The 1,153,433-nt window shown below is 43.2% G+C and overlaps 3 protein-coding genes, 4 long non-coding RNA genes and 1 other non-coding gene across 23 annotated transcripts in view; 3 read left to right on the top strand and 5 right to left on the bottom strand.

Annotated features, from left to right (window-relative positions):
* The first annotated feature begins 114,938 nt into the window (after window positions 1-114,938).
* Window positions 114,939-128,560, top strand: LOC126212708 (ankyrin repeat domain-containing protein 2-like). Its single transcript, XM_049940122.1, has 3 exons — window positions 114,939-114,945; window positions 115,529-115,754; window positions 128,017-128,560. Exons 1-3 carry the CDS (start codon window positions 114,939-114,941, stop codon window positions 128,495-128,497), a joined length of 714 nt encoding a protein of 237 aa, XP_049796079.1. The 3' UTR covers window positions 128,498-128,560.
* Window positions 128,561-193,341: 64,781 nt separating this feature from the next.
* Window positions 193,342-753,988, top strand: LOC126213542 (poly [ADP-ribose] polymerase tankyrase-1-like). Its single transcript, XM_049941388.1, has 5 exons — window positions 193,342-193,370; window positions 238,120-238,556; window positions 633,664-633,761; window positions 646,049-646,137; window positions 753,503-753,988. Exons 2-5 carry the CDS (start codon window positions 238,131-238,133, stop codon window positions 753,892-753,894), a joined length of 1,005 nt encoding a protein of 334 aa, XP_049797345.1. The 5' UTR covers window positions 193,342-193,370; window positions 238,120-238,130; the 3' UTR covers window positions 753,895-753,988.
* On the bottom strand, window positions 343,617-522,546 carry LOC126213549 (uncharacterized). 5 transcript variants are annotated; one of them, XR_007541252.1, is made up of 8 exons: window positions 522,210-522,546; window positions 514,598-514,803; window positions 498,562-498,719; window positions 491,654-491,811; window positions 489,788-489,970; window positions 484,405-484,663; window positions 475,555-475,673; window positions 343,617-343,784 (listed from the first exon to the last, which is right to left on the bottom strand). It is a non-coding gene; the product is annotated as an uncharacterized LOC126213549 (long non-coding RNA). The 5 variants fall into 5 exon arrangements; XR_007541250.1 differs by having other exon boundaries at window positions 475,555-475,663; window positions 491,492-491,811; XR_007541248.1 differs by having other exon boundaries at window positions 491,492-491,811.
* Window positions 753,989-821,972: 67,984 nt separating the features above from the next.
* On the top strand, window positions 821,973-839,253 carry LOC126213541 (serine/threonine-protein phosphatase 6 regulatory ankyrin repeat subunit B-like). Its single transcript, XM_049941387.1, has 3 exons — window positions 821,973-822,023; window positions 826,087-826,621; window positions 838,679-839,253. The coding sequence occupies exons 2-3, from the start codon at window positions 826,098-826,100 to the stop codon at window positions 839,157-839,159; spliced, it is 1,005 nt and encodes a 334-aa protein (XP_049797344.1). The 5' UTR covers window positions 821,973-822,023; window positions 826,087-826,097; the 3' UTR covers window positions 839,160-839,253.
* A 115,869-nt stretch (window positions 839,254-955,122) lies between these two features.
* On the bottom strand, window positions 955,123-965,594 carry LOC126213557 (uncharacterized). Its single transcript, XR_007541260.1, has 3 exons — window positions 965,510-965,594; window positions 958,259-958,325; window positions 955,123-955,155 (listed from the first exon to the last, which is right to left on the bottom strand). It is a non-coding gene; the product is annotated as an uncharacterized LOC126213557 (long non-coding RNA).
* A 1,170-nt stretch (window positions 965,595-966,764) lies between these two features.
* Window positions 966,765-970,203, bottom strand: LOC126213552 (uncharacterized). The gene is made up of 4 exons (XR_007541255.1): window positions 970,088-970,203; window positions 969,748-970,014; window positions 969,498-969,635; window positions 966,765-969,396 (listed from the first exon to the last, which is right to left on the bottom strand). It is a non-coding gene; the product is annotated as an uncharacterized LOC126213552 (long non-coding RNA).
* A 64,017-nt stretch (window positions 970,204-1,034,220) lies between these two features.
* LOC126213544 (uncharacterized) overlaps window positions 1,034,221-1,153,433 on the bottom strand; it is a 518,933-nt gene continuing 399,720 nt past the window's right edge. Inside the window, exons 1-6 of one of the 12 annotated variants that reach the window (XR_007541215.1) lie at window positions 1,091,669-1,091,759; window positions 1,087,542-1,087,710; window positions 1,087,161-1,087,257; window positions 1,050,238-1,050,335; window positions 1,049,856-1,050,013; window positions 1,034,222-1,034,543 (exon numbers count right to left, since the gene is read on the bottom strand). This is a non-coding gene — a long non-coding RNA (uncharacterized LOC126213544). Of the gene's footprint in view, window positions 1,034,544-1,049,855; window positions 1,050,014-1,050,237; window positions 1,050,336-1,087,160; window positions 1,087,258-1,087,541; window positions 1,087,711-1,091,668; window positions 1,091,771-1,153,433 lie in introns of those variants that run through there. The other 11 variants (XR_007541220.1, XR_007541224.1, XR_007541218.1 and 8 more) reach the window with 11 other exon arrangements.
* On the bottom strand, window positions 1,058,921-1,058,995 carry Trnas-cga (transfer RNA serine (anticodon CGA)). Its single transcript has one exon. It is a non-coding gene; the product is annotated as a tRNA-Ser (tRNA).

A 1,153,433-nucleotide genomic window follows, 5' to 3' on the forward strand; every position in this document is an offset into this window, starting at 1 on the left:
AGGTGTAGGATTCGTTATGAATAGGAAGGTAGGGCAGAGGGTGTGTTACTGTGAACAGTTCAGTGACCGGGTTGTTCTAATCAGAATCGACAGCAGACCAACACAGACAACGATAGTTCAGGTATACATGCCGACGTCGCAAGCTGAAGATGAAAAGATAGAGAAAGTGTATGAGGATATTGAAAGGGTAATGCAGTATGTAAAGGGGGACGAAAATCTAATAGTCATGGGCGACTGGAATGCAGTTGTAGGGAAAGGAGTAGAAGAAAAAGTTACAGGAGAATATGGGCTTGGGACAAGGAATGAAAGAGGAGAAAGACTAATTGAGTTCTGTAACAAGTTTCAGCTAGTAATAGCGAATACCCTGTTCAAGAATCACAAGAGGAGGAGGTATACTTGGAAAAGGCTGGGAGATACGGGAAGATTTCAATTAGATTACATCATGGTCAGACAGAGATATTCCGAAATCAGATACTGGAATGTAAGGCGTACCCAGGAGCAAATATAGACTCAGATCACAATATAGTAGTGATGAAGAGTAGGCTGAAGTTCAAGACATTAGTCAGGAAGAATCAATACGCAAAGAAGTGGGATACGGAAGTACTAAGGAATGACGAGATACGTTTGAAGTTCTCTAACGCTATAGATACAGCAATAAGGAATAGCGCAGTAGGCAGTACAGTTGAAGAGGAATGGACATCCCTAAAACGGGCCATCACAGAAGTTGGGAAGGAAAACATAGGTACAAAGAAGGTAGCTGCGAAGAAACCATGGGTAACAGAAGAAATACTTCAGTTGATTGATGAAAGGAGGAAGTACAAACATGTTCCGGGAAAATCAGGAATACAGAAATACAAGTCGCTGAGGAATGAAATAAATAGGAAGTGCAGGGAAGCTAAGACGAAATGGCTGCAGGAAAAATGTGAAGACATCGAAAAAGATATGATTGTCGGAAGGACAGACTCAGCATACAGGAAAGTCAAAACAACCTTTGGTGACATTAAAAGTAACGGTGGTAACATTAAGAGTGCAACGGGAATTCCACTGTTAAATGTAGAGGAGAGAGCAGATAGGTGGAAAGAATACATTGAAAGCCTCTATGAGGGTGAAGATTTGTCTGATGTGATAGAAGAAGAAACAGGAGTCGATTTAGAAGAGATAGGGGATCCAGTATTAGAATCGGAATTTAAAAGAGCTTTGGAGGACTTACGGTCAAGTAAGGCAGAAGGGATAGATAACATCCAATCAGAATTTCTAAAATCATTGGGGGAAGTGGCAACAAAACGACTATTCACGTTGGTGTGTAGAATATATGAGTCTGGCGATATACCATCTGACTTTCGGAAAAGCATCATCCACACAATTCCGAAGACGGCAAAAGCTGACAAGTGCGAGAATTATCGCACAATCAGCTTAACAGCTCATGCATCGAAGCTGCTTACAAGAATAATATACAGAAGAATGGAAAAGAAAATTGAGAATGCGCTAGGTGACGATCAGTTTGGCTTTAGGAAAAGTAAAGGGACGAGAGAGGCAATTCTGACGTTACGGCTAATAATGGAAGCAAGGCTAAAGAAAAATCAAGACACTTTCGTAGGATTTGTCGACCTGGAAAAAGCGTTCGACAATATAAAATGGTGCAAGCTGTTCAAGATCCTGAAAAAAGTAGGGGTAAGCTATAGGGAGAGACGGGTCATATACAATATGTACAACAACCAAGAGGGAATAATAACAGTGGACGATCAAGAACGAAGTGCTCGTATTAAGAAGGATGTAAGACAAGGCTGTAGCCTTTCTCCCCTACTCTTCAATCTGTACATCGAGGAAGCAACGATGGATATAAAAGAAAGGTTCAGAAGTGGAATTAAAATACAAGGTGAAAGGATATCAATGATACGATTCGCTGATGACATTGCTATCCTGAGTGAAAGTGAAGAAGAATTAAATGATCAGCTGAACGGAATGAACAGTCTAATGAGTACACAGTATGGTTTGAGAGTAAATCGGAGAAAGACGAAGGTAATGAGAAGTAGTAGAAAGAGAACAGCGAGAAACTTAACATCAGGATTGATGGTCACGAAGTCAATGAAGTTAAGGAATTCTGCTACCTAGGCAGTAAAATAACCAATGACGGACGGAGCAACGAGGACATCAAAAGCAGACTCGCTATGGAAAAAAAGGCATTTCTGGCCAAGAGAAGTCTACTAATATCAAATACCGGCCTTAATTTGAGGAAGAAATTTCTGAGGATGTACGTCTGGAGTACAGCATTGTATGATAGTGAAACATGGACTGTGGGAAAACCGGAACAGAAGAGAATCGAAGCATTTGAGATGTGGTGCTATAGACGAATGTTGAAAATTAGGTGGACTGATAAGGAATGAGGAGGTTCTACGCAGAATCGGAGAGGAAAGGAATATGTGGAAAGGAGAAGGGACAGGATGATAGTACATCTGCTAAGACATGAGGGAATGACTTCCATGGTACTAGAGGGAACTGTAGAGAGCAGAAACTGTAGAGGAAGACAGAGATTGGAATACGTCAAGCAAATAATTGAGTACGTAGGTTGCAAGTGCTACTCTGAGATGAAGAGGTTGGCACAGGAAAGGAATTCGTGGTGGGCCGCATCAAACCAGTCAGTAGACTGATGACCAAAAAAAAGGAATGAGGACGTCCTCCGAAGAATCGGCGAGGAAAGGAATGTATGGAGAACACAAGGAGACAGGATGGTAGGACATTAGTTACGACACCAGGTAATAACTTCCATGAAAATAAAAAGCGAGATATACCACTGATCAATACTGCGCAAAGTGGAGAAACATGAAATAAATGTAAAAAAATGCTTATTCAATTTGGATGCCATCTACGAAACATTTTGCTTATGGTAGTGGATTTGCTTCATTATTTTCAAACATTCTATTTTTTGATGATGACATACGTGATAACAATTGCACAAAATGGCTTTTGAAAGCTGCACCTTTTATTAGTCTAGGGAAAAGTGTAGGAAGCCAGGGGAGATAAATTTGGGGAAGCTGCCAAAACAACCCTCAGATTGGTTATTAGAATCGATTCTTAACAGGCTAGACATTCTCGTCTCTCCGGTTTAACATGTTCTTGTACAGCTATGTATACCAAACGGACAGAAGAACTTGTATTTCTATTTCTTCATGTTGGAATGCGTTGCTTCATGTGCAGTTTGAGAACGTCCAAACTTCTAGAGAGGATGTACTTCCGACGATGAAATTTCACAATTTCCTGTCACCTACTGCAAAAAAAAGTATTTCTTCTTCGAAATGATGCACTTGACTCCACAGGTGAATTGTAGCTGAACTCCCAAAGAGCATAGCATGGGCACATTATTCAACGTCTTCTTTTAATTACTATACCACGGAGGAAGTGCAAGGACGTAGCCAGGATTTTGTCAGTGAGAGGGTCCGATTTGTTAAAAAAGACCTTAAAAAGGGTCACATTTCTCTCTTAATCTGAAAGAGCAGAGAACCATTTTATTCGAAAATTATCTCGGAGTTTTCACCAAGCAGAGATGTACTCTTACTTAGGAGTGCTGTATTTTGGCAAACCACTAAGAAGCAACTATGCTCCAGTCTCCCTTCACTCTCCAAGGTCATTTTACACTCTTTTTCTTTCAGTCTGGGTTTGAGCTGAGGAAGTGATCAGCAATGCACGAGCGCAGATTTTTTTTTTTTTTTTTTTTTTTTGGGACACTGTAATTACGAGGGTCGTCCCCAAAGTAAGTTCGGTTTCTCTTTCTATCCGCGGCAGCGCTACGATCGCAGTTCCGATCGTGCACGGAAGTTACTCTGACTGAAGGAGAAGACATGTCCGCCATTTTCAGATCGCTGCTGCCGACGTGTGCTTTCTAGTGCTTCTTTATAATGTCAGCCGTAATTGAAAATGCCGGCTCGTGTGAAATCAGATCTGTTGTTCGTTTTCTAAATGCAAAGAAAGTTAAATCAAAGGAAATTGATCGGCAAATCTGCTAGGTTTACGGACAAAATGCTATGAGTGATTCAATGGTTAGAAGATGTGTCAGACTGTTCAATGAAGGACGTGCTCAAGTGCACGATGAAGAGCCAAGTGGACACCCGTCTGTGGTTACTGATGAACTGGTTCACACAACTGAAGGTTCAGGAGTGGAATTAAAATACAATGTGAAAGGATATCAATGATACGATTCGCTGATGACATTGCTATCCTGAGTGAAAGTGAAGAAGAATTAAATGACCTGCTGAACGGAATGAACAGTCTAATGAGTACACAGTATGGTTTGAGAGTAAATCGGAGAAAGACGAAGGTAATGAGAAGTAGTAGAAATGAGAACAGCGAGAAACTTAACATCAGGATTGATGGTCACGAAGTCAATGAAGTTAAGGAATTCTACTACCTAGGCAGTCAAATAACCAATGACGGACGGAGCAAGGAGGACATCAAAAGCAGACTGGCTATGGCAAACAAGGCATTTCTGGCCAAGAGAAGTCTACTAATATCAAATACCGGCCTTAATTTGAGGAAGAAATTTCTGAGGATGTACGTATGGAGTACAGCATTGTATGGTAGTGAAACATGGACTGTGGGAAAACCGGAACAGAAGAGAATCGAAGCATTTCAGATGTGGTGCTATAGACGAATGTTGAAAATAAGGTGGACTGATAAGGTAAGGAATGAGGAGGTTCTACGCAGAATCGGAAAGGAAAGGAATATGTGGAAAACACTGATAAGGAGAAGGGACAGGACGATAGGACATCTGCTAAGACATGAGGGAATGATTTCCATGGTACTAGAGGGAGCTGTAGACGGCAAAAACTGTAGAGGAAAACAGAGATTGGAATACGTCAAACAAATAATTGAGGACGTAGGTTGCAAGTGCTACTCTGAGATGAAGAGGTTAGCACAGGAAAGAAATTCGTGGCGGGCCGCATCAAACCAGTCAATAGGCTGATGACAAAAATAAATAAATAAATAAATAAATAAATAAATAAAATAAATAAATAAATAAATAAAAATAAAAAACACCAGCTACATCCTTTTTTTTTCTAGTCTAAATTCCTTGTCCCAGACCTCACGCCAGCCTGCGTGAGCTAAAACGTGTGCCTTTCGGCTTCCTCTAAAATTCGTGGGTTGGCTCTCCTGCCAATCCACGACAAAGGGATCACCAATTTAGTACTGGAGGGCAGCGTGGAGGGTAAAAATCGTAGAGGGAGACCAAGAGATGAATACACTAAGCAGGTTCAGAAGGATGTAGGTTGCAGTAGGTACTGGGAGATGAAGAAGCTTGCACAGGATAGATTAGCATGGAGAGCTGCATCAAACCAGTCTCAGGACTGAAGACAACAACAACATACTTATTTATGCAAATTAGAGAAGTCAATTGACAAACTTCTAAAAAACGGCCTTTTTGTACCAAAGAATTATTCTGTCAAGTCAACAAATCTGTCTGTCATTTTAATAACATGTTAAATTATGTCACTCGATGTAAATTAATCCTTTAGACAGTGTAGCTAAAGGGCATCGTCGAGTACATCAGGCTAACATCACCTTCGTTAACCTCAGTAAATACTTTATAGATGGACGTGAGTCATGTCACGAAAAGTTTTGCATCACCCCGGTTCCGAGAACTCTCGAAGATAGACGTTGATAGTGCATACTGTATCACAGACACAGTCCCTTTGACTGTTCAGAGATGTCACTAAACCTGCCCAAAGATGTAAACAACGATGCATGAGTAGCGCTGTCTGACAGCCCATCAGTTCCAGTCATTCCACCAGGAAGGAGGTACACGGCTCGGGTTGTCTGTAGTTCAACCGTGCCTAGACGGTCAATACCGCGGTTCGATCACGTCCGCATTGTTACTTTGTGCCAGGAAGGGGTGTTCAGGCGTCTCGGAGTGAAACAAAGCGATGTTGTTCGGACACGGAGGAGATACAGAGAGACAGGAACTGTCGATGACATGCCTCGCTCAGGCCACCCGAGGGCTACAACTGCAGTGGATGACCGCTATCTATGGATTATGGCTCGGATGAACCCTGCCTGACAGCAACGCCACCATGTCAAATAATGATTTCGTCCAGCCACAGGACGTCGAGTTACGACTCAAACTGTGCTCACTAGGCTGCATTATGCGCAACTTCACTCTCGACGTCGATGGCGAGGTCCATCTTTGCAACCACGACACCGTGCAACGCGGTACGGAAGGGCCCAACGACATGGCGAACGGACCGCTGAGGACTAGCGTCACGTTCTCTTCACCGATGAGTGTCGCATATGCCTTTAACCAGACAATCGTCGGAGACGTGTTTGGAGGCAACGCGGTCACGCTGAAAGCCTTAGACACACTGTCCAGCGAGTGCAGCAATATGGAGGTTCCCTGATGTTTTGGGGTGGCATTATGTGGGGCCGACGTACGCCGCTGCTGGTCATGGAAGGCGCTGTAACGGCTGTACGATACGTGAATGCCGTCCTCCGACCGATAGTGCAAACATACCGGCAGCATATTGGCGAGGCATTCGTCTTCGTGGACGAAAATTCGCGCCCCCATCGTGGACATCTTGCGAATGACTTCCTTCAGGATAACGACATCGCTCGACTAGAGTGGCCATCATGTTCTCCAGACGTGAACCCTATCGAACATGCCTGCGATAGATTGAAAAAGTCTGTTTATGGACGACGTGACCCACCAACCACTCTGAGGAATCTACGCCAAATCGCCGTTGAGGAGTGGGACAATCTGGACCAACAGTGCCTTGGTGAACTTGTGGATCGTATGCCACGACGAATACAGGCGTGCATCAATGCAAGAGGACGTGCTACTGGGTATTAGAGGTAACCGTGTGTACAGCAGTCTGGACCACCACCTCTGAATGTCTCGCTGTATGGTGGTACAACATGCTACGTGTGGTTTTCATGAGCAATAAAAAGGGCGGAAATGACGTTTATATTGATCTCTATTTCAATTTTCTGTACAGGTTCCGAATTCTTGGAACAGAGGCGATGCAATACTTTTTTTTGATGTATGTACATAAATGATTTCGCTGACAGGGTGGGCAGGAATCTGCGGTAGTCTGCTGATAATGCTGTGGTCTACGAATAGGTGTTGAGCTTGAGTGACTGTAGTAGGATAAAAGTTCAATTAGAACAGCTAACTCTTTCTTAGCAAAATGTATGTTTATGAGGGTGAATAGGAAAAACGAACCCTTAATGTTCGGACACAGCATTAGTAGTGTCCTAATTGACACAGTCATGCCGTTTAAATATCTGGCGTCGTGTTTCAGAGCGGTATGAAATGGAATGAACATGTAAGGGCTGTGGGAGGGAAGGCGAATTGTCGCCTTCGGTTTGTGAGAGAGTTCTGGGAAACAGCGGTTCACTTTTAAAGGAAACCGCATATAAGGTGCTTTTGCGACATGTTCTTGAGTACTGCTAGTGTGTTTGGGATCCGAACCAGGTCGGATTAACGGAAGACATCGATTCAGTACAGAGGCGGGCTGCTAGATTTGTTACTGGTAGGTTTGAACAACACAAGAGATTTACAGACATGCTTCTGGAGCTCAAATGGCGATATCTGGAGGGAAGGTGACGTTATTTTCGAGAAACACTCTTGATAAAATTTAGAGAACCGGCATTTGAAACTGATTGTAGATCGATTCATTTACTTCGAATACGTAATGCACGTAAGGACCACGAAGATAGGATACGAGAAATTAGGGCTCATCTGGAGCCATATACAGGGTGGTCCATTGATCGTGACTGGGCCAAATATCTCACGACATAAGCGTCAAACGAGATAACTACAAAGAACGAAACTCGTCTAACTTGAAGGGGGAAACCAGATGGCGCTATAATTGGCCCGCTAGATGCCGCAGCCGTAGGTCAAACGAATATCAACTGCGTTTTTTTTAATAGGAACCCCCATTTTTTATTACATATTCGTGTAGTACGTAAAGAAATATGAACGTTTTAGTTGGACCACTTTTTTTGCTTTGTGGTAGATGGCGCAGTAATAGTCAAAACATATGGCTCACAATTTTAGACGAACGGCTGGTAACAGGTAGGTTTTTTAAATTAAAATACAGAACGTAGGTACGTTTGAACATTTTATTTCGGTTGTTCCAATGTGATACATGTACCTTTGTGAACGTATCATTTCTGAGAACGCATGATGTTACAGCGTGATTGCTTGTAAATACCACATTAATGCAACAAATGCTCAAAATGGTGTCCGTCAACCTCAATGCATTTGGCAATGCGCGTAACGACATTCCTCTCAACAGCAACTAGTTCGCCTGCCGTAATGTTCGCACATTCATTGAGAATACGCTGACGCCTGTTGTCAGGCGTTGTCGGTGGATCACGATACCAAATGTCCTTCAACTTTCCTCACAGAAAGAAATCGGGGGACGTCAGATCCGGTGAACGTGTGGGCCACGGTATGGTGCTTCGACGACCAATCCACCTGTCATGAAATATGCTATTCAATACCGCTTCAACCGCACGCCAGCTATGTGCCGGACATCCATCGTGTTGGAAGTACATCGCCAGTCTGTCATGCAGTGAAACTTCTTGTAGTAACATCGGTAGAACATTACGTAGGAAATCAGCATAGATTGCACCATTTAGATTGCCATCGATAAAATGGGGACCAATTATCCTTCCTCCCATAATACCGCACCATACATTAACCCGCCAAGGTCGCTGATGTTCCACTTGTCGCAGCCATCGTGGATTTTCCGTTGCCCAGTAGTGCATATTATGCCGCTGTTGGTGAGTGACTCTTCGTTGCTAAATAGAACGCGTGCAAAGAATCTGTCATCGTCCCGTCATTTCTCTTGTGCCCAGTGGCAGAACTGTATACTACGTTCAAAGTCGTCGCCATGTAATTCCTAGTGCATAGAAATGTGGTAGGGGTGCAATCGATGTTGATGTAGCATTCTCAACACCGACGTTTTTGAGATTCCCGATTCTCGCGGAATTTGTCTGCTACTGATGTGCGGATTAGCCACGACAGCAGCTAAAACACCCACTTGGGTATCATCATTTGTTGCAGCTCGTGTTTGACGTTTCACATGTGGCTGAACACTTCCTGTTTCCTTAAATAACGTAACTATCCGGTGTAAGGTCTGGACACTTGGATGATGTCGTCCAGGATACCGAGCAGCATACATAGCACACGTCCGTTGGGCATTTTGATCACAAGAGCCATACATCAACACGATATCGACCTTTTCCACAATTGGTACACGCTCCATTTTAACGCGGGTAATGTATCACGAAGCAAATACCGTCCGCACTAGCGGAATGTTACGTGATAGCACGTATTTATACGTTTGTGACTATCACAGCGACATCTATGACAAAGCGAAAAAAGTGGAGCAACTAAAACATTCATATTTCTTTACGTACTACACGAATATGTAATCAAAAATGGGTTTCCTATTTTAAATAAAAAACGGGGATAATATCTGTTTGACCTATGGCAGCGCCATCTAGCGGGCGAAACATAGCGCCATCTGGTTCCCCCCTTCTAGACGAGTTTGGTTCTTTGCAGTTTTTTCGTTTGATGCTTATTTCGTGAGATATTTGGCCCGGTCACTATCAGTGGACCACCTCGCAGATGGTCTTCTTCCATCGTTCTATTAGTGAGTGGGACAGGAAAGGAAACGACTAGTAATGTTACGGAGTACCCTCAGCCACGCACCGTAAGGTGGCTTGTGGAGTATCTCTGTGGAGGTGCATGTAACAGCATTGTGACCCTGCAAAACATTCTAACAATGGGATCCGTCATATGAGTCGCCTACCTGTGGTCTCATAAAACAATCTCCGAGAGATTAGAGGTTCATCTGTGACAAGACAGTACGGGGCACCACGGACAGCTGTGTCCGTGATCCGCCAGAAATACAGCAGTTTCTGCACCGAGGCCATCCGCTCCCTCCCTATGTGCTGGGGCTGTGACATTATTGTTCATATTTTTTAAAAAAATTTTGTAAATATTTTATTGAAACTGTTAAAGCAGAAGCAGAGACATCTTGTTTGAAGCGAAATCGATACTGAAACTCTTTGATCAGATTAAAATGAATGTTCATGTTAAGAAAAAGCGTGTAATATTTACTTTTAAATATTGTAAAGATATCTACACTACTGGCCATTAAAATTGCTACACCACGAAGATGACAGGCTACAGGCGCGAAATTTAACCGACAGGAAGAAGATGCTGTGACATGCAAATGATTAGCTTTTCAGAGCATTCACACGAGGTTGGCGTCGGTGGCGACACCTACAACGTACTGACATGAGGAAAGTTTCCAACCGATTCCTCATACACAAACAGCAGTTCACCAGCATTTCCTGGTGAAACGTCCTTGTGATGCCTCGTGTAAGGAGGAGAAATGCGTACCATCACGTTTCCGACTTTGATAAGTGTCTGATTGTAGCCTTTCGCGATTGCGTTTTATCGAATCGCGACACTGCTGCTCGCGTTGGTCGAGATCCAATGACTGTTAGCAGAATATGGAATCGGTGGGTTCAGGAGGGTAATACGGAACGCCGTGCTGGATCCCGACGGCCTCGTATCACTAGCAGTCGAGATGACGGGCATCTTATCCGCACGGCTGTAATGGATCGTGGAGCCACGTCTCCATCCCTGAGTCAACAGATGGGGACGTTTGCAAGACAACAACCATCTGCACGAACAGTTCGACGACGTTTGCAGCAGCACGGACTATCAACTCGGAGACCCTGGCTGCGGTTACCCTTCACGCTGCGTCTGCGATGGTGTACTGAACGACGAACTCGGGTGTACGAATGGCAAAACGTCATTTTTTGGATGAATCCAGGTTCTGTTTACAGCATAATGATGGTTGCATCCGTGTTTGTCGACATCGCGGTGAACGCACATTAGATTCGTGTATTCGTCATGGCCATACTGGCGTATCACCCGGCCTGATGGTATGGGGTGCCATTGGTTACACGTCTCGGTCACCTCTTGTTCCCATTGACGGCACTTTGAACAGTGGACGTTACATTTCAGATATGTTACGACCCGTGGCTCTACCCTTCATTCGATCCCTGCGAATCCCTACATTTCAGCAGGATAATTCACGACCGCATGTTGCAGGTCCTGTACGGGCTGTTCTGGACACACAAAATGTTCGACTGCTGCCCTGGCCAGCACATTCTCCAGATCTCTCACCAATTGAAAACGTGTGGTCAATGGTGCTCGAATAACTGCCTCGTTGCAATACGCCAGTTACTACTCTTGATGAACTGTGGTATCGTGTTGAAGCTGCACGGGGGTGCTGTACACGGCATCCGAGCTCTGTTTGGCTCAATGGCCAGGCGTATCAAGGCCGTTATTACGGCCAGAGGTGGTTGTTCTGGGTACTGATTTGTTAGGATCTATGCACCCAAATTGCGTGAAAATGTAATCACATGTCAGTTCTAGTATAATAAAGTTGTCAAATGAATAGCCGTTTATCATCTGCATTCCTTCTTGGTGTAGCAATTTTAATGGCCAGTAGTGTATTTGTTATAATTATTAAATGTAAAGAGGTGCTATAATGTAATTTTGTATGTAATAGTTACTGGCACTCACTCAGGGATGTATGAGATATGTGTAGTATAAAAGATGGAGTAGTTCCGTCAGCAACGGAAAGCTGTGTAAGCGTAGGAAACGGTGGGAGCGGAGACGTTTGGCGCGCTTTGGCGGGGCGAACAAAGTCGGTCGGTGGCCAGTGATCTTAGAGGCAGCACGTACAGCGCCAGCATAGTGTGGAGTGGGCCGTATTGTTGCATCTTGCCTCGGTTGAAACTGCAGTTTATCACGGCCCGGTATGGGGAGAAAAACGGGCTATTGATTATGAGATGGATCATCGCTATGAAGAGGGAATAAGTCCGACATGGATAACTGCTCTCGGCCGTTCTGATATTAATGCAGTTGTTGCCACAAACGCCACCGTCGCTGATCACAGCTTACAGGGTACGACATTTTAGCTATGTATTATAGTGTGTGGCAGGAAGCTGAAATGTGTTTTAAGTATAGTAACCATCATCCAAATTAACAATTGTGTCCACCTGGTAATTTATCCCGCTCGTAAACCAAACAGGATCCTAACCTGGTAAATCTGGTAAATGAAAATTCCGAGTGACCTGTATTCCGCCAAGACTGTGAAATCATTAATATATTGTTGGAAAATCAGTGATTAATCAGTGAAATAGTTGATGGAAAGGATAACTGAGAACGTCATAATTAACGTTGCTATTATTTTCTGTGTTAAAATAATTACGTAACGTTATGCCAGATTCAGAGACCACATTAGATAAATTGTTTTCTGCTTTCACATTACGTATTAATGGAAGGAAATACTAAGTTGATGATTAATGGTGATAAATAGTAACGTTAAATAGTTTATAGTGAATCAACGAAATGTTGAGTACCAAATATGTTGATGTAGAAACCACCCCTGTCCAAATTTACTTTTGTTTTCATGAAATCAGTCTGTTTGATTAAGCAATTGGGTGCTATAGTTTTGTTTCGAGTGGCTAAACTTTTCTTGTATTGCTGAACCATCTTTTATCTAAAGTGAACTTCGTTAGGTAAGTAGGGAGTAGCAATCTTTTCTGCTGTCCTACTCAGCTTCATTACGAGTACCTAATTAGACTGGCGAATAATAGTGTATCACCAACCACATATATTGTGATCGATGCAGAATAGTAGTCCAACTACTGTTATTTGCCATACCTGTGAAGTAATGACTTATTTGAAGAAACGAGTTAAAGTCTGATGCTTACTCCTTGCGTTAACACACACGGTTATTACACTTGTTTTTGTGGTTTTGCTGCTCAGATAGGTAACTGTATTTCTGTTTCTTACATTGTTTATTATTAACAGTATAGTATAAGAATAATAGAGTCGGCTTTGCATGACAGTATGTTTTGTAAACCAATTCAGAGAATACAAAATACACGCAAGTATTACATCTCGTTTTACATGTCAGGATAGCAAATAACACGTTGTTGCTATGGTCTTCAGTCCTGAGACTGGTTTGATGCAGCTCTACGTGCTACTCTATCCTGTACAAGCTTCTTCATCTCCCAGTACCTACTGCAGCCTACATCCTTCTGAATCTGCTTTGTGTATTCATCTCTTGGTCTCCCTCTACGATTTTTACCCTCCACGCTGCCCTCCAATACTAAATTGGTGATCCCTCGATGTCTCAGAACATGTCCTACCAACCGATCCCTTCTTCTAGTCAAGTTGTGCCACAAGCTCCTCTTCTCCCCAATTCTATTCAATATCTCCTCATTAGTTATGTGATTTACCCATCTAATCTTCAGAATTCTTCAGTAGCACCACATTTCGAAAGCTTCTATTCTCTTCTTGTCTAAACTATTTATCGTCCATGTTTCACTTCCATACATGGCTACACTTCATACAAAAACTTTCAGAAACGACTTCCTAACATTTAAATCTATAGTCGATGTTAACAAATTTTTCTTCTTCAGAAACACTTTCCTTGCCATTGCCAGTCTACATTTTACATCCTCTCTACTTCGACCATCATCAGTTATTTTGCTACCCAAATAGCAAAACTCCTTTACTACTTTAAGTGTCTCATTTCCTAATCTAATTCCCTAAGCATCACCCGACTTAATTCGACTACATTCCATTATCCTCGTTTTGCTTTTGTTTATGTTCATCTTATACCCTCCTTTCAAGACACTGTCCATTCCGTTCAACTGCTCTTCCAAGTCCTTTGCTGTCTCTGACAGAGTTACAATGTCATCGGCGAACCTAAAAGTTTTTATTTCTTCTCCGTGGATTTTAATACCTACTCCGAACTTTTCTTTTGTTTCCTTTACTGCTTGCTCAATATACAGATTGAATAGCATCGGGGATAGGCTACAACCCTGTCTCACTCCCTTCCCAACAACTGCTTCCATGCCCCTCGACCCTTATAACTGCCATCTGCTTTCTGTACAAATTGTAAATAGCCTTTCGCTCCATGCATTTTGCCCCTGCCACATTCAGAATTTCAAAGCGAGTCCAGTCAACATTGTCATAAGTCAAAAGGAGGAATATTACAGGGTCGGTGCATCGGTGTCGATGGCAGTTACAATGGAGTGACGTAAGTTTGGCGTAGTGAAGTAACTCGACGCGGCATGGATTCAACAAGTCGTTGGAAGTCCCCTGCAAAAATACTGACAAGGGGAGGCCGCCAATTGTGACATTCAGATTCGATTCATATTGCGCATAATAAAAGCTCATGTGGCAAAGCACCAAGATGCACTTCTCAGCCGTTGTCGAGAAAATCGACAGTTAAAAGAAACCGTAGAGGTGAAATACTCTCTACGATTTCTCACTTCCTACAGCGTCGTAGCGCAGCGGTAAGCGCTCGGTTTCCTAATCCGAAGGTCGCCGGATTGAATCTTCCGCAATGCAACTTTTTTTTTTAGTATTTGTTATTTGTAATTAATATATATATATATATATATATATATATATATATATATATATATATATATATATAAAAAATTCCTGGCAATCAGTTGCAACTATTATGCATATAATAACTTGTTGAAAGTCGTTTGTCGTGGAAAAACTGGCGACTTCGAACATGATTATGTTTTCTGCAAACAAAGTTGTATTTCACAAATGTTATTAATTGTCTTCATAATGTTTACACGTGTAGTTAACGGAAGACGTAGAAACGATATTCTGAAACGAATACATATAGTGTAAGTCAAACGTTCGAATTAGAGACCCCATGATATATATATATATATATATATATATATATATATATATATATATATATATACATATTTGAATTACAAAAAACAAATACTAAAAAAAATTGCATTGCGCGAGATTCGATCCGGCGATCTTTGACTTACGAACCCAAGCACTTACCGCTGCGCCACGACGCTATAGGAAGTTATACATCGTAGAGAGTATTTCACCGCAACGGTTTCTATTAACTATTTTCTCGACAACGGCTGAGAAGTGCTTAATGGTGCTTTGCCACATTACACCTCTGGCCATGAGCTTTTATTATGCGCAGTGTGAATCGAATCTGAATTTCACAATTGGCGGCCTCCCCTTGTGAGCCATTCTGCCTCAGTTCCGTAACTGAGGAAGCATTCTCGGTGCAGGACTCTCGAATGTGTCCCATAAATGTTCGAAGGGATTCATGTCGGGCCATCTCGCTGGCCACATCATTCACACAAATTCTCCAGAAAGTTCTTCAAACCAATTGCGAACGGTTGTGGCCTGGTGACTTGGCACATTGTCACCATAAAAATACCATCATTGTTTGGGAACATGACGTCCACGAATGGCTGCAAATAGTCTCCGAGTAACTTGAACATACAGAGATCCCAGTCCATTCCCTGTAAACACAGCCCACACCGGTATGGAGCCACCACCAGCTTGCACGGTGCCTTGTTGACAACTTGGTGTGACGGCCTCGTGGGTTTTGCCCCAAGCTCTAACCCTACCATCAGCCCTTATCAACTGAAGTTGGGACTCATCTGGCCAGGCCACAGTTTCCCAGTCGTCTAGGGTCCAACTGGTATGGTGACGAAACCAAGATAGGCGCTACAGGCGATGTCGTGCTGTTAGCAAAAGCACTCGCGTCGGTCGTCTGCTGCCAATAACAGCAAATCTCGCCGCATTGTCCTAGCGGATACGTTTGTCGTGCATCCCACATTAATTTATGCGCTTATTCAAAATGGTTCAAATGGCTCTGAGCACTATGGGACTTAACTTCTGAGGTCATCAGTCCCCTAGAACTTAGAACTACTTAAACCTAACTAACGTAAGGACATCACACATATCCATGCCCAGGGCAGGATTCGAAACTGCGACCGCAGCGGTCGCGCGGCTCCAGACTGTAGCGCCTAGAACCGCTCGGCCACCCCGGCCAGCCTTATGCGCTTCTTGCGTGCAGTGTTGCTAGTCTGTCAGCACCGACAACTCTACCCCAACGCCACTGCTCTCGGTCGTTAAGTGAAGGCCGTTCGCCACTGCATTGGCATGGTGAGAGCTAATGCCTGAAATGTGATATTCTCGGTACCCTCTCGACACAAAGGATCTCGGAATAACAGGAGAATGGTTTCTCTCGAGGGAGTGTTTTAAGCGTCACAGCTTTCGCCATTGCAATCAACAGTACTATGTCCCCAGTGCGACGTCCAGTACTGTGCTCCCTGTTTGTGGACGACATCTCCATCTTCTGTGTATCCTCCAGCCTCGCCACGGCTACTCGGCAATTGCAGCTGGCGATCAGGCTGTTGGAGGAATGGTCTTGTACCACAGGCTTTAAATTCTCATTACAGAAAACAGTTTGTGTTGATTTTAATCGTTCCCACTGTCTGTTTAGCTTACCCATTTGCAAACTGGGGGACACCATTCTCACTTTTAAGGAAAAGGTGAAGTATCTGAGTCTTATCTTTGACGAGCAGAGCCGGCCGCGGTGGTCTCGTGGTTCTAGGCGCGCAGTTCGGAACCGCGCGACTGCTACGGTCGCAGGTTCGAATCCTGCCTCGGGCATGGATGTCTGTGATGCCCTTAGGTTAGTTGGGTTTAAGTAGTTCTAAGTTCTAAGGGACTGATGACCACAGCTGTTAAGTCCCATAGTGCTCATAGCCATTTGAACCATTTGACGAGAAGATAACATGGTTGCCACACCTTAAAGAACTGAAACTGAGATGCCTCAAGGCCTTAAACATCCTGAAATGTGTCAGTCGTAGGTCTCGGGGAGCCAACAGAGCACGTCTATCTAACATTCTGCGTGGTGTCTGTTTCTTCTAAGTCGTGTCTCCCTATCACTTTCGCGCAACGACGCTCTGAGCGTGTTTTTTAGGGATTGGACTAGTTTGAACCTGGGACCTGTTGCTGGTAAGGAGACGCCAGACCACACATGACATGTAGTGTTCAGAAGAGTTCAGTGAGACTAGCGATGATATAACCAAATACTTAATGATTTCAGCATCATAATACTAACTAAATTTAGTGGAAGGGGTTCAAGGCTTTCCTATTTTTAGTTAGCTGGTAAAATAACGTCGAAAAATCAGTTAAGTTTACCATTGGAATTTTTATTCTACTCACAAAACATTGATTATAAACTGCACTATTGCTGAAAGGAAATATTTTAATACAGGATGATAAAAACCAATTACATACAACAAAAATGTGAACGAATATTCCCTGAATGGGTTTCCAAGTTCTATAATGTATCGAAGGATGACCTATGCCATATGACATCTATAATCTAGGTTTAAATTAAGACTCATAAAAGAGAAAACTATAAAAAATGGTCTACAGAGACCCTCAATTATCTTTAATTACTTATTTAACTTGTCGTAAATTACAGTGGCTGATGTGGCTTCTCAATAATTATATAACAGAAAAATCATCCCGTTTCAAATTATTACTTCAAGTAGCAATTGTGAACACCGTGAGATTTAATTGACGATCGACACTAGTATTACGTAAAAATGTGATGTAACAGATGAGACTTCTGCAGTTCTGAGTGAAGCCTTATGCGCTCAAAAATGCGGCATCGCATGCGTTCATTACCTTGTCGGTGTTCGTCAGGGGGCGGCGGGTGGCACAGCTCCACGCACCTCTCCGTCTCGGAAGCAACTCCTCGTAACTTCTCCTTACTACAATTTACTAAAGTCGGTTTTAGAAAAGCTATCTGGCTGTGTTTTCAACTGACCAATCAGGGTCTCAATGTTAACCCTAAGCTCCGCCTACAAAACTTCTGTCTATCCAATGAGGAACGTTATGCTTTTCGTGGTGGGGCAATGTTTTTAATGTTTGCTACGTCACAGAGACGTGAAAAAGTCTCGCGCTAAAACTTGCAGCTGGTGTGGCCCTTTTAGTGTTATTGTAAGATCTATACTGTTCTTCTGGAGGGCTCTATCTTTTAACATGGGTTGGGGGTGGTCCTGGCGGTCGGCTGGCCACGTGGGTGTCCGTCCCTTATCGTAGGGCCTTCTAGCTTAACACGGCTCTGCTCTTAACGCCTCAGTACGAGCTCTTATTTCCATTATCTTTGAATGGCGAACATTGCGCGATCTGAATGTTGGTGGTAATAATATATGCTCTACATCCTCGGTAAAGATGGGATTTCGGAATTTAGTGAGCAGCCCTTTGTGTTTAGCGCGCCGTCTATCTCCAAGTGTGTCCCACTTCAAACTTTCTATGAGATTTGTAATGCTCTCGCGATGGCTAAATGTATCAGTCACGAATCTTGCCGCTCTTCTTTGGACCTTCTCAATCTCTAGAATCAGACCCACCTGGTAATGGTCCCATGCAGATGAACAATACTCCAAGACTGGACGAACTAACGTACTGTAAGCTATTTCCTTTATTGAAGGACTGCATCGCTTCAGGATTCTACCAATAAACCGCAATCTAGAGTTCGCCTTACCCATTACTTGTGTAATCTGATCATTCCATTTGAGATGATTTCGAATAGTCACACCCAGATACTTGACGGACATTGCCGCTTCCAAAGACTGGGCATTTATTTTGTACTCGTACATTAATGGGGATTTTCGCCGTGTTATACGCAGTGGGTTTCACTTGCTGCCGGCTTGGGTGGCATAGTGGTTCTAGGCGCTACAATCTGGAGCCGCGCGACCACTACGGTCGCAGGTTCGAATCCTGCCTCGGGCATGGATGTGTCTGATGTCCTTAGGTTAGTTAGGTTTAAGTAGTTCTAAGTTCTAGGGGACTGATGACCTCAGAAGTTAAGTCCCATAGTGCTCAGAGCCATTTTGAACCATTTTTGTTACACTTACTAATATTGAGAGATAACTGCCAGTCATTAACACCACGCATTTATTTTCTGCAAATCCTCATTGATTTGTTCACAACTTTCGTGTGATACTACTTTCCTGTAGACTACAGCATCATTGGCAAACAGTCTCAGGGCGCTGTCAATACCATAAAACAGATCGTTTATGTAAATCGTAAAAAGCAGAAGACATATTACGCTGCCCTAGGGCACATCTGAAGTTCCGCTTGTTTCTGTTGAAGTCACCTTATTCTGGACGAAATACTGCTTCCTGTCTGTTAGAAAACTTTGTATCCAACCGCATATGTCATCGGACAGACCGTAAGCGCGCACTTTTTGTAACAAGCGACAGTGCAAAACTGAGTCGAATGCCTTTCGAAAGTCGAGAAGTATGGCATCAACCTGGGAGCCGGTATCTAGAGCCTGTTGTATGTCATGCACAAAGAGGGCCAGCTGTGTCTCGCATGACCGCTATTTTCTAAAACCGTGCTGGTTTCTGCAGGTGAGCTTCTCAGAGTCTAGAAAGGTCATGATGTCTGAACACAAAATATGTCCCATCATTCTACAGCAAATCGACGACAGTGAAATTGGCCAGTAATTATGTGCATCCGATTTTCTACCCTTTTTATGGATTGCCATGACCTGGGTCTTTTTCCAGTCCCGTGGAACTTTCCGCTGTTCCAATGATCCCTGATAGATGATGGATAAGAATGGTGCTATATTTCTAGCATAGTCAACATAAAATCTTAGGGGGATACCGTCTGGGCGAGATGCCTTCCTGGCGTCTAAGGATCTTAGCTGTTTCACAATCCCAGATATATTAAACACTGTCAACCATCCTTGCATTTGTTCGATAATTGAAAGGGGAATGCTGCTGCAATCCTCTATCGTAAACGAGTTTTTGAAAGCTAGATTTAGGATTTCGGGCTTCTGTTTATCATAATCAGTTACATTACCCGTACTGTCAGCAAGAGAAGGTATTGAATTGAATTGAAGGTTCCGCTGCTTAGGTCAGGAGTCCACTATATGCAGGAGGTGGCCACACGGGTGGGTGTGTGGCGTGGACTACGCGGTTTTTTTAGGTTAGAGAGTGTAGGGAAAGCACAAAAAGGGCTTCAGTCACAAAGGCTGCAGGCCGAACAGAGGAATAATGTAGATATACAGGAACCATTGGTATAACAGTTGTAAATTGTCGTAGCTGTGTTGGGAAAGTACCAGAGCTCCAAGCGCTAGTAGAAAGGACTTATGCTGAAATCGTTACAGGCCCTGAAAGCTGGCTGAAGCCAGATAGAAGTTCAACCGAAATTTTTGCGGTGAACCTAAATAATAATAATAATAGCTTTATTCAACATCGAATGATACACTGCACATGTACAAAGAAACAGTAATGATTAAAGTTATTTGTACAATACACAAGACACATTCTTCTAAATATGTCATTAATTTACAACAAAATAACAATAAGATGTTTACTGATTTCCATTCACATAATTTCACAAATCATTTATTGTTCTTCATATAAGTTCGGTACTTTTCTAATATATAGAAAGGGTGTTTTACTAAAAATTTCTTAAGCTGATGTTTCAGTTTGATTGTAGAAAGAGCTATGACTGCACTAGGCAGTGCATTAGCTAATTTTATACCTATGTACTGAGGCCCCTTTTCGTAAAGTGCTGTTCTGTGGCTGCCAATGTAAAATCTTTCTTTATTGCTAGTATTGTGCTGGTGGAAATCTGAATAAGTGTTTGGGTGCAGTCTTTTCACAAGCAATATGGCTTTTAGAATGTGTGTGTTTATAACGGTTAACACCTCTGTTTTTGGAAACAAGTTGCGACAAGATTCCCTATATTTTGCTCCACAGATTATTCTCACACCCCTTTTTTGAAGAATGACTAGCTTATCTAGATTAGCTTTGTTTGTTGTCCCCCCTCCCCCCAAATTTCAATACCGCAGTTCAAGTGAGAGGAGAAAAGAGCACGGTATGCAGTCTTTAGGACTACGGTGTCTCTACAGAACTTGCTAATAATACCGATTGCAAATATATTCTTTGACAACTTAGTTGCTAGGGAGTCAATATGTGTGTCCCATTTCAGGTTGCTTTTATTGTTATGCCAAGGAATTTTACACTAGACTCTTTCTTTACCAATTCGTTGCCCATGTATAATTTAATGTTATTATTCAAACTACTTTTGTTAAACTCCATCAAACATGTTTTCTTGGTGCTTACATTTAAGTGGCTTTCATTAAAAAATTGAACATTTTCTTTTGTCATATTATTGCACTCGACCTCTAGTTCATTACATGACTCCTTTTTAAATACAATGGACGTGTCATCGGCATACAGATCAATTTTGAAATTTATAGTACAGTATTTAATATCATTTACATAGATAAAGAACAGAAGGGGGCCCAACACCAAGCCCTGGGGCACGCCATATTTTATGTAAGCGATCTCTGATTTGTAGACACCACTTTCCGTTTTAAGTAGAACAAACTGTTTTCTATTGCTCATATAAAACTTTATAAGGTCATAAGCAGCGCCTCTAATGCCCATGTTCCATAGCTTGTCCAATAGGATGTCAACATTCGCACAATCAAAGGCTTTTTCCAGGTCTGGGTATACACCTGCCACATGTTCCTTGCTTTCGATACCCCCTAACACCTCTTCAATTAGTTGAGCAGCTGCAGTGCTAGTTGATTTACCTTTTAGGAAACCATTTGGTTCCTAAAAGGTGAATCAACTAGCACTGCAGCTGCTCAACTTATTGAAGAGGTGTTAGTGGGTATCGAAAGCCAGGAACCTTGACGATGTTCGAAAAGGATAGAGTAAACACAGTTGGCAGTGGAGTGTTTGTTGCTGTTAGAAGTAGTTTATTTTGTCGCAAAATGGGAGAGGTTAGTTCCTGTGTGTTAGTATGGACAGAGATCATTCTTGGCAACCGGAATAAAATAATAATTCAATCCTTTTACCAACCTCCTTATTCAGATGATACAGTTGCTGAAAGGTTCAAAGAAAACTTGTGTTTGATTTCAAAAATTCAATCCTTTTACCGATCTCCTTATTCAGATGATACAGTTGCTGAAAGGTTCAAAGAAAACTTGTGTTTGATTTCAAACACTTACCCGACTCATACAATTATAGTTGGTGGTGACTTTCATCCTCAATATGTTGGCGAAAATACATGTTTAATTCCGGTGGTACGCATAAAACATCATCCGAAATTGTGCTAAACGCATTCTATGAAAACTATTTCAAGCTGTTAGTTCATGGGTCCACACGAGTAGTAAACAGTTGCGACGACACACTCGACCTCTTAACAACAAATAATTCTGAGCTACTAATGAGCTTAAAAACGGATACATGGATTAGTAAACACAGGGTTGTAGTAGCAAGATTGAATATTGTAATACATAAATCTTTCAAAAATAAACGAAAAATATACCTATTCAAAAAATTCCTGATAGAAGTTCTCCACTCCTTCTAAACTAATAATGTATGTGTAGACCAGATGTGGCCTGAATTCGAAGAAGTAGTATTGGTAGCAGTCGAGAGCTTTATACCAAATAAATTAGGAAATGACGGAGCTTATCCTCCGTGGTGCACAAAACAGGTCAGAAAATTGTTGCAAAAACAACAAAAAGAACATGCCAAATTCAAACGGACGCAAAATCTCCAAGATTGGCGACCTTTTACAGAAGTTAGAAATTTAGTGCGGACTTCAATGCGAAATGCTTATAACAGTTTCCAGAACGAAGCTTTGTCTCGACACCCGGCACAAAATCCAAAGAGATTCTGGTCGTGTGTGAAGACACAATCAATGCCTTCTCTGCGCGATAACAATGGAAATGCTATCGACGACAGTGCTGCTAAAGCAGAGTTACTAAACACAGCCTTCCGAAACTCCTTCACCAAAGAAGACGAAGTAATATTTCAGAATTTGAACCAAGAACAGCTGCCAACCTGAGTAACGCAGAGGTAGACATCCTCAGTGGAGTGAAGCAACTTAAATCATTTAATAAAAGCAAATCTTCCAGTCCAGACTTTATACCAGTTAGGTTCCTTTCAGAGCCGGCCGCGGTGGTGTTTTAGGCACTTCAGTCCGGAACCGCGCGACTGCTACGGTCGCAGGTTCGAATCCTGCCTCGGACATGGATGTATGTGATGTCCTTAGGTTAGTTAGGATTAAGTAGTTCTAAGTTACAGGGGACTGATGGACTCAGATGTTAAGTCCCATAGTGCTCAGAGACATTTGTTCCTTTCAGAGTGTGCTGATACAAGCATATCATGAACGTCGATATGCAGCAGGATTTGGAACATATAGGCCTATACCTGAAATGTCAATTAGAACATGCCTAAGTAACGTACAATGACGAATTGACGAAGCTCATAGGAAGCCACGAATGAGTTTTTTTATTTATTTATAACATCTGAGGATGATGAGTGGCGAAAGAAAATACACAAGAGACTGAAAATGATTTGAGGCTGCTGTTCTGTACAGTCGAGAGGGCTTCCAAAACTAAGCATCCGACCTGTCCGAAACAGAAGGTTTATGAACAATGAATGTAGGAGGTTGACTTTTAGTAACGAGATACGACGGTGTTCGCTAAATGGGGGAACAGGACAACACACCATTGGATCAGGGACCAGGCTGTGGTGGTGGACGTAATGAGGCGTGTTGGACGTAGGTTGGTCCGAAGCCAGGAGGATGGATTACATAAAAGTACCGCACATCGAACGAGGAAGTTCCTTGCTGCATCCGAGGAAATATGAAGCACTTTATATACAGGGTGGTCCACTGATAGTGACTGGGCCAAATATCTCACGAAATAAGCATCAAACGAAAAAACTACAAAGAACGAAACTCGCCTAGCTTGAGGGGGGAAACCAGATGGCGTTATGGTTGGCCCGCTAGATGGCGCTGCCATAGGTCAGACGGATATCAACTGCGTTTTTTTTTTTAATAGGAACCCCCATTCCTTATTACATATTCGTGTAGTACGTAAATAAATATGAATGTTTTAGTTGTACCACTTTTTCCGCTTTGTGATAGAAGGCGTTATAATAGTCATAAGTACGTGGTATTCCGCCAGTGGTATTCCGCCAGTGCAGACGGTATTTGCTTCGTGATACATTAACCGTGCTAAAATGGACCGTTTACCAATTGCGGAAAAGGTCAATATCGTGTTGATGTATGGCTATTGTGATCAAAATGCCCAACGGGTGTGTGCTATGTATGCTGCTCGTTATCTAGGACGACATCATCCAAGTGTCCGGACCGTTCGCCGGATAGTTACGTTATTTAAGGAAACGGGAAGTTTCACCACGACCTGCAACCAGTGATGATGCCCAAGTAGGTGTTTTAGCTGCTGTCGCGGCTAATCCGCACACCAGTAGCAGACAAATTGCGCGAGAATCGGGAATCTCAAAATAGTCGGTGTTGAGAATGCTACATCGACATCGATTGCACCCGTACCATATTTCTATGCACCAGGAATTGCATGGCGACGACTTTGAACGTCGTGTACAGTTTCGCCACTGGGCACAAGAGAAATTACGGGACGATGACAGATTTTTTGCACACGTTCTATTTAGCGACGAAGCGTCATTCACCAACAGCAGTAACGTAAACCGGCGTAATATGCACTATTGGGCAACGGAAAATCCACGATGGCTGCGACAAGTGGAACATCAGCGACCTTGGCGGTTTAATGTATGGTGCGGCATTGTGGGAGGAAGGATAATTGGCCCCCATTTTATCGTGGCAATCTAAATGGTGCCATGTATACTCATTTCCTACGTAATGTTCTACCCATGTTACTACAAGATGTTTCACTGCATGACAGAATGGCGATGTACTTCCGACATGATGGATGTCCGGCACATAGCTCGCGTGCGGTTGAAGCAGTATTAAATAGCAATTTCGTGACAGGTGAATTGGTCGTCGAAGCACCATACCGTAGCCCGCACGTTCACCGGATCTGACGTCCCCGGATTTCTTTCTGTGGGGATAGTTGAAGGATATTTGCTATCGTGATCCACTGACAATGCCTGACAACACGCGTCTGCGCATTGTCAATGCATGTGCGAACATTACGGAAGGCGAACTACTCGCTGTTGAGAGGAATGTCGTTACACATATTGCCAAATGCCTTGGGTTGATGGACATCATTTTGAGCATTTATTGCATTAATGTGGTATTTACAGGTAATTACGCTGTAACAGCATGCGTTCTCAGATATGATAAGTTCACAAAGGTACAGGTATCACATTGGAACAACCGAAATAAAATCTTTGTTATACATATGCTCCTAGAGGAAAAAGACGGAATAATTGGTATCCTTCCCTCGAGTTATTAAAGAAATACTTTTGTATATATAAATGGAAACAGTGATTACAGAATACATCGATGATCCTGCTCTTTGGTACGAAGTCATACTCGATGACAATACAGAAATAATTATACGAAGTTCATCAACGAGCAAATAATAAAGGTGACATATAAGCACTACCAAGGATAATTTTATAGGTCGTGGCCCACAAAATTTCAAACTTGTGACTGCCAAAAAGTCGTTGTAGAAAAACCGACCGCAAAACGTGGATGCCAAAAAGTCGCCAGAATTTTGCGAAGAAGTAGCCAGTGACTGCCAAAAAGTGTCCGCTATCTTTTGGCTGGAAAGATGCGGGTTTGTCCCACATCACCGACCTTTCTTAAAGTCGCCGAAATTTCGCAAAAAGTGCTCACAAAGAAGCGGTCGGTATGTTTTGCTCAAAAGATGCGGGTTCAGGAAGCACCACTTTTGCCATCAACTCACTAAAATTTCGCAGAAAAGTTACCGTAAAAAAAGTGTCCGCCATCTTTTGGCTGAAAAGATGAAGGTTGAAAGAGGCGACCACTTTTGCGCAAAATGTTTTAAAATTTAATGTGGAAAATTGTTCACTTGGTTTTCACTTATTTTGTCCCATTCTGTCAGTTTTTCAAGTGAAAAAGATGAGGGATTTTTTTTTTCCTTGGGAAGTGTCCTATACCGACGCCTATACTACTACCTTTGGTACTAATAAACGAAGTTTTTTTTGTTTTTTTCGCCACCAATCGAATGCTCCAGTGGCCGACACTGTGGCACAGTTAGATAAATCGTAATAAAACTATTTTTCCCTAACCATATGCGGCGAAATTCAGCTACAAACAACGTCCACCATTCTCTCACATTCTCCGTTTAACAAAAGTTCGCGAAAACACTCCAACGCGATCTTTGTTCGACGAAAACGGCAGTTAGCTCTATACACCGTCAAATTTTTGATTAACGTAGTACAGTTTCACAAATTGTTTGTTCGTAACGGATTCTTAAAAGTTAACACACTACACACAATCAATGTGGCGGAAAATGCTATGTGACTGGATTACAGGTAGTAACGAACTGCAGACGGCGACAGGAGACAGGGATAAAATGATCGCCATGTTTTCCCGATAGCGTTTCGAGCTGACATCTGTCGGCGACGTCGAGCAACAGTGCAGGACGTAACGGCTGTGTACTGGATCTCGCAATAAACTGTTCAGCAGGAAAATGCTAAAATAAGAACGATGTCCTTCCCGATAATAATTACTTGTTTCCAGTTGCTTCAGAAAATTTGAATAAATGTCCATATCTATGGCCATCTTGTAAGGAATGTACTTCACACCCAGCAACATTCTTGCTAATGTGTTTATTATAAGTGGCAAATTGAAACTTTGCCTGTCCCGGACGATGTCACCCAAGCCGCCTCCTCTCTCCAGCAGACCTTGTCTGAGGCCGTGGAGGCCCACGTCCCTACTGTCGCCATCCACCCCCACCGTCCTACCTTGCCCCCACAGGCCGTTCTCCTCCTCCGTGAATCCCGTCGTCTCTACCGTGCCTTCCTCCGCACGCGTGACCCGGACACACTACGACGCCACCGGCAACTCCAGCGACACATTCGTAATTTGCTCGCGGCTAAGAAACGCCGGGACTGGCGGCAGACATGCACCCGTTTAAATGCTACCCTACCAATCAACTCGTCCAAGTTCTGGTCGGCCTTCCGTCGCCTTACCGGAACTAAACCCTCCCCCTATTATCCTCTTCTCCATGATGATCACCCTTTCCCTGACTCCCTCAGTAAGGCCAATCACTTCGCCTCCTACCTCTCCGATGTATTTTCCATCCCCGATGATCCCCAGTTCGATTACTCCCTCTTCCCGGATATCCGCGATCGAACTGACACCTCTTCCCCTCCCCTCGCTCCTGGTTTCCAGTACTTGGACAACATTGCACACACGGAACTCAATGCCCCTATCACTACACAGGATCTCATTGCTACACTCCGCACGAAACGCAACACCGCTCCTGGTCACGATCGTGTCACCTACCGCCACCTTCGTGAAGCTCCTATCTCTTTCCTCTCCACCCTGGCCAGGCTCTACAATGTAGTCCTGTCCACCGGTTACTACCCCGACCTGTGGAAAACCTCCCGTATCCTCATGTTCCTTAAACCCGGCAAACCACCGTCCGCCGTCTCCTCCTACCGCCCCATCAGCCTTACCTCGGTCTTCAGCAAGGTCCTGGAATCTATCCTCACCCGCCGCATCCACCAGCATCTCCGCCAGCACCGCCTTCTTCCCGTTACCCAGTGTGGCTTTCGGCCGTCCTTCTCTTCCAACGACCTTCTCCTTCACCTCACTCATCTCCTTTCCGAACAGCTTAATTCCCGTCGCTCCGCAATCTTCCTCTCCCTGGACCTCGAACGTGCCTATGACCGCGTATGGCATTCCGGTCTCCTCTTCAAGCTCCAAACCTTCGCCCTTCCCATTAACTACGTCCGTCTGATCGGCTCCTTTCTCTCCCGCCGTCCTTCCTATGTCACCATCCATAACGCAGATTCCTACACCTTTTTCCCCTTTGCCGGTGTGCCCCAAGGCTCCGTCCTCTCCCCCCTTCTGTACCTTTTGTACACGGCGGACATGCCGCCGCCGCCAGCCCCCGTCCACCTTCTCCAGTTTGCCGATGACACCGCCTTCCTTGCCCTTGCCCCCACCCTGCAACGCTCCCAACACCTTCTCCAATCCCATCTTGACCGGTTCACCGCTTGGTGCAACCAGTGGTTGCTCAAGGTCAATCCTTCCAAAACCCAGGCGATCATTGTAGGCAAAACCACCCCTTCCTTCCGCCTCCTTGATTTCTATCTCACCGTTTATGGCCATCCCATCGCTCTCACCCCCACCCTTAAGTACCTTGGCGTCACCCTCGACCGTCGCCTCTCCTGGACTCCCCATCTCCAGACAATCCAAGCCAAGGCACGTTCCCGACTCCGTCTCCTCAAGCTCCTTTCCGGCCGTACGTGGGGTCTGGACCCCTCCACCATCCTCCACACCTATAAGTCCCTCATCCGCCCTATCCTCTGCTACGCCCATCCAGCCTGGATCTCCGCCCCCCCTTCCTTTTATAAATCCCTCCAAATCCTTGAACGCCATGCTCTCCGCCTTGCCTATCGCATCCGTCTCCCCTCCCCCACGCGGATCCTGTATGATCTTATCCCCTTCCCCCACCTCCTCCTCTTCCTCGAAAGGATACGAATCCTATACACCTCCCGTAAACTCGATCCTCCTCACCCGCTCGTCTCCCCGATCCTCTCCCACCCCCGCCCGCTGCCGCGCCTATACTCCCATATCCCACCCGGTCTCCATCTCTCCACCCTCCTTACCCTCTCCCAAGGTGGCTTCCGCCAGCTCCCCCTCCCTGATGATGTCCTCCTTCCCTGCATCTACCCCTCCTATCAACTTTGATCCACCCCCCCACCTCCTGTGTCCTATCCTTTAGGCACCCTCCCTCCCTCCCTTCCCTTCCCTTCTCTTTCCTTTCCCCCTTCCCTCCTCCCCTCTCCCCCGGGCTTCCCCTCCCCCTTCCTCTCTCCTCCTCTCTCCTTTGCCCATGGCATCTCTGCTCTCCCCTCTCCCATTCCCCTTCCCCTTCCTCCTCCTCCACCTCCTCTCTTGGCAGGTCCCCGGACTCGTACACGCTCAGTGAACATTCGCGCGCCGGAGATCATCGCCGTCAGTGTTTCGTGTGTGTGCCTTCGTTTGTGTGTAGTGTTGTTCGCCGTCACGCCACCACCGTTCACGTGCCGTCGCCATCATCATCCGTGTTCTGTGCATCGTGTCGCCCAGTGTTAGTGATGTTTCTCGTCCAGCGTGAACGGCTCCATGTTTTTTCGATTTTTAGTGTCTACGTTTTTTGACCACCGTTTTTACTGTCTGCTCTGTGCCACCTTTCTGTACTACTTGTTGCCAAACTCAAGGCTGAAGAGCGGCGTATTGTGCTGCTGACAGCCCGCCTTTGTATAAGGTGTTAAAATAACAATAAAGGAAAAAAAAAAAAAAAAAAACTTTGCCTGTAGTGACAGAAAGATGAAAACCCAAATACTCAATTTTTGTAAGGTTCGGAGTATGTTTAACCGAACCTATTAGTACATTGTAACGAGTTCGTCCGAACTTCAAGTAAGAAGTTTGTCATATTTCTTCGGGTACAGTGGGGAATCTCTTTGTAGTTTCGGAAGCCCCCTTAGTTTACAGGTCAGTAGCCCCAAATCGTTTTCAATCTCTTGTTTATTTTCTTTTGCAACTCATCATTTTCAGTTATTATAAATAAGACACATTTGTAGCAAGTTATTAACTTCATCAATTCGTTGTTGTACGTTACTTTAGTCATGTTCTAACTGGATTTCGGGTATACTTTAGAACTTACTATCGTACACTCTTACTGTACTCTAGTCTTCTTAAACTAGACGCCGACAGCATAGTGTAGACAACTGTTAGGGGCCTGCGCGTGCTCAATATTTATTGATAATAATAGTTTGTCAAACCTGCAATATACTGAAGTAACCTCACATAATCAATAATACCGACAAAAATCCTCAGTTAACAGCCTGGTTTTACAAGCTAAGATGTCGAACATGGGAAAGGATTCGTGTGTGTTGCAGTTATATTACCTACAGCTTGCAAGCAATGGATGACAGATTAAAAAGACGAAATGGGTGTGGGAATGGTTGAAAAAAAGGACCGACTGTCCCCGTGTTAACTTACAGATAATCAGAACGATGGACCCAGAAGTTTTGTCTCTGGTGAGTCCTGCACCATACAGATACAACAAGTTACTAACGTTGAGACGAGATAAATCAGAGTAGCAACATACGTTAACGAGAGAGTCAGTCTCAGTTGACGAGAAATTACGAGTAACAAAGAGATTTCTGGCGACATGTAGGTCATTAGAATGCTAGTTCTGTAGTACCAGCAAACATAATTACTAAAATTTTAGGGAAGCTTGTGAAGCAATTATATCTGCCCAGCAAGGATACGTCCAGGCAACAGACATAAAACATTTTTTTACGTTTATTAATAATTTGGTGAAACTGATATTCTTTTTGTGGATTTCTTAAGAGTCATTTCAGATATATGACGTATTTTTGTAAGAGAAAGGTCTTTTTCGAACTGCTATGTAATTCATCAACCGATACTGTACTAAGGTAAGCATTGACATAGAGAATCAATCATCTGTTGACCATCCTAAAGTGGTATATACAGTGATTACAATCGCATCGGTCTATTAAAAATGTTCTGTGTTAATAGATCACTTCAAATATTGAATGTTATGTGTGATATGAACAAAGGCGAATTGAAAGCAAACAAAGAAAACTAATGCTGAGTGGGCAATACGTGAAGCTCTGTCAACATCTGAATAGAGAATATTGTCAAACCGCCAATACTTAACCTCACACGTTTATTATGAATTAACAATACCGAGAACTGATTGGCGACTCCATGTTGTCTTGTGCACAACGACCAGATAACAGGTATACTTGAAAAAAGAGACAGCATTGGTCGTATATTTTTACTATTGCAAAATCGATTTTCTGTCACTGAGTGACCATCTTCAGTGCTATATTGTACAACTTAAATTGGGATGCACTGTTGACACTATGCTTACGGCGATCACATAGAGTCTATGGTTGTTCTACTGTTCCCTAGCACTCTCGTTGGAAAGAATACGGTTTGCATGAGATTATATGAATTAAGGAGGTCTACCAGCATCCTTTTCCTTGCACAATCACTTATACAATTAATATTGAAGTCACCACATATAACAAACTTTTTGTATTTCCTATAAAGTGAACCAAGAACCTCCTCTAGCTTTAGCAATAATGTTGTGAAATCGGAGTCTGGGGATCTATAAATAACAACAGTTAGAAATTTAGCTCCATTAAATTTAACCACACCTGTACAACATTCAAACACCTTTTCAGTGCAGTACTTTGAAACATCAATTGACTCAAATGGGATGTCGTTTTTCACATACATGGCTACTCCCCCACACCGCAAACAGCACCTAGAAAAGCTGCCAGCCAACCTGTATCCTGGTAAAGGAAGCCTCTGAATTATCTCCTTATTTAAGATGTGTTCAGATACACCAATAATTTCAGAGTCAACATCTATAAGCAGTTCACTAACTTTATCTCTTATACCTTGTATATTTTGATGAAATATACAAATTCCCTCATTACTAGGATACCTAAGCTTTGTCAAAAGTGATTCATTTGTTAGAGAGACTTCCCTTAAACAGGAATACCTATCAGCAGACTTCAATCGAAAAAAGGTGCAACTCTAACACCCACTACTGCAGGAATTATCCCATGAGTGATCCCACCACCCCCACCTATGCTGTCACCTAAAAGCTTTGCCAACCTCCCCTTCCCATACCTGTTGAGGTGCAGGCCATGTCTAGTGAAACCCGCCCTGCTGACAGACTCCACCGACGCCACTGAAATGTAACCCAGTTACTAGAATATGAGGATTTCATGCTCTAAATTTCACGTATATATTTATTGTACCTATTTTTCTTAATTGTCTCCAAACTCATAAATTCTATGCTTATTTATTACTGAATTACCTGAATTCCGTTTATACATATGTGCTTTTCAGACTTGGTTATAACTTCATGCAAGAGGCTGTAGACGCAACAAATGTAATGCAAGAAATGTAAAGGAGAAGCCGTGGAAGAAAAGGAATACGAATGGTACTTGATGATGGATACTAGTATAACAACTTGTCCACTAACTGAAGACCAGTTTCCTCCAAATCAAACGAAGAAATGTGTGTTGCAAACGATCACGAAAGAAATCGTAGTCAACAATCAAGAGTACACTCTCTTTGACGCTATTCATTATAATAGCTCCATCAAACACTACACAGTATATGTCTTCGATGGAACCTACTGAAAGCAGTATGATTACCTATATAAAGATGTACAGAGAGTTTCAAAAGAACGAGAATTTCTCCACAGCTGTTCATGTATGTCAAGAAGGAAAATTTTCAAATGTGAGCTACAAGACTGACGAGACGAAACAAGTAGTTCGTACATAGAAACTTTGCTTTAAAAGATAAGCAACTGCAAAAACTTGATAGCTAAATATTACAAATACAGCTCTTATGTTAATTCTTAGTATCTTTGTTTCTGGAACCACAGCCTTCCTGTTTCAGTTACTAGAATATGAGGATTTTATGCTCTAAATTTCACATATATATTTTTTGTACCTATTTTTCTTAATTGTCTCCCAGCTCATAAATTCTATGCTTATTTATTACTGAATTCCCTATGTATGTATGTCCTTCTGTGTCTTAGTGTTTCTTGAATAAGAACTGAGGGGACTTGTACATCACGGACTGTAGTTTTTACTGGTACTTTGAAATTTAATAATGCTAGACTGCCAATAGATTCAGGAATGAAAATTTCGTCAAACAATTAGTATATTGTGAGCTCTAGGTGAAAAAAAATTGTAAATCTGTGGAATACATTGTGCGGTGAATATTGATGTTTCTCTTAGATATTGAATTCTGTGTAATTGTTATTTTAGGTTCAATATACTTACACACTATTCCAAATAAAAGATAAAAAACAAACTGTATTCTTTGAATTATTACTTTGTTGAAACAGTAGACCAGTAATATTTACCAGTTTGATGTTTTGATGGTTTAAAAAAAAAGTATTTTAAGAGTAAATTTTTTCTCCTAATAATTTAAGAACATAATATGACATATTCCACCTTAAAATATTTAATCCATTGTTGGATAATGTGTTTTAGTATGTAGGCAGGCACTATATTATTATTCATCCATAACTTTGTTTGTGTAGCTTCAATAGTGGATGAGATACCAGTAACAATATCTCTGTATGCTAACAGAAAACTGAAACTAAAGATTTGTATGTCATTTTCTTCTCAATGACGACATTTCAAACCATTCCTGCTCCATTGTCTTGTTGATTCCTTTCGTGTCCTTTTCATTTTCTTTAGTTTTACTTCTTTCTTTGTTATTGTGGCCTCCTTTTTCATGGTTTCAGCAGCTTTTTCGATTTCTGTGACATGTTGGCTGTCGGCTCATAGCAGCAAAATTTTCATGTTGTTCCTAGTTGTGATGCCTGGTCTGCTAAATGTTTTTAATCTGCTTTCTACTCCATCATTAAAACATATTACGACATCCATTCCACCAATGTGAAAATCTGAAATACCAACAAAAACAGATTTTGGAAGGAGTTCACAAATGCAACTGTTGAAACACATTGTGATTTTGTTTCGTGTCATGTAAACATTTTTCCTGCACATATGACAGTCGACAGGTTCTTCAAAGATATTACCCCCCCCCCCCCCCCCAACGAGTTTCTACGGAAATTGCGGCGCCTATATTAAACAGAATGACATTTAAGCACGAGAATGACGAGGTACTGTACATGAAGCGTATACTTTTAGGATCAGTAATAACCAGAAGAATTTTATTACATAAAACAGTAATTTTTTGAGCTGTCATGGCATCCAGGACCACTAAAGGCTAAAAATATGCCTCATCGATGAAGGTTAGGTGGTAACATTGCCAAACTCTAGGATACAGAAAAAACATGTGCTGTGTGTAACGAGTAAATTTGAAATTGCTAGCTTTAATATTGTTGCAAACATTTGTTCTAGTTAGGAAGGAAGTGTGGAAGTTTGATGAGTTACACTACTGCAAGAGTCTTTACAATGTACAGAAACATAAGTATATTTAAATGAATATATTGTACAAACGAACTAAGTAGTATGTAAAAATCCTAATGCAGTACATGACTCATAGAGTTGTTATCATGTTGAGGGAATACAGTATTAACGTTAATAAGCAGTTCGAAATTAGTAAACAAGAACCTCGTTTATTTGGCCCTCACTAATCCGTGTTTTCGGTTTATCGGGATTCATATTTTGTGTCCCTTAGTCTTTTTCTCTTTTATTCTTGTAACACGAAGATATGTAGTCCGTGGTGTACATAGGCTGCTTATCAGTAGGCTGGTAATTTAGCCTAGTATCGAGTGATTTGGGAGCTCAGAGTGTGTGAATGACATAGGTTCTCAAGTATTGTACATTAATATAACGGTGTATTGGGGCCCATCAAGTAAGTTGCATAGTAACCACGCCAACAGCTCCCCTGCCACAGCTAATTGTACCTCTGGTGCGCTTCTCGACAGGTGTGACACCCTCTGGTTAGTGGCGCGTGTGAAAGGATTCGCTCTCTCAGCCATCTGTTTGTTTTGCACTGACGAGCCTTCTCCCTTTGAATCATCTAAGAGTGCACATCCCACGCTTCGACCCACAGTTACTACCGTCAGTGTTAGGAAGCCATACTGGCATTTCTACATTGCTGAATAGTTAGACTTTTTGCATTTAGTAGAATATTTCCAGATTATCCGGATTTTTGGTAATCCGGATTACATCTGGTCCCACCTAGTCCGGATAAAAGAGCTTCTTGTGTACTGCACTGCACATTGTGTCATTGTTTATGTCTCACATAATTCCAAAATAAAAGTGTGAATTCACGATCCATCCTCACAGCTGAACTTCCAGTAGTACCTCATCTCCTGCTTTCTGAAATTCACAGAAGTTGTCCTACGAAAATTGCAGAAGCAGCACTCCTGGAAGAAAGGGTATTATGAAGATATTTCTTCATGACAGCCTTGGGTTAGAGACCCGGTCCGGCTCACAGTTTTTATCTGCCAGCAAGTTTCACATCAGCGCACACCCACTGCAGAGTGAACATGCAATCTTTTTCATAAAGTATTGGCACGATAAAAATGTTATGAGGGTTTTTAAAAGAACTCTTTCAGTGCTATCCAGAACTGTCAACAAAAGGGTTGTGCCAATTTATGATAATGTAGTCTAAGTGGGTCTCTCGTAAATGATATTATCTCAGTAACTGTTAGCCCCACAAAAAAATGTTATTACTGTTTTCAATAGAACTCTTAGCGTCCTATTAAGAAATGCCATCAGACCTATTGTAGAAATTTATTACTTTTACATAACAGAAGCGAGTGCCACATTAAAGTAAATATCTGATATAATGTTTCCGTCACAAAAAATATTATTATAGTTTTCGGTTGAACTTTGTGGATGCTATTCAGAACAGTCATCAGAAGTGTTCTACGAATTTTGTTTTCGTAGAGGAAGTGAATATCAGATTAAAACAATTATCGCATAAACTATTATCGCCACAAAAATGTTCTTAACATTTCCAATACAACTCTTTGGGTGCTATCCAGAACTGCCAACAGAACTGTTATACAAATTTATTTTTTTCCAGACAGACAAATAATTCTTTACTATACCAAAATTTTGTCGAGTTATTGTTTTCTTCCCGAAATTCTGCAGAACTATTCGTGTTTTGAGCAAGGAACTCTAGAACTATTGCATACATATCAAGAACTATGAAAAAAAATTATATTTTTCGTAAAAGGGATGCAAAATTCACGGGAAATGCTCATAAGCATTCCTTATTAAATGTGGTTACTTCATAAACAATTACCTGCACAGAATATGTTACTAGCATTTTCGATGTAACTCTCACAATGCTATCCAGAGCTGTCATCAGAGTTGTGCGAATAGGTATATTTTTTTCTTGTTGAGTAAGTGAGCCCCACAATTAATCAGTATTCTTACAAACTATTATTACCACAAAAAAATGTTATTATGATTGACGATAGAAGTCTTGGGCTGACATCCAGAACTGTTCATCAAAACTATTGTACAAATTTATTTTTTTCTGTGGAGAAAGTGGGTCTAACATTAAAACAATTATCGTATAAACTACGGTCGCCACAAAAAATGTTATTGGGGTTTTCGATAGAACTCTTGGTGTTCTGTTCGGAATTGTCCTCAGAACTGTTGTACGAATTTACTTTTTGCGAAAATTGACAAAGAATGATTTCGATACGAAAATTTTTTTCGAGTATTGTTGTTTTCTTCGCTGAATTCTGCAGGACTATTCAAATTTTGTACAATGTACTCTAGAACTGTGGCATATCTATCAAGAATTCTGAAAAAATATACATTTCTGATAAAAATGGTGCCAACTTCACAGTAAATGAAAATATTTTCCCTAAGTTGCATTTATCTCGTAAACTATTGGCTGCACAAAAAAATTTATTAGGCTTTTCGATAGAACTCTTGGAGTTCTGTTCAGAACTACCCTCAGAACTGTTGTATGAATTTACATTTTGCGGACATTTCGATACGAAAATTTTTCCGAGTATTGTTGTTTTCTTTGTTAAATTCTGCAGAACTATTTAAAATATGTGCAAAAAAACTCTAGAACTATGCCACATCTATGAAGTACTATGAAAAAATGCATATTACTCGAAAAATGGGTGCCAACTGCGAACGACTTCCTCCAAACGAGAGCGAGCGTATGAGCTTGTGCGCTCCCTAACGCATTCAGTGCGTTTCTTAAGGGGCTCTTCACAGGTCCAGAACTATTGTCAGTATATTAACAATGCACCAATATACAGGCCGTCTGAAGGTGAGAATTGGCGTGTTGTCAGTGCTGGTGATATTGACTGGTCGGTATTCATGGGCCCAAAAATTTTCTCCGTTTTGACAACACTTGCTCTTAAGTTACTTATAATGTTTCGCGAAGGGTTAGGTAAGGAAATGAACAGACAATTTATTAATGTAGCAGCTTATTGAATGGTACAGGAGTAATACTTGTCTATGGAATCAAAAATGACCAGCCTCCATGGGTAGGAGCAAAATACCTGATGGAAAGCAGCAGGTATTAGCCATTGTCACGCATTTAACCATTTTTTTCCATTGTCCTTTCGCATTGCATCAGTTGTGTGATATAACTTGCGATCGATTCCTGTACAATTGTGTGTTCTGTGTGTGACTTGGGGCACTATCTACCTGCAATCGTTAATGGTAAACCTGTCCATAATACGATCATCACAGAACTTTAAACTCATTTGTGACGAAAGATGCCAATTGATGGATAACCTATTCAACACTCTTCTGTAGACGAACAAAGATGTATGCTAAGTCATCTGTTTCTCTGTCACATCTTGGACATAAATCGAGTCGTCAATTTCATATAGGTGCTGAGCGACTGTTACTATACTTTTCATGTTAGTTTTATCCAAAATGCAAGCGTGTGGATCACCGGGGAAGGATAATCTTAGGATTTTTAGCGTCACAGAGATACTGAAGGAACTTAACTAGCAGACTGTTGAAGACATCCCGAGAAAGTGTGTTGACAAAGTTTCAAGAACCGGCCTTAAATGATACTCTACGGATGTACTACAACCGCCTATGTATTGCTCACATAGGGATTGTGAGGATAAGATCACAATAATTGCACGGACAGAGGCATTCCATCATTCTTCCCGCGCTCCATACGTGATTGGAACAGGACGAATCACTAATCTGGGGATAATGTCCAGAATTTCAAATATGCTTGGGTTGAGAATTATACGACTGGCGAAGATATTTTAAAGTTTTAGACCTACACGTTCAACGGTGCATTTTGAACCACAACTTTTCACTTACTGTTAGGTATTTGGCAACACTGTTGGAGCAATGTATCTATGTTGTTCTCGTGTGTGAACTAACTCATCTACACATCTTTGATCATTTAACCGGTACTCATCTTTTGTCTAATCGCTTAATAATGGACAAAAGAAAGCGTGTGTTCATGTTAGCCTGCAACAGGAATGTAAAAAAATTTTGAAATTTTGCAAATGACAGTAATTATGAATAACTTTATTGCACACTGTGTACTGGAGAATTTGCTGTTGGTTACAAGGGGAACGTTGATATTAAAGACATTTGCTTCAGCTGAGTTTATTTCTTGTTTCAGTTATGAGGAACACATGGTCTGGAGTAGTGGGTAGACTCTAGGTGCCTAAAATAAACCTGATGTAAATGTTACACCATGTATTCATCCGCGTTTTGTTCATCTCATTGGATTTCTTTTCAGGTGAAGAGGAAGATAATCTGTGACTAGTACAGTGAAGTACGATTATAAGCATACGTTTTGACCTGTGTTACACGCACATAGACCGAGCGATAACGCAGGGCAACAGCCTTACTGGCGCATTAAACTTGGACCGCACTGGCCAGCCAGCGGTCCAATTAACCTGCAATGATGTGGGTAGTTGCAGTTCAGACGCAAAAAGAGACGTGCAAAGAAACACTTCGAATGTCATTTAATTTTTAAAGAGAGTGAAATAATAATTGGAAAAACTCCAGCACTACACCCCACTTCCTAGATGACCAGAGTAGCATAAAATGCTCTAGTTCTCACCTGACGTAGTACTCTAATTACAAACAACAGTGATTAAAATTTTTAACTTCAACTGCTGCCGCACTTGTACTCTTACATCCCACCTGCTCTGCCCCTCCACACTCTCCACACCCTTGCCCACGGTGGCTTTTGCCAACTCCCGCTTCCTGATGATGTCCTCGTCCCTTCCATATACCCCTCCTATCAGCTCTAAACCTCCCCTTCCTTTCCTTCCTTCCCCCTTTTCCTCCAGGGCTCCCTCTCTCCTTCCCCCTCCTCTCTCCCAGTTCTCCCTCTTCCTCCCCTCCCAGGCTTCCACACCTGATCCTAACCTCTCCCCTCCCCTCACCCTTCCTTTCTCCTGCTGGCTTCTTCCCCCATCTTTTCCCTCTACCCGTCCCCTGCACCCAGTATCAGGCCCCACCACCCCATCTCATTAGTGTATTCAGTGCGCAGAAGATCTTCACCAATGTGCTACAGTGTTCTCTTCGTATAAATGTGTCAGTGTTCTCCTTCAGTGTGCTCCTCCATTTGCATGTGAACCTGTTTTTCTACGTTTCGGTGCACTGAGAAACTTGCTTGTACAACCAGCGCCTTCCGTGAACGCCTTCATTTCATTTCTTACTATGTCTCCTGTTTTTACTATTCATGTACATCGGGTTTTCTGTCTCCATGTTTACAATCCGTTTTTCTGTTGGCTGAAGAGTGGCGCATGTAGACCGCTACCGGCCTACCTCGGGCGAGGTATGTAATTACAATAAAGAGAAGAAAATTAACTTCAATAGGGAAATTCTTCTGCGCGAGCTGTGGGTAATGCAAAAGTATACTGCAGGGATTTCATTGTACTGTTGAATACAGAAGCCATCGAAGGTATTAATTACAATCAGTCATCTGGTAATCTGTTAGCTCCTTCCTTATCTGAGTCCAAGAAATACATTTCAGTTCTGGAAGTGTCAGCTGCTATGTGGATAATGATAGAATCCACAAAGCCAAACAGGAACCGCATTTTCTCCTCCTCCCTCATGATGTGCTGTTCTATATCCCACCATCGTTCCGCCGGCTGTTGTGGCCGAGCGGTTCTAGGCGCCCCAGTCTGGAACCGCGCGACCGCTACAGTCGCATGTTCGAATCCTGCCTCGGGCATGGATGTGTGTGATGTCCTTAGGTTAGCTAGGTTTAAGTAGTTCTCAGTTCTAGGGGACTGATGACCACAGATGTTAAGTCGCATAGTGATCAGGGCCATTTGAACCGCCAGCGTTCGGTAGCGACATGCGAAAAATCTGCGGGCGTTAGTTACTGTATGTCTGGCAGCTTAATAGTCTTGTTACTTCTAGGGCCAAATCCTGTAACCTGCCTCCTGATCAGTTCTGTTGGCTGCATATTGTAATGGTACAGTGGCTGTCAGAGGTACAATCCGCCACTCTTGAGCCGAGTGATATGACAGCTTATACAGGAAGAAAATTATTCATATAAAGGCGACAAGAAAGGGACACATTAAAACAGTGTAAGGGGAGATAATGGAGGGAAAAATGCACTGACATGGATACGCTCATGGGGTACAATTAAAAAAGTCGAGATAAAGTTAAAAAAACACAATTATCGATTCGTAGAGCACAAAACAGACACTGAAGTCCCACGCACAGGTTAAAAGTTGGCCGCAGTATTAAAAACACTACAGAACAAGACATGTTAAATCCACACACAACAAAGAATAAAACTGCTAGGAGGTACCACACGAGGGAGAGGCTTGAGAGGATGGAAAAACAGGGGAGAGCAAGGTGCAGCAAGGGAGGGGGCGGGATGAAAAGGCAAGGGGCATCAGGGGGTGCACCAAGATGCAGGAGACAGGTGGAGCAGAAGACAAAAAGGGAAGACAAGGCAGAAGGGAGTGCAGAGACACTGAAGGGGAGCACAGCAGAGGGAGGGGGCGTAGGAGGGGAGAGCCACTCAGGAGAAGGGAGGGGGAGGAGCCCTGAGGAGAAGGCCGGGGAAAGTGGCGTTAGAGCTGGTTGGAAGGGTAATCATCTGGGGGAGGCACATTATCCGGAGGGTCGGGTGGTAGATGCTGGAAGTTGCGTTGGGAAAGGAGGTGGATGGTGTGGAGGTGGAGGGAGGGTGAGACATAAGGGTAAAAGAGCAGCAATGTTCTTGGGGTGGAGAAGAAGGGAGACACCAGGGGGTGAGGGTGATCGAGGCGGAGGACAATATACAGGGCTCAGATGTGTTCAAGGAAAAGGAGAAGGTGGTGCATGGGGATGAGGTAATAGAGGATGCACATGGGGGACAGAAGGTAAATGCGGAAGGCGAGGCGGAGTGCATGGCGTTCAAGGATTTCGAGTTCTTTATAGAAACTGGGAGAGGCAGAACTCCAAGCAATGCTGGCATAACAAAGATGGGGAAGATCAAGGATTTGTAGGTGTGAAGGATGGTGGAAGAATGCAGATACCATGTCCAGCCAGACAGGAGTTTCAAGAGGTGGAGGCAGTTGTGAGCTTTGTGTTGGATGGCAAGGAGATGGGGAGTCTAGGTGAGGTGATGGTGGAGGGGGAGGCCAGAGTATTTGAGGGTACAAGAGAGGTGAATAGTGCGGCCATAAATGGTGAGGTAGAAATCGTGGAGACAGGAGGAGTGGGTGGTGCAACCTATGAGGATCGCCTGGGTCTTCGAGGGGTTGATACAGAGGAACCACTGGTTGCACCAAGCGGTGAATTGTCCAAGGTGGTTGTGGAGGGTACGTTGGCACCATTGAAGGATAGGATAAAGGGCTAGGAAGGCGGTGTCATCAGCCAATTGGAGGAGATGAACAAGTGGTGGAGGTTTGGGCACATCAGAAGTGTACAGGAGGTAGAGGAGATGGGAAAGGTTGGAGTCTTGGGGCACGCCGGCATAGGGACAGCAAGTACGGGAGTAGGAATTGTGGATAGTGACATAGGAGGGAGGACGGGTAAGAAAGGAAGCAGCAAGATGGATGAAGTTGATAGGGAGAGCATAGGTCTGGAATTTGAAGAGGTGCCTGGGACGCTAGACATGGTCGTAGGCATTCTGGAGGTCAAGGGAAACAAAGATAGTGGTGCGATGGAAGTTGGAGGGAAGGAAGACTGGTAAGCGTAAGTAGCTGGTTATCGGCTGAAAAGAAGGCCAGAAACCACACGGGGTAAGGGGAAGGAGGTGGTGCTGGTTAAGATGGTCATTGAATACGATGGGACAAGATGGTCTCAAAGTCCTTACTGAACATGGAGGTGAGGCAAATGGGATAATATGAAGAAGTATCAGAGGGGTTTTTGTTGGGTTTAAGGTACAGCAGTACACAGGAAGTCTTCCACAGGTTGGGGTAAAATCAAGTGGAGGACATTCTACAGGGATCCGCTCATTTCCAAGTGAGAAGATTGCACTGCCTGGGCTACACTTACAGTAGAATCAACGAATTTGGAAGAGCCCCCTGCCGCTGTTGTTGCTGTCGCCATCTGTGTGCCTGCTGTCACTGCCGTTCCGCACCGTCGCCGACGCCGACACCGTTGCTGTTGTCGCTGCCGCTGCAGTTTTTCACTGCCACCACTGTCCTCGCTGCTGCTGCCGTTTATCGTAGCTGTCGCCATCGTCGTCAGCACAATCGCTGTCTTCACTCCCCACTTTGAAGCCATAACCATGTCCCACCCTACAACCTCCATCATTTTCACCTCCCCAACAGCTGCTCCAACCACAATCACACGCAGCACTTCCGCAGACCACATCCCTCCCCTCCGTGTCCACCCTACTCCTGTGCCGTTTTCGGCTGTCATTTCCCCTGCTTCTCCTTCACCCTTAGTGTTCACCCCATCACCATCTTCAGACTTACCACCACTCACTGAACCACTGACGACAGGCTCCCAGGCAAAACAGATTTCTGCCCACCACGCCACAGTTTCTGCCACACTCACGCCCCACACCTGCTGCATCGCCCACCCCTCAGGGAGGACCTGCCCCAACACCTCCCCCTTCAACCTATCCCCCAGCCCTCTTCCCACCCTGTCCTGTCCCAGAAACCAACTAAATGTCCTAATGTTAATCCTGACCCCCAAAGAAAACCCCAATCTCCATGACACCATCACCCCCATGAACGCGACCGCAGTCCCCACCCCTACAACCCCTTCCACCTACACCCTTGTCCTCTCCAATCCTGTCAATTCCTCGACACTCACACCATCATCCTGGTCATCCATAAATACTTCCCCAATTCCCCTGTCTCCCTTCTGATTCCTTGAAAATACATGGTCCTCATTAAATCCCCCAATGCTTCCTTCCACACCGATCTCTTCTTCAAAATTCCATGCATCCAATTTTGGCCACAAGCCACCCTTACCCCCTATGACACCCCATCCTCTCCACAACAGTCTCAACCTCACCAATGTCTGCCAACCTTAACTGCTGTGATCGTGAAGTTTAGCCCTGTGACCATGGAGGCTGAAATGTTGTTGGAACTAAATTCCCATCCAGACATTGAAATCTGATTGGCCCATTGCATTTTTAATGCTGCAGAGCTGACCTACTTGATCCACCTATTCACCGAATCCTCCTCCTCCATCAACCACCACCTTACAGAGGGACAGCTAATCTATAATAGACGTCACAAAGTTCTCCCGCCCTCTCGTTCACCCCCCCCCCCAAATCGTACTGCTGCCAATGACGTGTTAAGTATAACGACCATATCACTGCCGCCTGCAAGATCCCCTACCTGTCCCCACTGCAAAAATTCCGACTTCCTGAAGTACTACCCCAACGTCTCCTCTCCCCCCCCTCCTGTAATACCTGTAATGAACACCACCCTACTTACTCCTCTAAAGGTAAAGCGAAACCTCCTCCCATCACCCCAGAGCTCACCATCTCTGTACACCCCATCCCCATAACAACTCGCTCTGCCGTCCTACTGCAGAGGACAACATCCTCTTTGTCACCATTGTCCTCCAAAGTATCCACCCTTCCAACAACCCCACACACTTTCCTAAATCGCCCTCATTGCCTGCTCCATCTTCCACCTCACCACACATGACACCTGCTCACATAATAATGGCCACTTCACCATCACCCCCCCCCTTACCAACCTCGTCTCAATCGCCCCTACCTAGGCAAGGCAACATTACAGTATCCTTCGCCATAATATCTGCTCCATGCCCGCCCACAAACTCCTCTTCTTTCACACCATCAATCAATACCACGTGAGGCCTTCATTCTAAATGAACCCTTCCTCCACCCCCGTACCTCTGTCACCACAGCCCTTATACCCTCTACCACACTGATAACCCATACCGCCTGGCTAATAGCATCGTAGCTAGTGGCCACCACAAGCACCTCCCTGTTTGGCCCCAACCTCTCCTCAACAATCCTGACAAGCATCTCACCCTCAGCCTCTTCTTTCCTACCCTTACCATCGAATGTGCCACCATTGGCAACCGCCATCATACCCCCCCCCTCCTGCCACTATGATTTCCTGGCCCACACGTTCCACACCTTCTCCACCTATATGATTGATACATACGTCAACATCCACCACCCTCCAGGGAGACCTGGTTCCCCTCCCCCAACACAACCAACCAAAATCCAACACCACTCCCAACTTCACTGAGCGCATCACTATGGAAGTCCTTGACCTAATGGGCAGCAACCATGTCCCGATTGTCCTCACCATGTCTAATGGTCGCCATCCTTGCCCCATTCTTCACCCTGACATTCCACCTAAACTTGTCCACGATTACTCCCACAACAACTAGGATGCCTACTGGGACTCCATAAACACCCAGAACTAAGACCACGACCCTACAATCCAATCTTGAGATGATATGTCTTGAACAGTTGTATTCCTCCACCAGACATTATCTGATGCTGTAGCCACCCATACCCCTACCAAAGCCATAAGACAACACAGCCTCGACCCTACAGGCCATCCTTCTCTTCCTCTACACTCATCACCACGACTTACTCGCCCACCACCGGCAATTACGAGACATCCACCACATGCTTACTGCAAAGAAATTTCATGCCTGGTGACAGACATGCACACAAATTGGCACCACTCTCCCAGTAAACTCTTCCAAGTATTGGTCTGCTTTCCATCACCTTACTGGGAACTGCCCTAACCTGTAGTACACTCTCCTCCTTGATGACTGTCCCTTTCCTGATAACATAAGTAAGTCTAACCACTTTGCTTCCCACCTCTCCAATGCCTTTTCCATTCCAGATGATCCCGAATTTGATTATTCCCTCTTCCCCAATGTCATCAAACATATGGATACATCTGCTCCTCCCCTTGCTCCTAGCTTCCAGTACTTGGGCCACACACCACCTTCAGAACTTAACACTCCAATCAATACACAGGACATCAGCCTGTCATTCTACACTTAACGCAACACCACACCTGGCCACGACCGCATTACCTACTGCCATCTCAAACACTGTCGTCCCCCCTTCCTTGCAGTCCTTGCTGCCCTCTACAATGTAATCCTTTCCCCTGGCTTCTACCCTGACCTATGCAAAACCTCCTGTATCCTGATGTTCTCAAAATCCAACAAGCCTCCATCTGATGCCTCTTCCTATTGTCCTATATGTCTCACCTCGGGTCAGCAAGCTCTTGGAATCCATCCTTACCCAGTGCATCCAAAACCACCTCCACCGACACCACCTCCTCCCCAGCACCCAATGTGGCTTTCAACTGTCCTTATTTGCCGACAACCAACTCCTATGCCTCACTCATCTCCTCTCCCTCCAGCATAACTCCCGTCGTTCTGCCATTTTTGTTTACATAGACCACAAAAAGGCCTACGGCCACATATGGCATCCTGGTCTCCTGTTTAAACTCCAGACCTATGCCTCTCCTAAGAACTATGACCATCTAATTGTCACCTTCTCCCACTGCCCCTCCTATGTTACCATCCAAACGCCAATTCCTGCACCTTCTACCAGTCTGCAGTGTACTCAAGGGCTCTGTCCTCTCCCCCCTCTCCTCTACCTCCTGTACACAGAAGATATGCCCCACTCCTCCCTTCAGTCCACCTCCTGCAGTATGCTGATGACACCACCTATCTTGCTTTTGCTCCTACCCTTCAACAGTTCCAACACCTTCTCAAGAATCACCTTGACTCTTTTGCCACATAGTGTAACCAGTGGTTGCTCAAAATCAATCCTTCCAAGACCCGTAGGTCCTTTCGGTTCCTTGATTTTCCCCTTACCATCTGCACCCATCCTTTCCACCTCTCCCCCACCCTCACCTAACTTGGACTCACCAATGACTGTCACCACAGCTGGATCCCTCATCTCAGCTCTATCCAATCCAAAGCCCCTCTGTCTCCTTAAACTCCTCTCTAGCCGGACATGTGGGTTGAACCCGTCTATCATCCTCCACAGCTACAAATCCTTAGTCTGTCATATTCTCTGTTATGCCAGTCCAGCCTGGATACCTGCCCCCCCCTCCCCAAATTCTATAAGTCCCTCCACATCTTCATGTGCTATGTGCTCTGGCTCACCATCCGTATACACCTCCCATTCCCCATGCGGATCCTTTCCCCCATCTGATCCTATTTCTCAAACATATCCAAGACTTCTATAGCGCCCACCAACTTGATCCCCCCCATCCCTTGGTTACTCCTCTCCAACACCTGCCTGCTGCCATACCTTCACTGTTGTGACCCTCTTCCCTTCACATCTACACCCTTCATTTTCTTTCCCAACGTGGCTTCCATCAACTCGCCCTCCCGGATGAAGCCCTCTCTCCCTCCATTGATCTGTCATCTTTACTCTGTTTCTCTCCTCTCCTTCCCTCCCCCTGTTCTTCTTCTGGTCTCCCTCTTTCCCCTTCCAACCTGTTTGTTCACCTACCCTGTCTTTGACTCCTTTCTCTTCCCTGAGTCCTTTTCTTTTCCCCCCTCCTACTGCCTTTCCCACTCCTTCTTACAGCTGCCCTACCCCCCTTTTCTGTGTCCTCTCCCTCCATCGACTCCCCCTTTTTTTGGTTTTTCCTCTCCTTCCCCCTTTTTTCCTCTTGACGGACTCCCCCCCCCCCACCGCCCACATATCCCTTTGTACTCTATAGTGCAGTGTTTTCGCAATTGTTCAGTGTTGTGCATCCCCCTTTTAAGTGTTGCAAACAGAAACCAGACTGTCTCTTTGTTTTTTAATTGTGCCGGTGTAGATAATGCTTAAATCAGCATTACCAACTCTTACTTTTTACACCATTTTATAACCTTTCTTTTTTTTACTTTTCTGTAGGCTGCAGAGCGACTTATTACGCTGCTGCCAGCCCGGCCACCCTCTGGGGGGAAATGAAAACTAATAAGAGAAAAAAAAAACTGTCACGCCAAACGATGGTCCAAAGATGTACTGTGTGCATTCGCACCTATAGGTCGCGCGTTCCAGCAGTTTGTGAGAATCGCACTGTCGCTAAAATACCTTCTGTTTAAATCATCCCTAGCATCAGCAATTCGTCTCAGGGACCATATGTACTGTACTTAATAAAACATATTTTTTATTTTCATGTTCTCTGCCTCTCATACTAATTTGCATGAACAATTTCAGCACACCATGTATAGGTTACCTTACCATGTCATGTGCCCATGACACCACCAGTCTCATAGGTACATACATAAATATAATTAATGTTGAAGTAATTCCAATAGTTAGAGATGTAAGTATAAGCTGCAGTCAAATGAAACCGAGACAGATTGAAAAATTAACTAAATCATGTATTACTTCGACATGAATAGCTATAATGTTAATGTATTTACCCAATTGTGATACAAGATAGGCGATGCCTTCAAATAAAAAATGTTTACAGTTGCCTACTGTAATAGATCTTGCCTGCTCGTAACTTTCATATCTCAATTGAAATGATCAATTGTGTATAAATTTTGGCCTGGCTTAAGTTTCATACTTGAGTTATCCAAGTCTGAAGATATTTTTGCATATATTTGTTTGTTAAAACACTACTTTTCTGATAACATGTTTTTATTTTTCATATCCGATCCATTGCACAGCAACCATTTTGAATTAGTATAGCAACCATCAACTCAAATTATCCAAGAACGGCTTTACTGTATGCTTCAGTTTCCATACAAAAAATTTCTTTTCATCTATAATTTTCCTAATTTTAGTATCGACAATGATATCGACATTACACAAAGACGGGAAGTGGCTCCTTTTCAGACTGTCAAAATTTGCAACCTTTGTTACTGTTAGGTCTGTAAATCTTTTTGAAACTAATTATTTCAAGAAAAAAATTACTTAACTTTAACCTGAAAAGTAATTTCTAATGAAAAGTGAGAATAGTACTAAACTGACTACACCTTGTTCTAGAGGGTACTGCGTAATAAAACGAGCCGAAAATGTTTATGTGAAGTTTGGGATATGTATCGTAGTTTAACACGAGGAAAACAATGTTCAGTCACTCTCTAATTACTTAACACCACGTTTTGCAACACATTACCAGTATTCAGATAACTCTCCACCAGTTTTATACATATCTTGCGTAATCCGGGGTGCTGCTTCTTGATACTGCCATAGGTTCATTTTGATGTTACTGCATCGTCATATGGATATTATGAAATGGTCAAAATAAGTTTCAGTTGTTCTTGTTTACAAAAGTTTTTATTTTGTAGACTAGATGTTCAGGGATGAATGTGTTTTACAAGAAAGTCTGACAATATGCTGCTGATACAGAATTCGGCCTGATTGAAGTATGGCAGAGTACAAATCGCCTCCATTTATATGGTTTTAAAGAATTACTATCATTGTTACATATTGAATTTGGCATAAGAACAGTTAGAGTTTTTCCATACACCTTCCCAAATTTCATAGAAATTTACATAGAATAAAAGTGAATAATTCCATACCAATCTGTTTTTATAAGACTATAAATTATATGTTTTATCATTGCAACAGTATTTTTCGTTAATTTGCATATGGTAATTAATTGACTCAAAGAAAAAACATGCTATCATTTTCAGGTGTATAGAGTGATTAGTTTTGTCGAATATAAGTCCTAGATGCAACTAATTAATTTTTGTATGAGTAAAATTTACATTTCTATATGGTCGTAATTACAGTTCTCTTAACTAACACCAATTACAATATGAGTATGATTGATTCTGCCTGAAAAAATCATCATGTCATATTTTTATTAGGAACTCAAACAATTTCTGACTTTAAAACATAAAAATAGCTGTCTCTCTATAACTTGTAAATATCGGAAATTTAATCGTTAATTACTCCATAATTACAAGAGGGAAATTATTCCCACCATGTGCCTCAAGGTTGTATTGTGTGTAAATTATGATGGTACATAAGCGTTTATTCCAACATGTTTCCTTCATTCCATTTACTGGTATGTTTACTAATGTAACAATGTCAAAACAACAGTTTAAATTCGTGAAACTTACTAATATTATATTTATGACTTCTTTAGGGAGTGGAGATGAGACTGGATTAAGATATAGGGTCCCAAAGGGTTGTCGTATTATAACTGAAAACTATGTTCGTGGTACACATGTAAAATTTGTGCAGGCAACTGTGTCAGATAGCCACAGATAGACTTAGTGGCGTGAGCTCATTTCTGAAGCAACAGAATATTTCCAAACAAAGATTCTTGCTGTTGAAATCAATCCAATGGAGGTGACGATCAATCCTGAAAAGTTCTCCATTAATATCTGTGATCTAAAGTATGCTGATTGGCTCATGTTCAAGACTTGACGGAGGCATTCATGATTTTGACACGAATGTCGTCACTTACCTGATGCTCAAAGATTTGTAATTTACGTTATAATGACTGTCTAACATAGACTGTAAGGCTGATGTCGGTGGATTCCGCCGACGACCGACATCGGCCGATGTCGACAGATCAGTACGCCACTATGTGCGCAGTCACAATGTATCCGATCTCATGACCTGCACGTACAGATTTCAGATGACAATCGGGGAAATTCAAATCCGTTTGTTTTGCTCGGTCACAATGGCCGATACGACACTAAAGCGTGGATTGCCAGAAACTGATTAATATAGTCATAGGAGAGTTTTGTTGCTTTCTGAGGATGAAAAACATCAAAATCGGGATATATAGTTGACACCGTTCACGGAGACATCGCTTCTAAAGCCATATTGGCTATAACAGCGAAAGCGAATGGCCTCATCTAAATTACACATAAAACTTATATTTTAAAAAATCACTTATTGCTGCTTATCATATAAAACGACGTATTTTTAATTACACTTTTGGTGAAATACATCGATTGTGACGTCCAATATTCATTTTAGTTTGTTACGTATTTTGGGGATCACTAATAACAATATAAGGCTTATTTTCAAACTCTTGTTTTCTGCAAAATGCGTACGTACGTCTTAAGAGCAAAAAGCAAACAAGGATAATTTATTAAATGTTCTTTTATTCCAGTCTTTGATCACAATATAAATTCCTTTGACAATGACTGGTTTCAGTCAGTAATGACCATTTTCAGATCTGTTCTACACCATGTCATAATGTGATAAAGTCGTAATGGCAACCTCAAAATATTTATACAAAAAGCAACGTCACGTAGAACTAAAATATGGTGTAAAATGGGCCACATCGCAACGGGCGTTACTGTACAAAACTACTCAGTTCCGAAATGACTGTGTGGCCTTTTACACACCATATTTTGGTTCTACGTGACGATGCTTTGCTAAGTGCATAAATGTTTCGACGATGGCATTACAGCTTTATCACATTAGGACATGGTGTAGAACAGATCTGAAGATGGAGACATACTGACTGAAACCGATCATCCTCAAAGGAATTTATATTGCGATCAAAGACTGGAATTAAAAAAACATTTGACACTATTGGACCACAAGGTTAAAAAGCCAAACACCACTATCTTCCCTGTGATTGCAGAGAAGTAGAAAAATAAACTCTAATATGTGTTATTTCTTCAGAGTATGAAAGTGAAATAATAGTGTGTTCATTGTTGATGTTTTGTGGTTGTGTGTGTTAGATATTTTCAGTGCGTCAGGTACAGTACATCACATTTTAAGACAAGCGCGGAGAAACGGGCTAACCCTCAAAAGTAAAAACTTAGAGATAAGTGTTGCCATATGTTGCTGTGTGCGGGAACTATCAAAACTAACATTGGTCTCACGCCTAAGTATCACTTACGAGTGAGACAAATGTCAATTTTAATAGTTCCCATACCGGCAACATATGACAACACTTACCTCTAAGGTTTTATGTTTGAGGGTTAGCCTGTTCTTCCGCACATTACTTCATTTGTACAACATTTTAACTCTTAAAGAGTCTAAGGTGCAGTAGCACATACCGCTAGCATCTCTTGTTACTCTGCTGCTAAAGCATAATGGCGTGGTAGGTGTTGAGTGGTACTTAAGTAAATAAATTAGTGAAATCAAAGTGAACTAGAAAGTAGAATATAGATGAAAAACTTGGTTTAGTTTAGAGTTACATACTCGCAAACAGCGAGCAGAACAGAAGAGACAATGACCGCGAAGTCAGCAACTTCCACATAAGCGGGCGCTGTCGACTCAGCCGTCAGGGCATCGCCCGACCGGCTCACATGTTTCTCAGTTGTCGTATGTGAGCAAAGGCCCTCGCCTACATCCCAAGAGCCAATGACCGACGTTAAGAAGATTCTTTGAGAAGCTTTTCAAAGTGACAGAAGAGGCAATGACCGGCTCACGTGTTTCTCAGTCGTCACGTGTGATCAAAGGCCCTCGCCTACATTCCAAGAGCCAATGACCGACGTTAAGAAGATTCTTCGAGAAGCTTTTCAACGTGACAGACGAGGCAATGACCGTGAAGTCGTTCACCTCCAGTAAACTGAAGTGAATAAATACGCAAGACGCAGTGGGTCAGACAGATGAAGACAGACGAAGAAGGAGTCGAAGACGGAGACGGAGACGAGAGACGAAGAAGACGAAGAAGCGTAGCAGTAGTTTTCAGTCAGTTTCGGTGCTGAAGACCGTCATGTAAGAGGAGTCTGCATCATGCACAGACGAACCAAGTCCGCCGCTGTAATGGAATAGCAAGCAGCAGCCGCGGCACCAGAAGACAGAAGTTAAAAGGTATTTCAAGTCTGATTTTTACGTACCCGGGTGACTCGTGAGGACGGGAAGGAGACGGCCTCACCTCAGCAGTCACCTGTGAGCTGGGATGAAGACCTGACAGCCGAAGTCTGGCAAGCGGGAGTCCGTGGTTCGAGTCCGGGACACTGGCCTTGCCCCGCCGCGCCGCTCCGCTGGTCGACGCACAACACACGTGGCCGCTTAGAGAAGAGAAACACTGGGACGCGACACCCAAGGTATCATCCGATGCACGATTTCACTCGCAATAATTAAACGGGCCACCTCGTGCTGCGCGTCTCCCGTCAGCTGGGCGAGACGGCGACACAAGATACACACCGCTACGCGTAATCAGACGCCGCCGCCGCCGCCGCTGCCGCTGCCGCAGCAGAAGACTTCACAAACGACACAGCTGCCGCTCTCCGAACCAGAATATTCCGTAGGATACAGTTGTACAAATCTTCAATAAAAGTTATTCTTATGTAAAAATGATGTTTCATTCGACCTCATACCCGAGCCAAGGAAGAACCCATCCTGCCCACATGTTGTTAAGAGAGAAAAGTTAATTTATTTAATATTTTCTCCCTGACAGAATGCTTTAGAATGCTCATCCTGACAATTGTCAGCATCCAAAGAGAAAACCCAGTTACATTTAGTAGCAGAAGTGTCACATTTAGTAACACAATTGTTACATTTGGTATCAGAAGCCGTTTTAGTTGTTACATTTGGTGTCAGAGAAAAAACCCTTGGCTCAATATGAGGTGTGAATGACAGTCACTAAAGGTCCACAGTTAGTTTCATTTAATGTGTGAAAGAATAGGGTTTTGCATAGCAGTCGTAATATTTTCTTTATTTAGAAGTGTATTCTCTCTCATAATTTTAAGAGTTTGTCGAAAATATTTAAACATCTTTTGAATTCAGTGTGGTAATATTGTGTAACTAATAGTTTGTAAAATGATGACACGAAATCGTACAAAGTCAGAGTCAGCACCACAAGCGTTTTCTACTGAGGAAGCTATTCAGAGCTTAGTTAATCAAATAGCACAGCTTAAAAATGATAATAATGCATTATTTAAACAGTTGAGTGAGGTTAGGCAAACCAGTTCAATCCCTCCCACCCTAGATTCCTCAGCAGCAGCCTTAGTAACTCCTTTTTCAGGTAAACCTGGCGAGGACATAACAGCCTTTTTTTGATGATTTAGTAGCAGCTGCAAAGTTAGGATCATGGTCAGATGAACAGCTCTTACAAATGACAAAGTTAAGATTGACAGGAGAGGCTAAAGCACACGTCTTATACCATGAAGAATTACGGAATGCTCCAACATTTGAGGAATTGAAGAAAGGATTGCTTAAACGTTTTCAAAAACAGAACAGCTGTAGATTTTATAGGGAACAATTAAACGCTATCACTCAGAGGCAAAAAGAGTCGTTAGAAAGCTTTGTAGATAGGATTAGAAAAGTTAATATTAACACCTATCAGTTGACAACTAGTGATGAAGCAAATAAAGTTATTTTACAAGAGGCAGAAAATAGAGCTCTGGATACATTTTTACGTGGGTTACCTCCTGAAACGTCCCGTCGTGTCAGGGCAGAGTTTCCTAAAAATTTTGCGGAAGCTGTATCTGTGGCGACAGCTTTCGAAGAAATAGACATTGCCACCAGATACAAGGAGAAGCGAAATGTATTTTCAGCAGGAGTACGATGTTTTAGGTGCGATCGACAGGGACATATAGCAAAAAACTGCAGACAACCTCAATGCACTAATTGTCAAAGAATAGGTCACACATTCAAGGAATGCAGGTCTAAGAAAATTTTTGGAAATAGAAATCAGTTAAACTCAAACGGGAATGTCGGAGCCGCCGCCAGGCGTTCCCAATAAAATTTCATGCCATTAAGGCGAATGTGAAGGCGGAATGCTGGTTATCTGCTACCATACAGGATAAAGAGGCAAGGATACTAGTGGATACAGGCGCAAACGTATCAATAGTAAGTAATGAATGTATTGGAGAAAAGAAATATGACCCTCCAAGGTATAGATTGAGTGGAGTAGGAGGAGGTACAGTGAAGTCATTAGGATGTACATAATTGATTTTCTATATTCACGGTGTACAATTTCAGGAAGATGTAGAAGTGGTAACAAACGTAACTGACGGGTACGACGCGATCCTAGGGTTGGATTTCCTGAATAAACATCACGCTAAAATCGACCTCAGACAGCAAACTGTAGAACTTAGCGGAAAAGTGTTTCAGCTAGGTGACACCGCTGCAAAGGGCCCTCTGCCGCAAGATTTCCCTAACCGGAAGGCGAAATCAACTATACTGCGTGCAACGTCCTTGAAGGTTGATTCGCGGGATCAGATACCATCTGGCTCAGGAAAACTTTTCTGGATGACCGTTGACTCCGAAGTACCTACAGATACAGTGTGTCTAATAGAGCCTTTAGAGGAAAATGAGGAATTAGATGTATCACATTGTTTTGTACGTAGAAGTGTTGTACGGGTTCAAGACGTTGAGGGAGAAAGAAAAGTACCGGTACATATTGACAATTTCGGAGTGGAGGACAAAGAGTTGCATAAGGGAATATTAGTAGCTACAGTCAGTACTTTTGAAGAAGAAGATTTCATTTGGTCAGATATTAACGATGGTCAGAAACCAGACGCCTATAAAACCGCATTACGCCAGAAGATTGAGCATTTGCAAGGAAAGGATAGAGACACGATAGAAGCAGTTTTAGTTGAGTTTCAAGATTTATTTAATGCAGAAGGTCCACTGCCAGCAACAGATATCACACAGCATAGGATCCCAACAGGAAATAGCCCCCCAGTTTATAGGAAGCCTTATAGAGTTGCGCATCACTTACAGCCAGTATTGGATGAATTTATAGAACAGCATCTAAAAGATGGAATTATAGAATATTCTGATTCGCCTTATAATTCAAATATCGTAATTATTCCAAAGAAGTCTCCCGACGGTACGAAATGATATAGATTTTGTTGTGACTACAGACACCTTAACAAACAAACTATCTCAGATGTTTATCCTCTTCCAAACATTACAGATATCATTGACAGTTTGGGTAACAGTAAATACTTTTCAACAATCGATCTACGTAGCGGATATCATCAGTTGGAAGTTGCACCTGAAGATAGGCATAAAACAGCATTTTCTACCCCTGGAGGCCACTGGCAATTTAAAAGAATGCCTTTCGGTTTGAAAAACGCACCAGCAACTTTTCAAAGACTACTCGATGGAGTATTGCGAGGACTCAAAACTCAGCAATGTTGTGTATATCTAGACGATATTATTGTATTCTCCAAAGACATTAATGAACATGCTGTGCGTCTGCGTAATGTTTTTCAGAGACTTAGAAAAGCTAAATTAACATTAAATATGGAAAAATGTACTTTTGCATTGACAAAGGTTACATACCTAGGGCATATCATTAGTGAAAAAGGAATTAAAACAGATCCTCGATTAATTTCGGCAGTTAAGGACTTCCAAACACCACAACGCGTTAAGGAGGTACAAAGTTTCATTGGTCTCGCATCGTATTACCGAAAATATGTTCAAAATTTTGCTGAAATTGCCCGACCCTTAACCCAATTATTGAAAAAGGGTGCAAAATTTCATTGGTCTGAAGATTGTGAATCAGCATTTCAAACCCTTAAAGATAACACACAGTCCAGTATTAGCCTACCCAGATTATAATAAAGAATTTATTTTATCCTGTGACGCAAGTGGTCATTCAGTAGGAGTTGTTTTAAGTCAGAATATTAATGGCACGGAACACCCCATAGCTTACGCTTCGAGACAACTAACAACAGCAGAAAGAAATTATTCCACAACGGAGAAAGATTTGTTAAGTGTTATTTATGGTATCAAATACTTTAAATGCTACTTGTATGGTAGGAAATTCAAGGTCATTACAGACCACGCAGCTTTAAAATGGTTGCTTGGATTAAAGGATCCATCTAGTCGTCTCACGCGTTGGGCCCTATGTCTTTCCGGAATGGATTTCGAAGTTATCCATAAACCAGGCAAAAAACACACGAATGCAGATTGTCTAAGTCGGAAAATAGCACTTTTGGAAGCAACAGGACGAGATACTGAGGACTGGAGAAAGGCACAAGATGAGGATACAGAATGCAAAAAATACGCAACCCAAAAACAATTTTGCTTTGAAGATGGTGTATTATGCCGTAAAACAAAACTTGGACCGCGAATTGTTGTTCCCCAACACCTTAGACAAGAAATAATGGCAGAGGCCCACGATCATATCCTTGCAGGACACGGTGGACAGCGGACAACCGAAAGACGTGTAGCAGAGCGATTTTGGTGGCAAACCAGAAAGCAGGATGTTGCGCAGTACGTTCGTAATTGCATTGCGTGCGCACAACGAGCTGAACTTTCTCGTTCAAAAATACCCTTACACAGGCTCCCCGAGGCTTCATGTCCGTTTCAAATCTGTGGACTGAATCTCCACGGGCCATATCATAGAACACCGGCTGGTAATAAGTATGTCCTTACAATTATAGATCACTTTTCACGCTATCTAGCTATGGTGAGTCTCCCAGATCAGCAAGCAAATACAGTTGCCCAAGCTTTAGTTAACAACTGGATACTTAAATTTGGCGTACCTGAAGCTATTATCACAGATCAGGGATCTAATTTCATGTCTGAATTAATGAAACAGCTATGCCACTTACTAAAAATACGCAAATTACGCACAACTCCGTTACACACTCAGTGCAACGGGCGCACAGAAAGAGTTCATCAGACAATTGGCAAGATGCTTAGTTATTATATTAACGAACAACATTCTAATTGGGATACGTATTTACCAATAATCGTGTCGGTATACAACGCCAAAACGCATGAAGCAACTGGCATGTCACCTTATGAAGTGGTCTATGGGAGAAAAATGCCGTCCCCTTTTGATGTAATCAGGCAGAAAAACGGAAAAGTCAGAGAAACAGTAAGAGACTTCAGTCGAATGATGAAGGATGTATGGAAAAAGGTTCAAAAATCTAATACAAAGGCTTTGGAACGACAGGAACGATTAGGTAATACCCAAGCTAAATATCCAAATTACAAAATCGGTCAGTGGGTTATGCTTTCAACTCCTTACATAGCGAAAGGAAAAACGAAGAAATTTGTAACAAACTACAGAGGTCCTTATCAAATTATTGAGATCACGTCACCAGTCAACGTTAAATTGCAACTGCCCACCCGAACTACCATTGTCCATGCAAGTCGTTTAAAACCTTTTAAGGGCGCTCCAGAAGTAATTCCTTCAACAATAGTATCTGCTTTTCCGAAGGGTGGAGGAAGTGACCGAAAAGGAAAAAGAGTGGCCACGCCAGCACAACATGCAGACATGGCACCATACAATCTTCGATCAAGGGTGCGAATGTCCTAGCTGAATCTTAGTAGACTGTGGACAGTATACATATGTAAATAATTAATAAATGATAATGGCTTATTTTTTAAAAGAAAAAAAAGTTGAATGTAGAAACATGTAGATCTTGTAGTTAACAATGTATTCCTTCTTTTCTTTGTTTTTGTTTTTACTAGGTTGGTTGGTACATAACCATGTTGTTTGCTCTTTTCAGAAAACGCCATGCAAAGCATTTCCTACACAAAACCTATCCTACCTCAATTACTCCCTTGACAGTTCCCTTCTGAAGTCATTAGGTATGTTCATAAACTCGCACAGCAAGGCAAAATTGATGCCATTGTTATCATGCAACATGTCTTAAAATTAAAAGGTGAACGCAAAACTAAAATTATAATGCTAGGAACGGGTATATCTGGAACCTTTGTGCTGGTGTTTCTGCTTTGTACAGTTTTCTTTTATTTAAGACGAAAAAATAAGCCAAATAATAATATACCACTTCATCAAATCCCTGTTAACTGCATACCACACTCTTAACTAGTGTACTGCAGTAGTTACTTTTGAGCATTAGTGTATTAATTTTGTTTATTGTACTTCACTCTTTACTAAACAGTCTTATGTTAAAGTAAACAATACTGTAGAATAGATATTCTTGTATTCATATAGGGTTGATTAAACAGGTGTTGCTATGTAACTTTCTGAGTGAATAATCTTTTTTTTTTGTTTATTCATTGTCACCAAGATTTGTTACACTTATTACAACCATTTATGTAAGAACTATGTGATTCATGACCGTACAGTGCTTTTGTAAAGTGATAAAGTGTTTTCCACATACTTAATGTGAAGCGTGTGTAATTTTCTAAGTCGAGAGTTTTCATTGTTTGTGCTTTTGCCGTGTGAAGAGTGGAGAAATGTTGAGTGGTAAATTCGAGGGCGAATTTCTCGGAAGGGTGGAGGAATGTTGAGTGGTACTTAAGTAAATAAATTAGTGAAATCAAAGTGAACTAGAAAGTAGAATATAGATGAAAAACTTGGTTTAGTTTAGAGTTACATACTCGCAAACAGCGAGCAGAACAGAAGAGACAATGACCGCGAAGTCAGCAACTTCCACATAAGCGGGCGCTGTCGACTCAGCCGTCAGGGCATCGCCCGACCGGCTCACGTGTTTCTCAGTTGTCGTATGTGAGCAAAGGCCCTCGCCTACATCCCAAGAGCCAATGACCGACGTTAAGAAGATTCTTTGAGAAGCTTTTCAAAGTGACAGAAGAGGCAATGACCGGCTCACGTGTTTCTCAGCCATCACGTGTGATCAAAGGCCCTCGCCTACATTCCAAGAGCCAATGACCGACGTTAAGAAGATTCTTCGAGAAGCTTTTCAACGTGACAGACGAGGCAATGACCGTGAAGTCGTTCACCTCCAGTAAACTGAAGTGAATAAATACGCAAGACGCAGTGGGTCAGACAGATGAAGACAGACGAAGAAGGAGTCGAAGACGGAGACGGAGACGAGAGACGAAGAAGACGAAGAAGCGTAGCAGTAGTTTTCAGTCAGTTTCGGTGCTGAAGACCGTCATGTAAGAGGAGTCTGCATCATGCACAGACGAACCAAGTCCGCCGCTGTAATGGAATAGCAAGCAGCAGCCGCGGCACCAGAAGACAGAAGTTAAAAGGTATTTCAAGTCTGATTTTTACGTACCCGGGTGACTCGTGAGGACGGGAAGGAGGACGGCCTCACCTCAGCAGTCACCTGTGAGCTGGGATGAAGACCTGACAGCCGAAGACTGGCAAGCGGGAGTCCGTGGTTCGAGTCCGGGACACTGGCCTTGCCCCGCCGCGCCGCTCCGCTGGTCGACGCACAACACACGCGGCCGCTTAGAGAAGAGAAACACTGGGACGCGACACCCAAGGTATCATCCGATGCACGATTTCACTCGCAATAATTAAACGGGCCACCTCGCGCTGCGCGTCTCCCGTCAGCTGGGCGAGACGGCGACACAAGATACACACCGCTACGCGTAATCAGACGCCGCCGCCGCCGCCGCTGCCGCTGCCGCAGCAGAAGACTTCACAAACGACACAGCTGCCGCTCTCCGAACCAGAATATTCCGTAGGATACAGTTGTACAAATCTTCAATAAAAGTTATTCTTATGTAAAAATGATGTTTCATTCGACCTCATACCCGAGCCAAGGAAGAACCCATCCTGCCCACATGTTGTTAAGAGAGAAAAGTTAATTTATTTAATATTTTCTCCCTGACAGAATGCTTTAGAATGCTCATCCTGACAATTGACAGCATCCAAAGAGAAAACCCAGTTACATTTAGTAGCAGAAGTGTCACATTTAGTAACACAATTGTTACATTTGGTATCAGAAGCCGTTTTAGTTGTTACATAGGAGATTACTGGGTTATTAGTTGTTCTTTGCTGATATTTCAATGGCTTCCTTCCGTTAGTAGTCACTTTAATGCCAAATGGACCTATGCTATTACTGCTTCTTTCATGCTACCAGTCCTTGAAACCACTTCTGGCACTTTGCTTCGTGGATTCAGTAGCCAGGTACGGATCCTGACTTGGAGAATATTGTTTTAAATGGTTTGAGGAGAGAGTACAAAATGATGTTGGCTTGGGATAGTGCCAGTGAAACTGAGAAGGAACGTAGTTCAGAATAGGAACGGTGCAGAGGTGATGACTACTTTGTTTTGCCACCTGCGAATTCCTTGAATGAAACAGGTGATCAAAGTGATGAAGACAGAAGTGTAGAGACTGATTCTTTAGCGAAAAACTGTGCTAGAAATATATTTGGTCGAAACAAATATTGCTGGCTGTTGAAGCCTCTTCCAGTGATAGCTAATGACATTGACCGAGTCAACAACTATCACATGCCCTGTGAACTTTTTCATCCATTCACCGTATTTTGTATGTGACTCAACCAGGAGTAAATGTCAATGTAGAACTATCGCAAAAACTTGAAACACCTCCACCCATGACCCAATAAAAGAAGAGAAAAACGCCTTACATTTTCCATTGTTGCAAGAGGCCAATCTAACTTGAACTCTCTACAACTTTTATAGCGAATGTAAAGACACCCTCTGAGACGGAAGCTAAGAACCTAAAATGTAATAGTGTAATTTTCATTTTTCTGGCTGCTTTATGGAATGTTTTGCGTTTTTATTATTTTGAGAAATAATAAACTTTACAATTTCTTTGAATGTATTTTGTGTGTGGTGTTAATGTAACGTATACATAAAAATATGAAATGCTTCAAAGAAATTGCTGAATGCATATTTTTATGGCAATTTAAATATTGCAGTCTGTCAGACTGAGCCCAGGACTGTGTGTGACAAATAAAACGACCTGGGAAGTTAAGCGTTAATGAGAAACACAGGAGGAACCATAGGCCTTTGAGTAATTTGTGTATAGAATACTGACTTTTCATTTGGTTGCTGTTGATTGATTTTTGTTATACAGTAACTGGAATGGAGTTGTGCCATTCATGAATATTGTACTATACAGTACTTACAGTAAGTTTTATTCGTGCTCATCATTTTATCTCGTGCATTATCCAGGACCGTGTACGACATTATTGAACAACGTACATTGTTTCAACTTCTTACTTCACCTGTTACAAGTTACTGTTATTTTCCTGCTGTATGCACAGAATAAGCACAAAAAAATTCCTTTTTTGTTCCTCTTCACAAATACATCATTGTAAATACTGTGGGTGTACTGTAGTTCTGCTACTTTCTGTTACCTCTACGGCAATCTAAAATTTCTTTGTCAAAAACAAATCAATAACTAGGTTTGTGCTACTATCGGCGATAACGACCGTAAACCGTCGGCCACTTCGACGTCGTTGTAACCGGTTTCGATTGTATCTACGAACTAAAATCGCAAGTTCATCGGGAAACACAAGTAGACAAAATCCGTACAGTAAATTTTAGGTAGAAACTATAACCTGTAAGCATATTCAAGTCACAAAATCCTTATTGTAAATATTAGGTATAGATTATAACCTGTAAATATGTTCAAGTGACAAGTGTAGGATATCTTATGCTTGAAGGTACTGTACTGGATCTCTTTGGGTGGTTGTACCTGGACATTATTACTGCTATCTGGCGTCTTTATGCCAGTAGGCTGGCGATTCTGTTGCGTGAAGTGCTTTGCAAATGTGGTGTAGGCATGTTCAAATGGGTCAAATGGCTCTGAGCACTATGGGACTCAACATCTGAGGTCATAAGTCCCCTAGAACTTAGAACTACTTAAACCTAACTAACCTAAGGACATCACACACATCCATGCCCGAGGCAGGATTCGAACCTGCGACCGTAGCTGTAGGCATGTGTTTCCGCTCTTCACTACTTTAGGAGTTCAGAGTACCTTATTCCAAATTTATGTTTGTCATTCACACGCATACTGAATGGCAGACATTGAAGGTTAATTGACGTAGGGGAGCCCCATGTATCATCATCCCCATGGGTGGTGTGACGCCCTTGTAATATGTCGCTGGAATTTTCTACTACGTCCTGCTTATGTTCCAAGTCACAGTTGAATGTCCGCTGCTGTTTAGAAGATAACGAAAAAAAAATCGATCTTGTGACAAACTGAAGTAAGGTAAGGTCAGTTTCATTGTATAATTAAATCAGATGTACGTGGGAGAACTATTATTTATAGTAATTATTTTGGTTACCTGCATCTTTAACTTAAGTCACCTCTATGTTTCGAGATATTAGAATGTGTTAGACATCATGTAGTCATGTTTTTCTAGTCTGAGAGCGTTTGGGGGCAAGATTGTCCTGCCTTTCTATCCGGGGACTGCTTTGCTCCAAACACATTCAAACATATGACTCGAGTTTTCTCCAGCGGATAGCTCCTAAATGGCTAGAAATTGAGCTCACAAGAACTTCACCACAAAAATGCGGCAGGGTATGAAAGCAACTGCGAAAAATATTTAGTATTCCCAGTGAAGAGACGAGTCAACAACTTAAAGCAAGAGACAACCGAAGAGAAAAAAGTCCTTGGTTCAAAACGACCTGTTTTCATCCCTGAACAGGAGAAGGAACTGAAAGACTATATTTTGACAATGGGAACAATGTTCTTTTGGTTTTTCAGTTAGAGATGTCATAAATCTTGCCATTCAACGGTCTGATAAAAACAACACTAAACATCTTTTCGACAAAGGATCACGTCTTGCTGGAGAAGATTGGTTCTATGGATTCAAGAGTCATCACCCATACCTTACACTGCTATCGCCTGAGGCGACATCTGCCGCCAGAGCTCAGGCCTTTAAAAAGTCTAATGTAGATAAATTTCTCTCCATATTAAAAACTCTCTCAGATGAAATACAGTTTCCGCCCCATCGTATCTTAAATGTCAATGAGATTGGTGTACCCATTGCCGCGCGGGATTAGCCGAGCGGTCTTGGGCGCTGCAGTCATGGACTGTGCGGCTGGTCCCAGCAGAGGTTCGAGTCCTCCCTCGAGCATGGGTGTGTGTGTTTGTCCTTAGGATAATTTAGGTTAAGTACTATGTAAGCTTAAGGACTGATGACCTTAGCAGTTAAGTCCGATAGGATTTCACCCACATTTGAACATTTTTGGTGTACCTAATGTCCAACCAAAATCGAGTAAGGCTCTCGTCTTGAAAGGAAAGAAGCAAATAGGGACAATTACATTCACAGAACGAGGAGTTCTGTCCACACAGTTATTTGTATGTCCCATGCGGACATTTCATACCCCCCCCCCCCCCCCCTCCCCAATGATTAGTTTCCCTCGCATCTGAATGAAAGCTGACGGCCTTGCTGCAGTGGTAACCCCGGTTCCCGTCAGATCACTGCAGTTAAGGGCTGTCAGGCTGGGCTACCACTTGGATGGATCTTGTAAACTGACGTATGGTCGGGAGAGCAGTGTGCTGACCACATATCGGCATCCAATGACGCCCTCAGGCTAGGGGGACACGGCGGCCGGTCGGTACTGTTGGGCCTTCGTGGACTGTTAGGGCGGGATTTGTTCATCTGTACGAAACCTGAGTTAGTTGATGGTAATCCACCACAAACATTATTTTCTAGTAATTCTTCAGGTTCGATGCAACTTTATACTTTACCTTCATGGTTTGACCATTTCCTGACCCATACTAAGCTATCAGACAAGAACCCTGTTCCTCTCATATTGGACGGTCACATGACACACGAAGAACGTGGGTGTCCTAATGCATTCAAGGAAAAACAAAGTGACAACAGTTACACTTCTGCCTCATTGAAGCCATAAATTCCAGCAATTGGATGTGTCATTCATGTTTCCACTTATCACATTTTATTTGTCTGCTATAGGGAAGTTTTCCCACAACTATCATGGACGAGAAGTGACCCAATGCCAAGCAGACTCTTTCGAGGAGCATATTTGGGGTGACAACACCTATAACAGTCATTAACATGTCTATAAAATATGGCATTTGTCCTTTTAAACCTCATGTTTTTAGAGAACAAATTTTTCTGCCTCTTTGTTCTCTGACAGACCTCTTATTTGTCACGATAGGCCTACGTTTTCCAATTCAGAAACCCTGCAAATTGAACCAGTTCCATCTAAAACCTCAAATAACGTACCACATATTCTAGCTCCAGTGTCACCGCAGCCTAGTTCTTATTTTGTGGTTACTCCCAAAGACATCAGAATGCCACCCGAATCTATTCACGTTATTTCACAAAAGAGGGAAAGAGGTTCAGCTCCAATCCTAGCAAGCAGTCCATATAAACAGCAGCAGACTGAAGAATCTGAAAGTAGCACAACAAAAAGAAAATGAAATGAATAAGCATGGTGGAAGGATGCAATCCCCATATCCAGTCGGACATGAGTTTCAGGAGTCACAGTGTGTTGTGGGCTATGTGATGGATATTAAGGAGATAGGGGGCCAAGGTGAAGTGGCTGTCAAAGATGAGGCCAAGGTATTTTAGGGTAGGAGTGAGGTGGATAGGACGACGATAAATGGTTAGATAGAAATCATGGAGACGGAAAGATTGGGTGGTGTGGACTATGGTGATTGCCTGGGTCTTGGAGGAGTTGATACGAAGGAACCAAATTAACTAGACAAGGTGGCTTTGGAGGGTACATTGGGACCGTTGATGGGGTAGGAGAAAGGGCCTGGAAGGCGGTGTCATCAGTAAATTGGAGGAGATGAACAGCCAGAGGAGGATTGGGCATATCAGCAGTGTACAGGAGATAGAGGAGAGGGAAAAGGACAGAGACTTGGGGCAAGACAGTGGAAGGAGAGAAAGTACAGCAATTGGAACTGTGGATAGCGAAATAGGAGGGACGATAGGAGAGAAGGGAAACAACGAGATGGACGAAATTGATAGGGAGAGCAGAGGTCTGGAGTTTGAAGAGGAGCCTGAGATGGCGCAAACATCAGCGACATCTGTTGACAGAAGAAGAAGAGAACACAATCAGCCTCGGCGAAGGCCATGCACCCATGTACTTCCTACTTCTTATCTGGTTACACGGCGACCGCTCTTCCACCACAGGTGGCAGCACTCTAAATACTAGTTGTACCGTAAAAATTGAATTGTGTAATTGAAATATATAAATATTTTGTATAATAAATAAATGGCTAATAATAATAATAATAATAATAAGCAGTGCCGCAACGGCGCTACCGTTACTGAATTAAAAGTCTGACAGACAACTTGTACTATTAAAATCAAAGACTTGAAAGGTGATCCCGTGAAATATCGTAGATGAAAGCTGTCAGGAAAGCTGTATACACAGGCATTAAGGAGGTTAGAAAGTTAACTGATTTCAAGCAAGGCGATCAAATGAAGGTAGTTGTTGTAAATAATCAAATCAGGCGATTTCGTCGAAAAGGAATTTCAAAGTCAATGCTTCACGGCTGCTTGCACAGACTGAAAGAATATTAGCAAGTAATGAAAATGTTGACATAAACAATACTTCTCTTTACTTTGAGGTCTACAAAATACCAGAGAAAACGGAGGAAATCGTAAGAAAATAGTGAATATTGCTAATGATATCTTTAGCAAGCGAAGCATAAACAGTATAACCTACACTGACAGCCTGTGCGGTCCACGAGCAATAATCACAGCACTTACCTACCAAACTAGAAACACACTGGGCAAGGAATTGACGAGTAATCAAGTTCTCTGCATTAGGAAAGGGGGAGCCCTGCAGGAAGTTTTAGCGAAGAAGTTGTGCGAGAAAATTGGAAAAAGTTATGAAAAAGCGTTCACCCTGGCCGATATCAACGATGCAGCACAATTTTTGATTGTTCAGATCAAGGTCGTTTCAGCTGCTGCATTTAACAGGGTAATTCATTCTTCAGGCGTGGAAAGAGAGAAAACGATTTACATGTACTTAAATAACGACCACATGAGTGTTTTAGTGGTAGCGTATACTACAGCAAGAAGAGCGATGTTCCCTTCCATCACAAAGACAAATACTCTTTCAAAAAAGATAAACGAAATGTGTGCAATTTGTGATTAAGACCAAAGCATGATAATACAGAACGTAAGTGATCAAGAATTTATTGTAAAAAGTGCAACAGATTTTGTTTTCAGAATGAGATTTTCACTCTGCAGCGGAGTGTGCGCTGATATGAAACTTCCTGGCAGATTAAAACTGTGTGCCCGACCGAGACTCGAACTCGGGACCTTTGCCTTTCGCGGGCAAGTGCTCTACCATCTGAGCTACCGAAGCACGACTCACGCCCAGCCTCACAGCTTCACTTCTGCCAGTATCTCGTCTCCTACCTTCCAAACTTTACAGAAGCTCTCCTGCGAACCTTCTGTAAAGTTTGGAAGGTAGGAGACGAGATACTGGCAGAAGTGAAGCTGTGAGGCCGGGCGTGAGTCGTGCTTCGGTAGCTCAGATGGTAGAGCACTTGCCCGCGAAAGGCAAAGGTCCCGAGTTCGAGTCTCGGTCGGGCACACAGTTTTAATCTGCAAGGAAGTTTCAGATTTTGTTTTGATAAGAAATGCATGAATAACCACAAACCAGTTTGTGAAACAGTTTATAAGTGCAAAAAGTGAAAAAAGATATGCAGTAGAAGCATAAGTGGACGCAACTGTGGTTTCTTTGAATGCCGAAATTGTGATGAAAATGTAAAGATAAGCGAGAGGCACTAAACGATTTAAAAAATGCACTTACACAGAAATGTACTACTTTTTCGATTTCGAATCAGAAAAAGATACGGGAGTACATACGCCAAACTCTGTCACTGTGGACGGTTACGAAGAAAACAGATACGAGTATAGAAATAACAATGAATTTTGTAAATGGTTGATATCATACAGTAACAGGGAGTATATGTATATAGCACACAATGGAAAGGCTTATGATGCGTACTTCATTTTGCATTGTTGTGACAGTAACGGAATTAAGATCAAAACCATTTACCAATGGACGAAGCTTATGGAGCTGAAAATACCTAACCTAAACCTCAGAGTAGTTGACAGCGTAAATTTTATCCAATGTGGCCGACCAAGTACTATGGTGTTGACACTAAGAAATCCGAAGCTAAAGAAGCGTTCTTAGAATGGCACGCTCAGAAGGTGCAGCAAAACCACGTGTTTGACTTCCCGAACGAATTAGGTCAATATTGCCACTTTGATGACGACGTATTCCGTCTGGGTGTATTGAATTTGGGCGATATTTCCTGGAAATAGGAAATATTGATCGATTTCAGTACATAACAATCGCTAGTGTATGTATGGCTACTTACAGGACAAAATTGCTTGAGAATAACATGGCTACTGTAGTCAAAGATCAAAGGAAGCAAATGTTCAGCAAAGAGTCAATTGCGTGGTTAAACTCGTTCCCTAATGTGCAACATGCATTGAACGGCGGGAAAGTTACAATATGTGGTGCAGAAGTTGACGGTTACGATGCAAACATGAAAAACGTGTATCAGTGCTTTTGGCACGGTTGCCCTAAATGTTATTCTCCAGATACTGTCAACAATGTGAACAATGAATCAATGGATGATCTCTTTCCAATGACGGCGGAGCGAACACAGGCGTTGAGAAATGCGGGTTATAACGTTGTCGAGATGTGGAGTTGTAAGTGGAAAAATTCGAAGGGGTACAAAGAGAACGTAAATAAAGCAATCAATGTCGTAGAACCACTGAATCCGAGAGACGCATTTTTCGGTGGAAGAACAAATGGTGCTAAATTGAAGGTTTCAGGCAAGAAGCTGCGATACACAGACATCTGCAGTTTAGTGTACAGTGGTGTTTTACGAAGATTATCCTGTTGGTCATCCTGTACAGATACTGAGACCAGAAAAATACGACGAAGAATGGTTTGGTTTTGTTAAATGCAAAGAGCTTGCGCGTCGAGGCTTGTATGATCCTGTGCTTCCAGTTATACAGGAAAAGCTTTTGTTCGCTCTATGTGCGAAATGTGTAGAAAAAAGCCTCATAGTAGTTGCAGCCATAGTGACGATGAGCGAGCATTTTAGGAACTCGGACAACGATAGAGCCCAACAAGGCTATCGGAAAAGGCTACAAAATACAGGAAATTTATGAGGTGCGGCATTTTGATCGAGTAAGTAATGAGTTGTTCAGAGACTACATTAAAACATTGATAAAGATCAAATTGGAAACTAGTCCTTGGGAACATGATTACGAATCGAAAGAAGATGGTCGAGTTATCGAGGAAAAGCAAGACATCGAGTCCGACATTAGCAATATTGAAGCGAACGCCGGCAAGTGAGCTGTTGCCAAAGTATGCCTCAATTCTCTTTGGGGGAATTCGGTCAGAGGCTAAACTTATAGACGACGTTAAACGGCGGTACGAACTCTTGCTCGACGACAAAATAGAGATAACTATTGTGATACCAATCAACGAGGAAATAATTAAGGTGACATATCGCTACGATGATATCTATGTCGAAGATAGCACAAGCACTTCCAGACCGCCAAATCTAGAATGAGTTTGTATGACATGTTCGATAGATTAGGCGATAAACTTGTATGTTACGACGCAGACTCTATTGATTACGTTGACGATGGCACAAACACAGTGCAAACAGGTTGCATGCTTTGCGAATGGCCAGATGAATTTGGAAAGACGATTTTGGCATTGAATGGATAAGCACTGGGCCAAAAAGCTATGTTTATCAAATACACTCCTGGAAATTGAAATAAGAACACCGTGAATTCATTGTCCCAGGAAGGGGAGACTTTATTGACACATTCCTGGGGTCAGATACATCACATGATCACACTGACAGAACCACAGGCACATAGACACAGGCAACAGAGCATGCACAATGTCGGCACTAGTACAGTGTATATCCACCTTTCGCAGCAATGCAGGCTGCTATTCTCCCATGGAGACGATCGTAGAGATGCTGGATGTAGTCATGTGGAACGGCTTGCCATGCCATTTCCACCTGGCGCCTCAGTTGGACCAGCGTTCGTGCTGGACGTGCAGACCGCGTGAGACGACGCTTCATCCAGTCCCAAACATGCTCAATGGGGGACAGATCCGGAGATCTTGCTGGCCAGGGTAGTTGACTTACACCTTCTAGAGCACGTTGGGTGGCATGGGATACATGCGGACGTGCATTGTCCTGTTGGAACAGCAAGTTCCCTTGCCGGTCTAGGAATGGTAGAACGGTGGGTTCGATGACGGTTTGGATGTACCGTGCACTATTCAGTGTCCCCTCGACGATCACCAGTGGTGTACGGCCAGTGTAGGAGATCGCTCCCCACACCATGATGCCGGGTGTTGGCCCTGTGTGCCTCGGTCGTATGCAGTCCTGATTGTGGCGCTCACCTGCACGGCGCCAAACACGCATACGACCATCATTGGCACCAAGGCAGAAGCGACTCTCATCGCTGAAGACGACACGTCTCCATTCGTCCCTCCATTCACGCCTGTCGCGACACCACTGGAGGCCGGCTGCACGATGTTGGGGCGTGAGCGGAAGACGGCCTAACGGTGTGCGGGACCGTAGCCCAGCTTCATGGAGACGGTTGCGAATGGTCCTCGCCGATACCCCAGGAGCAACAGTGTCCCTAATTTGCTGGGAAGTGGCGGTGCGATCCCCTACGGCACTGCGTAGGATCCTACGGTCTTGGCGTGCATCCGTGCGTCGCTGCGGTCCGGTCCCAGGTCGACGGGCACGTGCACCTTCCGCCGACCACTGGCGACAACATCGATGTACTGTGGAGACCTCACGCCCCACGTGTTGAGCAATTCGGCGGTACGTCCACCCGGCCTCCCGCATGCCCACTATACGCCCTCGCTCAAAGTCCGTCAACTGCACATACGGTTCACGTCCACGCTGTCGCGGCATGCTACCAGTGTTAAAGACTGCGATGGAGCTCCGTAGGCCACGGCAAACTGGCTGACACTGACGGCGGCGGTGCACAAATGCTGCGCAGCTCGCGCCATTCGACGGCCAACACCGCGGTTCCTGGTGTGTCCGCTGTGCTGTGCGTGTGATCATTGCTTGTACAGCCCTCTCGCAGTGTCTGGAGCAAGTATGGTGGGTCTGACACACCGGTGTCAATGTGTTCTTTTTTCCATTTCCAGGAGTGTATGTAAAGGCTAACAGACTACCAAAATTAATGGCTTGACTCTAAACCACAGAAATTCCGTAAAACTCAACAAGAATACGATGATTGAATTAATACAGATTTCTGAAGATTAGGTTGTCATAAGCAAAAACATGATCACGAGAGATAAGAAAACCAAAAATTTGGTGAAAAAATTTATACCAAAAGAGTTTAAATTTAACTGTGTTATACGTATGCTCCTAGAGGAAAAAGGCGGAATAATTTGTATCCTTCCCTCGAGTTACTGAAGAAAAACTTTTGTATATATAAATGGAAACAGTGATTACAGGATACATCGATGATCCTGCTCGTCGGTACGAGCTCATACTCGATGACAATATAGAAATAATTGTACGATGTTCATCAACGAGCAAATAATAAACGTGACATATAAACACTACTAAGGATAATTTTATAGGTCAAGGCCTACAAAATTTCAAACTTTTGATTGCCAAAAATTCATAAAAAAAAAGCGAGCGCAAAACGTAACTGCCAAAAAATGACGCCAGAATTTGGCGAAGAAGTGACCGGTGACCACCAAAAAGTGACCGCAAACTTGTGCCCAAAAAAATGCAGGTTTCAAAGAGGCGACTACTTTTGCGCAAACATGTTTTAAAATTTAATGTGGAAAATTTTTCACTTTGTTTTCACTCATTTTGTCCCATTCCGTCAGTTTTTCAAGTGAAAAAGATTAGAAATTTTATTTTTACTTGGTTTTCACTTGGGAAGTGTCCTATACCGACGCCTATACTACTTTTGGTGCTAAGCAACGAAGTTTTTTCTTTTTTTTTTACCACCAATCTCCAGTGGCCGACATAGTGACACAGTTAGATAAATCGTAATAGAACTATTGTTCCCTAACCATATGAGGCGAAACACCGATACTAACAACGTCCGCCATTCTGACAAACTCTCCGTCTAACAAAATTTCGCGGAAACACTCCAACGCGATCTTGGTTAATGTAGTACAGTTTCACAAATTGTTTTTCCGTAACGGGTTCTTAAAAGTTAACACACTACACACAATCAATGTGGCTGCAGATACTATGTGACTAGATTTCAGGTAGTGACGAACTGCAGACGGCGACATGAGACGGGGTTAAAATGATTGCCATGTTTTCCCGACAACGTTTCGAGCTGACATCTGTCGGCGGCGCCGAGCAACAGTGCAGAAGCCAACAGCTGTGTACTTGATCTCGCAATAAGAAGTTTAGCAGAAAAGTGCTGAAAATAAGAAAGATTTTCTTATCGATATCAATTACTTATTTCCAGTTGCTTCAGGAAATTGGAATAAATGTCCATGTATATCGTCAACTTGTAAAGAATGCACTTTACACCCAGAAATGTTCTTGCTAATGTGTGTATTATATGTGGCAAATTGCAGAGGGTGGGTTACGATATCTGACTATGCATTAACTATAAGATTAATTTTTAAAAGGTTTGGACTATGTATGTCTGAACCTCCTTGTCTACAGATAATTCTGTTTCGTTTAATGGTTCGTTTCGTTTAACGATTTGGTTACTATAAAGAATATAATTTTTAAAAGGTTCGGACTATGTATGTCTGAACCTCCTTGTCTACCGATAATTCTGTTTCGTTTAATGGTTCGTTTCGTTTAACGATTTGGTTACTATAAAAAATATTTTGTGTTTATTTAAAGGTTTCCGGTTTTGTCTAAGATTAAGCTGCACTGACCGTTATATTTCTGTTCATGTATTATTGTAAAGGTGTTATGTTGTATGGATGTAAAGTTAATAAATAAATAAATACAACAAAAGCGCGACTTTCCGGTGCATAATTTTTGAATGTCGGCATGGCGTTTGCGCTAACCTGACGAAAAATTATATATATATATATATATATATATATATATATATATATATATATATATATATATAATTGCTTCATATTTCCTCGGATGCAGGAAACAACTTACTCGCTCGATGTGCGGCACATTTATGTAATCCATCTTCCTGATTTCACAATCAACCTACGTCCAACAAGCCTGATTACGTCCACCACCCCAGCCTGGTCCCTGACCCAATGTTTTTTTTTCCGCATTTAAAGAACATCGCGATATCTCGTTGCTAAAAGTCAACCCCCTATTTGCACAGTTCACAAACCCTCTGTTTCGGACAGGTCGGAAGCTCAGTTTTGGAAGCCCCCTGACTTTACAGGTCAGCAGCCCCAAATCATTTTCTTTCTCTTGTTTATTTTCTTTCGCCACTCATCATATTTGTTGTTATAAATAAAATAAGGAAACTCATTCGTAGCTGCTTATGAACTTCGTCAATTCGTTGTTATACGTTGTTTAGTCATGTTCTAATTGAAATTTCAGGTATACTTTGGAACTTACTATCGTACACTCTCACCTTGATGGTGCAAGTTTTTTTAAAACTAGATGCAGACGGCATAGTATCGCCAAATGTTGGAGGCCTGTGCGTGCTCAATATTTATTGATAATAATAGCTTGTCAAACCTTCAATACATTAAAGTGACCTCACATCATAAATAATACTGACAAAAATCGTCTGTTGACACCCTGGTCCTACAGCCTAAGCTGTCGAACACCGAAAAGTTGCAGTTATATTAGCTACAGCTTGTAAGCAGTGGATGACAGATAAAAAAGACGAAATGGTTGAAAAAACGACCGACTGGCCACATGTTAACTTACTGACAGTCAGAACCATGCACCCAGAAGTTTTTACTCCAGTGAGTCCCGCACCATACCGGTACAACAAGTTACTATGTTGAGACGAGATAAATCAGAGAAGCAAGATACGTTAATGTGAGAGTCAGTCTCAGTCGACGAGAGATTAGGAGTAACAAAGAGATTTCTGACGACATTTAGGTAATTTGTATGCTCGAAGTCTACTTCTGTAATGCCAGCAAACATAATTACTAAACTTTTAGGGAAACTTGTGGAGCAATTACACCTGCCTAGCAAGGATACGCCCAGGCAACTGACATAAAACATTGTTTTACGTTTTTTTTAATAATTTGGTGAACATCCGACGAAAACAGTGTCCACTTTACACTTTCTTCTCACTACATCTGCGCAGCGTCCTTCCCCCACTGCTGAAACACGGCAGTGATTACGTGTCGACACTCCGGTCTGCCTTCGTGTTTTCTCTGACAAGCTGCCGAATGCTACAACCTGCACTACAGTGGCAGCAGAGTCTGCTTCCGGAGGCTACTACGTGGAGACGTGGCATGCTCGGTACGCTGCTAGAAGTAATTGCTTATCACCACCATAAGAGAACTTCTTTAAAGCTCAATAACTCATACACTGTAACACACTGTGAAATTTTGTCCTATTTTAATCTCCAACTATTTCAAACTAAACTGTATTATATTTTCAGTATCAGTGCATTCTGCTTAAGGTTAATATCAATACTTTTGTCTACCATTTTACTCAAAACTTCGCAACAGCCCCGACAATTTACTGTAACCCACACACAAAAAATCCGCTAACACACGTCAGCTCAGCGTTCTATGGAGCAGCTTCTCACAGCATGTCAACAGCTCCTGGCTGAAGTACACTGTCTGGCTCCATGTGTAGAACAATACACGAAGTTTGACACAGAAAGCGAGTTTGCACTATGTCCAACAAATCCAACAGAAACAATTATTCTGGTCTTTTACACAATTTGCAAAGAAAGATTTCTCAAAATTTTAATTGAGAAAACGGAATCCATGTCAAACAGAGAGAGAGAGAGAGAGAGAGAGAGAGAGAGAGAGATCTTGGGACGGGAGGGTAGAAAGAAAAAGGCTAGTAAGTTCTAACATACAACAGAACTTGGCTCTGAGCACTATGGGACTCAACATCGTAGGTCATAAGTCCCCTAGAACTTAGAACTACTTAAACCTAACTAACCTAAGGACATCACACACACCCATGCCCGAGGCAGGATTCGAACCTGCGACCGTAGCAGTCCCGCGGTTCCGGACTGCAGCGCCAGAACCGCTAGACCACCGCGACCGGCTACAACAGAACTGATCAGAAAGATATCCAACAGCCATCTGCACTAACAAAATGTTTACAAGAAGTGCATCTCTAGAAATACAAAACAGGAACATTTTACTCTGTGTGGGGGGACTGGATAAACTAGAGGCACTGGAATGACTAATCACCTGGGAAACAATTGGTATAACACAAAGCAAACTGGATGGAGAATGAGTAGCTATGAAGGTTATTTACATGCTGCACGTTATACATCTGTGGTAACAGCAATGTGAAGTGCATTGCAACAGGACATCTTAAAAATTTCTGACACAGAACTAAGAAATAAACTGGTAAAAACCAAAGATTCAGAAACAAGGGATATAAACTCTTTGATGACTATGATTCTGCCCGCTTTGCACTCAGTAATCTCTCTCACACTGTCGAATTGCAGATAAGAAATAGTAGCACACTTCACATACTTTAATTCAGTCCTGTCCTACACTCTTGTGGGTTGTTACAGCTAAGAACAAAAAAGTATTCTACAGAGATGTGCGGTAAATATGTTGTGTAAAGTTGATAATGTAGCTAAAACAGGAGCTTTATCGGAGGAATTCTTGCATTTGTGCACCAATCAAAATACTCGTAATGGTATTTGTAGTAAGTAATAAGATTGAGTTTGGTACAAAATGTCACTTTCACTGCCAAAAACAAAAATACTTTCCATACAGACTATGGCTCCTGCTCTACGGTTCAGAAAGCAGCTCCCTAATATGGAGCAAAAATCTAACAGACTCCCAACAGTCAAAAGGTAAGATATTAATTATAAATACCTTTGAAGTAAAACATTTTCAAATCAAAATCCCTCATTAGTCACAGAACAATAAATTTCCTTCAGACAGAAAAGCTTCTATCCACAAATTAACATAGATCTTGAAAGCAGTGCTCATGTGAAACTCAACTTGCTCTTTTCTCACACAATATCGTGTGAATGATAGATTAATAGCAACAGGCAGAAATCATGCTGCTAGATCTATAGGAAGCACCTGACAATGTGCCCCACAGCAGACTGTTAACTGAAGGTCCAAACATTGAATAGGTTCCACAACACACACATCTACGTCCACACGATTACCCTGCTATTCACAATAAAGTGCCTGGCAGAGGGTTCAATGAACCACCTTCAAGCTGTCTCTCTACCGTTCCACTCACCAACGGCGTGCAGGAAAAACGACAACTTAAATTTTTCTGCGCGATCCCCGATTTCTCTTATTTTATCTTGATGATCGCTTCTCCCTATGTTGGTGGGTGCCAACAGAATGTTTTCGCAATCGGAGGAGAAAACTGGTGATTGAAATTTCACGAGAAGATCCCGTCGCAACGAAAAACGCCTTTGTTTTAATGATTGCCACTCCAACCCACGTATCATGTCTGTGACACTATCTCCCCTATTTCGTGATTATACAAAACGAACTGTCCTTTTTACTTTTTCGATGTCATCCGTCAATCCCACCTGATGCGGGTCACACAACGCACAGCAATACTCCAGAATAGGGCGGACAAGCGTGGTGTAATCCATCTACCTGGTTTCACAATCAACCTATGTCCAACACGCCTCATTACGTCCACCAATCCAGCCTGGTCCCTGACCGAATGTTTTTTTTCCCCTGTTCCCGCATTTAACGAACACCGCGATATCTCTGTTGCACCATCTAGGTGTTCTCCCAATGAATCGCAGTCTTTGGTTTGCTCTATTCACAACATTATCTACGTGATCCTTCCAATTTAGGGTTTTTGTAATTGTAATCCCTAAATATTTAGTTGAATGTACAGCCATCAAATTTGTGTGACCTATCGCGTAATCGAAATTTAGCGGATTTCTTTTAATACTCGTGTGAATAACATCATACCTTTCTTTATTCAGGGTCAAGTGTCACTTTTCGCACCATACAGACATCTTATATAAGTCGTTCTGCAATTCGTTTTGGTCATGTGATGACTTTACCAGACTCTAAATGACAGCATCATCTGCAAACAATCTAAGATGGCTACTCAGATTGTCTCCTATGCCGTTAATATAGATCAGGAACAATAGAGGGCCTATAACACTTCCTTGGGGAACGCCGGATATTACTTCTGTTTTACTCAATGACTTTCCGTCTATTACGACGAACTGTGATCTTCCTGACAGGAAATCACGAATCGAGTCGCACAACTGAGGCGATACTCCGTAGGCACGCAGTTTGGTTAGAAGACGCTTGTGGGGAACAGTGTCGAAAGCCTTCTGGAAATCTAAAAATATGGAATCAATTTGACATCCGCTGTCGATAGTACTCATTGCTTCATGAGTATAAAGAGCTAGTTGTGTTTCGCAATAACGATAATTTCTGAATCCGTGCTCACTATGTGTCAATAAATCGTTTTCTTCGAGGTACTTCATAATGTTCGAATACAAAAAAAATGGCTCTGAGCACTATGGGACTCAACTGCTGAGGTTATTAGTCCCCTAGAACTTAGAACTAGTTAAACCTAACTAACCTAAGGACATCACAAACATCCATGCCCGAGGCAGGATTCGAACCTGCGACCGTAGCGGTCTTGCGGTTCCAGACTGCAGCACCTTTAACCGCACGGCCACTTCGGCCGGCAATGTTCGAATACAGTATATGTTTCAAATCCTTACTGCAAATCGACGTTAGCGATATGGGCCTGTAATTCAACGGATCACTCCTACTTTTTTTTTTTAGGCATTGGTGTGACTTGAGAAATTTTCCCATCTTTAGGTACGAATCTTTCCGTGAGCGACCGGTTGTATATAATTGCTAAATATGGAGCTATTGTATCAGCACACACTGAGAGGAACCTGACTGGTATGCAATCTGGACCGGAAACCTTGCCTTTATTGTGGTTTTAAGCTGCTTTGCGACACCTAGGATATGTTTCTCATCTTGGCAGTTGTTCTTGATAGGAAGATGTTTCTGAAAACCGTGTTTAATAACTCCGCTTTAGTGGCACTGTCATCAGTGACTTCACCGTTATTATTGCGCAATGAGGGTATTGATTGTGTCTTGCCACTGGTGTGCTTTATGTATGACCAGAATCTCTCTGTATTTTCCGCCAGATTTCGAGACAAGGTTTCTTTGTGGAAATTATTAAAGGCATCTCGCACTGAAGTACGCGCTATATTTCGAACTTCAGCAAAACTTTGCCAGTCTTGGAGATTTTACGTTCTTTTAAATTTAGCATGCTTTTTTCGCTGCTTCTGCAACAGCGATCTGACCCGTTTTGTGTACCATGGGGGATCAGTACCATCACTTATTAATTTATGTGGTATATATCACCCATAGCACAAATACTTCAATAGAACCCAGTACGTAGTCCTGGAAAGTGAATATTCATCCGAAACAAGGACGACATGAGGAGTGCCACAAGGCGTATGGTAGGACTGCTTGTTTTTACATGTTGTTTTTGTTGTGGTCTTCAGTCCTGAGACTGGTTTGATGCAGCTCTCCATGCTACTCTATCCTGTGCAAGCTTCGTCATCTCCCAGTACCTACTGCAGCCTACATCCTTCTGAATCTGCTTAGTGTATTGATCTCTTGGTCTCCCTCTACGATTTTTACCCTCCACGCTGCCCTCCAATACTAAATTGGTGATCCCTTGACGCCTCAGAAAATGTCCTACCAAACGATCTCTTCTTCTCGTCAAGTTGTGCCACAAACTCCTATTCTCCCCAATTCTGTTCCATACTTCCTCACTAGTTATGTGATCTACCCACCTAATCTTCAGCATTCTTCTGTAGCAACACATTTCGAAAGCTTCAACTCTCTTGTTGTCTAAACTATTTATCGTCCACGTTTCACTTCCATATATGGCTACACTCCATACAAATACTTTCAGAAACGACTTCCTGACACTAAATTCTATACTAGATGTTAACAAATTTCTCTTCTTCAGAAACGCTTTCCTTGCCATTGCCAGTCTACATTTTATATCCTCTCTACTTCGTCCATGATCAGTTATTTTGCTCCCCAAATAACAAAACTCCTTTACTACTTTAAGTGTCTCATTTCCCAATCTAATTCCCTCAGCATCACCCGACTTAATTCGACCACATTCCATTATCCTCGTTTTGCTTTTGTTGATGTTCATCTTATATCCTCCTTTCAAGACGCTGTTCATTCCTTTCAACCGCTCTTCCGAGTCCTTTGCTGTCTCTGACAGAATTACAATATTATCGGCGACCCTCAAAGTGTTTACTTCTTCTTCATGAATTTTAATACCTACTCCGAATTTTTCTTTTGTTTCCTTCACTGCTTGCTCAATATACAGATTGAATAACATCGGGGAGAGGCTGCAACCCTGTCTCACTCCCATCCCTACCACTGCTTCCCTTTCATGTCCCTCGACTCTTATAACTGCCGTCTGGTTTCTGGTTTCTGTACAAATCGTAAATAGCCTTACGCTCCCTGTATTTTACACCTGCCACCTTCAGAATTTGAAAGAGAGTATTCCAGTAAACATTGTCAAAAGCTTTCTCTAAGTCTACAAATGCTAGAAACATAGGTTTGCCTTTCCTTAATCTTTCTTCTAAGATAAGTCGTAAGGTCAGTATTGCCTCACATGTTCCAACATTTCTACGGAATCCAAACCGATCTTCCACGAGGTCGGCCTCTACCAGTTTTCCCATTCGTCTGTAAAGAATTCGCGTTAGTATTTTGCAGCTGTGACTTATTAAACTGATAGTTCGGTAATTTTCACATCTGTCAACACCTGCTTTCTTTGGGAGTGGAATTATTATATTCTTCTTGAAGTCTGAGGGTATTTCGCCTGTCTCATACATTTTGCTCACTAGATGGTACAGTTTTGTCAGGACTGGTTCTCCTAAGGCTGTCAGTAATTCTAATGGAATGTTGTCTACTCCCGGGGCCTTGTTTCGAATTAGGTCTTTCAGTGCTCTGTCAAACTCTTCACGCAGTATGATTTCTCCCATTTCATCTTCATCTGCATCCTCTTCCATTTCCATAATACTGTCCTCAAGTACATCGCCCTTGTATAGACCCTCTATATACTCCTTCCACCTTTCTGCTTTCCCTTCTTTGCTTAGAACTGGGTTTCCATCTGAGCTCTTGATATTCATACAAGTGGTTCTCTTTTCTCCAAAGGTCTCTTTAATTTTCCTGTAGGCAGTACCTATCTTACCCCTAGTGAGATAAGCCTCTACATCCTTACATTTGTCCTCTAGCCATCCCGGCTTAGCCATTTTGCACTTCCTGTCGATCTCATTTTTGAGACGTTTGTATTCCTTTTTGCCTGCTTCGTTTACTGCATTTTTATATTTTCTCCTTTCATCAATTAAATTCAATATTTCTTCTGTTACCCAAGGGTTTCTACTAGCCCTCGTCTTTTTACCTATTTGATCCTCTTGTAGTGGTTAATAAAAAAAAAGACATCAACGCTCACAATTAAATCGCAGGGACTAAGAGACAAGGACTTCAATCTCTGAATAAACACCATATAATTGGGAATGTGATGTTCGCATTTACCGACGTGAGGGCCAAGAACAGATGCTAAATACTTGACTAGATTGTAGGTAGGAGCACCCAAGTTACTCACGATCGGACGAAGCGGGACCCCTTTCTTATGAATCTTGGGTAGGCCGTATAGTCTCGGTGGCACGGCAGCACCAGGACGAAGTTTTTTGAGAACGTCGTCAGGTAAAGAACTCTTCTTCAGCAGTGAAAGCGTCTTCCGTTTTATCCGTTCAGTTGGGTCGACCTGCAATGTTCTGTATGCTGAGTCCTCAAGTAAGGGATCCATCTTTCCCAGATAGTCATCACGTGACAGAAGAACCGTTGCGTTGCCTTTGTCCGCTGGTAGAACTATCAGATCCTCGTCTTCTCTAATGGACCGGACGTCTGCCCTTTCGAGAGAGGAGATGTTACTCCGCGGAGGCGGCGCCCGCCGCAATGTATGTGAGACCTCTTGCCTAATCTCTTCAGCTCGGTCCTCCGAAAAGTTGGACACTGCTTGTTCGACTGCACAGATGAATTCGGTGGTAGGCACATTCCTCGGTGTAGGGGCAAAATTCAGGCCTTTCTCCAACACTGACAGCGTGGCGTCGTCCAGTTCTTTACTCGTGAGGTTAATCACTGACGGGTGTCGTCATAGATGTCGTGGGTTGAGAACAAAGCCGTTGAAACTTCGAAGACTGTTTCCTGACTTGTAGTACTATACTCCGTTCATCATAAGAATAAACCTGATGTAAACAAACACAAAGGGATGATAGGTCAGAATCTGCAGCACACGTACACTTGTTTTGTTACGCTCTTGGAAGTACCTCCTACTAATGTACTAGATATCTTATTACTAACAAGGGAACCTCCCCATTGCACCCCCCTCAGATTTAGTTGTAAGTTGGCACAGTGGATAGGCCTTGAAGAACTGAACACAGATCAATCGAGAAAACAGGAAGAAGTTGTGCGGAACTAAGAAAAAAATAAGCAAAATATACAAACTGAGTAGTCCATGCGCAAGATAGGCAACATCAAGGAGAACGTGAGCTCAGGAGCGCCATGGTCCCGTGGTTAGCGTGACCAGCTGCAGAACGAGAACTCCGTGGTTCAAGTCTTCCCTGGAGTGAAAATTACTTTCTTTAATTTTGCAAAGTTATGATCTGCCCGTTCGTTCATTGACATCTCTGTTCACTGTAATAAGTTTAGTGTCTGTGTTTTGTGGCCGCACCGCAAAACCGTGCGATTAGTAGACGAAAGGACGTGCCTCTCTCCAATGGGAACCGAAATATTTGATCGCAAGGTCATAGGTCAACCGATTCCTCCACAGGAAAACACGTCTGATATATTCTATACGACACTGGTGACGGCATGTGCGTCACATGACAGGAATATGTTGTCGACCCACCAAACTTGTACACTTGGCGAATGGGTACAAAGATTCTTCTACCTTGCCCGATTTAGGTTTTCTTGTGGATGTTTCGATGTTTGTTTAGGTGTAGCGTCCCCATACTACGGCGCAGTTATCTCGCATCGGACGGACAGATAATAACTGTCTGAAAATAAAAAACCAAACTTTTCATTCGAGGGAAGACTTGAACCAAGGACCTCTCGTTCCGCAGCTGCTCACTCTAACCACGGGACCACGGCGCCCCTGAGCTCAGGTCGTCCGAGATGTTACCTATCTTACACATGGACTACTCAGTTTGTATATTTTGCTTATTTTTTTCATAGTTCCCCACAACTTCTTCCCGTTTTCTCGATTGATCTGTGTTCAGTTTTTCAAGGCCTCTCCACTGTGCCAACTTATAACTAAATCTGAGGGGGGTGAGATGGGGAGGTTTCCTTGTAAGTTATGTTAAATGAAACTTTAAGATATCCAAAAGTATTAACAGTCTTAAGCTATGTAGTTTTTATTTCAAAAATCGTGTCTTTCTGCTGTTGTGCTCTGATTGTCGCGCTGTTAATACGCAGTACGAAAATGGCTATGGCTGCCTCCTGTTCCGTAGTGAAACACGCGTGTGGAACACGATTGAAAAGTGACGAGAATTAAGCTGTTTCTACATCTGCATCTACATTTATACTCCGCAAGCCACCCAACGGTGTGTGGCGGAGGGCACTTTCCGTGCCACTGTCATTACCACCCTTTTCTGTTCCAGTCGCGTATGGTTCGTGGGAAGAACGATTGTCTGAAAGCCTCCGTGCGCGCTTGAATCTCTCTAATTTTACATTCGTGATCTCCTCGGGAGGTATAAGTAGGGGGAAGCAATATATTCGATACCTCATCCAGAAACGCATCCTCTCGAAAACTGGCGAGCAAGCTACACCGCGATGCAGAGCGCCTCTCTTGCAGAGTCTGCCACTCGAGTTTGCTAAACATCTCCGTAACGCTATCACGGTTACCAAATAACCCTGTGACGAAACGCGCCGCTCTTCTTTGGATCTTCTCTATCTCCTCTGTCCACCCGATCTGGTACGGATCCCACACTGTTGAGCAATACTCAAGTATAGGTCGAGCGAGTGTTTTGTAAGCCACCTCCTTTGTTGATGGACTACACTTTCTAAGGACTCTCCCAATGAATCTCAACCTAGCACCCGCCTTACCAACATTTAACTTTATATGATCATTCCACTTCAAATCGTTCCGCACGCATACTCCCAGATATTTTACACAAGTAACTGCTACCAGTGTTTGTTCCGCTATCATATAATCATACAATAAAGGATCCTTCTTTCTATGTATTCGCAATACATTACATTTGTCTATGTTAAGGGTCAGTTGCCACTCCCTGCACCAAGTGCCTATGCGCTGCAGATCTTCCTGCATTTCGCTACAATTTTCTAATGCTGCAACTTCTCTGTATACTACAGCATCATCCGCGAAAAGCCGCATGGAACTTCCGACACTATCTACTAGGTCATTTATATATATTGTGAAAAGAAATGGTCCCATAACACTTCCCTGTGGCACGCCAGAGGTTACTTTAACGTCTGTAGACGTCTCTCCATTGATAACAACATGCTGTGTTCTGTTTGCTAAAAACTCTCCAATCCAGCCACACAGCTGGTCTGATATTCCGTAGGCTCTTACTCTGTTTATCAGGCGACAGTGCGGAACTGTATCGAACGCCTTCCGGAAGTCAAGGAAAATAGCATCTACCTGGGAGCCCGTATCTAATATTTTCTGGGTCTCATGAACAAATAAAGCGAGTTGGGTCTCACACGATCGCTGTTTCCGGAATCCACGTTGATTCCTACAGAGTAGATTCTGGATTTCCAAAAACGACATGATACTCGAGCAAAAAACATGTTCTAAAATTCTACAACAGATCGACGTCAGAGATATAGGTCTATAGTTTTGCGCATCTGCTCGACGACCCTTCTGGAAGTCTGGGACTACCTGTGCTCTTTTCCAATCATTTGGAACATTCCGTTCCTCTAGAGACTTGCGGTACACGGCCGTCAGAGGGGGGGGGGGGGCAAGTTCTTTCGCGTACTCTGTGTAGAAACGAATTGGTATCCCGTCAGGTCCAGTGGACTTTCCTCTGTTGAGTGATTCCAGTTGCTTTTCTATTCGTTGGACACTTATTTCGATGTCAGCCATTTTTTCGTTTGTGCGAGGATTTAGAGAAGGAACTGCAGTGCGGTCTTCCTCTGTGAAACAGCTTTGGAAAAAGGTGTTTAGTATTTCAGCTTTACGCGTGTTATCCATCCTCTGTTTCAATGCCATCATCATCCCGGAGTGTCTGGATATGCTGTTTCGAGCCACTTACTGATTTAACGTAAGACCATAACTTCCTAGGATTTTCTGTTAAGTCGGTACATAGAATTTTACTTCTTGATGTTTGCCATAAACTTACAGAAATAGCCGTCTTTGAAGTTTTCCGAAAGACTATTACATGCAGTTGGCATACGTATGCACAACAGAAGTATAGCGGTATCGGTAGCGTAGTAGGCGGATCAATCACTGTAGATCGTGGTTCGCTGATTCAAGCCTCCCAGGAGTAATTTTCTTCTCGTTCAATTTGAAATACCTACATGTAGTAGTTGTAAAATTCGTCATCGTTTTTATTAATAATGCACGCGTCCTTGTTTCTAATTACATATCGAACCGGAGATTCCTGTTTTCTTTTCAAATATAAATTCTTCGCTATCGATATTTTGTGAAAGTCTGTTAATAATGGTTGCTTAAATTAAGAAAACATAACAATTTAATTTTTTAAGGCAAAAATGAAAAACCAAATGCTCTTTATTTGGACTGTGTCCATTGTTTTATACCACATTCGTAGACAAGTGCCGCAGGAACATGAAAAACAATCATTTTCACAGCATCGCGCACGCCATAGAAATGCTGCATTTTTACATTTGCCACTGTACCATTACAATATCTACATCTACATACATACTCCGCAATCCACCATACGGTGCGTGACGGAGGGTACCTCGTACCACAACTAGCATCTTCTCTGCCTGTTCCAGTCCCAAACAGAACGAGGGAAAAATGACTGCCTATATGCCTCTGTACGAGCCCTAATCTCTCTTATCTTATCTTTGTGGTCTTTCCGCGAAATGAAAGTTGGCGGCAGTAAAATTCTACTGCAGTCAGCCTCAAATGCTGGTTCTTTAAATTTCCTCAGTAGCGATTCACTAAAAAAAACGCCTCCTTTCCTCCAGAGACTCCCACCCGAGTTCCTGAAGCATTTCCATAACACTCGTGTGATGATCAAACCTACCAGTAACAAATCTAGCAGCCCGCCTCTGAATTGCTTCTATGTCCTCCCTCAATCCGACCTGATAGGGATCCCAAACGCTCGAGCCGTACTCAAGAATAGGTTGTATTAGTGTTTTTTTATAAGCGGTCTCCTTTACAGATGAACCACATCTTCCCAAAATTCTACCAATAAACCCAAGACGACTATCCGCCTTCTCCACAACTGCTATTATATGCTTGTTACACTTCATATCGCTCTGCAATGTTACGCCCAAATATTTAATCGACGTGACTGTGTCAAGCGCTGCACTACTAATGGAGTATTCAAACATTACGGGATTCTTTTTCCTATTCATCTGCATTGATTTACATTTATCTATATTTAGGGTTAACTGCCATTCTTTACACTAATCACAAATCCTGTCCAAGTCATCCTGTATCCTCCTACAGTCACTCAACAGCGACACCTTCCCGTGCACCACAGCATCATCAGCAAAAATGAACCAACAGAACTGATGTGGAGCCAAGTTAACGGATGTGGCCTGAGATATAACAAGACTGTGAAACTGCCAGAGGTGCTGGAAATAACGTACGCAGCTTTTCATTGTCACAGCCGAACACTGGCGGGATATAGAACGGCACGTCATAAAAGAAGAGGAGGAAATCGGCACATGGTTGGCTTCGTGGATTCTGTTGTTGATCGACTCGTTATCAAGCAGGTGACAGTTCCAAAACTGAAATGTATTTCTCGGTTTCGGATAAGGAAGGACCCAAGAGATTACCAGACGACTGACTGAAATTAATAAATTAATACACTACTAGCCATTAAACATGCTACACCAAGAAGAAATGCAGATGTTAAACGGGTATTCATTGGACAAATATATTATACTAGAACTGACATGTGATTACATTTCCACGTAATTTGGGTGCATAGATCTTGAGAAGTCAGTACCCAGAACAACCACCTCTGGCCGTAATAACGGCCTTGGTAGGCCTGGGCATTGAGTCAGAACTTGGATGGCGTGTACAGGCACAGCTGCCCATGCAGCTTCAATACGATAGCAAAGTTCACCAAGAGTAGTGACTGCCGTATTGTGACGAGCCAGTTGCTCGGCCACCATTGACCAGACGTTTTCAATTGGTGAGAGATCTGGAGAATGTGCTGGCCAGGGCAGCAGTCTAATATTTTCTCTAGCCACAAAGGCCCGTACAGGACCTGCAACATGCGGTCGTGCATTATCCTGCTGAAATGCAGTGTTTCGCAGGGATCGAATGAAGGATAGAGCGACGGGTCGTAACACATCTGAAATGTAACGTCCACTGTTGAAAATGGGATATGGGAATTATGTCAACTATAGGTGTCAAAATTGTTGCCTTTAGGAGTAGGTCCATTTTAATCAATTTTAGGTGCACTTCAAAGGTTCAGTTCCCACTATTTTTACGAAAGTTTAAACTATCAGTTTAAAAAAAAATGATATTTTAGATGAAAGGTGAGACTTTGAAGTTTCAGAAAATATATTTGGAGCCTAGGTTTAAAAATGACAGACACTGTAAATACAAATTATAGATATACATTGTAAATAATAACTGACCTATCACAACACTTCTCCGCGAAGTGCTTCGAGCAAAGGCGCGTATGTGCAAATGGCTTAAAGTTTTTCCGTTTCAGGGCCTGTATCCAAAGCTGCCTTCGGTTTTCAACCTTAGGGAGCCTATAAGTAGGAACGAGAAACGATTATACTTACTTCTGTAACCAAATTATCACAGATACTTTCCAAAATGTAATATAAGTCTGACTGTACAGGCATCATGTTCAATACTTTAATTTACGTGATACTCTACTTCAATTGTAAAAAACATATAAAAGTCACTTCAGCAGATTTCAATAAACGCATCTGCACTATCATAGAAACACACGTGAAATGTAATGCCATTTCCCCCGACAAAACGCTGAGTTCAGCCATAAGCGCAACACGAAACGAGACGGGGGCAGGAGGAGAGGGACAAGGGAGGGGAGGCCCAGGGGAGGAGGGGGGAGAAATGGAGGAGGGAGAGAAAAGGGAGAGAAGGGAGGGAGGGTGCCCAGAGGTGCAAGCACAAGAGGAGGGCGGGAGGATCAAAGTTGGTAGGAGGGGTAGATGGAGGGGAGGAGGGCATTATCAGGGAGGGGGAGCTGGCGGAAGCCACCTTGGGAGAGGGTAAGGAGGGTGGAGAGATGGAGACTGGGTGGGACATGCGAATACAGGCGCGGCAGCGGGCGGGGGTGGGAGAGGATCGGGGAGACGAGCGGGTGAGGTGGATCGAGTTTGCGGGAGGTGTACAGGATCCGTATCATTTCAAGGAAAAGGAGGAGGTGAGGGAAGGGGATGAGATCGTACAGGATCCGCATGGGGGAGGGGAGACGGATGCGATAGGCGAGGCGGAGAGCATGACGTTCAAGGATTTGGAGGGATTTATAAAAGGTAGGGGGGCGGAGATCCAAGCCGGATGGGCATAACAAAGGATAGGGTGGATGAGGGATTGATAGGTGTGGAGGATGGTGGAGGGGTCCAGACCCCACGTACGGCCGGAGAGGAGCTTGAGGAGACTGAGTCGGGAGCATGCCTTGGCTCGGATTGTCCGGAGGTGGGGAGTCCAGGAGAGGCGACGGTCGAGGGTGACGCCAAGGTACTTAAGGGTGGTAGTGAGGGCGATAGGACGGCCATAGATGGTGAGATAGAAATCAAGGAGGCGGAAGGAAGGGGTGGTTTTGCCTACAATGATCACCTGGGTTTTGGAGGGATTGACCTTGAGCAACCACTGGTTGCACGAAGCGGTGAACCGGTCAAGATGGGATTGGAGAAGGTTTTGGGAGCGCTGTAGGGTGGGGGCAAGAGCAAGGAAGGTGGTGTCATCGGCAAACTGGAGAAGGTGGACGGGGGTTGACGGCGGCGGCATGTCCGCCGTGTACAAAAGGTACAGAAGGGGGGAGAGGAGAGGACGGAGCCTTGGGGCACACCGGCGGAGGGGGAAAAGGTGTAGGAATCTGTGTTATGGATGGTGACATAGGAAGGGCGGCGGGAGAGAAAGGAGCCGATCAGACGGACATAGTTAATGGGAAGGGCGAAGGTTTGGAGTTTGAAGAGGAGACCGGAATGCCATACGCGGTCATAAGCACGTTCGAGGTCCAGGGAGAGGAAGATTGCGGAGCGACGGGAATTAAGCTGTTCGGAAAGGAGATGAGTGAGGTGAAGGAGAAGGTCATCGGAAGAGAAGGACGGCCGAAAGCCACACTGGGTAACGGGAAGGAGGCGGTGCTGGCGGAGATACTGGTGGATGCGTCGGGTGAGGATAGATTCCAGGAGCTTGCTGAAGACCGAGGTAAGGCTGATGGGATGGTAGGAGGAGACGGCGGACGGCGGTTTGCCAGGTTTAAGGAACGTGAGGATACGGGACGTTTTCCACAGGTCGGGGTAGTAACCGGTGGACAGGACTGCATTGTAGAGCCTGGCCAGGGTGGAGAGGAAAGAGACAGGAGCTTCACGAAGGTGACGGTAGGTGACACGATTGTGACCAGGAGCAGTGTTGCGTTTTGTGCGGAGTGTATCAGTGAGATCCTGTGTAGTGATGGGGGCATTGAGTTCCGTGTGTGCAATGTTGTCCAAGTACTGGAAACCAGGAGCGAGGGGAGGGACAGAGGTGTCAATTCGATTGCGTATATCCGGGAAGAGGTAGTAATCGAACTGGGGATCATCGGGGATGGAAAAAACATCGGAGAGGTAGGAGGCAAAATGATTGGCCTTACTAAGGGTGTCAGGGAAAGGGTGATCCTCATGGAGAAGAGGATAATAAGGGGTGGGTTTAGTTCCGGTAAGGCGACGGAAGGCCGACCAGAACTTGGACGAGTTGATTGGTAGGGTAGCATTTAAACGGGTGCATGTCTGTCGCCAGTCCCGGCGTTTCTTAGCCGCGAGCAAATTTAGACAAGGGTGTCAAGACGGGAGAAGGTGAAATGGGCCTGGTTGTTGGAGTAGGTGGCGTACATTTTGAGTTGGAAAATGGAACGGGCGGCGAGGGAGGTCTGTTGGAGGGTGTGGGGGCGCTGAAAAGGGTGAACATTCTGAAGGACGATGGTGAGGAACCTGATGATGTCCTCAGCGGTGGGGGTGGGGACAAAGGGAATTGCCAGGAGGGGTGGGGGCGTCCAGGGGACGGACAGGGACGGTGAGTTCAGGAGTGGTCGGAGGTGGTCGGGCTTTACACTTTTGGGAGTAGGTGGGATGGGGGAGATTTCAAGTACTGCAGGAGGGAGGGGATTGAAGGTTAGGGCACTGCCGGAGGAAGTGCGCTTACCTACAATGCGGGCAGGTGGAGGCCTCGCGGCACTCGGCTGTTGGGTGTGCGTTATAGCGCAGACACCTCTGGCAGCGCAGGGATTGAGGAGGGGAACGGGAGGGGTCGACCTTGTGGCGCTGGTTGAAGAGGAGGGCACCCTCCTTCAGGAGATGGTCAATGGAGGGGGCGTCCTCGGAGAAAACCCGCATAAGGCGAGTGGGGCCGGCCGAGTTGAAAATGTGGCGGACCGCCCGCACCTGCAGCGTGGGATGCACATTGAGCTCTGCCAACACCTCCTCCTCCGTGATCGACGGACTGAGCCGAGTGATCACGGCGGTGAGGGTCGGTGGGTGACGCGGGGGTTGGGGTTGGCGGGTAGGAGACGGAGAAGGAGCAGGGGTGAAGGAGGTGTTGGGGCCAAAACGGGTGATGGGGAGGCGGGAAAGGATGTCAGTATGGAGGGTTGGGCTGAGGGAGGAGATGAGAACAGAATCCTGTCTGGGAGTGAGGAGAGAGATGGGGGCACCAGGGAAGTGTTGGCGGAGGAGGAGGGAGAGATTCCGGGCCTCGAGAAGGGAAGGATCGGGATGGGAGAGAAGGTATTTGTATAAAGAGGGGGGGAGGAGGAGGAGGAGGAGGAGGAGGCAGAGGGAGCAGGGCCAGGTGGGGAGATATCCATGGCACCCTGGGGGGGGGGAAGGAGGACGGGGCGGGGCCTTTTTGGGAGCGGAGGAGGTGGTGGTGCCACTAGGGCGTTTTACAGCGGGTGGTGATATGAGGGACAGGAGCGATAGGGAGGTGGTGGGAAGGGACAGGTCCCAGCGTGGACGCAGCAGTCAGCGCCGGAGATGGTGACGGTGAAGGCGACGGCGACGGTGGCGACGGTGATGGCGAAGGCGATGGGGAGAGCTGAGCATGGACAGTGGCCCAACGGGCCACCACCCCAGCTGGAGCGACAGTGACAGGCTGGGGGAGTGGGGGGAAAGGATCAGATCGAGAGGAGCGGGAGGAAGAAGCTGGAGAGGGGGCGACAGCGAGGGCGAAGGGAGAGTGAGAAGAGGTGGGATGGAAGGAGGGGGGTGTGACAGGGCACACCATGTTGTGCTGGTGGCGGCGGAATAAGTATAAACTATGGCTGTGGTGGTAGCGGTGGCGGTGGTGGTGGGGGTGCGGGCGGACATGACGACAGGGAGAAACAAAAACGCACAGGATGAATAAGAAAGGACACAAACTGGGGACAGACGAAGACGAAGACGGACGAAGACCAGGGACGGCGACGGCGACGGCGACAGCGACGGCGGGTGGCAGGAGTGCAGCAGCTGCTGCTGCTGCTGCTGCCGCGGACGGGGCCGGGGCTGCTGCTGCTGCTGGCTGGCTGGCTGGCTGGCTGGCAGGACCGCTGCTGCTGCTGCTGCAGGAGGACTGGCTGGCTGCTGCCGGCTGGACCGCCGCTGCAGACCGGGACCGGGACTGCTGCTGCTGCTGCTGCTGCTGCTGCCGCTGCTGCTGGACTGCTGGACGGCTGGATGGCTGGACGGCTGGCTGGCACCTGCAATACACCTAACGCTTCGATTAGAACCGAATGGTCAATCGAAGGGCGATATCCTTCCGGATTACCGCCGAAGATGCGACGACGTCAGGGCCAGTCTATTATATTTATGGTCGAAGCCTGATATACACCACTACCACCACTTGGTCGGTGAGAGGTCTATCCGGGAACTAAGTAACCCTATTCGTTGTACAATAGGAACCATTTAAAACGAACAAACACGCAACGCCACGTCAACTTTTAACAATTAATGTAATAATCATCGATGCTGTCGATTCTTCGCAATAGCGGCCGGCTGCTGCGCGTCGCTCAGGCGCCATCTCTGGACCCAGCGAGGGTGACGTACATCGCTGCAGTCGCGCATGCTCGCCACCTGCTATTCCGTAGACGCTCTCATATCATCTAGAACACAATTTCATTTTGGTTTTACCACATCATGCACGTATATTATCGTGACCACCAGGCGTTATCATTGATTTATCACGCAGGACGCTCAGTAGCAGTAAGGGCGAACGTACCCCGTGTGTTTTGACACAGCACAGCTGCTCGATTAGTGAATGATTTAAACGAAATCCAGTTAGATTCAAGCAAGCGCGGAAGAATACTCGGCGTAATGTTTACATCATGTTCATTGGTCAAATGGCTCTCAGCACTATGCGACTTAACTTCTGAGGTCATCAGTCGCCTAGAACTAAGAACTAATTAAACCTAACTAACGTAAGGACATCACACATATCCATGCCCGAGGCTGGATTCGAACCTGCGACCGTAGCGGTCGCCCGGCTCCAGACTGTAGCGCCTAGAACAGCATGGCCACAGGGTATAGACTCTGACGTTAGTACGTGATGCTGGTATGGCGACAGATGAAGCAACAAAAAGAATAAAAACGTCAGATAAAGACAGTCACTACAGTCACTAGAAAAGAAACATACTGAAGAGGAAGATCAGAGCAGTCGAACGACAGAGAAGAAGTCGCGTTCAAAAAATAAATAAATAAATAAATAAAAACCGAATTAGCAGCAGCTTTTAAAATCTAAATGGTGTTGGCCGGTCTAGAGCAGGTGAAAATCAATTCGGTTTACCTGAAGTCAAACGTATACTGGAGTTTTTGGTGGCTAAGCTGATGATTGAAGTTACACTGAAATTGTAGGCTGCTGCAAAGCACTGGACGGCTTACAAGCCCCACTATGTAAACGAGGCGATACTATCTGTGCTGTTACGGGGAGCCGGAGGTGGTCAAATCCAAAAAATTAAGATTTTTTTTTTTTTTTTGCTACCGAAAATTAATTGGAACATTCCTCTTTAATGTAAACTTAGAATTATTGTTCTACTCGCCCTAGAAGTGGAGTTATTACCAGTTTCCCCCACGCCTGCAGAGGAAATGGGCGGCCGCTGAATGCATCTAACACCCTCTCGTGACTTCCTGGCGAACTGCTTGGGATTTTCTCGGCCTGTTACGCATACAGCGCCTTATGTTACGCATACAGCGAGTGTGCAAGGGTTGGCTACATTGTTTTCTGTGACAAATATTACCCGTATTCCCTTACAGCTTACTCCTATTGTCCTCAGAATTTCGAACATCTTGCTCCATTTAATATTGTCGTACACGTTTGTTCTGGTTACGATGCCACGTTTTAGTAACCGTGTATATAAGAAGAGTATGAACATAGGGAAAAGAACATCTTCGGCGGTACACCGCAAGGTTACCGCCCTTCGATAGTGCACTTCTAGCGCTTATCGAAGTGTTAGGTGTTCCAGGTGCCAGCCAGCCCAGCAGCAGCAGCAGCAGCAGCAGCAGCAGCAGTTCCCGGTCCCGGCCTGCAGCAGTGGTCCCGCAGCCAGCTGGCCAGCCAGCCAGCCAGCCAGCCAGCCAGCCAGCCAGCCAGCCCTCCGGTGCCAGCAGCAGTCCAGCCGGCAGCGGTCCAGCCAGCAGCAGCAGCAGCCGCCGCCGCCGCCGCCCCGGCCCCGTCCGCGGCAGCAGCGTTCCTGCCTCTCGCCGTCGCCGTCGCCGTCGCCGTCGCCGTCGCCGTCCGCCGTCCGCCGTCCGCCGTCCGCCGTCCGCCGTCCGCCGTCCGCCGTCCGCCAGTGTGTGTCCTGTCCTTTTAGTGCTGTGTTTTTTCTTTCTTCTCCTTGTCGTCATGTCCGCCCCCACCACCACCATCACTACTACCACCACCGCCATCGTGTATACGTCCCCTTCCGCCGCCTCCACCACTATCACTTGGTGTGCCCAGTCCCACCCCCCTCCTTCCATCCCTCCCCTCCTCTCTATCCCTTCGCCCTCGCTCTTTGTCGCCCCCTCTCCCGCTTCTTCCTCTCGTTCTGATCCCTTCCCCCCTCTCCCCCAGCCTGTCACTGCAGCTCCAGCTCGGGTGGTGGCCCGTCGGGCCACTGCCCACGCCCAGCTCTCCCCGTCGCCATCGCCATCGCCATCGCCGCCGCCACCACCACCACCGCCATCATCGTCGCCTTCACCATCACTGACGCCTTCGCCTGCACCGTCACAGTCATTATCTCCGGCGCCGACTGCTGCGTCCGTGCCGGGACCTGTCCCTTCCCGCCACCTCCCCATCGTTCCCGTCCCTCTTATCACCACCCGCCCATCGGCCGCTGTCAAACGCCCTAGTGGCGCCCCCACTTCCTCTGCTCCTAAAAAGGCTCCACCCCGCCCCACATCCCCGCCCCACATCCCCGCCCCACAATGCCATGGACGTCTCCCCACCAGGCCCCCCTCCCTCCTCCTCCTCCTCCTCCTCCTCCTCCTCACCCGGTCTCTACAAATATCTCCTGTCCCGTCCCGATCCTTCCTTCCTCGAGGCCCGGAATCTCTCCCTCCTCCTCCGCCAACATTTCCCTGGCGCCCCCATATCTCTCCTTACTCCCAGACGGGACTCTGTTCTTATCTCCTCCCCCAGCCCAACCCTCCATACTGACATCCTCTCCCGCCTCCCCATCACCCGTTTTGGTCCTAACGCCTCCCTCACCCCTGCTCCCTCCCCATCTCCTACCCGCCAACCCCAACCCCCGCGTCGCCCGCCGACCCTCACCGCCGTGATCACTCGGCTTAGTCCGTCGATCACGGAGGAGGAGGTGTTGGCGGAGCTGAAGGCCCATCCCACCCTGGAGGTGCGGGCAGTCCGCCGCATTTTTAACGCGACCGGCCCCACCCGCCTTATGCGAGTGTTCTCTGAGGACGCCCCCTCCATTGACCGCCTCCTGAAGGAGGGTGCCCTCCTCTTCAATCAGCGGTACAAGGTAGACCCCTCCCGTTCCCCCCCTCAATCCCTGCACTGCCAGAGATGTCTGCGCTACAATGCACGTACAACAGCCGAGTGCCGCGAGGCCCCCACCTGCCCGCATTGTCGACAAGCGCACTTCCTCCGGCAGTGCCCCAACCTTCAATCCCCTCCCTCCTGTAATACCTGCAGCCTCCCCCACCCTACCTACTCCCAAAAGTGTAAAGCCCGACCCCCTCCCACCACCCCTGAACTCACCGTACCTGTCCGTCCCCTGGACGCCCCCACCCCTCCTGGCAATTCCCTTCGTCCCCCCCCCCCCACTGCTGAGGACATCATCAGGTTCCTCACTATTGTCCTCCAAAACGTCCATCCCTTTCAGCGCCCCCACACCCTCCAACAGATCTCCCTCGCCGCCCGTTCCATCTTCCACCTTAAAATGTACGCCACCTATTCCCATAACCAGGCCCATTTCACCTTCTCCCGCCTTGACACCCTCGTCTAAATCCTTATCATGGCGCGACAGCATCGTATCCTGTTCAACAATATCCGCTCCCTTCCCGCCAACAAGAACCTCTTCCTGCACACCCTTGCTACCCACCGTGTGGATGCTTTCCTCCTCAATGAAACCTTCCTCCAACCCCACCACTCCATCCACACCTCCCCCTATCTCCTCCACCGATCTGATAATCCCCTCCCAGTTGCGCGTGGCGGAGTTGCCATTGGCCACCACCACCAGATCCCCGTTCGGCTCCAACCTCTCCTTCCCGACCCCACCGAACACCTGATCCTTAGTCTCTTCTTCCCCGGCCTTACCGTTACCTGTGCCACCATCTATGTCCGCCCCAACGCCCCTCTTCCTTTCGACTTCCTCTCCCACATCGACCGTACCTTCTCCTCCTATGTGATCGCCGCCGACCTTAACATCCATAGTCGCTCCGCTGCCCAGTTACGGCGGTGGCATCGGTTCCTCTCCTCCCTTCAAGGCGACCTCATCCCCATCCCCCAGCACACCCGCCCCGAATCCAATTCCACTCCCGATGTTATTCTCTCCTCCCCCAACCTCCTTGGTCGCATTACGGTGGATGTCCTGGAGCCTATTGGTAGTGACCATCTCCCTGTCCTCCTCACCATTTCAGACAGTCGTCGCCCCCGCCCCGACCCTCGTCATGACCCTCCCCCCAAGTACATCCATGACTATTCCCGTGCCAACTGGAATGCCTACCGGGATACCCTCTCCACTCAGGTCGACAGCCACCCTCTCGCCTACCGCCGTCCCGATGATGTCTCCCATGCCGCCTCCTTTCTCCAGCAGACCTTGTCTGAGGCCGTGGAGGCCCACGTCCCTACTGTTGCCATCCACCCCCACCGTCCTACCTTGCCGCCACAGGCCGTCCTCCTCCTCCGTGAATCCCGTCGTCTCTACCGTGCCTTCCTCCACACGCGTGACCCGGACACCCTACGGCGCCACCGGCAACTACAGCGACACATTCGAAATTTGCTCGCGGCTAAGAAACGCCGGGACTGGCGACAGACATGCACCCGTTTAAATGCTACCCTCCCTATAAACTCGTCCAAGTTCTGGACCGCCTTCCGTCGCCTTACTGGAACCAAGCCCTCCCCCTACTATCCTCTTCTCCACGATGACCACCCCTTCCCTGACGCCCTTAGTAAAGCCAACCACTTTGCCTCCTACCTGTCCGATGTGTTTTCCATCCCTGATGATCCCCGGTTCGATTACTCCCTCTTCCCAGATATCCGTGATCGAACTGACACCTCTGTCCCTCCCCTCGCTCCTGGTTTCCAGTACTTGGACAACATTCCACACACGGAACTTAATGCCCCCATCACTACACAGGATCTCATTACTACACTCCGCACCAAACGCAACACCGCTCCTGGTCACGATCGTGTCACCTACCGTCACCTTCATGAAGCTCCTGTCTCTTTCCTCTCCACCCTGGCCAGGCTCTACAATGTAGTCCTGTCCACTGGTTACTACCCCGACCTGTGGAAAACCTCTCGTATCCTCACGTTCCTCAAACCTGGCAAACCGCCGTCCGCCGTCTCCTCCTACCGTCCCATCAGCCTTACCTCGGTCTTCAGCAAGGTCCTGGAATCTATCCTCACCCGCCGCATCCACCAGCATCTCCGCCAGCACCGCCTCCTCCCCGTTACCCAGTGTGGCTTTCGGCCGTCCTTCTCTTCCGACGATCTTCTCCTTCACCTCACTCATCTTCTTTCCGAACAGCTCAATTCCCGTCGCTCCGCAATCTTCCTCTCTCTTGACCTCGAACGCGCATATGACCGCGTATGGCATTCCGGTCTCCTCTTCAAGCTCCAAACCTTCGCCCTTCCCATTAACTACGTTCGTCTGATCGGTTCCTTTCTCTCCCGCCGTCCTTCCCATGTCACCATCCATAACGCCGATTCCTACACCTTCTTCCCCTCCGCCGGTGTGCCCCAAGGCTCCGTCCTCTCCCCCCTTCTGTACTTGTTGTACACGGCGGACATGCCGCCGCCGCCACCCCCCGTCCACCTTCTCCAGTTTGCCGATGACACTGCCTTCCTTGCCCTTGCCCCCACCCTGCAACGCTCCCAACACCTTCTCCAATCCCATCTTGACCGGTTCACCGCTTGGTGCGACCAGTGGTTGCTCACGGTCAATCCTTCCAAAACCCAGGCGATCATTGTAGGCAAAACCACCCCTTCCTTCCGCCTCCTTGATTTCTATCTCACCGTTTATGGCCGTCCCATCGCTCTCAGCCCCACCCTTAAGTACCTTGGCGTCACCCTCGACTGTCGCCTCTCCTGGACTCCCCATCTCCAGACAATCCAAGCCAAGGCACGTTCCCGACTCCGTCTCCTCAAGCTCCTTTCCGGCCGTACGTGGGGTCTGGACCCCTCCACCATCCTCCACAGCTATAAGTCCCTCATCCGCCCTATCCTCTGTTACGCCCATCCCGCCTGGATCTCCGCCCCCCCTTCCTTTTATAAATCCCTCCAAATCCTTGAACGCCATGCTCTCCGCCTTGCCTATCGCATCCGTCTCCCCTCCCCCACGCGGATCCTGTATGATCTTATCCCCTTCCCCCACCTCCTCCTCTTCCTCGAACGACTACGCATCCTCTACACCTCCCGTAAACTCGATCCTCCTCACCCGCTCGTCTCCCCGATCCTCTCCCACCCCCGCCCGCTGCCGCGCCTGTACTCCCATGTCCCACCCGGTCTCCATCTCTCCACCCTCCTTACCCTCTCCCAAGGTGGCTTCCGCCAGCTCCCCCTCCCTGATGATGTCCTCGTCCCCTCCATCTACCCCTCCTATCAACTATGACCCCGCCCCCCCCTCACTCCTGGTGTCCTTTCCCTTAGGCACCCTCCCTCCCTTCTCTTCCCTTCCTTTCTCTTTCCTTTTCCCCGTCCCCTCCCTCCCCCCTCTCTTTCCGGGCTTCCCCTCCCCCTTCCTCTCTCCCCCCCTCTTTCCCTTGCCCGTGGCGTCCCTGCTCTCCCCTCTCGCTTTCCCACTCCCCCTCCTCCTCCTCCCCCTCCCCCTCCCCCTCCCCCTCCTCCACCTCCTCCTCCTCCTCCTCCTCCTCCTCCTCCTCCTCTCTTGGCAGGTCCCCGGACTCGCACACGGATCGTGAACTTTCGCGCGCCGGAGATCGTCGCCCTCGGTTTAGTGTTTGTGCCGTCGTGTCTGTGCATCAGTGTTTTTCGCCGTCCACGCTCCTTCGTTCACGTGCGTCGTCTACCTCGTCAGTGTTTGTGCCCAGTGCCGCCGTTTTTCTTGTTGTTTCGTCGAGTGTGAACGGCTTCATGTTTTTTTAACTATTGTATCTCCTGTTTTTTAAACCGCCATTCTGTTGCTTGTCTGTCTCCCTTTCTTTTTTATTGTACTGCCTATGGCTGAAGAGCGGAGTACACTGTTCCGCTGCCAGCCCACCTTTGTATGGGGTGTTCAAATTACAATAAAGAAAAAAAAAAAAAAAAAAAAAAAAAAAAGGGGAAAAGAAAATTAACACTAATACCAAGTTGCGATACTGCAATGAATAAGAGCGCGGAACATCGTCTCTTTGCTGTTTACCGTTTCGAATTAGTTCAGTGTTGCGCCTGTTGGTAGTATTATACTTCTTGTGTAAAGCGGGTAATATGCAGTATGTCCAAGAATCAGGAGGGAACAATAAAACCAATTTTTCATGACTTAGCACAGTCAGAATTGTTACACAAATGTCTACACGGAAAGATGCAGAATCCTAATGAGAACGTAAACAATTTGATTCGGAAAGTGATTCCTAAAAGGGTGTTTGTAAGCATAAAAACACTGCACTTTGTCATTTATGATGCAATAGCAACCTACAACCAAGGGAACAGTGTGAAGTGTGAAGTCCTGAAGGCATTAGGATTTACAGCTGGGGTGAACACTGTACGAGCACTAAGAAATATTGACAGAGAAAGGATAAGAGGAGCAGAAAGAAGAGAAAGGCATATGAAGTATGATGGAACAACAGGCCAGAAAAGAAGACAGAAGAGGAAGCTTTTGGAGGATGAAGAAAAAGATCCTGATAATCCATCCTACAGTGCAGGAATGTATTGAGAAACTTTGATAGCCATTTCCCATAAATTAGAATTTTTCGAATATAAGGAACATTTTCTCAAATCCACTCAAGCTAGAGAGATGAAATTTTTATACAGCACTCCTAGTGGTCAAACTTACATTGTAACACAGCCATTTGGCAATATGTTCAGTAGTTTCATTTCAGTTTAATTATAAAGCAATTATTTGTAAAAAAATTTGGGTCATTTATGAAAAAAATAATTGGAAGGAAATTAGAAAAGCTACTCCAAAATCCCTCTGTCATAACTGCAATATTAAACCACTCTATATGTAAAAAAAAAAAAAATCAAATTTTTCTATTTGGTAGTTTATTCATAAATGTTCCTCAAACTTAGTGATTTTAACATGGGCAGCAGAGGCACCTCCGGCTCCCCTTAAACTGTACTCCACACTTCATGTAGAGCATAAAGATGAATAATTATGTACAGCTGCTATAAGAAACCTTGAACCTGTGGCTTCGGTTTTGGATCTGGGTGAAGTATTCGTTTTATCTGTGGATGACACAGCGCATATGCGATCAGGTACTACCGCAGCAGATGCTCAAGCAACAATATTAACGCGCCTTGACGAATGTGCAAAATTACCGCATCATGATTTCGTAGTCGCTGAGAAATAAACGTATCTCCTCTGCACGTGAATAAGATTTACTCAACTAACAGCTTTCGAAAAGTTAATCACAGGCCGAGAAGGTTTTGTAAAATCCGTGTTTATTTTCACCTGCGATGGTGGTACCGACGTCGATCCACCGTGCGAGCGAGTTATACTTTGAGCTGAACGATATTTTAAAGATTCTGACTAGGAATCTATTTACATTGCCACAAAAGCTTCACCGAGAGTGGATCGACGAATGACGCCTCATAGTCGCGAACTTACTGGTGTTTTGTTGAAATGTGACACTTTTCGGTCCGCATGTTGATTCCGGTAATCGAACTACTGACCTGGAGTTATCAAAACGGAACTTTGAGGCTCCAGGCGTCGTGCTCGATAATATTTGGAGCCAACTGGTCACTGACGATTTTCCTGTGGTCGCCGGATACATTCTGCCAACAGATACCGGACTAGATATCGGAAAGGCTAGGGCATTGAAAAATGGTGTTGCATGGTACGCAAATCGCATACGTGTATCACAATGTTTTTTTACAAACAGTAAAATGCGAGGCTGTCGCGTATTGCTCTGTGTGACGACCTAGGCTGTAAGTGTTGTGTCGATTCCCTAAGGTCTCGACACAATGAGTGGCTAGGTGCACGCGAAACTAACGCAGACGGGCGTATATTCTGAAACAGGAGACTGGATGAAAACTATAAAGAAAAGAAGAGAGATTTTAATATACTTAACTTTAATGTAGTCTTGTTCTTGTTGAAATACATCTCTTGCATAGTAGTAAGCAATTAGCAATGATACACATGGCGCCTTGCTAGGTAGTAGCGATGGACTAGCTGAAGGCTATTTAATCTGTCTCTCGGCAAATGAGAGGATGACTTGATACGTCAGGTCGCAAGCTATGTCGTCCGTACAACTGGGGCGAGGTCAAGTCCGTGTCTTGTGACCTGCCATGTGGTGGCGCTAGGTTTGCGAATACACAGTGGCGACACGCGGGTCCGACATGTACTACAGGACCGCGGCCGATTTAAGTTACCACCTAGCAAGTGTGGTGTCTAGCGGTGACACCACATTCCTCCCCCGCAAATCGGCGAACGGTCGTGAGATAAGGCTTCCGCCCGCCGTGGGGAGGACCCCATGTTGACGTATGCGATGAGGTGGGGAGCCTAACAACAGGCGAGGCTGTGCCACCCGCACCCGGCCATTCGGTCCGAGGGGAGCTAGGAAACGCCTGCAAACCTAGTCCAGGGTGCACGTCAACATGAGGTGTATGCGCACGTAATGAGACAGAAGGGTCGACCTCCATGTGGTCGGAGCACCCGACGGGCGAAGACGACATCTGGTCCGGAGCGGGCAAGAGGTCCATGGCGGAGGACGGCTGGTCACGGGAAGCAAGCGGCGGCGCGTGACCCAGAGAGGCGCGAGGCGGCTGCAGCGAAGCGTCCGCTGCTGGCGGCGCCGGCGGCGGCTGCGGCGGCGCGACGCCATGAGGCAAAATGGAAGGCATCGTCGGTAACACCTGGGGATGAGGCGAGCCAGTAGATGGGTCCCCAGGGCGCTGACCTGACGGCTCCGTCGCTGAAAGCAGACGGGGAGCGGCAGAACCCAGGCGACGACAGAGGCGCAGCTGATTGAGATGCCGACGCACCTCACCAGAGGCCCCCAAAACCAAATACATCGCGCGGCCGAGGCAGCGAAGAATGCGCCCTGCGAGCCAACGCTGTGAACCGCGATAGTTGCGATAATAGACAACGTCGCCAGGAGCAAAAACAGGAGACTGCCGCTGCACAGGAACCTGATGTGGCGGATGCAGCAAAGACATCAGAGTTCGATGAGGACGACCATGGAGCAACTCAGCCGGCGAGCGACCATCGCGGGGCTGAGAGCGATATGAGGACAAAAAGAGCAACAAAGCGTCCTCCCGAGAATGCGACTCTTTCAACTTCAACATCTGCGACTTGAAAGTCCGGACCAATCGTTCCGCGGCACCGTTTGACTGAGGCGAAAACGGCGCGGATGTCAGATGTTGAATACCATTGGCCTTGCAGAACGACTGAAATTCTGCGGACATGAATTGTGGGCCATTGTCGGAAACAATAGTCTGCGGAAGACCTTCAATGCAAAAGATAGCAGACAAGGCTTGGATGGTGGCAGAAGACGTCGTGGAAGACATCCGGACAACAAAAGGAAAATTACTGAAAGCATCGACCACAACCAACCATCGAGCATTCCAGAATGGACCAGCAAAATCGATGTGCAAGCGTTGCCAAGGGGAAGTGGCTTTCGGCCATGCAAAGAATTTCCGCGGCGGTGCGGATTGTTGTTCGGCACACGCCACGCAAGAGGAGCACATATTCGTAATCGCAGCATCGATTCCGAACCAAGTACAGTGCTGACGAGCAAGTTGTTTCGTACGCACTATACCCCAATGTCCTTGGTGAAGAAGCTTTAAGACAGAGGACTGTAACGAACGTGGGACCACGACTCGGGATTGATCATTATCGGAACGCAACAACAAAACACCACGTCGGACAAAAAGTCTCTCCTTGTGAGCAAAAAAACGGCGAACCAAAGGATCCTCGATCCGTGACTTTGACAAGGGCCATTGCGTAGCAACAAAACGCAAAACGGGAGCAAGGACAGGGTCAGCAGCTGTGGCTGTAGCTACACGACGAAAATCAATCGGAAACGATGCGACCACGTCATCGGCTTCCGAATCAATGAACATGCAAGCAAGGTCGGAAGAATCGAATGCTTTATCCTCAGCAACAGGCAAACGGGACAACGCATCAGCGTTTCCGTGCTTAGCAGTGGACCGATACAAGATATCGTAGCGGTACTGCGAGAGAAAAAGAGACCAGCGAATGAATTTCTGCGCTGTACGTGGAGGTACAGGTTTGTTCGGATGAAAAAGCGATGTCAAAGGTTTGTGGTCCGTGATGATTGTAAAGTGACGACCATACAAGAAGTCATGGAACTTGGTAACACCAAACACTAGAGCTAAAGCTTCTTTCTCTATTTGTGAATAATTTCTTTGCGCAGATGAGAGCAATTTTGACGCAAAGGCAATAGGGCGATCATGCGAGCCATCCTTGTGCGCAAGCACAGCACCGATCCCGAAATCCGATGCATCTACCATCAACAAAAGGGGTTTTCGGGGATCGAATGGCGTAAGGCAAGTATTTGATAGTAACGCCGATTTCAACTGGCGAAAGGCGCGTTCGCATTCCGTCGTCCAGACGAACGGAACACCTTTACGGCGTAAGCGATGAAGCGGAGCTGAAATGGAAGAAGCATTGCGCACAAACCGATGATAATAATTTACCTTACCCAGCACACTCTGTAGCTGTTTTAAGTTCTGCGGTGACGGCAAGTCCTGAATGGCACGAAGGTGCTCTGGACTCGGATGTATACCTTGGGCGTTAAGGACATGGCCCAGGTACGGTAAGTCACGAGCAAAAAACACACATTTGTCCTTCCTCAAGCGAAGACCATTCTGACGCAATACCTGAAATAATGTTCGGAGATTTTGCAAATGTTCTGCTTCTGTCTTTCCTGAGATTACAATATCGTCCAGATAGTTCGCAGCTGTAGGGACCGACGCACAAATAGTTTGTAAATATTGCTGAAACAAAGCAGGGGCGGATGCACACCCGAATGGCAGTCTTTTGAAGCGATACAAGCCAAGATGCGTGTTTACCACCAAGACGCGCTGGGAGTCTTCGTCCACAGGTATCTGCAAGTACGCATCTGCTAGGTCCAATTTTGAAAAATATTTTCCCGGGCACAGTTTGTCAAAAAGATCTTCCGGGCGGGGCAAAGGAAAAGTAGCAGTCACAAGTTGTGGATTCACAGTTGCCTTGAAGTCCACGCAAAGTCTCAATTTTCCGGAAGGTTTTGGCAAAATGACTAAGGGTGAGGCCCAGAGAGAAGCCTGCACACGTTCAATGACACCTTGAGATTCTAATTCGGCTAATGTTCTTGCGACCTCATCACGCAATGCGTGGGGAACATTGCGCGCTCTGAAAAATTTTGGTTGCGCGTTATCTTTCAGTTCCAAATGCGCTTCATAGTTCTTAGCGCAACCAAGGCCCGGTGCAAAAATGTCTGCAAATTCTTCACAAAGACTAGAAACACTGGCGGAAGGCACAGTCTGATTCACTGATAGGACCTGATTTACTATAGACAAATTAAACAATTGAAACAAATCTAAACCAAACAAGTTCACTGCACTAGAGGAACGAAGAACATAAAATGACACAAGTGTTGTCTGTCCCTTGTATGTTGCAATAAGGCTGCACTGTCCTAACACAGGTATATGCTGTCCTGAGTAACTAGTTAACGTAACATTTGCGGCACGCAATGGCGGGGCGCCCAGTTGTTTGTACGTGTCGTGATTGAGCAATGAAACAGCAGCTCCGGTATCGAGCTGGAATGGGATCACTTTTCCTGCAAAGTCTAAGTCCACAAAAAGTTTATTGTCCTGCTGACGACAAGAGCGACTGTCTCGTGCAATTTGAACTGATACAGGTCCAGAAGCACTTGCAACTTTACGGGATTTCCGGCGACGCCGACGCACTTTTTGGGTGGGACGAACACAGTCACTGTTAGCTAAAGTGTCACTGGACGGGTGGGCATGTACTACATGGATGTCCATGGGCGAAGGTCCACGAGCCTGATTGTCCTGGGTTCGATTCCGGCGCGAAGCAAAAGGCCTGGAATTTGTGCGATTGTCTGATCTTAACTTTTTCCGGCAAACACTTTGTACATGTCCTTTCTTTTGACAGTAAAAGCAAATAGCTTGGCGTGACGGGCAATTTTCACGCGAATGTCTAGTTGCACACCGCGGGCAAGATTTCACTGCATTTGCTTGCTTACGCGGCGCACGTGGTTGCAAGCTAGGCTGCCGCTGCGAAGTCGGGCGCGAGGGCCGCTTAGCGTCCCGTGCAGCGGGCCCGGCGGGCCGATTAATGTGACACACTGCTGGCGAAGTTTCAAATGATGCCTGAGCAAAGTCAAGTGTGTCTTGCCTGTCCAATATGTCTATCACTTGTTGCAGGGAGGGATTAACTAGCTTCAAAATCTGTTCCCTTATGCGAACATCAGAAACGTTCTGTGCAATTGCATCACGCACCATAGTATCTGAATATGGGAGGCCACATTCACAGGCAAACGCGCAGTCTCTAGTAAGTCCTTGCAAAGTTGCTACCCACTCCCTATTAGTCTGACCGGCCGTACGTTTTGTACGAAAAAACGTATACCGTTTAGCAACTACATTAACTGTTTCTTTGAAATAGGCATCTAAAGCCGACAAAATTTCCTCGTAGGTCAGAGTTGCTACGTCGCGTCGGGGAAACAATTTCACTATCACACGGTAGGTAGACACACCGACACAAGAAAGCAAAAACGGCTGCCGCTCTTTACCTTGAATTCCATAAGCAGTGAGGTGGAAGTTGAACTGATCGGCCCACTCAGTCCAGCTTTCGGTTGTGGCCTCGAAGGGCCTAAATGGCGGTGCGACAGCGTTGTGTGGCTGCGGTAGCGAAGAAGCGGCTGCCGCCGCATCGGTTTGCAGCGCACGTTGACCCTGGACGAGCTGTCCAAGGGCTTCCAATAACGCCTGCGTCTGCTGATTCTGCAAGCGAAAAAATTCGGACAGTACATCTGGAGAATGCGGCGAAGCCATGACACAAGCAAATTAGAGCAAGTATAACACAAAGACTGCAACGTGGGCGCGGCATCCCATCCTCGTCGCCAAAATATTGTTGTGTCGATTCCCTAAGGTCTCGACACAATGAGTGGCTAGGTGCACGCGAAACTAACGCAGACGGGCGTATATTCTGAAACAGGAGACTGGATGAAAACTATAAAGAAAAGAAGAGAGATTTTAATATACTTAACTTTAATGTAGTCTTGTTCTTGTTGAAATACATCTCTTGCATAGTAGTAAGCAATTAGCAATGATACACATGGCGCCTTGCTAGGTAGTAGCGATGGACTAGCTGAAGGCTATTTAATCTGTCTCTCGGCAAATGAGAGGATGACTTGATACGTCAGGTCGCAAGCTATGTCGTCCGTACAACTGGGGCGAGGTCAAGTCCGTGTCTTGTGACCTGCCATGTGGTGGCGCTAGGTTTGCGAATACACAGTGGCGACACGCGGGTCCGACATGTACTACAGGACCGCGGCCGATTTAAGTTACCACCTAGCAAGTGTGGTGTCTAGCGGTGACACCACAGTAAGTACTTTACCAGCACCAGTTTTGATTAGACAAACTTCATACGGTTCTGTGCGATTAAAAAATAATAACTCTGAACGTAGATTTGCCCCGCTGTTGCCACAGCTATCACATTTGAAGCAAGTTCCGTACGATGGCTACTGCCCTAGGGTCGATGGTTGCTTATTTAAACGATCGCGTGGCATTTGTGGCCTGCGTTTTTCATCATAAAAAGCTACCAACCAACACATGGAATCACATCGGAGCCAACAAGAGGTTTCGCCCATCACAAAGATCCATACTCAGAGAATTGCAGCTAGACAGCCCAGGGAAACGATGACGATGCCGTAAGGTTGGATGAAGATGATGGGGACACATCGAATATTCCCCACACTATCCAAATCAAAAAGGAAATCACTGCTGTGCCATCATAAATAATATGAAGGAATCGGTTAAAAATGTTTGGACACAAGAAATGGGTTCAAAGTCTTTGGACACAAGATGAATAAATTTTGTATCGTCTATTTGATTTGTAATGTTTTGCGAATTTTCTAGAACGTATGATTCATTCCTAATTTTACGAAAAAAAAAGGATTTCACATAGAAATACTGTTCAAAAACATTCCTAATTTCGGCCCATGGTGTGTTGGAGCGAAATGCGGTTGGCATCCCTGCACACGCCTATGTTTAATGTGTAACTGTCAGAAGTTTCACTGTTGTATGTCTGTTAGTTACTGTTCAGTGCTGCACTGAGGAGAACGTTCCGTCGCGCAGTCTGCGAATTTCGAGATGGGAGAGATAGAGGAACAACGCGTGTGCATTAAATTTTGCGTGAAACTCGAGAAAACTTTTCCAGAGACACACCAAATGATGCAGGAAGCCTACGGCGATGAGTGCGTAAGCCGTACTCGGTGTCACGAATGGTTGACACGGTGTAAAAATGGCCGGACGTAAGTTGAAGGTGATTCATGGTCGGGACGCCCTTCGACATCTACCCACGACACTCATGTCAGGAACGTCAAAGAAACTGTACGTGCCAATCGAGACTGACTGCCCGAGAGATTGGACAAAAATGTGACAATTCAGTTGGATCATGTCATGAATTCCTGACACAGCATCTTGGAACGCATCGTGTTGCTGGCAGCTCATAAGTCGAGACCAGAAGGACCTCCGCCACACCATCGGTGAACAGCTTTTGGATCGCGCGCATGAAGACGAGTTGTTCCTTAAGAGGATCATAAGTGGTGATGAGACACGGGTCTGCGGTTATGATGTTGAGACCAGGGTTCACGCCGGCCAGTGTGGCCGAGCGGTTCTAGGCGCTTCAGTCTGGAACCGCGCGACCGCTACGGACGCAGGTTCGAATCCCGCCTCGGGCATGGATGTGTGTGATGTTCTTAAGTTAGTTAGGTTTAAGTAGTTCTAAGTTATAGGGGACTGATGACCTCAGACGTTTGAGTCCCATAGTGCTCAGAGCCATTCGAACCATTTTTGAACCGGGGTTCACTCTTCACAATGGGATGGGAAAATTTCTCCGAGGCCAAAAAGAGTTCGTGAGGTCAGGTCAAATGTCAAAGGCTGGCTCATAGTTTTCTTTGGCTTTGAAAGAGTAGGTCATCACGAATTTTTACCACAGGGCGAACTGTTAATCGGTGGTACTAGCTGGACGTGTTGCGACGCCTCTGAGAAAATGTGAGAAGGAAACGGCCTGAAATGTGGTGAGACGATCCGTGGCTCTTGCAGCAGGATAATGTAGCCGTACATTCATCCCTGTTGGTGCGTGACTTTTTTTTTTCATTTCCAAAGTTGAAAACCGCGTCTAATGGACGAAGATTTGCAATGATTGTCAAGATAAAAGAAAATTCGCAGACGGCGCTTCGCGCGATCCAGGAGAGGCGTACCGAGACTGCTCCTGGAAGTGGGAACGGCGTTGCGAGTGATTTATCAATTGTGGAGTATTTCGAAGGGGACCGTGCACAATAAGTAAAGGGTGAGTATAGAAAAACTTCGTGGGCAAAAATTCCGCAATTTTTTGAAAAGACCTCGTATATAAATAATTTTGGAGGTGTATTATAAGTTTAATAAATTTTAAATTTTAAATTGCAAAATATGTTACGTAACACCAGGGGGAGGTGGGCGGTGTCACACAAATGTGACCACCTGTGACAAGGAGGCGAGAGCTCCGAACATCACGAAATTCGTGTCACGTAATTTAAGGACGGCCGCTTAGGGAAGATACTGCTTGCGATAATAGGTTCGTTTGAGCAGTTACCAGAGAGCGCCAGACAACAGGCTGTACTGCGCATGCGCAGCTACGATGACGTAGACAGCCCGTGCTTGGTGCTTGCTCTGCTCGTACGCTTTCCGTCGCTTTTCTGTGTGGAATTTCGTGCGTGGTGGGGCGACACCTGACCAAGTGCAGCCCTGTGGCATGTTGTTGAGAGGACATACAGAGTTGTACTTAGAGCAATTGTTTTATCATATCCCACCCAGATAAAGGGTGCAAATAAGAAAGCAGTTCTTGGCAAAATATCGTATCAAAACTAGACTTCACAGCTCAAAGTACCATAACATTTTGCTATGGGGTGACTTTGACAGTTTCTTTTTAATTCATACTCTGCAATATTATTGTGTAGCATTACCAATCAGGTTTACATCTACACAGCACTGCAAAAAGCTAGTAGGATGGAATACAAATTTCCTGAAGAAAAAAAAAACACAGTTTTTTCTTGTGTAGCTTACATCAGAATGAAGGACAATAAATTTCATGACTATTTCAAAATGTGTACAAAATTAACAAGATTGTGAGGCAAAGAAACTGTACAACTGACAGTTTATATTCTACTCTAGGAATAAATATAAATCCATGTGGGGAGTTAAAACGATAAAACATGGTATGCTGCCACTCTACAATTTAGCACAGAATGGCATTCTATAAATATAAGCTGTAAACAGAAATTAAGAAATAACTTAAGGATTGGAGGAAGTACTAGACAAGTGCCTCGTGATAGAAAAACATTGTTTTACTAGAAGGCAGATTTGCAAAACTCTGCTACAGCTGCCAGTATATTTGAAACAAAAGCCGGCCAGGGTGGCCGAGCGGTTCTAGGCGCTACAGTCCGGAACCGCGCGACCGCTACGGTCGCAGGTTCGAATCCTGCCTCGGGCATGGATATGTGTGATGTCTTTAGGTTAGTTACGTTTAAGTAGTTCTTAGTTCTAGGGGACTGATGACCTCTGATGTTAAGTCCCATAGTGCTCAGAGCCATTTGAACCATTTTTTAAACAAAGTATTTAGTTCAAAACTACTGACCAAATTTGCTACTTAGTCAGCTTCAAGTAAATGTTTACGTATGTTTGTACGTATTAGGAGATCTTACAGTGACACAAAAGGAAAAGGACATCAGAGACTACTCCAGCAGCATCGGAATTTCATGAACCATACTAAAATGCTTCATTCCGCTCTAATTGCACATTTATATGTCCAGATGCACTCTGAAGTACCTAATAGGCCTATTCAGCTTTTCTACGTGGTTTTCGTGCTACCAATTTTTTTGGCGTACCAGTACTGTGTTATCTCAGTTTTGGTTCTTTATTATGCTATAATGCCATTCGTGCCAATAAATTAAAATATGCACTTGGAACTGAACGAAGTCGAAACTAACAAACAGATAGGAATGAAACACTTTGTTTCAAATAAATTGACTGCCTCAGCGGAAAAGATTAATGGAAGCAAATTTCTCTAGCAAACCGACACAAATAACTACATTAAAATGATTAATGGTTGATTGCTATTAACTTGAAAGTATTATAAAATGAGAAATTTGAAACTACTAACTTATTTTACTCTTTCACAATTATGGGGATGTATATTTATTCACTTGATGACACCTGGGCAGAGAAATCTGTTTTGTTGTCATTCAGTGTGGGAGCTATAAACGAAGAGAGAATAGCAATATCTCGAATCATATACACGGGTTACGTGGAAAGTGACCCCCCACTATAACTCAGATTGCACAGTGCATGCGCGAATCTGGCAGCTTGGACGCGGCAGAAATTTTTTTCCAGTTAGCATCTGGTTACTTCCTGCTACTGCTCATACGGGAAACAGCCAGGCTTCAAGTTGCCAGAAGCGGGACGAAGGCACTGCTCGTACCCGAATTCAGCTCTGCGCATGCGCACGAGGCCGCTAGCAACTGCTCAAACGAACCTAATATCTCGGTTGGCGGTCGACAGTGTTGAGCAGTATGAAAAGCCTTTCGAATATAGTGAGGCTGAAGCTGCTTTTTCACCGGCGTCTCTACTTTTCAATATGGCAAGTTGCATGTGCCGCTAGTAAGGAAGTTTGAGAGGGCGTCTTGGCAAAAACTACGGCAGTCTCCAGAATGATATTTTCACTCTGCAGCAGAGTGTGCGCTGATATGAAACTTCCTGGGAGACTACAAATGTGTGCCAGACCGAGACTCGAACTCGGGACCTTTGCCTTTCGCGGGCAAGTGCTCTACCGGCTGAGCTACCCAAGCACGACTCACGCCCCGTCCACACAGCTTTACTTCCGCCATTACTTCGTCTCCTACTTTCCAAACTTCACAGAAGCGAACCTGCAGATCTAGCACTCCTGGAAGAAAGGATATTGCAGAGAGATGGCTTAGGACGGTATTACACTATCAAATTTCTTTGTCACATATGTTTGTTAAAAATCTTTGTCAAACATATTTGATGGTGTAATAGGAACTTTGTCAAATGTCGTCCAATATTTGATCAAATCTAGGGCCTCGCTGTAGATTTGATCAAAGAAGTCGGTTGTCTTCTGTTCACTGCAATGTGACATGTTACCACATGGAGCGCTAGCATCGCTGCAGCCTTCTGTCGTCTGTAGTGTTTTTATAAACATTGTCGGTAAATACAATTGGTGTGTGCCGACAACTACAAAATTAATAGGGATGTATGAAGCTGATGAGGCGCTTTACAACGTGAGGCACCCTGAATACAAAAATTGATTAAGAAGATTGGTGACCTGACCTGACCTGACCTAACCTAACGTAACCCTCTCCTGTAGCAAGGAATCGGAGTGTTACAGTGAGCCTGTCTTCTGAAGATGTAGCAGTTCTTAACTGAATATTGTGCTTTGTGATATGAGGATACACTTCACTGAGCACATACAGAAATGTATGCTCATCCATTCTTAAGTAACTGATGTACGACTTGACGTCTTCCACTGTAAGCTCACGTAACAAGTTTTGTTCAATGCTTTTATCGTGTCGTCGTAAAACCCACCGAGATTAGATTAGTTTTTCGTTCAATAGATCTGTGCTGAGGAGATCCTCGTGGATGTGAAACATGTCAATTTTTTAAAAAATCTGAAATAACAATACTAATAGTATGAATAAATACAATCCATCACATGTTTCTATTAAAAATTTCCTCAATGGAGTAGGAGGAGTTGGCCACTAGTAAGCTTTTCAGGCTCCTTTTAAACTGATCTTTATTTGTAAATAAACTTTTTATGTTTGCTGACAAATTATTGAAGCTGAGTGTTCCTGAGTAGTGGACCCCTTTTTGAAGTAAAGTAAGTGCTTTTAAGTCCTTGTGCAGATCATTTTTGTTCCTGGTACTGTATGTATGAACTGAGTTGTTTGTTGGAAAAAGAGATATATTATTCAGGACAAATTTCATTAAGGAGTAAATATACTGAGAGGCAGTGGTTAGTATACCCAGTTCTTTGAAGAGGTTTCTACAGGACGTCCGTGAATTTACTTCACAAATAATACGTATTACACGCTTTTGGACTCTGAAAACTTTTGTTTGACTTCAATATTTACCCCAAAATATTATACTATATGACATTATGGAATGAAAGCAGGCAAAGTATGCAAGCTTTTTCATTTTTATGTTGCCTATGTCTGCTAACACTCTAATTGCAAACACAGATTTGTTAAGGAGTTTCTGTAGTTCTGTGGTGTACTCCTCCCAACTGAATTTATTATCAAGTTGTAGTCCCAGGAATTTAAGAGTGTCAACCGCGTATGTATGGTTCCTGTTTTTCCCCCACTTCTTTTCCGCATGTGCACACAATGCAATTGCGGTACGTGGAACTGCTGCGGTTAATAACAAGTTGTTGTCAGCCATCTTGAACTTTGACGAAAAATTTGATGATAGCGCTACTAGCGCTACGTCAAAGATCTTTGTCAAATATATTTGACGGAATATTTGATCACATCTTTGATCAAATCTATAACAAAGAAATTTGATAGTGTAATACGGGCCTTAGCCACAGCCTGGGGCATGTTTCAAGAATGAGATTTTCACTCTGCAGCGGACTGTGCGCTATATGAAACTTGCTGGCAGGTTAAAACCGTGTGCCAGACCGAGACTCGAACTCGGTACCTTTGCCTTTTGTGGCAAGTGCTCTTCCGACTGAGCTACCCAAGCACGCCTGAGTCGCTAGAGCACTTGCCCGCGTAAGGCAAAGGTCCCGAGTTCGAGTCTCGGTCTGGCACACAGTTTTAATCTGCCAGGAAGTTTCAACGACGGCAGTGTTTCGCAGAAGGAAGAGTCGAGTCGGCTGGTTTCTCAAAAGGACGTTGCGCAACGCCGAGGCCGCACCTCGCCATTTCCGCCAGCGTCCCGAGAGCGGGGTCACGTGACGACACAGCTGCGCCGCTCTCGCGCTGTGCTGGGCAGCCAGGCAGTCGCTAGCGAGGCGTGGCGGAGAGCGCAGTGTTGTGAGTACAGAGCAGGTAACTCACTGTGTGGAGCACAAAACTGTTTCACATATAACTATCATCTCTGGATGTTTTAAGACTCGATGGAGTAAAAACACTTCTCATGTCTGAATACTAGTAAACGGTTTCACAGTGTGTTTTGTTACATTGCATTGCAAATGTTACTACCGATTGTGCGTAACAGGTGCATTCCAAGCCAAAGTTGAGCGACCTTGGCTTCTGGGATTCCTTTGAAATTACGAAGTGTGTAATCGCCGTGTCGCGGCTCTTGTTTAATGTTATTTGGAAAAGATGCAGATCCCGTTTTGTAGATACGGGGTGTTCAAAAAGTCTCTCCGCAGTGCTGTGTCATTGTTAGCTGCGCATGCCGTATGCCGCAGCGAATGTATACCTAAATGAATCTCAGTGAAATACAAGTTATTAATTTATAGAATATTCATTTTTACTCAAAAATGTTCAAATTAAATGCTGAAAGTGTCACCCCTGTTGCTGAATACACAATTCAATTCGTCTAATCATGTTTCCAAACGCAGGCTGTAACATCTCTTCTGTAACAAGAGCAGTGAAAGTGGATATTGCAGTTTTCTATTCGTCGATGGATTTTGGACAGTTTTTATAGACAGTTGCTTTCGCTGCACCCCAGAAGAAAAAGTCAGGTGGTGTTAGGTCAGGCGATCGTGGAGGCCAGAGTCCCTGTGAAATTATCTGATCACCAAAAAGATTAGCAAGCAGTGACATTGGCATCGCCGCGTTGCGATCTGCTGTAGAGTTTCTCATTTTACCGCGTTTTCTGCGTAGTTCTTTAGTTAAAGTAACAGTTTGAAAACTGAAGACGTTAACAGATCGAACACATTGAATGTTATTTTCGACAAAGAAGCTGTACACCCTACGGCATACGAAGCACACGACTGGATTATAGACGAACTCAATCTTACCGACACCGAAACATATGGAATCCAGTGCGACTTTGTTATTGGAACTCTGTTCATGAAATTCAATGATGCGGAAATGTGCGAAAATCTCATAAATCAAAACGGTGGAAAACGCAAGTTTAAATATCGTGATGGAAGCGTTTGCGACGTGACCGTGTGCCATGCGGGTTACGGTATTCGTCAAGTGCGTATTTTCAACCTTCCTTTTGAAATACCAACGGAAATGACTGCTCCTGGTCTCATGCCGTATGGGAATGTGCTTTCAGTGACGAATGAAAAATAAGGCAGTGGTTTCCGCCTACAAGTATACAATGGTGTAAGAAGTGTCCTTATTGAACTAAAACAGCACATCCCGTCCTTTCTCGTCATAGGCGGTTACACGGCTTTTGTATCGTACAGTCCGCAGCTCGTGATCGTGCGGTAGCATTCTCGCTTCCCACGCCCGGGTTTCCAGGTTCGATTCCCGGAGGGGTCAGGGATTTTCTCTGCCTCGTGATGACTGGGTGTTGTGTGCTGTCCTTGGGTTAGTTAGGTTTAAGTAGTTCTAGGGGACTGATGACCTTAGATGTTAAGTCTGATAGTGCTCAGAGCCATATGAACCATTTTTTTATATCGTACAATGGACAGCCACAGACGTGCTCGTACTGCAATGCAACCGACCACTTTCGACAAAATTGTCCTAACAGGCGTCGCCCTGAACAGCTCCCGCTCGGCGGGGATAGCGCACAAAAGCAGAAAAATTCGTATGTCTCTGCAGCGTTGGGTGTTGCTCCGATTCGGCTCTCGTCACTCCCTGTGACAGACGCTGCGTGCGAATCGTCCACGACACCAGAGAACACGGACACTGCCATGGACGTAACAGAAAAAGCCGTCATTCGAGAAAATTCTCTTGGCAATAATGTAACAAATGACATGGTTGTGGCTGACATCCACCCAGAGCCGCCAAATAGTGATGATACTGCATCCGATATAATTCCGAACAACACGCAAAATTCAGAGAGTGGGCGTAGTTCTGCTGCTGCTGCTCCCTCACAAACTCGTCTTTCACGTAAAGACCCCAGTCCATCCCCTAGTAGGAGGTAGATGAGCCATTCACCGAATGAAACCTCAAAAAGGAAACATCGACGCGGCCGTGGAAACGGAAATTCGGATGCAAGTCCTAAATCCAGTGTGATTTGCAGGGGGGGGATTTCCCCCCCCCCCCCCCCCTCTGCATCAGACCATCCACTTCTCAGGTTTTAGTTCATGCATCCCAACCTGGGATGTTTATTTCCCAAGCACTGGAGTAAAACTTTACATATAATTTAAATTTGTGGAGCCGAACACTGGAAGTTTACTATTAATATGTTTGCTTATTAATTTTGAAAAAGTTATATGTACTAGTTAAGCATTTCAAAACATCTAGAACTAAATGACAACACGACGCACGCCACATTTCCGTAGCACAATGTTGCAAGACGTCGCCCCAGCGAAACGAGGCTTTAGAGCCAGGTCTGTATTGTATGGTGGATGTGATGTGTTACGTACGAAACTAAAACCTGCAATCAGATCCAAACGTCGTGGAAAACTGTGAAGAGGTGTCATCCTGCAGCAAGATAACGCTCGCCCACATTCTGCCAAACGGACAGCCGACGCAATAAACGAGTTGAGATTCGAGGTTCTGGAACATCCACCATACAGTCCAGACCTGGCTCCAAGCGATTCTCACATGTTTGGACCCTTAACGGAAGCACTACAGGGAAGAAGATTTGAAAGTGATGAATACGTCATGCGGTGCAAAATTGGTTACAGATGCAACCGATAAACGTATTTTCTGATGAAATAAAAAAACTCGGAAAACGTCGGGAAAACTGCATTGAAGTCCAGGGAGGTTACGTACAAAAATAACGCATGTTTCAGTTTTCTGTCATCAGAATAAGTACAGCTTTTCACAAATGTGCCTTTACTTTTTGAATTCCCCTCGTATACATATATGTAGATGATTTTGTAAATAAACTTTAACTATAATGTACTTTTAAAGATATAACAAGGGATGGCTTTTCTGATAGTGCATAGGCGTGAATAGTGAGTTTCGGCATTAACATCTATTTATAAATAACTGTTTAACCATGGGTAACGCCACGGTCCAAGCTAGTAACATATATAATTATACTAACCCCCTAAGACATCCCCCCCACTGCTAAAAGCACAAATCGCACACTGCCTAAATCTGACCAACAATACCACGTGACAGTCGTCCCTGTTGCGTCGCCCGAAACAGAAGCAGAACGCCGGCGCGAGGCAACTGTTCGGCATCTAAAAGATTTCTGCTACTCACAAAGTTTTATCCCTAATGGACTTCGTACATTAGTCGTTTTGACGTAACATTCCTTCAGGAAGTTCACCGCAAACATCCTCAATAACATAAATGGATACGATGTTATTTATAACATAACAATAATATAAAATGCGGCACCGCGATTATATACAAAAATTCCCTAGAGCCAGACAATGTCCAAACGTTGCCGAGCGGACGCGCAATTGTGTGTAATATACAAAGGATGAGATTTATCAATATTTACGCCCCTTCAGGGACAGGTAATAGACGAATGCGCGCAGCATTTTTCAATCACGAAGTAGTTCCCTTGTTTGATACTACCCGTCCCACAGTGAACCCCATGCTGCCCGTAATCGCGATGTGATTGATAAGTAAGTGTTCCTCTTGATAAGTATGGAGGTGTGATTACACATGTCAATCACATCGCGATTACGGGCAGCCTCAGGACGTGCGCTAGCAGCGCATGTCGGGTGTTTCAAGCGTCAAATTCGCGTCTCAATATCTCGGGATGTAATGGGAATATTGCGATGCAATCAACGCCATTGTGTATGTGCTTTGTCATGCTATGGATTGCTGAAGAAAAAATATAGGAGGTCCATTTAAAAAAACATAGGTTTGTGTTAAAAAACATGTATGCTTTCGTTTTAGAATGTTTCCAAATATGTACATTCATGGGCACCAGCCCTACATAGATACCGGTGACAGTCGTTTTCCAATAGCTGTTACTGTTCCAGAGATATTTTGGGTGCATAAGATAGCTGGGACACCCTGTATATAAACAGCGTCGATGTCTGGTAAGTGGAGAGTCTCTGGTTCGAATCTCTCTTACAGTAAACCTTTTCTTACTTTTATTTAAGTTCTATTTTTTGTCAAGTAGAAATTATAATGAACAAATATTGAATTAAAATTTTCTAAAAAAAAAATAAGATGGATAGAGCATGTGCCATGTAAGCAGGAGATCCCAAGTTCGAGTCCCGGTCGGGGCACACATTTTCACCTGTCCCCGTTGATATATATCAACGCCCGTCGGCAGCTGACAGTATTAATATGATTCTAATTTTGTTTCAGAACTGTCCACAATGGCAGCTGCCAAAGAGATGCAGGAGGCTGCGGCCGTAGGCAGGGGGGACAGTGAGGAGGTGACGCTGGTGGCGGGCGACACGCATCTCCATGCAGGCGGGAGCCCCGTGTTGGCCTCCACGTTCCAGCACGACACACTGGAGGCCAGTGGCGGAGAGGTCACGGTCCCCGACGTGGAGGGTCCAGCACTCCGGGAGCTGCCGGTCTACGTGTATTCCCTCCGGGCCCCCCGGCTGTCCAGTATGGCCGCCCTACTGGAAGCTGCGGACACCGACTGTGTCCCCGGGCTGAAGGGAGGCTGTGAGCGGGAGCTGGCCGCTCAGCTGACAGTGGAGAACGCGGCAGCCACAGCGGTGCTGGCAGTCGGTCACTCGTGTCTCAGTCTCACAGAGGCCGCTGTCGCCTTCATAAAGGCCAACTTGCAGGTGTTAGCCACACAGGGCTGGGCCGATGCAGTCCTCAACCACCCTGATGAAGTGGTCGAAGTGAGTCGGCTGCTCGGTGAGCCGTCGGCAGAATACAGGTAAGCACGGCGTAACATGAAACTTCCTGGCAGATTAAAACTGTGTGCCTCACCAAGACTCCAACTCGGGCAAGTGCTCTACCGACTGAGCTACCCGAGCACGACTCACGCCCCGTCCCCACAGCTTTACTTCTACCAGTACCTCGTCTCCTACCTTCCAAACTTTACAGAGGCTCTCCTGCGAACCTTGCAGAACTAACACTCCTGGAAGAAAGGATATTGCGGAGATACGGCTTAGCCACAACCTGGGGTATGTTCCCGGAATGAGATCCTTTCTTTCAGGAGTGCTAGTTCTGCAAGGTTCGCAGGAGTGCCTCTGTAAAGTTTGGAAGTTAGGAGACGAGGAACTGTCAGAAGTAAAGATATGACGATGCGGTGTGAGTCGTGCTTGGGTAACTCAGTTGGTAGAGCACTTGCCCGCGAAAGACAAAGGTCCCGAGTTCGACTCTCGGTCCGGCACACAGTCTTAATCTGCCAGGAATTTTCATATCAGCGCACACTCCGCTGCAGAGTGAAAATCTCATTCTGACAGCATAATATGCTCACCTGCTTTTCCCACTCCTATATTTGTGTGTGTGTATTGTTCAGGAATATATATATATATATATATATATATATATATATATATATATGTGTGTGTGTGTATAATGTGTGTGTTTTATTGTACGTACAAACCCGGACTGACAGCCTAAATGTGGCACTGAACTCAAAGCCACTTCGCTTGCACGAAACTGAAGAGAATGCTGTGTTTCTGGAAACGGATCTTATTCATAAGCAAATAAATAAGCAAACCAATAGTTTCACGCTCAATAGACATGATCAGTGCGAACTGTTCGAGAAAAAAAACGTAACTGTATAAAAAAAGTAATGTCGACCTGTATAACACTGCAACCTGAAACACACGAAAATTTCTCCACTGACGTACGGCTCTGGTAAAATAAAGAAACTGACAGAACCTACATTGCGCAAAGGAAACGAAACAATCACATATTATGAATCTCACCTGCAAAATGAAGCACTGGCAGAAACGGCAACACAGCAAGACTCAGAAACAACTGAAAAAATCCTGCTTAAAACTAACTATAGTTGGTCCAGGGAAATTGGGTTGACAATCTTGACAGAGTGAGCCAATGAAACACATGACTTAACAATGAAATGAATACCCCTAGCTCCATACAGGCGTTGATATGTCAACGGGTACAGTTGAAAATGTGTTCCCCGGAGGGACTCGAACCCGGGATCCCCTGCATACATGGCAGATGCTCTATCCATCTGAGCCACCGAAGACACAGAGGATAGTGCGGCTGCAGGGATTTATCTCTGGCACGCCTCCCGTGAGACCCACATTCCCAACTTATTGTCCCACACTATATTCATAGTGCCCCTGCCCATTATACTCATTACTCGCGGCTTGTTGCCGATTCCCGTAAGAGTTCGGGCACTGTTTGTGCATCCGCACAGAAGAAGATGGTCAAATGGCCTGTGAGCCTTAACTATATATATATATATATATATATATATATATATATATATATATATATGACTTAACCTTTAAGTACAGAAATTTCAGTTAGGAGGGAACCTGTCAAAGAAACCAGTTATAACCTCTAATATGAAAATTCATTTACTAACTTCCATGGTACCGTAAATTAAGTCAGAAGATCAATCAATAGAATAATTATCAAAAACTAGACTGTGACGATGGGGAAGTGGATCAACAACACAAGCCTAGAAAAATAAAAATAAACCTTGTATCTCATCAAATAATACCTTGCTCTTCGTTTCAAAACATTTTTTATGTCCGTATGCTATCCAGCCTTTGTTCTGAGTCATCATTCCTCCTCGTAATAAATCTCCAGTTCACACAGGTCCAAAAGTGTGTCCATGCATTACACTGCACACTCAACGAACCCCGCAGCTATCCACTACTGACTTTCAAAGATTCTACGACTCCACTGTGCTGCCATCGCAGACACAGATACCGTTGCCTAACAACTACTTCTCTGACCATATTCCTTCAAATACAACAATTTCCTTTACAAATATTAACACATTCAATAACGCCATCAAAAAATAGCCACCTTGCACCATTCTCCTAGGTAATTAGAAGAAACCGTAATTTTACGTAAGAAAATAAGACTGAAAATTATATTTACTAGAACAACTTCAAATTTGTAAGCATCCTGTTAGAGAGACGGTAACATTTTGAACTATCAGTTGTAATACGCGAGTGAGCACTCCCTTGCTGGCTTTAAAATACCGCTCGCGGACACGTAAGACGTGTTTACCGATCTACGCTAACATTGGCGAATGCGCGCCGTTTTCTTCAAAATATTTTTCTCTCTATTGTTGACCTACTGACATTTCATATTACTGGGTTTCGTTTTTCATGGCTTTTTCATCACATGTTCCTACAGTTGGCATTCCGAAAAGAAAAACTGAATTAGTACAGTTAAGCAGAAGATTCTCATTTTTTATGTTGTACCTTTATCCATTTTATTCTTTCCTCCACTTTTCCGAAACAGAAGCAATTTTTTATAATAGAATTCTTATCTTCTACACATTACATTTACGTGCAGTCTCACTCTGTTGCATACATGTTTCACAGATAATTTTGTATTTAATGCATACCTCTAAGAGTATTGCTTATCACTAGTCGTCTATAAGAGATTGTCATTTTGCTTTAATGTAAAATTACGTTAATTGCTACCAGCAAGACGCAGTATATACCGCCTGCTGTATTCCAATTTTTCCTTATTGCTTAAGCTTCCGTAGTGTTAAGCGCAAGTTTCTCTTTTTAGTGACGTTGTCTTTGCTCCTTACCCATGTATTTGTAACAGTGGTGCTTTGTAAATAGAACTCTCTTCTGCACGCTGAATTTACATACAGTATTGCTCTGTCAGCAAATGTGTTAGAGATTTTATGCGTAATGTATATCTATAAATTTATCGCTTGTTAGTAGCCTGGTAGTGGAAATTTTCATTCTTACTTTAATGTAAAATGCTGTTACTGAACGCAATCCAAGTGTACTTCTTACGCGCATGTATTTAGCACCCTCCGCACCCCAAATTTTCCTCATCGATTGAGCCTGTACTTGTGAACAGTTGACCTTTCTCTGACATGCTGAATACTTAGGTTACCAAATATTTTATCCTTTGGACTCACGTTATAATTTTATATAGACAAGAGCCTTTACCAATGGGCGAATACATTTGTGCATTTATTCTGACATAAGCTGAATTTATTCTGGCTGCTGTCCCTAAGCCATGGTATGTGATGTTTCTCGTTTTCACATCAATTATGTATTAGGCAATAGCCGCTCAGCTTCAGCTAATGTAATTTACCACCCTGTGGTGTAACTATTGAGTACACTTACCTTACAAATATTTCGCGATTATTGATATTTTGTTAGATACGTAAAAATAGTTTGTAACCGTTTGTATACGTTTATAGGACCGACTTATTCTGAAGAAGATTTTTTAGAAATATCGTAACCTGGACCAAGGGCTAAATAAACCTTTGGTTTGAAACTCGGTGGCTGATTTTTATTCCCACCTCTTCTATTCTTAGTGATGTACATCAGATTCTTGTTGTTACTGATGACATAAGATCATTCTCTGCTCAATACTTCACACACTTTTGGTGCCTTCTTCACACCCTGCCCTCCCAAACTTAAATTGATTTACTTTTAAAATGCTACAGATGCGTAAAATTTCAATAATAATAAAAATAAAATATTTAACTGTTCCAGTATAAGCACAATTTCACATCATACATTAATACAATGCTTTTTTGTTGTATGCTTAACATCAATTCCTCTTAGAATTCAGCATTCACGCCGCCTGTATGCGCATTAATAGGAAGCTCATAAAACGGCTTACACTCCACAGTATCATAAATTGCAAACATTCTTCATCACACACACACACACACACACACACCACCACCACCACCACCACCACCACCATTATGTCGTAGGGATGGTAGAAGATCGAAAAAGTAAATGTAATTGGCTACACTAGATTTAGTCGTGCTCAGTGAAGTGAAAGACGAATAACGGAATATATGAACAGGATGAGAGAGTTGTATCATGAAAGGTTAGGTATGAATAGGAAGATATGGCAAACAGTGAATTATTGTGATTTGTCATCACAATCTCCAAACCGATGTCAACAATAATGCAACATCACGTCGGAAAGTTTAGTGAAGGAAGAATATATGACAACAATTGACAGCTAACTTCGTATATAAAAAGCGATTAATATATAATAATCACGCGGTATTGGAATGTTGTAGTAAGGGAAAGTTGGAAGACAGAGTAACGAAACAATATGGGGTCGCTGGCAAGAAATGCACTGCTCAGGAATAAAATCAGAAGAATCCTTTTCCACCTCGCCATCTCAGGGTGTGGATCACCCCGGTCGCACTGGCGTAGTTTGGCGTAGCAACCAGACTCAGTAACGACACATAGTATGCATACCAGATTCTCCACCCACTGTAGATGATGTTTCTGGCTGTTTCAGCAACAGATTTAGACTGGCGAATTCCCCTCCTGAATTTCTGGGACGGTGGGTGTTCAGTCTCTTTACTGTAGCGTGTGATTTTTACCCACCGTCCTTAGTTATTTGTCGTATGTATTCCAATCTCTATCTTGTTGTTGTTCTCGTTAACATCTCCCTGTCGTACCATTCCATTGCAGTCTCTCTCTCCCTATTGTGTTTATCCTTCATGCCACTGAAATCTCCGTCTTTCCCTGTTGTTTTTACCCTCCACAGCTCCCTGAAGCACCATACAATTCCAATCTGTCTTCCCCTGTTTATTATCCTTTACAGCTTTCTGTAGTACAGTGCAAGTTATTCGCTGATGTCTTCGCACAAGTCCTATCATCCTATAGCTTTTTCATGTTACTGTTTTCCACATATTGCTGTTCTCAGCTATTCTGCAGAGATCTTACAGTTCCTCTCTTACGAATTTACCTAATTTTCAAAGTCCTTCTATAGCACCCCATTTTGAATGCAATCATTCTCACAATCCGTGATGCATTTTAATACAATACTGTGTTCCAAACATACATTCTCAGATATTTCTTCCCCAAATTAAGACTTACGTTCGGTACTAGAGGCCTTGTGTTTCGATGAATGCCCTATTTTCCTGTGCTACATTACTTTTTGTAACAACATTGCTTCGTCTCTTACGTCTGTTTGCTTCCAGTGTAGTAGAATCCCCTCAATTCGTCTACTTTGTGGCCCCTAATTTTAATGTTAAATTTGCCGTCAATGTTATTTCTCGTACCGCCAATACTTCACTCTTCCCTTCGTTTATAAATCCTAATCCTAAGCGAATCGTATCAGCGGAAACCTTTCACTTAGTATTTTAATTCCATTCCTGGAACTTTCTTCTGTTCCACCATCGATCATTGATGTTCACTTTAAACAACTGGGAAGAACCACTGCATCCCTGTCTTGCACTTTTTTAATCCCAGTACTTCTTTCTTCCGTTCTTATTTCTCCCTGTTGACTATCGTGCATACAATATTGTATATTACCTGACTTTCCCTATATCTTATAATTAGGTTTCTTTGAGAATTTCGTATGTGTTTCACCATTTTACTTTGTCAAAGGCTTTTTAAATGTAGACAGATAAAATGAAGGTTCCTTGCTTTTTAACTCTTACCTCCATTATCAAGTCCAATGTCGTATCTACCTCTCTGGGTTTTTTACCTTTCCTAAACCCAAACTCGTTATCCTCTACTATATATCTAGCTTTCTTGTCCATTCTTCTGTATATTGTTGTCAGTAATTCCTATAAATGAGCTGTTTACCTCATTGTGCCAAACATGTCGCACATTGTGGTCCTTGCTCGCTTCTGGAGCGTCTGGATGATATTTTTCTGAAAGTTATGTTTCCAATCCGTCTTCCATTTCTCCGTCTATCACGTCATCTAACAGTTTCTCCCCCTCATAGAGGTGTCCAATGTACTATTTCCATCCATCCTTTCTCTTCTCTGTGTGTACTAATGGAATTCCTTTCTAATTATTAATTTGTTGAAACATTCACTTTTAATTTCACAAAAGGGTGTTTCGAGTTTGCTTTGTGCTGAAACTGCCCTTTCTACTTATTTTTCGATTTCATATAATTTTTCCTTCTTCTATTTTGCTTTCTTTGTCGTGGGCTACCTATAGATTTCATTCCTTAGCGGGTTATACCACTGTTGTCTTGTCTTTTCGTGAATATTGTTATATTTTCTTCTTTTGTCAATCAATTTCAGTGGACTTCACATTCGCCAGCATTTCTTCAGTTCCTTTCCTTGTACCTGCCATCTTCTGTGATTTCTGCTTTTAGAGATGTCCACCCTTGTTCAACTGAATTTCTAGTTTCGGTATTCGTTGTCGCATTATCTTAAGTTTCGTTGAACTTCCGATTCGCGTTTTACTCCTCACTACTGCAGAGTCCCATTCATTTGCAAACTGAATCCTCTTGACGGTTTCGTTAAGCTCCAGTTCACTCATTATCACAATAAAAATGTCATCAGAGTCTACATCTCCTCCCACATATTCCTCACAATTCAGTATCTGATTTCAGAATCTGTCTGGCCATGATGTAATCCAACAGGTATTCTCCTCTGTCTCCAGGCCTTTGCCAAGTATACCTCCAACTCTACGAACAGCCCAAAACACTGAGGCACTGAACAGCTCATATGGATGTCCCAGTGTAGAGAATGTAGACTTCCGGTACCTGCACCATCCTGAAAATCTGTTGGAATGGAGCAGCGATTGGGGGGGGGGGGGTGTTCTCGCACACCGACTGGTGTGGAGAATGAGCTGCTAATTTTAATTAGTAGTTAGTAATTAGCAGAGTAGGTCCCAGAAAATGCACTTCAGTGATGAGAGTATGTGGTAAGTTATCATAATTAAATATCACTGATCGTTACCATTGCTGTTACTGTCCAATATCATTATGACACACAAAAAGAAAATGGCGTATGGTATCGTTGGCCAGTTTACCCCCTCAAGGGAATTTCGGCCGCCAAGTGTAAGCCTTATTTCATTCGACGCCACATTGGGCGACTTGCGCACCGGTGATGCGGATGAAATGATAACAGAACAGCCAGTCCACGAGTGGAGAAAATCTCCAACCTGGCCAAGAATCCAACCCAGGCCCACTTAAATGGGAGGTAAGCACAGTACCACCCATCTGAGCAGGCGAGCTGACACACAAAAATCTCTGTATCTATGAATATAATATGAATGAGTCACAGACGTGGTAGTAGCACTGTGTAGGGGGGGGGGGGGGTGGTATGAATTGTAATAACGTAGGCTCAGTCATGGGTCTAGTGGGTGGTAGACTTAGATTTATCGGTAGAATACTAGGGAAATAAAATCAGTCTACAAAGGCAATTCCTTGCAATCACTTGTGTAGCCCATCCTACAATATGGCTCAAGTATGCAGGACCCATACCAATACGGCTAACGGGAGGTGTTGAATGTATACAGAGCACGGTAGTATGAAAGGTCACAGGTCTGTTTCATCTATGGGGAAGTGTGAAACTAAATTGGCACACTCCTGAGGACAGTTTGTGTCTTTCCTGAGCAAGCCTACTTACAGAGTTTATAGATCCGGCTTTAAACTATAATCCTGAGAATATACTCCAGTCTTCTATGTTCCACTGCAGTAGGGATCTTGAAGAAAAGATTAATCACCACACACACACACACACACACTTAAAAATGACTTCTCAAACTCCAAACGTTAACGAAATGGGAAAAGCCATAAGTGGTACACTGGGATGTATCCTCTGCCACGCGCTCCACACTGATTTGCAAGGTATACATGTAGATGTAGGTGAAGCATACCAAAGCTTCTGATTCCACATGTTAGGGACTGATTCACTCACAGTTCTATGCTGTTTCAACTGGACTTTCACACAGGTCTGCTTTCTGTGGTCTACAATGAAATACCATCATAGTTAGCAGGCCCAGATCTAGGGGAAATGGTGGGCAAGCCAGAGAATCTGCCCGAGGCGGCAATTTCATAGGGCGCCAAATTCATAATTTTGAAGAAAAGAAAGCCTTGTTTCACAAACCACCTGGCAGCCAGCTCATGTTGGTCTATCGATTATTTGTATGATTTTAAAACATATCGCTGTTGGTTTTCGAACACATTCTAAGTTGATTTCTGAACGAATAATAAGTTGATTTTTGAATGCGTGCATAGTGTACATGATTCTCTGCCAGGGGAATCCCATTCGAATATAGAACTAAGAAAACTTTCCCGCATACAAAAGGGGACGGTGCTACACGAGCTGAGCCGAATAAACCCGAACGGTTAAATGCCAGTCGCGGTTTATGTGGGTGACTGACTTACGAATGATCAGCTTTGTTGTAATTACTTGCGAAATCCATAAATTCAGACTACCAGAGTGGAGATGAATGACTAATGGGAATTACAGGTAAGAAAGGTTACATATTAATCCTCAGTGTTTCCAAGAAAATGAAATTTTGGAAGAAAATTTTTAACAGGTCGCTAAACCACTAAGGGCCGCTTGAACAGTCCCCGGTTAGCATCCGCTTAAGTTCTGTTCTCGAAATAGCGCGGAAAACACGTTGTACGAACGCGTAATAACACCTAACTGGAGAATAAACGTGAAGTTCACCGGAGGAGGAGGAGGAGGATATTAGTGTTTAACGTCCCGTCAACAACGAGGTCATTAGAGACGGAGCGCAAGCTCGGGTGAAGGAAGGATGGGGAAGGAAATCGGCCGTGCCCTTTCAAAGGAACCATCCCGGCATTTGCCTGAAGCGATTTAGGGAGAAGTTCACCGGAGAATACGTTTTGATGGTGGTAGCAATAGTTATCGAATTACTGACAAGATTGATTGTCAGAACGAGAAAGGGGAAGCAATGGGGACATCACACACATTATATGGAAGAATATGACGATTCAAAATTAATGTAAAAAATTCCGTACAACTACTTTTCGATCTCATGCTTGAGAAACAGGAGCCTTTGAACGAAATGTGAAACTGTTTCCTAACTTAAAACTTTTTGCCTGTAGTAGTCCTATTAGGCATTTAGTATTTTGGAACAATGTCTTGAAAGGAGGATATAAGACGAACATCAACAAAACCAAAACTATTATAACGGAATATAGTTGAATCAAATCAGGTCGTGTTGAGGAACTAGATTAGGAGATGACAAAGTAGTAGATGAGTTTTGCTATTTGGGGAGCAAAATAACTGATGATGGTCGAAGTACAGAGGATGTAAAATGTAGGCTGGCAATGGCAAGGAAAGATTTTTTGAAAAAGAGAAATTTGTTAACATTGAGTATAGATTTAAGTGCCAGGAAGTGTTTTCTGAAAGTATTTGTATGGAGTGAAACATGGACGATAAATAGTTTGGAAAGGAAGAGAATAGAAGCTTTCGAAATGCAGTGTTACAGAAGAATGCTGAAGATTAGATGGATAGATCACATAACTAATGAGGAAGTATTGAATAGAATTGGGAGAAGAGGAATTTGTGGCACAGCTCGACCAGAAGAACGGATCTGTTGGAAGGACACCTTCTGAGGTATCAAGGGATCACAAATTTAGTATCGGAGGGCAGTGCGGAGGGTAAAAATGGTAGGAGACAGAGAGATGAATACACTAAGTAGATTTGGATGTAGATTGCAGTAGGTACTGGGAGGTGAAGAAACTTGCACAGTATAGAGCAGCATGGAGAGCTGCAGCAAACTGTTCTCAGAACTGAAGACGACGACGACAACAACAGCAATACTGGTACTTTGTGAACTATATTCTGTCATGATATTTATGTAAATGAGTTGTACAAAAATTACTATTTGTACCAAAACAGTCTCACGTATTTGGCGTGTATTACAATTGCTGCAATATTTGAAATGTCTATTTCGTTTTATCTAGCGTACAGTGCCTAAATATATGTACTCATATCGAGAAACCATATCAGTCTTTCGTACTATTCATATCAACAGCTTTTTTAGTATTAGACAACGACATTTAGATTTACCACGTAGCAAACCTTTGCCGAAATTTGATGAGGTAATAGATCCTTTCGTAGGGAGGAAAGCATGCCGTGTAAAGCTGCGGCAAGATGAGAGAGACAAAAAGATGTTGGGACCTACAGATTGAAGAAATGTGTACTGTCTTGCTTGTCTCTCGTCTTTACTGGTTTTACATTTCCCGTATTTATTTTTGTCACACAAAACAGAGAGTTATTAGATAATAGTTAACAAAGAGTGCAAATTTCTCTGAGGAGTTTGTATTCTCCCGGTTGCAGATAACCTCATCCAGTATTACTTTTGAGTTTTTTAAGGGGGGCACGATGTCAAACCTGCCGACAGGGAGCTGGAGAGGCTCCACACGACATTTTAATTTCCACTGTCCTGCATAGATGTCTGATGGATTTCATTATAAAATATACACGTCTGAACTCCGCTGAGTGAATACAGTGACGTGCGATAGAAGAATGCTGTGTGAAGAGGTGTGGCATTACACTTTGGCATACTTAAGACCAAATAACATATTTTACATTTCCTCGAACATATGTGTTTGATATTTAAAAGCTCTTCAGAAAGATGTGCGCTACAAAATGAGCATATTTTTTAAAAATTGATTTTTTAATATTTGATGTCCCATCTTAAACGCTTGGAGAGGGGCGGATGGGGGCGATGGCAACTATAAAGTTTCAAGCTTTTGCCCCAGTTCCGAAATATCATAGATCCGGGGCTAATTGCTAGTACCCTAAATCAGACTGGTTTCACGTGAGTCAGTGTACACACCAGAAACAGCCAATGGAGCACAACCTCCACCATGGCCACACCTGGTAAAGCACTCTGGCGATCAGAACAACTTCCAGGTTATAAAACTGTGTATAGTCGTTCATAATTCACGTTTTCAATCTCGTCATTGCATAGAAAAGGATAGGGAATGTAACACGTAAATCTTCAGAAAGTTGAGATTCATCTTGAGTATGTGACACATCTTTGTAGAGATCTATTTTCAGTTGGCAGAGTAGCACCACTATCTGTGTCCATTTAGCATTTATCGAAAATAAAGTATCTGGAAGCGAATATTAGATTGATTAGCTGTAATAACTTCATTGACAGAATTAAAAAGAGTACATTGTTCCTGTCCACTTGATGTTTGTAGAAATATTGCCATGTTTTATGTAACAGCGCATGCAAGTCACAGTTTGCAGTAACAGAAAATAGCTGTTATGGGCTAGAGTGATGATAGTGATCTTGTAATACGAAAGTGATGCTATGGATTTCTCAGTACTTGCATCAGTGGTATGAGGTAGACGTTGTGTTCACAAAGCTGATGTCTGCTTAGAGGAAGATTAGATATATAATGATAATCTAGCAAAGTGCATGAAGCATAAATTTAGTCTGAGACTGCAAGTTTTGCAGTACCCAGCAGACATGTGGTGCACACAAGAATTTAATTACAGGTTTGTGTTTTGTTTGTTTTCGTGTGTGTGTTTGTTTGTTTTCGTGTGTGCATTTGTTTGTTTTCGTGTGTGTGTGTGTCTGTTTGTTTGTTAGTGCGTGTGTGTGTGTCTGTTTGTTTGTTTGTGCGTGTGTGTGTGTGTTTGTTTTCGTGTTAGTGTGTGTGTGTGTGTGTGTTTGTTTTCGTGTGTGTGTGTGTGTGTGTGTGTGTGTGTGTGTGTGTGTGTGTGTGTGTGTGTGTTTGTTGGTGGTTTTCCTAATGTTTCGACAAATTCATGTTTTGTGTGAAGGAGAAACTTTTTCTATGGCTATGGGGAGGCTATGTTACGAAATTTGGCAGTAACTGGACTGAAATCTTTTGGCTCCTTCTAAGGAAATTGTTTAAATACATGGAGACGTGATTTTTTTGACGTGTTACCGACAATAGTTTTAGGAGGATTGCTGCACACACAGATAACTAGTATCTGTAGTATGAAGCATCTGTTACAGTAGAGGTCAACGACTGGTTAGCAATAGCGCTTTAAGGTCGAATAAACTGACTTCTAGATAACAAGGAGAAGCACAGTTTCTTGAGAGACTGATAAGGGAATTTTTAATGGAAAAGGGATGAAGACTTTGATCGTAGGGTAGAAGAGAATCTCTGTACCTTAATATAAACGGTGTTGGACACTCTTTTCTACTGTCTAAGGTGATTATATCTGCATTCAGAATTGTTCGAGTTTTTTGTGTGTGATGGATTTCTTCATTAGGTGAGTGTGTTTTTGTAGTAAACTCTGGGAATATTTCTGTTTGTTGCAGACGCCTTCCCGGAAAGGAGTGTGGCAGGAGGCTGATCGAGGCAGCTAAGGAGGGGGCAGTGGAGGAGCTGAGGGTGCTTCTGGCGGCAGGTGCGAATGTGGAGGCGAGGGACGAGGACATGTGGACTGCCCTGCACTGGGCGGCAGTGAGGGGACACGAGAATGTGGTGAGGTGTCTGGTGGAGGGTGGGGCGGACGTCGAAACCAGAGACAGCAGGGGGAACACACCCATGCACTGGGCTGCATACCGCGGCCACGCGGCTGTGGTACGGCTACTGGCCGCCACCTCTGGTGACCCCAACGCCAAGGACGAGTACCAGTGGACGCCGTTGCACTATGCAGCGAGGCAGGGCCACGCAGAGGTGGCGGCTGTGCTGCTCGATGTGGGGGCCGACAGAGGGGCCTGGGATGATCACGGACAGATACCTCTGTACCTAGCCATGCAGAACAGAGAGCAGCAGCTTGCAGATATGCTATCATGAAGCATGCAGTCCAAAAAATTCTTTTGCTATAACATTTAAACACATCTCTACATTTATTTTGTATAATTTTTCAATGAAGAATGTAAAAAATTAATTCTCCAGTCACTCATTTACATCCACATTTAAGTAGTACATGAAGGTACTCTATTATCAGCGTGTGGGAACTGAGGTTCTGGAAAACGAATTGAAAATACAAGACACTACCTCTGTTTATAAGAAAAAAACTCAAATGCATTTCTGGGCTAAGCTTTGCAGGCGTCAACAAGTACTGAAAAATAAATACTTCACTGCAAATGAAGATAACTACTGCATGGTATGTGGTAACTGAAAAGTACAGGCTGTTTCAAAAAGGGCTTTACAACTTTAAAAAGTCATATAAATTTATTGAAAGAAGATGCAGAGTAGAGTTTAGTGTTACTTTATAGGAGAACACATTAAGTTTTCTTAACCTTAAACTAACATCCCTTTGGGAGTCAATTTCTTCCCAAATTCGCTGTAGCATTGCAGGTGTAACTTGATCAGTGGCAGCCTAAATTTTTGCTCTAAGTCCAGGTAGAGAAGCCAGCACAGGTAGTACAAACACGATAACTTTCATGAATCCCCATAAAAATGTCGAGTGGTATGAGGTCTGGGGGACGTGGTATGCCATGCATTTGGCGAATCGCGACCAATCCATTGACTTGGAAAGTGGTCACTGAGAAAATCCCGGACATCAGCCAGGTAGTGGGGGGTTGCACCATCTTGTAGGCTTACTAGGAGGATCTTTTGCGGACATGAAAGGGAAATAATGGTCGAGGAAATAACGCTCACCGACTTCGATTATTGAAACCAAAACACACAGCTAGCACTCTCTGGTCCAACGAAGGCAGCCATCTTTAACGCAACTGCCTCTACTGCTCCGTACAGTGCGTTTCGGCACTAGCGAGCTACGGGAGACAAAATTTGATGTATTTCCCTACCAATTGACACTACAATCACCTCTGTAGGTACTATGAATTAATATGAATTTTCAAAGTTGTAGAGACCTTTCTGAAACAGCATGTATATCAGGCTGGCTTATATCCTGCTACAATATGTGATCGAAAGTATCCGGACACCTGGCTGAAAATTACTTACAAGTTCGTGGCGCCCTACATTGGTAATACTGGAATTCAGTATGGTGTTGGCCCACCCTTAGCCTTGACGACAGCTTCCGTTCTCGCAGGCATACTTCAATCAGCTGCTGGAAGGTTTCTTGGGGAATGGCAGCCCATTCTTCACGGAGTGCTGCACAGAGGAGAGGTATCGATGTAGGTCGGTTAGGCCTGGCATGAAGTCGGCGTTCCAAAACATCCCGAAGGTGTTCTGTAGGATTCAGGTCAGGACTCTGTGCAGGCCAGACCATGGATTATGCCAGGCTGTGCATTATGAACGGGTGCTTGATCATGTTGAAAGATGCAAACTCCATCCCCGAATTGATCTTCAACAGTGGGAAGCAAGAAGGTGCTTAAAACGTCAATGGGCCTGTACTGTGAATAGTGCCACGCAAAACAACAAGGGGTGCAAGCCCCCTCCATGTAAAATACCATCACACCATAACACCACCGACTCCGAATTTTACTGTTGGCACTACACACCCACACCCTGCCACCGGATCGCCACATTGTGTACCAGGATTCGTCACGCCACACAACGTTTTTACACTGTTCAGTCGTCCAGTTTTTACACTTCTTACACCAAGTGAGGCGTTTGGCATTTACCGGCGTGATGGGTGGTTTATGACCAGACGCTCGACCATAAAATCCAAGATTTCTCACCTCATGCCTAACTGTCATAGTACTTGCAGTGGATCCTGATGCTGTTTGTAATTCCTGTGTGATGGTCTGGGTAGATGTCTGCCTATTACACCTTACGACCCTCTTCAACTGTCGGCGGTCCCTGTCAGTCAACAGACGAGGTTGACCTGTACACCTTTGTGCTGTACGTGTCCCTTCAAGTTTCCACTTCACTATCACATAGGAAACAGTGGATCTAGGGATGTTCATGATTGTGGGAATCTCGTGTACAGACGTATGACACAAGTGACACCCAGTCACCTGACCACGTTCGTAGTCCGTGAGTTCCTCCCCCATTCTGCTCTCTTACGATGTCTAATGATTACTGAGGTCCCTGATATGGAGTACCTGGCAGTAGGTGGCAGCACAATGAACGTAATATGAAAAACATCTGTTTTTGTTGGTGTCCGGATACTTTTGATCATTTTGTGTACGTGAAACCACTGATAATCGCACCACACCCAGATTAATGAGGAATGATCTCTAGGGATAGAATTTTCCACACTGATTTCAGACTGCATTTACTTGTACATCCGCAGCAAACATGGTGCAGTACTTCTTGTCTTTTATTATAATCTGACATTAGTAGTAATATTCACAATGCATTATGCGCTTATCATCTGGAATCGGGTTATCAGTTGACATTCCAATTGAGTGGTTCCCAGAGAGCTGTAATGCTGCTGATATGAAATGTGCTGGCAGGTAACGTGTATCTTAGCTCTGATACTGCAGGATGCGACAGCAAATTGTCACTTTACACTTCACCTTCTATTGATCTTCAGTGATTTCTCTCATCCTGGCATCTTTTCAGCAGAGCACCTGCAGAGACTGCCACAGTAGCCATCATGCAGGAGCTCTGCTGGACAGCACCACAGCCAATAGTGCCCCCTGTGTCCCAGCCTGCACAATGCAGAACTACAGCATGAGGAACTGTACAACTGATATTGGAATGCTGTGCAGTCGTGTAGGCAGTTAGGTTGGTTGGTTGATTTGAGGGAGGAGACCAAACAGCTTTGTCATTGGTCCCATCGGATTACGGAAGGATGGGGAAGAAAGTCAGCCATGCCCTTTCGAAGGAACCATCCTGGGATTTGCTTGAAGCGATTTAGGCAAATCACGGAAAACCTAAATCAGGATGGCTGGACGCGGATTTGTACCGTCGTCCTCCCAAATGTGAGTCCAATGTGCTAACCATTGCGCCACCTCACTCGTTTAGGTCACAAAATGGAACATTTCACATGAGATATATATCATTTACAATGCAAAAAAAATGAATACAGAGAGTACAACATAAATCTGTCCGAAATCCAGAAAATTTGACTGTAGAATTTACAGATAGTTCATTCTACATCCTTTACTTTTTGGCAATGCCAAACATTCACCTCGATTACAGAAAAACAGCTGAAACAATTGACAGACACAGAAATAAAATTGGAGATAAACGAAGGCACATGCAAAAAATTTCAGTCCTTGTAGCATTGTCTTAATGAAGTTCCAGCTGCCACAGTAATAATAATTATAGATGTGCTTGAAGGAGAACATGTTGGCAACTTTGAACACGAGCCAGCAATACAGATTTCACAATGTCACACACAGAACTTGATAGATACCAGACAGAATAGAACTAATAAGGTCGGAAGTCATCAAACTACAGGTAATACAATTACGTTAACTTGAGCACATAAATCAAGTAAATAATTGCAATGAATAATGTATACCGTACGAGTGAAATACAGTAAAGTTATTTAATTCGTTGATCTTTTTATTAGTGGCAATTGTACACTTTCGCATGCTTTAAACGAAAGGTAGTATAAATCTTTTACAGCTATTCCATGTTAATATAACCACCTAAACAATAATTATGCCGTTTCATACTTCAGTACCTCGATACAGCTGTACGACTAATGTCTGTCATTTAGTCATTTATCAGACATACATTGAACCTGCAGTATATTTAATTTAAAAGTTATTTTAAACTTCTTTTGCCGCTGGTTGCTCAGATGTTGTATGTGCAATTTACTTGAATTGTCAGTGCCATACACAACTCTATTTTGGCATGTTTTGATTCACTCAATAAAAGTTCAGAAACCCACCCAACCATTTCGCAGTTGTTGTTGTTGTTGTTGTGGTCTTCAGTCCTGAGACTGGTTTGATGCAGCTCTCCATGCTACCCTATCCTGTGCAAGTTTCTTCATCTCCCAGTACCTACTGCAACCTACATCCTTCTGAATCCGCTTAGTATATTCATCTCTTGGTCTCCCTCTACGATTTTCACCCTCCGCGCTGCCCTCAAATGCTGAATTTGTGTTCCCTTGATGCCTCAGAACATGTCCTACCAACCGGTCCCTTCTACTCGTCAAGTTGTGCCACAAACTCCTCTTCTCCCCAATTCTATTCAATACCTCCTCATTAGTTATGTGATCTATCCATCTAATCTTCAGCATTATTCTGTAGCACCACATTTCGAAAGCTTCTATTCTCTTCCTGTCCAAACTATTTATTGTCCATGTTTCACTTCCATACATGGCTACACTCCATACAAATACTTTCAGAAACGACTTCCTGACACTTAAAACTATGCTCGATGTTAACAAATTTCTCTTTTTCAGAAACGCTTTCCTTGCCATTGCCAGTCTACATTTCATATATTCTCTACTTCGACCATCATCAGTTATTTTGCTCCTCAGATAGCGAAACTCCTTTACTACTTTGTCTGATTTCCTAATCTAATTAACTGAGCATCACCCGATTTAATTCGAGTACATTCCATTATCCACGTTTTGCTTTTGTTAATGTTCATCTTACATCCTCCTTTCAAGACACTTTCCATTCCATTCAACTGCTCTTCCAAGTCCTTTGCTGTCTCTGACAGAATTACGATGTCATAGGCGAACCTCAAAGTTTTTATTTCTTCTCCATGGATTTTAATACCTACTCCGAATTTTTCTTTTGTTTCCTTTACTGCTTGCTCAATATACAGATTGAATAACATTGGGGAGAGGCTACAACCCTGTCTCACTCCCTTCCCAACCACTGCTTCCCTTTCATACCCCTCGACTCTAAAAAACTGCCATCTGCTTTCTGTACAAATTGTAAATAGCCTTTCGCTCCCTGTATTTTACCCCTGCCACCTTTAGAATTTGAAAGAGAGTATTCCAGTCAACATTGTCAAAAGCTTTCTCTAAGTCTAAAAATGCTAGAAACGTAGGTTTGCCTTTCCTTAGTCTTTCTTCTAAGATAAGTCGTAAGGTCAGTATTGCCTCACGTGTTCCAACATTTCTACGGAATCCAAACTGATCTTCCCCGAGGTCGGCTTCAACCAGTTTTTCCATTCGTCTGTAAAGAATTCGCATTAGTATTTTGCATCCGTGACTTATTAAACTGATTGTTCGGTAATTTTCACATCTGCCAGCACCTGATTTCTTTGGGATTGGAATTATTATATTCTTCTTGAAGTCTGAGGGTACTTCGCCTGTCTCATACATCTTTCTCACCAGATGGTAGAGTTTTGTCAGGACTGGCTCTCCCAAGGCTGTCAGTAGTTCTAATGGAATGTCGTCTACTCCTGGGGCCTTGTTTCGGCTCAGGTCTTCCAGTGCTCTGTCAAACTCTTCAGGCAGTATCGTATCTCCCATTTCATCTTCATCTACATTCTCTTCCATTTTTATAATATTGTCCTCAAGTACATCGCCCTTGTATAGACCCTCTATATACTCCTTCCACCTTTCTGCTTTCCCTTCTTTGGTTAGGACTGGGTTTCCATCTGAGCTCTTGATATTCATACAAGTGGCTCTCTTTTCTCCAAAAGTCTCTTTAATATTCGTGTAGGCAGTATCTATCTTACCCCTAGTGAGATAAGCCTCTACATCCTTACATTTGTCCTCTAGCCATGTCTGCTTAGCCATTTTGCACTTCCTGTCGATCTCATTTTTGAGACGTTTGTATTCCTTTTTGCGTGCTTCACTTACTGCATTTTTCTATTTTCTCCTTTCATCAATTAAATTCAGTATCTCTTCTGTTACCCAAGGATTTCTACTAGCCTTCGTCTTTTTACCTACTTGATCCTCTGCTGCCTCCACTATTTCATTCCTCAAAGCTGCCCATTCTTCTTCTACTGTATTTCTTTCCCCCATTCTTGTCAATTGTTGCCTTATGCTCTCCCTGAAACTCTGCACGACCTTTGGTTTAGTCAGTTTATCCAGGTCCCATCTCCTTAAATTCCCACCTTTTTGCAGTACATGGCAGGGAGTACACCGTACCTGTATTTAGTCATCACTTTCACAACTCAGTAAGGAATATAAACGGTATTAGCTCCATGTTTGACATCACGTCTCTTTAATTATTTTTAAGGTTCAAGCGCAGGTAAACAAAACAGCCGGCATTATACTGTCAGTACTGGTATTTACCCAATGGATTTTTGTGGAACGGTTCCATTTCTTCAAAACACTCTCAATTTAATTTTACAATTTCCTCTGCAGAATTACACCATCGCAACACACATTAATGTTCATTTATTGCCTGTCATTACACTTACCTGATACCTAATGAGAACATTAGGACAACTAGTTAGGCCACAGCAGTCTATTGAATGCACGTTACTAAACAGATGTACCAAACTTTCGGAAGATCGTGTAAACAACTGCAAGTTTTCCATGCTGCGTAGATGGTGACGAACAAGGTAACCCATATTGTGATATAACCTTGGATATCTGCAACAGTGTCATAAGGTAAAAAATAATTTTAGTAATTTATAATTTAGGCAGCGCAGATATCTCCAAAGTTACGAAGTATCCGCTATAGAGGATTTTCGTGGAGAGCACTGTGTCTTATGGTGCTGAAGTGAAGATGCTACCAAAGAAAATACGGACTCCACACAATGGAAATGTTTTGGAGAAAGTGAAAAACTGCAGTAATAGGCAAGATAGGAAATGAAATCAAATGAATAACAGAAACAGTCAATACTAGGTCAATGGACAGACAGGGAGCAGGTGGAATGGTATGACAATGTGAGACATGTGGATGCTAACATGTGGCGTGGCAGGCTATCTTAAGATTGCTCTGCTTGTCCAGACTCACCTCTCCATGTCAACATATCCGCTCCCTAGTCTAGGCTGATGTAATAAAAGATTATGAAAGAGAATCCAAAGCAGCTCAAAATCTGAGACAATGCAAAAGAATTGTAACCTCAGTGTAAAGTTTTCGTTGTGTATTTGTTTTAAAACCTTTGTTGGGACTAGATCAGCTGAGCTTGTTGTACCACTTACCACTTGGTGCCTCTTCTGTCTGCTCAGAAAGCAGAAGGTAATATTGCTAATCATCGTACAACTTACATTAATTACATGTGATCTAAAGCTGCAATGCTTTTGTTTACCATCACTAATATTTCCTAAAATTGCTATGAAATGTTTTTTCGAGACCCTAGTGGTGAGCGTCTAATGAAGATGGGTGTCTCTAATATGGTGCTGTTAGTGGCCAGCCACCATTGCTGCAACCTTAAATGTACTTTGGACAATCAGTATGAACCTGCGTTAATTCAGAATCAGTATCACGAAGTCCAATCAATCCTTTCAAAACAAGCGTTGTGTGCAACACATATACTGGCTTTGAAATACTTAATTTCTTCCCATTGTCATACATCACGGTCAGTAAAGGACCAACTATTACTGACTGTGCAGATTATCACCACTCCCACCATTAAGATAACTCCACTTGCTTTTCTGGTTAATCACATGAAGCAAATAACACTAAACAGGAGGAGAAGGAATTATGATGACCAGACCATGTCAGGAAATGTTAAAGTTCCACATTTTTCCAGAATGAGATTTTCACTCTGCAGCGGAGTGTGCGCTGATATGAAACTTCCTGGCAGATTAAAACTGTGTGCCCGACCGAGACTCGAACTCGGGACCTTTGCCTTTCGTGGGCAAGTGCTCTACCATCTGAGCGACCGAAGCACGACTCACACCCGGTACTCACAGCTTTACTTCTGCCAGTATCTCGTCTCCTACCTACCAAACTTTACAGAAGCTCTCCTGCGAACCTTGCAGAACTAGCACTCCTGAAAGAAAGGATATAGCTGAGACATGGCTTAGCTGCAAGGTTCGCAGGAGAGCTTCTATAAAGTTTGGAAGGTAGGAGACGAGATACTGGCAGAAGTAAAGCTGTGAGTACCGGGCGTGAGTCGTGCTTCGATAGCTCAGATGGTAGAGCACTTGCCCGCGAAAGGCAAAGGTCCCGAGTTCGAGTCTCGGTCGGGCACACAGTTTTAATCTGCCAGGAAGTTCCACATTTTTGTTTTTGTGTTTCTTGTCAGATACATAACAGGTGATGTAAAAATTATTATGATTGAAATGAGAGCATGCACAACATGCAAATGAACTATATAAAAAGAGAAGATTTTTTGTGAGAAAATATCAACAGGAACTGTTATTGAGAATTAAACCATGTGACTGCTTAAGAGGAAGGCAGCAGACATACTCTGCTTATCTTTAAAGTGCTTACAGCTTTTGACATTTTTTTTTTTTACTTTATTGTCATTTTAAAGCCTATACAATAGGCAGGCTGGCAGCAGCACACTACGCTGCTCTGCAGCCAAAGAAGACATAAGCAGCAAAAACATGAGAAAAACATAAAAGTTACAAAATGGCGGGCGATAAAACAGGAGACACAGAGAGACAAACACGGAGCCGTTCACACTCGACGATAAAAACCACACTGCAAACTGTTGAGACGACGCACAAACACCGAAGAAGACGATGGCACTGGTGAACAATGGAGTGTGACGGTGAACACTGAACACTAAACACGACGGCACACACGAGACACTGATGGCGGCGATCTCCGGCGCGCGAAAGTCCACGTAGCGTGTGCGAGTCCGGGGACCTGCCAAGAGGGGAACAGGGGTGAGGTGGGGGAGAGGGGAGAAAAGGATGCCAATGGCGGAGGGGACGGGGGCAGGAAGGAGAGGGACAGGGGAGGGGAGGCCCGGGGGAGGAGGGGAGAGAAAAGGAGGAGGGAGGGAAAAAAGGGAGAGAAGGGAGGGAGGGTGCCCTGAGGAGCAAGCACAGGAGGAGGGCGGGAGGATCAAAGTTGGTAGGAGGGGTAGATGGAGGGGAGGAGGGCATTATCAGGGAGGGGGAGCTGGCGGAAGCCACCTTGGGAGAGGGTGAGGAGGGTGGAGAGATGGAGACCGGGTGGGACATGGGAGTACAGGCGCGGCAGCGGGCGGGGGTGGGAGATGATCGGGGAGACGAGTGGGTGAGGAGGATCGAGTTTACGGGAGGTGTATAGGATTCGTATCCTTTCGAGGAAGAGGAGGAGGTGGGGGAAGGGGATAAGATCATACAGGATCCGCGTGGGGGAGGGGAGACGGATGCGATAGGCAAGGCGGAGAGCATGGCGTTCGAGGATTTGGAGGGATTTATAAAAGGAAGGGGGGGCGGAGATCCAGGCTGGATGGGCGTAACAGAGGATAGGGCGGATGAGGGACTTATAGGTGTGGAGGATGGTGGAGGGGTCCAGACCCCACGTGCGGCCGGATAGGAGCTTGAGGAGACGGAGTCGGGAACGTGCCTTGGCTTGGATTGTCTGGAGATGGGGAGTCCAGGAGAGGCAACGGTCGAGGGTGACGCCAAGGGACTTAAGGGTGGGGGTGAGAGCGATGGGACGGCCATAAACGGTGAGATAGAAATCAAGGAGGCGGAAGGAAGGGGTGGTTTTGCCTACAATGATCGCCTGGGTTTTGGAAGGATTGACCTTGAGCAACCACTGGTTGCACCAAGCGGTGAACCGGTCAAGATGGGATTGGAGAAGGCGTTGGGAGCGTTGCAGGGTGGGGGCAAGGGCAAGGAAGGCGGTGTCATCGGCAAACTGGAGAAGGTGGACGGGGGTGACGGCGGCGGCATGTCCGCCGTGTACAACAAGTACAGAAGGGGGGAGAGGACGGAGCCTTGGGGCACACCGGCGGAGGGGAAAAAGGTGTAGGAATCGGTGTTATGGATGGTGACATGGGAAGGACGGCGGGAGAGGAAGGAACCGATCAGACGAACGTAGTTAATGGGAAGGGCGAAGGTTTGGAGCTTGAAGAGGAGACCGGAATGCCATACGCGGTCATATGCGCGTTCGAGGTCAAGAGAGAGGAAGATTGCGGAGCGACGGGAATTGAGCTGGTCGGAAAGGAGATGAGTGAGGTGAAGGAGGAGATCGTCGGAAGAGAAGGACGGCCGAAAGCCACACTGGGTAATAGGGAGGAGGCGGTGCTGGCGGAGATGCTGGTGGATGCGGCGGGTGAGGATAGATTCCAGGACCTTGCTGAAGACCGAGGTGAGGCTGATGGGACGGTAGGAGGAGACGGCGGACGGCGGTTTGCCAGGTTTGAGGAACATGAGGATACGGGAGGTTTTCCACAGGTCGGGGTAGTAACCGGTGGACAGGACTACATTGTAGGGCCCGGCCAGGGTGGAGAGAAAAGAGACAGGAGCTTCACGAAGGTGACGGTAGGTGACACGATCGTGACCAGGAGCGGTGTTGCGTTTGGTGCGGAGTGTAGTAATGAGATCCTGTGTAGTGATGGGGGCATTAAGTTCCGTGTGTGGAATGTTGTCCAAGTACTGGAAACCAGGAGCAAGGGGAGGGACAGAGGTGTCAGTTCGATCCTTTTGACATACTCCAACGCGATCTTTGTTCGGCGAAAACGGCAGTTAGCGCTATACACTGTCGTAATTTTGGTTAATGTATTAAAGTTTTACAAATTGTGTTATCGTGTATGAGGGTCTTAAGAGTTAACACACTGCATACGATCAATGTGACTGCAAATACTATGTGATTCGATTTAAGGTAGTCTCGAACAGTAGACGGCGACAAGAGACGGGGTTAAAATGATCGCCATGTTTTCCCGACAGCGTTCCGAGCTGACATCTGTCGGCGACGTCTAGCAACAGTGCAGGACGTAACGGCTCTGTATTGGATCTCGCAGTAAACTGTTCAGCAGGAAAATGCTGAAAATAAGAAATATGTCCTTACTGGCATCAATTAGTTATGTACAGTTGCTTCAGGAAATTGGAATAAACGGCCATATCTATGATCACCTTGTAAGGAATGTACTTCACACCCAGCAACGTTCTTGCTAATGTGTTTATTATATGTGGCAAATTGTAAGAATGCAGCCCATCTTCGGCGGTACACCGAAAGGTTGCCGCCCTTCGATAGTGCGATTTTAGCGCTCATCGAAGTGCTAGGTGTTACAGGAGCCAGCCAGCCCAGCCGCGGTCCAGCAGCAGCAGCAGCAGCAGCAGCAGTAGCAGTAGCAGTAGCAGTAGCAGTTCTCGGTCCCAGCCAGCCAGCCAGCCAGCCCGCCCTGCTGTGGCAGCAGCAGCAGCAGCAGCAGCAGCAGCAGCAGCCACGGCCCGGCCCCGTCCGTGCGTTCCTGCCGTCGTCGTCGCCGCCGCCGTCCGTCTTCGCCGTTTCCCAGTTTGTGTCCTGTCCTTTTTCGTGCTGTCCGTTTTCTTCCTGTCGTCATGTCCGCCCACCGTCACTACTACCACCACCGTCATTGTCTATACATCCCCCTCTGCCGCCTCCACCACTATAACCTGGTGTGGCCAGTCACACACCCCTCCTTCCATCCCATCCCACCTCTCCTCACCCTCCCTTCGCCCTCGCTCTTTGTCGCCCCCTCTCCCGCTTCTTCCTCTCGTTCTGATCCTTTCCCCCCACTCCCCCAGCCTGTCACTGCAGCTCCGGCTAGGGTGGTGGCCCGTCGGGCCACTGCCCACGCCCAGCTCTCCCCGTCCCCGTCACCTTCGCCATCACCGCCACCACCGTCTTCATCGTCGCCGTTACCATCACCGTCACCCTCGCCTGCACCGTCACCATCTCCGGCGCCGACTGCTGCGTCTACACCGGGACCTGTCCCTTCCCACCACCTGCCCGTCGCTCCCGTCCCTCCTGTCACCACCCGCCCTTCTGCCGCCATCAAACGCCCTAGTGGCACCCCTGCTTCCTCCGCCCCCAAAAATGCCCCACCCCGACCTCCATCCCCACCCCAGGGTGCCATGGATGTCTCCCCACCAGACCCCGCTCCCCCCTCGTCTTCCTCCTCCTCCTCCTCCTCCTCCTCCTCCTCCTCCTCCTCCTCCCCACCCAGTTTATACAAATATCTCCTGCCCCGCCCCGATCCTTCCTTTCTCGAGGCCCGGAATCTCTCCCTCCTCCTCCGCCAACATTTCCCTGGTGCCCCCATCTCTCTCCTTACCCCCAGACGGGACTCTGTTCTCATCTCCTCCCCCAGTCCCACCCTCCATTCTGACATCCTCTCCCGCCTCCCCATCACCGTTTTGGTCCTAACGCCTCCCTTACCCCTGCTCCTTCTCCATCACCTACCCGCCAACCCCAAACCCCGCGTCGCCCGCTGACCCTCACCGCCGTGATCACTCGGCTCAACCCGTCGATCACGGAGGAGGAGGTGTTGGCGGAGCTCAAGGCCCATCCCACACTGGAGGTGCGGGCGGGCCGCCGCATTTTCAACGCGGCCGGCCCCACCCGACTTATGTGGGTTTTCTCTGAGGACGCCCCCTCCATTGACTGACTCCTGAAGGAGGGTGCCCTCCTCTTCAATCAGCGGTACAAGGTCGACCCCTCCCGTTCCCCTCCTCAATCCCTGTGCTGCCAGAGATGTCTGCGCTATAATGCGCATCCAACAGCTGAATGCCGCGAGGCCCCCACCTTCCCGCATTGTCGGCAAGCGCACTTCCTCCGGCAGTGCCCTAACCTCCAATCCCCTCCCTCCTGCAATACCTGCAACCTCCCCCATCCCACGTACTCCCATAAATGTAAAGCCCGACCCCCTCCCACCACTCCCGAACTCACCGTCCCTGTCCGTCCCCTGGACGCCCCCACCCCTCCTGGCAATTCCCTTTGTCCCCACCCCCACCGCTGAGGACATCATCAGGTTCCTCACCATCGTCCTCCAGAATGTCCATCCCTTTCAGCGCCCCCACACCCTACAACAGACCTCCCTCGCCGCCCGTTCCATATTCCACCTTAAAATGTTCGCCACCTATTCCAATAACCAGGCCCATTTCACCTTCTCCCGCCTTGACACCCTCGTCTAAATCCTTGTCATGGCGCGACAGCATCGTATCCTTTTCAACAACATCCGCTCCCTCCCCGCCAACAAAAACCTCTTTCTCCATACCCTTGCCTCCCACCGCGTGGACGCCTTCCTCCTTAATGAAACCTTCCTCCAACCCCACCACACCGTCCACACTTCGCCCTACCTCCTCCACCGCTCCGACAATCGCCTCCCAATTGCGCGTGGCGGAGTTGCCATTGGGCACCATCGCCAGATCCCCGTTCGGCTCCAACCTCTCCATCCCGACCCCACCGAACACCTGATCCTTAGTCTCTTATTCCCTGGCCTTACCGTTACCTGCGCCACCATCTATGTCCGCCCTAACGCCCCTATTCCCTTCGACTTCCTCTCCCACATTGACCGTATCTTCTCCTCCTACGTGATCGCCGCCGACCTCAACATCCATAGTCGTTCCGCCGCCCAGTTACGGCGGTGGCATCGGTTCCTCTCCTCCCTTCAAGGCGACCTCATTCCCATCCCCCAGCACACCCGTCCCGAATCCAACTCCACTCCTGATGTTATCCTCTCCTCTCCCAACCTCCTTGGCCGCATAACGGTGGATGTCCTGGAGCCTATTGGTAGCGACCATCTCCCTGTCCTCCTCACCGTTTCAGACGGTCGTCGCCCTCGCCCCGACCCTCGTACTGACCCTCCCCCTAAGTATGTCCACGACTATTCCCGCGCCGACTGGAATGCCTACCGGGATACCCTTTCCACCCAGGTCGATAGCCACCCTCTCACCTACCACCACCCGGACGATGTCACCCAAGCCGCCTCCTTTCTCCAGCAGACCTTGTCTGAGGCCGTGGAGGCCCACGTCCCTACTGTCGCCATCCACCCCCACCGTCCTACCTTGCCCCCACAGGCCGTTCTCCTCCTCCGTGAATCCTGTCGTCTCTACCGTGCCTTCCTCCGCACGCGTGACCCGGACACACTACGACGCCACCGGCAACTCCAGCGACACATTCGTAATTTGCTCGCGGCTAAGAAACGCCGGGACTGGCGGCAGACATGCACCCGTTTAAATGCTACCCTACCAATCGACTCGTCCAAGTTCTGGTCGGCCTTCCGTCGCCTTACCGGAACTAAACCCTCCCCCTATTATCCTCTTCTCCATGATGATCACCCTTTCCCTGACTCCCTTAGTAAGGCCAATCACTTTGCCTCCTACCTCTCCGATGTATTTTTCATCCCCGATGATCCCCAGTTCGATTACTCCCTCTTCCCGGATATCCGCGATCGAACTGACACCTCTTCCCCTCCCCTTGCTCCTGGTTTCCAGTACTTGGACAACATTGCACACACGGAACTCAATGCCCCTATCACTACACAGGATCTCATTGCTACACTCTGCACGAAACGCAACACCGCTCCTGGTCACGATCGTGTCACCTACCGTCACCTTCGTGAAGCTCCTGTCTCTTTCCTCTCCACCCTGGCCAGGCTCTACAATGTAGTCCTGTCCACCGGTTACTACCCCGACCTGTGGAAAACCTCCCGTATCCTCATGTTCCTTAAACCCGGCAAACCACCGTCCGCCGTCTCCTCCTACTGCCCCATCAGCCTTACCTCGGTCTTCAGCAAGCTCCTGGAATCTATCCTCACCCGCCGCATCCACCAGCATCTCCGCCAGCACCGCCTTCTTCCCGTTACCCAGTGTGGCTTTCGGCCGTCCTTCTCTTCCAACGACCTTCTCCTTCACCTCACTCATCTGCTTTCCGAACAGCTTAATTCCCGTCGCTCCACAATCTTCCTCTCCCTGGACCTCGAACGTGCCTATGACCGCGTTTGGCATTCCGGTCTCCTCTTCAAGCTCCAAACCTTCGCCCTTCCCATTAAGTACGTCCGTCTGATCGGCTCCTTTCTCTCCCGCCGTCCTTCCTATGTCACCATCCATAACGCAGATTCCTACACCTTTTTCCCCTCTGCCAGTGTGCCCCAAGGCCCCGTCCTCTCCCCCCTTCTGTACCTTTTGTACACGGCGGACATGCCGCCGCCGCCAGCCCCCGTCCACCTTCTCCAGTTTGCCGATGACACCGCCTTCCTTGCCCTTGCCCCCACCCTGCAGCGCTCCCAACACCTCCAATCCCATCTTGGCCGGTTCACCGCTTGGTGCAACCAGTGGTTGCTCAAGGTCAATCCCTCCAAAACCCAGGCGATCATTGTAGGCAAAACCACCCCTTCCTTCCGCCTCATTGATTTCTATCTCACCATCTATGGCCATCCTATCGCTCTCACCCCCACCATTAAGTACCTTGGCGTCACCCTCGACCGTCGCCTCTGCTGGACCCCCCATCTCCGGACAATCCAAGCCAAGGCACACTCCCAACTCCACCTCCTCAAGCTCCTTTCCAGCCGTACGTGGGGTCTGGACCCCTCCACCATACTCCACACCTATAAATCCCTCATCCGCCCTATCCTTTGTTACACCCATCCAGCCTGGATCTCCGCCCCCCCCTATCTTTTATAAATCCCTTCAAATCCTTGCTCTCCGACTCGCCTATCGCATTCGTCTCCCCTCCCCCACGCGGATCCTGTACGATCTCATTCCATTCCCCCACCTCCTCCTTTTCCTTGAAAGGATACAGATCCTGTACACCTCCTGCAAACTCGATCCTCCTCACCCGCTTGTCTCGTCCATCCTCTCCCACCCCCACCCGCTGCCACGCCTGTATTCCCACGTCCCACCCGGTCTCCATCTCTCCACCCTCCTTACCCCCTCCCAAGGTGGCTTCCGCCAGCTCCCCCTCCCTGATGATGTCCTCCTCCCCTCCATATACCCCTCCTACCAACTTTGATCCTCCCTTCCTCTTCCTGTGTCTGTTCCTTTGGGAAGCCTCCCTCCCTCCTCCCTTTCTCCCCACTCCTCCCCTGGGCCTCCCCTGTCCCTCTACTCCTCCTCCCATCCCCTCAGCCATTGGCATCTTTGTTCTCCCCTCTCCACCCTCTCCACCCCCCCTCACCCTTCTTCCCCTCTTGGCACGTCGCCGGACTCGCACACACTACGTGGACTTTCGCGTGCCAGAGATCATCGCCATCAGTGTCTCGTGTGTGTGACGTCGTTTTGTGTTTTTAGTGTCCGCCGTCACGCTTCTATGTTCAGTTGTGCCGTCGGATTCATCAGTGTTATGTGCGCCGTGTCAACGTGTTTTCAGTGTCGTTATCATCGAGTGTGAACGGCTCCGTGTTTTCTGTGTATCTGTGACCACTATTTTTTTGCCCGTCACTATGTTCATTCTGATTCTCCATTCTGTGTTCTGTTATTGTCAACACTATGGCTGAAGAGCGGCGCAGCATGCCACTATGCCACTGAGAGCCTACCTGATTGTTCAGGTATTAAAATAACAATAAAGGGAAAAAACAATGCAGTAGGAAAAACACATAACATAAGGGTTAATTTTTGAAAGGTCTGGACCATGTTTGTCTGAACCTCTTAACTGCCGATACATCTGTTTCATTTAAAAATTAATTCCTTGGTTATAATTCTGATTTCTTTAAAGAATTTGACTGTTTTTTATTCTGTATAATATTAACCTGTACTGACCATTACATTTCTGTTAATGTATTGTTGTAAAGATGTTATGTTCTATTGATATAATGTTAATAAATAAATAAATACAAAAAAGCGCGACTTTCCGGTGCATAATTTTTGAAAGTCGGGATGGCGTTCACGCTAACCTGACGAAAAATTAAAATACATATAAAGTGCTTCATATTTCCACGGATGCAGGAAGGAACTTAGTGGTTCGATGTGCGGCACATTTATGTAATCCATCTTCCTGGCCTCACAATCAACCTACGCCTCATTACGTCCACCAACCCAGCCTGGTCCCTGACCCAATGTTTTTTTTCCCTGTTCCCGCATTTAAAGAACACCGCGATATCTCGTTGCTAAAAGTCAACCTCCCATTTGCACTGTTCACAAACCCTCTGTTTCGGACAGGTCGGAAGCTCTGTTTTGGAAGCCCCCTGACTTTACAGGTCAGCAGCCCCAAATCATTTTCATTCTCTTGTTTATTTTCTTTCGCCACTCATCATATTCTGTTGTTATAAATAAATTAAGGAAACTCATTCGTAGCTGCTTATGAACTTCGTCAATTAGCTGTTGTACGTTGTTTAGTCATGTTCAAATTGAAATTTCAGGTATACTTTGGAACTTACTATCGTACACTCTTACCTTGATGGTGCAAGTTTTTTTTAAACTAGTTGCAGACGGCATAGTATCGCCAACTGTTGGAGGCCTGTGCATGCTCAATATTTATTGATAATACTAGCTTGTGAAACCTACAATATATTAAAGTGACCTCACATCATCAATAATACTGACAAAAATCGTCAGTTGACACCCTGGTCTTACAGCCTAAGCTGTCGAACACCGAAAAGGATTCGTGTGTGTTGCAGTTGTATAAGCTACAGCTTGTAAGCAGTGGATGACAGATAAAAAAGACGAAATGGGTGTGAGAATGGTTGAAAAAAGGACCGACTGGCCACATGTTAACTTACAGACAATCAGAAGCATGGATCCAGAAGTTTTTTCTCTGCTGAGTCCTGCACCGCACCGGTACAACAAGTAATTTTTTTTTTTACTTTATTGTTATTTTAATACTTGTACAAAGCAAGTAGGCTGGCAGCGGCACACTACGCCGCTCTTCAGCCACAGCGGTTTACAAAGGTAGAAAAACGGAGAAAGACAATGAAACAAAGTGACGGGCAAAAGAAAGATGTCACATAGACACAAAAAACACGGAGTCGTTCACACGTGACGATAACAACACTGATAACACATTGGCACGGCGCACACAACACTGACGAATCCGACGGCACAAGTGAACGTAGTAGTGGGACGGCGGACACCAAAAACACTAAACGGCGGCACACACACGAGACACAGAAGGCGATGATCTCCGGCGCGCGAATGTTCACTAAGCGTGTGCGAGTCCGGGGACCTGCCAAGAGAGGAGGAGGAGGAAGTGGAGAGGGAGAGCGAGAGGGGAGAGCAGGGATGCCATGGGCAAAGGAGAGAGGGGGAGAGAGGAAGGGGGTGGGGAAGCCCGGGGGAGAGGGGAGGAGGGAGGGGGGAAAGGAAAGAAAAGGGAGGGGATAGGAGGGAGGGAGGGTGCCTAAAGGATAGGACACAGGAGGAGGGGGGGATCAAAGTTGATAGGAGGGGTAGATGGAGGGGAGGAGGACATCATCAGGGAGAGGGAGCTGGCGGAAGCCACCTCGGGAGAGGGTAAGGAGGGTGGAGAGATGGAGACCGGGTGGGACATGGGAGTACAGGCGCGGCAGCGGGCGGGGGTGGGAGAGGATCGGGGAGACGAGCGGGTGAGGAGGATCGAGTTTACGGGAGGTGTAGAGGATTCGTATCCTTTCGAGGAAGAGGAGGAGGTGGGGGAAGGGGATAAGGTCATACAGGATCCGCGTGGGGGAGGGGAGACGGATGCGATAGGCAAGGCGGAGAGCATGGCGTTCAAGGATTTGGAGGGATTTATAAAAGGAAGGGGGGGCGGAGATCCAGGCTGGATGGGCGTAACAGAGGATAGGGCGGATGAGGGACTTATAGGTGTGGAGGATGGTGGAGGGGTCCAGACCCCACGTACGGCCAGAAAGGAGCTTAAGGAGACGGAGCCGGGAACGTGCCTTGGCTTGGATTGTCTGGAGATGGGGAGTCCAGGAGAGACGACGGTCGAGGGTGACGCCAAGGTACTTAAGGGTGGGGGTGAGAGCGATGGGACGGCCATAAACGGTGAGATAGAAATCAAGGAGGCGGAAGGAAGGAGTGGTTTTGCCTACAATGATCGCCTGGGTTTTGGAAGGATTGACCTTGAGCAACCACTGGTTGCACCAACCGGTGAACCGGTCAAGATGGGATTGGAGAAGGTGTTGGGAGCGTTGCAGGGTGGGGGCAAGGGCAAGGAAGGCGGTGTCATCGGCAAACTGGAGAAGGTGGACGGGGGGTGGCGGCGGCGGCATGTCCGCCGTGTACAACAAGTACAGAAGGGGGGAGAGGACGGAGCCTTGGGGCACACCGGCGGAGGGGAAAAAGGTGTAGGAATCGGTGTTATGGATGGTGACATGGGAAGGACGGCGGGAGAGAAAGGAACCGATCAGACGAACGTAGTTAATGGGAAGGGCGAAGGTTTGGAGCTTGAAGAGGAGACCGGAATGCCATACGCGGTCATATGCGCGTTCGAGGTCAAGAGAGAGGAAGATGGCGGAGCGACGGGAATTGAGCTGTTCGGAAAGGAGATGAGTGAGGTGAAGGAGAAGATCGTCGGAAGAGAAGGACGGCCGAAAGCCACACTGGGTAACGGGGAGGAGGCGGTGCTGGCGGAGATGCTGGTGGATGCGGCGGGTGAGGATAGATTCCAGGACCTTGCTGAAGACCGAGGTAAGGCTGATGGGACGGTAGGAGGAGACGGCGGACGGCGATTTGCCAGGTTCGAGGAACATGAGGATACGAGAGGTTTTCCACAGGTCGGGGTAGTAACCAGTGGACAGGACTACATTGTAGAGCCTGGCCAGGGTGGAGAGGAAAGAGACAGGAGCTTCACGAAGGTGACGGTAGGTGACACGATCGTGACCAGGAGCGGTGTTGCGTTTGGTGCGGAGTGTAGTAATGAGATCCTGTGTAGTGATGGGGGCATTAAGTTCCGTGTGTGGAATGTTGTCCAAGTACTGGAAACCAGGAGCGAGGGGAGGGACAGAGGTGTCAGTTCGATCGCGGATATCGGGGAAGAGGGAGTAATCGAACCGGGGATCATCAGGGATGGAAAACAGATCGGACAGGTAGGAGGCAAAGTGGTTGGCCTTACTAAGGGCGTCAGGGAATGGGTGGTCATCGTGGAGAAGAGGATAGTAGGGGGAGGGCTTTGTTCCGGTAAGGCGACGGAAGGCGGTCCAGAACTTGGACGAGTTTATAGGAAGGGTAGCATTTAAACGGGTGCATGTCTGTCGCCAGTCCCGGCGTTTCTTAGCCGCGAGCAAATTTCGAATGTGTCGCTGTAGTTGCCGGTGGCGTCGTAGGGTGTCCGGGTCACGCGTGCGGAGGAAGGCACGGTAGAGACGACGGGATTCACGGAGGAGGAGGACGGCCTGTGGTGGCAAGGTAGGACGGTGGGGGTGGATGGCAACAGTAGGGACGTGGGCCTCCACGGCCTCAGACAAGGTCTGCTGGAGAAAGGAGGCGGCTTGGGTGACATCGTCCGGGTGGTGGTAGGTGAGAGGGTGGCTATCGACCTGGGTGGAAAGGGTATCCCGGTAGGCATTCCAGTCGGCGCGGGAATAGTCGTGGACATACTTAGGGGGAGGGTCAGTACGAGGGTCGGGGCGAGGGCGACGACCGTCTGAAACGGTGAGGAGGACAGGGAGATGGTCGCTACCAATAGGCTCCAGGACATCCACCGTTATGCGGCCAAGGAGGTTGGGAGAGGAGAGGATAACATCAGGAGTGGAGTTGGATTCGGGACGGGTGTGCTGGGGGATGGGAATGAGGTCGCCTTGAAGGGAGGAGAGGAACCGATGCCACCGCCGTAACTGGGCGGCGGAACGACTATGGATGTTGAGGTCGGCGGCGATCACGTAGGAGGAGAAGATACGGTCAATGTGGGAGAGGAAGTCGAAGGGAATAGGGGCGTTAGGGCGGACATAGATGGTGGCGCAGGTAACGGTAAGGCCAGGGAATAAGAGACTAAGGATCAGGTGTTCGGTGGGGTCGGGAAGGAGAGGTTGGAGCCGAACGGGGATCTGGCGATGGTGCCCAATGGCAACTCCGCCACGCGCAATTGGGAGGCGATTGTCGGAGCGGTGGAGGAGGTAGGGCGAAGTGTGGACGGTGTGGTGGGGTTGGAGGAAGGTTTCATTAAGGAGGAAGGCGTCCACGCGGTGGGAGGCAAGGGTATGGAGAAAGAGGTTTTTGTTGGCGGGGAGGGAGCGGATGTTGTTGAAAAGGATACGATGCTGTCGCGCCATGATAGGAGTTAGACGAGGGTGTCAAGGCGGGAGAAGGTGAAATGGGCCTGGTTATTGGAATAGGTGGCGTACATTTTAAGGTGGAATATGGAACGGGCGGTGAGGGAGATCTGTTGGAGGGTGTGGGGGCGCTGAAAGGGATGGACGTTTTGGAGGACAATAGTGAGGAACCTGATGATGTCCTCAGCAGTGGGGGGGGGACGAAGGGAATTGCCAGGAGGGGTGGGGGCGTCCAGGGGACGGACAGGTACGGTGAGTTCAGGGGTGGTGGGAGGGGGCCGGGCTTTACACTTTTGGGAGTAGGTAGGGTGGGGGAGGCTGCAGGTATTACAGGAGGGAGGGGATTGGAGGTTGGGGCACTGCCGGAGAAAGTGCGCTTGTCGACAATGCGGGCAGGTGGGGGCCTCGCGGCACTCGGCTGTTGTATGTGCATTATAGCGCAGACATCTCTGGCAGCACAGGGATTGAGGGGGGGAACGGGAGGGGTCGACCTTGTACCGCTGATTGAAGAGGAGGGCACCCTCCTTCAGGAGGCGGTCAATGGAGGGGGCGTCCTCAGAGAACACCCACATAAGGCGGGTGGGGCCGGTCGCGTTAAAAATGCGGCGGACTGCCCGCACCTCCAGGGTGGGATGGGCCTTCAGCTCCGCCAACACCTCCTCCTCCGTGATCGACGGACTAAGCCGAGTGATCACGGCGGTGAGGGTCAGCGGGCGACGCGGTGGTTGGGGTTGGCGGGTAGGAGAAGGAGAGGGAGCAGGGGTGAGGGAGGCGTTAGGACCAAAACGGGTGATGGGGAGGCGGGAGAGGATGTCAGTATGGAGGGTCGGGCTGGGGGAGGAGATAAGAACAGAGTCCCGTCTGGGAGTAAGGAGAGATATGGGGGCGCCAGGGAAATGGCGGCGGAGGAGGAGGGAGAGATTCCGGGCCTCGAGGAAGGAAGGATCGGGACGGGACAGGAGATATTTGTAGAGACCGGGTGGGTAGGAGGAGGAGGAGGAGGAGGAGGGAGCGGGGCCAGGTGGGGAGACGTCCATGGCATTTTGGGGTGGGGATGGGGGGCGGGGTGGAGCCTTTTTAGGAGCAGAGGAAGTGGGGGCGCCACTAGGGCGTTTGACAGCTGCAGATGGGCGGGTGGTGATAAGAGGGACGGGAACGATGGGGAGGTGGTGGGAAGGGGCAGGTCCCGGCACGGACGCAACAGTCGGCGCCGGAGATGACTGTGACGGTGCAGGCGAAGGTGGCAGTGATGGTGACGGCGACGAAGATGGCGGTGGTGGTGGTGGTGGCGGCGGAGATGGCGATGGCGACGGGGAAAGCTGGGCGTGGGCAGTGGCCTGACGGGCCACCACCCGAGCCGGAGCTGCAGTGACAGGCTGGGGGAGTGGGGGGAAGGGATCAGAACGAGAGGAAGAAGAGGAAGAGGGGGGGACAAAGAGCGAGGGCGAAGGGATAGAGAGGAGGGGAGGGATGGAAGGAGGGGGGTGGGACTGGGCACACCAAGTGATAGTGGTGGAGGCGGCAGAAGGGGACGTATACACGATGACGGTGGTGGTAGTAGTGACGGTGGTGGTGGGGGCGGACATGATGACAAGGAGAAGAAAATACACAGCACTAAAGGACAGGACACACACTGGGGGACGGCGGACGGCGGACGGCGGACGGCAGGAACGCTGCTGCCGCGGACGGGGCCGGGGCGGCGGCTGCTGCTGCTGCTGCTGCTGGCTGGACGGCGAGAGGCAGGAACGCTGCTGCCGCGGACGGGGCGGCGGCGGCGGCGGCGGCGGCGGCGGCGGCTGCTGCTGCTGCTGCTGCTGCTGGGACTGCTGCTGCTGCCACCGGAGGGCTGGCTGGCTGGCTGCCCGACCACTGCTGCAGGCCGGGACCGGGAACTGCCGCTGCTGCTGCTGCTGCTGCTGCTGCTGCTGCTTCTGGGCTGGCTGGCTGGCTGGCTGGCTGGCTGGCTGGCTGGCTGGCACCTGGAACACCTAACACTTCGATAAGCGCTAGAAGGGCACTATCGAAGGGCGGTAACCTTGCGGTGTACCGCCGGAGATGATGTACAACAAGTAACTATGTTGAGACGAGATAAATCAGAGACGCAAGATACGTTAATGTGAGAGTCAGTCTCAGTCAACGAGAAATTAGGAGTAACAAAGAGATTTGTGGCGATATGTAGGTCATTTGAATGCTCAAAGTGTAGTTCTGTAGTACCAACAAACATAATTACTAAAATTTTAGGGAAACTTGTAAAACAATTACATCTGCCTAGCAAGGATGCTTCCAGGAAACTGACATAAACATTTTTTACGTTTTTTAATAATTTGGTGAAACTGATATGGTTTTCGAGGATTTGTTACAAGTCATTTCGGATATATGACGTATTTTTGTAAGACAAAGAGCTTTTTCGAACTGCTATGTAATTCATTAACCTATACTATACTAAGGTAGGCACTGACATACAGAATCAATCATCCTTTGCCATCCTAAAGTGGTATATGCAGTGATTACCATCGCATCGGTCTAATAAAATTGTTCTATGTTAAAAGATCACTTCAAAAATTGGATTTTAGGTGTGATACGAACAAAGGCGAATTGTAAGCAAACAAGGAATACTAATGCCAAGTGGCCGATATATGAAAATCTGTCAGCGTTTTGGCCCATCAAGTAAGTTGTATAGTAACCACGCCAACAGCTCTCCCACCACAGCTCATTATACCTCTGGTGCGCTCCTCGATAGGTGTGACACCATCTGGGTAGTGGAGCGTGTGAATGGATTCGCTCTCTCAGCCATCTGTTTGTTTTGCACTGACGAGCCTTCCCTCTTTGAATCATCTAAGCGTGCACATACCACGCTTCCACCAACAGTTACTACAGTCAGAGTTAGGAAGCTGTATCGGCATTTATACATTGCTGAATATTTAGACTTTTTGTATTTAGTACAATATTTCCAGATTATCCGGATTTTCGGTAATCCGGATTACTTCCGGTCCCAACTAGTCCAGATAAAAGAGCTTCTTGTGTACTGCACTGCACATTGTAACATTGTTTACCTCTCACATAATTCCAAAACAAAAGTGGGAATTCATGATCCATCCTCATAGCTGTACTTCCGGTAGTACCTCATCTCCTGCTTTCCAAAGTTCACAGAAGCTGTCCTACGAAAATTGCAGAAGTAGCACTCCTGGAAAAAACGGTATTGTGAAGATATTGCTTCGTGACACCCTTGGGTTAGAGACCCAGTCTGGCACACAGTTTTTATCTGCCAGCAAGTTTCATATGAGGGTTTTTAAAAGAACTCTTTCGGTGCTATCCAGAACTGTCAACAAAAGGGTTGTGCCAATTTATGATAATGTAGTCTAAGTGGGTCTCTTGTAAATGATGTTATCTCATTGACTGTTATCCCCACAAAAATGTTATTACAGTTTTCAGTAGAACTCTTAGGGTCCTATTAAGAAAAGCCATCAGACCTTTTGTACAAATTTATTACTTTTACACAACAAAAGTGAGTCGCAGATTGAAGAAAATATCTGGTATAATGTTACCATAACAAAAAATATTATTATAGTTTTCCGTAGAACTCTGTGGATGCTATTCAGGTCTGTCATCAGAACTCTTTTACGAATTTTGTTTTCGTAGAGAAAGTGAATATCAGAGTAAAACTATTATCGCCACAAAAATATTCTTAACATTTCCAATACAACTCATCGGGTGCTATCAAGAACTGCCAACAGAACTGTTATAAAAATTTATTTCAAAGCTGACAAATAAATTTTTAATATACAAAAATTTTGTCGAGTTATTGTTTTCTTCCCGAAATTCTACAGAACTATTCGTGTTCTGAGCAGGGAACTCTAGAACTATTGCATACATATCAATAACTATGAAAAAATGTATATTTCTCGTAAAAAGGATGCAAACTTCACGGGAAATGCACATAAGCATTCCTTACTAAATGCAGTTACTTCGTAAACAATGACCTGCACAAAATGTGTTACTAGCATTTTCGATGTAACTCCTACAATGCTATGCAGAGGTGTCATCGGAAATGTTGTACGAATAGATATATTTTTTTCTTGTAGAGTAAGTGAGCCCCACAATTAATCAATTATTATCACCACAAAAACACGTTATTATGATTGACGATAGAAAACTTGGGCTGATATCGAGAACTGTTCATCAAAACTGTTGTACGGATTTATTTTTTTCTGTGGAGAAAGTGGGTCTAACATTAAAGCAATTATTGTATAAACTATCGTCGCCACAAAAAGATTTTATTACGATTTTTGATAGAACTCTTGGTGTTATGTTCAGAACTGTCCTCAAAACTGTTGTAAGAAATTACTTTTTGCGAAAATTAACAAAGAAAGGTTTCGATACGAAACCTTTTTCGAGTATTGTTGTTTTCTTCGCTAAACTCTGCAGGACTATTCAAATTTTGCACAAAGAACTATCGAACTATGGCATATCCATCAAGAACTCTGAAAAAAATATACGTTTCTGAAAAAAGGGGTAGCAACTGCACAGTAAGCAAAAAGATCTTCCCCTTAAGTTGCAATTATCTTGGAAGCTATTAGCTGCACAAAAAAGTGTTATTAGGGTTCTCGACAGAACTCTTGGAGTTTTGTTCCGAACTGTTCTCAATACTGTTGAACGAATTTACATTTTGTGGAAAATTCGATACGAAAATTTTTCCGAATATTTTTGTTTTCTTCTTTAAATTCTGCAGAACTATTCAAATTTTGGTAAAAGAACTCTAGCACTGTGCCACATCTATCAAGACCTGTGAAAAAAATGTATATTTCTCGAAAAATGGGTGCTAACTTCACACGACTTCCTTCAAACCACAGCGATCGAATAAGCTTCTGTGCTCCCTCACGCATTTAGTGCGTTTCTTAAGGGGCTCTCCACAGGTCCAGTACTATTGTCAGTGTATTAACAATGCGCCAATATACAGACCGTCTGAAGGTGAGAGTTGGACTGTTGTCAGTGCTGGTAATATTGACTGATCAGTATTCATGGGCCCAAAAATATTCTCCGTTTTGACAACACTTGCTGTTAAGTTACTTTTAATGTTTCGCGAAACAGCTGCAGGACGCCTGTGTGTATCGCAGAACTACTGTTTACATTTGCACCTCTTTCAGCCGTGAAACAAAGTGGGGAGTTAGGTAGCAAAATGAACAGACAATTAATGTGGCAGTTTATTGAATGGTACAGGAGTAATTCTTGTCTATGGAATCAAAGATGACCAGCTTCCATGGGTAGGAGCAAAATACTTGATGGAAAGCAGCAGGTATTAGCCATTGTCACGCATTTGACCATCTTTTTCCATTGTTTCACTCGTTGCATCACTTGTGTGATATAGCTTACGATCGATTCATGTACAATTGTGTGTTCTGTGTGTGACTTAGAGCACTATCTACTTGCAATCGTTAATGGAAAACTTGTCCATAATACAATCATCACAGGACTTTCAGCTCATTTGTGACGAAAGATGCCAATTGATGAAAAACCTATTGAACACTCTCCTGTAGACAAGCAAAGATGTATGCTAACTCATCTATTTCTCTGTCACATCTTGGACATAAATCGAGTCTCCAATTTCATATAGGTGCGGAGCGACTATTACTATACTTTTCATGTTCGTTTTATCCAAAATGCAAGCGTGTGGATCATCGGGGAAAGGGGTAATTTCAGGATTTTTAGTGTCACAGAGATACTGAAGGAACGTAACTGGCAGACTGTTGAAGACATCGCGGGGAAGTGTGTTAACAAAGTTTCAAGAACGGGCTTTAAATGATACTCTACGGATGTACTACAACCGCCTATGTATTGCTCACATAGTGATTGTGAGGATAAGATCACAATAATTACTTCACGTACAGAGAAATTTAGTCATTCTTCACGCGCTCCATTCGTGATTACAACAGGAAGAATCACTAATCTGGGGATAATGTCCAGGATTGCAAATATGCTGGGGTTTGAGGACTAACACGACTGGCGAAGATTTTCTAAAATTTTAGACATACACGTTCAACACTGCATTCTGAACCACAACTTTTCACTTACTGTTAAGAATTTGGCAACCCCGTTGGAGCAATGTATCTATGTTGTTGTGTGTGAACTAAGTCATCTACACATATTTTCATTTAATTGGTACTTGTTTTTTGTCTCATCGATCAATAATTGACAAAAGAAAGAGTGTGGTAATGTTAGCCTGCAGCAGTAATTTAAAAAATTTTGAAATTTTGAAAATGACAGTAATAATGAAGAACTTTATTGCACACGGTGTACTGGAGAATTTGCTGTTGGATATAAGGGGAACGTTGATATTAAAGACATTTGCTTCAGCTGAGTTTATTTCTTGTTTCAGTTATGAGGAACACATGGTCTGGAGAGGGGGGTAGACTCTAGGTGCCTAAAATAAACCTGATGTAAATGTTACACTATGTATTCATCCGCGTTTTGTTCATCTCATTGGATTTCTTTCAGGTGAAGAGGAAGATAATCTGTGACTAGTACAGTCAAGTACGATTATAAGAATACGTTTGACCTGTGTTACACGCACATAGACTGAGCGATAATGCAGGGCAACAGCTTTACCGGCGCATTAAACTTCAACAGCCCCGGCCAGCCAGCGGTCCTGCTAACCTGCAATGATGTGGGTAGTTGCAGTTCAGACGTAAAAAGAGACGCGCTAAGAGACAATTCGAATGTCATTTAATTTTTAAAGAGAGTGGAATAATATTCAGAAAAACTCCAGCACTACGCCCCGCTTCTTAGGTGACTAGAGTAGCAAAAAATACTCTAGTTCTCACCTGACGTAGTACTCTAATTACAAACAACAGTGATGAAAATTTTTAACTTCAACTGCTGCTGCACTTGTACTCTTACATCCCACCTGCTCTCCCCCTCCACACTCTCCACACCCTTGCCCAAGGTGGCTTTTGCCAACTCCCCCTTCCTGATGATGTCCTCGTCCCTTCCATATACCCCTCCTATCAGCTCTAAGCCTCCCCTTCCTTTCCTTCCTTCCCCCTTTTCCTCCAGGGCTCCCTCTCTCCTTCCCCCTCCTCTCTCCCAGTTCTCCCTCTTCCTCCCCTCCCAGGCTTCCACACCTGACCCTAACCTCTCCCCTCCCCTCACCCTTCCTTTCTCCTGCTGGCTTCTTGCCCCATCTTTTCCCTCTACCTGTCCCCTGCACCCAGTATCAGGCCCCACCACCCCATCTCATTAGTGTATTCAGTGTGCAGAAGACCGTCACCAATGTGCTACAGTGTTCTCTTCGTATAAATGTGTCAGTGTTCTCCTTCAGTGTGCTCCTCCATTTGCATGTGAACCTGTTTTTCTATGTTTCAGTGTACTGAGAAACTTGCTTGTACAACCAGCGCCTTCCGTGAACGCCTTCATTTCATTTCTTACTATGTCTCCTGTTTTTACTATTCATGTACATCAGGTTTTCTGTCTCCATGTTTACAATCCGTTTTTCTGTTGGCCGAAGAGTGGCGCATGTAGACCGCTACCGGCCTACCTCGTACGAGGCATGTAATTACAATAAAGAGAAGAAAATTAACTTCAATAGGGAAATTCTTCTGCGCGAGCTGTGGGTAATGCAAAAGTATACTGCAGGGATTTCATTGTACTGTTGAATACAGAAGCCATTGAAGGTATTAATTACAATCAGTCATCTGGTAATCTGTTAGCTCCTTCCTTATCTGAGTCCAAGAAATACATTTCAGTTCTGGAAGTGTCAGCTGCTATGTGGATAATGATAGAATCCACAAAGCCAACCAGGAACCGCATTTTCTCCTCCTCCCTCATGATGTGCTGTTCTATATCCCACCAGCGTTCCGCCAGCTGTTGTGGCCGAGCGGTTCTAGGCGCCCCAGTCTGGAACCGCGCGACCGCTCCAGTCGCAGGTTCGAATCCTGCCTCGGGCATGGATGTGTGTGATGTCCTTAGGTTAGTTAGGTTTAAGTAGTTCTAAGTTCTAGGGGACTGATGACCACAGATGTTAAGTCCCATAGTGCTCAGAGCCATTTGAACCGCCAGCGTTCAGTAGCGACATGCGAAAAATCTGCGGGCGTCAGTTACTGTATGTCTGGCAGCTTAACAGTCTTGTTACTTCTAGGGCCAAATCCTGTAACCTGCCTCCTGATCAGTTCTGTTGGCTGCATATTGTAATGGTACAGTGGCTGTCAGAGGTGCAATCCGCCACTCTTGAGCCGAGTGATATGACAGCTTATACAAGAAGAAAATTATTCATATAAAGGCGACAAGAAAGGGACACATTAAAACAGTGTAAGCGGAGATAATGGAGGTAAAAATACACTGACATGGATACGCTCATGAGGTACAATTAAAAAAGTCGAGATAAAGTTAAAAAAACACAATTATCGATTTGTAGAGCACAAAACAGACACTGAAGTCCCACGCACGGTTAAAAGTTGGCCACAGTATTAAAAACACTACAGAACAAGACATGTTAAATCCACACACAACAAAGAATAAAACTGCTAGGAGGTACCACCCGAGGGAGAGGCTTGAGAGGATGGAAAAACAGGGGAGAACAAGGTGTAGCAAGGGAGGCGGCGGGATGAAAAGGCAAGGGGCATCAGGGGGTGCACCAAGATGCAGAGGACAGGTGGAGCAGAAGACAAAAAGGGAAGACAAGGCAGAAGGGAGTGCAGAGACACTGAAGGGGAGCACAGCAGAGGGAGGGGGCGTAGGAGGGGCGAGCCACTCAGGAGAAGGGAGGGGGAGGAGAGGGAGCCCTGAGAAGAAGGCAGGGGAAGGTGGCGTTAGAGCTGGTTGGAAGGGTAATCATCTGGGGGAGGCACTTTATCCAGAGGGTCGGGTGGTAGATGCTGGAAGTTGCGTTGGGAAAGGAGGTGGATGGTGTGGAGATGGAGGGAGGGTGAGACATAAAGGTAAAAGAGCAGCAATGTTCTTGGGATGGAGAAGAAGGGAGACACCAGGGGGTGAGGGTGATCGAGACGGAGGACAATATACAGGGCTCAGATGTGTTCAAGGAAAAGGAGAAGGTGGTGCATGGGGATGAGGTAGTAGAGGATGCACATGGGGGACAGAAGGCATATGCGGAAGGCGAGGCGGAGTGCATGGCGTTCGAGGATTTCGAGTTCTTTATAGAAAATGGGAGGGGCAGAACTCCAAGCAATGCTGGCATAACAAAGATGGGGAAGATCAAGGATTTGTAGGTGTGAAGGATGGTAGAAGAATGCAGATACCATGTCCAGCAAGACAGGAGGTGCAGGCTGTTGTGAACTTTGCGTTGGATTGCAAGGAGATGGGGAGTCTAGGTGAGGTGATGGTGGAGGGGGAGGCCAGAGTATTTGAGGGTACAAGAGAGGTGGATAGTGTGGCCATAAATGGTGAGGTAGAAATCGTGGAAACCGGAGGAGTGGGTGGTGCAGCCTATGATGATCGCCTGGGTCTTCGAGGGGTTGATACAGAGGAACCACTGGTTGCACCAAGTGGTGAATTGGCCAAGGTGGTTGTGGAGGGTACGTTGGCACCATTGAAGGATAGGATAAAGGGCTAGGAAGGCGGTGTCATCAGCCAATTGGAGGAGATGAACAAGTGGGGGAGGTTCAGGCACATCAGAAGTGTACAGGAGGTAGAGGAGATGGGAAAGGTTGGAGTCTTGGGGCACGCCGGCGTAGGGACAGCAAGTACAGGAGTAGGAATTGTGGATAGTGACATAGGAGGGAGGACAGGAGAGAAAGGAAGCAGCAAGATGGATAAAGTTGATAGGGAGAGCATAGGTCTGGAATTTGAAGAGGTGCCTGGGACGCCAGACACGGTCGTAGGCATTGTGGAGGGCAAGGGAAACAAAGATAGTGGTGCGATGGGAGTTAAGTTGGAGGGAAGGAAGACTGGTAAGCGTAAGTAGCTGGTTATCGGCTGAAAAGAAGGCCAGAAACCACACGGGGTTAGGGGAAGGAGGTGGTGCTGGCTAAGATGGTCATTGAATACGATGGGACAAGATGGTCTCAAAGTCCTTACTGAACATGGAGGTGAGGCAAATGGGATAATATGAAGAAGTATCAGAGGGCTGTTTGTTGAGTTTAAGGTACAGCAGTACACAGGAAGTCTTCCACAGGTTGGGGTAAAATTAAGTGGAGGACATTCTACAGGGATCCGCACATTTCCAAGTGAGAAGATTGCACTGCCTGGGCTACACTTACAGTAGAATCAACGCATTTGGAAGAGCCCCCTGCCGCTGTTGCTGCTGTCGCCATCTGTGTGCCTGCTGTCGCTGCCGTTCCGCACCGTCGCCGACGCCGACACCGTTGCTGCTGTCGCTGCCGCTGCAGTTTTTCACTGCCACCACTGTCCTCGCTGCTGCAGCCATTTATCGTAGCTGTCGCCATCGTCGTCAGCACAGTCACTGTCTTCACTCCCCACTTTAAAACCATAACCATGTCCCACCCTACAACCTCCATCATTTTCACCTCCCCAACAGCTGCTCCAACCACAATCACACGCAGCACTTCCACAGACCACATCCCTCCCCTCCGTGTCCACCCCACTCCTGTGCCGTTTTCGGCTGTCATTTCCCCTGCTTCTCCCTCACCCTTAGTGTTCATCCCATCACCATCTTCAGACTTACCACCACTCACTGAACCACTGATGACAGGCTCCCAGGCTAAACAGATTTCTGCCCACCACGCCACAGTTTCTGCCACACTCATGCCCCACACCTGCTGCATCACCCACCCCTCAGGGAGGACCTGCCCCAACACCTCCCCCTTCAACCTATCCCCCAGCCCTCTTCCCACCCTGTCCTGTCCCAGAAACCAACTAAACGTCCTAATGTTAATCCTGACCCCCAAAGAAAACCCCAATCTCCATGACACCATCACCCACATGAACGCGACCGCAGTCCCCACCCCTACAACCCCTTCCACCTACACCCTTGTCCTCTCCAATCCTGTCAATTCCTCGACACTCACACCATCATCCTGGCCATCCATAAATACTTCCCCAATTCCCCTGTCTCCCTTCTGATTCCTTGAAAATACTTGGTCCTCATTAAATCCCCCAATGCTTCCTTCCACACCGATCTCCTCTTCTAAATTCCATGTATCCAATTTTGGCCACAAGCCACCCTTACCCCCTACCACACCCCATCCTCTCCACAACAGTGTCAACCTCACCAATGTCTGACAACCTTAACTGCTGTGATCGTGAAGTTTAGCCCTGTGATCATGGAGGCTGAAATGTTGTTGGAACTAAATTCCCATCCAGACATTGAAATCTGATTGGCCCATTGCATTTTTAATGATGCAGAGCTGACCTACTTGATGCACCTATTCACCGAATCCTCCTCCTCCATCAACCACCACCTTACAGAAGGACAGCTAATCTATAGTAGACGTCACAAAGTTCTCCCGCCCTCTCGTTCACCCCCCCCCCCCAAATCCTACTGCTGCCAATGACGTGTCAAGTATAACGACCATATCACTGCCGCCTGCAAGATCCCCCTACCTGTCCCCACTGGAAAAATTCCGAGTTCCTGAAGTACTACCCCAACCTCTCCTCTCCCCCCTCTCCTGTAATACCTGTAATGAACACCTCCCTACTTACTCCTCTAAAGGTAAAGCGAAACCTCCTCCCATCACCCCAGAGCTCACCATCTCTGTACACCCCATCCCCATAACAACTCGCTCTGCCCTCCTCCTACTGCAGAGGACAACATTCTCTTTGTCACCATTGTCCTCCAAAGTATCCACCCTTCCAACACCCCCACACACTTTCCTAAATCGCCCTCATTGCCTGTTCCATCTTCCACCTCACCACATATGACACGTGCTCACATAATAATGGACACTTCACCATCACCCCCCCCTTACCAACCTCGTCTCAATCTCCCCTACCTAGGCAAGGCAACATTACAGTATCCTTCGCCATAATATCTGCTCCCTGCCCGCCCACAAACTCCTCTTCTTTCACACCATCAATCAATACCACGTGAGGCCTTCATTCTAAATGACCCCTTCCTCCACCCCCGTACCTCTGTCACCACAGCCCTTATACCCTCTACCACACTGATAACCCATACCGCCTGGCTAATAGCATCGTAGCTCTCCTCAACAATCCTGACAAGCATCTCACCCTCAGCCTTTTCTTTCCTACCCTTACCATCGAATGTGCCACCATCGGCAACCGCCATCATACCCCCCCCCCTGCCCCTATGATTTCCTGGCCCACACGTTCCACACCTTCTCCACCTACATGATTGATACATACCTCAACATCCACCACCCTCCAGGGAGACTTGGTTCCCCTCCCCCAACACAACCAACCAAAATCCAACACCACTCCCAACTTCACTGAACGCATCACTATGGAAGTCCTTGACCTAATGGGCAGCAACCATGTCCCGATTGTCCTCACCATATCTAATGGTCGCCATCCTTGCCCCATTCCTCACCCTGACATTCCACCTAAACTTGTCCACAATTACTCCCACAACAACTAGGATGCCTACTGGGACTCCATAAACACCCAGAACTAAGACCACGACCCTAAAATCCAATCTTGAGTTGATATGTCTTGAACAGCTGTATTCCTCCACCAGACATTGTCTGATGCTGTAGCCACCCATACCCCTACGAAAGCCATAAGACAACACAGCCTCGATCCTACAGGCCATCCTTCTCCTTCCTCTACACTCATCACCACGACTTACTCGCCGACCACCGGCAATTACGAGATATCCACCACATGCTTACTGCAAAGAAATTTCATGCCTGGTGACAGACATGCACACAACTTAGCACCACTCTCCCAGTAAACTAAGTATTGGTCTGCTTTCCATCGCCTTACTGGGAACTGCCCTAACCTGTAGTACACCTTCCTCCTTGATGACTGTCCCTTTCCTGATAACATCAGTAAGTCTAACCACTTTGCTTCCAACAACTCCAATGCCTTTTCCATTCCAGATGATCCCGAATTTGATTATTCCCTCTTCCCCAATGTCATCAAACATATGGATACATCTGCTCCTCCCCTTGCTCCTAGCTTCCAGTACTTGGGCCACACACCACCTTCAGAACTTAACACTCCAATCAATACACAGGACATCAGCCTGTCATTCTGCACTTAACGCAACGCCACACCTGGCCACGACTGCATTACCTACTGCCATCTCAAACACTGTTGTCCCTCCTTCCTTGCAGTCCTTGCTGCCCTCTACAATGTAATCCTTTCTCCTGGCTTCTACCCTGACCTATGCAAAACCTCCTGTATCCTGATTTTCTCCAAATCCAACAAGCCTCCATCTGATGCCTCTTCCTATTGTCCTATGTGTCTCACCTCAGGTCAGCAAGCTCTTGCAATCCATCCTTACCCAGTGCATCCAAAACCACCTCCACCGACACCACCTCCTCCCCAGCACCCAATGTGGCTTTCAACTGTCCTTATTTGCCGAAACCAACTCCTATGCCACACTCATCTCCTCTCCCTCCAGCATAACTCTCGTCGTTCGGCCATTTTTTTTTACATAGACCTCAAAAAGCCTACGGCCACATATCGCATCCTGGTCTCCTGTTTAAACTCCAGACCTATGCCTCTCCTAACAACTATGACCATCTAATTGTCACCTTCTCCCACTGCTCCTCCTGTTACCATCCAAAATGCCAATTCCTGCACCTTCTACCCGTCTGCAGTGTACTCAAGGACTCTGTCCTCTCCCCTCTCCTCTACCTCCTGTACACAGAAGATATGCCCCACTCCTCCCTTCAGTCCACCTCCAGCAGTATGCTGATGACACCACCTACCTTGCCCTTGCTCCTACCCTTCAACAGTTCCAACACCTTCTCAAGAATCACCTTGACTCTTTTGCCACATAGTGTAACCAGTGGTTGCTCAAAATCAATCCTTCCAAGACCCGTAGGTCCTTTTGGTTCCTTGATTTTCCCCTTACCATCTGCACCCATCCTTTCCACCTCTCCCCCACCCTCACCTTGGACTCACCATTGACTGTCACCACAGCTGGATCCATCTCAGCTCTATCCAATCCAAAGCCCTCAGCTACTCTGTCTCCTTAAACTCCTCTCTAGCCGGACATGTGGGCTGAACCCCTCTATCATCCTCCACAGCTACAAATCCTTAGTCTGTCATATTCTCTGTTATGCCAGTCCAGCCTGGATACCCCCCCCCCTCCCCAAATTCTATAAGTCCCTCCACATCTTCATGTGCTATGTGCTCTGGCTCACCATCCGTATACACCTCCCGTTCCCCATACGGATCCTTTCCCCCATCTGATCCTATTTCTCAAACATATCCAAGACTTCTATAGCACCCACCAACTTGTTCCCCCCCATCCCTTGGTTACTCCTCTCCAACACCTGCCTGCTGCCATACCTTCACTGTTGTGACCCTCTTCCCTCCACATCAACACCCTTCATTTCCTTTCCCCAGGTGGCTTCCATCAACTCGCCCTCCCGGATGAAGCCCTCTCTCCCTCCATTGATCTGTCATCTCTACTCTGTTTCTCTCCTCTCCTTCCCTCCCCCTGTTCTTCTTCTGGTCTCCCTCTTTCCCCTTCCAACCTGTTTGTTCACTTACCCTGTCTTTGACTCCTTTCTCTTCCCTGAGTCCTTTCCTTTTCCCCCCTCCTACTGCCTTTCCCACTCCTTCTTACATCTGCCCTACCCCACTTTTCTGTGTCCTCTCCCTCCATCGGCTCCCCCTTTTTTTTGGTTTTTCCTCTCCTTCCCCCTTTTTTCCTCCTCATTTGATGGGCTCCCCCCACCCCCCACATACCCCTTTGTACTCTATAGTGCAGTGTTTTCGCAATTGTTCAGTGTTGTGCATCCCCCTTTTAAGTGTTGCAAACAGAAACCAGACTGTAACTATGTTTTTTAATTGTGCCGGTCTAGCTAATGCTTAAATCAGCATTACGAACCCTTACTTTTTACACCATTTTATAACCTGTCTTTTTTTTACTTTTCTGTAGGCTGCAGAGCGACGTATTACGCTGCTGCCAGCCCGGCCACCCTCTGGGGGGAAATGAAAACCAATAAGAGAAAAAAAACTGTCACGCCAAACGATGGTCCAAAGATGTACTGTGTGCATTCGCACCTATAGGTCGCGCGTTCCAGCAGTTTGTGAGAATCGCACTGTCGCTAAAATACCTTCTGTTTAAATCATCCCTAGCATCAGCAATTCGTCTCAGGGACCATATGTACTGTACTTAATAAAACATATTTTTTTATTTTCATGCTCTCTACCTCTCATATTAATTTGCATGAACAATTTCAGCACACCATGTATAGGTTACCTTACCATGTCATGTGCCCATGACACCACTAGTCTCATAGGTACATGTATAAATATAATTAATGTTGAAGTAATTCCAATAGTTAGAGATAAGCTGCAGTCAAATGAAACCGAGACAGATGGAAAAATTAACTAAATCATGTATTACTTCTACATGAATAGCTATAATGTTAATGTATTTATCCAATTGTGATACAAGATAGGCGATGCCTTCAAATAAAAAATGTTTACAGTTGCCTACTGTAATAGATCTTGCCTGCTCATAACTTTCATATCTCAATTGAAATGTTCGATTGTGTATAAATTTTGGCCTGGCTTAAGTTTCATACTTGAGTTATCCAAGTCTGAAGATATTTTTGCATATATTTGTTTGTTAAAACACTACTTTTCTGATAATATGTTTTTATTTTTCATATCCAATCCATTGCACAGCAACCATTTTGAATTAGTATAGCAACCGTCAACTCAAATTATCCAAGAATGGCTTTACTGTATGCTTCAGTTTCCATACAAAAAATTTCTTTTCATCTATAATTTTCCTAATTTTAGTATCGACAATGATATCGACATTACACAAAGATGGGAAGTGGCTCCTTTTCAGACTGTCAAAATTTGCAACCTTTGTTACTGTTAGGTCTGTAAATCTTTTTGAAACTAATTATTTCAAAAAAAATTACGTAAGTTTAACCTGAAAAGTAATTTCTAATGAGAAGTGAGAATAGTACTAAACTGACTACACCTTGTTCTAGAAGGTACTGCGTAATAAAACGAGCCGAAAATGTTTATGTAAAGTTTGGGATATGTATCGTAGTTTAACACGAGGAAAACAATGTTCAGTCACTCTCTAATTATTTAACACCACGTTTTGAACACATTGCCAGTACTCAGATAACTCTTCACCAGTTTTATACATATCTTGCGTAATCCGGGGTGCTGCTTCTTGATACTGCCATAGGTTCATTTTGATGTTACTACATCGTCATATGGATATTATGAAATGGTCAAAATAAGTTTTACTTGTTCTTGTTTACAAAGGTTTTTATTTTGTAGACTAGATGTTCAGGGATGAATGTGTTTTACAAGAAAGTCTGACAATATGCTGCTGATACAGAATTCGGCCTGATTGAAGTATGGCGGAGTACAAATCACCTCCATTTATATGGTTTTAAAGAATTGCTACCATTGTTACATACTGAATTTGGCATAAGAACAGTTAGAGTTTTTCCATACACCTTCCCAAATTTCATAGAAATTTACATAGAATAAAAGTGAATAATTACATGCCAATCTGTTTTTATAAGACTATAAATTATATGTTTTATCATTGCAACAGTATTTTTCCTTAATTTGCATATGGTAATTAATTGACTCAAAGAAAAAACATGCTATCATTTTCAGGTGTGTAGAGTGATTAGTTTTATCGAATATAAGGCCTAGATGCAACTAATTAATTTTTGTATGAGTAAAATTTACATTTCTATATGGTCGTAATTACAGTTCTCTTAACTAACACCAATTACAATATGAGTATGATTGATTCTGCCTGAAAAAATCATCATGTCATATTTTTATTAGGAACTCAAACAATTTCTGACTTTAAAACATAAAAATAGCTGTCTCTCTATAACTTGTAAATATCGGAAATTTAATCGTTAATTACTCCATAATTACAAGAGGGAAATTATTCCCACCATGTGCCTCAAGGTTGTATTGTGTGTAAATTATGTTGGTACATAAGCGTTTATTCCAACATGTTTCCTTCATTCCATTTACCGGTATGTTTACTAATGTAACAATGTCAAAACAACAGTTTAAATTAGTGAAACTTACTAATATTATATTTATGACTTCTTTAGGGAGGGGAGATGAGACTGGAATAAGATATAGGGTCCCAAAGGGTTGTGGTATTACAACTGAAAACTATGTTCGTGGTATATATGTAAAATTTGTGCAGGCAACTGTGTCAGATAGCCACAGATAGACTTAGAGGCGTGAGCTCATTTCTCAAGCAACAGAATATTTCCGAACAAAGATTCTCGCTGTTGAAATCAACCCAAGGGAGGTGACGATCAATCCTGAAAAGTTCTCCATTAATATCTGTGATCTAAAGTGTGCTGATTGGCTTACTTTCAAGACTTGACGAAGGCATTCACGATTTTGACACGAATGTGGTCACTTACACGTACTCAAAGATTCGTAATTTACGTTATAATGATTGTCTAACATAGACTGTAGCGCTGATGTCGGTGGATTCCGCCGACGACCGACATCGGCCGATGTCGACAGATCAGTACGCCACTATGCGCGCAATCACAATGTAGCCGATCTCATGACCTGAACGTACAGATTTCAGACGACAATCGGCGAAATTCAAATCCGTTGGTTTTTTTGGGTCACAATGGCCGATACGACACGAAGCGTGGATTGCCAGAAGCTGATTAATATAGTCATAGGAGAGGTTTGTGACATTCTGAGGATGAAAAACATCATAATCTGGTTATACCGCCGATACCGTTCACTGAGACATCGCTTCTAAAGCCGTATTGGCTATAACAGCGAAAGTGAATGGCCTCATCTAAATTACACATAAAACTCATATTTTAAAAAATCACTTATTGCGGCTTATCATATAAAACGACGTATGTTTAATTACACTTTTTGTGAATTACATCAACTGTAACGTGCAATATTCATTTTAGTTTGTTACGTATTTTGGGGATCACTAATAACAATATAAAGCTTATTTTCAAAGTCTTGTTTTCTGCAAAATGCGTACGCACGTCTTAAGAGCAAAAAGCAAACAAGGATAATTTATTAAATGTTCTTTTATTCCAGTCTTTGATCACAATATAAATTCCTTTGACAATGACTGGTTTCAGTCAGTAATAACCATCTTCAGATCTGTTCTACACCATGTCATAATGTGATAAAGTCGTAATGGCAACCTCAAAATATTTATACACTCAGCAAAGCAACGTCACATAGAACTAAAATATGGTGTAAAATGGGCCACATCGCAACGGGCGTTACTGTACAAAACTACTCAGTTGCGAAATGACTGTGTGGCCTATTACACACCATATTTTAGTTCTACGTGACGATGCTTTGCTAAGTGCATAAATGTTTCGACGATGGCATTACAGCTTTATCACATTAGGACTTGGTGTAGAACTGATCTGAAGATGGAGACTTACCGACTGAAACCGGTCATCCTCAAAGGAATTTATATTGCGATCAAAGACTGGAATTAAAAAAACATTTGACACTATTGGACCACATCGTTAAAAAACCAAACAACACTATCTTCCCCGTGATTCCAGAGAAGTAGAAAAATAAACTCTAATATGTGTTATTTCTTCAGAGTATGAAAGTGGAATAATAGTGTGTTCGTTATTGATGTTTTGTGGTTGTGTGTGTTAGATATTTTCAGTGCGTCAGGTACAGTACATCGCATTTTAAGACAAGCGCGGAAAAACGGGCTAACCCTCAAAAGTAAAAACTTAGAGATAAGTGTTGCCATATGTTGCTGTGTGCGGGAACTATCAAAACTAACATTGGTCTCACGCCTAAGTATCACTTACGGGTGAGACAAATGTCAATTTTAATAGTTTCCATACCAGCAACATATGACAACACCTACCTCTAAGGTTTTATGTTTGAGGGTTAGCCTGTTCTTCCGCACATGACTTCATTTGTACAACATTTTAACTCTTAAAGAGTCAAAGGTGCAGTAGCACGTACCGCTAGCATCTGTTGTTACTCTGCTGCTAAAGCATAATGGCGTGGTAGGAGATTACTGGGATATTAGTTGTTCTTTGCTGATATTTCAATGGCTTCCTTCCGTTAGTAGCCACTTTAATGCGAAATGGACCTATGCTATTACTGCTTCTTTCATGCTACCCGTCCTTGAAACCACTTCTGGCACTTTGCATCGTGGATTCAGTAGCCAGGTACGGATCCTCACTTTGAGAATATTGTTTTAAATGGTTTGAGGAGAGAGTACAAAATGATGTTGGCTTGAGATAGTGCCAGTGAAACTGAGAACGAACGTAGTTCAGAATAGGAACGGTGCGAAGGTGATGACTACTTTGTTTTGCCACCTGCGAATTCCTTGAATGAAACAGGTGATCAAAGTGATGAAGACAGAAGTGTAGAGACTGATTCTGTAGCGAAAATCTGTGCTAGAAATATATTTGGTCGAAACAAATATTGCTGGCTGTCGAAGCCTCTTCCAGTGATAGCTAATGACATTTTTCTTCATGTTGGACATAAGTGAGGTGAATGCGTTTGTCCTTCACAATTTCTGCAATGATAATACTCAGGTAAGCCGTTTCACTTTTCTGAAGAAGCTTGCGAACTCGTTCGTGGCAACACAGGTATAAACCGAGTCAACAACTATCACATGCCCTGTGAACTTTTTCATCCATTCACCGTATTTTGTGTGTGACTCAACCAGGAGTAGATGTCAATATAGAACTATCGCAAAAACGCGAAACACCTCAACCCAAAAAAGAAGAGGAGAACGCCTTACATTTTCCATTGTTGCAAGAAAGCAATCTAACTTAAACCTTTCCTTAATCTTTCTTCTAAGATAAGTCGTAAGGTCAGTATTGCCTCACATGTTCCAACATTTCTACGGAATCCAAACTGATCTTCCCCGAGGTCGGCCTCTACCAGTTTTCCCATTCGTCTGTAAAGAATTCGCGTTAGTATTTTGCAGCTGTGACTTATTAAACTGATAGTTCGGTAATTTTCACATCTGTCAACACCTGCTTTCTTTGGGATTGGAATTATTATATTCTTCATGAAGTCTGAGGGTATTTCGCCTGTCTCATACATTTTGCTCACCAGATGGTAGAGTTTTGTCAGGACTGGTTCTCCTAAGGCTGTCAGTAGTTGTAATGGAATGTTGTCTACTCCCGAGGCCTTGTTTCGACTTAGGTCTTTCAGTGCTCTATCAAACTCTTCACGCAGTATCATATCTCCCATTTCATCTTCATCTACATCCTCTTCCAATCCCATAATTTTGTCTACAAGTACATCGCCCTTGTATAGACCCTCTATACACTCCTTCCACCTTTCTGCTTTCCCTTCTTTGCTTAGAACTGAGTTTCCATCAAAGCTCTTGATATTCATGCAAGTGGTTCTCCTTTCTCCAAAGGTCTCTTAATTTTCCTGTAAGCAGTACCTATCTTACCCCTAGTGAGATAAGCCTCTACATCCTTACATTTGTCCTCTAGCCATCCCGGCTTAGCCGTTTTGCACTTCCTGTTGATCTCATTTTTGAGACATTTGTATTCCTTTTTGCTTGCTTCATTTACTGCATTTTTATATTTTCTCCTTTCATCAATTAAATTCAATATTTCTTCTGTTACCCAAGGGTTTCTACCAGCCCTCGTCTTTTTACCTATTTGATCCTCTTGTAGTGGTTAGTAAAAAAATGAAAAATAAGAGAGAAGAAAAAGAAAAAGGTTGAAAATGTGGAAAGAAATCGTAAGTGAAAATGGGTTTTCTAAAATCGTTAATGACCGTGAAAAAAGGGAAAGAAAGAAAGAAATGCAGATCGAACTTCGTACTACAGAAAAGCTATCGGACTTCGTGATTCGGAAGGGCTGTTGTTGGGGTGGTCCTTGTGGCGTTTTTGAGTAAAAGTTAAACCAATTTCCACTACAAAAATTATTGAAAAGAAACAGAGAATAACAAAATGTAACTGACAGGGGGAAGTGGCGTAGATAAGAGTTCATACTTTACCAGGTTAACTTGTCTTCTTTCGGGCGGCGTCCAGGTCTTCAAAAATCTCCTTCATTTCTGCTTGAAAAGTCTGCTCCGAAATCTTGCAATCGTCCAGGAATCACTAATTTATACCAATTAAAATCATCTTGATACTGTATGCAATTCAATTTACTTTGCTACTTCCATCCTCCGAATTTCTTAACAACTTCCACAATATGTCTACACATTAAAATCAGGTCAAGACTAGCTAATAAGTTTTTTTTACGTCTTCATCAGATCACGTCTGCCTTAAGCTTCGGCTATCAACAGACAAACAAGAAACGGATAGAAAATAAAAAAAGAGTTACAATTTTAGTATTTTCTCTGCCGTCGAGCGCTCATACCGCTGCGACGGGATATTTTTTATCTGAGGGAACGAGTGTAGCGCGGCAGGCTAGCAAACAATAGAATAGATATACCTAAATGTCAATTATATATATTTTCTTAGGAAATGCCACGTGCATTTATAGGGATTATCTTTGTCAATACTTACTTTCTAAATCTATATACTACATACAATTGTTACAGTTTTGATCCTTTTTACACAATTAATATATATTTACATACAGTTTGTTTGAGCAAGCTGCTCGCCAGCGCAGTTAATGTTGTGCTCTTCCAGCGTTGGATTCCCAATGCATCTCTGGCAGCACATAGTCTTTGCGCATGCGCAATAGCATCACTGAATTTCGCGTGTGGCAGTTTCAAAATCGCTGTGTTATGACAATCTTGCACAGTATTCACTTTCACATAGGGTTCATTACAAGTTGTTATTCCAGCATAATTGGCGTGTTAAGTCCGGAGACACCATAAGATTGAGCGTGTGCGTGATCTGAAACAACGTCCATGTCTTCTGTTACGACACAACACTCCAGGTCCTTGTGCGTTTTAATGACTATTGTTCCCGGGACATATGTGGTCGATGTAGTTTTTAGCCTCCACATCGCCTACGACAGGTGCTAAGTTTATTGTCTCCAAAGCATCTGAAGGCCGGCCAGGAACAACGGCGTCGATGTTCGCAAAGGTAGGTGTTTCACCACGTTGTTTACACTCGCCAACAAACGTTCCGTTGCAGTGTGAAAATCCTCATTATCGTCATAGTAAATTGCAGTTTACATCGATTTACAAACAGTTATTTGGTTTATGCACCATACGTTTCACAAACAACACAAAATTCGTCGTTTATAACGTTCACAGTTTGCAACACTTTTTGCCATATTTACATTTTAATAGTTCACTTTGTCCAAGCATGTTTACATCGTTAATTATGAAAGCTTACATTTCGTGGTCACATTTCAAAATATGTTGACAATATGCAAAGTTTTAATACATATACAAATACATATAAATTTACAAGAATCTGCATGTGAAATATTTACACTAAAAAATTATACTAAGTCCCATTGGCTTTCTTTTATTGGGGTATTAATTTTTTTTTATTCAGGTTTGGGCGTGCCAAGGGATATCAGACTTAATACTTAAAGCACGGGCTTTCCTTCATTTATTATTTATCTCTTTCCTTTGATTCCATATCTTGGCTAGAGGTCGACCAGGCTTGTAATGCCATACTCAATTTTCTTCATGTCTTTTAATTCATACCTGAAAGTTTACTGTCACACAGTATATTCTTACATTCCATAAACAAACAATACCCAGCTGCAGGAGGTGGTAGGATAATGGAGAAAGAAAAAAAAAATAGAATGGAAGAAACTATTCACTACCTCTAAACTACAAAATCCTACAGCTACTACATAAAAGAGAACATCATACCTTATAACGTTTGCATCACCTTCAAGGGATGTGTGAAAGGAGGTGCTTACAATTTACCAAATCATGGGTAAATGTAAGTGTCCTTACGTCAAGTCTGTGTAGTGTAACATCATGACAGATTCTCTGTTCGTGTTGTGATTGTTCATATGACTTAGTGTATTTTACCTTAACAAATCCTTGCATGAATGAATCGCATATCTGGTCAGTACTTCCTCAATATCTCCACTTCTTGTGGATACCGTCTATACAAATGGAAAATGTATCTCAGAGAGTGTCACTCTCATAATGTGTATTATATAATGACATATCAAATTTCCTCTCAAGAGTTCAACCATGAACTTTCTTCTACTTTAGTGAAGGTTAAACATCATGTATGTGGTGTATATAAATGTATCATTTCTTTCTATAAAACGTAAATAAAGAACATAGTATTATAATTGACAGTAAAATGTCTCTTTCTCAGTGTCCGTTGCTCGACATCGGCTGCACGGGTGGTCACTGCTCCTTTGCACTTACCTTGCATAATGTGAAAAGTCAATGTTGTCTTCAAAGTAGATGTAATTTTGTCATCTGTTCGCTAAGTGGAGGTGTTGTACGAGTCGCAAAAACGGCCTTAATAACTCTCCTATCTTTTACTTCCTCAGGGTTTTCTGTTGTGTGTAAGTATAATAAAGGCTAACATGGCAGTAAATTTCACTTTCGTAAAAAAATTGTTATACAAATGTATTCACATGAGGGCTGTGTAAAAACTATATTTCAACTTAAGTTCCTTAAAATATCATTCTCCTGTCTGAACACGAACTATAAATGTTTTCTTCCACACAGTGGCTTAACAAAACTTAACGAAATGTTACCAAGTTACCCTTCTGAAATAAATTAAAGCTAATGTGTTTCCAAGTTACATTCTTATTACACTTCTTTCAACAGCTGTAATCATCGTTATGTTCACTCTGCTTTTCTTGCATTCGTTCATTTTCAAGGGCACTGAAAATAGATTCACATTTAATGTCATGTACTCACGTGTTCTAACTCATCACAAATGTTTTCTTTCAACTGAAATTCTTATGTAATCTTAAAGATGTAGACTGTTTACTCACTTGCCTATGTAGCACAATATTACCAAAACATTCTCACTCATTCCTTACTCACTCATCATATATATATATATATATATATATATATATATATATATATATATATATATATATATATATCCTTATACATTAAACATATTCCTCATCAAACATTAATATATCACATACGTGGGACACTTCCATTCTCATAAAACTCCAAAAATATTTTCCTCAAATAATCTCTTGTCTCCATCAACTACTTCACAGTAACTTACCTTCTTATATTAACTTAAATATTAACTCATTCTTACATCCTCATTCTTTCTGCTACATGCCTATGTCATTACTGATTTCAACAGCTATTATCTTCTGTCATTAAAGTGCCTTGAAATAACTAACTAATTGTTGATTCACCTTATAATTTACAATTAACAACAAATGTAAGCTGTGTAGATCTCATTCATATATGAATATCTTTTCTCATTCAGCAAGTGTACTCACCTGGGTTTACATTCTCTTCATAATTATGTGTACAAGTGTAACTGCAGTTTATAATTTCCATAAATTAACGTGTGTGTTCTTAGGCTATATAACTTAATGTTCGTGTATTCAATACAAATATTTACGATCTCTTTCTCACAGCAACTTGCTCATGTTCAACTTAGTTATCATTATATTATGTTGTTTTAGTTCACAAAGGGTTTCAAATGTCTGTGGGGATGCAGCCCCCTCAGCTTGTGAGGTAACGGGTATTCTAGGGAGTAACAACCTGGGTGAGGTATGCTTGTTATTCTGAAAGGACCTGAATATAATAAATCCTGCTCAATCACCTGATAGTCTGAATCTTCAAGTGTTAAATTACATACACTAACTATGGTAGGATATACCAATTGAAATTGACTTACTTCGTAATGTTTTTGCCGTGGTTCAATCGTCTTGTTAAGTTCAACATTAATTAGTTGTTCTCCTACAGATAATTGACATATGCCATTACTTAAATCTATGATTGCTTTGTGTTCATTCAAGAAATCCATCCCTAGGATGCAGTGTACGATAAGCTTGTCTACAATCAGAAGATTACACTTGAACTGTGTATTGGAAAATGTGAAGTTAACAAGGGCTTACATGAGTATGTTCTTAGATTTAGTACCTGTGGCACTAACCACGAGACAATTCTGTACAGGTAATGTAGGTATGTTTATAATTTGTTTCAATTCATTATAGAATGCGGTTGACATCACACTTGCAGCAGCACCAGTATCAAATAAAATTTGTACATCATAATCGTTAAACTTAACCCATGCCGTAGCTTGTATGAATTCTTTAACACAACTGTCTGATTTAATGTTTTTGTCGTCGGTTAATTCCTGTTCTGCTGTCATTTTGTCATCGTACCTGAGGAAACAAACCGTCTCAGCCGTTGCGCTCTTACAACACCTCACGACCGAAGCACGAGCGCGTAGCTCGGTCGGCGACTGTTTTCCGTCGTCTGCTGTGTTTGGCCGGGTTCATTGACCAGCTCCACTATGTTTACATTCCGGCCGGTTGGCGCCCACGTGTCAGCTGATGGCGCGCCGCAATTGTTATTGCTACTTCGTGGCGGGGAGCGCATAACTGTACTGGGGAACGGCGGCGGATTCCGTGGAGGGTTATGACTTGTCATGCGTGAATTTTGTGTGTTCCACATATTCTGTCGGTGATTGTTGGGATTGTTGTTGTTATGGTGGTAATTATGTCTGTAATTTGTCATGTTCCTGTCAAAGTAGCCCGGGTTGTACCTGTTATTCTCACTTCTCCTATTGCTGTTGTTGTTGTACTGTCTGTGATTTTCATTTTGCTTGTAGTTACCATTTTGATATGAGTGATAATTATTGTTGTTATTATTAGTCCACGAATTTCTGCGGTTGTTCCTACTGTCATACACGTTTCCATTTGAATATATTTCGCGCGCAGGCATCGTATTGTGTCGCGGCGCGGACGGATGGTTCCACCAACCACCGTCCCTACAGTTCCTTTGGGGTGGGTGCTGATTTTGGTTACTAATATGCGTAAAATTTGAATGGGGTGAATCGCCTCTGTAAACTACTTCCATTTGATCTAAGAAGTTTAAGAAAGTCTTAATGTCATTCTCCGGTACTCCTATTCATCTGTCTCGGTATGGAAAGGTAAGTGGCTCTTTAAAGTGTCAGTTATCGCTGGCAAGTCGGCTGGTTTGGACCAGTACAGTGTCTTGTCTAGGTACCCCTCAAAGTATTGTCTTAATGTCTCTTTTTTAGGGTCGTAGGTCTCGGGGTTGCACACTTCTCTCCTTAGACCCTGTTGCTCATTCTCGGACCAGAATTCGTCCAAGAAGGCTTGTTCGAACTGTTCAAACGTAAGGCACCGCCGTTTCATAGCGGCATCCCACTTAGCTGCTCGTCCTCTCATGAGGTTGGTGACGTATCTGATTTTATCGACTTCTGACCAACTACGTCGAAAAACACCGTCAAATGATCTAATAAACACAATATGGTGGACTTTGTGCTTGTCCTCACTGGAAAATGTCTTGAAATACCCCTGCCTTTCAAACGTGTAATCGGCCATGCCGGTTGGCGTAACTGTATTGATGTGATTTATGTCACCTGCTACTCTAGGTGTCATACCGTAATATTGCTCGTTTGGTGGAAAAGAAAGCGGCACATTGTAATTTTGATTGAAAATAGGTGATTCCACAATAGGTGTTCTGTCTGTGTCATTAGCCATGATTTCAGCTATTCTGTCGTTCCTTGACGATGCTTTTACACCAATCGCCAAACACGGCACAACATTGTCTCGTAATTTTGTCACTTCGTCTTCTATGTGTTTTGTCTCGTCTTTAACATATATCTTTGTTTTTGAAAGTATGTCCTGTGTAATTGTTTCAAGTTTTTTGTCCAGATAGTCGTCACACAATTTACATTCATGTACAATTCTTTCGGACATGTTGGTGTCGTTATTTAGTGACGCGAGGTGCGCTCGGTCTTCTAATTTTTCTATCTTTTCTTTGAGGTGGGTTTGTTCAAGAACTACCATTGTGAGTTGTTGGGTAATATTTCCCACTTCTTTAGTCAGCTTTTCTTGGGTGGAACTATCTGAAGTGTGGGCCTGAGCTAACTCTTCCACACGGGTGTTCACTTCCTGCTGCACATTAACTATTTGAGTTAACTGATTCTCACATCGGGTGATATTGTTTTTTGTTTCGTGTGTGAATGTAACCAAAGTTTCTTCCTGTTTAGTGACTCGATCGGACAATGTGTCAAATCGCTGGCTGAGCTGTTGAGTGGTGGTATTTAATTCTGTTTTCTGTTTTGTCGTTCGTTCAAAATTTTCGGTCATAGTATGGTTTAATATGTCAATTTTCTGACTAACGTCTCGTTTCATGTCTGCAAATAACTCTAATAGTCGGTCCAGTTTGTCAGTTTCCTGTGTCCGATTTGTGTCACATTGCTGAATTTGTCTCATATTCGGTCGGTTCTGACATTGATGTTAACAATGGCGCTGACGGTCTAGTCTCGCGTCCATTCCACATTTCGTCATTTAAAGTCACTATCTGTGTATCATCACAAATGTTGCGAGTTTGAGGCAAAATCATTGCATTGATCTGTGAACTCGTCCATGGAGGGAAACGCGGACTTTCTTGTTGGTTGAACGATGAATCTAGTTCACTTAACTCATGTGCCGAAACTATCTCTACCTTACCGCGTTCCATTGTAATAGGATGTATAATCGTAAGTCAAAAAGGGAATAATATAAGTCTGATTAATAAAGATTTGACTCAAATTTAGGTTGAAATATTTTCTCGTCAATGTAAATGATTGCTCTATTGCAAACAATGGTTGAGAAAGATGCAGCAGGGCTGACAAAATTTTTCGTAACAAATGACTGTTTGGCGGTCAAATTCACGATCTTCATATGCTAGAACAATACTATATTACCACAAACTACAATAGAGATAGATAATTTTGGAAAAATCTAGAAGAAAACTACAGGATGTGTGGAAAGGGAAAAATGGATTCTGCAGTTGGCTATTGAATGTTTGAATGAAACATAATTGTGTGACTCACCATTAAATTTTCTGTCCTGCAGCGGCTGGCCAATCACTTCTGCGTAAATCGTATTCGTCAAAATATGGATTTTCTTAATACTTCCCCATGGGATAATCACCAAAAGGTCTCAAAATAACAGTTTTGCATCAATATATGCCATGCAAAGAAAAACAGATTGAATCAGTTACAAAAATTCTTTACAATATTGTTGTATAATCATTTGCTTAGGTACAATAAAGTTGGTCTTTTAGTTACTATTTAAACTTCAGGATTTTTGGTTATTCTCTGTTCGGAAAAAATACAAATTAAAGTTTCAAATTTGCTCAAAAACGACACATCCGAAAATTGCGTCCTGTCGCGGGAGCCAGTTTTAGTGGTTAATAAAAAAGAAAAAAAGGAGAAGAAAAGAAAAGAAAAGGTTGAAAATGTGTGAAGAAATGGTGAATAAAAAGTGGGGTTTAAAAATCGTTAATGACCGTAAAAAAGGAAAAGAATGAAATGCAAATCGGACTTCGTATTACAGAAAAGTTATCGGACTTCGTGATTCGGAAAGGCTATTGCTGGGGTAGTCGTTGTGGCGTTTCTGCGCAAAAGTCAAACCAATTTCGGCTACAAAAATTATTTGAAAAAAGACAGAGAATAACAAATGTAACTAACAGGGGGAAATGGCGTAGATAAGAGTTCATCCTTTACCATGTTAACATGTCTTCTTTCGTGCGGCGTCCAGGTCTTCAAAAATCTCCTACTTCATTTCTGCGTGAAAAGTCTGCTCCGAAATCTTGCAATTGTCCAGGAATCACTAATTTATACAAATTAAAATCATCTTGACACTGAATGCAATTTATTCCACGTTGCTACTTCCATCCTCCGAATTTCATAATAACTTCCACAATATGTGTACACATTAAAATCAGATCAAGACTAGCTAGTAAGTTTTTACGTCTGCATTAAGCTTCGGCTCTCAAGAGGCAAAAACGAAACGAATAGAAAAAAAAAGAGTTACAATTTTAGTATTTTCTCTGCCGTCGAGCGCTCATACCGTTGCGACGGTATAATTTATGTCCGAGGGAACGAGTGTAGCGCGGCGAAATTCAAAGTCCTGCTACAAATTTAATACTGGAGGGTAGATGGGAGGGGGTTACAAATCGTAGAGGGAGGCCAAGAGATGAATACAGCGAGCAGATTCAGAGGGATGTAGGTTGCAGTAGGTACTCAGAGAAGAAGAGGTTCGCACAGGATAGAGTAGCATGGAGAGCTGCATCAAACTAGTCTTTGGACTGAAGACCCAACAACAACAACAACATAGTCCTCCAGATGATTCGCAATGAGATGAGGCGATAATTTGACTCTTAAGGCATAATGCTATGAATTTTGGCTTGTTACAACAGTTCTGCGTTTGTTCTAATGAATGGCACATCAGAAGGCTGACCCTGGTACAAAGTGATTCTGAACTTTATCTGGGTTAAATGCGACGTTGACATGTTTCTCCCACCGGTCATCCACTACAGTAGTAGCCCTCGGGCTGCCTGAGCGTGGCATGTCATCGACAGTTCCTGTCTCTCTGTATCTCCTCCATGTCGAAACAACATCGCTTTGGTTTACTCCGAAATGCCTAGACACTTCCCTTCCTGGCACAAAGTAACAATGCGGACGCGATCGAATGCGGTATTGACCGTCTGGTCATGGTTGAACTACAGGCAACACGAGCCGTGTACCTCCTTAAAGGTGGAATGACCGGAATTGATCGGCTGTCGGACCCCTTCCGTCTAATAGGTGCTGCTCATGCGTGGTTGTTTACATCTTTGGGCGGGTTTAGTGGAATCTCTAAACAGTCAAAGGAACTGTGTCTGTGATGCAATATTCACAGTCAACGCCTATCTTCAGGAGTTCTGGGAACCAGGCTGATGAAAAACATTTTTTGATGTGTGTACATTAAAAAGCGTAAGATCCGATGATGACAGCATAGCCTCTGGCGAAACGGGTCATCCAGCAAAATACTTTTTTTGGAATCCTGGCTTGCGAAGTTTTCTTCAGTTACCGTAGTGTACAGTCAGTCTTACCTACGAATAATGTGCGCCACTTTCTGTAGTTACCTTGTGTTTTGCTTACTTCATAATCTTCTGCACCTATTCATTCTCCCGACGTAAGAGGTCCAACCTGTTACCTTGTGCGCGCATCTTACTGACAAAAGCTGAGGAGAGCTAGGCTTATGCGCGAGCCTGTACTACAATAGTTCAAATGGTTTATCGTGAGTTGCATCGCACATTATTGTATAATTGCCCTGTTATTTTCCTAAGCGAAAATTTAACTGGTTTCGTGAGTCATCTTGCTGTTAAAACAACTGTGGCCGAGCGGTTCTAGGCGCTACGGTCTGGAGCCGCGCGACCGCTACGGTTGCAGGTTTGAATCCTGCCTGGGGCGTGGATGTGTGTGATGTCCTTAGGTTAGTTAGATTTAAGTAGTTCTAAGTTCTAGGGGACTGATGACCTCAGAAGTTAAGTCCCATAGTGCTCAGAGCCATTTGAGCCATCAACTGTAACGTTACATTGCCATTTGATTTCAGTGACTGTAATCCAAAAGAAATAATGGAAGTAGAAAACATTATATGCGTGTGGATGAAGTATATCAGTTATTTATTTATCAGTCGCAACGTAATCTCACCCAGCTGTAATTAATTGAGTTAGTGACGCAGTCACCCACCACATGTTCCCTAGTCCTGTCTGTTAACTGTTGCGTTTTGAGTACATATAGTAACTCCCACACTCGAAAACAAGAAGTAAATTTAAGGTGCTACTGTACTTATTAAGTATTTAGATTTGGAAGTTGCTAATAACTTCGAAATGGACATTACTAACAGCAATTTTGAGAAGTTGCAAACCGTGTTTTGATTTCCAAGTGAACTACTGTCGGAGGCTATTACGTAATATCCGAAGCGTTGTTAGCTTATGGTTATCGGTTTTGCCCTGCGTTGACTACCTGTGTTATCATTTCGATAACTTGGTCACATTCACCAGAGAACAGAGACTATATTCAACGCCGCGATCAGAACAGTGGCTAACTTACCGTTTGTACTTCCATCTGAAATAGATACTAAAAATAAAATATAATAGTTCTCACTCCTGGAGGGACAAATTTTGTGACAATGTTGAACGTGAAGTGAATTCGAAAATCAAAGAACATCAAATAAAACTGATGAAAAATAAAGCAAAACTTTAAGATCTCTTTTAGAAACTTTCTTCAAAAAATGTTCAGAAGTGTGTGAAATCTTATGGGACTTAAATGCTAAGGTCATCAGTCCCTAAGCTTACACACTACTGAACCTAAAGTATCCTAAGGACAAACACACACAGCCATGCCCGAGGGAGGACTCGAACCTCCGCCGGGACCAGCCGCACAGTCCACGAGTTCAGCGTCCCAGACCGCTCGGCTAATCCCGCGCAGAAAATTTCCTCATCGCCAAAAGCGCCAGTAGAGCCCGATGGCATAAAGTTAGTGTGAGTTTTATATTATTGAAACATTTCGTTCTCCGGGGCAAAAAACATTTTCGTGTTCTGTGGCAAATTGAAAAACAGACAGTTACGTACATTTCTTATTGTAATGCAAAACCGGCAACGGCATTTTTCTCTCTGTCTATCGGAGGTAACCTCGGAAGGTACAGGTTCGATTTCAATGTAAGTCTATCATGTAGCTGTACTCTCCAAGGTGATTTAGTATACACATTGTGTGGAATTCCCATACTTAACATTTTACGTGCTTACATTTAATTACAGGAAGAAATCAAACAAGTCATGCAAGAAGAACTAAAGATATTAGTATGCAACCAAGTGGAAGCCAGTTAGCTCACACAGTACCTAATCAGCGCCTAGTCAGAATACTTCTAGGAATAAACTTGTAGTACTATACTCCGTTCATCATAAGAATAAACCTGATGTAAATAAACAGAAACGCTATGATTGGTCAGAAGCCACAGCACACGTACACTGGTGTTGTCACGCTCTTGGAAGTAGCTCCTACTTATGTATTAGATATCTTATTACTAACAAGGGAACCTCCCCACCCCCCTCAGACTTAGTTATAAGTTGGCACAGTGGATAGGCCTTGAAAAACTGAACACAGATCAATCGAGAAAACAGGAAGAAGTTGTGTGGAACTATGAAAAAATTAGCAAAATATACAAACTGAGTAGTCCATGCGCAAGATAGGCAACATTAAGGATACTGACGGAGCAAGAGCGCCGTTGTCCCGTGGTTAGCGTGAGCAGCTGCGGAATGAGAGGTTCTTGGATCAAGTCTTGACTCGAGTGAAAAGTTTACTTTCTTTATTTTCGCAAAGTTATGATTTGCCCGCTCGTTCATTGACGTCTCTGTTCACTGTAACAAGTTTAGTGTCTGTGTTTTGCGACCGCACCGCAAAACCGTGCGATTAGTAGACGAAAGGACCTGCCTCTCTCCAATGGGAACCGAAAACATTTGATCGCAAGGCCATAGGTCAACCGATTCCTCCACAGGAAAACACGTCTGATATATTCTACAGGGTGTTACAAAAAGGTACGGCCAAACTTTCAGGAAACATTCCTCACACATAAATAAAGAAAATATGTTATGTGGACAAGTGTCCGGAAACGCTTAATTTCCATGTTAGAGCTCATTTTAGTTTCGTCAGTATGTACTGTACTTCCTCGATTCACCGCCAGTTGGCTCAATTGAAGGAAGGTAATGTTGACTTCGGTGCTTGTGTTCACAAGCGACTCATTGCTCTACAGTACTAACATCAAGCACATCAGTACGTAGCATCAACAGGTTAGTGTTCATCACGAACGTGGTTTTGCAGTCAGTGCAATGTTTACAAATGCGGAGTTGGCAGATGGCCATTTGATGTATGGATTAGGACGGGGCAATAGCCGTGGCGCGGAAAGTTTGTTGGTTGGTTGGTTTTGGGGAAGGAGACCAGACAGCGAGGTCATTGGTCTCATGGGATTAGGGAAGGACGGGGAAGGAAGTCGGCCGTGCCCTTTGAAAGGAACCATCCCGGCATTTGCCTGAAGCGATTTAGGGAAATCACGGAAAACCTAAATCAGGATGGCCGGACGCGGGATTGAACCGTCGTCCTCCCGAATGCGAGTCCAGTGTCTAACCACTGCGCCACCTCGCTCGGTGGAAAGTTTGTATCCAGACAGATTTCCAGAACGAAGGTGTCCCGACAGGAAGACGTTCGAAGCAATTGATCGGCGTCTTAGGGAGCACGGAACATTCCAGCCTATGACTCGCGACTGGGGAAGAGCTAGAACGACGAGGACACCTGCAATGGACGAGGCAATTCTTCGTGCAGTTGACGATAACCCTAATGTCAGCGTCAGAGAAGTTGCTGCTGTACAAGGTAACGTTGACCACGTCACTGTATGGAGAGTGCTACGGGAGAACCAGTTGTTTCCGTACCGTGTACAGAGTGTACAGGCACTATCAGCAGCTGATTGGCCTCCACGGGTACACTTCTGCGAATGGTTCATCCAAGAATGTGTCAATCCTCATTTCAGTGCAAATGTTCTCTTTGCGGATGAGGCTTCATTCCAACGTGATCAAATTGTAAATTTTCACATGTGTGGGCTGACGAGAATCGGCACGCAATTGTGCAATCACGTCATCAACACAGATTTTCTGTGAACGTTTGGGCAGGCATTGTTGGTGATGTCTTGATTGGGCCCCATGTTCTTCCACCTACGCTAAATGGAGCACTTATCATGATTTCATACGGGATACTCTACCTGTGCTGCTAGAACATGTGGTTCATGCACGATGGAGCTCCTGCACATTTCAGTCGAAGTGTTCGAACGCTTCTCAACAACAGACTCGGTGACCGATGGATTGGTAGAGGCGGACCAATTCCATGGCCTCCATGCTCTCCTGACCTCAACCCTCTTGACTTTCATTTATGGGGGCATTCGAAAGCTCTGGTCTATGCAACCCCGGTACCAAATGCAGAGACTCTTCGTGCTCGTATTGTGGACAGCTGTGATACAATACGCCAGGCCTGCATCAGCGCATCAGGGATTCCATACGACGAAGGGTGGATGCATGTATCCTCGCTAACGGAGGACATTTTGAACATTTCCTGTAACAAAGTGTTTGAAGTCACACTGGTACGTTTTGTTGCTGTGTGTTACCATTCCATGATTAATGTGATTTGAAGAGAAGTAATAAAATGAGCTCTAACATGGAAAGTAAGCGTTTCCGGACACATGTCCACATAACATATTTTCATTCTTTGTGTGTGAGGAATGTTTCCTGAAAGTTTGGCCGTACCTTTTTGTAACACCCTGTATACGACACTGGTGACGACATGTGCGTCACATGACAGGAATATGTTGTCGACCCACCTAACAAGCAGACACGGTAGCTCAGCGTGTTCGATCAGAGGGTTAGCTGCCCTATGTAATAAAAAGGACTGAGTGACTGGATCAAAAATGAACTTCAACGGGCGTCAGGGGACGTCCGCCACGAACAATTACAACGAACTATAGCGAACAAAATGAAATTAGAGGAAAAAAAATACTTGTACACTTGGCGAATGGGTAAAAAGATTCTTCTACCTTGCCCGATTTAGGTTTTCTTGTGGATGTTTCGATGTTTGTTTAGGTGTAGCGTCCCCTTACTACGGCGCAGTTACCTCGCATCGGACGGACGGACGGACAGATAATAATTATCTGAAAATAAAAAACCAAACTTATCATTCGAGGGAAGACTTGAACCAAAGACCTCTCGTTCCGCAGCTGCTCACTCTAACCACGGGACCACGGCGCCCCTGAGCTCAGGCCGTCCTAGACGTTACCTATCTTGCGCATGGACTACTCACTTTGTATATTTTGCTTATTTTTTTCATAGTTCCACACAACTTCTTCCTGTTTTCTCGATTGATCTGTGTTCAGTTTTTCAAGGCCTCTCCACTGTGCCAACTTAAAACTAAATCTGAGGGGGGTGCGATGAGGAGGTTTCCTTGTAAGTTATGTTAAATGAAACTTTAAGATATCCAAAAGTATTAACAGCCTTAAGCTATGTAGTTTTTATTTCAAAAATCGTGTCTTTCTACTGTTGTTGGCTGGGGCCGCCTCCTGTTCCGTAGTGAAACACGCGTGCGGAACACGATTGAAAAGTGACGAGAAATAAGTTGTTCTTGATGTTTCTCATAAATTTACAGAAATAGCCGGCTTTGAAATTTTCCAGAAGACTGTATACGTATGCACGATAGAAGTATAGCGGTATCGGTAGCGTAGTAGGCAGATCAGCCACTGTAGATCGTGGTTCGCTGATTCAAGCCTCCCAGGAGTGATTTTCTTCTCGTTCAATTTGAAATACCTACATGTAGTAGTTGCAAAATGCATCATCGTTTTTAGGAATAATGCACGCGTCCTCATTTCTAATTACATATCGCACCGGAGATCCCTGTTTTCTTTTCAAATATAAATTCTTCACTATCGATATTTTGTAAAAGTCTGTTAATAAAGGCTACTTAAATTAAGAAAACATAACAATTTAATTTTTTTAAGACGAAAATGAAAAACGAAATGGTCTTTATTTGGACTGTGTAAATTGTTTTATACCACAGATGTAGACAAGTGTCGTAGAAACACGAAAAACAATCATTCTCACAGCATCGAGCACGCCATACAAATGCTGCATTTTTACATTTGCCACTGTACCATTACAATATCTACATCTACATGCATACTCCGCAATCCACCATACGGTGCGTGGCGGAGGGTACCTCGTACCACAACTAGCATCTTCTCTCCCTGTTCCACTCCCAAACAGAACGAGAGAAAAATGACTGCCTATAGGCCTCTGTACGAGCCCTAATCTCTCTTATCTCATCTTTGTGGTCTTTCCGCGAAATGTAAGTTGGCGGCAGTAAAATTCTACTGCAGTCAGCCTCAAATGCTGGTTCTCTAAATTTCCTCAGTAGCGATTCACGAACATAACGCCTCCTTTCCTCTAGAGACTCCCACCCGAGTTCCTGAAGCATTTCCGTAACACTCGCGTGATGACCAAACCTACCAGTAACAAATCTAACAGCCCGCCTCTGAATTGCATCTATGTCCTCCCTCAATCCGAACTGATAGGGATCCCGAACGCTCGAGCAGTACTCCAGAATAGGTCGTGTTAGTGTTTTTTATAAGCGGTCTCCTTTACAGCTGAACCACATCTTCCCAAAATTCTACCAATTAACCGAAGACGACTATCCGCCTTCCCCACAACTGCCATTACATGCTCGTCCCACTTCATATCGCTCTGCAATGTTACGCCCAAATGACAAACTGCCTATTGGCTTCTGTCTCGGGTTCTTCGGCCGACGTTCATCTAATGATTTTTCTGACGTTTCGCCAGCACGAGTGGCTGGCATTGTCAAAGCTTCACCCTCCATTGCCGGTGGTGAACTGGAGGCGAGCTCGCGGCCGCAGACTATATGTACCTGGCGCGCCAACGTCCGAGGGCTTCTCCGCGGTCATTTCCGGTGCGGTTCTCCTCTTGCTACCTGCGACGGTCGTTCGCTGCAGTACGGGAAGCCAGGATCCGTTTACCTTAAGGCTTTCCTCTTTCTTGTTGAAACTGTTCGCGTGTTTTTGGATTTCTACAGCTTCTCTGAACAAGCGCGTGTGATAGTGCTTCTCTACAGCCAGAACTTCCGTGTCGGCGAATTTTATTACGTGGTCGGTCTCATTCAGTGCGTGCTCTGCCACGGCCGATTTCTCCACCTGCCCCAACCTGCAATGTCGCTTATGCTCTTTGATCCTGGTGTTAATGGATCGTCCAGTCATTCCGACATAAACTTTTCCGCATGTGCAAGGTATACGGTATATTCCCGACATTGCAAGTGGGTCTCTTTTCTCCTTCGCCGATCTAAGACACTCTTTGATCTTCCTTGTCGGTTTGAAAATCGTCTTTACGCCGTGTTTGCGCAATATACGGCCGATTCTGTCCGTCACTCTGGGAATGTATGGCAGAAAGGCCGGGTGGTGGTTTGACAGTTTGTGCAGGTATCGGTCCGTGTGTGTCGGTTTTCGATACACGCTGTGTCCCAGGTTTTCGCCGTCCCTTGTGACCAGCACATCTAGAAATGGCAGTTTCCTGTCCTTTTCTACCTCCATGGTAAATGTTATGTTGGCATGGAGGCTGTTCAAGTGTCTCAGGAATTCACCGAGCTGTTGTTCACCATGGCTCCACACCACGAAAGTATCATCGACGTACCTATACCACACCTTAGGTTTGCAAGTCGCCGAGTCCAGTGCCTGTGCTTCGAATTGTTCCATGAAGAAGTTGGCCACCACTGGACTGAGAGGACTACCCATGGCGACGCCTTCCAGCTGTTCGTAGAAATCGCCATTCCACGTGAAATAGCTCGTGGTGAGACATGCATGGAAGAGCTTTTTGATGTCTTGCGGGAACATGGAACCGAAGTGCTCCAGAGCGTCGCTGAGTGGCACTTTCGTAAATAACGAAACAACATCAAAACTGACCAGGATGTCGTTTGGCGCAAGTTTCAGTTTCTTCAGCTTCTCAATGAAATGTCCTGAGTCCTTAATGTATGTGTCGGTCTTTCCCACGTGTGGCTGGAGCAGAGAGGCCAAGTGTTTCGCCAGTTTATACGTTGGTGAGCCAGGAGCGCTACCTGCACAAACTGTCAAACCACCACCCGAGCCAGAAAAGAGGCATGATTAGTACGTTCGTAACGAGAGCAGGACGAATATGTGAGCCGCAACACCTCAAAGGAGAAATGCAACACCTGGAAACTGTTCTGAGGAGCAATGGGTACTCCACAAATTACATTAGAAGTGTAACAGAGCTAAACACTCGGCGAAGTAAGGAACCAGAAAAAGAAATGTCGGGTACGGCCTTTCTGCCATACATTCCCAGAGTGACGGACAGAATCGGCCGTATATTGCGCAAACACGGCGTAAAGACGATTTTCAAACCGACAAGGAAGATCAAAGAGTGTCTTAGATCGGCGAAGGAGAAAAGAGACCCACTTGCAATGTCGGGAATATACCGTATACCTTGCACATGCGGAAAAGTTTATGTCGGAATGACTGGACGATCCATTAACACCAGGATCAAAGAGCATAAGCGACATTGCAGGTTGGGGCAGGTGGAGAAATCGGCCGTGGCAGAGCACGCACTGAATGAGACCGACCACGTAATAAAATTCGCCGACACGGAAGTTCTGGCTGTAGAGAAGCACTATCACACGCGCTTGTTCAGAGAAGCTGTAGAAATCCAAAAACACGCGAACAGTTTCAACAAGAAAGAGGAAAGCCTTAAGGTAAACGGATCCTGGCTTCCCGTACTGCAGCGAACGACCGTCGCAGGTAGCAAGAGGAGAACCGCACCGGAAATGACCGCGGAGAAGCCCTCGGACGTTGGCGCGCCAGGTACATATAGTCTGCGGCCGCGAGCTCGCCTCCAGTTCACCACCGGCAATGGAGGGTGAAGCTTTGACAATGCCAGCCACTCGTGCTGGCGAAACGTCAGAAAAATCATTAGATGAACGTCGGCCGAAGAACCCGAGACAGAAGCCAATAGGCAGTTTGTCAACAAGTGGCCACGAAAGCCTTAACAATTTTGTATTACGCCCAAATATTTAATCGACGTGACTGTGTCAAGCGCTACACTACTCATGGACTATTCAAACATTACGGGATTCTTTTTCCTATTCATCTGCATTAATTTACATTTATCTATATTTAGAGTTAACTGCCATTCTTTACACCAATCACAAATCCTGTCCAAGTCATCTTGTATCCTCCTACAGTCACTCAACAGCGACACCTTCCCGAACACCACAGCATCGTCAGCAAATGTGAACCCATCAGGAGTGATCTGGTGCCAAGTTAACGGATGTGGTCTGAGATACAACAAGACTGTGGAACTGTCAGACGTGCTGCAACTAACGCACGCAGCTTTTCATTGTCACAGCCGAACACTGGCGGGATATAGAACGGCACGTCATAAAAGAAGAGGAGAAAATACGGCGCATGGTTGGCTTCGTGGATTCTGTTGTTGATCGACTCGTTATCAAGCAGGTGACAGTTCCAAAACTGAAATGTATTTCTCGGTTTCGGATAAGGAAGGACCCAAGAGATTACCAAATTGAAGTTAATACTTCTGTGGCTACTGTATTCAACAGTATGGTGAAATCCCTGCAGTATGGAAATCCCTGCAGTATGGTTTTGCACCACACATAGCTCGCTCAGAAAAATTACCCTGTGTTTAAGTTAGGAATTTTCATCAAAAGTCTGGTCACCTAAGAAGCGCGGGGTAGTGCTGGAGATTTTTCGAACATGATTTCAGTCTCTTTGGCTGTCCAAGTTAAATGCGCCGGTAAAGCTGTTGTCCTGCGTTACCGCTCAGTCTATGTGCGTGTGACACAGCATAAATCGTATCCATATGGTCGTACTTGACTGTACTGGTCACAGCTTGGCTTCGCTCCACGTGAAACGAAATCCAATGAGATTCATGCAAACGCGGAAGAATACTCGGCGTAATGTTTACATCATGTTCATTGTTATGATGAACAAGAGTATAGACTCTGCTGTTAGCACGTGATGCTGGTATGGCGACAGATGAAGAAACAAAAAGAATAAAAACGTCAGATAAAGACATTCATCAGGAACGAAACGTACTGAAGAGAAAGATCAGAGCTGCCGAACGGCAGAGAAGTCGTGTTCCTAAGAAACAAAAAACAAAAAAATTCAACAATTTGTAAAGTAATTCCGAATTAGCAGCTGCTTTTAAAATCGAAACACTGTTGGCCGGCCGGCCGAGGTGCCCGAGCGGTTCTAGGCGCTTCAGTCCGGAACCACGCGACCGCTACGGTCGCAGGTTCGAATCCTGCCTCGGGCATGGATGTGTGTGATGTCCTCAGGTTAGTTAGGTTTAAGTAGTTCTAAGTTCTAGGGGACTGATGACCATAGATGTTAAGTCCCATAGTGCTCAGAGCCATTTGAACCATTTTTTAAACAAAGTATTTAGTTCAAAACTACTGACCAAATTAGCTACTTAGTCAGCTTCAAGTAAATGTTTACGTATGTTTGTACGTATTAAGAGATCTTACAGTGACACAAAAGGAAAAGGACATCAGAGACTACTCCAGCAGCATCCGAATTTCATGAACCATACTAAAATGCTTCATTCCGCTCTAATTGCACATTTATAGTCCAGATGCACTCTGAAGTACCTAATAGGCCTATTCAGCTTTTCTACGTGGTTTTCGTGCTACTAATTTTTTTGGTGTACCAGTACTGTGTTATCTCAGTTTTGGTTCTTTATTATGCTATAATGCCATTCGTGCCAATAAATGAAAATATGCACTTGGAATTGAACGAAGTCGAAACTAGCAAATAGATAGGAATGAAACTCTTCGTTTCAAATAAATTGACTACCTCAGCGGAAAAGATTAATGGAAGCAAATTTCTCTAGTAAACCGACACAAATAACTACATTAAAATGATTAACGGTTGACTGCTATTATCATGAAAATATTATAAAATCAGAAATTTGAAACTACTGACTTATTTCACTCTTTCACGATTATGGGGATGTATATTTATTCACTTGATGACACCCGCCCAGAGAACTCTGTTTTGTTTTCATTAAGTGTGGGAGCTATAAACGAAGAGAGAACAGCAATATCACGAATCATATACACGGGTTACGTGGAAAGTGACCCCCCACTATAACTCCTCTTGCTCTGTGCATGCGCGAATCTGGCAGCTTGGACGCGCCGGAAATTTTTTTCCTGGTAGCATCTGGCTACTTGCTGCTACTGCTCATACGGCAAACAGCCACGCTTCAGGTAGCCAGTAGCGGGAGGAAGGTACTCCTCGTACGCGAATTCAGCTCTGCGCATGCGCAACAGCCGGCTGGCAACTGCTCAAACGAACCTAATATCTCGGTTGGCGGTCGACAGTGTTGAGCAGTATGAAAAGCCTTTCGAATATGGTGAGGCTGAAGCTGCTTGTTCACCGGCGTCTCTACTTTTCAATATGGCAAGTTGCACGTGCCGCTAGTAAGGAAGTTTGAGAGGGCGTCTTGGCAAAAACTACGGCAGTCTCCAGAATGATATTTTCACTCTGCAGCGGAGTGTGCGCTGATATGAAACTTCCTGGGAGACTACAAATGTGTGCCAGACCGAGACTCGAACTCGGGACCTTTGCCTTTCGCGAGCAAGTGCTCTACCGGCTGAGCTACCCAAGCACGACTCACGCCCCGTCCACACAGCTTTACTTCCGCCAGTACCTCGCCTCCTACTCTCCAAACTTCACAGAAGCGAACCTGCAGATCTAGCACTCATGGAAGAAAGGATATTGCAGAGAGATGGCTTAGCCACAGCCTAGGGCATGTTTCCAGAATGATATTTTCACTCTGCAGCGGAGTGTGCGCTATATGAAACTTTCTGGCAGACTAGAATTGTGTGCTCAAACGGTTCAAATGGCTATGAGCACTATGGGACTTAACATCTGTGGTCATCAGTCCCCTAGAACTTAGAACTACTTAAACCTAACTAACCTAAGGACACCACACACATCCATGCCCGAGGCAGGATTCGAACCTGCGACAGCAGCAGTCGCGCGGTTCTGGACTGAGCGCCTGGAACCGCTAGACCACCGCGGCCGGCCTAGAATTGTGTGCCAGACCGAGACTCGAACTCGGGACCTTTGCCTTTCGCGGTCAAGTGCTCTACTGGCTGAGCTATCCAAGCACGACTCACGCCCCGTCCACACAGCTTTACTTCCGCCATTACTTCGTCTCCTACTTTCCAAACTTCACAGAAGCGAATCTGCAGATCTAGCACTCCTGGAAGAAAGGATATTGCAGAGAGATGGCTTAGGCCGGTATTACACTATCAAATTTCTTTGTCACATATCTTTGTCAAAATTCTTTGTCAAAGATATTTGATGGTGTAATGGGAACTTTGTCAAATGTCGTCCAATATTTGATCAAATCTAAGGCCTCGCTGTAGATTTGATCATAGAAGTCGGTTGTCTTCTGTTCACTGCAATGTGACATGTTACCACATGGAGCGCTAGCATCGCTGCAGCCTTCTGTCGTCTGTAGTGTTTTTATAAACATTGCCGGTAAATACAATTGGTGTGTGCCGACAACTACAAAATTAATAGTGATGTATGAAGCTGATGTGGCGCTTTACAACGTGAGGCACCCTGAACATAAAAATGGATTACGAAGATTGGAGACCTGACCTAACCTAACCTAACCTAACCTCTCCTGTAGCAAGGAATCGGAGTGTTACAGTGAGCCTGTCTTCTGCAGATGTAGCAGTTCTTAAGTGAATATTGTGCTTTGTGATATGAGGATACACTTCACTGAGCACATACAGAAATGTATGCTCATCCATTCTTAAGTAACTGATGTACGACTTGACGTCTTCCACTGTAAGCTCACGTAACAAGTTTTGTTGAATGCTTTTATCGTGCCGTCGTAAAACCCACGGCTTCACCCAGATTGGATTAGTTTTTCGTTCCATAGATCCGTGCTGAGGAGATCCTCATGGATGTGAAACATGTCAATTTTTTTTTAAATCTGAAATAACAATACTAATAGCATGAATAAATACAATCCATCACATGTTTCTATTAAACATTTCGTCAGTGGAGTAGGAGGAGTTGGCCACTAGTAAGCCTTACAGGCTCCTTTTAAACTGATCTTTATTTGTAAATAAACTTTTTATGTTTGCTGGGAAATTATTGAAGCTGAGTGTTCCTGAGTAGTGGACACCTTTTTGAAGTAAAGTAAGTGCTTTTAAGTCCTTGTGCAGATCATTTTTGTTCCTGGTATTGTATGTATGAACTCAGTTGTTTGTTGGAAAAAGACATATATTATTTAGGACAAATTTCATTAAGGAGTAAATATACTGAGAGGCAGTGGTTAGTATACCCAGTTCTTTGAAGAGGTTTCTACATGACGTCCGTGAATTTACTTCACAAATAATACGTATTACACGCTTTTGGACTCTGAAAACTTTTGTTTGACTTGAATATTTACTCCAAAATATTATACTATATGACATTATGGAATGAAAGCAGGCAAAGTATGCAAGCTTTTTCATTTTTATGTTGCCTATGTCTGCTAACACTCGAATTGTAAATACAGATTTGTTAAGGAGTTTCTGCAATTCTGTGGTGTACTCCTCCCAACTGAATTTATTATCAAGTTGTAGTCCCAGGAATTTAAGAGTGTCAACCTCGTATGTATGGTTCCTTTTTTTCCCCCACTTCTTTTCCGCATGTGCACACAATGCAATTGCGGTACGTGGAACTGCTGCGGTTAATAACAAGTTGTTGTCAGCCGTCTTGAACTTTGACGAAAAATTTGATGACAGTGTAATACCCTTTCTAGCGCTACGTCAAAGATCTTTGTCAAATATATTTGACGGAATATTTGATCACATCTTTGATCAAATCTTTGACAAAGAAATTTGATAGTGTAATACCGGCCTTAGCCACAGCCTGGGGCATGTTACAAGAATGAGATTTTCACTCTGCAGCGGAGTGTGCGCTATATGAAACTTGCTGGCAGGTTAAAACTGTGTGCCAGACCGAGACTCGAACTCGGGACCTTTGTCTTTCGCGGCAAGTGCTCTTCCGACTGAGCTACCCAAGCACGCCTGAGTCGCTAGAGCACTTTCCCGCGTAAGGCAAAGGTCCCGAGTTCGAGTCGGCGGTCTGGCACACAGTTTTAATCTGCCAGGAAGTGTCAACGACGGCAGTGTTTCGAGAAGGAAGAGTCGGCTGGTTTCTCGGAAGGGCGTTGCGCAACGCCGAGGCCGCACCTCGCGATTTCCGCCGGCGTCCACAGAGAGTGGGTCACGTGACGACAGAGGTGCGGCGCTCTCGCGCTGTGGTGGGCAACCAGGCAGTCGCTGGCGAGGCGTGGCAGAGAGCGCAGTGCTGCGAGTACAGAGCAGGTAATTCACTGTGTGGAGCACGAAACTGTTTCACATATAACTATGATCTCTGGATGTTTTAAGACTCGATGGAGTAAAAACACTTCTCATGTCTGAATACTAGTAAGCGGTTTCACAGTGTGTTTTCTTACATTGCATTGCAAATGTTACTATCGATTGTGTGTAACAGGTGCATTCCAAGCCAAAGTTGAGTGACCTTGGCTTGTGGGATTCCTTTGAAATTACGAAGTGTGTAATCGCCGTGTCGCGGACTTGTTTAATGTTATTTGGAAAAGATGCAGATCCCGTTTTGTGGATACGGGGTGTTCAAAAAGTGTCTCCGCAGTGCCGTATGATAGCCACGCGTGCCGTATGCCGCGGTGAATATAGAGGGTGTTACAGAAAGGTATGGCCAAACTTTCAGAACACATTCCTCACACACAAATAAAGAAAAGATGTTATGTGGACATGTGTCCGCAAACGCTTAATTTCCATGTTAGAGCTCATTTTAGTTTCGTCAGTTTGTACTGTACTTCCTCAATTCACCGCCATGATTTCATACGGGATACCCTCTACCTGTGCTGCTAGAACATCTGCCTTCGCAAGTACGACACAACATGTGGTTCATGCACGATGGAGCTCCTGCACATTTCAGTCGAAGTGTTCGTACGCTTCTCAACAACAGATTCGGTGACCGATGCACTGGTAGAGGCGGGCCAATTCCATGGCCTCCACGCTCTCCTGATCTCAACCCTCTTGACTTTCATTTATGGGGGCATTTGAAAGCTCTTGTCTACGCGACCCCGGTACCAAATGTAGAGACTCTTCGTGCTCGTATTGTGGACGGCTGTGATACAATAGGCCATTCCCCAGGCCTGCATCAGGGCATCAGGGATTCCGTGCGACGGAGGGTGGATGCACGTATCCTCGCTAACGGAGGACATTTTGAACATTTCCTGTAACAAAGTGTTTGAAGTCACGCTGGTACGTTCTGTTGCTGTGTGTTTCCATTCCATGATTAATGTGATTTGAAGAGAAGTAATAAAATGAGCTCTAACATGGAAAGTAAGCGTTTCCGGACACATGTCCACATAACATATTTTCTTTCTTTGTGTGTGAGGAATGTTTCCTGAAAGTTTGGCCGTACCTTTTTGTAACACCCTGTATACCGAAATGAAACTCAGTGAAATACAAGTTATTGATTTATTTAATATTCATTTTCACTCAAAAATGTTCAAATTAAATGTTGAAAGTGTCCCCCCTGTTGTTGAATACACAATTCAATTCGTCTAATCAAGTTTCCAAACACACGCTGTAACATCTCTTCTGTAACAGGAGCAGTGAAAGTGGATACTGCAGTTTTCAATTCGTCGATGGATTTTGGACAGTTTTTATAGATAGTTGCTTTCGCTGCACCCCAGAAGAAAAAGTTAGGTGGTGTTAGGTCAGGCGCCGGCCGTGGTGGCCGAGCGGTTCTAGGCGCTTCAGTCCGGAACCGCGCGACCGCTACGGTCGCAGGTTCGAATACTGCCTCGGGCATGGATGTGTGTGATCTCCTTAGCTTAGTTAGGTTTAAGTAGTTCTACGTTCTAGGGGACTGATGAAATTAGAAGTTAAGTCCCATAGTGCTCAGAGCTATTTGAACCATTTTTTTTGTTAGGTCAGGCGATCGTGGAGGCCAAAGTCCGTGTGAAATTATGCGATCACCAAAAACATCAGCAAGCAGTGACATTGAAACGCGAGCTGCATGCGCCGTTGCACCATCTTGTTGAAAATAACCGTTCACTATTTGACTTAACACAAGTTCTCCTATGAATGTGTACAAATGGCTCTAAGCACTATCGGACTTAACTTCTGAGGTCATTAGTCCCCTAGGCGTAGAAACTACTTAAACCTACTTAACCTCATGACATCCCACACGTCCATGCCCGTGGCAGGATTCGAACCTGCGACCGTAGCAGGCGCGCGGTTCCGGACTGAAGCGCCTAGAACCGCTCGGCCACAACGGCCGGCTATGAATGGTTACAGAATATCACTGCAGTATCGTTGTGCGTTTATTGTTTCGTTGAAAAATATGGGACCCACAATCTGACGTCTAGAAATTGCAATCCAAACTCCTATTTCACAGAATGATGTGCTTCCTCATGAATACACAATGGATTTGCACTATTCCACAAACCAGAATTTTGCGAGTTCATGTACCCGGATAAATGAAACCACGCCTCATCACTGAAAAATGCTTCATTAAGAATACCCCTTCCAATTTGTTGAACGAAATTTTGGAACCATTGACAATAATGCAGCCTCTTGCCATGATCAGTATTTTTCAGTTCTCGCACGACTGTCGCTTTGTATGGGAAAAGTTCTAATTTTTTCCTTACAGCTGTGTGGGCCGTTCCGACACTAACATCGATTTTCTGGGCGAGTTTTCTTACTGACTTGTTCGGACTCATGGACATTTTATCGCAAATACCGAGCAGTTTATCCTCAGACAAAACGCTAGGACGACCACTTCCCGGTGCATCTGTCACTGAACCCGTACTTCGAAATTTGTTAATCAAATGTCGCACGGTATCGCGATGTGGGAGTGTTGTCTCCGACAAAACTGAATTAAGTGTTTGACGAACTGAAACTGTGTATGTACCGCCGCTTTGAACACTTGTTCGACCGAAAACACACGTTCTTCAATGGTTAGCATTTTAACAGTGACAAAAACTAAACAAACGAACAAGAGAACTAAACTTGAACGCTCACGTCAACACGTAACGACACACACCAACGATACTACTGACGCTGGCTGAGATAAACGGAACAGTGGAATGTTGGGAGAGTCCACTTGAAGGGAAGTAACCCAGGCAGGCCAACAATCATACGGCACGCGCGGCTAACAATCATACGGCACTGCGGAGAGACTTTTTGAACACCCCATACATTCGATTCACTAATTATCGGTAAAGCCGACCAATTTTTTTTTCCAGTTTCCAGTTTTTACATTGCTGTAGGCCATTTTGAGTAATTATTTGAAAATACAGGATGTATCAAAAAGAATCATCAGATATAAGAAAAAATGTTTGGCATAAGTGCGTGAGCAACGTACAGTTAGGAAGAGTAAACTCTCGAGTTTTACACGGTTCCGGCTAGGTAGCAGCAGTGTGTGCCCACTTCAGTTCTGGTAAAAATGGCGTCGGGACAACAGAAACCGTTTCGTATTCTACGTTTTGCGCAGTGTGGATAAGTGATAACTGTTAAGCACGAGTTTCGCACTAGGTATGGTGTGGATCCTCCAACAGCACAGAGCATTAGGCTCGATTCACACGGTGGGAAACGTCACGTCAACGTCAGTTTGCCTGCCGGCCGGTATACTTCGAAAGAATAGTTTGACGTTGACGGTGGGGGCCACGTGGTTGGCGAACTGCTTACGATTGGCTGTTACTTTTCTCTCTGTTCTGCGGCTGCTCGCATGGCACGAGTTTGATTCTGCTAGCAGTGTTCTCCATATCGAAAATATCTACTGAGTTTTTAGTTATAAAATGTTTTTATATAAACATGAACGACGAGAAGTTAATCGAACTTGTTCGCCAAAATGTGAAGTTGTATGATATGAGCTGAAAAAAATAAAAAAAAATTAAAAAAATAAAAACAGCAACACATTGTTTAAAGAAGAAATATGGAAGAAAATTGGACTGGTTATCGGTCGCCCAGGTAAATAACTGTATGAATATTGTAGGCCTACTGCAGATTATTTTGTATGTAATGTATTTAGATGTATAACATCGCACGTGCATCTATTTATGTATGCATGTACTCACGATTAGGAGGTGAAAACGCTTAGCAGAGGTTAGAGCCTTCCTGCTTTCCAATTTCACAATTATTCGCGAGTCGTGAAAGTTTATTTCGACCATGTTCATATGTAATACTTATAATTCCGAAGCAAATATGAGTATTCTACGCCACATACTCATTTTGGCTAGTAGTTTACTTATGTACAGTATTTATTTACATACTTTCTGGTACTGAGTCTCACTCAACATTTCGTATGGATACAGCTTATTTAAGTACAACTGCAGTAAAAAGTTCGATGTTCCACATTCATATACAGTGTGCAGTTGGTTCTCTGCAGTGCCAAAGTTTATGCAGGACGAACTGTAGCAGATTTAGATCTACATAACAAGGGGCCATAAATTGTGAATGTTTAGCCTATAGATCAATTTGTTGATAGTGTGCAGTATTACAAGCAATATTCTGTTGTATAAAATACGTAAACGTACTGAACAGGAACCCTCAAAGGAATTGCTAAAGCTGAAGCATCAGACTCACCTCAAACAAACTATTATTTTTTCTCGTGGAGAAGTTGCACGGCGCATGTTTGTGTCTGCTTTCTCGATGCTGCTGCTTATCAAAGACAGCAAATTAAAAAATTGCTGTCTCGACATTCGTAAATATTTATAAAATGACGTCTCCTCTTCTTCCAGCTCTCTATACAATGTGTGACATTCGCCTTCACAGATTCTCTTCAAAATCATTTTCTTCACCCACGTTCGTTTTGATTGCCTTGCTCTCTTTCCTCATCATCTAAAGCAACTGCAATCGTAGCAAGTTCATCAAGACTAAATATAATGTCCGCCATCATGAACACTTCTGCGAGTTTCCAATAACGCGCCAAAACGTGGTTGAAGTTTTGCCGTCGCTTGACGTTCCGTCCTGTGTGAATGCAAGTGGATTTTTGACGGTGTGTCACGTCACTGACGTTGACGTGACGTTTCCCACCGTGTGAATCGAGCCTTAGACGATGGCGTGAACAGTTCCGAGAACCAGGTTGTCTGTGTAAAGGCAAATCGCCGGGCCGTCCCCGAGTGTCTGACACACGTCGAACGCATTTGCCATAGTTTCACAAGGAGTCCGCAGAAATCCGTTCGCCGTGCAGCTCGACAGCTGAACATGCCCCTGATGTCCGTCTGGCGTGTGTTGCGTCGACGTTTACACACGAAACCAAACAAAATTCAACTACTGCAAGCTTTTGGTGAAGGTGACAAACATGTAGAGCTATGTAATTTTGTTCTTGCCAAGATAACAGGATGACTGCTTTCTTGCACAGTGTTTGGTGCTGAGGAAACATTCCGTTTAAATGGGAAGCTGAACCACTTCAAAGGGCTTTTACTGGCACACTGCTGCGCCTGCTGTTCGAAATATTCCATAAATAGATTTGCAACAGCTGGACTCAGGGCGCTTTGTTCGTAAAACTCATACTGGAAATTGGTCGCAGCTGCTGGACTCTGCCAGTGAAAGCCCTCTGAAGTGGTATCGGTATGTGGATGACACTTTTGTGGTATGGAATCATGGTGAAGGGGAATTGTATGGTTTCTTGTTGCGCCTAAATAGTATTAATCCAAAGATACAATTTACTATGCAGAAAGAGAGTAATGGAGGGCTTAATTTTTTGGATGTAGCAGTAATTAAACGGGCAGATGGGAGTGTATGTTATACACTGCATAGAAAAGATACACACACACCGACCGTTACCTCCATAGGGATTCGAACGATCGTCCTAGGCAGAAGAGAGGTGTGATTAAAACATTAGTGGCCAGAGGTAATAGTACACTACTGGCCATTAAAATTACTACACCAAGAAGAAATGCAAATAATAAACCGGTATTCATTGGACAAATATATTATACTAGAACTGACATGTGATTACATTGTCACGCAATTTGGGTTCATAGATCCTGAGAAATCAGTACCCAGAACAACCACCTCTGGCCGTAATAACGGCCTTGATACGCCTGGGCATTGAGTCAAACAGAGCTTGGATGGCGTGTACATGTACAGCTGCCATTGCAGCTTCACCACGATACCACAGTTCATCGAGAGTAGTGACTGGCGTATTGTGATGAGGCAGTTGCTGGGTTACCATTGACCAGACGTTTTCAATTAGTAAGAGATCTGGAGAATGTGCTGGCCGGGGCACCAGTCGAACATTTTCTGTATCCAGAAACGCCCGTACAGGACCTGCAACATGCGGTCGGGCATTATCCTGCTGAAATGTAGGGTTTCGCAGGGATCGAATGAAGGGTAGAGCCACGGGTCGTAACACATCTGAAATGAAACGTCCACTGTTCAAAGTGCCGTCAATGCGAACAAGAGGTGACCGAGACGTGTAACCAATGGCACCCCATACCATCACGCCGGGTGATACGCCAGTATGGGGATGACGAATACACGCTTCCAATGTACGTTCACCGCGATGTCGCCAAACACGGATGCGAATATAACGATGCTGTAAACAGAACCTGGATTCATCCGAAAAAATGACGTTTTGCCATTCGTGTACCCAGGTTCGTCGTCGAGTACACCGTCGCAGGCGCTCTTGTCTGTGATGGAGCGTCAAGGGTAACCGCAGCCACGGTCTCCGAGCTGATAGTCCGTGCTGCTGCGAACGTCGTCGAACTGTTGGTGCAGATGGTTGTTGTCTTGCAAACATCCCCATCAGGGATCGAGACGTGCCTGCACGATCCGTTACAGCCATGCGCACAAGATGCCTGTCATCTCGACTGCTAGTGATACGAGGCCGTTGGGATCCAGCACGGCGTTCCATATTACCCTCCCGAACCCACCAATTCCATATTCTGCTAACAGTCATTGGATCTCGACCAACGCGAGCAGAAATGTCGCGATACGATAAACCGCAATCGCGATAGGCTACAATCCGACCTTTATCAAAGTCGGAGACGTGATGGTACGCATTTCTCCTCCTTACACGAGGCATCACAACAACGTTTCACCAGGCAACGCCGGTCAACTGCTGTTTCTGTATGAGAAATCGTTTGGAAACTTGTGTCAGCACGTTGTAGGTGTCGCCACCGGCTCCTACCTTTTGTGAATGCTCTGAAAAGCTAATGATTTGCATATCACAGCATCTTCTTCCTGTCGGTTAAATTTCGCGTCTGTAGCACGTCATCTTCGTGGTGTAGCAATTTTAATGGCCAGTAATGTATCTGCGAGCTAGTTTATTTGCAAGTTCAGTTAAATCATTTGCGAATGGCTTTTAAGAAAAATGGATACGCTGACAACGAGGTTGATCGCGCACTCCATCCCAGAAGAAAAGAGTCTGACAATAATCAGCAATAACGACTGTCAACCGGAAAAGTTTTTTCTTCCACTTATCCGCAATATTACAGACCGTAATGGCAAAGTTCTGGTCAAGTTTCAGGCTGAAACCATCTTTAGACCCACCAAGAAGATTAGTGAGTGTTTAAGATCGGCGGAAGTCGCTCGACACCGCTTAGCAACTCCTTGGGTGTATGAAATTCCGTGCAGCTGTGGGAAGGTTTATATTGGAACGACGAAAAGAAGTGTCAATACCCATTTAACCGAACACAAAAGGAACTGTGGACTGGGACATACCGACAAATCAGCCGTAGCAGAACATGTTTTTAAAGACGGAGATCATGAAAATAAAATTTAGTGAGACGAGTGTGCTAGCACAGACATCGCATTATTATGCACGTATGTATAGAGACGCTATAGGGATTCAGAAACACCACAATAATTGTAACAGAAAAGAGGAACGCTTAAAGTTAGACAAGATATGCTGTCGACTTTGCACCAGCGATGTGACAATCGATTATCTTCGATCGAGAATAATGACTTTAGAGATAGACTTACAGTCGGCTCCACGTGACGAATGGTGGTGCCCTGTATGCGCTCTATATAAACGGGACCCCCACGGCCTATCAGCTCATTCATCACTGTATCATCTCATCAATAGTCTGGGAAGGAACGCACATCCTGAACTCAGAGCTCCAGTCAATACACTTCATCGCCACTTTAGGCGGTAAACTTCATCTCATCATCATAAAACAATATACTCATCTCCAACAGTATAAACATCATCCTCATCGTTAACATCATCCACCTGGGGTCATACTCCCCAAGCCAGTGCCACACACAAGCCATATTCGTACACATAGGACCATTTCGTGAGACAGAGCGTTGACAGAACGATGGTTCTTCAAAAGACACATGGGTTTCTGGCAGCCAGTCTTTGACTCCCCTCGGAAGAATCCTGCAGTTGGCAACGAAACGTCGGGAAGTAGTTCTAGTTCTACAGACCGACCACGGCCTCTCAGCCCAGTAGTTTTAACTAATGAAGACGCCGGCTGTGAAAGCCTACACGTTATGATTAGTTCGCATTTAGTTTAAAATAAAAAGACCGCAATTAAGAAACACATTACTCTGATATGTGGCACTGAGTAAATACAACTACTTAGGTAAATTTTACATTTATCAACAGTTCTTTCCTTTTCAACTTATTGCAAAATTTTAGATGTTACTTATTTAGTATTACGTTGTTTTAGATCTGAAGATGGTCCAGAGAGCGATGGAAACATTTAATGTAATTAAAAATGTATAAGTGGGAGCGAACAATAAATGAGAATTACCTTATATAAGTACAGTTGCTCACTCTCTCTAGACGATTATGTCGGCTCTAGTGATAATATGTAGTTGTCTTGAAACAAACGTGGAATCGTTTCCTATGTAGGTGAAGCTGCCCTGTGAACGTAACGCTTTTACTACGGGTATGTTTCCAAATTTGTCACGCGCATACCAACTTCTTTAACGGAAAAAGTTTCAACATAAACTGCAAATGCTTTAATTTCGCTTTACTGCTTGTGCCGCGATGCCCGAATGTGCCGGCCGCGGTGGTCTCGCGGTTCTAGGCGCGCAGTCCGGAACCGTGCGACTGCTACGGTCGCAGGTTCGAATCCTGCCTCGGGCATGGATGTGTGTGATGTCCTTAGGTTAGTTAGGTTTAAGTAGTTCTAAGTTCTAGGGGACCAATGACCACAGCAGTTGAGTCCCATAGTGCTCAGAGCCATTTGAACCATTTTTTTGCCCGAATGTCTTCCACACAAATGAGTCCTCGCATGTTCATTGTCGTGTAAAAGAAATCGTGAGCTCTTCAGAGCACCGTTCCTCGTTGTAAAACTTGACGCCATTTTAAAGTTAACACTGTCCGTCTAGATGTGTTTCAAGCTGCGTCGTAAGGCGTGGGCGGGTAGCTCATCCGGTAAGAAGCGCGGGTGAAGGTTGAAACGTTGTTCAGGGCACAGACGTCCGATCCGCCAGATGCCTTCAGCTGTGGTCAGCTGCAGTAAACGGTCTCGCTGCAACCTTGAAACGTGCGAGGAAATACCTTAGCAATGCGCGGAACTGGTTTGTCGGCATACGGTTGCCATCCGTCCGTCTCCATGTATCGGTCCCGCCACCGTTATGGAGCTTCTTGTCCCGATATTCCGAGAAAAAAAAGGAAAAAAAAAGTTAAGAGTTTGGCTCCGGTACTGAAGGAATGTCATATGTTGGCGCGACACGTAAAGGCAGCCTGAGTTTTATTTATGTCAACATATTTATGATTACAAGATCGGCTCATAGATGGAGTGGCATGTTGCGTATCTTCCCTCCACGACGCAAGCACCTTTTACATTTAGCGCCATCATTCTAGAAAATACAAGACTTCTCCGGCAGTACGGAGCCGGAAACATTTAAGCAGCGCACCGCGGAGGAATCGGGCAGTTCCCATTTGAACAGCGATCTGATAAGACTTCTTGCTGAACGTAATACGCACGAGCGCAAGTTGGTGACGGCTGAAGTGTTTACTGCGGGTATAGAGGGCGCGAAGTGTGTAGTGACGTGTGCTTCGATGATTAGTGTTATTATCGACTGTTCACCGTCTAATAAACGAAAATGCCTAAGGATGGATACATGAAAAAAGAAAGTGTCATTTCGAATGATTGCACAAAAGAGTGGTCCTTTGTCAGGAAAGAACGCACGGATCGGGAAGCGAAGGGTGAAACTTGTAGCTGTTTCATCGAAGTAACTAATGGAAGTAAGGCAGATGTGAAGCACCACATTTTTACGCAGAAGCAAATAGACACGCAGTAAAACAGACATTAAAGCCTGTTTCTACATTCCTCATGAAAGAATTGCTCGTTGCTACTGCAGAACTAACTACAGCTTATACGAATCGTAAATCCTTCAGTTGTTTTGACTGTACCGTAAAACTGAATGCCAAAATGTGTCCAGACTCCAAAGTCGTCTGAAAGCAGCCTACAGCCAGGACCAAAGCCACAGCGATTATTAGAAATATTCTCGCACCACTCTCAGTGTCCGAACGCACAGACACCGATGCATCGAACCACAAGGCCGAAAAGATGATTCCTTTAGTTGTCCGATGCTTTACTGAAACTGACGGGATGTAACGAAAGCTGTTGAAGTTTGATTGGCTGAATAACGAAACATCGCAGACAATTACAAAGGTTTGTCTAGGCACTTTCAGACAACTGCAAATCTCATTCGATACATTAATCGCTATTTGTGGAGACAATATCAACACGAACACCAACATCGGAGGGCTTCATTGACGCGACCAGCGGGACGTGTTTCACCAAATTAACACTTTCGCTGCGGCATCGGTGCAGGCGCGCAGCTCTCCAGTGCGGGCCGGCAACGCTCTGAAACGGCAGCCGACGCTCGGAGGCGACGCTCCTAAGCACACCCGAGCTACAGGCTGACGCCAAGACCTTGTAAGAGCTGTAGGACCATGTTCTATGCTGACTTAATGATGACCCCTTAGATGCATTACTTCAAATAAGCTTCGACTGTATTGTGGTCATGTTTTAAAGTCTGTTTCCCGGCGGGGTCAGGGATTTTCTCTGCCTCGTGATGACTGAGTGTGGTGTGATGTCCTTACGTTGGTTAGGTTTAAGTAGTTCTAAGTTCTAGGGGACTCATGACCATAGATGTTAAGTCCCATAGTGCTCAGAGCCATTTGAACCATTTTTTTTTAAAGTCTGTTTGCTGTCTCACACCTGTACGGGTGTCGTGATTTGTTGATAATGTGACAAAAAATACAATTCAAACCAGCAACTAATCGACTGCATTCAGGAAAAATTTTGATTCCATGTATATCTTAATGCCATATTTATTACGATTGCTTTTTATATATTGTCTAAATGACAGTCTTCCCCTCCAAAGAATCATTGGTTCATCTATTGATAAATCTCTTCCCTGGTAATACACTCCCCCCTTTTTTTTTCCCGTCATCTGACCAGTTTCCCCCCACCTGCTCTCGGGTGTGCTATGTCATATTTGTGCCAACTTTTTAGTGCAGTGTTTAAGTGAGTTTTCAGTGTTGTGCGTCTTTCCGCAGTGTTGCGAACAGAAATCATGCTGTCGCTGGGTGTGCATTTTATATCTCTTGTGAACAGAACCCAGACTGTCGCCGTGTTTTTTAATTGTCTGTCTATTATTTTTCTACTTCCTGTGTATTTTATTAGCATCATCAACCCTGTGTTTTATGTTTTAAGCTCCAGAATTTTCTGCCATTTTACCTTTAAGTCACCGATTTTATCGCCAACTGTTATTATTTTTTTATTATCTTCATCTTTTTAAAACAAATTCTGTAGGCTGAAGAGCGCCGTAATAAGCTGCTGCCAGCCCGCCCCCTTCAGGGGGAATCGAAACTCAATAAAGGAAAAAAAAAAAGTAATACACTTGAGCCATTCTCGTGTTAAAATAATCCAATATAGGTCGTATGTTATACAAACGATCGTCTGGTTTCGGGTTTCCTGGAAGTGGATTTTTGTGCAAAAGAAAGAGAGCGTAATACGATCAAATACCGGTCTCTGCTTATACTCATCGCTATTCCTCTATTCTCAGACACCGATTCTTTCTTCCAGTACTCTTGTAATCGCGGATATTTAACGTTACCCATATGTAATGAAAGACCCAGGAAAACTAGTAATTCGCCTATACTTAGAGCTTTCCATTTACAGTTCCCAGATCCCTCTTTTGTATTTTAGCTCAGCAATATGTTGACTGCGTTATCGTTCGTTTCGTCAACTAAAAGTTGCAATATTTCGTCTGTTACCAATAATCTGAAGAAATCCATTGGAGAATTACCAGCAGGATGAATTTTCAAAACTTCTTCCTTCGTAAATGGGTCATACTGCATATTATGTGGTTCTTTATGCCAGGACTGACCTGGATTATCTCTGTGTGACAGGTCGGGCTCTTTTTCGTCGTCGATTTCCACACAGTCGTCGTGATCCGTATCTTCAGATTCGGAATTGTCACGAAACAGATTCGAAAGCTGTGCTTCCACGCTATCATTACTCTGCAATTATTCTGCAGCCTCTAAATGACAATCTACGTGCTATGCCTCGCACTCACTACGCAGAAAATCACTGTCGTCTAGTACACTAAGTAACTGTTCCTCTGTCAATGTAACACTCTTCCTGTTCCTTTTCACATTTGAAGGTCCTGGTGTCGGCTCATTTGCAGCCGTTACGGGCAATATACGTTCGGTAACTGACCACACAAAACAAAAGTTTAGCTTTGATGCTGCAACTAGACTGAGTAATCCGACAGGAGCGCAGACGTTTATAAGCGTCAGCCGCAGCGAAAGTGTTAAAGAGCTAGAAAACAATGTAGAATAAATAGGATGCTCTGCCCATATCCTCCACAATATTCCATCAAGCGCTCCTCGAGTCTTAACTGTCGACATTGAAATAATCATCACGAAAATGTTTAATACGCTGGCCGGAGTGGCCGAGCGGTTATAGGCGCTTCAGTCTGGAACCGCGCGACCACTACGGTCGCAGGTTCGAATCCTGCCTCGGGCATGAATGTATGTGATGTCCTAAGGTTAGTTAGGTTTAAGTAGTACTAAGTTCTAGGGGACTGATGACCTCAGAAGTTAAGTCCCATAGTGCTCACAGCCATTTGAACCATTTTTGAATGTTTAATAATCGCCAGGAAAATGTTTCACTATTTTTCAATATACACTTTAAGGACAGAGAATCTGAAAGAGTTCTGGTTGTACATCGTCAGTCATCAGACTTTTCTACCTCACTCAAAAAAAAGATCGCTGTCGTTAATGTCCACAGTTGAGAGAATTCTGAAGCTTTGGATTCCATTCCAACAATCTTTTGACGATGAAGACAGGCCTCCTAAAATAATTTCAGACATCCTTGGTAGTCCGATAAGTGAAATTAACTTCATCTTTCTGCAGACAAACTTGGATCTATCTGAAAAAATATAAAGCATGGAGAAGAATAAAGTCTAGATAATTTGAATAAGAAATTATTAATCGGGACTTAGACGTCTGAATGAAAGGAAGACTGCCAATTTTCTTGGCATACAAACCAAGTTGACTTTGAACAAATTAAAGAATGAGAACCCTAAACCAATAAATAATTTGATTTCGAAATTTGAGGAAGAGAGAATGACTTTTTATGCCGTAGCGTTTGATTACTTAGAGAAATGGGCTGTGTAGTTACTGAGATGAAACAGCTACAAATCTCAGTCTTCCTGATCCGTACGTCCTTTCTTGACAAAAGACCACTCTATTGTGCAATCATCCGAAAACTGACGCTTTCTCTTTCCATCCTTAGGCATTTTCGTAATCTATGATACGTTTATTAGACCGGAAACAGTCAATATTACTTTGTCATCGAAGTAAACGTCACTATACACTTCACGCCTTATACACCCGCAGTAAATACTTTAAACATTGCTAACTTGCACTCGTACGTTCGTCTTAGGTTTACAAGGAACCGTGTTATGTGATTGCTATTCAAATGGGAACTGCCCGATTCTTCCGCGGGAAATTGGGGCTCATACGGAGAAATATAAACAATCGTTTGTTGCTCACTCTATTTGCGAGTGGAACAGGGGAGGGAATGACTAGTAATGGTAGATGGTACCCTCCGCCACATACCGTACGGCGGCTTGCGGAGCATCTGTGTGGATGCAGAACAGAAATGGATTCACAGTAGTAGTTTATGACGTGCTACTCAATGGCCCTGAATATCCAATGCCATCTGAGACCGCAAATCCGTGCTGCGAGGATAGGACGGGCCAGTGTTTCCTAACTGCTAATTGGAAGCCCCATTCACATCGTTGTATTCCTCTGACACATCTAAGAGTGGACTACTCGGAGCGCAACTGTCGCCGTGGCTCGAGGCTTTTCCAATTATAGTAAGTGTTCAAAAGCAGTACCGTCAACTTCAATGTACTTAATGATCCGCTTTCCAAATGATCGTGCACAGGACAGAAGCATACCTGCGGGGATGTCGGCACAGGCGTTTCTGATGCTGTCGACTGTGTCTTCACGGCCTGTTGGCACTTGCTGGTACACTTCATCTTTTAAATATCCCCACAGAAGGAAATCCGGCAACGTCAAATCAAATGGCTCTGAGCACTATGCGACTTAACTTCTGAGGTCATCAGTCGCCTAGAACTTAGAACTAATTAAACCGAACCAACCTAAGGACATCACACACATCCATGCCCGAGGCAGGATTCGAACCTGCGACCGTAGCGATCGCTCGGCTCCAGACTGTAGCGCCTAGAACCGCACGGCCACTCCGGCCGGCAACGTCAAATCAGACACCCTAGTGGCTCAATTAATAGAGCCACCTCTGCTGATCCAGCGACCAGTGTGGTCTGATACCTCCTCTGCTTCACTTGAGTAATACGCAGGGCAACCGTCCATCATGCTGAAACGTCATAATTTGTCGAACGTCCAGGGCAGCACCCTGCAGTAGTACCTGTAGTTCCTGTTCCGAAAACGTTCGGTATCTTCGTCCATGTATACATGGAAGAAGCCTGGAGATACTGACAGGTTTCAGATAGATTATGTAATGGTAAGACAGAGATTTAGGAACCAGGTTTTAAATTGTAAGACATTTCCAGGGGCAGATCTGGACTCTGACCACAATCTATTGGTTATGAACTGCAGATTAAAACTGCAAAAAGGTGGGAATCTAAGGAGATGGGACCCGGATAAACTGACTAAACCAGAGGTTGTACAGAGTTTCAGGGAGAGCATAAGGGAACAATTGACAAGAATGGGGCAAAGAAATACATTAGAAGAAGAATCGGTAGCTTTGAGGGATGAAGCTGTGAAGGCAGCAGAGGATCAAGTAGGTAAAAAGACGAGGGCTAGTAGAAATCCTTGGGTGACAGAAGAAATATTGAATTTAATTGACGAAAGGAGAAAATATAAAAATGCTGTAAATGAAGCAGGCAAAAAGGAATATAAATGGTCTCAAAAATGAGATCAACAGGAAGTGCAAAATGGCTAAGCAGGGATGGCTAGAGGACAAATGTAAGGATGTAGAGGTTTATCTCACTAGGAGTAAGATAGATATAGCCTACAGGAAAATTAAAGAGACCTTGGAGAAAAGAGAGCCACTTGTATGAATATCAAGAGCTCAGATGGAAACCCAGTTCCAAGCAAAGAAGGGAAAGCAGAAAGGTGGAAGGCGTATATAGAGGGTCTATACAAGGGCGATGTACTTGAGGGCATTGTTATAGAAATGTAAGAGGATGTAGATGAAGATGAAATGGGAGATATCATACTGCGTGAAGAGATTGATGGAGCACTGAAAGACCTAAGTCGAAACAAGGCCCTGGGAGTAAATAACATTCCATTAGAACTACTGACAGCCTTAGGAGAGCCAGTCCTCACAAAACTCTACCATCTGGTGAGCAAAATGTATGAGACAGGCGAAATACCCTCAGACTTCAAGAAGAATATAATAATTCCAATCCCAAAGAAAGCAGCTGTTGACAGATGTGAAAATTACCGAACTATCAGTTTAATAAGTCACAGCTGCAAAATACTAACCCGAATTCTTGACAGACGAATGGGAAAACTGGTAGAGACCGACCTCGGGGAAGATCAGTTTGGATTCCGTAGAAATGTTGGAACATGTGAGGCAATACTACGTTTCTACGTTTCTAGCATTTGTAGACTTAGAGAAAGCTTTTTACAATGTTGACTGGAATTCTCTCTTTCAAATTCTGAAGGTGGCAAGTGTAAAATACAGGGAACGAAAGCTATTTACAATTTGTAGAGAAACCAGATGGCAGTTATAAGAGTCGAGGGACATGAAACGGAAGCAGTGGTTGGGAAGGGAGTGAGACAGGGTTGTAGCCTCTCCCCGGTATTGTTCAATCTGTATATTGAGCAAGCAGTAAAACAAACAAAATAAAAATTCGGAGTGGGTATTAAAATCCATGGTGAAGAAATAAAAACTTTGAGGTTCGCCGATGACATTGTAATTCTGTCAGAGACAGCAAAGGACTTGGAAGAGCAGTTGAACGGAATGGACAGTGTCTTGAATGGAGGATATAAGATGAACATCAACAAAAACAAAACGAGGATAATGGAATGTAGTCGAATTAAGTCGGGTGATGCTGAGGGAATTAGATTGGGAAATGAGACACTTAAAGTAGTAAAGGAGTTTTGCTATTTGGGGAGCAAAATAAATGATGATGGTCGAAGTAGAGGGGATATAAAATGTAGACTGGCAATGGCAAGGAAAGCGTTTCTGAAGAAGAGAAATTTGTTAACATCGCATATAGATTTTAGTGTCAGGAAGTCGTTTCTGAAAGTATGTGTGGAGTGTAGTCATGTACGGAAGTGAAACATGGACGATAAATAGTTTGGACAAGAAGAGAATAGAAGGTATCGAAATATGGTGCTACAGAAGAACGCTGAAGATTAGATGGATAGATTACATAACTAATGATGAGGTACTGAATAGAATTGGGGAGAAGAGGATTTTGTGGCAGAACTTGACTAGAAGAAGGGATCGGTTGGTAGGACGTGTTCTGAGGCATCAAGGTATCACCAATTTAGTATTGGAGGGCAGAGTGGTGGGTAAAAATCGTAGAGGGAGTCCAAGAGATGAATACACTAAGCAGATTCAGAAGGATGTAGGTTGCAGTACGTACTGGGAGATGAAGAAGCTTGCACAGGATAGAGTAGCATGGAGAGCTGCATCAAACCAGCCTCAGGACTGAAGACCACAACAACAACAACAACAACAACATCGTCCATTCAACGTACCGTCTTTACAAAACGGACCAATGAGTTCATTCCCCATGATGCCACATCGTAGGTTAACCGACCCAAGACGTCGACGGTCAACTTGCCGTGATAAGTGGGGATTGGCTACACTCCCGTAATGCAACTTAACGCTGGTTAGTGAGTGTAAACCCATCGCAAAATAGTAGCTCGGAAAAGATGATGGGTGTTGTTTGCATTTGTTGACGTGCTCATTCTCAAGACACTGTCTGGTTATGGAAATCCGCGCCCTAAAGTTCTAGATGCAGTGGCACGTGATATGAAAGATACTTATGACGATGCGGTACTGCACGGTACTACCTAGGACGTACTGGAATCGCTGTGTAGGGTAAATCAGGGTGATATAGTGAACAAAAAATTTGGGTCTCGTAGACGACAAGAAATTGTTTATTTAAACAAATTAAAAACACCCTCCTTTCACAAAATACGTAAGTAACACATTAACAGTACCACATCCTCTTTAAGGCACTACAAAAGTTTAAAAAAAACGATACTTATTTTTATGCCCTTTGGGTGAAATGGTGAACTGCTTTTTGCCACATACGTCAGACATAGATTCATATTTTGAACAGTCTTCATGCACTCAACGTTGGCAGCTAACACATTTGATCCAATCCACATCCTTTTTAGAGCAACTGTACAGTTCACCGCACCCTACACAACAGCACTCTTTACCATCCGCGTCGTCATCATCCAGCGACGAGACGGATTCGGTGTCAGTGGTAGACGTTTTTCGTTTCTTAGGCTGCTTCTTTTTGGTAATTCCTTTGGTAGTCTCTTTGGTTACGGTTTTTCCTTTGGTTACGGTTTTTCCGTTGGTTACGGTTTCTCCTTTGGTCCTCTTTTTAGCATTTGCTCTACTCTTCACTGACTCATTTTGTCGTTTTCTGTTTCTCGGGATGTCGATCTTTTCTGGAGAAGTCTTCCTTGCAGATGCAACTTTATCTAGGATAGGTATCGGCGAAATATGGTCCAAGAGCTTGCCAGGGGTTATTTGAGATTCTTCTGTTGTCACTGTCGAGGTCATATCTGCTTCTGATGAAGACTGCATGTTTTCCTCTGGATTTTCCTCCCGTTGCGAACAGCCCAGTTGTGGTGAAGCTTGTATGTGTTCAAGTCCCTGATCGCTATCTACGTCTGCAGTTGCTTCTTCCGAGGGATTCGGTATCTTGGTCGACGTGAAGCAGGTCTGTTTTCATGTCGTTCGTTGTTTTCCTGATGTTGATCTGAAGCTGATGTTAAAAACGCGTATTCGGGGATGACATCAGGATTAAACGGGATGTTCCTGTGCTCCTGAACTCCGATATTGCATTCTCTGCCGTAGCTGCTTCTACCCATGCCTTTGTAAGCAGTCCTCCGAACACTAATCCGGAAATTTTTCTATTTGGATTCATTTTAATGTACGAATTGCAAGCATTGTAATAATAGGATTTCAGAGCTTTAAAAAATGCTCTGTCTAGCGGCTGCAGATAGCGTGTGGTGTGGCTGGGTAGACAGAGCAAAATTATGTTTTTTTCTTCTGAAAACTCTAATGCATCCACGGTGCTGCAATGAGAGCTATATCCATCCAAGATAAGCACGAATGTTCCCTCAGGCTTCCTCGCTGCAAAATGGTTCCTTAGCCACAGAAGAAAAATATCAGTTGTTACGTCCGCCGACTTTTGTGACATGAAAATCGTGCAACCCGGCGGCATACCGTCCTTGTACTCGGTCTTTTCATTTTTTCCCTTCAAAACACGAGCAAGCGGTTAGAGATATGGTTTCACCCTTTTCACTGGATGTTATCGCTGGAACGCTCTTAGACCCATTTGCTGCCATCACGTAACCTGGTCTATTATTCAGCTGGACTCATCTACGTTGAATACATTTCCCGGTTTATCAAGGAGATTATGCTGTATCAAGATGCTCTGCAGCAATGAAAAATAGTCTCAAACGTTTTTCGTACTTAAACCCTTTGACCGTGCTTGTGGAACTCCTTCCGATTTGCGGATTGAGAGTTCCGGATTTCTTTTTAAGAATAAATGTAGCCAGTCCATTCTAGCAATTTCCTTTTCTCGGTTAAATTTGTGATGTTGGTTATATTTCTCAGCTAGTTTATGTTCCATGGTACGTACTTCTGTCCTTGTCGGTGCAAATCCGAAGTTTTGTAATTTTACGATATGTTTTACCAATTTTTTCTCACATTCTTGTGTTAGTACAGGCGGCCCACCCAAAGGTTTTTTCGTAAAGCACCCGTTTGCTAATCGTCTCTTCGGCGTAGACCATCGAACCTGAAACTCCTTTGAGGCTTTATTCAGGCTCATTCCATTTTGCACCGCTTTTACGGCATCGTTAAGTTGCTTCTCTGTCCAATCAGCACAGCTGGATCCTTTTTGTCTTTTGTAAAATATAGGCATATTTGCGTGGAACAATGGCGGTACTTAGAACATTTACTTTTTTAATCACTGACAAACCAAACTGTAATTGCAAAAACTATATAAAAACTAATTTTTAAATTAACGATTGTATTGAGACGTCGGATAAAACAGAATATAAGTCTCGCATGGGATAGGAAACGCTAACATTTCATGACTTGTCAAAAACCGTGGTTGGGATGTACCTAAATAAAAGCTTTACACGTAACACATAAGAAAAGTCCTTCACCATATCACCCCTGCCCGAGTTCACCATTTCTCCCATATGCTATGGTTGAAACGGTGAATAGCACGGCAAGAAGCTCAAAACACTAGACGCAACGATTTGTAGGTTATGTAGTGCATAAGTAGTATTAGAAGGCAGAGTATATCAAAAAATACCCCACGGACTACCTGAAGTAACATCTACAAATGCATGCAGCATATAAAAATTATTTAGCATCGAAAACAATTTTGTACAAAGTACTTACGGTTTTTAAAACGGAGCTGGTTTTCAACATGTGCACACTACACAGGTGATCAGAGACTGTCGGCATGCACACATACAGAGACATCTGTTTAACCAGTAACGAATTAAACCAATACACCATTTCACCCGATTCGCCATATCACCCTGACTTGCCCTATTTGTCAGGGGGATGGTGCACTGCCCTTTGTAGAGCAACTTCATTAGCCTGTCCTGTAACACGTTTCTTTAGTTTCCTTTCGCCTGCCTGTACATAAAGGCGTTCATAAAGTTGCAAAACAACGAACGAGTGCGAGATTTCTCTGGGAAACGCTAGGCATACAAGGCAACAGTAGCCTCAACATTTCTCCTACATTCTCTGTAAATCAGAATAATTTACATTTTTTCTTCTGTGGTTGCAACATTCATCGTCCACTTACACGTCTGTTCTCCAAATAAATGGGCGTGCAGGGAATAAACACTGTGCAAGTACTGTATGTTGCAGAGCCGCTGTCTGTTTCACGTCTGCACGATACGTGAGCTCCGACAGCAGCATACTGCGTGTTACGGTTAAGTCGTAGTTCCCTACATGGCCACAGTGGCGCGTGGAGTGGTCCACTGTTCGATTTGTCCGAGGAATACAGTGTTACAAATGCGGTTTCCAACAAGATGTTACGAAATACTGGCCTTTCCTACCCTCTCAGCATGGAGATTAGGTCCACATGGCACTGAATGTTAAAGGACCGTTGAGTGGCATGTCATAAATTGAGATTGTCTGCCCAATTCTATTCCTCTGGCTTCAGCGCTATCTGTGGCGAAACAAAAACAAATTTTCACACAAATCTCAGGTAGATTTTCCTGTGGAATCGTAATCTTCAATAAAACCGGTGGTTCCCATTGAAGCTTTGAAAGTTGCTTCCCACTAACCAAAAACAGAGTGGGGTTTTCGCGTGGTTGGGTTTTTGGGTGGTTGGGTTTTTGGGTGGTTGGTTTTTTGGGTGGTTGGTTTTTTGGGTGGTTGGGTTTTCGCGTGGTTGGGTTTTTGGGTGGTTGGGTTTGTGTTTGGTTGGGTTTTTGGGTGGGGACCAAACAGCAAGGTCTTCAGTCTCACCAGATTAGGTAAGGTCAACCCTTTCAAAGGAACCATCTCGGCATTTGACTGACGCGATTTAGGGAAATCACAGAAAACCCAAATCAGGATGGCTGAACGCAGACTTTAACCATCATCGTCCTGAATTAGTATCCAGTGTGCTAACCACTGCGCCATCTCGCTCAGTGAGGTGAGGGATCGAGTGTGGTAGCACTGGAAACGAAAAAATAGGAATTGTAACTTTTCTGGTTTAATGTGTAGTTTTGCAGATATTTCAATGTCTCCAGTTAAAATGAGCACCCTGTATGTTCCTCCTCAGTAGGTAGATAGTCTCATACTCAGGGAATGAATGTAGGAGGGGCAGATGCAGGAATTCTGCACTGCCGCTCTTGGCGAGGTCGCACTGCCGTTGCCTTCCCCCCAATCTGCTCTCAAGTGTTAAGTGTCTACTGTGTCGTGTGCATGGGTGATAGGATCTTGTAGTTATGGACGAAGGTAAGGCAGAGGCTGAAACACGTGCTGGCACATAGCCTTCCCCTCATGAAAAGCACCAAATACCTCCTCAAATACGAACATAATTTGTTTCTATCAGTTTTATTGAGAGACTTCCATTCACTTCAGTAGGTTAGTTTCGTAGGGCCATAAATTGGATGTGATGTTGTATATTGTCTCCCTCACGTACAGTTGCAGTTCTACTCGATTCCAGCTGAGGTCACACCAAGGAACTATGAGAACTGGCAAACGTGATGAGACATCATTGTGTCACTTTACATCCAGACAACTCAAACAATGTTCAGATATAGAGACAGCTTCTCTTGGTAAAAGCACAGTCATGTACAGAAACGCAAAATCAGAAATAAAAAAGAAAATAGCAAGAGGAACACCTCATAAGTCATCAGTACTGCAGCTTTGGAGCCATTCAGGAAGTAAAGCCTGTATGATCCGGGCAATCGCAGAGGGCGGGATTATTGCTAGTTGGGAGCTGCTCCAACGTTTGGCGCGTTATGGGGCCCCTTAGGGACTCGGCTGACAAGAAGGGTAAGAAAACCAATGTGCACTCCGTGTGCGTACCGGGTGGAGTCATTCCAGATGTGAAGAGGGTCCTCCTGGATGCCATGAAGAGCCAACTGCAGGTGGTTGCTCGTATCGGTACCAATGATGTGTGTCACTTTGGATCAGAAGAGATTCTCTCTGGTTTCGAACGGCTAACGGAAGTGGTAAAGGCTGCCAGTCTTGCTTGCAAGATGAGAGCAGAGCTGACCATTTGCAGCATAGTCGACAGGACCGATTGCGGACCTCTGGTACAGAGCCGAGTGGAGGGTCTGAATCAGAGGCTCAGACAGTTCTGCGACCGTGTAGGCTGCAGATTCCTCGACTTGCGCCAAAGGGTGGTTCGCTTTAGGGTTCCGCTGAATAGGTCAGGTGTCCACTATACGCACGAGGCGGCTACACGGGTAGCAGTAGCTGTCTGGCGTGGACTGGGCGGTTTTTTAGGTTAGAGGGTCTCGGGAAAACACAAGAAGGGCTTCAGTCACAAAGGGTGCAGGCTGAGCACGGGAAGAACGTAGATATAGGAGCCATTGGTATAACAGTTGTAAATTGTCGTAGCTGTGTTGCGAAAGTACCAGAGCTCCAAGCGCTAATAGAAAGCACTGATGCTCAAATAGTTATAGCCACTGAAAGCTGGCTAAAGCCGGATATAAGCTCAGCCGATATTTTTGCGAAGAACCTAAGGGTCTTCCGAACGGACAGACTAAACACGGTTGACGGTGACGTGTTTGTTGCCGTCAGAAGTAGTTTAACTTGTCGCGAAATTGAAGTAGATGATTCCTGTGAGTTAGTATAGGCAAAGGTCATTGTTGGCAAATGGAATAAAATAGTAATTGGATCCTTTCACCGACCGCCAAATTCAGATGATACAACTGCTGAAGGATTCAAAGAAAACTTGAGTTTGATTTCAAACACGTACCCGACTCATATGATAATAGTGTGTAGTGACTTTAATTTACCCTCGGTATGTTGGCGAAAATACATGTTCAATTCCGGAGGTACGCATAAAATATCATCCGAAATTGTGCTAAATGCATTCTCTGAAAATTATTTCGACCAGTTAGTTCATGAGACCACGCGAATAGTAAGCGGTTGTGGAAACACACTTGACCTCTTAGCAACAAATAATCCTGAGTTAATAGCGAGCATCAAAACCGATTCAGGGATTAGTGAACACAGGGTTGCCGTAGCGAGATTGAATACTGTAATACCCAAATCCTCGAAAATAAGTGACAAATATACCTATTCAAAAAAGACGAAAATTCACTTGACGTCTTCCTGAGAGACAATCTACACTCATTCCAAATTAGTAATATAACTGTAAACTAGATTTGGCTTAAATTCAAAGAAGTAGTATCGGCAGCAATTGAGAGGTTTATACCAAATAAATTAACAGACGACGGAGCGGATCCTCCTTGGTACACAAAACCGGTCAGAACACTGTTGCCGAAACAACGAAACAAACGTGCCAAATTTAAACAGACGCAAAGTCCCCAAGATTGGCCATCTTCTACAGAAGCTCGAAATTTAGCGCGGACTTCAATGCGAGATGCTTATAACAGTTTCCACAACGAAACTTTGCCTCGAAACCTGGCAGAAAATCCAAAGAGATTCTGGTCGTATGTGAAGTATGTTAGCGGCAAGAAACAATCAATGCCTGCTCTGCGCGATTGCAACGGAGATACTATCGAAGACAGTGTTGCCAAAGCAGAGTTACTAAACACAGCCTTCCGAAATGCCTTCACCAAAGAAGACGAAGTAAATATTCCAGAATTCGAATCGAGAACAGCTGCCAACATGAGTAACGTAGAAGTAAATATCCTCGGAGTAGTGAAGCAACTTAAATCACGTAATAAATGCAAGTCTTCTGGTCCAGACTCTATACCAATTAGGTTCCTTTCGGAGTGTCCTGATGCATTAGCTCCATACTTATCATACTGAACCGTTTGCTCGACGAAAGATACGTACCCAAAGACTGGAAAGTTGCACAGGTCACACCAATATTCAAGAAAGGTAGTAGGAGTAATCCACTAAATTACAGGCCCATATCGTTAACGTCGATATGCAGCAGGATTTCGGAACATATTTTGACCGAGCGAGGTGGCGCAGTGGTTAGCACACTGGACTCGCATTCGGGAGGACGACGGTTCAATCCCGTCTCCGGCCATCCTGATTTAGGTTTTCCGTGATTTCCCTAAATTGTTTCAGGCAAATGCCGGGATGGTTCCTTTGAAAGGGCACGGCCGATTTCCTTCCCAATCCTTCCCTAACCCGAGCTTGCGCTCCGTCTCTCATGACCTCGTTGTCGACGGGACGTTAAACACTAACCACCACTAACCACCCCGGAACATATTTTGTGTTCGAACATTATGAATTACCTCGAAGAAAACGGTATATTGACACACAGTCACCATGGGTTTAGAAAACATTGTTCCTGTGAAACACAACTAGCTCTTTGATTCAAATGGCTCTGAGCACAATGGGACTTAACATCTGAGGTCATCAGTCCCCTAGAACTTAGAACTACTTAAACCTAACTAACCTAAGGACATTACACACATCCATACCCGAGGCAGGATTCGAACCTGCGACCGTAGCGGTCGCGCGGTTCCGGACTGAAGCGCCTCAACTAGGTCTTTATTCACATGAAGTGTTGAGTGCTATTGGCAAGGGATTTCAGATCGATTGCGTATTTCTGGATTTCCGGAAAGCTTTTGACACTGTACAACACAAGCAGCTCGTAGTGAAATTGCGTGCTTATGGAATATCGTCTCAGTTATGTGACTGGATTTGTGATTTCCTGTCAGAGAGGTCACAGTTCGTAGTAACTGACGGAAAGTCATCGATTAAAACAGAAGTGATTTCTGGCGTTCCCCAGGTTAGTGTTACAGGCCCTTTGCTGTTCCTTATCTATATACACGATTTGGGAGACAACATGAGCAGCCGTCTTCGGTTCTTTGCAGATGACGCTGTCGTTTATCGACTAATAAAGTCATCAGAAGATCAAAACAAACTGCAAAATGATTTAGGAAAGATATCTGAATGGTGCGAAAAGTGGCAGTTGACCTTAAATAACTAAAAGTGTGAGATCATTCACTTGAGTGCTAAAAAGAACTCGTAAACTTCGGTCACACGATAAATCAGTCTAATCTAAAAGCCGTAAATTCGATTAAATACCTAGGAACTGCAATTACGAACAACTTAAATTCGAAGGAACACACAGAAAATGTTGTGGGGAAGACTAACCAAAGACTGCGTTTTATTGGCAGCACACTTAGTAAATGTGACAGACCTACTAAGGAGACTGCCTACACTACGCTTGGACGTCCTCTTTTTAGAATACTGCTGCGCAGTGTGGGGTCCTTACCAGATAGGACTGACGGAGTACATCGAGAAAGTTCAAAGAAAGGCAGCACGTCTTGTATTATCGCGAAATATGGGAGAGAGTGTCACAGAAATACAGGATTTGGGCTGGACATAATTAAAAGAAAGGCGTTTTTCGTTGCGACGGAGTCTTCTCACGAAATTCCAATCACTAACTTTCTCCTCCGAGTGCGAAAATACTTTGCACACAGAGCTACATAGGAAGGGCCGATCACCAAGATAAAATAAGGGAAATCAGAGCTCGTACGGAAAGATATAGGTGTTCATTCTTTCCGCGCGCTGTACGAGATTGGAATAATAGAGAATTGTGAAGGTGGTTCGATGAACCTTCTGCCAGGCACTTAAATGTGATTTGCGGAGTATCCATGTAGATTATGTAGATGTAGATGTAAACTGAAGAGCCAAAGAAACTGGTACACCTGCCTAATATCGTGTAGGGGCCCCGCGAGCACGCATAAGTGCCGCAACACGACGTGGCGTGGACTGGACTAATGTCTGAAGTAGTGCTGGAGGGAACTGACACCATGAGTCCTGCAGGGCTGTGGAAAAATCCATAAGAGTACGAGGGGCTGGAGATCTCTTCTGAACAGCACGTAGCAAGACGTGCCAGATATGCCCAATGACGTTCATTTCTGGTGAATTTGGTGGCCAGCGGACGTGTTAGAAGAGTGTTCCTGGAGCCACTCTGTAGCAATTCTGGACGTGTGGGTTGTCGCATTGTCCTGCTGGAATTGCCCAAGGCTGTACGAATACATAGTGGATATCAGTGGTCGCAGGATATCAGACAGGATGCTTCCGTACATGTCACCTGTCAGCGTCGTATCTAGGCGCAAGAGGGTTGCAATACAACTGCACACGCCCCACACCATTACAGAGCCTCCACCAGCTTGAACAGTTCCCTGCTGACATGCAGGGTCCACGGATTCATGAGGTTGTCTCCGTATCCGCACACGCCCATGCGCTCGATGCAGTTTGAAACGAAACTCGTCCGACCAGACAACGGGTTTCCAGTCATCAACGGTCCAATGTGGGTGTTGACGGGCCCAGGCGAGGCGTAAAGCTTTGTGCCGTGCAGTCATCAAGGGTACACGATTGGGCCTTCGGCTCCGAAAGCCCGTATCGATGATGTTCCGTTGAATGGTTCGCACGCTGACACTTGTTGATGGCCCAGCACTGAAATCTGCTGCAATTTGCGGAAAGGTCGCACTTCTGTCACGTTGAACGGTTCTGTTCAGCCGTCGTTGGTCCCGTTCTTGCAGGATCTTTTATCAGCTGCAGTCATGTCGGAGCTTTCAGGTTTTACCGGATTCATTATATTCACGGTACACTCGTGAAATGGTCGTTCGGAAAAATCCCCACTTCACTGCTACCTCGGAGATGCTGTGTCCTACTGCTCGTGCGCCGACTATAACACCACGTTCAAACTCACTGGAATCTTGATAACCTGCCAGACACTTGTTATCTTGTATAAGAGTTGGGGACCGCAGTGCCGTATTCTCCCTGTTTACATATCTATGTATTTGAATAAGCATGCCTGTACCAGTTTCTTTGCGCTTCAGTGTAGTATGTGAGGAATATCAGAGTTAAAAATTGGTATAACAGCTGCTACATCTGGATGAGAGGTACGCTGGTTTGTGCAGAAGTGTATGGGACAGAATTCTTAGGAAATATGTCGTGCATTAGACATTACAGTCCCACACTGACAAGAGACGTGTTCTCACCTCCACCACAATCACCGACACACAGAGAGACGCAGTCAAACAACTCCTTCATGCATTTTAGTAGTGTTGTTCGTGTTCATGCCTCAGGAACCGGAGGGACTTGTGAGATAGCGACTCAGAAAAGCGACGTCACTTACAAGAGCGACCAGTTTGTTTCCCTACTTCTGACTTCTGAACCAACACTGAGGTACAAGGAACTTTATCACTTCAGCGGTTTTTTTTTTTACTCTGGCGTAAATTTCAGATCTACAAATTGAGAGTGTAGAAAAGATGATAGAAGAAATGCTTATTAAATACTTATATTTATTTTCTTGTCGATGTTTTCAATACTTCACATCATAGCAGCAGGATTATGGAGACGAGCCATATGTTTATTTGATGTCGCTTAGGGACCTTTCTTGAAATATTTATCTTGTTTTTGAGGAGAGCCCTCACTCGTTCTTTTTGGCTTGGGGACTTTGTTTTTGGTGGTAGATGGTAGAGAATTGTGGCAATTGCAGAATGTGTCGCAGTCATACAAGTTAGTGATGGTTTCAGGACTTACTTATTTGATAGAAAACAGTGTATTTAACAGTCGAGTGGGAAGCGATCTGACACTGCTATAATACAACCGTTTAAGTGGAGAGATCTGTGCATTGTAAAGGTAGTGTGTAAAAGTTGTTATAAATAAAGACGCCAGTATTAAACAAGTTTTTGTTTTGTGGATTCGTAATGCAATGTACAATATCGAGAGGTCGTTCTAAGATTACCGCATATTTTTTAAACAGAAAAGCGGTATATTTTTTTCGTATATCCATAATTGAAATGGACGATTTGGGACGTTAGCTATTATAATATATGTTACAAAATGACGTAATTCCTCCAGCTGTATTAAGGTGTTGGTTTTATTGGCGACTAGTTTCGGTGTTGTTACATCATCATCTTCAGGCCCATACTTGTTCACAGCAACCGCATGTGTCTAACACTAGTAGTCAGTGGTGAGATGGGCGTGTTCCATGCGGAAGGCAGGTATTTTTGTGCTGAAGTTCCTTGCAGCTGGTTGTCACAGCTTGGAACGGGAAAACACACTCCAGTTGACAGCATAGGATCGCAGAGGACAGTCGTGCAAGTAAAATGTTGGACGGTCATTCACTAAGGAGTCTACCCAGATGATGTGCTGATTCTATGACTATCAGACTGATGGTCTGAAGGGGCTGCCGCGATATCCTCGTGTTGTCCAACGGGGTCAGCACGCAGTGGCCCAAAATGTGTCACACGGAGCAAATTATCTTCGCCTGACTTGTTACTGTATTTTATTTTCAGAGAAGGGTCATCGACGACGAGTTTTCAGTAACATCTACATTTTAAAATTTCCTTCATTTGCCAAAACAAAATGGAGTTTAGACAATCCCACCTCACTAACATACTACAACAGATGCTATTGTGACAGAATCGTGAATAGTACTTTATTGCACGAGGAACTGAGAACCACCGAGGTCAATGGTTCATGAAAAGAAACATATTCCTGGTATTAAAATAAACGCCTATGATCTTCACTCACGTTCTTGCAAGGCCACACTAATTCTCATTCACCAGCTAGCGATAATCCTTAAAAATTACGTTACTCCACTAAAATAGTTTGTAGTTACTCGTACATCACAGGAGAGCAGCCCCCCAGGGGGTCCACAACTCTTTTGTGGACACGTGCGTAGCGAGCACAGGTCCCCGAGCTAATGTGGCCCTCCTTCCTTTCCGGGCTGCATACCTTCCCTTTCCGCATCCTTCCCCATCCCCCACCTTCGCTCCCCCCCCCCCTTACCTCTGGCTCTTTCCTTCCCTTTCTCACCCTCTGGGAGTATGGTTTGTGCCTACGTCCGGAGACGGACGCTCGTAAATGTACCGCATTCTTCGCCTTCCTTGCTTGTATGTCTTCATCCTTCCTTTGTCCTTCTCTTTTCCTTACCTCTTCTCTTTACCCTTTTCTCCGCTGCGGCGTTTGAGACCTCTCTCTTTCCTTCCTTTCCCTTTCTCTTTCTTCCTCCCTGTGCGTGTCTGAAGGCCGACCCACGCCCTTTTGTGCATAGCCGGTGACGGGGTAACGCGTAATTCCCCACCCCAGGTAGACAGGTAGGACATGTACGTACCCCCTGGTAACGGCGAGGCCCAGGGAGGGGTGATTACCCGAGCTGATACCTTTCGAAAGTGCCGATTGGTCCCTCCGTCCGTCTGTCGGGAGGTGTGACCTGAGGTGTGAACAATCACCTAAGGCGGGAGTGCCCTCAGTGAGGGCCCCCACAAGGGAGGAGCGCACCATCGGAGACGCCGGTAATCATGGGGGATTCTTCCGCAATGGTTTCCTCACCTTCCACTATGTCTGCTCACAAACGTAAGTTCACTGAGTCTCAGCCACAGTCAGTTCTTCCATCGTTGCCACAGTTCCTTGTTGTTTCTCGGTCTGACGAAGGTCACGACTTCTCCACGGTCAACCCTTTCATTATTCAGAAAGGTGTCGACGCAATTGCAGGTCCTATAAAGTCTTGTTCCAGATTACGGAATGGCACCTTGTTGTTAGAAACAGTCAGTGCCCTCCAGGCACAAAAATTTCTGCGTACTTCACTGCTCCACACCTTCCCTGTCAGAGTTGAACCGCACTGCACTTTAAATTCCTCGCGTGGAGTCGTTTATACATGCTCCCTCGATGGATTGTCTGACGAAGAAATTCAGCATTACCTGTCTGACCAGGGCGTAATGGCTGTTCATAGAGTTATGAAAAGGGTTGACATGAACCTCATTCCAACCCGCACTGTCTTCTTGACTTTTGACAAAGTTCAACTCCCATCGAAAATCAAAGCAGGCTATGAGATAATTTCCGTTCGCCCTTACGTCCCAAACCCTACGCATTGCTATCGGTGTCAGCGGTTCAATCACACTAGCCAGTCCTGTTCCAATCCGGCCAAATGTGTTACGTGTGGCAAGGATGCCCATGAGGGTGCCTGTCCACCTCCATCCCCTCGCTGCATCAACTGCATGGGTGACCACGCTGCTTCCTCTCGAGATTGCCCCGTTTTTAAGGACGAAAGGCTCATCCAGAAAATCAGAGTGAAGGAAAAGGTGTCGACCTTTGCTGCTCGAAAATTATTCGCCAGTCGCCAGCCCACCGTGCCTCAGACAGGAAAATACAGCACTGTCCTTGCTTCTCCTCGGCCAACAAAGGAGGCGGCCACGCAGACTTGCGACCTCACCTTTAGTACCACGGTCGTCAGATCGGCCAGTGCAAAGATCGCCTGTTCAACCTCACCACTTTCGCCTGCCCACTCTATGGCTCGCCCTTCATCGGGTTCTGCTGGATCTCGAGCCCAAAAGTCAGACACCAAGACTTCGAAAAAAGAGCACACTCGTGAAGATTTTTTACGTACCCCAACTTCACAACCATCGGTTCCTCCTTCTTCTAAACATCATAATTCCAAGAAGGCTACAAAGAAACCCAGTTCATCTCCTTCTCCGCCAAGGCGTGTCCCATCTACAGCACCTCCTGGCGGAAATCGCCCTCGGCCATCTTCTGTGTCGCCGAGGCGCACTGCTGGCGGCCGATCAACCGGCCGATCGCTGGTGGCAGGAGCTGCTCCTGAACAACCTATGGATCAGGATCTTCTGCCTTCGGCTGAATGCCATTCCATGCTGTCGGTCGCAAGCTCTGAGCAGTCGTTGAGTTGACAGCGACCTTGGTCACATTCCTCCATTTTCTGTTCACCGTATGTCCATTATCCACTGGCATATCCGTGGTATTCGAGCCATTCGGGATGAATTGTCGATCCTCTTACGCTCCTACTCGCCTTTCATCTGATGTCTTCAGGAAACAAAGCTGCGTCCCCATGACCGCTTTGTTCTCCCTCATTTTCAGTCCGTCCAATATGATCTCCCCTCTGTTGAAGGCACTCCAGCCCATGGAGGACTCATGATTCTTCTCCATGATACTCTCCATTATCACCCAATCCACTTAAACACTTCCTTCCAAGCTGTCGCCGTCCATCTTTCCCTTTCTGGATACACGTTCTCTCTTTGTACTGTATACATTCCATCATCCACACCAATGGCACGAGCTGATCTCCTTCATCTTCTTGGTCAGCTTCCACCCGCCTATTTGCTGGTTGGGGACTTCAATGCCCACCACCCGCTTTGGGGATCTCCACATCCTTGTCCACGTGGCTCACTATTGCTAGACGTCTTCCACCAAGCGGATCTAGCTTGCCTCAACACTGGGGTCCCCACATTTTTGTCTGCCTCCACAGCAAATTTCTCTCATTTGGACCTTGTGGTCGGTACTGTTCCGCTAGCTCGGCGCTTCGAATGGTTCGCCCTTGATGATGCACACTCGAGTGACCACTTTCCATGTGTCCTTAGACTGCAGCCTCAACTGCCATATGTGCGCCCGCGATGCTGGAAGTTTTACCAAGCCGATTGGACACTTTTTTCGTCTCTAGCGACATTCGCTGACCGTCACTTTCCTAGCGTCGTCGATGAGGTCACACATATTACAGACGTTATTCTTACAGCTGCGGAACGTTCAATACCACGCACCTCCGAATTGCCCCGGCGCCCCCCAGTTCCTTGGTGGAACGAGGCATGCCGTGACGCAATACGTGAGCGGCGACGTGCTCTTCGCGTTTTCCGCCACCATCCTACTTTGGCCAACTGTCTCCGCTATAAGCAGTTCCGTGCGCGATGCCGTCGTGTCATCCGCGATAGCAAGAAGGCAAGCTGGAAATTCTTCATTAGCTCATTTAACACCTTCACTCCCTCCTCGGAAGTTTGGAGTCGGCTACGACGGTTCTCAGGCGCGCCTAGTTTCTCCCCAGTCTCTGGGCTCACTGTCACGCATGATACATTAGTGGACCCCGTCGCAAATTCTAATTCATTGGGTCAGCACTTTGCTGAGATTTCGAGCTCTTCAAATTACCTGCCAGCGTTTCTCCCGAAGAAACGTGCAGCGGAAGTGCGACATCTTGCTTTCTCCTCTCAAAATCGCGAAAGCTACAATACTGTTTTCTCCATGCGGGAACTCCAACATGCACTCTCTTCTTCTCGCTCCTCCACCCCAGGACCGGATGGTATCCACGTCCAAATGTTGCTGCATTTATCAACCCATAGTCTGCGTTACCTCCTTCGCCTTTATAATCGAATTTGGACCGACAGTACTTTTCCCAGACGATGGCGGGAAGCTATCGTCGTTTCCGTTCCGAAACCTGGAAAGGACAAACATCTACCCTCTAGCTATCGCCCCATTTCTCTCACGAGTAGTGTCTGTAAGGTTTTGGAGCGTATGGTGAATTACCGTTTAGCTTGGTGGCTGGAATCCCGCAGTCTTTTAACACCTGCCCAATGCGGATTCCGAAAGCATCGTTCTGCAGTTGACCATCTTGTTGCTCTCTCCACTTATATCATGAACAATTTTCTCCGGAAACGCCAAACGGTAGCAATATTTTTTGATCTGGAGAGAGCATACGATACCTGTTGGAGGACAGGCATCCTCCGCACACTGTTCTCTTGGGGCTTTCGAGGCCGGCTGCCGCTTTTTCTTCGCGAATTTATGGCAGAGCGCACATTTAGGGTGCGGGTGAACACTACTCTCTCCCGTACTTTCTCCCAAGAAAACGGGGTACCCCAGGGCTCCGTGATGAGTGTTGTACTTTTTGCCATTGCCATAAATCCAATTATGGATTGTCTCCTTCCTGATGTCTCGGGCTCCCTCTTCGTGGACGATTTTGCGATCTACTACAGCTCTCAACGGACCAGCCTTCTTGAACGACGTCTTCAAGGATGTCTCGATCGCCTCCACTCTTGGAGCATCGAAACCGGCTTCCGTTTTTCTCCCAGTAAGACCGTTTGTGTTAATTTTTGGCGATGTAAGGAGTTTCTTCCACCCTCCTTACATCTAGGACCTGTCAACCTTCCGTTTTCAGACGCTGCTAAATTCTTGGGTCTTATGTTTGACAGAAAACTGTGCTGGTCCTTCCACGTTTCCTATCTTTCGGCTCGCTGTCTGCGATCCCTCAACACCCTCCGTGTCCTGAATGGTACCTCCTGGAGAGCGGACCGAATGGTCCTTCTCCGCCTCTATCGCGCCTTAGTGCGCTCGAAATTGGACTATGGAAGCATAGTCTACTCCTCTGCTCGGCCGTCTATTCTTCGGCGTCTCGACTCTATCCACCACCGTGGATTACGTTTAGTGTCTGGAGCTTTTTACACCAGCCCTGTGGAAAGCCTTTATGCTGAGACTGCTGAACCTCCGCTGTCCAATCGGCGTGCAGTCCTTCTGAGTCGTTATGCTAGCCATCTGTCTTCCACGCCTTCTAATCCAGCCCATGACAAGTTTTTCGACGCCTCCTTGGATGTAGGGTATGCAGGCCGCCCTTCCTCCCTACTACCACCAGGAGTCCGCTTCCATCAACTGCTCCATTCTCTTTCCTTCCGCTTTCCTAAAATCTTCTTGACAACTTGGGGTACAGCACCGCCTTGGCTCCGTCCCCGGATCTGCCTGCTCCGTGACATTTGTCGATTTCCCAAGGACGGTACCCCTTCACTTGTTTATCGTCGGGCATTTGCTGCTCTATGTGCACAACTGACGGACGCCACATTTATTTACACAGACGGCTCGAAAACATCGTTAGGTGTAGGGAGTGCCTATATTGTTGGCGACACCCCAAATCAATTTCGGCTTCCCGACCAGTGTTCGGTTTATACTGCGGAGCTTTACGCTGTTCTCCAGGCTGTCCACTACATCCGCCGCCATCAGCGGATACAGTATGTTATTTGCTCAGAGTCTCTCAGCTCTCTCCTCAATCTCCAAGCTCTTTATCCTGTCCACCCTCTGGTCCACCGGATTCAGGACTGTCTGCGCTTGCTCCACATGGGGGGCATTTCGGTGGCGTTCCTCTGGCTCCCGGGACACGCTGGTATCTATGGGAATGAGGCGGCCGATACAGCGGCCAAGGCTGCAGTCTCTCTTCTTCGGCCAGCTATTCAGTCGATTCCCTTCACCGATCTACGGAGCGTTTTGTGTCGTCGAGTTGTTCTTTTATGGTATGCACATTGGTCGACACTTCCCCATAATAAATTGCGGGACGTGAAAGTTCTTCCTTGTGCTTGGACCTCTTCCTCCCGAACGCGTCGTCGGGAGGAGGTAATTTTAACTAGACTCCGGATAGGGCACTGTCTTTTTAGCCACCGACATCTTTTAAGCGGTGATCCTCCCCCACTCTGTCCCCACTGCTCTCAGCTGTGGACGGTAAGACACCTTTTAATTGAGTGCCCCTATTTTACTCCGTTACGCGCCCGTCTCCAGCTGTCGCCTGATATATCGTCAATTTTAGCAGATGACACGCGCTCGGTCGATCGCGTTCTCGAGTTTATTAGTGCCAGTGAAATGACGTCAGTCATTTGAAGCTTTTTTTGGGGACCATCAACCCCCTTCTGTAGTGGATTTTTAAGCCTTCTTTCTGCTTTTCGTTTCTCCAATTTTTTGAGTTTCGTTCCCATTTCTGCTGTTTTCCATTTTCGGTTTCTATTGTTTCCTAAGTCACGGACCGGGCGCTAATGACCATAGCAGTTTTGCGTCCTAAAACCAAAACAAAAAACAAAAAAACAAAAAAGAAAAAACAGGAGAGCAGAAAAATCCGCATGATTACCGAATGGAAAAATACTCCCCTCTTTGTGTGCTGTCATTTGTAAAACGTCAGTTTCATATTTCGAACTGTTCATCTACATCGACATCATACTCCGTAAGCTACGGAATAGTGTGTGGTGGAGGGTATTTTTGTTCCACCGAGCCCCCTAAGCTAGTTCCACTCGCAAGTAGCGCGCGAGACGTACGTAGAGGGAAGGTACATGTTGTCAGACTCTTCTCGGAAAGTTTTCTCTAGAAATTACAATAGTAAATGTCTCCGCGATGCACAGCGCCTACATCTCCATCTACATCTACGTGATTACTCTGCTATTCACAATAAACTGCCTGGCAGAGGGTTCAATGAACCAAGCTGTCTCTCTACCGTTCCACTCTCGAACGGCACGCGGAAAAAACGAGCGCTTAAATTTTTATGTGCGAGCCCTGATTTCTCATATTTTACCGTGATGATCGTTTCTCCCTATGTAGGTGGGTGCCAACAGAATGTTTTCGCAATCTGAGGAGAAAACTGGTGATTGAAATTTTATGAAAAGGTCCCGTCGCAACGAAAAACGCCTTTGTTTTAATGATTGCCACTCCAATTCACGTATCATGTCTGTGGCACTATCTCCCCTATTTCGTGATACTACAAAACGAGCTGACCTTCTTAGAACTTTTTCGATGTCATCCACCAGTCCCACCTGATGCGGATCCCCCACCGCACAGCAATACTCCAGAATAGGGCGGAAAAGCGTGGTTTAAGCAGTCTTTGTTGCACCTTCTAAGTGTTCTGCCAATGAAGCGCAGTCTTTGGTTTGCTCTACCCACAATATTATCTATGTGATCGTTCCAATTTAGGCTATCCGAAATTGTAATCCCAAGCATTTAGTTGAATTTACTGCCTTAAGATTTGTGTGACTTATCACGTAATCGAAATTTAGCTGATTTATTTTAGTACTCATGTGAATAACTTTACAATTTTTTTTATTCAGGGTCAATTGGCACTTTTCGCACCGTACAGATATCTTATCTAAATCATTTTACAATTCGTTTTGGTCATCAGATGACTTTACAAGACGGTAAATTACAGCATCATCTGCAAACAATCTAACAGGGCTACTCAGATTGTCTTCTATGTCGTTAATATAGATCAGGATCAATAGAGGGCCTATAACACTTCCTTGGGGAACGCCGGTATTACTTCTGTTTTACTCGATGACTTTCCGTCTGTTACTACGAACTGTGACCTTTCTGACAGCACATCACGAATCCAGTCGCACAACTGAGGCGATATTCCGTAGGCACGCAGTTTGGTTAGAAGACGCTTGTGAAGAACGGTGTCAAAAGCCTTCTGGAAATCTAAAAATGTGGAATCAATTTGACATCCGCTGTCGACAGCACTCATTGCTTCATGAGTACAAAGAGCTAGTTGTGTTTCACAAGAACGATATTTTCTGAATCTGTGCTGACTATGTGTCAATAAATCGTTTTCTTCGAGGTACTTCATAATGTTCGAATACAGTATATGTTCCAAAACCCTACCGCAAATTGACGTTAGTGATATGGGCCTGTAATTTAGCGGATTAGTCCTACTTCCCTTTTTGGGTATTGGTGTGACTTGAGCAATTTCCCAGTCTTTAGGTACGGATCTTTCTGTGAGCGAGTGGCTGCATATAATTGCTAAATATGGAGCTATTTTATCGGCATACTCCGAGAGGAACCTGACTGGTATACAATCTGGACCGGAGGCCTTGCCTTTATAAAGTGATTTAAGCTGCTTCGTTACACCGAGTATATCTACTTCTATGTTTCTCATCTTGACAGTTGTTCTTGATTGGAATTCAGGAATATTTACTTCGTCTTCTTTGGTGAAGGAGTTTCGGAAAACCGTGTTTAATAACTCTGCTTTAGTGGCACTGTCATCAGTGACTTCACCGTTGTTATCGGGCAGTGAAAGTATTGATTGCGTCTTGCGTCTTTATGTATGACATGAATGTCTTTGTTTTCTGCCACATTTCGAGAAAGAATTTCGTTGTGGAAATTATGCATCTCGCATTGAAGTACGCGCTATATTTCGAACTTCTGCAAAACTTTGCCAATCTTGGGGATTTTGCATTCTTTTAAATTTGGCATGCTTTTTTCGTTGCAATAATGTATGGTGCAACATGCACCAAATGCAAATTCAAAGATTTTGTTTTTCTTTGCACACTATTGAAATTTCGTGCAGTGAGTTAAGTGCTCATTAAGGGGGGTAGGACGTCAAACGGGCCGACTTGGAGCAGGAGAGGCACCACAGGACATTTTAATTTCCACTGTCTATACTTTTACAAATAAATTCATAAAACTTTGTCAGCATGACCAGGAAGGATTCAGAATTGACACTCTTAGCAGTGGAAGTTCGAAAACATAACGAAATAATTTTTTTACATGTGAAATTTCATCATTTTTTTTTCACTTACTAATGGCAGCATTTGTTGCTATAGGTACACTTTTCTTCATAAGTAAGAGAGATTCTTCGATAAATTTTGCACAGCATGCAAACCATACTTAAAGGTGTATGAAACTCTAGAATTTTCCGAATCTATTAAAAACTGTGGTAAAAAATGAGGTAATTAACTATAAAATTTGTGTTTTTTCTAAACATGATGTTTAAAATATAACAGCTCATTCGTTTTTTCATAAATTTAATAAATTCTAGAGTTTCATACACCTGTAAGTATGGTATGTATGATATGAAAAATTCATCGAAGAATCTAACTTATGAAGGAAAGTGTACCTATAGCAACAAATGTAGACATTAGTAAGTGTAAAAAATGATGAAATTTCACACGTAAAAAAATTTAATTTGTTATATTTTCGAACTTCCTCTGCAATGACTGTGAATCCTGAATCCTCCTTGGTGATGCTGACAAAGTCTTACGAATTTATTTGTAAAAGTATAGACAGTGGAAATTAAAATGTCGTGTGATGCCTCTCGTGCTCCAAGTCGGCCCATTTGACGTCCTGCCCCCCTTAAATATCACAATAACTACCAACATTAGTGAAACCATAGGCAGTTCGTCGTGTAGCTGACGAGTACATTTGTAAGATACCAAAGAATCAATTCTTTTTCGTGAATAGTTTCTTTAAGGTCGTGTGAGGAAAAACTGCAGACAAAACTGAGCTTGGACGTCGTTCTGCTGGTAGCGTCTCTGCTACGGTGTGGCTGGCGGGCAGACCAGCAATCTGTGTGGCTGTGCGTCAAACTGACACACACAGACACACACACACACACACACACACACACACACACTGTCGGCGTTCTTTGTATTCCTACACTAACTGAGAATACCTTAGCACAGCATTAGATCTTAATACAAGTGAAAACTTTCCTCTTGCCAGTATCATCTCCAGAGCAGTGGTAGTGTGAGAAGAGGTCCAAAATGATAAAACGTATGTTAGTTGGTGGAGGGCACATTCTCTATAACTGGATCAACATTTCGTCGTACGCACGCTTCGTATACGACAGGTGAGCTGGGAAGGAGTTGCAGACGGACTGGGGCAGTTGGCCTGAGGTAACATTTCCAGGTGTCGAACCCCAAACTTCGGCAACAGTAGGTCGGTTGGCTGTGCCTATCAAATCCCGCACTGCAACATAGACTAGTTGTTAAGAGCAGACTAATTTAGATTACAGTATTAAAATATCGTTTTCCTAAATATATTGAATAATAAGGAAGGTAAATCTTTCCGTGACACAACGCTATAGACCCTTCTGGGCTTGTTTCATTGTGCTAGGCGCCCATTTTGGAAACCTTTGTGATCATGTGACACTGCACTATAGCTACAGGTTATAGAAATAGTATCTCTACTGTTTCTGTTGACATGTCCTGCAAAAAAACAAAAAAAAAAGTTTTATATCGTCAGTAGCGTTTAGTAAGTATACATTCTGGGTGTTCACAAATTTTTAAATTCAGATGAATATGAAAGTGTCAATTCAACAGCATCTGCTGCATAGCAGTTACGCTTATCAACATGCGTCTTCAACTTCAGCCGGCGATTTCAGCGATAATAATAATAATATGCATATCTTGTCCGAAAAAAGAAAGAGAAGTTTTTGTGTAATTTTGTTGTTTTGTACATAATTAAATGCAATTTTTGAGAAGAACGAAATAATGTTTAAGCTTTCACTACTCTCCATTTCGCATTTTTGTGTAAGTGGGAGTTTCAGTGCATTTTTTATCTTGTCAGACAAACGTAAAACATCCCTAATACATGTATTAGTTACTGAATTAACTTCCGGGTTGAAAATCAGGCATTCTTAAATTACACTCAACTTACACAAAACTTTGTTAAATGTTCGTTTGTAGTCACGGTTATTTGATTTCGTCACTCTCTCAGACAACGGATCTGGTCTGGGTGGTGCTAATTCCTTTGCGGTTAACTTTTCCCGGTAATTTCCTTTTCTTCTAACTACAGATTCCACAGAGTTCAGGTCGACAATGCACAGGAAAGCTGATTCCTGCACAGGAAGCAACCGACTGCAGACACAAACTGCCATTTGCGGACGTCAGTAAGTTCAGGTAGTACGATCTACCGACAAGGTCACTCGACTAGAATACAAATGAGGTGCTGACAACCATAAAGGCCAAACGTACACCGTCTTTGATCCCACATTTTAGTGAGGAACCAGTGAGACAGCTTTTTCGGAATGTTGATATGTACGTACAATGTGGGCTTACAGTACTGATAAAACAGACCCGCCGTAAGATCAACAGATGTCAGAAGTGCTGTGTCGTCCGAACAATACACAGCCAGGGCCAAAGCACCACAGGGGCAAAGATGCGATGTGGAGCGAGTGCCGTAGAGACTCTCCATTCGCGCGAATTCCACCACCGCCACGGGTGACGGTGACGATGAAGATATCGACTTCGCCAATGCCAATGACCAGACAAGGGACAGAAGCCCACTCAGAAGAGCAGGTCTCACCCACGTGGTTATAGATCATCGCCCGGGGCTGGCGCAGAGAGGGAACATCGTTTAGTGAACTCTTAGAAATTAAGAGACAATTATCGTAAATTGCATTGCTATGTACTTTGAAGTTTACCTACAATTATTTGCACTTAGCCATTGAGGGACTTTTTTGCCTTTTATTACAAGCAGTGTTGCAGATTTAATCATTCAACAAGTCACAAAGGTAATTAAACGTTTTTAACTCATTTGTGTGACTTTGTTACTACACTACCTGCCATTAAAATTGCTACACCAAGAAGAAATGCAGATGATAAACGGGTATTCATTGGAGAAATATATTACACTAGAACTGACATATGATTACACTTTCACGCAATTTGGGTGCATAGATCCTGAGAAATCACTACCCAGAACAACCACTTCTGGCCGTAATGGTTCAAATGGCTCTGAGCACTATGGGACTCAACTACTGTGGTCATTAGTCCCCTAGAACTGAGAACTACTTAAACCTAACTAACCTAAGGACATCACAAACATCCATGCCCGAGGCAGGATTCGAACCTGCGACCGTAGCAGTCGCACGGTTCCGGACTGCGCGCCTAGAACCGCGAGACCACCGCGGCCGGCTCTGGCCGTAATAACGGCCCTGATACGCCTGGGCACTGAGTCAAACAGAGCTTGGATGGCGTGTACAGGTACAACACGATACCACAGGTACAACACGATACCACAGGTACAACACGATACCACAGGTACAACACGATACCACAGTTCATCAGGACTAGTAACTGGCGTATTGTGACGAGCCAGTTGCTCGGCCACCATTGACCAGACGTTTTCAGTTGGTGAGAGATCTGGAGAATGTGCTGGCCAGGGCAGCAGTCGAACATTTTCTGCATCCAGAAAAGCCCGTACAGGACCTACAACATGCGGTCGTGCATTATCCTGCTGAAATGTAGGGTTTCGCAGGGATCGAATGAAGGGTAGAGCCACGGGTCGTAACACATCTGAAATGTAACGTGCACTGTTCAAAGTGCCGTCAGTGCGAACAAGAGGTGACCGAAACGTGTAACCCCATACCATCACGCCGGGTGATACGCCAGTATGGCGATGACGAATGCACGCTTCCAATGTGCGTTGACCTCGATGTCGCCAAACATGGATGCGAACATCACGATGCTGTAAACAGAACCTGGATTCATCCGAAAAAATGACGTTTTGCCATTCGTGCACCCAGGTTCGTCGTTGAGTACACCATCGCAGCCGCTCCTGTCTATGATGCAGAGTCAAGGGTAACCGCAGCCTCGGTCTCCGAGCTGATAGTCCGTGCTGCTGCAAACGTCGTCGAACTGTTCGTGCAGATGGTTGTTGTCTTGCAAACGTCCGCATCTGTTGACTCAGGGATCGAGACGTGGTTGCACGATCCGTTACCGCCGTGCGGATAAGATGCCTGTCATCTCGACTGCTAGTGATAAGATTCCGTGGGGATCCAGCACGGCGTTCCGTATTACCCTCCCAACCCACCGATTCCATATTCTGCTAACAGTCATTGGATCTCGACAAACGCGAGCAGCAACGTCGCGATACGATAAACCGCAATCGCGATAGGCTACAATCCGATCTTTATCAAAGTCGGAAACGTGATGGTACGCATTTCTCCTCCTTACGAGGCATCACAACAACGTTTCACCAGGCAACGCCGGTCAACTGCTGTTTCTGTATGAGAAATCGGTTGGAAACTTTCCTCATGTCAGCACGTTGTAGGTGTTGCCACCTGCGCCAACCTTGTGTGAATGCTCTAAAAAGCTAATGATTTGCATATCACAGCATCTTCTTTCTGTGGGTTAAATTTCGCTTCTGTAGCACATCTTCGTGGTGTAGCAATTTTAATGGGCAGTAGTGTAATTTGTTGGAGATTTGCAGAACCTTCGTTCTCTTGTCCTGTTACCTGACCCTGGGGTATAGCGGCGTAACAGCGGCAGGGAGGAATTGTCTTACCAGTGTACTGCACCATGCGCTGTGCCGTGAGCCCACGAGCTCGGCCTGCCGTAACAGCGGTGGCAACTCGGCCTCCACAGCAATAGCGACGAGGCCTTCACTTAACTGGTGACGGGAGTCTACAAAAAGAAGCGTAAATAAATGCTAGATTGTCACAATCGACGATGGTGTGCTTTACGGTTCTCGGCGCCACAATTGATTACTGTATGATACAATCCAAAACTTACTCAGAATGCCACAAAATAGGTTTTTCTGTCAGTATAAATATCACATACTGATGTCCGATCTAACTTTACTATGTAGTGAGTGAATTGGCATATCTAAGGAATGTGCTAGCACCTGGTGGCATTGACGTAAACTTGTATGGTAAAGGCTAGCTGTGCATGCCATGATCTGTGCACATTGCTCATCGACTCTGTATGTATGTGGAGCAAAAGCTCCTTAAAATTGGCCCAACCGATGGTGTGCTCGCGACCCTGATGCCAGATTTTACCAACACAGCACAATAGATTCAGTGCGACATATTTCAGATTACCGCCTCCAGATTACATTTAACAGCATTCGAAGAAAAGTAACCAATAAATCCGCTAGGTGTCAAAAGTTAGGTGTTAACGTGTACTTTTACTCTTGCACAACAGCTGATATTGTGTTGTTCAAGATCTGTAGCTGTACACCTGTGGCATCTGCCTGAAACAGAAGCATATCACAGTGTTGTAACTTACTTGGTAACGGGTTACATTTGCCAGCTGTTTGTTGCTTGTCACAGGTCTACGTGCACCTGAGGGTATTGCATAAATGGTTCAAATGGCTCTGAGCACTATGGGACTTAACATCTGTGGTCATCAGTCCCCTAGAACTTAGAACTACTTAAATCTAACTAACCTAAGGACATCACACACATCCATGCCCGAGGCAGGATTCGAACCTGCGACCGTAGCAGTCGCGTGGTTCCGGGCTGTGCGCCTAGAACCGCTAGACCACGGTATTGCATAAGGGCAAAGCCCTGATCACTGACGACTTGTTTCAGAACTATATACTTATATGGAAATGGTGTCTGTTCTTTCGGACAGACACCATTGATGACCTGCAGCCGCCTAGAACGAAATTAGAATGATACTGTTTCAGACATGTCCAAAAGAACAGACACCGTATCCGTATAAATATATAGTTGTGGCAATACCGGCCATGACCTTTTTCTTCTGTGCGGATGCACACACATTCGTCGAAATCTTATGGGACTTGGTTAGAATGCCTTCCACGAGTCATGAGTGTGTTGGGGTGGCACGCTACGTACGTAGTGTGTGGACATACAAGGTGAGAATGTGGGTCTCACAGGGACCGTGCAAGGGATAAGTCCCTGCAGTCGCGCTATCCTCTGTGCCCTCGGTGGCACAGATGGATCACACACCGTCTGACTTGTGCCGCGACCAGCGAGTGCTGGCTACTGACCCAGCGCATGCTGGCATTGCTCTTGCGGCAATTGCCGGAGTCTATCTCCCCGGATGATACACTGCGCCCCGACGGCGTATACTTTCCATCAACCAGGACGAACGCCGTTGGCTGGCTAAAAGGCGTGGCCCTTTACTACATATTTTGTGAAGCTCCCAAAGGCCCACTCGACTTTTGTCCCTATTGATGACGACATGTGCAGCTTTCAGCCGCCACCCGAAGTACAGAACCCGTTTCGCAAATTATTTAGCTTCATTATTTACGGATCCTCCTGCTCACTGCGGCGTTCCGGGTATGAGACGCTGAAAATGAAGAAGAATCCTCGAGCATATTGATCCTCTACGGACGGATTATGGGGGAACCCCTCCCAACAGACGAGAAGACGACTCGGACGCTCGGCTACGGCGGTTGTAGGATCCTTTTTGTAATGAAACCAAAAGAAATCCAAAAATACAAAAAAATTAAAAATGTTACAAAAAAATTTTAAAAAAGGAAAAATTAAATAAATAAATAAATAAAACAACATAGACCAACCCACTACATCCTCTTCCTGGTGATGGCCAGGCTTCGGGTGTTGACCCCTGCCCTACCCGTCATCTTGCTCTTGCAGCGGTTTGTCCCAGCTATCTTGTCCACCCAAAATATCTCTGGAACAATAACAGCTATTGGAAAACGACTTTCGCCGGTATCAATGTAGGGCTGGGGCCCATGAATGTACATATTTGGAATCATTCTAAAACGAAAGCACATGTGTTTTTTAACACAAATTTATGTTTTTTTTAAATGGACCTCCTATATTTTTTCTTCAGCAATCCATAGCATGACAAAGTACATACACAATGGCGTTGATTGCATCGCAATATTCCCATTACATCCCGAGATATTGAGACGCGAAGTTGACGCTTGAAACACCCGGCATGCGCTGCTAGCGCACGTCCTGAGGCTCAGGCGTGAACCCCATGCTGCCCATAATCGCGATGTCATTGACAAGTAAGTGTCCCTCTTGATAAGTATGGAGGTGTGATTACACATGTCAATCACATCGCGATTACGGGCAGCATGGGGTTCACGCCTGAGCCTCAGGAAGTGCGCTAGCAGCGCATGTCGGGTGTTTCAAGCGTCAGCTTCGCGTCAGTATCTCGGGATGTAATGGGAATATTGCGATGCAATCAACGCCATTGGGTATGTGCTTTGTCATGCTATGGATTGCTGAAGAAAAAATATAGGAGGTACGTTTAAAAAAACAAAGTTTGTGTTAAAAAACACATATGCTTTCGTTTTAGAATGTTTCCAAATATGTACATTCATGGGCCCCAGCCCTACATTGATACCGGTGAAAGTCGTTTTCCAATAGCTGTTATTGTTCCACAGATATTTTGGGTGGACAAGATAGCTGGGACACCCTGGATATAAACACCGTCGATGTCTGGTAAGTGGAGAGTGGTTCGAATCTCTCTTACAGGAAACCTTTTCTTACTTTTATTGAAGTTCTATTTTTTGTCAAGTAGAAATTATAATGAACAAATATTGAATTAAAATTTTCTAAAAAAAAAATGTATAGAGCATGTGCCATGTAAGTAGGAGATCCCAAGTTCGAGTCCCGGTCGGGGCACACATTTTCACCTGTCCCCGTCGATATATATCAACGCCCGTCGGCAGCTGACGGTATTAATATGATTCTAATTTTGTTTCAGAACCGTCCACAATGGCAGCTGCCAACGAGATGCAGGAGGCTGCGGCCGCAGGCAGGGGGGACAGTGAGGAGGTGACGCCGGTGGCGGGCGACACGCGTCTCCAGGCAGGCGGGAGCTCCTTGTTCGCAGCCACGTTCCAGCACGACACGCCGGAGGCCAGTGGCAGAGAGGTCGCGGTCCCCGACGTGGAGGGTCCAGCACTCCGGGAGCTGCCGGTCTACGTGTATTCCCTCCGGGCCCCCCGGCTGTCCAGTATGGCCGCCCTACTGGAAGCTGCGGACACCGACTGTGTCCCCGGGCTGAAGGGAGACTGTGAGCGGGAGCTGGCCGCTCAGCTGACAGTGGAGAACGCGGCAGCCACAGCGGTGCTGGCAGTCGGGCACTCGTGTCTCAGCCTCACAGAGGCCGCTGTCGCCTTCATAAAGGCCAACTTGCAAGTGTTAGCCACACAGGGCTGGGCCGATGCAGTCCTCAACCACCCTGATGAAGTGGCCGAAGTGAGTCGGCTGCTCGGTGAGCCGTCGCCAGAATACAGGTAAGCACGGCGTAACATGAAACTTCCTGGCAGATTAAAACTGTGTGCCGGACCGAGACTCGAACTCGGGCAAGTGCTCTACCGACTGAGCTACCCGAGCACGACTCACGCCCCGTCCTCACAGCTTTAGTTCTGCCAGTAACTCGTCTCCTACCTTACAAACTTTACAGAGGCTCTACTGCGAACCTTGCAGAACTAGCACTCCTGGAAGAAAGGATATTGCGGAGATATGGCTTAGCCACAGCCTGGGGTATGTTCCCGGAATGAGATCCTTTCTTCCAGGAGCGCTAGTTCTGCAAGATTCGCAGGAGAGTTTCTGTAAAGTTTGGAAGGTAGGAGACGAGGTACTGGCAGAAGTAAAGCTGTGAGGACGGGGCGTGAGTCGTGCTTGGGTAGCTCAGTCGGTAGAGCACTTGCCTGCGGAAGGCAAAGGTCCCGAGTTCGAGTCTCGGTCCTGCACACAGTTTTAATCTACCAGGAAGTTTCATATCAGCGCACACTCCGCTGCAGAGTGAAAGTCTCATTCTGGCAGCATAATGTGCTCACCCGTTTTATATATATATATATATATATATATATATATATATATATATATATATATATATATATATATATATATATACTCTTTTCAACCTGTACTTGGAAAATATGATTGACCAATGCTCATTAGATGACAAAGGAGTAGAAATTGGAGGAAGAAGAGTAGGGTGTTTGTGATTTGCTGATGACATGGTCCTTCTAGCCACAGGGGAAAAAGAGTTACAGGATTTGGTGGACACCATTGCAACTAACGGAAAAAAATATGGAATGAAAATTAACACAAATAAAACAAAAGTATTGGCAATAGGAGGAAATAAGGAAATAAAAATTGTGCTGAATGGAGAAACACTAGAACAGGTGCAAAATTTTAAGTATCTTGGAAGCAGGATAGACACCGACTGGAAGTGCACCACAGAAATTAAAACAAGGATAGCAATGGCAAAAGAGGCGTTTTATAAGAAAAGGAGAATTTTCTGCAGCGGTCTGGACAGAGAACTCAGAAAGAGACTCATAAAATGTCTTGTATGGAGTGTTCTTCTAGATGGCGCTGAAACATGGACTATGAGGAAAAAAGACAGAGAAACGCTGGAGGCTTTTGAGATCTGGACATGGCGGAAGATGCAAAGAATAAGTTGGATGGACAGAGTAAAAAATGAAGAGGTACTGAGAAGAGCGGGAGAGAAAAGACAGTTACTAGATGTAATAAAGAGAAGAAAAAGAAATTGGATTGGGCATATATTAAGAAAGAATGACGGACTTATAAAAACAGTTTTAGTAGGTTATGTAGAAGGGAAAAGGAAGCGAGGAAGGAAGAGATTCCAGATACTGTATGACATGATGGACGGTACAACATACAGCAGCCTTAAGAAGGAAGCAATGGATCGCAGAAAATGGAGAGGCAAAGGACCTGCTAATATAGCAGATAACTGATGATATATATATATATATATATATATATATATATATATATATATATATATATATATATATATATATACACTCCTGGAAATTGAAATAAGAACACCGTGAATTCATTGTCCCAGGAAGGGGAAACTTTATTGACACATTCCTGGGGTCAGATACATCACATGATCACACTGACAGAACCACAGGCACATAGACACAGGCAACAGAGCATGCACAATGTCGGCACTAGTACAGTGTATATCCACCTTTCGCAGCAATGCAGGCTGCTATTCTCCCATGGAGACGATCGTAGAGATGCTGGATGTAGTCCTGTGGAACGGCTTGCCATGCCATTTCCACCTGGCACCTCAGTTGGACCAGCGTTCATGCTGGACGTGCAGACCGCGTGAGACGACGCTTCATCCAGTCCCAAACATGCTCAATGGGGGACAGATCCGGAGATCTTGCTGGCCAGGGTAGTTGACTTACACCTTCTAGAGCACGTTGGGTGGCACAGGATACATGCGGACGTGCATTGTCCTGTTGGAACAGCAAGTTCCCTTGCCGGTCTAGGAATGGTAGAACGATGGGTTCGATGACGGTTTGGATGTACCGTGCACTATTCAGTGTCCCCTCTACGATCACCAGTGGTGTACGGCCAGTGTAGGAGATCGCTCCCCACACCATGATGCCGGGTGTTGGCCCTGTGTGCCTCGGTCGTATGCAGTCCTGATTGTGGCGCTCACCTGCACGGCGCCAAACATGCATACCACCATCATTGGCACCAAGGCAGAAGCGACTCTCATCGCTGAAGACGACACGTCTCCATTCGTCCCTTCACGCCTGTCGCGACACCACTGGAGGCGGGCTGCACGATGTTGGGGCGTGAGCGGAAGACGGCCTAACGGTGTGCGGGACCGTAGCCCAGCTTCACGGAGAAGGAGCAACAGTGTCCCTAATTTGCTGGGAAGTGGCGGTGCGGTCCCCTACGACACTGCGTAGGATCCTACGGTCTTGGCGTGCATCCGTGCGTCGCTGCGGTCCGGTCCCAGGTCGACGGGCACGTGCACCTTCCGCCGACCACTGGCGACAACATCGATGTACTGTGGAGACCTCACGCCCCACGTGTTGAGCAATTCGGCAGTACGTCCACCCGGACTCCCGCATGCCCACTATACGCCCTCGCTCAAAGTCCGTCAACTGCACATACGGTTCACGCCCACGCTGTCGCGGCATGCTACCAGTGTTAAAGACTGCGATGGAGCTCCGTATGCCACGGCAAACTGGCTGACACTGACGGCGGCGGTGCACAAATGCTGCGCAGCTAGCGCCATTCGACGGCCAACACCGCGGTTCCTGGTGTGTCCGCTGTGCCGTGCGTGTGATCATTGCTTGTACAGCCCTCTCGCAGTGTCCGGAGCAAGTATGGTGGGTCTGACACACCGGTGTCAATGTGTTCTTTTTTCCATTTCCAGGAGTGTGTGTATATATATATATATATATATATATATATATATATATATATATATATATATATATATATGTGTGTGTGTGTGTGTGTGTGTGTGTGTGTGTGTGTTTTATTGTAAATACAAACCCGGGACTGTGAACTGACAGCCTAAATGTGCCGTTAAATCAAAGCCATTTCACTTGCACGAAACTGAAGAGAATGCTGTGTTTCCGAAAACGGATCTTATTCATAAGCAAATAAATAAGCAAACCAATATTTTCACACTCAGTAGACTTGATCAGTGCGAACTGTTCAAGAAAAAAAAAACGTAACTGTATAATAAAAGTAATGTCGACCTGTGTAACACTGCAACCTGAAACACACGAAAATTTCTCCACTGACCTACGGCTCTGGTAAAATAAAGAAACTGACAGAACCTACATTGCGCAAAGGAAACGAAACAATCACACATTATGAATCTCACCTGCAAAATGAAGCACTGGCAGAAACAGCAACACAGCAAGACTCAGCAACAGCTAAAAAAATCCTGCTTAAAACTAACTATAGTTGGTCCAGGGAAATTGGGTTGATAATCTTGACAGAGTGTGCCAATGAAACACATGACTTAACAGTGAAATGAATACGCCTAGCTGCAAACAGGCGTTGATATGCCAACGGGGGCAGTTGAAAATGTGTGCCCTGGAGGAACTCGAACCCGGGATCTCCTGCTTACATGGCAGACGCTCTATCCATCTGAGCCACGAAGACACAGAGAATAGTGCGACTGCAGGGACTTATCTTTGACACGCCTACCGTGAGACCTACATTCCCAACTTATTGCGCCGCACTATATTCATAGTGCCCCTGCTCATTAGACTCATTACTCGGGGCTTTTTGCCAATTCCCGTAGGAGTTCGGGCACTGTTTGTGCATCTGCACAGAAGAAGATGGTCAAATGGCCGGTGAGCCTTAACTATATACCAGGTGATCAAAAAGTCAGTATAAATTTGAGAACTTAATAAACCACGGAATAATGTAGATAGGTAAAAATTGACACACATACTTGGAATGACATGGGGTTTTATTAGAACCAAAAGAAAAACGAAGTTCACAAAATATCCGACAGATGGCGCTGGACAGCAAAACGTCAGTTACTGCACATGACAATCGTGTATAAAAAGAGCTGCAATGAGAGAATCAGTTGCGCCAGCAGTTGACGTTGACGTTGATGTTGATGTTGACGTTACCTGTAAAGGCGCTTTTAGTGAAGCTGTATTATCAGAATGGGGAATGTGCTAGTTCAGATCATATCGCTATAGGAAGGGGATTCGAACGGGTGAAGGTCCGTCGACAAATGCAGCTGTCGCGAGAATAATCTCGAAGTTCGAGGCCACGGGTTGTTTAGACGATAGACCCCGTAGTGGCCGACCGAGCACAAGGCGTAATGTTGCTGAGACAGTTCAGGAAGAAATGGAGACTCTAGCGGGTTCGTCTATGCACGGGGAAGTCAGCGCTCGTGCAGTCGCACGACGCACCGGCATTCCATACACTACTGTTTGGTTGGCACTGAGGCGGACCCTCCGATGCTATCCGTACAAAATCCATCGGCATCGTGAACTGTTACCTGGCGATTTAGTGAAGCGGAGGGCATTTGCGGTGTGGGCGTTTCAAAAGATGGCGGAAGATGACGATTGGTTGAGTAACGTGTTGTGGACCGACGAAGCATTTCATGCTCCGAGAGTCTGTCACCTCCCACATCTGCAGAATTTGGGCTACCGAAAATCCTAGAACTATTTTGGAAACTCCATTATACGACGAGAAAGTCACGGTATGGGTTGGATTTACCACATCTACAGTTATCGGGCCTTTTTTCTTCGAGGAAATGCATGATTCTGGTTTTGTAACTGCTACCGTGACGAGTGAGAGGTACGCCGATATGTTACAGAATCGCATCATCCCTAGCCTGGATGATAAACACCTGCTGGAATGTACGGTGTTTATGCAGGATGGCGCTCCACCCCATATTCCTAGACGCTTGAAAGATCTCTTGCGCGCGTCGTTTGGCTATGATCGTGTGCTCAGCCGCCAGTTTCGTCATTCTTGGCCTCCCAGGTCCCCAGACCTCAGTCCGTGCGATTATTGCCATTGGGGTTATCTGAAGTCGCAAGTGTATCGTGATCGACCGACATCTCTAGGGAAGCTGAAAGACAACATCCGACGCCAATGCCTCACCATAACTCCGGACATGCTTTACAGTGCTGTTCACAACATTATTCCTCGACTACAGCTATTGTTGAGGAATGATGGTGGACATATTGAGCATTTCCTGTAAAGAACTTCATCTTTGCTTTGTCTTACTTTGTTATGCTAATTATTGCTATTCTGATCAGATGAAGCGCCATCTGTCGGACATTTTTTGAACTTATGTATATTTTTGGTTCTAATAAAACCCCATGTCATTCCAAGCATGTGTGTCAATTTGTACCTCTCTATCTACATTATTCCGTGATTTATTCCGTTTTCAAATTTATACTGATTTTTGATCACCCTGTATACACGACTTAACCTTTAAGTACAGAAATTTCAGTTAGGAGGGAACCGGCAAAAAAAAAAAAAAAAAAAAAATCCAATTATGAACTCTAATATGAAAATTAATTTAATCTAATAACTTCCATGGTACTGTAAATTAAGTCAGAAGATCAATCAATAGAATAATTATCAAACACTAGACTGGGACGATGGAGAAGTGGAACAACAACACAAGTCTAGAAAAATAAAAATAAACCTTTTATCTCATCAAATAATACCTTGTTCTTCATTTCAAAACTTTTTTTATGTCCGTTTGCTATCCACCCTTTGTTCTGAGTCATCATTCCTCCTCTTAATAAATCTCCAGTTCACACAGGTCCAAAAGTGTGTCCATGCATTACACTGCACACTTAACGAATCACGCAGATATCCACTACTGACTTTCAAAGATTCTACGACTCCACTGTGCTACCATCGCAGACACAGATACCGTTGCTTTACAACTATTTCTCTGACCATAATTTTTCAAATACATCATTTTCCTTTACAAATATTAACACATTCTATGTTGTTGTTGTGTCTTCAGTCCAGAGACTGCTCTGATGCAGCTCCCCATGCTACTCTATCCTGTGTAAGCTTCTTCATCTCCCAGTACCTACTGCAACCCACATCCTTCTGAATCTGTTTAGTGTATTCATCTCTTTGCCTCCCTCCAATACTAAATTGGTGATCCCTTGATGCCTCAGAACATATCCTACCAACCGATCCCTCGTTCTAGTCAAGTTGTGCCACAAATTTCTCTTCTCTCCAATTCTATTCAATACCTCCTCATTAGTTATGTGATCTACCAATCTAAGCTTCAGCATTCTTCTGTAGCACCACATTTCGAAAGTTTCTATTCTCTTCCTGTCTAAACTATTTATCGTCCACGTATCACTTCCATACATGGCTACACTCCATACAAATACTTTCAGAAACGACTTCCTGACACTTAAATCTATAATCGAAGTTAACAAATTTCTTTTCTTCAGAAACGCTTTCCTTGCCATTGCCGGTCTACATTTTATATCCTCTCTACTTCGACCATCATCAGTTATTTTGCTCCCCAAATAGCAAAACTCCTTTACTACTTTAAGTGTCTCATTTCCTAATCTAATTCCCTCAGCATCACCCGATTTAATTCGACCACATTCCATATCCTCGTTTTGCTTTTGTTGATGTTCATCTTATATCCTCCTTTCAAGACACTGCCCATTCCGTTCAGTTGCTCTTCTAGGTCCTTTGCTGTCTCTGACAGAATTACAATGTCGTTGGCGAAACTCAAAGTTTTTGTTTCTTCTCCATGGATTTTAATTCCTACTCCGAATTTTTCTTTCGTTTTCTTTACTGCTTGCTCAATATACAGATTGAATAACATCGGGGAGAGGCTACAACCCTGTCTCACTCCCTTCCCAACCACTGCTTCCCTTACATGCGCCTGGACTCTTATAATTGCCATCTGGTTTCTGTACAGTTTGTAAATAGCCTTTCGCTCCCTGTATTTTACCCCTACCACCTTCAGAAATTGAAAGAGAGTATTCCAGTCAACATTGTCAAAAGCTTTCTCTAAATCTACAGATGCAGAGAAACGCAGGTTTCCTGAATCTATTCAATAACGTCATCAAAAAATAGCCACCTTGCACCATTCTCCAAGGTAATTAGAAGAAACCGTAACTTTACGTAAGAAAATAAGGCTGAAAATTAGATTTACTAGAAAAACTTCAAATTTATAAACATCCTGTTAGAGAGACGGTAACATTTTGAACTATCAGTTGCAATACGCGAGTGAGCACTCCCTTGCTGGCTTTAAAATACCGCTCGCGGACACGTAAGACGTGTTTACCGATCTCCGCTAACATCGGCGAATGCGCACCGTTTTCTTCAAAATATTTTTTTCTCTATTGTTGAGCTACTGACATTTCATATTACTGGGTTTCGTTTTTCGTGGCTTTTTCATCACATGTTCCTACAGTTGGCATTCCGAAAAGAAAAACTGAATTAGTACAGTTAAGCAGAAGATTCTCATTTTTTTATGTTGTACCTTTATCCATTTTATTCTTTCCTCCACTTTTCCGAAACAGAAGCAATTTTTTCTAATAGAATTCTTATCTTCCCCACATTACATTTACGTGCAGTCTCACTCTGGTGCATACATGTTTCACAGATAATTTTGTATTTAATGCATACCTCTAAGAGTATTGCTTATCACTAGTCTTCTATAAGAGAATGTCACTTTGCTTTAATGTAAAATTACGTTAATTGCTACCAACAAGATGCAGTATATACCGCCTGCTGCATTCCAATTTTTCTTTATTGCTTAAGCTTCAGTAGTGTTAAGCGTAAGTTTCTCTTTTTAGTGACGTTGTCTTTGCTCCTTACCCATGTATTTTTAACAGTGGTGCTTTGTAAATAGAACTCTCTTCTGCACGCTGAATTTACATACAGTATTACTCTGTCAGCAAATGTGTTATAGATTTTATGCGTAATGTATATCTGTAAATTTATCGCTTGTTAGTAGCCTGGTAGTGGAAATTTTCATTCTTACTTTAATGTAAAATGCTGTTACTGAACGCAATCCAAGCGTACTTCTTACGCACATGTACTTAGCACCCTCCGCACCCCAAATTTTCCTCATCGATTGAGCCTGTACTTGTGAACAGTTGACCTTTCTCTGAAATGCTGAATACTTAGGTTACCAAATATTTTATCCTTTGGACTCACGTTATAATTTTATATAGACAAGAGCCTTTACCAATGGGCGAATACATTTGTGCATTTATTCTGACATACGCTGAATTTATTCTGGCTGCTGTCCCTAAGCCATGGTATGTGATGTTTCTCGTTTTCACATCAATTATGTATTAGGCAATAGCCGCTCAGCTTCAGCTAATGTAATTTACCACCCTGTGGTGTAACTATTGAGTACACTTACCTTACAAATATTTCGCGATTATTGATATTTTGTTAGATACGTAAAAATAGTTTGTAACCTTTTGTATACGTTTATAGGACCGACTTATTCTGAAGAAGATTTTTTAGAAATATCGTAACCTGGACCAAGGGCTAAATAAACCTTTGGTTTGAAACTCGGTGGCTGATTTTTTTCCCACCTCTTCTACTCTTAATGATGTACAACAGATTCTTGTTGTTACTGATGACATAAGATCATTCTCTGCCCAATACTTCACACCCTTTTGGTGCATTCTTCACACCCTGCCCTCCCAATCTTAAATTGATTTACTTTTAAAATGCTGCAGATGCGTAAAATATTTAACTGTTCCAATATAAGCACAATTTCACATCATACATTAATACAATGCTTTTTTGTTGTATGCTTAACATCAATTCCTCTTAGAATTCAGCATTCACGCCGCCTGTATGCACATTAATAGGAAGCTCAGAAAACAGCTTACACTCCACAGTATCATAAATTGCAAACATTCATCACACACACACACACACACACACACACACACACACACACCGCCACCACCACCACCACCACCACCACCACCACCATTATGTCGTAGGGATGGTAGAAGATCGAAAAAGTAAATGTAATTGGCCACACTAGATTTAGTCGTGCTCAGTGAAGTGAAAGACGAATAACGGAATATATGAACAGGATGAGAGAGTTGTATCATGAAAGGTTAGGTATGAATCGGAAGATAGGGCAAACAGTGAGTTATTGTGAACAGTCCAGTGATTTGTCATCACAATCTCCAAACTGATGTCAACAATAATGCAGCATCACGTGCGGAAGGTTTAGTGACAGGACGAGTATATGACAACAATGAACAGCTAACTTCGTGTATAAAAAGCGATGAATATATAATAATCACGCGGTATTGGAATGCTGCAGTAAGGGAAAGTTTGAACACAGAGCATTGCAATCTCTCTCTCCCTATTGTGTTTATCCATCATGCCATTGAAATCTCCGTCTTTCCCTGTTGTTTTTACCCTCCACAGCTCCCTGAAGTACCATACAATTACAATCTGTCTTCCCCTGTTTATTATCCTTTACAGCTTTCTGTAGTACAGTGCAAGTTATTCGCTGATGTCTTTGCACAAGTCCTATCATCCTATTCCTTTTTCATGTCACTGTTTTCCACATATTGCTGTTCTCAGCTATTCTGCAGAGAACTTACAGTTCCTCTCTTACGAATTCACCTAATTTTCAAAGTCCTTCTATAGCACCCCATTTTGAATGCACTCATTCTCTTCTTTCCATGTTTTCCCCACAATTCGTGATTCATTTTCATACAATACTGTGTTCCAAACGTACATTCTCAGATATTTCTTCCCCAAATTAAGACTTAGAGGCCTTGTTTTTCGATGAATGTCCTATTTTCCTGTGCTACATTACTGTTTGTAACAACTTCGCTTCGTCTCTTATGTCTGTTTGCTTCCAGTGTAGTAGAATCCCCTCAATTCGTCTACTTTGTGGCCACTAATTTTAATGTAAAATTTGCCACCAATGTTATTTCTCCTACTGCCAATACTTCACTTTTCCTTTCGTTTATAAATCCTAATCCTGTGATGATTAAAGTGTTCATTCCACTTAACACCTCTTATAATTCTTTCGCTCTTTCGTGGTACACAGCAATGGCATCAGCGAATCGTATCAGCGGAAACCTTTCCCTTAGGATTTTAATTCCATTCCTGGAACTTTCTTCTGTTCCACCATCGATCATTGATGTTCACTTTAAACAACTGGGAAGAACCACTGCATCCCTGTCCTGCACTTTTTTAATCACGGTACTTCATTCTTCCGTTCTTATTTTTCCCCTGTTGATTATAGTGCATACAATATTGTATATTGCCTTACTTTCCATATATCTTACAATTAGGTTTTTTTTGAGAATGTCATATGTGTTGCACCATTTTACATTCTCAAAGGCTTTTTAAATGTCGACAAATAAAATGAAGGTTCCTTGCTTTTTAACTCTTGCCTCCATGTCGTATCTACCTCTCTGGGTGTTTTACCTTTCCTAAACCCAAACTCGTTATCCTCTACTAGATTTTTAGCTTTCTTGTCCATTCTTCTGTATATTGTTGTCAGTAATTCCTATACATGAGTTGTTCAGCTCATTGTGCCAAACATGTCGCTTCTGGAGCGTCAGGATGATATTTTTCTGAAAGTTATGTTTCCAATTCGTCTTCCATTTCTCCGTCTATCATGTCATCCAATAGTTTCTCCCCCTCATAGAGGTGTCCAATGTACTATTTCCATCCATCCTTTCTCTTCTCTGCGTATACTAATGGAATTCCTTTCTATTATTAGTTTGTTGAAACCCTCACTTTTAATTTCACAAAAGGTTGTTTCGAGTTTGCTTTGTGCTGAAACTGCCCTTCCTACTTATTTTTCGATTTCATCTAATTTTTCCTTCATCTATTTTGCTTTATTTGTCGTGACCTACCTATAGATTTCATTCCTTAGCGGGTTATACCACTGTTTTCTTGTCTTTTCGTGAATATTGTTATATTTTCTTATTTTGTCAATCAATTTCAGTGGACTTCACATTCGCCAGCATTTCTTCAGTTCCTTTTCTTGTACCTGCCGTCTCCTGTGATTTCTCCTTTTAGAGAAGTCCACTCTTGTTCGATTGAATTTCTAGTTTCGGTATTCGTTGTCGCATTATCTTAAGTTTCATTGAACTTCCGATTCGCGTTTTACTCCTCACTACTGTAGAGTCCCATTCATTTGCAAACTGAATCCTCTTGACGGTTTCGTTAAGCTTCAGTTCACTCATTATCACAATAAAAATGTCATCAGAGTCTACATCTCCTCCCACATATTCCTCACCATTCAGTATCTGATTTCAGAATCTGTCTGGCCATGATGTAATCCAACAGGTATTCTCCTCCGTCTCCAGGCCTTTGCCAAGTATACCTCCAACTCTACGAACAGCCCAAAACACTGAAGCACTGAACAGTTCATATGGATGTCCCAGTGTATAGAATGTAGACTTCCGGTACCTGCACCATCCTGAAAATCTGTTGGAATGGAGCAGTGGGGGGGGGGGGGGGGGTGTGTCTCGAATGAGCTGCTAATTTTAATTAGTAGTTAGTAATTAGCAGAGTAGGTCCCAGAAAATGCACTTCAGTGATGAGAGTATGTGGTAAGTTATCATAATTAAATTTCACTGATCGTTACCATTGCTGTTACTGTCCAATATCATTATGACACACAAAAAGAAAATGGCGTATGGCATCGTTGACCGGGAGGCCCCCTCCAGGGAATTTCGGCCGCCAAGTGCAAGTCTTATTTCATTCGACGCCACATTGGGCGACTTGCGCACCGGTGATGTGGATGAAATGATAACAGAACAGCCAGTCCACGAGTGGAGAAAATCTCCAACCCGGCCAAGAATCCAACCCGGGCCCACTTAAATGGGAGGTAAGCACAGTACCACCCATCTAAGCAGGCGAGCTGACACTCAAAAATCTCTGTATCTATGAATAAAATATGAATGAGTCACAGACGTGGTAGTAGCACTGTGTAGGGGGGTATGAACTGTAATAACGTAGGCTCAGTCATGGGTCTAGTGGGTGGTAGACTTAGATTTATTGGTAGAATACTAGGGAAATGAAATCAGTCTACAAAGGCGACTCCTTGCAATCACTTGTGTAGCCCATCCTACAATATGGCTCAAGTATGCAGGACCCATACTAATACGGCTAACCGGAGGTGTTGAATGTATACAGAGCACGGTAGTATGAAAGGTCACAGGTCTGTTTCATCTATGGGGAAGTGTGAAACTAAATTGGCAGACTCCTGAGGATAGTTTGTGTCTTTCCTGAGCAAGCCTACTTACAGAGTTTATAGATCCGGCTTTAAACTATAATACTGAGAATATACTCCAGTCTTCTATGTACCACTGCAGTAGGGATCTTGAAGAAAAGATTAATCACCACACACACACACACACACACACACACACACACACACACTTAAAAAATGACTTCTCAAACTCCAAACGTGAACGAAATGGGAAAAACCATAAGTGGTACACTGGGATGTACCCTCTGCCACGCGCTCCACACTGATTGGCAAGGTATACATGTAGATGTAGGTGAAGCATACCAAAGCCTCTGATTCCACATGTTAGGGAGTGATTCACTCACAGTTCTATGCTGTTTCAACTGGACTTTCACACAGGTCTGCTTTCTGTGGTCTACAATGAAATACCATCATAGTTAGCAGGCCCAGATCTAGGGGGAAAGGGTGGGCAAGCCAGAGAATCTGCCCCAGGCGGCAATTTCATAGGGCGCCAAATTCATAATTTTGAAGAAAAGAAAGCCTTGTTTCACAAACCACCTGGCAGCCAGCTCATGTCGGTCTATCGATTATTTGTATGATTTTAAAACATATCGCTGTTGGTTTTCGAACACATTCTAAGTTGATTTCTGAACGAATAATGATTTTTGAATGTGTGCATAGTGTACATGATTCTCTGCCAGGGGAATCCCAGTCGCATATAGAACTAAGAAAACTGTCCCGCATACAAAAGGGGACGGTGCTACACGAGCTGAGCCGAATAAACCCGAACGGTTAAATGCCAGTCGCGGTTTATGTGGGTGACTGACTTACGAATGATCAGCTTTGTTGTAATTACTTGCGAAATCCATAAATTCAGACTACCATAGTGGAGATGAACGACTAATGGGAATTACAGGTAAGAAAGGTTTCATATTAATCCTCAGTGTTTCGATGAAAATGAAATTTTGGAAGAAAATTTTTACCAGGTCGCTACACCACTAAGAACCGCTTGAACAGTCCCCGGTAAGCGTCCGCTTAAGTTCTGTTCTCGAAATAGCGCGGAAAACACGTTGTACGAACGCGTAATAACACCTAACTGGAGAATAAACGTAGATTAACTGAACTGGTGATTCTGGCAGGATTGGTGAAGTTCACCGGAGAATACGTTTTGATGGTGGTAGCAATAGTTATCGAATTACTGACAAGATTGATTGTCAGAACGAGAAAGGGGAAGAAATGGGGACATCACACACATTATATGGAAGAATATAACGATTCAAAATTAATATAAAAAATTCCGTACAACTACTTTTCGATCTCATGCTTGAGAAACAGGAGCGTTTGAACGAAATGTGAAACAGTTTCCTAACTTAAAACTTTTTGCCTGTAGTAGTCCTATTAGGCATTTAGTATTTTGGAACAATGTCTTGAAAGGAGGATATAAGACGAACATCAACAAAACCAAAACTATTATAATGGAATATAGTTGAATCAAATCAGGTCATGTTGAGGAACTAGATTAGGAGATGACAAAGTAGTAGATGAGTTTTGCTATTTGGGGAGCAAAATAACTGATGATGGTCGAAGTACAGAGGATGTAAAATGTAGGCTGGCAATGGCAAGGAAAGCTTTTTTGAAAAAGAGAAATTTGTTAACATTGAGTATAGATTTAAGTGCCAGGAAGTGTTTTCTGAAAGTATTTGTATGGAGTGTAGCCATGATGGAAGTGAAATATGTACGATAAATAGTTTGGAAAGGAAGAGAATAGAAGCTTTCCAAATGCAGTGTTACAGAAGAATGCTGAAGATTATATGGGTAGAACACATAACTAATGAGGAAGTATTGAATAGAATTGGGAGAAGAGGAATTTGTGGCACAGCTCGACCAGAAGAAGGGATCTGTTAGAAGGACACCTTCTGAAGTATCAAGGGATCACCAATTTAGTATCTGAGGGCAGTGTGGAGGGTAAAAATGGTAGGAGACAGAGAGATGAATACACTAAGTAGATCTGGATGTAGATTGCAGTAGGTACTGGGAGGTGAAGCAGCTTGCACAGGGTAGAGTAGCATGGAGAGCTGCAGCAAACTGGTCTCAGAACTGAAGACGACGACAACAACAACAGCAATATTGGTACTTTGTGAACTATATTCTGCCATGATATTTATGTAAATGAGTTATTTATGTAAATGAGTTGTACAAAAATTACTATTTGTGCCAAAACAGTCTCACGTATTTGGCGTGTATTACAATTGCTGCAATATTTGAAATGTCTATTTCGTTTTTTCTAGCATACAGTGCCAAAATATATGTACTCATATCGGAAACCATATCAGTCTTTCGTACTATTGATATCAACAGGCTTTTTTGTATTAGACAACGACATTTTGATTTACCACGTGGCAAACCTTTGCCGAAATTTGATGAGGTAATAATTCCTTTCGTAGAAAGGAAAGCATGCCATGTAAAGCTGCAGCAAGATGAGAGAGAGAAAAAGATGTTGGGACCTACAGATTGAAAAAATGTGTACTGTCTTGCTTGTATCTCGTCTTTACTGGTTTTACATTTCCCGTATTTATTTTTGTCACACAAAACAGAGAGTTATTAGATAATAGGTAACAAAGAGTGCAAATTTCTCTGAAGAGTTCGTATTCTCCCGGTTACAGATAACCTCATCCAGTGTTACTTTTGAGTTTTTTAAGGGGGGCACGATATCAAACCTGCCGACAGGGAGCTGGAGAGGCTCCACACGACATTTTAATTTCCACTGTCCTGCATAGATGTCTGATGGATTTCATTATAAAATATACACGTCTGAACTCCGCTGCGTGAATACAGTGACGTGCGGTAGAAGAATGCTGTGTGAAGAGGCGTGGCATTACACTTTGGCATACTTAAGACCAAATAACATATTTTACATTTCCTCGAACATATGTGTTTGATATATAAAAGCTCTTCAGAAAGATGTGCGCTACCAAATGAACATATTTTTAAAAATTGGTTTTTTAATATTTGACGTCCCGACTCAAACGCTTGGAGAGGGGGGGATGGGGGCGATGGCAACTATAAAGTTTCAAGCTTTTGCCCCAGTTCCGAAATATCATAGATCCGGGGCTAATTGCTAGTACCCTAAATCAGACTGGTTTCACGTGAGTCAGTGTACACACCAGAAACAGCCAATGGAGCAGCACAACCTCCACCATGGCCACACCTAGTAAAGCACTCTGGCGATCAGAACAACTTCCAGGTTATAAAACGGTGTATAGTCGTTCGTAATTCACGTTTTCAATCTCGTCATTGCATAGAAAAGGATAGGGAATGTAAAATGTAAATCTTCAGAAAGTTGAGATTCATCTTGAGTATATGACACATCTTTGCAGAGATCTATTTTCAGTTGGCAGAGTAACACCACTATCTGTGTCCATTTAACATTTATCGAAAATGAAGTATCTGGAAGCGAATATTAGGTTGATTAGCTGTAATAACTTCATTGACAGAATAAAAAAAGTACATTGTTCCTGTCCACTTGATGTTTGTAGAAATATTGTAATGTTTTATGTAATAGCGCATGCAAGTCACAGTTTGCAGTATCAGAAAATAGCTGTTATGTGCTACAGTGATTATAGTGATCTTGTAATACGAAAGTGATACTATGGATTTCTCAGTACTTGCATCAGTGGTATGAGGTAGACGTTGTGTTCACAAAGCTGATGTCTGCTTAGAGGAAGATTAGATATATAATGATAATCTAGCAAAGTGCATGAAGCATAAATTTAGTCTGAGACCGCAAGTTTTGCAGTACCCAGCAGACATGTGGTGCACAGAAGAATTTAATTACAGGTTTGTGTTTTGTTTGTTTTCGTGTGTGCGTTTGTTTGTTTTCGTGTGTGCGTTTGTTTGTTTTCGTGTGTGCATTTGTTTGTTTTCGTGTGTGTGTGTGTGTGTGTGTGTGTGTGTGTGTGTGTGTGTGTGTGTGTGTGTGTGTATGTGTGTTTGTTTTCGTGTTAGTGTTTGTTTTCGTGTGTGTGTGTGTGTGTGTGTGTGTGTGTGTGTGTGTTTGTTGGTGGTTTTCCTAATGTTTCGACAAATTCATGTTTTGTGTGAAGGAGAAACTTTTTCTATGGCTATGGGGAGGCTATGTTACGAAATTTGGCAGTAACTGGACTGAAATCTTTTGGCTCCTTCTAGGGAAAATGTTTAAATACATGGAGAGGTGATTTGTTTGACGTGTTACTGACAATAGTTTTAGGAGGATTGCTGCACACACAGATAACTAGTATCTGTAGTATGAAGCATCTGTTTCAGTAGAGGTCAACGACTGGTTAGCAATAGCGCTTTAAGGTCGAATAAACTGACTTCTAGATAACAAGGAGAAGCACAGTTTCTTGAGAGACTGATAAGGGAATTTTTAATGGAAAAGGGATGAAGACTTTGATCGTAGGGTAGAACAGAATCTCTGTACCTTAATATAAACGGTGTTGGACACTCTTTTCTACTGTCTAAGGTGATTATATCTGCATTCAGAACTGTTCGAGTTTTTTGTGTGTGATGGGTTTCTTCATTAGGTGAGTGTTTTTGTAGTAAACTCTGGGAATATTTCTGTTTGTTTCAGACGCCTTCCCGGAAAGGAGTGTGGCAGGAGGCTGATCGAGGCAGCTAAGGAGGGGGCAGTGGAGGAGTTGAGGGCGCTTCTGGCGGCAGGTGCGAATGTGGAGGCGAGGGACGAGGACATGTGGACTGCCCTGCACTGGGCGGCAGTGAGGGGACACGAGAATGTGGTGAGGTGTCTGGTGGAGGGTGGGGCGGACGTCGAAACCAGAGACAGCAGGGGGAACACACCCATGCACTGGGCTGCATACCGCGGCCACGCGGCTGTGGTGCGGCTACTGGCCGCCTCCTCTGGTGACCCCAACGCCAAGGACGAGTACCGGTGGACGCCGTTGCACTATGCAGCGAGGCAGGGCCACGCAGAGGTGGCGGCTGTGCTGCTCGATGTGGGGGCCGACAGAGAGGCCTGGGATGATCACGGACAGATACCTCTGTACCTAGCCATGCAGTACAGAGAGCAGCAGCTTGCAGATATGCTATCATGAAGCATGCAGTCCAAAAAATTCTTTTGCTATAACATTTAAACACATCTCTACATTTATTTTGTATAATTTTTCAATAAAGAATGTAAAAAATTAATTCTCCAGCCACTCATTTACATCCACATTTAAGTAGTACATGAAGGTACTCTATTAGCACCGTGTGGGAACTAAGGTTCTGGAAAACGAATTGAAAATACAAGACACTACCTCTGTTCATAAGAAAAAAACTCAAATGCATTTCTAGGCTAAGCTTTGCAGACGTCAACAAGTACTGAAAAATAAACACTGCAAATGAAGATAACTACTGCATGGTATGTGGTAACTGACAAGTACAGGCTGTTTCGAAAAGGGCTTTACAATTTTAAAAACTCATATAAATTTATTGAAAGAAGATGCAGAGCAGAGTTTAGTGTTACTTTGTGGGAGAACACATTAAGTTTTCTTAACCTTAAACTAACATCCCTTTGGAAGTAAATTTCTTCCCAAACTCGCTGTAGAATTCCAGGTGTAACTTGATCAGTGGCAGCCTAAATTTTTGCTCTAAGTCCAGGTAGAGAAGCCAGCACAGGTAGTACAAACACGATAACCTTCATGAATCCCCATAGAAATGTCGAGTGGTATAAGGTCTGGGGGACGTGGTGGGCCATGCATTTGGCGAATCGCGACCAATCCATTGACTTGGAAAGCGGTCACTGAGAAAATCCCGGACATCAGCTGGGTAGTGGGGTGTTGCACCATCTTGTAGGCTTACTAGGAGGATCTTTTGCGTACATGAAAGGGAAATAATGGTCGAGGAAATAACGCTCGCCGACTTCGATTATTCAAACCAAAACACACAGCTAGCACTCTCTGGTCCAACGAAGGCAGCCATCTTTAACGCAACTGGCTCTACTGCTCCGTACAGTGCGATTCGGCACTAGCGAGCTACGAGAGACAAAACTTGATGTATTTCCCTACCAATTGACACTACAATCACCTCTGTAGGTACTATGAATTAATATGAATTTTCAAAGTTGTAAAGACCTTTCTGAAACAGCATGTATATCAGGCTGGCTTATATACTGCTACAATATGTGATCAAAAGTATCCGGACACCTGGCTGAAAATGACTTACAAGTTCGTGGCGCCCTACATCGGTAATACTGGAATTCAGTATGGTGTTGTCCCACCCTTAGGCTTGACGACAGCTTCCATTCTCGCAGGCATACTTCAATCAGCTGCTGGAAGGTTTCTTGGGGAATGGCAGCCCATTCTTCACGGAGTGCTGCACAGAGGAGAGGTATCGATGTCGGTCGGTGAGGCCTGGCACGAAGTCGGCGTTCCAAAACATCCCGAAGGTGTTCTGCAGGATTCAGATCAGGACTCTGTGCAGGCCAGACCATGGATTATGCCAGGCCGTGCATTATGAACGGGTGCTTGATCGTGTTGAAAGATGCAATCTCCATCCCCGAATTGATCTTCAACAGTGGGAAGCAAGAAGGTGCTTAAAACATCAATTGGCCTGTACTGTGAATAGTGCCACACAAAACAACAAGGGGTGCAAGCCCCCTCCATGAAAAATACCATAACACCACCGACACCGAATTTTACTGTTGGCACTACACACCCACACCCTGCCACCTGATCGCCACATTGTGTACCGGGATTCGTCACACCACACAACGTTTTTACACTGTTCAGTCGTCCAGTTTTTACGCTCCTTACACCAAGTGAGGCGTCGTTTGGCATTTACCGGCGTGATGGGTGGTTTATGACCAGCCGAACGACCATAAAATCAAAGATTTCTCACCTCATGCCTAACTGTCATAGTACTTGCAGTGGATCCTGATGCTGTTTGTAATTCCTGTGTGATGGTCTGGGTAGACGTCTGCCTATTACACCTTACGACCCTCTTCAACTGTCGGTGGTCCCTGTCAGTCAACAGACGAGGTCGACCTGTACACATTTGTGCTGTACGTGTCCCTTCACGTTTCCATTTCACTATCACATAGGAAACAGTGGATCTAGGGATATTCATGATTGTGGGAATCTCGCATACAGACGTATGACACAAGTGACACCCAGTCAACTGACCACGTTTGAAGTCCATGAGTTCCTCCCCCATTCTGCTCGCTTACGATGTCTAATGACTACTGAGGTCCCTGATATGGAGTACCTGGCAGTAGGTGGCAGCACAATGAACGTAATATGAAAAACATCTGTTTTTGTTGGTGTCCGGATACTTTTGATCATTTTGTGTACGTGAAACCACTGATAATCGCACCACACCCAGATTAATGAGGAATGATCTCTAGGGATAGAATTTTCCACACTGATTTCAGACTGCATTTACTTGTACATCCGCAGCAAACATGGTGCAGTACTTCTTGTCTTTTATTATAATCTGACATTAGTAGTAATATTCACAATGCACTATGCGCTTATCATGTGGAATCGGGTTATCAGTTGACATTCCAATTGAGTGGTTCCCAGAGAGCTGTAATGCTGCTGATATGAAATGTGCTGGCAGGTAACGTGTATCTTAGCTCTGATACTGCAGGATGCGACAGCAAATTGTCACTTTACACTTCACCTTCTATTGATCTTCAGTGATTTCTCTCATCCTGGCTTCTTTTCAGCAGAGCACCTGCAGGGACTGCCACAGTAACCACCATGCAGGAGCTCTGCTGGACAGCACCACAGCCAATAGTGCCCCCTGTGTCCCAGCCTGCACAATGCAGAACTACAGCATGAGGAACTGTACAACTGATATTGGAATGTTGTGCAGTCGTGTAGGCAGTTAGGTTGGTTGGTTGATTTGAGGGAGGAGACCAAACAGCTTTGTCATTGGTCCCATCGGATTACGGAAGGATGGGGAAGGAAGTCAGCCATGCCCTTTCGAAGGAACCATCCTGGGATTTGCTTGAAACGATTTAGGCAAATTACGGAAAACCTCAATCAGGATGGCTGGACGCGGATTTGAACCGTCGTCCTCCCAAATATGAGTCCAATGTGCTAACCACTGCGCCACCTCACTCTTTTAGGTCACAAAATGGAACATTTCACACGAGATATATATTTCCAATGCAAAATATGAGCAGAGAGAGTACAATATAAATCCGTCCGAAATCCAGAAAATTTGACTGTAGAATTTACAGATCATTCTACATCCTTTCCTTTTTGGCAATGCCAAACATCCACCTCGATTACAGAAACACAGCTGAAACAATAGCCAGACACGGAAATAAAAAATAAAATTGGAAATGAACGAAGGCACATGCAAAAAAGTTCAGTCCTTGTCGCATTGTCTTAATGAAGTTACAGCTACCACAGTAATAATAATTGTAGATGTTCTTGAAGGAGAACATGTTGCCAACTTTGAACACCAGGCAGCAATACAGATTTCACAATGTCACACACAGAATTTGATAGGTACCGGACAGAATAGTACTAATAAGGTGGGAAGTCGTCAAACTACAGGTAACAAAATTACATTAACTTGAGCACATAAATCAAGTAAATAATTGCAATGAATAATGTATACCCTACAAGTGAACTACAGTAAAGTTATTTAATTCGTTGATCTTTTAATTGGTGGCAATTATACACTTTCGCATGTTTTAAAAGAAAGGTAGTATAAATCTTTTACAGCTATTCCATGTTAATATAACCACCTAAACAATAATTATGCTGTTTCATACTTCAGTACCTCGATACAGCTGTACGACTAATGTCTGTCATTTATCAGAGATACATTCAACCTGGAGTATATTTCATTTAAAAGTTATTTTAAACTTTTTGCCGCTTTTGCTCAGATGTTGTATGTGCAATTTACTTGAATTGCCAGTGCCATACACAACTCTTATTTTGGCATGCTTTGATTTACTCAATAAAAGTTCAGAAACCCACCCAAACAGTTTGCAGTACATCGATGCAATGCAATTGTTGCAAAATGTAATGCGCTGTACTGTATGTTAGTTTGTTGCCATGACAAACGTTAAATTAGTTACAGCTCGTCTTGTGTTAAAATATAAAGTGCTTCATATTTCCTCGGATGGAGAAAGGAACTTCTTCGTTCGATGTGCAGTACGTTTATGTAATCCATCCTCCTGGCTTCGGGCCAACCTACGTCCAACACGCCTCATAACGTCCACCACCCCAGCTTGGTCCCTGACCCAATGGTGTGCTTTCCTGTTCCCCCATTTAACGAGCACCGTAATACTGTGTTGATAAAAGTCAACCTCCTACTTGCTCTGTTCACATACCTTCTGTTTCGGACAGGTCGGAAGTTTAGTTTTGTATGTCCCCTGACTTTACAGGTCAGCAACCCCAAATCATTTTCAATCTCTTGTTTATTTTCTTTCGCCACTCATCATCTTCAGTCATTATAAATAAAACTAAATCATAGCTGGTTTTGAGCTTCGTCAATTCGTTGTTGTATATTACTTGAGTCATGTTCTAACTGAATTTCGGGTATACTTTGGAACTTACTATCATACTCTTACCCCGATGATGCAAGTATTTTTAAACTATATGCCGGCAGCATAGTGTAGCCAACTGTTAGGGGCCTGCGCGTGCTCAATATTTATTGATAATAGTAGTTTGTCAAACCTTCAATATACTGAAGTGAACTCACATCATCAATAATACTTAGAAAAATCCTCAGTTGACAACCTGGTTTTACAGGCTAAGATGTCAAACACGAGAAAGGAAGTGTGTGTGTTGCAGTTATATTAGCTACAGCTCGCAAGCAATGGATGACAGATTAAAAAGACGAAATGGGTGTAAGAATAGTTGAAAAAAGGACTGGCTGGCCCCATGTTAAGTTACAGATAATCAGAACCATGCACCCGGATGTTTTTTCTCCGTTGAGTCCTGCACCGTACCGACACAACAAGTTACTAATTTTGAGACGAGATAAATCAGAGAAGCAAAATATGTTAATGAGAGAGTCAGTCTCAGCTGACAAGAAATTACAAGTAACAAAGAGATTTCTGGCGACATGTAGGTCATTCGAATGCTCAGAGTCTAGTTCTGTAGTACCAGCAAACATAATTACAAAAATTTTAGGGAAACTTGTGAAGCAATTATATCTGCCCAGCAAGGATACGTCCAGGCAATTATTTTTTTAATAATTTGGTGAACCTGATATGCATTTCGCGGATTTCTTACTAGTCATTTCAGATATATGACATATTTTTTTAAGAGAAATGGCTTTTTCGAACTGCTATGTAATTCATCAACCTGTACTATACTAAGGTAAGCAGTGACATAGAGAATCAATCATCCATTGACCATCCTAAAGTGGTTTATACAGTGATTACAATCGCATCAGTCTATTAAAATTGTTCTATGTTACAAGATCACTACAAAAATTGAATTATAGGTGTGATATGAACAAAGGCGAATTGAAATCAAACAAAGAAAACTAATGCCAAGTGGTCAATACGTGAAGCTCTGTCAACATCTGAATAGAGAATATTGTCAAACCGTCAATACTTAACCTTGAAGGAGATATCAAGGTGGTAAGGTAATGACTACGGTTCTCTCTTCTAATCATCAATTAATACACGACAAATGTACAGGTCGAAGACTAGGCTGGAACTGAGGTCCCAGAAGTATACAAAACAAAGATTCTCTCGAAGACATAATACCCAAATGATGTTCTGGCCTATCAATCCGTGGATTGAAGCCACATAGCTCCCTCCCCCCACTGCAGTATGGAGTACGTACCTGAAGGTGAGGGGGGGAGGGGTTGGCGAGAGTTTAAGTGGGTTACAGTGAGTTCCTCCGCACCTAACGGCATGGGCTGTGTGGGAGGAGAGTGTGGAGCAAATCCTGGAATGCTGATGCTGAAGCGACATCGGCAGTCGTAGTCGTCGGTCGGTGCAGGAGCGCTGGTGTGAGTGTCGTCGGCAAGGAAGCTAATGATCACCTTTCCACTTGGCCTAATGTAGGCACGTAGGTTGCCTCACGTACCACTTCGAGAGATTTTGAAACGCTTCACTACACGTTGTGACACAGCACCTACTGAGTCACACGAATCGTCACTCGCAAGCAGCACTAATGCAGTATCACCACTAACGACGGCAGATAAACCACAAATGTCATTAGGATGAACGTGGGTAGAGAGCTCGTAAGTGGCGCCTGCTAATGGAGAGGTATGCTGAGCCGGTGGGGTGGGGAAACCGTAGCACGGTGAGGGCGGTGTGCTACGAGTAGAGGGGTGAGTGTCAGACGGTGAGGTCTGAGTGGGCGTGGCAGGAACCTGCGGGCTGCAACGGTTTGAAGAGTGGTGCGGTATGCTGTTGCACGAAGATGGAACTGTTATATTAGAGCCCTGGGAGCTAGGGCCTCTGCTATGAGAGCCGGCAGGCGGAAAACCCCGGAATGAGTGTGGGCTTGTTGACGGGGCCGGTGTAGGCGTTAGTTTACTCGAATCATAAGCAGAGGAAGAAGGCCGAGGGTGGCCAGAGAGCGTGGTCTCTTCAACGGTGGGTGAGGTAGGGGAAATCTCGATGTGAGCAGGTTTAACCCTGTTGAGGGAGCCCTTAATTACGATGTCCATTGTGTTTACTGGTTCGTTTGACAACTTTGTATGGGCCTGTGTAAGGGGGCTGTAACAGGGCTTTTACAGTGTCGTCGCGAAGGAACATAAATTCGCAAGTGTCGAGCGCCTTGGGAACATATGTGTGCAGCGGAGTGTGGCTGGAAGGGGGCAACGGTTGAAGCTTGTTACAGTGTAACCTCACCCGTTCCACCAAGGACGGCAGTTTGGACGGTTTGGCGACTGGAGTAGGAGCAACAAGTTCGCCTGGCAGTGTAAGGGACTGGCCATAGTCGAACTCGGCCACTGAGCCGTTAAGGTCTTCCTTGAAAGTGGCAGGGCTTCTGTCCAAAGGAGGCCATGGCAACGTAGGGCCATCTTAAGCGTCCTATGCCAACGTTCCACGAGGCTGTTGCTTTGGGGGGTGGTATGCTGTTGAATGAATTTTCTTGAAGCCGCACAGCCTACATAGTTCAGAAAACAAGGCAGACTCAAATTGACAGCCTTGGTCCGTCGTCAAGTAAACAGGGCAGTCAAAGCGTGAAATCCAAGTGTCTATGAAGGATTGTGCCACTGATTTTGATGTAATATTGGGCAGTGGGGCAGCTTCCATCCAACGAGAGGTTTTGTCTATAATAGATAGCACGTATCTTAACCCTCGGAGGGGGTGAGGGGGCCCACCAAGTCGATGTGCATGTGCTGGAAGCGACTGGGAGGAGCAGTGAAGCTGCCTAGTGGGGGCGATGTGAGATGCAAAGCTTTATTTTGTTGGCACAGAATGCAGGCATGGGGCCAGGCTTGGCAGTCGCGACACATGTCGCGCCAGACGAAGTGCTCTGAAATAAGTCTGGTAGAGGCTCTCACGCCTGGACGAGCTAGGTTGTGTAATTTGCCGAACACTTGTCTCTGTAGAGGTTTTGGTATGAAGGGACGCAGTTGATTCGTCACACCAAACCTCGCATATGACACCGTGAAAGGTGGATCGCACAGGTTTGAGTGACGAGCTGTGATCGGAAATAAGGTCCATAGTGTCCGTGTCGGCAGGCTGCAACTGAGGCAAGTTAGAGAGGTCTGTCACAGTTGTGAGAGCACCGACATGAGACAAAAAATCTGCGACCACATTATCTGCACCCTTGATGTATCGTATGTCAGAGGTAAATTGCAATATAAGGTCCAAATGACGGAAGCGTCTAGGTGGAGGGTCAGTCGGGGGGTTCTTTACAGCAGCAACCAAAGGTTTATGGTCGGTTAAAATGTAGAAGTCCCTACCCTCAACCTCAGCGCGAAAGTATTTCACAGCCTCGTAAACTGCCAAGAGCTCCCTCTCAAAGGCTGAGTACTTTTTTTGGGCGCCGTTGAGCTTCTTACAAAAGAACTGCAAAGGAGAGGTAGTATCTCCGATGGTTTGGCTGAGGACAGCACCTATTGTGGTATCACTGGCAACCGTGGTAATAAAAAACGTAGCGTCCGGATGTGGGTGGGCAACAGTCGCTGCGTTTGCTAGTAGGTGCTTCAGTTTGTCAAAAGCTTGTTCCATGGCAAGAATTGGGACCAGGCAGATACCGGTCGTATTTTTGCCAGCAAGGGCGTCTTTGAGGGGAGCCTGAACCTCGGCTGCGACAGACAAGTGCTTCCTCTAATAGTTAACTGTTCCGATGAACCTGCGCAGCTCCTTAAACGAGTGAGGGCGTGGCAAATCCAAAACAGCTTTGATTTTATCCTCGGGAGGAGTGAGGTCCTTAGCTGACACGATGTAGCCTAAGAATCTTACTGAAGTCTGGTGCAACTGGAGCTTCTTATTATTCAGTTCAACACCAGCAGCGGTAAGAGTGTCTTTAACAACCTGCAAATGTTCCTTCTTCTTTTGCAAAATAGGACTGAAAATAAGAATGTCGTCCAAGTAAAGGAAACAAAAATCCAGATGAAACAATACCTTGTTTATGAATCCCTGCCAAGTTTGTGCAGCGTTGCGGAGGCCAAAGGGCATCGACCGGTACTGGAAAATGCCGAAAGGTGTTGTAACAGCTGTCTTTCCAATATCCTCTGGTGCCATCGGAATTTGATGATAGGCCCTCCTACAGTCCACTACCGAGAAATATTTGGCGCCTGCAAGAACATGGGTAAAATCCGCGACGATGGGAACCAGGTACTTGTCTATGATAGTACGAGAGTTCAACTTAGTATAGTCGCCAACCATAGGCCAGGTGCCGCCGCTTTTTGTGACGAAGTGGATAGGCGAGGCCCAGCATCCTGCAGATGGCTCGATGACGCCGGCTGTTAAGAGATCGTCTGTTTGCTCGCGAGCCACTTTCATGAGTTCTGGCTTGAGATAGCGTGGTCAGCAAGAGATACGCGGTCCGTCTTGCAAGCGAAGTTTGTGGGCGGTGCCGTCTGAAACCACGGAAACGCGCGACGCGGTACATGAGGCGACTGTCTGTCGTATAGTGTGCGTGGCGGCCACTAGGCTAGGTTGTGGCGCGGGCGGCGAAAGTTTGCATAAGTGCCAACTGTTGGGTGACTGGGAGTGAGAAACAAGTGAGCTACGCGAAACATGGTTGGTACACTGTTGCCGGCCGCGGTGGTCTCGCGGTTCTAGGCGCGCAGTCCGGAACCGTGCGACCGCTACGGTCGCAGGTTCGAATCCTGCCTCGGGCATGGATGTGTGTGATGTCCTTAGGTTAGTTAGGTTTAAGTAGTTCTAAGTTCTAGGGGACTTGTGACCACAGCAGTTGAGTCCCATAGTGCTCAGAGCCATTTGAACCATTTGGTACACTGTTTATTGGTAACCAAAGGCGCCGCTGTCGAGGTTGGTGGCGGTAACAGGCGCGAATGAACAGCTGATGGCAGTAAATCAAAAACATTAACCTGCGCCTGGGAAGTTAGCTGACCAAGCGAGGAGGGGGAAGAATCTGCGTTCGAATTAACACAGTTAGAGCTGGTGGGAGCGCGGAAACTGTACAGTTTATGTGGCACACGTGCACAAATGTACTGGCACCAACTAACCTTGTGTGTTGCCAAGGTGTCGTCTGCTGCAAGCTGTTGCCGTGCCGAAGATAACTCGTTACTTAAGTCGTCGAGGCGACGGCGTAGCTCAAGTTGTTCCAAGCGCAGGCGTGTAGACTCGACACGCTCCGTGAGCCATTGATTGTTCCATGACAAGAGCTCGGAGGAGGGGTTATTACACTTATAACCAGGTGGACCTGTTTAGCAGTACTATTGACACTCGACGAAGCACACGGGATGTGTTCCTGCGTAGGGTGGTAGAACACTGTATTCTTGACGAGGTCAGGCCACAGTTTGTGGTGTTGTAGAAACTCGATGCCCAAAATGGGATCGTCGATGTCAGCCACCAGGAAGGACCACTTCAGGTTGCACTCAGGCGAGAGGGACACTGCATACAAAGTAGAACCTAAGCACGACAAACTAGATGAGTTTACAGTACGTAGGACAGTTTTGTGTAGTCAGATCTTTTCGGTAGCAAGACGAGATGCAAGTAGGGAAACATATGCTCCCGTGTTTGTGCCAGAGCTCAAGTCGCGGACGTAGACTCGTCCATTCGAAGCATTAGTGTTGGACACAGAATGGAGCGTGGGACGGCGCCTGTTATTTACGTCGCAGGAGGTGGCGCCGCTGCCTACCTGTGGTTGAAGTTTGGGTAGGAGCACGGCGGTTTACAATTGCGTGCTTGTTCCCCGAATTTTGCATAGAAGAAACAGATTTACGGGCGGACGTCTGCTCCTGCGAGTGGTCAGACGGCGGCGGCGGCCCAGAATTTTCCGCGGAGTCAGATGTGCTGTTGTTGTGCGGACGTGAAGGTGCCGGTAGTGCAGCGAGCTTGACAGACTTAGGTTTAGTGGGGCGTCCACGTTGGGGCCCTGGTTGTGGTTGGAAAATGGCGTAGCTGCCGGACTGCTGGGCACGGCGTTCACGTAGTAGGGCGAAGTAAGCTCGGTCGGCGGCGCGCAAGCGTTCGCTATTTGGTCTATCTTCGTAGGTGGAGATGGCCGTTTGGACAGACAGAGGCAGCTTTTCCGACCAAATCTCGGTGAGCGTGGCGTCTGGCATGTCGCATTCACCGACGAGAAGTCGAAGGCATCGCCAGAGCTGGGACGGAGATCTGTCGCCGAGGCGTTCTTCGTAGACGAGCTGTCGAACGTTTTCTCTTCTTGGAGACACATTCCAGTATTGCTTCTTTAGCCATAGCGTACTTCTGGTTCGGAGGAGGTGACTTAACCAGGTCATAAATTAAGTCGACATGGTCGTGGAGGTGGTTCATGAGGCATGTGAAAGGGGCGTTGTCATCAATTGCACAGACACTGAAAGTTTGCTCGACCAGGTTGAACCAGAATTCCGGGTGGGCAGGTTGGAATGCCGGACGTTTTGCTGGATTCGACGAACTGGCGGTCGACGAATGTGGGCAGCCGCTCGCGGACGCAGGAGTAGGCAAGTCAAAGTTAACTCTGCATCGTGAGGGCGGTCTAGAGGAAGCAGACGTGCCGGCTGTGTTCATAGTAGCTGGAGGGGAAGCGAAATCCGTTTGCAGGAAGCCCGGCGTGGAGTGAAGCGAGACCGGTTGTTGCGGCGGAAGGTCAGACTGGTCACGGCGGTTGCTCGACAGGTTACTATGCAATTGGTCCTCCAAATCTGCAGCGAAATTGTCCATCACAGAGTCACTGATGAGCTTGGTGGAACCTGACGCACTCACATTACTGCACTGATGAACACTCGGAGTAACAGGCTGGCAAATGTCATTCAAGTAGTGTGTAACTGGTACGGAGTGATACACACGTGGAGCTTGCACATTCAAAAAGGCGTCCTATTGTGGCACATTATGAAAACTATGCTCCCCACTATTTACCGTACTTGCATTGAAGTTCGGTATCAGTGTGTAGTGGTTTCTTGTACTGCTGTGCGTCGAAAACTGAAGCACTTCGGGGCTAACAGAGCCAGAGTCGGAGACCGCTGGACCTGACGAGGTCCCTGGGTTCTCGAGGCTATAGGACTCCGGAAATTCACGTCGGGCACCGACTACAGCTGGCGTGCTTGAATTTAGTTGCTGTTGCTGGTGAAAACCGGGCGGCGATGGCGTGTTGTAGAAGGCAATTGTGTAGCGGACAAAGGTCCACGCGGAACGCGGAAGCCGGCGCGGTAGTCACTTTGTACTCGGTTCGACGGATTATTCGAACTTCGGGGTCACCACTGAAGGAGATATCAAGGTGGTAAGGTAATGACCACGGTTCTCTCTTCTAATCATTAATACTTTTATTACACGACAAACGTACAGGTCGAAGGCTAGGCCGGAACTGAGGTCCCGGTAGTATACAAAACAAAGATCAACTCGAAGACATAATACACATATGATGTTCTGGGCTATCGATCCGTGGATCGACGCCACACCTTCATCTATCTTCTAAGATAAGTCATAGGATGAGTAATGCCTCACCTGTGTTCCTACATTTCTCCAGAATCCAAAATGACCTTCTCCGAGGTTGGCTTCTATCAGTTTTTCAATTCTTCTGTAAAAAATTTATGTTAGTATTTTGCAACCATGACGTATTAAACCCCACCTTTACACCACCAAAATGCTGTACTTAATTGTCCACATGAGTGTCATCTGCATTGATGTTGTCATTTTGACCTTCAGTCAAAAGACTGGTTTGATACAGCACTCCAAGTTAGCCTGTGTAAGCCTCTTTATGTTCGAAGAGCAGATATTGCAACCTACATCCTTCGGCGTCTTACTGATTTCATCTCTTGATCTTCCTGTAGAAAATTTTTAACCCCGACACTTCCCTCCATTAGCAGATTGACAGACCCTGGATGTCCCATAATATGTCCCATCAACAGATCCTTTCTTTTATTCAAGTTTTGCCACAGATTTCTCTTTTGACACAATTCAGTTCAGCACCTCCCCAGTTCTATTCAGTATCTCCTCATTCGTTACATGATCTACTCAACTAATGCTCAGTATTCTTCTGTAGCATCACATTTCTAAAGCTTCTATTCTCTTCTGGTCTGAAATATTTATCGTTTGCATTTCTCTGCTGTAAAAGGCTACACTACAGACAAACACAGACAAAAAAGACTTTCTAACTTTTAAAACATATGAAGTTATCAAATTTCTCTTTTTCAAAAACGCTGTGCTACTGCCCTCTTTATTTTATATCTGCTGTGCTTTGGCCTTCATCAATTATTTTACAGCCCAAACAAAAAGACTCCTTCACCACATTCAGCGTCTCATTTCCTAATTTAATTCCTCAGCATTACCTGATTTTATTCGACTGCATTCCTTCTTCCATTTTTGTTGACATTCGTCTTGTAACATCATTATCCATTCAGTTTAACTGCTCTTGCAAGTCCTTTGCCATCTCTGACAGGATCACAGTGTCACAGACAAACCTTGTTCCAAAGACAGGTAGTAGGGAGCAATACACTGGGTGATTAATGTGCAGAATCACTTGTTAACATTTATTACACTACTGGCCATTAAAATTGCTACACCAAGAAGAAATGCAGATGATAAACGGGTATTCATTGGACAAATATATTATACTAGAACAGACATGTGATTCCATTTTCACGCAATTTGGGTGCATAGATCCTGAGAAATCAGTACCTAGAACAACCACTTCTGGCCATAATAACGGCCTTGATACATCTGGGCATTCAGTCAAACAGAGCTCGGATGGTGTGTACAGGTACAACTGCCCATGCAGCTTCAACACGATACCACGGTTCATCAAGAGTAGCGACTGCCATATTGTGACGAGCCAGTTGCTCGGCCGCCATTGACCAGACGTATTCCATTTGTGAGAGATCTGGAGAATGTGCTCTCCATGGCAGCAGTCGAACATTTTCTGTATCCAGAAAGGCCCGTACAGGACCTGCAACATGCGGTTGTGCATTATCCTGCTGAAATATAGGGTTTCGCAGGGATCGAATGAAGGGTAGAGCCACAGGTCGCAACACATCTGAAATATAACGTCCACTGTTCAAAGTGCCGCCAATGCAAACAAGAGGTGACTGAGGCGTGTAACCAATGGCACCCCATACCATCACACCGGGTGATACGCCAGTATGGCGATGACGAATACACGCTTCCAATGTTCTTTCAGCACGATGTCGCCAAACACAGATGCGACCATCGTGAACCTGAATTCATCCAAAAAATGACGTTTTGCCATTCGTACGACCACGTTCGTCGTTGAGGACACCATTGCAGGCGCTCCTGTCTGCGATGCAACGTCAAGGGTAACCGCAGCCACGATCTCCGAGCTGACAGTCCGTGCTGCTGCAAACGTCGTCGAACTGTTCGTGCAGATGGTTGTTGTCTTGCAAACGTTCCCATCTGTTGACTCAGGGATCGAGAAGTGGCTGCACGATCCATTACAGCCATGCAGATAAGATGCCAGTCATCTCAACTGCTAGTGATACGAGGCCGTTGGGAACCCACCAATTCCATATTCTGCTAACAGTCATTGGATCTCGACCAACGCAAGCAGCAATGTCGCGATACGATAAACCGCAATTGCGATAGGCTACAATCCGACCTTTATCAAAGTCGGAAATGTGATGGTACGCATTTCTCCTCCTTAAACGAGGCATCACAACAACGTTTCACCAGGCAACGCCGGTCAACTGCTGTTTGTGTATGAGAAATCGGTTGGAAACTTTCCTCATGTCAGCACGTTGTAGGTGTCGCCACCGGCGCCAACCTTGTGTGAATGCTCTGAAAAGCTAACCATTTGCATATCACAGCATCTTCTTCCTGGCGGTTAAATTTCGCGTCTGTAGTACCGTGGTGCAGCAATTTTAATGGCCAGTAGTGTACCTAATATTACGAATACTAAGACCCAAAATACACATACGTAAATTACATAGTCTGGCTCAACAGCTTCCATTAATGCAGTTAGCAGCTGCCTTCAGTGTTTGATAACAAATGCTCATCCACAGCTTACAGGCTGTCAGTTAAGGCTGACACTTCTTCAGCACCTGAAGAGCACTGAGTACAGCCAACTGCAGGTGGTGGCTCACGTCGGTACCAATGGTGTGTGTTGCATTGGATCGGAGGAGATTGTCTCTGGTTTCGAACGGCTAACGGAAGAGATGAAGGCTGCCAGTCTTGCTTGTGAGGTGAAAGTGGAGTTCACTATTTGCAGCATAGCCGACAGGATCGATTGCGGGTATTTGGTACAGAGCCGAGTGGAGGGTCTGAGGCTCAGACGGTTCTGCGACTGTGTTGGCTGCACATTCCTCGACTTGCGTCATTGGGTGGTTGAGTTTTGGGTTCTACTTCTACATGTATACTCCGCTAGCCACTAAGCGGTGTGTGGCGGAGGGCACAATTCGCGCCAAAATCATGTTCTCCCCCCCCCCCCCCTCTGTACCACTAGCAGATCGCGCGAGGGAAAAACGACTGCCTGAACGTCTCAGTACGAGCTCTTATTTCCATTATCTTTCAATGGCGAACATTGCGCGATTTGAAGGTTGGTGGTAATAATATATGCTCTACATACTCGGTGAAGATTGGATTTCGGAATTTAGTGAGCAGCCCCTTCTGTTTAGCGCGTCGTCTATCTGCAAGTGTGTCCCTCTTCAAACTTTCTATGAGATTTGTAACGCTCTCACGATGGCTAAATGTACCAGTCACGAATTTTGCCGCTCTTCTTTGGACCTTCTCAATCTCTTGAATCAGACCCAAGGGTCCCATGGCCATGCAGACGAACAATACTCCAAGACTGGACGAACTAACGTATTGTAAGGTATTTCCTTTGTTGAAGGATGCACCGCTTCAGGATTCTACCAATAAACCGCAATCTAGAGTTCGCCTTACCCATTAATTGTGTAACCTGATCATTCCATTTATTTGAGATCATTTCGAATAGTCACACCCAGATACTTGCCAGACATTACCGCTTCCAAAGACTGCACATTTATTTTGTACTCGTACATGAATGGGGATTTTCGCCTTGTTATACGCAGTAGGTTACACTTGCTACCGGCCGGGGTGGCCGAGCATTCTAGGCGCTACAGTCTGGAGCCGCGCGACCGCTACGGTCGCAGGTTCGAATCCTGCCTCGGGCATGGATGTGTCTGATGTCTTTAGGTTAGTTAGGTTTAAGTAGTTCTAAGTTCTAGGGGACTGATGACCTCAGAAGTTAAGTCCCATAGTGCTCAGAGCCATTTTGAACCATTTTTGTTACACTTGATAGATAACTGCCAGTCATTAACAACACGCATTTATGTTCTGCATATCCTCATTGATTTGTTCACAACTTTTGTATGATACTACTTTCCTGTAGACTACAGCATCATTGGCAAACAGTCTCAGGGCGCTGTCAATACCATAAACCAGATCGTTTATGTAAATCGTAAAAAGCAGAGGACGTATTACGCTGCCCTAGGGCACACCTGAAGTTCCGCTTGTTTCTGTTGAAGTCACCTTATTCAGGACGAAATAGTGCTTCCTGTCTGTTAGAAAACTTTGTATCCAACCGCATATGTCATCGGATAGACCGTAAGCGCGCACTTTTTGTAACAAGCGACAGTGAAAAACTGAGTCGAATACCTTTGGAAAGTCGAGAAATATGGCATCAACCTGGGAGCCGGTATCTAGAGCCTGTTGTATGTCATGCACAAAGAGGGCCAGCTGTGTCTCGCATGACCGCTATTTTCTAAAACCGTGCTGGTTTCTGCAGGTGAGCTTCTCAGAGTCTAGAAAGGTCATGATGTCTGAACACAAAATATGTCCCATCATTCTACAGCAAATCGACGACAGTGAAATTGGCCAGTAATTATGTGCATCCGATTTTCTACCCTTTTCATGGATTGCCATGACCTGGGCCTTCTTCCAGTCCCGTGGAACTTTCCGCTGTTCCAATGATCTCTGATAGATGACGGATAAGAATGGTGCTATATTTCTAGCATAGTCAACATAAAATCTTACGGGGATACCGTCTGGGCGAGATGCCTTCCTGGCGTCTAAGGATCTTAGCTGTTTTACAATCCCAGATACATTAAACACTGTCAATCATCCTTGCATTTGTTCGATAATTGAAAGGGGAATGCTGCTGCATTCCTCTATCGTAAACGAGTTTTTGAAGGCTAGATTTAGGATTTCGGGCTTCTGTTTATCATAATCAGTTACATTACCCGTACTGTCAGCAAGAGAAGGTATTGAATTGAATTGAAGGTTCCGCTCCTTAGGTCAGGAGTCCACTATATGCAGGAGGTGGCTACACGCGTAGGTGTGTGGCGTGGACTACGCGGTTTTTTTAGGTTAGAGAGTGTACGGAAAGCACAAAAAGGGCTTCAGTCACAAAGGCTGCAGGCCGAACAGAGGAATAATGTAGATATACAGGAACCATTGGTATAACAGTTGTAAATTGTCGTAGCTGTGTTGGGAAAGTACCAGAGTTCCAAGCGCTAGTAGAAAGGACTTATGCTCAAATCGTTACAGGCCCTGAAAGCTGGCTGAAGCCAGATAGAAGTTCAACCGAAATTTTTGCGGTGAACCTTAATAATAATAATAGCTTTATTCAACATCGAATGATACACTGCACATCTACAAAGAAACAGTAATGATTAAAGTTATTTGTACAATACACAAGACACATTCTTCTAAATACGTCATTAATTTACAACAAAATAACAATAAGGTGTTTGCTGATTTCCATTCACATAATTTCACAAATCATTTATTGTTCTTCATATAAGTACGGTACTTTTCTAATATATAGAAAGGGTGTTTTACTAAAAATTTCTTAAGCTGATGTTTCAGTTTAATTGTAGGAAGAGCCATGACTGCACTAGGCAGTGCATTAGCTAATTTTATACCTATGTACTGAGGCCCCTTTTCGTAAAGTGCTGTTCTGTGGCTGCCAATGTAAAATCTTTCTTTATTGCTAGTATTGAGCTGGTGGAAATCTGAATAAGTGTTTGGGTGCAGTCTTTTCACAAGCAATATGGCTTTTAGAATGTATGTGTTTATAACAGTTAACACCTCTGTTTTTGGAAACAAGTTGCGATAAGATTCCCTATATTTTGCTCCACAGATTATTCTCACACCCCTTTTTTGAAGAATGAGTAGCTTATCTAGATTAACTTTGTATGTTGCCCCCCCCCCCCAAATTTCAATACCGTAGTTCAAGTGAGAGGAGAAAAGAGCACGGTATGCAGTCTTTGGGACTACGGTGTCTCTACAGAACTTACTAATAGTACCGATTGCACATATATTCTTTGACAACTTAGTTGCTAGGGAGTCAATATGTGTGTCCCATTTCAGGTTGCTTTTATTGTTATGCCAAGAAATTTTACACTAGACTCTTTCTTTACCAATTCGTTGCCCATGTATAATTTAATGTCATTATTCAAACTAATTTTGTTAAATTCCATCAAACATGTTTTACTGGTGCTTACATTTAAGTGGCTTTCATTAAAAAATTGAACATTTTCTTTTGTCACATTATTGCACTCGACCTCAAGTTCATTACATGATTCCTTTTTACATACAATGGACGTGTCATCAGCATACAGATCAATTTTCAAATTTATAGTACAGTATTTAATATCATTTACATAGATCAAGAACAGAAGGGGGCCCAACACCAAGCCCTGGGGCACGCCATATTTTATGTAACTGATCTCTGATTTGTAGACACCACTTTCCGTTTTAAGTAGAACAAACTGTTTTCTATTGCTCATATCACATTTTATTAGGTCATAAGCAGTGCCTCTAATGCCCATGTTCCATAGCTTGTCCAATAGGATGTCAACGTTCACACAAAGGCTTTTTCCAGGTCTGGATATACACCTGCCACATGTTCCTTGCTTTCGATACCCCCTAACACCTCTTCAATTAGTTGAGCAGCTTCAGTGCTAGTTGATTTACCTTTTAGGAATCCATTTGGTTCCTAAAAGGTAAATCAACTAGCACTGCAGCTGCTCAACTAATTGAAGAGGTGTTAGGGGGTATCGAAATCAAGGAACCTTAACGATGTTCCGAAAGGATAGGGTAAACACAGTTGGCAGTGGAGTGTTTGTTGCTGTTAGAAGTAGTTTATTTTGTCGCAAAATTGGAGTAGTTAGTTCCTGTGTGTTAGTATGGACAGAGATCATTCTTGGCAACCGGAATAAAATAATAATTCAATCCTTTTACCGACCTCCTTATTCAGATGATACAGTTGCTGAAAGGTTCAAAGAAAACTTGTGTTTGATCTCAAACACTTACCCGACTCATACAATTATAGTTGGTGGTGACTTTCATCCTAGATATGTTGGCGAAAATTCATGTTTAATTCCGGTGGTACGCATAAAACATCATCCGAAATTGTGCTAAACGGATTCTATGAAAACTATTTCAAGCTGTTAGTTCATGGGTCCACACGAGTAGTAAACAGTTGCGACGACACACTCGACCTCTTAACAACAAATAATTCTGAGCTACTGATGAGCTTAAAAACGGATACATGGATTAGTAAACACAGGGTTGTAGTAGCAAGATTGAATATTGTAATACACAAATCTTTCAAAAATAAACGAAAAATATACCTATTCAAAAAATTCCTGATAGACACTCTCCACTCCTTCCAAACTAATAATGTATGTGTAGACCAGATGTGGCCTGAATTCGAAGAAGTAGTATTGGTAGCAGTTGAGAGCTTTATACCAAATAAATTAGGAAATGACGGAGCTTATCCTCCTTGGTACACAAAACGGGTCAGAAAATTGTTCCAAAAACAACGAAAAGAACATGCCAAGTTCAAACGGACGCAAAATCTCCAAGATTGGCGACCTTTTACAGAAGTTAGAAATTTAGCGCGGACTTCAATGCTAGATGGTTATTGTAGTTTCCAGAACGAAGCTTTGTCTCGACACCTGGCAGAAAATCCAAAGAGATTCTGGTCGTATGTGAAGAATGCTAGCGGCAAGACACAATCAATGCCTTCTCTGCGCGATAACAATGGAAATACTATCGAGGACAGTGCTGCTAAAGCAGAGTTACTAAACACAGCCTTCCGAAATTCCTTCACCAAAGAAGACCAAGTAATATTTCAGAATTCGAACCAAGAACAGCTGCCAACATGAGTAACGCAGAGGTAGACATCCTCAGTGGAGTGAAGCAACTTAAAAGACTTAATAAAAGCAAGTCTTCCAGTCCAGACTTTATACCAGTTAGGTTCCTTTCAGAGCCGGCCGCGGTGGAGTTTTAGGCACTTCAGTCCGGAACCGCGCGACTGCTACGGTCGCAGGTTCGAATCCTGCCTCGGGCATGGATGTATGTGATGTCCTTAGGTTAGTTAGGATTAAGTAGTTCTAAGTTACAGGGGACTGATGGACTCAGATGTTAAGTCCCATAGTGCTCAGAGCCATTTGTTCCTTTCAGAGTGTGCTGATACAAGCATATCATGAACGTCGATATGCAGCAGGATTTGGAAAATATAGGCGTATACCTGAAATGTCAATTAGAACATGCCTAAGTAACGTACAATGACTAATTGACGAAGCTCATAAGAAGCTACGAATGAGTTTTTTTATTTATTTATAACATCTGAGGATGATGAGTGGCGAAAGAAAATACACAAGAGACTGAAAATGATTTGAGGCTGCTGTTCTGTACAGTCGAGAGGGCTTCCAAAACTAAGCATCCGACCTGTCCGAAACAGAAGGTTTATGAACAATGAATGTAGGAGGTTGACTTTTAGTAACGAGATACGGCGGTGTTCGCTAAATGGGGGAACAGGACAACACACCATTGGATCAGGGACCAGGCCGTGGTGGTGGACGTAATGAGGCGTGTTGGATGTAGGTTGGTCCGAAGCCAGGAGGATGGATTACATAAAAGTACCGCACATCGAACGAGGAAGTTCCTTGCTGCATCCGAGGAAATATGAAGCACTTTATATACAGGGTGGTCCACTGATAGTGACTGGGCCAAATATCTCACGAAATAAGCATCAAACGAAAAAACTACAAAGAACGAAACTCGCCTAGCTTGAGGGGGGAAACCAGATGGCGTTATGGTTGGCCCGCTAGATGGCGCTGCCATAGGTCAGACGGATATCAACTGCGTTTTTTTTTTTTTTTAAATAGGAACCCCCATTCCTTATTACATATTCGTGTAGTACGTAAATAAATATGAATGTTTTAGTTGTACCACTTTTTCCGCTTTGTGATAGAAGGCGTTATAATAGTCATAAGTACGTGGTATTCCGCCAGTGGTATTCCGCCAGTGCAGACGGTATTTGCTTCGTGATACATTAACCGTGCTAAAATGGACCGTTTACCAATTGCGGAAAAGGTCAATATCGTGTTGATGTATGGCTATTGTGATCAAAATGCCCAACGGGTGTGTGCTATGTATGCTGCTCGTTATCTAGGACGACATCATCCAAGTGTCCGGACCGTTCGCCGGATAGTTACGTTATTTAAGGAAACGGGAAGTTTCACCACGACCTGCAACCAGTGATGATGCCCAAGTAGGTGTTTTAGCTGCTGTCGCGGCTAATCCGCACACCAGTAGCAGACAAATTGCGCGAGAATCGGGAATCTCAAAATAGTCGGTGTTGAGAATGCTACATCGACATCGATTGCACCCGTACCATATTTCTATGCACCAGGAATTGCATGGCGACGACTTTGAACGTCGTGTACAGTTTCGCCACTGGGCACAAGAGAAATTACGGGACGATGAGAGATTTTTTGCACACGTTCTATTTAGCGACGAAGCGTCATTCACCAACAGCAGTAACGTAAACCGGCATAATATGCACTATTGGGCAACGGAAAATCCACGATGGCTGCGACAAGTGGAACATCAGCGACCTTGGCGGTTTAATGTATGGTGCGGCATTGTGGGAGGAAGGATAATTGGCCCCCATTTTATCGTGGCAATCTAAATGGTGCCATGTATACTCATTTCCTACGTAATGTTCTACCCATGTTACTACAAGATGTTTCACTGCATGACAGAATGGCGATGTACTTCCGACATGATGGATGTCCGGCACATAGCTCGCGTGCGGTTGAAGCAGTATTGAATAGCAATTTCGTGACAGGTGAATTGGTCGTCGAAGCACCATACCGTAGCCCGCACGTTCACCGGATCTGACGTCCCCGGATTTCTTTCTGTGGGGAAAGTTGATGGATATTTGCTATCGTGATCCACTGACAACGCCTGACAACACGCGTTTGCGCATTGTCAATGCATGTGCGAACATTACGGAAGGCGAACTACTCGCTGTTGAGAGGAATGTCGTTACACGTATTGCCAAATGCCTTGAGGTTGATGGACATCATTTTGAGCATTTATTGCATTAATGTGGTATTTACAGGTAATTACGCTGTAACAGCATGCGTTCTCAGATATGATAAGTTCACAAAGGTACAGGTATCACATTGGAACAACCGAAATAAAATCTTTGTTATACATATGCTCCTAGAGGAAAAAGACGGAATAATTGGTATCCTTCCCTCGAGTTATTAAAGAAATACTTTTGTATATATAAATGGAAACAGTGATTACAGAATACATCGATGATCCTGCTCTTTGGTACGAAGTCATACTCGATGACAATATAGAAATAATTATACGAAGTTCATCAACGAGCAAATAATAAAGGTGACATATAAGCACTACCAAGGATAATTTTATAGGTCGTGGCCCACAAAATTTCAAACTTGTGACTGGCAAAAAGTCGTAGAAAAACCGACCGCAAAACGTGGGTGCCAAAAAGTCGCCAGAATTTTGCGAAGAAGTAGCCAGTGACTGCCAAAAAGTGTCCGCTATCTTTTGGCTGGAAAGATGCGGGTTTGTCCCACATCACCGACCTTTCTTAAAGTCGCCGAAATTTCGCAAAAAGTGCTCACAAAGAAGCGGTCGGTTTGTTTTGCTCAAAAGATGCGGGTTCAGGAAGCACCACTTTTGCCATCAACTCACTAAAATTTCGCAGAAAAGTTACCGTAAAAAAAGTGTCCGCCATCTTTTGGCCGAAAAGATGAAGGTTGAAAGAGGCGACCACTTTTGCGCAAAATGTTTTAAAATTTAATGTGGAAAATTGTTCACTTGGTTTTCACTTATTTTGTCCCATTCTGTCAGTTTTTCAAGTGAAAAAGATGGATTTTTTTTTTCCTTGGGAAGTGTCCTATACCGACGCCTATACTACTACTTTTGGTACTAATAAACGAAGTTTTTTTTGTTTTTTTCGCCACCAATCGAAGCTCCAGTGGCCGACACTGTGGCACAGTTAGATAAATCGTAATAAAACTATTTTTCCCTAACCATATGCGGCGAAATTCAGATACAAACAACGTCCACCATTCTCTCACATTCTCCGTTTAACAAAAGTTCGCGAAAACACTCCAACGCGATCTTTGTTCGACGAAAACGGCAGCTAGCTCTATACACCGTCAAATTTTTGATTAACGTAGTACAGTTTCACAAATTGTTTGTTCGTAACGGATTCTTAAAAGTTAACACACTACACACAACCAATGTGGCGGAAAATGCTATGTGACTGGATTACAGGTAGTAACGAACTGCAGACGGCGACAGGAGACAGGGATAAAATGATCGCCATGTTATCCCCGACAGCGTTTCGAGCTGACATCTGTCGGCGACGTCGAGCAACAGTGCAGGACGTAACGGCTGTGTACTGGATCTCGCAATAAGCTGTTCAGCAGGAAAATGCTAAAATAAGAACGATGTCCTTCCCGATATGAATTACTTGTTTCCAGTTGCTTCAGAAAATTTGAATAAATGTCCATATCTATGGCCATCTTGTAAGGAATGTACTTCACACCCAGCAACATTCTTGCTAATGTGTTTATTATATATGGCAAATTGAAACTTTGCTTGTCGCAGACGAGCCGTGGGTGCCGACCGGAGCGGACTGAGAGCCGCGCAGCAGCAGTCGTCGAGCGAGCGCAGTGCCCGTGCACCCACCCCACCCCACCCCACCCCCCACCACTCCACCACTCCACCGAAGGGGACACCGCAGCCGCCGCTGAACAAAGCGCCAGCGCACGCGGTGACCAGCCCCCGCGACTCTGACGACGGAGCAGAAGCAGCTACACCAATGACCGACACCCGCACGGTGACTTACGTCGTGGAGAATCTTCCCCACGATATCACACAGAAATCCATGGCGGCAAAGATAAACTCATTTGTAGAATACGCGGTCAGGTCAGAGATTAGGTCTCTGAATGTTACAAAGTATGGGAGGGCCTACATCAACACCACAACTAGAGGGCGGGAGGACTACTTCCAAAGGATCTTCAGACACCATATCGTGTCCTCAGTAACAGTGCGCCCTGAAAAAGTACGCGAACCGAGACAGCCCATGGAAAGGTCTCGAAAGCCACCCCTCAGCGCGGTCATCAAAAGAGTACCATTAGATGTAGAGGCTAGTGATGTGATCCAACAGCTGCGCGAACAGGGCCTAGATGTAGAGAGGGCTTGGCGTATTATTTCAAGAGAGAGGCAAGCTCCCACCAGAAACTTTAGAATAATATCACGTAATCAAGACACTATTGATACCATACTCACAAATGGCGTTGTCATTGATTACGCAAAAAAAGAGGCGGAACCCTCCAAACTCCCTCCACCGCAACCAGCGCAATGCGGGCAGTGCCTGGGCTTTGATCACTCCACAGTGAACTGCAAGGCCCAGGCAAAGTGTCCGCAGTGCGGGGGCAACCACAAGCTTACCCGGTGTGACGTTAAAAACCCGGAGAAGTGTGCAAACTGTGAAGGCGACCACTCGGCCCTATCTTATAAGTGCCCCAAACGGCCTAAAATCGCCGAAAAAGAAGAGCTACGTGCACCGATCAAAATCATGGACGAACCTTCACCCGTCCCACCTACAGAAGAACTTCAGCAGGAAATGGTCCTAAAAAATGACTTCCTCCGAACCCTCACTGGAGCACTCGTCAGTCTGTTCCAGGACCGGCGAGAAGAAATTGTAAAAACAGTGAACCAGGTGTCGCAGCAAATCTTACATAAGAGCATCAAGGCGACCCAGTCAGGAGTCTGCCTCCATGTAACGGTGGCAGACAGGGTCAGTCCGGCAACACAACTGGACATAACACACACCCCACAATCACCTACACAACCACAGACACCTACCACACAAACGTCCCAACCCCCACAAACACAAACGTCCCAACCCCCACAAACACCTACACAACACCAGACACCCACCACACAAACGCCCCAACCGCAACCCGCACCCGCACGTATACAAAACACACCACACCCACACACTTCCAGAAACAAAACTTACTAAAACCCAAGTCGCGGTACGAACATGGCCGACCACCAACAGCAGTTAAATCTCCTCTTCGCCAACGCGAGAGGAGTCAAAGACAGGAGAACACTACTCACACACACACTATTGCGCAACAACATACACGTGGCCGGCATCGCCGAAACGTGGCTGTCTCAGGGGAAGCAGTGCAATATACCGAAGTTCAACTGTTTCCGCAAGGACAGAGACGGTAGAGGCGGCGTCGCGCTATACGTGCGCAATACGATAGCGGCTACGGAAGTCCCTCCCCCCGCACAGCTTGGAGACACAGAGATCGTCATGGTCAAACTAAAGGGCCACAACGCAAGGACCGTTACAATTGCATGTTTGTACAACCCTCCTAATAACCCTCTCCCGATCCACGCGATACGACACCTTATGACGAAAGACAGATTCATCTTACTAACTGACCTGAATGCGCGACACGAGAGACTTGGTGACCACAGTACAAACCACAACGGACAAATCCTCTTTGACCTTCTGACGACCGAACCTGTAGACCGCCTCCCCATCTACCAACCCACTTTTATAGGCCACCAAGGAACGTCAGCGCCCGATCATGTCCTATACAGCCCCACCATAAGTGACTCAATAGCCAATGCGGAAGTCGGCAACTCAATAACAAGTGACCACCTCCCCATCCTCTTTTCCACAAATGTAATAGCCCCACCGAATCCTCCACCAATCAGACGAACTATACGACAGTACTCAAACGCCGACTGGAATAAGTACAAAGACGTACTCGAACAAGAATTATCCATCCCCATGACCGTGACAGACCCCCACGACCTGGAACTTGCCACAACTAAAATAGAATCAGCCTTTAAACACGCAATAGAGGAAGCCATACCGCAAATCACCATAGACAACTGGAAACCTACTATCCCCCGAGAAGCTCTCGACCTAATACAACGGAAAAGACGACTACAAAGAGAGATGAGACGAACCAACAACCCGAACTTACGACAAACCTGGAACCGACTGAACAATCGCGTCAAACAAATTATCTCGACACATCGACAAAGACAGTGGGAAGAAACATGCGAGAGACTAAACTACAGAAACGGAGGACAATTTTGGAAACGATTTAAAACACTGACGGGACAAAGAGCGACAACTACCACCACACTAATTACAAACAACGAGCCAACGACAGACCCACAACAACAAGCCGACATCTACAAAGACGTGTTAGAAGACGTATACGCCTTCCCACATGACAACAACTTCGACGAGGCTTTCAGACGAACGGTAGAACTCCGACTCCCACGACTACTTAACACATACACAGTAGAGACGCAAAACGAAAGCTCCCTAACTAAACCGATAACTGACAAAGAAATAATGGATGCGATACTAACGGGACGGAACTCAGCGCCAGGCCTAAACGACATACGACGAATTCACCTACAAAAGGCACCTCTCCTTACACTCATCCCTATCCTATCCCTCATATTCAATTATTGCATCAGTACAGAGACCATCCCAACTGCCTGGAAAACAAGCAAGACGATCATGATTCCTAAACCAGACAAACTAAGAACAGACCCACGATCCTACAGACCCATCTCTCTTCTAGACGTACTGGGAAAAACCTATGAAAGAATCATCACAGACAGACTCAAGACATACGTAGAGCAGAAAGAACTCCTTCCCCTGATCCAAGCTGGCTTCCGCAGTAAGCACTCCACGAATGATCCACTGTTCAAACTCGTGAACGGAGTCACGCAGGGCTTCAACAATGGACACTGCACCCTCGCAGTGTTCTTGGATATCGAAAGGGCGTTCGACAAGCTATGGCATGACGGACTCCTCTACAAGCTGTGCGAGATAGGGATCCCTGTCAAAATGGTCCGGCTCATAAAGGCATACCTCACCGACCGAGTATGCAGGATACACGTACACAACACCTCTTCCCAACCTTTCACCCCACAAGCAGGAGTGCCGCAGGGCGGCATCCTGTCTCCGCTGCTGTACGCGCTGTACATAGCAGATATACCGACCACCCAATCCCCAGACGAAACAATAGCCCTATACGCAGACGACACAGCTTACTGGTGTACATCACTCAGGACAACAACTATACAGAGGAAGACTGGATGGAAAAGTGGAGAATAAGACCAAACCCAGCAAAGACACAAACAATACTCTTTCGACACAGAAACCTGACCAAAAAGAGACAGCAAAACGACAACGACATACAATTAACACTCTGGAACACGCCACTCAGACTTGTCAACACGGCCAGGTACCTTGGCGTGTTCCTAGACAAACACATGAATTGGATGACTCACCTGAACTACCTTCTCGACAAGACTAGAAAACGCCAAAGACTGATACGACAAGTACAAGGACGCCTCCGTGGCTGCAGCATGGAAACAGCCATACACACATACAAAACCTTTATCAGACCAGTCCTGGAATACGCCAGTGCCCCGCTGGGAGGAATCCCGCACACGGTAGCAGACAGACTTTACAGTACAGAACGAGGACTGCTTCGCAACCTTGCGAAACTCCCGGCAAGGACGCCCAGCAACGACGTATACGAAATAGTTAACGTGGAACCACTCCAGACACGACTGACAAAACTACGCGCGAACTACGGACAACGAATACTTACGCAAAGACCCGACATGGAAAACCTAATTACAACAAGACCTCGCACCCAACGACTCCCCAAACACAAGTATATCTGCCCAGCGCGTACGGTAGCACAAAACACATCACACTACTTCCCAGACCTAACCCCAACCATGGAACCTCTGACAACCCATACCACTACCCCTCCCCACCTAGACGTCAGACATATACCCTCTCTCCCTCGTTCCCTCTCCCTCACTCTCTCTCTCTCTCTCTCTCCCTCTCTCTCTCTCTCTCTCTCACACACACACACACAAACACACACACACAAGCAACAAAACGACAACACTCGCACAATTAAACAAGCCGGCACACTCTTCAATTACTCAATCCTGTTCTGCCACTGGAAAAAATATGAAAATAGAAAATAGCAATAATTGAATAATTGTACAATGCAAGTAACAATAGTAACATCATTATACACTACTCACAGACCAACATCCAAAACCTCCTCTCATATGCTCTCTTCACCTCTGCTCCACAACCGAACACAGACGTAATTTCGGAAATATTACACACAAATCACACACAGAAACACTACACACTCCAACGTAAATAACCACAATTATATACCACTATATGTCAATGCTACACCTCAAACCTCACCAAATGACAATGCTTTAACCTCTATCTCTTACTGTCACACCCCCAAATCTCTCCCTTAACCTTTCCCCTTCCATATTCTATTATTATAAACATGTTAATTCTAGTACTACATACATTAAGAACTAAAACATAACCTTGCAAATCATATCTCGTTGTTAAACTCTCATACTATATCATTTGTTAAACCAAAATATAACCTTGTCAAATTTATCATAACCTTGTTAATTATATAAACCTGTTAATTATGTAATACTAAATGCTAATTGTTAATGACCACATCAAAGTGCAAAAAATTGTAAAGCACCTTTCTGCAAGCACTTTAAATTGTATAAAAAAAAATAAACTTGTAAACCTCGCCTATGGCTAAAAAGTGCAATGCAAGCACTAGAATAGCCCGCCCTCCCCCCTAAGGGAAGGGAATGAAATGTGCAAAAAAAAAAATAATAAAAAAAAATAAAAATAAATAAATAAATAAAACGTTGCTTGTAGTGACAGAAAGATGAAAACCCAAATACTCAATGTTTGTTAAGTTCGGACTATGTTTAACCGAACCTATTGATTCAATGCAATGTGTTCGTCCGAAGTTCAAGTAAGAAGTTCGTCATATTTCTTCGGGTACAGTGGGGAATCTCTTTGTAGTTTCGGAAGCCCCCTTACTTTACAGGTCAGCAGCCCCAAATCGTTTTCAATCTCTTGTTTATTTTCTTTTGCAACTCATCATTTTCAGTTATTATAAATAAGACACATTCGTAGCAAGTTATTAACTTCATCAATTCGTTCTTGTACGTTACTTTAGTCATGTTCTAACTGGATTTCGGGTATACTTTGGAACTTACTATCGTACACTCTTAGTGTACTCTACTAGTTTTTTTAAACTAGACGCCGACAGCATAGTGTAGCCAACTGTTAGGGGCCTGCGCGTGCTCAATATTTATTGATAATAATAGTTTGTCAAACCTGCAATATACTGAAGTGACCTCACATAATCAATAATACCGACAAAAATCCTCAGTTGACAGCCTGGTTTTACAAGCTAAGATGTCGAACATGGGAAAGGATTCGTGTGTGTTGCAGTTATATTACCTACAGCTTGCAAGCAATGGATGACAGATTAAAAAGACGAAATGGGTGTGGGAATGGTTGAAAAAAGGACCGACTGTCCCCGTGTTAACTTACAGATAATCAGAACCATGGACCCAGAAGTTTTGTCTCTGGTGAGTCCTGCACCATACAGATACAACAAGTTACTAACGTTGAGACGAGATAAATCAGAGAAGCAACATACGTTAACGAGAGAGTCAGTCTCAGTTGACGAGAAATTACGAGTAACAAAGAGATTTCTGGCGACATGTAGGTCATTAGAATGCTAGTTCTGTAGTACCAGCAAACATAATTACTAAAATTTTAGGGAAGCTTGTGAAGCAATTATATCTGCCCAGCAAGGATACGTCCAGGCAACAGACATAAAACATTTTTTTTACGTTTATTAATAATTTGGCGAAACTGATATTCTTTTTGTGGATTTCTTAAGAGTCATTTCAGATATATGACGTATTTTTGTAAGAGAAAGGTCTTTTTCGAACTGCTATGTAATTCATCAACCCATCCTATACTAAGGTAAGCATTGACATAGAGAATCAATCATCTGTTGACCATCCTAAAGTGGTATATACAGTGATTACAATCACATAGGTCTATTAAAAATGTTCTATGTTAATAGATCACTTCAAATATTGAATGTTATGTGTGATATGAACAAAGGCGAATAGAAAGCAAACAAAGAAAACTAATGCCGAGTGGGCAATACGTGAAGCTCTGTCAACATCTGAATAGAGAATACTGTCAAACCGCCAATACTTAACCTCACACGTTTATTATGAATTAACAATACTGAGAATATTTTGAAGGCCATCAATACAGCTCATCAGTGTACGGGCTGTCAGGCGGTCAGTATATTGACGGTTTGACAGTATTACTAGACGTGTGAGAGCCCCTGAAGGCGCCTGCATCACATAAGATTATGTCAGGTATTTCTTCTTTTCACTCAATGAAATTCGATGCACCAATGAGTACTTTACATCATAAAGTGCTACATAAGTTGCTGTTTTCGGATCAGCTGGTTCGGGGTGAGTCTTCTCCCGCTAATGTATTGTTACGATGATAAAGCGAAGGAAAAGAAAAGAAATCTTTCGCTTAATGGCGTCAGTGCGGTCGTCGCATTCAGCTGTAGCGTGTCAGGCGCGCAGACAACACAGGCGGGAATTCTACACCCGGCTGGCTCCACATAGTGTCGAGCGGCGTCGCCAGAGAGCAGCAGCTGGTGGTGGTGGCGAGCCGCCGCGGCCGAGTAGTACCGACTGCCGTCGACAGAGGGCAGGCAGGAACTGCAGAGCAGACTCATTGCGTTCTCACACGAGTTTCTCCTCGCTTGCCGCTCCAAAAGTTGTGTGACGTTAGCACCCTGTTTTCGAGAAATATACATTTTTTCATAGTTCGTGATAGATGTGCCATAGTTCTAGATTTCTTTGTACAAAATTTGAATAGTTCCTCAGAGTTTAACGAAGAAAACAACAATACTCGAAAAAATTTACGTATCGAAACCATTCTTGTCAATTTGCGCAAAATGTAAATTCATAAACAGTTCTGAGGACAGTTCTGAACTCCAAGAGTTCTATCGGAAATCCAAATAACATTTTTTTTTTGTTCAGGTAATAGTTTACGAGATAACTACAATTTAAGGAGAAAATCTTTTCACTTACATTGAAGTGGGCACCCTTTTTTCACAGAATGTATGCCATAGTTCTAGAGTTCTCTATACAAAATTTCAGTAGTTCTGCAGAATATAGCGAAGAAAACAACAACGTATAAGATAGTTGCTTTAGGAACCCTTTTCTTGTGATACAATTCTTACTGTTGCCACAATAAATCACTTGTGCATAGATTCCAGCCGTATCGATCATTACAAAAATATAACCATGGACCAATGCCGCACATTTCTTGCAGTGTTGTACAAAGCATTCAGCTTATCCATTGTGAAAATACCACACTTGAAGCTATTGTAAAATTTAAAATGGATGGCTTCTGTTTATCCTCCAGTGCCAGCGTCTATATAATCATCTTCATGCAAACGTGATGCCAGGGTCACACACTTCGCCTTTTTAGGTACGGAGGAAACTAGAGTTCAATCTTGTGAAAGGGAGAAAAGGAACTGTGGGCAGCTCTTCCTTTACTGATAGCAAACTCTAGAGAAATCACATGCTTCTTTTTCTTCATCGTGCCAACAAAACAAAAATTCTCCCTTCATAGCTCTATTATCAGTCCATTACTAGTAAACCAGTTGTCGGCTTTCTCATTTCGACCTGACTGATATATAGGTTTACACGGTCACAGAACAACATCGAAATGTTTATTGCTCAATTGGTACAATCCCTCTGGTAGTAACACAGCGTATAATTCCAAATTGTAGAGGTAAAATACTTAAGAATCTTCAAAAGCATAGATTTTAAATCCATGTTTGTTTGTTTTGATAGCTACATATTGGCGAAGACTGCACCTTCCACAGAATCCTTCCAGCTTCTTGTCTACGTAACATTTTCTCCGAGGGTAGTTGCATACTTCCCGAATTCCTGTTAGCTTCTCTCCTTTCGTCACGAATAGCGCGACTGTAATATCTAAGGCACCCCACAATAAATTTGAAAAGTTTTATGTTCATTACAAGGCGAAACTTTTCAGTGCCATCCCCATCAGTTCCACACAGGTCTTCCAGGCTTTATCTGTTACTTTTGTTAACAACATTTAAAAACAGGAGACTGCTGAAGGCTTTCAGTTCAATAACATCTATTAATTTTACCTTTCTCTCACGTCGAAATTAAGTTCTGACGCTCTCAAAATGCTGATTTGAATACAAAACTACTATAGACAAAGTATCGCCATCTATGAGGCATTTACAGCATCACAGAGGCTGCTTTGGCTGAGCCTATTGGTCCAGGTTCATTTCGAATAATATTATCCTCTTCGAACAATATGCTTTGAATTTCTTCAACACGATCTAGTACATCCCACTTAAAATAATAGAATTCCTATAAAATTATAATATAATCAGGAAAGTGTGCGATTTGCAGGGGGGGATCGGGGGGATTTCCCCCCCTCTGCATCAGACCATCCCCTCCTCTGGTTTTAGTTTATGCATCCCAACCTGGGATGTTTATTTCCCATGCACTGGAGTAAAACTTTACATATAATTTAAATTTGTGGAGCCGAACACTGAAAGTTTATAATAAGTCTTACTATTAATATGTTTCAGTTTTCTATCAGCAGAATAAGTACAGCTTTTCACAAATGTGCCTCTACTTTTTGAATTCTCCTCATATACCTGTATGTAGAGGATTTTGTAAATAAACTTTACCTATAATGTACTTTTAAAGATATAACAAGGGATGGCTTTTCTGATAGTGCATACGCGTGAATAGTGAGTTTCGGCATTAACATCTATTTATAAATAGCTGCTTAACCATGCATAACGCCACGGTCCAAGCTAGTAACATATATAGTTCTAATAACCCCCGAAGACATCCCCCCTACTGGTAAAAGCACAAATCGCACCCTGAATCAGGCGCAGTGTTTTAATTTGATATTTGACGTTCAGACAGCGGACACTGACGATTAAACAGTTCAAAAAGAATGTAAGCGCATTTTACATTCTGGATTAGCTTTGTACTACTTACTACGTTGATAAACAAATAAATTAATTGTTGAAATGAAATATGAAAGGGCGTAGTGGATAAAAATTTGCAGTCAGCTCATATCTCATCAACAGAGCACTTGCATCGATACTGAACCATACAACAACGAAAATCATATAGAGAAAGGAAGCTATTAACAAGAAGGTGGCAATACTGCCAACTGTTGAAAAGTAATTTACAGAAAATTTCGACGTGTATCAAACCGAAAAGATGCGCCCGATGGAAGCATAATAAAAACTATGATACGTCCCTGAGACCTCTCAAGACCAAAAAATAATAAACAACGCACAGCAACAATGCAAAAGTTGTGGCACTACAACTAGAAACAATGAACACATGAACTGCCGCTTTTAAACAATCGGCAAGTGACGTCCGCATAGCAGTTACAAAAGTGGTAGCATCAAAGCTTCTCACAGTAGCATCAAAGCTAATGACAGCAGCTGCACTTTTTGGGATGCGCGCGCCCCGTCGTCTGAAGCCGCCCGCCAGCACTGCATTTCGCTCCTTGATCTGCCCCTAATGAGTATACGCAACGATGCTACTCATACTCACGCGAATAATCATTATGCTCCTTCAGTCAGAGCTCTTGTGCAGTCGGTGCCTGTTGTGCAGTCGGTGTTGTTGTGTAAGTGATATTTATGAACTGTAATACCCATAAAAATGTACAATCTACCAGAATTGAAACGTCTTCTCAGCATGGAGGAATTTAAAGTGATCGATGAAAGAGGCTTTCAATTCACTCTGTCTCACCCGGTCTTCCAAAAACTGTCCGATACCATGGCCGACATCGGCTCGAAAATGCCTTCAAAACATATTTACACAACAATTAAAGAAGATTGTCATGTTCTTACTTTTGTTAGAAACACCTTCAGGTTGGAATGTTTCGATGAAGAAAAAGACAACGACAGCAAAGATGAGTCGTGGAATGTTTTTGGTTCTTCGTGAAACAAGGACATGACAAAGCAGTTTGACCTACTACTGTCAGCAGAAAAATGGTCTATCACAAAATCAACAAACAGGAAACTTGGAAAGCCTTCAAGACTGGTAATAGGGAAGTGAATCGATTTGATGGCTGATAATATTTATGAAAATCACAAAATTCCATGTGCCTTTTCTTTCAAATACGCGAAAGTGTGTGAAAGTTCAAGTTAAAAGTACTTATTGAAGATCAAAGGTGCAGAATGCGGAGCCACTTTCGAAGGGATTGCTATGAAGAAGCCAAAAAAGATCAACGATATTATTCTAAACTGCAGACTTTCAAACTTTTCAGACGATAGTAATCACCTGAAAAGAAGACAACAGGTAGCTGCTAAATTGGTTGATAACAGCATGCCTGCAGCTCTTTGGCGAAATGATGAAGCGAAAAATATGTCTTTCGGAGACATGATTCCTCCAAATTTACCAAATGCTGATGTCTTGAGGAAGGCTAAAGAAGAGGAAAGAACCAAAGGATTTGGTATAACAACTAGTAAGCCTGTTGAAAACTTGCAAATCGCGAAACGTACAACCCATTGGGACAAAATTCACGCAATCGGATTGGATCCACTCTTCTGTATATATCAGGATTGGATCCACTCTTCTGTATGTATCAAAGTCTGTTGCACAAATATTGTCATCAAATCAATAGCAGTGTATACGATTCAGTAGATGCTACAGGTGACGTTGCATTTCGCTTTATTTCACGATTTGGGGATCTGTCAAACAGGGCTGACTATATAGAAATTAAGTCAAAGTACATATACCTGTATAAGTACATGTGCATCCGCAAAGTAAACGTCACTAGTAAAGATCCAAATATCGTCAATCGATCATAAATCAGTTGCCCAATTTATCAGATGATATCCTGTAGGCATGATGCATATTTCTTGTCATTTTTCTTTATGGAAATCGTCAGATCTGGAGCTCCTAGACCAAAAATCATGGTAACTGATTTTGGTAAGACTTTGTTCGTTGCCATTTCTTGAGCAATAGCCAATTGCTCGGATTTAACAGATTATTTGAATAGGTGTTTTAGTCATATTGTTTTGCACAATAGAGTAATTCTACCCTCGTGTTATTTGAGAATAGATTTAAACCGTTTTATGGTCATGATATCAAGATGTAAATGCTTCTCAGGAGGTAAATCACAAACAAAACAACTTGATCTTCGCGTTTTGGCCCTTATTTACATGAGGACCGATTTTCATGATATCTAAACTGCTTTGCGCTCACTTTTGGTTGTTGCATTGTGCGAACATCTTGGTATTGATGAGTGTGGTCAAGAACATTCATCAATGGAACATCAGCACCACCGTGATAACATTATCAGAGGTAGTCCATGTCATTTATAAATTGACGAAACGAAAGATGATGACTACAAAACTGATGATATTGAAAACAATTATGACCATCTTTTGGAGTCAATTTTGAACTCTAAGGAATCTACTGCAAATGCGTGGATTGATAGGGCCAAACGTATCTACAATGAAGCTGAAGTCATCGTGAATCAGACTAAGGATGACTATCTCTTTCCATTTTCATTTATGTATTCGTTCGTCAGCAGCGACTGAAGGACAGTTTTCGAAATTAAAGACAATGGGCTTTGACAAGCTACCTTTACGAGTAGACAAATTCATTTTTCAACATTTGAACTGCCTGCGTGAGGAAACAAAACTGTTAACGCCACTTATGATGGAAAAACAAGATTCAAAGTAATCTCTGAAGCAAAAAACAACTAAAGCATCACTGCCTTACCATGAAGAAGAGATCTGGAAAGAATAAATAAGAAGCTGAAGATACACAAACGCCAAACGCAATCTTCTACTCGATAATTCTGAGACCACACTGAACAATACCTAAAAACGTGAGACCCAACATGAAGTTGGCAATGAGACACACACAAGTTTTAATAGTTTTGAATACAGATTTTCTCCTCTTTCAAGCTCACTTGTTATGATTGCGGAACAGTCTCTCATTCAAGAGTGATAGTGTGTTTTTTCAGCGCTCTTCAGAAGATACTTTCCTGCCGAATTTGGACTCTAAAGAGATATTTCATTTCACGAAAAACTATCGCGAGTCATACTTCACTAGGGATATCTTTGAAATTTCGTCCTGTTTTTCGAAAACAGAAGAAAACCTAGAGACCTGTAACAATAAAATGGTGGAGAGTGCAATGCTGATAACACTTCAAAATGTAATCATTGTCACATTGAGCTAGAAAAACTACGTAGATGATTGCCCAAACCTGAATTCCACTAAGAAATTCATAGACATTAATTTGGCACTTTTCCCAAATTGGTCCTCAAGCAAATTAAGTACAGCTCTTATGTTAATTCTTAGTGTCTTTGATTCTAGACCCACAATCTTCCTGTTTCAGTCACTAGAATATGAGCATTTTATGCTCTAAATTTCACATATATATTTATTGTACCTTTTTTTCTATTCAATGCTTATTTACTACTGAATTCCCTACGTATGTATGTCCTTCTGTGTTTTAGTGTTTCCTGAAGAAGAGCTGTTAAGGGGACCTGTACGTCACGGCCTGTAGTTGTTGCTGGTACTTCGAAAGTTAATAATGCCAGACTATCAATAGATTCAGGAGTGAAACTTTCATCAAACAATTAGTATATTGTGAGCTCTAGATGAAAAATATTGTAAATCTGTGGAATACATTGTGCAGTGAATATTGATGTTTTTCTTACATATTGAATTATATGTAATTGTTATTTTAGATTCAATATACTTACACACCATTCCAAATAAAAGATAAAAAAATCCAATTTTATTCTTCGAATTATTACCTTGTTGTAACAGTAAACCAGTAATACTTACCAGTTTCATGTTTTGATTACTTTAAACAAAATGTATTTTAAGAGTCAACTTTTTCTCCTAATAATTTAAGAACATTATATGACATACTCAAACTTAAAATATTTAATCCATTGTTGAATAATGTGGTTCAGTATGTAGGCAGGCACTATATTATTATTCATCCCTAACTTTGTTTAAGTAGTTTTAATAGTGGATGAGATACCGGTGACAATATCTCTGTATGCAAACACGTTGATTACAGAAAACTGAAACTAAAGATTTGTATGTCATTTTCTTATCAATGACGACCTTTCAAACCATTCCTGCTCCATAGTTTTGTTGATTCCTTTCTTGTCCTCTTCATTTTCTTTAGTTTTACTTCTTTTCTTTGCTATTATGGACTCCTTTTTCATGGTTTCAACAGCTTTTTCGATTTCTGTGCCATGTTGCCTGTCAGCTCATAGCAGCACAATTTTCATGTTGTTCCTAGTTGTGATGCCTGGTCTGCTAAATGTTTTTAATCTGCTTTTTACTCCATCATTAAAACATATTATGTCATCCATTCCACCAATGTGAAAACCTGAAATGCCAACAAAAACAGATTTTGACACATGTTCCCAAATGCAACTGTTGAAACGCATTGTGATTTTGTTTTCTGTCATGTAAACATTTTTCCTGCACTTACGACAGACGACAGGTTCTTCAAAGATATTACATAAACGAGTATCTACGGAAATTGCGGCGCCCAAATTAAACAAAATAACATTTAAGCGCGAGAATGACGAGGTACTGTACACGAAGTGTATATTTTTAGAATCAGGAAGAACCAGAAAAATTTTATTACGTAAAAAAGCAATTTTTTGAGCTCTCATGGCATCCAGGACCACTAACGGCTAAAAATATGCCCAGGACCCTCATGGATGAAAGTTAGGTGGCAACATCACCAGACTCTACGATACAGAAAAACATGTGCTGTGTGTAACGACTAAATTTGAAATTGCTATCGTTAATATTGTTGCCAACATTTGTTCTAGTTAGAAAGGAAGTGTAGACGTTTGATGAGTTAGACTACAGCGAGATTCAAAAGTTTTTACAGTGTATACAAATATTATGTATATTTCCGATTTATCGGGATTCATATTTTGTGTCCCTTGGTCTTTTTTTTCTTGAAACACGAAGATACGTAGTCAGTGGGATACATAGGCTGCTTATCAGTAGGCTGGTAATTTAGCCTAGTACCGAGTGATTTAGGAGCTCAGAGTGTGTGAATGACATAGTTTCTCAAGTATTGTACATTAATATAACGGTGTATTGGGGCCCATCAAGTAAGTTGCATAGTAACCACGCCAACAGCTCTCCCACCATAGCTCATTGTACCTGTGGTGCGCTTCTCGACAAGTGTGACACCATCTGGTTAGTGGAGGGTGTGAATGGATTTGCTCTCTCAGCCATCTGTTTGTTTTGCACTGACGAGCCTTCTCTCTTTGAATCATCTAAGCATGCACATCCCACGCTTCCACCCACTATAGTCAGCGTTAGGAAGCTGTACCGGCGTTTGTACACTGCTGAACATTTAGACTTTTTGTATTTAGTAGAATATTTCCGGATTATAAGGATTTTCGGTAATCCGAATTACATCCCGTCCCAAATAGTCCAGATAAAAGAGCTTTTGTGTACTGCACTGCACATTGTAGCATTTTTTATGTCTCACATAATTCCAAAATAACAGTGAGAATACATCACAGCTGTACTTCTGGTGGTACCTCATCTCCTGGTTTCTGAACATCACAGAAGTCGTCCTACCTAAGTTGCAGAAGTAGCATTCCTGGAAGAAAGGCTATTATCAAGATATTTCTTCGCGACAGCCTGGGGTTAGAGACCCGATCCGGCACACGGTTTTTATCTGCCAGCAAGTTTCACATCAGTGCACACCCACTGCAGAGTGAACATGCAATCTATTTCATGGACTATTGGCACCATAAAAATGTTGTGTGGGCTTTTAAAAGAACTCTTTCGGTACTATCCAGAACTTTCAACAAAAGGGTTGTGCCAATTTATGATAATGTAGTCTAAGTGAGTCTCTTGTAAATGATATTAACTCATTAACTGTTATCCCCACAAAAAAACGTTATTACAGTTTTCAGTAGAACTCTTAGGGTCCTATTAAGAAATGCCATCAGACCTTTTCTACCAATTTATTAATTTTACATAACAAAAGTGAGTCTCACATTAAAGTAATTATCTGATGTAATGTTACTGTCTCAAAAAATATTATTATAGTTTTCGGTAGAACTCTGTGGATTCTATTCAGAACTGTTCTACAAATTTTGTGGCCTTGGGGTGAGGAGGAAGGGAGACACCAGGGGGTGAGGGGGATCAATGTGGTGGATAATATACAGGGTTCGGATGTGTTCAACGAAAAGGAGAAGGTGGGGGAAGGGGATGAGGTCGTAGGGAATTCACGTGGGGGACAGAAGGCGGATGCGATAGGCGAGGCGGAGTGCATGGCGTTCGAGGATTTGGTGGGCCTCATAGAACCTGGGAGGGGTAGAAATCCAAGCAATACTGGCATAACAAAGATGGGGCAGATCAAGGATTTGTAGGTGTGAAGGATGGTGGAAGGATGCAGACCTCGTGTCTGGCCGGACAGGAGTTTCCGGAGGTGGAGTCCGTTGTGACCTTTGTGTTGGATGGTAAGAAGATAGAAAGTCCAGGTGAGATAGCGGTCGAAGGGGAGGCCAAGGTACTTGAAGGTAGGAGTGAGGTGGATAGGACGGCCATAAATGGTGAGGCAGATGTCATGAAGACAGGAGGAGCAGGTGATGTGGACTATGATGATCGCCTGGGTCTTTGAGGGGTTGATACAGAGGAACCACTGGTTGCACCAAGCGGTGAATTGGCGAAGGTGGTTTTGGAGGGTATGTTGGTACCATTGAAGTGTAGGATAAAGGGCTAGGAAGGCGGTGTCATCAGCAAACTGGAGGAGATGAACAAGCGGGGCAGGTTTGGACATATCAGCAGTGTACATAAGATAGAGGAGATGGGAAAGGACGGAGCCTTTAGGCATGCCGGCAGAGGGATGGAAAGTATGCGAGTTGGAATTGTGGATAGTGACATAGGAGGGAGGACGGGAGAGGAAGGAAGCAATGAGTTGGATGAAGTTGACAGGGAGAGCATAGGTCTGGAATTTAAAGAGGAGACCGGGATGCCAGACACGGTTGAAGGCATTCTGTAGGTCAAGGGAAACAAAGATAGTGGAACAATGGGAAAGAAGACTGGTAAGCTTAAGTAACTGGTTGTCAGCTGAAAATGAAGGCCAGAAACCAGACTGGGTAAGGGGAAGGAGGTGGTGCTGGTTAAGATGGTTGTTGAACACGATGGGGGAGGATGGTCTCATAGATCTTACTGAACATGGAGGTGAGGCAGGTGGGATGATACGCACAAGTATCAGAGGCGAATTTGTTGGGTTTAAGGAACAGCAGGACACGGGGTCTTCCACAGATCGGGGGAGCACATTTTACAGTGTAGCAAGGGCAGCCAGGAAGGATTTTTGGGGGGGGGGATTCCTTGAGATGGCGGCAGGTGATGTCATCATGACCAGGCAGACTCTGTAAGTATACACATGAAGAAGGTAGGGCCAGAGGAATTGTAAATACGGTGGGCCGAGCGGATTTCCAGGGCAGGGTGGTCATTCAGTTCTGCTAACGCGTCAGCCTCCATGACCACAGGGCAGAGTTTTGTGATCACTGCGGTAAAGGTTGGCGGACGACGATGGGGTTGGGTCTGACGAGGAGAAGGGACTGCAAGGAAAGTGGTGAGGGATGCATGGGGGCCAAAGGACATGCAGGGAAAGAGCCGGAGGAGGTCAGTATGGAAGGAATTGATGAGAAGAGAGTCTCTGCGAGTGATGAGTTGGGTAATGGGTACACTGGGGTTGAACGTCCGGATTTCAAGAGTGAGGGTGTGGGCATTGAAGAATTTTCGATCAGGGTTGGCAAGGCTGAAGGTATGGGCGCTTGGAAGGTTTTTTGGTGGATGTGGCCTGGGAGGAGGGATGTGAGATTGGATGGATGTGGAGGTGGTGGAAGGCAACACCCTCTTATGAGGTAAGAGCATGGGGTGCTCTGTGGTGTTGACTGTGGAGTGGTGGGTGGTTACTCGGGCGAGGGAAGCATGCGTAGTTGTTGGGGGTGGGCGGGGAATGGGGAAAAGCGTCTCGGTGGGCGACAGTAGTGGGAGGGAGGGCAGGACCAGGGGCAGGAGCGGGGGCAGGGGTAGGGGAAGGAGCGACATACAGGTGGGGATACAGGGACGAGGAGGAGATAGAAGGGGAGGAGACTGTGTGTGGGGGAGGTGGATGAGATGTGTTAATCCCAGAGGAAGCACTCCACGATGTTAAAGTGGGGGCAGGTGAAGGGGCGGTGTACATGATGGTGGTAGAGGTGGTGTCCATGATCGCAGGCAGTGCCCACAGGCGACAGGAGTCACAGAAGTATGAAACGAAGTGAAACGGGCAGTTCCTCGACACTCGCACCATCACCCTGGCCATCCATAAATACTTCCAAAAAGTGTCCACTATCTTTTGACGGGAAAGATGCGGGTTTGTCCCACATCACTGACCTTTCTTAAAGTCACCGAAATTTCACAAAAAAGCGCTCACAAACAAGTGTTCGGTTTGTTTTGAGCGAAAAGATGCGGGTTCAGGAAGGCGACCACTTTTGCCGTAAATTGACTAAGATTTCGCAAAAAAGTTACCGCAAAAGAGGGTCCGCCATCTTTTGGCCGAAAAGATGCAGGTTGAAAGAGGCGACCACTTTTGAGCTAAATGTTTTAAAATTTAATTTGGAAAATTTTTCACTTGGTTTTCACTTATTTTGTTCCATTCCATCAGTTTTTCAAGTGAAAAAGATTAGGTAATTTTTTTAACTTGGTTTTCACTTGGAAAGTGTCCTATACCGACGTCTGTACTACTACTTTTGGTGCTAACGAATGATTTTTTTTTTCACTACAAATCGAATGCTCCAGTGGCCGACACTGTGACACAGTTAGATAAATCGTAATAAAACTATTTTTCCCTAACCGTATGCGGCTAAACACCGATACAAACAACGTCCGCCATTCTGTCACACTCTCTGTCGAACACAATTTCGCAGAAGCACTCCAAAGCGATCTTTGCTCGACGAAAACGACAGTTAGCTCTAAACACCGTCAAATTTTTGCTTAACGTAGTACAGTTTCACAAATTGTTTTATTGGTAACGGGTTCTTAAAAGTTAAGACACTACACACAGCCAATGTGGCTGCAAATACTATGTGACTGGATTACAGGTAGTCACTAACTGCAGACGGCGACAAGAGACGGGGATAAAATGATCGCCATGTTTTCCCGACAGCGTTTCGAGCTGACATCTGTCGGCGACGTCGAGCAACAGTGCAGGACGTAACGGCTGTGTACTGGATCTCGCAATAAGCTGTTCAGCAGGAAAATGCTGAAAATAAGAAAGATGTCCTTACCGATATCAATTACTCATTTCCAGTTGCTTCAGGAAATTGGAGGAACTATCCATATCTATGGTCAAATTGTGAGGAATGTACTTCACACCCAGCAACGTTCTTGCTAATGTGTTTATTATGTGTGTCAAATTGCTAGATTGAGGTTATGGGAGTCTCATGGAAAGGTGAAACACGTATGAATTTTTGAAGAGTTCAGACTCTTCTTGTCTGTACCTATGATGCACTGTAGTAGCTTCACTGTGTAATGCGTTATACTGTTTCTTAGATTATTGCGACAAACTTTGAATTAGTTACGACTCGCTTTGTGTTCAAATGTAAAGAGGAACTTTCTCGTTCGATGTGCGGTACGTCATGTAATCCATCTTCCTGGCTTCACCATCAACCCACGTCCAACACGCCTCATTACGTCCACCAACCCAGCCTGGTCCCTGACCCAATGATATTTTTTTTTCCTGTTCCCGCATTTAACGAACACCACAATATCTTGTTGCTAAAAGTAAAAGTCAACCTCCTATTTGCACTGCTCTCAAACCTTCTGTTTCAGACAGGTGTGAAGCTCAGTTTCGGAAGCCCCCTGACTTTACAGGTCAGCAGCCCCAAATCATTTTCAATCTCTTGTTTATTTTCTTTCGCCACTCATCATATTCTGTTATTATAAATACATTAAGGAAACTCATTCGTAGCTGCTTATGAACTTCGTCAATTCGTTGTTGTACATTGTTTAGTCATGTTCTAATTGAAATTTCTGGTATACTTTCGAACTTACTATCGTACACTCTTACCTTGATGGTGCAAGTTTTTTAAAAACTAGATGCAGGCGGCATAGTATCGCCAACTGTTGGAGGCCTGTGCATGCTCAATATTTATTGATAATACTAGCTTGTCAAAGCTTCAATATACTGAAGTGACCTCACATCATCAATAATACTGACAAAAATCGTCAGTTGACACCCTGGTCTTACAGCCTAAGCTGTCGAACACCGAAAAGGATTCGTGTGTGTTGCAGTTACATTAGCTAGAGCTTGTAAGCAGTGAATGACAGATAAAACAAACGAAATGGGTGTGAGAATGGTTGAAAAAAGGGCCGACTGGCCACATGTTAACTTACTGACGATCAGAACCATGGACCCAGAAGTTTTTTGTCAGGTGAGTCCTGCACCGTACCGGTACAACAAGTAACTATGTTGAGACGAGATAAATCAGAGAAGCAAGATACGTTAATGTGAGAGTCAGTCTCAGTCTACGACAAATTAGGAGTAACAAAGAGGTTTCTGGCGATATGTAGGTCATTTGAATGCTCAAAGTGTAGTTCTGTAGGACCAACAAATATAATTACTAAAATTTTAGAGAAACTTGTAAAGCAATTACATCTGCCTAGCAAGGATACGTCCACGAAACTAACGTAAAACATTTTTTTACTTTTTTTTTCTTAATTTGGTGAAACTGATATGCTTTTCGCGGATTTGTTACAAGTCATTTCGGATATATGACGTATTTTTGTAAGAGAATGAGCTTTTTCGAACTACTATGTAATTCATTAACCTATATTATACTAAGGTAAGCATTGACATAAAGAATCAATCATCCTTGGACATCCTAAAGTAGTATATACAGTGATTACAATCGCATCGATCTATTAAAATTGTTCTATGTTAAAAGATCACTTCAGAAATTGAATTTTGGGTGTGATATGAACAAAGGCGAATTGTAAGCAAACAAGGAATACTAATGTCAAGAGGCCGATACGTGAAGCTCTGTCAGCGTTGGGGCCCATCAAGTAAGTTGCACAGTAACCACGCCAACAGCTCTCCCACCACAGCTCATTGTACCTCTGGTACCTTTTGTACGAATTTATCAGATTTACATAACAAAAGTGAGTCCAACATTAAAGTAATTATCTGATATAGTGTTACCACCACAAAAAATATTAAGGGTGTTTTCGGTAGAACTCTGTGGATGCTATTCAGAACTGTTATCAGAACTGTTCTAGGAATTCTGTTTTCGTAGAGAAAGTGAATATCAGATTAAAACAATTATCGCATAAACTATTATCTCCACAAAAATGTTCTTAACATTTTCAATACAACTCTTTGGGTGCTATCCAGAACTGCCAACTGGGCTGTTATACTAATTAATTTTTTTCCAGACTGACAAATAATTTTTTACTATACCAAAATTTTGCCGAGTTATTGTTTTGTTCCCGAAATTCTGTGTTCGTGTTTTGAGCAAGGAACTCTAGAACTATTGCATACATATCAAGAAGTATGAAAAAAATGTATATTTCTCGTAAAAGGAGTTCAAACTTCACGGGAAATCATCATAAGCATTCCTTATTAAATGCAGTTACTTCATAAACAATGACCTGCACAAAATATGTTACTAGCATTTTCGATGTAACTCCTACAATGCTATCCAGAGGTGTCATCATAAATGTTCTACGAATAGATATATTTTTTTCTTGTAGAGTAAGTGAGCCCCACAATTATTCAATTGTCTTACATACTATTATCACCACAAAAAAATGTTATTATGATTGACGATAGAAAACATGGGCTGTTATAGAGAGCTGTTCATCAAAACTGTTGTACGGATTTATTTTTTTGTGGAGAAAGTGGGCCTAACATTAAAGAAATTATCGTATAAACTATCGTCGCCACAAAAAGATTTTATTACGATTTTTGATAGAACTCTTGGTGTTATGTTCAGAACTGTCCTCAAAACTGTTGTAAGAAATTACTTTTTGCGAAAATTAACAAAGAAATGTTTCGATACGAAACTTTTTTCGAGTATTGTTGTTTTCTTCGCTAAACTCTGCAGGACTATTCAAATTTTGCACAAAGAACTATCGAACTATGGCATATCCATCAAGAACTCTGAAAAAAATATACGTTTCTGAAAAAAGGGGTACCAACTGCACAGTAAGCAAAAAGATCTTCTCCTTAAGTTGCAATTATCTTGTAAGCTATTAGCTGCACAAAAAAGTGTTGTTAGGGTTTTCGACAGAACTCTTGGAGTTTTGTTCCGAACTGTCCTCAGAACTGTTGTAAGAATTTACATTTTGCGGAAATTGACAAAGAATGTTTTCGATACGAAAATTTTTTCTAGTATTGTTGTTTTCTTAGTTAAATTCTGCAGAACTATCCAAATTTCGTACAAAGAACTCTAGAACTATGGCACGTCTATCAAGAACTATGAAAAAAATGTAACTTTCAAGAAAAATGGGTGCTAACTTCACACGACTCCCTTCAAACCACAACGATCGGATAAGCTTGTGTGCTCCCTCATGCATTCAGTGAATTTCTTAAGGGGCTCTCCACAGGTCCAGTACTATTGTCAGTGTATTAACAATGCGCCAATATACAGACCGTCTGAAGGTGAGAGTTGGCGTGTTGTCAGTGCTGGTAATATTGACTGATCAGTATTCATGGGCCCAAAAATATTCTCCATTTTGACAACACTTGCTGTTAAGTTACTTTTAATGTTTCGCGAAACAGCTGCAGACGCCTGTGTGTATCACAGAACTACTGTTTACATTTGCACCTCTTTCAGCCGTGAAACAAAGTGGGGAGATAGGTAGAGAAATGAACAGACAATTAATGTAGCAGTTTATTGAATGGTACAGGAGTAATTCTTGTCTTTGGAATCAAAAATGACCAGATTCCTACGGTAGGAGCAAAAGACTTGATGGAAACCACCAGGTATTAGCGATTGTCACGCATTTAACCATTTTTTTCCATTGTTCTCTCACGTTGCATCAGTTGTGTGGTATAACTTGCGATCGATTCATGTACAATTGTGTGTTCTGTGTGTGACTTAGAGCACTATCTACCTGCAATCGTTAACGGCAAACCTGCCCATAATACGATCATCCCAGGACTTTAAACTCATTTGTGACGAAAGATGCAAATTGATGGAAAACCTATTCAACACTCTCCTGTAGGCAAGCAAAGATGGGTGCTAAGTCATCTATTTCTCTGTCACATCTTGGACATAAATCATGTCTTCAATTTCATATAGGTGCGGAGCGACTATTACTATACTTTTCATATTCGTTTTATGCAAAATGCAAGCCTGTGGATAATCGGTGTCACAGAGATACTGAAGGAACTTAACTGGCGGACTGTTGAAGACAACCCGGGAAAGTGTGTTAACAAAGTTTCAAGAACCGGCTTTAAATGATACTCTACAGATGTACTGCAACCGCCTATGTATTACTCACATAGGGATTGTGAGGATAAGATCACAGTAATTACTGCACGTACAGAGGCATTCAAACAATCATTCTTCCTGCGCTCCATACGTGATTGGAACAGGACGAATCAGTAATCTAGGGATAATGTCCAAGATTGCAAATATGCTAGGTTTGAGAATTATACGAATAGCGAATATTTTTTAAAATTTTAGATCTACACGTTCAACGCTGCATTTTGAACCACAACTTTTCACTTACTGTTAGGTATTTGGCAACATCGTTGGGGCAATGTATCTATGTTGTTCTCGTGTGTGGACTAACTGATCTACACATCTTTGATCATTTAATTGGTACTCGTTTTTTGTCTCATCGCTTAATAATGGAGAAAAGAAAGCGTGTGTTAATGTTAGCCTGCGGAAAGAATTTAAAAAATTTTGAAATTTTGCGAATGACAGTAATAATGAACATCTTTATTGCACACTATGTGCTGGAGAATTTGTTATTGGATATAAGGGGAACGTTGATATTAAAGACATTTGATTCAGTTGAGTTTATTTCTTGTTTCAAGTATGAGGAACACATGGTCTGGAGTAGGGGGTAGACTGTAAGTGCCTAAAATAAACCTGATGTAAGTATTACACCATGTATTAATCCGCGTTTTCTTGATCTCATTGAATTTCGTTCCACGTGAAGAGTAAGCTAATCTGTGACTAGTACAGTCAAGTACGATCATAAGGAGACGTTGTATGCTGTGTTACACGCACATAGACTGAGCGATAATGCAGGGCAACAGCTCTACCAACGCATTGAACTTGGACAGCACTGGCCAGCCAGCGGTCCAACTAGCCTGCAATGATGTGGGTAGTAGCAGTTCAGACGAAAAAAGAAACGTGCAAAGAAACAATTCGAATGTGATTTAATTTTTAAAGAGAGTGATATAATATTCGGAAAATCTCCAGCACTACGCCCCACTTCTTAGGTGACCAGAGTATCATAAAATGCTCTCGTTCTCACCTGACACAGTACTCTAATTACAAACAACAGTGATGAAAATTTTTAACTTCAACTGCTGCCACACCTGTACTCTTGCATCCCACCTGCTCTCCAACTCCACACTCTCCACACCCTTGCCCAAGGTGGCTTCCGCTGACTCCCCCTTCCTGATGATGTCCTCGTTCCTTCCATATACCCCTCCTATCAGTTCTAATCTTCCCTTTCCTTCCTTCCCCCTTTTCCTCCAGGGCTCCCTCTCTCCTTTCTCACCTTCTCTTCTCCCTCCCCCTGCTCTTCAAAAATGGTTCAAATGGCTCTGAGCACTATGGGACTTAACATCTATGGTCATCAGTCCCCTAGAACTTAGAACTACTTAAACCTAACTAAGCTAAGGACAGCACACAACACCCAGCCATCACGAGGCAGAGAAAATCCCTGACCCCGCCGGGAATCGAACCCGGGAACCCGGGCGTGGGAAGCGAGAACGCTACCGCACGACCACGAGATGCGGGCATCCCCCTGCTCTCTCCCAGTTCTGCCTCTTCCTCCCCTCCCAGGCTTCCACACCCGACCCTAACCTCTCCCCTCCCCTCACCCTTCCTTTCTCCTGTTGGCTTCTTCCCCCATCTTTTCCCTCTACCCGTCCCCTGCACCCAGTATCTGCCCCACCCTCCCAATCTCATTAGTGTATTCAGTGTGACGGAGATCGTCACCAATGTGCTACAGTGTTCTCTTTGTCTAAGTGCGTCAGTTTTCTCCTTCAGTGTGCTCCTCCGTTTGCAAGTGAAACTGTTTTTCTATGTTTGTGTGCACTGCTGAACTTGCTTGTACAACCAGTGTCTGCATTTCATTTCTTATTATGTCTCCTGTTTTTACCATTCGTGTATATCTGTTTTTCTGTCTCCATGTTTACTATCTGTTTTCTGTTGGCCGAAGAGTGGCGTATGTAGGCCGCTGCCACCCTGCTTCGTACAAGGCATGTAATTACAATAAAGAAAAAAATTAACTTCAATGGGGTTATTCTTCTGAGTGATCTGTGGGTAACGCAAAAGCTTACTACAGGGATTTCGTCGTACTGTTGAATACTGAAGCCATTGAAGGGATTAATTACAATCAGTCATCTGGTAATCCTCCCTTATCTGAGTCTGAGAAATACATTTCAGTTCTGGAAGGGTGAGCTGCTATGTTGATAACGACAGCATCCACAAAGCCAACCAGGAGCCGCATTTTCTCCTCCAACCTCATGACCTGCCGTTCTATATCCCACAAGCGTTTGGTAGCGACATGCGAAAAATCTGCGGCTGTTAGTTACAGTACATCTGGCAGCCTAACAGTCTTGTTACTTCTCAGGCCAAATCCTGTAAATTTGTAACTTGACTCCTGATCAGTTCTGTTGGCAGCATATTGTAATGGTACAGTGGCTATCAGAGGCACAAACCGCTGCTCTTGATCTGAGTTACATGACAACTAATACAAGAAGAAAATTATACATATAAAGGCGATAAGAAAGGGGGACTTAAAAAAGAGTAAGGGGAGCTAATGGAGGTAAAAATACACTGACGTGGAGACATTCATGGGGGTACAATTAAAAAAGTAGACATAAAATTAAAAACACACATATGTCGATTCGTAGAGCACAAAAAAGACACTGAAGTCTCACACACAGGTTAAAAGTTGGCAACAGTATTAAAAACACTACAGAACAAGACGTTTTAATCCCACACACAACGAAGAATAAAATTGCCAGGAGGGAGCAGCCGAGGGAGAGGATTGAGAGCATAGAAAAGCAGGGGAGAGCAAGGTGCAGCAGGGAAGGGGCGGGATGAAAAGGCAAGGGGAATCAAGGCGTGCACCAAGAGACGGGAGACAGGTGGGGCAGGTGATGAAGAGGGAAAACATGGCAGGAGGGAGTGCAGAGACACTGAAGGGGAGCACAGGTGAGGGAGGGGGTGTAGGAGGGGAAAGCCACTCAGGAGAAGGGGGGAGGAGAGGGAGCCCTGAGGAGAAGGCAGGAGGAAGGTGAGGTTAGGGTTGGAAGGGTAAACGTCTGGGTGAAGCACATCATGCAGGGGGGGGGGATGCTGGAAGTTGCGTTGGGAAAGGAAGTGGAGGGTGTGGAGATGGAGAGAGGGTGAGACACAAGGGTAAAGGTGCAGCAATGACCTCAGGGTAGAGAGGAAGGGAGACACCAGGGGGTGAGGGGGATCAAGGTGGTGGACAACATACAGGGCTCGGATGTGTTCAAGGAAAACGAGAAAGTGGGGGATGGGGTCATAGAGGATGCACGTGGAGGATGGAAGGCAGAAGGTTGATACAGAAGGCGAGAGAGTGCATGGCGTTCGATGATTTGGAGGGCTTTATAGTACCTGGGAGGGGCAGAACTCCAAGCAATGCTGGCATAACAAAGATGTGACAGATCAAGAATTTGTTGGTGTGAAGGATGGTGGAAGGATGCAGGCCCAATGTTCAGCTGGACAGGAGTTTCAGGAGGTGGAGTCTGTTGTGAGCTTTGTGTTGGATGGTAAGGAGATGGGGACTCCAGGTGACATGGCGGTCGAGGGGGAGGCCAAGGTATTTGAGGGTAGGAGTGAGGCCATAAATCGTGAGGTAGAAATCATGGAGACAGGAGGAGCAGGTGGTGTGGCCTATGAATGATCGCCTCGGTCTTCGAGGGGTTGACACAGAGGAACCACCGGTTGCACCAAGTGGTGAATTAGCCAAGGTGGTTTTGGAGGGTACGTTGACACCATTGAAGGGAAGGGCTAGGAAGGCGGTGTCATCAGCAAATAGGAGGAGGTGAACAAGCGAGGGAGGTGTGTGCATAATAGCAGTATACAGGAGATGGAGGAGATGGGAAAGGATGCAGTCTTGGGGCACGCTGGCAGAGGGACAGAAAGTGGGAGTTGGAATTGTGGATAGTGACATAGGAGGGAGGACAAGAGAGGAAGGAAACAGTGAGATGGATGAAGTTGATAGGGAGAGCATAGGTCTGGAATTTGAAGAGGAGTCCAGGATGCCAGACACGGTCGTAGGCATTCTGGAAGTCAGGGGAGACAAAGATAGTGGAGCAACAGGAGTTAAGTTGTAGGGAAAGAAGATTGGTTAGCTTAAGTAGCTGGTTGTCAGCTGAGAAGGAAGGCCAGAAACCACACTGAGTAAGGGGAAGGAGATGGTGTTGGTTAAGATGGTCGTTGAATACGATGGGATAGGATGGTCTCAAGGACCTTACTGGATACGGAGGTGAGGCAGATGGTACGATACAAAGAAGTATCAGAGGGGTGTTTGTTGGGTTTAAGTAACAGCAGGACACGAAGTCTTCCACAGGTTGGGGTAAAGTAAAGTGGAAGACATGGTAGCAAGGACAGAAAGGATGGATGCGTGGGATTCCTTGAGAGGGGAGTAGGTGACACCATCATGACCAGGCAGACTCTGTAAGCATATGCATGAAGAAGGTAGGGCCAGAGGAGTTGTAAATACGGTGGGCTGAGTGGATTTCCAGAGCAGGGTGGGCGTTCAGTTCCGCCAACACCTCAGCCTCCATGGCCACAGGGCTGAGTTTTGTGATCATGGCGGTGAGGGTTGGCAGACAATGAGGCTGACAAGGAGAAGGGGATGTAAGGAAAGGGGTGAGGGACACATGGGGGCCAAAGGTGATGCAGGGAAGGTGCCAGAGGAGTTCAGTATGGAAGGAATTGATGCGAACAGAGTCTGTGAGTGATAAGTTGGGTAATAGGTACACTGGGGATGTACGTCTGGATTTCAAGAGTGAGGGTGCGGGCATCGTGGAATTTTGGATCAGTATTGGCAAGGATGAAGGTATACAGGGAGGGGGCTGGAGAGGTGGGAGGTGTGGTGGTATCCATGGCGCTGTCAGAGGGAAGTGGGGCGGTTGGTAGGTTTTGGAGGAGGGGTTGAGGAGATGTCGCCAATTGGAAGGTTTTTTGGCAGATGTGGCCTGGGAGGAGGGTTGAGGCACTGGATATATGGGGAGGTGGTGGATGGCAGGACCCTCTTGTGAGGCGGTTGCACCGGCTAAGAGGGTGGGACACTCTATGGTGGTGACTCTGTAGCAGCGAGGGAAGCATGCGTAGTTGTACGGGGGTGGGTGGGGAATGGGGAAAGTCGTCTCGGTGGGCGACAGGAGTGGGAGGGAGGGCAGGACCAGGAGCAGGAGCAAGGGCCGGAGCAGGGGCAGGGGTAGGGAAAGGAGTGATATACAGGTGGGCATACAGGGAAGAGGAGGAGATAGAAGTGGAGGAGACTGTGAGTAGGGGAAGTGTATGAGACAGGTTAATCCCAGAGGAAGCACTCCACGATGTTAAAGTGGAGGCAGGTGAAGGGGAGGTGTAGATGACGGTGGTAGAGGGGGTGTCTATGATCGCAGGCGGTGCCCACAGGCGACAGGAGTCACCGAAGTATGAAAGGAACTGAAACGGGAGGCAGTGGCGACCACCGGGCGGCAGTGAGCACCGGGAGACCTGGCGGCAGCAGCGGCAAGCACCGGGAGGCGGCGAGCAGGTCGCGACGACGGCGGCGGCGGCGAAGGCGACAGCAGCATCAGCAGCGAGCACTTGGGAGACGGCGACGACGGCAACCTGGCGGCGGTGAACACCGGGTAGCGAGGCGGCGGGCAGCAGCGACGGCGGGCAGACGGACGAAAAGACGACAGCAATGGCTGGAGCTCTTCCAAATCCACGAGACGCCCTAAGTGTGGCCCAGGCAGTGCAATTCAAAAAAATGGTTCAAATGGCTCTGACCACTATGGGACTCAACTGCTGAGGACATAAGTCCCCTAGAACTTAGAACTACTTAAACCTAACTAACCTAAGGACAACACACACATCCATGCCCGAGGCAGGATTCGAACCTGCGACCGTAGCGGTCGCGCGGTTCCAGACTGTAGCGCCAGAACCGCTCGGCCACCAGCGGCCGGCTGCAATTCCTCGACTCGGAACTGAGGGGATCCAACCCTCAAATGTGTGTAACGAATTTGACGTTCCAGCCTATATGTAGCTTATACGGTGATTAATGCGTGTAAGTCTGAAAATAATTATCTTTGCAGATCACAAGAAAATACATTTTATTGGATAATTTTCTCAACGAAACTTAGAACTACAAATGAAGCTTATTTCACATGTTTCCCTCGATAGTCACAAATACCTAAATGAAAATTTATTCACCTCGCGCAACCAACTGCGCTTAGTCTGCAGTGCAACCAAATGGCAGCTGCCTCAACTAGCCATGTTAGCGATCGTCCGCAGGCAGCTGGTCTGCATCACCGAATTTTGTGGAGCAGAACCAGGTGGTGAGGGACTTCAAGGTGGTGTCGAAAGCCTCATGCCTGCCATCTGCTGGTGGCAGTGCGCACTGCTAGCCACTGCCTGCTGCTCCTTGACTCTCGTGTCACCTCTGTGTACTACGTGCACCCGGGGAAAATGCAATCATCCACGTAACAACCAGGCCCAGAGAGCAGCATTTGGGATCGCCACTTTTTTCCGTGTATGCTTTTTTCTATGTTTTTCACAACAATGCATTTCAAGACAAAAGCCTGGAGAAATGTATATAAAGCAAATTCTTTTCTTTCCTGTTCAAGGCAAGTGTTATTTTTATTAGTGAAAACAGAGCTCCACCCAAACAGGCTATGAAGGCTCAACAGTAACGACCGTCACCGTATCATCCTCAGCGCAGAGGTGTCACTGGATGCGGATACACAGGGGCATGTGGTCAGCTCACCGCTCTCCGAACCGTATGTGAGCTTTTTTTTTTGTATCCCGCTTCAATTGATTTGGTAGTCATACAAAGCAGCTGTTGTAGGAAACCATTGTGGAAACAGACGTAGAGATCATCGTTAGAAATTCTGTTGCTGCAGGTAGCATTGTGGATGTGCAAGCAATCTTCAGAGTTCTTGAGCGTTGAATCCCCTCACTTCCAAGCGAGAAGATTGCACTCCCTGGGCTACACTCACAGTGAATCAACGCATTTGGAAGAGACCCCTGCCACTGCTACTGCTGTCGCCATCTGTGTGCCAGCTGTCGCTGCCGTTCCCCACCATCGCTGACGCCGACAAAGCTACTGCTGCCGCCGTTGCTGCAGTCCTTCACTGCCGCCACTGTCCTCGCTGCTGCCGCCGTTGCTCCTAACTGTAGCCATCGCCGTCAGCACAGTCACCATCTTCACCTCCCCCCCAACTTCCACACTACCACCATGTCCCACCCTACAACCATCATTTTCACTTCCCCCTCAGCTGCTCAGCTGCTCCAGCCACGACCAGCTCTTCTGCAGACCACATCCCTTCCCTCCATGTCCACCCCACTCCTGTGCGATTTTCGGCTGCCACTTCCCCTGCTTCTCCGTCACCCTTAGTTGTCACCCCATCGCCATCTTCAGACTTACCACCACTCACTGCACCACCGATGACAGGCTCCCAGGCAGCACAGATATCTGCCCACCACTCCACGGTTTCTACCACACTCACCCCCCACACCTGCTGCATCACCCACCCCTCAGGGAGGACCTGCCCCAACACCTCCCACTTCAATCCATCCCCCAGCCCCCTTCCCACCCTGTCCTGTCCAAGAAACCAACTAAACGCCCTAATGTTGTTCCTGCATCCACCCTCTCCACAAGGAAAACCCCAGATCCCCAAGACACCGCCATCCCCGTGGATGTGACCTCGGCACCCACCCCTACAACCCCTTCCACCTACATCTTTGTCCTCTCCTTCCTTGACACTCGCACCATCTCCCTGGCAATCCATAAATACTTCCCCAATTCCCCTGCCTCCATTCTGATTCCTTGAAAATACTTGGTCCTCATTAAATCCCCCAATGCTTCCTTCCACTCCAATCTCCAAAATCCCATGTATCCAATTTTGCCCACGATCACCATTACCCCCTACCACAACCCATCCTCTCCCTGACAGACTTAACCTCCGCAACGTATGCTGACCTTAAGTGCTGTGATCATGAAGCTTAGCTGTGGTGTTGTCGGAAATAAATTCTCATCCCGACATTGAAATCTGATTGGCCCTTCGCATCTTTAATGATGCCGAGCTGACCTACCTGCTGCACCTATTCACAGACTCCTCCTCCTCCATCGACCACCTCCTTACAGAGGGACAGCTAATCTATAATAGACATCACAAAGTTGACATCTCCCGCTCCCCCCCCCCCAATCCTACTGCTGCCAATGATATGTAAAGTATAATGACCATTTCACTACTGCCTGCAGGATCCTCCTACCTGTCCCGAGTTCAAAAACTCCGATTTCCTGTAGAATTGCCCCAACCTCATCTCTCCCCCCTCCTATAATACCTGTAATGAACACCACCCTACCTACTCCTCTAAATGTAAAGCGAAACCTCCTCCCATCACCCCAGACCTCATGAAGGAGTCTACCCCATCAATGATCCCATCCCCCCCACCAACTCACTCTGCCCTCCTCCTACTGCAGAGGACAACATCCACTTCATCACCATTGTCCTCCAAAATATCCGCCCCTTTCAACACCCCCACACACTTTCCCAAATCGCCCTCATTGTCTGTTCCATCTTCCGACTCAGCACCTATGACACCTACTCGCATAACAATGCGCACTTCACCTTCACCCCTCTCACAAACCTCATCTAAATCTCCCCTACCTAGGCGAGACAACATCACAGTATCCTTCACCATAATATCCGCTCTCTGCCCACCCACAAACTCCTCTTCCATCATACCCTCGGTCGATACCACGTGAGGCCTTCATTCTAAATGAACCCTTCCTGCAACCCCGCATCTCCAACACACCAGCGCCTTATACCCTCTACCACACTGATAACCCATACCACCAGGCTCGTGGCGGGGTTGCTGTTGGCCACCACAAGCACGTCCCTGTTTGACCCAACCTCTCCTCAATAATCCTGCGAAGCATCTCACCCTCAGTCTCTTCTTCCCCACCCTTACCATCACATCTGCCCTTGTACCCTCCGCCCCCGCTCCGTATGATTTCCTGGCCCACATTCGCCACACCTATGTGATTGCTATAGACCTCAATATCCACCACCCTCCAGGGAGACATCCTCCCCCAACACAACAGACCAAAATCCGACACAACCTCATTGAGCGCATCACCATGGAAGTTCTAGACCTAAATGGCAAAGACCATGCCCCCATACTCCTCACCATCTCCGATGGTCGCCATCCTCGCCCCGTTCCTCACCCTGACATTCCTCCTAAATTTGTCCACGATTACTCCCACAACAACTGGGATGCCTACCAGGACTCCATAAACACCCAGGACTAACGCCATAACCCTACCCTCCAATCTCCTGATGATATGTTTCCGACTGCTGTCTTCCTCCACCAGACATTGTCTGATGCTGTAGCCACCCATATCCCTACCAAAGCCATAAATCATCAACGCCCAGTCCTAACCCTACATGCTGTCCTTCTCCTTCGTGAATCCCGTCACCTCTACCACTCATTTCTCTACACTCACGACCAGGACTTACTCACCTGCCACTGGCAATTACGAGACATCCACCACATGCTTACTGTGAAGAAATTTCATTCCTGGTGACAGACATGCACACAACGTAACACAACTCTCCCATTAAAGTCTTCCAAGTATTTGTCTGCTTTCCATAGCCTTACTTGAAACCGCTCTACCCCGTAGTACACTCTCCTCCTTCATGACTGTCCCTTTCCTGATAACATCAGTAAGTCCAACCACTTTACCTCCCACCTATACAATGCCTATTCCATTGCAGATGATCCCCAGTTTGATTATTTCCTATTCCCCAGCATCATCAAACATATGGATATCTCTGCTCCTACCCTTCCTCCTAGCTTCCAGTACTTGGGCCACACACCTTCATCAGAACTTAACACTACATTCAGTACACAGGACATCAGCCACACACCCTGCACTAAACACAACACCACACCCGGCCACGACTGCGTTACCTGCTGTCATCTCAAACACTGCCCTCCCTCTTTCCTTGCAGTCCTTTCTCTCTGCTACAATGTAATCCTTTCCACTGGCTTCTACCCTGACCTATGCGAAACCTCCTGTATCCTGATGTTCTCCAAATCCAACAAGCCTCCATCTGATGCCTCTTCCTATCGCCCTATATGTCTCACCTCGGTGTTCAGCAAGCTCTTGGAATCCATCCTTACCCAGTGCATCCATAACCACCTCAACCGACACCACCTCCTCCCCAGCACCCAATGTGGCTTTCAACTATCCTTATTTGCCGACGACCAACTCCTACACCTCATTCATTTCCTCTCCCTCCAGCTTAACTGCCATCGCTCAGCCATTTTTGTTTCCCTAAACCTCGAAAAGGCCTATGGCCGCTATAGCATCCTGGTCTCCTGTTTAAACTCCAGACCTACACCTCTCCTATCAACTATGTCCATCTAATTGTCCCCTTCTTCTCCCACTGCCCCTCCTACATTGCCATCCAAAATGCCGATTCCGACACCATCTACCCCTCTGCAGGGTACCCAAGGGCTCTGTCCTCTCCCCTGTCGTCTACATCCTGTACACAGCAGATATGCCCCAATCCCCCCTTCAGTCCACCTCCTGCAGTATGCCGATGTCACCACCTATCTTGTCCTTGCTCCTACCCATCAACAATTCCAACACCTTCTCAAGGATCACCTTGACTCTTTTGCCACATAGTGTAACCAGTGGTTGCTCAAAATCAATCCATCCAAGACCCAGGCAATAATCGTAGGTCAAATCACTCACTCCTTTCGGCTCCTTGATTTTTCCCTTACCATCTGCACCCAACCTGTCTACCTCTGCCCCACCCTCACCTACCTTGGACTCACCATTGACCGTCACCTCACCTGAATCCCTCATCTCAGCTCTATCCACCCCAAAGCCCACAGCCACTATGTCTCCTTAAACTGCTCTCTGGCCGAGCATGAGGGTTGAACCACTCTACCATCCTCCACAACTACAAATCCTTAGTCCATCCCATCCTCTGTTATGCCAGTCCAGTCCTGGAAACGCGCCCCCCCCCACAAATTCTATAAGTCCCTTCCCATCCTCAAGCGCCATGTGCTCTGCCTCACCTTCCATATATGTTGCCCATTCCCCATGCGGATCCTCTATGACCTGATCCCTTTCCCCCATCTGCACCTTTTCCTCAAACATATCCAAGACCTACACCTCCCGCCGACTTGATCCCCCCCCATCCCTTGGTTAGTCCTCTCCAAACCCTGCCTGCTTTCATACCTTCACTGTTGTGTCCCTCTACCCTCCACCTCTACACCCTTCATTTCCTTTCCCAAGGTTGCTTGCATCAACTCGGCCTCCCTGGTGAAGCATTCTCTCCCTCCATTGATGCCTCCTTTCAACTCTGATTCTCCCCTCCCTTTCCCTCCCCCTGCCCTGTTCTTCTTCTGGGCTCCCTCTTCCCACTTCCAACCTGTTTTTTCTCCACTTACCCTCGCTTTGACTCTCTTCCCTGAGTCCTTTTTCTTTCTGCTTCCCCCGGATCCCCACTCCTTCTTGCATCTGCCCTACGCCCTTTTCTGTGTCTTCTCCTTCCATCGGCTCCCCCCTTTTTCTGGTTTATCCTCTCCTTCCCCCTTTCTTTCCTCCTCATCTGTCGGCTTCCCCCCCCCCTCCGCCCCCCCGGCCCCCGCATCTACCTTTGTACTCTTAGTCTTAGTGCAGTGTTTCCATAATTGTTCAGTGTTGTGCATCCCCCTAGTTAAGTGTTGTGAACAGAAACCAGACTGTCACCATGTTTTTTAATTGTACCTGTCTAACTACATCATGTTTAAATCAGCATCACCCACCCTTACTTTTTATACTTTCTTCGCATCTTTTCACCATATACGTTTTAAGCAGTCACCATTTTATCATCTGTTTTTTTTACTTTTCTGTAGGCTGCAGAGCGGCGTATTACACTGCTGCCAACCCGGCCACCCTCTGGGGGGAAATGAAGCCAATAAAAGAAAAAAAGTAATCTTCGAACTGTCACGCCAATCGATGGTCCAAAGATGTATTGTGTTCATTCAGGCGTATAGATCGATCGTTCCAGCAGTTTCTGTGAATCTCACTGTCGCTAAACTACCTTCTGTTTAAATCGTTCCTAGCACAGAAATTGGGGACCATATGTACTGTACTTAATAAAATATATGTTTATATTTCGATATTCTTTACCTCTCATATTAATTTGCACCAACAATTTCAGCACACCCTGTATAGGTTACCTTACCATGTCATGTGCCCACGACACCATCAGTCTCATAGGTACATATATAGATATAATTAATGTTGAAGTAATTCCAATAATTAGAGATGTAAGTATAAGCTGCAGTCAAATGAAACTAAGACAGATGGAAAAATTAACTAAATCATGTATTACTTCGACATGAATAGCTATAACTGTTAATATATTTATCCAATTGTGATACAAGATAGGCGATGTTTGCAGTTGCCAACTGTAATGGATCTTGCCTGCTCATAACTTTCATATCTTAATTGAAATTTTCCATTCTGTATAAATTTTTACTTGGCTTAAGTTTCATATTTAAATTAGCCAAGTCTGAAGATATTTTTGCAGATATTTGTTTGTTAAAACACTACTTTTCTGATAATATATTTTTCATATCGAATCCATTGCACAGCATCCATTTTGAATAAGTAAGGCAACTGTCAGCTCAAATTATCCAAGAACAGCTTTACTGTATACTTCAGTTTCCATACAAAAAAAATTTCTTTTCACCCATAATTTTTCCATCGACAATGCTGTCGACATTACACAAAGACAAGAAGTTGCTACTTTTCAGACTGTCAAAATTTGCAACCTTTGTTACTAACTGTTGGGTCTGTAAATCTTTGTGAAAGTAATTATTTCAAGAAAAAATTTCGTAAGTTAAATCTGAAAAGTAATTTCTAATAGGAAGTGAGAACAGTACTACATTGACTACACCCTGTTCTAGAAGGTACTGCATAATAAAACGAGGCGAAAATGTTTATGTGAAGTTTGAGATATGTATCGTAGTTTAACATGAGAAAAACAATGTTCAGTCACTATCTAAATCTTTAATACCACGTTTTACAACACATTACCAGCATTCAGATAACCCTCCATCAGTTTTATACATATCTTGCATAATCTGGGGTGCTGCCTCTTGATACTGCCATAGGTTCATTTTGATGTTACCGCATTGTCACTTGGATATTATGAAATGTTCAAAATAAGTTTTAGTGGTTCTTGTTTACAAAGGTTTTTATTTCGTACACTAGATGTTCGGGGATGAATGTGATTTACAAGAAAGTCTGACAATATGCTGCTGATACAGAATTCGACCTGATTGAAGTATGGCGGCGTACAAATCGCCTCCATTTATATCGTTTTAAAGAATTACTATCATTGTTACATATTGAATTTTGCATAAGAACAGATAGAGTTTTTCCATACACATTCCCAAATTACATAGAAATTTACATAGAATAAAAGTAAATAATTCCATACCAATCTGTTTTTATAAGACTATAAATTACATGTTTTATCACTGCAACAGTATTTTTCGTTAATTTGCATATTGTAATTAATTGACTCAAAGAAAAAACATGCTATCAGTTTCAGGTGTATAGAGTGAGTGGTTTTATCAAATAATAGGCCTAGATGCAACTAATTAATTTTTGTATGAGTAAAATTTACATTTCTATATGGCTGGAATTACACTCTTCTTACCTAACACAATTACAATATGATTGATTCTGCCTGAATAATCATCGTGTCATATTTTTATTAGGAACTCAAACAATTTCTGACTTCAAAATATAAAAATAGCTGTCTCTCTATGACTTGGAAATATTGGAACTTGATTCGTTAATTACTCCTCAATTAATTTTTGTGTGTAAATTATGATGGTACATTAGCGTTTAATCCAACACGTTTCCTTCATTCCATTTACTGGTAAGACCTAATGTAAACAATGTCAAAACAACAGTTTAAATTAGTGAAACTTACTAATATTATATTTATGACTTCTTTAGGGAGTGGAGATGAGACTGGAATAAGATATAGGGTCCCAAAGGGTTGTGGTATTACAACTGAAAACTATGTTCGTGGTATATATGTAAAATTTGTGCAGGCAACTGTCTCAGATACCCACAGATAGAGGCGTGAGCTCATTTCTCAAGCAACAGAATATTTCCGAACAAAGATTCTCGCTGTTGAAATCAACCCAAGGGAGGTGACGATCAATCCTGGAAAGTTCTCCATTAATGTCTGTGATATAAAGTATGCTGATTGGCTCACGTTCAAGACTTGACAGAGGCATTCATGATTTTGACACGAATGTCGTCACTTACCTGATGCTCAAAGATTTGTAATTTACGTTATAATGACTGTCTAACATAGACTGTAAGGCTGATGTCGGTGGATTCCGCCGGCGACCGACATCGGCCGATGTCGACAGATCAGTACGCCACTATGCGCGCAATCACAATTTAGCCGATCTCATGACCTGAACGTACAGATTTCAGACGACAATCGGCGAAATTCAAATCCGTTTGTTTTTTTGGGTCACAATGGCCAATACGACACGAAGCGAGGATTGCCAGAAGCTGATTAATATAGTCATAGGAGAGGTTTGTGGCATTCTGAGGTTGAAAAACATCATAATCGGGATATATAGTTGATATTGTTCACAGAGACATCGCTTCTAAAGCCATATTGGCTATAACAGCGAAAGCGAATGGCCTCATCTAAATTACACATAAAACTTATATTTTAAAAAATCACTTATTGCTGCTTATCATATAAAACGACGTATTTTTAATTACACTTTTGGTGAAATACATCGACTGTGACGTCCAATGTTCGTTTTAGTTTGTTACGTATTTTGGGGATCACTAATAACAATATAGAGCTTATTTTCAAAGTCTTGTTTTCTGCAAAATGCGTACGCACGTCTTAAGAGCAAAAATCAAACAAGGATAATTTATTAAATGTTCTTTTATTCCAGTCTTTGATCACAATATAAATTCCTTTGACAATGACTGGTTTCAGTCAGTAATGACCATCTTCAGATCTGTTCTACACCATGTCATAATGTGATAAAGTCGTAATGGCAACCTCAAAATATTCATACACTCAGCAAAGCAACGTCACATAGAACTAAAATATGGTGTAAAATGGGCCACATCGCAACGGGCGTTACTGTACAAAACTATTCAGTTGCGAAATGACTGTGTGGCCTATTACACACCATATTTTAGTTCTATGTGACGATGCTTTGCTAAGTGCATAAATGCTTCCATGATGGCATTACAGCTTTATCACATTAGGACATGGTGTAGAACAGATCTGAAGATGGAGACTTACTGACTGAAACCGGTCATCCTCAAAGGAATTTATATTGCGATCAAAGACTGGAATTAAAAAAACATTTGACACTATTGGACCACAAGGTTAAAAAACCAAACAACACTATCTTCCTGTGATTGCAGAGAAGGAGAAAAATAAACTCTAATATGTGTTATTTCTTCAGAGTATGAAAGTGGAATAATAGTGTGTTCGTTATTGATGTTTTGTGGTTGTGTGTGTTAGATATTTTCAGTGCGTCAGGTACAGTACATCACATTTTAAGACAAGCGCGGAAAAACGGGATAACCCTCAAAAGTAAAAACTTAGACATAAGTTTTGTCATATGTTGCTGTGTGCGGGAACTATCAAAACGAACATTGGTCTCACGCCTAAGTATCACTTACGGGTGAGACAAATGTCAATTTTAATAGTTCCCATACCAGCAACATATGACAACACCTACCTCTAAGGTTTTATGTTTGAGGGTTAGCCTGTTCTTCCGCACATGACTTCATTTGTACAAAATTTTAACTCTTAAAGAGTCTAAGGTGCAGTAGCACGTACCGCTAGCATCTGTTGTTACTCTGCTGCTAAAGCATAATGGCATGGTAGGAGATTACTGGGTTATTAGTTGTTCTTTGCTGATATTTCAATGGCTTCCTTCCGTTAGTAGCCACTTTAATGCGAAATGGACCTATGCTATTACTGCTTCTTTCATGCTACCAGTCCTTGAAACCACTTCTGGCACTTTGCATCGAGGATTCAGTAGCCAGGTACGGATCCTGACTTTGAGAATATTGTTTTAAATGGTTTGAGGAGAGAGTACAAAATGATGTTGGCTTGAGATAGTGCCAGTGAAACTGAGAACGAACGTAGTTCAGAATAGGAACGGTGCAAAGGTGATGACTACTTTGTTTTGCCACCTGCGAATTCCTTGAATGAAACAGGTGATCAAAGTGATGAAGACAGAAGTGTAGAGACTGATTCTTTAGCGAAAAGCTGTGCTAGAAATATATTTGGTCGAAACAAATATTGCTGGCTGTCGAAGCCTCTTCCAGTGATAGCTAATGACATTATTTTTCTTCATGTTGAAATAAGCGAGGTGAATGCGTTTGTCCTTCACGATTTCTGCAATGATAATACTCAGATGAGCCACTTCACTTTTTTGAAGAAGCTTGCGAACTCGTTCGTGGCAACACAGGTATAAACCGAGTCAACAACTATCACATGCCCTGTGAACTTTTTCATCCATTCACCGTATTTTGTGTGTGACTCAACCAGGAGTAGATTACATTATACATTGTTGCAAGAAGCCAATCTAACTTGAACTCTCTACAGCTTTTATAACGAATGTAAAGACACCTTCTGAGACGGAAGCTAAGAACCTAAAATGTTATAGTGTAATTTTCATTTTTCTGGCATCTTTATGGAATGTTTTGTATTTTTATTTTTTTGAGAAATAATAAACTTTACAATTTCTTTGAATGTATTTTGTGTGTGGTGTTAATGTAACGTATACATAAAAATATGAAATGCGTCAAAGAAATTGCTGAATGCATATTTTTATGGCAATTTAAATATTGCAGTCTGTCAGACTGAGCCCAGGACTGTGTGTGACAAATAAAACGACCTGGGAAGTTAAGCGTTAATGAGAAACACAGGAGGAACCATAGGCCTTTGAGTAATTTGTGTATAGAATACTGACTTTTCATTTGGTTGCTGTTGATTGATTTTTGTTATACAGTAACTGGAATGGAGATGTGGCATTCATAAATATTGTACTATACAGTATTTACAGTAAGTTTTATTCGTGCTCATCATTTTATCTCGTGCATTATCCAGGACCGTGTACGACATTATTGAACAACGTACATTGTTTCAACTTCTTACTTCACCTGTTACAAGTTACTGTTATTTTCCTGCTGTACGTACAGAATAAGCACAAAAAAATTCCTTTTTTTTCCTCTTCACAAATACTTTATTGTAAATACTGCGGGTGTACTGTAGTTCTGCTACTTTTTGTTACCTCTATAGCAATCTAAAATTTCTTTGTCAAAAACAAATCAATAACTAGGTTTGTGCTACTATCGGTGATAACGACCGTAAACCGTCGGCCACTTCGACGTCGTTGTAACCGGTTTCGATTGTATCTACGAACTGAAATCGCAAGTTCATCGGGAAACACAAGTAGACAAAATCCTTACAGTAAATTTTAGGTAGAAACTATAATCTTTAAACATGTTCAAGTCACAAAATCCTTATTGTAAATTTTAGGTATAGATTATAACCTGTAAACATGATCAAGTGACAAGTGTAGGATATCTTATGCTTGAAGGTACTGTACTGGATCTCTTTGGGTGGTTGTAGCTGGACATTATTACTGCTATCTGGTGTCTTTATGCCAGTAGGCTGGCGATTCTGTTGCGTGAAGTGTTTTGCAAATGTGGTGTAGGCATGTGTTTCCGCTCTTCACTACTTTAGGAGTTCAGAGTACCTTATTCCAAATTTATGTTTGTCATTCACACGCATACTGAATGGCAGACATTGAAGGTTAATTGACGTAGGGGAGCCCCATGTATCGTCATCCCCATGGGTGGAGTGACGCCCTTGTAATATGTCGCTGGAATTTTCTACTATGTCCTGCTTATGTTCCAAGTCACAGTTGAATGTCCGCTGCTGTTTAGAAGCTAACGAAAAAAAAATCGATCTTGTGACAAACTGAAGTAAGGTAAGGTCAGTTTCATTGTATAATTAAATCAGATGTACGTGGGAGAACTATTATTTATAGTAATTATTTTGGTTACCTGCATCTTTAACTTAAGTCACCTCTATGTTTCGAGATATTAGAATGTGTTAGACATCATGTAGTCATGTTTTTCTAGTCTGAGAGCGTTTGAGGGCAAGATTGTCCTGCCTTTCTATCCGGGGACTGCTTTGCTCCAAACACATTCAAACATATGACTCGAGTTTTCTCTAGCAGATAGCTCTTAAATGGCTAGAAATTGAGCTCACAAGAACTTCACCACAAAAATGCGGCAGGGTATGAAAGCAAGTGCGAAAAATATTTAGTATTCCCAGTGAATAGACAAGTCAACAACTTAAAGCAAGAGACAACCAAAGACAAAAAAGTCCTTGGTTCAAAACGACCTGTTTTCATCCCTGAACAGGAGAAGGAACTGAAAGACCATATTTTGACAATGGGAACAATGTTCTTTTGGTTTTGCAGTTAGAGATGTCATAAATCTTGCTATTCAACAGTCTGAGAAAAAAACACTAAACATCTTTTCGACAAAGGATCACGTCTTGCTGGAGAAGATTGGTTCTATCACCCATACCTTACACTGCTATCGCCTGAGGCGACATCTTCCGCCAGAGCTCAGGCCTTTAAAAAGTCTAATGTAGATAAATTTCTCTCCATATTAAAAACTCTCTCAGATGAAATACAGTTTCCGCGCCATCGTATCTCAAATGTCAATGAGATTGGTGTACCCATTGCCGCGCGGGATTAGCCGAGCGGTCTTGGGCGCTGCAGTCATGGACTGTGCGGCTGGTCCCAGCAGAGGTTCGAGTCCTCCCTCGAGCATGGGTGTGTGTGTTTGTCCTTATGATAATTTAGGTTAAGTTCTATGTAAGCTTAGGGACTGATGACCTTAGCAGTTAAGTCCCATAGGATTTCACCCACATTTGAACATTTTTGGTGTACTTAATATCCAACCAAAATCGAGTAAGGCTCTCGTCTTGAAAGGAATGAAGCAAATAGGGACAATTACATTCACAGAACGAGGAGTTCTGTCCACACAGTTATTTGTATGTCTCATGCGGACATTTCATACCCCCCCCCCCTCCCCAATGATTAGTTTCCCTCGCATCTGAATGAAAGCTGACGGCCTTGCTGCAGTGGTAATACCGGTTCCCGTCAGATCATTGCAGTTAAGGGCTGTCAGGCTGGGCTACCGCTTGGACGGATCTTGTAAACTGACGTATGGTCGGGAGTTCAGTGTGCTGACCACATATCGGCATCCAATGACGCCTCCAGGCTGGGGGGACACGGCGGCCGGTCGGTACTGTTGGGTCTTCGCGGCCTGTTTGGGTGGAGTATAGTTTAGTTCACCTGAATGAAAGCCGAGTTAGTTTATGATAATCCACCACAAACATTATTTTCTTGTAATTCTTCAGGTTCAATGCAACTTTATACTTTTCCTTCATGGTTTGACCATTTCCTGAGCCATGCTAAGCCATCAGACAAGAACCCTGTTTCTCTCATATTGGACAGTCACTTAACACACGAAGAACGTGGGTGTCATAATGCATTCAGGGAAAAACAGTTACAATTCGGCCTCATTGAAGCCATGAATTCCAGCCATTGGATGTGTCATTCATGTTTCCACTTATCACATTTTATTTGTCTACTATAGGGAAGTTTTCCCACAACTATCATGGACAAGAAGTGACCCAATGCCAAGCAGACTCTTTGGAGGAGCATATTTGGGGTGGCAACACCTATAACAGTCATTAACATGTCTATAAAATACGGCAATTGTCCTTTTAAACCTGATGTTTTCAGAGAACAAATTTCTCTGGCTCTTTGTTCTCTGACAGACCTCTTATTTGTCACGGTAGGCCTACGTTTTCCAATTCAGAAAACCTGCAAATTGAACCAGTTCCATCTACAACATCAAATAACGCACCACATATTCCAGCTACAGTGTCACCGCAGCCTAGTTCTTCTTCTGTGGTTACTCCCAAAGACATCAGCCTGTCGCCCAAATCTATTCAAGTTATTTCACAAAAGAGGGAACGAGGTTAGCTCCAATCCTAGCAAGCCGTTCAAATAAACAGCAGCAGACTGAAGAATCTGAAAGTAGCACAACAAAAAGAAAATGAAATGAATAAGCATGGTGGAAGGATGCAATCCCCACGTCCAGCAGGACTGGAGTTTCAGGAGTCAAAGTGTATTGTGGGCTATGTGTTGGATATTAAGGAGATAGGGGGTCAAGGTGAAGTGGCTGTCAAGGATGAGGCCAAGGTATTTTAGAGTAGGAGTGAGGTGGATAGGACGACGAGAAATGGTTAGATAGAAATCATGGAGACGGAAAGATTGGGTGGTGTGGACTATGGTGATTGCCTGGGTCTTGGAGGAGTTGATACGAAGGAACCAAATTAACTGGACAAGGTGCCTTTGGAGGGTACGTTGGGACCCTAATGTGCAACATGCATTGAACGATGGGAAAGTTACAACATGTGGTGCAGAAGGAGGGTAGGAGAAAGGGCCAGGAAGGCGGTGTCATCAGTAAATTGGAGGAGATGAACAGGCAGAGGAGGATTGGGCATATCAGCAGTGTACAGGAGATAGAGGAGAGGGGAAAGGACAGAGACTTGGGGCAACACAGTGGAGGGATAGAAAGTACAGGAGTTGGAATTGTGGATAGTGACATAGGAGGGACGATAGGAGAGAAGGGAAACAACGAGATGGACGAAATTGATAGGGAGAGCAGAGGTCTGGAGTTTGAAGAGGTGCCTGGGATGGCGCAAACATCAGCGACATCTGTTGACAGAAGAAGAAGAGAACACAATCAGCCTCGGCGAAGGCCGTGCACACACGTACTTCCTTCTTCTTATCTGGTTACACAGTGACCGCTCTTCCACCACAGGTGGCAACACTCTAAATACTAGTTGTACCATAAAATTGAATTGCGTAATTGAAATATATAAATGTTTTGTATAATAAATAAATGGCTAATGACAATAATAATAAGAAGAAGAAGCAGTACCGCAACGGCGCTACTGTCACTGAATTAAAAGTCTGACAGACAACTTATACTATTAAAATCAAAGACTTGAAAGGTGATCCCGTGAAATATCGTAGATGAAAGCTGTCAGGAAAGCTGTATACACAGGCATCAAGGAGGTAAGAAAGTTAACTGTTTTCAAGCAAGGCGATCAAATGAAGGTAGTTGTAAATAAACAAATCACGCGAATTCGTCGAAAAGGAATTTCAAAGTCAATGCTTCACGGCTACTTGCACAGACTGAAAGAATATTAGCATCTAATGAAAATATAGACTTAACAATAATACTCTTTACTTTGAGGTCTACAATATGTCCAGAGGAAAAGGTACAAATCGTAAGAAAATAGTGAATATTGCTAATGATATCTTTAGTAAGTGAAGCATAAACAGTATAACCTGCACTGACAGCCTGTGCGGTCCACGAGCAATAATCACAGCACTTACCTACCAAACTAGAAACACACTGGGCAAGGAATTGACGGGTAATCAAGTTCTCTGGATTAGGAAAGGGGGAGCTCTGCAGGAAGTTTTAGCGAAGAAGTTGTGCGAGAAAATTGGAAAAAATTATGAAAAAGCGTTCACCCTTGCCGATACCAACGATGCAGCACAAATTTTGATTGTTCAGATCAAGGTCGTTTCAGCTGCTGCATTTAACAAGGTAATTCATTCTTCAGGCGAGGAAAGAGAGTAAACGATTTACATGTACTTAAATAACGACCACTATGATGCGATAAACGACTTGAAGTGTTTTAGTGGTAGCGTATACCACAGCAAGAAGTGCGATTTTCCCTTCGATCACAAAGACAAATACTCTTGCAAAAAAGATAAACGAAATGTGTGCGATTTGTGATTAAGACCAAAGTATGATAATACAGAACGTAAGTGATCAAGAACTTATTGTAAAAAGTGCAACAGATTTTGTTTTGATAGGAAATGCATGAATAACCACAAACCAGTTTGTGAAACAGTTTATAAGTGCAAAAAGTGAAAAAAGGTATGCAGTAGAAGCATAAGTGGACACAACTGTGGTTTCTTTGAATGCCGAAATTGTGATGAAAATGTAAAGATAAGCGAGAGGCACTAAACGATTTAAAAAATGCACTTACACAGAAATGTACTACTTTTTCGATTTCGAATCAGAAAAAGATACGGGAGTACATACGCCAAACTCTGTCACTGTGGACGGTTACGAAGAAAACAGATACGGGTATAGAAATAACAATGAATTTTGTAAATGGTTGATATCATACAGTAACAGGGAGTATATGTATATAGCACACAATGGAAAGGCTTATGATGCGTACTTCATTTTGCATTGTTGTGACAGTAACGGAATTAAGAATAAAACCATTTACCAATGGACGAAGCATATGGAGCTGAAAATACCTAACCTAAACCTCAGAGTAGTTGACAGCGTAAATTTTATCCAATGTGGCCGACCAAGTACTATAGTGTTGACACTACGAAACCCGAAGCTAGAGAAGCGTTCTTAGAATGGCACGCTCAGAAGGTGCAGCGAAACCACGTGTTTGACTTCCAGAACGAATTAGCTCAATATTGCCACTTTGATGTCGACGTAGTCCGTCTGGGTGTATTGAATTTGGGCGATATTTCCTGGAAATAGCAAATCTTGATCGATTTCAATGCATAACATTCGCTAGTTTATGTATGGCTACTTACAGGACAAAATTGCTTGAGAATAACACGGCTACTGTAGACAAAGATCAAAGGAAGGAAATTTTCAGCAAAGAGTCAATTGCGTGGTTACACTCGTTCCCTAATGTGCAACATGCATTGAACGGCGGGAAAGTTACAATATGTGGTGCAGACGTTGACGGTTACGACGCAAACATGAAAAACGTGTATCAGTGCTTTTCGCACGGTTGCCCTAAATGTTATTCTCCAGATACTATCAACAATGTGGACAATGAATCAATGGATGATCTCTTTCCAATGACGGCGGAGCGAACACAGGCGTTGAGAGAAATGCGGGTTATAACGTTGTCGAGATGTGGAGTTGTAAGTGGAAAAATTCGAAGGGGTACAAAGAGAACGTAAATAAAGCAATCAATGTCGTAGAACCACTGAATCCGAGAGACGCGTTTTTCGGTGGAAGAACAAATGCTGCTAAATTGAAGGTTTCAGGCAAGAAGCTGCGATACACAGACATCTGCAGTTTAGTGTACAGTGGTGTTTTACGAAGATTATCCTGTTGCTCATCCTGTACAGATACTGAGACCAGAAAAATACGACGAAAAATGGTTTGGTTTTGTTAAATGCAAAGAGCTTGCGCGTCGAGGCTTGTATGATCCTGTGCTTCCAGTTATACAGGAAAAGCTTTTGTTCGCTCTATGTGCGAAATGAGTAGAAAAAAGCCTCATAGTAGTTGCAGCAATAGTGACGATGAGCGAGCATTTTAGGAACTCGGACAACGATAGAGCCCAACAAGGCTATCGGAAAAGGGTACAAAATACAGGAAATTTATGAGGTGCGGCATTTTGATCGAGTAAGTAATGAGTTGTTCAGAGACCACATTAAAACACTGATAAAGATCAAATTGGAAACTAGTCCTTGGGAAGATGATTACGAGTCGAAAGAAGATAGTCGAGTTATCAAGGAAAAGCAAGACATCGAGTCCGACATTAACAATATTGAAGCGAACGCCGGCAAGTGAGCTGTTGCCAAAATATGCCTCAATTCTCTTTGGGGGAATTCGGTCAGAGGCTGAACTTATAGACGACGTTAAACGGTGGTGCGAACTCTTGTTCGACGACAAAATAGAGATAACTATTGTGATACCAATCAACGAGGAAATAATTAAGGTGACATATCGCTACGATGATTTCTGTGTCGAAGATAGCACAAGCACTTCCAGACCACCAAATTTAGAATGAGTTTGTATGACATGTTCGATAGATTGGGCGATAAACTTGTATGTTACGACGCAGACTCTCTTGATTACGTTAACGATGGCACAAACACAGTGCAAACAGGTTGCATGCTTGGCGAATGGACAGATGAATTTGGAAAGACGATTTTGGCATTGAATGCATAAGCACTGGGCCAAAAAGCTATGTTTATCAAATACGTAAAGGCTAACAGACTACCAAAATTAATGGCTTGACTCTAAACTACAGAAATTCCGTAAAACCCAACGTGAATGCGATGATTGAATTAATACAGACTTCTGAAGATTAGGTTATCATAAGCAAAAACATGATCATGAGAGATAAGAAAACCAAAAATTTGGTGAAAAAATTTATACCAAAAGAGTTTAAATTTAACTGTGTTATACGTATGCTCCTAGAGGAAAAAGGCGGAATAATTTATATCCTTCCCTCGAGCTATTGAAGAAAAACTTTTGTATATATAAATGTAAATAGTGATTACAGAATACATCGATGATCCTGCTCGTCGGTACGAGCTCATACTCGATGACAATATAGAAATTATTGTACGACGTTCATCAACGAGCAAATAATAAAGGTGACATATAAACACTACTAAGGATAATTTTATATGTCAAGGCCTACAAAATTTCAAATTTTGACAGCCAAAAATTCATTACAAAAAAAAAAGCGAGCGCAAAACGTGACTGCCAAAAAAAGACACCAGAATTTTGCGAAGAAGTGACCGGTGACCGCCAAAAAGTGTCCGACATCTTATGCCCAAAAAGATGTAGGTTCAAAGAGGCGACCACTTTTGCGCAAAAATGTTTTAAAATTTAATGTGGAAAATTTTACACTTTGTTTTTTCACTCATTTTGACCCATTCCCTCAGTTTTTCAAGTCAAAAAGATTAGAAATTTTATTTTTACTTGGTTTTCACTTGGGAAGTGTCCTATACCGACGCCTATACTACTACTTTTGGTGCTAAGCAACGAAGTTTTTTTCTTTTTTTTCACCACCAATCTCCAGTGGCCGACACTGTGACACAGTTAGATAAATCGTAATAAAACTATTTTTCCCTAACCATATGAGGCGAAACACCGATACTAACAACGTCCGCCATTCTTTCAAACTCTCCGTCTAACAAAATTTCGCGGAAACACTGCAACGCGATCTTGGTTAATGTAGTACAGTTTCACAAATTGTTTTTCCGTAACGGGTTCTTAAAAGTTAACACACTACACAGAATCAATGTGGCTGCAGATACTATGTGACTGGATTTCAGGTAGTGACGAACTGCAGACGGCGACAAGAGACGGGTTTAAAATGATCGCCATGTTTTCCCGACAACGTTTCGAGCTGACATCTGTCGGCGGCGCCGAGCAACAGTGCAGAAGCCAACAGCTGTGTACTGGATCTCGCAATAAGAAGTTTAGCAGGAAAATGCTGAAAATAAGAAAGATGTTCTTATCGATATCAATTACTTATTTCCAGTTGCTTGAGGAAATTGGAATAAATGTCCATATCTATGGTCAACTTGTAAGGAATGTACTTTACACCCAGCAACGTTCTTGCTAATGTGTTTATTATATGTGGGAAATTGCACAGTGCTGTGACGAAGACCTGAAATAATGTTCAATTTTTGAAAGGTTCGAACTATGTTTGTCCGAACCTCTTTCTCAACCAATAATCGTTTCATGTTGGAAATTCTGTTCTAGTTATCGGATTATTTACTAGGAAGAATATATTTTTGTATATTATCCAATACCCTGTGTTTTTTAAAGTAAAGGTGTTACGTTGTATTGATGTAAAGTTAGCAGGAAAGAACTTACTCGTTCGGTGTGCGGCACATTCATGTAATCCATCTTCCTGATTCTCAATCAACCTACGTCCAACACGCCTCATTACGTCCACCAACCCAGCCTGGTCCCTGACACAATGTTTTTTTTCCTGTTCCCGCATTTAAAGAACACCGCGATATCTCGTTGCTAAAAGTCAACCTACCATTTGCACTGTTCACAAACCCTCTGTTTCGGACAGGTCGGAAGCTCAGTTTTGGAAGCCCCCTGACTTTACAGATCAGCAGCCCCAAATCATTTTCAATCTCTTGATTATTTTCTTTCGCCACCCATCATATTCTGTTGTTATAAATAAATTAAGGAAACTCATTCGTAGCTACTGATGAACTTCGTCAATTCGTTGTTTAGTCATGTTCTAATTGAAATTTCAGGTATACTTTGGAACTTACCATCGTACACTCTCACCTTATGGTGCAAGTTTTTTTAAAACTAGTTGCAGACCGCATAGTATCGCCAAATGTTGGAGGCCTGTGCGTGCTCAATATTTATTGATAATACTAGCTTGTCAAACCTCCAATATATTGAAGTGACCTCACATCATCAATAATACTGACAAAAATCGTCAGTTGACACCCTGGTCTTACAGCCTAAGCTGTCGAACACCGAAAAGGATACGTGTGTGTTGCAGTTATATTAGCTACAGCTTGTAAGCAGTGGATGACAGATAAAAAAGACGAAATGAGTGTGAGAATGGTTGAAAAAATGACCGACTGGCCACATGTTAACTTACTGGCAATCGGAACCATGCACCCGGAAGTTTTTACTCCACTGAGTCCCGCACCATACCGGTACAACAAGTAACTATGTTGAGACGAGATAAATCAGATAAGCAAGATACGTTAATGTGAGAGTCAGTCGCAGTCGACGAGAAATTAGGAGTAACAAAGAGATTTCTGGCGACATTTAGGTAATTTGTATGCTCAAAGTCTACTTCTGTAATGCCAGCAAACATAATTACTAAACTTTTAGGGAAACTTGTGAAGCAATTACACCTGCCTAGCAAGGATACGCCCAGGCAACTGACGTAAAGCATTGTTTTACGTTTTTTTAGTAATTTGGTGTAACAGCCGACGAAAACAGTGTCCACTTTACACTTTCTTCTAACTACATCTGCGCAGCGTCCTTCCCCCACTGCTGAAACACGGCAGTGATTACGTGTCGACACTCCGGTCTGCCTTCGTGTTTTCTCTGACAAGCTGCCGAATGCTACAACCTGCACTACAGTGGCAGCAGAGTCTGCTTCCGGAGGCTACTACGTGGAGACGTGGCATGCTCGGTACGCAGCTAAAAGTAATTGCTTATCACCACCATAAGAGAACTTCTTTAAAGCTCAATAACTCATACACTGTAACACACTGTGAAATTTTGTCCTATTTTAATCTCCAACTATTTCAAACTAAACTGTATTATATTTTCAGTATCAGTGCATTCTGCTTAAGGTTAATATCAATTCTTTTGTCTACCATTTTACTCAAAACTTCGCAACAGTCCCGACAATTTACTGTAACCTACACACAAAAAATCCGCTAACACACGTCAGCTCAGCGTTCTATGGAGCAGCTTCTCACAGCATCTGTCAACAGCTCCTGGCTGAAGTACACTGTCTGGCTCCATGTGTAGAACAATACACGAAGTTTGACACAGAAAGCGAGTTTGCACTATGTCCAACAAATCCAACAGAAACAATTATTCTGGTCTTTTACACAATTTGCAAAGAAAGATTTCTCAAAATTTTAATTGAGAAAACGGAATCCATGTCAAACAGAGAGAGAGAGATATATCTTGGGACGGGAGCGTAGAAAGAAAAAGGCTAGTAAGTTCTAACATACAACAGAACTGATCAGAAAGATATCCAACAGCCATCTGCACTAACAAAATGTTTACAAGAAGTGCATCTCTAGAAATACAAAACAGGAACATTTTACTCTGTGTGGGGGGCCTGGATAAACTAGAGGCATTGGAATGACTAATCACCTGGGAAACAATTGGTATAACACAAAGCAAACTGGTTGGAGAATGAGTAGCTATGAAGGTTATTTACATGCTGCACGTTATACATCTGTGGTAACAGCAATGTGAAGTGCACTGCAACAGGACATCTTAAAAATTTCTGACAGAACTAAGAAAAAAACTGGTAAAAACCAAAGATTCAGAAACAATGGATAGAAACTCTTTGATGAATATGATTCTGCCTGCTTTGTACTCAGTAATCTCTCTCACACTGTCGAATTGCAGATAAGAAATAGTAGCACACTTCATATACTTTGATTCAGTCCTGTCCTACACTCTTGTGGGTTGTTACAGCTAAGAACAAAAATGTATTCTACAGAGATGTGCAGCAAATATGTTGTGTGAAGTTGATAATATAGCTAAAACAGGAGCTTTATCGGAGGAATTCTTCCATTTGTGCACCAATCAAAATACTCGCTAATAGTAATTACAGTAAGTAATAAGAATGAGTTTGGTGCAAAATGTCACTTTCACTGCCAAAAACAAAAATACTTTCCATACAGACTATGGCTCCTGCTCTACGGTTCAGAAAGGAGCTTTCTATTAAGGAGTAAAAATCAACAGACTGCCAACAGTCAAAAGGTAAGATATTAATTATTAATGCTTTTGAAGTAAAACATTTTCAAATCAAAATCCCTCACTAGCCACAATACAATAAATTTCCTTCAGACAGAAAAGCTTCTATACACAAATCAACATAGATTTTGAAAGCAGTGCTCATGTGAAACTCAGCTTGCTCTTTTCTCACACAATATCGTGTGAATGATAGATTAAGAGCAACAGGCAGAAATCATGCTGCTAGAGCTCTAGGAAGCACCTGACAATGTGCCCCACTGCAGACTGTTAACTGAAGGTCCAAACATTGAATAGGTTCCACAACACACACACATCTACGTCTACATGATTACCCTGCTATTCACAATAAAGTGCCTGGCAGAGGGTTCAATGAAACACCTTCAGGCTGTCTCTCTACTGTTCCACTCAAGAACGGCGCGCAGGAAAAATGAGCACTTAAATTTTTCTGTGCGATCCCTGATTTCTCTTATTTTATCGTGATGATCATTTCTCCCTATGTAGGTGGGTGCCAACAGAATGTTTTCGCAATCGCAGGAGAAAACTGGTGATTGAAATTTCACGAGAAGATCCCGTCGCAACGAAAAACGCCTTTGTTTTAATGATTGCCACTCCAACCCACGTATCATGTCTGTGACACTATCTCCCCTATTTTGTGATTATATAAAACGAACTGTCCTTTTTACTTTTTCGATGTCATCTGTCAATCCCACCTGATACGGATCCCACGCCGCACAGCAATACTCCAGAATAGGGCGGACAAGCGTGGTGTAAGCAAGCAGTCTCTGTTGCGCCTTCTAAGTGTTCTGCCAATGAATCGCAGTCTTTGGTTTGCTCTATTCACAACATTATCTACGTGATCCTTCCAATTGAGGGTTTTTGTAATTGTAATCCCTAAATATTTACTTGAAGTTACAGCCTTCAAATTTGTGTGACCTATCGCGTAATCGAAAATTAGCGGATTTCTTTTAATACTCGTGTGAATAACATCATACTTTTCTTTATTCAGGGTCAATTGCCACTTTTCGCACCATACAGATCTGCAATTCGTTTTGGTCATGTGATGACTTTACAAGACGGTAAATGACAGCATCATCTGCAAACAATCTAAGACGGCTACTCAGATTGTCTCCTATGTCGTTAATACAGAGCAGGAACAACAGTGGGCCTATAGCACTTCCTTGGGGAACGCTGGATATTACTTCTGTTTTACTCAATGACTTTCCGTCTATTACTACAAACTGTGATTTTCCTGACAGGAAATGACGAAATGAGTCACACAACTGAGGCGATACTCCGTAGGCACGTAGTTTGGTTAGAAGACGCTTGTGAGGAACGGTGTCGAAAGCCTTCTGGAAATCTAAAAATATGGAATCAATTTGACATCCGCTGTCGATAGCACTCATTGCTTCAAGAGTATAAAGAGCTAGTTGTGTTACGCAATAACAATATTTTCTGAATCCGTGCTGACTTTGTGTCGATAAACCGTTTTCTTCGAGGTACTTCATACTGTTCGAATGCAGTATATGTTCCACAACCCTACTGCTAATCGACGTTAGTGTTATGGGCCTGTAATTCAATGGATTACTCTTACTTCCCTTTTTGGGTATTGGTGGGACTTGAGCAATTTCCCCATATTTGGGTCCGGATCTTTCTGTGAGCAAGCGGTTGTATATAATTGCTAAATATGGAGCTATTCTATCGGCATACTCTGAGAGGAACCAGACTGGTATACAATCTGGACTGGAAGCCTTGCCTTTATTAAGTGATTTAAGCTGCTTTGCGACACCTACGATATCTACTTCTATGTTTCTCATCTTGGCAGTTGTTCTTGATTGGAATTCAGGAATATTTACTTCGTCTTCTTTCGTGAAGGAGTTTCGGAAAACCGTGTTTAATAACTCTGCTTAAGTGGCACTGTCATCGGTGACTTCACCGTTGTTATCGCAAAGTGAAGGTATTGATTGCGTCTTGCCACTGGTGTGCTTTATGTATGACCAGAATTTCTTTGCGTTTTCTTCCAGATTTCGTTGTGGAAATTATAAAACGCATCTAGCATTGAAGTACGCGGTATATTTCGAACTTCTGCAAAACTTTGCCAGTCTTGGGGATTTTGCGTTCTTTTAAATTTAGCATGCTTTTTTCGCTGCTTCTGCTACAGCGATCTGACCCGTTTTGTGTACCATGGGGAATCAGTACCATCACTTATTAATTTATGTGGTATAAATCTCTCATACCATGAAGACTTTGATAGAACCCTGTATGTAGTCCTGGAAAGTGAATATTCATCCGGAACAAGGACGTCATGAGGAGTGCCACAAGGCGTATGGTAGGACTGCTTGTTTTTACATACATCAATGGTTTGACGGCTGGAGTGAGCAGCAATATATGATTGCTTGCTGATGCGGCTGTAGTGAACGAGATGGTGTCGTCTGGTGACTGTACGAGCGTCAATCAAATACAAACTGGAAATTTTTGTTATATACTTATTTAGGTTACAGAAAAATCCATGCACATGAACTTTTTCCACACAGTATGCTGAATGGGAAACACATTTTCCCCTGTGGATAGGCGGGCAGTTTCTCGATCCCTTATTTGTAAGATAAGTGGGACTGTCACAGCAGCCAGTTGCACATCAACAGTTGAGCGTATCGTCATCAAATCTGTGTCCTCCGACTGTTTGCTTTAGAGGTCCAAGGAGAGGCAAATTGCAAGAGATAAATTCGGACTGTAGGGAGGATGGTCCATTGTGTCCAGAACAATTCCTAAATTTTATGTGTTCTGTGATGAGAAGACAAGGCACCCACCTTGCAGACTTTTCCGAAATGTGAGGTTGTCGGTAATGATCGTTCGAGCACTGCTGCAGGGTATGCCCGTCTCGGGAGCAATTTCGGCAGCCATTGTATGTCAGTCACCTTCAATAAACTGCCTAACCGTGAGAATAAGCTCCTCTATAAGACAGGACCTCAGGCAACGTCAATAAATTGCATTCTCAACTGTTTCTCAACATCGTAAAAATTGTTTGTGCCAGCATACAGTCGAGTGTTTCTCAGGATGTTAACCCCAGTGCCACAAGTCTTTTCAAAATTTCAGATGGCTTTATTCCTCTGTTGCGAGAAACTCGATTATAATGTGGTGCACGACAGATAATGGTAGCTCTCGCTCTGACATCGAGATTCTGGCTAAAGAAATGGTACGACAATATTCTGGTTGTGAAAAACAATCACTGGAAATTAAAACAACAATGAGCAGAGATCACACCACTATCTACAAACAGGCACTGAAAATTTCAGGTTTATATTTGATTCACTCTTTTAGAAGGGTAGACGATGAGTTGGACGGAATATCTATTTGGTGTGATGAATGGCAGCTTGCTCTAAATGTGGGAAAATGCAAATTTATGTAGATGTGTAGGAAAAAACAGACTTGGTTTCAAGCACAGTATTAGTGGAGTGTTGCGTTTCAGTTGGATATCTAGGCATCATGCGGCAAGAAGACTTGAAATGGAATGAGTACATAAGGTCGGTTGTGGGGAAGGCCAATGGTTGACTTCAATTTATTGGGGGAGAATTCTGGGAAGGTGTAGTTCATCTATAAATCAGATTGTGCTGCTTGAGTGTTTGGGATCTTGGGAGGTGAGGTTACAGGATTTGTTACTGGTAGCTTCAATCAGATAATCTTCATGAGCTCAAATGGGAATCCCTAGATGGAAGATGACGTTCTTTCACAAAACACTACTGACAACTTTTTGAGAATCGACATTTGTAACAGGCAGCAGAATATTCTATGGCCACCAACTAAGATTTCACATAAGGATTGCTGTCTACAGATAATAGAAATCATGACTTGCATGGAAGCATATAGAGTGCCTCTACCCCTAGGTCCATTTGTGATTGGAACAGGAGAAATGGGGAAATGATAAGCTGCAATACAAAGCACCCTGCACCACACGGTACTTGCTAATTAGGAATGTAGATGCAAAAAATTACATCATGTATCAAACTCACATCACATATTGATAGGTTCAACTGATCCCATGTCACAATAAGAAAGGTGACTGCAATGGTTTCAAACAATACTCTTTTCTGGAGGTAATATACTCAAGTGCTGCCACTCACCTGTTTAGTAAATGACTTATAACCACAGTTTGGATTTCAAAAAGTCCATCCCCCTGAAGCAACTATTGATACCCAGACACAAGAAAAAATTATTAACTATTAAACATTAGAAACATCCTGCGATTTGTTGAAGACGTTCGATTGTGCAAATCATAATACCATATTAAGGTTACTTCACATGACAGCATTAAGTTGAGAAACTCATTTCATGACACATTTTGCCAGACTGGTTTCTTACCAGGTGTAGAAGTATGGAACCAGTATTTGGTTACAATAATTACATGTCTGTTGTTTGAAACAGATAAGCAATATTTTATTCAAAAAAATCTCCATTGCTATTTTTACATTTCTCCCACCTCTCTGGCAGGCTGTGAATTCGTGTTCACAGAAACAGTTCTTTTGAAGTGAACCCGTCAGCGAGCCATTTTCATACGAGTTGAAGTATTGTTCAACGAGAGCGTGTCCCCGTGATGCAAATAGGTGATAATCGGATGAGTCAAGTCTGGAGGATAAGCCACATGCCCCAATATTTTCCAACTGATGCCTTGATCGTTTCCTGACCCGTTTTGCTGTGTGTGATGGGGTGTTATCATGGAGCAATATGACTTTGTGTTGCACTTTTCCATATTCCAGTCGTTTTCCACATGAGGCTCAATTTAAATCTATAATTTTCTGCTGGTAGTGATCAGCATTAATGTTTTCACCAGGTTTTAGAAGCTCATAATAGATGACATGTTTCTGATCTCACCAAACACGCATGATCCTACCAAACCCAGACCACTGTCCAAAGCAATTTGGTCTTGCAGTGGATGTCGATTGTTTGCCTGGATTCAACCACGGTTTACGAGTGTCGTCATCCAACATTGATTGAAATTAAGCTTAAAGAGAAGCTCAGGCAGGCAGGTACTAGAGATGTTAAAATACCACAAAATTCTCATAACAGTACAGTGAAAAATATGTTAGTATGTCACAAGATTCGCATAAATCACAGTGAAAAATAATGTTAGTATATTGCATCAGGGTACCAGAAAATTAAAAAACAAAGCAGCCTTCCATTTATTTAATTACCTTAAAACTGTGCTCCTCAACTATCAAAAACATGCACATCCCTGACTTACTTTCGGCAGCAAAATATGAACCCTTATATGTAAGAGATGGGATGCAGGGGCATATATTGACACAGTTATATTTCTATCTTTTTCAAGTAATGACAGCACATGGGAACAGACTATAGTGCTCCCTTGCAGCACTGGCAAGAACCAACCAGCGCACTGTCCTAACACTAGATCTCAAGCACGTAACACGAAAGGCAGCAGCTGTGATATTTAAAGATAATACTGAGTGGTGCACATAAAACCAGCCCCTCTACTGAAAGGAATATTAATGAAGAAAATCAACATACATCATCGCTTTCTTTCATTTTTATTGTACAGTTTCATTATTAACTGTGTAATTAACAGTTTAAGTAACAGATTTACTTTTATTATTTTAATAAGCATATTTTAGAAAGGAGTTTGAAGTCTGTGTTCAATATGTTCTTCACCAACATCCAAGCAAATTTGTGCACGTCGAAGCGTGTTAAGGAAAACACTTTTCAGTACTCTTTCAGGAATGTTCGAAATTTCTTCACGTATGTTGTTTTTTAATGTGTCAAGTGTCTGGAATAGTTGCGGTACTCTAGCCTTTAGAAATCCCCGGAGCTTAAAGTCATGGTGACAAGTCAGGAGAGCGGAGTGGCCACAAGATACGAGCTAAGGACAAATCTGAGGTACGAGAAGTTGCCCCATCTTGTTGGAAATATGCCCAACATTTTTCAGTTGGAGTTAACAGAGCCGAAAATTCATTGTAGAGTTGCAAGAAAATATGCGTGTTGACAGTTTCATTGAACAACAATGGAGCGATAATTCTGTTACCAGATACAGCACATCATACACCAATTTTTAAATCGTGTAATGGCTTTTGCAGTATGCCATGGGGATTCTCTGTAGCCCAGTGTCATGTGAATTAACATAACCCGACAGATGAATCCCAGCTTCACCCCTCGTAAATAGGTGGAACAGATCAAGATTTTCCCCCAGCGACATTTTCGGGCAACAATTACAGTAATGTGTATGCTTACCATTGTCCGCTTCTTTTATTTGCTGAACAACACTCACACGGTAAGGTCTCATTTTTAAGCCACGAAGGATGCGTTGACACGACTTGCGAGAGATTCCTCATTGATGTTATAATCGTCATGTTGACTTGTAGGGACTTCTTTCAATGTGTGCCACCACATTTGCCATAGCTCCAGGTGTACGTACAGTCTGTGCCTTAATTCTCTTTGAGTTAACAACAATGCCTGTCGAACGCCACTTTCTCACTAGATCCTGAATCATTGATTTTGCAGCAATTTTACTTTCAGGAAACTTTTCATGAAAAGTGTTACGAACAATTTTAATGGATTAAGACCGCACGTTCTTCAACAAAGAACACATGTTCTTCAATGGAGAAAGGCATGACAATGAAGTACACGGTTTATAGCGACTACTTTCCGTATGAACTACTTACACGCTACTGCTGTTGGAAGGTGGCAAAGAAACTGACAAGCTAGTAATGCTACTCACGCATGTTCACACTCCGGTTCAGGCCTGTTTTATGTGCGCCACTCTGTATCGTAAAAGATTTCATCAATATATCTCCCTCTTCTTTGTAAGCTATTGTTAGGGCAAGAGATCAATTACAATTATTGACTGACTGAGCTTTAATCACATAACATTTAAATAAGGCAACATTTGTAAGGGAAAAAACCATGGAATATTGGAAAATAACTGGTTTTGTAATGAATAATTGAGTTGTAAATGTTAAGCAGCAATTTCATTACAGAGGCCGCATTTGCAATTAAATATTTTTGTTCTTACTTGGGGTACAAATTTTTTATTTTTAAAATCAATGTCATTGAATCAGCTGTTGATTAATTAACTTATCTACAAGTGACAGCCATACACTTATAGTTTCAATTGACAGAGATAGATGAGAGGGGCTGTATTAAAATTTATCTCATCAAAACTTATTTTTGCCAACATGACGAAAGCCTGGTCAGCCAGAGTATTCCATTTGATGTGTATAGGTAATCCTACAAACAGAACTGAGTTGGCAGAACATTGCCTCAAAGCAGATGTATGCTCCGACTTTTTTTTTTTTTATTCACCCTCTCTTACCACCACAATCTTCTATTGACTGACCAAAGAGCTGTGAAAGGCTTTGGTGTGTACTGCACACATTAGATGCTTTATTTGCATGGTTGTCTGTATACAGTCCGCAGCTCATGGTCGTGCGGTAGCGTTCTCGCTTCCCACGCCCGGGTTCGATTCCCGACGGGGTCAGGGATTTTATCTGCCTCGTGATGACTGGGTGTTGTGTGCTGTCCTTAGGTTAGTTAGGTTTAAGAAGTTCTAAGTTCTAGGGGACTGATGACCATAGATGTGAAGTCCCATAGTGCTCAGAGCCATTTTTTTTTGTCTGTATACAGTTTTCGTCAACTTCATCACAATATGTTAACACATTAATGAAGTGGTTGCCACGGCAACAAATGGCAATAGTTTTATTTCTCTCAATCACTTTAGCAAATCTGACATGACTTTGGGGCCACAAGGTATCCTGTTAAATCATTATTCTAGTCAGTATGTGGGTTTTCAAATTATCTTACAGATTTGCAACAAACTTTATACATAATTTAAAACCTTTATGAAACTTTTTTCTCACTCTCATTCTTAACATCACATATTGAAGAGTTAACTCATTTCCAAAAGTTTTTCAAACTGCCCAGTAAAGGATAAAAATGGTTAATTCCTGATCACAAAAGATGAACGAGCTGCACAATGGGTTGACTTTTTTGGAGAAACCTTAAAACAGACCAAGCCACTCAATGCTTACAACTTTGAAAATGGCCCAAAAATGCACGACATAATAGTCAAAGCAGGTGATACCACAGAAGCAGACATGTGCAGCAATCCAGACACTTAAAAACAATAAAGCAGCTTACCTGCATGAAATCTCTGCCAGAATTCTAAAATATGGAGACCTGAACTTAATTCAGCACCTTACTAAACTGTGCAACATATGCTATGATTATTATTACAAACTTTTAAAAACCTCTGAAACAAGGAATTTAATATAAGACACATGGGTTGCATATGTCAGTTAATACCCCAATAATGGGTGACAAGTATTGGACGTGAGACGCCACCACATGACGTACCATTCTGCACGTGATCATCCTGACAAGTTAAGCACTCATGTTGATATGGCTCAGAGCTATGGGTACAAATTGATGCGGGGAGCTCAGGGTTCGAGTCTTGTGTCTGAAAGCAGTAATCCTTTTATTGCGTGACATAGTTGTGTGTTCACACTGAGATTTACTTGTCAGACTTGCAGTCTCTGCTGGTTTATTGCAAAATACAGGACAACAACCCTACTATATTGGGTCACAAGTAAACTAATACAAGTTGCTGAATCAGATTGTTAACAGTAAATGACCAGTTTTTCTTACTAAATAGTGTCTTTAAACACAACAAGAAGGGACATAAGTAAGGGAAACAAAATGAAAACAGCTTTTACTCGGTTACAGGGAGGACAATAATTTTGTAAGCTCTGTGTTGACAACAGTTTACATTTGCAAAAGATGTTCGAAATTTGCACTGTTTGCTTGACTCAGAGCGTTGCATTACTCAACCATCCCTTCACACCCAAGACCAACTGTTGCAAATGTGATACACATCAAAGGTTCAACATTTCTCATCTACTTTTGATTATTTCCCAACATTTGCGACCCCATGTGTATTAAACTAAATCACTGACCTGAGTGTCACCTAAGCTGCTTCGGGTTTTTTTTTTTTCAACAAAAAACCAAGTTGTGTTTTGGCAAACAAAGCAAGTTCCAGAAGTCTGCAGGTGTGGCATCATTGTTCAACTACCGAAAAAAGGAAATCTAACCACAGATACAAGTTGGAGGGGTGTCACACTGCTTTCAATTCTAGCAAAATAGAATAGTTCATCGACTTCAACTGGCCACTGCACATAAACTCCACCAGTTTTAAAAAAGCATTTCACGGTGCACTCCAAGAATAAGTATGGAATACTGTAAACCTACACGAAATTTCTGAATATCTTATTAATGTTTTCAGAAACCAGTGCCAGTTCGCACAAGTATCGGTATTCCACAGGCATTTACTGGGTATACGCTGCTTTATTTGCAATTCGGTCCGACTGCGACCGACGGCACATGCAGGCCCGGCAAAACGGGAGGATAAAGACAGAAAGAGCATGTGTTTTGACAGGAATTTCTCACACGCTTTTGTTCGGGGATTAGTGTGACATCCGGTCTGTCAGTTGTAGGGCCCAAGCAGACACCTGCGCGTGGCACTGCTGCCTCTCAGTCTCTCGCCGGTGCACCCCGATTCTGGGCAGCCTTCGCAGGTGGTGCGATGGCACGATGGACGGTGCACGCTTCGTGACCGAATGGTTTTTAACAGCATAATTACATGTAATGGGTGTTTCGTGACTGTATTCCTTGTGTAATCAGAATAAAAAAGTGATGAATTTAATTACTTCTTTACAAGACCTGCATTTTTCCAACCAGTAGAGAATGGTGAGTAAGAGAGATCCGACCCCTTCAAACTGAATTTTTTTATAATACCCTCTGCTATGTAAACGAATTTCCTGTCACGAGATCCTTCCTCTCCAGTACAGAGCCGCCAATTTCCAGGTAAGGAAGAGCTGAGGATTTAGCAGAGAGGGGGGGGGGGGGATTAATAAGGGATCAATTTAATTAAGCAGTCAATCCAATTGATGAGTGTGTGAGGGAGCTATTCGACTAATTAAGGCCTGAAGATGTGATGTACTTTCATCACTGATGGGAAGGGGGGGGGGAGATTGGAGGTTTCCAGGGGGTTGGGGGGGGGAGGGGGAGGGATGGGGGAACAATAGGTTAAGGACCTGTCAATGAAAAGAAAGGATCATCCCTAGGGGGTCATAACCATCAAAAGAGAACTATAGGTTTGCCCCGAGTGCATACTTGCCCTATATGTAGTCACCCTGCTCTAACAAATTGTCTTCGCACTTTCTTTGCCCTAGGGGCAAAAATTATGTTTCAGAGCAATTTGCTTGTGTAGGTTGCCTACATCAGGTTCAATTACGCATTCAGGGGGAAAGCTATTGTTCTCTTTTGATTGACTCACTGAGGATAATCCTTCCTTTTGATTGGCAGGTCTTTAACCTATTGATTCACCCCATTCCCCCCACCAACCCTCAGGAATCCTCCAACACTCCCCCACTCCCTCACTGATACAGGTACACTTTCAGGCACGAGTTAAATGAATAGCGCCCCCTCTCACTCTCATCAATTTGAGTGACTACTTAATTAAATTCTTCAACTCCTTGACTGCCCCCCCCCCAAATCCCCACCCCCCCTTTCCCTACCAGAAATTGGCGGCTCTGTGGTGGAGAGGAAGGAACAGAAGATAGGAATACCCATTTCTTTCGAATTCCGACAGGCACCAAACAAGCATGCATTCTATGCAATTGCAGTCTTTCTCGGCGTGTTCCACTGATGAATTCTTCTCGGGTTATCACCCGAGTGGTCGCGTCATCTTGTCACGACGTTTCAATGAGTTTCGTACTAATCACCTTCTGGCAAAGATGACGGGTATAAAACTCATTGAAACACTGCGACAAGACGACACCACCACTCGGCTGTTAACCCGAGAAGAATTCATCACAAACATTCATTCTGTCACCATTCCTTTCTATATAAGTCATAATTTCTTAATGAACAAAACTATGAAAAAAATTCAACACGGGCATACGTCTGAATGAGCAAACTAGTCTTAAGCCAGTATTACAAGACACACCTAACATATACAAATCTGCACCAGCACCCCAAGCAACGTGTGTGGGACTTCGACCGATTGTGTGATACACCTACTGTGTATGTCTACCCTAGTGCCCCAAGAGAACATATTCGGAACTACAGTCTTGTTTATGTTGTCGAGTATGCAAATTTATCGTTTCTTAGAACTGGTACTACTCATTAAATCTTCTGAGTGATCTAGGTTCATATTTATTAAGCAGCACTAGAATGAAATTATGTCATGGTTATACAGAATTGTACACTAAACCGTTCTGTTGGTGGTACAAGAAAATTATTATTATTAACTATGTTTACTTTCGCTTTTGTTTCACAGTGTTTTAGACTTGGACGATGGTATTATTTAAACTGCATTTGCAGTGACAGTAGCTTCTTCAGTAGTTAAGACTGAACGGTGACGTAACGCCAGGGGCAGGGTTTGGGTTCTGCCTTGGCTGCAAAGAAGGGCTGAAGGCAGGGATGGTCATAGACTCCCTGTTAAGGAAAGAGTTTAGGCCCGAAGATCCTCTGGAATTCAGGAATTTAGCCAGGATGGATGTGTCCTGTCTTGACAAACTATTGTCCATGCTACACGGTGGGATTTGTGTGTGTGACACTGTGCTGAGGGAAGCTATTTCACCTAGTCGGAGGTAAGAATCGGACCATTTAACTTGTGTTTTATGATTTGACCATCATATATCACTGACCACCTCCATTATGCCCTACTATGTTTCGGGTTGATTGTCACACTTCGATTCCTGGCAACTAGGGAATCATTTAGAGCCTAGCTTTCAGTCATAGAATTTCACAGCCAAGCATTTCAAAAAATTATTGTGCAGGTGTGTGCTGAAATTTGCATCACACTGAAAGATAAATACTTGAAGGTAAACTAGTGTTATTTTTCAAGTGGGGAGTACCTTCAGGTGGCGCTAAGTAGTTAATTTTGTTTAAATTGTTAACAGGCCGCAACAACACAAGCATAAGGGAATCAAATTTCAAAAAAATTTTAAAACTTGTGGCAGTTTCCAAGCTGTATTGGTAAGCCACAAAATTGAGCTATGTACCATTGAAAAGCTGGCATTCCCAAAGTGAATATAAATGTATAAAAAAGAAATTGTATCTTAAATATTCTTCACCAGTAGGACTTTTCAGCAGTTTATTGCAATTGGCAATATCAATGTGTCCATTATTAAATATTTGTACAAATTCCCTCCTCAGGTGCAATGGACAGGAAGCATGTTGAGCCTATCCCTCTACGATCTGCTGGCTTGACATATTACAACTAAAAACCATTTTACAGCCTTGTTTTGCTGGCTGTTTTAGATTCTAGGTATAGATAGGTTCACCCTTGGTATTGGTTGCAATGGCAGAGTAATTGATGGGGGGGATCTATGCCAACAGCCAGATCAGTTCCTGCAGTCTCTAGAAAGTCTCTAGCAACTGAAGCCACTCAGTGCGGCTTCTGTTGCCAGAGACTGCAGAGTGTGTGTGTGTGTGTGTGTGTGTGTGTGTGTGTGTGTGTGTGTGTGCACGCAACATACTATATGGTGAGTGGCAACTTTCATTTCATAATATTGTTACATTCCATCCTAGATTTTCCATTGTTTGTTTGCTGCACAATTATTCAATTGATGATGCAGATAGCACTTACTGGCAAGTACTGATGTCGAAGACACAGATCTGTAAACCATAGGGAATGGGTCTTGGCGGTGTGACAAATCTCTCGCAAGCTTACCGCAACAGGACGGAAACAGGACATCGTCACGTGCCACAGAAGTGAGTGAGAATCCTGTGAATATTTCAATCCTGTAGGGTATGTACCCTGGCAGTGGGAAGTTATAAAGAAGCACAATTTTTAATTTTCAATCTTTTATTTAAAAATTAACAATCAGTAACTTTCTGAATTGCACCCATGGTGGCATTCGTGATAAGGCACTTTGTCTCTGCCTTCAATTTTCTATTTTTAGTTGTAATCCCCTCAGCTGCAACATATTGGCTCAACTTGCCATCCTCATTGCTGTTTGTTTGCCTCGCAGCATTGACAATGTGCTGCTTACCAGGACATCTTTGGCCTGCTTCTTGGAAGTGGCATAGTGCCCCACTTTGGATAATTCTGGTGAGCACTGAGGGGTAGATGGAGAACTGTTCTCAATTGCACACCCCACTGTAAATGTCTTGAGTACTAGGAAAAACAAAAGGAATTTATTAAATATTGCACTGTAAACATGTTATAACATTACAATTAAACTTCATTGTGCCAAATACAATAGACTGTATAAAATTATTGGTGTAAATAACATGGATGTTGCAACCACTGGCTTGCTGCAATAAATTTATATAATAATATGGAGAGGTCAGTGTTGAATCTCTTTCATATTTTCTATAAAGAAAAACACTGAAGAAGTCTGTGATATTATAAATCAACATTATGGTGACGCAGTGGGCAAAGTAACAAAGCAAAACTCTACTGACACAATCATTGGAAGTACTCCTCGTGAGAAAATTCTCTCTTTCTCTCAACAAATGAATCTGAACTAACAAAAATACATTGATTAAAAAACAAAAATACTTACAGATGAGATGATGTATCTACTAGACTGCAACTAGACTGCAATGGGTGGTAAAGCCTCTAACTTTTTTTAATAAATTTAGCCACGGTTGTAAGATTATTCCTGACATGTTTAAGAAAGAGTAAGGTGATCCCCATTTCCAAAGAGCAGCAAGAAATATCCAGGAAATTACCAAACAACAACTATTACACCTGTCTCGTCTAAAATAATAGAATGTGCAATTAATAACAATATGTCTAGAAACATACCACAAACTTTCTTTTGTCAATCTAGTGCCATAGTTGAATACAGTAGAAATTCAGCTGTTGCTGTACTGCTGGATCTACCTGTGCTAAATCCGTGCTAGGCATCAATCAGAATATGGCATTTTTTCTTTACTAAGAAAGTTTGTGGTATGTTTCTAGACTTTTCAAAAGCCTTTTGATTGTGTATGTATTAACATAAAAAGTCACCATGCTGTATTGTTAAACAGAAATATCCAGAACTATAACAAAATTTAAAAAAACATACTGAAGGAAATTGGGTCAACTTAACTGACGAAGAGCCTGTAAAAGCAAAATGCCTTCTATGCAACTGTTTGCCAAACTACATAAAGATAATAGAAAACATGTCCACTTTCACATTAAAAAATAAACTAAAATGTCACTTATTTAAAATTTTACGTGCAGCGTACCTTGAAGCAAAAAATTAATGTAATGTTTCATATGTAACTTTTCAAATATGTAAAAAACCATTCAGAAAGAATAAAGTGATTTAAATCTTTGTTAATTATGTACGTATTTCAGAGGTTATTTTCCAAGATGTAAGCACATAGTTAAGTATTTTTTAAATTTCTAATGTCAAATATCACTGTGACAGGACTTGGAAAAATGGGAATTTTGAGAGAAAATCGTAGCAGAAGATATGATGTGTTGCCATAGCAATCAGGAATAACAAGACAAGAGAACTGTTTCATGTAATTGAATTAAGTCCCAAACTTAAAAAAAAAAATTGTGAATGCAACACAGTGAAAGACGTACGAAAGTAATAATGTTAAAAGAATGAAAAGAAGACCTCGATGTATTAAGACTAAGAAGACATGCAACGAGAATAATTCAACTAAGAAGATTCGGTGTGAGGAGTGTCCAGCTCCCACACGCATCGCAGGGATGCAGATGCGGAGACAACATCCGACGTCACCGGCACCAGTTGCTGCTAACCGGTGCTGATTCTACATCCGCACACCGATGCAGACACGAAAACCAGCAACCGATGCCACCAGCACCAGTTACTGTTCACCGGTGCTGATTCCACACCTGCTCATCCATGCAGCCTAAACTCACACCGGGTGAGCGGAAAATAATAATTGTTCGAGTACAGAGTCGAAGAAACTGGTCACTAGACTGTATTAGTGTAGCTACAATGCTTAGAGTTAATTCGTTAAATGATCACCTGATCAAAAACTAAGACAAATATGGACAATACACAGAGAATCGGGGAAACTTCAGAACCAGCCATAGCAATGAAAGTGAGTGAGGAGGTGCCAGACTGGTCTGAATTAGTGAATTTGATTAAAACTTTAAATGATAAAATAGATGACAAAAGTGCAGATTCAGCAGCTTCAAGAAACAAATTGACTGCTCAAAATACTTCTTTAAGAAAGGAACTAAATAAAACTTTAAATGCTCAAAGTTAATTTAGACTCAGTAAATACTCAAATGATAAAATAGATGACCAGGGTGCTTCTTTGAGAAATGAAATAAGTGCAACTTCCAGTGAAAAACTTGGTGCACAGACTGCTAATTTAAGTAGAGAAATAGACACAGTGATGAAATCACAAAATTCTAAATTGGATGCTCGAAGTGAGATTTTGAATAAAAACCTAGACTTAATAACTCAATGGATTCTGAATTAAAGGATCAGTATGAAACTTTAAATATTCAGATGACAAACATAGGTCTGTTGAACATCAGAGTAGACACTCAAAGCAAAGAATCTAGTAATCGATGTGAAGACATGGCTGCTTTGGAAACTGAATTTGATGCCAAATGTAATAATGTAGAATCGAAACCTATTGGAAACTTAGAATCTTTAAAAGACGTGTACAATAATGAATACAATAATGTAACACAAGGTTTAAGTACTTCGAAAGAGAGTGTAGATCAGTCTAAACAATTAATGTCGATTATTGAATTTCAAATTACAGGTGTCAGTACATGAGTAAATAATGTAGGAATATATCCAGGTTTGTTATTACAAGTTTATGTAGCTTGGAGGAACCATTTTAAGAAATGATAGATCGAGGGGTTGCCACGAGAGTAACCTCCTGAACATTTCGACTATTGCTTCTTCCGAAATTAATAAGACCAGCAAGGTTATAGGTGACTTGTGGAAAGGATTCAAATTTATCCAGGATAGGGTAGAAAATGGAATAACTTTACCTGATGTTGTGTTACCTAGTTAAGTGGTGATTGTTTTGCCGTGGGGGGGGGGGGGGGGGGGGGGGGGGGGGACTTCCACACAAAATTAAGCGAGAATTACTGGTTTGCACTTGCTCAAGTGAAGTTAATACCAGATCCATGAGATCCGGGTGGAGTCACATTTATCCCGCAGGGACGTTAACGTTCTGTGTTAACGGGCGGAGTGACGATTGTCGGATCCCGAGTTGTTTTCGGCGTTTCTTCCGAAATAGTTTTCCTGCACTGAATTCCCTTCAAATCTTACACGATTCTGTAGTTTATTACTGAATTCTGAAACTATTCTATAATTTTAGTATTTAGCAAATTGGATATAAACATAACTTAAAGACTGGCGTAAGAGAACCACGGAAAAAACAGTGATCTCTAGACATGAAATGAAAAGAGTAGAATATTATATTTATGGATAATGTAATATAATGTGACGGACAGAACAAATATTTTATTGTAGTGTATAATTTTTTATTTTGCATAGAATATTTTATACCTTTTATGAGATACGATATAGACTGGAGGGTTTGTATCGATTCTGAAAGGGGCTGGGTAGTGTAGGTAAAAGCACGATTTAAACTAACAGATAAATCACGAATGACACAAAACACACATCACACCTTTCAAACAACCCTCGCAAACAAGTGTGTGTGATTCTTTGACACTGCTATTTCCACAGGGTTGGTAAGATTTTCTTCGGGGACCTTAAAGGTCACGGTGGGAATGTCTGTTCCGTAGGAACCTCCTCCAGCTTGTCAATCGAGAACCGGCGAGGTAGGGGTCCTGGGGAAGGGGGTTGGGAAGGTTTCCCATCTCTGGGGCTGTCTTCTTTCTCTTCTTCGATCTTAGCAACCACATGTATTTTTTTTCCTTTCTTACTTCTCGTTTGAGGACCTATCTATTTGTCCCTTTTTCTATATGCATCTACTTCCATTGCAGAAGTCCTTCCTGGTTTCTAATAACCTACAAATTACTTCAAATAAGTAGGCCGAGAATCAGGCTACACACACACACACACACACACACACACACACACACACACACACACACACGAAGATACACGGGTACACAAACAATGAAACTACGGACTAGAAACCTGTCAAAAGGTGAGAACCATCCAGTGTTGGAGAGAGAAGGTATGTGTACAGCAGGAAATATGCACATATTGTTGTTTATTGTGTCGGTAGTACATTGCAAGTATATATAGGAAAATATACAGGGTGGTCCATCTCAAGTTTTGGATGAGATTATCTCGAAAACTGTACATCAGGTAAAAAATAGTGGGAAAGACAGGTTCGTAACGTCTAAGGGGGACATCATCAAATGATACTACACGTGACCTCCAGCTCCCGTCCCTTTGGGTGGGGTGGAGGACAACTTTTAAATCTTAAATGGAAACACCCATTTTTTATTGTAGATTCGGATTCGCCATAAAAAAGTAATCGAGTTTTGTCTGAAACATTTTTAAACCATTGACAGATGGTGCTAAAATCGAGAAAAAAGTAAAATTGTGGAAGAACTCTTATTTATTTAGAATTGTGCGAGAAAGATGCATCGAATCGATAAAAAATGTGCACCAGTTCTTTCGTTACACCAAATTAGCGTTACCCAGGAACAATGATATGGACATAGTAGAATGATGTTCCCATGGGGAGCTTCATTAGTGAGTCCCCTTGCCTCTCACAATTTGGGGTGCTTAAATAATGAAATTATCCACGAAGAAATTGTTCAAAATCATCCCCATTTGCTCCAATGCATAAAGTCAATCGTCTGCGTAAGATGTCCACAGTTTTGAGCAGCACCTCCCGTGGTATGGCTACACACGCTATTCAAATGCGTTGCTCCGTATGGTTTCGCGTTGTGGGCTCTTTTTCACTAACAATATTTTTTAAATAACCTCACAAGAAAAAAAATCAGGAGCTGTTAGGTCTGGTGAATGTGGAGGCCACTGAATTGGTCCACCGCATCCTATCCATCGACCAGGGTACCGCACATTTAAAACGTTCTGCAAATTTTTAGCATAATGGTGAGCTGCTCCATCCTGTTCGTACCACATTTGTTGCCTAGTTTCTAAATCAACATCTTCCATTAGCTCCAACATATCATCACAGAGAAGTTGTAAACAAGATTCCCCAGTAACATTTTGGTAAAAAAAAAATACGGTCCTACCAAGGTACTGTTTAAAATTCCACACCAGACCATGAACGACCATTTGTGTTTATTGTCAATGGGTCTGCGTGGAATGACAGGGGACCAATAATGACAATCATGATTATTTAATTCGCCATTGTTTTTGAATGTGGCTTCATCAGAGAACATAACTTACCTAAAAAAAGTCATTGCCACCTCTTATTTCCAAGGCCCATTGGCACAAATGCAAGCGTATTTGCGTATCTTTTTGCATCAAGGCCTCTGTGAGTGTAATATGATACACATGATATTTATGTGCCTTCAAAATCCCCAAAGCAGTTGATTTCGATATTCCAGTTTGTGTCTGAATTGCAGAACTACACGTTTCAGGCTCCAGTTGAACACGGGCGAGAATGGTAGGGTACGAGCATAATTTTCATTGTAATCGCGATAACGAGGTGGACGGTGCATGTATCCATTTCGAGCACATCGAGTGCAATTTTGAATAATATTTTCGCTTGGATGTCACCTGTTTGGGAAACGATCTGCATACAATTATGCATCTGCAGCGTAATTGTTATGACATCCACCTAAAATTAACATCATATCAACAATCTCTGTAGGAGGATAAGTGAGCCATGTTTCGCTAAACAATAATTTATTTTCGTCAGTTGATGTTTAAGGTTCACAATCTGAAAGTGAAGTGGCTTCTGATCACATTACACCGACCTTTATATTGAGCCATAGTTCCCAGTTTGGCCACGGTAGCGCCACAGTCAGGTGAGTAATGAAATTGTAAAGAGTTCCGTAACGAGATTTTAATACCATTCCGCCTCCCTCCATCAAATACTGTGGGGAAAAAAAAAAAACTTAATTTGGCATAATGAAAGAATGGGTGCACATTTTGTATCGATTTCATGCATCGTCCTCGGATCATTCTAAATAAATCTGAGTTCTTCCCAATTTTAATTTTTCTCGATTTCAGTGCCATCTGTCAATGGTTTAAAAATGTTTCAGACAAAACTTTATTACTTTTTTATGGAGAATCCAAATCTGCAATAAAAAATGGGTGTTTCTATTTAAGATTTGAAAGCTGCCCCACACCCCACTGAAGGGGGAGGGGGCTGTGGATCACGTGTAGTATCATTTTATGTCCTCCTCTGATCTTACTAACATGTTTTATCCACTGTTTTTACTCGATAATTTTGGAGATAATCTCATCCGAAACTTCCGATGGACCACCCTGTATATATACATATAACTAGAAGGATTCTATGTCTAGTAGTTAGGGAGGCGGGAGTAAGGAAAGAGCATAAACCTGAGAGGAATCGATTGTGATAATTGTTAAGGAATGTCGAGTCAGAGTATAGGTAGACATAGTATCTGTTAAGAGTAAAGAAGTCGAAAGTAGAGGAGGACTCTAGGGACTAAATGAAGTATCAAGAAGTGAGAGTGAAGAGTAAAATAGATTTTTATTTTTTCCAGATTTTTAAGTACTTCACGTGTTGGACTCTAGAGGCAAGACAGGTTCATAAATTATGTGGTTGTTAAATCAACTTTACTGTCGATGTATTTTATCGAGTTTAATGCGAGACGAATCGGTTGACTTATATACATTCAAATATTGATGTGGGGAATGGAGAATATGTTATTTGTGGAAGCTGGAATGTACCAAGACTGAACTAAAAGTATTCATTGAGTACTAAATTATTTCAAAAGTAGAGAGAGAGAGAGAGAGAGAGAGAGAGAGAGAGAGAGAGAGAGAGAGAGAGAGAGCGAGTCTTACAAATTCCTGTTAACCAGCAGTATTCTTTGAAGAAGAAGGTTTTGGAGATCGACGGAGCCGGCAATCCAGAAAAGAAGATCGGCTGTACATATCAAGTAAGTTAACCTACGACTGATAGGTGTGAATTTTTGCAATCCAACTTCACATTGCTTTTGATTGTTTAAGGCATTAGAGTATGTTACAAACAAATAAATTGCTCAGCAGTTTCTACTAAAGATCATTGACATTACCTCTTCTGAAACTGATACAGGAGCATCTCTGCAATCTACTACATACAGTGATGTATCAGATTTTTCAAAAAGTCTAGTGGATGCTTCTGCACAATAAACCACAAAAAATGCTTTCAGTCCACCGTTCTGCCTTATATGTATTTGGGGTATTTTAAGTTAATTTCATTTATTACTACCAGTGTGCTTGCATCAAAGTTTCCACTACTGTGCATTTGACATGTGAATGTTTTCACTCACAGAAATGACATGAGGAGCACACACAAAGTGGAAGCATAGTATTTGAAAGCACTAGCACATCATCGCACAAATCAACAATTTCTACACTGGACGTGACCAAACCCTGTGAAGTATATTTTTAGTATCAGAAATTAACTGTTGATATCAATGTAGATTCCTGCAACAGTATACGCTTATCTTACAGAATGCAGAAAACGTGTAATGACAGGGTGACAAAAATTAATACTCATGACAGAGAGTGGGATATTTGTCAGCAGTTTTCTAGGCACTATGTGGCCTTTCAAATACGCCAATAGGTCAAACCACCACACGCTTGGTTTATGGGTGGTCCCGCCTGAGCTACTGCGCATTTTTCCCCACATCTTTTTGAGTTCAGCTGAATAATGCAAACGTAAGGAAGCTAAGCATGCTTCACATTCCTCGTTCGTCACACCAGACAGAACTTTCCTCACTTTTTCCCCTATTCTGGCCAAGCTTTCCTTCCTGGCGTGCCGAAATAATACAGCTACAGAACCAAAGGCATGTGCTACTTTCACCAATTTATGTGATATATATACACACACACACACGTCTATCAAAAGTAAAATTATAAGCACATTAACTTGTATAAACTCAGAATGAAACATTTGTAGATCTGTAGATTGCCTTATTGTGGTACAAAATATCTGTTAGGTCATAGCGACACCTTTGGTTGCTGTATTCTTCAATCATCACTTGAAAGCTCTTTTTATTCCATTCCATAGCTACAATAAGAAGCTATCATTAGATATAGAGCTTTCTTTCAACAGGGATACAAAAATATGCAATTTCATTTGTTTCATTAATGTATTTATAAGCTACTGCTTACTGAAAAAATACCCACAATACTATGCGGAATTGTCAAATCAATCCGTGTGTTTTGACTGCTAAGGAAAACAGTAACTAGTAGAAAGCCCGCTCGCAAGGCTGCATTCTGTACACACACGGAGGCACTGCCTCTACTGCACACACACGGACACACGACAGAACAGAACAGAACAGAACAGAAGCCACCTGCATTAACAGAACCTCTCCTACTTCAACCTGGCAGATGAACAGTCTGCTAAAATCATAGCTTTGCCCGCTTTGCTGCTAGATAGCATTTCAGCCACACCTCACTTTTACACCTTCGGTGTGTCGTGTAATACAGATTTAAGGACCTGGATTTTGCTGATAATATTGTTCTGTTGACAGAAACACAACCCAGTTTACAACTAATAGTTACCGAGCTGGGTAGAGAGACCATTTCTTTAGGACTGAAAAGAAATAGCGATGAAACAAAAACAATATGCATAACAAGTGGAAATGTACCTACGCAACTTCTAGTGCAACAGAAGGTACTGCAAGGTGTTGACCAATTTCCATATCTCAGCAGTTTTATCTGTAAGTAATGGGACAGCCATATGCACATAAACAGATGGCAGTATCATTGCATATGCAAGGTATACAACGGCAGTACAACAGGGAGCTGTCATGTGCCCTCAGGTGATTCACGTAAAAAGGTTTCCAACACGACTATGCTCACACGGTGGGAATTAACGGACTGTGGATGCGGAATGCTAGTTGGAGATGGACACGTGGAACATTCCATTTCGGAAATTATCAGATAATTCAATATTCCGAGATCCACAGTGTCAAGTATCCAAAATTTCATGCTTTACCTCTCACTACGGACAACGCAGTGGCTGACGGCCTCCATTTAACGACCGAGAGCAGTGGTGCTGCGTGGAGTTGCCAGTGCTAAGAAACAAGCAACACTGTGTGAAATAACCGCAGAAATAGGTGGGACTTACGACAAACACGCCTGTTAGGAGAGTGCAGTGAAATCTCGTATTAACTGCTACAGCAACAGACAAATGATGCGAGTGCCTCTGCTAACAGCACGACATCGTCTGCAGCACCTCTCCTGAGCTTGTGACTAACGGTTGGATCCTAGGTGACTAGAAAATCTAGACCTGGTGAGATGGGCCCCAATTTCAGATGGTAAGAGCTGACGGTAGGGTTCAAGCGTGGTGCAGAACCCACGAAGTCTCGGTCGTGGGTCCATAATGTTGTGGGCTGTGTTTACACGGAATGGACCGTAGTCCTGTGGTCCAACTCAACTAGTCGTTGACTGTAAATAGTTTTACTTCAATACTTGGAGACCACCTGCAGCCATACATGGACTTCATTTTCCCAAACAAAGACGGAATGACAATTCGCCATGTCAATTGGTCACAATTGTTTGTGATTGGTTTGAAGAACATTCTGAACATATCGAGTGAATGACTTGATTACCAAGACTGCCTAACACGAATCTTGTCGAACATTCATGTGACAGTTCTCCACAAAATCCTGCACTGGCAATACTTTGGTGAACACAGACAGCTATAGAGGCAGCTTGGCTCATTACTACTGTGGGATGCTTCGAACGATTTGTCAAGCCCGTGCCATGTCAAATTGCTGCACTATGCCGGACAAAATCAGGCTCGAGAAGATATTACGAGGAATTCCATGACTTGTCACTTCAGTGTAGTGGAGGTGTAGATGCAGACATCACTAGCTGAATTGGTAAGGGCTTCTGCAGTCTTCCACCCAATCTGATCTACATAGGAATTAAGACTCTAGAAGTACTTATACTAAGCTGCAGGTGCACTCCTGTCTATCATCCTAGTGACGGCCAGGCACGGGTGTGGGACCTAGGAAATGTCAACAAAATTGACACACGATTCAAGTGTTTCTCACTGATGACACTCGGGGTAAATTTTTTATATTAGCCATCGTGACCATGCTTCACAGGGTTGTCCGCACAGCCCAAACAATACCATTGCTGAAAGAAGAATAACACTTGTGGGCCATGTTCTATGCCTGAAGGATGGTAGAATCCCCAAATCTTCAGTGGTGTGGAAACTAACAGATGGCTGCAGAAATAGGGGAAAACCTTTTATCACCTGGAAACTAATTTTTGCAAAGGATCTTCAATGTGTGGACCCAAACTGGGAAGCAGCTGTAAAGCTGGCAGTTGATCAAGTCTGCTGCAGGAAACCGGCTGCCCAAAATGCTACTAATCACCTGTAAAGTAAACACATATTTGAAGTTGTTTTATACATGGCAGTCTGATTCATTAAAGCAGGGGTAGTGAACCTTTTTTACCTACCATCCACTTTTGTATCACTGCAACGTTTTCCTAGCTGCGGGAACTTCCCGCAACGTGCTGCATCAAATGTGTGCGAGACTGCGCTCCCCACTTGCACAATGCGAACATAGCAGACCATTTGCCTATCGTCCGGCAAAACAGTGCCACTGTGGGTCACTCTTGCACGCCTCAGGAAGGGTATGTCTTGCACACTGCAGCGATTTGCTTGAGGGCACTTGTGGTAAAGTCAACCGAGCAGCAGGAAAATACCACATGACAGCTGCAGTATTTTTTTCACATGCACGGGCATTAAGACTACGTAATTCTCCTGATCTAATTATTCACCAGAAATGTCAGCTGACTGATTCTCCGCCTTAGACAGTGAGCAACTTATCAAATTCGTGTCCACAGCTGACACCGGGATGAGAAACTAGATGCAAAATGAGTTAATTTGGGGAGAAATCTGAAGAAAACTGAAAGAAACATGTAAGAAGAAATGTCTTTGATTATGTCCACTATATAACATCAGTGAATTCATGTGTACTGAGCTTTAACCACCATTATAATGAGTTGGATGTTGTTACTGTGATCAGTACTGTGAATGATTTAAAACTCAGCCCATCGAAGTAATCAGTGAATCTGTTCCTCACCGTGAATCCCTTAGCTTTGACATAACCATCAAAACCTATCCAGGGCATCGTATCATCCATGAGCAGTGCATTAATTTCCGACACATTTGAGTGATAAGGCAGTGGGAACTGCTACTCTTCTCCATCGCCTTGCAACTGTTTTGTTACTAAAATGTTATTCGATCCTTCACAACACACGGAGATTTGCGTCATTGCTTTGCACTTTCTGAATACTCTTCCCAATAATACACCGTCTCCTTCCTTTTAGACTGCACACTCCACTGCACGTTTTGCACTTGCTGTCCCACTACTAATGTTGCGCTGCAGTCCACTGTCATGTAATACCAAAAAGTTCATTGCAGCACGCTCCAACTCGTGTGGCGTCAATGAACCACAAAATACTACTCTCATCTAAAGAAAACTGTAGCACCCACACACTTCCAACAAACTGTTAAAATGTTTTCAAATCTTTCCAAAAAATTTTCTTGCTCTGATCTCCCATAAAAAAATGTAATGTGAAAAAGTTTGTCAAATAATACATTTCAAATACTGGTTTGCTAAAATTTCCAAGTCACACATTTTAATTTATTACTTCACTGTTACTAACTCTATTGGGCAGAAAGTTTCCACCCGTTATCAACATGTCATACTGAAGCCAGTTATAAAATTGTGTTGTACAACACCTAGTTTGGGAGGTATGGCATGATCAATATTAATTATTCAAAAAACAGTCTTAATCGCATTTGTAATTATTATACTGCCAACCGGTTTCAACCCGACATAGGAGTCATCATCTGGGCGTTTACACTGTGAAATTATAGATATTCGTCACAAAGATCACATTATACTACAGCTAAAATTACGTAAATTTAACGTATGTTACCCATTGGCCGACTGTTGGTGGTGTCACTACTGTCTACATAACGGCAGGAAACTATGCGAGACTAACCCTTCGTATGGGCTTAAATAGCGTGCTGACACCATGTGAATAGACGGCAACACCCCCAGTGGAGATCAATGGTATTTAATACAGTTTATTATATGTAATTACTAGTCACCTTGGTTTAACATAAATTTATGTTACAGTAAATAACAGAAGACGGAACCGTTTCATATAAAAAGAGTTACAATTATAGTGTTAATTATGAAATAACAACAAATGTTCCGTAGTCAACTCGTAAAAGTATATTACATTATGTGCCATAATATAAATTAAAGCAATTTGTGACACACAAAAACTGGAGTCATATTGTATTATAATATATCCATTCATAAATTTACGTAGAAAACATTTGAGTCAATTTACTAAAACGGCTAATATGGAAGGACTACAAAGCCCTCTACTCCCTGTGGTGGGGGCGCCGTTGCCATGGATTACAAAGCGTGTATCAGGCGCCCTCTAGTCTGTGTAGCGAGGACGCCGTCGTCATGGTAGCAGCTGGTGTGTTCATACGATGTTATTAATGTGTGATTAATCATACTAATCGTTGCTTCATCTCTACAACCATGCTGTCCAAAAATTGTGATAAATATTTATTAGCGTGAAAAGTAGCACAAAATTTTCATTGTGTTTATGAAATATGTAAGAAAGTAGTTCTCATATCACGATGATGTACAGCTGTTGAATTATAAAATTCACAACTTTCAATTTTATTGTTTGTACATGCACTGCCCCGCGCCTAGAAAAACATTTCACTCCGTGTCCTGCGGCCCACTTCGGACAGCAAAAGACAAGCGCATTCCTCAGGCAATAAGTTTTTCCACATCTAGGAAAATGTAGCGTTAGTATTAAAATTTTCTGACCATCCACCATTCCACAGTAATGATGATTTCTGAAGTGGGGAAGTAACTCCATGTCATAAAATTTATAAAGCAGAGTTGCATCAAGTTAAAGCATAAAATAATACTTAGTAACCCAATATTTTTTTCAAAGTTCTGTGAAACCCTAATGTAAATATTTTAACCTCCAACTGTCTGCTGCCTGCTATGAAGGCTCAGACGCCCACTAGTGGGTGCTAGGAACCAAGTTGACCATCAGGCTGATTAATAATGTTTTCTCACAAGCAGTGTGAAGTGCCGTGTATGTAACAGAAACTCTTGTATGCAGAAAAATCATGCTTGAAGGCATAACTAGTTAAACCTTGTTCATTGGTTACCATTTACTGTCCACCCACTGGCTGCGTATAACTTAACACAGAGAAAGGATGTCAACATATTAGTTCCACAAAACAAGTGAAGTGCATGGATGTTACTTTGCAAGTTTCAGCTGAGGATATGAACACTATGCAAACAGGCTGTTCCACAAGTAGCCTGAAAACGGCTCAGCAGTGAGTATTTCGTAAGCAATATCTAAATTCTTTGATATTACCTGCATGACATAATGAAAACACTACTGTCACTCAAAAATTAAGGGTTTTCTTTTTTTTACAATTTACAGATGAGAAAATTAACTATGCTACAAAGTGTCACACTAGATGTGGGGGATGTGACTATTTACTACGGGAAAGACCACAAATTCTGGCACAGGAGGCAAGAAATTATACATCAAAATCACAAGCTTTCTATTAACAATGAAGCCCACTACAAAAAAAGAAGCTGTTTTAGCAGAAATTCATAAGAAAAAAAAGATTCTATTTTTCTTCAAAATAACTTCTTGGACGTAGCACATGCTGATGCTTTTTGCTTTGCTATTGTAAAATACAGCCCACTGTTGATTAACCAACAACTGAAAGGAGAGCCGAAGTTCACCCATGGAACTGAGCAACAGTTATTTGAGAATAGCATGATCTAGAGTGTACTGAATAATGAATTTCAACAATTAAGTAAGTTATGTATTTTCATACAAACAAAATTTACGCGGATCAGATAACTAAATTTTGTTTCCTCATTCATACAAATCAATGTGTGCACCGTTAATAGCACAGATTATGCCTCGTCGGAATTTCATTTCTCTCCACATACGATTCAAGATCTCCATGGTGACACATTGAAGTGGATTGCAAATGTACGCCTTCAATTCCCATAGGTCTCTAGCCGTGGTTCAATATAACGCATCCTTCACAAAACCTCAGTAAAAAAATAGTTGTGTAAGGTCAGGGGATCGTGGTGCACTTCAAGTTGGACCATCTCGTCCAATCCATCTACCCGGAAACTTTTTATATAGAAATTGAAGTACATTTAGGGGCCAGTGGAGTGGTGCCATGTCTTACTGGAATATGACACCAGGCTGCAGGTGTCCCAATTGTGGCTCAGTAAACTCTTGTAACATGTCCATGTTAACACCACTGTTGATGGCAGTGATCGAAAAGAATGAATCAGTGATGCAACTGGGGACCAGTCTGCACCAAACATTGACCTTACAACTGTCTCTTCCCATTTCGTGTGTAACACGAGGATGCTGCAAATCCTACATACAAAAATTATGACAATTCAGTCTGCTAGATACATGAAATGTTGGCATATCAGAGAAACAAATCTTTTCCAAAAAATCAATGCTTGCATCAATCTTGCATAGAATATCCACTGCAAATTGTTCGCACCTAGGTTTGTCCATAGGCTTTAAGGCCTGAAGCAGCTGCACGCAGGGATAGAGCCATTACCTCGTATGCATGACATTGTGCAATGTCGATCTTCTCATTTCCAACGTTCTGGCTGCCATACATGCCGATTTTATAGAACTCCTTGCGAACACCTGCCGTACCCTGTCCACATTGGAATCTGAAACCGATGGGTGACCAGCCCCTTTTTATGGAGAACTCTACCTGTTTCCATAAATGATGTATTTCAAGTCCGAAAGGATCATTGCACTTCAGTATCTGATATCGTCTGTATCTACCAGGTCACACACACTGAGCTTTATCCAGTAGCATCCGCATTTTTTCAGGTTTTCAGGTTCCATTTCGCATCAAAATTGCATGACCTGGAAGGTAAAAGAAATTTTATGAGTAATCTTGTAATTTGCTAGAAACCATTTTTTAATACCTCATATAGTTTCAATGTTAGTTAAGTCTTAAGTTGTAAGTTGTAAAGCTATACACGTATACTGCAAAACAAAGAAATTAAAAATTGCTATTCATCCATAGCTGTTACTTTTAGGCATTAGGATACAACACACTATTTGATGAAAGTAATAATCAAACTCACCAACTTGCACTATGATAATGTAATTCAACAAAGGTACAGAAGTAAGTAAATAAACAGCTCAGAGGCCACTGTCTACCCTTGGTTCCATCTACAAAATTCTGGAGGTTAAAGATCAAAAGTTATTCAGCTGTGTATTTTTTACAATGTAAACAGAGCATACACTTAGAGAAAAATTGGAATCTTAGGAGGTCTTCAATTGACAATATCGATAAGTGAAGAAAGTAAAGACGAGGATGAATCGGAACCTTTGCCAATTCGTAAAATATCAAAAGCTACGGCAACACTGGACAAAGTTAAGCATTGAGTGTTGAGATGTGAATATGTTGAACTAGTGATAAACGTATTAAATAAAATGGACAGTACAATGTAAAAATTAGTACAAAATAAGCACTAACTACTGGTCTGTTTCTCAAACTTCTGAAAACGTTACTACACACTGGATCTTATTGTCCTTGGTGTGTCAAAATGAGTATCGGGCTTTTTCGGTTTTGTAGTATTTATTACATTCAACTTAGAATTATGAAAGAGCAATTCAAACAACTTTGTTAGTATACATGTGCACATGCGTATGCAACCGAAGAATGTGTTAAATGAGTGAGACAGCCTTTTACGCATAAAGGGAAGGGGACGATTTTATTTTATTTCATTTCTGTAATAATGGATGAGATCACCAACAAGTTTAATTTTTTTTTTACAATGGTCAGCACCTTTAACCCACACTGACACAGATTCCGATTCATTGATTGTACAATGATTCCTGGTCCTCGGAACGAACGGCATTGACGGCAGGTAATATGATTTACCCATGTCTTTATTGTAGACCTCTGCGATGTGAAATGTCCGATAAGTGTCGACATCCCGGTTGTTAAAACTTTCTAGCCCTGGAATTTTGTTGACTTTTGGTCCACGGACAAGGGCCACGGTTAATCAGCCATTACCTTGCTTCACTGGTCTGCAAGATGATTAATGCTTGACTGTCACAAGTGTGGGAATAAAATAAAATCTGCAACTACAAGGGTAATACCAAGAAAAAAAAGGTCTCCTATTTTTTACGTACATAGAGCTGTTATTTCTACAGTGGTTTACATCAGTTTACAGCTTTAACATTTAGCTATTTTTCAACGTAATTACCATTTCTGTCTATGCATTTTTGTAGACGCTGTGCCAATTTTTGTATGCCCATGTTATACCAGCTTGCCGCCATGCTATTCAGGAGATGAATCACTTTCTGGCAAAATGTTCTTTTAACCCAGGGAACAGGTGACAGTCACTGGGCGCCAATTCAGGACTATAGGGTGGGTGGGTGATTATGTTCCACTGAAACTGTTGCAGGAGAGCAACAGTCTGCCGAGTGATGTGTGGCCGAGCGTTGTCACGGAGAATGTGTACACCCTTGGTTCAACATTCCTCTTCTCCGGTTCTGAATTGCCCGCTTGAGTTTTCTCAGAGTCCCACAGTACCTGTCAGCCTTAACTGTTGTCCCAGTGGGCGTAAAGTCGACCAGCAATACCCCTTTCAGATCCCAAAAAATTGTTGTCAAGACTTTATCGGCAGACTGTGTTTGTTTGAATTTCCGCAGCTTTGGTGAAGAAGGATGCCGCTACTGGCGTGATTGTTGCTCGGTCTCAGGTGTAAAGTTGTATGCTCAGATTTAGTCACCCGTGACAATTGAGTCCAGAAAGTTTTCCTGTTTAGCTGCAAGGCAGTGAAGAAATGTGCGGGAAGCATCAACTCTTTGCACACACCTTCCGGTAGATTAATGTTTCCATTAAAATTCTACGAACATTTTTGACATCCATGCACGAGTCACCATACACTTCCGTCAATTGGCGATGGATTTCGATTGGCGCAGTCTCCTTTGCATTCAAAAAACCGATTAACTGCACACAATTCGCACTTGGCAGTAACATCCAACAGGAGCTCCATTCTCAACGGCTGCCAAGCCAAGACTGAGCGCCTCAGCGCGACGTGCGCATGTTTATACGCAACGCGTGAAGCACTCTCAATAACAGTGTGACCAACTGCCACACAAACAGAGTTCTGTACTTATAAAAAAAATAGGAGACCTTACTTTTGGGCTTACACTCGTAATAACATATTTTAGCCTTCCGTAATTATGTGAATGAATTTTAATTCACTTGATAACTCCCGACCACATAAATCCATTTTGTTTTCAAACATAAACACGGGTCACAGGAGACTACCCACCTCCCCAATACATCTCGTTTATCAGCCTCAGATCTACAACATTTCCGAACGGGGCAATACTAGATACTGGCACTGCCCCTCCCTCAAGCGTTTGAGGTAGGACGCCAAAAATCTTAAAATTCGACTTATCAAAATTATAAAATATGTTCACTTCGTAGCGCACATCTTTCTGAAGAGTCTAATACATAAAACATATGTGTTCAAGGAAATCTAAGATGTTATTTGGTCTTAAGTATGACAAAGTGCAGTGTCACGCCTCTTCAAACAGTATTCTTCAACCGCATGTCACTATATTTCACTCTGTGGAATTCAAACGTGTAATATTTTGTGATGGGTGCCATCAAACTGTATTCAGGACAATTGGAATTAAAATGTCCTATAGTGCCTATCATGCACCAAGTTGCCCGGTTTGACATCCTGCCCCCCTCAAAAATAACTCTCAGTTAATACTGGATGGAATTATTTGCAACCTGTAGAACAAGAACTCTTCAGAAATTTGCTCTCTTTATTGCCTATTAATAAAATTAAATATAAGATCCACAAAATCAGTAAAGACAAGAAACAAGCAAGACAGTACACATTTCTTCAATCCAGAAGTCCTAGAATTTTTCCTCTAATCTTGCTACAGCTTTACATGGTGTGCTTTCCTTTCTGCAAAAGAATCTATTACCTCATCAAAGTCAGTCAAATATTATGTACAAAAAAACTCCATGTTGTCCTGTAATACCGGAAAAGCCGTGAATACAAGTAGTACCTAAGACTGGTGTGGTTTCTGTGTCTGTTTACGTGTATTTTGTCGCTGTCTGCTGCTGCTGTTGTTGTTGTTGTTGTTGTTGTTGTTGTTGTTGTCTTCAGTCCTGACACTGGTTTGATGCAGCTCTCCATGCTACTCTATCCTGTGCAAGCTTCTTCATCTCCCAGTACCTACTGCAACCTACATCCTTCTGAATCTGCTTAGTGTATTCATCTCTTGGTCTCCCTCTACGATTTTTACCCTCCACGCTGCACTCCAATGCTAAATTTGTGATCCCTTGATGCCTCAAAACATGTCCTACCAACCGATCCCTTCCTCTAGTCAAGTTGTGCCACAAACTTCTCTTCTCCCCAGTCCTATTCAATACCTCCTCATTAGATACGTGATCTACCCACCTTATCTTCAGCATTCTTCTGTAGCACCACATTTCGAAAGCTTCTATTCTCTTCTTGTCCATACTTGTTATCGTCCATGTTTCACTTCCATACATGGCTACACTCCATACGAATACTTTCAGAAAAGACTTCCTGACACTTAAATCTATACTCGATGTTAACAAATTTCTCTTCTTCAGAAACGATTTCCTTGCCATTGTCAATCTACGTTTTATATCCTCTCTACTTCGACCATCATCAGTTATTTTACTCCCTAAATAGCATAACTCCTTTACTACTTTAAGTGTCTCATTTCCTAATCTAATTCCCTCAGCATCACCCGATTTAATATGACTACATTCCATTATCCTCGTTTTGCTTTTGTTGATGTTCATCTTATATCCTCCTTTCAAGACACTGTCCATTCCGTTCAACTGCTCTTCCAAGCCCTTTGCTGTCTCTGACAGAATTACAATGTCATCGGCGAACCTCAAAGTTTTTACTTCTTCTCCATGAATTTTAATACGTACACCAAATTTTTCTTTTGTTTCCTTTACTGCTTGCTCAATATACAGATTGAATAACATCGGGGAGAGGCTACAACCCTGTCTCACTCCTTTCCCAACCACTGCTTCCCTTTCATGCCCCTCGACTCATAACTGCCATCTGGTTTCTGTACAAATTGTAAATAGCCTTTCGCTCCCTGTATTTTACCCCTGCCACCTTCAGAATGTGAAAGAGAGTATTCCAGTAAACATTGTCAAAAGCTTTCTCTAAGTCTACAAATGCTAGAAACGTAGGTTTGCCTTTTCTTAATCTTTCTTCTAAGATAAGTCGTAAGGTTAGTATTGCCTCACGTGTTCCAACATTTCTATGGAATCCAAACTGATCTTCCTCGAGGTCCGCTTCTACCAGTTTTTCCATTCGTCTGTAAAGAATTCGTGTTAGTATTTTGCAGCTGTGACTTATTAAATTGATAGTTCGGTAATTTTCGCATCTGTCAACACCTGCTTTCTTTGGGATTGGAATTATTATATTCTTCTTGAAGTCTGAGGGTATTTCACCTGTCTCATACATCTTGCTCACCAGATGGTAGAGTTTTGTCAGGACTGGCTCTCCCAAGGCCGTCAGTAGTTCTAATGGAATGTTGTCTACTCCCGGGGCCTTGTTTCGACTCAGGTCTTTCAGTGCTCTGTCAAACTCTTCACGCAGTATTTTATCTCCCATTTTGTCTTGATCTACACCCTCTTCCATTTCCATAATATTGTCCTCAAGTACATCGCCCTTGTATAGACCCTCTATATAATCCTTCCACCTTTCTGCTTTCTCTTCTTTGCTTAAAACTGGGTTTCCATCAAAGCTCTTGATATTCATGCAAGTGGTTCTCCTTTCTCCAAAGGTCTCTAATTTTCCTGTAGGCAGTACCTATCTTACCCCTAGTGAGATAAGCCTCTACATCCTTACATTTGTCCTCTAGCCATCCCTGTTTAGCCATTTTGCACTTCCTGTCGATCTCATTTTTGAGACGTTTGTATTCCTTTCTGCCTGCTTCATTTACTGCGTTTTTATGTTTTCTCCTTTCATCAATTAAATTCAATATTTCTTCTGTTACCCAAGGATTTCTACCAGCCCTCGTCTTTTTACCTACTTGATCCTCCGCTGCCTTCACTACTTCATCCCTCAGAGCTACCCATTCTTCTTCTACTGTATTTCTTTCCCCCATTCCTGTCAATTGTTCCCTTATGCTCTCCCTGAAACTCTTTACAACCTCTGGTTCTTTCAGTTTATCCAGGTCCCATCTCCTTAAATTCCCACCTTTCTGCAGTTTCTTCAGTTTCAATCTGCAGTTCATAACCAAGAGATTCTGGTCAGAGTCCACATCTGCCCCTGGAAATGTCTTACAATTTAAAACCTGGTTCCTAAATCTCTGTCTTACCATTATATAATCTGACACCTTTTAGTATCTCCAGGATTCTTCCATGTATACAACCTTCTTTCATGATTCTTGAACCAAGTGTTAGCTATGATTAAGTTATTAAGTTATGCTCTGTGCAAAATTCTACAAGGCGGCTTCCTCTTTCATTTCTTCCCCCCAATCCATATTCACCTACTATGTTTCCTTCTCTCCCTTTTCCTACTGACGAATTCCAGTCACCCATGACTATTAAATTTTCGTCTCCCTTCACTACCTGAATAATTTCTTTTATCTCGTCATACATTTCATAAATTTCTTGATCATCTGCAGAGCTAGTTGGCATATAAACTTGTACTACTGTAGTAGGCATGGGCTTTGTGTCTATCTTGGCCACAATAATGCGTTCACTGTAGCTAACCCGCACTCCTATTTTTTTATTCATTATTAAACCTACTCCTGCATTACCTCTATTTGATTTTGTATTTATAACCCTGTAATCACCTGACCAAAAGTCTTGTTCCTCCTGCCACCGAACTTCACTAATTCCCACTATATCTAACTTTAACCTATCCATCTCCCTTTTTAAATTTTCTAACCTACCTGCCCGATTAAGGGATCTGACATTCCACGCTCCGATCCGTAGAACGCCAGTTTTCTTTCTCCAGATAACGACATCCTCTTGAGTAGTCCCCTCCCGGAGATCCGAATGGGGGACTATTTTACCTCCGGAATATTTTACCCAAGAGGACGCCATCATCATTTAATCATACAGTAGAGCTGCATGTCCTCGGGAAAAATTACGGCTGTAGTTTCCCCTTGCTTTCAGCCGTTCGCAGTACCAGTACAGCAAGACCATTTTGGTTAGTGTTACAAGGCCAGATCAGTCAGTCATCCAGACTGTTGCCCCTGCAACTGCTGAAAAGGCTGCTGCCCCTCTTCAGGAATCACACGTTTGTCTGGCCTCTCAACAGATACCCCTCCGTTGTGGTTGCACCTACGTACGGCCATCTGTATCGCTCAGGCACGCAAGCCTCCCCACCAACGGCAAGGTCCACGGTTCATGGGGATATTGTTACATCTAAATATTTGCACGTGTTGCCCGATTATAACACTAACTCACTGATATTAAATATATTTTTGTTTTGTGAAGCGCACAATTTTACCTTTCTGAACATTTAGAGCAAGTTGTCAATCTTTGCAACACTTTGCTATCTTATCAATAGCTGACAATATTTATGCATCTTCTTCCAGACAGTACTTCATCACAGATAACTGCACCACCTGCGAAAGTCTGAGGTAAGTATTAATATTGTCTGCAATCGCATTAATATACAATGCGAACAGTAACGGAGTTAACACCCTTCCCTGGCACAACCCTGAAGTTACTTCTTGACTCTCCATAAAAGATAACATGCTTAGTCCTCCCTACTGAAAAGTCCTCAATCCAGTGGCAAACTTCTCATAAATATATAGGGTTACAACCATGAGCATTAGTTACCTGAGAGATTAGATGCTGTGAGTTGATGTTAGTCAAGAATGCATTAGGTGACAAAGACAGAATAACTGACACCTCACCAATTTTGAACGAAGTCAAATTATATGGCTACTAGAAGCTGGACGTTCCTTCTGCAATACTGCAGAAAAGACTTGGCAGTAACGCAGCCACTGTAAACGATTTCCGTCAGTGGTGGTCACAAGAATGTACGTTCACAAGAAGACTGGGCTCTCGGCGGACACCTGCCACTACTGAGAGGGAAGACAATTGAGTTTGGTGTACGGCTGTGGCACATCGTATTACATCTGCAGCAGCAAGGGGCAGCAGTTGGCATCCCAGTTACACAACGAACTGTTACAAATCAGTTACTTCGGGGACAGCTCCGAGACAGGTGCCCTGTAAAATTCATTTCACTGACTCCAAACCACTGCCATTTGTGACTTCAGTGATGTCCAGCAAGGGCTCATTGGAGGTCAGGGTGGAGGTCTGTCGTGTTTTCTGAGGGAGGCTGCTCCTGTCTCTGTGCCAGTGATTACCTCGTTTCGGTTAGGAGAGGGCCAATTGAGGGCCCGCAACCAACCTGTCTGGATGCTGGACCTACACCCGGAGATACGATTTAGCGTGCGATTACATATGACAACACGAGCACTCTCGTGCTTACTCCACGCACCGTGACTGCAAATTCGTACAAAGATATGGTGATTCAACCTGTTGTACTGGCATTCACGAGCAGCATTCCAGGGGGCATTTGCCAACAGGATAACGTTCGCCCGCATACCACTGTCGTAACCCGACGTGCTCCACAGTGTGTGTTATCGTGTCGTCTTGGCCTGCTCAATCACATCTGTCTCCAATGGAGCACATACGGGACAGCATCGGACGACAACTCCAGCATCAGGCAGAAACAGCATCAACCGTCCCTGTATTGACCAACAAGTGCAACTGGCATGGAACTCCATCCCACAAACTGACATCTGGCTGTGTGTGTGTGTGTGTGTGTGTGTGTGTGTGTGTGTGTGTGTGTGTGAGATTCCAATGAGAGCCTTTTTGGCCAAAAGGAAAGCTAACTTGTTTGATAATCTTGATGTTATGCATATCTGCAACTCTGCATCTACGCTACATGGTGAGTAGCAATCTATCCTTTCCATAATTATATGATCATTCCATCCTAGATTTTCCATTGTTTTATTATTGTTCAACTATTACAGCAATTGACAATGCTGAACACACAGCTCATTCAGCATTGCGAAAGAGTAGTGGGTTAACAACCAAAACTAAAAAAAATTATGTAACTATCTTTCATTCCCTTCACATCACAGAATTGGTGGCCAACTAACAAACTGCACATTGAGGAGCCCATTACTGAATCACAAAACAATGCAAAAACAAGCAGCTGATCAGAACGGAGCGGCTGATCATAAAAAGAGAAAACTGGGCAGTCAAAACATGAACAAGAACATCAAATAAATCAGATAGAACAGTTTTCTAGAAAGCAACCTAGAATCAGTAGGAAATGCATCTAGAAACTACTTCAATAAATATTTGTAAAAATCTGACAAGTATCATTTCAACTTCACGAAATAACGTCATATATGGTTTCCATTTACATGTTTGCAAGTATCGAGTAACAAGAGTCAAACAGGTTGAAAAACACTAAACAAAGCCCCCATAAATGTATGGCATTTCAAATACTTTATGAAACTGTCATCATCTGCCTTTACTGCTAAGCCACTAATGAATGTGATTAACACATCCATAGCAGGCAGTTTTTCCTGGGAGTTTAAACTGCAAGGATACTGTGAAATTCCACAAGGGTCTGTCCATGCTCTAACCTCCAAGCATACTTTAGTAACACCTCTCACAAGTAGGACAAGAACTTACGATAGCAGATCATCTGATTAATATGGCCCAAAACTACGATGTTTTCATTTAAGTTTAAACTGAAAGAAATATTAAGTGAACTGAAGTCACCAAAACTGTCAGCCTCATACGAGGAATATACATAGAAAGAACTGCTCCGTGATAGTACAATAGGTAACTGAAAGCAACATGCTATATTAAAAGAAATGACACTTTTACTCAAAGACAAAAATTACACTCAAGCTACAACAAATTATGACAGTCACTTGGACATGGATCTTAACCATTCAGCCACTTGAATGTATGCATGCAATTCTTTCCAGAAAATTTTTTGGCCTGCTGTTTTATCACATCAGATATAATTTCTGTATTTTTGCATGTCAGAAGTCAACCATCCCCTATGTTGCTCTGGGACAATGTTGAAGGCAACACATTCCTCGAGTGCAGTGTAGCAGTCAACAAAAGCCGGTGCTGCCACTGGGAATCGGAGTGGAAAACGTCGACAATGGAATTGCGTCATCCACTGTTCCCTCACCCTGTCAAGTTCAAGAGCTAGTCATCTGCTGAAGAAGAGATACTCATCCTGTTCTTTAATTACCAGAGCCCACTGCTTATTTATTTCAAGGAACCTGGTGTCTCCCTCACTGGAGAAGAGTTCTGTGCAACACTGGAGAAATTACTAAATACAATTAAGGCAAAACGTCTGGGAAAATTACAACACGAGGCACTGTTGCCTCGTAACCCATATCCCCATGTCGCAAATGTCGTAAAGCAGAAGTTACACCACCTCGAGTGGGACACACTCGAGCACCCGTCCAATAGTCCTGACGTCTCCCCGTGCGATCGTCACACCTTCTGCCCTTAAAAACAACTGTGAAGCATCGACAATTCCTGTCAGTTGAGGATGTCCAGCAGGCAGTTACAGACTTCTTCATGCAGCAGCAAATGGTGTTTCACCGAATCGGTTTCTCCAGCCCGGTATGTCGGTGGGATGACTGCCTCAGTGCTCGTGGCAATTTCACCCAACTGGCACACAATTCTGGACTGTACAGCTTTCAAATGGAAACATTTCGATCGTCCTCTTACACAGTACGTATAATAACTGCAGTACCGTAGGTTATCAATACGGCCAGAGCTGGCGGCTCTAAGATTACTGTGGGCACCACAAGCAGTGCTTTCATCACCCTGCCAAATAAGAACCTCCACGTCGCTAACCGACGGAGACCACCCAGACGGTGTTACAAGCGGCCGCCATCTGAGCACCAGACTACTTCTACCTTTTGTTCTGTGCTTCTAATGAAAGTTCCCTGTTGCTAGTTGGTGACAAACATTATTTCAAGTCGTCGATAGTTAACTTCACTGGCAAACATTCAGTGCACTTGCGTGCCGCTCATGTCACGCCTCTGCTTATAGCTAGCCACGATCTCTCACAAGTTGCCAACAGTGCAGCAGTTGTTCTGCACTAAGTCGACTACAACATATTTATTTAAAATGCATTTGTGTCCACCAATCTGTTGCTCATCCATCCAGATTCCTATGGCGACATATCTTCAGGCCACCTTCCACCTATTTGTCCCAGGCCTAACAGTTGCCGACACATGACAAATCTGGCGATGAACTTTGTCAAACCTACGATGACGTGTCATTTTCCTCTCTTTGTCGCCTAATTTTTACCACTTTCTGGACATTTTTGTTTGTTTTTCTACCATTTGTGCTTCTGGACATTTCTGTCTCAGATCCACGCTTACCACTTTTGTTCCGTTTGCTTGTTTGAACTGCCACTTGCTTTGCTACGGCTAACCCACTACCCCAAGCCCCACGCACACCCAACTTGCAATTAGCAGCACCACAATTTCGAGTGCCTTTGGCACCGATGCTCGATCTAACGTGTCCCCTTCAGTTACAGACACAACAAATGACGCAGCTTATCGAGATGCTGAGGGCTTCATTCAAATGCAGATGGCAGCCTATGAGACTCTCAATAAGACGCCACAAACTACGGCAGAACCACAATTTACGGAGCCATCATTAGCACCTCCATTTTACCCATTTGAAGGGGAAAAAAAAGAGGATTGTGTTGAGTACTTGGCTCAGTCTGAAGCTCACCTATCTGAACACCAAGTACCAGTTACTGTTAAACAATCTTTTTTCTTATCAGCAACCAGTGTGTTTGTCTATTAATTGTGCTCCGAAGTATTCCCCACTTCACGGCCAGAACTTTTGAATTATCGGGGTTTAATCCAGGTTCTGAATGACTATTGTGATGAGAAGGTTCAGGAGGTTGCTGCCAGGTCCAAGTTTTCAGACTAAACAAGCAGTCAGGACAGACAGACAGTGGGCGACAGCCTTCCAAGGACTCAGATAGTGGGCTCAGACAGCCAGTCACATAAACAGCCAGGCCAGCAAGCTACCGGCATGAAAGCTTGCCCGCACTGCTTCTTAGCACGTAAGCATAGCTTCTACCTGCCACGAAATGCACCTTGTTTTTCAGGTGGCAAGAACGGACATGTTCAAGCAGTGTGCTTACAGATAGAGAAGCCTCCCTCTCCTAATATACACCCACAGAAATCAAATTTTGTTGTACATGTTGTGCATCCTGAACCAAACAGAACTTCTAGTGTGGAAGAGACGAGTGGTAGTTTACAAATCATGAAATCAGTGGCATTTTCTTTAGCACAACGCAGCTTTTTGTGGACCTTGTAATAAGTGGCTGCACTATTCAGTTGCAATAAGCTAAGACTGTCTGTTTCTTTCCCTGTCTCAATGCTTCTGATCATCTTAGCAAGTCCAAGCTGCACAAATCATACATTACACTTACACCATGTAACGGAATTAACATTCCAGTGCTAGGTTCTTGCAACCTTCCTTCCACATACAAGAATTTGCAAAAGACAAACTTCTGGGTATACGTTCACGGAACAGTGCAAATATGTCTGACCATGATTTGTTTGGATTTGTGTGTGTGTGTGTATGTGTGTGTGTGTTCTACAAATGTGTTGTCTGTCGCTAATTTTGATTTCAAGGACAGTGTCGGTCAATTGTGTGCTGAATTCAAAGACTTGTTCGGTGACAGCTCAGACAAAGCTTCTAATTCTGCTGTGCATGTGACCACTAAAGACAATGCACAGCCTCACTTCTTCAGGCCTCACACTATACTACACGTGCTCTGGGAAAAGGCTGCTTGGAACTTTCACTGTGGCATCCATCAGGGCCAGTCAGTGGGCATCTCCATTAGTACTTTGTCAAGAAGCCTTCAGGCAAATGGTGTATTTGTGCACACTAAGGCAACATTGAACCCCTGAATAGTTCAAAATGCTTTACAGAAACTGAAGAATAACAAGGCTCCCTGCACTGATAGCACTCCAGCAGAATTGATAAAATGTGGAGGAACAACATTAGAGCAGTCTCTGTTTAAACTTATCACTCTCATATGGGAACAGGAGAGGATACCAGATGAATGGAATGAAGGAATATCATGTCCCATAGATAAAAAGGTCAACTGAATGGAGTTTAGAAACCACTGTGGAATCACCCTCCTGAACCTGGGGTACAAGGTACTAGCGGAGTTCAACGAGGGAGGTCAACAATAGATCACATTTTCAACCTGCGCCAAATTTTGGAGAAAACTGTCAAATATCACCTCTTTATTGACTACGGCTGCATACGACAGCATCAATAGAAACTAGTTGTTTCATGCATTACAGGAGATAGGGATACATGGAAAGCTCCTGAGAATGGTTAAAATTATGATGTCCGACGTAAGAAGCTGCATTCGAGTTTGAGTAATTTCCTCAAACCCCTTAGAAATAAAAAAATAGCACAGATTTTAGCACATGCAGATGACATAGAAAACATACCATGGACAGTACCAGCACTGAAAGAAGCTTCTACAGCCTTAAGTCAAGCAAGTAAGAAGATGGGTCTTATGGTAAATGAAGATAAAACTAAATACATGGCCTGTGGGGAAGCATATCAACGAATATGCCGTCAACTTTCAGTGTGAATGGATACACATTTTAAAGGGTTGATTGCTTCAAGTATCTTGGTTCCACTGTCAATTGCTTTAATGAGATCTCAACTGTAACTAAGATTAGACTGATATCAGCAAATAAGATATATTTTGCCTTTAGTGATTTATTCCAGTCAAGTCTCCTCAGTAGCCCAACAAAATTCACTATTTATCCAATGGTTCTCACTTACGCTTCGGAAAGCCGTGTACCGCAAGTCTCTAGAGAAACGGAAGGTTCCAAATGATTGGAAAAGAGTACAGGTAGTCCCAGTCTTCAAGAAGGGTCGTCAAGCAGATGTGCAAAACTATAGACCTATATCTCTGACGCCGATCTGTTGTAGAATTTTACAACATGTTTTTTGCTTGCGTATCATGTCGTTTCTGGAAACCCAGAATCTACTCTGTAGGAATCAACATGGATTCCGGGAACAGCGATCGTGTGAGACCCAACTCACTATTTATTCATGAGACCCAGAAAATATTACATACAGGCTCCCAGGTAGATGCTATTTTCCTAGACTTCCGGAAGGCGTTCGATACAGTTCTGCACCGTTGCCTGATAAACAAAGTAAGAGCCTACGGAATATCAGACCAGCTGTGTGGCTGGATTGAAGAGTTTTTAGCAAACAGAACACAGCATGTTGTTCTCAATGGAGAGACGTGTACAGACAAAGTAACCTCTGGCGTGCCACAGGGGAGTGTTATGGGACCATTGCTTTTCACTATATATATATATATATATATATACGGCTTTCTTTGTCTTTAAATATGTCTGCTTATGTCTGTATGTGTGGATGGATATGTGTGTGTGTGTGTGTGTGTGTGTGTGTGTGTGTGTGTGTGTGTGTGTGTGTGTGTGTGTGTGTGTGTGTGTGGGCGCGCGCGCGAGAGAGTGTATACCTGTCCTTTTTTCCCCTTAAGGTAAGTCTTTCCGCTCCCGGGATTGGAATGACTCCTTACCCTCTCCCTTAAAACCCACATCCTTTCATCTTTCCCTCTCCTACCCTCTTTCCTGACGAGGCAACCGTTGATTGCGAAAGCTAGAATTTTGTGTGTATGTTTGTGTGCCTATCGACCTGCCAGCGCCTTCGTTCGGTAAGTCACCTCATCTTTGTTTATATATATATATATATATATATATATATGACCTAGTAGATAGTGTCTGAAGTTCCGTGCGGCTTTTTGCGGATGATGCTGTAGTATACAGAGAAGTTGCAGCATTAGAAAATTGCAGCGAAATGCAGGAAGATCTGCAGTGGATAGGCACTTGGTGCAGGGACTGGCAACTGACCCTTAACATAGACAAATGTAATGTATTGCGAATACATAGAAAGAAGGATCCTTTATTGTATGATTATATGATAGCGGAACAAACACTGGTAGCAGTTACTTCTGTACAATATCTGGGAGTATGCGTGCGGAACGATTTGAAGTGGAATGATCATATAAAATTAATCATTGGTAAGGTGGGTACCAGGTTGAGATTCATTGGGAGAGTGCTTAGAAAATGTAGTCCATCGACAAAGGAGGTGGCTTACAAAACACTTGTTCGACCTATACTTGAGTATTGCTCATCAGTGTGGGATCTGTACCAGATCGGGTTGACGGAGGAGATAGAGAAGATCCAAAGAAGAGTGGCGCATTTCGTCACAGGGTTATTTGGTAAGCGTGATAGCGTTACGGAGATGTTTAGCAAACTCGAGTGGCAGACTCTGCAAGAGAGGCGCTCTGCATCGCGGTGTAGGTTGCTGTCCAGATTTCGAGAGGGTGTGTTTCTGGATGAGGTATCCAATATATTGCTTCCTTTTACTTATACCTCCCGAGGAGCTCACGAATGTAAAATTAGAGAGATTCGAGTGCGCACGGAGGCTTTCTGGCAGTCGTTCTTCCCGCGAACAATACAAGACTGGAACAGGAAAGGGAGGTAATGACAGTGGCACATAAAGTGCCCTCCACCACACACCATTGGGTGGCTTGCGCAGTATAAATGTAGATGTAGATGTAGGAACATGGGCCTTGACAGAAACTGATGCAAGGCTGCTCGACATATTTGAGAGGAAAGTTTTGCAGAGAATAACTGGTCCTGTGTGTGACACAGAACAACAGAGGAAAGGTACAATGCAGAATTGTACACTACATATGCTGATGCTCCTGTAACAAAAATCATACCATCAAGAAGGATAACATGGGCACGTCATGTGGCAAGAACGGAGGGAGTCTGAGGTGATAAAGAAGATTCTATTTGATAATCCGGGAGGACAAAGAGGGCGAGGTCGACCTGGAGCAAGATGGCTGGATGGAGCGAGAGAAGACATATGGAAGCTCGGATAAAAAAACTGGAGGAGGGTAGCATGTGACCGTGATGGATGGTAGAAGCTCATTGGGAAGGCCAAGGTTCATACTGGATTGTAGTGCCATGGAAAAAGAAGAAGAAGGAAGAAGAAGAAGATAGCAACATTGTACCCCCGAATAGAAACGGATTAATTTTCTCTGACTCGACCTGGTTAACTTTTTGACCGTTTGGGAGCTGTCGTTACTTTAAGATTGATTTACGCAATGCCTTCCTCCAGATTCCTTTAGATGAACAATCACAGCAGGTGTGTGTCTTTAATACACGTAAGGGACTCCTCAAATTTCTTCATTTGCTTTTCGGTAGTGCACCCACACCTCTAATTTTACAGTGCTGTTTGGAACAATTAGCTGCACCTGTGTCTTTGTGTACAAATTGTTTCAATGATCCCAAAGCAGATGAGCACCTTTATAAATTGCACAGCCTGTGCCAAGTGTTATCAGAAGAGGCCTAAAATGCAATAGACCTGAGTGTGTGTTTTTTCAAACTGAGATCGAGTACTTGGGGTATGTAATTAATTCTCAGGGTGTTCATCTGGTGTAGTCACACTTGCAGGTCCTTCGTAGCCTCAGATCTCCAAAGAACTGCAGTCAGTGCTAGGCAAGCTGATGTATTACATCTGCTTCACTCCAAATCCAGCTCCGACTGCAGCACCACTGCACCGTCTTTGCTGAAGAATGTACCTTTTGTGTCGTCCCAAGAACGTGACCCTGCTTTTCGACGACTCAAAGACTCTTTCCTCAGTGATCACTGCCTCTTTCATTTTGATCCTTCAAAACCTATGGTCTTGACTACTAATGCCTCTTAGTAAGGCTTTGCTGCAGGATTGATTCTACTCACAGATCAATAGCTTTTGGCTCCAAATTGCTTAACAAAGCTCAGAGCTACCATCTGCAAATAGAGAAGGAGCCTCCTGCCATCATCTTTGGAATGACGAAAGTTCACCAGTATTTGCACAGAAGAAAGTTCTACTTGATCACCGGTCACAACCCTTTGCAGTAAGTTTTTAACCCAGCCAAGCCCATCCAGAATTGCACTGCACATAAACTGCAACATTTGGCTCTCATCTTATAGCACTACAACGCGAGATAATGCACAGGCCCACAACGAAGCGTGCCAATGCAGACACACTTTTGCATCTTCCTTGGGCACTGGGTGCAGACTTTGAAGCATCAGAAGTGTCTTGTTGCCACACTGAGTCACAGGTCTGTCAGTTTCCTTTAGACAACCAGAAGATTGCCCAGGCAATGACAGCAGATCCCTACTTGTGGATTATGTTGTACTACATCCACACCGATTGGTCACTCACTGTGAAAGAAACTGGTAGCCTGGGGTTTGTTGAGACTTTGCATATCGGCAAGACTTGCCTGTGCTATGAACTGTCATACTGCAGTGTACTGAATCTGAACAGTTGTGTGTGGCAATTCCAGAGGATCTCTGGAGACATTTTCTTATTCTGCTTCATCAGGGTCACTAAGTAATAGCCCATACCAAGCAACTGGCTCACCAACATGGTATGCGGTTTGGCATGGACTTCCAAGTACAGCAGGTAACTATTCAGAGCCTTGAAACTTCCTGGCAGATTAAAACTGTGTGCGGGACAGACTCGAACTTGGGACCTTTGCCTTTCGCGGTCAAGTGCTCTAGCAACTGAGCTACCCAAGCACGACTCACACCCCGTCCTCACAGCTTTACTTCCGCCAGTACCTCGCCTCCTACCTTCCAAACTTTACAGAAGCTCTCCTGCGAGAGCTGTGAGGTCGGTGCATGAGTCGTTCTTGGGTAGCTCAGTTGGTAGAGCACTTGCCCGCGAAAGGTGAAGCTCCTGAGTTCAAGTCTCGGTCCGGCACACAGTTTTAATCTGCCAGGAAGTTTCATATCAGCGCACACACTGCTGGAGAGTGAAAATCTCATTCTGGATTCACTGCCTTACTTGTGCGGAACACAAGCCAGGCCCTCCACAACAGTTCTTTGATTGGCCAAAGCCAGCACTTGCATCTGGATTTTGCCGGACACTACCAGAACACTCATTAGCCGACTGTCTCTGAAATGTACAGCAAGTTTCTTTCCTTTTATGGTTCCCACACACTCTACGACGATGCTTTACAATCTTCAAGCCTTGCATTCCATATTTTGCCTTGAAGGTCTACCAGCATTGCTTGTGACTGACAACGGACCACAATTTGTGTCCGCAGAATTCTATGACTTCTGTACAGCCAATGGGATTTATCGCATCCCAAGTGCAGCAGTCCAATGGAGAAGCAGAATGCTTTGTTCGAACTTTTAAGCAGAAGACGGATAAACTACGCACCTGCCACATGCGGGACCAACATTTGCTTCTCTTCTCGTTCTACCACTTCGCAACAGCACATCACCAGCAGAGTTGCTTCACAGACGGTGACACCGCTCCTTGCTCTAGTTGCTGCAGCCACCACAGCAGCCTGCACCTGCTCCACTCACTAAGGCAATGTATAAACGCAATGAACTTTTTTTTCTAATTTTTTTTCAGATCACACAGTGGTCAGAAGTGCTGGGTACAAGGTATTGTCATAATGTTGCTTGGCAATTGCATATTTTGACAGAAGGTACATGCAAATTGCGGTGGGAGCACCTGAATCAACTTCACACCTGTAAATTGGGTTATTCTGTAACTGATACTCTGTTTTCAGGTTTGTGGTCTGCCCAGGTAATGCAGTTTGCATACCCTTCAAGCTTCTTGGGGCTCTGGGATGAGATGAGAACTTATTAGATATCTTGGCGACGAACAGACCTGAACTTTTTGAAGAAGTTCATCTACAAGAAGGTATTAGTGACCATAATGTGGTTGTGGCTTCTATGTCAGTGGAAGTTGCAAGAAAACCAAAGAAATAGTTTAGAGTTTTCTTGTTTGGAAAAGCAAATAAGAGTGTCATTAATGAAGATATTCATAGTCAGCTCCAAGCATTCACCACGGTCAAAAAGATATAGAGCATCTCTGGTTGGAATTTAAAGGTATTGTCCACCACGTGCTAGGGAAATATGTGCCTAGCAAAAATATAGGGCAGGGAAAGGATCCACCTTGGTTCAACCAACATATTAGGAAGTTGCTGGGAAAGCAAAGAATTTTGCAGGGTTGTTTCAAACATAGTCACTGCCCTGCTGAAAAACAGAAATTATGTGAAATGAAAGCAGCTGTCAAAAGGTCAAGGAGAGATTCTTTTAACGAATTTGAAAGCAATATTATACCTGCAGGTTCTAAAAGTAACCCCCAAAAATTTTGGTCACACATAAAATCTATGAACGCTACAAATAATTCAATACCTTCTCTGGCTGACAGTACAGGTAATGTTATAGATGATGATAAACTGCAGGTTGAAATTCTAAACCTAGCTTTTAAAAACTCACTCATGGTACAGGACTGCAGCACCATTCCCCTTTCAATTATCGAACAAATGCAAGGATGGCTGACAGCGTTTAGTGTATCTGGGATTGTGAAACAGTTAAGATCCTTAGATAGCAGGAACGCATCTGGTCCAGACAGTATCCCTGTAATACTTTATGTTGACTACGCTACAAATATAGCACCATTCTTATCCGTCATCTACCAGACATCAATGGAACAGTGGAAAGTTCCACAGCTGGAAGAAGGCCCAGCTCACAGCAATTTACAAAAAGGGTAGAAAATCGGATGCACATAATTACCAGCCAATTTCACGGACATCAATTTGTTGTACCATCGTGGATTATATTTTGTGTTCAGGTATAAAGACCTTTCTAGACTGAGAAGCTCATCTGCAGAAACCAGCACTGTTTTAGGGAACAGTGGTCATGCGAGACACAGCTGGGCCCCTCTGTGCATTATATACCCCAACTTTCGAAAGGCATTCGACTCAGTTCCCCACTGTCACTTGCTCCTAGAAGTGCACGCTTACAGTCTATCTCACAACATATGCAGTTGTATAGAAAGTTTTCTAATAGACAGAAAGCAGTATGTCATCCTGAATGTGGAGACTTCAACAGAAACAAGCCTAACATCAGGTGTGGCCCAGGGCAGTGTAATAGGTCCGCTGCTTTTTACGATTTACATAAATGATCTGGTTGATCGTACTGACAGCGCCATTTGACTGTTTGCCAATGACGCTGTAGTCTACAGAAAAGTAGTATCACACAAAAATTGTGAACAAATCGATGAGGATTTGCAGAAAATAAACATGTGGCGTAATGAATGGCACTTATCTCTCAGTGTTAGTATGTGTTACCTACTGCGCATAACAAAGCAAAAATCCACATTAATGTATGAGTACAAAATAAATGTCCAGTCTTTGGAAGTGGTAACATACGTCAAGTATCTGGGTGTGACTATACGAAATGATCTCAAACGGAACGATTAGATTACACAAGTAACAGGTAACGCGAACTCTAGATTGGGGTTTATTGGTAGAATCCTGAAGCGATACAGTCCTTCAACAAAGGAAATTGCTTACAATACTTTTGTTCATCCAGTCGTAGACTATTGTTCATCTGTGTGGGACCCTTACTAGTTGTGTCTGATTCAAGAGATTGAGAAAGTCCAAATAAAACACCAAGGTTTGTGACTGGTGCATTTAGCCATCGCAAGAGCGTTGCGAATCTCATAGAAAGTTTGAAGTGGGACACACTTGCAGATAGATGATGCGCTAAACAGAAGGGGCTGCTCACTAAATTCCAAAATCCGGTTTTCACCAAGGATGTAGAGCATATATTATTACCTACTACTTTCATATCACACAATGATCACCATTCAAATATAAGGGAAATCAGAGCTCGTACTGAGGCATTCAGACAGTCTTTTATCCCCTCGCGAGATCCGCGAGTGGAACGGAGGGGGCGATATGACTTCGGCGCGAATAGTGCCCTCCGCCACACACCGCTTGGTGGCTAGCAGGGGCAGCCGATGTCCACAGGTGTCCGTTTCTCTTCATTATGCAGCTAGCCACGGGGCTGCCACACCACTTCAAGATGTCGCTGTGGTCATCAACAGAAGACCTCGCACTGTTACTAAGTGCAGAGCAGTGCCCTCTGCCTTATTTCTTAGCTGACATTCTGGTATAGTCATAAACCCATCACCGGGAAGCGGACATGAGCTCTGGCACCAGCTGTAGCATCAGCTCCTGTTTCCTCATCGCTTCCTACTACCCCCCCCCCCCCCCCCCCCACCACCACCACCACCACCACCACCACCACCACCACCACCACCACCACCACCATAGTTATGGGAGGAGGGGGGGGGGGAAGTGTAGTATCTTAGGTTTCCTATACTGCCAGAGGCAGCACCTCGAAGATTCCTGCGTGCCTGCGAGCAGCACTTCCAGCACCGCTGCCAATGAAGAACCTCCTCCAGGTTCTTGACTTATGAAGACCACCAGGATGGTGTTACAAGTGGCAGCAATATGGGCACCAACCTCTACCTCTACTTCTAGTTTCGTGCTTCTGCTGACAGTTTCATGTTGCTAGTTAACGCTGAACATTACTCCAAGTTGTTGATTATTAACTCTACAGGCAAACATTCACTTTAAAGAGACACATACAGGTGTCAGGCCTCTGCATGAACCGACCCATGATCACCTTCAAGATGCCTATAGCGCAACAATTCCTCTGCGATAAGATGAGTACAATGTATTTATTTAATGTGCACTTGTTCCACTAATCTTTTGCTTGCCTGTCCAGATTCCTATGGCAACAGACCGTTCTGACACCTTCCTCCCATTTGTCATTAGCAATGTGGGCGTAACAGTTGCTGATGTGTGCAACAATAATAACCAGGAAATAGCAGTAAGAATTGAATACCAAGAATGAAGCACTCCTGTTAGAGAAGGGATGTAGTCTTTTGTCCCTATTGTTCGATCTATATACAGAACAAACGGGGATGGTAATGAAAGAAAGGTTCCAAGATGGGTTGAAATCCAGGGTCAAGAATATCAACGATAAGATCAGTTGATGACATTATTATCCTCACAGAAAGTGAAGTGAAGTAGTGCACGATCTGTTGAGTGGAATGATTAACCTAATGAGCAAAGGACTGATAAGAAATAAGGTTATCCACAGAATCACCTACAGACATTCATCCAGAACCTCAACACCTTCTCCCCATTTACTTCACTGCTCCTTCTCCATCCAACAAGCCATCATTCTTGATCTCTACCACCACCTCAAGGATGGCCACATTGGTAACTCCATCCACATCTAAAGTACCAAGAATACATCCGCTTCAGCAGCTGCCACCCATTCCACACCATTCTAAATTACATTCCGCACCATTTCCAGAAACATCTCCCAGGCCTGATCCCGCCAGTCATCTCCCACAGCTCACAAATCCACAGTCTGGTCACAAAGGGGCTCTCCCCTCATGACTGGAGAAACTGAATCACATTCTCCACCAGGGTTTCGATTTCCCCTCGTCGTGTCGTGGAATGAGGAATGTCCTATCCACTATCCTCACAGTGGTATTCTGCCAACCACTGAATCTTCCTGTAATGCCCCTGTAATAGACCCAGATGCAAGTCCTGTCCCATACATTCTTCCACTACCACCTGCTCCAGTCTCGTCACTGGAATCTCCTACCCCATAAAAGGCAGAGCCACCTGTCAAAGCAGCCGTGTGATCTACAAACTAAGCTGCAACCACTGTGCTACATTATACAAAGGTATGACAAGCTGTCTGTCTGGATGAATGGCCACCACCGTACTGTTGTCAGGAGACGGCTGGACTACACATTTGTTGATCATGCTATCCGACAAAATGTGTTTCACTCTAAGGAATGCATCATATACATCCTTCCTACCATGATCAGCTTTTCTGAACTGGACAGGTGGGATCTCTTCGTATGACACACTCTTTGTTCCCGCGATCCCCCAGACCTCAACCATTGCTAGTCCGTGTCCTCCGCATGTTCATCCCTTCCCCCGACCCCAGTCCAGCACACAAACACCTTCTATCCTGCCAATGCACCAAAGGGCCCTTTCCTCTTCTATATTGTTCTCCACTCAGCCAAACACTACGTACCAATGCACCTGTGATGGTCCAACACACATGGACGGCATCCACGATGGGCACGGATGCTGCTACGGAGTCATGATACCCCCACATGTGGTGAGGGTAGCCAAAAATTGAACTGTATGTGGTGATGGCGCCGGACGCATCACGGACAGGTTGTGATGTATGGTGTTGCTGCCTCAATGCCACCTCCAGATGGCTCCCTCAAATTTTCTGCAATAATGAATCCTGTATATATAAGATTTTTTGGAACAAGAGCTTTACACTACTATGAAATCTTATCAAGATATGACAATATTTATGCGGCTTCTTTCAGATGGTACTTTACTATAGATAACTGCATTATCTGCAAAATGTCTCAGGTTACTATTAATATTGTGCACAAGGTCAAAAACAACATGAACAGCAAGGGTCCCGACACTATCCTGGGGCATACCCAAAGTCACTTCTATATCTGAAGATGACTCTCCATCCACGACAACATGTGTTCTCCCTACCAGAAAGTCCTCAATCCAATCAAGTTTCACTTGATGCCCCACATGACCATACTTTTAACAATAAGCATAGGTTTGGTACTGACTGTGAGCCAAATGCTTTTCAAAAACCAAGAAATGCTGCCTCTAAATCGCTGCCTTGATGTTTTTGGAATCCGTGCTGGTTGGCACCTAGGAGGTCGTTCTGTTTGAGATGCCTCATTATGTTTGAGCTCAGAATATGTTCTAAGATTATACAACAAATCTATGTCAAGGGTATTGGACAGTAATTTTATTTATCACTTCTACTACCCCTTTTTGACCAATAGATTATAGTTAGAAGGGCGACTAGCTCAGTATAGAATATGACAGGGATTCACATCGCCCTGGAGCTCTGTTCAGTTTTAACAATTTCAGGTTTTAACTGAACACTACTGACACCAACGTTTATTTCACTGATCTTTCCAGAGATACAAGGGTTAAATTGAAGCAATTCTCCTGTGTTTTCCTTTGTAACTGTGTTATAAATTTTTGACATGTCTCCTGCATGCAAACCAAATGGATTGCAAATGTACATGAGATGTATAAAACACAATTCACTGTTCAAGTAATACAAACTGGAACACCCTATCATCTATACATGTACAAAATGCAATGAATGCTCCTCAGGTTTCAAACAAAGACCTGAATCCTGTTCTTGCTTTATTTTCATGATTACATTAATTCTAGTGTGCAATTCCAATTTGTGGCTTTTATAAATAGTGTCATGAGTTTACGAAGCAAAGAATGTAAGCAGCCCATTATTAAATGTTATCAGTGGTTGTAACAACAACTGGCATGAACTATGTTGTTTATTCTAATTATGTCATGATTTCCAAGGTTGGTTAGTGTAGCGTTTCAAGATATTTATAAACATCCCAACACACCATTGGAAAGCCGTCGACAAGAGGTGCCCATGAGTAAGTTGAATAAAAAATGTAGTGAGAAAGGGGAAACTGTGTGTTTTCCTTTCTTGTATGCAGTGAATGTGGAGCAGTCGTGGAGCCAGCGAGAAGGTGACCAGTAAACAGTAAAATGGTATTACAACCACTGGTCGTACGGGAGTCATTTGTGGCATAGTGCAGCAAGTGCCTGAATCCGAGAACCATGGAGTAAATGACACACAAACAAGGGCATAATGAACGATTGAACAGCAGTAGTTGTTTATCTGGTTGGCTCTCAGGTCCTGAAGTACGTATATACGGACATTTTTGAATGTTCTCAAGAGAATGGTATTACCGTAGCAAATGTTTGTTGTGTTGTGTTGTTAAAAGTAATAGTGAAAATGTTGGGCACAATGTACCCCATTTGTGGTAAGTGTGGCTATTTATTTAGTAGTGCAGTAGAGAGAACTTTCAAAAACATTCCAGGTATCTTCACCACAGTTGGATCGACAGGGAGGTGGCACGGAAGGATTCGGACCACCAAACAACTACTCTGAGACGAGAGGATAAAGGTAATATTACTTTCATCTGGCGGTGTATCAGGGTCGGCAAAATATTGTCCTGCTGTAATGGGTTTAATTTAGCAAGGCAACTTCCAAAGTACAAACCAGACAGTGATGGACACCCAATTTATTTTTTTACGAGTGTTTGCCAGATCTTTGCCCAAAAATTGGGATGACTTAAAGAAAATAGATTTCACATAAGGATACGTATTGGGAGAAGCAGTGGAATGGGGAAATGCTCATGTGTCTCAGAAAGCTTTAAGAGAAAGCAATGGTCTTCAAGTATCCAGGAAAAATTAATCAAAGTTATTACACCCAACTCCATACAATAAGTCATGGGGCACATATTAAAAGTATTTGGAATGGCATTTGACAAAAACTAAATACTTAGATGATCCAACAGATGAAATGCACTTACTGAAAGTACTCATTAGATGTTTACCATACCACGTTCGACAAGGAATATTGTACAGAGAGTGGAAAACCGTGAATGAGTTATTAATGTTTGTTGTAGGTTTAGACACTTAATACTGAAAGAAATGAAAATTATTCAGTGAATGACCGAAATACGGGGAACAGAAATAACATATCCTTTCCTAATTCCTTACTGTGGGCGAAGGAACCTAATTATTGTAGAGTAAGCAGTAATGAAACTGTTCACAGCACGGATAATGGTCTAAATCACAATAACCCTAGAGGGGGAAGAATTCAGATTGATAACATCAATTCACAGGTGTTTACACCTCAAAACCAACAAATAAATATGCAACAAAATAACATGGGGCAAACCACCGTACTGTTGAAGTAAGTTCCAATCAGTATCCAGTCGTAGTGATGGAAAACGAGAAAAATCCTAGGTCAACGGCCAGAATTCAGGATGTCGCAGAACAATACTCTGCCCATATATAAGTAAAATGATTGTTTATAGTAAAATATCACCTATTAACGATTGGTTACTAGCAAAAGAGTAAAATTTAGAAAAAGTGCAACGCAAACCAATTGCAATCGGAAGAATACGAAATCAAGGTGTGGAAATTTACATTGATTCAGGAAACAAAGTATCAATTTTCGAGGAATGGCTATTAAGTGGAAGAATAAAGGAATTTCCTAAGTTACCTGTTACGGGAGTAAATATTGTAGGTATTACGGGTACTAAGAGTAATGCAGTGAAATGGGAAACAAGGATTACATTTTAAATAGGTCAACTTGTGTTTGAACAAACCATGTTAATAGTCCCTAAAATAAATACACAAGTATTACTAGGAGTAGATTGGTTAATGAAATGTGCGGTGGTAATAGACTTTCAGAGTGATTTCTTTAAGTGGAATCTGTAGTCTAATAGAGAGATCTTGTTTAAGACAGATTGATGTCATGGACTAAATGGGAGTAATAATTTATGGTTAATAGCGAAAGCTGATTTGTACGCTAAGGCTTACGAATCTGAACTGTTGTTAACCTTTACTCAAAAGGAAGAGCTATATGGAATATTATGCAAATATTCAGATGTATTTTCAGACAAACCAGGGAATATAGGATATTATGTGTGTAGTTTTAAAATCAGAAGCAAATAATCTTTCTTTTCCGTAGACCTTACCCTGTACCTATCAACGTAAAACAGGAAGAAATACATAAAATGTTAGCTTCTAATGTTATAGAAAGAAGCACAAGCATAGACAACATTCCACTGTTGGTTGTCAGAAAGGAAACAGGAGGAGTGCGCCTATTACTAGATGCGAGAACCTGGAATCGTCACATTGAACTGGAGAGAGATTGTCCCATATGCATAAACGAACTACTTGCTTGTTTTGCAAAAGCAAATCATTTTAGTTCTGTGGATCTGATGGATGGGTACTGGCAGGTGAAATTAGCTAAAGAATCTAGACCTTATACTGCATTCCTATATGACGGAAAGTCTACCAGTTTAAAGTTTTGCCATTTGGGTTAAACATATCAGCATCAGTGTTTATAAGAGCATTATATCAAGCATTAGGGAGAAAGTTGTTACAAGAGCTATTGATTTATGTAGAAGATATACTGACTGTTTCAGAAACCTGAGAGGAACATTGTGATTTACTTGCAAGAGCAATAGATAAATTCTATACCAAGGGAATAACTACTAAGCTCGCTACATCACATTTTGGGCGAAAGGAACTAAAATTCTTGGGACATTACATAGGAATAAGAGGAATTAAACCACATCCATAGCGCATTAAAGCGATTAAAGACTGTCCACATCCACAGAATGTAAAATAGTTATGTTCCTTTTTAGGATTGGTGGGATTTTATAGACGGTATATAGAAGGACAGGTCATAGTAATCCACATCTACTATCGCTATTAAAGCAGAAGGCAAAATGATTATGGGATGAAAATGCAGAAAAGGCATTCCAGGAAGTAAAGGATACCCTAGTCAATGCTCCTATTTTAAACCATCAAAGTCTTCGTGAACCATTTGGCATCACAACAGATGCATCAGAATATGGCATAGCAGCAGAATTATTGCGAGGGGAATGGGACCCAGAAGAGGGAGAAAATAAAACCACTGCTTTCGCTAGTTGCAGCCTAGACAAACACGAGCTGAATTATACAGCAACGGAGAAAGAATTACCGTATTTACTGAAATCTAAGCCACACTTTTTTCCAGTTTTTTGTAATCTAAAAAACTGCCTGCGGTTTACAATCAGGTTCAAAGTAAGCGGAAGTTCTGAAAAATGTTGGTAGGTGCCGCCACAACTAACTTCTGCTGTCGAATATAAGCAGCGCTACACAGGCATGCTTTGCAGGCACAAAGATAAATACTGGTGCCAAAACCTCTGCATCAGTAAATTAAAAGAAAAGGTAGAAGAATGTAAACATTATGCCATGTATTTTTTGTATTTGCTGCTATCTCATTTAAATCCTGTCTGCCTAATAAACTACGAAACTAGAGTGAGACAACAGTAAACACGGAAGAATATACATATCACGTCATGTTTATATTCGTATTCTTCTTATGCTGAATAGTGATTCAGTCAGAAATGAAGCACGGCAATTGACTAGATTTTTAAATCTAAGAGGACTCATTTCTGTGCAGAATGTAATGTACTAAAGAGGCGTCTGCAAAGATTTTCAAACAGAGAAATTTTTTTGCCAAACTCTCGTTCAGATCATCATCTATCACACGCAGTCTACTATTTGGTTCTTGTTGATCATTATCAAAGAAAGCAGCAGCGTAAGTAACAACAAATAGTCTCTTGCCATTGTTTCGCTCATGAGACAATTCCTCTTTTTTTATTGTAAGCCGCAGTAGCACGCACAAAAGCAAGCCATGCCACGAGCGGCGACAGGACGTAACCACTCATTATCAGAATCCGACAAACAATGCACGACACAGTACAATAATGCACTTTCAGCTTATCAGATCAAAACAAAATAAGCAATCAATTCAAACCAGACGAAGCACGTGGTTCTAGACACATGTACCTGCTGCAAACTTTGAGAAACAAATCATCCAGTTTGGCATTGCAAACAAAGTTCATCACCTATTAATGTTAGCATGCCAACAGAATATAATAAATCGGGTAGAAACTTCCAAGTTCTTGGGTTCAAATACTGATATAAAGTCAAAACTGGCCAACTCTGGGGATACAGAGACATTCATTCATTAATGTTCTGTGGGAGAATATTCTGTGTTGTGGACATATCCAAGCAATTAGGGACGTCAACCAAAAGGCTCAAATTGCATTCATTCACTGATTAAGTCTGCAAAAATTCACTTCATTCTGAAAGTGACAGCAATATCCACAATTACAACAGTAGAAGGAAAGGATAACTCACTACTTCATACATGTTTTAAATGATCTATGCAACAGGCTAAATGTAGTTTGTGTCCTGGCTCTTCTGTTGCACGATGCAGTCGGCAACTGCGAAATGGGTGATTGTAACTAAACAACTGTGTTTGTTTTCAGTGTTAACAGCAGGAAGAAAACTAGATGTGGTGACTAACTGACCTGTGGCAAAGCCCGAGGCTGAGGTTTGGTTGGAATGTGACAGTTCCACTCACCGTTTGTCATGTTCACTGTCCTTCATTCAATTCATAAATATGAACTGCAGCATGCAAAGTAAGAGACAGGTACAGTGTCACTGGACTTCTGCCATGCAATCTGCTGTTAAGCTGACATAATCCGTACTACAATTTGAATACATCATGTATAACATGGAAGTAACTAGCAAGCTACCAATGCAAATGATAAATGTGTAACCAATATAGTAGGCACTGATTAAAGAAATGCAAGTGAACAAATTAGATACAGCATGCAATAAAAAACACGAGAGTTACTTGGCAGTCGCAAAGCAAACATTCTACAGTTTTTACTTACTGCTGTTCGACTAGTTCTGACCGACTGTTTCACTCCTCCCCCAAATACATCCCCAAGTCCACCTCTGGGACAATGGTGCAAGCAACTATGGCTTCAAAACAGTTACAGTGGGTGGTTCTGTAAGGCGGTGGAATGGTGAACAGTTCGATAGCTTGCATCAAACTCTAGCCGAGAACCAAGTTTGTTTAGTTAAGTGCTCCATGTGACATACCTGAAGGATAATTTAACAGTAATAATTTTATTACTACGTCATTAGGGCAAATTATGTCATTACACGAACAGATAATGTCAATAAATGTTACATTACTCTCTGTAAAAGGAGAGTAGGTTAAGTACTGCAATTTTTCCCTTCACACTGCAGAATAGGCAGGCAATGAGCCAAGCACATTCTGTTTATAAGCATGCTCAGTAAATACTTAGACAAATAGTGGTATTTTACTGCATAATTTGTGACCTACATACGAACAACTATAAGTTCAATCTATAGTATCATGTATAAATATGTGTTGTTTCTTGCAGAGCGTAATATATTTCGTCAACATTTTACTTCTGCAAACTACTGCTTGGTACAATGTACAGAAGTACAAAAGTTTATTGCCTCTTTAGCTCGCAGAATGTTGGATTCTAATGTGCTCTATATATGAACATTTAGCATTTACTCTAATGACCACAAGCTGCAACAACAAGATGTCATGAAAATACCTAGAATTGCCCCCACATAATAATGCCAGACGACATTGCTTCTATAAAACCCAAAATGAGACATTTCATAAAACTTCACAGAGACAACTAGTGATAATTCTTGACAAGTAAATTACTCTTACAGTGCAACAAACTTTAAATTTTTTGCCTACAATTATTTTTGGCATGACATTCATTGGCTTCATTATCAGATGAAAAAAATTAGAATCAAACATTTCCCTTCACCTACGTAGGTCAACCACGGCCGATGATACCAAAAACCAAACACCTGCAACTGCGATAAATAAAAACAAACCCACATCACCTCGAAAACACAAAAATCAAACTTCCCCACAGAAATTAAAAACAATCGATACACGATAAACACACAAAACATCGCTACTCATGAACAATAGACCCAAAAAAACTACTTACCACCAACAAATTCCGGCACTGCACACTTGGTTGGCCAACACTCACTCACTCACTCACACACACACCAAATAAAAACCACAAAAATAAACTGAACCCAATCACACATTACAAGTCAAAAACAACTGGAACAAAAAAGGTCCTCTCGAACATAATCATAAAAGAATCCCCCCCCCCCACACCCACCTAAATCCACAACCATTACCCACAATCACCCCCCCACATACCGAACACCCTCAACTAACCACTATCCTGTACATCTTCCCTACTGCCCACAGAAGAACACTAAAAATACAATAATGCCCAGGGACACACTTCCAACACCAATACTCATCTAAATGAGATGGCAGGTTAGAAGAGCCACTCTTCCCTTCCTTATCACTGATTTAACCCCCCCCCCCAAAAAAAAAACTCCATTGCATTAGCACATGCACCAGTTTCACAATTTTTAAACTCTAAACTATGGTTTACGACTAAATGAGCAAAACCCCTCTTCTCCAAACCCCTGTATGACGAAAAAGCATCTGAAACTACAGTACTCCCCTCCTCAATTAACCCTTAGAGTCCCTCTTAGTGCGCCCCTCCAAAACCCCGAAAACATAATCGGCATACCCACCCCACAAAGTAACAACCTCCCCACACCCATAAACCAACCGGAGATGTACCTCTCCCATACTTCCCTCTTCCCAAACTGTGACTATCTCTAACACGAACCCCAGCTCACCCAACTTACTCTTATACTGACATACTCAGAACACACTGCCCTACAAAAAGAAAACCAATCTAACACCGTCCTCTCACTCACTACAGTCGCATACACACAAAAACTAATAGAGGACCTGTAACAAAAATAGTGCGTCATGAAAATAATCTCTCACAGCCAACCTAGATTTCTCGAACCAGGTACCGCGTCTACAGGAGCTCCAAACATTGTCCTTCCGACACCAACACATGTACACGTCCGTGGTCCGAGACGCCGGAACTATCGCCAACCGCATATTCTCTCGGCAAAACGCCACACTTCACAATTTCCGCTATTAATCAAAACACCTGCAGGAACTTAATCGAGGACAACATATCCTCTCCCATCTCCGCCCGCAACATGGTGCTATTTCACTTTAACATCATATTTACATCTATAAAGAGAATCCATGCAATAAATTAAACGTCTTACCGCACCACAAACAGCAAACCAATAAAACGTATCGAAAACTCTGACACGTAAACAGAACACAACAAAACTGATAACTCACTGGAAACAATTTCAATCCTTACGTCATGAACAATGCAAACAACTCCGCTCTTCCAAAACCAAAGTTCAAATAAACCCAATACACCACATAAGACAACGCACATACATACACACACCACCAGAGGGAACCATCAAACACAAGAAGACATCTACAAACAACCAACTCAAACTAAACTCAGCACCGTAATGTCACAGTCCACAACATCCGTAACGTCACGGGTCAAACCAGACGGGTGGAATCTGACGCTTCCGTTGACTCCAGAACTCGGGCTACGCTAGAATTAGAGACAACAGAATTCAGATTAAACAAAAAACATTACAAGTGAAGTTCTGGTAAAGGCGGATGCGCATCATCGCAATCTACAATACACACATCATCTCTACTCCACCTACATACCCCCCCCCCCCCCCCCAACTTCGAGCCATATTGTAAACAAGACACGCGAACGACCTAAACAAAAAGAGTATCATACACGGCAACTACACAACGTGTGGCAAAAAGGGGCACACTCTTCACTCAAGTTGTGCACTATATAGACCCATACTTTCCTGAGCACACAACTATGTAAGATTCGCAAATAAGAAGCTATCTACAGAAACGAAACTGCGCTTATAGAAGTCATACTGAGCGTATATGAACTTCAAATTTATAAATTATGTTAACGAATTTCATATTATGACTCCCAAGTACATCAAACAACGCAGTTTTGTGAATCATTTTAATAATACCGGTAAATCCCAAACAACGTTATTCACAACTGGGATACTCAACTAGCTGTTCCAGCCACGGTACGTCATAACTCTTTAACGACGTACTGTGTTAAGGCAGCATCCGCTGCATGACAACCACGAATACATACGATGTTTCTTTCGCCTGTAACTCGACTTGTTAACCGCAGAGTATTTTCATGCCGCACTTTTACATTTTGCTCACTCATATTATCACGCAAATATTAAACCTAACTACGTTTAATAAGAAAAAAAAGATAAGCGGAGTCAACGGTCAAGAGACAATTATTAGATCACTCACATCTTGATTTTCTAAATGTACTCCACACAACAAACTTTTACAAAAGTGACAACCCCGGAACATCTATTAAAAGTGACGACTGTCGTCTGTTCTGCTTTTTTTTACGAATAACTACCAGTGATGCCATCCTCTGAACCTCAAAGTCCCAACCTGTTACTCAAAATGTCCCTTCTCTGTATAAAGTGTCTCATGGTAAGGAAAAACATATGATGCCTAGGAAAAGTGCGTGAGAGAGAGAGAGATACAGAGCGGAAGAGAGAGAGAGACAAAAGGTATAACAAAAGAAATAATGGCTGGCGATTCCACATGCAGCACAATAAACTAGTTGTAGAGTTTAAAATGCAACTAAAATATATAACAGCACCCTCGCAATACTACATCATATAATGTAAAATCAGGACTTACATTATTGAAGTGCTTGCATATCCTTTCAGAAAATACAGCCTTCCTTTTGAAGAGATATACACGTACTCCTCCCTCTTTCAGTCTCCATCGCACTGTCACTTAATACAAGTTTTTCTTATTGTGAAGCATGAGTTGTTTTTGTTCCACTTAATAAGTTGTGACGTCTATTCAGTTTGCTTGAAATAAACATCTCACAAAACAAATGAATTTCATTTCTCACCTCGAATTCTGTTTCATTTTCTCTTTTTTACATCACTTGCAATAGAAAATATTCTTTCGGATTCAGCATTAAAATGTGGAAGTGAAAGCAAGTTTACTGATATTCTGAATCCCTGATACCGGAAATCTTTCAAGTTCGAGATTTCACTCTGCATACGATCCAAGTCCATTTCTGAAAGTTCCTTTTTCCTATTTCAGCCACAAACGGTAGACTTCTCCGTTCAGCTGCAAAGGTAATTACATCAGATCCTCCAAACTTCGATGTGACTCGTGATACAAATCTGGTACCTTCTGTCAGCTGCTAATGCAATATATGACTCTACGAATTTTAAGTCTCCAAAAAATTCATCGTGTATAGGCAGATCCTTCATTTATTCGATTGCTGCGATATAGAAATCAGTGCATTTCAGTCTTAGTTTATGAATTCCCTTTCCACATTTCCTAGCGAGTTCGTAATAACCGTTCACATTTGGGACCAAGATATTCTGGTTCTAATAGGAGATAATGGTATGATGGAAGTTTATTAATCTTGTGCATTTCATTGAGAAAGCCAGGGTTTTGAAAGTTCTGACCAATGTTTTAAAAACAGACCCAAAGAATCTCCTGAAACCTTGTGAATTAATATTTTCCTCAATTGGAAAAGAGCGTTAAAAGTGTCGAAGTAAACCAAAATATACTTTAGAGACGATATGTAATCACTGAATACAGAAACAACGAAAAATGTAGCCAACATGTGGAGGGATCAATGTTGCAAACAAAAACATGTTCTGAGCTAAGTGTAAACGCGCCTTATAATACACGAACTTTCAAATTCGCGAAGCTCTGTTTCTGCAGACGTTAATCTTGAACAGTTGCTAACTGGAAGTAGTGCAAAAACACGTCCCAGTTTTCCAGCAGACGAACAACACATACATGCAAAATAAGCTATCGCGTTCCCGATAATTTAAAGAACCATTTACGTTCAACTCCTAAAAGTTCTTGAAATTCTTGTAAAATAGTGCAGCGCTTTGAACTGCCAGGTATGTTGGTTGTCACGGACTTTATTAACTCTTCACAGGATCTAGGAAGCTTCTGACATGTCTTGTTTGTAACTGAAGCAGATGAATGGCATATAGAGTTGAGAACAATCAGATTTGGTACAACATTTCTAAGTCTTGTTATGACATAATTACAGCTTCCCAACATTACAGACACATTGTCACAAGCCATGCCAATTACATTTGTAATTGAAATATCTTTCTCTTTCGACACACTCCTCAGAGCTATGAATAGATTTTTTTCCGAACAGTCTTTGGCATCCAGAGGTTTCGACACCAGAAGTTGGGTTTTCACATACCCATCAACTGGCGACACATATTTCACTAAAACGTATATATGTTTGCTATCTGATATGTCGGTACTCTCGTTCACTAAAATAGAAAATTTCCTAGGGTACTGAAACGTTTTATCAGTTTCCACCTTTGCAATAGCATTTTTCACTATATTGGCACACTTTATACGACCGCAAGTAACCTCTGAAGCAATTTTGAAGTCAGAGAAAACATCTTTTAACACAGGAACAAGTTGGTCCACTGTTGAAAATGCAACAATATGCTCAGCGAAAAAAGTTGATAATCTCAATTCAGCTGTCTTCGCCTTTTCCGTATGTTTGCTTTCATCAAACATTTTCGAAACCAATCAACAATAGTTTTGTTCCTTTGCACAGTTTCAACATGTTTAATGTTTTTAACTCGATAAGCATTTTTTTCGAGTTCGCTCCTACTGCAGGCAACAATAAAGTAACACTGTTTACACCGCGCCTTTCTGTTGTTACCTTCAACGGCATCGAACCAACCTCTAAATCTGTCAGTTTGAAGCCAAGAGTCTTGGAAAGTTTCAGTATGTTTTACCGGATCTCATTCATTGCACCCGAATATCGATTTCTCTGCACTCGATTGGTTGCAGTCTGACATTCCTAAATGTGTGCAAAACAAACCACTCAGAAACAATTCTCTGTCTTTCCAAGCATTAATCCCGACTTGCGGGGTCTGCTGTTTCGCTACATCTTATGCACTTCTCCATGTCGTTGACATCTTCTGGTCTTGAGCCAATAACGTGCATGTCTCCCCTGACGTTGTCAGTCCATCTCTTTGCCGGTCTTCCTGGTGGTCTTGTTCCTCCTGGGTTGATGTGGAGCTCTGTTTTTGCAACTGAGTTGTCTTGCTTTCTCATGACGTGGCCGTAACAGCGGAGACTTCTCTCACTAGCGGCTTTATTGAGCTACCTGTCAGACAAAAAGAAGCAGTTACTGGTTTGTGGTGATTTTAATGTAGATTTCTTAAAAGATACGGATAGGAAAATTGAGCGAGAATCTTTGTTTCATTGTTTCAATCTAGTATTTGTTGTAAATTTTCCAACTCATGTGCAGTAGGATAGCAGGTCACTTATCGGTAACATTTTCATAGACAGTGCTCAGGCAGAAACAATTAATGTGTACCCAGTTGTTAATGGGCTATCAGATCATGATGCACAGTTCATGGAAATAACACATATAGCACCTTGCAGGCTTCAGGCAGGTTTATACAAGGCAGGGAGGTGAACAGGGTACAGAGTTTTAAGAGCAGCCTAGAAAAGGTAGAATGGGATGAACTATACACAGAAAATTATGCTAATGCCAAATTCAATTTATTCCACCGTAAATTTGTCTCAATAGTTGAGAGTTGCTTTCCTGAAATCTTATCCAAAAAAGCCATTACAAAGTCAAGTAAGCCATGGATTACTAAGGGAATTAAGATACAACATAAGAGGAAGAATGAAATATATGGACAGGTCAGAATAAGTCAGGATCCGACGTTACTTGCTTTCTACAAAAGATACTGTAATATTTTAAAGAAAGTCATTAAGAAGTCGAGAAGCTTATGTGTTCTGACAGAATTTAATAATGTGGATAATAAGATTAAAACTGTATGGAACATTGTCAAATGGGAGATGGGGCAGCCTCGCAGTGCACAGCATACCATAGCAATAAAGCTAAATTATGATGTTGTGAGTGATATTTCACAAGTTGCAAGTATTTTTAACAATCACTTTCTGATTGTAGCAGCAAAAATAGGTTTAAAGGGTTCAGTTGAAGAAACAAAAAAATGTTAAAAATGTCATTCCCCAGGACTTTAGGCCTTGAGAAATAGCACCAAATCCCCCCCCCCCCCTGAAATTACGGGAATTATAAATATACTGTTAAAAAAGAGCTCATGTGGTGTTGATGGAGGGTCTAACAGACTTTTGAAGTGTTGTTCTAATTCAATAAGTGGAGTCCTTAGTGATATAAGTAATGCTTTGCTAGCACAGGGAAAGTTTCCAGACAGATTGAAATACACAATTGTCAAACCTCTTCATAAGAAAGAGGACAGGAGCGACTTAAAAAATTACAGGCCAGTCTCATTGCTGACTTCATTTTCTAAAATATTCGAAAAGTTATATATTCAAGAATAGTCTCACATTTAAGTGAAAATAATTTACTCAGCATGTCACAGTTCGGATTCCGGAAGGGTTACTCGACTGACAATGCTATCTACACATTTACCCATCAAACAGTACAAGCCCTAAATAACAAATTATCGCCAGCTGGTATTTTTTGTGATCTTTCCAAGGAATTTGACTGCGTAGATCACGTCACACTCTTAGAAAAACTCAGGTTTTATGGAATTGAAGGCTATACACACAGATGGTTTGAATCGTATTTAACGAACAGAAAGTAAAAAGTCGTGCTGAATAACACAAATAATGTTGGGAGGGTGGTAAATTCTAGTGAGTGGGGAGTTATCACAAAGGGAGTCCCATAGGGTTCAATTATAGGTCCTCTGCTGTTGCTTATTCATCTGAATGACCTCTCACTTAACGTTCAGCGAGCATAACTAGTACTTTTTGCAGATGACATGAGTGTTATAATAAATCCTATTCCAGAAAAAGCAGCTGAAGATATTGTTAAGGATGTGTTTCAAAGAATTATTAAGTGGTTCTCAGAAAATGGCTCTCCCTTAATTTTGAAGAACACTCACTATATCCACTTCTGTACACTGAATAGAGTCACACCCACAATTGACGTAGCATATGAACAGGTCTCAGTTAACAGGGTAGATTTATCCAAATTTGATGACAACTTGAACTGGAAGAAGCATATTACTGAGCTTCTCAAACAATTAAGTTCAGCTTCTTTTGCTCTTCGTATAATCGCTAGTCTTGGTAATAAACAGATCAGGCTCCTAACGTACTTTGCATATTTCCACTCAATAATGTGTTATGGAATAGTTTTCTGGGGTAACTCACCACTTAGACATAAACTATTGATTGCACAAAAGAGAGCAGTGAGAATAATTAGTGGCGTTCACCCAAGGACGTCAGGTAGACACCTATTCAAGGAGGAAGGTATTTTAACTGCACCATCAGAGTACATATATTTGCTAATTAAATTCGTTAAAAATAATCCGTCTCAGTCTGCGAAGAACAGTGAAGTTTGTACGTACAACACTAGAGGGAAAAATGACCTTTCCTATGCGTTATTGAAGCTGTCAGTTGCTCAAAAAGGAGTACATTATTCAGCAGAAAAAATCTTTGATCATTTGCCCAACAACATAAATCGTCTGGCAAGTAACAGATCAAGTTTTAAATCTATATTAAAATAATTTATTCTGGAAAACTCCTTCTATTCCATGGACAAGGTTCTGTTAAAGAACTGGTAAAAAAAATGTACCTCTAAATGTAGTTGCATGTGGAGAACTAAAAATTTCAGTAATATTAATATTGGCATTATTCATGTGTGTATATAAATCTTGTAATCTGACTTGTTCCACATCATATCGATAAAATAATCGTAAAAATGATCTACAGAACATGACATAACTAAACTACAGTAAACTGTTGGTGATAGGTGCGACACCAAACCTATGCCGGACGTCTGTATTTGTTATGTGGTCACATCGAGTCAGCCCCATCGACCATCAAAACATCTTTATCTCCATGCTGTGTAACATTTGCTCCTGTTGTTACGTCATAGAGCGACACTCAGTCCCATACATTGCTGCTGGGCGTACCATGGACTTATATACTTTTGCCTTTAGATACTGAGGCATCTTTTTATCACAGAGGACTCCATTGATCTGTCTCCACTTAAGCCAACCTGCATTCACCCTCATCCGAGTATGAAGAGATGTGTCGCAGTCTGAGGTGACGACAGGCCCTAGGTACTTACAATGCATGGTCTTCTGCAGGTCTTCTTCGCCGATACTTATGGTGCTTCCGGTTTGGGACCCGCATTATAGGTACACTGTATTTGGACATTGAGGTGCAATCCTTTTTCAGCCAGTTTGTCCTTCCACGTTTGAACTTGGTGCTGGAGTTCAGGGCACGCTTGGGCAACAAGTAGCACATCAACATCATAAAGAAGTGTTCAGGGATGTGAAGTCTGTATGTCAGCTGTTGCCATATCCATGCAAAGGATGAATAGCAATGGTGGAAGGGCAGAACCCTGATGAACACCCACAGTGATATCGAAGGGCGGAGCAATTCCAGCAGGACTCCGAACAACACTAGTGAAATTATGGTACAAAAGTTGCACCCAGCTCACATACTCTTCAGGGACGCCATAGCAGCGAAGAGCTCGCCAAATAAGATCGTGTGGCATACGACCGACAGCCTTTTCTAGGTCTAGAAATGCCATGTGTACACTCTTCTGTCTCTCTCTGTGTTTTTTCCATCAAAAGGCGAGTGGCATGGATAGTATCGATGGTGCTGCATCCCTTAACAAATCCACACTGGTTTGGTGACACAGAGACAATACTTCTGAGTCCGCTATCAACTGCGATAGAGGAGTCAAATAGGGTGATAAGTCGAGCAGTCGTTCACGTCTCCTTTTCCCTTCCAGATTGGAACTGTTATGCTAGTTGTCCATGCTTGTGAAAGTTGTTTTTCGACGATGATGCGCTTGAAGAGCGAGGCAAGGAATTCTGAAGCAGGCTCTCCGAGGATTTTCCAGATTTCCGCTGGTAGGTCATTTGAAACAGTTGCTTGTCCATTTTTCATCTTGCTAATGGCAAGCATTACTTCCTCAGGTGTCATTGAGGGGTCAGGTCCTAAGATAGGATTAGGACTAGTAATTGGTGGATGCGTAAACTCTTTGTTGCTGATGTTATCAAATTAATCTGTCCAACTCTGGGGAACAGATTGTCTATCTCTTAGCAGTTTGGCGTCGGCTTCCTTGATGTGCATGACATGTCCAATGTCCTGAGTTGAACGGTGACATGACTTAGCAAGACGGTTGATATTGTTTTCTCCTGATGGTGTGTCAAGCTGGTCATACAGTGTCTGGTAATACTGGTCTTTTGCTGCAGCTATTGCTCTTGTTGCTGCTGATTTCAGGTTGCCATATTTCTGGAGATCAATGTTATGTCGTGAATTCCACCAAGTCTTGTTCGCCATCTTTTTCTCCTTGATTGCTTGCTTGACTTCATCTGTCCACCACCAGGTTTGTTTATCAATGTATTTTCTTCCAGGTATGTTTTTTCCCAGCGTTTTTGTGGCTGCTTGATGTATTTGTTCCACAATATCTTAACACACATCTTCAACCGACTGATCGGTCTTCATGGAGAAGTTTACCAAGGCTGTCATCAACTCTTTTCGTTGGGTGTTCATTCACCACCACTTAATTCGCTCAGGCCCAGTCTTAGGTTTAGGTTTGGGTTATATAACACACGAATATTGAGGACAAGCAATCGGTGTTGTGGGGCGATGCAGTCATACAAAATTTCTTTGATATCCGTTACCAGCTTCATGTCTTGTTGACAAACTAGCCAATAATCGATCTGAGTAGCATGTCCTCCACTTGTATAAGTAGCCAGATGTATTGGGCTCTTTTTAAACTATGTGTTGATCACAATGATATCATGAGCTTCTGCAAAATCAAGTGTCTGACGTCCATCATCTTCCCACCCACTGTACCCATGTCCTCCATGGCATCGCATATATCCTTTGTGAGCCCCGACATGTCTGTTTAAATCTCCTCCAACAATAATGGACGCATCCCGGGGAACTGCTCGAAGGAGGGCGTCCAGACTGTTCCAAAACTTGTCTTTCTCATCCTCAGTGTATCCAGTTTGAGGTGAATAGCAAGATCCAATTTGGGCAGTGATAGCTGTTGAATCAATCTTGATATACATAATCTTTTCTGACACCCTGATGACACAGGTGACATTGTTACGGATGTCCTGGTCGTGGACTATTGCTACGCCGTTTCGTGTTCTGGTACCATGATAAATGAGTTTGTAGCCATCTCCGATTTATTTTGCCTTTGAACATTTCCACTTGGTCTCCTGGATGCAGGCAATGTTGACACGTCTGTTTTTAAGCATTTCTGCTTGTTCACGATGTCAGCCGGTCAATGAACCAATATTGAGGGTAGCAAATCTCATTAGTTGTTTAGGCTCAACTGACTTCTTTATCCTACCCCATCCATGAATAGGTGACCCTCGCCCATTTCTCACATCACTCGGGCGCAAGTGGCGCGCTTCGCTTTGGGGGGACACCCTAGCATGCTCCGAATTTAGCAGAGACGTAGCTATAGATTAAAGATTCCTCAATCGACAGGTCGCTTCATCTGTGGCTGAGGGCATTTTATAGCTACTGCCAGCATGTAATTAGGCCGCCCCTAAGCTGGAGAACATACTCTGGAGTACAGACACTACGGCTAAATGGTATTTCCCCACTCATTTAATCCCCAGAAAGGAGGGTTGCCTCATCTGCCAGCTTTGACATTCTGAAGTCCTTCTTCTCCACCGTCACTGCCAGTAATGTCTTTACCTGTAACCCTGGGCATGGATTATGCCCCATGGGGTTGGGTCCCTGCCTGAACTCAGCCATCCTATCACTCCAACCTTCTGAAGTTAAGGATGCCCAGCCCCACGACGTGGATGTGCCAGACAGGAATTACCCCAGTGGAAGAATAGGGAAGGGGAACCTACCTCCCTGGAGCCGGGTTAATGATTGTGTATGCTGCCACAATCAAAGGCAAACCACTCAGCAACAATTATTACTTAATAAGATCAAGATTTGCATCCAAGACCCCAAGTGACAACCAACAAGTAATAACTTCGTGTAAACTGAACTGAGCAAATTAAACCACTTCAAACAATACCGTATAACAATGTGCTATGTTACAGTTTAACATGCCACTTGACTTATCCACTTGTCTAACTTGCATTTTGAGATGCATTATTTAATCGGAAATTCGACAATGTTTCACAAGTGTCACTCATTCATAAATAAAGCTGCATTTAATTCGTGCATACTAAGGGAAATCTGAACTAACAATAGCTATTATAATGAAAGTGCTGACTGCTGGTTGAACAAATGACAGTGAACCGGTGTCGTGTAATTACTTTCGTGAGCCGCTTTTAATTTATTTTCGCGGTATGTGACAATCATACCTATAACAATGCACGCGTTTTACTGCTGTGTAAGCAAACCTATCGTACCCATAGTGAGAATGCTGACTGCTGGTTCTACAAATGACAATTTGTGGGTCCCATGTACTTAACTTCTGTGAAATTTTTATCTTTGCTGTCGTATGTACCATAACCAATTACTACATTAGGTCGTTGTTGTTGTTGTGGTCCTCAGTCCTGAGACTGGTTTGATGCAGCTCTCCATGCTGCTCTATCCTGTGCAAGCTTCTTCATCTCCCAGTACCTACTACAACCATCATCCTCCTGAATCTGCTTAGTGTATTCATCTCTATGTCTCCCCCTACGATTTTTACCCTCCACGATGCCCTCCAATACTAAATTGGTGATCCCTTGATGCCTCAGAACATGTCCTACCAACCGATCCCTTCTTCTGGTCAAGTTGTGCCACAAACTCCTCTTCTCCCCAATCCTATTCAGTACCTCCTCATTAGTTATGTGATCTACCCATCTAATCTTCAGCATTCTTCTGTAGCACCACATTTCGAAAGCTTCTATTCTCTTCTTGTCCAAACCATTTACCGTCCATGTTTCACTTCCATACATGGCTACACTCCATACAAATACTTTCAGAAATGACTTCCTGACACTTAAATCTATACTCGATGTTAACAAATTTCTCTTCTTCAGAAACGCTTTCCTTGCCATTGCCAGTCTACATTTTATATCCTCTCTACTTCGACCATCATCAGTTATTTTGCTCCCCAAATAGCAAAACTCCTTTACTGCTTTAAGCGTCTCATTTCCTAATCTAATACCCTCAACATCACCCGACTTAATTCGACTACATTCCATTATCCTCGTTTTGCTTTTGTTGATGTTCATCTTATATCCTCCCTTCAAGACACCATCCATTCCGTTCAACTGCTCTTCCAAGTCCTTTGCTGTCTCTGACAGAATTACAATGTCATCGGCAAATGTCAAATTTTTTATTTCTTCTCCATGGATTTTAATACCTACTCCGAATTTTTCTTTTGTTTCCTTTACTGCTTGCTCAATATACAGATTGAGTAACATCGGGGAGAGGCTACAACCCTGTCTTACTCCCTTCCCAACCGCTGCTTCCCTTTCATGTCCCTCGACTCTTATAACTGCCATCTGGTTTCTGTACAAATTGTAAATAGCCTTTCGCTCCCTGTATTTTACCCCTGCCACCTTTAGACTACTCAAGAGGATGTCGTTATCAGGAGAAAGAAAACTGGCATTCTACGGATCGGAGTGTGGAATGTCAGATCCCTTAATCGGGCAGGTAGGTTAGAAAATTTAAAAAGGGAAATGGATAGGTTAAAGTTAGATATAGTGGGAATTAGTGAAGTTCGGTGGCAGGAGGAACAAGACTTCTGGTCAGGTGACTACAGGGTTATCAACACAAAGTCAAATAGGGGTAATGCAGGAGTAGGTTTAATAATGAATAGGAAAATAGGAATGCGGGTAAGCTACTACAAACAGCATAGTGAACGCATTATTGTGGCCAAGATAGACACGAAGCCCACACCTACTACAGTAGTACAAGTTTATATGCCAACTAGCTCTGCAGATGACGAAGAAATTGAAGAAATGTATGATGAAATAAAAGAAATTATTCAGATAGTGAAGGGAGAAGAAAATTTAATAGTCATGGGTGACTGGAATTCAAGTGTAGGAAAAGGGAGAGAAGGAAACGTAGTAGGTGAATATGGATTGGGGCTAAGAAATGAAAGAGGAAGCCGTCTGGTAGAATTTTGCACAGTGCACAACTTAATCATAGCTAACACTTGGTTTAAGAATCATGATAGAAGGTTGTATACATGGAAAAACCCTGGAGATACTAAAAGGTATCAGATAGATTATATAATGGTAAGACAGAGATTTAGGAACCAGGTTTTAAATTGTAAGACATTTCCAGGGGCAGATGTGGACTCTGACCACAATCTATTAGTTATGACCTGTAGATTAAAACTGAAGAAACTGCAAAAAGGTGGGAATTTAAGGAGATGGGACCTGGATAAACTGAAAGAACCAGAGGTTGTACAGAGTTTCAGGGAGAGCATAAGGGAACAATTGACAGGAATGGGGGAAAGAAATACAGTAGAAGAGGAATGGGTAGCTTTGAGGGATGAAGTAGTGAAGGCAGCAGAGGATCAAATAGGTAAAAAGACGAGGGCTAGTAGAAATCCCTGGGTAACAGAAGAAATATTGAATTTAATTGATGAAAGGAGAAAATATAAAAATGCAGTAAATGAAGCAGGCAAAAAGGAATACAAACGTCTCAAAAATGATATCGACAGAAAGTGCGAAATGGCTAGGCAGGGATGGCTAGAGGACAAATGTAAGGATGTAGAGGCTTTTCTCACTAGGGGTAAGATAGATACTGCCTACAGGAAAATTAAAGAGACATTTGGAGATAAGAGAATCACTTGTATGAACATCATGAGCTCAGATGGAAACCCAGTTCTAAGCAAAGAAGGGAAAGCAGAAAGGTGGAAGGAGTATATAGAGGGTCTATACAAGGACGATGTACTTGAGGACAATATTATGGAAATGGAAGAGGATGTAGATGAAGATGAAATGGGAGATACGATACTGCGTGAAGAGTTTGACAGAGCACTGAAAGACCTGAGTCGAAACAAGGCCCCCGGAGTAGACAACATTCCATTGGAACTACTGACGGCCTTGGGAGAACCAGTCCTGACAAAACTCTACCATCTGGTGAGCAAGATGTATGAAACAGGTGAAATACCCTCAGAATTCAAGAAGAATATAATAATTCCAATCCCAAAGAAAGCAGGTGTTGACAGATGTGAAAATTACCGGACAATCAGTTCAATAAGCCACAGCTGCAAAATACTAACACGAATTCTTTACAGACGAATGGAAAAACTAGTAGAAGCCGGCCTCGGGGAAGATCAGTTTGGATTCCGTAAAAATACTGGAACACGTGAGGCAATACTGACCTTACGACTTATCTTAGAAGAGAGATTAAGGAAAGGCAAACCTACGTTTCTAGCATTTGTAGACTTAGAGAAAGCTTTTGACAATGCTGACTGGAATACATTAGGTCAGAGGCACTAAATGACTCTCCCATATTCATCTCACGTTTTGCAAAAATATCCCTTTGTCACTTACTGAAAAGTATTTATCAAAATATTCCACAACATTGTGCAAATCACACACTGGTAACTACTTCAATGAAGTTCTGAGTGAGATAGAACACTATGGTCGTAGGTCAGTAATCTATGGTGTTAGTGATCTGATACTGGAGAAACTTTGATTTCACTATGTAGTTCAAGAATTTAAATGCAATAAATGTCATCATTTTGTTTACATACAAATAAAAATACATGTGCTAACTTAAATATGTTAAATAAGCTGTTACTATTGCCAATCTGGGTGCAATTTGTTCACTGTACAGCAACAAGCATAACAATATATATTCATCACAAGCACTTCCATAGACACACACGCGCGCACACACACACACACACACACACACACACACACACACACACATCCACATCAAATAAGTTCGACATGAGAAACTTTATCCAGTATGTCTTATATCAGAAATGTAAACCTTCTGCAAGACAGTACTTCAATCATGGACGTTCGCAGAAATATCTGTAGAAGTGGTCAAGATTTTAAAAATGCCACATTTTTATATAACTGCCGTAGTGTCTTTGAGAACCGGTCATATGTTCAACGTAAAATTTGCTGTAAAGTACGCCAAACTTACCGTATCTGAAACGTTTCGCAATTATTCACTCAATAATTTTATAAGGTAAATTTCTTTGGTACGAAAAAAAAGCAAAGCATATATACAAAGTACAAACTTTATCATGAATACAGAGGCAACCTTTTTCACTTAAAGATCTGTAACTGCAGAAGGCAACGGAAGCCACTGCATTAAAGACACATAATGTGTAGCCGCAGGACATTGGCCTGTAATTTGAAGAAGTCATTATGATCTCTCGATTGACAAAAGATTCCGGAATAGTCCCCCATTCTGGTCTCTGGGAGCGAACTGCCGAGTGAGAGGTGACCATGAGAAAAAGATTGAATAACCAACGAAACGATAACACTCTACGAGTCGGGGCATGGAACGTCAGAAGTTTGAACGTGGTAGGGAAACCAGAAAAGCTGAAAAGGAAAATCCTAACGCTCAGTCTATATATTGTTAGGGACGAGGACTTCTCGTTGAATGAGTATAGGAAAATACTATAACAGGTGCATATTCGTTATGAATAGGAAGGTGAGGCAGAGAGTGAATTAGTGTGAACAACTGAGTGATAAGACTGTTCTCATCAGAATCTGCATTAAACAACACCAGTAACGATACTTTGGGTACACATGCCAACGTCACAAGTGAATGATCAAGAAAAAGAGAAAGTATATGAGGATACTGAATAAGTAATTCTGTATGTAAAGGGTGATGAAAATCTAATAGTCATGGCAGGAGTGAAATCCTGCCATAGGACAAGGAGTAGAAGAAAGTGTTCTGGAAGAAGATGGGGCTGTATTAGGAATGAGAAAAGAGAAAGAATAATTGAATTCTGCAATAAATTTCAGCTGGTAATAGCAAATACTCTGTTCAAGAATCACAAGAGGAGGAGGTGTATTTGGAAAAGGAATCTTTCAGTTAGAGTACATCGTGATCAGACAGCGATTCCAAAATCAGATACTTTACTGTAAAGTGTTCCCAGGAGCAGATATACACTCAGATCACGATTTAGAAGTGATCACGAGTAGGCTGAAGTTCGAGAGACTTGTCAGGAAGAATCAGTGCACAATGGAGTGGAAGCATTAAGGAATGAATAGGTACGCTTGAAGATCTCTAAGGCTATAGATACTGCGATAAGGGATAGCTCAACAGACAGCTCCGTTTAAGAGGAATGGATATCTCCAAAAAGGACAATCACATAAGTTGGCATGAATAAAATTGGTGCAAAGAAGGTAACTACGAAGAAACCATGAGCAACAGAAGAAAAGCTTCACTTGATGAAAGAAGGAAGAACAAAAATGTCCAGGAAAATTCAGGACTACAGAAATACCTCCAGGAATGAAATAAATGGGAAATGCTGGGAAGCTAAGGCGAAATGGATACACGAAAAAGTGAAGAAATCGAAAAAGAAATTATTATCAGAAGGTCTCACTCAACATACAGAGAAATAAAAACAACCTTCGCTAAAAGTACAAGCAAGGGCGGTAACATTGAGAGTGCATTGGGAATTCCACTGCTGAATGCAAAGGAGAGACCAGATCGGAAAAAAGCGTACACTGAAGGCTTCTATGGCGGGAAAGACTGTCGACGTGATAGAAGAAGATACAGAAATCGATATAGAAGAGATAGGGGATCCAGTGTTAGAATCAGAAGTTAAAAGGGCTTTGGAACATTTAAGATCAAATAAGGGAGAAGGAATAGATAACAGACCATCAGATTTTCTAAAATCGGAAGTGGCTACAAAACGATTGTTCACATTGGTGTGTAGAAGATATGAGTCTGTCGATGTCCTATCCGACTTTCTGAAAAACATCATCCATACAATTACGATGATTGCAACAGCTATCAAGTGCGAGAATTATCGCACATTCAGCTTAACAGCTCATGCATCCAAGTTCCTGAAAAGAATAACATACAGAAGTATGGAAAAGGAAACTGAGGATGTGTTAGATGATGCTCAGTATGACTTTAGGAAAGGTAAAGGCACCAGAGAGGCTGTTCTGACGTTGTGGTTGATGATGAGAGCAAGACTAAAAAAACAATCAAGACAAGTTCGTATGATTTGTTGACCATAAAAAAGCGTTTTACACTGTAAAATGGTGCAAGATATTCGAAATTCTAAGAAAACTTGGCGTAAGATTTAGGGAAAGTCGGATAATATACAATATGTACAAGAACCAGGAGGGAATAATGAGTGGAAGATCAAAAATGAAGTGATCAGATTAAAAAGAGCGTAAGACAGGCGAAAGGGAATACAAATGATTAAAAAATGAGATTGACAGGAAGGCGAACTGGCTAAGCTGGAATGGCTAGAGGGCAAATGTGAGGATTTACAAGCATATTTCACTAGGAGAAACATAAATAACGCTTATAGGAAAACTAAAATGACATTTGAGAAAAGTGAAGCAGCAGTAGGAATGTCAAGAGCTCACATAAAAAACCAGTCATAAGTAAAGATGGGAAAGCCGAAAGGTGTAAGGAGTGTATAAAGGGTCTATACAGGGGTAATGAAGTTGAAAGCAATATTATAAAAAGGGAAGTGGACCTAAATGATGGTGAGATGGGAGATACGACTCTGTGAGAAGAATTTTACAAAGCTCTGAAATATCTAAGTAACACAAGGTCCCAGGAGTAGACGATAGTCCATCAAAACTACTGATAGCCTTGGGAGAGCCAGCCATGACAAAACTCTTCCATCTCGTGAGCAAAATGTATGAGACAGATGAAATACCTTCAGACTTCAAGGAGAATGTACTAATTCCAATTCCACAGTACTCAGTCGCTGAAAATTCCATAATATGCAGTTGCTGAAAATTAATGAACAGTCACTTTAATAAGTCATAGTTGCAAAATTCTAACACGAATTCTTTACAGAAGAATGAAAAAACTGATAGAAGCCAATCTAGGGGAAGATCATTTTGGATTCCATAGAAATGTTGGAACATGAGAGGCAATACTGACCCTATGACTTACCTTTGAAGACAGGTTAAGGAAAGGCAAACCCACATTTATAGCAATTGTGTATTGAGAGAAAGCTTTTGGAGAGTGTTGCCTGGAATAGCCTTTTTGAAATTCTGAAGATAGCAGGGGTAAAATACATGGAGTGAAGCACTATTTACAACTTGTTCAGAAAACAGACAGCAGTTACAGTATTGGGACAAAGCCTGAAGTACCTTTATCCAAGATGGCGGTGATGACCTCATCCAAAATGTCATAATTTCAGTACAGACCTGCAAACTGCTACTAAATAATGCAGTACGCTGATGTGCAGGCACGAAATCGTAAACTGTCCAAATAACGCCTAGCATAGCCAACAGACCTGCTCGCAAAATAATGCAACAGACACGCAATCAACACACGCAAGCAAAGCACACCCTGACCACCGGACCGTACAGGAGGTTAGCGGCAGCCCCCATGAAATGAAGCAGCCATCAGCTGTCAAACCACACACAGATGCCAGTTAGGCTCCTGCACGCATGAGGCAGCTACATCCCTTTCATACTTGGTACCTGAGAAATTCCTCTGGAAATACATGTTCACCTAGACACAGGCTGCTTTCCCCCTAGTGATCGTAACAGAACATACGAGCTGCAGTCAGCCGTGCATACCTGCCCTGTCGTTGCTGACACCTCACTGTGAAATGTCCACATCGTGAGTCGGCATCTAAAAGATTGTCAGTCTTATACTGATGTCACACGACTATGTGAAAATAATAATCGAGTTGACCTCGCAGAAATTTTATAGTGTCCCAGAAATAGTTAAACACTTGCTTTCTTGATGTCTCAGCTTGCATGGACGGAAATTCTTGCCCTAGCAGAACCTGTTTACGAAAATAGTGCAGAATAACGTCGAATGCAGTCTTCCTCGCAGACCTAATGTGGTACTCCGTTCAGTACATGTTACCCTTCCTGCTTTCAACAAACACACAAACATTCCCTCCGCTATGTAGAGGCTCCTATACCCTAGCACAAGCGATGTGAATGAATCGAGAGTCGTGATTGGTTCTTATCGAATTTACCCGCCAAATTACTGATGCCCCGGTATTTTACACAGACTGACATATCTCACAAACTACCATGCATGTCGTCGAATATGGAAAGACTCTTACTCGTTTACACTGCTCTCCCACTGAGGACATGAGCTTGAATATTAGAACATGAAACCGACCTGTGACCCATCAGTATATCACAGTGTACGCTACATAATGTCAAATATGGAAAGACTCCAACTCAATTACACTGCTCTTCCACTAAGGACAGGAGCTTGAATATTAGTGTGTGAAACCGATCTCCAACCCAGCAATAACACTGTGTACTGTGTCAATGTAGTAAACATACAATTCGTATCCCCTGCCAAACAAAATCATCCCTTGTACATCATTCGCACATATACCGAAAGGCAGGCGGTACTGCATATACATTCCTCACAGCACTAGATGTTTTCCCGCTGCCGACAATCACAAGTCATCCACCCCCAACTCGCAACCAGAGCACCCTGAGCGGACTGAAGTCGCTCTCAGAACTGTTCTACAAATTCGGGCTCGTTTCCCCTCGGCACAAACACGTTACTGTTTCTGGTCCAAACCTGATTCCTTGCTTGCTCGCTTTTCTACACACACCTCCAGACTCGGGTATTACAAGAACTCATGTATTTTTTTGCGTGGTTCGACATAATATTATACCACTTTCGCGGTATTTCTCGATGTTAAACACTAGGCAGCATCCTACCGACATAATTCCCAAGATATAGACTGGAAATTATTTCTCTACAAACCTTAAACTTTAGCTAGGTGGGGTGTGCTGTAAACCACTGACTAACTAGAAACTTGTCACATATGCGAAAACATTTACTCGGCAACTCGAAACAAATAGAGGAAACTGATATTTCCACTCTCGAATACCGATGTTGGTGATGTAGTAGATCCCAAATCATCCCTATAATTTTCAAGGTTAACTAAAGGGTTTCTCATGTCTAGAGAACAAGTAAATGTGTCTTCCAAACACTAGATGCACACACAACGAACGATCTTCTCTCAAATAAATAAATGTGCGACATGTGCAGAAGCAGTCAACTGAACTAATTACATGGGAGGGAACAACTATCCAGTGCAAACGCATCTCCATATTCAATTTTCTCAAATTTCCACGCAATCACGAAAGCTATCCAACACATACTAAGTATTAGTTCGCTATTCAGTGGTCTAGAGGACAACATGGTTAATTCATCTACATTCCTACACTCCAACAGGCGTCTTCAGTCTGACAGCTTCTACCGGTAACGGGAAATGTGAATCTCTCCAGCATAGGTCACCGGCGCTGCAGGCCAAGAACGCACAGGTAGAATGTTTATCCAAAGAAATCGGTCACATATATATTTCACCCCTGTACTTACAACTAAATGTTACGATTACAGTCTCAGTTTAACGACATTCGACAATGAGTAAAGTATCGGAAATACACTCTGTTGACGGCTGTGGCTCTGGAAATAGAAATATCAGTACCACTCTTATGACTTGACATACTTTTCCCATGCTATTTCAGTACCCCACATCAAATCCATACCTTCCTTACGGCTGGACATAGTCATTTCCTTTGCACAAACACACACTTTGTAGGCCTGATGCTCAACACGTACCTATCACACACATCCTACTATTAAGTGTAATACTTCGTCAATAGCTGATTGATGTCCATACAAAATAATACTGAGAGAAAATCAATCACGAGTGGACTTGTCTCATAAGTTTTTCATGCGAGTGCCACCATCGTGTCCTAGAAAGAGAGATGTAATCGGTCATGTAATGTCCTACTCATGAAGACATAGTGCCCACCAGGCAAGTCGTCCTGTTGGATCCTTAAACCTGTCAACCAACAAAGTGCATGATGGTCTGTAACAACTGTGAATGGCCTTCCATAGAGATACTGTCGAAATTTGCACATGGCCCAGATCACAGCAAGACATTCTATTTATGTAGTTGAGTAGTCCTAGAAGCACATCTTCTCTTTTCCATCCGAAATTTGCACCAGAACAGCACTGAGCCCATACCACTGGCATCTGTGAGTAGTTCTGTAGGTGCTCTCTCATCATACAAACCAAGTACAGGGTCAGTTGTCAGAGCTTCTCGCAGCACAGCAAAAGAATCTTGTTGAGCACCACTCCAGATAAATTTAGCATTGGCTTTTAACAACACTTGGAGTGGCCTGGCTTTCATACAAAAGTCTTTGATAAAACGACAGTAATAAGAACATAATCTGAGGAAGCTTCTCATATCTCTAATGCATTTAGGAATAGGAAATTCCGTTATAGATCTCGTTTTCTGGGTCTGGCCTCACACCTTCGTTTGACACAAGGTGTCCAAGGATCTTGATTTCTTTTGATCCAAAGATACATTTTCTTGGATTAAGTTTCGATCCGCCTTGTTGGAGACACTTAAGAACACCCCTCAGTCTTTTTATATGTTCCTCAAATGTCTCTGACAACACTACAACGTCATCTAAATAACAGACACATCGTCCACTTCAGGTGACGTAGAGGATTATCCATCATCCATTCAAAAGTTGCTGGTGCATTACACAAACTGAACAGGATTACCTTAAACCCATACAGGCCCTTAGGGGTGATGAATGCAGTTTTCTCACTATCAGTCTCACCTACTTGCCAGTGTCCCGAGTACAAGTCCATGGTTGAGAAAAACTTAGGTAAAGGTCTTTATTAAGCATCCTGTAATCAACACAAAAGTGCCAACTGCAATCCTTCTCCATGATGAGGACCGTTGGTGACGATCATGGGCTCTGCGAAGGTTGAATGCTGTCATTCTTCATCATTTTCTCTATCTCGTCATGAATTATTCGACGTTCCGTTGCTGACACACGGTATGCTCTTATAAAAATAAATGGTCTTGTTTGTATCTGAACTTTACACACACAGAAGAGAGATAACAAATGGTTCAAATGGCTCTGAGCACTATGGGACTTAACATGTGTGGTCATCAGTACCCTAGAACTTAGAACTACTTAAACCAAACTAACCTAAGGACATCACACACATCCATGCCCAAGGCAGGATGCGAACCTGCGACCACAGCGGTCACGCGGTTCGAGACTGAAGCGCCTAGAACCGCATGGCCACACCGGCCAGCAGAGAGATAACAGTACGCAACATTAATTATGTATGATATTTTACAAACTTTGCTTTTTTGTGTGCTTGGGCAAGGCATCTTTGTCCGTTTTGTTAATTATGACCGTGCTCTTGCAGATTCACCTTTTATCTTTAATATCGGACTTCTTATTTCAGATCAGCACCTGAAGACATCAATGGTTCGTGGTGGACGACTATCTTTTCAATTTACGGATCCTTTCTTTGCCAAGACAAGACACTCAACTATCTTACAAATAACTAGTGGCAAAATAAAACATACATCAATTAGTAATAATTATATTCTGAGATAGAAACATAATTTAAAAATACACTTACATCATGTGACTATGAGTGCCAGTGATTGCAACTCGTGAATAAAATATTGAAATAATACAATATTAAAGGCGGTGTGCCACAAACGTCCGATCTCTACAGGACCTTTCCAGAAAAAGTAACCTATAGTTTCGTCATCTGACGACCGTAATTCTTCCTTTGTTTTCCAGCGGCTGCAGGCAATGCTTGCATAGCCATAGATTTCATTTTTAATGTATCTTTATTTCAACTTATAAATATGACTTTTTCCTAAATAACCGCTCAGCGTGCAAATGTGCCTTTAAACTGCCCCCTGAGTTGCGAGGCGAAAGGTCACACGTGCAGGCGAGCAACTCACTCCAGATCACATTTCATTAATACATTTGCAAATAGAGATACATAACATATACAATATACATGACATATACATAATATTTACATGAAATATGTTTGTCTTTGATTGTGGCGAATTCGCCTTTAGCAGTCTTATGTTGGTATTGCACTTGTATCAGTTCTATGTTGGCACTGGAGTTGTCGCGCATGCGCATTCACGTGTATTTTAGCAGTTGCGTGACGGTTGCTTCGTGAAGTTCGTCACATGTCATATTGTTTATTATTATTTCGTGCGTTCGTGTGTACTAGTGGTCGTTATGACAACATTTACCATCAAGAATTTGGTAATGTGCATTTACATTTGAAACAGGTATAGAAACCTATAGTTACAATATGTGCTAACATTAAATTACAAGTTATTTTTGTTCATTGTCTCTTTCACACAGTGTTGTGCTTGTAATGTCTTTTGTTTCAGATATAATGTTCCTCGTTCTACCAGGTAAGAGTGTCCGTCTTTTCCAAGAATGTTGTGCTCACTGAGGACCCGTCCAAAATTCCTCCACCCGTTGAGTGGTCTTCTTCGCGTTGGAAGAAAGTGACCATAGGTACAGTAGGGAACCAGTTCTTGCTATTCAGGTTTGCGGAGATGCAAAGCAGTAAATGTCAATTTGCGATGCACTCAAAAGTGTCGGAGCACTTCACTTCACTATCACAGTTTTTTATGTGCTTTGCTTGTTAAGCGATACACAAATGTTCATACGCACGTACACGTGACGTAGTACAAATGTCCACTGACATGTCTTTACACACAATTCATAATACGATTTTTGCATTTACAGTTTGTAAACAAATTCTCAAACACAAATAGTTCATCGTGTCTCTATACATTACATTATACGTTGAATTGTCTCCTTTTCTGTGTGTTGAATGGCACACTAGTTTCTCGTGGTTACAAGTTTAGTGATGTACGGAGAACGTCCACAAATAGTTTCTGGTTATACAGATCACATAACTTTCTCATATGTTCACATTTTACAAGTACAAGTATTGTACATAAGTGAGCATACACTGTTTCAATTTCTCATAAATACAGATAAATGCATGGAAATGTGTTACAGATAAGTTCTTTTACATAGGTTGGTTGGTTGGTTGGTTTGGGGAAGGAGACCAGACAGCGAGGTCATCGGTCTCATCGGATTAGGGAAGGACGGGGAAGAAAGTTGGCCGTGCCCTTTGAAAGGAACCATCCCAGCATTTGCCTGGAGTGATTTAGGGAAATCACGGAAAACCTAAATCAGGATGGCCGAACGCGGGATTGAACCGTCGTCCTCCAGAATGCGAGTCCAGTGTCTAACCACTGCTTTTACATAGGTACAAATACATATAAAGATGTTACATTTTGGCTTTTACACAAATATCGCAACATATTTGTCGTGTTGTTTTACAAACACGATTGGTTAAATAAAAATATTTTCAAATAGGTTTACATTAATTTTACGATCATGACAGGTTTAAATTTTGTGTTTTGCGTTGTGCAAATGATGTCACCTGAAATATAAAATGGTTAGACATGACATCTCACACCAGCATTAAGACCAAGCACATTTCTACTAATAGGCAAAAGGCAAAAAGCATGAGCTAACATAAGACTAAAAAAAAAATACTCGCAACACTAGTGTAAGTGTGCCTCATGAGCATGGCCTTAACTGCTTGTAAGTATGCATGTTCAGTGGTAAAATGTGTATCTATTCGGTTTCTGCATGAAAATGTCAGCTGTAAAATAATTAAGTCTTTTACGTCAATCAGTCGTTAGTAGTTGAATACTGACGGTGCAGATAGTCAATCTCGTAGGCTGAAAATATGTCTTCTTCAGACCTGTTTCAAAATTAATATATAATTTACTTTAAAGTTTTATGAGGCTACTGCAAGTATTCGGCAAAGACGAATCTTTTCTTTCTCCTTCTGCTGCTAACACGAACAGCTGAAATAAAATTCTTATACTACGTAGTGTCTCTGTGGAAGGACTGTGACTTACGTGTATTTGTTAGTGGTGTATAACTTAAGCATGATCTATTGGTGTGTCTATCGTTGAGCATAGTATACTTTTAGATCACGGTGAGCATATAGTCCAATGCTTTTGTTTGTATTTGGATGCTGCAGCAGATATGCATTGAGATGTGGAATGCTGATAATGATATAAGGACCGTCGTACATCAGACGCCACTTCGCGTTGTGCCGCTGAAGAGCTGATGATTTATGGTGAGTACACACAAGTACCTTCATACCTATTCTGTACTGTTGCTTCCTTTTGACAGTTCGCACATAGACTTTGTTTCTTCTATCGGCTTCCGCAGTCAGCACCATGGAAACTTCTCTTACCTTTTCTTCGTACGTTGCATGCTGAAAATAAAATTTAGGTAGTGGTGTTGTCCAATCGTTCTCTTCCTTACGATCGAACATGAGTTCATTTGGAGTGTAGGGAGTTTCATAGATGGTGAGGTTATTGTGTACCTCCTCGAATAACGACAAATACGTTACCCAATTGGTATGCTTATTAGAAATGTAAGTCCTCATGAATCGGTTAACCTCACGGAACACGCATTCAGTGGGATTACATTGTGGACTGAATCTGGAAATTAATATATTTTTAATGCTATTGTCTTTCAGAAATTTTCGCCACTTGTATCCAGTATAATATACGGCACTGTCGGATAGAATGGCTTTTGGGTTTCCCAAAAAGTGCTCACAAAGAAGAGGTCAGTTTGTTTTGTGCAAAAAGCTGTGGGTTCAGGAAGGCGACCACTTTTGCCGTAAAGTCACTAAGATTTCGCAAAAAAGTGTCCGCCATATTTTGGCAGAAAAGATGCAGGTTGAAAGAGGCAATCACTTTTGGGAAAAATGTGGAAAATATTTAATGTGGAAAATTTTCACTCGGTTTTCACTTACTTTGTTCCATTCCATCAGTTTTTCAAGTGAAAGAGATAAGTAAATTTTTTTCTCTTGGTTTTCACTTGGGAGAAGTCCTATACCGACGCCTATACTACTAGTTTTGGTGCTAACGAACGAAGGTCTTTTTTTTCCCGCCACCAATCGAATGCTTCAGTGGCTAACACTGTGGCACAGTTAGATAAATTGTAATGAAACTGTTTTTCCCTAACCATATGCGGCGAAACACCGATACAAACAACATCCGACATTCTGTCACACTCTCCGTCTAACAAAATTTCACGGAATCACTCTAACGCGATCTTTGTTCGACGAAAACTGCAGTTAGCTCTATACACCGTCAAATTTTTAGTTAATGTAGTACAGTTTCACAAATTGTTTTTTCGTAACGGGTTCTTAAAAGTTAACACACTACACACAATCAATGTGGCTGCAAATACTATGTGACTGGATGACAGGTAGTCACGAACTGCAGACAGCGACAAGAGACGGGAATAAAATGATCGCCATGTTTTGCTGACAGCGTTTCGAGCTGACATCTGTCGGCGACGTCGAGCAACAGTGCAGGACGAAACGGCTGTGTACTGGATCTTGCAATAAAAAGTTCAGCAGGAAAATGCTGAAAATAAGAAAGATGTCCTTATCGATATCAATTACTTATTTCCAGTTTTTTTCAGGAAATTAGAATAAATGTCCATATCTATGGTCAACTTGTAAGGAATGTACTTTGCACACAGCAACGTTCTTGCTAATGTGTTTATTATATGTGGGAAATTGCACAGCGCTGCAGGTAAAGCACAGACATAAACGTCTAATTTTTGAAAGGTTCAGACCGAGTTTGTCTGAACCTCTTAAATGCCGATACTTCTGTTTCATTTAAAAATTAATCCCTTGGTTGTAACTCGGGTTTCTTTAAAGAATTTGTCTGTTTTTTATTCTGATTGTTTTTAAGTTTTTCGATTCTGTATAATATTAACCTGTACTGACCATTACATTTCTGTTAATGTATTGTTGTAAAGATGTTATGTTCTTTTTATATAATGTTAATAAATAAATAAATACAAAAAAGCGCGACTTTCCGGTGCATAATTTTTGAAAGTCGGGATGGCGTTGACGCTAACCTGACGAAAAATTAAAGTATATATAAAATGCTTCATATTTCCTGGGATGCAGGAAGGATCTTAGTGGTTCGATGTGCGGCACATTTATGTAATCCATCTTCCTGGTTTCACAATCAACCTACGCCCAACACGGCTCATTACGTTCACCAACCCAGCCTGGTCCCTGACCCAATGTGTTTTTTTTTTCCCTGTTCCCACATTTAAGGAACACCGCGATATCTCGTTGCTAAAAGCCAACCTCCTATTTGCACTGACCACAAACCCTCTGTTTCGGACAGGTCGGAAGCTCAGTTTTGGAAGCCCCCTGACTTTACAGGTCAGCAGCCCCAAATCATTTTCAATCTCTTGTGTATTTTCTTTCGCCACTCATCATATTCTGTTATTATAAATAAATTAAGGACACTCATTCGTAGCTGCTTATGAACTTCGTCATTTCGTTGTTGTACGTTGTTTAGTCATGTTCTAATTGAAATTTCAGGTATACTTTGGAACTTGCCATCGTAAACTCTTACCTTGATGGTGCAAGGTTTTTTTTTTTTTTTAAACTAGTTGCAGACGGCATAGAATCGCCAACTGTTGGAGGTCTGTGCATGCTCAATATTTATTGATAATACCAGCTTGTCAAACCTACAGTATATTAAAGTGACCTCACATCATCAATAATACTGACAAAAATCGTCAGTTGACACCCTGGTCTTACAGCCTAAGCTGTCAAACACCGAAAAGGATTCGTGTGTGTTGCAGTTATATTAGCTACAGCTTGTAAGCAGTGGATGACAGATAAAAAAGACGAAATGGGTGTGAGAATGGTTGAAAAAAGGACCGACTGGCCACATGTTAACTTACTGACAATCAGAACCATCGACCCAGAAGTTTTTTCTCTGGTGAGTCCTGCACCGTACCTGTACAACAAGTAACTATGTTGGGACGAGATAAATCAGAGAAGCAAGATACGTTAATGTGAGAGTCAGTCTCAGTCGACGAGAAATGAGGAGTATCAAAGAGATTTGTGGCGACATATAGGTCATTTGAATGCTCAAAGTGTAGTTCTGTAGTACCAACAAACATAATTACTAAAATTTTAGGGAAACTTGTAAAGCAATTACATCTGCCTAGCAAGGATACTTCCAGGAAACTGACGTAAACATTTTTTACGTTTTATAATAATTTGGTGAAACTGATATGGTTTTCGAGGATTTGTTACTAGTCATTTCGGATATATGACGAATTTTTGTAAGAGAAAGAGCTTTTTCAAACTGCTATGTAATTCATTAACCTATACTATACTAAGGTAAGCATTGACATACAGAATCAATCATCCTTTGCCATCCTAAAGTGGTATATGCAGTGATTACAATCGCATCGGTGTATTAAAATTGTTCCATGTTAAAAGATCACTTCAAAAATTGGATTTTAGGTGTGATGCGAACAAAGGCGAATTGTAAGCAAACAAGGAATACTAATGCCAAGTGGCCGATACGTGAAGCTCTGTCAGCGTTGGGGCCCATCAAGTAAGTTGCATAGTAACCACGCCAACAGCTCTCCCACCACAGCTCATTGTACCTCTGGTGCGCTTCTCGACAGGTGTGACAGCCTCTGGTTAGTGGCGCGTGTGAAAGGATTCGCTCTCTCAGCCATCTGTTTGTTTTGCAGTGACGAGCCTTCTCCCTTTGAATCATCTAAGCGTGCACATCCCACGCTTCCACTCACAGTTACTACAGTCAGTGTTAGGAAGCCTTATCGGCACTTGTACATTGCTGAATGTTTAGACTTTTTGTATTTAGTAGAATATTTACGGTTTATCCGGATTTTCGCTAATCTGGAGTACATCCGGTCCCAACTAGTCCAGATAAAAGAGCTTCTTGTCTACTGCACTGCACATTGTAACATTGTTTATGTCTCACATAATTCCAAAATAACAGTGAGAATTCATAATCCGTAGTCACAGCTGTACTTCTGCTAGTACCTCATCTCCTGGTTTCTGAACATCACAGAAGTTGTCCTACCAAAATGGCAGAAGTAGCATTCCTGGAAAAAAGGGTATTGTGAAGATTTTGCTTCGTGACACCCTTGGGTTAGAGACCCGGTCCGGCACACAGTTTTTATCTGCCAGCAAGTTTCATATGATGATAATGTAGTCTAAGTGGGTCTCTTGTAAATGATATCTCATTGACTGTTATCCCCACAAAAATGTTATTACAGTTTTCAGTAGAACTCTTACGGTCCTATTAAGAAAAGCAATCAGACCTTTTGTACAAATTTATTACTTTTACACAATAAAAGTGAGTCGCAAATTGAAGTAAATATCAGATATAATGTTACCATCACAAAAAATATTATTATAGTTGTACTGGTAGATAGGACAGCTTGGCTGTGGAAGTGGAAGGTGTAACGGAACATATTAAAGGCTTTACTTTAATGAAGTATGCGATCCCTTCCAAATTCAACCAGTTTAACGAGTATTTATGATTATAGAAAAGTTATTGTGTATGTTAACAGTGATTGCACAACATGTCTCCATAAACAGTCAACCCATTAAATTATACTGAATAACTAACCCACACAAAAGTTTATATCACTTGATCACTGATACAGCAAATGTCATCATGAAAAACACTAAGTTTATCTTAAATAATTAATATGAAGTACGAAAAATAGTGGCCAACTTAGGTATTTTGGATCTCCTTAAATAAAAATCACCCAGTGAAACCTATTTGTTCACTAGGAGCGTTTTCACTCAGTATTCACGTAATCAATCCTATTTTAGACGAAAACCAATGTAATTCTTCATAATTCACGTTACTTACTTATTTATGCAAATTAGAGAAGTCAATTGACAAACTTCTAAAAAACGACCTTTTTGTAACAAAGAATTATTCTGTCAAGTCAACAAATCTGTCTGTCATTTTAATAACATGTTAAATTATGTCACTCGATGCAAATTAACAACTTTTCTGCACAAATTATGATAACAGATGTACATGTGACTTATAAACTATATCTCTTTTTAGTAGTTCTTTGACAATGTTATAAATACAAGCAGTCGGAGGCAGTCCGGGGCAGTCGGAATGTCACTTTGGTGAAGTGTGTTTCTGTGTTATTGTTTGGCAAAACAAGGCAAAGAACATGTAAAGGAAGTACTACTTTGTGTTGTGTTATGGTCTTTGGTGGACAGTGGAATTAATATGGCCACTAAAGTAATAAATATTTGATGTTTACATACGTGTTGGTTTCGCTCGTTCTTTATCATCAAAAGCACATGAAAAACACGGGACCTCATGTTTTTTAACCCTAGACAACCAGATTTAGAGCCAGCATCAGCATCGAGACACAGCAGCGATCCAGCAAGCAGCAGCGATTACTACAATACAATACATTGTAATGGCGCCAACCTAACATCAAGTGCTAACAAGCTCCGTAAATTGGAGTGAAATAGTGCGTTTACAGCAATTAGTGATATCAACGACGACCAGGTGGACCATTACAAAAGTGGGGGCTCGTCCGGGATGTTTAAGTGCATCGATGATAATAGTGCAGCGATAAATTTCGTAAGTACTTAGCATTCCAAAAAAGTTTATTTGTGCAGTGTGTCAACAGTGAAAATATGTCAAAAATAAATAAATAAATTGTGTTTGTGCGACTACGAAAAACTATCATCACACTGCTCGGAAGATTAACGTCTGGATTATGTCAATGGAATTCATCAATCAAGATTTCAGCTTCGATAAAACTGAATATAAGTGAAGAAAGCCAACAAGAACACCGATCACGACATCATAGCATAAAGCAAGGTATTTTGTTGTTGTCATTTAAAATAATTAATAGTAAACATGTCTGTACCTGAGAGTGATGAGATCATAGGAAATGTAAAAATTGAACCAGGGGATGGGGAACAATTAAACTTAACAGAGTGGCTAGCAGGGTTTGCAAGTCAAATAAGCTCGCAACTTAAACAATCAATTGAAGAAGTACGTTTGGATTTTAAACAATCAAGAGAAGAAAACACAGATAGACTGAATAAGCTAAGTTTGGATTTTAAACAATCAAGTGAAGAAAACACAGATAGACTGGATAAGCTAAGTTTGGATTTTAAACAATCAAATGAACAAGTAAGTTTGAAACTTAAAGAAAACACAGACAGACTGGATAAGTTAAGTTTGGATTTTGATCTATTAAGTACTCATCTCAATGAGAAGTGTGAGGAAGTTAAAACTACTCTCAGTAAGAACACTAGTGAACAGTTGATACACTTCAGAAAAGAATTTCAAGTTAAAGTTGAAAGTTTAAATGAAAACATACAAGCGAACACAGACAGCATTGCTGTCATCTACAACAGAGTAGATACTGAAGCTAAAAGATTAGATCAGAGAATAGACAAAACATCAGAAAACCTTAGACAGGAATACAACCTGTACACCACTAATGTAGATACAAAAGTAGAAAATATACACACTAAATATACACAATTGGAGGACGCATTGATGTCCAAACAAACGATTTACAATCAAAATACAATGAATGGGCACATCCAAGTGAAATGCTTTCCTGGTGAAAATCTGCACCCTATTGACTTTATTCACTAATGTAAGGATATGTTTGTTGTAGGAATGTCTGATAACATAAAAATTAAGTTAGTAAAACGGTTTCTAGAAGGGGAGGCCCTATCCTGGGCAAATGAGAATAATGATTCTTGGAATACGTTTGAAGAGTTTGAAGCTAAATTTATTTGTAAATTTTGGTCACAGTCCATACAAGCCAGATTAAAGTCAGAATTTCTAAATGGACCAGTGTATAGAGGGAAAGTAGGGGGAATGCAAAAATTTTGCAGAGATCAATTGAAAAAACTTGCTCACTTCAATAACTCTTTTGATATTATGACACAAATTGATGTTTTAAAAAGAAGATTACCAGAGAGACTGCAGTGGGAATTGGTCCATGGACCAGACGATTCAATGGAAGAGTTCCTGAAATTTGTAGATAGATTAGATAGGGCCTTGGAGAGAGAAAATAACCAAAGTTTTGGCTCTGGCAACAACCAGTATGGGGGGTGGAACAGGAATGTAAATAGACATTATTATGGGAGGAGAGACTTTGAAAATTCTGGAAATAATGCTCCAAATAGGGGAGATAAGAGATATGAAAATGATTTCAGAAACAATACGCAGGAGGGAGGATGGAGGAGAGATAACAGGAATGATAGAAATAGGTATTGGGGAAGAGAACAAGATAGAAGGGGGTTTGTTGAAACTAGTGAACAAAACGACAGCTACAAACGGACAGACCGAGGAAACCAGCCGGGAAACGGTGGACAGTCCCACTAGATGTCCGTAGTTTTGGGGCTAGACAATATTATGACAGGACAACACATAACCGAAACTGGAAAAGGAGAGGATACAATGTAAAGAGTAAATACCATGAAAATACTGATGTTGTTAGAATGAATAAATTAGAATTTAATAAAAGGTTTTGGGATACTATGAGTAAAAGTGATACAGTTAATAAAAACAGTGTTCAAGCACAGGTGGTTAGTGAAAGTGCAGAAGTTGAAGGTATTGCAGAGTTCCATAGTTGGGCTGAAAAAGATACTGGTGTTAATAACAAGTCAGACACACCACAAGTAGAATCTATTTTGGGGGGTTTATTTGATAAGAAGGGGGATGACGATGTGTTTAATGGAGCCAAAGACTCAATTGCTGAGATTCAGATACATAGGGGGGAAACTGAAGATGGGGTTGTTGTGGAGGAGGAGGAAGAAGTAATAGAGGGACATTTAAATAATGATCCTAAATCAAGTGATGTTATTGATGAGAGTGTGAAGGAAGAAATAAAAGTATTTGCAGAATTGAAAAGTGATTATGTGGTAAAGGTAAGTGATGTGACAAACATGGGTAATAATGAGGTTAATTTAAGTGAAATGCAGACTAGGGAATGTGTATCTGAGGACAAGCTATTGCCTATTGGGAACTATGAAACGCTAATCTATGAGAATGGTAATAATAATAATATTAAAGAAAATATAAACGGATGGAATGTAAATGTGTGTTTTCAAGAAAAAGGGGAAAAGTTTTTAGAAGTTTTGTGGAACAACTATGGAAACTGTATAAACAAAGATGCCTTTTGGAAAGAATTAGCAAAGGTAAGTGCAACCTTGTATCCTATATGGTGGATAAGAATCCGTAGTGGACTTTATAAAAAATGGGGCGAAAACAATAATTTGTTGAGTGGCAACACAGTGTTAAGAGGAACAGATAAAAACAAAGGTTTATATTTAAATGTCAATGCTTTGCAAACAGAGAGGGATGTGGCTAAATGTAGGAAAGAGACATTAGACTTAGGAACTAAAGAAATTGAAAATGATCTATTGTTTGAAAATACTAAAATAGACAAAGATGTTGAGCTAGGTTGTCCATATGTTAAAGTAAACAATGACATTGGTCCATTTGAAATAAAATATTTAAATGTCAATGCTTTGCAAACAGAGAGGGATGTGGCTAAATGTAGGAAAGAGACATTAGACTTAGGAACTAAAGAAATTGAAAATGATCTATTGTTTGAAAATACTAAAATAGACAAAGATGTTGAGCTAGGTTGTCCATATGTTAAAGTAAACAATGACATTGGTCCATTTGAAATAAAAGAAAGCCCACATCCTAATGCGTATAGACTTATCTTCCCCAGATCAAGAAGGTTATTTGGATTAAGAAACATCACTGAATTGAAACCATATAAACATGATTAAGCACATTTCCCTGTTTAAATACAGTTACTTACCCATTTTCCATAAAGCATGTGATCAGCAAAGATTTTTACTGGATGTGTCAAGTAGCAACTACCACTCATACTACAGACCCTGGAAAAGTTCCAGATTTCTGAGAGAATGTTTTTATATTTTTATTGTCACCATTGAATATTAAATTTGGAGACATCTTCTTTACTTGCAAGGGGCAAGTTTAACCATGCACCCAAAGAGGTGACAAACATTTATTACTTTCTTTTTGTATTGTTGAATATGGGACATGATTGCACCAAATAAAAGACAATGTAAAAATTGTGGTGCAAGACCCATCATTGTGTTACTATTGTTTTCTTAGACATAAGATTTATGGACAATTTTCTACAGCTAATCAGATGTTCACCAAGTTTGATGCTTGTGTTATGTTGTGACCAATTTAAGTGTCCAATTTTAGTATTCATATGTTCTTGTACTGTCTTGACTATGTGTCTCAATGGGAGACAAGTTTTTTAAATATTTCGTTTCTTTTTTAAATGCATATTATATCCATACATGTGACTTCACTAGTGTGTGTATTTATATATCATGTCCATACTTATAATTATGTTCTTGGTTTTCATTTCTTTTATGTGGCTCAAAAGGAACAGACGGTGGCAATATTTTCTTATGGACATATGACCTGTCCATCTATGTAATATATTTATGTTCCTTCTATTATCTTGACTAATCTGTGACTCAATGAGAGCTGACTTTGAAATAATTTACATATATATTTTTTATATATCTTAAAATCGCATGTGATATATTTGTGTCTGTTTTTTGATCATTTTCCATGTGGCTCACTGGGAGCAAAGATTAACATTTTTTTTTACTTTCATGTATTACTAAATATTTTTATTATGCTGTCATACTGATTGACATAACACAAAGTGCATTTGAAACAACACAACTAAAATACTTTCAGGAAAAAGTCATTTTGAAACGGTGTAACGGTTGTTGTATACATACACATTATGCATAGTAATTGACACATTTGTCATAGTCGGCTAATATCATTAACATTCTGTAAATGATATTACCCGAGGGGGGTATTGTAACGGAACATATTAAATGAAGTATGCGATCCCTTCCAAATTCAACCAGTTTAACGAGTATTTATGATTATAGAAAAGTTATTGTGTATGTTAACAATGATTGCACAACATGTCTCCATAAACAGTCAACCCATTAAATTATACTGAATAACTAACCCACACAAAAGTTTATATCACTTGATCACTGATACAGCAAATGTCATCATGAAAAACACTAAGTTTATCTTAAATAATTAATATGAAGTACGAAAAATAGTGGCCAACTTAGGTATTTTGGATCTCCTTAAATAAAAATCACCCAGTGAAACCTATTTGTTCACTAGGAGCGTTTTCACTCAGTATTCACGTAATCAATCCTATTTTAGACGAAAACCAATGTAATTCTTCATAATTCACGTTACTTACTTATTTATGCAAATTAGAGAAGTCAATTGACAAACTTCTAAAAAACGACCTTTTTGTAACAAAGAATTATTCTGTCAAGTCAACAAATCTGTCTGTCATTTTAATAACATGTTAAATTATGTCACTCGATGCAAATTAACAACTTTTCTGCACAAATTATGATAACAGATGTACATGTGACTTATAAACTATATCTCTTTTTAGTAGTTCTTTGACAATGTTATAAATACAAGCAGTCGGAGGCAGTCCGGGGCAGTCGGAATGTCACTTTGGTGAAGTGTGTTTCTGTGTTATTGTTTGGCAAAACAAGGCAAAGAACATGTAAAGGAAGTACTACTTTGTGTTGTGTTATGGTCTTTGGTGGACAGTGGAATTAATATGGCCACTAAAGTAATAAATATTTGATGTTTACATACGTGTTGGTTTCGCTCGTTCTTTATCATCAAAAGCACATGAAAAACACGGGACCTCATGTTTTTTAACCCTAGACAACCAGATTTAGAGCCAGCATCAGCATCGAGACACAGCAGCGATCCAGCAAGCAGCAGCGATTACTACAATACAATACATTGTAATGGCGCCAACCTAACATCAAGTGCTAACAAGCTCCGTAAATTGGAGTGAAATAGTGCGTTTACAGCAATTAGTGATATCAACGACGACCAGGTGGACCATTACAAAGGGTAGCCCACAACATAGACAACAGTATTGACAATCACAAGCACCCAAGGTTTAATGATCTTCCAGCAATAAAGGCTCTTAACAAATCTCAATTAAGCAAGGACATAAACTTGCACCCAAGGTTTAATGATCTTCCAGCAATAAAGGCTCTTAACAAATCTCAATTAAGCAAGGACATAAACTTGGTTACAAACATATGTTGACCTTCAACCAGTGAATAACCCCAGTAAAGAATTACCAATCAATAAAACGTAGATAAAGGACTGCTTTACAAGAATGCTTAAATTAAGTAAAATCATGAAAGCTAAGTTACAAATTATATGTTAAGCTTCAACAGGTGAATAACTCCAATAAAGAATTCTCATTTAAATAAAACATAGATAGGAAAATGCCTTACCAAAATGCTTGAATTGTGTAAAATCATGAAAAGCTGAGTTACAAATTTTCTCACAAACTACTTAGGAATTTACAGCCAATAAACAAGTTTGATCTGTTTAACCAGAAGGTAACTGCCAAGTCCAAGCGACCGAAGCCACTCAGAGCGGACGACCGCCTCAACGCTGGTCATCAACCGACATCGTCACGGCCCAGTGGCCACCGAGCTAAAATAGGCTAACGTTTCGGTAAGCGACCGACAGCAACACAGGAGTGATAGTGACAAAGTCGGCGTACGCCTTACGAAACACGGCACACCCTCAAGCGGGAGCAGGCACAGCTGACTAGCGGCCACACAACCGCGAGCAAACAAATCTCACGCCGCCCGTACTAATGCGGGAAATGATAGCGAGCGGCAAGACGCCACGCGCAAAGCAGCAACCGTGCCTACCCCTCGACCACAGAATGTGCCCTGTCTCCTTGTCTATGGTAATACAAGAAACGATTTAATAATGCCATTAGTTCAATGCAAGATCAATTAACAGTTAGGTCCAGTAAAGGTTTACCAACGGATTTACCTTCAAACCAACTTCCGGACCACAGGCGGAAATTAGTAAACTTGGCATAAGTTTTCACCAGACCGATAAACAAGAAATCAAATTAAACAGTTGCGAAAAATACAGTCACGATACGCAAGCCCTTCAAGACCTTACTATCTTACTCACAGTTATCATTAACGGCGAAACATACGCAAATGGATGACAAGAAATTCACCATTGAAAGCAAAAAAACAACACACCACAAAGGTTAAATTAATTAATTTGCAGACGAGCCAGTCACTGAAAGCTCAGTTCCACAAGATTAGGACTAACCTGACTCGGCAAGCAATACATTTGTGTGCGTGACAACTAGGTTGCCCAAACAGGACTCCAAAACCCAAGACAACAGGTCACACGTTAGCTGTCTTGTTCTCGGATACTAGGCGCCACTGGGTTAAGACAATCGCGACGAAAAAAAATCTCTGAAATTACAGCTGCCTGCAGCAAAACAAATGAGTCAGGGTACACGAACGTAAAGCACAAGCCACTGTTCCAGCCGGAGCGTAACCTTTTCAACGCACATACGGACAGAACAACACACGTGGGCATAAAGTGAGCAGCAGATGAGTACCAAGCAAACTATACTGCCCAAAATACGATCCACGTCACGTCCACAAACCGGAGCACTGCTCCCGGAGCTGGTGTCTGCTCGCTGGACTGCCGCAGCTCTTTGTTCCCCGGAAAGCGATGCTGACTGTCGCCCTGCTCAACGCTCCCTTCTCGGCCGTGCACAACAACTCTTCTCTTGTCGCCTCAGAGTGCGGCCGCAATGTTCTACGAATTTGGTTTCCGTAGAGGAAGTGAATATCAGAATAAAACTATTATCACCACAAAAATATTCTTAACATTTCCAATACAACTCATTGGGTGCTATCCAGAACTGCCAATAGAACTGTTATAAAAGTTTATTTTTTTCCAAACTGACAAATAATTTTTTACTATACAAAAATTTTGTCGAGTTATTGTTTTCTTCCCGAAATTCTGCAGAACTATTCGTGTTTTGAGCAGGGGACTCTAGAACTATTGCATACATATCAAGAACTATGAAAAGAAAATGTATATTTCTCGTAAAAAGGGTGCAAAATTCACGGGAAATGCTCATAAGCATTCCTTATTAAATGCAGTTACTTCATAAACAATGACCTGCACAAAATATGTTTCTAGCATTTTCGATGTAACTCCTACAATGCTATCCAGAGGTATCATCAGAAATGTTGACAAATAGATATATTTTTTTCTTGTAGAGTAAGTGAGCCCCACAATTAATCAATTATCTTACAAACTATAATCACCACAAATAATGTTATTATGATTGACGATAGAAGTCTTGGGCTGATGTCCAGAGCTGTTCATCAAAACTGTTGTACGGATTTATTTTTTTCTGTGGAGGAAGTGGGTCTAACATTAAAGCAATTATCGTATAAATTATCATCGCCACAAAAAGATTTTATTACGATTTTTGATAGAACTCTTGGTGTTATGTTCAGAACTGTCCTCAAAACTGTTGTAAGAATTTACTTTTTGTGAAAATTAACAAAGAATGGTTTCGATACTAAACTTTTTTCGAGTATTTTTGTTTTCTTCGCTAAACTCTGCAGGACTATTCAAATTTTGCACAAAGAACTATCGAACTATGGCATATCCATCAAGAACTCTGAAAAAATATACGTTTCTAAAAAAAGGGGTACCAACTGCACAGTAAGCAAAAAGATCTTCTCCTTAAGTTGCAATTGTCTTGTAAGCTATTAGCTGCGCAAAAAAAGTGTTATTAGGGTTTTCGACAGAACTCTTGGAGTTTTGTTCCGAACTGTCCTCAGACCTGTTGTACGAATTTACATTTTGCGGAAATTGACAAAGCATGTTTTCGATACGAAAATTTTTTCTAGGATTGTTGTTTTCTTCGTTAAATTCTGCAGAACTATTCAAATTTTGTACAAAGAACTCTAGAACTATGGCACATCTATCAAGAACTATGAAAAAATGTATCTTTCAAGAAAAATGGGTGCTAACTTCACACGACTCCCTCTGAACGAAAACGATTGGATAAACTTGTGTGCTCCCTCATGCATTCAGTGAATCTCTTAAGGGGCTCTCCACAGGTTCAGTACTATTGTCAGTGTATTAACAATGCGCCAATATACAGACCGTCTGAAGGTGAGAATTGGCGTGTTGTCAGTGCTGGTAATATTGACTGATCAGTATTCATGGGCCCAAAAATATTCTCCGTTTTGACAACATTTGCTTTTAAGTTACTTATAATGTTTCGCGAAACAGCTGCGGGACGCCTGTGTGTATCACAGAATTACTGTTTACATTTGCAACTCTTTCAGCCGTGAAACAAAGTGGAGAGATAGGTAGAGAAATGAACAGACAATTAATGTAGCACTTTATCGAATGGTACAGGAGTAATTCTTGTCTATGGAATTAAAAATGACCAGCTTCCTACGGTAGGAGCAAAATACTTGATGGAAAACACCAGGTATTAGCCACTGTCACGCATTTAACCTTTTTTTTCCATAGTTCTCTCGCGTTGCTTCAGTTGTGTGGTATAACTTGTGATCGATTCCTGTACAATTGTGTGTTCTGTGTGTGATTTAGAGCACTATCTACCTGCAATCGTTAATGGTAAACCTGTCCATAATATAGTCATCACAGGACTTTAAACTCATTTGTGACGAAAGATGCCAGTTGATGGAAAACCTATTCAACACTCTCCTGTAGGCAAGCAAAGATATATGCTAAGTCATCTATTTCTCTGTCACATCTTGGACATAAATCGAGTCGTCATTTTCATATAGGTGCTGAACGACTGTTACTATACTTTTCATATTCGTTTTATCCAAAATGCAAGCCTGTGGATCATCAGGGAAAGGGGTAATCTTAGGATTTTTAGTGTCACAGAGATACTGAAGGAACTTAACTGGCAGACTGTGTAAGCAGGCTGTTTATATTTTCTTATTGGCAACGTTACGTAGCGCTCTGTATGAAAATCACTGGCTGTGCTGTGTGCAGTCTTTGGCTAGTTTGCATTGTTGTCTGCCATTGTAGTGTTGGGCAGCGGCAGCTGGATGTGAACAGCGCGTAGCGTTGCGCAGTTGGAGGTGAGCCGCCAGCAGTGGTGGATGTGGGGAGAGAAATGGCGGAGTTTTGAAATTTGTAAGACTGGATGTCATGAACTGCTATGTATATTATGAGTTTTCAACACTATTAAGGTAAATACATTGTTTGTTCTCTATTAAAATCTTTCATTTGCTAACTATGCCTGTCAGTAGTTAGTGCCTTCAGTAGTTTGAATCTTTTATTTAGCTGGCAGTAGTGGCGCTCGCTGTATTGCAGTAGCTTGAGTAACGAAGATTTTTGTGAGGTAAGTGATTTGTGAAAGGTAGCGGTTAATGTTAGTCAGGGCCATTCTTTTGTAGGGATTATTGAAAGTCAGATTGCGTTGCGCTAATAAAATATTGTGTCAGTTAAAGCACAGTCATGTATAATTTTTCTAAGGGGACGTTTCATATGTCGACCCTTAGCCGAGGATACCTCACTGGAATCTTCTTTTTCTTGTAGTTTGTGTAATTAGTGCAGCCTTTGTTTATTGCTAGCGCGTAATTGTAGAGAGAATTTCCTTTGTAGTTGTAGTTTTTCATTCTTGTACAGTAAAACAGTTGTGGTATGCATGTAGATTTGCTCCAAGTATTTCGCAGCTGCGCTTGCAATTAACGAGATATTATTTTCAATGTTATGTTAATGTGTTTTCTTATTTTGCTCTTTAAATTGTGTTTTTCTGTGTTGTCGTCTGAAATATTGTGACAATAATGGTGTGTGAAAAACGTAATACTAGGCTCCAAAGGAAACTGAGAAATGACAGTGAAGAGGAAAGCAGTGTGTTAGCGCCACCGAGTAATGAATTAAATAATGTCCAAAGTAGTAATTTGGTAACTGTGCATAGGGAAATGGAGTGGGCTGCAAATAATGGTGTAGTCAGTGAAACAATTAGTGAACAGGGAAGCATTATCGATCGATCGGTCGGCAACAGCTTGCCTCAAGAATCCGAAATGACAGGAGACAATCTTGCAAATACTGTAGATTCAGGTTTTGCGTCCTCGCCGTTTTCTCAAATAAGTCAAGACACATTTTCTGCTTTTCAAAATGCAAATATTGCCGGTTCAAATGCTTTGCCGAATAGCACTGAGGAACATGTTTCAGACACCAGTGCATTGTTATTACAATTAATGCAACAAATGGGACAAAAAGCTTCAAAAGTTAGACACAATGGAACAAAACCAGAGACAAACACAGCAACAGTTAGACACAATGGAACAAAATCAGAGACAAACACAGCAAAAGCTTCAAAAGTTAGGCGCAATGGAACAAAAGCTTCAAAAGTTAGACACAACACTTGAACAAACACGTGAAGATTTAACTACTGAGTTACATAACATTGAATCGAAATGTCAAAAAGTCTGTAATGACGTAAAAACACAAATTTGTGAGCATTTTCAACCTATTTTTTCGCGGCGTGAAAATGCATTACAGAATCACGAAGCAGCCATAAAAGAACTGCAAACCATTGTTCATGAAAATCACGAGACCTTGTGGGCTAAAATTGACTCAGTTGCATCTACTGATTCGGTTACACTACTTGCAAAAACTCAGGAAAACTTAAAGGACACAGTAGATACGATTTCAACACAAATAGACACTCTGAATCTTGGTTCAGGAAAACACACAGAGGAAATAATTTCACTATCGGATAAAGTAGCCAAACTTCCAGATCAGTTCACTAACTTATCTACAAAGGTAGATGATGATCTGAATGACACAAGACCTGTAGCTTTCGCTAACACTGAAGAGTATGAACAAATTAGAAAATTCAAACAAAATCAAAATCAAATCAATACACAGTACAAAAGAGAAATCCGGGAAGTACAAGATCAGTTGGCACAAGTAATACACAAGTAATACAAGAATTACATATTTCAGAGGACACTTGCACTCCAGTACGGGAAGAGGGACATAGAAATACGGAGCAACCACAAAGTAATAACACAGGACACTTCGGAAATTATGAAAGAAATTGGCAAGGCGCATTGAATTTTGAGATGGAACTGCAGAAACGAAGTAACAATGAGCGATGTGCGACTCGCCGACCCGATGATTTTGACTATAAGCTGTTCATTACTACACGTAAATTCAAAACATTTAAGAATTCTGGCAACGACATTCATCCACGAGCATGGCTTCATCAATTCTCTCATTGTTTTCCTCCCAACTGGTCATCGCAGCACAGGTTAGAATTTATGTGTGGCTACTTGGAGAATGAACCAGCTGTAAGAATGCGATCGGTCATTCACGATTGTCACAGTGAAGGAGAATTTTATCATGCCTTCCTCTCAGCATATTGGTCTCAAGCAACACAAGACCGAGTAAAACATAGCATCATAATGATGAAACGTTTCGAACAATCTGAATTTTCCAGTTTTATGAAATATTTTTAAGACATGTTGCATAATAATCAATATCTTTCAAATCCATACAGCCCTTCAGAACTCATCCGCATTTGCTTAATGAAATTGCCTTAACATTTAAGAAATATTATTTTGGCAGGATGTTGCAAAGACGACATTGAAGCTTTTCAGGGACTCTTACAAGAATTAGAAATTGACACAGACAGTCGCGGGATGCGAAAACAGGAAAACAATCACTACAGGTCACATCCGTCACAATTCCGTGACGACAGAAACAATAACTGGACACGACAAGTCTATTCTTACAACGCAAATCGTGATCAAAACAGACACCACCCATATGACAACCACTGGCAAAGTAATAATAGTTACAGAGAAAGATCGCATTTCCGTAGAGATTACCATAGAAACAGACAATATGGGAACAAAAACAGTTATTATCAAGGGAGACAGAATAACTTCAGACGCAACAGTTCAGCGTGCAGTTACGATTCCGGGAGAAATTCTCCACCACATGACCGACAAACAAGAAACTATGTAAACTACCGACAAAACGACTGACCTGAATTCCATCAGAACTGGCGAGCTTCAAAAAGTCAGGGCCTTCTCGTCAAGGTGAATTTGTAGAAGTTAGGTCTCCTAATCCCAATAACGGCGCGCGCCAACAAAGAGACAGACATTGACTCGCACCGTAGGCAGCCACGTGCGCCGGCTGGCTCAGAGAAAAATAACATAGACACTAACCTTGAGAAAAATTCCAGTATTCTTTTCCGACATATACCACATGATAATTACGTTCAAGTTGAAACTCTGAGTACTGTGAAGAGTAAAGGATTGCACCACATTTCACATGTGAAACCGTTTATTGAAAGATAATCTGTTTTTTAACATAGTCTTTGCCATAAAACTTTTCACTTCATGCTACTAGTACAATTTGTCACACTGAGAAATTGTTAACATGCAACAATGTTTTGAAGTTAACTATCCAGTCAAGAACCAAGAGAACTTATTTGAACAGAAATTACGAATGCATTGTTATTGTGAACAGACGACACAGTGTTATTGTGTGTGTACATTCTTGCTTGTTAGTTGCACGATTACATAACGACTATAAGGCTTACATACTTAGAACATTTACCAGTACTGCTAATGAGATTTTAATGCAACATTTTGGTTTACTTGAAGATACATTCTGGATTTAAAGTAATTTCTGTGAGATACCAGATGACACAGTGGTTAGTTTATGTGGCAGCTACACGATTTTATCACGACGCTACTAATGAGTGACAATTTACAATGTTGCTTTTGCGGTGTTTCTGTTTTATATCTGCACAGTTTTTCTGAATTATTCTGGAAAGTAAAACATGTTTTAGTAGTAACTTTTGTGGTATAGCTACAATGAGACAGCCTTTTCCGTAGCACAACAATACGTTACAGCATAGTACTTTCTTCATCACGGCAATAAGCGTAATAGCTAAGATATCTATACGCAAAGCATTTCACTTTTGTTTATCTTGGGGTAAGTACATTGACTTCTGCAGAACGTAGCTTTCGGAGGACGATAACTACGACACTTCTACGGAGATTATCTTACAACAAGATGCACAGTTTAGCGCTACAGTACAAGTATTTGAGTCATTAATTTTGTAATTAAAACATTTATTTTTAAGGATTTTTGAATTACAAAGAAAGTTTTCCGTGATACATTTCATTCCATTGCTGTAATCTGTAACACCTGAGGGTATAATTACATTAATCCTCAGGGGGGTACACGCTTCCTTTGTGTACCATGTGTTTGGCAAGCACAAGGAGCCCTAGCTAATATGGTATTTGCTTATACAACTTTACACATCGGTACCATATTTCTCTAACACAGAATTACACAGCTACCTGATTATTTGACAGAGAAACAAACATTCTTTTTACTATATCAGTGACAGATGTTTACATAATTACACAATTGGATAACTTCACACTTATGAAATTGTATTTTGTCTGTACTTTGTGCAATGTTCATATTTTTTCGGAACCATTGTGATACTATGAGAGCTTTGAATTATGTATTTGGTAAGGGAGCATGATTTTAAAGTACGTTTGAGGTAGATGACACTATTGAAATGAGCAGAGAATTTTTTTAGGTTTTGACATTATTGCAGAAAGCTACGACGTTTTTGAGATTTGACTGAGGCATTATGATGTTATTTTTACGACGACGATGTGTATTATGCTGCTGAGGTATGTTTATGATCAATAAGCTGATGCTATATGAGGAATTTGATTATGCTATGTATTTATTACGATGAAATATTGAAGTGTCGTCGCAAGATTGACGTGTCGACGAATATATATATGTGTAATAAGGTAAGGAGTAATGAATAGTGGTTAGGGACTCTGACTTGTGAAATAGGATGTTGGAAACCAAGAATTGTACTTTAAGAGTTATGAAATGTGTGTAAGTGCGTGAATATATCACAATGCCGGCGAAAATTTTTTGGACACTGTTATACTCATAAGATTTTGTTTCTACACATTTGCAATGCAAATCCTCGACCCGTGAAATTTTGTATATGAGACTGCCACTGTAGTGCAAACTGGTGTTGTAAATATTTCAATAAGAAAGTTAAGTGACCTTCACATAATGCGTCGTGGGCACGACGCATTATGTGGGCAGCTGCACGACAATCGCCTGGAAAAAAGCCATTAGTGTGTGCCTTTCAGAGGCACAGGTAAAAAAAAATGCCATTATCCTCGCTATTGACATTTCTTTGTAGAAAGCGTCGCAAATACGACACGCTCAAACTTGAAAACATATGATTACACTGTGGAGCTCTTAATTTATGATATTTACTAAAATGCCTAATGAAATGATGAGAAACATTTTACATCTGTTGTCTTTCTAGTTGAGAGATTGCTCATTTTGTTTAATATCTAGTTTCTAGCTGCACTGCAGCATTGATTAAAATAAAATTTAATAGGTGTACTAATATAGATATTTTACGCCTACAGATCCAGTAAACAGTAATTTAATGATGTACTTAAAAAAAACGAAGGACCACAAAAAGACATTTCCCTTCACAGGAATTGCATACATAATTTTCTTTTCAAGTACTTGGTAATTTATTTAATAGAATAAGATTTTGTGGTGCACCACTTTAATTACATAGACATTAAGATGTGAATATACATTTCCCTTATCTGCATTGTTGTCTTTAGTGTACTATTTTTTCTGCTTGAGCTTTGTCATGTTTAGGTATAAGTTATTGCATTTGCTGCTGCTACTTGCCAGGCATAGTGTTACTGAATTTGACTTTTTATTACTCTGTTAAGCCAGTTTTACTACAAATTCATTTTTTTTTGTTTGCTGCACATTGCCTTATATTAGTTGTAATATTGCAATTGCTTTGCTAATTTATGCTGCTTGCTTTGCCATTTGTATTTTTTATCATTGCTGTTTGTGTTAATTGTTTTGTGCTGCTGCATTGCCTCGTTCCTTAGTTTAGCATCTGAGCTCAGTAGATTTAAGTTAGCTTAAGATGGGGTAGGCTATATAAGAGAACGAGTTGTGATGAATTGGAAGAAATGCATTGAGAAGCTATAAGAATATGGTTTGGCCAAAATGTATTTTGAAAGAAGATATGAACAAAAAAGTAGGGTTTAGAGACAACAAGTTTAGGTGGGATTTTCTTGGAAATAAATGATGAGGTAAGATAATAGAAAATAAATAATGAGATAAGAAATATGTGAACATATAAATATAGAAAGCATGCTTGGATAGGATTTTTTTGGTGGAAACAAATGTTGAAATAAGACGAAAGATCTATGGAATGAAGTTTTGGGGGTAGACTGCAGTACCAAATGTTACACTGAAAACAAACCCTGTCCTTTCCTTTTGTGTCATCCCTCTATGTGTTTGTGTACCCTTGTGTATTTGCGTTTTTCCTGTCTTTATGTGTTTAGCTGATGAGAGCTATGTTGTAGAATTTTTCTAATACTATGTTATTTACTTTGTAAAGATGTTTAGACATTATTTATTATGTTTTGTTGCTCATATGTGAAGGTGATACTTCGAAATTTATTCTTATCTTATATGTATGTAATCATGTCGTAATTCCTGTAACACTGATGTATATGTTATTTCGATTCTTTTGTAAAGCCTGTACTACATATGTTATCTGTATTGTTATGCTCTTTAATGATGTATTTTGTACCTTTGTAATTGTATTTTTATGTTATAAAATTGTAATTGACACCAGGTCATCATATTATTAACTTGTAAGTTCCATTTCACTGCACATGTTTCTGTTGGTCATAGTATATGGACAATATGTGAGGCCGGCCGAAGTGGCCGCGCGGTTCTGGCGCTGCAGTCTGGAACCGCGAGACCGCTGCGGTCGCAGGTTCGAATCCTGCCTCGGGCATGGATGTGTGTGATGTCCTTAGGTTAGTTAGGTTTAACTAGTTCTAAGTTCTAGGGGACTAATGACCTCAGCAGTTGAGTCCCATAGTGCTCAGAGCCATTTTTGAACCAATATGTGAGAAGTTGGGACTGTTAGTGCTTGCACGTGTGTTAATAATTCAGCAAGGGACTGGTTAACAGCATTGCTGGTTCTAAGGACAATTCCAAAAACTTTGTGAGTACACAAGTGGTGGTTATAGACTTGCTATATTGTCCGCAAGACTCTTTGATGGTGATTGTGCACCTGCACAGTCACAGCAGATGGCTCCTGGCCGTCTCTACAAGGACTACAGTGGGTCTGCATCTTTGATGGCCCACCAATACCGTAACCTCTACCAGGACTACAGTGGCTCTGCTCTGTGATGACCACCTACCAATATTCTTCAAAATGACTCTGCTGTGGATTTGCTCTGTTGTGGTCCATTACCTGTCTGCATGTCGAGAGTCAGCACTGTCTTTCCGTTGGAAGGACAACACTACTTGTTCAAGACTGCATGGAAATCCTCTACTTCCGTGTGCATTTTCTTTTACTGCTCAGACTTTGAGAAAAACATTGCAATTTTACTGTGATGAATGATCAGGACTGTCTTTATGGACTGTGAGAGAATTTTAGCTTTTGACCAACATTGTATCAATAAGTGTGTGCATTTGATTTCTTTGTTATTGTAATTATGAAAAATTTTATCAAATCATTATTGGCCACTGCCGAAAACAATTTGTAAAATTTGTTGTGGGGAGCATGGGGGATATGTAAGTAGGCTGTTTATGTTTTCTTATTGGCAACGTTACGTAGCGATCTGTATGAAAATCACTGGCTGTGCTGTGTGCAGTCTGTGGCTAGTTTGCATTGTTGTCTGCGATTGTAGTGTTGGGCAGCGGCAGCTGGATGTGAACAGCGCGTAGCGTTGCGCAGTTGGAGGTGAGCCGCCAGCAGTGGTGGATGTGGGGAGAGAAATGGCGGAGTTTTGAAATTTGTAAGACTGGATGTCATGAACTGCTATGTATATTATGAGTTTTCAACACTATTAAGGTAAATACATTGTTTGTTCTCTATTAAAATCTTTCATTTGCTAACTATGCCTGTCAGTAGTTAGTGCCTTCAGTAGTTTGAATCTTTTATTTAGCTGGCAGTAGTGGCGCTCGCTGTATTGCAGTAGCTTGAGTAACGAAGATTTTTGTGAGGTAAGTGATTTGTGAAAGGTAGCGGTTAATGTTAGTCAGGGCCATTGTTTTGTAGGGATTATTGAAAGTCAGATTGCGTTGCACTAAAAAAATATTGTATCAGTTAAAGCACAGTCATGTATAATTTTTCTAAGGGGACGTTTCAACTGTTGAAGACAACCCGGGAAAGTGTGTTAACAAAGTTTCAAGAAGCGGCTTTAAATGATACTCTACAGATGTACTGCAACCGCCTATGTATTACTCACATAGGGATTGTGAGGATAATATCACAGTAATTACTGCACGTACAGAGGCATTCAAACAATCATTCTTCCTGCGCTCCATACGTGATTGGAACAGGACGAATCAGTAATCTGGGGATAATGTCCAAGATTGCAAATATGCTAGGTTTGAGAATTATACGACTAGCGAATATTTTTTTAAAATTTTAGATCTATACGTTCAATGCTGCATTTTGAACCACAACTTTTCACTTACTGTTAGGTATTTGGCAACACCGTTGGGGCAATGTATCTATGTTGTTCTCGTGTGTGAACTAACTGATCTACACATCTTTGATCATTTAATCGGTACTCGTTTTTTGTCTCATCGCTTAATAATGGAGAAAAGAAAGCGTGTGTTAATGTCAGCCTGCGACAAGAATTTAAAAAAAATTTGAAATTTTGCGAATGACAGTAATAATGAACATCTTTGTTGCACACTATGTACTGGAGAATTTGCTGTTGGATATAAGGGGAACGATGATATTAAAGACATTTACTTCAGTTGAGTTTATTTCTTGTTTCAAGTATGAGGAACACTTGGTCTGGAGTAGGGGGTTGACTCTAAGTGCCTAAAATAAACCTGATGTAAATATTACACCATGTATTCATCCGCGTTTCCTTGATCTCATTGGATGTCGTTTCATGTGAAGAGGAAGCTAATCTGTGACTAGTACAGACAAGTACGATCATAAGGAGACGTTGTATGCTGTGTTACACGCACATAGACTGGGCGATAATGCAGGGCAACAGCTCTACCAACGCATTAGACTTGGACAGCACTGGCCAGCCAGCGGTCCAACTAGCCTGCAATGATGTGGGTAGGTTCAGTTCAGATGTAAAAAGAGAAGCACAAAGAAACAATTCGAATGTCATTTAATTTTTAAGAAGAGTGAAATAATATTCGGAAAAACTCCAGCACCACGCCGCGTTTCTTAGGTGACCAGAGTAGCATAAAATGCTCTCGTTCTCACCTGACATAGTGCTCTAATTACAAACAACAGTGATGAAAATCTTTAACTTCAACTTTTGCCACACCTGTACTCTTGCATCCCACCTGCTCTCCAACTCCACACTCTCCACACCCTTGCCCAAGGTGGCTTCCGCTGACTGCCCCTTCCTGATGAGGTCCTCGTTCCTTCCATATACCCCTCCTATCAGTTCTAATCCTCCCCTTCCTTTCCTTCCTTCCTCCTTTTCCTCCAAGGCTCCCTCCCTCCTTCCTCACCTTCCTCCCTCCCCCCTCCTCTCTCCCAGTTTTCCCTCTTCCTCCCCTCCCAGACTTCCACACCTGACCCTACCCTCTCCGATCCCCACACCCTTCCTTTCTCCTGTTGGCTTCTTCCCCCCTCTTTTACCTCTACCAGTCCCCTGCACCCAGTATCAGACCCCACCACCCCATCTCATTAATGTATTCAGTGTGACGAAGATCATCACCAATGTGCTACAGTGTTCTCTTCGTCTAAGAGTGTCAGTGTTCTCCTTCAGTATGCTCCTCCGTTTGCATGTCAAACTGTTTTTTCATGTTTGTGTGCACTGCTGAACTTGCTTGTACAACCAGTGCCTTCCGTGAACGCCTTCATTTCATTTCTTATTATGTCTCCTGTTTTTACCATTCATGTATGTTTTTCTGTCTCCATGTTTACAATCTGTTTTTCTGTTGACCGAAGAGTGGCGCATGTAGGCCGCTGCCAGCCTGCCTCGCATGAGGCATGTAATTACAAAAAAGAGAAGAAAATTAACTTCAATAGGGTAATTCTTCTGCGTGAGCTGTGGGTAATGCAAAAGCATACTGCATGGATTTCATCGTAATGTTGAATACTGAAGCCATTGAAGGCATTAATTACAATCAGTCATCTGGTAATCTGTTAGCTCCTTCCTTATCTGAGTCAGAGAAATACATTTCAGTTCTGGAAGCGTCAGATGCTATGTGGATAACGACGGAATCCTCAAAATCAACCAGGAGCCGCATTTCCTCCACCTCCCTCATGATGTGACGTTCTATATCCCACCAGCATTCAGTAGCAACATGCGAAAAATCTGCAGGCATTAGTTACAGTACATCTGGCACCTTAACAGTCTTGTTACTTCTCGGGCCAAATCCTGTAACTTGGCTCCTGATCAGTTCTGTTGGCTGCATATTGTAATGGTCCAATGGCTGTCAGAGGCACAATCCGCCACTCTTGAGCCAAGTGACATGACAGCTAATACAAGAAGGAAATTATACATATAAAGGCGATAAGAAAGGGGGACATAAAAACAGAGTAAGGGGAGATAATGGAGGTAAAAATACACTGACAATTAAAAAAGTTGACATAAAGTTAAAAAAACACAATTGGTGAATCATAGAGCACAAAAATGACACTGAAGTCATACACCCTGGTTAAAAGTTGGCCACAGTATTAAAAACACTCCAAAACAAGACACTTTAAACCCACTTGGAGAGATGAGGCACACACAACAAAGAATAAAACTTCCAGGAGGGACCTGCTGAGGGAGAGGCCTGAGAGGAAAAGGAGGGGAGAGCAAGGTGCAGCAGGGCAGAGGGCGGGATGAGAAGAGTAGGGGCATCAGGGGGTGCACCAGGAGGCAGGAGACAGGTGGGGCAGGAGATGAAGAGGTAAGACAAGGCAGGAGGGAGTGCAGAGACACTGAAGGGGAGCATAGGAGAGGGAGGGGGCGTAGGGGGGAAAAGCCATTCAGGAGAAGAGAGGGGGAGGAGAGGGACTCCTGACGAGAAGGCAGGAAGAAGGTGGGGTTAGAGTTGGTTGGAAGGGTAAATGTCTGGGAGAAGCACATCATCCAGGGTGGGAGGGAGGGAGGTAGATGCTGGAAGTTGCGTTGGGAAAGGAGGTGAGGGTGTGGAGATGGAGAGATGGTGAGAGACAAGGGTAAGGGGTAAGGGCGCAGCAATGGCCTCGGTGTGGAGAGGAAGGGAGACACCAGGGGGTGAGGGGGATCGAGGAGGTGGACAATATACCGGGTTAGCATGTGTTCAAGGAAAAGGAGAAGGTGGGGGAAGGGGATGAGGTCGTAGAGGATGCACATGGGGACAGAAGGCGGATGGGGAAGGCAAGGAAGAGTGGATGGCGTTCGAGGATTTGGAGTTCTTTATAGAACCTAGGAAAGGCAGAACTCCAAGCAATGCTGGCATGACAAAGATGGGGCAGATCAAGGATTTGTAGGTGTGAAGGATGGTGGAATGATGCAGAACCCATATCCAGCCAGGCATTTCAGGAGTCTGTTGTGAGCATTGTGTTGGATGGAAAGAAGATGGGAAGTCCAGGTGAGGTGGCGGTGGAGGGGGAGGCCAAGATATTTGAGAGTAGGAGTGAGGTGGATAGGGTGGCCATAAATCATAGAGACGGGAGGAGTGGGTGGTGTGACCTATGATGATCGCCTGGGTCTTCGAGGGGTTGATACAGAGGGACCACTGGTTGCACCAATCAGTGAATTGGCCAAGGTGGCTTTGAAGGGTACATAGGGCACCATTGAAGCGTAGGGTAAAGGGCTAGGAAGGCGGTGTCATCAGCAAATTGGAGGAGATGAACAAGTGGGGGAGGTTAGGGCAATCAGCAGTGTACAGGAGATAGAGGAGATTACAGACCCTTGGGGAACGCTGGCAGAGGGACAGAAAGTATGGGAGTTGGAATTGTGAATAGTGACATAGGAGGAAGGATGGAAGGAAGCAGCAAGATGGATGAAGTTGATAGGGAGACCAAACGTCTGGAATTTGAAGAGGAACCCAGAATGTCAGACGTGGTCATAGGCATTCTGGAGGTCAAGAGAAACAATGATAGTGGAGTGGCAGGAGTTAAGTTGGAGAGAAAGAAGATTGGTAAGCTTAAGTAGCTGGTCATCGGCTAAAAAGGAAGGCCAGAAACCACACTGGGTAAGGGAAAGGAGTTAGTGTTGGATAAGGTGGTCATTGATTACGATGGGAGAGGATGGTCTCAAAGACTTTACTGAACATGGAGGTGAGGCAAATGGGACGATATGAAGAAGTATCAGAGGGGTGTTTGTTGAGTTTAAGGAACAGCAGAACACAGGAAGTCTTCCACAGGTTGGGGTAAAGTCAAGTGGAGGACATTGTACAGGGTAGCAAGGACAGCCAGGAAGGATGGGGGGGGATTTCTTGAGATGGCGGTAGGTGACGCCATCATAACCAGGCAGACTCTGTAAGTATACATATGAAGAAGGTTGAGCCAGAGGAGTTGTAACTACAGTGGCTGAGCGGATTTCCAGTGCAGGGTGGGCGTTCAGTTTCGCCAAAACCTCAGCCTCCATGACCACAGGACTGAGTTTTGTGATCATGGCATTGAGGGTTGGCGGACGACGAGGGGGCTGGGGCTGACAAGGAGAAAGGATGTGAGGAAAGGGATGAGGAATGCATGGGGGCCAAAGGTGATGCAGGGAAGGTGCAGGAGGAGGTCAGTATTGAAGGAATTGATGAGAACAGAGTCTCTGCGAGTGATAAGTTGGGTAATGGGTACACTGGGTATGTACTTCCAGATTTCAAGAGTGAGGGTGTGGGCATCGAGGAATTTTGGATCAGAGTTGGTAAGGATGAGGGTATACTGGGAGGTAGCTGGAGAGGTGGGAGGTGTGGTGGTATCCATGGTGCTGTCAGAGGGAAGTGGGGCGGGTGGTAGGTTTTGGAGGAGGGGTTGAGGAGATGTCGCCAATTGGAAGGTTTTTTGGCAGATGTGGCCTGGGAGGTGGGATGAGCCACTGGATATATGGGGAGGTGGTGGATGGCAGGACCCTCTTGTGAGGCAGTTGCACCGGCTAAGAGGGTGGGGCACTCTATGGTGGTGACTGTGTAGCAGCGAGGGAAGCATGCGTAGTTGTATGGGGGTGGGTGGGGAATGGGGAAGTCGTCTCGGTGGGCGACAGGAGTGGGAGGGAGGGCAGGACCAGGAGCAGGAGCAAGGGCTGGAGCAGGGGCAGGGGTAGGGGAAGGAGTGATATACAGGTGGGCATACAGTGATGGAGAGGAGATAGAAGTGGAGGAGACTGTGAGTAGGGGAAGTGTATGAGACAGGTTAATCCCAGAGGAAGCACTCCACGATGTTAAAGTGGAGGCAGGTGAAGGGGAGGTGTAGATGATGGTGGTAGAGGGGGTCGCTATGAGCGCAGGCGGTGCCCACAGGCGACAGGAGTCACTGAAGTATCAAAGGAACTGAAACGGTGGGCAGGGGCGAGCCCTGGGCTGTGGCGAGCACTGGGAGACAGTGACAGCGGAAACAGGGCATAGGTGGCGGCACCAGCAGCAGTTGCGAGCAGCAGGAGACGGCGACCTGGTGGCAGCAGCGACGGCAGCAGCAAGCACCGGGTGGCGGCGAGCAGGTGGCGACGGCAGCGGCGGCGGCGAAGGCGACAGCAGCATCAGCAGCGAGCACCTGGGAGACGGCGACGACGGCAACCAGGCGGCGGTGAATACCGGCTAGCGGGGACCAGGCGGCGGGCAGCAGCGACAGCGGGCAGACGGACAAAGAGACGACAGCAATGAATGGCGCTCTTCCAAATCCATGAGACACCCTGATTGTAATCCAGGGTGATCCAACCCTCAAATGTGTGTAACGAATTTGACGTGCCATTCTATATGTAGCTTATACAGTGGTTGATGCATGCAAGTCTGAAAATAATTATCTTAGCAGGTCACAAGTAAATACATTTTATTGGATTTATTTTCTCAACGAAACTTAGAACTATAAATGAAGCTTATATCACATGTTTCCCTCGATAGTCATAAATATCTAAATGAAAATTTATTTACCTTGCACATCCAACTGCACACAGGCTGCAGCGCAACCAAACGGCAGCCACCTCAACTAGTCACGTTAGCGATTGTCTGCGGGCAACTGGTCTGCATCGCAGCATTTGTGGAGTAGAACCAGGTTGTGAGGAACTTCAAGGTGGTGTCGAAAATCTCGCACCTGCCATCTGCTAGTGGCAATGAACACTGCTAGCCACTGCCTGCTGCTCCTTGACTCTCATGTCGCCTCTGTGTACTACCTGCAGTGGGGGAAAGTGCAATTGTCCACATAACAAGCAGGCCCAGAGAGCAGCACCGGGTGTCGCCATTTTCCGTATATGCTTTTTCCTATGTTTTTCACAACAGAGCGTTTCAAGACAAAGGCATGGAGAAATGTATAGAAAGCAAATTCTTTTCTTTCCTGTTCAAGCCCAGCGTTATTTTTTTAGTGGAAACAGAGATCCACCCAAACAGGCTATGAAGGCTCAACAGTATCATCCTCAGCGCACTGGATGCAGATACGGAGGGGCATGTGGTCAGCTCAGTGCTCTCCCAGCCGTGTGTGAGTTTTTTTTAGTATACCACATCAAGCAGCTCTTGTAGGAGGCCGTGGTGAAAACAGAAGTAGACCTGGTCGCTAGAAATTCTGTTGTTGCTGGTACAATTGTGGATGTGCCAGCAATCTTCGGAGTTCTCAAGGGTTGGATCCCCTCATTTCCAACCGAGAAGATTGTACTGCCTGGGCTACACTCACAGTAGAATCAACGCATTTGGAAGAGCTCCCTGCCACTGCTGCTGCTGTCGCCATCTGTGTGCCTGCTGTCACTGCCATTCTGCACCGTCGCTGATGCCGACACCGCTGCTGCCGCCGCTGTCGCTGCAGTCCTTCACTGCCGCCACTGTCCTCGCTGCTGCCGCCGTTTCTGGTAACCGTCACTGTCGCTGTCAGCACAGTCACCATCTTCACCCCCCACTTCCACAAACCAGCACGTCCCACCCTACAAACTCCATCATTTTCACCTCCCCCTCAGCTGCTCCAACCACGATCACATGGAGCTTTTCCGCAGACCACATCCCTTCCCTCTGTATCCACCTCACTCCTGCACCGCTTTCGGCTGTCACTTCGCCTGCTTCTTCCTCACCCTTAGTTGTCACCCCATCGCCATCTTCAGACTTACCACCACTCACTGCACCACCGATGACAGACTCCCAGGCAGCACGGATTACCGCCAACGACACCACAGTTTCTGCCACACTCACGCCCCAACCCTGCTGCACCACCGTCCCCTCAGGGAAGACCTACCCCAGCACCTCCCCCTTCAACCCATCCCCCAGCCCCCTTCCCACCCTGTCCTGTCCCAGAAACCAACTAAACGCCCTAATGTTGATCCTGCCCCTACAAACCCTTCCACCTACACCTTTGTCCTCTCCAATCTGGACCGTCAATTCCGTGACACTCGCAACATCACCCTGGACATCCATAAATACTTCCCCAATTCCCCTGTCTCCCTTCTGATTCCTTGAAAATACTTGGTTCTCATAAAATCCCCCAATGCTTCCTTCCACACCGATCTCCTCTCCAAAATCCCATGCATCCAATTTTGCCCACAAGCCACCCTTACCCCCCACAACACCCCATCCTCTCCACAACAGCCTCAACCTCCAGAATGTCTACTGACCTTAACTGCTTTGATCGTGATGGTTAGCCCTTTTATCACAGAGGCTGAAGTGTTGTCGGAACTAAATTCCCATCCCGACATTGGAATCTGATTGGCCCATTGCATCTTTAATGATACTGAGCTGACCTACCTGATGCTCCTATTCACAGAATCCTCCTCCTCCATTGACCACCTCCTTACAGAGGGACAGCTAATCTATAATAGACGTCACAAAGTTGACTCCTCCCATTCCCCCCCCCCCCCTATTCCAACTGCTGCCAATGATGCATAAAGTATAACAACCATGTCACTACTGCCTGCAAGATTCCCCTACCTGTCCCCACTGCAAAAATTCGGACTTCCTGAGGTAGTGCCCCAACCTCGCCTCTCCCCCCTACCGTAATACCTGTAATCAACACCACGCTACCTACTCCTCTAAAGGTAAAGCGAAACCTCTTCCCCTCACCCCAGTTCTCACCATCTCCATCCCACCCATCAATGACCCCATCCCCCCAACAACTCGCTCTGCCCTCCTCCTTCTGCAGAGGACAACATCCGCTTTGTCACCACTGTCCTCCAAAATATCCACCCCTTCCAACACCCCCACACTCCCAAACCGCCCTCATTGCATGTTCCATCTTCCACCTCACCACCTGTTACAACTACTCGCACAACAATGCACACTTCTCCTTCACCATTCTCGTCTAAATTTCCTTTACCTAAGCAAGACAACGTTACAGTATCCTTCACCATAATATTTGCTCCCTGCCCACCCACAAACTCCTCTTCCATTACACCCTCAATCGATACCACGTGAGGCCTTCGTTCTAAATGAACCCTTCCTCCAACCATGCATCTCCATCACCACAGCCCCTTATACATCTACATCTACAACTATTTCTACATCCATACTCCGCAAGCCACCTGACGGTGTGTGGCGGAGGGTACCCTGAGTACCTCTATCGGTTCTCCCTTCTATTCCAGTCTCATATTGTTCGTGGAAAGAAGGACTGTCGGTATGCTTCTGTGTGAGCTCTAATATCTCTGATCTTATCCTCATGGTCTCTTCGTGAGATATAAGTAGGAGGGAGCAACATACTGCTTGACTCTTCGGTGAAGGTATGTTCTCGAAACTTTAACAAAAGCCTGTACCGAGCCACTGAGCGTCTCTCCTGCAGAGTCTTCCACTGGAGTTTATCTCTCATCTCCGTAACGCTTTCGCGATTACTAAATGATCCTGTAACGAAGCGCGTTGCTCTCCGTTGGATCTTCTCTATCTCTTCTATCAACCCTATCTGGTACGGATCCCACACTGCTGAGCAGTATTCAAGCAGTGGGCGAACAAGTGTACTGTAACCTACTTCCTTTGTTTTCGGATTGCATTTCCTTAGGATTCTTCCAATGAATCTTAGTCTGGCATCTGCTTTACCGACGATCAACTTTATATGATCATTCCATTTTAAATCACTCCTAATGCGTACTCCCAGATAATTTACGGAATTAACTGCTTCCAGTTGCTGACCTGCTATTTTGTAGCTAAATGATAAGGGATCTATCTTTCTATGTATTCGCAGCACATTACACTTGTCTACATTGAGATTCAATTGCCATTCCCTGCACCATGCGACAATTCGTTGCAGATCCTCTGGCATTTCAGTACAATTTTCCATTGTTACAACCTCTCGATACACCATAGCACCATCTGCAAAAAGCCTCAGTGAACTTCTGATGTCATCCACAAGGTCATTTATGTATATTGTGAATAGCAACGGTCCTATGACACTCCCCTGCAGCACACCTGAAATCACTCTACTTCAGAAGACTTCTCTCCATTGAGAATGACGTGCTGCATTCTGTTATCTAGGAACTCTTCAATCCAATCACACAATTGGTCTGATAGTCCATATGCTCTTACTTTGTTCATTAAACGACTGTGGGGAACTGTATCGAATGCCTTGCGGAAGTCAAGAAACACGGCATCTAAGTGTGAACCCGTGTCTATGGTCCTCTGAGTCTCGTGGACGAATAGCGCGAGCAGGGTTTCACACGATCGTCTTTTTCGAAACCCGTGCTGATTCCTACAGAGTAGATTTCTAGTCTCCAGAAAAGTCATTATACTCGAACATAATACGTGTTCCAAAATTCTACAACTGATCGACGTTAGAGATATAGGTCTATAATTGTGCACATTTGTTCGACGTCCCTTCTTGAAAACGGGGATGACCTGTGCCCTTTTTTAATCCTTTGGAACGCTACGCTCTTCTAGGGACCTACGGTACACCGCTGCAAGAAGGGGGGCAAGTTCCTTCGCGTACTCTGTGTAAAATCGAACTGGTATCCCACCAGGTCCAGCGGCCTTTCCTCTTTTGAGCGATTTTAATTGTTTCTCTATCCCTCTGTCGTCTATTTCGATATCTACCATGTTGTCATCTGTGCGATAATCTAGAGAAGGAACTACAGTGCAGTCTTCCTCTGTGAAACAGCTTTGGGAAAAGACATTTAGTATTTCGGCCTTTAGTCTGTCATCCTCTGTTTCAGTACCATTTTGGTCACAGAGTGTCTTGACATTTTGTTTTGATCCACCTCCCGCTTTGACATAAGACCAAAATTTCTTACGATTTTCTGCCACGTCAGTACATAGAACTTAACTTTCGAATTCATTGAACGCCTCTCGCATAGCCCTCCTCACACTGCATTTCGCTTCGCGTAATTTTTGTTTGTCTGCAAGGCTTTGGCTATGTTTATGTTTGCCGTAAAGTTCCCTTTGCTTCCGCAGCAGTTTTCTAACTCGGTTGTTGTACCATGGTGGCTCTTTTCCATCTCTTACGATCTTGCTTGGCACATTCTCATCTAACGCATATTGTACTATAGTTTTGAACTTTGTCCACTGATCCTCAACACTATCTGTACTTGAGACAAAACTTTTGTGTTGAGCCGTCAGGTACTCTGTAATCTGCTTTTTGTCACTTTTGCTAAACAGAAAAATCTTCCTACCTTTTTTAATATTTCTATTTACGGCTGAAATCATCGATGCCGTAACCGCTTTATGATCGCTGATTCCCTGTTCTGCGTTAACTGTTTCAAATAGTTCGGCTCTGTTTGTCACCAGAAGGTCTAATATGTTATCACCACGAGTAGGTTCTCTGTTTAACTGCTAAAGGTAGTTTCCAGATAAAGCACTTAATAAAATTTCACAGGATTCCTTGTCCCTGCCACCCATTATGAACGTTTGAGTCTCCCAGTCCATATCTGGCAAATTAAAATCTCCACCCAGAATTATAACATGGTGGGGAAATCTACTCGAAATATTTTCCAAATTATCCTTCAGGTGCTCAGCCACAACAGCTGCTGAGCCAGGGGGCCTATAGAGACATCCAATTACCATGTCTGAGCATGCTTTAACCGTGACCTTCACCCAAATCATTTCACATTTCGGATCTCCGTCAATTTCCTTCGATACTATTGCACTTCTTATCGCTATAAAAACGCCTCCCCCTTCACTGTCCAGCCTGTCTCTGCGGTATACATTCCAATCTGAGTTTAGGATTTCATTACTGTTTACATCTGGTTTCAGCCAACTTTCTGTCCCTAGTACTATATGGGTGTTGTGACCGTTTATTAATGAGAGCAATTCTGGGACCTTTCTATAGACGCTCCTGCAGTTTACTATTAGCACATTAATATTGTTATTCCCTGTTGCATTTTGCCTACTCCTACCTTTCCGCGTCTCAGGAGGCGTCTTGTCGGGCCTAGGGAGGGAATTCTCTAACCTAAAAAACCCCCATGTGCACTCCACACATACTCCGCTACCCTTGTAGCCGCTTCCGGCGTGTAGTGCACGCCTGACCTATTCAGGGGAACCCTACATTTCTCCACCCGATAGCGGAGGTCGAGAAATTTGCACCCCAGATCTCCGCAGAATCGTCTGAGCCTCTGGTTTAAGCCTTCCACTTGGTTTCAAACCAGAGGACCGCGATCGGTTCTGGGAACGATACTACAAATAGTTAGCTCTGATTCCACCCCGCGAGCGAGGCTTTCCGCCTTCACCAACTCCGCCAACTGCCTGTACGAACTGAGGATGACCTCTGAACCCAGACGGCAGGAGTCATTGGTGCCGACATGAGCAACAATTTGCAGTCGGGTGCACCCAGTGCTCTCTATCGCCACCGGTAGGGCCTCCTCCACATCTCGGATGAGAACCCCCGGCAAGCGGGCAGAGTGAACACTGGACTTCTTCCCTGACATTTCCGCTATTTCCCTAAGGGGCTCCATCGCCCGCCTAACGTTGGAGCTCCCAATAACTAATAAACCCCTCCCCCCCGTGTGCCTGCTCGGACCTTGCTGAAGGAGCAGTCACATGTCCACTCACAGGCAGAGCTGGCGATGCCACACGGCCAGCTTCCACATTTACCCTCCACCTCGTGCGCCGCGAACGCCGCTGAACCCGCCACTCCCCTTGGGGAGAGGGTGGCCCAACCGCGCCCGGTACCCGCAAAGATGTCTCGACAGCAGGGACACTGGGTGAAGCATGTAACACCTGGGGTGTACCTTGCGACGCACCAGACTCCCAACTGCCGCTACACTCCGAGGTAGCAGCCTGAAGACAGCTGACGGCGGCCATCAACACGCTCAGCTGTTCGCGAACAGTGGCCAGCTCCCCCTGCGTCCGTACACAGCAGTCACACATCCTATCCATCCTAAGGAATCAATTTACTGAAGAGAGTTAATCAACTTTTAACTAGACTGCTAATTCACTTAAGGCGGCTGATTATTGACTAAACTGTGATTGCTAGACACTTCTTGTAGAAAACAATGAAAATAGCACTACCTGTCTCTGGACTGTATTGAAAACAAACACTAGCACTACTGGCACTATGATTGACTAAAGGGACTCTCTCTGACTCTATTCAAAACAACCACGAAATCTATGGAACACTATTAATAGCACTCGACAATTAAAGCTTCCGAAAAGCAAAAACACATGGAAGAAGAAGTGACAAGTAAGAAAAATACAGTTAATACTTACATTAAGGTAGCTCGCTGCACAGCAGACGTGAAGCAGACGGCCTGGCTCATGGTAGTGTTGCTATTGGCCACCACAAGCACCACCCTGTATGGCCCCAACCTCTCCTCAACAATCCTGCAAAGCATCTCACCCTCAGCCTCTTCTTCCCTACCCTTTCATCACATGTGCCACCATCTACATCTGCCCTCATACCCCCCCCCCCCCTCGCCCCATATGTTTTCTTGGCCCACATTGGCCACACTTTCTCCACCTACATGATTGATACAGACGTCAAAATCCACCACCCTCCAGGGAGACCTGGTTCCCCTCCCCCAACCAAAATCCAAGACCACTCCTGACCTCATTCAGTGCATCACCAAGGAAGTCCTTGACCTAATTGGCAGCGACCTTGCCCCCATTCCCCTCACCATCTCTCGTAGTCGCCATCCTTACCCCATTCCTCACCCTGACATTCCTCCTAAACTTGTCCACGATTAGTCCCACAACACTGGGATGCCTACTGGGACTCCATAAACACCCAGGACTAATGCCACGACCCTACCCTCCAATCTCCCAGTGATATGTCTTGGACTGCTGTCTTCCTCCACCAGACATTGTCTGATGCTGTAGCCACACATATCCCTACCAAACCCATAAAACATCACCACCCACCCTGTCCTTACAGTGTAGAGACTGAAGTGTAGAGACTGATTCTTTAGCAAAAAGCTGTGCTAGAAATATATTTGGTCGAAACAAATATTGATGGCTGTCGAAGCCTCTTCCAGTGATAGCTAATGACATTATTTTTCTTCCTGTTGAAATAAGCGAGGTGAATGCGTTTGTCCTTCACGATTTCTGCAATGATAATACTCAGATGAGCCACTTCACTTTTTTGAAGAAGCTTGCGAACTCGTTCGTGGCAACACAGGTACAAACCGAGTCAACAACTATCACATGCCCTGTGAACTTTTCCATCCATTCACCGTATTTTGTGTGTGACTCAACCAGGAGTAGATGTCAATATAGAACTATCGCAAAAACTTGAAACACCTCCACCCATGACCCAATAAAAGAAGAGAAAAACGCCTTACATTTTCCATTGTTGCAAGAAGCCAATCTAACTTGAACTCTCTACAACTTTTATAGCGAATGTAAAGACACCTTCTGAGATGGAAGCTAAGAACCTAAAATGTAATAGTGTAATTTTCATTTTTCTGGCTGCTTTATGGAATGTTTTGTGTTTTGATTATTTTGAGAAATAATAAACTTTACAATTTCTTTGAATGTATTTTGTGTGTGGTGTTAATGTAACGTATACATAAAAATATGAAATGCTTCAAAGAAATTGCTGAATGCATATTTTTATGGCAATTTAAATATTGCAGTCTGTCAGACTGAGCCCAGGACTGTGTGTGACAAATAAAACGACCTGGGAAGTTAAGCGTTAATGAGAAACACAGGAGGAACCATAGGCCTTTGAGTAATTTGTGTATAGAATACTGACTTTTCATTTGGTTGCTGTTCATTGATTTTTGTTATACAGTAACTGGAATGGAGTTGTGGCATTCATGAATATTGTACTATATAGTACTTACAGTAAGTTTTATTCGTGCTCATCATTTTATCTCGTGCATTATCCAGGACCGTGTACGACATTATTGAACAACGTACATTGTTTTAACTTCTTACTTCACCTGTTACAAGTTACTGTTATTTTCCTGCTGTATGCACAGAATAAGCACAAAAAAATTCCTTTTTTGTTCCTCTTCACAAATACTTTATTGTAAATACTGCGGGTGTACTGTAGTTCTGTACTTTTTGTTACCTCTAGGGCAATCTAAAATTTCTTTGTCAGAAACAAAACAATAACTAGGTTTGTGCTACTATCGGCGATAACGACCGTAAACCGTCGGCCACTTCGACGTCGTTGTAACTGGTTTCGATTGTATCTACGAACTGAAATCGCAAGTTCATCGGGAAACACAAGTAGACAAAATCCTTACAGTAAATTTTAGGTAGAAACTATAACCTGTAAACATGTTCAAGTCACAAAATCCTTATTGTAAATTTTAGGTATAGATTATAACCTGTAAACATGTTCAAGTGACAAGTGTAGGATATCTTATGCTTGAAGGTACTGAACTGGATCTCTTTGGGTGGTTGTAGCTGGACATTATTACTGCTATCCGGCGTCTTTATGCCAGTAGGCTGGCGATTCTGTTGCGTGAAGTGCTTTGCAAATGTGGTGTAGGCATGTGTTTCCGCTCTTCACTACTTTAGGAGTTCAGAGTACCTTATTCCAAACTTATGTTTGTCATTTACACGCATACTGAATGGCAGACATTGAAGATTAACTGACGTAGGGGAGCCCCATGTATCGTCATCCCCATGGGTGGTGTGACGCCCTTGTAATATGTCGCTGGAATTTTCTACTATGTACTGCTTATGTTCCAAGCCTCAGTTGAATGTCCGCTGCTGTTTAGAAGCTAACGAAAAAAAATCGATTTTGTGACAAACTGGAGTAAGGAAAGGTCAGTTTCATTGTATAATTGAATCAGATGTACGTGGGAGAACTATTATTTATAGTAATTATTTTGGTTACCTGCATCTTTAACTTAAGTCATCTCTATGTTTCGAGATATTAGAATGTGTTAGACGTCATGTAGTCATGTTTTTCTAGTCTGAGAGCGTTTGGGGGCAAGATTGTCCTGCCTTTCTATCCGGGGACTGCTTTGATCCAAACACATTCAAACATATGACTCGAGTTTTCTCTAGCAGATAGCTCTTAAATGGCTAGAAATTGAGCTCACAAGAACTTCACCACAAAAATGCGGCGGGGTATGAAAGCAACTGCGAAAAATATTTAGTATTCCCACTGAAGAGACGAATCAACAACTTAAAGCAAGAGACAACCGAAGGGAAAAAAGTCCCTGGTTCAAAACGACCTGTTTTCATCCCTGAACAGGAGAAGGAACTGAAAGACTATATTTCGACAATGGGAAAAATGTTCTTTTGGTTTTGCAGTTAGAGATGTCATAAATCTTGCTATTCAACGGTCTGAGAAAAACAACACTAAACATCTTTTCGACAAAGGATCACGTCTTGCTGGAGAAGATTGGTTCTATGGATGCAATAGTCATCACCCATACCTTACACTGCTATCGCCTGAGGCGACATCTGCCGCCAGAGCTCAGACCTTTAAAAAGTCTAATGTAGATAAATTTCTCTCCATATTAAAAACTCTCTCAGATGAAATACAGTTTCCGCCCCATCGTATCTTAAATGTCAATGAGATTGGTGTACCCATTGCCGCGCGGGATTAGCCGAGCGGTCTTGGGCGCTGCAGTCATGGACTGTGCGGCTGGTCCCAGCAGAGGTTCGAGTCCTCCCTCGAGCATGGGTGTGTGTGTTTGTCCTTATGATAATTTAGGTTAAGTTCTATGTAAGCTTAAGGACTGATGACCTTAGCAGTTAAGTCCCATAGGATTTCACCCACATTTGAACATTTTTGGTGTACCTAATGTCCAACCAAAATCGAGTAAGGCTCTCGTCTTGAAAGGAAAGAAGCAAATAGGGACAATTACATTCACAGAACGTGGAGTTCTGTCCACACAGTTATTTGTATGTCTCATGCGGACATTTCATACCCCCCCCCCCCTCCCCAATGATTAGTTTCCCTCGCATCTGAATGAAAGCTGACGGCCTTGCTGCAGTGGTAACACCGGCTCCCGTCAGATCACTCACTGCAGTTAAGAGCTGTCAGGCCGGGCTACCGCTTGGATGGATCTTGTAAACTGACGTATGGTCGGGAGAGCAGTGTGCTGACCACATATCGGCATCCAATGACGCCCTCAGGCTAGGGGGACACGGCGGCTGGTCGGTACTGTTGGGCCTTCGTGGACTGTTAGGGCGGGATTTGTTTATCTGTACGAAACCCGAGTTAGTTGATGGTAATCCACCACAAACAGTATTTTCTTGTAATTCTTCAGGTTCGATGCAACTTTATACTTTTCGTTCGTGGTTTGACCAATTCCTGAGCCATACTAAGCCATCAGACAAGAACCCTGTTCCTCTCATATTGGACGGTCACATGACACGAAGAACGTGGGTGTCATAATGCATTCAGGGAAAAACAAAGTGACAACAGTTACAATTCTGCCTCATTGAAGCCATGAATTCCAGCCATTGGATGTGCCATTCATGTTTCCACTTCTCACATTTTATTTGTCTGCTATAGGGAAGTTTCCCCACAAGTATCATGGACGAGAAGTGAACCAATGCCAAGCAGACTCTTTGGAGGAGCCTATTTGGGGTGGCAACACCTATAACAGTCATTAACATATCTATAAAATAAGGCATTTGTCCTTTTAAATCTGGTGTTTTTAGAGAACAAATTTTTCTGCCTCTTTGTTCTCTGACAGACCTCTTATTTGTCATGATAGGCCTACGTTTTCCAATTCAGAAACCCTGCAAATTGAACCAGTTCCATCTAAAACCTCAAATAACGCACCACATATTCCAGCTCCAGTGTCACTGCAGCCTAGTTCTTCTTTTGTGGTTACTCCCAAAGACATCAGAATGCCACCCAAATCTATTCACGTTATTTCACAAAAGAGGGAAAGAGGTTCAGCTCCAATCCTAGCAAGCGGTCCATATAAACAGCAGCAGACTGAAGAATCTGAAAGTAGCACAACAAAAAGAAAATGAAATGAATAAGCATGGTGGAAGGATGCAATCCCCACATCCAGCCAGACAGGAGTTTCAGGAGTCAAAGTGTATTGTAAACTATGTGTTGGATATTAAGGAAAATGGCTCTGAGCACTATGGGACTCAACTGCTGTGGTCATAAGTCCCCTAGAACTTAGAACTACTTAAACCTAACTAACCTAAGGACACCACACACATCCATGCCAGAGACAGGATTCGAACCTGCGACCGGGGTATTAAGGAGATAGGGGGTCAAGGTGAAGTGGCTGTCAAGGAGGAGGCCAAGGTATTTTAGGGTAGGAGTGAGGTGGATAGGACGACGATAAATGGTTAGATAGAAATCGTGGAGACGGAAAGTTTGGGTGGTGTGGACTATGGTGATTGCCTGGGTCTTGGAGGAGTTGATACGAAGGAACCAAATTAACTAGACAAGGTGGCTTAGGAGGGTACATTGGGACCGTTGATGGGGTAGGAGAAAGGGCCTGGAAGGCGGTGTCATCAGTAAATTGAAGGAGATGAACAGCCAGAGGAGGATTGGGCATGTCAGCAGTGTACAGGCGATAGAGGAGAGGGGAAAGGACAGAGACTTGGGGCAACACAGTGGAGGGATAGAAAGTACAGGAGTTGGAATTGTGGATAGTGATATAGGAGGGACGATAGGAGAGAAGGGAAACAACGAAATGGACGAAATTGATAGGGAGAGCAGAGGTCTGGAGTTTGAAGACGAGCCTGAGATGGCGCAAACATCAGCGACATCTGCTGACGGAAGAACAAGATAACACAATCAGCCTTGGCGAAGGCCATGCACACACGCACTTCCTACTTCTTATCTGGTTACACGGCGACCGCTCTTCCACCACAGGTGGCAACACTCTAAATACTAGGTGTACCACAAAAATTGAATTGCGTAATTGAAATATATAAATATTTTGTATAATAAATAAACGGCTAATAATAATAATAATAATAATAATAATAATAAGCAGTGCTGCCACGGCGCTACTGTTACTGAATTAAAAGTCTGACAGACAACTTGTACTATTAAAATCAAAGACTTGAAAGGTGATCCCATGAAATATCGTAGATGAAAGCTGTCAGGAAAGCTGTATACACAGGCCTTAAGGAGGTAACAAAGTTAACTGATTTCAAGCGAGGCGATCAAATGCAGGTAGTTGTAAATAATCAAATCACGCGATTTCGTGGAAAAGGAATTTCAAAGTCAATGCTTCACGGCTACTTGCACAGACTGAAAGAATATTAGCATCTAATGAAAATATAGACATAAGCAATACCACTTTTTACTTTGAGGTCAACAAAATGTCCAGAGGAAAAGGTACAAATCGTAAGAAAATAGTGAATAATGCTAATGATATCTTTAGTAAGTGAAGCATAAACAGTATAACCTGCACTGACAGCCTGTGCGGTCCACGAGCAATAATCACAGCACTTACCTACCAAACTAGAAACACACTGGGCAAGGAATTGACGGGTAATCAAGTTCTCTGCATTAGGAAAGGGGGAGCTCTGCAGGAAGTTTTAGCGAAGAAGTTGTGCGAGAAAATTGGAAAAATTATGAAAAAGCGTTCACACTTGCCGATATCAACGATGCAGCACAATTTTTGATTGTTCAGATCAAGGTCGTTTCAGCTGCTGCATTTAACAAGGTAATTCATTCTTCAGGTCTGGAAAGAGAGAAAACGATTTACATGTACTTAAATAACGACCACTATGATGCGATCAAGAACTTGAAGTGTTTTAGTGGTAGAGTATACTACAGCAAGAAGTGCGATGTTCCTTTCGATCACAAAGACAAATACTCTTGCAAAAAAGATAAACGAAATGTGCGTAATTTGTGATTAAGACCAAAGCATGATAATACAGAACGTAAGTGATCAAGAATTTATTGTAAAAAGTGCAACAGATTTTGTTTTGATAGGAAATGCATGAATAACCACAAACCAGTTTGTGAAACAGTTTATAAGTGCAAAAAGTGAAAAAAGATATGCAGTAGAAGCATAAGTGGACACAACTGTGGTTTGTTTGAATGTCGAAATTGTGAAGAAAATGTAAAGATAAGCGAGAGGCACTAAACGATTTAAAAAAAAATGCACTTACACAGAAATGTACAACTTTTTCGATTTCGAATCAGAAAAAGATACAGGAGTACATACGCCAAACTCTGTCACTGTGGACGGTTACGAAGAAAACAGATACGAGTATAGAAATAACAATGAATTTTGTAAATAGTTGACATCATACAGTAACAGGGAGTATGTGTATATAGCACACAATGGAAAGGCTTATGATGCGTACTTCATTTTGCATTGTTGTGACAGTAACGGAATTAAGATCAAAACCATTTACCAATGGACGAAGCTTATGGAGCTGAAAATACCTAACCTAAACCACAGAGTAGTTGACAGCGTAAATTTTATCCAATGTGACCGACCAAGTACTATGGTGTTGACACTAAGAAACCCGAAGCTAGAGAAGCGTTCTTAGAATAGCACGCTTAGAAGGTGCAGCAAAACTACGCGTTTGACTTCCAGAACGAATTAGCTCAATATTGCCAATTTTGATGTCGACGTAGTCCGTCTGGGTGTATTGAATTTGGGCGATATTTCCTGGAAATAGCAAATATTGATCGATTTCAGTGCATAACATTCGCTAGTTTATGTATGGCTACTTACAGGACAAAATTGCTTGAGAATAACACGGCTACTGTAGTCAAAGATCAAAGGAAGGAAATGTTCAGCAAAGAGTCAATTGCGTGGTTAAACTCGTTCCCTAATGTGCAACATGCATTGAACGGCGGGTAAGTTACAATATGTGGTGCAGAAGTTGACGGTTACGACGCAACATGAAAAACGTGTATCAGTGCTTTTGGCACGGTTGCCCTAAATGTTATTCTGCAGATACTATCAACAATGTGAACAATGAATCAATGGATGATCTCTTTCCAATGACGGCGGAGCGAACACAGGCGTTGAGAAATGCGGGTTATAACTTTGTCGAGCTGTGGAGTTGTAAGTGGAAAAATTCGAAGGGGTACAAAGAGAACGTAAATAAAGCAATCAATGTCGTAGAGCCACTGAATCCGAGAGACGCGTTTTTCGGTGGAAGAACAAATGCTGCTAAATTGAAGGTTTCAGGCAAGAAGCTGCGATACACAGACATCTGCAGTTTAGTGTACAGTGGTGTTTTACGAAGATTATCCTGTTGGTCATCCTGTACAGATACTGAGACCAGAAAAATACGACGAAAAATGGTTTGGTTTTGTTAAATGCAAAGAGCTTGTGCGTCGAGGCTTGTATGATCCTGTGCTTCCAGTTATACAGGAAAAGCTTTTATTCGCTCTATGTGCGAAATGTGTAAAAAAAAAGCCTCATAGTAGTTGCAGCAATAGTGACGATGAGCGAGCATTTTAGGAACTCGGACAACGATAGAGCCCAACAAGGCTATCGGAAAAGGCTACAAAATACAGGAAATTTATGAGGTGCGGCATTTTGATCGAGTAAGTAATGAGTTGTTCAGAAACCACATTAAAACACTGATAAAGATCAAATTGGAAACTAGTCCTTGGGAAGATGATTACGAGTCGAAAGAAGATGAGTTATCAAGGAAAAGCAAGACATCGAGTCCGACATTAACAATATTGAAGCGAACGCCGGCAAGTGAGCTGTTGCCAAAATATGCCTCAATTCTCTTTGGGGGAATTCGGTCAGAGGCTGAACTTATAGACGACGTTAAACGGTGGTACGAACTCTTGCTCGACGACAAAATAGAGATAACTATTGTGATACCAATCAACGAGGAAATAATTAAGGTGACATATCGCTACGATGATTTCTATGTCCAAGATAGCACAAGCACTTCCAGACCGCCAAATCTAGAATCAGTTTGTATGACATCTTCGATAGATTAGGCGATAAACTTTTATGTTATGACGCAGACTCTATTGATTACGTTGACGATGGCACAAACACAGTGCAAACAGGTTGCATGCTTTGCAAATTGTCAAATGAATTTGGAAAGACGATTTTGGCATTGAATGGATAAGCACTGGGCCAAAAAGCTATGTTTATCAAATATGTAAAGGCTAACACACTACCAAAATTAATGGCTTGACTCTAAACTACAGAAATTCTGTAAAACTCACCATGAATACAATGATTGAATTAATACAGACGTCTGAAGATTAGGTTTTCATAAGCAAAAACATGATTACGAGAGATAAGAAAACCAAAAATTTGGTGAATAAATTTATACCAAAAGAGTTTAAATTTAACTGTGTTATACGTATGCTCCTAGAGGAAAAAGGTGGGATAATTGATATCCTTCCCTCGAGTTACTGAAGAAAAACTTTTGTATATATAAATGGAAACAGTGATTACAGAATACATCGATGATCCTGCTCGTCGGTATGAGCTCATACTCGATGACAATATAGAAATAATTGTACGACGTTCATCAACGAGCAAATAATAAAGGTGACATATAAACACCACTAAGGATAATTTTATAGGTCAAGGCCTACAAAATTTCAAACTTTTGACTGCCAAAAATTCATTACAAAAAACAGCGAGCGCGAAACGTGACTGCTAAAAAGTCGCCAGAATTTTGCGAAGAAGTGACCGGTGACCGCCAAAAAGTTATCCGCAATCTTTTGCCCAAAAAGATGCAGGTTCAAAGAGGCGACCACTTTTGCGCAAAAAATGTTTTAAAATTTAATGTGGAAAATTTTTCACTTTGTTTTCACTCATTTTGTCCCATTCCGTCAGTTTTTCAAGTGAAAACGATTAGAAATTTTATTTTTACTTGGTTTTCACTTGGGAAGTGTCCTATACTGACGCCTATACTACTACTTTTGGTGCTAAGCAATGAAGCTTTTCTCCTTTTTTTTCACCACCAATCTCCAGTGGCCGATACTGTGACACAGTTAGATAAATCGTAATAAAACTATTTTTCCCTAACCATATGCGGCGAAACACCGATACTAACAACGTCCGCCATTCTGTCAAACTCTCCGTCTAACAAAATTTGGCGGAAACACTCCAACGCGATCTTGGTTAATGTAGTACAGTTTCACAGATTGTTTTTCCGTAACGGGTTCTTAAAAGTTAACACACTACACACAATCAATGTGGCTGCAGATACTATGTGACTGGATTTCAGGTAGTGATGAACTGCAGACGGCAACAAGAGACGGGGTTAAAATGATCGCCACGTTTTCCCGACAGCGTTTCGAGCTGACATCTGTCGGCGGCGCCGAGCAACAGGGCAGAACCCAACAGCTGTGTACTGGATCTCGCAATAAGAAGTTCAGCAGGAAAATGCTGAAAATAAGAAAGATGTTCTTATCGATATCAATTACTTATTTCCAGTTGCTTCAGGAAATTGGAATAAATGTCCATATCTATCATCAACTTGTAAAGACTGCACTTTACACCCAGCAACGTTCTTGCTAATGTGTGTTTTATATGTGGCAAATTGCAGAGGGTAGGATACAACATCTGCCTATGCAAGGTTTAGAAGATTAATTTTTAAAAGGTTCGGATTATGTATGTCTGACCCTCCTTGTCTACCGATAATTCTGCTTCGATTAATGGTTCGTTTTGTTTAACGATTTGTTTACTATAAAAAATATGAATTTGTATATTACTTTGCGTTTATCTAAAGGTTTTCGGTTTTGTCTAAGATTGAGCTGCACTGACCGTTATATTCCTGTTCATGTATTATTGTAAAGGTGTTATGTTGTATTGATGTAAAGTTAATAAATAAATAAATACAACAAAAGCGCGACTTTCCTGTGCATAATTTTTGAATGTCGGTATGGCGTTTGCGCTAACCTGACGAAAAATTATATATATATAAAAAGTGCTTCATATTTCCTCGGATGCAGGAAACAACTTACTCGCTCGATGTGCGGCACATTTATGTAATCCATCTTCCTGATTTCACAATCAACCTACGTCCAACAAGCCTCATTACGTCCACCACCCCAGCCTGGTCCCTGACCCAACGTTTTTTTTTTTTTCCGCATTTAAAGAACATCGCGATATCTCGTTGCTAAAAGTCAACCCCCTATTTGCACAGTTCACAAACCCTCTGTTTCGGACAGGTCGGAAGCTCAGTTTTGGAAGCCCCCTGACTTTACAGGTCAGCAGCCCCAAATCATTTTCTTTCTCCTGTTTATTTTCTTTCGCCACTCATCATATTTGTTGTTATAAATAAAATAAGGAAACTCATTCGTAGCTGCTTATGAACTTCGTCAATTCGTTGTTGTACGTTGTTTAGTCATGTTCTAATTGAAATTTCAGGTATACTTTGGAACTTACTATCGTACACTCTCACCTTGATGGTGCAAGTTTTTTTAAAACTAGATGCAGACGGCATAGTATCGCCAAATGTTGCAGGCCTGTGCGTGCTCAATATTTATTGATAATAATAGCTTGTCAAACCTTCAATACATTAAAGTGACCTCACATCATAAATAATACTGACAAAAATCGTCTGTTGACACCCTGGTCTTACAGCCTAAGCTGTCGAACACCGAAAAGTTGCAGTTATATTTGCTACAGCTTGTAAGCAGTGGATGACAGATAAAAAAGACGAAATGGGTGTGAGAATGGTTGAAAAAATGACCGACTGGCCACATGTTAACTTACTGGCAATCAGAACCATGCACCCGGAAGTTTTTACTCCAGTGAGTCCCGCACCATACCGGTACAACAAGTAACTATGTTGAGACGAGATAAATCAAAGAAGCAAGATACGTTAATGTGAGAGTCAGTCTCAGTCGACGAGAGATTAGGAGTAACAAAGAGATTTCTGACGACATTTAGGTAATTACTATGCTCGAAGTCTACTTCTGTAATGCCAGCAAACTTAATTACTAAACTTTTAGGGAAACTTGTGAAGCAATTACACCAGCCTAGCAAGGATACGCCCAGGCAACTGACATAAAACATTGTTTTACGTTTTTTTTGATAATTTGGTGAACGTCCGACGACAACACTGTCCACTTTACACTTTCTCACTACATCTGTGCAGCGTCCTTCCCCCACTGCTGAAACACGGCAGTGATTACGTGTCCACACTCTTGTCTGCCTCCGTGTTTTCTCTGACAAGCTGCCCAGTGCTGCAACCTGCACTACAGTGGCAGTAGATTCTGCTTCCAGAGGCTACTACGTGGAGACGTGGCATGCTCGGTACGCAGCTAAAAGTAATTGCTTATCACCACCATAAGAGAACTTCTTTATAGCTCAATAACTCATACACTGTAACACACTGTGAAATTTTGTCCTATTTTAATCTCCAACTATTTCAAACTAAACTGTATTATATTTTCAGTATCAGTGCATTCTGCTTAAGGTTAATATCAATACTTTTAAATAATTACTATTAAAAACAGTCTTGATCACAATTTATTTAACAAGGTGACCGGTTTCAACCACTACTGTGGTCATCTTCAGACCATTGAGTAGGAAACTCTATCCTTGAAGAATTCTTCAAGGAAAGAGTTTCCTACTCAATGGTCTGAAGATGACCACAGTAGTGGTTGAAACCGGTCACCTTGTTAAATAAATTGTGATCAAGACTGTTTTTAATAGTAATTATTTATAAGACATTGATCACTGTTGTGCCCATAATGTATTCAAAAGTAATCAATACTTTTGTCTACCATTTTACTCAAAACTTCGCAACAGTCCCGACAATTTACTGTAACCTACACACAAAAAATCCGCTAACACACGTCAGCTCAGCGTTCTATGGAGCAGCTTCTCACAGCATCTGTCAACAGCTCCTGGCTGAAGTACACTGCCTGGCTCCATGTGTAGAACAATACACGAAGTTTGACACAGAAAGCGAGTTTGCACTATGTCCAACAAATCCAACAGAAACAATTATTCTGGTCTTTTACACAATTTGCAAAGAAAGATTTCTCAAAATTTTAATTGAGAAAACGGAATCCATGTCAAACAGAGAGAGAGAGAGATCTTGGGACGGGAGCGTAGAAAGAAAAAGGCTAGTAAGTTCTAACATACAACAGAACTGATCAGAAAGATATCCAACAGCCATCTGCACTAACAAAATGTTTACAAGAAGTGCATCTCTAGAAATACAAAACAGGAACATTTTACTCTGTGTGGGGGGCCTGGATAAACTAGAGGCATTGGAATGACTAATCACCTGGGAAACAATTGGTATAACACAAAGCAAACTGGTTGGAGAATGAGAAGATATGAAGGTTATTTACATGCTGCACGTTATACATCTGTGGTAACAGCAATGTGAAGTGCACTGCAACAGGACATCTTAAAAATTTCTGACAGAACTAAGAAAAAAACTGGTAAAAACCAAAGATTCAGAAACAATGGATAGAAACTCTTTGATGAATATGATTCTGCCTGCTTTGTACTCAGTAATCTCTCTCACACTGTCGAATTGCAGATAAGAAATAGTAGCACACTTCACATACTTTAATTCAGTCCTGTCCTACACTCTTGTGGGTTGTTACAGCTAAGAACAAAAAAGTATTCTACAGAGATGTGCAGCAAATATGTTGTGTGAAGTTGATAATATAGCTAAAACAGGAGCTTTATCGGAGGAATTCTTCCATTTGTGCACCAATCAAAATACTCGCTAATAGTAATTACAGTAAGTAATAAGAATGAGTTTGGTGCAAAATGTCACTTTCACTGCCAAAAACAAAAATACTTTCCATACAGACTATGGCTCCTGCTCTACGGTTCAGAAAGGAGCTTTCTATTAAGGAGTAAAAATCAACAGACTGCCAACAGTCAAAAGGTAAGATATTAATTATTAATGCTTTTGAAGTAAAACATTTTCAAATCAAAATCCCTCACTAGCCACAATACAATAAATTTCCTTCAGACAGAAAAGCTTCTATCCACAAATCAACATAGATTTTGAAAGCAGTGCTCATGTGAAACTCAGCTTGCTCTTTTCTCACACAATATCGTGTGAATGATAGATTAAGAGCAACAGGCAGAAATCATGCTGCTAGAGCTCTAGGAAGCACCTGACAATGTGCCCCACTGCAGGCTGTTAACTGAAGGTCCAAACATTGAATAGGTTCCACAACACACACACATCTACGTCTACATGATTACCCTGCTATTCACAATAAAGTGCCTGGCAGAGGGTTCAATGAAACACCTTCAGGCTGTCTCTCTACTGTTCCACTCAAGAACGGCGCGCAGGAAAAATGAGCACTTAAATTTTTCTGTGCGATCCCTGATTTCTCTTATTTTATCGTGATGATCATTTCTCCCTATGTAGGTGGGTGCCAACAGAATGTTTTCGCAATCGCAGGAGAAAACTGGTGATTGAAATTTCACGAGAAGATCCCGTCGCAACGAAAAACGCCTTTGTTTTAATGATTGCCACTCCAACCCACGTATCATGTCTGTGACACTATCTCCCCTATTTTGTGATTATATAAAACGAACTGTCCTTTTTACTTTTTCCATGTCATCTGTCAATCCCACCTGATGCAGATCCCACGCCGCACAGCAATACTCCAGAATAGGGCGGACAAGCGTGGTGTAAGCAAGCAGTCTCTGTTGCGCCTTCTAAGTGTTCTGCCAATGAATCGCAGTCTTCGGTTTGCTCTATTCACAACATTATCTACGTGATCCTTCCAATTGAGGGTTTTTGTAATTGTAATCCCTAAATATTTACTTGAAGTTACAGCCTTCAAATTTGTGTGACCTATCGCGTAATCGAAATTTAGCGGATTTCTTTTAATACTCGTGTGAATAACATCATACTTTTCTTTATTCAGGGTCAATTGCCACTTTTCGCACCATACAGATCTGCAATTCGTTTTGGTCATGTGATGACTTTACAAGACGGTAAATGACAGCATCATCTGCAAACAATCTGAGACGGCTACTCAGATTGTCTCCTATGTCGTTAATATAGAGCAGGAACAACAGTGGGCCTATAGCACTTCCTTGGGGAACGCTGGATATTACTTCTGTTTTACTCAATGACTTTCCGTCTATTACTACAAACTGTGATCTTCCTGACAGGAAATCACGAATCGAGTCGCACAACTGAGGCGATACTCCGTAGGCACGTAGTTTGGTTAGAAGACGCTTGTGAGGAACGGTGTCGAAAGCCTTCTGGAAATCTAAAAATATGGAATCAATTTGACATCCGCTGTCGATAGCACTCATTGCTTCAAGAGTATAAAGAGCTAGTTGTGTTACGCAATAACAATATTTTCTGAATCCGTGCTGACTTTGTGTCGATAAACCGTTTTCTTCGAGGTACTTCATACTGTTCGAATGCAGTATATGTTCCACAACCCTACTGCTAATCGACGTTAGTGTTATGGGCCTGTAATTCAATGGATTACTCTTACTTCCCTTTTTGGGTATTGGTGGGACTTGAGCAATTTCCCCATATTTGGGTCCGGATCTTTCTGTGAGCAAGCGGTTGTATATAATTGCTAAATATGGAGCTATTCTATCGGCATACTCTGAGAGGAACCAGACTGGTATACAATCTGGACTGGAAGCCTTGCCTTTATTAAGTGATTTAAGCTGCTTTGCGACACCTACGATATCTACTTCTATGTTTCTAATCTTGGCAGTTGTTCTTGATTGGAATTCAGGAATATTTACTTCGTCTTCTTTCGTGAAGGAGTTTCGGAAAACCGTGTTTAATAACTCTGCTTAAGTGGCACTGTCATCGGTGACTTCACCGTTGTTATCGCGCAATGGAGGTATTGATTGCGTCTTGCCACTGGTGTGCTTTATGTATGACCAGAATTTCTTTGAGTTTCCTTCCAGATTTCGTTGTGGACATTATAAAACGCATCTAGCATTGAAGTACGCGGTATATTTAGAACTTCTGCAAAACTTTGCCAGTCTTGGGGATTTTGCGTGGTTTTAAATTTAGCATGCTTTTTTCGCTGCTTCTGCTACAGCGATCTGACCCGTTTTGTGTACCATGGGGGATCAGTACCATCACTTATTAATTTATGTGGTATAAATCTCTCATACCATGAAGACTTTGATAGAACCCTGTACGTAGTCCTGGAAAGTGAATATTCATCCGGAACAAGGACGTCATGAGGAGTGCCACAAGGCGTATGGTAGGACAGCTTGTTTTTACATACATCAATGGTTTGACGGCTGGAGTGAGCAGCAATATATGATTGCTTGCTGATGTGGCTGTAGTGAACGAGATGGTGTCGTCTGGTGACTGTACGAGCGTCAATCAAATACAAACTGGAAATTTTTTTTATATACTTATTTAGGTTACAGAAAAATCCATGCACATGAACTTCTTTTTCCACACAGTATGCTGAATGGGAAACACATTTTCCCCTGTGGATAGGCGGGCAGTTTCTCGATCCCTTATTTGTAAGATAAGTGGGACTGTCACAGCAGCCAGTTGCACATCAACAGTTCAGCGTATCGTCATCAAATCTGTGTCCTCCGACTGTTTGCTTTAGAGGTCCAAGGAGAGGCAAATTGCAAAAGATAAATTCGGACTGTAGGGAGGATGGTCCATTGTGTCCAGAACAATTCCTAAATTTTATGTGCTCTGTGATGAGAAGACAAGGCACCCACCTTGCAGACATTTTCCGAAATGTGAGGATGTCAGTAATGATCGTTCGAGCACTGCTGCAGGGTATGCCATCTCGGGAGCAATTTCGGCAACCATTGTATGTCAGTCACCTTCAATAAACTGCCTAACAGTGAGAATATGCTCCTCTATTAGACAGGACCTCAGGCAACGTCAATGAATTGCATTCTCAACTGTTTCTCAACATCGTAAAAGTTGTTTGTACCAGCATACATTCGAGTGTTTCTCAGGATGTTAACACCAGACTGTGCCACAAGTCTTTTCAAAATTTCAGATGGCTTTATTACTCTGTTGCGAGAAACTCTATTATAATATGGTGCACGACAGATAATGGTAGCTCTCTGACATTGAGATTCTGGCTAAAGAAATGGTACGACAATGTTCTGGTTGTGAAACACAATTACTGGAAATTAAAACAACAATGAGCAGAGGTCACACCACTATCTACAAACAGGCACTCAAAATTTCAGGTTTATATTTGATTCACTCTTTTAGAAGGGTAGATGATGAGTTGGACGGAATATCTATTTGGTGTGATGACTGGCAGCTTGCTCTAAATGTGGGAAAATGCAAATTTATGTAGATGTGTAGGAAAAACAGACTTGGTTTCAAGCACAGTATTAGTGGAGTGTTGCGTTTCAGTTGAATATCTAGGCATCATGCGGCAAGAAGACTTGAAATTGAATGAGTACATAAGGTCGGTTGTGGGGAAGGCTAATGGTTGACTTCAATTTATTGGGAGAGAATTCTGGGAAAGTGTAGTTCATCTATAAAGCAGATTGTGCTGCTTGAGTGTTTGGGATCTCGGAAGGTGAGGTTACAGGATTTGTTACCGGTAGCTTTAATCGGATAATCTTCATGAGCTCAAATGGGAATCCCTCGATGGAAGATGACGTTCTTTCACAAAACACTACTGACAACTTTTTGAGAATCGACATTTGTAACAGGCAGCAGAATATTCTATGGCCACCAACTAACATTTCACATAAGGATTGCTGTCTACAGATAATAGAAATCATGACTTGCATGGAAGCATATAGAGTGCCTCTACCCCTAGGTCCATTTGTGATTGGAACAGGAGAAATGGGGAAATGATAAGCTGCAATACAAAGCACCCTGCACCATGCACCACACGGTGCTTGCTAATTAGGAATGTAGACGCAGAAAATTACATCATGTATCAAAGTCACATCACATATTGATAGGTTCAACTGATTCAACGTTACAATAAGAAAGGTGACTGCACTGATTCAAACAACACTCTTTTCTGACGATAATATACTCAAGGGTTGTCACTCATTTGTTTAGTAAAGTACTCATAACCAGAGTTTGGATTTCAAAAAATCTACCCTCCTGAGGTTATTATTGATACCTCAGCACAAGAAAAAATTCAAAATTACAAACTATTAAACATTGGCAAAATCCTGCGATTTGTTGAAGACTTTCGATTGTGCAGATCGCAATATCATATTAAGGCTACTTCACATGACAGCATTAGGTTGAGAAACTCATTTCATGACACATTTTGCCAGACTGGTTTCTTACCAGGTGTGTAAGTATGAAACCAGAATTTGGTTACAGAAACTGATAAACAATAGTCTATTCAAAATAATCTCCATTGCTATTTGTACATTTCTCCCACCTCTCTGGCAGGCTGTGAATGCCACACAAAAAAAGAAACAGTTCTTTTGAAGTTAACCAGTCAGCGATCCATTTTCATACGAGTTTAAGTATTGTTCAACGAGAGCGTGTCCCCGTGATGCAAACAGATGATAATCGGATGAGTCAAGTCTGGAGGATAAGCCACATGCCCCAATATTTTCCAACTGAATGCCTTGATCGTTTCCTAACCTGTTTAGCTGTGTGTGATGGGGCGTTATCATGGAGCAATATGACTGTGTTGCACTTTTCCATATTCCAGTCGTTTTTCACATGATGCTTAATTTAAATCTATAATTTTCTGCCAGTAGTGTTCAGCATTAATGTTTTCACCAGGTTTTAGCAGCTCATAATAGATGACATCTTTCTGATTTCACCAAACACGCATGATCCTACCAGTCCCAGACCACTGTCCAAAGCAATTTGGTCTTGCAGTGGATGTCGATGGTTTGCCTCGATTCAACCATGGTTTACGAGTGTCGTCATCCAACGTTGATTGAAATTAAGCTTAAAGAGAAGTTCAGGCAGGCAGGTACTAGAGATGTTAAAATACCACAAAATTCTTAAAACAGTACAGTGAAAAATATGTTCGTATGTCACAAGATACGCATAAAAGCACAGTGAAAAATAATGTTAGTATATTCCATAAGGATATCAGGGGATTAAAAAACAAAGCAGCCTTCCATTTATTTAATTACCTTAAAACTGTGCTGCTCAACTATCAAAAACATGCACATCCCTGACTTACTTTCGGCAAAAAAAATATGAACCCTTATATATAAGAGATGGGATGCAGGGGCTTATATTGACACAGTTATATTTTTATCTTTTTCAAGCAATGACAGTGCATGGCAACATACTATAGTGCTCCCTTGCAGCACTGGCAGGAACCAACCAGATCACTGTCCTAACACTAGATCTCAAGCACGTAACACACAAGGCAGCAGCCGTGATATTTGAAGATAATACTGAGTGGTGCACATAAAACCAGCCCCTGCACTGAAAGGAATATGAATGAAGAAAATCAACATACAACATCACTTTCTTACATTTTTATTCTACAGTTTCATTATTAACTACGTAATTAACAGTTTAAGTAACAGATTTACTTTTATTAGTTTAATAAGCATATTTTAAAAGGAATTTTAAGTCTGTGTTCAATACGTTCTTCGCCAACATCCAAGCAAATTTGTGCATGTCTCAGCATGTTACGGAAAACACTTTTCAGTACTCTTTGAGGAATGTTCAAAATTTCTTCACGTATGTTGTTTTTTAATGTGTCAAGTGTTCTGGGATTGTTGCGGTAGACTCTAGCCTTTAGATATCCCCAGAGGTGAAAGTCACATGGTGACAAGTCAGGAGAGCAGAGTGGTCACAAGCCCTTACTAAACGGTCCTCTCCTCTGCAAAATCAGTATGTATTCGAGCTAAGGACACATCTGAGGTATGAGAAGTTGCCCCATCTTGTTGGAAATATGCACAACCGTATGTCCTCCTGAAGTAGACTGTATGACCGACGAAGAAGGTCCAGATGATGCCGTGGAAGTTTCAGATGTGCCAGGGGCTATTGATTTCATTATGTTGCATCAGAGAATAACGAATAAACTGTATGTAAAACTTCACTGCCAAGTACATCCCAAGTTTCCAAAAGTAAATCGAAGAAGAGACGTCTTACGGATGAGAAAAGCAATTGGAAAAAAGACACCTCCAGTTTATACAAAGCTGTCTCAAACTAGTGAGCATGACATCAGCACAAAGAGAGAGGAATTTAAGGAACAACTTTCTTCCTTGACTCCGAAGGAGATGTTTGAAGAACTGATGAACGAAAACCTATACATGTTCATAGTGAAAGAAACTGTGAGATATACAGTAAATATGAAGAATATGCAGGACTTTATCCTCACAGGTGAAGAAGTGAAAGTCTTTGTCAGATTTCTTCTTTTTGCTGGCTACCATAAGCTCCCTGCTGAGAAGCTATACTGGTATTAAGATGAAGATGTTGGAATACCAATTATAAAGACAGCTATGTCAAGGAATTGTATTAGAAGTTGAAAATGTTGCTTCATTTTCAGGATAATGACTTAGCCAATGAAAATAAACATGATCGTGGATCCAAAATTAGACCTCTCTTGAAATGATAAATTAATGTTTTGAAAAATTTGGAATATTTGAGGAAAATTTGTCAATTGATGAAACAATAGTCAAATACTATGGACGAAGTGAGCTGAAACAGTTTATCCGAGGCAAGCCTATTACATTTGGCTATAAGTTGTGGCCTCTTTGTGGAGCAAGTTGCTACTATTTCAAATTTGATTTATACTGTGGAAAGGATCCAGAAGACACTGCAAGGGATGACCTACTATTGGGATGAAGAGTAGTCCTAAACATGCTGGACTGCATTGAAAAACCCGAGAATCATTGTGTGTACTTTGACAATTTCTTCACTAGTAGAGATCTTCTGATTCATCTCAGAAATTTGGGTTTTTGAGCAACTGGGATTGTCAGAGAATCGAGTTGGTGACTGTCCACCAACTGAGCAGCAATGAACTGAAAAAAGACAGTTCAAGGAAATTATGACTACCAGTTCGACAGGAATGGTGAAGTCTTAATTGTTCGATCGCACGACAACAGATGCATTACAATTGGTACCAATTTTGACAAAGTTGAACCTTTGGGAGCAGCTACGCGGTACACTAGACAAGCAAGTAAGGAGACAAGTGCAACAACATGCTGTTTTGAAGTCGTATAATGCGTACATGGGAGGTGTTGACCACCATTACTGGTTAGTTGGAAAATATGTGACGGTAATTAGAGGGAAAAAAATGGTACTGGGTCCTATTGACATGTATGTTGGAAATGTCCCTCATAAATGCCTGGCTCTTCTACAGACTAGTACATGGGAAAAATGCACTGGATTTACTGGATTTCAGATGTCCTGTTACATACCTGAAACTGGACACTGGGAGACCGAATATTGACGTTCAATGGAATACCCAAGTCACTTCAGGTTGATACCAGATATCAGGTTTGATGGGATTGGTCATATGATTGACAAAAGAAGCATGCAAAGACGATGTGCAAGAGCTAAATGCAACGGGAAACCAAAAACATACTTTGTTAAAAGCCGTGTATTACTCTGTGTGAAGTGTTTTGTACCATTTTACAAGAAATAAATAGTTAAGACTTGCATACAGTTTAGTATGCTATGCGATACTGTTAGATCCCAATGTCCTATTTTGAGGACGGCCATTGTATCAGCATGTGTAAATATTCTTTGGCTATTTTTGTACTGATTGTGGTTCATACACTATGTACATTATAATTAAGGAATAAAAAATACAATTGTTAAAAAAATAATTTGGGACTTAATGGGTTAAAACAGACCAAGCCACTCAATGCTTACAACTTTTAAAATGGCCCAAAACTGTACGACATAATGGTAAAAACAGATGATACCACAGAAGCAGGTGTGTGCAGTAATCGAGACACTTAAAAACAAAGAAGCTTACCTGCATGAAATCTCAGCAGAATTCTAAAATATGGAGATCTGAAGTTAATTCAGTACCTTACTAAACTGTACAACATACACTATGATTATTACAAACTTTTGAAAACCTCTGAAGCAATGTAGATAAAGCTGAAACAAGTAATTTAATTCAAGACACATGGGTCACATGTCAGGAAATAGGGGTGACAAGTATTGGACACGAGACGCCACGACATAATGTACCACGCTGCAATTGAGCATCCTGACCCAACTCAAGTACTCATGTTGGTATGACTCAGGGTCTGTGTGTACAAATTGATGTGGGGAGCTCAGAGTTCGAGTCTTGTGTCTGAAAGCAGCAATTCTTTTATTGCATGACATAGTTGTGTGTTCACGCTGAGATTTATTTGTCAGACTTGCAGTCTCTGCTGGCTTATTGGAAAATACAGGACAACCACCCTACTACATTGGGTCACAAGTAAATTAGTACAAGTTGCTGAATCACATTGTTAATAGTAAATGACCAGTTTTTCAGTGTCTGTAAATACAACAAGAAGGGACAGAAGGAAAGGAAAACAAAATAAGAACAGCTTTTACTCGGTTACAGCGAGGACAATAATTTTTGTAAGTTCTATGTTGACAACAGATTACATTTGCAAAAGATGTTCGAAATTTGCACTGTTTGCTTGACTGTAAGCATTGCATTACTCAACCATCACTTCACACCCAAGCCCAACCGTTGCAACTGTGATATACATCAAATGTTCAACATTTCTCATCTACTTTTAGATTATTTTCCAACATTTGCGACCCCATGTGTAATAAACTGAATCGTGGCCTCAGTGACATCAAAGTTGATTTGGGACTTTTTTAAACATTAATAAGAACCAAATTGTGTTTTGGCAAACAAAGCAAGTTCTAGAAGTCTGCAGATGTGGTATCATTTTTCAACTACCAAACAAAGGAAATCTAAACACACATACAAATTGGAGGGGTGTCACACTGATCTCAGTGTTAGCAAAATAGAATACTTCATAGAATTCAACTGGTCTCTGCACATGAACATCAGTTTTAAATAAGCATATCACGGTGCACCCCAAGAATAATTGTGGAATACCATAATACTACATGAAATTCCTGAACATCTTATTAATGTTTTCAGAAACCAGTATCAGTTCTCGCAAATGTCGGTATTCCACAGGCCTTTACTGGGTAAACGATGCTTTATTTGCTGTTGAGTCCGACTGTGACCAACGGCACATGCAAGCCTAGCAAAACACGAGGATGAAGACAGAAAGAGCATGTGTTTTGACAGGAATTTCTCACATGATTTTGTTTGGGGATTAGGGGGATATCCGGTCTGTCAGTCGTAGGGCACGAGCAGACACCTGAGCATGGCACGGCTGCCTCTCAGGCTCTCGCTGGTGCATCCCGATTCTGGGCAGCCTGCACAGGTGGTGCAACGGCACGATGGATGGTGCACGCTTCGTGAACGAACTGTTTTGACAGTGTAATTACATGTAATGGGTGTTTCATGACTGTATTCATGTAATGGGTGTTTCATGACTGTATTCCTCGTGCAATCAGAATTTAATTACTTCTTTGCAAGACCTGCATTTTCCCAAACAGTAGAGAATGGTGAGTAAGAGAGATCCAAACCCTGCAAACTGATTTTTTTTTTGTAAATAAACAATATACCCTCTGCTATGTAAACGAATTTCCTGTCACGAGATACTTTCTCTCCAGCACAGAGCCGCCAATTTTCAGGCAAAGAAGAGTTGAGGATTTAGAAGAGCGGGAGGGGTTAATAAGTGATCAATTTAATTTACAGTCAATCCAATTTATAAGAGTAGGAGGGGACTATTCGACTAATTCAGGCCTGAAAGTGTATCTGTATCACTCAGGGGAAGGGGGGAATGGAGGTTTGGGATAACAATAGGTTAAGGACCTGTCAATCAAAAGGAAGGATCATCCCCAGGGGGTCATTACCTGTCAATCAAAAGAGAACAACAAGTTTGCCCCTGAGTGCATACTTGCCCCTGATGTACGCAACCTGCACTAACAAACTGTCTTCGTGCTTTCTTTGCCCTAGGGGCAACGAATTATGTTTCAGTGCAATTTGTTAGTGCAGGTCGCCTATATCAGGGTCAAGTATGCATTCAGGGGTAAAGCTTTGCTCTCTTTTGACTGACAGGTTATCTTTTCTCTCTTTTGACTGACAGGTTATGACTCTCTGAGGATAATCCTCCTTTTTGATTGACAGGTCCTTAACCTATTATTTCATCCCCTTCCCCCTCCAACCCCCTCAGAAATCCTCCAACACTCCTTCGCCCCCTCACTGATGCAGGTACACTTTCAGGCTTGAGTTATTTGAATAGTCCCCTCTCACTCTCATCAGTCTGAGTGACTACTAATTAAATTCTTCAACTCGTCAACCCCTACCCCCCCCCCCCCCTCAGGTAAATCCCTCCCCTCTCCTACCTGGAAATTGGTGGCTCTGTGGTGGAGAGGAAGGAACAGAAGATAGGAACACCTATTTCTTTCATATTCTGACAGGCACCAAACGAGCATGCATTCTATGTGATTGCAGTCTTTCTCGGCATATTCCACTGATGAATTGTTCTCGGGTTATCAGCCGAGTGGTGGCGTCACCTTGTCGCAATGTTTCAATGAGTTTTGTACCCATCATATTTTGGCAAAGATGACGGGTACGAAACTCATTGAAACACTGCGACTAGACGACGTCACCACCTGGCTGATAACCCGAGAAGAATTCATCACAAGCATGCATTTTATCACCAGTCCTTTCCATATGAAAACATGAGCAAACTAGTCTTAAGCCAGTATTACACGACACACCTAACACATACAAATCTGCACCAGCACCCCAAGCGACAAGTGTGGCACTGTCGACTGGCTCACTTCGATTGATTGCTTGATACACCTACCGTGTATATCTACCCCAGCGCTCAAAGAGAAAATATTCGGAACTACAGTCTTGTTAATGTTGTCAAGTATGAAAATTTATCGTTTTGTAGAACTGATACTACGTATATTAAATCTTCTGAGAGATCTAGTTTCATATTTATTAAGCAGCACTAGAATGAAATTATGTCATGGTTATACAGAATTGTACACTAAACCATTATGTTGGTGGTGCAAGTTAATTATTATTATTAACTATGTTTACTTTCGCTTTTGTTTCACAGTGTTTTAGACTTGGACGATGGTCTTATTTAAGCTGCATTTGCAGTGACAGTAGCTTCTTCAGTAGTTAAGACTGAACGGTGATGTAACGCCAGGGGCAGGGTTTGGGTTCTGCCTTGGCTGCAAAGAAGGGCTGAAGGCAGGGACGGTCATAGACTCCCTGTTAAGGAAAGAGTTTAGGTCCGAAGATCCTCTGGAATTCAGGAATTTAGGCAGGATGGATGTGTCCTGTTTTGACAAACTATTGTCCGTGCTACACGGTGGGATTTGTGTGCGTGACACTGTGATGAGGGAAGCTATTTCACCTAGTCAGAGGTAAGAATCGGACCATTTAACTTGTGTTTTATGATTTGACCATCATATATCACTGACAACCTCCATTATGCCCTACTGTGTTTCGGGTTGATTGTCACACTTCGAATCCTGGCAACTAGGGAACCATTCAAGAGCCTAGCTTTCAGTCATAAAATTTCACGGCCAAGCATTTCAAAAACTTATTGTGCAGGTGTGTGCTGAAATTTGCATCAGACTGAAAGATAAATACTTGAAGGTAAACTAGTGTTATTTTTCAAGTGGGTAGTACCTTTAGGTGGTGGTAAGAAGCTAATTTTGTTTAAATTGTTAACAGGCCCCAACAACACAAGCATAAGGGAATCAAATTTCGAAAAAATTTTAAAACTTTTGGCAGTTTCCAAGCTGTATTGGTAAGCCACAAAACTGAGCTATGTACCATTGAAAACCTGACATTCCCTAAGTTAATATAAATGTATAAAAAAGAAATTGTATCTTACATATTCTTCACTAGTAGGACTTTTTAGCAATTTACTGCAATTAGTAATATAAATGTGCCCATTATTAAATATATGTACAAATTCTGTCTTCAGATGCAATGGACAGGAAGCATGTTTGGTTTGTCCCTCCACAATTTGCTGACTTGAAATATTACAACAAAAAGTTTCACAGAGGCTTGTTTTGCTGGCTGTTGTAGATGCTAGGTATAGATAGGTTCACCCTTGTTGGCAATGGCAGTGTAGGTAATTTTTTGTGTGTGTTTGGGGGGGGGGGGGGCTGAAGATACCCTAGGAAAAAATACTTCCAGGCAGCAACATAAAAAGTGCTGCATGTTATACTGACAGAGGACTCTCTCCCTCTCTGTGTGTGTGTCACACACACACACACACACACACACACACACACACACACACACACACACAGTCTCTGGCAACTGAAACTACTCAGTGCGGCTACTCAGAGAGAGAGTGAGTATGTGTGTGTGCACGCAACATACTATATGGTGAGTGGCAACTTTCCTTTCATAATATTGTTACATTCCATCCTGGATTTTCCATTGTTTGATTGCTGCACAATTATTTAACTGATGATGCAGATAGCACTTATCTGGCAAGTACTGATGTCCAAGACACAGATCTGTATACCATAGGGAATGGGTCTTGGCGGTGTAACAAATCTTTCGCAAGCTTACCGCAACAGGGCGGAAACAGGACATCTTCACATGCCACAGAAGTGAGTGAGAATCCTGTGAATATTTCAATCCTGTAGGGTATGTACCCTGGCAGTGGGAAGCTATAAAGAAGCACAATTTTTAATTTTCAATCTTTTATTTAAAAATTAACAATCAGTAACTTTCTGAATTGCACCCATGGTGGCATTCGTGATAAGGCACTTTGTCTCTGCCTTCCATTTTCTATTTTTAGTTGTAATCACCTCAGCTGCAACATATTGGCCCAACTCGTCATCCTCATTGCTCCCATTCATTGCTGTTTGTTTGTCTCGCAGCATTGACAATGTGCTGCTTACCAGGACACCTTTGGCCTGCTTCTTTGAATTGGCATAGTGCCCCACTTTGGATAATTCTGGTGAGCACTGAGGAGTAGATGGAGAACTGTTCTCAACTGCACACCCCACTGTAAATGTCTCTTGAGTACTAGGGGAAAAAAAAAGGAATTTATTAAATATTGCACTGTAAACATGTTATAACATTACAATTAAAATTGATAGTGCCAAATACAGTAGACTGTATAAAATTATTGGTGTAAATAATATGTATGAAACCTGAATGTTGGAACCACTGGCTTGCTGCAAAAAATTTATACAATAATATGGAAACGTCAGTGTTGAAACTCTTTCTTATTTTCTATAAAGAAAAACACTGTAGAAGTCTGTGATATTATAAATGAACATTACGGTGAGACAGTGGGCCAACTAACAAAGTAAAACTCTACTGACACAATCATTTGAAGTACTCCTCGTGAGAAAATTCTCTCTTTCTCTCAACAAATGAATCTGAACTAGTAAAAATACATCGATTAAAAAACAAAAATACTGACACATGAGATGTTATATCTACTCAACTGCAGTGGGTGGTAAAGCGTGTAACTTTTTTAATAAATTTAGCCACGGATGGAAGATTACTCCTGACATGTTTAAGAAAGAGTAAGGTGATCCCCATTTCCGAAGTGCAGCAAGAAAGATCCAGGAAATTATCGAACAACAACTATTACACCTGTCTCATCTAAAATAATAGAACGTGCAATTAAAAACAACAGTAAATTGTAAAGAAAAAATGCCACACACTGATTGATGCCAAGCACGGATTTAGCACAGGTAGATCCAGCAGTACAGCAACAGCTTAATTTATACTGTATTCAACTAAGGCACCAGAGGGACAAAAGAAAGTTTGTGGTATGTTTCTAGACTTTTCAGAAGCTTTTGACTGTGTATGTATTTGCATAAAGTCACTATGCTGCATTGTTAAACAGAAATATCTATAACTAGAAGAAAATTTAAAAAACATACTGAAGGAAATCAGGTCAACTTCAACTGACAAAGAGCCTGTAAAAGCAAAATGCCTTCTATGCAACTGTTTGTCAAACTACATAAAGATAATAGAAAACATGTCCACTTTCACATTAAAAAAAATAAACTAAAATGTCACTTATTTAAAATTTTACGTACAGCGTACCTTGAAGCAAAAAATTAATGTAATATTTCATATGTAACTTAAAATTTTACGTACAGCGTACCTTGAAGCAAAAAATTAATGTAATATTTCATATGTAACTTTTCAAATATGTAAAACATTCAGAAAAAATAAAGTAATTTAAATCTTTGGTAATTATGTACGTATTTCAGAGGCTATTTTCGATGATGTAAGCACATAGTTAAGTGTTTTTTTAAATCTCTGACGTCAAATATCACCGTGACAGGACTTGAAAAAATGGGAATTTTGAGAGAAAATCGAAGCAGAAGATATGATGTGCTGCCATCGCAATCAGGAATAACAAGACAAGATAACTGTTTCATGTAACTGGATTAAGCCCAAAAATTAAATAAAAGATTTTGTGAATGTAACACAGTGAAAGACGTACGAAAGTAATAATGTTAAAATATATCTAAAAACAAAGATAATGTGACTTACCATACGAAAGCGCTGGCAGGTCGATAGATACACAAACAAACACATACATACACACAAAATTCAAGCTTTCGCAACCAATGGTTGCTTCGTGAGGAAAGAGGGAAGGAGAGGGAAAGATGAAAGGATGTGGGTTTTAAGGGAGAGGGTAAGGAGTCATTCCAATCCCGGGAGCGGAAAGACTTACCTTAGGGGGAAAAAAGGACAGGTATACACTCGCGCACACACACACACATATACATCCGCACAGAATGAAAAGAAGACCTCAATGTATTAGACTAAGAAGAGATGCAACGAGAATAATTCAACGAAGAAGATTCGGTGTGAGGAGTGTCCAGCTCCCACACGCATCGCAGGGATGCAGGCGCAGAGACAACATCCAACATCACCGGCACCAGTTGCTGCTAACCAGTGCTGATTCTACATCCGCACACCGATGCAGACACGAAAACCAGCAACCGATGCCACTGGCACCAGTTATTGTTCACCGGTGCCGATTCCACACCTGCTAATCGATGCAGCCTGAACTCTACACCGGGTGAGCGAAAAATAATAATTGTTCGAGTACAAAGTCGAAGAAACTGGTCACTAGACTGCATTAGTGTAGTTACAATGCTTAGAGTTAATTCGTTAAATGATCGCCTGATCAAAAACTAAGACAAATATGGATAATACACAGAATTGGGGAAACTTCAGAACCAGCCATAGCAATGAAAGTGAGTGAGGAAGTGCCAGACTGGTGTGAAATAGTGAATTTGATTAAAACTAAGTGATAAAATAGATGACCAAAGTGCAGATTCAGCAGCTTCCAGAAACAAACTGACTGCTCAAAATACTTCTTTAAGAAAGGATCTAAATAAAACTTTAAATGCTCAAAGTCTAAATTAAGACTCTGTAAATACTCAAATGATAAAATAGATGACCAGGGTGCTTATTTGAGAAATGAAATAAGTGCAACATCCAGTGAAAAACTTGGTGCACAGAGTGCTAATTTAAGTAGAGAAATAGACACAGTGATGAACTCAGTAAGTTCTAAATTGGATGCTCGAGGTGAGATTTTGAATAAAAACCTAGACTTAATAGACTCAATGGATTCTAAATTAAAGGATCAGTATGAAATATTTACATGACAAATATAGATTTGTTGAACATCAGAGTAGACACTCAAAGCAAAGAATCTAGTAACCGATGTGAAGACATGGTTGATTTGGAAACTGAATTTGATGCCAAATGTAATAATGTAGAATCGAAACCTATTGAAAACTTAGAATCTTTAAAAGACGTGTACAATTATGAATACAATAATGTAACACAAGGTTTAAGTACTTTGAAAGAGAGTGTAGATCAGTCTAAACAATTAATGTCGATTATTGAATTTCAAATTACAGGTGTCAGTACATGAGTAAATAATGTAGGAATATATCCAGGTTTGTTATTACAAGTGTATGTAGCTTGGAGGAACCATTTGAAGAAATGACAGATCGAGGAGTTGCCACGAGAGTAACCTCCTGAACATTTGGACTACTGCTTCTTCCGAAATTATTAATACCAGCAAGGTTATAGGTGACTTGTGGAAAGGATTCAAATTTATCCAGGATAGAGTAGAAAATGGAATAACTTTACCTGATGTTGTGTTACCTAGTAAAGTGGTGATTGTTTTACCGTGGGGAGACTCCCACACAAAATTCAGCGAGAATTACTGGTTTGCACTTGCTGAAGTGAGGTTAGTATCACATAAATGGGATCCGGGCGGAGTCACATTTATCCCGCAGGGACGTTAACGTTCTGTGTTAACAGGCGGAGTGACAACTGTCGGATCCCGAGTTGTTTTCAGTGTTTCTTCCAAAATAGTTTTCCTGCACTGAATTCCCTTCAAATCTTACACGATTCTGTAGTTTATTACTGAATTCTTAAACTATCCTATAATTTTAGTATTTAGCAAATTGGATATAAACATAACGTAAAGACTGGCGTAAGAGAACCATGGATAAACAGTGATCTCTAGACACGAAATGAAACGAGTAGAATATTATATTTTTGGATAATGTAATATAATGTGACGGACAGAACAACTATTTTACCGTAGTGTATAATTTTCTATTTTGCATAGAATATTTTATACCTTTTATGAGATATGATATAGACGGGAGGTTTTGTATCAATTTTGAAAGGGGCTGGGCAGTGTAGGTAAAAGCACAATTTACACTAACAGATGAATCATGAATGACACAAAAAACACATCACACCTTTCAAACCACCCTCGCAAACAAGTGTGTGTGATTCTTTGGCACCGCTATTTCCACAGGGTTGCTAAGATTTTCTTCGGGGACCTTAAAGGTCACGGTGGGAATGTCTGTTCTGTAGGAACCTCCTCCAGCTTGTCACTCGAGAACCGGGGAGGTAGGGGTCCTGGGGAAGGGGGGTGGGAAGGGTTTCCTGTCTTTGGGGCTGTCTTCTTTCTCTTCTTCCATCTTAGCAACCACATCTTTTTTTCCCCTCTTTCTTACTTCTTGTTTGAGGACCTATCTATTTCTCCCTCTTTCCATATGTATCTACTTCCATCGCAGAAGTCCTTCCTGGTTTCCAATAACTTACAAATTACTTCAAATAAGTAGACCGAGAATCAGGGCCCCACACACACACACACACACACACACACACACACACACACACACACACACGAAGATACACAAACAATGAAACTACTGACTAGAAACCTGTCAAAAGGTGAGAACCATCAAGTGTTGGATAGGGAAGGTATGTGTACAGCAGGAAATATGCACACATTGTTATTTATTGTGACGGTTCTACATCGCACGTATATATAGGAAAATATACAGGGTGGTGTATCTGAAGTTTCGGATGAGATTATCCCGAAAACTATACATCAGGTAAAAATAGTGGGCAAGAAAAGTTCGTAAGCTCAAAGGGGGACATCAAATGATGCTGCACGTGACCTCCAGCTCCCGTCCCTTTGGGTGGGGCGGAGGACAACTTTCAAATCTTAAATGGGAACACCCATTTTTTATTGCAGATTCGGATTCTCCATAAAAAAAATAATCAAGTTTTGTCAGAAACATTTTTTAAACCATAGAAGGATGGTGCTGAAATCGAGATAAAAGTAAAATTGTGGAAGAACTCTGATTTATTTAGAATTATGTGAGAGACGCTTCAAATCGATAAAAAATGTGCACCAGTTCTTTCGCTACGCCAAATTAAGCTATTGTTGTACAAGATGTACTGTATCCTACTTTTAGCGTTACCCAGGAACAATGACATGGACATAGTAGAATGATGTTCCCATGAGGTGCTTCACTAGTGTGATTGGCCTTGCCCCTCACATGTTGGGATGCTTCATTAATGTGAGTCCCCTTGCCTCTCACAATTTGGGGTGCTTAATTAATGAAATTATCCACGAAGAAATTGTTCAAAGTCATCCCCAGTTGCTTCAATGCATAAAGTCAATCGTCTGCGTAAGTTGTCCACAGTTTTCAGCAGCACATCCCGTGGTATGGCTACACACGCTCTTCAAATGCGTTGCTCCATATCGTTTCCCATTGGTGGCTGTCTTTCATTAACAATATTTTTCAAACAAGCCCACAAGAAAAAAAAATCAGATGTTAGGTCTGGTGAATGTGGAGGCCACTGAACTGGTCTGCCACATCCTATCCACCGACCAGGGTACTTTACATTTAAAACGTTCCTGTTGGAACCACATTTGTTGCGTAGTTTCTAAATCAACATCTTCCATTAGCTCCAACAAATCATCACAGAGAAGTTGTAAACAATATTCTCCAGTAACATTTTGGTCAAAAAAATACGGTCCTATCAAGTAACCGTTTAAAATTCCACACCAGACCATTAATGACCATTTGTGTTGATTGTCAATGGGTCTGTGTGGACTGGAAGGGGACCAAAAATGACAATCATGATGATTTAATTCGCTATTGTTTTTGAATGTGGCTTCATCAGAGAACATAACTTACCCAAAAAAAGTTATTGCCACCACTTATTTCCAAGACCCATTGGCAGAAATGCACGCGTATTTGCATATCTTTTTGCATTAAGGCCTCTGTGAGTGTAATATGATACACATGGTATTTATGTGCCTTCAAAATACTCAAAGCAGTTTATTTCGATATTCCAGTTTGTCTCTGAATCGCACGACTACTCATTTCAGGATCCAGGTGAACACAGGCGAGAATGTTAGGGTAAGAGCGTCATTTTCATTGTAATTGAGATGACGAGGTGGACGGTGCACGTATCCATTTCGAGCACGTCGAGTGCAATTTCGAATAATATTTTCCCTTGGATGTCATCTGTTTGGGAAACGATACGCATACAATTCTGCAGCTGCAGCGTAATTGTTATGGCATCCACCTAAAATTAACATCATATCAACAATCTCTGTAGGAGGATAGTGAGCCATGTTTCGCTAAAGAATAATTTACTTTCATCAGTTGATGTTTACAGTTCACAATCTGAAAGTGAAGTGACGTCTGATTGCATTAGTCCGACCTTTATGTTGAGCCATAGTTCCCAGTTTGGCCACAGTAGCGCCACAGTCAGGTGAGTAATGAAATTGTGAAGAGTTCCGTAACGAGATTTTAATACCATTACGCCTCCCTCCGTCAAATACTGCTGCGGGTAGGATACATTTTTTTTGGGGGGGGGGGGACCTTAATTTGGCATAATGAAAGAACAGGTGTACATTTGCGATTTCATGCGTCCTTCTCGGATCATTCTAAATACGAGGGCTATCCACAAAGTACATTACGTTTTCGTTTGTGTCCGTTAGGGGCGAGGCTAGTGCGGTCATCTTGGTGTCATGGCATTCCGCCGCTCAGTTGGCATCCTGCCGTGCTAGTGAGAGGTTCGTGCTGTACTCCGTTGAGTTACTGTGACAGTTTGAAATGTCAGCGTTAATTGAAGATGCCGTGAAGTGTGAGGTGCGTGTTGTAATAAGGTTTTTGACTGCAAAAAACTGTACACCGATAGAAATCTATCGGCAGCTTTGTGAAGTGTATGGGGACAACATAATCACTGAAGGTGGAGTGCGTCAATGGGTCATAAAGTTTAAAAATGGCCGAACTAACGTTCACGACGAAGAGCGAAGTGGAAGACCCAGCATAGTGACTGCCGAACTTGTCGAAAAAGTCGATGCCGCGGTCCGTGAAAACCGTAATTTCACAATAACGAAACTCTCTAAGAGTTTTCCACAAAGTTCACGAAGTTTGTTGCACAAAATCATTACCGAAAAGCTTGGTTACCACAAGTTTTGTGCAAGACGGATACCAAAAATCTTGACAGAGATTCACAAAAATCAGTGAATGGCTGCAGCGTTAATGTTTTTTGGATGCTTACGAGAAAGATGGCGACTCATTACTCGATCGCATCGTTACTGGTGACGAAACATGGGTTAACCCTGTGAACTGCGAGACAAAATTGCAGTCAATGCAGTGGGGGCACACAAATTCCCCAAAAACCCAAGAAATGCATGCAGACAATGTCGGCAAAGAAGGTGATGGCGACTGTCTTTTGGGACAGAAAAGGTGTGATTTTTGTGGATTTCCTGGAAGGAGGCACTACAATAAACTCTCAAAGGTATTGCCAAACTCTGCACAACCTCAGAAGAGCAATACAAAACAAGCGCAGGGGAAAGTTGGGCTCAAAGATCTTGCCGATTCACGACAACGCCCGGGCCCACACGGCAAATGCCACTCGTGAAGTTCTGGAATCTTTTAAGTGGAAGTTGTTTCCTCATCCGCCGTACAGTCCCGACCTGGCACCGAGCGACTTCCACTTATTCCCAGCAATGAAGAAGTGGTTGGCTATGCAGCGTTTTGATGATGACGCACAGCTTCAAGAAGAGGTAACCACGTGTTTGAAGGCGCAGGCGGCCGAATTTTACGACAAAGGAATTTCCGAGCTCGTCCATCGCTACGATAAGTGCCTTAATTTAAATGGCAACTATGTAGAAAAGTAGTATTTAAGTGTGGCTTTCATCTGTATATAATAAAAAAATTTCCCAATACTTTATTTATTTTTAATTCCAAAACGTAATGTACTTTGTGGATAGTCCTCGTAAATCAGAGTTCTTCCCCAATTTTAATTTTTCTCAATTTCAACGACATCTGTCAATGGGTTAAAAAATATTTCAGACAAAACTTATTTACTTTTTATGGAGAATCCGAATCTGCAATAAAAAATGGGTGTTTCCAGTTAAGATTTAAAAGTTGCCCCACGCCCCACTGAAGGGGGCGGGGGCTGGGGACACGTGTAGTATCATGTGATGTCCTCCTTTGAACTTACAAACTTGTCTGACGGGTTCATAAATTATGTGGTTGTTAAACCAACTTTATTGCAGATGTATTTTATCGAGTGTAATGAGAGACAAATCGGTTGACTTGTATAGATTCGAATATTGATGTGAGAAATGGTGAATATGTTATTTGTGGACATTGAAATGTACCAAGACTAAACTAAAAGTATTCTTAGAGTACTATATTATTTCAAAAGTAGAGAGAGAAAATGTCTTAGAAATTCCTGTTAACCAGCAGCATTCTTCAAAGAAGAACATTTTGGAGATTGACAGAGCCGGCAATCCAGAGAAGAAGATAAGCTGTACATATCAAGGAAGTCAACCTATGACAGGTAGGTGTGAACTTTTGCAATCCAACTTCACACTGCTTTTGATCGTCCAAGGCATTAGAGTACGTTACAAACAAATAAATTGTTTAGCAGTTCCTATTAAAGATCATTGCCATTACCTCTTCTGAAACTGATACAGGAGCATCTCTGCAAACTAGTACACACAGTGATGCATCAGATTTTTCAGAAAGTCTAGTGAATACTTCTGCACAATAGACCACAAAAAATGCTCTCAGTCCACCGTTCTGCCTTACTTGTATTTGGGGTGTTTTAAGTTAATTTCATTTATTACTACCAGTGTGCTTGCATCAAAGTTTCCACTACTGTGCATCTCACATGTGAATGTTTTCACACACAGAAATGACACAAAGAGCACACACAAATTGGAAGCATAGTATTTGAAAGCACTAGCTTATCATCACGCAAATCAACAATTTCTGCACTAAGTGGACGTGTCTGAACCCTGTGAAGTCTAGTTTTAGTATCAGAAATTAACCGTTGATATTAATTTAGATTCCTACAACAGGATAAGCTATCTTACAGAACGCAGAAACCGTGCAATGACAGAGTGACAAAAATTAATACTCACAACATATAGTGGGATATTTGTCAGCAGTTTTCAATGTGCTATGTCGTCTTCCAAATACACCAATAGGTCAAACTACCACACGCTTGGTTTATGGGTGCCACCTGAGTTACTGCGCATTTTTTCCCCACACCTTTTCGAGTTCAGCTGAATAATGCAAACTTAAGGAGGCTCAGCATGCTTCACATTCCTCGTTCGGCACACCAGACACCACTTTCCTCACTTTTTCTCCTATTCCGGCCAAGCTTTCCTTCCTGGCATGCTGAAATAATACAGATGTTATGGAATCAAACACGTGTACTACTATCACCAATTTATGTGGAATATATACACCTATCAAAAGTAAAATTATAGGCACATTAACTTGTATAAACTCAGAATGAAACATTTGTAGATCTGTAGATTGCCTTATTGTGGTACAAAATATCTGTTAGGTCATAGCGACACCTTTCCTTGCTGTATTCTTCAATTATCACTTGAAAGCTCTTTTTATTCCATTCCATAGCTGCAATAAGAAGCTATCATTAGATATAGAGCTTTCTTTCAACAGGGATACAAAAATAAGCAATTTCATTTGTTTCATTAACGTATTTATAAGCTACTGCTTACTGAAAAAATACCCACGATACTATGCGGAATTGTCGAATCAATCCGTGTGTTTTCACTGCTAACGAAAACAATAAGTAGTAGAAAGCCCGCTCGCAATGCTGCGTTCTGTGCACGGGAGTCACCGCCTCTACTGCACACACACGGACACACGACAGAATAGAACAGATGCCACCTGCGTTAACAGAACCTCTCCTACTTCAACCTGGCAGATGAACAGTCTGCTAAAATCATAGCTTCGCCCGTTTTGCTGCTTGATAGCATGTAAGCCACACCTCACTTTTACACCTTCAGTGTGTCGTGTAACACAGATTTAAGGACCTGGATTTTGCTGATGACATTGTTCTGTTGACAGAAACAGAACCCAGTTTACAACTAATAGTTACTGAGCTGGGTGGAGCAGCTATTTCTTTAGGACTGAAAAGAAATAGTGATGAAACAAAAACAATATGCGTAACAAGTGGAAATGTACCTACTCAACTTATAGTGCAACAGAAGGTACTGCAAGGTGTTGACCAATTTCCATATCTCAGCAGTTTTATCTGTAAGTAATGGGACAGCCATATGCACATAAACAGATGGCAGTATCATTGCACATGCAAGGCAGTACAACAGGGAGCTGTCTTGTTCCCTCAGGTGATTCACGCAAAAAGGTTTCCAACACGACTATGCTCACACGGCGGGAATTAACGGACTGTGGATGCGGAATGCTAGTCGGAGACGGATACGTGGAACATTCCATTTCGAAAATTATCAGACAATTCAATATTCTGAGATCCACAGTGTCAAGAATACCAAATTTCATGCTTTACCTCTCACTATGGACAACGCAGTGGCTGACGACCTCCATTTAACGACCGAGAGCAGTGGTGCTGCGTGGAGTTGCCAGTGCTAAGAGACAAGCAACACTGTGTGAAAGAACCACACAAATCAGTGGAACTTACGACAAACACACCTGTTAGGAAAGGGCAGTGAAATCTGGTATTAACTGCTACAGCAACAGACACATGATGCGAGTGCCTTTGCTAACAGCACGACATCGTCTGCAGCACCTCTCCTGAGCTTGTGACTAACGGTTGGATCCTAGGTGACTGGAAAATTGTGTACTGGTGAGATGAACCCCAATTTCAGATGGTAGGAGCTGATGGTAGGGTTCAAGTGTGGTGCAGAACCCACGAAGCCTCGGTCGTGGCTCCATAATGTTGTGGGCTGTGTTTACATGGAATGGACTGTAGTCCTCTGGTCCAACTCAACCAGTCGTTGACTATAAATAGTTTTACTTCAATACTTGGAGACCACCTGCAGCCATTCGTGGATTTCGTTTTCCCAAACAATGACGGAATGACAATTCGCTACGTCAATTGGTCACAATTGTTTGTGATTGGTTTGAACAACATTCTGAACAATTTGAGTCAATGATTTGCCACAAAGATTACCCAACACGAATCTCATTGAACATTCATGTGACAGTTCTCCACAAAATCCTGCACTGGCAATACTTTCGTGAACACAGACAGCTTGGCTCATTACTACTGTGGGATGCTTCTAACGATTTGTCAAGTCCGTGCCATGTCAAATTGCTGCACTATGCCAGACAAAATCAGGCTCGAGAAGATATTACGAGGAATTCCGTGACTTGTCACTTCAGTGTAGTGGAGGTGTAGATGCAGACATCACTAGCTGCACCGGGAAGGGCTTCTGCAGTCTTCCACCCAATCTGATCTATACAGGAATTAAGACTCAAGAAGTACTTATACTAAGCTGCAGGTGCACTCCTGTCTATCATCCTAGTGACGGCCAGACACGGGTGCGGAACCTAGGAAATGTCAACAAAATTGACACAAGAATTAAGTGTTTCTCACTGATGACACTCGGGGTAAATTTTTTATATTAGCCATCGCGACCATGTTTCACAGGGTTGTCCGCACAGCCCAAACAGTACCATTGTGGGCCATGTTCTATGCCTGAAGGATGGTATAATCCCCAAATCTTCAGTGGTGTGGAAACTAACAGATGGCTGCAGAAATAGGGGAAAACCTTTTATCACCTGGAAACTAATTTTTGCAAAGGATCTTCAATGTGTGGACCCAAACTGGGAAGCAGCTGTAAAGCTGGCAGTTGATCAAGTTTGCTGCAGGAAACCTGCTGCCCAAAATGCTACTAATCACCTGTAAAGTAAACACATATTTGAAGTTGTTTTATACATGGCAGTCCGATTCATTAAATCAGGGGTAGTGAACCTTTTTTACCTACCATCCACTTTTGTATCACTGCAACGTTTTCATAGCTGCGGGAATTTCCCGCAACGTGCTGCATAAAATGTGTGCGAGACTGCGCTCCCCACTTGCACAATGCGAACATAGCAGACCATTTGCCTATCGTCCGACAAAACAGTGCCACTGTGGGTCACGCTTGCACGCCTCGGGAAGGGTATGTCTCGCACACTGCAGCGATTTGCTTGAGGGCGCTTGTAGTGGGAAAGTCAACTGAGCAGCAGGAAAATACTAGATGACAGCTGCAGTATTTTTTTTCACATGCACGGGCATTAAGACTACGTAATTCTCCTGATCTAATTATTCACCAGAAATGTCAGCTGACTGATGCTCTGCCTCAGACAGTGAGCAACTTATCAAATTCATGTCCAAACGGCATATTTTGTGGAACGCAGCTGACACCGGGATGAGAAACTAGATGCAAAATGAGTTAATTTGGGGAGAAATCTGAAGAAAACTGAATGAAACATGTAAGAAGAAATGTCTTTGAATATGTGCAATATAAATCATCAGTGAATTCATGTGTACTGAGCTTCAACCACCATTATAATGAGTTGGATGTTGTTACTGTGATCAGTACTGTGAATGATTCAAAATTCGACCCACCGAAGTAATCAGTGAATCTGTTCCTCACCGTGAATCCCTTAGCTTTGACATAACCGTCAACACCTATCCAGGGCATCATATCATCCATGAGCAGTGCATTAATTTCAGACACATTTGAGTGATAAGACAGTGGGAACTGGTTCTCTCCTTCATCGCCTCGCAACCGTTTAGTTACTAAAATGTTATTCGATCCTTCACAACAGACGGAGATTTGCGTCATTGCTTTGAACTATCTGAATACCCTTCCTTTTAGACTACACACTCCACTGCACGTTTTGCGCTTGCTGTCCCACTACTAATGTTGCGCTGCAGTCCACTGTCATGTAATACCAAAATGTTCATTGCAGCACGCTCCAACTCGTGTGGCGTCAATGAACCACAAAATACTACTCTCATCTAAAGAAAACTGTAGCATCCACACACTTCCAACGAACTGTTAAAATGTTTTCAAATCTTTCCAAAAAATTTTCTTGCTCTGATCTCCCATAAAAAAAAATGTAATGTGAAAAAGTTTGTCAAATAATACATTTCAAATGCTGGTTTGCTACAAATTCCAAGTCAGACATTTTAATTTATCACTTCACTGTTACTGACTGTGTTGGCCAGAAAGTTTCCACCCGTTATCAACATGTGATACTGAAGCCAGTTATGAAATTGTGTTGTACAACACCTAGTTTGGGAGGTATGGCATGATAAATATTAATTATTCAAAAAACAGTCTTAATCACATTTATAATTATTATACTGCCAACCGGTTTCAACCCGACATAGGGGTCATCATCTGGGCATTTACACTGTGAAATTATAGATATCCATGAGAAAGACTATTATACAACAGCTAAAATTACGTAAATTTAAAATATGTTACCCATTGGTCGATTGCTGGCGGTGTCACTACTGTCTACGTAACGGCAGGAAACTATGCGAGACTAACCCTTCGTATGGGCTTAAATAGCGCGCTGACACCATGTGAATAGACGGCAATACCCCCAGTGGCGATCAACGCTATTTAATACAGTTTATTATATGTAATTACCAGTCCCCGTGGTTTAACATAAATTTATGTTACAGTAAATAACAGGAGACGGAACCATTTCATTTAAAAAGAGTTACAATTATAGTGTTAATTATGAAACAACAACAAATGTTCCGTAGTCAACACGTAAAAGTATATTACATTATGTGCCACAATATAAAGTAAAACAATTTGTGACACACAAAAACTGGAGTCATATTGTATTATAATATATCCATTCATACATTTACGTAGAAAACATTTTAGTCAATTTACTAAAACGGCTAATATGGAAGGACTACAGAGCCCTCTACTCCCTGTGGTGGGGGCGCCGTTGCCATGGACTACAAAGCGTGTATCAGGCGCCCTCTAGTCTGTGTAGAGAGGACGCCGTCGTCATGGCAGCAGCTGGTGTGTTCAAACGGTGTTATTAATGTGTGATTAATCATACTAATCGTTGCTTCATCTCTATAACCATGCTGTCCAAAAATTGTGATAAATATTTATTAGCGTGAAAAGTAGCACAAAACTTTCATTGTGTTAATGAAAGTCGTAAGAAGGTAGTTCTCATATCACAATCATGTACAGCTGTTGAATTATAAAATTCACAACTTTCAATTTTTTATGTTTGTACATGCACTGCCCCACGCCTAGAAAAACATTTCACTCAGTGTCCTGCAGCCCACTTTGGGCAGCAAAAGACAAGCGCATTCCACAGGTGATAAATTGTTCCACATCTAGGAAAATGTAGGTGTATTATTAAAATTTTCTAACCATCGACCATTCCACAGTAATGATGATTTCTAAAGTGGGAACGTAACTTCATGTTATAAAATATATAAAGCAGAGTTGCATCAAGTTAAAGCATAAAATAATAATTACTAACCAAATATTTTTTTCAAAGTTTTGTGAAACCCTAATATAAATATTTTAGGGTCCAACTGTCTACTGCCTGCTATGGAAGTGGAGATGCCCACTAGTGGATGCTAGGGACCGAGTTGACCATCAATACTGATTAATAATGTTTTCTCACAAGCAGTGTCAAGTGCTGTATATGTGACACGAACTCCTGTAAGCAGAAAAAGGAAAAAGTGAAACATATGGTAGCTGCATGAAGGCATACCTAGTTACAAGCTGTTCATTGGTTACCATTTACTGTCCTCCCACTGGCTACCTAAAACTCAACACAGAGAAAGGATGTCAACATATTAGTTTCACAAAACAAGTGAAGTGCATGGATGTTACTTTGCAAGTTTTAGCTGAGGATATGAGCACTATGCAAACAGGCTGGCCCACAAGTAGCCTAAAAACGGCTCAGCAGTGAGTATTTCATAAGCAATATCTAAATTCTTTGATATTACCTGCATGACATAATGAAAACACTACTGTCACTCAAATAAAAATTTAGGGTTTTCTTTTTTTTTTTTTACAATTTACAGATGAGAAAATTAACTACGCTACAAAGTGTTACACTAGTTGTGGGGGATGTGGGAAAGACCACAAATTCTGGCACAGGAGGCAAGAAATTATACATCAAAATCACAAGCTTTCTATTAACAATGAAGCCCACTACAAAAAAAAAAAAGGCTGTTTTAGCAGAAGCTCATAAGAAAAAAATATTTTTTTTCTTCAAAATAACTTCTTGGACATAGCACATGCTGATGCATTTTACTTTGCTATTGAAAAATACAGCCCACTGTTGATTAACCAACAACTGAAAGGAGAGCCGAAGTTCACCCATGGAACTGAGCAACAGTTATTTGAGAATAGCATGATCTAGAGTGTACTGAATAATGAAATTCAACAATTAAGTAAGTTATGTATTTTCATACAAATAAAATTTACGCGATCAGATAACTAAATTTTGTTTCCTCATTCATAGAAAACAACATGTGCACCGTTAATAGCACAGATAATGCCTCGTCGGAATTCCATTTCTCTCCACATACGATTCAAGATCTCCATGGTGACACATTGAAGTGGATTGCAAATGTATGCCTTCAATTCCCATAGGTCTCTAGCCCTGGTTCAGTATACCACATCCTTCACAAAACCTCAGGAAAAAAAAATAGTTATGTAAGGTCAGGGGATCATGGTGCACTTCAAGTTGGACCATCTCGTCCAGTCCACCTACCCGGAAACTTTTTATATAGAAATTCAAGTACATTTAGGGGCCAGTGGAGTGGTGCCATGTCTTACTGGAATATGACACCAGGCTGCAGGTGTCCCAATTGTGGCTCAGTAAACTCTTGTAACATGTCCATGTTAACACCACTGTTGATGGCAGTGATGGAAAAGAATGAATCAGTGATGCAACTGGGGACCAGTCTGCACCAAACATTGACCTTACAACTGTCTCTTTCCATTTCATGTGTAACACAAGGATGCTGCAAATCCTAGATACAAACATTACGACAATTCAGTTTGCTGGATACATAAAATGTTGCCATGTAGGAGAAAAAAAATCTTTTCCAAAAAGTCAATGCTTGCATCAATCTTGCATAGAATATCCACTGCAAATTGTTCGCACCTAGGTTTGTCCATAGGCTTTAATGCCTGAAGCAGCTGCACGCAGGGATAGAGCCATTACCTCTTATGCATGACATTGTGCAATGTCGATCTTCTCATTTCCAACGCTCTGGCTGCCATACATGCCGATTTTATAGAACTCCTTGCGAACACCTGCCGTACCCTGTCCACATTGGCATCTGAAACCAATGGGTGACCAGCGCCTTTTTATGGAGAACACTACCTGTTTCCATAAATGATGTATTCCAAGTCCCAAAGGATCATTGCACTTGGGTATCTGATATCGTCTGTATCTCCCAGGTCACACACACTGAGCTTTATCCAGTAGCATCCACATTTTTTCAGGTTTTCAGGTTCCATTTCGCATCAAAATTGCATGACCTGGAAGGTAAAAGAAATTTTATGAGTAATCTTGTAATTTGCTAGAAACCATTTTTTAATACCTCATATAGTTTCGAAGTTAGTTAAGTCTTAAGTTGTAAAAATATACACGTATACTGCGAAACAAAAAAATTAAAAATTGCTATTCGTCCAGTGCTACACACTATTTGATGAAAGTAATAATCACACTTACCAACTTTCATTATGATATTGTAATTCAACTAAGGTACAGAAGTAAGAAAAGAAACAGCTCAGAGGCCACCATCTACTCTTGGTTCCATCTACAAAATTCTGGAGGTTAAAGATCAAAAGTTATTCAGCTGTGTATTTTTTACAATGTAAACAGAGCATACACTTACTTCGAGAAAAATTGGAATCTTAGGAGGTCTTCAATTGACAATATCGATAAGTGAAGAAAGTAAAGACGAGGATGAATTGGAACCTTTGCCAATTCGTAAAATATCAAAAGCTACAGCAACACTGGACAAAGTTAAGCATTGAGTGTTGAGATGTGAATATGTTGAACTAGTGATAAATGTATTAAATAAAATGGACAGTACAATGTAAAAATTAGTACAAAATAAGCACTAACTACTGGTCTGTTTCTCAAACTTTTGAAAACGTTACTACACACTCGATCTTATTGTCCTGGGTGTGTCAAAATGAATATCTGGCTTTTTCGGTTTTGTAGTATTTATTACATTCAACTTAGAATTATGAAAGTTCAATTGAAACAATTTTGTTTGTATACATGTGCACATGCATATGCAACCGAAGAATGTGTTAAATGAGTGAGACAGCCTTTTACGCATAAAGGGAACGGGACAATTTGATTTTATTTCATTTCTGTAATAATGGATGAGATCACCAACAAGTTTAATTTTTTTTACATTGGTCAGCACCTTTACCCCACAGCGACACAGATTCCGATTCATTTATTGCACAATGATTCCTGGTCCTTGGAACGAACGGCATTGACAGCAGGTAATATGATTTACCCATGACTTTATTGTAGACCTCTGTGATGTGACATGTCCGATAAGCGTTGACATCCCGGTTGTTGAAACTTCCTAGCCCTGCAATTTTGTCAACGTTTGGTCCACGGACGAGGGCCTCGGTTAATCAGCAGTTACCTTGCTTCACTGGTCTGCAAGGTGATTAATGCTTGACTGTCTGAAGTGTGGGAATAAAATAAAATCCGCAACTACAAGGGTAATACCAAGAAAAAAGATCTATTTTTTTTAAGTACATAGAGCTGTTATTTCTACAGTGGTTTACATCAGTTTACAGCTTTAACATTTAGCTATTTTTCAACTTAATTACCATTTCTGTCGATGCATTTTTGTAGACGCTGTGCCAATTTTTGTATGCCCATGTTATACCAGCTTGCTGCCATTCTGTTCAGGAGGTGAATCACTTTCCGGCCAAATGTTCTTTTAACCCAGGGAACACGTGACAGTCACTGGGCGCCAGTTCAGGACTATAGGGTGGGTGGGTGATTATGTTCCACTGGAACTGTTGCAGGAGAGCAACAGTCTGCCGAGTGATGTGTGGGCGAGCGTTGTCATGGAGAATGTGTACACCCTCGGTTCAACATTCCTCTTCTCCGGTTCTGAATTGCCCGCTTGAGTTTTTTCGGTCCCACAGTACCTGTCAGCCTTAACTGTGGTCCCAGAGGGCGTCAAGTCGACCAGCAATACCCCTTTCAGATCCAAAAAATGGTTGTCAAGACTTTATCGGCAGACTGTGTTTGTTTGAATTTCTGCGGCTTTGGTGAAGAAGGATGCCGCTACTGGAGTGATTGTTGCTTGGTCTCAGGTGTAAAGTTGTATGCTCAGATTTCGTCACCCGTGACAATTGAGTCCAGAAAGTTTTCCTGTTTAGCTGCAAGGCAGTGAAGAAATGTGCGGGAAGCATCAACTCTTTGCCGCATGCGGTCCTTGGTCAGCATGTTGCACACACCTTCCGGGAGATCAATGTTTCCGTTAAAATTCTACGAACATTTTTGACATCCATGCACGAGTCACCATACACTTCCGTCAATTCGTGATGGATTTCAATTGGCACAGTTTCCTTTGCATTCAAAAAACCGATTAACTGCACACAATTCGCACTTGGCAGTAACATCCAACAGGAGCTCCATTCTCAACGGCTGCCAAACCAAGACTGAGCGCCTCAGCGCGACGTGCGCATGTTTATACGCAACGCGTGAAGCACTCTCAATAACAGTGTGACCAACTGCCACACAAACAGAGTTCTGTACTTATAAAAAAAATAGGAGACCTTACTATTGGGATTACACTCGTAATAACATATTTTAGCCTTCCGTAATTATGTGAATGAATTTTAATTCACTTGATAACTCCCGGCCACATAAATCCATTTTGTTTTCAAACATAAACACGGGTCACAGGAGACTACCGGTACCCACCTCCCCACTACAACTAGTTTATCAGCCTCAGATCTACAACATTTCCGAACGGGGCAATACTAGATACTGGCACTGCCCCTCCCTCAAGCGTTTGAGGTAGGACGCCAAAAATTTAAAAAATCGACTTTTCAAAAACATAAAATGTTCACTTTGTAGCACACATCTTTCTGAAGATTCTAATACATGAAACATATGTGTTCAAGGAAATCTAAGATGTTATTTGGTCTTAAGTGTGCCAAAGTGCAGTGTCAAGCCTCTTTACACAGTATTTTTCAACCGCATGTCACTGTATTTCACTCTGTGGAATTCAAACATGTAATATTTTGTGATGGGTGCCATCAAACTATATTCAGGACAGTTGAAATTAAAATGTCATATCGTCGGCCGGTTTGACATCCTGCCCCCCCTCAAAAATAACTCACAGTTAATACTGGATGGAATTATTTGTAACCTGGAGAACAAGAACTCCTCAGAAAATTTGCACTCTTTATTGCCTATTAATATAATTAAATATATATTCCACAAAACCAGTAAAGACACAAAACAAGCAAGACAGTACACATTTCTTCAATCCTGTAATCCTAGCATTTTTTCCCCTCTAATCTTGCTACAGATTTACATGGCGTGCTTTCCTTTCTGCAAAAGAATCTATTACCTCATCAAAGTACGTCAAATATTTTGAACAGGAAAACTCAATGTTGTCCTTTAACACTGGAAAAGCTGTTAATACAAGTAAGACCTAAGACTGGCATGGTTTCTCAGTCCGGTTACGTGTATTTTGTCACTGTCTGCTAGATAAAACTAAATAGGCCTGCCTAATATTTCAGCAACTGTAACACACACCAAATAAATGAGACTGTTATGGTACAAATGGTCATTTTTATAACTCGACAGAATATAATTCATGAAGTACCAATATTTAATGACAAGCAAAAAGTTGTATGTTAGGAAATAGTTTCACATTTCATTCATACTCTCTAGCTTCCGAAGTATGAGATCGAGAAGTAGTAGTACAAAATTTTTATATAAATTTGGGATCATTTCGTATTCTTCCACAATTTGTGTGATGTCCTCGTTTTCTTCTCCTTCCTCGTTCTAACAATCTTGTCATCACTAATTCTGTAACTATGCCTGCCAGTGTCAAAACTACTTGTCCGCTGAACTTCATTAACCCGGCCACAATCACCAGTTTAGTTACACCGTATTTATTCTCTGGTTAGGAGTTATTACGTGTTCATACAACACGTCTTCCGTGCTACTCCCAGAATAGAACTTTAGTGGCTGCTAGCTGGGGATTGTACAACTGGCCCTTACTAACGGTCTCGCCACAAATTATCTGTCAAAATCTCATTTTCTTGGATACACCGAGAAGATAATACATAATATTTGTTACCTGTTATTCCTGTTAGTCATTTATTTCCACTCTGGTAGTCTGAATCCATGGATTTCGCTAGTAATTATAACAATGCTGATGATTTGCAAATCCAGTCAACCACATATACAGCGATTGGCATTCACCCGTTTGCTTTATTCAGTGAATCCCGTAGCTTTGACATAACCCTCCACACCTATCCAGGGTATCGTTTCATCCACGAGCAGTGCATTAATTTCCGCTACATTTACATTGCGAGGCATTGGGAGTTGGCACTCTTCTGCACCGTCTAGCAACTGTTTCATTACTAAAATGTTATACGCTCCTTCACAACACAAGAAGATGTGTGACTGTTTTGCACTTTCTGAATACAATAATACACAGTCTCCTTCCCTTTAGACTGCACACTACACTGCACATTTTGCCTTTGCTGCCCCACTACTAATGTTGCGCTGCAGTCTACTGTGATGTAATACCAAAATGTTCATTGCAGCATGCTTTAACTCCCGTGGCATCAATGAACCACAAAATACTGCTCTCATCTTTGGAAAACTGTAGCACCCACAAACTTACAACAAACTGTTAAAATGTTTTCAAATCTTTCTGAAAATTTTTCTTGCTCTGATCTCCCACAAAAAAAATGTAAAGTCAAAAAGTTTATCAAATAATCCATTTCAAATGTTGGTTTGCTACAAATTCCAAGTCACACATTTTAATTTATTACCTCACTGTTACTGATTCTATTGGCCAGAAAGTTTCCACCTGTTACCAACATGTGCTACTGGAGCCAATTTTAAAATTGTGTTGTACAACACCAAATTTGGGAGGTATGGCATGATAAACCTTGATTAGTGTGAAAAATAGCACAACATTTTCATTGGGCTAATGAAAGATGTAAGAAGATAGTTCTCATATCACTATCGTGTACAGTTGTTGAATTATAAAACACACAACTTTCAATTTTTTATGTTTGTACATGCACTGCCCCGCATCTAGAAAAACATTTCACACAGTGTCCTGCGGCCCACTTCGGACAGCAAAAGACAAGCGCATTCCACAGGCGATAAGTTTTTCCACATCTAGGAAAATGTAGCTTTAGTATTAAAATTTTCTGACCATCCACCATTCCACAGTAATGATGATTTATAAAGTGGGGAAGTAACTCCATGTCATAAAATTTATAAAGCAGAGTTGCATCAAGTTAAAGCATAAAATAATACTTAGTAACCCAATATTTTTTCCCAAGTTTTGCGAAACCCTAAAGTAAATATTTTAACCTCCACCTGTCTACTGCCTCCTATGAAGGCTCGGACGCCCACTAGTGGGTGCTAGGGACCAAGTTGACCATCAGTGCTGATTAATAATGTTTTCTCACAAGCAGTGTCAAGTGCCATGTATGTAACAGAAACTCCTGTACACAGAAAAAACATGCATGAAGGCATACCTAGTTAAAAGCTGGTCATTGGTTACCATTTACTGTCCACCCACTGGCTGCGTATAACTCAACAAAGAAAAAGGATGTCAACATATTAGTTTCACAAAACAAGTGAAGTGCATGGATGTTACTTTGCAAGTTTCAGCTGAGGATACCAGCACTATCCAAACAGGCTGGCCCACAAGTAACCTGAAAACGGCTCAGCAGTGAGTATTTCATCAGCAATATCTAAAATCTTTGTTATTGCTTGCATGAAATAATGGAAAAACTACTGTCACTCAACCAAAAATTAATGGTTTTCTTTTTTTTTACAACTTACAGATGAGAAAATTAACTATGCTACAAAGTGTCACACTAGATGTGGGGGATGTGACTATTTACTACGACAAAGACCACAAATTCTGGCACAGGAGCTGAGAAATTATATATCAAAATTACAAGCTTTATATGAACAATGGAGGCCACTACAAATACAAGCTCAATCAGCAGAAGTTCATAAGAAAACACAGTTCCTTTTCCTTCACAATAACTTCTTGGACATAGCACACACTGATGCTTTTTACATTGCTACTGAGAAAGATAGCCCACTGTTGATTTACCAACAACTGAAAGCAGAGCTGAAGTTCACCCATGGAACTGAGCAAGAGTTATTTGAGAATAGCAGGATCTAGAGTGAGCTGAATAATGAAATTCAACATTTCAGTAAGTTATCTATTTTCATACAAATAAAATTTACGCGATCAGATAACTAAATTTTGTTTCCTCATTCACACAAATCAACGTGTGCACTGTTAATACGATGGATAATGCCTAGTTGGAATTCCATTTCTCTCCACGTACGATTCAAGATCTCCATGGTGACGTGTTCAAATGGATTGCAAATGTGTGCCTTCAATTCCTGTAGGTCTCTAGCCCTGGTTCGGTATACCACATCCTTTGCGAAACCCCAGGTGTAAGGTCAGGGGATCATGGTGGACATCAAGTTGGTGTTCCAATTGTGGCACAGTAAACTCTTGTAGCATGTCCACGTTAACACCAGTTGATGGCAGTGATGAAAAAGAATGAATCAGTGATGCCACTGGGGATCAGTCTGCATCTAACATTGACCTTACATCTGTCTCTTTCCATTTCATGTGTAACACAAGGATGCTGCAAATCCTAGATACAAACATTACGACAATTCAGTTTGCTGGATACATAAAATGTTGCCATGTAGAAGAAAAAAAAATCTTTTCCAAAAAGTCAATGCTTGCATCAATCTCGCATAGAATATCCACTGGTAATTGTTCGCACCTAGGTTTGTCCATAGGCTTTAATGCCTGAAGCAACTGCACACAGGGATAGAGCCATTACCTCTTATGCACGACACTGTGCAATGTCGATCTTCTCATTTCCAACTCTCTGGCTGCCATACACACCGATTTTATAGAACTCTTTGCAAACGCCTGCCGTACCCTGTCCACTTTGGCGTCAAATTGATGGGTGACCAGCCCTTTTTAGGGATAACACTACCTGTTTCCATAAATGATGTATTCCAAGTCCAAAAGGATCATTGCACTTGGGTATCTGATATCGTCTCTATCTACCAGGCCACACACATTGAGCTTTATCCACTGGTATCCACATTTTAGCAGGTTTTCAGGTTCAATTTTACATCAAAATTGCATAACCTGGAAGAAAAAAGAAATTTTATGAGTGATCTTGTTATATGCTAGAATATCCCGTATAGTTTCAAAGTTACTAAAGTCATTAGTTGTAAAGATATACGTATATACTGCAAAATAAAAAAATTAAAAATTGCTATTCATCCAGAGCTGTTACTTTTAGGCATTGGGATACAACACATTATTTGATGAAAGTAATAATCAAACTTAACAACTTTCACTATGATAATGTAATTCAACAAAGGTACAGAAGTAAGTAAAGAAACAGCTCAAAGGCCACTATCTACCCTTGGTTCCATCTGCAAAATTCTGGAGGTTAAAGATCAAAAGTTATTCAGCTGAGTATTTTTTACAATGTAAACAGAGCATAGACTTACTTCGAGAAAAATTGGAATCTTAGTAGGTCATCCATTGACGATATCGATAAGTGAAGAAAGTAAAGACAAGGATGAATCGGAACCTTTGCCAGTTCGTACAATATCAAAAGCTACAGCAACACTGGACAAAGTTAAGTGCTGAGTGTTTAGATTTGAACATGTTGAAGTAATGATGAATGTATTAAATAAAATGGACAGTAAAATATAAAAATTAGTAGAACATAAGCACTAACTACTGATATGTTTCTCAAACCTTTGAAAACATCACTACACACTGGATCTTATTGTCCTGGGTGTGTCAAAATGAGTATCGGGCTTTTTTGGTTTTGTAGTATTTATTACATTCAACTTAGAATTATGAAAGATCAATTGAAACCATTTTTTTTTATACACGTGCACATTTGTAAGCAACTGAAGAATGTGTTAAATGAGTGAGACAGCCTTTTACGCATAATGTGAAGAAATCAGTCTGGAAGGCAAGTTGCAAATTAATAATTATAGTGACATCTATGTATCAACGTCGAGACTTAAGGAGGCAACTATGTCATTGTTTGCGGTTTACAAGTTCTAAAGCACACAGCTACAGTTTACATAGCAACTGTGCAAGCAAAATGTTGCAGCATGCCAAAGATTTTCTGGACCGCATCATCTTCAGCAATGATTTGACATTTCATGTAAGTGTTAATGTGAACATACACAATGTGCACATCTGGGGGTCAACAAATCGCCACAAAACTGAACAGCTGGTATGAGACTTCCCTAAATTGAATTTTTTTTTCTCCGTATCCCAGCACATAAAGTTGATGGACCTTACTTTTTCGGTGAAGCAACTGTAACTACTATTTCATATCTCTATGTATTAGTACTATGGCTCCTTCAGTTTGAGGATTCTGAACCTCATAACTTTATTTAGCAGCACGAGGGTGTACCATCTCACAGGCACATCTCAGTATGCAACTGGTTAAATGACGTTCTACCCGACTACTGGGTTGGCCACAAGGGGCTGGATGACAGAGCTCGCTTCACACGGCCTCCACATTTACCCAATCTGATGGCACGCGATTTTGTCATCCAAGTGTTCATCAAGGATCATGTTTTTGTGTCTCTGCTACCAGCTGATCTACCAACTTAAGAAACAGGACTGAAGCAGTTGTTGCAACTATTTCTCTTGCAATGATTACTCAAGACAATGATAGAGGTTTGGGATGAACTCACAGGAAAAATCATTACCAAATTAGGTGTTTTTTGGTAGTACACTTTCCCACTTATGAAGTTAAAAATCTGCTAATGATATTCCACTGTAACTAGAATTTTGTATGGATGAAACATCATCTCTGCCTCTCTCTAGGCAATTAGGCATGTTCACTATGGCCTCATATTACATTTATTTGCTGATGAAATCTGGAGGGCTACTGAACAATGCCAGCTATCAGTATATTCTCTGAAGGGTTACGTCAAATGTTATGCAGATGCCGTCTGTGATGTTTTTGTTTACGAATGGTTCATGTTCTTCAACAATATTTTATTTATTTACTGTGGGCTGCCCATCCACAAGTTTCTATTCCCATGGCGGTCATATTAGTGTCAGTTTTTGTTTCATTTAAGTCATGTTAACAGTAATCTCATCCACTGGTTGTTTCTCAAAACTTATTTCCACCACATTAATGATGTTATGGGTCTCTTAGCATGATACATGTTTTTTTCTAGCCCTGAAATTTGGTGTCTGCAGTTCACTGCAGTAGAAGAGAAATATTTGCCAATACAATGCTAGGAGAAAATGGTTTGCCTTTGCTCTAGTGACTCACAGAAAGGATTGAAATGTACAGCTATACAACTCTTCACAATCTGTCTACATCCATACTCTGCAAATCACCATGAAACCATGGTGCAGGGCACATCCTATTGTACCAGTTATTAGGGCTTCTTTGCACTCCATTCACATATGTAGTGGGGGAAGAATGATTGAATGATTCTGTTTGTGCTATAATTCTTCTTTCTCGCACTCGTGATACCTACATGAGCAATACATAGAGGATTTGAAGCCAGTTCATGAAACTTTGTTAATAGACTTTCTCAGGATAGTTTACACCTGTCTTCAAGAGTCTTGCCATTTTAGTTCCTTCAGTATCTCTCCGTCACTATCCTCTGGATTAAACAAACCTGTGACTATTCGTGCTCCCCTTCTGTGTAATGTTCAATATTCCCCAATTAGTCCTATTTGGTACGGGTCCCACACACGTGAGCAATAATCAGAACAGGTTGAACGAGTGATTTCTAAGCAGTCTCCTTTGTAGACTGATTGCACTTCCTCAGTATTCTATCAAGAAACAAAAGTCTACCACCTGCTTTACCCAAAACCGAGTGTATGTGATCATTCCATTTCATAACCCTGCAAAGTGTTACATCCAAGTATTTGTACAAGTTGCCCAATTATAACAGTGACTCACAGATTTTAAATATATTTTTGTTTTGTGAAAAGCACAATTTTACATTTCTGAACATTTAGAGCAAGCTGCCAATCTTTCCATCACTTTGCAATCTTATGAAGAGCTGACTGAATATTTATGCAGCTTCTTCCAGACAGTACTTCTTCACAGGTAACTGCACCACATGCAAAAGTCTGAGGTAAGTATTAATATTGTCTGAAATCGCATTAATATACAATATGAACAGTAACGGACTCAACACCCTTCCCTGGCACAACCCTGATGTTACTTCTACATCTGACAATGCCTCTGCATAAAAGATAACATGCTTAGTCCTCCCTACCGCAAAGTCCTCAATCCAGTGGCAAATTTCTCTTACCTATACAGTGTTACAGGCACGGGCATTAGTTACCTGTGAGACTGGACGTTGTGAGTTGATGTTAGTCAAGAATGCGACAATTGACACATCACTGATTCTGAATGAAGTCGAATTATATGGCTACTAGAAGCTGGATGTTCCTTCTGGAATATTGCAGAAAAGACTTGGCAGTAATGTATCCACTGTAAACGATTGCTGGCAGTGGTGGTCACGAGAATGTACATTCACAAGAAGACTGGGCTCTCGGCGGACACCTGCCACTACTGAGAGGAAAGACAATTGAGTTTAGCGTACCGCTGTGGCACATCGTATCACATCTGGAGCAGCAAGGGGCAGCAGTTGGCATCCCAGTTACACAATGAAATGTTACGAATCAGTTACTTCAAGGATGGCTCCAAGACAGTGCCCTGTAAAATTCATTTCACTGACTCCAAACCACTGCCATTTGTGACTTCAGTGCTGTCCAGCAAGAGCTCACTGGAGGTCAGGGTGGAGGTCTGTCATGTTTTCTGACGAAGGCTGCTCCTGTCTCTGTGCCAGTGATGACCTCGTCTCTGTTAGGAGAGGGCCAATTGAGGGCCCGCAACCAACCTGTCTGCATGCTGGACCTACACCCGGAGTTACAATTTAGGGTGCGATTACATATGACAACACGAGCACTCTCGTGCTTACTCCACGCACCGTGACTGCAAATTCGTACAGAGATCTGGTGATTCAACCTGTTGTACTGGCATTCACGAGCAGCATTCCAGTGGGCATTTGCCAACAGGATAACGTTCGCCCGCATACCACTGTCGTAACCCGACATGCTCCACAGTGTGTGTTACCATGTTGTCTTGGCCTGCTCAGTCACATCTGTCTCCAATGGAGCACATATCGGACAGCATCGGACAACTCCAGCATCAGCCACAAACAGCATCAACTGTCCCTGTATTGACCAACAAGTGCAACTGGCATGGAACTCCATCCCACAAACTGACATCTGGCTGTGTGTGTGTGTGTGTGTGTGTGTGTGTGTGTGTGTGTGTGTGTGTGTGTGTGTGTGAGTGAGTGAGTGAGTGAGTGAGTGAGTGAGTGATTCCAATGAGAGCCTTTTTGGCCAAAAGGAAAGCTAACTTGTTTTATTATCTTGATGTTATGCCTATCTGCAACTCTGCATCTACGCTACATGGTGAGTAGCAATCTATCCTTTCCATAATATTATGATCATTCAATCCTGGATTTTCCATTGTTTTATTATTGTTCAACTATTACAGCAATTGACAATGTTGAACACACAGCACATTGAGCATTGCAAAGGAGTAGTGGGTTAACAACGAGAATTTAAAAGTTACATAACTATCTTTCACTTCCTTCATGTCACGAAATTGGCGGCAACTGACAAACTGCACATTGAGGAGCCCATTACTGAATTGCGGAACAATGCAAAAACAGGGCAGCTGATCATAAATAGAGAAAACTGGGCAGTCAAAACATATAAACAAGAACATCAAATAAATCAGATAGAACAGTTTTCTAGAATGCAACCTAGAATCAGTAGGAAATGCATCTAGAAACTACTTCAATAAATATTTGTAAAAATCTAACAAGTATCATTTCAACTTCACGAAATAACGTCATATATGGTTTCCATTTACATGTTTACAAGTATCGAGTAACAAGAGTCAAACAGGTTGAAAAACACTAAATAAAGCCCCCATAAATGTATGGCATTTCAAATGCTTTATGAAACTGTCATCTGCCTTTACTGCTAAGCCACTAATGAATGTGATTAACACATCCATAGCAGGCAGTTTTTCCTGGGAGTTTAAACTGCAAGGATACTGTGAAACTCCACAAGGGTCTGTCCATGCCCTAACCTCCAAGCGTACTTTAGTAACACTTCTCACAAGTAGGACAAGAAGTTACGATAGCAGATCATCTGATTAATATGGCCCAAAACTACGATGTTTTCATTTAAGTTTAAACTGAAAGATATATTAAGTGAACTGAAGTCACCAAAACTGTGTCAGCCTCATACGAGGACATAACAATGTTGTAAACCTATCCGAATTCTTAGAGAGAATTAAAGAAGAAACACACACACACACACACACACACACACACACACACACACACACACACACAGAGAGAGAGAGAGAGAGAGAGAGAGAGAGAGAGAGAGAGAGAGAGAGAGGTATGCCAAAGTTAAGACCAAATGTAATTTTCAAGTGATGTGTCACTGGCAAATAATATAGCAAGATGAAACTTTGAATATACATAGAAAGAACTGCTCCGTGATGGTACAATAGGTAACTGAAAGCAACATGCTATATTAAAAGAAATGACACTTTTATTCAAAGGTAAAAATTACGCTCAAGCCACAACAATTTACGACAGTCGCTTGGACATGGATCTTAACGCTTCACCCACTTGAATATATGCATGCAATTCTTTCCAGAAAATTTTTTGGCCTGCTGTTTTATCACATCAGATATAATTTCTGTATTTTTGCATGTCAGAAGTCAACTATCCCCTCTGTTGCTCTGGGACAATGTTGAAGGTAACACATTCCTCGAGTGCATTGTAGCTGCCAACAAAAGCTGGTGCTGCCACTGGGAACCGGAGTCGAAAACGTCGACAATGGAATGGCGTCATCCACTGTTCCCTCACCCCGTCAAGTTCAAGTGCAAGAGTCAGCCATCTGCTGAAGAAGAGATACTCATCCTGTTCCTTAATTACCAGAGCCCACTGCTTATTGATTTCAAGGAACCTGGTGTCTCCCTCACTGGAGAACGGTTCTGTGCAACACTGGAGAAATTACTGCATACAATTAAGGCAAAATGTCTGGGAAAATTGCAACACGAGGCACTGTTGCCTCGTAACCCATATCCCTATGTCGCAAATGTCGTAAAGCAGAAGTTACACCACCTCGAGTGGGACACACTATAGCACCCGTCCAATAGTCCTGACCTCTCCCTGTGCAATCATCACACCTTCTGCCCTTGAAAACAACTGTGAAGCATCGACAATTCCTGTCAGTTGAGGATGTCCAGCAGGCAGTTACAGACTTCTTCATGCAGCAGCAAATGGTGTTTCACCGAATCGGTTTCTCCAGCCCGGTATGTCGGTGGGATGACTGCCTCAGTGCTCGTGGCAATTTCACCCAACTGGCACACAATTCTGGACTGTACAGCTTTCAAATGGAATCATTTCTATCATCCTCTTACACAGTACGTATAATAACTGCAGTACCGTAGGTTATCAATACGGCCAGAGTTGGCGGCTCAGATTCCTGTGGGTGCCACGAGCAGTGCTTTCATCACCCTGCCAATGAAGAGCCTCCACATCCCCAACCAACGGAGACCACCCAGACGGTGTTACAAGCGGCCGCCATCTGAGCACCAGGCTACTTCTACCTTTTGTTCTGCACTTCTAATGAAAGTTCCCTGTTGCTAGTTGGTGACTAACATTACTTCAAGTCGTTGATAGTTAACTTCACTGGCAAACATTCGGTGCACTTGGGTGCCGCTCGTGTCACGCCTCTGCTTATAGCTAGCCACGATCACTCACAAGTTGGCAACAGTGCAGCAGTTGTTCTGCACTAAGTCGACTACAACATATTTATTTAAAATGCATTTGTGTCCACTGATCTTTTGCTCATCCATCCAGATTCCTACGGCGACATATCTTCAGGCCACCTTCCACCTATTTGTCACAGGCCTAACAGTTGCCGACACACGACACATCTGGCGATGAACTTTGTCAAACCTACGATGCCGTGTCATTTTCCTCCCTCTGTCGCCTAATTTTTACCACTTTCTGGACATTTTTGTTTGTTTTTCTACCATTTGTGCTTCTGGACATTTCTGTCTCAGATCCACGCTTACCACTTTTGTTCCGTTTGCTTGTTTGAACTGCCACACACTGATTTAACTTTAGCATTTTTGCTTTGCTACGTCTAACCCACTGCCCCAAGCCCCACGCCCACCGAACTTGCAATTAGCAGCACCACAATTTCGAGTGCCTTTGGCACCGATGCTCGATCTAACGTGTCCCCTTCAGTTACAGACACAACGTATGACGCAGCTTATCGAGATGCTGAGGGCTTCATTCAAATGCAGATGGCAGCCAATGAGACTCTCAATAAGACGCCACAAACTACGGCAGAACCACAATTTACGGAGCCATCATTAGCGCCTCCATTTTACCCATTTGAAGGGGAAAAAAATAGGATTGTGTTGAGTACTTGGCTCAGTCTGAAGCTCACCTATCTGAACACCAAGTACCAGTTACTGTTAAACAATCTTTTTTCTTATCAGCAACCAGTGTGTTTGTCTATTAATTGTGCTCCGAAGTATTCCCCACTTCACGGCCAGAACTTTTGAATTATCGGGGTTTAATCCAGGTTCTGAATGTGATGAGAAGGTTCGGGAGGTTGATGCCAGGTCCAAGTTTTCAGACTAAACAAGCAGTCAGGACAGACAAGCAGTCAGGACAGACAGACAGTGGGCGACAGCCTTCCAAGGACTCAGATAGTGGGCTCAGACAGCCAGTCACATAAAGAGCCAGGCCAGCAAGGTACTGGCATGAAAGCTTGCCCGCACTGCTTCTTAGCTCATAAGCATAGCTTCTACCTGCCACGAAATGCACCTTGTTTTTCAGGTGGCAAGAACGGACATGTTCAAGCGGTCTGCTTACAGGAAGAGAAGCCTCCCTCTCCTAATATACACCCACAGAAATCAAATTTTGTTGTACATGTTGTGCATCCTTAACCAAACAGAACTTCTAGTGTGGAAGAGAAGAGTGGTAGTTTACAAATCATGAAATCAGTGGCATTTTCTTTAGCACAATGCAGCTTTTTGTGGACCTTGTAATAGGTGGCTGCACTATTCAGTTGCAATTAGTTAAGAGTGTCTCAGTTTCTTTCCCTGTCTCAATGCTTCTGATCATCTTAGCAAGTCCAAGCTGCACAAATCATACATTACACTTACACCATATTACAGAATTAACATTCCAGTGCTAGGTTCTTGCAACCTTCCTTCCACATACAAGAATTTGCAAAAGACAAACTTCTGGGTATGTGTTCACGGAACAGTGCAAATATGTCTGACCATGATTTGCTTGGATTTGTGTGTGTGTGTGTGTGTGTGTGTGTGTGTGTGTGTGTGTGTTTTCTACAAATGTGTTGTCTGTTGCTAATTTTGATTTCAAGGACAGTGTCGGTCAATTGTGTGCTGAATTCAAAGACTTGTTCGGTGACAGCTTAGGCAAAGCTTCTAATTCTGCTGTGCATGTGACCACTAAAGACAATGCACAGCCTCACTTCTTCAGGTCTCACACTATACTACACGTGCTCTGGGAACAGGCTGCTTGGAACTTTCACTGTGGCATCCATCAGGGCCAGTTAGTACTTCGTCAAGAAGCCTTCAGGCAAATGGTGTATTTGTGCAGACTAAGGCAACATTGAACCCCTGAATAATTCTAAAAACCTTTACAGAAACTGAAGAACAACAAGGCTCCCTGCACTGATAGCATTCCAGCAGAATTGTTAAAATGTGGAGGAACAACGTTAGAGCAGTCTCTGTTTACAGAATGAGATTTTCACTCTGCAGCGGAGTGTGCGCTGATATGAAACTTAATGGCAGATTGAAACTGTGTGCCCGACCGAGACTCGAACTCGGGACCTTCGAAAGGCAAAGGTCCCGAGTTCGAGTCTCGGTCGGGCACACAGTTTTAATCTGACAGGAAGTTTCAGTCTCTGTTTAAACTTATCACTCTCATATGGCAACAGGAGAGAATACCAGAGGAATGGAATGAAGGAATATCATGTCCCATAGATAAAAAGGTCAACTGAATGGAGTTTAAAAAAACCACTGTGGAATCACCCTCCTGAACCTGGGGTACAAGGTACTAGCGGAGTTCAACAAGGGAGGTCAACAATAGATCACATTTTCAACCTGCGCCAAATTTTGGAGAAAACTGTCAAATATCACCTCTGTATTGACTAAGGCTACATATGACAGCATCAATAGAAACCAGTTGTTTCATGCATTACAGGAGATAGGGATACATGGAAAGCTCCTGAGAATGGTTAAAATTATGATGTCCGACGGAAGAATCTGCATTCGAGTTTGAGGAAATTACTCAAACCCCCTAGAAATAAAAAAATAAAACAGATTTTAGCACATGCAAATGACATAGAAAACATACCATGGACAGTACCAGAACTGAAAGAAGCTTCTACAGCCTTAAGTCAAGCAAGTAAGAAGATGGGTCTTATGGTAAATGAAGATAAAACTAAATACGTGGCCTGTGGGGAAGCATATCAACGAATATGCCGTCAACTTTCAGTGTGAATGGATACACATTTTAAAGGGTTGATTGCTTCAAGTATCTTGGTTCCACAGCCACTTGCTTTAATGAGATCTCAACTGTAACTAAGTTAGACTGGTATCAGCAAATAAGATATATTTTGCCTTGAGTAATTTATTCCAGTCAAGTCTCCTCAGTAGCCCAACAAAATTCACTATTCATCCAATGGTTCTAACTTATGCTTCGGAAAGCCGTGTACCGGAAGTCTCTAGAGAAACGGAAGGTTCCAAATGATTGGAAAAGAGCACAGGTAGTCCCAGTCTTCGAGAAGGGTCGTCAAGCAGATGCGCAAAACTATAGACCTATATCTCTGACGCCGATCTGTTGTAGAATTTTACAACATGTTTTTTGCTTGCGTATCATGTCGTTTCTGGAAACCCAGAATCTACTCTGTAGGAATCAACATGGATTGCGGGAACAGCGATCGTGTGAGACCCAACTCACTTTATTTGTTCATGAGACCCAGAAAATATTACATACAGGCTCCCAGGTAGATGCCATTTTCCTTGACTTCCGGAAGGCGTTCGATACAGTTCCGCACCGTTGCCTGATAAAGTAAGAGCCTACGGAATATCAGACCAGCTGTGTGGCTAGATTGAAGAGTTTTTAGCAAACAGAACACAGCATGTTGTTCTCAATGGAGAGACGTGTACAGACAAAGTAACCTCTGGCGTGCCACAGGGGAGTGTTATGGGACCATTGCTTTTCACAATATATATAAATGACCTAGTAGATAGTGTCGGAAGTTCCGTGCAGCTTTTCGCGGATGATGCTGTAGTATACAGAGAAGTTGCAGCATTAGAAAATTGCAGCGAAATGCAGGAAGATCTGCAGCGGATAGGCACTTGGTGCAGGGAGTGGCAACTGACCCTTAACATAGACAAATGTAATGTATTGCGAATACATAGAAAGAAGGATACTTTACTGTATGATTATATGATAGCGGAACAAACACTGGTAGCAGTTACTTCTGTAAAATATCTGGGAGTATGCGTGCGGAATGATTTGAAGTGGAATGATCATATAAAATTAATTGTCGGTAAGGCGGGTACCAGGTTGAGATTCATTGGGAGAGTCCTTAGAAAATGTAGTCCATCAACAAAGGAGGTGGCTTACAAAACACTCGTTCCACCTATACTTGAGTATTGCTCATCAGTGTGGGATCTGTACCAGATCGGGTTGACGGAGGAGATAGAGAAGATCCAAAGAAGTGTGAAACAAACTGGTAGCCTGGGGTTTGTTGAGACTTTGCATATCAGCATGACTTGCCTGTGCTATGAAGTGTCATACTGCAGTGTACTGAATCTGAACAGTTGTGTGTGGCAATTCCAGAGGATCTCTGGAGACATTTTCTTATTCTGCTTCATCAGGGTCACTAAGACATAGCCCACACCAAGCAATTGGCTCACCAACATGGTATGCAGTTTGGCATGGACTTCCAAGTACAGCAGGTAACTATTCAGAGCCTTGAAACTTCCTGGCAGATTAAAACTGTGTACCGGACAGACTCGAACTAGGGACCTTTGCCTTTCGCGGGCAAGTGCTCTACCAACTGAGCTACCCAATCACGACTCACACCCCATCCTCACAGCTTTACTTCCGCCAGTACCTCGCCTCCTACCTTCCAAACTTTACAGAAGCTCTCCTGCGAGAGCTGTGAGGACGGTGCATGAGTCGTGCTTGGGTAGCTCAGTTGGTAGAGCACTTGCCCGCGAAAGGTAAAGCTCCCGAGTTCGAGTCTCGGTCCGGCACACAGTTTTAATCTGCCAGGAAGTTTCATATCAGCGCACACACTGCTGGAGAGTGAAAATCTCATTCTGGATTCAGTGCCTTACTTGTGCGGAACACAAGCCAGGCCCTCCACAACAGTTCTTTGATTGGCGAAAGCCAGCACTTGCATTTGGATTTTGCCGGACACTACCAGAACACTCATTGGCAGACTTTCTCTGAAATGTACAGTAATTTCCTTTTATGGTTCCCACACCCTCTATGACGATGCTTTACAATCTTCAAGCCTTGCATTCCATATTTTGCCTTGAAGATCTACAAGCATTGCTTGTGACTGACAATGGACCACAATTTGTGTCCGCAGAATTCAATGACTTCTGTACAGCCAATGGGATTTATCGCATCCGAAGTGCAGCAGTCCAATGGAGAAGCAGAATGCTTTGTTCGAACTTTTAAGCAGAAGATGGATAAACTACGCACCTGCCACATGCGGGACCAACATTTGCTTCTCTTCTCGTTCTACCACTTCGCAACAGCACATCACCAGCAGAGTTGCTTCACAGACGGTGACACCGCTCCTTGCTCTAGTTGCTGCAGCCACCACAGCAGCCTGCACCTGCTCCACTCACTAAGGCAATGTATAAACGCAATGAACTTTTTTTTCTAATTTTTTTTCAGATCACACAGTGGTCAGAAGTGCTGGGTACAAGATATTGTCATAATGTTGCTTGGCCATTGCATATTTTGACAGAAGGTCCATGCAAATTGCGTTGGGAGCACCCGAATCAACTTCACACCTGTAAATTGGGTTATTCTGTAACTGATACTCTGTTCTCGGGTTTGTGGTCTGCCCAGGTAATGCAGTTTGCATACCCTTCAGCTTCTTGGGGCTCTGGGATGAGATGAGATGAGAACTTATTAGATATCTTGGCGACGAACAGACCTGAACTTTTTGAAGAAGTTCATCTACAAGAAGGTATTAGTGACCATAATGTGGCTGTGGCTTCTGTGTCAGTGGAAGTTGCAAGAAAACCAAAGAAATAGTTTAGAGTTTTCTTGTTTGGAAAAGCAAATAAGAGTGTCATTAATGAAGATATTCATAGTCAGCTCCAAGCATTCACCACGGTCAAAAATAGAGCATCTCTGGTTGGAATTTAAAGGTATTGTCCACCACGTGCTAGGGAAATATGTGCCTAGCAAAAATATAGGGCAGGGAAAGGATCCACCTTGGTTCAACAAACATATTAGGAAGTTGCTGGGAAAGCACAGAATTTTGCACAGTTGTTTCAAACATAGTCACTGCCCTGCTGAAAAACAGAAATTATGCGAAATGAAAGCAGCTGTCAAAAGGTCAAGGAGAGAGTCTTTTAATGAATTTGAAAGCAATATTATACCTGCAGGTTCTAAAAATAACCCCCAAAAATTTTGGTCACACATAAAATCTATGAACGCTACAAATAATTCAATTCCTTCTCTGGCTGACAGTACAGGTAATGTAATAGATGATGATAAACTGCAGGTTGAAATTCTAAACCTAGCTTTTAAAAACTCACTTATGGTACAGGACTGCAGTACCATTCCCCTTTCAATTATCGAACAAATGCAAGGATGGCTGACAGTGTTTAGTGTATCTGGGATTGTGAAACAGTTAAGATCCTTAGATGCCAGGAACGCATCTGGTGCAGACAGTATCCCTGTAATATTTTGTGTTGACTACGCTACAAATATAGCACCATTCTTATCTGTCATCTACCAGAAATCAATGGAACAGTGGAAAGTTCCACAGCTGGAAGAAGGTCCAGCTCACAGCAATTTACAAAAAGGGTAGAAAATCGGATGCACATAATTACCAGCCAATTTCACGGACATCAATTTGTTGTACCATCGTGGAACATATTTTGTGTTCAGATATAAAGACCTTTCTAGACTGAGAAGCTCATCTGCAGAAACCAGCACTGTTTTAGGGAACAGTGGTCATGCGAGACACAGCTGGCCCCCTCTGTGCATTATATACCCCAACTTTCGAAAGGCATTCGACTCAGTTCCCCACTGTCACTTGCTCCTAGAAGTGCACGCTCGCAGTCTCTCTGACAACATATGCGGTTGTATAGAAAGTTTTCTAATAGACAGAAAGCAGTATGTCGTCCTGAATGTGGAGACTTCAACAGAAACAAGCCTAACATCAGGTGTGGCCCAGGGCAGTGTAGTAGGTCCGCTGCTTTTTACGATTTACATAAATGATCTGGTTGATCGTACTGACAGCGCCATTTGACTGTTTGCCGATGATGGTGTAGTCTACAGAAAAGTAGTATAACACAAAAATTGTGAACAAATCAATGAGGATTTGCAGAAAATAAACATGTGGCATAATGAATGGCACTTATCTCTCAATATTATTATGTGTTACCTACTGCGCATAACAAAGCAAAAATTCACATTAATGTACGAGTACAAAATAAACGTCCAGTCTTTGGAAGTGGTAACATACGTCAAGTATCTGGGTGTGACTATACGAAATTATCTCAAACAGAATGATTAAATTACCCAAGTAACAGGTAAGGCGAACTCTAGATTGGGGTTTATTGGTAGAATCCTGAAGCGATACAGTCCTTCAACAAAGGAAATTGCTTACAATACTTTTGTTCATCCAGTCGTAGACTATTGTTCATCTGTGTGAGACCCTTACCAGTTGTGTCTGATTCAAGGGATTGAGAAAGTCCGAAGAAAAACACCAAGGTTTGTGACTGGTGCATTTAGCCATCGCAAGAGCGTTGCAAATCTCATAGAAAGTTTGAAGTGGGACACACTTGCAGATAGACGATGCGCTAAACAGAAGGGGCTGCTCACTAAATTCCAAAATCCGGTTTTCACCAAGGATGTAGAGCATATATTATTACCAACTACTTTCATATCACCCAATGACCACCATTCAAAGATAAGGGAAATCAGAGCTTGTACTGAGGCATTCAGTCTTTTATCCCCTCGCGAGATCCGCGAGTGGAACGGAGGGGGCGATATGACTTCGGCGCGAATAGTGCCCTCCGCCACACACCGCTTGGTGGCTAGCAGGGGCAGCCGATGTCCACAGGTGTCCGTTTCTCTTCATTATGCAGCTAGCCACGGGGCTCTCGCACCACTTGAAGATGTCACTGTAGTCATCAACAGAAGACCTCGCACTGTCGCTAAGTGCAGAGCAGTGCCCTCTGCCTTATTTCTTAGCTGACATTCTGGGACAGTCATAAAACAAACACCGGGAAGCGGACATGAGCTCTGGCACCAGCCACAGCTTCAGCTCCTGTTTCCTCATCGCTTCCTGCTACCTCCCCCCCCCCCCCCCCCAGTTGCTGATGTGTGCAACAATAATAACCAGGAAATATCAGTAGGAATGGAATACCAAGAATGAAGCACTCCTGTTAGAGAAGGGATGTAGTCTTTTGTCCCTATTGTTTGATCTATATACAGAACAAACATGGATGGTAATGAAAGAAAGGTTCCAAGATGGGTTGAAATCCAGGGTCAAGAATATCAACGATAAGATTAGTTGATGACATTGTTATCCTCACAGAAAGTGAAGTGAAGTAATGCACGATCTGTTGAGTGGAATGATTAACCTAATGAGCAAAGGACTGATGAGAAATAAGGTTATCCACAGAATCACCTACAGACACTCATCCAGAACCTCTACACCTTCTCCCCATTTACTTCACTGTTCCTTCTCCATCCAACAAGCCATCATTCTTGATCTCTACCACCACCTCAAGGATGGCCACATTGGTAACTCCATCCACATCTAAAGTACCAAGAATACATCCGCTTCAGCAGTTGCCACCCATTCCACACCATTCTAAATTACATTCCGCACCTTTTCCAGAAACAGATCTCCCAGGCCTGATCCCACCAGTCATCTCCCACAGCTCACAAATCCACAGTCTGGTCACAAAGGGGCTCTCCCCTGACGGCTGGAGAAACTGAATCACATTCTCCACCAGGGTTTCGATTTCCCCGATTTCCCCTCGTTGTGTCGTGGAATGAGGAATGTCCCATCCACTATCCTCACAGTGGTATTCTGCCAACCACTGAATCTTCCTGTAATGCCCCTGTAATAGACCCAGATGCATGTCCTGTCCCATACATTCTTCCACTACCACCTGCTCCAGTCTTGTCACTGGAATCTCCTACCCCATAAAAGGCAGAGCCACCTGTCAAAGCAGCCGTGTGATCTACAAACTAAGCTGCAACCACTGTGCTACATTCTAAAAAGGCACGACAAGCTGTCTGTCTGGATGAATGGCCACCACCATACTGTTGTCAGGAGACAGCTGGACTACACATTTGTTGATCATGCTATCCGACAAAATGTGTTTCACTCTAAGGAATGCATCATATAGATCTTTCCTACCGAGATCAGCTTTTCTGAACTGGACAGGTGGGAACTCTTTGTATGACACACTCTTCGTTCCCGCGATCCCCCAGTCCTCAACCTTTGCTAGTCCGTGTCCTCCGCATGTTCATCCCTTCCCCTGACCCCAGTCCAGCACACAAACACCTTCTACCCTGCCAATGCACCAAAGGGCCCTTTCCTCTTCTCTATTGTTCTCCACTCAGCCAAGCACTACCTACCAATGCACCTGTGATGGTCCAACACACATGGACGGCGTCCATGATGGGCCCGGATGCTGCTAAGGAGTCGCTGATACCCCCAACATGTGGTGAGGGTAGCCAACAATTTAACTGTATGTGGTGATGGTGCCGGACGCATCACGGACAGGTTGTGATGTATGTTGTTGCTGCCTCAATGCCACCTCCAGATGGCTGCCTCAAATTTTCTGCAAGGAAAAAAAATGAATCCTGTATATATAAGATTTTTGGGAACAAGAGCTTTACACTACTATGAAATCTTATCAAGATATGACAATATCTATGCGGCTTCTTTCAGATGGTACTTTACTATAGATAACTGCATTATCTGCAAAATGTCTCAGGTTACTATTAATATTGTGCACAAGGTCAATAACAAACAACATGAACAGCAAGGGTCCCAACACTATCCTGGGGCATACCCAAAGTCACTTCTTTATCTGAAGATGACTCTCCATCCACGACAACATGTGTTCTCCCTACCAGAAAGTCCTCAATCCAATCAAGTTTCACTTGATGCCCCACATGACCATACTTTTAACAATAAGCATAGGTTTGGTACTGACTGTGAGCCAAATGCTTTTCAAAAACCAAGAAATGCTGCCTCTAAATCGCTGCCTTGATGTTTTTGGAATCCCTGCTGGTTGGCACCTAGGTGGTCTTCTGTTTGAGATACCTCATTATGTTTGAGCTCAGAATATGTTCTAAGATTATACAACAAATCTGTCAAGGGTATTGGACAGTAATTTTATCTATCACTTCTACTACCCCGTTTTGACCAATAGATTATAGTTAGAAGGGGGACTAGCTCAGTATAGAATATGACAGGGATTCACATTGCCCTGGAACTCTGTTCAGTTTTAACAACTTCAGGTTTTAACTGAACACTACTGACACCAACATTTATTTCACTGATCTTTCCAGAGATACAAGGGTTAAATTGAAGCAATTCTCCTGTGTTTTCACTTGTAACTGTGTTATAAATTTTTGACATGTCTCCTGCATGCAAACCAAATGGATTGCAAATGTACACGAGATGTCTAAAACACAATTCACTGTTCAAGTAATACATGTACAAAATGCAATGAATGCTTGAATGCTCCTCAGGTTTCAAACAAAGACCTGAATCCTGTTCTTGCTTTATTTTCATGATCACATTAATTCTAGTGTGCAATTCCAATTTGTGGCTTTTATAAATAGTGTCACGAGTTTACGAAGCAAAGAATGTAAGCAGCCCATTATTAAATGTTATCAGTGGTTGTAACAACAACTGGCATGAACTATGTTGTTTATTCTAATTATGTCATGATTTCCAAGGTTGGTTAGTGTAGCGTTTCAAGATATTTATAAACATCCCAACACACCACTGGAAAGCAGTCGACAAGAGGTGCCCGTGAGTAAGTTGAATAAGAAATGTAGTGAGAAAGGGGAAACTGTGTGTTTTCCTTTCTTGTATGCAGTGAATGTGGAGCAGTCGTGGAGCCAGCGAGAAGGTGACCAGTAAACAGTAAAATGGTATTACAACCACTGGTCGTACGGGTGTCATTTGTGGCATAGTGCAGCAAGTGCCTGAATCCGAGAACCATGGTGTAAATGACGCACCAACAAGGGCATAATGAACGATTGAACAGCAGTAGTTGTTTATCTGGTTTGCTCTCTCAGATCCAGAAGTACGCATATACGGACATTTTTGAATGTTCTCAAGAGAATGGTATTACCGTAGCAAATGTTTGTTGTGTTGTTAAAAGTAATAGTGAAAATGTTGGGCACAATGTACCCCGTTTGTGATAAGTGTGGCTATTTATTTAGTAGTGCAGCAGAGAGAACTTGCAAAAACATTCCAGGTATCTTCACCACAGTTGGATCGACAGGGAGGTGACACGGAAGGATTCAGACCACCGAACAACTACTCTGAGACGAGACTTTCATCTGGCGGTGTATCAGGGTTGGCAAAATATTGTCCTGCTGTATCAGCCAGGGATGCAACTTCCCCATAGTGCTGGTGTAAGATCCACCACAAACCCTATAAAATATGTATCAGCAGGAGAAAGTGGAAAAATACACCCCATATGGTAACCGCGGAAAAGGCGAATGGAGAATGCACCAGCAATTAAGTGCAAAAAATTGATCTGAACCAGAATTACGACTCCAAAGAATAGAAGACAGAAGCTGCCCCTGACAACCAGCGATCAACAACAGTGTCTTACCTCACACGTAGCAAGGAATCAAGAAGAATAATATTTAAGAGCTTCTTTTGAACGAACTGTCTGATTAGTAAACACATAATGAATGGAAACTATAATTTACTGTTGGATACCTGAAACAGAAAAAAAAAAAAATAAGACAGTGGCAGCAAGAGCAGACATCGGCTTCAACTTCAGCGCTGGCTGCGGCTGTTCTACAACAAGCACACAGTTCACAGTTCCGCAGAAGGGTGAGCCGTGAACATTTAAAAAAAAAAAAAAAGTTGAGACATTTCTGTGAGTGTAGGGTTTAATATTAATACTGTTGATTAGTAATGAAAAGTGTATGCCAATCACAAGAAATACGGCAATGCAAAACGAGGAGTTAAGATTGATACTTGAAGGCATAAATAAAGAACAAGCAGAGAAGGATAAGGCAATACTAGAAGGTATGATTAAAAAACAAGCAGAGAAATACAGGGAAGGACAGAGAGTGGAACAAGTAGAACTAATTTAGTCTATTATTAAGGAACAAGTTACTGAATCAATCATAAAATACAAGAGGTTAAACCTAACTTAGGATCTAACTTTAATGCACAAGTTAATAATCAAAACATTAAAATAATGGAAATAAACTCTAGACTAAAGGAATTACGAGACTCAGTGCCATTAGAGGTGCAACAAGTACCTAAACAAGTGTTAACAGATCATTTACAGGAAAGTGTACATAGATTAACAACCAGACAGTGCACAGGCTACGTAAATAATGTGAATTCCCGATTCCAAGCGGTATGAACTAGTATTTCAGACATAAATAAGCAAATCACGTCCATATGGGAAAATGCTGCAGCAGGAACACCTGATGCTATACAACAGTTGGAGAAACGTTTACAGTTATTCGTAGAAAAAGAAGTAAAAGACAAAACAGAAATAAATAATGGCAAAATCACTTCTGGGGAAGGTACAATTAACAGTAAACAAGAACTTGATAGAATATGGAAAGCAATAGACAATAATAAAAAGAAATTAGAAAATTGTAAACCTGAAACTATAACAGGAGTAACTAAAGATGTAATAGAGGGTTTATCTATAGGTAATGGGATTAATTTAGCAAAGCAATTTCCAAAGTACAAACCAGACAGTGATGGACACCCAATTTATTTTTTACGAGTGTTTGCCCAAAAATTGGGATGACTTAAAGAAAATAGATTTCACATAAGGACACGTATTGGGAGAAGCAGTGGAATGGGGAAATGCTCATGCAGAAGAATTTGTTTCTCAGAAAGCTTTAAGAGAAAGCACTGGTCTTCAAGTATCCAGGAAAAATTAATCAAAGTTATTACACCCAACTCCATACAATAAGTCATGGGGCACATATTACAAGTATTTCAAATGGCATTTAACAAAAACTAAATACTTAGATGATCCAACAGATTTGCGCTTACTGAAAGTACTCATTAGATGTTTACCATACCACGTTCGACAAGGAATATTGTACAGAGAGTGGAAAACCGTGAATGAGTTATTAATGTTTATTGTAGGTTTAGACACTGAATACTGAAAGAAATGAAAATTATTCAGTGAATGACCAAAATACGGGGAACAAAAATAACATATCCTTTCCTAATTCCTTACCGCGGGTGAAGGAACCTAATTATTGTAGAGTAAGCAGTAATGAAACTGTTCACAGCAGGGATAATGGTCTAAATCATAATAACCCTAGAGGGGGAAGAATTCAGATTGATAACATCAATTCACAGTTGTTTACACCTCAAAACCAACAAATAAATATGCAACAAAATAACGTGGGGCAAACCACCATACTGTTGAAGTAAGTTCCAATCAGTATCCGGTCATAGTGACGGAAAACAAGAAAAATCCTAGGTCAACGGCCAGAATTCAGGATGTCGCAGAACAATACTCGGCCCACATATAAGTAAAATGATCGTTTATAGTAAAATGTCACCTATTAACGATTGGTTATTAGCGAAAGAGGAAAATTTAGAAAAAGTGCAACACAAACCAATTGCAATCAGAGGAATACGAAATCAAGGAGTGGAAATTTACATTGATTCAGGATGCGAAGTATCAATTATCGAGGAATGGCTATTAAGTGGAAGAATAAAGGAATTTCCTAAGTTACCTGTTACGGGAGTAAATATTGTAGGTATTACAGGTACTAAGAGTAATCTAGTGAAATGGGAAACAAGGATTACATTTTAAATAGGTCAACTTGTGTTTGAACAAACCATGTTAATAGTCCCTAAAATAAATACACAAGTATTACTAGGAGTAGATTGGTTAATGAAATGTGCGGTGGTAATAGACTTTCAGAGTGACTTCTTTAAGTGCAATCTAGATAACTATAGCCTAATAGAGAGATCTTGTTTAAGACAGATCGATGTCATGGACTAAATGGGAGAAATAATTTATGGTTAATAGCGAAAGCTGATTTGTACGCTAAGGCTTACGAATCTGAACTGTTGTTAACCCTTGCTCAAAAGGAAGAGCTATGTGGAATATTATGCAGATATTCAGATGTATTTTTAGACAAACCAGGGAATATAGCATATTATGTGTGTAGTTTTAAAATCAAAAGCAAGGAACCTTTTTTTTCTGTAGACCTCACCCTGTACCTATCAACATAAAACAGGGAGTACAGGAAGAAATACATAAAATGTTAGATAATAATGTTATAGAAAGAACCACAAGCACATACAACAATCCACTGTTAGTTGTCAGAAAGGAAACAGGAGGAGTGCGCCTATTACTAGATGCAAGAACCTGGAATCGTCACACTGAACTGGAGAGAGATTGTCCAATATGCATAAACGAACTACTTGCTTGTTTTGCAAAAGCAAATTATTTTAGTTCTGTGGATCTGATGGATGGGTACTGGCAGGTGAAATTAGCTAAAGAATCTAGACCTTATACTGCATTCCTATATGACGGAAAGTCTACCAGTTTAAAGTATTGCCATTTGGGTTAAACATATCAGCATCAGTGTTTATAAGAGCATTATATCAAGCATTAGGGAGAAAGTTGTTACAAGAGCTATTGATTTATGTAGAAGATATACTGATTGTTTCAGAAAGCTGGGAGGAACATTGTGATTTACTTGCAAGAGCAATAGAGAAATTCTATACCAAGGGAATAACTACTAAGCTCGCTACATCACATTTTGGGCGAGAGGAACTAAAATTCTTCGGACATCTCATAGGAATAAGAGGAATTAAACCACATCCATAGCGCATTAAAGCGATTAAAGACTGTCCACATCCACAGAATGTAAAATAGTTACATTCCTTTTTAGGATTAGTGGGATTTTATAGACGATATATACAAGGACAGGTCATAGTAATCCACATATACTATCGCTATTAAAGCAAAAGGCAAAACGATTATGGGATGAAAATGCAGAAAAGGCATTCCAGGAAGTAAAGGATACCCTAGTCAATGCTCCTATTTTAAACCATCCAAGTCTTCGTGAACCATTTGGCATCACAACAGATGCATCAGAATATGGCATAGCAGCAGAATTATTGCGAGGGGAATGGGACCCAGAAGAGGGAGAAAATAAAACCATTGCTTTCGCTAGTTGCAGCCTAGACAAACACGAGCTGAATTATACAGCAACGGAGAAAGAATTACCGTATTTACTCAAATCTAAGCCACTCTTTTTTCCAGTTTTTGTAATCTAAAAAACTGCCTGCGGTTTACAATCAGGTTCAAAGTAAGCGGAAGTTCTGAAAAATGTTGGTAGGTGCCGCCACAACTAACTTCTGCTGTCGAATATACGCAGGGCTACACAGGCATGCTTTGCAGGCACAAAGATAAATACTGGCGCCAAAACCTCTGCATCAGTAAATAAATTAAAAGAAAAGGTAGAAGAATGTAAACATTATGCCATGTATTTTTTGTATTTGCTGCTATCTCATTTAAATCCTGTCTGCCTAATTAACTACGATACTAGAGTGAGACAACAGCAAACACGGAAGAATATACATATCATGTCATGTCATGCCTATATTTGTATTATTCTTACGCTGAATAGTGATTCAGTCAGAAATGAAGCACGGCAACTGACTAGATTTTTAAATCTAAGAGGACTCATTTCTGTGCAGAATGTAATGTACTAAACAGACGGCTGCAAAGATTTTCAAACAGAGAAAATTTTTTGCCAAACTCTCGTTCAGATCATCATCTATCACACGCAGTCTATTATTTGGTTCTTGTTGATCATTATCAAGGAAAGCAGCAGCGTAAGTAACAACAAATAGACTCTTGCCATTGTTTCGCTCATGAGACAATTCCTCTTTTTTTAATTGTAAGCCGCAGTAGCACGCACAAAAGCAAGCCATGCCACGAGCGGCGACAGGTCGTAAACACTCATTATCAGAATCCGACAAACAATGCATGACACAGTACAATAATGCACTTTCAGCTTATCAGATCAAAACAAAATAAGCAATCAATTCAAACCAGACGAAGCACGTGGTTCTAGACAAATGTACCTGCTGCAAACTTTGAGAAACATAAATCATCCAGTTTGGCATTGCAAACAAAGTTCATCACCTATTAATGTTAGCATGCCAACAGAATATAATAAATTGGGTAGAAACTTCCAAGTTCTTGGGTTCAAATACTGATAAAAACTCAAAACTCGCCAACTCTGGGGATAAAGAGACATTCATTCATTAATGTTCTGTGGGGGAATATTCTGTGTTGTGGACATATCTAAGCAATTAGGGACGTCAACCGAAGGCTCAAATTGCATTCATTCACTGATTAAGTATGCAAAAATTCACTTCATTCTGAAAGTGACAGCAATATCCACAATTACAACAGTAGAAGGAAAGGATAACTCACTACTTCATACATGTTTTAAATGATCTATGCAAGAGGCTAAATGTAGTTAATGTCATGGCTCTTCTGTTGCACGATGCAGTCGGTAACTGCGAAATGAGTGATTGTAACTAAACAACTGTATTTGTTTTCAGTGTTAACAGCAGGAAGAAAACTAGATGTGGTGACAAAGTGACCTGTGGCAAAGCCCGAGGCTGAGGTTTGGTTGGAATGTGACAATTCCACTCACCGTTTGTCATGTTCACTGTCCTTCATTCAATTCATAGATATGAACTGCAGCATGCAAAGTAAGAGACAGGTACAGTGTCACTGGACTTCTGCCACGCAATCTGCTGTTCAGCTGACATAATCCGTACTACAATTTGAAAACATCATGTATAACATGGAAGTAACTAGCAAGCTACCAATGCAAATGGTAAATGTGTAACCAATATAGTAGGCACTGATTAAAGAAATGCAAGTGAACAAATTAGATACAGCATGCAATAAAAAACACGAGAGTTACTTGGCAGTCGCAAAGCAAACATTCGACAGTTTTTACTTACTGCTGTACGACTAGTTCTGACCGACTGTTTCACTCCTCCCCCAAATACATCCCCAAGTCCACCTCTGGGAGAATGGTGCAAGCAACTATGGCTTCAAAACAGTTACAGTGGGTGGTTCTGTAAGGCGGTGGAATGGTGAACAGTTCGATAGCTTGCATCAAACTCTAGCTGAGAACGAAGTTTGTTCAGTTAAGTGCTCCATGTGACATACCTGAAGGATAATTTAACAGTAATAATTTTATTACTAAGTCATTAGGGCAAATGGTGTCATTACACCAACAGATAATGTCAATAAATGTTACATTACTCTCTGTAAAAGAAGAGTAGGTTAAGTACTGCAATTACATTTAATCATTTTCCCTTCACACTGCAGAAGGTGCAGGCATGAGCCAAGCACATTATGTTTATAAGCATGCTCAGTAATAACTTAGACAAATAGTGGTATTTTATTGAATAATTTGTTACCTACATACGAACAACTATAAGTTCAATCTATAGTATCATGTATAAATATGTATTGTTTCTTGCAGAGCGTAATATATTTCCTCAACATTTTACTTCTGCCAACTACTGCTTGGTACAATGTACAGAAGAACAAAAGTTTATTGCCTCCATGATCTTTAGTTCGCAGAATGTTGGATTCTAATGTGCTCTATATATGAACATTTAGCATTTACTCTAATGACCACAAGCTGCAACAACAAGATGTCATGCAAATACCTAGAAATGCCGCCACATGATAATGCCAGACGACAATGCTTCTATAAAACCCAAAATGAGACATTTCATAAAACTTCACAGAGACAATTAGTGATAGTTCTTGAGAAGCAAATTACTCTTACAGCAACACACTTTAAATTTTTTGCCCACAATAATTTTTGCCATGACATTCATTGGCTTCATTATCAGGTGACAACAATTGGAATCAAACATTTCCCTTGACCTACGTAGGTCAACCACAGCCGATGATACCAAAAACCAAACACCTGCAACTGCGATAAATAAAACCAAACCCACATCACCTCGAAAACACAAAAATCAAACTTCCTCACAGAAATTAAAAACAATAGATACACGATAAACACACAAAACATCCCTACTCATGAACAATAGACCCAAAAAAACTACTTACCACCAACAAATTCCGGCACAGCGCACTTAGTTGGCCAACACTCACTCACTCACACACTCACTCACTCACTCACATACCAAATAAAAACCACAAAAATAAACTGAACCCAATCACACATTACAAGTCAAAAACAACTAACAAAAAAAAGATCCTCTCGAACATAATCATAAAAGAATCCCCCGCCCCCCAACACCCACCTAAATCCACAACCATTTCCCACAATCACCCCCCACATACCGAACACCCTCAACTAACCACTATCCTGTACATCTTCCCTACTGCCCACAGAAGAACACGAAGAATACAATAATGCCCAGGGACACACTTCCAACATCAATACTCATCTAAATGAGATGGAGGGTTAGAAGAGCCACTCTTCCCTTCCTTATAACTGATTTAACCCCCCCCCCCCAAAAAAAAAAAAAAAAAAAAAAAAAAAAAAAAGAAATGTCCATTGCATTAGCACATGCACCAGTTTCACAAAGCCCTCTTCTCCAAACCCCTGTATGATGAAAAAGCATCTGAAACTACAGTACTCCCCTCCTCAATTAACCCTTCAAGTCCCTCTTAGTGCGCCCCTGCAATACCCGGAAAACATAATCGGCATACCCACCCCACAAAGTAACAACCTCCCCACACCCACAAACCAACCAGAGATGTACCTCTCCCATACTTCCCTCTTCCCAAACTGTGACTCGTCTATTTCAAACACTAACCCCGGCTCACCCAACTTACTCTTATACTGACATACTCAGAACACACTGCCCTACAAAAAGAAAACCAATCTAATACCGTCCTCTCACTCACTACAGTCGCATACACACAAAAACTAATAGGGGACCTGTAACAAAAATAGTACGTCATGAAAATAATCTCTCACAGCCAACCTAGATTTCTCGAACCAGGTACCGCGTCTACAGGAGCTCCAAACATTGTCCTTCCGACACCAACACATGTACACGTCCATGGTCCGAGACGCCGGAACTATCGCCAGCCGCATATTCTCTCGGCAAAACGCCACACTTCACAATTTCCGCTATTAATCCAAACACCTGCAGGAACTTAATCGAGGACAACATATCCTCTCCCATCTCCACCCGCAACATGGTGCTATTTCACTTTATCATCACATTCACACCTAAAAAGAGAATCCAATCAATAAATTAAACGTCTTACCGCACCACAAACAGCAAACCAAAAAACGTATCGAAAACGCTGACACGTAAACAGAACACAATAAAACTGATAACTCACTGAAAACAATTTCAATCCTTACGTCATGAACAATGCCAACAACTCCGCTCTTCCAAAACCAAAGTTCAAATAAACCCATTACACCACGTAAGACAACGCACATACATACACACACCACCAGAAGGAATCATCAAACACAAGAAGACATCTACAAACAACCAACTCAAACTACACTCAGCGCCGTAATGTCACAGACCACAACATCCGTAACATCACGGGTCAAACCAGACGGGTGGAATCTGACGATTCAGTTGACTCCAGAACTCGGGCTACGCTAGAATTAGAGACAACAGAATTCAGATTAAACAAAAAACATTACAAGTAAACTTCTGGTAAAGGCGGATGCGCATCATCGCAATCTACAATACACACATCATCTCTACTCCTCCTACATACCACCCCCCCCCCCCCCCCCAAACAACTTCGAGCCATATTGTAACCACGACACGCGAACGACCTAAACAAAAAGAGCATCATACACGTCAACTACACAACGTGTGGCAAAAAGTGGCACACTCTTCACTCACGTTGTGCACTATATAGACCCATACTTTCCTGAGCACACAACTATGTAAGATTCGCAAATAAGAAGCTATCTACAGAAACGAAACTGCGCTTATAGAAGTCATACTGAGCTTATATGAACTTCAAATTTATAAATTATCTTAACGAATTTCATATTATGACTCCCAAGTACATCAAACAACGCAGTTTTGTGAATCATTTTAATACTACCGGTAAATCCCAAACAACGTTATTCACAACTGGGATACTCAACTAGCTGTTCCAGCCATGATACGTCTGCATGACACAACCACGAATACATACGATGTTTCTTTCGCCTGTAACTTGTTGACCGCAGAGTATTTTCATGCCGTACTTTCACATTTGGCTCACTCATATTATCACGCAAATATTAAACCTAACTACGTTTAATAAGAAAAAAAAAAGATAAGCGGAGTCAACGGTCAAGAGACAATTATTAGATCACTCACATCTTGATTTTCTAAATGTACTCCACACAACAAACTTTTAAAAAAGTGACATCTATTAAGAGTGACGACTGTCGTCTGTTCTGCTTTTTAAAATTTTTAAGAATAACTATCAGTGATGCCATCCTCTGAACCTCAAAGTCCCAACCTGTTACTCAAAATGTCCCTTCTCTGTATAAAGTGTCCCATGGTAAGGAAAAACATATGATGCCTAGGAAAAGTGCGTGAGAGAGAGAGATAGAGAGCGGAAGAGAGAGAGACAAAAGGTATAACAAAAGAAATAATGGCTGACGATTCCACATGCAGCACAATAAACTAGTAGTAGAGTTTAAAATGCAACTACAATATATAACAGCACCCTCGCAATACTACATCATATAATGTAAACTCAGGACTTACATTATTGAAGTGCTTGCTTATCCTTTCAGAAAATACAGCCTTCCTTTTGAAGAGATATACACGTACACCTCCCTCTTTCAGTCACCATCGCACAGTTAAACTTTCACTTAATACAAGTTTTTCTTATTGTGAAGCATGAGTTGTTTTTGTTCCACTTAATAAGTTGTGAAGTTTTCTTGAAATAAACATCTCACAAAACAAATGAATTTCATTTCTCACCTCGAATTCTGTTTCATTTTCTCTTTTTTACATCACTTGCAATAGAAAATATTCTTTCGGATTCAGCATTAAAATGTGGAAGTGAAAGAACCAGCTCAGCAAGTTTACTGATATTCTGAATCCCTGATACCGGAAATCTTTCAAGTTTAAGATTTCACTCTGCATACGATCCAAGTCCATTTCTGAAAGTTCCTTCTTCCTATTTCAGCCACAAACGGTAGACTTCTCCATTCAGCTGCAAAGGTAATTACATCAGATCCTCCAAACTTCGATGCGACTCGTGATACAAATCTGGTACCTTCTGTCAGCTGCTAATGCAATATTTGACTCTACGAATTTTAAGTCTCCAAAAAATTCATAGTGTATAGGCAGATCCTTCATTTATTCGATTGCTGCGATATAGAAATCAGTGCATTTAAGCCTTAGTTTATGAATTTCCTTTCCACATTTCCTAGCGAGTTTGTAATAACCGTTCACATTTGGGACCAAGATATTCTGGTTCTAATAGGAGATAATGGTATGATGGAAGTTTATTAATCTTGTGTATTTCAGTGAGAACGCCAGGGTTTTGAAACTTCTGACCAATGTTTTATAAACAGACCCAAAGAATCTCCTGAAAACTTGTGAATTAATATTTTCCTCAATTGGACAAGAGCGTTAAAAGTGTCGAAGTAAACCGAAATATACTTTAGAGACAATATGTAATCACTGAATACACAAACAACGAACAACGTAGCCAACATGTGGAGGGATCAATGTTGCAAACAAAAACATGTTCTGAGCTAAGTGTAAACGCGCATTATAATACACGAACTTTCAAATTCGCGAAGCTCTGTTTCTGCAGACGTTAATCTTGAACAGTTGCTAACTGGAAGTAGTGCAAAAACACGTCCCAGTTTTCCAGCAGACGAACAACACATACATGCTAAATAAGCTATCGCGTTCCCGATAATTTAAAGAACCGTTTACGTTCAACTCCTAAAAGTTCTTGAAATTCTTGTAAAATACTGCAGCGCTTTGCACTGCTAGGTATGTTGGTTGTCACGGACCTTATTAACTCTTCACAGGATCTAGGAAGCTTCTGACATGTCTTGTTTGTAACTGAAGCAGATGAATGGCATATAGAGTTGAGAACAATCAGATTTGGTACAACATTTCTAAGTCCTGTTATGACAGAATTACAGCTTCCCAACATTACAGACCAATTGTCACAAGCCATGCCAATTACATTTGTAATTGGAATGTGCACTCCTCAGAGCTATGAATAGATTTTCTTCCGAGCAGTCTTTGGCATCCAGAGGTTTCGACACCAGAAGTTGGGTTTTCACATACCCATCAACTGGCGACACATATTTCACTAAAACGTATATATGCTTGCTATCTGATATGTCGGTACTCTCGTTCACTAAAATAGAAAATTTCCTTTAGATACTGAAACGTTTTATCAGCAATAGCATTTTTCACTATATTGGCACACTTTATACGACCTCAAGTAACCTCTGAAGCAATTTTGAAGTCAGAGAAAACATCTTTTAACACAGGAACAAGTTGGTCCACTGTTGAAAATGCAACAATATGCTCAGCGAAAAAAGTTGATAATCTCAATTCAGCTGTCTTCACCTTTTCCGTATGTTCGCTTTCATCAAACATTTTCGAAAACAATCAACAATAGTTTTGTTCCTTTGCACAGTTTCAACATGTGTAATGTTTTTAATTCGATAAGCATTTTTTTCGAGTTCGCTCCAACTGCAGGCAACAATAAAGTAACACTGTTTACACCGCGCCTTTCTGTTGTTACCTTCAACGGCATCCAACCAACCTCTAAATCTGTCAGTTTGAAGCCAAGAGTCTTGGAAAGTTTCAGTATGTTTTACCGGATCTCATTCATTGCACCCGAATATCGATTTCTCTGCACTCGATGGGTTGCAGTCTGACATTCCTAAATGTGTGCAAAACAAACCACTCAGAAACAATTCTCTGTCTTTCCAAGCATTAATCCCGACTTGCGGGGTCTGCTGTTTCGCTACATCTTATGCACTTCTCCATGTCGTTGACATCTTCTGGTCTTGAGCCAATAACGTGCATGTCTCCCCTGACGTTGTCAGTCCATCTCTTTGCCGGTCATCCTGGTGGTCTTGTTCCTCCTGGGTTGATGTGGAGCTCTGTTTTTGCAACTGAGTTGTCTTGCTTTCTCATGACGTGGCCGTAACAGCAGAGACGGCTTCTCTCACTAGAGGCTTTATTGAGCTACCTGTCAGACAAAAAGAAGCAGTTACTGGTCTGTGGTGATTTTAATGTAGATTTCTTAAAAGATACGGATAGGAAAATTGAGCGAGAATCTTTGTTTCATTGTTTCAATCTAGTATTTGTTGTAAATTTTCCAACTCATGTGCAGTAGGATAGCAGGTCACTTATCGGTAACATTTTCATAGACAGTGCTCAGGCAGAAACAATTAATGTGTACCCAGTTGTTAATGGGCTATCAGATCATGATGCACAGTTCATGGAAATAACACATATAGCACCTTGCAGGCTTCAGGCAGGTTTATACAAGGCAGGGAGGTGAACAGGGTACAGAGTTTTAAGAGCAGCCTAGAAAAGGTAGAATGGGATGAACTATACACAGAAAATTATGCTAATGCCAAATTCAATTTATTCCACCGTAAATTTGTCTCAATAGTTGAGAGTTGCTTTCCTGAAATCTTATCCAAAAAAGCCATTACAAAGTCAAGTAAGCCATGGATTACTAAGGGAATTAAGATACAACATAAGAGGAAGAATGAAATATATGGACAGGTCAGAATAAGTCAGGATCCGACGTTACTTGCTTTCTACAAAAGATACTGTAATATTTTAAAGAAAGTCATTAAGAAGTCGAGAAGCTTATGTGTTCTGACAGAATTTAATAATGTGGATAATAAGATTAAAACTGTATGGAACATTGTCAAATGGGAGATGGGGCAGCCTCGCAGTGCACAGCATACCATAGCAATAAAGCTAAATTATGATGTTGTGAGTGATATTTCACAAGTTGCAAGTATTTTTAACAATCACTTTCAGATTGTAGCAGCAAAAATAGGTTTAAAGGGTTCAGTTGAAGAAACAAAAAAATGTTAAAAATGTCATTCCCCAGGACTTTAGGCCTTTAGAAATAGCACCAAATCCCCCCCCCCCCTGAAATTACGGGAATTATAAATATACTGTTAAAAAAGAGCTCATGTGGTGTTGATGGAGGCTCTAACAGACTTTTGAAGTGTTGTTCTAATTCAATAAGTGGAGTCCTTAGTGATATAAGTAATGCTTCGCTAGCACAGGGAAAGTTTCCAGACAGATTGAAATACACAATTGTCAAACCTCTTCATAAGAAAGAGGACAGGAGCGACTTAAATAATTACAGACCAATCTCATTGCTGACTTCATTTTCTAAAATATTCGAAAAGTTATGTATTCAAGAATAGTCTCACATTTAAGTGAAAATAATTTACTCAGCATGTCACAGTTCGGATTCCGGAAGGGTTACTCGACTGACAATGCTATCTACACATTTACCCATCAAACAGTACAAGCCCTAAATAACAAATTATCGCCAGCTGGTATTTTTTGTGATCTTTCCAAGGAATTTGACTGCGTGGATCACGTCACACTCTTAGAAAAACTCAGGTTTTATGGAATTGAAGGCTATACACACAGATGGTTTGAATCGTATTTAACGAACAGAAAGTAAAAAGTCGTGCTGAATAACACAAATAATGTTGGGAGGGTGGTAAATTCTAGTGAGTGGGGAGTTATCACAAAGGGAGTCCCATAGGGTTCAATTATAGGTCCTCTGCTGTTGCTTATTCATCTGAATGACCTCTCACTTAACGTTCAGCGAGCATAACTAGTACTTTTTGCAGATGACATGAGTGTTATAATAAATCCTATTCCAGAAAAAGCAGCTGAAGATATTGTTAAGGATGTGTTTCAAAGAATTATTAAGTGGTTCTCAGAAAATGGCTCTCCCTTAATTTTGATGAACACTCACTATATCCACTTCTGTACACTGAATAGAGTCACACCCACAATTGACGTAGCATATGAACAGGTCTCAGTTAACAGGGTAGATTTATCCAAATTTGATGACAACTTGAACTGGAAGAAGCATATTACTGAGCTTCTCAAACAATTAAGTTCAGCTTCTTTCGCTCTTCGTATAATCGCTAGTCTTGGTAATAAACAGATCAGGCTCCTAACGTACTTTGCATATTTCCACTCAATAATGTGTTATGGAATAGTTTTCTGGGGTAACTCACCACTTAGACATAAACTATTGATTGCACAAAAGAGAGCAGTGAGAATAATTAGTGGCGTTCACCCAAGGACGTCAGGTAGACACCTATTCAAGGAGGTAGGTATTTTAACTGCACCATCAGAGTACATATATTTGCTAATTAAGTTCGTTAAAAATAATCCGTCTCAGTCTGTGAAGAAAAGTGAAGTTTGTACGTACAACACTAGAGGGAAAAATGACCTTTCCTATGCGTTATTGAAGCTGTCAGTTGCTCAAAAAGGAGTACATTATTCAGCAGAAAAAATCTTTGATCATTTGCCCAACAACATAAATTGTCTGGCAAGTAACAGATCAAGTTTTAAATCTATATTAAAATAATTTATTCTGGAAAACTCCTTCTATTCCATGGATGAGGTTCTGTTCCAGAACTGGTAAAAAAAATGTACCTCTAAATGTAGTTGCATGTGGAGAACTAAAAATTTCAGTAATATTAATATTGGCACTATTCATGTGTGTATATAAATCTTGTAATCTGACTTGTTCCACATCATATCGATAAAATAATCGTAAAAATGATCTACAGAACATGACATAACTAAACTACAGTAAACTGTTGGTGATAGGTGCGACACCAAACATATGCCGGACGTCTGTATTTGTTATGTGGTCACATCGAGTCAGCCCCATCGACCATCAAAACATCTTTATCTCCATGCTGTGTAACATTTGCTCCTGTTGTTACGTCATAGAGCGACACTCAGTCCCATACATTGCTGCTGGGCGTACCATGGTCTTATATACTTTTGCCTTTAGATACTGAGGCATCTTTTTATCACAGAGGACTCCATTGACCTGTCTCCACTTAAGCCAACCTGCATTCACCCTCATCCGAGTATGAAGAGATGTGTCGCAGTCTGAGGTGACGACAGGCCCTAGGTACTTACAATGCATGGTCTTCTGCAGGTCTTCTTCGCCGATACTTATGGTGCTTCCGGTTTGGGACCCGCATTATAGGTACACTGTATTTGGACATTGAGGTGCAGTCCTTTTTCAGCCAGTTTTTCCTTCCATGTTTGAACTTGGTGCTGGAGTTCAGGGCACGCTTGGGCAACAAGTACCACATCAACATCATAAAGAAGTGTCCAGGGATGTGAAGTCTGTATGTCAGCTGTTGCCATATCCATGCAAAGGATGAATAGCAATGGTGGAAGGGCAGAACCCTGATGAACACCCACAGTGATATCGAAGGGCGGAGCAATTCCAGCAGGACTCCGAACAACACTAGTGGAATTATGGTACAAAAGTTGCACCCAGCTCACATACTCTTCAGGGACGCCATAGCAGCGAAGAGCTCGCCAAATAAGATCGTGTGGCATACGACCGACAGCCTTTTCTAGGTCTAGAAATGCCATGTGTACACTCTTCTGTCTCTCTCTGTGTTTTTTCCATCAAAAGGCGAGTGGCATGGATAGCATCGATGGTGCTGCATCCCTTAACAAATCCACACTGGTTTGGTGACACAGAGACAATACTTCTGAGTCCGCTATCAACTGCGATAGAGGAGTCAAATAGGGTGATAAGTCGAGCGGTCGTTCACGTCTCCTTTTCCCTTCCAGATTGGAACTGTTATGCTAGTTGTCCATGCTTGTGAAAGTTGTTTTTCGACGATGATGCGGTTGAAGAGCGAGGCAAGGAATTCTGAAGCAGGCTCTCCGAGGATTTTCCAGATTTCCGCTGGTAGGTCATTTGAAACAGTTGCTTGTCCATTTTTCATCTTGCTAATGGCAAGCATTACTTCCTCAGGTGTCATTGAGGGGTCGGGTCCTAAGACAGGATTAGGACTAGTAATTGGTGGATGCGTAAACTCTTTGTTGCTGATGTTATCAAATTAATCTGTCCAACTCTGGGGAACAGATTGTCTATCTCTTAGCAGTTTGGCGTCGGCTTCCTTGATGTGCATGACATGTCCAATGTCCTGAGTTGAACGGTGACATGACTTAGCAAGACGGTTGATATTGTTTTCTCCTGATGGTGTGTCAAGCTGGTCATACAGTGTCTGGTAATACTGGTCTTTTGCTGCAGCTATTGCTCTTTTTGCTGCTGATTTCAGGTTGCCATATTTCTGGAGATCAATGTTAAGTCGTGAATTCCACCAAGTCTTGTTCGCCATCTTTTTCTCCTTGACCGCTTGCTTGACTTCATCTGTCCACCACCAGGTTAGTTTATCAATGTATTTTCTTCCAGGTATGTTTTTTCCCAGCGTTTTTTTCGCTGCTTGATGTATTTGTTCCACAATATCTTAACACACATCTTCAACCGACTGATCGGTCTTCATGGAGAAGTTTACCAAGGCTGTCATCAACTCTTTTCGCTGGGTGTTCATTCACCACCACTTAATTCGCTCAGGCCCAGTCTTGGGTTTAGGTTTGGGTTATATAACACACGAATATTGAGGACAAGCAATCGGTGTTGTGGGGCGATGCAGTCATACAAAATTTCTTTGATATCCGTTACCAGCTTCATGTCTTGTTGTCAAACTAGCCAATAATCGATCTGAGTAGCATGTCCTCCACTTGTATAAGTAGCCAGATGTATTGGCCTCTTTTTAAACTATGTGTTGATCACAATATCATGAGCTTCTGCAAAATCAAGTGTCTGACATCCATCATCTTCCCACCCACTATACCCATGTCCTCCATGGCATCGCATATATCCTTCTTTGTGAGCCCCGACATGTCTGTTTAAATCTCCTCCAACAATAATGGACGCATCCCGGGGAACTGCTCGAAGGAGGGCGTCCAGACTGTTCCAAAACTTGTCTTTCTCATACTCAGTGTATCCAGTTTGAGGTGAATAGCAAGATCCAATTTGGGCAGTGATAGCTGTTGAATCAATCTTGATATACATAAGCTTTTCTGACACCCTGATGACACAGGTGACATTGTTACGGAAGTCCTGGTCGTGGACTATTGCTACGCCGTTTCGTGTTCTGGTACCATGATAGATGAGTTTGTAGCCATCTCCGATTTATTTTGCCTTTGAACATTTCCACTTGGTCTCCTGGATGCAGGCAATGTTGACACGTCTGTTTTTAAGCATTTCTGCTTGTTCACGATGTCAGCCGGTCAATGAACCAATATTGAGGGTAGCAAATCTCATTAGTTGCTTAGGCTGAACTGACTTCTTTATCCTACCCCATCCATGAATAGGTGACCCTCGCCCATTTCTCACATCACTCAGGCGCAAGTGGCGCGCTTCGCTTCGGGGGGACACCCTAGCATGCTCTGAATTTAGCAGAGACGTAGCTATAGATTAAAGATTCCTCAACCGACAGGTCGCTTCATCTGTGGCTGAGGGCATTTTATAGCTACTGCCAGCATGTAATTAGGCCACCCCTAAGCTGGAGAACATACTCTGGAGTACAGACACTACGGCTAAATGGTATTTCCCCACTCATTTAATCCCCAGAAAGGAGGGTTGCCTCATCTGCCAGCTTTGACATTCTGAAGTCCTTCTTCTCCACCGTCACTGCCAGTAATGTCTTTACCTGTAACCCTGGGCATGGATTATGCCCCATGGGGTTGGGTCCCTGCCTGAACTCAGCCATCCTATCACTCCAACCTTCTGAAGTTAAGGATGCCCACCCCCACGACGTGGATGTGCCAGACAGGAATTACCCCAGTGGAAGAATAGGGAAGGGGAACCTACCTCCCTGGAGCCGGGTTAATGATTGCGTATGCTGCCACAATCAAAGGCAAACCACTCAGAAACAATTATTACTTAATAAGATCAAGATTTGCATCCAAGACCCCAAGTGACAACCAACAAGTAATAACTTCGTGTAAACTGAACTGAGCAAATTAAACCACTTCAAACAATACCGTATAACAATGTGCTATGTTACAGTTTAACATGCCACTTGACTTATCCACTTGTCTAACTTGCATTTTGAGATGCATTATTTAATCGGAAATTCGACAATGTTTCACAAGTGTCACTCATTCATAAATAAAGCTGCATTTAATTCGTGCATACTAAGGGAAATCTGAACTAACAATAGCTATTATAATGAAAGTGCTGACTGCTGGTTGAACAAATGGCAGTGAACCGGTGTCGTGTAATTACTTTCGTGAGCCGCTTTTAATTTATTTTCGCGGTATGTGACAATCATACCTATAACAATGCACGCGTTTTACTGCTGTGTAAGCAAACCTATCGTACCCATAGTGAGAATGCTGACTGCTGGTTCTACAAATGACAGTTTGTGGGTGCCATGTACTTAACTTCTGTGAAATTTTTATCTTTGCTGTCGTATGTACCATAACCAATTACTACATTAGGTCGCTGTTGTTGTTGTGGTCCTCAGTCCTGATACTGGTTTGATGCAGCTCTCCATGCTGCTCTATCCTGTGCAAGCTTCTTCATCTCCCAGTACCTACTGCAACCTACATCCTTCTGAATCTGCTTAGTGTATTCATCTCTATGTCTCCCCCTGCGATTTTTACCCTCCACGATGCCCTCCAATACTAAATTGGTGATCCATTGATGCCTCAGAACATGTCCTACCAACCGATCCCTTCTTCTGGTCAAGTTGTGCCACAAACTCCTCTTCTCCCCAATCCTATTCAGTACCTCCTCATTAGTTATGTGATCTACCCATCTAATCTTCAGCATTCTTCTGTAGCACCACATTTCGAAAGCTTCTATTCCCTTCTTGTCCAAACTATTTACCGTCCATGTTTCACTTCCATACATGGCTACACTCCATACAAATACTTTCAGAAATGACTTCCTGACACTTAAATCTATACTCAATGTTAACAAATTTCTCTTCTTCAGAAACGCTTTCCTTGCCATTGCCAGTCTACATTTTATATCCTCTCTACTTCGACCATCATCAGTTATTTTGCTCCCCAAATAGCAAAACTCCTTTACTACTTTAAGTGTCTGATTTCCTAATCTAATTCCCTCAGCATCACCCGACTTAATTCGACTACATTCCATTATCCTCGTTTTGCTTTTGTAGATGTTCATCTTATATCCTCCCTTCAAGACACCATCCATTCCGTTCAACTGCTCTTCCAAGTCCTTTGCTGTCTCTGACAAAATTACAATGTCATCGGCAAACCTCAAAGTTTTTGTTTCTTCTCCATGGATTTTAATACCTACTCCGAATTTTTCTTTTGTTTCCTTTACTGCTTGCTCAATATACAGATTGAATAACATCGGGGAGAGGCTACAACCCTGTCTTACTCCCTTCCCAACCGCTGCTTCCCTTTCATGTCCCCCGACTCTTATAACTGCCATCTGGTTTCTGTACAAATTGTAAATAGCCTTTCGCTCCCTGTATTTTACCCCTGCCACCTTTAGACTACTCAAGAGGATGTCGTTATCAGGAGAAAGAAAACTGGCATTCTACGGATCGGAGTGTGGAATGTCAGATCCCTTAATCGGGCAGGTAGGTTAGAAAATTTAAAAAGGGAAATGGATAGGTTAAAGTTAGATATAGTGGGAATTAGTGAAGTTCGGTGGCAGGAGGAACAAGACTTCTGGTCAGGTGACTACAGGGTTATCAACACAAAGTCAAATAGGGGTAATGCAGGAGTAGGTTTAATAATGAATAGGAAAATAGGAATGCGGGTAAGCAACTACAAACAGCATAGTGAACGCATTATTGTGGCCAAGATAGATACGAAGCCCACACCTACTACAGTAGTACAAGTTTATATGCCAACTAGCTCTGCAGATGACGAAGAAATTGAAGAAATGTATGATGAAATAAAAGAAATTATTCAGATAGTGAAGGGAGACGAAAATTTAATAGTCATGGGTGACTGGAATTCAAGTGTAGGAAAAGGGAGAGAAGGAAACGCAGTAGGTGAATATGGATTGGGGCTAAGAAATGAAAGAGGAAGCCGTCTGGTAGAATTTTGCACAGAGCACAACTTAATCATAGCTAACACTTGGTTTAAGAACCATGATAGAAGGTTGTATACATGGAAAAGCCCTGGAGATACTAAAAGGTATCAGATAGATTATATAATGGTAAGACAGAAATTTAGGAACCAGGTTTTAAATTGTAAGATATTTCCAGGGGCAGATGTGGATTCTGACCACAATCTATTGGTTATGAACTGCAGATTAAAACTGAAGAAACTGCAAAAAGGTGGGAATTTAAGGAGATGGGACCTGGATAAACTGAAAGAACCAGAGGTTGTACAGAGTTTCAGGGAGAGCATAAGGGAACAATTGACAGGAATGGGGGAAAGAAATACAGTAGAAGAGGAATGGGTAGCTTTGAGGGATGAAGTAGTGAAGGCAGCAGAGGATCAAATAGGTAAAAAGACGAGGGCTAGTAGAAATCCCTGGGTAACAGAAGAAATATAGAATTTAATTGATGAAAGGAGAAAATATAAAAATGCAGTAAATGAAGCAGGCAGAAAGGAATACAAATGTCTCAAAAATGATATCGACAGAAAGTGCAAAATGGCTAGGCAGGGATGGCTAGAGGACAAATGTAAGGATGTAGAGGCTTTTCTCACTGGGGGTAAGATAGATACTGCCTACAGGAAAATTAAAGAGACATTTGGAGATAAGAGAATCACTTGTATGAACATCAAGAGCTCAGATGGAAACCCAGTTCTAAGCAAAGAAGGGAAAGCAGAAAGGTGGAAGGAGTATATAGAGGGTCTATACAAGGACGATGTACTTGAGGACAATATTATGGAAATGGAAGAGGATGTAGATGAAGATGAAATGGGAGATACGATACTGCGTGAAGAGTTTGACAGAGCACTGAAAGACCTGAGTCGAAGCAAGGCCCCAGGAGTAGACAACATTCCATTGGAACTACTGACGGCCTTGGGAGAGCCAGTCCTGACAAAACTCTACCATCTGGTGAGCAAGATGTATGAAAGAGGTGAAATACCCTCAGAATTCAAGAAGAATATAATAATTCCAATCCCAAAGAAAGCAGGTGTTGACAGATGTGAAAATTACCGGACAATCAGTTTAATAAGCCACAGCTGCAAAATACTAACACGAATTCTTTACAGACGAATGGAAAAACTAGTAGAAGCCGGCCTCGGGGAAGATCAGTTTGGATTCCGTAAAAATACTGGAACACGTGAGGCAATACTGACCTTACGACTTATCATAGAAGAAAGATTAAGGAAAGGCAAACCTACGTTTCTAGCATTTGTAGACTTAGAGAAAGCTTTTGACAATGCTGACTGGAATACATTAGGTCAGAGGCACTAAATAACTCTCCCATATTCATCTCACGTTTTGCAAAAATATCCCTTTGTCACTTACTGAAAAGTATTTATCAAAATATTCCACAACATGGTGCAAATCACACACTGGTAACTACTTCAATGAAGTTCTGAGTGAGATAGAACACTATGGTCGTAGGTCAGTAATCTATGGTGTTAGTGATCTGATACTGGAGAAACTTTGATTTCACTATGTAGTTCAAGAATTTAAATGCAATAAATGTCATCATTTTGTTTACATACAAATAAAAATACATGTGCTAACTTAAATATGTTAAATAAGCTGTTACTATTGCCAATCTGGGTGCAATTTGTTCACTGTACAGCAACAAGCATAACAATATATATTCATCACAAGCACTTCCCTAGACACACACGCGCGCACACACACACACACACACACACACACACACACACACACACACACACACACACATGCACATCAAATAAGTTCGACATGAGAAACTTTATCCAGTATGTCTTATATCAGAAATGTAAACCTTCTGCAAGACAGTACTTCAATCATGGATGTTCGCAGAAATATCTGTAGAAGTGGTCAAGATTTTAAAAATGCCACATTTTTATATAACTGCCGTAGTGTCTTTGAGAACCGGTCATATGTTCAACGTAAAATTTGCTGTAAAGTACGCCAAACTTACCGTATCTGAAACGTTTCGCAATTATTCACTCAATAATTTTATAAGGTAAATTTCTTTGGTACGAAAAAAAAGCAAAGCATATATACAAAGTACAAACTTTATCACGAATACAGAGGCAACCTTTCTCACTTAAAGATCTGTAACTGCAGAAGGCAACGGAAGCCACTGCATTAAAGACACATAATGTGTAGCCGCAGGACATTGGCCTGTAATTTGAAAAGCCGGCCGAAGTGGCGGTGCGGTTAAAGGTGCTGCAGTCTGGAACCGCAAGACCGCTACGGTCGCAGGTTCGAATCCTGCCTCGGGCATGGATGTTTGTGATGTCCTTAGGTTAGTTAGGTTTAACTAGTTCTAAGTTCTAGGGGACTAATGACCTCAGCAGTTGAGTCCCATAGTGCTCAGAGCCATTTTTTTGTAATTTGAAAAAGTCATTATGATCTCTCGATTGACAAAAGATTCCGGAATAGTCCCCCATTCTGGTCTCTGGGAGCGAACTGCCGAGTGAGAGGTGACCATGAGAAAAAGATTGAATAACCAACGAAACGATAACACTCTACGAGTCGGGGCATGGAACGTCAGAAGTTTGAACGTGGTAGGGAAACCAGAAAAGCTGAAAAGGAAAATCCTAACGCTCAGTCTATATATTGTTAGGGACGAGGACTTCTCGTTGAATGAGTATAGGAAAATACTATAACAGGTGCATATTCGTTATGAATAGGAAGGTGAGGCAGAGAGTGAATTAGTGTGAACAACTGAGTGATAAGACTGTTCTCATCAGAATCTGCATTAAACAACACCAGTAACGATACTTTGGGTACACATGCCAACGTCACAAGTGAATGATCAAGAAAAAGAGAAAGTATATGAGGATACTGAATAAGTAATTCTGTATGTAAAGGGTGATGAAAATCTAATAGTCATGGCAGGAGTGAAATCCTGCCATAGGACAAGGAGTAGAAGAAAGTGTTATGGAAGAAGATGGGGCTGTATTAGGAATGAGAAAAGAGAAAGAATAATTGAATTCTGCAATAAATTTCAGCTGGTAATAGCAAATACTCTGTTCAAGAATCACAAGAGGAGGAGGTGTATTTGGAAAAGGAATCTTTCAGTTAGAGTACATCGTGATCAGACAGCGATTCCAAAATCAGATACTTTATTGTAAAGTGTTCCCAGGAGCAGATATACACTCAGATCACGATTTAGAAGTGATCACGAGTAGGCTGAAGTTCGAGAGACTTGTCAGGAAGAATCAGTGCACAATGGAGTGGAAGCATTAAGGAATGAATAGGTACGCTTGAAGATCTCTAAGGCTATAGATACTGCAATAAGGGATAGCTCAACAGACAGCTCCGTTTAAGAGGAATGGACATCTCCAAAAAGGACAATCACAGAAGTTGGCATGAAAAAAATTGGTACAAAGAAGGTAACGACGAAGAAAGCATGAACAACAGAAGAAAAACTTCACTTAATGAAAGAAGGAAGTACAAAAACGTCCAGGAAAATTCAGGACTACAGAAATACATCCAGGAATGAAATAAATGGGAAATGCTGGGAAGCTAAGGCGAAATGGATACACGAAAAAGTGAAGAAATCGAAAAAGAAATTATTATCAGAAGGACTGACTCAGCATGCAGAGAAATAAAAACAACCTTCGGTAAAAGTACAAGCAAGGGCGGTAACATTGAGAGTGCATTGGGAATTCCACTGCTGAATGCAAAGGAGAGACCAGATCGGAAAAAAGCGTACACTGAAGGCTTCTATGGCGGGAAAGACTGTCGACGTGATAGAAGGAGATACAGAAATCGATATAGAAGAGATAGGGGATCCAGTGTTAGAATCAGAAGTTAAAAGGGCTTTGGAACATTTAAGATCAAATAAGGGAGAAGGAATAGATAACAGACCATCAGATTTTATAAAATCGGAAGTGGCTACAAAACGATTGTTCACATTGGTTCAAAAATGGCTCTGAGCACTATGGGACTCAACTTCTGAGGTCATTAGTCCCCTAGAACTTAGAACTAGTTAAACCTAACTAACCTAATGACATCACAAACATCCATGCCCGAGGCAGGATTCGAACCTGCGACCGTTGCGGTCTTGCGGTTCCAGACTGCAGCGCCTTTAACTGCACGGCCACTTCGGCCGGCTTCACATTGGTGTGTAGAAGATATGAGTCTGTCGATGTACTATCCGACTTTCTGAAAAACATCATCCATACAATTACGATGATTGCAACAGCTATCAAGTGCGAGAATTATCGCACATTCAGCTTAACAGCTCATGCATCCAAGTTCCTGACAAGAATAACATACAGAAGTATGGAAAAGGAAACTGAGGATGTGTTAGACGATGCTCAGTATGACTTTAGGAAAGGTAAAGGCACCAGAGAGGCTGTTCTGACGTTGTGGTTGATGATGAGAGCAAGACTAAAAAAACAATCAAGACAAGTTCGTATGATTTGTTGACCATAAAAAAGCGTTTTACACTGTAAAATGGTGCAAGATATTCGAAATTCTAAGAAAACTTGGCGTAAGATTTAGGGAAAGTCGGATAATATACAATATGTACAAGAACCAGGAGGGAATAATAAGAGTGGAAGACCAAAAATGAAGTGATCAGATTAAAAAGAGCGTAAGACAGGCGAAAGGGAATACAAACGATTAAAAAATGAGATTGACAGGAAGGCGAACTGGCTAAGCTGGAATGGCTAGAGGGCAAATGTGAAGATTTACAAGCATATTTCACTAGGAGAAACATAAATAACGCTTATAGGAAAACTAAAATGACATTTGAGAAAAGTGAAGCAGCAGTAGGAATGTCAAGAGCTCAGATGAAAAACCGGTCATAAGTAAAGATGGGAAAGCCGAAAGGTGTAAGGAGTATATAAAGGGTCTATACAGGGGTAATGAAGTTGAAAGCAATATTATAAAAAGGGAAGTGGACCTAAATGATGGTGAGATGGGAGATACGACTCTGTGAGAAGAATTTTACAAAGCTCTGAAATATCTAAGTAACACAAGGTCCCAGGAGTAGACGATAGTCCGTCAAAACTACTGATAGCCTTGGGAGAGCCAGTCATGACAAAACTCTTCCATCTCGTGAGCAAAATGTATGAGACAGATGAAATACCTTCAGACTTCAAGGAGAATGTACTAATTCCAATTCCACAGTACGCAGTTGCTGAAAATTCCATAATATGCAGTTGCTGAAAATTAATGAACAGTCACTTTAATAAGTCATAGTGGCAAAATTCTAACACGAATTCTTTACAGAAGAATGAAAAAACTGGTAGAAGCCAATCTAGGGGAAGATCATTTTGGATTCCATAGAAATGTTGGAACATGAGAGGCAATACTGACCCTATGACTTACCTTTGAAGACAGGTTAAGGAAAGGCAAACCCACATTTATAGCAATTGTGTATTGAGAGAAAGCTTTTGGAGAGTGTTGCCTGGAATAGCCTTTTTGAAATTCTGAAGATAGCAGGGGTAAAATACATGGAGTGGAGCACTATTTACAACCTGTTCAGAAAACAGACAGCAGTTACAGTATTGGGACAAAGCCTAAAGTACCGTTATCCAAGATGGCGGTGATGACCTCATCCAAAATGTCGGTAATGATGTTATCTGATGACATCATGCAATATGGCGGTCGTGACGTCATCCAAACCCAAGGTGGTTTCTGGCCCAAAGTACCGTTATCCAAGATAGTGGGAAAGTGCCATGCCCCCTGCCACGCCCCTCTGCCACGCCCTCCCAGGTGGGAAATTCAAATTCCATCAGGACACTGCAACCTCTACTAACCTAAGAAAATGGCGGGAAAGAAAGGTCACCTCCACTAACCTAAGTCACCTGACCGCCACCTCCTCCTACAGATTCGTGCGAAAAGGACTCAGCCTGCACTGGGCTGCTGGAGGGAGGAAGGAGTGTACTTTAATTATTTTGGGACAATTTATTTAGGGATGAAGAATATGTATCACAATGATACAGAACACATGCTCTGACAAGCCACACAGCATACAGACCTGCAAACTACTCCTCAATAACTCATGTATAATGCTCTACACACGCGCTTGCTAATTGTAAACTGTCAAAATAACGCATTGCACAGCCTACACACATACAAAACCACTCGTAAATAATGCAACAACTCGGAAATTGTCAAAATAATAATCCATCGAAAAGACTCTGCAAGCATGCTTGCTAATCATCAACTGTCAAAATCATGCACCAGTCTTTATTTAAACAATTAGAGACAGCACCACCATCCAGTGTGTTTGCCAGGCGGTCTGCACTCCAACTGACCTAGTACACAGTACCACTACCAGTTCCGTGACGTAATTCAAGTTGGCTGCCATGACATCAGCTGATGACACAAGTACCATTATCCAAGATGGCAGCAAACAGTGTGTTCACCACGAGATCTATATCTAGTACGCAGTACCACCATCAGAGAGCGGTGTCGTTCGTTCAGTGATGTAATCCAAGATGGTGGGGGGAAATGGTGGGAAAACGACTCTGCTTGTGCTGGACGTAAGTTTTTATTTACAGGCATTGTCTCCACTACGAGATCTAGACTCCAACTGACCTAGTACACAATACTGCCACCAGAAGGTGCAGTCATCCCTGCTGTGACATAATCCCAGATAGTGGTCTGGAGGGGGAAAATGGCGCGAAAATGACTCACCCTGCGCTGGGCTGCTGGATAGAGTAAGGAAGGAGTGAACTTTACTTATTTTGGAACAATTTATTTAGGGATGGAGTATATTTATCACACTGGTAGAAAACACATGCTGGGGTCACGCCACACAGCCCACATACCTGTAAACTACTCCTAAATAACGCTCTGCAGACACGCAAACAGCTCCTAATTTACCGAGATAATTTCAGTACAGACCTGCAAACTGCTCCTAAATAATGCAGTACACTGATGTGCAGGCACGAAATCGTAAACTGTCCAAATAACGCCTAGCACAGCCAACAGACCTGCTCGCAAAATAATGCAACAGACACGCAATCAACACACGCAAGCAAAGCACACCCTGACCACCGGACCGTACAGGAGGTTAGCAGCAGCCCCCGTGAAATGAAGCAGCCATCAGCTGTCAAACCACACACAGATGCCAGTTAGGGTCCTGCACGCATGAGGCAGCTACATCCCTTTCATACTTGGTACCTGAGAAATTCCTCTGGAAATACGTGTTCACCTAGACACAGGCTGCTTTCCCCCTAGCGATCGTAACAGAACATACGAGCTGCAGTCAGCCGTGCATACCTGCCCTGTCATTGCTGACACCTCACTGTGAAATGTCCACATCGTGAGTCGGCATCTAAAACATTGTCAGTCTTATACTGATGTCACACGACTATGTGAAAATAATAATCGAGTTGACCTCGCGGAAATTTTATAGTGTCCCAGAAATAGTTAAACACTTGCTTTCTTGATGTCTCAGCTTGCATGGACGGAAATTCTTGCCCTAGCAGAACCTGTTTACGAAAATAGTGCAGAATAACGTCGAATGCAGTCTTCCTCGCAGACCTAATGTGGTACTCCGTTCAGTACGTGTTACCCTTCCTGCTTTCAACAAACACACAAACATTCCCTCCGCTATGTAGAGGCTCCTATATCCTAGCACAAGCGATGTGAATGAATCGAGAGTCGTGATTGGTTCTTATCGAATTTACCCGCCAAATTACTGATGCCCCGGTATTTTACACAGACTGACATATCTCACAAACTACCATGCATGTCGTCGAATATGGAAAGACTCTTACTCGTTTACACTGGTCTCCCACTGAGGACATGAGCTTGAATATTAGAACATGAAACCGACCTGTGACCCATCAGTATATCACAGCGTACGCTACATAATGTCAAATATGGAAAGACTCCAACTCAATTACACTGCTCTTCCACTAAGGACAGGAGCTTGGATATTAGTGTGTGAAACCGATCTCCAACCCAGCAATAACACTGTGTACTGTGTCAATGTAGTAAACATACAATTCGTATCCCCTGCCAAACAAAATCATCCCTTGTACATCATTCGCACATATACCGAAAGGCAGGCGGTACTGCATATACATTCCTCACAGCACTAGATGTTTTTCCGCTGCCGACGATCACAAGTCATCCACCCCCAACTCGCAACCAGAGCACCCTGAGTGGACTGAAGTCGCTCTCAGAACTGTTCTACAAATTCGGGCTCGTTTCCCCTCGGCACAAACACGTTACTGTTTCTGGTCCAGACCTGATTCCTTGCTTGCTCGCTTTTCTACACACACCTCCAGACTCGGGTATTACAAGAACTCATGTATTTTTTTGCGTGGTTCGACATAATATTATACCACTTTCGCGGTATTTCTCGATGTTAAACACTAGGCAGCATCCTACCGACATAATTCCCAAGATATAGACTGGAAATTATTTCTCTACAAACCTTAAACTTTAGCTAGGTGGGGTGTGCTGTAAACCACTGACTAACTAGAAACTTGTCACATATGCGAAAACATTTACTCGGCAACTCGAAACAAATAGAGGAAACTGATATTTCCACTCTCGAATACCGATGTTGGTGATGTAGTAGATCCCAAATCATCCCTATAATTTTCAAGGTTAACTAAAGGGTTTCTCATGTCTAGAGAACAAGTAAATGTGTCTTCCAAACACTAGATGCACACACAACGAAAGATCTTCTCCCAAATAAATAAATGTGCGACATGTGCAGAAGCAGTCAACTGAACAAATTACATGGGAGGGAACAACTATCCAGTGCAAACGCATCTCCATATTCAATTTTCTCAAATTTCCACGCAATCACGAAAGCTATCCAACACATACTAAGTATTAGTTCGCTATTCAGTGGTCTAGAGGACAACATGGTTAATTCATCTACATTCCTACACTCCAACAGGCATCTTCAGTCTGACAGCTTCTACCGGTAATGGGAAATGTGAATCTCTCCAGCATAGGTCACCGGCGCTGCAGGCCAAGAACGCACAGGTAGAATGTTTATCCAAAGAAATCGGTCACATATATATTACACCCCTGTACTTACAACTAAATGTTACGATTACAGTCTCAGTTTAACGACATTCGACAATGAGTGAAGTATCGGAAATACACTCTGTTGACGGCTGTGGCTCTGGAAATAGAAATATCAGTACCACTCTTATGACTTGACATACTTTTCCCATGCTATCACAGTACCCCACATCAAATCCATACCTTCCTTACGGCTGGACATAGTCATTTCCTTTGCACAAACACACACTTTGTAGGCCTGATGCTCAACACGTACCTATCACACACATCCTACTATTAAGTGTAATACTTCGTCAATAGCTGATTGATGTCCATACAAAATAATACTGAGAGAAAATCAATCACGAGTGGACTTGTCTCATAAGTTTTTCATGCGAGTGCCACCATCGTGTCCTAGAAAGAGAGATGTAATCGGTCATGTAATGTCCTACTCATGAAGACATAGTGCCCACCAGGCAAGTCGTCCTGTTGGATCCTTAAACCTATCAACCAACAAAGTGCATGATGGTCTGTAACAACTGTGAATGGCCTTCCATAGAGATACTGTCGAAATTTGCACATGGCCCAGATCACAGCAAGAAATTCTGTTTATGTAGTTGAGTAGTCCTAGAAGCACAGGCTATAACCTTCTCTTTTCCATCCGAAATTTGCACCAGAACAGCACTGAGCCCATACCACTGGCATCTGTGAGTAGTTCTGTAGGTGCTCTCTCATCATACAAACCAAGTACAGGGTCAGTTGTCAGAGCTTCTCGCAGCACAGCAAAAGAATCTTGTTGAGCACCACTCCAGATAAATTTAGCATTGGCTTTTAACAACACTTGGAGTGGCCTGGCTTTCATACAAAAGTCTTTGATAAAACGACAGTAATAAGAACATAATCTGAGGAAGCTTCTCATATCTCTAATGCATTTAGGAATAGGAAATTCCGTTATAGATCTCGTTTTCTGGGTCTGGCCTCACACCTTCGTTTGACACAAGGTGTCCAAGGATCTTGATTTCTTTTGATCCAAAGAGACATTTTCTTGGATTAAGTTTCGATCCGCCTTGTTGGAGACACTTAAGAACACCCCTCAGTCTTTTTATATGTTCCTCAAATGTCTCTGACAACACTACAACGTCATCTAAATAACAGACACATCGTCCACTTCAGGTGACGTAGAGGATTATCCATCATCCATTCAAAAGTTGCTGGTGCATTACACAAACTGAACAGGATTACCTTAAACCCATACAGGCCCTTAGGGGTGATGAATGCAGTTTTCTCACTATCAGTCTCACCTACTTGCCAGTGTCCCGAGTACAAGTCCATGGTTGAGAAAAACTTAGGTAAAGGTCTTTATTAAGCATCCTGTAATCAACACAAAAGTGCCAACTGCAATCCTTCTCCATGATGAGGACCATTGGTGACGATCATGGGCTCTGCGAAGGTTGAATGCTGTCATTCTTCATCATTTTCTCTATCTCGTCATGAATTATTCGACATTCCGTTGCTGACACACGGTATGCTCTTATAAAAATAAATGGTCTTGTTTGTATCTGAACTTTACACACACAGAAGAGAGATAACAAATGGTTCAAATGGCTCTGAGCACTATGGGACTTAACATGTGTGGTCATCAGTACCCTAGAACTTAGAACTACTTAAACCAAACTAACCTAAGGACATCACACACATCCATGCCCAAGGCAGGATGCGAACCTGCGACCACAGCGGTCACGCGGTTCCAGACTGAAGCGCCTAGAACCGCATGGCCACACCGGCCAGCAGAGAGATAACAGTACGCAACATTAATTATGTATGATATTTTACAAACTTTGCTTTTTTGTGTGCTTGGGCAAGGCATCTTTGTCCGTTTTGTTAATTATGACCGCGCTCTTGCAGATTCACCTTTTATCTTTAATATCGGACTTCTTATTTCAGATCAGCACCTGAAGACATCAATGGTTCGTGGTGGACGACTATCTTTTCAATTTACGGATCCTTTCTTTGCCAAGACAAGACACTCAACTATCTTACAAATAACTAGTGGCAAAATAAAACATTCATCGATTAGTAATAATTATATTCTGAGATAGAAACATAATTTAAAAATACACTTACATCATGTGACTATGAGTGCCGGTGATTGCAACTCGTGAATAAAATATTGAAATAATACAATATTAAAGGCGGTGTGCCACAAACGTCCGATCTCTACAGGACCTTTCCAGAAAAAGTAACCTATAGTTTCGTCATCTGACGACCGTAATTCTTCCTTTGTTTTCCAGTGGCTGCAGGCAATGCTTGCATAGCCATGGATTTCATTTTTTAATGTATCTTTATTTCAACTTATAAATATGACTTTTTCCTAAATAACCGCTCAGCATGCAAATGTGCCTTTAAACTGCCCCCTGAGTTGCGAGGCGAAAGGTCACACGTGCAGGCGAGCAACTCACTCCAGATCACATTTCATTAATACATTTGCAAATAGAGATACATAACATATACAATATACATGACATATACATAATATTTACATGAAATATGTTTGTCTTTGATTGTGGCGAATTCGCCTTTAGCAGTCTTATGTTGGTATTGCGCTTGTATCAGTTCTATGTTGGCACTGGAGTTGTCGCGCATGCGCATTCACGTGTATTTTAGCAGTTGCGTGGCGGTTGCTTCGTGAAGTTCGTCACACGTCATTTTGTTTATTATTATTTCGTGCGTTCGTGTGTACTGGTGGTCGTTATGACAACATTTACCATCAAGAATTTGGTAATGTGCATTTACATTTGAAACAGGTATAGAAACCTATATTTACAATATGTGCTAACATTAAATTACAAGTTATTTTTGTTCATTGTCTCTTTAACACAGTGTTGTGCTTGTAATGTCTTTTGTTTCAGATATAATGTTCCTCGTTCTACCAGGTAAGAGTGTCCGTCTTTTCCAAGAATGTTGTGCTCACTGAGGACCCGTCCAAAATTCCTCCACCCGTTGAGTGGTCTTCTTCGCGTTGGAAGAAAGTGACCATAGGTACAGTAGGGAACCAGTTCTTGCTATTCAGGTTTGCGGAGATGCAACGCAGTAAATGTCAATTTGCGATGCACTCAAAAGTGTCGGAGCACTTCACTTCACTATCACAGTTTTTTACGTGCTTTGCTTGTTAAGCGATACACAAATGTTCATACGCACGTACACGTGACGTAGTACAAATGTCCACTGACATGTCTTTACACACAATTCATAATACGATTTTTGCATTTACAGTTTGTAAACAAATTCTCAAACACAAATAGTTCATTGTGTCTCTATACATTACATTATACGTTGAATTGTCTCCTTTTCTGTGTGTTGAATGGCACACTAGTTTCTCGTGGTTACAAGTTTAGTGATGTACGGAGAACGTCCACAAATAGTTTCTGGTTATACAGATCACATAACTTTCTCATATGTTCACATTTTACAAGTACAAGTATTGTACATAAGTGAGCATACACTGTTTCAATTTCTCATAAATACAGATAAATGCATGGAAATGTGTTACAGATAAGTTCTTTTACATAGGTTGGTTGGTTGGTTGGTTTGGGGAAGGAGACCAGACAGCGAGGTCATCGGTCTCATCGGATTAGGGAAGGACGGGGAAGAAAGTCGGCCGTGCCCTTTGAAAGGAACCATCCCGGCATTTGCCTGGAGTGATTTAGGGAAATCACGGAAAACCTAAATCAGGATGGCCGGACGCGGGATTGAACCGTCGTCATCCAGAATGCGAGTCCAGTGTCTAACCACTGCTTTTACATAGGTACAAATACATATAAAGATGTTACATTTTGGCTTTTACACAAATATCGCAACATATTTGTCGTGTTGTTTTACAAACACGATTGGTTAAATAAAAATATTTTCAAATAGGTTTACATTAATTTTACCATCATGACAGGTTTAAATTTTGTGTTTTGCGTTGTGCAAATGATGTCACCTGAAATATAAAATGGTTAGACATGACATCTCACACCAGCATTAAGACCAAGCACATTTCTACTAATAGGCAAAAGGCAAAAAGCATGAGCTAACCTAAGACTAAAAAAAAAATACTCGCAACACTAGTGTAAGTGTGCCTCATGAGCATGGCCTTAACTGCTTGTAAGTATGCATGTTCAGTGGTAAAATGTGTATCTATTCGGTTTCTGCATGAAAATGTCAGCTGTAAAATAATTAAGTCTTTTACGTCAATCAGTCGTTAGTAGTTGAATACTGACGGTGCAGATAGTCAATCTCGTAGGCTGAAAATATGTCTTCTTCAGACCTGTTTTAAAATTAATATATAATTTACTTTAAAGTTTTATGTGGCTACTGCAAGTATTCGGCAAAGACGAATCTTTTCTTTCTCCTTCTGCTGCTAACACGAACAGCTGAAATAAAATTCTTATACTACGTAGCGTCTCTGTGGAAGGACTGTGAGGTACGTGTATTTGTTAGTGGTGTATAACTTAAGCATGATCTATTGGTGTGTCTATCGTTGAGCATAGTATACTTTTAGATCACAGTGAGCATATAGTCCAATACTTTTGTTTGTATTTGGATGCTGCAGCAGATATGCATTGGGATGTGGAATGCTGATAATAATATAAGGACCGTCGTACATCAGACGCCACTTCGCGTTGTGCCGCTGAAGAGCTGATGATTTATGGTGAGTACACACAAGTACCTTCATACCTATTCTGTACTGTTGCTTCCTTTTGACAGTTCGCACATAGACTTTGTTTCTTCTATCGGCTTCCGCAGTCAGCGCCATGGAAACTTCTCTTACCTTTTCTTCGTACGTTGCATGCTGAAAATAAAATTTAGGTAGTGGTGTTGTCCAATCGTTCTCTTCCTTACGATCGAACATGAGTTCATTTGGAGTGTAGGGAGTTTCATAGATGGTGAGGTTATTGTGTACCTCCTCGAATAACGACAAATACGTTACCCAATTGGTATGCTTATTAGAAATGTAAGTCCTCATGAATCGGTTAACCTCACGGAACACGCGTTCAGTGGGATTACATTGTGGACTGAATCTGGAAATTAATATATTTTTAATGCTATTGTCTTTCAGAAATTTTCGCCACTTGTATCCAGTATAATATACGGCACTGTCGGATAGAATGGCTTTTGGGTTTCCCAAAAAGTGCTCACAAAGAAGAGGTCAGTTTGTTTTGTGCAAAAAGGTGTGGGTTCAGGAAGGCGACCACTTTTGCCGTAAAGACACTAAGATTTCGCAAAAAAGTTACCGCAAAAAAGTGCCCGCCATATTTTGGCAGAAAAGATGCAGGTTGAAAGAGGCAATCACTTTTGGGAAAAATGTGGAAAATATTTAATGTGGAAAATTTTCACTCGGTTTTCACTTACTTTGTCCCATTCCATCAGTTTTTCAAGTGAAAGAGATAAGTAAATTTTTTTCTCTTGGTTTTCACTTGGGAGAAGTCCTATACCGACGCCTATACTACTAGTTTTGGTGCTAACGAACGAAGATCTTTTTTTTTCCGCCACCAATCGAATGCTTCAGTGGCTAACACTGTGTCACAGTTAGATAAATCGTAATGAAACTGTTTTTCCCTAACCATATGCGGCGAAACACCGATACAAACAACATCCGACATTCTGTCACACTCTCCGTCTAACAAAATTTCGCGGAATCACTCTAACGCGATCTTTGTTCGACGAAAACTGCAGTTAGCTCTATACACCGTCAAATTTTTAGTTAATGTAGTACAGTTTCACAAATTGTTTTTTCGTAACGGGTTCTTAAAAGTTAACACACTACACACAATCAATGTGGCTGCAAATACTATGTGACTGGATGACAGGTAGTCACGAACTGCAGACAGCGACAAGAGACGGGAATAAAATGATCGCCATGTTTTGCTGACAGCGTTTCGAGCTGACATCTGTCGGCGACGTCGGGCAACAGTGCAGGACGAAACGGCTGTGTACTGGATCTCGCAATAAAAAGTTCAGCAGGAAAATGCTGAAAATAAGAAAGATGGCCTTATCGATATCAATTACTTATTTCCAGTTTTTTCAGGAAATTAGAATAAATGCCCATATCTATGGTCAACTTGTAAGGATTGTACTTTACACACAGCAACGTTCTTGCTAATGTGTTTATTATATGTGGGAAATTGCACAGCGCTGCAGGTAAAGCACAAACAAAAACGTCTAATTTTTGAAAGGTTCAGACCGAGTTTGTCTGAACCTCTTAAATGCCGATACTTCTGTTTCATTTAAAAATTAATCCCTTGGTTATAACTCGGGTTTCTTTAAAGAATTTGTCTGTTTTTTATTCTGATTGTTTTTAAGTTTTTCGATTCTGTATAATATTAACCTGTACTGACCATTACATTTCTGTTAATGTATTGTTGTAAAGATGTTATGTTCTTTTGATATAATGTTAATAAATAAATAAATACAAAAAAGCGCGACTTTCCGGTGCATAATTTTTGAAAGTCGGGATGGCGTTGACGCTAACCTGACGAAAAATTAAAGTATATATAAAATGCTTCATATTTCCTGGGATGCAGGAAGGATCTTAGTGGTTCGATGTGCGGCACATTTATGTAATCCATCTTCCTGGTTTCACAATCAACCTACGCCCAACACGGCTCATTACGTTCACCAACCTAGCCTGGTCCCTGACCCAATGTGTTTTTTTTCCCCTGTTCCCACATTTAACGAACACCGCGATATCACTGCCCCAACCTCGCTGCTCCTCCTTCCTGTAATACCTGCAATGGCCCCCATCCCACATACTCCCACAAATGTAAAGCTAAACCCCCTCCAGCCACCCCTGAACTTACGGTCCCAGTTCGTCCCGTCGATCCCCCTGTCCATCCCAACAATTCCCTCCGTCCACCCCCCACGGCCGAGGACATCATCCGGTTCATTACCGTTGTCCTCCAAAACATTCACCCTTTTCAGCGCCCCCACACCTTCCAACAAATATCCCTTGCTGCTCGCTCTGTTTTCCACCTGAACGCCTTCGCCACTTACTCCCACAACCAAGCCCACTTCACCTTCACCCGCCTCGACACCCTAGTTTAAGTCTCTTCCCTTCCCTCTCTTCCCCCCCTCCTTCCCGTCATGGCGCGGCACGAGTCTCGCATCCTCTTCCAGAACATTCGCTCCTTCCGCTCCAACAAATACCTCCTCATGCACACCCTCTCCCACCACCAGGTCGACACCTTCCTCTTGAACGAAACCTTTCTCCAGCCCCACCATTCTATCCGCACCTCCCCCTATATCCTCCACCGCACTGACGCTCCTGGTCCTCGTGCGCAGGGTGGAGTCGCGATTGGTCACCTTAAGCATATCCCTGTCCGGCCACAACCTCTCCTCAATGACCCCACTGAACACCTTATCCTTAGCGTCTTCTTCCCCTCCCTCACCATTACCTGTGCCACCATCTATGTCCGCCCCACTGCTCCTCTTCCTTATGACTTCATCTCACACATTGACCACACCTTCTCCACCTATGTGATTGCCGCCGACCTCAACATCCATAGCCGCACTCCTGCTGCCCTTCGGCGGTGGCATCAGTTCCTCTCCACACTTCAAGGTGACCTAGTTCCTCTTCCCCAGCACACCCGACCTGAAAGTAACACCACCCCCGATGTTGTCATTGCCTCCGCCAACCTCCTTGGGCGTATCACTGTCGCCGTCCTTGACCCCACAGGTAGCGATCACCTCCCTGTCCTTCTCACCATCGCATCTGCAAACCGCCCCCCTCCGGCTCCGCACCCTGCACCCCCTCCCAAGGTCGTCCATGACTATCGCCGTGCCAACTGGGATGCCTACCGGGACTCCATCTCCGCCCAGGTCGAAAGCCACCCTCTTACCTATCACCATCCTGACGACATCAACCACGCCTCGTCCTTCCTTCAGCAGGTAATTACTGACGCCGTGGAGGCCCATGTTCCTACTAAAACCATCCACCCACACCGTCCCACTCTCCCTCCGCGGGCTGTCCTCCTCCTCCGTGAATCCCGCCGCCTCTATCGCTCCTTCCTGCGCACTCGTGACAGGGATACACTCCAACGCCACCGGCAAATACAGCGACACGTACGGAACCTTATTACAGCAACGAAACGCCGAGACTGGCGCCAGACCTGCACACGACTCAACGCCACCCTCCCTATCAACTCCTCCAAGTACTGGTCCGCCTTCCATCGTCTTACTGGTTCCCTTTCCGCTCCCCACTACCCCCTTCTCCATAACGATCGCCCCCTTCCTGACAACCTCAGTAAGGCCAACCACTTCGCTTCCCACCTTTCCGAGGTCTTCTCCATCCCCGATGATCCCCACTTTGATTATTCTCTTTTCCCCACGGTCATGGAACGTGCTGATACCTCGGTCGCTCCTCTTGCTCCTAGTCTCCAGTACTTGGGGCAGTTGCCCCCCTCCGACATAAACACTCCCATCACAGCACAAGACATTAAACTTATCCTCCGGTCCAAACGTAACACGGCCCCTGGTCACGACTGTGTCACCTACCGTCACCTTCGCGAAAGCCCCTATTCCTTCCTGACTGTCCTCGCCCATCTCTATAATGTCGTCCTCTCTACTGGCTTCTACCCTGACCTGTGGAAGACCTCCCGCGTCCTCTTATTCCTCAAACCCAACAAACCCCCTTCTGCCGCCTCTTCCTATCGTCCCATCTGCCTCACCTCCGTCTTCAGTAAGGTCTTTGAATCCATCCTCTCCCGCCGTATCCATCAGCACCTTGCTCAACACCACCTCCTCCCCCTTACCCAGTGTGGCTTCCGACCCTCCTTCTCTGCTGACGACCAACTCCTCAAACTTGTTCACCTTCTGTCCCTCCAGCTCAACTCCCGTCGCTCCGCCATTTTTGTTTCCCTTGACCTCCAAAATGCCTATGACCGTGTATGGCATCCCGGTCTCCTCTTTAAACTCCAAACCTACGCCCTGCCTATCAATTTTGTCCGTCAGGTCGCTTCCTTCCTCTCGCACCGTCCTTCCTATGTCACCCTCCACAACACCAACTCCCGTATCTTTTATCCCACGGCTGGCGTCCCCCAGGGTTCTGTCCTCTCCCCTCTCCTTTATCTCTTGTATACAGCTGATATGCCCAAGCCACCCCCACCAGTCCACCTTCTCCAGTATGCTGATGACACCGCCTTCCTGGCTCTCTATCCTACCCTTCAACGGTCTCAACGTACCCTCCAAACCCACCTTAACCAGTTCACCACTTGGTGTAACCAGTGGTTCCTCCGTCTCAACCCCTCCAAAACCCAGGCAATCATCATAGGCCGCACCACTCGCTCCTTCCGCCTCCATGATTTCTACCTCACCCTTTATGGTCGTCCTATCCAACTCACCCCCACCCTGAAATACCTTGGCCTCACCCTTGACCGCCACCTCACCTGGACCCCTCATCTCCTGACCATCCAGCAGAAAGCCCATTCCCGCCTCCGCCTTCTGAAACTCCTGTCTGGCCGGACATGGGGCTTGCATCCTTCTACCGTCCTCCACACCTACAAATCCCTCATCCGTCCTATCCTCTGTTATGCCAGCGTTGCCTGGATCTCCGCCCCCACCCGCTTTTACAAGGCCCTCCAAATCCTTGAACGCCATGCGCTCCGCCTTGCCTTCCGTATCCGCCTTCCTTCCCCCACACGGCTCCTGTATGAACTGATCCCCTTCCCCCACCTCCTCCTGTTCCTCCAACATCTCCGCATCCTTTACATTGTTCGCAGGCTTGATCCCCCCCACCCTCTGGTTTCCTCCTTCCTCTCCACCCCCCGCCCGTTGCCGCGCCTCTATCGCTGTATCCCTCCCTCTCTCCACCTCCATACCCTCCATCTCCTTCATCAGGGCAATTTCCAACGCCTCCCCCTCCCGGATGACGAACTTCGCCGTGACATCTACCCTTCCTTCCAACTATAACCTGGCCTTGTCCCCCCCCCCTCCCCAGGGCCCCTTTCCCTCTTTCCTCCTTCTCCCAGAGCGGATTTTCCTCTGTCCATCCCTCCCCTGAGACCCTGCACCCCATACTTGCCTCTCTCCTTCCCACATCCCTTCCTCCCTGGCCCTCTTCCACGCGCCCCCCGGTCACCTCCCCCATCTCTTCCCCTCCCTCCCTTCTTCAGGTCTCCCTCATCTCCTAGCGCCTGGCAGATCCTCTGTGTTGCTCTTCATCAGTGTGCCACATCAGTGTTGTTTAGTGCTGTTTCTCGTGTGCGTCAAGAGGTGTGATTTTAATTGTGTCCTGCCTTGAGGTTCGCCGTCAGTGTTACATTATGTGCTATGCCTTACGTCGCTACCTTTATGCTCCAGTCATACTGTGCCTCGTGTTCTTTTAACCGTCGCAGTGTGTGGCTTTTTGTGTGTGCTACTTTTAAACAGTTTTTTATCTCCATTTTAGTCTCCCCGTTGTTTTTTTTTTTTTTTATATTGCCTTCCATGATGTTCCCCTTTTTTATATCTATGTTCACCTTATTCTCTCCTTTGCTGTTTTTAACTGTCTTCTGTTGTTTTGTTCTATGTCTTTCGGCTGAAGAGCAGCGCCTATGCTGCTGCCAGCCCGCCCCGATGGGGAATTGAAATACAATAAAGGAAAAAAAAAAAAAAACCGCGATATCTCGTTGCTAAAAGCCAACCTCCTATTTGCACTGTCCACAAACCCTCTGTTTCGGACAGGTCGGAAGCTCAGTTTTGGAAGCCCCCTGACTTTACAGGTCAGCAGCCCCAAATCATTTTCAATCTCTTGTGTATTTTCTTTCGCCACTCATCATATTCTGTTATTATAAATAAATTAAGGACACTCATTCGTAGCTGCTTATGAACTTCGTCATTTCGTTGTTGTACGTTGTTTAGTCATGTTCTAATTGAAATTTCAGGTATACTTTGGAACTTGCCATCGTAAACTCTTACCTTGATGGTGCAAGGTTTTTTTTTAAAACTAGTTGCAGACGGCATAGAATCGCCAACTGTTGGAGGTCTGTGCATGCTCAATATTTATTGATAATACCAGCTTGTCAAACCTACAGTATATTAAAGTGACCTCACATCATCAATAATACTGACAAAAATCGTCAGTTGACACCCTGGTCTTACAGCCTAAGCTGTCGAACACCGAAAAGGATTCGTGTGTGTTGCAGTTATATTAGCTACAGCTTGTAAGCAGTGGATGACAGATAAAAAGACGAAATGGGTGTGAGAATGGTTGAAAAAAGGACCGACTGGCCACATGTTAACTTACTATCAGAACCATGGACCCAGAAGTTTTTTCTCTGGTGAGTCCTGCACCGTACCGGTACAACAAGTAACTATGTTGGGACGAGATAAATCAGAGAAGCAAGATACGTTAATGTGAGAGTCAGTCTCAGTCGACGAGAAATGAGGAGTATCAAAGAGATTTGTGGCGACATGTAGGTCATTTGAATGCTCAAAGTGTAGTTCTGTAGTACCAACAAACATAATTACTAAAATTTTAGGGAAACTTGTAAAGCAATTACATCTGCCTAGCAAGGATACTTCCAGGAAACTGACGTAAACATTTTTTACGTTTTATAATGATTTGGTGAAACTGATATGGTTTTCGAGGATTTGTTACTAGTCATTTCGGATATATGACGAATTTTTGTAAGAGAAAGAGCTTTTTCAAATTTAATTCATTAACCTATACTATACTAAGGTAAGCATTGACATACAGAATCAATCATCCTTTGCCATCCTAAAGTGGTATATGCAGTGATTACAATCGCATCGGTGTATTAAAATTGTTCCATGTTAAAAGATCACTTCAAAAATTGGATTTTAGGTGTGATGCGAACAAAGGCGAATTGTAAGCAAACAAGGAATACTAATGCCAAGTGGCCGATACGTGAAGCTCTGTCAGCGTTGGGGCCCATCAAGTAAGTTGCATAGTAACCACGCCAACAGCTCTCCCACCACAGCTCATTGTACCTCTGGTGCGCTTCTCGACAGGTGTGACACCCTCTGGTTAGTGGCGCGTGTGAAAGAATTCGCTCTCTCAGCCATCTGTTTGTTTTGCAGTGACGAGCCTTCTCCCTTTGAATCATCTAAGCGTGCACATCCCACACTTCCACTCACAGTTACTACAGTCAGTGTTAGGAAGCCTTATCGGCACTTGTACATTGCTGAATGTTTAGACTTTTTGTATTTAGTAGAATATTTACGGTTTATCCGGATTTTCGCTAATCTGGAGTACATCCGGTCCCAACTAGTCCAGATAAAAGAGCTTCTTGTCTACTACACTGCACATTGTAACATTGTTTATGTCTCACATAATTCCAAAATAACAGTGAGAATTCATAATCCATAGTCACAGCTGTACTTCTGCTAGTACCTCATCTCCTGGTTTCTGAACATCACAGAAGTTGTCCTACCAAAATGGCAGAAGTAGCATTCCTGGAAAAAAGGGTATTGTGAAGATTTTGCTTCGTGACACCCTTGGGTTAGAGACCCGGTCCGGCACACAGTTTTTATCTGCCAGCAAGTTTCATATAAGGGTTTTTATAAGAGCTCTTTCGGTGCTATCCAGAACTGTCAACAAAAGGGTTGTGCCAATTTATGATAATGTAGTCTAAGTGGGTCTCTTGTAAATGATATCTCATTGACTGTTATCCCCACAAAAATGTTATTACAGTTTTCAGTAGAACTCTTAGGGTCCTATTAAGAAAAGCAATCAGACCTTTTGTACAAATTTATTACTTTTACACAATAAAAGTGAGTCGCAAATTGAAGTAAATATCAGATATAATGTTACCATCACAAAAAATATTATTATAGTTGTACTGGTAGATAGGACAGCTTGGCTGTGGAAGTGTAAGGGTAGCCCACAACATAGACAACAGTATTCACAATCACAAGCACCCAAGGTTTAATGATCTTCCAGCAATAAAGGATCTTAACAAATCTCAATTAAGCAAGGACATAAACTTGGTTACAAACATATGTTAACCTTCAACCAGTGAATAACCCCAATAAAGAATTACCAATCAATAAAACGTAGATAAAGGACTGCTTTACAAGAATGCTTAAATTAAGTAAAATCATGAAAGCTAAGTTACAAATTATATGTTAAGCTTCAACAGGTGAATAACTCCAATAAAGAATTCTCATTTAAATAAAACATAGATAGGAAAATGCCTTACCAAAATGCTTGAATTGTGTAAAATCATGAAAAGCTGAGTTACAAATTTTCTCACAAACTACTTAGGATTTTACAGCCAATAAACAAGTTTGATCTGTTTAACCCTAAGGTAACTGCCAAGTCCAAGCGACCGAAGCCACTCAGAGCGGACGACCGCCCCAACGCTGGTCATCAACCGACATCGTCACGGCCCAGTGGCCACCGAGCTAAAACAGGCTAACGTTTCGGTAAGCGACCGACAGCAACACAGGAGTGATAGTGACAAAGTCGGCGTACGCCTTACGAAACACGGCACACCCTCAAGCGGGAGCAGGCACAGCTGACTAGCGGCCACACAACCGCGAGCAAACAAATCTCACGCCGCCCGTACTAACGCGGGAAATGATAGCGAGCGGCAAGACGCCACGCGCAAAGCAGCAACCGTGCCTACCCCTCGACCACAGAATGTGCCCTGTCTCCTTGTCTATGGTAATACAAGAAACGATTTAATAATGCCATTAGTTCAATGCAAGATCAGTTAACAGTTAGGTCCAGTAAAGGTTTACCAACGGATTTACCTTCAAACCAACTTCCGGACCACAGGCGGAAATTAGTAAACTTGGCATAAGTTTTCACCAGACCGATAAACAAGAAATCAAATTAAACAGTTGCGAAAAATACAGTCACGATACGCAAGCCCTTCAAGACCTTACTATCTTACTCACAGTTATCATTAACGGCGAAACATACGCAAATGAATGACAAGAAATTCACCATTGAAAGCAAAAAAACAACACACCACAAAGGTTAAATTAATTAATTTGCAGACGAGCCAGTCACTGAAAGCTCAGTTCCACAAGATTAGGACTAACCTGACTCGGCAAGCAATACATTTGTGTGCGTGACAACTAGGTTGCCCAAACAGGACTCCAAAACCCAAGACAACAGGTCACACGTTAGCTGTCTTGTTCTCGGATACTAGGCGCCACTGGGTTAAGACAATCGCGACGAAAAAAAATCTCTGAAATTACAGCTGCCTGCAGCAAAACAAATGAGTCAGGGTACACGAACGTAAAGCACAAGCCACTGTTCCAGCCGGAGCGTAACCTTTTCAACGCACATACGGACAGAACAACACACATGGGCATAAAGTGAGCAGCAGATGAGTACCGAGCAAACTATACTGCCCAAAATACGATCCACGTCACGTCCACAAACCGGAGCACTGCTCCCGGAGCTGGTGTCTGCTCACTGGACTGCCGCAGCTCTTTGTTCCCCAGAAAGCGATGCTGACTGTCGCCCTGCTCAACGCTCCCTTCTCGGCCGTGCACAACAACTCTTCTCTTGTCGCCTCAGAGTGCGGCCGCAATGTTCTACGAATTTGGTTTCCGTAGAGGAAGTGAATATCAGAATAAAACTATTATCACCACAAAAATATTCTTAACATTTCCAATACAACTCATTGGGTGCTATCCAGAACTGCCAATAGAACTGTTATAAAAGTTTATTTTTTTCCAAACTGACAAATAATTTTTTACTATACAAAAATTTTGTCGAGTTATTGTTTTCTTCCCGAAATTCTGCAGAACTATTCGTGTTTTGAGCAGGGGACTCTAGAACTATTGCATACATATCAAGAACTATGAAAAGAAAATGTATATTTCTCGTAAAAAGGGTGCAAAATTCACGGGAAATGCTCATAAGCATTCCTTATTAAATGCAGTTACTTCATAAACAATGACCTGCACAAAATATGTTTCTAGCATTTTCGATGTAACTCCTACAATGCTATCCAGAGGTATCATTAGAAATGTTGTACAAATAGATATATTTTTTTCTTGTAGAGTAAGTGAGCTCCACAATTAATCAATTATCTTACAAACTATAATCACCACAAATAATGTTATTATGATTGACGATAGAAGTCTTGGGCTGATGTCCAGAACTGTTCATCAAAACTGTTGTACGGATTTATTTTTTTCTGTGGAGGAAGTGGGTCTAACATTAAAGCAATTATCGTATAAATTATCATCGCCACAAAAAGATTTTATTACGATTTTTGATAGAACTCTTGGTGTTATGTTCAGAACTGTCCTCAAAACTGTTGTAAGAATTTACTTTTTGTGAAAATTAACAAAGAATGGTTTCGATACTAAACTTTTTTCGAGTATTTTTGTTTTCTTCGCTAAACTCTGCAGGACTATTCAAATTTTGCACAAAGAACTATCGAACTATGGCATATCCATCAAGAACTCTGAAAAAATATACGTTTCTAAAAAAAGGGGTACCAACTGCACAGTAAGCAAAAAGATCTTCTCCTTAAGTTGCAATTGTCTTGTAAGCTATTAGCTGCGCAAAAAAAGTGTTATTAGGGTTTTCGACAGAACTCTTGGAGTTTTGTTCCGAACTGTCCTCAGACCTGTTGTACGAATTTACATTTTGCGGAAATTGACAAAGCATGTTTTCGATACGAAAATTTTTTTCTAGGATTGTTGTTTTCTTCGTTAAATTCTGCAGAACTATTCAAATTTTGTACAAAGAACTCTAGAACTATGGCACATCTATCAAGAACTATGAAAAAAATGTATCTTTCAAGAAAAATGGGTGCTAACTTCACACGACTCCCTCTGAACGAAAACGATTGGATAAACTTGTGTGCTCCCTCATGCATTCAGTGAATCTCTTAAGGGGCTCTCCACAGGTTCAGTACTATTGTCAGTGTATTAACAATGCGCCAATATACAGACCGTCTGAAGGTGAGAATTGGCGTGTTGTCAGTGCTGGTAATATTGACTGATCAGTATTCATGGGCCCAAAAATATTCTCCGTTTTGACAACATTTGCTTTTAAGTTACTTATAATGTTTCGCGAAACAGCTGCGGGACGCCTGTGTGTATCACAGAATTACTGTTTACATTTGCAACTCTTTCAGCCGTGAAACAAAGTGGAGAGATAGGTAGAGAAATGAACAGACAATTAATGTAGCACTTTATCGAATGGTACAGGAGTAATTCTTGTCTATGGAATTAAAAATGACCAGCTTCCTACGGTAGGAGCAAAATACTTGATGGAAAACACCAGGTATTAGCCACTGTCACGCATTTAACCATTTTTTCCATAGTTCTCTCGCGTTGCTTCAGTTGTGTGGTATAACTTGCGATCGATTCCTGTACAATTGTGTGTTCTGTGTGTGATTTAGAGCACTATCTACCTGCAATCGTTAATGGTAAACCTGTCCATAATACAGTCATCACAGGACTTTAAACTCATTTGTGACGAAAGATGCCAGTTGATGGAAAACCTATTCAACACTCTCCTGTAGGCAAGCAAAGATATATGCTAAGTCATCTATTTCTCTGTCACATCTTGGACATAAATCGAGTCGTCATTTTCATATAGGTGCTGAACGACTGTTACTATACTTTTCATATTCGTTTTATCCAAAATGCAAGCCTGTGGATCATCAGGGAAAGGGGTAATCTTAGGATTTTTAGTGTCACAGAGATACTGAAGGAACTTAACTGGCAGACTGTGTAAGCAGGCTGTTTATATTTTTTTATTGGCAACGTTACGTAGCGCTCTGTATGAAAATCACTGGCTGTGCTGTGTGCAGTCTGTGGCTAGTTTGCATTGTTGTCTGCGATTGTAGTGTTGGGCAGCGGCAGCTGGATGTGAACAGCGCGTAGCGTTGCGCAGTTGGAGGTGAGCCGCCAGCAGTGGTGGATGTTGGGAGAGAAATGGCGGAGTTTTGAAATTTGTAAGACTGGATGTCATGAACTGCTATGTATATTATGAGTTTTCAACACTATTAAGGTAAATACATTGTTTGTTCTCTATTAAAATCTTTCATTTGCTAACTATGCCTGTCAGTAGTTAGTGCCTTCAGTAGTTTGAATCTTTTATTTAGCTGGCAGTAGTGGCGCTCGCTGTATTGCAGTAGCTTGAGTAACGAAGATTTTTGTGAGGTAAGTGATTTGTGAAAGGTATAGGTTAATGTTAGTCAGGGCCATTCTTTTGTAGGGATTATTGAAAGTCAGATTGCGTTGCGCTAATAAAATATTGTGTCAGTTAAAGCACAGTCATGTATAATTTTTCTAAGGGGACGTTTCATATGTCGACCCTTAGCCGAGGATACCTCACTGGAATCTTCTTTTTCTTGTAGTTTGTGTAATTAGTGCAGCCTTTGTTTATTGCTAGCGCGTAATTGTAGAGAGAATTTCCTTTGTAGTTGTAGTTTTTCATTCTTGTACAGTAAAACAGTTGTGGTATGCATGTAGATTTGCTCCAAGTATTTCGCAGCTGCGCTTGCAATTAACGAGATATTATTTTCAATGTTATGTTAATGTGTTTTCTTATTTTGCTCTTTAAATTGTGTTTTTCTGTGTTGTCGTGTGAAATATTGTGACAATAATGGTGTGTGAAAAACGTAATACTAGGCTCCAAAGGAAACTGAGAAATGACAGTGAAGAGGAAAGCAGTGTGTTAGCGCCGCCGAGTAATGAATTAAATAATGTTCAAAGTAGTAATTTGGTAACTGTGCATAGGGAAATGGAGTGGGCTGCAAATAATGGTGTAGGCAGTGAAACAATTAGTGAACAGGGAAGCATTATCGATCGATCGGTCGGCAACAGCTTGCCTCAAGAATTCGAAATGACAGGAGACAATCTTGCAAATACTGTAGATTCAGGTTTTGCGTCCTCGCCGTTTTCTCAAATAAGTCAAGACACATTTTCTGCTTTTCAAAATGCAAATATTGCCGGTTCAAATGCTTTGCCGAATAGCACTGAGGAACATGTTTCAGACACCAGTGCATTGTTATTACAATTAATGCAACAAATGGGACAAAAAGCTTCAAAAGTTAGACACAATGGAACAAAACCAGAGACAAACACAGCAACAGTTAGACACAATGGAACAAAATCAGAGACAAACACAGCAAAAGCTTCAAAAGTTAGGCGCAATGGAACAAAATCTTCAAAAGTTAGACATAATGGAACAAAAGCTTCAAAAGTTAGACACAACACTTGAACAAACACGTGAAGATTTAACTACTGAGTTACATAACATTGAATCGAAATGTCAAAAAGTCTGTAATGACGTAAAAACACAAATTTGTGAGCATTTTCAACCTATTTTTTCGCGGCATGAAAATGCATTACAGAATCACGAAGCAGCCATAAAAGAACTGCAAACCATTGTTCAAGAAAATCACGAGACCTTGTGGGCTAAAATTGACTCAGTTGCATCTACTGATTCGGTTACACTACTTGCAAAAACTCAGGAAAACTTAAAGGACACAGTAGATACGATTTCAACACAAATGGACACTCTGAAACTTGGTTCAGGAAAACACACAGAGGAAATAATTTCACTATCGGATAAAGTAGCCGAACTTCCAGATCAGTTCACTAACTTATCTACAAAGGTAGATGATGATCTGAATGACACAAGACCTGTAGCTTTCGCTAACACTGAAGAGTATGAACAAATTAGAAAATTCAAACAAAATCAAAATCAAATCAATACACAGTACAAAAGAGAAATCCGGGAAGTACAAGATCAGTTGGCACAAGTAATACACAAGTAATACAAGAATTACATATTTCAGAGGACACTTGCACTCCAGTACGGGAAGAGGGACATAGAAATACGGAGCAACCACAAAGTAATAACACAGGACACTTCGGAAATTATGAAAGAAATTGGCAAGGCGTATTGAATTTTGAGATGGAACTGCAGAAACGAAGTAACAATGAGCGATGTGCGACTCGCCGACACGATGATTTTGACTATAAGCTGTTCATTACTACACGTAAATTCAAAACATTTAAGAATTCTGGCAACGACATTCATCCACGAGCATGGCTTCATCAATTCTCTCATTGTTTTCCTCCCAACTGGTCATTGGAGCACAGGTTAGAATTTATGTGTGGCTACTTGGAGAATGAACCAGCTGTAAGAATGCGATCGGTCATTCACGATTGTCACAGTGAAGGAGAATTTTATCATGCCTTCCTCTCAGCATATTGGTCTCAAGCAGCACAAGACCGAGTAAAACATAGCATCATAATGATGAAACGTTTCGAACAATCTGAATTTTCCAGTCTTATGAAATATTTTTAAGACATGTTGCATAATAATCAATATCTTTCAAATCCATACAGCCCTTCAGAACTCATCCGCATTTGCTTAATGAAATTGCCTTAACATTTAAGAAATATTATTTTGGCAGGACGTTGCAAAGACGACATTGAAGCTTTTCAGGGACTCTTACAAGAATTAGAAATTGACACAGACAGTCGCGGGATGCAAAAACAGGAAAACAATCACTACAGGTCACATCCGTCACAATTCCGTGACGACAGAAACAATAACTGGACACGACAAGTCTATTCTTACAACGCAAATCGTGACCAAAACAGACACCACCCATATGACAACCACTGGCAAAGTAATAATAGTTACAGAGAAAGATCGCATTTCCATAGAGATTACCATAGAAACAGACAATATGGGAACAAAAACAGTTATTATCAAGGGAGACAGAATAACTTCAGACGCAACAGTTCAGCGTGCAGTTACGATTCCGGGAGAAATTCTCCACCACATGACCGACAAACAAGAAACTATGTAAACTACCGACAAAACGACTGACCTGAATTCCATCAGAACTGGCGAGCTTCAAAAAAGTCAGGGCCTTCTCGTCAAGGTGAATTTGTAGAAGTTAGGTCTCCTAATCCCAATAACGGCGCGCGCCAACAAAGAGACAGACAATGACTCGCACCGTAGGCAGCCACGTGCGCCGGCTGGCTCAGAGAAAAATAACATAGACACTAACCTTGAGAAAAATTCCAGTATTCTTTTCCGACATATACCACACGATAATTACGTTCAAGTTGAAACTCTGAGCACTGTGAAGAGTAAAGGATTGCACCACATTTCACACGTGAAACCGTTTATTGAAAGATAATCTGTTTTTTAACATAGTCTTTGCCATAAAACTTTTCACTTCATGCTACTAGTACAATTTGTCACACTGAGAAATTGTTAACATGCAACAATGTTTTGAAGTTAACTATCCAGTCAAGAACCAAGAGAACTTATTTGAACAGAAATTATGAATGCATTGTTATTGTGAACAGACGACACAGTGTTATTGTGTGTGTACATTCTTGCTTGTTAGTTGCACGATTACATAACGACTATAAGGCTTACATACTTAGAACATTTACCAGTACTGCTAATGAGATTTTAATGCAACATTTTGGTTTACTTGAAGATACATTCTGGATTTAAAGTAATTTCTGTGAGATACCAGATGACACAGTGGTTAGTTTATGTGGCAGCTACACGATTTTATCACGACGCTACTAATGAGTGACAATTTACAATGTTGCTTTTGCGGTGTTTCTGTTTTATATCTGCACAGTTTTTCTGAATTATTCTGGAAAGTAAAACATGTTTTAGTAGTAACTTTTGTGGTATAGCTACAATGCGACAGCCTTTTCTGCAGCACAACAATACGTTACAGCATAGTACTTTCTTCATCACGGCAATAAGCGTAATAGCTAAGATATCTATACGCAAAGCATTTCACTTTTGTTTATCTTGGGGTAAGTACATTGACTTCTGCAGAACTTAGCTTTCGGAGGACGATAACTACGACACTTCTACGGAGATTATCTTACAACAAGATGCACAGTTTAGTGCTACAGTACAAGTATTTGAGTCATTAATTTTGTAATTAAAACATTTATTTTTAAAGATTTTTGAATTACAAAGAAAGTTTTCTGTGATACATTTCATTCCATTGCTGTAATCTGTAACACCTGAGGGTATAATTACATTAATCCTCAGGGGGGTACACGCTTACTTTGTGTACCATTTGTTTGGCAAGCACAAGGAGCCCTAGCTAATATGGTATTTGCTTATACAACTTTACACATCGGTACCATATTTCTCTAACACAGAATTACACAGCTACCTGATTATTTGACAGAGAAACAAACATTCTTTTTACTATATCAGTGACAGATGTTTACATAATTACACAATTGGATAACTTCACACTTATGAAATTGTATTTTGTCTGTACTTTGTGCAATGTTCATATTTTTTCGGAACCATTGTGATACTATGAGAGCTTTGAATTATGTATTTGGTAAGGGAGCAAGATTTTAAAGTACGTTTGAGGTAGATGACACTATTGAAATGAGCAGAGAATTTTTTTAGGTTTTGACATTATTGCAGAAAGCTACGACGTTTTTGAGATTTGACTGAGGCATTACGATGTTACTTTTACGACGACGATGTGTATTATGCTGCTGAGGTATGTTTATGATCAATAAGCTGATGCTATATGAGGAATTTGATTATGCTATGTACACTTCTGGAAATTGAAATAAGAACACCGTGAATTCATTGTCCCAGGAAGGGGAAACTTTATTGACACATTCCTGGGGTCAGATACATCACATGATCACACTGACAGAACCACAGGCACATAGACACAGGCAACAGAGCATGCACAATGTCGGCACTAGTACAGTGTATATCCACCTTTCGCAGCAATGCAGGCTGCTATTCTCCCATGGAGACGATCGTAGAGATGCTGGATGTAGTCCTGTGGAACGGCTTGCCATGCCATTTCCACCTGGCGCCTCAGTTGGACCAGCGTTCGTGCTAGACGTGCAGACCGCATGAGCCGACGCTTCATCCAGTCCCAAACATGCTCAATGGGGGACAGATCCGGAGATCTTGCTGGCCAGGGTAGTTGACTTACACCTTCTAGAGCACGTTGGGTGGCACGGGATACATGCGGACGTGCATTGTCCTGTTGGAACAGCAAGTTCCCTTGCCGGTCTAGGAATGGTAGAACGATGGGTTCGATGACGGTTTGGATGTACCGTGCACTATTCAGTGTCCCCTCGACGATCACCAGTGGTGTACGGCCAGTGTAGGAGATCGGTCCCCACACCATGATGCCGGGTGTTGGCCCTGTGTGCCTCGGTCGTATGCAGTCCTGATTGTGGCGCTCACCTGCACGGCGCCAAACACGCATACGACCATCATTGGCACCGAGGCAGAAGCGACTCCCTGTCGCGACACCACTGGAGGCGGGCTGCACGATGTTGGGGCGTGAGCGGAAGACGGCCTAACGGTGTGCGGGACCGTAGCCCAGCTTCATGGAGACGGTTGCGAATGGTCCTCGCCGATACCCCAGGAGCAACAGTGTCCCAAATTTGCTGGGAAGTGGCGGTGCGGTCCCCTACGGCACTGCATAGGATCCTACGGTCTTGGCGTGCATCCGTGCGTCGCTGCGGTCCGGTCCCAGGTCGACGGGCACGTGCACCTTCCGCCGACCACTGGCGACAACATCGATGTACTGTGGAGACCTCACGCCCCACGTGTTGAGCAATTCGGCGGTACGTCCACCCGGCCTCCCGCATGCCCACTATATGCCCTCGCTCAAAGTCCATCAACTGCACATACGGTTCACGTCCACGCTGTCGCGGCATGCTACCAGTGTTAAAGACTGCGATGGAGCTCCGTATGCCACGGCAAACTGGCTGACACTGACGGCGGCGGTGCACAAATGCTGCGCAGCTAGCGCCATTCGACGGCCATAACCGCGGGTCCTGGTGTGTCTGCTGTGCCGTGCGTGTGATCATTGCTTGTACAGCCCTCTCGCAGTGTCTGGAGCAAGTATGGTGGGTCTGACACACCGGTGTCAATGTGTTCTTTTTTCCATTTCCAGGAGTGTATTTATTACGATGAAATATTGAAGTGTCGTCGCAAGATTGACGTGTCGACGAATATATATATATATGTAATAAGGTAAGGAGTAGTGGTTAGGGACTCTGACTTGTGAAAAAGGATGTTGGAAACCAAGAATTGTACTTTAAGAGTTATGAAATGTGTGTAAGTGCGTGAATATATCACAATGCCGGCGAAAATTTTTTGGACACTGTTATACTCATAAGATTTTGTTTCTACACATTTGCAATGCAAATTCTCGACCCGTGAAATTTTGTATATGAGACTGCCACTGTAGTGCAAACTGGTGTTGTAAATATTTCAATAAGAAAGTTAAGTGACCTTCACATAATGCGTCGTGGGCACGACGCATTATGTGGGCAGCTGCACGACAATCGCCTGGAAAAAAGCCATTAGTGTGTGCCTTTCAGAGGCACAGGTAAAAAAAAGGGCCATTATCCTCGCTATTGACATTTCTTTGTAGAAAGCGTCGCAAATACTACACGCTCTAACTTGAAACGTATGATTACACTGTGGAGCTCTTAATTTATGATATTTACTAAAATGCCTAACGAAATGATGAGAAACATTTTACATCTGTTGTCTTTCTAGTTGAGAGATTGCTCATTTTGTTTAATATCTAGTTTCTAGCTGCACTGCAGCATTGGTTAAAATAAAATTTAATAGGTGTACTAATATAGATATTTTACGCCTACAGATCCAGTAAACAGTAATTTAATGATGTACTTAAAAAAACGAAGGACCACAAAAAGACATTTCCCTTCACAGGAATTGCATACATAATTTTCTTTTCAAGTACTTGGTAATTTATTTAATAGAATAAGATTTTGTGGTGCACCACTTTAATTACATAGACATTAAGATGTGAATATACATTTCCCTTATCTGCATTGTTGTCTTTAGTGTACTATTTTTTCTGCTTGAGCTTTGTCATTTTTAGGTATAAGTTATTGCATTTGCTGCTGCTACTTGCCAGACATAGTGTTACTGAATTTGACTTTTTATTACTCTGTTAAGCCAGTTTTACTACAAATTTATTTTTTTTGTTTGCTGCACATTGCCTTATATTAGTTGTAATATTGCAATTGCTTTGCTAATTTATGCTGCTTGCTTTGCCATTTGTATTTTTTATCATTGCTGTTTGTGTTAATTGTTTTGTGCTGCTGCATTGCCTCGTTCCTTAGTTTAGCATCTGAGCTCAGTAGATTTAAGTTAGCTTAAGATGGGGTAGGCTATATAAGAGAACGAGTTGTGATGAATTGGAAGAAATGCATTGAGAAGCTATAAGAATATGGTTTGGCCAAAATGTATTTTGAAAGAAGATATGAACAAAAAAGTAGGGTTTAGAGACAACAAGTTTAGGTGGGATTTTCTTGGAAATAAATGATGAGGTAAGATAATAGAAAATAAATAATGAGATAAGAAATATGTGAACATATAAATATAGAAAGCATGCTTGGATAGGATTTTTTTGGTGGAAACAAATGTTGAAATAAGACGAAAGATCTATGGAATGAAGTTTTGGGGTAGACTGCAGTACCAAATGTTACACTGAAAACAAACCCTGTCCTTTCCTTTTGTGTCATCCCTCTATGTGTTTGTGTACCCTTGTGTATTTGCGTTTTTCCTGTCTTTATGTGTTTAGCTGATGAGAGCTATGTTGTAGAATTTTTCTAATACTATGTTATTTACTTTGTAAAGATGTTTAGACATTATTTATTATGTTTTGTTGCTCATATGTGAAGGTGATACTTCGAAATTTATTCTTATCTTATATGTATGTAATCATGTCGTAATTCCTGTAACACTGATGTATATGTTATTTCGATTCTTTTGTAAAGCTTGTACTACATATGTTATCTGTATTGTTATGCTCTTTAATGATGTATTTTGTACCTTTGTAATTGTATTTTTATGTTATAAAATTGTAATTGACACCAGGTCATCATATTATTAACTTGTAAGTTCCATTTCACTGCACATGTTTCTGTTGGTCATAGTATATGGACAATATGTGAGAAGTTGGGACTGTTAGTGCTTGCACGTGTGTTAATAATTCAGCAAGGGACTGGTTAACAGCAGTGCTGGTTCTAAGGACAATTCCAAAAACTTTGTGAGTACACAAGTGGTGGTTATAGACTTGCTATATTGTCCGCAAGACTCTTCGATGGTGATTGTGCACCTGCACAGTCACAGCAGATGGCTCCTGGCCGTCTCTACAAGGACTACAGTGGGTCTGCATCTTTGATGGCCCACCAATACCGTAATCTCTACCAGGACTACAGTGGCTCTGCTCTGTGATGACCACCTACCAATATTCTTCAAAATGACTCTGCTGTGGATTTGCTCTGTTGTGGTCCATTACCTGTCTGCATGTCGAGAGTCAGCACTGTCTTTCCGTTGGAAGGACAACACTACTTGTTCAAGACTGCATGGAAATCCTCTACTTCCGTGTGCATTTTCTTTTACTGCTCAGACTTTGAGAAAAACATTGCAATTTTACTGTGATGAATGATCAGGACTGTCTTTATGGACTGTGAGAGAATTTTAGCTTTTGACCAACATTGTATCAATAAGTGTGTGCATTTGATTTCTTTGTTATTGTAATTATGAAAAATTTTATCAAATCATTATTGGCCACTGCCGAAAACAATTTGTAAAATTTGTTGTGGGGAGCATGGGGGATATGTAAGTAGGCTGTTTATGTTTTCTTATTGGCAACGTTACGTAGCGATCTGTATGAAAATCACTGGCTGTGCTGTGTGCAGTCTGTGGCTAGTTTGCATTGTTGTCTGCCATTGTAGTGTTGGGCAGCGGCAGCTGGATGTGAACAGCGCGTAGCGTTGCGCAGTTGGAGGTGAGCCGCCAGCAGTGGTGGATGTTGGGAGAGAAATGGCGGAGTTTTGAAATTTGTAAGACTGGATGTCATGAACTGCTATGTATATTATGAGTTTTCAACACTATTAAGGTAAATACATTGTTTGTTCTCTATTAAAATCTTTCATTTGCTAACTATGCCTGTCAGTAGTTAGTGCCTTCAGTAGTTTGAATCTTTTATTTAGCTGGCAGTAGTGGCGCTCGCTGTATTGCAGTAGCTTGAGTAACGAAGATTTTTGTGAGGTAAGTGATTTGTGAAAGGTATAGGTTAATGTTAGTCAGGGCCATTCTTTTGTAGGGATTATTGAAAGTCAGATTGCGTTGCACTAAAAAAATATTGTATCAGTTAAAGCACAGTCATGTATAATTTTTCTAAGGGGACGTTTCAACTGTTGAAGACAACCCGGGAAAGTGTGTTAACAAAGTTTCAAGAAGCGGCTTTAAATGATGCTCTACAGATGTACTGCAACCGCCTATGTATTACTCACATAGGGATTGTGAGGATAATATCACAGTAATTACTGCACGTACAGAGGCATTCAAACAATCATTCTTCCTGCGCTCCATACGTGATTGGAACAGGACGAATCAGTAATCTGGGGATAATGTCCAAGATTGCAAATATGCTAGGTTTGAGAATTATACGACTAGCGAATATTTTTTTAATATTTTAGATCTACACGTTCAACGCTGCATTTTGAACCACAACTTTTCACTTACTGTTAGGTATTTGGCAACACCGTTGGGGCAATGTATCTATGTTGTTCTCGTGTGTGAACTAACTGATCTACACATCTTTGATCATTTAATCGGTACTCGTTTTTTGTCTCATCGCTTAATAATGGAGAAAAGAAAGCGTGTGTTAATGTCAGCCTGCGACAAGAATTTAAAAAAAATTTGAAATTTTGCGAATGACAGTAATAATGAACATCTTTGTTGCACACTATGTACTGGAGAATTTGCTGTTGGATATACGGGGAACGATGATATTAAAGACATTTGCTTCAGTTGAGTTTATTTCTTGTTTCAAGTATGAGGAACACTTGGTCTGGAGTAGGGGGTAGACTCTAAGTGCCTAAAATAAACCTGATGTAAATATTACACCATGTATTCATCCGCGTTTCCTTGATCTCATTGGATGTCGTTTCATGTGAAGAGGAAGCTAATCTGTGACTAGTACAGACAAGTACGATCATAAGGAGACGTTGTATGCTGTGTTACACGCACATAGACTGGGCGATAATGCAGGGCAACAGCTCTACCAACGCATTAGACTTGGACAGCACTGGCCAGCCAGCGGTCCAACTAGCCTGCAATGATGTGGGTAGGTTCAGTTCAGATGTAAAAAGAGAAGCACAAAGAAACAATTCGAATGTCATTTAATTTTTAAGGAGAGTGAAATAATATTCGGAAAAACTCCAGCACCACGCCGCGTTTCTTAGGTGACCAGAGTAGCATAAAATGCTCTCGTTCTCACCTGACATAGTGCTCTAATTACAAACAACAGTGATGAAAATCTTTAACTTCAACTTTTGCCGAACCTGTACTCTTGCATCCCACCTGCTCTCCAACTCCACACTCTCCACACCCTTGCCCAAGGTGGCTTCCGCTGACTGCCCCTTCCTGATGAGGTCCTCGTTCCTTCCATATACCCCTCCTATCAGTTCTAATCCTCCCCTTCCTTTCTTTCCTTCCTTCCTCCTTTTCCTCCAAGGCTCCCTCCCTCCTTCCTCACCTTCCTTCCTCCCTCCCCCCTCCTCTATCCCAGTTCTCCCTCTTCCTCCCCTCCCAGACTTCCACACCTGACCCTACCCTCTCCGATCCCCACACCCTTCCTTTCTCCTGTTGGCTTCTTCCCCCCTCTTTTACCTCTACCAGTCCCCTGCACCCAGCATCAGACCCCACCACCCCATCTCATTAATGTATTCAGTGTGACGAAGATCATCACCAATGTGCTACAGTGTTCTCTTCGTCTAAGAGTGTCAGTGTTCTCCTTCAGTATGCTCCTCCGTTTGCATGTCAAACTGTTTTTTCATGTTTGTGTGCACTGCTGAACTTGCTTGTACAACCAGTGCCTTCCGTGAACGCCTTCATTTCATTTCTTATTATGTCTCCTGTTTTTACCATTCATGTATGTTTTTCTGTCTCCATGTTTACAATCTGTTTTTCTGTTGACCGAAGAGTGGCGCATGTAGGCCGCTGCCAGCCTGCCTCGCATGAGGCATGTAATTACAAAAAAGAGAAGAAAATTAACTTCAATAGGGTAATTCTTCTGCGTGAGCTGTGGGTAATGCAAAAGCATACTGCATGGATTTCATCGTAATGTTGAATACTGAAGCCATTGAAGGCATTAATTACAATCAGTCATCTGGTAATCTGTTAGCTCCTTCCTTATCTGAGTCAGAGAAATACATTTCAGTTCTGGAAGCGTCAGATGCTATGTGGATAACGACGGAATCCTCAAAATCAACCAGGAGCCGCATTTCCTCCACCTCCCTCATGATGTGACGTTCTATATCCCACCAGCATTCAGTACCAACATGCGAAAAATCTGCGGGCATTAGTTACAGTACATCTGGCACCTTAACAGTCTTGTTACTTCTCGGGCCAAATCCTGTAACTTGACTTGGCTCCTGATCAGTTCTGTTGGCTGCATATTGTAATGGTCCAATGGCTGTCAGAGGCACAACCCGCCACTCTTGAGCCAAGTGACATGACAGCTAATACAAGAAGGAAATTATACATATAAAGGCGATAAGAAAGGGGGACATAAAAACAGAGTAAGGGGAGATAATGGAGGTAAAAATACACTGACAATTAAAAAAGTTGACATAAAGTTAAAAAAACACAATTGGTGAATCATAGAGCACAAAAATGACACTGAAGTCATACACCCTGGTTAAAAGTTGGCCACAGTATTAAAAACACTCCAAAACAAGACACTTTAAACCCACTTGGAGAGATGAGGCACACACAACAAAGAATAAAACTTCCAGGAGGGACCTGCTGAGGGAGAGGCCTGAGAGGAAAAGGAGGGGAGCGCAAGGTGCAGCAGGGCAGAGGGCGGGATGAGAAGAGTAGGGGCATCAGGGGGTGCACCAGGAGGCAGGAGACAGGTGGGGCAGGAGATGAAGAGGTAAGACAAGGCAGGAGGGAGTGCAGAGACACTGAAGGGGAGCATAGGAGAGGGAGGGGGCGTAGGGGGGAAAAGCCATTCAGGAGAAGAGAGGGGGAGGAGAGGGACTCCTGACGAGAAGGCAGGAAGAAGGTGGGGTTAGAGTTGGTTGGAAGGGTAAATGTCTGGGAGAAGCACATCATCCAGGGTGGGAGGGAGGGAGGTAGATGCTGGAAGTTGCGTTCGGAAAGGAGGTGAGGGTGTGGAGATGGAGAGATGGTGAGAGACAAAGGTAAGGGGTAAGGGCGCAGCAATGGCCTCGGTGTGGAGAGGAAGGGAGACACCAGGGGGTGAGGGGGATCGAGGAGGTGGACAATATACCGGGTTAGGATGTGTTCAAGGAAAAGGAGAAGGCGGGGGAAGGGGATGAGGTCGTAGAGGATGCACATGGGGACAGAAGGCGGATGGGGAAGGCAAGGAAGAGTGGATGGTGTTCGAGGATTTGGAGTTCTTTATAGAACCTAGGAAAGGCAGAACTCCAAGCAATGCTGGCATGACAAAGATGGGGCAGATCAAGGATTTGTAGGTGTGAAGGATGGTGGAATGATGCAGAACCCATATCCAGCCAGGCATTTCAGGAGGTGGAGTCTGTTGTGAGCATTGTGTTGGATGGAAAGAAGATGGGAAGTCCAGGTGAGGTGGCGGTCGAGGGGGAGGCCAAGATATTTGAGAGTAGGAGTGAGGTGGATAGGGTGGCCGTAAATCATAGAGACGGGAGGAGTGGGTGGTGTGACCTATGATGATCGCCTGGGTCTTCGAGGGGTTGATACAGAGGGACCACTGGTTGCACCAATCAGTGAATTGGCCAAGGTGGCTTTGAAGGGTACATAGGGCACCATTGAAGCGTAGGGTAAAGGGCTAGGAAGGCGGTGTCATCAGCAAATTGGAGGAGATGAACGAGTGGGGGAGGTTAGGGCAATCAGCAGTGTACAGGAGATAGAGGAGATTACAGACCCTTGGGGAACGCCGGCAGAGGGACAGAAAGTATGGGAGTTGGAATTGTGAATAGTGACATAGGAGGAAGGATGGAAGGAAGCAGCAAGATGGATGAAGTTGATAGGGAGACCAAAGGTCTGGAATTTGAAGAGGAACCCAGAATGTCAGACGTGGTCATAGGCATTCTGGAGGTCAAGAGAAACAATGATAGTGGAGTGGCAGGAGTTAAGTTGGAGAGAAAGAAGATTGGTAAGCTTAAGTAGCTGGTCATCGGCTAAAAAGGAAGGCCAGAAACCACACTGGGTAAGGGAAAGGAGTTAGTGTTGGATAAGGTGGTCATTGATTACGATGGGAGAGGATGGTCTCAAAGACTTTACTGAACATGGAGGTGAGGCAAATGGGACGATATGAAGAAGTATCAGAGGGGTGTTTGTTGAGTTTAAGGAACAGCAGAACACAGGAAGTCTTCCACAGGTTGGGGTAAGGTCAAGTGGAGGACATTGTACAGGGTAGCAAGGACAGCCAGGAAGGATGGGGGGGATTTCTTGAGATGGCGGTAGGTGACGCCATCATAACCAGGCAGACTCTGTAAGTATACATATGAAGAAGGTTGAGCCAGAGGAGTTGTAACTACAGTGGCTGAGCGGATTTCCAGTGCAGGGTGGGCGTTCAGTTTCGCCAAAACCTCAGCCTCCATGACCACAGGACTGAGTTTTGTGATCATGGCATTGAGGGTTGGCGGACGACGAGGGGGCTGGGGCTGACAAGGAGAAAGGATGTGAGGAAAGGGATGAGGAATGCATGGGGGCCAAAGGTGATGCAGGGAAGGTGCTGGAGGAGGTCAGTATTGAAGGAATTGATGAGAACAGAGTCTCTGCGAGTGATAAGTTGGGTAATGGGTACACTGGGTATGTACTTCCAGATTTCAAGAGTGAGGGTGTGGGCATCGAGGAATTTTGGATCAGAGTTGGTAAGGATGAGGGTATACTGGGAGGTAGCTGGAGAGGTGGGAGGTGTGGTGGTATCCATGGTGCTGTCAGAGGGAAGTGGGGCGGGTGGTAGGTTTTGGAGGAGGGGTTGAGGAGATGTCGCCAATTGGAAGGTTTTTTGGCAGATGTGGCCTGGGAGGTGGGATGAGCCACTGGATATATGGGGAGGTGGTGGATGGCAGGACCCTCTTGTGAGGCAGTTGCACCGGCTAAGAGGGTGGGGCACTCTATGGTGGTGACTGTGTAGCAGCGAGGGAAGCATGCGTAGTTGTATGGGGGTGGGTGGGGAATGGGGAAGTCGTCTCGGTGGGCGACAGGAGTGGGAGGGAGGGCAGGACCAGGAGCAGGAGCAAGGGCTGGAGCAGGGGCAGGGGTAGGGGAAGGAGTGATATACAGGTGGGCATACAGTGATGGAGAGGAGATAGAAGTGGAGGAGACTGTGAGTAGGAGAAGTGTATGAGACAGGTTAATCCCAGAGGAAGCACTCCACGATGTTAAAGTGGAGGCAGGTGAAGGGGAGGTGTAGATGATGGTGGTAGAGGGGGTGTCTATGAACGCAGGCGGTGCCCACAGGCGACAGGAGTCACTGAAGTATCAAAGGAACTGAAACGGTGGGCAGGGGCGAGCCCTGGGCTGTGGCGAGCACTGGGAGACAGTGACAGCGGAAACAGGGCATAGGTGGCGGCACCAGCAGCAGTTGCGAGCACCAGGAGACAGCGACCTGGTGGCAGCAGCGACGGCGGCAGCAAGCACCGGGTGGCGGCGAGCAGGTGGCGACGGCAACGACGGCGTCGAAGGCGACAGCAGCCTCAGCAGCGAGCAGCTGGGAGACGGCGACGACGGAAACCAGGCGGCGGTGAATACCGGCTAGCGGGGACCAGGCGGCGGGCAGCAGCGACAGCGGGCAGACAGACAAAAAGACGACAGCAATGAATGGCGCTCTTCCAAATCCATGAGACACCCTGATTGTAGTCCAGGGTGATCCAACCCTCAAATGTGTGTAACGAATTTGACGTGCCATTCTATATGTAGCTTATACAGTGGTTGATGCATGCAAGTCTGAAAATAATTATCTTAGCAGGTCACAAGTAAATACATTTTATTGGATTTATTTTCTCAACGAAACTTAGAACTATAAATGAAGCTTATATCACATGTTTCCCTCGATAGTCATAAATATCTAAATGAAAATTTATTTACCTTGCACATCCAACTGCACAGAGGCTTCAGCGCTACCAAACGGCAGCCACCTCAACTAGTCACGTTAGCGATTGTCCGCGGGCAACTGGTCTGCATCGCAGCATTTGTGGAGTAGAACTAGGTTGTGAGGAACTTCAAGGTGGTGTCGAAAATCTCGCACCTGCCATCTGCTAGTGGCAATGAACACTGCTAGCCACTGCCTGCTGCTCCTTGACTCTCATGTCGCCTCTGTGTACTACCTGCAGTGGGGGAAAGTGCAATTGTCCGCATAACAAGCAGGCCCAGAGAGCAGCACCGGGCGTCGCCATTTTCTGTATATGGTTTTTCCTATGTTTTTCACAACAGAGCGTTTCAAGACAAAGGCATGGAGAAATGTATAGAAAGCAAATTCTTTTCTTTCCTGTTCAAGCCCAGCGTTATTTTTTTAGTGGAAACAGAGATCCACCCAAACAGGCTATGAAGGCTCAACAGTATCATCCTCAGCGCACTGGATGCAGATACGGAGGGGCATGTGGTCAGCTCAGTGCTCTCCCAGCCGTGTGTGAGTTTTTTTTAGTATACCACATCAAGCAGCTCTTGTAGGAGGCCGTGGTGAAAACAGAAGTAGACCTGGTCGCTAGAAATTCTGTTGTTGCTGGTACAATTGTGGATGTGCCAGCAATCTTCGGAGTTCTCAAGGGTTGGATCCCCTCATTTCCAACCGAGAAGATTGTACTGCCTGGGCTACACTCACAGTAGAATCAACGCATTTGAAAGAGCTCCCTGCCACTGCTGCTGCTGTCGCCATCTGTGTGCCTGCTGTCACTGCCATTCCGCACCGTCGCTGATGCCGACACCGCTGCTGCCGCCGCTGTCGCTGCAGTCCTTCACTGCCGCCACTGTCCTCGCTGCTGCCGCCGTTTCTGGTAACCGTCACTGTCGCTGTCAGCACAGTCACCATCTTCACCCCCCACTTCCACAAACCAGCACGTCCCACCCTACAAACTCCATCATTTTCACCTCCCCCTCAGCTGCTCCAACCATGATGGAGCTTTTCCGCCGACACATCCCTTCCCTCTGTATCCACCTCACTCCTGCACTGCTTTCGGCTGTCACTTCGCCTGCTTCTTCCTCACCCTTAGTTGTCACCCCATCGCCATCTTCAGACTTACCACCACTCACTGCACCACCGATGACAGACTCCCAGGCAGCACGGATTACCGCCAACGACACCACAGTTTCTGCCGCACTCACGCCCCAACCCTGCTGCACCACCGTCCCCTCAGGGAAGACCTGCCCCAGCACCTCCCCCTTCAACCCATCCCCCAGCCCCCTTCCCACCCTGTCCTGTCCCAGAAACCAACTAAACGCCCTAATGTTGATCCTGCCCCTACAAACCCTTCCACCTACACCTTTGTCCTCTCCAATCTGGACCGTCAATTCCGTGACACTCGCAACATCACCCTGGACATCCATAAATACTTCCCCAATTCCCCTGTCTCCCTTCTGATTCCTTGAAAATACTTGGTTCTCATAAAATCCCCCAATGCTTCCTTCCACACCGATCTCCTCTCCAAAATCCCATGCATCCAATTTTGCCCACAAGCCACCCTTACCCCCCACAACACCCCATCCTCTCCACAACAGCCTCAACCTCCAGAATGTCTACTGACCTTAACTGCTTTGATCGTGATGGTTAGCCCTTTTATCACAGAGGCTGAAGTGTTGTCGGAACTAAATTCCCATCCCGACATTGGAATCTGATTGGCCCATTGCATCTTTAATGATACTGAGCTGACCTACCTGATGCTCCTATTCACAGAATCCTCCTCCTCCATTGACCACCTCCTTACAGAGGGACAGCTAATCTATAATAGACGTCACAAAGTTGACTCCTCCCATTCCCCCCCCCCCCCCTATTCCTACTGCTGCCAATGATGCATAAAGTATAACAACCATGTCACTGCTGCCTGCAAGATTCCCCTACCTGTCCCCACTGCAAAAATTCGGACTTCCTGATGTAGTGCCCCAACCTCGCCTCTCCCCCCTACCGTAATACCTGTAATCAACACCACCCTACCTACTCCTCTAAAGGTAAAGCGAAACCTCTTCCCCTCACCCCAGTTCTCACCATCTTCATCCCACCCATCAATGACCCCATCCCCCCAACAACTCGCTCTGCCCTCCTCCTTCTGCAGAGGACAACATCCGCTTTGTCACCACTGTCCTCCAAAATATCCACCCCTTCCAACACCCCCACACTCCCAAACCGCCCTCATTGCATGTTCCATCTTCCACCTCACCACCTGTGACAACTACTCGCACAACAATGCACACTTCTCCTTCACCATTCTCGTCTAAATTTCCTTTACCTAAGCAAGACAACGTTACAGTATCCTTCACCATAATATCTGCTCCCTGCCCACCCACAAACTCCTCTTCCATTACACCCTCAATCGATACCACGTGAGGCCTTCGTTCTAAATGAATCCTTCCTCCAACCACGCATCTCCATCACCACAGCCCCTTATACATCTACATCTACATCTACAACTATTTCTACATCCATACTCCGCAAGCCACCTGACGGTGTGTGGCGGAGGGTACCCTGAGTACCTCTATCGGTTCTCCCTTCTATTCCAGTCTCATATTGTTCGTGGAAAGAAGGACTGTCGGTATGCTTCTGTGTGAGCTCTAATATCTCTGATCTTATCCTCATGGTCTCTTTGTGAGATATAAGTAGGAGGGAGCAACATACTGCTTGACTCTTCGGTGAAGGTATGTTCTCGAAACTTTAACAAAAGCCTGTACCGAGCCACTGAGCGTCTCTCCTGCAGAGTCTTCCACTGGAGTTTATCTATCATCTCCGTAACGCTTTCGTGATTACTAAATGATCCTGTAACGAAGCGCGTTGCTCTCCGTTGGATCTTCTCTATCTCTTCTATCAACCCCATCTGGTACGGATCCCACACTGCTGAGCAGTATTCAAGCAGTGGGCGAACAAGTGTACTGTAACCTACTTCCTTTGTTTTCGGATTGCATTTCCTTAGGATTCTTCCAATGAATCTCAGTCTGGCATCTGCTTTACCGACGATCAACTTTATATGATCATTCCATTTTAAATCACTCCTAATGCGTACTCCCAGATAATTTACGGAATTAACTGCTTCCAGTTGCTGACCTGCTATTTTGTAGCTAAATGATAAGGGATCTATCTTTCTATGTATTCGCAGCACATTACATTTGTCTACATTGAGATTCAATTGCCATTCCCTGCACCATGCGACAATTCGTTGCAGATCCTCCGGCATTTCAGTACAATTTTCCATTGTTACAACCTCTCGATACACCACAGCACCATCTGCAAAAAGCCTCAGTGAACTTCTGATGTCATCCACAAGGTCATTTATGTATATTGTGAATAGCAACGGTCCTATGACACTCCCCTGCAGCACACCTGAAATCACTCTACTTCAGAAGACTTCTCTCCATTGAGAATGACGTGCTGCATTCTGTTATCTAGGAACTCTTCAATCCAATCACACAATTGGTCTGATATTCCATATGCTCTTACTTTGTTCATTAAACGACTGTGGGGAACTGTATCGAATGCCTTGCGGAAGTCAAGAAACACGGCATCTAAATGTGAACCCGTGTCTATGGTCCTCTGAGTCTCGTGGACGAATAGCCGCGAGCAGGGTTTCACACGATCGTCTTTTTCGAAACCCGTGCTGATTCCTACAGAGTAGATTTCTAGTCTCCAGAAAAGTCATTATACTCGAACATAATACGTGTTCCAAAATTCTACAACTGATCGACGTTAGAGATATAGGTCTATAGTTGTGCACATTTGTTCGACGTCCCTTCTTGAAAACGGGGATGACCTGTGCCCTTTTTTAATCCTTTGGAACGCTACGCTCTTCTAGAGACCTACGGTACACCGCTGCAAGAAGGGGGGCAAGTTCCTTCGCGTACTCTGTGTAAAATCGAACTGGTATCCCATCAGGTCCAGCGGCCTCTTTTGAGCGATTTTAATTGTTTCTCTATCCCTCTGTCGTCTATTTCGATATCTACCATGTTGTCATCTGTGCGATAATCTAGAGAAGGAACTACAGTGCAGTCTTCCTCTGTGAAACAGCTTTGGGAAAAGACATTTAGTATTTCGGCCTTTAGTCTGTCATCCTCTGTTTCAGTACCATTTTGGTCACAGAGTGTCTTGACATTTTGTTTTGATCCACCTCCCGCTTTGACATAAGACCAAAATTTCTTACGATTTTCTGCCACGTCAGTACATAGAACTTAACTTTCGAATTCATTGAACGCCTCTCGCATAGCCCTCCTCACACTGCATTTCGCTTCGCGTAATTTTTGTTTGTCTGCAAGGCTTTGGTTATGTTTATGCTTGCCGTAAAGTTCCCTTTGCTTCCGCAGCAGTTTTCTAACTCGGTTGTTGTACCACGGTGGCTCTTTTCCATCTCTTACGATCTTGCTTGGCACATTCTCATCTAACGCATATTGTACTATAGTTTTGAACTTTGTCCACTGATCCTCAACACTATCTGTACTTGAGACAAAACTTTTGTGTTGAGCCGTCAGGTACTCTGTAATCTGCTTTTTGTCACTTTTGCTAAACAGAAAAATCTTCCTACCTTTTTTAATATTTCTATTTACGGCTGAAATCATCGATGCCGTAACCGCTTTATGATCGCTGATTCCCTGTTCTGCGTTAACTGTTTCAAATAGTTCGGCTCTGTTTGTCACCAGAAGGTCTAATATGTTATCACCACGAGTAGGTTCTCTGTTTAACTGCTAAAGGTAGTTTCCAGATAAAGCACTTAATAAAATTTCACAGGATTCTTTGTCCCTGCCACCCATTATGAACGTTTGAGTCTCTCAGTCCATATCTGGCAAATTAAAATCTCCACCCAGAATTATAACATGGTGGGGAAATCTACTCGAAATATTTTCCAAATTATCCTTCAGGTGCTCAGCCACAACAGCTGCTGAGCCAGGGGGCCTATAGAGACATCCAATTACCATGTCTGAGCATGCTTTAACCGTGACCTTCACCCAAATCATTTCACATTTCGGATCTCCGTCAATTTCCTTCGATACTATTGCACTTCTTATCGCTATAAAAACGCCTCCCCCATGACTGTCCAGCCTGTCTCTGCGGTATACATTCCAATCTGAGTTTAGGATTTCATTACTTTTTACATCTGGTTTCAGCCAACTTTCTGTCCCTAGTACTATATGGGTGTTGTGACCGTTTATTAATGAGAGCAATTCTGGGACCTTTCTATACACGCTCCTGCAGTTTACTATTAGCACATTAATATTGTTATTCCCTGTTGCATTTTGCCTACTCCTACCTTTCCGCGTCTCAGGAGGCGTCTTGTCGGGCCTAGGGAGGGAATTCTCTAACCTAAAATCCCCCATGTGCACTCCACACATACTCCGCTACCCTTGTAGCCGCTTCCGGCGTGTAGTGCACGCCTGACCTATTCAGGGGAACCCTACATTTCTCCACCCGATAGCGGAGGTCGAGAAATTTGCACCCCAGATCTCCGCAGAATCGTCTGAGCCTCTGGTTTAAGCCTTCCACTTGGTTCCAAACCAGAGGACCGCGATCGGTTCTGGGAACGATACTACAAATAGTTAGCTCTGATTCCACCCCGCGAGCGAGGCTTTCCGCCTTCACCAACTCCGCCAACCGCCTGTACGAACTGAGGATGACCTCTGAACCCAGACGGCAGGAGTCATTGGTGCCGACATGAGCAACAATTTGCAGTCGGGTGCACCCAGTGCTCTCTATCGCCGCCGGTAGGGCCTCCTCCACATCTCGGATGAGAACCCCCGGCAAGCGGGCAGAGTGAACACTGGCCTTCTTCCCTGACCTTTCCGCTATTTCCCTAAGGGGCTCCATTGCCCGCCTAACGTTGGAGCTCCCAATAACTAATAAACCCCTCCCCCCGTGTGCCTGCTCGGACCTTGCTGAAGGAGCAGCCACATGTCCACTCACAGGCAGAGCGGGCGATGCCACACGGCCAGCTTCCACATTTACCCTCCGCCTCGTGCGCCGCGAACGCCGCTGAACCCGCCACTCCCCTTGGGGAGAGGGTGGCCCAACCGCGCCCGGTACCCGCAAAGATGTCTCGACAGCAGGGACAGTGGGTGAAGCATGTAACACCTGGGGTGTACCTTGCGACGCACCAGACTCCCAACTGCCGCTACACTCCGAGGTGGCAGCCTGAAGACAGCTGACGGCGGCCATCAACACGCTCAGCTGTTCGCGAACAGTGGCCAGCTCCCCCTGCGTCCATACACAGCAGTCACACATCCTATCCATCCTAAGGAATCAATTTACTGAAGAGAGTTAATCAACTTTTAACTAGACTGCTAATTCACTTAAGGCGGCTGATTATTGACTAAACTGTGATTGCTAGACACTTCTTGTAGAAAACAATGAAAATAGCACTACCTGCCTCTGGACTGTATTGAAAACAAACACTAGCACTACTGGCACTATGATTGACTAAAGGGTCTCTCTCTGACTATATTCAAAACAAACACGAAATCTATGGAACACTATTAATAGCACTCGACAATTAAAGCTTCCTAAAAGCAAAAACACACGGAAGAAGAAGTGAGAAGTAAGAAAAATATAGTTAATACTTAAATTAGGGTAGCTCGCTGCACAGCAGACGTGAAGCAGACGGCGGTTAGGACGACACTGACACTACTGCTATGGCTGACTAAAGGGAATCTCTCTGACTGTATTCAAAACAAACACGAAATCTATGGAACACTATTAATAGCACTCGACAATTAAAGCTTCCGAAAAGCAAAAACACATGGAAGAAGAAGTGACAAGTAAGAAAAATACAGTTAATACTTAAATTAAGGTAGCTCGCTGCACAGCAGACGTGAAGCAGACGGCCTGGCTCATGGTAGGGTTGCTATTGGCCACCACAAGCACCACCCTGTATGGCCCCAACCTCTCCTCAACAATCCTGCAAAGCATCTCACCCTCAGCCTCTTCTTCCTTACCCTTTCATCACATGTGCCACCATCTACATCTGCCCTCATACCCCCCCCCCCCCTCACCCCATATGTTTTCTTGGCCCACATTGGCCACACTTTCTCCACCTACATGATTGATACAGACGTCAAAATCCACCACCCTCCAGGGAGACCTGGTTCCCCTCCCCCAACCAAAATCCAAGACCACTCCTGACCTCATTCAGTGCATCACCAAGGAAGTCCTTGACCTAATTGGCAGCGACCATGCCCCCATTCCCCTCGCCATCTCTCGTAGTCGCCATCCTTACCCCATTCCTCACCCTGACATTCCTCCTAAACTTGTCCACGATTACTCCCACAACACTGGGATGCCTACTGGGACTCTATAAACACCCAGGACTAATGCCACGACCCTACCCTCCAATCTCCCAGTGATATGTCTTGGACTGCTGTCTTCCTCCACCAGACATTGTCTGATGCTGTAGCCACACATATCCCTACCAAACCCATAAAACATCACCACCCACCCTGTCCTTACAGTGTAGAGACTGTAAGTGTAGAGACTGATTCTTTAGCAAAAAGCTGTGCTAGAAATATATTTGATCGAAACAAATATTGCTGGCTGTCGAAGCCTCTTCCAGTGATAGCTAATGACATTATTTTTCTTCATGTTGAAATAAGCGAGGTGAATGCGTTTGTCCTTCACGATTTCTGCAATGATAATACTCAGATGAGCCGTTTCACTTTTTTGAAGAAGCTTGCGAACTCGTTCGTGGCAACACAGGTACAAACCGAGTCAACAACTATCACATGCCCTGTGAACTTTTCCATCCATTCACCGTATTTTGTGTGTGACTCAACCAGGAGTAGATGTCAATATAGAACTATCGCAAAAACTTGAAACACCTCCACCCATGACCCAATAAAAGAAGAGAAAAACGCCTTACATTTTCCATTGTTGCAAGAAGCCAATCTAACTTGAACTCTCTACAACTTTTATAGCGAATGTAAAGACACCTTCTGAGATGGAAGCTAAGAACCTAAAATGTAATAGTGTAATTTTCATTTTTCTGGCTGCTTTATGGAATGTTTTGTGTTTTTATTATTTTGAGAAATAATTTCTTTGAATGTATTTTGTGTGTGGTGTTAATGTAACGTATACATAAAAATATGAAATGCTTCAAAGAAATTGCTGAATGCATATTTTTATGGCAATTTAAATATTGCAGTCTGTCAGACTGAGCCCAGGACTGTGTGTGACAAATAAAACGACCTGGGAAGTTAAGCGTTAATGAGAAACACAGGAGGAACCATAGGCCTTTGAGTAATTTGTGTATAGAATACTGACTTTTCATTTGGTTGCTGTTGATTGATTTTTGTTATACAGTAACTGGAATGGAGTTGTGCCATTCATGAATATTGTACTATACAGTACTTACAGTAAGTTTTATTCGTGCTCATCATTTTATCTCGTGCATTATCCAGGACCGTGTACGACATTATTGAACAACTTACATTGTTTCAACTTCTTACTTCACCTGTTAGAAGTTACTGTTATTTCCCTGCTGTATGCACAGAATAAGCACAAAAAAAATTCCTTTTTTGTTCCTCTTCACAAATACTTTATTGTAAATACTGCGGGTGTACTGTAGTTCTGCTACTTTTTGTTACCTCTACGGCAATCTAAAATTTCTTTGTCAGAAACAAAACAATAACTAGGTTTGTGCTACTATCGGCGATAACGACCGTAAACCGTCGGCCACTTCGACGTCGTTGTAACTGGTTTCGATTGTATCTACGAACTGAAATCGCAAGTTCATCGGGAAACACAAGTAGACAAAATCCTTACAGTAAATTTTAGGTAGAAACTATAACCTGTAAACATGTTCAAGTCACAAAATCCTTATTGTAAATTTTAGGTATAGATTATAACCTGTAAACATGTTCAAGTGACAAGTGTAGGATATCTTATGCTTGAAGGTACTGAACTGGATCTCTTTGGGTGGTTGTAGCTGGACATTATTACTGCTATCCGGCGTCTTTATGCCAGTAGGCTGGCGATTCTGTTGCGTGAAGTGCTTTGCAAATGTGGTGTAGGCATGTGTTTCCGCTCTTCACTACTTTAGGAGTTCAGAGTACCTTATTCCAAACTTATGTTTGTCATTTACACGCATACTGAATGGCAGACATTGAAGATTAACTGACGTAGGGGAGCCCCATGTATCGTCATCCCCATGGGTGGTGTGACGCCCTTGTAATATGTCGCTGGAATTTTCTACTATGTACTGCTTATGTTCCAAGCCTCAGTTGAATGTCCGCTGCTGTTTAGAAACTAACGAAAAAAAATCGATTTTGTGACAAACTGGAGTAAGGAAAGGTCAGTTTCATTGTATAATTGAATCAGATGTACGTGGGAGAACTATTATTTATAGTAATTATTTTGGTTACCTGCATCTTTAACTTAAGTCATCTCTATGTTTCGAGATATTAGAATGTGTTAGACGTCATGTAGTCATGTTTTTCTAGTCTGAGAGCGTTTGGGGGCAAGATTGTCCTGCCTTTCTATCCGGGGACTGCTTTGATCCAAACACATTCAAACATATGACTCGAGTTTTCTCTAGCAGATAGCTCTTAAATGGCTAGAAATTGAGCTCACAAGAACTTCACCACAAAAATGCGGCAGGGTATGAAAGCAACTGCGAAAAATATTTAGTATTCCCACTGAAGAGACGAATCAACAACTTAAAGCAAGAGACAACCGAAGAGAAAAAAGTCCCTGGTTCAAAACGACCTGTTTTCATCCCTGAACAGGAGAAGGAACTGAAAGACTATATTTCGACAATGGGAAAAATGTTCTTTTGGTTTTGCAGTTAGAGATGTCATAAATCTTGCTATTCAACGGTCTGAGAAAAACAACACTAAACATCTTTTCGACAAAGGATCACGTCTTGCTGGAGAAGATTGGTTCTATGGATGCAATAGTCATCACCCATACCTTACACTGCTATCGCCTGAGGCGACATCTGCCGCCAGAGCTCAGACCTTTAAAAAGTCTAATGTAGATAAATTTCTCTGCATATTAAAAACTCTCTCAGATGAAATACAGTTTCCGCCCCATCGTATCTTAAATGTCAATGAGATTGGTGTACCCATTGCCGCGCGGGATTAGCCGAGCGTTCTTGGGCGCTGCAGTCATGGACTGTGCAGCTGGTCCCAGCAGAGGTTCGAGTCCTCCCTCGAGCATGGGTGTGTGTGTTTGTCCTTATGATAATTTAGGTTAAGTACTATGTAAGCTTAAGGACTGATGACCTTAGCAGTTAAGTCCCATAGGATTTCACCCACATTTGAACATTTTTGGTGTACCTAATGTCCAACCAAAATCGAGTAAGGCTCTCGTCTTGAAAGGAAAGAAGCAAATAGGGACAATTACATTCACAGAACGTGGAGTTCTGTCCACACAGTTATTTGTATGTCTCATGCGGACATTTCATACCCCCCCCCCTCCCCAATGATTAGTTTCCCTCGCATCTGAATGAAAGCTGACGGCCTTGCTGCAGTGGTAACACCGGTTCCCGTCAGATCATTGCAGTTAAGGGCTGTCAGGCTGGGCTACCGCTTGGATGTATCTTGTAAACTGACGTATGGTCGGGAGAGCAGTGTGCTGACCACATATCGGCATCCAATGACGCCCTCAGGCTAGGGAGACACGGCGGCCGGTCGGTACTGTTGGGCCTTCGTGGACTGTTAGGGCGGGATTTGTTTATCTGTACGAAACCCGAGTTAGTTGATGGTAATCCACCACAAACAGTATTTTCTTGTAATTCTTCAGGTTCGATGCAACTTTATACTTTTCGTTCGTGGTTTGACCATTTCCTGAGCCATACTAAGCCATCAGACAAGAGCCCTGTTCCTCTCATATTGGACGGTCACATAACACACGAAGAACGTGGGTGTCATAATGCATTCAGGGAAAAACAAAGTGACAACAGTTACACTTCTGCCTCATTAAAGCCATAAATTCCAGCCATTGGATGTGTCATTCATGTTTCCACTTATCACATTTTATTTGTCTGCTATAGGGAAGTTTTCCCACAACTATCATGGACGAGAAGTGAACCAATGCCAAGCAGACTCTTTGGAGGAGCATATTTGGGGTGGCAACACCTATAACAGTCATTAACATATCTATAAAATAAGGCATTTGTCCTTTTAAATCTGGTGTTTTTAGAGAACAAATTTTTCTGCCTCTTTGTTCTCTGACAGACCTCTTATTTGTCATGATAGGCCTACGTTTTCCAATTCAGAAACCCTGCAAATTGAACCAGTTCCATCGAAAACCTCAAATAACGCACCACATATTCCAGCTCCAGTGTCACTGCAGCCTAGTTCTTCTTTTGTTGTTACTCCCAAAGACATCAGAATGCCACCCAAATCTATTCACGTTATTTCACAAAAGAGGGAAAGAGGTTCAGCTCCAATCCTAGCAAGCGGTCCATATAAACAGCAGCAGACTGAAGAATCTGAAAGTAGCACAACAAAAAGAAAATGAAATGAATAAGCATGGTGGAAGGATGCAATCCCCACATCCAGCCAGACAGGAGTTTCAGGAGTCAAAGTGTATTGTGGGCTATGTGTTGGATATTAAGGAAAATGGCTCTGAGCACTATGGGACTCAACTGCTGTGGTCATAAGTCCCCTAGAACTTAGAACTACTTAAACCTAACTAACCTAAGGACATCACACACATCCATGCCAGAGACAGGATTCGAACCTGCGACCGGGATATTAAGGAGATAGGGGGTCAAGGTGAAGTGGCTGTCAAGGAGGAGGCCAAGGTATTTTAGGGTAGGAGTGAGGTGGATAGGACGACGATAAATGGTTAGATAGAAATCGTGGAGACGGAAAGTTTGGGTGGTGTGGACTATGGTGATTGCCTGGGTCTTGGAGGAGTTGATACGAAGGAACCAAATTAACTAGACAAGGTGGCTTAGGAGGGTACATTGGGACCGTTGATGGGGTAGGAGAAAGGGCCTGGAAGGCGGTGTCATCAGTAAATTGAAGGAGATGAACAGGCAGAGGAGGATTGGGCATGTCAGCAGTGTACAGGCGATATAGGAGAGGGGAAAGGACAGAGACTTGGGGCAACACAGTGGAGGGATAGAAAGTACAGGAGTTGGAATTGTGGATAGTGATATAGGAGGGACGATAGGAGAGAAGGGAAACAACGAAATGGACGAAATTGATAGGGAGAGCAGAGGTCTGGAGTTTGAAGACGAGCCTGAGATGGAGCAAACATCAGCGACATCTGCTGACAGAAGAACAAGATAACACAATCAGCCTTCGCGAAGGCCATGCACACACGCACTTCCTACTTCTTATCTGGTTACACGGCGACCGCTCTTCCACCACAGGTGGCAACACTCTAAATACTAGTTGTACCACAAAAATTGAATTGCGTAATTGAAATATATAAATATTTTGTATAATAAATAAACGGCTAATAATAATAATAATAATAATAATAATAATAAGCAGTGCTGCCACGGCGCTACTGTTACTGAATTAAAAGTCTGACAGACAACTTGTACTATTAAAATCAAAGACTTGAAAGGTGATCCCATGAAATATCGTAGATGAAAGCTGTCAGGAAAGCTGTATACACAGGCCTTAAGGAGGTAACAAAGTTAACTGATTTCAAGCGAGGCGATCAAATGCAGGTAGTTGTAAATAATCAAATCACGCGATTTCGTGGAAAAGGAATTTCAAAGTCAATGCTTCACGGCTACTTGCACAGACTGAAAGAATATTAGCATCTAATGAAAATATAGACATAAGCAATACCACTTTTTACTTTGAGGTCTACAAAATGTCCAGAGGAAAAGGTACAAATCGTAAGAAAATAGTGAATATTGCTAATGATATCTTTAGTAAGTGAAGCATAAACAGTATAACCTGCACTGACAGCCTGTGCGGTCCACGACCAATAATCACAGCACTTACCTACCAAACTAGAAACACACTGGGCAAGGAATTGACGGGTAATCAAGTTCTCTGCATTAGGAAAGGGGGAGCTCTGCAGGAAATTTAGCGAAGAAGTTGTGCGAGAAAATTGGAAAAATTATGAAAAAGCATTCACACTTGCCGATATCAACGATGCAGCACAATTTTTGATTGTTCAGATCAAGGTCGTTTCAGCTGCTGCATTTAACAAGGTAATTCATTCTTCAGGTCTGGAAAGAGAGAAAACGATTTACATGTACTTAAATAACGACCACTATGATGCGATCAAGAACTTGAAGTGTTTTAGTGGTAGAGTATACTACAGCAAGAAGTGCGATGTTCCTTTCGATCACAAAGACAAATACTCTTGCAAAAAAGATAAACGAAATGTGCGTAATTTGTGATTAAGACCAAAGCATGATAATACAGAACGTAAGTGATCAAGAATTTATTGTAAAAAGTGCAACAGATTTTGTTTTGATAGGAAATGCATGAATAACCACAAACCAGTTTGTGAAACAGTTTATAAGTGCAAAAAGTGAAAAAATATATGCAGTAGAAGCATAAGTGGACACAACTGTGGTTTCTTTGAATGTCGAAATTGTGAAGAAAATGTAAAGATAAGCGAGAGGCACTAAACGATTTTAAAAAAATGCACTTACACAGAAATGTACAACTTTTTCGATTTCGAATCAGAAAAAGATACGGGAGTACATACGCCAAACTCTGTCACTGTGGACGGTTACGAAGAAAACAGATACGAGTATAGAAATAACAATGAATTTTGTAAATAGTTGACATCATACAGTAACAGGGAGTATGTGTATATAGCACACAATGGAAAGGCTTATGATGCGTACTTCATTTTGCATTGTTGTGACAGTAACGGAATTAAGATCAAAACCATTTACCAATGGACGAAGCTTATGGAGCTGAAAATACCTAACCTAAACCACAGAGTAGTTGATAGCGTAAATTTTATCCAATGTGACCGACCAAGTACTATGGTGTTGACACTAAGAAACCCGAAGCTAGAGAAGCGTTCTTAGAATAGCACGCTTAGAAGGTGCAGCAAAACTACGCGTTTGACTTCCAGAACGAATTAGCTCAATATTGCCAATTTTGATGTCGACGTAGTCCGTCTGGGTGTATTGAATTTGGGCGATATTTCCTGGAAATAGCAAATATTGATCGATTTCAGTGCATAACATTCGCTAGTTTATGTATGGCTACTTACAGGACAAAATTGCTTGAGAATAACACGGCTACTGTAGTCAAAGATCAAAGGAAGGAAATGTTCAGCAAAGAGTCAATTGCGTGGTTAAACTCGTTCCCTAATGTGCAACATGCATTGAACGGCGGGTAAGTTACAATATGTGGTGCAGAAGTTGACGGTTACGACGCAACATGAAAAACGTGTATCAGTGCTTTTGGCACGGTTGCCCTAAATGTTATTCTGCAGATACTATCAACGATGTGAACAATGAATCAATGGATGATCTCTTTCCAATGACGGCGGAGCGAACACAGGTGTTGAGAGAAATGCGGGTTATAATGTTGTCGAGATGTGGAGTTGTAAGTGGAAAAATTCGAAGGGGTACAAAGAGAACGTAAATAAAGCAATCAATGTCGTAGAACCACTGAATCCGAGAGATACGTTTTTCGGTGGAAGAACAAATGCTGCTAAATTGAAGGTTTCAGGCAAGAAGCTGCGATACACAGACATCTGCAGTTTAGTGTACAGTGGTGTTTTACGAAGATTATCCTGTTGGTCATCCTGTACAGATACTGAGACCAGAAAAATACGACGAAAAATGGTTTGGTTTTGTTAAATGCAAAGAGCTTGTGCGTCGAGGCTTGTATGATCCTGTGCTTCCAGTTATACAGGAAAAGCTTTTATTCGCTCTATGTGCGAAATGTGTAAAAAAAAGCCTCATAGTAGTTGCAGCAATAGTGACGATGAGCGAGCATTTTAGGAACTCGGACAACGACAGAGCCCAACAAGGCTATCGGAAAAGGCTACAAAATACAGGAAATTTATGAGGTGCGGCATTTTGATCGAGTAAGTAATGAGTTGATCAGAAACCACATTAAAACACTGATAAAGATCAAATTGGAAACTAGTCCTTGGGAAGATGATTACGAGTCGAAAGAAGATGAGTTATCAAGGAAAAGCAAGACATCGAGTCCGACATTAACAATATTGAAGCGAACGCCGGCAAGTGAGCTGTTGCCAAAATATGCCTCAATTCTCTTTGGGGGAATTCGGTCAGAGGCTGAACTTATAGACGACGTTAAACGGTGGTACGAACTCTTGCTCGACGACAAAATAGAGATAACTATTGTGATACCAATCAACGAGGAAATAATTAAGGTGACATATCGCTACGATGATTTCTATGTCGAAGATAGCACAAGCACTTCCAGACCGCCAAATCTAGAATCAGTTTGTATGACATGTTCGATAGATTAGGCGATAAACTTTTATGTTATGATGCAGACTATATTGATTACGTTGACGATGGCACAAACACAGTGCAAACAGGTTGCATGCTTTGCAAATGGTCAAATGAATTTGGAAAGACGATTTTGGCATTGAATGGATAAGCACTGGGCCAAAAAGCTATGTTTATCAAATATGTAAAGGCTAACACACTACCAAAATTAATGGCTTGACTCTAAACTACTGTAATTCTGTAAAACTCACCATGAATACAATGATTGAATTAATACAGACGTCTGAAGATTAGGTTTTCATAAGCAAAAACATGATTACGAGAGATAAGAAAACCAAAAATTTGGTGAATAAATTTATACCAAAAGAGTTTAAATTTAACTGTGTTATACGTATGCTCCTAGAGGAAAAAGGTGGGATAATTGATATCCTTCCCTCGAGTTACTGAAGAAAAACTTTTGTGTATATAAATGGAAACAGTGATTACAGAATACATCGATGATCCTGCTCGTTGGTATGAGCTCATACTCGATGACAATATAGAAATAATTGTACGACGTTCATCAACGAGCAAATAATAAAGGTGACATATAAACACCACTAAGGATAATTTTATAGGTCAAGGCCTACAAAATTTCAAACTTTTGACTGCCAAAAATTCATTACAAAAAACAGCGAGCGCGAAACGTGACTGCTAAAAAGTCGCCAGAATTTTGCGAAGAAGTGACCGGTGACCGCCAAAAAGTTATCCGCAATCTTTTGCCCAAAAAGATGCAGGTTCAAAGAGGCGACCACTTTTGCGCAAAAAATGTTTTAAAATTTAATGTGGAAAATTTTTCACTTTGTTTTCACTCATTTTGTCCCATTCCGTCAGTTTTTCAAGTGAAAAAGATTAGAAATTTTATTTTTACTTGGTTTTCACTTGGGAAGTGTCCTATACTGACGCCTATACTACTACTTTTGGTGCTAAGCAATGAAGCTTTTCTCCTTTTTTTTCACCACCAATCTCCAGTGGCCGACACTGTGACACAGTTAGATAAATCGTAATAAAACTATTTTTCCCTAACCATATGCGGCGAAACACCGATACTAACAACGTCCGCCATTCTGTCAAACTCTCCGTCTAACAAAATTTGGCGGAAACACTCCAACGCGATCTTGGTTAATGTAGTACAGTTTCACAGATTGTTTTTCCGTAACGGGTTCTTAAAAGTTAACACACTACACACAATCAATGTGGCTGCAGATACTATGTGACTGGATTTCAGGTAGTGATGAACTGCAGACGGCAACAAGAGACAGGGTTAAAATGATCGCCACGTTTTCCCGACAGCGTTTCGAGCTGACATCTGTCGGCGGCGCCGAGCAACAGGGCAGAACCCAACAGCTGTGTACTGGATCTCGCAATAAGAAGTTTAGCAGGAAAATGCTGAAAATAAGAAAGATGTTCTTATCGATATCAATTACTTATTTCCAGTTGCTTCAGGAAACTGGAATAAATGTCCATATCTATCATCAACTTGTAAAGAATGCACTTTACACCCAGCAACGTTCTTGCTAATGTGTGTTTTATATGTGGCAAATTGCAGAGGGTAGGTTTCAACATCTGACTATGCAAGAATTACAAGATTAATTTTTATAAGGTTCGGATTATGTATGTCTGAACCTCCTTGTCTACCGATAATTCTGCTTCGTTTAATGGTTCGTTTCGTTTAACGATTTGTTTACTATAAAAAATATGAATTTGTATATTACTTTGTGTTTATCTAAAGGTTTTCGGTTTTGTCTAAGATTGAGCTGCACTGACCGTTATATTTCTGTTCATGTATTATTGTAAAGGTGTTATGTTGTATTGATGTAAAGTTAATAAATAAATAAATACAACAAAAGCGCGACTTTCCGGTGCATAATTTTTGAATGTCGGTATGGCGTTTGCGCTAACCTGACGAAAAATTATATATATATAAAAAGTGCTTCATATTTCCTCGGATGCAGGAAACAACTTACTCGCTCGATGTGCGGCACATTTATGTAATCCATCTTCCTGATTTCACAATCAACCTACGTCCAACAAGCCTCATTACGTCCACCACCCCAACCTGGTCCCTGACCCAACGTTTTTTTTTTTTTTTTTCCGCATTTAAAGAACATCGCGATATCTCGTTGCTAAAAGTCAACCCCCTATTTGCACAGTTCACAAACCCTCTGTTTCGGACAGGTCGGAAGCTCAGTTTTGGAAGCCCCCTGACTTTACAGGTCAGCAGCCCCAAATCATTTTCTTTCTCCTGTTTATTTTCTTTCGCCACTCATCATATTTGTTGTTATAAATAAAATAAGGAAACTCATTCGTAGCTGCTTATGAACTTCGTCAATTCGTTGTTGTACGTTGTTTAGTCATGTTCTAATTGAAATTTCAGGTATACTTTGGAACTTACTATCGTACACTCTCACCTTGATGGTGCAAGTTTTTTTAAAACTAGATGCAGACGGCATAGTATCGCCAAATGTTGGAGGCCTGTGCGTGCTCAATATTTATTGATAATAATAGCTTGTCAAACCTTCAATACATTAAAGTGACCTCACATCATAAATAATACTGACAAAAATCGTCTGTTGACACCCTGGTCCTACAGCCTAAGCTGTCGAACACCGAAAAGTTGCAGTTATATTAGCTACAGCTTGTAAGCAGTGGATGACAGATAAAAAAGACGAAATGGTTGAAAAAACGACCGACTGGCCACATGTTAACTTACTGACAGTCAGAACCATGCACCCAGAAGTTTTTACTCCAGTGAGTCCCGCACCATACCGGTACAACAAGTTACTATGTTGAGACGAGATAAATCAGAGAAGCAAGATACGTTAATGTGAGAGTCAGTCTCAGTCGACGAGAGATTAGGAGTAACAAAGAGATTTCTGACGACATTTAGGTAATTTGTATGCTCGAAGTCTACTTCTGTAATGCCAGCAAACATAATTACTAAACTTTTAGGGAAACTTGTGAAGCAATTACACCTGCCTAGCAAGGATACGCCCAGGCAACTGACATAAAACATTGTTTTACGTTTTTTTTTAATAATTTGGTGAACATCCGACGAAAACAGTGTCCACTTTACACTTTCTTCTCACTACATCTGCGCAGCGTCCTTCCCCCACTGCTGAAACACGGCAGTGATTATGTGTCGACACTCCGGTCTGCCTTCGTGTTTTCTCTGACAAGCTGCCGAATGCTACAACCTGCACTACAGTGGCAGCAGAGTCTGCTTCCAGAGGCTACTACGTGGAGACGTGGCATGCTCGGTACGCAGCTAAAAGTAATTGCTTATCACCACCATAAGAGAACTTCTTTATAGCTCAGTAACTCATACACTGTAACACACTGTGAAATTTTGTCCTATTTTAATCTCCAACTATTTCAAACTAAACTGTATTATATTTTCAGTATCAGTGCATTCTGCTTAAGGTTAATATCAATACTTTTGTCTACCATTTTACTCAAAACTTCGCAACAGCCCCGACAATTTACTGTAACCCACACACAAAAAATCCGCTAACACACGTCAGCTCAGCGTTCTATGGAGCAGCTTCTCACAGCATCTGTCAACAGCTCCTGGCTGAAGTACACTGTCTGGCTCCATGTGTAGAACAATACACGAAGTTTGACACAGAAAGCGAGTTTGCACTATGTCCAACAAATCCAACAGAAACAATTATTCAGGTCTTTTACACAATTTGCAAAGAAAGATTTCTCAAAATTTTAATTGAGAAAACGGAATCCATGTCAAACAGAGAGAGAGAGAGAGAGAGAGAGAGAGAGAGAGATCTTGGGACGGGAGGGTAGAAAGAAAAAGGCTAGTAATTTCTAACATACAACAGAACTTGGCTCTGAGCACTATGGGACTCAACATCGTAGGTCATAAGTCCCCTAGAACTTAGAACTACTTAAACCTAACTAACCTAAGGACATCACACACACCAATGCCCGAGGCAGGATTCGAACCTGCGACCGTAGCAGTCCCGCGGTTCCGGACTGCAGCGCCAGAACCGCTAGACCACCGCGACCGGCTACAACAGAACTGATCAGAAAGATATCCAACAGCCATCTGCACTAACAAAATGTTTACAAGAAGTGCATCTCTAGAAATACAAAACAGGAACATTTTACTCTGTGTGGGGGGACTGGATAAACTAGAGGCACTGGAATGACTAATCACCTGGGAAACAATTGGTATAACACAAAGCAAACTGGTTGGAGAATGAGTAGCTATGAAGGTTATTTACATGCTGCACGTTATACATCTGTGGTAACAGCAATGTGAAGTGCACTGCAACAGGACATCTTAAAAATTTCTGACACAGAACTAAGAAATAAACTGGTAAAAACCAAAGATTCAGAAACAAGGGATAGAAACTCTTTGATGACTATGATTCTGCCCGCTTTGCACTCAGTAATCTCTCTCACACTGTCGAATTGCAGATAAGAAATAGTAGCACACTTCACATACTTTAATTCAGTCCTGTCCTACACTCTTGTGGGTTGTTACAGCTAAGAACAAAAAAGTATTCTACAGAGATGTGCGGTAAATATGTTGTGTAAAGTTGATAATGTAGCTAAAACAGGAGCTTTATCGGAGGAATTCTTGCATTTGTGCACCAATCAAAATACTCGTAATGGTATTTGTAGTAAGTAATAATAATGAGTTTGGTACAAAATGTCACTTTCACTGCCAAAAACAAAAATACTTTCCATACAGACTATGGCTCCTGCTCTACGGTTCAGAAAGCAGCTCTCTAATATGGAGCAAAAATCTAACAGACTCCCAACAGTCAAAAGGTAAGATATTAATTATAAATACCTTTGAAGTAAAACATTTTCAAATCAAAATCCCTCATTAGTCACAGAACAATAAATTTCCTTCAGACAGAAAAGCTTCTATCCACAAATTAACATAGATCTTGAAAGCAGTGCTCATGTGAAACTCAACTTGCTCTTTTCTCACACAATATCGTGTGAATGATAGATTAATAGCAACAGGCAGAAATCATGCTGCTAGATCTATGGGAAGCACCTGACAATGTGCCCCACTGCAGACTGTTAACTGAAGGTCCAAACATTGAATAGGTTCCACAACACACACATCTACGTCCACACGATTACCCTGCTATTCACAATAAAGTGCCTGGCAGAGGGTTCAATGAACCACCTTCAAGCTGTCTCTCTACCGTTCCACTCACCAACGGCGTGCAGGAAAAACGACAACTTAAATTTTTCTGCGCGATCCCCGATTTCTCTTATTTTATCTTGATGATCGCTTCTCCCTATGTAGGTGGGTGCCAACAGAATGTTTTCGCAATCGGAGGAGAAAACTGGTGATTGAAATTTCACGAGAAGATCCCGTCGCAACGAAAAACGCCTTTGTTTTAATGATTGCCACTCCAACCCACGTATCATGTCTGTGACACTATCTCCCCTATTTCGTGATTATACAAAACGAACTGTCCTTTTTACTTTTTCGATGTCATCCGTCAATCCCACCTGATGCGGGTCACACAACGCACAGCAATACTCCAGAATAGGGCGGACAAGCGTGGTGTAATCCATCTACCTGGTTTCACAATCAACCTATGTCCAACACGCCTCATTACGTCCACCAATCCAGCCTGGTCCCTGACCGAATGTTTTTTTTCCCCTGTTCCCGCATTTAACGAACACCGCGATATCTCTGTTGCACCATCTAGGTGTTCTCCCAATGAATCGCAGTCTTTGGTTTGCTCTATTCACAACATTATCTACGTGATCCTTCCAATTTAGGGTTTTTGTAATTGTAATCCCTAAATATTTAGTTGAATGTACAGCCTTCAAATTTGTGTGACCTATCGCGTAATCGAAATTTAGCGGATTTCTTTTAATACTCGTGTGAATAACATCATACCTTTCTTTATTCAGGGTCAAGTGTCACTTTTCGCACCATACAGACATCTTATATAAGTCGTTCTGCAATTCGTTTTGGTCATGTGATGACTTTACCAGACTCTAAATGACAGCATCATCTGCAAACAATCTAAGATGGCTACTCAGATTGTCTCCTATGCCGTTAATATAGATCAGGAACAATAGAGGGCCTATAACACTTCCTTGGGGAACGCCGGATATTACTTCTGTTTTACTCAATGACTTTCCGTCTATTACGACGAACTGTGATCTTCCTGACAGGAAATCACGAATCGAGTCGCACAACTGAGGCGATACTCCGTAGGCACGCAGTTTGGTTAGAAGACGCTTGTGGGGAACAGTGTCGAAAGCCTTCTGGAAATCTAAAAATATGGAATCAATTTGACATCCGCTGTCGATAGTACTCATTGCTTCATGAGTATAAAGAGCTAGTTGTGTTTCGCAATAACGATAATTTCTGAATCCGTGCTCACTATGTGTCAATAAATCGTTTTCTTCGAGGTACTTCATAATGTTCGAATACAAAAAAAAATGGCTCTGAGCACTATGGGACTCAACTGCTGAGGTTATTAGTCCCCTAGAACTTAGAACTAGTTAAACCTAACTAACCTAAGGACATCACAAACATCCATGCCCGAGGCAGGATTCGAACCTGCGACCGTAGCGGTCTTGCGGTTCCAGACTGCAGCACCTTTAACCGCACGGCCACTTCGGCCGGCAATGTTCGAATACAGTATATGTTTCAAATCCTTACTGCAAATCGACGTTAGCGATATGGGCCTGTAATTCAACGGATCACTCCTACTTTTTTTTTTAGGCATTGGTGTGACTTGAGAAATTTTCCCATCTTTAGGTACGAATCTTTCCGTGAGCGACCGGTTGTATATAATTGCTAAATATGGAGCTATTGTATCAGCACACACTGAGAGGAACCTGACTGGTATGCAATCTGGACCGGAAACCTTGCCTTTATTGTGGTTTTAACCTGCTTTGCGACACCTAGGATATGTTTCTCATCTTGGCAGTTGTTCTTGATAGGAAGATGTTTCTGAAAACCGTGTTTAATAACTCCGCTTTAGTGGCACTGTCATCAGTGACTTCACCGTTATTATTGCGCAATGAGGGTATTGATTGTGTCTTGCCACTGGTGTGCTTTATGTATGACCAGAATCTCTCTGTGTTTTCCGCCAGATTTCGAGACAAGGTTTCTTTGTGGAAATTATTAAAGGCATCTCGCACTGAAGTACGCGCTATATTTCGAACTTCAGCAAAACTTTGCCAGTCTTGGAGATTTTACGTTCTTTTAAATTTAGCATGCTTTTTTCGCTGCTTCTGCAACAGCGATCTGACCCGTTTTGTGTACCATGGGGGATCAGTACCATCACTTATTAATTTATGTGGTATATATCACTCATAGCACAAATACTTTAATAGAACCCAGTACGTAGTCCTGGAAAGTGAATATTCATCCGAAACAAGGACGACATGAGGAGTGCCACAAGGCGTATGGTAGGACTGCTTGATTTTACATGTTGTTTTTGTTGTGGTCTTCAGTCCTGAGACTGGTTTGATGCAGCTCTCCATGCTACTCTATCCTGTGCAAGCTTCGTCATCTCCCAGTACCTACTGCAGCCTACATCCTTCTGAATCTGCTTAGTGTATTGATCTCTTGGTCTCCCTCTACGATTTTTACCCTCCACGCTGCCCTCCAATACTAAATTGGTGACCCCTTGACGCCTCAGAAAATGTCCTACCAAACGATCTCTTCTTCTCGTCAAGTTGTGCCACAAACTCCTATTCTCCCCAATTCTGTTCCATACTTCCTCACTAGTTATGTGATCTACCCACCTAATCTTCAGCATTCTTCTGTAGCAACACATTTCGAAAGCTTCTACTCTCTTTTTGTCTAAACTATTCATCGTCCACGTTTCACTTCCATATATGGCTACACTCCATACAAATACTTTCAGAAACGACTTCCTGACACTAAATTCTATACTAGATGTTAACAAATTTCTCTTCTTCAGAAACGCTTTCCTTGCCACTGCCAGTCTACATTTTATATCCTCTCTACTTCGTCCATGATCAGTTATTTTGCTCCCCAAATAACAAAACTCCTTTACTACTTTAAGTGTCTCATTTCCCAATCTAATTCCCTCAGCATCACCCGACTTAATTCGACCACATTCCATTATCCTCGTTTTGCTTTTGTTGATGTTCATCTTATATCCTCCTTTCAAGACGCTGTTCATTCCTTTCAACCGCTCTTCCGAGTCCTTTGCTGTCTCTGACAGAATTACAATATTATCGGCGACCCTCAAAGTGTTTACTTCTTCTTCATGAATTTTAATACCTACTCCGAATTTTTCTTTTGTTTCCTTCACTGCTTGCTCAATATACAGATTGAATAACATCGGGGAGAGGCTGCAACCCTGTCTCACTCCCATCCCTACCACTGCTTCCCTTTCATGTCCCTCGACTCTTATAACTGCCGTCTGGTTTCTGGTTTCTGTACAAATCGTAAATAGCCTTACGCTCCCTGTATTTTACACCTGCCACCTTCAGAATTTGAAAGAGAGTATTCCAGTAAACATTGTCAAAAGCTTTCTCTAAGTCTACAAATGCTAGAAACATAGGTTTGCCTTTCCTTAATCTTTCTTCTAAGATAAGTCGTAAGGTCAGTATTGCCTCACATGTTCCAACATTTCTACGGAATCCAAACCGATCTTCCACGAGGTCGGCCTCTACCAGTTTTCCCATTCGTCTGTAAAGAATTCGCGTTAGTATTTTGCAGCTGTGACTTATTAAACTGATAGTTCGGTAATTTTCACATCTGTCAACACCTGCTTTCTTTGGGAGTGGAATTATTATATTCTTCTTGAAGTCTGAGGGTATTTCGCCTGTCTCATACATTTTGCTCACCAGATGGTAGAGTTTTGTCAGGACTGGTTCTCCTAAGGCTGTCAGTAATTCTAATGGAATGTTGTCTACTCCCGGGGCCTTGTTTCGAATTAGGTCTTTCAGTGCTCTGTCAAACTCTTCACGCAGTATGATTTCTCCCATTTCATCTTCATCTGCATCCTCTTCCATTTCCATAATACTGTCCTCAAGTACATCGCCCTTGTATAGACCCTCTATATACTCCTTCCACCTTTCTGCTTTCCCTTCTTTGCTTAGAACTGGGTTTCCATCTGAGCTCTTGATATTCATACAAGTGGTTCTCTTTTCTCCAAAGGTCTCTTTAATTTTCCTGTAGGCAGTACCTATCTTACCCCTAGTGAGATAAGCCTCTACATCCTTACATTTGTCCTCTAGCCATCCCGGCTTAGCCATTTTGCACTTCCTGTCGATCTCATTTTTGAGACGTTTGTATTCCTTTTTGCCTGCTTCGTTTACTGCATTTTTATATTTTCTCCTTTCATCAATTAAATTCAATATTTCTTCTGTTACCCAAGGGTTTCTACTAGCCCTCGTCTTTTTACCTATTTGATCCTCTTGTAGTGGTTAATAAAAAAAAAGACATCAACGCTCACAATTAAATCGCAGGGACTAAGAGACAAGGACTTCAATCTCTGAATAAACACCATATAATTGGGAATGTGATGTTCGCATTTACCGACGTGAGGGCCAAGAACAGATGCTAAATACTTGACTAGATTGTAGGTAGGAGCACCCAAGTTACTCACGATCGGACGAAGCGGGACCCCTTTCTTATGAATCTTGGGTAGGCCGTATAGTCTCGGTGGCACGGCAGCACCAGGACGAAGTTTTTTGAGAACGTCGTCAGGTAAAGAACTCTTCTTCAGCAGTGAAAGCGTCTTCCGTTTTATCCGTTCAGTTGGGTCGACCTGCAATGTTCTGTATGCTGAGTCCTCAAGTAAGGGATCCATCTTTCCCAGATAGTCATCACGTGACAGAAGAACCGTTGCGTTGCCTTTGTCCGCTGGTAGAACTATCAGATCCTCGTCTTCTCTAATGGACCGGACGTCTGCCCTTTCGAGAGAGGAGATGTTACTCCGCGGAGGCGGCGCCCGCCGCAATGTATGTGAGACCTCTTGCCTAATCTCTTCAGCTCGGTCCTCCGAAAAGTTGGACACTGCTTGTTCGACTGCACAGATGAATTCGGTGGTAGGCACATTCCTCGGTGTAGGGGCAAAATTCAGGCCTTTCTCCAACACTGACAGCGTGGCGTCGTCCAGTTCTTTACTCGTGAGGTTAATCACTGACGGGTGTCGTCATAGATGTCGTGGGTTGAGAACAAAGCCGTTGAAACTTCGAAGACTGTTTCCTGACTTGTAGTACTATACTCCGTTCATCATAAGAATAAACCTGATGTAAACAAACACAAAGGGATGATAGGTCAGAATCTGCAGCACACGTACACTTGTTTTGTTACGCTCTTGGAAGTACCTCCTACTAATGTACTAGATATCTTATTACTAACAAGGGAACCTCCCATTGCACCCCCCTCAGATTTAGTTGTAAGTTGGCACAGTGGATAGGCCTTGAAGAACTGAACACAGATCAATCGAGAAAACAGGAAGAAGTTGTGCGGAACTAAGAAAAAAATAAGCAAAATATACAAACTGAGTAGTCCATGCGCAAGATAGGCAACATCAAGGAGAACGTGAGCTCAGGAGCGCCGTGGTCCCGTGGTTAGCGTGACCAGCTGCAGAACGAGAACTCCGTGGTTCAAGTCTTCCCTGGAGTGAAAATTACTTTCTTTAATTTTGCAAAGTTATGATCTGCCCGTTCGTTCATTGACATCTCTGTTCACTGTAATAAGTTTAGTGTCTGTGTTTTGCGGCCGCACCGCAAAACCGTGCGATTAGTAGACGAAAGGACGTGCCTCTCTCCAATGGGAACCGAAATATTTGATCGCAAGGTCATAGGTCAACCGATTCCTCCACAGGAAAACACGTCTGATATATTCTATACGACACTGGTGACGGCATGTGCGTCACATGACAGGAATATGTTGTCGACCCACCAAACTTGTACACTTGGCGAATGGGTACAAAGATTCTTCTACCTTGCCCGATTTAGGTTTTCTTGTGGATGTTTCGATGTTTGTTTAGGTGTAGCGTCCCCATACTACGGCGCAGTTATCTCGCATCGGACGGACAGATAATAACTGTCTGAAAATAAAAAACCAAACTTTTCATTCGAGGGAAGACTTGAACCAAGGACCTCTCGTTCCGCAGCTGCTCACTCTAACCACGGGACCACGGCGCCCCTGAGCTCAGGTCGTCCGAGATGTTACCTATCTTACACATGGACTACTCAGTTTGTATATTTTGCTTATTTTTTTCATAGTTCCCCACAACTTCTTCCCGTTTTCTCGATTGATCTGTGTTCAGTTTTTCAAGGCCTCTCCACTGTGCCAACTTATAACTAAATCTGAGGGGGGTGAGATGGGGAGGTTTCCTTGTAAGTTATGTTAAATGAAACTTTAAGATATCCAAAAGTATTAACAGTCTTAAGCTATGTAGTTTTTATTTCAAAAATCGTGTCTTTCTGCTGTTGTGCTCTGATTGTCGCGCTGTTAATACGCAGTACGAAAATGGCTATGGCTGCCTCCTGTTCCGTAGTGAAACACGCGTGTGGAACACGATTGAAAAGTGACGAGAATTAAGCTGTTTCTACATCTGCATCTACATTTATACTCCGCAAGCCACCCAACGGTGTGTGGCGGAGGGCACTTTCCGTGCCACTGTCATTACCACCCTTTTCTGTTCCAGTCGCGTATGGTTCGTGGGAAGAACGATTGTCTGAAAGCCTCCGTGCGCGCTTGAATCTCTCTAATTTTACATTCGTGATCTCCTCGGGAGGTATAAGTAGGGGGAAGCAATATATTCGATACCTCATCCAGAAACGCATCCTCTCGAAACCTGGCGAGCAAGCTACACCGCGATGCAGAGCGCCTCTCTTGCAGAGTCTGCCACTCGAGTTTGCTAAACATCTCCGTAACGCTATCACGGTTACCAAATAACCCTGTGACGAAACGCGCCGCTCTTCTTTGGATCTTCTCTATCTCCTCTGTCCACCCGATCTGGTACGGATCCCACACTGTTGAGCAATACTCAAGTATAGGTCGAGCGAGTGTTTTGTAAGCCACCTCCTTTGTTGATGGACTACACTTTCTAAGGACTCTCCCAATGAATCTCAACCTAGCACCCGCCTTACCAACATTTAACTTTATATGATCATTCCACTTCAAATCGTTCCGCACGCATACTCCCAGATATTTTACACAAGTAACTGCTACCAGTGTTTGTTCCGCTATCATATAATCATACAATAAAGGATCCTTCTTTCTATGTATTCGCAATACATTACATTTGTCTATGTTAAGGGTCAGTTGCCACTCCCTGCACCAAGTGCCTATGCGCTGCAGATCTTCCTGCATTTCGCTACAATTTTCTAATGCTGCAACTTCTCTGTATACTACAGCATCATCCGCGAAAAGCCGCATGGAACTTCCGACACTATCTACTAGGTCATTTATATATATTGTGAAAAGAAATGGTCCCATAACACTTCCCTGTGGCACGCCAGAGGTTACTTTAACGTCTGTAGACGTCTCTCCATTGATAACAACATGCTGTGTTCTGTTTGCTAAAAACTCTCCAATCCAGCCACACAGCTGGTCTGATATTCCGTAGGCTCTTACTCTGTTTATCAGGCGACAGTGCGGAACTGTATCGAACGCCTTCCGGAAGTCAAGGAAAATAGCATCTACCTGGGAGCCCGTATCTAATATTTTCTGGGTCTCATGAACAAATAAAGCGAGTTGGGTCTCACACGATCGCTGTTTCCGGAATCCACGTTGATTCCTACAGAGTAGATTCTGGATTTCCAAAAACGACATGATACTCGAGCAAAAAACATGTTCTAAAATTCTACAACAGATCGACGTCAGAGATATAGGTCTATAGTTTTGCGCATCTGCTCGACGACCCTTCTGGAAGTCTGGGACTACCTGTGCTCTTTTCCAATCATTTGGAACATTCCGTTCCTCTAGAGACTTGCGGTACACGGCCGTCAGAGGGGGGGGGGGGGGGCAAGTTCTTTCGCGTACTCTGTGTAGAAACGAATTGGTATCCCGTCAGGTCCAGTGGACTTTCCTCTGTTGAGTGATTCCAGTTGCTTTTCTATTCGTTGGACACTTATTTCGATGTCAGCCATTTTTTCGTTTGTGCGAGGATTTAGAGAAGGAACTGCAGTGCGGTCTTCCTCTGTGAAACAGCTTTGGAAAAAGGTGTTTAGTATTTCAGCTTTACGCGTGTTATCCATCCTCTGTTTCAATGCCATCATCATCCCGGAGTGTCTGGATATGCTGTTTCGAGCCACTTACTGATTTAACGTAAGACCATAACTTCCTAGGATTTTCTGTTAAGTCGGTACATAGAATTTTACTTCTTGATGTTTGCCATAAACTTACAGAAATAGCCGTCTTTGAAGTTTTCCGAAAGACTATTACATGCAGTTGGCATACGTATGCACAACAGAAGTATAGCGGTATCGGTAGCGTAGTAGGCGGATCAATCACTGTAGATCGTGGTTCGCTGATTCAAGCCTCCCAGGAGTAATTTTCTTCTCGTTCAATTTGAAATACCTACATGTAGTAGTTGTAAAATTCGTCATCGTTTTTATTAATAATGCACGCGTCCTTGTTTCTAATTACATATCGAACCGGAGATTCCTGTTTTCTTTTCAAATATAAATTCTTCGCTATCGATATTTTGTGAAAGTCTGTTAATAATGGTTGCTTAAATTAAGAAAACATAACAATTTAATTTTTTAAGGCAAAAATGAAAAACCAAATGCTCTTTATTTGGACTGTGTCCATTGTTTTATACCACATTCGTAGACAAGTGCCGCAGGAACATGAAAAACAATCATTTTCACAGCATCGCGCACGCCATAGAAATGCTGCATTTTTACATTTGCCACTGTACCATTACAATATCTACATCTACATACATACTCCGCAATCCACCATACGGTGCGTGACGGAGGGTACCTCGTACCACAACTAGCATCTTCTCTGCCTGTTCCAGTCCCAAACAGAACGAGGGAAAAATGACTGCCTATATGCCTCTGTACGAGCCCTAATCTCTCTTATCTTATCTTTGTGGTCTTTCCGCGAAATGAAAGTTGGCGGCAGTAAAATTCTACTGCAGTCAGCCTCAAATGCTGGTTCTTTAAATTTCCTCAGTAGCGATTCACTAAAAAAAACGCCTCCTTTCCTCCAGAGACTCCCACCCGAGTTCCTGAAGCATTTCCATAACACTCGTGTGATGATCAAACCTACCAGTAACAAATCTAGCAGCCCGCCTCTGAATTGCTTCTATGTCCTCCCTCAATCCGACCTGATAGGGATCCCAAACGCTCGAGCCGTACTCAAGAATAGGTTGTATTAGTGTTTTTTTATAAGCGGTCTCCTTTACAGATGAACCACATCTTCCCAAAATTCTACCAATAAACCCAAGACGACTATCCGCCTTCTCCACAACTGCTATTATATGCTTGTTACACTTCATATCGCTCTGCAATGTTACGCCCAAATATTTAATCGACGTGACTGTGTCAAGCGCTGCACTACTAATGGAGTATTCAAACATTACGGGATTCTTTTTCCTATTCATCTGCATTGATTTACATTTATCTATATTTAGGGTTAACTGCCATTCTTTACACTAATCACAAATCCTGTCCAAGTCATCCTGTATCCTCCTACAGTCACTCAACAGCGACACCTTCCCGTGCACCACAGCATCATCAGCAAAAATGAACCAACAGAACTGATGTGGAGCCAAGTTAACGGATGTGGCCTGAGATATAACAAGACTGTGAAACTGCCAGAGGTGCTGGAAATAACGTACGCAGCTTTTCATTGTCACAGCCGAACACTGGCGGGATATAGAACGGCACGTCATAAAAGAAGAGGAGGAAATCGGCACATGGTTGGCTTCGTGGATTCTGTTGTTGATCGACTCGTTATCAAGCAGGTGACAGTTCCAAAACTGAAATGTATTTCTCGGTTTCGGATAAGGAAGGACCCAAGAGATTACCAGACGACTGACTGAAATTAATAAATTAATACACTACTAGCCATTAAACATGCTACACCAAGAAGAAATGCAGATGTTAAACGGGTATTCATTGGACAAATATATTATACTAGAACTGACATGTGATTACATTTCCACGTAATTTGGGTGCATAGATCTTGAGAAGTCAGTACCCAGAACAACCACCTCTGGCCGTAATAACGGCCTTGGTAGGCCTGGGCATTGAGTCAGAACTTGGATGGCGTGTACAGGCACAGCTGCCCATGCAGCTTCAATACGATAGCAAAGTTCACCAAGAGTAGTGACTGCCGTATTGTGACGAGCCAGTTGCTCGGCCACCATTGACCAGACGTTTTCAATTGGTGAGAGATCTGGAGAATGTGCTGGCCAGGGCAGCAGTCTAATATTTTCTCTAGCCACAAAGGCCCGTACAGGACCTGCAACATGCGGTCGTGCATTATCCTGCTGAAATGCAGTGTTTCGCAGGGATCGAATGAAGGATAGAGCGACGGGTCGTAACACATCTGAAATGTAACGTCCACTGTTGAAAATGGGATATGGGAATTATGTCAACTATAGGTGTCAAAATTGTTGCCTTTAGGAGTAGGTCCATTTTAATCAATTTTAGGTGCACTTCAAAGGTTCAGTTCCCACTATTTTTACGAAAGTTTAAACTATCAGTTTAAAAAAAAATGATATTTTAGATGAAAGGTGAGACTTTGAAGTTTCAGAAAATATATTTGGAGCCTAGGTTTAAAAATGACAGACACTGTAAATACAAATTATAGATATACATTGTAAATAATAACTGACCTATCACAACACTTCTCCGCGAAGTGCTTCGAGCAAAGGCGCGTATGTGCAAATGGCTTAAAGTTTTTCCGTTTCAGGGCCTGTATCCAAAGCTGCCTTCGGTTTTCAACCTTAGGGAGCCTATAAGTAGGAACGAGAAACGATTATACTTACTTCTGTAACCAAATTATCACAGATACTTTCCAAAATGTAATATAAGTCTGACTGTACAGGCATCATGTTCAATACTTTAATTTACGTGATACTCTACTTCAATTGTAAAAAACATATAAAAGTCACTTCAGCAGATTTCAATAAACGCATCTGCACTATCATAGAAACACACGTGAAATGTAATGCCATTTCCCCCGACAAAACGCTGAGTTCAGCCATAAGCGCAACACGAAACGAGACGGGGGCAGGAGGAGAGGGACAAGGGAGGGGAGGCCCAGGGGAGGAGGGGGGAGAAATGGAGGAGGGAGAGAAAAGGGAGAGAAGGGAGGGAGGGTGCCCAGAGGTGCAAGCACAAGAGGAGGGCGGGAGGATCAAAGTTGGTAGGAGGGGTAGATGGAGGGGAGGAGGGCATTATCAGGGAGGGGGAGCTGGCGGAAGCCACCTTGGGAGAGGGTAAGGAGGGTGGAGAGATGGAGACTGGGTGGGACGTGCGAATACAGGCGCGGCAGCGGGCGGGGGTGGGAGAGGATCGGGGAGACGAGCGGGTGAGGTGGATCGAGTTTGCGGGAGGTGTACAGGATCCGTATCATTTCAAGGAAAAGGAGGAGGTGAGGGAAGGGGATGAGATCGTACAGGATCCGCATGGGGGAGGGGAGACGGATGCGATAGGCGAGGCGGAGAGCATGACGTTCAAGGATTTGGAGGGATTTATAAAAGGTAGGGGGGCGGAGATCCAAGCCGGATGGGCATAACAAAGGATAGGGTGGATGAGGGATTGATAGGTGTGGAGGATGGTGGAGGGGTCCAGACCCCACGTACGGCCGGAGAGGAGCTTGAGGAGACTGAGTCGGGAGCATGCCTTGGCTCGGATTGTCCGGAGGTGGGGAGTCCAGGAGAGGCGACGGTCGAGGGTGACGCCAAGGTACTTAAGGGTGGTAGTGAGGGCGATAGGACGGCCATAGATGGTGAGATAGAAATCAAGGAGGCGGAAGGAAGGGGTGGTTTTGCCTACAATGATCACCTGGGTTTTGGAGGGATTGACCTTGAGCAACCACTGGTTGCACGAAGCGGTGAACCGGTCAAGATGGGATTGGAGAAGGTTTTGGGAGCGCTGTAGGGTGGGGGCAAGAGCAAGGAAGGTGGTGTCATCGGCAAACTGGAGAAGGTGGACGGGGGTTGACGGCGGCGGCATGTCCGCCGTGTACAAAAGGTACAGAAGGGGGGAGAGGAGAGGACGGAGCCTTGGGGCACACCGGCGGAGGGGGAAAAGGTGTAGGAATCTGTGTTATGGATGGTGACATAGGAAGGGCGGCGGGAGAGAAAGGAGCCGATCAGACGGACATAGTTAATGGGAAGGGCGAAGGTTTGGAGTTTGAAGAGGAGACCGGAATGCCATACGCGGTCATAAGCACGTTCGAGGTCCAGGGAGAGGAAGATTGCGGAGCGACGGGAATTAAGCTGTTCGGAAAGGAGATGAGTGAGGTGAAGGAGAAGGTCATCGGAAGAGAAGGACGGCCGAAAGCCACACTGGGTAACGGGAAGGAGGCGGTGCTGGCGGAGATACTGGTGGATGCGTCGGGTGAGGATAGATTCCAGGAGCTTGCTGAAGACCGAGGTAAGGCTGATGGGATGGTAGGAGGAGACGGCGGACGGCGGTTTGCCAGGTTTAAGGAACGTGAGGATACGGGACGTTTTCCACAGGTCGGGGTAGTAACCGGTGGACAGGACTGCATTGTAGAGCCTGGCCAGGGTGGAGAGGAAAGAGACAGGAGCTTCACGAAGGTGACGGTAGGTGACACGATTGTGACCAGGAGCAGTGTTGCGTTTTGTGCGGAGTGTATCAGTGAGATCCTGTGTAGTGATGGGGGCATTGAGTTCCGTGTGTGCAATGTTGTCCAAGTACTGGAAACCAGGAGCGAGGGGAGGGACAGAGGTGTCAATTCGATTGCGTATATCCGGGAAGAGGTAGTAATCGAACTGGGGATCATCGGGGATGGAAAAAACATCGGAGAGGTAGGAGGCAAAATGATTGGCCTTACTAAGGGTGTCAGGGAAAGGGTGATCCTCATGGAGAAGAGGATAATAAGGGGTGGGTTTAGTTCCGGTAAGGCGACGGAAGGCCGACCAGAACTTGGACGAGTTGATTGGTAGGGTAGCATTTAAACGGGTGCATGTCTGTCGCCAGTCCCGGCGTTTCTTAGCCGCGAGCAAATTTAGACAAGGGTGTCAAGACGGGAGAAGGTGAAATGGGCCTGGTTGTTGGAGTAGGTGGCGTACATTTTGAGTTGGAAAATGGAACGGGCGGCGAGGGAGGTCTGTTGGAGGGTGTGGGGGCGCTGAAAAGGGTGAACATTCTGAAGGACGATGGTGAGGAACCTGATGATGTCCTCAGCGGTGGGGGTGGGGACAAAGGGAATTGCCAGGAGGGGTGGGGGCGTCCAGGGGACGGACAGGGACGGTGAGTTCAGGAGTGGTCGGAGGTGGTCGGGCTTTACACTTTTGGGAGTAGGTGGGATGGGGGAGATTTCAAGTACTGCAGGAGGGAGGGGATTGAAGGTTAGGGCACTGCCGGAGGAAGTGCGCTTACCTACAATGCGGGCAGGTGGAGGCCTCGCGGCACTCGGCTGTTGGGTGTGCGTTATAGCGCAGACACCTCTGGCAGCGCAGGGATTGAGGAGGGGAACGGGAGGGGTCGACCTTGTGGCGCTGGTTGAAGAGGAGGGCACCCTCCTTCAGGAGATGGTCAATGGAGGGGGCGTCCTCGGAGAAAACCCGCATAAGGCGAGTGGGGCCGGCCGAGTTGAAAATGTGGCGGACCGCCCGCACCTGCAGCGTGGGATGCACATTGAGCTCTGCCAACACCTCCTCCTCCGTGATCGACGGACTGAGCCGAGTGATCACGGCGGTGAGGGTCGGTGGGTGACGCGGGGGTTGGGGTTGGCGGGTAGGAGACGGAGAAGGAGCAGGGGTGAAGGAGGTGTTGGGGCCAAAACGGGTGATGGGGAGGCGGGAAAGGATGTCAGTATGGAGGGTTGGGCTGAGGGAGGAGATGAGAACAGAATCCTGTCTGGGAGTGAGGAGAGAGATGGGGGCACCAGGGAAGTGTTGGCGGAGGAGGAGGGAGAGATTCCGGGCCTCGAGAAGGGAAGGATCGGGATGGGAGAGAAGGTATTTGTATAAAGAGGGGGGGAGGAGGAGGAGGAGGAGGAGGAGGCAGAGGGAGCAGGGCCAGGTGGGGAGATATCCATGGCACCCTGGGGGGGGGGAAGGAGGACGGGGCGGGGCCTTTTTGGGAGCGGAGGAGGTGGTGGTGCCACTAGGGCGTTTTACAGCGGGTGGTGATATGAGGGACAGGAGCGATAGGGAGGTGGTGGGAAGGGACAGGTCCCAGCGTGGACGCAGCAGTCAGCGCCGGAGATGGTGACGGTGAAGGCGACGGCGACGGTGGCGACGGTGATGGCGAAGGCGATGGGGAGAGCTGAGCATGGACAGTGGCCCAACGGGCCACCACCCCAGCTGGAGCGACAGTGACAGGCTGGGGGAGTGGGGGGAAAGGATCAGATCGAGAGGAGCGGGAGGAAGAAGCTGGAGAGGGGGTGACAGCGAGGGCGAAGGGAGAGTGAGAAGAGGTGGGATGGAAGGAGGGGGGTGTGACAGGGCACACCATGTTGTGCTGGTGGCGGCGGAATAAGTATAAACTATGGCTGTGGTGGTAGCGGTGGCGGTGGTGGTGGGGGTGCGGGCGGACATGACGACAGGGAGAAACAAAAACGCACAGGATGAATAAGAAAGGACACAAACTGGGGACAGACGAAGACGAAGACGGACGAAGACCAGGGACGGCGACGGCGACGGCGACAGCGACGGCGGGTGGCAGGAGTGCAGCAGCTGCTGCTGCTGCTGCTGCCGCGGACGGGGCCGGGGCTGCTGCTGCTGCTGGCTGGCTGGCTGGCTGGCTGGCAGGACCGCTGCTGCTGCTGCTGCAGGAGGACTGGCTGGCTGCTGCCGGCTGGACCGCCGCTGCAGACCGGGACCGGGACTGCTGCTGCTGCTGCTGCTGCTGCTGCCGCTGCTGCTGGACTGCTGGACGGCTGGATGGCTGGACGGCTGGCTGGCACCTGCAATACACCTAACGCTTCGATTAGAACCGAATGGTCAATCGAAGGGCGATATCCTTCCGGATTACCGCCGAAGATGCGACGACGTCAGGGCCAGTCTATTATATTTATGGTCGAAGCCTGATATACACCACTACCACCACTTGGTCGGTGAGAGGTCTATCCGGGAACTAAGTAACCCTATTCGTTGTACAATAGGAACCATTTAAAACGAACAAACACGCAACGCCACGTCAACTTTTAACAATTAATGTAATAATCATCGATGCTGTCGATTCTTCGCAATAGCGGCCGGCTGCTGCGCGTCGCTCAGGCGCCATCTCTGGACCCAGCGAGGGTGACGTACATCGCTGCAGTCGCGCATGCTCGCCACCTGCTATTCCGTAGACGCTCTCATATCATCTAGAACACAATTTCATTTTGGTTTTACCACATCATGCACGTATATTATCGTGACCACCAGGCGTTATCATTGATTTATCACGCAGGACGCTCAGTAGCAGTAAGGGCGAACGTACCCCGTGTGTTTTGACACAGCACAGCTGCTCGATTAGTGAATGATTTAAACGAAATCCAGTTAGATTCAAGCAAGCGCGGAAGAATACTCGGCGTAATGTTTACATCATGTTCATTGGTCAAATGGCTCTCAGCACTATGCGACTTAACTTCTGAGGTCATCAGTCGCCTAGAACTAAGAACTAATTAAACCTAACTAACGTAAGGACATCACACATATCCATGCCCGAGGCTGGATTCGAACCTGCGACCGTAGCGGTCGCCCGGCTCCAGACTGTAGCGCCTAGAACAGCATGGCCACAGGGTATAGACTCTGACGTTAGTACGTGATGCTGGTATGGCGACAGATGAAGCAACAAAAAGAATAAAAACGTCAGATAAAGACAGTCACTACAGTCACTAGAAAAGAAACATACTGAAGAGGAAGATCAGAGCAGTCGAACGACAGAGAAGAAGTCGCGTTCAAAAAATAAATAAATAAATAAATAAAAACCGAATTAGCAGCAGCTTTTAAAATCTAAATGGTGTTGGCCGGTCTAGAGCAGGTGAAAATCAATTCGGTTTACCTGAAGTCAAACGTATACTGGAGTTTTTGGTGGCTAAGCTGATGATTGAAGTTACACTGAAATTGTAGGCTGCTGCAAAGCACTGGACGGCTTACAAGCCCCACTATGTAAACGAGGCGATACTATCTGTGCTGTTACGGGGAGCCGGAGGTGGTCAAATCCAAAAAATTAAGATTTTTTTTTTTTTTTTGCTACCGAAAATTAATTGGAACATTCCTCTTTAATGTAAACTTAGAATTATTGTTCTACTCGCCCTAGAAGTGGAGTTATTACCAGTTTCCCCCACGCCTGCAGAGGAAATGGGCGGCCGCTGAATGCATCTAACACCCTCTCGTGACTTCCTGGCGAACTGCTTGGGATTTTCTCGGCCTGTTACGCATACAGCGCCTTATGTTACGCATACAGCGAGTGTGCAAGGGTTGGCTACATTGTTTTCTGTGACAAATATTACCCGTATTCCCTTACAGCTTACTCCTATTGTCCTCAGAATTTCGAACATCTTGCTCCATTTAATATTGTCGTACACGTTTGTTCTGGTTACGATGCCACGTTTTAGTAACCGTGTATATAAGAAGAGTATGAACATAGGGAAAAGAACATCTTCGGCGGTACACCGCAAGGTTACCGCCCTTCGATAGTGCACTTCTAGCGCTTATCGAAGTGTTAGGTGTTCCAGGTGCCAGCCAGCCCAGCAGCAGCAGCAGCAGCAGCAGCAGCAGCAGTTCCCGGTCCCGGCCTGCAGCAGTGGTCCCGCAGCCAGCTGGCCAGCCAGCCAACCAGCCAGCCAGCCAGCCAGCCAGCCAGCCCTCCGGTGCCAGCAGCAGTCCAGCCGGCAGCGGTCCAGCCAGCAGCAGCAGCAGCCGCCGCCGCCGCCGCCCCGGCCCCGTCCGCGGCAGCAGCGTTCCTGCCTCTCGCCGTCGCCGTCGCCGTCGCCGTCGCCGTCGCCGTCCGCCGTCCGCCGTCCGCCGTCCGCCGTCCGCCGTCCGCCAGTGTGTGTCCTGTCCTTTTAGTGCTGTGTTTTTTCTTTCTTCTCCTTGTCGTCATGTCCGCCCCCACCACCACCATCACTACTACCACCACCGCCATCGTGTATACGTCCCCTTCCGCCGCCTCCACCACTATCACTTGGTGTGCCCAGTCCCACCCCCCTCCTTCCATCCCTCCCCTCCTCTCTATCCCTTCGCCCTCGCTCTTTGTCGCCCCCTCTCCCGCTTCTTCCTCTCGTTCTGATCCCTTCCCCCCTCTCCCCCAGCCTGTCACTGCAGCTCCAGCTCGGGTGGTGGCCCGTCGGGCCACTGCCCACGCCCAGCTCTCCCCGTCGCCATCGCCATCGCCATCGCCGCCGCCACCACCACCACCGCCATCATCGTCGCCTTCACCATCACTGACGCCTTCGCCTGCACCGTCACAGTCATTATCTCCGGCGCCGACTGCTGCGTCCGTGCCGGGACCTGTCCCTTCCCGCCACCTCCCCATCGTTCCCGTCCCTCTTATCACCACCCGCCCATCGGCCGCTGTCAAACGCCCTAGTGGCGCCCCCACTTCCTCTGCTCCTAAAAAGGCTCCACCCCGCCCCACATCCCCGCCCCACATCCCCACCCCACAATGCCATGGACGTCTCCCCACCAGGCCCCCCTCCCTCCTCCTCCTCCTCCTCCTCCTCCTCCTCACCCGGTCTCTACAAATATCTCCTGTCCCGTCCCGATCCTTCCTTCCTCGAGGCCCGGAATCTCTCCCTCCTCCTCCGCCAACATTTCCCTGGCGCCCCCATATCTCTCCTTACTCCCAGACGGGACTCTGTTCTTATCTCCTCCCCCAGCCCAACCCTCCATACTGACATCCTCTCCCGCCTCCCCATCACCCGTTTTGGTCCTAACGCCTCCCTCACCCCTGCTCCCTCCCCATCTCCTACCCGCCAACCCCAACCCCCGCGTCGCCCGCCGACCCTCACCGCCGTGATCACTCGGCTTAGTCCGTCGATCACGGAGGAGGAGGTGTTGGCGGAGCTGAAGGCCCATCCCACCCTGGAGGTGCGGGCAGTCCGCCGCATTTTTAACGCGACCGGCCCCACCCGCCTTATGCGAGTGTTCTCTGAGGACGCCCCCTCCATTGACCGCCTCCTGAAGGAGGGTGCCCTCCTCTTCAATCAGCGGTACAAGGTAGACCCCTCCCGTTCCCCCCCTCAATCCCTGCACTGCCAGAGATGTCTGCGCTACAATGCACATACAACAGCCGAGTGCCGCGAGGCCCCCACCTGCCCGCATTGTCGACAAGCGCACTTCCTCCGGCAGTGCCCCAACCTTCAATCCCCTCCCTCCTGTAATACCTGCAGCCTCCCCCACCCTACCTACTCCCAAAAGTGTAAAGCCCGACCCCCTCCCACCACCCCTGAACTCACCGTACCTGTCCGTCCCCTGGACGCCCCCACCCCTCCTGGCAATTCCCTTCGTCCCCCCCCCACTGCTGAGGACATCATCAGGTTCCTCACTATTGTCCTCCAAAACGTCCATCCCTTTCAGCGCCCCCACACCCTCCAACAGATCTCCCTCGCCGCCCGTTCCATCTTCCACCTTAAAATGTACGCCACCTATTCCCATAACCAGGCCCATTTCACCTTCTCCCGCCTTGACACCCTCGTCTAAATCCTTATCATGGCGCGACAGCATCGTATCCTGTTCAACAATATCCGCTCCCTTCCCGCCAACAAGAACCTCTTCCTGCACACCCTTGCTACCCACCGTGTGGATGCTTTCCTCCTCAATGAAACCTTCCTCCAACCCCACCACTCCATCCACACCTCCCCCTATCTCCTCCACCGATCTGATAATCCCCTCCCAGTTGCGCGTGGCGGAGTTGCCATTGGCCACCACCACCAGATCCCCGTTCGGCTCCAACCTCTCCTTCCCGACCCCACCGAACACCTGATCCTTAGTCTCTTCTTCCCCGGCCTTACCGTTACCTGTGCCACCATCTATGTCCGCCCCAACGCCCCTCTTCCTTTCGACTTCCTCTCCCACATCGACCGTACCTTCTCCTCCTATGTGATCGCCGCCGACCTTAACATCCATAGTCGCTCCGCTGCCCAGTTACGGCGGTGGCATCGGTTCCTCTCCTCCCTTCAAGGCGACCTCATCCCCATCCCCCAGCACACCCGCCCCGAATCCAATTCCACTCCCGATGTTATTCTCTCCTCCCCCAACCTCCTTGGTCGCATTACGGTGGATGTCCTGGAGCCTATTGGTAGTGACCATCTCCCTGTCCTCCTCACCATTTCAGACGGTCGTCGCCCCCGCCCCGACCCTCGTCATGACCCTCCCCCCAAGTACATCCATGACTATTCCCGTGCCAACTGGAATGCCTACCGGGATACCCTCTCCACTCAGGTCGACAGCCACCCTCTCGCCTACCGCCGTCCCGATGATGTCTCCCATGCCGCCTCCTTTCTCCAGCAGACCTTGTCTGAGGCCGTGGAGGCCCACGTCCCTACTGTTGCCATCCACCCCCACCGTCCTACCTTGCCGCCATAGGCCGTCCTCCTCCTCCGTGAATCCCGTCGTCTCTACCGTGCCTTCCTCCACACGCGTGACCCGGACACCCTACGGCGCCACCGGCAACTACAGCGACACATTCGAAATTTGCTCGCGGCTAAGAAACGCCGGGACTGGCGACAGACATGCACCCGTTTAAATGCTACCCTCCCTATAAACTCGTCCAAGTTCTGGACCGCCTTCCGTCGCCTTACTGGAACCAAGCCCTCCCCCTACTATCCTCTTCTCCACGATGACCACCCCTTCCCTGACGCCCTTAGTAAAGCCAACCACTTTGCCTCCTACCTGTCCGATGTGTTTTCCATCCCTGATGATCCCCGGTTCGATTACTCCCTCTTCCCAGATATCCGTGATCGAACTGACACCTCTGTCCCTCCCCTCGCTCCTGGTTTCCAGTACTTGGACAACATTCCACACACGGAACTTAATGCCCCCATCACTACACAGGATCTCATTACTACACTCCGCACCAAACGCAACACCGCTCCTGGTCACGATCGTGTCACCTACCGTCACCTTCGTGAAGCTCCTGTCTCTTTCCTCTCCACCCTGGCCAGGCTCTACAATGTAGTCCTGTCCACTGGTTACTACCCCGACCTGTGGAAAACCTCTCGTATCCTCACGTTCCTCAAACCTGGCAAACCGCCGTCCGCCGTCTCCTCCTACCGTCCCATCAGCCTTACCTCGGTCTTCAGCAAGGTCCTGGAATCTATCCTCACCCGCCGCATCCACCAGCATCTCCGCCAGCACCGCCTCCTCCCCGTTACCCAGTGTGGCTTTCGGCCGTCCTTCTCTTCCGACGATCTTCTCCTTCACCTCACTCATCTTCTTTCCGAACAGCTCAATTCCCGTCGCTCCGCAATCTTCCTCTCTCTTGACCTCGAACGCGCATATGACCGCGTATGGCATTCCGGTCTCCTCTTCAAGCTCCAAACCTTCGCCCTTCCCATTAACTACGTTCGTCTGATCGGTTCCTTTCTCTCCCGCCGTCCTTCCCATGTCACCATCCATAACGCCGATTCCTACACCTTCTTCCCCTCCGCCGGTGTGCCCCAAGGCTCCGTCCTCTCCCCCCTTCTGTACTTGTTGTACACGGCGGACATGCCGCCGCCGCCACCCCCCGTCCACCTTCTCCAGTTTGCCGATGACACTGCCTTCCTTGCCCTTGCCCCCACCCTGCAACGCTCCCAACACCTTCTCCAATCCCATCTTGACCGGTTCACCGCTTGGTGCGACCAGTGGTTGCTCACGGTCAATCCTTCCAAAACCCAGGCGATCATTGTAGGCAAAACCACCCCTTCCTTCCGCCTCCTTGATTTCTATCTCACCGTTTATGGCCGTCCCATCGCTCTCAGCCCCACCCTTAAGTACCTTGGCGTCACCCTCGACTGTCGCCTCTCCTGGACTCCCCATCTCCAGACAATCCAAGCCAAGGCACGTTCCCGACTCCGTCTCCTCAAGCTCCTTTCCGGCCGTACGTGGGGTCTGGACCCCTCCACCATCCTCCACAGCTATAAGTCCCTCATCCGCCCTATCCTCTGTTACGCCCATCCCGCCTGGATCTCCGCCCCCCCTTCCTTTTATAAATCCCTCCAAATCCTTGAACGCCATGCTCTCCGCCTTGCCTATCGCATCCGTCTCCCCTCCCCCACGCGGATCCTGTATGATCTTATCCCCTTCCCCCACCTCCTCCTCTTCCTCGAACGACTACGCATCCTCTACACCTCCCGTAAACTCGATCCTCCTCACCCGCTCGTCTCCCCGATCCTCTCCCACCCCCGCCCGCTGCCGCGCCTGTACTCCCATGTCCCACCCGGTCTCCATCTCTCCACCCTCCTTACCCTCTCCCAAGGTGGCTTCCGCCAGCTCCCCCTCCCTGATGATGTCCTCGTCCCCTCCATCTACCCCTCCTATCAACTATGACCCCGCCCCCCCCTCACTCCTGGTGTCCTTTCCCTTAGGCACCCTCCCTCCCTTCTCTTCCCTTCCTTTCTCTTTCCTTTTCCCCGTCCCCTCCCTCCCCCCTCTCTTTCCGGGCTTCCCCTCCCCCTTCCTCTCTCCCCCCCTCTTTCCCTTGCCCGTGGCGTCCCTGCTCTCCCCTCTCGCTTTCCCACTCCCCCTCCTCCTCCTCCCCCTCCCCCTCCCCCTCCCCCTCCTCCACCTCCTCCTCCTCCTCCTCCTCCTCCTCCTCCTCCTCTCTTGGCAGGTCCCCGGACTCGCACACGGATCGTGAACTTTCGCGCGCCGGAGATCGTCGCCCTCGGTTTAGTGTTTGTGCCGTCGTGTCTGTGCATCAGTGTTTTTCGCCGTACACGCTCCTTCGTTCACGTGCGTCGTCTACCTCGTCAGTGTTTGTGCCCAGTGCCGCCGTTTTTCTTGTTGTTTCGTCGAGTGTGAACGGCTTCATGTTTTTTTAACTATTGTATCTCCTGTTTTTTAAACCGCCATTCTGTTGCTTGTCTGTCTCCCTTTCTTTTTTATTGTACTGCCTATGGCTGAAGAGCGGAGTACACTGTTCCGCTGCCAGCCCACCTTTGTATGGGGTGTTCAAATTACAATAAAGAAAAAAAAAAAAAAAAAAAAAAAAAAAAAAAAAAAAAAAGGGGAAAAGAAAATTAACACTAATACCAAGTTGCGATACTGCAATGAATAAGAGCGCGGAACATCGTCTCTTTGCTGTTTACCGTTTCGAATTAGTTCAGTGTTGCGCCTGTTGGTAGTATTATACTTCTTGTGTAAAGCGGGTAATATGCAGTATGTCCAAGAATCAGGAGGGAACAATAAAACCAATTTTTCATGACTTAGCACAGTCAGAATTGTTACACAAATGTCTACACGGAAAGATGCAGAATCCTAATGAGAACGTAAACAATTTGATTCGGAAAGTGATTCCTAAAAGGGTGTTTGTAAGCATAAAAACACTGCACTTTGTCATTTATGATGCAATAGCAACCTACAACCAAGGGAACAGTGTGAAGTGTGAAGTCCTGAAGGCATTAGGATTTACAGCTGGGGTGAACACTGTACGAGCACTAAGAAATATTGACAGAGAAAGGATAAGAGGAGCAGAAAGAAGAGAAAGGCATATGAAGTATGATGGAACAACAGGCCAGAAAAGAAGACAGAAGAGGAAGCTTTTGGAGGATGAAGAAAAAGATCCTGATAATCCATCCTACAGTGCAGGAATGTATTGAGAAACTTTGATAGCCATTTCCCATAAATTAGAATTTTTCGAATATAAGGAACATTTTCTCAAATCCACTCAAGCTAGAGAGATGAAATTTTTATACAGCACTCCTAGTGGTCAAACTTACATTGTAACACAGCCATTTGGCAATATGTTCAGTAGTTTCATTTCAGTTTAATTATAAAGCAATTATTTGTAAAAAAATTTGGGTCATTTATGAAAAAAATAATTGGAAGGAAATTAGAAAAGCTACTCCAAAATCCCTCTGTCATAACTGCAATATTAAACCCCTCTATATGTAAAAAAAAAAAAAATTCAAATTTTTCTATTTGGTAGTTTATTCATAAATGTTCCTCAAACTTAGTGATTTTAACATGGGCAGCAGAGGCACCTCCGGCTCCCCTTAAACTGTACTCCACACTTCATGTAGAGCATAAAGATGAATAATTATGTACAGCTGCTATAAGAAACCTTGAACCTGTGGCTTCGGTTTTGGATCTGGGTGAAGTATTCGTTTTATCTGTGGATGACACAGCGCATATGCGATCAGGTACTACCGCAGCAGATGCTCAAGCAACAATATTAACGCGCCTTGACGAATGTGCAAAATTACCGCATCATGATTTCGTAGTCGCTGAGAAATAAACGTATCTCCTCTGCACGTGAATAAGATTTACTCAACTAACAGCTTTCGAAAAGTTAATCACAGGCCGAGAAGGTTTTGTAAAATCCGTGTTTATTTTCACCTGCGATGGTGGTACCGACGTCGATCCACCGTGCGAGCGAGTTATACTTTGAGCTGAACGATATTTTAAAGATTCTGACTAGGAATCTATTTACATTGCCACAAAAGCTTCACCGAGAGTGGATCGACGAATGACGCCTCATAGTCGCGAACTTACTGGTGTTTTGTTGAAATGTGACACTTTTCGGTCCGCATGTTGATTCCGGTAATCGAACTACTGACCTGGAGTTATCAAAACGGAACTTTGAGGCTCCAGGCGTCGTGCTCGATAATATTTGGAGCCAACTGGTCACTGACGATTTTCCTGTGGTCGCCGGATACATTCTGCCAACAGATACCGGACTAGATATCGGAAAGGCTAGGGCATTGAAAAATGGTGTTGCATGGTACGCAAATCGCATACGTGTATCACAATGTTTTTTTACAAACAGTAAAATGCGAGGCTGTCGCGTATTGCTCTGTGTGACGACCTAGGCTGTAAGTACTTTACCAGCACCAGTTTTGATTAGACAAACTTCATACGGTTCTGTGCGATTAAAAAATAATAACTCTGAACGTAGATTTGCCCCGCTGTTGCCACAGCTATCACATTTGAAGCAAGTTCCGTACGATGGCTACTGCCCTAGGGTCGATGGTTGCTTATTTAAACGATCGCGTGGCATTTGTGGCCTGCGTTTTTCATCATAAAAAGCTACCAACCAACACATGGAATCACATCGGAGCCAACAAGAGGTTTCGCCCATCACAAAGATCCATACTCAGAGAATTGCAGCTAGACAGCCCAGGGAAACGATGACGATGCCGTAAGGTTGGATGAAGATGATGGGGACACATCGAATATTCCCCACACTATCCAAATCAAAAAGGAAATCACTGCTGTGCCATCATAAATAATATGAAGGAATCGGTTAAAAATGTTTGGACACAAGAAATGGGTTCAAAGTCTTTGGACACAAGATGAATAAATTTTGTATCGTCTATTTGATTTGTAATGTTTTGCGAATTTTCTAGAACGTATGATTCATTCCTAATTTTACGAAAAAAAAAGGATTTCACATAGAAATACTGTTCAAAAACATTCCTAATTTCGGCCCATGGTGTGTTGGAGCGAAATGCGGTTGGCATCCCTGCACACGCCTATGTTTAATGTGTAACTGTCAGAAGTTTCACTGTTGTATGTCTGTTAGTTACTGTTCAGTGCTGCACTGAGGAGAACGTTCCGTCGCGCAGTCTGCGAATTTCGAGATGGGAGAGATAGAGGAACAACGCGTGTGCATTAAATTTTGCGTGAAACTCGAGAAAACTTTTCCAGAGACACACCAAATGATGCAGGAAGCCTACGGCGATGAGTGCGTAAGCCGTACTCGGTGTCACGAATGGTTGACACGGTGTAAAAATGGCCGGACGTAAGTTGAAGGTGATTCATGGTCGGGACGCCCTTCGACATCTACCCACGACACTCATGTCAGGAACGTCAAAGAAACTGTACGTGCCAATCGAGACTGACTGCCCGAGAGATTGGACAAAAATGTGACAATTCAGTTGGATCATGTCATGAATTCCTGACACAGCATCTTGGAACGCATCGTGTTGCTGGCAGCTCATAAGTCGAGACCAGAAGGACCTCCGCCACACCATCGGTGAACAGCTTTTGGATCGCGCGCATGAAGACGAGTTGTTCCTTAAGAGGATCATAAGTGGTGATGAGACACGGGTCTGCGGTTATGATGTTGAGACCAGGGTTCACGCCGGCCAGTGTGGCCGAGCGGTTCTAGGCGCTTCAGTCTGGAACCGCGCGACCGCTACGGACGCAGGTTCGAATCCCGCCTCGGGCATGGATGTGTGTGATGTTCTTAAGTTAGTTAGGTTTAAGTAGTTCTAAGTTATAGGGGACTGATGACCTCAGACGTTTGAGTCCCATAGTGCTCAGAGCCATTCGAACCATTTTTGAACCGGGGTTCACTCTTCACAATGGGATGGGAAAATTTCTCCGAGGCCAAAAAGAGTTCGTGAGGTCAGGTCAAATGTCAAAGGCTGGCTCATAGTTTTCTTTGGCTTTGAAAGAGTAGGTCATCACGAATTTTTACCACAGGGCGAACTGTTAATCGGTGGTACTAGCTGGACGTGTTGCGACGCCTCTGAGAAAATGTGAGAAGGAAACGGCCTGAAATGTGGTGAGACGATCCGTGGCTCTTGCAGCAGGATAATGTAGCCGTACATTCATCCCTGTTGGTGCGTGACTTTTTTTTTTCATTTCCAAAGTTGAAAACCGCGTCTAATGGACGAAGATTTGCAATGATTGTCAAGATAAAAGAAAATTCGCAGACGGCGCTTCGCGCGATCCAGGAGAGGCGTACCGAGACTGCTCCTGGAAGTGGGAACGGCGTTGCGAGTGATTTATCAATTGTGGAGTATTTCGAAGGGGACCGTGCACAATAAGTAAAGGGTGAGTATAGAAAAACTTCGTGGGCAAAAATTCCGCAATTTTTTGAAAAGACCTCGTATATAAATAATTTTGGAGGTGTATTATAAGTTTAATAAATTTTAAATTTTAAATTGCAAAATATGTTACGTAACACCAGGGGGAGGTGGGCGGTGTCACACAAATGTGACCACCTGTGACAAGGAGGCGAGAGCTCGGAACATCACGAAATTCGTGTCACGTAATTTAAGGACGGCCGCTTAGGGAAGATACTGCTTGCGATAATAGGTTCGTTTGAGCAGTTACCAGAGAGCGCCAGACAACAGGCTGTACTGCGCATGCGCAGCTACGATGACGTAGACAGCCCGTGCTTGGTGCTTGCTCTGCTCGTACGCTTTCCGTCGCTTTTCTGTGTGGAATTTCGTGCGTGGTGGGGCGACACCTGACCAAGTGCAGCCCTGTGGCATGTTGTTGAGAGGACATACAGAGTTGTACTTAGAGCAATTGTTTTATCATATCCCACCCAGATAAAGGGTGCAAATAAGAAAGCAGTTCTTGGCAAAATATCGTATCAAAACTAGACTTCACAGCTCAAAGTACCATAACATTTTGCTATGGGGTGACTTTGACAGTTTCTTTTTAATTCATACTCTGCAATATTATTGTGTAGCATTACCAATCAGGTTTACATCTACACAGCACTGCAAAAAGCTAGTAGGATGGAATACAAATTTCCTGAAGAAAAAAAAAACACAGTTTTTTCTTGTGTAGCTTACATCAGAATGAAGGACAATAAATTTCATGACTATATCAAAATGTGTACAAAATTAACAAGATTGTGAGGCAAAGAAACTGTACAACTGACAGTTTATATTCTACTCTAGGAATAAATATAAATCCATGTGGGGAGTTAAAACGATAAAACATGGTATGCTGCCACTCTACAATTTAGCACAGAATGGCATTCTATAAATATAAGCTGTAAACAGAAATTAAGAAATAACTTAAGGATTGGAGGAAGTACTAGACAAGTGCCTCGTGATAGAAAAACATTGTTTTACTAGAAGGCAGATTTGCAAAACTCTGCTACAGCTGCCAGTATATTTGAAACAAAAGCCGGCCAGGGTGGCCGAGCGGTTCTAGGCGCTACAGTCCGGAACCGCGCGACCGCTACGGTCGCAGGTTCGAATCCTGCCTCGGGCATGGATATGTGTGATGTCTTTAGGTTAGTTACGTTTAAGTAGTTCTTAGTTCTAGGGGACTGATGACCTCTGATGTTAAGTCCCATAGTGCTCAGAGCCATTTGAACCATTTTTTAAACAAAGTATTTAGTTCAAAACTACTGACCAAATTTGCTACTTAGTCAGCTTCAAGTAAATGTTTACGTATGTTTGTACGTATTAGGAGATCTTACAGTGACACAAAAGGAAAAGGACATCAGAGACTACTCCAGCAGCATCGGAATTTCATGAACCATGGAGAGCTGCATCAAACCAGTCTCAGGACTGAAGACCACAACAACAACAACAACTAAAATGCTTCATTCCGCTCTAATTGCACATTTATATGTCCAGATGCACTCTGAAGTACCTAATAGGCCTATTCAGCTTTTCTACGTGGTTTTCGTGCTACCAATTTTTTTGGCGTACCAGTACTGTGTTATCTCAGTTTTGGTTCTTTATTATGCTATAATGCCATTCGTGCCAATAAATTAAAATATGCACTTGGAACTGAACGAAGTCGAAACTAACAAACAGATAGGAATGAAACACTTTGTTTCAAATAAATTGACTGCCTCAGCGGAAAAGATTAATGGAAGCAAATTTCTCTAGCAAACCGACACAAATAACTACATTAAAATGATTAATGGTTGATTGCTATTAACTTGAAAGTATTATAAAATGAGAAATTTGAAACTACTAACTTATTTTACTCTTTCACAATTATGGGGATGTATATTTATTCACTTGATGACACCTGGGCAGAGAAATCTGTTTTGTTGTCATTCAGTGTGGGAGCTATAAACGAAGAGAGAATAGCAATATCTCGAATCATATACACGGGTTACGTGGAAAGTGACCCCCCACTATAACTCAGATTGCACAGTGCATGCGCGAATCTGGCAGCTTGGACGCGGCAGAAATTTTTTTCCAGTTAGCATCTGGTTACTTCCTGCTACTGCTCATACGGGAAACAGCCAGGCTTCAAGTTGCCAGAAGCGGGACGAAGGCACTGCTCGTACCCGAATTCAGCTCTGCGCATGTGCACGAGGCCGCTAGCAACTGCTCAAACGAACCTAATATCTCGGTTGGCGGTCGACAGTGTTGAGCAGTATGAAAAGCCTTTCGAATATAGTGAGGCTGAAGCTGCTTTTTCACCGGCGTCTCTACTTTTCAATATGGCAAGTTGCATGTGCCGCTAGTAAGGAAGTTTGAGAGGGCGTCTTGGCAAAAACTACGGCAGTCTCCAGAATGATATTTTCACTCTGCAGCAGAGTGTGCGCTGATATGAAACTTCCTGGGAGACTACAAATGTGTGCCAGACCGAGACTCGAACTCGGGACCTTTGCCTTTCGCGGGCAAGTGCTCTACCGGCTGAGCTACCCAAGCACGACTCACGCCCCGTCCACACAGCTTTACTTCCGCCATTACTTCGTCTCCTACTTTCCAAACTTCACAGAAGCGAACCTGCAGATCTAGCACTCCTGGAAGAAAGGATATTGCAGAGAGATGGCTTAGGACGGTATTACACTATCAAATTTCTTTGTCACATATATTTGTTAAAAATCTTTGTCAAACATATTTGATGGTGTAATAGGAACTTTGTCAAATGTCGTCCAATATTTGATCAAATCTAGGGCCTCGGTGTAGATTTGATCAAAGAAGTCGGTTGTCTTCTGTAAACTGCAATGTGACATGTTACCACATGGAGCGCTAGCATCGCTGCAGCCTTCTGTCGTCTGTAGTGTTTTTATAAACATTGTCGGTAAATACAATTGGTGTGTGCCGACAACTACAAAATTAATAGGGATGTATGAAGCTGATGAGGCGCTTTACAACGTGAGGCACCCTGAATACAAAAATTGATTAAGAAGATTGGTGACCTGACCTGACCTGACCTAACCTAACGTAACCCTCTCCTGTAGCAAGGAATCGGAGTGTTACAGTGAGCCTGTCTTCTGAAGATGTAGCAGTTCTTAACTGAATATTGTGCTTTGTGATATGAGGATACACTTCACTGAGCACATACAGAAATGTATGCTCATCCATTCTTAAGTAACTGATGTACGACTTGACGTCTTCCACTGTAAGCTCACGTAACAAGTTTTGTTCAATGCTTTTATCGTGTCGTCGTAAAACCCACCGAGATTAGATTAGTTTTTCGTTCAATAGATCTGTGCTGAGGAGATCCTCGTGGATGTGAAACATGTCAATTTTTTAAAAAATCTGAAATAACAATACTAATAGTATGAATAAATACAATCCATCACATGTTTCTATTAAAAATTTCCTCAATGGAGTAGGAGGAGTTGGCCACTAGTAAGCTTTTCAGGCTCCTTTTAAACTGATCTTTATTTGTAAATAAACTTTTTATGTTTGCTGACAAATTATTGAAGCTGAGTGTTCCTGAGTAGTGGACCCCTTTTTGAAGTAAAGTAAGTGCTTTTAAGTCCTTGTGCAGATCATTTTTGTTCCTGGTACTGTATGTATGAACTGAGTTGTTTGTTGGAAAAAGAGATATATTATTCAGGACAAATTTCATTAAGGAGTAAATATACTGAGAGGCAGTGGTTAGTATACCCAGTTCTTTGAAGAGGTTTCTACAGGACGTCCGTGAATTTACTTCACAAATAATACGTATTACACGCTTTTGGACTCTGAAAACTTTTGTTTGACTTCAATATTTACCCCAAAATATTATACTATATGACATTATGGAATGAAAGCAGGCAAAGTATGCAAGCTTTTTCATTTTTATGTTGCCTATGTCTGCTAACACTCTAATTGCAAACACAGATTTGTTAAGGAGTTTCTGTAGTTCTGTGGTGTACTCCTCCCAACTGAATTTATTATCAAGTTGTAGTCCCAGGAATTTAAGAGTGTCAACCGCGTATGTATGGTTCCTGTTTTTCCCCCACTTCTTTTCCGCATGTGCACACAATGCAATTGCGGTACGTGGAACTGCTGCGGTTAATAACAAGTTGTTGTCAGCCATCTTGAACTTTGACGAAAAATTTGATGATAGCGCTACTAGCGCTACGTCAAAGATCTTTGTCAAATATATTTGACGGAATATTTGATCACATCTTTGATCAAATCTATAACAAAGAAATTTGATAGTGTAATACGGGCCTTAGCCACAGCCTGGGGCATGTTTCAAGAATGAGATTTTCACTCTGCAGCGGACTGTGCGCTATATGAAACTTGCTGGCAGGTTAAAACCGTGTGCCAGACCGAGACTCGAACTCGGTACCTTTGCCTTTTGTGGCAAGTGCTCTTCCGACTGAGCTACCCAAGCACGCCTGAGTCGCTAGAGCACTTGCCCGCGTAAGGCAAAGGTCCCGAGTTCGAGTCTCGGTCTGGCACACAGTTTTAATCTGCCAGGAAGTTTCAACGACGGCAGTGTTTCGCAGAAGGAAGAGTCGAGTCGGCTGGTTTCTCAAAAGGACGTTGCGCAACGCCGAGGCCGCACCTCGCCATTTCCGCCAGCGTCCCGAGAGCGGGGTCACGTGACGACACAGCTGCGCCGCTCTCGCGCTGTGCTGGGCAGCCAGGCAGTCGCTAGCGAGGCGTGGCGGAGAGCGCAGTGTTGTGAGTACAGAGCAGGTAACTCACTGTGTGGAGCACAAAACTGTTTCACATATAACTATCATCTCTGGATGTTTTAAGACTCGATGGAGTAAAAACACTTCTCATGTCTGAATACTAGTAAACGGTTTCACAGTGTGTTTTGTTACATTGCATTGCAAATGTTACTACCGATTGTGCGTAACAGGTGCATTCCAAGCCAAAGTTGAGCGACCTTGGCTTCTGGGATTCCTTTGAAATTACGAAGTGTGTAATCGCCGTGTCGCGGCTCTTGTTTAATGTTATTTGGAAAAGATGCAGATCCCGTTTTGTAGATACGGGGTGTTCAAAAAGTCTCTCCGCAGTGCTGTGTCATTGTTAGCTGCGCATGCCGTATGCCGCAGCGAATGTATACCTAAATGAATCTCAGTGAAATACAAGTTATTAATTTATAGAATATTCATTTTTACTCAAAAATGTTCAAATTAAATGCTGAAAGTGTCACCCCTGTTGCTGAATACACAATTCAATTCGTCTAATCATGTTTCCAAACGCAGGCTGTAACATCTCTTCTGTAACAAGAGCAGTGAAAGTGGATATTGCAGTTTTCTATTCGTCGATGGATTTTGGACAGTTTTTATAGACAGTTGCTTTCGCTGCACCCCAGAAGAAAAAGTCAGGTGGTGTTAGGTCAGGCGATCGTGGAGGCCAGAGTCCCTGTGAAATTATCTGATCACCAAAAAGATTAGCAAGCAGTGACATTGGCATCGCCGCGTTGCGATCTGCTGTAGAGTTTCTCATTTTACCGCGTTTTCTGCGTAGTTCTTTAGTTAAAGTAACAGTTTGAAAACTGAAGACGTTAACAGATCGAACACATTGAATGTTATTTTCGACAAAGAAGCTGTACACCCTACGGCATACGAAGCACACGACTGGATTATAGACGAACTCAATCTTACCGACACCGAAACATATGGAATCCAGTGCGACTTTGTTATTGGAACTCTGTTCATGAAATTCAATGATGCGGAAATGTGCGAAAATCTCATAAATCAAAACGGTGGAAAACGCAAGTTTAAATATCGTGATGGAAGCGTTTGCGACGTGACCGTGTGCCATGCGGGTTACGGTATTCGTCAAGTGCGTATTTTCAACCTTCCTTTTGAAATACCAACGGAAATGACTGCTCCTGGTCTCATGCCGTATGGGAATGTGCTTTCAGTGACGAATGAAAAATAAGGCAGTGGTTTCCGCCTACAAGTATACAATGGTGTAAGAAGTGTCCTTATTGAACTAAAACAGCACATCCCGTCCTTTCTCGTCATAGGCGGTTACACGGCTTTTGTATCGTACAGTCCGCAGCTCGTGATCGTGCGGTAGCATTCTCGCTTCCCACGCCCGGGTTTCCAGGTTCGATTCCCGGAGGGGTCAGGGATTTTCTCTGCCTCGTGATGACTGGGTGTTGTGTGCTGTCCTTGGGTTAGTTAGGTTTAAGTAGTTCTAGGGGACTGATGACCTTAGATGTTAAGTCTGATAGTGCTCAGAGCCATATGAACCATTTTTTTATATCGTACAATGGACAGCCACAGACGTGCTCGTACTGCTATGCAACCGACCACTTTCGACAAAATTGTCCTAACAGGCGTCGCCCTGAACAGCTCCCGCTCGGCGGGGATAGCGCACAAAAGCAGAAAAATTCGTATGTCTCTGCAGCGTTGGGTGTTGCTCCGATTCGGCTCTCGTCACTCCCTGTGACAGACGCTGCGTGCGAATCGTCCACGACACCAGAGAACACGGACACTGCCATGGACGTAACAGAAAAAGCCGTCATTCGAGAAAATTCTCTTGGCAATAATGTAACAAATGACATGGTTGTGGCTGACATCCACCCAGAGCCGCCAAATAGTGATGATACTGCATCCGATATAATTCCGAACAACACGCAAAATTCAGAGAGTGGGCGTAGTTCTGCTGCTGCTGCTCCCTCACAAACTCGTCTTTCACGTAAAGACCCCAGTCCATCCCCTAGTAGGAGGTAGATGAGCCATTCACCGAATGAAACCTCAAAAAGGAAACATCGACGCGGCCGTGGAAACGGAAATTCGGATGCAAGTCCTAAATCCAGTGTGATTTGCAGGGGGGGGATTTCCCCCCCCCCCCCCCCCTCTGCATCAGACCATCCACTTCTCAGGTTTTAGTTCATGCATCCCAACCTGGGATGTTTATTTCCCAAGCACTGGAGTAAAACTTTACATATAATTTAAATTTGTGGAGCCGAACACTGGAAGTTTACTATTAATATGTTTGCTTATTAATTTTGAAAAAGTTATATGTACTAGTTAAGCATTTCAAAACATCTAGAACTAAATGACAACACGACGCACGCCACATTTCCGTAGCACAATGTTGCAAGACGTCGCCCCAGCGAAACGAGGCTTTAGAGCCAGGTCTGTATTGTATGGTGGATGTGATGTGTTACGTACGAAACTAAAACCTGCAATCAGATCCAAACGTCGTGGAAAACTGTGAAGAGGTGTCATCCTGCAGCAAGATAACGCTCGCCCACATTCTGCCAAACGGACAGCCGACGCAATAAACGAGTTGAGATTCGAGGTTCTGGAACATCCACCATACAGTCCAGACCTGGCTCCAAGCGATTCTCACATGTTTGGACCCTTAACGGAAGCACTACAGGGAAGAAGATTTGAAAGTGATGAATACGTCATGCGGTGCAAAATTGGTTACAGATGCAACCGATAAACGTATTTTCTGATGAAATAAAAAAACTCGGAAAACGTCGGGAAAACTGCATTGAAGTCCAGGGAGGTTACGTACAAAAATAACGCATGTTTCAGTTTTCTGTCATCAGAATAAGTACAGCTTTTCACAAATGTGCCTTTACTTTTTGAATTCCCCTCGTATACATATATGTAGATGATTTTGTAAATAAACTTTAACTATAATGTACTTTTAAAGATATAACAAGGGATGGCTTTTCTGATAGTGCATAGGCGTGAATAGTGAGTTTCGGCATTAACATCTATTTATAAATAACTGTTTAACCATGGGTAACGCCACGGTCCAAGCTAGTAACATATATAATTATACTAACCCCCTAAGACATCCCCCCCACTGCTAAAAGCACAAATCGCACACTGCCTAAATCTGACCAACAATACCACGTGACAGTCGTCCCTGTTGCGTCGCCCGAAACAGAAGCAGAACGCCGGCGCGAGGCAACTGTTCGGCATCTAAAAGATTTCTGCTACTCACAAAGTTTTATCCCTAATGGACTTCGTACATTAGTCGTTTTGACGTAACATTCCTTCAGGAAGTTCACCGCAAACATCCTCAATAACATAAATGGATACGATGTTATTTATAACATAACAATAATATAAAATGCGGCACCGCGATTATATACAAAAATTCCCTAGAGCCAGACAATGTCCAAACGTTGCCGAGCGGACGCGCAATTGTGTGTAATATACAAAGGATGAGATTTATCAATATTTACGCCCCTTCAGGGACAGGTAATAGACGAATGCGCGCAGCATTTTTCAATCACGAAGTAGTTCCCTTGTTTGATACTACCCGTCCCACAGTGAACCCCATGCTGCCCGTAATCGCGATGTGATTGATAAGTAAGTGTTCCTCTTGATAAGTATGGAGGTGTGATTACACATGTCAATCACATCGCGATTACGGGCAGCCTCAGGACGTGCGCTAGCAGCGCATGTCGGGTGTTTCAAGCGTCAAATTCGCGTCTCAATATCTCGGGATGTAATGGGAATATTGCGATGCAATCAACGCCATTGTGTATGTGCTTTGTCATGCTATGGATTGCTGAAGAAAAAATATAGGAGGTCCATTTAAAAAAACATAGGTTTGTGTTAAAAAACATGTATGCTTTCGTTTTAGAATGTTTCCAAATATGTACATTCATGGGCACCAGCCCTACATAGATACCGGTGACAGTCGTTTTCCAATAGCTGTTACTGTTCCAGAGATATTTTGGGTGCATAAGATAGCTGGGACACCCTGTATATAAACAGCGTCGATGTCTGGTAAGTGGAGAGTCTCTGGTTCGAATCTCTCTTACAGTAAACCTTTTCTTACTTTTATTTAAGTTCTATTTTTTGTCAAGTAGAAATTATAATGAACAAATATTGAATTAAAATTTTCTAAAAAAAAAATAAGATGGATAGAGCATGTGCCATGTAAGCAGGAGATCCCAAGTTCGAGTCCCGGTCGGGGCACACATTTTCACCTGTCCCCGTTGATATATATCAACGCCCGTCGGCAGCTGACAGTATTAATATGATTCTAATTTTGTTTCAGAACTGTCCACAATGGCAGCTGCCAAAGAGATGCAGGAGGCTGCGGCCGTAGGCAGGGGGGACAGTGAGGAGGTGACGCTGGTGGCGGGCGACACGCATCTCCATGCAGGCGGGAGCCCCGTGTTGGCCTCCACGTTCCAGCACGACACACTGGAGGCCAGCGGCGGAGAGGTCACGGTCCCCGACGTGGAGGGTCCAGCACTCCGGGAGCTGCCGGTCTACGTGTATTCCCTCCGGGCCCCCCGGCTGTCCAGTATGGCCGCCCTACTGGAAGCTGCGGACACCGACTGTGTCCCCGGGCTGAAGGGAGGCTGTGAGCGGGAGCTGGCCGCTCAGCTGACAGTGGAGAACGCGGCAGCCACAGCGGTGCTGGCAGTCGGTCACTCGTGTCTCAGTCTCACAGAGGCCGCTGTCGCCTTCATAAAGGCCAACTTGCAGGTGTTAGCCACACAGGGCTGGGCCGATGCAGTCCTCAACCACCCTGATGAAGTGGTCGAAGTGAGTCGGCTGCTCGGTGAGCCGTCGGCAGAATACAGGTAAGCACGGCGTAACATGAAACTTCCTGGCAGATTAAAACTGTGTGCCTCACCAAGACTCCAACTCGGGCAAGTGCTCTACCGACTGAGCTACCCGAGCACGACTCACGCCCCGTCCCCACAGCTTTACTTCTACCAGTACCTCGTCTCCTACCTTCCAAACTTTACAGAGGCTCTCCTGCGAACCTTGCAGAACTAACACTCCTGGAAGAAAGGATATTGCGGAGATACGGCTTAGCCACAACCTGGGGTATGTTCCCGGAATGAGATCCTTTCTTTCAGGAGTGCTAGTTCTGCAAGGTTCGCAGGAGTGCCTCTGTAAAGTTTGGAAGTTAGGAGACGAGGAACTGTCAGAAGTAAAGATATGACGATGCGGTGTGAGTCGTGCTTGGGTAACTCAGTTGGTAGAGCACTTGCCCGCGAAAGACAAAGGTCCCGAGTTCGACTCTCGGTCCGGCACACAGTCTTAATCTGCCAGGAATTTTCATATCAGCGCACACTCCGCTGCAGAGTGAAAATCTCATTCTGACAGCATAATATGCTCACCTGCTTTTCCCACTCCTATATTTGTGTGTGTGTATTGTTCAGGAATATATATATATATATATATATATATATATATATATATATATATATATGTGTGTGTGTGTGTGTATAATGTGTGTGTTTTATTGTACGTACAAACCCGGACTGACAGCCTAAATGTGGCACTGAACTCAAAGCCACTTCGCTTGCACGAAACTGAAGAGAATGCTGTGTTTCTGGAAACGGATCTTATTCATAAGCAAATAAATAAGCAAACCAATAGTTTCACGCTCAATAGACATGATCAGTGCGAACTGTTCGAGAAAAAAAACGTAACTGTATAAAAAAAGTAATGTCGACCTGTATAACACTGCAACCTGAAACACACGAAAATTTCTCCACTGACGTACGGCTCTGGTAAAATAAAGAAACTGACAGAACCTACATTGCGCAAAGGAAACGAAACAATCACATATTATGAATCTCACCTGCAAAATGAAGCACTGGCAGAAACGGCAACACAGCAAGACTCAGAAACAACTGAAAAAATCCTGCTTAAAACTAACTATAGTTGGTCCAGGGAAATTGGGTTGACAATCTTGACAGAGTGAGCCAATGAAACACATGACTTAACAATGAAATGAATACCCCTAGCTCCATACAGGCGTTGATATGTCAACGGGTACAGTTGAAAATGTGTTCCCCGGAGGGACTCGAACCCGGGATCCCCTGCATACATGGCAGATGCTCTATCCATCTGAGCCACCGAAGACACAGAGGATAGTGCGGCTGCAGGGATTTATCTCTGGCACGCCTCCCGTGAGACCCACATTCCCAACTTATTGTCCCACACTATATTCATAGTGCCCCTGCCCATTATACTCATTACTCGCGGCTTGTTGCCGATTCCCGTAAGAGTTCGGGCACTGTTTGTGCATCCGCACAGAAGAAGATGGTCAAATGGCCTGTGAGCCTTAACTATATATATATATATATATATATATATATATATATATATATATATATATATATATATATGACTTAACCTTTAAGTACAGAAATTTCAGTTAGGAGGGAACCTGTCAAAGAAACCAGTTATAACCTCTAATATGAAAATTCATTTACTAACTTCCATGGTACCGTAAATTAAGTCAGAAGATCAATCAATAGAATAATTATCAAAAACTAGACTGTGACGATGGGGAAGTGGATCAACAACACAAGCCTAGAAAAATAAAAATAAACCTTGTATCTCATCAAATAATACCTTGCTCTTCGTTTCAAAACATTTTTTATGTCCGTATGCTATCCAGCCTTTGTTCTGAGTCATCATTCCTCCTCGTAATAAATCTCCAGTTCACACAGGTCCAAAAGTGTGTCCATGCATTACACTGCACACTCAACGAACCCCGCAGCTATCCACAACTGACTTTCAAAGATTCTACGACTCCGCTGTGCTGCCATCGCAGACACAGATACCGTTGCCTAACAACTACTTCTCTGACCATATTCCTTCAAATACAACAATTTCCTTTACAAATATTAACACATTCAATAACGCCATCAAAAAATAGCCACCTTGCACCATTCTCCTAGGTAATTAGAAGAAACCGTAATTTTACGTAAGAAAATAAGACTGAAAATTATATTTACTAGAACAACTTCAAATTTGTAAGCATCCTGTTAGAGAGACGGTAACATTTTGAACTATCAGTTGTAATACGCGAGTGAGCACTCCCTTGCTGGCTTTAAAATACCGCTCGCGGACACGTAAGACGTGTTTACCGATCTACGCTAACATTGGCGAATGCGCGCCGTTTTCTTCAAAATATTTTTCTCTCTATTGTTGACCTACTGACATTTCATATTACTGGGTTTCGTTTTTCATGGCTTTTTCATCACATGTTCCTACAGTTGGCATTCCGAAAAGAAAAACTGAATTAGTACAGTTAAGCAGAAGATTCTCATTTTTTATGTTGTACCTTTATCCATTTTATTCTTTCCTCCACTTTTCCGAAACAGAAGCAATTTTTTATAATAGAATTCTTATCTTCTACACATTACATTTACGTGCAGTCTCACTCTGTTGCATACATGTTTCACAGATAATTTTGTATTTAATGCATACCTCTAAGAGTATTGCTTATCACTAGTCGTCTATAAGAGATTGTCATTTTGCTTTAATGTAAAATTACGTTAATTGCTACCAGCAAGACGCAGTATATACCGCCTGCTGTATTCCAATTTTTCCTTATTGCTTAAGCTTCCGTAGTGTTAAGCGCAAGTTTCTCTTTTTAGTGACGTTGTCTTTGCTCCTTACCCATGTATTTGTAACAGTGGTGCTTTGTAAATAGAACTCTCTTCTGCACGCTGAATTTACATACAGTATTGCTCTGTCAGCAAATGTGTTAGAGATTTTATGCGTAATGTATATCTATAAATTTATCGCTTGTTAGTAGCCTGGTAGTGGAAATTTTCATTCTTACTTTAATGTAAAATGCTGTTACTGAACGCAATCCAAGTGTACTTCTTACGCGCATGTATTTAGCACCCTCCGCACCCCAAATTTTCCTCATCGATTGAGCCTGTACTTGTGAACAGTTGACCTTTCTCTGACATGCTGAATACTTAGGTTACCAAATATTTTATCCTTTGGACTCACGTTATAATTTTATATAGACAAGAGCCTTTACCAATGGGCGAATACATTTGTGCATTTATTCTGACATAAGCTGAATTTATTCTGGCTGCTGTCCCTAAGCCATGGTATGTGATGTTTCTCGTTTTCACATCAATTATGTATTAGGCAATAGCCGCTCAGCTTCAGCTAATGTAATTTACCACCCTGTGGTGTAACTATTGAGTACACTTACCTTACAAATATTTCGCGATTATTGATATTTTGTTAGATACGTAAAAATAGTTTGTAACCGTTTGTATACGTTTATAGGACCGACTTATTCTGAAGAAGATTTTTTAGAAATATCGTAACCTGGACCAAGGGCTAAATAAACCTTTGGTTTGAAACTCGGTGGCTGATTTTTATTCCCACCTCTTCTATTCTTAGTGATGTACATCAGATTCTTGTTGTTACTGATGACATAAGATCATTCTCTGCTCAATACTTCACACACTTTTGGTGCCTTCTTCACACCCTGCCCTCCCAAACTTAAATTGATTTACTTTTAAAATGCTACAGATGCGTAAAATTTCAATAATAATAAAAATAAAATATTTAACTGTTCCAGTATAAGCACAATTTCACATCATACATTAATACAATGCTTTTTTGTTGTATGCTTAACATCAATTCCTCTTAGAATTCAGCATTCACGCCGCCTGTATGCGCATTAATAGGAAGCTCATAAAACGGCTTACACTCCACAGTATCATAAATTGCAAACATTCTTCATCACACACACACACACACACACACACCACCACCACCACCACCACCACCACCATTATGTCGTAGGGATGGTAGAAGATCGAAAAAGTAAATGTAATTGGCTACACTAGATTTAGTCGTGCTCAGTGAAGTGAAAGACGAATAACGGAATATATGAACAGGATGAGAGAGTTGTATCATGAAAGGTTAGGTATGAATAGGAAGATATGGCAAACAGTGAATTATTGTGATTTGTCATCACAATCTCCAAACCGATGTCAACAATAATGCAACATCACGTCGGAAAGTTTAGTGAAGGAAGAATATATGACAACAATTGACAGCTAACTTCGTATATAAAAAGCGATTAATATATAATAATCACGCGGTATTGGAATGTTGTAGTAAGGGAAAGTTGGAAGACAGAGTAACGAAACAATATGGGGTCGCTGGCAAGAAATGCACTGCTCAGGAATAAAATCAGAAGAATCCTTTTCCACCTCGCCATCTCAGGGTGTGGATCACCCCGGTCGCACTGGCGTAGTTTGGCGTAGCAACCAGACTCAGTAACGACACATAGTATGCATACCAGATTCTCCACCCACTGTAGATGATGTTTCTGGCTGTTTCAGCAACAGATTTAGACTGGCGAATTCCCCTCCTGAATTTCTGGGACGGTGGGTGTTCAGTCTCTTTACTGTAGCGTGTGATTTTTACCCACCGTCCTTAGTTATTTGTCGTATGTATTCCAATCTCTATCTTGTTGTTGTTCTCGTTAACATCTCCCTGTCGTACCATTCCATTGCAGTCTCTCTCTCCCTATTGTGTTTATCCTTCATGCCACTGAAATCTCCGTCTTTCCCTGTTGTTTTTACCCTCCACAGCTCCCTGAAGCACCATACAATTCCAATCTGTCTTCCCCTGTTTATTATCCTTTACAGCTTTCTGTAGTACAGTGCAAGTTATTCGCTGATGTCTTCGCACAAGTCCTATCATCCTATAGCTTTTTCATGTTACTGTTTTCCACATATTGCTGTTCTCAGCTATTCTGCAGAGATCTTACAGTTCCTCTCTTACGAATTTACCTAATTTTCAAAGTCCTTCTATAGCACCCCATTTTGAATGCAATCATTCTCACAATCCGTGATGCATTTTAATACAATACTGTGTTCCAAACATACATTCTCAGATATTTCTTCCCCAAATTAAGACTTACGTTCGGTACTAGAGGCCTTGTGTTTCGATGAATGCCCTATTTTCCTGTGCTACATTACTTTTTGTAACAACATTGCTTCGTCTCTTACGTCTGTTTGCTTCCAGTGTAGTAGAATCCCCTCAATTCGTCTACTTTGTGGCCCCTAATTTTAATGTTAAATTTGCCGTCAATGTTATTTCTCGTACCGCCAATACTTCACTCTTCCCTTCGTTTATAAATCCTAATCCTAAGCGAATCGTATCAGCGGAAACCTTTCACTTAGTATTTTAATTCCATTCCTGGAACTTTCTTCTGTTCCACCATCGATCATTGATGTTCACTTTAAACAACTGGGAAGAACCACTGCATCCCTGTCTTGCACTTTTTTAATCCCAGTACTTCTTTCTTCCGTTCTTATTTCTCCCTGTTGACTATCGTGCATACAATATTGTATATTACCTGACTTTCCCTATATCTTATAATTAGGTTTCTTTGAGAATTTCGTATGTGTTTCACCATTTTACTTTGTCAAAGGCTTTTTAAATGTAGACAGATAAAATGAAGGTTCCTTGCTTTTTAACTCTTACCTCCATTATCAAGTCCAATGTCGTATCTACCTCTCTGGGTTTTTTACCTTTCCTAAACCCAAACTCGTTATCCTCTACTATATATCTAGCTTTCTTGTCCATTCTTCTGTATATTGTTGTCAGTAATTCCTATAAATGAGCTGTTTACCTCATTGTGCCAAACATGTCGCACATTGTGGTCCTTGCTCGCTTCTGGAGCGTCTGGATGATATTTTTCTGAAAGTTATGTTTCCAATCCGTCTTCCATTTCTCCGTCTATCACGTCATCTAACAGTTTCTCCCCCTCATAGAGGTGTCCAATGTACTATTTCCATCCATCCTTTCTCTTCTCTGTGTGTACTAATGGAATTCCTTTCTAATTATTAATTTGTTGAAACATTCACTTTTAATTTCACAAAAGGGTGTTTCGAGTTTGCTTTGTGCTGAAACTGCCCTTTCTACTTATTTTTCGATTTCATATAATTTTTCCTTCTTCTATTTTGCTTTCTTTGTCGTGGGCTACCTATAGATTTCATTCCTTAGCGGGTTATACCACTGTTGTCTTGTCTTTTCGTGAATATTGTTATATTTTCTTCTTTTGTCAATCAATTTCAGTGGACTTCACATTCGCCAGCATTTCTTCAGTTCCTTTCCTTGTACCTGCCATCTTCTGTGATTTCTGCTTTTAGAGATGTCCACCCTTGTTCAACTGAATTTCTAGTTTCGGTATTCGTTGTCGCATTATCTTAAGTTTCGTTGAACTTCCGATTCGCGTTTTACTCCTCACTACTGCAGAGTCCCATTCATTTGCAAACTGAATCCTCTTGACGGTTTCGTTAAGCTCCAGTTCACTCATTATCACAATAAAAATGTCATCAGAGTCTACATCTCCTCCCACATATTCCTCACAATTCAGTATCTGATTTCAGAATCTGTCTGGCCATGATGTAATCCAACAGGTATTCTCCTCTGTCTCCAGGCCTTTGCCAAGTATACCTCCAACTCTACGAACAGCCCAAAACACTGAGGCACTGAACAGCTCATATGGATGTCCCAGTGTAGAGAATGTAGACTTCCGGTACCTGCACCATCCTGAAAATCTGTTGGAATGGAGCAGCGATTGGGGGGGGGGGGGTGTTCTCGCACACCGACTGGTGTGGAGAATGAGCTGCTAATTTTAATTAGTAGTTAGTAATTAGCAGAGTAGGTCCCAGAAAATGCACTTCAGTGATGAGAGTATGTGGTAAGTTATCATAATTAAATATCACTGATCGTTACCATTGCTGTTACTGTCCAATATCATTATGACACACAAAAAGAAAATGGCGTATGGTATCGTTGGCCAGTTTACCCCCTCAAGGGAATTTCGGCCGCCAAGTGTAAGCCTTATTTCATTCGACGCCACATTGGGCGACTTGCGCACCGGTGATGCGGATGAAATGATAACAGAACAGCCAGTCCACGAGTGGAGAAAATCTCCAACCTGGCCAAGAATCCAACCCAGGCCCACTTAAATGGGAGGTAAGCACAGTACCACCCATCTGAGCAGGCGAGCTGACACACAAAAATCTCTGTATCTATGAATATAATATGAATGAGTCACAGACGTGGTAGTAGCACTGTGTAGGGGGGGGGGGGGTGGTATGAATTGTAATAACGTAGGCTCAGTCATGGGTCTAGTGGGTGGTAGACTTAGATTTATCGGTAGAATACTAGGGAAATAAAATCAGTCTACAAAGGCAATTCCTTGCAATCACTTGTGTAGCCCATCCTACAATATGGCTCAAGTATGCAGGACCCATACCAATACGGCTAACGGGAGGTGTTGAATGTATACAGAGCACGGTAGTATGAAAGGTCACAGGTCTGTTTCATCTATGGGGAAGTGTGAAACTAAATTGGCACACTCCTGAGGACAGTTTGTGTCTTTCCTGAGCAAGCCTACTTACAGAGTTTATAGATCCGGCTTTAAACTATAATCCTGAGAATATACTCCAGTCTTCTATGTTCCACTGCAGTAGGGATCTTGAAGAAAAGATTAATCACCACACACACACACACACACACTTAAAAATGACTTCTCAAACTCCAAACGTTAACGAAATGGGAAAAGCCATAAGTGGTACACTGGGATGTATCCTCTGCCACGCGCTCCACACTGATTTGCAAGGTATACATGTAGATGTAGGTGAAGCATACCAAAGCTTCTGATTCCACATGTTAGGGACTGATTCACTCACAGTTCTATGCTGTTTCAACTGGACTTTCACACAGGTCTGCTTTCTGTGGTCTACAATGAAATACCATCATAGTTAGCAGGCCCAGATCTAGGGGAAATGGTGGGCAAGCCAGAGAATCTGCCCGAGGCGGCAATTTCATAGGGCGCCAAATTCATAATTTTGAAGAAAAGAAAGCCTTGTTTCACAAACCACCTGGCAGCCAGCTCATGTTGGTCTATCGATTATTTGTATGATTTTAAAACATATCGCTGTTGGTTTTCGAACACATTCTAAGTTGATTTCTGAACGAATAATAAGTTGATTTTTGAATGCGTGCATAGTGTACATGATTCTCTGCCAGGGGAATCCCATTCGAATATAGAACTAAGAAAACTTTCCCGCATACAAAAGGGGACGGTGCTACACGAGCTGAGCCGAATAAACCCGAACGGTTAAATGCCAGTCGCGGTTTATGTGGGTGACTGACTTACGAATGATCAGCTTTGTTGTAATTACTTGCGAAATCCATAAATTCAGACTACCAGAGTGGAGATGAATGACTAATGGGAATTACAGGTAAGAAAGGTTACATATTAATCCTCAGTGTTTCCAAGAAAATGAAATTTTGGAAGAAAATTTTTACCAGGTCGCTAAACCACTAAGGGCCGCTTGAACAGTCCCCGGTTAGCATCCGCTTAAGTTCTGTTCTCGAAATAGCGCGGAAAACACGTTGTACGAACGCGTAATAACACCTAACTGGAGAATAAACGTGAAGTTCACCGGAGGAGGAGGAGGAGGATATTAGTGTTTAACGTCCCGTCAACAACGAGGTCATTAGAGACGGAGCGCAAGCTCGGGTGAAGGAAGGATGGGGAAGGAAATCGGCCGTGCCCTTTCAAAGGAACCATCCCGGCATTTGCCTGAAGCGATTTAGGGAGAAGTTCACCGGAGAATACGTTTTGATGGTGGTAGCAATAGTTATCGAATTACTGACAAGATTGATTGTCAGAACGAGAAAGGGGAAGCAATGGGGACATCACACACATTATATGGAAGAATATGACGATTCAAAATTAATGTAAAAAATTCCGTACAACTACTTTTCGATCTCATGCTTGAGAAACAGGAGCCTTTGAACGAAATGTGAAACTGTTTCCTAACTTAAAACTTTTTGCCTGTAGTAGTCCTATTAGGCATTTAGTATTTTGGAACAATGTCTTGAAAGGAGGATATAAGACGAACATCAACAAAACCAAAACTATTATAACGGAATATAGTTGAATCAAATCAGGTCGTGTTGAGGAACTAGATTAGGAGATGACAAAGTAGTAGATGAGTTTTGCTATTTGGGGAGCAAAATAACTGATGATGGTCGAAGTACAGAGGATGTAAAATGTAGGCTGGCAATGGCAAGGAAAGATTTTTTGAAAAAGAGAAATTTGTTAACATTGAGTATAGATTTAAGTGCCAGGAAGTGTTTTCTGAAAGTATTTGTATGGAGTGAAACATGGACGATAAATAGTTTGGAAAGGAAGAGAATAGAAGCTTTCGAAATGCAGTGTTACAGAAGAATGCTGAAGATTAGATGGATAGATCACATAACTAATGAGGAAGTATTGAATAGAATTGGGAGAAGAGGAATTTGTGGCACAGCTCGACCAGAAGAACGGATCTGTTGGAAGGACACCTTCTGAGGTATCAAGGGATCACAAATTTAGTATCGGAGGGCAGTGCGGAGGGTAAAAATGGTAGGAGACAGAGAGATGAATACACTAAGTAGATTTGGATGTAGATTGCAGTAGGTACTGGGAGGTGAAGAAACTTGCACAGTATAGAGCAGCATGGAGAGCTGCAGCAAACTGTTCTCAGAACTGAAGACGACGACGACAACAACAGCAATACTGGTACTTTGTGAACTATATTCTGTCATGATATTTATGTAAATGAGTTGTACAAAAATTACTATTTGTACCAAAACAGTCTCACGTATTTGGCGTGTATTACAATTGCTGCAATATTTGAAATGTCTATTTCGTTTTATCTAGCGTACAGTGCCTAAATATATGTACTCATATCGAGAAACCATATCAGTCTTTCGTACTATTCATATCAACAGCTTTTTTAGTATTAGACAACGACATTTAGATTTACCACGTAGCAAACCTTTGCCGAAATTTGATGAGGTAATAGATCCTTTCGTAGGGAGGAAAGCATGCCGTGTAAAGCTGCGGCAAGATGAGAGAGACAAAAAGATGTTGGGACCTACAGATTGAAGAAATGTGTACTGTCTTGCTTGTCTCTCGTCTTTACTGGTTTTACATTTCCCGTATTTATTTTTGTCACACAAAACAGAGAGTTATTAGATAATAGTTAACAAAGAGTGCAAATTTCTCTGAGGAGTTTGTATTCTCCCGGTTGCAGATAACCTCATCCAGTATTACTTTTGAGTTTTTTAAGGGGGGCACGATGTCAAACCTGCCGACAGGGAGCTGGAGAGGCTCCACACGACATTTTAATTTCCACTGTCCTGAATAGATGTCTGATGGATTTCATTATAAAATATACACGTCTGAACTCCGCTGAGTGAATACAGTGACGTGCGATAGAAGAATGCTGTGTGAAGAGGTGTGGCATTACACTTTGGCATACTTAAGACCAAATAACATATTTTACATTTCCTCGAACATATGTGTTTGATATTTAAAAGCTCTTCAGAAAGATGTGCGCTACAAAATGAGCATATTTTTTAAAAATTGATTTTTTAATATTTGATGTCCCATCTTAAACGCTTGGAGAGGGGCGGATGGGGGCGATGGCAACTATAAAGTTTCAAGCTTTTGCCCCAGTTCCGAAATATCATAGATCCGGGGCTAATTGCTAGTACCCTAAATCAGACTGGTTTCACGTGAGTCAGTGTACACACCAGAAACAGCCAATGGAGCACAACCTCCACCATGGCCACACCTGGTAAAGCACTCTGGCGATCAGAACAACTTCCAGGTTATAAAACTGTGTATAGTCGTTCATAATTCACGTTTTCAATCTCGTCATTGCATAGAAAAGGATAGGGAATGTAACACGTAAATCTTCAGAAAGTTGAGATTCATCTTGAGTATGTGACACATCTTTGTAGAGATCTATTTTCAGTTGGCAGAGTAGCACCACTATCTGTGTCCATTTAGCATTTATCGAAAATAAAGTATCTGGAAGCGAATATTAGATTGATTAGCTGTAATAACTTCATTGACAGAATTAAAAAGAGTACATTGTTCCTGTCCACTTGATGTTTGTAGAAATATTGCCATGTTTTATGTAACAGCGCATGCAAGTCACAGTTTGCAGTAACAGAAAATAGCTGTTATGGGCTAGAGTGATGATAGTGATCTTGTAATACGAAAGTGATGCTATGGATTTCTCAGTACTTGCATCAGTGGTATGAGGTAGACGTTGTGTTCACAAAGCTGATGTCTGCTTAGAGGAAGATTAGATATATAATGATAATCTAGCAAAGTGCATGAAGCATAAATTTAGTCTGAGACTGCAAGTTTTGCAGTACCCAGCAGACATGTGGTGCACACAAGAATTTAATTACAGGTTTGTGTTTTGTTTGTTTTCGTGTGTGTGTTTGTTTGTTTTCGTGTGTGCATTTGTTTGTTTTCGTGTGTGTGTGTGTCTGTTTGTTTGTTAGTGCGTGTGTGTGTGTCTGTTTGTTTGTTTGTGCGTGTGTGTGTGTGTTTGTTTTCGTGTTAGTGTGTGTGTGTGTGTGTGTTTGTTTTCGTGTGTGTGTGTGTGTGTGTGTGTGTGTGTGTGTGTGTGTGTGTGTGTGTGTGTGTGTGTTTGTTGGTGGTTTTCCTAATGTTTCGACAAATTCATGTTTTGTGTGAAGGAGAAACTTTTTCTATGGCTATGGGGAGGCTATGTTACGAAATTTGGCAGTAACTGGACTGAAATCTTTTGGCTCCTTCTAAGGAAATTGTTTAAATACATGGAGACGTGATTTTTTTGACGTGTTACCGACAATAGTTTTAGGAGGATTGCTGCACACACAGATAACTAGTATCTGTAGTATGAAGCATCTGTTACAGTAGAGGTCAACGACTGGTTAGCAATAGCGCTTTAAGGTCGAATAAACTGACTTCTAGATAACAAGGAGAAGCACAGTTTCTTGAGAGACTGATAAGGGAATTTTTAATGGAAAAGGGATGAAGACTTTGATCGTAGGGTAGAAGAGAATCTCTGTACCTTAATATAAACGGTGTTGGACACTCTTTTCTACTGTCTAAGGTGATTATATCTGCATTCAGAATTGTTCGAGTTTTTTGTGTGTGATGGATTTCTTCATTAGGTGAGTGTGTTTTTGTAGTAAACTCTGGGAATATTTCTGTTTGTTGCAGACGCCTTCCCGGAAAGGAGTGTGGCAGGAGGCTGATCGAGGCAGCTAAGGAGGGGGCAGTGGAGGAGCTGAGGGTGCTTCTGGCGGCAGGTGCGAATGTGGAGGCGGGGGACGAGGACATGTGGACTGCCCTGCACTGGGCGGCAGTGAGGGGACACGAGAATGTGGTGAGGTGTCTGGTGGAGGGTGGGGCGGACGTCGAAACCAGAGACAGCAGGGGGAACACACCCATGCACTGGGCTGCATACCGCGGCCACGCGGCTGTGGTACGGCTACTGGCCGCCACCTCTGGTGACCCCAACGCCAAGGACGAGTACCAGTGGACGCCGTTGCACTATGCAGCGAGGCAGGGCCACGCAGAGGTGGCGGCTGTGCTGCTCGATGTGGGGGCCGACAGAGGGGCCTGGGATGATCACGGACAGATACCTCTGTACCTAGCCATGCAGAACAGAGAGCAGCAGCTTGCAGATATGCTATCATGAAGCATGCAGTCCAAAAAATTCTTTTGCTATAACATTTAAACACATCTCTACATTTATTTTGTATAATTTTTCAATGAAGAATGTAAAAAATTAATTCTCCAGTCACTCATTTACATCCACATTTAAGTAGTACATGAAGGTACTCTATTATCAGCGTGTGGGAACTGAGGTTCTGGAAAACGAATTGAAAATACAAGACACTACCTCTGTTTATAAGAAAAAAACTCAAATGCATTTCTGGGCTAAGCTTTGCAGGCGTCAACAAGTACTGAAAAATAAATACTTCACTGCAAATGAAGATAACTACTGCATGGTATGTGGTAACTGAAAAGTACAGGCTGTTTCAAAAAGGGCTTTACAACTTTAAAAACTCATATAAATTTATTGAAAGAAGATGCAGAGTAGAGTTTAGTGTTACTTTATAGGAGAACACATTAAGTTTTCTTAACCTTAAACTAACATCCCTTTGGGAGTCAATTTCTTCCCAAATTCGCTGTAGCATTGCAGGTGTAACTTGATCAGTGGCAGCCTAAATTTTTGCTCTAAGTCCAGGTAGAGAAGCCAGCACAGGTAGTACAAACACGATAACTTTCATGAATCCCCATAAAAATGTCGAGTGGTATGAGGTCTGGGGGACGTGGTATGCCATGCATTTGGCGAATCGCGACCAATCCATTGACTTGGAAAGTGGTCACTGAGAAAATCCCGGACATCAGCCAGGTAGTGGGGGGTTGCACCATCTTGTAGGCTTACTAGGAGGATCTTTTGCGGACATGAAAGGGAAATAATGGTCGAGGAAATAACGCTCACCGACTTCGATTATTGAAACCAAAACACACAGCTAGCACTCTCTGGTCCAACGAAGGCAGCCATCTTTAACGCAACTGCCTCTACTGCTCCGTACAGTGCGTTTCGGCACTAGCGAGCTACGGGAGACAAAATTTGATGTATTTCCCTACCAATTGACACTACAATCACCTCTGTAGGTACTATGAATTAATATGAATTTTCAAAGTTGTAGAGACCTTTCTGAAACAGCATGTATATCAGGCTGGCTTATATCCTGCTACAATATGTGATCGAAAGTATCCGGACACCTGGCTGAAAATTACTTACAAGTTCGTGGCGCCCTACATTGGTAATACTGGAATTCAGTATGGTGTTGGCCCACCCTTAGCCTTGACGACAGCTTCCGTTCTCGCAGGCATACTTCAATCAGCTGCTGGAAGGTTTCTTGGGGAATGGCAGCCCATTCTTCACGGAGTGCTGCACAGAGGAGAGGTATCGATGTAGGTCGGTTAGGCCTGGCATGAAGTCGGCGTTCCAAAACATCCCGAAGGTGTTCTGTAGGATTCAGGTCAGGACTCTGTGCAGGCCAGACCATGGATTATGCCAGGCTGTGCATTATGAACGGGTGCTTGATCATGTTGAAAGATGCAAACTCCATCCCCGAATTGATCTTCAACAGTGGGAAGCAAGAAGGTGCTTAAAACGTCAATGGGCCTGTACTGTGAATAGTGCCACGCAAAACAACAAGGGGTGCAAGCCCCCTCCATGTAAAATACCATCACACCATAACACCACCGACTCCGAATTTTACTGTTGGCACTACACACCCACACCCTGCCACCGGATCGCCACATTGTGTACCAGGATTCGTCACGCCACACAACGTTTTTACACTGTTCAGTCGTCCAGTTTTTACACTTCTTACACCAAGTGAGGCGTTTGGCATTTACCGGCGTGATGGGTGGTTTATGACCAGACGCTCGACCATAAAATCCAAGATTTCTCACCTCATGCCTAACTGTCATAGTACTTGCAGTGGATCCTGATGCTGTTTGTAATTCCTGTGTGATGGTCTGGGTAGATGTCTGCCTATTACACCTTACGACCCTCTTCAACTGTCGGCGGTCCCTGTCAGTCAACAGACGAGGTTGACCTGTACACCTTTGTGCTGTACGTGTCCCTTCAAGTTTCCACTTCACTATCACATAGGAAACAGTGGATCTAGGGATGTTCATGATTGTGGGAATCTCGTGTACAGACGTATGACACAAGTGACACCCAGTCACCTGACCACGTTCGTAGTCCGTGAGTTCCTCCCCCATTCTGCTCTCTTACGATGTCTAATGATTACTGAGGTCCCTGATATGGAGTACCTGGCAGTAGGTGGCAGCACAATGAACGTAATATGAAAAACATCTGTTTTTGTTGGTGTCCGGATACTTTTGATCATTTTGTGTACGTGAAACCACTGATAATCGCACCACACCCAGATTAATGAGGAATGATCTCTAGGGATAGAATTTTCCACACTGATTTCAGACTGCATTTACTTGTACATCCGCAGCAAACATGGTGCAGTACTTCTTGTCTTTTATTATAATCTGACATTAGTAGTAATATTCACAATGCATTATGCGCTTATCATCTGGAATCGGGTTATCAGTTGACATTCCAATTGAGTGGTTCCCAGAGAGCTGTAATGCTGCTGATATGAAATGTGCTGGCAGGTAACGTGTATCTTAGCTCTGATACTGCAGGATGCGACAGCAAATTGTCACTTTACACTTCACCTTCTATTGATCTTCAGTGATTTCTCTCATCCTGGCATCTTTTCAGCAGAGCACCTGCAGAGACTGCCACAGTAGCCATCATGCAGGAGCTCTGCTGGACAGCACCACAGCCAATAGTGCCCCCTGTGTCCCAGCCTGCACAATGCAGAACTACAGCATGAGGAACTGTACAACTGATATTGGAATGCTGTGCAGTCGTGTAGGCAGTTAGGTTGGTTGGTTGATTTGAGGGAGGAGACCAAACAGCTTTGTCATTGGTCCCATCGGATTACGGAAGGATGGGGAAGAAAGTCAGCCATGCCCTTTCGAAGGAACCATCCTGGGATTTGCTTGAAGCGATTTAGGCAAATCACGGAAAACCTAAATCAGGATGGCTGGACGCGGATTTGTACCGTCGTCCTCCCAAATGTGAGTCCAATGTGCTAACCATTGCGCCACCTCACTCGTTTAGGTCACAAAATGGAACATTTCACATGAGATATATATCATTTACAATGCAAAAAAAATGAATACAGAGAGTACAACATAAATCTGTCCGAAATCCAGAAAATTTGACTGTAGAATTTACAGATAGTTCATTCTACATCCTTTACTTTTTGGCAATGCCAAACATTCACCTCGATTACAGAAAAACAGCTGAAACAATTGACAGACACAGAAATAAAATTGGAGATAAACGAAGGCACATGCAAAAAATTTCAGTCCTTGTAGCATTGTCTTAATGAAGTTCCAGCTGCCACAGTAATAATAATTATAGATGTGCTTGAAGGAGAACATGTTGGCAACTTTGAACACGAGCCAGCAATACAGATTTCACAATGTCACACACAGAACTTGATAGATACCAGACAGAATAGAACTAATAAGGTCGGAAGTCATCAAACTACAGGTAATACAATTACGTTAACTTGAGCACATAAATCAAGTAAATAATTGCAATGAATAATGTATACCGTACGAGTGAAATACAGTAAAGTTATTTAATTCGTTGATCTTTTTATTAGTGGCAATTGTACACTTTCGCATGCTTTAAACGAAAGGTAGTATAAATCTTTTACAGCTATTCCATGTTAATATAACCACCTAAACAATAATTATGCCGTTTCATACTTCAGTACCTCGATACAGCTGTACGACTAATGTCTGTCATTTAGTCATTTATCAGACATACATTGAACCTGCAGTATATTTAATTTAAAAGTTATTTTAAACTTCTTTTGCCGCTGGTTGCTCAGATGTTGTATGTGCAATTTACTTGAATTGTCAGTGCCATACACAACTCTATTTTGGCATGTTTTGATTCACTCAATAAAAGTTCAGAAACCCACCCAACCATTTCGCAGTTGTTGTTGTTGTTGTTGTGGTCTTCAGTCCTGAGACTGGTTTGATGCAGCTCTCCATGCTACCCTATCCTGTGCAAGTTTCTTCATCTCCCAGTACCTACTGCAACCTACATCCTTCTGAATCCGCTTAGTATATTCATCTCTTGGTCTCCCTCTACGATTTTCACCCTCCGCGCTGCCCTCAAATGCTGAATTTGTGTTCCCTTGATGCCTCAGAACATGTCCTACCAACCGGTCCCTTCTACTCGTCAAGTTGTGCCACAAACTCCTCTTCTCCCCAATTCTATTCAATACCTCCTCATTAGTTATGTGATCTATCCATCTAATCTTCAGCATTATTCTGTAGCACCACATTTCGAAAGCTTCTATTCTCTTCCTGTCCAAACTATTTATTGTCCATGTTTCACTTCCATACATGGCTACACTCCATACAAATACTTTCAGAAACGACTTCCTGACACTTAAAACTATGCTCGATGTTAACAAATTTCTCTTTTTCAGAAACGCTTTCCTTGCCATTGCCAGTCTACATTTCATATATTCTCTACTTCGACCATCATCAGTTATTTTGCTCCTCAGATAGCGAAACTCCTTTACTACTTTGTCTGATTTCCTAATCTAATTAACTGAGCATCACCCGATTTAATTCGAGTACATTCCATTATCCACGTTTTGCTTTTGTTAATGTTCATCTTACATCCTCCTTTCAAGACACTTTCCATTCCATTCAACTGCTCTTCCAAGTCCTTTGCTGTCTCTGACAGAATTACGATGTCATAGGCGAACCTCAAAGTTTTTATTTCTTCTCCATGGATTTTAATACCTACTCCGAATTTTTCTTTTGTTTCCTTTACTGCTTGCTCAATATACAGATTGAATAACATTGGGGAGAGGCTACAACCCTGTCTCACTCCCTTCCCAACCACTGCTTCCCTTTCATACCCCTCGACTCTAAAAAACTGCCATCTGCTTTCTGTACAAATTGTAAATAGCCTTTCGCTCCCTGTATTTTACCCCTGCCACCTTTAGAATTTGAAAGAGAGTATTCCAGTCAACATTGTCAAAAGCTTTCTCTAAGTCTAAAAATGCTAGAAACGTAGGTTTGCCTTTCCTTAGTCTTTCTTCTAAGATAAGTCGTAAGGTCAGTATTGCCTCACGTGTTCCAACATTTCTACGGAATCCAAACTGATCTTCCCCGAGGTCGGCTTCAACCAGTTTTTCCATTCGTCTGTAAAGAATTCGCATTAGTATTTTGCATCCGTGACTTATTAAACTGATTGTTCGGTAATTTTCACATCTGCCAGCACCTGATTTCTTTGGGATTGGAATTATTATATTCTTCTTGAAGTCTGAGGGTACTTCGCCTGTCTCATACATCTTTCTCACCAGATGGTAGAGTTTTGTCAGGACTGGCTCTCCCAAGGCTGTCAGTAGTTCTAATGGAATGTCGTCTACTCCTGGGGCCTTGTTTCGGCTCAGGTCTTCCAGTGCTCTGTCAAACTCTTCAGGCAGTATCGTATCTCCCATTTCATCTTCATCTACATTCTCTTCCATTTTTATAATATTGTCCTCAAGTACATCGCCCTTGTATAGACCCTCTATATACTCCTTCCACCTTTCTGCTTTCCCTTCTTTGGTTAGGACTGGGTTTCCATCTGAGCTCTTGATATTCATACAAGTGGCTCTCTTTTCTCCAAAAGTCTCTTTAATATTCGTGTAGGCAGTATCTATCTTACCCCTAGTGAGATAAGCCTCTACATCCTTACATTTGTCCTCTAGCCATGTCTGCTTAGCCATTTTGCACTTCCTGTCGATCTCATTTTTGAGACGTTTGTATTCCTTTTTGCGTGCTTCACTTACTGCATTTTTCTATTTTCTCCTTTCATCAATTAAATTCAGTATCTCTTCTGTTACCCAAGGATTTCTACTAGCCTTCGTCTTTTTACCTACTTGATCCTCTGCTGCCTCCACTATTTCATTCCTCAAAGCTGCCCATTCTTCTTCTACTGTATTTCTTTCCCCCATTCTTGTCAATTGTTGCCTTATGCTCTCCCTGAAACTCTGCACGACCTTTGGTTTAGTCAGTTTATCCAGGTCCCATCTCCTTAAATTCCCACCTTTTTGCAGTACATGGCAGGGAGTACACCGTACCTGTATTTAGTCATCACTTTCACAACTCAGTAAGGAATATAAACGGTATTAGCTCCATGTTTGACATCACGTCTCTTTAATTATTTTTAAGGTTCAAGCGCAGGTAAACAAAACAGCCGGCATTATACTGTCAGTACTGGTATTTACCCAATGGATTTTTGTGGAACGGTTCCATTTCTTCAAAACACTCTCAATTTAATTTTACAATTTCCTCTGCAGAATTACACCATCGCAACACACATTAATGTTCATTTATTGCCTGTCATTACACTTACCTGATACCTAATGAGAACATTAGGACAACTAGTTAGGCCACAGCAGTCTATTGAATGCACGTTACTAAACAGATGTACCAAACTTTCGGAAGATCGTGTAAACAACTGCAAGTTTTCCATGCTGCGTAGATGGTGACGAACAAGGTAACCCATATTGTGATATAACCTTGGATATCTGCAACAGTGTCATAAGGTAAAAAATAATTTTAGTAATTTATAATTTAGGCAGCGCAGATATCTCCAAAGTTACGAAGTATCCGCTATAGAGGATTTTCGTGGAGAGCACTGTGTCTTATGGTGCTGAAGTGAAGATGCTACCAAAGAAAATACGGACTCCACACAATGGAAATGTTTTGGAGAAAGTGAAAAACTGCAGTAATAGGCAAGATAGGAAATGAAATCAAATGAATAACAGAAACAGTCAATACTAGGTCAATGGACAGACAGGGAGCAGGTGGAATGGTATGACAATGTGAGACATGTGGATGCTAACATGTGGCGTGGCAGGCTATCTTAAGATTGCTCTGCTTGTCCAGACTCACCTCTCCATGTCAACATATCCGCTCCCTAGTCTAGGCTGATGTAATAAAAGATTATGAAAGAGAATCCAAAGCAGCTCAAAATCTGAGACAATGCAAAAGAATTGTAACCTCAGTGTAAAGTTTTCGTTGTGTATTTGTTTTAAAACCTTTGTTGGGACTAGATCAGCTGAGCTTGTTGTACCACTTACCACTTGGTGCCTCTTCTGTCTGCTCAGAAAGCAGAAGGTAATATTGCTAATCATCGTACAACTTACATTAATTACATGTGATCTAAAGCTGCAATGCTTTTGTTTACCATCACTAATATTTCCTAAAATTGCTATGAAATGTTTTTTCGAGACCCTAGTGGTGAGCGTCTAATGAAGATGGGTGTCTCTAATATGGTGCTGTTAGTGGCCAGCCACCATTGCTGCAACCTTAAATGTACTTTGGACAATCAGTATGAACCTGCGTTAATTCAGAATCAGTATCACGAAGTCCAATCAATCCTTTCAAAACAAGCGTTGTGTGCAACACATATACTGGCTTTGAAATACTTAATTTCTTCCCATTGTCATACATCACGGTCAGTAAAGGACCAACTATTACTGACTGTGCAGATTATCACCACTCCCACCATTAAGATAACTCCACTTGCTTTTCTGGTTAATCACATGAAGCAAATAACACTAAACAGGAGGAGAAGGAATTATGATGACCAGACCATGTCAGGAAATGTTAAAGTTCCACATTTTTCCAGAATGAGATTTTCACTCTGCAGCGGAGTGTGCGCTGATATGAAACTTCCTGGCAGATTAAAACTGTGTGCCCGACCGAGACTCGAACTCGGGACCTTTGCCTTTCGTGGGCAAGTGCTCTACCATCTGAGCGACCGAAGCACGACTCACACCCGGTACTCACAGCTTTACTTCTGCCAGTATCTCGTCTCCTACCTACCAAACTTTACAGAAGCTCTCCTGCGAACCTTGCAGAACTAGCACTCCTGAAAGAAAGGATATAGCTGAGACATGGCTTAGCTGCAAGGTTCGCAGGAGAGCTTCTATAAAGTTTGGAAGGTAGGAGACGAGATACTGGCAGAAGTAAAGCTGTGAGTACCGGGCGTGAGTCGTGCTTCGATAGCTCAGATGGTAGAGCACTTGCCCGCGAAAGGCAAAGGTCCCGAGTTCGAGTCTCGGTCGGGCACACAGTTTTAATCTGCCAGGAAGTTCCACATTTTTGTTTTTGTGTTTCTTGTCAGATACATAACAGGTGATGTGAAAATTATTATGATTGAAATGAGAGCATGCACAACATGCAAATGAACTATATAAAAAGAGAAGATTTTTTGTGAGAAAATATCAACAGGAACTGTTATTGAGAATTAAACCATGTGACTGCTTAAGAGGAAGGCAGCAGACATACTCTGCTTATCTTTAAAGTGCTTACAGCTTTTGACATTTTTTTTTTTTTACTTTATTGTCATTTTAAAGCCTATACAATAGGCAGGCTGGCAGCAGCACACTACGCTGCTCTGCAGCCAAAGAAGACATAAGCAGCAAAAACATGAGAAAAACATAAAAGTTACAAAATGGCGGGCGATAAAACAGGAGACACAGAGAGACAAACACGGAGCCGTTCACACTCGACGATAAAAACCACACTGCAAACTGTTGAGACGACGCACAAACACCGAAGAAGACGATGGCACTGGTGAACAATGGAGTGTGACGGTGAACACTGAACACTAAACACGACGGCACACACGAGACACTGATGGCGGCGATCTCCGGCGCGCGAAAGTCCACGTAGCGTGTGCGAGTCCGGGGACCTGCCAAGAGGGGAACAGGGGTGAGGTGGGGGAGAGGGGAGAAAAGGATGCCAATGGCGGAGGGGACGGGGGCAGGAAGGAGAGGGACAGGGGAGGGGAGGCCCGGGGGAGGAGGGGAGAGAAAAGGAGGAGGGAGGGAAAAAAGGGAGAGAAGGGAGGGAGGGTGCCCTGAGGAGCAAGCACAGGAGGAGGGCGGGAGGATCAAAGTTGGTAGGAGGGGTAGATGGAGGGGAGGAGGGCATTATCAGGGAGGGGGAGCTGGCGGAAGCCACCTTGGGAGAGGGTGAGGAGGGTGGAGAGATGGAGACCGGGTGGGACATGGGAGTACAGGCGCGGCAGCGGGCGGGGGTGGGAGATGATCGGGGAGACGAGTGGGTGAGGAGGATCGAGTTTACGGGAGGTGTATAGGATTCGTATCCTTTCGAGGAAGAGGAGGAGGTGGGGGAAGGGGATAAGATCATACAGGATCCGCGTGGGGGAGGGGAGACGGATGCGATAGGCAAGGCGGAGAGCATGGCGTTCGAGGATTTGGAGGGATTTATAAAAGGAAGGGGGGGCGGAGATCCAGGCTGGATGGGCGTAACAGAGGATAGGGCGGATGAGGGACTTATAGGTGTGGAGGATGGTGGAGGGGTCCAGACCCCACGTGCGGCCGGATAGGAGCTTGAGGAGACGGAGTCGGGAACGTGCCTTGGCTTGGATTGTCTGGAGATGGGGAGTCCAGGAGAGGCAACGGTCGAGGGTGACGCCAAGGGACTTAAGGGTGGGGGTGAGAGCGATGGGACGGCCATAAACGGTGAGATAGAAATCAAGGAGGCGGAAGGAAGGGGTGGTTTTGCCTACAATGATCGCCTGGGTTTTGGAAGGATTGACCTTGAGCAACCACTGGTTGCACCAAGCGGTGAACCGGTCAAGATGGGATTGGAGAAGGCGTTGGGAGCGTTGCAGGGTGGGGGCAAGGGCAAGGAAGGCGGTGTCATCGGCAAACTGGAGAAGGTGGACGGGGGGTGACGGCGGCGGCATGTCCGCCGTGTACAACAAGTACAGAAGGGGGGAGAGGACGGAGCCTTGGGGCACACCGGCGGAGGGGAAAAAGGTGTAGGAATCGGTGTTATGGATGGTGACATGGGAAGGACGGCGGGAGAGGAAGGAACCGATCAGACGAACGTAGTTAATGGGAAGGGCGAAGGTTTGGAGCTTGAAGAGGAGACCGGAATGCCATACGCGGTCATATGCGCGTTCGAGGTCAAGAGAGAGGAAGATTGCGGAGCGACGGGAATTGAGCTGGTCGGAAAGGAGATGAGTGAGGTGAAGGAGGAGATCGTCGGAAGAGAAGGACGGCCGAAAGCCACACTGGGTAATAGGGAGGAGGCGGTGCTGGCGGAGATGCTGGTGGATGCGGCGGGTGAGGATAGATTCCAGGACCTTGCTGAAGACCGAGGTGAGGCTGATGGGACGGTAGGAGGAGACGGCGGACGGCGGTTTGCCAGGTTTGAGGAACATGAGGATACGGGAGGTTTTCCACAGGTCGGGGTAGTAACCGGTGGACAGGACTACATTGTAGGGCCCGGCCAGGGTGGAGAGAAAAGAGACAGGAGCTTCACGAAGGTGACGGTAGGTGACACGATCGTGACCAGGAGCGGTGTTGCGTTTGGTGCGGAGTGTAGTAATGAGATCCTGTGTAGTGATGGGGGCATTAAGTTCCGTGTGTGGAATGTTGTCCAAGTACTGGAAACCAGGAGCAAGGGGAGGGACAGAGGTGTCAGTTCGATCCTTTTGACATACTCCAACGCGATCTTTGTTCGGCGAAAACGGCAGTTAGCGCTATACACTGTCGTAATTTTGGTTAATGTATTAAAGTTTTACAAATTGTGTTATCGTGTATGAGGGTCTTAAGAGTTAACACACTGCATACGATCAATGTGACTGCAAATACTATGTGATTCGATTTAAGGTAGTCTCGAACAGTAGACGGCGACAAGAGACGGGGTTAAAATGATCGCCATGTTTTCCCGACAGCGTTCCGAGCTGACATCTGTCGGCGACGTCTAGCAACAGTGCAGGACGTAACGGCTCTGTATTGGATCTCGCAGTAAACTGTTCAGCAGGAAAATGCTGAAAATAAGAAATATGTCCTTACTGGCATCAATTAGTTATGTACAGTTGCTTCAGGAAATTGGAATAAACGGCCATATCTATGATCACCTTGTAAGGAATGTACTTCACACCCAGCAACGTTCTTGCTAATGTGTTTATTATATGTGGCAAATTGTAAGAATGCAGCCCATCTTCGGCGGTACACCGAAAGGTTGCCGCCCTTCGATAGTGCGATTTTAGCGCTCATCGAAGTGCTAGGTGTTACAGGAGCCAGCCAGCCCAGCCGCGGTCCAGCAGCAGCAGCAGCAGCAGCAGCAGTAGCAGTAGCAGTAGCAGTAGCAGTTCTCGGTCCCAGCCAGCCAGCCAGCCAGCCCGCCCTGCTGTGGCAGCAGCAGCAGCAGCAGCAGCAGCAGCAGCAGCAGCAGCAGCCACGGCCCGGCCCCGTCCGTGCGTTCCTGCCGTCGTCGTCGCCGCCGCCGTCCGTCTTCGCCGTTTCCCAGTTTGTGTCCTGTCCTTTTTCGTGCTGTCCGTTTTCTTCCTGTCGTCATGTCCGCCCACCGTCACTACTACCACCACCGTCATTGTCTATACATCCCCCTCTGCCGCCTCCACCACTATAACCTGGTGTGGCCAGTCACACACCCCTCCTTCCATCCCATCCCACCTCTCCTCACCCTCCCTTCGCCCTCGCTCTTTGTCGCCCCCTCTCCCGCTTCTTCCTCTCGTTCTGATCCTTTCCCCCCACTCCCCCAGCCTGTCACTGCAGCTCCGGCTAGGGTGGTGGCCCGTCGGGCCACTGCCCACGCCCAGCTCTCCCCGTCCCCGTCACCTTCGCCATCACCGCCACCACCGTCTTCATCGTCGCCGTTACCATCACCGTCACCCTCGCCTGCACCGTCACCATCTCCGGCGCCGACTGCTGCGTCTACACCGGGACCTGTCCCTTCCCACCACCTGCCCGTCGCTCCCGTCCCTCCTGTCACCACCCGCCCTTCTGCCGCCATCAAACGCCCTAGTGGCACCCCTGCTTCCTCCGCCCCCAAAAATGCCCCACCCCGACCTCCATCCCCACCCCAGGGTGCCATGGATGTCTCCCCACCAGACCCCGCTCCCCCCTCGTCTTCCTCCTCCTCCTCCTCCTCCTCCTCCTCCTCCTCCTCCTCCTCCCCACCCAGTTTATACAAATATCTCCTGCCCCGCCCCGATCCTTCCTTTCTCGAGGCCCGGAATCTCTCCCTCCTCCTCCGCCAACATTTCCCTGGTGCCCCCATCTCTCTCCTTACCCCCAGACGGGACTCTGTTCTCATCTCCTCCCCCAGTCCCACCCTCCATTCTGACATCCTCTCCCGCCTCCCCATCACCCGTTTTGGTCCTAACGCCTCCCTTACCCCTGCTCCTTCTCCATCACCTACCCGCCAACCCCAAACCCCGCGTCGCCCGCTGACCCTCACCGCCGTGATCACTCGGCTCAACCCGTCGATCACGGAGGAGGAGGTGTTGGCGGAGCTCAAGGCCCATCCCACACTGGAGGTGCGGGCGGGCCGCCGCATTTTCAACGCGGCCGGCCCCACCCGACTTATGCGGGTTTTCTCTGAGGACGCCCCCTCCATTGACTGACTCCTGAAGGAGGGTGCCCTCCTCTTCAATCAGCGGTACAAGGTCGACCCCTCCCGTTCCCCTCCTCAATCCCTGTGCTGCCAGAGATGTCTGCGCTATAATGCGCATCCAACAGCTGAATGCCGCGAGGCCCCCACCTTCCCGCATTGTCGGCAAGCGCACTTCCTCCGGCAGTGCCCTAACCTCCAATCCCCTCCCTCCTGCAATACCTGCAACCTCCCCCATCCCACGTACTCCCATAAATGTAAAGCCCGACCCCCTCCCACCACTCCCGAACTCACCGTCCCTGTCCGTCCCCTGGACGCCCCCACCCCTCCTGGCAATTCCCTTTGTCCCCACCCCCACCGCTGAGGACATCATCAGGTTCCTCACCATCGTCCTCCAGAATGTCCATCCCTTTCAGCGCCCCCACACCCTACAACAGACCTCCCTCGCCGCCCGTTCCATATTCCACCTTAAAATGTTCGCCACCTATTCCAATAACCAGGCCCATTTCACCTTCTCCCGCCTTGACACCCTCGTCTAAATCCTTGTCATGGCGCGACAGCATCGTATCCTTTTCAACAACATCCGCTCCCTCCCCGCCAACAAAAACCTCTTTCTCCATACCCTTGCCTCCCACCGCGTGGACGCCTTCCTCCTTAATGAAACCTTCCTCCAACCCCACCACACCGTCCACACTTCGCCCTACCTCCTCCACCGCTCCGACAATCGCCTCCCAATTGCGCGTGGCGGAGTTGCCATTGGGCACCATCGCCAGATCCCCGTTCGGCTCCAACCTCTCCTTCCCGACCCCACCGAACACCTGATCCTTAGTCTCTTATTCCCTGGCCTTACCGTTACCTGCGCCACCATCTATGTCCGCCCTAACGCCCCTATTCCCTTCGACTTCCTCTCCCACATTGACCGTATCTTCTCCTCCTACGTGATCGCCGCCGACCTCAACATCCATGGTCGTTCCACCGCCCAGTTACGGCGGTGGCATCGGTTCCTCTCCTCCCTTCAAGGCGACCTCATTCCCATCCCCCAGCACACCCGTCCCGAATCCAACTCCACTCCTGATGTTATCCTCTCCTCTCCCAACCTCCTTGGCCGCATAACGGTGGATGTCCTGGAGCCTATTGGTAGCGACCATCTCCCTGTCCTCCTCACCGTTTCAGACGGTCGTCGCCCTCGCCCCGACCCTCGTACTGACCCTCCCCCTAAGTATGTCCACGACTATTCCCGCGCCGACTGGAATGCCTACCGGGATACCCTTTCCACCCAGGTCGATAGCCACCCTCTCACCTACCACCACCCGGACGATGTCACCCAAGCCGCCTCCTTTCTCCAGCAGACCTTGTCTGAGGCCGTGGAGGCCCACGTCCCTACTGTCGCCATCCACCCCCACCGTCCTACCTTGCCCCCACAGGCCGTTCTCCTCCTCCGTGAATCCTGTCGTCTCTACCGTGCCTTCCTCCGCACGCGTGACCCGGACACACTACGACGCCACCGGCAACTCCAGCGACACATTCGTAATTTGCTCGCGGCTAAGAAACGCCGGGACTGGCGGCAGACATGCACCCGTTTAAATGCTACCCTACCAATCGACTCGTCCAAGTTCTGGTCGGCCTTCCGTCGCCTTACCGGAACTAAACCCTCCCCCTATTATCCTCTTCTCCATGATGATCACCCTTTCCCTGACTCCCTTAGTAAGGCCAATCACTTTGCCTCCTACCTCTCCGATGTATTTTTCATCCCCGATGATCCCCAGTTCGATTACTCCCTCTTCCCGGATATCCGCGATCGAACTGACACCTCTTCCCCTCCCCTTGCTCCTGGTTTCCAGTACTTGGACAACATTGCACACACGGAACTCAATGCCCCTATCACTACACAGGATCTCATTGCTACACTCTGCACGAAACGCAACACCGCTCCTGGTCACGATCGTGTCACCTACCGTCACCTTCGTGAAGCTCCTGTCTCTTTCCTCTCCACCCTGGCCAGGCTCTACAATGTAGTCCTGTCCACCGGTTACTACCCCGACCTGTGGAAAACCTCCCGTATCCTCATGTTCCTTAAACCCGGCAAACCACCGTCCGCCGTCTCCTCCTACTGCCCCATCAGCCTTACCTCGGTCTTCAGCAAGCTCCTGGAATCTATCCTCACCCGCCGCATCCACCAGCATCTCCGCCAGCACCGCCTTCTTCCCGTTACCCAGTGTGGCTTTCGGCCGTCCTTCTCTTCCAACGACCTTCTCCTTCACCTCACTCATCTGCTTTCCGAACAGCTTAATTCCCGTCGCTCCACAATCTTCCTCTCCCTGGACCTCGAACGTGCCTATGACCGCGTTTGGCATTCCGGTCTCCTCTTCAAGCTCCAAACCTTCGCCCTTCCCATTAAGTACGTCCGTCTGATCGGCTCCTTTCTCTCCCGCCGTCCTTCCTATGTCACCATCCATAACGCAGATTCCTACACCTTTTTCCCCTCTGCCAGTGTGCCCCAAGGCCCCGTCCTCTCCCCCCTTCTGTACCTTTTGTACACGGCGGACATGCCGCCGCCGCCAGCCCCCGTCCACCTTCTCCAGTTTGCCGATGACACCGCCTTCCGTGCCCTTGCCCCCACCCTGCAGCGCTCCCAACACCTCCAATCCCATCTTGGCCGGTTCACCGCTTGGTGCAACCAGTGGTTGCTCAAGGTCAATCCCTCCAAAACCCAGGCGATCATTGTAGGCAAAACCACCCCTTCCTTCCGCCTCATTGATTTCTATCTCACCATCTATGGCCATCCTATCGCTCTCACCCCCACCATTAAGTACCTTGGCGTCACCCTCGACCGTCGCCTCTGCTGGACCCCCCATCTCCGGACAATCCAAGCCAAGGCACACTCCCAACTCCACCTCCTCAAGCTCCTTTCCAGCCGTACGTGGGGTCTGGACCCCTCCACCATACTCCACACCTATAAATCCCTCATCCGCCCTATCCTTTGTTACACCCATCCGGCCTGGATCTCCGCCCCCCCCTATCTTTTATAAATCCCTTCAAATCCTTGCTCTCCGACTCGCCTATCGCATTCGTCTCCCCTCCCCCACGCGGATCCTGTACGATCTCATTCCATTCCCCCACCTCCTCCTTTTCCTTGAAAGGATACAGATCCTGTACACCTCCTGCAAACTCGATCCTCCTCACCCGCTTGTCTCGTCCATCCTCTCCCACCCCCACCCGCTGCCACGCCTGTATTCCCACGTCCCACCCGGTCTCCATCTCTCCACCCTCCTTACCCCCTCCCAAGGTGGCTTCCGCCAGCTCCCCCTCCCTGATGATGTCCTCCTCCCCTCCATATACCCCTCCTACCAACTTTGATCCTCCCTTCCTCTTCCTGTGTCTGTTCCTTTGGGAAGCCTCCCTCCCTCCTCCCTTTCTCCCCACTCCTCCCCTGGGCCTCCCCTGTCCCTCTACTCCTCCTCCCATCCCCTCAGCCATTGGCATCTTTGTTCTCCCCTCTCCACCCTCTCCACCCCCCCTCACCCTTCTTCCCCTCTTGGCACGTCGCCGGACTCGCACACACTACGTGGACTTTCGCGTGCCAGAGATCATCGCCATCAGTGTCTCGTGTGTGTGACGTCGTTTTGTGTTTTTAGTGTCCGCCGTCACGCTTCTATGTTCAGTTGTGCCGTCGGATTCATCAGTGTTATGTGCGCCGTGTCAACGTGTTTTCAGTGTCGTTATCATCGAGTGTGAACGGCTCCGTGTTTTCTGTGTATCTGTGACCACTATTTTTTTGCCCGTCACTATGTTCATTCTGATTCTCCATTCTGTGTTCTGTTATTGTCAACACTATGGCTGAAGAGCGGCGCAGCATGCCACTATGCCACTGAGAGCCTACCTGATTGTTCAGGTATTAAAATAACAATAAAGGGAAAAAACAATGCAGTAGGAAAAACACATAACATAAGGGTTAATTTTTGAAAGGTCTGGACCATGTTTGTCTGAACCTCTTAACTGCCGATACATCTGTTTCATTTAAAAATTAATTCCTTGGTTATAATTCTGATTTCTTTAAAGAATTTGACTGTTTTTTATTCTGTATAATATTAACCTGTACTGACCATTACATTTCTGTTAATGTATTGTTGTAAAGATGTTATGTTCTATTGATATAATGTTAATAAATAAATAAATACAAAAAAGCGCGACTTTCCGGTGCATAATTTTTGAAAGTCGGGATGGCGTTCACGCTAACCTGACGAAAAATTAAAATACATATAAAGTGCTTCATATTTCCACGGATGCAGGAAGGAACTTAGTGGTTCGATGTGCGGCACATTTATGTAATCCATCTTCCTGGCCTCACAATCAACCTACGCCTCATTACGTCCACCAACCCAGCCTGGTCCCTGACCCAATGTTTTTTTTCCCTGTTCCCGCATTTAAAGAACACCGCGATATCTCGTTGCTAAAAGTCAACCTCCCATTTGCACTGTTCACAAACCCTCTGTTTCGGACAGGTCGGAAGCTCTGTTTTGGAAGCCCCCTGACTTTACAGGTCAGCAGCCCCAAATCATTTTCATTCTCTTGTTTATTTTCTTTCGCCACTCATCATATTCTGTTGTTATAAATAAATTAAGGAAACTCATTCGTAGCTGCTTATGAACTTCGTCAATTAGCTGTTGTACGTTGTTTAGTCATGTTCAAATTGAAATTTCAGGTATACTTTGGAACTTACTATCGTACACTCTTACCTTGATGGTGCAAGTTTTTTTTAAACTAGTTGCAGACGGCATAGTATCGCCAACTGTTGGAGGCCTGTGCATGCTCAATATTTATTGATAATACTAGCTTGTGAAACCTACAATATATTAAAGTGACCTCACATCATCAATAATACTGACAAAAATCGTCAGTTGACACCCTGGTCTTACAGCCTAAGCTGTCGAACACCGAAAAGGATTCGTGTGTGTTGCAGTTGTATAAGCTACAGCTTGTAAGCAGTGGATGACAGATAAAAAAGACGAAATGGGTGTGAGAATGGTTGAAAAAAGGACCGACTGGCCACATGTTAACTTACAGACAATCAGAAGCATGGATCCAGAAGTTTTTTCTCTGCTGAGTCCTGCACCGCACCGGTACAACAAGTAATTTTTTTTTTACTTTATTGTTATTTTAATACTTGTACAAAGCAAGTAGGCTGGCAGCGGCACACTACGCCGCTCTTCAGCCACAGCGGTTTACAAAGGTAGAAAAACGGAGAAAGACAATGAAACAAAGTGACGGGCAAAAGAAAGATGTCACATAGACACAAAAAACACGGAGTCGTTCACACGTGACGATAACAACACTGATAACACATTGGCACGGCGCACACAACACTGACGAATCCGACGGCACAAGTGAACGTAGTAGTGGGACGGCGGACACCAAAAACACTAAACGGCGGCACACACACGAGACACAGAAGGCGATGATCTCCGGCGCGCGAATGTTCACTAAGCGTGTGCGAGTCCGGGGACCTGCCAAGAGAGGAGGAGGAGGAAGTGGAGAGGGAGAGCGAGAGGGGAGAGCAGGGATGCCATGGGCAAAGGAGAGAGGGGGAGGGAGGAAGGGGGTGGGGAAGCCCGGGGGAGAGGGGAGGAGGGAGGGGGGAAAGGAAAGAAAAGGGAGGGGATAGGAGGGAGGGAGGGTGCCTAAAGGATAGGACACAGGAGGAGGGGGGGGATCAAAGTTGATAGGAGGGGTAGATGGAGGGGAGGAGGACATCATCAGGGAGAGGGAGCTGGCGGAAGCCACCTCGGGAGAGGGTAAGGAGGGTGGAGAGATGGAGACCGGGTGGGACATGGGAGTACAGGCGCGGCAGCGGGCGGGGGTGGGAGAGGATCGGGGAGACGAGCGGGTGAGGAGGATCGAGTTTACGGGAGGTGTAGAGGATTCGTATCCTTTCGAGGAAGAGGAGGAGGTGGGGGAAGGGGATAAGGTCATACAGGATCCGCGTGGGGGAGGGGAGACGGATGCGATAGGCAAGGCGGAGAGCATGGCGTTCAAGGATTTGGAGGGATTTATAAAAGGAAGGGGGGGCGGAGATCCAGGCTGGATGGGCGTAACAGAGGATAGGGCGGATGAGGGACTTATAGGTGTGGAGGATGGTGGAGGGGTCCAGACCCCACGTACGGCCAGAAAGGAGCTTAAGGAGACGGAGCCGGGAACGTGCCTTGGCTTGGATTGTCTGGAGATGGGGAGTCCAGGAGAGACGACGGTCGAGGGTGACGCCAAGGTACTTAAGGGTGGGGGTGAGAGCGATGGGACGGCCATAAACGGTGAGATAGAAATCAAGGAGGCGGAAGGAAGGAGTGGTTTTGCCTACAATGATCGCCTGGGTTTTGGAAGGATTGACCTTGAGCAACCACTGGTTGCACCAAGCGGTGAACCGGTCAAGATGGGATTGGAGAAGGTGTTGGGAGCGTTGCAGGGTGGGGGCAAGGGCAAGGAAGGCGGTGTCATCGGCAAACTGGAGAAGGTGGACGGGGGGTGGCGGCGGCGGCATGTCCGCCGTGTACAACAAGTACAGAAGGGGGGAGAGGACGGAGCCTTGGGGCACACCGGCGGAGGGGAAAAAGGTGTAGGAATCGGTGTTATGGATGGTGACATGGGAAGGACGGCGGGAGAGAAAGGAACCGATCAGACGAACGTAGTTAATGGGAAGGGCGAAGGTTTGGAGCTTGAAGAGGAGACCGGAATGCCATACGCGGTCATATGCGCGTTCGAGGTCAAGAGAGAGGAAGATGGCGGAGCGACGGGAATTGAGCTGTTCGGAAAGGAGATGAGTGAGGTGAAGGAGAAGATCGTCGGAAGAGAAGGACGGCCGAAAGCAACACTGGGTAACGGGGAGGAGGCGGTGCTGGCGGAGATGCTGGTGGATGCGGCGGGTGAGGATAGATTCCAGGACCTTGCTGAAGACCGAGGTAAGGCTGATGGGACGGTAGGAGGAGACGGCGGACGGCGATTTGCCAGGTTCGAGGAACATGAGGATACGAGAGGTTTTCCACAGGTCGGGGTAGTAACCAGTGGACAGGACTACATTGTAGAGCCTGGCCAGGGTGGAGAGGAAAGAGACAGGAGCTTCACGAAGATGACGGTAGGTGACACGATCGTGACCAGGAGCGGTGTTGCGTTTGGTGCGGAGTGTAGTAATGAGATCCTGTGTAGTGATGGGGGCATTAAGTTCCGTGTGTGGAATGTTGTCCAAGTACTGGAAACCAGGAGCGAGGGGAGGGACAGAGGTGTCAGTTCGATCGCGGATATCGGGGAAGAGGGAGTAATCGAACCGGGGATCATCAGGGATGGAAAACAGATCGGACAGGTAGGAGGCAAAGTGGTTGGCCTTACTAAGGGCGTCAGGGAATGGGTGGTCATCGTGGAGAAGAGGATAGTAGGGGGAGGGCTTTGTTCCGGTAAGGCGACGGAAGGCGGTCCAGAACTTGGACGAGTTTATAGGAAGGGTAGCATTTAAACGGGTGCATGTCTGTCGCCAGTCCCGGCGTTTCTTAGCCGCGAGCAAATTTCGAATGTGTCGCTGTAGTTGCCGGTGGCGTCGTAGGGTGTCCGGGTCACGCGTGCGGAGGAAGGCACGGTAGAGACGACGGGATTCACGGAGGAGGAGGACGGCCTGTGGTGGCAAGGTAGGACGGTGGGGGTGGATGGCAACAGTAGGGACGTGGGCCTCCACGGCCTCAGACAAGGTCTGCTGGAGAAAGGAGGCGGCTTGGGTGACATCGTCCGGGTGGTGGTAGGTGAGAGGGTGGCTATCGACCTGGGTGGAAAGGGTATCCCGGTAGGCATTCCAGTCGGCGCGGGAATAGTCGTGGACATACTTAGGGGGAGGGTCAGTACGAGGGTCGGGGCGAGGGCGACGACCGTCTGAAACGGTGAGGAGGACAGGGAGATGGTCGCTACCAATAGGCTCCAGGACATCCACCGTTATGCGGCCAAGGAGGTTGGGAGAGGAGAGGATAACATCAGGAGTGGAGTTGGATTCGGGACGGGTGTGCTGGGGGATGGGAATGAGGTCGCCTTGAAGGGAGGAGAGGAACCGATGCCACCGCCGTAACTGGGCGGCGGAACGACTATGGATGTTGAGGTCGGCGGCGATCACGTAGGAGGAGAAGATACGGTCAATGTGGGAGAGGAAGTCGAAGGGAATAGGGGCGTTAGGGCGGACATAGATGGTGGCGCAGGTAACGGTAAGGCCAGGGAATAAGAGACTAAGGATCAGGTGTTCGGTGGGGTCGGGAAGGAGAGGTTGGAGCCGAACGGGGATCTGGCGATGGTGCCCAATGGCAACTCCGCCACGCGCAATTGGGAGGCGATTGTCGGAGCGGTGGAGGAGGTAGGGCGAAGTGTGGACGGTGTGGTGGGGTTGGAGGAAGGTTTCATTAAGGAGGAAGGCGTCCACGCGGTGGGAGGCAAGGGTATGGAGAAAGAGGTTTTTGTTGGCGGGGAGGGAGCGGATGTTGTTGAAAAGGATACGATGCTGTCGCGCCATGATAGGAGTTAGACGAGGGTGTCAAGGCGGGAGAAGGTGAAATGGGCCTGGTTATTGGAATAGGTGGCGTACATTTTAAGGTGGAATATGGAACGGGCGGCGAGGGAGATCTGTTGGAGGGTGTGGGGGCGCTGAAAGGGATGGACGTTTTGGAGGACAATAGTGAGGAACCTGATGATGTCCTCAGCAGTGGGGGGGGGACGAAGGGAATTGCCAGGAGGGGTGGGGGCGTCCAGGGGACGGACAGGTACGGTGAGTTCAGGGGTGGTGGGAGGGGGCCGGGCTTTACACTTTTGGGAGTAGGTAGGGTGGGGGAGGCTGCAGGTATTACAGGAGGGAGGGGATTGGAGGTTGGGGCACTGCCGGAGAAAGTGCGCTTGTCGACAATGCGGGCAGGTGGGGGCCTCGCGGCACTCGGCTGTTGTATGTGCATTATAGCGCAGACATCTCTGGCAGCACAGGGATTGAGGGGGGGAACGGGAGGGGTCGACCTTGTACCGCTGATTGAAGAGGAGGGCACCCTCCTTCAGGAGGCGGTCAATGGAGGGGGCGTCCTCAGAGAACACCCACATAAGGCGGGTGGGGCCGGTCGCGTTAAAAATTCGGCGGACTGCCCGCACCTCCAGGGTGGGATGGGCCTTCAGCTCCGCCAACACCTCCTCCTCCGTGATCGACGGACTAAGCCGAGTGATCACGGCGGTGAGGGTCAGCGGGCGACGCGGTGGTTGGGGTTGGCGGGTAGGAGAAGGAGAGGGAGCAGGGGTGAGGGAGGCGTTAGGACCAAAACGGGTGATGGGGAGGCGGGAGAGGATGTCAGTATGGAGGGTCGGGCTGGGGGAGGAGATAAGAACAGAGTCCCGTCTGGGAGTAAGGAGAGATATGGGGGCGCCAGGGAAATGGCGGCGGAGGAGGAGGGAGAGATTCCGGGCCTCGAGGAAGGAAGGATCGGGACGGGACAGGAGATATTTGTAGAGACCGGGTGGGTAGGAGGAGGAGGAGGAGGAGGAGGGAGCGGGGCCAGGTGGGGAGACGTCCATGGCATTTTGGGGTGGGGATGGGGGGCGGGGTGGAGCCTTTTTAGGAGCAGAGGAAGTGGGGGCGCCACTAGGGCGTTTGACAGCTGCAGATGGGCGGGTGGTGATAAGAGGGACGGGAACGATGGGGAGGTGGTGGGAAGGGGCAGGTCCCGGCACGGACGCAACAGTCGGCGCCGGAGATGACTGTGACGGTGCAGGCGAAGGTGGCAGTGATGGTGACGGCGACGAAGATGGCGGTGGTGGTGGTGGTGGCGGCGGAGATGGCGATGGCGACGGGGAAAGCTGGGTGTGGGCAGTGGCCTGACGGGCCACCACCCGAGCCGGAGCTGCAGTGACAGGCTGGGGGAGTGGGGGGAAGGGATCAGAACGAGAGGAAGAAGAGGAAGAGGGGGGGACAAAGAGCGAGGGCGAAGGGATAGAGAGGAGGGGAGGGATGGAAGGAGGGGGGTGGGACTGGGCACACCAAGTGATAGTGGTGGAGGCGGCAGAAGGGGACGTATACACGATGACGGTGGTGGTAGTAGTGACGGTGGTGGTGGGGGCGGACATGATGACAAGGAGAAGAAAATACACAGCACTAAAGGACAGGACACACACTGGGGGACGGCGGACGGCGGACGGCGGACGGCAGGAACGCTGCTGCCGCGGACGGGGCCGGGGCGGCGGCTGCTGCTGCTGCTGCTGCTGGCTGGACGGCGAGAGGCAGGAACGCTGCTGCCGCGGACGGGGCGGCGGCGGCGGCGGCGGCGGCGGCGGCGGCTGCTGCTGCTGCTGCTGGGACTGCTGCTGCTGCCACCGGAGGGCTGGCTGGCTGGCTGCCCGACCACTGCTGCAGGCCGGGACCGGGAACTGCCGCTGCTGCTGCTGCTGCTGCTGCTTCTGGGCTGGCTGGCTGGCTGGCTGGCTGGCTGGCTGGCTGGCTGGCACCTGGAACACCTAACACTTCGATAAGCGCTAGAAGGGCACTATCGAAGGGCGGTAACCTTGCGGTGTACCGCCGGAGATGATGTACAACAAGTAACTATGTTGAGACGAGATAAATCAGAGACGCAAGATACGTTAATGTGAGAGTCAGTCTCAGTCAACGAGAAATTAGGAGTAACAAAGAGATTTGTGGCGATATGTAGGTCATTTGAATGCTCAAAGTGTAGTTCTGTAGTACCAACAAACATAATTACTAAAATTTTAGGGAAACTTGTAAAACAATTACATCTGCCTAGCAAGGATGCTTCCAGGAAACTGACATAAACATTTTTTACGTTTTTTAATAATTTGGTGAAACTGATATGGTTTTCGAGGATTTGTTACAAGTCATTTCGGATATATGACGTATTTTTGTAAGACAAAGAGCTTTTTCGAACTGCTATGTAATTCATTAACCTATACTATACTAAGGTAGGCACTGACATACAGAATCAATCATCCTTTGCCATCCTAAAGTGGTATATGCAGTGATTACCATCGCATCGGTCTAATAAAATTGTTCTATGTTAAAAGATCACTTCAAAAATTGGATTTTAGGTGTGATACGAACAAAGGCGAATTGTAAGCAAACAAGGAATACTAATGCCAAGTGGCCGATATATGAAAATCTGTCAGCGTTTTGGCCCATCAAGTAAGTTGTATAGTAACCACGCCAACAGCTCTCCCACCACAGCTCATTATACCTCTGGTGCGCTCCTCGATAGGTGTGACACCATCTGGGTAGTGGAGCGTGTGAATGGATTCGCTCTCTCAGCCATCTGTTTGTTTTGCACTGACGAGCCTTCCCTCTTTGAATCATCTAAGCGTGCACATACCACGCTTCCACCAACAGTTACTACAGTCAGAGTTAGGAAGCTGTATCGGCATTTATACATTGCTGAATATTTAGACTTTTTGTATTTAGTACAATATTTCCAGATTATCCGGATTTTCGGTAATCCGGATTACTTCCGGTCCCAACTAGTCCAGATAAAAGAGCTTCTTGTGTACTGCACTGCACATTGTAACATTGTTTACCTCTCACATAATTCCAAAACAAAAGTGGGAATTCATGATCCATCCTCATAGCTGTACTTCCGGTAGTACCTCATCTCCTGCTTTCCAAAGTTCACAGAAGCTGTCCTACGAAAATTGCAGAAGTAGCACTCCTGGAAAAAACGGTATTGTGAAGATATTGCTTCGTGACACCCTTGGGTTAGAGACCCAGTCTGGCACACAGTTTTTATCTGCCAGCAAGTTTCATATGAGGGTTTTTAAAAGAACTCTTTCGGTGCTATCCAGAACTGTCAACAAAAGGGTTGTGCCAATTTATGATAATGTAGTCTAAGTGGGTCTCTTGTAAATGATGTTATCTCATTGACTGTTATCCCCACAAAAATGTTATTACAGTTTTCAGTAGAACTCTTAGGGTCCTATTAAGAAAAGCCATCAGACCTTTTGTACAAATTTATTACTTTTACACAACAAAAGTGAGTCGCAGATTGAAGAAAATATCTGGTATAATGTTACCATAACAAAAAATATTATTATAGTTTTCCGTAGAACTCTGTGGATGCTATTCAGGTCTGTCATCAGAACTCTTTTACGAATTTTGTTTTCGTAGAGAAAGTGAATATCAGAGTAAAACTATTATCGCCACAAAAATATTCTTAACATTTCCAATACAACTCATCGGGTGCTATCAAGAACTGCCAACAGAACTGTTATAAAAATTTATTTCAAAGCTGACAAATAAATTTTTAATATACAAAAATTTTGTCGAGTTATTGTTTTCTTCCCGAAATTCTACAGAACTATTCGTGTTTTGAGCAGGGAACTCTAGAACTATTGCATACATATCAATAACTATGAAAAAATGTATATTTCTCGTAAAAAGGATGCAAACTTCACGGGAAATGCACATAAGCATTCCTTACTAAATGCAGTTACTTCGTAAACAATGACCTGCACAAAATGTGTTACTAGCATTTTCGATGTAACTCCTACAATGCTATGCAGAGGTGTCATCGGAAATGTTGTACGAATAGATATATTTTTTTCTTGTAGAGTAAGTGAGCCCCACAATTAATCAATTATTATCACCACAAAAACACGTTATTATGATTGACGATAGAAAACTTGGGCTGATATCGAGAACTGTTCATCAAAACTGTTGTACGGATTTATTTTTTTCTGTGGAGAAAGTGGGTCTAACATTAAAGCAATTATTGTATAAACTATCGTCGCCACAAAAAGATTTTATTACGATTTTTGATAGAACTCTTGGTGTTATGTTCAGAACTGTCCTCAAAACTGTTGTAAGAAATTACTTTTTGCGAAAATTAACAAAGAAAGGTTTCGATACGAAACCTTTTTCGAGTATTGTTGTTTTCTTCGCTAAACTCTGCAGGACTATTCAAATTTTGCACAAAGAACTATCGAACTATGGCATATCCATCAAGAACTCTGAAAAAAATATACGTTTCTGAAAAAAGGGGTAGCAACTGCACAGTAAGCAAAAAGATCTTCCCCTTAAGTTGCAATTATCTTGGAAGCTATTAGCTGCACAAAAAAGTGTTATTAGGGTTCTCGACAGAACTCTTGGAGTTTTGTTCCGAACTGTTCTCAATACTGTTGAACGAATTTACATTTTGTGGAAAATTCGATACGAAAATTTTTCCGAATATTTTTGTTTTCTTCTTTAAATTCTGCAGAACTATTCAAATTTTGGTAAAAGAACTCTAGCACTGTGCCACATCTATCAAGACCTGTGAAAAAAATGTATATTTCTCGAAAAATGGGTGCTAACTTCACACGACTTCCTTCAAACCACAGCGATCGGATAAGCTTCTGTGCTCCCTCACGCATTTAGTGCGTTTCTTAAGGGGCTCTCCACAGGTCCAGTACTATTGTCAGTGTATTAACAATGCGCCAATATACAGACCGTCTGAAGGTGAGAGTTGGACTGTTGTCAGTGCTGGTAATATTGACTGATCAGTATTCATGGGCCCAAAAATATTCTCCGTTTTGACAACACTTGCTGTTAAGTTACTTTTAATGTTTCGCGAAACAGCTGCAGGACGCCTGTGTGTATCGCAGAACTACTGTTTACATTTGCACCTCTTTCAGCCGTGAAACAAAGTGGGGAGTTAGGTAGCAAAATGAACAGACAATTAATGTGGCAGTTTATTGAATGGTACAGGAGTAATTCTTGTCTATGGAATCAAAGATGACCAGCTTCCATGGGTAGGAGCAAAATACTTGATGGAAAGCAGCAGGTATTAGCCATTGTCACGCATTTGACCATCTTTTTCCATTGTTTCACTCGTTGCATCACTTGTGTGATATAGCTTACGATCGATTCATGTACAATTGTGTGTTCTGTGTGTGACTTAGAGCACTATCTACTTGCAATCGTTAATGGAAAACTTGTCCATAATACAATCATCACAGGACTTTCAGCTCATTTGTGACGAAAGATGCCAATTGATGAAAAACCTATTGAACACTCTCCTGTAGACAAGCAAAGATGTATGCTAACTCATCTATTTCTCTGTCACATCTTGGACATAAATCGAGTCTCCAATTTCATATAGGTGCGGAGCGACTATTACTATACTTTTCATGTTCGTTTTATCCAAAATGCAAGCGTGTGGATCATCGGGGAAAGGGGTAATTTCAGGATTTTTAGTGTCACAGAGATACTGAAGGAACGTAACTGGCAGACTGTTGAAGACATCGCGGGGAAGTGTGTTAACAAAGTTTCAAGAACGGGCTTTAAATGATACTCTACGGATGTACTACAACCGCCTATGTATTGCTCACATAGTGATTGTGAGGATAAGATCACAATAATTACTTCACGTACAGAGAAATTTAGTCATTCTTCACGCGCTCCATTCGTGATTACAACAGGAAGAATCACTAATCTGGGGATAATGTCCAGGATTGCAAATATGCTGGGGTTTGAGGACTAACACGACTGGCGAAGATTTTCTAAAATTTTAGACATACACGTTCAACACTGCATTCTGAACCACAACTTTTCACTTACTGTTAAGAATTTGGCAACCCCGTTGGAGCAATGTATCTATGTTGTTGTGTGTGAACTAAGTCATCTACACATATTTTCATTTAATTGGTACTTGTTTTTTGTCTCATCGATCAATAATTGACAAAAGAAAGAGTGTGGTAATGTTAGCCTGCAGCAGTAATTTAAAAAATTTTGAAATTTTGAAAATGACAGTAATAATGAAGAACTTTATTGCACACGGTGTACTGGAGAATTTGCTGTTGGATATAAGGGGAACGTTGATATTAAAGACATTTGCTTCAGCTGAGTTTATTTCTTGTTTCAGTTATGAGGAACACATGGTCTGGAGAGGGGGGTAGACTCTAGGTGCCTAAAATAAACCTGATGTAAATGTTACACTATGTATTCATCCGCGTTTTGTTCATCTCATTGGATTTCTTTCAGGTGAAGAGGAAGATAATCTGTGACTAGTACAGTCAAGTACGATTATAAGAATACGTTTGACCTGTGTTACACGCACATAGACTGAGCGATAATGCAGGGCAACAGCTTTACCGGCGCATTAAACTTCAACAGCCCCGGCCAGCCAGCGGTCCTGCTAACCTGCAATGATGTGGGTAGTTGCAGTTCAGACGTAAAAAGAGACGCGCTAAGAGACAATTCGAATGTCATTTAATTTTTAAAGAGAGTGGAATAATATTCAGAAAAACTCCAGCACTACGCCCCGCTTCTTAGGTGACTAGAGTAGCAAAAAATACTCTAGTTCTCACCTGACGTAGTACTCTAATTACAAACAACAGTGATGAAAATTTTTAACTTCAACTGCTGCTGCACTTGTACTCTTACATCCCACCTGCTCTCCCCCTCCACACTCTCCACACCCTTGCCCAAGGTGGCTTTTGCCAACTCCCCCTTCCTGATGATGTCCTCGTCCCTTCCATATACCCCTCCTATCAGCTCTAAGCCTCCCCTTCCTTTCCTTCCTTCCCCCTTTTCCTCCAGGGCTCCCTCTCTCCTTCCCCCTCCTCTCTCCCAGTTCTCCCTCTTCCTCCCCTCCCAGGCTTCCACACCTGACCCTAACCTCTCCCCTCCCCTCACCCTTCCTTTCTCCTGCTGGCTTCTTGCCCCATCTTTTCCCTCTACCTGTCCCCTGCACCCAGTATCAGGCCCCACCACCCCATCTCATTAGTGTATTCAGTGTGCAGAAGACCGTCACCAATGTGCTACAGTGTTCTCTTCGTATAAATGTGTCAGTGTTCTCCTTCAGTGTGCTCCTCCATTTGCATGTGAACCTGTTTTTCTATGTTTCAGTGTACTGAGAAACTTGCTTGTACAACCAGCGCCTTCCGTGAACGCCTTCATTTCATTTCTTACTATGTCTCCTGTTTTTACTATTCATGTACATCAGGTTTTCTGTCTCCATGTTTACAATCCGTTTTTCTGTTGGCCGAAGAGTGGCGCATGTAGACCGCTACCGGCCTACCTCGTACGAGGCATGTAATTACAATAAAGAGAAGAAAATTAACTTCAATAGGGAAATTCTTCTGCGCGAGCTGTGGGTAATGCAAAAGTATACTGCAGGGATTTCATTGTACTGTTGAATACAGAAGCCATTGAAGGTATTAATTACAATCAGTCATCTGGTAATCTGTTAGCTCCTTCCTTATCTGAGTCCAAGAAATACATTTCAGTTCTGGAAGTGTCAGCTGCTATGTGGATAATGATAGAATCCACAAAGCCAACCAGGAACCGCATTTTCTCCTCCTCCCTCATGATGTGCTGTTCTATATCCCACCAGCGTTCCGCCAGCTGTTGTGGCCGAGCGGTTCTAGGCGCCCCAGTCTGGAACCGCGCGACCGCTCCAGTCGCAGGTTCGAATCCTGCCTCGGGCATGGATGTGTGTGATGTCCTTAGGTTAGTTAGGTTTAAGTAGTTCTAAGTTCTAGGGGACTGATGACCACAGATGTTAAGTCCCATAGTGCTCAGAGCCATTTGAACCGCCAGCGTTCAGTAGCGACATGCGAAAAATCTGCGGGCGTCAGTTACTGTATGTCTGGCAGCTTAACAGTCTTGTTACTTCTAGGGCCAAATCCTGTAACCTGCCTCCTGATCAGTTCTGTTGGCTGCATATTGTAATGGTACAGTGGCTGTCAGAGGTGCAATCCGCCACTCTTGAGCCGAGTGATATGACAGCTTATACAAGAAGAAAATTATTCATATAAAGGCGACAAGAAAGGGACACATTAAAACAGTGTAAGCGGAGATAATGGAGGTAAAAATACACTGACATGGATACGCTCATGAGGTACAATTAAAAAAGTCGAGATAAAGTTAAAAAAACACAATTATCGATTTGTAGAGCACAAAACAGACACTGAAGTCCCACGCACGGTTAAAAGTTGGCCACAGTATTAAAAACACTACAGAACAAGACATGTTAAATCCACACACAACAAAGAATAAAACTGCTAGGAGGTACCACCCGAGGGAGAGGCTTGAGAGGATGGAAAAACAGGGGAGAACAAGGTGTAGCAAGGGAGGCGGCGGGATGAAAAGGCAAGGGGCATCAGGGGGTGCACCAAGATGCAGAGGACAGGTGGAGCAGAAGACAAAAAGGGAAGACAAGGCAGAAGGGAGTGCAGAGACACTGAAGGGGAGCACAGCAGAGGGAGGGGGCGTAGGAGGGGCGAGCCACTCAGGAGAAGGGAGGGGGAGGAGAGGGAGCCCTGAGAAGAAGGCAGGGGAAGGTGGCGTTAGAGCTGGTTGGAAGGGTAATCATCTGGGGGAGGCACTTTATCCAGAGGGTCGGGTGGTAGATGCTGGAAGTTGCGTTGGGAAAGGAGGTGGATGGTGTGGAGATGGAGGGAGGGTGAGACATAAAGGTAAAAGAGCAGCAATGTTCTTGGGATGGAGAAGAAGGGAGACACCAGGGGGTGAGGGTGATCGAGACGGAGGACAATATACAGGGCTCAGATGTGTTCAAGGAAAAGGAGAAGGTGGTGCATGGGGATGAGGTAGTAGAGGATGCACATGGGGGACAGAAGGCATATGCGGAAGGCGAGGCGGAGTGCATGGCGTTCGAGGATTTCGAGTTCTTTATAGAAAATGGGAGGGGCAGAACTCCAAGCAATGCTGGCATAACAAAGATGGGGAAGATCAAGGATTTGTAGGTGTGAAGGATGGTAGAAGAATGCAGATACCATGTCCAGCAAGACAGGAGGTGCAGGCTGTTGTGAACTTTGCGTTGGATTGCAAGGAGATGGGGAGTCTAGGTGAGGTGATGGTGGAGGGGGAGGCCAGAGTATTTGAGGGTACAAGAGAGGTGGATAGTGTGGCCATAAATGGTGAGGTAGAAATCGTGGAAACCGGAGGAGTGGGTGGTGCAGCCTATGATGATCGCCTGGGTCTTCGAGGGGTTGATACAGAGGAACCACTGATTGCACCAAGTGGTGAATTGGCCAAGGTGGTTGTGGAGGGTACGTTGGCACCATTGAAGGATAGGATAAAGGGCTAGGAAGGCGGTGTCATCAGCCAATTGGAGGAGATGAACAAGTGGGGGAGGTTCAGGCACATCAGAAGTGTACAGGAGGTAGAGGAGATGGGAAAGGTTGGAGTCTTGGGGCACGCCGGCGTAGGGACAGCAAGTACAGGAGTAGGAATTGTGGATAGTGACATAGGAGGGAGGACAGGAGAGAAAGGAAGCAGCAAGATGGATAAAGTTGATAGGGAGAGCATAGGTCTGGAATTTGAAGAGGTGCCTGGGACGCCAGACACGGTCGTAGGCATTGTGGAGGGCAAGGGAAACAAAGATAGTGGTGCGATGGGAGTTAAGTTGGAGGGAAGGAAGACTGGTAAGCGTAAGTAGCTGGTTATCGGCTGAAAAGAAGGCCAGAAACCACACGGGGTTAGGGGAAGGAGGTGGTGCTGGCTAAGATGGTCATTGAATACGATGGGACAAGATGGTCTCAAAGTCCTTACTGAACATGGAGGTGAGGCAAATGGGATAATATGAAGAAGTATCAGAGGGCTGTTTGTTGAGTTTAAGGTACAGCAGTACACAGGAAGTCTTCCACAGGTTGGGGTAAAATTAAGTGGAGGACATTCTACAGGGATCCGCACATTTCCAAGTGAGAAGATTGCACTGCCTGGGCTACACTTACAGTAGAATCAACGCATTTGGAAGAGCCCCCTGCCGCTGTTGCTGCTGTCGCCATCTGTGTGCCTGCTGTCGCTGCCGTTCCGCACCGTCGCCGACGCCGACACCGTTGCTGCTGTCGCTGCCGCTGCAGTTTTTCACTGCCACCACTGTCCTCGCTGCTGCAGCCATTTATCGTAGCTGTCGCCATCGTCGTCAGCACAGTCACTGTCTTCACTCCCCACTTTAAAACCATAACCATGTCCCACCCTACAACCTCCATCATTTTCACCTCCCCAACAGCTGCTCCAACCACAATCACACGCAGCACTTCCACAGACCACATCCCTCCCCTCCGTGTCCACCCCACTCCTGTGCCGTTTTCGGCTGTCATTTCCCCTGCTTCTCCCTCACCCTTAGTGTTCATCCCATCACCATCTTCAGACTTACCACCACTCACTGAACCACTGATGACAGGCTCCCAGGCTAAACAGATTTCTGCCCACCACGCCACAGTTTCTGCCACACTCATGCCCCACACCTGCTGCATCACCCACCCCTCAGGGAGGACCTGCCCCAACACCTCCCCCTTCAACCTATCCCCCAGCCCTCTTCCCACCCTGTCCTGTCCCAGAAACCAACTAAACGTCCTAATGTTAATCCTGACCCCCAAAGAAAACCCCAATCTCCATGACACCATCACCCACATGAACGCGACCGCAGTCCCCACCCCTACAACCCCTTCCACCTACACCCTTGTCCTCTCCAATCCTGTCAATTCCTCGACACTCACACCATCATCCTGGCCATCCATAAATACTTCCCCAATTCCCCTGTCTCCCTTCTGATTCCTTGAAAATACTTGGTCCTCATTAAATCCCCCAATGCTTCCTTCCACACCGATCTCCTCTTCTAAATTCCATGTATCCAATTTTGGCCACAAGCCACCCTTACCCCCTACCACACCCCATCCTCTCCACAACAGTGTCAACCTCACCAATGTCTGACAACCTTAACTGCTGTGATCGTGAAGTTTAGCCCTGTGATCATGGAGGCTGAAATGTTGTTGGAACTAAATTCCCATCCAGACATTGAAATCTGATTGGCCCATTGCATTTTTAATGATGCAGAGCTGACCTACTTGATGCACCTATTCACCGAATCCTCCTCCTCCATCAACCACCACCTTACAGAAGGACAGCTAATCTATAGTAGACGTCACAAAGTTCTCCCGCCCTCTCGTTCACCCCCCCCCCCAAATCCTACTGCTGCCAATGACGTGTCAAGTATAACGACCATATCACTGCCGCCTGCAAGATCCCCCTACCTGTCCCCACTGGAAAAATTCCGAGTTCCTGAAGTACTACCCCAACCTCTCCTCTCCCCCCTCTCCTGTAATACCTGTAATGAACACCTCCCTACTTACTCCTCTAAAGGTAAAGCGAAACCTCCTCCCATCACCCCAGAGCTCACCATCTCTGTACACCCCATCCCCATAACAACTCGCTCTGCCCTCCTCCTACTGCAGAGGACAACATTCTCTTTGTCACCATTGTCCTCCAAAGTATCCACCCTTCCAACACCCCCACACACTTTCCTAAATCGCCCTCATTGCCTGTTCCATCTTCCACCTCACCACATATGACACGTGCTCACATAATAATGGACACTTCACCATCACCCCCCCCTTACCAACCTCGTCTCAATCTCCCCTACCTAGGCAAGGCAACATTACAGTATCCTTCGCCATAATATCTGCTCCCTGCCCGCCCACAAACTCCTCTTCTTTCACACCATCAATCAATACCACGTGAGGCCTTCATTCTAAATGACCCCTTCCTCCACCCCCGTACCTCTGTCACCACAGCCCTTATACCCTCTACCACACTGATAACCCATACCGCCTGGCTAATAGCATCGTAGCTCTCCTCAACAATCCTGACAAGCATCTCACCCTCAGCCTTTTCTTTCCTACCCTTACCATCGAATGTGCCACCATCGGCAACCGCCATCATACCCCCCCCCTGCCCCTATGATTTCCTGGCCCACACGTTCCACACCTTCTCCACCTACATGATTGATACATACCTCAACATCCACCACCCTCCAGGGAGACTTGGTTCCCCTCCCCCAACACAACCAACCAAAATCCAACACCACTCCCAACTTCACTGAACGCATCACTATGGAAGTCCTTGACCTAATGGGCAGCAACCATGTCCCGATTGTCCTCACCATATCTAATGGTCGCCATCCTTGCCCCATTCCTCACCCTGACATTCCACCTAAACTTGTCCACAATTACTCCCACAACAACTAGGATGCCTACTGGGACTCCATAAACACCCAGAACTAAGACCACGACCCTAAAATCCAATCTTGAGTTGATATGTCTTGAACAGCTGTATTCCTCCACCAGACATTGTCTGATGCTGTAGCCACCCATACCCCTACGAAAGCCATAAGACAACACAGCCTCGATCCTACAGGCCATCCTTCTCCTTCCTCTACACTCATCACCACGACTTACTCGCCGACCACCGGCAATTACGAGATATCCACCACATGCTTACTGCAAAGAAATTTCATGCCTGGTGACAGACATGCACACAACTTAGCACCACTCTCCCAGTAAACTAAGTATTGGTCTGCTTTCCATCGCCTTACTGGGAACTGCCCTAACCTGTAGTACACCTTCCTCCTTGATGACTGTCCCTTTCCTGATAACATCAGTAAGTCTAACCACTTTGCTTCCAACAACTCCAATGCCTTTTCCATTCCAGATGATCCCGAATTTGATTATTCCCTCTTCCCCAATGTCATCAAACATATGGATACATCTGCTCCTCCCCTTGCTCCTAGCTTCCAGTACTTGGGCCACACACCACCTTCAGAACTTAACACTCCAATCAATACACAGGACATCAGCCTGTCATTCTGCACTTAACGCAACGCCACACCTGGCCACGACTGCATTACCTACTGCCATCTCAAACACTGTTGTCCCTCCTTCCTTGCAGTCCTTGCTGCCCTCTACAATGTAATCCTTTCTCCTGGCTTCTACCCTGACCTATGCAAAACCTCCTGTATCCTGATTTTCTCCAAATCCAACAAGCCTCCATCTGATGCCTCTTCCTATTGTCCTATGTGTCTCACCTCAGGTCAGCAAGCTCTTGCAATCCATCCTTACCCAGTGCATCCAAAACCACCTCCACCGACACCACCTCCTCCCCAGCACCCAATGTGGCTTTCAACTGTCCTTATTTGCCGAAACCAACTCCTATGCCACACTCATCTCCTCTCCCTCCAGCATAACTCTCGTCGTTCGGCCATTTTTTTTACATAGACCTCAAAAAGCCTACGGCCACATATCGCATCCTGGTCTCCTGTTTAAACTCCAGACCTATGCCTCTCCTAACAACTATGACCATCTAATTGTCACCTTCTCCCACTGCTCCTCCTGTTACCATCCAAAATGCCAATTCCTGCACCTTCTACCCGTCTGCAGTGTACTCAAGGACTCTGTCCTCTCCCCTCTCCTCTACCTCCTGTACACAGAAGATATGCCCCACTCCTCCCTTCAGTCCACCTCCTGCAGTATGCTGATGACACCACCTACCTTGCCCTTGCTCCTACCCTTCAACAGTTCCAACACCTTCTCAAGAATCACCTTGACTCTTTTGCCACATAGTGTAACCAGTGGTTGCTCAAAATCAATCCTTCCAAGACCCGTAGGTCCTTTTGGTTCCTTGATTTTCCCCTTACCATCTGCACCCATCCTTTCCACCTCTCCCCCACCCTCACCTTGGACTCACCATTGACTGTCACCACAGCTGGATCCATCTCAGCTCTATCCAATCCAAAGCCCTCAGCTACTCTGTCTCCTTAAACTCCTCTCTAGCCGGACATGTGGGCTGAACCCCTCTATCATCCTCCACAGCTACAAATCCTTAGTCTGTCATATTCTCTGTTATGCCAGTCCAGCCTGGATACCCCCCCCCCCTCCCCAAATTCTATAAGTCCCTCCACATCTTCATGTGCTATGTGCTCTGGCTCACCATCCGTATACACCTCCCGTTCCCCATACGGATCCTTTCCCCCATCTGATCCTATTTCTCAAACATATCCAAGACTTCTATAGCACCCACCAACTTGTTCCCCCCCATCCCTTGGTTACTCCTCTCCAACACCTGCCTGCTGCCATACCTTCACTGTTGTGACCCTCTTCCCTCCACATCAACACCCTTCATTTCCTTTCCCCAGGTGGCTTCCATCAACTCGCCCTCCCGGATGAAGCCCTCTCTCCCTCCATTGATCTGTCATCTCTACTCTGTTTCTCTCCTCTCCTTCCCTCCCCCTGTTCTTCTTCTGGTCTCCCTCTTTCCCCTTCCAACCTGTTTGTTCACTTACCCTGTCTTTGACTCCTTTCTCTTCCCTGAGTCCTTTCCTTTTCCCCCCTCCTACTGCCTTTCCCACTCCTTCTTACATCTGCCCTACCCCACTTTTCTGTGTCCTCTCCCTCCATCGGCTCCCCCTTTTTTTTGGTTTTTCCTCTCCTTCCCCCTTTTTTCCTCCTCATTTGATGGGCTCCCCCCACCCCCCACATACCCCTTTGTACTCTATAGTGCAGTGTTTTCGCAATTGTTCAGTGTTGTGCATCCCCCTTTTAAGTGTTGCAAACAGAAACCAGACTGTAACTATGTTTTTTAATTGTGCCGGTATAGCTAATGCTTAAATCAGCATTACGAACCCTTACTTTTTACACCATTTTATAACCTGTCTTTTTTTTACTTTTCTGTAGGCTGCAGAGCGACGTATTACGCTGCTGCCAGCCCGGCCACCCTCTGGGGGGAAATGAAAACCAATAAGAGAAAAAAAACTGTCACGCCAAACGATGGTCCAAAGATGTACTGTGTGCATTCGCACCTATAGGTCGCGCGTTCCAGCAGTTTGTGAGAATCGCACTGTCGCTAAAATACCTTCTGTTTAAATCATCCCTAGCATCAGCAATTCGTCTCAGGGACCATATGTACTGTACTTAATAAAACATATTTTTTTATTTTCATGCTCTCTACCTCTCATATTAATTTGCATGAACAATTTCAGCACACCATGTATAGGTTACCTTACCATGTCATGTGCCCATGACACCACTAGTCTCATAGGTACATGTATAAATATAATTAATGTTGAAGTAATTCCAATAGTTAGAGATAAGCTGCAGTCAAATGAAACCGAGACAGATGGAAAAATTAACTAAATCATGTATTACTTCTACATGAATAGCTATAATGTTAATGTATTTATCCAATTGTGATACAAGATAGGCGATGCCTTCAAATAAAAAATGTTTACAGTTGCCTACTGTAATAGATCTTGCCTGCTCATAACTTTCATATCTCAATTGAAATGTTCGATTGTGTATAAATTTTGGCCTGGCTTAAGTTTCATACTTGAGTTATCCAAGTCTGAAGATATTTTTGCATATATTTGTTTGTTAAAACACTACTTTTCTGATAATATGTTTTTATTTTTCATATCCAATCCATTGCACAGCAACCATTTTGAATTAGTATAGCAACCGTCAACTCAAATTATCCAAGAATGGCTTTACTGTATGCTTCAGTTTCCATACAAAAAATTTCTTTTCATCTATAATTTTCCTAATTTTAGTATCGACAATGATATCGACATTACACAAAGATGGGAAGTGGCTCCTTTTCAGACTGTCAAAATTTGCAACCTTTGTTACTGTTAGGTCTGTAAATCTTTTTGAAACTAATTATTTCAAAAAAAATTACGTAAGTTTAACCTGAAAAGTAATTTCTAATGAGAAGTGAGAATAGTACTAAACTGACTACACCTTGTTCTAGAAGGTACTGCGTAATTAAACGAGCCGAAAATGTTTATGTAAAGTTTGGGATATGTATCGTAGTTTAACACGAGGAAAACAATGTTCAGTCACTCTCTAATTATTTAACACCACGTTTTGAACACATTGCCAGTACTCAGATAACTCTTCACCAGTTTTATACATATCTTGCGTAATCCGGGGTGCTGCTTCTTGATACTGCCATAGGTTCATTTTGATGTTACTACATCGTCATATGGATATTATGAAATGGTCAAAATAAGTTTTACTTGTTCTTGTTTACAAAGGTTTTTATTTTGTAGACTAGATGTTCAGGGATGAATGTGTTTTACAAGAAAGTCTGACAATATGCTGCTGATACAGAATTCGGCCTGATTGAAGTATGGCGGAGTACAAATCACCTCCATTTATATGGTTTTAAAGAATTGCTACCATTGTTACATACTGAATTTGGCATAAGAACAGTTAGAGTTTTTCCATACACCTTCCCAAATTTCATAGAAATTTACATAGAATAAAAGTGAATAATTACATGCCAATCTGTTTTTATAAGACTATAAATTATATGTTTTATCATTGCAACAGTATTTTTCCTTAATTTGCATATGGTAATTAATTGACTCAAAGAAAAAACATGCTATCATTTTCAGGTGTGTAGAGTGATTAGTTTTATCGAATATAAGGCCTAGATGCAACTAATTAATTTTTGTATGAGTAAAATTTACATTTCTATATGGTCGTAATTACAGTTCTCTTAACTAACACCAATTACAATATGAGTATGATTGATTCTGCCTGAAAAAATCATCATGTCATATTTTTATTAGGAACTCAAACAATTTCTGACTTTAAAACATAAAAATAGCTGTCTCTCTATAACTTGTAAATATCGGAAATTTAATCGTTAATTACTCCATAATTACAAGAGGGAAATTATTCCCACCATGTGCCTCAAGGTTGTATTGTGTGTAAATTATGTTGGTACATAAGCGTTTATTCCAACATGTTTCCTTCATTCCATTTACCGGTATGTTTACTAATGTAACAATGTCAAAACAACAGTTTAAATTAGTGAAACTTACTAATATTATATTTATGACTTCTTTAGGGAGGGGAGATGAGACTGGAATAAGATATAGGGTCCCAAAGGGTTGTGGTATTACAACTGAAAACTATGTTCGTGGTATATATGTAAAATTTGTGCAGGCAACTGTGTCAGATAGCCACAGATAGACTTAGAGGCGTGAGCTCATTTCTCAAGCAACAGAATATTTCCGAACAAAGATTCTCGCTGTTGAAATCAACCCAAGGGAGGTGACGATCAATCCTGAAAAGTTCTCCATTAATATCTGTGATCTAAAGTGTGCTGATTGGCTTACTTTCAAGACTTGACGAAGGCATTCACGATTTTGACACGAATGTGGTCACTTACACGTACTCAAAGATTCGTAATTTACGTTATAATGATTGTCTAACATAGACTGTAGCGCTGATGTCGGTGGATTCCGCCGACGACCGACATCGGCCGATGTCGACAGATCAGTACGCCACTATGCGCGCAATCACAATGTAGCCGATCTCATGACCTGAACGTACAGATTTCAGACGACAATCGGCGAAATTCAAATCCGTTGGTTTTTTTGGGTCACAATGGCCGATACGACACGAAGCGTGGATTGCCAGAAGCTGATTAATATAGTCATAGGAGAGGTTTGTGACATTCTGAGGATGAAAAACATCATAATCTGGTTATACCGCCGATACCGTTCACTGAGACATCGCTTCTAAAGCCGTATTGGCTATAACAGCGAAAGTGAATGGCCTCATCTAAATTACACATAAAACTCATATTTTAAAAAATCACTTATTGCGGCTTATCATATAAAACGACGTATGTTTAATTACACTTTTTGTGAAATACATCAACTGTAACGTGCAATATTCATTTTAGTTTGTTACGTATTTTGGGGATCACTAATAACAATATAAAGCTTATTTTCAAAGTCTTGTTTTCTGCAAAATGCGTACGCACGTCTTAAGAGCAAAAAGCAAACAAGGATAATTTATTAAATGTTCTTTTATTCCAGTCTTTGATCACAATATAAATTCCTTTGACAATGACTGGTTTCAGTCAGTAATAACCATCTTCAGATCTGTTCTACACCATGTCATAATGTGATAAAGTCGTAATGGCAACCTCAAAATATTTATACACTCAGCAAAGCAACGTCACATAGAACTAAAATATGGTGTAAAATGGGCCACATCGCAACGGGCGTTACTGTACAAAACTACTCAGTTGCGAAATGACTGTGTGGCCTATTACACACCATATTTTAGTTCTACGTGACGATGCTTTGCTAAGTGCATAAATGTTTCGACGATGGCATTACAGCTTTATCACATTAGGACTTGGTGTAGAACTGATCTGAAGATGGAGACTTACCGACTGAAACCGGTCATCCTCAAAGGAATTTATATTGCGATCAAAGACTGGAATTAAAAAAACATTTGACACTATTGGACCACATCGTTAAAAAACCAAACAACACTATCTTCCCCGTGATTCCAGAGAAGTAGAAAAATAAACTCTAATATGTGTTATTTCTTCAGAGTATGAAAGTGGAATAATAGTGTGTTCGTTATTGATGTTTTGTGGTTGTGTGTGTTAGATATTTTCAGTGCGTCAGGTACAGTACATCGCATTTTAAGACAAGCGCGGAAAAACGGGCTAACCCTCAAAAGTAAAAACTTAGAGATAAGTGTTGCCATATGTTGCTGTGTGCGGGAACTATCAAAACTAACATTGGTCTCACGCCTAAGTATCACTTACGGGTGAGACAAATGTCAATTTTAATAGTTCCCATACCAGCAACATATGACAACACCTACCTCTAAGGTTTTATGTTTGAGGGTTAGCCTGTTCTTCCGCACATGACTTCATTTGTACAACATTTTAACTCTTAAAGAGTCAAAGGTGCAGTAGCACGTACCGCTAGCATCTGTTGTTACTCTGCTGCTAAAGCATAATGGCGTGGTAGGAGATTACTGGGATATTAGTTGTTCTTTGCTGATATTTCAATGGCTTCCTTCCGTTAGTAGCCACTTTAATGCGAAATGGACCTATGCTATTACTGCTTCTTTCATGCTACCCGTCCTTGAAACCACTTCTGGCACTTTGCATCGTGGATTCAGTAGCCAGGTACGGATCCTCACTTTGAGAATATTGTTTTAAATGGTTTGAGGAGAGAGTACAAAATGATGTTGGCTTGAGATAGTGCCAGTGAAACTGAGAATGAACGTAGTTCAGAATAGGAACGGTGCGAAGGTGATGACTACTTTGTTTTGCCACCTGCGAATTCCTTGAATGAAACAGGTGATCAAAGTGATGAAGACAGAAGTGTAGAGACTGATTCTGTAGCGAAAATCTGTGCTAGAAATATATTTGGTCGAAACAAATATTGCTGGCTGTCGAAGCCTCTTCCAGTGATAGCTAATGACATTTTTCTTCATGTTGGACATAAGTGAGGTGAATGCGTTTGTCCTTCACAATTTCTGCAATGATAATACTCAGGTAAGCCGTTTCACTTTTCTGAAGAAGCTTGCGAACTCGTTCGTGGCAACACAGGTATAAACCGAGTCAACAACTATCACATGCCCTGTGAACTTTTTCATCCATTCACCGTATTTTGTGTGTGACTCAACCAGGAGTAGATGTCAATATAGAACTATCGCAAAAACGCGAAACACCTCAACCCAAAAAAGAAGAGGAGAACGCCTTACATTTTCCATTGTTGCAAGAAAGCAATCTAACTTAAACCTTTCCTTAATCTTTCTTCTAAGATAAGTCGTAAGGTCAGTATTGCCTCACATGTTCCAACATTTCTACGGAATCCAAACTGATCTTCCCCGAGGTCGGCCTCTACCAGTTTTCCCATTCGTCTGTAAAGAATTCGCGTTAGTATTTTGCAGCTGTGACTTATTAAACTGATAGTTCGGTAATTTTCACATCTGTCAACACCTGCTTTCTTTGGGATTGGAATTATTATATTCTTCATGAAGTCTGAGGGTATTTCGCCTGTCTCATACATTTTGCTCACCAGATGGTAGAGTTTTGTCAGGACTGGTTCTCCTAAGGCTGTCAGTAGTTGTAATGGAATGTTGTCTACTCCCGAGGCCTTGTTTCGACTTAGGTCTTTCAGTGCTCTATCAAACTCTTCACGCAGTATCATATCTCCCATTTCATCTTCATCTACATCCTCTTCCAATCCCATAATTTTGTCTACAAGTACATCGCCCTTGTATAGACCCTCTATACACTCCTTCCACCTTTCTGCTTTCCCTTCTTTGCTTAGAACTGAGTTTCCATCAAAGCTCTTGATATTCATGCAAGTGGTTCTCCTTTCTCCAAAGGTCTCTTAATTTTCCTGTAAGCAGTACCTATCTTACCCCTAGTGAGATAAGCCTCTACATCCTTACATTTGTCCTCTAGCCATCCCGGCTTAGCCGTTTTGCACTTCCTGTTGATCTCATTTTTGAGACATTTGTATTCCTTTTTGCTTGCTTCATTTACTGCATTTTTATATTTTCTCCTTTCATCAATTAAATTCAATATTTCTTCTGTTACCCAAGGGTTTCTACCAGCCCTCGTCTTTTTACCTATTTGATCCTCTTGTAGTGGTTAGTAAAAAAATGAAAAATAAGAGAGAAGAAAAAGAAAAAGGTTGAAAATGTGGAAAGAAATCGTAAGTGAAAATGGGTTTTCTAAAATCGTTAATGACCGTGAAAAAAGGGAAAGAAAGAAAGAAATGCAGATCGAACTTCGTACTACAGAAAAGCTATCGGACTTCGTGATTCGGAAGGGCTGTTGTTGGGGTGGTCCTTGTGGCGTTTTTGAGTAAAAGTTAAACCAATTTCCACTACAAAAATTATTGAAAAGAAACAGAGAATAACAAAATGTAACTGACAGGGGGAAGTGGCGTAGATAAGAGTTCATACTTTACCAGGTTAACTTGTCTTCTTTCGGGCGGCGTCCAGGTCTTCAAAAATCTCCTTCATTTCTGCTTGAAAAGTCTGCTCCGAAATCTTGCAATCGTCCAGGAATCACTAATTTATACCAATTAAAATCATCTTGATACTGTATGCAATTCAATTTACTTTGCTACTTCCATCCTCCGAATTTCTTAACAACTTCCACAATATGTCTACACATTAAAATCAGGTCAAGACTAGCTAATAAGTTTTTTTTACGTCTTCATCAGATCACGTCTGCCTTAAGCTTCGGCTATCAACAGACAAACAAGAAACGGATAGAAAATAAAAAAAGAGTTACAATTTTAGTATTTTCTCTGCCGTCGAGCGCTCATACCGCTGCGACGGGATATTTTTTATCTGAGGGAACGAGTGTAGCGCGGCAGGCTAGCAAACAATAGAATAGATATACCTAAATGTCAATTATATATATTTTCTTAGGAAATGCCACGTGCATTTATAGGGATTATCTTTGTCAATACTTACTTTCTAAATCTATATACTACATACAATTGTTACAGTTTTGATCCTTTTTACACAATTAATATATATTTACATACAGTTTGTTTGAGCAAGCTGCTCGCCAGCGCAGTTAATGTTGTGCTCTTCCAGCGTTGGATTCCCAATGCATCTCTGGCAGCACATAGTCTTTGCGCATGCGCAATAGCATCACTGAATTTCGCGTGTGGCAGTTTCAAAATCGCTGTGTTATGACAATCTTGCACAGTATTCACTTTCACATAGGGTTCATTACAAGTTGTTATTCCAGCATAATTGGCGTGTTAAGTCCGGAGACACCATAAGATTGAGCGTGTGCGTGATCTGAAACAACGTCCATGTCTTCTGTTACGACACAACACTCCAGGTCCTTGTGCGTTTTAATGACTATTGTTCCCGGGACATATGTGGTCGATGTAGTTTTTAGCCTCCACATCGCCTACGACAGGTGCTAAGTTTATTGTCTCCAAAGCATCTGAAGGCCGGCCAGGAACAACGGCGTCGATGTTCGCAAAGGTAGGTGTTTCACCACGTTGTTTACACTCGCCAACAAACGTTCCGTTGCAGTGTGAAAATCCTCATTATCGTCATAGTAAATTGCAGTTTACATCGATTTACAAACAGTTATTTGGTTTATGCACCATACGTTTCACAAACAACACAAAATTCGTCGTTTATAACGTTCACAGTTTGCAACACTTTTTGCCATATTTACATTTTAATAGTTCACTTTGTCCAAGCATGTTTACATCGTTAATTATGAAAGCTTACATTTCGTGGTCACATTTCAAAATATGTTGACAATATGCAAAGTTTTAATACATATACAAATACATATAAATTTACAAGAATCTGCATGTGAAATATTTACACTAAAAAATTATACTAAGTCCCATTGGCTTTCTTTTATTGGGGTATTAATTTTTTTTTATTCAGGTTTGGGCGTGCCAAGGGATATCAGACTTAATACTTAAAGCACGGGCTTTCCTTCATTTATTATTTATCTCTTTCCTTTGATTCCATATCTTGGCTAGAGGTCGACCAGGCTTGTAATGCCATACTCAATTTTCTTCATGTCTTTTAATTCATACCTGAAAGTTTACTGTCACACAGTATATTCTTACATTCCATAAACAAACAATACCCAGCTGCAGGAGGTGGTAGGATAATGGAGAAAGAAAAAAAAAATAGAATGGAAGAAACTATTCACTACCTCTAAACTACAAAATCCTACAGCTACTACATAAAAGAGAACATCATACCTTATAACGTTTGCATCACCTTCAAGGGATGTGTGAAAGGAGGTGCTTACAATTTACCAAATCATGGGTAAATGTAAGTGTCCTTACGTCAAGTCTGTGTAGTGTAACATCATGACAGATTCTCTGTTCGTGTTGTGATTGTTCATATGACTTAGTGTATTTTACCTTAACAAATCCTTGCATGAATGAATCGCATATCTGGTCAGTACTTCCTCAATATCTCCACTTCTTGTGGATACCGTCTATACAAATGGAAAATGTATCTCAGAGAGTGTCACTCTCATAATGTGTATTATATAATGACATATCAAATTTCCTCTCAAGAGTTCAACCATGAACTTTCTTCTACTTTAGTGAAGGTTAAACATCATGTATGTGGTGTATATAAATGTATCATTTCTTTCTATAAAACGTAAATAAAGAACATAGTATTATAATTGACAGTAAAATGTCTCTTTCTCAGTGTCCGTTGCTCGACATCGGCTGCACGGGTGGTCACTGCTCCTTTGCACTTACCTTGCATAATGTGAAAAGTCAATGTTGTCTTCAAAGTAGATGTAATTTTGTCATCTGTTCGCTAAGTGGAGGTGTTGTACGAGTCGCAAAAACGGCCTTAATAACTCTCCTATCTTTTACTTCCTCAGGGTTTTCTGTTGTGTGTAAGTATAATAAAGGCTAACATGGCAGTAAATTTCACTTTCGTAAAAAAATTGTTATACAAATGTATTCACATGAGGGCTGTGTAAAAACTATATTTCAACTTAAGTTCCTTAAAATATCATTCTCCTGTCTGAACACGAACTATAAATGTTTTCTTCCACACAGTGGCTTAACAAAACTTAACGAAATGTTACCAAGTTACCCTTCTGAAATAAATTAAAGCTAATGTGTTTCCAAGTTACATTCTTATTACACTTCTTTCAACAGCTGTAATCATCGTTATGTTCACTCTGCTTTTCTTGCATTCGTTCATTTTCAAGGGCACTGAAAATAGATTCACATTTAATGTCATGTACTCACGTGTTCTAACTCATCACAAATGTTTTCTTTCAACTGAAATTCTTATGTAATCTTAAAGATGTAGACTGTTTACTCACTTGCCTATGTAGCACAATATTACCAAAACATTCTCACTCATTCCTTACTCACTCATCATAATATATATATATATATATATATATATATATATATATATATATATATATATATATCCTTATACATTAAACATATTCCTCATCAAACATTAATATATCACATACGTGGGACACTTCCATTCTCATAAAACTCCAAAAATATTTTCCTCAAATAATCTCTTGTCTCCATCAACTACTTCACAGTAACTTACCTTCTTATATTAACTTAAATATTAACTCATTCTTACATCCTCATTCTTTCTGCTACATGCCTATGTCATTACTGATTTCAACAGCTATTATCTTCTGTCATTAAAGTGCCTTGAAATAACTAACTAATTGTTGATTCACCTTATAATTTACAATTAACAACAAATGTAAGCTGTGTAGATCTCATTCATATATGAATATCTTTTCTCATTCAGCAAGTGTACTCACCTGGGTTTACATTCTCTTCATAATTATGTGTACAAGTGTAACTGCAGTTTATAATTTCCATAAATTAACGTGTGTGTTCTTAGGCTATATAACTTAATGTTCGTGTATTCAATACAAATATTTACGATCTCTTTCTCACAGCAACTTGCTCATGTTCAACTTAGTTATCATTATATTATGTTGTTTTAGTTCACAAAGGGTTTCAAATGTCTGTGGGGATGCAGCCCCCTCAGCTTGTGAGGTAACGGGTATTCTAGGGAGTAACAACCTGGGTGAGGTATGCTTGTTATTCTGAAAGGACCTGAATATAATAAATCCTGCTCAATCACCTGATAGTCTGAATCTTCAAGTGTTAAATTACATACACTAACTATGGTAGGATATACCAATTGAAATTGACTTACTTCGTAATGTTTTTGCCGTGGTTCAATCGTCTTGTTAAGTTCAACATTAATTAGTTGTTCTCCTACAGATAATTGACATATGCCATTACTTAAATCTATGATTGCTTTGTGTTCATTCAAGAAATCCATCCCTAGGATGCAGTGTACGATAAGCTTGTCTACAATCAGAAGATTACACTTGAACTGTGTATTGGAAAATGTGAAGTTAACAAGGGCTTACATGAGTATGTTCTTAGATTTAGTACCTGTGGCACTAACCACGAGACAATTCTGTACAGGTAATGTAGGTATGTTTATAATTTGTTTCAATTCATTATAGAATGCGGTTGACATCACACTTGCAGCAGCACCAGTATCAAATAAAATTTGTACATCATAATCGTTAAACTTAACCCATGCCGTAGCTTGTATGAATTCTTTAACACAACTGTCTGATTTAATGTTTTTGTCGTCGGTTAATTCCTGTTCTGCTGTCATTTTGTCATCGTACCTGAGGAAACAAACCGTCTCAGCCGTTGCGCTCTTACAACACCTCACGACCGAAGCACGAGCGCGTAGCTCGGTCGGCGACTGTTTTCCGTCGTCTGCTGTGTTTGGCCGGGTTCATTGACCAGCTCCACTATGTTTACATTCCGGCCGGTTGGCGCCCACGTGTCAGCTGATGGCGCGCCGCAATTGTTATTGCTACTTCGTGGCGGGGAGCGCATAACTGTACTGGGGAACGGCGGCGGATTCCGTGGAGGGTTATGACTTGTCATGCGTGAATTTTGTGTGTTCCACATATTCTGTCGGTGATTGTTGGGATTGTTGTTGTTATGGTGGTAATTATGTCTGTAATTTGTCATGTTCCTGTCAAAGTAGCCCGGGTTGTACCTGTTATTCTCACTTCTCCTATTGCTGTTGTTGTTGTACTGTCTGTGATTTTCATTTTGCTTGTAGTTACCATTTTGATATGAGTGATAATTATTGTTGTTATTATTAGTCCACGAATTTCTGCGGTTGTTCCTACTGTCATACACGTTTCCATTTGAATATATTTCGCGCGCAGGCATCGTATTGTGTCGCGGCGCGGACGGATGGTTCCACCAACCACCGTCCCTACAGTTCCTTTGGGGTGGGTGCTGATTTTGGTTACTAATATGCGTAAAATTTGAATGGGGTGAATCGCCTCTGTAAACTACTTCCATTTGATCTAAGAAGTTTAAGAAAGTCTTAATGTCATTCTCCGGTACTCCTATTCATCTGTCTCGGTATGGAAAGGTAAGTGGCTCTTTAAAGTGTCAGTTATCGCTGGCAAGTCGGCTGGTTTGGACCAGTACAGTGTCTTGTCTAGGTACCCCTCAAAGTATTGTCTTAATGTCTCTTTTTTAGGGTCGTAGGTCTCGGGGTTGCACACTTCTCTCCTTAGACCCTGTTGCTCATTCTCGGACCAGAATTCGTCCAAGAAGGCTTGTTCGAACTGTTCAAACGTAAGGCACCGCCGTTTCATAGCGGCATCCCACTTAGCTGCTCGTCCTCTCATGAGGTTGGTGACGTATCTGATTTTATCGACTTCTGACCAACTACGTCGAAAAACACCGTCAAATGATCTAATAAACACAATATGGTGGACTTTGTGCTTGTCCTCACTGGAAAATGTCTTGAAATACCCCTGCCTTTCAAACGTGTAATCGGCCATGCCGGTTGGCGTAACTGTATTGATGTGATTTATGTCACCTGCTACTCTAGGTGTCATACCGTAATATTGCTCGTTTGGTGGAAAAGAAAGCGGCACATTGTAATTTTGATTGAAAATAGGTGATTCCACAATAGGTGTTCTGTCTGTGTCATTAGCCATGATTTCAGCTATTCTGTCGTTCCTTGACGATGCTTTTACACCAATCGCCAAACACGGCACAACATTGTCTCGTAATTTTGTCACTTCGTCTTCTATGTGTTTTGTCTCGTCTTTAACATATATCTTTGTTTTTGAAAGTATGTCCTGTGTAATTGTTTCAAGTTTTTTGTCCAGATAGTCGTCACACAATTTACATTCATGTACAATTCTTTCGGACATGTTGGTGTCGTTATTTAGTGACGCGAGGTGCGCTCGGTCTTCTAATTTTTCTATCTTTTCTTTGAGGTGGGTTTGTTCAAGAACTACCATTGTGAGTTGTTGGGTAATATTTCCCACTTCTTTAGTCAGCTTTTCTTGGGTGGAACTATCTGAAGTGTGGGCCTGAGCTAACTCTTCCACACGGGTGTTCACTTCCTGCTGCACATTAACTATTTGAGTTAACTGATTCTCACATCGGGTGATATTGTTTTTTGTTTCGTGTGTGAATGTAACCAAAGTTTCTTCCTGTTTAGTGACTCGATCGGACAATGTGTCAAATCGCTGGCTGAGCTGTTGAGTGGTGGTATTTAATTCTGTTTTCTGTTTTGTCGTTCGTTCAAAATTTTCGGTCATAGTATGGTTTAATATGTCAATTTTCTGACTAACGTCTCGTTTCATGTCTGCAAATAACTCTAATAGTCGGTCCAGTTTGTCAGTTTCCTGTGTCCGATTTGTGTCACATTGCTGAATTTGTCTCATATTCGGTCGGTTCTGACATTGATGTTAACAATGGCGCTGACGGTCTAGTCTCGCGTCCATTCCACATTTCGTCATTTAAAGTCACTATCTGTGTATCATCACAAATGTTGCGAGTTTGAGGCAAAATCATTGCATTGATCTGTGAACTCGTCCATGGAGGGAAACGCGGACTTTCTTGTTGGTTGAACGATGAATCTAGTTCACTTAACTCATGTGCCGAAACTATCTCTACCTTACCGCGTTCCATTGTAATAGGATGTATAATCGTAAGTCAAAAAGGGAATAATATAAGTCTGATTAATAAAGATTTGACTCAAATTTAGGTTGAAATATTTTCTCGTCAATGTAAATGATTGCTCTATTGCAAACAATGGTTGAGAAAGATGCAGCAGGGCTGACAAAATTTTTCGTAACAAATGACTGTTTGGCGGTCAAATTCACGATCTTCATATGCTAGAACAATACTATATTACCACAAACTACAATAGAGATAGATAATTTTGGAAAAATCTAGAAGAAAACTACAGGATGTGTGGAAAGGGAAAAATGGATTCTGCAGTTGGCTATTGAATGTTTGAATGAAACATAATTGTGTGACTCACCATTAAATTTTCTGTCCTGCAGCGGCTGGCCAATCACTTCTGCGTAAATCGTATTCGTCAAAATATGGATTTTCTTAATACTTCCCCATGGGATAATCACCAAAAGGTCTCAAAATAACAGTTTTGCATCAATATATGCCATGCAAAGAAAAACAGATTGAATCAGTTACAAAAATTCTTTACAATATTGTTGTATAATCATTTGCTTAGGTACAATAAAGTTGGTCTTTTAGTTACTATTTAAACTTCAGGATTTTTGGTTATTCTCTGTTCGGAAAAAATACAAATTAAAGTTTCAAATTTGCTCAAAAACGACACATCCGAAAATTGCGTCCTGTCGCGGGAGCCAGTTTTAGTGGTTAATAAAAAAGAAAAAAAGGAGAAGAAAAGAAAAGAAAAGGTTGAAAATGTGTGAAGAAATGGTGAATAAAAAGTGGGGTTTAAAAATCGTTAATGACCGTAAAAAAGGAAAAGAATGAAATGCAAATCGGACTTCGTATTACAGAAAAGTTATCGGACTTCGTGATTCGGAAAGGCTATTGCTGGGGTAGTCGTTGTGGCGTTTCTGCGCAAAAGTCAAACCAATTTCGGCTACAAAAATTATTTGAAAAAAGACAGAGAATAACAAATGTAACTAACAGGGGGAAATGGCGTAGATAAGAGTTCATCCTTTACCATGTTAACATGTCTTCTTTCGTGCGGCGTCCAGGTCTTCAAAAATCTCCTACTTCATTTCTGCGTGAAAAGTCTGCTCCGAAATCTTGCAATTGTCCAGGAATCACTAATTTATACAAATTAAAATCATCTTGACACTGAATGCAATTTATTCCACGTTGCTACTTCCATCCTCCGAATTTCATAATAACTTCCACAATATGTGTACACATTAAAATCAGATCAAGACTAGCTAGTAAGTTTTTACGTCTGCATTAAGCTTCGGCTCTCAAGAGGCAAAAACGAAACGAATAGAAAAAAAAAGAGTTACAATTTTAGTATTTTCTCTGCCGTCGAGCGCTCATACCGTTGCGACGGTATAATTTATGTCCGAGGGAACGAGTGTAGCGCGGCGAAATTCAAAGTCCTGCTACAAATTTAATACTGGAGGGTAGATGGGAGGGGGTTACAAATCGTAGAGGGAGGCCAAGAGATGAATACAGCGAGCAGATTCAGAGGGATGTAGGTTGCAGTAGGTACTCAGAGAAGAAGAGGTTCGCACAGGATAGAGTAGCATGGAGAGCTGCATCAAACTAGTCTTTGGACTGAAGACCCAACAACAACAACAACATAGTCCTCCAGATGATTCGCAATGAGATGAGGCGATAATTTGACTCTTAAGGCATAATGCTATGAATTTTGGCTTGTTACAACAGTTCTGCGTTTGTTCTAATGAATGGCACATCAGAAGGCTGACCCTGGTACAAAGTGATTCTGAACTTTATCTGGGTTAAATGCGACGTTGACATGTTTCTCCCACCGGTCATCCACTACAGTAGTAGCCCTCGGGCTGCCTGAGCGTGGCATGTCATCGACAGTTCCTGTCTCTCTGTATCTCCTCCATGTCGAAACAACATCGCTTTGGTTTACTCCGAAATGCCTAGACACTTCCCTTCCTGGCACAAAGTAACAATGCGGACGCGATCGAATGCGGTATTGACCGTCTGGTCATGGTTGAACTACAGGCAACACGAGCCGTGTACCTCCTTAAAGGTGGAATGACCGGAATTGATCGGCTGTCGGACCCCTTCCGTCTAATAGGTGCTGCTCATGCGTGGTTGTTTACATCTTTGGGCGGGTTTAGTGGAATCTCTAAACAGTCAAAGGAACTGTGTCTGTGATGCAATATTCACAGTCAACGCCTATCTTCAGGAGTTCTGGGAACCAGGCTGATGAAAAACATTTTTTGATGTGTGTACATTAAAAAGCGTAAGATCCGATGATGACAGCATAGCCTCTGGCGAAACGGGTCATCCAGCAAAATACTTTTTTTGGAATCCTGGCTTGCGAAGTTTTCTTCAGTTACCGTAGTGTACAGTCAGTCTTACCTACGAATAATGTGCGCCACTTTCTGTAGTTACCTTGTGTTTTGCTTACTTCATAATCTTCTGCACCTATTCATTCTCCCGACGTAAGAGGTCCAACCTGTTACCTTGTGCGCGCATCTTACTGACAAAAGCTGAGGAGAGCTAGGCTTATGCGCGAGCCTGTACTACAATAGTTCAAATGGTTTATCGTGAGTTGCATCGCACATTATTGTATAATTGCCCTGTTATTTTCCTAAGCGAAAATTTAACTGGTTTCGTGAGTCATCTTGCTGTTAAAACAACTGTGGCCGAGCGGTTCTAGGCGCTACGGTCTGGAGCCGCGCGACCGCTACGGTTGCAGGTTTGAATCCTGCCTGGGGCGTGGATGTGTGTGATGTCCTTAGGTTAGTTAGATTTAAGTAGTTCTAAGTTCTAGGGGACTGATGACCTCAGAAGTTAAGTCCCATAGTGCTCAGAGCCATTTGAGCCATCAACTGTAACGTTACATTGCCATTTGATTTCAGTGACTGTAATCCAAAAGAAATAATGGAAGTAGAAAACATTATATGCGTGTGGATGAAGTATATCAGTTATTTATTTATCAGTCGCAACGTAATCTCACCCAGCTGTAATTAATTGAGTTAGTGACGCAGTCACCCACCACATGTTCCCTAGTCCTGTCTGTTAACTGTTGCGTTTTGAGTACATATAGTAACTCCCACACTCGAAAACAAGAAGTAAATTTAAGGTGCTACTGTACTTATTAAGTATTTAGATTTGGAAGTTGCTAATAACTTCGAAATGGACATTACTAACAGCAATTTTGAGAAGTTGCAAACCGTGTTTTGATTTCCAAGTGAACTACTGTCGGAGGCTATTACGTAATATCCGAAGCGTTGTTAGCTTATGGTTATCGGTTTTGCCCTGCGTTGACTACCTGTGTTATCATTTCGATAACTTGGTCACATTCACCAGAGAACAGAGACTATATTCAACGCCGCGATCAGAACAGTGGCTAACTTACCGTTTGTACTTCCATCTGAAATAGATACTAAAAATAAAATATAATAGTTCTCACTCCTGGAGGGACAAATTTTGTGACAATGTTGAACGTGAAGTGAATTCGAAAATCAAAGAACATCAAATAAAACTGATGAAAAATAAAGCAAAACTTTAAGATCTCTTTTAGAAACTTTCTTCAAAAAATGTTCAGAAGTGTGTGAAATCTTATGGGACTTAAATGCTAAGGTCATCAGTCCCTAAGCTTACACACTACTGAACCTAAAGTATCCTAAGGACAAACACACACAGCCATGCCCGAGGGAGGACTCGAACCTCCGCCGGGACCAGCCGCACAGTCCACGAGTTCAGCGTCCCAGACCGCTCGGCTAATCCCGCGCAGAAAATTTCCTCATCGCCAAAAGCGCCAGTAGAGCCCGATGGCATAAAGTTAGTGTGAGTTTTATATTATTGAAACATTTCGTTCTCCGGGGCAAAAAACATTTTCGTGTTCTGTGGCAAATTGAAAAACAGACAGTTACGTACATTTCTTATTGTAATGCAAAACCGGCAACGGCATTTTTCTCTCTGTCTATCGGAGGTAACCTCGGAAGGTACAGGTTCGATTTCAATGTAAGTCTATCATGTAGCTGTACTCTCCAAGGTGATTTAGTATACACATTGTGTGGAATTCCCATACTTAACATTTTACGTGCTTACATTTAATTACAGGAAGAAATCAAACAAGTCATGCAAGAAGAACTAAAGATATTAGTATGCAACCAAGTGGAAGCCAGTTAGCTCACACAGTACCTAATCAGCGCCTAGTCAGAATACTTCTAGGAATAAACTTGTAGTACTATACTCCGTTCATCATAAGAATAAACCTGATGTAAATAAACAGAAACGCTATGATTGGTCAGAAGCCACAGCACACGTACACTGGTGTTGTCACGCTCTTGGAAGTAGCTCCTACTTATGTATTAGATATCTTATTACTAACAAGGGAACCTCCCCACCCCCCTCAGACTTAGTTATAAGTTGGCACAGTGGATAGGCCTTGAAAAACTGAACACAGATCAATCGAGAAAACAGGAAGAAGTTGTGTGGAACTATGAAAAAATTAGCAAAATATACAAACTGAGTAGTCCATGCGCAAGATAGGCAACATTAAGGATACTGACGGAGCAAGAGCGCCGTTGTCCCGTGGTTAGCGTGAGCAGCTGCGGAATGAGAGGTTCTTGGATCAAGTCTTGACTCGAGTGAAAAGTTTACTTTCTTTATTTTCGCAAAGTTATGATTTGCCCGCTCGTTCATTGACGTCTCTGTTCACTGTAACAAGTTTAGTGTCTGTGTTTTGCGACCGCACCGCAAAACCGTGCGATTAGTAGACGAAAGGACCTGCCTCTCTCCAATGGGAACCGAAAACATTTGATCGCAAGGCCATAGGTCAACCGATTCCTCCACAGGAAAACACGTCTGATATATTCTACAGGGTGTTACAAAAAGGTACGGCCAAACTTTCAGGAAACATTCCTCACACATAAATAAAGAAAATATGTTATGTGGACAAGTGTCCGGAAACGCTTAATTTCCATGTTAGAGCTCATTTTAGTTTCGTCAGTATGTACTGTACTTCCTCGATTCACCGCCAGTTGGCTCAATTGAAGGAAGGTAATGTTGACTTCGGTGCTTGTGTTCACAAGCGACTCATTGCTCTACAGTACTAACATCAAGCACATCAGTACGTAGCATCAACAGGTTAGTGTTCATCACGAACGTGGTTTTGCAGTCAGTGCAATGTTTACAAATGCGGAGTTGGCAGATGGCCATTTGATGTATGGATTAGGACGGGGCAATAGCCGTGGCGCGGAAAGTTTGTTGGTTGGTTGGTTTTGGGGAAGGAGACCAGACAGCGAGGTCATTGGTCTCATGGGATTAGGGAAGGACGGGGAAGGAAGTCGGCCGTGCCCTTTGAAAGGAACCATCCCGGCATTTGCCTGAAGCGATTTAGGGAAATCACGGAAAACCTAAATCAGGATGGCCGGACGCGGGATTGAACCGTCGTCCTCCCGAATGCGAGTCCAGTGTCTAACCACTGCGCCACCTCGCTCGGTGGAAAGTTTGTATCCAGACAGATTTCCAGAACGAAGGTGTCCCGACAGGAAGACGTTCGAAGCAATTGATCGGCGTCTTAGGGAGCACGGAACATTCCAGCCTATGACTCGCGACTGGGGAAGAGCTAGAACGACGAGGACACCTGCAATGGACGAGGCAATTCTTCGTGCAGTTGACGATAACCCTAATGTCAGCGTCAGAGAAGTTGCTGCTGTACAAGGTAACGTTGACCACGTCACTGTATGGAGAGTGCTACGGGAGAACCAGTTGTTTCCGTACCGTGTACAGAGTGTACAGGCACTATCAGCAGCTGATTGGCCTCCACGGGTACACTTCTGCGAATGGTTCATCCAAGAATGTGTCAATCCTCATTTCAGTGCAAATGTTCTCTTTGCGGATGAGGCTTCATTCCAACGTGATCAAATTGTAAATTTTCACATGTGTGGGCTGACGAGAATCGGCACGCAATTGTGCAATCACGTCATCAACACAGATTTTCTGTGAACGTTTGGGCAGGCATTGTTGGTGATGTCTTGATTGGGCCCCATGTTCTTCCACCTACGCTAAATGGAGCACTTATCATGATTTCATACGGGATACTCTACCTGTGCTGCTAGAACATGTGGTTCATGCACGATGGAGCTCCTGCACATTTCAGTCGAAGTGTTCGAACGCTTCTCAACAACAGACTCGGTGACCGATGGATTGGTAGAGGCGGACCAATTCCATGGCCTCCATGCTCTCCTGACCTCAACCCTCTTGACTTTCATTTATGGGGGCATTCGAAAGCTCTGGTCTATGCAACCCCGGTACCAAATGCAGAGACTCTTCGTGCTCGTATTGTGGACAGCTGTGATACAATACGCCAGGCCTGCATCAGCGCATCAGGGATTCCATACGACGAAGGGTGGATGCATGTATCCTCGCTAACGGAGGACATTTTGAACATTTCCTGTAACAAAGTGTTTGAAGTCACACTGGTACGTTTTGTTGCTGTGTGTTACCATTCCATGATTAATGTGATTTGAAGAGAAGTAATAAAATGAGCTCTAACATGGAAAGTAAGCGTTTCCGGACACATGTCCACATAACATATTTTCATTCTTTGTGTGTGAGGAATGTTTCCTGAAAGTTTGGCCGTACCTTTTTGTAACACCCTGTATACGACACTGGTGACGACATGTGCGTCACATGACAGGAATATGTTGTCGACCCACCTAACAAGCAGACACGGTAGCTCAGCGTGTTCGATCAGAGGGTTAGCTGCCCTATGTAATAAAAAGGACTGAGTGACTGGATCAAAAATGAACTTCAACGGGCGTCAGGGGACGTCCGCCACGAACAATTACAACGAACTATAGCGAACAAAATGAAATTAGAGGAAAAAAAATACTTGTACACTTGGCGAATGGGTAAAAAGATTCTTCTACCTTGCCCGATTTAGGTTTTCTTGTGGATGTTTCGATGTTTGTTTAGGTGTAGCGTCCCCTTACTACGGCGCAGTTACCTCGCATCGGACGGACGGACGGACAGATAATAATTATCTGAAAATAAAAAACCAAACTTATCATTCGAGGGAAGACTTGAACCAAAGACCTCTCGTTCCGCAGCTGCTCACTCTAACCACGGGACCACGGCGCCCCTGAGCTCAGGCCGTCCTAGACGTTACCTATCTTGCGCATGGACTACTCACTTTGTATATTTTGCTTATTTTTTTCATAGTTCCACACAACTTCTTCCTGTTTTCTCGATTGATCTGTGTTCAGTTTTTCAAGGCCTCTCCACTGTGCCAACTTAAAACTAAATCTGAGGGGGGTGCGATGAGGAGGTTTCCTTGTAAGTTATGTTAAATGAAACTTTAAGATATCCAAAACTATTAACAGCCTTAAGCTATGTAGTTTTTATTTCAAAAATCGTGTCTTTCTACTGTTGTTGGCTGGGGCCGCCTCCTGTTCCGTAGTGAAACACGCGTGCGGAACACGATTGAAAAGTGACGAGAAATAAGTTGTTCTTGATGTTTCTCATAAATTTACAGAAATAGCCGGCTTTGAAATTTTCCAGAAGACTGTATACGTATGCACGATAGAAGTATAGCGGTATCGGTAGCGTAGTAGGCAGATCAGCCACTGTAGATCGTGGTTCGCTGATTCAAGCCTCCCAGGAGTGATTTTCTTCTCGTTCAATTTGAAATACCTACATGTAGTAGTTGCAAAATGCATCATCGTTTTTAGGAATAATGCACGCGTCCTCATTTCTAATTACATATCGCACCGGAGATCCCTGTTTTCTTTTCAAATATAAATTCTTCACTATCGATATTTTGTAAAAGTCTGTTAATAAAGGCTACTTAAATTAAGAAAACATAACAATTTAATTTTTTTAAGACGAAAATGAAAAACGAAATGGTCTTTATTTGGACTGTGTAAATTGTTTTATACCACAGATGTAGACAAGTGTCGTAGAAACACGAAAAACAATCATTCTCACAGCATCGAGCACGCCATACAAATGCTGCATTTTTACATTTGCCACTGTACCATTACAATATCTACATCTACATGCATACTCCGCAATCCACCATACGGTGCGTGGCGGAGGGTACCTCGTACCACAACTAGCATCTTCTCTCCCTGTTCCACTCCCAAACAGAACGAGAGAAAAATGACTGCCTATAGGCCTCTGTACGAGCCCTAATCTCTCTTATCTCATCTTTGTGGTCTTTCCGCGAAATGTAAGTTGGCGGCAGTAAAATTCTACTGCAGTCAGCCTCAAATGCTGGTTCTCTAAATTTCCTCAGTAGCGATTCACGAACATAACGCCTCCTTTCCTCTAGAGACTCCCACCCGAGTTCCTGAAGCATTTCCGTAACACTCGCGTGATGACCAAACCTACCAGTAACAAATCTAACAGCCCGCCTCTGAATTGCATCTATGTCCTCCCTCAATCCGAACTGATAGGGATCCCGAACGCTCGAGCAGTACTCCAGAATAGGTCGTGTTAGTGTTTTTTATAAGCGGTCTCCTTTACAGCTGAACCACATCTTCCCAAAATTCTACCAATTAACCGAAGACGACTATCCGCCTTCCCCACAACTGCCATTACATGCTCGTCCCACTTCATATCGCTCTGCAATGTTACGCCCAAATGACAAACTGCCTATTGGCTTCTGTCTCGGGTTCTTCGGCCGACGTTCATCTAATGATTTTTCTGACGTTTCGCCAGCACGAGTGGCTGGCATTGTCAAAGCTTCACCCTCCATTGCCGGTGGTGAACTGGAGGCGAGCTCGCGGCCGCAGACTATATGTACCTGGCGCGCCAACGTCCGAGGGCTTCTCCGCGGTCATTTCCGGTGCGGTTCTCCTCTTGCTACCTGCGACGGTCGTTCGCTGCAGTACGGGAAGCCAGGATCCGTTTACCTTAAGGCTTTCCTCTTTCTTGTTGAAACTGTTCGCGTGTTTTTGGATTTCTACAGCTTCTCTGAACAAGCGCGTGTGATAGTGCTTCTCTACAGCCAGAACTTCCGTGTCGGCGAATTTTATTACGTGGTCGGTCTCATTCAGTGCGTGCTCTGCCACGGCCGATTTCTCCACCTGCCCCAACCTGCAATGTCGCTTATGCTCTTTGATCCTGGTGTTAATGGATCGTCCAGTCATTCCGACATAAACTTTTCCGCATGTGCAAGGTATACGGTATATTCCCGACATTGCAAGTGGGTCTCTTTTCTCCTTCGCCGATCTAAGACACTCTTTGATCTTCCTTGTCGGTTTGAAAATCGTCTTTACGCCGTGTTTGCGCAATATACGGCCGATTCTGTCCGTCACTCTGGGAATGTATGGCAGAAAGGCCGGGTGGTGGTTTGACAGTTTGTGCAGGTATCGGTCCGTGTGTGTCGGTTTTCGATACACGCTGTGTCCCAGGTTTTCGCCGTCCCTTGTGACCAGCACATCTAGAAATGGCAGTTTCCTGTCCTTTTCTACCTCCATGGTAAATGTTATGTTGGCATGGAGGCTGTTCAAGTGTCTCAGGAATTCACCGAGCTGTTGTTCACCATGGCTCCACACCACGAAAGTATCATCGACGTACCTATACCACACCTTAGGTTTGCAAGTCGCCGAGTCCAGTGCCTGTGCTTCGAATTGTTCCATGAAGAAGTTGGCCACCACTGGACTGAGAGGACTACCCATGGCGACGCCTTCCAGCTGTTCGTAGAAATCGCCATTCCACGTGAAATAGCTCGTGGTGAGACATGCATGGAAGAGCTTTTTGATGTCTTGCGGGAACATGGAACCGAAGTGCTCCAGAGCGTCGCTGAGTGGCACTTTCGTAAATAACGAAACAACATCAAAACTGACCAGGATGTCGTTTGGCGCAAGTTTCAGTTTCTTCAGCTTCTCAATGAAATGTCCTGAGTCCTTAATGTATGTGTCGGTCTTTCCCACGTGTGGCTGGAGCAGAGAGGCCAAGTGTTTCGCCAGTTTATACGTTGGTGAGCCAGGAGCGCTACCTGCACAAACTGTCAAACCACCACCCGAGCCAGAAAAGAGGCATGATTAGTACGTTCGTAACGAGAGCAGGACGAATATGTGAGCCTCAACACCTCAAAGGAGAAATGCAACACCTGGAAACTGTTCTGAGGAGCAATGGGTACTCCACAAATTACATTAGAAGTGTAACAGAGCTAAACACTCGGCGAAGTAAGGAACCAGAAAAAGAAATGTCGGGTACGGCCTTTCTGCCATACATTCCCAGAGTGACGGACAGAATCGGCCGTATATTGCGCAAACACGGCGTAAAGACGATTTTCAAACCGACAAGGAAGATCAAAGAGTGTCTTAGATCGGCGAAGGAGAAAAGAGACCCACTTGCAATGTCGGGAATATACCGTATACCTTGCACATGCGGAAAAGTTTATGTCGGAATGACTGGACGATCCATTAACACCAGGATCAAAGAGCATAAGCGACATTGCAGGTTGGGGCAGGTGGAGAAATCGGCCGTGGCAGAGCACGCACTGAATGAGACCGACCACGTAATAAAATTCGCCGACACGGAAGTTCTGGCTGTAGAGAAGCACTATCACACGCGCTTGTTCAGAGAAGCTGTAGAAATCCAAAAACACGCGAACAGTTTCAACAAGAAAGAGGAAAGCCTTAAGGTAAACGGATCCTGGCTTCCCGTACTGCAGCGAACGACCGTCGCAGGTAGCAAGAGGAGAACCGCACCGGAAATGACCGCGGAGAAGCCCTCGGACGTTGGCGCGCCAGGTACATATAGTCTGCGGCCGCGAGCTCGCCTCCAGTTCACCACCGGCAATGGAGGGTGAAGCTTTGACAATGCCAGCCACTCGTGCTGGCGAAACGTCAGAAAAATCATTAGATGAACGTCGGCCGAAGAACCCGAGACAGAAGCCAATAGGCAGTTTGTCAACAAGTGGCCACGAAAGCCTTAACAATTTTGTATTACGCCCAAATATTTAATCGACGTGACTGTGTCAAGCGCTACACTACTCATGGACTATTCAAACATTACGGGATTCTTTTTCCTATTCATCTGCATTAATTTACATTTATCTATATTTAGAGTTAACTGCCATTCTTTACACCAATCACAAATCCTGTCCAAGTCATCTTGTATCCTCCTACAGTCACTCAACAGCGACACCTTCCCGAACACCACAGCATCGTCAGCAAATGTGAACCCATCAGGAGTGATCTGGTGCCAAGTTAACGGATGTGGTCTGAGATACAACAAGACTGTGGAACTGTCAGACGTGCTGCAACTAACGCACGCAGCTTTTCATTGTCACAGCCGAACACTGGCGGGATATAGAACGGCACGTCATAAAAGAAGAGGAGAAAATACGGCGCATGGTTGGCTTCGTGGATTCTGTTGTTGATCGACTCGTTATCAAGCAGGTGACAGTTCCAAAACTGAAATGTATTTCTCGGTTTCGGATAAGGAAGGACCCAAGAGATTACCAAATTGAAGTTAATACTTCTGTGGCTACTGTATTCAACAGTATGGTGAAATCCCTGCAGTATGGAAATCCCTGCAGTATGGTTTTGCACCACACATAGCTCGCTCAGAAAAATTACCCTGTGTTTAAGTTAGGAATTTTCATCAAAAGTCTGGTCACCTAAGAAGCGCGGGGTAGTGCTGGAGATTTTTCGAACATGATTTCAGTCTCTTTGGCTGTCCAAGTTAAATGCGCCGGTAAAGCTGTTGTCCTGCGTTACCGCTCAGTCTATGTGCGTGTGACACAGCATAAATCGTATCCATATGGTCGTACTTGACTGTACTGGTCACAGCTTGGCTTCGCTCCACGTGAAACGAAATCCAATGAGATTCATGCAAACGCGGAAGAATACTCGGCGTAATGTTTACATCATGTTCATTGTTATGATGAACAAGAGTATAGACTCTGCTGTTAGCACGTGATGCTGGTATGGCGACAGATGAAGAAACAAAAAGAATAAAAACGTCAGATAAAGACATTCATCAGGAACGAAACGTACTGAAGAGAAAGATCAGAGCTGCCGAACGGCAGAGAAGTCGTGTTCCTAAGAAACAAAAAACAAAAAAATTCAACAATTTGTAAAGTAATTCCGAATTAGCAGCTGCTTTTAAAATCGAAACACTGTTGGCCGGCCGGCCGAGGTGCCCGAGCGGTTCTAGGCGCTTCAGTCCGGAACCACGCGACCGCTACGGTCGCAGGTTCGAATCCTGCCTCGGGCATGGATGTGTGTGATGTCCTCAGGTTAGTTAGGTTTAAGTAGTTCTAAGTTCTAGGGGACTGATGACCATAGATGTTAAGTCCCATAGTGCTCAGAGCCATTTGAACCATTTTTTAAACAAAGTATTTAGTTCAAAACTACTGACCAAATTAGCTACTTAGTCAGCTTCAAGTAAATGTTTACGTATGTTTGTACGTATTAAGAGATCTTACAGTGACACAAAAGGAAAAGGACATCAGAGACTACTCCAGCAGCATCCGAATTTCATGAACCATACTAAAATGCTTCATTCCGCTCTAATTGCACATTTATAGTCCAGATGCACTCTGAAGTACCTAATAGGCCTATTCAGCTTTTCTACGTGGTTTTCGTGCTACTAATTTTTTTGGTGTACCAGTACTGTGTTATCTCAGTTTTGGTTCTTTATTATGCTATAATGCCATTCGTGCCAATAAATGAAAATATGCACTTGGAATTGAACGAAGTCGAAACTAGCAAATAGATAGGAATGAAACTCTTCGTTTCAAATAAATTGACTACCTCAGCGGAAAAGATTAATGGAAGCAAATTTCTCTAGTAAACCGACACAAATAACTACATTAAAATGATTAACGGTTGACTGCTATTATCATGAAAATATTATAAAATCAGAAATTTGAAACTACTGACTTATTTCACTCTTTCACGATTATGGGGATGTATATTTATTCACTTGATGACACCCGCCCAGAGAACTCTGTTTTGTTTTCATTAAGTGTGGGAGCTATAAACGAAGAGAGAACAGCAATATCACGAATCATATACACGGGTTACGTGGAAAGTGACCCCCCACTATAACTCCTCTTGCTCTGTGCATGCGCGAATCTGGCAGCTTGGACGCGCCGGAAATTTTTTTCCTGGTAGCATCTGGCTACTTGCTGCTACTGCTCATACGGCAAACAGCCACGCTTCAGGTAGCCAGTAGCGGGAGGAAGGTACTCCTCGTACGCGAATTCAGCTCTGCGCATGCGCAACAGCCGGCTGGCAACTGCTCAAACGAACCTAATATCTCGGTTGGCGGTCGACAGTGTTGAGCAGTATGAAAAGCCTTTCGAATATGGTGAGGCTGAAGCTGCTTGTTCACCGGCGTCTCTACTTTTCAATATGGCAAGTTGCACGTGCCGCTAGTAAGGAAGTTTGAGAGGGCGTCTTGGCAAAAACTACGGCAGTCTCCAGAATGATATTTTCACTCTGCAGCGGAGTGTGCGCTGATATGAAACTTCCTGGGAGACTACAAATGTGTGCCAGACCGAGACTCGAACTCGGGACCTTTGCCTTTCGCGAGCAAGTGCTCTACCGGCTGAGCTACCCAAGCACGACTCACGCCCCGTCCACACAGCTTTACTTCCGCCAGTACCTCGCCTCCTACTCTCCAAACTTCACAGAAGCGAACCTGCAGATCTAGCACTCATGGAAGAAAGGATATTGCAGAGAGATGGCTTAGCCACAGCCTAGGGCATGTTTCCAGAATGATATTTTCACTCTGCAGCGGAGTGTGCGCTATATGAAACTTTCTGGCAGACTAGAATTGTGTGCTCAAACGGTTCAAATGGCTATGAGCACTATGGGACTTAACATCTGTGGTCATCAGTCCCCTAGAACTTAGAACTACTTAAACCTAACTAACCTAAGGACACCACACACATCCATGCCCGAGGCAGGATTCGAACCTGCGACAGCAGCAGTCGCGCGGTTCTGGACTGAGCGCCTGGAACCGCTAGACCACCGCGGCCGGCCTAGAATTGTGTGCCAGACCGAGACTCGAACTCGGGACCTTTGCCTTTCGCGGTCAAGTGCTCTACTGGCTGAGCTATCCAAGCACGACTCACGCCCCGTCCACACAGCTTTACTTCCGCCATTACTTCGTCTCCTACTTTCCAAACTTCACAGAAGCGAATCTGCAGATCTAGCACTCCTGGAAGAAAGGATATTGCAGAGAGATGGCTTAGGCCGGTATTACACTATCAAATTTCTTTGTCACATATCTTTGTCAAAATTCTTTGTCAAAGATATTTGATGGTGTAATGGGAACTTTGTCAAATGTCGTCCAATATTTGATCAAATCTAAGGCCTCGCTGTAGATTTGATCATAGAAGTCGGTTGTCTTCTGTTCACTGCAATGTGACATGTTACCACATGGAGCGCTAGCATCGCTGCAGCCTTCTGTCGTCTGTAGTGTTTTTATAAACATTGCCGGTAAATACAATTGGTGTATGCCGACAACTACAAAATTAATAGTGATGTATGAAGCTGATGTGGCGCTTTACAACGTGAGGCACCCTGAACATAAAAATGGATTACGAAGATTGGAGACCTGACCTAACCTAACCTAACCTAACCTCTCCTGTAGCAAGGAATCGGAGTGTTACAGTGAGCCTGTCTTCTGCAGATGTAGCAGTTCTTAAGTGAATATTGTGCTTTGTGATATGAGGATACACTTCACTGAGCACATACAGAAATGTATGCTCATCCATTCTTAAGTAACTGATGTACGACTTGACGTCTTCCACTGTAAGCTCACGTAACAAGTTTTGTTGAATGCTTTTATCGTGCCGTCGTAAAACCCACGGCTTCACCCAGATTGGATTAGTTTTTCGTTCCATAGATCCGTGCTGAGGAGATCCTCATGGATGTGAAACATGTCAATTTTTTTTTAAATCTGAAATAACAATACTAATAGCATGAATAAATACAATCCATCACATGTTTCTATTAAACATTTCGTCAGTGGAGTAGGAGGAGTTGGCCACTAGTAAGCCTTACAGGCTCCTTTTAAACTGATCTTTATTTGTAAATAAACTTTTTATGTTTGCTGGGAAATTATTGAAGCTGAGTGTTCCTGAGTAGTGGACACCTTTTTGAAGTAAAGTAAGTGCTTTTAAGTCCTTGTGCAGATCATTTTTGTTCCTGGTATTGTATGTATGAACTCAGTTGTTTGTTGGAAAAAGACATATATTATTTAGGACAAATTTCATTAAGGAGTAAATATACTGAGAGGCAGTGGTTAGTATACCCAGTTCTTTGAAGAGGTTTCTACATGACGTCCGTGAATTTACTTCACAAATAATACGTATTACACGCTTTTGGACTCTGAAAACTTTTGTTTGACTTGAATATTTACTCCAAAATATTATACTATATGACATTATGGAATGAAAGCAGGCAAAGTATGCAAGCTTTTTCATTTTTATGTTGCCTATGTCTGCTAACACTCGAATTGTAAATACAGATTTGTTAAGGAGTTTCTGCAATTCTGTGGTGTACTCCTCCCAACTGAATTTATTATCAAGTTGTAGTCCCAGGAATTTAAGAGTGTCAACCTCGTATGTATGGTTCCTTTTTTTCCCCCACTTCTTTTCCGCATGTGCACACAATGCAATTGCGGTACGTGGAACTGCTGCGGTTAATAACAAGTTGTTGTCAGCCGTCTTGAACTTTGACGAAAAATTTGATGACAGTGTAATACCCTTTCTAGCGCTACGTCAAAGATCTTTGTCAAATATATTTGACGGAATATTTGATCACATCTTTGATCAAATCTTTGACAAAGAAATTTGATAGTGTAATACCGGCCTTAGCCACAGCCTGGGGCATGTTACAAGAATGAGATTTTCACTCTGCAGCGGAGTGTGCGCTATATGAAACTTGCTGGCAGGTTAAAACTGTGTGCCAGACCGAGACTCGAACTCGGGACCTTTGTCTTTCGCGGCAAGTGCTCTTCCGACTGAGCTACCCAAGCACGCCTGAGTCGCTAGAGCACTTTCCCGCGTAAGGCAAAGGTCCCGAGTTCGAGTCGGCGGTCTGGCACACAGTTTTAATCTGCCAGGAAGTGTCAACGACGGCAGTGTTTCGAGAAGGAAGAGTCGGCTGGTTTCTCGGAAGGGCGTTGCGCAACGCCGAGGCCGCACCTCGCGATTTCCGCCGGCGTCCACAGAGAGTGGGTCACGTGACGACAGAGGTGCGGCGCTCTCGCGCTGTGGTGGGCAACCAGGCAGTCGCTGGCGAGGCGTGGCGGAGAGCGCAGTGCTGCGAGTACAGAGCAGGTAATCCACTGTGTGGAGCACAAAATTGTTTCACATATAACTATCATCTCTGGATGTTTTAAGACTCGATGGAGTAAAAACACTTCTCAAGTCTGAATACTAGTAAACGGTTTCACAGTGTGTTTTCTTACATTGCATTGCGAATGTTCCTATCGATAGTGCGTAACAGGTGCATTCCAAGCCAAAGTTGAGTGACCTTGGCTTGTGGGATTCCTTTGAAATTACGAAGTGTGTAATCGCCGTGTCGCGGACTTGTTTAATGTTATTTGGAAAAGATGCAGATCCCGTTTTGTAGATACGGGGTGTTCAAAAAGTCTCTCCGCAGTGCCGTATGCTAGCCACGCGTGCCGTATGCCGCGGTGAATATACAGGGTGTTACAAAAAGGTACGGCCAAACTTTCAGAAAACATTCCTCACACACAAATAAAGAAAAGATGTTATGTGGACATGTGTCCGGAAACGCTTAATTTCCATGTTAGAGCTCATTTTAGTTTCGTCAGTTTGTACTGTAATTCCTCGATTCACCGCCATGATTTCATACGGGATACTCTACCTGTGCTGCTAGAACATGTGCCTTTACAAGTACGACACAACATGTGGTTCTTGCACGATGGAGCTCCTGCACATTTCAGTCGAAGTGTTCGTACGCTTCTCAACAACAGATTCGGTGACCGATAGACTGGTAGAGGCGGACCAATTCCATGGCCTCCACGCTCTCCTGACCTCAACCCTCTTGACTTTCATTTATGGGGGCATTTGAAAGCTGTAGAGACTCTTCGTGCTCGTATTGTGGACGGCTGTGATACAATACGCCATTCTCCAGGGCTGCATCAGAGCATCAGGGATTCCATGCGACGGAGGGTGGATGCATGTATCCTCGCTAACGGAGGACATTTTGAACATTTCCTGTAACAAAGTGTTTGAAGTCACACAGCTACGTTTTGTTGCTGTGTGTTACCATTCCATGATTAATGTTATTTGAAGAGAAGTAATAAAATGACCTCCAGCATGGAAAGTAAGCGTTTACGGACAAATGTCCACATAACATATTTTCTTTCTTCGTGTGTGAGGAATGTTTCCTGAAAGTTTGGCCGTACCTTTTTGTAACACCCTGTATACCGAAATGAAACTCAGTGAAGTACAAGTTATTGATTTATTGAATATTCATTTTTACTCAAAAATGTTCAAATTAAATGTTGAAAGTGTCCCCCCTGTTGTTGAATACACAATGCAATTCGTCTAATCATGTTTCCAAACACACGCTGTAACATCTCTTCTGTAACAGGAGCAGTGAAAGTGGATAATGCAGTTTTCAATTCGTCGATGGATTTTGGACAGTTTTTATAGACAGTTGCTTTCGCTGCACCCCAGAAGAAAAAGTTAGGTGGTGTTAGGTCAGGCGCCGGCCGGGGTGGGCGAGCGGTTCTAGGCGCTTCAGTCCGGAACCGCGCGACCGCTACGGTCGCAGGTTCGAATACTGCCTCGGGCATGGATGTGTGTGATGTCCTTAGGTTAGTTAGGTGTAAGTAGTTGTACGTTCTAGGGGACTGATGATCTTAGAAGTTAAGTCCCATAGTGCTCAGAGCTATTTGAACCATTTTTTTTTGTTAGGTCAGGCGATCGTGGAGGCCAAAGTCCGTGTGAAATTATGCGATCACCAAAAACATCAGCAAGCAGTGACATTGAAACGCGAGCTGCATGCGCGGTTGCACCATCTTGTTGAAAATAACCGTTCACTATTTCACTTAACACAAGTTTTCCAATGAATGGGTACAAATGGCTCTAAGCACTATCGGACTTAACTTCTGAGGTCATTAGTCCCCTAGGCGTAGACACTACTTAAACCTAATTAACCTGAAGACATCCCACACATCCATGCCCGTGGCAGGATTCGCACCTGCGACCGTAGCAGGCGCGCGGTTCCGGACTGAAGCGCCTAGAACCGCTATGAATGGTTACAGAATATCACTGCAGTATCGTTGTGCGTTTATTGTTTCGTTGAAAAATATGGGACCCACAATCTGACGTCTAGAAATTGCAATCCAAACTCCTATTTTCACAGAATGATGTGCTTACTCATGAATACACAATGGATTTGCACTATTCCACAGACCAGAATTTTGCGAGTTTATGTACCCGGATAAATGAAACCACGCCTCATCACTGAAAAATGTTTCATTACGAATACCCCTTCCAATTTGTTGAACGAAATTTTGGAACCATTGACAATAATGCAGCCTCTTGCCATGATCAGTACTTTTCAGTTTTTGCACCACTGTCGCTTTGTATGGGAAAAGTTCTAATTTTTTCCTTACAGCTGTGTGGGCCTTTCCGACACTAACGTCGATTTCCTGGGCGAGTTTTCTTGCTGACTTGTTCGGACTCATCGACATTTTATCGGAAATATCGAGTAGTTTATCCTCAGACAAAACACTAGGACGACCATTTCCCGGTGCATGTCACTGAACACGTACTTCGAAATTTGTTAGTCAGATCTCGCACAGTATCGTAATGTGCGAGTGTTGTCTCCGGGCAAACTGAATTAAATGTTTGATGAACTGAAACTGTGTATTTGCCGCCAGCTTTGAACACTTGTTCGACTAAAAACACACATTCATCAATGGTTAGCATTTTAATAGTAACAAAAAAGAAACAAACGAACAAGGGAAGTAAACTTAAACGTCCACGTCAACACGTGACGACACACACCACCGATACTACTGCCGCTGGCTCAGATAAACGAAACAGTGGAATGTTGGGAGAGTCCACTTGAAGGGAAGTAACCCAGGCAGGCGAACAACCATACGGCACTGCGGAGAGACTTTTTGAACACCCCGTACATTCGATTCACTAAATATCAGTAAAGCCGACCAAATTTTTTTCCCACTACAGCTCCAGTTTTTACATTGCTGTAGGCCACTTTGAGTAACTATTTGAAAATACAGGATGTATCAAAAAGAATCATCAGATATATGAAAAAAATGTTTGACATATGTGCGTGAGCAACGTACAGTTAGAAAGAGTAAACTCTCGAGTTTTACACGGTCCCCGCTAGGTAGCAGCAGTGTGTGCCCACTTTAGTTCTGGTAAAAATGATGTCGGGACAATAGAAACCGGCCAGCCGCAGTGGCCAAGCGGTTCTAGGCGCTTCAGTCTGGAACCGAGCGACTACTACGGTCGCAGGTTCGAATCCTGCCTCGGGCATGGATGTGTGTGATGTCCTTAGGTTAGTTAGGTTTAAGTAGTTCTAAGTTCAAGCGACTGATGACCTAAGATGTTAAGTCCCATAGTGTTGAGAGCCATTTGAACCATTTTTGAACAATAGAAACCGTTTTGTATTCTACGTTTTGCGCAGTGCGAATCAGTGATAACTGTTAAGCGTGACTTTCGTACTAGGTATGGTGTGGATCCTCCAACAGCACAGAGCATTAGACGATGGCGTGAACAATTCCGAGAACCAGGTTGTTTGTGTAAAGGCAAATCGCTGGGCCGTCCTCGAGTGTCTGACACAGACGTCGAACGCATCCGCCATAGTTTCACAAGGAGCCCGCAGAAATCCGCTTGCCGTGCAGCTCGACAGCACGTGCCCCCTGTTGTCCGTCTGGCGTGTGTTACGTCGACGTTTACACACGAAACCAAACAAAATTCAACTACTGCAAGCTTTTGGTGAAGGTGACAAACATGTAGAGCTCTGTAATTTCGTTCTCGCCAACATAACAGGATGACTGCTTTCTTGCACAGTGTTTGGTGATGAGGAAACATTCCGTTTAAATGGGAAGCTGAAACACTTCAAAGGGCTTTTACTGGCACACTGCAGCGCCTGCTGTTCGAAATATTCCATGAATAGATTTGCAACAGCTGGACTCAGGGCGCTTTGTTCGTAAAACTCATTATCATCCTGGAAATTAGTCGCAGCTGCTGGACTCTGCCAGTGAAAGCCCTCTGAAGTGGTATCTGTATGTGGGTGACACTTTTGTGGTATGGAATCATGGAGAAGGGGAATTGTACGGTTTCTGGTTGCACCTAAATAGTACTCATCCAAAGATACAATTTACTATGCAGAAAGACAGTAATGGAGGGCTTAATTTTTTGGATGTAGCAGTAATTAAAGGGGCAGATGGGAGTGCATGTTATACACTGCATAGAAAAGATACACACACACCGACCGTTACCTCCATAGGGATTCGAACGATCGTCCTAGGCAGAAGAGAGGTGTCATTAAAACATTAGTGGCCAGAGGTAATAGAACACTACTGGCCATTAAAATTACTACAGCAAGAAGAAATGCAGATCATAAACAGGTATTCATTGGACAAATATATTATACTAGAACTGACATGTGATTACATTGTCACGCAATTTGGGTGCATAGATGCTGAGAAATCAGTACCCAGAACATCCACCTCTGGCCGTAATAACGGCCTTGATACGCCTCGGCATTGAGTCAAACCGAGCTCGGATGGCGTGTACAGGTACAGCGGCCCATGCAGCTTCAACACGATACCACAGTTCATCAAGAGTAGTGACTGGCGTATTGTCATGAGGCAGTTGCTGGGTTACCATTGGCCAGACGTTTTCACTTGGTGAGAGATCTGGAGAATGTGCTGGCCAGGGCAGCAGTCGAACATTTTCTGTATCCAGAAAGGCCCGTACAGGACCTGCAACATGCGGTCGTGCATTATACTGTTGAAATGTAGGGTTTCGCCGGGATCGAATGAAGGGTAGAGCCACGGGTCGTAAAACATCTGAAATGTAACGTCCACTGTTCAAAGTGCCATCAATCCGAACAAGAGGTGACCGATACGTGTAACCAATGGCACCCCATACCATTACGCTGGGTGATATGCCAGTATGGCGAAGACGAATACACGCTTCCAATGTGCGTTCACCACCTTGTCGCCAAACACGGATGCGACCATCATGATGCTGTAAACAGAATCTGGATTCATCCGAAAAAATGACGTTTTGCCATTCGTGCACCCAGGTTCGTCGTCGAGTACACCATGGCAGGCGCTCCTGTCTGTGATGCAGCGTCAAGGGTAACCGCAGCCACGGTCTCCGAGCCGATAGTCCATGCTGCTGCAAATGTCGTCGAACTGTTTGTGCAGATGGTTGTTGTCTTGCAAACGTCCCCATCTGTTGACTCAGGGATGGAGACGTGGATCCACAATCCGTTACAGCAATGTGGATAAGATGACTGTCGTCTCGACTGCTAGTGATACGAGGCCGTTGGGATTATGTCGGCTCTAGTGATAATATATAGTTGTCTTGAAACAAACGTGGAATCGTTTCCTATGTAGGTGAAGCTGCCCTGTGAACGTAACGCTTTTACTGCGGGTATGTTTCCAAATTTGTCACGCGCATACCAACTTCTTTAACGGAAAAAGTTTCAACATAAACTGCAAATGCTTTAATTTCGTTTTACTGTGCCTGCCGCGATGCCCGAATATCTTCCACACAAATGAGTCCTTGCATGTTCGTTGTCACCTAAAAGAAATCGTGAGCTCTTCAGAGCACCGTTCGTCGTTATAAAACTTGACGCCATTTTTAACTTAACACTGTCCGTCTAGATGTGTTTAAAGCCGGAAGAGTGCAGAAAGTTGAAATAAACAGTTCACATAATATGCAAAAAACTGGTGATTTCTCAAATAGGGGACCAATCAAGAATGGGGTGCCGCAAGGTTCGGTCTTGGGTCCTCTGCTGTTCTTAATATATATTAATGACTTTCCATTCTGTATTCACGAAGACGCAAAGCTGGCACTTTTCGCCGATGATACAAGTATACCTTTCACACCCGACAGAGAAGAATTAACTGGTGAAATTGTAAACGATGTTTTTCAGAAAATCATTAAGTGGTTCTCTACAAATGGGCTCTCATTAAACTTTGACAAAACACAGTATATACAGTTCCGCACAGTAAATGGAATGACCCCATTAATAAATATAGACTTGGATCAGAAATCGGTAGCTAAGGTAGAATATTAAAAATTTCTAGGTGTATGCATTGATGAGGGGTTGAACAGTAAAAAACACACTGATGATCTGCTGCAACGTTTGAGTTCAGCTACTTATGCTATTAGCGTCATTGCAAATTTTGCCGATATACATCTGAGTAAATTAGCTTACCACGCCTATTTTCATTCTCTGCTTTCGTGTGGCATCATATTCTAGGGTAACTCGTCATTGAGTAAAAGAGTGTTCATTGCACAAAAGCGTGTAATCAGAATAAATGCTGGAACTCATCCAAGATCATCCTGCAGACACTTATTTAAAGAGCTAGAAATCTTCACTGTAGCCCCACAATATCTATATTCACTTATGAAATTTGTTATTAACAATCCAAATGAATTCAAAAGTAATAGCAGTGTACATGGCTACAACACTAGGAGAAAGGGTGATCTTCACTACCCAAGGTAAAATCTAACTTTGGCTCAGAAGGGGGTAAATTATGCTGCCACAAAAGTCTTTGGTCACTTACCTAATAGCATAAAAAGTCTGACAGATAGCCATATAGCATTTAAAAGGAAATTAAAAGAATTTCTTAATGGCAACTCTTTCTACTCATTAGATGAATTTTTGGATATAGTAAGTGGGTAATTTCGCAACCTCCATAAAAAAAAAATATTGAGTGTCATGTAATAATTTGTCTAATGTAATATCTTGTATAGACATATTTTATTAACCTGACACGTTCCACATCATTACGAAGTGTTGTAATCATGATCTATGGAACAAGTACTAATCTAATCTAATATAATCTAAGGCGTGGGCGGATAGCTCATCCGGTAAGAAGCGTGGGTGAAGGTTGAAACGTCGTTCACGGCACAGACGTCCGATCCGCCAGATGCCTTCAGCTGTGGTCAGCTGCAGTAAACGGTCTCGCTGCAACCTTGAAACGTGCGAGGAAATACCTTAGCAATGCGCGGAACTGGTTTGTCGGCATACGGCTGCCATCTGTCCATCTCCATGTATCGGTCCCGCCACCGTTATGAAGCTTCATGTCCCGATATTCCGAGAAAAAAAATAGGAAGAAAAACGTTAAGAGTTTGGCTCCGGTACTGAAGGAACGCCATATGTTGGCGCGACACGTATATGCAGCCTCAGTTTTATTTATGTCAACATATTTATGTTTACAAGATCGGCTCATAGATGGAGTTGCATGTAGCATATCTTCCCTCCACGACGCAAGCACCTTTTACATTTAGCGCCATCATTCTAGAAAATACAAGACTTCTCCGGTAGTACGGAGCCGGAAATATTTAAGTAACACCCCGCGGAGGAATCGCGCAGTTCCCATTTGAACAGCGATCTGATAAGACTTCTTGCTGAACGTAATACGCACGAGCGCAAGTTGGTATCGGCTGAAGTGTTTACTGCGGGTATAGAGGGCGCAAAGTGTGTAGTGACGTGTGCTTCGATGATAAGTGTTATTATCGACTGTTTACCGTCTAATAAACGAAAATGCCTAAGGATGGATACATGCAAAAAGAAAGTGTCCTTTTCGAATGATTGCACAGAAGAGTGGTCCTTTGTCAGGAAAGAACGTAAGATATGTAGGATCATGTTCTATACTGACTTAATGATGACCCCTTAGATGCATTACTTCAAATAAGCTTCGACTGTATTGTGGTCACGTTTTAAAGTCTGTTTGCTGTCTGACACCTGTAGGGGTACAGGCGTCATTCAAATGTTCGTGATTTGTTGATAATGTAACAAAAAGTACAATTCAAACAAGGAACAAATCCACTGCATTCAGGAAAAATTTTGATTCCATGTATACCTTAATGCCATATTTATTACGATTGATTTTTATGTATTGTCTAAATGACAATCTTCCCCTGCAAAGAATCATTGCTTCACCTATTGATAACTCTCTTCCCGGGTACTACACTTGAGGCACTCTCGTGTTAAAATAATCCAATATAGGTCGTATCTTAAACAGGGTGTTACAAAAAGGTACGGCCAAACTTTCAGGAAACATTACTCACACACAAAGAAAGAAAATATGTTATGTGCACATGTGCCCGGAAACGCTTACTTTCCATGCTAGAGCTCATTTTATTACTTCTCTTCAAATCACATTAATCATGGAATGGAAACACACAGCAACAGAACGTACCAGCGTGACTTCAAACACTTTGTTACAGGAAATGTTCAAAATGTCCTCCGTTAGCGAGGATACGTGCATCCACCCTCCGTCGCACGGAATCCCTGATGCGCTGATGCAGCCCTGGATAATGGCGTATTGTATCACAGCCGTCCACAATACGAGCACGAAGAGTCTCTACATTTGGTACCGGGGTTGCGTAGACGAGAGCTTTCAAATGCCCCCATAAATGAAGGTCAAGAGGGTTGAGGTCAGGAGAGCGTGGAGGCCACAGAATTGGTCCGTCTCTACCAATCCGTCGGTCACCGAATCTGTTGTTGAGAAGCGTACGAACACTTCGACTGAAATGTGCAGGAGCTCCATCGTGCATGAACCACATGTTGTGTCGTACTTGTAAAGGCACATGTTCTAACAGCACAGGTAGAGTATCCCGTATGAAATCATCATAACGTGCTCCACTGAGCGTAGGTGGACGAAACTAAAATGAGCTCTAACATGGAAATTAAGCGTTTCCGGACACATGTCGCCATAACGTCTTTTCTTTACTTGTGTGTGAGGAATGTTTCCTGAAAGTTTGGCCGTACCTTTTTGTAACACCCTGTATAAACGATCGTCTGGTTTCAGGTTTCCTGGAAGTGAATTTTTTTGCAAAATGCAGAGAGCGTAATATGATCAAATACCGGTCTGTGCTTATACACATCGCTATTCCTCTATTCTCAGACAGCGGTTCTTTCTTCCAGTAGTCTTGTAATCGCGGATATTTAACGATACCCATATGTAACGAAACACCCAGGAAAACTAGTAATTCGCCTATACTTAGAGGTTTCCAATTACAGTTCCCAGATCCCTCTCTTGTATTTTAGCTCAGCAATATGTTGACTGCGTTATCGTTCGTTTCGTCATCTACAAGTTGCAACATTTCGTCTGTTACCAATAATCTGAAGAAATCCATAGGAGAATTACCAGCAGGGTGAATTTTCAAAACTTCTTCCTTCGTAAATGGGTGATACTGCATATTATGTGGTTCTTTATGCCAGGACTCAACTGGATTATCTCCGAGTGACAGGTCGGGCTCTTTTTCGTCGTCGATTTCCTGACACAGTCGTCGTGATCCGTATCGTCAGATTCGGAAGTGTCACGAAACAGATTCGAGAGCTTTGCTTCCACGCTATTGTCACTCTGCAATTCTTCTGCAGCCTCTAAATGACCATCTACGTGCTATGCGTCGCACTCACTACGCAGAAACTCACCGTCGTCTAGTACACTAAGTAACTGTTCCTCTGTCAGTTTAACACTTTCCCTGTTCCTTTTCACGTTGGAAGGTCCAGGTGTCGATTCATTAGCCGCCATTACGGGCAATATACGTTCGGTAACTGACCACACAAAACAAAAGTTTACACGCTTTGATTCTAGCTTAGAAGCTGCAACTAGACTGAGAAATCCGACAGTGAGCGCAGACGCTTGTAAGCGTCAGCCGCAGCGAAAGTGTTAAAGAGCTAGAAAACAATGTAGAATAAATAGGATGTCCTGCCCATATCCTCCAGAATATTGTATCGAGCGCTGCTGGAGTCTTAACTGTCGACATTGAAATAGTCATCACGAAAATGTTTAATACGTTGGCCGGAGTGGCGGAGCGGTTCTAGGCGCTTCAGTCTGGAACCGCGCGACCGCTACGGTCGCAGGTTCGAATCCTGCCTCGGGCATGAATTTATGTGATGTCCTTCGGTTAGTTAGGTTTAAGTAGTTCTAAGTTCTAGGGGACTGATGACCATAGATGTTGTCCCATAGTGCTGACAGCCATTTGAACCATTTTTGAATGTTTAATAATCGCCAGGAAAATGTTTCATTATTTTTCAATATACACTTTAAGGACAGAGACTCTGAAACAGCTCTGCTTGTACATCGCCAGTCATCAGACTTTTCGCTACGCTGGATTAGCCGAGCGGTCTGATGGTTGGTTGGTTGGTTGGTTTGGGGAAGGAGACCAGACAGCATGGTCATCGGTCTCTTCAGATTAGGGAAGGATGGGGAAGGAAGTCGGCCGTGCCCTTTCAGAGGAACCATCCCGGCATTTGCCTGGAGTGATTTAGGGAAATCACGGAAAACCTAAATCAGGATGGCCGGACGCGGGATTGAACCGTCGTCCTCCCGAATGCCGAGCGGTCTGAGGCGCTGCAGTCATGGACTGTGGCGCTGATCCCGGCGGAGGTTCGAGTCCTCCCTTAGGCATGGGTGTGTGTGTGTGTTTGTCCTTAGGATAATTTAGGTTAAATAGTGTGTAAGCTTAGGGACTGATGACCTTAGCAGTTAAGTCCCGTAAGATTTCACACACATTTGAACATCAGACTTTTCTATCTCACTCAAAAACAAGATCGCTGTCGTTAATGTCCACAGTTGAGAGAAATGTTAAGCTTTGGATTCCATTTAAACAATTTTGTGGCGCTGAAGACAGGCCTCCTAAAATAATTTCAGACTTCCTTGGTAGTCCGATAAGCGAAATTTACTTCATCTTTCTGCAGACAAACTTGGATCTGTCTGAAAAAATATTAAGCATGGAGAAGAATAAAGTGTAGATAATTTGGATAAGAAATTATTAATCGGGACTTAAAGACGTATGAATGAAAGGAAGACTGCCAATTTTCTTGGCATACAAACCAAGTTGACTTTGAACAAATTAAAGAATCAGAACCCTAAACCAATAAATAATTTGATTTCGAAATTTGAGGAAGAGAGAATGACTTTTTATGCCGTAGCGTTTGATTACTTAGAGAAATTGGTTGTGTAGTCACTGAGATGAAACAGCTACAAATCTCAGTCTTCCTGATCCGCACGTCCTTTCTTGACAAAAGACCACTCTATTGTGCAGTCATCCGAAAACTGACGCTTTCTCTTTCCATCCTTAGGCATTTTCGTAATCTATGATACGTTTATTAGACCGTAAACAGTCAATAATACTTTGTCATCGAAGTAAACGTCACTATACACTTCACGCCTTATACACCCGCAGTAAATACTTTAAACATTGCTAACTTGCACTCGTAAGTTTGTCTTAGGTTTAGAAAGAACCGTGTTATCAGATTGCTATTCAAATGGGAACTGCCCGATTCTTCCGCGAGAAATTGGGGCTCATACGGAGAAATATAAACAGTCGTTTGTTGCTCACTCTATTTGCGAGTGGAACAGGGGAGGGAATGACTAGTAATGGTTGATGGTACCCTCCGCCACATACCGTACGGCGGCTTGCAGAGCATCTGTGAGGATGTAGAACAGAAATGGATTCACAGTAGTAATTTATGACATGCTACTCAATGGCCCTGAATATCCAATGCCATCTGAGACCGCAAATCCGTGCTGCGAGGATAGGACGGGCCAGTGTTTCCTAACTGCTAATTGGAAGCCCCATTCACATCGTTGTATTCCTCTGACACATGGAAGAGTGGACTGCTCGGTGCGCCACTGTGGCCGTGGCTCGAGGCTTCTCCAATCATAGTAAGTGTTCAAAAGCAGTACCGTCAACTTCAATGCACTTAATGATCCGCTTTCCAAATGATCGTGCACAGGACAGAAGCATACCTGCGGGGATGTCGGCACAGGCGTTTCTGATGCAGTCGACTGTGTCTTCACGGCCTGTTGGCACTTGCTGGTACAACTTATCTTTTAAATATCCCCACAGAAGGAAATCCGGCAACATCAAATCAGACAACCTAGAGGCTCAATTAATGGAGCCAGCTCTGCTGATCCAGCGACCAGTGTGGTCTGATACCTCCTCTGCTTCACTTGAGTAATACGCTGGCCAACCGTCATGCTGAACCGACATACGTTGTCGAACGTCCAGGTCAGCATCCTGCAGCAGTACCGGTAGTTCCTGTTACGAAAACGTACGGCATCTTCGTCCATGTCTACATGGAAGAAGCCTGGAGATACTGACAGGTTTCAGATAGATTATATAATGGTAAGACAGAGATTTAGGAACCAGGTTTTAAATTGTAAGACATTTCCAGGGGCAGATGTGAATTCTGACCACAATCTACTCGTTACGAACTGCAGATTAAAACTGAAGAAGCTGCAAAAAGGTGGGAATCTAAAGAGATGGGACCTGGATAAACTGACTAAACCAGGTTCAGGGAGAGCATAAGGGAACAATTGACAAGAATGGGGGAAAGAAATACAGTAGAAGAAGAATGGGTAGCTTTGAGGGATGAAGTAGTGAAGGCAGCAGAGGATCGAGTAGGTAAAAAGACGAGGGCTAGTAGAAATCCTTGGGTGACAGAAGAAATATTGAATTTAATTGACGAAAGGATAAAATATAAAAATGCAGTAAATGAAGCAGGCAAAAAGGAATACAAACGTCTCAAAAATGAGATCGACAGTAAGTGCAAAATGGCTAAGCAGGCATGGCTAAGAGGACAAATGTAAGGATGTAGAGGCTTATCTCACTAGGGGTAAGATAGATACTGCCTACAGGAAAATTAAAGAGACCTTTGGAGAAAAGAGAGCCACTTGTATGAATATCAAGAGCTCAGATGGAAACCCGGTTCTAAGCAAAGAAGGGAAAGCAGAAAGGTGGAAGGAGTATATAGAGGGTCTATACAAGGGCGATGTACTTCAGGCCATTGTTATAGAGATGGAATAGGATGTAGATGAAGATGAAATGGGAGATATCATACTGCGTGAAGAGTTTGATACAACACTGTAAGACCTGAGTCGAAACAAGGCCCCGGGAGTAGACAACATTCCATTAGAACTACTGACAGCCTTAGGAGAGCCAGTCATGACAAAACTCTACCATCTGGTGAGCAAAATGTATGAGACAGGCGAAATACCCTCAGACTTCAAGAAGAATATAATAATTCCAATCCCAAAGAAAGCAGGTGTTGACAGATGTGAAAATTACCGAACTATCTGTTTAATAAGTCACAGCTCCAAAATACTAACGCGGATTCATTACAGACGAATGGGAAAACTGGTAGAGGCCGACCTCGGGGAAGATCAGTTTGGATTCCGTAGAAATGTTGGAACACGTGAGGCAATACTAACCTTACGACTTATCTTAGAAGAAAGATTAAGAAAAGGCAAACCTACGTTTCTAGCATTTATAGACTTAGAGAAAGCTTTTGACAATGTTGACTGGCATACTCTCTTTCAAATTCTGAAGGTGGCAAGTGTAAAATACAGGGAGCGAAAGGCTATTTACAATTTGTAGAGAAACCAGATGGCAGTTATAAGAGTCGAGGGACATGAAACGGAAGCAGTGGTTGGGAAGGGAGTGAGACAGGGTTGTAGCCTCTCCCCAGTATTGTTCAATCTGTATATTGAGCAAGCAGTAAAAGAAACAAAAGAAAAATTCGGAGTAGGTATTAAAATCCATGGAGAAGAAATAAAAACTTTAAGGTTCGCCGATGACATTGTAATTCTGTCAGATACAGCAAAGGACTTGGAATAGCAGTTGAACGGAATGGACAGTGTCTTGAAAGGAGGATATAAGATGAAGATCAACAAAAACAAAACGAGGATAATGGAATGTAGTCGAATGAAGTCGGGTGATGCTGAGGGAATTAGATTGGGAAATGATACACTTAAAGTAGTAAAGGAGTTTTGCTACTTGAGGAGCAAAATAACTAATGATGGTCGAAGTAGAGAGGATATAAAATGTAGACTGGCAATGGCAAGGTTCAAATGGCTCTGAGCACTATGGGACTTGACATCTGAGGTCATCAGTCCCCTAGAAGTTAGAACTACTTAAACCTAACTAACCTAAGGACATAACACACATCCATGCCCGCGGCAGGATTCGAACCTGCGACCGTAGTGATCGCGCGGTTCCAGACTGAAGCGCCTAGAACCGCTCGGCCAGGAGGGGCAAGGAAAGCGTTTCTGAAGAAGAGAAATTTGTTAACATCGAGTTTAGATTTAAGTGTCAGGAAGTCGTTTCTGAAAGAATTTGTAAGGAGTGTAGCCATGTATGGAAGTGAAACATGGACGATAAATAGTTTGGACAAGAAGAGAATAGAAGCTTTCAAAATGTGGTGCTACAGAAGAATACTGAAGATTAGATGGGTAGACCACATAACTAATGATGAGGAACTGAATAGAATTGGGGAGAAGAGGAGTTTGTGGCACAACTTGACTAGAAGAAGGGACCGGCTGGTAGGACATGTTCTGAGACATCGAGGGATCATAAATTTAGTATTGGAGGGCAGCGTGGTGGGTAAAAATCGGAGACCAAGAGATGAATACACTAAGCAGATTCAGAAGGATGTAGGCTGCAGTAGGTACTGGGAGATGAAGAAGCTTGCACAGGATAGAGTAGCATGGAGAGCTGCATCAAACCAGCCTCAGAACTGAAGACCACAGCAACAACAACAACAACAACTTCGTCCATTCAACGTACCGTCGATACAAAACGGACCAATGAGTTAATTCCCCATGATGCCACACCGTAGGTTAACCGACCCAGGACGTCGATGGTCAACTTGCCGTAATAAGTGGGGATTGTCTACACTCCCGTAATGTAACTTAACGCTGGTTAGTGAGTGTAACCCATCGCAAAATAGTAGTTCGGAAAAGATGATGGGGGTTGTTTGCATTTGTTGACGTGCTCATTCTCGAAACACTATCTGGTTATGGAAATCCGCGCCCTAAAGTTCTTGATGCAGTGGCACGTGATATGAAAGGTACTTATGACGTTGCAGTATTTCGACGGCACTACCTACGGAGATACTGGAATCGCTGTGTAGGGTAAATTAGGGTTATATGGTGAACAAAAGATTTGGGCCTCGTAGAAGACAACGCACACTGATCTGTATTTGCACGCAGACAGCTGCCATCACCCTTCACAGAGGAATGGGGTACTTAAAACTCTAGTAGATAGGGCGCGCACTATCTCTGACGCAGAGAGTCTGCCCCAGGAATTGGAACATCTGAGAACTGTATTTCGAAAAAATGGGTACTCAGAGTGTCAGATTCAACGTGCTCTCCGCCCAACCACTGCAGCACAACCTGTGGAGATGGATGAAATCACGAGGGAGGAGGTAGGCACTGCGTTTATTCCATATACAGGCGCACTCTCGGGGAAAATCGCCCGCATTTTGAAGAAACACCGGGTCGGAACTGTGTTTTGTCCTCCGAATAAAACTCGTGCACTGGCGCGGAGCGCCAAAGATGACCTCGGTTTGAGGAAGGCCGGCGTGCACCAGATTCCGTGTCAATGTGGCAAGTCGTATATTGGTCAGTCGATGCGTACCGTCGAGGATCGATGCCGTGAACACCAGAGGCACACTCGACTGATGTATCCGAGCAAGTCGGCGGTCGCTGAACATTGTTGTCGGAAAATCACGCCATGGAGTACGAACGCACGAGGATTCTGGTACAGACGTCGAGATACTGGGACAGCGTTGTTAGAGAGGCCATCGAAATTCGCACCAATGAGGACCTCATAAACCGTGACTGTGGCTATAATCTTAGCAAGGCTTGGCAACCAGCGATTGGGTTAATCGAGAGTAAATCGGGCAAACGTATAGTTGTGACGACCACGGCGGACAGAGCCATCACACCGACGTCATCTCAGACGCCGTCGCAATATGTTCCACCGCGCGACCGTGGCGCCGGGCGCGGACGGCGGAGTGAGCGCGCCGCGGGCGGAGGGTATTTAAATCGGCCGCCGCCGCGATCGAACCCAGTTCCCTCTGAGCAGCCATAGCGTACGGATCTCCGTGCCGGCACGTTCACAGGACCTCAGTCCGACATGTATGATCGCCGAAATATTGTGCCCGTTGGACGCTGTAGACCGGCAGTACACCCGTGGATATTTTGATGATCAAATACGCCGGGAGAAACTCAAGAATCGCAAGACAAGAAATTGTTTATTTAAACAAAATAAAAACACTCTCCTTTCTCAAAATACATAAGTAACACATTAACAGTACCACATCCTCTTCAAGGCACTACAAAAGATAAAAATAAACAATGCTTATTTTTATGGCCTTTGGGTGAAATGGTGAACTTATTTCCCCTGCTTTTTCCCACATACGTCACACATAGATTCATATTTTGAACAGTCTTCATGCACCCAACGTTGGCAGCTAATACATGTGATCCAATCCACATTCTCTTTAGTGCAACTGTACAGTTCACCGCACCCTACACAACAACACTCTTTTATCATCCGCGTCGTCATCATCCAGCGACGAGTCGGATTCGGTGTCAGTGGTAGACGTTTTTCGTTTCTTAGGCTGCTTCTTTTTGATAATTCCTTTGGTAGTCTCTTTGGTTACGGTTTTTCCTTTGGTTACGGTTTTTCCGTTGGCTACGGTTTCTCCTTTGGTCCTCTTTTTAGCATTTGCTCAACTCTTCACTGACTCATTTTGTCGTTTTCTTTTTTGCAGGTTGTCGATGTTTTCTGGAGAAGTCAAAACCTCAGCTACAACTCTGGACTTATTCCTTGCAGATGCAACTTTATCTAGGATGGGTATCGGCGAAATATGGTCCAAGAGTTTGCCAGGGGTTATTTGAGATTCTTCTGTTGTCACTGTCGAGGTCATATCTGTTGCTTATGATGAAGACTGCATGTTTTCCTCTGGATTTTTCGCCCGTTGCGGACAACCCAGTTGTGGTGAAGCTTGTATGTGTTCAAGCTGTCTCTCTACCGTTCCACTCTCGAACGGCACGCGGAAAAAACGAGCAATTAAAATTTTTCTGTGCGAGCCCTGATTTCTCATATTTTACCGTATGATCGTTTCTCCCTATGTAGGTGGGTGCCAACAGAATGTTTTCGCAATCGGAGGAGAAAACTGGTGATTGAAATTTGATGAGAAGATCCCGTCGCAACCAAAAACGCCTTCGTTTTAATGGTTGCCACTCCAATTCACGTATCATGTCTGTGGCACTATCTCCCCTATTTCGTGATACTGCAAAACGAGCTGACGTTCTTCGAGCTTTTTCGATGTCATCCGCCAGTCCCACCTGATGCGGATCCCACACCGCACAGCAATACTGCAGAATAGGGCGGACGAGCGTGGTTTAAGCAGTCTTTGTTGCACCTTCTCAGTGTTCTGCCAATGAAGCGCAGTCTTTGGTTTGCTCTACCCACAATATTATCTATGTGATCGTTCCAATTTAGGCTATCCGTAATTGTAATTCCTAAGCATTTAGTTGAATTTACTGCCTTAAGATTTGTGTGACTTATCGCGTTATCGAAATTTAGCTGATTTCTTTTAGCACCCATGTGAATAACTTTACAATTTTCTTTATTCAGGGTCAAATGGCACTTTTCGCACCGTACAGATATCTTATCTAAATCATTTTACAATTCGTTTTGGTCATCAGATGACTTTACAAGACGGTAAATTACAGCATCATCTGCAAACAATCTAACAGGGCTACTCAGATTGTCTCCTATGTCGTTAATATAGATCAGGAACAATAGAAGGCCTATAACACTTCCTTGGGGAACGCCGGATATTACTTCTGTTTTACTCGATGACTTTCCGTCTATTACTACGAACGGTGACCTTTCTGACGGCACATCACGAATCCAGTCGCACAACTGAGGCGATATTCCGTAGGCACGCAGTTTGGTTAGAAGACACTTGTGAGGAACGGTGTCGAAAGCCTTCTGGAAATCTAAAAATGTGGAATCAATTTGACATCCGCTGTCGACAGCACTCATTGCTTCATGAGTACAAAGAGCTAGTTGTGTTTCACAAGAACGATATTTTCTGAATCTGCGCTGACTATGTATCAATAAATCGTTTTCTTCGAGGTACTTCATAATGTTCGAATACAGTATATGTTCCAAAACCCTACTGCAAATTGACGTTAGTGATATGGGCCTGTAATTCAGCGGATTACTCCTACTTCCCTTTTTGGGTATTGTTGTGACTTGAAATTTCCCAGTATTTACGTACGCATCTTTCTGTGAGCGAGCGGTTGTATATAATTGCTAAATATGGAGTTATTTTATAGGCATACTCTGAGAGGAACCTGACTGGTATACAATGTGGACCGGAAGCCTTGCCTTTATTAAGTGATTTAAGCTGCTTCGTTACACCGAGGATATCTACTATTATGTTTCTCGTCTTGACAGTTGTTCTTGATTGGAATTCAGGAATATTTACTTCGTCTTTGGTGAAGGAGTTTCGGAAAACCGTGTTTAATAACTCTGCTTTAGTGGCACTGTCATCAGTGACTTCACCGTTGTTATCGCGCAGTGAAGGTATTGATTGCGTCTTGCCACTGGTGTGCTTTACGTAAGGCTAGAATATGTTTGGGTTTTCTGGCAGATTTCGAGACAGAATTTCGTTGTGGGAATTATTAAAAGCATCTCGCATTGAAGTACGCGCTATATTTCGAACTTCTGTAAAACTTTACCAATCTTGGGGATTTTGTGTTCTTTGCAATTTGGCGTGCTTTTTTCGTTGCAATAATGTATGGTGCATCATGCACCAAATGCAAATTCAAAGATTCTGTTTTTCATTGCACACTATTGAAATTTCGTGCAGTGAGCTAAGTGCTCATTAAATATCACAATAAATATCAACATTGGTGAAACCATAGACAGTTCGTCGTGTAGCTGACGAGTACCTCTGTAAGATACCAAAGAAGCAATTTTTTTCGTGAACAGTTTCTTTAAGGTCGTGTGAGGAAAAACTGCAGACAAAACTGAGCTTGGACGTCGTTCCGCTGGTAGCGTCTCTGCTACGGTGTGGCTGGCGGGCAGACTAGCATTCTCTGCGGCACGCGCTGTGTGCGGCAAAGTGACACACACGCACACTCACTGTCGGCGTTCTTTGTGTTCCTACACTAACCGAGAATACCTTAGCACAGCATTAGATCTTAATATAAGTGAAAACTTTCCTCTTACCAGTATCATCTCCAGAGCAGTGGTAATGTGAGAGAAGGTCCAAAACCATAAAACGTATGTTAGTTGGTGGAGGGCACATTCTCTATAACTGGATCAACATTTCGTCGTACGCACGCTTCGTATACGACAGGTGAGCTGGGAAGGAGTTGCAGACGGACTGGGGCAGTTGGCCTGAGGTAACATTTCCAGGTGTCGAACCCCAAACTTCGGCAGCAGTAGGTCGGTTGGCTGTGTCTATCACATCCCGCACTGCAACATAGACTAGTTGTTAAGAGCAGACTAATTTAGATTACAGTAGTAAAATATCGTTTTCCTAATAATATTGAATAATAAGGAAGGTAAATCTTTCCGTGACACAACGCTATAGACCCTTCTGGGCTGGTTTCATTGTGCTAGGTGCCCATTTTGGAAACCTTTGTGATCATGTGACACTGCACTATAGCTACGGTTTATAGATATAGTATCTCTACTCCTTCTGTTGACATATCCTGCAAAAAAAAAAAAATGTTTGGTATTGTCAGTAGCGTTTAGTAAGTATACATTCTGGGTGTTCACAAATTTTTAAATTCAGATGAATATGAAAGTGTCAATTCAACAGCATCTGCTGCATAGCAGTTACGCTTATCAACATACGTATTCAACTTCAGCCGGCGATTTCGGCGATAATAATAATAATATGCATATCTTGTCCGAAAAAAGAAAGAGAAGTTTTCGTGGAATTTTGTTGTTTTGTACATAATTAAATGCAATTTGTGGAAAGAACGAAATAATGTTTAAGCTTTCACTACTCTCCATTTCGCATTTTTGTGTAAGTGGGAGTTTCTGTGCATTTTTTATTTTGTCAGACAAACGTAAAACATGTATTAGTTACTGAATTAACTTCCGGGTTGAAAATCAGGCATTCTTAAATTACACTCAACTCACACAATTCTTTGTTAAATGTGCGTTTGTAGTGATGGTTATTTGATTTCGTCACTCTCTCAGACAACGGATCTGGTCTGGGTGGCGCTAATTCCTTTGCGGCTAACTTTTCCCGGTAATTTTCTTTTTCTCAAGTACTTAAAACAGATTCAAGAGAGTTCAGGTCGACAATGCACAGGAAAGCTGATTCCTGCACAGGAAGCAACCAACTCCAGACACAAACTGCCATTTGCGGACATCAGTAAGTTCAGGTAGTACGATCTACCAACAAGGTCACTCGACTAGAATACAAATGATGTGCTGACAACCATAAAGGCCAAACGTACACCGTCTTCGATCCCACATTTTAGTGAGGAACCAGTGAGACAGCTTTTTCGGAATGTTGATATGTACGTACAATGTGTGGTTACAGTAGAGATACAACAGACCCGCCGTAAGATCAACAGATGTCTGAAGTGCTGTGTCGTCCGAACAATACACAGCCAGGGCCAAAGCACCACAGAAGCAAAGATGCGATGTGGAGCCAGTGCCGTAGAGACTCTCCATTTGGCGAATTCCACCACCGCCACGGGCGACGATGACGATGAAGATATCGACTCCGCCTCTGCCAATTGCCGCCCGAGTACAATCCGCCAATGACCAGACAAGGGACAGAAGCCCACTCAGAAGAGCAGGTCTGACCCACTTGGTTATAGATCATCGCCCAGGGCTGGCCCAGACAGGGAACATCGTTTAGTGAACTCTTAAAAATGAAGAGACAATTATCGTAAATTGCATTTGCTATGTACTCTGAAGTTTACCTACGATTGGTTATTTTCACTTAGCCATTGGACTTTTATTGTGTTTTATTACAAGCAGTGTTGCAGATTTAATCATTCAACAAGTCACAAAGGTAAGTAAACGTTTTTATTTGTGTGACTTTGTTACTACACTACTGCCCATTAAAATTGCTACACCAAGAAGAAAGATGATAAACGGGTATTCATTGGACAAATATATTATACTAGAACTGACATGTGATTACATTGTCACGCAATTTGGGTGCATAGATCCTGAGAAATCACTACCCAGAACAACCACTTCTGGCCGTAATAACGGCGTTGATACGCCTGGGCATTGAGTCAAACAGAGCTTGGATGGCGTGTACAGGTACAGCTGCCCGTGCAGCTTCAACGCGATACCACAGTTCATCAAGAGTAGTGACTGGCGTATTGTGACGAGCCAGTTGCTCGGCGAACTATTTCTGTATCCAGAAAGGCCCGTACAGGACATGCAATTTGCGGTCGTGCATTATCCTACTGAAATGTAGGGTTTCGCAGGGATCGAATGGAGAGTAGAGCCACGGGTCGTAACACATCTGAAATGTAACGTCCACTGTTTAAAGTGTCGTCAATATGAACAAGAGGTGACCGAGACGTGTAACCAGTATCACCCCATACCATGACGCCGAGTGATACGCCAGTATGGCGATGATGAATACACGCTTCGAATGTGCGTTGACCTCGATGTCGCCAAACACGGATGCGGCCATTGTGATGCTGCAAACAGATCCTGGATTCATCCGAAAAAATGACGTTTTGCCATTCGTGCTCCCAGGTTCGTCGTCGCGTAGACCATCGCAGACGCTGCTGTCTGTGAAGCAGCTTCAAGGGTAACCGCAGCCACGGTCTCCGAGTTGATAGTCCATGCTGCTGCAAACGTGGTCGAACTGTTCGTGTAGATGGTTGTTGTCTTGCAAACGTCCCCATCTGTTGACTCATGGATCGAGACGTGGCTGCACGATCCGTTACAGCCGTGCGGATAAGATGCCTGTCATGTCGACTGCTAGTGATACGAGGCCGTCAGGATCCAGCACGGCGTTCCATATTACCCTCCCGAACCCACCGATTCCATATTCTGCTAACAGTCATTGGATCTCGACCAACGCGAGCAGCAATGTCGCGATACGATAAACCGCAATCGCGATAGGCTAGAATCCGATCTTTATCAAAGTCGGAAACGTGATGGTACGCATTTCTCCTCCTTACACGAGGCATCAGAACAACGTTTCACCAGGCAACGCCGGCAATTGCTGTTTGTGTATGAGAAATCGGTTGGAAACTTTCCTCATGTCAGCACGTTGTAGGTGTCGCCACCGGCGCCTACCTTTTTGAATGCTGTGAAAGGCAATTATTTGCATATCACAGCATCTTCTTCCTGTCGGTTAAATTTCGCGTCTGAAGTACGTCATCTTCGTGGTGTAGCAATTTTAATGGCCAGTAGTGTAATTTGTTGGAGATTTGCAGAACCCTCGTTCTCTTGTCCTGTTACCTGACCCTGGGGTATAGGAATTGTCTTACCAGTGTACTGCACCATGGGCTGTTCCGTGAGCCCACGAGCTCGGCCTGCCGTAACAGCGGTGGCAACTCGGCCTCCACAGGATTAACGACGAGGCCTTCACTGAACTGGTGACGGTGGTTTACAAAAAGAAGCGTAAATAAATGCTAGATCGTCACAATCGACGATGGTGTGTGACACACACAGTGGTTACGGTTACTACAAGCCACACCGCAAGTTGGGAAACGCGGCCAAATTTCTAGCACTTTACTGTCGAGTTGAGATTTTGACACACAAATGTTTTATTCATATCGTACAGAAACTAGCAGTGCGGCAATAAACAGCCTTTTAAACACGCCGCTAACGGCAATCAAGTAATTTATAGCAATACAACAATTTTTTAAAAATTTCTTTTTTAAAAGAAAATAGAAGTGACAGTACGGCAATAAACAACCTATCAAAACACCCCGCTAACGGCAATCAAGTCATTTATAGCAATACAACAGTTTTTAAAAAATCTTTTAAAAAAACACAGAAGCTAGCAGTACGGCAATAAAAAACCTTTCAAAACACGCCGCTACCGGCAATCAAGTAATTTATAGCAATACAACAGTTTTAAACAAATTTAAAGAACATTAGTAAACAAGCTACTAAAGTAAATACGGAACTTTAATAAAGCACGGTGAGGTAGTGAAGCTACCAACACCGCCATTAAAAAAAATCAAATGTCTCAGCAAACACACGATTAATGGCAATAAAGAAATGGAGGAATTTAAAAAAGTTTTTAAACAAGTGTCATGGAATGTCATTAGAACATAACAGATATGACGGACCCGTGTAAGGCGGCCACAAATCACCCACTCAGGGATGCTCAGGCTAGGCAGAACACTGACCAGTTTAAATACGCCCGTAAACACAATTGCCACTCTCAGGCTGGTCCCTGCACCGACTTTTAGCCAGCGAAAACTTGTAATAAGATGGCTTAACGTGTTGACAGAATTCTAACCTCGTGCAAGGAAACATTACACCACACAGTCTTGAATGAGCGACCACATGATCAAACAACAAGAAGCATGAATTTACTCATAACACACGACAGAATAGCGAAACAATTAAACTGCCAAAACTACACCTCCCATCTGGCAGTAACGAGAGGAGGAGGAAAGATCACTGTCTTCAATTACACCGGTGCCGGGGACAGGAAACCCGATCGCCGGAGGCCACAAGGCAGAAGAGACGCTGCTTACACAAAATTATTACTTAATGATTAAACTTTCCACGAACTTAACTGGCAATTATGCTCGAACAGGCAGGACACGCCCACCGATGGCAAGGATCCACACATCCGACCGCGCACGCGTCGCCAGCGTACCCGACACGCCACGGTCACGCGACAACACGCTCTGTCACCGGAGTTCACGTCTCCTCTGCAACTTCGACGGGTAGTGACCGGTCCTTCATGTTAGGTGTCTCCTTTTTAAACTCCAGTGTTGAAACGGGGGATTTAAAGAAGCTTGTTAACGTCCCACCAAGGTGAAATCAACAGCAACTACTCGTGGGGCGATTCTGTATACAACCAACCCGCGGAGAGCTCTTCCGTCAACTCGACCCGTTCGTTACACAGAACCGACATACATCGCGTGGCGACTCGGTACAACCGACCACGCCTGCTTCGCGCTGGAGAGCCACACTGCCCTCCCGTCTCCACCACACTCTCTCTGAGCCAGGTCCCCACAACCGCACGAGTGGTCGACTGTGAAGAGCGGACAAATTGAATAGCTGGGCGGAGTTCGAATGTTTATACATCGCTTTTGGTTATAAAATGCCTTCCCTTGAGTTAGGTCAAAAACATAATGCCTCATTTAAATACGTTACTACAATATACTTTTTAATTTATGAACAAACAGCAAATAGTCACTGTTTATGAATTTATCTTACGTACTACATGGAATCTGCCGTAGCTAAAAGTTATGTTCTGGACCCCTAGCATTTTTCGTAGTTCATTTACGATAGATGTACGCAAAATGCATCAAAATACTCGAAGATTTGCCCACTATATTAATACATATTTTCTGACTCTACCTTGCTTTAGATTTTATGACGAGAAGTGCGTTATATATGGCATTGTGCTTTGGCAACTCACGACCAAATTATCAAGTTTCAACCTAACCTAGACCATGAAAACACTACCGATCAGCCAACTTTCTTCAAAATCATCAGAACATATAAAATGGTTTTCTGTCGGTCGGAAATCTTGCCTCGTGACAGCGTGTAACCATTTTTGTAACAGCTGTGGTTTTGAGAAAGGAAACCTGCAAATAGATGCACAGACATTATGCTAATACCGTGTTACAAAAACATTTATTAAGCAAGTGCACTGACATACAAAACAACTTAAAATATTCACTTACCTGTGAAGTGTAATATTCGTTCCTTTCTCGAACTTATTTGTACAATTAATCGCTGCGCCGGCCGATGTGGCCGAGCGGTTCTAGGCGCTACAGTCTGGAGCCGCGCGACCGCTACGGTCGCAGGTTCGAATCCTGCCTCGGGCACGGATGTGTGTGATGTCCTTAGGTTAGTTAGTTCTAAGTTCTAGGGGACTGATGACCACAGCAGTTAAGTCCCATAGTGGAAAAAAAAAAAAAAAAAAATTAATCGCTGCACGACTCTTCACATTGTACTTCTTTTGATTGGAACGTACAGACAGTAGAATTACGAGTAACAAATACTGTATGTACGTCCCAACAAATATACAACGTTGAATCAGGGTCTTCATAAACAACAGTACTACACAACACATCAGACTACAACCACTATAATGGCGTCCAGCTGAAGGTTCAAATTATCCCGCGACTGCAGCGCCATCAGTGAGTCTAGTTATTTTTTACAAGGTCTTTGCTCTGAGCGCACCTCCCCCCCCCCCCCGCCCCACTTCCGCGCCACCACAGGAAGTTACCACCGGTCAAAGATCTCACTTCCTCCATAGCAGTTTCCCAAAAACAAAAACGCAGATATCGATAGCGGAGTGAAAAGCCAACCAAGCAGCCACTCAATGACAGACAACATATCAAACAAACATGTCAAAGAAGAAAAGGAAAACCAATGCAATTTAAACGCAAGGTGTAGCACGAGTCGATACACGGCTCAGTGTGCTTTGCGGTTCTCAGCGCTACAATTGATTACTGTATGATACAATCCAAAACTTACTCAGAAAGCCACCATATAGGTTTTTCTGTCAGTATAAATAACACATACTGATGTCTGATCTAACTTTACTATGTAGTGAGTGAATTGGCATATCTAAGGAATGTGCTAGCACCTGGTGGCATTGACGTAAACTTGTATGGTAAAGGCTAGCTGTGCATGCCATGAACTGTACACATTGTTTATCGACTCTGTATGTATTTGGAGCAAAAGCTCCTTAAAATTGGCCCAACCGATGGTGTGCTCACGACCCTGATGCCAGATTTTACCAATACAGCACAATAGATTCAGTGCGACGTATTTCAGATTACCGCTTCTAGGTTACATTTAACAGCATTCGAAGAAAACTAACCAATAAATCCGCTAGGTGTCAAAAGTTAGGGTGTTACTGTGTACTTTTACTCTTGCACAACAGCTGATATTGTGTTGTTCAAGATCTGTAGCTGTACACCTGTGGCATCTGCCTGAAACAGAAGCATAACACAGTGTTGTAACTTACTTGGTAACAGGTTACATTTGCCAGCTGTTTGTTGCTTGTCACAAGTCTACGTGCGACTGTGGGTACTGCATAAGGGCAAAGCCCTGTTCACTGACGACTTGTTTCAGAACTATATACTTATATACCCAAAGTAAAGAACCCTATTCGCAAATTATTTAGGTTCATTATTTATGGATCCTCCTGCTCACTGGAGCGTTCCGGGTATGAGACGATGAAAATGAAGAAGAATCCTGGAGCATATTGATCCTCTACGGACGGATTATGGGGGAACCCAACAGACGAGAAGACGACTCGGACGCTCAACTACGACGGTTGTTAGGATCCTTTTTGTAATGAAACCAAAATAAATCCATAAATACAAAAAATTTAAAATGTTATAAAAAATTTAAAAAAAAAGAAAAAATTAAAGAAATAAATAAATAAAACAACATAGACCAACCCACTACATCCTCTTCCTGGTGATGGCCAGGCTTCGTGTGTTGACCCCTGCCCTACCCGTCATCTTGCCTTTGAGCGGTTTGTCCCAGCTATCTTGTCCACCCAAAATATCTCTGGAACAATAACAGCTATTGGAAAACGACTTTCACCGGTATCAATGTAGGGCTGGGGTCCATGAATGTACATATTTGTAAACATTCTAAAACGAAAGCATATGTGTTTTTTAACACAAACTTATGTTTTTTTAAATGGACCTCCTATATTTTTTCGTCAGCAATCCATAACATGACAAAGCACATACACAATGGCGTTGATTGCATCGCAATATTCCCATTACATCCCGAGATATTAAGACGCGAAGTTGACGCTTGAAACACCCGACATGCGCTGGTAGCGCACGTCCTGAGGCTCAGGCGTGAACCCCATGCTGCCCGTAGTCGCGATGTGATTGACAAGTAAGTGTCCTTCTTGATAAGTATGGAGGTGTGATTACACATATCAATTACAAAAAAAAGGATGGATAGAGCATGTGCCATGTAAGCAGGAGATCCCGAGTCCCGGTCGGGGCACACATTTTCACCTGTCCCCGTCGATATATATCAACGCCCGTCGGCAGCTGACAGTATTAATATGACTCTAATTTTGTTTCAGAACTGTCCACAATGGCAGCTGCCAAAGAGATGCAGGAGGCTGCGGCCGCAGGCAGGGGGGACAGTGAGGAGGTGGCGCTGGTGGCGGGCGACACGCGTCTCCAGGCAGGCGGGAGCCCCGTGTTGGCTGCCGCGTTCCAGCACGACACACCGGAGGCCAGCGGCGGAGAGGTCGCGGTCCCCGACGTGGAGGGTCGGGCACTCCGGGAGCTGCCGGCCTACGTGTATTCCCTCCGGGCCCCCCGGCTGTCCAGTACGGCCACTCTACTGGCAGCTGCGGACACCGACTGTGTCCCCGGGCTGAAGGGAGACTGTGAGCGGGAGCTGGCCGCTCAGCTGACAGTGGAGAACGCGGCAGCCACAGCGGTGCTGGCAGTCGGGCACTCGCGTCTCAGCCTCACAGAGGCCGCTGTCGCCTTCATAAAGGCCAACTTGCAGGTGTTAGCCACACAGGGCTGGGCCGATGCAGTCCTCAACCACCCTGATGAAGTGGCCGAAGTGAGTCGGCTGCTCGGTGAGCCGTCGGCAGAATACAGGTAAGCACGGCGTAACATGAAACTTCCTGGCAGATTAAAACTGTGTGCCAGACCGAGGCTCGAACTCGGGACCTTTGCCTTTCACTGGCAAGTGCTCTACCGACTGAGCTACCCGAGCATGACTCACGCCCCGTCCTCACAGCTTTACTTCTGCCAGTATCTCGTCTCCTACCTTACAAACTTTACAGAGGCTCTCCTGCGAACCTTGCAGAACTAGCACTCCTGGAAGAAAGGATATTGCGGAGATATGGCTTAGCCACAGCCTGAGGTATGTTTCCGGAATGAGATCCTTTCTTCCAGAAGTGCTAGTTCTGCAAGGTTCGCAGGAGAGTTTCTGTAAAGTTTGGAAGCTAGGAGACGAGGTACTGGCAGAAGTAAAGCTGTGAGGACGGGGCGTGAGTCGTGCTTGGGTAGCTCAGTCGGTAGAGCACTTGCCTGCGAAAGGCAAAGGTCCTGAGTTCGAGTCTCGGTCCTGCACACAGTTTTAATCTGCCAGGAAGTTTCATATCAGCGCACACTCCGCTGCAGAGTGAAAGTCTCATCCTGGCAGCATAATATGCTCACCTGTTTTTCGCACTCTTACATTTGTGCGTATATATATATATATATATATATACCTACTCTTTTCAGCCTGTACTTGGAAAATATGATTGACCAATGCTCATTAGATGACAAAGGATTAGAAATTGGAGGAAGAAGAGTAGGGTGTTTGAGATTTGCTGATGACATGGTCCTTCTAGCCACAGGGGAAAAAGAATTACAGGATTTGGTGGACACCATTGCAACCAACGGAAAAAATATGGAATGAAAATTAACACAAATAAAACAATAGTATTGGCAATAGGAGGAAATAAGGAAATAAAAATTGTGCTGAATGGAGAAACACTAGAACAGGTGCAAAATTTTAAGTATCTTGGAAGCAGGATAGACACCGACTGGAAGTGCACCACAGAAATTAAAATAAGGATAGGAATGGCAAAGGAGGCGTTTTATAAGAAAAGGAGAATCTTCTGCAGCGGTCTGGACAGAGAACTCAGAAAGAGACTCATAAAATGTCTTGTATGGAGTGTTCTTCTATATGGCGCTGAAACATGGACTATGAAGAAAAAAGGCGGAGAAAGGCTGGAGGCTTTTGAGATCTGGACATGGTGGAAGATGGAAAGAATAAGTTGGATGGACAGCGTAAGAAATGAAGAGGTACTGAGAAGAGTGGGAGAGAAAAGACAGTTACTACATGTAATAAAGAGAAGAAAAAGCAATTGGATTGGACATATATTAAGAAAGAACGACGGACTGATAAAAACAGTTTTAGAAGGTTATGTAGAAGGGAAAAGGAAGCGAGGAAGGAAGAGATTCCAGATACTGGATGACATGATGGACGGTAGAACATACAGCAGCCTTGAGAAGGAAGCAATGGATTGCAGAAAATGGAGAGGCAAAGGACCTGCTATTATAGCAGATAACTGATGATATATATATATATATATATATATATATATATATATATATATATATATATATATATATATATATATATATATATATATATATATATATATTCCTGGAAATGGAAAAAAGAACACATTGACACCGGTGTGTCAGACCCACCATACTTGCTCCGGACACTGCGAGAGGGCTGTACAAGCAATGATCACACGCACGGCACAGCGGACACACCAGGAACCGCGGTGTTGGCCGTCGAATGGCGCTAGCTGCGCAGCATTTGTGCACCGCCGCCGTCAGTGTCAGCCAGTTTGCCGTGGCATACGGAGCTCCATCGCAGTCTTTAACACTGGTAGCATGCCGCGACAGCGTGGACGTGAACCGTATGTGCAGTTGACGGACTTTGAGCGAGGGCGTATAGTGGGCATGCGGGAGGCCGGGTGGATGTACCGCCGAATTGCTCAACACGTGGGGCGTGAGGTCTCCACAGGACATCGATGTTGTCGCCAGTGGTCGGCGGAAGGTGCACGTGCCCGTCGACCTGGGACCGGACCGCAGCGACGCACGGATGCACGCCAAGACCGTAGGATCCTACGCAGTGCCGTAGGGGACCGCACCGCCACTTCCCAGCAAATTAGGGACACTGTTGCTCCTGGGGTATCGTCGAGGACCATTCGCAACCGTCTCCATGAAGCTGGGCTACGGTCCCGCACACCGTTAGGCCGTCTTCCGCTCACGCCCCAACATCGTGCAGCCCGCCTCCAGTGGTGTCGCGACAGGCGTGAATGGAGGGACGAATGGAGACGTGTCGTCTTCAGCGATGAGAGTCGCTGCTGCCTTGGTGCCAATGATGGTCGTATGCGTGTTTGGCGCCGTGCAGGTGAGCGCCACAATCAGGACTGCATACGACCGAGGCACACAGGGCCAACACCAGGCATCATGGTGTGGGGAGCGATCTCCTACACTGGCCGTACACCACTGGTGATCGTCGAGGGGACACTGAATAGTGCACGGTACATCCAAACCGTCATCGAACCCATCGTTCTACCATTCATAGACCGGCAAGGGAACTTGCTGTTCCAACAGGACAATGCACGTCCGCATGTATCCCGTGCCACCCAACGTGCTCTAGAAGGTGTAAGTCAACTACCCTGGCCAGCAAGATCTCCGGATCTGTCCCCCATTGAGCATGTCTGGGACTGGATGAAGCGTCGTCTCACACGGTCTGCACGTCCAGCACGAACGCTGGTCCAACTGAGGCGCCAGGTGGAAATGGCATGGCAAGCCGTTCCACAGGACTACATCCAGCATCTCTACGGTCGTCTCCATGGGAGAATAGCAGCCTGCATTGCTGCGAAAGGTGGATATACACTGTACTAGTGCCGACATTGTGCATGCTCTGTTGCCTGTGTCTATGTGCCTGTGGTTCTGTCAGTGTGATCATGTGATGTATCTGACCCCAGGAATGTGTCAATAAAGTTTCCCCTTCCTGGGACAATGAATTCACAGTGTTCTTATTTCAATTTCCAGGAGTGTATGTGTGTGTGTGTGTGTGTGTGTGTTTTATTGTGAATACAAACCCGGGACTGTGGACTGACAGCCTAAATGTGCCGTTAAATCAAAGCCACTTCACTTGCACGAAACTGAAGAGAATGCTGTGTTTCTGAAAACGGATCTTATTCATAAGCAAATAAATAAGCAAACCAATAGTTTCACGCTCAGTAGACATGATCAGTGCGAACTGTTCAAGAAAAAAAAACGTAACTGTATAAAAAAAGTAATGTCGACCTGTATAACACTGCAACCTGAAACACCAAAATTTCTCCACTGACATACGGCTCTTGTAAAATAAAGAGACTGACAGAACCTACATTGCGCAAAGGAAACGAAACAATCACACATTATGAATCTCACCTGCAAAATGAAGTACTGGCAGAAACAGCAACACAGCAAGACTCAGCAACAACTGAAAAAATCCTGCTTAAAACTAACTATAGTTGGTCCAGGGAAATTGGGTTGATAATCTTGACAGAGTGAGCCAATGAAACACATGAGTTAACAATGAAATGAGTACCCCTAGCTCCATACAGGCGCTGGTATGTTAACATGCACAGTTGAAAATGTGTTCCCCGGAGGGACTCGAACCCGGGATCCCCTGCTTACATGGCAGACGCTCTATCCATCTGAGCCACCGAAGACACAGAGGACAGTGCGACTGCAGGGACTTATCTCTGGCACGCCTCCCGTGAGACCCACATTCCCAACTTATTGTCCCGCACTATATTCGTAGTGCCCCCGCCCATTATACTCATTACTCGCGGCTTGTTGCCGATTCCCGTAAGAGTTCGGGCACTGTTTGTGCATCCGCACAGAAGAAGATGGTCAAATGGCCTGTGAGCCTTAACTATATATATATATATATATATAACTTAACCTTTAAGTACAGAAATTTCAGTTAGGAGGGAACCTGTCAAAGAAACCAGTTATAACCTCTAATATGAAAATTCATTTACTAACTTCCATGGTACCGTAAATTAAGTCAGAAGATCAATCAATAGAATAATTATCAAAAACTAGACCGTGACGATGGGGAAGTGGACCATCAACACAAGCCTAGAAAAATAAAAATAAACCTTTTATCTCATCAAATAATACCTTGTTCTTCGTTTCAAAACATTTTTTATGTCCGTATGCTATCCAGCCTTTGTTCTGAGTCATCATTCCTCCTCGTAATAAATCTCCAGTTCACACAGGTCCAAAAGTGTGTCCATGCATTACACTGCACACTCAACGAACCCCGCAGCTATCCACAACTGACTTTCAAAGATTCTACGACTCCACTGTGCTGCCATCGCAGACACAGATACCGTTGCCTAACAACTACTTCTCTGACCATATTTCTTCAAATACAACATTTTCCTTTACAAATATTAACACATTCAATAACGCCATCAAAAAATAGCCACCTTGCACCATTCTCCAAGGTAATTAGAAGAAACCGTAATTTTACGTAAGAAAATAAGACTGAAAATTAGATTTACTAGAACAACTTTAAATTTATAAACATCCTGTTAGAGAGACGGTAACATTTTGAACTATCAGTTGTAATACGCGAGTGAGCACTCCCTTGCTGGCTTTAAAATACCGCTCGCGGACACGTTAAGACGTGTTTACCGATCTCCGCTAACATCGGCGAATGTGCGCCGCTATCTTCAAAATATTTTTTTCTCTATTGTTGAGCTACTGACATTTCATATCACTGGGTTTCGTTTTTCATGGCTTTTTCATCACATGTTCCTACAGTTGGCATTCCGAAAAGAAAAACTGAATTGGTACAGTTAAGCAGAAGATTCTCATTTTTTTATGTTGTACCTTTATCCATTTTATTCTTTCCTCCACTTTTCCGAAACAGAAGCAATTTTTTCTAATAGAATTCTTATCTTCTACAGTCTCACTCTGCTGCATACATGTTTCACAGATAATTTTGTATTTAATGCATACCTCTAAGAGTATTGCTTATCACTAGTCTTCTATAAGAGAGTGTCATTTTGCTTTAATGTAAAATTACGTTAATTGCTACCAGCAAGACGCAGTATTCCAATTTTTCCTTATTGCTTAAGCTTCCGTAGTGTTAAGCGCAAGTTTCTCTTTTTAGTGACATTGTCTTTGCTCCTTACCCATGTATTTGTAACAGTGGTGCTTTGTAAATAGAACTCTCTTCTGCACGCTGAATTTACATACAGTACTACTCTGTCAGCAAATGTGTTAGAGATTTTATGCGTAATGTATATCTGTAAATTTATCGCTTGTTAGTAGCCTGGTAGTGGAAATTTTCATTCTTACTTTAATGTAAAATGCTGTTACTGAACGCAATCCAAGCGTACTTCTTACGCACATGTATTTAGCACCCTCCGCACCCCAAATTTTCGTCATCGATTGAGCCTGTACTTGTGAACAGTTGACCTTTCTCTGAAATGCTGAATACTTAGGTTACCAAATATTTTATCCTTTGGACTCACGTTATAATTTTATACAGACAAGAGCCTTTACCAATGGGCGAATAAATTTGTGCATTTATTCTGACATACGCTGAATTTATTCTGGCTGCTGCCCCTAAGCCATGGTATGTGATGTTTCTCGTTTTCACATCAATTATGTATTAGGCAATAGCCGCTCAGCTTCAGCTAATGTAATTTACCACCCTGTGGTGTAACTATTGAGTACACTTACCTTACAAATATTTCGCGATTATTGATATTTTGTTAGATACGTAAAAATAGTTTGTGACCGTTTGTATACGTTTATAGGACCGACTTATTCTGAAGAAGATTTTTTTAGAAATATCGTAACCTGGACCAAGCGCTAAATAAACCTTTGGTTTGAAACTCGCTGGCTGATTTTTTTCCCACCTCTTCTATTCTTAATTATGTACATCAGATTCTTGTTGTTACTGATGACATAAGATCATTCTCTGCAGAATACTTCACACCCTTTTGGTGCATTCTTCACACCCTGCCCTCCCAAACTTAAATTGATTTACTTTTAAAATGCTACAGATGCGTAAAATTTCAATAATAATAAAAATAAAATATTTGACTGTTCCAGTATAAGCACAATTTCACATCATACATTAATACAGTGCTCTTTTCTTGTATGCTTAACATCAATTCCTCTTAGAATTCAGCATTCACGCCGCCTGTGTGCACATTAATAGGAAGCTCAGAAAACACCTTACACTCCACAGTATCATAAATTGCAAACATTCTTCATCACATACACACACACACACACACACACCACCACCACCATTATGTCGTAGGGATGGTAGAAGATCGAAAAAGTAAATGTAATTGGCCACACTAGATTTAGTCGTGCTCAGTGAAGTGAAAGACGAATAACGGAATATGTGAACAGGATGAGAGAGTTGTATCATGAAAGGTTAGGTATGAATAGGAAGATAGGGCAAACAGTGAGTTATTGTGAACAGTCCAGTGATTTGTCATCACAATCTCCAAACCGATGTCAACAATAATGCAGCATCACGTGCGGAAAGTTTAGTGACAGGACGAGTATATGACAACAATGAACAGCTAACTTCGTATATAAAAAGCGATGAATATATAATAATCACGCGGTATTGGAATGCTGCATTGAACACGGAGTAACGAAACAATATGGGGTCGCTGGAATGAGAGAGGAGCAAGCGTGCTAGAGTTACGCGTTATATTTCCGCTAGTAACAAGAAATGCACTGCTCAGGAATAAAATCAGAAGCCTTTTCCACCTCGCCATCTCAGGGTGTGGATCACCCCGGTCGCACTGGCGTAGTTTGGCAACGACACATAGTATGCATACCAGATTCTCCACCCACTGTAGTTGATGTTTCTGGGTGTTTCAGCAACAGATTTAGACTGGCGAATTCCCCTCCTGAATTTCTGGGACGGTGAGTTGTCAGTCTCTTTACTGTAGCGTGTGATTTTTACCCACCGTCCTTAGTTATTTGTCGTATGTATTCCAATCTCTATCTTGTTGTTCTCGATAACATCTCCCTGTCGTACCATTCCATTGCAATCTCTCTCTCCCTATTGTGTTTATCCTTCATGCCATTGAAATCTCCGTCTTTCCCTGTTGTTTTTACCCTCCACAGCTCCCTCAAGTACCATACAATTCCAATCTGTCTTCCCCTGTTTATTATCCTTTACAGCTTTCTGTAGTACAGTGCAAGTTATTCGCTGATGTCTTTGCACAAGTCCTATCACCCTATTCCTTTTTCATGTCACTGGTTTCCACATATTGCTGTTCTCAGCTATTCTGCAGAGAACTTAGTTCCTCTCTTACGAATTCACCTAATTTTCAAAGTCCTTCTATAGCACCCCATTTTGAATGCACTCATTCTCTTCTTTCCATATTTTCCCCACAATTCGTGATTCATTTTCATACAATACTGTGTTCCAAACGAACATTCTCAAATATTTCTTCCCCAAATTAAGACTTAGAGGCCTTGTTTTTCGATGAATGCCCTATTTTCCTGTGCTACATTACTGTTTGTAACAACTTCGCTTCGTCTCTTATGTCTGTTTGCTTCCAGTGTAGTAGAATCCCCTCAATTCGTCTACTTTGTGGCCCCTAATTTTAATATTAAATTGGCCACCCATGTTATTTCTCCTACTGCCAATACTTCACTTTTCCTTTCGTTTATAAATCCTAATCCTGTGCTCATTAAAGTGTTCATTCCACTTAACAGCTCTTATAATTCTTTCGCTCTTTCGTGGTACACAGCAATGGCATTAGCGAATCGTATCAGCGGAAACCTTTCCCTTAGGATTTTAATTCCGTTCCTGGAACTTTCTTCTGTTCCACCATCCATCATTGATGTTCACTTTAAACAACTGGGAAGAACCACTGCATCCCTGTCCTGCACTTTTTTTAATCACAGTACCTCTTTCTTCCGTTCTTATTTTTCCCTGTTGATTATAGTGCATACCATATTGTATACTGCCTGACTTTCCATATATCTTATAATTAGGTTTTTTTTAGAATGCCGTATGTGTTGCACCATTTTACATTCTCAAAGACTTTTTAAATGTCGACAAATAAAATGAAGGTTCCTTGCTTTTTAACTCTTGCCTCCATGTCGTATCTACCTCTCTGGGTGTTTTACCTTTACTAAACCCAAACTCGTTATCCTCTACTAGATTTTTAGCTTTCTGTCCATTCTTCTGCATATTGTTGTCAGTAATTCCTATACATGAGCTGTTTAGCTCATTGTGCCAAACATGTCGCTTCTGGAGCGTCTGGATGATATTTTTCTGAAAGTTATGTTTCCAATTCGTCTTCCATTTCTCCGTCTATCATGTCATCCAATAGTTTCTCCCCCTCATAGAGGTGCAATGTACTATTTCCATCCATCCTTTCTCTTCTCTGCGTATACTAATGGAATTCCTTTCTATTATTAGTTTGTTGAAACCCTCACTTTTAATTTCACAAAAGGTTGTTTCGAGTTTGCTTTGTGCTGAAACTGCCCTTCCTACTTATTTTTCGATTTCATCTAATTTTTCCTTCATCTAGTTTGCTTTATTTGTCGTGACCTACCTATAGATTTCATTCCTTAGCGGGTTATACCACAGTTTTCTTGTCTTTTCGTGAATATTGTTATATTTTCTTATTTTGTCAATCAATTTCAGTGGACTTCACATTCGCCAGCATTTTTTCAGTTCCTTTTCTTGTACCTGCCATCTCCTGTGATTTCTCCTTTTAGAGAAGTCCACTCTTGTTCGATTGAATTTCTAGTTTCGGTATTCGTTGTCGCATTATCTTAAGTTTCATTGAACTTCCGATTCGCGTTTTACTCCTCACTACTGTAGAGTCCCATTCATTTGCAAACTGAATCCTATTGACGGTTTCGTTAAGCTTCAGTTCACTCATTATCACAATAAAAATGTCATCAGAGTCTACATCTCCTCCCACATATTCCTCACAATTCAGTATCTGATTTCAGAATCTGTCTGGCCATGATGTAATCCAACAGGTATTCTCCTCCGTCTCCAGGCCTTTGCCAAGTATACCTCCAACTCTACGAACAGCCCAAAACACTGAGGCACTGAACAGCTCATATGGATGTCCCAGTGTAGAGAATGTAGACTTCCGGTATCTGCACCATCCTGAAAATCTATTGGAATGGAGCAGTGGGGGGGGGGGGGGGGCTCGCACACCGACTGGTGTGGAGAATGAGCTGCTAATTTTAATTAGTAGTTAGTAATTAGCAGAGTAGGTCCCAGAAAATGCACTTCAGTAATGAGAGTATGTGGTAAGTTATCATAATCAAATTTCACTGATCGTTACCATTGCTGTTACTGTCCAATATCATTATGACACACAAAAAGAAAATGGCGTATGGCATCGTTGGCCAGTTTACCCCCTCAAGGGAATTTCGGCCGCCAAGTGCAAGTCTTATTTCATTCGACGCCACATTGGGCGACTTGCGCACCGGTGATGCGGATGAAATGATAACAGAATAGCCAGTCCACGAGTGGAGAAAATCTCCAACCCAGCCAAGAATCCAACCCGGGCCCACTTAAATGGGAGGTAAGCACAGTACCACCCATCTAAGCAGGCGAGCTGACACACAAAAATCTCTGTATCTATGAATATAATACGAATGAGTCACAGACGTGGTAGTAGCACTGTGTAGGGGGGTATGAACTGTAATAATGTAGGCTCAGTCATGGGTCTAGTGGGTGGTAGACTTAGATTTATTGGTAGAATACTAGGGAAATGAAATCAGTCTACAAAGGCGATTCCTTGCAATCACTTGTGTAGCCCATCCTACAATATGGCTCAAGTATGCAGGACCGATACTAATACAGCTAACGGGAGGTGTTGAATGTATACAGAGCACGGTAGCATGAAAGGTCACAGGTCTGTTTCATCTATGGGGAAGTGTGAAACTAAATTGGCAGACTCCTGAGGATAGTTTGTCTCTTTCCTGAGCAAGCCTACTTACAGAGTTTATAGATCCGGCTTTAAACTATAATACTGAGAATATACTCCAGTCTCCTGTGTACCACTGCAGTAGGGATCTTGAAGAAAAGATTAATCACCACACACACACACACACACACACACACACACACACACACACTTAAAAATAACTTCTCAAACTCCAAACGTGAACGAAATGGGAAAAACCATAAGTGGTACACTGGGATGTACCCTCTGCCACGCGCTCCACACTGATTTGCAAGGTATACATGTAGATGTAGGTAAAGCATACCAAAGCTTCTGATTCCACATGTTAGGGACTGACTCACTCACAGTTCTATGCTGTTTCAACTGGACTTTCACACAGGCTTGCTTTCTGTGGTCTACAATGAAATACCATCATAGTCAGCAGGCCCAGATCTAGGGGGAAAGGGTGGGCAAGCCAGAGAATCTGCCCCAGGTGGCAATTTCATAGGGCGCCAAATTCATAATTTTGAAGTAAAGAAAGCCTTGTTTCACAAACCACCTGGCAGCCAGCTCATGTCGCTCTATCGATTATTTGTATGGTTTTAAAACATATCGCTGTTGGTTTTCAAACATATTCTAAGTTGCTTTCTGAACGAATAATGATTTTTGAATGAAAACTGTCCCGCATACAAAAGGGGACGGAGCTACACGATCTGAGCCGAATTAACCCGAAAGATTAAATGGACGGAGCTACACGATCTGAGCCGAATTAACCCGAAAGATTAAATGCCAGTCGCGGTTTATGTGGGTGACTGACTTACGAATGATCAGCTTTGTTGTAATTACTTGCGAAATCCATAAATTCAGACTACCAGAGTGGAGATGAACGACTAATGGGAATTACAGGTAAGAAAGGTTACATATTATACCTCAGTGTTTCCAAGAAAATGAAATTTTGGAAGAAAATTTTTACCAGGTCGCTACACCACTAAGGGCCGCTTGAACAGTCCTCGGTTAGCGTCCGCTTAAGTTCTGTTCTCGAAATAGCGCGGAAAACACGTTGTACGAACGGGTAATAACACCTAACTGGAGAATAAACGTAGGATAACTGAACTGGTGATTCTGGCAGGATTGGTGAAGTTCACCGGAGAATACGTTTTGATGGTGGTAGCAATAGTTATCGAATTACTGACAAGATTGATTGTCAGAACGAGAAAGGGGAAGAAATGGGGACATCACACACATTATATGGAAGAATATAACGATTCAAAATTAATGTAAAAAATTCCGTACAACTACTTTTCGATCTCATGCTTGAGAAACAGGAGCGTTTGAATGAAATGTGAAACTGTTTCCTAACTTAAAACTTTTTGCCTGTAGTAGTCCTATTAGGCATTTAGTATTTTGGAACAATGTCTTGAAAGGAGGATATAAGACGAACATCAACAAAACCAAAACTATTATAATGGAATATAGTTGAATCAAATCAGGTCATGTTGAGGAACTAGATTAGGAGATGACACTTAAAGTAGTAGATGAGTTTTGCTATTTGGGGAGCAAAATAACTGATGATGGTCGAAGTACAGAGGATGTAAAATGTAGGCTGGCAATGGCAAGGAAAGATTTTTTGAAAAAGAGAAATTTGTTAACATTGAGTATAGATTTAAGTGCTAGGAAGTGTTTTCTGAAAGTATTTGTATGGAGTGTAGCCATGATGGAAGTGAAACATGGACGATAAATAGTTTGGAAAGGAAGAGAATAGAAGCTTTCGAAATGCAGTGCTACAGAAGAATGCTGAAGATTAGATGGGTAGATCACATAACTAATGAGGAAGTATTGAATAGAATTGGGAGAAGAGGAATTTGTGGCACAGCTTGACCAGAAGAAGGGATCTGTTAGAAGGACACCTTCTGAAGTATCAAGGGATCACCAATTTAGTATCTGAGGGCAGTGTGGAGGGTAAAAATGGTAGGAGACAGAGAGATGAATACACTAAGTAGATTTGGATGTAGATTGCAGTAGGTACTGGGAGGTGAAGAAGCTTGCACAGGATAGAGTAGCATGGAGAGCTGCAGCAAACTGTCCTCAGAACTGAAGACGACGACAACAACAGCAGCAATATTGGTACTTTGTGAACTATATTCTGTCATGATATTTATGTAAATGAGTTATTTATGTAAATGAGTTGTACAAAAATTACTATTTGTGCCAAAACAGTCTCACGTATTTGGCGTGCATTACAATTGCTGCAATATTTGAAAAGTCTATTTCGTTTTATCTAGCATACAGTGCCAAAATATGTACTCATATCGAGAAACCATATCAGTCTTTGGTACTATTCATGTCAACAGCTTTTTTAGTATTAGACAACGACATTTTGATTTACCACGTGGCAAACCTTTGCCGAAATTTGATGAGGTAATAGATCCTTTCGTAGAAAGGAAAGCATGCCGTGTAAAGCTGCAGCAAGATGAGAGAGAGAAAAAGATGTTGGGACCTACAGATTGAAAAAATGTGAACTGTCTTGCTTGTCTCTCGTCTTGACTGGTTTTACATTTCCCGTATTTATTTTTGTCACACAAAACAGAGAGTTATTTGATAATAGGTAACAAAGAGTGCAAATTTCTCTGAAGAGTTCGTATTCTCCCGGTTACAGATAACCTCATCCAGTGTTACTTTTGAGTTTTTTAAGGGGGGCACGATATCAAACCTGCCGACAGGGAGCTGGAGAGGCTCCACACGACGTTTTAATTTCCACTGTCCTGAATAGATTGATGGATTTCATTATAAAATATACACGTCTGAACTCCGCTGAGTGAATACAGTGACGTGCAATAGAAGAATGCTGTGTGAAGAGGCGTGGCATTACACTTTGGCATACTTAAGACCAAATAACATATTTTACATTTCCTCGAACATATGTGTTTGATATATAAAAGCTCTTCAGAAAGATGTGCGCTACAAAATGAACATATTTTTTAAAAATTGATTTTTTAATGTTTGACGTCCCGTCTCAAACGCTTGGAGAGGGGGGGATGGGGGCGATGGCAACTATAAAGTTTCAAGCTTTTGCCCCAGTTCCGAAATATCATAGATCTGGGGCTAATTGCTAGTACCCTAAATCAGACTGGTTTCACGTGAGCCAGTGTACACACCAGAAACAGCCAATGGAGCAGCCCAACCTCCACCATGGCCACACCTGGTAAAGCACTCTGGCGATCAGAACAACTTCCAGGTTATAAAACTGTGTATAGTCGTTCGTAATTCACGTTTTCAATCTCGTCATTGCATAGAAAAGGATAGGGAATGTAAAATGTAAATCTTCAGAAAGTTGAGATTCATCTTGAGTATATGACACATCTTTGCAGAGATCTATTTTCAGTTGGCAGAGTAGCACCACTATCTGTGTCCATTTAACATTTATCGAAAATAAAGTATCTGGAAGCGAATATTAGGTTGATTAGCTGTAATAACTTAATTGACAGAATAAAAAAAGTACAATGTTCCTGTCCACTTGATGTTTGTAGAAATATTGCCATGTTTTATGTAATAGCGCATGCAAGTCACAGTTTGCAGTATCAGAAAATAGCTGTTATGTGCTAGATAGCGATCTTGTAATACGAAAGTGATACTATGGATTTCTCAGTACTTGCATCAGTGGTATGAGGTAGACGTGTTCACAAAGCTGATGTCTGCTTAGAGGAAGATCAGATTTGTAATGATAATCTAGCAAAGTGCATGAAGCATAAATTTAGTCTGAGACCGCAAGTTTTGCAGTACCCAGCAGAGATGTGGTGCACACAAGAATTTAATTACAGGTTTGTGTTTTGTTTGTTTTCGTGTGTGCATTTGTTTGTTTTCGTGTGTGAGTTTGTTTCTTTTCGTGTGTGCATTTGTTTGTTTTCGTGTGTGTGTGTGTGTGTGTGTCTGTTTGTTTGTTTGTGCGTGTGTGTGTGTGTTTGTTTTCGTGTTAGTGTGTGTGTGTGTGTGTGTGTTTGTTTTCGTGTGTGTGTGTGTGTGTGTGTGTGTGTGTGTTTGTTGGTGGTTTTCCTAATGTTTCGACAAATTCATGTTTTGTGTGAAGGAGAAACTTTTTCTATGGCTATGGGGAGGCTATGTTACGAAATTTGGCAGTAACTGGACAGAAATCTTTTGGCTCCTTCTAAGGAAAATGTTTAAATACATGGAGAGGTGATTTGTTTGGCGTGTTACCGACAATAGTTTTAGGAGGATTGCTGCACACACAGATAACTAGTATCTGTAGTATGAAGCATTTGTTTCAGTAGAGGTCAACGACTGGTTAGCAATAGCGCTTTAAGGTCGAATAAACTGACTTCCAGATAACAAGGAGAAGCACAGTTTCTTGAGAGACTGAATAAGGGAATTTTTAATGGAAAAGGGATGAAGACTTTGATCGTAGGGTAGAACAGAATCTCTGTACCTTAATATAAACAGTGTTGGACACTCTTTTCTACTGTCTAAGGTGATTATATCTGCATTCAGAACTGTTTGAGTTTTTTGTTTGTGATGGGTTCCTTCATTAGGTGAGTGTGTTTTTGTAGTAAACTCTGGGAATATTTCTGTTTGTTGCAGACGCCTTCCCGGAAAGGAGTGTGGCAGGAGGCTGATCGAGGCAGCTAAGGAGGGGGCAGTAGAGGAGCTGAGGGCGCTTCTGGCGACAGGTGCGAATGTGGAGGCGAGGGACGAGGACATGTGGACTGCCCTGCACTGGGCGGCAGCGAGGGGACACGAGAATGTGGTGAAGTGTCTGGTGGAGGGTGGGGCGGACGTCGAAACCAGAGACAGCAGGGGGAACACACCCATGCACTGGGCTGCATACCGCGGCCACGCGGCTGTGGTGCGGCTACTGGCCGCCTCCTCTGGTGACCCCGACGCCAAGGACGAGTACTGGTGGACGCCGTTGCACTATGCAGCGAGGCAGGGCCACGCAGAGGTGGCGGCTGTGCTGCTCGATGTGGGCGCCGACAGAGGGGCCTGGGATGATCACGGACACATACCTCTGGACCTAGCCATGCAGAACAGAGAGCAGCAGCTTGCAGATATGCTATCATGAAGCATGCAGTCAAAAAAATTCTTTTGCTATAACATTTAAACACATCTCTACATTTATTTTGTATAATTTTTCAATAAATAATGTAAAAAATTAATTCTCCAGTCACTCATTTACATCCACATTTAAGTAGTACATGAAGGTACTCTATTAGCTCCATGTGGGAACCGAGGTTCTGGAAAACGAATTGAAAATAGATGACACTACCTCTGTTCATAAGAAAAAAGCTCAAATGCATTTCTGGGCTAAGCTTTGCAGACGTCAACAAGTACTGAAAAATAAATACTTCACTGCAAATGAAGATAACTACTGCATGGTATCTGGTAAATGAAAAGTACAGGCTGTTTCAAAAAGGGCTTTACAACTTTAAAAACTCATATAAATTTATTGAAAGAAGATGCAGATCAGAGTTTAGTGTTACTTTGTAAGAGAACACATTAAGTTTTCTTAACCTTAAACTAGCATCCCTTTGGAAGTCAATTTCTTCCCAAACTCGCTGTAGCATTGCAGGTGTAACTTGATCAGTGGCGGCCTAAATTTTTGCTCTAAGTCCAGGTAGAGAAGCCAGCACAGATAGTACAAACACGATAACCTTCATGAATCCCCATAAAAATGTCGAGTGGTATGAGGTCTGGGGGACGTGGTGGGCCATGCATTTGGCGAATCGCGACCAATCCATTGACTTGGAAAGCGGTCACTGAGAAAATCCCGGACATCAGCCAGGTAGTGGGGTGTTGCACCATCTTGTAGGCTTACTAGGAGGATCTTTTGCGTACATGAAAGGGAAATAATGATCGAGGAAATAACGCACGCCGACTTCGATTATTGAAACCAAAACACACAGCTAGCACTCTCTGGTCCAGCGAAGGCAGCCATCTTTAACGCAACTGCCTCTACTGCTCCGTATAGTGCGATTCGGCACTAGCGAGCTACGAGAGACAAAACTTCTACCAGATACAGTAACTGTTTTAAACTTTTCAGTAAAACTTAATGGAAAAATTTAAGTCTTGTCAGTGGATGTGAATTTTCAAAACAGGTGTCATATTCATATTTTCAGGTTTAGGACCCTTCACACACATAAATATATCTTTAAAAACTATGTTGCGCGTAAAAAAATAACGAATATTAATGAAATCAGTGTATCTTTGTGTTGGTCATATATTATGTCCCCATTTTGTAGTACACGTTATGGAAAATCCGTTGCTACTGCTGGTTTAATTCGAATACGTTACATTACCTTTCATTTAGTTCCATTGAGGGTTAACTTATAATCCCTTTTCAGCACACTATCTATTCCATTCAACTGTTATTCCAAGTTCTTTGCTGTCTCTGACAGAATTGCAGTGTCACCGGAAAACTTCAAAATGTTTATTGCTTCTCCCCGATATTTAATTCTGTTTACAAATTCATCTTTGTATGCTTGACAGCTTGTTCAGAGTAGATGATGAATAACATCGAGTGCAGGCTACCCGAATGTCTCACTCCCATCTTCCCATTTCACAACTAGAAATCCACCTGACAGAGTAGCAGAATTTATGTGCTTCAACATGCTTTGTTCTTTGGTGGGGTGGGGCTGTGATATACATGTCCAGCCTCATTACTCCTCTCTTCTTTTTACCTGAGGACTGCAAAATTCATATTTCAGTGCATGTACGGCAAAAATGCAGACTTTCATTTAGGACAACAAGGATTCCCAAGGATTCACGTGTTACCAGTTGTGGAGGAACATGTAGGAATGAGCGTCTCTCTTATTTCCGAACATTAAATTTTGTTTTTGTAACTTCCAGCAGAGCAGAGTACATTAAGATAGCTATTTGTAGATCGAAAGACAAGCCAGTTCGGGGCGACTTGTGCCAGTGGATAAGGAGATTTGCAATGTGACTACACTTACAGTGTAATGCGTGATGCAGGCGGAGGCTTCTGTGCAATCCCAGGGCTAAACTTTCTCATCAAGCATCATGACGGAACTGACTTTCGATGATGAGCAGTGGAACTCAGGGGGATAATGTTCAAGTAGGGGGAAGCTGTCACCATTGAAATACTGTTGCAAGGTTCGTTTAACATGATAGGACAAATGCGGGCAAAACCACAAATGCTTAATTTCCATGAAATAAGAACACCGTGAATTCATTGTCCCAGGAAGGGGAAACTTTATTGACACATTCCTGGGGTCAGATACATCACATGATCACACTGACAGAACCACAGGCACATAGACACAGGCAACAGAGCATGCACAATGTCGGCACTAGTACAGTGTATATCCACCTTTCGCAGCAATGCAGGCTGCTATTCTCCCATGGAGACGATCGTAGAGATGCTGGATGTAGTCCTGTGGAACGGCTTGCCATGCCATTTCCACCTGGCGCCTCAGTTGGACCAGCGTTCGTGCTGGGCGTGCAGACCGCGTGAGACGACGCTTCATCCAGACCCAAACATGCTCAATGGGGGACAGATCCGGAGATCTTGCTGGCCAGGGTAGTTGACTTACACCTTCTAGAGCACGTTGGGTGGCACGGGATACATGCGGACGTGCATTGTCCTGTTGGAACAGCACGTTCCCTTGCCGGTCTAGGAATGGTAGAACGATGGGTTCGATGACGGTTTGGATGTACCGTGCACTATTCAGTGTCCCCTCGACGATCACCAGTGGTGTACGGCCAGTGTAGGAGATCGCTCCCCACACCATGATGCCGGGTGTTGGCCCTGTGTGCCTCGGTCGTATGCAGTCCTGATTGTGGCGCTCACCTGCACGGCGCCAAACACGCATACGACCATCATTGGCACCGAAGCAGAAGCGACTCTCATCGCTGAAGACGACACGTCTCCATTCGTCCCTCCATTCACGCCTGTCGCGACACCACTGGAGGCGGGCTGCACGATGTTGGGGCGTGAGCGGAAGACGGCCTAACGGTGTGCGGGACCGTAGCCCAGCTTCATGGAGACGGTTGCGAATGGTCCTCGCCGATAGCCCAGGAGCAACAGTGTCCCTAATTTGCTGGGAAGTGGCGGTGCGGTCCCCTACGGCACTGCGTAGGATCCTACGGTCTTGGCGTGCATCCGTGCGTCGCTGCGGTCCGGTCCCAGGTCGACGGGCACGTGCACCTTCCGCCGACCACTGGCGACAACATCGATGTACTGTGGAGACCTCACGCCCCACGTGTTGAGCAATTCGGCGGTACGTCCACCCGGCCTCCCGCATGCCCACTATACGCCCTCGCTCAAAGTCCGTCAACTGCACATACGGTTCACGTCCACGCTGTCGCGGCATGCTACCAGTGTTAAAGACTGCGATGGAGCTCCGTATGCCACGGCAAACTGGCTGACACTGACGGCGGCGGTGCACAAATGCTGCGCAGCTAGCGCCATTCGACGGCCAACACCGCGGTTCCTGGTGTGTCCGCTGTGCCGTGTGTGTGATCATTGCTTGTACAGCCCTCTCGCAGTGTCCGGAGCAAGTATGGTGGGTCTGACACACCGGTGTCAATGTGTTCTTTTTTCCATTTTCAGGAGTGTATTTCCCTACCAATTAACACTACAATCACCTCTGTAGGTACTATGAATTAATATGAATTTTCAAAGTTGTAGAGACCTTTCTGAAACAGCATGTGTATCAGGCTGGCTTATATCCTGCTACAATATGTGATCGAAAGTATCTGGGCACCTGACTGAAAATGACTTACAAGTTCGTGGCGCCCTTCATCGGTAATACTGGAATTCAGTATGGTGTTGGCCCACCCTTAGCCTTGCCGACAGCTTCCATTCTCGCAGGCATACTTCAATCAGCTGCTGGAAGGTTTCTTGGGGAATGGCAACCCATTCTTCACGGAGTGCTGCACAGAGGAGAGGTATCGATGTCAGTCGGTGAGGCCTGACACGAAGTCGGCATTCCAAAACATCCCGAAGGTGTTCTGTAGGATTCAGGTCAGGACTCTGTGCAGGCCAGACCACGGATTATGCCAGGCCGTGCATTATGAACGGGTGCTTGATAATGTTGAAAGATGCAAACTCCATCCTCGAATTGATCTTCAACAGTGGGAAGCAAGAAGGTGCTTAAAACGTCAATGGGCCTGTACTGTGAACAGTGCCACGCAAAACAACAAGGGGTGCAAGCCCCCTCCATGAAAAATACCATCACACCATAACACCACCGACTCCGAATTTTACTGTTGGCACTACACACCCACACCCTGCCACCGGATCGCCACATTGTGTACCGGGATTCGTCACGCCACACAACGTTTTTACACTGTTCAGTCGTCCAGTTTTTACGCTCCTTACACCAAGTGAGGCGTTTGGCATTTAACGGCGTGATGGGTGGTTTATGACCAGCCGCTCGACCATAAAATCCAAGATTTCTCACCTCATGTCTAACTGTCATAGTACTTGCAGTGGATCCTGATGCTGTTTGTAATTCCTGTGTGATGGTCTGGGTAGATATCTGCCTATTACACCTTACGACCCTCTTCAACTGTCGGCGGTCCCTGTCAGTCAACAGACGAGGCTGACCTGTACACCTTTGTGCTGTACGTGTCCCTTCACGTTTCCACTTCACTATCACATAGGAAACAGTGGATCTAGGGATGTTCATGATTGTGGGAATCTCGCATACAGACGTATGACACAAGTGACACCCAGTCAACTGACCACGTTTGAAGTCCGTGAGTTCCTCCCCCATTCTGCTCTCTTACGATGTCTAATGACCACTGAGGTCCCTGATATGGAGTACCTGGCAGTAGGTGGCAGCACAATGTTGCATCTGTTTTTGGTGGTGTCCGGATACTTTTGATCATTTTGTGTACGTGAAACCACTGATAATCGCACCACACCCAGATTAATGAGGAATGATCTCTAGGGATAGAATTTTCCACACTGATTTCAGACTGCATTTACTTGTACATCCGCAGCAAACATGGTGCAGTACTTCTTGTCTTTTATTATAATCTGACATTGGTAGTAATATTCACAATGCATTATGCGCTTATCATCTGGAAGAGTGTTATCAGTTGACATTCCAATTGAGTGGTTCCCAGAGAGCTGTAATGCTGCTAATATGAAATGTGCTGGCAGGTAACGTGTATCTTAGCTCTGACACTGCAGGATGCGACAGCAAATTGTCACTTTACACTTCACCTTCTATTGATCTTCAGTGATTTCTCTCATCCTGGCGTCTTTTCAGCAGAGCACCTGCAGGGACTGCCACAGTAGCCACCATGCAGGAGCTCTGCTGGACAGCACCACAGCCAATAATGCCCCCCGTGTCCCAGCCGGCACAATGCAGAACTACAAAAAATGGCTCTGAGCACTATGGGACTCAACTGCTGAGGTCATTAGTCCCCTAGAACTTAGAACTAGTTAAACCTAACTAACCTAAGGACATCACACACATCCATGCCCGAGGCAGGATTTGAACCTGCGACCGTAGCGGTCTCGCGGTTCCAGACTGCAGCGCCAGAACTGCGCGGCCACTTCGGCCGGCTGCAGAACTACAGCATGAGGAACTGTACAACTGATATTGGAATACTCTGCAGTCGTGTAGGCAATTAGGTTGGTTGGTTGATTTGAGGGAGGACACCAAACAGCTATGTCATCGGTCCCATCGGATTATGGAAGGATGGGGAAGGAAGTCGGCCATGCCCTTTCGAAGGAACCATCCTGGGATTTGCTTGAAGCGATTTAGGCAAATCACGGAAAACCTAAATCAGGATGGCTGGACGCGGATTTGAGCCGTCGTCCTCCCGAATGTGAGTCCAGTGTGCTAACCATTGCGCCATCTCACTCGTTTAGGTCACAAAATGGAACATTTCACACGAGGTATATATCATTTCCAATGCAAAAAATTGAATACAGAGAGTACAACATAAATCTGTCCGAAATCCAGCAAATTTGACTGTAGAATTTACAGATAGTTCATTCTACATCCTTTCCTTATTGGCAATGCCAAACATCCACCTCGATTACAGAAACACAGCTGAAACAATAGTCAGACACAGAAATAAAAAATAAAATTGGAAATGAACGAAGGAATATGCAAAAAAGTTCAGTCCTTGTCGCATTGTCTTAATGAAGTTACAGCTGCCACAGTAATAATAATTATAGATGTCCTTGAAGGAGAACATGTTCCCAACTTTGAACACCAGCCAGCAATACGGATTTCACAATGTCACACACAGAACTTGATAGATACCAGACAGAATAGAACCAATAAGGTCGGAAGTCATCAAACTACAGGTAATAAAATTACATTAACTTGAGCACATAAATCAACTAAATAATTGCAGTGAATAATGTATACCGTACGAGTGAGATACAGTAAAGTTATTTAATTCGTTGATCTTTTTATTGGTGGTAATTGTACACTTTCGCATGCTTTAAACGAAAGGTAGTATAAATCTTTTACAGCTATTCCATGTTAATATAACCACCAAAACAATAATTATGCCGTTTCATACTTCAGTACCTCGATACAGCTGTACGAATAATGTCTGTCATTTAGTCATTTATCAGACATACACTCAACCTGGAGTATATTTCATTTAAAAGTTATTTTAAACTTCTTTTGCCGCTGGTTGCTCAGATGTTGTATGTGCAATTTACTTGAATTGCCAGTGCCATTCACAACTCTATTTTGGCATGTTTTGATTCACTCAATAAAGGTTCAGAAACCCACCCAACCATTTGGCAGTTGTTGTTGTTGTTGTTGTGGTCTGCAGTCCTGAGACTGGTTTGATGCAGCTCTCCATGCTACCCTATCCTGTGCAAGTTTCTTCATCTCCCAGTACCTACTGCAACCTCCATCCTTCTGAATCTGCTTAGTGTATTCATCTCTTGGTCTCCCCCTACGATTTTTACCCCCCACGCTGCCCTCCAGTACTAAATTGGTGATCGCTTGATGCCTCAGAACATGTCCTACCAACCGATCCCTTCTTCTAGTCAAGTTGTGCCACAAACTCCTCTTCTCCCCAATTCTATTCAATACCTCCTCATTAGTTATGTGATCTACCCCTCTAATCTTCAGCATTCTTCTGTAGCACCACATTTCTAAAGCTTCTATTCTCTTCTTGTCCAAACTATTTATTGTCCATGTTTCACTTCCATACATGGCTACACTCCATACAAATACTTTCAGAAACGACTTCCTGACACTTAAATCTATACTCGATGTTAACAAATTTCTCTTTTCCAGAAACGCTTTCCTTGCCATTGCCAGTCTACATTTTATATCTTCTCTACTTCGACCATCATCAGTTATTTTGCTTCCCAAATAGCAAAACTCCTTTACTACTTTAAGTGTCTGATTTCCTAATCTAATTCCCTCAGCATCACCCGATTTAATTCGACTACATTCCATTATCCTCGTTTTGCTTTTGTTAATGTTCATCTTATATCCTCCTTTCAAGACACTTTCCATTCCATTCAACTGCTCTTCCAAGTCCTTTGCTGTCTCTGACAGAATTACAATGTCATCGGCGAACCTCAAAGTTTTTATTTCTTCTCCATGGATTTTAATACCTACTCCGAATTTTTCTTTTGTTTCCTTTACTGCTTGCTCAATATACAGATTGAATAACATTGGGGAGAGGCTACAACCCTGTCTCACTCGCTTCCCAACCACTGCTTCCCTTTCATACCCCTCAACTCTAAAAATTGCCATCTGCTTTCTGTACAAATTGTAAATAGCCTTTCGCTCCCTGTATTTTACCCCTGCCACCTTTAGAATTTGAAAGAGAGTATTCCAGTCAACATTGTCAAAAGCTTTCTCTAAGTCTAAAAATGCTAGAAACGTAGGTTTACCTTTCCTTAGTCTTTCTTCTAAGATAAGTTGTAAGGTCAGTATTGCCTCACGTGTTCCAACATTTCTACGGAATCCAAACTGATCTTCCCCGAGGTCGGCTTCAACCAGTTTTTCCATTCGTCTGTAAAGAATTCGCATTAGTATTTTGCATCCGTGACTCATTAAACTGATTGTTAGGTAATTTTCACATCTACCAGCACCTGATTTCTTTAGGATTGGAATTATTATATTCTTCTTGAAGTCTGAGGGTACTGCGCCTGTCTCATACATCTTTCTCACCAGATGGTAGAGTTTTGTCAGGACTGGCTCTCCCAAGGCTGTCAGTAGTTCTAATGGAATGTCGTCTACTCCTGGGGCCTTGTTTCGGCTCAGGTCTTCCAGTGCTCTGTCAAACTGTTCACGCAGTATCGTATCTCCCATTTCATCTTCATCTACATTCTCTTCCATTTTTATAATATTGTCCTCAAGTACATCGCCCTTGTATAGACCCTCTATATACTCCTTTCACCTTTCTGCTTTCCCTTCTTTGGTTAGGACTGGGTTTCCATCTGAGCTCTTGATATTCATACAAGTGACTCTCTTTTCTCCAAAAGTCTCTTTAATATTCGTGTAGGCAGTATCTATCTTACCCCTAGTGAGATAAGCCTCTACATCCTTACATTTGTCCTCTAGCCATCCCTGCTTAGCCATTTTGCACTTCCTGTCGATCTCATTTTTGAGACGTTTGTATTCCTTTTTGCCTGCTTCATTTACTGCATTTTTCTATTTTCTCCTTTCATCAATTAAATTCAGTATCTCTTCTGTTACCCAAGGATTTCTACTAGCTCTCGTCTTTTTACCTACTTGATCCTCTGCTGCCTTCACTATTTCATTCCTCAAAGCTGCCCATTCTTCTTCTACTGTATTTCTTTGACCCATTCCTGTCAATTGTTGCCTTATGCTCTCCCTGAAACTCTGCACGACCTCTGGTTTAGTCAGTTTTTCCAGGTCCCATCTCCTTCAATTCCCAACTTTTTGCAGTACATGGCAGGAAGTACACCGTACCCGTATTTAGTCATCACTTTCACAACTCAATAAGGAATAAAAACTGTATTAGCTCCATGTTTGACATCACGTCTCTTTAATTATTTTTAAGGTTCCAGCGCAGGTAAACAAAACAGCCGGCATTATACTGTCAGTACTGGTATTTACCCAATGGATTTTTGTCGAACGGTTCCATTTCTTCAAAACACTCTCAATTTAATTTTACAATTTCCTCTGCAGAATTACACCATCGCAACACACATTAACGTTCATTTATTGCCTGTCATCACACTTACCTGATACATAATGCGAACATTAGGACAACTAGTTAGGCCACAGCAGTCTATTGAATGCACGTTACTAAACAGATGTACCAAACTTTCGGAAGATCGTGTAAATAACTGCAAGTTTTCCATGCTGCGTAGATGGTGACGAACAAGGTAACCCATATTGTGATATAACCTTGAATATCTGCAACAGTGTCATAAGGTAAAAAAATAATGTTAGTAATTTATAATTTAGGCAGCGCAGATATCTCCAAAGTTACGAAGTATCCACTATAGAGGATTTTCGTGGAGAGCACTGTGTCTTATGGTGCTGAAGTGAAGATGCTGACAAAGAAAATACGGACTCCACACAATGGAAATGTTTTGGAGAAAGTAAAAAACTGCAGTAATAGGCAAGATAGCAAATGAAATCAAATGAATAACAGAAACAGTCAATACTAGGACAATGTGAGACATGTGGATGCTAACATGTGGCGTGGCAGGCTATCTTAAGTTTGCTCTACTTGTCCAGACTCACCTCTCCATGTCAACATATCCGCTCCCTAGTCTAGGCTGATGTAATAAAAGATTATGAAAGCGAATCCACAGCCAGTCAATATCTGAGACAATGCAAAAGAATTGTAACCTCAGTGTAAACTTTTCGTTGTGTATTTGTTTTAAAACGTTTGTTGGGACTAGCTCAGGTGAGCTTGTTGTACCACTTACCACTTGGCGCCTCTTCTGTCTGCTCAGAAAGCAGAAGGTGATATTGCTAATCATCGTACAATTTACATTAATTACATGTGATCTAAAGTTGCAATGCTTTTGTTTAACATAACTAATATTTCCTAAAATTGCTTTTAAATGTTTTTTCGAGACCGTAGCGGTGAGCGTATAATGAAGATAGGTGTCTCTAATATGGTGCTGCTAGTGCCCAACCACCATTGCTGCAACCTTAAATGCACTCTGGACAATCATTATGAACCTGCGTTAATTCAGAATCAGTATCACGAAGTCCAATCAATCCTTTCAAAACAAGCATTGTGTGCAACACATATACTGGCTTTGAAATACTTAATTTCTTCCCATTGTCATACATCACGGTCAGTAAAGGACCAACTATTACTGACTGTGCAGATTATCACCACTCCCACCATTAAGATAACTCCACTTGCTTTTTTGGTGAATCACGTGAAGCAAATAACATTTAATTATTCACTAAACAGGAGGAGGAGGAATTATGATGACGAGACCATGTCAGGAAATGTTAAGGTTCCACATTTTTATTTTTGTGTTTCTTGTCCAATACATAATAGGAGATGTGAAAATGATTATGATTGAAATGAGAGCATCCACAACACGCAAGTGAAATATATAAAAAGAGAAGAATTTTTGTGAGAAAATATCAACAGGAACTGTTATTGAGAATTAAACCATGTGACTGCTTAAGAGGAAGGCAGCAGACGTACTTTGCTTATCTTTAAAGTGCTTACAGCTTTTGACATACTCCAACGCAATCTTTGTTCGACGAAAACGGCAGTTAGCTCTATACACTGTCATAATTTTGGTTAATGTATTAAAGTTTTACAAATTGTTTTATCGTTTATGAGGGTCTTAAGAGTTGACACACTGCATACGATCAATGTGACTGCAAATACTATGTGATTCGATTTAAGGTGGTCTCGAACAGTAGACGGCGACAAGAGACGGAGTTAAAATGATCGCCATGTTTTTCCGACAGCGTTTCGAGCTGACATCTGTCGGCGACGTCTAGCAACAGTGCAGGAAGTAACGGCTGTGTATTGGATCTCGCAGTAAACTGTTCAGCAGGAAAATCCTGAAAATAAGAAAGATGTCCTTACTGGCATCAATTAGTTATATCCAGCTGCTTCAGGAAATTGGAATAAACGTCCATATCTATGATCAACTTGTAAGGAATGTACTTCACACCCAGCAACGTTCTTGCTAATGTGTTTATTATATGTGGCAAATTGCAAGAATGCAGCCTCGGTCGCTCCTCTTGCTCCTAGTCTCCAGTACTTGGGGCAGTTGCCCCCCTCTGACATAAACACTCCCATCACAGCACAAGACATTAAACTTATCCTCCGGTCCAAACGCAACACGGCCCCTGGTCACGACTGTGTCACCTACCGTCACCTTCGCGAAAGCCCCTATTCCTTCCTGACTGTCCTCGCCCATCTCTATAATGTCGTCCTCTCTACTGGCTTCTACCCTGACCTGTGGAAGACCTCCTGCGTCCTCTTATTCCTCAAACCCAACAAACCCCCTTCTGCCGCCTCTTCCTATCGTCACATCTGCCTCACCTCCGTCTTCAGTAAGGTCTTTGAATCCATCCTCTCCCGCCGTATCCATCAGCACCTTGCTCAACACCACCTCCTCCCCCTTACCCAGTGTGGCTTCCGACCCTCCTTCTCTGCTGACGACCAACTCCTCAACCTTGTTCACCTTCTGTCCCTCCAGCTCAACTCCCGTCGCTCCGCCATTTTTGTTTCCCTTGACCTCCAAAATGCCTATGACCGTGTATGGCATCCCGGTCTCCTCTTTAAACTCCAAACCTACGCCCTGCCTATCAATTTTGTCCGTCTGATCGCTTCCTTCCTCTCGCACCGTCCTTCCTATGTCACCCTCCACAACACCAACTCCCGTATCTTTTATCCCACGGCTGGCGTCCCCCAGGGTTCTGTCCTCTCCCCTCTCCTTTATCTCTTGTATACAGCTGATATGCCCAAGCCACCCCCACCAGTCCACCTTCTCCAGTATGCTGATGACACCGCCTTCCTGGCTCTCTACCCTACCCTTCACCGGTCTCAATGTACCCTCCAATCCCACCTTAACCAGTTCACCACTTGGTGTAACCAGTGGTTCCTCCGTCTCAACCCCTCCAAAACCCAGGCAATCATCATAGGCCGCACCACTCGCTCCTTCTACCTCACCCTTTATGGTCGTCCTATCCAACTCACCCCCACCCTGAAATACCTTGGCCTCACCCTTGACCGACACCTCACCTGGACCCCTCATCTCCTGACCATCCAGCAGAAAGCACATTCCCGCCTCCGCCTTCTGAAACTCCTGTCTGGCCGGACATGGGGCTTGCATCCTTCTACCATCCTCCACACCTGCAAATCCCTCATCCGTCCTATCCTCTGTTATGCCAGCGTTGCCTGGATCTCCGCCCCCACCCGCTTTTACAAGGCCCTCCAAATCCTTGAACGCCATGCGCTCCGCCTTGCCTTCCGTATCCGCCTTCCTTCCCCCACACGGCTCCTGTATGAACTGATCCCCTTCCCCCACCTCCTCCTGTTCCTCCAACATCTCCGCATCCTTTACATTGTTCGCAGGCTTGATCCCCCCCACCCTCTGGTTTCCTCCTTCCTCTCCACCCCCCGCCCGTTGCCGCGCCTCTATCGCTGTATCCCTCCCTCTCTCCACCTCCACACCCTCCATCTCCTTCGTCAGGGCAATTTCCAACGCCTCCCCCTCCCGGATGACGAACTTCGCCGTGACATCTACCCTTCCTTCCAACTATAACCTGGCCTTGTTCCCCCCCCCCCCCCCCTGCCCCACTCCCCAGGGCCCCTTTCCCTCTTTCCTCCTTCTCCCAGAGCGGATTTTCCTCAGTCCCCCCCTCCCCTGAGACCCTGCACCCCATACTTGCCTCTCTCCTTCCCACATCCCTCCCTCCCTGGCCCTCCTCCACGCGCCCCCCGGTCACCTCCCCCATCTCTTCCCCTCCCTCCCTTCTTCAGGTCTCCCACATCTCCTAGCGCCTGGCAGATCCTCTGTGTTGCTCTTCATCAGTGTGCCACATCAGTGTTGTTTAGTGCTGTTTCTCGTGTGCGTCAAGAGGTGTGATTTTAATTGTGTCCTGCCTTGCGGTTCGCCGCCAGTGTTACGTTATGTGCCCTGCCGTCCGTCGCTACCTTTATGCTCCAGTCTTACTGTGCCTTGTGTTCTTTTAACCGTCGCAGTGTGTGGCTTTTTATGTGTGCTACTTTTAAACAGTTTTTTATCTCCATTTTACAGTCACCCCGTTTTTTTGTCTATTGCCTTCCATAATGTTCCCCTTTTTTATATCTATGTTCACCTTATTCTCTCCTTTGCTGTTTTTAAATGTCTTCTATTGTTTTGTTCTATGTCTTTCGGCTGAAGAGCAGCGCCTATGCTGCTGCCAGCCCGCCCCGATGGGGAATTGAAATACAATAAAGGAAAAAAAAAAAAAGAATGCAGCCATCCCCGGCGGTACCTCGTAACAAGTACCACTCTTTGATTCATGATTTCTGTCACTAATTGAAGCGTTAGGTTTTGCAGGTGCCAGCCAGTACCCGCAGCAGCAGTCCAGCCTGCCAGCAGCGGTCCAGCCGGCAGTGGTCCAGCCAGCCAGCCAGCAGCAGTCCAGCCAGCCAGCAGTGGTCCAGGCAGCAGCAGTAGCAGTAGCAGCAGCAGCAGCAGCAGCAGTGGTCCAGCCAGCCAGCAGCAGTCCAGCCAGCAAGAGCAGCAGCGGTCCAGCCAGCCAGCAGTGGTCCAGCCAGCAGCAGCAGCAGCGGTCCAGCCAGCCGGCTGTGGTCCAGCCAGCTGGCAGTGGTTCAGCCAGCAGCAGCAGCGGTCCAGCCAACCAGCAGCGGTCCAGCCAGCCAGTAGTGGTCCGGCCAGCAGCAGCGGTCCAGCCAGCAGCAGCAGCAGCAGTCCAGCCAGCAGCAGCAGCAGCCAGCAGTGGTCCAGCCAGCAGCGGTCCAGCCAGCAGCAGCAGCAGCAGCAGCAGCGGTTGAGCCGGCAGTGGTCCAGCCAGCCAGTAGCGGTCCAGCCGGCAGCAGTCCAGCCAGCCAGAAGCGGTCCAGCCAGCCGGCAGTGGTTCAGCCAGCTGGCAGCGGTCCAGCCAGCAGCAGCAGCAGCAGCAGCAACAGCGGTTGAGCCGGCAGTGGTCCAGCCAGCCAGTAGCGGTCCAGCCGGCAGCAGTCCAGCCAGCCAGCAGCGGTCCAGCCAGCAGCAGCAGCAGCGGTCCAGCCAGCCGGCAGTGGTCCAGCCAGCTGACAGTGGTTCAGCCAGCACCAGCAGCGGTCCAGCCACCCAGCAGCGGTCCAGCCAGCCAGTAGTGGTCCGGCCAGCAGCAGCGATCCAGCCGGCAGCGGTCCAGCCAGCAGCAGCAGCAGCAGTCCAGCCAGCAGCAGCAGCAGTCCAGCCAGCAGCAGCGGCAGTCCAGCCAGCAGTGGTCCAGCCAGCAGCGGTCCAGCCAGCAGCAGCAGCAGCAGCAGCAGCGGTTGAGCCGGCAGTGGTCCAGCCAGCCAGTAGCGGTCCAGCCGGCAGCAGTCCAGCCAGCCAGCAGCGGTCCAGCCAGCAGCAGCAGCGGTCCAGCCAGCAGCAGCAGCGGTCCAGCCAGCAGCAGCAGCAGTCCAGCCAGCAGTGGTCCAGCCAGCAGCGGTCCAGCCAGCAGCAGCAGCGATCCAGCTGGCAGTAGTCCAGCCAGCAGCAGCAGTCCACCCAGCAGCACCAGCAGTGGTCCAGCCAGCAGCAGCAGTCCACCCAGTGGCCGCAGCAGCGGTCCAGCCGGCAGCGCTTCAGCCAGCTGCAGCAGCTGCGGCGTACCTTCCAGCCAGCCAGTGTTCCTGCCAGCCAGTCGGCATTCCTGCCAGCAGTCACCTCCTGCCAGCACCAGCAGCGTGGGACTTTGGCCCCCGTTGTCGTCCGTCCGTCCCCTGTTTTCCTCTATACTTTTCGTCCTGTCCTGTCTTAGTTCCTACTTATCATGTCAGCCCCCACCACCACTACCACTACCACGACCACCGTAATTATACTTCCCCCTCCGCCGCCACCACCATCATTACACGGTGTGCACAGTCGCCCCCCCTCCTTCCATCCCCCCTCTTCTCATTCTCCCTTCACCCTCACTCTTTGTCCCCCCTCCCCAGCTTCTTCCTCCCGCACCTCCACTTCTGATTCTTTCCCCCCACTCCCCCAGCCTGTAACTGCAGCTCCCACTAGGGTGGTGGGCTGACGGGCCACTGCCCATGCCCAGCTCTCGCCCTCACCTCCGCCATCGCCGTCGCCTTCACCATCGCCATCCCCATCTCCGGCGCCGGCTCCAGCATCCACGCCGGGAGCTACCACTTCCCACCACCTCCCTGTTGCTCCTGTCCCACATGTCTCCACCCACCCTTCCATTGCCCTCAAACGCCCATGTGGCATCACCACCTCCTCAGCTTCCAAAAAGGCCCCATCCTGTCCTCCTTCCCCCCCAGGATGCCATGCATGTCTCCCCGCCTGGCCCTGCTCCCTCCGCCTCCTCCTCCCCCCCCCTCTTCCTACAAATATCTCGTCCTGATCCTTCCCTCCTCGAGGCCCAGAACCTCTCACTCCTCTTCCGTCAACACTTTCCTGGAGCTACCATCTCCCTCCTCACTCCCCGAAGAGACTCCGTTCTCATCTCCTCCCCTAGCCCCACCCTTCATACTGACATCCTTTCCCTCACCCCCGCTTCTTCCCCATCTCCTACCTGCCAACCCCAACCCCCGCGTCGCCCGCCGACCCTCACCGTCGTGATCACTCGGTTCAGTCCGTTGATCACGGAGGAGGAGGTGTTGGCGGAGCTCAAGGCGCATCCCACACTGGAGGTGCGGGCGGTCCGCCACATTTTCAACTCGGCCGGCCCCACCCACCTTATGTGGGTTTTCTCCGAGGACGCCCCCTCCATTGACCGTCTCCTGAAGGAGGGCGCCCTCCTCTTCAACGAGCGCTATAAGGTCGACCCATCCCATTCCCCTCCCCAATCCCTGCACTGCCACAGGTGTCTGCACTACAAGGCACACCCAACAGCAGAGTGCCACAAGGCCCCCACCTGCCCGCATTGTAGGCAAGCACACTTCCTCTGGCACTGCCCTAACCTTCAATCCCCTCCCTTGTGCAATACCTGCAATCTCCCCAATCCCACCTACTCCCAAAAGTGTAAAGCACGACCCCCTCCAACCACTCCTGAACTCACCGTCCCTGTCCATCCTCTGGACTCCCCCACCCCTCCTGGCAATTCCCTTCGTCCAACCCCCCCCCCCCACAGCTGAGGACATCATCAGGTTCCTCACGATTGTCCTACAAAACGTCCACCCTTTCCAGCGCCCTCACACCCTCCAACAGGTCTCCCTCGCCGCCCGTTCCATTTTCCACTTAAAAATGTATGCCACCTACTCCAACAACCAGGCCCATTTCACTTTCTCTCGTCTTGACACCCTTGCCTAAATCCCTCTCATGGCGCGACAGAACCGTATTCTTTTCAACATCTGCTCCCTTCCCGCTAACAAGAACATCTTCCTGCACACCCTTGCCACCCACTGTGTGGATGCCTTCCTCCTCAATGAAACTTTCCTCCAACCCCACCACACCGTCCACACGTCGCCCTACCTCCTTCACCACTCCGATAATCCCCTCCCGATTGCGCGTGGCGGAGTTGCCATTGGTCACCACTGCCAGATCCCAGTTGGGCTCCAACCTCTCCTTCCCGACCCCACCGAACACCTGATACTTAGTCTCTTCTTCCCCGCCTTACCGTCACCTGCGCCACCATCTATGTCCGCCCTAACGTCCGTATTCCCTTCGACTTCCTCTCCCACATTGACCGTACCTTCTCCTCCTACGTGATCGCCACCGACCTCAACATCCATAGTCGTTCCGCTGCCCAGTTACGGCGGTAGCATCGGTTCCTCTCCTCCCTTCAAGGCGACCTCATCCCCAGCCCCAGCACACCCGTCCCGAATCCAACTCCACTCCCGATGTTATCCTTTCCTCCCCTAACCTCCTTGGCTGCATAATGGTGGATGTCCTGGAGCCTATTGGTAGCGACCATCTCCCTGTCCTCCTCACCGTTTCAGATGGTTGTCGCCCCCACCCCGACCCTCGTAATGACCCTCCCCAAAGTATGTCCATGACTATTCCCGTGCCAACTGGAATGCCTACCGGGATACCCTCTCCACCCAGGTTGATAGCCACCCCTTCACCTACCAGTATCCTGATGATGTAACCCATGCCGCCTCCATTCTCCAGCAGACCTTGTCTGAGGCCATGGAGGCCCACGTCCCTACTGTCGTCATCCACCCCCACCGTCCTACCTTACCCCCACAGGCCGTCATCCTCCGTGAATCCCGCTGTCTCTACCGTGCCTTCCTCCACACACGTGACCCGGACACACTACGACACCACCGGCAACTCCAGCAACACATTCGAAATTTGCTCGCGGCTAAGAAACGCCGGGACTGGCGACAGACATGCACCCGTTTAAATGCTACCCTACCTATAAACTCGTCCAAGTTCTGGTCAGCCTTCCGTCACCTTACCGGAACTAAACCCTCCCCCTACTATCTTCTTCTCCATGATGATCACCCCTTCCCTGACACCCTTGGTAAGGCCAATCACTCTGCCTCTTACCTCTCCGATGTCTTTTCCATCCCCGATGATCCCCAGTTCGATTACTCCCTCTTCCCGGATGTCCGCGATCGAACTGACACCTCTGTCCCTCCCCTCGCTCCTGGTTTCCAGTACTTGGACAACATTGCACACACGGAACTCAATGCCCCTATCACTACACAGGATCTCATTGCTACACTCCGCATGAAATGCAACACCGCTCCCGGTCACGATCGTGTCACCTACCATCACCTTCGTGAAGCTCCTGTCTCTTTCCTCTTCACCCTGGCCAGGCTCTACAATGTAGCCCTGTCCACCGGTTACTACCCCGACCTGTGGAAAACCACCCGTATCCTAATGTTCCTTAAACCTGGCAAACCGCTGTCCGCTGTCTCCTCCTACCGTACCATCAGCCTTACCTTGGTCTTCAGCAAGGTTCTGGAATCTATCCTCACCCTCCGCATCCACCAGCATCTCCGCCAGCACCGCCTCCTTCCCGTTACCCAGTGTGGCTTTCAGCCATCCTTCTCTTCCGACAACCTTCTCCTTCACCTCACTCATTTCCTTTCCGAACAGCTTAATTCCTGTCGCTCCGCAGTCTTCCTCTCCCTGGACCTCGAACGTGCTTATGACCACATATGGCAATCCGGTCTCCTCTTCAAGCTCCAAACCTTCGCCCTTCCCATTAATTACGTCCGTCTAATCGGCTCCTTTCTCTCCCACCTTCCTACGTCACCATCCATAACACGGATTCCTACACCTGTTTTCCCTCCGCTGGTGTGCCCCAAGGCTTCGTCCTCTCTCCCCTTCTGTATCTTTTATATACGGCGGACATGCCGCCGCCGTCACCCCCTGTCCACCTTCTCCAGTTTGCCGATGACACCGCCTTCCTTGTCCTTGCCCCTACCCTGCAACGCTCCCAACACCTTCTCCAATCCCATCTTGACTCGTTCACCGCTTGGTGCAACCAGTGATTGCTCAAGGTCAATCCCTCCAAAACCCAGGCGATCATTGTAGGCCCTTCCTTCCGCCTGCTTGATTTCTATCTCACCATCTATGGCCGTCCTATCGCCCTCACCCCCACCCTTAAGTATCTTGGCGTCACCCTCGACCGTCGCCTCTCCTGGACCCCCCATCTCCGGACAATCCAAGCCAAGGCACGCTCCCGACTCCGGCTCCTCAAGCTCCTTTCCAGCCATACATGGGGTCTGGACCCCTCCACCATACCCCACAGCTATAAATCCCTCATCCACCCTATCCTTTGTTACGACCATCCGGCCTGGATCTCCACCCCCCCTACCTTTTATAAATCCCTTCAAATCCTTGCTCTCTGCCTCGCCTATCGCATCCGTCCCCCCTCCCCCATGCAGATCCTGTACAATCTCATTCCATTCCCCCACCTCCCCCTTTTCCTTGAAAGGATACGGGATCCTGTACACCTCACGCAAACTCGATCCTCCTCACCCGCTTGTCTCGCCCATCCTCTCCTGCCCCGGCCCACTGCCGCGCCTGTATTCCCATGTCCCACCCGGTCTCCATCTCTCCACCCTCCTTACCCTCTCCCAAGGTGGCTTCCGCCAGCTCCCCCTCCCTGATGATGTCCTCCTCCCCTCCATATACCCCTCCTACCAACTTTGATCCTCCCTCCCTGTGTCTGTTCCTTTGGGCACCCTCCCTCCCTCCTCCCTTTCTCCCCACTCCTCCCCTGGGCCTCCCCTCCCCTGTCCCTGTACTCCTCCTCCCATCTCCTCAGCCGTTGGCATCTTTGTTCTCCCCTCTCCAACCTCTCCCCCCCCCTCACCCTTCTTCCCCTCTTGGCACGTCCCCGGACTCGCACACGTTACATGGACTTTTGCGCGCCGGAGGTCATCGCCATCAGTGTCTCGTGTGTGTGACGTCGTTTTGTGTTTTTAGTGTCCACCGTCATGCTTCTACGTTCACTTGTGCCGTCGGATTCATCAGTGTTATGTGCGCCATGTCAACGTGTTTTCAGTGTCGTTATCGTCGAGTGTGAACGGCTCCGTGTTTTTTGTGTATCTGTGACCACTGTTTTTTTGCCCGTCACTATCTTCTTTCTGATTCTCCATTCTGTGTTCTGTTATTGTCAACACTATGGCTGAAGAGCGGCGCAGCATGCCGCTGACAGCCTACCTGGTTGTTCAGGTATTAAAATAACAATAAAGGAAAAAAAACAATGCAGTAGGAAAAACACAAAACATAAGGGTTAATTTTTGAAAGGTCCGAACCATGTTTGTCTGAACCTCTGAACTGCCGATACATCTGTTTCATTTAAAAATTAATTCCTTGGTTATAATTCTCGTTTCTTTAAAGAATTTGTCTGTTTTTTATTCTGTATAATATTAACCTGTACTGACCATTACATTTCTGTTAATGTATTGTTCTAAAGATGTTATGTTCTATTGATTTAGTGTTAATAAATAAATAAATACAAAAAAGCGCGACTTTCCGGTGCATAATTTTTGAAAGTCGGGATGGCGCTCACGCTAACCTGACGAAAAATTAAAATATATATAAAGTGCTTCATATTTCCTCGGATGCAGGAAAGAACTTACTCGTTCGATGTGCGGCACATTTATGTAATCCATCTCCCTGGTTTCACAATCAACCTACGTCCAACACGCCTCATTACGTCCACCACCCTAGCCTGGTCCCTGACCTAATAGTCTTTTTTCCCTGTTCCCGCATTTAACGAACACCGTGATATCTCGTTGCTAAAAGCCAACCTCCTATTTGCACTGTTCACAAACTCTCTGTTTCGGACAGGTCGGAAGCTCAGTTTTGGAAGCCCCCTGAGGTCAGCACCCCAAATCATTTTCAATCTCTTGTTTATTTTCTTTCGCCACTCATCACATTCTGTTGTTACAAACAAATTAAGGAATCTCATTCGTAGCTGCTTATAAACTTCGTCAATTCGTTGTTGTACATTGGTTAGTCACGTTCTAATTGAAATTTCGGGTATACTTTGGAACTTACTATCATACACACTTACCTTGATGGTGCAAGTTTTTTTTAAACTAGATGCAGATGGCATAGTATCACCAACTGTTGGGGGCCTGTGCGTGCTCAATATTTATTGATAATACTAGCTTGTCAAACCTTCAATATATTAAAGTGACCTCACATCATCAATAATACTGACAAAAGTCGTCTGTTGACACCCTGGTCTTACAGCCTAAGCTGTCGAACACCGAAAAGGATTCGTGTGTGTTGCAGTTATATTAGCTACAGCTTGTAAGCAGTGGATGAGAGATAAAAAAGACGAAATGGGTGTGAGAATGGTTGAAAAAAGGACCGACTGGCCACATGTTAACTTACAGACAATCAGAACCATGGACCCAGAAGTTTTTTCTCTGGTGAGTCCTGCACCGTACTAGTACAACATGTAACTATGTTGAGACGAGATAAATCAAAGAAGCAAGATACGTTAATGTGAGAGTCAGTCTCAGTCGACGAGAAATTAGGAGTAACAAAGAGATTTGTGGCGATATGTAGGTCATTTGAATGCTCAAAGTGTAGTTCTGTAGTACCAACAAACATAATTACTAAAATTTTAGGGAAACTTGTAAAACAATTACATCTGCCTAGCGAGGATACTTCCAGGATACTGACATAAACATTTTTCTACGTTTTTTAATAATTTGGTGAAACTGATATGGTTTTCGAGGATTTGTTACTAGTCATTTCGGATATATGACATATTTTTGTAAGACAAAGAGCTTTTTCGAACTGCTATGTAATTCATTAACCTATACTATACTAAGGTAGACATTGACATACAGAATCAATCATCCTTTGCCATCCTAAAGTGATATATGCAGTGATTACAATCGCATCGGCCTATTAAAATTGTTCTATGTTAAAAGATCACTTCAAAAATTGGATTTTAGGTGTGATGCGAACAAAGGTGAATTGTAAGCAAACAAGGAATACTAATGTCAAGTGGCCGATATGTGAAGCTCTGTCAGCGTTGGGGCCCATCAAGTAAGTTGCATAGTAACCACGCCAACAGCTCTCGCACCACAGCTCATTGTACCTCTGGTGCTCTCTTCGACAGGTGTGACACCATCTGGGTAGTGGAGCGTGTGAATGGATTCGCTCTCTCAGCCATCTGTTTGTTTTGCACTGACGAGCCTTCTCTCTTTGAATCATCTAAGCGTGCACATCCCACGCTTCCACCAACAGTTACTACAGTCAGTGTTAGGAAACTGTATCGGCATTTATACATTGCTGAATATTTAGACTTTTTGTATTTAGTACAATATTTCCGGATTATCCGGATTTTCGGTAATCCGGATTACATCCGGTCCCAACTAGTCTAGATAAAAGAGTTTCTTGTGTACTGCACTGCACATTGTAACATTGTTTATGTCTCACATAATTCCAAAACAAAAGTGGGAATTCATGATCCATCCTCATAACTGTACTTCCGGTAGTACCTCATCTCCTGCTTTCCAAAGTTCACAGAAGCTGTCCTACGAAAATTGCAGAAGTAGCACTCCTGGAAAAAACGGTATTGTGAGGATCTTGCTTCGTGACACCCTTGGGTTAGAGACCCGGTCCGGCACACAGTTTTGATCTGCCAGCAAGTTTCATATGAGGGTTTTTAAAAGAACTCTTTGGGTGCTATCCAGAACTGTCAACAAAAGAGTTGTGCCAATTTATGATAATGTCGTCTAAGTGGGTCTCTTGTAAATGATATTATCTCATTGACTGTTATCCCCACAAAAATGTTATTACAGTTTTCAGTAGAACTCTTAGGGTACTATTAAGAAAAGCCATCACACCTTTTGTACAAATTCATTACCTTTACACAACAAAAGTGAGTCCCAGATTGAAGAAAATATCTGGTATAATGTTACCATAACAAAAAATATTATTATAGTTTACGGTAGAACTCTGTGGATGCTATTCAGGTCTGTCATCAGAACTCTTTTACGAATTTTGTTTTCGTAGAGAAAGTGAATATCAGAGTAAAACTATTATCGCCACAAAAATATTCTTAACTTTTACAATACAACTCATCGGGTGCTATCAAGAACTGCCAACAGAACTCTTATAAAAATTTATTTTTTTCAAAACTGACAAATAAATTTTTAATTTACAAAAATTTTGTCGAATTATTGTTTTCTTCCAGAAATTCTACAGAACTATTCGTGTTTTGAGCAGGGAACTCTAGAACAATTGCATACATATCAAGAACTATGAAAAAAATTTATATTTCTCGTAAAAGGGGGCTAACTTTACGGGAAATGCTCATAAGCATTCCTTATTAAATGCAGTTACTTCGTACACAATTACCTGCACAAAATATGTTACTAGCATTTTCGATGTAACTCCTACAATGCTATCCAGAGCTGTCATCAGAAATGTTGTACGAATAGATATATTTTTTTCTTGTAGAGTAAGTGAGCCCCACAGTTAATCAATTATCTTACAAACTATTATCACCACAAAAAATTGTTATTGTGACTGATGATAGAAGTCTTGGGCTGATATCGAGAACTGTTAATCAAAACTGTTGTACGGATTTATTTTTTTCTGTGGAGAAAGTGGGTCTAACATTAAAGCTCTAATCGTATAAACTATCATCGCCACAAAAAGATTTTATTACGATTTTTGTTAGAACTCTTGGTGTTATGTTCAGAACTGTCCTCAAAACTGTTGTAAGAAATTACTTTTTGCAAAAGTTAACAAAGAATGGTTTCGATACGAAACTTTTTTCGACTATTGTTGTTTTCTTCGCTAAAATCTGCAGGACTATTCAAATTTTGCACAAAGAACTATTGAACTATGGCACGTCTATCAAGAACTACGAAAAAAATGTATCTTTCAAGAAAAATGGGTGCTAACTTCACACGACTCCCTCCAAACCACAACGATCGGATAAGCTTGTGTGCTCCCTCATGCATTCAGTGAATTTCTTAAGGGGCTCTTCACAGGTTCAGTACTGTTGTCAGTATATTAACAATGCGCCAATATACAGACTGTCTGAAGGTGAGAATTGCGTGTTGTCAGTACTGGTAATATTGACTGATCAGTATTCATGGGCCCAAAAATATTCTCTGTACCGGGTAAGAGGGTGGAGTGCTCTGTGGTGGTGACTGTGGAGCGGCAGGCGGTTACTCGTGCGAGGGAAGCTTGCATAGTTGTAGGGGCGTGGGTGGGGAATGGGGAAAGTCGTCTCGGTGGGCGACAGTAGTGAGAGGGAGGGCAGAACCAGGGGCAGGAGCAGGGGCTGGGGCAGGGGTAGGGGAAGGAGTGACATACAGTTGGAGATACAGGGAAGAGGAGGAGATAGAAGGGGAGGAAACTGTGAGTAGGGAAGGTGGATGAGATGGGTTAATCCCAGAGGAAGCACTTCACAATGTTAAAGTGGAGGCAGGTGAAGGGACGGTGTAGATGATGGTGGTAGAGGGGGTGTCTATGATCGCAGGCGGTGGCCACAGGCGACAGGAGTCACCAAAGTGTCAAAGGAACTGAAACGGTGGGCAGGGGCGAGCCCTGGGCTGTGGCGAGCACTGGGAGACGGCGACAGCGGAAACTGGGCATAGGTGGCGGCACCAGCAGCAGTTGTGAGCACCAGGAGACAGCGACCTGGTGGCAGCAGCGACGGCGGCTGCAAGCACCTGGCTACGGTGAGCAGGTGGCGACGGCGGCGGCGGCGGCGGCGAAGGTGACAGCAGCAGTGGGCAGCGGTGAACACTTGGTAGCGAGGACCAGGCGGTGGGCAGCAGCGGCAGCGGACACGGGCAAAAAGACGACAGCAATGAATGGCGCTCTTCCAAATCCATGAGACACCCTGACTGTAGTCCAGGCAGTGTAATTCCTCGACTCTGAACTGGGGGATCCAACCCTCGAATGTGTGTAACGAATTTGACGTTCTTTTTTTTTCTTTATTGTTATTTTCAACACCTTGTACAAAGGTGGGACGTCAGCAGCATAGTACACTGCTCATCAGCCTCGACTGGTACAATATAAGACGTAAGGGAGGCACAGATGATACAATACAAATGGCGGGCATAAAACTGTAGACACAGAAAACAATATACACGAAGCCGTTCACACTGGAGAAGAAAAAACACAAAAACCTGTTGACACGGCGCACAAACACTGGCGACTGCGATGGCACAGGTGAACGGTGGAGTGTGACGGCGAAAGAACATTAAACACAAACACAAAGGCACACACACGAGAGACTGATGGCGATGATCTTCGGTGCGAGAATGTCCACTGAGCGTGTACGAGTCCGGGGACCTGCCAAGAGAGGAGGAGGGGGATGGGAGAGGGAGAGGGGAGAGCAGAGATGCCAAGGGCAGGGGAGATAGGGGAGGAAGGAAGGGAGGAGTGTGGGTAGGGGAAGCCCGGGGGAAGAGGGGTGGAGGAAGGGGGGATGGAGGGAAACGGAGAGAGAAGGGAGGGAGGGTGCCCAAAGGAAAAAACATAGGAAGCGGGAGGGGAGGATCAAAGTTGGTAGGAGGGGTAGATGGAGGGGAGGAGGGCATCATCAGGGAGGGGGAGCTGACAGAAGCCACCTCAGGAGACGGTAAGGAGGGTGGAGAGATGGAGAGCAAGTGGGACGTGGAGATACAAGCAGGGCAGCAGGTGGGGGTGGGAGAGACAAGCAGGTGAGGAGGATCGAGTTTACGGGAGGTGTAGAGGATCCGTATCCGTTCGAGGAAAAGAAGGAGGTGGGGGAACGGAATTAGGTCATACAGGATCCGCATGGTGGAGGGGAGACGGATGCAATACGTGAGGCAGAGAGTATGGCGTTCAAGGATCTGAAGGGATTTGTAAAAGGTAGGGGTGGGGGGGCGGAGATCCAGGCAGGATGACCGTAACAGAGGATAGGGCGGATGAGGGATTTATAGGTGTGGGGTGTGGTGGAGGGGTCCAGACCCCACGTACAGCCGGAAAGGAGCTCGAGGAGACGGAGTCGGGAGTGTGCCTTGGCTTGGATTGTCTGGAGATGGGCGTCCAGGAGAGGCGACGGTCGAGGGTGACACCAAGGTACTTAAGGGTGGGGGTTTAGCGTTCTATCCTATATGTAACTTATACGGTGGTTAATGTGTGCATGTCTGAAAATAATTATCTTAGAAGGTCACAAGTAAATACATTTTATTGGATAATTTTGTTAACGAAACTTAGAACTACTAATGAAGCTTATTTCTTATGTTTCCCTCGTTAGTAACAAATATGTAAATGAAAATTTATTTACCTGGCACAATCAACTGTGAGGAGGCTGCAGCGCAACAAAGCGGCAGCCGCCTCAACTAGTCATGATAGCGATCGTCCACCTGCAACTGGTCTGCATCGCCACAGAACGAGGTTGTGAGGAACTTCAAGGTGGTGTCGAAAGCCTCGCGCCTGCCATCTGCTGGTGGCAATGCGCACTGCTAGCCTCTGCCTGCAGCTCCTTGACTCTCATGTCGCCTCTGTGTACTACCTGCAGCGGGGTAAAGTGCAATCGTCCACGTAACAAGCAGGCCCAGAGAGCAGCATCGGGCTTCGCCACTTTTTTCCGTAGATGCTTTTTCCTATGTTTTCCACAACAGCGCGTTTCAAGAGAAAAGCATGGAGAAATGTATAGAAATCAAATTCTTTTCTTTCCTGTTCAAGCCAAGCGTTATTTTTTTAGTGGAAACAGAACTCCACCCAAACAGGCTATGAAGGCTCAACAGTATCATCCTCAGCACACAGGCGTCACTGGATATGGATACAGAGGGGCATGTGGTCAGCTCACCGCTCTCCCAACTGTATATGAGTTGTTTTTTTTTTAGTATCCCACTTCAATTTATTTGTGATAGGAAACTGTTGTGGAAACAGCTGTTGTAGGAAACCGCTGTGGAAACAGAAGTAGACCTCGTCGCATGAAATTCTGTTGTTGCTGGTACCATTGTGGATGTGCCAGCAATCTTCGGAGCTCTCGAGGGTTGGATCCCCTCACTTTCAAGTGAGGATTGCAGTGCCAGGGCTGCACTCACAGTAGAATCAACACATTGGGAGGAGCCCCTGCTGCTGCTGCTGCTGTCGACATCTGTGTGCCTGCTGTCGCTGCCGTTGAGCACAGTCGCCAACGCAGACACCACTGCTGCTTCCGCTGTCGCTGCAGTCCTTCACTGCCGGCCGGCCGAAGTGGCCGTGCGGTTAAAGGCGCTGCAGTCTGGAACCGCAAGACCGCTACGGTTGCAGGTTCGAATCCTGCCTCGCACATGGATGTTTGTGATGTCCTTAGGTTAGTTAGGTTTAACTAGTTCTAAGTTCTAGGGGACTAATGACCTCAGCAGTTGAGTCCCATAGTGCTCAGAGCCATTTGATTTTTGAACCTTCACTGCCGCCACTGTCCTCTCTGCTGCCGCCGTTTCTCGTAGTCGTCGCTGTCGCTGTCAGCAGTCACCATCTTCACCCCCCACTTCCATAACCCAGCACATCCCACCCTACAAACTCCATCATTTTCACCTCCCCCTCAGCTGCTCCAACCATGATCACATGGAGCTTTTCCACAGACCACATCCCTTCCCTCCGTGTCCACCCCACTCCTGCGCTGTTTTCAGCTGTCACTTCCCCTGCTTCTCCCTCACCCTTAGTTGTCACCCCATCGCCATCTTTAGACTTACAACCACTCACTGAACCACCGACGACAGGCTCCCAGGCAGCACGGATTACTGCCCACCATGCCACAGTTTCTGCCACACACACACACCACACACCTGCTGCACCACCGACCCCTCAGGGAGGATCTGTTCCAACACCTCCCCCTTCAACCCATCCCCCAGCCCCCTTCCCACCCTGTCCTGTCCCAGAAACCAACTAAATGACCTAATGTTGATCCTGCCCCTACAACCCCTTCAGCCTGCACCTTTGCCCTCTCCAATCCTGACTGTCAATTCCGCGACACTCACACCATCACCCTGTACATCCATAAATACTTCCCCAATTCCCCTGTCTCCCTTATGATTCCTTGAAAATACTTGGTCATTAAACCCCCAATGCTTCCTTCCACACCGATCTCCTCTCTAAACTTCCATGTATCCAATTTTGCCCATGAGCCACCCATACCCCCACCACACCCCATCCTCTAACCCAACAGCCTCAACCTCCCCAATGTCTGCTGACCTTAACTGCTTTGATTGTGATGGTTATCCCTGTAATCAAAGAAGCTGAATTGTCATCGGAACTAAATTCTCATCCCAACACTGAAATCCGATTGGCCCATTGCATCTTTAATGATGCCGAGCTGACCTACCTGATGCACCTATTCACAGATCCTCGTCCTCCATCGACCACCTCATTACAGAGGGACAGCTAATCTTTACTAGACGTCACAAAATTAACTCCTCCCATTCCCGTCCCCCCTCCCACTTATTCCTACTGCTGCCAATGATGAGTCAATTATAACAACCATATCACTACTACCTGCAAGATCCCCTTACCTGTCCCCACTACAAAAATTCGGACTTCCTGATGTACTGCCCCAACCTCACCTCTCCCCCATATTGTAATACCTGTAATGAACACCACCCTACCTTCTGCTCTAAATGTAAAGCAAAACCTCTTCCCTTCACCCTAGATCTCACCATCTCCGTCCCCCACCCACCATCAATGACCCTATCCTCCCAATTACTCACTCTGCCCTCCTCCTACTGCAGAGGACAACATCCGCTTTGTCACCATTGTCCCCCAAAATATCCACCCCTTCCAACAACCCCACACTCCTAAATCTCCCTCATTGCATGTTCCATCTTCCACCTCACCACCTATGACAACTACTTGCATAACAATGCCCACTTCTCCTTCACCATCCTCGTCTAAATTTCCTTTACCTAGGCAAGACAACGTTAAAGTTTCCTTCACCATAATATCTGCTCCCTGCCTGCCCACAAACTCCTCTTCCATCACACCCTCAAATGATACCACATGAGGCCTTCATTCTAAATGAACCATTCCTACAAACCCATATCTGCATCACCACAACTCCTTATACTGATAACCCATACCACCTGGCTCATGGCAGGGTTGCTATTGGCCACCACAAGCACATTTCTGTGTAGCCCCAACCTCTCCTCAACAATCCTGAGAAGCATCTCACCCTCAACCTCTTCTTCCCTACCCTTTCATCACATGTGCCACCATCTGCATCCTCTCCCTCATACCCCCCTTGCTGCGTATGTTTTCTTGGTCCACATTGGTCACACCTTCTCCACCTACGTGATTGCTACAGACCTCAATATCCACCACCCTCCAGGGAGACCTGGTTCCCCTCCCCCAACGCAATCGACCAAAATCCAACACCACTCCCAACCTCATTGAGCGTATCACCAAGGACGTCCTTGACCTAATTGGCTGCGACCATAACCCCATTCTGCTCACCATCTCTCATAGTAGCCATCCTTGCCCCATTCCTCACCCTGACATGCCTCCTAAAATTGTCCACGATTACTCCCACAACACTGGGATGCCTACTGGGACTCCATAAACACCCAGGACTAATGCCAATGATATGTCTTGGACCGCTGTCTTCCTCCACCAGACATTGTCTGATGCTGTAGCCACCCATATCCCTACCAAACCCATAAAATATCAGCACCCAGCCCTGTCCCTACAGGCCGTCCTTCTCCTTCGTGAATTCTGTCACCTCTACCACTTTTTCCTCTACACTTTTTCCAGGTCTTACTCGCCCACCACCGTCAATTACGAGACATCCACCACATGCTTACTTCTAAGAAATTTCATGCCTGGTGACAGACATGCACACAACTTAACACTACTCTCCCAATAAACTCTTCCAAGTATTGGTCTGCTTTCCATCGCCTTACTGGGAACCGCCCTACCCTGTAGTACACACTCCTCCTTGATGACTGTCCCTTTCCTGATAACATCAGTAAGTCCAACCACTTTGCCTCCCAACTATCCAATGCCTTTTCCAATCCAGATGATCCCCAAATTGATTATTACCTCTTCCCCAATGTCATCAAACATATGGATACCTCTGCTCCTCCCCTTGTTCCTAGCTTCCAGTACTTGGGCCACACACCACCATCGGAACTTAACACTCCAGTCACTACACAGGACGTGATGGCTGGGTGTTGTGTGCAGTCCTTAGTTAGGTTTAAGTAGTTCTAAGTTCTAGGGGACTTATGACCACAGCAGTTGACTCCCATAGTGCTCAGAGCCATTTGAACCATTTGAACTACACAGGACATCAGCATCATACTCTGCACGAAACGCAACAGCACACCCGGCCACAAATGCATTAGCTACTGCCATCTCAAACACTGCCCTTCCTCCTTCTTTGCAGTCCTTGCTGCCATCTACAATGTAATCCTTTCTACCAGATTCTACCCTGACCTATGCGAAACCTCCTGTATCTTGATGTTCTCCAAATCCAACAAGCCTCCATTTGATGCCTCTTCCTATCGCCCTATATTTCTCACCTCAGTGTTCAGCAAGGTCTTGGAATCCATCCTTACCCAGTGCGTCCACCACCACCTCCATCGACACCACCACCTCCCCAGTACCCAGTTTGGCTTTCAACTGTCCTTATTTGCTAACGACCAACTCCTATGCCTCACTCATTTCCTCTCCCTCCATCTTCTGTTGCTCTGCCATTTTTGTTTCCGTAGACCTCGAAAAGGCCTACGGCTGCTATAGCAGCCTGGTCTCCTGGTTAAATTCCAGAACTATGCCTCTCCTATCAACTATGCCAATCTAATTGTCTCCTTCTTCTCCCACTGCCAGTCCTTCGAAACCATCCAAAATGCCGATTCCCGCACCTTCTACCCCTCCGCAGGGTACCCAAGGGCTCTGCCCTCTCCCCTCTCCTCTACCTCATGTCCACAGCAGATATGCCCCAATCCTCCCTTCAGTCCACCTCCTACAGTACGCCAATGACACCACCTACCTTGCCCTTGCTCCTACCCTTCAGCAGTTCCAACGTCTTCTTAAGAATCACCTTGACTCTTTTGCCACATGTTGTATCCAGTGGTTGCTCAAAATCAATTCCTCCAAGACCCAGGCAATCATTGTAACCACTCACTCCTTTCAGCTCCTTGATTTTTCCCTTACCATATGCACCCATCCTGTGCGCCTCTCCCTCACCCTCACCTACCTTAGACTCACCATTGACCGTCACCTCACCTGGATCCCTCATCTCAGGTCTATCCAATCCAAAGCCCACAGCCCCTCCGTCTCCTTTGTCTCCTCTCTGGCTGGACATGGGGGTTGAACCCCTCTACCCTCCTCCACAGCTACAAATCTTTGGTCCATCCCATCCTCTGTTATGCCAGTCCTGCATGGATACCAGCCCCCCCCCCCCCCAAATTCTATAAGCACCATGTTCTCCGCCTCACCTTCCGTTTACACCTCCCATTCCCCACACGGATCCTCTATGACCTGATTCCCTTCCCCCATCTGCTCCTATTCCTCGAACATATCCAAGCCTTCTACATCTCCCACCGACTTGATCCCCCTCATCCCTTGGTTACTCCTATCCAAACCCTTCCTGCTGCCATACCTTCACTGTTGTGTCCCTCTCCCATCCACCTCTACACCCTTCATTTCCTTTCCCTAGGTGGCTTCCATCAATTCACCCTCCCGGATGAAGCCCTCTCTCCCTCCATTGATCCCTCCTCTCTGATTCTCTCCCCCCTTCCCTCCTCCTGTTCTTCTTCTTGGCTCCCTATTCCCCCTTCATCCTGTTTCTTCTCCACCTACCCTCTCTTTGACTCCTTTCTCTTCCCTGAGTCCTTTTTCTTCCCCCACCCCCACACTGCCTTCCCCACTCCTTCCTGCATCTGCCCTACCCCCTTTTCTGTGTCCTCTCCCTCCATCGGCTCCCCCCTTTTTTGGTTTTACCTCTCCTTCCCCCTCTTTTCCTCCTCATCTGTCGGCCTCTCTCCCCCCCCCCCCCCCCCGCATATGCATTTGTACTCTATAGTGCAGTGTTCCTGTAATTGTTCAGTGTTGTGCATCCCCCTTGTTAAGTGTTGCGAACAGAAACCAGATTGTCACCTTGTTTTTGGATTGTGCCTGTCTAACTACGTCGTGGTTAAATCAGCATCACCCACCCTTTCTTTTTATATTTTCTTCGCAACCTTTCACCATGTTCATTTTAAGCAGTCACCATTTTATCACCTCTTTTTTTTCTGTGGGCTGCAGAGCTGCGTATTACACTGCTGCCAGCCCGGCCATCCTCTGGGTGGAAATGAAAACCAATAAAAGAAAAAAAAAGGAATCTCCGAACTGTCGCGCCAGTCGATGGTCCAAAGAGGTACTGTGTGCATTCGCGCCTATAGGTCGCACGTTCCAGCAGTTTTTGTGAATCACACTGTCACTAAACTACCATCTGTTTAAATCGTCCCTAGCATCAGAAACTGGTCTCAGGAACCATATGTACTGTACTTAATAAAATATATTTTTTTTTTGTTTTGATATTCTCTACCTCTCGTATCAATTTGCACGAACAATTTCAGCACTCCCTGTATAGGTTACCTTACCATGTCGTGTGAACACGACACTGCCAGTCTCATATATACATATATGGATATAATTAATGTTGAAGTAATTCCAACAGTTAGAGATGTAAGGATAAGCTGCAGTCAAATGAAACCGAGACAGATTGAAAAATTAACTAAATCATGTATTACTTCGACATGAATAGCTATAATGTTAATGTATTTACCCAATTGTGATACAAGATAGGCGATGCCTTCAAATAAAAAATGTTTACAGTTGCCTACTGTAATAGATCTTGCCTGCTCGTAACTTTCATATCTCAATTGAAATGTTCGATTGTGTATAAATTTTGGCCTGGCTTAAGTTTCATACTTGAGTTATCCAAGTCTGAAGATATTTTTGCATATATTTGTTTGTTAAAACACTACTTTTCTGATAACATGTTTTTATTTTTCATATCCAATCCATTGCACAGCAACCATTTTGAATTAGTATAGCAACCGTCAACTCAAATTATCCAAGAACGGCTTTACTGTATGCTTCAGTTTCCATACAAAAAATTTCTTTTCATCTATAATTTTCCTAATTTTAGTATCGACAATGATATCGACATTACACAAAGACGGGAAGTGGCTCCTTTTCAGACTGTCAAAATTTGCAACCTTTGTTACTGTTAGGTCTGTAAATCTTTTTGAAACTAATTATTTCAAGAAAAAAATTACTTAAGTTTAACCTGAAAAGTAATTTCTAATGAAAAGTGAGAATAGTACTAAACTGACTACACCTTGTTCTAGAGGGTACTGCATAATAAAATGAGCCGAAAATGTTTATGTGAAGTTTGGGATATGTATCGTAGTTTAACAGGAGGAAAACAATGTTCAGTCACTCTCTAATTATTTAGCACCACATTTTGCAACACATTACCATTATTCAGATAATTCTCCACCAGTTTTATACATATCTTGCGTAATCCGGGGTGCTGCTTCTTGATACTGCCATAGGTTCATTTTGTTGTTACTGCATCGTCACATGGATATTATGAAATGGTCGAAATAAGTTTCAGTTGTTCTTGTTTACAGAGGTTTTTATTTTGTAGGCTAGATGTTGTGGGATGAATATGTTTTACAAGAAAGTCTGACAGCCTACTGCTGATACAGAATTTGGCCTAAGATTGAAGTATGGCGGCGTACAAATCATTGTTACATATTGAATTTTGCATATGAACAGAGTTTTTCCATACACCTTCCCAAATTACATAGAAATTTACATAGAATAAAAGTGAATAATTCCATACAAAGACAGGAAAGAATCTGTTTCTATTAAGACTATAAATAGCATGTTTTATCATTGCAACAGTATTTTTCGTTAATTTTCATATGGTAATTAATTGACTCAAAGAAAAGACATGCTATCATTTTCAGGTGTATAGAGTGATTAGGTTTATCGAATAAAAGGTCTAGATGCAACTAATTAATTTCTGTATGAGTAAAATTTACATTTCTTTATGGTCGTAATTACAGTTCTCTTAACTAACAACAATTACAACATGAGTATGATTGATCCTGCCTGAAAAATCATCGTGTCATATTTTTATTAGGAACTCAAACAATTTCTGACTTCAGAACATAAAGATAGATGTCTCTCTATGACTTGGAAATATCGGAACTTTAATCGTTAATTACTCCATAATAACAAGAAGGAAATTATTCCCACAACGTGCCCCAAGGTTGTATTGTGTGTAAATTATGACGGTACATTAGCGTTTAATCCAACACGTTTCCTTCATTCCATTTACTGGTAAGACCTAGTGTAAACAATGCCAAAACAACAGTTTAAATTAGTGAAACATACTAATATTATATTTATGCCTTCTTTGGGGAGTGGCGATGAGATTGTAATAGGATATAAGGTCCCAAAGGGTTGTGGTATTACAACTGGAAACTATGTTCGTAGTATATATGTAAAATTTGTGGAGGCAACTGTGTCAGATAGCCACAGGTAGACTTATATGCATGAGCTCATTTCTCAAGCAACAGAATATTTCCGAACTAAGATTCTCGCTGTTGAAATCAACCCAAGGGAGGTGACGTTCAATCCTGAAAAGTGCTCCATTAATATCTGTGATCTAAAGTATGCTCATTGCCTCACGTTCAAGACTTGATGGAGGCTTTCATGATTTTGACACGAATGTCGTCACTTACCTGTTGCTCAAAGATTCGTAATTTGCGTTATAATGACTGTCTAACATAGACTGTAGCGCTGATGTCGGTGGATTCCGCCGACAACCGACATCGGCCGATGTCGTCAGATCATTACGCCACTATACACACAGTCACAATGTAGCCGATCTCATGACCTGAACGTACAGATTTCGGACGACAATCAGCGAAATTCAAATCCGTTTGTTTTGTTCGCTCACAATGGCCGATACGACAGTAAAGCGTGGATTGCAGAAACTGATTAATATAGTCATAGGAGAGGTTTGTTGTTTTCTGAGGATGAAAAACATCATAATCGGGATATATAGTTGACACTGTTCACAGAGACATCGCTGCTAAAGCCATATTGGCTATAACAGCGAAAGAGAATGGCCTCATATAAATTACACATAAACCCTATATTTTAAAAAATCGCTTATTGCGACTTATCATATAAAACGGCGTATTTTAATTACACTTTCTGAGATATATATCGGCTGTAACGACCAATGTTAATTTTAGTTTGTTATGTATTTTGGGGATTATTAATAACAATATAAAGCTCATTTTCAAACTCTTGTTTTTGGTAAAATGCGTACGCACTTCTTAGGTGCAGAAAGTAAACAAAAATAAATTATTACCTTAAGTACATCACTATACTGTATCTTGCACACTGTATTGCATTCTGAACTTAAAACAGCAAGGTGATTGCAGAAAAGTGGAAAATTAAAGTACAATATGTGTTATTTCTTCAAAGTCTGGAAGTGGAATAATAGTGTGTCCATTATTGATGTTTTGTGGTTGTGTGTGCTAGATATTTCCAATGTGTCAGGTACAGTACATCACATTTTAAGACAAGCGCAAAAGAATGTACTAACCCTCAAATGTAAAAACTTAGAGATAAGTGTTGACATCTGTTGCTGCGTGTGGGAACTATCAAAACTTACATTGGTCTCACATCCAAGTATCACTTAGGGGTGAGACCAATTTTAATTTTGATAGTTCCCATACCAGCAACATATGGCAACACTTGCCTCTAAGGTTTTGTATTTGACGGTTAGCCTGTTCTTCCGCACATGACTTCATTTGTACAACATTTTAACTCTTAAAGAGACAAAGGTGCAGCAGCACAGACCACTAGCATCTGTTGTTTGCTGCTAACGCATAACGGGGTGGTAGGAGATTACTGCGTCACTAGTTGTTCTTTGCTGATATTTCCATGGCTTCCTTTCGTCAGTAGCCACTTGATTGCGACATGGACCTATGGTATTACTGCTTCTTTCATGCCAGCGGTCTCTGATACCACGTCTGGTACTTTGCATCACAGATTAAGTTGCCAAGTCTTCATCTATTGCTCGTGTTATGCACGCTGACATTGAGAATAATGTTTTAAAATGGTTTGAGAAGAGAGTACAAAATGATGTTGGTTTCAGATAGTGCCAATGAAACTGAAAACGAACGTAGTTCAGAATAGGAACGACACAAAGGTGAATAATTTGTTTTGCCACCTGCGAGTTCCTTGAATGAAACAGGTGGTCAAAGTGATGAAGACAGAAGTGTAGAGACTGAGTCTTTAGCGAATAGCTCTGCTAGAAATATATTTGGTCGAAACAAATATTGCTGGCCGTCGAAGCCTCTTCCAGCAATAGCTAATGACATTATTTTTCTTCATGTTGAACATAAGCGAGGTGAATGCATTTGTCCTTCACAATTTCTGCAATGCCGCTTCACTTTTCTGAAGAAGCTTGCGAACTCGTTTGTGGCACCAGAGATATAAAGTGAGTCAACAACTACCGCATGCTCTGGGAACTTCTTGCATCCATTGTACCAGGAGTAGATGTCAATGTGAACTATCGCAAAAACGCGAAATACCTCAACACATGACCCAAAAAAAGAAGAGAAAAACGCCTTACATTATCAATTGTTGCAAGAAGCCAATCTAACTTGAACTCTGTACAAAGAAAACTTCTGACACGGAAACTAAAAACCTAAAAAGTAATAGTGTATTTTTCATTTTTCAGACTGCTTTATGGGATTTTTTGTGTTTTTATTATTTCGTGAAATAATAAACTTTAAAATTTCTTTTAATGTATTTTGTGAGTGGTGTTAATGTAACGTATACATAAAAATATGTACTGCTTCAAGAAAATTGCTACATGCATTTTCATGGCAATTTAAATATTACAATCTGTCAGACTGCGCCCAGGACTGTGTGTCACAAAAAACGATCTGGGAAGCTAAGCATTAAAGAGAAACACAGAAGAAACTGTAGTTCCTTGTGCAATTTGTGTGTAGAATACTGACCTTTCCTTTTGTTGCTGTTGATTGATTTATATTATACAGAGGGTCAAAAAAAATGTATCCACTGTTAAAAAGTCCATAACTTGCAAACTAATTGACGGAGTTGTCTCATTTTTGGTGAAAGTGTAGCTTAAAGTCCAACTTAAAGATATCACCGGCACACCGTCTCACAGACTTCTGTGGTGGGCAAGTGAATTGTTGTAGCACACAGCGGGAGTTAGCTGGACTTGTTACTGTTACAGGTCGTCCAGATCGTTGTTTGTTTACATCTTTAACACAGCCTTCGGCTTCAAATTTGTCTCGAATGCGACGAATCGTTAAACGTGTCGGTGGCTCTGTTTGATACTCATTTCGCCATTGCCGTTATTAGTGAGGTTAATGTTTTCGTACTTAAAATACCACTTCAAAACTGACTTCCTTTCATCGAATGTAAGCCTTGCGTCAGCCATGTTTACTCGAGTAACTAGGTGCAACTAAGAACAAAACACTGACCATCTGGCGACTGTCATCTGACAAAATAAAACAACGTAGTACAATGCTTGTGTGGCGATTGCCGGGACTACAAACTATTACATTACCAAAGATGAGACTACTCCGTCAATTAGTTTGCCAGTTACGGACTTGTAAACAGTGGATACATTTTTTGGACCCCTCCGTGCAATAACAGGAATGAAGTTGTGTCATTCACGAATATTGTACCATACAGCACTTACAGTAAGTTTTATACGTGCTTATCATTTTATCTCGTGCATTATCCAAGACCGTGTTCGACATTATGGAACAATTTACATTCTTTCAACTTCTTACTTCTCCTGTTGCAAGTTACTGTTATTTTACTGCTGTATGCACTGCACAAATACTTTATTGTAAATACTGCGTGTCTACTGTAGTGCTGTTACTTTTTGAAGTGTTACCTCTACGGCAATCTAAAATTTACGAATACGAAATTTTTGTCCAAAACAAATAAAAAAACCGGGTTTGTGCGACTTTTCGGCTACAACGACCGTAAACCGTCGGCCACTTCGACGTCGCTATAACCGGTTTCGACTGTAGTTCGGAATTTACCGACTGAAATCGCAAGTTCATAGGAAAACACTAGTAGACAAAATCCTTATTGTAAATTTTAGGTATAGGTTATAACCTGTAAACATAATTTGTTCAAGTGACAAGTATAGCGTATCTTGACGGTACTGTATTGGATCTGTCTGGGTTGTGGTAGCTGGGCAGTATTACTGCTTACTGGCGTTTTTATGCCAGTAGGCTGGCGATTCTATTACGTGAAGTGCTTTGCAAATGTGGCGTAGGTATGTGTTTCCACTCTTCAGTACCTTAGGAGTTCAGGGTACCTTATTCCAAATTTATGTTTGTGTGGTGTCACCGCCAGACACCACACTTGCTAGGTGGTAGCCTTTAAATCGGCCGCGGTCCGTTAGTATACGTCGGACCCGCGTGTCGCCACTATCAGTGATTGCAGACCGAGCGCCGCCACGCGGCAGGTCTAGAGAGACTCCTAGCACTCGCCCCAGTTGTACAACCGACTTTGCTAGCGATGGTTCACTGACAAAATACGCTCTCATTTGCCGAGACGATAGCATAGCCTTCAACTACGTCATTTCCTACGACCTAGCAAGGCGCCATGTTCAGTTACTATTGATATTGTGAATAATGTACAGTCAAGAGCGACGTTCACCATTTATGGATTAAAGTTAAGTATTCCACCAGCTACGTCCGTTTTTTCTAAATTCTAATTTCCTTGTCCTGTTCCAGACCTCACGCCAGCCTGTGTGAGCTAAACCGCGTGCCTTTCGGCTTCCTCTGGTTTTAGATTAGATTAGGTTAGATTGATACTAGTTCCATGGATCATGAATACGATATTTCGTAATGATGTGGAACGAGTCGAATTTTCCAATACATGACATAATTAGGTTAATTTAACAACATACTTAAGTTAATATAACAACTTTATTTTTTGTGTTTTTTTGTTTTTCTTTATTTTTTTTAATATTTGTTTTTTCTTTTTTTTCTTAATTTATATCTAAAAATTCCTCTATGGAGTAGAAGGAGTTGTCATTCAGAAATTCTTTTAATTTCTTCTTAAATACTTGTTGGTTATCTGTCAGACTTTTGATACTATTTGGTAAGTGACCAAAGACTTTAGTGCCAGTATAATTCACCCCTTTCTGTGCCAAAGTTAGATTTAATCTTGAATAGTGAAGATCATCCTTTCTCCTAGTATTGTAGTTATGCACATTGCTATTACTTTTGAATTGGGTTTGGTTGTTAATAACAAATTTCATAAGAGAGTATATATACTGAGAAGCTACTGTGAATATCCCTAGATCCTTAAATAAATGTCTGCAGGATGATCTTCGGTGGACTCCAGCCATTATTCTGATTACACGCTTTTGTGCAATAAATACTTTATTCCTCAGTGATGAATTACCCCAAAATATGATGCCATATGAAAGCAATGAGTGAAAATAGGCGTAGTAAGCTAATTTACTAAGATGTTTATCACCAAAATTTGCAATGACCCTTTTTTGCATAAGTAGCTGAACTCAAACGTTTCAGCAGATCATCAATGTGTTTCTTCCAATTTAATCTCTCATCAATGGACACACCTAAAAATTTGGAATATTCTACCTTAGCTATATGCTTCTGATTAAGATCTATATTTATTAATGGCGTCATACCATTCACTGTACGGAACTGTATGTACTGTGTCTTATCAAAATTCAGTGAGAGTCCGTTTACAAGGAACCACTTAGTAATTTTCTGAAAGACAGTATTGACAATTTCATCAGTTAATTCTTGTTTGTCAGGTGTGATTACTATACTTGTATCATCAGCAAAGAGAACTAACTTTGCCTCTTCATGAATATAGAATGGCAAGTCATTAATATATAATAAGAACAAGAAAGGACCCAAGACTGACCCTTGTGGAACCCCATTCTTGATAGTTCCCCAGTTTGAGTAATGTGCTGATCTTTGCATGTTATGAGAACTACTTATTTCAACTTTCTGCACAGTTAGGTACGAATTAAACCATTTGTGCACTGTCCCACTCATGCCACAATACTTGAGCTTGTCTAGCAGAATTTCATGATTTACACAATCAAAAGCCTTTGAGAGATCACAAAAAATCCCAATGGGTGGTGTTCGATTATTCAGATCATTCAAAATTTGACTGGTGAAAGCATATAGTAACCCGGTGTTGGCTCTCCTGCCAACCCACAACAGTTTGTCATTCACACGCATACTGAATGGCAGCCATTGAAGGTTAGCTGACGTAGGGGAGGCTCATGTATAGTGATCCCTACAGTTGGTGTGACGCCCTTGTAATATGTCGCTGGAATTTTATACTATGTCCTGCTTGTGTTTCAAGCGTCACTTGAATGTCCGGTGTTGCTTTGAAGTTAACGAAAAAAATCGATTTTGTGACGAACTGAAGTAAGGTAAGGTCAATTTCATTTTATAATTAAATCAGATTTACGTGGGAGAACTACTATTTGTATTAGATATTTTGGTTACCTGCACCTTTAACTTAAGTCACCTCTATGTTTCGAGATATTAGAATGTGTTAGACATCTTGTAGCCATGTTTTTCTAGTCTGAGAGCGTCTGGGGGCAAGATGGTCCTGCCTTTCTACAAGGGGACTGCCTTGCCCCGAACACATTCAAACATATGACTCGAGTTTTCTCATGCAGACACCTCTTAAAAGGCTAGAAATTGAGTTCACAAGAACTTCACCACAATGCTGGAGTCTACAAAAATTCATTAGGCTATGAAGGCAATGAGAAGTTGCGAAAAATATTTAGTATTACGAGAATGACATTGAAGACACCAGCCCATAACTTAAAGAGACAACCAAACAGAAAAAGTCCTTAGTTCAAAACGACCTGTTTTCATCCCTGAACAGGAGAAGGAACTAAAAGACTATATTTTGAAAATGGGAACAATGTTCTTTTGGTTTTGCAGTTAGAGATGTCATAAATCTTGCTATTCAACGGTCTGAGAAAAACAACACTAAACATCTTTTCGACAAAGAATCACGTCTTGCTGGAGAAGATTGGTTCTATGGATTCAAGAGTCATCACCCATACCTTACACTGCTATCGCCTGAGGCGACATCTGCTGCCAGAGCTCAGGCCTTTAAACAGCCTAATGTAGATAAATTTCTCTCCATATTAAAAACTCTCTCAGATGAAAAACAGTTTCCGCCCCATCGTACCTTAAATGTCGATGAGATTGGTGTACCTACTGTCCAACCAAAATCCAATAAGGCCATCGTCTCCGTCTTTCGAGGACAGAAGCAAATAGGGACCACTACATCCACAGAACGTGGTTCTCTGTCCACACAGTCGTTTGTATGTCTGCTGGTTGACATTTCATCCACCCACTCCTCAATGATTATTTTCCCTTGCATCTGCCAACGGTCTTGCCGCAGTGGTAACACTGGAGCCCGTCAGATCAGTGAAGTTAAGTGCTGCTTTTATGGGCTATCACTTGGATGGGTCATGTAAACCGACGTACAGTCGGAAGAGCGGTGTGCTGACCACATTCCCCTCCATATCCACATCCAATGTCGCCTTCAGGCTAGGGGAGGGAGGGGGGGGGGCATGGCAGCCGGCCGGTTCCATTGGGCCTTCATGGCGGAGTTTAGTTTAGTTCATCTGTATGAAAGCCGAGGTAGTTGATGGTAATGCACTGTAAACAATATTTTCTTGTAATTCTTCAGGTTGGATGCAACTTTATACTTTACCTTCATGGTTTGACCATTTCCTGAGCCATACTAAGCCATCAGACAAGAACCCTGTTCTTCTCATATAGGACAGTCACATGACACACATCAAGAACATGCGAGTCATAATGTGTACAGCGAAAAACAAAGTGACAATAGTTACATTTCTGCCTCATCAAAGCCATAAATTCCAGCCACTGGATGTGTAATTCATGTTTCCACTTAACACATTTAATGTGTCTTCTATAGAGAAGTTTTCCCACAACTATCATGGACGGGAAGTGACCCAATGCCAAGTAGACTCTTAGGAAGAGCATATCTGGGGGTGGCAACACCTATAACAGCCATTAACAGGTTTATAAAATGTGACATTTGTCCTTTTAACCCTGATGTTTTTGAAGAAGCAAATTTTGCTGCCTCTTTGTCCTCTGACTGACCTCTTAGTTGTCAAGGTAGGCCTACGTTTTCCAATTCAGAAACCCTGCAAATGGAGCCAGTTCCATCTACAACCTCTAATAATGTACCACATATTCCAGCTCCAATGTCACCGCAGCCTAGTTGTGGTTACTTTCAAAGACATCAAAATGCCACCCAAATCTATTCATTTCACAGAAGATAAAAAGAAGTTCAGCTACAATCCTAACAAGCAGTACATATAAGCAGCAGCAGACTGAAGAATTTGAAAGCAGCACAACAAAAAGAAAATTAAGTGAAGAAAGGTGGCAGAAGGATGCAATCCCCATGTCCAACTAGACAGGAGTTTCAGGTGGTGGAGTCTGATGTGGGCTATGTGTTGGATATTAAGAAGATAAGAGTCCAGGTGAGGTGGCGGTCAAGGGTGAGGCTAAGGCATTTTAGGGTAGGAGTGAGGTGGATAGGACGACTACAAATGTTTAGATAGAAATCGTGGAGGCGGAAAGAGTGGGTGGTGTGGCCTATGATGATTGTCTGGGTCTTGTAGGAGTTCATACGAAGGAACCAAGTAAACTGGACAAGGTGGCTTTGCAGGGTACGTTGGGACCGTTGAAGGGTAGGAGAAAGGGCCAGGAAGGCGGTGTCATCAGTAAATTGGAGGAGATGAACAGGCAGAGGAGGATTGGGCGTATCAGCAGTGTACAGGAGATAGAGGAGAGGGGAAAGGACGGAGGAAAGGACAGAGACTTGGGGCACAGCAGCTGAGGGGTAGAAAGTACAGGAGTTGGCATTGTGGATAGTGACATAGGAGGGACGACAGGAGAGGAAGGAAGCAACGAGATGGAAGAAATTCACAGGGAGAGCACAGGTCTGGAGTTTGAAGAGGAGCCCTGGATGCCAGACACAGTCGTAGGCTTTCTGGAGGTCGAGGGAAACAAAGATAGCAGAACGATGGGAGCTTTTTTTTCCTTTATTGGTTTTCGATTCTCCACCACCCTGGGGAGTGCGGGCTGACGGCAGCTTAATACGCTGCTCTACAGCCAAGAGAAAAGATAAACAAACAATGGTAAGAGAACAAACAATATATAAAAAGGCGATAAAACGGTGACTTCCCTGAAAACAGTAAAATGGCAGAAAGTGGAAGAAAGTAAAATACAAAGCCACGGCATTGACGATGCAGATGAAGACACTCAGGAAGGAGACATGAACAATTAAAAAACGTGGCTACAATCTGGTTTCTGTTTGCATGAGATAAAAAAAACGTGACAGTATGGTGACTGTTCGCTGGTTCGCAAAACTGACACGGGACGCACTTAAACCAGCACTGTAGAGGCGACATGGTGGCTGATTGGGGGTGGGGGGTGGGGGGAGGGGGACCCGGACTGATGAAGGGGAGAAAGGAGGGGGAGGAGAGGAAAAAAAAGGTGGGAGCCGATGGAGGGAGGGGACATAGAAAAAAAGGAGGAGGCTGGGCAGCGACGGGAGTTAAGACTTGTATACAGGGTGAGTCACCTAACGTTACCGCTGGATATATTTCGTAAACCACATCAAATATTGACGAACCGATTCCACAGACCGAACGTGAGGAGAGGGGCTAGTGTAATTGTTTAATACAAACCATACAAAAATGCACGGAAGTATGGTTTTTAACACAAACCTACGTTTTTTTTAAATGGAACCACGTTAGTTTTGTTACCACATCTGAACATATAAACAAATACGTAATCAGTGCCGTTTGTTGCATTGTAAAATGTTAATTACATCCAGAGATATTGTAACCTAAAGTTGACGCTTGAAACCTCCGACGTTCAGCTGCGAGGTGTAACAAACATGGGCCACGGTCGGCGAGCAGCATCTGCAGGGACATGTTCACGATGACGCCCGTGTTTACGAGTGTGGCTGTAGTGCACTGTTGTGGTTTGGTCTAGCTGTCGCAGTGTCCGCATGTAGCACTTGCTGCTATTGTAATTCTGCATTCGTCTCCGCACGCAGACCAACTGTAGTACACCGTGTGATAGTGTAGTGCTGTAGGAACTGTGACCATGGTGTATTCGAACTCTGAAAAGGCGGAGATGATACTCATCTATGGCGAGTGCCGACGAAATGCAGCTGAAGCCTGCAGGGTGTATGCAGAACGGTACCCGGACAGAGAGCATCCAACATGCCGCACATGGCAAAACATCTACCGCCAACTGTATGCAAACAGGTATGGCCGTAGCACGCAAACGGGTCCGTAACAGGCCCGTCACAGGAGAAGCGGGTGCAATTGGGGTGTTAGCTTCTGTTGCCATGAACCCACACATGAGTACACGAGACATTGCGAGAGCCGGTGGACTGAGTCAAAGTAGTGTCATGCGCATACAGCATCGTCACCGCTTTCACTCGTTTCATGTGTCGCTACATCGGCAATTACATGGTGATGACTTTAATCATCTAGTGCAGTTCTGTCAATGGGCACTAACAGAGAATGCGTTGCAGTTCTACTTGTTTACCGATGAAGCGGGTTTCACAACCACGGGGCAGTGAATCTACGGAACATGCATTAGTGGTCCGTGGACAATCCTCGCTGGCTCGGACAGATAGAGCGACAGCGACCGTGGACTGTAAATGTATGGTGCGGAATCATTGGCGACCACCTCATTGGTCCTCACTTCACTGCAGGGGCCCAAACAGCTGCAACATACATCGCGTTTCTACAGAATGATCTGCCAACGTTGCTCGAAAATGTCCCACTGGAAACGCGTCGACGTATGTGGTATCAGCATGATGGTGCACCTGCACATTCCGCAATTAACACTAGGCTGACCCTTGACAGGATGTTCGACGGGCGTTTCATAGGACGTGGAAGACGCATAAATTGGCCAGCCCATTCTCCTGATCTTACACCTCTGGACTTCTTTCTGTGGGGTACGCTAAACGAAAATTTGTACCGTGATGTGCCTACAACGCCAGAGGATATGAAACAACGTATTGTGGCAGCCTGCGGCGGCATTACACCAGATGTACTGCGGCGTGTACGACATTCATTACGCCAGAGATTGCAATTGTGTGCAGCAAATGATGGCCACCACATTGAACATCTATTGGCCTGACATGTCGGGACACACTCTATTCCACTCCGTAATTGAAAACGGAAACCACGCGTGTACGTGTACCTCACCCCTCATGGTGATGTACATGTGCGTCAGTGAAAAAGACCAATAAAAAGGTGTTAGCATGTGGACGTAATGTGCTGTTCCAGTCTCTTCTGTACCTAAGGTCCATCACCGTTCCCTTTGGATCCCTACGTAATTCGGTGCTCTCCGATACACACGATCGAACAGCAGAGGAGTGGTACTCAAGCGTCAACTTTAGGTTACAATATCTCCGGATGTATTTAACGTTTTACAATGCAACAAGCGGCACTGATTACGTATTTGTTTATATGTTCAGATGTGATAACAAAACTAACGGGGTTCCATTTTAAAAAACGTAGGTTTGTGTTAAAAAACACACTTCCGTGCATTTTTTTATGGTTTGTATTAACCAATTACACTAGCCCCTCTCCTCACGTTCGGTCCGTGGAATCAATTCGTCACTATTTGATGTGGTTTACGAAATATATCCAGCGGTAATGTTAGGTGACTCATCCTGTATATACGTAGTTGGTGTGGCAGTGATAAAGTACTTTCTAAAAGTGCTTAAGTCACCACCTTATTTTTCGCGTGAAATGTATGGTCTTCGCAAGATAGTTGCAGCTCATTTGAAGAGACTAAAAGGAAAGTTCAATTCTCTTTAATTTTCAGCCGTGATGACCATCCTGTCTGCATTTCCATAATGAATAAAGCAAAAACGCATACCATAGTAATTAATGTGGCGCAAACATCAGCGAAATCGTTGACAGAAGAAGAAGAGAACACAATCAACCCCGGCGAAGGCCGTGCACACACGTACTTCCTACTTCTTATCTGCTTATGCGGCGACCGCTCTTTCGTCACAGGTGGCAACACTCTAAATTCTAGTTGTACCATAAAAATTGAATTGCGTAATTTAAATATAAAAAATATTTTGTATAATAAATAAATGGCAATGACAGTAATGAGAATAATAAGCAGTGCCGCAATGGCGCTACTGTTACTGGATTAAAAGCTCTTGCAAAAGAGCTCAGGGTCAAAGATTTTTACAAAACGAAGAAATCAGCACATGGTGAAGCTTCAGCAAATGTTAGCGGATTGTTTAACTATGACGACTTTTCCAAAAACAATTTTCATGAATTCAGTGAAATAGCAAGGGAAAATAGAGTCGAAGGATATTCTGTGATACGTTCAAAGGAAAAGCTATTTAATTTGATAAATTTAGAGAAGGAGCGTTTGGAGAGAATTCGGTAAATTCAGTTTGCTCCAGAGTTATTAGAAACAGTGCCAAAGCATAAATTGAAGAAAACAACAGAAATACTATGCAATACTTTCCCTTTCAAGAAAAAACTGTTCAAGACGTTGAAAGAGAAGAAGCTGCCGTTCGAGATTATTCCAGGTAATCGTAGAGTATTGTTAAAAAAATATAACTTTCGCAGACAACTTATACTATTAAAATGAAAGACTTGAAAGGTGATCCCGTGAAATATCGTAGATGAAAGCTGTCAGGGAAGCTGTACACACAGGCATTAAGGTGGTTAGAAAGTTAACTGATTTCAAGCAAGGCGATCAAATGAAGGTAGTTGCCGGCCGAAGTGGCCATGCGGTTAAAGGCGCTGCAGTCTGGAACCGCAAGACCGTTACGGTCGCAGGTTCGAATCCTGCCTCGGGCATGGATGTTTGTGATGTCCTTAGGTTAGTTAGGTTTAACTAGTTCTAAGTTCTAGGGGACTAATAACCACAGCAGTTGAGTCCCATAGTGCTCAGAGCCATTTTGAAGGTAGTTGTTGAAAATAATCAAATCACGCAATTTCGTCGGAAAGGAATTTCAAAGTCAATGCTTCACGGCTACTTGCACAAATCGAAACAATATTGGCATCTAATGAAAATGTAGACATAAACAATACCACTTTTTACTTCGAGGTCTACAAAATGTCCAGAGGAAAAGGTGCAAATCGTAAGAAAATAGTGAATATTGCTAATCATATCTTTAGTAAGAGAAGCACAAACAGTATAACCTACACTGACAGCCTGTGCAGTCCACGAGCATTAATCACAGCACTTACCTACCAAACCAGAAACATACTGGGCAAGGAATTGACGGGTAGTGAAGTTCTCTGCATTTGGAAAAGGGGAGCTCTGCAGGAAGTTTTAGCGAAGAAGTTGTGCGAGAAAATTGGAAAAAGTTATGAAAAAGCGTTCACCCTTGCCGATATCAACGATGCAGCACAATTTTTGATTGTTCAGATCAAGGTCGTTTCAGCTGCTGCATTTAACAAGGTAATTCATTCTTCAGGCGTGGAAAGAGAGAAAACGATTTACATGTACTTAAATAACGACCACATGAGTGTTTTAGTGGTAGCGTATACTACAACAAGAAGTGCGATGTTCCCTTCCATCACAAAGACAAATACTCTTGCAAAAAAGATAAACGAAATGTGTGCAATTTGTGTTTAAGTCCAAAACATGATAATAACTAAGATAAGTGATCAAGAATTTATTGTAAAAAGTGCAACAGATTTTGTTTTGGTAAGAAATGCATGAACAACCACAAACGAGTTTGTGAAACAGCTTATAAGTGCAAAAAGTGAAAAAAAATACGCAGTAGAAGCATAAGTGGACACAACTGTGGTTTCTTTGAATGCCGAAATTGTGATGAAAATGTAAAGATAAGCGAGAGGCACTAAACGATTTAAAAAATGCACTTACACAGAAATGTACTACTTTTTCGATTTCGAAGCAGAAAAAGATACAGGAGTACATATGCCAAACTTTGTCGCTGAGCGATGTTACGAAAAATCAGATACGAGTGTAGAAATAACAATCAATTTTGTAAATGGTTGATATCACACAGTAACAGGAAGTATAAATATAGCACACATTGGAAAGGCTTATGATGCGGACTTCATTTTTCAGTATTGTGTCAGTAACGGATTTAAGATCAAAACCATTTACCAATGGACGAAGCTTATGGAGCTGAAAATACCTAACCTAAACCTGAGACTAATTGACAGCATAAATTTTATCCAGTGTGGCCGACCAAGTACTGTGGTGTTGACACTATGAAACCCTAAGCTAGAGAGGGTGAAGGAAAACCACGTGTTTGACTTCCAGAAGGAACTAGCTCAATACTGCCATTCTGATGTCGACGTATTCCAACGTGGATTATTGAATTTAGGCGATATTTCCTGGAAATAGCAAATATTGATCGATTTCAGTACATAACAATCGCTAGTGTATGTATAGCTACTTACAGGACAAAATTCCTTGAGAATAACACGACTGATGTAGCCAAAGATCAAAAGGAGGAAATGTTTCAGCAAAAAGTCAGTTGTGTGGTTAAACTCGTTCCCTAATGTGCAATATGCATTGAACGGCGGGAAAGTTACAATATGTGGTGCAGTAGTTGACGGTTACGACGCAAGCATGAAAACCGTGTAACAGTATCACGGTTGCTTTTGGCACAGTTGTCCTAAATGTTATTCTCCAGATACTATCAACAGTGTGAACAATGAATCAATGGATGATCTCGTTTCATTGACGGCAGAGCGAACACAGGCGTTGAGGAATGCTGGTTATAACGTTGTCGAGATGTGGCGTTGTAAGTGGAAAAATTCTAAGGCTTACAAAGAGAACGTAAATAAAGCAATAAATGTCGTAGAACCAATGAACCCGAGAGACGCGTTTTTCGGTGGAAGAACAAATGCTGTGATACGTAGTCATCTGCAATTTATATCCAACAGTGATCTTTTGATCGAGTAAGTAATGAGTTGTTCAGAGACTACGTTAAAACATTGATGAAGATGAAACTGGAAACTAGTCCTTGGGAGGATGATTACGAGTCGAAAGAAGAAGATGGTCGAGTTATCAAGGAAAAGCAAGACATCTAGTCCGACATTAGCGATATTGAAGCGAACGCCGGCAAGTGATCTGTTGCCAAAATATGCCTCAATTCGCTTTGGGGGAAATTCGGTCAGAGGCTGAACTTGTCACAAACAGAAGTTATAGACGACGTTAAACGGTGGTACGAACTCTTGCTCGACGCCAAAATAGAGATAACTAATGTGATACCAATCAACGAGGCAATAATTGAGGTGACATATCGCTACAATGATTTCTATGTCGAAGATAGCACAAGCACTTATATATTTGTGGCCGGTTTCCCCACCGCCAAATCTAGAGTGAGTTTGAATGACATGTTCGATAGATTAGGCGATAATGTTGTACACTACGACACAGACTATTGATTACGTTGACGATGGCACAAACACAGTGCAAACAGGTTGCATGCTTGGCGAATGGACAGATAAATTTGGAAAGACGATTTTGGCATTGAATGGAGAAGCACAGGGCCAAAAAGCTATGTTTATGAAATATGTAAAAGCTAACAGACTACCAAAATTAATGGCTTGACTCTAAACTACAGAAATTCCCTAAAATTCAACATGAATACGATGATTGAATTAATACGGACTTCTGAAGATTAGGTTATCATAAGCAAAAACATGATCACGAGAGATAAGAAAACCAAAAGTTTCGTGAATAAATTTATACCAAAAGAGTTTAAATTTAACTGTGTTATACGTATGCTCCTAGAGGAAAAAGGCGGAATAATTGATATCCTTCCCTCGAGTTACTGAAGAAAAACTTTTGTATATATAAATGGAAACAGTGATTACAGAATACATCGATGATCCTGCTCGTCGGTACGAGCTCATACTCGATGACAATATAGAAATAATTGTACGACGTTCATCAACGAGCAAATAATAAAGGTGACATATTAACACTACTAAGGATAATTTTATAGGTCAAGGCCTACAAAATTTCAAACTTTTGACTGCCAAAAATTCATTACAAAAAAAAGCGAGCGCAAAAAGTGACTGCCAAAAAGACGCCAGAATTTTGCGAAGAAGTGACCGGTGACCGCCAAAAAGTGTCCGCCATCTTTTTCCCAAAAAGATGCAGGTACAAAGAGGCGACCACTTTTGCGCAAAAATGTTTTAAAATTTAATGCTGAAAATTTTTCACTTTGTTTTCACTCATTTCGCCCCATTCCGTCAGTTTTTCAAGTGAAAAAGATTAGAAATTTTATTTTTACTTGGTTTTTGCTTGGGAAGCGTCCTATACCGAAGCATATACTACTACTTTTGGTGCTAAGCAACGAAGTTTTTTCTTTTTTTTTTTCACCACCAATCTCCAGTGGCCGACACTGTGACACAGTTAGATAAATCGTAATAGAACTATTTTTCCCTAACCATATGAGGCGAAACACCGATACTAACAACGTCCGCCATTCTGTCAAACTCTCCGTCTAACAAAATTTGGCGGAAACACTCCAACGCGATATTGGTTAATGTAGTACAGTTTCACAGATTGTTTTTCCGTAGCGGGTTCTTAAAAGTTAACACACTACACACAATCAATGTGGCTGCAGATACTATGTGACTGGATTTCAGGTAGTGACGAACTGCAGACGGCGACAAGAGACGGGCTTAAAATGATCGCCATGTTCTCCCAACAGCGTTTGGGGCTGACATCTGTCGGCGGCGCCGAGCAACAGTGCAGAAGCCAACAGCTGTGTACTGGATCTCGCAATAAGAAGTTTAGCAGGAAAATGCTGAAAATAAGAAAAATGTTCTTATCGATATCAATTACTTATTTCCAGTTGCTTCAGGAAATTGGAATAAAAGTCCATATCTATGGTCAACTTGTAAGGAATGTACTTTACACCCAGCAACGTTCTTGTTAATGTGTTTATTATATGTGGCAAATTGAAGATTTGCTGTAGCATATGTTTTGAGGTACATGATTTTTGAATGGTTTGGGCTATGTATGTCTGAACCTCATTATTTACCGATAATTCTGTTTCGTTTAACGGTTTGTTTACTCTAAAGAATTTGAGTTTGTATATTACTTTATGTTTTTTTAAAGGTTTTCCGTTTTGTGTAAGATTAAGCTGCACTGACCATTATATTTCTGTTCATGTATAATTGTAAAGGTGTTACGTTGTATTGATGTAAAGTTAATAAATAAATAAATATATACAACAAAAGCGCGACTTTCCGGTGCATAATTTTTGAAAGTCGGTATGCCGTTCGCGATCACCTGACGAAAAATTTAAAATATATATATATATATATATATATATATATATATATATATATATATATATATATACTCCTGGAAATGGAAAAAAGAACACATTGACACTGGTGTGTCAGACCCACCATACTTGCTCCGGACACTGCGAGAGGGATGTACAAGCATTGATCACACGCACGGCACAGCGGACACACCAGGAACCGCGGTGTTGGCCGTCGAATGGCGCTAGCTGCGCAGCATTTGTGCACCGCCGCCGTCAGTGTCAACCAGTTTGCCGTGGCATACGGAGCTCCATCGCAGTCTTTAACACTGGTAGCATGCCGCGACAGCGTGGACGTGAACCGTATGTGCAGTTGACTGACTTTGAGCGAGGGCGTATAGTGGGCATGCGGGAGGCCGGGTGGACGTACCGCCGAATTGCTCAACACGTGGGGCGTGAGGTCTCCACAGTACATCGATGTTGTCGCCAGTGGTCGGCGGAAGGTGCACGTGCCCGTCGACCTGGGACCAGACCGCAGCGACGCACGGATGCACGCCGAGACCGTAGGATCCTACGCAGTGCCGTAGGGGACCGCACCGCCACTTCCCAGCAAATTAGGGACACTGTTGCTCCTGGGGTATCGGCGAGGACCATTCGCAACCGTCTCCACGAAGCTGGGCTACGGTCTCGCACACCGTTAGGCCGTCTTCCGCTCACGCCCCAACATCGTGCAGCCTGCCTCCAGTGGTGTCGCGACAGGCGTGAATGGAGGGGCGAATGGAGACGTGTCGTCTTCAGCGATGAGAGTCGCTTCTGCCTCGGTGCCAATGATGGTCGTATGCGTGTTTGGCGCCGTGCAGGTGAGCGCCACAATCAGGACTGCATACGACCGAGGCACACTGGCCGTACACCACTGGTGATCGTCGAGGGGACACTGAATAGTGCACGGTACATCCAGACCGTCATCGAACCCATCGTTCTACCATTCCTAGACCGGCAAGGGAACTTGCTGTTCCAACAGGACAATGCACGTTCGCATGTATCCCGTGCCACCCATCGCGCTCTAGAACGTGTAAGTCAACTACCCTGGCCAGCAAGATCTCGGGATCTGTCCCCCATTGAGCATGTTTGGGACTGGATGAAGCGTCGTCTCACGCGGTCTGCACGTCCAGCACGAACGCTGGTCCAACTGAGGCGCCAGGTGGAAATGGCATGGCAAGCCGTTCCACAGGACTACATCCAGCATCTCTACGATCGTCTCCATGGGAGAATAGCAGCCTGCATTGCTGCGAAAGGTGGATATACACTGTACTAGTGCCGACATTGTGCATGCTCTGTTGCCTGTGTCTATGTGCCTGTGGTTCTGTCAGTGTGATCATGTGATGTATCTGACCCCAGGAATGTGTCAATGAAGTTTCCCCTTCCTGGGACAATGAATTCACGGTGTTCTTATTTCAATTTCCAGGAGTGTATATATATAAAGTGCTTCATATTTCCTTGGATGTAGGAAAGAACTTACTCGTTCGATGTGCGGCACATTTATGTAATCCATCTTCCTGATTTCACAATCAAGCTACGTCCAACACGCCTCATTACGTCCACCACCCCAGCCTGGTCCCTGACCCAATGGTTTTTTTTTCCCCATTTTTCCGCATTTAAAGAACATCGCGATATCTCGTTGCTAAAAGTCTACCTCCTATTTGCACTGTTCACAAACCCTCTGTTTCGGACAGGTCGGAAGCTCAGTTTTGGAAGCCCCCTGACTTTACAGGTCAGCAGCCCCAAATCATTTTCATTCTCTTGTTTATTTTCTTTCGCCGCTCATCATATTCTGTTGTTATAAATAAATTAATGAAACTCATTCATAGCTGCTTATGAACTTCGTCAATTCGTTGTTGTACGTTGTTTAGTCATGTTCTAATTGAAATTTCAGGTATACTTTGGAACTTACTATCGTACACTCTTACCTTGATGGTGCAAGTTTTTTTAAAACTAGATGCAGACGGCATAGTATCGCCAACTGTTGGAGGCCTGTGCATGCTCAATATTTATTGATAATAATAGCTTGTCAAACCTTCAATATATTAAAGTGACCTCGCATCATAAATAATACTGACAAAAATCGTCAGTTGACACCCTGGTCTTACAGCCTAAGCTGTCGAACTCCGAAAAGGATTCGTGTGTGTTGCAGTTATATTAGCTACAGCTTGTAAGCAGTGGATGGCAGATAAAATAGACGAAATGGTTGAAAAAACGACCGACTGGCCACATGTTAACTTACTGACAGTCAGAACCATGCACCCAGAAGTTTTTTCTCTGGCGAGTCCTGCACCGTACCGGTACAACAAGTTACTATGTTGAGACGAGATAAATCAGAGAAGCAAGATACGTTAATGTGAGAGTCAGTCTCAGTCGACGAGAGATTAGGAGTAACAAAGAGATTTCTGGCGCCATTTAGGTAATTTGAATGCTCGAAGTCTACTTCTGCAATGCCAGCAAACATCATTACTAAACTTTTAGGGAAACTTGTGAAGCAATTACACCTGCCTAGCAAGGATACGCCCAGGCAACTGACATAAAACATTGTTTTACGTTTTTTTAATAATTTAGCGAACATCCGACGAAAACAGTGTCCACTTTACACTTTCTTCTCACTACATCTGCGCAGCGTCCTTCCCCCACTGCTGAAACACGGCAGTGATTACATGTCCACACTCCGGTCTGCCTCCGTGTTTTCTCTGACAAGCTGCCGAATGCTACAACCTGCACTACAGTGGCTGCAGAGTCTACTTCCGGAGGCTACTACGTGGAGATGTGGCATGCTCGGTACGCAGCTAAAAGTAATTGCTTATCACCACCATAAGAGAACTTCTTTAAAGCTTAATAACTCATACACTATAACACACTGTGAAATTTGGTCCTATTTTAATCTCCAACTATTTCAAACTAAACAGTATTATATTTTCAGTATCAGTGCATTCTGCTTAAGGTTAATATCAATACTTTTGTCTACCATTTTACTCAAAACTTCGCAACAGTCCCGATAATTTACTGTAACCAACACACAAAAAAACCGCTAACACACATTAGCTCAGCGTTCTATTGAGCAGCTTCTCACAGCATCTGTCAACAGCTCCTGGCTGAAGTACACTGTCTGGCTCCATGTGTAGAACAATACACGAAGTTTGACACAGAAAGCGAGTTTGCACTATGTCCAACAAATCCAGCAGAAACAATTATTCAGGTCTTTTACACAATTTGCAAAGAAAAATTTCTCAAAATTTTGGTTGAGAAAATCCATGTCAAACAGAGAGAGAGAGAGAGAGAGAGAGAGATCTTGGGAGAGGGAGGGGGAAATGGGAAAGGCTAGTAAGTTCTAACATACAACAGAACTGATCAGAAAGATATCCAACAGCCATTTGCACTAACAAAATGAAGGAGCATATTGTTCAATGAAAAATGTGTACAAGAAGTGCATCTCTAGAAATACAAAACAGGAACATTTTACTCTGTGTGGGGGGACTGGATAAACTAGAGGCACTGGAATGACTAATCACCTGGGAAACAATTGGTATAACACAAAGCAAACTGGTTGGAGAATGAGTAGCTATGAAGGTTATTTACATGCTGCACGTTAAACGTCTGTGGTCATAGCAATATGAAGTGCAGTGCAACAGGACGTCTTAAAAATTTCTGACAGAGAACTAAGAAATAAACTGGTAAAAACCAAAGATTCAGAAACAAGGGATAGAAACTCTTTGATGACTATGATTCTGCCCGCTTTGCACTTAGTAATCTCTCTCACAATGTCGAATTGTAGATAATAAATAGTAGCACACTTCACATACTTTAATTCAGTCCTGTCCTACACTCTTGTGGGTTGTTACAGCTAAGAACAAAAAAGTATTCTACAGAGATGTACGGCAAATATGTTGTGCAAAGTTGATAATATAGCTAAAACAGGAGCTTCATCGGAGGAATTTTTGCATTTGTGCACCAATCAAAATACGCGTTAATGGTATTTGTAGTAAGTAATAAGAATGAGTTTGGTACAAAATGTCACTTTCACTGCCAAAAACAAAAATACTTTCCATACAGACTATGGCTCCTGCTCTACAGTTCAGAAAGGAGCTTTCTATTAAGGAGCAAAATCTAACAGACGGCCAACAGTCAAAAGGTAAGACATTAATTATTAATGCTTTTGAAGTAAAACATTTTCAAATCAAAATCCCTCATTAGCCACAATACAATAAATTTCCTTCAGTCAGAAAAACTTCTATCCACAAATCAACATAGATTTTGAAAGCATTGCTCATGTGAAACTCAACTTGCTCTTCTCTCACACAATATCATGTGAATGATAGATTAAGAGCAACAGGCAGAAATCGTGCTGCTAGAGCTCTAGGAAGCACCTGACAATGTGCCCCACTGCAGACTGTTAACTGAAGGTCCAAACATTGAATAGGTTCCACAACACACACATCTGCGTCTACATGATTACCCTGCTATTCACAACAAAGTGCCTGGCAGAGGGTTCAATGAACCACCTTCAGGCTGTCTCTCTACCGTTCCACTCACGAACGGCGCGCGGGAAAAACGAGCACTTAAATCTTTCTGTGCGATCCCTGATTTCTCTTATTTTATCGTGATGATCATTTCTCCCTATGTAGGTGGGTGCCAACGGAATGTTTACGCAATCGGAGGAGAAAACTGGTGATTGAAATTTCACGAGAAGATCCCGTCGCAACGAAAACCCCTTTGTTTTAATGATTGCCACTCCAACCCACGTATCATGTCTGTGACATTATCTCCCCTATTTCGTGATTATACAAAACGAACTGTCCTTTTTACTATTTCGATGTCATCCGTCAATCCCGCCTGATGCGGATCCCACACAGCACAGCAATACTCCAGAATAGAGCGGACAAGCGTGGTGTAAGCAAGCAGTCTCTGTTGCGCCTTCTAAGTGTTCTGCCAATGAATCGCAGTCTTTGGTTTGCTCTATTCACAACATTATCTACGTGATCCTTGCAATTTAGGGTTTTTGTAATTGTAATCCCTAAATATTTACTTGAAGTTACAGGCTTCAAATTTGTGTGACCTATCGCGTAATCGAAATTTAGCGGACTTCTTTTAATACTCGTGTGAATAACATCATGCTTTTCTTTATTCAGGGTCAATTGCCACTTTTCGCACCATACAGATCTGCAATGCGTTTTGGTCATGTGATGACTTTACAAGACGGTAAATGACAGCATCATCTGCAAACAATCTAAGACGGCTACTCAGATTGTCTCCTATGTCGTTAATATAGAGCAGGAACAACAGTGGGCCTATAGCACTTCCTTGGGGAACGCTGGATATTACTTCTGTTTTACTCAATGACTTTCCGTCTATTACTACAAACTGTGATCTTCCTGACAGGAAATCACGAATCGAGTCGCACAACTGAGGCGATACTCCGTAGGCACGCAGTTTGGTTAGAAGACGCTTGTGAGGAACGGTGTCGAAAGCCTTCTGGAAATCTAAAAATATGGAATCAATTTGACATCCGCTGTCGATAGTACCCATTGCTTCATGAGTATAAAGAGGTAGTTGTGTTTCGCAATAACGATAATTTCTGAATCAGTGCTCACTATGTGTCAATAAATCGTTTTCTTCGAGGTACTTCATAATGTTCGAATACAGTATATGTTTCAAATCCTTACTGCAAATCGACGTTAGCGATATGGGCCTGTAATTCAACGGATCACTCCTACTTTCCTTTTTAGGCATTGGTGTGACTTGAGAAATTTTCCCATCTTTAGGTACGAATCTTTCTGTGAGCGAGCGGTTGTATATAATTGCTAAATATGGAGCTATTGTATCAGCACACACTGAGAGGAACCTGACTGGTATACAATCTGGACCGGAAGCCTTGCCTTTATTGTGGTTTTAAGGTGCTTTGCGACACCTAGGATATGTTTCTTATCTTGGCAGTTGTTCCTGATAGGAATTCAGGAATATTTACTTCGTCTTCTTTCGTGAAGATGTTTCTGAAAACCGTGTTTCATACCTCTACTTTAGTGGCACTGTCATCATTGACTTCACCGTTATTATTGCACAATGAGGGTATTGATTGTGTCTTTCCACTGGTGTGTTTTATGTATGACCAGAATCTCTCTGCGTTTTCTGCCAGATTTCGAGACAAGGTTTCTTTGTGGAAATTATTAAAGGCATCTCGCACTGAAGTACGCGCTATATTTCGAACTTCAGCAAAACTTTGCCAGTCTTGGGGATTTTGCGTTCTTTTAAATTTAGCATGCTTTTTTCGCTGCTTCTGCAACAGCGATCTGACCCGTTTTATGTACCATGGGGGATCAGTACCATCACTTATTAATTTATGTGGTATATATCACTCATAGCACAAATACTGTAATAGAACCCAGTACGGAGTCCTGGAAAGTGAATACTCATCCGAAACAAGGACATCATGAGGAGTGCCACAAGGCGTATGGTAGGACTGTTTGTTTTTACATGTTGTTGTTGTTGTGGTCTTCAGTCCTGAGACTGGTTTGATGCAGCTCTACATGCTACTCTATCCTGTGCAAGCTTCTTCATCTCCCAGTACCTACTGCAGCCTACATCCTTCTGAATCTGCTTAGTGAATTCATTTCTTTCTCTACGATTTTTACCCTCCACGCTGCCCTCCAATACTAAATTGGTGATCCCTCGATGTCTCAGAACATGTCCTACCAACCGATCCCTTCTTCCAGTCAAGTTGTGCCACAAACTCTTCTCCCCAATTCTATTCAATACCTCCTCACTAGTTATGTGATCTACCCACCTAATCTTCAGCATTCTTCTGTAGCAACACATTTCGAAAGCTTCTACTCTCTTTTTGTCCAAACTATTTATCGTCCACGTTTCACTTCCATACATGGCTACACTCCATACAAATACTTTCAGAAACGACTTCCTGACACTTAAATCTATACTAGATGTTAACAAATTTCTCTTCTTCAGAAACGCTTTCCTTGCCACTGCCAGTCTACATTTTATATCCTCTCTACTTCGACCATCGTCAGTTATTTTCCTCCCCAAATAGCAAAACTCCTTTACTACTTTAAGTGTCTCATTTCCTAATCTAACTCCCTCAGCATCGCCCGACTTAATTCGACTACATTCCATTATCCTCGTTTTGCTTTTGTTGATGTTCATCTTATATCCTCCTTTCAAGACACTGTCCATTCCGTTCAACTGCTCTTCCAAGTCCTTTGCTGTCTCTGACAGAATTACAATGTCATCGGCGAACCTCAAAGTTTTTATTTCTTCTCCATGAATTTTAATACCTACTCCGAATTTTTCTTTTGTTTCCTTTACTGCTTGCTCAATATACAGATTGAACAACATCGGGGAGAGGCTACAACCCTGTCTTACTCCCTTCCCAACCACTGCTTCCCTTTCATGACCCTCGACTCTTATAACTGCCATCTGGCTTCTGTACAAATTGTAAATAGCCTTTCGCTCCCTGTATTTTACCCCTGCCACCTTTAGAATTTGAAAGAGAGTATTCCAGTCAACATTGTCAAAAGCTTTCTCTAAGTCTACAAATGCTAGAAACGTAGGTTTGCCTTTCCTTAATCCTTCTTCTAAGATAAGTCGTAAGGTCAGTATTGCCTCACGTGTTCCAGGCTTCTACTAGTTTTTCCATTCGTCTGTAAAGAATTCGTGTTAGTATTTTGCAGCTGTGACTTATTAAACTGATAGTTCGGTAATTTTCACATCTGTCAACACCTGCTTTCTTTGGGATTGGAATTATTATATTCTTCTTGAAGTCTGGGGGTATTTCGCCTGTTTCATACATCTTGCTCACCAGATGGTAGAGTTTTGTCAGGACTGGCTCTCCCGAGGCCGTCAGTAGTTCCAATGGAATGTTGTCTACTCCGGGGGCCTTGTTTCGACTCAGGTCTTTCAGTGCTCTGTCAAACTCTTCACGCAGTATCATATCTCCCATTTCATCTTCATCTACATCCTCTTCCATTCCCGTAATATTGTCTACAAGTACATCGCCTTTGTATAGACCCTCTATATACTCCTTCCACCTTTCTGCTTTCCCTTCTTTGCTTAGAACTGGGTTTCCATCTGAGCTCTTGATATTCATACAAGTGGTTCTCTTTTCTCCAAAGGTCTCTTTAATTTTCCTGTAGGCAGTACCTATCTTACCCCTAGTGAGATAAGCCTCAACATCCTTACATTTGTCCTCTAGCCATCCCGGCTTAGCCGTTTTGCACTTCCTGTCGATCTCATTTTTGAGACGTTTGTATTCCTTTTTGCCTGCTTCATTTACTGCATTTTTATATTTTCTCCTTTCATCAATTAAATTCAATATTTCTTCTGTTACCCAAGGGTTTCTACTAGCCCTCGTCTTTTTACCTATTTGATCCTCTTGTAGTGGTTAATAAAAAAAAGACATCAAAGCTCACAAGCAAATCGCAGGGAGTAAGAGACAAGGACTTCAATCTCTGAATAAACACCATAGAATTGGGAATGTGATGTTCGCGTTTACCGACGTGAGGGCCAAGAACAGATGCTAAATAGTTGGCTAGATTGTAGGTAGGAGCACCCAAGTTACTCACGATCGGACGAAGCGGGACCCCTTCCTTATGAATCTTGGGTAGGCCGTATAGTCTCGGTGGCACGGCAGCACCAGCACATGACAGGAATATGTTGTCGACCCACCTAACTTGTACACTTGGCGAATGGGTACAAAGATTCTTCTACCTTGCCCGATTTAGGTTTTCTTGTGGATGTTTCGATGTTTGTTTAGGTGTAGCGTCCCCATACTACGGCGCAGTTATCTCGCATCGGACGGAAATTGTCTGAAAATAAAAAACCAAACTTTTCATTCGAGGGAAGACTTGAACCAAGGACCTCTTGTTGCGCAGCTGTTCACTCTAACCACGGGACCACGGCGCCCCTGAGCTCAGGCCGTCCTAGATGTTACCTATCTTACACATGGACTACTCAGTTTGTGTATTTTGCTTATTTTTTTCATAGTTCCCCACAACTTCTTCCCGTTTTCTCGATTGATCTGTGTTCAGTTTTTCAAGGTCCCTCCACTGTGCCAACTTATAACTAAATCTGAGGGGGGTGCGATGGGGAGGTTTCCTTGTAAGTTATGTTAAATGAAACTTTAAGATATCCAAAAGTATTAACAGTCTTAAGCTATGTAGTTTTTATTTAAAAAATCGTGTCTTTCTACTGTTGTGCTCTGATTGTCGCGCTGTTAATACGCAGTACGAAAATGGCTATGGCTGCCTCCTGTTCCGTAGTGAAACACGCGCGTGGAACACGATTGAAAAGTGACGAGAAATAAGTTGTTTCTACATCTGCATCTACATTTATACTCCGAAAGCCACCCAACGGTGTGTGCGGAGGGCACTTTACGCGCCACTGTCATTACCACCCTTTTCTGTTCCAGTCGCGTATGGTTCGTGGGAAGAACGACTGTCTGAAAGCCTCCGTGCGCGCTCTAATCTCTCTAATTTTACATTCGTGATCTCCTCGGGAGGTATAAGTAGGGGGAAGCAATATATTCGATACCTCATCCAGAAACGCACCCTCTCGAAACCTGGCGAGCAAGCTACACCGCGATGCAGAGCGCCTCTCTTGCAGAGTCTGCCACTTGAGTTTGCTAAACATCTCCGTAACGCTATCACGGTTACCAAATAACCCTGTGACGAAACGCGCCGCTCTTCTTTAGATCTTCTCTATCTCCTCTGTCAACCCGATCTGGTACGGATCCCACACTGTTGAGCAATACTCAAGTATAGGACGAACGAGTGTTTTGTAAGCCACCTCCTTTGTTGATGGACTACATTTTCTAAGGACTCTCCCAATGAATCTCAACCTAGCACCCGCCTTACCAACAATTAACTTTATATGATCATTCCACTTCAGATCGTTCCGCACGCATACTCCCAGATATTTTACAGAAGTAACTGCTACCAGTGTTTGTTCCGCTATCATATAATCATACAATAAAGGATCCTTCTTTCTATGTATTCGCAATACATTACATTTGTCTATGTTAAGGGTCAATTGCCACTCCCTGCACCAAGTGCCTATGCGCTGCAGATCTTCCTGCATTTCGCTACAATTTTCTAATGCTGCAACTTCTCTGTATACTACAGCATCATCCGCGAAAAGCCGCATGGAACTTCCGACACTATCTACTAGGTCATTTCTATATATTGTGAAAAGAATTGGTCCCATAACACTTCCCTGTGGCACGCCAGAGGTTACTTTAACGTCTGTAGACGTCTCTCCATTGATAACAACATGCTGTGTTCTGTTTGCTAAAAACTCTTCAATCCAGCCACACCGCTGGTCTGCTATTCCGTAGGCTCTTACTTTGTTTATCAGGCGACAGTGCGGAACTGTATCGAACGCCTTCCGGAAGTCAAGAAAAATAGCATCTACCTGGGAGCCTGTATCTAATATTTTCTGTGTCTCATGAACAAATAAAGCGAGTTGGGTCTCACACGATCGCTGTTTCCGGGATCCATGTTGATTCCTACAGAGTAGATTCTGGGTTTCCAAAAAACGACATGATACTCGAGCAAAAAACATGTTCTAAAATTCTACAACAGATTGACGTCAGGGATATAGGTCTATAGTTTTGCGCATCTGCTCGACGACCCTTCTGGAAGACTGGGACTACCTGTGCTCTTTTCCAATCACTTGGAACCTTCCGTTCCTCTAGAGACTTGCGGTACACGGCTGTCAGAAGGGGGGCAAGTTCTTTCGCGTACTCTGTGTAGAAACGAATTGGTATCCCGTCAGGTCCAGTGGACTTTCCTCTGTTGAGTGATTCCAGTTGCTTTTCTATTCGTTGGACACTTATTTCGATGTCAGCCATTTTTTCGTTTGTGCGAGGATTTAGAGAAGGAACTAAATGGTTCAAATGGCTCTGAGCACTATGGGACTCAACTTCTGAGGTCATTAGTCCCCTAGAACTTAGAACTAGTTAAACCTAACTAACCTAAGGACATCACAAACATCCATGCCCGAGGCAGGATTCGAACCTGCGACCGTAGCGGTCTTGCGGTTCCAGACTGCAGCACCTTTAACCGCACGGCCACATCGGCCGGCTCAGAGAAGGAACTGCAGTGCGGTCTTCCTCTGTGAAACAGCTTTGGAAAAAGGTGTCTAGTATTTCAGCTTTACGCGTGTCATCCTCTGTTTCAATGCCATCATCATCCCGGAGTGTCTGGATATGCTGTTTCGAGCCACTTACTGATTTAACGTAAGACCAGAACTTCCTAGGATTTTCTGTTAAGTCGGTACATAGAATTTTACTTCTTGATGTTTGTCATAAACTTACAGAAATAGCCGTCTTTGAAGTTTTCCGAAAGACTGTATTACATGCAGTTGGCATACGTATGCTCGACAGAAGTATAGCGGTATCGGTAGCGTAGTAGACGGATCAATCACTGTAGCTCGTGGTTCGCTGATTCAAGCCTCCCAGGAGTGATTTTCTTCTCGTTTAATTTGAAATACCTACATGTAGTAGTTGTAAAATTCGTCATCGTTTTTATTAACAATGCACGCGTCCTTGTTTCTAATTACATATCGCACCGGAGATTCCTGTTTTCTTTTCAAATATAAATTCTTCGCTATCGATATTTTGTGAAAGTCTGTTAATAATGGTTGCTTAAATTAAGAAAACATAACAATTTAATTTTTTAAGGCAAAAATGAAAAACCAAATGCTCTTTATTTGGACTGTGTCCATTGTTTTATACCACATTCGTAGACAAGTGCCGCAGGAACATGAAAAACAATCATTTTCACAGCATCGCGCACGCCATAGAAATGCTGCATTTTTACATTTGCCACTGTACCATTACAATATCTACATCTACATACATACTCCGCAATCCACCATACGGTGCGTGACGGAGGGTACCTCTCTCCCTGTTCCACTCCCAAACAGAACGAGGGAAAAATGACTGCCTATATGCCTCTGTACGAGCCCTAATCTCTCTTATCTTTGTGGTCTTTCCGCGAAATGAAAGTTGGCGGCAGTAAAATTCTACTGCAGTCAGCCTCAAATGCTGGTTCTTTAAAATTCCTCAGTAGCGATTCACTAAAAGAACGCCTCCTTTCGTCCAGAGACTCCCGCCCGAGTTCCTGAAGCATTTCCGTAACACTCGTGTGATGATCAAACCTACCAGTAACAAATCTAGCAGCCCGCCTCTGAATTGCTTCTATGTCCTCCCTCAATCCGACCTGATAGGGATCCCAAACGCTCGAGCAGTACTCAAGAATAGGTTGTATTAGTGTTTTTTTATAAGCGGTCTCCTTTACGGATGAACCACATCTTCCCAAAATTCTACCAATGAACCCAAGACGACTATCCGCCTTCTCCTCAACTGCCATTATATGCTTGTTACACTTCATATCGCTCTGCAATGTTACGCCCAAATATTTAATCGACGTGACTGTGTCAAGCGCTGCACTACTAATGGAGTATTCAGACATTACGGGATTCTTTTTCCTATTCATCTGCATTGATTTACATTTATCTCTATTTAGAGTTAGCTGCCATTCTTTACACCTATCACAAATCGTGTCCAAGTCATCTTGTATCCTCCTACAGTCACTCGACGACACCTTCCCATGCACCACAGCATCATCAGCAAAAATGAACCAACAGTACTGATCTGGAGCCAAGGTAACGGATGTGGCCTGAGATATAACAAGACTGTGGAACTGCCAGAGGTGCTGGAACTAACGTACGCAGCTTTTCATTGTCACAGCCGAACACTGGCGGGATATAGAACGGCACGTCATAAAAGAAGAGGAGGAAATACGGCGCATGGTTGGCTTCGTGGATTCTGTTGTTGATCGACTCGTTCTCAAGCAGGTGACAGTTCCAAAACTGAAATATATTTCTCGGTTTCGGATAAGGAAGGACCCAAGAGATTACTAGACGACTGACTGAAATTAATAAATTAATACACTACTAGCCATTAAATATGCTACACCAAGAAGAAATGCAGATGTTAAACGGGTACTCATTGGACAAATATATTATACTAGAACTGACATGTGATTACATTTCCACGCAATTTGGGTGTATAGATCCTGAGAAATCAGTACCCAGAACAACCACCTCTGGCCGTAATAACGGCCTTGATACGCCTGGGCATTGAGTCAGAGCTTGGATGGCGTGTACAGGTACAGCTGCCCATGCAGCGTCAACACGATACCACAATTCACCAAGAGTAGTGACTGCCGTATTGTGACGAGCCAGTTGCTCGGCCACCATTGACCAGACGTTTTCAATTGTTGAGAGATCTGGAGAATGTGCTGGCCAGGGCAGCAGTCTAATATTTTCTCTAGCCACAAAGGCCCGTACAGGACCTGCAACATGCGGTCGTGCATTATCCTGCTGAAATGTAGTGTTTCGCAGGGATCGAATGAAGGATAGAGCGACGGGTCGCAACACATCTGAAATGTAACGTCCACTGTTCAAAGTGCCGTCAATGCGAACAACAGGTGACCGAGACGTGTAACCAATGGCACCCCATACCATCGCGCCGGGTGATACGCCAGTATGGCGATGACGAATACACGCTTCCAATGTGCGTTGACCGCGATGTCGCTAAACACGCATGCGACCAGCACGATGCTGTAAACAGAACCTGGATTCATCCGAGAAAATGAGATTACGCCATTCTTGCACCCAGGTTCGTCGTCGAGTACACCATGGCAGGCGCTCCTGTCTGTGATGCATCGTCAAGGATAACCGCAGCCACGGTCTCTGAGCTGATAGTCCGTGCTGCTGCAAACGTCGTCGAACTGTTCGAGCAAATAGTTGTTGTCTTGCAAACGTCCCCATCTGTTGACTCAGGGATCGAGACGTAGCTGCACGATCAGTTACAGCCGTGCAGATAAGATGCCATTGCTGCTAACAGTCATTGGATCTCGACCAACGCGAGCACCAATGTCGCGATACGATAAACCGCAATCGCGATAGGCTACAAAATGGTTCAAATGGCTCTGAGCACTATGGGACTCAACTGCTGTGGTCATTTGTCCCCTAGAACTTAGAACTACTTAAACCTAACTAACCTAAAGACATCACACACATCCATGCCCTAGGCAGGATTCGAACCTGCAACCGTAGCAGTCGCACGGTTCCGGACTGCGCGCCTAGAACCGTGAGACCACCGCGGCCGGCGATAGGCTACAATCCGACCTTTATCAAAGTCGGAAACGTGATGGTACGCATTTCTCCTCCTCACACGAGGCATCACAACAACGTTTCACCAGGCAACGCCGGTCAATTGCCGTTTGTATATCAGAAATCGGTTGGAAATTTTCCTCATGTCAGCACGTTGTAGGTGTCGCCACCGGCGCCAACCTTGTGTGAATGCTCTGAAAAGCTAATCATTTGCATGTCACTGCATCTTCTTCCTGTAGGTTAAATTTCGCTTCTGTAGCACGTCATCATCGTGGTGTAGCAATTTTAATGGCCAGTAGTACACCATCAGTGGCTTCTGTATTGAACAGTATGGTGAAATCCCTGCAGTATGGTTTTGCACCACACACAGCTCGCTCAGAAAAATTGCCCTGTGTTTAAGTTACGAATTTCCATCAAAAGTCTGTTCACCTAATAAGCGCGGGATAGTGCTGGAGATTTTCCGAATATGATTTCAGTCTCTTTAAAAATTAAGTGACATTCAAAGTTATATCTGAAACGCAACTGCTGCCATCATTGCAGGTTGATTGGACCGCGCTGGCTGGCCGGTGCTGTCCAAGTTTAATGCGGTAGTAAAGCTGTTGTCCCGCATTTTCGCTCAGTCTGTCTGCGTGTGACACAGCATAAATCGTATCCTTATGGTCGTACTTGACTGTACTGGTCACAGCTTGGCTTCTGCTCCACGTGAAACGAAATCCAGTGAGATTCAAGCAAACGCGTAAGAATACTCGGCGTAATGTTTACATCATGTTCATTGTTATGATGAACAGGAGTACAGGCTCAGCTGTTGGCACGTGATGCTGGTATGGCGACAGATGAAGCAACAAAAAGAATAAAAACGTCAGATAAAGACATTCATCAGGAAAGAAACATACTGAAGAGAAAGATCAGAGCTGCCGAACGGCAGAGAAGTCGTGTTCCTAAAAAACAAAATAAAAAATTCCAAAATTTGTAAAGTAATTCCGAATTAGCAGCAGCTTTTAAAATCGAAACACTGTTGGCCGGCCGGCCGAAGTGGCCGAGCGGTTCTAGGCGCTTGAGTCCGGAACCACGCGACCGCTACGGTCGCAGGTTCGAATTCTGCCTCGGGCATGGATGTGTGTGATGACGTCAGGTCAGTTAGGTTTAAGTAGTTCTAAGTTCTAGGCGACTGATGACCTCAGAAGTTAAGTCCCATAGTGCTCAGAGCCATTTGAACTGTTGGCCGGCCTAGAGCAGGTGAAAATCAATTCGGTTTACCTGAAGTCAAACGTATACTGGAGTTTTTGGTGGCGCAGCTGATGGTCGAAGTTACACTGAAATTATAGGCTGCTGCAAACCCTGGACGACTTACAAGCCCCACTATGTAAACAAGGCTGTACTATCACTCGGTCAGGGATATATTGCAAACTGCTTCCCAGACGAGTCAGTAAAGATGAAACACTCATGCTAACTGTTCCTGTTAAACTGTACTCCACACTTCATGTAGAGCATAAAGATGAATAATTATGAACAGCTGATATAAGAAACCTTGAACCTGTGGCTTCGGTTTTGGACCTGCGTCAAGTATTCGTTTTATCTGAGGATGACACAGCGCATGTGCGATCAGGTACTACCGCAGCAGATGCTCAAGCAACAATATTAACGCGCCTTGACGAATGCGTAAAATTACCGCATCATGATTTCGTAGTCGCTGAGAAATAAAGGTATCCACTCTGTTCTTGCAGGTGTAGTGGTAAAGGAAGGCGGTGAAGACAAACGTGAAGCTGTGCGCCTACATTCGTGGATTTTTCCTCTAGCGCACAGACTCTTACCACTGACGTGAATAAGACTTGCTCAACTAAGAGCTTTCGAAAAGTTAAAGAGAAGCCGAGAAGGTTTTGTAAAACCCGTATTTATTTTCACCTGCGATGGTGGTGCCGACGGAGAACCACCGTACGAGCGAGTTATACTTTGAGCTGTACGATATTTCAAAGATTCTGACTAGGAATCTATTTACATTGCCACAACACCTTCAGCGAGAGTGGATCGACGAATGACGCCTCATAGTCGCGAACTTACTGGCGTTCTGTTAAAATTTGACACTTGGAATGTTGTTGCATTAATTTGTTCTGATTGCGGTGTTGATATTCAAGACCATCAAAGTGGGTTAAAAGCTGTGAGCTACCTGGGGAAGTTAACCTTGCATTACTGAGCAACTGTTTCACCAGATATCCAGTCTAGCTTACCAAATTCCCGACCAGACTAACATTAATTATAATCTTTTAGTACTCATCTTACGATAACCAGTGATATATATATATATATATATATATAGACAATTTAAATAAGAAGAAATAAATCAGTTTATATTTGGACATTTATTTTAACACTGATCAGCCGGCCGTTGTGGCCGTGCGGTTAAAGGCGCTTCAGTCTGGAACCGCGTGACCGCTAAGGTCGCAGGTTCGAATCCTGCCTCGGGCATGGATGTGTGTGATGTCCTTAGGTTAGTTAGGTTTAATTAGTTCTAAGTTCTAGGCGACTAATGACCTCAGAAGTTAAGTCGCATAGTGCTCAGAGCCATTTGAACCATTTAACACTGATCAAATGGTTCAAATGGCTCTGAGCACTATGGGACTCAACTGCTGTGGTCATCAGTCCCCTAGAACTTAGAACTACTTAAACCTAACTAACCTAAGGACATCACACACATCCATGCCCGAGGCAGGATTCGAACCTGCGACCGTAGCAGTCGCACGGTTCCGGACTGCGCGCCTAGAACCGCGAGACCACCGCGGCCGGCTTTTCATTAAGTGTGGGAGCTATAAACGAAGAGAGAACAGCAATATGACGAATCATATACACGGATCACGTGGAGAGTGACCCCCTCACGACGGCAGTGTTTCGCAGAAGGAAGAGTCGAGTCGGCTGGTTTCTCGGAAGGGCGTTGCGCAACGCCGAGGCCGCACCTCGCGATTTCCGCCAGCGTCCACAGAGAGTGGGTCACGTGACGACACAGCTGCGCCGCTCTCTCGCTGTGCTGGGCAGCCAGGCAGTCGCTGGCGAGGCGTGGCGGAGAGCGCAGTGCTGCGAGTACAGAGCAGGTAATCCACTGTGTGGAGCACAAAACTGTTTCACATATAACTATGATCTCGATGGAGTAAAAATACTTCTCATGTCTGAATACTAGTAAACGGTTTCACAGTGCGTTTTCTTACATTGCATTGCAAATGTTACTATCGATTGTGTGTAACCGGTGCATTCCAAGCCAAAGTTGAGTGACCTTGGCTTGTGGGATTCCTTTGAAATTACGAAGTGTGTAATCGCCATGTCGCGGACTTGTTTAATGTTATTTGGAAAAGATGCAGATCCCGTTTTGTGGATACGGGGTGTTCAAAAAGTCTCTCCGCAGTGCCGTATGCTAGCCACGCGTGCCGTTTGCCGCGGTGAATATACAGGGTGTTACAAAAAGGTACGGCCAAACTTTCAGAAAACATTCCTCACACACAAATAAAGAAAAGATGTTATGTGGACATGTGTCCGCAAACGCTTAATTTCCATGTTAGAGCTCATTTTAGTTTCGTCAGTTTGTACTGTACTTCCTCGATTCACCGCCACGATTTCATACGGGATACCCTCTACCTGTGCTGCTAGAACATGTGCCTTTACAAGTACGACACAACATCTGGTTCATGCACGATGGAGCTCCTGCACATTTCAGTCGAAGTGTTCGTACGCTTCTCGACAACAGATTCGGTGACCGATGGATTGGTAGAGGCGGACCAATTCCGTGGCCTCCACACTCTCCTGACCTCAATCATCTTGACTTTCATTTATGGGGGCATTTGAAAGCTGTAGAGACTCTTCGTGCTCGTATTGTGGACGGCTGTGATACAATACGCCACTCTCCAGGGCTGCATCAGAGCATCAGGGATTCCATGCGACGGAGGGTGGATACCCTCGCTAACGGAGGACATTTTGAACATTTCCTGTAACAAAGTGTTTGAAGTCACGCTGGTACGTTCTGTCGCTGTGTGTTTCCATTCCACGATTAATGTGATTTGAAGAGAAGTAATAAAGTGAGCTCTAACATGGAAAGTAAGCGTTTGCGGACACATGTCCACATAACATATTTTCTTTCTTTGTGTGTGAGGAATGTTTCCTGAAAGTTTGGCCGTACCTTTTTGTAACACCCTGTATACCGAAATGAAACTGAGTGAAATACAAGTTATTGATTTATTGAATATTCATTTTTACTCAAAAATGTTCAAATTAAATGTTGAAAGTCTCCCCCCTGTTGTTGAATACACAATTCAATTCGTCTAATCATGTTTCCAAACACAGGCTGTAACATCTCTTCTCTAACAGGAGCAGTGAAAGTGGATATTGCAGTTTTCAATTCGTCGATGGATTTTGGACAGTTTTTATAGACAGTTGCTTTCGCTGCACCCCAGAAGAAAAAGTTTCGTGGTGTTAGGTCAGGCGCCGGCCGGGGTGGCCGAGCGGTTCTAGGCGCTTCAGTCCGGAACCGCGCGACCGCTACGGTCGCAGGTTCGAATACTGCCTCGGGCATGCATGTGCGTGATGTCTTTAGGTTAGTTAGGTGTAAGTAGTTCTACGTTCTAGGGGACTGATGATCTTAGAAGTTAAGTCCCATAGTGCTCAGAGCTATTTGAACCATTTTTTTTGTTAGGTCAGGCGTTCACTATTTCACTTAACACAAGTTCTCCTATGAATGGGTACAAATGGCTCTAAGCACTATCGGACTTAACTTCTGAGGTAATTAAGTCCCCTAGGCGTAGAAACTACTTAAACCTAATTAACCTCATGACATCCCACACATCCATGCCCGTGGCAGGATTCGAACCTGCGACCGTAGCAGGCGCGCGGTTCCGGACTGAAGCGCCTAGAACCGCTCGGCCACAACGGCCGGCTACGAATGGTTACAGAATATCACTGCAGTATCGTTGTGCGTTTATTGTTTTGTTGAAAAATATGGGACCCACAATCTGACGTCTAGAAATTGCAATCCAAACTCCTATTTTCTCAGAATGATGTGCTTCCTCATGAATACACAATGGATTTGCACTATTCCACAGACCAGAATTTTGCGAGTTCATGTACCTGGATAAATGAAACCACGCCTCATCACTGAAAAATGTTTCATTAAGAATACCCCTTCCAATTTGTTGAACGAAATTTTGGAACCATTGAAAATAATGCAGCCTATTGCCATGATCAGTATTTTTCAGTTTTTGCACCACTGTCGCTTTGTATGGGAAAAGTTCTAATTTTTTGCTTACAGCTGTGTGGGTCGTTCCGACAGTAACATCGATTTCCTGGGCGAGTTTTCTTACTGACTTGTTCGGACTCGTGGACATTTTATCGGAAACATCGAGTAGTTTATCCTCAGACAAAACGCTGGAACGACCACTTCTCGGTGCATCTGTCACTGAACCTGTACTACGAAATTTGTTAATCAAATCTCGCACAGTATCGTGATGTGCGAGTGTTGTCTCCGGGCAAACTGAATCAAATGTTTGACGAACTGAAACTGTATTTGCCGCCAGCTTTGAACACTTGTTCGACTAAAACCACACATTCTTCAATGGTTAGCATTTTAATAGTAACAAAAAAGAAACAAACGAACAAGGGAACTAAACTTGAACGTCCACGTCAACACGTAACGAGACACACCAACGATACTACTGACTCTGGCTGAGATAAACGAAACAGTGGAATGTTGGGAGAGTCCACTTGAAGGGAAGTAACCCAGGCAGGCGAACAATCATACGGCACTGCGAAGAGACTTTTTGAACACCCCGTACATTCGATTCACTAATTATCAGTAAAGCTGACCAAATTTTTTCCCACTGCAGCTCCAGTTTTTACATTGCTGTAGGCCACTTTGAGTAACTATTTGAAAATACAGGATGTATCAAAAAGAATCATCAGATGTATGAAAAAAATGTTTGACATATGTGTGTGAGCAACGTACAGTTAGAAAGAGTAAACTCTCGAGTTTTACACGGTTCCCGCTAGGTAGCAGCAGTGTGTACCCACTTCAGTTGTGGCAAAAATGATGTCGGGACAATAGAAACCGGTCAGCCGCAGTGGCCAAGCGGTTCTAGGCGCTTCAGTCTGGAACCGAGCTATTGTTACTGTCGCAGGTTCGAATCCTGCCTCGGGCATGGATGTGTGTGATGTCCTTAGGTTAGTTAGGTTTAAGTAGTTCTACGTTCTAGGGGACTGATGACCTAAGATGTTAAGTCCCATAATGCTGAGAGCCATTTGAACCATTTTTGAACAATAGAAACCGTTTTGCATTCTACGTTTTGCGCAGTGTGGATCAGTGATAACTGTTAAGCGTGACTTTCGCACTAGGTATGGTGTGGATCCTCCTACAGCACAGAGCATCAGACGATGGCGTGAACAATTCAGACCGCGCGACTGCTACGGTCGCAGGTTCGAATCCTGCCTCGGGCATGGGTGTGTGTGATGTCGTTAGGTTAGTTAGGTTTAACTAGTTCTAAGTTCTAGGGGACTGATGACCTAAGATGTTAAGTCCCATAGTGCTCAGAACCATTTGAACCATTTGAACAATTCAGAGAAACAGGGTGTTTGTGTAAAGGCAAATCGCTAGGCCGTCCTCGAGTGTCTGACACAGACGCCAAACGCATCTACCATATTTCACAAGGAGCCCGCAGAAATCCGTTCGCCGTGCAGCTCGACAGCACATGCCCCCCGATGTCCGTCTGGCGTGTGTTGCGTCGACGTTTACACACGAAACCAAACAAAATTCAACTACTGCAAGCTTTTGGTGAAGGTGACAAACATGTAGAGCTATGTAATTTCGTTCTTGCCAAGATAACAGGATGACTGCTTTCTTGCACAGTGTTTGGTGATGAGGAAACATTCCGTTTAAATGGGAAGCTGAAACACTTTAGGGCTTTTACTGGCACACTGCAGCGCCTGCTGTTCGAAATATTCCATGAATATTGAATTAAAATTTTCTAAAAGAAAAAAGTATATAGAGCATGTGCCATGTAAGCAGGAGATCCCAAGTTCGAGTCCCGGTCGGGGCACACATTTTCACCTGTCCCCGTCGATATATATCAACGCCCGTCGGCAGCTGACAGTATCAATATGAATCTAATTTTGTTTCAGAACTGTCCACAATGGTAGCTGCCAAAGAGATGCAGGAGGCTGCGGCCGCAGGCAGGGGGGACAGTGAGGAGGTGACGCCGGTGGCGGGCGACACGCGTCTCCAGGCAGGCGGGAGCCCCGTGTTGGCCGCCACGTTCCAGCACGACACGCTGGAGGCCAGTGGCGGAGAGGTGACGGTCCCCGATGTGGAGGGTCCGGCACTCCGGGAGCTGCCGGCCTACGTGTATTCCCTCCGGACCCCCCGGCTGTCCAGTATGGCCGCTCTACTGGCAGCTGCGGACACCTACTGTGTCCCCGGGCTGAAGGGAGACTGTGAGCGGGAGCTGGCCGCTCAGCTGACAGTGGAGAACGCGGCAGCCACAGCGGTGCTGGCAGTCGGTCACTCGTGTCTCAGCCTCACAGAGGCCGCTGTCGCCTTCATAAAGGCCAACTGGCAGGTGTTAGCCACACAGGGCTGGGCCGATGCAGTCCTCAACCACCCGGATGAAGCGGTCGAAGTGAGTCGGCTGCTCGGTGAGCCGTCGGCAGAATACAGGTAAGCACGGCGTAACATCAAACTTCCTGGCAGATTAAAACTGTGTGCCGGATCGAGACTCGAACTCGGCCAAGTGTTCTACCGACTGAGCTACCCGAGCACGACTCACGCCCCGTCCTCACATCTTTACTTTTGCCAGTACCTCGTCTCCTACCTTCCAAACTTTACAGAAGCTCTCCTGCGAGGTACTGGCAGAACTAGCACTCCTGGAAGAAAGGATATTGCGGAGATACGGCTTAGCCACAGCCTCGGGTATGTTCCTGGAATGAGATGCTTTCTTTCAGGAGTGCTAGTTCTGCAAGGTTCGCAGGAGAGCCTCTGTAAAGTTTGGAAGTTAGGAGACGAGGAACTGTCAGAAGTAAAGATGTGAGGATGGGGTGTGAGTCGTGCTTGGGTAACTCAGTTGGTAGAGCACTTGCCTGCGAAAGGCAAAGGTCCCGAGTTCAAGTCTCGGTCCTGCACACAGTTTTAATCTACCAGGAAGTTTCGTATCAGCACACACTCCGCTGCAGAGTGAAAATCTCATTATGACAGCATAATATCCTCACCTGTTTTTCCCACTCCTACATTTGTATGTGTGTATTTTTTTAGGAAACGTGTGTGTGTGTGTGTGTGTGTGTTTTATTGTAAATACAAACCCGCGAATGTGAACTGACAGCCTAAATGTGCCGTTAAATCAAAGCCACTTCACTTGCACGAAACTGAAGAGAATGCTGTGTTTCTGAAAACGGGTCTTATTCATAAGCAAATAAATAAGCAAACCAATAGTTTCACGCTCAGGAGACATGATCAGCGCGAACTGTTCAAGAAAAAAAATGTAACTGTATAAAAAAAGTAATGTCGACCTGTATAACACTGCAACCTGAAACACACGAAAATTTCTCCACTGACATACGGCTTTGGTAAAATAAAGAAACTGACTGAAGTTTCAAACTGACAGAACCTACATTACGCAAAGGAAACGAAACAATCACATATTATGAATCTCACCTGCAAAATAAAGTACTGGCAGAAACAACAACACAGCAACACTCGAAAAAATCCTGCTTAAAACTAACTATAGTTGGTCCAGGGAAATTGGGTTGATAATCTTGACAGAGTGAGCCAATGAAACACATGACTTAACAATGAAATGAATACCCCTAGCTCCATACAGGCGTTGATATGTCAACGGGTGCAGTTGAAAATGTGTTCCCCGGAGGGACTCGAACCCGGGATCCCCTGCTTACATGGCAGACGCTCTATCCATCTGAGCCACCGAAGACACAGAGGACAGTGCGACTGCACGGACTTATCTCTGGCACGCCTCCCGTGAGACCCACATTCCCAACTTACTGTCCCGCACTATATTCATAGTGCCCCTGCCCATTATACTCATTACTCGCGGCTTGTTGCCGCTTCCCGTAAGAGTTCGGGCACTGTTTGTGCATCCGCACAGAAGAAGATGGTCAAATGGCCTGTGAGCCTTATATATATATATATATATATATATATATATATATATATATATATATATATATATATGACTTAACCTTTAAGTACAGAAATTTCAGTTAGGAGGGAACCTGTCAAAGAAACCAGTTATAACCTCTAATATGAAAATTCATTTACTAACTTCCATGGTACCTTAAATTAAGTCAGAAGATCAATCAATAAAATAATTATCAAAAACTAGACTGTGACGATGGGGAAGTGGACCAACAACACAAGCCTAGAAAAATAAAAATAAACCTTTTATCTCATCAAATAATACCTTGTTCTTCGTTTCAAAACATTTTTTATGTACGTATGCTATCCAGCCTTTGTTCTGAGTCATGATTCCTCCTCGTAATAAATCTCCAGTTCACACAGGTCCAAAAGTGTGTCCATGCATTACACTGCACACTCGACGAACCCCGCAGCTATCCACGACTGACTTTCAAAGATTCTACGACTCCACTGTGCTGCCATCGCAGACACAGATCCGTTGCCTAACAACTACTTTTTACAAATATTAACACATTCAATAACGCCATAAAAAAACAGCCACCTTTCACCATTCTCCAAGGTAATTAGAAGAAACCGTAATTTTACGTAAGAAAATAAGACTGAAAATTAGATTTACTAGAACAACTTTAAATTTATAAACATCCTGTTAGAGAGACGGTAACATTTTGAACTATCAGTTGTAATACGCGAGTGAGCACTCCCTTGCTGGCTTTAAAATACCGCTCGCGGACACGTTAAGACGTGTTTACCGATCTCCGCTAACATCGGCGAATGTGCGCCGCTATCTTCAAAATATTTTTTTCTCTATTGTTGAGCTACTGACATTTCATATCACTGGGTTTCGTTTTTCATGGCTTTTTCATCACATGTTCCTACAGTTGGCATTCCGAAAAGAAAAACTGAATTGGTACAGTTAAGCAGAAGATTCTCATTTTTTTATGTTGTAACTTTATCCATTTTATTCTTTCCTCCACTTTTCCGAAACAGAAGCAATTTTTTCTAATAGAATTCTTATCTTCTACACATTACATTTACGTGCAGTCTCACTCTGCTGCATACATGTTTCACAGATAATTTTGTATTTAATGCATACCTCTAAGAGTATTGCTTATCACTAGTCTTCTATAAGAGATTGTCATTTTGCTTTAATGTAAAATTACGTTAACTGCTACCAGCAAGACGCAGTATATACCGCCTGCTGTATTCCAATTTTTCCTTATTGCTTAAGCTTCCGTAGTATTAAGCGCAAGTTTCTCTTTTTAGTGACGTTGTCTTTGCTCCTTACCCATGTATTTGTAACAGTGGTGCTTTGTAAATAGAACTCTCTTCTGCACGCTGAATTTACATACGGTACTACTCTGTCAGCAAATGTGTTAGAGATTTTATGCGTAATGTATATCTGTAAATTTATCGCTTGTTAGTAGCCTGGTAGTGGAAATTTTCATTCTTACTTTAATGTAAAATGCTGTTACTGAACGCAATCCAAGCGTACTTCTTACGCACATGTATTTAGCACCCTCCGCATCCCAAATTTTCCTCATCGATTGAGCCTGTACTTGTGAACAGTTGACCTTTCTCTGACATGCTGAATACTTAGGTTACCAAATATTTTATCCTTCGGACTCACGTTATAATTTTATATAGACAAGAGCCTTTACCAATGGGCGAATACATCTGTGCATTTATTCTGACATACGCTGAATTTATTCTGGCTGCTGTCCCTAAGCCATGGTATGTGATGTTTCTCGTTTTCACATCAATTATGTATTAGGCAATAGCCGCTCAGCTTCAGCTAATGTAATTTACCACCCTGTGGTGTAACTATTGAGTACACTTACCTTACAAATATTTCGCGATTATTGATATTTTGTTAGATAAGTAAAAATAGTTTGTAACCGTTTGTATACGTTTATAGGACCGACTTATTCTGAAGAAGATTTTTTAGAAACATCGTAACCTGGACCAAGGGCTAAATAAACCTTTGGTTTGAAACTCGGTGGCTGATTTTTTTCCCACCTCTTCTACTCTTAATGATGTACATCAGATTCTTGTTGTTACTGATGACATAAGATCATTCTCTGCCCAATACTTCACACCCTTTTGGTGCATTCTTCACACCCTGCCCTCCCAAACTCAAATTGATTTACTTTTAAAATGCTACAGATGCGTAAAATTTCAATAATAATAAAAATAAAATATTTAATTGTTCCAGTATAAGCACAATTTCACATCATACATTAATACAATGCTTTTTTGTTGTATGCTTAACATCAATTCCTCTTAGAATTCAGAATTCACACCGCCTGTGTGCACATTAATAGGAAGCTTAGAAAACAGCTTACACTCCACAGTATCATAAATTGCAAACATTCTTCATCATACAAACACACCACCACCACCACCATTATGTCGTAGGGATGGTAGAAGATCGAAAAAGTAAATGTACTTGGCCACACTGGATTTAGTCGTGCTCAGTGAAGTGAAAGACGAATAACGGAATATATGAACAGGATGAGAGAGTTGTATCATGAAAGGTTAGGTATGAATAGGAAGATAGGGCAAACAGTGAGTTATTGTGAACAGTCCAGTGATTTGTCATCACAATCTCCAAACCGATGTCAACAATAATGCAGCATCACGTGCGGAAAGTTTAGTGACAGGACGAGTATATGACAACAATGAACAGCTAACTTCGTATATAAAAAGCGATGAATATATAATAATCACGCGGTATTGGAATGCTGCAGTAAGGGAAAGTTTGAACACAGAGTAACGAAACAATATGGGGTCGCTGGAATGAGAGAGGAGCAAGCGTGCTAGAGTTCCGCGTTATATTTCCGCTAGTAACAAGAAATGCACTGCTCAGGAATAAAATCAGAAGCCTTTTCCACCTTGCCATCTCAGGGTGTGGATCACCCCGGTCGCACGGGCGTAGTTTGGCGTAGCAGCCAGTCTCAGCAACGACACATAGTATGCATACCAGATTCTCCACCCACTGTAGATGATGTTTCTGGCTGTTTCAGCAACAGATTTAGACTACCGAATTCCCCTCCTGAATTTCTGGGACGGTGGGTGTTCAGTCTCTTTACTGTAGCGTGTGATTTGTACCCACCGTCCTTAGTTATTTGTCGCATGTATTCCAATCTCTATCTTGTTGTTGTTCTCGTTAACATCTCCCTGTCGTACCATTCCATTGCAATCTCTCTCTCCCTATTGTGTTTATCCATCATGCCATTGAAATCTCTGTCTTTCCCTGTTGTTTTTACCCTCCACAGCTCCCTGAAGTACCATACAATTCCAATCTGTCTTGCCCTGTTTATTATCCTTTACAGCAAGTTATTCGCTGATGTCTTCGCACAAGTCCTATCACCCTATTCCTTTTTCATGTCACTGTTTTCCACATATTGCTGTTCTCAGCTATTCTGCAGAGAACTTACAGTTCCTCTCTTACGAATTCACCTAATTTTCAAAGTCCTTCTATAGCACCCCATTTTGAATGCACTCATTCTCTTCTTTTCATGTTTTCCCCACAATTCGTGATTCATTTTCATACAATACTGTGTTCCAAACGTACATTCTCAGATATTTCTTCCCCAAATTAAGACTTAGAGGCTTTGTTTTTCGATGAATGCCCTATTTTCCTGTGTTACATTACTGTTTGTAACAACTTCGCTTCGTCTCTTATGTCTGTTTGCTTCCAGTGTAGTAGAATCCCCTCAATTCGTCTACTTTGTGGCCCCTAATTTTAATGTTAAATTTGCCACCAATGTTATTTCTCCTACTGCCAATACTTCACTTTTCCTTTCGTTTATAAATCCTAATCCTGTGCTCATTAAAGTGTTCATTCCACTTAACAGCTCTTATAATTCTTTCGCTCTTTCGTCGTACACAGCAGTGGCATCAGCGAATCGTATCAGCGGAAACCTTTCCCTTAGGATTTTAATTCCATTCCTGGAACTTTCTTCTGTTCCACCATCGATCATTGATGTTTACTTTAAACAACTGGGAAGAACCACTGCATCCCTGTCCTGCACTTTTTAAATCACGGTACTTCTTTCTTCCGTGTTTATTTTCCCCTGTTGATTATAGTGCATACAATATTGTATATTGCCTGACTTTCCATATATCTTACAATTAGATTTTTTTGAGAATGTCATATGTGTTGCACCATTTTACATTCTCAAAGGCTTTTTAAATGTCGACAAATAAAATGAAGGTTCCTTGCTTTTTAACTCTTGCCTCCATGTCGTATCTACCTCTCTGGGTGTTTTACCTTTCCTAAACCCAAACTCGTTATCCTCTACTAGATTTTTAGCTTTCTTGTCCATTCTTCTGTATATTGTTGTCAGTAATTCCTATACATGAGCTGTTTAGTTCATTGTGCCAAACATGTTGCTTCTGGAGCATCTGGATGATATTTTTCTGAAAGTTATGTTTCCTATTCATCTTCCATTTCTCCGTCTATCATGTCATCCAATAGTTTCTCCCCCTCATAGAGGTGTCCAGTGTACTATTTCCATCCATCCTTTCTCTTCTCTGCGTATACTAATGGAATTCCTTTCTATTATTAGTTTGTTGAAACCCTCACTTTTAATTTCACAAAAGGTTGTTTCGAGTTTTCTTTGTGTTGAAACTGCCCTTCCTACTAATTTTTCGATTTCATCTAATTTTTCCTTCATCTATTTTGCTTTATTTGTCGTGATCTACCTATAGATTTCATTCCTTAGCGGGCTATACCACTGTTTTCTTGTCTTTTCGTGAATATTGTTATATTTTTTTATTTTGTCAATCAATTTCAGTGGACTTCACATTCGCCAGCATTTCTTCAGTTCCTTTTCTTGTACCTGCCATCTCCTGTGATTTCTCCTTTTAGAGAAGTCCGCTCTTGTTCGATTGAATTTCTAGTTTCGGTATTCGTTGTCGCATTATCTTAAGTTTCATTGAACTTCCGATTTGCGTTTTACTCCTCACTACTGTAGAGTCCCATTCATTTGCAAACTGAATCCTCTTGACGGTTTCGTTAAGCTTCAGTTCACTCATTATCACAATAAAAATGTCATCAGTGTCTACATCTCCTCCCACATATTCCTCACAATTCAGTATCTGATTTCAGAATCTGTCTGGCCATGATGTAATCCAACAGGTATTCTCCTCCATCTCCAGGCCTTTGCCAAGTATACCTCCAACTCTACGAACAGCCCAAAACACTGAGGCACTGAACAGCTCATATGGATGTCCCAGTGTAGAGAATGTAGACTTCCGGTACCTGCACCATCCTGAAAATGTGTCACCGACTAGTGTGGCGAGAATGAGCTGCTAATTTTAATTAGTAGTTAGTAATTAGCAGAGTAGGTCCCAGAAAATGCACTTCAGTGATGAGAGTATGTGGTAAGTTATCATAATTAAATTTCACTGATCGTTACCATTGCTGTTACTGTCCAATATCATTACGACACACAAAAAGAAAATGGCGTATGGCATCGTTGGCCAGTTTACCCCCTCAAGGGAATTTCGGCCGCCAAGTGCAAGTCTTATTTCATTCGACGCCACATTGGGCGACTTGCGCACCAGTGATGCGGATGAAATGATAACAGAACAGCCAGTCCACGAGTGGAGAAAATCTCCAACCCGGCCAAGAATCCAACCCAGGCACTTAAGTGGGATGTAAGCACAGTACCACCCATCTAAGCAGGCGAGCTGACACACAAAAATCTCAGTATCTATGAATATAATATGAATGAGTCACAGACGTGGTAGTAGCACTGTGTAGGGGGGTATGAACTGTAATAACGTAGGCTCGGTCATGGGTCTAGTGGGTAGTAGACTTAGATTTATTGGTAGAATACTAGGGAATTGAAATCAGTCTACAAAGGCGATTCCTTGCAATCACTTGTGTAGCCCATCCTACAATATGGCTCAAGTATGCAGGACACATACTAAGATGGCTAACGGGAGGTGTTGAATGTATACAGAGCACGGTAGCATGAAAGGTCACAGGTCTGTTTCATCTATGGGGAAGTGTGAAACTAAATTGGCAGACTCCTGAGGATAGTTTGTGTCTTTCCTGAGCAAGCCTACTTACAGAGTTTATAGATCCGGCTTTAAACTATAATACTGAGAATATACTCCAGTCTCCTATGTAGCACTGCAGTAGGGATCTTGAAGAAAAGATTAATCACCACACACACACACACACACACACACACACACACACACACACACACACACACACTTAAAAATGACTTCTCAAACTCCAAACGTGAACGAAATGGGAAAAACCATAAGTGGTACACTGGGATGTACCCTCTGCCACGCGCTCCACACTGATTTGCAAGGTATACATGTAGATGTAGGTGAAGCATACCAAAGCTTCTGATTCCACGTGTTAGGGACTGATTCACTGACAGTTCTATGCTGTTTCAACTGGACTTCCACACAGGTCTGCTTTCTGTGGTCTACAATGAAATACCATCATAGTTAGCAGGCCCAGATCTAGGGGGAAAGGGTGGGCAAGCCAGAGAATCTGCCCCAGGCGGCAATTTCATAGGGCGCCAAATTCATAATTTTGAAGAAAAGAAAGCCTTGTTTCACAAACCACCTGGCAGCCAGCTCATGTTGGTCTATCGATTATTTGTATGATTTTAAAACATGTCGCTGTTGGTTTTCGAACACATTCTAAGTTGATTTTTGAATGCGTGCATAGTGTACATGATTCTCTGCCAGGGGAATCCCAGTCGCATATAGAACTAAGAAAACTGTCCCGCATACAAAAGGGGACGGTGCCACACGAGCTGAGCCGAATAAACCCGAACGGTTAAATGCCAGTCGCGGTTTATGTTGGTGACTGACTTACGAATGATCAGCTTTGTTGTAATAACTTGCGAAATCCATAAATTCAGACTACCAGAGTGGAGATGAACGACTAATGGGAATTACAGGTAAGAAAGGTTACATATTAATCCTCAGTGTTTCCAAGAAAATGAAATTTTGGAAGAAAATTTTTACCAGGTCGCTTGAACAGTCCCCGGTTAGCGTCCGCTTAAGTTCTGTTCTCGAAATAGCGCGGAAAACACGTTGTACGAACACGTAATAACACCTAACTGGAGAATAAACGTAGGATAACTGAACTGGTGATTCTGGCAGGATTGGTGAAGTTCACCGGAGAATACGTTTTGATGGTGGTAGCAATAGTTATCGAATTACTGATGAGATTGTTTGTCAGAACGAGAAAGGGGAAGAAATGGGGACATCACACACATTATATGGAAGAATATAACGATTCAAAATTAATGTAAAAATTCCGTACAACTACTTTTCGATCTCATGCTTGAGAAACAGGAGCGTTTGAACGAAATGTGAAACTGTTTCCTAACTTAAAACTTTTTGCCTGTAGTACTCCTATTAGGCATTTAGTATTTTGGAACAATGTCTTGAAAGGAGGATATAAGACGAACATCAACAAAACCAAAACTATTATAATGGAATATAGTTGAATCAAATCAGGTCATGTTGAGGAACTAGATTAGGAGATGACACTAAAAGTAGTAGATGAGTTTTGCTATTTGGGGAGCAAAATAACTGATGATGGTCGAAGTACAGAGGATGTAAAATGTAGGCTGGCAATGGCAAGGAAAGCTTTTTTGAAAAAGAGAAATTTGTTAACATTGAGTATAGACTTAAGTGCTAGGAAGTGTTTTGTGAAAGTATTTGTATGGAGTGTAGCCATGATGGAAGTGAAACATGGACGATAAATAGTTTGGAAAGGAAGAGAATAGAAGCTTTCGAAATGCAGTGTTACAGAAGAATGCTGAAGATTAGATGGGTAGATCACATAAACTAATGAGGAAGTATTGAATAGAATTGGGAAAAGAGGAATTTGTGGCACAGCTCGACCAGAAGAAGGGATCTGTTAGAAGTACACCTTCTGAGGTATCAAGGGATCACCAATTTAGTATCGGAGGGCAGTGTGGAGGGTAAAAATGGTAGAGAGATGAACACACTAAGTAGATTTGGATGTAGATTGCAGTATGTATTGGGAGGTGAAGAATCTTGCACAGTATAGAGTAGCATGGAGAGCTCCAGCAAACTGCTCTCAGAACTGAAGACGACGACAACAACAGCAGCAATATTGGTACTTTGTGAACTATATTCTGTCATGATATTTATGTAAATGAGTTATTTATGTAAATGAGTTGTACATAAATTACTATTTGTGCCAAAACAGTCTCACGTATTTGGCGTGTATTACAATTGCTGCAATATTTGAAATGTCTATTTCGTTTTATCTAGCATACAGTGCCAAAATATATGTACTCATATCGAGAAACCATATCAGTCTTTCGTACTATTCATATCAACAGCTTTTTTAGTATTAGACAACGACATTTAGATTTACCACGTAGCAAACATTTGCCGAAATTTGATGAGGTAATAGATCCTTTCGTAGAAAGGAAAGCATGCCGTGTAAACCTGCAGCAAGATGAGAGAGAGAAAAAGATGTTGGGACCTACAGATTGAAAAAAATGTGTACTGTCTTGCTTGTCTCTCGTCTTGACTGGTTCTACATTTCCCGTATTTATTTTTGTCACACAAAACAGAGAGTTATTAGATAATAGGTAACAAAGAGTGCAAATTTCTCTGAAGAGTTCGTATTCTCCCGGTTACAGATAACCTCATCCAGTGTTACTTTTGAGTTTTTTAAGGGGGCACGATGTCAAACCTGCCGACAGGGAGCTGGAGAGGCTCCACACGACATTTTAATTTCCACTGTCCTGAATAGATGTCTGATGGATTTCATTATAAAATATACACATCTGAAGTCCGCTGCGTGAATACAGTGAAGTGCGATAGAAGAATGCTGTGTGAAGAGGCGTGGCATTACACTTTGGCATACTTAAGACCAAATAACATAATTTTACATTTCCTCGAACATATGTGTTTGATATATAAAAGCTCTTCAGAAAGATGTGCGCTACAAAATGAACAAATTTTTTAAAAATTGATTTTTCAATGTTTGACGTCCCGTCTCAAACGCTTGGAGACGGGGGGGGGGGGGGGGGGGGGGGGGGGGGGATGGGGGCGATGGCAACTATAAAGTTTCAAGCTTTTGCCCCAGTTCCGAAATATCATAGATCTGGGGCTAATTGCTAGTACCCTAAATCAGACTGGTTTCACGTGAGTCAGTGTACACACCAGAAACAGCCAATGGAGCACAACCTCCACCATGGCCACACCTAGTAAAGCACTCTGGCGATCAGAACAACTTCCAGGTTATAAAACTGTGTATAGTCGTTCATAATTCACGTTTACAATCTCGTCATTGCATAGAAAAGGATAGGGAATGTAAAATGTAAATCTTCAGAAAGTTGAGATTCATCTTGAGTATATGACACATCTTTGCAGAGATCTATGTTCAGTTGGCAGAGTAGCACCACTATCTGTGTCCATTTAACATTTATCGAAAATAAAGTATCTGGAAGCGAATATTAGGTTGATTAGCTGTAATAACTTCATTGACAGAACAAAAAAAGTACATTGTTCCTGTCCACTTGATGTTTGTAGAAATATTGCCATGTTTTATGTAATAGCGCATGCAAGTCACAGTTTGCAGTATCAGAAAATAGCTGTTATGTGCTAGATAGCGATCTTGTAATACGAAAGTGATACTATGGATTTCTCAGTACTTGCATCAGTGGTATGAGGTAGACGTGTTCACAAAGCTGATGTCTGCTTAGAGGAAGATCAGATTTGTAATGATAATCTAGCAAAGTGCATGAAGCATAAATTTAGTCTGAGACCGCAAGTTTTGCAGTACCCAGCAGAGATGTGGTGCACACAAGAATTTAATTACAGGTTTGTGTTTTGTTTGTTTTCGTGTGTGCGTTTGTTTGTTTTCGTGTGTGCGTTTGTTTGTTTTCGTGTGTGCATTTGTTTGTTTTCGTTTGTGTGTGTGTGTGTCTGTTTGTTTGTTTGTGCGTGCGTGCGTGTGTGTGTGTGTGTGTGTGTGTGTGTTTGTTGGTGGTTTTCCTAATGTTTCGACAAATTCATGTTTTGTGTGAAGGAGAAACTTTTTCTATGGCTATGGGGAGGCTATGTTACAAAATTTGGCAGTAACTGGACTGAAATCTTTTGGCTCCTTCTAAGGAAAATGTTTAAATACATGGAGAGGTGATTTGTTTGGCGTGTTACCGACAATAGTTTTAGGAGGATTGCTGCACACACAGACAACTAGTATCTGTAGTATGAAGCATCTGTTTCAGTAGAGGTCAACAACTGGTTAGCAATAGCGCTTTAAGGTCGAATAAACTGACTTCCAGATAACAAGGAGAAGCACAGTTTCTTGAGAGACTGAAAAAGGGAATTTTTAATGGAAAAGGGATGAAGACTTTGATCGTAGGGTAGAACAGAATCTCTGTACCTTAATATAAACGGTGTTGGACACTCTTTTCTACTGTCAAAGGTGATTATACCTGCATTCAGAACTGTTCGAGTTTTTTGTGTGTGATGGGTTTCTTCATTAGGTGAGTGTGTTTTTGTAGTAAACTCTGGGAATATTTCTGTTTGTTGCAGACGCCTTCCCGGAAAGGAGTGTGGCAGGAGGCTGATCGAGGCAGCTAAAGAGGGGGCAGTGGAGGAGCTGAGGGCGCTTCTGGCGGCAGGTGCGAATGTGGAGGCGAGGGACGAGGACATGTGGACTGCCCTGCACTGGGCGGCAGCGAGGGGACACGAGGATGTGGTGAGGTGTCTGGTGGAGGGTGGGGCGGACGTCGAAACCAGAGACAGCAGGGGGAACACACCCATGCACTGGGCTGCATACCGCGGCCACGCGGCTGTGGTGCGGCTACTGGCCGCCTCCTCTAGTGACCCGAACGCCAAGGACGAGTACCGGTGGACGCCGTTGCACTATGCAGCGAGGCAAGGCCACGCAGAGGTGGCGGCTGTGCTGCTCGATGTGGGGGCCGACAAAGAGGCCTGGGATGATCACGGACAGATATCTCTGTACCTAGCCATGCAGAACAGAGAGCAGCAGCTTGCAGATATGCTATCATGAAGCATGCAGTCCAAAAAATTCTTTTGCTATAACATTTAAACACATCTCTACATTTATTTTGTATAATTTTTCAATAAAGAATGTAAAAAATTAATTCTCCAGTCACTCATTTACTTCCACATTTAAGTAGTACATGAAGGTACTCTATTAGCTCCGTGTGGGAACTGAGGTTCTGGAAAACGAATTGAAAATAGAAGACACTACCTCTGTTCGTAAGAAAAAAACTCAAATGCATTTCTGGGCTAAGCTTTGCAGACGTCAACAAGTACTGAAAAATAAATACTTCACTGCAAATGAAGATAACTACTGCATGGTATCTGGTAGCTGAAAAGTACAGGCTGTTTCAAAAAGGGCTTTACAACTTTAAAAACTCATATAAATTTATTGAAAGAAGATGCAGAGCAGAGTTTAATGTTACTTTGTAGGAGAACACATTAAGTTTTCTTAACCTTAAACTAACATCCCTTTGGAAGTAAATTTCTTCCCAAACTCGCTGTAGAATTCCAGGTGTAACTTGATCAGTGGCGGCCTAAATTTTTGCTCTAAGTCCAGCTAGAGAAGCCAGCACAGGTAGTACAAACACGATAACCTTCATGAATCCCCATAAAAATGTCGAGTGGTATGAGGTCTGGGGGACGTGGTGGGCCATGCGTTTGGCGAATCGCGACCAATCCATTGACTTGGAAAGCGGTCACTGAGAAAATCCCGGACATCAGCCATGTAGTGGGGTGTTGCACCATCTTGTAGGCTTACTAGGAGGATCTTTTGCATACATGAAAGAGAAATAATGGTCGAGGAAATAACGCTCGCCGACTTCGATTATTCAAACCAAAACACACAGCTAGCACTCTCTGGTCCAACGAAGGCAGCCATCTTTAACGCAACTGGCTCTACTGCTCCGTACAGTGCGATTCGGCACTAGCGAGCTACGAGAGACAAAACTTGATGTATTTCCCTACCAATTGACACTGCAATCACCTCTGCAGGTACTATGAATTAATATGAATTTTCAAAGTTGTAGAGACCTTTCTGAAACAGTATGTATATCAGGCTGGCTTATATCCTGCTACAATATGTGATCAAAAGTATCCGGACACTTGGCTGAAAATGACTTACAAGTTCGTGGCACCCTACATCGGTAATACTGGAATTCAGTATGGTGTTGTCCCACCCTTAGCCTTGACGACAGCTTCCATTCTCACAGGCATACTTCAATCAGCTGCTGGAAGGTTTCTTGGGGAATGGCAACCCATTCTTCACGGAGTGCTGCACAGAGGAGAGGTATCGATGTCGGTCGGGGAGGCCTGGTATGAAGTCGGCGTTCCAAAACATCCCGAAGGTGTTCTGTAGGATTCAGGTCAGGACTCTGTGCAGGCTAGACCATGGATTATGCTAGGCCGTGCATTATGAACGGGTGCTTGATCGTGTTGAAAGATGCAATCTCCATCCCCGAATTGATCTTCAACAGTGGGAAGAAAAAAGGTGCTTAAAACATCAATGGGCCTTCACTGTGAATAGTGCCACGCAAAACAACAAGGGGTGCAAGCCCCCTCCATGAAAAATACCATAACACCACCGAATCCGAATTTTACTGTTGGCACTACACACCCACACCCTGCCACCAGATCGCCACATTGTGTACCGGGATTCGTCACGCCACACAACGTTTTTACACTGTTCAGTCGTCCAGTTTTTACGCTCCTTACACCAAGGGAGGCGTCGTTTGGCATTTACCGGCGTGATGGGTGGTTTATGACCAGCTGCTCGACCATAAAACCCAAGATTCCTCACCTCATGCATAACTGTCATAGTACTTGCAGTGGATCCTGATAGTGTTTGTAATTCCTTTGTGATGGCTTGGGTAGATGTCTGCCTATTACACATTACAACCCTCTTCAACTGTCGGCGGTCCCTGTCAGTCAACAGACGAGGTCGACCTGTACGCCTTTGTGCTGTACGTGTCGCTTCACGTTTCCACTTCACTATCACATAGGAAACAGTGGACCTAGGGATGTTCATGATTGTTGGAATCTCGCGTACAGATGTATGACACAAGTGACACCCAGTCACCTGACTGAAGTCCATGAGTTCCTCCCCCATTCTGCTCTCTTACGATGTCTAATGACTACTGAGGTCCCTGATATGGAGTACCTGGCAGTAGGTGGCAGCACAATGTACTTAACATGAAAAAACATCTGTTTTTGGTGGTGTCCGGTTACTTTTGATCATTTTGTGTACGTGAAACCACTGATAATCGCACCACACCCAGATTCATGAGGAATGATCTCTAGGGATAGAATTTTCCACACTGATTTCAGACTGCATTTACTTGTACATCCGCAGCAAACATGGTGCAGTACTTCTTATCTTTTATTATAATCTGACATTAGTAGTAATATTCACAATGCACTATGCGCTTATCATCTGGAATCGGGTTATCAGTTGACATTCCAATTGAGTGGTTCCCAGAGAGCTGTAATGCTGCTGATATGAAATGTGCTGGCAGGTAACGTGTATCTTAGCTCTGATACTGCAGGATGCGACAGCAAATTGTCACTTTACACTTCACCTTCTATTGATCTTCAGTGATTTCTCTCATCCTGGCGTCTTTTCAGCAGAGCACCTGCAGGGACTGCCACAGTAGCCACCATGCAGGAGCTCTGCTGGACAGCACCACAGCCAACAGTGCCCGCTGTGTCCCAGCCTGCACAATGCAGAACTACAGCATGAGGAACTGTACAACTGATATTGGAATGCTGTGCAGTCGTGTAGGCAGTTAGGTTCGTTGGTTGATTTGAGGGAGGAGACCAAACAGCTTTGTCATCGGTCCCATCGGATTACGGAAGGATGGGGAAGGAAGTCAGCCATGCCCTTTCGAAGGAACCATCCTGGGATTTGCTTGAAACGATTTAGGCAAATCACGGAAAACCTAAATCAGGATGGCTGGACACGGATTTGAACCGTCGTCCTCCCAAATCTGAGTCCAATGTGCTAACCATTGCGCCACCTCACTCGTTTAGGTCACAAAATGGAACATTTCACACGAGATATATATCATTTCCAATGCAAAATATGAGCAGAGAGAGTACAATATAAATCTGTCCGAAATCCAGAAAATTTGACTGTAGAATTTACAGATCATTCTACATCCTTTCCTTTTTGGCAATGCCAAACATCCACCTCGATTACAGAAACACAGCTGAAACAATAGCCAGACACAGGAATAGAAAATAAAATTGGAAATGAACGAAGGCACGTGCAAAAAAGTTCAGTCCTTGTCGCATTGTCTTAATGTAGTTACAGCTGCCACTGTAATAATAATTGTAGATGTTCTTGAAGGAGAACATGTTGCCAACTTTGAATACCAGACAGCAATACAGATTTCACAATGTCACACACAGAATTTGATAGGTACCAGACAGAATAGTACTAATAAGGTGGGAAGTCATCAAACTACAGGTAATAAAATTACATTAACTTGAGCACATAAATCAAGTAAATAATTGCAATGAATAATGTATACCCTACAAGTGAAATACAGTAAAGTTATTTATTTCGTTGATCTTTTTATTGGTGGCAATTATACACTTTCGCATGTTTTAAAAGAAAGGTAGTATAAATCTTTTACAGGTATTCCATGTTAATATAACCACCAAAACAATAATTGTGCCATTTCATACTTCAGTACCTCGATACAGCTGTACGACTAATGTCTGTCATTTATCAAAGATACATTCAACCTGGAGTATATTTAATTTAAAAGTTATTTTAAACTTCTTTTGCCACTTTTGCTCAGATGTTGTACATGCAATTTACTTGAATTGCCAGTGCCATACACAACTCTTATTTTGGCATGCTTTGATTCACCCAATAAAAGTTCAGAAACCCACCCAAACAGTTTGCAGTACATCGATGCAATGCAATTGTTGCAAAATGTAATGCGCTGTACTGTATGTTAGTTTGTTGCCATGACAAACGTTAAATTAGTTACAGCTCGTCTTGTGTTAAAATATAAAGTGCTTCATATTTGCTCGGATGGAGAAAGGAACTTCTTCGTTCGATGTGCAGTACGTTTATGTAATCCATCCTCCTGGCTTCGGACCAACCTACGTCCAACACGCCTCATAACGTCCACCACCTCAGCCTGGTTGCTGACCCAATGGTGTGCTTTCCTGTTCCCCCATTTAACGGACACCGCAATACTGCGTTGATAAAAGTCAACCTCCTAGTTGCACTGTTCACGTACCTTCTATTTTGGACAAGTCGGAAGTTTAGTTTTGTATGTCCCCTGACTTTACAGGTCAGCAACCCCAAATCATTTGCAATCTCTTGTTTATTTTCTTTCGCCAATCATCATCTTCAGTTATTATAAATAAAACTCAATCGTAGCTGGTTTTGAGCTTCATCAATTCGTTGTTGTATGTTACTTTAGTCATGTTCTAACTGAATTTCGGGTATACTTTGGAACATACTATCATACTCTTACCCCGATGATGCAAGTATTTTTAAACTATATGCCGGCAGCATAGTGTAGCCAACTGTTAGGGGCCTGCGTGTGCTCAATATTTATTGATGTTAGTAGTTTGTCAAACCTTCAATATACTGAAGTGACCTCACATCATCAATAATACATAGAAAAATCCTCAGTTGACAACCTGGTTTTACAGGCTAAGATGTCAAACACGAGAAAGGAAGTGTGTGTGTTGCAGTTATATTAGCTACAGCTCGCAAGCAATGGATGACAGATTAAAAAGACGAAATGGGTGTAAGAATAGTTGAAAAAAGGACTGACTGGCCTCGTGTTAAGTTACAGATAATCAGAACCATGCACCCGGAAGTTTTTTCTACGTTGAGTCCTGCACCGTACCGACACAACAAGTTACTAATGTTGAAACGAGATAAATCGGAGAAGCAAGATATGTTAATGAGAGAGTCAGTCTCAGCTGACAAGAAATTACAAGTAACAAAGAGATTTCTGGCGACATGTAGGTCATTCGAATGCTCAGAGTCTAGTTCTGTAGTACCAGCAAACATAATTACAAAAATTTTAGGGAAAATTGTGAAGCAATTATATCCGCTCAGCAAGGATACGTCCAGGCAATTATTTTTTTAATAATATGGTGAACCTGATATGCATTTCGCGGATTTCTTACTAGTCATTTCAGATATATGACATATTTTTGTAAGAGAAATGGCTTTTTCGAACTGCTATGTAATTCATCAACCGATACTATACTAAGGTAAACAGTGACATAGAGAATCAATCATCCATTGACCATCCTAAAGTGGTTTATACAGTGATTACAATCGCATCAGTCTATTAAAATTGTTCTATGTTAAAAGATCACTACAAAAATTGAATTTTAGGTGTGATATGAACAAAGGCGAATTGAAATCAAACAAAGAAAATTAATGCCAAGTGGTCAATACGTGAAGCTCTGTCAACATCTGAATAGAGAATATTGTCAAACCATCAATACTTAACCTTGAAGGAGATATCAAGGTGGTAAGGTAATGACTACGGTTCTCTCTTCTAATCATCGATTAATACACGACAAATGTACAGGTCGAAGACTAGGCAGGAACTGAGGTCCCAGAAGTATACAAAACAAAGATTCTCTCGAAGACATAATACACAAATGATGTTCTGGCCTATCAATCCGTGGATTGAAGCCACATAGCTCCCTCCCCCCCTGCAGTATGGAGTACATACCTGAAGGTGAGGGGGGGAGGTGTTAACTGGGTTACAGTGAGTTCCTCCGCATCTAACGGCATGGGCTGTGTGGGAGGAGGGCGTGGAGCAAATCCTGGAATGCTGATGCTGAAGCGACATCGGCGGTCGTAGTCGTCGGTCGGTGCAGGAGCGCTGGTGTGGAAGGGTGTCGTCGGCAAGGAACCTAATGATCACCTTTCCACTTTGCCTAACGTAGGCACGTAGGTTGCCACACGTACCACTTCAAGAGATTTTGAAATGCTTCACTACATGTTGTGACACAGCACCTACTGAGTCACACGAATTGTCACACGCAAGCAGCACTAATGCAGTATCACCACTAACGACGGCAGATAAACCACAAATGTCATTAGGATGAACGTGGGTACAGAGCTCGTAAGTGGTGCCTGCTAATGGAGAGGTATGCTGAGCCGGTGGGGTGGGGAAACCGTAGCACGGTGAGGGCAGTGTGCTCTGCGAGTAGAGGGGTGAGTGTCAGACGGTGAGGTCTGAGTGGGCGTGGCAGGAACCTGCGGGCTGCGACGGTTTGAAGAATGGCGCGGTGTGCTGTTGCACGAAGATGGAACTGTTATATTAGAGCCCTGGGAGCTAGGGCCTCTGCTATGAGAGCTGACAGGCAGAAAACCCCGGAATTAGTGTGGGCTCATTGACACGGCCGGTGTAGGCGTGAGTTTACTCGAATCATGAGCAGAGGAAGAAGGCCGAGGGTGGCCAGAGAGCGTGGTCTCTTCAACGGTCGGTGAGGTAAGGGAAATCTCGATGTGAGCAGGTTTAACCCTGTTGAGGGAGCCCTTAATTACGATGTCCATTGTGTTACTGGTTCGTTGGACAACTCTGTATGGGCCTGTGTAAGGGGGCTGTAACAGGGCTTTTACAGTGTTGTTGCGAAAGAACATAAATTCGCAAGTGTCGAGCGCCTTGTTACAGTGTAACCTCACCCGTTCTACCAAGGACGGCAGTTTGGACGGTTTGGCGACTGGAGTAGGAGCAAAAAGTTCGCCTGGCAGTGTAAGGGACTGGCCATAGTCGAACTCGGCCACTGAGCCTTTAAGGTCTTCCTTGAAAGTGGCAGGGCTTCTGTCCAAAGGAGGACATGGCAACGTAGGGCCATCTTAAGCGTCCTATGCCAACGTTGCACGAGGTCGTTGCTTTGGGGGATGGTATGCTGTTGAATTAATTTTCTTGAAGCCGCACAGCCTACATAGTTCAGAAAACAAGGCAGACTCAAATTGACAGCCTTGGACGGTCGTCAAGTAAACAGGGCAGCCACAGCGTGAAATCCAAGTGTCTATGAAGGATTGTGCCACTTATTTTGATGTAATATTGGGCAGTGGGGCAGCTTCCATCCAACAAGAGGTTTTGTCTATAATAGATAGCACGTATCTGTAACCCTCGGAGGGGGTGAGGGGACCCACCAAGTCGATGTGAATGTGCTGGAAGCGACTGGGAGGAGCGGTGAAGCTGCCTAGTGGGGGCGATGTGAGATGCAAAACTTTATTTTGTTGGCACAGAATGCAGGCACGAGCCCAGGCTTGGCAGTCGCGACTCATGTCGCGCCAGACGGGTGCTCTGAAATAAGTCTGGTAGAGGCTCTCATGCCTGGACGAGCTAGGTTGTGTAATTTGCCGAACACTTGTCTCTGTAGAGGTTTTGGTATGAAGGGACGCAGTTGATTCGTCACACCAAACCTCGCATATGACACCGGGAAAGGTGGATCGCACAGGTTTGAGTGACGAGCTGTGATCGGAAATAAGGTCCATAGTGTCCGTGTCAGCAGGCTGCAGCTGAGGCAAGTTAGAGAGGTCTGTCAGAGTTGTGAGAGCGCCGACATGAGACAAAAATCTGCGACCACATTATCTGCACCCTTGATGTATCGTATGTCAGAGGTAAATTGCAATATAAGGTCCAAACGACGGAAGCGTCTAGGTAGAGGGTCAGTCGGGGGGTTCTTTACAGCAGCAACCAAAGGTTTATGGTCGGTTAAAATGTAGAAGTCCCTACCCTCAACCTCGGCGCGAAAGTATTTCACAGCCTCTTAAACTGCCAAGAGCTCCCTCTCAAAGGCTGAGTACTTTTTTTGGGCGCCGTTGAGCTTCTTATAAAAGAACTGCTTAGGAGAGGTAGTATCTCCGATGGTTCGGCTGAGGACAGCACCTATTGTGGTATCACTGGCAACCGTGGTAATAAAAAACGTAGCGTCCGGATGTGGGTGGGCAACAGTCGCTGTGTTTGCTAGTAGGTGCTTCAGTTTGTCAAAAGCTTGTTCCATGGCAGGGGTCCAGGGGACCGGGCGGATACCGGTCGTATTTTTGCCAGCAAGGGCGTCTTTGAGGGGAGCCTGAACCTCGGCTGCGACAGGCAAGTGCTTCCTCTAATAGTTAACTGTTCCGATGAACCTGCGCAGCTCCTTAAACGAGTGAGGGCGTAGCAAATCCAAAACAGGTTTGATTTTGTCCTCGGGAGGAGTGTGGTCCTTAGCTGACACGATGTAGCCTAAGAATCTTACTGAAGTCTGGTGCAACTGGAGGTTCTTATTATTCAGTTCAACACCAGCAGCGGTAAGAGTGTCTTTAAAAACCTGCAAATGTTCCTTCTTCTTTTGCAAAATAGGACTGAAAATAAGAATGTCGTCCAAGTAAACGAAACAAAAATCCAGATGAAACAATACCTTGTTTATGAATCTCTGCCAAGTTTGTGCAGCGTTGCGGAGGCCAAAGGGCATCAACTGGTACTGGAAAAGGCCGAAAGGTGTTGTAAGAGCTGTCTTTCCAATATCCTCTGGTGCCATCGGAATTTGATGATAGGCCCTCCTACAGTCCACTACCGAGAAATATTTGGCGCCTGCAAGAGCATGGGTAAAATCCGCGACGATAGGAACCGGGTACTTGTCTATGATAGTACGAGAGTTCAACTTAGTATAGTCGCCAACCATAGGCCAGGTGCCGCCGCTTTTTGTGACGAAGTGGATAGGCGAGGCCCAGCATCCTGCAGATGGCCCGATGACGCCGGCTGTTAAGAGATCGTCTGTTTGCTCGCGAGCCACTTTCATGAGTTCTGGCTTGAGATAGCGTGGTCAGCAAGAGATACGCGGTCCGTCTTGCAAGCGAAGTTTGTGGGCGGTGCCGTCTGAAACCACGGAAACGCGCGACGCGGTACACGAGGCGACTGTCTGTGGTATAATAGTGTGCGCGGCGGCCGCTAGGCTGGGTTGTGGCGCGGAAGGGGAAAGTTTGCACATGTGCCAACTGTTGGGTGGTTGGGAGTGACAAACAAGTGAGCTACGGGAAACAAGGTTGGCACACTGTTTATTAGTAACCAAAGGCGCCGCTGTCGAGCTTGGTGGCGGTAGCGGGCGCGAATGAACAGCTGATGGCAGTAAATCAAAAACATTAACCTGTGCCTGGAAAGTTAGCTGCCCAAGCGAGGAGGGGGATGAATGTGCGCTCGAATTAACACAGTTAGACCTGGCGGGAGTGTGGACACTGTACAGTTTATGTGGCACTCGGTCACAAATGTACTCAGGCGCGAGAGCACTGTAGTGGCACCGACTAACCTCGTGTGCTGCTGAGGCGTCGTCTGCTGCGAGCTGCTGCCGTGCTGAATATAATGCGTTACTTAAGTCGTCGAGGTGACAGCGTAGCTCAAGTTGTTCCAAGCGCAGGCGTGTAGACTCGACACGCTCCGTGAGCCATTGATTGTTCCATGACAAGAGCTCGGAGGAGGGGTTATTACACTTATTAACCAGGTGGACCTGTTTAGCAGTAATACTGACACTCGACGAAGCACACGGGATGTGTTCCTGCGTAGGGTGGTAGAACACTGTATTCTTGACGAGGCCAGGCCACAGTTTGTGTTCTCATAGAAAGACGATGCCCAAAGTGGGATCGTCGATGTCGGCTACCAGGGAGGACCACTTCAGGTTGCACTCAGGCGAGAGGGACACTGCATATGAAGTAGGACCTAAGCACGACAAACTAGATGAGTTTACAGCACGTAGGACAGCTATTTTCGGTAGCAAGCCGAGATGGAAGTAGGGAAACATCTTCGCCCGTGTCGATGAGAAAGTTTGTGCCAGAGTTCAAGTCGCGGACGTGGACTCGTCCATTCGAAGCATTAGTGTTGGACACAGAATGGAGCGTGTGACGGCGCCTGTTGTTTACGTCGCAGGAGGTGGCGCCACTGCCTACATGTGGTTGAAATTTGGGTAGGAGCACGGCGGTTTACAATTGCGTGCTTGTTCCCCGAATTTTGCATGGAAGAAACAGATTTATGGGCGGACGTGTGCTCCTGCGAGTGGTCAGACGGCGGCGGCCCAGAATCTTCTGCGGAGTCAGATGTGCTGCTGTTGTGTGGACGTGAAGGTGCCGGTAGTGCAGTGAGCTTGACAGGTTTAGTGAGGATTCCGTGTTGGGGCCCTGGTTGTCATTGGAAACTGGCGTAGCTACCTGACTGCTGGGCACAGCGTTCATGTAGTAGAGCTATCTGGTCTATCTTTGTAGGCGGAGATGGCCGTTTGGGCAGACAGAGGCAGCTTTTCCGTCCAAATCTCGGTGAGCGTGGCGTCTGGCATGTCACATTCACTGACAAGAAGTCGAAGGCATCGCCACAGCTGGGACGGAGATCCGTTGCCGAGGCGTTCTTTGTAGACGAGCTGTCGAACGTTTTCTCTTCTTGTTTTGGAGACACGTTCCAGTATTGCTTGTTTAGGCGTAGCGTACTTCTCGTTCGGAGGAAGTGACTTAACCAGGTCATAAATTAAGTCGACACGGTCGTGGAGGTGGTTCATGAGGCATGTGAAAGGGGCGTTGTCATCAAGTGCACAGACACTGAAAGTTTGCTCGACCAGGTTGAACCAGAATTCTGGGTGGGCAGGTTGGAATGCCGAACGTTCTGCTAGATTCGACGAACTGGCGGTCGACGAATGTGGGCAGCCGCTCGCGGATGCAGGAGTAGGCAAGTCAAAGTTAACTCTGCATCGTGAGGGTGGTAGAGAGGAAGCAGACGTGCCGGCTGTGTTCATAGTAGCTGGAGGGGAAGCGAAATCCGTTTGCAGGAAGCCCGGTGTGGAGTGAAGCGGGTCAGACTGGTCACGGCGGTTGCTCAACAGGTTACTATGCAATTGGTCCTCCACATCTGCAGCGAAATTGTCCATCACAGAGTCACTGACGGGCTTGATGGAACATGACGCGCTCAAATTACTGCGCTGATGAACACTCCGAGTAACAGGCTGGCAAATGTCATTCAAGTAGTGTGCAACAGGTGCGGAGTGATACACACGTGGAGCTTGCACATTCAAAAAGGCGTCATGTTGTGGCACATTATGAAAACTATGCTCCCCACTATTTACCGTACTTGCATTGAAGTTCGGTATCAGTGTGTAGTGGTTTCTTGTAGTGCTGTGTGGCGAAAACTGAAGCACTTCGGGGCTAACAAAGCCGGAGTCGGAGACCACTGGACCTGACGAGGTCCCTGGGTTCTCGAGGCTATAGGACTCCGGAAATTCACGTCGGGCACCGACTACAGCTGGCGTGCTTGAATTTAGTTGCTGTTGCTGGTGAAAACTGGGCGGCAGTGGCGTGTTGTAGAAGGCCATTGTGTAGTGGACGAAGATCCATGCGGAACGCGGAAGCCGGCGCGGTACTCACTTTGTACTCTGTTCGACGGATTATTCGAACTTTGGGGTCACCACTGAAGGAGATATCAAGGTGGTAAGGTAATGACCACGGTTCTCTCTTCTAATCATCAATACTTTTATTGCACGACAAATGTACAGGCCGAAGGCTAGGCCGGCAGTATACAAAACAAAGGTCAGCTTGAAGACATAATACACATATGCTGTTCTGGGCTATCGATCCGTGGATCGACACCACACATTAATCTATCTTCTAAGATAAGTCATAGGATGAGTACTGCCTCACCTGTGTTCCTACATTTCTCCAGAATCCAAAATCACCTTCTCCGAGGTTGGCTTCTACCAGTTTTTCAATTCTTCTGTAAAAAATTTATGTTAGTATTTTGCAACCATGACGTATTTAACCCCACCTTTACACCACCAAAATGCTGTACTTAATTGTCCACAGGAGTGTCATGTGCATTGATGTTGTCATTTTGACCTTCAGTCTAAAGACTGGTTTGATACAGCACTCCAAGCTAGCCTGTGTAAGCCTCTTTGTGTTCGAAGAGCTGATATTGCAACCTTCATCCTTTGGAGTCTACTTACTGTTTTCATCTCTTGGTCTTCCTTTAGAAAATTTTTAACCCCTACACTTCCCTCCATTAGCAAATTGACAGTCCCTGGATGTCCCATAATATGTCCCATCAACAGATACTTCTATTCAAGTTGTGCCACAAATTTTTCTTTTGACACAATTCAGTTCAGCACCTCCCCAGTTCTATTCAGTACCTCCTCATTCGTTACATGATCTACTCAACTAATGCTCAGTATTCTTCTGTAGCATCACATTTCTAAAGCTTCTATTCTCTTCTGGTCTGAAATGTTTATCGTTTGCATTTCTCTGCAGACAAACAAAGCCAAAAAAGACTTCCTAACTCTTAAAAGATATGAAGTTAGCAAATTTCTCTTTTTCAAAAACGCTGTGCTACTGCCCTCTTCATTTTATATCTGCTGTACTTTGGCCTTCGTCACTTATTTTACAGCACAAACAAAAAGACTCATTCACCACTTTCAGCGTCTCATTTCCTAATTTAATTCCTCAGCATTACCTGATTTTATTCGACAGCATTCCTTCTTCCATTTTTGTTGACATTCGTCTTGTAACATCATTATCCATTCAGTTCAACTGCTCTTGCAAGTCCTTTGCCATCTCTGACAGGATCACAGTGTCACAGCCAAACCTTGTTCCATAGACGGGTAGTAGGGAGCAATACACTGGGAGATTAATGTGCAGAATCACTTGTTAACATTTATTACACTACTGGCCATTAAAACTGCTACACCAAGAAGAAATGCAGATGATAAACGGGTATTCATTGGACAAATATATTATACTAGAACAGACATGTGATTACATTTTCACGCAATTTGTGTGCATAGATCCTGAGAAATCACTACCCACAACAACCACCTCTGGCCGTAATAACGGCCTTGATACACCTGGGCATTCAGTCAAACAGAGCTCGGATGGTGTGTACAGGTACAGCTGCCCGTGCAGCTTCAACACGATACCACGTTTCACCAAGAGTAGTGACAGCCGTATTGTGACGTGCCAGTTGCTCGGCCGCCATTGACCAGACGTTTTCAATTTGTGAGAGATCTGGAGAATGTGCTGGCCATGGCAGCAGTCGAACATTTTCTGCATCCAGAAAGGCCCGTACAGGACCTGCAACATGCGGTCGTGCATTATCCTGCTGAAATGTAGGGTTTTGCAGGGATCGAATGAAGGATGGAGGCACAGATCGTAACACATCTGAAGTATAACGTCCACTGTTCAAAGTGTCGTCAATGCAAACAAGAGGTGACCGAGACATGTAACCAATGGCACCCCATATCATCACACCAGCTGATACGCCAGTATGGCGATGACGAATACACGCCTCCAATGTGCGTTCACCGCGATGTCGCCAAACACGTTTTGCCATTCGTGTGACCAGGTTCGTCGTTGAGGACACCATTGCAGGCGCTCCTGTCTGTGATGCAGCGCCAAGGGTAACCGCAGCCACGGTCTCAGAGCTGATAACCCATGCTGCTGCAAACGTCGTCGAACTGTTCGTGCAGATGGTTGTTGTCTTGCAAATGTCCCCATCTGTTGACTCTGGGATCTGCACGATCCGCTACAGCCATGCAGATAAGATGCCTGTCATCTCAGCTGCTAGTGATACAAGGCCATTGGTAACCCACCGATTCCATATTCTGCTAACAGTCATTGGATCTCGACCAACGCAAGCAGCAATGTCGCGATACGATAAACCGCAATCGCGATAGGCTACAATCCGACCTTTATCAAAGTCGGAAACGTGATGGTACGCATTTCTCCTCCTTACACGAGGTATCACGTTTCACCAGGCAACGCCGGTCAACTGCTGTTTGTGTATGAGAAATCGGTTGGAAACTTTCCTCATGTCAGCACGTTGTAGGTGTCGCCACTGGCGTCAACGTTGTGTGAATGCTCTGAAAAGCTAATCATTTGCATGTCACAGCATCTTCTTCCTGTCGGTTAAGTTTCGCGTCTGTAACACGTCATCTTCGTGGTGTAGCAATTTTAATGGCCGGTAGTGTACCTAATATTACGAATACTAAGACCCAAAATACACATACGTAAATTACATAGTGTGGCTCAACAGCTTCCATTAATGCAGTTAGCAGCTGCCTTCAGTGTTTGACAACAAATGCTCATCCACAGCTTACAGGCTGTCAGTTAAGGCTGACACTTCTTCAGCACCTGAAGAAAAACTGAGTGCAGCCAACTGCAGGTGGTGGCTCACGTCGGTACCGATTATGTGTGTCGCATTGGATCGGAAGGGATTGTCTCTGGTTTCGAACGGCTAACAGAAGAGATGAATTCTGCCAGTCTTGCTTGTGAGGTGAAAGTAGAGTTCACTATTTGCAGCATAGTCGACAGGATCGATTGCGGGTATTTGATACAGAGCCGAGTGGAGTGTCTGAGTCAGAGGCCGAGACGGTTCTGCGACTGTGTTGGCTGCAGATTCTTCGACTTGCGCCATAGGGTGCTTGATTTTTGGGTTCTACATCTACATATATACACCGCTAGCCACCAAGCTGTGTTTGGCGGAGGGCACAATTCGAGCCAAAATCATATCCCCCCCCCCCCACCCCTCTCGCCCTCTGTTCCACTCGCGGATCGCGCGAGTGAAAAACGACTGTCTGAACGTCCCAGTACAAGCTCTTATTTACATTATCTTTGAATGGCGAACATTGCGCAATTTGAAGGTTGGTGGTAATAATACAGGGTGTTACAAAAAGGTACAGCCAAACTTTCAGGAAACATTCCTCACACACAAAGAAAGAAAATATGTTATGTGTACATGTGTCCGGAAACGCTTACTTTCCATGTTAGAGCTCATTTTATTACTTCTCTTCAAATCACATTAATCATGGAATGGAAACACACAGCAACAGAACGTACCAGCGTGACTTCAAACACTTTGTTACAGGAAATGTTCAAAATGTCCTCCGTTAGCGAGGATACGTGCATCCACCCTCAGTCGCATGGAATCCCTGATGCGCTGATGCAGCCCTGGAGAATGGCGTATTGTATGACAGCCGTCCACAATACGAGCACGAAGAGTCTCTACATTTGGTACCGGGGTTGCGTAGACAAGAGCTTTCAAATGCCCCCATAAATGAAAGTCAAGAGGGTTGAGGTCAGGAGAGCGTGGAGGCCACGGAATTGGTCCACCTCTACCAATCCGTCGGTCACCGAATCTGTTGTTGAGAAGCGTACGAACACTTCGACTGAAATGTGTAGGAGCTCCATCGTGCACGAACCACATGTTGTGTCGTACTTGTAAAGGCACGTGTTCTAGCAACACAGGTAGAGTATCCCGTATGAAATCACGATAACGTGCTCCAGTGAGCGTAGATGGAAGAACGTGGGGCCCAATCGAGACATCACCAACAATGCCTGCCCAAACGTTCACAGAAAATCTGTCTTGATGACGTGATTGCACAATTGCGTGAGGATTCTCGTCAGCCCACACATGTTGATTGTGAAAATTTACAATTTGATCACGTTGGAATGAAGCCTCATCCGTAAAGAGAACATTTGCACTGAAATGAGCATTGACACATTGTCGGATGAACCATTCGCAGAAGTCTACCCGTGGAGGCCAATCAGCTGCTGATAGTGCCTGCACACGCTGTACACGGTACGGAAACAACTGGTTCTCCCGTAGCACTCTTCATACAGTGACGTGGTCAACGTTACCTTGTACAGCAGCAACTTCTCTGACGCTGACATTAGGGTTATCGTCAACTGCACGAAGAATTGCCTCGTCCATTGCAGGTGTCCTCGTCGTTCTAGGTCTTCCCCAGTCGCGAGTCATAGGCTGGAATGTTCCGTGCTCCCTAAGACGCCGATCAATTGCTTCGAACGTCTTCCTGTCGGGACACCTTCGTTCTGGAAATCTGTCTCGATACAAACGTACCGCGCCACGGCTATTACCCCATGCTAATCCATACATCAAATGGGCATCTGCCAACTCCGCATTTGTAAACATTGCACTGACTGCAAAACCACGTTCGTGATGAACACTAACCTGTTGATGCTACGTAGTGATGTGCTTGATGCTAGTACTGTAGAGCAATGAGTCGCATGTCAACACAAGCACCGAAGTCAACATTACCTTCCTTCAATTGCGCCAACTGGCGGTGAATCGAGGATGTACAGTACATACTGACGAAACTAAAATGAGCTCTAACATGTCCACATAACATCTTTTATTTATTTGTGTGTGAGGAATGTTTCCTGAAAGTTTGGCCGTACCTTTTTGTAACACTCTGTATATGCTCTACATCCGCAGTGAAGATGGGATTTCGGAATTTAGTGAGCAGCCCTTTCTGTTCAGCGCGCCGTCTATTTCCAAGTGTGTCCCACTTCAAACTTTCTATGAGATTTGTAACGCTCTCGCGATGGCTAAATGTACCAGTCACGGATCTTGCCGCTCTTCGTTGGACCTTCTCAGTCTCTTAAATCAGACCCAACTGGTAAGGGTGACATGCAGACGACAATACTCCAAGACTGGACGAACTAACGTATTGTAAGCTATTTCCTTTGTTGAAGGACTGCATCGCTTCAGGATTCTACCAATAAACTGGAATCTAGAGTTCGCCTTACCCATTAATTGTGTAATCTGATCATTCCATTTATTTGAGATAATTTCGAATAGTCACACCCAGATACTTGTTAGACATTACCGCTTCCAAAGACTGCGCATTTATTTTGTACTCGTACATTAATGGGGATTTTCGCCTTGTTATACGCAGTAGGTTAAACTTGCTGCCGGCCAGGGTGGCCGAGCGGTTCTAGGCGCTACAGTCTGGAGCCGCGCGACCGCTACGGTCGCAGGTTCGAATCCTGCCTCGGGCGTGGATGTGTGTGACGTCTTTAGGTTAGTTAGGTTTAAGTAGTTCTAAGTTCTAGGGGACTGATGACCTCAGAAGTTAAGTCCCATAGTACTCAGAGCCATTTTGAACCATTTTTGTTACACTTACTAATATTGAGAGATAACTGCCAGTCATTAACACGACGCATTTATGTTCTGCAAATCCTCATTGATTTGTTCACAACTTTTGTGTTATACTACTTTCCTGTAGACTACAGCATCATTGGCAAACAGTCTCAGGCCGCTGTCAATACCATAAACCAGATCGTTTATGTAAATCGTAAAAAGCAGAGGACGTATTACGCTGCTCTAGGGCACACCTGAAGTTCCGCTTGTTTCTGTTGAAGTCACCTTATTCTGGACGAAATACTGCTTCCTGTCTGTTAAAAAACTTTGTATCCAACCGCATATGTCATCGGATAGACCGTAAGCGCGCACTTTTTGTAGCAAGCGACAGCGCAAAACAGAGTCGAATGCCTTTCGAAAGACGAGAAATATGGCATCAGCCTGGGAGCCGGTATCTAGAGCCTGCTGTATATCATGGACAAATATGGCCAGCTGTGTCTCGCATGACCGCTGTTTTCTATAACCGTGCTGGTTTCTGCAGATGAGCTTCTCAAAGTCTAGAAAGGTCATGATGTCTGAACACAAAATATGTTCCATCATTCTACAACAAATCAACGACAGTGAAATTGGCCAGTGATTATGTGCATCCGATTTTCTACCCTTTTTACAGATTGCCGTGACCTGGGCCTTCTTCCAGTCCCGTGGGACTTCCCACTGTTCCAATGATCTCTGATAGATGACGGATAAGAATGGTGCTATATTTCTAGCATAGTCAACATAAAATCTTACGGGGACACCGTCTGGACCAGATGCCTCCCTGGCGTCTAAGGATCTTATCAATCCCAGATACTCTAAACACTATGTCAGCCATCCTTTCGTTTGTTCGATAACTGGAAGGGGGAATGGTGCTGCAGTCTTCCACCGTAAACGAGTTTTTGAAAGCTAGGTTTAGAATTTAGGCCTTCTGTTTATCATAATCAGTTACATTACCCGTATTGTCAGCAACAGAAGGTATTGAATTGAACTGAAGGTTCCGCTACTTAGGTCAGGAGTCACTATATGCAGGAGGCGGCTACACGGGTATGGCTGTGTGGCGTGGACTACGTGTTTTTTTTTTTAGGTTAGTGAGTGTCGGGAAAGCACAAAAAAGGCTTGAGTCACAAAGGCTTCAGGCCAGACACGGGAAGAATGTGGATATACAGGAACCATTGGTGTAACAGATGTAAGTTGTCGTAGCTGTGTTGGGAAAGTACCAGAGCTCCAAGCGCTAGTAGAAAGGACTGATGCTCAAATCGTTACAGGCACTGAAAGCTGGCTGAAGCCGGATATAAGTTCAGCCGAAATTTTTGCGGTGACCCTTAACGATGTTCCGAAAGGATTGGGTAAACATAGATGGCAGTGGAGTGTTTGTTGCTGTTAGAAGTAGTTCATTTTGTCGCAAAATAGGAGTAGTTAGTTCCTGTGTGTTAGTATGGACAGAGATCATTCTTGGCAACCGGAATAAAATAATAATTCAATCCTTTTACCGACCTCCTAATTGTCGTAGCTGTGTTGGGAAAGTACCAGAGCTCCAAGCGCTAGTAGAAAGGACTGATGCTCAAATCGTTACAGGCACTGAAAGCTGGCTGACGCCGGATATAAGTTCAGCCGAAATTTTTGCGGTGAACCTTAACGATGTTCCGAAAGGATTGGGTAAACATAGATGGCAGTGGAGTGTTTGTCGCTGTTAGAAGTAGTTTATTTTGTCGCAAAATAGGAGTAGTTAGTTCCTGTGTGTTAGTATGGACAGAGATCATTCTTGGCAACCGGAATAAAATAATAATTCAATCCTTTTACCGACCTCCTAATTGTCGTAGCTGTGTTGGGAAAGTACCAGAGCTCCAAGCGCTAGTAGAAAGGACTGAAGCTCAAATCGTTACAGGCACTGAAAGCTGGCTGAAGCCGGATATAAGTTCAGCCGAAATTTTTGCGGTGAACCTTAACGATGTTCCGAAAGGATTGGGTAAACATAGATGGCAGTGGAGTGTTTGTCGCTGTTAGAAGTAGTTTATTTTGTCGCAAAATAGGAGTAGTTAGTTCCTGTGTGTTAGTATGGACAGAGATCATTCTTGGCAACCGGAATAAAATAATAATTCAATCCTTTTACCGACCTCCTAATTGTCGTAGCTGTGTTGGGAAAGTACCAGAGCTCCAAGCGCTAGTAGAAAGGACTGATGCTCAAATCGTTACAGGCACTGAAAGCTGGCTGAAGCCGGATATAAGTTCAGCCGAAATTTTTGCGGTGAACCTTAACGATGTTCCGAAAGGATTGGGTAAACATAGATGGCAGTGGAGTGTTTGTTGCTGTTAGAAGTAGTTTATTTTGTCGCAAAATAGGAGTAGTTAGTTCCTGTGTGTTAGTATGGACAGAGATCATTCTTGGCAACCGGAATAAAATAATAATTCAATCCTTTTACCGACCTCCTAATTGTCGTAGCTGTGTTGGGAAAGTACCAGAGCTCCAAGCGCTAGTAGAAAGGACTGAAGCTCAAATCGTTACAGGCACTGAAAGCTGGCTGAAGCCGGATATAAGTTCAGCCGAAATTTTTGCGGTGAACCTTAACGATGTTCCGAAAGGATTGGGTAAACATAGATGGCAGTGGAGTGTTTGTTGCTGTTAGAAGTAGTTTATTTTGTCGCAAAATAGGAGTAGTTAGTTCCTGTGTGTTAGTATGGACAGAGATCATTCTTGGCAACCGGAATAAAATAATAATTCAATCCTTTTACCGACCTCCTAATTGTCGTAGCTGTGTTGGGAAAGTACCAGAGCTCCAAGCGCTAGTAGAAAGGACTGATGCTCAAATCGTTACAGGCACTGAAAGCTGGCTGAAGCCGGATATAAGTTCAGCCGAAATTTTTGCGGTGAACCTTAACGATGTTCCGAAAGGATTGGGTAAACATAGATGGCAGTGGAGTGTTTGTTGCTGTTAGAAGTAGTTTATTTTGTCGCAAAATAGGAGTAGTTAGTTCCTGTGTGTTAGTATGGACAGAGATCATTCTTGGCAACCGGAATAAAATAATAATTCAATCCTTTTACCGACCTCCTAATTGTCGTAGCTGTGTTGGGAAAGTACCAGAGCTCCAAGCGCTAGTAGAAAGGACTGATGCTCAAATCGTTACAGGCACTGAAAGCTGGCTGAAGCCGGATATAAGTTCAGCCGAAATTTTTGCGGTGAACCTTAACGATGTTCCGAAAGGATTGGGTAAACATAGATGGCAGTGGAGTGTTTGTTGCTGTTAGAAGTAGTTTATTTTGTCGCAAAATAGGAGTAGTTAGTTCCTGTGTGTTAGTATGGACAGAGATCATTCTTGGCAACCGGAATAAAATAATAATTCAATCCTTTTACCGACCTCCTAATTGTCGTAGCTGTGTTGGGAAAGTACCAGAGCTCCAAGCGCTAGTAGAAAGGACTGAAGCTCAAATCGTTACAGGCACTGAAAGCTGGCTGAAGCCGGATATAAGTTCAGCCGAAATTTTTGCGGTGAACCTTAACGATGTTCCGAAAGGATTGGGTAAACATAGATGGCAGTGGAGTGTTTGTTGCTGTTAGAAGTAGTTTATTTTGTTGCAAAATAGGAGTAGTTAGTTCCTGTGTGTTAGTATGGACAGAGATCATTCTTGGCAACCGGAATAAAATAATAATTCAATCCTTTTACCGACCTCCTAATTGTCGTAGCTGTGTTGGGAAAGTACCAGAGCTCCAAGCGCTAGTAGAAAGGACTGATGCTCAAATCGTTACAGGCACTGAAAGCTGGCTGAAGCCGGATATAAGTTCAGTCGAAATTTTTGCGGTGAACCTTAACGATGTTCCGAAAGGATTGGGTAAACATAGATGGCAGTGGAGTGTTTGTTGCTGTTAGAAGTAGTTTATTTTGTCGCAAAATAGGAGTAGTTAGTTCCTGTGTGTTAGTATGGACAGAGATCATTCTTGGCAACCGGAATAAAATAATAATTCAATCCTTTTACCGACCTCCTAATTGTCGTAGCTGTGTTGGGAAAGTACCAGAGCTCCAAGCGCTAGTAGAAAGGACTGATGCTCAAATCGTTACAGGCACTGAAAGCTGGCTGAAGCCGGATATAAGTTCAGCCGAAATTTTTGCGGTGAACCTTAACGATGTTCCGAAAGGATTGGGTAAACATAGATGGCAGTGGAGTGTTTGTTGCTGTTAGAAGTAGTTTATTTTGTCGCAAAATAGGAGTAGTTAGTTCCTGTGTGTTAGTATGGACAGAGATCATTCTTGGCAACCGGAATAAAATAATAATTCAATCCTTTTACCGACCTCCTAATTGTTGTAGCTGTGTTGGGAAAGTACCAGAGCTCCAAGCGCTAGTAGAAAGGACTGAAGCTCAAATCGTTACAGGCACGGAAAGCTGGCTGAAGCCGGATATAAGTTCAGCCAAAATTTTTGCGGTGAACCTTAACGATGTTCCGAAAGGATTGGGTAAACATAGATGGCAGTGGAGTGTTTGTCGCTGTTAGAAGTAGTTTATTTTGTCGCAAAATAGGAGTAGTTAGTTCCTGTGTGTTAGTATGGACAGAGATCATTCTTGGCAACCGGAATAAAATAATAATTCAATCCTTTTACCGACCTCCTAATTGTCGTAGCTGTGTTGGGAAAGTACCAGAGCTCCAAGCGCTAGTAGAAAGGACTGATGCTCAAATCGTTACAGGCACTGAAAGCTGGCTGAAGCCGGATATAAGTTCAGCCGAAATTTTTGCGGTGAACCTTAACGATGTTCCGAAAGGATTGGGTAAACATAGATGGCAGTGGAGTGTTTGTTGCTGTTAGAAGTAGTTTATTTTGTCGCAAAATAGGAGTAGTTAGTTCCTGTGTGTTAGTATGGACAGAGATCATTCTTGGCAACCGGAATAAAATAATAATTCAATACTTTTACCGACCTCCTAATTGTCGTAGCTGTGTTGGGAAAGTACCAGAGCTTCAAGCGCTAGTAGAAAGGACTGATGCTCAAATCGTTACAGGCACTGAAAGCTGGCTGAAGCCGGATATAAGTTCAGCCGAAATTTTTGCGGTGAACCTTAACGATGTTCCGAAAGGATTGGGTAAACATAGATGGCAGTGGAGTGTTTGTTGCTGTTAGAAGTAGTTTATTTTGTCGCAAAATAGGAGTAGTTAGTTCCTGTGTGTTAGTATGGACAGAGATCATTCTTGGCAACCGGAATAAAATAATAATTCAATCCTTTTACCGACCTCCTAATTGTCGTAGCTGTGTTGGGAAAGTACCAGAGCTCCAAGCGCTAGTAGAAAGGACTGATGCTCAAATCGTTACAGGCACTGAAAGCTGGCTGAAGCCGGATATAAGTTCAGCCGAAATTTTTGCGGTGAACCTTAACGATGTTCCGAAAGGATTGGGTAAACATAGATGGCAGTGGAGTGTTTGTTGCTGTTAGAAGTAGTTTATTTTGTCGCAAAATAGGAGTAGTTAGTTCCTGTGTGTTAGTATGGACAGAGATCATTCTTGGCAACCGGAATAAAATAATAATTCAATCCTTTTACCGACCTCCTAATTGTCGTAGCTGTGTTGGGAAAGTACCAGAGCTCCAAGCGCTAGTAGAAAGGACTGATGCTCAAATCGTTACAGGCACTGAAAGCTGGCTGAAGCCGGATATAAGTTCAGCCGAAATTTTTGCGGTGAACCTTAACGATGTTCCGAAAGGATTGGGTAAACATAGATGGCAGTGGAGTGTTTGTTGCTGTTAGAAGTAGTTTATTTTGTCGCAAAATAGGAGTAGTTAGTTCCTGTGTGTTAGTATGGACAGAGATCATTCTTGGCAACCGGAATAAAATAATAATTCAATCCTTTTACCGACCTCCTAATTGTCGTAGCTGTGTTGGGAAAGTACCAGAGCTCCAAGCGCTAGTAGAAAGGACTGATGCTCAAATCGTTACAGGCACTGAAAGCTGGCTGAAGCCGGATATAAGTTCAGCCGAAATTTTTGCGGTGAACCTTAACGATGTTCCGAAAGGATTGGGTAAACATAGATGGCAGTGGAGTGTTTGTTGCTGTTAGAAGTAGTTTATTTTGTCGCAAAATAGGAGTAGTTAGTTCCTGTGTGTTAGTATGGACAGAGATCATTCTTGGCAACCGGAATAAAATAATAATTCAATCCTTTTACCGACCTCCTAATTGTCGTAGCTGTGTTGGGAAAGTACCAGAGCTCCAAGCGCTAGTAGAAAGGACTGATGCTCAAATCGTTACAGGCACTGAAAGCTGGCTGAAGCCGGATATAAGTTCAGCCGAAATTTTTGCGGTGAACCTTAACGATGTTCCGAAAGGATTGGGTAAACATAGATGGCAGTGGAGTGTTTGTTGCTGTTAGAAGTAGTTTATTTTGTCGCAAAATAGGAGTAGTTAGTTCCTGTGTGTTAGTATGGACAGAGATCATTCTTGGCAACTGGAATAAAATAATAATTCAATCCTTTTACCGACCTCCTAATTGTTGTAGCTGTGTTGGGAAAGTACCAGAGCTCCAAGCGCTAGTAGAAAGGACTGATGCTCAAATCGTTAGAGGCACTGAAAGCTGGCTGAAGCCGGATATAAGTTCAGCCGAAATTTTTGCGGTGAACCTTAACGATGTTCCGAAAGGATTGGGTAAACATAGATGGCAGTGGAGTGTTTGTTGCTGTTAGAAGTAGTTTATTTTGTCGCAAAATAGGAGTAGTTAGTTCCTGTGTGTTAGTATGGACAGAGATCATTCTTGGCAACCGGAATAAAATAATAATTCAATCCTTTTACCGACCTCCTAATTGTCGTAGCTGTGTTGGGAAAGTACCAGAGCTCCAAGCGCTAGTAGAAAGGACTGATGCTCAAATCGTTACAGGCACTGAAAGCTGGCTGAAGCCGGATACAAGTTCAGCCGAAATTTTTGCGGTGAACCTTAACGATGTTCCGAAAGGATTGGGTAAACATAAATGGCAGTGGAGTGTTTGTCGCTGTTAGAAGTAGTTTATTTTGTCGCAAAATAGGAGTAGTTAGTTCCTGTGTGTTAGTATGGACAGAGATCATTCTTGGCAACCGGAATAAAATAATAATTCAATCCTTTTACCGACCTCCTAATTGTTGTAGCTGTGTTGGGAAAGTACCAGAGCTCCAAGCGCTAGTAGAAAGGACTGATGCTCAAATCGTTACAGGCACTGAAAGCTGGCTGAAGCCGGATATAAGTTCAGCCGAAATTTTTGCGGTGAACCTTAACGATGTTCCGAAAGGATTGGGTAAACATAGATGGCAGTGGAGTGTTTGTTGCTGTTAGTAGTTTATTTTGTCGCAAAATAGGAGTAGTTAGTTCCTGTGTGTTAGTATGGACAGAGATCATTCTTGGCAACCGGAATAAAATAATAATTCAATCCTTTTACCGACCTCCTAATTGTTGTAGCTGTGTTGGGAAAGTACCAGAGCTCCAAGCGCTAGTAGAAAGGACTGATGCTCAAATCGTTACAGGCACTGAAAGCTGGCTGAAGCCGGATATAAGTTCAGCCGAAATTTTTGCGGTGAACCTTAACGATGTTCCGAAAGGATTGGGTAAACATAGATGGCAGTGGAGTGTTTGTCGCTGTTAGAAGTAGTTTATTTTGTCGCAAAATAGGAGTAGTTAGTTCCTGTGTGTTAGTATGGACAGAGATCATTCTTGGCAACCGGAATAAAATAATAATTCAATCCTTTTACCGACCTCCTAATTGTTGTAGCTGTGTTGGGAAAGTACCAGAGCTCCAAGCGCTAGTAGAAAGGACTGATGCTCAAATCGTTACAGGCACTGAAAGCTGGCTGAAGCCGGATATAAGTTCAGCCGAAATTTTTGCGGTGAACCTTAACGATGTTCCGAAAGGATTGGGTAAACATAGATGGCAGTGGAGTGTTTGTTGCTGTTAGAAGTAGTTTATTTTGTCGCAAAATAGGAGTACTTAGTTCCTGTGTGTTAGTATGGACAGAGATCATTCTTGGCAACCGGAATAAAATAATAATTCAATCCTTTTACCGACCTCCTAATTGTCGTAGCTGTGTTGGGAAAGTACCAGAGCTTCAAGCGCTAGTAGAAAGGACTGATGCTCAAATCGTTACAGGCACTGAAAGCTGGCTGAAGCCGGATATAAGTTCAGCCGAAATTTTTGCGGTGAACCTTAACGATGTTCCGAAAGGATTGGGTAAACATAGATGGCAGTGGAGTGTTTGTCGCTGTTAGAAGTAGTTTATTATGTCGCAAAATAGGAGTAGTTAGTTCCTGTGTGTTAGTATGGACAGAGATCATTCTTGGCAACCGGAATAAAATAATAATTCAATCCTTTTACCGACCTCCTAATTGTCGTAGCTGTGTTGGGAAAGTACCAGAGCTCCAAGCGCTAGTAGAAAGGACTGATGCTCAAATCGTTACAGGCACTGAAAGCTGGCTGAAGCCGGATATAAGTTCAGCCGAAATTTTTGCGGTGAACCTTAACGATGTTTCGAAAGGACTGGGTAAACATAGATGGCAGTGGAGTGTTTGTTGCAGTTAGAAGTAGTTTATTTTGTCGCAAAATAGGAGTAGTTAGTTCCTGTGTGTTAGTATGGACAGAGATCATTCTTGGCAACCGGAATAAAATAATAATTCAATCCTTTTACCGACCTCCTAATTGTCGTAGCTGTGTTGGGAAAGTACCAGAGCTCCAAGCGCTAGTAGAAAGGACTGATGCTCAAATCGTTACAGGCACTGAAAGCTGGCTGAAGCCGGATATAAGTTCAGCCGAAATTTTTGCGGTGAACCTTAACGATGTTCCGAAACGATTGGGTAAACATAGATGGCAGTGGAGTGTTTGTTGCTGTTAGAAGTAGTTTATTTTGTCGCAAAATAGGAGTAGTTAGTTCCTATGTGTTAGTATGGACAGAGATCATTCTTGGCAACCGGAATAAAATAATAATTCAATCCTTTTACCGACCTCCTAATTGTCGTAGCTGTGTTGGGAAAGTACCAGAGCTCCAAGCGCTAGTAGAAAGGACTGATGCTCAAATCGTTACAGGCACTGAAAGCTGGCTGAAGCCGGATATAAGTTCAGCCGAAATTTTTGCGGTGAACCTTAACGATGTTCCGAAAGGATTGGGTAAACATAGATGTACGAAAAGTACTACGGAAACAAAGATAGCTTCATCATAGGTTTAAGAGTAGTCGAATCATAGCTGATAAGGAAAAGCTGAACGAAGCGAAAAAGAGCGTAAAGAGAGCAATGAGAAAAGCATTCAACGAATTCGAACATAAAACATTGGCAAACAATCTAAACAAGAACCCTAAAAAGTTTGGGTCATATGTAAAATCGGTAAGCGGATCTAAATCCCCTATTCAGTCACTCGTTGACCACGATGGCACCGAAACAGAGGACGACCGAAGAAAGGCAGAAATACTCAATTCAGTGTTCCGAAACTGTTTCACTGCGGAAAATCGTAACACGGTCCCTGACTTCAGCCGTCGCACGGACGCCAAAATGGAAAATATTGAAATAAACGATATCGGAATTGAAAAACAACTGCTGTCACTTAGTAGCGGAAAAGCATCCGGACCAGACGAGATACCCTTAAGATTCTACAGTGATTATGCTAAAGAACTTGCCCCCTTTCTATCAGCAATTTATCGTAGATCTCTGGATGAACGTAAAGTACCTAGCGACTGGAAGAAAGCGCAGGTCGTTCACATTTTCAAGAAGGGTCATAAATCAGATGCGAATAATTATAGGCCTATTTCGCTTACGTCAATCTGTTGTAGAATAATGGAACAAGTTTTGTGTTCTCGTATTATGACGTTCTTAGATAATACAAATATCCTTCATCATAACCAACATGGATTCCGCAAACAGAGATCATGTGAAACTCAGCTCGCCCTATTTGCCCAAGAAATTCACAGTGTCGTAGACACTGGCGAGCAGATTGATGCCGTATTCCTGGACTTCAGGAAGGCATTTGATACGGTTCCGCACTTACGTTTAGTGAAAAAAGTACGAGCTTACGGAATATCGGACCAGGTTTGTGATTGGATTCAGGATTTCCTAGAAGAAAGAACATAACATGTCATTCTTAACGGTTCAAAATCTGCAGATGTAGAGGTAATTTCGGGAGTACCGCAAGGAAGCGTGATAGGACCTTTATTGTTTACAATATACATAAATGACTTAGCTGACAACATCGGTAGCTCCGTGAGGCTATTTGCAGATGACACGGTTGTCTACAAGAAAGTAGCAACATCAGAAGACTCGTACGTACTCCAGGAAGACCTGCAGAGGATTAATGAATGGTGCGACAGCTGGCAGCTTTCCCTAAACGTAGATAAATGTAATATAATGCGCATACATAGGGGCAGAAATCCATTCCAGTACGATTATGCCATAGGTGGTAAATCATTGGAAGCGGTAACGACCGTAAAATACTTAGGAGTTACTATCCGGAGCGATCTGAAGTGGAATGATCACATAAAACAAATAGTGGGAAAAGCAGGCGCCAGGTTGAGATTCATAGGAAGAATTCTAAGAAAATGTGACTCATCGACGAAAGAAGTAGCTTACAAAACGCTTGTTCGTCCGATTCTTGAGTATTGCTCATCAGTATGGGACCCTTACCAGGTTGGATTAATAGAAGAGATAGACATGATCCAGCGAAAAGCAGCGCGATTCGTCATGGGGACATTTAGTCAGCGCGAGAGCGTTACGGAGATGCTGAACAAGCTCCAGTGGCGGACACTTCAAGAAAGGCGTTACGCAATACGGAGAGGTTTATTATCGAAATTACGAGAGAGCACATTCCGGGAAGAGATGGGCAACATATTACTACCGCCCACATATATCTCGCGTAATGATCACAACGAAAAGATCCGAGAAATTAGAGCAAATACGGAGACTTACAAGCAGTCGTTCTTCCCACGCACAATTCGTGAATGGAACAGGGAAGGGGGGATCAGATAGTGGTACAATAAGTACCCTCCGCCACACACCGTAAGGTGGCTCGCGGAGTATAGATGTAGATGTAGATGGCAGTGGAGTGTTTGTTGCTGTTAGAAGTAGTTTATTTTGTCGCAAAATAGGAGTAGTTAGTTCCTGTGTGTTAGTATGGACAGAGATCATTCTTGGCAACCGGAATAAAATAATAATTCAATCCTTTTACCGACCTCGTAATTCAGATGATACAGTTGCTGAAAGGTTCAAAGAAAACTTGTGTTTGATTTCAAACACTTGCCCGACTCATACAATTATAGTTGGTGGTGACTTTCACCCTCGATATGTTGGCGAAAATACAATTCCGGAGGTACGCATAAAACATCATCCGAAATTGTGCTAAACGCATTCTATGAAAATTATTTCAAGCTGTTAGTTCATGGGTCCACGCGAGTAGTAAACTGTTGTGAAGACACAGTGGACCTCTTAACAACAAATAATCCTGAGCTACTAATGAGCTTAAAATCGGATACAGGGATTAGTGTACACAGGGTTGTAATAGCAAGATTGAATATTGTAATACCCAAATCGTACAAAAATAAACGAAAAATATACCTATTCCTGATAGACACTCTCCACTCCTTCCAAACTAATAATGTATGTGTAGACCAGATGTGGCCTGAATTCGAAGAAGTGGTATCGGTAGCAGTTGAGAGCTTTATACCAAATAAATTAGCAAATGATGGAGCTTATCCTCCTTGGTACACAGAGCGGGTCAGAAAATTGTTGCAAAAACAACGAAAAAAACATGCCAAATTTAAACGGACGCAAAATCTCCAAGATTGGCGATCTTTTACAGAAGTTAGAAATTTAGGGCGGACTTCAATGCTAGATGGTTATTGTAGTTTCCAGAGCAAAGCTTTGTCTCGACACCTGGCAGAAAATCCAAAGAGATTCTGGTCGTATGTGAAGTATGCTAGCGGCAAGACACAATCAATGCCTTCTCTGCGCGATAACAATGGAAATACTATCGAGGACAGTGGTGCTAAAGCAGAGTTACTAAACACAGCCTTCGGAAATTCCTTCACCAAAGAAGATTAGATTAGATTAGATTAGATTAGATTAATACTAGTTCCATGGATCATGAATACGATATTTCGTAATGATGTGGAACGAGTCGAATTTTCCAATACATGACATAATTAGGTTAATTTAACAACATACTTAAGCTAATATAACAACTTTATTTTTTGCTTTTTTGTTTTTCTTTATTTTTATTTTTTTATTTTTTATTTTTATTTTTTATTTTAAAATTTTTTTTAATTTTTAAAAAATTTTTTTTTCTTAATTTATATCTAAAAATTCCTCTATGGAGTAGAAGGAGTTGTCATTCAGAAATTCTTTTAATTTCTTCTTAAATACTTGTTGGTTATCTGTCAGACTTTTGATACTATTTGGTAAGTGACCAAAGACTTTAGTGCCAGTATAATTCACCCCTTTCTGTGCCAAAGTTAGATTTAATCTTGAATAGTGAAGATCATCTCCTAGTATTGTAGTTATGCACACTGCTATTACTTTTGAATTGGGTTTGGTTGTTAATAATAAATTTCATAAGAGAGTATATATATAGTGAGAAGCTACTGTGAATATCCCTAGATCCTTAAATAAATGTCTGCAGGATGATCTTGGGTGGACTCCAGCTATTATTCTGATTACACGCTTTTGTGCAATAAATACTTTATTCCTCAGTGATGAATTACCCCAAAATATGATGCCATATGAAAGCAATGAGTGAAAGTAGGCGTAGTAAGCTAATTTACTAAGATGTTTATCATCAAAATTTGCAATGACCCTTATTGCATAAGTAGCTGAACTCAAATGTTTCAGCAGATCTTCAATGTGTTTCTTCCAATTTAATCTCTCACCAATGGACACACCTAAAAATTTGGAATATTCTACCTTAGCTATATGCTTCTGATTAAGGTCTATATTTATTAATGGCGTCATACCATTCACTGTACGGAACTGTATGTACTGTGTCTTATCAAAATTCAGTGAGAGTCCGTTTACAAGGAACCACTTAGTAATTTTCTGAAAGAGAGTATTGACAATTTCATCAGTTAATTCTTGTTTGTCAGGTGTGATTACTATACTTGTATCATCAGCAAAGAGAACTAACTTTGCCTCTTCATGAATATAGAATGGCAAGTCATTAATATATAATAAGAACAACAAAGGACCCAAGACTGACCCTTGTGGAACCCCATTCTTGATAGTTCCCCAGTTTGAGGAATATGCTGATCTTTGCATGTTACGAGAACTACTTATTTCAACTTTCTGCACTCTTCCAGTTAGGTACGAATTAAACCATTTGTGCACTGTCCCACTCATGCCACAATACTTGAGCTTGTCTAGCAGAATTTCATGATTTACACAATCAAAAGCCTTTGAGAGATCACAAAGAATCCCAATGGGTGGTGTTCGGTTATTCAGATCATTCAAAATTTGACTGGTGAAAGTATATATGGCATTTTCTGTTGAAAAACCTTTCTGAAAACCAAACTGACATTTTGTTAGTACTTCATTTTTACAGATATGTGAAGCTACCCTTGAATACATTACTTTCTCAAAAATTTTGGATAAAGCTGTTAGAAGGGAGATTGGACGGTAATTGTTGACATCAGATCTATCCCCCTTTTTATGCAAAGGTATAACAATAGCATATTTCAGTCTATCAGGGAAGATGCCCTGTTCCAGAGAGCTATTACACAGGTGGCTGAGGATCTTACTTATCTGTTGAGAACAAGCTTTTAGTATTTTGCTGGAACTGCCATCAATTCCATGTGAGTTTTTGCTTTTAAGCAAGTTTATTATTTTCCTAATTTCAGACGGAGAAGTGGGTGAGATTTCAATTGTATCAAATTGAATAGGTATGGCCTCTTCCATTAACAGCCTAGCATCTTCTAATGAACACCTGGATCCTACTATATCCACAACATTTAGAAAATGATTATTAAAAATATTTTCAACTTCTGACTTTTTGTTCGTAAAGTTTTCATTCAATTTGATGGTAATACTGTCTTCCTCTGATCTTGGTTGACCTGTTTCTCTTTTAATAATATTCCAAATTGTTTTAATTTTATTATCAGAGTTGCTGATTTCAGACATGATACACATACTCCTTGATTTTTTAATAACTTTTCTTAATATAACACAGTAGTTTTTATAATTTTTGATAGTTTCTGGGTCACTACTCTTTCTTGCTGTCAGATACATTTCCCTTTTCCGGTTACAAGATATTTTTATACCCTTAGTAAGCCATGGTTTGTTACAAGGTTTCTTACGAGTAAATTTAACTATTTTCTTGGGGAAGCAGTTTTCAAATGCATTTACAAAAATGTCATGAAATAAATTATATTTTAAATTGGCATCAGGTTCATGGTACACCTCATCCCAGTCTAACTGCCGTAGGCTTTCCCTGAAATTTGCAATTGTTAAAGCGTTGACTGAACGTACTACTTTGGAGGACTGTTTAGTATTGCTGAATGGAGCTATGTCATATATTGTAACTAGCTGTGCACCATGATCAGAAAGACCATTCTCAACAGGCTGAGCATTTATCTAGTTAACTTATCTTGGTCTATAAAGAAGTTATCTATCAGTGAGCTGCTATCCTTTACCACCCGAGTAGGAAAATCAATAACGGGTGTCAAATTGAAAGAACCGAGTAATACTTCAAGGTCATTTTTCCTATTACCCTCTTTCAGATAATCTACATTGAAGTCCCCACAAATAATAATTTGCTTCCCCCTGTCTGACAGATAGCACAACAAGGAGTCCAAATTTTTCAGAAATAGATGAAAATTTCCTGATGGGGACCTATATACAGTTACAATTATAAATGTGCCTTTATTTAATTTAAGCTCACAGGCACATGCTTCTATATGTTTATCTACACAAAACTTTTTTGTTTCTATACTTTTTGCACAATGATAACTTTTGACATAAATGGCAACTCCTCCTTTCTCCATATTTTCTCTCATTACATGTGCAGAGAGCTTATATCCACTTACATTTACCTTATCCATATCAGTAACAATGTGATGCTCAGACAGGCATAGTATATCTATTTCATTCTCAGCTTCTAAATCTTCTAAACAAACCAGAAGCTCATCTACTTTATTCTTTAAACTCCCAATATTTTGATGAAATATACTTACATTATTTTTAATTATACTTTTATGAGAACCTTTCCTTATTCTAACATTTGCAGTACTCTCCTGTCTGAGTTTCTCATTGTGCTTAGGCCTAGTTCATATACCAGTGGTCACATGGTGTTCAGAGAGGCAGATTATGTCAACTGGGTTGGGTGACTTAAATTCATCAATGCAATTACCTAGGACTGAGATACAACTTGGTGGAGATAAAATTTCTGGTGATTGGTGAAAATTTATAATTGATAGCTGTGATTGGTAATCCAATGTGCTAGAATTGTGCTGTTTAATTTCTTTCCTAAACTGAAGATTTGTTTCAATCCTGACCTCTCGTAGAACTTGACATCTTTCTGTCTTACCTATCCTAAAAAAGGTGCTGCTCCAACACCTGTAACCACTGGTATTTTACCATTCATGGCAGTGCCTTCCCCCCTTAAATTTCCTGCTATTGCCCCAGCCAGTTTCCCCTTCCCTTTCCTGTTGAGATGTAGGCCGTGCCTGGTATAGTCCCACCTACTGAGATAATCAACAGGAACCACACCAATATGAGCCCCCGCACCCGACCCAAGCAGCCGTTCCAACTCCAAATTAACTCTCCCAACAGAAGAGTTCAAATGAGGCCGGTCATGGCGTCTCAGGACAGATACAAACTCAACATTGGTGTGTCTCTTTACCAGGTCACACTCTATACTGTACCCAGGATCTCTGTCGATGCTGTTCCCTGGCCCTCCCACAATAACCACGGTGTCTTCCCTGGTAAATCCTTTACAGAGTGAACCTAAATCCTCTGTCACCTCATCCAGACTAGCACTTGGTTTGAAAAAATTTGTGACCTGGTATTCTGAATTCCTCCTGCAGAAGTTGGCCTACACCTCTGGCATGAGAACTGCCTAACAACAAAACTTTCTTCCTTTTCGATGACTTTCATACATTCTTTTTCAATTTCCTATTGAAAGTTTGTTGTGTCCTGTCTACACCTACCTATGCTTGAGGCTCATCAGTTTCTAACTGAAGCAACAGGTCAAACTTATTTTTGACATTCACCACAAAACTGTCTGACTTAGTTCTAGGCCTGTTCTTTCTGCTACCTGTTGCCACTTCCCAGCTCTCTTTGCCCTTCTCCCTCCTTAACCTGTCCAGATCTTCCCTAGCCTGATCTAGCTCAGCCTGAAGGGCAGCAATTTTCCCCTCCTGTTCCACTATCTTCCTATCTCTGCTGCAAATCCTACATAACCACTGATGAGCCTGATCCACTTTCCCAACACCCACGCCACTGCAGTCCCCCCAGTGAAAAAAACTACTGCATTCATCACACCAAACCCCGGAACTTACAATTCTACGGCAAGTCAGGCAAGACGAAGTAATATTTCAGAATTCGAACCAAGAACAGCTGCCAACCTGAGTAACGCAGAAGTAGACATCCTCAGTGGAGTGGAGCAACTTAAAACACTTAATAAAAGCAAGTCTTCCAGTCCAGACTTTATACCAGTTAGGTTCCTTTCAGAGCCGGCCGCGGTGGTGTTTTAGGCACTTCAGTCCGGAACCGCGCGACTGCTACGGTCGCAGTTTCGAATCCTGCCTCGGGCATGGATGTGTGTGATGTCCTTAGGTTAGTTAGGATTAAGTAGTTCTAAGTTACAGGGGACTGATGGACTCAGATGTTAAGTCCTATAGTGCTCAGAGCCATTTGTTCCTTTCAGAGTGTGCTGATACAATAGCTCCATATTTGACAATCATTTACTTCCGTTCGCTAGACGAAAGATCGGTACCCAAAGATTGGAAAGTTGCACAAGTCACACCAATATTCAAGAAAGGTAACTGCAGTAATCCACTAAATTACAGACGCATATCATGAACGTCGATATGCAGCAGGATTTGGAACATATAGGCCTATACCTGAAATGTCAATTACAACATGCCTAACAAGGGAACCTCCCCATCGCACCCCCCTCAGATTTAGTTATAAGTTGGCACAGTGGATAGGCCTTGAAAAACGGAACACAGATCAATTGAGGAAACAGGAAAAAGTTGTGTGAAACTATGAAAAAAATAAGCAAAATATACAAACTGAGTAGTCCATGCGCAAGATAAGCAACAATAAGGACAGAGTTGACTTAGGAGCGTCGTGGTCCCGTGGTTAGCGTGAGCGGCTGTGGAACGAGAGGTCCTTGGTTCAAGTCGTCCCTCGAGTGAAAAGTTTAATTTTTTATTTTCAGGTAATTATTACCTGTCCGTCCGTTATGTTTTCATCACTTTTTTTGGAGTGATTATCACATCCACAAGAAAACCTAAATAGGGAAAGGTAGAAGAATCTTTTTACCCATTTGCCAAGTGTACAAGTTAGGTGGGTCAACAACATATTCCTGTCATATGACGCACATGCCGTCACCAGTGTCGGATAGATTATATCAGACGTGTTTTCCTGTGGCGGAATCGGTTGACCTATGACCTTGCGATCAAATGTTTTCAGTTCCCATTGGAGAGGCACGTCCTTTCGTCTTCTAATCGCACGGTTTTGCGGTGCGGTCGCAAAACACAGACACTAAACTTATTACAGTGAATAGAGACGTCAGTAAACGAACGTACAGATCATAACTTTGCGAAGATAAATGAAGTAAACTTTTCACTCGAGGGAGACTTGAACCAAGGACCTCTCGCTCCGCAGCCGCTCACGCTAACTACGGGACCACAGCGCTCCTTAGCTCACAGTGTCCCAGATGTTGCTTATCTTGCGCATGAACTACTCTGTATATTTTGCTTATTTTTTTCATAGTTTCACACAACTTCTTCCTGTTTTCTCGATTGATCTGTGTTCCGTTTTTCAAGGCCTATCCACTATGCCAACTTATAACTAAATCTGAGGGGGGTGCGATGGGGAGGTTCCCTTGTAAGTAACGTACAATGACGAATTGACGAAGCTCATAGGAAGCTACGAATGAGTTTTTTTATTTATTTACAACATCTGAGGATGATGAGTGGCGAAGGAAAATACACAAGAGACTGAAAATGATTTGAGGCTGCTGTTCTGTAAAGTCGAGAGGGCTTCCAAAACTGAGCATCCGACCTGTCCGAAACAGAAGGTGTATGAGCAATGAAACTAGGAGGCTGACTTTTAGTAACGAGATACGGCGGTGTTCGCTAAATGGGGGAACAGGACAACACACCATTGGGTCAGGAACCATGCTGGGGTGGTGGACGTTATGAGGCGTGTCGGACGTAGGTTGGTCCGAAGCCAGGAGGATGGATTATATAAATGTACCGCACATCAAACGAGGAAGTTCGTTGCTGCATCTGAGGAAATATGAAGCACTTTATATACAGGGTGGTCTATTGATAGTGACTGAACCAAATATCTCACGAAATAAGCATCAAACGAAAAAACTACAAAGAACGAAACTCGTCTAGCTTGAAGGGGGAAACCAGTTGGCCCACTAAATGGAACTGCCATAGGTCAAACGGATATCAACTGCGTTTTTTTTTTTTAAATAGGAACCCCCATTTTTTATTACATATTCGTGTAGTATGTAAGTGTTTTAGTTGCACCATTTTTTCCACTTTGTGATAGATGGCGTTATAACAGTCATAAGTACGTGGGATCACGTAACATTCCGCCAGTGCAGACGGTATTTGCTTCGTGATACATTAACCTTGATAAAATGGACTGTTTACCAATTGCGGAAACGGTCAATATCGTGTTGATGTATGGCTATTGTGATCAAAATGGCCAACGGGTGTGTGCTATGTATGCTGCTCGTTATTCAGGATGACATCATCCAAGTGTCCGGACCGTTAGCCGGATAGTTACGTTATTTAAGGAAACAGGAAGATTCACCACGACCTGCAACCAATGATGATGCCCAAGTAGGTGTTTTAGCTGTTGCCGCGGCTAATCTGCATATCAGTAGCAGACAAATTACGCGAGAATCGGGAATCTCAAAAACGTCGGTGTTGAGAATGCTACATCGACATCGATTGCACCCGTACCATATTTCTATGCACCAGGAATTGCATGGCGACGACTTTGAACGTCGTGTACAGTTTCGCCACTGGGCACAAGAGAAATTACGGGCCGATGACAGATTTTTTGCACATGTTCTATTTAGCGACGAACCGTCAGTCACCAACAGCGGTAACGTAAACCGGCATAATATGCACTACTGGGCAACGGAAAATTCACGATGGCTGCGACAAGTGGAACATCAGCGACCTTGGCGGGTTAATGTATGGTGCGGCATTATGGGAGGAAGGATAATTGGCCCCCATTTTATCGATGGCAATCTAAATGGTGCCATGTATACTCATTTCCTACGTAATGTTCTACCGATGTTACTACAAGATGTTTCACTGCATGACAGAATGGCGATGTACTTCCGACATGATGGATGTCCGGCACATAGCTCGCGTGCGGTTGAAGCGGCATTGAATAGCATATTTCGTGACAGGTGGATTGGTCGTCGAAGCACCATACCGTGGCCCGCACGTTCACCGGATCTGACATCCCCGGATTTCTTTCTGTGGAGAAAGTTAAAGGATATTTGCTATTGTGATCCAACGACAACGCCTGACAACATGCGTCTGCGCATTGTCAGTGCATGTGCGAACATTATCGAAGGCGAGCTACTCGCTGTTGAGAGGAATGTCGTTACACATATTGCCAAATGCCTTGAGGTTGATGGACATCATTTTGAGGATTTATTGCATTAATGTGGTATTTACATGTAATTACGCTGTAACAGCATGCGTTCTCAGAAATGATAAGTTCAAAAAGGTACAGGTATCAGATTAGAACAACCGAAATAAAATCTGTGTTATACATATGCTCCTAGAGGAAAAAGATGGAATAATTGATATTCTTTCCTCGAGTTATTAAAGAAATACTTCTGTATATATAAATGGAAACAGTGATTACAGAATACATCGATGATCCTGCTCTTTGGTACGAGGTCATACCTGATGACAATATAGAAATAATTGTACGACGTTCATCAACGAGCAAATAATAAAGGTGACATATAAGCATTACTAAGGATAATTTTATAGGCGTGGCCCACAAAATTTCAAACTTGTGACTGCCAAAAGGTCGTTGTAGAAAAAGCGACCGCAAAATGTGAGTGCCAAAAAGTCGCCAGAATTTTGCGAAGAAGTAGCCAGTGGCCGCCAAAAAGTGTCCGCTATCTTTTGGCCGGAAAGATGCGGGTTTGTCCCACATCACCGACCTTTCTTAAAGTCGCTGAAATTTCGCAAAAAGTGCTCACAAAGAAGCGGTCGGAATGTTTTGCTCAAAAGATGCAGGTTCAGGAAGCACCACTTTTGCCGTAAAGTCACTAAGATTTCGCAAAAAGGTTACAGTAAAAAAGTGTCCGCCATCTTTTGGCCGAAAAGATGAAGGTTGAAAGAGGCGACCACTTTTGTGCAAAATGTTTTAAAATTTAATGTGGAACATTTTTCACTTGGTTTTCACTTATTTTGTCCCATTCTGTCAGTTTTTCAAGTGAAAAAGATGAGGGATTTTTTTTTTACTTGGGAAGTGTCCTATACCGATGCCTATACTACTACTTTTGGTACTAATAAACGAAGTTTTTTTTTTTTCGCCACCAATCGAATGCTCCAGTGGCCGACACTGTGGCACAGTTAGATAAATCGTAATAAAACTATTTTTCCCTAACCATATGCGGCGAAATTCAGATACAAACAACGTCCGCCATTCTCTCACGCTCTCCGTCTAACAAAAGTTCGTGGGAAACACTCCAACGCGATATTTGTTCGACGAAAACGGCAGTTAGCTCTATACACCGTCAAATTTTTGATTAACGTAGTACAGTTTCACTAATTGTTTGTTCGTAACGGGTTCTTACAAGTTAACACACTACACACAATCAATGTGGCTGAAAATACTATGTGACTGGATTACAGGTAGTCACGAACTGCAGACGGCGACAGGAAACTGGGATAAAATGATCGCCATGTTTTCCCGATACCGTTTCGAGCTGACATCTGTCGGCGACGTCGAGCAACAGTGCATGACGTAACAGCTGTCTACTGGATCTCGCAATAAGCTGTTCAGCAGGAAAATGCTGAAAATAAGAAAGATGTCCTTACTGATATCAATTACTTGTTTCTAGTTGCTTCAGGAAATTGGAATAAATGTTCATATCTATGGTCAACTTGTAAGGAATGTACTTCACACCCAGCAACGTTCTTGCTAATGTGTTTATTATATATGGCAAATTGAATGTAAATTGGTTCCCTCCCTCTCTCCATCTCCACACCCTCCATCTCCTTTCCCAACGTAACTTCCACCTTCTACCACTCCCGGATGATGAGCTTCGCCCTGACATCTACCCTTCCTACCAACTCTAACCCCCTCTTCCTGCCTCCTCCTCAGGGCTCCCTCTCCTCCCCCTCCCTCCTTCAGAGCGGATTTTCCCTCCTACTCCCCCTCCATCTCTTGTGCCTTCTTTCAGTGTCTCTGCGCTCCATCCTGCCCTGTCTTCCCTTTTCCTCTCCCGCCCCATGTGTCTCCTGCCTCTTCGTGAACCCACGGTTGCCCCTCCTCTATTCATCCCGCTGCTTCCCCGGCTGCCCCATGCTCTCCCTCCTTTTCCATCCTCTCTGACCTTTCCCTCGGCAGGTCCCACCTGGTAGTTTTATTCTTCGTCGTGTGTGCTCCAAGTGGGTTTTAAGTGTGTTGTTTCGGAGTGTTTTTACTACTGTGGCCGACTTTTAACCTGTGCCTGCGCATCCAGTGACTTCTGTGTTTTAAGAATCGTCAACTGTGTTTTTTAACTTTCTGGTGACTTTTTTTTTAACTGTCCCCAATGAACGTCTACATATCAGTGTCTTTTTACCTCCATTTTCTCCCCTTACTCTGTTTTACCTCCTTATGTATGTATTCTTTTATTCTTGTTTTAGTTGTCATGTCACTCGGCTGAAGAGCGGCGGATTGTGCTGCTGACAGCCCTCCCCTGCCCATATGGGGCAGGGGAATGAAATCACAATAAAGAAAAAAAAAAAAAAAAAGATGTAAATTGGTTGCCCACCCACAAACTCCTCTTCCTCCACACTCTACGTCAGCACCGCGTGGATGCCTTCGTCCTAAATGAAACCTTCCTTCAACCCCGTATCTCCATCTCCACGGCTCCTTACACTCTACACCGCACCGATAACCCGTACCCTCTCGCGCGTGGCGGAGTTGCTATATGCCACCTCAAGCACCTCCCTGTCGCTCTCGCGCGTGGCGGAGTTGCTATAGGCCACCTCAAGCACCTCCCTGTCCGGCCCCAACCTCTCCTTAACAATCCTGCTGAGCATCTCACCCTCAGCCTCTTCTTCCCCTCCCTTACCATCACCTGTGCCACCATTTATGTCCGCCCTCGCACCCCCATCCCGTACGATTTCCTGGCCCACATTGACCACACCTTCTCCACCTACGTGATTGCCGCCGACCTCAATATCCACAGCCGTGATCCTGCCGACCTCCGGCGGTGGCATCAGTTTCTCACCAGTCTCCAGGGAGACCTGGTTCCCCTGCCTCAGCACACCCGGCCCGAATCCAACACCACTCCTGATGTGGTCCTTGCCTCTCCAAACCTCCTTGGGCGCATCACCGCGGATGTCCTTGACCTCATCGGCAGTGACCATGCTCCTGTCCTCCTCACTATCTCTAACGGTCGCCATCCCCGCCACGCTACTCGCCCTGCCGTCCCTCCTAAACTTGTCCATGATTACTCCCGTGCCAACTGGGATGCCTACCGGGATTCCATTCACACCCAGGTTGACGGCCACGACCTTACCCTCCAGTCTCCTGATGACATCTCTCGCACTGCTGCCTTCCTGCACCAGACCTTGTCTGACGCCGTCGCCACCCATATCCCCACCAAAGCCATCCACCCTCACCGCCCCGCCCTGCCTCCACAGGCCGTCCTTCTCCTTCGAGAGTCCCGCCGCCTCTACCGCTCTTTTCTCCGCACTCGTGACCGGGATACACTTACCCGCCACCGGCAATTACAGCGACACATCCGCAACCTGCTTGTTGCGAAGAAACGCCGAGCCTGGCGCCAGACATGTACACAACTCAACACCACGCTCCCCATCAACTCTTCCAAGTATTGGTCTGCTTTCCACCGCCTTACTGGGAACCGCCCCACCCCCCAGTACCCTCTCCTCCTTAATGACCATCCCTTTCCTGACAACCTCAGTAAGGCCAACCACTTTGCCTCCCACCTCTCTGATGTTTTTTCCATCCCAGATGATCCCCACTTTGATTATTCCCTCTTCCCTGATGTCATGGACCGTACGAATACCTCTGTTCCTCCCCTTGCTCCTAGCTTCCAGTACTTGGGCCACACCCCACCCTCTGCACTTAACACTCCCATCACTACACAGGACATCAGCCTCACGCTCCGCACTAAACGCAACACTGCTCCCGGCCACGACTGCGTTACCTACCGCCACCTCAAACACTGCCCTCCCTCCTTCCTTTCCCTCCTTGCCACCCTCTACAATGTCATCCTTGCCACTGGCTTCTATCCCGACCTGTGGAAAACCTCCCGTATCCTGATGTTCTCCAAACCCAATAAGCCTCTGTCTGATGCCTCTTCCTATCGTCCTATCTGTCTCACATCGGTGTTCAGCAAGCTCTTGGAATCCATCCTTTCCCGGCGCATCCATCTCCACCTCCACCAACACCACCTCCTCCCAAACACCCAAAGTGGCTTTCGACCTTCCTTCTCTGCTGATGACCAACTCCTCCGCCTCACTCATCTCCTCTCCCTCCAGCTTAACTCCCGTCGCTCCGCCATTTTTGTCTCACTTGACCTCGAAAAGGCCTACGACCGTGTCTGGCATCCCGGTCTCCTGTTTAAACTCCAAACCTACGCCCTTCCTATCACCTACATCCGTCTGGTGGCCTCCTTCCTCTCCCGCCGCCCCTCCTATGTTACCATCCATAATGCCAATTCCCACACCTTCTACCCCTCTGCCGGTGTGCCCCAGGGCTCTGTCCTCTCCCCTCTCCTCTACCTCCTGTACACGGCAGATATGCCCCAACCCCCCCCTCCAGTACACCTCTTGCAATATGCTGATGACACCGCATTCCTCGCCCTCGCTCCTACCCTCCAACGGTCCCAACGCCTTCTCCAGACTCACCTTGACCTTTTTGCTGCATGGTGTAACCAATGGCTCCTGAAACTCAATCCTTCCAAGACCCAGGCAATCATCGTAGGTCGCACCACTCGCTCCTTCCGGCTCCTGGATTTCTCCCTTACTGTCTGCGCACGTCCTGTCCGCCTCACCCCCACCCTCACCTACCTTGGCCTCACCATTGACCGTCACCTCACCTGGATACCTCATCTCCGCTCCATCCAATCCAAAGCCCGCAACCGCCTCCGACTCCTCAAACTCCTCTCTGGCCGGACATGGGGGTTGCACCCCTCTACCATCCTCCACACCTACAAATCCTTAATCCGTCCCATCCTCTGTTATGCCAGTCCTGCCTGGATATCTGCCCCCCCCAAATTCTATCAGTCCCTCCAGATCCTTGAGCGTCATGCACTCCGCCTCGCCTTCCGTATCCGCCTCCCGTCCCCCACGCGGATCCTCTATGATCTCATTCCTTTCCCCCATCTCCTCCTATTCCTCGAACATATCCGCATCCTCTACGCCTCCCGCCGTCTTGAACCCCCTCACCCCCTGGTTGCTCCTCTCCTCTCCCATCCCCGCCCCCTGCCACGTCTTCACCGTTGTGTCCCCCCTACCCTCCATCTCTACACCCTACATCTCCTTTCCCAAGGTGGCTTCCATCAACTCCCCCTCCCGGATGATGCCCTCTCTCCCTCCATTTATCCTTCCTATCAACTCTGATCCTCACTCCCCCTCCTTTCCTCCGTCCTTTCCCTGGGCTCCCTCTTCCTCCCCCCCTTCCCTCCTGTGTTTTCTCCCTGCCCATCCTCCCCCTAGGTCCCTTCTCCCCCCCCCCGAGTCCTTTTGCATTCCCCTCCTCTGCCTTCCCCACTCCCTGGCCCGTCTGCTCAGCACCCCCCACCCCTCTTATGGGTCCTCATTCTCCACTGGCTTCTTTCCCCCCTCCCACCCTTCCCTTTTCCTCTCCTTCCCCCCCTTTTTTATTTCTCCGTCATCTGTCCTGTTTCCCCCCCACCCGCTCACGGCTGTGGTATGTCATGTTTGTGCCCACTTTGTAGTGCCGTGTTTTAAGTGCGTGTTCCGTGTTGTGCGTCTTTCCACGGTGATGCGAACAGAACTCAAGCTGTCGCTGGGTGTGCATTTTATATTTTGCGAACAGAAACCAGACTGTCGCTGTGTTTTTTAACTGTCTGTCTGTTATATTTCTGCTTCTTGTATCATCAACCCTGTGTTTTATGTTTTAAGTTCTAGAATTTTCTGCCATTTTACCTTTAAGTCACCGATATTCTCGCCAACTGTTATTTTTTCTTATCTTCATATTTTTAACACAAATTCTGTAGGCTGAAGAGCGGCGTAGTAAGCTGCTGCCAGCCCGCCCCCTTCGGGGGGAATTGAAATTCAATAAAGAAAAAAAAAAAAAAAATGTAAATTGGTTCCCTCCCTCTCTCCATCTCCACACCCTCCATCTCCTTTCCCAACGTAACTTCCACCTTCTACCACTCCCGGATGATGAGCTTCGCCCTGACATCTACCCTTCCTACCAACTCTAACCCCCTCTTCCTGCCTCCTCCTCAGGGCTCCCTCTCCTCCCCCTCCCTCCTTCAGAGCGGATTTTCCCTCCTACTCCCCCTCCATCTCTTGTGCCTTCTTTCAGTGTCTCTGCGCTCCATCCTGCCCTGTCTTCCCTTTTCCTCTCCCGCCCCATGTGTCTCCTGCCTCTTCGTGAACCCACGGTTGCCCCTCCTCTATTCATCCCGCTGCTTCCCCGGCTGCCCCATGCTCTCCCTCCTTTTCCATCCTCTCTGACCTTTCCCTCGGCAGGTCCCACCTGGTAGTTTTATTCTTCGTCGTGTGTGCTCCAAGTGGGTTTTAAGTGTGTTGTTTCGGAGTGTTTTTACTACTGTGGCCGACTTTTAACCTGTGCCTGCGCATCCAGTGACTTCTGTGTTTTAAGAATCGTCAACTGTGTTTTTTAACTTTCTGGTGACTTTTTTTTTTAACTGTCCCCAATGAACGTCTACATATCAGTGTCTTTTTACCTCCATTTTCTCCCCTTACTCTGTTTTACCTCCTTATGTATGTATTCTTTTATTCTTGTTTTAGTTGTCATGTCACTCGGCTGAAGAGCGGCGGATTGTGCTGCTGACAGCCCTCCCCTGCCCATATGGGGCAGGGGAATGAAATCACAATAAAGAAAAAAAAAAAAAAAAAAAAAAGATGTAAATTGGTTGCCCACCCACAAACTCCTCTTCCTCCACACTCTACGTCAGCACCGCGTGGATGCCTTCGTCCTAAATGAAACCTTCCTTCAACCCCGTATCTCCATCTCCACGGCTCCTTACACTCTACACCGCACCGATAACCCGTACCCTCTCGCGCGTGGCGGAGTTGCTATATGCCACCTCAAGCACCTCCCTGTCGCTCTCGCGCGTGGCGGAGTTGCTATAGGCCACCTCAAGCACCTCCCTGTCCGGCCCCAACCTCTCCTTAACAATCCTGCTGAGCATCTCACCCTCAGCCTCTTCTTCCCCTCCCTTACCATCACCTGTGCCACCATTTATGTCCGCCCTCGCACCCCCATCCCGTACGATTTCCTGGCCCACATTGACCGCACCTTCTCCACCTACGTGATTGCCGCCGACCTCAATATCCACAGCCGTGATCCTGCCGACCTCCGGCGGTGGCATCAGTTTCTCACCACTCTCCAGGGAGACCTGGTTCCCCTGCCTCAGCACACCCGGCCCGAATCCAACACCACTCCTGATGTGGTCCTTGCCTCTCCCAACCTCCTTGGGCGCATCACCGCGGATGTCCTTGACCTCATTGGCAGTGACCATGCTCCTGTCCTCCTCACTATCTCTAACGGTCGCCATCCCCGCCACGCTCCTCGCCCTGCCGTCCCTCCTAAACTTGTCCATGATTACTCCCGCGCCAACTGGGATGCCTACCGGGATTTCATTCACACCCAGGTTGACGGCCACGACCTTACCCTCCAGTCTCCTGATGACATCGCTCGCACTGCTGCCTTCCTGCACCAGACCTTGTCTGACGCCGTCGCCACCCATATCCCCACCAAAGCCATCCACCCTCACCGCCCCGCCCTGCCTCCACAGGCCGTCCTTCTCCTTCACGAGTCCCGCCGCCTCTACTGCTCTTTTCTCCACACTCGTGACCGGGATACACTTACCCGCCACCGGCAATTACAGCGACACATCCGCAACCTGCTTGTTGCGAAGAAACGCCGAGCCTGGCGCCAGACATGTACACAACTCAACACCACGCTCCCCATCAACTCTTCCAAGTATTGGTCTGCTTTCCACCGCCTTACTGGGAACCGCCCCACCCCCCAGTACCCTCTCCTCCTTAATGACCGTCCCTTTCCTGACAACCTCAGTAAGGCCAACCACTTTGCCTCCCACCTCACTGTTGTTTTTTCCATCCCAGATGATCCCCACTTTGATTATTCCCTCTTCCCTGATGTCATGGACCGTACGAATACCTGTGTTCCTCCCCTTGCTCCTAGCTTCCAGTACTTGGGCCACACTCCACCTTCTGCTCTTAACACTCCCATCACTACACAGGACATCAGCCTCACACTCCGCACTAAACGCAACACTGCTCCCGGCCACGACTGCGTTACCTACCGCCACCTAAACACTGCCCTCCCTCCTTCCTTTCCCTCCTTGCCACCCTCTACAATGTCATCCTTGCCACTGGCTTCTATCCCGACCTGTGGAAAACCTCCCGTATCCTGATGTTCTCCAAACCCAATAAGCCTCCATCTGATGCCTCTTCCTATCGTCCTATCTGTCTCACATCGGTGTTCAGCAAGCTCTTGGAATCCATCCTTTCCCGGCGCATCCATCTCCACCTCCACCGAAACCACCTCCTCCCAAACACCCAATGTGGCTTTCGACCTTCCTTCTCTGCTGATGACCAACTCCTCCGCCTCACTCATCTCCTCTCCCTCCAGCTTAACTCCCGTCGCTCCGCCATTTTTGTCTCACTTGACCTCGAAAAGGCCTACGACCGTGTCTGGCATCCCGGTCTCCTGTTTAAACTCCAAACCTACGCCCTTCCTATCAACTACATCCGTCTGGTGGCCTCCTTCCTCTCCCACCGCCCCTCCTATGTTACCATCCATCATGCCAATTCCCACACCTTCTACCCCTCTGCCGGTGTGCCCCAGGGCTCTGTCTTCTCCCCTCTCCTCTACCTCCTGTACACGGAAGATATGCCCCAACCCCCCCCTCCAGTACACCTCTTGCAATATGCTGATGACACCGCATTCCTCGCCCTCGCTCCTACCCTCCAACGGTCCCAACGCCTTCTCCAGAATCACCTTGACCTTTTTGCTGCATGGTGTAACCAGTGGCTCCTGAAACTCAATCCTTCCAAGACCCAGGCAATCATCGTAGGTCGTACCACTCGCTCCTACCGGCTCCTGGATTTCTCCCTTACTGTCTGCGCACGTCCTGTCCGCCTCACCCCCACCCTCACCTACCTTGGCCTCACCATTGACCGTCACCTCACCTGGATACCTCATCTCCACTCCATCCAATCCAAAGCCCACAACCGCCTCCGACTCCTCAAACTCCTCTCTGGCCGGACATGGGGGTTGCACCCCTCTACCATCCTCCTCACCTACAAATCCTTAATCCGTCCCATCCTCTGTTATGCCAGTCCTGCCTGGATATCTGCCCCCCCCCCCCCAAATTCTATCAGTCCCTCCAGATCCTTGAGCGTCATGCACTCCGCCTCGCCTTCCGTATCCGCCTCCCGTCCCCCACGCGGATCCTCTATGATCTCATTCCTTTCCCCCATCTGCTCCTATTCCTCGAACATATCCGCATCCTCTACACCTTCCGCCGTCTTGAACCCCCTCACCCCCTGGTTGCTCCTCTCCTCTCCCATCCCCGCCCCCTGCCACGTCTTCACCGTTGTGTCCCCCCTACCCTCCATCTCTACACCCTCCATCTCCTTTCCCAAGGTGGCTTCCGTCAACCCCCCTCCCGGATGATGCCCTCTCTCCCTCCATTTATCCTTCCTATCAACTCTGATCCTCACTCCCCCTCCTTTCCTCTGTCCTTTCCCTGGGCTCCCTCTTCCCCCCCCCTTCCGTCCTGTTTTCTCCCCACTACACCTCTCCCTACCTCCCTTCTCCCCCCCAGTCCTTTTGTATTCCCCTCCTCTGCCTACCCCACTCCCTGTCGCGTCTGCCCCCCACCCCTCTTATGGGTCCCCATCCTCCATCAGCTCCTTTCCCGGTTCCCCCCTTCGCTTTTTCTCTCCTTTCCCCCCTTTTTTGTTTTCCCATCTTCTGTCCAATTTCCCCCACCTGCTCTCGACTGTGGTGTCACATTTGCCAACTTTTTAGTGCAGTGTTCCAGTGACTATTCAGTGTTGTTTGTCTTTCTCGTGTTGCGAACAGAAACCATGCTGTCGCTAGGTGTGAATTTTATGTCCTTTGCGAACAGAATCCAGTCTGTCGCCGTGTTTTTTAATTGTCTATTGTTTTCCCTGTCTGCTTCGTATATATTTTTATTAGCATCATCATCCCTCTGTTGTTGTTTTAAGTTCCACAATTTCTTTTCGCCCTGTTACTCTCTAAGTCTCCAATTTTATCGCCTGTTTTTTTATTATTTGTTCTCTTGATCTTTGTCACAAAACCTGTCGGCTGAAGAGCGGCATACTAAGCTGCTGCCATCCCGCCCCCTTCGGGGGGAATTGAAATTCAATAAATGAAAAAAAAAAATGTAGATTGGTCATCTAGAGGGTTGGATCCCCTCCTTCGAAAGCGTCAGATTGCAAAGACTGGGCTACTCTCAGGGTGGAATCACCGTCTTCGAAGATTGTGTGTGTCTGTCTGTCTGTCTGTGTGCCCGCCGCTTGCTGCTGTCGCTGTTCGTTCGTTCGTTCGTCCGTCCGTCCGTCCGTCCGTCAGTCTGTCCGCCTGCCTGCTCGCTGTCCATCGCCGTCGTCGTAACCGCTGCCGCCGCTACCGCCGCCTGCTGTTCGTCCGTCTGTTCGCCGCCGACCATCGCCGACGCCGACGCCGCCGCTGCCTGCTGCACGTCCGTCTGTTCGCCGCCGTTCGTCTGCAATGAGTACTCCCACCTCCACCGTCATCTACACCTCCCCCTCCCCTTCTCCCACAGTCACTTCCTGGAGTGCCGCCCCTGGCCTCCCTCCTTCCGCCTCCCCTTCCCTTCCCCCGCTCACACATCCCCCTATCTCCTCCCCTGCTGTATACCCACACCTCTACTCCCTTCCTCCAGCCTCCACACCCTCAACAGCTCCCACTCCTACCCCCGCCCTCACGTACGCCTCTGTCGCCGCCTCTGCTGCCGCCCCTCATGTGGTTGGCTTCCCCTCTCTCACCAACCCCGTCGCTTCGTCTTCTGCATCTCCTGCACGCATCACGTCGCGCTGAGCCACCATCGCCACCACTGAACCAGCGGCTTCTCCCGGTGCCTCCACTACACCACAGGGATCTGCCACCCGCCACCTCCCTCTCCTCCCCATCCCTCTCCCCTCCTCCCAGCCTCCAGTCTCCAAAAAACCCCAAAAGCGCGTCCTTACCGACTCTGATCCCGCCACTTCCCACAAAAAATCAACACCACCTCCCCCTCCCCCTGCCGTCACCATGGACACCACCCCTCCTCCTGCCACCCATACCTTGGCCCCCACCCTCCACACCTTTGTCCTGTCCACTCCTGATCCTAAGTTCCTCGACGCTCGTACCCTCACCAAGGAAATACGAAAGTACTTACCTGGTGCTCCCATTTCCCAACTCATTCCCCGCAGGGACTCAGTCCATATCAAGTCCCCGTCCCCATCCTTTCACACAGACCTGCAAAAACTCCCACGAGTTATGTTTGGCCCCCACGCCTCTCTGACACCCTTCCTTTCCGCTTCCACTCCTCGTCAGCCCCAGTCTCCCCGTCGCCCCCCCACCTACACCGCTGTGATCACCAAGCTCAGCCCGGTGATCACAGAGGATGAAGTGTTGGTAGAACTGAACTCCCACTCGGACTTGGAAATCCGCTCTGCCCGCCGTATCCACAATGCCTCTGGTCCCACCTACCTCATGCGGGTATTCTCTGAATCCGCCCCATCCATAGACCATCTCCACACCCAGGGTGCCCTGATATACCACCGTCGCCACCGTGTTGAATCCTCCAAATCCCCTCCCCAATCCTACCGTTGCCAGCGGTGCCTGATGTACAATGACCACCTGACTCCCAACTACAAAAACCTCCCCACCTGTCCCCATTGCAAGGCCTCCCACTTTCTTAAGAACTGCTCCAACCTCGCTGCTCCTCCTTCCTGTAATACCTGCAATGGCCCCCATCCCACATACTCCCACAAGTGTAAAGCTAAACCCCCTCCAGCCACTCCTGAACTTACGGTCCCAGTTCGTCCCGTCGATCCCCCTGTCCATACCAACAATTCCCTCCGGCCACCACCCATGGCCGAGGACATCATCCAGTTCATTACCGTTGTCCTCCAAAACATTCACCCTTTTCAGCGCCCCCACACCTTCCAACAAATATCCCTTGCTGCTCGCTCTGTTTTCCACCTGAACGCCTTCGCCACTTACTCCCACAACCAAGCCCACTTCATCTTCACCCGCCTCGACACCCTAGTTTAAGTCTCTTCCCTTCCCTCTCTTCCCCCCCTCCTTCCCGTCATGGCGCGGCACGAGTCTCGCATCCTCTTCCAGAACATTCGCTCCTTCTGCTCCAACAACTACCTCCTCATGCACACCCTCTCCCACCAGGTCGACGCCTTCCTCTTGAACGAAACCTTTCTCCAGCCCCACCATTCTATCCGCACCTCCCCCTATATCCTCCACCGCACTGACGCTCCTGGTCCTCGTGCACAGGGTGGAGTCGCGATTGGCCACCTTAAGCATATCCCTGTCCGGCCACAACCTCTCCTCAATGACCCCACTGAACACCTTATCCTTAGCGTCTTCTTCCCCTCCCTCACCATTACCTGTGCCACCATCTATGTCCGCTCCACTGCTCCTCTTCCTTATGACTTCATCTCACACATTGACCACACCTTCTCCACCTATGTGATTGCCGCCGACCTCAACATCCATAGCCGCACTCCTGCTGCCCTTCGGCAGTGGCATCAGTTCCTCTCCACACTTCAAGGTGACCTTGTTCCTCTCCCCCAGCACACCCGACCTGAAAGTAACACCACCCCCGATGTTGTCATTGCCTCCGCCAACCTCCTTGGGCGTATCACTGTCGCCGTCCTTGACCCCACAGGTAGCGATCACCTCCCTGTCCTTCTCACCATCACGTCTGCAAACCGCCCCCCTCCGGCTCCGCACCCTGCACCCCCTCCCAAGGTCGTCCATGACTATCGCCGTGCCAACTGGGATGCCTACCGGGACTCCATCTCCGCCCAGGTCGAAAGCCACCCTCTTACCTATCGCCATCCTGACGACATCAACCATGCCTCGTCCTTCCTTCAGCAGGTAATTACTGACGCCGTGGAGGCCCATGTTCCTACTAAAACCGTCCACCCACTCTGTCCCACTCTCCCTCCGCGGGCTGTCCTCCTCCTCCGTGAATCCCGCCGCCTCTATCGCTCCTTCCTGCGCACTCGTGACAGGGATACACTCCAACGCCACCGGCAAATACAGCGACACGTACGGAACCTTATTACAGCAACGAAACGCCGAGACTGGCGCCAGACCTGCACACGACTCAACGCCACCCTCCCTATCAACTCCTCCAAGTACTGGTCCGCCTTCCATCGTCTTACTGGTTCCCTTCCCGCTCCCCACTACCCCCTTCTCCATAATGATCGCCCCCTTCCTGACAACCTCAGTAAGGCCAACCACTTCGCTTCCCACCTTTCCGAGGTCTTCTCCATCCCTGATGCTCCCCACTTTGATTATTCTCTTTTCCCCACAGTCATGGAACGTGCCGATACCTCGGTCGCTCCTCTTGCTCCTAGTCTCCAGTACTTGGGGCAGTTGCCCCCCTCCGACATAAACACTCCCATCACAGCACAAGACATTAAACTTATCCTCCGGTCCAAACGCAACACGGCCCCTGGTCACGACTGTGTCACCTACCGTCACCTTCGTGAGAGCCCCTATTCCTTCCTGACTGTCCTCGCCCATCTCTATAATGTCGTCCTCTCTACTGGCTTCTACCCTGACCTGTGGAAGACCTCCCGCGTCCTCTTATTCCTCAAACCCAACAAACCCCCTTCTGCCACCTCTTCCTATCATCCCATCTGCCTCACCTCCGCCTTCAGTAAGGTCTTTGAATCCATCCTCTCCCGCCGTATCCATCAGCACCTTGCTCAACACCACCTCCTCCCCCTTACCCAGTGTGGCTTCCGACCCTCCTTCTCTGCTGACGACCAACTCCTCAACCTTGTTCACCTTCTGTCCCTCCAGCTCAACTCCCGTCGCTCCGCCATTTTTGTTTCCCTTGACCTCCAAAATGCCTATGACCATGTATGGCATCCCGGTCTCCTCTTTAAACTCCAAACCTACGCCCTGCCTATCAATTTTGTCCGTCTGGTCGCTTCCTTCCTCTCGCACCGTCCTTCTTATGTCACCCTCCACAACTCCAACTCCCGTATCTCTTATCCCACGGCTGGCATCCCCCAGGGTTCTGTCCTCTCCCCTCTCCTTTATCTCTTGTATACAGCTGATATGCCCAAGCCACCCCCACCAGTCCACCTTCTCCAGTATGCTGATGACACCACCTTCCTGGCTCTCTATCCTACCCTTCAACGGTCTCAACGTACCTTCCAAACCCACCTTAACCAGTTCACCACTTGGTGTAACCAGTGGTTCCTCCATCTCAACCCCTCCAAAACCCAGGCAATCATCATAGGCCGCACCACTCGCTCCTTCCGCCTCCATGATTTCTACCTCACCCTTTATGGTCGTCCTATCCAACTCACCACCACCCTGAAATACCTTGGCCTCACCCTTGACCGACACCTCACCTGGACCCCTCATCTCCTGACCATCCAGCAGAAAGCCCATTCCCGCCTCCGCCTTCTGAAACTCCTGTCTGGCCGGACATGGGGATTGCATCCTTCTACCATCCTCCACATCTACAAATCCCTCATCCGTCCTATCCTCTGTTATGCCAGCGTTGCCTGGATCTCCGCCCCCACCCGCTTTCACAAGGCCCTCCAAATCCTTGAACGCCATGCGCTCTGCCTTGCCTTCCGTATCCGCCTTCCTTCCCCCACACGGCTCCTGTGTGAACTGATCCCCTTCCCCCACCTCCTCCTGTTCCTCCAACATCTCCGCATCCTTTACATTGTTCGCAGGCTTGATCCCCCCACCCACTGGTTTCCTCCTTCCTCTCCACCCCCCGCACTTTGCCGCGCCTCTATCGCTGTATCCCTCCCTCTCTCCACCTCCACACCCTCCATCTCCTACATCAGGGCAATTTCCAACGCCTCCCCCTCCCAGATGACGAACTTCGCCGTGACATCTACCCTTCCTTCCAACTATAACCTGGCCTTGTTCCCCCCCCCTCCCCAGGGCCCCCTTTTCCTCTTTCCTCCTTCTCCCAGAGCTGATTTTCCTCCGTCCCCCCCTCCCCTGAGACCCTGCACCCCATACTTGCCTCTCTCCTTCCCACATCCCTCCCTACCTGGCCCTCTTCCGCGCGCCCCCCGCTCACCTCCCCCATCTCTTCCCCTCCCTCCCTTCTCCAGGTCTCCCTCATCTCCTAGCGCCTGGCAGATCCTCTGTGTTGCTCTTCATCAGTGTGCCACATCAGTGTTGTTTAGTGCTGTTTCTCGTGTGCGTCAAGAGGTGTTTTAATTGTGTCCTGCCTTGAGGTTCGCCGCCAGTGTTACGTTATGTGCTATGCCGTCCGTCGCTACCTTTATGCTCCATTCTTACTGTGCCTTGTGTTCTTTTAACCGTCGCAGTGTGTGGCTTTTTATGTGTGCTACTTTTAAACAGTTTTTTATCTCCATTTTACAGTCACCCCGTTTTTTTGTCTATTGCCTCCCATGATGTTCCCCTTTTTTATATCTATGTTCACCTTATTCTCTCCTTTGCTGTTTTTAAATGTCTTCTGTTGTTTTGTTCTATGTCTTTCGGCTGAAGAGCAGCGCCTATGCTGCTGCCAGCCCGCCCCGATGGGGAATTGAAATACAATAAAGGAAAAAAAAAAAAAATGTAAAAGGTTCAGACTATTTGTTTCTGAACCTGTCGATGCAATTCAACAAGTTCGTCGTAAGTTCTAGTAAGAATTGCTACAAATATGTTCGAGTACAGTTAGAAAAGTTCGATGTGCGGTACGTTTATGTGAACCATCCTCCTAGTTTCGGACCAATCTACGTCCAACACGCCTCATAACGTCCACCATCCCAGCCTAGTCTCTGACCCAGTGGTGTTTTCCTGTTCCCCCATTTAACGAGCACCGCGATATCTCGTTGCTAAAAGTCAACTTCCTAGTTGCACTGTTCACATACCTTCTATTTCGGACAGGTCGGAAGTTTATATTTGGAAGCCCCCTGACTTTACAGGTCAGCAGCCCCAAATCATTTTCAATCTCTTGTTTATTTTCTTTTGCAACTCATCATCTTCAGTTATTATAAATAAGACACATTCGTAGCTAGTTATGAGCTTCATCAATTCGTTGTTGTACGTTACTTTAGTCATGTTCTAACTGAATTTCGGGTATACTTTGGAACTTACTATCGTACACTCTTAGTGTACTCTAGTTTCTTTAAACAGCATAGTGTAGCCAACTGTTAGGGGCCTGCGCGTGCTCAATATTTATTGATAATAATAATTTGTCAAACCTGCAATATACTGAAGTGACCTCACATAATCAATAATACTGACAAAAATCCTCAGTTGACAGCTTAGTTTTAGAAGCTAAGATGTCGAACACGGGAAAGGAAGAGTGTGTGTTGCAGTTATATTACCTACAGCTTGCAAGCAAAGGATGACAGATTAAAAAGACGAAATGTGTGTGACAATGGTTGAAAAAAGGACCGACTGTCCCGGTGTTAACTTACAGATAATCAGAACCATGGACCCAGAAGTTTTGTCTCTGGTGAGTCCTGCACCATACCGGTACAACAAGTTACTAATGTTGAGACGAGATAAATCAGAGAAGCAACATACGTTAACGAGAGAGTCAGTCTCAGTTGACGAGAAATTACGAGTAACAAAGTGATTTCTGGCGACATGTAGGTCATTCGAATGCTCAGAGAGAAGTTCTGTAGTACCAGCAAACATAATTACTAAAATTTTAGGGAAACTTGTGAAGCAATTATATCTGCCTAGCAAGGATACGTCCAGGCAACAGACATAACACTTTTTTTTACGTTTATTAATAATTTGGCGAAACTGATATTCTTTTCGCGGATTTCTTACGAGTCATTTCAGATATATGCCGTATTTTTGTAAGAGAAAGGGCTTTTTCGAACTGCTATGTAATTCATCAACCGATACTATACTAAGGTAAGCATTGACATAGAGAATCAATCAACTGTTGACCATTCTAAAGTGGTATATACAATGATTACAATCGCATCGGTCTATTAAAAATGTGTTATGTCAATAGATCACTTCAAAAATTGAATGTTATGTGTGATACAAAGAAAGGCGAATTGTAAGCAAACAAAGAACACTAATGCCAAGTGGCAAATACGTGAAGCTCTGTCAACATCTGAATAGATAATATTGTCAAACCATCAATACTTAACGTCACACGTTCGGTATTTATTAACAATACCGAGAATATTTTAAAGGCCATTAATACAGCTCATCATTGTACGGACTTTCAGACGGTCAGTATAGTGACGGTTTGACAGTATTACTGGACGTGTGACGGCCCCTGAATGCGTTTCACTCAATGAAATTCGCTGCACCAATGAGTACTTTACATCATAAAGTGCTAGATAAATTACTGTTTTCGGATCAACTGGTTCGGGGTGAGTTATCTCCCGCTAAAGTATTGTTACGATGATAAAGTGAAGGAAAAGAAAAGAAATCTTCTTTTACTTAATGGCGTCGGTCTGTTCGTCCCATTCATCTGTGGCGTGTCAGGCGCACAGAGGCAGGAATTCTACACCCGGCTGGTTCCACGTAGTGTCGAGCAGCGTCGCGAGAGAGCAGCAGCTGATGGTGGTGGCGAGCCGCCGCGCCCGAGTAGTACGGACTGCCGTCGACAGAGGGCAGGCAGGAACTGCAGAGCGGACTCATTGCATTGTCACACGAGTTTCTCCTCGCTTGCCCCTCCGAAAGTCGTGTGAAGTTAGCAGTGGCGTAGCGTGGTTGAAAATGTTGGGGAGACTCTGCAGTGATTATAGGGAGACAAAATGGTGCAATAAACAATAATTTAAACAAATGAAACAAAATGCATCAAATAAAACAACAACTACTACTACTACTACCACTACCACCGCCACTAATAATAATAATAGTAATAATAACTTGTTCAAGAAATGATGACAAATTTGTAGAGCTTCAGCAGCAAGAGAAGAAGCACTTATATTTTCTTGTACACAAGTGCAATGCGCCTGTCTTTTCTTTCCACGAATAAGTCTATAACTCGGTCTACAAAGATCTGATCCCTGGATAGCTCTCCAAATAGTGTCTTTCCTATTGCTAACGTGCTCAAACACGACAGCCGGATGTTGGACAGTGAATTCCTTAAATAATTCTTCACTCGTTTAAGAGTACTCATGATTCGTTCACTGCTTGCTGTAGTTGCAGGTAGGGTCCAAACCAAACGCAGATACTTCGTTGTTACTTCATAAACGGAGTCTAAATCATTGTTGACAATGTACTTTAAGAGGATTCTTGGAGATAGTGTATTTTCTCATCAGCGTGTATGTTCCACAGTTCATTTTCAAGTTGTTCTTGTTTGAAAAAAGGGTACTGTTCTAATAATTGAAGCAGTTTCAACTTCGGGAATTCTTTTTGATAGTTCGGGAAACACTTTTCGTTCAAAAGTTAGTGTCCTGAGAGATGTCTTTTGACTGTCACAGAATGATAAGTTGCCATTCAAACACAAGCTGCAATTAATGCATTCATGAACGATTGTTTCTGTTCTTAATTGTCGTAAGTTTCTCAAAACAATTCTTATTTCATCTTGGCAAGCAGTTATACTGACAGATTTTGACCGAAGAACATTAAAGAGATGATCAACATAAACCAAGCACCCTCGGTAGAAGCAAAGCAAGTAGGCAAACGTAGGATCATCCATCCGTTGTTTCATTCCCACAGCACAGCTCAAAGATTCAGGGTCCCACAGAGAGTCTGTATCATAAAATATATAATTAAAAACACTTTATAGCCCTGAAAAATGACTAGATGTTGTTGAAACTGCCCTGGAACGAAAGTTCCAGCGAGTGTTGCTCGCATGTGGCAGTTTAAATACTTTCTCAGTTAGCAATACAGTTCGTTTTGATGATTTGCTGAAAACCGAATGGAATGCAGTAAGATCACTTACAAAGATACGTACTTTTAGTATGATTTCGGAGGAATGTAACAGTACCAAATTCAGTTGGTGTGCGTAACGATGAATAAACAGCGCATAAGGACAGAACTGCTTCACCAATTGTTGTAGTCTTCTTTCTCTGCCCGCCATTACTGAAGCGCCATCATATGTTTCACTAACCACTTTTCCTTCCGAATTCCATTCTTTCAACACTGCATGAATAATGTTTGACAAACCTTCAGCAGTTTTATCTCCAGAAACATCGTAAAATGCAACGAATCTTTCCTCAATTTTGTCTGCAATACAGTACCTGAATATTATACTCACTTGAGTGTTGCATGACACGTCTAATGTTTCATCAGCCTAAATCGAAATGAAATTGCAGTTCTGAATTTCAGATTTTATTTTCTCATTAACTGCCAGAGTTATCATTTCCATTACATCATTCTGTATATCTGGAGAAGTTCCTTTAAAGGTTGAAGACGATGATAGATAGTCTCGGATTACCTGCTCTCCTTGAGCTAGTAAATCCAACAATTTCAGATAGTTACAGTTGTTGCTGGAGGATTCGTCTTCTCGATGGCCGCGAAACGCTAGTTCTTGTTTACAAAGAAATACAATCGCCTGACTAAGACGAGCCAATACTCTCCTACTAGATGCAACTTGTTTGTTGTATTTTATTGCTGTCAGACGAGCAGCTTCAGAAAGGGCGTGCTCAATTCTACTTTTGTCCAATAACTGAAATGATTCTTTGTTCTGCAGGTGACGTTTTGATATCTGATGCTTTTGTGCTTTCCTGTAAAATTTCTTTATTGTAAAAATGCCCTCATTGCATCATTCCTTTTCACCACCAAACAGAAGAATGTATAACAATATAATATGTTATTAACTACATTCGCAGTCAGCCAAGCATACTTTTCGTACCAGGCTGTCTGAAAAGTGCGTTTTTGTTTGGCTTCACTTAAAAATACAGGAGGCCATTTGTTCTTCAATTCGCACTTTTTTTAGTGCATTAATGTAGAAAAAGGCGTTTTTAATAAAAGTTCTATAAGGTGTTCAGTTGCTGGCTCACTCAAAAATGTTGGCGACACAACGCAAATATGCACAACAATCACTCAAGAATGCCTATGAACACAAACCGTGCGACTGTTCACTTCCGTGTTAAAAGCCAGCATAGAAGCGGCAGAGACTAGTCTCGATACCTGCTAGCAAGTAGACTTGGCCACTGTTTCTATGTTTCGATACAGTGTATCGATACGTGGAACTGTTTCACTGTTTCGAAACTGCTATGTTTCATTCCGCACTGTGTCGGATAACGGGACCAGATTCGATCTCGAGCCAGCCACAGAAACTGTATCGTTGTTTCAAAATAACGCTGTTTCAGTCCATTTGTGCTTGGACGGACTAACTGTATCGAAACAGTGATGCTTCATTTCACTTTGTCTCGGACGAGATTCGGGCACGGCACAGATACGGAAATACGTTTAACATACTACTTCATCAAACTCTTTCAAGAGTGTCGAAATCTTTTTGACACACAACAGCATGATGCTTAAGATTTCCGAAAATAAAGTTTCGTTTCTAATTGACTGCTCTATTCCGAAATGGCGTAATATATGCTTTATAAACACTTACAAACAATAAAATAAAGCACACTATTCGCATTCAAAGTAATAAAAGTGTGAAAAACACTCAGTTAAATTACACATGTCCTATAAAATATGCTTCTCTGTTCATGTACAGTAATCACATTAAAAAAACTCAAGTAAACCTACAACATTTTGAATTAGAAAAGGCGTAGAGTGGCAGTTTTTAGACATATACATAAGTTGGATGTACTTTCAAGCAATGTGATTGACGGATCATTGATGATGTAATAGTGAACGGGAAGGGCTGGGAAGCATGGTGGATTTATAGTAATGATTTGAAACACCTTGAGGGACAAAAATTTTTTTCTCTTATATTTCGTTTTTTTTTCGAATTATGTGGCTTTATTCATGAGTCTATAGTCAATGTGCCTATTCTCCAAATGTGTGCATGACTATTAGCAGGCCGGGTATATATTATCCATACTAACGAAATTTGGGAATCCCAGTAGCGTATCCGTTGTTTCTGCAGTTTGCTCCCGCCTCCAGTACTATTACAAAACACAAACTGTTTCACTGTTTCGAAAGAGCGTTTCGAAACATTACATTGTATTGTTTCATTTGTTTCGAAACAGTTGTGTGTTTCAGTTTGCCCATGTCTTCTAGCAAGTGCAAGACACCGGCCTTCGTGTAATGGGAAGGGGGGAGGGGAGGGGGAGCCGAGAATGACACTAAAGCCCGGTCCACACGCAACGATCTGTCTGCGCAGACATCGGCGCAGATGTCTGTACATGCAAATGATCGCTGCAAATGTGGTGTGTTCACACGACACAAACCCCAATCTACTTCTCGCCCGCCATCTATCAGTGTAGAAAATATCAGTGGCTAGCGACTACGCTCCCCGTAAACGTCAAAAATTTAATTCAGTTATTTTGAAATATAGAAGTAGAGGAAGTTCTGTTGTGGTCTGTGTTGGCAACTTGTGTTGCAAAAAACATTCAGACCAACCGCAGGAAACAGAGAAAGCGGTCAAAATGGTGTAGATAGTGGCTGCTAAAGCGAAAGCAGTTTTCTCACGTAAATTACTGCGAGAGTTGCAGGGCGAACCTGTTTTGTTTTACATTACCTCGTGTTCCATTTCCTCGCACATTGACACTCTAATTTCATCTTTAATTGTGCTCCTGCTTGGTCTTGGTGTTTCTTGATCCCTAAGAAAGCCAATCAGATCAAAATACCATAACATTGGCTGGTATACTTGATCTACTCCTATACCAGACCTTCTAGATTTCTGAACTTTGGATAACTCTTTTCGGTAAACAGTTCGCTGACAGACTTAATTTACTTGACTTGCCTTCATGAACTCATCATTCAGGACAGCGTAAATAGCTTCACATGTGTTGGGTATTATTTCACTCAACGCTTGTTTCGATATTGCAGTTGAAAATTCCAAATCCTTGTAGCTCCTTCCTGTTGCTAGGAATCTTAATGTTACCGCCAGCTGTTCAAGAGGAGAAATTGCCCTTCTCAGACAAGTATTTTTTCTCATAATATGAGGGATTTCAAGCTTTAAGAGATAATTATAAGTTTCGACATCCATCCGCCAGTTCGCAACGAATTTATATTTTTTGTTACTGTTTCTCTGTTTGCCGAGGCGTCAACTGCCCGCAATTTTTCAATTAGAGCATTGTATGCTGCTGTCTTTTTGTCTCGGTCACTATATTCTTTACTTTTAATCTTTCACAAACATGGGTGGTTTCTACATATTGCAATGAATTCACTTACAAACTCTCGAGAACACTGACGAATATCAGCCATTTTAATGCCCTGTGCGCACAAGTACAAACACTAGACTGAGCAAACAGCTGTTTCGCGCCAGATTTGCGGCGATCTCCTGTCCACACGCTCCAACTTGTCTCCGCAGATGTGCTTTGAACCCACAGATTTGAGAGGTTTCGCTCAAACCTCCAACTCCAACTTCCAGGTTTGCACACACCTCAGGTTGGTGCAAATCTTCTGTCCACACGCAACGATCTGTCTGCGCAGATGTGATGTGCGCAGACATTTGCGCAGACAGATCGTTGCGCTTGGACGGGCCTCGCTCAGGCGCACACAGCCAGGTAAGGGGAGGGAGGCAGGGACTGAGAGCATTCGAGTAGAGATGGGCAAACTGAAACACGTAATTGTTTCGAAACAAATGAAACACTACAATGTAATGTTCCGATACGTTGTTTCGAAACAGTGAAACAGTTTGTGTTTTGTATTCTAATAAACCTACACATTTTATCATCTTCTTATTTTTTTCCCCTTTATTGTATTTCAAATCCCCATCGGGGCGGGCTGGCAGCAGCATAGGCGCTGCTCTTCAGCCGAAAGACATAGAACAAAACAATAGAAGACATTTAAAAACAGCAAAGGAGATATAAAAAAGGGGAACATCATGGAAGGCAATAGACAAAAAATGGGGTGACTGTAAAATGGAGATAAAAAACTGTTTAAAAGTAGCCCACACAAAAAGCCACACACTGCGATGGTTAAAAGAACACAAGGCACAGTATGACTGGAGCATAAAGGTAGCGATGGATGGCATAGCACATAACGGAACACTGACGGAAAACCTCAAGGCAGGACACAATTAAAATCACACCTCTTGACACACACGAGAAACAGCACTAAACACTGATGTGGCACACTGATGAAGAACAATACAGAGGATCTGCCAGGCGCTACGAGTTGAGGGAGACCTGAAGAAGGGAGGGAGGGGAAGAGATGGGGGAGGTGAGCGGGGGGCGCGCGGAAGAGGGCCAGGTAGGGAGGGATGTGGGAAGGAGAGAGGCAAGTATGGGGTGCAGGGTCTCAGGGGAGGGGGGGACGGAGGAAAATCCGCTTTGGGAGAAGGAGGAAAGAGGAAAAGGGGGCCCTGGGAAGGAGGGGGGGGACACAGCCAGGTTATAGTTGGAAGGAAGGGTAGATCTCACGGCGAAGTTCGTCATCCAAGAGGGGGAGGCGTTGGAAATTGCCCTGATGAAGGAGATGGAGGGTGTGGAATTGGAGAGAGGGAGGGATACAGCGATAGAGGCGCGGCAACAGGCGTAGGGTGGAGAGGAAGGAGGAAACCAGAGGGTGGGGGGGATCAAGCCTGCGAACAACGTAAACGATGCGGAGATGGAGGAACAGGAGGAGGTGGGGGAAGGAGATCAGTTCATACAGGAGCCGTGTGGGGGAAGGAAGGCGGATACGGAAGGCAAGGCGGAGCGCATGGCGTTCAAGGATTTGGAGGGCCTTGTAAAAGCGGGTGGGGGCAGAGATCCAGGCAACGCTGGCATAACAGAGGATAGGACGGATGACGGGTTGGTAGGTGTGGAGGATGGTAGAAGGATGCAATCCCCATGTCCGGCCAGACAGGAGTTTCAGAAGGCGGAGGTGGGAATGGGCTTTCTGCTGGATGGTCAGGAGATGAGGGGTCCAGGTGAGGTGTCGGTCAAGGGTGAGGCCGAGGTATTTCAGGGTGGGGTTAATCATCTTGAATGTCTACTGTATAAGTATGTCCATATAAACACAACTGAGGTGCGAGAGCGCTAATCATGCCACAGAAAGTATGAAACTATCACTTAGGCGTCTTGGCAGTTTCGTATTTCCTGCAGCAAATGCGCTGCTTTCGTATCGCGTGACTTTCATACTGTTCAATTGGCTGAGGACAGCCATAGCTGAAGACACAAGAACCACCACGAACGGAACTGGAGGTGGGAGCAAACTGCAGAAACACACATTCCGTTAGTATGGGTAATATACCCATCCTGCTACTTTCCATCTACACAAAGGGAATCATTGTGGATAATAGGCACAGTGACTATAGACTCACAAATAACGCCAAATAATTCGAATAAATAACAAAATATAACAGAAATTTTTTTGTCTTTCAAGGTGTTTCGAACTGTTACTATAAATTCACCATGCTTCCCAGCCCTTCCCGTACACCATTACACTATCAGTGATTTGTCAAACAGGTTGCTTGCAATTATACCTACATCAAATTTATGTATATGTCTAATAACTGTCACTCTATGCCTTTTTTATTCTAAATGTTGTAGGCTTACTTGCGTTTCTTAATATGATTACTGTACATGAACAGAGAAGCGTATGTTATAAAAAAAGTGTAATTTAACTGAATGATTTTCACATATTTATTATTTTGAATGTGAATAGTATGCGTTGTTTTATTGTTTGGTTAGTGTTTATAAAGCAGATGTTACGCCATTTCGAAACAGGACAGTCAGCTAGAAACGAAGCTTTATTTTCGGATATCTTAAGCTTCATGCTATTGCCTGTCAAAAAGATTTCGACACTCTTGAAAGTGTTTCATGAAGTGTTATGTTGTTGTTTCAGTACCTGTGCCGAGCCCGAATCTCGTCCGACACAGACTGGAATGAAACATCACTGTTTCGATACAATCAGTCCGTTCCAGGCACAGGTGGACTGAAACAGCCTTATTTTGAAACAACGATACAGTTTCTGTGTCTGGCTCGAGATCGAATCTGGTCCGAGACAGGGGCAGAATGAAACACCACTGTTTCGAAACAGTGAACCACAACCGTTCCGAAACACTGAAACAGTTCCACGTATCGATATACTGTATCGAAACATAGAAACAGTGGCCAAGTCTACATTCGAGTCTCAAGCAGGCAGATACACCAATACTCAGGGTGCGGCGGCGCGGGCTACAAAACCTGTCTTTGCACATTTAGTGCTCTTAGTAGAAAGCTGATTATATTTTTGTTATGAATTACTCTTGCATCTTTTTTATGCACTAAGTCTCAAAGTCTCCCCTCACGCTATGCCACTGCATCTAACATACCTTTAACTGGCTCTGTGATTCAGTCAAAAGCAAATGATATTGCTAAAGATATGGGCATCGAACACTTGCGTTGTTCTGCTGGTTGGTTGTATCGGTTCCAAAAGAGACATTCAATTTCATCTGTACAAATTTGTTGTGAAGCAAATAAAGTTGATGAAGAAAGTGCGAACAGCTGGTTGCATTAACTCAACTGATTGAGGGAAAACTATGCCTCGTGTGATGTGTTTAACATGGATGAAACTAGATTTTTCTACAATCTTTTTCCAAACTACACCCTGGGGATAAAATGTGATAAGTGTGACAGTGGAGCACGAAGCAAACAACGTGTGACTGTGGTACTTTGCTGTAATGCTGACGGCAGTGAGAAGTTTCGTCCTTCGGTTATCGGTAAATCCGAGAAACCACGTTGTTTTAAAAAACATAAATATGGACACTTTACCTTGCATATACTGTCACCACAAGAAGGCTTGGATCGATGGCACATCATTTCGCAAGTGGCTTCTTCGTTTCAACAGTCGAATGGTTGCTCAAAATAGACATGTTCTTCGTACATTGGACAGATGTACTGCCCATAACGTTCATGATCTGAACCTATCCAACATAAAGGTTCAGTTTCTCCCAACCAACGCCACAAGCCACCTTCAGCCTTCGGACCAAGGCATAATCTCTTTATGAGAGAGAGCTTATCGTAAGCGACTTGTAAGAGCTGCAGCTCGTGCTGCTGAAAACAATAGTGCAACCCCAAATTGGAATCTGCTTGACGCAATAAAAGCCATCGCAGCAGCCTGGAACTTAGTAACGCCACATCATACAGGGAAGTGCTTTAACAGAGCTTGGAGACATAGCAACACTGAAGATGTCCACGAGTTAGAAGATGCCACTTCACTGATGAATGGACAGTTCTGCAGGACGTTGCGAACCCTGTGATTAGTTTCGAAGAATTAATTAGTGTAGGCGATGATGTTGCCGTATGTGCTTCTGTGGAATCGCATGTGCCAAAAGCTGTGAACGAGGTGCAAGAAGGGCCATCAGGAGAAAGTGAAGAGGAAGAGAATACAGATACCATTCCACCTACCCGTCAGGAGATGTTTACAGCCTTGAACTGTTTAGAACGGTTCGCTTCAACATCCGACGTCACTTCTGGGTTTACGGACGCTATCGTTACAATTGGTTGTGAAATTACAAAATATTATCGTTCCATGAACGTCAGCGAACCATGACAGAATTTTTTCCAAGAAAGTAATGTACATAATTTGTGAGTACTTGTAATTTTACAATCACTTTATAGTGTCATAAGTCTACAATAAAATGATTCATAGAGTAGTGTATTACACATTAGTATACTGTTGTACACGTATACTTAATAAAATCTGTGTTTTTCACTTAACACGATTTTTTTTAACACGAACTCCTGATTTTTCGGTCCCTTCGGATTCATGTTAACGAAGTTTTACTTTAAATCACTTTTTTGCTGAAGGGGGTAAGCTTTACCCGCCCAGTCTAACTGTGAAGCAATAATTCTGTTGAAGAATGTTGCAAGCATGACTAGCAACAAAAATTCCGTGCCTTTGGGCGAAACCTATATTTCCAATTTCCTCAAAACTAAATTTATGTTACGGCATCGCTTTGCTTGGTACTGCATATATTCTACATTACTTTTCAGTGTCTGTTCAAGTTTCATGCTTAAAATTTGGTCTCGATTGTGTGTTCGCGGCTTGAATATGTGATTGCCTGATTACACAACGTGTAATGTGGTCTGTTCTGTGTTCTGATTGGCTAAGGACGTCACGTGCCCTGCACTTAGGCTGTGTGACAAAAGCGCACCCATCGCATTCTCGATTTCACTGTTTCCGAAGCTATCGTTCCATACAGATTAATACATATGATGTTATGACTGAAAGATCCACTGTTGACATCCCAGATGAGCTAGAAAATTTCAGAGTAAGCATTCGATGGGAATTAGTATTTTTAAAAAATGATGTTGTTGTTGTTGTGGTCTTCAGTCCTGAGACTTGTTTGATGCAGCTCTCCATGCTAATCTATCCTGTGCAAGCTCCTTCATCTCCCAGTACCTACTGCAACCTACATCCTTCTGAATCTGCTTAGTGTATTCATCTCTTGGTCTCCCTCTACGATTTTTACCCACCACGCTGCCCTCCAATGCTAAATTTGTGGTCCCTTTATGCCTCAGGACATGTCCTACCAACCGATCCCTCCTTCTAGCCAAGTTGGGCCACAAACTTCTCTTCTCCCCAATCCTATTCAATACCTCCTCATTAATTACGTGATCTACCCACCTAATCTTCAACATTCTTCTGTAGCACCACATTTCGAAAGCTTTATTCTCTTCTTGTCCAAACTATTTATTGTACATGTTTCACTTCCATACATGACTACACTCCATACAAATACTTTCGGAACGACTTCCTGACACTTAAATCTATACTCGATGTTAACAATTTTCTCTTCTTCAGAAACGCTTTCCTTACCATTGCCAGTCTACATTTTATATCCTCTCTACTTCGACCATCATCAGTTATTTTGCTCCCCAAATAGCAAAACTCTTTTACTACTTTAAGTGTCTCATTTCATAATCGAATTCCCTCAGCATCACCCGACTTAATTCGACTACATTCCATTATCCTTGTTTTACTTTTGTTGATGTTCATCTTATATCCTCCTTTCAAGACACTGTCCATTCCATTCAACAGCTCTTCCAAGTCCTTTGCTGTCTCTTACAGAATTACAATGTCATCGGCGAACATCAAAGTTTTTATTTCTTCTCTGTGGATTTTAATACCTACTCCAAATTTTTCTTTTGTTTCCTCTACTGCTTGCTCAATATACAGATTGAATAACATCGGGGAGAGGCTACAACCCTGTCTCACTCCCTTCCCAACCACTGCTTCCTTTTCATGCCCCTCGACTCTTATAATTGCCATCTGGTTTCTGAACAAATTGTAAATAGCCTTTCGCTCCCTGTATTCTACCCCTGCCACCATTAGAATTTGAAAGAGAGTATTCCAGTCAACATTGTCAAAAGCGTTCTCTAAGTCTACAAATGCTAGAAACGTAGGTTTGCCTTTCCTTAATCTTTCTTCTAAGATAAGTCATAGGGTCAGTATTGTCTCACGTGTTCCAACATTTCTATGGAATCCAAACTGATCTTCCCCGAGGTCGGCTTCTACCAGTTTTTCCATTCGTCTGTAAGGAATTCGCGTTAGTATTTTGCAGCTGTGACTTATTAAACTGATAGTTCGGTAATTTTCACATCTGTCAACACCTGCTTTCTTTGGGATTGGAATTATTATATTCCTCTTGAAGTCTGAGGGTATTTCACCTGTCTTGTACATCTTGCTCACCAGATGGTAGAGTTTTGTCAGGACTGGCTCTCTCAAGGCCGTAAGTAGTTCTAATGGAATGTTGTCTACTCCCAGGGCCTGGTTTCAACTTAGGTCTTTCAGGGATCTGTCAAACTCTTCACGCAGTATCGTATCTCCCATTTCATCTTCATCTACATCCTCTTCCATTTCCATAATATTGTCCTCAAGTACATCGCCCTTGTATAGACCCTCTATTACTCCTTCCACCTTTCTGCTTTCCCCTCTTTGCTTAGAACTGGGTTTCCGTCTGAGCTCTTGATATTCATGCAAGTGTCTCTCTTTTCTCGAAAGGTCTCTTTAATTTTCCTGTAGGCTGTACCTATCTTACCCCTAGTGAGATAAGCCTCTACATCCTTACATTTGTCTTCTAGCCATGCCTGCTTAGCCATTTTGCACTTACTGTCGATCTCATTTTTTGACGTTTGTTTCCTTTTTGCCTGCTTCATTTAGTGCATTTTTATATTTTCTCCTTTCATCAATTAAATTCAATATTTCTTCTGTTAACCAAGGATTTCTATTAGCCCTCGTCTTTTTACCTACTTGATCCTCTGCTGCCTTCACTACTTCATCCCTCAGAGCTGCCCATTCATCTTCTACGGTATTTCTTTCCCCCATTCCTGTCAACTGTTCCCTTATGCTGTCCCTGAAACTCTGTACAACCTCTGGTTTAGTCAGTTTATCCAGGTCCCATCTCCTTAAATTCCCACCTTTTTGCAATTTCTTCACTTTTAATCTACAGTTCATAACCAATACATTGTGTTCAGAGTACACGTCTGCCTCTGGAAATGTCTTACAATTTAAAACCTGGTTCCTAAATCTCTGTCTTACCATTATATAATCTATTTGATACGTTTTAGGATCTCCAGGATTCTTCCATGTATACAACCTTCTTTTATGATTCTTGAACCAAGTGTTAGCTATGATTAAGTTATGCTCTGTGCAAAATTCTACCAGACGGCTTCCTCTTTCATTTCTTAGCCCCAATCTATATTCACCTACTATGTTTCCTTCTCTCCCTTTTCCTACTGTCAAATTCCAGACACCTATGACTACTAAATTTTCGTCTTCCTTCAGTACCTCAATAATTTCTTTTAGCTCATCATATATTTCTTCAATTTCTTCGTCATCTGCAGAGCTAGTTGGCATATAAACTTGTACTACTGTAGTAGGCATGGGCTTCGTGTCTATCTTGGTCACAATAATGCGTTCACTATGCTGTTTGTAGTAGCTTACCCGCACTCCTATTATTTTTATTCATTATTAAACCTACTCCTGCATTACCCCTATTTGATTTTGTATTTACAACCCTGTATTCACCTGACCAGAGTTCTTGTTCCTCCTGCCACTGAACTTCACTAATTCCCACTATATCTAACTTTAACCTATCCATTTCCCTTTTTAAATTTTCTAACCTACCTGCCCGATTAAGGGATCTGACATTCCACGCTCCGATCCGTAGAATGCCAGTTTTCTTTTTCCTGATAACGCGTCCTCTTGAGTAGTTCCCGCCCGGAGATCTGAATGGGGGACTATTTTACCTCTGGAATAATTGACCCAAGAGGACGCAATCGTCATTTAACCATACAGTAAAGCTGCATGCCCTCGGGAAAAATTACGGCTGTAGTTTCCCCTTGCTTTCAGCCGTTCGCAGTACCACAACAGCAAGGTCGTTTTGGTTAGTGTTACAAGGCCAGACCAGTCAATCATCCAGACTGTTGCCCCTACAACTACTGAAAATGCTGCTGCCCCTCTTCAGGAGATATGCAGCCTTTATTTATTTAATTACTTTTACAAATAATATTATCGAAGAATAGTGTGTGTGTGTGTGTGTGTGTGTGTGTGTGTGTGTGTGTGTGTGTGTGTATACGCACATGCCTCTCTGCTGAATTCTTTCTTCACAATGAAGTAATATGCTAAAAGGCATTAGTAATCAAACATCTTAAATTGAATGAACTTAGAGATGTTTAAATCTCCAAACTCTGCTAATACTTTATTGCTCAATATTTTTAAATTCCAGTTACAGCGTTTTTGTGCACACCCAGTCAATATGTAAACGAGATTTTGTTTATTCATTTCCTCCATGTATAACTGTTAGTAGGATTCTGCACTGTCTGCAGATATGAATGTGGTATTTAGTCACTACCAACTTACAGAGAACAAGGTAATAATTTCAGCAAAATTATTACTCACACTTTTGATACCTTCTCACCTACATCTGGGCTCAGAGGTGACACAAGCATCAAATGTCTCAGTTCTGTCCGATTTGCATTGACTAATCTCGCCTGCTGTGTTCGCTTGTAGATGTCCGTATTCCACTCAATTCTGTCCTATTGCATAATCTTTTCGGTACTGTAGATAAGATCCCCCCCCCCCCATGAACCACGGTCCTTGTCGTTGATGGGGAGGCTTGCGTGTCTCAGCGATACAGATGGCCGTACCGTAGGTGCAACCACAATGGAGGTGTATCTGTTGAGAAGCCAGACAAACATGTGGTTCCTGAAGAGAGGCAGAAGCCTTTTCAGTAGTTGCACGGGCAAAAATCTGGATGATTGACTGATCTGGCCTTGTAACACTAACCAAAACAGCCGTGCTGTGCAGGTACTGCGAACAGCTGAGAGCAAGGGAAAACTACGGCCGTAATTTTTCCTGAGGGCATGCAGCTTTACTGTATGATTAAATGACGATGGCGTCCTCTTGGGTCAAATATTCCGGAGGTAAAATAGTCCCCCATTCGGATCTCCGGGTGGGAACTACTCAGGAGGATGTCGTTATCAGGAGAAAGAAAACTGGCATTCTACGGATCGGAGCGTGGAATGTCAGATCCCTTAATCGGGCAGGTAGGTTAGAAAATTAAAAAGGGAAATGGATAGGTTTAAGTTAGATATAGTGGGTATTAGTGAAGTACGGCGGCAGGAGGAACAAGACTTTTGGTCAGGTGAATACAGGGTTATAAATACAAAATCAAATAGGGGTAATGCAGGAGTAAGTTTAATAATGAATAAAAAAAATAGGAGTGTGGGTAAGCTACTACAAACAGCATAGTGAATGCATTATTGTGGACAAGACAGACACGAAGCTGACACCTACTACAGTAGTACAAGTTTATATGCCAACTAGTTCTGCAGATGATGAAGAAATTGATGAAATGTGTGATGAGATAAAAGAAATTATACAGGTAGTGAAAGGAGACAAAAATTTAATAGTCATGGGTGACTGGAATTTGAGTGTAGCAAAAGGGAGAGAAGGAAACATAGTAGGTGAATATGGATTGGGGGTTAGAAATGAAAGGAAGCCTCCTGGTAGAATTTTGCACAGAGTATAACTTAATCATAGCTAACACTTGGTTCAAGAATCATAAAAGAAGGTTGTATACATGGAAGATCCTGGAGATACTAGAAGGTATCAGATAGACTATATAATGGTAAGAGAGAGATTTAGGAAACAGGTTTTAAATTGTAAGACATTTCCAGGGGCAGATGTGGACTCTGGCCACAATCTATTGGTTATGAACTGTAGATTAAAACAAGAAACTGCAAAAAGGCGTCAATTTAAGGAGATGTGACCTGGATAAACTGACTAAACCAGAGTTTCAGGGAGAGCATAAGGGAACAATTGACAGGAATGGGGGAGAGAAATACAGTAGAAGAAGAATGGGTAGTTTTGAGGGATGGAATAGTGAAGTCAGCAGAGGATCAAGTAGGTAAAAAATTGAGGGCTAGTGAAATCCTTGGGTAATAGAAGAAATATTGAATTTAATTGATGAAAGGAGAAAATATAAAAATGCATTAAATGAAGCAGGCAAAAAGGAATACAAATGCCTCAAAAATGAGATCAACAGGAGGTGCAAAATGGCTAAGTAGTGATGGCTAGAGGACAAATGAATGGATGTAGAGGCTTCTCTCACTAGGGGTAAGATAGATACTGCCTACAGGAAAATTAAAGACACCTTTGGAGAAAAGAGAACCACTTGTATGAATATCAAGAGCTCAGATGGAAACCCAGTTCTAAGCAAAGTAGGGAAAGCAGAAAGGTGGAAGGAGTATATAGAGGGTCTATACAGGGGCGATGTACTTGAGGACAATATTATGGAAATGGAAGAGGATGTAGATGAAGATGAAATGGGAGATATGATACTGCGTGAAGAGTTTGACAGAGCACTGAAAGACCTGAGTCGAAACAAGGCCCCGGGAGTAGACAACATTCCATTAGAACTACTGACAGCCTTGGGAGAGCCAGTCATGACAAAACTCTACCATCTGGTGAGCAAGATGTATGAGACAGGTGGAATACCCTCAGGCTTCAAGAAGAAAATAATAATCCCAATCCCAAAGAAAGCAGGTGTTGACAGATGTGAAAATTACCGAACTATCAGTTTAATAAGTCACAGCTGCAAAATACTAACGCGAATACTTTACAGAAGAATGGAAAAACTAGTAGTTAAGCTGGCCTCGGAAGATCGGATTGGATTCCGTAAAAATGTTGGAACACGTGAGGCAATACTGACTCTACGATTCATCTTAGAAGCTAGATTAAGGAAGGGCAAACCTACGTTTCTAACATTTGTAGACTTAGAGAACGCTTTTGACAATGTTGACTGGAATACTCTCTTTCAAATTCTGAAGGTGGCATGGGTAAAATACAGGGAGCGAAAGGCTATTTACAATTTGTACAGAAACCAGATGGCAGTTATAAGAGTTGAGGGACATGAAAAGCAGGCAGTGGTTGGGAAGGGAGTAAGACAGGGTTGTAGCCTCTCCCCGACGTTATTCAATCTGTATATTGAGCAAGTAGTAAAGGAGACAAAAGAAAAATTCGGAGTAGGTATTAAAATCCACGGAGAAGAAATACAAACTTTGAGGTTCGCCAATGACAGTATAATTCTGTGAGAAACAGCAAAGGACTTGGAAGAACAGTTGAATGGAATGGACAGTGTCTTGAAAGGAGGATATAAGATGAACGTCAAGAAAAGCAAAACGAGGATAATGGAATGTAGTCGAATTAAGTCGGGTGATGCTGAGGGATGTAGATTAGGAATTAAGACACTTAAAGTAATAAAGGAGTTTTGTTATTCGGGGAGAAAAAAACTGATGATGGTCGAAGTAGAGAGGATATAAAATATAGACTGGCAATGGCAAGGAAAGAATTTCTGAAGAAGAGAAATTTGTTAACATCGAATGCACAAACAGTGCCCGAACTCTTACGGGAATTGGCAACGCGCCGCAAGTAATGAATATAATGGGCGGGGGCACTACGAATGTAGTGCAGGACAATAAATTAAGAATGTGGGTTTCGTGGGAGGAGTGCCAGAGATAAATCCCTGCAGTCGCGCTATCCTCTGTGTCCTTGGTGGCTCAGATGGATAGAGCGTCTGCCATGTAAGCAGGAGATCCCGGGTTCGAGTCCCGGTCGGGGCACACATTTTCATCTGTCCCAGTTGACATATGTCAACGCCTGTAAGCAGCTAAGGGTGTTCATTTCATAGTAATAAAATAGTAGTGTTTAGGTTTTGAAACCACATATCGCACTGAGTGGATTTGTCACTGTATTTAGGTTCTGCATCAAGTGCCACCTCATTATAAACTTCAGTAAATTTTGTAGATGTTTGTTCTGTAAAACTTTTTGCAGCTTCTTCCACTTTTCTTTCTACATACTGTTGTGTTCTTGTGCTTCTTATCTTACCTGGCCATTTAAAAGGGGACCTATTAGAGGCTAAATAAGATATGCTAACATTCAACACATCAGCTACTTCACACTCAGGAATATAAACATCTGCATTGTCTTCCTCAGATCACATTCCAGTGATGATGATTATTCAGGTAGCCTACAACAAGAAGTTCAGTGAAATTTCTTGTTGTAGTGAGTATAACCATTCCTGCACAACGGATGTGATGGTAACACAGTTAGTTCAGGACCGAGGTATTTCTGCAACACCTCTGACAGATTTCCAACAATTGGGAAGCGTTTTCACTCTCAAACACTATCTTCTTGTCTTTCTTCATCTTCCGCACACATCATTCTTTCATTCCTGTATTTCCTCACTGACATCGTATCTGACAAAAAGTTCAAACAAAAAAAACAAAACTCTGTGCAGAACAATTCATGTGCAAGTTCTCATTCGTTTGTTATAAATGGAAGAAAGATGGAAACAGTGTTGTCAATATGCATGTTCTACATTAGAAATTCAGTGATGTGAAATATGCAGAATGTTGAAAAATTTCTGACACTTTACACAGAAAAAATATTGCCCACTTTGATTGCAGTAACTACTAAGACATTAAGCAAAGAATATGTTGCACAGTTTTTATGAGTTTAAAATGAAAATATTTTATTTATTAACAAAGGTGATACAGAGGTCTGACGTACAATTTTTCCACAGAAATTCACGGTTGAGTTATTGTGGCTTGTATAATTTGACATGAAATTGCCATGCTTGACATTCTCTTACATACCTTAAATAAAAGTGACACGCACGAAATCTTTAGTGATACTTATTCTGTGGAATAACTGTTAATTTTCTGTCCACAGAAATGGAATCGCCAACACTTGCCTGCAACCCGCCACACGACGTACTGTTTTGCATCTTCGCCTATCTGCCCATCCCAGAGTTGGTCCGATGTGCTACTGTGTGCAAGCAGTGGTACAAAATTGTGACAGGATTCACCCACCTGTGGAAAGGGAAAAGGTACGTCAGCAGTAGAAGTCCGAGAGAATCTGCCGAGACGTGCGCCGTTTTGTCCATAGTACCGCTGTTGCAGGAAATCGAAATCAAGGTGGCCAAAATGTTTGAGGTGAAAATTTACTACCCGCAGTTGTTTTTGTCAGTGACCAACATGTCTGACATACGAGCTGTGCAGGACTGTCAGAGACTAGGGTCTACGCATGTGACAACTGGTCTCAGCATTGCAGATATCGTCTTCTCTTCTCGTTCGCCTATCTGTTTTACAGCGCTCCGGAGGCTGAAGATCGTCAGAGGGAACCCGACACTGACACTCTTCAAGCCGGGCACTAGGGCGGAATGTGCCATCATCTCTGCCCTGGAGCTGTGCCCGTTTCTCACGGAGCTGAGCCTCGACATAGAGTCCCTGTCGGCGAACTACTTGGACTCTCTGGAAGGGCTCAGCCGGCTGGAGGTTCTAAGAATCCACTGCCGCAGTCTGAACGATCTGACGTTCCTACGGCACTGCTCGGATAAACTGGAGGAACTGGAACTGGAAAGTTGCGACGACTTGCCGTCGGCTGCGTACGCGGAGCTCCGCCAACTCGGGAAACTGCAGATGTTGTGGCTGTGCGACTACCGTGTGGGGGGAGCGGATATGGAGGTGGCCGCGGCATGTCTGAGGTCTCTCGTGAAGCTGCAGTTGGATCGTTGCAGATCTCGGACCTGCCCTTCTTGCGGTTCTGCAGCCAGCTGCGGGAGCTCCGCGTCTAGGCCGAGGACGTGGTGCTGACGAGTCTGAAGCACCTGCCCACCGGACTCCGCTCACTCTGCCTCGTCAACAACGCTCTGACCGGTGACGAACTCTCCGAGGTGCTCCCGTTCCTGCGTCTGCTCGAGGAACTGAACCTCTGCAACACGGAGCTGGTCCAACTGGGCTTCTGCCGCTACTGTCGCAGACTGCGCCGCCTCTGCCTCAAGAACTCTACCTGGCCCGACACGTCGGAACTGTCGAGCCCGTGCAATCTGACGCGGCTCGAGACGTTGGTCCGAGAAGGTGCAGGGACGATGTGGACGTACTCTCCGGAACGGTGTCGTCACTGCAGCGACGGGACACTCTGTCGCTGGCCTACGTACAGGACGCCGCCGGGTGGTCCCTCCGCCAGTGGTCGCAACGTCGCGCCTTGTTGCTTTTCTGAGTTTACGGGTTGGAGGTGGATGCCCGTTGGGAACTTGAACACCTGAATAATTTGAACCTTTCTCCTTGTATGTCACCACTTAGTGTGCAACTTTACCAGTGAAGTCATCCGACTGAGTCTGCCCCAAGTAAAAATCTATTGCTTGGATTGCTATGTATAATCTTCTGTTACACGAGCTTTTCTAAGCAGAGGTGTCAACACCTCTATAGATTGATGTATATTTATTTGCCACGTATGTTCATTTGCTGAATAAATGTTTCCCTGTGCAGTAGTGTGTGTGTGTGCACCTTTTTCTATCTTACTGGCAGATTAAAACTGTGTGCCATGTCAGGATACAAACTCGAACCTCACTTTTTGTAAGTTCTCCAGACACGTTCCACAATATCCCACAGAACTTCACTTCTGCCAGTACTAGTACTCCTACCATCCAAACTTAAAGAGCTTCCCTGCATACTTTACTGGCCTAGCACACCTAAGAAAAAAGATGTCGAGGGAAACCATTTACAAAAAGAACCTCTGAACTGCTGAGTGAACACTTAACTCTGGAAACTACACCTTGGTTTTGGCTAATCTGTTTCTCAAAAGTCTCACTTCTTCTAGTAGTTGCTAGTCCTGTGAGGTATGCAGAAGAATATCTGTGATATTTGGATGGTAGTACAAGAGGAGAAAGAGTCGTGACTACAAAACTGAATAAGTAAGAGTATTGCCCGTTTTGGCCTCAAGTTCCAGTACAGCATACAGTTTTAATCTGCCAAGAATGTTTTCTGCAAGTGATATTTGAACGATTTCTCATTGAATATATCACCCTCCCCTAATTTAACCTCTCATTTATAGGTGCAGTGTGTGTGTGTGTGTGTGTGTGTGTGTGTGTGTGTGTGTCACAAACAGCCACTAAGCTAACAAAAAAAAAAAAAAAAAAATTGCAGGCAACATTCGTTACATTAAAATACTAAGGTATCCCTTTACACTGTAGAGATCTGTTACACTTAATAGTTCCCCATTGAGATGGATGATGCTATGGCAGTCGTAGCTCCTTCGGTATTCTGTTCCAAACATATAATTAAAATTCATAACACCTTACGTTGCAGTGAATTAGTCTCTATATTTTAAATGATCTTCAACCCATATTAGGTTTGTTTCAAACTGTTATGTGTACATGGGCTGAAATTAGTCCATGAATTTAACTTTCAATCCAGTCAGAAGAATTCTATTTTCACACTAATCTTCTTCATACCATCTTGTTCTCTTCTAAATTTATTAACAGGAATATGTGCAAAACACACACACACACACACACACACGTACGTTTGTCTGTACCATAAAGTACATTCCGTGTTCGACTAATTACTGCTAATCGTTGTTACTCATGAAACAGATAAGTCATTCTTGTGCATAGAAAATTAATCCATGTTGGTTGGAACCATTAGGCCAGAGAAATTGCAGAGAGACTAATTACATCAAAGTAAAGACCTTCCCATAAGAACATTTACAAACCAAACCATGTAGTTCAGCACTCGTATAAAAATGTTCGAAACTGCGATTACTAACAATTAATTCAGCTTGTGAAAACCTGCTAAGCCTGGATACATGCATTTCATCATCCAGAAGCTTATCTATAAATATGTGCCCTTCTTCTAGATTTTATAGCATCTAACAAATACTCTTGGTTATGCTAAAGTTGTAAGCAAGCAAGTTTTACGTACATGACTCTACTTACATAATCGTAACTTGTTTTGGTGCGGAGTTGAAGACCGAGAGGGACTTGTAATTCTTTGTTGCTCCTTACTCGATACTTGTGTTCTGTCTTATGTAGACAACAAAACTCAGGTGCACTCTCCGTTTTTCATTAATTTCGCCAAATATGTAACTTGAAGGAGCTGCACTATCCAGATAAATTCTTCTGCATTACTATCTCAGTGTGAGTCTTCAAATAATGGAATCGTACCATTGTAAAACAGTTGAACACACTAAATCATGCAGAAAAATACTAACACCAGAATAGATCCTACCTCGATGGCATGTTTTAGTGGTCTTCTGTCCTGAGACTGGTTGGATGCAGCTCTCCATGCTACTCTATCCTGTGTTAGCTTCTTCATTTCCAAGTAACTACTGCACCCTACATCCCTCTGAATCTGCTTCGTGTATTCACCTCTTGGTCTCCCTCTACAATTTTTACTCTCCATGTTGCCCTCCAATACTAAATTGGTGATCCCTTGATGCCTCAGAACATATCCTACCAACTGATCCCTTCTTCTAGACAAGTTGTGCCACAAATTCCTCTTCTCCACAATTCTATTCAGTACCTCCTCATTAGTTACTTGATCTACCCATGTAATCTTCAGCATTCTTCTGTAGTACTACATTTCGAAAGCTTCTATTCTCTTTTTGTGTAAACGACTTATTGTCCCTGTTTCACATTGATCATGGCTGCACTCCATACAAATGCTTTTAGAAAAGACTTCCTGACATTTAGATCTGTACTCGATGTTAACAAATTTCTCTTCTTCAGAAACGCCTTCCTTGCCACTGCCAGTCTACATTTTATATCCTCCCTACTTCCACCATCATGTTATTTGGCTCCCCAAATAGCAAAACTCCTCTACTACTTTAAATGTCTCATTCCCTAATCTAATTCCCTCACAATCGCCTGACTTAATTAGATTACATTCAATTATCCTCGTTTTGCTTTTGTTGATGTTAATCTTATAGCCTCCTTTCAAGACACTGTCCATTCCGTTCAACTGCTCTTCCAGGTCCTTTGCTGTCTCTGACAGAATTAGTGTCACCAGTTTTTAATTTTTCTCCATGGATTTTAATTCCTACTCCAAATTTTTTCTTTTGTTTCCTTTACTTCTTGCCCAATGTATATATTGAGTCCACCTAACTGAATCGTATTGTGGGGCATTAATTGTGAAGCAGCGTTCTACCCTTCAACCACTTTTCTATCCTCAAAGGTAGTGTACTCCCTTTTGTAGCTAGAACTTATTTTAGGACAGCCTATCTTACCTGACGGCTATGGCTCACATGCTGTCATCTTCCACAAGTTCATGTTATTAAAGATTTACAAATTATGCTCGACCTGTGCTCAACTGCAGCTGAATAGGTATTGTTTAATATGCTATTTATTATTCTATTTTATAACAAATTTTTATTGTGTAGGTCTTTTACTCCCATAACACCTGTTTTTACTAGTGAATGCAGTTAAGTGTTTACAGTATATTGAAATGATTATCAACATTCCCCAGTTTCCTACATTCCTTCCCTTTCCTTGGTGAAGCTGCAGCAGGTGATGCTGTTATATTACAGAGATCAGTATGGGTAACTATCTCTGAATAGATATCTGATGTCCATCTATACATACAGTCACTAAAATTTACTGACAAAGTGATAGCAAGACACAAGATTCTCACTGCTTGGTAGAAGCCACTGCACCCTTGTGCTACATAGTTTTTTTTAAATTATAGTCTAAGGTAGTTAAAGAAACTAAAATTCAATGAGACAGGTCTTCCTAGACATTTAGTCTTAATGTACGTATGTCTTATCAATTCTGCATTGTACAAACCTTTTTTTGTGGACTGTTCAGGGACTCATATGAAATACAGCTTTGGGATCAGAATACCTGCTATTTTATAAGGGCCAAATATCGCCAGGAGAACTTAGTTTCTTTTTATATCTTTATGCAAAGATCAGAATAATGATCTCGGTTCGGCTTTTGATATTTCACTACTGCGGTGTGAACACTGTACTGATAGTGTGCCAACACACTGCCCTTGTCGTATGTGAACTCTCTTCCATTCCACTGTGCTTTGATCACTTCATAAAAACTAAATGCTAGCTTAGGAATCAAGGAACAGCTAGTTAGATAACAGAATGAAGTGTAGTGTTAAAAGCTGTAGAGGGAGACAAATGCTAGACTGAAGTAAGCATGTTAGAGTGGATGCAGGCTGCAGTAGTTATGTAGAAATGAAGGAGCTTGCATAGGATGGACTAGCATGGTGAGCTGTATAAAGTAAGTTTTCGGTCTGATGATGAAGACACCTGGATACTATTAAATGATGAACTTAAGAATACCCTTCTTTTTCTTCAAATTTATCTTTTGAATACCTTCTATGTGGCTGTCACATACTAACCAGACATAGCTATTCGATTATGGGTGTGTGGACACCTGCGGCATTTGCCTCACATCAACATATTTGCAACTGATATGTAATGATCACTTCTCCATTTACTAGTTATGCAGAAATAAGTCAATGATTTCCTTAGAATTTCTGAATCTCATTTGAGGTTACAGACAGATCTGTGGCATAGTCCAAGGTCTGGGGTTAGGTTGGAAAGTGGTCTGGTTGTCAGTTGGTGAAACTTTATATATATAACAAATCACATTAGTGTTGTTCTGTGGTGTCACCGCCAAACACCACACTTGCTAGGTGACAGTCTTTAAATCGGCCGCGGTCCGCTAGTATATGTCGGCCCGCGCGTCGCCACTATCAGTGATTACAGACTGAGTGCCGCCACACGGCATGTCTAGTCTAGAGAGACTCACTAGCACTCGTCCCTGTTGTACAGCCGACTTTGCTAGCGATGGTTCACTGTCTACAGACGCTCTCATTTGCAGAGATGACAGTTTAGCATAGCCTTCAGCTACGTCATTTCCTATGACCTAGCAAGGCGCCATATTCAGTTACTACGAGGGCTATCCACAAAGTACATTACGTTTTGGAATTAAAAATAAATAAAGTATTGAAAATTTTTTTTATTATATACAGATGAAAGCCACACTTAAATACTACTTTTCTACATAGTTGCCATTTAAATTAAGGCACTTATTGTAGCGATGGACGAGCTTGGAAATTCCTTTGTCGTAAAATACGGCCGCCTGCGCCTTCAACCACGTGGTTACCTCTTCTTGAAGCTGTGCGTCGTCATCAAAATGCTGCATAGCCAACCACTTCTTCATTGCTGGGAATAAGTGGAAGTCGCTCGGTGGCAGGTCGGGACTGTACGGCGGATGCGGAAACAACTCCCACTTAAAAGATTCGAGAACTTCACGAGTGGCATTTGCCGTGTGGGCCCAGGCGTTGTCGTGAATGGGCAAGATCTTTGAGCCCAACTTTCCCCTGTGCTTGTTTTGTATTGCTCTTCTGAGGTTGTGCAGAGTTTGGAAATACCTTTGAGAGTTTATTGTAGTGCCTCTTTCCAGGAAATCCACAAAAATCACACCTTTTCTGTCCCAAAAGAAGAGGTAACCACATGGTTGAAGGCGCAGGCGGCCGAATTTTATGACGAAGGAATTTCGGAGCTCGTCCATCGCTACAATAAGTGCCTTAATTTAAATGGAAACTATGTAGAAAAGTAGTATTTAAGTGTGGCTTTCATCTGTATATAATAGAAAAATTTTCCAATACTTTATTTATTTTTAATTCCAAAATGTAATGTACTTTGTGGATAGCCCTCGTATAAGTACTATCTTCAAGAATGTAATCTGAACAGAAAATATTGTGAATCGTGTACCATCAAGAGCGACGTTCATCATTAATGGATTAAAGTTAAGTATCAAACTAATTACGTCCGCTTTCTGAATTCTCATTCCTTGTCATGTTCCGGACCTCACGTCAGTATAGTTCTTCCCTCCTCACGCTAACCTGCTTGAGCTAAAACACATGCATTTCAGTCTCCACTCGCAACACGGTGTTGGCTCTTCTGCTAACACCAAATGTTCCCCCATCCCTAAGCCTTCTGTAAGAGTAATAAGCAGAGCAATAGTCCAAAATACAAAATGCTATTATTTCATTCACTCGTTCATTCACTCACTCACTCACATGTTATGTTTCAAAAATTCTATGGCAGAGCTTACAGCAGTCACTGTGGCTAACAACTTGTGACTTGCACTAATTGACTCAGACTGATATGAGGATTATTTCAAGACGCGTGTTAGCCCCCCTCCCTCTATAAACCTCACATCTTGGTTTGAGATGTCAAGGGATTTACTAGGATTGTTGTAGGAAATTCAACAACAAAATTTTTAACTTTTTTTATCTTATGTTATGGGAACAGCTTTTTCTAAGTGAACATAACAATTGCAGTAAATTTTATCAAGTTATAAGGACAAGGGCCTAAAGGAAGTTACACCACTTATCATGCAAACAGATATTTTATTTTCTATGAAAATACACATGACAGTCAACAATGTTGTATTTGCAAGATCTCTGATGGTGCTCATTACTCTTGTCATTGCCATTCAGTGGCCCAGTGCCTTCAGCAGTGACGGAAGGAAGAAGATTCTGTAAGTAGTGGTGATGAACAGGTGGAAACAAGGGCAAACCTTCACCCACATTCCTTTTTTTCTTCTTTCGATTATAGCGTGTGGTCCTGTGTACAGCTTTTATTGAAGTATAACAATGAAATTGTTCAATTTTGGACAGAGTAACTGAGTGACCTATTTTAGACTTCAGCTTGAAGTAAAATTCCAGATGCAGTCAAAGAGTTTCCTTGAAGACGAGTGTGAACGGATTACGCTTTTGATACTGAATCCACCACATCTTTGGCCACCACACTAGTTAATGTTCAGTGTCAGTCTTCCTTTTACTGACCAAATTCGAGTTTTCCACAGACAAGGAAGTCTTTATCATTACAGTGTCTTGAGATTCTTTTTCCCCTCGACTTGGCAACAATGTATCAGTCAATGGGACAAAACGCTGTAGTTTTGTACTGAAGCAAAATCACCTCGAGAGGGGAGATAGGAATGACCACTTGTGATGAACTTTTTGGTCTAAGATTTTGATGTTATTTTTCTCACTTAAAAATTGTCGGTGTCCTCTGTGTTTTCTAATTCCTGTTCTGCCTGACAAGTATCACTGTAAATGAGAACATCCTTTATGGACGGTGCTCTTGTATTGACGTGTTTGGCAGAATGGGCACCAGTTTCCGGGGAGCTCCAAGATTGTCACTTTATCACAGCAGTACCTGAATACTAATTTCAGGTAGGAGGAATACCAACAAGCTAGGAAAAGATAGTCTCTTACTGTAAAGATAACACACTAAGCTGCAGACGCACAATTAATACACACGTAAGCTTTCGACCACAGCCTGTGTTGGAAAAAGAGAAGCATTCACCATTCATTCACACGAGGGAGCACACCTCACTCACGCACATGTGACTGCCATCTCCGGCAGCTCAGGAATGGAATTATCACATGGTACGGTTGCAGCCATCTCGAGGAGGGTGGGGAAGGGTAAGGGATAGCAGTGTACGGGTGAGGAATGCCGTTGGGCAGTGTGTGTAGGTACTATAGTGCTAGCAGGTGCAGCATCAGGAGTTTGTAGGGCAGGGAGTTAGAGAAGAAAGGAGACGAGCAGGGAAGATGGGCACATGTGTGGGCAGAGGGTGGCAAAAACAATTTAGGAGATGGGAATGGGGAGGAGGTGATAAGGACTGAGGGAATAGAAACTTTTGGGTGAATGGTGTGGGGACAGAACGTTACTGCAGCTTGAGGCTGGGATAATTACAGGAGTGGAGAATGTGTTGTAAGGATAATGCCCATCTGCACAGTTCATAAAATCTGATTGTGGAGGTGAGGGTACAGGCAACACCGACTCAAAGGAAGGCCTCGGCGCTTGTTTGTGACGTCACGTCAGCTAGGCACAACGACCGCCGGGTCTGTTGCAGGCATACTCATAATGGTGGTGTCTCCCTCTCTGACACAGGAGAATGTGAAACTATTGGCGGTAGTTGACCAACACACATTGTTCTGAGAGATTTCTGCAATCAATTAATTGTGCAATTCATTACACTTCTTAACAAATAGTGTACTCCTGAACTTAAATTTCCACCTGTTTTAAGGATTGACATACAAAAACAACTTCACGGTCCAGCAGCAACAGAATTCGTGCTTCTTTACCTTATGTGTAAATCTGAGGAAGTAAGCTGGGTTGCTTTTACAAGAAACTGTGAACATATTGGTGCTCTTCTTTAGGTATCTTGGTTGACTATGGGGTGAGGAGCACAGAATGTTAATGAAATATCTTGCAATTGTACACGTTGGGGGAGGGGGTGGGGGACAGAAGAAGAGGCAAAAGAGAGATACTTGTTTTATCAAATAAATTTTTTTTATCTTATAAAGTTTCTCCTTTCAGTTGCAATAGGGGAATGTTTATCTTTTCTAATGTGCATGTTTAGAAAAGTTTACGCTCAGCAGTATTTTTGATATATGAAGCTATTTTGTTTGCTGTTTAGAATTCCTTTCATTGAAAACGACTGTAATCTAATGACTGGTAACAGTTGGACATTTACACATGTAAATTAATTCACATTTCCAGTGACGATGTCAAACAAAAATAAATAAATAAATAAATAAAAGAAACAAGTTAATTGTAAGGGGGTTGGGGTAAGTTTCGGTAACAAAACGGATCAAGTAAATATAGTTACTTGAATGTGAAATTTCTGAAGCTTGCGATGGGGCTAAGCATCTTCTCATATTGATCTACATTTGTTTTGACAGGATTCAGTAATACAGAACTATGATCTTCATTTGTAGCTTTACGATAGTAAGAAAATCTTTCATATAAATAAAACTGCAGAATCCGAAACAATACCAAACATTTTGTCCAAAACTGAGAGATTTATAGTGATAAGCACGCCCAGGCGTTTATGCCTGCAACAGATCTGGCGTTCGCCGTGGCTAGTGACATCACCAACAAGTGCCGAGGCCTTCCTTTGAGTTGGTGTTGGTACAGGTGGCACGGGTAGTGAAGAAGTCATTGAAATCTGGCATGTAATGTTTAGGGGCATGTTGTGCACATGGTGGTCTACTTGGCTCTCAGCCACAGTTTGTTGGTGGCTGTTAATAATGGTGCACAGCAGGTTGGAGGATATGAACCCTGTGGCAAGGGGTTGGGATTGGAAGGGTTGTAGGGATGGACTGGGTAAGGACTGGAATAGGGAGGGTGGATTGGGCACGTCTTGCTCCTGAACCTTCCACAGGGCATAGGGTTGTCCCTTAACTGCAATAACTTTTGAATTTTATTTGTTCCTGTAGGATTACATGGTGTACAGTGCACGCACATGTAATATAGAACATTTCAAAAAATGCAAAAACCTTCACTATCACATACTTCCTTACTATACTAACTATACTTGCCCCACCCAAGGTTAACTACCTTCGAAAGTCGACCATGGAAAGGTCATTTAGGAAAAAATTTCCACTGTCCTGTCCAAGAAGGCTACATCGGATTCGGTGGGTAGCCACCTAGAAGGCATCAATGAGTCGGAGCATTGTCAATCGCCCAATCTTATGCCACCTCATAAGTACAGGATCAAACAAGATCAGATCAACAACATTGCAACTCATAATATTAATTCTCTACTTAAAGCAGGAAAACTAAAGAATTTGACAGATGAATTAGATAAACAGAAAATTTTAGTAGCGGGACTCCAGGAAATGAGAAATACTACGGAAGAACCATTTGAATCACAAGGCTACAGAATTTACAATGGGAGACCTGGAATAAGGGTTATGAAAGAATGTTCCCAATTTGGAACTGGGTTTATAGTCAATGTGAAAATAATAGATTCAGTTATTGATTTTCAAACCTCCTCACCTAGAATTGCAACTTTGAGTTTAAAAGTATCCAACAAAATTTATACCATCATTAATGCCCATGCCTCTACTAATGAAAAGAATTTTCTAACAAAGTCTAGGAAAGAAGTGGAAAAGTTTTGGGATCTCGTTGACCGAACAATAAACCAAGTAAATATTAACAAAGTCAAGATCCTGTTAGGGGACTTATGTGCCCAACTTGGAAGAGAAAAGAAATACCAGGATATCACTGGAAAATGGGCTCTACATAAACAAACAAATAAGAATGGTCAAAGACTTGTTGAACTCTGTAGGGAACACAAACTAATCTCAAAGTCCACATACTTCAAAAGAAGGCCAAACAAACTTAAAACTTGGAAACATCCTGATTTGAGAAAAGGAGAATGGCAACTGGATCATGTATTTATGGACAAAATCTTCCACAGAGAAATCTACGATGTTAAAGTATTAAAAGGGGTAGATGCAGGTCCAGATCATTAAATTATCAAAATCAAAATTAAGTTCACACCACTAAAAAAGAAACCAAAATGCAATAAATGAAAGAGGAACTTTGATCCCCACCAATAATTAGAAATGATAAATATAGAGAAGACACACAAAATATAAAACTGACAGATAATTTAGAAGAACTGGTTCAGACTCTCAGGCAACAAGCAGAAAATTTAGCCCCATTGAACCCACATAAAGACGTCTCTGGTGGAGCTGAGAATGTGACAAAATTCGTGAAGAAAGACATCATGCATGGATAAAATTTCAAACACACAAAACAGAAGAAAATGCAACCAAGCTCAAAAATATCAGGAAAAAGTTCACACAGATTATCAGGCAAACCAAGAGTCAATCACAGAAAGATCTAATTCACTCCATAGAAGAAAATTACCATAAAAGCAATTCCAAAGACTTTTACAAAATGTTTGGAAGACAATTACAAAATTTGCCCCTCCCACGTTAATGCTGTAAAGGGAAGATGGAAAAATGGCACATAGTGACAAGGAAAATGCTAAAATCATGGCAAAAGCATTTAGTAAACTTTTGAATTGTGAAGAACCCCAGGAACTTTTAGTAATTAATACACGCACACCCATCAAGACTCCATCTGATCTCATAAACCCTCCAACAATTCAAGAGGTGGAAACAGCACTTGGAGGGATGAAAAATTATAAGGCATGTGGAGAACACCAAGTTTTTGCAGAAATGTGGCAGTGATATAGTTCGAACATCCTTACACATAGCCCTAACAAAAATCTGGATAACAGGAAAGTTTCCCAAACATTGGACCACAGCCATAATCCATCCACTCCACAAAAAAGGAGATAAAAGCAACCCAGATAATTACAGAGGTATCTCTCTCTTAGACTGCACATACAAGATTTTCTCCAGAATCCTATACAAGAGGATCAAAGAGCAACTAGAGGAAGAATTAGGTGAATACCAAGGAGGCTTCAGACCTTGGAGAAGCTGTGCAAAACAGATCATCACTTTAAAAGTAGCCATAGCATATTACAAGAAATGAAATAAACCTCTTGTAAAAACCTTTGTGGACTTTAAAAAAGCATATGACTGTATCCATAGACCTTCAGTGTTAAAAATCTTAAGAAATTTTGGGCTCCATACAAAATTAACCAAATTGATAGAACTCACCTTAACCAACACTGTATTGAAAGTCAAGTTCAGGGGGGAACTCTCTGAGCCGTTCATCATAAAAACAAGTTTAAGACAAGGAGATTGCTTGGCACCCCTGCTGTTGAACTGTGCTTTAGAATACATCATGAGGGAAAGGTACAAGATTAACCTAAAAAACATCCATATTGGAAGACCCAAAGACAAAATGAGTTTAAATTTTCTAGGATTGGCTGATGACTTTGCTCTCTTGTCCAACAGTATTCAGGAAACCAAACAAGTTATCTCACTGCAGGAAATAGCACAGAAATTTAGTCTTGGAATATCCTTTGAAGAAGCAGTCTTCTACATCTACATCTACATCCATACTCCGCAAGCCACCTGACGGTGTGTGGCGGAGGGTACCTCGAGTACCTCTATCGCTTCTCCCTTCTATTCCAGTCTCGTATTGTTCGTGGAAAGGAGGATTGTCAGTATACCTCTGTGTGGGCTCGAATCTCTCTGATTTTATCCTCACGGTCTCTTCGCCAGATATACGTAGGAGGGAGCAATATACTGCTTGACTCCTCAGTGAAGGTATGTTCTTGAAAATTCAACAAAACCCCGTACCGAGCTACTGAGCATCTCTCCTGCAGAGTCTTCCACTGGAGTTTATCTATCATCTCCGCAACGCTTTCGCGATTACTAAATGATCCAATAATGAAGAGCGCTGCTCTCTGTTGGATCTTCTCTATCTCTTCTAACAACCCTATCTGGTACGGATCCCACACTGCTGAGCAGTATTCAAGCAGTGGGCAAACGAGTGTACTGTAACCTACTTCCTTTGTTTTCGGATTGCATTTCCTTAGGATTCTTCCAACGAATTTCAGTCTGGCATCTGCTTTACCAACCATCAACTTTATACGATCATTTCATTTTAAATCACTCCTAATGCGTACTCCCAGATAATTTATGGAATTAACTGCTTCCAGTTGCTAACCTGCTATATTGTAGCTAAATGATAAGGGATCTTTCTTTCTATGTATTCTCAGCACATTACACTTGTCTACATTGAGATTCAATTGCCAAGGCCTGCACCATGCATCAATTCGCTGCAGATCCTCCTGCATTTCAGTACAATTTTCCATTGTTACAACCTCTCCATATACCACAGCATCATCCGCAAAAAGCCTCAGTGAACTTCCTATGTAATCCATCAAGTCATTTATGTATATTGTGAATAGCAACAGTCCTACGACACTCCCCTGCGGCACACCTGATATCATATTAACTGACCCACCACTCATAAACAAAATTGCCATAGGAACCCAAGAATTCAAAATTGTAGATAAATTTAAATATCTGGGAGAAATCATAACGTATAACCTAGATGAAAATCTGACATGGCATAACAGAATAAACGAATTGACTAGAGCACAGTATACCACCAAGAACACCTACAGTAAAAAGGGCCTGTTAATAGCAACAAAATTAAAACACTACAAGTCAATCAACCAGAAATAACATACACAAGTGAAACCTTCTTCAAAACAACTAACACTGTGCAAATAGACAAAATACTCAAAAGAGAGAGAAGAATCATCAGGACGTGCATCAACAAATCGTACCAGAAAGATGGACACTGGAGAGTAGCTACAAATGAAACATACTAGAGGAAAATAGAACCGGTAATGAGTACAAGCAGGAAGAAACACACTTTTTTTTTTTGGCATCTGATCAGAACACCAGAGAATAGGATTATCAGGAGAAAAACACAAAAATTGTGGAATAGTAAGTACAGCATTAAGTGGATTACAGAAATCAAAGAAAATATGGTTGAGTTACGGATTACTTTGAAAGACCTAAGAAACAAAACTGACAAAACCAGGAAACTCACAGACAAACAAACCAGACTGCAAATGAGTATCAACAAACAGACAATAGGAAGGGTGATTTCTGATGAAGAAAGGAGGATAAGATCCGAGAGAATGAAGAAGTACTGGGCTGACAGAAAACTGGAAATTTCTTTGTATAAAGTTGGCTAGAGTGGTCCAATGAAGGACATAAAATGCAAATAAATAAAATAAATACTAACATCACTGATTATAATTAACAATACTTACAAATTAAATGTGGGCAGTTCTCATCAACACTGTAAAGTTCCTTTTCACCAGATAGTCTTTTAGGTTCTTCAAAAACTTAGTGTCGTGTATGTTGTCATGCAGTTTTTTAGGCAGACTTCTTAGTAATTTGGTACCTCAGTACTGGGGTCCTTTTTCAAGTGTTGTCAGTCAGTGGGATATGCTTTGTATGTCATTCTTCCTCTGGGAAATTGTAGGTGTGTACACTAGCATTTGTAGTCCACTCTGCACCGTCTTTTGTGACACACAGTTTTATGTATGTAAAATGAGGAAAAAGTTAAGATGCCTAGTCTTTTGAAGCAGTTTATGCATGTTTCAGAAGTCTTTCTTCTTAATATGATTGTGCCTGACTGCCTTTTTTAAATTTGAACAGCCGTTTTTATTTCTTGAATGTTTGAGTTTCCCCACACTTCCACTCCATACTGCAGGTATGGTTTGAAGAGTCCTTGGAATTCTGTGCACAGAAGCTGTTTGTCTGTAGCTGCCTCATTGTAAATGTGACAGACCTGAGTTTTTTACAGGCAGTGTTAATATGTTTTTTCCATTTCAGTTTGTTATCCACTGTAATACCTAAGAATCTAGTGGATTCTACTTCTTCTAGTCTCATTTCATCCACTTCTAGGTCCATGTGCTCAGCCTTCTCTTTCTTTGTGAACACTGCATACTTTTTTTTTTTTAGGTTGATAAGTCCATTTTCCAGAAGCCATTGATCTGTGGTGTTTGCAGGTATGTATCCTCTTCTCTTGCACTATGCCATAGTTTGGTCATTGCTGAGTATTGTCATGTCATCTGCATACAATATTTTCGCCTCTTTCTCTTCAGCATCTATGTCATTAACAGACAGATTAAACAGTAATGGCCCCATTACCGATACCTGCGGCATTCCATATTTGATGGTTTTGGTTTCTGACTAATATGCATCCCCTACTGGTACATATTGCTTCCTGTTGCATAGGTATGATACTATCCATGTCCCTGCTTGCCCTCGAATACCATAGTTTTCCAATTTTGTTATCAGTATTTCATGGTCAGTAGTCTCAAATGCACTTCCTGTCGATCTCAGGAAGTGCAAAACTGCTAAGCGGGGATGGCTAGAGGACAAATGTAAGGATGTAGAGGCTTATCTAACTAGGGTTAAGATAGATACTGCCTACAGGAAAATTAAAGAGACCTTTGGAGAAAAGAGAACCACTTGCATGAATATCAAGAGCTTTGATGGAAACCCAGTTCTAAGCAAAGAAGGGAAAGCAGAAAGGTGGAAGGAGTATATAGAGGGTCTATACAGGGGCGATGTACTTGAGGACGATATTATGGAAATGGAAGAGGATGTAGATGAAGATGAAGTGGGAGATATGATACTGCGTGAAGAGTTTGACAGAGCCCTGAAAGACCTGAGTTGAAACAAGGCCCCGGGAGTAGACAACATTCCATTAGAACTACTGACGGCCTTGGGAGAGCCAGTCCTGACAAAACTGTACCATCTGGTGAGCAAGATGTATGAGACAGGTGAAATACCCTCAGACTTCCAGAATAATACAATAATTCCAATCCCAAAGAAAGCAGGTGTTGACAGATGTGAAAATTACCGAACTATCAGTTTAATAAGTCACAGCTGCAAAATACTAACCCGAATTCTTTACAGGCTAATGGAAAAACTGGTAGAAGCCGACCTCGGGGAAGATCAGTTTGTATTCCGTAGAAATGTTGGAACATGTGAGGCAATACTGACCTTACGACTTATCTTAGAAGAAAGAATAAGGAAAGGCAAACCTATGTTTCTAGCATTTGTAGACTTAGAGAAAGCTTTTGACAATGTTGACTGGAATACTCTCTTTCAAATTCTAAAGGTGGCAGGGGTAAAAAACAGGGAGCGAAATGCTATTTACAATTTGTACAGGAACCAGATGTCAGTTATAAGAGTCGAGGGGCATGAAAGGGAAGCAGTGGTTGGGAAGTGAGTGAGACAGGGTTGTAGCCTCTCCCCGTTGTTATTCAATCTGTATATTGAGCAAGCAGTCAAGGAAACAAAAGAAAAATTTGGAGTAGGAATTAAAATCCAAGGAGAAGAAATAAACTTTGAGGTTTGCCGGGACTTGGAAGAGCAGTTGAATGGAATTGACAGTGTCTTGAAAGAAGGGTATAAGATGAACATCGACAAAAGCAAAACGAGGATAATGGAATGTAGTCGAATTAAGTCGGGTGATGCTGAGGGAATTAGATTAGGAAATGAGACACTTAAAGTAGTAAAGGAGTTTTTCTATTTGGGGAGCAAAATTACTGATGATGGTCAAAGTAGAGAGGATATAAAATGTAGACTGGCAATGGCAAGGAAAGCGTTTTTGAAGAAGAGAAATTTGCTAACATCGAGTATTGATTTAAGTGTCAGTAAGTCATTTCTGAAAGTATTTGTGTGGAGTGTAGCCATGTATGGAAGTGAAATGTGGATTATAAATAGTTTGGACAGCAAGAGAATAGAAGCTTTCGAAATGTGGTGCTGCAGAAGAATGCTGAAGATTAGATGGGTAGATCACACAACTAATGAGGAAGTATTGAATAGAATAGGGGAGAAGAGGAGTTTGTGGTGCAACTTGACAAGAAGAAGGGACCGTTTGGTAGGGCATGTTCTGAGGCATCAAGGGATCAGAAATTTAGCATTGGAGGGCAGCGAGGAGGGTAAAAATCGTAGAGGGAGACCAAGAGATGAATACACTAAGCAGATTCAGAAGGATGTAGGCTGCAGTAGGTACTGGGAGATGAAGAGGCTTGCACAGGATAGAGTAGCATGGAGAGCTGCATCAAACCAGTCTTAGGACTGAAGACCACAACAATGTAGACTGGCAATGGCAAGGAAAGCGTTTTTGAAGAAGAGAAATTTGCTAACATCGAGTATTGATTTAAGTGTCAGTAAGTCATTTCTGAAAGTATTTGTGTGGAGTGTAGCCATGTATGGAAGTGAAATGATTTGGAGAGGTGCAGAAACACTGCAGATACAACTTGTTTTTCATCTAAGTACTGTATAATGCATACTGTCAGATTGGCAGTTGCTGATTCCATAGATCTATTCTTTTTGAAACCGTGCTGTGATGGTATGGGAATGTTGTATTTGGCCAGATAATCAACTAGTCTATTATGCATAAGCATTTCCAGGATTTTTGAGAAATCTAATATCAGTGAAACCGGCCTGTAACTGTTGGTGTCATCCTTATCTTCTTTCTTGTACACTGGTACACCCTGCTTGTCTTCAGTGTTTCTGGAAAAATTCCATCTCTGAGAGAACTGTTTGCTATGTCCAGCAATGGTGAGATTATTTGCTCACTTACTTGCTTTATTACATGAATTGATATTTTGTCATCACCAACGGATTTCTTGGACTGCAGTTTCTGTATAGCTTTCCTCATTTCATCTTCTGTGACTGGTTTCAAGAACATGGTTCTGCTTGATTTTTGTGATAACTTAGTAACTTTCTTTTGTGGGATATTTCTTTCCAATTTTAGGTTCTCTACCACCTGTATATAGTTATCATTGAGTATGTCAGCTATTTCTCTGCCATCTGTAACCACTGTGTTGTTTATTTTCATTGACCTGATATCTGTTTCTTTGTTTGATCCAGCATTTTCCTGTCTTTCACCAGTAATTGCATTCCAAGCTGCCTTTGTCTTGTCTCTTGAGTTCATTATGGTAGCATTAATTGCTCTTGATTTTGCCTCTCATATTATTTTTCTATACTTCTTTTGAAGCGTTTTATAATTTTCAGCCTCACCCCTCCATCTCAGCTCCTGCAGCTTCCTTCACAGTTCTATTACTTCACTGGTAATCCCCTTTGTCTGATCCTGCATCTTTTCTTGTCTCTTTACTTTGGGGAATGCTACATTAAAATTGTGTTTAATTGTTGTAATAAGTGAATCATATTTTTCATTTACAGTCTGCACCTGTAGGGCTTCATTCCAGGTTTCCCTGCTTATTATTGTTATAAAGATGTTAATCTTTTGTTCACTGATGTTCCTGATTTCTTTGGTTGTTTGTTTTTGTTCAGATATTATGTCCTTATTTCTGCAGAGGCAGATCAGCTGCCCATGATGATCAGATATTTCTGTCTGGACTACATGTGACTCATAGTTAGACCTACTAATATTGGTAACTATGATGTTAATAACTGTCTGACTTTGAAAAGTCATTCTAGTTGGTGGAGGTATTGTTGCCTCAATATTTTATTGTATTAAAAATTGTTCAAAATTTTGTCTCGGTTTTGATTCTTTGCCCATGTCAATATTGAAGTCTCCACATATAACAATGTTTTTCTTCATATTAATCTTTAGTCAGTTGGTCTTTTTTTTCCCCAGAAAGATGCTAATCTTGCTACTTGGTGATCTGTACACACAAAACAATCTAGTTATTAGTCACCACACCAGTAATTTAAAAGTCTTTTTCTCTAGCTATAGGTAATCTCACCCCTTTACTGTTTGCATTCTTTAATGGCTTTCCTATTTCAATATACATGGAAACTCCACTACCTTCATGTTTAGATCTACAGAAGTAACTGAATAAGGTATAGTCCTTTATTGTCAAGTTAGTTATTTGTGTTTCAGGTAGACCATGTTCATTGATACATAGTATGTCTGGTTGTATTTCACTTCTGCTTCTAGTTTCTTGTAAATAACGTATTGAACATTCTGATGTAGTACTTTAATATAACTTTTCTTTTGTTGACTTACATGTTGTCGGCTGCATTCTGAGAACGTGTTCTGTAGTCCCTCCTTTTTTGTGTGGTGCTTATATTTTGCTTTGTCAACTGCAGCAATAGATTTTTCATCCCTCTTAGGCCATATTAGTTTCCCTTTCTTCTGATTATTTTGCAGACATCTGTAAACATTCTGCTTAGTGTTACAGACTAATCTGTTTAAATGCGTGCCCTTCTTTCCAAGGCAGTTTTCACTCAGAAATTTTTTTGGGTCTATGAAAATAGCACCAAGACGATCACACTGTTCTTAGATGGCATAATTTATTTTGGAAATATATTTGTCACTCACTGACCATCTTTGTATGATTCCGCTTGTGTTAGCTGGGATCCCACATAGACACTTCTTGCTGAACAAATCGTATTTCTTGATTTGTTAATAGTTTCTTCATCACTGATGCTCCTTAATGAATTCATTCCACAGTGTATAAAGACACCACTGTAATTAGTCTCAGTTCCAAAATCTGGTTTTGTGTTTGTGTGCTTTGAAGCTTTGAATTTACCATGTTTTTAAAATATTTGCTGAGTTGTTGTGTTGTAATTCCCAGTGCGATGTCAATTTTGCAGTTGGAGACAGCAATATTTTTCAGCAGTAAGTCACCAATTATTAGAAATTGTCCCTTTGCATAGCCATGGTGTTCTCTTTTCTTTTATTGTATGTCACCATCTTCCATTTATATTTATCTGCAGATTTTCGGCTTGCCGAGTTTATCGGACATCAGAAATTCTGGATTTGTTATTTCTAGTGTTCGTAGGCGCAATTGTATTTTTGCCGTCTTGCTTTCCCATTTGTCGTATTTCACACACTCAAAACAGTATAAGGCCTACTGGTGTAACTCCCAACTACAGCACTTCTGCTGTCTGCAGATAGATGTCTCTGTTTACAGCAGAAACTTTTGCTGATACAGTGCAGTTGTTGTGTGAGTTTTGAATTGCACCATTTGCTCCATTAACAGAATGTCACTTGCTGAACAGGGTCTCTACCCTAACTAAAAGAGAAAGGAAATGGATTTATATCTCATGGGTTGTAGGGGGGGCGGGTTTCATACTAGCAGGAGGTAAGCTAAAAGGGCTGATCAAAAAGTTTAAATTTGAAGGTGTTGCTGCAATGCAGTGCAACACCAGGGTGGGTATAAAAGCACAGACCTGTAGGAATGATATAAGTGTGAATTTTGTGGCTTTCTGACACTTGTGCGGAAATGTGATTTTTTATGTTTTGGTCATCAGTTTTCTGACTGGTTTGATGGGACCCACCACAAATTCCTCTCCTATGCTAACCTCTACATCTCAGAGCAGCACTTGCAACCTAGGTCCTCTATTATTTGCTGGGTGTATTCCAATCTCTGTCTTCCTCTACAGTTTTTGCCCTCTACAGCTCCCTCTAGTACCATGGAAGTCATTCTCTCATCTCTTAACAGGTGTCCTATCATTCTGTCCCTTCTCCTTATCAGTGTTTTCCACACATTCCTTTCCTCCCCGATTCTGCGCAGAACCTCCTCATTCCTTACCTTATCAGTCCACCTAATTTTCAACATTCGTTTGTAGCACCACACCTCAAATGCTTCGATTCTCTTCTGTTCCAGTTTTCCCACAGTCCACGTTTCACTACCATACAATAGTATAGTCCAGACATACATTCTCAGATATTTCTTCCTCAAATTAAGGCTGATATTTGATGTTAGTAGACTTCTCTTGGCCGGGAATGCCCTTTTTGCCATTGCTAGTCCGCTTTTGATGTCCTCCTTGCTCCGTCCGTCATTGGTTATTTTACTGCCTAGGTAGCAGAATTCCTAACTTCATCTACTTCGTGATCATCAATCCTGATGTTAAGTTTCTCGCTGTTCTCATTTCTACTACTTCTCGTTACCTTCGTCTTTCTTCGATTTACTGCCAATCCGTACTCTGTACTCAGATTGTTCATTTCAATCAGCAGATCATGTAATTCTTCTTCGCTTTAATCAGGATAGCAATGTCGTCTGCAAATCGTATCATTGATAACCTTTCACCTTGAATTTTAATTTCACTTCTGGACCTTTCTTTTATTTCCATTATTCCTTCCTTGATATACAGATTGAACAGTAGGAGCAAAAGGATACATCCTTGTCTTACACCCTTTTAAATACGAGCACTTCGTTCTTGGTAATCCACTCCTATTATTCCCTCTTGGCTCTGGTACGTATTGTATATGACTGTCTCTCCCTATAGCTTATCCCTACTGTTCTTAGATTTTCAGACATCTTGTACTGTTTTACATTGTCGAATGCTTTTTCCTGGTCGACAAATCCTATGAACGTTTCTTGATTTTTCTTTAGTCTTGCTTCCAGTATTAACCACAATAATAATAATAATAATATTTATTCAACATCGAATAATCAAATACAATCCCTAGAAATAATACAGTTTCAGGACATCATACAGATTATTCTTCTGAATATGTCAGTTTATAAATTACAAACTAAAGATCTGTTTGTATTAATAAATTTTACATTTTGATGGATTTTACATTTGGTAGTATACAAGCACACTCTTACAAACATTGTTTTTATCAACATTATATTAGTTGTACGTTACTTAAAACTATGAGCTTGACATACTTATGAAGCCCTTTTTATACAGATATAATACTCGTCTAGGGAACAAAAAGAGTTTTCAATTAGAATTCTTTTTAGCTGGTCTTTTAATTTGTTAGTAGGAAGGGTTGTGAGACTTTTTGGTAGGGCATTGGCTAGCTTCAGCCCAGCATGAAGTGCATTTTTTTCCGTATAAAGCTGTTCTGTGGTTATCTACATGGTATCTGAACTTTTGCCTTGTATCTTACTGGTGCAGGTCACAGTTGAAATTTGGATTTATTGTTTTCACAAGCAATATAACTTTCAATATGTATACACCTATAATGGTAAGCACACATAATTTTGGGAACAGATTCTGACATGTTTCTCGAGGTTTGGCACCACAAATAATTCTGATAACTTTTTTCTGTAGTATTCATAATGTACTTATATCTAAAAACAAAGATGATGTGACTTACCAAACGAAAGTGCTGGCATGTCGATAGACACACAAACAAACACAAACATACACACAAAATTCTAGCTTTCGCAACCAACGGTTGCCTTGTCAGGAAAGAGTGAAGGAGAGGGAAAGACGAAAGGATTTGGGTTTTAAGGGAGAGGGTAAGGAGTCATTCCAATCCCAGGAGCGGAAAGACTTACCTTAGGGGGAAAAAAAGGACGGGTATACACTCGCACACACACACATATCCATCCACACATATACAGACACAAGCAGACATATACAGAGGCAAAGAGTTTGGGCAGAGATGTCAGTCGAGGCGGAAGTGCAGAGGCAAAGATGTTGTTGAATGACAGGTGAGGTATGAGTGGCGGCAACTTGAAATTAGCGGAGATTGAGGCCTGGTGGATAACCGGAAGAGAGGAGATATTGAAGAGCAAGTTCCCATCTCCGGAGTTCGGATAGGTTGGTGTTAGTGGGAAGTATCCAGATAACCCGGACGGTGTAACACTGTGCCAAGATGTGCTGGCCGTGCACCGAGGCATGTTTAGCCACAGGGTGATCCTCATTACCAACAAACACTGTCTGCCTGTGTCCATTCATGCGAATGGACAGTTTGTTGCTGGTCATTCCCACATAGAATGCGTCACAGTGTAGGCAGGTCAGTTTGTAGATCACGTGGGTGCTTTCACACGTGGCTCTGCCTTTGATCGTGTACACCTTCCGGGTTACAGGACTGGAGTAGGTGGTTGTGGGAGGGTGCATGGGACAGGTTTTACACCGGGGGCGGTTACAAGGGTAGGAGCCAGAGGGTAGGGAAGGTGGTTTGGGGATTTCGTAGGGATGAACTAACAGGTTACGAAGGTTAGATGGACAGTGGAAGGACACTCTTGGTGGAGTGGGGAGGATTTCGTGAAGGATGGATCTCATTTCAGGGCAGGATTTGAGGAAGTCATATCCCTGCTGGAGAGCCACATTCAGAGTCTGATCCAGTCCCGGAAAGTATCCTGTCACAAGTGGGGCACTTTTGTGGTTCTTCTGTGGGAGGTTCTGGGTTTGAGGAGATGAGGAAGTGGCTCTGGTTATTTGCTTCTGTACCAGGTCGGGAGGGTAGTTGTGGGATGCGAAAGCTGTTGTCTCGTTGTTGGTGTAATGGTTCAGGGATTCCGGACTGGAGCAGATTTGTTTGCCACGAAGACCTAGGCTGTAGGGAAGGGACCGTTTGATGTGGAATGGGTGGCAGTTGTCGTAATGGAGGTACTGTTGCTTGTTGGTGGGTTTGATGTGGACGGACGTGTGAAGCTGGCCATTGGACAGGTGGAGGTCAACATCAAGGAAAGTGGCATGGGATTTGGAGTAGGACCAGGTGAATCTGATGGAACCAAAGGAGTTGAGGTTAGAGAGGAAATTCTGGAGTTCTTCTTCACTGTGAGTCCAGATCATGAAGATGTCATCAATAAATCTGTACCAGACTTTGGGTTGGCTGGCCTGGGTAACCAAGAAGGCTTCCTCTAAGCGACCCATGAATAGGTTGGCGTACGAGGGGGCCATCCTGGTACCCATGGCTGTTCCCTTTTATTGTTGGTAGGTTTGGCCTTCAAAAGTGACGAAGTTGTGGGTCAGGATGAAGCTGGCTAAGGTAATGAGGAAAGTGTACTTAGGTTGGCTTGAGTTGTTGCACCCCATATTTCTACAGCATACTTTAAGTTTGATGAGAATAGCGCATGATAAGCAGTTTTTAGTACACACATGTCCTTACAATATTTGCTAATCATATTTATAGTAAACACATTCTTCGACAGCTTACATGCTAAGGAATCAATATGCATGTCCCATTTGACGCTGTCCAGGATTGTAATTCCCAAGAACTTTGTACATTTTTCCTTTTTTACAGTCATTTCCTATGGATAATTTCATGTCAAATTCTATTTGTTTCCTTGTGTTAAATTCCATCATTGCAGTCTTTGAAGCACTTACATTTAGATGGCTTTCTTTAAAATACTTGACTATTTCATTAATATAATAGAGGGAAACATTCCATGTGGGAAAAATATATCTAAAAACAAAGGTGATGTGACTTACCGAACGAAAGTGCTGGCAGGTCAATAGACACACAAACAAACACAAACACACACACAAAATTCAAGCTTTCGCAACAAACTGTTGCCTCATCAGGAAAGAGGGAAGGAGAGGGAAAGACGAACGGATGTGGGTTTTAAGGGAGAGGGTAAGGAGTCATTCCAATCCCGGGAGCGGAAAGACTTACCTGTATATGTGTGGATGTATATGTGTGGATGGATATGTGTGTGCGTGCGAGTGTGTACCTGTCCTTTTTTCCCCCTAAGGTAAGTCTTTCCGCTCCCGGGATTGGAATGACTCCTTACCCTCTCCCTTAAAACCCACATCCTTTCGTCTTTCCCTCTCCTTCCCTCTTTCCTGATGAGGCAACAGTTTGTTGCGCAAGCTTGAATTTTGTGTGTGTGTTTGTGTTTGTTTGTGTATCTATCGACCTGCCAGCGCTTTCGTTCGGTAAGTCACATCACCTTTGTTTTTTGACTATTTCATTAGTTACACGGTTGCACAGTACCTCCAGACTCGCATAGTCTTTGTGTTTACACACTGTTGATGTGTCATCTGCATACAATATTTTTGTACAGTTAGGAGAACAATACTGTATATCATTAACATAAATCAAGAATCAGAATTACCTCTGAATGTGGATTATGGTGATGTTATTACAAAATTCGTACAAACCGGACCGACATGCTGCTGCTCTTTTCTTGGCTGCTGGAGGGCGAACTCCTGCAGACATCCATCAGAGAATGAAGAATGTGTACAGGGTAGGTCTGTCGAAAAACACCAGTGCGGAATGGCATACAGCGTTCTGTGCCGGTCTCGATTTGACACGAGATGCCGGTCGATCTGGAAAGCCAGCCTCATCGAGTGCGAGACACGTAGGCACTTGCCCTATAGTCCTGATCCCTCCACCACTCCTGGTCCTCCCGCACTATTATTCGGCTGATATGTTTCTGTAAATCTTCAAGTGAAGAAGTTATGTGATGGAACACCATACAAAATTAGCTGTCTACATATGGGCACAACCTAATGCTGCATAATTAAAAATACTAGCTGCTAAAAACAGCAGCCGAGATAGACACAAAGGCCACACCCACCAAGTTTATATGCTAACTAGCTCCACAGATGAGGTGGAGATTGAGGAAATGTATGAGGAGATAAAAGAAATTATTCAGATAGTTAACCCTTTCGTGAGCCATGGGAAACATGCCTCCCCACTACAATGAACACGCTCCTAGTCCCGTGGGATTCACAGTCCCCACCTCTGTGTGGGTACAACTTCCAATCGGGAGTTCTCGCCGTTTTTGCCGTACCTTCACGCAGAGGCATTGTACAGCTTAGTGTTTCTCTGTAGAGCAGCCTTTCAGTGCTGTTTGCGTGACATTTTGTGATTTTTTCCTCAAAGCTATAGTATAGGGTACCCAAATTTATGAAGGAAAACGTAAAATTGGAACGAGGAGAATTCCAGTTTGAAACAAAAGGAGCCATTTCTGCAGTAAAATGGATGGATAACCGTCCAGTCACTTTCCTGTCCTCAATTCATAACCCATGAGAAACAACCACAGTGAAAAGGAAAAACAAGGATGGTACTAGTACAGAGATTTCTTGTCCTGAAGTTGTGGCAGAATACAACAAAATAATGGGTGGTGTCAATAAGTTTGATCAATTACGAGAAAGGTATGCTTTTGGCAGACGTTCTGTAAAATGCTGGCACAGAATATTTTATTTCCTGATGGACACTGCTGCAGTGAACAGTTTTATCCTGAGGAAAATACGTAAAAGAGAATGTGGACAGCATGATCAGCTCACATACAGAATCCGTCTAGCCAGACAATTGATCGCTGGCTTCTCATCCCAAAAAAGGCGTGGACAAAAACCTGTCTTTCTGGCAAAAAGGGGTAACGTTCCTGAAGATTTTCGTCATGTGGCTGTTGGGGAGCATCAACCCATTTTAGGAGAAAACTACTGTATGTGCCGAAAAGAGCACTTGCTGTGTTTGTACATATTGTCAAATACCACTTTGCATAGACCCATGTTTCAGAAACTTTCATGGCAAGTAATTGTGAACCATCATTGTAAAAAGAGAAGTAAATTTATCAAATAAATGTGACGTATATTGAAAAAGTTGTTTTTGTCATTTAACTCCAAGGAAGGGCAGTAGGAAGAGTACTTCCCACCTTGTTGTGTGACCTCACTTTCACAGTTGGAGCAAATTTGATATTCTGTATGATAAATATATCTATCTGTTAACTACTATCTGCTCTCCATTCATTAAAAAAAAACTGCTCAATAATTTTTCCCACGAAAGGGCTAAGGGAGACAAAAATTCAATTGTCATGGGGGACTGGAATTCCATAGTAGAAAAAGGAAATATGGACTGGAGGAAAGGAATGGAAGAGGAGGCCTCGTGGTAGAATTTTGCACTGAGCATATTTTAATTGTAGCTAACACTTGGTTTAAGAACGGTGAACAGGTGGAAGAGACCTACAGACACCAAAAGGTTTCACACTGATTATATAATTGTAAGACATTTCTAGGGGCAGATATGGACTATGACCACTATTTATTGGTTATGAACTAAAATACAAGGAGCAAAAGACCACTTACAATTTTTACAGAAACCAGATGGCAGTTTTGAGTCAAGGGGCATGAAAGGGAAGCACTGGCTGAGAAGAGAGTGAGGCAGGGTTGTAGCCTCTCCCCAATGTTATTCAATCTGTATATTGAGCAAGCAGTAAAGGAAACAAAAGAAAATTTTGGAGTGGGAATTAAAATCCATGGAGAAGAAATACAAACTTTGATGTTTGCCCATGACACTGTAATTCTGTTGGAGACAGTAAAGGACCTGGAAGAGTAGTTGAATGGAATGGGCAGTGTCTTGAAAGGAGGACATAAACCAAAATGAGGATAACTAGATGTAGGTGAATTAAATCAGGTGATGCTGAGGGAATTAGATTAGGAAGTGAGACGCTTAGAGTAGTAGACGAGTTTTGTTATTTGGGGAGCAAAATAAGTAATGATGGTCGAAGTAGAGAGGATATAAAATGTAGATTAGCAATGGCAAGAAAACCAGTTTTGAAGAAGAAAATTTAGTATTGAGTACAGACTTGTCAGGAATCCTTTTCTGAAAGTATTTGTATGGAATGTAGGCATGTATGGAATTGAAACAGGGGTGATAAATAGTTTAGACAAGAAGATAAAAGCTTTTGAAATGTTGTGCTACAGAAAGTGCAGAAGATTAGAAGGGTAGGTCATGTAACTGAGGAGGTACTGAATAGAACTGAGGAGAAAAGAAATTCGTGGCACAACCTGCTTAGAAGAAGGGGTTGGTTGGTAGGATACATTCTGAGACATCAAGGGATCACCAATTTGGTATTGAAGGGAAGTGTGAGGGGAAAAAAATAATAGACGGACCCCACAAGGTGAACACAGTAAGCAGATTCAGAAGATGTACACTGCAGTAGTTACACGGAGATGAAGAGGCTTGCCAGAATAGAGCAGCATGGAGAGCTGCACCAAACCAGTCTTCAACTGAAGACCCCACAACAACAATGGCAATGATGATGATGATGACGATGATGACGACGATGATGACAGTGTACCTAAGTCCAGCTATTATGGAAAACTGTGGGAGGAGTGACTGGTACCGTAGTCTTTTTACTTCAGTCTCAAATATTTGGGGGCATCCAATTTCATGCGTGAATATAAAACTCCATTCTGATGGCCAGGCAATGACGCATAATCTATATGGAAATTATTTTTGCTTCCAATACTGTGCACAGGAATTTGACAGTTCGTCCTAAATTCCATCTTCTTATTAACCATAGATACCATCTAGATATAAATGTATTGAAATATGTGTGTAATAATACTCGGGCGCCTACGCATGCCTGTACATGTGCATAGCTATCATACCCAAATTTTAATTTCATCAGGTACAAGAAAAATTAATCATGGTATACAGTATTTAGGGCAACAGTATCTTTGCAAAACTAATAGATAGCTTATATACTAAAAAGCTAACATGCATGTCCCATTTCAGATTGCGTTGAATGGTTAAACCAAGGAATTTTACACAAAATTGTTGTTTTCTGTTTTATCATTTCGCTGCCCGTGTACAGTTTAATTTCATCATTGAGTCTGCTGCTGTGGAATTCCATTATGCAGCCAATGGTGTGATGCAGCCTATGGCAGGCTCTGCTGTGTACTAACTTCCTGATCCAAATTTAACACAGGACAGACTGGACAGGTCTAAGATAACATAAGCACAATATTAGCAAAAAATTAAATACATGAACTTTGTTTCAATCTAAGTCTAGCTAATTAATCTACATTTAAAGACAAATTACTGTTTTCTATTTGGGAAGTTTCAGTTTTTTCTGCCATGTTATGCAATATTGCACCACACAGAATTATGCTTTTGCATTAGCATGATCTGGAGAACGATCACCAAATATCTGATGGTGCTCTGAACAGTGGTTTATTTGTCTAATACATATATTTATTAATTATCTTATTATGGTCCAGGAGCATATAAAAATAATTCACTCATGTAAAAGTATAAATAATGATATGGAGCAGTATTCTGAAACTGATAATTCTTTTTCCTAATAAAGGGTTGTATTTACATAATAAGGCTACTGACCAATGACATCCTGCTTGATTTAGCAGTTTATCCTTCATGAACTCATGCATTGAATGGTAACATTTTGGTATCAAGAGTCTCATTTCGTTTCTTTTTCAGTAGACGGACTTTCATGTTGAGAATGTCCTCATCTTTCAGTCTGTTGAAAATTTTAATTCCCATCTACTGGGGACTTCGCAAATAATTTTGACCGATGAAAAATAAGAATAAAATATCTTTATTTTCTGTTCTGTACCAGTAATATAAAAAGAACTGTCACACTCTCATTGACAGCACCCCACATCATGTAAGAAACAGATCAGCCACCCTTACAGCAAAAGAGGTAACCACATAAATAGTATTTCTGTTGGACAACAGATGTTGTAGGTGATGCTATGATACTTGTTGACATATGTGTGTAATAACAAACTGTTCTGTGGCATGTCGGAGGGCAGGGTTGTGTAGATTGGCAAAAGTTGACTATAGTAGTGCATGCCGAATGCACACTTCTTAAGTGATATGGGGCACTGTGAACTCACAGCCAGAATATCATTTTCCGACTTCATCCAAAACTCTGGCTGCCTTACAAATAAAATGTGTCACCATAACCAGTGTTAACCGTGATCACTCGGCTTAGTCCGACGATCATGGAGGAGGAGATGTTGGTGGAGTTTAAGGCGCACCAATCCTTACAAATACGGGCAGTCAGCCGCATCTTCAAGAGGGTGCCCTCCTCTTCCACCGATGGTACAAGGTCGATCCCTCCCGTTTCCCTCCTCAATCCCTCCACTGCCAGAGGTATCTGCGCTATAACGCACATCCTACATCTGAGTGCTACGAGGCCCCTGTCTGCGCGCACTGTAAACAGGTGCACTTCCTCCGGCAGTGCTCCAACCTACAGTCCGCTCCCTCCTGAAACACCTGTAGCCTCCCACATCCAACCTACTCCCAGAAACGTAAGGCCCTCCCCCCCCTCCCCCCCCCCGCCCACCACTCCGGAACTCACCATCCCTGTTCGTCCTCTGGACGCCCCCACCCCTCCTGGCTATTCCCTTCGTCCCCCCTCCTCCCCCCCACCGCTGAGGACATCTTCAGCTTCCTAACCATCGTCCTCCAGAATGTCCACCCATTCCAGCACCCCCACACCCTCCAGCAGATATCCCTCGCCACCCGATCCATCTTCCACCTCAACATGTATGCCACCTACTCCCATAATCAGGCCTATTTCACCTTCTCCCATCTCGACACCCTCGTCTAAATACCTGTCATGGCACGACAGCACCGTCTGCTGCCGCGTCTGTATTTCCACATCCCACCTGCTCTCCATCTCTCCACCCTCCTTACCTTCTCCAAAGGTGGCTTCTGCCAGCTTCCCCTTCCTGATGATGCCCTCCATCTACCCCTCCTATCAACTTTGATCCTCCCCTCCCTTCCTGTGTTTTTTCCTCAGGGCACCCTCTCTCCCTTCTCTCCCTCCTCCCTTCCTCCGTCCTCCTCCCCCCGGGCTTCCCCTACACCCCATACCTTCATTCCTTCCCCCATCTCCTCTGCCATTGGCATCTCCACTCTCCCCTCTCCTTCCCCCCGCACCTTTTTCCCCCTCTTGGCAGATACCCGGACTCGCACACGTTAAGTGGACATTCTCATGCCTGCGATCATTGCCACCGATTTTGTGTGTGTGCCATCGTGTTTGTGCTTCAGTGTTTTCGCCGCCCACGCTCCATCGTTCACGTGTCATCTCCATCATCAGTGTCCGTGTTCAGTCCTAACAGTTTCTTTGGTTTTCTTCGTGTGTGAACGGCTTCGTGTTTTTTCGTTACTGTGTCTACTGTTTTTTGTCCCCCATTATGTTTAGTTCATTCTGTGTCACCATTGTTTTTATCTTGTAATACCTGTGGCTGAAGAGCGACCTACTGTGCCGCTGCCAGCCCACCTTATGTAAGGTGTGAAATAACAATAAAGAAAAGAAAAAAAAAACAGCGTTAGCAAAGTGCCGATGGTGATGAAAATGGTCAAAGCAGAATGGCTCTATCAGGATCTTTGATACTCCACCAGATTCCATAGCTGTAGTAAACAAAACACTACCAGGCGCAACCAACAATAACTAAAAGATGTACTGCAAAGAACACACACAAACCACAGCTATACCTGAAACATACAAGCAAAAAGTCTGCCTAACATTATGATATTACACTTCAAAGTACCTGGCAGTGATTTGCTTTGTTTACTAAACCTAATAATTTATAGCATGGACAGTTCCCTAAAGAGATTTACCTTTTCTAGGTTTACTGCTGCACTGTGAATAGTGGCATATGCGGGCGGGCAAATAATGGAAACTGGTTAATAATTGCTGCTTGAATAATTGAAAAAAAAAGTGATTGGAAAGAATGGTTTAAAGAAATTGGAAGGTAATTTATAAATCTGTACACATATTCAGGGTGAACTTTAACTGGTACCATTCTCAACAGACCTTCAATATCAATACATTTTAGATGAATATTCATAATTGGAGTTACGTACTGCTTCACGTTAATTCCATTGTGCATAGTCCTGATTATAACAATGCCGATGCAGGACCGCTCCTCCGCTGCTCACGCATATTCCTCTTGTCTGTTGAGAACCTCCTGATGCAGGATCTCGGCAGCGGGCGAAACAATGAACAGACGGGTGTAGACATTGTGAATGTATGAATAAACTTTGCTTGCCTAATAACCTTTTGTAACACTTTTTAATGTATGGTCGAATACACATTTTTAAGCGCTACTGGTATGACAGATCTAATCATACGTCTGCCCACTACCTCTTATATAAACAAACAGGAGAAGATACAGGAATTAATAAATTGAAGAGCAAATTTCTTCTTCCTTTTTTTCATGCAGATGTATCAAAACATTACTGTTGCCGCAAACAAGTCATTAATTTATCTTTGCCTTGGTCTATAAGTCATTCAGTTTTTATATAATTTACACATGTAAAAAGGAGCGAATGAAATTTAAAAAAAATATGATTTATCATTCTGTTCACTGATGTCATACAAAGGTGCCCAGTGTCTGAACTTATTTCCCTTTTTAAGGGTTGATAATCCTGACCAGTATAGGTATAGCCTTTATTTTCGGCCATTGGAGTTATCCTGAATGGTTAGCAATTTATATGGGAATGTCAGCTTCTTTTAACACATACATACATAAGCTTTCTCTCCTAACAAAGTTCTTACTGTAACCGCATAATCCCATTTTTGACAGTCAGCATCTGCACAGTGTTTAGCTTGCAAAGCACATGTGTGTAGCGCTATGTCCATTATCGTCCAGTTCGGGCACACACGTTTAGTACAAGGCCAGAGTGTCTGTGTCTTGTGTTTATAGTTTCTTTCACTACACAGATTTGTGACGCTCATGTTCAGCGGCATGATCCTTTGTGAAATCTTCGATGCAGTGACAAGTGTTTTCCAAATCAGCGGTCCAAGGAATTTATTTCAGCTCATTGCTCTCACTTATTCAGTTGGGACACCAGTACTTCCAACATCCGGCCACAAGGTGAGTTCCTTACCGCTTTTATGATGTTGCCTAGCACAGAAAATTCATGTTACACGAAGTATTGCCGTCGTTTGTTTATTACGCACACACCCACATATATCACATGCACAGTTGCAACCAGCTTTCAAATATTTTTGCGCTTTGTTTTTGAGCATCTTTCATACAGTTGTGTTCCATAAAGTCTCTGTAGTGTCCTTTCCACATACTATAAACATAACATAAAAAAATACAAATTCAAATACAATTACAAAGCACACTTATCCTATTCATTTGCTGACATGCCATTATCATCACTTATATACATTATAGTCTGTAAGATGTTCTCTCCCCTTACTATATATATTTTTTCATTGCCTATCATTTTGTTTTAGCATATTTTGTTAAATTACAATTTTGTTACATTATTCGATTTCAATTATATGAGTACACATTTTACTCTCATTTGGTTATACATTCTTCATATAATAATAGATTCTGTTTTCATTGATGGTAAAAACTGACGTACATTCCATTTCAATTTACAATGACTTCTTGTCAGAGCATATTTATCAATTCCAAAGAATTAAAGAAGTAAACAGAAGTTGCTACAACAGATACTACACACCGCTTAGATAACTAAGCACGGCCTCGCCCCTCTAGGAGGGTTGAGAAAATTCCACAGAAAGGTATTTATGTGCTCAGTTACATCTCGATAATAGACTTAACTGTGATTCCAAGAACAAAATAGTTTGTTGTTTATAAACACAACTCAGGCCTGATGATACCAGTTGTATCAAATACTTGAAAGTGCAACTCAATATTTACTTGTTATGTTCATTGTATAAAGGATAACTGTTTTGCGTGCTGCCAGATCTTAACCGGCAGCTGGTAACAGCATTTTTGTATATTCTTGCTTTGTATTAGCTTTTTTTTTTTCCTTTATTGTATTTCAATTCCCCATCGGGGCGGGCTGGCAGCAGCATAGGCACTGCTCTTCAGCCGAAAGACATAGAACAAAACAAGAGAAGACATTTAAAAACAGCAAAGGAGAGAATAAGGTGAACATAGAGATAAAAAAGGGGAACATCATGGGAGGCAATAGACAAAAAAAACGGGGTGACTGTAAAATGGAGATAAAAAACTGTTTAAAAGTAGCACACATAAAAAGCCACACACTGCGACGGTTAAAAGAACACAAGGCACAGTAAGACTGGAGCATAAAGGTAGCGACGGACGGCATAGCACATAACATAACACTGGCGGCGAACCGCAAGGCAGGACACAATGAAAACACACCTCTTGACGCACACGAGAAACAGCATTAAACAACACTGATGTGGCACACTGATGAAGAGCAACACAGAGGATCTGCCAGGCGCTAGGAGATGAGGGAGACCTGGAGAAGGGAGGGAGGGGAAGAGATGGGGGAGGTGAGCGGGGGGCGCGCGGAAGAGGGCCAGGTAGGGAGGGATGTGGGAAGGAGAGAGGCAAGTATGGGGTGCAGGGTCTCAGGGGAGGGGGGGACGGAGGAAAATCCGCTCTGGGAGAAGGAGGAAAGAGGAAAAGGGGGCCCTGGGGAGTGGGGGGGACAGGGCCAGGTTATGGTTGGAAGGAAGGGTAGATGTCACGGCGAAGTTCGTCATCCGGGAGGGGGAGGCATTGGAAATTGCCCTGATGTAGGAGATGGAGGGTGTGGAGGTGGAGAGAGGGAGGGATACAGCGATAGAGGTGCGGCAACAGGCGGGGGGTGGAGAGGAAGGAGGAAACCAGAGGGTGGGGGGGATCAAGCCTGCGAACAATGTAAAGGATGCGGAGATGTTGGAGGAACAGGAGGAGGTGGGGGAAGGGGATCAGTTCATACAGGAGCCGTGTGGGGGAAGGAAGGCGGGTACGGAAGGCAAGGCGGAGCGCATGGCGTTCAAGGATTTGGAGGGCCTTGTAAAAGCGGGTGGGGGCGGAGATCCAGGCAACGCTGGCATAACAGAGGATAGGATGGATGAGGGATTTGTAGGTGTGGAGGATAGTAGAAGGATGCAATCCCCATGTCCGGCCAGACAGGAGTTTCAGAAGGCGGAGGCGGGAATGGGCTTTCTGCTGGATGGTCAGGAGATGAGGGGTCCAGGTGAGGTGTCGGTCAAGGGTGAGGCCAAGGTATTTCAGGGTGGGGGTGCGTTGGATAGGACGACCATAAAGGGTGAGGTAGAAATCATGGAGGCGGAAGGAGCGAGTGGTGCGGCCTATGATGATTGCCTGGGTTTTGGAGGGGTTGAGACGGAGGAACCACTGGTTACACCAAGTGGTGAACTGGTTAAGGTGCGTTTGGAGGGTACGTTGAGACCGTTGAAGGGTAGGACAGAGAGCCAGGAAGGCGGTGTCATCAGCATACTGGAGAAGGTGGACTGGTGGGGGTGGCTTGGGCATATCAGCTGTATACAAGAGATAAAGGAGAGGGGAGAGGACAGAACCCTGGTGGACGCCAGCCGTGGGATAAAAGATACGGGAGTTGGTGTTGTGGAGGGTGACATAAGAAGGACGGTGCGAGAGGAAGGAAGCGACCAGACGGACAAAATTGATAGGCAGGGCGTAGGTTTGGAGTTTAAAGAGGAGACCGGGATGCCATACACGGTCATAGGCATTTTGGAGGTCAAGGGAAACAAAAATGGCGGAGCGACGGGAGTTGAGCTGGAGGGACAGAAGGTGAACAAGGTTGAGGAGTTGGTCGTCAGCAGAGAAGGAGGGTCGGAAGCCACACTGGGTAAGGGGGAGGAGGTGGTGTTGAGCAAGGTGCTGATGGATACGGCGGGAGAGGATGGATTCAAAGACCTTACTGAAGACGGAGGTGAGGCAAATGGGACGATAGGAAGAGGCGGCAGAAGGGGGTTTGTTGGGTTTGAGGAATAAGAGGACGCGGGAGGTCTTCCACAGGTCAGGGTAGAAGCCAGTAGAGAGGACGACATTATAGAGATGGGCGAGGACAGTCAGGAAGGAATAGGGGCTCTCGCGAAGGTGACGGTAGGTGACACAGTCGTGACCAGGGGTCGTGTTGCGTTTGGACCGGAGGAGAAGTTTAATGTCTTGTGCTGTGATGGGAGTGTTTATGTCGGAGGGGGGCAACTGCCCCAAGTACTGGAGACTAGGAGCAAGAGGAGCGACCGAGGTATCGGCACGTTCCATGAACGTGGGGAAAAGAGAATAATCAAAGTGGGGATCATCGGGGATGGAGAAGACCTCGGAAAGGTGGGAAGCGAAGTGGTTGGCCTTACTTAGGTTGTCAGGAAGGGGGCGATCGTTATGGAGAAGGGGGTAGTGGGGAGCGGAAAGGGAACCAGTAAGATGATGGAAGGTGGACCAGTACTTGGAGGAGTTGATAGGGAGGGTGGCGTTGAGTCGTGTGCAGGTCTGGCGCCAGTCTCGGCGTTTCGTTGCTGTAATAAGGTTCCGTACGTGTCGCTGTATTTGCCGGTGGCGTTGGAGTGTATCCCTGTCACGAGTGCGCAGGAAGGAGCGATAGAGGCGGCGGGATTCACGGAGGAGGAGGACAGCCCGCGGAGGGAGAGTGGGACGGTGTGGGTGGATGGTTTTAGTAGGAACATGGGCTTCCACGGCGTCAGTAATTACCTGCTGAAGGAAGGACGAGGCGTGGTTGATGTCGTCAGGATGGCGATAGGTAAGAGGGTGGCTTTCGACCTGGGCGGAGATGGAGTCCCGGTAGGCATCCCAGTTGGCACGGCGATAGTCATGGACGACCTTGGGAGGGGGTGCAGGGTGCGGAGCCGGAGGGGGGCGGTTTGCAGACGTGATGGTGAGAAGGACAGGGAGGTGATTGCTACCTGTGGGGTCAAGGACGGCGACAGTGATACGCCCAAGGAGGTTTGCGGAGGCAATGACAACATCGGGGGTGGTGTTATTTTCAGGTCGGGTGTGCTGGGGGAGAGGAACAAGGTCACCTTGAAGTGTGGAGAGGAACTGATGCAACCGCCGAAGAGCAGCAGGAGTGCGGCTATGGATGTTGAGGTCGGCGGCAATCACATAGGTGGAGAAGGTGTGGTCAATGTGTGAGATGAAGTCATAAGGAAGAGGAGCAGTGGAGCGGACATAGATGGTGGCACAGGTAATGGTGAGGGAGGGGAAGAAGACGCTAAGGATAAGGTGTTCAGTGGGGTCATTGAGGAGAGGTTGTGGCCGGACAGGGATATGCTTAAGGTGGCCAATCGCGACTCCACCCTGTGCACGAGGACCAGGAGCGTCAGTGCGGTGGAGGATATAGGGGGAGGTGCGGATAGAATGGTGGGGCTGGAGAAAGGTTTCGTTCAAGAGGAAGGCGTCGACCTGGTGGTGGGAGAGGGTGTGCATGAGGAGGTATTTGTTGGAGCGGAAGGAGCGAATGTTCTGGAAGAGGATGCGAGACTTGTGCCGCGCCATGACGGGAAGGAGGGGGGGAAGAGAGGGAAGGGAAGAGACTTAAACTAGGGTGTCGAGGCGGGTGAAGGTGAAGTGGGCTTGGTTGTGGGAGTAAGTGGCGAAGGCGTTCAGGTGGAAAACAGAGCGAGCAGCAAGGGATATTTGTTGGAAGGTGTGGGGGCGCTGAAAAGGGTGAATGTTGTGGAGGACAACGGTAATGAACCGGATGATGTCCTCGGCCGTGGGGGGTGGCCGGAGGGAATTGTTGGTATGGACAGGGGGATCGACGGGACGAACTGGGACCGTAAGTTCAGGAGTGGCTGGAGGGGGTTTATCTTTACACTTGTGGGAGTATGTGGGATGGGGGCCATTGCAGGTATTACAGGAAGGAGGAGCAGCGAGGTTGGGGCAGTTCTTAAGAAAGTGGGAGGCCTTGCAATGGGGACAGGTGGGGGGGGTTTTTGCAGTTGGGAGTCAGGTGGTCATTGTACATCAGGCACCGCTGGCAACGGTAGGATTGGGGTGGGGATTTGGAGGATTCAACAGGTTGGCGACGGTGGTATATCAGGGCACCCTGGGTGAGGAGATGGTCTATGGATGGGGCGGATTCAGAGAATACCCGCATGAGGTAGGTGGGACCAGAGGCATTGTAGATACGGCGGGCAGAGCGGATTTCCAAGTCCGGGTGGGAGTTCAGTTCTACCAACACTTCATCCTCTGTGATCACCGGGCTGAGCTTGGTGATCACAGCGGTGTAGGTGGGGGGGCGACGGGGTGGCTGGGGCTGACGAGGAGTGGAAGCAGAAAGGAAGGGTGTCAGAGAGGCGTGGGGGCCAAACATAACTCATGGGAGTTTTCGCAGGAGGTCTGTGTGAAAGGATGGGGACGGGGACTTGATAAGGACTGAGTCCCTGAGGGGAATGAGTTGGGAAATGGGAGCACCAGGTAAGTACTTTCGTATTTCCTTGGTGAGGGTACGAGTGTCGAGGAACTTAGGATCAGGAGTTGACAGGACAAAGGTGTGGAGGGTGGGGGCCAAGGTATGGGTGGCAGGAGGAGGGGTGGTGTCCATGGTGACGGCAGGGGGAGGGGGAGGTGGTGTTGATTTTTTGTGGGAAGTGGCGGCATCAGAGTTGGTAAGGACGCGCTTTTGGGGTTTTTTGGAGACTGGAGGCTGTGAGGAGGGGAGAGGGACGGGGAGGAGAGGGAGGTGGCAGGTGGCAGATCCCTGTGGCGTAGTGGAGGCACCGAGAGAAGCAACTGGTTCAGTGGTGGCGATGGTGGCTCGGCGCGACGTGATGCATGCGGGAGATGCAGAAGACGAAGCGACGGGGTCGGTGAGAGAGGGGAAACCAACCACCTGAGGGGCGGCAGCAGAGGCGGCAACAGAGGCGTACGTGAGGGCGGGGGTAGGAGTGGGAGCTGTTGAGGGTGTGGAGGCTGGAGGAAGGGTGTAGAGGTGTGGGTATACAGCAGGGGAGGAGATAGGGGGATGTGTGAGCGGGGGAAGGGAAGGGGAGGCGGAAGGAGGGAGGCCAGGGGCGGCACTCCAGGAAGGACTGTGGGAGAAGGGGAGGGGGAGGTGTAGATGACGGTGGAGGTGGGAGTACTCATTGCAGACGAACGGCGACGGACAGACGGACGTGCAGCAGGCAGCGGCGGTGTCGGCGTCGGCGATGGCCGGCGACGAACAGATGGACGAACAGCAGGCGGCGGTAGCGGTTACGACGACGGCGATGGACAGCGAGCAGGCAGGCGGACGGACGAACGAACGAACAGCGACAGCAGCAAGCGGTGGGCACACAGACAGACAGACAGACACACACAATCTTCGAAGACGGAGATTCCACCCTGAGAGTAGCCCAGGCTTTGCAATCTGACGCTTTCGAAGGAGGGGATCCAAACCTCTAGATGTTGTATTAGCTTGTCAGTTTTCATCATGTAATCTGTAGAGAATCAAATGGTTTCAAGAGTAAACACATATGAACCATTTTGAAGAACAATCTCAGTAAACGGAAGTTTAGAATGCTGCTTTCTTTTAAGTTCTCATTTCTGGGATTTAAATATATTTGTGCCCGGAGCAGCATTTTCTTGGAACATTGATTTCGCAGTGAAGCAGCGAATGGCATGCTAGATATGAGGGCTGTCTGAAAAGTTCTCATCCTCACCAAGAGATTGCAGCACTACTCGCACGAATTTCCCCTGACGTTGGTACACATGTCAGGAGATGCCACGTAAAATTGCAAGTAATTCCAAGTAGCAGTTGACTATCGGCAGTCATTTGAAGCAGCTGTGGTGCACGTGGTGTTGGAAATGGAAAAATAAATCAAGTATTGTGCAGTGATTAAATTCTATGTCTGCCCCGGTAGCTGCATGGTCAGTGCTATGGAATGTCAATCCTAACGGCCCGGATTCGATTCCCGGCTGGGTCGGAGATTCTCTCTGCTCAGGGACTGGGTATCGTGTTGTCCTAATCATCATCATCTCATCCCCATCGATACGAAAGTCGCCGAAGTGCCACGTCAACTCAAAAGAATTGCACCAGGTGAACGGTCTATCTGACGGGAGGCCCTAGCCACTACACACAGATTTACATTAAATTCTATGTAAAAGAAGGTTTAACACCGAAATTCATTTGTAATTTGTAAACATGTATGGCAGCTCTCGAACTTTAATTATCACACTGAAGAAATGGGCGGCCGAGTTTAAACACGGGTGAAAGCATCCGAAATGATCCATCTGAAGGACGTTGAAGAAGTGCAAGCACAGCAGAAATTATCGACAGAGAGCATGAGATGACTTTGGAAGATTGACGTATAAAGGTGCGTGAAATTGCTAATGTGCTAGGGATATGAAAGGAACATATTGGTCACATCGTGCACCAGGAATTGAACATGAGAAAGCTTTGCACAAGGAGAACATCACATTTGCTCTCTGTGGTGCAAATGGCTCTGAGCACTATGGGACTTAACATCTGAGGTCATCAGTCCCCTAAACTTAGAACTATTTAAACCTAACTAACCTAATGACATCACACACATCTATACCCAAGGCAGGATTCGAACCTGCGACCGTAGCAGCAGTGCGGTTCCAGATTGAAGCACCTAGAACCATTCGGCCACAGTGGCCGGCTGCTCTCTGTGGATCACAAACACATTTACATGACACATTCAAAAAAAGTGCTTGGTGCATTTTAAGGAAAGCAGAAGTGACTTTTGCATTGACACATGACAGCAGATAAAACATGGTTTCACCATTACACACCAAGATCCAAACAGGAGTCTATGCAGTGGACAGCTCCAAAGAAGGCAAGGAAGGTGCCATTGGCTGGAAAGATCATGGCATCGGCGTTTTGGGATGTGAAAGCAATTTATTTGATTGAATGTCTCCAGAAAGATAAAACCGTAACTGGAGAATACAACTCTCAGCTTGTAATAGAACTGGATAGAAGCATTTGTGCAAACAGACCTGACCTGAGGAAGAAAAAAACATCATTTCCCTTCAGGACAATGGACCTGTCCACAAAAGTGTCTTGGCCATGAGGAAACAGAGATTTGCAATGTCAAGTGCTTGAACAGCCGCCATATTCTCCAGATTTGGCTCCTTCAGGTTTCCATTTATTCGCAAAACTGAAGAAATTCCTCACTGTTCAGCTCTTTTTGGCCAGTTGAGAATCAGCTGTAGATGAATACTTTGCAGCAGTTCTGGAGAAACACTACAGAGAAGGGATAGCGGCATATGTTTTGATATTAGAGGAAATTTTGTTGAAAAACAAATCTTCTTTGAAAGCACACATGAGTCATACGAGAAATTGAAGGCAATGAGAGAAATTGAAGGAAACCTTGTCGCAAAGGAAATATGAAAGTATGGACTGGGGAACAATGATCAAAAACCCATAACAGAGTTACAGTTTTTTATTGGTGGAGGATTCTTCACTGGAAAACATGGAAACTGTGAAAATGTTGTATGCATTGATAACGAACAGCATCGTGGTGTTTAAGATAATGGTATGAATGAGAAGTGAGTTTGAAAGTATTGAGGTTCTTTTTGAATTAATTGATACAGTGAACTATTCTCAAGGATAAGCAGTCATTTCTTGAAACTCTAATTTGTGACTATTTTCAAACAGTTCATTCCATTCTCATTCTTGTCCTGATGTGAATATTTTTCTGTTTCTGAATGGAAGGCAGATTAATGGACTTGTATCTATGAGACATGAATGCCTAATTATTTCACAAAAGATCGTGAAAAGAGTTATGTTTTATTATACCCATGATGGATGTGAAATGAACATGTTCAGTATTGAAGTTAAAATGTAGGTTCAGCCACTAGTGATGCAAAAGTACTACTTTCTTTTTAACTATTGCTTTTCTACTGAGAGTTACTTATCCAGAACTTCAACTTTTCAAAACTAAGAATAAATGTATAAGAGAGTTTATATGCAGATACATTAGTATCTTTTGTGTTAATGTAGTATGAGAAAGTTATAATGGAATTTTTCAAACAGGAAGAGCAAATTTTGGGAATTTTAACTTATGGAAGGCAAGAAATAAATAATAAATATTAACCTTATTATTGCACTTATTATGTTTCAATTACCACCAAAAATCATTATTGGAATCACTGTCAAAAATTCTAATGAACAAAGATTGGCATGAAAAAACCTTGTACTGCAAAACTATATCACATAGCACAAAGCAAAAGATCAAAGGTTCTGTAACTTTGGCAACAGTTTTAAGTTTAGGCAATGAAGAAATTTCCACTCAGTTAATTTACTTCCTTGAGTAGTCACTCATTTGGTATGAGCAACATTCGGTTGTAGTTTTGAAGCTAAAGACCTAGAACAGTACTGCACCAATCTTGCTGTGGAGGACATAATTAACTCTCCTGCCGCAAGGTGGAATATCAGTGCACATGGTACAAGACCATGTCATATATGACACTTAGCTAAAAAACTGTTTTCCCCATTTGGTTTACATACATAAATACATGTTAAAGAAAATATGTCTATTTGCATAATGTACAAAATTTTATTTAATTAGGAGGAAACTGTTTGTTTTATTTTTTAAAAACAATTTTTTTATTTGTATTTATTTAAACACATACATGATGGACAAATCACTTTCTTATGGCCACCACAAACACTTTCCTTGCACTTGGGTGCATATGGACTTCCTCTTTGATTATTTTTCCATACACAAAAGTAAAATTTCCCTGCCCTTGCAGGTGTTGCAGGGGTGCATATTCAGGCCATTCCTATACATAATGTGGTGTATATTTCTCCTCTCAGTGTTTTACTAATGTGGGGATTTATCATCATGTTCTTCACGTGTGGCGTAACAGATGCAAAAGAAAGTGTCTTTTGCATTTATGTTCTTATGGCATATTTAGCTTGTGGATTATGTAGACATTTACTGCTGCTGCATCTAAAATGCCACAGAAGTATCGCATAAGGCAGTGATTTGCCCACTGTTTTAATGGATTTTGCATAACTTTACTTATCAAAAACATTCATGCCCTCTTTAGTCCAATTATTGAATTCAACTACGGCAGGTTTCTGGCTGTTTTTCGTCAATTTCGTCAGTGGAATGCACGGATGATATGAGGACTACAATTTTATTTTTCTTCAGAGAGAAAGAAACAAGCACCTTCAGATCATTATACAGAAATTTTGAAGAATTCTTATTATGGCCTTTGGATTTATTATGGATGGTGGGAGTTATTTTTTGTTCTTCTGGAGTGTACTCACTAAAGTGAGTTTTCTTTTATGTAATTCTTCAATGAATTCACAAGAGGATAACCAGTTGTTGGTGCTGTTGGTTCCTGCCTGTGTCTCAGTAAGCTTTAGAACATTCTGTGTTTGCAAGAGCAAGATACTTTCAGGTCTGTTCTCCCTGCCAACTTAAGGAATCCCACCGCAAAAATAAAATATTCGCGCATCCCATATTGCAATGATCTGAAGACCATATTTATGTGGCATTTGGGATATATAAGGGTATGTGCTGCCACAGCTCAAAAGGGTCGCATCAATATTCTGAAGGGCTGTAGTATTCTGAACAATTCTGGTTGAACAAATTTTAAAATTCCAGGAATGTGGCAAATTTGTCGCTTTCTTTTCTAAGATCCGTTGTAGTTTTTGTATCAAAATGTACTGCTCCGAGTAGAAATTAGTTTTTTTTCAACTTCCATACAGCTGAGCTATATACTGGAGAATACATGTCTGTTAAAGTCAATCTAGAATATTTAAGAACCCCAGACATGAACAACAAGCCTACAACAGCTTTGATTTCTGTTGACTCACTTCTACCAATGTCCTACTATGATATCTTGTACTTCTCTGCTTTACAGTCAGTTTCTTCGTCGGTGTATTTCACCGATAGGTCAGTCCTTCCCTCAGTGATAAATAGCAAAAAGGTTTCACTGTCTTTGGCAAGGCCTTTTGCCCTGATTTCATGTCCAGGAAGATGGGTAATTACATTTTTTAGTGGAATAAATGCAAACATACATAGAATAAATAGTTTTAAAATCTCGCTTGAGTTCTATATTTCACAGTCACTCGGGGAAAAAGTTTCATCTCCAGAAAAATCTGCAGATCATCTTCATCGTGTAAGATTCCATTGCTCGTCTCATTACACCAGCTGCCGATACTTTTGCATTCGACCTGTATCTTAAGCCTGTTGCTGTAACAGTTCTTCACAGATTTCATCCTCCATAGTAAACAGTTGATATTCTGCCATAGAACCTGCAAAAAAAGGTAAACAATAATGAAAGGGCCTTTAGGCTTTTACCACATCACGAAAAATGATAGTGTAGATCACGTGGGGGTAACTGACACCGGGGCAGAGTGCGCCCTGACAGTACCTAAATTATGCGACAAATTAAAGGTCAACAACTTACCTTTCCATGCCAGTGTCTTGTGAACTGCTGCCCGACAGGCTAATTCAAAGTCATAGCTCCTCAACACCTGCACTGTTTCCTGAACAAACGAAAACAAACAGGACATGTTGGATATGCCTTTTGGTAGGATGGTTAATAATAAGAGGCAAACTCCCGTCTAGGCAGGATACCCACTCTTACACTGAGAATTTCAGGTGTTATTAAGAAGTTCCTGGTAAACTGAGGATGGGGGGTGGTGGAGGGCGGGGGGGGGGGGGATGGGAGGGATATGCAGCGTTCCATATATATAAGAAAAAAATAGAGATGCTGTGACTTACCAAACGAGAAAGCACTGGTAGATAGAGACAATAAAAAACACACAAACACACACACGAATTTCAAGCTTTCGCAACCCATGGCTGGTTCATCAGGAAAGAGGGAAGGGGAGGGAAAGACGAAAGGATGTGGGTTTTAAGGGAGAGGGTAAGGAGTCATTCCAATCCCGGGAGCGGAAAGATTTACCGTAGGGGGAAAAAGGTACATGTATACACTCGCGCGCGCACACACACACACACACACACACACACACACACACACACACATATATACAGACACAGGCAGACATATGTAAAGGCAAAGAGGTTGGGCAGAGATGTCAGTTGAGGTGGAAGTACAGAGGCAAAGATGTTGTTGAATGACAAGCGATGTACGAGGGGTGGCAACTTGAAATTAGCGGAGGTTGAGGCCTGGTGGGTAACGGGAAGAGAGAATGTATTGAAGGGCAAGTTCCCATCTCCGGAGTTCTGACAGGTTGGTGTCAGTGGGAAGTATCCAGGTAGCCCGGACAGTGTAACACTGTGCTAAGATGTGCTGGCCATGCACCGAGGCATGTTTAGCCACAGGGTGATCCTCATTACCAACAAACACTGTCTGCATGTGTCCGTTCATGCGAATGGACGGTTTGTTGCTGGTCATTCCCACATAGAAAGCTTCACAGTGTAGGCATGTCAGTTGGTAAATCACGTGGGTGCTTTCACACGTGGCTCTGCCTTTGATCGTGTACACCTTCCGGGTTACAGGACTGGAGTAGGTGGTGGTGGGAGGGTGCACGAGACAGGTTTTACACTGGGGGCGGTTACAAGGGTAGGAGCCAGAGGGTAGGGAAGGCGGTTTGGGGATTTCATAGGGATGAACCAATAGGTTACGAAGGTTAGGTGGACGGCAGAAAGACAGTATTGGTGGAGTGGGGAGGATTTCGTGAGGGATGGATCTCATTTCAGGGCAGGATTTGAGGAAGTCATCATATCCCTGCTGGAGAGCCACATTCAGAGTCTGATCCAGTCCCGGAAAGTATCCTGTCACAAGTGGGGCACTTTTGGGGTTCTTTTTTCCTTCCTTTTTTCCCCCTAAGGTAAGTCTTTTCGCTCCCAGGATTGGGATGACTCCTTACCCTCTCCCTTAAAACCCACATCCTTTCAGCTTTCCCTCCCCTTCCCTCTTTCCTGATGAAGCAACCTTGGTATGCAAAAGCTTGAAATTTGTGTGTGTGTTTGTGTGTTTTTTATTGCGTCTATCTACCAGCGCTTTCTTGTTTGGTAAGTCACAACATCTTTGAATTTTAAAATTTATGATTGATAAAACTCAATAACTGTGAGATTTTATGAAAGTCCTGAAATTTCCTCAGGTTTACCAGATTTTAGCAGTTAATATGTAATTCCCTGAGATTTCCAGGTGTTCCAGAAGGATCACCAGCCTGTCTGTTCCAGGCAACAGCCAATGTCACAGCTAACAAGTAAGCATTCTTCGTGTGCTAACCGCACCTGTTCTACAAATATATATTGTAGAATTACAAGGGTGAGTCAAATGAAAACCTTAAATTTGTAATAACAAATCGAAATTTCGCGCCGTTATCCTGTAACTTGGTAAGCGTGCCACAAACAGCATGGAGAATGGCCTGTAGGTGGCAGCATAGTGCAGATGCACGCATACCATCTTAGTAATAGTATAAAGATGGCCGCTCCACTTGCAACTTGCACCATGGAAGAACAGCGTTCTGTTATTCGGTTTTTGCGTAGGGAAGGTGTGAAACCTATTGAAACTCATCGACGAATGAAGGTTCAGTACGGTGATGCATGTTTGTCACAGCAGCAAGTCTACGAATCGAGTAGGAAGTTGGTGTGTCTTCAGTGGAAGATGCTCCTCATCCAGGTCAGGAGCAATGAGTTGTGACTCCACAGAACATTGCAGCAGTTGAAGCCATAGTGAAAGATTAGTCATGGGTCAGCACACCACACTGTGCATGATGTGCTCCAGTTTCACAAAGTGTCTGCAAGATGGGTGCCACGGCAGCTGACTCCTGAAATGAAAGAACGACGTGTTGATGCTCGTGAAGAACTTCTTCAGCGCTTTGAACGAGAAGGTGATGGCTTCCTTGCAAGAATCGTTACTGGGGACGAAACCTGGGTTCACTTCCACCAACCGGAACCGAAGGGAGCGAGCAAAAAAATCATCTGCGGCCTGCAATCAAATCAAAGCGACGTGGATTGCTGTCAGCAGGTGTCCTTTTGCAACATGACAATGCAAGGCCCCACACTGCCCGTACAACAGTTGCGACAATCACAGACCTGCATTTTGAGTGTCTTCCTCATCCACCATACTCACCAGACCTTGCCCCAAGTGATTTCCGTATGTTTGGACCACTGAAAGGCGCAATGGGAGGTAAGATGTTCCGTTCTAATAAAGAGATACACCACACAGTGCATGAGTGGTTGCGTGGACTACCAAAAGAATTTTGTTCTAAAGGAATTTATGCACTTTGTAAGCGCTGGAGGACTTGCATTGAGTGTAGGGAAGATTATCTTGAAAAGTGATACAGCTTTGTACCACTTCTGCACAATAAATAATATTTTAAAAAATATTTAAGGTTTTCATTTGACTCACCCTCATATTCACCTGCTCAGTGGTAATACTTTAATTATTTAGTGCAAAGCCTAAAAATGCTGTACCTTGCCTGCATTTTCTCATTTTACTCTAGGGGAACATTAAGTAACTGTGAATCTGTCATCTGTGTACCCACCAGAGTCGAATTCTCGATGTTGTTATGAGGAGACACATAGTGGTTATCCATCACATTACTTTCACCACAACTGTGCCACAGTACAACAAAGCCTCATAGTCTACAGTCACATAAATTGTTTAATTACCTGTCGATTCAGATCCTTCAGCAACTCTGTTTTACTGTCACACTGGATGGGTAAACCTGGACCTGTGCTAAAAGAAATAATAAATCTAATGAGTGCATTTAACTTGTCATGATCTCTATATACCACACTGCAGAAAAATATCAAAAAATGCACTCATTTAGAACTAATTACTGTTTCTCAGTAAGCATTTTTTCTCCAAGAGAAATTCTTGGTGATGCTAAGTCATTGAGGTTCATATTACTGAGACTGAACATAAAATTATGTGAACAATTAAATGACAACATATCCGAAAATTTATTAAGATCTTACAAAGCCTTCTCTGTGAACTGCTATTTTCACTCATAATTTCTGGTTGTTGTTTGTCTGTATAGACCCATTTTATCTACAACCCTCCGGCACTTCTAGGTGATGGAGGGTACCTTGTACCACCATAAAGTCATTCCTTTTCTTGTTCCACTTGCAAATGGAGCAAAGGAAAAATGACTGTTTATAAGCTTCCATGTAGTAGTAATAGTTGTTGTTATTGTGACGGTCTTCAGCCCAAAGCCTACACTGATGTAGCCCTCCACACTACTCTACCCCGTGCAAGTGTCCTCATCTCTTACAAACCACTGCAACCTACATCCTTCTGAACCTGCTTACTGTATTCTTCTCTTGGTGTCCCTCAACAATTTTAAGCCCCACTCCTCACCCCACACTTCCTTCCAATAAAAAATCGGTGATCCCTTGATGTCCCAGAATGTGTCCTATCAACTGATCCTTTCTTTTAGTCAAGCTGTGCCACAAATTTCTTTTCTCCCCATTTCTTTTAGTACCTTCTCTTTAGTTATATGATCTACCACCTAATTTTCAGCATTTTTCCGAAGCTCTACATTTCAAAAGCTTCTATTCTCCTCTTGTCTAAATTGTTTATCATCCATTGTTCACTTCCATACATGGCTACACTCTATACAAATACTCTCAAGAAAAGAGCCGTGCGCGCTAGCCGCACGGTCTCAGCCGCCTTGCCACAGTTCGTGCAGCTCCCCCTGTCGGACGTTCGAGTCCTTCCTCGGGCATGGGTGTGTGTCTTGCCCTTAGCATAACTTAGTTTAAGTAGTGTGTAAGCTTAGGGATCAATGACATCAGCAGTTTGGTCCCATAGTATCTTACCACAAATTTCCAAATTTTGAGAAAAGACTTCCTAACTCTTAAATCTATATTCAGTGCTGACAAATTTCTCTTCTTCAGAAATGATCTCCTTGCTGTTGCCAGTCTAGATTTTATATCTTCTCTACTTCAGCTACTATCACATATTTTGCTGCCCAAATAATAAAACATTTACTGCTTTAACTGTCCCTTTTTCCAATCTAATTCCCTTAGGATCACTCAATGTAATTCGACTAAATTCCATTGTCCTTGTTTTACTTTTATTGATGTTCATCTTATATTCTCCTTTCAAGACACTGTCCATTCTGTTCAACTGCTCTTCCAAGTCATTTGCTGCCTCTAACTGAATTACAATGTCATTGGTAAACCTCAAACTTTTTATTTGTTCTCCTTGAACTTGAATTCTTCTCCAAATTTTTCTTTTGTTTTCTTTACTGTTTTCTCAATGTACAGAGTGAATAACATTGGGGACAGGCTACAACCCTGTCTCATCCCCTTTTCAATCACTACTTCTCTATCACACCCCTCAACAGTGTCATAGGCAGACCTTTTTACACAGATGGGTAGTAGGGAGCAATACATTGGGTGATTAATGTGTAGAATCACTTGTTAACATTTATTACACTACTAGGCATTAAAACTGATACATCAAGGAGAAATGCAGATGATAAACACGTATTCATTGGGCAAATATATTATACTAGAACTGACATGTGATTACATCTTCGCACAATTTCAGTGCATAGATCCTGAGAAATCAGTACCCAGAACAACCAACTCTGGCCGTAATAATGGCCTTGATATGCCTGGGCATTGAGTCAAACAGAGCTTGGATGGTGTGTACAGGTGAAACTGCCCACGCAGCTTCAACACGATATCACAGTTCACGTATTGTGACGAGCCAGTTGCTCGGCCACCATTGACCAGACGTTTTCAATTGATGAGACATCTGGAGAAGTTGCTGGCCAGGGCAGCAGTCGAACATTTTCTGTGTCCAGAAAGGCCTGTACAGGACCTGCAACATGCGGTCATGCATTATCCTGCTGAAAAGTAGGGATTCGCAGGGATCGAATGAAGGGTAGAGCCACGGGTCGTAACTCATCTGGAATGTAACGTCCACTGTTCAAAGTGCCATCAATGCGAACAAGTGATGACCGAAATGTGTAACCAATGGCACCCCATACCATCACACCAGGTGATACGCCAGTATGGCGATGACGAATACGCGCTTCCAATGTGCGTTCACCACGATATCGCCAAACACGGATGCGACCATCACGAAGCAGTAAACAAAACCAGGATTCATCCGAAAAAATGACGTTTTGACATTTGTGCACTCAGGTTCATCATGGAGTACACCATCGCAGGCGCTCCTGTCTGTGATGCAGGATAACCGTAGCCACAGTCTCCGAGCTGATAGTCCATGCTGCTGCAAACGCCGTCGAACTGTTCGTGCAGATGGTTGTTGTCTTGCAAACGTCCCCATCTGTTGACTCAGGCATCGAGACGTGGCTGTACGATCTATTACAGCCATGCGGATAAGATGCCTGTCATCTCGACTGCTAGTGATACGAGGCTGTTGGGAACCCACCGATTCCATATTCTGCTAACAGTCATTGGATCTCGACCAATGCAAGCAGCAATGTCGCGATACGATGAACCGCAATTGCGATAGGCAACAATCCGACCCTTATCAAAGTCGGAAACGTGATGGTACGCATTTCTCCTCCCTACCTGAGGCATCACAACAATGTTTCACCAGGCAACGCCGGTCAACTGCTGTTTGTGTATGAGAAATCGGTTGGAAACTTTCCTCATGTCAGCTCGTTGTAGGTGTCGCCACCAGCGCCAACCTTGTATGAATGCTCTGAAAAGCTAATCACTTGCATATCACAGCATCTTCTTCCTGTCGGTTAAATTTCGCGTCTGTAGCACCGTGGTGTAGCAATGTTAATGGCCAGTAGTGTACCTAATATTACGAATACTAAGACCCAAAATACACATACATAAATTACAGAGTCTGGCTCAACAGCTTCCATTAATGCAGTTAGCAGCTGCCTTCAGTGTTTGATAACAAATGCTCATCCACAGCTTACAGGCTGTCAGTTAAGGCTGACACTTCTTCAGCACCTGAAGAGCACTGAGTACAGCCAACAGCAGGTGGTGGCTCAGGTCAGTACCGATGATGTGAGTCGCATTGGATCGGAGGAGATTGTCTCTGGTTTCGAACGGCTAACAGAAGAGATGAAGGCTGCCAGTCTTGCTTGTGAGGTGAAAGTAGAGTTCACTATTTGCAGTATAGTAGACAGGATCGATTGCGGATATTTGGTACAGAGCCGAGTGGAGGGTCTGAGTCAGAGTCTCAGAAGGTTCTGCGACTGTGTTGGCTGCATATTCCTCGACTTGCGCCATAGGGTGGTTGAGTTTTGGGTTCTACATCTACATATATACACCGCTAGCCACCAAGCGGTGTGTGGCGGAGGGCACAATTCGAGCAAAAATCCTCCGTTAGCGAGGATACGTGCATCCACCCTCTGACGGATAGAATCCCTGATGGGCTGATGCAGCCCTGGAGAATGGCGTATTGTATCACAGCCGTCCACAATACGAGCACGAAGATTCTCTACATACATTTGGTACCGGGGTTGCGTAGACAAGAGCTTTCAAATGCCCCCATAAATGAAAGTCAAGAGGATTGAGGTCAGGAGAGCGCGGAGGCCATGGAATCGGTCCGCCTCTACCAATCCATCGATCACCGAACCTGTTGTCGAGAAGCGTACAAACACTTCGACTGAAATGTGCAGGAGCTCCATCGTGCACGAACCACATGTTGTGTCGTACTTGTAAAGGCACGTGTTATAGCAGCACAGGTAGAGTATCCCGTATCACGTGGTATCACGTAACATTCCGCCAGTGCAGATGGTATTTGCTTTGTGATACATTAACCGTGTTAAAATGGACCGTTTACCAATTGCGGAAAAGGTCAATATCGTGTTGATGTATGGCTATTGTGATCAAAATGCCCAACGGGTGTGTGCTATGTATGCTGCTCGTTATCCAGGATGACATCATCCAAGTGTCCGGACCGCTCGCTGGATAGTTACGTTATTTAAGGAAACAGGAAGTTTCACCGCGACCTGCAACCAATGATGATGCCCAAGTAGGTGTTTTAGCTGCTGTCGCGGCTAATCCGCACATCAGTAGCAAATTGCGCGAGAATCGGGAATCTCAAAAACGTCGGTGTTGAGAATGCTACATCGACATCGATTGCATCCGTACAATATTTCTATGCACCAGGAATTACATGGCGATGACTTTGAACGTGGTGTACAGTTTCGCCACTGGGCACAAGAGAAATTATGGGACGATGACAGATTTTTTGCACACGTTCTATTTAGCGACGAAGCGTCATTCACCAACAACAGTAACGTAAACCGGCATAATACGATTGGGCAACGGAAAATCCACGATGGCTGCGCCAAGTGGAACATCAGCGACCTTGGCGGGTTAATGTATGGTGCGGCATTGTGGGAGGAAGGATAATTGGCCCCCATTCTATCGATGGCAGTCTAAATGGTGCTATGTATACTCATTTCCTACGTAATGTTCTACCGATGTTACTACAAGATGTTTCACTGAATGACAGAATGGCGATGTACTTCCAACATGATGGATGTCCGGCACATAGCTCACATGCGATTGAAGCGGTATTGAATAGCATATTTCATGACAGGTGATTTGGTCGTCGAAGCACCATACCGTGGCCCGCACGTTCACCGGATCTGACGTCCCCGGATTTCTTTCTGTGGGGAAAGTTGATGGATATTTGCTATCGTGATCCACTGACAACGCCTGACAACATGTGTCTGCGCATTGTCAGTGCATGTGCGAACATTACAGAAGGCGAACTACTCGCTGTTGAGAGGAATGTCGTTACACATATTGCCAAATGCCTTGAGGTTGATGGACATCACATTGAGCATTTATTGCATTAATGTGGTATTTACAGGTAATTACGCTGTAACAGCATGCGTTCTCAGATATGATAAGTTCACAAAGGTACAGGTATCACATTGGAACAACCGAAATAAAATCTGTGTTATACATATGCTCCTAGAGGAAAAAGACGGAATAATTGGTATCCTTCCCTCGAGTTATTAAAGAAATACTTTTGTATATATAAATGGAAACAGTGATTACAGAATACATCCATGATCCTGCTCTTTGGGACGAGGTCATACTCGATGACAATATAGAAATAATTATAGGAAGTTCATCAACGAGCAAATAATAAAGGTGACATATAAGCATTACTAAGCATAATTTTATAGGTCGTCGCCCACAAAATTTCAAACTTGTGACTGCCAAAAAGTCGTAGAAAAAGCGACCGCAAAACGAGAGTGCCAAAAAGTCGCCAGAATTTTGCGAAGAAGTAGCCAGTGGCCGCCAAAAAGTGTCCGCTATCTTTTGGCCGGAAAGATGCAGGTTTGTCCCACATCAGCGACCTTTCTTAAAGTCGCCGAAATTTCGCAAAAAGTGCTCACAGAGAAGCGGTCGGTTTGTTTTGCTCAAAAGATGCGGGTTCAGGAAGCACCACTTTTGCCATAAAGTCACTAAAATTTCGCAGACAAATATGTCTGCCTGTGAGATGTCTGCTTGTGTCTGTTTATGTGTGGATGGATATGTGTGTGTGTGCAAGTGTATACCCGTCCTTTTTTCCCCCTAAGGTAAGTCTTTCCGCTCCCGGGATTGGAATGACTCCTTACCCTCTCCCTTAAAACCCACATCCTTTCGTCTTTCCCTCTCCTTCCCTCTTTCCTGATGAGGCAACAGTTTGTTGCGAAAGCTTGAATTTTGTGTGTGTGTTTGTGTTTGTTTGTGTGTATCGACCTGCCAGCGCTTTCGTTCGGTAAGTCACATCATCTTTGTTTTTATATATATATATATATATATATATATATATATATATATATATATATATATATATATATATATATATATATAAAAACAAAGATGATGTGACTTACCAAATGCAAGTGCTCGCAGGTCGACAGACACACAAACAAACACAAATATACACACAAAATTCAAGCTTTCACAACAAACTGTTGCCTCATCAGGAAAGAGGGAAGGATAGGGAAAGACGAAAGGATGTGGGTTTTAAGGGAGAGGGTAAGGAGTCATTCCAATCCCGGGAGTGGAAAGACTTACCTTAGGGGGAAAAAAGGACGGGTATACACTCGCGCACACGCACACATATCCATCCATACGTATACAGACACAAGCAGACATATTTAAAGACAAAGAGTTCATATATATATATATCCCCTCCTTCATGTGAAGAGTATTCCCGTAATAATAGCTAATAGCATACCAAGAACATGAGGGTGTCACAGTGGAGATTTGTTTTCTGGTACAGCAAGACTTACTTTCAATAGGTGTGGTAGCAGTGCATTCCCATAGGATAACAGAATATTATGTCCTCCAGGAATCACATTGGGTACACCACTTACAGCATAAACTGTACAGCAACTACAATGTTTTGTGAGCAAGTAATACCAGTCAGTATCTTTAATTTTAACATAAGTCTTGACTCCCTTAATTACCTGCTTATACATGTGCTTGTACTACAGGTTATTGGTAAAGCAAATACTTATTGAATAGGTCTTCACACTTTTAATACTTAGCAGAAATTCTGAAAAAAGTAAATTCTTTTATTACTGTATCACCTCTATGGTGAATTAAGAGGTACTGACTGGTTTCGTTGAACATTTAATAGAAGCCTTCTTTTTACCTGCTCTTGATAAAGAGCCATTCCAAGTTCTGTACATTACAATCTCTCGCATTTTTCTGTACACTAATATTTATTCTTCTAAGTGGTAAATATTGCATTCAGACATTGTTGGTATTAAAGGTAATTCATGAAATAAATTATATTTAAACCAGAAAATTATAGGTTCCACATGACACATGAAAAGTACCTTGTTACACACATGTATGTACAGATTCCAAAATGTCTGTGAATTTGAGTTACAAACTTTTTTAAATAGAAATATGAAGATCACAATACTTTGGGTCTGCAATAACTCAAACGTAAAATACCTTAGTTCCCTATGGGAAACTTTGTTCTTTACGTGACTCGAGCAACTGCTTTCACTCTTAATGGAAAGCTAAATGGTTTATGTTAAAGTTAACTTGCAAAAAGTGTAACCATTGTTACATAATTTCTGTGAAGTAAGATTCCTTAATGTTAATTCCTTCCTTTATCATCGTAACTTGATAATTTCAGTTCCATATGTGACATATAACCTAAAAAAATGAAATGCTGTTATTACCATGACCAAACAAAATCTTTTTAACATGTAGTACACAGTTCAAATCAGCAAAAAGTGTAACTGTATAATTAAGGTAAATGTTGATGAAAATTAGGCATGTAACATGAATACTGAAATTTCCTAATCCGCAGCTTGTGGTCGTGTGGTAGCGTTCTCGCTTCTCGCGCCCGGGTTCGGTTCCCGGCGGGGTCAGGGATTTTCTCTGCCTCGTGATGACTGGGTGTTGTGTGATGTCCTTAGGTTAGTTAGGTTTAAGTAGTTCTAAGTTCTAGGGGACTAATGACCATAGATGTTAAGTCCCAAAGTGCTCAGAGCCATTTGAACCATTTTTTGAAATTTCCTAGATTTCCAAGTGTAACTGTAATCACTATATTCAGTACTTTGTAGTGCTAGAAAGATAATTCTATATGATTATTTGCATTCTCTTCCCCTCCCCCTCCCTCAACACAGGAAAATATAATAGAAAGACCTCCTAGCAAAATAAAGACAAAATTCAGAAAATTAGGTTTTGCCTGAATCAGGCCCCCTTATTCTAGAATGGTTCTAAAGTAATAAGAATGCTTACGATCAATTGGAATAATGTGTTCATTCTAGGAAGTATTAAAACAAGAATTAAGAGAGTAACAATTTTATTGCTCTTATGTTGCAGAGTATCCACAAACATTACTGTTTGAAACATAGGGCCACTGCATACTCCATTAGATCACACCCATTCTGTGATTAAACTGTTTTCTTAAAGTGAAAAATTCAAGTTAACATAGTTATTGAGGGAAATATTTTCTCACACTGAAAGCTATCTGTCAAATAAGTCTCAGAACTTTTTTTTTTCATTAATTTCACACAAATTACCTGTTTTTAATGCAAGTTCATGTTTTGTAACACCAAACATCTTAAAATAAGCTTATATAATAAACAATTATAATTTTGTTACAATATCTACATAGGATGTAAAGAGTTAATTTTACTTCAATTTGATTCATCCTTTGAAGTTCATCATTATACAACAACAAATCTATGGACAAAATAGTTTTAAAAAGTCTGTCAAAATGTCACACCCATCTGCAAGAAATGTACCAATACATAATCTTTTCCAATGTGAGCACTATACATGATTAAACAATATGAGTTTATTTAACTTCTGCCTTATACTTGATTTGTTGTTTAAAATTTTCTCAGCAGGCTTTTTTCTCCATATGTTTTTAAGTGTGTACAGGAGTACAGGGCAATCTTACAAACAAGTTGAGTCTGATGTAAGTCCTCAATCCCAATTTCATAATGGTAATCATGACCAAGAGCAGGAGCAGGAGATGGGTAATCTACAAATTTAATTTTAACACAATGCAAAATCTTGGCCTGTATATATTTCTGTCGCATATCCCCAGCAATCACAAACATCTGAAACAGTTTCTGAGTATTCTACAACAGAGTACACGCAGTCACTTGTTTTAACCAATTTTCCCCAGTTAACAAAATTTACAAATGCATTTTTATTGGCCATATTGGGAAAAGCATAGAGATAAATACATTCTAATGCAGATTTAACTACTGATGGCTTCAGTATGTGAAGACAGTCTTTGCATGTGATCTGCCTTGAAAGGCGCAATGACACATACCCTGCAATATAATAGAGTATGTTTTGCTTGAAAAATGAGAACTTAAACTTATCATCAAGAATTGCACACCACTTCTCTACTTCATTTTCTGCAGCACTTTCATCACTTTCTACTGCATGCTTTGTCCGCAGCTCGTGGTCGTGCTGTAGCGTTCTCACTTCCCGGGCCCAGGGATCCCGGGTTCGATTCCCGGCGGGGTCAGGGATTTTCTCTGTCTCGTGATGACTGGGTGTTGTGTGATGTCCTTAGGTTAGTTAGGTTTAAGTAGTTCTAAGTTCAGGAGACTGATGACTATAGATGTTAAGTCCCATAATGCTCAGAGCCATTTCAACCATTTTGAACTACATGCTTTCTTGCATGAAAATCATAAACAGGTGGCAAACAACACACATTAAAATTTGAGCAATTCCCATTCATTGCAGTGACACGGTTACTCAAGAGCAACTTTCTCATGGCACATTTGAACTGGTATGCATTTGTAATGTTGTTCCAACCACCTCTGGACTGAATGCTGGAAAAAAAAAAGCTCTATGTGGTTTTGTGACAGTTTATAAGTTAGCAAATACTTCAGAGGAGATTCAACACGAAGCATAATTGCCAGAGCTATGTGCCTGACTGATTGGATACTGAAAATTATCCCAAAAGCAAAAGTATTTCTTGCATGGAGCAGCAATGGAACACCAATGATTTTTAAGCTTTTGATATAATTTTCAGTGTCTCTGAATATACCAAGCCAATAAGATTTGTTGTCAAGTCTCAGGGGGCTCTTATACCCTTTACCTAATGGATTTCTGGAGTTCAGAATATCAAAAATCCTATTAATATAATACAAAAATTCTACTGTTGCTTCACTTCCTATAAGATTTGGATCACCAACCCTCCTCAAAAACTATATACTATCTGCCACGCTAGAACTCAAAAGTCTGTGCAGCTAATGAAACATTCATTTTTCTATTTACACTACTTATACGTTGTCCTGATTGTTGGCAAATGTCATACCTTCTTCTTGTTGTACCTTGTTCAATTTCTCAATGAAATGCCATCTAATAATGCCAGTTGGAGACTCAATAGCAGATACTTCTGCTAGAGCATTTCTGGCAAACTTAATTATATACATGCCCAGGATACAATAAACATTGTATTTTTCCACACGGTGAGGAAAGTAGCTTTTAAAATCACCCTTGGAAAAATTTAAAGTACAGCCAAGTGAACGTAAAGTGCTTATATTTACCTTACAGCCATCACATGTAACACACCAAACCCTAATGCCAGAACTATGCAGCCTCTCTAAAGCAGATTTTATCAGTGTGGCCTGATTATTTGCCTGTACACCATTGATAAAGAAATATGCAATCGGGCATTTAAATTTGCCTTTAATAGAGACAAGCATGAAAACCAGAGCCTCAGATGCCTCTATTACTTCTTTTGACTGAGGCACTTCCCCACCAAAGTCTAAAAAACCTGTGTATTGCTTAGTTCCTTGGTCCCAAACTACTTGCTTCCTAATTCCCATACTGTCTACAATTAGACATGAATCGCTGAACTGGTCCCTTACAATTGGGTTCAAATCAATGTACTTGAAAACATCTTTTAAGAAGCCAGGATCACAGTCTACACTTGCCACCCATTTGGAAATCAATGATGTATGGGGCAGAGGCATTAATTTTTGCTGGTATTCATATGCTGCTGGTGAATAAAAGTACACAGTCATAGCAAACATTTTCACATTTGTTGTGTATCTATTACCCTTTGACGAGAGAGAGGTGTTCACTACAATGCACACTAATTCCACTTGTGTTCCTTTCTGATGATTGATGTAACTTCTCAGGAAGATGCCCCTTCTCCTTCAATGAACTTATGATGTCATCAATGGAAAACACTTCCTTCTTCGAAGTTTTTCACGGACACACTTCAGTTTACGTTTTAATTAGTGCACAATGTCTGAGGAAAAAAGAAATATAATGCAAGTTTCGGTCGCCATGTCTTCCATTTCTACTTTCGACTGTATACCACAATCAATTACTGAAGAACCAACTGCACTCTGAAATAAAGAAATAATTTCGTTATATATGATTGAAATAAGGCTTGATGAAAAAATATTATAAGAAAACGATGGGGGTGTGAAAACATCCTTATACTAACGTTTTCGACACAATTCACAGCTTCTGCATTGGATAAGTGGGACATGCTTTCCACGGAAGAATTCTCATTGACAACATTCTCCCCGCAATCAGTAGCGTCTGCAATGGGAAAATCGAGCACGGATTCCATGACAGAACGCTAAAAACAAAAATATGGACCTGTATTACAACATTGCTTAGATCTACGTAGCGTACGAAATAAATTCACAAAAGTAAAAAGCACACACATAGCAAGGAAATTAATTAGCTACCTCAAATGGAGAATCATCGTTGGCACTCAAAATCGTAACAACATGTCGTCGTGGCTGTTTATTTGGTGGCATCAAATGTGTCGGAAAGTCAAAAACTGATGGCACTGCTTCGGGTTTGAGACGTTTCTTCCACGTTCCAGGGTTCACTACGTAATCATCTTGTCGGAAATGGTTTCCGCAAAGTAACTGCAAGACGTAGGATTAAAATCTTTCCGCTTCACGGAAGTAATCCACGTATTTAGTAGCTCTGGGTGCTTTAGAGGAAACCTGGTCAAAAACATCGAATTAGCAAACGCACTAAGTCTGTATTTTTATCGCATTGCATCCGTAGTCCTATTACCTGTGAAATGGTAAGTCACTCTCCTTACTCCACCGCTTCGTACAATTGAAAGCGGAACAAGAAATCACCATTTCGATAATCCATAATTCCTTATACACCGTACAGACCGAGAGAAACTTCTTGCCAAGTTCGAATATGGCAGGCAATACAGACGACAGTAATCAGCTGGTAGAGCCATCTATCGGTAGGTCCGGTAGTTGAGCATCCCTCATTTCGCTAGCTTTAGACGCCTGTGACGAAAACGGCAGTTAGCTCTATACACCGTCAAATTTTTGGTTAACGTGGTACAGTTTCACAAATTGTTTTTTCGTAACGGGTTCTTAAAAGTTAACACACTACACACAATCAATGTGGCTGAAAATAGTATGTGACTGGATTACAGGTAGTCACGAACTGCAGACGGCGACAGGAGACACGGATAAAATGATCGCCATGTTATCCCCGACAGCGTTTCGAGCTGACATCTGTCGGCGACGTCGAGCAACAGTGCAGGACCGAACGGCTGTGTACTGGATCTCGCAATAAGCTGTTCAGCAGGAAAATGCTGTAAATAAGAACGATGTCCTTACCGATATCAATTACTTGTTTCCAGTTACTTCAGAAAATTTGACTAAATGTCCATATCTATGGCCATCTTGTAAGGAATGTACTTCACACCCAGCAACATTCTTGCTAATGTGTTTATTATATGTGGCAAATTGAAACTTTGGTTGTGTAGGCGGCAAAATGGAATCCGAATTGTCAATTTTTGAAAGGTTCGGACAATGTTTAACCGAACCTATTGATGCAATCCAACGAGCTCGTCCGAAGTTCATGTGAGAAGTGTGTTATATTTCTTCGGGTACAGTGAGGAATCTCTTTGTAGTTTCGGAAGCTCCCTTACTCTACAGGTCTGCAGCCCCAAATCATTTTCAATCTCTTGTTTATTTTCTTTTGCAACTCATCATCTTCAGTTATTATGAATAAGACACATTCGTAGCAAGTTATTAACTTCATCAATTCGTTGTTGTACGTTACTTTAGTCATGTTCTAACTGAATTTCGGGTATACTTTGGAACTTACTATCGTACACTCTTAGTGTACTCTAGTTTTTTTAAACTAGACGCCGACAGCATAGTGTAGCCAACTGTTAGGGGCCTGCGCGTGCTCAATATTTATTGATAATAATAGTTTGTCAAACCTGCAGTATACTGAAGTGACCTCACATAATCAATAATACCGATAAAAATCCTCAGTTGACAGCCTGGTTTTACAAGCTAAGATGTCAAACATTGATAATAATAGTTTGTCAAACCTGCAATATACTGAAGTGACCTCACATAATCAATAATACCGACAAAAATCCTCAGTTGACAGCCTGGTTTTACAAGCTAAGATGTCAAACATGGGAAAGGAAGAGTATGTGTTGCAGTTATATTACCTACAGCTTGCAAGCAATGGATGACAGATTAAAAAGACGAAATGGGTGTGGGAATGGTTGAAAAAAAGGACCGACTGTCCCCGTGTTAACTTACAGATAATCAGAACCATGGACCCAGAAGTTTTGTCTCTGGTGAGTCCTGCACCATACAGATACAACAAGTTCCTAATGTTGAGACGAGATAAATTAGAGAAGCAACCTACGTTAACGAGAGAGTCAGTCTCAGTTGACGAGAAATTACGAGTAACAAAGAGATTTCTGATGACATGTAGGTCATTAGAATGCTAGTTCTGTAGTACCAGCAAACATAATTACTAAAATTTTAGGGAAGCTTGTGAAGCAATTATATCTGCCCAGCAAGGGTACGTCCAGGCAACAGACATAAAACATTTTTTTTACGTTGATTAATAATTTGGCGAAACTGATATTCTTTTCGTGGATTTCTTACGAGTCATTTCAGATATATGACGTATTTTTGTAAGAGAAAGGTCTTTTTCGAACTGCTATGTAATTCATCAACCGATACTATACTAAGGTAAGCATTGACATAGAGAATCAATCATCTGTTGACCATCCTAAAGTGGTATATACAGTGATTACAATCGCTTCGGTCTATTAAAAATGTTCTATGTTAATAGATCAATTCAAATATTGAATGTTATGTGTGATATGAACAAAGGCGAATTGATAGCAAACAAAGAAAACTAATGCCGAGTGGGCAATACGTGAATCTCTGTCAACATCTGAACAGAGAATATTGTCAAACCGCCAACACTTAACCTCACACGTTTATTATGAATTAACAATACCGAGAATATTTTGAAGGACATCAATACAGCTCATCAGTGTACGGGCTCTCAGGCGGTCAGTATATTGACGGTTTGACAGTATTACTAGACGTGTGAGAGCCCCTGAAGGCGCCTGCATCACATAAGATTATGTCAGGTATTTCTTCTTTTCACTCAATGAAATTCGCTGCACCAATGAGTACTTTACATCATACAGTGCTACATAAGTTGCTGTTTTCGGATCAGCTGGTTCGGGGTGAGTCTTCTCCCGCTAATGTATTGTTACGATGATAAAGCGAAGGAAAAGAAATCTTTCGCTTAATGGCGTCAGTGCGGTCGTCGCATTCAGCTGTAGCGTGTCAGGCGCGCAGACAACACAGGCGGGAATTCTACAGCCGGCTGGTTCCACATAGTGTCGAGCGGCGTCGCCAGAGAGCAGCAGCTGGTGGTGGTGGCGAGCTGCCGCGGCCGAGTAGTACCGACTGCCGTCGACAGAGGGCAGGCAGGAACTGCAGAGCGGACTCATTGCGTTCTCACACGAGTTTCTCCTCGCTTGCCGCTCCAAAAGTTGTGTGACGATAGCACCCTGTTTTCGAGAAATATACATTTTTTCATAGTTCGTGATAGATGTGCCATAGTTCTAGCTTTCTTTGTACAAAATTTGAATAGTTCCTCAGAGTTTAACGAAGAAAACAACAATACTCGAAAAAATTTACGTATCGAAACCATTCTTGTCAATTTGCGCAAAATGTAAATTCATAAACAGTTCTGAGGACAGTTCTGAACTCCAAGAGTTCTATCGGAAATCCAAATAACATTTGTTTTAGTTTATGCATCCCAACCTGGGATGTTTATTTCCCATGCACTGGAGTAAAACTTTACATATAATTTAAATTTGTGGAGCCGAACACTGAAAGTTATTAATAAGTCTTACTATTAATATGTTTCAATTTTCTATCAGCAGAATAAGTACAGCTTTTCACAAATGTGCCTCTACTTTTTGAATTCTCCTCATATACCTGTATGTAGAGGATTTTGTAAATAAACTTTACCTATAATGTACTTTTAAAGATATAACAAGGGATGGCTTTTCTGATAGTGCGTACGCGTGAATAGTGAGTTTCGGCATTAACATCTATTTATAAATAGCTGCTTAACCATGCATAACGCCACGGTCCAAGCTAGTAACATATATAGTTCTAATAACCCCCGAAGACATCCCCCCCACTGGTAAAAGCACAAATCGCACCCTGAATCAGGCGCAGTGTTTTAATTTGATATTTGACGTTCAGACAGCGGACACTGACGATTAAACAGTTCAAAAAGAATGTAAGCGCATTTTACATTCTGGATTAGCTTTGTACTACTTACTACGTTGATAAACAAATAAATTAATTGTTGAAATGAAATATGAAAGGGCGTAGTGGATAAAAATTTGCAGTCAGCTCATATCTCACCAACAGAGCACTTGCATCGATACTGAACCATACAACAACGAAAATCATATAGAGAAAGGAAGCTATTAACAAGAAGGCGGCAATACTGCCAACTGTTGAAAAGTAATTTACAGAAAATTTCGACGTGTATAAAACCGAAAAGATGCGTCCGATGGAAGCATAATAAAAACTATGATACGTCCATGAGACCTCTCGAGACCAAAAAATAATAAACAACGCACAGCAACAATGCAAAAGTTGTGGCTCTACAACTAGAAACAATGAACACATGAACTGCCGCTTTTAAACAATCGGCAAGTGACGTCCGCATAGCAGTTACAAAAGTGGTAGCATCAAAGCTTCTCACAGTAGCATCAAAGCTAATGACAGCAGCTGCACTTTTTGGGATGCGCGCGCCCCGTCGTCTGAAGCCGCCCGCCAGCACTGCATTTCGCTCCTTGATCTGCCCCTAATGAGTATACGCAACGATGCTACTCATACTCACGCGAATAATCATTATGCTCCTTCAGTCAGAGCTCTTGTGCAGTCGGTGCCTGTTGTGCAGTCGGTGTTGTTGTGTAAGTGATATTTATGAACTGTAATACCCATAAAAATGTACAATCTACCAGAATTGAAACGTCTTCTCAGCATGAAGGAATTTAAAGTGATCGATGAAAGAGGCTTTCAATTCACTCTGTCTCACCCGGTCTTCCAAAAACTGTCCGATACCATGGCCGACATCGGCTCGAAAATGCCTTCGAAACATATTTACACAACAATTAAAGAAGATTGTCATGTTCTTACTTTTGTTAGAAACACCTTCAGGTTGGAATGTTTCGATGAAGAAAAAGACAACGACAGCAAAGATGAGTCGTGGAATGTTTTTGGTTCTTCGTGAAACAAGGACATGACAAAGCAGTTTGACCTACTACTGTCAGCAGAAAAATGGTCTATCACAAAATCAACAAACAGGAAACTTGGAAAGCCTTCAAGACTGGTAATAGGGAAGTGAATCGATTTGATGGCTGATAATATTTATGAAAATCACAAAATTCCATGTGCCTTTTCTTTCAAATACGCGAAAGTGTGTGAAAGTTCAAGTTAAAAGTACTTATTGAAGATCAAAGGTGCAGAATGCGGAGCCACTTTCGAAGGGATTGCTATGAAGAAGCCAAAAAAGATCAACGATATTATTCTAAACTGCAGACTTTCAAACTTTTCAGACGATAGTAATCACCTGAAAAGAAGACAACAGGTAGCTGCTAAATTGGTTGATAACAGCATGCCTGCAGCTCTTTGGCGAAATGATGAAGCGAAAAATATGTCTTTCGGAGACATGATTCCTCCAAATTTACCAAATGCTGATGTCTTGAGGAAGGCTAAAGAAGAGGAAAGAACCAAAGGATTTGGTATAACAACTAGTAAGTCTGTTGAAAACCTGCAAATCGCGAAACGTACAACCCATTGGGACAAAATTCACGCAATCGGATTGGATCCACTCTTCTGTATATATCAGGATTGGATCCACTCTTCTGTATATATCAAAGTCTGTTGCACAAATATTGTCATCAAATCAATAGCAGTGTATACGATTCAGTAGATGCTACAGGTGACGTTGCATTTCGCTTTATTTCACGATTTGGGGATCTGTCAAACAGGGCTGACTATATAGAAATTAAGTCAAAGTACATATACCTGTATAAGTACATGTGCATCCGCAAAGTAAACGTCACTAGTAAAGATCCAAATATCGTCAATCGATCATAAATCAGTTGCCCAATTTATCAGATGATATCCTGTAGGCATGAGGCATATTTCTTGTCATTTTTCTTTATGGAAATCGTCAGATCTGGAGCTCCTAGACCAAAAATCATGGTAACTGATTTTGGTAAGACTTTGTTCGTTGCCATTTCTTGAGCAATAGCCAATTGCTCAGATTTAACAGATTATTTGAATAGGTGTTTTATTCATATTGTTTTGCACAATGGAGTAATTCTACCCTCATGTTATTTGAGAATAGATTTAAACCGTTTTATGGTCATGATATCAAGATGTAAATGCTTCTCAGGAGGTAAATCACAAACAAAACAACTTGATCTTCGCGTTTTGGCCCTTATTTACATGAGGACCGATTTTCATGATATCTAAACTGCTTTGCGCTCACTTTTGGTTGTTGTATTGTGCGAACATCTTGGTATTGATGAGTGTGGTCAAGAACATTCATCAATGGAACATCAGCGCCACCTTGATAACATTATCAGAGGTAGTCCATGTCATTTATAAATTGACGAAACGAAAGATGATGACTACAAAACTGATGATACTGAAAACAATTATGACCATCTTTTGGAGTCAATTTTGAACTCTAAGGAATCTACTGCAAATGCGTGGATTGATAGGGCAAAACGTATCTACAATGAAGCTGAAGTCATCGTGAATCAGACTAAGGATGACTATCTCTTTCCATTTTCATTTATGTATTCGTTCGTCAGCAGCGACTGAAGGACAGTTTTCAAAATTAAAGACAATGGGCTTTGACAAGCTACCTTTACGAGTAGACAAATTAATTTTTCAACATTTGAACTGCCTGCGTGAGGAAACAAAACTGTTAACGCCACTTATGATGGAAAAACAAGATTCAAAGTAATCTCTGAAGCACAAAACAACTGAAGCATCACTGCCTTACCATGAAGAAGAGATCTGGAAAGAATAAATAAGAAGCTGAATATACACAAACGCCAAACGCAATCTTCTACTCGATAATTCTGAGACCACACTGAACAATACCTTACAAATTGAGACCCAACATGAAGTTGCAATGAGACACACACAAGTTTTAATAGTTTTGAATACAGATTTTCTCCTCTTTCAAGCTCACTTGTTATGATTGCGGAACAGTCTCTCATTCAAGAGTGATAGTGTGTGTTTTCAGCGCTCTTCAGAACATACTTTCCTGCCGAATTTGGACTCTAAAGAGATATTTCATTTCACAAAAGACTATCGCGAGTCATACTTCACTAGGGATATCTTTGAAATTTCGTCCTGTTTTTCGAAAACAGAAGAAAACCTAGAGACCTGTAACAATAAAATGGTGGAGAGTGCAATGCTGATAACACTTCAAAATGTAATCATTGTCACATTGAGCTAGAAAAACTACGTAGATGATTGCCCAAACTGGAATTCCACTAAGAAATTCATAGACATTAATTTGGCACTTTTCCCAAATTGGTCCTCAAGCAAATTAAGTACAGCTCTTACGTTAATTCTTAGTGTCTTTGATTCTAGAACCACAATCTTCCTGTTTCAGTCACTAGAATATGAGCATTTTATGCTCTAAATTTCACATATATATTTATTGTACCTTCTTTTCTATTCAATGCTTATTTACTACTGAATTCCCTACGTATGTATGTCCTTCTGTGTTTTAGTGTTTCCTGAAGAAGAGCTGTTAAGGGGACCTGTACGTCACGGCCTGTAGTTGTTGCTGGTACTTCGAAAGTTAATAATGCCGACTATCAATAGATTCAGGAGTGAAACTTTCATCAAACAATTAGTATATTGTGAGCTCTAGATGAAAAATATTGTAAATCTGTGGAATACATTGTGCAGTGAATATTGATGTTTTTCTTACATATTGAATTATATGTAATTGTTATTTTAGATTCAATATACTTACACACCATTCCAAATAAAAGATAAAAAAATCCAATTTTATTCTTCGAATTATTACCTTGTTGTAACAGTAAACCAGTAATACTTACCAGTTTCATGTTTTGATTACTTTAAACAAAATGTATTTTAAGAGTCAACTTTTTCTCCTAATAATTTAAGAACATAATATGACATACTCAAACTTAAAATATTTAATCCATTGTTGAATAATGTGGTTCAGTATGTAGGCAGGCACTATATTATTATTCATCCATAACTTTGTTTAAGTAGTTTTAATAGTGGATGAGATACCGGTGACAATATCTCTGTATGCAAACACGTTGATTACAGAAAACTGAAACTAAAGATTTGTATGTCATTTTCTTATCAATGACGACATTTCAAACCATTCCTGCTCCATAGTTTTGTTGATTCCTTTCTTGTCCTCTTCATTTTCTTTAGTTTTACTTCTTTTCTTTGCTATTATGGACTCCTTTTTCATGGTTTCAACAGCTTTTTCGATTTCTGTGCCATGTTGCCTGTCAGCTCATAGCAGCACAATTTTCATGTTGTTCCTAGTTGTGATGCCTGGTCTGCTAAATGTTTTTAATCTGCTTTTTACTCCATCATTAAAACATATTATGTCATCCATTCCACCAATGTGAAAACCTGAAATGCCAACAAAAACAGATTTTGACACGTGTTCCCAAATTCAACTGTTGAAACGCATTGTGATTTTGTTTTCTGTCATGTAAACATTTTTCCTGCACTTACGACAGACGACAGGTTCTTCAAAGATATTACATAAACGAGTATCTACGGAAATTGCGGCGCCCAAATTAAACAAAATAACATTTAAGCGCGAGAATGACGAGGTACTGTACACGAAGTGTATATTTTTAGAATCAGGAAGAACCAGAAAAATTTTATTACGTAAAAAAGCAATTTTTTGAGCTCTCATTGCATCCAGGACCACTAACGGCTAAAAATATGCCACCAGACTCTACGATACAGAAAAACATGTGCTGCGTGTAACGACTAAATTTGAAATTGCTATCGTTAATATTGTTGCCAACATTTGTTATAGTTAGAAAGCAAGTGTAGACGTTTGATGAGTTAGACTACAGCGAGAGTCAAAAATTTTTACAGTGTATAGAAATATTATGTATATTTCCGATTTATCGGGATTCATATATTGTGTCCCTTGGTCTTTTTTTTCTTGAAACACGAAGATACGTAGTCAGTGGGGTACATAGGCTGCTTATCAGTAGGCTGGTAATTTAGCCTAGTACCGAGTGATTTAGGAGCTCAGAGTGTGTGAATGACATAGTTTCTCAAGTATTGTACATTAATATAACGGTGTATTGGGGCCCATCAAGTAAGTTGCATAGTAACCACGCCAACAGCTCTCCCACCATAGCTCATTGTACCTGTGGTGCGCTTCTCGACAGGTGTGACACCATCTGGTTAGTGGAGCGTGTGAAAGGATTCGCTCTCTCAGCCATCTGTTTGTTTTGCACTGACGAGCCTTCTCTCTTTGAATCATCTAAGCATGCACATCCCACGCTTCCACCCACTATAGTCAGCGTTAGGAAGCTGTACCGGCGTTTGTACAGTGCTGAACATTTAGACTTTTTGTATTTAGTAGAATATTTCCGGATTATAAGGATTTTCGGTAATCCGAATTACATCCCGTCCCAAATAGTCCAGATAAAAGAGCTTTTGTGTACTGCACTGCACATTGTAGCATTTTTTATGTCTCACATAATTCCAAAATAACAGTGAGAATACATCACAGCTGTACTTCTGGTGGTACCTCATCTCCTGGTTTCTGAACATCACAGAAGTCGTCCTACCAAAGTTGCAGAAGTAGCATTCCTGGAAGAAAGGCTATTATCAAGATATTTCTTCGTGACAGCCTGGGGTTAGAGACCCGATCCGGCACACGGTTTTTATCTGCCAGCAAGTCTCACATCAGTGCACACCCACTGCAGAGTGAACATGCAATCTATTTCATGGACTATTGGCACCATAAAAATGTTGTGTGGGCTTTTAAAAGAACTCTTTCGGTACTATCCAGAACTTTCAACAAAAGGGTTGTGCCAATTTATGATAATGTAGTCTAAGTGAGTCTCTTGTAAATGATATTAACTCATTAACTGTTATCCCCACAAAAAAACGTTATTACAGTTTTCAGTAGAACTCTTAGGGTCCTATTAAGAAATGCCATCAGACCTTTTCTACCAATTTATTAATTTTACATAACAAAAGTGCGTCTCACATTAAAGTAATTATCTGATGTAATGTTACTGTCTCAAAAAATATTATTATAGTTTTCGGTAGAACTCTGTGGATTCTATTCAGAACTGTTCTACAAATTTTTTGGCCTTGGGGTGAGGAGGAAGGGAGACACCAGGGGGTGAGGGGGATCAATGCGGTGGATAATATACAGGGTTCGGATGTGTTCAACGAAAAGGAGAAGGTGGGGGAAGGGGATGAGGTCATAGGGAATTCACGTGGGGGACAGAAGGCAGATGCGATAGGCGAGGCGGAGTGCATGGCGTTCGAGGATTTGGTGGGCCTCATAGAACCTGGGAGGGGCAGAAATCCAAGCAATACTGGCATAACAAAGATGGGGCAGATCAAGGATTTGTAGGTGTGAAGGATGGTGGAAGGATGCAGACCTCGTGTCTGGCCGGACAGGAGTTTCCGGAGGTGGAGTCCGTTGTGACCTTTGTGTTGGATGGTAAGAAGATAGAAAGTCCAGGTGAGATAGCGGTCGAAGGGGAGGCCAAGGTACTTGAAGGTAGGAGTGAGGTGGATAGGACGGCCATAAATGGTGAGGCAGATGTCATGAAGATAGGAGGAGCAGATGATGTGGACTATGATGATCGCCTGGGTCTTTGAGGGGTTGATACAGAGGAACCACTAGTTGCACCAAGCGGTGAATTGGCGAAGGTGGTTTTGGAGGGTATGTTGGTACCATTGAAGTGTAGGATAAAGGGCTAGGAAGGCGGTGTCATCAGCAAACTGGAGGAGATGAACAAGCGGGGCAGGTTTGGACATATCAGCAGTGTACATAAGATAGAGGAGATGGGAAAGGACGGAGCCTTTAGGCATGCCGGCAGAGGGATGGAAAGTATGCGAGTTGGAATTGTGGATAGTGACATAGGAGGGAGGACGGGAGAGGAAGGAAGCAATGAGTTGGATGAAGTTGACAGGGAGAGCATAGGTCTGGAATTTAAAGAGGAGACCGGGATGCCAGACACGGTTGAAGGCATTCTGTAGGTCAAGGGAAACAAAGATAGTGGAACAATGGGAAAGAAGACTGGTAAGCTTAAGTAACTGGTTGTCAGCTGAAAATGAAGGCCAGAAACCAGACTGGGTAAGGGGAAGGAGGTGGTGCTGGTTAAGATGGTTGTTGAACACGATGGGGGAGGATGGTCTCAAAGATCTTACTGAACATGGAGGTGAGGCAGGTGGGATGATACGCACAAGTATCAGAGGCGAATTTGTTGGGTTTAAGGAACAGCAGGACACGGGGTCTTCTACAGATCGGGGGAGCACATTTTACAGTGTAGCAAGGGCAGCCAGGAAGGATTTGGGGGGGGGGGATTCCTTGAGATGGCGGCAGGTGATGTCATCATGACCAGGCAGACTCTGTAAGTATACACATGAAGAAGGTAGGGCCAGAGGAATTGTAAATACGGTGGGCCGAGTGGATTTCCAGGGCAGGGTGGTCATTCAGTTCTGCTAACGCGTCAGCCTCCATGACCACAGGGCAGAGTTTTATGATCACTGCGGTAAAGGTTGGCGGACGACGATGGGGTTGGGTCAGACGAGGAGAAGGGACTGCAAGGAAAGTAGTGATGGATGCATGGGGGCCAAAGGACATGCAGGGAAAGAGCCGGAGGAGGTCAGTATGGAAGGAATTGATGAGAAGAGAGTCTCTGCGAGTGATGAGTTGGGTAATGGGTACACTGGGGTTGAACGTCCGGATTTCAAGAGTGAGGGTGTGGGCATTGAAGAATTTTCGATCAGGGTTGGCAAGGCTGAAGTTATGGGCGCTTGGAAGATTTTTTGGTGGATGTGGCCTGGGAGGAGGGATGTGAGATTGGATGGATGTGGAGGTGGTGGAAGGCAGCACCCTCTTATGAGGTAAGAGCATGGGGTGCTCTGTGGTGTTGACTGTGGAGTGGTGGGTGGTTACTCGGGCGAGGGAAGCATGCGTAGTTGTAGGGGGTGGGCGGGGATTGGGGAAAAGCGTCTCGGTGGGCGACAGTAGTGGGAGGGAGGGCAGGACCAGGGGCAGGAGCGGGGGCAGGGGTAGGGGAAGGAGCGACATACAGGTGGGGATACAGGGACGAGGAGGAGATAGTAGGAGAGGAGACTGTGTGTAGGGGAGGTGGATGAGATGTGTTAATCCCAGAGGAAGCACTCCACGATGTTAAAGTGGGGGCAGGTGAAGGGGCGGTGTACATGATGGTGGTAGAGGTGGTGTCCATGATCGCAGGCAGTGCCCACAGGCGACAGGAGTCACAGAAGTATGAAAGGAAGTGAAACGGGCAGTTCCTCGACACTCGCACCATCACCCTGGCCATCCATAAATACTTCCAAAAACACTATCTTTTGACCGGAAAGATGCGGGTTTGTCCCACATCGCTGATCTTTCTTAAAGTCACCGAAATTTCACAAAAAAGCGCTCACAAACAAGTGTTCGGTTTGTTTTGAGCGAAAAGATGCGGGTTCAGGAATGCGACCACTTTTGCCGTAAATTGACTAAGATTTCGCAAAAAAGTTACCGCAAAAAAGGGTCCGCCATCTTTTGGCCGAAAAGATGCAGGTTGAAAGAGGCGACCAGTTTTGAGCTAAATGTTTTAAAATTTAATGTGGAAAATTTTTCACTTGGTTTTCACTTATTTTGTTCCATTCCATCAGTTTTTCAAGTGAAAAAGATTAGGTAATTTTTTTAACTTGGTTTTCACTTGGAAAGTGTCCTATACCGACGTCTGTACTACTACTTTTGGTGCTAACGAACGATTTTTTTTTTCACTACAAATCGAATGCTCCAGTGGCCGACACTGTGGCACAGTTAGATAAATCGTAATAAAACTATTTTTCCCTAACCGTATGCGGCGAAACACCGATACAAACAACGTCCGCCATTCTGTCACACTCTCTGTCTAACACAATTTCGCAGAAGCACTCCAAAGCGATCTTTGTTCGACGAAAACGACAGTTAGCTCTAAACACCGTCAAATTTTTGCTTAACGTAGTACAGTTTCACAAATTGTTTTATTGGTAACGGGTTCTTAAAAGTTAACACACTACACACAGTCAATGTGGCTGCAAATACTATGTGACTGGATTACAGGTAGTCACTAACTGCAGACGGCGACAAGAGACGGGGATAAAATGATCGCCATGTTTTCCCGACAGCGTTTCAAGCTGACATCTGTCGGCAACGTCGAGCAACAGTGCAGGACGTAACGGCTGTGTACTGGATCTCGCAATAAGCTGTTCAGCAGGAAAATGCTGAAAATAAGAAAGATGTCCTTACCGATATCAATTATTCATTTCCAGTTGCTTCAGGAAATTGGAGGAACTATCCATATCTATGGTCAAATTGTGAAGAATGTACTTCACACCCAGCAACGTTCTTGCTAATGTGTTTATTATGTGTGTAAAATTGCTAGCTTGACGTTGCCTCCCCCACCCTACCTACTCCCAAAAGTGTAAAGCCCGACCCCCTCCCACCACCCCTGAACTCACCGTACCTGTCCGTCCCCTGGACGCCCCCACCCCTCCTGGCAATTCCCTTCGTCCCCCCCCCCACTGCTGAGGACATCATCAGGTTCCTCACCATTGTCCTCCAAAACGTCCATCCCTTTCAGCGCCCCCACACCCTCCAACAGATCTCCCTCGCCGCCCGTTCCATCTTCCACCTTAAAATGTACGCCACCTATTCCCATAACCAGGCCCATTTCACCTTCTCCCGCCTTGACACCCTCGTCTAAATCCTTATCATGGCGCGACAGCATCGTATCCTGTTCAACAATATCCGCTCCCTTCCCGCCAACAAGAACCTCTTCCTGCACACCCTTGCTACCCACCGTGTGGATGCCTTCCTCCTCAATGAAACCTTCCTCCAACCCCACCACTCCCTCCACACCTCCCCCTATCTCCTCCACCGATCCGATAATCCCCTCCCAGTTGCGCGTGGCGGAGTTGCCATTGGCCACCACCGCCAGATCCCCGTTCGGCTCCAACCTCTCCTTCCCGACCCCACCGAACACCTGATCCTTAGTCTCTTCTTCCCCGGCCTTACCGTTACCTGTGCCACCATCTATGTCCGCCCCAACGCCCCTCTTCCTTTCGACTTCCTCTCCCACATCGACCGTACCTTCTCCTCCTATGTGATCGCCGCCGACCTCAACATCCATAGTCGCTCCGCTGCCCAGTTACAGCGGTGGCATCGGTTCCTCTCCTCCCTTCAAGGCGACCTCATCCCCATCCCCCAGCACACCCGCCCCGAATCCAGTTCCACTCCCGATGTTATTCTCTCCTCCCCCAACCTCCTTGGTCGCATTACGGTGGATGTCCTGGAGCCTATTGGTAGTGACCATCTCCCTGTCCTCCTCACCGTTTCAGACGGTCGTCGCCCCCGCCCCGACCCTCGTCATGACCCTCCCCCAAGTACATCCATGACTATTCCCATGCCAACTGGAATGCCTACCGGGATACCCTCTCCACTCAGGTCGATAGCCACCCTCTCGCCTACCGCCGTCCCGATGATGTCTCCCATGCCGCCTCCTTTCTCCAGCAGACCTTGTCTGAGGCCGTGGAGGCCCACGTCCCTACTGTTGCCATCCACCCCCACCGTCCTACCTTGCCGCCACAGGCCGTCCTCCTCCTCCGTGAATCCCGTCGTCTCTACCGTGCCTTCCTCCGCACGCGTGACCCGGACACCCTACGACGCCACCGGCAACTACAGCGACACATTCGAAATTTGCTCGCGGCTAAGAAACGCCGGGACTGGCGACAGACATGCACCCGTTTAAATGCTACCCTCCCTATAAACTCGTCCAAGTTCTGGACCGCCTTCCGTCGCCTTACCGGAACTAAGCCCTCCCCCTACTATCCTCTTCTCCACGATGACCACCCCTTCCCTGACGCCCTTAGTAAGGCCAACCACTTTGCCTCCTACCTGTCCGATGTGTTTTCCATCCCTGATGATCCCCGGTTCGATTACTCCCTCTTCCCAGATATCCGCGATCGAACTGACACCTCTGTCCCTCCCCTCGCTCCTGGTTTCCAGTACTTGGACAACATTCCACACACGGAACTTAATGCCCCCATCACTACACAGGATCTCATTACTACACTCCGCACCAAACGCAACACCGCTCCTGGTCACGATCGTGTCACCTACCGTCACCTTCGTGAAGCTCCTGTCTCTTTCCTCTCCACCCTGGCCAGGCTCTACAATGTAGTCCTGTCCACTGGTTACTACCCCGACCTGTGGAAAACCTCTCGTATCCTCATGTTCCTCAAACCTGGCAAACCGCCGTCCGCCGTCTCCTCCTACCGTCCCATCAGCCTTACCTCGGTCTTCAGCAAGGTCCTGGAATCTATCCTCACCCGCCGCATCCACCAGCATCTCCGCCGGCACCGCCTCCTCCCCGTTACCCAGTGTGGCTTTCGGCCGTCCTTCTCTTCCGACGATCTTCTCCTTCACCTCACTCATCTCCTTTCCGAACAGCTCAATTCCCGTCGCTCTGCAATCTTCCTCTCTCTTGACCTCGAACGCGCATATGACCGCGTATGGCATTCCGGTCTCCTCTTCAAGCTCCAAACCTTCGCCCTTCCCATTAACTACGTTCGTCTGATCGGTTCCTTTCTCTCCCGCCGTCCTTCCCATGTCACCATCCATAACGCCGATTCCTACACCTTTTTCCCCTCCGCCGGTGTGCCCCAAGGCTCCGTCCTCTCCCCCCTTCTGTACTTGTTGTACACGGCGGACATGCCGCCGCCGTCACCCCCCGTCCACCTTCTCCAGTTTGCCGATGACACCGCCTTCCTTGCCCTTGCCCCCACCCTGCAACGCTCCCAACACCTTCTCCAATCCCATCTTGACCGGTTCACCGCTTGGTGCAACCAGTGGTTGCTCACGGTCAATCCTTCCAAAACCCAGGCGATCATTGTAGGCAAAACCACCCCTTCCTTCCGCCTCCTTGATTTCTATCTCACCGTTTATGGCCGTCCCATCGCTCTCACCCCCACCCTTAAGTACCTTGGCGTCACCCTCGACCGTCGCCTCTCCTGGACTCCCCATCTCCAGACAATCCAAGCCAAGGCACGTTCCCGACTCCGTCTCCTCAAGCTCCTTTCCGGCCGTACGTGGGGTCTGGACCCCTCCACCATCCTCCACACCTATAAGTCCCTCATCCGCCCTATCCTCTGTTACACCCATCCCGCCTGGATCTCCGCCCCCCCTTCCTTTTATAAATCCCTCCAAATCCTTGAACGCCATGCTCTCCGCCTTGCCTATCGCATCCGTCTCCCCTCCCCCACGCGGATCCTGTATGATCTTATCCCCTTCCCCCACCTCCTCCTCTTCCTCGAACGCATACGCATCCTCTACACCTCCCGTAAACTCGATCCTCCTCACCCGCTCGTCTCCCCGATCCTCTCCCACCCCCGCCCGCTGCCGCGCCTGTACTCCCATGTCCCACCCGGTCTCCATCTCTCCACCCTCCTTACCCTCTCCCAAGGTGGCTTCCGCCAGCTCCCCCTCCCTGATGATGTCCTCCTCCCCTCCATCTACCCCTCCTACCAACTTTGATCCTCCCACCCTCCTCCTGTGCATGCTCCTCAGGGCACCCTCCCTCCCTTCTCTCCCTTTTTCCCTCCCCCCTCCTTTTCTCTCCCCTCCTCCCCCGGGCCTCCCCTCCCCTGTCCCTCTCCCTCCTGCCCCCGTCTCCTCCGCCATTGGCGTCCTTTTCTCCCCTCTCCCCCACCTCACCCCCGTTCCCCTCTTGGCAGGTCCCCGGACTCGCACACGCTACGTGGACTTTCGCGCGCCGGAGATCGCCGCCATCAGTGTCTTGTGTGTGCCGTCGTGTTTAGTGTTCAGTGTTTCACCGTCACACTCCGTTGTTCACCAGTGCCATCGTCTTCTTCAGTGTTTGTGCGTCGTCTCAACAGTTTGCAGTGTGGTTTACCGTCAAGTGTGAACTGCTCCGTGTTTGTCTTTCTGTGTCTCCTGTTTTATCGCCCACCATTTTGTGACTTTTCTGTTTTTCTCCTGTTTTTTATGCTTATGTCTTCTTTGGCTGAAGAGCAGCGTAGTGTGCTGCTGCCAGCCTGCCTATTGTATAGGCTTTAAAATGACAATAAAGTAAAAAAAAAAAAAAAAAATAGCTTGACGTTATGGGAGTATCATGGAAAGGTGGAACACGTATGAATTTTTGAAGGGTTCAGACTCTTCTTGTCTGTACCTAAGATGCACTGTAGTAGCTTCACTGTGTAATGCGTTATACTGTTTGTTAGATTATTGCGACAAACTTTGAATTAGTTACGACTCGCTTTGTGTTCAAATGTAAAGAGTGTCTTATTTCCTCAAATGCAGCGTGGAACTTTCTCGTTCGATGTGCGGTACCTCATGTAATCCATCTTCCTGGCTTCACCATCAACCCACGTCCAACACGCCTCATTACGTCCACAACCCAGCCTGGTCCCTGACCCAATGTAATTTTTTTTTCTTGTTCCCGCATTTAACGAACACCGCGATATCTCGATGCTAAAAGTAAAAGTCAACCTCCTATTTGCACTGCTCTCAAACCTTCTGTTCCGGACAGGTGTGAAGCTCAGTTTCGGAAGCCCCCTGACTTTACAGGTCAGCAGCCCCAAATCATTTTCATTCTCTTGTTTATTTTCTTTCGCCACTCACCATATTCTGTTATTATAAATAAATTAAGGAAACTCATTCGTAGCTGCTTATGAACTTCATCAATTCGTTGTTGTACATTGTTTAGTCATGTTCTAATTGAAATTTCTGGTATACTTTCGAACTTACTATCGTACACTCTTACCTTGATGGTGCAAGTTTTTTTAAAACTAGATGCAGGCGGCATAGTATCGCCAACTGTTGGAGGCCTGTGCATGCTCAATATTTATTGATAATACTAGCTTGTCAAAGTTTCAATATACTGAAGTGACCTCACATCATCAAAAATACTGACAAAAATCGTCAGTTGACACCCTGGTCTTACAGCCTAAGCTGTCGAACACCGAAAAGGATTCGTGTGTGTTGCAGTTACATTAGCTAGAGCTTGTAAGCAGTGAATGACAGATAAAACAAACGAAATGGGTGTGAGAATGGTTGAAAAAAGGGCCGACTGGCCACATGTTAACTTACTGACGATCAGAACCATGGACCGAGAAGTTTTTTGTCAGGTGAGTCCTGCACCGTACCGGTACAACAAGTAACTATGTTCAGACGAGATAAATCAGAGAAGCAAGATACGTTAATGTGAGAGTCAGTCTCAGTCTACGAGAAATTAGGAGTAACAAAGAGGTTTCTGGCGATATGTAGGTCATTTGAATGCTCAAAGTGTAGTTCTGTAGGACCAACAAATATAATTACTAAAATTTTAGAGAAACTTGTAAAGCAATTACATCTGCCTAGCAAGGATACGTCCACGAAACTGACGTAAAACATTTTTTTACTTTTTTTTCTTAATTTGGTGAAACTGATATGCTTTTCGCGGATTTGTTACTAGTCATTTCGGATATATGACGTATTTTTGTAAGAGAATGAGCTTTTTCGAACTGCTATGTAATTCATTAACCTATATTATACTAAGGTAAGCATTGACATAAAGAATCAATCATCCTTTGCCATCCTAAAGTGGTATATACAATGATTACAATCGCATCGATCTATTAAAATTGTTCTATGTTAAAAGATCACTTCAGAAATTGAATTTTGGGTGCGATATCAACAAAGGCGAATTGTAAGGAAACAAGGAATACTAATGCCAAGTGGCCGATATGTGAAGCTCTGTCAGCGTTGGGGCCCATCAAGTAAGTTGCATAGTAACCACGCCAACAGCTCTCCCACCACAGCTCATTGTACCTCTGGTACCTTTTGTACGAATTTATCAGATTTACATAACAAAAGTGAGTCCAACATTAAAGTAATTATCTGATATAGTGTTACCACCACAAAAAATATTAAGGGTGTTTTCGGTAGAACTCTGTGAATGCTATTCAGAACTGTCATCAGAACTGTTCTACGAATTCTGTTTTCGTAGAGAAAGTGAATATCAGATTAAAACAATTATCGCATAAACTATTATCTCCACAAAAATGTTCTTAACATTTTCAATACAACTCTTTGGGTGCTATCCAGAACTGCCAACAGGGCTGTTATACTAATTTATTTTTTTCCAGACTGATAAATAATTTTTTACTATACCAAAATTTTGCCGAGTTATTGTTTTGTTCCCGAAATTCTACGTGTTTTGAGCAAGGAACTCTAGAACTATTGCATACATATCAAGAAGTATGAAAAAAATGTATATTTCTCGTAAAACGTGTAGTGGACTGACAAGGCAGCCAGTCCACAGTGACGGGTAACCGAAAGGCACGCGTACACACACGCCGACTGGCGTTAAGTCTGAAACAGGATACGTGATGAAAGCTATAAAGAAAAGAACGGAGCTTCTCGTATACTTAACTTTAATTCATTGTGGTACATTTCTCTTGATAATACAAGTGAGACTCTCTCCAGATATGGTTAATGCGCCTTGCTAGGTCGTAGCCATGGACTTAGCTGAAGGCTATTCTAACTGTCTCTCGGCAATTGAGAGAAAGGCTTCGTACGTGTAGTCGCTAGCAATGTCGTCCGTACAACTGGGACGAGTGCTCGTACGTCTCTCTAGACCTGCCGTGTGGTGGCGCTCGGTCTGCGATCACACAGTGGCGACACGCGGGTCCGACATATACTAATGGACCGCGGCCGATTTAAAGCTACCACCTAGCAAGTGTGGTGTCTAGCGGTGACACCACATTCCTCCCCCGCAAATCGGCGAACAGTCGTGTTATAAGGCTTCCGCCCGCCGTGGGGAGGACCCCATGTTGACGTATGCGATGAGGTGGGGAGCCTAACAACAGGCGAGGCTGTGCCACCCGCATCCGGCCATTCGGTCCGAGGGGAGCTAGGAAACGCCTGGAAACCTAGTCCAGGGTGCACGTCAACATGCGGTGTATGCGCCCGTAATGAGACAGGAGGGGCCGAAAGGTCGACCTCCATTGCGTCGGGGTATCCAACGCGTGATGACGCCATGTGGTCCGGAGCGGGCAAGTGTTCCATGGTGGAGGACAGCTGGTCACGGGAAGCGGACGGCTGCGCGTGACCCAGGGAGGCGCTTGGCAGCTGCAGCGAAGTGTCCACTGCGGGCAGCGCCGGCGGTGGCTGCGGCGGCTGCGGCTGCGGCGGCGGCGCGACGCCATGGGGCAAAATGGAAGGCATCGTCGGTAACACCTGGGGATGAGGCGAGCCAGTAGATGGGTCCCCAGGGCGCCGACCGGACGGCACCGTCGCTGAAAGCAGACGGGGAGCGACAGAACCCAGGCGACGACAGAGGCGCAGCTGATTGAGATGCCGACACACCTCACCAGAGGCCCCCAAAACCAGATACATAGCGCGGCCGAGGCAGCGAAGAATGCGCCCTGCGAGCCAACGCCGAGAACCTCGATAGTTGCGATAGAATACAACGTCGCCTGGAGCAAAAGCAGGAGTCTGCCGCTGCACAGGAACCTGAGGCGGCGGATGCAGCAAAGACATCAAGGTTCGATGAGGACGACCATGGAGCAACTCAGCCGGCGAGCGACCATCGCGGGGCTGAGAGTGATACGAGGACAAAAAGAGCAACAATGCGTCCTCCCGAGAATGCGACTCTTTCAACTTCAACATCTGTGACTTGAAAGTCCGGACCAATCGTTCAGCGGCACCGTTTGACTGAGGCGAAAACGGCGCGGATGTCAGATGTTGAATACTCCATCACTTGTTGAAGGGAGGGATTAACTAGTTTCAAAATCTGTTCCCGTATACAAACATCTGAAACGTTCTGTGCAATTGCATCACGCACCATAGTATCTGAATAAGGGAGTCCACATTCACACTCAAAAGCACAATCCCTAGTAAGGCCGTGCAGTGTTGCAACCCACTCCCGATTAGTTTGACCGGCCGTACGTTTTGTACGAAAGAACGTATAGCTTTTTGCAACGACATTGACTGTTTCCTTGAAATAGGCATCTAAAGCAGACAAAATTTCTTCGTATGACAGAGTTGCTACGTCGCGCCGGGGAAACAATTTCACTATCACACGGTAGGTGGACACACCTACACACGAAAGCAAAAACGGCTGCCGCTCATTACCTTGAATTCTGTAGGCGGCGAGATGAAATCCAAATTGTCGTGACCATTCCGTCCAAGACTCTACGTCCGCTTTATACAGACGAAACGGTGGTGCAACTGCCTGTTGTGGCTGCGGTAGCGATGAAGCGGCGGCGGCCGCATCGGTTTGCAGCGCACGTTGACCCTGGACGAGCTGTCCAAGGGCATCCAATAACGCCTGCGTCTGCTGATTCTGCAAGCGATAAAATTCGGACAGTACATCTGGAGAATGTGGCGAAGCCATGACACAAGCAAATTAGTGCAAAGTAGAAAGAACACGTTTACACTCGTCGCCAATGTAGTGGACTGACAAGGCAGCCAGTCCACAGTGACGGGTAACCGAAAGGCACGCGTACACACACGCCGACTGGCGTTAAGTCTGAAACAGGGTACGTGATGAAAGCTATAAAGAAAAGAACGGAGCTTCTCGTATACTTAACTTTAATTCATTGTGGTACATTTCTCTTGATAATACAAGTGAGACTCTCTCCAGATATGGTTAATGCGCCTTGCTAGGTCGTAGCCATGGACTTAGCTGAAGGCTATTCTAACTGTCTCTCGGCAATTGAGAGAAAGGCTTCGTACGTGTAGTCGCTAGCAATGTCGTCTGTACAACTGGGACGAGTGCTCGTACGTCTCTCTAGACCTGCCGTGTGGTGGCGCTCGGTCTGCGATCACACAGTGGCGACACGCGGGTCCGACATGTACTAATGGACCGCGGCCGATTTAAAGCTACCACCTAGCAAGTGTGGTGTCTAGCGGTGACACCACAAAAGGAATTCAAACTTCACGGGAAATCCTCATAAGCATTCCTTATTAAATGCAGTTACTTCATAAACAATGACCTGCACAAAATATGTTACTAGCATTTTCGATGTAACTCCTACAATGCTATCCAGAGGTGTCATCAGAAATTTTCTACGAATAGATATATTTTTTTCTTGCAGAGTAAGTGAGCCCCACAATTACTCAATTGTCTTACATACTGTTATCATCACAAAAAAATGTTATTATGATTGACGATAGAAAACATGGGCTGATATAGAGAACTGTTCATCAAAACTTTTGTACGGATTATTTTTTTTTTGTGGAGAAAGTGGGCCTAACATTAAAGAAATTATCGTATAAACTATCGTCGCCACAAAAAGATTTTATTACGATTTTTGATAGAACTCTTGGTGTTATGTCCAGAACTGTCCTCAAAACTGTTGTAAGAAATTACTTTTTGCGAAAATTAACAAAGAAAGGTTTCGATACGAAACTTTTTTCGAGCATTGTTGTTTTCTTCGCTAAACTCTGCAGGACTATTCAAATTTTGCACAAAGAACTATCGAACTATGGCATATCCATCAAGAACTCTGAAAAAAATATACGTTTCTGAAAAAAGGGGTACCAACTGCACAGTAAGCAAAAAGATCTTCTCCTTAAGTTGCAATTATCTTGTAAGCTATTAGCTGCACAAAAAAGTGTTATTAGGGTTTTCGACAGAACTCTTGGAGTTTTGTTCCGAACTGTCCTCAGAACTGTTGTAAAAATTTACATTTTGCGGAAATTGACGAAGAATGTTTTCGATACGAAAATTTTTTCTAGTATTGTTGTTTTCTTAGTTAAATTCTGCAGAACTATCCAAATTTTGTACAAAGAAATCTAGAACTATGGCACGTCTATCAATAACTATGAAATAACTGTAACTTTCAAGAAAAATGGGTGCTAACTTCACACGACTCCCTCCAAGCCACAACGATCGGATAAGCTTGTGTGCTCCCTCATGCATTCAGTGAATTTCTTAAGGGGCTCTCCACAGGTCCAGTACTATTGTCAGTGTATTAACAATGCGCCAATATACAGACCGTCTGAAGGTGAGAATTGGCGTGTTGTCAGTGCTGGTAATATTGACTGATCAGTATTCATGCGCCCAAAAATATTCTCCGTTTTGACAACACTTGCTGTTAAGTTACTTTTAATGTTTCGCGAAACAGCTGCGGGACGCCTGTGTGTATCACAGAACTACTTTTTACATTTGCACCTCTTTCAGCCGTGAAACAAAGTGGGGAGATAGGTAGAGAAATGAACAGACAATTAATGTAGCAGTTTATTGAATGGTACAGGAGTAACTTTTGTCTATGGAATCAAAAATGACCAGCTTCCTACGGTAGGAGCAAAATACTTGATGGAAACCAGCAGGTATTAGCCATTGTCACGCATTTAACCATTTTTTTCCATTGTTCTCTCGCGTTGCATCAGTTGTGTGGTATAACTTGCGATCGATTCCTGTACAATTGTGTGTTCTGTGTGTGACTTAGAGCACTATCTACCTGCAATCGTTAACGGCAAACCTGTCCATAATACGATCATCACAGGACTTTAAACTCATTTGTGACGAAAGATGCAAATTGATGGAAAATCTATTCAACACTCTCCTGTAGGCAAGCAAAGATGGGTGCTAAGTCATCTATTTCTCTGTCACATCTTGGACATAAATCATGTCTTCAATTTCATATAGGTGCGGAGCGACTATTACTATACTTTTCATATTCGTTTTATGCAAAATGCAGGCCTGTGGATAATCGGGGAAAGGGGTTTATAGTGTCACAGAGATACTGAAGGAACTTAACTGGCGGACTGTTGAAGACAACCCGGGAAAGTGTGTTAACAAAGTTTCAAGAACCGGCTTTAAATGATACTCTACAGATGTACTGCAACCGCCTATGTATTACTCACATAGGGATTGTGAGGATAAGATCACAGTAATTACTGCACGTACAGAGGCATTCAAACAATCACTCTTCCTGCGCTCCATACGTGATTGGAACAGGACGAATCAGTAATCTAGGGATAATGTCCAAGATTGCAAATATGCTAGGTTTGAGAATTATACGACTAGCGAATATTTTTTAAAATTTTAGATCTACACGTTCAACGCTGCATTTTGAACCACAACTTTTCACTAACTGTTAGGTATTTGGCAACATCGTTGGGGCAATGTATCTATGTTGTTCTCGTGTGTGAACTAACTGATCTACACATCTTTGATCATTTAATTGGTACTCGTTTTTTGTCTCATCGCTTAATAATGGAGAAAAGAAAGCGTGTGTTAATGTTAGCCTGCGAAAAGAATTTAAAAAATTTTGAAATTTTGCGAATGACAGTAATAATGAACATCTTTATTGCACACTATGTGCTGGAGAATTTGTTATTGGATATAAGGGGAACGTTGATATTAAAGACATTTGATTCAGTTGAGTTTATTTCTTGTTTCAAGTATGAGGAACACATGGTCTGGAGTAGGGGGTAGACTGCAAGTGCCTAAAATAAACCTGATGTAAGTATTACACCATGTATTAATCCGCGTTTTCTTGATCTCATTGAATTTCGTTCCACGTGAAGAGGAAGCTAATCTGTGACTAGTACAGTCAAGTACGATCATAAGGAGACGTTGTATGCTGTGTTACACGCACATAGACTGAGCGATAATGCAGGGCAACAGCTCTACCAACGCATTGAACTTGGACAGCACTGGCCAGCCAGCGGTCCAACTACCCTGCAATGATGTGGGTAGTTGCAGTTCAGACGTAAAACGAAACGTGCAAAGAAACAATTCGAATGTCATTTAATTTTTAAAGAGAGTGATATAATATTCGGAAAAACTCCAGCACTACGCCCCACTTCTTAGGTGACCAGAGTAGCATAAAATGCTCTCGTTCTCACCTGACGTAGTACTCTAATTACAAGCAACAGTGACGAAATTTTTTAACTTCAACTGCTGCCACACCTGTACTCTTGCATCCCACCTGCTCTCCAACTCCACACTCTCCACACCCTTGCCCAAGGTCGCTTCCGCCGACTCCCCCTTCCTGATGATGTCCTCGTTCCTTCCATATACCCCTTCTATCAGCTCTAATCTTCCCTTTCCTTCCTTCCCCCTTTTCCTCCAGGGCTCCCTCTCTCCTTCCTCGCCTTCTCTTCTCCCTCCCCCCCCTCTCTCCCAGTTCTGCCTCTTCCTCCCCTCCCAGGCTTCCACACCCGACCCTAACCTCTCCCCTCCCCTCACCCTTCCTTTCTCTTGTTGGCTTCTTCCCCCATCTTTTCCCTCTACCCGTCCCCTGCACCCAGTATCAGCCCCCCCCCCCATCTCATTAGTGTATTCAGTGTGACGGAGATCGTCAGCAATGTGCTACAGTGTTCTCTTCGTCTAAGTACGTCAGTTTTCTCCTTCAGTGTGCTCCTCCGTTTGCATGTGAAACTGTTTTTCTATGTTTGTGTGCACTGCTGAACTTGCTTCTACAACCAGTGTCTGCATTTCATTTCTTATTATGTCTCTTGTTTTTATCATTCATGTATATCTGTTTTTCTGTCTCCATGTTTATTATCTGTTTTGTGTTGGCCAAAGAGTGGCGTATGTAGGCCGCTGCCACCCTGCTTCGTACAAGGCATGTAATTACAATAAAGAAAAAAATTAACTTCAATGGGGTTATTCTTCTGAGTGATCTGTGGGTAACGCAAAAGCTTACTACAGGGATTTCATTGTACTGTTGAATACTGAAGCCATTGAAGGGATTAATTACAATCAGTCATCTGGTAATCCTCCCTTACCTGAGTCCGAGAAATACATTTCAGTTCTGGAAGGGTGAGCTGCTATGTTGATAGCGACAGCATCCACAAAGCCAACCAGGAGCCGCATTTTCTCCTCCAACCTCATGACCTGCCGTTCTATACCCCACAAGCGTTTGGTAGCGACATGCGAAAAATCTGCGGGCGTTAGTTACAGTACATCTGGCAGCCTAACAGTCTTCTTACTTCTCAGGCCAAATCCTGTAAATTTGTAACTTGACTCCTGATCAGTTCTGTTGGCAGCATATTGTAATGGTACAGTGGCTGTCAGAGGAACAAACCGCTGCTCTTGATGTGAGTTACATGACAACTAATACAAGAAGAAAATTATACATATAAAGGCGATAAGAAAGGGGGACTTAAAAAGAGTAAGGGGAGCTAATGGAGGTAAAAATACACTGACGTGGAGACATTCATGGGGGTACAATTAAAAAAGTAGACCTAAAATTAAAAAAACACATATGACGATTCGTAGAGCACAAAAAAGGCACTGAAGTCTCACGCACAACTTAAAAGTTGGCAACAGTATTAAAAACACTACAGAACAAGATGTTTTAATCCCACACACAACGAAGAATAAAACTGCCAGCAGGGAGCAGCCGAGGGAGAGGATTGAGAGCATAGAAAAGCAGGGGAGAGCAAGGTGCAGCAGGGAAGGGGCGGGATGAAAAGGCAAGGGGAATCAAGGCGTGCACCAAGAGACGGGAGACAGGTGGGGCAGGAGATGAAAAGGGAAGACATGGCAGGAGGGAGTGCAGAGACACTGAAGGGGAGCACAGGTGAGGGAGGGGGTGTAGGAGGGGAAAGCTGCTCAGGAGAAGGGGGGAGGAGAGGGAGCCCTGAGGAGAAGGCAGGAGGAAGGTGAGGTTAGGGTTGGAAGGATAAACATCTGGGTGAAGCACATCATGCAGGGGGGGGGGGGGGGGATGCTGGAAGTTGCGTTGGGAAAGGAAGTGTAGGGTGTGGATATGGAGAGAGGGTGAGACACAAGGGTAAAGGTGCAGCAATGACCTCGGGGTGGAGAGGAAGGGAGACACCAGGGGGTGAGGGGGATCAAGGTGGTGGACAATATACAGGGCTCGGATGTGTTCAAGCAAAAGGAGAAAGTGGGGGATGGGGTCATAGAGGATGCACGTGGAGGATGGAAGGCAGAAGGTGGATACAGAAGGCGAGACAGAGTGCATGGCGTTCGATGATTTGGAGGGCTTTATAGTACCTGGGAGGGGCAGAACTCCAAGCAATGCTGGCATAACAAAGATGTGGCAGATCAAGAATTTGTTGGTGTGAAGGATGGTGGAAGGATGTAGGCCCAATGTCCAGCTGGACAGGAGTTTCAGGAGGTGGAGTCTGTTGTGAGCTTTGTGTTGGATGGTAAGGAGATGGGGACTCCAGGTGACATGGCGGTCGAGGGGGAGGCCAAGATATTTGAGGGTAGGAGTGAGGCCATAAATCGTGAGGTAGAAATCGTGGAGACAGGAGGAGCAGGTGGTGTGGCCTATGAATGATCGCCTCAGTCTTCGAGGGGTTGACACAGAGGAACCACCGGTTGCACCAAGTGATGAATTAGCCAAGGTGGTTTTGGAGGGTACGTTGGCACCATTGAAGGGAAGGGCTAGGAAGGCGGTGTCATCAGCAAATAGGAGGAGGTGAACAAGCGAGGGAGGTGTGTGCATATTAGCAGTGTACAGGAGATGGAGGAGATGGGAAAGGATGCAGTCTTGGGGCACGCTGGCAGAGGGACAGAAAGTGTGGGTTGGAATTGTGGATTGTGACATAGGACAGAGGACAAGAGAGGAAGGAAGCAGTGAGATGGATGAAGTTGATAGGGAGAGCATAGGTCTGGAATTTGAAGAGGAGTCCGGGATGCCAGACACGGTCGTAGGCATTCTGGAAGTCAGGGGAGACAAAGATAGTGGAGCGACAGGAGTTAAGTTGTAGGGAAAGAAGATTGGTTAGCTTAAGTAGCTGGTTGTCAGCTGAGAAGGAAGGCCAGAAACCACACTGGGTAAGGGGAAGGAGATGGTGCTGGTTAAGATGGTCATTGAATAGGATGGGAGAGGATGGTCTCAAGGACCTTACTGGATACGGAGGTGAGGCAGATGGTACGATACAAAGAAGTATCAGAGGGGTGTTTGTTGGGTTTAAGTAACATCAGGACACAGGAAGTCTTCCACGGGTTGGGGTAAAGTAACGTGGAAGACATGGTAGCAAGGACAGAAAGGATGAATGGGTGGGATTCCTTGAGAGGGCGGTAGGTGACACCATCATGACCAGGCAGACTCTGTAAGCGTACGCATGGAGACGGTAGGGCCAGAGGAGTTGTAAATACGGTGGGCTGAGTGGATTTCCAGAGCAGGGTGGGCGTTCAATTCCACCAACACCTCAGCCTCCATGGCCACAGGGCTGAGTTTTGTGATCATGGCGGTGAGGGTTGGCAGACAATGAGGGTGTTGAGGCTGACAAGGAGAAGGGGATGTAAGGAAAGGGGTGAGGGACATGTGGGGGCCAAAGGTGATGCAGGGAAGATGCCAGAGGAGCTCAGTATGGAAGGAATTGATGAGAACAGAGTCTCTGTGAGTGATAAGTTGGGTAATAGGTACACTGGGGATGTACGTCTGGATTTCAAGAGTGAGGGTGCGGGCATCGTGGAATTTTGGATCAGTATTGGCAAGGATGAAGGTATACAGGGAGGGGGCTGGAGAGGTGGGAGGTGTGGTGGTATCCATGGCGCTGTCAGAGGGAAGTGGGGCGGGTGGTAGGTTTTGGAGGAGGGGTTGAGGAGATGTCGCCAATTGGAAGGTTTTTTGGCAGATGTGGCCTGGGAGGAGGGATGAGTCACTGGATATATGGGGAGGTGGTGGATGGCAGGACCCTCTTGTGAGGCGGTTGCACCGGCTAAGAGGGTGGGACACTCTATGGTGGTGACTCTGTAGCAGCGAGGGAAGCATGCGTAGTTGTACGGGGGTGGGTGGGGAATGGGGAAAGTCGTCTCGGTGGGCGACAGGAGTGGGAGGGAGGGCAGGACCAGGAGCAGGAGCAAGGGCTGGAGCAGGGGCTGGGGTAGGGGAAGGAGTGATATACAGGTGGTCATACAGGGAAGAGGAGGAGATAGAAGTGGAGGAGACTGTGAGTAGGGGAAGTGTATGAGACAGGTTAATCCCAGAGGAAGCACTCCACGATGTTAAAGTGGAGGCAGGTGAAGGGGAGGTGTAGATGACGGTGGTAGAGGGGGTGTCTATGATCGCAGGCGGTGCCCACAGGCGACAGGAGTCACCGAAGTATGAAAGGAACTGAAACGGGAGGCAGTGGCGAGCACTGGGCGGCAGTGAGCACCGGGAGACAGCGACCTGGCGGCAGCAGTGGCAAGCACCAGGAGGCGGTGAGCAGGTGGCGACGACGGCGGCGGCGGCGAAGGCGACAGCAGCATCAGCAGCGAGCACCTGGGAGACGGCGACGGCGGCAACCAGGCGGCGGTGAACACCGGGTAGCGAGAACCAGGCGGCGGGCAGCAGCGACGGCGGGCAGACGGACGAAAAGACGACAGCAATGGCTGGAGCTCTTCCAAATCCACGAGACGCCCTAAGTGTGGCCCAGGCAGTGCAATTCCTCGACTCGGAACTGAGGGGATCCAACCCTCAAATGTGTGTAACGAATTTGACGTTCCAGCCTATATGTAGCTTATACGGTGATTAATGCGTGTAAGTCTGAAAATAATTATCTTTGCAGGTCACAAGAAAATACATTTTATTGGATAATTTTCTCAACGAAACTTAGAACTACAAATGAAGCTTATTTCACATGTTTCCCTCGATAGTCACAAATACCTAAATGAAAATTTATTCACCTCGCGCAACCAACTGCGCATAGTCTGCAGTGCAACCAAATGGCAGCTGCCTCAACTAGCCATGTTAGCGATCGTCCGCAGGCAGCTGGTCTGCATCACCGCATTTTGTGGAGCAGAACCAGGTGGTGAGGGACTTCAAGGTGGTGTCGAAAGCCTCATGCCTGCCATCTGCTGGTGGCAGTGCGCACTGCTAGCCACTGCCTGCTGCTCCTTGACTCTCGTGTCACCTCTGTGTACTACGTGCACCCGGGGAAAATGCAATCCTCCACGTAACAACCAGGCCCAGAGAGCAGCATTGGGGATCGCCACTTTTTTCCGTGTATGCTTTTTTCTACGTTTTTCACAACAATGCATTTCAAGACAAAAGCCTGGAGAAATGTATATAAAGCCAATTCTTTTCTTTCCTGTTCAAGGCAAGCGTTATTTTTATTAGTGAAAACAGAGTTCCACCCAAACGGGCTATGAAGGCTCAACAGTAACGACCGTCACCGTATTATCCTCACTGCAGAGGTGTCACTGGATGCGGATACATAGGGGCATGTGGTCAGCTCACCGCTCTCCGAGCCGTATGTGAGCTTTTTTTTTTTTTTTGTATCCCGCTTCAATTGATTTGGTAGTCATACAAAGCAGCTGTTGTAGGAAACCATTGTGGAAACGGACGTAGAGATCATCGTTAGAAATTCTGTTGCTGCAGGTACCATTGTGGATGTGCAAGCAATCTTCAGAGTTCTTGAGCGTTGAATCCCCTCACTTCCAAGCGAGAAGATTGCACTCCCTGGGCTACACTCACAGTGAATCAACGCATTTGGAAGAGACCCCTGCCACTGCCACTGCTGTCGCCATCTGTGTGCCAGCTGTCGCTGCCGTTCCCCAGCATCGCTGACGCCGACAAAGCTACTGCTGCCGCCGTTGCTGCAGTCCTTCACTGCCGCCACTGTCCTCGCTGCTGCCGCCGTTGCTCCTAACTGTAGCCATCGCCGTCAGCACAGTCACCATCTTCACACCCCCTCACTTCCACACTACCACCATGTCCCACCCTACAACCATCATTTTCACTTCCCCCTCAGCTGCTCAGCTGCTCCAGCCACGATCAGCTCTTCTGCAGTCCACATCTCTTCCCTCCATGTCCACCCCACTCCTGTGCGATTTTCGGCTGTCACTTCCCCTGCTTCTCACTCACCCTTAGTTTGTCACCCCATCGCCATCTTCAGACTTACCACCACTCACTGCACCACCGACGACAGGCTCCCAGGCAGCACAGATATCTGCCCACCACTCCACGGTTTCTACCACACTCACCCCCCACACCCGCTGCATCACCCACCCCTCAGGGAGGATCTGCCCCAACACCTCCCACTTCAATCCATCCCCCAGCCCCCTTCCCACCCTGTCCTGTCCAAGAAACCAACTAAACGCCCTAATGTTGTTCCTGCATCCACCCTCTCCACAAGGAAAACCCCAGATCCCCAAGACACCGCCACCCCCGTGGATGTGACCTCGGCACCCACCCCTACAACCCCTTCCACCTACATCTTTGTCCTCTCCAATCCTGACCATCAATTCCTTGACACTCGCACCATCTCCCTGGCAATCCATAAATACTTCCCCAATTCCCCTGCCTCCATTCTGATTCCTTGAAAATACTTGGTTCTCATTAAATCCCCCAATGCTTCCTTCCACTCCAATCTCCTCTCCAAAATCCCATGTATCCAATTTTGCCCATGATCACCATTACCCCCTACCACAACCCATCCTCTCCCTGACAGACTCAACCTCCGCAACGTCTGCTGACCTTAAGTGCTGTGATCGTGAAGCTTAGCCCTGTGATCACAGGGGCTGTGGTGTTGTCGGAAATAAATTCTCATCCCGACATTGAAATCTGATTGGCCCTTCGCATCTTTAATGATGCCGAGCTGACCTACCTGCTGCACCTATTCACAGACTCCTCCTCCTCCATCGACCACCTCCTTACAGAGGGACAGCTAATCTATAATAGACATCACAAAGTTGACACCTCCCGCCCCCCCCCCCACAGATCCTACTGCTGCCAATGATATGTAAAGTATAATGACCATTTCACTACTGCCTGCAGGATCCCCCTACCTGTCCCGACTGCAAATATTCCGATTTCCTGTAGAATTGCCCCAACCTCGTCTCTCCCCCCTCCTATAATACCTGTAATGAACACCACCCTACCTACTCCTCTAAATGTAAAGCGAAACCTCCTCCCATCACCCCAGAGCTCATGAAGGAGTCTACCCCATCAATGATCCCATCCCCCCCCCCACCAACTCACTCTACCCTCCTCCTACTGCAGAGGACAACATCCACTTCATCACCATTGTCCTCCAAAATATCCACCCCTTTCAACACCCCCACACATTTTCCCAAATCGCCCTCATTGTCTGTTCCATCTTCCGACTCAGCACCTATGACACCTACTCGCATAACAATGCGCACTTCACCTTCACCCCTCTCACAAACCTCATCTAATTCTCCCATACCTAGGCGAGACAACATCACAGTATCCTTCACCATAATATCCGCTCTCTGCCCACCCACAAACTCCTCTTCCATCATACCCTCGATCGATACCACGTGAGGCCTTCATTCTAAATGAACCCTTCCTGCAACCCCGCATCTCCATCACACCAGCGCCTTATACCCTCTACCACACTGATAACCCATTCCACCAGGCTCGTGGTGGGGTTGCTGTTGGCCACCACAAGCACGTCCCTGTTTGACCCAACCTCTCCTCAATAATCCTGCGAAGCATCTCACCCTCAGTCCCTTCTTCCCCACCCTTACCATCACATCTGCCCTTGTACCCTCCGCCCCCACTCCGTATGATTTCCTGGTCCACATTGGCCACACCTATGTGATTGCTACAGACCTCAATATCCACCACCCTCCAGGGAGACATCCTCCCCCAACACAAGAGACCAAAATCCAACACAACCTCATTGAGCGCATCACCATGGAAGTTCTAGACCTAATTGGCAAAGACCATGCCCCCATACTCCTCACCATCTCCGATGGTCGCCATCCTCGCCCCATTCCTCACCCTGACATTCCTCCTAAATTTGTCCACGATTACTCCCACAACAACTTGGATGCCTCCTGGGACTCCATAAACACCCAGGACTAACGCCATGACCCTACCCTACAATCTCCTGATGATATGTTTCGGACTGCTGTCTTCCTCCACCAGACATTGTCTGATGCTGTAGCCACCCATATCCCTACCAAAGCCATAAATCATCAACACCCAGCCCTGACCCTACATGCTGTCCTTCTCCTTCATGAATCCCGTCACCTCTACCACTCCTTTCTCTACACTCACGACCAGGGCTTACTCACCTGCCACTGGCAATTACGAGACATCCACCACATGCTTACTGTGAAGAAATTTCATTCCTGGTGACAGACATGCACACAACGTAACACAACTCTCCCATTAAAGTCTTCCAAGTATTTGTCTGCTTTCCATAGCCTCACTTGAAACCACTCTACCCCGTAGTACACTCTCCTCCTTCATGACTGTCCCTTTCCTGATAACATCAGTAAGTCCAACCACTTTACCTCCCACCTATACAATGCCTTTTCCATTGCAGATGATCCCCAGTTTGATTATTCCCTCTTCCCCAGCATCATCAAACATATGGATATCTCTGTTCCTACTCTTGCTCCTAGCTTCCAGTACTTGGGCCACACACCTTCATCAGAACTTAACACTACATTCAGTACACAGGACATCAGCCTCACACCCTGCACTAAACACAACACCACACCCAGCCACGACTGCGTTACCTGCTGTCATCTCAAACACTGCCCTCCCTCTTTCCTTGCAGTCCTTTCTCTCTGCTACAATGTAATCCTTTCCACTGGCTTCTACCCTGACCTATGCGAAACCTCCTGTATCCTGATGTTCTCCAAATCCAACAAGCCTCCATCTGATGCCTCTTCCTGTCGCCCTATATGTCTCACCTCGGTGTTCAGCAAGCTCTTGGAATCCATCCTTACCCAGTGCATCCATAACCACCTCAACCGACACCACCTCCTCCCCTGCACGCAATGTGGCTTTCAACTATCCTTATTTGCCGATTACCAACTCCTACACCTCATTCATTTCCTCTCCCTCCAGCTTAAGTGCCATCGCTCTGCCATTTTTGTTTCCCTAAACCTCGAGAAGGCCTACGGCCGCTATAGCATCCTGGTCTCCTGTTTAAACTCCAGACCTACACCTCTCATATCAACTATGTCCATCTAATTGTCCCCTTCTTCTCCCACTGCCCCTCCTACATTGCCATCCAAAATGCCAATTCCGACACCATCTACCCCTCTGCAGGGTACCCAAGGGCTCTGTCCTCTCCCCTGTCCTCTACCTCCTGTACACAGCAGATATGCCCCAATCCCCCCTTCAGTCCACCTCCTGCAGTATGCCGATGTCACCACCTACCTTGTCCTTGCTCCTACCCATCAACAGTTCCAACACCTTCTCAAGAATCACCTTGACTCTTTTGCCACATAGTGGTTGCTCAAAATCAATCCATCCAAGACCCAGGCAATAATCGTAGGTCAAATCACTCACTCCTTTCGGCTCCTTGATTTTTCCCTTACTATCTGCACCAAACCTGTCTACCTCTGCCCCACCCTCACCTACCTTGGACTCACCATTGACCGTCACCTCACCTGAATCCCTCATCTCAGCTCTATCCAATCCAAAGCCCACAGCCACTATGTCTCCTTAAACTCCTCTCTGGCCAGGCATGGGGGTTGAACCACTCTACCATCCTCCACAACTACAAATTCTTAGTCCGCCCCATCCTCTGTTATGCCAGTCCAGTCCTGGAAACGCCCCCCCCCCCACAAATTCTATAAGTCCCTTCCCATCCTCAAGCGCCATGTGCTCTGCCTCACCTCCCATATATGTTGCCCATTCCCCATGCAGATCCTCTATGATCTGATCCCTTTCCCCCATCTGCTCCTTTTCCTCAATCATATCCAAGACCTACACCTCCCGCCGACTTGATCCCCCCCATCCCTTGGTTAGTCCTCTCCAAACCCTGCCTGCTTTCATACCTTCACTGTTGTGTCCCTCTATTCTCCACCTCTACACCCTTCATTTCCTTTCCCAAGGTTGCTTGCATCAACTCGCCCTCCCTGGTGAAGCCTTCTCTCCCTCTATTTATACCTCCTTTCAGCACTGAATCTCCCCTCCCTTTCCCTCCCCCTGCCCTGTTCTTCTTCTGGGCTCCCTCTTCCCACTTCCAACCTGTTTTTTCTCCACTTACCCTCGCTTTGACTCCTTTCTTTTCCCTGAGTCCTTTTTCTTTCTGCTTCCCCCAGATCCCCACTCCTTCTTGCATCTGCCCTACGCCCTTTTCTGTGTCCTCTCCTTCCATCGGTCCCCCCTTTTTTTGGTTTATCCTCTCCTTCCCCCTTTCTTTCCTCCTCATCTGTCGGCTCCCCCCCCCCCCCCCGGCCCACGCATCTACCTTTGTACTCTTAGTCTTAGTGCAGTGTTTCCATAATTGTTCAGTGTTGTGCATTCCCCTAGTTAAGTGTTGTGAACAGAAACCAGACTGTCACCATGTTTTTTAATTGTACCTGTCTAACTGCATCATGTTTAAATCAGCATCACCCACCCTTACTTTTTATATTTTCTTCGCATCTTTTCACCATATACGTTTTAAGCAGTCACCATTTTATCACCTGTTTTTTTTTTTTTACTTTTCTGTAGGCTGCAGAGCGGCGTATTACACTGCTGCCAACCCGGCCACCCTCTGGGGGGAAATGAAGCCAATAAAAGAAAAAAAAGTAATCTTCGAACTGTCACGCCAATCGATGGTCCAAAAATGTATTGTGTTCATTCAGGCGTATAGATCGATCATTCCAGCAGTTTCTGTGAATCGCACTGTCGCTAAACTACCTTCTGTTTAAATCGTCCCTAGCACAGAAATTGGTCTTGGGGACCATATGTACTGTACTTAATAAAATATATGTTTATATTTCGATATTCTTTACCTCTCATATTAATTTGCACCAACAATTTCAGCACACCCTGTATAGGTTACCTTACCATGTCATGTGCCCACGACACCACCAGTCTCATAGGTCAATATATAGATATAATTAATGTTGAAGTAATTCCAATAATTAGAGATGTAAGTATAAGCTGCAGTCAAATGAAACTAAGACAGATGGAAAAATTAACTAAATCATGTATTACTTCGACATGAATAGCTATAACTGTTAATATATTTATCCAATTGTGATACAAGATAGGCGATGTTTGCAGTTGCCTACTGTAATGGATCTTGCCTGCTCATAACTTTCATATCTTAATTGAAATGTTCCATTCTGTATAAAGTTTTACTTGGCTTAAGTTTCATATTTAAATTAGCCAAGTCTGAAGATATTTTTGCAGATATTTTTTTGTTAAAACACTACTTTTCTGATAATATATTTTTATTTTTCATATCGAATCCATTGCACAGCATTCATTTTGAATAAGTAAGGCAACTGTCAGCTCAAATTATCCAAGAACAGCTTTACTGTATACTTCAGTTTCCATACAAAAAAAATTTCTTTTCACCCATAATTTTTCTATCAACAATGCTGTCGACATTACACAAAGACAAGAAGTTGCTACTTTTCAGACTGTCAAAATTTGCAACCTTTGTTACTAACTGTTGGGTCTGTAAATCTTTGTGAAAGTAATTACTTCAAGAAAAAATTTCGTAAGTTAAATCTGAAAAGTAATTTCTAATAGGAAGTGAGAACAGTACTACATTGACTACACCCTGTTCTAGAAGGTACTGCATAATAAAACGAGGCGAAAATGTTTATGTGAAGTTTTAGATATGTATCGTAGTTTAACATGAGAAAAACAATGTTCAGTCACTATCTAATTATTTAATACCACGTTTTACAACACATTACCAGCATTCAGATAACCCTCCATCAGTTTTATACATATCTTGCATAATCTGGGGTGCTGCCTCTTGATACTGCCATAGGTTCTTTTTGATGTTACCGCATTGTCACTTGGATGTTATGAAATGTTCAAAATAAGTTTTAGTTGTTCTTGTTTACAAAGGTTTTTATTTCATACACTAGATGTTCGGGGATGAATGTGATTTACAAGAAAGTCTGACAATATGCTGCTGATACAGAATTCGGCCTGATTGAAGTATGGCGGCGTACAAATCGCCTCTATTTATATCGTTTTCAAGAATTACTATCATTGTTACATATTGAATTTTGCATAAGAACAGATAGAGTTTTTCCATACATGTTCCCAAATTACATAGAAATTTACGTAGAATGAAAGTGAATAATTCCATACCAATCTGTTTTTATAAGACTATAAATTACATGTTTTATCACTGCAACAGTATTTTTCGTTAATTTGCATATTGTAATTAATTGACTCAAAGAAAAAACATGCTATCAGTTTCAGGTGTATAGAGTGAGTAGTTTTATCAAATAATAGGCCTAGATGCAACTAATTAATTTTTGTATGAGTAAAATTTACATTTCTATATGGCTGGAATTACAGTCTTCTTAACTAACACAATTACAATATGATTGATTCTGCCTGAATAATCATCGTGTCATATTTTTATTAGCAACTCAAACAATTTCTGACTTCAAAATATAAAAATAGCTGTCTCTCTATGACTTGGAAATATTGGAACTTGATTCGTTAATTACTCCTCAATTAATTATTGTGTGTAAATTATGATGGTACATTAGCGTTTAATCCAACACGTTTCCTTCATTCCATTTACTGGTAAGACCTAATGTAAACAATGTCAAAACAACAGTTTAAATTAGTGAAACTTACTAATATTATATTTATGCCTTCTTTGGTGAGTGGAGATGAGACTGGAATAGGATATAGGGTCCCAAAGGGTTGTGGTATTACAACTGGAAACTATGTTCGTAGTATACATGTAAAATTTGTGGAGGCAACTGTGTCAGATAGCCATAGATAGACTTATATGCATGAGCTCATTTCTCAAGCAACAGAATATTTCCGAACAAAGATTCTCACTGTTGAATTCAACCCAAGGGAGGTGACGTTCAATCCTGGAAAGTTCTCCATTAATATCTGTGATCTAAAGTATGCTCATTGGCTCACGTTCAAGACTTGACGGAGGCTTTCGTGATTTTGACACGAATGTCGTCACTTACCTGTTGCTGAAAGATTCGTAATTTACGTTATAATGACTGTCTAACATAGACTGTAGCGCTGATGTCGGTGGATTCCGCCGACGACCGACATCGGCCGATGCCGTCAGATCAGTACGCAACTATGCACGGAGTCACAATGTATCCAATCTCATGACCTGAACGTACAGATTTCGGACGACAATCGGCGAAATTCAAATCCGTTTGTTTTTTTCGGTTACAATGGCCGATACGACACGAAGCGTGGATTGCCAGAAACTGATTAATCTAGTCATAGGAGAGGTATGTGACATTCTGAGGATGAAAAACTTCATAATCGAGATATAGCGCTGATACCGCTCACAGAGACATCGATTCTAAAGCCATATTGGCTATAACAGCGAAAGCGAATGGCCTCATCTAAATTACACATAAAACTTATATTTTAAAAAATCGCTTATTGCTGCTTATCATATAAAACGACGTATTTTTAATTACACTTTTGGTGAAATACATCGACTGTGACGTCCAATGTTCATTTTAGTTTGTTACGTATTTTGGGGATTACTAATAACAAGATAAAGCTTATTTTCAAAGTCTTGTTTTCTGCAAAATGCGTACGCACATCTTAAGAGCAAAAAGCAAACAAGGATAATTTATTAAATGTTCTTTAATTCCAGTCTTTGATCACAATATAAATTCCTTTGACGATGACTGGTTTCAGTCAGTAATGACCATCTTCAGATCTGTTCTACACCATGTCATAATGTGATAAAGTCGTAATGGCAACCTCAAAATATTTATACACTCAGCAAAGCAACGTCACGTAGAACAAAAATATGGTGTAAAGTGGGCCACATCGCAACTGGCGTTACTGTACAAAATTACTCAGTTGCAAAATGAATATGTGGCCTATTACACACCATATTTTAGTTCTAAGTGACGATGCTTTACTGAGTGCATAAATGTTTCGACGATGGCATTACAGCTTTATCACATTAGGACATGGTGCAGAACAGATCTGAAGATGGAGACTTACCGACTGAAACCGGTCATCCTCAAAGGAATTTATATTGCGATCAAAGACTGGAATAAAAAAACATTTGACACTATTGGACCAAAAGGTTAAAAACCCAAACAACACTATCTTCCCTGTGACTGCAGTGAAGTAGAAAATTTAACTCTAATATGTGTTATTTCTTCAAAATATGAAATTGAAATAATAGTGTGTTCGTTATTGATGTTTTGTGGTTGTAGGTGTTAGATATTTTCAGTGTGTCAGGTACAGTACATCACATTTTAAGACAAGCGCGGAAAAATGGGCTAACCCTGAAATGTAAAAACTTAGAGATAAGTGTTGCCATATGTTGCTGTGTGCGGGAACTATCAAAACGAACATTGGTCTCACGCCTAAGTATCACTTACGGGTGAGACAAATGTCAATTTTAATAGTTCCCATACCAGCAACATATGACAACACCTACCTCTAAGGTTTTATGTTTGAGGGTTAGCCTGTTCTTCCGCACATGACTTCATTTGTACAACATTTTAACTCTTAAAGAGTCTAAGGTGCAGTAGCACGGACCGCTAGCATCTGTTGTTACTCTGCTGCTAAGGCATAATGGCGTGGTAGGAGATTACTGCGATATTAGTTGTTCTTTGCTGATATTTCCATGGCTTCCTTCCGTTAGTAGCCACTTTAATGCGAAATGGACCTATGCTATTACTGCTTCTTTCATGCTACCAGTCCTTGAAACCACTTCTGGCACTTTGCATCGAGGATTCAGTAGCCAGGTACGGATCCTGACTTTGAGAATATTGTTTTAAATGGTTTGAGGAGAGAGTACAAAATGATGTTGGCTTGAGATAGTGCCAGTGAAACTGAAAAAGAAAGTAATTCAGAATAGGAACGGTGCGAAGGTGTTGACTACTTTGTTTTGCCACCTGCGAATTCCTTGAATGAAACAGGTGATCAAAGTGATGAAGACAGAAGTGTAGAGACTGATTCTTTAGCGAAAAGCTGTGCTAGAAATATATTTGGTCGAAACAAATATTGCTGGCTGTCGAAGCCTCTTCCAGTGATAGCTAATGACATTATTTTTCTTCATGTTGAAATAAGCGAGGTGAATGCGTTTGTCCTTCACGATTTCTGCAATGATAATACTCAGATGAGCCACTTCACTTTTTTGAAGAAGCTTGCGAACTCGTTCGTGGCAACACAGGTACAAACCTATTCAACAACTATCACATGCCCTGTGAACTTTTCCATCCATTCACCGTATTTTGTGTGTGACTCAACCAGGAGTAGATGTCAATATAGAACTATCGCAAAAACGCGAAACACCTCAACCCATGACCCAAAAAAAGAAGAGGAGAACGCCTTACATTTTCCATTGTTGCAAGAAAGCAATCTAACTTAAACTCTCTAGAACATTTATAGCGAATGAAAAGAAAACTTCCGAGACGGAAACTAAAAACCTAAAAATTAATAGTGTCGTTTTCATTTTTCTGGCTGTTTTATGGGATTTTTTGAGTTTTTATTATTTTGTGAATGTATTTTGTGTGTGGTTTTAATGTAACGTATACATAAAAATATGAACTGCTTCAAAGAAATTGCTGAATACATTTTTATGGCAATTTAAATATTGCAGTCTGTCAGAATGCGCCCAGAACTGTGTGTGAAAAATAAAACGACCTGGGAAGCTAAGCGTTAAAGAGCAACATAGGTCGGAACCATAGGCCTTTGAGTAATTTGTGTATAGAATACTGACTTTTCATTTGGTGGCTGTTGATTGCTTTTTGTTATACAGTAACTGGAATGAAGTTGTGGCATTCACGAATATTGTACTATACAGCACTTACAGTAAATTTTATTCGTGCTCATCATTTTATCTCGTGCATTATCCAAGACCGTGTTCGACATTATTGAACAATGTACATTGTTTCAACTTCTTACTTCACCTGTTACAAGTTACTATTGTGTTACTGCTGTGTGCACTGAATAAATATAAGAAAAATTCCTCTTTTGTTCCTCTTCACAAATACTTTATTGTAAATACTGCGTGTGTACTGTAGTTCTGCTACTTTTTGTTACCTCTACGGCAATCTAAAATTTCTTTGTCAAAAACAAATCAGTAACCGGGTTTGTGCGACTATCGGCCATAACGACCGTAAACCGTCGGCCACTTCGACGTCGTTGTAACCGGTTTCCATTGTAGTTCGGAATCTACGGACTGAAATCGTAAGTTCATTGGAAAACACAAATAGACAAAATCCTTACTGTAAATTTTAGGTATAGATTATAAAGTGTAAACATAATTTGTTGAAGTGACAAGTATATCGTATCTTATGCTTGAAGGTACTGTACTGGATCTCTTTGGGTTGTTGTAGCTGGACATTATTACTGCTATCTGGCGTTTTTATGCCAGTAGGCTGGCGATTCTGTTGCGTGAAGTGCTTTGCAAATATGGTGTAGCCATGTGTATCTGCTCTTCAGTGCTTCAGGAGTTCAGAGTACCTTATTCCAAACTTATGGTTGTCATTCACATGTATACTGAATGGCAGACATTGAAGGTAAACTGACGTATGGGAGGTCCATGTATAGTGATCCCTACGGGTGGTGTGACGCCCTTGTAATATGTCACTGGAATTTTCTACTATGTCCTGCTTAAGTTCCAAGCCTCAGTTGAATGTCCGCTGCTGTTTAGAAGCTAACGAAAAAAAAATCGATCTTGTGACAAACTGAAGTAAGGTAAGGTCAGTTTCATTGTATAATTAAATCAGATGTACGTGGGAGAACTATTATTTATAGTAATTATTTTGGTTACCTGCATCTTTAACTTAAGTCACCTCTATGTTTCGAGATATTAGAATATGTTAGACATCATGTAGTCATGTTTTTCTAGTCTGAGAGCGTTTGGGGGCAAGATTGTCCTGCCTTTCTATCCGGGGACTGCTTTGCTCCAAACACATTCAAACATATGACTCGAGTTTTCTCTAGCAGATAGCTCTTAAATGGCTAGAAATTGAGCTCACAAGAACTTCACCACAAAAATGCGGCAGAGTATGAAAGCAACTGCGAAAAATATTTAGTATTCCCAGTGAAGAGACGAGTCAACAACTTAAAGCAAGAGACAACCGAAGAGAAAAAAGTCCTTGGTTCAAAACGACCTGTTTTCATCCCTGAACAGGAGAAGGAACTGAAAGACTATATTTTGACAATGGGAACAATGTTCTTTTGGTTTTGCAGTTAGAGATGTCATAAATCTTGCTACTCAACGGTCTGAGAAAAACAACACTAAACATCTTTTCGACAAAGGATCACGTCTTGCTGGAGAAGATTGGTTCTATGGATTCAAGAGTCATCACCCATACCTGAGGCGACACCTGCCGCCAGAGCTCAGGCCTTTAAAAAGTCAATGTAGATAAATTTCTCTCCATATTAAAAACTCTCTCAGATGAAATACAGTTTCCGCCCCATCGTATCTCAAATGTCAATGAGATTGGTGTACCCATTGCCGCGCGGGATTAGCCGAGCGGTCAGGGGCGCTGCAGTCATGGACTGTGCGGCTGGTCCCAGCAGAGGTTCGAGTCCTCCCTCGAGCATGGGTGTGTGTGTTTGTCCTTAGGATAATTTAGGTTAAGTACTATGTAAGCTTAAGGACTGATGACCTTAGCAGTTAAGTCCGATAGGATTTCACCCACATTTAACATTTTTGGTGTACCTAATGTCCAACCAAAATCGAGTAAGGCTCTCGTCTTGAAAGGAAAGAAGCAAATAGGGACAATTACATTCACAGAACGAGGAGTTCTGTCCACACAGTTATTTGTATGTCCCATGCGGACATTTCATACCCCCGCCCCCTTCCCAATGATTAGTTTCCCTCGCATCTGAATGAAAGCTGACGGCCTTGCTGCAGTGGTAACACCGGTTCCCGTCAGATCATTGCAGTTAAGGGCCGTCAGGCTGGGCTGACCACATATCGGCATCCAATGACGCCCTCAGGCTAGGGGGAACGGCGGCCGGTCGGTACTGTTGGTCCTTCGTGGACTGTTAGGGCGGGATTTGTTCATCTGTACGAAAGCCGAGTTAGTTGATGGTAATCCACCACAAACATTATTTTCTTGTACTTCTTCAGGTTCGATGCAACTTTATACTTTACCTTCATGGTTTGACCATTTCCTGAGCCATACTAAGCCATCAGACAAGAACCCTGTTCCTCTCATATTGGACGGTCACATGACACGAAGAACGTGGGTGTCATAATGCATTCAGGGAAAAACAAAGTGACAACAGTTACACTTCTGCCTCATTAAAGCCATAAATTCCAACCATTGGATGTGTCATTCATGTTTCCACTTATCACATTTTATTTGTCTGCTATAGGGAAGTTTTCCCACAACTATCATGGACGAGAAGTGACCCAATGCCAAGCAGACTCTTTGGAGGAGCATATTTGGGCTGACAACACCTATTAAAGTCATTAACATGTCTATAAAATATGGCATTTGTCCTTTTAAACCTGATGTTTTTAGAGAATAAATTTTTCTGCCTCTTTGTTCTCTGACAGACCTCTTATTTGTCACGATAGGCCTACGTTTTCCAATTCAGAAATCCTGCAAATGGAACCAGTTCCATCTAAAACCTCAAATAACACACCACATATTCCAGCTCCAGTGTCAGTGCAGCCTAGTTCTTCTTTTGTGGTTACTCCCAAAGACATCAGAATGCCACCCAAATCTATTCACGTTATTTCACAAAAGAGGGAAAGAGGTTCAGATCCAATCCTAGCAAGCGGTCCATATAAACAGCAGCAGACTGAAGAATCTGAAAGTAGCACAACAAAAAGAAAATGAAATGAATAAGCATGGTGGAAGGATGCAATCCCCACGTCCAGCCGGACAGGAGTTTCAGGAGTCAAAGTGTATTGTGGGCTATGTGTTGGATATTAAGGAGATAGGGGGTCAAGGTGAAGTGGCTGTCAAGGATGAGGCCAAGGTATTTTAGAGTAGGAGTGAGGTGGATAGGACGACGAAAAATGGTTAGATAGAAATCGTGGAGACGGAAAGATTGGGTGGTGTGGACTATGGTGATTGCCTGGGTCTTGGAGGAGTTGATACGAAGGAACCAAATTAACTGGACAAGGTGGCTTTGGAGGGTACATTGGGACCGTTGATGGGGTAGGAGAAAGGGCCAGGAAGGCGGTGTCATCAGTAAATTGGAGGAGATGAACAGGCAGAGGAGGATTGGGCATATCAGCAGTGTACAGGCGATAGAGGAGTGGGGAAAGGATGGAGGAAAGGACAGAGACTTGGGGCAACACAGTGGAGGGATAGAAATCACAGGAGTTGGAATTAGTTGGAATTGTGGATAGTGACAGGAGGGACGAGAGGAGAGAAGGGAAACAACGAGATGGACGAAATTGATAGGGAGAGCAGAGGTCTGGAGTTTGAAGAGGTGCCTGGGATGGCGCAAACATCAGCGACATCTGTTGACAGAAGAAGAAGAGAACACAATCAGCTTTGGCGAAGGCCGTGCACCCATGTACTTCCTACTTCTTATCTGGTTACACGGCGACCGCACTTCCACCACAGGTGGCAACACTCTAAATACTAGTTGTACCATAAAAATTGAATTACGTTCTTGAAATATATAAATATTTTGTATAATAAATAAATGGCTAATGACAATAATAATAATAATAAGAAGCAGTACCGCAACGGCGCTACTGTCACTGAATTAAAAGTCTGCCAGACAACTTATACTACTAAAATCAAAGACTTGAAAGGTGATCCCGTGAAATATCGTAGATGAAAGCTGCCAGGAAAGCTGTATACACAGGCATTAAGGAAGTAAGAAAGTTAACTGATTTCAAGCAAGGCGATCAAATGAAGGTAGTTGTTGTAAATAATCAAATCACTCGATTTCGTCGAAAAGGAATTTCAAAGTCAGTGCTTCACGGCTACTTGCACAGACTGAAAGAATATTAGCATCTAATGAAAATATAGACTTAACAATAATACTCTTTACTTTGAGGTCTACAATATGTCCAGAGGAAAAGGTACAAATCGTAAGAAAATAGTGAATATTGCTAATGATATCTTTAGTAAGTGAAGCATAAACAGTATGACCTGCACTGACAGCCTGTGCGGTCCACGAGCAATAATCACAGCACTTACCTACCAAACTAGAAACACACTGGGCAAGGAATTGACGGGTAATCAAGTTCTCTGGATTAGGAAAGGGGGAGCTCTGCAGGAAGTTTTAGCGAAGAAGTTGTGCGAGAAAATTGGAAAAAATTATGAAAAAGCGTTCACCCTTGCCGATACCAACGATGCAGCACAATTTTTGATTGTTCAGATCAAGGTCGTTTCAGCTGCTGCATTTAACAAGGTAATTCATTCTTCAGGCGAGGAAAGAGAGCAAACGATTTACATCTACTTAAATAACGACCACTATGATGCGATCAACGACTTGAAGTGTTTTAGTGGTAGCGTATACCACAGCAAGAAGTGCGATGTTCCCTTCGATCACAAAGACAAATACTCTTGCAAAAAAGATAAACGAAATGTGTGCGATTTGTGATTAAGACCAAAGTATGATAATACAGAACGTAAGTGATCAAGAACTTATTGTAAAAAGTGCAACAGATTTTGTTTTGATAGGAAATGCATGAATAACCACAAACCAGTTTGTGAAACAGTTTATAAGTGCAAAAAGTGAAAAAAGGTATGCAGTAGAAGCATAAGTGGACACAACTGTGGTTTCTTTGAATGCCGAAATTGTGATGAAAATGTAAAGATAAGCGAGAGGCACTAAACGATTTAAAAAATGCACTTACACAGAAATGTACTACTTTTTCGATTTCGAATCAGAAAAAGATACGGGAGTACATACGCCAAACTCTGTCACTGTGGACGGTTACGAAGAAAACAGATACGGGTATAGAAATAACAATGAATTTTGTAAATGGTTGATATCATACAGTAACAGGGAGTATATGTATATAGCACACAATGGAAAGGCTTATGATGCGTACTTCATTTTGCATTGTTGTGACAGTAACGGAATTAAGAATAAAACCATTTACCAATGGACGAAGCATATGGAGCTGAAAATACCTAACCTAAACCTCAGAGTAGTTGACAGCGTAAATTTTATCCAATGTGGCCGACCAAGTACTATAGTGTTGACACTAAGAAACCCGAAGCTAGAGAAGCGTTCTTAGAATGGCACGCTCAGAAGGTGCAGCGAAACCACGTGTTTGACTTCCAGAACGAATTAGCTCAATATTGCCACTTTGATGTCGACGTAGTCCGTCTGGGTGTATTGAATTTGGGCGATATTTCCTGGAAATAGCAAATATTGATCGATTTCAGTGCATAACATTCGCTAGTTTATGTATGGCTACTTACAGGACAAAATTGCTTGAGAATAACACGGCTACTGTAGACAAAGATCGAAGGAAGGAAATGTTCAGCAAAGAGTCAATTGCGTGGTTAAACTCGTTCCCTAATGTGCAACATGCATTGAACGGCGGGAAAGTTACAATATGTGGTGCAGAAGTTGACGGTTACGATGCAAACATGAAAAACGTGTATCAGTGCTTTTCGCACGGTTGCCCTAAATGTTATTCTCCAGATACTATCAACAATGTGAACAATGAATCAATGGATGATCTCTTTCCAATGACGGCGGAGCGAACACAGGCGTTGAGAGAAATGCAGGTTATAACGTTGTCGAGATGTGGAGTTGTAAGTGGAAAAATTCGAAGGGGTACAAAGAGAACGTAAATAAAGCAATCAATGTCGTAGAACCACTGAATCCGAGAGACACGTTTTTCGGTGGAAGAACAAATGCTGCTAAATTGAAGGTTTCAGGCAAGAAGCTGCGATACACAGACATCTGCAGTTTAGTGTACAGTGGTGTTTTACGAAGATTATCCTGTTGCTCATCCTGTACAGATACTGAGACCAGAAAAATACGACGAAAAATGGTTTGGTTTTGTTAAATGCAAAGAGCTTGCGTGTCGAGGCTTGTATGATCCTGTGCTTCCAGTTATACAGGAAAAGCTTTTGTTCGCTCTATGTGCGAAATATGTAGAAAAAAGCCTCATAGTAGTTGCAGCAATAGTGACGATGAGCGAGCATTTTAGGAACTAGGACAACGATAGAGCCCAACAAGGCTATCGGAAAAGGGTACAAAATACAGGAAATTTATGAGGTGAGGCATTTTGATCGAGTAAGTAATGAGTTGTTCAGAGACCACATTAAAACACTGATAAAGATCAAATTGGAAACTAGTCCTTGGGAAGATGATTACGAGTCGAAAGAAGATGGTCGAGTTATCAAGGAAAAGCAAGACATCGAGTCCGACATTAACAATATTGAAGCGAACGCCGGCAAGTGAGCTGTTGCCAAAATATGCCTCAATTCTCTTTGGGGGAATTCGGTCAGAGGCTGAACTTATAGACGACGTTAAACGGTGGTACGAACTCTTGCTCGACGACAAAATAGAGATAACTATAGTGATACCAATCAACGAGGAAATACTTAAGGTGACATATCGCTACGATGATTTCTGTGTCGAAGATAGCACAAGCACTTCCAGACCGCCAAATCTAGAATGAGTTTGTATGACATGTTCGATAGATTGGGCGATAAACTTGTATGTTACGACGCAGACTCTCTTGATTACGTTAACGATGGCAGAAACACAGTGCAAACAGGTTGCATGCTTGGCGAATGGACAGATGAATTTGGAAAGACGATTTTGGCATTGAATGGATAAGCACTGGGCCAAAAAGCTATGTTTATCAAATACGTAAAGGCTAACAGACTACCAAAATTAATGGCTTGACTCTAAACTACAGAAATTCCGTAAAACCCAACGTAAATACGATGATTGAATTAATACAGATTTCTGAAGATTAGTTCATCATAAGCAAAAACATGATCACGAGAGATAAGAAAACCAAAAATTTGGTGAAAAAATTTATACCAAAAGAGTTTAAATTTAACTGTGTTATACGTATGCTCCTAGAGGAAAAAGGCGGAATAATTTATATCCTTCCCTCGAGCTATTGAAGAAAAACTTTTGTATATATAAATGGTAACAGTGATTACAGAATACATCGATGATCCTGCTCGTCGGTACGAGCTCATACTCGATGACAATATAGAAATTATTGTACGACGTTCATCAACGAGCAAATAATAAAGGTGACATATAAACACTACTAAGGATAATTTTATATGTCAAGGCCTACAAAATTTCAAATTTTGACTGCCAAAAATTCATTACAAAAAAAAGCGAGCGCAAAACGTGACTGCCGAAAAAAGACACCAGAATTTTGCGAAGAAGTGACCGGTGACCGCCAAAAAGTGTCCGACATCTTTTGCCCAAAAAGATGTAGGTTCAAAGAGGCGACCACTTTTGCGCAAAAATGTTTTAAAATTTAATGTGGAAAATTTTACACTTTGTTTTCACTCATTTTGCCCCATTCCCTCAGTTTTTCAAGTCAAAAAGATTAGAAATTTTATTTTTACTTGGTTTTCACTTGGGAAGTGTCCTATACCGACGCCTATACTACTACTTTTGGTGCTAAGCAACTAAGTTTTTTTCTTTTTTTTCACCACCAATCTCCAGTGGCCGACACTGTGACACAGTTAGATAAATCGTAATAGAACTATTTTTCCCTAACCATATGAGGCGAAACACCGATACTAACAACGTCCGCCATTCTTTCAAACTCTCCGTCTAACAAAATTTTGCGGAAACACTCCAACGCGATCTTGGTTAATGTAGAACAGTTTCACAAATTGTTTTTCCGTAACGGGTTCTTAAACGTTAACACACTACACAGAATCAATGTGGCTGCAGATACTATGTGACTGGATTTCAGGTAGTGACGAACTGCAGACGGCGACAAGAGACGGGTTTAAAATGATCGCCGCCATGTTTTCCCGACAACGTTTCGAGCTGACATCTGTCGGCGGCGCCGAGCAACAGTGCAGAAGCCAACAGCTGTGTACTGGATCTCGCAATAAGAAGTTTAGCAGGAAAATGCTGAAAATAAGAAAGATATTCTTATCGATATCAATTACTTATTTCCAGTTGCTTCAGGAAATTGGAATAAATGTCCATATCTATGGTCAACTTGTAAGGAATGTACTTTACACCCAGCAACATTCTTGCTAATGTGTTTATTATATGTGGGAAATTGCACAGTGCTGTGTACAAAGTAGCACATATATATTGAATTCAATTTTGGAAGGGTTCGGACTATGTTTGTCTGAACCTCTTTGTCAACCGATAAACGTTTCATGTTGGAAGTTCTGTATTAGTTTCTAGGAAGAATATATTTTTGTATATTATCCAATACCCTGTGTTTTTTAAAGTAAAGGTGTTACATTGTATTGATGTAAAGTTAATAAATTAAATATATATATATATGTAAGTGCTTCATATTTCCTCGGATGCAGGAAAGAACTTACTCGTTCGATGTGCGGCACATTTATGTAATCCATCTTCCTGGTTTCACAATCAACCTACGTCCAACACGCCTCATTACGTCCACAAACCCAGCCTGGTCCCTGACACAATGTTTTTTTCCCTGTTCCCGCATTTAAAGAACACCGCGATATCTCGTTGCTAAAAGTCAACCTCCCATTTGCACTGTTCACAAACCCTCTTTTTCGGACAGGTCGGAAGCTCAGTTTTGGAAGCCCCTGACTTTACAGGTCAGCAGCCCCAAATCATTTTCAATCTCTTGTGGATTTTCTTTCGCCACTCATCATATTCTGTTGTTATACATAAATTAAGGAAACTCATTCGTAGCTGTTTATGAACTTCGTCAATTCGTTGTTAGTCATGTTCTAATTGAAATTTCAGGTATACTTTGGAACTTACCATCGTACACTCTCACCTTATGGTGCAAGTTTTTTTAAAACTAGTTGCAGACGGCATAGTATCGCCAACTGTTGGAGGCCTGTGCGTGCTCAATATTTATTGATAATACTAGCTTGTCAAACCTCCAATATATTAAAGTGACCTCACATCATCAATAATACTGACAAAAATCGTCAGTTGACACCCTGGTCTTACAGCCTAAGCTGTCGAACACCGAAAAGGATACGTGTGTGTTGCAGTTATATTAGCTACAGCTTGTAAGCAGTGGATGACAGATAAAGACGAAATGGGTGTGAGAATGGTTGAAAAAATGACCGACTGGCCACATGTTAACTTACTGGCAATCAGAACCATGCACCCGGAAGTTTTTACTCCAGTGAGTCCCGCACCATACCGGTACAACAAGTAACTATGTTGAGACGAGATAAATCAGATAAGCAAGATACGTTAATGTGAGAGTCAGTCGCAGTCGACGAGAAATTAGGAGTAACAAAGAGATTTCTGGCGACATTTAGGTAATTTGTATGCTCAAAGTCTACTTCTGTAATGTCAGCAAACATAATTACTAAACTTTTAGAGAAACTTGTGAAGCAATTACACCTGCCTAGCAAGGATACGCCCAGGCAACTGACGTAAAGCATTGTTTTACGTTTTTTTAGTAATTTGGTGTAACAGCCGACGAGAACAGTGTCCACTTTACACTTTCTTCTCACTACATCTGCGCAGCGTCCTTCCCCCACTGCTGAAACACGGCAGTGATTACGTGTCCACACTCCGGTCTGCCTTCGTGTTTTCTCTGACAACCTGCCGAATGCTACAACCTGCACTACAGTGGCAGCAGCGTCTGCTTCCGGAGGCTACTACGTGGAGACGTGGCATGCTCGGTACGCAGCTAAAAGTAATTGCTTATCACCACCATAAGAGAACTTCCTGAAGTACACTGTCTGGCTCCATGTGTAGAACAATACACGAAGTTTGACACAGAAAGCGAGTTTGCACTATGTCCAACAAATCCAACAGAAACAATTATTCTGGTCTTTTACACAATTTGCAAAGAAAGATTTCTCAAAATTTTAATTGAGAAAACGGAATCCATGTCAAACGAGAGAGAGAGAGAGAGAGAGAGAGAGAGAGAGAGAGATATCTTGGGACGGGAGCGTAGAAAGAAAAAGGCTAGTAAGTTCTAACATACAACAGAACTGATCAGAAAGATATCCAACAGCCATCTGCACTAACAAAATGTTTACAAGAAGTGCATCTCTAGAAATACAAAACAGGAACATTTTACTCTGTGTGGAGGGCCTGGATAAACTAGAGGCATTGGAATGACTAATCACCTGGGAAACAATTGGTATAACACAAAGCAAACTGGTTGGAGAATGAGTAGCTATGAAGGTTATTTACATGCTGCACGTTATACATCTGTGGTAACAGCAATGTGAAGTGCACTGCAACAGGACATCTTAAAAATTTCTGACAGAACTAAGAAAAAAACTGGTAAAAACCAAAGATTCAGAAACAATGGATAGAAACTCTTTGATGAATATGATTCTGCCTGCTTTGTACTCAGTAATCTCTCTCACACTGTCGAATTGCAGATAAGAAATAGTAGCACACTTCATATACTTTAATTCAGTCCTGTCCTACACTCTTGTGGGTTGTTACAGCTAAGAACAAAAATGTATTCTACAGAGATGTGCAGCAAATATGTTGTGTGAAGTTGATAATATAGCTAAAACAGGAGCTTTATCGGAGGAATTCTTCCATTTGTGCACCAATCAAAATACTCGCTAATAGTAATTACAGTAAGTAATAAGAATGAGTTTGGTGCAAAATGTCACTTTCACTGCCAAAAACAAAAATACTTTCCATACAGACTATGGCTCCTGCTCTACGGTTCAGAAAGGAGCTTTCTATTAAGGAGTAAAAATCAACAGACTGCCAACAGTCAAAAGGTAAGATATTAATTATTAATGCTTTTGAAGTAAAACATTTTCAAATCAAAATCCCTCACTAGCCACAATACAATAAATTTCCTTCAGACAGAAAAGCTTCTATCCACAAATCAACATAGATTTTGAAAGCAGTGCTCATGTGAAACTCAGCTTGCTCTTTTCTCACACAATATCGTGTGAATGATAGATTAAGAGCAACAGGCAGAAATCATGCTGCTAGAGCTCTAGGAAGCACCTGACAATGTGCCCCACTGCAGACTGTTAACTGAAGGTCCAAACATTGAATAGGTTCCACAACACACACACATCTACGTCTACATGATTACCCTGCTATTCACAATAAAGTGCCTGGCAGAGGGTTCAATGAAACACCTTCAGGCTGTCTCTCTACTGTTCCACTCAAGAACGGCGCGCAGGAAAAATGAGCACTTAAATTTTTCTGTGCGATCCCTGATTTCTCTTATTTTATCGTGATGATCATTTCTCCCTATGTAGGTGGGTGCCAACAGAATGTTTTCGCAATCGGAGGAGAAAACTGGTGATTGAAATTTCACGAGAAGATCCCGTCGCAACGAAAAACGCCTTTGTTTTAATGATTGCCACTCCAACCCACGTATCATGTCTGTGACACTATCTCCCCTATTTTGTGATTATATAAAACGAACTGTCCTTTTTACTTTTTCGATGTCATCTGCCAATCCCACCTGATGCGGATCCCACGCCGCACAGCAATACTCCAGAATAGGGCGGACAAGCGTGGTGTAAGCAGTCTCTGTTGCGCCTTCTAAGTGTTCTGCCAATGAATCGCAGTCTTTGGTTTGCTCTATTCACAACATTATCTACGTGATCCTTCCAATTGAGGGTTTTTGTAATTGTAATCCCTAAATATTTACATGAAGTTACAGCCTTCAAATTTGTGTGACCTATCGCGTAATCGAAAATTAGCGGATTTCTTTTAATACTCGCGTGAATAACATCATACTTTTCTTTATTCAGGGTCAATTGCCACTTTTCGCACCATACAGATCTGCAATTCGTTTTGGTCATGTGATGACTTTACAAGATGGTAAATGACAGCATCATCTGCAAACAATCTAAGACGGCTACTCAGATTGTCTCCTATGTCGTTAATATAGAGCAGGAACAACAGTGGGCCTATAGCACTTCCTTGGGGAACGCTGGATATTACTTCTGTTTTACTCAATGACTTTCCGTCTATTACTACAAACTGTGATCTTCCTGACAGGAAATCACGAATCGAGTCGCACAACTGAGGCGATACTCCGTAGGCACGTAGTTTAGTTAGAAGACGCTTGTGAGGAACGGTGTCGAAAGCCTTCTGGAAATCTAAAAATATGGAATCAATTTGACATCCGCTGTCGATAGCACTCATTGCTTCAAGAGTACAAAGAGCTAGTTGTGTTACGCAATAACAATATTTTCTGAATCCGTGCTGACTTTTTGTCGATAAACCGTTTTCTTCGAGGTACTTCATAATGTTCGAATGCAGTATATGTTCCACAACCCTACTGCTAATCGACGTTAGTGTTATGGGCCTGTAATTCAATGGATTACTCTTACTTCCCTATTTGGGTATTGGTGGGACTTGAGCAATTTCCCCATATTTGGGTCCGGATCTTTCTGTGAGCAAGCGGTTGTATATAATTGCTAAATATGGAGCTATTCTATCGGCATACTCTGAGAGGAACCAGACTGGTATACAATCTGGACTGGAAGCCTTGCCTTTATTAAGTGATTTAAGCTGCTTTGCGACACCTACGACATCTACTTCTATGTTTCTCATCTTGGCAGTTGTTCTTGATTGGAATTCAGGAATATTTACTTCGTCTTCTTTCGTGAAGGAGTTTCGGAAAACCGCGTTTAATAACTCTGCTTAAGTGGCACTGTCATCGGTGACTTCACCGTTGTTATCGCGCAATGAAGGTATTGATTGCGTCTTGCCACTGGTGTGCTTTATGTATGACCAGAATTTCTTTGCGTTTTCTTCCAGATTTCGTTGTGGAAATTATAAAACGCATCTAGCATTGAAGTACGCGCTATATTTCGAACTTCTTCAAAACTTTGCCAGTCTTGGGGATTTTGCGTTCTTTTATAGTTAGCATCCGTTTTTCGCTGCTTCTGCAACAGCGATCTGGCCCGTTTATTAATTTATGTGGTATATATCTCTCATAGCATGAACACTTTGATAGAACCCAGTACGTAGTCCTGGAAAGTGAATATTCATCCGAAACAAGGACGTCATCAGGTGTGCCACAAGGCGTATGGTAGGACAGCTTGTTTTTATGTACATCAATGGTTTGACGGCTCGAGTGAGCAGCAATATATGATTGCTTGCTGATGTGGCTGTAGTATACGAGAGGGACGTTTGGTGACTGTACGAGAGTCAATCAAATACAAACTGGAATTTGCTTTTAAATGTTTATTTAGGTTACAGAAAAATCCATGCACATGAACTTTTTTCATACAGTATCCTGAATGGGAAACACATTTTCCCCTGTGGATAGGCCGCAGTTTCTCGATCCCTTGTTTGTAATATAAGTGGGACTGTCACAGCAGCCAGTTGCACATCAACAGTTCAGCGTATCGTCATCAAATCTGTGTCCTCCGACTGTTTGCTTTACAGGTCCAAGGAGAGGCAAATTGCAAGAGATAAATTCGGACTGTAGGGAGGATGGTCCATTGTGTCCAGAACAATTTCTAAATTTTATGTGTTCTGTGATGAGAAGACAAGACACCCACCTTGCAGACATTTTCCGAAATGTGAGGTTGTCGGTAATGATCGTTCGAGCACTGCTGCAGGGTATGCCCACCTCGGGAGCAATTTCGGCAGCCATTGTATGTCAGTCACCTTCAATAAACTGCCTAACCGTGAGAATATGCTCCTCTATTAGACAAGACCTCAGGCAACGTCAATGAATTGCATTCTCAACTGTTTCTCAACATCGTAAAAATTGTTTGTGCCAGTATACAGTCGAGTATTTCTCAGAATGTTAACCCCAGACTGTGTCACAAATCTTTTGAAAATTTGAGACGGCTTTATTCCTCTGTTGTGAGAAACTTGATTATAATCTGGTGCACGACAGATAATGGTAGCACTCACTCTGACATCGAGAGTCTGGCTAAAGAAATGGTACGAAAGTGTTCTGGCTGTGAAAAACAATCACTGGAAATTTAAACAACAATGAACAGAGATCACACCACTCTTCATCTACAAACAGGCACTGAAAATTTCAGGTTTATATTTGATTCACTCTTTTAGAAGGGTAGATGATGAGTTGGACGGAATATCTATTTGGTGTGATGAATGGCAGCTTGCTCTAAATGTGGGAAAATGCAAATTAATGTAGATGTGTAGGAAAAACAGACTTGGTTTCAAGCACAGTATTAGTGGAGTGTTGCGTTTCAGTTGAATATCTAGGCATCATGCGGCAAGAAGACTTGAAATTGAATGAGTACATAAGGTCGGTTGTGGGGAAGGCCAATGGTTGACTTCAATTTATTGGGGGAGAATTCTGGGAAAGTGTAGTTCATCTATAAAACAGATTGTGCTGCTTGAGTGTTTGGGATACCGGGAGGTGAGGTTACAGGATTTGTTACCAGTAGCTTTAATCAGATAATCTTCATGAACTTAAATGGGAATACCTAGATGGAAGATGAAGTTCTTTCACAAAACACTATTGACAAATTTTTGAGAATCGACATTTGTAACAGGCAGCAGAATATTCTATGGCCACCAACTAACATTTCACATAAGGATTGCTGTCTACAGATAATAGAAATAAAGACTTGCATGGAAGCACATAGGGTGCCTCTACCCCTAGGTCCATTTGTGATTTGAACAGGAGAGGAAATGGGGAAATGATAAGCTGCGATACAAAGCACCCTGCACCATGAACCACACGGTGCTTGCTAATTAGGAATGTAGATGCAGAAAATTACATCATGTATCAAACTCACATCACATATTGATAGGTTGAACTGATCCCATGTCACAATAAGAAAGGTGACTGCACTAGTTTCAAACAATACTCTTTTCTGGAGGTAATATACTCAAGTGTTGCCACTCACCTGTTTAGTAAACGACTTATAACCACAGTTTGGATTTCAAAAAGTCCATCCTCCTGAAGCAACTATTGATACCCAGACACAAGAAACAATTATTAACCATTAAACATTGGCAACATCCTGCGATTTGTTGAAGACGTTCGATTGTGCAAAGCATAATACCATATTAAGGTTATTTCACATGACAATATTAGGTTGAGAAACGCATTTCATGACACATTTTGCCAGACTGGTTTCTTACCAGATGTAGAAGTATGAAACCAGAATTTGGTTACAATAATTACGTGTCTGTTGTTTGAAACTGATAAACAATATTTTATTCAAAATAATCTCCATTGCTATTTGTACATTACTCCCACCTCTCTGGCAGGCTGTGAAATGCCACACAAAAAAAGAAACCGTTCTTTTGAAGTGAACCCGTCAGCGAGCCATTTTCATACCAGTTGAAGTATTGTTCAACGAGAGCGTGTCCCCGTGATGCAAATAGGTGATAATCGGATGAGTCAAGTCTGGAGGATAAGCCACATGCACCAATATTTTCCAACTGAATGCCTTGACCGTTTCCTGACCCGTTTTGCTGTGTGTGATGGGGTGTTATCATGGAGCAATTTGACTTTGTGTTGCACTTTTCCATATTCCAGTCGTTTTTCACATGATGCTCAATTTAAATCTGTAATTTTCTGCTGGTAGTGATCAGCATTAATGTTTTCACCAGGTTTTAGCACATGACATCTTTCTGATCTCACCAAACACGCATGATCTCACCAAACCCAGACCACTGTCCAAAGCAATTTGGTCTTGCAGTGGATGTCGATTGTTTGCCTGGATTCAACCACGGTTTACGAGTTTCGTCATCCAACGTTGATTGAAATTAAGCTTAAAGAGAAGCTCAGGCAGGCAGGTACAAGAGATGTTAAATACCACAAAATTCTCATAACAGTACAGTGAAAAATATGTTAGTATGTCACAAGATTTGCATGAAAGCAAAGTGAAAAATAATGTTAGTATATTGCATCAGGATACCAGAAAATTAAAAAACAAAGCAGCCTTCCATTTATTTAATTACCTGAAAACTGTGCTGCTCAACTATCACTGACTTACTTTCGGCAGCAAAATATGAACCCTTATATGTAAGAGATGGGATGCAGGGGCATATATTGACACAGTTATATTTCTATCTTTTTCAAGTAATGACAGCACATGGGAACAGACTATAGTGCTCCCTTGCAGCACTGGCAAGAACCAACCAGCGCACTGTCCTAACACTAGATCTCAAGCACGTAACACACAAGGCAGCAGCCGTGATATTTAAAGATAATACTGAGTGGTGCACATAAAACCAGCCCCTGCACTGAAAGGAATATGAATGAAGAAAATCAACATACATCATCGCTTTCTTACATTTTTATTGTACAGTGTCACTATTAACTGTGTAATTAACAGTTTAAGTAACAGATTTACTTTTATTATTTTAATAAGCATATTTTAGAAAGGAATTTTAAGTCTGTGTTCAATATGTTCTTCACCAACATCCAAGCAAATTTGTGCACGTCGATGCGTGTTATGGAAAACACTTTTCAGTTCTCTTTCAGGAATGTTCGAAATTTCTTCACGTATGTTGTTTTTTAATGTGTCAAGTGTCTGGGATAGTTGCGGTACTCTCTAGCCTTTAGAAATCCCCAGAGGTAAAAGTCATGGTGACAAGTCAGGAGAGCGGGGTGGCCACAAGCGCTTAGTAATGGTACTCTCTTCCGTAATATCAGTATGTATACGAGCTAAGGACAAATCTGAGGTATGAGAAGTTGCCCCATCTTGTTGGAAATATGCACAACATTTTTCAGTTGGAGTTAACAGAGCCGAAAATTCATTGTAGAGCTGCAAGAAAATATGCGTGTTGACAGTTTCATTGAACAACAATGGCCCGATAATTCTGTTACCAGATACAGCACATCATACACCAATTTTTAAATCGTGTAATGGCTTTTGCAGTATGCCACGGGGATTCTCTGTAGCCCAGTGTCATGTGAATTAACATAACCCGACAGATTAAACCCAGCTTCACCCCTCGTAAATAGGTGGAACAGATCAAGATTTTCCCCCAGCGACATTTTTGGGCAACAATTACAGTAATGTGTATGCTTACCATTGTCCGCTTCTTTTATTTGCTGAACAACACTCACATGGTAAGGTCTCATTTTTAAGCCACGAAGGATGCGTTGACACGACTTGCGAGAGATTCCTCATTGCTGTTATAATCGTCATGTTGACTTGCTGGGACTTCTTTCAATGTGTGCCACCACATTTGCCATAACTCCAGGTGTACGTACAGTCTGTGCCTTAATTCTCTTTGAGTTAACAACAATGCCTGTCGAACGCCACTTTCTCACTAGATCCTGAATCGTTGATTTTGCAGTAATTTTACTTTCGGGAAACTTTTCATGAAGAGTGTTACGAACAATTTTAATGGATTCAGACCGCACATGTTCTTCAACAAAGAACACACGTTCTTCAATGGAGAAAGGCATGACAATGAAGTACACGGTTTATAACGACTACTTTCCGTATGAACACGCTACTGCTGTTGGAAGGTGGCAAAGAAACTGACAAGCTAGTAGTGCTACTCACGCATGTTCACATTCCGGCTCAGGCCTGTTTTATGTGCGCCAATCTGTATCATGAAAGATTTCATCAATATATCTCCCTCTTCTTTGTTAGCTATTGTTAGGGCAAGAGATCAATTACAATTATTGACTGACTGAGCTTAAACCACATAACATTATATAAGGTAACATTTGTAAGGGAAAAAACAATGGAATATTGGAAAATAACTGGTTTTGTAATGAATAATTGAGTTGTAAATGTTAAGCAGCAATTTCATTACAGAGGCCGCATTTGCAATTAAATATTTTTGTTCTTACTTGGGGTACAAATTTTTTATTTTTAAAATCAATGTCATTGAATCAACTGTTGATTAATTAACTTATCTACAAGTGACAGCCATACACTTATAGTTTCAATTGAGAGAGATAGATGAGAGGGGCTGTATTAAAATTTATCTCATCAAAACTTATTTTTGCCAACATGACGAAAGCCTGGTCAGCCAAAGTATTCCATTTGATGTGTATAGGTAATCCTACAAACAGAACTGAGTTGGCAGAACATTGCCTCAAAGCAGATGTATGCTCCGACTTGGTTTTTTATTCACCCTCTCTTACCACCACAATCTTCTAATGACCGACCAAGGAGCTGTGAAAGGCTTTGGTGTGTACTGCACACATTAGATGCTTTATTTGCATGGTTGTCTGCATACAGTCTGCAGCTCGTGGTCGTGCGGTAGTGTACTCGCTTCCCACGCCCGGGTTCCCGGGTTCGATTCCCGGCGGGGTCAGGGATTTTCTCTGCCTCGTGATGACTGGGTGTTGTGTGCTGTCCTTAGGTTAGTTAGGTTTAAGTAGTTCTAAGTTCTAGGGGACTGATGACCATAGATGTTAAGTCCCATAGTGCTCAGAGCCATTTTTTTTTGGTCTGTATACAGTTTTCATCAACTTCATCACAATATGTTAACACATTAATGAAGTGGTTGCCACGGCAACAAATGGCAATAGTTTTATTTCTCTCAATCACTTTAGCAAATCTGACATGACTGTGGGGCCACAAGGTATCCTGTTAAATCATTATTCTAGTCAGTATGTGGGTTTTCAACTTATCTTACAGATTTGCAACAAACTTTATACATAATTTAAAACGTTTATGAAACTTTTTTCTCACTCTCATTCTTAACATCACATATTGAAGAGTTAACTCATTTCCAAAAGTTTTTCAAACTGCCCAGTAAAGGATAAAAATGGTTAATTCCTGATCACAAAAGATGAACGAGCTGCACAATGGGTTGACTTTTTTGGAGAAACCTTAAAACAGACCAAGCCACTCAATGCTTACAACTTTGAAAATGGCCCAAAAATGCACGACATAATGGTCAAAGCAGGTGATACCACAGAAGCAGACATGTGCAGCAATCCAGACACTTAAAAACAATAAAGCAGCTTACCTGCATGAAATCTCTGCCAGAATTCTAAAATATGGAGACCTGAACTTAATCAGCACCTTACTAAACTGTGCAACATACGCTATGATTATTATTACAAACTTTTAAAAACCTCTGAAACAAGGAATTTAATATAAGACACATGGGTCGCATATGTCAGTTAATACCCCAATAATGGGTGACAAGTATTGGACGTGAGACGCCACCACATGACGTACCATTCTGCACGTGATCATCCTGACAAGTTAAGCACTCATGTTGATATGGCTCAGAGCTATGTGTACAAATTGATGCGGGGAGCTCAGGGTTTGAGTCTTGTGTCTGAAAGCAGTAATTCTTTTATTGCATGACATAGTTGTGTGTTCACACTGAGATTTATTTGTCAGACTTGCAGTCTCTGCTGGTTTATTGCAAAATACAGGACAACAACCCTACTATATTGGGTCACAAGTAAACTAATACAAGTTGCTGAATCAGATTGTTAACAGTAAATGACCAGTTTTTCTTACTAAATAGTGTCTTTAAACACAACAAGAAGGGACAGAAGGAAGGGAAACAAAATGAGAACAGCTTTTACTCGGTTACAGTGAGGACAATAATTTTGTTAGCTCTGTGTTGACAACAGTTTACATTTGCAAAACATGTTCGAAATTTGCACTGTTTGCTTGACAGAGCGTTGCATTACTCAACCATCCCTTCACACCCAAGCCCAACTGTTGCAAATGTGATACACATCAAAGGTTCAACATTTCTCATCTACTTTTCATTATTTCCCAACATTTGCGACCCCATGTGTATTAAACTAAATCACTGACCTGAGTGTCACCTAAGCTGCTTCGGGTTTTTTTTTTTTCAACAAAAAACCAAGTTGTGTTTTGTCAAACAAAGCAAGTTCTAGAAGTCTGCAGGTGTGGCATCATTGTTCAACTACCGAAAAAAGGAAATCCAACCACAGATACAAGTTGGAGGGGTGTCACACTGCTTTCAATGCTAACAAAATAGAATAGTTCATCGACTTCAACTGGCCACTGCACATAAACTCCATCAGTTTTAAAAAAGCATTTCACGGTGCACTCCAAGAATAAGTATGGAATACTGTAAACCTACACGAAATTCCTGAGTATCTTATTAATGTTTTCAGAAACCAGTACCAGTTCTCACAAGTATCAGTATTCCACAGGCATTTACTGGGTATACGCTGCTTTATTTGCAATTCGGTCCGACTGCGACCGACGGCACGTGCAGGCCCGGAAAAACAGGAGAATAAACACAGAAAGAGCACGTGTTTTGACAGGAATTTCTCACACGCTTTTGTTCGGGGATTAGTGTGACATCCGGTCTGTCAGTCGTAGGGCCCGAGCAGACACCTGCGCGTGGCACGGCTGCCTCTCAGTCTCTCGCCGGTGCACCCCAATTCTGGGCAGACTGCACAGAGGATGGCATGACGGACGGTGGGCGCTTCGTGACAGAACGGCTTTAACAGCATAATTACACGTAATGGGTGTTTCATGACTGTATTCCTTGTGTAATCAGAATAAAAAAGTGATGAATTTAATTACTTCTTTACAAGACCTGCATTTTTCCAACCAGTAGAGAATGGTGAGTAAGAGAGATCCGACCCCTTCAAACTGAACTTTTTTATGATACCCTCTGCTATGTAAACGAATTTCCTGTCACGAGATCCTTCCTCTCCAGTACAGAGCCGCCAATTTCCAGGTAAGGAAGAGCTGAGGATTTAGCAGAGAGGGGGGGCGGGGGGATTAATAAGGGATCAATTTTATTAAGCAGTCAATCCAATTGATAAGTGTGTGAGGGAGCTATTCGACTGATTAAGGCCTGAAGATGTGATGTACTTGCATCACTGATGGGAAAGGGGGGGGGGATTGGAGGTTTCCAGGGGGTTGGGGGGGGGGGGGAGGGGGATGGATGGGGGAACAATAGGTTAAGGACCTGTCAATGAAAAGAAAGGATCATCCCTAGGGGGTCATAACCATCAAAAGTGAACTATAGGTTTGCCCCCGAGTGCATACTTGCCCTATATGTAGTCAACCTGCTCTAAAAAATTATCTTCGCACTTTCTTTGCCCTAGGGGCAAAAATTATGTTTCAGAGCAGGTTGCCTACATCAGGTTCAAGTACGCATTCAGGGGGAAAGCTATTGTTCTCTTTTGATTGACTCACTGAGGATAATCCTTCCTTTTGATTGGCAGGTCTTTAACCTATTGTTTCACCCCATTCCCCCTACCAACCCACAGGAATCCTCCAACACTCCCCCACCCCCTCACTGATACAGGAACACTTTCAGGTACGAGTTAAATGAATAGCGCCCCCTCGCACTCTCACCACACCCCCCCTCTCATCAATTTGAGTGACTACTTAATTAAATTCTTCAACTCCTTGACTCACCCCCCCCCCCAATCCCCCCCCCCTTTCCCTACCAGAAATTGGCGGCTCTGTGGTGGAGAGGAAGGAACAGAAGATAGGAACACCCATTTCTTTCGTATTCCGACATGCACCAAACAAGCATGCATTCTATGATATTGCAGTCTTTCTCGGCGTGTTCCACTGATGAATTCTTCTCGGGTTATCACCCGAGTCGTCGCGTCATCTTGTCACGACGTTGCAATGAGTTTCGAATCAGTCACCTTCTGGCAAAGATGACGGGTATAAAACTCATTGAAACACTGCGACAAGACGACACCACCACTTGGCCGTTAACCCGAGAAGAATTCATCACAAGCATTCATTCTGTCACCATTCCTTTCTATATAAGTCATAATTTCTTAATGAACAAAACTATGAAAAAATCCAACACGGGCATACGTCTGAATGAGCAAACTAGTCTTAAGCCAGTATTACAAGACACACCTAACATATACAAATCTGCACCAGCACCCCAAGCAACGAGTGTGGCACTTCGAGCGATTGTGTGATACACCTACTGTGTATGTCTATCCTAGTGCCCCAAGAGAACATATTCGGAACTACAGTCTTGTTTATGTTGTCGAGTATGCAAATTTATCGTTTCTTACAACTGGTACTACTCATTAAATCTTCTGAGTGATCTAGGTTCATATTTATTAAGCAGCACTAGAATAAAATTATGTCATGGTTATACAGAATTGTACACTAAACCATTCTGTTGGTGGTGCAAGAAAATTATTATTATTAACTGTGTTTACTTTCGCTTTTGTTTCTCAGTGTTATAGACTTGGGACGATGGTATTATTTAAGCTGCATTTGCAGTGACAGTAGCTTCTTCAGTAGTTAAGACTGAACGGTGACGTAACGCCAGGGGCAGGGTTTGGGTTCTGCCTTGGCTGCAAAGGGCTGAAGGCAGGGAGGGTCATGGACTCCCTGTTAAGTAAAGAGTTTAGGCTCGAAGATCCTCTGGAATTCAGGAATTTAGCCAGGATGGATGTGTCCTGTTTTGACAAACTATTGTCCATGCTACACGGTGGGATTTGTGTGTGTGACACTGTGCTGAGGGAAGCTATTTCACCTAGTCTGATGTAAGAATCGGACCATTTAACATGTGTTTTATGATTTGACCATAATATATTACTGACAACCTCCATTATGCCCTACTATCTTTCGGGTTGATTGTCACACTTCGATTCCTGGCAACTAGGGAATCGATTTAGAGCCTAGCTTTCAGTCATAGAATTTCACAGCCAAGCATTTCAAACAATTATTGTGCAGGTGTGTGCTGAAATTTGCATCAGACTGAAAGATAAATACTTGAAGGTAAACTAGTGTTATTTTTCAAGTGGGGAGTACCTTTAGGTGGAGCTAAGTAGCTAATTTTGTTTAAATTGTTAACAGGCCGCAACAACACAAGCATAAGGGAATTAAATTTCAAAAAAATTTTAAAACTTGTGGCAGTTTCCAAGCTGTATTGGTAAGCCACAAAATTGAGCTATGTACCATTGAAAACCCGGCATTCCCAAAGTGAATATAAATGTATAAAAAAGAAATTGTATCTTAAATATTCTTCACCAGGAGGACTTTTCAGCAGTTTACTGCAATTGGCAATATAAATGTGCCCATTATTAAATATTTGTACAAATTCTCTCCTCAGGTGCAATGGACAGGAAGCATGTTGAGCCTATCCCTCTACGATCTGCTGGCTTGACATATTACAACTAAAAAACATTTCACAGCCTTGTTTTGCAGGCTGTTTTAGATTCTAGGTACAGATAGGTTCACCCTTGGCATTGGTTGCAATGGCAGGGTAATTGATGGGAGGGATCTATGCCAACAGCCAGATCAGTTCCTGCAGTCTCTAGAAAGTCTCTAGCAACTGAAGCCACTCAATGCGGCTTCCGTTGCCAGAGACTGCAGTGTGTGTGTGTGTGTGTGTGTGTGTGTGTGTGTGTGTGTGTGTGTGTGTGTGTGTGGGCGCGCGCGCGCACGCAACATACTATATGGTGAGTGGCAACTTTCATTTCATAATATTGTTACATTCCATCCTAGATTTTCCATTGTTTGTTTGCTGCACAAATATTCAATTGATGATGCAGATAGCACTTACTGGCAAGTACTGATATCGAATACACAGATCTGTAAACCTTAGGGAAAGGGTCTTGGCAGTGTGACAAATCTCTCGCAAGCTTACCGCAACAGGACGGAAACAGGACATCGTCACGTGCCACAGAAGAGAGTGAGAATTCTGTGAATATTTCAATCCTGTAGGGTATATACCCTGGCAGTGGGAAGCTATAAAGAAGCACAATTTTTTATTTTCAATCTTTTATTTAAAAATTAACAATCAGTAACTTTCTGAATTGCACCCATGATGGCATTCGTGATAAGGCACTGTCTCTCTGCCTTCAATTTTCTATTTTTAGTTGTAATCAGCTCAGCTGCAACATACTGGCCCAACTTGTCATCCTCATTGCTGTTTGTTTGCCCCGCAGCATTGACAATGTGCTGCTTACCAGGATATCTTTGGCCTGCTTCTTGGAATTGGCATAGTGCCCCGCTTTGGATAATTCTGGTGAGCACTGAGAGGTAGATGGAGAACTGTTCTCAACTGCACACCCCACTGTAAATGTCTCTTGAGTACTAGGAAAAAAAGGAATTTATTAAATATTGCACTGTAAACATGTTATAACATTACAATTAAAATTCATTGTGCCAAATACAATAGACTGTATAAAATTAATGGTGTAAATAACATGGATGTTGCAACCACTGGCTTGCTGCAATAAATTTATATAATAATATGGAGAGGTCAGTGTTGAATCTCTTTCTTATTTTTTATAAAGAAAAACACTGAAGAAGTCTGTGATATTATAAATCAACATTATGGTGAGGCAGTGGGCAAAGTAACAAAGCAAAACTCTACTGACACAATCATTGGAAGTACTCCCCGTGAGAAAATTCTCTCTTTCTCTCAACAAATGAATCTGAACTAGTAAAAATACATCGATTAAAAAACAAAAATACTTACAGATGAGATGTTATACCTACTGGACTGCAATGGGTGGTAAAGCCTCTAACTTTTTTTAATAAATTTAGCCACGGTTGTAAGATTATTCCTAACATTTTTAAGAAAGAGTAAGGTGATCTCCATTTCCAAAGTGCAGCAAGAAAGATCCAGGAAATTACCAAACAGCAACTATTACACCTGTCTCATCTAAAATAATAGAATGTGCAATTAATAACAATATGTCTAGAAACATACCACAAACTTTCTTTTGTCAATCTAGTGCCATAGTTGAATACAGTAAAAATTCAGCTGTTGCTGTACTGCTGGATCTACCTGTGCTAAATCCGTGCTAGGCATAAATCAGAATATGGCATTTTTTCTTTACTAAGAAAGTTTGTGGTATGTTTCTAGACTTTTCAAAAGCCTTTTGATTGTGTATGTATTAACATAAAAAGTCACCATGCTGTATTGTTAAACAGAAATATCCATAACTATAACAAAATTTTAAAAAAACATACTGAAGGAAATTGGGTCAACTTAACTGACGAAGAGCCTGTAAAAGCAAAATGCCTTCTATGCAACTGTTTGCCAAACTACTTAAAGATAATAGAAAACATGTCCACTTTCACATTAAAAAATAAACTAAAATGTCACTTATTTAAAATTTTACATGCAGCATACTTTGAAGCAAAAAATTAATGTAATGTTTCATATGTAACTTTTCAAATATGTAAAAAAAAAATAAATAAATAAAAAAAAATTCTGGAAAAATAAAGTGACTTAAATCTTTGTTAATTATGTTCGTATTTCAGAGGTTATTTTCCAAGATTTAAGCACATAGTTAAGTATTTTTTAAACTTCTAATGTCAAATATCACTGTGACAGGACCTGGAAAAATGGGAATTTTGAGAGAAAATCGAAGCAGAAGATATGATGTGTTGCCATAGCAATCAGGAATAACAAGACAAGAGAACTGTTTCATGTAACTGGATTAAGTCCCAAACTTAAATAAAAAATTTTGTGAATGCAACACAGTGAAAGACGTACGAAAGTAATAATGTTAAAAGAATGAAAAGAAGACCTCGATGTATTAAGACTAAGAACACATGCAATGAGATCAATTCAACTAAGGAGATTCGGTGTGAGGAGTGTCCAGCTCCCACACGCATCGCAGGGATGCAGATGCAGAGACAACATCCGACATCACCGGCACCAGTTGCTGCTAACAGGTGCCGATTCTACATCCGCACACCGATGCAGACACGAAAAATAATAATTGTTCGAGTACAAAGTCGAAGAAACTGGTCACTAGACTGTATTAGTGTAGCTACAATGCTTAGAGTTAATTCGTTAAATGATCACCTGATCAAAAACTAAGACAGATATGGATAATACACAGAATTGGGGAAACTTCAGAACCAGCCATAGCAATGGAAGTGAGTGAGGAGGTGCCAGACTGGTCTGAATTAGTGAATTTGATTAAAACTTTAAATGATAAAATAGATGACCAAAGTGCAGATTCAGCAGCTTCAAGAAACAAATTGACTGCTCAAAATACTTCTTTAAGAAAGGAACTAAATAAAACTTTAAATGCTCAAAGTTAATTTAGACTCAGTAAATACTCAAATGAGAAAATATATGACCAGGGTGCTTCTTTGAGAAATGAAGTAAGTGCAACTTCAAGTGAAAAACTCGGTGCACAGAGTGCTAATGTAAGTAGAGAAATAGACACATTGATGAAATCACTATTCTAAATTTGATGCTTGAAGTGAGATTTTGAATAAAAACCTAGACTTAATAACTCAATGGATTCTGAATTAAAGGATCAGTATGAAACTTTAACTATTCAGATGACAAACATAGGTCTGTTGAACATCAGAGTAGACACTCAAAGCAAAGAATCTAGTAATCGATGTGAAGACATGGCTGCTTTGGAAACTGAATTTGATGCCAAATGTAATAATGTAGAATCGAAACCTATTGGAAACTTAGAATCTTTAAAAGACGTGTACAATAATGAATACAATAATGTAACACAAGGTTTAAGTACTTCGAAAGAGAGACATCAGTCTAAGGAATTAATGTCGATTATTCAATAGCAAATTTGAGGTGGCAGTGTACGAGTAAATAATGTAGGATGAAATTTCAAAGAGAATATATCGAGCTTTGTTATTAGAAGTGTATGTAGCTTGGAGGAACCATTTTAAGAAATGATAGACCGAGGATTTGCCACGAGAGTAACCTCATGAACATTTCGACTATTGCTGCATCCGAAATTAATAAGACCAGCAAGGTTATAGACGACTTGTGGAAAGGATTCAAATTTATCCAGGATAGGGTAGAAAATGGAATAACTTTACCGGATGTTGTGTTACCTAGTTAAGTGGTGATTGTTTTGCCGGGGGGGGGGGGGGGGGTCTTCCACACAAAATTAAGCAAGAATTACTGGTTTGCACTTGCTCAAGTGAAGTTAATACCAGATCCGTGGGATCTGGGCGGAGTCACATTTATCCCGCATGGACGTTAACGTTCTGTGTTGTTTTCGGTGTTTCTTCCAAAATAGTTTTCCTGCACTGAATTCCCTTCAAATCTTACACGATTCTGTAGTTTATTACTGAATTCTGAAACTATCCTATAATTTTAGTATTTAGCAAATTGGATATAAACATAACTTAAAGACTGGCGTAAGAGAACCACGGAAAAAACAGTTATCTCTAGACATGAAATGAAAAGAGTAGAATATTACATTTATGGATAATGTAATATAATGTGACGGACAGAACAAATATTTTATCGTAGTGTATAATTTTTTATTTTGAATAGAATATTTTATACCTTTCATGAGATATGATATAGACGGGAGGGTTTGTATAGATTTTGAAAGGGGCTGGGTAGTGTAGGTAAAAGCACGATTTAAACTAACAGATAAATCACGAATGACACAAAACACACATCACACCTTTCAAACAACCCTCACAAACAAATGTGTCTGATTCTTTGACACTGCTATTTCCACAGGGTTGCTAAGATTTTCTTCGGGGGCCTTAAAGGTCACGGTGGGAATGTCTGTTCCGTAGGAACCTCCTCCAGCTTGTCACTAGAGAACCGGCGAGGTAGGGGTCCTGGAGAAGGGAGTTGGAAAGGTTTCCCGTCTTTGGGGCTGTCTTCTTTCTCTTCTTCGATCTTAGCAACCACATCTATTTTTTTCCCTTTCTTATTTCTCGTTTGAGGACCTATCTATTTGTCCCTCTTTCCATATGCATCTACTTCCATTGCAGAAGTCCTTCCTGGTTTCTAATAACCTACAAGTTACTTCAAATAAGTAGGCCGAGAATCAGGCTACACACACACACACACACACACACACACACACACACACAAGCGCGCGCGCGAAGATACACGGGTACACAAACAATGAAACTACCGACTAGAAACCTGTCAAAAGGTGAGAACCATCAAGTGTTGGAGAGAGAAGGTATGTGTACAGCAGGAAATATGCACATATTGTTGTTTATTGTGTCGGTAGTACATTGCATGTATATACAGGGTGTCCCAGCTATCTTGTCCACCCAAAATATCTCTGGAACAATAACAGCTATTGGAAAACGACTTTCACCGGTATCAATGTAGGGCTGGGGCCCATGAATGTACATATTTGGAAACATTCTAAAACGAAAGCATATGTGTTTTTTAACACCAACTTATGTTTTTTTAAATGGACCTCCTATATTTTTTCTTCAGCAATCCATACTATGACAAAGCACATACACAATGGTGTTGATTGCATCGCGATATTCCCATTACATCCCGAGATACTGAGACGCGAAGTTGACGCTTGAAACACCCGACATGCGCTGCTAGCGCACGTCATGAGGCTCAGGCGTGAACCCCATGCTGCCCGTAATCGCGATGTGATTGACAAGTAAGTGTCCCTCTTGATAAGTATGGAGGTGTGATTACACATGTCAATCACATCGCGATTACGGGCAGCATGGGGTTCACGCCTGAGCCTCAGGACGTGCGCTATCAGCTCATGTCGGGTGTTTCAAGCGTCAAGTTTGCGTCTCATAATCTCGGGATGTAATGGGAATATTGCGATGCAATCAACGCCATTGTGTATGTGCTTTGTCATTCTATGGATTGCTGAAGAAAAAATATAGGAGGTCCATTTAAAAAAACATAAGTTTGTGTTAAAAACACATATGCTTTCGTTTTAGAATGTTTCCAGATATGTACATTCATGGGCCCCAGCCCTACATTGATACCGGTGAAAGTCATTTTCCAATAGCTGTTATTGTTCCAGAGATATTTTGGGTGGACAAGATAGCTGGGACACCCTGTATAGGAAAATATACAGGGTGGTCCATCTCAAGTTTCGGATGAGATTATCTTGAAAACTGTACATCAGGTAAAAAATAGTGGGGAAGACAGGTTCGTAACGTCTAAGGAGGACATCATCAAATGATACTACACGTGACCTCCAGCTCCCGTCCCTTTGGGTGGGGTGGAGAACAACTTTTAAATCTTAAATGGAAACACCCATTTTTTATTGTAGATTCGGATTTGCCATAAAAAAGTAATCGAGTTTTGTCTGAAACATTTTTAAACCATTGACAGATGGTGCTAAAATCGAGAAAAAAGTAAAATTGTGGGTGAACTTTTATTTATTTAGAATTGTGTGAGAAAGATTCATCAAATCGATAAAAAATGTGCACCAGTTCTTTCGTTATGCCAAATTAAGCTATTGTTGTACAAGATGTACTGTATCCTACTTTTAGCGTTACCCAGGAACAATGACATCAACATAGTAGAATGATGTTCCCATGGGGTGCTTCATTAGTGAGTCCCCTTGCCTCTCGCAATTTGGGGTGCTTAAATAATGAAATTATCCACGAAGACATTGTTCAAAATCATCCCCATTTGCTCCAATGCATAAAGTCAATCGTCTGCGTAAGATGTCCACAGTTTTGAGCAGCACATCCCGTGGTATGGCTACACACGCTATTCAAATGCGTTGCTCCGTATGGTTTCGCGTTGTGGGCTCTTTTTCATTAACAATATTTTTTAAACAACCTCACAAGGAAAAAAATCAGGAGATGTTAGGTCTGGTGAATGTGGAGGCCACTGAATTGGTCCACCACATCCTATCCACCGACCAGGGTACCGCACATTTAAAACTTTCTGCAAATTTTTAGCATAATGGTGAGCTGCTCCGTCCTGTTGGTACCACATTTGTTGCCTAGTTTCTAAATCAACATCTTCCATTAGCTCCAACACATCATCGCAGAGAAGTTGTAAACAAGATTCCCCAGTAACATTTTGGTAAAAAAAAATACGGTCCTATCAAGTTACTGTTTAAAATTCCACACCAGACCACGAACGACCATTTGTGTTTATTGTCAATGGGTCTGCGTGGATTGACAGGGGACCAATAATGACAATCATGATTATTTAATTCGCCATTGTTTTTGAATGTGGCTTCATCAGAGAACATAACTTACCTAAAAAAAGTCATTGCCACCTCTTATTTCCAAGGCCCATTGGCAGAAATGCAAGCGTATTTGCATATCTTTTTGCATCAAGACCTCTGTGAGTGTAATATGATACACATGATATTTTTGTACCTTCAAAATCCTCAAAGCAGTTGATTTCGATATACCAGTTTGTGTCTGAATTGCACAACTACACGTTTCAGGATCCAGTTGAACACCGGTGAGAATGGTAGGGTACGAGCGTCATTTTCATTGTAATCGCAATGACGAGGTGGACGGTGCACGTATCCATTTCAAGCACGTCGAGTGCAATGTCCAATAATATTGTCCCTTGGATGTCATCTGTTTGGGAAACTATCCGCATACAATTATGCAGCTGCAGCGTACTTGTTGTGGCATCCACCTAAAATTTACATCATATCAACAATCTCTGTAGGAGGATAAGTGAGCCATGTTTCGCTAAAGAATAATTTACTTTCGTCAGTTGATGTTTAAGGTTCACAATCTGAAAGTGAAGTGACGTCTGATCACATTACACCGACCTTTATATTGAGCCATAGTTGCTAGTTTGGTCACGGTAGCGCCACAGTCAGGTGAGTAATGAAATTGTAAAGAGTTCCGTAACAAGATTTTAATACCATTCCGCCTCCCTCCATCAAATACTGTGGAAAAAAAAAAGCTTAATTTGGCATAATGAAAGAATGGGTGCACATTTTGTATCGATTTCATGCGTCGTCCTCGGATCATTCTAAATAAATCAGAGTTCTTCCCAATTTTAATTTTTCTCGATTTCAGCGCCATCTGTCAATGGTTTAAAAATGTTTCAGACAAAACTTGGTAACTTTTTTATAGAGAATCCGAATCTGCAATAAAAAGTGGGTGTTTCCATTTAAGATTTGAAAGCTGCCCCACACCCCACTGAAGGATGAGGGGGCTGTGGGTCACGTGTAGTATCATTTTATGTCCTCCTCTGATCTTACGAACATGTCTTATCCACTGTTTTTACTCGATAATTTTGGAGATAATCTCATCCGAAACTTCTGATGGACCCCCTGTATATATACATATAACTAGAAGGATTCCACGTCAAGTAGGCAGGGAGGCGGGAGTAAGGAAAGAGCATAAACCTGAGAGGAATCGATTGTGATAATTGTTAAGGAATGTCGAGTCGGAGTATAGGTAGACAGTTTCAGTTAAGAGTAAAGAAGTCGAAAATAGAGGAGGACTCCAGTGACTAAATGAAGTATCAAGAAGTGAGAGTGAAGTGTAAAATAGATTTTTATTTTTTTTCCAGATTTTTAAGTACTTCACGTGTTGGACACTAGAGGCAAGACAGGTTCATAAATTATGTGGTTGTTAAATCAACTTTACTGCAGATGTATTTTATCGAGTCTAATGAGAGACGAATCGGTTGACTTGTATACATTCAAATATTGATGTGGGAAATGGAGAATATGTTATTTGTGGAAGCTGGAATGTACCAAGACTGAACTAAAAGTATTCTTCGAGTACTATATTATTTCAAAAGTAGAGAGAGAGTGTCTTACAAATTCCTGTTAACCAGCAGTATTCTTTGAAGAAGAAGGTTTTGGAGATCGACGGAGCCGGCAATCCAGAGAAGAAGATCGGCTGTACATATCAAGTAAGTCAACCTACGACAGATAGGTGTGAATTTTTGCAATCCAACTTCACATTGCTTTTGATCGTTTAAGGCATTAGAGTATGTTACAAACAAATAAATTGCTCAGCAGTTCCTATTAAAGATCATTGACCTTACCACTTCTGAAATTGATACTGGAGCATCTCTGCAAACTACTACATACAGTGATGTATCAGATTTTTCAAAAAGTCTAGTGGATGCTTCTGCACAATAAACCACAAAAAATGCTTTCAGTCCACCGTTCTGCCTTACATGTATTTGGGGTGTTTTAAGTTGATTTCATTTATTACCACCAGTGTGCTTGCATCAAAGTTTCCACTACTGTGCATTTGACATGTGAATGTTTTCACTCACAGAAATGACATGAGGAGCACACACAAAGTAGAAGCATAGTATTTGAAAGCACTAGCACATCATCGCACAAATCACCAATTTCCACACTAAGTGGACGTGACCAAACCCTGTGAAGTATATTTTTAGTATCAGAAATTAACTGTTGATATCAATGTAGATTCCTGCAACAGTATACGCTTATCTTATAGAATGCAGAAAACGTGTAATGACAGAGTGACAAAAATTAATTCTCACGACAGAGAGTGGGATATTTGTCAGCAGTTTTCTAGGCACTATGTGGCCTTTCAAATACGCCAATAGGTCAAACCACCACACGCTTGGTTTATGGGTGGTCCCGCCTGAGCTACTGCGCATTTTTCCCCACATCTTTTTGAGTTCAGCTGAATAATGCAAACGTAAGGAGGCTAAGCATGCTTCACATTCCTCGTTCGTCACACCAGACACAACTTTCCTCACTTTTTCTCCTATTCTGGCCAAGCTTTCCTTCCTGGCGTGCCGAAATAATACAGCTACAGAACCAAAGGCGTGTGCTACTTTCACCAATTTATGTGATATATACACACACACACACACACACACACACACACACACGTCTATCAAAAGTAAAATTATAAGCACATTAACTTGTATAAACTCAGAATGAAACATTTGTAGATCTGTAGATTGCCTTATTGTGGTACAAAATATCTGTTAGGTCATAGCGACACCTTTGGTTGCTGTATTCTTCAATTATCACTTGAAAGCTCTTTTTATTCCATTCCATAGCTACAATAAGAAGCTATCATTAGATATAGAGCTTTCTTTCAACAGGGATACAAAAATATGCAATTTCATTTGATTCATTAATGTATTTATAGGCTACTGCTTACTGAAAAAATACCCACCATACTATGCGAAATTGTCGAATTAATCTGCGTGTTTTGACTGCTAATGAAAACAATAACTAGTAGAAAGCCCACTCGCAAGGCTCCGTTCTGTGCACCACCTCTACTGCACACACACGGACACACGACAGAATAGAACAGACGCCACTTGCGTTAACAGAACCTCTCCTACTTCAACCTGGCAGATGAACAGTCTGCTAAAATCATAGCTTTGCCCGTTTTGCTGCTATATAGCATTTCAGCCACACCTCACTTTTACACCTTCGGTGTGTCGTGTAATACAGATTTAAGGACCTGGATTTTGCTGATAATATTGTTCTGTTGACAGAAACACAACCCAGTTTACAACTAATAGTTACCGAGCTGGGTAGAGAGACCATTTCTTTAGGACTGAAAAGAAATAGTGATGAAACAAAAACAATATGCGTAACAAGTGGAAATGTACCTACGCAACTTCTAGTGCAACAGAAGGTACTGCAAGATGTTGACCAATTTCCATATCTCAGCAGTTTTATCTGTAAGTAATGGGAAAGCCACATGCACATAAACAGATGGCAGTATCATTGCATATGCAAGGTATACAACAGCAGTACAACAGGGAGCTGTCATGTGCACTCAGGTGGTTCATGTAAAAAGGTTTCTAACACGACTATGCTCACACGGCGGGAATTAATGGTGATGATAATGATTATTAGTGTTTTAGGGCGCACAACAGCGAGGTTATCAGCGCCCGGGGAATTAATGGACTGTGGATGCGGAATGCTAGTTGGAGATGGACACGTGGAACATTCCATTTCGGAAATTATCAGACAATTCAATATTGCGAGATCCACAGTGTCACGAATACCAAATTTCATGCTTTACCTCTCACTACGGACAACGCAGTGGCTGACGGCCTCCATTTAACGACCGAGAGCAGTGGTGCTGCGTGGAGTTGCCAGTGCTAAGAAACAAGCAACACCGAGTGAAATAACTGCAGAAATAGGTGGGACTTACGACAAACACGCCTGTTAGGAGAGTGCAGTGAAATCTCGATTAATTGCGACAGCAACAGACAAATGATGCGAGTGCCTCTGGTAACAGCACGACATCGTCTGCAGCACCTCTCCTGAGCTCGTGACTAACGGTTGGATCCTAGGTGACTAGAAAATCTAGACCTGGTGAGATGGGCCCCAATTTCAGATGGTAAGAGCTGACGGTAGGGTTCAAGCGTGGTGCAGAACCCACGAAGTCTCGGTCGTGGCTCCATAATGTTGTGGGCTGTGTTTACATGGAATGGACTGTAGTCCTGTGGTCCAACTCAACTAGTCGTTGACTGTAAATAGTTTTACTTCAATACTTGGAGACCACCTGCAGCCATACATGGACTTCATTTTCCCAAACAAAGACGCAATGACAATTTGCCATGTCAATTGGTCACAATTGTTTGTGATTGGTTTGAAGAACATTCTGAACATATCGAGTGAATGACTTGATTACCAAGATTGCCTAACACGAATCTGATCGAACATTCATGTGACAGTTCTCCACAAAATCCTGCACTGGCAATACTTTCGTGAACACAGACAGCTATAGAGGCAGCTTGGCTCATTACTACTGTGGGATGCTTCGAACGATTTGTCAAGCCCGTGCCATGTCAAATTGCTGCACTATGCCGGACAAAATCAGGCTCGAGAAGATATTACGAGGAATTCCATGGCTAGTGACGGCCAGGCACGGGTGCGGGACCTAGGAAATGTCAACAAAATTGACACACGATTTAAGTGTTTCTCACTGATGACACTCGGGGTAAATTTTTTATATTAGCCATCGTGACCATGTTTCACAGGGTTGTCCGCACAGCCCAAACAATACCATTGCTCAAAGAAGAATGACACTTGTGGGCCATGTTCTATGCCTAAAAGGATGGTAGAATCCCCAAATCTTCAGTGGTGTGGAAAGTAACAGATGGCTGCAGAAATAGGGGAAAACCTTATATCACCTGGAAACTAATTTTTGCAAAGGATCTTCAATGTGTGGACCCAAACTGGGAAGCAGCTGTAAAGCTGGCAGTTGATCAAGTTTGCTGCAGGAAACCTGCTGCCCAAAATGCTACTAATCACCTGTAAAGTAAACACATATTTGAAGTTGTTTTATACATGGCAGTCTGATTCATTAAAGCAGGGGTAGTGAACATTTTTTACCTACCATCCACTTTTGTATCACTGCAACGTTTTCCTAGCTGCGGGAATTGCCCGCAACGTGCTGCATAAAATGTGTGCGAGACTGCACTCCCCACTTGCACAATGCGAACATAGCAGACCATTTGCTTATCGTCCGGCAAAACAGTGCCACTGTGGGACACGCTAGCATGCCTCAGGAAGGGTATGTCTCGCACACTGTAGCAATTTGCTTGAGGGCGCATGTAGTGGGAAAGTCAACCGAGTAGCAGGAAAATACCAGATGACAGCTGCAGTATATTTTTCACATGCACGGGCATTAAGACTACGTAATTCTCCTGATGTAATTGTTCACCAGAAATGTCAGATGACTGACTGCCTCAGACAGTGAGCAACGTATCAAATTGGTATCCAAACGGCATATTTTGTGGAACGCAGCTGACACCGGGATGAGAAACTAGACGCAAAATGAGTTAATTTGGGGAGAAATCTGAAGAAAACTGAATGAAACATGTAAGAAGAAGTGTCTTTGATTATGTGCAATACAAAACATCAGTAAATTCACGTGTACTGAGCTTTAACCACCATTATAATGAGTTGGATGTTGTTACTGTGATTAGTACTGTGAATGACTGTTTAAATTCAGCCCACCGAAGTAATCAGTGAATCTGTTCCTCACCGTGAATCCCTTAGCTTTGACATAACCGTCAACTCCTATCCAGGGCATCATATCATCCATGAGCAGTGCATTAATTTCCGATACGTTTGAGTGATAAGGCAGTGGGAACTGGTTCTCTCCTCCATCGCCTCGCAACTGATTTCTTACTAAAATGTTATTCGATCCTTCACAACACAAGGAGATTTGCGTCATTGCTTTGCACTTTCTGAATACTCTTCCCAATAATACACAGTCTCCTTCCTTTTAGACTGCACACTCCACTGCACGTTTTGCCTTTGCTGCCCCACTACTAATGTTGCACTGCAGTCCACTGTCATGTAATACCAAAATGTTCACTACAGCACACTCGAACTCGTGTGGCGTCAATGAACCACAAAATACTACTCTCATCTAAAGAAAACTGTAGCACCCACACACTTCCAACAAACTGTTAAAATGTTTTCAAATCTTTCCAAAAAATTTTCTTGCTCTGATCTCCCATAAAAAAAATGTAATGTGAAAAAGTTTGTCAAATAGTACATTTCCAATACTGGTTTGCTAAAATTTCCAAGTTACACATTTTAATTTATTACTTCACTGTTACTGATTCTATTGGCCAGAAAGTTTCCACCTGTTATCAACATGTGCTACTGAAGCCAGTTATGAAATTGTGTTGTACAACACCTAGTTTGGGAGGTATGGCATGATAAATATTAATTATTCAAAAAACAGTCTTAATCGCATTTATAATTATTATACTGCCAACCGGTTTCAACCTAGGAGTCATCATCTGGGCATTTACACTGTGAAATTATAGATATCCATGAGAAAGACTATTATACAACAGCTAAAATTACGTAAATTTAAAATATGTTACCCATTGGTCGATTGCTGGCGGTGTCACTACTGTCTACATAACGGCAGGAAACTATGCGAGACTAACCCTTCGTATGGGCTTAAATAGCGTGCTGACACCATGTGAATAGAGGGCAACACCCCCCGTGGCGATCAATGGTATTTAATACAGTTTATTATATGTCACCTTGGTTTAACATAAATTTATGTTACAGTAAATAACAGAAGACGGAACCATTTCATTTAAAAAGAGTTACAATTATAGTGTTAATTATGAAATAACAACAAATGTTCCGTAGTCAACACGTAAAAGTATATTACATTATGTGCCACAATATAAAGTAAAACAATTTGTGACACACAAAAACTGGTGTCATCTTGTATTATAATATATCCATTCATACATTTACGTAGAAAACATTTTAGTCAATTTACTAAAACGGCTAATATGGAAGGACTACAGAGCCCTCTACTCCCTGTGGTGGGGGCGCCGTTGCCATGGATTAGAAAGCGTGTATCAGGCGCCCTCTAGTCTGTGTAGAGAGGACGCCGTTGTCATGGTAGCAGCTGGTGTGTTCATACGGTGTTATTAATGTGTGATTAATCATACTAATCGTTGCTTCATCTCTACAACCATGCTGTCCAAAAATTGTGATAAATATTTATTAGCGTGAAAAGTAGCACAAAATTTTCATTGTGTTAATGAAAGACGTAAGAAGGTAGTTCTCATATCACAATCATGTACAGCTGTTGAATTATAAAATTCAGAACTTTCAATTTTTTATGTTTGTACATGCACTGCCCCGCGCCTAGAAAAACATTTCACTCAGTGTCCTGCAGCCCACTTTGGGCAGCAAAAGACAAGCGCATTCCACAGGTGATAAATTGTTCCACATCTAAGAAAATGTAGCTTTATTATTAAAATTTTCTAACCATCGACCATTCCACAGTAATGATGATTTATAAAGTGGGGAAGTAACTTCGTGTTATAAAATTTATAAAGCAGAGTTGCATCAAGTTGAAGAATAAATTAATAATTACTAACCTAATATTTTTTTCAAAGTTTTGTGAAACCCTAAAGTAAATATTTTAACCTCCACCTGTCTACTGCCCGCTATGAAGGCTCTGACGCCCACTAGTGGGTGCTACGGACCAAGTTGACCATCAGTGCTGATTAATAATGTTTTCTCACAAGCAGTGTCAAGTGCCGTATATGTAACAGAAACTCCTGAATGCAGAAAAAACATGCATGAAGGCATACCTAGTTAAAAGCTGTTCATTGGTTACCATGTACTGTCCACCCAATGGCTGCCTATAACTCAACAAAGAGAAAGGATGTCAACATATTAGTTTCACAAAACAAGTGAAGTGCATGGATGTTACTTTGCAAGTTTCAGCTGAGGATATGAGCACTATGCAAACAGGCTGGCCCACAAGTAGCCTATAAACGGCTCAGCAGTGAGTATTTCATAAGCAATATCTAAATTCTTTGATATTACCTGCATGACATAATGAAAACACTACTGTCACTCAAATAAAAATTAAGGGTTTTCTTTTTTTTACAATTTACAGATGAGAAAATTAACTACGCTACAAAGTGTTACACTAGTTTTGGGGGATGTGGGAAAGACCACAGATTCTGGCACAGGAGGCAAGAAATTATACATCAAAATCACAAGCTTTCTATTAACAATGAAGGCCACTACAAAAAAAAAAGCTGTTTTAGCAGAAGTTCATAAGAAAAAAAGATTCTTTTTTTTCTTCAAAACAACTTCTTGGACATAGCACATGCTGATGCTTTTTGCTTCGCTATTGAAAAAGACAGCCCACTGTTGATTAACCAACAACTGAAAGGAGAGCTGAAGTTCACCCATGGAACTGAGCAACAGTTATTTGAGAATAGCAGGATCTACGAGTGTACTGAATAATGAAATTGAACAATTAAGTAAGTTATATATTTTCATAAAAAATAAAATTTACGCAGTCAGATATCTAAATTTTGTTTCCTCATTCATACAAATCAATGTGTCACCGTTAATAGCACGGATAATGCCTAGTCGGAATTCCATTTCTCTCCACGTACGATTCAAGGTCTCCATGGTGACACGTTCAAGTGGATTGGAAATGTATGCCTTCAATTCCTGTAGGTCTCTAGCCCTGGTTCAATATACTGCACCCTTCACAAATCCCCAGGAAAAAATTAGTGGTGTAAGGTCAGGGGATCGTGGTGCACTTCAAGTTGGACCATCTCGTCCAATCCATCTACCCGGAAACTTTTTATATAGAAATTGAAGTACATTTAGGGGCCAGTGGAGTGGTGCCATGTCTTACTGGAATATGACACCCGGCTGCAGGTGTTCCAATTGTGGCACAGTAAACTCTTGTAACATGTCCACGTTAACACCACTGTTGATGGCAGTGATGGAAAAGAATGAATCAGTGATGCAACTGGGGACCAGTCTGCACCAAACATTGACCTTACAACTGTCTCTTTCCATTTCATGTGTAACACGAGGATGCTGCAAATCCTACATACAAACATTATGACAATTCAGTCTGCTGGATACATGAAATGTTGCCATATCGGAGAAACAAATCTTTTCCAAAAAGTCAATGCTTGCATCAATCTTGCATAGAATATCCACTGCAAATTGTTCGCACCTAGGTTTGTCCATAGGCTTTAATGCCTGAAGCAGCTGCACGCAGGGATAGAGCCATTACCTCTTATGCATGACATTGTGCAATGTCGATCTTCTCATTTCCAACGCTCTGGCTGCCATACATGCCGATTTTATAGAACTCCTTGCGAACACCTGCCGTACCCTGTCCACATTGGAATCTGAAACTCATGGGTGACCAGCCACTTTTTATGGAGAACTCTACCTGTTTCCATAAATGATGTATTCCAAGTCCGAAAGTATCATTGCATTTGAGTATCAGGTACCGTCTGTATCTACCAGGTCACACACATTGAGCTTTATCCAGTAGCATCCACATTTTTTCAGATTTTCAGGTTCCATTTCGCATCAAAATTGCATGACCTGGAAGGTAAAAGAAATTTTATGAGTAATCTTGTAATTTGCTAGAAACCATTTTTTAATACCTCATATAGTTTCAAAGTTAGTTAAGTCTTAAGTTGTAAGTTGTAAATATATACACGTATACTGCAAAACAAAAAAATTACAAATTGCTATTCATCCAAAGCTGTTACTTTTAGGCATTAGGATACAACACACTATTTGATGAAAGTAATAATCAAACTTACGAACTTTCACCATGATACTGTAATTCAACAAAGGCACAGAAGTAAGTAAAGAAACAGCTCAGAGGCCACTGTCTACCCTTGGTTCCATCTGCAAAATTCTGGAGGTTAAAGATCAAAAGTTATTCAGCTGAGTATTTTTTACAACGTAAACAGAGCATACACTTAGAGAAAAATTTGAATCTAAGTAGGTTATCAATTGACGATATCAATAAGTGAAGAAAGTAAAGACAAGGATGAATCATAACCTTTTCCAGTTCTTAAAATATCAAAAACTACGGCAACATTGGACTAAGTTAAGCGCTGAGTGTTCAGATTTGAACATGTTGAAGTAGTGATAAATGTATTAAATAAAATGGACAGTACAATGTGAAAATTAGTACAAAATAAGCACTAACTACTGATATGTTTCTCTAACCTTTGAAAACATTACTACACACTAGATCTTATTGTCCTTGGTGTGTCAAAATTAGTATCGGGCTTTTTGGTTTTGTAGTATTTATTACATTCAACTTATAATTATGAAAGATCAATTGAAAAAATTTTGTTTTTATACACGTGCACATGTGTAAGCGACTGAAGAATGTGTTAAATGAGTGGGACAGCCTTTTACGCATAACGTGAGGAAATCAGTCTGGAAGGCAAGTTGCAAATTAATATAGTGACATCTATGTATCCATGTGGAGACTTAAGGAGACAACTATGTCCTTATTGTTTGTGGTTTACAAGTTCTAAAGCATACAGCTATGGGTTACATAGCAACTTTGCAAACAAAACGTTGCAGCATGCCAAAGATTTTCTGGACCGCATCATCTTCAGCAATGAGTTGACATTTCATCTAAGCGTTAATGTGAACATACAGAATGTGCACATTTGGGGGGTCAACAAATCGCCAAAAAACCGAACAGCTGGTGTGAGACTTCCCTAAATTTAATTTTTTTCTCCATATCCTAGCACAGAATGTTGATGGGCCTTACTTTTTTAGTGAAGCAACTGTAACCACTATTTCATATCTCTATGTATTAGTACTATAGCTCCTTTAGTTGGAAGAATCTGAACCTCAGAACATGGGTTAGTAGCAAGAGGGTGTACCATCTCACAGGCACATCTCAGTATGCAACTGGTTAAATGACGTTCTACCCGACTACTGGGTTGGCCACAAGGGGCTGGATGACAGCGCTCCCTTCACACGGCCTCCACATTTACCCAATATGATGGCACGCGATTTTTTCGTCCTAGTGTTCATCAAGGATCATGTCTCTGCTACCAGCTGATCTACCAACTTAAGAAACAGGATTGAAGCAGTTGTTGCAACTATTTCTCTTGTGATGATTACTCAAAACAATGATGGAGGTTTGGGATGAACTCACCTATCTACTATTTTTCACAGGAAAAATCATTACCAAATTAGGTATTTTTTGGTAGTACACTTTCCCACTTACCAAGTTAAAAACCTGCTAATGATATTCCACTGTAATTAGAATTTTGTGTGGATGAAACATCATCTCTGCCTCTCTCTAGGCAATTAGGCATGTTCACTACTGCCTCATATTACATTTATTTGCTGATGAAATCTGGAGGGCTACTGAACAATGGCAGCTATCAATGTATTCTCTGAAGTGCTACGTCAAATGTCATGTAGATGCCATCTGAGATGTTTTTGTTTCCAAATGGATCATGTTCTTCAACAATATTTTATTTATTTATTGTGGGCTGTAGCTTATACCATGTCATACAATAGACCAGTACAGTACTAAGCACGATAACAAGTGTACTGAAGATCATGTAACTGCTATTCTGCTTTACTCTTATTTTTTAGTGGTAGCTGTAATGATGGAGACTTCCAGTACATCCTTTAAGGACTATATTAAAATGGAATTCAGTTGGTGAAGTCAACAAATGTGTCATTACATTGTTGTCCGACAAGTACAAGTTTTTAATATGTTTCAAGTCATTAATAATAGCAAAAATGCCCATCCACAAGCCTCTATTCCCATGATGGTCACATTAGTTTGTCAGTTTTTGTTTCATTTAAGTGATCATGTTATCAGTAATCTCATCCACTGGTTGTTTCTCAAAACTTATTTCCACCACATTAATGATGTTATGGGTCTCTTAGCACGATACATATTTTTTTTTTTTCTAGTTGTTGTCTGCAGTTCACTGCAGTAGAAGAGAAATATTTGCCAATACAATGCTAGGAGAAAAATGTTTGCCTTTGGTCTAGTGAATCACAGAAAGGATTGAAATGTACAGCTATACAACTCTTCACAATCTACATCTACAGCCATACTCTGCAAAGCACCATTAGATCATGGCACAGAGCACATCCTATTGTACCATTTATTAGGGCTTCTTTCCACTCCATTGACATATGGAGTAAGGGAAGAATGATTGAATGATTCTGTGCGTGCTGTAATTATTCTAATCTCGTACTCGTGATCCCTACAGGATCAATACATACGGGATCGTACTATATGACTAATTATTTGAAGCCAGTTCATGAAACTTTGTTAATAGACTTTCTCAGGATAGTTTACCCCTGTCTTCAAGAGTCTGCCATTTTATTTCCTGGAGTATCTCTCCGTCACTATCCTCTGGATTAAACAAACCTGTGACCATCCGTGCTGCCGTTCTCTCTAACGTTCAATATCCCCCGTTACTAGTATCAATGTTCTAGAACCGGTCAAACGAGTAATTTCTAAGTCATCTTCTTTGTAGACTGACTGCACTTCCCCAGTATTCTATCAATAAACAAAAGTGTACCACCTGCTTTATCCAAAACTGAGTGTATGTGATCATTCCATTTCATAACCCCAGAAAGTGTTACATTCACATATTTGCACTTGTTGCCCGATTACAACAGTAACTCACCAATATTATAATTTTTTTTTTTTTCCGTGAAGTGCGCAATTTTACATTTCTGAACATTTAGAGCAAGTTGCCAATCTCTGCAACACTTTGCTATCTTATCAAGATCTGACTGAATATTTACACACCTTCTTGCAGGCAGTGCATCACATATAACTAAATCACCTGAGAAAGTCTGAGGTAAGTACGTATTAATATTGTCTGCAAGCTCATTAATATACAATATGCAACAGACTCAACACCCTTCCCTGGCACAACCCTGAAGTTACTTCTACACCCGACAATGACTCTCCATAAAAGATAACATGCTCAGTCCTCCCTACCGAAAAGTCCTCAATCCAGTGGCAAATTTCTCTTAAATATCCACTGTTACAGCCATGGGCATTAGTTACCTGTGAGATTGGATGTTGTGAGTTGATGTTAGTCAAGAATGCGACAGTTGACATCACTGATTCTGAATGAAGTCGAATTATATGGCTACTAGAAGCTGGATGTTCCTTCTGGAATATTGCAGAAAAGACTTGGCAGTAATGTATCCACTGTAAACGATTGCTGGCAGTGGTGGTCACAAGAAGACTGGGCTCTCGGCGGACACCTGCCACTACTGAGAGGGAAGACAATTGAGTTTGGCGTACGGCTGTGGCACATCGTATTACATCTGCAGCAGCAAAGGGCAGCAGTTGGCATCCCAGTTACACAACGAACTGTTACAAATCAGTTACTTCAAGGACAGCTCCGAGACAGGTGCCCTGTAAAATTCATTTCACTGACTCCAAACCACTGCCATTTGCGACTTCAGTGATGTCAAGCAAGTGCTCATTGGAGGTCAGGGTGGAGGTCTGTCGTGTTTTCTGACAAAGGCTGCCTCTGTCTCGGTGCTAGTGACGACCTCGTCTCTGTTAGGAGAGTGCCAATTGAGGGCTTGCAACCAACCTATCTGCATGCTGGACCACACCTGGAGTTACGATTTAGGGTGCGATTATGTGTGACAACAGGAACACTCTCGTGCTTACCCCACGCGCCGTGACTGCCATTCACGAGCAGCACTCCAGAGGGTGTTAACCAACAGGATAACGATAACAGTGACCCACGTATCACTGCCGTACACCATCATGCTCCACCGTGTGTTGACATGTTGGCTGGGCCTGCTCAATCACATCTGTCTCCAATGGAGCACATATGGGACAGCATCGGACGACAACTCCAGCATAAGCCACAAACAGCATCAACCGTCCCTGTATTGACCAACAAGTGCAACTGGCATGGAACTCCATCCCACAAACTGACATCTGTGTGTGTGTGTGTGTGTGTGTGTGTGTGTGTGTGTTTCCAATGAGAGCCTTTTTGGCCAAAATGAAAGCTGACTTGTTTGATAATCTTTATGTTATGCCTATCTGCAGCTATGCTACATGATGAGTAGTTAGTTCTGCAAGGTTCGCAGGAGAGCTTCTGTAAAGTTTGGAAGGTAGGAGACGAGGTATTTGCAGAAGTAAAGCTGCGAGGATGGGGCGCTAGACGTGCTTGGGTAGCTCAGATGGTAGAGCACTTGCCCGCGAAAGGCAAAGATCCCGAGTTCGAGTCTCGGTCCGGCACACAGTTTTCATCTGCCGGGAAGTTTCATATCAGCGCACACTCCGCTGCAGAGTGAAAATCTCATTCTGGAATCTTTTTTCTTATCAACAGCCAGTGTGTCAGTCCATTGATTGTGCTCCGAAGTATTCCCCACTTCACAGCCAGAACTTGTTAACTATGAGGGTTTAATCCAGGTTCTAAATGACTATTGTGATGAGAAAGTTCAGGAGGTGGTTGCCAGGTCCAGGTTTTCAGACTAAACAAGCAGACAGGACAGACAGACAGTGGGCGAGAGACTTACAAGGACTCAGATAGCCAGTCACATAATCAGCCAGACCAGCAAGGTACTGGCATGAAGTCTTGCCCACACTGCTTCTAAGCTCATAAGCACAGCTTCTACCTCTCACAAAATGCAACTTGTTTTTCAGGTGTCAAGAATGAACATGTTAAAGAGGAGTGCTTACAGAAAGAGAAGCCTCCCTCTCCTAATATACACCCACAGAAATCAAATTTTGTTGTACATGTTGTGCATTCTGAACCAAACAGAACTTTTGTGTCAAAGAGAAGAGTGGTAGTCCAAATTCATGAAATCATTGCCATTTTCTTTAGCACAACGCAGTTATTTGTGGACCTTGTAATAGGTGGCTACACTATTCAGTTGCAATTAGCTACGAGTGTCTCAGATTCTTTCCTCAGTCGCAGTACTTATGATCATCTTGGCAAGTCCGAGCTGTACAAATCATACATTACACTTACACCATATAACGGACATGACATTCCAGTGCTAGGTTCTTGCAGCCCTCCTTCCACATACAAGAATTTGCAAAAGACTGAAATTTCAGGTTATGCGTTCACGGAACAGTGCAAATATGTCTGACCTCGATTTGTTTGGATTGCGTGTGTTACAAAGGTGGTGTTGGTTGCAAATTTTGATTTGAAGGACAGTGTTGGTAAATTGCGTGCTGAATTCAAAGACTTGTCCACTGATGGTTTAGGCAAAGCTAATTCTTCTGTGCATGTGACCACTACACACAATGCACAGCCTCACTTCTTCAGATCTCACGCTAAATTGCACATGCTCAGGGAACACGTTGCTTGGAACTTTCACTGTGGCATCCATCACAGCAAGTCAGTGGGCATCTCCGTTAGTACTTGTCAAGAAGCCTTCAGGCAAACTGTGTACTTGTCCAGACTAGGGCAACATTGTCCTCCCAAATAGTTAAAAAAGAAAATTAAGAATAACAAGGCCCCCAGCATTCCGGCAGAACTGCTAAAATGTGGAGGAGCAACATTAGAGCAGTCTCTAAGCTTATCATTCACATATTGGAACAGGAAAGGATACCAGATGTACAGAATAAAGGAATATTACATCCCATACATAAAAAGGGCGACCGAATGGAGTGTAGAAACCACCGTGGAATCGCCCTCCTGAACCTAGGGTACAAGGTGTTATCGAATATTATTTTTGATCGGCTACTATCACAGGTGGGTAAAGAAATTTAAATACACCAAAGCATATTTCGTCGAGGAAGTTCAACAATGGACCAGATTTACAATCTGCAGCAAATTTTGGAGAAAACTGTTGAATATAGAATTGAAACACATCACCTCTTTATTGACTAAGGCTGCATACGACAGTGTCAATAAAAATCAGTTCTTTCGTGCCTTACAGGAGAAGGGGATACATGGAAAGCTCCTGAGAATGGTTAAAATAATGATGTCCGACATAAGAATCTGTATTCAAGTTTGAGGAAATTACTCAGACCCCCTGGAAATAAAGAATGGGCTACGTCAAGGAGATGCATTGGCATGCTTATTATTTAATGTAGCACCCGTGAAGAAGATTAGGGAAGGAGGCCTGCAGATTAGGGGCACCACCTTCTACAAGTCAGTGTAGATTTTAGCATATACAGATGACGTCAACAACATAGCACGGACAGTACCAGCACTGAAAGAAGCTTTTACAGCCTTAGTCAAGCAAGTAAGAAGATGGGTCTTATGGTAAATGAAGCTAAAACTAAATACATGGCCTGTGGGAAAGTACATCAATCCAATATGCCGTCAACTTTCAATGTGAATGGATACACATTTTAAAGGGTTAATAGCTTCAAGTATCTTGGTTCCACAGTCACTTGCTTTAATGAGATCTCAACTGAAACTAAGATTAGACTGATATCAGCAAATAAGGCACATTTTGCCTCGAGTAATTTATTCCAGTCAAGACTCTTCAGCTACCCAACAAAATTCACTATTTATATAAAAGCGTTCTTACTTATGCTTCGGAACCATGGGCCTTGACGGAAACCGATGCGAGGCTGCTCGACGGATTTGAGAGGAAAGTTTTGAGGAGAATAATTGGCCCTGTGTGTGACAGAACAATGGAGGAAAAGGTAAAATGCAGTATTGTACACTATATATGCTGATACTCCAGTAACAAAAATCATACGATCAAGAAGGATAACGTGAGCAGGTCATGTGGCAAGAATGGAGGAGTCTGAGGTGATAAAAGAAGATTCTCTTTGATAATCCGGGAGGACAAAGTGGGCGAGGTCGACCTGGAGCAAGATGGCTGGATGGAGTGAGAGAAGACCTATGGAAGCTCGGATGCAAAAACTGGAGGAGTGTAGCATGTGACCGTGATGGATGGTGGAAGCTCATTGAGAAAGCCAAGGTTCATCCTGGAGTGTAGTGCTATAGAAGAAGAAGAAGAAGAAGAAGAAGGCAACATTGTATCCCCGAATAGTGACAGATTAATTTTCTCTGACTCTACCTGATGAACTTTTTGACCGTTTGGGAGCTGGTCGTTACTTTAAGATTGATTTACACGATGCCTACCTTCAGATCCCTTTAGACAAACAATCACAGCAGGTGTGTGTCATTAGTACACATAGAGAACTCTTAGAATTTCTTCATTTGCTTTTCAGTAGTGCATCCACATCTCCAATTTTTCAGTGCTATTTGGAACAATGGGCTGCACCTGTGCCTTTGTGTACAAATTGTTTAGATGATCTCATGGTATCAGGTCCCAAAGCAGATGAGCCCCTTAATAAATTGCACACCCTGTGCCAAATGTTATCAGAAGAGACCTAAAATGCTATAGATCCGAGTGTATGTTTTGCAAACTGAGATCGAGTACTTGGGGCATGTAATTAATTATCAGGGTATTCATCTGATGTAATCACACTTGCGCAGGCACTTTGTAGCCTCAACTCTCCAAAGAACTGCAGTCAGTGCTAGCAAAGCTCATGTCTTACATCTGCTTCACTCCAAATCCAGCTTGGATAGCGGCACTACTGCACCGTCTTTGCTGAAGAATGTACCTTTTGTGTGGTCCAAAGAATGTGGCACTGCTTTTCAACAACTCAAGGACTCTTTCCTCAGTGATCATTGCCTAATTCATTTTGATCCTTCAAAACCTATGGTCTTGACCACGGATGCCTCTTACTACAGCATTAGTGCTTTACCCTCCTGCAGGATTGGTTCTACTGACAGATCAATAGCTTTCAGCTCCAAATTGCTTAACGAAGCTTAGAGCAACTACCTGCAAATAGAGAACGAGCCTCCTGCCACCATCTTTGGAATGATGAAAGTTCACCAGTATTTGCACAGAAGGAAGTTCTACTTGGTCACCGGCCACAACCCTTTGCAGTAAGTTTTTAACCCAGCCAAGCCCTTCCAGAATTGCACTGCACATAAACTGCAACATTTGGCTCTCATCTTATAGCACTACAATGCGAGATAATGCACAGGCCCACAACAAAGTGTGCCAATGCAGACACACTTTCCCATCTTCCTTTGGCACTCGGTGCAGACTTTGAAGCATCAGAAACATCTTGATGCTACACTGAGTCACAGGACTGTCAGTTTCCATCAGACAACCAGAAGATTGCCCAGGCAATGACAGCAGATCCCTACTTGTGGATTCTGCTGCACTACATCCACACCGATTGGTCACTCACTGTGAAAGAAACTGGTAGCCTGGGGTTTGTCGAGACTTTGCATATCGGCAAGACTTGCCTGTGCTATGAAGTGTCATACTGCAGTGTACTGAATCTGAACAGTTGTGTGTGGCAATTCCAGAGGATCTCTGCAGACATTTTCCTATTCTGCTTCATCAGGGTCACTAAGACATAGCCCACACCAAGCAATTAGCTCACCGACATGGTATGCGGTTTGGCATGGACTCCCAAGTAGAGCAGGTAATGATTCAGAGCCCTGAAACTTCCTGGCGGATTAAAACTGTATGCCGGACCGAGACTCGAACTCGGGACCTTTGCCTTTCGCGGGCAAGTGCTCTACCAACTGAGCTACCCAAGCACGACTCACACCCTGTCCTCACACCTTTACTCCCGCCAGTACCTCGTCTCCTACCTTCCAAACTTTACAGAAGCTCTCCTGCGAGAGCTGTGAGGACGAGGCGTGAGTCGTGCTTGGGAAGCTCAGTTGGTAGAGCACTTGCCCGCGAAAGGTAAAGCTCCCGAGTTCGAGTCTCGGTCCGGCACACAGTTTTAATCTGTCAGGAAGTTTCATATCAGCGCACACACTGCTGGAGAGTGAACATCTCATTCTGGATTCAGTGCCTTACTTGTGCGGAACACAAGCCAGGCCCTCCACAACAGTCTTTGATTGGCCAAAGCCAGCACTTGCATTTGTATTTTGCCGGACACTACCAGAACACTCATTGGCCGACTGTCTTCGAAATGTACAGCTAGTTTCCTTTTGTGGTTCCGACACACTCTACGACAATGTGTAGCAATCTTCAAGCCTCGCATTCCGTATTTTGGCTCGAAGGCCTACCAGCATTGCTTATGACTGATAACGGACCACAATTTGTGTCCGCAGAATTTGATGACTTCTATACAGCCAATAGGATTTATCACATCACAAGCGCAGCAGTCCAATGGAGAAGCAGAATGCTTTGTTCACACTTTTAAGCAGAAGATGGATAAACTACCCACATGAGGGGGGGGGGGGGGGTCCTACCACATGTGGGATCAACAATTGCTTCCCTTCTACTTGTCCTACTACTCCCGGCCTCGCAACAGCATATCACCGGCAGAGTTGCTTCACAGACAGTGCTACCCCTCCTTGCTCTAGTTGCTGCACCCACCACAGCGGTCTGCACCTGCTCCGCTCAGGCAATGTATAACAGCAACGAAGCTTTTTTCCTAATTTTTTTTTCAGATTACACAGTGGTCAGAAGTGCTGGGAAGAGGGTATTGTCATAATGTTGCTTGGCAATCTCATATTTTGACCCAAGGTCCAGGCAGATTGCGGTGGGGGCACCAGAATCAACTTCACACCTTTAAATTGGGTTATTCTGTAACTGATACTCTGTTCTCAGGTTTGTGGTCTGCCCAGATGATGTAGTTTGCATCCCCTTCAGTTTCCTGGGGCTCTGGGAGGAGATGGGAACTTATTAGATATCTTGGCAACAAACAGACCTGATCTTTTTGATGAAGTTTATATAAAAGAAGGTATTAGGGACCATAATGTTGTTGTGTCTTCTATGTCAGTTCAAATGGTTCAAATGGCTCTGAGAACTATGGGACTTAACATCTGAGGTCATCAGTCCCCTAGAACTTAGAACTACTTAAAGCTAACCTAAGGACATCACACACATCCATGCCCGAGGCAGGATTCGAACCTGCGACCGTAGCGGTCGCTCGGTTCCAAACTGAAGCACCCAGAACCGCTCAGCCACAACGGCTGGCTTCTATGTCAGTGGAAGCTGCAAACAACCAAAGAAACAGTCTAGAGTTTCCTTGTTTGGGAAAGCAAATGAAAGTGTCATTAACAAATCTTCATAGTCAGCTCCAAGCATTCACCGTGGGACACTAAGATATTGAGCATCTTTGGTCAGAATTTAAAGGTATTGTCCACCACGTGCTAGATAAATATGTGCCTTGCAAAAATATAGTGGAGGGAAAGGATCCACCTTGGTTCACCAAACATATTAGGAAGTTGCTGAGAAAGCAGAGAATTTTGCACAGCCATTTTAAACATAGTCACTGCCCTGCTGAAAAACAGAAATTATGCGAAATGAAAGCAGCTGTCAAAAGGTCAATAAGAGATTCTTTTAACAAATTTAAAAGCAATATTTCATCTGCAGATCCTAAAAATAACCCCAAAAAATTTTGGTCATCTGTAAAATCTATGAACAGTACAAATAATTCAATACCTTCTCTTGCTGACAGTACAGGTAATGTAACAGAACGCCGAAATTCTAAAGGCCGAAATTCTAAACCTAGCTTTCATAAACTCTTATGGTAGAGAGGACTGCAGCACCATTCCCCCTTTCAATTATCGAACAAATGCAAGGGTGACTGACAGTGTTTAGTGTATCTGCGATTGTAAAACAGTTAAGATCCTTGGACACCAGGAAGGCATCTGGCCCAAGCGGTATCCCTGTAAAATTTTATGTTGACTATGCTACAAATACAGCACCATTCTTTTCCATCATCTTTCAGAGATCATTGGAACAGTGGAAAGTTCCACAGGGCTGGAAAAAGGCCCAGGTCATGGCAATCTATAAAAAGGGTACAAAATCGGATGCCCATAATTACTGGCCAATTTCACTGACATCGATTTGTTCTACAATCGTGGAACATATTTTGTGTTCAGACATAATGACCTTTCTACATACTGAGAAGCTCATCTGCAGAAACCAGCACGGTTTCAGGAAACAGCGGTCATGCGAGACACAGCTGGCCCTCTTTGTGCACGATATACAACAGGCTCTAGATACTGGCTCCTAGGTTGATGCCATATTCCTCAACTTTCGAAAGGCATTTGACTCTGTTCCGCACTGTCGCTTGCTCCTAAAAGTGCACACTTACGGTCTATCAAATGCCATACGCGGTTGGATAGAAAGTTTTCTAATAGACAGAAAGCAGTATGTCACCCTGAACGGGGAGACTTCAACAGAAACAAGCGTAACACCAGGTGTGCCCCTGGGCAGCATAATAGGTCCGCTGCTTTTTAGGATTTACATAAATGATCTGGTTGATGGTACTGACAGTGGCATTAGACTGTTCGCCGATGATGCTGTAGTCCACACAAAATTTGTGAACAAATCAATGAGGATTTGCAGAAAATAAATGCATGGTGTAATGACTGACAGTTATCTCTCAATATCAGTAAGTGCAACCTACTGGGCATAACAAAGCAAAAATACCCATTAATGTACAAGTACAAAATAAATGCCCTGTCTTTGGAAGCCGTGACATCCGTCATGTATCTGGGTATGACTATTCAAAATTATCTCAAATAGAACGATCAGATTATACAAGTAACAGGTAAGGCCCACTCTGGATTGTGGTTTATTGGCAGAATCCTGAAGTGATGCAGCCCTTCAACAAAGGAAATTGCTTAGAATACTTTTGTTTGTCCAGTCTTAAGAGTATTGTTCATCTGTGTGGGAACCTTACCAGTTGGGTCTGATTCAAGAGATTGATAAAGTCCAAAGAAAAACACCAAGGTTTGTGACTGGTGCATTTACCAATTGCGAGAGCTTTCCAAATCTCATAGAAAGTTTGAAGTGGGACACACTTGCAGAAAGATGATGCGCTAAACAGAAGGGGCTGCTCACTAAATTCCGAAACCCGATTTTCGCCAAGGATGTAAAGCATATATTATTACCAACTACTGTTATATCACACAATGATCACCATTCAAAGATAAGGGAAACTAGAGCTCGTACTCAGGCATTCAGACAGTCATTTTTCCCTCGCGCAATCTGCGAGTGGAATACAGGAGTAGAAAGACAACTTTGGCACCAATAGTTTTTTTTTTTTTGGATTGGGTTTAAGGGCGCTCAACTACTGAGGTCATTAGCGCCCAGTCACTGTTGTTAGAGCACATGGAATCTAGTAAAACTCAAGGGGAGAGGGGGACATCAGAAAGACTTGACAAAGATGCAGATAAAATAAGTAAAAAGGTTAGATGTCTTTGGACAAGCCAGTCAAAGTTATAAAACGCAGAACACGAGCAGCTGCTCGAGCGTCATCAGCTAAAATATCCGGTAAAGTAGATGGCAGGGACAGGACAACACGAAATTGACTAAAACGGGGACACGACAATAAAACATGGCGCACTGTTAATGCCTGTCCACAAGGGCACTGCGGGGCTGGGTCACCGGAGAGCAGGTAGCGGTGGCTAAACCGGCAATGCCCAATCCGCAACCTGGTCAGAAGGACCTCCTCGCGCCGAGATGGTCGGGAGGATGTTGTCCAAGCAGTTGGGAGCGGTTTTACTGCCCGGAGCTTGTTTCCTTGGAGGGATGACCAAGCATCCCACCACAACGACACAAGCCTCCTACATACATCCCCACGAACGTCAGATGACGGGACACAATGGGAGGCTGGCCGAGGCAGGAGGACTGCAGCCTTGGCTGCAGCATCCGCAGCCTCATTCCCAGGCACTCCTACATGTCCGGGAACCCACAGAAAGCTGACAGAACCACCATTATCAGCGAGAGAATGGAGGGACTGCTGTATCCGTTGAATCAAGGGATGGACCGGATAGGGAGCTCCAAGGCTCTGAAGAGCACTGAGTGAGTCAGAGCAGAGTACATACGATGAATGGAGGTGGCGGCGGGCATACTGAACGGCCTGATGGAGAGCAAAAAGCTCGGCCGTAAAGCTGGAACATTGGTCGAGGAGCCGGTATTTAAAGGTGGCGGCCCCGACGACAAAGGCACAGCCGACACCATCGTCAGTTTTGGAGCCATCGGTGTAAATAAAGGTGTGTCCGGCAAGTCGAGCACGAAGTTCGACAAACCGTGAGCAATACACTGCAGCCGGAGTACCCTCCTTCGGGAGTGAGCTGAGGTCGAGATAAATATGAACCGGAGCATGGAGCCAAGGTGGTGTCGGGCTCTCACCCTCTCTGAAGGTGGTAGGGAGGGCAAAATCCAATTGTCGAAGCAAGCGACGGAAGCGGACTCCGGGGGGCAGCAGGGCAGACACATACAACCCGTACTGACGATCGAGAGAATCGGCGAAGAAGGACTTGTAAGAGGAGTGGTCGGGCATAGACAACAGCCGGCAGGCATACCGACACAGCAGTACGACGCGCCGGTAGGTCAATGGTAACTCGGCAGCTTCAGCATAAAGACTCTGGACAGGACTAGTGTAGAACGCTCCGGTCGCAAGACGTATCCCCCGATGGTGGATGGAGTTGAGCCGGCGTAAGAGGGATGGCCGAGCGGACGAGTAGACGAAGCTCCCATAATCCAGCTTCGATCGGACTATGGACCGATACAAGCGAAGCAGGACAGTGCGATCCGCTCCCCAAGATGAACCACTAAGAACTCTGAGGACATTAAGGGAACGTGTACAACGGGCCGCCAAATAAGTGACATGTGGAGACCAACACAGTTTCCTGTCCAACGTGAGCCCTAGAAACTTAGTTGTGTCCACGAATGGGAGAACAACGGGACCGAGATGTAAGGATGGCGGAAGGAACGCTTTATATCGCCAAAAGTTGATACAAACCGTCTTCTCTTCAGAGAACCGGAAGCCATTTGCCACGCTCCATGAGTAGAGGCTGTCGAGACAACGCTGAAGGCAGCGCTCCAGGAGGCATGTTCTCTGGGCACTGCAGTAGATCGCGAAGTCATCGACAAAGAGAGAGCCTGAGACATTAGGTGGAATGCAATCCATAATTGGATTGATCGCGATGGCAAAAAGGGCTACGTTCAAGACGGAGCCCTGAGGCACTCCGTTCTCCTGGAGGAAGACGTCGGACAATACGGAACCCACACGTACCCTAAACGTTCGATCCGTTAAAAAGGAATCAATAAAAAGGGGCAGGCGACCGCATAGGCCCCACCTGTGCATAGTGCGGAGGATACCTCCCCTCCAACAGGTATCATAAGCCTTTTCCAAGTCGAAGAACACGGCTACCATTTGGCGCCTTCGCAAAAAGTTGTTCATGATGAATGTCGACAAGGTCACAAGGTGGTCAACAGCGGAGCGGCGGCGACGAAAGCCGCATTGGACATTAGTAAGTAGTCGTCGAGATTCAAGAATCCAGACTAACCGAGCATTAACCATGCGCTCCATCACCTTACAGACACAGCTTGTAAGAGAAATGGGGCGGTAACTAGAAGGAAGGTGTCTATCCTTCCCGGGTTTGGGTATAGGAACAACAACGGCGTCACGCCAACGCATGGGGACTTGACCTTCGGTCCAGACGCGATTGTAGGTACGAAGGAGGAAGCTTTTGCCCGCCGGAGAAAGGTGTGCCAGCATCTGAACGTGAATGGCGTCTGGCCCTGGAGCAGAGGACCGGGACAGTGCAAGCGCACGTTCGAGTTCCCGCATGGTAAAGGGGGCATTATAAGTTTCCAGATTCAGCGAGTGGAAGGAAGGTCGCCGAGCCTCTTCTGCCTCTTTCCTGGGAAGGAAGGCAAGATGGTAATGGGCGGAGCTTGAAACCTCCGCGAAAAAGCGGCCAAAGGCGTTGGAGACAGCCACAGGATCAACAAGGACCTCATTACCTGAGGTCAGGCCAGGTACCGAGGAGTGGGCCTTAATGCCCGACAGCCGGCGCAGGCCACCCCATACGACAGAAGAGGGAGTAAAACTGTTAAAGGAGCTGGTGAAAGGGGCCCAACAAGCTTTTTTGCTGTCTTTGATGACTCGACGGCATTGCGCTCGGAGTCGTTTGTATTCAATACAATTCGCCAACGTAGGATGGCGGCGAAAGGTGCGTAAAGCACGTCGCCGAGCACGGATAGCGTCCCTACAAGCCTCGTTCCACCAGGGGACGGAAACGCGACGTGAAGAAGAAGTTGTACGAGGAATGGAACGTTCGGCAGCATTGATGATAACAGCCGTGAGGTATTCGACCTGACTGTCACAACTAGGAAAATCGTGGTCCGGAAAGGTCGCCAGGGAGGAGTAAAGTCCCCAGTCAGCTTTCAGTATGTTCCAGCTCGAAGGACGAGGGGATGGGGTGTGGTGCAGGAGACGAACGACACAGGGGAAGTGGTCGCTCGAATAGGTGTCAGAAAGGACATACCACTCGAACCGACGGGCAAGAGTGGGAGAACATATCGAGAGGTCCAAGTGGGAGTAGGTATGAGTAGAGTCCGAGAGGAAAGTCGGGGCGCCGGTATTGAGGCAGACAAGATTGAGATGGTTGAAGACATCCGCCAAGAGTGAGCCTCTTGGACAGGATGCAGGAGAGCCCCAAAGGGGATGATGGGCATTGAAGTCGCCAAACAATAAGAACGGCGGAGGGAGCTGAACGATCAGGTGCATCATGTCAGCCCGACTAACAACAGATGACGGTGGAGTGTAGATGGTACAAACTGAAAAAGTAAAAGCAGAAAGAGTAATGCGGACAGCTATTGCTTGGAGTGGGGTGGTCAATGGGATAGGATGGTAATAGACATCGTCCCGAACGAGCAACATGACCCCACCATGAGCTGGGATACCGTCCACAGGGGTGAGGTCATACCGCTCCGAGGTATAGTGGGTAAAGGCAATACGGTCAGTCGGGCGCAACTTGGTTTCCTGGAGACCAAGGACGAGCGGACAGTGCAGGCGGAGGAGCAGTTGTAATTCCTCCCGATTAGATCGAATACCTCTTATGTTCCAATGAAACAACACCATCGCTAGTCAAAAGGTTGGGGGAACGAGACGGGGGAAGAGCTGGTCACCTCGACGGCCGCGGAGGGCCAGGTTGCGAGTGAACAACGCTACAACCGACGAGAGGCGGATCCGGTTCCATCGACTCGTCACCAGCTGCGGCCGCTGTCCCTGGTTGTGTAGGAGGGGCCGCATCATTTGCCGACGAAAGGCCAGCGGAGCGTCTGGCAGCAGAGCGTCCCGGCGAAACTGAGGACGGCCGGGAGCAGCGACTCACGGATGGAGCGTCAGACGAAACGCGCCGGGGTGGAGAGGGGGATAGAGATTTCTTCTTGGAGGCCTTCTTGGAAGGCCGAGGAGGCACAGGGATGGTGGGCTGGACCCGAAGAAGGTCCTCACGCGCGGGGTCCGTTTTGGAACGCCGGACCTCGGAAGCTGGGGTCCGGGACGTTTCCCCGATGGACGCCTGAGAAGAGGAACGCTTCTCAGGTGGCGTGGGAGGGGGGGGTAGGAGGAGGAGGAGGAGGAGGAGGAGGAGGAGGAGGAGGAGGAGGAAGGGTGGCCCCTGGGGCAGAGGGGGTGGGGGCCACGGGGGAGGAGGATTTGGAAGGGAGGGATTTGGGAGGCGGAGGCGGAGCCCCCTGATGGGTGGAGGAGGCGTAGGGGGGACAGGATAGGGGTGAGGATACCGCGGAAGGAGTGGACACAACTGAGGCAAATGAAGTAGTCAATGGCACGGGATGGAGGCGGTCATACTTCTTCTTGGCCTCAGTATAGGAGAGCCGATCCAAAGTTTTGATTTCTTGTATCTTCTTCTCCTTCTGATATGCGGGGCAGTCTGAGGATCTAGGCGAGTGGACGCCAGGACAATTAATGCACCGAGGTGGTGGGGTGCATGTATGTTCCTCACAAAGAGGACGTCCACAATCGCCACAAAGGGGCTCAGCCTCACACCGTGACGACATGTGCCCAAAACGCAAACACCTAAAACATCGCATAGGAGGCGGGATGTAGGGTCGCACGTCACACCGGTAGCACATCACCTTTACCTTCTCCGGGAGAACGTCCCCCTCGAAGGCGAGGATAAAGGCCCCAGTGTCAATGCGACGGTCTTTAGGGCCGCGCTGGACTCGCCGGACAAAATGCACACCTCGGCGCTCCAGGTTGGCCCTGAGCTCCTCATCAGATTGTAGCAGGAGGTCACGATGAAAAATAACCCCCTGCGTCCTATTTAGTGCCAGATGTGGGACAATGGATACTGGGACGTCCCCTAGGCGGTCGCACGCCTGGAGCGCCGCCGACTGTGTGGCGGAGGTGGTCTTGATAAGAACGGACCCTGAACGCATCTTGCTGAGAGCCTCGACTTCCCCAAAGACGTCCTCAATGTGCTGAACAAAGAACATCGGCTTGGAGGTGGCGAAGGTCCCCCCATCGGTTCGAGAACAGACCAAATAGCGGGGGAAGTACTTCGCCCCAAGCCGGCGGGCCTGTCCCTCCTCCCATGGAGTGGCCAAGGGGGAAAGGGCAGGAGAACCAGGACTTGAAACGGTACCTTTCCTTTTGAAAGACTCGGCCGCAGAGCGACCTGATACGTGTTGACGTTTCATCTGCGAAACGTCCGCCCCGATACCACCCACTCCGACCAGGGGCTCTCCCCACGGGCGCCACCCAGCCGCAGCAAGGGCCACCTGGCAGGATGACCATTGCCGGGAGTCCTGATGCCCCAAGGAGACGGGCATCTACTGCTTGGCCGACGTGGGGAGGGTGCAGCTCAGGTATCGGCAGTACGATCCCTGTGTTGTCAGGGGGCTACAACCTAGAGGGTACATGATGACCCCACCACAACGGGCTGGCTACCGTGCTGGATTTCTGGTGCCATGGAAAGTCCATCATGATCGCTGGTGCAGATGGAGATGCACTATGGGCGTAACTTGGGCAACCCATCAGGCGTTGAGGCCCAATTTGAGGAATAGCGGGTATGGTTACAACGCCAGTGCAATGCTGAGTGCCAAGGTCTTACTGCACTTAGGACCAGTGGTACACCACGTAAGGTGTCCTTCCCCAAAAGGCTCGTACTTCTGTAGAATTTGGAAAAATGGAGGTCAAACCCCAAGGGGGACCATCACATGGAAGGCCGAAACGATTGAAACTCCTTTTAGTCGCCTCGTACGACAGGCAGGAATACCTCGGGCCTATTCTTACCCCGGACCCGCAGGGGGCGGCACCAATAGTGCCCTCCGCCACACACTGCTTGGCAGCTAGCAGAGTATATATGTAGATATATCACCAGCACCTGGTCCTGAACTGATGGGCCTGGATTCTACACCTTAACCACTGCCAAGTGGACAGCAGATGTCCACAGGTGTCGGTTCTCTACATTATGGGGCTAGCCACGGGGCTGCCACACCCCTTCAAGATGTCGCTGTGGTCACCCCCAGAAGACCTCGCACTGTCGCTGAGTGCAGAGGAGTGTCCTCTGCCTTATTTCTTAGCTGACATTCTGGGACAGTCATAAGACAAACACCAGGAAGAGGACATGAGCTCTGGCACCAGCCACAGCTTCAGCTCCTGTCTCCTCATTGCTTCCTGCTCATTATGTTTGAGCTCAGAATATGTTCAAAGATTATACAACAAATTTACGTCAACGGTATTGGACTGTAATTTTGTCGATCACTTCTACTACCCCTTTTGGACCAATAGATTATAGTTAGAAGAGGGACTAGTTCAGTACAGAATAGGACAGGGATTCACATCGCACTGGAACTCTGTTCAGTTTTAACAATTTCAGGTTTTAACTGAACACCACTGCCACCAACATTTATTTCACTCATCTTTCCAGAGATACGAGAGTTAAATTAGGGCAAATCTCCTGTGTTTTCCTTTGTAAAGGAACATTTGAGAACCGAGTTAAGCATTTCAGCTCCTGCTTCACTACCCCCTATTTCATTTCCTGTCTCATTCGCTATGGACTGGACATTAACTCTCGCACCACTAACAGCCTTTACATACGACCGTAATTTCTTTGGGTTTTGTGGAACAGCATTTGACAGTATTCCACCACAGTAATCATTGAAAGCTCCACTTATTGCTCTCTTGACGGTCGAACATGTTTCATTTAGCATCTGTCTATTTATAGCACTACATTTAGTTTTACACCTATTATGCAGTAATCACTGTTTCTTTAGAAGTTTCTTTACAGTGATTGTATACCATGGACGTTCCCTCCCATTATGAACTGTTCTACTGGTTACATACCTATCCAGTGTCTGGTTAACTATTCTTTTGAACTTTGGACATAGTTCCTCTACATGCTCCTGTCCTGTGCTTAAAGTTTCAAGTTTCTCACAGTGCTCTGACACTACTGATTTTATCTATTTAACTGAACATATATCTCCGTTACATCAAGAGATAAGTGGGCAACAGAAGGATCCAATTATTTATGCCAACCTCCGATACTGAGTCTTGCCCAAACAATGTCACATGCAGCTTCAATTTCTATCTCAGTTGATTTGAGTTTCGCATTAGCCTATCCTTTCAATATACACTTAAATTTACCCAAATATATCACTGATGCCAATTTCAAGTTTCAACCACCTTTCTGTACCGCACTATGTGAGCTTCACTATTTTTGAAGGACACTTCTAACCAGCACTCTGTTTTGAATGCTCTGACAGTTAACTACAAGGATTTTTATATTCTCACCTATGGGGGTGAGAGGTGTTCTTTTGGATCTTACACTTATATTTCTGGCCTCCTACAGCATCATAATCTGGGCTGGATGGAGAGTTGCCTCCTCTAAAAAGCTCTTGAGTGCAATCCACACACAGTCAGATACCGAGGTAGCAGCCTCTGAAGTGTAGCGCACACCTGACCAATTTAGGAGTACCCTAAAGTTTTCAACATCAATGTTTTAAGTCCCGGAAGTTTCAGAGCAATTTACTGGAGAAATTTCTAATGAGTATTTCAATGTGTATTCGTTATGTACGTTTATCACACTAGCTGCTACACAGCTGCACTCACATACAAGTAGTTTTGTTATGATGAGGGATCGTGAGTAAGTAAACTGTTTAATGTGCAATAATGTCAGCTACCCTATGTATCTGCCTGTTCGGTTAATCATAGTTCATGATGTGCATATGATACAGTTCAAAAGTCAAAGAATAAATAGCTCTGCAAAAGAGTAATTTTTGTTCCGTATTTCACGATATATTTTTCAAATCAGTAAGCCTGTGCTCTTCCTCAGCTCTCTTGCTGCCTCCACTCTGAACTTCATCAAAATTGGTTCAGCAGTTTAGTTGTGAAAGCTTAACATACTTCTGCATTTATGAGTATGGACAGAAAATAAAAAGAAATGCACATCTGGGAGGTACCCACAACATAACTTTTATCAGAAATCAGTCCATATAGCAATTTTGCTTCTACTGTTGTGGCTGCAAACTGAACAGTTCATCCTAAATTCATTCTGACTATTAACCACAAACACCATTAGGAAGTAAACATATTGGCACTTAAGTGAGAGCACGGAATTCCATGAAGACGCTTCTGAGGTATGATCATTTATCAGCAGTACACACTATTGTTACCACACATTTCTGCAGAACAAGATATTTTTTTTCCTCTAGCTTATTTGCGTTGCTTCTAAACTATGAAACTGTGAGATCACAAAACACTATTTCGACACAATGGACTTGTTCACTGCTGACTGTCAACCTCAAAACTACAGAAAATTTTGAGAAACCCAATCCGGAATTACCAAAGCATTTATCAACATGTAATTTGTATTTGGTGATTGCTGAAAATTATAAAACAAATCATGTCCGTTATTAACAACTGTTTATGAAGCAATATAAAACATAAGATGACCCATAAAAACATTTGGAGAAGTATATTAGACATTTCATATTGAGCAGGTAATTTTAATTACTCTCTAAAAGTGTTGAGAAAATTTAGAATAAATATTTGATTCTGCAGTGTAGTGTGCACTGTTATGAAACTTAATGGCAGATTAAATCTGTGTATGGGAGCGGGACGCAAATCCAGAACCTCGCATTTTGAGGGCACTGCTCTTTTTGACTAAACTACCCGGGTTTGACTCACAACCTACCCTCGTATCTTTACTTCCTACCTTCCAAACTTCACCCAGGTTCTGCATGTCTAGAGGAATCAATAGTCTGCAGTATACTTCCTTCCACAAGTGCTGTGTATGCAGGAGAACTACTGTGAAGTTTGTAAGCTAGGAAGCATACTTGCGAGGGTACGTTTCGAGTCATGCCTGTATACACAGCTCATTCGGTACGAGAATTTCCCACAGAAGGCAAGGTTCTGGGTTCCTGTCCAGGTCTGGCTTGCAGTTTCAATCTGCCAAGGAGTTTCAGTGAGAAAATCAGTTCAGTACGATCACAAGGAAAAGAAAAGCAGTACACAGAAGAACTAATACAGAGAACTTAGAGAAATGAAAATTTCACCACATCCTCACCAAAATACTTTGAATATAATCCTGATCCTTGAAAGCAAAAGATGGTGTGGAATAATTGATACCTCCAACAAGATACTAAAAAGTTGTGGCCTTACTCCATGTAATGTTTTTGGGAACATATGTGGTACATCACTCATACAGAAAACTTTCCACAAGGGGTTAAAATATGCCTTTGTTGGACATCTGTTACTTTGAAGCTTTCAATACTGCTTTATCTACTCGCATCTAAACACTGCCTTCCAACCTGAGCAACAGCACAGATCCCTTACCAGATCACTCGCTGCAGCCTCCAGTCCGTAACTATAGACACAAAACAAGTACTGTCAGTGTTTTGTTCTCTTTCTGTTTGCAAAAGCATAAAGTTACATACCGCAATGTCATCTGAATGACTGTAGGAGGGCACTCATGTCAATTGGTGGATTGTACGATCGTCCGTATGTTTAAGGCTACAGTTTGAAGATGGACATTATGATCCAAAACTAGTCGCCACAAAGAAATGTCTGTTCTTACTACTGTGATGGATAATGCGTGGGTGGGGGTGGGGACGACACTGTAATGTTTGAATACACTATTAGGGGCATGCTGCTTGATACAGTCATATCAATTAAATGTCTAGGTGAAACACCGCAAAGGAATATGAAATTGAATGACCGCACTGGGTCAGCTGTGTTGGAAATGGAATGACAGATTTAGGTTTATTAGGTGACCTCTACAAACGTTTATATAATTTATAAAGAAGATAATGTACAGCCTTACGTGACAGTATCATAATGAAGTGCCCATCATTTCATTAATAGAGTTAATGTGATATTGTGCATGTAAGTAACACACTGCACCAAATTTGAGAAGTTTGCAATGAAAAATTGGGGTCACTACAATTTTGAGTTTGATGCATATTACATCATACGTTGCAATTATGAAATTTAGCTAACATATTTAATTCTTCACTAGATTTGAGAGGGCACCTGTCACCTAACTCGAGATAGTTAATTTTATGCAGGGCGCTCATTTGCGAACTGGAATGTAATGAGATGATGTCCTTTTGCAACTGGCGCTCCTACTTCCTCATCGGATCCTTTGGTCCACTCTTTGGTTGTAGTATGCGAACTACGAATTTATGTTTCATCAAAATATATATGTCAACAATCTTCATAGTACTTTTTTATTTTATTCAAATAGTAAACACGTTTACTATGTATTTCTAAACATTCTACAAACACTGTCCTGTTACCTGCTGTTTTGCACCATATGGTAAATATTACACATGTTAATTGCATGATAATGTCTAAGTAATACATTGAAGTTAAAGAAACTGGCACACCTAAAGCCACACTTGTGGGAGCAGGTACTGTAATGAAGAAATACATATCTATCCTTGTCATGGGAAAAAGTGACTATTTGGGGTACATGAAAATTGTGTCTCAGCTTGTGCACAACTTATCTGTGGGAATCATCTAAATCTATGATTTTTCCCTCTTTATTCTGTCCCCCCTCCTAATAATTTAAGAACATATGACACGCTCCAGTGTAAAATATTCAAAAATGAGTGACTAATGTGGTTCCCTATGTAGGCAAGCATTATATTATTATTCCTGCAAAATTTTGTTTTTGTAGTTTAATTTTGGATGAGATAATGATATCTAATTCTGCAAAAACAATGATTATGGGAAACCGAAACTAAAGATTTGCATGTCTTTATTTGCCTCCCTGGTTTGTCTGAAGAATGGGTTCCACATGCTGCCTGTGGCTGACACTGTCTCTGAGCCAGGTGTTGTCACCTGTGCTGTTTCTGAGGAAAACTCTCAGCCTGCAAGATCCGGACATTCACAGAAGGTGGGATTATTGATAGTTGGGAGCTGCAACGTCAGGCGCGTTATGGGGCCCCTCAGGCACACGACTGCCAAGAAGGGAAAGAAACTCGACGCGCACTCCGTGTGTGTACTGGGTGAAGTCTTTCCAGATGTGGAACGGGTCCTCCCAGATGCCATGAAGGTACAGGGTGCAGCCAACTGCAGGTGGTTACTCACGATGGTACCAATGATGTGTGTCACTTTGGATCAGAATATCTCTGGTTTTGGGCAGCTAACAGAAGCGGTAAAGGCTGCCAGTCTTGCTTGCAAGATGAAACCAGAGCTAACTATTTGCAGCATAGCCAACAGGACTGATTGCGGACCTCTGATAAAGAGGTGTGTGGAGGGTCTGAATCGAGAGGCTCTGACAGTTCTGCAACTGTGTAGGCTGCAATTCCTCGACTTCGACCGAAGGGTGGTCGGGTTTCGGGTTCCGTTGAATAGGTCAGGTGTCCACTATACGCAGGAGGCAGCTACGTGGGTAGCAGGGGCTGTGGGGTGTGGACTGGGTAGTTTTTTAGGTCAGAGGGTCTCTGGAAAACACAAAAAGGGCTTCGGTCACAAAGGGTGCAGGCCGAACATAGGAAGAACGTAGATACAGGAACCGTCGGTGTAACAGTTGTAAACTGTCATAGCCGTGTTGGGAAAGTACCAGAGCTCCAAGCGTTAATAGAAAGCACTGATGCTCAAATTATAGGCACTGAAAGCTGGCTAAAGCCAGATATAAGCTCAACCGAAATTTTTGTGAAGAATCTAACGATGTTCCGAAAGGATAGGTTAAACACGGTTGGCAGTGGCGTGTTCGTTGCTGTTGGAAGTAGTTTATCTTGTCGCGAAATCTAAGTACATTGTTCCTGTGAGTTAGTATGGGCAGAGGTCGTTGTTGGCAACTGGAATAAAATAATAATTGGATCCTTCTACAGACCTCTCAATTCAGACGATACAGTTGCTGAAAGGTTGAAAGAAAACTTGAGTTTGATTTCAAACACATACCCGACTCATACAATAATAGTTGGTGGTGACCAATTTACCCTCAATATGTTGGCAAAAATACATGTTTACTTCCACTCCTTCAAAATTAACAATGTAAGTACAGACCACATGTAGCTTGAATTCAAAGAAATAGTATTGGCCGCAATTGAGAGATTTATACCAAATAAGTTAACAAACGACAGAGCTGATCCTCTTCCTCCTCGGTACACAAAACGGGTTTGAACACTGTTGCAGCAACAACAAAACAAACACGCCAAATTTAAACAGACACAAAATCCCCAAGATTGGCGATCCTTTACAGAAGCTCGAAATTTAGTGTGGACTTCAACCGAGTTGCTTATAACAGTTTCCAAAATGAAACTGTCTCGAAACCTGGCAGAAAATCCAAAGAAATTTTGGATGTATGTGAATTTTGTTAGCGGCAAGAAACAACCGATGCCTGCTCTGCGCGATAGCAATGGAGATACTATCGAAGACAGTGCTGCCAAAGCAGATTTACTAAACACAGTCTTGCGAAATGCCTTCACCAAAGAAGACGAAGTAAATATTCCAGAATTCGAATCAAGAACAGCTGCCGACATGAGTAACGTAGAAGTAAATCTCCTCGGAGTAGTGAAGCAACTTAAATCACTTAATAAAAGCAAGTCTTCTGGTCCGTACTGTATACCAATTAGGTTCCTTTCAGAGTATGCTGATGATTAGCTCCATAGTTAACAATCATATACAACCATGCACTTGACCTAAGATCCGTACCTAAAGACTGGAAAGTTGTACAGGTCACAACAATATTCAAGAAAGGTAGTAGGAGTAATCCACTGAATTACAGGGGCATATCATTAACATGATAAGCAGCAGGATTCTAGAACATATACTGTGTTCAAACACTATGAATTATCTCAAAGAAAACAGTCTATTGACACACAGTCAACATCGCTTTAGAAAACATCGTTCTTGTGAAACAACTAGTCTTTACTCACACGAAGTGTTCAGTGCTATTGACAAGGGATTGCAGATCAATTCCGTATTTCTGTATTTCCAGAATGCTTTTGACATTGTATCACACAAGCAGCTTATAGTGAAATTGTGTGCTTATGGAATATCGTCTCAGTTATGTGTCTGGATTTGTGATTTCCTGTCAGAGAGGTTACAGTTCATGGTAACTGACGGAAAGTCATCGAGTAAAACGTAAGTGATTTCTGGCATTCCCCAAGGTAGTATTGTAGGCCCTTTGCTGTTCCATCTATATTAATGATTCTGGAGACAATCTGAGCAGCCGTCTTCGGTTGTTTGCAGATGACGCTGTCATTTATCGACTAATAAAGTCATCAGAAGAGCAAAACAAATTGCAAAATGATCTAGAAAAGACATCTGAATGCTGCAAAAATTGGCAGTTGACCATAAATAACGAAAAGTGTGAGGTCATTCACATGAGTGCTAAAAGGAATTCGTTAAACTTCAGATACACGATAAATCATCAAATCTAAAGGCCTTAAATTCAACTAAATACCTAGGAATTACAATTACTAACAAGTTGAATTGGAAGGAACACAAAGAAAATGTTGTGGAGAAGGCTAACTCAAGGCTGCATTTTATTGGTGGGACACTTAGAAAATGTCACAGATCTACTAAGGAGAGGATCCTTACCATATAGGACTGATAGAGTACATTGAAATAGTTCAAGGAAGGGCAGCATGTTTTGTATTATCGTGAAATATGGGAGAGAGAGTTACTGAAATGATACAGGATTTGGGCTGGACAGCATTAAAAGAAAGGTGGTTTTCATTGCGATGGAATCTTCTCACAAAATTCCAATTACCAACTTTCTTTTCCGAATGTGAAAGTATTTTGTTGGTACCGACCTACACAGGGAGAAACAATCACCGCAATAAAATAAGGGAAATCAGAGCTCGTATGGAAAGATATAGGTGTTTGTTTTTTCCGCACGCTATACGAGATTGGAATAACAGAATTGTTAATCTGCCAGGCACTTAAATGTCATTTGTAGAGTATCCATGTAGATGTAGATCTACTCAATGATAACAAGTCAAAACATTCCAGGTCTAAAATCTTGTTGATTCTGGCCATCCTTTTCTATCTTCTTTAGTTTTCTTTCTTTTTTTATTCTGGCCCGCTTTGTCACACTTCTTCAGCTTTTTCAGCTCCAGCAACATGTTGCCTGCCCACTTTTCACGTGTTCCCCAGTTTTTACGTCTATTCTGCTCATGGTTTTCAATCTGCTCATTACTCCATCATCAAGACATATGGACTCTCCCAACATTCCACCATTTCGTTTATCTCAGCCAGTGTCAGCAGTATCATTGATGTGTGTCGTTACGTGTTGAAATGAACATTTAAGTTTAGCTCCTTTGTTTGTATGTTTGTTTCCTTTTAGTCACTGTTAAAATGCTAACCATTTAAGAACGTGTGTTTTTAGTTGAACAAGTGTTCAAAGCTGGCAGTAAATACACAGCTTCATTTCGTCAAACATTTAATTCAGTTTTCCCAGAGACAACACTCCCACATCACAATACTGTGCGAGATTTGATTAACAAATTTCGAAGTACGGGTTCAGTGACAGATGCACTGAGAAGTGGTCATCCTAGCGTTTTGTCTGAGGATAAACTACTCGATATTTCTGATAAAATGTCCAGGAGTCCAAACAAGTCAGTAAGAAAACTTGCCCAGGAAATCGAGTTAAGAGTCTGAATAGCCCACACAGCTGTAAGAAATGAAAAATACTGATCATGGCAAGAGACTGCATTATTGTCAATGGTTCAAAAAATTTTGTTCGACAGAATGGAAGGGATATTCTTAATGAAACATTTTTCACTGACGAGGCGTGGTTTCATTTATCCGGGTCCATGAACTCCCAAAATTCTCGTATGTGGAGTACTGCAAATTCATTGTGTATTCATGAGGAACCACTTCATTCTGTGAAAAAAAAAAAAAAAAAGAGTTGGATTGCAATTTCTAGATGTCAGCTTGTGGGTCCCATGTTTTTCAACAAAACAATAAACGCAGAACGATACTGCAGTGATATTCTGTACCCATTCATAGGAGAACTCGTGTTAAGTGGAATACTGAACGGTTATTTTCAACAAGATGGTGCAACCGCGCATCAGCTTGCGCTTCAGTGTCACTGCTTGCTGATGTTTTTGGTGATCGCGTAATTTCACAGGGACCTTGGCCTCACACGATTGTCTGACCTAACACCACCTGACTTTCTTCTGGGGTGCAGCGAAAGCTGCCTGTCTATAAAAACCGTCCAAAATCCATCGATGAATTGAAAACTGCAATATCCACTTTCACTGCTTCTGTTGCAGAAGAAATGTTACACCTTATGTTTGGAAACATGATTAGACGAATTGAATTGCATATTCAACAACCAGGTGGGGGGGGGGGACACTTACAACATTTAATGTGAAAATTTGTATGTAAAAATGTATATTCAATTTCACTGTGTTTCATTTCGGTATACTCACTGCGGCATACGACACGCGCAGCTAACAATCATACAGCACTGCGGAGAGTCTTTTTGAACACCCTGTATTTTTTTCTTTTTTTTTTTACACCAGACATCAATTATTTGAGGGGAAACCTTTTTGTATATTCACAGGATACTAGAAACAAAGAAAATTTTATGCTCCCCACCCACCGCCTCAGAATGTATGCCCAGGGACCTCAATACATGGAAATGAAAATTTGTAATAAATTAAAAGGGACCAAGTTGCTGCAGATTAATTTAGGTTCACTTAAAAGAAAGCTATACGAGGTACTGACACTGAAGTGTTATTACTCAGTGGATGAATTCATGCAGGACAAACTAGAAATTTGAGCTGGATACAATATGTTACACATTCCAAGAGCTATGCTTACAGTGTTGTTATTTACTGTAGTGCTGTTATTTATTAATGTAAAAATTATTGTAACTGTGTTATAAATTTTTGACATGTCTCCTGTACGCAAACCAAATGGATTGCAAATGGACATGATGAGATGTTGTTGTTGTTTTCAGTCCTGAGACTGGTTTGATGCAGCTCTCCATGCGACCCTATCCTGTGCAAGCTTCATCTGCTAGTACCTACTGCAACCTACATCCTTCTGAATCTGCTTAGTGTATTCATCTCTTTGTCTCCCTCTACGATTTTTACCCTCCACGCTGCCCTCCAATACTAAATTGGTTATCTCTTGATGCCTCAGAACATGTCCTACCAACCGATCCCTCCTTCTAGTCAAGTTGGGCCACAAACTTCTCTTCTCCCCAATTCTATTTAATACCTCCACATTAGTTATGTGATCTGCCCATCTATGAGGAGATATATAAAACAATTCACTGTTCAAGTAATACAAACTGCAACACCCTATCATCTATACATGTACAAAATGCAATGAAAGCTTGACTGCTCCTCGGGTTTCAAACAAAGACCTCAATCATGCTCTTGCTTTATTTTCATGATCACATTAATTCTAGTCTGCAATTCCAATTTGTGGCTTTTAGAAATAGTGTCACGAGTTTACGATGCAAAGAATGTAAGCGGTCCATTATTAAATGTTATCTGTGGTTGTCATAACAACTGGCGTAAACTGTGCTGTTTATGCTGATTGTGTCATGATTTCCAAGGTTGGTTAGTGTAGTGTTTCAGGTTATTTATAAACATCCCAACACACCATTGGAAAGCTGTCGACAAGAGGTGCCCGTGAGTAAGTTGAATAAGAACAAATGTAGTGAGAAAGGGAAACTGTGTGCTGTCCTATCTTGTATGCAGTGAATGTAGAGCAGCCGTGGAGCTAGCGAGAAGGGGACCAGTAAAAATGGTATTACAACCACTGGTCATACAGGAGTCGTTTGTGCCTTAGTGCACCAAGTGTCTCAATCCGAGAACCGTGGAGTAAATGACGCTCCAACAAGGGCGTAATGAACAATTTAACAGCAGTAGTTGTTTATCTGGTTTGCTCTCTCAGGTCCCAAAGTACGCATATACGGACTTTTTGAATGTACTCAAGAGAATGGTATTACCGTAGCAATTGTTTGTTGTGTCGTTAAAAGTAATAATGAAAATGTTGGGCACAATGTACCCGTTTGTGAGAAGTGTGGCTATATATTTAGTAGTGCAGTAGAGAGAACTTGCAAAAGCATTCCAGGAATCTTCACCACAGTTGGATCGACAAGGAGGTGGCACCGAAGGATTCGGACCACCAAACAACTACTCTGAGAAGAGATGATGAAGGTAATACTACTTTCATCTAGCAGCGTATCAGGGTCGGTAAAATATTGCCCTGCTGTATCGGCCAGGGACGCAACATCCTGATAGTGCTGGTGTAAGATCCACCACAAACACTACAAAATACACATCAGCAGGAGGAAAGGGAAAATACACCCCATATGGCAACTGTGGAAAAGGCGAATAGATAATGCACCAGCAAGTAAGTGCAGAAAATTGATCGGAATCAGAATTACGACTCCAAAGAATAGAAGACAGAAGTTGCCCCTGGCAACCAGCGATCAACAAGTGCCTTACCTCACACGAAACAAGGAATCTGAAAGAATTATAACTAAGAGCTTCTTTTGAAAGAACTGTCTGACTAGTAAATCATAATGAATGGAAACTACAATTTACTGCTGGATACCGGAAACAGAAAAAAAAAGAAGACAGTGGCAGCAAGAGCAGACGTCGGCTTCAACTTCAGCACTGGCTTCGGCTGTTCTACAACAAGCACGCAGTTCACAGTTCCGCAGAAGGGTGAGCCGTGAACATTAAAAAAAAAAAAAAAAGTTGAGACATTTCTGTGAGTGTAGGATTTAATATTAATACTGTCGATTAGTAATAGAAAGTGCATGCCAATCACAAGAAATACGGCAATGCAAAACGAGGAGTTAAGATCGATACTGGAAGGCATAAATAAAAAACAAGCAGAGAAGGATAAAGCGATACTGGAAGGCATAATTGAAGAACAAGCAGAGAAGGATAAGGCAATACTAAAAGGTATGATTAAAAAACAAGCAGAGAAATACTGGGTAGGATGGAGAGCGGAACAAGTAGAATTAATTTAGTCCATTACGGAACAAGTTACTGAATCAATCGATGACATACTCAACCAAAACTAACTTTAATGCACAAGTTAATAATCAAAACATTAAAATCACGGAAATAAATTCTAGAGTAAATGAATTATGAGAATCAGTGCCAATAGAGGTGCAACAAGTAGCTAAAAAAGCGTTAACAGATCATTTACAGGAAAGTGTACATAGATCAACAACCCGACAGTGGACAGGCTATGTAGATAATGTGAATTCCCGATTCCAAGTGGTATGAGCTAGTATTCCAGACACAAATAAGCGTATCAAGTCCATACAGGAAAATGTTGTAGCAGGGACACCTGTGCTATACAACATTTGGAGAAACGTTTAGGCCTACAGTTATTCATAGAAAAAGAAGACAAAACAGAAATAAATAATGGCAACATCACTTCTGGGGAAGGTATAATTAACAGTAAACAAGAACTTGATAGAATATGGAAAGCAATAGACAATAATAAAAAGAAATTAAAAAATTGTAAAAAAGAATCTATGACAGGAGTAGATGTAATAGAGGGTTTATCTATAGGTAATGGGTTTAAATTAGCAAAGCAATTTCCAAAGTACAAACCAGACAGTGATGTACACCCAATTTATTTTTTACTAGTGTTTGCCAGATCTTTGCCCAAAAATTGGGATGACTTAAAGAAAATAGATTTCGCATAAGGATACGTATTGGGAGAAGCAGTGGAATGGGGAAATGCTCATGCAGAAGAATTTGTGTCTCAAAAGCTTTGAGAGAAAGCACTGGTCTTCAAGTACTCAGGAAAAACAAATCTTAAAGTTATTAGACCCTACTCCATACAATAATTCATGGGGCACATATTAAAAGTATTTGGAATGGCATTTGACAAAATCTAAATACTTAGATGATCCAACAGATGAAATGCACTTACTGAAAGTACTCATTAGATGTTTACCATACCACATTCGACAAGGAATATTGTACAGAGGGTGGAAAATCGTGAATGAGTTATTAATGTTTATTGAAGTTTTACACACACTCAATACTGAAAGAAATGAAAATTATTCAGTGAATGAGCGAAATATGGGGAATACAAATAACATATCCTTTCCTAATTCCTTACCGCAGGCGAAGGAACCTAATTATTGTAGAGTAAGCAGTAATGAAACAGTTCACAGCAGGGATAATGGTTTAAATCACAATAACCCTAGAGGGGGAAGAATTCAGATTGATAACATCAATTCGCAGGTGTTTACACCTCAAAGCCAACAATTATGCAACAAAATAACACGGGGATAAACAGCGCATTGTTGAAGTAAGTTCCAATCAGTACCCGGTCATAGTGACGGAAAACGAGAAAAATCTTACGTCAACGGCCAGAATCCGGGATGCAGCAGAACAATTGTTCTGCTGCATCCTGGATTCTGGCCGTTTATATATATAGTTATAATAGAGGGAAACATTCCACATAGGAAAAATGTATCTAAAAACAAAGATGATGTGACTTACCAAATGAAAGTGCTGGCAGGTCGACAGACACACAAACAAACACAAACATACACACAAAATTCAAGCTTTCGCAACAAATTGTTGCCTCATCAGGAAAGAGGGAAGGAGAGGGAAAGACGAAAGGATGTGGGTTTTGGGAGAGGGTAAGGAGTCATTCCAATCCCGGGAGCGGAAAGACTTACCTTAGGGGGAAAAAAGGACGGGTATACACGCGCGCGCGCACACACACATATCCATCCACACATATACAGACACAAGCAGACATATTTAAAGACAAAGACAAAGAGACTCTTTGTCTTTAAATATGTCTGCTTGTGTCTGTATATGTGTGGATGGATATATGTATGTGTGTGCGAGTGTATACCCGTAAGGGTAAGGAGTCATTCCAATCCTGGGAGCGGAAAGACTTACCTTAGGGGGAAAAAAGGACGGGTATACACGCGCGCGCGCACACACACATATCCATCCACACATATACAGACACAAGCAGACATATTTAAAGACAAAGACAAAGAGACTCTTCGTCTTTAAATATGTCTGCTTGTGTCTGTATATGTGTGGATGGATATATGTATGTGTGTGCGAGTGTATACCCGTCCTTTTTTCCCCCTAAGGTAAGTCTTTCCGCTCCCGGGATTGGAATGACTCCTTACCCTCTCCCAAAACCCACATCCTTTCGTCTTTCCCTCTCCTTCCCTCTTTCCTGATGAGGCAACAGTTTGTTGCGAAAGCTTGAATTTTGTGTGTATGTTTGTGTTTGTTTGTGTGTCTGTCGACCTGCCAGCACTTTCATTTGGTAAGTCACATCATCTTTGTTTTTAGATGTGTGTGTGTGTGTGTATATATATATATATATATATATATATATATATATATATATATATATATATATATATAAATATGAATATAACAGAGGGAAACATTCCACGTGGAAAAAATATATCTAAAAAGAAAGATGATGAGACTTACCAAACAAAAGCGCTGGCAGGTCGATAGACACACAAACAAACACAAATATACACACAAAATTCTAGCTTTCGCAACCAATGGTTGCTTCATCAGGAAAGAGGGAAGGAGAGGGAAAGATGAAAGGATGCGGGTTTTAAGGGAGAGGGTAAGGAGTCATTCCAATCCCGGGAGCGGAAAGACTTACCTTAGGCGGAAAAAAGGACAGGTATACACTCGCACACACACCCATATCCAACCACACATACACAGACACAAGCAGACATTTGTAAAGGCAAAGAGATTCGGCAGAGATGTCAGTCGAGGCAGAAGTACAGAGGCAAAGATGTTGTTGACGGACAGTTGAGGTATGAGCAGCGGCAACTTGAAATTAGCAGAGGTTGAGGCCTGGCGGATAACGAGAAGAGAGGATATACTGAAGGGATATCCTCTCTTCTCGTTATCCGCCAGGCCTCAACCTCTGCTAATTTCAAGTTGCCGCTGCTCATACCTCACCTGTCCGTCAACAACATCTTTGCCTCTGTACTTCTGCCTCGACTGACATCTCTGCCGAATCTCTTTGCCTTTACAAATGTCTGCTTGTGTCTGTGTATGTGTGGTTGGATATGGGTGTGTGTGCGAGTGTATACCTGTCCTTTTTTCCGCCTAAGGTAAGTCTTTCCGCTCCCGGGATTGGAATGACTCCTTACCCTCTCCCTTAAAACCCGCATCCTTTCATCTTTCCCTCTCCTTCCCTCTTTCCTGATGAAGCAACCATTGGTTGCGAAAGCTAGAATTTTGTGTGTATATTTGTGTTTGTTTGTGTGTCTATCGACCTGCCAGCGCTTTTGTTTGGTAAGTCTCATCATCTTTCTTTTTAGATATATATATATAAATAATCGTGTATAGTAAAATATCACCTATTAACAATTGGTTATTAGCTGAAGAGGAAAATTTAGAAAAAGTGCAACGCAAACCTGTTGTAATCGGAAGAATAGGAAATAAAGGAGTGGAAATTTACATTGATTCAGGAAGCGAAGTATCAATTTTGGAGAAATGGCTATTTAGTGGAAGAATAAAGGAATTCCTTAAGTTACCTGTTATGGGAGTAAATATTGTAGGTATTACAGGTACTAAGAGCAATGTAGTGAAATGGGAAACAAGGATTACATTTTAAATAGATCAACTTTTGTTTGAACAACCCATGTTAATAGTCCCTAAAATAAATACACAAGTATTACTAGTAGTAGATTGGTTAATGAAATGTGCAATGGTATTAGACTTTCAGAGTGGTTCCTTTAAGTGCAATCTAGATAACTATAGCCTAATAAAGAGATCTTGTGTAAGACAGATCGATGTCAAGGACTAAACGGGAGTAATAATTTATGGTTAATAGCGAATACGAGTTCAATGGAAAAGGATGTAAGTAATCTACAACAAATTGCAAATAAAGCTGATTTGTATGCTAAGGCTTACAAATCTGAAATGTTGTTAACCCTTACTCAAAAGGAAGAGCTATATGGAATATTATGCAGGTATTCAGATGTATTTTCAGACAAACCAGGGAATATAGGAGATTATGTGTGTAGTTTTAAAATAAAAAGCAAGGAACCTTTTTTTTCTGTAGACCTTACCCTGTACCTATCAACATAAAACAGGGAGTACAGGAAGAAATACATAAAATGTTAGATAATAATGTTATAGAAAGAAGCACAAGCATATACAACAATCCACTGTTAGTTGTCAGAAAGGCAACAGGAGGTGTGCGCCTTTTACTAGACGCGAGAACCTGGAATCGTCACATTGAACTGGAGAGAGATTGTCCCATATGCATAAACAAACTACTTGCTTGTTTTACAAAAGCAAATTATTTTAGTCCTGTGGATCTGACGGATGAGTACTGGCAGGTGAAATTAGCTAAAGAATCTAGACCTTATACTGCATTCCTATATGACGGAAAGTCTACCAGTTTAAAGTTTTGCCATTTGGGTTAAACATATCAGCATCAGTGTTTATAAGAGCATTATATCAAGCATTGGGGAGAAAGTTGTTACAAGAGCTATTGATTTATGTAGAAGATATACTGATTGTTTCAGAAACCTGGGAGGAACATTGTGATTTACTTGCAAGAGCAATAGAGAAATTCTATACCAAGGGAATAACTACTAAGCTCGCTACATCACATTTTGGGCGAGAGGAACTAAAATTCTTGGGACATTTCATAGGAATAAGAGGAATTAAACCAGATCCATAACGCATTAAAGCGATTAAAGACTGTCCACATCCACAGAATGTGAAATAGCTACGTTCCTTTTTAGGATTAGTGGGATTTTATAGACGGTATATACAAGGACAAGTCATAGTAATCCACATCTACTATCGCTATTAAAGCAAAAGGCAAAACGATTATGGGATGAAAATGCAGAAAAAGCATTCCAGGAAGTAAAGGATACCCTAGTCAATGCTCCTATATTGAACCATCCAAGTCTTCGTGAACCATTTGGCATCACATCAGATGCATCACAATATGGCATAGCAGCAGAATTATTGCAAGGGGAATGGGACCCAGAAGAGGGAGAAAATAAAACCATTGCTTTTGCTAGTCCCAGCCTAGGCAAACATGAGCTGAATTATACAGCAACGGAGAAAGAATTACCGTATTTACTCAAATCTAAGCCACACTTTTTTCCAGTTTTTGTAATCCAAAAAACCACCTGCGGCTTAGAATCAGGTTCAAAGTAAGCGGAAGTTCTGAAGATTGTTGGTAGCTGCCGCCACAACTAACTTCTGCTGTCGAATATACGTAGCGCTACACAGGCATGATTTGCGGGCACAAAGATAAATACTGATGCCAAAACCTCTGCATCAGTAAATAAATTAAAAGAAAAGGTAGAAGAATGTAAACATTATGCCATGTATTCTTTAGTGTTTGCTGCTATCTCATTTAAATCCTGTCTGCCTAATAAACTACGAAACTAGAGTGAGACAACAGCAAACGCGGAAGAATATACATATCATGTCATATTTATATTCATATTCTTCTTATGCTGAATAGTGATTCAGTAAGAAATGAAGCACGGCAACTGACTAGATTTTTTAAATCTAAGATGATTCATTTCTGTGCAGAATGTAATGTACTAAAGAGGCATCTGCAAAGATTTTCAAACAGAGAAAAATTTTTGCCAAACTCTCCTTCAGAACATCATGTATTATTTGGTTCTTGTCAGTCGTTATCAAAGAAAGCAGCAGTATAAGTAACAACAAATAGCAGTCTCTTGCCATTGTTTCACTCATGAGACAATTCCTCTATCTTTTTAATTGTAAGCCGCGGTAGCGTGCATGAAAACAAGCCATGCCACAAGCGGCAACAGGTCGTAAACACTCATTATCAGAAACCGACAAACAATGCACGACACAGTACAATAATACATTTTCAGCTTCGAGTGACGTAAACACCCATAACAAAGAGAACGGCACTTATCAGATCAAAACAAAATAAGCAATCAATTCAAACCATACGATACACGCGGTGTTAGACAAATGTACCTGCTGCAAACTTTGAGAAACATAAATTATCCAGTTTGGCATTGCAAACAAAGTTCATCGCCTATTAATGTTAGTGTGCCAACAGAATATAATAAATCAGGTAGAAATCTCCAAGTTCTTGGTTTCAAATATTGACAAAATGTCAAAACTGGCCAACTCTGGGGTACAGTCATTCATTCGCTAATGTTCTGGGGGAGAATATTTTATGTTGTGGACATCTCTAAGCAATTAGGGACGTCAACCAAAGGCTCAAATTGCGTTCATTCACTGATTAAGTCTGTAAAAATTCACTTCATTCTGAAAGTGACAGCAATATTCACAACTACAACAGTAGAAGGAAAGTATAACTTGCAGTACTTCATACATGTTTTAAATTATCTATGCAAGAGGCTAAATGTAGTTAGTGTCCTGGCTCTTCTGTTGCACGATGCAATCAGCAACTGTGAAATGAGTGATTGTAACTGAACAACTGTGTTTTCAGTGTGAACAGCAGGAAGGAAACTAGATGTGATGACAAACTGACCTGTGGCGAAGCCCGAGGCTGAGGTTTGGTTGGAATGCGACAGTTCCAATCACTGTTTTTCATGTTCACTGTCCATCATTCATTGCACAAATATGAACTGCAGCATGCAAAGTAAGAGACAGGTACAGTGTCACTGGACTTCTGCCATGCAGTCTGCTGTTCAGCTGACATAATCCATATCACAATTTGAATACATCATGTATAACATCGAAGTAACTAGCAAGCTACCAATGCAAAAGGTAATTGTGTAACCAATATAGTAGGCACTGATTAAAGATTTTATTTTTATAATGCAAGTGAACAAATTAGATACAGCATGCAATAAAAAACACGAGAGTTATTAGGCAGTCGCGAAGCAAACATCCGACAGTTTTTACTTACTGCTGTATGACTAGTTCTGACAGACTGTTTCACTCCTCCCCCAAATACATCCCCTAGTTGACCTCTGGGAGAATGGTGCAAGCAACTATGGGTTCAAAACAGTTACAGTGGGTGGTTCTGTAAAGCGGCGGAATGGTGAACAATTCGATAGCTTGCTTCAAACTCTAGCCTAGAACAAAGTTTGTTTAGGTAAGTGCCCCATGTGACATACCTGAAGAATAATTTAACAGTAATAATTTTATTACTGAGTCATTAGGGCAAATGGTGCCATTACACCAATAGATAATTCAATAAATGTTACATTACCCTGTGTAAAAGGAGAGTAGGTTAAGTACTGTAATTACATTTAATCATTTTCCCTTCACATTGCAGAATGGGCAGGCATGAGCCAATCACATTATGTTTATAAGCATGCTTCGTAAATCATTAGACAAATAGTGGTATTTTATTGAATAATTTGTTACCTACATACTAACAACTATAAGCTAAATCCTTAGTATCATGTATAAAAATGTATTGCTTCCTGTAGAGCGTAACATATTTCCTCAACATTTTACTTCTGCTAACAACTGCTTGGTACAATGTACAGTAGTACAAAAGTTTATTGCCTCGACAATCTTTAGCTCGCAGAATGTTGGCTTCTAATGTGCTCTATATGTGAACATTTAACATTTACTCTAATGACCACATGCTGCAACCCCAAGCCCCCCCCCCCCCCCCCTCCCCACAAACACCTCACACCAATAAAAAATCAGCAACAAATAAAAACCACAAAATAAACTAAACCCAATCACGCATTACAACTCGAAAACAATAACAAAAAAGGTCCTCTCCAAAATAATCATAAAACAATCCCCCTCCCCACCCACAACCCACCTAAATCCACAACCATTTCCCACAATCCGCCCCCAAATACCAAACGTCCTCAACCACCCACCCTCAGCCTGTACATCTTACCCACTGCCCTCAGAAAAACACAAAAAATACAATAATGCCCAGGGTCACACTTCCAACACCAATACTCATCTAAATGAGATGGTGGGTTAGAAGAGCCATCTTCCCTCCCTTATAACTGATTGAACCCCCCCCCCCCAAAAAAAAAACCTCCACTGCATTAGCACATGCACTAGTTCCACAATTTTTAAACTCTAAACTACGGTTTACAACTAAATGATCAAAACCCTCTTCTGCAAACCCCTGTATAACGAAAAAGCATCTGAAACTACAGTACTCCCCTCCTCAATATACTCTTCAATTAACCCTTCAAGTCCCTCTTAGTGCGCCCCTCCAAAAGCCTGAAATAATAATCGGCATACCCACCCCACAAAGTAACAGCCTCCCCACACCCACAAACCAACCAGAGACGTACCTCTCCCATACTTCCCTCTTCCCAAACTGTGACTTGTCTATTTCAAACACTAACCCCGGCTCACCGAACTTACTTTTAGACTGACATACTCAGAACACACTCCCCCACAAAAAGAAAACCAATCTTACAAAAAAGAAAACCAATCTAACACTGTCCTCTCACTCATTACAGTCGCATACACATAAAAACTAATAGAGGACCTATAACAAAAATAGTAAGTCATAAAAACAATCTCTCACAGCCGGTCTGGATTTCTTGAACCAGGTACCGCGTCTAATGGAGCTCCAAACACTGTCCTTCTGACACCGACACATGTACACGTCCGTGGTCCGAGACGCCGGAACTTTCACCAACCGCATATCCCCTCGGCAAAACGCCACACTTCACAATTTCCGCTATTAATCCAAACACCTGCAGGAACTTAATCGAGGACAACATATCCTCTCCCATCTCCGCCCGCAACATGGCGCTACTTCACTTTATCAATTTCAATCCTTAGGTCATGAACATTGCCAACAACTCCGCTTTTCCAACACCAAAGCTCAAATGAACCCAATACACACACACACACACACACACACACACACACACACACACACACAACAACAACAACAGTCTTAAATTCCTGGGATTACAACTTTATAATAAATTCAGTTGGGAGGAGTGTGTGTGTGTGTGTTGGGGTTTATGGGCGCTCAACATCGAGGTCATCAGCGCCCAGTTGAGAGGAGCACACCACAGAACTGCAGAAACGTCTTAACAAATCTGTATATGCGATTCGAGTGTTAGCAGACACAGGCGACATAAAAATGAAAAAACTTGCATACTTTGCCTACTTTCATTCCATTATGTCATATGGTATAATATTTTGGGTTAACTCTTCAAGTCAAACAAAAGTTTTAATAGTCCAAAAACGTGTAATACACATTATTTGTGGAGTAAATTCACGGACGTCCTGCAGAAACCTCTTCAAAGAACTGGGTATACTTGGTACTGCCTCTCAGTTTATATACTCCTCAATGAAATTTGTCCTAAATAATATATCTCTAATTTCCAACAAACAGCTCAGTTCATACATACAATACCAGGAACAAAAATGATCTGCACAAGGACTTAAAACCACTTTAGGTCAAAAAGGGGTCCACTACTCAGGAACACTCATCTTCAATAACATACTAGCAAACATAAAAAAATTAGTTACAAATAAAGATCATTTTAAAAGCAGCCTGAAAGACTTACTAGTGGCCAAATCCTACTTCACTGTCGATTTTTTAATAAAAACAAATGATGTATTGTATATACTCATACTATTAGTATTGTTATTTCAGCTTAAAAAATTCGACATGTTCCACATCTACGAGGATCCCCTCAGCACGTATCTATGGAACGAAAAACTAATCTAACCACAACATCCACACGTCACGGGTTGAAGCAGACGGGTGGAATCGGACGCTTCTGTTGACTCCAGAACTCTGGCTACGGTAGAATTAAGAGTCGAGTCAACTGAATTTAGATTAAACAAAAAACATTACAAGTGAAGTTATGGTAAAGGCGGATGCGCATCATCTCTACTACACTTACATAGTTCTGCGCACTAACACGACTTAAGCCTCCACAATCACAACTTCGAGCAATATCATAAACAAGACACGCGAACTACCTAAACAAAAAGAGCATCACAGATGCCAACTACACAACGTGTGGCGACAGGGAGCACACTCATCACCCACGTCGTGCACTATATAGACTCATACTTTCCTGAGCACAGTACTAAGTAACATTCGCGCATAAGAAGCTATCTACAGAAACAAAACTGCGGTTATACAAGTCATACTAAACTTACATGAACTTCAACAGAAAGGTCCGATCTTACTCGTCGGCTTTGACCCGTGACGTAAGCTTGTTGTGGTGTGTGACGTCATTACGGCGCGGAAAACCTAATACATGGTTTGATGTACTCTTGTTTAAAGAACATGTATACGTAATATGAAGCAATTTGATGAACATATTGATCTGTAGCGTAGCCCACTTGAGGTTAGGTTGGGAGTTTTTTTTTGGAATGCGGCCGCGGCCGCCTATGATTCGAAAATATTGATTTGACACTAATGAAGCCTGTGGGGGGATGGGGGGGCACTGCAGACTCCCCCCACCGCATAACGACATATTTAGTTTCTCCCCACCCAAAAACCCCGAATTTCCCACGCTTGTCCCGTTACAGTCATTAGGCTTTTTGTGAAACTTGTGTATTTCAGCGTTTACAATACGTATTCGATGTTTTTATATCCGCCATATTGGAATTGTTGTTTATGGTCGTTTCCGCGGTATTTGTGACGTCATGGGTCAAAGCCGACGGGTAAGATCGGACGCTTCTGTATTTCCAATTCTGTTACTGAATTTCATATTATGACTCCCAAGTACATCAAACAACGCAGTTTTGTGAATCATTTTAATAACACTGGTAAATCCCAAACAACGTTATTCACAACTGGGATACTCAACTAGCTGTTCCAGCCATGGTACGTCATAAGTCTTAAACGTCTTACCGTATTAAGGCAGCATCCGCTGCATGACAACCACGAATACATACGATTTTTCTTTCGCCTGTAACTCGACTTGTTAACCGCAGAGTATTTTCATGCCGCACTTTTACATTTTGCTCACTCATATTATCACGCAAATATTAAACTTAACTACGTTTAATAAAAAAAAAAAAGATAAGCGGAGTCAACGGTCAAGAGACAATTATTATATCACTCACATCTTGATTTTCTAAATGTACTCCACACAATACACTTTTAAAAAAATTTCAACCACGGAACATCGATTAAAAGTGAAGACTGTCGTCTCTTCTGCTTTTTTACGAATAACTACCAGTGATGCCATCCTCTGAAGCTCAAAGTCCCAACCAGTTACTCAAAATGTCCCTTTTCTCTAAAAAGTGTCCCATGGTAAAGAAAAACACACGATGCCTAGGAAAAGTGAGTGAGAGAGAGAGAGAGACAATAGGTATAAGAAAAGAAATAATGGCTTACGATTCCACATGCAGCACGATAAACTAGTAGTAGAGTTTAAAATGCAACTACAATATATAACAGCACCCTCGCAATACTACATCATATAATGTAAAATCAGGACTTACATTATTGAAGTGCTTGCTTATCCTTTCAGAAAATACAGCCTTCCTTTTGAAGAGATATACACGTACTCCTCCCTCTTTCAGTCTCCATCGCACAGTTAAACTTTCACTTAATATAAGTTTTTCTTATTGTGAAGCATGAGTTGTTTTTGTTCCACATAATAAGTTGTGAAATCTATTCCGTTTACTTGAAATAAACATCTAACAAAACATATGAATTTCATTTCTCACCTCGAATTCTGTTTCATTTTCTCTTTTTTACATCATTTGCAATAGAAAATCTTCTTTCGGATTCAGCATTAAAATGTGGAAGTGAAAGAACCATCTCAGCAAGTTTACTGATATTCTGAACCACTGATACCTGAAACCTTTCAAGTTTGAGATTTCACTCTGTATACGATCCAAATCCATTTCTGAAAGTTCCTTCTTCCTATTTCAGCCACAAACGGTAGACTTCTCCATTCAGCTGCAAAGGTAATTACATCAGATCCACCAAACTTCGATGCGATTCGTGATACAAATCTGGTACCTTCTGTCAGCTGTTAATGCAATATTTGACTCTACGCATTTTAAGTCTCCAAGAAATTCATCGTGTTTAGGCAGATCCTTCATTTATTCGATTGCTGCGATATAGAAATCAGTGCATTTAAGTCTTAGTTTATGAATTCCCTTTCCACATTTCCTAGCGAGTTTGTAATAACCGTTCACATTTGGGACCAAGATATTCTGGTTCTAATAGGAGATAATGGTATGATGGTAGTTTATTAATCTTGTTTATTTCAGTGAGAACGCCAGGGTTTTGAAAGTTCTGACCAATGTTTTATAAACAAACCCAAAGAATCTCCTGAAAACTTGTGAATTAATATTTTCCTCAATTGGAAAAGAACGTTAAAAGTGTCGAAGTAAACCAAAATATACTTTAGAGACAATATGTAATCACTGAATACACAAACAACGAACAACATAGCCAACATGTGGAAGGATCAATGTTGCAAACAAAAACATGTTCTGAGCTAAGTGTAAACACGCCTTATAATACACGAACTTTCAAATTCGCGAAGCCCTGTTTCTGCAGACGTTAATCTTGAACAGTTGCTAACTGGAAGTAATGCAAAAACACGTAACAGTTTTCCAGCAGACGAACAACACATACATGCAAAATAAGCTATCGCGTTCCCGATAATTTAAAGAACCATTTACGTTCAACTCCTAAAAGTTCTTGAAATTCTTGTAAAATAGTGCAGCGCTTTGCACTGCCAGGTATGTTGGTTGTCACGGACCTTATTAACTCTTCACAGGATCTAGGAAGCTTCTGACATGTCTTGTTTGTAACTAAAGCAGATGAATGGCACATAGAGTTGAGAACAATCAGATTTGGTACAACATTTCTACGTCTTGTTATGACAGAATTACAGCTTCCCAACATTACAGACACATTGTCACAAGCCATGCCAATTACATTTGTAATTGGAATATCTTTCTCTTTCGACACACTCCTCAGAGCTATGAATAGATTTTCTTCCGGGCAGTCTTTGGCATCCAGAGGTTTCGACACCAGTAGTTGGGTTTTCACGTACCCATCAATTGGCAACACACATTTCACTAAAACGTATGTATGTTTGCTATCTGATATGTCGGTACTCTCGTTCAGTAAAATAGAAAATTTTCTTTAGATACTGAAACGTTTTATCATTTTCCACCTTTACAATAGCATCTTTTTCTATATTGGTACACTTTATACGACCTCAAGTCAGCTCTGAAGCAATTTTGAAGTCAGAGAAAATTCTTTTAACACAAGAACAAGTTGGTCCACTGTTGAAAATGCAACAATATGCTCAGCGAAAAAAGTTGCTAATCTTAGTTCAGCTGTCTTCGCCTTTTCTGTATGTTTGCTTCCATCAAACATTTTCGAAAACAATCAACAACAGTTTTGTTCCTTTGCACAGTTTCAGCATGTTTAATGTGTTTAACTCGATAAGCATGTTTTTCGAGTTCACTTCTACTGCAGGCAACAATAAAGTAATACTGTTTACACCGCGCCTTTCTGTTGTCACCTTCAACGGCATCCAACCAACCTCTAAATCTGTCAGTTTGAAGCCAAGAGTCTTGGAAAGTTTCAGTATGTTTTGCCGGATCTCATTCATTGCACCCAAATATCGATTTCTCTGCACTCGATGGGTTGCAGTCTGACATTCCTAAATGTGTGCAAAACAAACCACTCAGAAACAATTCTCTGTCTTTCCAAGCATTAATCCTGACTTGCGGGGTCTGCTGTTTCGCAACATCTTCTCCACTTCTCCCTGTCGTTGAAATCTTCTGGTCTTAAGCCAATAACGTGCATATCTCCCCAGACGTTGTCAGTCCATCTCTTTGCCGGTCTTCCTGGTGGTCTTGTTCCTCCTGGGTTGATGTGGAGCTCTGTTTTTGCAACTGGGTTGTCTTGCTTTCTCATGACGTGGCCGTAACAGCGGAGACGGCATCTCTCACTAGAGGCTTTATTGAGCTACCTGTCAGACAAAAAGAAGCAGTTACTGGTTTGTGGTGATTTTAATGTAGATTTCTTAAAAGATACGGATAGGAAAATTGATCGATAATCTTTGTTTCATTCTTTCAATCTAGTATTTGTTGTAAATTTTCCAACTCATGTGCAGTAGGATAGCAGGTCACTTATCGGTAACATTTTCATAGACAGTGCTCAGGCAGAAACAATTAATGTGTACCCAGTTGTTAATGGGCTATCTGATCATGATGCACAGTTCATGGAAATAACACATATAGCACCTTACAGGCTTCAGGCAGGTTTATACAAGGCAGGGAGGTGAACAGGGTACAGAGTTTTAAGAGCAGCCTAGAAAAGGTAGAATGGGATGAAGTATACACAGAAAATTATGCTAATGCCAAATTCAATTTATTCCACCGTAAATTTGTCTCAATAGTTGAGAGTTGCTTTCCTGAAATGTTATCCAAAAAAAGCCATTACAAAGTCAAGTAAGCCATGGATTACTAAGGGAATTAAGATACAACATAAGAGGAAGAATGAAATATATGGACAGGTCAGAATAAGTCAGGATCCAACGTTACTTGCTTTATACAAAAGATACTGTAATATTTTAAAGAAAGTCATTGAGAAGTCGAGAAGCTTATATGTTCTGAGAGAAATTAATAATGCGGATAATAAGATTAAAACTGTATGGAACATTGTCAAATGGGAGATGGGGCAGCCTCGCAGTGCACAGCATACCATAGCAATAAAGCTAAATGATGATGTTGTGAGTGATAATTCACAAGTTGCAAGTATTTTTAACAATCACTTTCTGAATGTAGCAGCAAAAATAGGTTTAAAGGGTTCAGTTGGAGAAGCAAAAAAATGTTAAAAATGTCATTCCCCAGGACTTTAGGCCTTTAGAAATAGCACCAAATCCTCCCCACTGAAATTAAGGGAATTATAAATATACTGTTAAAAAAGAGCTCATGTGGTGTTGATGGAGTCTCTAACAGAATTTTGAAGTGTTGTTCTAATTCAATAAGTGGAGTCCTTAGTGATATACGTAATGCTTCACTAGCACAGGGAAAGTTTCCAGACAGATTGAAATACACAATTGTCAAACCTCTTCATAAGAAAGAGGACAGAAGCGACTTAAATAATTACAGACCAATCTCATTGCTGACTTCATTTTCTAAAATATTCGAAAAGTTATGTATTCAAGAATAGTCTCACATGTAAGTGAAAATAATTTACTCAGCACGTCACAGTTCGGATTCCGGAAGGGTTACTCGACTGACAATGCTATCTAAACATTTACCCATCAAACAGTACAAGCCCTAAATAACAAATTATCGCCAGCTGGTATTTTTTGTGATCTTTCCAAGGAATTTGACTGCGTGGATCCTGTCACACACTTAGAAAAACTCAGGTTTTATGGAATTGAAGGCTATACACACAGATGGTTTGAATCATACTTAACGAACAGAAAGCAAAAAGTCGTGCTGAATAACACAAATAATGTTGGGAGGGTGGTAAATTCTAGTGAATGGAGAGTTATCACGAAGGGAGTCCCACAGGGTTCAATTATAGGTCCTCCGCTGTTGCTTATTCATCTGAATGACCTCTCACTTAATGTTCAGCAAGCATAACTAGTACTTTTTGCAGATGACATGAGTGTTATAATAAATCCTATTCCAGAAAAAGCAGCTGAAGATATTGTTAAGGATGTGTTTCAAAGAATTATTAAGTGGTTCTCAGAAAATGGCTCTCCCTTAATATTGAAGAACACTCACTATATCCACTTCTGTACACTGAATAGAGACACACCCACAATTGATGTAGCATATGAACAGGGCTCAGTTAACAGGGTAGATTTATCCAAATTTGATGACAACTTGAACTGGAAGAAGCATGTTACTGAGCTTCTCAAACAATTAAGTTCAGCTTCTTTCGCTCATCGTATAATCGCTAGTCTTGGTAATAACAGATCAGGCTCCTAACGTACTTTGGATATTTCCACTCAATAATGTGTTATGGAATAGTTTTCTGGGGTAACTCACCACTTAGACATAAACTATTGATTGCACAAAAGAGAGCAGTGAGAATAATTAGTGGTGTTCACCCAAGGACGTCATGTAGACACCTATTCAAGCAGTTAGGTATTTTAACTGCACCATCAGAGTACATATATTCGCTAATGAAATTCGTTATAAATAATCCATCTCAGTTTGCGAAGAACAGTGATGTTCATATGGACAACACTAGAGGGAAAAATGACCTTTCCGAACCGTTATTGAAGCTGTCAGTTGCTCAAAAAGGAGTACATTATTCAGCAACAAAAATCTTTGATCATTTACCCAACAACATAAAGTGTCTGGCAGGTAGCAGTTTTAAATCTAGCTTAAAATCATTTCTTTTGGACAACTCCTTCTATTCCATGGACGAGATTCTGTTCCAGAACTGGTAAAAAAAATTGTACATCTAAATGTAGTTGCATATTTAGAACTAAAAATTTCAGTAATATTAATATTAGCACTATTCACTTGTGTCTATATACACTCCCGGAAATTGAAATAATAACACCGTGAATTCATTGTCCCAGGAAGGGGAAACTTTATTGACACATTCCTGGGGTCAGATATATCACATGATCACACTGACAGAACCACAGGCACATAGACACAGGCAACAGAGCATGCACAATGTCGGCACTAGTACAGTGTATATCCACCTTTCGCAGCAATGCAGGCTGCTATTCTCCCATGGAGACGATCGTAGAGATGCTGGATGTAGTCCTGTGGAACGGCTTGCCATGCCATTTCCACCTGGCACCTCAGTTGGACCAGCGTTCGTGCTGGACGTGCAGACCGCGTGAGACGACGCTTCATCCAGTCCCAAACATGCTCAATGGGGGACAGATCCGGAGATCTTGCTGGCCAGGGTAGTTGACTTACACCTCCTAGAGCACGTTGGGTGGCACGGGATACATGCGGACGTGCATTGTCCTGTTGGAACAGCAAGTTCCCTTGCCGGTCTAGGAATGGTAGAACGATGGGTTCGATGACGGTTTGGATGTACCGTGCACTATTCAGTGTCCCCTCGACGATCACCAGTGGTGTACGGCCAGTGTAGGAGATCGCTCCCCACACAATGATGCCGGGTGTTGGCCCTGTGTGCCTCGGTCGTATGCAGTCCTGATTGTGGCGCTCACCTGCACGGCGCCAAACACGCATACGACCATCATTGGCACCAAGGCAGAAGCGACTCTCATCGCTGAAGACGACACGTCTCCATTCGTCCCTCCATTCACGCCTGTCGCGACACCACTGGAGGCGGGCTGCACGATGTTGGGGCGTGAGCGGAAGACGGCCTAACGGTGTGCGGGACCGTAGCCCAGCTTCATGGAGACGGTTGCGAATGGTCCTCGCCGATACCCCAGGAGCAACAGTGTCCCTAATTTGCTGGGAAGTGGCGGTGCGGTCCCCTACGGCACTGCGTAGGATCCTACGGTCTTGGCGTGCATCCGTGCGTCGCTGCAGTCCGGTCCCAGGTCGACGGGCACGTGCACCTTCCGCCGACCACTGGCGACAACATCGATGTACTGTGGAGACCTCACGCCCCACGTGTTGAGCAATTCGGCGGTACGTCCACCCGGCCTCCCGCATGCCCACTATACGCCCTCGCTCAAAGTCCGTCAACTGCACATACGGTTCACGTCCACGCTGTCGCGGCATGCTACCAGTGTTAAAGACTGCGATGGAACTCCGTATGCCACGGAAAACTGGCTGACACTGACGGCGGCGGTGCACAAATGCTGCGCAGCTAGCGCCATTCGACGGCCAACACCGCGGTTCCTGGTGTGTCCGCTGTGCCGTGCGTGTGACCATTGCCTGTACAGCCCTCTTGCAGTGTCCGGAGCAAGTATGGCGGGTCTGACACACCGGTGTCAATGTGTTCTTTTTTCCATTTCCAGGAGTGTATATTTTGTAATCTGACTTGTTCCACATCATATCGATAAAATAATCGTAAAAATTATCTACAGAACATGACATAACTAAACTAAACTAAACTGGCAGTGATCGGCTCGACACCAAACCTTTGTTGGACGTCTGCATTTGTTATGTGCTCACTTCGCGTCAGCCCCATGGACCATCAAAGCATCTTCATCTCCATGCTGTGTAACATTCGCTCCTGTTGTTTCGTCATTGAGTGACAATCAGTCCCATACGTTGCTGCTGGGCGTACAGTGGTCTTATATACTTTTGAATTTAGATACTAAGGCATCTATTTATTGCAGAGGACTCCACTTGAGCCAAGCTGCATTCACCCTCATCCGAGTATGAAGAGTTGTGTCAGAGTCTGAGGTGACGACAGGCCCTAGGTACTTACAATGCATGGTCTTGTCTTCTTCGCCGACACTTATGGTGCCTCTGGTTTGGGACCCTCATTCTAGGTACTCTGTCTTTGGACATTGAGGTGTAATCCTTTTTCAGCCAGTCTGTCCTTCCACGTTTGAACCTGGTGCTGAAGTTCAGGGCACGCTTGAGCAACAAGTGCCACATCAACACCATAACGAAGGGTCCAATGATGTGAAGCCTGTATGTCAGCTCTTGCCATATCCATGCAAAGGATGAATAGCAGTGGTGGAAGGGCAGAACCCTGATGAACACCTGCAGTGGTATCGAAGGGCGGAGCAATTCCAGCAGGACTCCGAACCACACTAGTGGAATTATGGTACAAAAGTTGCACCCAGCTCACATACTCTTCAGGGACGCCATAGCAGCGAAGAGCTCGCCATATAAGATCGTGTGGCATACGACCGACAGCCTTTTCTAGGTCTAGAAATGCCATGTGTACACTCTTCTGTCTCTCTCTGTGTTTTTCCATCAAAAGGCGTGTGGCATGGATAGCATCGATAGTGCTGCATCCCTTAACAAATCCACACTGGTTTGGTGATACAGAGACAATACTTCTAAGTCCGCTATCAACTGTGATAGAGGAGACGAATAGGGTGATAAGTCGAGCAGTCGTTTACGTCTCCTTTTCCCTTCCAGATTGGAACTGTTATGCTAGAAGTCCATGCTTGTGAAAGTTGTTTTTCGACGATTATTCGTTTGAAGAGTGAGGCAAGGAATTTTGAAGCAGGCTTTCCGAGGATTTTCCAGATTTCTGCTGGTAGGTCATTTGAAACAGTTGCTTTTCCATTTTTCATCTTGCTAATGGCAAGCATTACTTCCTCAGGTGTCATTGAGGGGTCGGGTCCTAAGATAGGATTAGGACTAGTAATTGGTGGATGCGTAAACTCTTTGTTGCTGATGTTATCAAATTAATCTGTCCAACTCTGGGGAATAGATTGTCTATCTCTTAGCAGTTTGGCGTCGGCTTCCTTGATGTGCATGACATGTCCAATGTCCTGAGTTGAACGGTGAGATTACTTAGCAAGACGGTTCACGTTGTTTTCTCCTGGTGGTGTGTCAAGCTGGTCATACAGTGTCTGGTAATACTGGTCTTTTGCTGCAGCTGTTTCTCTTTTTGTTGCTGATTTCAGGTTGCCATATTTCTGGAGTCGTGAATTCCACCAAGTCTTGTTCGCCATCTTTTTCACCTTGATTGCTTGCTTGACTTCATCTGTCCACCACCAGGTTTGTTTATCAATGTATTTTCTTCCAGGTATGTTTTTTCCCAGCGTTTTTGTCGCTGCTTGATGTATTTGTTCCACAGTATCTTAACACATATCTTCAACCGACTGATCGGTCTTCATGGAGAAGTTTACCAAGGCTGTCATCAACTCTTTTCGTTGGGTGTTCATTCACCACCACTTAATTCGCTCAGGCACAGTCTTAGGTTTAGGTTTGGGTTATATAACACACGAATATTGAGGACAAGCAATCGGTGCTGTGGGGCGATGCAGTCATACAAAATTACTTTGATATCCGTTACCAGCTTCATGTCTTGTTGACAAACTAGCCAATAATCGATCTGAGTAGCATATCCTCCACTTGTATAAGTAGCCAGATGTATTGGCCTCTTTTTAAACTATGTGTTGATCACAATGATATCATGAGCTTCTGCAAAATCAAGTATCTGACATCCATCATCTTCCCACCCACTGTACCCATGTCCTCCATGGCATCGCATATATCCTTCTTTGTGAGCCCCGACATGTCTGTTTAAATCTCCCCCAACAATAATGGACTCATCCTGGGGAACTGCTCGAAGGAGGGCGTCCAGACTGTTCCAAAACTTGTCTTTCTCATCCTCAGTGTATCCAGTTTGAGGTGAATAGCAAGATCCAATGTGGGCAGTGATAGCTGTTGAATCAATCTTGATATACATAAGCTTTTCTGACACCCTGATGACACAGGTGACATTGTTACGGAAGTCCTGGTCGTCGACTATTGCTACGCCGTTTCGTGTTCTGGTACCATGATAGATGAGTTTGTAGCCATCTCCGATTTCTTTTGCCTTTGAACATTTCCACTTGGTCTCCTGGATGTAGGCAATGTTGACACGTCTGTTTTTAAGCATTTCTGATAGTTCACGATGTCAGCCGGTCAATGAACCAATATTGAGGGTAGCAAATCTCATTAGTTGTTTAGGCTGAACTGACTTCTTTATCCTACCCCATCCATGAATAGGTGACCCTCGCCCATTTCTCACGTCACTCGGGCGCAAGTGGTGCGCTTCGCTTTGGGGGGACGCCCTAGCATGCTCCAAATTTAGCAGAGACGTAGCTATAGATTAGATTAAAGATTCCTCAACCGACAGGTCGCTTCATCTGTGGCTGAGGGCATTTTATAGCTACTGCCAGCATGTAATTAGGCCGCCCCTAAGCTGGAGAACATACTCTGGAGTACAGACACTACAGCTAAATGGTATTTCCCCTCTCATTTAATCCCCAGAAAGGAGGGTTGCCTCATCTGCCAGCTTCGACATCCCGAAGTCCTTCTTCTCCACCGTCACTGCCAGTAATGTCTTCACCTGTAACCCTGGGCATGGATTATGCCCCATGGGGTTGGGTCCCTGCCTGAATTCAGCCATCCTATCACTCCAACCTTCTGAAATTAAGGATGCCCACCCCCACGACGTGGATGTGCCAGACAGGAATTACCCCAGGGGAAGAATAGGGAAGGGGAACCTACCTCCCTGGAGCCGGGTTAATGATTGTATATGCTGCCACAATCAAAGGCAAACCACTCAGAAACAATTATTACTTAATAAGATCAAGATTTGCATCCAAGACCCCAAGTGACAAACAACAAGTAATAACTTCGTGTAAACTGAACTGAGCAAATTAAACCACTTCAAACAATACCGTATCACAATGTGCTATGTTACAGTTTAACATTCCACTTGACTTATCCTCTTGTCTAATTTGCATTTTGAGATGCATTATTTAATCGGGAATTCGACAATGTTTCGCAAGAGTCACTCATTCATAAATAAAGCTGCATTTAATTCGTGCATACTAAGGGAAATCTGAATCAACAATAGCAATTATAATGGAAGTGCTGACTGCTGGTTGAACAAATGGCAGTGAACCGGTGTCGTGTAATTACTTTCGTGAGCCGCTTTTACTTTATTTTCGCGGTATGTGACAATCATACCTATAACAGTGCACGCGTTTTACTGCTGTGTAAGCAAACCTATCGTACCCATAGTGAGAATGCTGACTGCTGGTTCTACAAATGACAGTTTGTGGGTGCCATGTACTTAACTTCTGTGAAATTTTTATCTTTGCTGTCGTATGTACCATAACCAATTACTACATTAGGTCAGAGGCACTAAATAACTCTCCCATATTCATCTCACGTTTTGCAAAAATATCCCTTTGTCACTTACTGAAAAGTATTTATCAAAATATTCCACAACATGGTGCAAATCACACACTGGTAACTACTTCAATGAAGTTCTGAGTGAGATAGAACACTATGGTCGTAGGTCAGTAATCTATGGTGTTAGTGGTCTGATACTGGAGAAACTTTGATTTCACTATGTAGTTCAAGAATTTAAATGCAATAAATGTCATCATTTTGTTTACATACAAATAAAAATACATGTGCTAAATTAAATATGTTAAATAAGCTGTTACTATTGCCAATCTGTAAAGCAACAAGCATAACAATATATATTCATCACAAGCACTTCCCTAGACACACACCCGCGCACAAACACACACACACACACACACACACACACACCAAATAAGTTCGACCTGAGAAACTTTATCCAGTATGTCTTATATCAGAAATGTAAACCTACTGCAAGACAGTATTTCAATCATGGACGTTCGCAGAAATATCTGTAGAAGTGGACAAGATATTAAAAATGCCTCATTTTTATATAACTGCTGTAGTGACTTTGAGAACCGGTCATATGTTCAACGTAAAATTTGCTGTAAAGTACACCAAACTTACCGTATCTGAAACGTTTCGCAATTATTCACTCTATAATTTTATAAGGTAAATTTCTTTGGTACGAAAAATAAAGCAAAGTATTTATACAAAGTACAAACTTTATCATGAATACAGAGGCAACCTTTTTCACTTAAAGATCTGTAACTGCAGAAGGCAATGGAAGCCACTGCATTAAAGACACATAATGTATAGCCACAGGACATTACAGGACATTGGCCTGTAATTTGAAAAAGTCATTATGATCTCTCGATTGACAAAAGATTCCGGAATAGTCCCCCATTCTGGTCTCTGGGAGCGAACTGCCAAGTGAGAGGTGACCATGAGAAAAAGATTGAATAACCAACGAAACGATAACACTCTATGAGTCAGGGCATGGAACGTCAGAAGTTTGAAAGTGGTAGGGAAACCAGAAAAGCTGAAAAGGAAAATCCTAACCCTCAGTCTATATATTGTTAGGGACGAGGACTTCTCGTTGAATGAGTATAGGAAAATATTATAACGGGTGCATATTCGTTATGAATAGGAAGGTAGGGCAGAAAGTGAATTAGTGTGAACAACTGAGTGATAAGACTGTTCTCATCAGAATCTGCATTAAACAACACCAGTAACGATACTTCGGGTACACATGCCAACGTCACAAGTGAAAGATCAAGAGAAAGAGAAAGTATATGAGGATTACAGAATGGGTAATTCTGTATGTAAAGGGTGATGAAAATCTAATAGTTATGGCAGGAGTGAAATCCTGCCATAGGACAAGGAGTAGAAGAAAGTGTTATGGACGAAGATGGGGCTGTATTAGGAATGAGAAAAGAGAAAGAATAATGGAATTCTGCAATAAATTTCAGCTGGTAATAGCAAATACTCTGTTCAAGAATCACAAGAGGAGGAGGTGTACTTGGAAAAGGAATCTTTCAGTTAGAGTACATCGTGATCAGGCAGCGATTCCAAAATTAGATACTGGATTGTAAAGTGTTCCCATGTGCAGATATACACTCAGGTTACAATTTAGAAGTGATAACGAGTAGGCTGAAGTTTGAGAGACTTGTCAGGAAGAATCAGTGCACAATGGAGTGGAAGCATTAAGGAATGAATAGGTACGCTTGAAGATCTCTAAGGCTATAGATACTGCGATAAGGGATAGCTCAACAGACAGCTCCGTTTAAGAGGAATGTACATCTCCAAAAAGGACAATCACAGAAGTTGGCAAGAAAAAATTGGTACAAAGAAGGTAACTACGAAGACACCATGAGCAACAGAAGAAAAACTTCACTTGATGAAAGAAGGAAGTACAAAAATGTCCAGGAAAATTCAGAACTACAGAAATACATCCAGGAATGAAATAAATGGGAAGTGCTGGGAAGCTAAGGCGAAATGGATACACGAAAAAGTGAAGAAATCGAAAAAGAAATTATTATCAGAAGGACTCACTCAACATACAGAGCAATAAAAACAATCTTCGGTGAAATTACAAGCAAGGGCGGTAACATTGAGAGTGCATTGGGAATTCCACAAAGGAGAGACCGGATCAGAGAAAAGAGTACACTGAAGGCTTCTATGGCGGGAAAGACTTGTCGATGTGATAGAAGAAGATACAGAAATCGATATAGAAGAGATAGGGGATCCAGTGTTAGAATCAGAAGTTGAAAGGGCTTTGGAAGACTTAAGATCAAATAAGGGAGAAGGAATAGATAACAGGCCATCAGATTTTCTAAAATCTTTGGAGGAATTGGATACATAACGATTGTTCACATTCGTGTGTAGAAGATATGAGTCTGGCGATGTACTATCTGACTTTCTGAAAAACATCATCCACAATTACAAAGATTGCAAGAGCTGTCAAGTGCGAGAATTATCGCACAATCAGCTTAACAGCTCATGCATCCAAGTTCCTGGCAAGAATAACATACAGAAGAATGGAAATGGAAACTGAGGATGTGTTAGATGATGCTCAGTATGGCTTTAGGAAAGGTAAAGGCACCAGAGAGGCTGTTCTGACGTTGTGGTTGATGATGAGAGCAAGACTAAAAAAAAAACTTAAGACACATTCATATGATTTGTTGACCAGGAAAAGCGTTCGACAATGTAAAATGGTGCAAGATATTCGAAATTCTAAGGAAACTTGGCGTAAGCTAAGGGAAAGTCGGATAATATACAATATGTACAAGAGCCAGGAGGGAATAATAAGAGTGGAAGACCAAATATGAAGTGATCGGATTAAAAAGAGCATAAGACAGGCGAACGGGAATACAAACGTTTAAAAAATGAGATTGACAAGAAGTGCGAAATGGCTAAGCAGGAATGGCTAGAGGGCAAATGTAAGGATTTACAAGCGTATTTCACTAGGAGAAACATAGATAACGCTTATAGGAAAACTAAAGTGACATTTGAGAAAAGTGAAGCAGCAGTAGGAATGTCAAGAGCTCAGATCAAAAACCAGTCATAAGCAAAGATGGGAAAACTGAAAGGCTTAAGGAGTATATAAAGGGTCTATACAGGGGAATGAAGTTGAAAGCAATATTATAAAAAGGGAAGTGGACCTAGATGAAGGTAAGATGGGAGATAGGATACTGCGAGAAGAATTTTATAAAGCTCTGAAATATCTAAGTCGACACAAGGACCCAGGAGTAGACGGTAGAAATACTGATAGCCTTGGGAGAGCCAGCCATGATAAAACTCCTCCATCTGGTGAGCAAAATGTATGAGACAGATGAAATACCTTCAGACTTCAAGGAGAATGTACTAATTCCAATTCGACAGTACGCAGTTGCTGAAAGTTCCATAATATGCAGTTGCTGAAAATTACTGAACAGTCACTTTAATAAGTCATAGTTGCTAACTACTTACACGAATTCTTTACAGAAGAATGAAAAAACTGGTAGAAGCCGACCTCGGGGAAAATAACACAGGAGGCAATACTGACCCTATGACTTATCTTGGAAGATAGGTTAAGGAAAGACAAATCCAGATTTGTAGCATTTGTGTATTTAGAGAAAGCTTTTGGAGAGTGTTGCCTGGAATAGCCTTTTCGAAATTCTGAAGGTAGCAGGGGTAAAACATTTGGAGTGAAGCACTATTTACAACTTGTACAGAAAACAGACAGCAGTTAAAGTATTGGGACAAACTGTTTCTTGCATAAAGTACCGTTATCCAAGGTGGCGACGATGAAGTCATCCAAAATGTCGCCGTGACGTCTTGTGATGACATAATCCAAGATGGCGGTCGTGACGTTACCCAACCCCAAGGTGGTTTCTGGCCCAAAGTACCGTTGTCCAAAATGGTGCGAAAGTGCCATGCCCCCCTGCCATGCCCCTCTGCACGCCCTCCCAGGTGGGAAATTCAAATTCCATCAGGACAATGCAACCTCTACTAACCTAAGAAAATGGCGGGAAAGTAAGGTCACTTGGGTTACCTCCACTAACCTAAGTCACCTGACCGGCTCCTCCTCATATGGGTTCACGGGAAAAAGACTCAGCCCACACCGTGCTGCTGGAGAGAGGATGGAGTTTACCTTATTTATTTTGGGACAATTTATTTAGGGGTGGATTATATTTATCACAGTGATACAGAACATGCCATACAGCATACAGACCTGCCAACTACTCCTCAATAACTCATGTATAATGCTCTACACACATGCTTGCTAATTGTAAACTGCTAAAATAACGCATTGCACAGCCTACAGACATGCAAACCACAAGTAAACAATGCAATACATTTTCGTCTAGAGAGCCAAACAACTCGGAAATTGTCAAAATAATAATCAATCGAAAAGACTCTGCAAGCATGCTAGCTAATCATCAACTGTCGAAATCATGCACCAGTCTTTATTTAAACAATTAGAGACAGCACCACCATTCAGTGTGTTCGCCAGGAGGTCTGCACTCCAATTGACCTAGTACATAGTACCACCACCAGAGGGCACTGTCGTCTGTTCTGTGACATAATCCATGGTGGCAATCATGATGTCAGCTGATGACGCAAGTACCGTTATGCAAGATGGCGGCAAACAGTGTGTCACCACGAGGTCTAAATCTAGTACACAGTACCACCACCAGAGTGCGCTATCGTCCATTCAGTGATGTAATCCAAGATGGTGGGGGGAAATGGTGGGAAAACGACTCTGCCTGTGCTGGACATAAGTTTTTATTTTGCAGGCAATGTCTCCACCACTAGATCTAGACTCCAACTGACCTAGTACACAATACTGCCACCAGAAGGTGCAGTCATCCCTACTGTGACATAATCCCAGATGGTGGTCTGGAGGGGTAAAATGGCGCAAAAATGACTCACCCTGCGCTGGGCTGCTGGATAGAGTAAGGAAGGAGTGAACTTTACTTATTTTGGAACAATTTATTTAGGGATGGAGTATATTTATCACACTGGTATAAACCACGTGCTGTGGTCACGCCACACAGCCCACATACCTGTAAACTACTCCTAAATAACGCTCTGCAGACACGCAAACAGCTCCTAATTTACCGAAATAATTTCAGTACAGACCTGCAAACTGCTCCTAAATAATGCAGTACACTGATGTGCAGACACGAAATCGTAAACTGTCCAAATAACGCCTAGCACAGCCAACAGACCTGCTCGCAAAATAATGCAACAGACACGCAATCAACACACGCAAGCAAAGCACACCCTGACCACCGGACCGTACAGGAGGTTAGCGGCAGCCCCCATGAAATGAAGCAGCCATCAGCTGTCAAACCACACACAGATGCCAGTTAGGGTCCTGCACGCATGAGGCAGCTACATCCCTTTCATACTTGGTACCTGAGAAATTCCTCTGGAAATACGTGTTCAACTAGACACAGGTTGCTTTCCCCCTAGCGGTCATAACGGAACATACAAGCTGCAGTCAGCCATGCATACCTGCCCCATCATTGCTGACACCTCACCGCAAAATGTCCACGTCACGACTCGCCATCTAAAAGATTCTCAGTCTTATACTGATGTCACATGACTATGTGAAAATAAGAATCAAGTCGACCTCGCGGAAGTTGTAGTGTCCCAGAAGTAGTTAAACACTTGCTTTCTTGATGTCTCAGCCTGTATGCAGGGAAATTCTTGCCCTAGCAGAATCTGTTTACAAAAATAGCAGCAGAATAACGCCGAATGCAGTCTTCCTCGGAGACCTAATGTGGTGCTCTGTCCATCACGTGTTACCCCTCCTGCTTTCAACAAACACACAAACATTCTCTCCGCTATGTAGAGGCTCCTATACCCCAGCACAAAGGATGTGAATGAATCGAGCATCATGATTGGTTCTTATCGAATTTACCCGCCAAATTACTGATGCCCCGGTATCGAAGCACCATATGACATATTTCCTTCTGCAGACGAGACTTTCAGCAGTTATTTTACACAGACTGACATATCTCACAAACTGCCATACATGTCGTCGAATACGGACTCTTACTCGTTTACACTGCTCTCCCACCGATGACATGAGCTTGTATACTAGAACGTGAAACCAACCTGTGACCCATCAATATATCACAGCGTACCCTATACAACATCAAATATGGAAAGACTCCTCCTCAATTACACTGCTCTGCCACTAAGGACAGGAGCTTGAATATTAGTGGGCGAAACCGATCTCCAACCCAGCGATAACACCGTGTACTGTGTCGATGTAGTAAACATACAATTCGTATCCCTGCCAAACAAAATCATCCCTTTTACATCATTCGCAGATATACCGCAAAGACAGGCGGTACTGTATATACATTTCTCACAGCACTAGATGTTTTCCCGCTGCCCACGATCACAAGTCATCCACCCCCAACTCGCAACCAGAACACCCTGAGCGGACTGAAGTTGCTCTCAGAACTGTTCTACAAATTCGGGCTCGTTTCCCCTCGGCACAAACACGTTACTGTTTCTGGTCCGAAGCTGATTCCTTGCTTGCTCGCTTTTCTACACACACTTCCAGACTCAGGTATTACAAGAACACACGTATTTTTTTGCGTGGTTCGACAAAATATTATACCACTTTCGCGGTATTTCTCGATGTGAAGCACTAGGCAGCATTCTACCGATCGCTAGTGCAACATAATTCCCAAGATATAGACTGGAAATTATTTATCTACAAACCTGAATCTTTAGCTAGGTGGGGTGTGCTGTAAACCAATGACTAACTAGAAACTTGTCACATATGCGAAAACATTTACTCGGCAACTAGAAACAAATAGAGGAAACTGATATTTCCACTCTCGAATACCGATGTTGGTGATGTAGTAGATTCCAAATCATCCCTATAATTTACAAGGTTAACTAAAGGGTTTCTCATGTCTAGAGAACAAGTAAATGTGTCTTCCAAACGCTAGATGCACACACAACGATCGATCTTCTCTCAAATAAATAAATGTGTGAAATGTGCAGAAGCAGTCAACTGAACAAATTACATGGGAGGGAACAACTATCCAATGCAAACGCATCTCCATATTCAATCTTCTCAAATTTCCACGCAATCACGAAAGCTTTCCAACACATACTAAGTATTAGTTCGCTATTCAGTCGTCTAGAGGACAACATGGTTAATTCATCTACATTCCTACACTCCAACAGGCGTCTTCAGTCTGACAGCATCTACCATTAACGGGAAATGTGAATCTCTCCAGCATAGGTCACCGGCGCTGCAGGCCAAGAACGCACAGGTAGAATGTTTATCCAAAGAAATAGGTCACATATATATTTCACCCCTGTACTTACAACTAAATGTTACGATTACAGTCTCAGTTTAACGACATTCGACAATGAGTGAAGTATCGGAAATACACTCTGTTGACGGCTGTGGCTCTGGAAATAGAAATATCAGTACCACTTTTATGACTTGGCATACTCCTCCCATGCTATCACAGTACTCCACGTCAAATCCATACCTTCCTTACGGTTGGAAATAGTTATTTCCTTCGCACAAACACATACTTTGTAGGACTGATGCTCAACACGAACCTATCACGCACCCCCTACTATTAAGTATAATACTTCATCAGTAACTCATTGCTGGCGATACGAAATAATACTGAGAGAAAATCAATCACGAGTGGACTTGTCTCATAAGTTTTTCATGCGAGTGCCACCATCGTGTCCTAGAAAGAGAGATGTAATTGGTCATGTAATGTCATACTCATGAAGACATAGTGCCCACCAGGCAAGTCGTCCTGTTGGATCCTTAAACCTGTCAACCAACAAAGTGCATGATGGTCTGTAACAACTGTGAATGGCCTTCCATAGAGATACTGTCGAAATTTGCACATGGCCCAGATCACAGCAAGAAATTCTGTTTATGTAGTTGAGTAGTCCTAGAAGCATAGGCTATAACCTTCCCTTTTCCATCCGAAATTTGCACCAAAACAGCACTGAGCCCATACCACTGGCATCTGTGAGTAGTTCTGTAGGTGCTCTCTCATCATACAAACCAAGTACAGGGTCGGTTGTCAGAGCTTCTCGCAGCACAGCAAAAGAATCTTGTTGAGCACCACTCCAGATAAATTTAGCATTGGCTTTTAACAACTCTTGGAGTGGCCTGGCTTTCATACAAAAGTCTTTGATAAAACGACAGTAATAAGAACATAACCTGAGGAAGCTTCTCATATCTCTAATGCATTTAGGAACGGGAAATTTCGTTATAGATCTCGTTTTCTGAGTCTGGCCTCACACCTTCGTTTGACACAAGGTGTCCAAGGATCTTGATTTCTTTTGATCCAAAGAGACATTTTCTTGGATTAAGTTTCGATCCCCCTTGTTGGAGACACTTAAGAACACCCCTCAGTCTTTTTATATGTTCCTCAAATGTCTCTGACAACACTACAACGTCATCTAAATAACAAAGACACATCGTCCACTTCAGGTGACATAGAAGATTATCCATCATCCATTCAAAAGTTGCTGGTGCATTACACAAACTGAACAGGATTACCTTAAACCCTTACAGGCCCTTAGGAGTGATGAATGCAGTCTTCTCACTATCAGTCTTACCTACTTGCCCGTGTCCCGAGTACAAGTCCATGGTTGAGAAAAACTTAGATAAAGGTCTTTATTAAGCATCCTGTAATCAACAAAAAATTGCCAACTGCAATCCTTCTCCATGATAAGGACCATTGGTGACGATCATGGGCTCTGCGAAGGTTGAATGCTGTCATTCTTCATCATTTTCTCTATCTCGTCACGAATTATTCGACGTTCCGTTGCTGACACACGGTATGCTCTTATAAAAATAAATGGTCTTGTTTGTATCTGAACTTTAGACACACAGAAGAGAGATAACAAATGGTTCAAATGGCTCTGAGCACTATGGGACTTAACATGTGTGGTCATCAGTACCCTAGAACTTAGAACTACTTAAACCAAACTAACCTAAGGACATCACACACATCCATGCCCAAGGCAGGATGCGAACCTGCGACCGCAGCGGTCACGCGGTTCCAGACTGAAGCGCCTAGAACCGCATGGCCACACCGTCCAGCAGAGAGATAACAGTACGCAATATTAACTATGTATGATATTTTACAAACTTTGCTTTTTTGTGTGCTTGGGCAAGGCATCTTTGTCCGTTTTGTTAATTATGACCGCGCTCTTGCAGAACCACCTTTTATCTTTAATATCGGACTTCTTATTTCAGATCAGCACCTGAAGACATCAATGGTTCGTACTGGACGACTATCTTTTCAATTTACGGATCCTTTCTTTGCCAAGACAAGACACTCAACTACCTTACAAAATAAAACATACATCGATTAGTAATAATTATATTCTGAGATAGAAACATAATTTAAAAATACACTTACATCATGTGACTATGAGTGCTGGTGATTGCAACTCGTGAATAAAATATTGAAATAATACAATATTAAAGGCGGTGTGCCACAAACGTCCGATCTCTACAGGACCTTTCCACAAAAAGTAACCTATAGTTTCGTCATCTGACGACCGTAATTCTTCCTTTGTTTTCCAGCGGCTGCAGGCAATGCTTGCATAGCCATGGATTTCATTTTTTAATGTATCTTTATTTTTCAACTTATAAATATGACTTTTTCCTAAATAACCGCTCAGCATGCAAATGTGCCTTTAAACTGCCCCTTTTCGAGGCGAAAGGTCACACGTGCAGGCGAGCAACTCAGTCTAAAGCACATTTCATTAATACATTTGCAAATAGAGATACATAACATATACAATATACATGACATATACATAATATTTACATGAAATATGTTTGTCTTTGATTGTGGCGGATTCGCCTTTAGCATTCCAATGTTGGTATCGCGCTTGTATCAGTTCTATGTTGGCACTGGAGTTGTCGCGCATGCGCATTCGCGTGTATTTTAGCAGTTGCGTGGCGGTTGCTTCGTGAAGTTCGTCACACGTCATATTGTTTATTATTATTTCGTGCGTTCGTGTGTACTAGTGGTCGTTATGACAACATTTACCATCAAGAATTTGGTAATGTGCATTTACATTTGAAACAGGTATAGAAACCTATAGTTACAATATGTGCTAACATTAAATTACAAGTTATTTTTGTTCATTGTCTCTTTCACACAGTGTTGTGCTTGTAATGTCTTTTGTTTCAAATATAATGTTCCTTGTTCTACCAGGTAAGATTGTCTGTCTTTTCCAAGAATGTTGTGCTCACTGAGGACCCGTCCAAAATTCCTCCACCCGTCAAGTGGTCTTCTTCGCGTTGGAAGAAAGTGACCATAGGTACAGTAGGGAACCAGTTCTTGCTATTCAGGTTTGCGGAGATGCAACGCAGTAAATGTCAATTTGCGATGCACTCAAAAGTGTCGGAGCACTTCACTTCACTATCACAGTTTTTTACGTACTTTGCTTGTTAAGCGATACACAAATGTTCGTACGCACGTAGATGTGACGTAGTACAAATATCCACTGACATGTCTTTACACACAATTCATAATACGATTTTTGCATTTACAGTTTGTAAACAAATTCTCAAACACAAATAGTTCATCGTGTCTCTATACATTACATTATACGTTGAATTGTCTCCTTTTCTGTGTGTTGAATGTCACACTAGTTTCTCGTGGTTACAAGTTTAGTGATGTATGGAGAACGTCCACAAATAGTTTCTGGTTATACAGATCACATAACTTTCTCATATGTTCACATTTTACAAGTACAAGTATTGTACATAAGTGAGCATACACTGTTTCAGTTTCTCATAAATACAGATAAATGCATGGAAATGTGTTACAGATAAGTTCTTTTACATAGGTGGGTTGGTTGGTTGGTTTGGGGAAGGAGACCAGACAGCGAGGTCATCGGTCTCATCGGATTAGGGAAGGACGGGGAAGAAAGTCGGCCGTGCCCTTTGAAAGCAACCATCCCGGCATTTGCCTGGAGTGATTTAGGGAAATCACGGAAAACCTAAATCAGGATGGCCGGACGCGGGATTGAACCGTCGTCCTCCCGAATGTGAGTCCAGTGTCTAACCACTGCTTTTACATAGGTACAAATACATATAAAGATGTTACATTTTGGCTTTTACACAAATATCGCAACATATTTGTCGTGTTGTTTTACAAACACGATTGGTTAAATAAAAATATTTTCAAATAGGTTTACATTAATTTTACCATCATGACAGGTTTAAATTTTGTGTTTTGCGTTGTGCAAATGATGTCACCTGAAATATAAAATGGTTAGACATGACATCTCACACCAGCATTAAGACCAAGCACATTTCTACTAATAGGCAAAAGGCAAAAAGCATGAGCTAACATAAGACTAAAAAAAAATACTCGCAACACTAGTGTAAGTGTGCCTCATGAGCATGGCCTTAACTGCTTGTAAGTATGCATGTTCGGTGGTAAAATGTGTATCTATTCGGTTTCTGCATGAAAATGTCAGCTGTAAAATAATTAAGTCTGTTATGTCAATCAGTCGTTAGTAGTTGAATACTGACGGTGCAGATAGTCAATCTCGTAGGCTGAAAATATGTCTTCTTCACACCTGTTTTAAAATTAATATATAATTTACTTTAAAGTTTTATGTGGCTACTGCAAGTATTCGGCAAAGACGAATCTTTTCTTTTTCCTTCTGCTGCTAACACAAACAGCTGAAATAAAATTCTTATACTACATAGCGTCTCTGTGGAAGTACTGTGAGGTACGTGTATTTGTTAGTGGTGTATAACTTAAACATGATCTATTGGTGTTTCTATCGTTGAGCATAGTATACTTTTAGATCACAGTGAGCATATAGTCCAATACTTTTGTTTGTATTTGGATGCTGCAGCAGATATGCATTGGGATGTGGAATGCTGATAATGATACAAGGACCGTTGTACATCAGACGCCACTTCGCGTTGCGCCGCTGAAGAGCTGATGATGTATGGTGAGTACACACAAGTACCTTCATACCTATTCTGTACTGTTGCTTCCTTTTGACAGTGCGCGCATAGACTTTGTTTCTTCTATCGGCTTCCGCAGTCAGCGCCACGGAAACTTCTATTACCTTTTCTTCGTACGTTGCATGCTGAAAATAAAATTTAGGCAGTGGTGTTGTCCAATCGTTCTCTTCCTTACGATCGAACATGAGTTCATTTGGAGTGTAGGGAGTTACATAGATGGTGAGGTTATTGTGTACCTCCTCGAATAACGACAAATACGTTACCCAATTGGTATGCTTATTAGAAATGTAAGTCCTCATGAATAGGTTAACCTCACAGAACACGCGTTCAGTGGGATTACATTGTGGACTGAATCTGGAAATTAACATATTTTTAATGCTATTGTCTTTCAAAAATTTTCGCCACTTATATCCAGTATAATATACGGCACTGTCGGATAGAATGGCTTTTGGGTTTCCCAAAAAGTGCTCACAAAGAAGCGGTCAGTTTGTTTTGTTCAAAAAGATGCGGGTTCAGGAAGGCGACCACTTTTGCCGTAAAGTCACTAAGATTTCGCAAAAAAGTTACCGCAAAAAAGTGTCCGCCATATTTTGGCAGAAAAGATGCAGGTTGAAAGAGGCAATCACTTTTGGGAAAAATGTTTTAAAATTTAATGTGGAAAATTTTCACTCGGTTTTCACTTATTTTGTCCCATTCCATCAGTTTTTCAAGTGAAAGAGATAAGGAAATTTTTTTCTCTTGGTTTTCACTTGGGAGAAGTCCTATACCGACGCCTATACTACTAGTTTTGGTGCTAAAGAACGAAGGTCTTTTTTTTCCGCCACCAATCGAATGCTTCAGTGGCTGACACTGTGGCACAGTTAGATAAATCGTAATGAAACTATTTTTCCCTAACCATATGCGGCGAAACACCAATACAAACAACATGCGACATTCTGTCACACTCTCCGTCTAACAAAATTTTGCGGAATCACTCTAACGCGATCTTTGTTCGACGAAAACTGCAGTTAGCTCTATACACCGTCAAATTTTTAGTTAATGTAGTACAGTTTCACAAATTGTTTTTTCGTAACGGGTTCTTAAAAGTTAACACACTACACACAATCAATGTGGCTGCAAATACTATGTGACTGGATGACAGGTAGTCACGAACTGCAGACAGCGACAAGAGACGGGAATAAAATGATCGCCATGTTTTGCTGACAGCGTTTTGAGCTGACATCTGTCGGCGACGTCGAGCAACAGTGCAGGACGAAACGGCTGTGTACTGGATCTCGCAATAAAAAGTTCAGCAGGAAAATGCTGAAAATGAGAAAGATGTCCTTATCGATATCAATTACTTATTTCCAGTTTTTTCAGGAAATTAGAATAAATGTCCATATCTATGGTCAACTTGTAAGGAATGTACTTTACACACAGCAACGTTCTTGCTAATGTGTTTATTATATGTGGGAAATTGCACAGCGCTGCAGGTAAAGCACAGACAAAAACGTCTAATTTTTGAAAGTTTCAGACCGAGTTTGTCTGAACCTCTTAACTGCCGATACTTCTGTTTCATTTAAAAATTAATCCCTTGGTTATAACTCGGGTTTCTTTAAAGAATTTGTCTGTTTTTTATTCTGATTGTTTTTAAGTTTTTCGATTCTGTATAATATTAACCTGTACTGACCATTACATTTCTGTTAATGTATTGTTGTAAAGATGTTATGTTCTTTTGATATAATGTTAATAAATAAATATATACAAAAAAGCGCGACTTTCCAGTGCATAATTTTTGAAAGTCGGGATGGCGTTGACGCTAACCTGACGAAAAATTAAAGTATATATAAAATGCTTCATATTTCCTGGGATGCAGGAAGGATCTTAGTGGTTCGATGTGCGGCACATTTATGTAATCCATCTTCCTGGTTTCACAATCAACCTACGCCCAACACGGCTCATTACGTTCACCAACCCAGCCTGGTCCCTGACTCAATGTGTTTTTTTTTTTTCCCTGTTCCCACATTTAACGAACACCGCGATATCTCGTTGCTAAAAGCCAACCTCCTATTTGCACTGTCCACAAACCCTCTGTTTCGGACAGGTCGGAAGCTCAGTTTTGGAAGCCCCCTGACTTTACAGGTCAGCAGTCCCAAATCATTTTCAATCTCTTGTGTATTTTCTTTCGCCACTCATCATATTCTGTTATTATAAATAAATTAAGGACACTCATTCGTAGCTGCTTATGAACTTCGTCATTTCGTTGTTGTACGTTGTTTAGTCATGTTCTAATTGAAATTTCAGGTATACTTTGGAACTTGCCATCGTAAACTCTTACATTGATGGTGCAAGGTTTTTTTTCTAAACTAGTTGCAGACGGCATAGAATTGCCAACTGTTGGAGGTCTGTGCATGCTCAATATTTATTGATAATACCAGCTTGTCAAACCTACAGTATATTAAAGTGACCTCACATCATCAATAATACTGACAAAAATCGTCAGTTGACACCCTGGTCTTACAGCCTAAGCTGTCGAACACCGAAAAGGATTCGTGTGTGTTGCAGTTATATTAGCTACAGCTTGTAAGCAGTGGATGACAGATAAAAAAGACGAAATGGGTGTGAGAATGGTTGAAAAAAGGACCGACTGGCCACATGTTAACTTACTGACAATCAGAACCATCGACCCAGAAGTTTTTTCTCTGGTGAGTCCTGCACCATACCGGTACAACAAGTAACTATGTTGGGACGAGATAAATCAGAGAAGCAAGATACGTTAATGTGAGAGTCAGTCTCAGTCGACGAGAAATGAGGAGTATCAAAGAGATTTGTGGCGACATGTAGGTCATTTGAATGCTCAAAGTGTAGTTCTGTAGTACCAACAAACATATTTACTAAAATTTTAGGGAAACTTGTAAAGCAATTACATCTGCCTAGCAAGGATACTTCCAGGAAACTGACGTAAACATTTTTTACGTTTTATAATAATTTGGTGAAACTGATATGGTTTTCGAGGATTTGTTACTAGTCATTTCGGATATATGACGAATTTTTGTAAGAGAAAGAGCTTTTTCAAACTGCTATGTAATTCATTAACCTATACTATACTAAGGTAAGCATTGACATACAGAATCAATCATCCTTTGCCATCCTAAAGTGGTATATGCAGTGATTACAATCGCATCGGTGTATTAAAATTGTTCCATGTTAAAAGATCACTTCAAAAATTGGATTTTAGGTGTGATGCGAACAAAGGCGAATTGTAAGCAAACAAGGAATACTAATGCCAAGTGGCCGATACGTGAAGCTCTGTCAGCGTTGGGGCCCATCAAGTAAGTTGCATAGTAACCACGCCAACAGCTCTCCCACCACAGCTCATTGTACCTCTGGTGCGCTTCTCGACAGGTGTGACACCCTCTGGTTAGTGGCGCGTGTGAAAGAATTCGCTCTCTCAGCCATCTGTTTGTTTTGCAGTGACGAGCCTTCTCCCTTTGAATCATCTAAGCGTGCACATCCCACACTTCCACTCACAGTTACTACAGTCAGTGTTAGGAAGCCTTATCGGCACTTGTACATTGCTGAATGTTTAGACTTTTTGTATTTAGTAGAATATTTACGGTTTATCCGGATTTTCGCTAATCTGGAGTACATCCGGTCCCAACTAGTCCAGATAAAAGAGCTTCTTGTCTACTGCACTGCACATTGTAACATTGTTTATGTCTCACATAATTCCAAAATAACAGTGAGAATTCATAATCCTTAGTCACAGCTGTACTTCTGCTAGTACCTCATCTCCTGGTTTCTGAACATCACAGAAGTTGTCCTACCAAAATGGCAGAAGTAGCATTCCTGGAAAAAAGGGTATTGTGAAGATTTTGCTTCGTGACACCCTTGGGTTAGAGACCCGGTCCGGCACACAGTTTTTATCTGCCAGCAAGTTTCATATGAGGGTTTTTATAAGAGCTCTTTCGGTGCTATCCAGAACTGTCAACAAAAGGGTTGTGCCAATTTATGATAATGTAGTCTAAGTGGGTCTCTTGTAAATGATATCTCATTGACTGTTATCCCCACAAAAATGTTATTACAGTTTTCAGTAGAACTCTTAGGGTCCTATTAAGAAAAGCAATCAGACCTTTTGTACAAATTTATTACTTTTACACAATAAAAGTGAGTCGCAAATTGAAGTAAATATCAGATATAATGTTACCATCACAAAAAATATTATTATAGTTGTACTGGTAGATAGGACAGCTTGGCTGTGGAAGTGGAAGGGTAGCCCACAACATAGACAACAGTATTCACAATCACAAGCACCCAAGGTTTAATGATCTTCCAGCAATAAAGGCTCTTAACAAATCTCAATTAAGCAAGGACATAAACTTGGTAACAAACATATGTTAACCTTCAACCAGTGAATAACCCCAATAAAGAATTACCAATCAATAAAACGTAAATAAAGGACTGCTTTACAAGAATGCTTAAATTAAGTAAAATCATGAAAGCTAAGTTACAAATTATATGTTAAGCTTCAACAGGTGAATAACTCCAATAAAGAATTCTCATTTAAATAAAACATAGATAGGAAAATGCCTTACCAAAATGCTTGAATTGTGTAAAATCATGAAAAGCTGAGTTACAAATTTTCTCACAAACTACTTAGGATTTTACAGCCAATAAACAAGTTTGATCTGTTTAACCAGAAGGTAACTGCCAAGTCCAAGCGACCGAAGCCACTGAGAGCGGACGACCGCCCCAACGCTGGTCATCAACCGACATCGTCACGGCCCAGTGGCCACCGAGCTAAAACAGGCTAACGTTTCGGTAAGCGACCGACAGCAACACAGGAGTGATAGTGACAAAGTCGGCGTACGCCTTACGAAACACGGCACACCCTCAAGCGGGAGCAGGCACAGCTGGCTAGCGGCCACACAACCGCGAGCAAACAAACCTCACGCCGCCCGTACTAACGCGGGAAATGATAGCGAGCGGCAAGACGCCACGCGCAAAGCAGCAACCGTGCCTACCCCTCGACCACAGAATGTGCCCTGTCTCCTTGTCTATGGTAATACAAGAAACGATTTAATAATGCCATTAGTTCAATGCAAGATCAGTTAACAGTTAGGTCCAGTAAAGGTTTACCAACGGATTTACCTTCAAACCAACTTCCGGACCACAGGCGGAAATTAGTAAACTTGGCATAAGTTTTCATCAGACCGATAAACAAGAAATCAAATTAAACAGTTGCGAAAAATACAGTCACGATACGCAACCCCTTCAAGACCTTACTATCTTACTCACAGTTATCATTAACGGCGAAACATACGCAAATGAATGACAAGAAATTCACCATTGAAAGCAAAAAAACAACACACCACAAAGGTTAAATTAATTAATTTGCAGACGAGCCAGTCACTGAAAGCTCAGTTCCACAAGATTAGGACTAACCTCACTCGGCAAGCAGTACATTTGTGTGCGTGACAACTAGGTTGCCCAAACAGGACTCCAAAACCCAAGACAACAGGTCACACGTTAGCTGTCTTGTTCTCGGATACTAGGCGCCACCGGGTTAAGACAATCGCGACGAAAAAAAATCTCTGAAATTACAGTTGCCTGCAGCAAAAGAAATGAGTCAGGGTACACGAACGTAAAGCACAAGCCACTGTTCCAGCCGGAGCGTAACCTTTTCAATGCACATACGGACAGAACAACACACGTGGGCATAAAGGGAGCAGCAGATGCGTACCAAGCAAATTATACGGCGCCAAAATACGACCCACGTCACGACCACAAACCGGAGCACTGCTCCCGGAGCTGGTGTCTGCTCGCTGGACTGCCGCAGCTCTCTGTCCCCCGGAAAGCGATGCTGACTGCCGCCTCGCTCGACGCTCCCTTCTCGGCCGTGCACGACAACTCTTCTCTTGTCGCCTCACAGTGCGGCCGCAATGTCCGTTCTCCCCTGCTGTCCGCCCCAGACTCCAGTACTCGCACTCACTCCCTCGTTAGGACCCGCTCCGACAGGAGGAGCTCGCGATCGCACATAGTGCCAACCTCAACCAGAGGAGTCATCGATAGCGTCTTGCGCCCGAGAGCCGCGCCACACCTCAATAGTTTTCGGTAGAACTCTGTGGATGCTATTCAGGTCTGTCATCAGAACTGTTCTACAAATTTTGTTTTCGTAGAGGAAGTGAATATCAGAATAAAACTATTATCGCCATAAAAATATTCTTAACATTTCCAATACAACTCATCGGGTGCTATCCAGAACTGACAACAGAACTGTTATAAAAATTTATTTTTTTCCAAACTGACAAATAAGTTTTTACTATACAAAAATTTTGTCGAGTTATTGTTTTCTACCCGAAATTCTGCAGAACTATCCGTGTTTTGAGCAGGGAACTCTAGAACTATTACATACATATCAAGAACTATGAAAAAAAATGTATATTTCTCGTAAAAGGGGGGCAAACTTCACGGCAAATGCCCATAAGCATTCCTTATTAAATGCAGTTACTTTATAAGCAATGACTTGCACAAAATATGTTACTAGCATTTTCGATGTAACTCCTACAATGCTATCCAGAGGTGTCACCAGAAATGTTGTACGAATTGATATCTTTTTTCTTGTAGGGTAAGTGAGCCCCACAATTAATCAATTATCTTACAAACTATTATTACCACAAAAAATGTTATTATGATTGACGATAAAGTCTTGGGCTGATGTCCAGAACTGTTCATCAAAACTGTTGTACGGATTTATTTTTTTCTGTGGAGGAAGTGGGTCTAACATTAAAGCAATTATCGTATAAATCAGGGCTTCACAACATACGTGCTCGCGGAATAAGCTGTGAGCAGCAAGGCGCGAGCACGGAGCAGCGCGAGCACGCTACCCCCACTACCGGACCAGAGCGGAGAGTGGGGAGAGTCACGTGGGGTACACAACAGCTGCCGCCAGTCGATATAAATCTGCGGCCACCTGCAGGGATATCACTCACGAATTATTACTGCGACAAATGAAACAAATAAAGGAGAATGTACACGTGCCTCATAATTTTATTAGCTTAGTGTATACCTCTACCATCTGTAGACACTGAAACTAAAGAATTCCACGACAATCCTATATTTTCAACACTTTCTTCAACACTACTTAAAATATCACCTCCGGTTGTAGTGTTCTTCATGGCTACTACATCGAGGAGCTCCTCCCTCACCTGAAGATCTCTATTAACACCTCCAATAAATATGGCAAGCTGCGCTGTTCCAGTGATATCAACACTTTCGTCCAGAGTTAGAGAATACGCCATAAAATCTTTACAGATATTTGCAAACTGGCTCTGGACGTCGTCTGCCATGTCCTGTATGTGACGCATAATGGTCATGTTAGATAATGGCACAATCAGAAACTGTTCAACTTGAGATGGACACAAATGTTCCGCTGCAGCTACCAAACATTCTTTTATTAAATCGCCATCAGTTAAGGGGCGCAGGGATTTTGCTAAAAGAAAAGCAATTTTGTAACCCACTCTGAGAGCTGCCTCAGTTGATTTTTCTTCGGCGTCCAGATCTTCTTCGGATAGCTTCCTTTTAAGTTTAATAACTTCCTGTGCACGATCTGGTCAATCACATTTTCCACGTCCGTAGTCTTTCGCGTGGTATGACATATAATGTCGCTGCAAATTAAATTTCGTAAAAGAATTCAGCGTTTTGTGACGTACTAATCATTTTGCAACACCATCTTTTTCAGTAAACAGATACAATTCCTCCCAATGGGGGTTGAACTGCGAAAGCATGGTTGGGGTTACACAACGGCGACTTCACATGATTCTTAACCAGCGAAGTGACTGTTACGAGCTGATCGTAGTACTTTAAACGTTACACAGTCGGCGCGAATTCAATAGGCACGCTGCGGCCCTATTCAAACGTGCGCGCGCATTTCCCCTCCCTCCCCACTCCGCGACCTTGCAGCTGCTCGCGAGCACGTGCCTGAGCAGACACGAGTACTCGTGCTCAAAACCGGCCAGTTGTTAAGCCCTGGTATAAATTATCATCGCCACAAAAAGATTTTATTACGATTTTTGATAGAACTCTTGGTATTATGTTCAGAACTGTCCTCAAAACTGTTGTAAGAATTTACTTTTTGCGAAAATTGACAAAGAATGGTTTCGATACGAAATTTTTTTCGAGTATTGTTGTTTTCTTCGCTAAATTCTGCAGGACTATTCAAATTTTGTACAACGTACTCTAGAACTGTGGCATATCTATCAAGAATTCTGAAAAAATATGCTTTTCTGATAAAAAGGGTGCAAACTTCACAGTAAATGAAAATATTTTCCCTAAGTTGCAATTACCTCGTAAACTATTGGCTGGACAAAAAAAATGTTATTGGGATTTTCGGCAGAATTCTTGGAGTTCTGTTCAGAACTGTCCTCAAAACTGTTGTACGAATTTACATTCTGCGGAATTTCGATACGAAAATTTATACTAGTATTGTAGTTTTCTTCGTTAAACTCTGCAGAACTATTCAAAATTTGTGGAATGAACTCTAGCACTGTGGCACATCTATCAAGTACTATGCAAAATTGCATATTACTCGAAAAACATGTGCTGACTTCGCACGACTTCCTCCAAACGAGAGCGAACTGATAAGCTTGTGTGATCCCTCACGCATTCAGTGCGTTTCTTAAGGGGCTCTTCACAGGTCCAGTACTATTGTCAGTGTATTAACATTGCGTCTGAAGGTGAGGATTGGCGTGTTGTCAGTGCTGGTGATATTGACTGATCAGTATTCATGCGCCCAAAAATATTCTCCGTTTTGACAGCACTTGTTCTTAAGTTACTTATAATGTTTCGCGAAACAGCTGCAGGACGCCTGTGAGTATCACAGAACTACTGTTTATATTTGCACCTCTTTCAGCCGTGAAACAAAGTGGGGAGTTAGGTAAGGAAATGAACAGACAATTTATTAATGTAGCAGTTTATTGAATTGTACAGGAGTAATACTTGTCTATGGAATGAAAAATGACCAGCCTCCATGGGTAGGAGCAAAATACCTGATGGAAAGCAGCAGGTATTAGCCATTGTCACGCATTTAACCATTTTTTTCCATTGTCCTCTCGCATTGCATCAGTAGCGTGGTACAACTTGCGATCGATTCCTGTACAATTGTGTGTTCTGTGTGTGACTTGGGGCACTATCTACCTGCAATCGTTAATGTTAAACCTGTCCATAATACAGTCATCACAGGACTTTCATTTGTGACGAAAGATGCCAATTGATGGATAACCTATTCAACACTCTTCTGTAGACGAACAAAGATGTATGCTAAGTCATCTATTTCTCTGTCACATCTTGGACATAAATCGAGTCGTCAATTTCATATAGGTGCTGAGCGACTGTTACTATACTTTTCATGTTCGTTTTATCCAAAATGCAAGCGTGTGGATCATCGGGGAAAGGGATAATCTTAGGATTTTTAGCGTCACAGAGATACTGAAGGAACTTAACTAGGAGACTGTTGAAGACATCCCGAGAAAGTGTGTTGACAAAGTTTCAAGAACCGGCCTTAAATGATACTCTATAGATGTACTACAACCGCCTATGTATTGCTCACATAGGGATTGTGAGGATAAGATCACAATAATTGCACGGACAGAGGCATTCCATCATTCTTCCCGCGCTCCATACGTGATTGGAACAGGACGAATCACTAATCTGGGGATAATGTCCAAGATTGCAAATATGCTAGGGTTTGAGAATTATACGACTAGCGAAGATTTTTTAAAATTTTAGATCTACACGTTCAACGCTGCATTTTGAACCACAAACTTTCACTTACTGTTAGGTATTTGGCAACACCGTTGGAGCAATGTATCTATGTTGTTCTCGCGTGTGAACTAACTGATCTACACATCTTTGATCATTTAATCGATACTTGTTTTTTGTCTCATCGGTTAATAATGGAGAAAAGAAAGCGTGTGTTAATGTTAGCCTGCGACAAGAATTTTAAAAATTTTGAAATTTTGCGAATGACAGTAATAATGAACATCTTTATTGCACACTATGTACTGGAGAATTTGCTGTTGGATATAAGGGGAACGTTGATACTAAAGACATTTGCTTCAGTTGAGTTGATTTCTTGTTTCAAGTATGAGGAACACTTGGTCTGGAGTAGGGGGTAGACTGCAAGCGCCTAAAATAAACCTGATGTAAATATTACACCATGTATTTATCCGCATTTTCTTGATCTTATTGGATTTCGTTCCATGTGAAGAGGAAGCTAATCTGTGACTAGTACAGTCAAGTACGATCATAAGGAGACGTTGTATGCTGTGTTACACGCACATGGACTGAGCAATAATGCAGGGCAACAGTTTTACCGGCGCATTAAACTTGGACAGCATTGGCCAGCCTGCGGTCCAACTAACCTGCAATGAAGTGGGTAGTAGCAGTTCAGACGTAAAAAGAGACGCACAAAGAAACAATTCGAATGTCATTTAATTTTTAAAGAGAGTGAAATAATATTCGGAAGAACTCCAGCACCACGCCGTGCTTCTTAGGTGACCAGAGTAGCATAAAATGCTCTCGTTCTCACCTGACATAGTACTCTAATTACAAACAACAGTGATGAAAATTTTTAACTTCAACTGCTGCCGGACTTGTACTCTTGCATCCCACCCGCTCTCCCCCTCCACACTCTCCACAACCTTGCCCAAGGTGGCTTCCGCCAACTCCCCCTTCCTGTTGATGCCCTCATTCCTTCCATGTACCCCTCCTATTAGCCCTAACCCTCCCCTTGCTTTCCTTCCTCCCCCTTTTCCTCCAGGGCTCCTTCACTCCTTCCTCACCTTCCTTTCTCCCTCCCTCTTCTCTCCCAGTTCTCCCACTACCTCCCCTCGCAGGCTTCGACACCCAACCCTACCCTCTCCCCTCCCCTCACCCTTCCTTTCTCCTGTTGGCTTCTTCCACCCTCTTTTCCCTCTACCCATCCCCTGCACCCAGTATCAGCCCCCCCCCCCTCCCCCATCTCATTAGTGTATTCAGTGTGACGGAGATCGTCACCAATGTGCTACAGTGTTCTCTTCGTCTAAGTGTGTCACTGTTCTCCTTCAGTGTGCTCCTCCGTTTGCATGTGAATCTGTTTTTCTATGTTTGTGTGCACTGCTGAACTTGCTTGTACAACCAGTGCCTTCCGTGAATGCCTTCATTTCATTTCTTACTATGTCTCCTGTTTTTACTATTCATGTATGTCGGTTTTTCTGTCTCCATGTTTACAATCTGTTTTTCTGTTGGTCGAAGAGTGGCACATGTAGGCCACTGCCAGCCTGCCTCGTACAAGGCATATAATTGCAATAAAGAGAAGAAAATTAACTTCAATAGGGTAATTCCTCCGCGCGGGCTGTGGGTAATGCAAAAGCATACTGCAGGGATTTCATCGTACTGTTGAATTCAGAAGCAATTGAAGGTATTAATTACAATTAGTCATCTGGTAATCTGTTATCTGAGTCCGAGAAATACATTTCAGTTCTGGAAGTGTCAGCTGCTATGTGGATAACGACAGAATCCACAAAGCCAACCAGGAGCCGCATTCCTCCTCCTCCCTCATGATGCGCTGTTCTATATCCCGCCAGCGTTCCGCCGGCCGGTGCGGCCGAGCGGTTCTAGGCGCTACAGTCTGGAACCGCGCGACCGCTACGGTCGCAGGCTAGAATCCTGCCTCAGGCATGGATGTGTGTGATGTCCTTAGGTTAGTTAGGTTTAAGTAGTTCTCAGTTCTAGGGGACTGATGACCACAGATGTTAAGTCCCATAGTGCTCAGAGTCATTTTAACTGCCAGCGTTCGGTAGCGACATGCGAAAAATCTGCGGGCGTTAGTTACTGTATGTCTGGCAGCTTAACAGTCTTGTTACTTCTAGGGCCAAATCCTGTAACCTGGCTCCTGATCAGTTCTCTTGGCTGCGTATTGTAATGGTACAGTGGCTGTCAGAGGCACAATCCGTGACTCTTGAGCCGAGTGATATGACAGCTTATACAAGAAGAAAATTCTACGCGATAAGAAAGGGGCACATAAAAACAGAGTAAGAGGAGATAATGGAGGTAAAAATACACTGACATGGAGACGTTCATGGGGTACAACTAAAAAAGTCGACATAAAGTGGAAAAAACACAATTATCGATTCATAGAGCACAAAAAAGACACTGAAGTCTCACACACAGGTTAAAAGTTGGCCACAGTATTAAAACACTGCGAACAAGACATGTTAAACCCACACACAACGAAGACTAAAAGTGGCAGGAGGGACCAGATGAGGGAGAGGCCTGAGAGGATGTAAAAGCAGGGGAGCAAGGTGCAGCAAGGAAGGGGCCAGGATGAAAAGGCAAGGGGCATCAGGGGGTGCACCAAGAGGCGGGAGACAGGTGGGGCAGAAGATGAAGAGGGAAGACAAGGCAGGAGGGAGTGCAGTGACACTGAAGGGGAGCACAGGAGAGGGAGGGGGTGTAGGAGGGGAAAGCCACTCAGGGGAAGGGAGGCAGAGGAGAGGGAGCCCTGAGGAGAAGGCAGGGGAAGGTGGGGTTAGAGTTGGTTGGAAGGAAAATCATCTGTGGGAGGCACATCATCCGGAGTGGTGGCGGGGTAGATGTTGTAAGTTGCGTTGGGAAAGGAGGTGGATGGTTTGGAGGTGAAGGGAGGATGAGACATAAGGGTAAAAGTGCAGCAATGTCCTTGTGGTGGAGAGGAAGGGAGACACCAGGGGGTGACGGAGATCAAGGCGGTGGACAATATACAGGGTTCAGATGTGTTCAAGAAAAAGTAGAAAGTGGAGGAAGGGGATTAGGTCGCAGAGGATGCACGTGGGGGACAGAAGGCGTATGCAGAAGGTGAGGCAGAGTACATGGCGTTCGAGGATTTGGAGTTCTTTATAGAACCTGGGAGGGGCAGAACTTCAAGCAATGCTAGCATAACAAAGATGGGGAAGATCAAGGATTAGTAGGTGTGAAGGATGGTGGAAAGATGCAGATCCCATGTCCAGCCGGACAGTAGTTTCAGGAGGTGGAGTCTGTTGTGAGCTTTGTGTTGGATGGTAAGGAGATGGGGAGTCTAGGTGAGGTGGTGGTCGAGGGGGAGGCCAGGGTATTTGAGGGTAGGAGTGAGGTGGATAGGGCAGCCATAAATGGTGAGGTAGAAATCATGGAGACAGTAGGAGCGGGTGGTGCGGCCTGCGATGATCACCTGGGTCTTTGAGGGGTTGATACAGAGGAACCACTGGTTGCACTAAGCGGTGAATTGGCCAAGGTGGTTTTGGAGGGTACATTGGCACCATTGAAGGATAGGATAAAGGGCTAGGAGGCGGTGTCATCAGCCAATTGGAGGAGATGAGCAAGCGGGGGAGGTTTGGGCACATCAGAAGTGTACAGGAGGCAGAGGAGATGGGAAAAGATGGAGCCTTGGGGCACGCTGGCATAGCTGCTGCTGCCGCTGTCGCTGCAGTTTTTCACTGCCACCACTGTCCTCGCTGCTGCTGCCATTTATCGTAGCTGTCGCCATCGCCATCAGCACAATCACAATCATCACTCCCCACTTTGAAACCATCACCATGTCCCACCCTACAAACTCCATCATTTGCACCCAACCCTACAACCTCTTCCACCTACACCCTTGTCCTCTCCAATCCTGACCATCAATTACTCTACGCTCAGACCATCACCCTGGCCATCCATAAATACTTCCCCAATTCCCCTGTCTCCCTTCTGACTCCTTGAAAATACTTGGTCTTCATTAAATCCCTCAATGCTTCCTTCCACACCGAACTCCTCTCCAAAATTCCATGTATCCAATTTTGGCCGCGAGCCACCCTTATCCCCTACCACACCCCATTCTCTCCCCAACAGCCTCAACCTCCCCAATGTCTGCCGACCTTAAGTGCTGTGATCGTGAAGTTTAGCCCTGTGATCATGGAGGTTGAATTGTTGTCGGAACTGAATTCCCATCCTGACAGTGAAATGAGATTTGCCCGTCGCATCTTTAATGATGGGGAGCTGACCCACACGATGCACCTATTCACAGAATCCTCCTCCTCCATCGACTACCTCCTTACAGAGGGACAGCTAATCTATAATACACGTCACGAAGTTCTCCTGCCCTCCCGTTCACACACCCCCCAAATCCTACTGCTGCCAATGATGTGTTAAGGATAATGACCATGTCACTGCCACCTGCAAGATCCCCCTACCTGCCCCACTGCAAAAATTCCTACTTCCTGAAGTACTGCCCCAACCTCGCCTCTCCCCCCCTCCTGCAATACCTGTAATGAACACCACCAAGGTAAAGCGAAACCTTCTCCCATCACCCCAGAGCTCACCATCTCTGTCCACCCCATCCCCCCAACAACTCGCTCTGCCCTCCTCCTACTGCAGAGGACAACATCCACTTTGTCACCATTGTCCAAAATATCCACCCCTTCCAACACCCCCACACACTTTCCTAAATCGCCCTCATTGCCTGTTCCATCTTCCACATCACCACATATGCTCAAGCAACAATGCCCACTTCACCATCACACCCCCTTACCAACCTTGTCTAAATCTCCCCTACCTAGGCAAGACAGCATTACAGTATCCTTCGCCATAATATCTGCTCCTGCCCGCCCACAAACTCCCATCACACTGTCAATCAATACCACATGAGGCCTTCATTCTAAATGAACCCTTCCTCCAACCCTGTATGTCTGTCCCACAGCCCCTTATACCCACTACCACATTGATAACCCATACCACCTGGCTAATGGCAGGGTAGCTAGTGGCGACCACAAGCACCTCCCTGTTTGGCCCCAACCTCTCCTCAACAATCCTGACAAACACCAAACCCTTAGCTGCTTCTTCCCTACCCTTACCATCACATGTGCCACCATCGACATATGCTCTCGTACCCCCCCTGCCCCCAATGATTGTCTTGAACAGCTGTCTTCCTCAACCAGACATTGTCTGATGCTGTAGCCACCCATACCCCTACCAAAACCATAAGACATCACTGCCCAGCCTTGACCCTACAGGCCATCCTTCTCCTTCGTGAATCCTGTCACCTCTACCACTGCTTCCTCTACACTCATAACCCCCACTTACTCGCCCGCCACTGGCAATTATGAGACATCCACCACATGCTTACTACAAAGAAATTTCGTGCTCTGTGACAGACATTCACACAACTTAACACCACTCTCCCAATAAACTCTTCCAAGTATTGGTCTGCTTTCCATTGCCTTCGTGGGAACTGCCCTACCCTGTAGTACACTCTCCTCCTTGATGACTGTGAGGGATAGAATTAGTGCTACCTCATCTGTTGATTAATAATAACTATCGATATTTGTGATGTTGGTTATCTTTGTTTGTGTTGACACTTGTTCTGTGTGTGGTGTCTTCCTTGTTTCTCCTCTGTGAACTGAGGTATTAAATTTGCTAGCACATTTCTTATTGTTTGCATTTGCGCCTTGAGAATGGCAGGGTGTGCTCCTGTCGAAATATCGGCGGTGTTCGACGACGTTACCTGGCAGGAAACCCGTAAGTTATTTGAACATCACCTTGACTCTTTTACCGCATAGTGTAACCAGTGGTTGCTCAAAATCAGTTCTTCCAAGACCTAGGCAATCATTGTAGGTCAAACCACTCACTCCTTTCGGCTCCTTGATTTTCCACTTACCATCTGCATAATTCCTGTCCACCTCTCCACCACCCTCACCTACCTTGGACTCACCATTGACCGTCACCGCACCTGGATCCCTCATCTCAGCTCTATCCAGTCCAAAGCCCTCAGCCACTCTGTCTCCTTAAACTCCTCTCTGGCTGGACATGGGGATTGAACCCCTCTACCATCCTCCACAGCTACAAATCCTTAGTCCGTCCCATCCTCTGTTATGCCAGTCCAACCTGGATACCCGCCCCCCCCTCCAAATTCTATGCCGCTCCACATCCTTCAGTACCATGTGCTCTGGATCACCTTCCATATACGGCTCCCGTCCCCCATGCGGATTCACTATGACCTGATTCCTTTCCCCCATCTGCTCCTATTCCTCGAACATACACAAGACTTCTACACCACACACCGACTTGATGCCCCCCCCCATCCCTTGGTTACTCTTCTCCAACACCTGTCTGCTGCCATACCTTCACTGTTGTGACCCTCTACCTTCCACCTCTACACCATTCATTTCCTTTCCCAAGGTGGCTTCCATCAGCTCACCCTCCTGGATGAAACCCTCTCTCCCTACATTGATCCATCATCTCTACTCTGTTTCTCTCCTCCTCTTCCCTCCCCCCTGTTCTTCTTCTGGGCTCCCTCTTCCCCTTCCATCCTGTTTTTTCTCCACCTACCCTCTCTTTGACTTCTTTCTCTTCCCTGAGTCCTTTTCCTTGACCTCCCCCCCCCCTCCCACTGCCTTTCCCACTCCTTCTTGCATCTGCCCTTCCCCCCTTTTCTGTGTCCTCTCCCTCCATCGGCTACCACCTTTTTTGGTTTTTCCTCTACTTCCCCCTTTTTTCCTCCTCATTTGACGGCCTCCCCCCTACCCCCCGCATATCCCTTTGTACTCTATAGTGCAGTGTTTCCGCAATTGTTCAGTGTTGTGCATCCCCCTTGTTAAGTGTTGTGAACAGAAATCACACTGTCACTATGTTTTTTAATTGTTCCTGTCTATCTACGTCGTGTTTAAATCAGCATTACCCACCCTCACTTTTTATATTTTCTTCGCAACTTTTCACCATGTTCGTTTTAAGCAGTCACCATTTTATCACCTTTTTTTTACTTTTCTGTAGGCTGCAGAGCGGCGTATTACGCTACTACCAACCCGGCCACCCTCTGCGGGGAAATGAAAACCAATAAAAGGAAAAAAAAGGAATCTTAGAACTGTCACGCCAACCGATGGTCGAAAGATGCACTGTGTGCATTCGCACCTATAGGTCATGCGTTCCAGCAGTTTCTGTGAATCGCACTGTCGCTAAACTACCTTCTGTTTAAATCGTCCCTAACATCAGAAATTGGTCTCGGGGACCATATGTACTGTACTTAATAAAATATATTTTTTTTATTTTGATATTCTCTACCTCTCGTATTAATTTGCACCAACAATTTCAGAACACCCTGTATAGGTTACCTTACCATGCCATGTGCCCACGACACCGCCAGTCTCATAGGTACATATATAGATGTAATTAATGTTGAAGTAATTCCAATAGTTAGAGATACAAGCTGCAGTCAAATGAAACCGATGCAGATGGAAAAATTAACCGAATCATGTATTACTTCGACATGAATAGCTATAATGTTAATGTATTTATCCAATTGTGATACAAGATAGGCGATGCCTTCACAAAAAAATGTTTGCAGTTGCCTACTGTAATGGATCTCGCTTACTCGTAACTTTCATATCTCGATTGAAATGTTCAATTGCATATAAATTTTGGCCTGGCTTAAGTTTCAGACTTAAATTATCTAAGTCTGAAGATATTTTTGCATATATTTGTTTGTTAAAGCGCTACTTTTCTAATAATATATTGTTATTTTTCATATCCAATCGATTGCACAGCATCCATTTTGAATTAGTAAAGCAAGTGTCAGCTCAAATTATCCAAGAACGGCTTTACTGTATGCTTCAATTTCCATACAAAAAAATTTTTTTTTCATCTATAATTTTCCTAATTTTAGTATCTACAATGATATCGACATTACACGAAGACGGGAAGTTGCTACTTTTCAGACTGTCAAAATTTGCAACATTTGTTACTAACTGTTAGGTCTGTAAATCTTTTTGAAAGTAATTATTTCAAGAAAAAAGTTACGTAAGTTAAATCTGAAAAGTAATTTCTAATGAAAAGTGAGAACAGTACTAAATTGACTACACCCTCTTCTAGAAGGTACTGTGTAATAAAATGTGGCGAAAATGTTTATGTGAAGTTTGGGATATGTATTGTAGTTTAACATGAGGCAAACAATGTTCAGTCATTATCTAATTATTTAATACTACGTTTTGCAACACATTACCAGCATTCATATAACCCCTCCACCAGTTTTATACATATCTTTACGTAATCCGGAGTGCTGCTTCTTGATACTGCCATAGGTTCATTTTGATGTTACTGCACCGTCATATGGATATTATGAAATGGTCAAAATAACTTCTGCTTGTTCTTGTTTACAAAGGTTTTTATTTCGTACACTAGATGTTCGGGGATGAATGTGTTTTGCAAGAAAGTCTGACAATATGCTGCTGATACAGAATTCGGTCTGATTGAAGTATGGCGGCGCACAAATAACCTCCATTTATATGGTTTTAAAGAATTACTATCATTGTTACACATTGAATTTTGCATTAGAACAGTTAGTGTTTTTCCATACACCTTCCCAAATTTCATAGAAATTTACATAGAATAAAAGTGAATAATTCCATAACAATCTGTTTTTATGAGACTATAAATTACATGTTTTATTATTGCAACAGTATTTTTCGTTAATTTTCATATGGTAATTAATGGACTCAAAGAAAAAACATGCTATCATGTTCAGGTGTATAGAGTGATTAGTTTTATCAAATAAAAGGCCTAGATGCAACTAATTAATTTTTGTATGAGTAAAATTTACATTTCTATATGGTCATAATTACAGTTCTCTTAACTAACACCAATTCCAATATCAGTATGATTGATTCTGCGTGAAAAATCATCATGTCATACTTTTATTAGGAACTCAAACAATTTCCGACTTCAATATATAAAAATAGCTGTCTCTCTATGACTTGGAAATATTGGAACTTTAATCGTTAGTTACTCCATAATAACAAGAGTAAAATTATTCCCACCATGTGCCTCAAAGTTGTATTGTGTGTAAATTATGATGGTACATTAACGTTTAATCCAACACGTTTCCTTCATTCCATTTACTGGAAAGACCTAATTAAACAATGTCAAAACAACAGTTTAAATTAGTGAAACGTACTAATATTATATTTATGCCTTCTTTGGGGAGTGGCGATGAGATTGGAATAGGATATAGGGTCCCAAAGGGTTGTGGTATTACAACTGGAAACTATGTTCGCTGTATATATGTAAAATTTGTGGAGGCAACTGTGTCAGATAGCCACAGGTAGACTTATATGCATCAGCTCATTTCTCAAGCAACAGAATATTTCCGAACTAAGATTCTCGCTGTTGAAATCAACCCAAGGGAGGTGACGTTCAATCCTGAAAAGTTCTCCATTAATATCTGTGATCTAAAGTATGCTCATTGCCCCACGTTCAAGACTTGACGGAGGCTTTCATGATTTTGACACGAATGTCGTCACTTACCTGTTGCTCAAAGATTCGTAATTTACGTTATAATGACTGTCCAACATAGACTGTAGCGCTGATGTCGGTGGATTCCGCCGACGACCGACAGCGGCCGATGTCGTCAGATCAGTACGCCACTATACACGCAGTCACAATGTAGCCGATCTCATGACCTGAACGTACAGATTTTGGACGACAACTGGCGAAATTCATATCCGTTCGTTTTTTTCGGTCACAATGGTCGATACGACACGAAGCGAAGATTGCCAGAAGCTGATTAATATAGTCATAGGAGAGGTTTGTGGCATTCTGAGGTTGAAAAAACATCATAATCTGGTTATACCGCCGATACCGTTCCCTGAGACATCGGTTCTAAAGCCGTACTGGCTATAACAGCGAAAGTGAATGGCCTCATCTAAATTACACATAAAACTTATATTTTAAAAAATCACTTATTGCGGCTTATCATATAAAACGACGTATTTTTAATTACGCTTTCGGAGAAATGTATCGACTGTGACGTCCAATGTTCATTTTAGTTTGTTACGTATTTTGGGGATTACTAATAACAATATAAAACTTATTTTCAAAGTCTTGTTTTCTGCAAAATACGCACGCTCGACTTAAGAGCAAAACGCAAACAAAGATAACTTATTAAATGTCCTTTTATTCCAGTCTTTGGTCACAATATAAATTCTTTTGAAAATGACTGGTTTCAGTCAGTAATGACCATCTTCAGATCTGTTCTACACCATGTCATAATGTGATAAAGTCGTAATGGCAACCTCAGAATATTTATACACTCAGCAAAGCATCGTCACGTAGAACTAAAATGTAGTGTAAAATGGGCCACATCGTCCACACAGTCATATCGCAACTGGCGTTACTGTACAAAACTACTCAGTTGCGAAATGACTGTGTAGCCTATTACACACCATATTTTAGTTCTATGTGACGATGTTTTGCTGAGTATAGAAATGTTTTGACGATGGCATTACGGCTTTATCACATTAGGACATGGTTAGAACAAATCTGAAGATGGAGAATTACTGACTGAAACCGGTCATCCTCAAAGGAATTTATATTGCGATCAAAGACTGGAATAAATAAACATTTGACACTATTGGATCACTGTTCATATTCGAAACCATGTCACAGCTGTTGATACCTAATTACCTCAAGTAGAGCAGTACATTGTAGTATGCGTTCTTTATTGCATTTTGAAGTTAAAGCAACTAGTTAGAAAACCAAACAACTCTATCTTCTCTGTGATTGCAGAAACGTAGGAAATTAAATTCCAATATGTGCTATTTTTTTTAAGTATGGAAGTGGAATAATAGTGTGTTCGTTATTGATGTTTTGTGGTTGTGTGTGTTACAAATTTTCAGTGTGTCAGGTACAGTACATCACATTTTAAAACAAGTGCGGAAAAATGGGCTAACCCTCAAATGTAAAAACTTAGAGATAAGTGTTGTCATCTGTTGCTGGGTGCGGGAACTATCAAAACTGACATTGGTCTCACGCTTAAGTATCACTTAGGGGTGAGACAAATGTCAATTTTAATAGTTCCCATACCACTAACATATGACAACACCTTCCTCTAAGGTTGTATGTCTGAGGGTTAGCCTGTGCTTTCGCACATGACTTCATTTGTACAACATTATAACTCTTAAAAAGAGTCGAAGGTGCAGTAGCACGGACCGCTAGCATCTGTTGTTACTCTGCTGCTAAAGCATAATGGTGTGGTAGGAGATTACTGCGTTACTAGTTGTTCTTTGCTGATATTTCCATGGCTTCCTTTCGTTAGTAGCCACTTGAATGCGACATGGACCTATGCTATTACTGCTTCTCTCATGATACCAGTCCTTGAAACAACTTCTGGCACTTTGCATCGTGGATTCAGTAGCCAGGTGACTTTGAGAATATTGTTTTAAATGGTTTGAGGAGAGAGTACAAAATGATGTTGGCTTGAGATAGTGCCAGTGAAACTGAGAACGAACGTAGTTCAGAATAGGAACGGTGCAAAGGTGATGATTAATTTGTTTTGCCACCTGCGAATTCCTTGAATGAAACAGGTGATCGCAGTGATGAAGATAGAAGTGTAGAGACTGAATCTCTAGCTAAAAGCTCTGCTAGAAATATATTTGGTCGAAACAAATACTGCTGGCTGTCGAAGCCTCTTCCAGTGATAGCTAATGACATTGACCGAGTCAACAACTATCACATGCCCTGTGAACTTTTTCATCCATTCACCATATTTTGTATGTGACTCAACCAGGAGTAGATGTCAATGTAGAACTATCGCAAAAACGCGAAACATCTCAACCCATGACCCAAAAAAAGAAGAGAAAAACGCCTTACATTTTCCACTGTTGCAACAAGCCAGTCTAACTTGAACTCTCTGCAACATTTATAGAGAATGTAAACAAAACTTCAGAGACGGAAACTAAAAACCTAAAAAGTAATAGTGTGTTTTTCATTTCTCTGGCTGCTTTGTGGGATTTTTTGTGTTTTTATTATTTCGTTCAATAGTAAACTTTAAAATTAGTTTGAATGTATTCTGTGTGTGGTGTTAATGTAACGTATACATAAAAATATGGACTGCTTCAAGGAAATTGCTGAATGCATTTTTATGGCAATTTAAATATTGCAGTCTGTCAGACTGAGCCCAGGACTGTGTGTGACAAATACAACGACCTGTGAAGCTAAGCGTTAATGAGAAACACAGGAGGAATTTGAGTAATTTGTGTATAGAATACTGACTTTTCATTTGGTGGCTGTTGATTGATTTTTGTTATACAGTAACTGGAATGAAGTTGTGGCATTCACGAATATTGTACTATACAGCACTTACAGTAAGTTTTATTTGTGCTCATCATTTTATCTCGTGCATTATCCAAGACAGTGTTCGACATTATTTAACAATGTACATTGTTTCAACTTCTTACTTCACCTGTTACAAGTTACTGTTATTTTACTCCTGTATGCACTGAATAAACATAAGAAAAATTCCTCTTTTGTTCCTCTTCACAAATACTTCATTGTAAATACTGCGTGTGTACTGTAGTTCTCCTACTTTTTGTTACCTCTACGGCCATCTAAAATTTCTTTGTCAAAAACAAATCAATAACCGGGTTTGTGCGACTATCGGCTGTAACGACCGTAAACCGTCGGCCACTTCGACGTCGTTGTAACCGGTTTCGATTGTAGTTCGTAGTCCACGGACTGAAATCGCAAGTTCATCAGGAAACACAAGTAGAGAAAAAAACCTTATAGTAAATTTTAGGTAGAGTCTATAAACATGTTCAAGTGACAAAATCCTTATTGTAAATTTTAGGTATAGATTATAACTTGAAAACATGTTCAAGTGACAAGTATAGGATATCTTATGCTTGCAGGTACTGTAGTGGATCTCGTTGGATTGTTGTAGCTGGACATTATTACTGCTATCTGGCGTTTTCATGCCAGTAGGCTGGCGATTCTGTTGCGTGAAGTGCTTTGCAAATGTGGTACAGGCATATGTTTCCGCTCTTCACTACTTTAGGAGTTCAGAGTACCTTATTCCAAACTTATGTTTGTCATTCACACGCATACTGAATGGCAGATATTGAAGGTTAACTGACGTAGGGGAGCCCAATGTATCGTCATCCCAATGGGTGGTGTGACTCCCTTGTGATATGTCGCTGGAATTTTCTACTATGTCCTGCTTATGTTCCAAGCCTCAGTTGAATGTCCGCTTCTGTTTAGAAGCTAACGAAAAAAAATCGATTTTGTGACAAACTGAAGTAAGGAAAGGTCAGTTTCATTGTATAATTAAATCAGATGTACGTGAGAGAACTATTATTTATAGTAATTATTTTGGTTACCTGCATCATTAACTTAAGTCACCTCTATGTTTCGAGATATTAGAATGTGTAGTAATGTTTTTCTAGTCTGAGAGCGTTTGGGGGCAAGATTGTCCTGCCTTTCTATCTGAGGACTGCTTTGCTCCAAACACATTCAAACATATCTCGAGTTTTCTCTAGCAGATAGCTCTTAAATGGCTAGAAATTGAGCTCACAAGAACTTCACCACAAAAATGCGGCAGGGTATGAAAGCAATTGCGAAAAATATTTAGTATTCCCAGAATGGCACTGAAGAGACGAGTCAACAACTTAAAGCAAGAGACAACCGAAGAGAAAAAAGTCCTTGGGTCAAAACGACCTGTTTTCATCCCTGAACAGGAGAAGGAACTGAAAGACTATATTTTGACAATGGGAACAATGTTCTTTTGGTTTTGCAGTTAGAGATGTCATAAATCTTGCTATTCAACGGTCTGAGAAAAACAACACTAAACATCTTTTAGACAAAGGATCACGTCTTGCTGGAGAAGATTGGTTATATGGATTCAAGAGTCATCACCCATACCTTACACTGCTATCGCCTGAGGCGACATCTGCCGCCAGAGCTCAGGCCTTTAAAAAGTCTAATCATCATCATCATTTAAGACTGATTGTGCCTTTCAGCGTTCAGTCTGGAGCATAGCCCCCCTTATAAAATTCCTCCATGATCCCCTATTCAGTGCTAACATTGGTGCCTCTTCTGAAGTTAAACCTATTACTTCAAAATCATTCTTAACCGAATCCAGGTACCTTCTCCTTGGTCTGCCCCGACTCCTCCTACCCTCTACTGCTGAACCCATGAGTCTCTTGGGTACCCTTGCTTCTCCCATGCGTGTAACATGACCCCACCATCTCAGCCTGTTCGCCCTGACTGCTACATCTATAGAGTTCATTCCCAGTTTTTCTTTGATTTCCTCATTGTGAACACCCTCCTGCCATTGTTCCCATCTACTAGTACCTGCAATCATCCTAGCTACTTTCATATCCGTAACCTCAACCTTATTGATAAGGTAACCTGAATCCACCCAGCTTTCGCTCCCATCTACATCTACATCTACATCTAGATCTATACTCCGCGAGCCACCTTACGGTGTGTGGCGGAGGGTACTTATTGTACCACTATCTGATCCCCCCTTCCCTGTTCCATTCACGAATTGTGCGTGGGAAGAACGACTGCTTGTAAGTCTCCGTATTTGCTCTAATTTCTCGGATCTTTTCGTTGTGATCATTACGCGAGATATATGTGGGCGGTAGTAATATGTTGCCCATCTCTTCCCGGAATGTGCTCTCTCGTAATTTCGATAATAAACCTCTCCGTATTGCGTAACGCCTTTCTTGAAGTGTCCGCCACTGGAGCTTGTTCAGCATTTCCGTAACGCTCTCGCGCTGACTAAATGTCCCCATGACGAATCGCGCTGCTTTTCGCTGGATCATGTCTATCTCTTCTATTAATCCAACCTGGTAAGGGTCCCATACTGATGAGCAATACTCAAGAATCGGACGAACAAGCGTTTTGTAAGCTACTTCTTTCGTCGATGAGTCACATTTTCTTAGAATTCTTCCTATGAATCTCAACCTGGCGCCTGCTTTTCCCACTATTTGTTTTATGTGATCATTCCACTTCAGATCGCTCCGGATAGTAACTCCTAAGTATTTTACGGTCGTTACCGCTTCCAATGATTTACCACCTATGGCATAATCGTACTGGAATGGATTTCTGCCCCTATGTATGCGCATTATATTACATTTATCTACGTTTAGGGAAAGCTGCCAGCTGTCGCACCATTCATTAATCCTCTGCAGGTCTTCCTGGAGTACGTACGAGTCTTCTGATGTTGCTACTTTCTTGTAGACAACCGTGTCATCTGCAAATAGCCTCACGGAGCTACCGATGTTGTCAACTAACTCATTTATGTATATTGTAAACAATAAAGGTCCTATCACGCTTCCTTGCGGTACTCCCGAAATTACCTCTACATCTGCAGATTTTGAACCGTTAAGAATGACATGTTGTGTTCTTTCTTCTAGGAAATCCTGAATCCAATCACAAACCTGGTCCGATATTCCGTAAGCACGTATTTTTTTCACTAAACGTAAGTGCGGAACCGTATCAAATGCCTTCCTGAAGTCCAGGAATACGGCATCAATCTGCTCGCCAGTGTCTACGGCACTGTGAATTTCTTGGGCAAATAGGGCGAGCTGAGTTTCACATGATCTCTGTTTGCGGAATCCATGTTGGTTATGATGAAGGAGATTTGTATTATCTAAGAACGTCATAATACGAGAACACAAAACATGTTCCATTATTCTACAACAGATTGACGTAAGTGAAATAGGCCTATAATTATTCGCATCTGATTTATGACCCTTCTTGAAAATGGGAACGACCTGCGCTTTCTTCCAGTCGCTAGGTACTTTACGTTCTTCCAGAGATCTACGATAAATTGCTGATAGAAAGGGGGCAAGTTCTTTAGCATAATCACTGTAGAATCTTAAGGGTATCTCGTCTGGTCCGGATGCTTTTCCGCTACTAAGTGATAGCGGTTGTTTTTCAATTCCGATATAGTTTATTTCAATATTTTCCATTTTGGCGTCCGTGCGACGGCTGAAGTCAGGGACCGTGTTACGATTTTCCGCAGTGAAACAGTTTCGGAACACTGAATTCAGTATTTCTGCCTTTCTTCGGTCGTCCTCTGTTTCGGTGCCATCGTGGTCAACGAGTGACTGAATAGGGGATTTAGATCCGCTTACCGATTTTACATATGACCAAAACTTTTTAGGGTTCTTGTTTAGATTGTTTGCCAATGTTTTATGTTCGAATTCGTTGAATGCTTCTCTCATTGCTCTCTTTACGCTCTTTTTCGCTTCGTTCAGCTTTTCCTTATCAGCTATGATTCGACTACTCTTAAACCTATGGTGAAGCTTTCTTTGTTTCCGTAGTACCTTTCCTACATGATTGTTATACCACGGTGGATCTTTCCCCTCGCTTTCGACCTTAGTCGGTACGAACTTATCTAAGGCGTACTGGACGATGTTTCTGAATTTTTTCCATTTTTGTTCCACATCCTCTTCCTCAGAAATGAACGTTTGATGGTGGTCACTCAGATATTCTGCGATTTGTGCCCTATCACTCTTGTTAAGCAAATATATTTTCCTTCCTTTCTTGGCATTTCTTATTACACTTGTAGTCATTGATGCAACCACTGACTTATGATCACTGATACCCTCTTCTACATTCACAAAGTTGGTCGAAAGATTGAACGGTGCACAGATAACTTAGTCTTGGTACTGACTTCCTTCTTGCAGAAGAGAGTAGATCGTAGCTGAGCGCTCACTGCATTAGCCTTGCTACACCTCGCTTCCAGTTCTTTCACTATGTTGCCATCCTGTGAGAATATGCATCCTAAGTACTTGAAACCGTCCACCTGTTCTAACTTTGTTCCTCCTATTTGGCACTCAATCCGTTTATATTTCTTTCCCACTGACATTACTTTCGTTTTGGAGATGCTAATCTTCATACCATAGTCCTTACATTTCTGATCTAGCTCTGAAATATTACTCTGCAAACTTTCAATCGAATTTGCCATCACAACTAAGTCATCCGCATATGCAAGACTGCTTATATTGTGTTCACATATTTTAATCTCACCCAGCCAGTCTATTGTTTTCAACATATGATTCATAAATAATATGAACAACAGTGGAGACAGGTTGCAGCCTTGTCTTACCCCTGAAACTACTCTGAATCATGAACTCAGTTTACCGTCAACTCTAACTGCTGCCTGACTATCCATGTAAAGACCTTTAATTGCTTGCAAAAGTTTGCCTCCTATTCCATAATCTCGTAGAACAGACAATAACTTCCTCCTAGGAACCCGGTCATATGCCTTTTCTAGATCTATAAAGCATAGATACAATTCCCTGTTCCACTCATAACACTTCTCTATTATTTGTCTTAAGATCTGGTCCTGACAACCTCTAAGAGGCCTAAACCCACACTGATTTTCATCCAATTGCTCCTCAACCAATACTCGCACTTTCCTTTCAACAATACCTGAGAAGATTTTACCCACAACGCTGATTAAAGAGATACCTCTGTAGTTCTTACAATCTTTTCTGTTTCCATGTTTAAAGATTGGTGTGATTACTGCTTTTGTCCAGTCTGATCGAACCTGTCCCGACTCCCAGGCCATTTCAATTATCCTGTGTAGCCATTTAAGACCTGACATTCCACTGTATTTGATGAGTTCCGACTTAATTTCATCCACCCCAGCTGCTTTATTGCATTGCAATCTATTGACCATTTTCTCCACTTCCTCAAACGTGATCCTATTTCCATCATCATTCCTATCCCATTCTACCTCAAAATCTGAAACATTACTGATCGTATTTTCACCTACATTGAGCAACTCTTCAAAATATTCCCTCCATCTGCCCAAGGCATCCACAGGATTCACCAGCAGTTTTCCTGACCTGTCCAAAATACTTGTCATTTCCTTCTTACCTCCCTTTCGAAGACTGCTAATTACACTCCAGAATGGTTTTCCAGCAGCTTGACCCAATGTCTCCAACCTGTTTCCAAATCTTCCCAAGATTTCTTCTTGGATGCTGCAATTATCTGTTTGGCTTTGTTTCTTTCTTCAACATAACTTTCTCTGTCTACCTGAGTTCTAGTATGTAGCCATTTTTTATATGCCTTCTTTTTCCTTTTACAGGCTGCCTTGACTGTGTCATTCCACCAAGCTGTTTGCTTCCTCCTACTTTTACACACTACTGTTCCAAGACATTCTTTAGCCACTTCTAGTACTGTGTCCCTGTACCTTGTCCATTCCTTTTCCAATGACTGTAATTGACTACATTCAACTAACTGGTACCTTTCTGAGATCGCTGTTATGTACTTGTGCCTGATTTCCTTATCCTGAAGTTTCTCCACTCTTATCCTCCTACATATGGACCTGACCTCCTGCACTTTCGGCCTCACAATCCCCATTTCACTACAGATTAAATAATGATCAGTGTCATCAAAGAATCCCCTGAATACACGTGTGTCCCTCACAGCCTTCCTGAATTCCTGATCTGTTATTATATAGTCAATGACAGATCTGGTTCCCCTGCTTTCCCAAGTATACCGGTGAATGTTCTTATGTTTAAAAAAGGAGTTTGTGATTACTAAGCCCATACTGGCACAGAAATCCAAGAGTTGCTTCCCGTTCCTGTTGGCCTCCATATCCTCTCCAAATTTACCCATAACCTTTTCATACCCTTCTGTTCGATTTCCAATCCTGGCGTTAAAATCACCCATGAGCAGAACACTGTCCTTGTCCTTTACTCTAACAACTACATCACTGAGTGCCTCATAAAAACTATCCATCTTATCTTGATCAATCCCTTCACAATGCGAATATACTGACACAATCCTAATTTTCTTGCTAGACACTGTCAAATCTATCCACATCAGTCGTTCATTTACATACCTTATTGCAACTACGCTGGGTTCCATTTCTTTCCTGATGTAAAGCCCTACACCCCATTGTGCTATTCCTGCTTTGACTCCTGACAAGTAGACCTTGTATTCTCCCACTTCTTCTTCTTTCTCACCCCTTATCCGAATGTCACTAACAGCTAAAACGTCCAGTCCCATCTTACTTGCAGCCTCTGCCAGCTCTACCTTCTTCCCAGTCTAATGTAGATAAATTTCTCTCCATGTTAAAAACTCTCTCAGATGAAATACAGTTTCCGCCCCATCGTATCTTAAACGTCAATGAGATTGGTGTACCCATTGCCGCGCGGGATTAGCCGAGCGGTCTTGGGCGCTGCAGTCATGGACTGTGCGGCTGGTCCCAGCAGAGGTTCGAGTCCTCCCTCGAGCATGGGTGTGTGTGTTTGTCCTTAGGATAATTTAGGTTAAGTAGTGTGTAAGCTTAGGGACTGATGACCTTAGCAGTTAAATCCCATAGGATTTCACCCACATTTGAACATTTTTGGTGTACCTAATCTCCAACCAAAATCGAGTAAGGCTCTAGTCTTGAAAGGAAAGAAGCAAATAGGGTCAATTACATTCACAGAACGAGGAGTTCTGTCCACACAGTTATTTGTATGTCTCATTTGTCCTTTTAAATCTGGTGTTTTTAGAGAACAAATTTTTCTGCCTCTTTGTTCTCTGACAGACCTCTTATTTGTCACGATAGGCCTACGTTTTCCAATTCAGAAATCCTGCAAATTAAACCTTTTCCATCTAAAACCTCAAATAACGCACCACATATTCCAGCTCCAGTGTCACCGCAGCCTAGTTCTTCTTTTGTGGTTACTCCCAAAGACATCAGAATGCCACCCAAATCTATTCACGTTATTTCACAAAAGAGGGAAAGAGGTTCAGCTCCAATCCTAGCAAGCAGTCCATATAAACAGCAGCAGACTGAAGAATCTGAAAGTAGCACAACAAAAAGAAAATGAAATGAATAAGCATGGTGGAAGGATGCAATCCCCACATCCAGCCGGACATGAGTTTCAGGAGTCACAGTGTGTTGTGGGCTATGTGTTGGATATTAAGGAGATAGGGGGTCAAGGTGAAGTGGCTGTCAAGGATGAGGCCAAGGTATTTTAGGGTAGGAGTGAGTTGGATAGGACGACGATAAATGGTTAGATAGAAATCATGGAGATGGAAAGATTGGGTGGTGTGGACTATGGTGATTGCCTGGGTCTTGGAGGAGTTGATACGAAGGAACCAAATTAACTGGACAAGGTGGCTTTGGAGGGTACATTGGGACCCTTGATGGGGTAGGAGAAAGGGCCAGGAAGGCGGTGTCATCAGTAAATTGGAGGAGATGAACAGGCAGAGGAGGATTGGGCATATCAGCAGTGTACAGGAGATAGAGGAGACGGGAAAGGACAGAGACTTGGGGCAAGACAGTGGAGGGAGAGAAAGTACAGGAGTTGGAATTGTGGATAGTGACATAGGAGGGACGATAGGAGAGAAGGGAAACAACGAGATGGACGAAATTGATAGGGAGAGCAGAGGTCCGGAGTTTGAAGAGGAGCCTGAGATGGCGCAAACATCAGCGACATCTGTTGACAGAAGAAGAAGAGAACACGATCAGCCTCGGCGAAGGCCATGCACCCATGTACTTCCTACTTCTTATCCGGTTACAGGGCGACCGCTCTTCCACCACAGGTGGCAACACTCTAAATACTAGTTGTACCATAAAAATTGAATTGCGTAATTGAAATATATAAATATTTTGTATAATAAATAAATGGCTAGTAATAATAATAATAATAAGCAGTGCCGCAACGGCGCTACTGTTACTGAATTAAAAGTCTGACAGACAACTTATACTATTAAAATCAAAGACTTGAAAGGTGATCCCGTGAAATATCGTAGATGAAAGCTGTCAGGAAAGCTGTATACACAGGCATTAAGTAGGTAAGAAAGTTAACTGATTTCAAGCAAGGCGATCAAATGAAGGTAGTTGTTGTAAATAATCAAATCACGCGATTTCGTCGAAAGGAATTTCAAAGTCAATGCTTCACGGCTACTTGCACAGACTGAAAGAATATTAGCATCTAATGAAAATATAGACATAAGCAATACCACTTTTTACTTTGAGGTCTACAAAATGTCCAGAGTAAAAGATACAAATCGTAAGAAAATAGTGAATATTGCTAATGATATCTTTAGTAAGTGAAGCACAAACAGTATAACCTGCACTGACAGCCTGTGCGGTCCACGAGCAATAATCACAGCACTTACCTACCAAACTAGAAACACACTGGGCAAGGAATTGACGGGTAATCAAGTTCTCTGCATTAGGAAAGGGGGAGCTCTTCAGGAAGTTTTAGCGAAGAAGTTGTGCGAGAAACTAGGAAAGAATTATGAAAAAGCGTTCACCCTTGCCGATATCAACGATGCAGCACAATTTTTGATTGTTCAGATCAAGGTCGTTTCAGCTGCTGCATTTAACAAGGTATTTCATTCTTCAGGCGTGGAAAGAGAGCAAACGATTAACATGTAATTAAATAACGACCACTATGATGCCATCAACAAGTTGAAGTGTTTAAGTGGTAGCGTATACTACAGCATGAAGTGCGATGTTCCCTTCGATCACAAAGACAAATACTCTTGCAAAAAAGATAAACGAAATGTGTGCAATTTGTGGTTAAGACCAATGCATGATAATACAGAACGTAAGTGATCAAGAATTTATTGTAAAAAGTGCAACAGATTTTGTTTTGACAGGAAATTCATGAATAACCACAAACCAGTTTGTGAAACAGTTTATAAGTGCAAAAAGTGAAAAAAGATATGTAGTAGAAGCATAAGTGGACACAACTGTGATTTCTTTGAATGCTGAAATTGTGACGAAAATGTAAAGATAAGCGAGAGGCACTAAACGATTTAAAAAATGAACTTACACAGAAATGTACTACTTTTTCGATTTCGAATCAGACGGTGGACGGTTACGAAGAAAACAGATTCGAGTATAGAAATAACAATGAATTTTGTAAATGGTTGATATCATACAGTAACAGGGAGTATATGTATATAGCACACAATGGAAAGGCTTATGATGCGTACTTCATTTTGCATTGTTGTGTCAGTAACGGAATTAAGATCAAAACCATTTACCAATGGACGAAGCTTATGGAGCTGAAAATACCTAACCTAATCCTCAGAGTAGTTGACAGCGTAAATTTTATCCAATGTGGCCGACCAAGTACTATGGTGTTGACACTAAGAAACCCGAAGCTAGAGAAGTGTTCTTAGAATGGCACGCTCAGAAGGTGCAGCAAAACCACGTGTTTGACTTCCAGAACGAATTAGCTCAATATTGCCACTTTGATGTCGACGTATTCCGTCTGGGTGTATTGAATTTGGGCGATATTTCATGGAAATAGCAAATATTGATCGATTTCAGTACATAGCAATCGCTAGTGTATGTATGGGTACTTACAGGACAAAATTGCTTGAGAATAACACGGCTACTATAGTCAAAGATCAAAGGAAGGAAATGTTCAGCAAAGAGTCAATTGCGTGGTTAAACTCGTTCCCTAATGTGCAACATGCATTGAACGGCGGGAAAGTTACAATATGTGGTGCAGAAGTTGACGGTTACGATGCAAACATGAAAAACGTGTATCAGTGCTTTTGGCATGGTTGCCCTAAATGTTATTCTCCAGATACTATCAACAATGTGAACAATGAATCAATGGATGATCTCTTTCCAATGACGGCGGAGCAAACACAGGCGTTGAGAAATGCGGGTTATAACTTTGTCGAGCTGTGGAGTTGTAAATGGAAAAATTCGAAGGGGTACAAAGAGAACGTAAATAAAGCAATCAATGTCGTAGAACCACTGAATCCGAGAGACGCGTTTTTCGGTGTAAGAACAAATGCTGCTAAATTGAAGGTTTCAGGCAAGAAGCTGCGATACACAGACATCTGCAGTTTAGTGTACAGTGGTGTTTTACAAAGATTATCCTGTTGGTCATCCTGTACAGATACTGAGACCATAAAAACACGATGAAGAATGGTTTGGTTTTGTTAAATGCAAAGAGCTTGCGCGTCGAGGCTTGTATGATCCTGTGCTTCCAGTTATACAGGAAAAGCTTTTGTTCGCTCTATGTGCGAAATGTGTAGAAAAAAAGCCTCATAGTAGTTGCTGCCACAGTGACGATGAGCGAGCATTTTAGGAACTAGGACAACGATAGAGCCCAACAAGGCTATCGGAAAAGGGTACAAAATACAGGAAATTTACGAGGTGCGGCATTTTGATCGAGTAAGTAATGAGTTGTTCAGAGACCATATTAAAACACTGATAAAGATCAAATTGGAAACTAGTCCTTGGGAAGATGATTACGAGTGGAAAGAAGGTGGTCGAGTTATCAAGGAAAAGCAAGACATCGAGTCCGACATTAACAATATTGAAGCGAACGCCGGCAAGTGAGCTGTTGCCAAAATATGCCTCAATTCTCTTTGGGGGAATTCGGTCAGAGGCTGAACTTATAGACGACGTTAAACGGTGGTACGAACTCTTGCTCGACGACAAAATAGAGATAACTATTGTGATACCAATCAACGAGGAAATAATTAAGGTGACATATCGCTACGATGATTTCTGTGTCGAAGATAGCACAAGCACTTCCAGACCGCCAAATCTAGAATGAGTCTGTATGACATGTTCGATAGATTAGGCGATAAACTTTTATGTTACGACGCAGACTCTATTGATTACATTGACGATGGCACAAACACAGTGCAAACAGGTTGCGTGCTTTGCAAATGGACAGATGAATTTGGAAAGACGATTTTGGCATTGAATGGATAAGCACTGGGCCAAAAAGCTATGTTTATCAAATATGTAAAGGCTAACACACTACCAAAATTAATGGCTTGACTCTAAACTACAGAAATTCTGTAAAACTCACCATGAATACAATGATTGAAATAATACAGACTTCTGAAGATTAGGTTATCATAAGCAAAAACATGATTACGAGAGATAAGAAAACCAAAAATTTGGTGAATAAATTTATACCAAAAGAGTTTAAATTTAACTGTGTTATACGTATGCTCCATGAGGAAAAAGGCGGAATAATTGATGTCCTTCCCTCGAGTTACTGAAGAAAAACTTTTGTATATATAAATGGAAACAGTGATTACAGAATACATCGATGATCCTGCTCGTTGGTACGAGCTCATACTCGATGACAATATAGAAATAATTGTACGACGTTCATCAACGAGCAAATAATAAAGGTGACATATAAACACTACTAAGGATAATTTTATAGGTCAAGGCCTACAAAATTTCAAACTTTTGACTGCCAAAAATTCATTACAAAAAAAAAAGCGAGCGCGAAACGTGACTGCCAAAAAGTCGCCAGAATTTTGCGAAGAAATGACCGGTGACCGCCAAAAAGTTATCCGCCATCTTTTGCCCAAAAAGATGCAGGTTCAAAGAGGCGACCACTTTTGCGCAAAAAGGTTTTAAAATTTAATGTGAAAAATTCTTCACTTTGTTTTCACTCATTTTGTCCCATTCCGTCAGTTTTTCAAGTGAAAAAGATTAGAAATTTTATTTTTACTTGGTTTTCACTTGGGAAGTGTCCTATACCGACGCCTATACTACCACTTTTGGTAAGTTTTTTTCTTTTTTTTCACCACCAATCTCCAGTGGCCGACACTGTGACGCAGTTAGGTAAATCGTAATAAAACTATTTTTCCCTAACCATATGAGGCGAAATACCAATACTAACAACGTCCGCCATTCTGTCAAACTCTCCGTCTAACAAAATTTGGCGCAAACACTCCAACGCGATCTTGGTTAATGTAGTACAGTTTCACAGATTGTTTTTCCGTAACGGGTTCTTAAAAGTTAACACACTACACACAATCAATGTGGCTGCAGATACTATGTGACTAGATTTCAGGTAGTGACGAACTGCAGACGGCGACAAGAGACGGGCTTAAAATGATCGCCATGTTCTCCCAACAGCGTTTCGAGCTGACATCTGTCGGCGGCGCCGAGCAACAGTGCAGAACCCAACAGCTGTGTACTGGATCTCGCAATAAGAAGTTCAGCAGGATAATGCTGAAAATAAGAAAGATGTTCTTATCGATATCAATTACCTATTTCCAGTTGCTTCAGGAAATCGGAATAAAAGTCCATATCTATCGCCAACTTGTAAAGAATATACTTTACACCCAGCAACGTTCTTGATAATGTGTTTATTATATCTGGCAAATTGAAGAGTTTGTGTTACATTCTTGTAGTATATGTTTTGAGATACTTAATTTTTGAAAGGTTTGGAATATGAATGTCTGAACCTTTTAATTGCCGATAACTCTGTTTCGTTTATCGGTTTGTTTACTGTAAAGAATTTGAGGTTGTATATTACTTTGTGTTTTTTTAAAGGTTTTCCGTTTTGTGTAAGATTAAGCTAAACCGACCATTATATTTCTGTTCATGTATAATTGTAAAGGTGTTACGTTGTATTGATGTAAAGTTAATAAATAAATACAACAAAAGCGCGACTTTCCGGTCCATAATTTTTGAAAGTCGGTATGGCGTTGGCGCTAACCTGACGAAAAATTGTAATATATATATATATATATATATATATATATATATAGTGCTTCATATTTCCTCGGATGCAGGAAAGAACTTACTCGTTCGATGTGCGGCACATTTATGTAATCCATCTTCCTGATTTCACAATCAACCTACGTCCGGCACGCCTCATTACGTCCACCACCCCAGCCTGGTCCCTGACCCAATGGTATTTTTTTTTTCCCTGTTCCCACATTTAAAGAACATCGCGATATCTCGTTGCTAAAAGTCAACCACCCATTTGCACTGTTCACAAACCCTCTGTTTCGGACAGGTCGGAAGCTCAGTTTTGAAAGCCCCCTGACTTTACAGGTCGGCAGCCCCAAATCATTTTCATTCTCTTGTTTATTTTCTTTCGCCGCTCATCATATTCTGTTGTTATAAATAAATTAAGGAAACTCATTCGTAGCTGCTTATGAACTTCGTCAATTCGTTGTTGTACGTTGTTTAGTCATGTTCTAATTGAAATTTCAGGTATACTTTGGAACTTACTATCGTACACTCTTACCTTGATGGTGCAAGTTTTTTTAAAACTAGATGCAGACGGCATAGTATCGCCAACTGTTGGAGGCCTGTGCGTGCTCAATATTTATTGATAATAATAGCTTGTCAAACCTTCAATATATTAAAGTGACCTCACATCATAAATAATACTGACAAAAATCGTCAGTTGACACCCTGGTCTTACAGCCTAAGCTGTCCAACACCGAAAAGGATTCGTGTGTGTTGCAGTTATATTAGCTACAGCTTGTAAGCAGTGGATGGCAGATAAAATAGACGAAATGGTTGAAAAAACGACCGACTGGCCACATGTTAACTTACTGACAGTCAGAACCATGCACCCAGAAGTTTTTTCTCTGGCGAGTCCTGCACTGTACCGGTACAACAAGTTACTATGTTGAGACGAGATAAATCAGAGAAGCAAGATACGTTACTGTGAGAGTCAGTCTCAGTCGACGAGAAATTAGGAGTAACAAAGAGATTTATGGCGACATTTAGGTAATTTGAATGCTCGAAGTCTACTTCTGTAATGCCAGCAAACATAATTACTAAACTTTTAGGGAAACTTGTGAAGTAATTACACCTGCCTAGCAAGGATACGCCCAGGCAACTGACGTAAAACATCGTTTTACGTTTTTTTTTAATAATTTGGTGAAACATCCGACGAAAACAGTGTCCACTTTACACTTTCTTCTCACTACATCTGCGCAGCGTCCTTCCCCCCCTGCTGAAACACGGCAGTGATTACGTGTCCACACTCTTGTCTGCCTCCGTGTTTTCTCTGACAAGCTGCCCAGTGCTACAACCTGCACTACAGTGGCAGCAGAGTCTGCTTCCAGAGGCTACTACGTGGAGACGTAGCATGCTCGGTACGCAGCTAGAAGTAATTGCTTATCACCACCATAAGAGAACTTCTTTAAAGCTCAATAACTCATACACTGTAACACACTGTGAAATTTGGTCCTATTTTAATCTCCAACTATTTCAAACTAAACTGTATTATATTTTCAGTATCAGTGCATTCTGCTTAAGGTTAATATCAATACTTTTGTCTACCATTTTACTCAAAACTTCGCAACAGTCCCGATAATTTACTGTAACCCACACACAAAAAAACCGCTAACACACGTTAGCTCAGCGTTCTATTGAGCAGCTTCTCACAGCATCTGTCAACAGCTCCTGGCTGAAGTACACTGTCTGGCTCCATCTGTAGAACAGTACACGAAGTTTGACACAGAAAGCGAGTTTGCACTATGTCCAACAAATCCAACAGAAACAATTATTCAGGTCTTTTACACAATTTGCAAAGTAAGATTTCTCAAAATTTTGGTTGAGAAAACGGAATCTATGTCAGAGAGAGAGAGAGAGAGAGAGAGAGAGAGAGAGAGAGAGAGAGAGAGATCTTGGGAGAGGGAGGGGGAAATGGGAAAGGCTAGTAAGTTCTAACATACAACAGAACTGATCAGAAAGATATCCAACAGCCATCTGCACTAACAAAATGAAGGAGTATATTGTTCAATTAAAAATGTTTACAAGAACAGGAACATTTTACTCTATGTGTGTGTGTGTGTGGGGGGGGGGGGGGGGGGCGGGAGGGGACTGGATAAACTAGAGGCACTGGAAAGACTAAACACCTGGGAAACAATTGGTATAACACAAAGCAAACTGGTTGGAGAGTGAGTAGCTATGAGGGTTATTTACATGCTGCACGTTAAACGTCTGTGGTAATAGCAAAGTGAAGTGCACTGCAACAGGACATCTTAAAAATTTCTGACACAGAACTAAGAAATAAACTGGTAAAAACCAAACATTCAGAAACAAGGGATATAAACTCTTTGATGACTATGATTCTGCCCGCTTTGCACTTAGTAATCTCTCTCAATCTGTCGAATTGCAGATAAGAAATAGTAGCACACTCCACATAGTTTAATTCAGTCCTGTCCTACACTCTTGTGGGTTGTTGGAGCTAAGAACAAAAAAGTATTCTACAGAGATGTGAGGCAAATATGTTGTGCAAAGTTGATAATGTAAGTAAAACAGGAGCTTCATCGGAGGAATTTTTGCATTTGTGCACCAATCAATATACTCTTAATGGTATCTGTGGTAAGTAATAAGAATGAGTTTGGTACAAAATGTCACTTTCACTGCCAAAAACAAAAATACTTTCCATACAGACTATGGCTCCTGCTCTACAGTTCAGAAAGGAGCTTTGTATTAAGGAGCAAAATCTAACAGACGGACAACAGTCAAAAGGTAAGATATTAATTATTAATGCTTTTGAAGTAAAACATTTTCAAATCAAAATCCCTCATTAGCCACAATACAATAAATTTCCTTAAGACAGAATAGCTTCTATCCACAAATTAACATAGATCTTGAAAGCAGTGCTCGTGTGAAACTCAACTTGCTCTTTTCTCACACAATATCGTGTGAATGATAGATTAAGAGCAACAAGCGGAAATCATGCTGCTAGAGCCCTAGGAAACACCTGACAATGTGCCCCACTGCAGACTTTAACTGAAGGTCCAAACATTGAATAGGTTCCACAACACACACATCTACGTCTACATGATTACCCTGCTATTCACAACAAAGTGCCTGGCAGAGGGTTCAATGAACCACCTTCAGGCTGTCTCTCTACCGTTCCACTCTCAAACGGCGCGCAGGAAAAACGAGCACTTAAATCTTTCTGTGCGATCCCTGATTTCTGTTATTTTATCGTGATGATCATTTTTCCCTGTGTAGGTGGGTGCCAACGTAATGTTTTCGCAATTCGAGGAGAAACTGGTGATTGAAATTTCACGAGAAGATCCCGTCACAACGAACAACGCTTTTGTTTTAATGATTGCCACTCCAACCCACGTATCATGTCTGTGACACTATCTCCCCTATTTCGTGATTATACCCTTCTAAGTGTTCTGCCAGTGAATCGCAGTCTTTGGTTTACTCTATTCACAACATTATCTATGTGATCCTTCCAATTTAGGGTTTTTGTAATTGTAATCCCTAAATATTTAGTTGAATTTACAGCCTTCAAATTTGTGTGACCCATCGCATAATCGAAATTTAGCGGATTTCTTTTAATACTCGTGTGAATAACATCATACTTTTCATTATTCAGGGTCAATTGCCACTTTTCGCACCATACAGACATCTTATATAAGTCGTTCTGCAATTCGTTTTGGTCGTGTGATGACTTTACAAGACGGTAAATGACAGCATCATCTGCAAACAATCTAAGACGGCTACTCAGATTGTCTCCTATGTCGTTAATACAGAGCAGGAACGACAGAGGGCCTATAGCAATTCCTTGGGGAACGCTGGAT

This window comes from Schistocerca nitens, chromosome 11 (assembly GCF_023898315.1).
Source record: "Schistocerca nitens isolate TAMUIC-IGC-003100 chromosome 11, iqSchNite1.1, whole genome shotgun sequence".
NCBI classification, from domain to species: domain Eukaryota; kingdom Metazoa; phylum Arthropoda; class Insecta; order Orthoptera; family Acrididae; genus Schistocerca; species Schistocerca nitens.

Excerpts from the sequence above, each read along its gene's own strand:
- LOC126212708 (XM_049940122.1), top strand. Across the intron at positions 115,755-128,016 it reads GAGCCGTCGGCAGAATACAG|ACGCCTTCCCGGAAAGGAGT; the intron begins GTAAGCACGGCG and ends TGTTTGTTGCAG.
- LOC126213542 (XM_049941388.1), top strand. The coding sequence starts at position 238,131 with ATGGCAGCTGCCAACGAGATGCAGGAGGCTGCGGCCGCAGGCAGGGGG. Across the intron at positions 633,762-646,048 it reads GAGCCGTCGGCAGAATACAG|ACGCCTTCCCGGAAAGGAGT; the intron begins GTAAGCACGGCG and ends TGTTTGTTGCAG. Across the intron at positions 646,138-753,502 it reads GAGGGTGCTTCTGGCGGCAG|GTGCGAATGTGGAGGCGAGG; the intron begins GTGCGAATGTGG and ends TTCTGGCGACAG.
- LOC126213541 (XM_049941387.1), top strand. The coding sequence starts at position 826,098 with ATGGTAGCTGCCAAAGAGATGCAGGAGGCTGCGGCCGCAGGCAGGGGG. Across the intron at positions 826,622-838,678 it reads GAGCCGTCGGCAGAATACAG|ACGCCTTCCCGGAAAGGAGT; the intron begins GTAAGCACGGCG and ends TGTTTGTTGCAG.